Source organism: Schistocerca cancellata, chromosome 9 (assembly GCF_023864275.1).
Source record: "Schistocerca cancellata isolate TAMUIC-IGC-003103 chromosome 9, iqSchCanc2.1, whole genome shotgun sequence".
In the NCBI taxonomy this organism is placed as follows: domain Eukaryota; kingdom Metazoa; phylum Arthropoda; class Insecta; order Orthoptera; family Acrididae; genus Schistocerca; species Schistocerca cancellata.
Genome location: NC_064634.1, coordinates 502,090,363 through 503,243,795, shown reverse-complemented (window position 1 = coordinate 503,243,795; position 1,153,433 = coordinate 502,090,363). Strand labels below are relative to the sequence as shown.

At 43.8% G+C, this 1,153,433-nt stretch overlaps 4 protein-coding genes, 1 long non-coding RNA gene and 1 other non-coding gene across 8 annotated transcripts; 2 read left to right on the top strand and 4 right to left on the bottom strand.

The window, feature by feature from the left end:
• Positions 1 to 181,863: 181,863 nt before the first annotated feature.
• Positions 181,864 to 181,938, bottom strand: Trnat-ugu (transfer RNA threonine (anticodon UGU)). Its single transcript has one exon. It is a non-coding gene; the product is annotated as a tRNA-Thr (tRNA).
• A 146,020-nt stretch (positions 181,939 to 327,958) lies between these two features.
• On the bottom strand, positions 327,959 to 371,922 carry LOC126101526 (lysine-specific demethylase lid). The gene is made up of 2 exons (XM_049912168.1): positions 367,105 to 371,922; positions 327,959 to 331,679 (listed from the first exon to the last, which is right to left on the bottom strand). The coding sequence occupies exons 1-2, from the start codon at positions 371,920 to 371,922 to the stop codon at positions 331,656 to 331,658; spliced, it is 4,842 nt and encodes a 1,613-aa protein (XP_049768125.1). The 3' UTR covers positions 327,959 to 331,655.
• Positions 371,923 to 372,324: 402 nt separating this feature from the next.
• LOC126101116 (bleomycin hydrolase) lies at positions 372,325 to 473,498 on the top strand. Of its 2 annotated transcripts, none has more exons than XM_049911800.1 (9): positions 372,325 to 372,696; positions 373,021 to 373,178; positions 397,024 to 397,176; positions 419,014 to 419,106; positions 427,630 to 427,767; positions 434,715 to 434,963; positions 456,903 to 457,129; positions 469,177 to 469,297; positions 472,735 to 473,498. In XM_049911800.1, exons 1-9 carry the CDS (start codon positions 372,687 to 372,689, stop codon positions 472,948 to 472,950), a joined length of 1,365 nt encoding a protein of 454 aa, XP_049767757.1. In that variant the 5' UTR covers positions 372,325 to 372,686; the 3' UTR covers positions 472,951 to 473,498. The 2 variants fall into 2 exon arrangements, with proteins under 2 accessions (XP_049767757.1, XP_049767756.1); XM_049911799.1 differs by lacking the exon at positions 372,325 to 372,696 and adding an exon at positions 372,703 to 372,865.
• Positions 473,499 to 473,936: 438 nt separating this feature from the next.
• On the bottom strand, positions 473,937 to 531,049 carry LOC126101119 (uncharacterized). Its single transcript, XM_049911801.1, has 3 exons — positions 530,354 to 531,049; positions 530,148 to 530,262; positions 473,937 to 474,904 (listed from the first exon to the last, which is right to left on the bottom strand). The coding sequence occupies exons 1-3, from the start codon at positions 530,803 to 530,805 to the stop codon at positions 474,620 to 474,622; spliced, it is 852 nt and encodes a 283-aa protein (XP_049767758.1). The 5' UTR covers positions 530,806 to 531,049; the 3' UTR covers positions 473,937 to 474,619.
• Positions 531,050 to 531,370: 321 nt separating this feature from the next.
• Positions 531,371 to 821,490, top strand: LOC126101115 (proline dehydrogenase 1, mitochondrial-like). Of its 2 annotated transcripts, XM_049911797.1 has the most exons (13): positions 531,371 to 531,863; positions 698,678 to 698,886; positions 748,555 to 748,592; positions 751,712 to 751,822; positions 764,065 to 764,208; positions 787,778 to 787,842; positions 788,559 to 788,743; positions 789,761 to 789,935; positions 790,390 to 790,500; positions 791,522 to 791,653; positions 791,953 to 792,149; positions 793,037 to 793,125; positions 819,628 to 821,490. In XM_049911797.1, exons 1-13 carry the CDS (start codon positions 531,531 to 531,533, stop codon positions 819,831 to 819,833), a joined length of 1,995 nt encoding a protein of 664 aa, XP_049767754.1. In that variant the 5' UTR covers positions 531,371 to 531,530; the 3' UTR covers positions 819,834 to 821,490. The 2 variants fall into 2 exon arrangements, with proteins under 2 accessions (XP_049767754.1, XP_049767755.1); XM_049911798.1 differs by lacking the exon at positions 751,712 to 751,822 and having other exon boundaries at positions 531,372 to 531,863.
• On the bottom strand, positions 755,339 to 878,778 carry LOC126101120 (uncharacterized). The gene is made up of 4 exons (XR_007522267.1): positions 878,633 to 878,778; positions 771,436 to 771,839; positions 768,726 to 768,906; positions 755,339 to 755,417 (listed from the first exon to the last, which is right to left on the bottom strand). It is a non-coding gene; the product is annotated as an uncharacterized LOC126101120 (long non-coding RNA).
• Between the last annotated feature and the right edge of the window lie 274,655 nt (positions 878,779 to 1,153,433).

Here is a 1,153,433-nt window from a genome sequence, read left to right as displayed (position 1 = left end):
GTGATTCTGCAGAAGCAATACCGTACGTTGAATTTGCTCTGACGTTAACGGCAGCACGGACCCGTGTTACATGCCATTTCATGCCTTCGGGAGTTTTCGGTGATTTCTAATAGACCTCTTGTTTTAATTTTCGCTACAGATAAAAGTATAGAAGCGTTAAGTTTGGTGACCGTTCAAACCAGTTTGTATTTTCCTGAACGACCGTCCCAGTACTCTCAAAATGTTGCCTTAGGAGGGTCTGCCAGTACATGTGCGGCATGAGAGGCACAACCGCCGTGGCGGTGCCACAGTGAGTGCCTTATGTCCAGTGGGATGCCTTCGAATAACTGCCGCAGCAGCATGTCTTAGGAACTCGACATACTTGAGTGTATTTAAATTCCCATCAATAAACCAGCGACCAATGATGCGGGTCTGCCGGCCGGAGTGGCCGAGCGGTTCTAGACGCTACAGTCTGGAACCGCGCGACCGCTACGGTCGCAGGTTCGAATCCTGCCTCGGGCATGGATATGTGTGATGTCCTTAGGTTAGTTAGGTTTAAGTAGTTCTAAGTTCTAGGGGACTGATGACCTCAGAAGTTAAGTCCCATAGTGCTCAGAGCCATTTGAACCATTTTTCATGCGGGTCTTCAAAAGCTCGCATCAAACGTTGACAGACCAAGAACGTTGTTTTAACGACTTCTTTGAGTCAGCATGGATTTTCAACTGACGAATAGTGCTTGTTGTGAAGATTGGCTTGCCCACCGTTTGTAAACGATGCTTCTTCCTTAAACAAAGTTTTACATAGATAACCCACAGCACTTTGCGCCTTTCGCAGATAACATTCGAGGTGTGTAACCAAGTTTCGAAGTCGTTGGTTGCCGTGAAGCTGTAGATGCAGCGAAATGTGAAATGTATGAAATGCGATGGAATGCGATGGAATGTAGTGTTCGCAGAATACTAATTTGGTTTATCGCTCAAGTACTTCGGAGATGCTTCTCAGTGACAGTTGCTTTAGGTGTTCCTAAAGCTGCAATGTTACTTTCATGTCAATCATGACTTTCTCTTCTTTTTTCTTGGGGTGTTTTATCCTCTACACTTTTTAGAACCTTTTTTATAATGTATGCAAAGGCAGAGTGTATGTACTGCGCACGATCAGGATATGCTCCAAGTTACAACCACACCGCTGCTTTGATACTGGTTCAAATGGCTCTGAGACTTAACTTCTCAAGTCATCAGTCCCCTAGAACTTAGAACTACTTAAACCTAACTAACCTAAGGACATCACACACATCCATGCCCGAGGCAGGATTCGAACCTGCGACCGTAGCGGTCGCGAGGTTCCACACTGACGCGCCTAGAACCGCACGACCGATCCGGCTGGGACTGCTTTGATAGTTTGGCGACATCCGCCACATACGACATTCACTTTTTCGATTGTCGCATACATTGTGAATGTCTCAGTGGCTCTAGAGCAAGTTACCTGATTGCTGTAACAGCAGCACACACACCGGTGGGCTTCAAGCGCCCAGGTAAAGGCAAGAGCAATAGGTGAGTTATTTGTAATTGGGCAGACGTTTGTGGAATCTCTTCTCCTGACGGCGCGACTGTGGTTGCGGCACTGTTATCTTGATACCATTTGATCAAGTCCCACGACACATGCTATGTCGCTGAAGTTCCTTTACAAGCTTCTCTCGAATACCACAGAAAAAAGTACATTGTTCTATTAGAAAAAAACAGTCTGTGTCGTAATTCGGCGACTATAAACGTCAACTAATTTGCCATATTGTCCGTTATACTATGGCGACAACCGCATCTCGATATGTTTGTTCATTCTGAATATATTTCGAGTTGCATGTCTTTGGTGCCTAACCTTGTATATTCTATTCTGCCTTCAGCAGTCCAGCAGTTTCCTTTACGAAATGAGTGAAATGAAAATATTCTCATTTTTATAAAATCTTCACTGGCTTGTAGCCACGTCAGGTGACTGAAATCCTACGAGCTTTCGACCGAGCTTTTCTCGGTTATTGTCAGATGTCGAATAACAGCCGTGCCGCATTTTTAAATAGAGGTGGAGCCCCTCCACGCCCACACCGGCATGATGGCCAACACAAAAGGTCTACTGCCATCTCTGCATAAGGGTTAGTATTCACTAAAGTGAGGTGTCGCAGGATGTGGGTACTGCGATGTTTGCGTACGTCTGGTTAGGATTAACCATTAATACGCGCTCATCTGGAGATAGATTAGTCGAAATCTGACGAAGGGTAGCGGTTTGAAGGGCAGAGGAAAAAAAGTGCCAAGGCAAGAGCCAAGGGAAAAAAACCTCTGCGAAAGTTAGGTCGGGCGGCAAGGGCAGTAGCGGTTGTCTTGCTGCCTGCGATAGGTTGTGCAAGGATAGGCTTTGTTAGTAGTGGGTATCATGCATGTCGACACCTTGACGCAGCCGTGCCGCCGACCTCTCGCCGTTTATATAGCCGAGTCGCACTGCTGGCTGTGACGTCACTGGAGCGCCCTTCCTCGCCAAATGTGGTAATGTTTCCGTCTCGCTTCCGTCGCGCACGCTTCATCCTCGCAATGGCCAGGTCCCAGGCTGTGCTGTACTGCAAACCACCCTTCTTACTGATGGTCTTTCCAGATATAATTTTTCTATAGTATCTTTTATAACGCTATCCCAAAATCCGTTCTTCCTCATAATGACAAATCTTTCGTCGAACATAATCCGGTGTCGATTTTCTAAAGCGTATTCTGCCGCTGCTGATTGTGTCGTATAGCGTAGGCGCAACCACCTCCTGTGTTCGACCTGGCGCTGCTCTACAGTAAGTACAGTTTGGCCAACGCAGCAGCAGCCAAAGTGACACCACGTGCGCTCCAGGCTTTCTGACAGCTACAGGGTGTTTCAAAAATGACCCGTTTATTTGAAACGGCAATAAAAACTAAACGAGCAGCGATAGAATTACACCGTTTGTTGCAATATGCTTGGGACAACAGTACATTTTCAGGCGGACAAACTTTCGAAATTACAGTAGTTACAATTTTCAACAACAGATGGCGCTGCGGTCTGGGAAACTCTATAGTACGATATTTTCCACATATCCACCATGCGTAGCAATAATATGGCGTAGTCTCTGAATGAAATTACCCGAAACCTTTGACAACGTGTCTGGCGGAATGGCTTCACATGCAGATGAGATGTACTGCTTCAGCTGTTCAATTGTTTCTGGATTCTGGCGGTACACCTGGTCTTTCAAGTGTCCCCACAGAAAGAAGTCACAGGGGTTCATGTCTGGCGAATAGGGGGGCCAATCCACGCCGCCTCCTGTATGTTTCGGATAGCCCAAAGCAATCACACGATCATCGAAATATTCATTCAGGAAATTAAAGACGTCGGCCGTGCGATGTGGCCGGGCACCATCTTGCATAAACCACGAGGTGTTCGCAGTGTCGTCTAAGGCAGTTTGTACCGCCACAAATTCGCGAAGTATGTCCAGATAGCGTGATGCAGTAATCGTTTCGGATCTGAAAAATGGGCCAATGATTCCTTTGGAAGAAATGGCGGCCCAGACCAGTACTTTTTGAGGATGCAGGGACGATGGGACTGCAACATGGGGCTTTTCGGTTCCCCATATGCGCCAGTTCTGTTTATTGACGAAGCCGTCCAGGTAAAAATAAGCTTCGTCGGTAAACCAAATGCTGCCCACATGCATATAGCCGTCATCAATCCTGTGCACTATATCCTTAGTGAATGTCTCTCGCGCAGCAATGGTAGTGGCGCTGAGGGGTTGCCGCGTTTGAATTTTGTATGGATAGAGGTGTAAACTCTGGCGCATGAAACGATACGTGGACGTTGGCGTCATTTGAACCGCAGCTGCAACACGGCGAACGGAAACCCGAGGCCGCTGTTGGATCACCTGCTGCACTAAATGCGCGTTGCCCTCTGTGGTTGCCGTACGCGGTCGCCCTACCTTTCCAGCACGTTCATCCGTCACGTTCCCAGTCCGTTGAAATTTTTCAAACAGATCCTTTATTGTATCGCTTTTCGGTCCTTTGGTTACATTAAACCTCCGTTGAAAACTTCGTCTTGTTGCAATAACACTGTGTTCTAGGCGGTGGAATTCCAACACCAGAAAAATCCTCTGTTCCAAGGAATAAACCATGTTGTCTACAGCACACTTGCACGTTGTGAACAGCACACGCTTACAGCAGAAAGACGACGTACAGACTGGCGCACCCACAGACTGCGTTGTCTTCTATATCTTTCACATCACTTGCAGCGCCATCTGTTGTTGAAAATTGTAACTACTGTAATTTCGAAAGTTTCTCTGCCTGAAAATGTACTGTTGTCCCAAGCATATTGCAACAAACGGTGTATTTCTATCGCTGCTCGTTTAGTTTTTATTGCCGTTTCAAATATACCGGTCATTTTTGAAACACCTGTAGATCGTGCTTCGCAGTGCTCGTGAGCTGTCGACGTTTTCCGGCCAGAAATGTTGCGTCTCTTCAGAAGCCGGCTAATCTTTCCCGACAATGTGCGACAGAAAGACAAAAAGTCAAGTTTCTTGCTGTCTTCTTCAGTGGTCTTTTTCCTGCGCGTCTCACCAGAAATGGCCTGAGATGCCTGGCGGTGACTGTAGCCTTCTCTCAGAAGACTCTTCGGAGGAGACTTGGTTTTCGGCGCCTCAGACGACTTCAGCACTATGTACGAGGGTGTTGAGAACACCACGTTTTTGTGCCCGATGGGTGGAGGCTGAGACTGTACAGATACCGATCCGTGCGTGTAGGTTTCCTGTAAACACCGTGGCTGAGGTACCCAATGGTTTTACGGCGAACGAGGATGTTGAGTAAGGGCAATGCGCCATCTACCTCTACCTCCATCGTAAACCTGCCTTGGTCTTGAATACCTTTCGGGTGTTCTTAGAATGCTCCCAGTTTTCACTTTCATGGGACCAGATGATAAATGTGTAGACGAAGTAACGATTAAAGCAACTTAGTGTAACTGGAACTGTGTCCAAGGCGTTGTCTTAAAAACATGAAAATGTTGGCTATGGCTCGAGCTAACGGGCTCCCCACCGCCTCGACACGCTTGTCATCTGGCCAGAAGGATGTGGGCCCTCAAGGAAGCTCGTGAATTTCTGACTACGTGAAGTGGTTGGAAGATCGAGAGGATATTATCAGCTCATGACGTCGCGAGACCATGCTTTCATACATCGTTCTTATTTTGGTTCCAATATTTTAGTACAGTGTGCGGCTTTGTTTTAATTGCTGCGTGGAGCTGAGACAGGCATTTTCCCTTTGCTTTGTCGTTTAGTATTCTTCGGCGGTTATCGGCGCCGGGAGTGGTGGAACACTATCTGCAGCAGTCAGATGCATGTTCTAGCGTCCCACTTGTGATTTTTACACTGACAAATTCATTGTTGGAAGGAATTTTTATGATAGGTCCCTTATAGAAGTGACTCACCCGAGCTAAACTATAACAATCTGAATTTTCACTAAACCTTAGCGCTCGCTGTTCAGTAGCCCAATTCAAATTACGAAAAATGGTTCAAATGGGTCTGAGCACTATGGGACTCAACTGCTGTGGTCATAAGTCCCCTAGAACTTAGAACTACTTAAACCTAACTAACCTAAGGACACCGCACACATCCATGCCCGAGGCAGGATTGGAACCAGTGACCGTAGCGGTCGTTCGGTTCCAGACTGTAGCGCCTAGAACCGCTGGGCCACTCCAGCCGGCCCAGTGGCATTTTCAGTTAACAGTTGTGGAGGTGGATAGCGATGACACAACCTTCTCTCCAAAGTAGGCCCCAGAGACTGTTTTCCTGGGGGAACGCTGGGGGATGCGTACCCCTAAACTTTTTCGTCGACAAAGTAATTTTTTTCCAATGTTGAGAACTTGGAAGAGTGCCAAAGATTTCACGGACGTAAATTTTTTATTTCATTTTTTCGTGTTGGTAACTGCAATACGAACGATACCAGTGCAGTTTTTGGTGGAAAAGCGATGTCATTGACTGTTTCAAGCATTTCGAAGCTGCGGCAACCGTTCTCGACAACTGAATCGCTGGCAGCCAGTTCGACAAGCATGTAGTGCCCTCGCCCGCTAATCGTGGGCGATGGTAGTGCTAAACGGATATGCGTACGCTCAAACGCCGAGCTGCCGATAGATGTCTCTATGGTCCCGCTACCATGATCCTTCTCGATTCGTTGCCATCTTTGTTTTGTTGTTCTTTATTCGTTTGCGTTTGATGTTCCGTTATTGTTGTTTGTGCGAAGTTTTACAGTGTGTCCTGTCTTTTGTTGAAACTTGTAAGTTACGTTGGAGGTGAGAGATGAGCAGAAAACTAACAAACTATTTTACTTATTCTCTTGCATCTAAAAAACCAAAAACTGTCAACAATTCTTGTGCGAGTGAAAAGCCAGGAAGTTCAACGTCAGTGGATGAGGAAAGTGAAACTGTAAACCTGAGCACTGAATCTACGTGTGAAAATGCAGTGAACGAACGTGTGCGTGATAGAAAATTAAATGATCGTCCAGAATGTGCGACTTTGGGACAATAAATCACATTTCGTGAGAAAAATGACTGGTTAATAGTTTCAAGCAAAAAACTTGGCTGCAGAATTTGCAAAGAAGTAGGAAGTTTACGCGTAAAAAGAAATAAACAAGGCATGAAAATTGCACGGCCTTGGGATACAGTATCTGTGTCATCTTCAGGTGGTTCCAGAAAAGCAGAAATGGTTTCTTTGCGTAAAGTCAACTGAAGAGTCCGATACCTTTTTTATTTATTTATTTATTTTTTTTTCTAAAAGCAGACGGGTGGTATCCCACGCTTCAGTTATCAGTAATTTTCTCTGCATTATATCCAATGTCGGAGTACCCTCAAACCTTTTTTTAGAAAAAAAGCGCTGCTGAATACTATTGAGATATGGTGACTGTGGTGGGCAGGGGGTGTGCGACAGTTCGTCCTCGTGCTCACAAAATCTGTCCTGGACGATGCGAGCTCTGACGCTTTGTTTCTCACCTTCGCCATTGTGGAACAAACATTATACCATAAGGTGCACCTGATCAGCCAAAGTGGTCACATAGTCCTTGGCAGTAATGCGAACTTCAGGAGTATGCGTGGGGTCCTCGAAATACCACGATTGCCTCCCCACATCATTATCGGACGCCCGCCATGTTTCGCCTCTGCCGGAATTTGGCAGTTCCGTGCAACGAGACTCATCCGACAAAATGACTTTCTTCACTGCTGCGTAATCCAGGTTTTATGGCTTTGGAAACATGTCTCCTGTTACGGTCATTAGCGCCTCTGATCAGTGCTTTCTGAATTCCAGCTCTCCGTACGATTCCCTGCTTCTGGAGCTGCCTTCGAGTTGTTTTGGTGCTGACATGATTCGTGAGCGTGACATTCAGTTCTATACTGACTACTGCAGCTGTCGTCCTCTTAGTTTTCGTCAGAATCCTCTTCGATGCTCGTCTGTCCGCCCGCATCTCGTGGTCGTGCGGTAGCGTTCTCGCTTCCCACGCCCGGGTTCACGGGTTCGATTCCCGGCGGGGTCAGGGATTTTCTCTGCCTCGTGATGGCTGGGTGTTGTGTGCTGTCCTTAGGTTAGTTAGGTTTAACTAGTTCTAAGTTCTAGGGGACTGATGACCATAGGTGTTAAGTCCCATAGTGCTCAGAGCCATTTTGCTCGTCTGTCACAGTTACTCACTTTCGTCCGTGTTGTGACTTGGCAAATGATCTTTCCAGTTTCTCTCTTTGAGGAATAAAACGTCGATAAGGTGCCTCTTGAAATACAAAACACTTCGGCTCCTCGGTTACGGAAGCACCCACCATACGAACAACAACAAATGGTTCAAATGGCTCTGAGCACTATGAGACTTAACATCTGATGTCATCAGCCCCTCGAACTTAGAACTACTTAAACCGAACTAACGTAAGGACATCATACACATCCATGCCCGAGGCAAGATTCGAACCTGCGACCGTAGCGGTCGCACAGTTCCAGACTGAAGCGCCTAGAACCGCTCGGCCACACCACACGGCGAACAACACCAGTTTTCCCACTTTCGAATTCACTTGCCTCCTACGAAACGCACTCACAACTGTGTAGAAGCCACAACGACTGCTACTTGCTTCGTATTGAGGGCATTGCACAGGTACGGTTGGTCGTCAAATACAACAGCACAAGCTTCAGGGATGGCTAGCGTCTGTATTTATGTTCAAGAATGCATTTCTCATGTTGTTTCCATATTTTTGTCCAACCCCAGTATTCTTCCTCCTAGTCTATACGTACGCATCCGCCTTTGTCAGTTCCCTACCACATATAAAATTAATTGTTGGTAAGGCGGGTACCAGGTTGAAATTCGTTGGGAGAGTCCTTAGAAAATGTAGTCCATCAACAAAGGAGGTGGCTTACAAAACACTCGTTCTACCTATACTTGAGTATTGCTCATCAGTGTGGGATCCGTACCAGATCGGGTTGACGGAGGAGATAGAGAAGATCCAAAGAAGAGCGGCGCGTTTCGTCACAGGGTTATTTGGTAACCGTGATAGCATTACGGAGATGTTTAGCAAACTCAAGTGGCAGACTCTGCATCGCGGTGTAGCTTGCTCGCCAGGTTTCGAGAGGGTGCATTTATGGATGAGGTATCGAATATATTGCTTCCCCCTACTTATACCTCCCGAGGAGATCACGAATGTAAAATTAGAGGGATTCGAGCGTGCACGGAGGCTTTCAGACAGTCGTTCTTCCCGCGACCCATACGCGACTGGAACAGAAAAGGGAGGTAATGACAGTGGCACGTAAAGTGCCCTCCGCCACACACCGCTGGGTGGCTTGGGGAGTATAAATGTAGATGTAGATGTAGACCGTGGCATCGCCGCCGGCCTGTAGCGCGGTGCCTGCCGCGATGCAACCTATTGCATGTTGCCGTGTGGCGGGTTGCCTAGATGTCAGCAGAGCCGGCCGCGGCTGGCGCCGCCCATTAACACCGCTTACTCACGCACGCACGAGCGCTGTTTAACGGCGCAGCGCTAAAACGCGTTGCCCCGAGGTCGCTGCGCTGCAGGACGAACCGGACTCTCCGCCGTCGCGTGTGTGGCAGAGGGGGCTTCGTAGCGTCTAGTGGCACACCTTTCGCTGACAGCTGGCTCAAATCTCAGTTGTTTCCTGTCCGAACTCCTCGACAAGAGAGCCGAGTGCGCTCCCCGCCTCCGGCAGAGACCGCTCTGCTCGAGTACTCAGCAAAAGCTGCGTCCGCGGCTGTATGGATTATGCGGACCTAATCTTTTACCTCAAATAACTCTTTACTAGTTAAAGGTATTCTTTTCCACAAATCGAATAGTGAGGCCTCATAAAATAAACACCAGCGCAGTTTTGCAACCACATTGATCGCAGAGACACGAGCATGAGCTTGTGGCGGCTCCCTTTTCTAATTAATTTTGCAATAACGTTGGCAACCCTAGTTCCGTGAACAAATTTTTATAGTTTACCTCGTGTTCTTGTCGTTGTGGTCTTCCGTCAAGAGCCTGGTTTGATGCAGTTCTCCATGCTACTCTATCCTGTGCAAGCTTATTCATCTCCGAGTAACTACTGAAACCTCCATCATTCTGAACCTGCTTAGTGTATTCATCTTTTGGTCCCACTCTGCGATTTTTACACTCCACGCTTCCCTCAAATACTAAACTGACCATCCCTTGATGCCTCAGACCTTGTCCTACGAAAAGACCCCTTCTTTTGGTCAAGTTGTGCCACAAATTCCTCTTCTCCCCAATTCTATTCAGTACCTCCTCATTAGTTACGTGATCTACCCATCCAATCTCCAGTATTCTTCTATAGCATCACAATTCCAAAGCTTCTATTCGCTTCTTGTCTAAACTATTTATTGTGGTGTTCTGTGAACCGGGGTGATGCAAAACATTTTTTGATGTGTGTATTATCAATCTAAAATCTTACGATGTCTCCAGTCCCGTCTATCTGTATAACGTTCTTTCATGATTCTTAAGCCAAGTGTCAGCAATGATTAAGTTATGCACTGTGCAGTATTCTGCCAGGCGGCTTCCTCTCTCATTCCTTTTCTCAGTACATATTCACTCTAGTATTTTTCCTTCTCTTCCTCTTAATACTATCGAATTCCAGTCGCCCATCACAATTAAATTTCACTATGTCAATAATTTCTTTTATTTCATGAATTTCTTCAATTTCTTCATCATCTGCGGGACTAGCTGTCATATAAACTTGTAGTATTGTGTTGGGTGTGGGCTTAGTGTCTATCTCGTCTCTGATATTGCGTTCACTATGCTTTTTGTCATATTTAACCCACATTCATTATTCATTATTAAACTACGCCTTAATTACAAATATTAGATCCTATATTTCTAACGCTGTATTGACTTGATCAAAAGCCCTGTTCGTCGTGCCACCGAATTTCGCTAATTCCCACTACACTTAAACTGAACATATCCATTTTCCTTTTTAAATTTTCTAACCTACCTGTCCGATGAAGATAAATATGAGCAAAAATGATAGGTGTCGATAAGTCTAAAATTAAATAACAAGAATAATCTTTCGACAAGTGAAATTTGTACGCCACCACGCTTCTGGTTGTTCATTGCCGAAGTGGGGTTATATCCATTACTGTAATTTCGAGACTCGTATAATGTGCAGCCAAATAGTTACGTGCAGTATGTAAAAGATTAGGAATGCATTTCTCTGCGGAAGAGTGTTCTCAACAGTGCATTAGTGTTGTTGGTATTTTGCTGTTGTTATCAGGTGTATCAGTTTACATTAGGGGAGTGAACAGAGTCACATGTTGAGAGTCGCTGTGATGCAGAGTTATCAGCACACGACAGTGTCTGTAAGATTCCCCATTCTGGGTCCCCATTTGGTCGTGCAGTATGTACAGGGTGTTTCAAAAATGACCGGTATATTTGAAACGGCAATAAAAACTAAACGAGCAGCGATAGAAATACACCGTTTGTTGCAATATGCTTGGGACAACAGTACATTTTCAGGCAGACAAACTTTCGAAATTACAGTAGTTACAATTTTCAACAACAGATGGCGCTGCAAGTGATGTGAAAGATATAGAAGACAACGCAGTCTGTGGGTGCGCCATTCTGTACGTCGTCTTTCTGCTGTAAGCGTGGCGTGTGCTGTTCACAACGTGCAAGTGTGCTGTAGACAACATGGTTTATTCCTTGGAACAGAGGATTTTTCTGGTGTTGGAATTCCACCGCCTAGAACACAGTGTTGTTGCAACAAGACGAAGTTTTCAACGGAGGTTTAATGTAACCAAAGGACCGAAAAGCGATACAATAAAGGATCTGTTTGAAAAATTTCAACGGACTGGGAACGTGACGGATGAACGTGCTGGAAAGGTAGGGCGACCGCGTACGGCAACCACAGAGGGCAACGCGCAGCTAGTGCAGCAGGTGATCCGACAGCGGCCTCGGGTTTCCGTTCGCCGTGTTGCAGCTGCGGTCCAAATGACGACAACGTCCACGTATCGTCTAGTGCGCCAGAGTTTACACTTCCATCCGTACAAAATTCAAACGCGGCAACCCCTCAGCGCCGCTACCATTGCTGCACGAGAGACATTCGCTAATGATGTAGTGCACAGGATTGATGACGGCGATATGCATGTGGGCAGCATTTGGTTTACTGACGAAGCTTATTTTTACCTGGACGGCTTCGTCAATAAACAGAACTGGCGCATATGGGGAACCTAAAAGCCCCATGTTGCAGTCCCATCGTCCCTGCATCCTCAAAAAGTACTGGTCTGGGCCGCCATTTCTTCCAAAGGAATCATTGGCCCATTTTTCAGATCCGAAACGATTACTGCATCACGCTATCTGGACATTCTTCGTGAATTTGTGGCGGTACAAACTGCCTTAGACGACACTGCGAACACCTCGTGGTTTATGCAAGATGGTGCCCGGCCACATCGCACGGCCGACGTCTTTAATTTTCTGAATGAATATTTCGATGATCGTGTGATTGCTTTGGGCTATCCGAAACATACAGGAGGCGGCGTGGATTGGCCTCCCTATTCGCCAGACATGAGCCCCTGCGACTTCTTTCTGTGGGGACACTTGAAAGACCAGGTGTACCGCCAGAATCCAGAAACAATTGAACAGCTGAAGCAGTACATCTCATCTGCATGTGAAGCCATTCCGCCAGACACATTGTCAATGGTTTTGGGTAATTTCATTCAGAGACTACGCCATATTATTGCTACGCATGGTGGATATGTGGAAAATATCGTACTATAGAGTTTCCCAGACCGCAGCGCCATCTGTTGTTGAAAATTGTAACTACTGTAATTTCGAAAGTTTGTCTGCCTGAAAATGTACTGTTGTCCCAAGCATATTGCAACAAACGGTGTATTTCTATCGCTGCTCGTTTAGTTTTTATTGCCGTTTCAAATATACCGGTCATTTTAGAAACACCCTGTAGATTTGTGGGGCATACGGACGTGGCAGTGGCCCGATGTCGGACGGCGTGGGAACGAGAGGGCAGACACATTCGTCGCCAAGGTTCAACTGGACCACGTCTGATAGCCACAAGGGAGGGTCACAGTACTGTCCGACGTGCCCGTCCGAACCACTTCACATCTGTACTTGCCATCCGGGAACAGGAATTGAGTCAGCCTGCACCGTTAACTGGAGACAGGCGGCAGTCGAGCCACGGAGTACGAGGCCGTCGCTGCCACGACACACACGGCTGCAGCCGGAGTTGTGCCGTGACCACGGGGCTCGGGCTACTGGTCAATGGAGTCGCATCTTCTTTTCTGATGACACCACGTCTGACAATCACCGTCGGAGAGTAAGCCAGCGACGCGGGGACAGGTTACGTTCTTCAGATGTTTTGGAGGTGTACAGCGGCGACACCGTCGGTGTGACGGCGTGGCGAGCCATCACGTCGCGGGCGGTCACGACTGAGGGGCCTCTGAAGGCACGACCTTACGTCACGGACATCCTGCGTCTTCGTGTGTTACCTTTCGCTCTAGGATATAGCCCTGCCAGCAAGGGATAGATGAAGAGATAACACGAAAAGTCAGAAAAATGTATGAGGGAAGTGAGAGTTGTGTGAAAGTGGGGAGGGAACGTACTGCATGGTTCAAGCTGGAAAATGGGCTGCGACAGGGAAGTGCACTTTCGCCTTTACTGTTTATTATTGTTATGGATGAAATCCTACAGCAAGTATCAGATGCAATTGGAGATCATAAAATGAAAGCAGTGCTTTTTGCCGATGACCTGATGTTATGGGGAAATTGCGAGAAGGAGGTGCAAGAGCAGTTAGATGCGTGGGAGGCAACGGCAGCACAATATGGAATGCATTTCTCTGCAAAGAAAAGTGAAATAATCGTCACAACAAGGAAGAAGAATAGGCCAAATGTGGATATAACTTGTGGAGGGGAAAAACTACAAGTGGTAGAGAACTTCAAGTACCTGGGAAGCGTGATTGAAAGTAAGGGGGGAAACGCAATGGAAATAAATGAAAGGTGCAGAAAAGCAGCGCAGTTCTACAAATGCATTAGGGGGCTTATTTGGAGCAAGGAGGTGCCACAGAAATCCAAGGGAATTATATACCGAACCTACTTTGTCCCTATATTGGCATACGGAAGTGAGACATGGGTAATGCACGAAAGCGACAAAAGTAGAATACAGGCTAGTGAAATGAAGTTCCAGAGGAGCAGGTTGCGTGTAACAAGACGAGACAGATTGCGAAATGTGTATGTGAGGGAAAGACTAAAGGAGGAACCAGTACAGGACAGGATAGAAAAATCAAGACTGCAGTGGTATGGACACATGAAGAGAATGGATGAGGGAAGAATTCCAAAGAGAATGTTTGATCTGCAACTGGAGGAGAAGAGGCCCAGAGGAAGACCAATGGATAGATGGGTGAAGGGAGTGAAGGAATGTGTGATGAGAAGAGGAGAGAACTGGACGAAGGTGGAAGAGGGGGAATGGTGGAAAGACAGAACACGATGGAGAGGCTTGTGTTCCCGACAGACCCAGCCAGTGGCTGGAAACTGTCCAAGATGATGATGATGATATAGCCCTGCCATATCCAGAGAAACCATTTCCAGTGGAGCTTTGGTTAGTATGGGATGTAGTACTGTAAACTTTGACGTATTGCATGGTTTTGTTCTTTGGCAAATACCACACTTTTTTAATATTTGTGAAACTCGTCGTCGTAAATTAGGAAAGTAACAAAGTTTGGAAATCTTGTCTGCACATTTTGTTACTCCGTAATGTCCCCATACTTCGTGTGTGTGTTTAATAAATTCGTCGATATATTCCTCTGGAAGGCATACACACCAATGGTTAGAACTTTCGTGTTTCCGGTGGAACCAAAAGCCTTTGTATAACTGATACCATTTACTTACCTTGTGATTCGCATTCCGGTTAAGATGTTGTATTACCTTTTTCCGCCTGTTGTCTTGCTATTGTATTATTCCCATTTGTTTACAAAATTTTTTGTAGTCTGATCTTTGTGTACTACTTTGCATCAATAATGTACGGATTTTTGAATCGTGTTCAGACAGTTCACTGAACTCGTCTAGACCCTGCGGTAACCTGGATAATGCATCTGCAATAAAATTCTGACTGCCCTTTATGTACATTATTTCAAAACTGAATTCCTGTAGGTACAAACACCACCTCGATAGTCTTCGGTGTAACAATTTACACGTTAAGAGAAAAGATAATGATTGGTGATCACAATAGACTTTAGTGTTTTTACCCCAAAGAAAATCCTCAAATTTCTTAAACGCTCAAATTACTGCTAAACTTTCCAGTTCTGATACGAAATATAATCTTTCCGCCCCTGATAAAGTTCTGTTGGAAAATCTGATGACTTCGGGTACGGTTTTTCCCTTTTCTTCTTGTATCTGCAACAAACATGCCCCCAGCCCTTGAGACGAAGCGTCCGAGCCTAAACAAAAGTCTTTGGACACGTCAGGATGACTCAAAATGTTTGCTGATATTAATGCATTTTTAATTTTGGTAAAGTCCTCTTGGTATCTCTCATCCCATAAGCAAAGCTTATTCTTTCTCAACAGGTTAAGTAAGGCATCGCTATTCATAAGCTGCTGTGATATAAATTTTCGGAAAAAGGAAGTTAGTCCTAGATATGCTTTCAATTGTTTTCTGTTCCTTGAGGGTGGGCAATTACGTATGGCATCTAGTTTCTTTGGGTCTGGTAATATACCCTGTTCTGATACGATATGTCCTAAAAATTGCACTTGTTCTTTGCCAAAGTTATATTTCTTTAGATTTGCTGTTACTCCGTAAATCTCTGAAATATCTTTTATATTATACTGATGTGTTCTGCCAAAGCTGATGTGGCTATTAACATAGCGTCAACATAAATGGTAACTTTACTGAGCCATTCAGGTCCTAAGACATTGGCCAAGGCTGAAATAAATACGCCTGGGCTAATGCCAAAGCTGATGTGGCTATTAACATATCATCAACATAAATGGTAACTTTACTGAGCCATTCAGGTCCTAAGACATTGTCCAAGGCTTATTTAAATACGCCAGCGCTAATGTTTAAGCCAAAGGATAGAACTTGAAATTCATAACTCCGGCCATTGCAGACAAATGCTGTGTAATTTCTACTCTCCTCATGTAACTTTATTTGCAAGTAAGATTTTTTAAGGTCAAGGGTGCTGAAATACTTGGTGTTATGAAATTTTAGCAATTGTTCATCTAAATTATCTGGTGTTGTTCTTACTGATATTAGAATTTTGATTATGCCTCTAGCATCTAAAACTAGTCGTACTAATCCATCAAGTTTGCTAACTGGTAGTATTGGGCTGCAATATGGAGAAAATGATGGCTGTATGATTCTCCATTCGCACATTCTATTGACTTCCTGCTTAACTGCTTCACGCTTTGCCCATGGTATAGGGTAAGACATAACACAAAATGTTTCATGAGGATAGATATTAAGTATATGTTCATAATCTTTCATTATTCCTGGATTCTTGTGAAAAGCATTTACATATTTAAAAATTAAGTCAGAAAGCTCTTGTCGTTGTGTAGCATCTAGAATATTTGATTCGTTCAATTTTTATTCTTCTAAATCCTGGTTAACTTCAGTGTCTGTACCGTGTTCGTTATCACATTTGTTCAAAAAATACACGGTGGGATATGAATACTGTACAGGGCATGGGGTTCTGGGTTTACTTTGTCATACCTCTCCGGTGTGGTAATCAGGTTGATAGAAAATCTTTGGTCCTTCACAAAGAAATGGCACTTACCATTACCTACGCCAATTTGAGTTTTGTAGTTTCTAAGTGTGTCCATACCTATCAAGCAGTTGACTATACGTTAGTCTACTATTAAAAAGTTACACTGCAATGTTCACGGTGATAAGAGCTTAGTGTTTTACTAATTTGGTTTTGCCGCCTGTAGCGGTTTGTACTTCGTAGTTTTGCACTGGCAGAACAGGAAATTTATTCCGTCTTTTTAATTCAGTGAAAAATACTTCAGACATTAAATTGGTCGTGGACCCTGTATCAAGTATTAACTGTGTGTTTATACCAAAAATTTTCACTCTGATTACTGCTTGCACTTGTTCTTCCAGTATATTTATCGCCGATTTTAGTTCATGTTGGAATAGATCGTCCTTTATGTCTCCTTGTTCATCGAATCGTACGAAAAATGTTTGCAAATTTGATTTGCCCCCATCGCTTATAAGGTCTATAGTATGGGGCTCAGCTACGACCGATTCGGGTTTTCCTGCGGTGTAGTCTGATCTACTTAGGTACACGGGACAACTTCTGTCAGTTGTACTGTATGATTGGTTCTCCAGTGTGTATCATTTCCAGTTCGCAACATGCTTTCTCGTGTGTTCATATGGCTGTTGTGAAATGTTGCTGTACTGTGGTTTTGCTGCGCAAAGGTTGGCTGCGGTACGGCGTCTTGTATGTTGTTGTTGTTGCCCCCGCGCCGGCCACCGATGCGGCTGACTGTTTTCATTTACACGTGGTGCATAATTTTGAGAGGAGGGATTGAAATTAGCTTGTGGGTGGTAATCGTTCCTATTATACGGAAAGTTTTGTTTAAATCTCTTGTTCCTACCATTTCCATTCCCGTATCCTTTACCACGATTAATGTATCCTTGCGGTTGCGCGTACCAGCTTCGCTGTTTGTCCGTGTCTGGCTTTTTGTATTGACCATTCAAGTTACGTTTTTGTGGTGTTTGGCTGTCTGACTCCCTATTTGTTACTACTTTCTCTTCATATACAGGGCTATTACAAATGATTGAAGCGATTTCATAAATTCACTGTAGCTCCATTCATTGACACATGGTCACGACACACTACAGATACGTAGAAAAACTCAAAGTTTTGTTCGGCTGAAGCCGCACTTCAAGTTTCTGCCGCCAGAGCGCTCGAGAGCGCAGTGAGACAAAATGGCGACAGGAGCCGAGAAAGCGTATGTCGTGCTTGAAATGCACTCACATCAGTCAGTCATAACAGTGCAACGACACTTCAGGATGAATATCAACAAAGATCCACCAACTGCGAACTCCATTCGGCGATGGTATGCGCAGTTTAAAGCTTCTGGATGCCTCTGTAAGGGGAAATCAACGGGTCGGCCTGCAGTGAGCGAAGAAACGGTTGAACGCGTGCGGGCAAGTTTCACGCGTAGCCCGCGGAAGTCGACGAATAAAGCAAGCAGGGAGCTAAACGTACCACAGCCGACGGTTTGGAAAATCTTACGGAAAAGGCTAAAGCAGAAGCCTTACCGTTTACAATCGCTACAAGCCCTGACACCCGATGACAAAGTCAAACGCTTTGAATTTTCGGCGCGGTTGCAACAGCTCATGGAAGAGGATGCGTTCAGTGCGAAACTTGTTTTCAGTGATGAAGCAACATATTTTCTTAATGGTGAAGTGAACGGACACAATGTGCGAATCTGGGCGGTAGAGAATCCTCACGCATTCGTGCAGCAAATTCGCAATTCACCAAAAGTTAACGTGTTTTGTGCAATCTCACGGTTTAAAGTTTACGGCCTCTTTTTCTTCTGCGAAAAAAACGTTACAGGACACGTGTATCTGGACATGCTGGAAAATTGGCTCATACCACAACTGGAGACCGACAGCGCCGACTTCATCTTTCAACAGGACGGTGCTCCACCGCACCTCCATCACGATGTTCGGCATTTCTTAAACAGGAGATTGGAAAACCGATGGATCGGTCGTGGTGGAGATCACGATCAGCAATTCATGTCATGGCCTCCACGCTCTCCCGACTTAACCCCATGCGATTTCTTTCTGTGGGGTTATGTGAAAGATTCAGTGTTTACACCTCCTATACCAAGAAACGTGCCAGAACTGCGAGCTCGCATAAACGATGCTTTCGAACTCATTGATGGGGACGTGCTGCGCCGAGTGTGGGAGGAACTTGATTATCGGCTCGATGTCTGCCGAATCACTAAAGGGGCACATATCGAACATTTATGAATGCCTAAAAAACTTTTTGAGTTTTTGTAGATGTGTGCAAAGCATTGTGAAAATATCTCAAATAATAAAGTTATTGTAGAGCTGTGAAATCGCTTCAATCATTTGTAATAACCCTGTATTAGGTCGATTGAATCTAAAATGGATAGAAAATATTCTGTGTCGTGCTCAGGTGTAGTAATTAATTTTTAAAGAATGTGTGATGGCAAAAGACTTTTAAAAATTTTTAAAACATCCACATGAGAAATAGGATTCGTCCACTAACGTGTTTTGTTGAGATACTTCCAAAATATCTTCGCAAGCTACCATATTTGTTATTGAAAGGGGCGGGATTAAATACCTCTCGCCTCTCCTGTACGGCTTCTGACTAATTTGTCAAGAAATGCCCGTTCAAATTGTAAATATGTGGTACAACGCTCAGCTACCTCGGTCGCACGCAAAGGTATATCGCCAAACCTGATCTTTTGTGCTTCCGTCCAGTTCCTAGGAAACACATGTCGAAAAGCACTAATAAACACAACAGGATTCATCTTCTTACTTTCACTCGTAAATGTTGGAAATTGACGGTGTGCCGGCCGGGATAGCCGTGCGGTTCTAGGCGCTACAGTCTGGAACCGCGCGACCGCTACGGCCGCAGGTTCGAATCCTGCCTCGGGCATGGATGTGTGTGATGTCCTTAGGTTAGTTAGGTTTAAGTTGTTCTAAGGGGACCGATGACCTGAGAAGTTAAGTCCCATAGTGTTCAGAGCTATTTTTGAAATTGACGGTGTCTTAATAGACATTCGTCAGCAAATATAGTGGACAACCTGTTTGCATTTTGTGCTGTCTTTACATAGCTGTCATAATTATTTATGCTTCTCGTACGTACTGGTTCTGATGTTACGCCCTGTAAACTTTGCGTTCTGTCATTTCTATTGGCGTTGTTTGCAGGGTTTTGCAATGATCTGTGTGCATACATTACTCTGGTTTGCTATGGCTGGCACTTTGTTTATGTGTACAACTAGTGTCTCTGTATCAGTTTCACCTAAGTAGTTGCGTATACTGTGCTCTGTAGCTTGCAAATTGGTGTTCACTTTGTAGATAATGTCATTTTCCTTTTGTAGAATAACCCTTTCAACTACATCATTGATTAATTTACATTCCTTCACTAACTTTTCCGCTGCGGTACTGGTTTTGTCTAAAGTACCTGCTTCAGCTTGTGAAATTACGTCAGATAAATTTTTATTAATTTTGTCTCTTTCCTTTTTGGCACAGACTGATTCGATTTCAAGTGATGTTACTTTTAAAGTGATTTCATCTATTGTTGCTGGTGTATTTTCGTAATCCTTGTGCAGTTTGTTTACCACGGTAGAGATGTTCTTTACTGTGGAAGTGTTGGTGTACCTTCCAGGTTCGTGTGTGTGTCTTTCATCGCTTTTATTTGCTGCTCTACTGTATCATTCCGCTCGTTAGGAGTGTCTAATTTCCGTTTTATACCCGTAATGTCATTATTTACTTCGGAAAGTACATCTTGTTTTAGCTGTTTTTCCACGACTTTAAATTTTACATTCATCTCCTCGCGAAAATTCTTTGTCAAATCACTGATCTGCTGTGTGACTGTATCCTAAAAATCTCTTAAAACTTGTTTTTGCTCTTGTTTTATGTTGGTCTTGCGTGACTATGGTAAGGTTTTGCGACAAACTGTCAAATGGTTCAAATGTCTCTGATCACTATGGGACTTAACTTCTGTGGTCATCAGTCCCCCAGAACTTAGAACTACTCAAACGTAACTAACCTAAGGACATCACACACATCAATGCCCGAGGCAGGATTCGAACCTGCGACCGTACCGGTCGCCCGGTTCTTCACTGTAGCGCCTAGAACCGCTCGGCCACTCAGACCGGCACAACCTGTCAAATTTTGTATTTATGTCCGTTCGCAAATTGGTGTTTATATTTTTTATGTCTGCACGCAAATTGGTGTTTATATTTTTTATGTCTGCACGCAAATTGGTGTAACTGGTGTTCAGTTTTTGAAGTATCGCGGCAAGTGCCTCATTTTGGCTGCTATTTAATGTTCTTTGGTTGTTGACAACTGTGCTCTGCAAATCAACATTTGAATTTCGTGCGATGGGTGACGGTGAAGTGTCGTCAAAAATCATGTTATCTACGCTTTCTGTGTTTTCCTGTGCGAACCGAATGTTGCTCGCGGAGATACGTGATGTAGTTTCATCTGTTGTCATCAACGTATCAACAAAGTTAGAGCTCTGTGAAAGTTCACTAGCACTTGTTACTTCGGTTGTGTTCATGTCTGAACTACTTCATCCCTCAGAGTGTGGAAGACATGGCGCTTGTATTTCAGATGTTCTATTCTGCAATTGTACGCTATCTTGGCTCATTGCGCTTTCGCCATTGGTCAACAATAATGGAAACTGATTGTTGTGCCATTTTGTTTGAATATTACTATTACAGTATTTCGAAAACAGAAAATTGAAATATACTATTTTGTGAATTTAAACATGCGATTTACGTGGCATCAAATGGTTCAAATGGCTCTGAGCACTATGAGACTTAACATCTGAGGTCATCAGTCCCCTAGAACTTAGAACTACTTAAACCTAACTAACCTAAGGACATCACACACATCCATGCCCGAGGCAGGATTCGAACCTGCGACCGTAACGGTCGCGCGGTTCCAGACTGAAGCGCCTAGAACCGCTCGGCCACACTGCCCGGCTACGTGTCATCAAGCGTTATTTATCTACATTTATGACGCACGAAATGTTGTAACTTCAAACTTTTCTCTAGTTACTCATTACGAAAAATTTCTGAAAAATTCACTACAATGCATTTAGGAAAGGAAATTGAGGAAAGGTACTTCTAATTATTACACAGGAGACGCTACCAAGCATAGCTAAGCAAGCGGTTGCGTAGCTGTCCTACCTTTGCTGCGATGAAACAAACAGCCTATTTCCAAAATTTTCCGCAAATTACGGTTTCTTTTTGCTTCCTTTTTGAATTGGTTTTCTCCACAAGAATTTTTGGTTCTGGTTATTTTGCTTCCAGTCGTGATGTTGCACATGAAAATTTGAAAGTAATTAGTACATGCAAAAAGATCTCATACAATGTCATAAATAATTTTGAATAATTTACCCAACTGGTTTCATGGCTTTCTCAATGTCCTCTCACGGACGCCAGTTGTACAAATTTATATATATATATGTATACATATAAATAGCAATAATAAGATAATAAGAAAGGATACATAAATAAAGAGATTAACAGAAATCAGTTATTTTCAATTAATGCCCAAATTTTGGATTTTTTATACTTTGTCTCCCTTGAGTCCGTTTTAACGTGAACTTACTTTCATGTAGTCAAGATCTACACACTCCTGTTTGGTGCTTCTTCTTCCGACACCGCAAAACTAATGATTGACCGTGCAAGTAATGTAATTTTCATTTTTATCGGACTTCTTCCTCATTTGCAGGCAGCAGGAGGTGACATGACCTTTACGTGGTGCGCGGAAGAAAATAAAAAGGTCACATATTTTTGCACTGAGAAAAATTATTATTCAGATACCGTGAAAGCTACTACACGCATTTCATATCTAAACACGTCCTCTCTCCACGAGAACTCAAGACATAAGGTGACAAAAAATTGAATGAGGTCTTTATCATTTGTTCTCGCCTTCCGGCGTAGCAAAATACATCTCTTGCAGGCGCTTACAGCGGTTATCCTAGGCTTTTCCTACGTACCAATACACGCTGTGACGCATAGATATCATGCAACCCCTACTCTGGACATTAATGCTGCCAAGTTTGGTAGTCTACGGTAATTAGTTTCTGTATTACAACGTGTTAAATATGGAACGTTTAATTATAACCATCCGGTAGACGTAACTGTATCTCCCCACTATTACTTAAGCTGAGCACCCAGCGTCTTGAGAAAACTGCGTACGCTAGTAAAGAGCTCTCAGACAATGGAGTCAGCTCTGTAATACTGTGTTGGAAATGCAGAGCGCTGAAGCTTGAGCACGGCTGTCTCAGGAAAGATTATAAAGCCTTTCCAGAATTCACTGCTGAAAACGGTGCAAGTTCTCATAAGTGCACTCGAGAATCTGACCAAATTAAAAAACCTACGGAATTTTCTTCACAGTCTGTACTGCGAGTAAGACCAAGAAACACGTGGCCAGATAGCCGCCCAGACCAATACAGGTGCCATCTGCTAGTTCCTAGACGTTTTCAAGTGATACAAAGTAATCCATGAACAGCCATGTCAGTGCCTTGTGGTTCCAAGGCGTAGCCTTCCACTCCTCTCCGTGGTCGGCCCTGTACAGCCGCGAGCTGCGGCCAGTCGCAGGCTCAAACCGCACGCCACAACAATAATTACCCAAATTCTGTATCCTTGCAGCTAGGACAAAATAAATTCCGTGTGCTGATTGACGCTTTGCAGCTGATTAAAATGAGCTGTTACCCGAGGCTGTACGATAAACAGTTCGCTATTACTTAACGAAACACTAATCATGTGATTTCGTAGACTTTCCCGGTATAATAACTGCTGATATTCTTCACGAGGCGATGGGACGATGGCACTTTTGGACACAGTGTGTATCGGAAACCTACTCATACTGACCGCTATCATCGTGCGACCAGCTGTCATCCACCACACCAACGTAGTGGAGTTATGCGGACTCTGGTGAAAAGAGCTTATGCCATTTCTGACGAGGAACATTTGAAAGAAGAACTTTATAATTTGAAGATTGTTTTAAACAGAATGGATATGTTGTTTTTGTTGTGGTCTTCAGACCTGAGACTGGTTTGATGCAGCTCTCCATGCTACTCTATCCTGTGCAAGCTTCTTCATCTCCCAGTACCTACTGCAGCCTACATCCTTCTGAATCTGCTTCGTGTATTCATCTCTTGGTCTCCCTCTACGATTTTTACCCTCCACGCTGCCTTCCAGCACTAAATCGGTGATCGCTTGATGTCTCAGAACATGTCCTACCAACCGATCCCTTCATGTAGTCAAGTTGTGCCATAAGCTCCTCTTCTCCCCAATTCTATTCAATACCTCACCATTACTTATGTGATCTACCCATCTAATATTCAGCGTTCTTCTGTAGCACCACATTTCGAAAGCTTCTATTCTCTTCTTGTCTAAACTATTTATCGTCCATGTTTCACTTCCATACATGGCTACCCTCCATACAAATACTTTCAGAAACGACTTCCTGACACTTAAATCTATACTCGATGTTAACAAATTTCTCTTCTTCAGAAACGCTTTCCTTCCCATTGCCAGTCTACATTCTATATCCTCTCTACTTCGACCATCATCAGTTATTTTGCTCCCCAAATAGCACAACTTCTTTACTACTTTAAGTGTCTCATTTCCTAATCTAATTCCCTCAGCATCACCCGACTTAATTCGACTACATTCCATTATCCTCGTTTTGCTTTTGTTGATGTTCATATTATTCCCTCCTTTCAAGACACTGTCCATTTCGTTGAACTGCTCTTCCAAGTCCTTTGCTGTCTCTGACAGAATTACAATGTCATCGGCGAACGTCAACGTTTTTATTTCTTCTCCTTGGACTTTAATACCTACTCCGAATTTTTCTTTTGTTTCCTTTACTGCTTGCTCAATATACAGATTGAATAACATCGGGGACAGGCTACAACTCTGTCTCACTCCCTTCCCAACCGCTGCTTCCCTTTCATGTCCCTCGACCCTTATAACTGCCATCTGATTTATGTACAAATCGTAAATAGCCTTTCGCTCCCTGTATTTTACCCCTGCCACCTTCAGAATTTGAAAGTGAGTATTCCAGTCAACATTGTCAAAAGCTTTCTCTAAGTCTACAAATGCTAGAAACGTAGGTTTGCCTTTCTTTAATCTTTCTTCTAAGATAAGTCGTAGGGTCAGTATTGCCTCACGTGTTCCAACATTTCTACGGAATCCAAACTGATCTTCCCCGAGGTCAATTTCTACCAGTTTTTCCATTCGTCTGTAAAGAATTCGCGTTAGTATTTTGCAGCTGTGACTTATTAAACCGGTAATTTTCACATATATACGGAACAACAACTATGCCGTGCTCTTCAGTCTGGTCCGTCAAGCGAGCCAATAGAGGATACTTTTGAAGCTGTTGCTTATTTACCCTTTGCGGGAAGTATATCATCCAAAATTTCAAGAATTTTAAGAAAATATGATATTAAAGGTGTTTTTACGCCGGTGGCCAAGACTAGCGCCACTCTTGGCTCAGTTAAAGATAATTTTGGCTTGAAGAAGCCCGGGGTTTTTGAAATTCCGGGTCACTGTGGAAAGAAGTATATTGGTCAAACTATTCGAACTATTCAGGACCGGTGTGTGGAACATCATCGGCACACTCGGTTGCTCCAGCCTGAGAAGTCGGCAGTGGCGGAACACTGCCTTAACGAAGGACACAGGATGATGTATGACAAGGCACAACTGATCTCTCCTGCCTCTCGCTATTGGGAACTAGCTGACCCGGCGAACTTCGTACCGCCTAACAGTCAATGAATGTCGTGTTACCTTTTAGCTGAACTAATTTAGGCTTTGATGAACGTAATACAATGATACAAAATAATATTAATATAGATAGAAATATAAAAGTATTTTATTTTGATGAATGATGATGAATACATACAGAATGAGAATAAAAATTAAAAAAATAATAATAATTAAGTATTTCAAACACATGTCAGAAAAAAATCATTGAAAACTATGTTGTGCAGGTTGGGATACACTCTGATTAATTCATTAATCGGATTTTCATTCAAGCACCTTGTGGTAAACGACATTCTTTGTTTTTTGGTCAGGCGCAAGAACAAATAATGCGGATGGTTTGCCGACACGTGAGCATGCCACGTACAATTGACCATGGGAAAAACACGCATTTTCTAGATTGAGGCCACAAATAGTCAAGGATTGGCCCTGTGATTTGTTGATCGTCATGGCGAAGGCAAGACGAATCGGGAATTGAATTCGTTTAAACTCAAAGGGCATATCTGTTGGGATCATCGGAATCCTTGGAATAAGAACTTCCTCATCTTTAAATTTTCCTTTAAGTATCGACGCGTGAATCACATTGCTCATCAGTTTTCTTATCACCAAACGCGTTCCATTGCACAGTTTTGGTTGGTTTAAATTTCTAAGCATGATGACTGCCGAGCCAACCTTCAGTTGTAAATTGTGCGGTGGTAAACCAGGCACATCCAAAGAGTTCAAAAATTCAGTTGGATAATTAGTGGCTTCTTCTTCGTTTGTTACACAGTCGATAGATTTGAATGAATACAGAGCACCTACGATTTGATTTTGAATTTCGCGATATTCCGTTGCCTAATTGCATTACGGCTCCGCTGGGAAAGATTAGATCTTCTAGGACGCGGCATTTTTATTAATAGTAATACTGAATATGCACTCGCACAAAACCACATAAAACAATCGAGACATAGACAATAGCTTATCAAGAAAAATCATACACAACCTACGAAAAGACATTTACACTTTTGTTAACCTGTAGAATAAATCTTTAATTAATTTAATAAATAATTTACACAAATTAATGTCTAAAACAAATAAATATAACAGTACCTACCTGAACTTTCGAGACATTTTACACAAAATAAATTTCTGAACGCACACATAAATAGTTGTTACAGTATTTGACAGGATTGGACAACAAATGTTGACATGTAATAAACAAATGAGCATTTATTGAAATGATGAAGTATTCATTACACATTTCTGAACGCACGCGTAATATTTTTCAATCTTTTTTAAAAAAGTACACATAATAGTTTATTCATCCATTTTAAATAGTTTATGAACGCATGCATAAATGTCAATCATTACTTACAGATTTTGACAAAAAAATTTGACAGCTCCGAAACTAAAGAACTTTTAGGGAAAGTAACGCATTTTTCAAGTATTCGTCAATTTTTCATTATTTTTAAGATGTATTGTGCTATTCGGGGCGGAGACAAATCCAACAAATCAAAAACCATGAAAATTGGTCCAGCAGATCTCGAGTTATAAGTGTTGTAACAAACCCGACTTTGTTATATATATATAGATGTGTTCTTAAAGAATCCATTGAAATCAGATTATCAATTAATGTTATTAACAGGGATAAAGGCTTTCCTCTGAGTAAGATATGGGATCCGATTTTGTCCGACATTAAACAACAACGGTCTTCTTTTCGATCATTGGATTCTCCCAACTAGTGCGTTGCAATTTATCGTTTCTGCCGTCTTCTCCCACCGGCGCGCTGCGTTTCTACTTGCAGCCAGGAGGCGCCGCCCATCATCTCGCGCACGCGCGGTGCTCTGTCCGTGGTCTATAAAGGTTTCCGTCGTTATGGCTCGAATTCACGCATGGTGTAACCAGTGGTTCCTCCGTGTTAATCCCTCCAAGACCCAGGCGATCATCATAGGCCGCACCACCCGCTCCTTCCGCCTCCATGATTTCTACCTCACCGTTTATGGCCGTCCTATCCACCTCACTCCTACCCTCAAATACCTTGCCCTCACCCTCGACCGCCACCTCACCTGGACTCCCCATCTCCTTACCATCCAACACAAAGCTCACAACAGACTCCGCCTCCTGAAACTCCGGCCGGACGTGGGGTCTGCATCCTTCCACCATCCTTCACACCTACAAATCCTTGATCCGCCCCATCCTCTGTTATGCCAGCGTAGCTTGGACTTCCGTCCCTCCCCGGTTCTATAACGCCCTCCAACCTCCAAATCCTCGAACGCCATGCGCTCCGCCTCGCGTTCCACATCCGCCTTCCGTCCCCCACGCGCATCCTCTACGAGCTCATCCCCTTCCCCCACCTTCTCTTTTCCTCGAACACATCCGCACACTATATGTTGTCCACCGCACTGATCCCCCTCACCGCCTGGTGTCTCCCTTCCTCTCCACCCCCAGCCCATTGCCGTGCCTTTACCGTTGTGTCCCACCCTCTCTCCATCTCCACACCCTGCGCCTCCTTTCCCAACGCAACTTCCACCGTCTACCCCTCCCGGATGATGAGCTTCGCCCTGACATTTACCCTTCCCACCAACTCTAACCCCATCTTCCTGCCTCCTCCTCAGGGCTCCCTCTCCTCCCTCTCCCTCCTCCTGATCGGCTTCCCCCACCCCTCCATCTCTTGTACCTCCTTTCAGTGTCTCTGCCCTCCCTCCTGCCTTGTCTTCCCTCTTCGTCTCCTGCCCCACCAGTCTCCTGCCTCTTAGTGGACCCGCTGTCGCCCCTACTCTCTTCATCCCGCCGCTTCCCCTGCTGCCCCTTGCTCTCCCCTCCTTTTCGATCCTCTCTGACCTCTCCCTCGGCAGGTCCCACCTGGCAGTTTTATTCTTCGTCGTGTGTGCTCCAAGTGGGTTTTAAGTGTGTTGTTCCGGAGTGTTTTTACTACTGTGGCCGACTTTTAACGTGTGCCTGTCCATTCAGTGTCTTACCTGAGTTTTGAAGAATCGCCAACTGTGTTTTTTAACTTTCTGGTGACTTTTTTTTAACTGTCCTCCATGAACGTCTCCGTGTTAGTCTATATTTTTTACCTCCATTTTCTCCCATTATTCTGTTTTAAGTTCCCCTTTATCGCCTTATGTATGTACCATTTTATTCTTATTTTAAGTTCATGTCACTCGGTTGAAGAGCGGCGGATTGTGCTGCTGACTGCCCTCCCCTGCCCATATGGGGCAGCGGAATGAAGTAACAATAAAGGAAAAAAAATGGCTGGAATTCAGTTCCGGCGAGGCAGTGCACGAGCATTAACTCACCTGAAGATAGCGGCCAGCTGGTCCTCCGAAATATTGCGTGTGGGCGACGATATGATCCGGCTGCAAACCTGTGAAGAATATCAAAACACTAAACACTTTGATTTGACACCATTCCTTAATAATTAATATTTTCTGAAATTCAGCATTCACAATAAAAGTGGCAGGTGCCATCGCTTTCATGGAAGATTCGACAGAATTTGAATTGCCGCTGATTTCGTTAGTAAACATATTAATCGGTTGGAATCAAACAATAAATGACAAAAATATGGCTGCTGTATCAAAGTGTATTTCCACAATCGCAAATTTCACTTGATACCCCATACGATCGTACTGAAATGCCCTGCTAATCCCGCAGGACAGGACGGATAGTATAAATTGTGGAGAGGGGCCAAAATAAGGGGCTGCCAGCTACACTCGAAAATACAGCTTTATTATTTGATCAAACATTACAAGAGCTCAAAAAATTTTTTGAACACATAGCTTTAATCTTTGGGACTTAATTATCGTCTAAAAGCCACTTTAATTTAAAAACGGCTGAAGGCCGATAACTTAAAACCTAAGCATAATCAGAAATTTAAAAGGGAAGTGTTATCTTAAAACAGTTCTTTAGTTAGGCTGAAGTAAAGAAGTTAAATTCAAATCAGCTGAAGACCGAACACTTAAAACTCCAAAACATTAATTTTCTTAAAAAAATAACAAAGTTCTTACGTGAAACAGTTCTTTAATTTAGGCTTGGGCCTCAAAAACAAGCAACTGAAACTCAAACCGGCTGAATGCCGAAGACTTAACAATTCAATAGGCTGGGATAAACAAGATAAATTCAAATCGGCTGAAAACTTAAAATTCAAATTTTTTTTAAATGCCAAAGATCCTACGTGAAACAGTACTTTAAACTAGTTTGAAGGCCTTAAGAGTAAAACAACTCTAACTTAAAACACAAAACCGGCTAGAAGCCATGCAAGCACCAACAACAAGAAGTAATTAAAAAAAATAAGGCAGTACACACAAGGGCAGCCAATTGTTCGAGGGTCGGCCCGTAATTCAAACACTAACTCTCGCTTAGGTGAGACAGGCAGTAGGGCCAACCATTCACGATCCGACGACAACCCAACCAACCGACAGTCAGCGGACTCACCGACAAGATAGCTTCCACTTCAGACGACCAGGGCAAAACAGGGAGTTCAACGGAACAACGTAGAAGATATTGGCGCCCACAGCCAATCATACACGGAGCTGTCAAACTACACACCGTGCTGGTGAGCAACAACACGATGAGGAAACTACACTGCCTGAAATTTACGTCAACGCCCAGGGCGGGTAACCGGAACGTTAACGGCCGCAAGGCAGAAGCTTCCGCTGGTGCACTTCAATTCAAATACAGTGAAACACCACCGGAGGGTGGCTAGAATTTTCCAACTTGAAAACCACGTTGTTGCTCGCGGGAATATCTCAACAGCCAACAACGAACTCTAAACGACACAACAGTCTTGACTTGCTGGTAGTTTAAATAACAACTCAACTTTTGTTTCCAGGCTCGGTGAGCCACGGACCTCGTAGCAATGGGAACAGCGCCACACTCTCCGACGCCGCGTAGAGACCGCCAGCGGGCCCCGGCCAAACTACGCCCCGCCGAGAATTCCTCGCTGCTCCACGCCAACCGACCGATTCGTCGCACACTGCCCAGCCAGAAACTATAAGCGCCAAGTCAAAGATAGTCGAAGGTGCGACTATCGATACACACCGCTGCTGCCACCCGCGGAAGGAGAGGACAACAGCATAATCGCTATAGCCGCGAGAGAATAAAGACAGAATCGCAATGAAGGTTTAATCCAGCGCATAGCGTGAGCCAACCACGGCTCACGTACTTTTGATATTAAGCGTAGGTGTGTTACTGACAAGGAGACCCCCCACGCTGGGGTCGACTTTTTGAAACAATCTATACGGTGACATACATTAAGATTCAAGGAAACACACCTCGCAGCCGTACACCCTGATGTTCCCTCATTTGCGAATAGTGGACGAGAAAGCTTTTCGGAATTTCGCGTAATGCTCTGTAGCTTAAATGGCGGAGGTACTGAGGTCACATGCAAAAGATTCATTGAAGTTCTTTTTAGTTTTAAATCTTTATCGAAATGACTTTGATCACTATTTTTATTCAGTTAGTTGGTTTACACGCAATTTAGTTATTTGTATTCCTTCAGAACGCCATTTTAATCAACGTATTAACTTCTTCAATTGCTCTTATTTCTTCTTCCTATAATTCTTCCACTTGGAATCTTTGTGCATGTGAATTTAATTGTGTTTATTTACGTGTTATAATGTTTAAAACATTTGAAAACACCGATCTGTCGCTTAAAAAACAAAAGACAAAATAATATATTGTTCTGACAGTGCAATGGTTTTCGTTACAAGATGTACATCTTTTGGATGGCAATCGTCACAAAAACATTTAAAACATAAATTCTCTTTGCACTATAGAAAATGATTTAAATGAAATCAGGGATTATAAGTGAAACGAAATTCAAGCAAAACGAGAAACAGAAATAATGAATGCAATAACATGGACGAAAACGTAAGATGATAAAATGGAACATAATACATAACAATAACCAAAATCACGTGAACAAGGATTGCAAGTGGAAAAGACTGATAGAGAAAAAAATGAAAGCAAACGATTTATTTCATACGATGACCAATATGACGTGACGAAGGAATAGAAGAAAAATATATTTAAACCAATTAATTGTATAAAAATAATGATCAGTCATTTCGATAAAAAAAAATATTTCGAAGCACCTGAAAATATTCGAACCCACATCGTTTTGCATATGCGGGTCAATACCTAAAACGTTAACGCTATATAGCACTATGCGAAATTTCGAAGCGTTTTTTGTTGATTATTAGAAAACGAGGGAATATCAGGGTGAACGGCTGCAGGGTGTGTTTCCTTAACCTTAGCCCACATCACAGCGCAGAGTTTTTCAAGTAGTGGTTTCGAAGGCTGTGACCTCTCATCATGAGACAAATTCTTTTCGAAAACCGAGAAATATTGTATCTGCCTCACTGATCTCAACCATGGCTTTCACTATGCCACGTGAAAAAAGTACGAGTCGGGTTTCACATGATCGATATTTTAGTAACCCATGATTGTTGGCATGGAAGAGGATTTTGTTCAAGATATCTCATTACGATTCAGTTCAAAATATGTTCCACGTTTCTACAACAAATGTATGTCAAAGATATTGGACTGTAGTTTTGTAGATCACTTCTGCTACTCTCCTCGCAGCCGGGTGTGACCCGAGTTTTCTTCAAACTACCGTGCACCCTTTTCTGTTCGTGGGATCTAAGCTAAATTATGGTTGAAAGAGGGGCTGTTAATCAGTACAGAATCCTGTAGGGATTCCAGCAAAATATTGAGCTTTTTCAATATTAGCGATTTCAGCGATTGCTCAACGCCAGTCGCACTAATACCTCATATCTACACCAGTAGTTTTTACAATTGTGCTAGATTTAAACTACGATGTGGGTTAAGATTAAGGACTCACACCCTGCAGCCATTCACCCTGATATTCCCCCGTTTTCTAGTAATCAACAAAAAACGCTTCGAAATTTCGCATAATGCTATACAGGGTGGTTTATTGATAGTGACCGGGCCAAATATCTCACGAAATAAGCATCAAACGAAAAAACTACAAAGAACGAAACTCGTCTAGCTTGAAGGGGGAAACCAGATGGCGCTATGGTTGGCCCGCTAGATGGCGCTGCCATGGGTCAAACGGATATCAACTGCGTTTTTTTTACATAGGAACCCCCACTTTTTATTACATATTCCTGTAGTACGTAAAGAAATATGAATGTTTCAGTTGGACCAGTTTTCTCGCTTTGTGATAGATGGGGCTGTAATAGTCACAAACGTACAAGTACGTGGTATCAAGTAACATTCCGCCAGTGCGGACGGTATTTGCTTCGTGATACAATACCCGTGTTACAATGGACCGTTTACCAATTGCGGAAAAGGTCGATGTATGGCTATTGTGATCAAAATGCCCAATGGCCGTGTGCTATGTATGCTGCTCGGTATCTTGGACGACATCATCCAAGTGCCCGGGCCGTTCGCCGGATAGTTACGTTATTTAAGGAAACAGAAAGTGTTCATCCACATGTGAAACGTCAACCACGACCTGCAACAAATGATCATGCCCAAGCAGGTGCTTTAGCCGCTGTCGCGGCTAATCCGCACATCAGTAGCAGACAAATTGCGCGAGAATCGGGAATCTCAAAAACGTCGGTGTTGAGAATTCAACATCAACATCGATTACACCCGTTCCATATTTCTATGAACCAGGAATTGCATGACGACGACTTTGAACGTCGTGTACAGTTCTGCCACTGGGCAGAAGAGAAATTACGGGACGATGACAGATTTTTTGCACGCGTTCTATTCAGCGACGAAGCGTCATTCACTAACAACGGTAACGTAAACCGGCATAATATGCACTATTAGGCAACGGAAAATCCACGATGGCTGCGACAAGTGGAACATTAGCGACCTTGGCGGGTTAATATATCTGTGGGAGGAAGGATAATTGGCCCCCATTTTATCGATGGCAATCTAAATGGTGCAATGTATGCTGATTTCCTACGTAATGTTCTACCAATGTCACTACAAGATATTTCACTGCATGACAGAATGGCGAAGTACGTCCAACATGATGGATGTGCGGCACATAGCTCGCGTGCGGTTTAAGTGGTATTGAATAGCATATTTCATGACAGGTGGATTGCTCGTCGAAGCACCACACCATGGATCGCACGTTCACCGGATCAGACGTCCCAGGATTGCTTTCTGTGGGGAAAATTGAAGGATATTTGCTATCGTGATCCACCGACAACGCCTGAGAACTTGCGTCAGCGCATTGTCAATGCATGTGCGAACATTACGGAAGGCGAACTACTCGCTGTTGAGAGGAATGTCGTTACACGTATTGCCAAATGCATTGAGGTTGACGGACATCATTTTGAGCATTTATTGCATTAATGTGGTATTTACAGGCAATCACGCTGTAACAGCATGCGTTCTCATAAATGATAAGTTCTAAAAGTACATGTATCACGTTGGAACAACCGAAATAAAATGTTCAAACGTACCTACGTTATGTATTTTAATTTAACAAACCTACCTGTTACCAACTGTTCGTCTAAAATTGTGAGCCATATGCTTGTGAATATTACAGCGCCAGCTATCACAAAGCGAAAAATGTGGTCCAACTAAAACATTAATATTTCTTTACGTACAACACGAATATGTAATAAAAATGGGGGTTCCTATTTTTAAAAACGCAGTTGATATCCGTTTGACCTATGGCAGCGCCATCTAGCGAGCCAACCATAGCGCCATCCGGGTTCTTCCTTCTAGCTAGACAAGTTTCGTTCTTTGTACTTTTTTCGTTTGACGCTTATTTCTTGAGATATTTGGCCCGGTCACGATCAATGGACCACCGTGTATAATGTTTTAGATAATGACCCCCCATATGCAAAACGATGTGGGTTCGAATATTTTCAGGTGCTGCGAAATTTTTTAAAGAAACATTTGATAGCTGAGTTGAGTATGTCTGATTTTGCTTTTCTACCATCAATATCAGTTCGTGTGCCATGCATGAGTGCCTGGACACTTACTTTTGTATCATTAACAGCCTTCGCGTGTCTGCAGAATCTCGTTTTGTTTGGTGGGATATCTTTCGATGATATTCTGTTATGGTAGTCATCGAAGGCTTCACGCATTGTCCTCTTGAGAAGGAAATGCGTTTCATTCAGCATCTCCCTATCTGCAGCCCTACGTATTACACCTACCATGCAGTAGTCTCTGTTTCTTTGGAGTGACTGTATACGCTGGAGGGTACCTCCCGTCGTGAACTGTACTACTAAGTACATGTCTATTCAGTAGATGGTGAACTGTGCTTTTAAACTTAAGCCGTAGTTAAGAGCTGGTGGCAACAGCGGCAAACGTGCTCGGCCCGGGAAGTCCCTTGGCCCACCTGCAGTGACCAACCGACGCCAAGTTACACGACCCACTTCCTGGACGCCGACGATGTCGCCGTCACAGTTAAAGGGAGGGCCCTTGAAGATGTAGAACAGAACGTGCAATCTGCTCTAGGCACTGTGTCAGAATACTACCAGCAAGCCTTCCCTAAATCAAGCCCTCGAACCAACCGAATCGAAAAGCTGAATATTATCTAGAGTGCCATCAGCCTGGAACACTCAGACGAAGCGATGTACCTATGTTTCGCACTGGATCGGTCACTGACATACAAAAAACTATGTTGGAAATCCTGTCCTACAGCCTCAGTCGAAGAAAATAACAGCGAATGGGGGTCTAGGCCAAGATGCTGGGAACCGGGCCGCACGCGCTGGGCTTCTCGGAGGTAGAGCGCACATGTGCCTGGTGTGGGCTGTGTGTGTTAAGTGCGAAAAAGATCAATACAAGTAAACTTAAATGAAACATGCCGAATAATAGCCGCTTGCACGAAATCCCCGCCGCTCGATTGACTGTTCGAAGCGGCCAGGTTGCGGGCCCCATTCGCGAAGTGCCGCTCGGGAACACACTGAGAACATGAAGCACAGCTTCGATGAACGCCACACATCGTTTGCAGATTCCTGAGCAAAGAACTCGCCGAGTATCGATACGACTTTCCTGCATTACACGAGATACCCAGCGGCTAGAGCTTGAGACAGAATCTACGTACGGGCGTGAATCTGATCACAATGGGCGTAGCACCAGTGAAGGCAAAACTAATCGAGAAGCCCTTATACAGGGTGTATCAAAAAGAATTATCCGATTTTAAAAAGTCGTGGCTATTATATTATTTGAGATATGTGCGTGAGCAACGTACTGTTGGAAAGAGCAGACTGTCGTCTTTTACATGGTTCCCGCTAGGTAGCAGCAGTGTGCGCCCACTTCAGTTCTAATAAAAATGGTGTCGAAATAACAGAAAGCATTTTGTGTTCTACGTTTTGCGCAGTGCGGGTCAGTAATAACTGTTCAGCGTGGCTTTCGTACTATGTATGGTGTGGATACTTCTACAGCACAGAGCATTAGACGATGAACAATTTAGGGAAAGAAGTCGTTTGTGTAGAGGCAAATCGCAGGACCGTCCTCGAATGTCTGACACGGATGTCGAACGCATCCGCCATAGTCTGACAAGGAGTTCGCAGAAATCCATTCTCCGTGCAGCTCGACAGCTCAACGTGCCTCTGATGTCCGTCTGGCGTGTGTTGCATCGACGTTTACACACCAAACCGTACATAATTCAGATACTGCAAGCACTTCGTGAAGGTGACAAACAACAATGTGTGGAGTTCTGTAATTTCGTTATTGGTCTAGTGTTTAGTGACGAGGTAACACTCCATTTAAATGGAAAGGTGAAACGTCATACAGTGAGCATATGTGGCACAGAACAACCACATAAAGATGTACAACATGAGCGGGACTCTCCAAAATTTAATGTGTTTTGTGCAGTTTCACGAGAAATGGTGCATAGTCCATTTTTCTTTGCCGAGAATACTGTTACGGGAAGCACATATCCCGATATGCGTGAGTGCTGAGACATACCATAACAGCAGCTGTGCAAGCTGGAACTCAATATTTGAATGCCGCATTGACGTATGCCGTGCATCTCAAGCGGTGGCACATTGAAAACCTATGAAAAGGCATGAAAAGAAAACTTTTTGAGTTTCCCGTTCACCAAAAGACAAAATTCATTGTATACGTTTATTAGTTTAAGAAATGTAGGTGTGCCAAATCGAATGATTCTTTTTGTTTACTTGAATATTACAGCATGTGTGATTGTGGGCAATATCGGGATGTACAACATCTACTGACCTATACTAACTGTCCCAGTAAATGCACACACTATGAACTATGGCAGGAACGCAAGGAAGCATCGGACGTAGCTCATTTCTGGGGTGAAAAACTTTGATCTCCGGATACGAAAAAGTAAAAGTACCTGTAAGTGCAATACGAGCAGCGCCTACGGAGCGGACTTCTGCAGCCCGCGCACCACCAGTGGTGGGCGGGTTGCCGCTGCGGTCGGCGCTGGGTGTCCGCGTTGCTGCTAAACCTCCTCAGTGCATCAGCTGTCACGCCTACCAAAGCCTCGTGGAGAGTTCTGTGCACCTTGAAAATTCCGCTTCCATCGCCCACTTCAAAACGCCTGTAATGTCCATACCATCTAGGCAGATACGATAGCTCTCCCGAAGAAATTTCGAACTTCAATAATTCGAAAAAAAATATGCACACTGGACAACACAATTAAAAAACCACGTTTTCGAAACGCCGTAGTTGCCTCCCATTGCAATGCAGAAGTCTCAAATTTGGCTCAAAGGTGCCTACAAGCTTCCTCTGTAATGGCGCAAAAGCGTGGCGTCCTGCGAAGTCGACGTTTCAGACAGCAAAGTGTCGACACATGCGAAAAATATGTCAGAGCTCATAAGTTGATCTGATGTTTCGGTTAATGATGTGACATTGGCACTGAATTTTAGCACAATTCTGCCCAGTGGCATCCTGTGCGAGCCACACGATGGGAAGGACATCACACCCCCTCTTTCTCCACATTTCACCCCTTCTTTTAACGCATCTGTGGTGGACGTCAGAAGAGATACGCCCAGCGTTCACGCTGTTTCTTAGGAGTGGCCGCTCAGAGTTGACACGAAAAGGCCTCTTGGGGTGGCATAAAGGGTGGGGTGTTGCAGACTAAAACAACAGTTCGCAGTGTGTTAAGCAACAGAACGACGTTCTTGTCAACAATAATGGTGATCATGTTACGTACCACAGTTGACGCTGATATTGATGATCGTGGAAAACCACCTCAAATGTGTTATTACAGACTTGTTGTCGGCCGTAACACAATACATTCTACTACGAATGGGGGACAGGACAGTCAGCCTTTGATATCGCAACGTCTTCGGCAGTAGGAACCGCGCTCCTCGACTGCTGCAGTATTCCCATGCTACGGCTTGGAGCCAAAAAGGAAAACACTTCAGAAGTGGGTGGCGGGTCGTATTTATTTATTTATTTTGCTTCCCGTGCCCGCATTTTTAATATTCCACTCTGCCGATGGAGCCTCTTCCCATCATAAGGAGGAAGAACAGAGCCCTTCTCTAACATGGAGGAGGCAGTAAACCATTTCGGAAGGAAAACACTTTAAAAGTGGGTGGCAGGTGGTAATTTGTCGCCCCGGGTCCAAATTTTTAAGAATCCATCTGTCGATGGGGCTGTCTTCCCTGCGAGGAGAGGGAGGCCATTTTCTAACACTGCGGAGGCGGAACATAAACACTCGTTTTCTGTTTCGCTTGCTCCGAAGCCAGTTGTTTATTAAGGACAAAAACTTCCTCCGTCCACTCTTCGGGTCCTGGAGAGGCGGCAGACGGGAACACGGCATCGCTCTCGGTGGGTGGCGACGTCCTCCCATAAACTCATTGATTTGGAGATGTCAGACGAGCGCCCCATGTCCCTCACTCTCTCTGGAAGAATGTGACTCTCCTCCTTCACCGTCCGGCGCTGAAAAGTATTTACTACGTTTAGAAACTTTCCCAAGCGCACCCTGTTGGCAGGCTACAATTGTAATATGAATTAAAAAGGAAGTTACGAGTATATAAGAAAAAGCAAATACGTGCACACATTTTTTAGTTGGTACTGGGGCGTCGCAGATCTGCACGTCTCCTAATAGGCTATGAATAGGTAATAAAAAACAAGAAACATCGCGTTAAATCTGTGACGTTTCCCAACCTCGCATCAGGTCTCGTATCCACACAGACCAGGGGTGGGCAAATAACGGTCTGTGAGTCACGTTGCGGCCCACTAAAAGATTTTGTGTGGCCCGCCAAGATAGAAAAATCAGCCTCAAACCGAGAATTCCTTCCCACGTGCGACTGAGGATTTCCACTGGGACGGGCACACCAATGTGCATGCGTACTGTGCGCTGTTGGCACTAACCGCATAAAAAAGTTGACACTCTGCGCTGTGGCTGAGGAAGCGACCTTAAAAGCATTTTCCGTTTACTTACTGTCCTATTGCATGCTGTGACATTAGTTGACTTTTACAAATCATGACTGCTGAAAAATTTCTGTGTTTGAAATTTGCTGGAAAAATGTTCTCTACAGGGTGGTCCATTGATCGTGACCGGGCCAAATATATCACGAAATAAGCATCAAACGAAAAAAACTGTGACTGTAAGTCACCAACATATGGCTCACAATTTTAGACGAACAGTTGGTAACAGGTTGGTTTTTTAAATTAAAATACATAACGTAGGTACGCTTGAACATTTTATTTCGGTTGTTCCAAAGTGATACATGTACCTTTGTGAACTTATCATTTCTGAGAACGCATGCTGTTACAGCGTGATTACCTGCAAAAACCACATTAATGCAATAAATGCTCAAAATGATGTCCGTCAACCTCAATGAATTTCGCAATACGTGTAACGACATTCCTCTCAACAGCGAGTAGTTCGCCTTCCGTAATGTTCGCACGTGCATAGACAAAGCGCTGACGTATGTTGTCAGGCGTTGTCGGTGGATCACGATAGCAAATATCCTTCAACTTTCCGCACAGAAAGAAATCCGGGGGCGTCAGATCCGGTGAACGTGCGGGCCAATCCATCTGTCATGATATATGCTATTCAATACCGCTTCAACCGCACGCGACCTATGTGCCGGACATCCTTCATGTTGGAAATACACCGCCATTCTGTCATGCAGTGAAACATCTTGTAGTAACATCGGTAGAACATTACGTAGGAAATCAGCATACATTGCACCATTTAGACTGCCATCGATAAAATGGGGGCCAATTATCCTTCCTCCCGTAATGCCGCACCATACATTAACCCGCCAAGGTCACTCATGTTCCACTTGTCGCAGCCATCGTGGATTTTCCGTTGCCCAATAGTGCATATTATGCCGGTTTACGTTACCGCTGTTAGTGAATGACGTTTCGTCACTAAATAGAACACGTGAAAAAAATCTGTCATCGTCCCGTAATTTCTCTTGTGCCCAGTGGCAGAACTGTACACGACGTTCAAAGTCGTCGTCATGCAATTACTGGTTCATAGAAATATGGAACGGGTGTAATCGATGTTGATGTAGCATTCTCAACACCGACGATTTTGAGATTCCCTATTCTCGCGCAATTTGTCTGCTACTGATGTGCGGATTAGCCGCGACAGCAGCTAAAACACCTACTTGGGCATCATCATTTGTTGCAGGTCGTGGTTGACGTTTCACAATTGGATGAACGTTTTCTGTTTCCTTAAATAACGTAACTATCCAGCAAACGGCCCGGGCACTTGGATGATGTCGTCCAAGATACCGAGCAGCATACATAGCACACGGCCATTGGGCATTTTGATCACAATAGCCATACATCGACCTTTTCCGCAATTGGTAAACGGTCCATTGTAACACGGGTATTGTATCACGAAGCAAATACCGTCCGCACTGGCGGAATGTTACTTGATACCACGTACTTGTACGTTTGTGACTATTACAGCCCCATCTATCACAAAGCGAGAAAACTGGTCCAACTGAAACATTCATATTTCTTTACGTACTACAGGAATATGTAATAAAAATTGGGGGTTCCTATTTTTTAAAAAACGCAGTTGATATCCGTTTGACCTATGGCAGCGCCATCTAGCGAGCCAACCATAGCGCCATCTGGTTTCCTCTTTCAAACTTGACGAGTTTCGTTCTTTGTAGTTTTTTCGTTTGATGCTTATTTCGTGAGATATTTGGCCCGGTCACTATCAAGGGACCAGCCTGTGTATTTGGGCCTAGGCACATTTGTGAGCAAATCTTTTGTTGTCCGATGAAGAACAAGAGTAAATGTTGGCCCCTCGATGCTCTTTGACAGACACTTAACTTGCAGGCTGTGATTAGAACCTGAACAAGCAATCTCAGTGTCAGCTTCCAAAAAAATTGTGGAAAAGGATACATTTGTCTTAATAAGTTGATTCTGCAATTATATGTGCTTCAGCTATACATGATACGAAATACGTACAACAAATAAATTTATTAAAATTTACGACTGCTCTATTTCATTTATATTTATTGATTTTTATGGTGACATTTGTACCTTTTCTGAAAAGCAACGATAACTAACGGATGCACTCATTTTAAAAGGCGCGGCCCTACGCTAGCCTCTGCTTCCACAATGTGGCCCCAGAGCCAAAGTAATTACCTGTCCGCGACGCAGACAGATGACGACGGCTGTCGCCGCGCTGACCACTGCCGCGGCTCGGCCGGGCGCTGCAGCAGGAGGACACCGGGCACAGTAGCGGCCGCGTCCCTGTTTCGAGGCTCCGAGCAGAACGAACGTTGGCAGACAGGGAACGTCACCGTCACACGGGCCCGACCAGCACCTGCCCTCATGCTAAAGGATGTCACTGGATACGTAACACGATCACTGTGGCTCGTGCGAAAAAAACGCGTTAAATTTCTCTTTTTCAAGGCCGGTGGCTGTGGCCAATCTTCGAGGTTCCTGTCCTGTGACGTTATCTTTCAACGAGATAACGCAAGACCACGCGCTGCCACGTGCTGACACAGAAGGTGCTAAGTGTCGCCCCGGCCAGACACCTCACTCGCTGCATACATCTGGCCACGGGTTGCTGACAGGCCGATACCCCGCCACTAGCCAGCCACTGCGGCTGACGGACTTCTGGCTCGATGTCCTACGACGTTAGAGACACTACTGCTGCCAGATTTTGTAGCTCTGTGTCCTAAATTTTGCGCCCTCTATACTTCCCAGTCACCTACAAATACAATCGCAAATATTCCCTTCAATACTCGTAGTGGACGAACAGCAACTAAAATTCCGCCATTTGCCACTCTTCCTGATGTTACAGCTATAGTGGCGAGTAGTATATGGCGAGTAGTATACACTACGCCACGAACTTACTCTCGCTCTCAAAAGCAAGGATGAACGTCCGCTTTCGCGACGACCGGGTTTTGAGAGTTGCGCACTCTGCGCTGTGGCGCAGTCGGCTGTAGGCGACACGCCCCTGAACGGGCTCCAATTATAGCATTAGCTTCACCTTCATAGTGCAACTGATCTATAAAATAGAGATAGCTCAACATTCTTACACACAATTAGGGTCATTAGTCAAAGCACTTCCTAAAAAATCATTGAGATATTTGTTATATTTTGGTACTGACAACAATATTTATAATAGTATAAAAAATGGTTCAAATGGCTCTGAGCACTATGGGACTTAACTTCTAGGGTCATCAGCCCCTAGAACTTAGAACTAACTAATTTAAGGAACCAAATAATGCATCACATATTCGGACGCACTTCAAACTGACACATGGGTGTGGTCCCTGTGCACGCATTCGGGAGGACGACGGTTCATTCCCGCGTCCGGCCATCCTGATTTAGGTTTACCGTGATTTCCCTAAATCGCTCCAGGCAAATGCCGGGATGGTTTCTTTCAAAGGGCACGACCGACTTCCTTCCCCGTCCTTCCCTAATGCGATGAGACCGATGACGTCGCTGTCTGGTCTCCTTCTCCAAACAACCCTCCCCCCCCCCCCCACCCCCACCCGTGTGCAACATTACGTTCAACCTCAGTTTCAGATCGAACGGAAAATGATAATGCCTGTAAGCTATACATTTTTGAAATCAGCATGAAATCCTCTTTTCTATAGACAAAGAAAATTTTTTCAAATTTTTGGAAATTTTCACGAGCATGTCCGCTTAACAGAAGTACTAACTACTAGTTGAAAGCTTGCACACGCACATCTAAAACGTGACAGTGACGCAACACAAACATAGTATCGTTGCCTATGGAAGATAGTTCTTAACCGACACCGACCTCAAACTGGCAACATGTCTCGCATCAACCGCGAAAGAGTTTTAAATCGAAGGAACGGACAGTCCTGTCTATTCGCTGAATATCCCCTCGTTCAAAGACGCCCTCCGCCTGCGTGATGCGGTCGCGTATTGTCATCCACAAAAATGAAGTCGGGACCGAATGTAGCCCTGAAAAGACCTACGCGGTGAAGGAGTAGAGTGTCGCGTAACGTTGCACGGTGACTATACCGTGTTCAAAGATTTGGCGGGCAGTACGCCCGTGTAACAGTTTGCCTCCTCGCACCGTAACAGCTGCTCCACTAAAGCGATCGCCTTCACACTCTTCCTGGATACGCTACGTGTTGCCACATCAGGGTACGTCCAGAATCACTGTTCAGAACGAGTCTGCTCTATCCGAGAAGGAAACGCAACCCCACTCTATTTTGGTACAGTCGCTGTGCTCATGGCGTCACGGCGAATGCTGCTGCCGATGTACGGCTATCAGTCCAACACAACGTACTGGTCTTCGGGCAAAGAGACCTCCGCATACAGTCGCCGTATCACAGTGGGTATGACATTGCGTGTCCTGCGGTCCTGTTAACTTGTAATCTCCCCCCGCGTCCCTTCTTCCATCTATTGCCCACATTAAACAATGTCCATCCGAGTAATTACTAAGCAAAGACTTTTGTGAAGATTTGAGACAAGCGAAGATTACAATAAACTTTCAAATTTACTTAGCTTGTCATTTCGAGATGGCTCCAGTTCTTCTTGTTTAGGGGTCTGATTCTTCGAGCTGAAATCTAACATCAGGTCCTCACGGTTGGCTTGAACTAAATAAATTGGAAGATTGTTGTTGCGGAATTTTTTACGCAAATATATTTTCCATTGATTTTCTCACATTTTAGTATAACATACACTATTTTGATTTTTCGCATTAACTACACTGTTCGCACAAAAATGCGTCCGATCACATCAGACGCAAGCTTACGACTCTCTCACTCTGGGGAAATAACAATAATCCAAAGGGCTTACAATTTTTCTTAACAAATGGAATCCTACCAGTTTTCCTTACGTTATTAATTGCGATTATTATTTCATAAATGAATCCAGAAATAAACGTAGTACATAGTAGAGGATTGTGTAATTAATAAAAGAAATTTTAAGTGTGCAAATAATTCGCAGTTTCAAAAGTTTCTAAAAAAAGTAATTTTAACTGTACATTCAAAAAATGGTTCAAATAGGTCTGAGCACTATTGGACTTAAGGGGGGTAGGACGTCAAACGGGATGACTTAGAGCAGGAGAGACACCACAGGACATTTTAATTTCCACTGTCTATACTTTTAAAAATAAATTCATAAAACTTTGTCAGAATGACCAGAAAGGATTCAGGATTTATACTTATAGTAGTGGAAGTTCAAAAATATAACAAAGTAATTTATTTTTTTACATTTGTATTTCACCTTTTTTCACTTACCATTGGCTGCATTTGTTGCTATAGGTACACTTTTCTTCATAAGTAAGGGAGATTCTTCTATGAATTTTGCACAGCATACAAACCATACTAACAGGTGTATGAAACTCTAGAATTTTCCAAATCTATTAAAAACTGTGGTAAAAATAGAGATAATTAACTATAAAATTTGAGTTTTTTCTAAACATGAAGTTTAAAATATAACAGCACATTCAGTTTTCATAAATTAAATAATTTCTAGAGTTTCATACACCTGTAAGTATGGTTTGTATGCTGTGCAAAATTCATCGAAGACTCTCTTGCTTATGAAGAAACGTGTACCTATAGCAACAAACATAGCCAATAGAAGTGAAAACATGATGAACCTTCACATGTTTATTTTGCTATATTCTTGAATTTCCACTGCTATGATTGTGAAACCTGAATCCTTCCTGGTCATGCTGACAAATTTGTATAAATTTATTCGTAAAAGTATAGACAGTGGAAATTAAAATGTCCTGTGGTGTCTCTCCTGCTCCAAGACGGCCCCTTTGACGTCCTACCCCCCTTAACATCTGCGGTCATCAGTCCCCTAGAACTTAGCACTACTTAAAGCTAACTAACCTAAGGACATCACACATATCCATGCCCGAGGCAGGATTCGAACCTGCGACCGTAGCAGTCGCGCGGTTCCTGACTGAAGCGCCTAGAACCGCTCGGCAACCGCGCCCGGCAACTGTACATTCAGAAATAGTACTTATCGATTATACCATCCTTTTTATAAATTTTATCGTACTGTGTATAGAATTATATGAAAGTTTTCAGAAAAGCGACTGAGATAATATTGACGCGTCCAAAATTCGGAATATAATACTGGTATCGACAACTACTGTTGAGGAAAAGTAATGCTAGAGGGGGTGTCCCGTTACACACTGCACCCGCTTTTTGACGTGAGCGACTTCTCGCCCGCTGCTGACGTAGCCGTCATCTGCTGCTGCAGTTGGCTGTGCTCAGCAACCTCCTCTCCTCCGGACAGCTGTCACTGTCGTTCGGAACGCCCCCCACGCATCTGAAACAGTGTTGTGGTCAACACCGTACTCCTGGTCTGCACTCGACAAACTCCGCCTCGCATATACACTCCTGGAAATGGAAAAAAGAACACATTGACACCGGTGTGTCAGACCCACCATACTTGCTCCGGACACTGCGAGAGGGCTGTACAAGCAATGATCACACGCACGGCACAGCGGACACACCAGGAACCGCGGTGTTGGCCGTCGAATGGCGCTAGCTGCGCAGCATTTGTGCACCGCCGCCGTCGGTGTCAGCCAGTTTGCCGTGGCATACGGAGCTCCATCGCAGTCTTTAACAGTGGTAGCATGCCGCGACAGCGTGGACGTGAACCGTATGTGCAGTTGACGGACTTTGAGCGAGGGCGTATAGTGGGCATGCGGGAGGCCGGGTGGACGTACCGCCGAATTGCTCAACACGTGGGGCGTGAGGTCTCCACAGTACATCGATGTTGTCGCCAGTGGTCGGCGGAAGGTGCACGTGCCCGTCGACCTGGGACCGGACCGCAGAACTATAGACCTATATTTCTAACGTCGATCAGTTGTAGAATTTTGGAACACGTATTGTGTTCGAGTATAATGACTTTTCTGGAGACTAGAAATCTACTCTGTAGGAATCAGCATGGGTTTCGAAAAAGACGGTCATCTGAAACCCAGCTCGCGCTATTCGTCCACCAGACTCAGAGGGCCATAGACACGGGTTCACAGGTAGATGCCGTGTTTCTTGACTTCCGCAAGGCGTTCGATACAGTTCCCCACAGTCGTTTATTGAACAAAGTAAGAGCATATGGACTATCAGACCAATTGTGTGATTGGATTGAGGAGTTCCTAGACAACAGGACGCAGCATGTTATTCTCAATGGAGAGAAGTCTTCCGAAGTAAGAGTAATTTCAGGTGTGCCGCAGGGGAGTGTCATAGGACCGTTGCTATTCACAATATACATAAATGACCTGATGGATGACATCGGAAGTTCACTGAGGCTTTTTGCAGATGATGCTGTGGTGTATCGAGAGGTTGTAACAATGGAAAATTGTACTGAAATGCAGGAGGATCTGCAGCGAATTGACGCATGGTACAGGGAATGGCAACTGAATCTCAATGTAGACAAGTGTAATGTGCTGCGAATACACAGAAAGATAGATCCTTTATCATTTAGCTACAAAATAGCAGGTCAGCAACTGGAAGCAGTTAATACCATAAATTATCTGGGAGTACGCATTAGGAGTGATTTAAAATGGAATGATCATATAATGTTGATTGTCGGTAAAGCAGATGCCAGACTGAGATTCATTGGAAGAATCCTAAGGAAATGCAGTCCGAAAACAAAAGGAAGTAGGTTACAGTACGCTTGTTCGCCCACTGCTTGAATACTGCTCAGCAGTGTGGGATCCGTACCAGATAGGGTTGATACAAGACATAGAGAAGATCCAACGGAGAGCAGCGCGCTTCGTTACAGGATCATTTAGTAATCGCGTAAGCGTTACGGAGATGATAGATAAACTCCAGTGGAAGACTCTGCAGGAGAGACGCTCAGTAGCTCGGTACGGGCTTTTGTCAAAGTTTCGAGAACATACCTTCACCGAAGAGTCAAGCAGTATATTGCTCCCTCCTACGTATATCTCGCGAAGAGACCATGAGGATAAAATCAGAGAGATTAGAGCCCACACAGAGGCATACCGACAATCCTTCTTTCCACGAACAATGCGAGACTGGAATAGAAGGGAGAACCGATAGAGGTACTGAAGGTACCCTCCGCCACACACCGTCAGGTGGCTTGCGGAGTATGGATGTAGATGTAGATGTAGATGTAGATGTAGACGCACGGATGCACGCCAAGACCGTAGGATCCTACGCAGTGCCGTAGGGGACCGCACCGCCACTTCCCAGCAAATTAGGGACACTGTTGCTCCTGGGGTATCGGCGAGGACCATTCGCAACCGTCTCCACGAAGCTGGGCTACGGTCCCGCACACCGTTAGGCCGTCTTCCGCTCACGCCCCAACATCGTGCAGCCCGCCTCCAGTGGTGTCGCGACAGGTGTGAATGGAGGGACGAATGGAGACGTGTTGTCTTCAGCGATGAGAGTAGCTTCTGCCTCGGTGCCAATGATGGTCGTATGCGTGTTTGGCGCCGTGGAGGTGAGCGCCACAATCAGGACTGCATACGACCGAGGCACACAGGGCCAACACCTGGCATCAAGGTGTGGGGAGCGATCTCCTACACTGGCCGTACACCACTGGTGATCGTCGAGGGGACACTGAATAGTGCACGGTACATCCAAACCGTCATCGAACCCATCGTTCTACCATTCCTAGACCGGCAAGGGAACTTGCTGTTACAACAGGACAATGCACGTCCGCATGTATCCCGTGCCACCCAACGTGCTCTAGAAGGTGTAAGTCAACTACCCTGGCCAGCAAGATCTCCGGATCTGTCCCCCATTGAGCATGTTTGGGACTGGATGAAGCGTCGTCTGACGCGGTCTGCACGTCCAGCACGAACGCTGGTCCAACTGAGGCGCCAGGTGGAAATGGCATGGCAAGCCGTTCCACAGGACTACATCCAGCATCTCTACGATCGTCTCCATGGGAGAATAGCAGCCTGCATTGCTGCGAAAGGTGGATATACACTGTACTAGTGCCGACATTGTGCATGCTCTGTTGCCTGTGTCTATGTGCCTGTGGTTCTGTCAGTGTGATCATGTGATGTATCTGACCCCAGGAATGTGTCAATAAAGTTTCCCCTTCCTGGGACAATGAATTCACGGTGTTCTTATTTCAATTTCCAGGAGTGTAGTTTAAACTCAGAACAGTGTTCCTGGAGCCACTCTGTTGCAATTCATTAAATTTTTGTCGATTTTCCTCCAGTATTCCACAAATACCTTATTTTACAAGGAGATGCGCTTAAATACGGAGTTTTGAATATAGAACGACTACTGCCGTAGTGCGTACCCTGCAGGCACACCTACATGTGACACTGTTTACAGATTTGTAGCAATTCGTTAAAATTTTGTCGATTTTCTCACAGTATTCAGCAAATAGCCATTTTTTCAGGAAGGCACGCCACAACAACAAAAAAAAAGCAGCGGGCCTGCACTCCGCTTAAAACGAAATTATCCACCCGCACTTTTAGTGTGTGAAGAACAATCAGATTCCGTAACACTATATGATTATACTGGACTTGAAAAAAAAAAAGAAAAGTAACGGCTGGAACGTTCTACAGAGAAAGGTATATACTTCGCTGATATGCTCCACACCTGGGCTACTACCGCCGGCATGAGGATAGGAGAGCTATTCACTGTGCTTGGAAACAATGAATTTAGAATCGCACCGCGGAATACTCAATGTCTTTGCTCCACGCTGCAGAGCGGCTCGCCTCCACGGATTTTGGCGAGTCTTAGAGGCACCTGTTCTCAGCGCCTGGCTGTCAGTTTTTCATGGTTTCCTAGAAAATTGATGTTGAAGTTTTATGCGTAGCTCGTACACCTGTAACGTTAGCAATTTTTTCGACCGAATGAAAGTAGCGAAATGACTAAGGTTCACGGGTATCACGCTGGCGGTACAGTTTTAAATCCTACCTGTGTGTTTTTTGTTTGTTGTTTCTTCGTCAGTTTCATTAAACAGTATATCTCGTGCAAAATTATTAAAAAAATAGTCATTTCGCTGCAGTAATTTCATTAATTATTTACCCTTACAGCTAACTTCCCTCAAATGTGTATTCCGTTTGTGATTCGTAGTTAAAATGCCAAATTATTGGATAACGTTCACTTGACTCGTGGGCAAAGCAAGCTGATCAGACAAATTACGATCAGATCTCTGTAGATGAAAGGAAAGCAAGCACCTGTGCCGTAAAATTGTCTCTCCCAAATGTACTCCACTTTGCCAACTGAAATGTTGCTTTTTGAATAATTAATGAAATATGCCCAAACTTGTAATTAATGCTAAAAGACATTAAGAATAAATTTTCCCTGTGTAAATAAATCTGTAAAGTAAGGAGAACAGGTGAAAATTTAATACAGAAAAAAGGATTGTTTTCACTGTTTATATAAAGAATGTTCCAGAGAAATGTTTATACATCGAAACAATAGAAGATGCTCTGTAAAGCAAACTGAAGGCAGTCGTCGTAATTTGTGTTGACTGTACAAAACCACGAGCTGTGCTCTCTCTCTCTCTCTCTCTCTCTCTCTCTCTCTCTCTCTCTCCCTCCCTCCCATTCTCTTCCTCTCTCGTTTGTTTTTAATTGTTTTCTCATAAGTGTCGCTCTCGGCTAAATAATTACGTTAATGTAATGATAACAGCCGCGTTTAAATAAAGAAACCTACTTCCCTCTTCCATTAATGCCAAATGTCTATATATTGTGTATTATGTTGCATTTCAGAACTTTTTCATGCTGCAGCAAAGGAGAGTCGATGACGAATTGTTTGGTGGCCACAGCCGAACGCTAGCAGTGTTCGACTGGCATTTTCTTTATCAAACTTTTATTTCAGCGTCCCTGAGATCCCTTTTACCGATCATTTCTATCGGCATCCGGGCAATCTAATTAGGCAAATTGCGTAATTCTGAGATCGGCCACCGGCCTCTAAACAATGCCGTCGGTCAACGTTCTCGTCACTCTGATGGGAATCTGATGCTGGATAACGGGATGCCAATTCATTATTGTTGTTGTTGTGGTCTTCAGTCCTGAGACTGGTTTGATGCAGCTCTCCATGCTACTCTATCCAGTGCAAGCTTCTTCATCTCCCAGTATCTACTGCAACCTACATCCTTCTGAATCTGCTTAGTGTATTCATCTCTTGGTCTCCCTCTACGATTTTTACCCTCCACACTGCCCTCCAATGCTAAATTTGTGATCCCTTGATGCCTCAAAACATGTCCTACCAACCGATCCCTTCTTCTAGTCAAGTTGTGCCACAAACTTCTCTTCTCCCCAATCCTATTCAATACCTCCTCATTAGTTACGTGATCTACCCACCTTATCTTCAGCATTCTTCTGTAGCACCACATTTCGAAAGCTTCTATTCTCTTCTTGTCCAAACTAGTTATCGTCCATGTTTCACTTCCACACATGGCTACACTCCATACAAATACTTTCAGAAACGACTTCCTGACACTTAAATCTATACTCGATGTTAACAAATTCCTCTTCTTGAGAAACGCTTTCCTTGCCATTGCCAGTCTACATTTTATATCCTCTCTACTTCGACCATCATCGGTTATTTTACTCCCCAAATAGCAAAACTCCTTTACTACTTTAATTAAGCAAGTAAAAACTTTCAATGCACCATTTTACCACTTCAGCAGGTCTGCCACCCGAAGAAGTGATTAAAAGTTATACAGTAATTTTTTTAATGTCAGTAATATTGGACAACCCTGTGATTTTTATTTTTGCAGACAGTTTAGAATTTTAACGAGAATAAAAATCAAAATTATTCCGATCTGCTAAAGCGTAACAAAGAAATCGCTTAGAGGGAAGAATCTATGAAAAATACACTCTTTAATCTGAATCAGTTGAGTGCATCTGCTTCGACAGGAATGATCAAATAAGCGTGGTTCGCATCGGAGCTGATTCAAGGAAGAATTTAAACGAACTGCATTTTCCGTTACCGCTACCGAAAAATCCGCGTGCCTGCAAGACAGTAACATTCACTAAATGTTCACGGTGCCCTACGAATCAGTGTTTCGGGTACTTCTATGACAAATACCATCCGGAATTCTGTTCCAGCACAGCAAGCGATAGCGAGAAAGACGATTCTGTTATCTACTCTGACAGTAACCACGTTTGAAGAGAGTTTACTGTAATGATAGGTTGATTAATGAAATTACTACGACGAAAATGTCTGTTTCTAATAATTTTGCACGACATGTACTACGTAATTACAATGCGTGCAGTTAAATTTAAAAAAAATGGACGGGTTGGATTTGAACATGTACCGTCACGATGACAGCCATAACCTTGGCCGCTACACATCTTCCGGTCGGTCGTAACGTGTCTAACGTAGCAGAGTGGGATGTACTCAAAAACCTTGAAGACTGATTTTCTCTGCAACTAGAGGTTATCGCCTGAAAAGCGGCTAGCCGGGTTGTAAGGACGGGTGGTTCTACAGCGTACCTAAAACGCATCAAAATCCCGTGATCGACAGTTCCGATGGCGCCCTTCTGAGCGCGAGAAGCCGCCTCATCTGAGGGAGTAGCAGGCAGTGACGCCCTCCCCCCCCCCCCCCCCCTTCCACCACACGAGCGGGCAGTTTGCGACATATGTGCGCGCGCTCCAGCTCCGTAAAAGCATTCCACACATCGCGATTAAAAATTTACTCAAACGATTTCCGTTACCCTAGGACAACGTATTCCAGTAGACCGCATGCTCGACTTTGCGTCCCTCTTGGTTGTTCGTGGTGCATTTCGTATTACCTTAGAATGTCAGCCTCATACAACTCGAGCGAAAGAAATGCACAGCTTTCACTGTATTGCTCTGAAAATATCTACAGATAGCGCAAAATGTCGACGGTACATCTTCGATTCCGTTACGATACTTGCTGTTTGCGACAGTAACGTTCATTCTCAAGACGGCAGTAGACACACTGGTTGCAGCTTTCCCTCGCCGAGTAAATATTATTTTTTTTATTTTCACCAAGCATCGAAGAACAGTGCATTTACCTACAAATCGTATCACCCAAAAATGTCTAGTAATGCCGCCCCCCGCCGGCCAGTGTCGCCACGCGGTTAAAGGCGCTTCAGTCTGGAACCGCGCGACCGCTACGGTCGCAGGTTCGAATCCTGCCTCGGGCGTGGATGTGTGTGATGTCCTTAGGTTAGTTAGGTTTAAGTAGTTCTAAGTTCTAGGGGACTGATGACCTCAGATGTTAAGTCCCATAGTGCTCAGAGCCATTTGAACCATTTTTGAATGCCCCCCCCCCCCCCACTTTTACAGGGTGGTCCATTGATCGTACTGGGCCAAATATCTCACGAAATAAGCGTCAAACGAAAAATACAAAGAACGAAACTTGTCTAGATTCAAGGGGGAAACCAGATGGCGCTATGGTTGGCCCGCTAGATGGCGCTGCCATAGGTCAAATGGATATCAACTGCGTCTTTTTAAATAGGACCCCCCCCATTTATTATTACACATTAGTGTAGTACATAAAGAAATATGAATGTTTTATGTGGACCACTTTTTTCGCTTTCTGATAGATGGCACTGTAATAGTCACAAACATATGGCTCACAGTCTTAGACGAACAGTTGGTAACAGGTTGGTTTTTTAAATTAAAATACATAACGTAGGTACGCTTGAACATTTTATTTCGGTTGTTCCAAAGTGATACATGTACCTTTGTGAACTTATCATTTCTGAGAACGCATGCTGCTACAGCGTGATTACCTGCAAGAACCACATTAATGCAATAAATGCTCAAAATTATGTCCGTCAACCTCAATGCATTTGGCAATACGTGTAACGACATTCCTTTCAACAGCGAGTAGTTTGCCTTCCGTAATGTTCGCACATGCACTGACAATTCGCTGATGCATGTTGTCAGGCGTTGTCGGTGGATCACGATAGCAAATATCCTTCAATTTTCCCCACAGAAAGAAATCAGGGGACGTCATATCCGGTGAATGTGCGGGCAATGATATGGTGCTTAGACGACCAATCCACCTGTCATGAAATATGCTATTCAATACCGCTTCAACCACACGCGAGCTATGTGCCGGACATCCATCATGTTAGTACATCGCCATTCTGTCATGCAGTGAAATATCTTGTAGTGACATTGGTAGAACATTATGTAGGAAATCAGCATACATTGTACCATTTAGATTGCCATCAATAAAATGCGGGCAAATATCCTTCCTCCCATAATGCCGCAGCATACATTAACCCGCCAAGGTCGCTGATGTTTCACTTGTCGCAGCCATCGTGGGTTTTCCGTTTCCCAATAGTGCATATTATGCCGGTTTACGTTACGGCTGTTGGTGAATGACGCTTCGTCGCTAAATAGAAGGCGTGAGAAAAATCTGTCATCGTCCCGTAATTTCTCTTCTGCCCAGTGGTAGAACTGTACACGACGTTCAAAGTCGTCGCCATACAATTCCTGGTGCATAGAAATAAGGTACGGGTGCAATCTATGTTGATGTAGTATTCTCAACACCGACAATTTCGAGATACCCGATTCTCTTCCAATTTGTCTGCTACTGATGCGCGGATTAGCCGCGACAGCAGCTAAAACAGCTACTTGGACATCATCATTTGTTGCAGGTCGTGGTTGAGGTTTCACATGTGGCTGAACACTTCCCGTTTCCTTAAATAACGTAACTATCCGGCGAACGGTCCGGACACTTGGATGATGTCGTCCAGGATACCGAGCAGCATACATAGCACACGTCCGTTGGGCATTTTGATCACAATAGTCATAAATCAACACGATATCGATCTTTTCCGCAATTGGTAAACGGTCCATTTTAACACGGGTAATATATCACGAAGCAAATAGCGTCCGGACTGGCCGAATGTTACGTGATACGACGTAGGTATACGTTTGTGACTATTACAGCCCCATCTATCACAAAGCGAAAAAAGTGGTCCAACTAAAACATTCACATTTCTTTATGTACTACACGAATACGTAATAAAAAATTGGGGGTTCCTATTTAATAAAACGCACTTGATATCCGTTCGACCTGTGGCAGCGCCATCTAGAGGGCCAACCATAGATCCATCTGGTTTCTCCCTGCAAACTAGACAAGTTTCGTTCTTTGTAGTTTTTTCGTTTGACGCTTATTTCGTGAGATATTTGGCCCGGTCACTGTCAATGTTCCACCCTGTACATTGTTGTGGACGCGGCGTCCACTTTGATGAAATCTCGCTGCCGCTGTAAAAGAATGAAAAGGTGTCCTGGTAGGACGGGTGCGTGGGTACTAGGGCGGCACATACACAATGAAAGTAACACAGAGTAGTGAATAGTAAAATTGGCAATGCTGGTTACAGCAGTTGTACTATGCAGGTTTAGCCCATCTTTCGTGCGTTGACTGCAGTTGCACAAACACAAACTAAATAACGTTCTTGGACTAAAGTCGGAAGAAAACTAATCTTCTGTCTTGGTGTAGTATTCAGAGAACAGTTCCAAACCAACAATTCTCAGTTGAATCTCTAGCCAGGCGGTCTCTGTCCACACGCGATAATTCTATCCACTGTTCTGTTTCTAATGAAGACTAACCACTCTCTGCCTATCGGCCACTCGACGGCTGGAAGACTTGAAGACACGACGTTCTGTGGGAACTCGCTAACAAGGCGCGAGCTGACTTACAACGTGCAACTGACAACTTCTGTTCGAGCTCAGTTGCTGACGCGCGTCTGTCTTCCTGGCGGTGCTGCCGCTCCAGGGTGCGTGATTCTCGCGGGCAGCCTGGTCGGTTTTCGCCATGGAGGTAAAAATAAGAGGAGTTGTCATGACGTCACAAACTTGAAGCCGACCCAAGGGAAGATCCGCCATATTAGCTACCCCAAAACATTCGCTTCTGTTAGTTTGGTTCCGTGTAGTCGTGAAGTGTTTTGATAACAAATGCCGGCTTACATTGCTTACTGGTCTACTAATCGTTCTGATTGTAGTCTAAAGTTAAAAAAAAACACATTTCATTCGTAAGTGGACTTTAAGCGCTATTTTCTTATATATACTTGAAATTCTGATGCACTGTAAAGTTTTACAGTATGGTTTTATTCCTGTGATTTAACTTAAGATTTCCTATTCATCCAACGCGAAGAGCTCTCTGGAGGTGAGCAATACACTTGGTTTTCATTGTTTGGTTGTTCCCAAGTAACTGAAAAGTCCTGGCAAGAAATATCCTGGAAATGGGGACTAATGTTTTAAAATGCGATAATTTAATATAAAATTAATGTAACTACATGTAGTTAATTAAATCTTCAGTAGCCTGTTACAGTGGTTAAATTATAAGTACTTAAAGGATTACATATTTGTTAAAGCAAAGTTCCCTATCTATGTCCAGACTATTTAGATCATTACATTAATCGCTGTGTTGTCGTGTTACCCTGTAAATTGCTGTTATTTGCCACACTGAATGTCACTTGGTAGGTACAATTGAAAAACAAAGCATATGTGTAAACTACAAAGGGCCTGACAATCTTAAATTCCGTTATTTTCCTTCGTAATTTAACAGATCTTTCGCTTTGTTGACATGACAGCTGGCTTGTTCATATCATCCCGGTATACTTCTATGGGACACCAAAGGAAATAAGGCAAGTTTCTTGCAAACTTGAATATTTAAAATTTGCATTTGACTTGAAAATGCAACAAATACAAATAAGTGCCTCTAAACTATCAACCATTGTTTTTGGAGTTCTGGCTTTATCAATTATCGACACAAACACAATGAAAGTGAATAGAAATGGATTACGAAAGCACGCTTCTCTTCTCGGTTATTCGAATTGTATAAACAAAAAGGAATTACAGTACTGAGGCCACAAGCGTCATATTTTCGTGTCGTATTACCGTATCGAATACGCATTTGAGAACAGAACAACGTTTGAAGTTGCGTTCCTTATGTTGCGTTCTTCACTGAAACAGTGTAACATTTACTATATAAAATAAATATCGCGTGCACACGACAGGAATAACGAACAACAAGCAATTGTAAACACTCGTCTGCTTATGTTTTGGGGGATCCAAGATGGCGGCAAGCCCCGACCATTGGCTTCAAAACAACGTACAGCGTAAGTCTGTAGCGCCATCTCCCCTTATTCTACCTCCATGGTTTTCGCTCAGCGATGTTCCCGCTGAGGACGAACGTCCACGGTACTCCTGGTACCAAGTCTCGCAAGCTCTCCTTGTGTTGCATCTCATCACACCACACATATTATAACGTGATGTTTATTCACTTGTCCCCGTGCTTTTTTCGTGGGTACGATCCGCCCCTAAGCATGGCATCTGCTTTCTCTACTATTTGCTGCACAAGTTATGTTGTCGCTACACTTTAGATCGTTGTGAATGCTTACTTCCAGGTATTTTCATTACGATCGTCAGTGACGTAATGTCTGCGATTTGATGGAGAGGGAGGGTGGCTGCATATTCCACTCTAGCTCTTTCTTCAGACGAAGATTGTCTAAAGGAACAACTTATCCAGTTCCGCTGGCAATAATACTGTGAATTATCTCTAAAAAATGTTCAAATGTGTGTGAAATCTTATGGGACTTAACTGCTAAGGTCATCAGTCCCTAAGCTTGCACACTTCTTAACCTAAATTATCCTAAGGACAAACACACACACACCCATACCCAAGGGAGGACTCGAACCTCCACCGGGACCAGCCGCACAGTCCATGACTGCAGCGCCTAAGACCGCTCAGCTAATCCCGAGCGGCAATTATCTGTACTCATCGAGGAACTGAAAATTTACTTCATAGACATATGCGCAAGATAATAAAATGGTTAGAATCTTTATTTCAAACAAGAAGTACGGTGCAGCGATTCGCGGTACGGAGCTCAGCATCACATTTGTCATATTTTTCACATTCGTTTAAGTGCTACAGAATTTAAGGCCTTGCTAATGACACATGTCCTTAATTCTATCTATCGCTTGAGCCTTTTCCCGCAGTTAAGCAGGGTCAGGCATCGTTAATCGGATTTGGCATGTTAATGGTTAAGGGGTGGCCCGATGCCCTTCATGCCGCCAACCCGTACCCCCGGGACGGAATCAGTTTACCCCAACTGTCTGTGTCTAGTGTAACCCATGTAGTAGTGCCAACGTTCAAAATGGTTCAAATGGCTCTGAGCACTATGGGACTTAACATCTGAGGTCATCAGTCCCCTAGAACTTAGAACTACTTAAACCTAACTAACCTAAGGACATCATACACATCCATGCCCGAGGCAGGATTCGAACCTGCGACCGTAGCGGTCACGCGGTTCCAGACTGAAGCGCCTAGAACCGCTCGGTCACACCGGCCGGCAGTGCGAACGTGTCCAGATGTCTCCGAGCCGTGTAACTGAGCCGGAACATGGGGACCAGCCCGTTATTCACCTAGCGAGATGTGGAAAACCGCCTAAAAATCACATCCAGGCTGGCCAGCACACCGGCCCTCGTCGTTAATCCGCCGGGCGGATCCGACCCGGGGCCGGCGTGCCAACCCGAGTCAAAGAAGCAGCGCGTTAGCGGTCTCGGCTATCCTGGCGGGTGACAAATGTCCTCACTTCACACTGTTTACTTTCAGATGAAATTTTCTCTATGCACATACCTCTCCCCTTCTCACGTAACTTTCGTTTGTCGTCTAACAGCTACGGAAGAATAGTTACAAACTAAACATTAACAGTGTGACCTCACGCAATTTTTTGTCAGTTGGGGTACAAAAAACGCTAACTTTCGGAGCTGACAAGTAATCGCCTTCAAGACGAGAACACACGGCTTCTGCTGCATTGACACAGTTCACGTGGCCAGGCATACCACTTAGCCAGTACCTGTTAACTGTTACTTGTGACCAAACACAGCATAACAGCTGAGGCGATAAAAACAGAAGAAACAACTTTTGTTGGGGTGCGAAGGAATACAGCTCCTGTATTCGTAAAACTGGATTTCAAACTGAGACAAATCACAACTAAAATTACCACTTACCGCAAAGTAGTGAGCACGGAAATCATTATTAAGGTTCCTACACACGTTCGATATTTATTGACAATAAATATATTGAAGCGAACCTCACAGATCGATAATATTGTCTATATTGTCAGTGGCAAAGCTATTTTACAAGGTTGACATTCCGAACACCCAGAAGAAAGCGTGTGCCACGATTATTTTAGCTACACCTCGCAGGCAACAGAACGTAACGAAAAGGAGGAAATGCGTCCGACAATGGCTTGAAAAGAGAAGCGACTCGTCGGCTGTTAATTTTCTGACTAAAATAATGACCACGGAACGGAAAGATTTCACGTAAAGTGTCCCGTATCTCTCGACAAATTAGTAATGTCGATACGACATATAATAGAGGAGCAAAATACGTTCATGGAAAAGGCAGTCAGCCGGCCGGTGTGGCCAAGCGGTTCTAGGCGCTTCAGTCTGGAACCGCGCAACCACTACAGTCACAGGTTCGAATCCTGCCTCGGGCATGGATGTGTGTGATGTCCGTAGGTTAGTTAGGTTTAAGTAGTTCTACGTTCTAGGGGACTGATGACCTCAGGTGTTAAGTCCCATAGCGCAGAGCCATTTGAACCATTTTTTTATTTTATTAATTTTTTTTTTTGGGGGGGGGGGGGGGGGGAAGGCAGTCGCAGTTGACAGGACATTAAGTGAAGCTTCGACATTTCCGGCAGCAGGTAGGTCACTCAAAATCTTGAAGTTCAATGCTGTAATTGTTAGCAAAAACACTAGCAAAACTCTCATTGACGCCTGTGGAGTAATTACATCCGTCCTGCAATGACACATTCGGTTATTAATATAAAATATTTGTTTACGTTTTCTGGTAATGTGGTGACGCCGAAATGTACCTCGGAGCCGTTGCAGATTTCTTGTTAAAATGGCTCAAATGGCTCTGAGCACTGTGGGACTTAACTTCTGAGGTCATCAGTCGCCCAGAACTTAGAACTAATTAAACCTAACTAACCTAAGGACATCACACACATCCATGCCCGAGGCCGGATTCGAACCTGCGACCGTAGCGGTCGCGTGATTCCAGACTGATGGGCCTAGAGCCGCTCGGTCACAGCGGCCGGCAGATTTCTGGTGATGCCATCTATGTTTCCGTATTAATGAAGAAAGCTATACCCCGGCGATCAAGCTACACAAGCTCCTTGCGTATTGACGATACGGAAAATATTTTGGGATTACAGGGAAACGAACACCCTTAGCTGCTTTCAGGCGTTGACATACGTCAACGGGGACAGATGAAAATGTATGCCCCGACCGGGACTCGAACCCGGGATCTCCTGCTTACATGGCAGACGCTCTGTCCATCTTTTTTTTTTTTTTTTAATTCTTTGTTGATCTCATTTTGTTCTATTTTGTTCGTTGTATATGATCGGGGCGGACGTCTCTTGACACCCGTTCAGGTTGTTCGTTGAACCATTAACTCAGTTTTTTTTTTATTACAGAGGGTAGCTAAACCCTCTGACCGAACACTCCGAGCTACCTTGCCGGCAGAACCCATCTGAGCCACCGAGGACACAGAGGATAGCGCGACTGCAGGGATTTATCTCTGGCACGCCTCCCGCGAAACCCACATTCTCAACGTATTGTCCCGCACTACATTCGTTGTGCACCCGCCCATTATACTCATTACTCACGACGCGTTGCCGATTCCCGTAAGAGTTCGGACACTGTTTGTGCATCCGCACAGAAGAAGAACATGGTCAAGTGGTCGGTGAGCCTTAACTTTTTTTTTTTCCCCTCATCAGTATACTGACTGGTTTGATGCGGCCCGCCACGAATTCCTTTCCTGCGCTAACCTCTTCATCTCAGAGTAGCACTTGCAACCTACGTCCTCAATTATTTGCTTGACGTATTCCAATCTCTGTCTTCCTCTACAGTTTTTGCCCTCTACAGCTCCCTCTAGTACCATGGAAGTCATTCCCTCATGTCTTAGCAGATGTCCTATCATCCTTCTCCTTATCAGTGTTTTCCACACATTCCTTTCCTCTCCGATTCTGCGTAGAACCACCTCATTCCTTACCTTATCAGTCCACCTAATTTTCAACATTCGTCTATAGCACCACATCTCAAATGCTTCGATTCTCTTCTGTTCCGGTTTTCCCACAGTCCATGTTTCACTACCATACAATGCTGTACTCCAGACGTACATCCTCAGAAATTTCTTCCTCAAATTAAGGCCGGTATTTGATATTAGTAGACTTCTCTTGGCCAGAAATGCCTTTTTTGCCATAGCGAGTCTGCTTTTGATGTCCTCTTTGCTCCGTCCGTCATTGGTTATTTTACTGCCTAGGTTGCAGAATTCCTTAACTTCACTGACTTCGTGACCATCAATCCTGATGTTAAGTTTCTCGCTGTTCTCATTTCTACTACTTCTCATTACCTTCGTCTTTCTCCGATTTACTCTCAAACCATACTGTGTACTCATTAGACTGTTCATTCCGTTCAGCAGATCATTTAATTCTTCTTCACTTTCACTCAGCAAAGCAATGTCATCATTGATATCCTTTCACCTTGTATTTTAATTCCACTCCTGAACCTTTCTTTTATTTCCATCATTGCTTCCTCGATGTACAGATTGAAGAGTAGGGGCGAAAGGCTACAGCCTTGTCTTATACCCTTCTTAATACGAGCACTTCGTTTTTGATAGTCCACTCTTATTATTCCCTCTTGGTTGTTGTACATATTGTATATGACCCGTCTCTCTCTCTATAGCTTACCCCTACTTTTTTCAGAATCTCGAACAGCTTGCACCATTTTATATTGTCGAACGCTTTTTCCAGGTCGACAAATCCTATGAAAGTGTCTCGATTTTTCTTTAACCTTGCTTCCATTATTAGCCGTAAAGTCAGAATTGCCTCTCTCGTCCCTTTACTTTTCCTAAAGCCAAACTGATCGTCACCTAGCGCATTCTCAATTTTCTTTTCCATTCTTCTGTATATTATTCTTGTAAGCAGCTTCAATGCATGAGCTGTTAAGCTGATTGTGCGATAATTCTCGCACTTGTCAGCTCTTGCCGTCTTCGGAATTGTGTGGATGATGCTTTTCCGAAAGTCAGATGGTATATCGCCAGACTCATATATTCTACACGCCAACGTGAATAGTCGTTTTGTTGCCACTTCCCCAATGATTTTAGAAATTCTCATGGAATGTTATCTATCCCTTCTGCCTTATTTGACCGTAAGTCCTCCAAAGCTCTTTTAAATTCCGATTCTAATACTGGATCCCCTATCTCTTCTAAATCGACTCCTGTTTCTTCTTCTATCACATCAGACAAATCTTCACTCTCGTAGAGGCTTTCAATGTATTCTTTCCACCTATCTGCTCTCTCCTGTGCATTTAACAGTGGAATTCCCGTTGCACTCTTAATGTTACCACCGTTGCTTTTAATGTCACCAACGGTTGTTTTGACTTTCCTGTATGCTGAGTCTGTCCTTCCGACAATCATATCTTTATCGATGTCTTCACATTTTTCCTGCAGCCATTTCGTCTTAGCTTCCCTGCATTTCCTATTTATTTCATTCCTCAGCGACTTGTATTTCTGTATTCCTGATTTTCCCGGAACATGTTTGTACTTCCTCCTTTCATCAATCAACTGAAGTATTTCTTCTGTTACCCATGGTTTCTTCGCAGCTACCTTCTTTGTACCTATGTTTTCCTTCCCAACTTCTGTGATGGCCCTTTTTAGAGATGTCCATTCCTCTTCAACTGTACAGCCTACTGCGCTATTCCTTATTGTTGTATCTATAGCGTTAGAAACTTCAAACGTATCTCGTCATTCCTTCGTACATCCGTATCCCACTTCTTTGCGTATTGATTCTTCCTGACTAATGTCTTGAACTTCAGCCTACTCTTCATCACTACTACACTCCTGGAAATGGAAAAAAGAACACATTGACACCGGCGTGTCAGACCCACCATACTTGCTCCGGACACTGCGAGAGGGCTGTACAAGCAATGATCACACGCACGGCACAGCGGACACACCAGGAACCGCGGTGTTGGCCGTCGAATGGCGCTAGCTGCGCAGCATTTGTGCACCGCCGCCGTCAGTGTCAGCCAGTTTTCCGTGGCATACGGAGCTCCATCGCAGTCTTTAACACTGGTAGCATGCCGCGACAGCGTGGACGTGAACCGTATGTGCAGTTGACGGACTTTGAGCGAGGGCGTATAGTAGGCATGCGGGAGGCCGGGTGGACGTACCGCCGAATTGCTCAACACGTGGGGCGTGAGGTCTCCACAGTACATCGATGTTGTCGCCAGTGGTCGGCGGAAGGTGCACGTGCCCGTCGACCTGGGACCGGACCGCAGCGACGCACGGATGCACGCCAAGACCGTAGGATCCTACGCAGTGCCGTAGGGGACCGCACTGCCACTTCCCAGCAAATTAGGGACACTGTTGCTCCTGGGGTATCGGCGAGGACCATTCGCAACCGTCTCCATGAAGCTGGGCTACGGTCCCGCACACCGTTAGGCCGTCTTCCGCTCACGCCCCAACATCGTGCAGCCCGCCTCCAGTGGTGTCGCGACAGGCGTGAATGGAGGGACGAATGGAGACGTGTCGTCTTCAGCGATGAGAGTCGCTTCTGCCTTGGTGCCAATGATGGTCGTATGCGTGTTTGGCGCCGTGCAAGTGAGCGCCACAATCAGGACTGCATACGACCGAGGCACACAGGGCCAACACCTGGCATCATGGTGTGGGGAGCGATCTCCTACACTGGCCGTACACCGCTGGTGATCGTCGAGGGGACACTGAATAGTGCACGGTACATCCAAACCGTCATCGAACCCATCGTTCTACCATTCCTAGACCGGCAAGGGAACTTGCTGTTACAACAGGACAATGCACGTCCGCATGTATCCCGTGCCACCCAACGTGCTCTAGAAGGTGTAAGTCAACTACCCTGGCCAGCAAGATCTCCGGATCTGTCCCCCATTGAGCATGTTTGGGACTGGATGAAGCGTCGTCTCACGCGGTCTGCACGTCCAGCACGAACGCTGGTCCAACTGAGGCGCCAGGTGGAAATGGCATGGCAAGCCGTTCCACAGGACTACATCCAGCATCTCTACGATCGTCTCCATGGAAGAATAGCAGCCTGCATTGCTGCGAAAGGTGGATATACACTGTACTAGTGCCGACATTGTGCATGCTCTGTTGCCTGTGTCTATGTGCCTGTGGTTCTGTCAGTGTGATCATGTGATGTATCTGACCCCAGGAATGTGTCAATAAAGTTTCCCCTTCCTGGGACAATGAATTCACGGTGTTCTTATTTCAATTTCCAGGAGTGTATATTGTGATCTGAGTCTATATCTGCTCCTGGGTACGCCTTACAATCCAGTATCTGATTTCGGAATCTCTGTCTGACCATGATGTAATCTAATTGAAATCTTCCCGTATCTCCCTGCCTTTTCCAAGTATACCTCCTCCTCTTGTGATTCTTGAACAGCTGAAACTTGTTAGAGAACTCAATTAGTCTTTCTCCTCTTTCATTCCTTGTCCCAAGCCCATAATCTCCTGTAACCTTCTCTTCTACTCCTTCCCCTACAACTGCATTCCAGTCGCCCATGACTATTAGATTTTCGTCCCGCTTTACATACTGCATTATCCTTTCAATATCGTCATACACTTTCTCTATCTGTTCATCTTCAGCTTGCGACGTCGGCATGTATACCTGAACTATCGTTGTCGGTGTTGGTCTGCTGTCGATTCTGATTAGAACAACCTGGTTACTGAACTGTTAACAGTAACACTCCCTCTGCCCTACCTTTCTATTCACAACGAATCCTACACCTGTTATACCATTTTCTGCTGCTGTTGATATTACCCGATACTCAGCTGACCAGAAATCCTTGTCTTCCTTCCGCTTCACTTCACTGACCCCTACAATATCTAGATTGAGCCTTTGCATTTCCCTTTTCAGATTTTCTAGTTTCCCTACCAAGTTCAAGCTTCTGACATTCCACGCCCCGTCTCGTAGAACGTTATCCTTTCGTTGATTATTCAATCTTTTTCTCATGGTAACCTCCCCCTTGGCAGTTCCCTCCCGGGGATCCGAATGGGGGACTATTCCGCAATCTTTTGCCAATGGTGAGATCCACATGACACTTCTTCAATTACAGGCCACATGCCCTGTGGATACACGTTACGTGTCTTTAATGCAGTGGTTTCCATTGCCTTCTGCGTCCTCATGTCGTTGATCATTGCTGATTCTTCCGCCTTTAGGGCAAGAGACAAGAGAGTGCCCTGAACCTCTATCCGCTCCTCCGCCCTCTTTGACAAGGCCGTTGGCAGAATGAGGCTGACTTCTTATGCCAGAAGTCTTCGGCCGCCAATGCTGATTATTTATCAAAATTTAGGCAGTGGCGGGGATCGAACCCGGGACCGAAGACGTTTTGATTATGAATCAAAGACGCTACCCCTCTTTTTTTCCGAGGATCGAAGGATCAGGAAGAGGATGTAGTGGGTTTGTCGATGTTGTATTTATTATTAGAGTAACGCCAGCATGCGCTGCGTCAGTAGCCAGCACTCGCTGGTCGCGGCACACGTCAGACGGTGTGCGTCCGAGTCAGCGACTGAGCATGTCGGACACAAGGGGTCGTCCGTCAGGTGTATGGAATGTAGCCTCTGACGAGTAGCGAACTTCCCATTCACAACCACGTACCACAATGAACGCACCGTCGTAGGTGGAAAAGGCGTGTGTACCGCTCGCCACACCGTGTTCCAGGCAACTTCAGGATGTCTGTGTGTGACCGTATTTACAGGTTGCTGCTGTTGATAGAGGCGATAATAGTCTTTTGTGCTGGGCTTCTGTGTCGTCGGAAGTTCTGACCGTAAGTAGCTGAAGTCAATCAAGAACTCTCTGATGTGGTGAGTGCCGGTGAAATGTGTCCTACAGAAACTGGGGGATGCAGAGAGTGTGGTGCCACTTCCGCTATCAGGGTGCCCGTCAGAGTGGCGTGGGCAGAGGTCCACTTGCGACGCATAGTGTTGAGATAAAGCGATCGCGCACGGTTATATACATGAATTAAACCGATACCGCCCGCCCGCTGCGGCAGCGTCAGGGTGGCGTATCGGACTTTAAAAACCAGACCGGTGCTTGCGAAATGTCCGTATGCTGCTTGAAATCTGTCGGCCATCGTAGCCGTCAAGGGAAGGATATGCGCAAAATAGTTCAGTTTTGAGACAAGATAGGTGTTGACGTAACGTGTTCTGAGAAGCATATCCAAGCGACGCAGTTTGTTGTCCTGTAGCAGAGCACGTGTCTGGTGTAGGAGCCGGCGGTACGTAGCCGCCGCCGTGCGGCGGACATTGCTATAGAATTGCACTCCTAAACACTTGAGTACGGGCACCTTGTCAAAGGGCACCGCCGTTGTGTGGGAAAGCCCGCCTCCGACATCCATGTATTTTGTCTTCTTCACGTTGATAACGCTCCCAGCGACCGCCCCGTACTGGCGTAGCCACTGTATGCATTTCATCCTCTGATCTGGCCAGGAACACCACGTCATCGGCGAATGCACCACAACGAAAGGTCTCGTCCCGCAAGGAGATACCAGTTAATCGCTGTCGTAGACCATGTAAAGCTGGTTCAAGCGCTGCAGCAAATAATATACCCGACAGGGGGCACCCTTGTCGCACTGACCGTCCAACAACAATGTGACCAGACTGATAACCGTTGACCATCATGCGGGAGCGCGCTCCGTGGACCAGTCGAAGGACCACCTGTGCAGACTCCGGAGAGAGGCCCATGCGTTGCAAAACTGCGCGTAAGAAGCCGTGGTCGACGCGGTCGAATGCGTGGTCAAAATCTACGGCGACAAGGGCGCCGCGTATTTTGCACGCCGCCGTCAAAGCAATTACGTCGCGGTATGCTGCCGTATGAATATTGCTGACACCACCTAAACATGTTTGATCGGTGTGGATGGCTTTCCCGATAGCGGTGTGGAGACGCGCGCGGAGGATACGGGCGAAGATCTTGTAGTCGTTGTTGAGGAGTGTGAGTGGGCGAAAGTCCTGCCACCTACAACCACCATTCAGTTTCGGTACTGGGATCAAGATGCCTTCTGTGAATTCTATGGGGACAGTGAAATCAGGGCGGATCAGGTCTTGAAACATTTGGAGCCACTTGTCACCCATAAGGTGGTAAAAAGTGCGGTAGATTTCCAGGGGTAAACCGTCCGGTCCAGGCGACTTGTTCGGTGCTCCACGTGCCAAGGCCGATGTCAGCTCGTCGGGTGTAATGGGCAACAGTAGACTATCATCGGGTGCCACGTCCCGAGGGGCGGGAAAATCGTGCAACAGCTCGTCATAATCACGTACATTTCGCGGATCTTCCATGTACAAGGTCCCATAGTGTCTGGCGAACGTGTTCGCGATGTCCGTTTGTGTCACTGCGCGGCCGCCCTCCTCCGTGTTTACCGCCGTAATGAGCTGACGTTTGCGGTGGCGCCTCTCGCGCACAATGTGATACACTGACGCTGTTTCGTTGGGGATACAGTCTTGCACTCGCGCACGGATGCGGACACCTTCGAGCTGCTCGGTCCTGATGCGAAGTAGACGAACTTTGATGCGTTGTACGGACACCTGACGTTCGGGAGACGGCGGTTGCGTCGCCAGCTGTATAGTAAAATTCCGATGTTGCCCTTTGCCAGTTCGATCTGTCACGCCCGTAGGCCATCAAGGTCTTTCGGAGTGCAGGTTTGACACATCCCAGCCACCACAGTAACGTGGAAGCATAAATGGGCAGGCGCCTGATACATCGACGCCACGTGTCAGTGACTGCTCGCCGACACGCTTCCTCGCGAAGGAGGGAGACGTTCAGCGTCCACGGGCCCCTGCTGCGTCTTGTGAGTTGTCGGGGTAAGGCGACAGTGCAGATGTACGCGAGATGGTCCGTGAAGGCCGTCGGCCAGAGTTCTGCATCACGGGTTGCTTTGCGGAGGGCACGCGAGACGTATATCCGGTCCAGACGACTGGCTGAATGGCTGGTAAAGTGCGTATATCCACTCTGGGTCCCACGATGTAAGAGCCATGTGTCGTGGAGCGCGAGGTCACGTATCAATGCTTGTAGAGCCGGGCATGGGACGTAATGCGGTATCTGGTCCTCGGGCCGCAAAACACTGTTAAAATCGCCGCCCACTATGTAATGGTCCATATTTCCTTGCAAAAGTGGGGCTACCTCCTCCGAATAGAAGACATGCCTGTCACCACGGTGCGAACTACCGGAGGGAGCGTAGACGTTAATGAGGCGGACTGCGCCAAGTGTGAGTGCGATGCCTCGCCCGTTCGGCAAGTACGTCGCGTCCGTCGCGTCTATGCCATCTCGGAGAAGGATGGCCGTTCCTCCTGCGCCATCACCTAAGGGTAGGCTGTAGCTGGTGTAGCCATATAGGTCTAAACGCAGCTCAGGACGGACCTCCTGGAGAAGGGCAATGTCCAGGTCTGCCGCTCTGATCATGTCGTGTAACATGCGGGTCTTGCCAGTGGAGTGGACACCATTTACATTGACTGTTCCCACACGGTATGACTGAGACATATCAAGTGGCGGAGGCAGTGTGCCGGTGCAAGCCCACAGTGATATCACACACCACACAGCCATCCATCTGCATGCTGTGCATTACTGTGCCGTATGAGTCCCTGACTGGCAGAGCCCTCCGGGCTCAATGTCAGCCATGGGCCCTGGTGGAGATATCGATGTTTGCTGTGCATCATCTGCCTCCATATCGTCTGCCCAATCACCAAGAGACGATTGGGATGTCATTGGGGGCTGGTCGGTTTCACAGGAGCCCACATTTTGGGAGTCGACGCAATGCGCCTCGTTTTCTGGGCCACCAGATTTAGGAGAGTGTTCCTTGTCTTCAGGCACCTTCTGGTGAATGATGCCACTGGAGACCGTTGCAATTGTGGACGAGTCAACGAAGTCGATGTCTTCCGCCGGCTTCACATCCCTGTCCTGTTCTTCAGCTGACAATCGCCTCTTCTTGTGTCGCTTGGGTGATTTTTGCTTTCGGGTCCGAGATTCGACATCCACTGGAGGGCGGGGCTCGACACAGTCTCGGTCGCTAGGAACCCCTGTGTCCGATTCCGACAGTGGCGGTGGCTGGGTGCCCACGACGCTGCCGTGGGCAGAGGCTGTACGAACCTCTGCACCGTTGGGCTGCGGCGTCGTCGACGGCGCTGACTCTCCAGCGGAGCTGGCAGCGGCTTGAGGAGGTAGCAGGTTTTGATCATCCGTCACATCATGTCGTGCCGCCTCCACGTATGTTAGCGGGAGAGAGGTCATAGTGGATCGTTGGGGAAGTTCATTGCGGGGCACCTGAACGAGGCGGCGCTGTAGACACTCAGTTCTAACATGGCCTTCCTGGCCGCAGCCCGAGCAGGTCCTCGGTTGTCCATATATAACAATTGCGCGGCAGCCACCAACGAAAACATATGATGGAACGTGCTTCTTAAGTTCTATGCGCACTTGTCGTACCCCGTTAAGGACAGGGTACGTTTCGAATGTGTTGCACTTCTCCTCTGTGTGGCTCAGAACTGTGCCGTATGGCCGCAGCGCATCAACGACTAGGTTGGCAGGAACTTCGAACGGTAGTTCAAAGATGCGCACGGTACGCACCCCCAGACCAGCATGGTCAACTCCTACCACGCTCACGTTACCGTCTGCGTGACAGAAGCGAAAGCCGTTTGCAGATCGTCGGAGTAATCTGTCGCAGGCCGCTTCGTCAATCAGTTTGAGGTACACTGTGCTGGTTACAATAGACAGATGAATTCCTATCAGTTCTTGTGGTTCTATGTGCATGATGTCTCGTAGAAACCGTTCAATTTCATGGGCCTTCGGTCTCGTGTACGATGCGTTGAACGTTAGTTTGATTGTAGCTTTTCGATACGAGAACGCCATGTCGGGTCGGTACAGGCACTATACGGCAATACAACGACGCGACCGCGCGCTAGCGGGTAAACAACAACACCTGCGGAGCACTGCCCGGCGCGCCGAGCCCGTCCGCACGGTATCACGGCTGAAAGCCGACTGCCCCTAGACCACGGGTTTACTAAGGGTTGACTAAGATGGTATCTGTTCTTTGGCACTACGAATGTAGTGCGGGACAATACGTTGAGAATGTGGGTTTCGCGGGAAGCGTGCCAGAGATAAATCCCTGCAGTCGCGCTATCCTCTGTGTCCTCGGTGGCTCAGATTGGGTGGGTATTCCGGCTTTCGCTGTCGCCGCGGTCGGACGTGCCAGCTGGTTGCTCCGCGTCGTCGGTGTCGTTGCCAGTGTTTACTGTTTGCCGTTGTGTGTTTCTGTGTTCCGAGTGATTCACGTGCATTGTACTTTTTTTGTGGTCGTCCTTTTCGTCAGCAACTTGCCGATCTTGTACGGGATTCGGGCAGCGCCATGTCTACCACCATCCGGAAAAACACCCTGGTTTTTGGCTTTGACAAGGATACCCGCCGAGTTCAACCGACCACCCTCGAGATTCATGACTGGCTAACCGAGGTAATAGGCATCACTTCTGATTCTGTGCACACCACCCAGCTAGATTCTGATCGTTATTGCGTGTTTGTCAAGTTTCTGAGTCCAGTAGCAGTTGATCGACTTCTTGAAAAAATCGGCAAACAAGTCCCATTTGTTCATCGCGACGGCACCACTAGTATGGTTACTGTAACATGTGCCGATACCTCGATTCAGACAGTTCGAGTACTTAACTTGCCCATAGAGATTGACAATGCTAAAATTAAAGATGCACTTTCTAAGTTTGGTGAGGTTAAAGAAATTGTCAACGAAAAGTGGTCGTCTCCCTACAAATTACAATGTTTCAATGGGATTAGATCTGTGGACATGGAAGTAAAAATGAACATTCCTTCTCACATCACGGTTGATGGTTATAAGGCTCACATTATATATTCTGGTCAAGCCCCCACCTGCCATATCTGCAATGAGCTAGGCCATCTTCGCCAGGACTGCCCCCGCCGAGTGTTTGTCTTAAAAAATAATCTCCAGCCGCGGCGTAGATTAACACTTAACGAGGTAATGGCAGTAGATACTTCTGGTTCTTCTGCACACCCTGATGTTGATGCTCCCCAGGCAACTACCTCCCAGACCCCGCCCATAACCGCTGATGCGTTTCCACCACTCGTAGGACGGCAAACTGCTGCGCCAGTTTGTCTTGAAAGTGAATCTCAGCAAAAGAAAAGGCCGCTGGAACGTAGTGATGAGCATTCAGATGAGGAAGTATCTCACGCGACTCCTGCAGCCCGGAAACCAAAACCATCAATCGCGGAGGATTTAGTACCAGATGATGTTATGCGGGTCGATTTTGAAGCCAGTGCGGATGGACTTGAGGGGATGCCGAATTCTGAGACGCCGGGTCATGAACAGGAACCTCCAATTTTGAGTGCCGCGCCCGAAGGACAACAGCCGCTACAACGCGCACACAGTGAGGAAGTGTTGTGTCAACAACGCGCTACAGCTGACGCCCGACAACAAGTTTCGGGCGGAAGTAAACAAGTGCAAGTGTTTACCAACCTGCCAGCTGCCGGCGGCAGTGCTGCGACAACGACACGACCGCGTCTCAAAGAATCCACAAAACCTTCGGGACCTCAAAACGCCCCACGACGAAGGCTCAATCCACAGCCAAATCTCTCCGCTCCTCGCAACAAGGGAAATTCCACTTCCTCGCAAGCGGATGTAGTATCCTGAAATATTAGTTATGAAATTGTGAGGGAACGATCCGGTGATGACAACAGCAAAGAACTCGGCGAAGCCCATCCTCCACAGTAATAATTCCGTTGGTACAAGGCTCGTTCCGTGCTGTCGCCTACGGTTGCAAAGCTTCTTCGTGTTTTTTCTGTTCCTTTTATCCGGTTATGGTTCGCAGCATTCACTGTGTCGTTTTTGCTACAACCGGCCTATGATTCGTAGTGTATCACTTGTTATGGTTTTTATTTCGCTTCTTGATCCAATAATCCTCTCATGGCTGCTCACATTATACCTTTTTCAATTCTGCAGCCGGCACTCTTGAGCTCGATGCCATCGTTTTGTTATAATTTTACATCTCATTACCTATATGCTACAGGCCTATACTATCACCTCCCTTAATATCAATAGGATTACGTCAGAGTTAAAACTTGCTTTATTAAAACAATTTTTGTTTGACTCTGGTACAGATATTGCCCTTTTACAAGAGGTTGCAACATGGCAAATTAACATTCCCGGCTATGTTCCAATAATCAATTTCGCTCCTGAATTCAGTGCTGGCACAGCGATTTTAGTCAGGGAAGGAATACCTCTAACCGATGTCGAAAAGTTAGACTCTGGACGGGGCATAGGCGTGAATATCATGGGCGTCAGTGTAATCAATCTGTATGCACCATCTGGAAGTACACGGCGCGCTGACAGATCGAAGTTTTTTAAGGAGGATATCATTTACTTACTGCGGAGAGACTCTCCAAACTTGATCATTGCAGGCGATTTTAATTGTGTATTGCACCATAAAGATCAATCCCCCAATTTTAATTATTCCCCTGAATTAAACTTTCTTGTCTCCCAAATGAAACTGAGGGACGCGTGGGAAGTTAAGTATCCCACGCTTGTGAAATACACGCACATTTCACATAATTCCAGTAGCTGGATTGATAGAATCTATATGTCAAGTCACATAGTGAGGAATTTGCTACAAGTGGAAATCACTCCCGTCAGCTTCTCTGATCACTGTAGTGTGAGTGCCTGCATAAACTTAGACCGGCAACCAACTCACTGGTTTAGGAATCAGTGGAGCATGAATGTCGGCCTTTTAACAGGAGACGAGCTCGAGGTCGAATCAAAGACAGCTTGGGAATTTTGCTTGCGCTCTGTACACAACTTTCCGAGTGTTTTGGAGTGGTGGACCCGCAAGGCGAAGCCCAAATTACGGAAAGTAATTATATCTTATAGTATAGAGAGATCTCGGGCAGCCCGCATCTCGTGGTCGTGCGGTAGCGTTCTCGCTTCCCACGCCCGGGTTCCCGGGTTCGATTCTCGGCGGGGTCAGGGATTTTCTCTGTCTCGTGATGGCTGGGTGTTGTGTGCTGTCCTTAGGTTAGTTAGGTTTAAGTAGTTCTAAGTTCTAGGGGACTTATGACCACAGCAGTTGAGTCCCATAGTGCTCAGAACCATTGGAACCATTTTTGATCTCGGGCAGTTCACCGTAGAATGGAATTTTACTACATGGTCTTAAGGGATTTGTATGATCAGGCAGATGACTCAGACAGGCGCCTGTCCGACATCAAGAAAATTAAAGCGACATTATTAAGCTTAAAGAGAAAACAACTGGAGGGTCTTAAACTTAAGTCAAAAGCCAGATCTGTTAGCGAGGACGAAACGGCTGCGTTATATCATCTGATTAAACATCGCAAGAACCGAAGACGGATATTCATGGACGAACTTAAATTAGAAAACGGTACTGTCCTCACTGTGCAAAACGAGATAATCAGAGAAATCCACAGGTATTACAGTGCCCTGTATGAGGCAGAAGCAACCAAAAGGACGATTTGAATGAGTTATTTGCGTTTACAAACTCCACAATTACTGCCGACGATAACGCCAGCTTATTTTCAGCTTTTAGTCCAGATGAAGTCCTTGAAATAATTCACGGCTCCCCTAAAAGTAAATCGCCGGGCCCTGATGGCCTTCTGGTCGAATTCTATCAACGATATTGGAGTATCATAGGTGATAAGTTGACACAAGCCGTTAACGACGTACTGCGGGGAAAGTTTGTACCATCAGAACTTAAAGAATGTAAAATCGTGTTGATTCCTAAAAATAAGGGATGTAAAAAGATTAACAACTTCCAGCCGATTTCTCTTCTTAATTCAGATTATAAGATTATTGCGAGAGCTTTAAACAATCGAATGATGCCGTTGACCGCAAACATAAATGGGCAACAGCAAACTTGTGCTTATAGGCGATCAATATTTCAGACTACAGCACAATATAGAGATATCGTCGATCTGTCGTCTGCCAGCACCATTAATTGCGGCCTCCTTTTTGTCGACTTTTATAAAGCATTTGATAGTGTCAGCCATAAATACCTCTTCGAAACGATGCGGAGGATGGGCTTCCGGCATGACTCCATCGCTGTCGTGCGCAATATGATCACTGCTCTGACCGCCACGATCTCCGTCAACTGCCAGCTCACAAGACCAATAACCATTGCAAGGGGTGTCCCCCAAGGAAGCCCCCTTTCCATGTTGCTCTTTGTCATCTCACTAGAACCATTGCTGCGGCTAGTACAAGAGCACATGACGGGCATAACGATCGCCGGGAAGAAAACTGCAGTTGGGGCATATGCTGATGATGTCGGCATCGTCGTGAGGAACAGGGATGATGTGATTCAACTGGAGGCAGACCTCAGAAGCTATTGTTCCGCTTCTGGCGCAAAAATGAATGAAACTAAAAGCAAATTTCTACGTATAAGAGGACTTGACGATGTCGGCCTAGAATGGGCTACCCATGTTACGGAACACAAATCTCTTGGGACGATACTGACGGTCCCTCCACAAAGGATGATAACGGCAAATTGGCGGGATGTCTCGTTCAAAGTCAAGGGTGCTTTAATAGATAACGTTTATCGCAGTATGGACCAAATTCAGAGGGTTAAATTTATAAACACATGTATCCTGTCGCGAGCATATTATGTGGCACAGGTCTTTCCAATCCCCGCTGTCATAGCCAAACAGATAATGAGCCAGTTGACCAATTTTCTGTGGCGGGGGGAAATATTTCGAGTTGACGTGAAGACTGTGACCCTCGACCCTCTGCATGGCGGTCTGGGTCTGACCGATCTGAACGCCAAAGCAATGGCTTTGTACATTAAACGGATGACATCCTTAATCCAAAACTACTCTGACACCCTTACGGCAAAGTTGTTTGAGGCAGTCGCGCCGGAAAGCGTAGAACCGCCGATCAATGTGCAGACGATCGACTACCAGCTCTCCCACATCCGCACATATTATCTGGAAAAGAGCTACTTGAGCGAGGTCCTTCTCCAACATCGACCCTTAACTGCCAAGGACATTCTGGAGCACAGGAAACAATATGAGGGCAAGAACAAAATCGAACAAAAGCACACTGGAGTCAATTGGGATGTCCTGTGGGCGAACATCAGCAGCAGTGTACTTCCGTCCTTGGTCAGGTCGACATGGTACAAAACGGGTAACAACATTATCAGTACAAATGAGCGCCTGCATGCGATTGGGCTAAGCGACACAGCCCAGTCCAGATTGTCACCAAGTGGATACTGTTCCCCACGGATATACTTGCAGTCACCGCATGCGCAATTGGCAATGGGTTCGTCAAAAAGTCGCCCTTATAACTAGGACTTCTGAAAATAACATCGACACGACCTTACTGCACAGACCAGACGTCAAATATTTTCCGCCAACTAAAAATAATGCCGTCATGTGGCTGTTGGGCCAATATACAAGTCATGTCTTCAATCAGCTGACGGGCGAAGATTACAGCGAGTTTCAGTTACACATGGAAACGGAATATACTAAAATTAGAAACTACGCGGGTCACCGTCGCAAGTACGGTAATATGCTTCATATTGCATTCAATAGAACAGGTATTGGATAGCTGTTCGAGCTCTAAAACCTTCACCCGTTTATGTATCAGCCGAATGATCCGGCTCCAATCCCATATTGACGCTTTTCCAAATAAATAAATAAATAAATAAATAAATAAAATAAATAAATAAATACATAAATAAAAAATAAATAAATAAATAAAAATTTAAAAAAATCAATGTTCCTTTACAATCAATGTGAGTGATGACGGGTATGATGGCGGCACCGTGGCCAGGCCTCGGACTAATTGACCCCTGCCCTCCTTGCCGCCATCTGCCTGCCCCGCTCGCTTTAAAAAAAAATGGTGTAAAAAACAAAATAAAAATAAAGAAAAAGAGGGATAGAGCGTCTGCCATGTAAGCAAAATAAAAAAAAAAGCGGTTCTGGCGCTGCAGTCCGGAACCGCGAGACTGCTACGGTTGTAAAAAAAAAAAAAATGGACAGAGCGTCTGCCACGTAAGCAGGAGATCCCGGGTTCGAGTCCCGGTCGGGGCACACATGTCCGAAAGAACAGATACCATCTTAGTGAAAAATATTTCGGGAGTTCATCAGCACTGGTCGTCAGTGTTGTTGGTACCGACAATAGGTCAGTATGCGCCCTCAGAAGGTCAGCGCAGGGACGGCGCTAGTGATCGCGTGAGTGCCCCTCCGCCGCAGAGTCGCAGCTGCGACTGACAGGCAGGCAGGCAGGCACAGACCGCCGCTTCCTGTTTACGACAGCTGGCGGCGGGGCGGCCCGCGCTTCCGGCCGCGGACCAGCTGCTGCCCGCCCCCGCCCCGCCCCGCCCCGCCCCGCCGCCACTGCAGTGCTCCGTCCGCCCCCACTCGGCCCCGGCCAGCCACGCCAACAGTCGGATTCGGCGCGGAAGTGTAGTCCACCCGCCGAGGACGCGGCTTGCGAAACGCCCGCTGGACCGACGCTCCAGCACTGGCCGCCAGTCCGGCGCCCTTCCAACCTCTCAGTGATGCAGACACTCGGCAGAAGAGGCACGTGGCACGGATCCCACATTCAACTCCGAGCCCCTTCCTTCGGCTGGATAGCTGGGATCGCTTAGGTTGATGCGAGTCGCCGAAGAGACGTCCAATTGAAAGAGTTGTACCGTTCCACTGAGCCACGTGAGATTATTATACAGTATGAAACGTCCCCTTAGAAAAATTTATGAATGATTGTGCTCGTAAACCCCTTTCGTTATTTGATTTTCAAACAGCTGAGCAAAACTGAAGGTAGTCAGACATTTCTCTCTTTACTTATTCTGATCATCACTAAACTGGTACACAATATTTTTAGCGCAACGCAATCTCACTTTCAATAATCCCTACAAAAGAATGGCCCTGACTAACAATAACCTATACCTTTCATGAATCACTTACCTCACAAAAATCTTCGTTACTCGAACTACTGCAATACAGCGAGATCCAATACTGTCAGCTAAATAAAAGATTCTAACTACTGAAGGCACTTACTACTGACAGGCATACTTAGCAAATGAAAGATTTTGATAGAGAACAAACAATGTATTTACCGTAATAGCGTTCAAAAGTCATTATATATCAGTTCGTGACATCCAGTCTTACAAATTTACTGTCCCTGATGGATACCCGTCCAGATCATCCGCTCTCAAAACTCCACCATCTCTCTCTCCACATCCACCACCGCTGGCGGCTCAGCTCCAACTGCGCAACGCTACTCTCTGTTAACAGCCAACTGCCCAACACTACAATAGCAAATTCCAACAAAGCAAATCAGCCACAGACTGCACACAGCACAGCCAGTGATTTTCATATATAGCGCTAAATGGCGTTACCAACATAATAACCTAAACAACCTACTTACAACAGGTACATCCACATCTACATGGATACTCTGCAAATCACACAGAAATGCCTGGCAAAGGGGTCATAGAACCACATTCGCAATAATTATCTATTATTCCACAGTGGAAGAGCGGCGCGTTAAAAACCAACACCTACATCTTCCCGTGCGAGCTCTGATTTCCCTTATTTTCTTATAATGGTCGTTTCTCCCTATGTAGGTCGGCGTCAACAAACTATTTTCGTATACAGAGGAGAAAGTTAGTGATTGAAATTTCGTGAGAACATGCCGTACCAACGAAAAACGTCTTTGTTTTAATGGCGTCCACCCCAAATCCTGTATCATGTGCGTGACATCCTCTCCCCTACTTCTCGATAACACAAAATGTGCTGCTCTTCTTTTCACTTTCTCGATGTACTCCGTTGATCCTATCTGTAAGGACCCCAGACCGCACAGCAGTACTCCAAAAGAGGACAGACAAGCGTAGAGTAGGCAATCTTTTTAGAAGCTCTGTTGCATCTTCTAAGTGTTCTGCCAATAAATCGCAGTCTTTGCCGCCTTCCCTACAACATTTTCTGTATTTTATTTCTAAATTATGTTGACCGTAATTGTTAACTCATAAGTATTTATTTGAAAAAAAAATCGGAAATTTGTGGTAAGTTCCTACGGGACCATACTGCTCAGCTCATCGGTCCCTAGGCTTACACACTACTTAATGTAACTCAAATTAACTTACGCTAAGTACAATAGGCACACCCATGCCCGAGGGAGGACTCGAACCTCCGACGGGGGCAGCCACGCGAACCATGAGAGGCGCCTCGGACCGTGTGTCTACCCTGCGCAGCCTTTATTTGAGTTTACGGCCTTTAGATTGATCGTATAACCGAAGTTTAACGGATTCCTTTTTAGCACTCATGTGGATGACCTCACACTTTTAGGGTCAGTTGCCAGTTTTCACACCATACAGATATCTTTTCGAAATCGTTTTGCAATTTGTTTTTATCTTCTGATGACTTTACTAGACGATAAACGACAGCATCATCTGCAAACCACCTGAGACGGCTGCTCAGATTCTCTCCCGAATAGTTTATATAGATAAGGAACAGCGGACGGCCTATAACATTACCTTGAGGGGTGCCAGAAATCACTTCTTTCACTCGGTGATTTTCCGTCAGTTCCTACGAACTGTGACCTCTCTGACAGCAAATCACGAATCGAGTCGCACGACTGAGACGATATTCCATAAGCACACAGTTTAATTACAACCCGTGAGGTCCTGGAAATCTAGAAACACTGTATCAATTTGAAATCCCTTGTCAATAGCACTCAACTCGTCGTGTGAGTAAAGAGCCAGTTGTGTTTCACAAGAACGATGTTTTCTAGATCCCTGTTGACTGTATGCCAATCGACCGTTCTCTTCGGGGTAATTCATAATGTTCCAACACAATATACTGGGTGATCAAAAAGTCAGTATAAATTTAAAAACTGAATAAACCATGTAATAATGTAGATATAGAGGTAAAAATTGACACACATCAAAAAAATACAAACGTTCAAAAAATGTCCCACAGATAGCGCTTCATCTGATCAGAATAGCAATAATTACCATAACAAAGTAAGACAAAGAAAAGATGATGTTCTTTACAGCAAATGCTCAATATTCCTCAACAATAGCTGTAGTCGAGGAATAAAAATGTGAACAGCACTGTAAAGCATGTCCGGAATTATGGTGAGGCATTGGCGTCGGATGTTGTCTTTCAGCATCCCTAGAGATGCCGGTCGATCACGATACACTTGCGACTTCAGGTAACCCCAAAGCCAATAATCGCACGGACTGAGGTCTGGGGACCTAGGAGGCCAAGCATGACGAAAGTGGCGGCTGAGCACACGATCATCACCAAACGACGCGCGCAAGAGATCTTTCACGCGCCTAGCAATACTTTTTTTTTGTTCTAATAAAACCCCATGTAATTCCATGTATGTGTGTCAATTTTTACCTCTCTATCTACATTATTCCATGGTTTATTAAGTTTTCAAATTTATACTGACATTTTGATCACCCGGTATGTTACAAAATTCCGCGCCTGTAATTTAGTGGACTACTCCTACTACCTTTCTTGAATTTGGTGTGACCTGTGCAACTCTCCAGTGTCTGGGCACGGATTTTTCGTCGAGCGAACGGTTGTATATGACTGTTAAGTATGTGGCTAATGCAACAGCATACTCTGAAAGGAACGTAATTGGCGTGCAGTCTGGACCGGAAGATTTGCTTTTATTAACTCATTTAAGTTGCTTCACTACTCCGACGGCATCTACTTCTAAGTTTCTTATGTTTGCAGCTCTTCTTGATTCGAATTCTGGAATGTTTACTTCGTCTTATCCGAGATAAGAATCGTCGTAAGCGGATTCTAATCACTTTGCCCGTACACTGAGTATCGCCTGAGTTATGCTACTGGATTCGCGATTTCCTGTCAGATACTTTACAATTCGTAGTAAAAGACTGGAAGTCATGGAGAGAAACACAAGAGATATCTGAGGTCGCTCGAGGAAGCGTTACAGGAGGAAGCGTTATAGGCCCCTTGATGTTTCTAATCTGTATTAATGATTTAGGAGACAATCTGGGCAATCCCTTTGGGTTGTTTGCAGAGGATGCTGTCGATTACTGTGCAGTTAAGTCATCAGAAGATCGAACAAATTGGAATACCATGTGCACAGCTTATCTGCATGGTCTGAAAAGTAGCAGCTTGCCCTGGAAAGCTCCTCCCCATGAGTACGAAACAAAATTCCGTTAAATTTTGGTTGCACGACAATTAACACAGATTGGAAGGTTGTCAAATAGGTAACACCTACCTTCTAAACTTTTCACGCAAATTAAGGCCATAGTAGCATGTTCTTCACCACAGGTACTTCTAACTAAAAAGCGATTCTCGTAACTGGAGTCCAAGGTTTTTGTGAATCATCTCTTTTGTGTTTTTGTAATAATGTTTCCATACAGACTGTCATCCCATAACACACAGTTCTTTATATCTAACCGAGAAGTGAAATGTCAGTTTTCATAGATCTAGCTTTAAACTTTTTTTAATATACCGAAAAATGTTCTTAAAACTTTTGATCCCCTATTTCACTCCCTTAATGGTTGAATTTCCAAAAATACTGAAACATCTATTTTTTTTATTTGTAACCAAGAAGGCAGCCAGATACCAATGTTCATAGATGTAGCTTTGAAATTGTTTTAGTAGTCCTTCAATAACAAATTGTTTAAGAAAATTCACCCACTATTTCACCCCCACAGTTATTAAATTTCCAAAAATAGTGAAACATCTACTTTTTTAATTTCTGACCAAGAAATCAAATATCAATTTTCGTAGGTCTAGCTTCGAAATTGCCTTAAAAGCGACATATTTTCGAAAAACATCTCATCTGTTATTTCACCCCTTAGGTGCGGAATTTAGAAAAATCCCTTCTTAAACAGCGCCTGCAGTATACGCTGAGTGCCCTCCCCAAATGCCAAGTTTCTAGCCTTTGCGGGCGATGATGAGTCAGTGAGTGAGTGATTGAGTGAGTCAGTCAGTCAAGACGATGCATTTTACACATACAGATGGATGAACATTATTTCTTCACTACTCTATTAGGTAACACCATTATCCCCGTTCTCTAAAGGCATCGGACGCCCATGAACAAAATAGCTTCAAACGACTGATTACTTTACAACTGAGTCAATGTGTTAAATATTTGATGGTAAGGGTGTGAAACCTTTCTGACTAAAGGCGCAAAATCCTGTTTGTGTTGGTTTTAGTAGTTTCGGATTATCCACTGGACGAGTATAATCTGAGTAATTTGTTCTTCGTTTTCAGAGAAGCTAGTTTTTCATGCTTATCATTGTTTATGATGTGTCTTCTGAACTGTGTTTTGTACAGTCATGTACTTCTGCACCTACATTCAGTGGTATATGTCGATAGTATCTGCAAAATGTGTTTCGAATTGTCATTAGTAAAGAAGTAGTAAATTAAAAAGTCATGACTGATGTTGAAGTTTTACTAAATAGTGAAAATGAAGTTACAGCCTTCATTATTTTGTGGGTGGGGTTGAAAGTGAGAAAAAGTAATTTGTGTGGCATGAGTTACTCTGCCTCGAGATATGTACACAGTTCCTAACATTAGTACTTGGCTTATTGTGTTAAGCCTGCAACGTAAGGTTATACCTTTTAATCAGTATACTACGGTAGTATTTTAAAATTTTCAATTCGATCAATAATATAAGTACGAAATACTGATAATCAAACTTTTGTGGATCCTCGCAGCTGTTAAAAGGGCAACCGGCAAATAGATTGGGCGATCGTTCCAGCTGGTAAATAAGACAGACAAGTGACATGTAGTAACCCGACCGCAACAGACACCTTAATGGTTCAAATGGCTCTGAGCACTATGGGACTCAACATCTGTGGTCATCAGTCCCCTAGAACTTAGAACTACTTAAACCTAACTAACCTAAGGACATCACACATATCCATGCCCGAGGCAGGATTCGAACCTGCGACCGTAGCGGTCACGCGGTTCCAGACTGAAGCGCCTTTAACCGCACGGCCACACCGGCCGGCAACAGACACCTTAATCTGTTATTTATCAGACATTTTGTTTCAATATCTCGATCCGTTTTCTGTTTCCATAACATTATTCCAGTGGTCTCTGTGTAGTAGAAGAAACGAAACGGGTTCCATTACGGCTCAGCCACAGCTCTAAGATATATCGTTTTTAAAAAATGATCTGCAAACAGCATCAACAAAAGAGCGAATTAAAATTCGCAAAAAAGAACCCCGCGACATGCTGCTACGATTTTTCCGGTAAAAATATAAAAAAATTGTCACTCTGTGCACCCTGGTACCGACGGATATGAAAACATCAGGTCTGTACGAGGACCAAAAGCTTCTCACGGAAATTGAGTATTAGGCTGATAATTTCAGTGGTTCAAAATAACAAGGCTGCACACACTGACCCTGCAGAAATCATTTCACACTGGCAGCTCTTACAATAGCGTAAAACTTTAATATGCATTCTCTGTAAAAGTATAAACTATCCCCACAAACGCCTGAGGTTTTGTGGACCTGCTAGCTCGCTGTACGCCAGCGCCGGCACGAAGACCTGTCTCTGAACTAGCAGAGCGCTCCATTGACTCGGGCTGAAACACGCCTCCTTGCTCCAGGATGGGTGCAAGACCCGCCAGAGGCAGGCGGTGAATCGTACGGAAGCGAGGGTGTGGGCGTTTTACCAAACACGCCCACCTCCACTGACGAAACAGTTTCCGTCAGTGAGCAGAGTATAGGCTCCCTCCTCATGCAATATACTTCCAGTCAGCGTCGGGTGCTGGGAAACCTTTGGATCCTCGTATGTATGTTAACGACCCATGCTCAGAACTAAATTTCATAACAGTTCTAATTTTTTTCAATATTGTTTGTAAAAAAAATGTTAACATCGGTTTAAGAAGTAATGTAAGTATAACTGAAGGAAGATATTGACTCAGTTCTATACATTTTAAGAAAAGTGTTTCTACGCGTTTGTTAGACGAAAAGAAAAAGTGGAAAATTCACATAATTCAGTGCTGAGTGGAGATTACTTTTTGAACGCCATGCAGTGTGCTTAACACACCATTGTATTATTCTGAGCTGGAAAACATTCCTTAGAACATCGGTACAACTCTGGGCAAAAAGACAACGTGATTAAGGAAACAACTGTGTTAACGGAAAGTAGAGAAGTGACAAAATCTTTTGTGGTCGAAATCCCCAATTACTTGCGAGGGAGGGGGGGGGGGGGGGGAGAACGATTTGCTAACAGATATGGCGGAGAAGATTGATCCTATAAAACAAAAGTTCATCTGTTGGAAAAATCAACTTCAAGCGCATGACATGAAACAGTCTCCTAGCTCAAAGCAGTCATTTCTGACCAGACCTTCGTTTCAGTATTGAAAAATTTCGTCACGATGTCTCAAAGAGATTTCAAAACTTTTCACGTTGAACACTGATTTCGATTTGTTTGCGAGATCGTTCTCGCTCGCAGCTGCTGATGTGCCTCCTGATTACCTCCCAGTAATCTGAGCTGACAGACGTACAGTGCAGCATCCGGCTCAATCACCTGTCACTTCAATCCAGGAATTTTCAAGAATCTTATAAAATGTTACCCCACGTGGCATATCCTCGACTGCACGACAGGTCGGTGAAGTTAGTTAATTGTTTGGTTCAAAGTGTGTGTGTGTGTGCGTGTGTTTGTGTGTGTGTATGTGTGTATGTGTCTGTGTGTGTGTGTGCGTGAACTTTTTTTTTGTTATGAAATGGAGACAATTCCCCCCTCCCCCCACCCAAACGTTCGGGTTTAATATATTTTAATCTGCACAACACCATGTGTTTGTATCACTAACCATATTTGGAGATACTGAAGATCACATACTAGCTTAGCGCCCGCTTCTTCACTAGCGTGGACTGTATATTCTGCACAGATTTTTTTGTCTGTCTAATCAAATTTGTATGTAGTTCACAAATGGCAACACCTTCTAAACTTTTCACACTAATTAAGGCCATAGAAGCTTCTGACCAAAACGCGATTCTGGTAGCTGCAGATCCAGCTTTATGTTAATCATGCCTTTTGCGTTCTTGTAGTCATATTTCCGTAAGAAATTTCCTCCCCTGAGACAAATTTCTTTATATCTAACCGAGAAGCGAAATACCAATTTTTATAGTGAAACTGATTCGTAATTCTTTTTTAAACTCGTGTATATTTGTAATTATTGTTTGTTCTGATGAAAGACGTACGGAAGTATGTGACGTTGCATCCCTGACAAAGATAAATTTCTGATTGAGAACAAAAAGAAACAAAAATTAATTGCTCTTCCTACAAATCATAAAGAACTCAATTCTCAAATACGTGAAATGCGAGTTTTAAAATATTCTCTAACAACTCTTAACAACTGTTCTGCAATGCTCCTATATGCAACGAACAACTTAGCTCGTCTTGCCGCTGCAACTGCGTGATCAGTAACTTGCTAAAAATATTTCAAAATCAATCCTGCGATCTATGGTGAGTGCAATGCATGGTCTTAATAATTGCAACAACTACTGCCATTACTTTTTTTTTATAGAGAAACTGAATAATCAGGAGAGGTTTGGTCAATTAGCCTTAAACGGTATAGAAAATGGAAGGAAAAAACTTTAATTTACTATACTCGCAAAATAGATTATTTAAACACTGACAAACTTTACACAGACTTTAATTAGTCCATAATGTCTATACTGAGTAAACACGTCCCAGGCCACAGCAAAGACACGAATATTTCTCTCAATGTATGCATTCGCAAATCTGTCAAAATCCCTCCAGTGTGCAAGCAAGCAACAACAACGCGCAACAAAAAGGCAAATTACCAAAAATCCTCATTTAACACCAAAGCCTCCTTCCGCGCTACTAGCACTGTGACGGCAGGCTGTCACCTCTCACGTCACGCTGCTTCTCTCCACCACATTCTGCGTCCGACTACTTCCGACTCCTCTCAATAACTGTTCGCTCGCTACTACTAGCGACAGTAATATCTCAGACTCAGAGTTTGTGTATGCACACCACATCAGGATCATTGCTCAACTTTGTAAAGAAATATTAACGTCCAACTTTCAGTAGATTTAGCTTTTAAATTCTTTTAATATAACGAAAATTTTTGTAATAATGTTCACTACCTATTGCACCCAATAAGGGGTTGAATTTCCAACACACATTTTTTTTAGTTTCAACCGAGAAGTGAAATACCAACTTTCATAGATGTACCTTGAAAAATGCTTTAGTACTTCTTTAATAATGAATTATTTCCGACCGAGCGGGGTGGCGCAGTGGTTAGACACTGGACTCGCATTCGGGAGGACGACGGTTCAATCCCGCGTCCGGCCATCCTGATTTAGGTTTTCCGTGATTTTTCTAAATCACTCCAGGAAAATGCCGGGATGGTTCCTCTGAAAGGGCACGGCCGACTTCCTTCCCAATCCTTCCCTAATCCGATGAGGCCGATGACCACGCTGTCTGGTCTCCTTCCCCAAAAAACAACCAACAACAACAATTATTTCCGCCGCGCGCGGTAGCCGCGCGGTATTAGGCGTCTTGTCACGGTCCACACGGCTCCCCCCTTGGGCGTTCGAGTAGTCCTCCCTCGGGCATGGGAGTGTGTGTTGTCCATAGCGTAAGTTAGTTTAAGTTAGATTAAGTAGTGTATAAGCTTAGGGACCGATGACCTAAGTAGTTCGGTCCCATAAGATCTTACCACAAATTTACAAAAAAATTATTTCCAAAAGACAAAAACTATCAGCCCCTACTTTGTCCCCTTAATGGATGAATTTCCAAAAATGCAGAATCACTCAGTACTTGCGGCAGTGTTTAGTCGTTTGTGTCAGACACTGTCGTTTCAGGAAGCAGGATATCATGAAGAGCGTGACCGCAATGTTCGGACACCAGATTTGGAGGAAAATGTTAACACTATGCAAGGCGACCTCTGTGTCAGTACCAGGCAACTGGCCGGTCAGTACAGGGTAAGCCAGACGACCGTGCGGAACATTCTCCATGAGAATTGTTACTGTTGTTGTTGTTGTGGTCTTCAGTCCTGAGACTGGTTTGATGCAGCTCTCCATGCTACTCTATCCTGTGCAAGCTTCTTCATCTCCCAGTACCTACTGCAACCTACATCCTTCTGAATCCGCTTAGTGTATTCATCCCTTGGTCTCCCTCTACGATTTTTACCCTCCACGCTGCCCTCCAATACTAAATTGGTGATCCCTTGATGCCTCAGAACATGTCCTACACACCGATCCCTTCTTTTGGTCAAGTTGTGCCACAAACTTCTCTTCTCCCCAATCCTATTCAATACTTCCTCATTAGTTACGTGATCTACCCATCTAGTCTTCAGCATTCTTCTGTAGCACCACATTTCGAAAGCTTCTATTCTCTTCTTGTCCAAACTATTTATCGTCCATGTTTCACATCCATACATGGCTACACTCCATACAAATACTTTCAGAAATGACTTCTTGACACTTAAATCTATACTCGATGTTAAAAAAATTTCTCTTCTTCAGAAACGCTTTCCTCGCCATTGCCAGTCTACATTTTATATCCTCTCTACTTCCACCATCATCAGTTATTTTGCTCCCCAAATAGCAAAATTCCTTTACTAATTTAAGTGTCTCATTTCCTAATCTAATTCCCTCAGCATCACCCGACTTAATTCGACTACATTCCATTATCCTCGTTTTGCTTTTGTTGATGTTCATCTTATATCCTCCTTTCAAGACGCTATCAATTCCGTTCAACTGCTCTTCCAAGTCCTTTCCTGTCTCTGACAGAATTACAATGTCATCGGCGAACCTCAACGTTTTTATTTCTTCTCCATAGATTTTAATACCTACTCCGAATTTTTCTTTTGTTTCCTTTACTGCTTGCTCAATATACAGATTGAATAACATCCGGGAGAGGCTACAACCCTGTCTTACTCCCTTCCCAACCACTGCTTCCCTTTCATGCCCCTCGACTCTTGTAACTGCCATCTGGTTTCTGTACAAATTGTAAATAGCCTTTCGCTCCCTGTATTTTACCCCTGCCACCTTCAGAATTTGAAAGAGAGTATTCCAGTCAACATTGTCAAAAGCTTTCTCTAAGTCTACAAATGCTAGAAACGTACGTTTGCCTTTCCTTAATCTTTCTTCTAAGATAAGTCGTAAGGTCAGTATTGCCTCACGTGTTCCAGTATTTCTACGGAATCCAAACTGATTTTCCCCGAGGTCGGCTTCTGCTAGCTTTTCCATTCGTCTGTAAAGAATTCGTGTTAGTATTTTGCAGCAGTGACTTATTAAACTGATTGTTCGGTAATTTTCACATCTGTCGACACCTGCTTTCTTTGGGATTGGAATTATTATATTCTTCTTGAAATCTGAGGGTATTTCGCCTGTCTCATACATCGTGCTCACCAGATGGTAGAGTTTTGTCAGGACTGGCTCTCCCACGGCCATCAGTAGTTCCAATGGAATATTGTCTACTCCGGGGGCCTTGTTTCGACTCAGGTCTTTCAGTGCTCTGTCAAACTCTTCACGCACTATCGTATCTCCCATTTCATCTTCATCTAAATCCTCTTCCATTTCCATAATATTGTCCTCAAGTACATCGCCCTTGTATAGACCCTCTATATACTCCTTCCACCTTTCTGCTTTCCCTTTTTTGCTTAGAACTGGGTTTCCATCTGAGCTCTTGATGTTCATACAAGTGGTTCTCTTATCTCCAAAGGTCTCTTTAATTTTCCTGTAGGCAGTATCTATCTTACCCCTAGTGAGATAAGCCTCTACATCCTTACATTTGTCCTCTATCCATCCCTGCTTAGCCATTTTGCACTTCCTGTCGACCTCATTTTTGAGACGTTTGTATTCCTTTTTGCCTGCTTCGTTTACTGCATTTTTATATTTTCTCCTTTCTTCAATTAAATTCAATATTTCTTCTGTTACCCAAGGGTTTCTACTAGCCCTCGTCTTTTTACCTACTTGATCCTCTGCTGCCTTCACTACTTCATCCCTCAAAGCTACCCATTCTTCTTCTACTGTATTTCTTTCCCCCATTCCTATCAATTGTTCCCTTATGCTCTCCCTGAAACTCTGTACAACCTCTGGTTCTTTGAGTTTATCCAGGTCCCATCTCCTTAAGTTCCCACCTTTTTGCAGTTTCTTCAGTTTTAATCTACAGTTCATAACCAATAGATTGTGGTCAGAGTCCACATCTGCCCCTGGAAATGTCTTACAATTTAAAACCTGGTTCCTAAATCTCTGTCTTACCATTATATAATCTGTCTGATACCTTTTAGTATCTCCAGGGTTCTTCCATGTATACAACCGTCTTTCATGATTCTTAAACCAAGTGTTAGCTATGATTAAGTTGTGCTCTGTGCAAAATTCTATCAGACGGCTTCCTCTTTCATTTCTCTCCCCCAATCCATATTCACCTACTACGTTTCCTTCTCTCCCTTTTCCTACTCTCGAATTCCAGTCACCCATGACTATTAAATTTTCATCACCCTTCACTATCTGAATAATTTCTTTTATCTCATCATACATTTCTTCAATTTCTTCGTCATCTGCAGAGCTAGTTGGCGTATAAACTTGTACTACTGTAGTAGGTGTGGGCTTCGTATCTATCTTGGCCACAATAATGCGTTCACTGTGCTGTTTGTAGTAGCTTACCCGCATGCCTATTCTCCTATTCATTATTAAACCTACTCCTGCATTACCCCTTATATTTATAACCCTGTATTCGCCTGACCAGAAGTCTTGTTCCTCCTGCCACCGAACTTCACTAATTCCCACTATATCTAACTTTAACCTATCCATATCCCTTTTTAAATTTTCTAACCTACCTGCCCGATTAAGTGATCTGACATTCCACGCTCCGATCCGTAGAACGCCAGTTTTCTTTCTCCTGATAACAACGTCCACTTGAGTAGTCCCCGCCCGGAGATCCGAATGGGGGACTATTTTACCTCCGGAATATTTTACCCAAGAGGACGCCATCATCATTTAATCATACAGTAAAGCTGCATGCCCTCGGGAAAAATTACGGCCGTAGTTTCCCCTTGCTTTCAGCCGTTCGCAGTACCAGCACAGCAAGGCCGTTTCGGTTATTGTTACAAGGCCAGATCAGTCAATCATCCAGACTGTTGCCCTTGCAACTACTGAAAAGGCTGCTGCCCCTCTTCAGGAACCACACGTTTGTCTGGCCTCTCAACAGATACCCCTCCGTTATGGTTGCACCTACGATACGGCTATCTGTATAGCTGAGGCACGCAAGCCTCCCCAGCAACGCCAAGGTCCATGGTTCATGGGGGGGGGGGGGGAAATTGTTACTACCCTTATCAATTACAGCGCGTGCACGGCTTACTGGCGAGAGACTTTGCACATCGGGAGCAGTTTTGTCACAGGTTTTTTCACCAGGCAACCACGATTCTGGGATTTGTGTCATCCATCCTGTTTACAGATGAGGCCACCTTTGCACGGAGTGGTATCTCCAACTTTCGTAACAGTCATCTGTGGGACAGTGCGCAGAACCCCCACGGTATGGTGACAGTGAATCATCAGCATCGGTGCAACCGGAATGTGTGGCCCGGGATAATTGACGACCGTATTTTGGGACCAGTCTTCTTTCCAGGTCGCCTAACGGGCCTGAAATATAGCCGTCTCTTGCGAGTAACTTTGCCTCCCCTGCTGGAAGAAGTGCCATTAATGATTCGAAGGGCTATGCGCCTGCTACATGATGGTGCCCCAGCCCACTTCGCCGGACGCATCTGTCGTGTCTTCCTTGGTCGACGGATCGGAGGAGGGGGTCCAGTTGCATGGCCTCCTCGTACATAGGGCCTAACCCGCGCGATTTCTGGTTATGAGTCCATCACAAAAGTATGCTATATGCAGAGCCATTCCAGATTTTGAGACACTGCAGCAGAGTATTCGTGCAGCCTTTGTCACTGTTCGGATGCAGCCTGGTGGATGTCAACATGTGTGAGACAGAACATGCTACGGAACATGCACGCGCTTAGGCACATGGAAACCATGTTCAACACATACTGTAACTGTTGCTGCATGGTACAGCGCGCATTAGACCGGAGTTTCTGCAACTACGTATGATTGAATAAATGGTCTCTAGCACAGAAGCAAAGCATTTCCTGTCATAAGTTCATTACACATTTTTTGTTCCGCATACTCTCACCCGTCATTTAATAGACTTGTACACGGTGAAAAAAATCACCCTGTATTAGGAATGGATACATTGTTTCAGGTTACGTTTGCAAAGCCACGTGAATCCGTGCACTGATTACTGTTCGAGGGTAACGGTACGCCCGATAATCAAATACCTCTAAGGAATCGCTTTTGCAATCCACAGGGCACGAACTGCTGTGCACTAAGGCTGTAGCAGTCTCATGTTTTATGTGTAGACATGTTATCATTTGGCTCGCGATTGTTCAGAGTATAGATTGGTGACGATACGCCGAAAGAGTAATTCATAAGCATTTCTTGAGTATTGAGACAACCGGCCGGAGTGGCCGAGCGGTTCTAAGCACTTCAGCCTGGATCGAATCCTGTCTGGGGAATGGATGTGTGTGATGTCCTAAGGTTAGTTAGGTATAAGTAGTTCTAAGTTCTAGGGGACTGATGGCCTCAGATGTTAAGTGCCACAGTGCTCAGAGCCATTTGAACCATTTTAATATTGAGCACAATAACATATTATTTTGTTTCAGGTATTAATTACGCTGGGAATAAAGAACGCAAAATGGAAGAAACGCATGCCGCTACTACAACAGAATGTGTTGCTCGTCTGACAGAGCAAGTGCGTATGCTGAAGGTAATAAAAAATTCTACAAAAGCAAGAGCGTAAGGAGCTCCTTTCTAGGTCTGAGACTCCGGAAGCCGTTCAGGTTGTCTCAGTCAGGCTGTAACGGCACGTATCGGTCTCTTTACTGGGAAAAACAGCGTAAGATGTGTCGGTATTGATTAACGAGGTTACAGCTACAGTTGCAAAGAGCGGGTGGCCAGGCGAAGTAACCATTCGTGTGACTAATTTGCGTTTAACAGGAGAAGCCAAGATATACAACTTTTACAGTGAGACCCTAACGTAAGCACAGTCGTTTCAGCAGGCGGTTGCTGGATTACGCCAATGTTATGAAAAACAAAACAGCACACGCTTTTTTCGCGAGAAGTTTAGTACTTTGTCTTTGAAACGTAATGAGCCAGTGGGAGTATTGTCAAATAGGATTCACAAGATCAATGCGCAACTTATCTGCCTATCCAGAATGCAGAGGCCAATAAGGCGTTACTGGAGGAAACAGAATACAGAACGTTAGACGTTTTCCCCCGCGGGACATCCGCAGAAATGTCACGAAGACTTCGCACTGAGAATCCGAGTGATTTAACAGAAGCTCCGAGAATTGCAGCGCAGTTGGAGGAAACAGACTTTGCCACGAAGCGACGGTTAGATCAGCGTGTATTCGCTCCGGAGGTGGAATGTTATAGGGGTTGACGTGAGGGTCACCTGCAGAAACAGCGTAGGAACCAGACTGTTCCTCGTTTGGGGGAGTGGACCACAGAGCGTCAGATCGCCCGGAATGCTTCGACCGTCGAAGAGCAGTCCCGAGAGACTGCGACACTTCTCGAGTTAGTGGCCTAAGCGCGTGGTGTGCAGCTCACGTTGAAGCGTCATCACGGTGTTCTTAGTCCTGGGACGTGTAATTCATCTTGGGTGAATAATGATAGTTGGTCAAATAGAGAATAATGTGTTTCCACCGACTGAGGAATTCGTATCGTTTTTAAATACGTGTATGTATCTGACTCGTGTAGTTTCTCTATAACGCTGATTAGTATTTCGTTTCCACGAGAAAAACGAATGTCCATCAATTTTGTTATTTCGCTTGTCTCTTCTAGGTTGTCATTTTGGAACAAAATATCTATGTAGGTGTTCTCAAATAATAAGGAATATTTCGGCCGGTGGATGTATCTGTCTATCTCAGTACCATAATATGCTAACTGAATGTTGGTTGGGTGTCATTTTCTTAGTAGCTCATCTAGTGGATCAGCTGGCGAATTTTTATGAGAAAAAGTAGCGGGCTTGGTCCCGATTTACACAGCCTCCATTGTGCCCATCCGGTAAAGATAACTATCACTTATATTTGAAGGGCTTATTTCAATGGTGGTACAAGTCCATTTTTGTTCATATTGAGATACAGAGTCCTAAAGTTAAATGAGCGCTGAAAAATCTGCAGTTGAGATACCAGAAATATTCAAGCATATGGCTTCTTGCTAGATATGAACCTTTCTTTCTATTTGTTTGGCTCATTAATTTCAGATCCATTATGGACACAAAAGTGGAGGTAATGGACTTGCACCACGATTGAAATAAGCCCTTCATTTATTACTTAGAACCTGCATGTTCCATGTTAATGAAGTCCATGTGGATAGATGAAGTCCAGTGTGGACAGAAATTCATGCGCTTATAATTTTGAAGAGACACAGCCATAAAATTTTCAGTCAAGCTGGACGATTATAAAAGAAATATTTAGTGTTCACATTTTAATGAGGATATATATATATATATATATATATATATATATATATATATATATATATATATATATATATATATATATATATGTTTTCTCTCTCGCCGGTGCAACGGCCGTTTTCGTGTGATCTGAAACCACGATTCGCTGTAGTGACTTCGACATTGGACATTGTTCAAGCTAAAAAAAAATTCCGTTATTCTTTCTTTGCACAGATCGCACATAATCGGTGTTACAGCTCGTCCGATATCAGTCCGCATCTAGTGAGAAGGAGGAGACTTTTATCACCGTGATATAAGTTATTTGGGGGTTGGCAATGACAGTTTAGAGTCATTGTGTACGACAGTACTTCATTTTACTATTCCGAAAAATAAGCTTAAGGAGCGTATGGAAGTTTTGCCATATGTGGCTGAAGGATATTCAGTGATCCTCTGGCTGAATTTTCTCGACAAACGTCATGCTAGGATTGAGTTTCGGCAATGCACGGTTGAGCTCTGTGAGACCTGTGTTCAGTTGGGTAACACATCTGCAAACGAAGCAATGTTGCAAGGGCCACCTGTCATCGAGGTGAGGCCAGCTAAACTGCAGATGAGTTCGTTGAAGATCCATCAACAGGATAAAATACTGGCAGGTACGGGAAAAGTAGTGTGGGTTTCAGTAAGTAGCTGTTTGCCTTGTGGAACTTCGGCCGTGGTTGAGCCACTCTCAAGAAATGATGAGCTGAGGTGTTCACACTGCTTTGTGCGCTGAATTACAGCGCACACGAGTGACGTTAACAGGGAACATATGGTTCCAGTCAGCATAGATAACTTCCCCAGAGGTCAAGTTAGCCTGTCAAAAAATGTAGCCTCTGTGGAAGTATTAGAGGAAGAAGACTTCGGTGCATTGAGTCTGGATATAACCCGTAAGCAAACTGTCGATGCAGTGGTGTTACCTGACAAGGTGGGGCACTTGAACAGCAATGATTGCATAGCTGTGGAAGAAGCATTGTTGAAGTCACGTGACTTGTGGGTGATTAGTGACTTGTGGATGATTAGTGACTTGTGGGTGATTATTGACTTGTGGGTGATTAGTGACTTGTAGGTGATTAGTGACTTTTGGGGCATTAGTGACTTGTGGGTCATTGGTGACTTGTGGGTCATTGGTGACTTGTGGGTAATTGGTGACTTGTGGGTGATTAGTGACTTGTGGGTGATTAGTGACTTGTGGATGATTAATGACTTGTGGGTGATTATTGACTAGTGGGTGATTAGTGACTTGTGGGTGATTAGTGATTTTTGGGGCATTAGTGACTTGTGGGTCATTGGTGACTTGTGGGTCATTGGTGACTTGTGGGTAATTGGTGACTTGTGGGTGATTAGTGACTTGTGGGTGATTAGTGACTAGTGGGTCATTGGTGACTTGTGGGTGATTAGTGACTTGTGGATGATTAGTGACTTGTGGGTGATTATTGACTTGTGGGTGATTAGTGACTTGTGGGTGATTAGTGACTTTTGGGTCATTAGTGACTTGTGGGTCATTGGTGACTTGTGGGTCGTTGGTGACTTGTGGGTGATTAGTGACTTGTGGGTGATTAGTGACTAGTGGGTCATTGGTGACTTGTGGGTGATTGGTGTCTTGTTGGTGATTAGTCACTTGTGGGTCATTGGTGACTTGTGGGTGATTAGTGACTTGTGGGTCATTGGTGACTTGTGGGTCATTAGTGACTTGTGGATCATTAGTGACTTGTGGGTGATTAGTGATGTGAGTGGTTACCGGCAGCTCTGGTAATTCGGCGCCAATACCTACATAGTATAGTACCCCAAATTATAGGAAACTGGCAAATTTACAGCCATTAATGTAGGAGTTCATTGAACAGCTACTAGGAGATAGGATCATAAAACCTAGTGACAGACCCTGGAGCATAGCTATAGTTATTGCACCAAAGAAATCATTAGACAGAATGAATAAATAAGTTTTGCTCTGATTTTAAGTTTCTCAATGTTCAGACTGTAGGAGATGTTGACGTTTGTCTGCACAACATCAAATAAATACAACAAAACAGTGTGTTTGCGACTTTGCGTTTCAGGGTCACCAAGAAACGTCTCGAGTATGTAACAGAACGTTTCTTCCGTCCTCCCAGATATTCGTAAAACTTGTCTGGTTATTCCGCCAACTGAGGATAGAGTGTTCATTACGCCCCACGTTCTTTTAGAGACAGATGCGGAGTCTTTTAATAGCAAAATCCGCAATGCAGCACTCGTGTCCTTGACGCTGCCAAAAACCGGCGAAGGAGATAAGAGAGTCTGTCCAAAACGGCTTTACGACCGTCAGTTCGGCAGGAGTGGAGGCGCCACGTCCGTCTGGCGGCACAAACGCATTCTAATATTTCATTCAACTCTCACAAACTACTCACTCTACAAATACTAGAGCTATTCGGAAAGTAAGATCCGGTTGATCGCGAAGTGGAAACCACTTTGAAAATCAGAAGTATTTTTATCTGCAGTAGTTAGCTACAACTTCCAGCCACTACGACTCAGACATTTGTCGAACCGTTATACCAACTTTCCAATGCCTTCGTCATAGAAGGCAGGCGCCTGTGCTTCCCGCCAATTCTCTGCGTTCACCTGCAGCTCGTTATCCGTGCGAAAATGTTGTCTTCATAGCCAGTAATTAATGTGAGCAGAGATGAAACACAGAGGAAGCCAATTAAAGGCTTTAATGTGGGTGATCAAACACTTCCCATCGAAAACGCTGCAGAAGCATTTTCATTGCCCCTGCAGATTGCGGCCGAGAATAATTGTAACCAAGTAGGAACCGTATGACAGTTCTGTAATGTGGGCTGCGTAACATCAGGCGAAATCTCTCACCACGACCTCATACTTGGCATATTTTCTACGCATCTTTACGTGCTCACCGTGCGCTCAGAACTGAAAAGAGCGAAGTGATGTAACCGACAGGCATAACTGTCGAGCACATATGTGCAAAGCTTTATTAGATTTTCACAGTGGTTTATATTTCTTGACCGATCGGAACTTACTTTCCGAATATCCCTCGCATGTAATTTGCATCAATGCGTACTGCAAGGGCTGCACTATATTTTCATTTCGGTTTTATTTGCGACACCAAATTACTAATGCGATATATGAATAGCTAACGGAAATGAATATTCTGAGGATGTTACCAAATTTCTGACATTTGGGAAACTGTTTTGTTATTAAACTTTTAATGTCGTGTGACTAGGACCTCCCGTCGGGTAGACCGTTCGCCTGGTGCAAGTCTTTCGATTTGACGCCACTTGGGCGTCGATGGGGATGAGGTGACGATGATTAGGACAACACAACACCCAGTCCCTGAGCGGAGAAAATCTCCGACCCAGCCGGGAATCGAACCCGGGCCCTTAGGATTGACATTCTGTCGCGCTTACCACTCAGCTACCAGGGCCGGAAGTTATTAAACTTAAGAATGCATAAAATTTTCTTCTCCAAACCGGACCTCTCTCAGAATATTCTAACACGAGATTGTTCAGCGAAATACACTCCTGGAAATGGAAAAAAGAACACATTGACACCGGTGTGTCAGACCCACCATACTTGCTCCGGACACACGCACGGCACAGCGGACACACCAGGAACCGCGGTGTTGGCCGTCGAATGGCGCTAGCTGCGCAGCATTTGTGCACCGCCGCCGTCAGTGTCAGCCAGTTTGCCGTGGCATACGGAGCTCCATCGCAGTCTTTAACACTGGTAGCATGCCGCGACAGCGTGGACGTGAACCGTATGTGCAGTTGACGGACTTTGAGCGAGGGCGTATAGTGGGCATGCGGGAGGCCGGGTGGACGTACCGCCGAATTGCTCAACACGTGGGGCGTGAGGTCTCCACAGTACATCGATGTTGTCGCCAGTGGTCGGCGGAAGGTGCACGTGCCCGTCGACCTGGGACCGGACCGCAGCGACGCACGGATGCACGCCAAGACCGTAGGATCCTACGCAGTGCCGTAGGGGACCGCACCGCCACTTCCCAGCAAATTAGGGACACTGTTGCTCCTGGGGTATCGGCGAGGACCATTCGCAACCGTCTCCATGAAGCTGGGCTACGGTCCCGCACACCGTTAGGCCGTCTTCCGCTCACGCCCCAACATCGTGCAGCCCGCCTCCAGTGGTGTCGCGACAGGCGTGAATGGAGGGACGAATGGAGACGTGTCGTCTTCAGCGATGAGAGTCGCTTCTGCCTTGGTGCCAATGATGGTCGTATGCGTGTTTGGCGCCGTGCAGGTGAGCGCCACAATCAGGACTGCATACGACCGAGGCACACAGGGCCAACACCCGGCATCATGGTGTGGGGAGCGATCTCCTACACTGGCCGTACACCACTGGTGATCGTCGAGGGGACACTGAATAGTGCACGGTACATCCAAACCGTCATCGAACCCATCGTTCTACCATTCCTAGACCGGCAAGGGAACTTGCTGTTCCAACAGGACAATGCACGTCCGCATGTATCCCGTGCCACCCAACGTGCTCTAGAAGGTGTAAGTCAACTACCCTGGCCAGCAAGATCTCCGGATCTGTCCCTCATTGAGCATGTTTGGGACTGGATGAAGCGTCGTCTCACGCGGTCTGCACGTCCAGCACGAACGCTGGTCCAACTGAGGCGCCAGGTGGAAATGGCATGGCAAGCCGTTCCACAGGACTACATCCAGCATCTCTACGATCGTCTCCATGGGAGAATAGCAGCCTGCATTGCTGCGAAAGGTGGATATACACTGTACTAGTGCCGACATTGTGCATGCTCTGTTGCCTGTGTCTATGTGCCTGCGGTTCTGTCAGTGTGATCATGTGATGTATCTGACCCCAGGAATGTGTCAATAAAGTTTCCCCTTCCTGGGACAATGAATTCACGGTGTTCTTATTTCAATTTCCAGGAGTGTACACTGAGGTGAGAGAAGTCACGGGATAGCGATATCCACATGTACACATGGCGGTAGCGTCGCGTGCACAAACTATTAAATGGCAGTGCACTGGCGACGTTGTCATATGTACGCAGGTGGTTCTTGTGAGGAGGTTTCCGACTTGATTATGGCCGCACGACGGGAAATGGTAGTTGGAGATACACGCATGCAATATTCTATTTCTAAAGTCTTTAGGTAATTTAATGTTCCGAGATTCACAATGTCGAGAAGGGCATTACCTCTCACCACGGACAATGAAGTGGCCGACGGCCTTCACTTAACGACCGACAGCGCAGGCCGAGTTGTCTGTGCCAACGGATAGTCAACACTCGAGTGAAGTAACCGCAGAAATCAGTGTGGGACGTACGACAAGCGTATCCGTTACAACAGTGCGGCGAACTCTGACTTCGATGGGCTACAGTGCAGACGACAGGTGCTGGTGCCTTTGCTGGCAGCACGACATCGCCTGCAGCGCCTCTCCTGGTCTCCTGACCGTACCGGTTGGACCTCAGACGACTGGGAAACCGTGGTGCCTCTAGATAACTCCCTATTTCAGTTGGTAAGAGCTGATGCTAGGGTTCAAGTGTGGCGCAGAGCCCACGAAGTCGTGGACCCGAGTTGTCAATAAGGCACTGTGCACGCTGGTGGTGGTCCCATAAGCGTGAGGGTCGTTTTTACATAGAATGGACTGGTTCCTCTGGTCCAACTGAACCGACCATTAACTGGAAATGGTTATGTTGTCGTGTCCCACTGACGTGTCCTGAGAGGGAGTGGAAGGACTGCGTTGGTGCGCGTCAGAGAACTTACTTGGCATGAGGTCTCGGTGGTGTGGGCCGCCAACTCCTCACAGCTCCGTTGTAGAGAAGGCTGCAAGGTGAGCTAGAGTACGGAACTCGGATAGGATCTTAGGGAAGCTTTCATATATGAACACTCGATGTATAGAACGATTATACTGGAAGTACCCCTGGCACTTGTGATTTAAATAAGATTCTATATACAGTCTCCAATGATTGTCTATCTGGCTATGCAGTTGCCATCGCTAACTTCCCAAACCTAAGTCCTAATACAGCAGAGGCGAGCGCACCAGACTAAGTGTCAGCTGTGTCGATTCAGCCCAAGCCCCTACTTGTTGCTGTGCTCAATACTCTCCTGCAACTCTTGCAGCATCCCGACGCAGACTGGCGTGGACCGGCGTCCTAAGTACCTCACTCCATCACTGTCCTTCGATCTAGCGGCTATCCGCTTTTATAGGGGTTACTGCACCCGGCACCACTTGTTCTAGAAGGTTCTAGAAGGTTCTAACACCCCGAACTTTGAGCCCTGAGTAGGCTAGTCACGCGGCAGCATGTGATGCCTACGTGATGAACTAGCCCTTCTCCACTGTTTGCTGTGTCCACGGGTTGCCACTACTGTGTTTGAGCCTCGTGATACTGCATACTCCGCTCTTGTTAGTCGAGTACACATTACACATTACACATGAGATAGTCTGGTCACGTCCGCCTCGCTTGATCTGTAGCAATAATTTTCCAGCCTACAGCCTACATGATTTTAATTCTATCTTCTACTATTCGCGACAATGTTCGGCTGCTCGGAGATCATTTTCGGCCGTTTTGTGGTCTTTGTGTTCCCAAACAAAGGTGATGTTTTTGTGGATGATGTTGTGGGTTGGCAAGAGAGCCAAGCCGGTACTACTGCAACGTCCCCTTAGAAAAATTAATACATGACTGTGCTGAAACTGGCATACAATATTTTTAGCGCAACGCAATCTGACTTTCAAAAATCCCTACAAAAGAATGGCCCTCACTAACATTAACCTATACGTTTCACAAATCACTTACCTCACCAAAAATCTTCGTTACTGCAATACAGCGAGCGCCACTACTGCCAGCTAAATAAAAGATTCAAACTACGGAAGGCACTAACTACTGATAGGGATAGTTAGCAAATGAAAGATTTTAATAGAGAACAAACAATGTATTTACCTCAATAATCATAATATATATGCCATCCAGTCTTACAAATTTCAAATCTCCGCCATTTCTCTCCCCACATCCACCACTGCTGGCGGCTCATCTCCAACTGTGCAACGCTACGCGCTGTTCACATCCAGCTGCCCAACACTACAATGGCAGACAACAACGCAAACTAGCCACAGACTGCACACAGCACAGCCAGTGATTTTTCATACAGAGCGCTACGTGGCGTTACCAATAAGAAAACCTAAACAGCCTACTTACACTACTAGAGGAAGCCGAAAGGCGCGCGTTTTAGCTCACGCAGGCTGGAGTGAGGTCTGGAACATGACAAGGAAATTAGAAAAAACTGACGTAGCTGGTGGAATACTTAACTTTAATCCATAAATGGTGAACGTCGCTCTTGACGGTACATATTTTACAGCATCAATAGTAACTGGTAATGGCGCCTTGCCAGGTCGTAGCAAATGACGTAGCTGAAGGCTATGCTAACTATCGTCTCGGCAAATAGCGTAATTTGTCAGTGAACCATCGCTAGCAAAGTCGGCTGTCCAACTGGGGCGAGTGCTAAGAAGTCTCTGTAGACCTGCCGTGTGGCGGCGCTCGGTCTGCAATCACTGATAGTGGCGACACGCGGGTCCGACGTATACTAACGGACCGCGGCCGATTTAAAGGCTACCACCTAGCTAGTGAGGTGTCTGGCGGTGACACCACAGATGACAATGTGCCTTGTCACCGGGCGACAGTATCACGATTGGTTTGAAGAATATTGTGGACAATTCGAGCGAATGATTCGGCCACCGATATCATCCGACATGAAACCCACTGAACATTTATGGGACATAACCGAGAGGTCAGTTCGTATACAAAACTGGCAACACTTTTGCAATTACGGACGGCTATAGCGCCGGCACGACTCAGTACTTTTGCAGGGGACTCGCGCCAGCTTGTTGAGTCCACGACACGTCCAGTTGTTGCACTACGCCGGCCGAAAGGAGGCCCGACACCATGTTAGGAGGTGTCCCGTGACTTTTGTGACCGCAGTGTATGATGCACGATGGTCCGCTCGAGCGTCAACGGCTAAGCGGTCGGCCGTACGGTTTCGATGTGACGAAGAGATCGCTAGGTTTATAATTAACCTGTTCTTAATTTTTCTGTCGACTGCTTATTTCTAGCATAACAAATTTAACATTTATCGCGGTGAGAAAACCTACGTTAAATACGCCAATCACCGTTGGGAATAACAAAGTGAAACGAAAAACGTTACTTAACAATTGAAGCAACTGTACTGTAAATACTAATTTATATTATTATTTATTGGTCTTGGCCCTTAAAGAGCCCAGTTGGACCAAACTGCACGGCCAGTTCCTTTTGCTGCCTTCCTTGCTGCCCAAACTTCCCTCATTCGCTCGCTGTGTTTCTGTTTCCGGTCCTCTGTCCATGCTTCTTGTCGGTTTCGTGTCTTCGGCTTCATCTTGATTGCCTTTTTGGTTTCCCATATTTCTTTCATCTTCCGGCTGTGATCTTGCTTCCTTTCTTCGGTGCATTTTACACCTGTTCGTTTGTCACAGTGTATCACATGTAGTGTACTTTTCTTAATGATGTTTCTGAATTTTATTCTGTCGTTTATTGTGTCTGCTCTTATGTTGAGTTGGTTCAGGTCGTTTTTTACCTCTGCCACTCATTTGTTGTTTCTAGTGGTTACCCAGTCAAAGATCTGTTTGGTCAGTCTATGTGATGGCATTCTGTATAGGTGTCCATAGAATTGTAGTCTGCGTTTTCTAATCTTTTCTGTGATTGTCTCCGTATGTTTGTATAGTTCCTCTGTAGGCTTCTTGATCCATATTCCATTGTTGTTAGTTGCGTCAAATATTCTCCTAAGTATTTTCTGCACTACTTTTTCTAGTTGTCTGATAGGTGTATGCCCTAGGATTAGTGTGGTCTCTGCTGCATATAGTGCCTCGGGGAGCACCACCGTGTCGTAGTGGCGTAATTTGGCTTTTTGTGAGATAGACGTCTTGTTGTAATGATTCTACACTACTTTGTGCGCCTTCTACAGTTTAGTTTTTCTTTCTTCGTTTGAGTCTCTGTTATGTCCGCTCATTTGTAGTGTTTCACCAAGGTATTTGAAGTATGCCGTTTTGTAAATCGTGCCGTACTTTGTGTTCAGAGATGAGAGTTTCTTTGTGCTCATAAACTGTGTCTTTTCGTAAGAGATCTATAGTCCAGTTTTGGAAGCGATTTCGTGTAGTTTTTCAATAGCGTCTTTTGTTTCGTTTATACATTTCGTGACAATCGCCAAATCGTCTGCAAAAGCCAGGCATTTAATCTATAGGTTCCCTAAGGTTAACCCTTGTTGTGATGTTTCCCCTTCTTTTATTACCTTATCTAACACCAGATTGAAAAGGAGAGGTGAGAGGCCATCTTGTCGGACACCTGTGCGGATTTCAGAGGGCTCTGGCAGTTCCCCACAGAACTTTACTTTGGAGGTCGTGTTGGTCAACGTTTGCTCTATGATAGCCCGTGTTTTGTTGTCTACTTGGTATTCTGCTAATATATATCCTGGTACTATCAAGAAGTTATATGGTGTGGTAACCCTCCATCCCCCTTCCATGGAGAATGTTATAGTTTTAATCTGAAAGGAGTGCTTTTGAAGATACAAGGCCGGGGAAGTTTCGCCCTCTAGAAATTTCTAGAACATTCGAGAGTATTCGACAGCATTCCACAACGTTCCAGGAGGTTCCTGGATGTTCCACAATGATCTGAGATGTTCTGCAACGTGCCCGAGTTGTCTGAAACATTCGGAAAGATTGCAGAATGTTCGGGAACATCCCAGATCATTGTGGAACATTCCAGAACACACTCATATGTTGTGGAATGTCCTGGGACATTGTGGATCATTCGAAGCCTGTTTGATGTTGTGGAATTGGAAACTGTTGGGGCTACCCATTGGTGGGGGTGTATAAAGCAAGAACCGTCCCCCGTTCGAACGTCAGTGTCGAACAGTGACGAAAGGAGGGACCGAAAAAATATTGTAGTGAGACAATGAAGTGTGAGCAGCCAAAGTTATACAGTGACTGAATATAAATCGAAAATAAAGAGTGAAAAGTGTACTTAGTGTGTTTGCCCAAACGTAAAAGCGGAGGAGATGTTGCCAGTTCTGAAGCAAAATGGTGAAAACGAAGATAACAGCGATAAAACGAAACGGACGAAGAGCGTCAAGCACGTTTAAGTTCCCAACGAACGAGAGCGAGCACCGTCAGAAGCAGAGTAATCGAAGAACAACGCAATGAACGGATTCAAGAATCGAGAATTGCGGCTCAATCTTATAATAAAAGACTGCGAACTGAAGCCAGCCATGAAAACATCACCCTACGAGAAACGCGGACGAGAACAAGTAAACAGTACAACCTAACAAATGAAACATCCCACTACGACCCGACGACAGAATATAACAAATACAAACGCGTCGTAAGCGGAATAATGGATAACATCTGACAATTTTACAACGTGACAACTTCTGTACAGAAAAACCAAGATTCTGTTGCACGAATGGAAAAATTCGATTGCCACCACTGGAGGCACCTATGCAGCAGATTTTACAGTACATGACCGAGGATACTCCAGAATGGAAACAATCTCTTCAAAACACAAAAGCGTACAAAGCCTGCTTCCAAATGACTTCTTTCGGCGTCACTTCGATTAACACTAACAAAGATGAAATCAAAACTAGACATGGTTGTCTCACTGGGAATTCCGCGATCGTTCATTAAGTAAAATATGGCGTTTCAGTCTTCGATCGCTATTCTTTATTCATAGCAATCGAACAGCATTTGGAACACACGTAAAAGAGAGTAGACATGAAGTGAGTAATATAAATGAACAAATGGAGGTGCTACATAAAGCTCCAAAAAGTCTCTATCTCAACGTGCTCGAAGAGATTGAAATATACGCACATCAAAGAAAAACCCCAGGCCTACTACTTAATGAGCAAAGGAATTATTATGAGACTTTTAAAGACCTGTTTTAGGCTTACTCTTGAATGCAACAGCACGCCCCAGTAGGAAACAGCTACAGCGGAACGGCCCTCAGCGTACTGGCGGCGAGGTGAATTGGGCGCGGCGCAAGACGACTCGGCGTGGCGTTGTATGCGTTCTGACGTAGGGAAATCTACTCCACCACCAATCAAAAACAAAGAAGAGCAAACGCACATTTTCGGAAGAATATCTACATTTTAATTATGTTTTATGTTTGTTTATAAAGAAATTTTAAATTAATGTAAAAATTTTTAGTTTCATAGTCCACTCAAAAAGATTATTCATATGTTATTACCTTAAAAATTGTTTTATTAAAAAGAATATTCGCCAATAATATATACGGCGAAATAATAACAGATGCACAATTGTTATAGGTAGAGGGCACTTTTTACTGTTACCAATCAGGATACTCTTAAATACTGCGATATAATGTTTTAACAGATTGAAATTTACTTAACTTATGACAGTGAACTGTGTGTTCTGTACGGACAAGTTACTCTGTAACTACAACATATGGTATGTTGGCATTTAATACGTTCCAAAATTTCTTTTTGTAAACTAAGATATTGTTATCACTAACTGTATCTCTCTTATTAATTACATTTTTAACATTGTCTAACAGATCTGAAGATGGGCAGCTAGCCCGAAACCGGTAATTGAAAATAAAGAATAGCAATCGAAGACTGAAACGCCATATTTTATTTAAAGATGAAATCGATTATATTTTTTCCATTCAAGGACAAATCTGTCACAATATGGGATCATTACTACCACTACCCAACGGACACTATAAATTTCTGCAAGTGTATTTCATCGGAAAGCAAAAAACAGAAATTTATCAACGATGCACAAATATGGATGGATTGAGACGAGAAGTAGTCCGAGATGTATAGAGGATCTTACACTAATACCGTCAACTGATTCACGTATTAAAACAGCGCTAGAGCGAATGATTTGTGATGACGATGAAGTTATAATTCAAGTCGACAAAAGATCAAATGGAGAACACGAACGTCGATTTAATGCACTTCAGATAGACGAAGTCGCCATCGTAATTGTGGCCAATGGAAATTCAAGCCGTAACATAACTGCACAACGAGAAGAGAAGCTCTACAACGCACTGCAGAGACACACCGTTCGTATGATGCCCTCCAAAATCCATTAATACCTATGCACGGAGAGGACGGACATCATTTTAATGCGAACAAATCCGACGAGAAGCAGGCGTAGAAACAAACAAAAACGTCACTTCCAAGGAGTTCTATGCTTACCGCTTAATGATCTGAGACAATGAAACTTGCGTCTCTCATGGTAATAATAATGGCGTGTGACGAGGGCCTCCCGTCAGGTAGACCGCTCGCCTGGTGCAAGTCTTCTGATTTGACGCCACTTTTTAAATCTAATGAACCGCTGCAGGGCAGGGGTCGACACCCGAAGCCTGGCCATCCCGCCGCCACGCCCAAGCAACGTGTTCGAGTTCGAGGATCGAAGGATCAGGAAAAGGATGTAGTGGGTTTGTCGATGTTGTTTTATGTATTTATTTATTTATTCTTTTTTTTAATTTTTATAACATTTTTTTATAGATTTATTTTTGTTTCATTACAAAGAAAGATCCTACAACTGCCGTAGCCGAGCGTCCGAGTCGTCTTCTCGTCTGTTGGGAGGGGTCCCCCCTATTCCGTCCGTAGAGGATCAATATGCTCCAGGATTCTTCTTCATTTTCAGCGTCTCATACCCGGAACGCCCCAGTGAGCAGGAGGATCCGCAAATAATGAACCTAAATAATTTGCGAAACGAGTTCTGTACTTCGGGTGGCGGCTGAAAGCTGCATGTGTCGTCATCAATAGGGACCAAAAGTCGAGTGTGCCTTTGGGAACATCGCAAAATATGTAGTAAACGGCCATGCCTTTTAGCCAGTTAACGGCGTTCGTTCTGGTTGATGCAAAGTATACGCTGTCGGGGCGCAATACTTCATCAGGGGAGATAGACTCCGGCAATCGCCGCAAGAGTAACGCCAGCATGCGCTGCGTCAGTAGCCAGCACTCGCTGGTCGCGGCACACGTCAGACGGTGTGCGTCCGAGTCAGCGACTGAGCATGTCGGACACAAGGGGTCGTCCGTCAGATGTATGGAATGTAGCTTCTGACGAGTAGCGAACTTCCCATTCACAACCACGTACCACAATGAACGCACCGTCGTAGGTAGAAAAGGCGTGTGTACCGCTCGCCACACCGTGTTCCAGGCAACTTCAGGATGTCTCTGGGTGACCGTATTTACAGGTTGCTGCTGTTGATAGATGCGATAATAGTCTTTTGTGCTGGGCTCCCGTGTCGTCGGAAGTTCTGACCGTAAGTAGCTGAAGTCAATCAAGAACTCTCTGATGTGGATGAGTGCCGGCGAAATGTGTCCTACAGAAACCGGGGGATGCAGAGAGCGTGGTGCCACTTCCGCTATCAGGGTGCCCGTCAGAGTGGCGTGGGCAGAGGGCCACTTGCGACGCATAGTGTTGAGATAAAGCGATCCCGCACGGTTATATACATGAATTAAACCGATACCGCCTGCCCGCTGCGGCAGCGTCAGGGTGGCGTATCGGACTTTAAAAACCAGACCGGTGCTTACGAAATGTCCATATGCTGCTTGAAATCTGTCGGCCATCGTAGCCGTCAAGAGAAGGATATGCGCAAAATAGTTCAGTTTTGAGACAAGATAGGTGTTGACATAACGTGTTCTGAGAAGCATATCCAAGCGACGCAGTTTGTTGTCCTGCAGCAGAGCACGTGTCTGGTGTAGGAGCCGGCGGTACGTAGCCGCCGCCGTGCGGCGGACATTGCTATAGAATTGCACTCCTAAACACTTGAGTACGGGCACCTTGTCAAAGGGCACCGCCGTTGTGTGGGAAAGCCCCCCTCCGACATCCATGTATTTTGTCTTCTTCACGTTGATGACGCTCCCAGCGACCGCCCCGTACTGGCGTAGCCACTGTAGCGCCATATGCATTTCATCCTCTGATCTGGCCAGGAACACCACGTCATCGGCGAATGCACCACAACGAAAGGTCTCGTCCCGCAAGGAGATACCAGTTAATCGCCGTCGTAGACCATGTAAAGCTGGTTCAAGCGCTGCAGCAAATAATATACCCGACAGGGGGCAGCCTTGTCGCACTGACCGTAAAACAACAATGTGACCAGACTGATAACCGTTGACCATCATGCGGGAGCGCGCTCCGCGGACCAGTCGAAGGACCACCTGTGCAGACTCCGGAGAGAGGCCCATGCGTTGCAAAACTGCGCGTAAGAAGCCGTGGTCGACGCGGTCGAATGCGTGGTCAAAATCTACGGCGACAAGGGCGCCTCGTATTTTGCAGGCCGCCGTCAAAGCAATTACGTCGCGGTATGCTCCTAACGCCGTATGAATGTTGCTGACACCACCTAAACATGTTTGATCGGTGTGGATGGCTTTCCCGACAGCGGTGTGGAGACGCGCGCGGAGGATACGGGCGAAGATCTTGTAGTCGTTGTTGAGGAGTGTGAGTGGGTGAAAGTCCTGCCACCTACAACCACCATTCGGTTTCGGTACTGGGATCAAGATGCCTTCTGTGAATTCTGTGGGGACAGTGAAATCAGGACGGATCAGGTCTTGAAACATTTGGAGCCACTTGTCACCCATAAGGTGGTAACAAGTGCGGTAGAATTCCAGGGGTAAACCGTCCGGTCCAGGCGACTTGTTCGGTGCTCCACGTGCCAAGACCGATGTCAGCTCGTCGGGTGTAATGGGCAACAGCAGACTATCATCGGGTGCCACGTCCCGAGGGGCGGGAGAATCGTGCAACAGCTCGTCATAATCACGTAAATTTCGCGGATCTTCCATGTACAAGGTCCCATAGTGTCTGGCGAACGTGTGCGCGATGTCCGTTTGTGTCACTGCGCGGCCGCCCTCCTCCGTGTTTACCGCCGTAATGAGCTGACGTTTGCGGTGGCGCCTCTCGCGCACAATGTGATACACTGACGCTGTTTCGTTGGGGATACAGTCTTGCACTCGCGCACGGATGCGGACACCTTCGAGCTGCTCGGTCCTGATGCGAAGTAGACGAGCTTTGATGCGTTGTACTGACATCTGACGTTCGGGAGACGGCGGTTGCGTCGCCAGCTCACGTAACGCTGTATAGTAAAATTCCGAAGTTGCCCTTTGCCAGTTCGATCTGTCACGCCCGTAGGCCATCAAGGTCTTTCGGAGTGCAGGTTTGACACATCCCAGCCACCACAGCAACGTGGAAGCATACATGGGCAGGCGCCTGATACATCGACGCCACGTGTCAGTGACTGCTCGCCGACACGCTTCCTCGCGAAGGAGGGAGACGTTCAGCGTCCACGGGCCCCTGCTGCGTCTTGTGAGTTGTCGGGGTAAGGTGACAGTGCAGATGTACGCGAGATGGTCCGTGAAGGCCGTCGGCCAGAGTTCTGCATCACGGGTTGCTGTGCGGAGGGCACGCGAGACGTATATCCGGTCCAGACGACTGTCAGAATGGCTGGTAAAGTTCGTATATCCACTCTGGGTCCCGTGATGTAAGAGCCATGTGTCGTGGAGCGCGAGGTCACGTATCAATGCTTGTAGAGCCGGGCATGGGACGTAATGCGGTATCTGGTCCTCGGGCCGCAGAACACTTTTAAAATCGCCGCCCACTATGTAATGGTCCATATTTCCTTGCAAAAGTGGGGCTATCTCCTCCGAATAGAAGACATGCCTGTCACCACGGTGCGAATTACCGGAGGGAGCGTAGACGTTAATGAGGCGGACTGCGCCAAGTGTGAGTGCGATGCCTCGCCCGTTCGGCAAGTACGTCGCGTCCGTCGCGTCTATGCCATCTCGGAGAAGGATGGCCGTTCCTCCTGCAAAATCACCTAAGGGTAGGCTGTAGGTGGTGTAGCCATATAGGTCTAAACGCAGCTCGGGACGGACCTCCTGGAGAAGGGCAATGTCCAAGTCTGCCGCTCCGATCATGTCGTGTAACATGCGGGTCTTGACAGTGGAGTGGACACGATTTACATTGACTGTTCCCACACGGTATGACTGAGACATATCAAGTGGCGGAGGCAGTGTGCCGGTGCAAGCCCACATTGATCTCACGCACCACACAGCCATCCATCTGCTGTGCCGTATGAGTCCCTGACTGGCAGAGCCCTCCGGGCTCAATGTCAGCCATGGGCTCTGGCGGAGATATCAATGTTTGCTGTGCATCATCTGCCTCCATATCGTCTGCCCAATCACCAAGAGACGATTGTGATGTCATTGGGGGCTGGTCGGTTTCACAGGAGTCGACGCAATGCGCCTCGTTTTCTGGGCCACCAGATTTAGGAGAGTGTTCCTTGTCTTCAGGCACCTTCTGGTGAATGATGCCACTGGAGGCCGTTACAATTGTGGACGAGTCAACGAAGTCGATGTCTTCCGCCGGCTTCACATCCCTGTCCTGTTCTTCAGCTGACAATCGCCTCTTCTTGTTTCGCTTGAGTGATCTTTGCTTTCGGGTCCGAGATTCGACATCCACTGGAGGGCGGGGCTCGACACAGTCTCGGTCGCTAGGAACCCCTGTGTCAGATTCCGACAGTGACGGTGGCTGGGTGCCCACGACGCTGCGGTGGGCAGAGGCTGTAGGAACCTCTGCACCGTTGGGCTGCGGCGTCGTCGACGGCGCTGACTCTCCAACGGAGCTGGCAGCGACTTGAGGAGGTAGCAGGTTTTGATCATCCATCACATCATGTCGTGCCGCCTCCACGTATGTTAGCGGGAGAGAGGTCATAGTGGATCGTTGGGGAAGTTCAATGTGGGGCACCTGAACGAGGCGGCGCTGCAGACACTCAGTTCTAACATGGCCTTCCTGGCCGCAGCCCGAGCAGGTCCTCGGTTGTCCATCATATATAACAACTGCGCGGCAGCCACCAACGAAAACATACGATGGAACGTGCTTCTTAAGTTCTATGCGCACTTGTCGTACCCCGTTAAGGACAGGGTACGTTTCGAATGTGTTCCATTTCTACTCTGTGTGGCTCAGAACTGTGCCGTATGGCCGCAGCGCATCAACGACTAGGTTGGCAGGAACTTCGAACGGTAGTTGAAAGATGCGCACGGTACGCACCCCCAGTCCAGCATGGTCAACTCCTACCACGCTCACGTTACCGTCTGCGTGACAGAAGCGAAAGCCGTTTGCAGATCGTTGGAGTAATCTGTCGCACGCCGCTTCGTCAATCAGTTTGAGGTACACTGTGCTGGTTACAATAGACAGATGAATTCCTATCAGTTCTTGTGGTTCTATGTGCATGATGTCTCGTAGAAACCGTTCAATTTCATGGGCCTTCGGTCTCGTGTACGATGCGTTGAACGTTAGTTTGATTGTAGCTTTTCGATATGAGAACGCCATGTCGGGTCGGTACAGGTACTATACGGCAATACAACGACGCGACCGCGCGCTAGCGGGTAAACAACAACACCTGCGGAGCACTGCCCGGCGCGCCGAGCCCGTCCGCACGGTATCACGGCTGAAAGCCGACTGCCACTTCGGCGACTTGCGCGTCGATGGGCATGAAATGATCATGATTAGGACAACACAACATCCACTCTCTGAGCGGAGAAAATCTCCGACCCAGCCAGGAATCGAACCCGGACCCTTGGGATTGACAGTCTGCCGCGCTGACCACTCAGCTACCGGGGGCGGACGTCTCTCATGGTAACTATACATAGCTTACCCTCGAGTAGAAAATTCGAAAAATTTGTACGTACACTATGTGATCAAAAGTATCCGGACACTTGGCTGAAAATGACTTACAAGTTCGTGGCGCCCTCCATCGATAATGGTGGAATCCAATATGGTGTTGGGCCACCCTCAGCCTTGATGACAGCTTCCACTCTCGCAGGCACACGTTCAATCAGGTGCTGGAAGGTTTCTTGGGGAATAACAGCCCATTCTTCACGGAGTGCTGCACTGAGGAGAGGTATCGATGTCGGTCGGTGAGGCCTGGCGCGAAGTCGGCGTTCCAAAACACCCCGAAGGTGTTCTATAGGATTCAGGTCAGGACTCTGTATAGGCCAGTCCATTACAGGGATGTTATTGTCGTGTAACCACTCCGCCACAGGCCGTGCATTATGAACATGTGCTCGATCGTGTTGAAAGATGCAATCGCCATCCCCGAATTGCTCTTCAACAGTGGGAAGCAAGAGGGTGCTTAAATCATCTATGTAGGCCTCTGCTGTGATGGTACCACGCAAAACAACAAGGGGTGGAAGCCCCGTCCATGAAAAACACGACCACACCATAACACCACCACCTCCGAATTTTACTGTTGGCACTACACACGCTGACAGATGACGTTCACCTGGCATTCACCATACCCACACCCTGCCATCGGATCACCACATTGTGTACCGTGATTCGTCGCTCCACACAACGTTTTTCCACTGTTCAATCATCCAATGTTTACGCTCCGTACATCAAGCGAGGTGTCGTATGGCATTTACCGGCGTGATGTGTGGCTTATGAGCAGCCGCTCGACCATGTAATCCACATTTTCTCACCTCCTGCCTAACTGTCATAGTACTTGCAATGGATCCTGATGCAGTTTGGAATTCTGTTCAAAAATGGTTCAAATGGCTCTGAGCACTATGGGACTCAACTGCTGAGGTCATTAGCCCCCTAGAACTTAGAACTAGTTAAACCTAAGTAACCTAAGGACATCACAAACATCCATGCCCGAGGCAGGATTCGAACCTGCGACCGGAGCGGTCTTGCGGTTCCAGACTGCAGCGCCTTTAACCACACGGCCACTTCGGCCGGCTGGAATTCTGTGTGATTGTCTGGATAGATGTGTGCCTATTACACATTACGACCCTCTTCAACTGTCGGCGGTCTCTGTCAGTCAACAGACGAGATCGGCCTGTACGCTTTTTGCTGTATGTGTCTTTTCTCGTTTCCACTTCACTATCACGTCGGAACCAGTGGACCAAAGGTGTTTGGGAGTGTGGTTCAAATGGCTCTGAGCACTATGGGAGTTAACATCTGTGGTCATCAGTCCCCTAGAACTACTTAAACCTAACTAACCTAAGGACATCACACACATGCATGCCCGAGGCAGGATTCGAACCTGCTACCGTAGCAGTCGCGCGGTTCCGGACTGAAGCGCCTAGAGCCGCTTGGCCACCGCGGCCGGCTGGTAGTGTGGAAATCTGGCGTACAGACGTATGACACAAGTGACACCCGATCACCTGACCACGTTCGAAGTCCGTGAGTTACGCGGAGCGCCCCATTCTGCTCTCTCACGATGTGTAATGACTATTGAGGTCGCTAATATGAAGTACCTAGCAGTAGATGGGAGTACAATGCACCTAACATGAAAAACGTATGATTTTGGGGGTGTTCGGATACTTTTGACCACATGTAGCTCTTTGTGTGCCCGGCGTGTATGGCGTCCCTTGCGAGTGCGGCATTATACACTCCTGGAAATTGAAATAAGAACACCGTGAATTCATTGTCCCAGGAAGGGGAAACTTTATTGACACATTCCTGGGGTCAGATACATCACATGATCACACTGACAGAACCACAGGCACATAGACACAGGCAACAGAGCATGCACAATGTCGGCACTAGTACAGTGTATATCCACCTTTCGCAGCAATGCAGGCTGCTATTCTCCCATGGAGACGATCGTAGAGATGCTGGATGTAGTTCTGTGGAACGGCTTGCCATGCCTTTTCCACCTGGCGCCTCTTGGACCAGCGTTCGTGCTGGACGTGCAGACCGCGTGAGACGACGCTTCATCCAGTCCCAAACATGCTCAATGGGGGACAGATCCGGAGATCTTGCTGGCCAGGGTAGTTGACTTACACCTTCTAGAGCACGTTGGGTGGCACGGGATACATGCGGACGTGCATTATCCTGTTGGAACAGCTAGTTCCCTTGCCGGTCTAGGAATGGTAGAACGATGAGTTCGATGACGGTTTGGATGTACCGTGCACTATTCAGTGTCCCCTCGACGATCACCAGTGGTGTACGGCCAGTGTAGGAGATCGCTCCCCACACCATGATGCCGGGTGTTGGCCCTGTGTGCCTCGGTCGTATGCAGTCCTGATTGTGGCGCTCACCTGCACGGCGCCAAACACGCATACGACCATCATTGGCACCAAGGCAGAAGCGACTCTCATCGCTGAAGACGACACGTCTCCATTCGTCCCTCCATTCACGCCTGTCGCGACACCACTGGAGGCGGGCTGCACGATGTTGGGGCGTGAGCGGAAGACGGCCTAACGGTGTGCGGGACCGTAGCCCAGCTTCATGGAGACGGTTGCGAATGATCCTCGCCGATACCCCAGGAGCAACAGTTTCCCAAATTTGCTGGGAAGTGGCGGTGCGGTCCCCTACGGCACTGCGTAGGATCCTACGGTCTTGGCGTGCATCCGTGCGTCGCTGCGGTCCGGTCCCAGGTCGACGGGCACGTGCACCTTCCGCCGACCACTGGCGACAACATCGATGTACTGTGGAGACCTCACGCCCCACGTGTTGAGCAATTCGGCGGTACGTCCACCCGGCCTCCCGCATGCCCACTATACGCCCTCGCTCAAAGTCCGTCAACTGCACATACGGTTCACGTCCACGCTGTCGCGGCATGCTACCAGTGTTAAAGACTGCGATGGAGCTCCGTATGCCACGGCAAATTGGCTGACACTGACGGCGGCGGTGCACAAATGCTGCGCAGCTAGCGCCATTCGACGGCCAACACCGCGGTTCCTGGTGTGTCCGCTGTGCCGTGCGTGTGATCATTGCTTGTACAGCCCTCTCGCAGTGTCCGGAGCAAGTATGGTGGGTCTGACACACCGGTGTCAATGTGTTCTTTTTTCCATTTTCAGGAGTGTATGTATTGGCCACTCAATTCGCACAGTTGCAGACCGTTGTAACGAGCACAAACGACATATTCAGGAAAGGGAGCTCGACAAATGGGCCATAGCTGAGCGCTACCTTCAAAATGGACACAAAATACACTCTGAAAACAATAGAGTCGTGGCCCATGCGTCAACAGATTGGGATTCCGTTATGAATGAAGCGGCTGAGACTAGAATGAACAGCAACAGTGTTAACGGGGACCATGGTAAAACACTGAGTAGGGCGTGGAGGCGGGCTTTGGATATCGAAAGGAAGCAAGGACGGATGCCTGACGCTTGCAGGGAGGCGGGGGCGGCAGCTTCAAAGGTGGCGCCACCTGGCGTGCCTCGGTGCCGCGGCAGGGCGCGGCTGCTGGGGAGTCTACCAGAGGCTGCAGTCGAGCCGTACCGTGCCAGCCCCGTCCTATCACTTGTCACCTCAAGGGTACTGTTATCATCCACGCCTCCGACGCCAACGGATTTCAATCCGCCAATTACGGACAATTTCGTAATCGTTTAAGCATAAACTCCGTGGAGTCCAGTGCCTACTGTTGCGGCCTTAACAGAAATGCTAAATATCAGCAATGGCTCCTCAGCCGTGTATCGACTCGTGCTGCACCTTGTGTTTAGATTGCATTGGTTTTCCTTTTCATCCCCTGACATGTTTGTTCGATATATTGTCTGTCATTAAGTGGCTGCTTGGTTGTCTTTTCCCTCTGCTATCGATATCTGCGCTTTGCTTCCGGGAAACTGCTATGGAGGAAGTGAGATCTTTGATCGGTGGTAACTTCGTGTGCTGGCGCGGAAGTAGGGGCGTGCTCTCAGAGAGAGGGCAGTGTGGCTCTCCAGCGCGGACCAGGCGTGGTCGGTTGTACCGAGTCGCCACGTGATGTATGTCGGTTGTGTGTAACGTGGGGGTCGAGTTGACGGAAGAGCTCCCCGCGCGTTGGTTGTATACAGAATCGCCCCACGAGTAGTTGCTGTTCATTTCACCTTGGTGGGACGTTAACAAGCTTCTTGAAAGCCTCCGTTTCAACACTGGAGTTTAAAAGGAGACACCTAACATGAAAGAGTGGTCACTGCCCGTCAACGCTGCAGAGAAGACGTGAACTCCGGTGACAGAGCGTGTTGTCGCGTGAGCGTGGCGTGTTGGGTACACTGGTGACGCGTGCGCGGTCGGATGTGTGGATCCTTGCCATCGGAGGTCGTGCACTGCCTGTTCGAGCATAACTGCAAGTTAAGTTAGTGGAAGGTTTAATCATTAAGTAATAAGTTTTCGTAACCAGTGTCTCTTCTGCCTTGTGGCCTCCGGCGAACGGGTTTCCTGTCCCTGCCACCGGTGTAATTCAAGACAGTGATATTTCCTCCTCCTCTCGTTACTGTCCGATGGGAGGTGTACTTTCGGCAGTTTAATTGTTTCGCTTTTCTGTCGTGTGTTATGAGTAAATTCATGCTTCTTGTTGGCCGCTCATTCAGGACTGTGTGGTGTAATGTTTCCTTCCACGAGGTTAGCTCTAATTCTGTCAGCAAGTTAAGCCATCTTATTACAAGTTTCTGCTGGCTAAAAGTCGGTGCAGTGACCAGCCTGAGAGTGGCGTATTTAAATTGGTCAGTATTCTGTCTAGCCTCAGCATCCCTGAGTGGGTGATTTGTGGCCGCCTCACACGGGTCTGTCATATCTGTTATGTTCTAATGATATTCCAGGACACTTTTGTTTAAAATTTTTTTAATTCCTCCAAGTTTGTAAATTCCTTTTATTGCCATTAATCGTGTGTTTGCTGAGACGTGTTTAATGTTTTTAATGGCGGTGTTGGTAGCTTCACTACCTCACCCTACTTTGTTAACGAAGTTCTGTATTTACTTTAGTAGCCTGTTTACTAATGTTCTTTAAATTTTCTAAACTGTTGTATTGCTATAAATGACTTGAAGGCCGTTTTTAAATAATTTTTTAAACTGTGCATTGCTGTAAATGACTTGATTGCCGTTAGCGGCGTGTTTTGAAAGGTTGTTGATTGCCGTACTGTTAGTTTCTGTAAGATAAGAATAAAACATTTGTGTGTGAAAATCTCAACTCGACAGTAAACTATTAGAAATTTGGCCCCGTTTCCCAACTTGTGGTGTGGCTTGTAGTAACCGTAACCACCGTGTGTGTCAGCTCCCTTTAATTCAGAACCGCCATCAGCACCACCCACATCACTAATCAGCTCGAAAGCTGCTAGCCTGACCTGCGTACCATTTAAACAGACATCAATGTATAACAAGCAAAATTTGCAGCAACATCATCCACGCAATCAGCTGCCTGGCTAATCTGTGCAGAACTGAAAACCCACGAAAATTCAACCAACGACTACAACATCTCAAAGCAACTCAATGACTGCCAAGCTGACCTGAGCAACGTCTAAAACAACTGGTAAATATAAACAACAAAGTGCTACAAAGCTAACGAACACAATGACTGCCCAGCTGATCTGTGCAGCACTTAAAACCACATGAAAATTTAATCACAACTGCAACAACTCTTCGAGTCTCGGTCGGGCACACAGTTTTGTCGCCAGCTCGTGGTCGTGCGGCAGCGTTCTCGCTTCCCGCGCCCGGGTTCCCGGGTTCGATTCCCGGCGGGGTCAGGGATTCTCTCTGCCTCCTGATGAATGGGTGTTGTGTGATGTCCTTAGGTTAGTTAGGTTTAAGTAGTTCTAAGTTCTAGGGGACTGATGACCATAGATGTTAAGTCCCATAGTGCTCAGAGCCATTTGAACCATTTTGCAACAACTCATACGAATTCAATAACTGCCTACCACCTGATCCTTGATACACTTAAAACCGCGTTCACATTTGAACACGTCCAAAGTGACTCAGGACAACCGTCAAGGAATTCCTTTCAAGGACCAGAAAGCCAGGCACAACCCACTGAGGCACAGTCCTTAACCACATTCCGCCTCTGTGCCGCCGCCGAATTTCCACACTTCCGCTGCCCTATGCCCTGCTCACTTTTTTTGCGACAGATCAAACCAACGGGTCGTTCAAACTAAATCTCCAGCTGACCCGATCCGAAACACGGCTGATATACTCACAGCAATTGGCAATGGGCACAAACTCCGCCTCCCTACCTGTGTGTCCACTGGCACACAACGTAATGACTCTCGACATGACTAACAAAGGCACTCTAACCTGTTACATCCATCTTCAGCTGAGATATATGTGCGCTAATTACATCACAGTTCTTCACTCCTACCAGCTGAACCGTGACGGATGTCAAGAAACTGATCATGCGAAACCGTGGTAGCAGTTTCTTCATGATCTTTTCCACCACCTTCCTGATGAGTCTTAACGAACACCAAATCTCCCTTGAATATGGATTTACCTCCGCCCCGTATTTTGCTGTTAGCTTGCTGTCAACACATTGCACAGATGGTAGACTTAGCTGCACTCCACTGCTGCGTAATTTCATCAGCACTAATCTTATCTGCCATGCCCCACAGGTTGCCGAGTAGTAAACTGACAGTAAAGGTAAACAGAAAGTGGGCAGGAGTTGCCTTATGGGCTTTGTGCCTGGCTGCGTTAAAGGCAGACGTGATCCAGACGAATGACTGATTCCGCTTATTTTGACTGTCACTATTATAAGCGATCACCGCTGCCTGAATGTTCCGGTTAACTCTTTCGGCATACAAGGGGTTTACGCATCAGGTGGTGTTTGTAATCTACTCAACACTCAAACCAAAACAAAAATTTTTGAAAAGATGGGGGGAAAAGACAGTTGTCACTAATCTGTGCCCTACAAAACCCAAATATAGCATATATTTGTTGTAAATCCTGCACCTCTACTTTGGCGGCCCGCCGGTGTGGCCGTGCGGTTAAAGGCGCTTCAGTCTGGAACTGCGTGACCGCTACGGTCGCAGGTTCGAATCCTGCCTCGGGCATGGATGTGTGTGATGTCCTTAGGTTAGTTAGGTTTACTTAGTTCTAAGTTCTAGGCGACTGATGACCTCAGAAGTTAAGTCGCATAGTGCTCAGAGCCATTTGAACCATCTACTTTGGCACCCGTAGTGGTAAACAAACAAATGAATCTGGAAAACGCATCGACACACACGAAAACATACTTGTGTCCATTACGTGTCCCAGGCAATGGTCCCACAAAGTCCACATATCATTTTTCACAGGGGACTTCGTCTGGGGTGCACACCAGGAAACCTGCCTTAGTGTTTTGCGCTGGCTTACTCGGAGCGGAAACCTGAAAATTTCTTGCTCTGTCCTTGATGTCTCTTTCCATTCTTTTCCAAATAAACTTCCTGCGAATTTTTACCTGGGTTCTTAAATAACAAAGATGTCTACCTACCAGACATTAGCAAAATATTTAAATATCTGTTAAATTAGCTGCGTTGGTACCACCACCTTAGGCTTTCCATTAGCTCTTGCTGTACAGAGCATCACATGTTTCTTAAGTGAATAGCGTGGCACTAACTCTCCACGACGCATTCGTACCTTAGTAGTTTTAATGGCTACATCTTGGTTTTGAATACTCTCTAATCCCTTTACATAATTACGGAAACTGTAAGATCACCCCGGTTCCTTTAATATGCACAACCTCAAACCTAAACGCTGTTATCCAGGTAGCCCATCGAGCTATTCGCCTGGTCTTAGGAGCCATACCCAGAACCCAACTCAGTGCCTGGTTATAGGTCTCGATCTGATGCGCTCTACATTCAATATAATAACGAAACTTCTCCAGGGCGAAAAGAACCGCCAGCTCCTCAAGTTCATAAACCGAGTATTTCATTTCCACATCAGATAGTCCCCACAATGGGTATGCAACTAGTTGTTGACCTTACTCTCCTTCTTGCAATAACACAGCTCCTAGGCTATAGATACAAGTGTCCGTTTTGAACAATGAATTTCCTTTTCAATCGGGCAAGGCTAATGTTGAAGATGAGGCTAATGCTTCTTTCAGTGCCTAAAAGGCAGCTTCTTGTGACAGATCTCATTCAAACTTCTGTCTCTTTGGTCTAAACTGAATCAGCAGGGCTGCCTTTTGGACTAATTGAGGGAAATAAATTGCCATGTCAATAAAACTGGCAATGGCTTAGAGATTGATGGGTCTTGGACAACTCAAAACTTTTTGTATTCTCGCTGGGTCGACAACTACACCCTCTGCAGGCACTATATGACCCAGAAACTGAATCGCTCTCTGTAACAACTTTACCTTATCAGGATTAACAGTAAACCCAGTGTTATATAATCTACCAAAGACTTGGTTCAAATGACCCCAATGCTCCTCCATAGCCCTACAACCTGATCATGCAGATAGTGGAACACGACTCGAACTTAATGTGTGAGAAAACTGAGTTGTGATAATACTGCCACCCCAGTGGCTAAACCGATTGGCACATTTGTAAACGAAAACAAATTCCAGTCTGTAATAAATAAAGCGATTTTTCTAGAGACCTTATGTAAGGGTTTTGAGCCCGCATCTCGTGGTCGTGCGGTAGCGTTCTCGCTTCCCACGCCCGGGTTCCCGGGTTAGATTCCCGGCGGGGTCAGGGATTTTCTCTGCCTCGTGATGGCTGGGTGTTGTGTGATGTCCTTAGGTTAGTTAGGTTTAAGTAGTTCTAAGTTCTAGGGGACTGATGACCATAGATGTTAAGTCCCATAGTGCTCAGAGCCATTTGACCCATTTTAAGGGTTTTGATTACAGGCCTGGTTCAAATCAAATGCTGTAAACACCGCTGCGCACTTGAACCAGGCGAAACATAATTAAGACCAGGTAGCTGGTCTAAGAACCACCTGTTTATTACGCTCGCTGTCTCTCTATAATATACAACCGGTCTTGAACCTCAACCTGATTTAGGGACTAAAAATATCGTCCTCATATAAGGAGATTTGAACGGTGTAATGATACAGTGCCGTAGCATCTTTTCAATGTACAATTTGAGCCCCTTTAGTCCGGGCGAAGATAATTGGCGTGGTGCTTTCCTCACAGGCACGTGATCTGTCACCTGTATCTCACACTCTAGTACCTCAGTGATTCCCAGCTCCGCTGTCAGTATGTCACTACACCGCCCGCATAGCTCACATACTCGGAGCCTCTTCTCCTTACTTAAATGCTCCAAATCATTCGGTGCTACCTTACTTGCTGGTGTTGGCTCCCCTTTCGCCTCAGGAATATTTCCTTGTACCAGCTCGGTTTGCCCACCGCCATGCTCACACAATATTTGAGATTCTGAGAAAACCTGAAATGAAAACTATTGTCTGCCAGTCAACAACTACCCGATCTTCCATATCCCATTTGAGCCAATGGTAAACGGAGTCGACAAATTGGCAGTTATCTTAGGCTTAACCTTCCTCGTATAAACTTGCACTCTGAGTCCGATAAGCAACACCACTGACATCCATCTGGGTGTCGTCAGCTGCTGCTACTTGCATGGGTTCCTGTTCAGTTTTTCCCCATTTGCAACTGCTACGTCCACTGATGCACTCCAGGTCCAACGTCGCCACGATACCGCCTTAATCCGCCAAGACGCAGACTGGCTCGTTGTCAACATAACAACACATGTACGGCATCTGTTTAGACTCTCTCGACTTCAAGGTTGCGCTTCTCTCATAGTAGCCAAGCAGGATGAGTTGTCCAATTGTCATTGTTCTGTTCCCCTGTCTCGACCTACAGTACAGTGCAGGGCTAGGAGGCTGGGACCGCCACAAGCAAAACACCTTAAGTTGCCTTGGGCTTCAGACATGGTATTGTCACTTGGTTTGATTTCCGTAATTCCTTTTTTCTACCTTCACTCACAGGCATAAGGAACCACTTGCATGTGGCTAACCATATCACTGAAGGTAACAATCGTATGTCTTTTAACAGAACATCGCTCTCTGTCGATCCTCCGGCTGAAAACCCTCAAGAATATGACGCACAACTTCCAAATGACTAAATTCTAGGTACAAAACGCTTAACTCTACCTACATAACAGATAAACTGTTCCTGAACACCTTGCTCGCGTTCACAACGCTAATGAACGAACTCCTGCGTCACACTATGAAGCATGGGTCACCTCCATCTTCTCTCATGAAATTCATGCAAGGTTTCACCGTGGATAATGGCATTTTGCATTTTCTCCAACAAGCCCCCATCAACCTTCGTAACAATTCGTCCTCTCGAACGCTTATGGCTCCACCCAGTTTTTCCAAAAGATATAAAAACTGAAGTGCCTGCGGAACTGAACTAACTGAAAACTCAACTGCCTCCTGCAAAAAGGCTTGAAACGGATTCCACAACTTCTTGAAGTGACTAAACCCGGTACTCCCTGCCGTATTGTGAACCGAACCCGCCGTTTCTCTCGGTCCCGATCTAAAACTAGCACGCCACAATTACAATGCTGTCTTGCGGTTCCACCAACCGTCATCTGTTAGACGTGATTTTGGTTACCAACAACAATGCTTAATGCTGTTCCTATAATGTTCCAGCTTCGGGGCCAGCTTCCGAACCTGACCTGCGGATGGAACACTATTAACCAACAGATCACGACAAATATGAAGCTCTTCCAACGACTTCTCGGTGACCGGAGGTGCAGATACTATCTCTTGTTCCTCCTTGGGCAACGCTACCATTGTTTCGACCCGAGCTCCACCTGCTCCCATATGTCCAAGACACTACCCACTGTTCTAGCTCCTCTAGTTGTAATTGTATGCATCAGTTCCTCCTTACAGAAATACGTAGGGTGTCAAATGAACCTTGGATCCACCTTCTGAGTTTAAACAGCTACACAACGGTGCAGTAAAATCAGCTACACCAGCAACCGTACCGACTTTTACAGTCGTGTAAAGCATAACCCAGTAACCACGCCCGGTGGCGTACCGCTTGTAATTCGAGATCGATCCCAAAAGAGTAGTTCTTGAGTGGAGGGCTGAGGAATTACCCCAATACCTTAACAACCATTTATTTCAACAACCAGATCAGTGGCCAGAACGGGCAACCCACTTGGGCCACTAGGACACGCACTAAATGCAGATATGCAGGGCTGAAGGATATACTTGTTTCACAGTGATCTAAAACTATTAACATCGACGCCTTCCGATGCAGACCGGTTTCCATCCGCTAATAACGGACAGTTTCGTAACCGCTGAGACGCGGTCTCCGTGGAGTCCAGTGCTTGCTATTGCGTCCCTAACAATAATGGTAAACCCAGGCAATAGCTCCCTTTATTCAGAACTGCCATCAGGTCCACCAACGTCAACTTGCAACCTCGCAAATCAACGCACAGGCTGCTAGGCTAAGCTGTTCACCAGTTAAATCCATATTAATACACAGCTGGCTAGTAAAATTGCTACATCAAGAAGAAGTGCAGATGATAAAAAGGTATTCATTGGACAAATATATTATACTAGAAGTGACATGTGATTACATTTTCACGCAATTTTGGTGCATAGATCCTGAGAAATCAGTACCTCAAAACAACCACCTCTGGCCGTAATAACGGCCTTGATACGCCTGGCCATTGAGTCAAACAGAGCTTGGATGGTGTGTACAGGTACAGCTGCCCAAGTAGCTTCAACACGATACCACAGTTCATAAAGAGTAGTGACTGGCGTATTGTGACGAGCCAGTTGCTCGGCCACCATTGACCACACGTTTTCAATTGGTGAGAGATCTGGAGAATGTGCTGGCCAGGGCAGCAGTCGAATATTTTCTGTATCCAGAAAGGCCCGTACAGGAACTGCAACATGCGGTCGTGCATTATCCTACTGAAATGTAGCGTTTCGCAGGGATCGAATGAAGGGTAGAGCCACGGGTCGTAACACATCTGAAATGTAACGTCCGCTGTTCGAAGTGCCGTCAATGCGAACAAGAGGTGACCGAGACGTGTAACCAATGGCACACCATACTATCACGCCGGGTGATACGCCAGTATGGCGATGACGAATACATGCTTCCAATGTGCGTTCACCGCGATGTCGCCAAAAACGGGTGCGACCATCATGATGCTGTAAACAGAACCTGGATTCGTCCGAAAAATTGAGGTTTTGCCATTCGAGCACCCAGGTTCGTCGGTGAATACACCATCGCAGGCGTTCCTGTCTGTGATGCAGCGTCGAGGGTAACCGCAGCTATTATCTCAGAGCTGATAGTCCATGCTGCTACAAACGTCGCCGAACTGTTCGTGCAGATGGTTGTTGTCTTGCAAACGTCCCCATCTGTTGATTCAGGGATCGAGACGTGGCTGCACGATCCGTTACAGCCATGCGGATAAGATGCCTGTCATCTCGACTGCTGGTGATACGAGGTCGTTGGGATCCAGCACGGCGTTCCGTATTACCCTCTTGAACCCACCGATTCCATATTCTGCTAACGGTCATTGGATCTCGACCAACGCGAGCAGCAATGTCGCGATAAGATAAACCGCAATCGCAATAGGCTACAATCCGACCTTTATCAAAGTCGGAAACGTGAAGGTACGCATTTCTCCTCCTTACACGAGGCATCACAACAACGTTTCACCAGACAACGGCGGTCAACTGCTGTTTGCGTATGAGAAATCGGTTGGAAACTTTCCTCATGTCAGCGCGTTGTAGGTGTCACCACCGGCGCCAACCTTGTGTGAATTCTCTAATAATTTGCATATCACAGCATCTTCTTCCTGTCGGTTAAATTTCAAGTTTGTAGCACGTCATCTTCGTGGTGTAGCAGTTTTAATGGCCAGTAGTGTATGAAACGAGCAAAAACTGAAGCAACATCAACGGCGCCATCAACTGCCTGGCTATTATTATAACCCGCTAAAATTCAATCGCCGGCCGGTGTGACCGAGCGGTTCGAGGCGCTTCAGTGTGGAACCGCGCGATTGCTACGGTCGCAGGTTCGAATCCTGCCTCGGGCATGGATGTGTGTGATGTCCTCAGGTTAGTTAGGTTTAAGTAGTTCTAAGTTCTAGGGGACTGATGACCTCCGATGTTAAGTCCTGTGGTGCTCAGAGCCATTTGTACCGTTTTTGAACCGAAATTCAATCAATGACTACAACAACGCAAATGAACTCAACAGCTGCCCGGCTGTTCTGAGCAGCACCTAAAACCACTGGTAAATTTAAACAATTAACTGCTACGGAGCTAACGAAGACAACGGCTGCCCAGGTGATCTGTGCAGCGCTTAAAACAGCAAGCAAGTTTAATGACAACTGCAACGACTCAAACGAAATCCATAGCTGTCCAGCTGATCCTTGCAACACAGAAGTCCAAAGCCACTCGAGACACTTGTCAAAGAATTCCCTTCGAAGAACGGAAGAGCGAACACAACCAGCTGGAGGTGGCTCACAGAGCGATCCCACCAGCCAGCCGCCACGTCCCCGCAGCCGCCAGATCCACAAGCAACAGGCGTCGCCCCCTCTCCCTGCGCGCGACGCATCGAACCCGTGGCTCTGTCGAACTAACTCACTAGCCGACTCGAGCCGAAAGGCGGCAGATACGCTCGCAGCAAGTGCTGTACGGCGCAACAGCAAGCGCCGGACCACCATCGAGTTTTTACGTCTCATAGCAGGCACGTAAAATGGTTCAAATGGCTCTGAGCACTCTGGGACTTAACATCTATGGTCATCAGTCCCCTAGAACTTAGAACTACTTAAACCTAACTAACCTAAGGACAGCGCACAACACCCAGTCATCACGAGGCAGAGAAAATCCATGACCCCGCCGGGAATCGAACCCGGGAACCCGGGCGCGAGCAGGCACGTAAAGCTCGAACCATTGTTCTCGTCTGACCTCGTACGGCGACCCCTTGACGAGGAGAACGACGCGAAACTTCTGCACTCGTAACTTTAGACGAACTCGGAATTCTTTCTGACATTGTTCACTAATACAGAACATGTAACTGTAACAACAAATAGAATCAAATCTCCTGGAAGAGCAAAAAATTGCAGCAAACGAAATGATAGGTTGCAACGATCTCAGAGGATGGTAAGCTCAGTGGGACCCACAAGGGAAACTCCCCATCGCACCCGCCTCACATTTAGTGGTAAGGTAAACTGAACACAGGTCAGGCATGAAAACAGGAAGAAGGTGTACTGGAGTGTGGGAAAAAAAAGCAAAATAGGAGCAGTGAACGGTGCAAGAACAGAAGTGCAATAAAAAGCAAGCTGGATCAGAGACGGCGCGGGCATGGTAGTTCAGGGTGTTCGGTCAGAGGGTTAGGGGCCCTCTGTAATAAAGAAAACTGAGTGACCGGATCAACGATGAACTTTAACAGGTGTCACCGGACGTCCGCCCTCAACATCTCCAACGAACAATTACGAACAAAGAGATACCAGAGGAAATTGCTCAACGTGTTGGCCTTCGAAGCGGGCGAGCTGTGTTAAAATCTCCTTTCTGTCCGTTTTTTTTTTTTTTTTTTTTTACAACATTGTGAATTGTTCGTCCGGTAATTGAAATGTTTGTTCTCTTTCTGTAGTCTTGGCAGTTGTCATACTATACATTGGTTATAGAATATGAGTTATGTGGTAAGAATACGTTACCGACGCATGTACAAGGCGTGTTTTTTAAGTAAGTACCGTTTTGAAATTAAAAAAGGACGTGCTTAGATATCTCAATAATTTTATTTTTACATGAAAGCCTGTACCTTAGTTACGCACTGACGCCATTACAGTCTGATTCTTCCTTGTTTACGTTGTGTACTGAGTGTTTAAGATGCCTCCGATAATCGTGAGTCCCGCCGACTGTGAAGTACGGGCTGTTATAAGATTTCTTAGTGCGAAAGGCCTAAAAACGACATGTATTCATCGTGAGATCGATGCAGTTTACGAAGAAAACATTATGAGTGTTGGAATGGTAAGAAAGTGGGTGAGAGCATTTAAAGATGGCCGCACAAATGTGGTTCAAAATGGTTCAAATGGCTCTGAGCACTATGGGACTTAACTGCTGAGGTCATCAGTCCCCTAGAACTTAGAACTACTTAAACCTAACTAACCTAAGCACATCACACATATCCATGCCCGAGACGGGATTCGAACCTGCGACCGCACCGGTCGCGCGGTTCCAGACTGTACTGCCTAGAACCACTCGACCACTCCGGCCTGCACACAAATGTGCACGATGAACAACGGAGTGGGCGTCCTTCGGTCGTTAATGAAAGCTTGGTGCAGGAAGTGGACAATAAGGTGAGAGAAAACAGACGCTTTACGATTTCCTCCTTGCGGGATGACTTTCCTAATGTTTCTCGTAGTGTCTTGTGTGGCATTGTGACCGAGCACTTGAATTACCGAAAATTGTGCGCACGTTGGGTACCGAAAATGTTGACGGATGTGCGCAAAACCAAACGTTTAGACAGTGCATTGACATTCCTTGAGCGGTACCACAGCCACGGTGATGATTTCTTAAGCAAAATTTTTACGGGCGACGAAACATGGGTGGCCTACGTCACACCAGAATCAAAGCAACAGTCCATGGAAGTTGAGCAAGGACATCGTTTTGCTGCAAGACAATGCCCGTCCGCATGTGGCGAATCAGACCAAAGATCTCATCACATCTTTTCGATGGGAAACTCTAGATCATCCTCCGTACAGCCCCGATCTTGCGCCCAGTGACTACCATCTGTTCCTGCACTTGAAGAAACACCTGGGCGGTCAGCGTCTTCAAGACGATGACGAAGTCAAAACAATGGTGATGCAGTGTTTAACAAGTCAGGCGGTATACTTGTATGAGGACGGTATTTAAAAACTGGTACAACGTTATGACAAGTGCCTCAATATTGACGGAAATTATGTAGATAAGTAGATTAAGGTACAGATTTTTATGTAAAAATAAAATTATTGAGATATCTTAGCACGTCTTTCTTTAATTTCAAAACAGTACTTACTTAAAAAACACGCCTCGTAAATGTGATGAATAGTGAGAGTAGGCGAGATACCACATTGACGTCGCACAGAAAGGAAAACAACAAATAAATGGGTGTGAAGTATGTTACAACAAAGCCAACAAGGCTCAAGACTTGCAAAACGGAACGAAGCTTCAAAAACGTTAAAAACATATGTTTTGACAGAGCACAGAGAAACTGTGTCTTTTTGAAACTGTTGCGTTCATTTCTTGCAGCTTATGTGACAAACCTTTATCTTTCCATCATTTCCTTAGGAGTGATCACATTCACATTCGTATATCGGGCAAGGAGGCATATCTCACTCACCTACCAGGCGTACAAATGAGGTGCGTCGATAAGAGATTCCTATCATATGACACAAGTACTGTCAGAAATTCTTCCAATCCATATGTGGCATACAGCAAACCAGTGCTTAACAGTATTGATTAAAAACAATATTGCTTGCAATTTTAGTTTTTTTTTATTTTTCAACGACGCGTTTCGCCTTATTTAGGCATCTTCAGGTTATCTTTTCGAGATGGACACGAGAGGCACGTAGTGTCACTAATTCCGTGTATGGCACACCAGACGTGTTTGCCGGTGGAGGATTCGGTTGATTTCTGGCCTCGTCATCAAACGTTTCCGGTTCTGATTCGAAAGACACTTCCTTTCGCCTGCTAATAGAGTAGTTGTGCAGAATCAACTGTCATTATAAGTCCGTACCTTACAACTCGCTGTTGCAAACGGATGTTGCACGAAGACACAGACACAAATTTGAATAAAGCGAGCAGGGCAAAACATGGCGTGAGGGAGATTTTAAGACGCCTCACCCACCTGGCAGTCCACCACCGTAAGCACGTTTTTTTTTTTTTTTTTGCATTTTGTTCGTTGTACCAGGTGATCAAAAAGTCAGTATAAACTTGAAAACTTAATAAACCACGGAATAATGTAGATAGAGAGGTAAAAATTGACACATATGCTTAGAATGACATGGAGTTTTATCAGAGAAAAAAAAATCATATTGTTAGACGCGTGAAACATCTCTTGCGCACGTCGTTTGGTGATGATCGTGTGCTCAGCCGCCACTTTCGTCATGCTTTGTCTCCCAGGTCCCCAGACCTCAGTTCGTGCGATTATTGGCTTTGGGGTTACCTGAAGTCGCAAGGGTATCGTGATCGACCGATATCTCTAGGGATGCTGAAAGACAACATCCGACGCCAATGCTTCACCGTAGCTCCAGACATGCTTTACAGTGCTGTTCACAACATTATTCCTCGACTACAGCTATTTTTGAGGAATGGTGGTGGACATATTGAGCATTTCCTGTAAAGAACATCGTCTTTGCTTTGTCTTACTTTGTTATGCTAATTATTGCTATTCTGATCAGATGAGGCGCCATCTACCGAGCGAGGTGGCGCAGTGGTAAGCACACTGGACTCGCATTCGGGAGGACGACGGTTCAATCCCGTCTCCGGCCATCCTGATCTAGGTTTTCCGTGATTTCCCTAAATCGCTTCAGGGAAATGCCGGGATGGTTTCTTTGAAAGGGCACGGCCGATTTCCTTCCCAATCCTTCCCTAATCCGAGCTTGTGCTCCGTCTCTAATGACCTCGTTGTCGACGGGACGTTAAACACTAATCTTCTCCTCCTCCTCCTCCTCCTCCTGAGGCGTCATCTGTCGACCATTTTTTTAACTTTTGTATTTTTTTTTTTGTTCTAATTAAACCCCATGTCATTCCAAGCATGTGTGTCAATTTGTACCTCTCTATCTACATTATTCCGTGATTTATTCAGTTTTCAAATTGTTGTGTACATAGTTCCGCGTAGTCAGCGCGGACACAACTTTCCCAATAGAGCGCGCCCCTCTAGGCACAACAGCGCAGGCGCAGCGCTCGTCCGTCTTTGCACTACGAGATGGTGCTGTCTTAGAGACGGACCAAATTCTGCTTCCGCCGATCCGCGTATTAATATGTCACGCAGCCAATCAGATTGCTGCTAACGTAGAACCTTTTCTCCTCGCGGATCACACTCGCGCAGTGATACCTGAACGCTCGAGGTGTTATAACGAGTGTACAGACCTCCGATTAGTGAGTCAGCATTTGTCTGCACCAGTCTGTACCAGTCTATAGTCTGCGCCTAATAAGATTATCATATTCCTGTACATAGCCATGAAGATAAATGAATAAACACTTTGTCAGGTATCAGAGAATAAGATTAACGCACCAAGACCAAAGGAACTTCAGATTGTTAGTTGTAAATAGCATCCAGAATCAAGTTACGTAATGTCTATATTTTTTATTATTTTAATAAATGTGTGTGAAAATTAATCAAGTTCTGTTTAAAGTTGGTCACCGTCAATCTGCTACTGTAAGCGTGCAAGTGGCATTTCTATCGCCTGACCTAACGGCAGAAGATAAACACGCCACGATAAGACTACGAGACATATTGCTGACACTCGCCTGCTTCGTTAGAGCGAGAGGTCAAATAATCTGATGGTGTGTGTACCGAAGGTCTTACAGTACGCACACTACACAAATTTATACTGACTTTTTGATCACCCGGTATTTGGCTGTAGCGGATGTGACATGAGCTCCGTTGAAGTTCGTTGTTGATCCTTCCACTCAGCTTTTTTAATTACAGCCGGCTCTCTGGCCGAACACGCTGAGCTACCACCAGCGTACTGATCTGGCTACTTGCTCTATATTGGCCGTTCACTGCTTCTTTTTTTCAGTTCAGTACGCCTTCTACTGTGTTCAGTTTTTGACAGGCTGCCCACTGGCCCATCTTGCCACTAAATCTGAGGGGGCAGCGACGGGTGGTTGCGCTTGTCAGAGCCAGCGCGAGTGGGAAGCGCCGTGGCGGTGCAGAGCTAGCGCAGGTAGCGGCCGGCGCCTGTCGGTGTGGCAGCAGCCGCGGAGCCCGCCAGATGGCCACCACTGAAGGCCGCCGCCCCCCCCCCCCCCCCCTCCGCAGCCCGCCCTGCCTCACAATTCTGCAGACGTACCATCTGGCTGGTGGGTGGCCGCCAGCCGCTCCGCAGTGGCTCCCCGGCTTCCGCAGGCGTCGTACGCAGTGCACGCACCCGCTGCAGCCCCGAGCACGCGCCGCGCAGGTGAGGTGCAGAGCCGCCGCCGCCTCCTGTCGCACCGAATTGACGCCTAACAGTGAACGCAAGTTGTGTCTGATGTGAACAGTGAGCGGCCGCGCAATTTGCTCGTCTTCCTGTGGCTGTCTGTGCTTTAGCGAACCGTGAACGGAAATTTGCGTCCTCTTCGCTTCGGCGCTTGCTGTCTTGTCTACTGTTGTACACGACACGAATTGCGTGAGCGATGCAGTGATCCGACGAGAACGTAATGGTACCTACAGAAGAACGGAGATATTTTACGTGGTGCTTGGATCCAAAAAACCCCCAGTACAAATACCTAAGGTTGCGGTCACAGTGCATTCCGCCGACGACCGACATCGGCCGGAGACGGCCGATCTTTTCAAATCAGTACGCCCCTACGTACTCGGTCACACATAGCCGATCTTATCGCCCGAACCTGCAGACTTCGGACGACAATCGGTGACATTAAAATGAGTATGTTTTCTTCGGTCAGATCTAGTTCTCGCACTGCCGGCCGGTGTGGCCGTGCGGTTAAAGGCGCTTCAGTCTGGAACCGCGTGACCGCTACGGTCGCAGGTTCGAATCCTGCCTCGGGCATGGATGTGTGTGATGTCCTTAGGTTAGTTAGGATTAATTAGTTCTAAGTTCTAGGCGACTGATGACCTCAGAAGTTAAGTCGCATAGTGCTCAGAGCCAGCCAGTTCTCACACGGGAAATACGGAGCGTGTGAAACATAAGTTTAGTGGTGGTTGTTGCGATGTTTAAGGGGGACTAAACATAAGTTTAGTCCAACAAAGACTGTGGTTGTGCCATCCTGAGGGTGAAAATATGGTAACTGGACTTTATTTCTGAATCTATGCACTGAAATCGCAGGTTTATTCGAAATCTCAAATACGCAAAATATGTATTGGAAATTTTGGGCGTAGATTATAAGATCAAAAATTAACTTGTTCGAAAGGATAGCGTATCTTATATGCTTATAGCTACTGTATTGGATCTTCTTTGTGGCAGGTTGCCATTATTTGTCTACAAATTATTAGTACTGCCATTACGGTAGTGATTCTATTAGTACAAAGTTGTTTGCAAATGTGGTGTGTACGGTATGTATTTCCACTTTGAAGTGCTTCAGGTTTTCATAGTACTTTACGCTACAGTTTATGCTTGTCTTTCACTCGTGTGCTAAATGACAGTCGCTGAATGTTAATTGACGTACGTCAGCGCAACTTTAAATAAATAAAGCGAAACAGAGTATGCATGAAATGGCTCTGAGCACTATGGGACTTAACATCTGTGGTCATCAGTCCCCTAGAACTTAGAACTACTTAAACCTGACTAACCTAAGGACATCACACACATCCATGCCCGAGGCAGGATTCGAACCTGCGACCGTAGCGGTCGCTCGGTTCCAGACTGAAGCGCCTAGAACCGCTCGGCCACGTTGGCCGCCCGAAACAGAGTATTTAGAAGTGAACTTGCTTCTCAAAGCCACGAATTATCTTGGGTATGTAACAGAACGTTTCTCCCGTCATCTCATATTTTCGTAAAGCTCGTCTGCTTATTCCGATAACTGAGGATAGAGTGTATAGTACTCACCACGTTCTTTACGAGACAGGAAACCTCATTCACGTGCTTTCGGCGTGGAATCCACCCCTCCCTGAGAGTTTAAAAAACTAACCTACTTCATATGTAGAACAGATTGTGAGATAACCAGATCTAACCTCCTTGACCCTACCAAAAACCGACGGACATCGGACGCACTATGATTACGTTATAGACCGAAGTTATCGGGCGATCTCTGGCGACAGTGTCTGAAGACCATTGTCTATGCCACTGTGAACGCAGTTTAGGGGAAAGATATAGAATTGACAGAAATTTGCCGAAGCACTCGAAGGTCCACTACTGACGTGAGAACGACGATAAATTCGTTCGAGGGTTGCATCAGGCACGAACGAAGTAAATAAGTACAAGCTTTCTAACTATTTTTAGTAAAAAAGAAAAATACAATAAATTTCCTTGAAACCAAAGAAGTACGCTTATGCACCTATTATATCGATTAAAATTAAAAATATAGGGAAGACCTAATCATTATCGTTGTTTACGATCTTTGTGTCTCTAATTACATGGCTGGTGAATCACTTACAAGGTAACCTCCCCATCGCACCCCCACCTCAGATTTAATTATAATTTGGCACAGTGGATAGGCCTTGAAAAACTGAACACAGATCAATCGAGAAAACAGGAAGAAGTTGTGTGGAACTATGAAAAAATAAGCAAAATATACAAACTGAGTAGTCCATGAGCAACATAAGCAACATCACGGATGCTGTAAGTACCGGAGCGCCGTGGTCCCGTGGTTAGCGTGAGCAGCTGCGGAGCGAGAGGTCCTTGGTTCAAGTCTTCCCTCGAGCGATAAGTTTAATTACTTTATTTTTGCAAAGTTATGATCTGTCCGTTCGTTCATTGACGTCTCTGTTCACTGTAATAAGTTTAGTGTCTGTGTGTTGCGACCGCACCGCAAAACCGTGCAATTAGTAGACGAAAGGACGTGCCTCTCCAATGGGAACCGAAAACACTTGATCCAGGAAAACACGTCTGATATATTCTATACGACACTGGTGGCGGCATGTGCGTCACATGACAGGAATATGTTGTCGACCCACCTAACTTGCACACTTGGCGAATGGGTAAAAACATTCTTCTACCTTGCCCGATTTAGGTTTTCTTGTGGATGTGATAATCACTCCCAAAAAAGTGATGAAAACATAAGAGTGTGTCACATAAACTGCAACAAATGAATGCAACAGTTTCACAGTCGCACAGTTTTCTCTGTGCTCTGTCAAAACACATGTTTTTAACGTTTTCAAATTTTTCCGTGTGTAGACCGTCGAATCCTGCATATGTCCAAGCAAATCTGAACATGTCCTGGAATTTTGGAGACCGAAGTTGATTATGTGTGAGTGCCTGAACTCTGATAATCGTCTGAAAATAAAAAATTAAACTTTTCACTCGAGGGAAGACTTGAACCAAGGACCTCTCGTTCCGCAGCTGCTCACGCTAACCACGGGACCACGGCGCTCCTAAGCCCACTTTATCCTAAATGTTGCCTATCATGCGCATGGACTACTCAGTTTGTATATTTTGCTTATTTTTTCATAGTTCCACACAACTTCTTCCTGTTTTCTCGATTGATCTGTGTTCAGTTTTTCAAGGCCTATCCACTGTGCCCACTTATAACTAAATCTGAAGGGGGTGCAATGGGGAGGTTCCCTTGTTAGATGATAAATACTCGTAAACAGCGTTTACCCGGGATCACGCTATCTGCCGCCTAATAAACTACAAGCAAATTTTATCAAGCAACCTATGTGTATGTTTCACATTACGTTAATCATATTTTGTTGACATTATCTTCCTTGCACGTAGTTTAATAAAATCCTTAAAGTGCTTCGCATATATCACAGCGGACATCAGAAACTATGTGATGTATAGCAGCTATTGAAACAGTCACCAACGTAAATGTCTTCGGTTGCTAATAATAGTAACCATCACTCTTCACGTTATATTGGTCCTCGGTAGGCAACTACTTTTTAAATTTCCTCCTCAACTGTAACGAGATACCATCGTAAAGCGTCAACCGACATATGTGTAGAGTTTTGAAATAATGCTAAAAAAAAGCTGCAGCTTCAGCTTACTGTTTCATTTATGCGTACGAACAGAGATACCAAAACTCCTGGTTTCCTAGGCCATTTTGCTTAGCACGTCAAAGACCCTGCACGAACGTCAAAGTTTTGCATTGTGCCTCTACCTCTATAATGACGTACCCGTGGCTGTCAGAACGCACCTCTCGGCGCGTCAAACTCAGAAGGCCACCGGATGCGACACAATTGTAAATTTCCTGTGCACAACGCATTACAATTAGTACAGTAGCGATAACTGACTCGGGTGAAAGTGGACGAGGCAGAAGGGGTGGAGATGGGGCGCCCAAAGATACGTCGCTTATGTGGAAAAGTTTTCTCGAGCCTACTCTGGTCATATGTATGTGTGCCGACTATTGGCGCCAGAAACCGATAACGCAGCTTTCGTGGTCTGTGTTCGTTATGTCGTGTTCTCTCCCGTTCCCTCTGGTGTATACGCTTCTTGATAAGTACGGGCGTACGGCGGCGAACACCGGCCAGTAGTCTGCGACTGCTCGTTCATTTGTGCTCGCGCTCGCTTCCACCTGCTCCGGTGTGAAGCGAACTGCACGACACGGCGTCCATCGCGGGCCGAGCGCTGGTACCTATCCTCCGCGTCTGCGCCGCCAGTTCTTCTCCTGATTCACAGAAAAGCGAGCAGACAGACGCCTTTAGCTCACGGGAGCTCCCTGCAAGACACTTGGCACTCTGTGTGTCCACGCTCTGGTCTTACCCCGTCTTTGTAAAACTAAGCGAGCACACGATTCCCAGGCTGAGAATTATCCGCTTCACAAATTATCCACACATGGCTTGACAATTCTTTGAAAAAGTAAAAACCGAAGACTCACATATTCTCCTCCTCCGCCTTGTTCTTTTTGCGTCGACTCCGACCGACCGTGGACCACACAAAACAGTTACTTTAGAGGAACCATTCTTTTGACTAACTTCTCCTTCCTATCCTCACAGTACTTAGTTACTTTAGAGGAACCGTTCTTTTGACTAACTTCTCCTTCCTATCCTCACAGTACTTTTTCAATCTCTCGCTCTATTTTTGTTTGTGTTACCTCTATTGTTGTTTGTGTTACCGAGTGGAGATTCTTCCGCGTTTCTGTTACTTCTACGCACAGTAAGCCACCGTATGTTGTGTGGCGGAGAGTAGGTTGTGTACCACTCTCACTTCCTGTTCCGCTCGCGAATGACTCACGCGGATCACCTGTCGTTGGTAGGGATCCGTGTGGGCTGCAATCTCCCTAATTCTACCTCCACCGTCTCGTTTCGACAAATACATACGAGGAAGCAGTCAGTTGACTCTTCTAGCCACGTAAGTTCGCGAAATTTTAGCAGTAAATCGCATCGCGATGCAGAATGCCTCTCTTGCAACGTCTGCCAGTGGCGTTGCTTCCCCTTTTCAAAACACTCGAAATTTTTCATTTTCGTTTCGAATTTTTCTATGTTTGGAACGTCGTCTTCAGTTACGGCCGTCCCTCCTATGTCTTTTGCACTATATCGGATCCATTTACTTTTGTCCTTTTTGTTATCGAAATATTGCACGATTTCATATCAGATTGCAGTTCATTGGAGTAGTAACATTGTTCCTTTTTGAGCCATTGTCTCAGCAGGATTTCCGATGCGCCTGTTATAGAGATTACATTTCAATTCGGTGGGATTCGGGTGGTAGTTTTCAATATATCCTATAAATGCCCTGTGATAAACAATCTGCTGAGTGAGCGCATTTTTGTAACATAGTGGCATTTGCGTATGAACAATTGTGTGCTTGCTGGCTGAAATATTTTTTTGTGTGCAATTCTCTTTCACTAGAGTATATCAGACAATATTGTGGGTATCTGTATCATTTTCTTTCGGGTTCCTTCTTACAGTGTATGTTTATTCGAAATATTTTTGTGCGACTGCTGTGGTTTCAATGTTAGGTGAACAGACTTTATTTTTTGCCATGTTCCTTCTTGTAGAAGTGGTATGCTAAGTTACATTTTGTCAGCGCTGTAGACAATTGTCTTTTGAGAGCCAGTGATATTGCTATTATTCGCAGAAAGAAAACTTTCGTGGTAGTCTGAGGATTCTGAGGAGATACCGCACCCCCTCCCAACCTTATGCTAATGTGTATTTTCTCAAGCCAGTGTAATGTATAATAGTTTTCACATAGTGAATCGATGCTCAGCGCAACAGATTTCTTGGCATTTAATTAGTTGGGATGAAAAATGAATTTTGATAAATTTTGTTGAATTTGGAAAATTTTCTGCGGATGGAGATCATGGGTTATGTACATTGAATCTTTTGACAGCTTCTCCTTCTGTCATTGTGATTTATACAACGTTAATAATTAGTGGTGATAGGTTGTAGTATTTATCTTTTGTACGTGATTTTGTTTTTATTGCACTTTGGCTGCCGGGATTTGCTTTGCCGCTCTCGTGATTAGTGGATATATTATTTTGCTCTGTGTGATACACAGTACTTTAATTGCTTCTTATTACCACTGAACAAAAGAAAAATTCGGAGTAGGTATTAAAATTCATGGAGAAGAAGTAAAAACTTTGAGATTCGCCGATGACATTGTAATTCTGTCAGAGACAGCAAAGGACTTGGAAGAGCAGTTGAACGAAATGGACAGTGTCTTGAAAGGAGGATATAAGATGAACATCAACAAAAGCAAAACGAGGATAATGGAATGTAGTCGAATTAAGTCGGGTGATGCTGAGGGAATTAGATTAGGAAATGAGACACTTAAGGTAGTAAAGGAGTTTTGCTATTTAGGGAGTAAAATAACCGATGATGGTCGAAGTAGAGAGGATATAAAATGTAGACTGGAAATGGCAAGGAAAGCGTTTCTCAAGAAGAGAAATTTGTTAACATCGAATATAGATTTAGGTGTCAGGAAGTCGTTTCTGAAAGTATTTGTATGGAGTGTAGCCATGTATGGAAGTGAGACATGGACGATAACTAGTTTGGACAAGAAGAGAATAGAAGCTTTCGAAATGTGGTGCTACAGAAGAATGCTGAAGATAAGGTGGGTAGATCACGTAACTAATGAGGAGGTATTGAATAGGATTGGGGAGAAGAGAAGTTTGTGGCTCAACTTGACTAGAAGAAGGGATCGGTTGGTAGGACATGTTCTGAGGCATCGAGGGATCACAAATTTAGCATTGGAGGGCAGCGTGGAGGGTAAAAATCGTAGAGGGAGACCAAGAGATGAATACACTAAGCAGATTCAGAAGGATGTAGGTTGCAGTAGGTACTGGGAGATGAAGAAGCTTGCACAGGATAGAGTAGCATGGAGAGCTGCATCAAACCAGTCTCAGGACTGAAGACCACAACAACAACAACAACAACAACAACCACTGTCATTTAATATTGCGAACATGTGATGATGAAGAAGGTTGTTTTGTAGTACAGCTATTTTATAGTTGTCAATTTGCTTAGTAAAAGTGCATAAGAGTATCTCCCGTCAAATAAATACTAGGGTAGCAGTGCGAGCAAGAGTGTTGAAAGAACTGCTGTTCCTAAGACTGAACTATAGTCGAATCTTAGTCGTAATACGTTTCTGTATGGTATTGTTACATATTGGAAGACTCTTAGTTAATTTCTTGTCCTCCATTCTTTTCACATGTCCGCCTTCTCCCGACTGCATCAGAGAATTTGGGAATTTTTTATACAATTCTTTATTGCTCATTAATTTGTAGTTACTATTTTCGCCTAGAATGGATCTCAGAATTTTTCGCATGATTCTCGCCTCTTTTTCCTCCATTTGTACGCCTTCCACCTGAAGTGTGGCAATGCGTTCTCCATCAATCTGTCATCAATTCTGCTGTGGACCTTTCCTATGTATGCGTAACATGCTACATGTATTTACGTTCAGGGTCAGCTGTCAGAGCCTGTAACACTCATCGATGTTCTGCGTATTATTCTGCAAATCGATACTGTCCTCTGGCGTTGCTACTTTGTTAAAAACAGCCGCGTCATCTGCGAACGGTCTTAAAGAGATTCCGGCGCTTTCTGCTAGATCATTTATATACATTGTAAACAGTAACAGCACCCCTATCACACTTTCTTGGGGTACTCCGGAAATTTCTTTAACATCTGCCTATTTTGTTGCGTCAAGAGTGACGTGTTGTGTTCCATCTACAAGGAAGTCTCGGATTCGGTAGCAAATCTGCTCATATACCCGGAAGCTCTTTTTTTTCCAGCAGTGCAGGACGGTGTCAAATGCCTTCTTGACGTCACGGGACACGGTGCGAATCCGAGCGCCATTGTCTACAGCCAGCGCTATGGAGCTCGTGGATGAACAGAGCGAGCTGATTTTCCCAACAGCTCCGTTTGCGGAATCCATGATGATTTTTAAAGAGCAGATTTTTGTTCTCCAAAAATGTCGTAATTCTTGAGCATAAAACATGTTCCATCATTCTACAACAGTGAGATTGACGTGAACTGTATAGGCCTATAATTATGTGCACGTTTACCACGAGCTTCTAGAAAACGGAAATGACCTGCGCCATTTTCCAGTCGTTCGGTACTTTTCGTTGTTCCAGCGAACTACGACAAATTGATGCTAGAAGGGGAGCAAGTTATAATATTTGTAGAATCTTAGTGTCTCATCTGGTCCTGATGTCTTCCATTCTTTTAAGCGATTGTAGTTGCGTTTTCTATTCTGCGCACGTTATCCCAATATTTCCCATTTCGATATTCCTTCGATGATTGAAAGTAAGAACCATATTACTATCTTCCGCAGTGAAATTATTTTGGAAGAACGTATTCAGTATTTCGGCCTTCTCTCTGTTACGTTCCGTTTCGATTCCTGTCTGTACGCTGAGTGAGTGAGTACATGATTTCGAAGTGCTTACTGATTTTACGTAAAACCAAAACCTCCCAGAGGTTTTTACTCAGATCGACTGATAAAATTTTAGTTTCAGTGTCATTAAATGATTTTCTCATTGATTTGTTACGCTCATTTTCGCGTCGTTCAGCTTTTGTTTGTCCGCCACTGCAACTGAGTAGAGCCGGCACGGTACCTCAGCGTGTTCAAATGGTTCAAATGGCTCTGAGCACAATGGGACTTAACATCTGAGGTCATCAGTCCCCTAGACTTAGAACTACTTAACCCTAACTAACCTACGGACATCAAACACACCCATGCCTGAGGCAGGGTTCGAACCTGCGACCGTAGGAGCAGCGCGGTTCCGGACTGAAGCGTCTAGAACCGCTCGGCCACAGCGTGTTCGGTCAGAGGGTTAGCTACCCTCTGTAATTAAAGAAAACTGAGTGAATGGCTCAACCTGAACAAAATGAGATGAACAAAGGAAAAAAAAAAGTAGACAGCGCGCCGGGTTGTCATGCCGAGGGGCCTGTGTTCGATTCACGGCTAGGTCGGAGATTTTCTCCGCTCAGGCACTTGGTGTTTTCGTCGTCTTCATTATCTCATCCTCCTCAGAGGACTCCCACCAGGTGATCAAGTCTACCCGCCGGTAAGCCCTCACCATACGACATTTAATTATTTCATCTACTTCTACATTTATACTTCGCAAGCCACCCAACGGTGTGTGGCGGAGGGCACTTCACGTGCCACTGTTATTACCTCCCTTTCCTGTTCCAGTCGCGTATGGTTCGCGGGAAGAACGAATGCCGGAAAGCTTCCGTGCGTGCTCGAATCTCTCTTACATTCGTGATCTGCTCGGGAGGTACAAGTAGGGGGAAGCAGTATATTCGACACCTCATCTAGAAACGCACCCTCTCGAAACCTGGACAGCAAGCTACACCGCGATGCAGAGCGCCTCTCTTGCAGAGTTTGCCACTTGAGTTTGCTAAACATCTCCGTAACGCTATCACGCTTACCAAATAACCCTGTGACGAAACGCGCCGCTCTTCTTTGGATCTTTTCTATCTCCTCCGTCAACCCGATCTGGTACGAATCCCACACTGATGAGCAATACTCAAGTATAGGTCGAACGATTGTTTTGTAAGCCACCTCCTTTGTTGATGGACTACATTTTCTAAGGACTCTCCCAATGAATCTCAACCTGGTACCCTCCTTACAAACAATTAATTTTATATGATCATTCCACTTCAAATAGTTCCGCACGCATACTCCCAGATATTTTGCAGAAGTAACTGCTACCAGTATTTGTTACGCTATCATATAACCATGCAATAAAGGATCATTCTTTCTATGTATTCGCAATACATTACATTTTAGCTTTTGTCTGCTGGCCTCTATGTTTGGATTTGTCTTGAATCTGTGATGACTTTCAGTGTTTACGTAGCAATTTCCTAACACGACTATTCAACCACCGTGGGATTTTCACATCCCTGAGATCTTGTTGGAACACGTTCGTCTAAGGCATACTGGACGATGCTTTTGAATTATTTCCATTTCTGCTGAACATCTTCGTCCTCATCACTTAACATTTGATGCTGGTTACACAGATACTGTGCAATTTCTGCCCTGTGACTCTTGCTAAGCAAAAATATTTTCCTACCATTCTTAACATTCCATGTAATACCCGCGGTCATGGTTGCTATCACAGCCTTATGTTTGCTGATACCTTCCACTACGTTAACTAGTTCGTTAAGGTCAGATCTGTTTGTTGCTAGGAGGCCTAAGACGGATTTTCAACCGTGCCGCGTAGCTTGTTTTGTAAAGACAATCCTTTAAAAAACTGCGTGTTTTGGATTCCCCCTTCATTTTCGTTGTCCGAGTAGTCTATCAACATTGTTAATACTTACATCCGTTGTTCCTTAGATGCTACTTCAGTGCTGCTATTCGTAGGGCCCTCGTCTTTAGCAAAATGATTTTTTTCTATCTGAACAAACAGGTTTCAACCATATTCGATGGTCTACAAAAGAAGCAATAGATATTCACGCTACATACAAGTAAAATATGTACACTGATCACTTTACGTTTTTGTCCCCCTGTATTATGCACATAGTCTCTGTTGGAATCAGACTTCTCAAATAAAAGTTTTCACTTACTCATATGTTCCCATTATTTGTACGTAATGCGAATGTTAAGTCAACTTAAAAGTGCTGCTCTGAAATATTGCGTATCACAAAACAGAATATTCAAACTTCAGTGAAAAAGTATTTCTTACTTTTCCTTTGTGCACTTCTAAGATGCCTAAAAAACAATTAGACGAAATACATTCGGTGAAGAACGAAAATAAAAATTCGTTTCTAAAAGATGAGCACCCGATATTCCTATCTACAATATCGACAGAAATTAAAGTAATTCGGTTTTAATAGCGCCTCATTTGACAAAACACAACTGTTTGTCACTTTTATTTTGTTGTCCAGCCGTGTTTCGGAACGAGTGTGTCATCTTTTGTGGCTCTCGCCTTATTTGTGTAAAAATAGGATAAAATTTTAATGGCGTTGTTTAAACCTGCAAAATCCATTTTCTTCGTTGTCGGTCGCCTCAACATGCGCCATTCAAGTCTTATCCACTACAGACTGGCGCTCTTGGACGCACCGTATGACGTAGCAGTGTGGCACCTGCAAGTAAGGACGCCACAGTCGATTAGCAGCAATGTCTGCAGGAAATTTGTCGAGAGTAAACAGCAGTGGATGTGCATCAGAGGTGTTCGTGTTCTAGGCGGCTCTGGATTCTTATTCTACATCGGTTGTCGGACTTGGGTGGAAATTAATTCAAATCTTACGACTTGTCTCCTCGTCGCTTTTTTTGCTCTTTGCTGTTATTAGTACTTTAGGACTCATTTATTTTCAGGGCTGTAGGTGATTCGCTACAGTAATAAAATATCGTCTAGCACCAGAACACACCGATACGTTTGTAGGGCACAGAGACCAGAATGCCAGAGAGCTTGTGTGGCGGTACGTTAGTCTGCAAGAATCTTCATTTAATCGAGAAATTTTTAAGCATGTCTGAAAATTATTGATACCGCAGTTGAAGACTGCATCACTCTTATCTTTGCTTTATTATCGCTATATAACTGGCAGGGTTCTCCGCCTGAGTATGTTTCTCTGTGTTGTATTGCTGAAGTTTTCTCATTCTCGCACGTTTTAACCACTTCGTTGTTACCTTGTTTCCGCTGTACACAACGTATGAGACTGAGTGAAGAAGACATTCGGCGACATACTAACTGTTGTTGCTTTCCTGCTATCGGACTCCATGTTTCCCCTGAGCCCTGAGAGTGGGCGTGGTACAGATGTGACGAAATCGTGTGTGTGTGTCCGTGTGTTGTGTGTTTTGTGTGTGTTGTGTGTGTGTGTGTGTGTGTGTGTGTGTGTGTGTGAGTGTGTGTGTGTGTGTGTGTGTGTGAGAGAGAGAGAGAGAGAGAGAGAGAGAGAGTGTGTGTGTGTGAGCGTGTGTGTGTGTGTGTGTGTGTGTGTGTGTGTGTGTGTGTGTGAGAGGGTGAGTTGTGTGCATGTGTGTGTGTGTGTGAGAGAGGGTGTGTGTGTGTGTGTGTGTGTGTGTGTGTGTGTGTGTGTGTGTGAGAGAGAGGGTGTGAGTGTGAGAGAGTGTGAGAGACAAAGAAGGACTGTTGATTTCTTTGATTAACCACTGGGTTGCAGTATATGTTGGGTACTGTATGACATGTTCATGATCTCATCAATTTTAAAATTTTGTCATGTTTGTCACCTTGCGAAAAGGGTTGGCGTGAATCACAGAATAAGATGTTCGGTGACCGAATAGCAGGGATGGCGAATGGTCGACTTCGGTGAACTGGGAAGTGCAGCTCATCTGCAAAGGTGACCGCATGTAGAACAGTAGTGCGACCCATTCTTGAGTACTGCTCGATTGTTTGGAATCCGCACCAGGTCGGGTTAGAGGGATAGGTCGAAGCAATACGGGGGAGTGCTGCGAGATTTGTGTTACCGGTAGGTTCGATCAACACGCGAGTAATACAGAGATCCATCGTGAATGCATATGGGAATCCCTGGAGGGAAGACGACGATATTTGAACGAAACACAATTGAGAAAGTTCGGAGACGCGACATTTTCAGCTGACTGCAGAATGATCCTACTGCTGTGGACGTACATTTCGTGGAAGGACGGCGAAGACAAGAATTAGGGCTCGTACCCAGACATATAAATAATCGTTTTTCGCTCGCTCCATTTCTGAGTGGAACAGCAAAGGTAAATACCTAGTGGTGGTGCAAGGTACCCTCCGCCACGCATAATACGGTCGCTTGCGGGGAGTGTGTATGTAGACGCCAGCTTTTGTGAAATTGTTTCTGGATGCGGGATTGGTCGAGAGTTTTATCGATATTAAGTTGTCTGTGTAGTGCACTATTTCGAGATTTCCTCCAATGTGTTTCCCAATCTTTGAATATTTTTATTTCTGTATATTAATATATGTCACGTATTGTTTCGTACAGAAATAAAGAGAGATGCATGTTGTCAGACTTATAAAACCACGAATTTTTCCGTGTGGTTCGCATCTCGTACTGTGACACTTTTGGACAAGTAAATAAATCGCTAACCGTGTAAGCAACTCTGTACTCGGACTGCGCATCTTTCGGCCACTTTCTTAACGGGGGTAGGACGTTAAACGGGCCGACTTGGAGCAGGAAAGGCACCACAGGAGATTTTAAGTTCCACTGTCTATAATTTTACAAATAAATTCATAAAACTTAGTCAGAATGACCTGAAAGGATTCAGGATTCGCACTCATAGCAGTGGACGTTCAAAAACATAACAAAATAAATTTTAAATGTGAAATTTCATCATTTTTTCACTTACTAATGGCTGCAATTGTTGCTATAGTTACACTTTTCTTCATAAGTACGAGAGATTCTTCGATAAATTTTTCAAAAAATAAATGAGCTGTTACATTTTAAACTTCATGTTTACAAAAAAACTCAAATTTTATAGTTAATATTCCAAATTGTACCACAGTTTTTAATAGATTTGGCAAATTCTAGAGTTTTGCGTTAAGGAGATTATGTTCAATAAGCATACCAAGTTTGAGAGTAATAAGATATTTATTTTGGATATGGCCGTTAAAGTTTCTGCTTGTATTTGGCATTCGTTTAGAACTGTTCAGCACCGTAAGCAGGTTGTTCCTTGTCACATTCCTATGATGTACTTATCTTGATTTTATCATTTCAAAAAATGATTTATCTGCTTTCGCTACACACTGTCTGTCTACCGCGTACAAAACTTTGATGCAGTTCTCTCCAGATTTAATTCCCATTTTCTCTAAAACATATTTCCTGCTTTTCACACCATCATGAAAACGTGAAAATGCATCATAAACGCCAATAGCAAGAGCATTTTCCGGCAAAAATAGTTTCTGGCAATCTTTCTCATACACATTGGTTACAACTTCATTTGTGTTTTGGGTACCGCCACGAAGATATTTCTTCAATATATTTTAATTTGCAAGGTCCCTAAATACAGGTTTGATGGCTTCCATTGCAGCCATTGGTAGACAGTTCCTGTGATGATGCTCTTCACTTACGTATGACACAAGAATGCTGTGGAAAGGGGCGTGGCGCTGCATCTTGGTACACTTAAGACTAAATAACGTGCCTTATAATCTCTCAAATATATATGTTTTTTAAATCAAACTATTCAGGAAGATGTGCGATACAAAATAGCTATATTTTTAAAAATCGAAACTTTTTTTAAAATCTTTGACGTCCTAGCGCCCTTAAGGCGTAACACTGAGTACCTGCTGTTGCCTGTTTTATTTGATTCGTGATTACTACTTTAACACGCAGCCCTGAACATTAGCATGCTCTGTGTATCGTATTATGGTAGGTATGTGTCTTCATCAAACTCACTTCTAGCGAGCGTATTCCGGAACAACTTCGCTGACTAGATCACAAACACTACTTGAAGAATAAACTTGCACCTTAATCATGCGTAATCTAATGAACCAATCGGCTGTGCCGGATGCAACACTTCTGTGCACACCGCTTCTGGTAACTCGTGTTGTGACTTGGACTACTCGCGTCACGCCGTTTCACCCACGCGAGTAAACCAACGCTAGTCACATTGCATAGACGCCGTGTTGAGATAAAATTATTCTGTTCCGAGACTGTGTTAACTGAGGCAGCTGCAGTCCTGCACGGCTGCACTTGAGTACCAGCCGCAACGCGCGCTCTCCTTCTGTCAGAGCGAAACGCCAAGCCTGCCTCTACTGACTGTTTCTCTGTTAGAAGATCGCAGGACTTTGCCGAACGATCGCTTCGTTTCAATGACCGACGTTACTTTGACTTAAGGGGCTCCGGAACGCCCTATACTTGCAATGTTAAAATAACGCTTAATAATTACATCTTTCCTCACAAAGTATTTGAGGTAGGAAGTTGAACTTTTTACAGATTATTTATTGGAATATGGGCTACAACTTAACACAGGGATTTTACAAAATTTTAGTTCAGTTATTAAAGATGATTTTTTTTCAATTGTAATGAAAATTCACAACATTTTTTTTGCAATTTTTTATTTATATATTCAAAAATATACAGTTTTTTGGAAAAAAGGCTTTGTTAAATTATGCAGAAGGTACTGTATAACATTTACTGAAAGTTTGAAACAAATATGTTTGGAAGATCCTTAGAAAACATGTAATTAGTATGAGAAAATAAAAGTTTTGGGAATCGAGCGACAAAGATTGGATTAACTTTTTAGTGCATTCCAGGTCCATAGGATGGATTATCTTCATCCTCTGCAAACTCCTCCTCCAGCTTCCTCTTGTTCCTCCTCCTGTTTACTCTTGCTTGTATTTCTAGACTCTTTACAGCCCTGTCTGCAGCCCGAAGGCGTTCCTTGTCTAAAGCAAGCATCGCTCGTACCATGTTAGAACCTATCTTCATTCCCATATTTCTAAATACCTTGCACCTTACAATGTTGCCATCATTGAAAGTCGCAACAGCATCATACACAGCAAAGTGAAGTGTTTCTATTCCAAAAATTACAGTCTTGGGGATTCTCGACCATATAACACTATTTACCCTTTCATTGGGGTTTTGAGTTTTTCCGCAAAAAAGTAAAAATTGAACTTTTCATGATTTTGAGCCTTCCCGGAGCCCCTTAAGCTTTTTATATGCTCAACTTACAAGATCGATTACGCGCTTATAGCGCTTCAACACACACAGTTCGCCGGCCGGGATGGCCGAGCGGTTCAGGCGCTACAGTCTGGAACCACGCGACCAACTACGGTCGCAGGTTCGAATCCTGCCTCGGGTATGGACGTGTGTAATGTCCTTAGGTTAGTTAGGTGTAAGTAGTTCTAAGTTCTATGGGACTGATGACCTCAGAAGTTAAGTCCCATAGTGCTCAGCCATTTGAACCATTTGAGCATACACAGTTCGTCTAATGACTTCGTAAAATTATTCCTCATCCGAGTGAAAAATTATTCTGCTCGTAACTCGACTTGTTGCTTATGATCAAAATGCTATGCGAAATACGGCTCGCATCTTCCAAAAAATCAAATAAGAATTTGACTATAATACACTCTCTTAATGTAACATTCTGTCGTCAGTATGATAATTCTATATTATCTAAATAATAATATGTCGCCACATCAAGCCCATCTTCTGACTAGATATCTGAGCAACTAATAATTCTTTCGGCTCGTAATTCAGTATGAGAGAAACTTAAATTATGACCAGCCGCGTTCTTTTAAACCTCGAAGGATTACATCGCAGTCGATTCACTTAATAAGACTTACCGAGCCACGGGTTAGGTACTCACAAAATCCTGTACCGTTAAAGTAATGCTCCTCCAGTAAGCAAGACTGATATTGTTATTGCAATAATCATACCCACTTAAAGGTTAAATATTGTAGTCTGAAGAGTACAAATCTCTTCTCTAAACTCAGCGCTGAAGGTACTACATGTCAGCATACTGACTGACTATTCACAGTCTCTTTCGCTACTCCCATTTGACAAACTCTTCCTTTACTGCCATTACCGACTGTTTCGTAACATTAACTGTTCCAAATGTTATTTCCTTTCTATAATACTCAAATCATTCTTGATATTTCCTTCAAAATCATTTCTATTCCTTTTTAGACTCTTACTTGTAAATTATTTCTTTTCGTAAATAACAATCACTTATTGATATCTTCGTTTATTCCGCAAGCATTAAAACTTCTGTTTTCGCAAACCTCTCTGATTACTTTTCGTAATATTTTTTTCTTTAAATTATTACTTTCTTCAGTAATTTACTTTCGTTTCTATGAGTCAACCGACAGTAGGCAGGCTTCAGTATTTATTAATAAATCGGGATGTGCATTTTTCTGTGAAAAGAACAATATTTCATTTCTTTTTGAAATACAGTTGTACATTCGTGTGTTATGAGGCCTGGCATCTCCCTGATGAACAGACTGAATGTTAATAAAATAAATATAAATAAACCCCCAAGTCCCACCGCCACTTGAACTCTGACATTTAACATGTTAGGCCAAAGCATCCCTTGAGGCGTTAGACCAACACATCACACAAACTAAAGAGTTAATTTAAGCCACTCATAGATTTCTAATTAAAGTGGATGGGACAGCTATGTTTGCTCAACAAAATGGTTACGTGGTTACTTGTTCAATTCCAGTGACGACAAAATTAAACCTCGAATCTGAGTGGCAAAATTAAATCAATCACCAACGGCTGTTACCGTATAATATTCCGCTAACGTGTACGTAGGGCACCTAACCACTTAATGAACCTACGACCTCACAGACTACCCAAGTAACCACAACAGTTTCACAGTATGTCCAAAAGCTTTGGCTCAACTAACTCTGTCGACGTAGACAGACACACTTCGTTTATTACTTCGAAACGGTCGGATCTCCGATCTGAACCAAATATCCCCACACAAATCAATTTAACCGTGTCCAACACACAAAAGACCAAGATCAGCTGCAATAACCAGTATTATTGAATTCTTGTTGTTGTTGTTGTTGTGGTCCAGTCCTGAGACTGATTTGATGCAGCTCTCCATGCTACTCTATCCTGTGCAAGCTTCTTCATCTCCCAGTACCTACTGCAACCTACATCCTTCTGAATCAGCTTACTGTATTCATCTCTTGGTCTCCCTCTACGATTTTTACCCTCCACGCTACCCTCCAATACTAAATTGGTGATCCCTTGATGCCTCAGAACATGTCCTACCAACCGATCCCTTCTTCTAGTCAAATTGTGCCACAAACTTCTCTTCTTCCCAATCCTACTCGATACCTCCTCATTAGTTATACGATCTACCCATCTAATCTTCAGCATTCTTCTGTAGCACCACATTTCGAAAGCTTCTATTCTCTTCTTGACCAAACTAGTTATCGTCCATGTTTTACTTCCATACATGGCTACGCTCCATACAAATACTTTCAGAAACGACTTCTTGACACTTAAATCAATACTCGATGTTAACAAATTTCTCTTCTTCAGAAACGCTTTCCTTGCCATTGCCAGTCTACATTTGATATCCTCTCTACTTCGACCATTGCTCCCCAAATAGCAAAACTCCTTTACTACTTTAAGTGTCTCATTTCCTAATCTAATTCCCTCAGCATCACCCGACTTAATTCGACTACATTCCGTTATCCTCGTTTTGCTTTTGTTGATGTTCATCTTATACCCTCCTTTCATGACACTCCCTATTCCGTTCAACTGCTCTCCCAAGTCCTTTGCTGTCTCTGACAGAATTACAATGTCATCGGCGAACCTCAAAGTTTTTATTTCTTCTCCATCGATTTTAATACCTACTCCGAATTTTTCTTTTGTTTCTTTCACTGCTTGCTCAATATACAGATTGAATAACATCGGAGATAGGCTACAACCCTGTCTCACTCCCTTCCCAACCGCTGCTTCCCTTTCGTGCCCCTCGACTCTTATAACTGCCATCTGGTTTCTGTACAATTGTAAATAGCCTTTCGCTCCCTGTATTTCACCCCTGCCACCTTTAGAATTTGAAAGAAGTATTGCAGTCAACATTGTCAAAAGCTTTCTCTAAGTCTACAAATGCTAGAAACGTAGGTTTGCCTTTCCTTAATCTAGCTTCTAAGATAAGTCGTAGGGTCAGTACTGCCTCACGTGTTCCAACATTTCTACGGAATCCAAACTGATCTTCCCCGAGGTCAGCTTCTACCAGTTTTTCCATTCGTCTGTAGAGAATACGTGTGAGTATTTTGCATCCGTGACTTATTAAACTGATTGTTCGGTAATTTTCACATCTGTCAGCACCTGCTTTCTTTGGGATTGGAATTATTATATTCTTCTTGAAGTCTGAGGGTATTTCGCCTGTCTCATACATCTAGCTCACCAGATGGTACAGTTTTGTCAGGACTGGCTCTCCCAAGGCCGTCAGTAGTTCTAATGCAATGTTGTCTACTCCCGGGGTCTTGTTTCGACTCAGGTCTTTCAGTCCTCTGTCAAATTCTTCACGCAGTATCGTATCTCGCATTTCATCTTCATCTACATCCTCTTACATTTCCATAACATTGTCCTCAAGTACATCGCCCTTGTATAGACCCACTATATACTCCTTCCATCTTTCTGCTTTACCTTCTTTGCTTAGAACTGGGTTTCCATCTGAGCTCTTGATATTCATACAAGTGGCTCTCTTTTCTCCAAAGGTCTCTTTAATTTTCCTGTAGGCTGTATCTATCTGACCCCTAGTGATATAAGCCTCTACATCCTTACATTTGTCCTCTAGCCATGACTGCTTAGCCATTTTGCACCTCCTGTCGATCTCATTTTTGAGATTTTTGAGATTTACCCAAGGATTTCTCCTAGCCCTCGTCATTTACTGCATTTTTACATTTTCTCCTTTCATCAATTAAATTCAATATTTCTTCTGTTACCCAAGGATTTCTACTAGCCCTCGTCTTTTTACCTACTTGATCCTCTGCTGCCTTCACTACTTCATCGCTCAGAGCTACCCATTGTTCTTCTACTGTATTTCTTTCCCCCATTCCTGTCAATTGTTCCCTTATGCTCTCCCTGATACTCTGTACAACCTCTGGTTCTTTCGGTTTATCCAGGTCCCATCTCCTTAAATTCGCACCTCTTTGCAGTTTCTTCAGTTTTAATCTACAGTTCATAACCAATAGATTGTGGTCAGAGTCTACGTCTTCCTCTGGAAATGTCTTACAATTTAAAACCTGGTTCCTAAATCTCTGTCTTACCATTATGTAATCTATCTGAAACCTGTCAGTATCTCAAGGCTTCTTCCATGTATACCGCCTTCTTTTATGATTCTTGAACCAAGTGTTAGCTATGATTAAGTTGTGCTGTGTGCAAAATTCTACCAGGCGGCTTCCTCTTTCATTTCTTAGCCCCAATCCATATTCACCTACTACGTTTCCTTCTCTCCCTTTTCCTACTACCGAATTCCAGTCACCCATGACTACTAAATTTTCGTCTCCCTTCACTACCTGAATAATTTCTTTTATCTCATCATACATTTCATCAATGTCTTCATCATCTGCAGAGCTAGTTGGCATATAAACTTGTACTACTGTAGTAGGCGTGGGCTTTGTGTTTATCTTGGCCACAATAATGCGTTCACTATGCTGTTTGTAGTAGCTTACCCGCACTCCTATTTTCCTATTCATTATTAAACCTACTCTTGCATTACCCCTATTTGATGTTGTGTTTATAACCCTGTAGTCACCTGACCAGAAGTCTTGTTCCTCCTGCCACCGAAATTCAGAAATTCCCACTATATCTAACTTTAACCTATGCAATTCCCTTTTTAAATTTTCTAACCTACCTGCCGGATTAAGGGATCTGACATTCCACGCTCCGATCCGTAGAACGCCAGTTTTCTTTCTCCTGATAACGACGTCCTGTTGAGTAGTCCCCGGCCGGAGATCCGAACGGGGGACTATTTTACCTCCGGAATATTTTACCCAAGAGGACGCCATCATCATTTAATCGTACAGTAAAGCTTTAAATCGCTTTAAATTACACTCAAATTAACCTTTAATAGACTCAAATCGCTACACTCAGACTTGAGATACACGTCCACGTAGATAACCTCTCTCACGGAAAGCCCTTGATACTGGCGTATACTGACGGGCTCACACGTTGACTCCTTACTGGTCAATAAGTGAGCCGTCTCACGTGAGCAACGCCGACCTCAGCAGGTGGCTGGCGCGCCGCCACGGCTCCTGCGACCGACTTCCGACCGCCCACTGTTGCCAAACGATTGACCCTCGAGCCGAAACTGAGCTACTCATCTCCTAAGCTAAAACTATACTCGCCGTAAGCCCCACGTCGATTTTATTCGGAACCGTTTTCCGGGCAAGTGAACAGCGTTCTCAAGCGCGGCCCTGGGTTCTGGTTTGCCGCAGACCAACTTCTCGCCACTCTGCGACTGCATTACGTTGCGTCCACTGCTTCAGCATTATAAAAGAAACTCTCTCATCTGCATCTAACACACTTATTAGGCTTTATTTCACTTGCAGCTGGCCACGAATCTAGTTGAGGCGACCACATCAAATGTACAAACAACTCTTGAAAATTGCGGACCCTTAGAACCTGTCGTCCATTAGCCTATAATGAAATCCTGCTAGTTTCGAAATCCTGCCAATTAGCTGGCATTAGCCTGTATTACTGACCAAAGAAGCACAGCTTCGTGTACAGGAGTTCAGCTAACTAAAACGAGAAACGTAGCATAAGGTCCAACTCTTTTCCTATGTGACCAGTTCAAGACATCGAAATGAAAACGAAGGTTTCTGCGAGTGACTGTACGCAGAAGGGGGAGGTGGGGAGTTATTTTGTTGTATGCGTACTGCCACCATTGTATAGAACGAGGTAGTGAAGAAATTACACTACTGGCCATTAAAATTGCTACACCACGAAGATGCTTGGCGCCGGTGGCGACACCTACAACCTGCTGACATGAGGAAAGTTTCCAACCGATTTCTCATACACAAACAGCATTTTACCGACGTTGCCTGGTGAAACGTTGTTGTGATGCCTCGTGTAAGGAAGAGAAATGCGTACTGTCACGTTTCCGACTTTGATAAAGGTCGGATGTAGCCTATCCCGATTGCGGTTTACCGTATCGCGACATTGCTGGTCGCGTTGGTCGAGATCCAATGACTGTTAGCAGAATATGGAATCGGTGGGTTCAGGAGGGTAATACGGAACGCCGTGCTGGATCCCAACAGCCTCGTATCACTAGCAGTCGAGATGACAGGCGTCTTGTCCGCATGGCTGTAACGGATCGTGCAGCCACGTCTCGATCCCTGAGTCAACAGATGGAGACGTTTGCAAGACAACAACCATCTGCACGAACAGTTCGACGACGTTTGCAGCAGCATGGACTATCAGCTCAGAGACCATAGCTGCGGTTACCCTAGACGCTGCATCACAGACAGGAGCGCCTACGATGGTGTACTCAACGACGAACCTGGGTGCACGAATGGCAAAACGTCATTTTTACGGATCAATCCAGGTTCTGTTTACAGCATCATTATGGTCGCATCCGTGTTTGTTGACATCGCGGTGAACGCTCATTGGAAGCGTGTATTCGTCATCGCCATACTGGCGTATCACCCGGCGTGATAGTATGGGGTGCCATTGGTTACACGTCTCGTTCACCTCTTGTTCGCATTGACGGCACTTTGAACAGTGGACGCTACATTTCAGATCTGGCACGACCTGTGGCTCTACCCTTCATTCGATCCCTGCGAAACCCTACATTTCAGCAGGATAATGCGCGACCGAATGTTGCAGGTCCTGTACGGGCCTTTCTGGATACAGAAAATGTTCGACTGCTGCCCTGGCCAGCACATTCTCCAAATCTGTCACCAACTGGAAACGTCTGGTCAATGGTGGCCGAGCAACTGGCTCGTCACAATACGCCAGTCACTACTTTTGATGAACTGCGGTATCGTGTTGAAGGTGCATGGGCTGTACCTGTACACGCCATCCAAGCTCTGTTTGACTCAATGCCGAGGCGTATCTATTCTCTGAAAAGCTAATCATTTGCATGTCACAGCATCTTCTTCCTGTCGGTTAAATTTCGCGTCTGTAGCACGTCATCTTCGTGGTGTAGCAATTTTTATGGCCAGTAGTGTACTTTGCACTCGTTCAGTGTCCCTTTTTGTAATGTAATTTCGTCAGCCTCGGCTGTATTACAGCACCCTTGTTTTCCTTTTGTTGTTGTTTACCTGACAGCCTCCTTTCAAGACATTATCCATTCCGTTCATCTACTCTTCCAAATGCCGTGTCGTCTCTGGCAAGATTGCATTGTCATCGCCAAACGTGATACATTTTATTTTGTCTCCCTTAATTTTAATGCCTTCTCCATATTTCTCGTTGCTTTCCTTTACTGCATTCTTAATGTACAGATTGAACAACATTGGAAGCAGGCTAGAAACCTGTCTCCCTCCTGAATTAGGGTTTCCCATTCATGTCCGTCGACTCTTATTGCTGTCTACTTTCTGCACAGTTGTAAATAAACTTTCCCTCCCTTTGCTCTTTTTCCCTGCTACCTTCAGAATATTAAGAATCTATACCAGTGAATATTACATAAATCTCCCTCCAAAGCTACAACTGCTGGTTTCTGGCACTTTTGTCTCTCTCTCCGCACGGACACACGTACCTGCAGTAAATGGCGTATTTACGAGTAAACTCTGCGCAATGTGAGCACTATTTATTGCTCATAGAGTCGATGGGTGAGTTCTTCCCAAACCTTGATCAGTGAGTCTGGAGAAGTTGTTACAACAATGCCGTCTCTAAGGTCACGTGGACCAGCTGGTACGGGAGACACATGCATATGATCGTCCAGTAACACACAAAGAGAAAAATCGCTTGGCGTAAGGTCATGTGGGAAAATGGAGGTCATGCAAAACAAGCTGCGTCATCCGGGGACTTGCGACGAATCAGGTGGTCGGGTGCAGCTTCGTTTAACCAACAGCGTACTGAATTACGCCAGAGAGGCGGCGCACCGCCTTGCTGCCTAGTAAAGTTGTGTTGAAGCTTCTTCCAGCTGTGGAAAGAGCCGTGGTTGCAGGGTGTAAAAGCTTGCTTCACCGAAAAAGAAAGGCCCATAAACGTTCTGCTTGGATATGGCAAAAAAAAAAAAATCAATTTAGGGCAGTCTCTTTGCATCAATACCATCTCGTGGGGATTTGCTGATCCGCAGATGCACACATTACGTGTGTTCGCACATCCACTTAGGTGAAATGTCGATTCATCACTGAAAACGACACGATTCAGAAACTATTCATCGTCATGCAGCACCATATCGTTTACAAAATTGGCATGTAAATCGTAGTCTGTAGTGTTTAGAGCTCTGAACAGCTGCAAACGATAAGGACGTAATTGTAAGCGTTTCCTTAAAACTCTCCACACAGGCGACACGGGAACTGCTAATTCACGATTAGCCTTCCGAACTGATTTCTTGGCGCTAAGCGTGAAACTCTCACTCGGTCAACAAGTTCTTCAGTCACTCTTTGTCGTTCCGCACTCTTCCGTCTGCGCACAGGTATGCAGACAAAACCGTTTGAGTACCTGTTTCATTTGATGTATAATTTATAATTGTAAGCTGAATGTACTAAATGCTGCAAAGCCTTAAAACCTGTATATTCATTGTGAAATACCCTGAATACCTAGATTCATTGCAAGTATAAAACCTTATTTCATGATGCTTTACCCTAGTTTCAGCAGGCTGTTACGCTCCGAGCAATATTCTACCACGTGGCTGTCTCTTTCATTCCTTGCCCCTGTGTATGTTGTAGTATTTTTCCTTCTGTTCCTTATCGTATTATGGAATTGAAGTAAACCAGCACATTTAACTTTGAGGGTGAGGTAGCGGAGTGATTAGCACACTGGACTCGCATTGGGAGGATAACGGTTGAAACGCGCGTCCGGCCATCCAGATTAAGTTATGTTTCCTTAAAATCTTGCCGATTTGACCCGTTACTTTTTTGATGAAGGGTAGTGAAACCGTGTTCTTCCATCGCTGTGGAACCACACAGCGATGGAAGAACACGGTTTCTCTACTCTTCATCAAAAAAGTAACGGGTCAAATCGGCAAGATTTTAAGGAAACATAACGTTCGACTGATTTTCAGACCAACTAAGAAAATAGGCCAAGCATTTCGTTCCGTTAAGGATAAACGTTCCCCCTCTGTCTGCAAGTGCTGTACACAAGATTCCCTGTACGTGTGGTAAGGTCTACATTGGAACTACAAAGAGAAGTTTGAATACACAGTTGAAGGAACATAAAAGTCTTTGCCGACTAGGGAAAACAGACAAGTCAGCTGTGGCGGAACATGCTCTTCAGTCTGGTGATCATGAAATTTTCGGAAACTGAAGTTTTATGTACTATGACGAACTATTATCCACGGCCGTATAGAGAGCCATCGAAATATATAAACATGGGGATAGTTTTAGCAGAAAAGAAGAAGCCATGAAATTCAGCGATATATGGACAATGGCGCTACAGAATCGATCTTTGAATTACTGTGATCAATAGTTACATTTTATCTTTGACAAGGTTTATCTCTGCTATCACGTGAAATCCAGACCACGCCCACTTCCCACGGTATTTAGGCCGCTCTTCGGCGTCCGACTTGTCAGTCGGCGAGACTCAGCACAGCCAGGAGCACCTCCGAAAATGTCCAACGTAGCCGTGGACGAAAGATCAGGGATAGAAGAGTTCCATGGACCACGACCATACAACCCGGAAGAATTCTCAGCAGCTGAAACATCCGGTAGTGAAAGCCTTCATTGTATCATCCACATTAATATTCCGCGATGTCCTTAAATCGCTCCAGTCTTATGCCGGGATGGTTCCTTTGAAAAGGGACAGCCGATATTCTTCCCCATCCTCGACACATATCTAGCTTGTGCTCCTTCTCTAATGACCTCGATGTCGACGGTACGTTAAACCCAGTCTTCCTTCCTTCTTCTACCTTTTTTCTTTTTTTAAATTTATTGGCTCTCGGGACGTGCCCACAGAGCATCTCAACACAGGAAATATGACTCTACAGTTTGTTTAGACAGTGTAGTTTATACATTAGCTTAAGTTGTACCTGGTACGATGTTCCAGAGGCTTAACAAAGGACAGATTCCGACAAAAGACAAATTTTATATCCACAGTAAACTGATACGAGTACACAAGAGCAGCATGTAGCACAGGATACACATAGGTAGTAGGTTATAAAAATCCTACTGGTCAGACAGTAAAAATGATAAAAGTCGTTGGTAGGCCTACACATGGTGATATCCCCAATTCAGTCCATCTTAATAACCGTATATCTAAATTAACAATAAAATGTTCTTTTACATGTCCTGTAAGATTGCTTCAAAAGCTGTAGACAGGTAATTGAACATTTGTGCTGGTCCATTAGTACCACTAGATAGACATGAGAACAGTGTATAGTCCGCAGCTCGTGGTCGTGCGGTAGCGTTCTCGCTTCCCGCGCCCTGGTTCCCGGGTTCGATTCCCGGCGGGGTCAGGGATTTTCTCTGCCTCGTGATGACTGGGTGTTGTGTCATGTCCTTAGGTTAGTTAGGTTTAAGTAGTTCTAAGTTCTAGGGGACTGATGACCATAGATGTAAAGTCCCATAGTGCTCAGAGCCATTTGAACCATTTTCGAGAACAGTGTACAATAACTAGATTTGCGTGTTACAGCCATACGTATAGGTATACCAATATTCAGACACGTACGTATAGGAGGAACACAGTCACACATTTATAGGCTGAGCGTTCCAGATCTTGCTAAGTAGAACGTAGGAACATAGTTAATCGTGCTTTGGTGTTCTTCTGGCACTCTAATTACTAACAGCAATAGAGTAGCAGCGCAGGGAACTATACCTGGTTGCTGGCGTTGTCAGCGGACTCGTACAGAATTTTATACGTTTCATCCACATCTACATCCACATGGATACTCTGGCAGAGGCTTCATCGAACCACCTTCACAATTCTCTATTATTCCAATCTCGTATAGCGCGCTGGAAGAACGAATAACTCTATCTTTCCTTATGAGCTCTGATTTCCTTTATCCTGGTGATCGTTCCTCCCTATGTAAGTCGGTGTCAACAAAATATTTTCGCATTCGGAGGAGAAAGTTCGTGATTGGAATTTCGTGAGAAGATTCCGTCGCAAAGAAAAACGCCTTTCTTTTAATGATGTCCAGCCGAAATCCTGTATCAGTTCAGTGACACTATTTCCCATATTTCGAGATAATACAAAACGTGCCGCCCTTCTTTGAACTTTTTCGATGTACTCCGTCAGTCCTACCTGGTAAGGATTCCACACCGCGCAGCAGTATGCTAAAAGAGGACGGACAAACGTAGTCAGTAGATCTGTTACATTTTCTAAGTGTCCTGCCAATAAAACGCAGTCTTTTGTTAGCCTTCCCCATAGCATTTTCTGTGTGTACTTTCCAGTTTAAGTTGTTCGTAATTATAATTCCTAGGTATTTAGTTGAATTTACGGCCCTTGTATTTGAATGATTTATCGTGTAACCGAAGTTTAACGGATTACTTTTAGCACTTTTCGTTATTTAGGGTCAAATGCCAATTTTCGCGCCATCTTTTCTAAATCGTTTTGCAATTTCTTCTTCGTCTTCTGATGACTTTATTAGTCGATAAACGACATCGTCATCTGCAAACAACCTAAGACGGCTGCTCAGATTGTCTCCCAAATCGTTTATATAGATAAGGAACAGCAAAGGGCCTATAACACTACCTTGAGGAACGCCAGAAATCACTTCTGTTTTACTCGGTAATTTTCCGTCAATTACTACGAACTGTGATCTCTCTGACAGGGAATCACGAATCCAGGTACATAACTGAGAAGATATTCCAAAAGCATGCAATTTCACTACAAGCCGCTTGTGTTGTTCAGTGTCAAAAGCCTTCCGGAAATCCAGAAATACGGAATCGATCTGAAATCTCTTGTCAACAGCACTCAGCATTTGATGCGAATAAAGAGCTAGTTGTGTTTCACAAGAACGACGTTTTCTAAACCCTTGCTGACTGTGTGTCAATAGACCGTTTTTCATAATGTTCGAATACAATATATGTTCCCGAATCCGGCTGCATATCGACGTTAATGACATGGGCCTGTAATTAAGTGAATTACTGCTACTACCTTTCTTGAATACTGGTGTGACCTGTCCAACGTTCCAGTCTTTGGGTACGGATGTTTCGACGAGCGAACTGTTGTATATGATTGTTAAGTATGGAGCTAGTGCATGAGCATACTCTGAAGGGAACCTAATTGGTACAGAGTTTGGACCAGGAGATTTGCTTTTGGTAAGTGATGTGAGTTGCTTCACTACTCTGAGGATATTTACTTCTACGTTACTCATGTTGGAAGCTGTTCTGCATTCGAATTCTGGAATATTTACTTCGTCTTCTTTTGTGAAGGCTTTTCGGAAGGCTGTGTTTGTAGTCTGCTTTGGCAGCACTGTCTTCGACAGTATCTCCATTGCTATCGCGCAGAAAAGGCATTGGTTGTTTCTTGCCGCTAACATGCTTCACAAACGATCAGGATCTCTTCGGATTTTCTGCCAGGTTTCGAGACAAAGTTTCGTTGTGGAAACTGTTATAAGCATCTCGCACTGAAGTCCGCGCTAAATTTCGAACTTCTGTAAAAGATCCCTAATATTGGGGATTTCGCGTCTGTTTAAATTTGGCATGTTTGTTTCGTTGTTTCTGCTACAGTGTTCTGACCGGTTTTGTGTGCCAAGGCGGATCATCTCCGTCGTTTGTTAATTTTTTGGTATAAATCTCTCAATTGCTGCCGATACTATTTCTCTGAATTCAACCGATACTATTTCTCTGAATTCAAGCCACATCTGGTCTACACCTATATTATTAATTTGGAAGGAGTCGAGATTGTCTCTCAGGAAGGCGTCAAGTGAATTTTTATTTCCTGGCATAGAGTTGGATGCCAGCAAGGTTTGGAGACTGCTTGGCAACGGATGACCAGCAGCCCGAGTATTACCCGTAAGGATGCTGACGTGGTATGAGTTCCGAGGACATTGTGGGAATATATGGTTTGGACCTTCCTCCTCTCCGCAGACACATAGAGGGGTGGCGCTTACAATGAGCGGATGGAGGTGTTCGTTGAACTTGCAATGATTAAATTTCAGCCGTCCTACGTGTAGCGTAAAGCCCCTCAACGTTTGTCTTTTTACACCGTGGCGCTCTTGGAATCGTGGGATTAAGCAGGGCGCAGAGAGTGCCTCTGATTTTAGATGTCCGCTACCATACCTCTAGCCAGTCCGATGACAGCCGCTTTCTGGGCGTCGGTTTCGTATCTGTGAGAGGGAGGGAGTCAATCATATGTAATAGACTCACGTGCTTGCTTTGCCTGGACATCTACTTGCTCATTCTGAAGTATCGCAGAGTGGCGTTCCGGTTTGATCCATACCGTCACGGTGTTGCGATAGTTCCTGTGCATCTGAAACACTATGACGATAATTGCAACAAGAGACATCTACTTGACACGCAGTGTTCTTGGACTGATTGGAATTGATCGTTGTGCACTTTTTTCCCGAATAATGCGCTGCACTAACGCCGTATGCCTCCAAGAATTGAAAGATTTCCATTTGCTTTTCCTAGCCGGCCAGTGTGGCCACGCAGTTAAAGGCGCTTCAGTCTGGAACCGTGCGACCGCTACGGTCGCAGGTTCGAATCCTGCCTCGGGCATGGCTGTGTGTGATGTCCTTAGGTTAGTTAGGTTTAAGTAGTTCTAAGTTCTAGGGGACTGGTGACCTCAGATGTTAAGTCCCATAGTGCTCAGAGCCATTTGAACCATTTTTTTTGCTTTTCCTATCAACGATTTCGCGTGATCATTCCGCTTCATATCGTTTCGAGTTTTTATCTCGCGGTGTTTTCATGATCGAATCTTTCACTTTGCAGCAATGTGTAAGCTGTTTTGAAACTTCCTGGCAAATTAAACCTGTGTGCCAGATCGGGACTCGAACCCGGTACCCTGTCTTTAGCGGACAAGTCCTCTGCCGAGCACGACCAGCGACATCCCTCAGAATTCTACTTCCGCCAGTTCCTCGTTTCCCACCTTCCAAACGTGGCTGAAGTTCTGCCACATACGTTGGAAGGGATAGTACAGCCAGTAGAAAAGGTTTGACGAACGAATGACTCAGACACACCCACCACGTGGCTGGCTCAGACCGTCAAGCTGCAAAAGAACCATACCCATTGTCGATACTTTTTTCTGGCAGTAATTTAACCTGACCATTGCAATTATTATGAGTCATTTGTTGGCTGATGAAGTGACTTCTTTCTGCACGTAACATTTAAATTTAAAATACGTAAGAAATGTCGCAATTGTATAAAGCCTGTCTCATTCAAATAGTTTGTTACAAAATCAGACGCTAAACTGTGTGTCACGCATGCAAACACCTTGTAGAAAACAGTGGTTTAGATGGCGCAGTCAGGGAGGCATCGTCGGGGTGGAACCGCACAATTGTCTAGAGATCACACCAACTCCACTACTTGTGCCTGCCCAACACCCGGAATCCGCAACTCGCCCAACTATACCAGCACGCCTGTGCTTTCCTCTTGCCCGCTCTCCGGAACACGTCAGCAAGCCGTATTGTGCCACTGTTAAGTTAAATACGGTTATTACGCTTTTATTATAGAACTTACAAAAGCGTAACTTATTCTCTTAATATCATAAGAGAAAAGAAAGTATACGAGTATAATAACCAGCTTCACTTGCAAGTACTTTCATTCAGAAGATCTTTTTAAACTTTGTGCTAAACACACATTAATAACTGCAATTTGCCCTCTAAAAATTAGTCATGACACAATTTTGTTGCGACGAACACATGCCATTCTTTGATTTTTATTGTCCGTTTTTGAAATGTAACTAGAGCCAAAACTGTTTAGCTGAAACTAAGGGTGACTGTGCTCTTCCCAAGTTACCCACAGAGATATTGGTGTTAGAGATAGCCGGGTCATGCAGAGAGCTAAAACGAGAAAGAAAACAATGGCACTGATTTCTCGCTCTACAGAGAGCAGAGAACTCGACCACCGAAGTGCTGCATTCTGGAAGTCCACGGTTTAAATCCGTGTTCGGCCGTCCTGATTAAAGATTTCCGTGATTTTATAACACTGCAACATGCATTTACGTAGCTCATTCAATGAAATACCAAGTTTGGCTTAGTACGCACGATGCTCCAACGGAACAATTAGTCCTGTCACGGAAAAGCCACGTATAACACTCATGTCTCCTACTGCTATACCATAACCTCGAAACTGGAGACAGTTTGCAAACAGAATTATTTTGTTAGAGTAATAATGGTATAAAGCAACAGAACAGTGTTACCCTATGAGAGGAATTTTGCTAGGTTGACCGTGTTGTACCTAACGGAAATGGCTTATCGGAAATTGAAGTCAGAATTACGTAAATATTCGAACAGTAACAAACAATATTTTTGCCTAGCTATACTGTTTAAAGAATAAGGAAAACGGTCGCCAGCCTAATTAGGCAAGAGAAAGATTAACGCTCTCGTTTAAGAAAGTATTTATGAGTAACTTTAACAGACAGACACAACCTATACTTGGCCACACGCGAGTACAATGAACTCTGACACATACATATGTTTACGGTAAGATTGAAACTAACAGTTAGAGAAGCACAAACTATTTGCAAAATTATAACAGATTCCGAAACACACTATTACTTTCAGGGCTTACACAAACTGAATGGTCTTTATAACGTTATTATTACTATTCACTGCAGAATTATTAATTGGATGTAGGTTAAGTCTCTCTCAGTTAAATACTTTACTATTTAAAATGAAAGTTAATTGGATTGCTTCTCACTATCATTTGAATAAAGAAATCATGGTTTTCATAATTAGTGGTCTTCCCATTACTTGTTACCTAGCATTAACACAACAGACAAACTGTGGACCCTGTTATATTATTAATATGCACTTCCAATGCACAAGAGAGACAAACATTTAGCAAACATGGGTATATAACGTTTCACAACTGCAGTTTCCCCCATGAACCATGGACCTTGCCGTTGGTTGGAAGGCTTGCGTGCCTCAGCGACACAGATAGCCGTACCGTAGGTACAACCACAACGGAGGGGTATCTGTTGAGAGGCCAGACAAACGTGTGGTTCCTGAAGAGGGGCAGCAGCCTTTTCAGTAGTTGCAAGGGCAACAGTCTGGATGATTGACTGATCTGGCCTTGTGACACTAACCAAAACGGCCTTGCTGTGCTGGTACTGCGAACGGCTGAAAGCGAGGGGAAACTACGGCCGTAATTTTTCCCGAGGGCACGCAGCTTTACTGTATGGTTAAATAATGATGGCGTCCTCTTGGGTAAAATATTCTGGAGGTAAAATAGTCCCCCATTCGGATCTCCGGGCGGGGACTACTCAAGAGGATGTCGTTATCAGGAGAAAGAAAACTGGCGTTCTACGGATCGGAGCGTGGAATGTCAGATCCCTTAATCGGGCAGGTAGATTAGAAAATTTAAAAAGGGAAATGGATAGGTTAAAGTTAGATATAGTGGGAATTAGTGAAGTTCGGTGGCAGGAGGAACAAGACTTCTGGTCAGGTGACTACAGGGTTATAAACACAAAGTCAAATAGGGGTAATGCAGGAGTAGGTTTAATAATGAATAGGAAAATAGGAATGCGGGTAAGCTACTACAAACAGCATAGTGAACGCGTTATTGTGGCCAAGATAGATACAAAGCCCACACCTACTACAGTAGTACAAGTTTATATGCCAACTAGCTCTGCAGATGACGAAGAAATTGAAGAAATGTATGATGAAACAAAAGAAATTATTCAGATAGTGAAGGGGGACGAAAATTTAATAGTCATGGGTGACTGGAATTCGAGTGTAGGAAAAGGGAGGGAAGGAAACGTAGTAGGTGAATATGGATTGGGGCTAAGAAATGAAAGAGGAAGCCGCCTGGTAGAATTTTGCACAGAGCACAACTTAATCATAGCTAACACTTGGTTTAAGAATCATGATAGAAGGTTGTATAAATGGAAGAACCTTGGAGATACTAAAAGGTATCAGATAGATTATATAATGGTAAGACAGAGATTTAGGAACCAGGTTTTAAATTGTAAGACATTTCCAGGGGCAGATGTGGACTCTGACCACAATTTATTGGTTATGACCTGTAGATTAAAACTGAAGCAACTGCAAAAAGGTGGGAATTTAAGGAGATGGGACCTGGATAAACTGAAAGAACCAGAGGTTGTACAGAGTTTCAGGGAGAGCATAAGGGAACAATTGACAGGAATGGGGGAAAGAAATACAGTAGAAGAAGAATGGGTAGCTTTGAGGGATGAAGTAGTGAAGGCAGCAGAGGATCAAGTAGGTAAAAAGAAGAGGGCTAGTAGAAATCCTTGGGTAACAGAAGAAATATTGAATTTAATTGATGAAAGGAGAAAATATAAAAATGCAGTAAGTGAAGCAGGCAAAAAGGAATACAAACGTCTCAAAAATGAGATCGACAGGAAGTGCAAAATGGCTAAGCAGGCATGGCTAGAGGACAAATGTAAGGATGTGGAGGCTTATCTCACTAGGGGTAAGATAGATACTGCCTACAGGAAAATTAAAGAGACCTTTGGAGATAAGAGAACCACTTGTATGAACATCAAGAGCTCAGATGGAAACCCAGTTCTAAGCAAAGAAGGGAAAGCAGAAAGGTGGAAGGAGCATATAGAGGGTCTATACAGGGGCGATGCACTTGAGGACAATATTATGGAAATGGAAGAGGATGTAGATGAAGATGAAATGGGAGATACGATACTGCGTGAAGAGTTTGACAGAGCACTGAAAGACCTGAGCCGAAACAAGGCCCCCGGAGTAGACAACATTCCATTGGAACTACTGACGGCCTTGTGAGAGCCAGTCCTGACAAAACTCTACCATCTGGTGAGCAAGATGTATGAAACAGGCGAAATACCCTCAGACTTCAAGAAGAATATAATAATTCCAATCCCAAAGAAAGCAGGTGTGGACAGATGTGAAAATTACCGAACAATCAGTTTAATAAGCCACAGCTGCAAAATACTAACACGAATTCTTTACAGACGAATGGAAAAACTAGTAGAAGCCGACCTCGGGGAAGAACAGTTTGGATTCCGTAGAAATACTGGAACACGTGAGGCAATACTGACCTTACGACTTATCTTAGAAGAAAGATTAAGGAAAGGCAAACCTACGTTCCTAGCATTTGTAGACTTAGAGAAAGCTTTTGACAATGTTGACTGGAATACTCTCTTTCAAATTCTGAAGGTGGCAGGGGTAAAATACAGGGAGCGAAAGGCTATTTACAATTTGTATAGAAACCAGATGGCAGTTATAAGAGTCGAGGGGCATGAAAGAGACGCAGTGGTTGGGAAGGGAGTAAGACAGGGTTGTAGCCTCTCCCCGATGCTATTCAATCTGTATATTGAGCAAGCAGTAAAGGAAACAAAAGAAAAATTCGGAGTAGGTATTAAAATCCATGGAGAAGAAATAAAAACGTTGAGGTTCGCCGATGACATTGTAATTCTGTCAGAGACAGCAAAGGACTTGGAAGAGCAGTTGAACGGAATGGATAGTGTCTTGAAGGGAGGATATAAGATGAACATCAACAAAAGCAAAACGAGGATAATGGAATGTAGTCGAATTAAGTCGGGTGATGTTGAGGGTATTAGATTAGGAAATGAGACACTTAAAGTAGTAAATGAGTTTTGCTATTTGGGGAGCAAAATAACTGATGATGGTCGAAGTAGAGAGGATATAAAATGTAGACTGTCAATGGCAAGGAAAGCGTTTCTGAAGAAGAGAAATTTGTTAACATCGAGTATAGATTTAAGTGTCAGGAAGTCATTTCTGAAAGTATTTGTATGGAGTGTAGCCATGTATGGAAGTGAAACATGGACGGTAAATAGTTTGGACAAGAAGAGAATAGAAGCTTTCGAAATGTGGTGCTACAGAATAATGCTGAAGATTAGATGGGTAGATCACATAACTAATGAGGAAGCATTGAATAGGATTGGGGAGAAGAGAAGTTTGTGGCACAACTTGACCAGAAGAAGGGATCGGTTGGTAGGACATGTTCTGAGGCATCAAGGGATCACCAATTTAGTATTGGAGGGCAGCGTGGAGGGTGAAAATCGTAGGGGGAGACCAAGAGATGAATACACTAAGCAGATTCAGAAGGATGTAGGTTGCAGTAGGTACTGGGAGATGAAGAAGCTTGCACAGGATAGAGTAGCATGGAGAGCTGCATCAAACCAGTCTCAGGACTGAAGACCACAACAGCAACAACTGCAGTTTTCCACTTTTACTACATAGAGAGACAAAATTAACATATGTAAGATACTGACTCACCTTCTGCGATTTACAACAGGCAGTAATGTGATAATTTACTAAGCAAAACTTTATAAGCCTCAGTCTTAAGAACTTTTAATTTGAAGTTGGCAACAACACATTAATAAGCAGTTTTACTAGGAAAATTATTTTCAGCAATCATCATTAACTTTAACTCACTCTCTTGCCACATTAAATTTAACTTTCTTTCTACTATGTTCAAGAGGCATTAATTAGCAAAAACACTGGTCTTTAATGTTCTTTCAGTAGGGACACTCGGTAATCACTTTAGTTCAAACGGAGAGGAACCTGAGAGGTGTTATGATGAGGAAAAAATCAAGGTAGGTACATAAATTCAGTTATAAGTTACCTTATATTTGTGCACGCTAAAACATCCAATGAGCTGATCCTTCACTGTACATTATTATAGCATCCCGATACAGTGATTGCGCGATGTGGTGGCAACTGCATGTTGGTAGGTGGATTTGCAGGCAGAATTACTGGACTTTGTCCCTTCTTGGTGGCGATGATGAATACCAATTACAGAAACGTTCCAGCTATTTATCCTTCCATCCGAGGCATTGGAAAGCGGCAGGAAAAGCCTCTCTCGGAATCAGCACAATATGCAACATTTACATGGCAGTGCACAGTTTGGTAGCTCGTTCCCGACTCGTAGCTTGTCCCCGACTGACTCTTGTTCCACCTCTTCCACCTAGGCCAACCACAATTTGCGCACGCTACACAGTTCCGTTTCCGAGGGGAACCACAACAACTTTTACACACAGAATAACTAAGAATCCTAAGTGAAGATCAGCAGTTTACATAACAGCAATCAAATACATTAAATAAAACATAACATTTGTTCATATTGACATTTCTACAAAAAATTATTCACACAGAAATTACAATTATATATAGTAAGTGTTGTTGCCTCCAAATGGGACAAAGAATTTAAATGACAGATATACTACTTTGCATAGAAACAAACCACGACATCAAAGTTTTGACAAAGAAAAGAGTATACAATTTTGTGTTATCTATTCAATCAAACACATTTACAGAAGCTTAACGATGTAATATTAAATGAAACAAAAGCAAAATAAATCACTAGAGTACTAGAGTTATGGTGTTACAATTTCCCTGGATCGCTCCGGGAAAATTGCGAGATCGACCTTTTGAAAGGCGCGGCCGATTTATTTCTCCACCCACGAATCATTCGGAGCCCGTGCTCCATGACTAACGACCACGACGCCCACGAGACGTTAAACCCCGCCCTCCTTCTGCTAGCTGGAGGCAAGGAGGCCCTTCCTAGGCGTTTTCCGAACAGCGGAGTTCGACTCCGCCCTGTGTTTTGAGTCGTGCACGGGCCAACTCCCAGCGCAGTCCTCACACAACTCTGAAATTGAAAAGACGCCCCGGTAGAGCGTGCTGGACAGCGACTGGTGATGGGAAACTAAATTTCGTTAAGAAGGTGACGAGCGATGCCAGAGGAAGCACGAAGCACTGGGCAGATTCCATGGTCGTGGCGTCGATCACGAAAGAGGAAGATGTATGGCGACCCACAGTGCGTCATGACGTATTGTATAACGTCTATTCCACCTCTGCCACATCCGGGGCCTGTAAAACCATAACCTCTTGCCTGAATCCACTTACAAATTCAAAAAGGAACGTATTCGTGTTAACCGCACTCTCTAAAACCGTCGAACGTTTTTCTTTCTTTTTATTCGTAATTGTCGAGTATTTGTGTGTAAACCGCACCATAGTGGACAGTGAACTTTGGCCTATAAAAAAAGATGTCGTGTGGCTAGCGCCTCCCGTCGAGTAGACCGTTCGCTGGGTGCGAGTCTTTCGATTTGACGCCACTTCGGCGACTTGCGCGTCGATGGGGATGAAATGATGATGATTAGGACAACACAACACCGAGCCCCTGAGCGGAGAAAATCTCCGACCCAGCCGGGGATCGAACCCGGGCCCTTAGGATTGGCATTCTGTCGCGCTGACCACTTTTTTCCCCCATTTTGTTCGTCGTTGATCGTTGTGTTTGGTCGTTCCGACGTCACATGACATCCGTTTAAGTTCGTTGCTGATCCTTTCACTCAGTTTTTTTATTACAGAGGCGAACCAGCTCTCTGAGCGAACACGCTGAGCTTTCGACTCAGTTACCGGGGGCGGACAACTTTGGCCTATGTGTAATAATAATGACTGATGTTTTCGGAAGATTAAGGGTATGCAAGTTGAGAATGTATGTGCCGATACGATTGTGCTAGTGACTGCATTTCTGATTCCACTTCGTAGTGAAGCGGATCAACTTGTTAAGATATGATATACAGTGCTTATAGCATTATATTCGTCACTTTCTGTGTTGTTTTCCCACTCTTACAGTGAATTTTGAAAGCGAATATTCCGTTCTGTGCACTATCTTGGAGAGAAATTGTTAGTGTTCATGTCTTTCGCAACTCAGCAGTGTCCTTCCAACAAGCAGTATAGCTATCTTGGTTGCACCCAGTCTGATATATTAATAGGCCTAATAAAGCGGCGAGACTGTTCATAAAGGCGTGCCGTTGCTGCGGAAATTAATTACTAGAAACACAGATAGTGACTATGACTTACGTACTGCAACACACGTATCATTTTCGAGCCGCGTGCGTTTGCTCGCTTCTGTCGCTATTTTGTACGCCAGGGAAAGAGATTTTCTTCAGCCTGGAAGCAATGGAACAGTCTCTTCCTAGTCCTCCTAAATGGCTGGTGGTCGGAGCGAGCTAGGCTGATTTCAGTGGCGAGTTATTTCCCGATGACGGCCGATGTTTTCCGAAACTCGTTGCACAGTAATATCTAAAGATGCTGCCAGCAAGCAGCAGCTTACAGTAGCGCTGGAAGTGACAGCAGGAAATGGCCAATGAAAATACAGGGTAACAATTAAAAAAGTAAGTTACTTACAAACTACGGCGTGCACACACTTAGATCAATATGTAAACATCACTAAAGATATTCGCATTTAGGTTATAGCATGTTCGATGTACCTGCCAACATTGGTGGTGATGTGGCGCAGACGAATAGCTAAATTCTGCATGACCCGCTGAACTGTTGGAACATCTATGCTATCGATGACTTCCTGAGTGGCTGTTTTCGGCTCAGCAGTTCGTTTGAGCTTATTGCTGTACACCTTGTCTTTAATTCAGCCCCTTAAAATGTAATCGCATGCGTTCAGGTACGGAGAATATAGTGGCAAATCGAGGCCCATGCCAGTGGCCTGTGGGTACCCCAGAGACAGAATGCGGTCCCCGAAGTGCTCCTCCAGGACATGAAACACTCTCCTGCTTCGATGGGGGTCGAGCTCCGTCTTGCACGAACCACATCTTGGTGAAACCAGGGTCACATTGGATAATCGGGATGAAATCACCATCCAAAAACCTTCCGTAGCATTCGTCGATCGCCGTGCCATCAAGGAATATCACATCGATTATTCCCTGACTGGACATTGCACACCATCCGTTGAGGTTGAAGAGACTTCCCGATCGCCAAATGCGTGTTGTGTCTAGACAAGACAGTCTAGACACAAGGCGAGGAAACCGAAAGGGCACGCGTCAACTCACGCCGACTGGCGTGAAGTCTGGAACAGGATACTTAATGAATGCTATAAAGAAAAGTACGTAGCTTCAGGAATACTTAACTTTAACCCATCATTTGTATACAGCATTCTTGATGATGCAAGTGAGACTCTCAGATATGGTTAATGGCGCCTTGCTAGGTCGTAGCCATGGACTTAGCTGAAGGCTATTCTAACTGTCTCTCGGCAAATGAGAGAAAGGCTTCGTCAGTGTAGTCGGTAGCAAAGTCGTCGTACAACTGGGCCGAGTGCTAGTACGTCTCTCTAGACCTGCCGTGTGGTGGCGCTCGGTCTGCAATTACTGACAGTGGCGACACGCGGGTCCGACATGTACTAATGGACCGCGGCCGATTTAAAGCTACCACCTAGCAAGTGTGGTGTCTGGCGGTGACACCACAATGCGGATTCTCAGTCCCCCAGTTTGAACGTCCTAGTGCAAATCGTTCAGAAGTCATAAAGATTTTATTCCATGTAGTTCAGTAATTGTCCCCCTGTAACTACATTCTGTGCGTGATTCTGGTCGGCTGGAAGGCCTACATCTTAAATAATTCGGTGCAGAGTTTCGGGAGCTCGCAAAATGGGTGAATCGGTGGCAGACGTCGTGGGACGGGGGAGTCGTGTGCCCTCTGAGGCGGACGTGGCGGCCTCGTTGCGCGTCTCTTCTGTCGGAATTAAGGCAGTGATCCTTCGTGACGACACGAGTCACCTGAGAGAGCCCAGTAGGATTACAGACGACCGCGTCCCCTGGCCGGGGTGCGGACCACTGCTCCGGCACTTCCCTGTTTCAGTCAGCGAGTGTTGCGGATCAGTGGGCGGGCGCAGCATGGAGCCATTAGCTAGCCGGGGCGGTGTTGGGTAAAAGTGACGGATCTGGCTAGGATTAATTGATAGTAATTAACTTCACGTGTGTCCGTGCAAACGCGAGAGTGATGTTGTCATGTGACGTTCTCCCTGTTGACACTGAACCGCATCCCTTTTTTTGTCGTTGTGGTGATTATGGGCGAGAACTGCCAGTGGCGGTGTACAGGGGTGTTGGCGGTGCACGCGTTCCCGTCCAGCGGTCGGATTGAGGGTCTTTCCGAAACTGGGTGAATATCTACAAGGCCTTTAATCATTGACTTTGGGGTCTCGCAGATCAGAGCTTGTGTGGCGACCCTTATTTGAGAATGTGGCAGTGCAGAGAATTAATACGGGTCCGATTGAACCCGGTGAGCCGTTCCTCGCGCCATTTGTCTGAAGCGCCGTACACGACACCGGCAGGAGTGTTGTGGTCTCGACGCCACGGAAGGAGCCGAAAGGAGCTTCAGCCGGCCGGTGTGGCCCAGAGGTTCTATGCTCTTCAGTCTGGGAACGCGCGACCGCTACGGTCTCAGGTTCGAATCCTGCCTCGGACATGGATACGTGTGATGTCCTTAGGTTAGTTAGGTTCTAAGTTCTAGGGGACTCATGACCTCAGATGTTAAGTCCCATAGTGCTCAGAATCATTTGAACCATTATTGAGGAGCTTCAGTAGTCCTAACATTTTGCCTTACGGTTTAGACACTACAGGTCGAATGTAGACTGCTTGGCGTATACAACATTTTAGCAAACGCTCCGTCTGATTGTTCGAAGAACAATAACTAGTCATATACCGCCGGTACTACAAGGCTGGCTAAAGTATTCTGCGAATAACGCTGCAGTTCGGTAATATCGGGTTTGTTGAGATGTAGTGGAGCCAACGTGGCGGTTCGGAGCTAGTTTTCGACGTCTGGCAGACTGCAAACCGAAAGCAGGTGTTAAGGAAAGACCTCGAGATGACCCACACCCTGTGGCTACAGCTCCCTCTAAACGGTGCTGCAGTGGTCCGGCCCTGAAAGCAAGAAATCAGAGAGCTACAGCTGGTACGCTCCGAAGGGTAACGGACATGTTCGAGATGACGTTGTAGTGAGGCAAATATCGTGATACGTATCCATACAGCCAGACGTGTGACTCGGAGGCAACGCTATGCACTTACAGATACACGGGCTGGGCAACATAAAACTGCCGTGGAAAATATTTCGTGCACCTTTAACGTAGGCAACCCAGTTTACGTGATCTTCAACCACAGCAGACGATGTAAGTTGGATTTTTTTACCTTAAAGGTGCACGAAATACACTCTAAGACGAAAAACGACACACCACGAAGGAATTATCCGAATGGGACGGAAATGGGTACATGTGATGTACATGCACAGATGCTGCAGGTGACAAACGAAGTGGTCCAGCTATGAAAAGAAATGATACCCTTCACTCCCGGTTATCGGGCTGTATCGCGGGAGGCACTCAGAATGCTATCCTACTCCTGTCCACAACGTCTCCGGACACGTCCTCACTCGCCATCGGGGCTGAGTTCGAAGTGAGACTCATCACTGAAGCCAATTCTTCTCCAGTCAATGGCATTCCAGGCCAAAGGCATGTTTGCAGACGCCCCGGACAGCAGTAGGATATTCGCCTACCAAATGGCCCGACAGCATAGTGTGACCGTCTGGGCGCTATGACTTTTAATCGCGGGGCTCCTTCGGTTGTAAACCGCGGCACCGTTACGGCACAGCATCTACATCTACATCTACATCCATACTCCGCAAGCCACCTGACGGTGTGTGGTGGAGGGTACCTTGAGTACCTCTATCGGTTCTCCCTTCTATTCCAGTCTCGTATTGTTCGTGGAAAGAAAGATTGTCGGTATGCCTCTGTCTGGGCTCTAATCTCTCTGATTTTATCCTCATGGTCTCTTCGCGAGATATACGTAGGAGGGAGCAATATACTACTTGACTCCTCGGTGAAGGTATGTTCTCGAAACTTCAACAAAAGCCCGTACCGAGCAACTGAGCGTCTCTCCTGCAGAGTCTTCCACTGGAGTTTATCTATCATCTCCGTAACGCTTTCGCGATTGCTAAATCATCCTGTAACTAAGCGCGCTGCTCTCCGTTGTATCTTCTCTATCTCTTCCATCAACCCTATCTGGTACGGATCCCACACCGGTGAGCAGTATTCAAGCAGTGGGTGAACAAGCGTATTGTATCCTACTTCCTTTGATTTCGGACTGTATTTCCTCAGGATTCTTCCAATGAATCTCTGTCTGGCATCTGCTTTACCGACGATTAATTTTGTATGGTCATTCCATTTTAAATCACTCCTAATGCCTTCTCCCAGCTACTTTATGGAATTAACTGCTTCCAGTTACTGACCTGCTATATTGTAGCTAAATGATAAAAGATCTTTCTTTCTATGTATTCGCAGCACATTACACTTGTCTACATTGAGATTCAATTGCCATTCCCTGCACCATGTGTCAGTTCGTTGCAGATCCTCCTGCATTTCAGCACAATTTTCCATTGTTACAACCTCTCGATATACTACAGCATCACCCTCAAAAAGCCTCAGTCAACTTCCGATGTTATCCACAAGGTCATTTATATATATTGTGAACAGCAACGGTCCTAAGACACCCCCCTGCGGCACACCTGAAATCACTCTTACTTCGGAAGACTTCTCTCCATTGAGAATGACATGCAGCGTTCTGTTATCTAGGAACTCTTCAATATTATCACACAATTGGTCGGATAGTCCATATGCTCTTACATTGTTCATTAAAAGACTGTGGGGAACTGGATCTAACGCCTTGCGGAAGTCAAGAAACATGGCAACTACCTGGGAACCCGTGTCTATGGCCCTCTGAGTCTCGTGGACGAATAGCGCGAGCTGGGTTTCACACGATCGTCTTTTTCGAAACCCATGCTGGTTCCCACAGAGTAGATTTCTAGTCTCCAGAAAAGCCATTATACTCGAATACGTGTTTAAAAATCCTACAACTGATCGACGTTAGAGATATAGGTCTATAGTTCTGCATATCTGTTCGACGTCCCTTCTTGAAGACGGAGATGACCTGTGCCCATCTTTTGGGACGCTACGCTATTCTAGAGACCTACGGTACATCGCTGCAAGAAGGGGGGCAAGTTCCTTCTCGTACTCTGTGTAAAATCGAATTGGTATCCCATCAGGTCCAGCGGCCTTTCCTCTTCTGAGCGTTTTTAATTGTTTTTCTATCCCTCTGTCATCTACTTCCATATCTAGCATTTTGTCATCTGTGCGACAATCTAGAGAAGGAACTACAGTGCAGTCTTCCTCTGTGAAACAGCTTTGGAAAAAATTTAGTATTTCGGCCTTTAGTGTGTCATCCTCTGTTTCAGTACCATTTTGATCACAGAGTGTCTGGACATTTTGTTTTGATCCACCTAGAGCTTTAACATCAGACCAAAATTTCTTAGGATTTTCTGCCAAGTCAGTACATAGAACTTTACTTTCGAATTCATTGAACGCCTCTCGCATAGCCCTCCTCACACTACATTTCGCTTTGTGTAATTTTTGTTTGTCTGCAAGGCTTTGGATATGTTTATGATTGCTGTGAAGTTCCCTTTGCTTCCGTATCAGTTTTCTAACTCGGTTGTTATACCACGGTGGCTCTGTCCCATCTCTTACGATCTTGCTTGCCACATACTCATATGATGCATATTGTACGATGGTTTTGAAATTTGTCCACTTATCCCTACCACTATCTGTACTTGAGATAAAACTTGTGTTGAGCCGTCAAGTACTCCGAAATCTGCTTTTTGTCACCTTTTGCTAAACAGAAAAATCTTCCTACCTTTTTTAATATTCCTATTTACGGCTGAAATCAACGATGCTGTAAACGCTTTATGATCGCAGATTTCCTGTTTTCCGTTGACTGTTTCAAATGGTTCGGGTCTGTTTGTCACCAGAAGGTCTAATATGTTATCGCCACGAGTCGATTCTCTGTTTAACTGCTCAAGGTAGTTTTCAGATAATGCAATTAAAAAAATTTCACCGGAGTCTTTGTCCCTGCCACCCGTTATAAACTTTTGAGTCTCCCAGTCTCTATCCGGTAAATTAAAATCTCCACACAAAAGTTTAACATGGTCGGGAAATCTACTCGAAATATTTTCCAAATTTTCCTTCAGGTGTTCTGCCACAACAGCTACTGAGCCAGGAGGCCTATAGAGACATCCAATTACCACGTTTGAGCCTACTTTAACCGTGACCTTCACCCAAATTATTTCACATTGCGGATCTCCGTCAATTTCCTTCGATACTATTGTACCTTTTATCGCTATAAGCACGCCTCCCCCTTCACTGTCCAGCCTGTCTCTGCGGTATACATTCCAATCTGAGTTTCGAATTTCATTACTGTTTACATCTGGTTACAGGCAACTGTCCGTCCCTAGTACTATGTGGGCATTGTGACCGTTTATTGATGAGATCTGTTCTGGGACCTTTCTATAGACGCTCCAGCAGTTTACTATTACCACATTAATATTGTCAATCCATGTTGCGTTTTGCCTACTGCTACCTTGTCGCGTCTCAGGAGGCGTCTTGTCGGGCCTAGGAAGGTAATTCTCTTACCTAAAATCCCACATGTGCACTCCAAACGTACTCCGCTACCCTTGTAGCCGCTTCCTGCGTATAGTGCACGCCTGACCTGTTCAGGGGGACCCTACATTTCTCCTCCCGATATCGGAGGTCGAGAAATTTGCACAGCAGTACATCCACAATATTCAACGCCCCCCCCCCCCCCCTCCTTTTTGTTGCCCTTCGTGCCAGGCCATCCTGGACTTACACATCAGCAAGATAATGCCCGCCCACAGACGGTGTGAGCGTGTGGGTGCTATTCTGTCATTCTGCGCAACGGATTAATCTGATATGTACCCTTTACCCTGTGGCTCCTGCAAGATGCAATTTCCACCCCCACACTACTACAGAGTCAGACAGACGCTCCTAACGTTCTAAAGAGAAATGCCTGTAAAACTTTCAGCAATAAATATCTTCTGGAGTCGTCTGCTGTAAGGAAATGACACAAAAATTCACAAAATTTCTTACGTAACTAGTGGGATACTTGGGTACTGGAGTAGTGCTAGTTAGTGTAAGAAAAACATTAAACTAACGAAAATTATTATTTATTTTGCAAAAGTTCTGAGAAATCACAATGGCACTTTTTGTTATGAACTGAACAAGTTATTTCCGGGTTCCTTTCGGAATGTGAAGTTACCTCTTAAGGATAGGATTCGCTAATGAAGTTTCTATACAAAGTTTAAGATCGTTATTGACTTGGCAGAATGGCTGAGAGCCGCGCCTACACAACTTGAATAATTATCCGTTAGAATGTTGCTAGGTACGGTCGAGGCTGTCGCGTGTGAAATGCAGTGAAGTGTACTGTTGTGGAGGAAATATGGGGCTTGCAAGAGCTGTAGCGCACAATACCGTAAGCTGCGATGACTGCTGTCTGCGCCGCTCGCTGCTGAGAAATAAGATAACTCTAGTTCTATCTGGATTGACCTTTGCCAATCAAACTCTCCCTATGTCTTGATGAAGTCAAGGACTCCTATTCGCCCCTAGTGTAACTATTGGCGTGGTACACTGGTCGGATAACCAGTCCACCGTGATGCCACTCAAAAATTCGCTCGCAGGCGTTTAACTATAACTCTGTCCATTCACACGGCACAATAAGTGTGGCGGCCAACCCAGTGAACAACGCTTAATTGCAAGGACTCAATATAGAGTCACACTCCGATTCGCTCTCGACAGAGGTGCTCTCCCAGTGAAGTACTGAGGAGAGACTTGTTACTGGCTCCTTGAGTACAAGTACGAGCGCACACACTCTCGTTACGTGTTCTCGCTCCAAGAGCGACATCGGAACGGCCCCTCTCCATGCCAGACGTGAAGGGGTATATCTTTCGGTCTCTTCCATTACTCCTTCAGCTCAAGGCGTCAGGAATATCGTCTGCCAATCAGCACTGCTCTTCTAAAACGGGAGAATGACGTTTCGTTTAAGGCGACCAATCTGGAAATCTGTAGCATCGGCGTTTTGCGTTTGCTGTCTCCCTGTGAAAACCTCTGAAACTGCAGGCTCTGTTTGTAAAGAATGCGTAGGCTGGGCGCTCCCACACAATGTAGTGGAATTTGCTTATAAGCCGAACACGGGGTCGTTCTCCCCTTTCACTCGGGCAAACGCCGTCCGATCCACGGGTGGTCGAGGTTGACTCATCCTCTGAAGGGACCGGCCTCCCGGCGTGCGGTCTGCCTCTCTCGAACTAAAAGCTCCTGTGACAGTCGTGTCTGGAATGTATGTGCGTATGCCAGCCTCGAGTATTTCGACCCTGGAGTGCACTTGCTATTTGCGTATCGTTTACATGAATTCATACAACATTGACTTTATCTTATCGAGTTTGGGTTCGAATGAAGCGTCTTGATGTGCGGAATATGATTGTGAGAGCGGAACATGCAAGCAATGAAGGTCAGGGGACCAATGGCGAGAGTGTCTACTGCATGTGTTCGTGCTTGCCAAACTCTGGTCAGCGAGGTCGACGGATCTCTCCCCAACTGAGAGGTTTTAGGGCATTGTGGACAAGGCCCGCCAAACATCTCAGGATTTTGACGATCTAACGCTCCAATTGGACAGAATTTGACACAATATCCCCCAGGAACGCATGCAACATCTCTGTCAATCAGTGCCAAGCTGAATATCTGCTTGTATAAGGGCCAGAGGTGGACCAACGCGTTATTGACTTGCTCAGTTTGTGAAGCTTTTCTTGGGAAGAGAAATGAGATGCAGGCCGTTAAGTTCCAACTCGGTAGACAACATGTTGTCAGTGACAGGAAAACTGTTTCTGTGATTTTCCCCACACTTAGCGGATTTCTGTACGTTATTACCATCAAGGCTGGATAGTTGCGAGTCGTTAAGAACAGATACATAATAAATGAAAAGCTCTAGTTTGCTTTTGTTCTATAGTATTACTTTTATCGTGTTAGCCGCTTTTCAGCTTACAAGACCATTTTCAGACATTTGCTGACTATTGACGCCAAAGAAGTTACAATGTTTGTAAACGACATTGAGAAACACATATCTAGTTTGCAGCAGAAACGTAGTGTAAGTAACATGTTTGATAGTGTGGTGGTAAAGCAACGAAAAAAGTGAAGAGTAGAACAGTAAATAAATATAAAGGAAGTAAACAGAAGAAAACTTTAACACAAAACTGGAACAGCAAGCTACATAACAGTTTATATTAATAAACAAAACCAATAAAATAAAATAAGTACTTCACAAGGCTACTTTAGGAGGTATAAAATACAGAGAATGATACACAAACCAATTTAAAGAAATAATTATCATTGTACCTACAGAATATAAGAGGAACATAAGCAATATCCATAAGATAAACAGAAATGAATAAATGCAGGAAAATGGAGGAGTGTGCGGGAACATACATGAAATGCCATCTTTGATAGTGTGGTGGTACTGCATTTTAGAAAGTAGAAAGTTGAACAATATACAAATACAAAAGGAGCTAACAGGTAAAATATTAACACTGTACTCAAAACTGTCCCTGAATAACAGTTTGCATTAAATAAATGAACCACGTTATGTATACACTCTTTAAAAAAATCAGGATTCCTGTGTTTATAAACGCTGCTGAAAACCCAACCCAAATGACAGATTCCGTGTTGCTGCCTACACTCATTTTGCATGTGTGGAATCGCTTCACGGTCACAGCATTTCTGCCCAACCATGCAAGTAGGATCGAACTGATGCCCTTTGATCCAGAGAATATTGGTGTCAACCAATGCGCGTAGTTACTCTTCCACAGGAATCGTGGAGTGACAATAATCTGGCCACTGTATTTTATCTACTTATTTGGCCAGCCATTGCAAGAGCAATCAGTACTCAACGAAGTTAACACCTTGAGTGCTAAGCCCGTAATATTACGTTGTCTTCAACGCTGGAAAGAATGCCATGCCCGTATTGTTACAATCCGGCTGCAGCTCGTTGTCTAAGGTCGCGTCTGTTGCGTTATGATTCACACACATTTCTTGGCCTTTTTTGTCATTTATTAACATCAGATCAGTTGTTCGTGACATTACTTCTACGGATAAGTGTGAAAGATGACTAACATTTTCAGACGAGTGACACACTGTGTTTCAAGTAGCGTGGTAATCACACGCAGACATGCGGAGTGTCTTCACGGGTCAAAAGCGAAACAGAGGCTCGCACAACTGCCACGCAACACCCATAGTTTTCATCTGGCATTTTCCGCGAGAATTTTCTGAAAACACAAACTTTTTGATTTCAGTAATCTTATAACTGACACATACTCGTAAATTTTGACAAAAGTGTACATGTTCAGAATCCTGAGAACTCGAGTCACAAGAATGTGTTGTTGGTTACTCAAATCTTATTCAGTTTTACAAAACCCCGTATTCTAAAATGCGAAAATTTGTACCAGCAGTACGTTGTTAAGCATATTTTTTTTGTTAAAAAGTTATTCCTTCAAAAGTGGAGACAAGGACGTTTCAGTTGAAGTGTGTCAAGCTTAATACAAATAACTTTCACGTCAGTAGAAATAATGACTGATGTATGTAGTTTGTAGGTATCGTAACATAATGATAACTTTTTAACCGAAATGTCTAGAATAAAAGTAATTACGCTATTACTATCAGGGGATTGGTAACTGAACAGTGAATAATAAAATTAAATCTAAAAAATTTTAATACAATTTTGACAATTTCTGGAACATATCGATCACATGTTACGTATTTAATGGACATTGCAAAAGAATCTAATGTGTTATTTGGATGAATAGTTCCACCTTTTGCTTTTAAGTACTTGTTTTATTTTAAAATAAATGATGCCGTGACGAATTTTCATTACTGTATGTTAAACGTACGTATTGTACTTGCCTATAGCACAAGAGAAAGGCATTTATTACTTACGTCAACCCATGCTAAATGAAATAATTACTTACATTTGATCATATGTATCGTATAATGCAGATCTATGTTAGAATGGCGAGCTTTTACAAACACTAGTATCGACTACTACAGTCGGTGCCACTAGTAGACGTCAGCGCTCTGGCGAGCAACGGGCGGCTTCATTCGTTAAGTAAACCAACGCAAATGTGTGATTGAAGCCATTTTATTGTTCGCAGGTCCCTTCATCTGGGTCACGTTCTCAAGGACTGCATGACGGAAAACCTGCCGAAGCTATAGGTAGGCCTGTACTCTCCTTTCTCTAATGTAATACCAGTTCTCGATTTTTAGATGAGAGCTGTTTAATAACTTTAGACGTAGCGGCTACGGAAGTACAACGATCGATTCTCATACAGCTAAGCTTGTAACAGCCCAAGCCGCCTTTTCTTTGTATATGGAGACTGGCTTTGGTTAAATAATCATTTTAAGAGCAACTATTTAAAAGAATAAAGTGGATCATGAAACAATACATAAAATTACAATACAAAAAAGTGCATAGATGTACAACATCCGTATTGCTCTACCAATAGCTTGCACTAAGTGTAAAATATAGGCATGAAGAAATACTTGACACTGGGAATATACACTCCTGGAAATGGAAAAAAGAACACATTGACACCGGTGTGTCAGACCCACCATACTTGCTCCGGACACTGCGAGAGGGCTGTACAAGCAATGATCACACGCACGGCACAGCGGACACACCAGGAACCGCGGTGTTGGCCGTCGAATGGCGCTAGCTGCGCAGCATTTGTGCACCGCCGCCGTCAGTGTCAGCCAGTTTGCCGTGGCATACGGAGCTCCATCGCAGTCTTTAACACTGGTAGCATGCCGCGACAGCATGGACGTGAACCGTATGTGCAGTTGACGGACTTTGAGCGAGGGCGTATAGTGGGCATGCGGAAGGCCGGGTGGACGTACCGCCGAATTGCTCAACACGTGGGGCGTGAGGTCTCCACAGTACATCGATGTTGTCGCCAGTGGTCGGCGGAAGGTGCACGTGCCCGTCGACCTGGGACCGGACCGCAGCGACGCACGGATGCACGCCAAGACCGTAGGATCCTACGCAGTGCCGTAGGGGACCGCACCGCCACTTCCCAGCAAATTAGGGACACTGTTGCTCCTGGGGTATGGGCGAGGACCATTCGCAACTGTCTCCATGAAGCTGGGCTACGGTCCCGCACACCGTTAGGCCGTCTTCCGCTCACGCCCAAACATCGTGCAGCCCGCCTCCAGTGGTGTCGCGACAGGCGTGAATGGAGGGACGAATGGAGACGTGTCGTCTTCAGCGATGAGAGTCGCTTCTGCCTTGGTGCCAATGATGGTCGTATGCGTGTTTGGCGCCGTGCAGGTGAGCGCCACAATCAGGACTGCATACGACCGAGGCACACAGGGCCAACACCCGGCATCATGGTGTGGGGAGCGATCTCCTACACTGGCCGTACACCACTGGTGATCGTCGAGGGGACACTGAATAGTGCACGGTACATCCAAACCGTCATCGAACCCATCGTTCTACCATTCCTAGACCGGCAAGGGAACTTGCTGTTCCAACAGGACAATGCACGTCCGCATGTATCCCGTGCCACCCAACGTGCTCTAGAAGGTGTAAGTCAACTACCCTGGCCAGCAAGATCTCCGGATCTGTCCCCCATTGAGCATGTTTGGGACTGGATGAAGCGTCGTCTCACGCGGTCTGCACGTCCAGCACGAACGCTGGTCCAACTGAGGCGCCAGGTGGAAATGGCATGGCAAGCCGTTCCACAGGACTACATCCAGCATCTCTACGATCGTCTCCATGGGAGAATAGCAGCCTGCATTGCTGCGAAAGGTGGATATACACTGTACTAGTGCCGACATTGTGCATGCTCTGTTGCCTGTGTCTATGTGCCTGTGGTTCTGTCAGTGTGATCATGTGATGTATCTGACCCCAGGAATGTGCCAATAAAGTTTCCCCTTCCTGGGACAATGAATTCACGGTGTTCTTATTTCAATTTCCAGGAGTGTATTACAACCTCCTAAGTATCGCTACGTGGGGGCCGAAAACATACTATTAGACTAATTACAGCATCTAAAGACAATTTGAGTGTCGCTCCATGCGCGAATGGAATGGGAAAACTACAAAAGTAAGTGCTAGAAAGAGACGTATCCTCTACCGTGCGCTTGACAGTTGCTTATAGAGTATACCTGTAGAAGGGTGACGGCGCTATGGGCGCAACTCATCTTGTATGGAGTAGAAGTGCGTCAAAGAAGAGGCGCAAAGTGCACGTAGCAGTGATATGGTTGTATTGTCTTCTGCTTGGTCTGGACAAGGCTTCTTCAATATATTTCCACTCCTCACGAGGATACGACGTGTTCTGACACAGGATGGTCTTGGCACCCGGGAAAGGTTCTCTCTGTTACGTTGGTTTTCCGTTTCTGAATTAATCTCTTTGTGTTTGTTTCGTTCACATGGACAAACTGCAGTACCGCCGTCTCATAAAATTCTTTGTTTTCCACGGTTCATCCTCAACATAGGCACAATTCGTTCAAAGTTGGTGGAGCTTTATTAAGTATAAGTTGCCTCTTACACAGAAAACTACAACAACCAGCCACTTTTTACAATGCTATTTATTTATTTAAACAGTGCCGCTACGGGTTTCGAACCGACAGGTTCACCTTCAGACGGCTAGTTCACGTTTTACACTAGATTTCGCCTTTTGTTTTCCACCTGACGAAATTTCCTTGGGGTGTCGGTGCCCTATAACCAAAACAAGATGTGAGACAATGTCTTTTTAACCGTAATTGTGCCTCACCACGATTTTAAGTGATGTAAACAAATTATTATTATTAAAGGGAAGATGAAAGATGTTTCGATTACTTACGATGACGAATCCGCGCCATTACGTTCCAGTGCCGGTTGCTCATCATCTAGCGACAGCGAAAACACTGTATAATACACTTTCTTATATATATATATATATATATATATATATATATATATATATATACTCCTGGAAAGTGAAATAAGAACACCGTGAATTCATTGCCCCAGGAAGGGGAAACTTTATTGACACATTCCTGGGGTCAGATACATCACATGGTCACACTGACAGAACCACAGGCACATAGAGACAGGCAACAGAGCATGCACAATGTCGGCACTAGTACAGTGTATATCCACCTTTCGCAGCAATGCAGGCTGCTATTCTGCCATGGAGACGATCGTAGAGATGCTGGATGTAGTCCTGTGGAACGGCTTGCCATGCCATTTCCACCTGGCGCCTCAGTTGGACCAGCGTTCGTGCTGGACGTGCAGACCGCGTGAGACGACGCTTCATCCAGTCCCAAACATGCTCAATGGGGGACAGATCCGGAGATCTTGCTGGCCAGGGTAGTTGACTTACACCTTCTAGAGCACGTTGGGTGGCACGGGATACATGCGGACGTGCATTGACCTGTTGGAACAGCAAGTTCGCTTGCCGGTCTAGGAATGGTAGAATGATGGGTTCGATGACGGTTTGGATGTACCGTGCACTATTCAGTGTCCCCTCGACGATCACCAGTGGTGTACGGCCAGTGTAGGAGATCGCTCCCCACACCATGATGCCGAGTGTTGGCCCTGTGTGCCTCGGTCGTATGCAGTCCTGATTGTGGCGCTCACCTGCACGGCGCCAAACACGCATACGACCATCATTGGCACCAAGGCAGAAGCGACTCTCATCGCTGAAGACGACACGTCTCCATTCGTCCCTCCATTCACGCCTGTCGCGACACCACTGGAGGCGGGCTGCACGATGTTGGGGCGTGAGCGGAAGACGGCCTAACGGTGTGCGGGACCGTAGCCCAGCTTCATGGAGACGGTTGCGAATGGTCCTCGCCGATACCCCAGGAGCAACAGTGTCCCTAATTTGCTGGGAAGTGGCGGTGCGGTCCCCTACGGCACTGCGTAGGATCCTACGGTCTTGGCGTGCATCCGTGCGTCGCTGCGGTCCGGTCCCAGGTCGACGGGCACGTGCACCTTCCGCCGACCACTGGCGACAACATCGATGTACTGTGGAGACCTCACACCCCACGTGTTGAGCAATTCGGCGGTACGTCCACCCGGCCTCCCGCATGCCCACTATATGCCCTCGCTCAAAGTCCGTCAACTGCAGATACGGTTCACGTCCACGCTGTCGCGGCATGCTACCAGTGTTAAAAGACTGCGATGGAGCTCCGTATGCCACGGCAAACTGGCTGACACTGACGGCGGCGGTGCACAAATGCTGCGCAGCTAGCGCCATTCGACGGCCAACACCGCGGTTCCTGGTGTGTCCGCTGTGCCGTGCGTGTGATCATTGCTTGTACAGCCCTCTCGCAGTGTCCGGAGCAAGTATGGTGGGTCTGACACACCGGTGTCAATGTGTTCTTTTTTCCATTTCCATATATATATATATATATATATATATATATATGAACAATCGATTTTATTGGTTTTAATATGTTACCAATAGTTTCTCTCATATAATATGAATATTATTTGTGTGTTTCGGTGTTGGGATGTTGGTAGTCTAGAGGCATCAGTGAGTAATGGTGTGAATAGTTACGGATGGCCTTTGAGACAGCCGTCTTCGAAGTTGGTTTTGTGTTCAATTCACAGTAACATTTCTCCCATTGTAAAGCATAAAATCAATACGAAAGTCGTGTATAAGCACATCTTCACCATTTCTTCTTCCGTGTCGTACATACAAGCATCAGACTATCTACAAATCGACAATGTCAGTGAATATACGAGCTGTGTTCAAAAAGTACCGCGAATTTCCGTTTTTTTTTTTTAGATAATTTCATTTATTCGCCTACATTAATGCTATCTCCTTCAAAGTAGTCTGCATTAGATATTATATACTAGTGCTAGCACTTCCTCCAATCCCCGAAACACCTCTGGAACTCCATCTTTGGGAGAGCACTTGGGTCCTTCAGCGATGCACTTATAATCTCACATATGCTTGTAAAAAGACGGCCCTTTAAAGGCCATTTTGTTTTTGGGAACAGAAGAGTGTCACTCAGGGTCACATCTGGCGAATATGAACGCTAGGGGCATCATTAACGTATTGTTATTCTCCAAAAATTCACGAACAAGCGACGAAGTGTGAGCAGGTGCATGTGCTGTCACACGTTTCATACCCAAAACATCCGAAAATATTTCATCGTATAAGCCAGCTGAACCAGGTGATATGACAACATCATTAGCAACTTCTCTGACTGATCGTTCATAACCATTTCTTTCATTTCTCGACGTTTTCATCTGTTGTTAATGTTCTGTGGTGTTTCAGAACGCTCGTCATCTTCAATGTCTTCGCGACCATCTTGCACACGCTTACACTACTCGTAAACCCCTGTTTACTCATAGGAAACTCACCAAAAGCTATATTTAACATTTCTAAAACTTTGATACATTTTATTCCGTTATTATAGCAAAATTCTCTGACACATTTTTAAAACAGATCAATAATCGCCAGTCGTAATCAAACGCGTAGCCTTCTGGACAATTGACGAGAGACTGAAGTTCCAACATGGCTACCAGCGTACAGATACGTTTCAGACGTGTTTGCCAACACGACAACGAAACATCAGGTGAATCGGACCAACACAACCCGTGAAATTACAAAACTATCGATACTTTTGGGCATACCTCCTACGCTGTGAAATGCTGCTCCTAATGAAGAATGAACATTGCAAATGATACTGTTTCACAAATTACCTTTAAATGTTAACTGCTGAGAGAATATAAATTATTTCCGCTGATAGTGCACACGTTGGACGGTTACTGAAAAAAGCAACGTGACCAAAACTGTTTAAGCACATACGTGAATATATATGACGGTAGTATCTGTTCCCGAAAGAACAGTTACCGTGGATGACCATGCAGCTTTGCTAGAAATTAAATGATAATTAAATGGACACCCCAGCTGCAAACAGGCGTTGATGCACTTCATTGGGGACATGTTGAAAATGTGTGCCCCGACCGGGACTCGAACCCGGGATCTCCTGCTTACATGGCAGTCGCTCTATCCATCTGAGCCACCGCGGGCACAGAGGATAGTGCGTCTGCAGGGACTTATCCCTTGCACGCTCCCCGTGAGATCCACATTCCCAACATGTCCACACCACTACTTTCGTAGTGCGCCTAATAGATGTTTGCCCATCATACTCATTACTCGTGGCAGATTAATCTACCAAGTCCCGTACGAGTTCGGGCATAGCGTGTGCGTTCGCACAAGAAGGTCAGTGGCCGGGAAGCCATATTTTAACTATATATGACGGTAGTATCTGTTCCCGCGGTGGGTCAGATGGATAGAGCGTCTGCCATGTAAGCAGGAGATCCCGGTTTCGAGTCCCGGTCGGAGCACACATTTTCAACATGTCCCCAATGAAGTACATCAACGCCTGTTTGCAGCTAGGGTGTCCATTTAATTATCATTTCATTTCTAGCAAAGCTGCATTCTCATCCACGATAACTGTTCTTTCGGGAACAGATACTACCGTCATATATAGTTAAAATATGGCTTCCCGGCCATTGACCTTCTTGTGCGAACGCACACGCTATTCCCGAACTCGAACGGGACTTGGTAAATTAATCTGCCACGATTAATGAGTATGATGGGCAAACATCTATTAGGCGCACTACGAATGTAGTGGTGTGGACATGTTGGGAATGTGGATCTCACGGGGAGCGTGCAAGGGATAAGTCCCTGCAGACGCACTATCCTCTGTGCCCGCGGTGGCTCAGATGGATAGAGCGACTGCCATGTAAGCAGGAGATCCTGGGTTCGAGTCCCGGTCGGAGCACACATTTTCAACATGTCCCCAGTGTAGTACATCAACGCCTGTTTGCAGCTAGGGTGTCCATTTAATTATCATTACATACGTGAATGTCACAGGAATACTACTTACTCATTGTCGCTTGGTTTTTATACTTTTGGGGGTTATACTGATATTCCTGAATATTTCTTTTAGATCTATAATGACGTCGTCATAGAGGTGGTATAGTTCCATGGCAGATGAAGTTCTGGCCGGTCGTGTAATGGACCGCTGGGACGAGGCTACTGAGGAGATTCAGAAATTGGGGGAGACTCTGGTGCAGATGATGTGGCTGCTATGTGTACACTTTCAGACACTAATACAGTAACTGCTGGTAGTTATGGTAACACACTGACTAGTGAATATGTTGGTGAAATGTCTAATACAGTGTAGTAGATTGTAGTATAGTAGAGTACAGTAAGGTAGACTGTTTGCCTGTGCTTCAACACGCATTTAGTGAAAGCAGTGAAACTCGCTATGATACTGAAGTGGCTGCGAATGTACATCTATGTGCATCATACAAAGTTGTTTGTGAACCCCAGTCCTTTGGGATTGTCTAAATGGTTCAAATGGCTCCGAGCACTGTGGGACTTAACGTCTGAGGTCATCAGTCCCCTATAGCTTAGAACTACTTAAACCTAACTAAGGACATCACACACATCCATGCCCGAGGCAGGATTCGAACCTGCGACCGTAGCGGTCACGCGGTTCCAGACTGAAGCGCATAGAACCTTTCGGCCATAGTGGCCGGCCCTTTGGGATTGTCTGCCTCCTGAGAACATACACTCCTGGAAATGGAAAAAAAGAACACAACGGTGTGTCAGACCCACCATACTTGCTCCGGACACTGCGAGAGGGCTGTACAAGCAATGATCACACGCACGGCACAGCGGACACACCAGGAACCGCGGTGTTGGCCGTCGAATGGCGCTAGCTGCGCAGCATTTGTGCACCGCCGCCGTCAGTGTCAGCCAGTTTGCCGTGGCATACGGAGCTCCATCGCAGTCTTTAACACTGGTAGCATGCCGCGACAGCGTGGACGTGAACCGTATGTGCAGTTGACGGACTTTGAGCGAGGGCGTATAGTGGGCATGCGGGAGGCCGGGTGGACGTACCGCCGAATTGCTCAACACGTGGGGCGTGAGGTCTCCACAGTACATCGATGTTGTCGCCAGTGGTCGGCGGAAGGTGCACGTGCCCGTCGACCTGGGACCGGACCGCAGCGACGCACGGATGCACGCCGAGACCGTAGGATCCTACGCAGTGCCGTAGGGGACCGCACCGCCACTTCCCAGCAAATTAGGGACACTGTTGCTCCTGGGGTATCGGCGAGGACCATTCGCAACCGTCTCCATGAAGCTGGGCTACGGTCCCGCACACCGTTAGGCCGTCTTCCGCTCACGCCCCAACATCGTGCAGCCCGCCTCCAGTGGTGTCGCGACAGGCGTGAATGGAGGGACGAATGGAGACGTGTCGTCTTCAGCGATGAGAGTCGCTTCTGCCTTGGTGCCAATGATGGTCGTACGCGTGTTTGGCGCCGTGCAGGTGAGCGCCACAATCAGGACTGCATACGACCGAGGCACACAGGGCCAACACCCGGCATCATGGTGTGGGGAGCGATCTCCTACACTGGCCGTACACCACTGGTGATCGTCGAGGGGACACTGAATAGTGCACGGTACATCCAAACCGTCATCGAACCCTTCGTTCTACCATTCCTAGACCGGCAAGGGAACATGCTGTTCCAACAGGACAATGCACGTCCGCATGTATCCCGTGCCACCCAACGTGCTCTAGAAGGTGTAAGTCAACTACCCTGGCCAGCAAGATCTCCGGATCTGTCCCCCATTGAGCATGTTTGGGACTGGATGAAGCGTCGTCTCACGCGGTCTGCACGTCCAGCACGAACGCTGGTCCAACTGAGGCGCCAGGTGGAAATGGCATGCCAAGCCGTTCCACAGGACTACATCCAGCATCTCTACGATCGTCTCCATGGGAGAATAGCAGCCTGCATTGCTGCGAAAGGTACTGTACTAGTGCCGACATTGTGCATGCTCTGTTGCCTGTGTCTATGTGCCTGTGGTTCTGTCAGTGTGATCATGTGATGTATCTGACCCCAGGAATGTGTCAATAAAGTTTCCCCTTCCTGGGACAATGAATTCACGGTGTTCTTATTTCAATTTCCAGGAGTGTATATTTACTAACAGAAGTTGACGTTCATAATTTTCTCTAGATTTCTTTAAACTCACCGTCTGATTTTGTGCCCCGTATCATTTGCGGCGGACCGCATCAAATCAGTCATACGACAGCTGACACAAAAAATATCATTTGTGTGAAAGTCTACCACCTCACAACTCATGGTGATCTTGAAAATAAGTACTGAATTGAGCAATGTTACTGATTATTGCTCTCAAAGATGACATACTGTTATGTCATTTGGTCACTCAAAGGGTTAAACGAAAATCATTCCAGTCTTCGGCTGTGCCTAGTCTTTACTATTATGATGTAGTTCAACAAGGACCCTACAGTGAAATCTTCAGACGACTTGGGAAAGCCGTGTGTGCTATGTCAAATAAGTATGTAACATTCGATTGTTTCAACATGTTCAAACACTCAGAAGTTACATACTTATTTGACATGTTAGGGCGGATGCCAAGTGTTGACTTCGCTCTCCACTTTCTCGCAAGGACTGAAGTTGTCGAGGGCTGGACCTGGACCATCCTAGGGACAGACGAAGCCCATTTTCCTCTGACGGGTGAGATGAACACACAGAATTGCTGAGTGTGGGAAATCATCACCTCCAGTCACTGTGCTGAAGTTCCTCTGTATGGTGAACATGCCACCGTGTGGTGTGATTTCACCGCTATGTTCATCATTAGCCCTACAGGAGGCAGACGCACTGAACTCAACACTTTTCATGCAAGATGGGGCCGCATCGCACGTGGCTCGTGAAGTCCACCTGGTTCTCCGAAAAACATTTGGAAACGATCTAATTATCAGCCGATCGCTTCCAAATGCTTGGCCGGCACGACCACCTGATCTGACTTCCTGCGATTTCCGGTTATGGGGCTACCTGAAGGACAGGGTTTACCAGGGGAACATTCACACATGTGCTGACCTGAAGCGCAGCGTATCAAGAGAGGCAGCCAGTATACGTACGGAGATGCTTCGTTCTGCTGTGCAGAATGCAGTTCTGCGCTTTCAGACCCTTCTGCACACTGATGGCTGCCATACTGAGCCCCTTTTGTAGCAGTAATGGTACCGGTATGTAATGGTATGATGTACCGTAGCAGCACGTTAAAAGTGTTTCAATTGAATTTATTCTGCATTATTTCTGTTCCCCATCTCCTTGACATTAATGCTATCGAGTTTGGTACTCGTACGGTAATTAGTTTCCGCGTTGTAACGTGTTAAACTGGAAAAGTTTAATTATAACCAACCGGTTACGATTTAAGAGACAATTTGAACATTTCACTTAGACTTTTTGCAAATGATGCTGTCATTTACTAGCTAGCAAAGTTATCAGAAGATCGAAACGAATGGCGAAATGATTTAGCCGATAGATCGATATGATGCAAAAAAGTGGCAATTGACTACTAGAAGGAAAGACATTAAATTTCGGGTATTCGATCAGTCAGTCAAATGGAAAGGCTGTCAGTTCAACTCAGTATCTTGGGTTAAGTGTTCCGAACCACTTTAATTGGAAAGGATCACACACATGTAATCTTCATCTACATCTACATCATACTCCGCAAGCCACCTTGTGGTGTGTGGCGGTGGGTAGTTTGTATACCACTATCTGATCCCTCCAACCCTGTTCCACTCGCGACTTGTGCGTGGGAAGAATGATTGTCGGCGTTGGCGGCTCTAATTTCTCGAATTTTCTCCTCGTGGTCAATACGCGAGATGTATGTGGAGGGAAGTAATATGTTGCCCGAATCCTCCTACAAACTTCTAACCCGAAATTTCAATAGTAAATCTCTCCATGATGCACAACGCCTCTCTTGTAACATCTGCCAGTGGAGTTTGTTTAGCATCTCCGAAACGCTCACGCCAGCTAAACGATTTCGTGACGAAATGCGCCTCTCTTCATTGGATCTTCTCTATCTCCTGTAGCAGTCCTACCTGATAGGGACACCAGGCAGATAAATAATACTCGAGAATGGGACGAACAAGCGCCTTATAAACCACTTCTTTCGTGGATGAGTTAGATTTCCTTAAGATTCTTCCTATGAATCTGAGTCTGGTAACTGCTTTTCGTAATATCTGTTTAATGTAGTCGTACCATTCATGGTCGCTCTGGATATTTTACGGCAGACGCTGTCTCCAGCTGTTTGTCATCAATAGTGTAGCTGTAGAGTAGTGGATTTCTTTTCCTGTGTATGCGCAATATGTTACATTTATTTACGTTCTGGTCAACTGCAAGAGCCTGCACCATTCATCAATTCTCTGCAGGTCGTTCTGCAAATTCTTACTACCTTCTGGCGTTGTTACTTTGGTATAGACAACTGCATCATCTGCGAACAGCCTCAAAGAGCATCCGTGTGGGAGGAAAACTAAAGACTGCGTTTTATTGACAGAGCAGAAGATGCAACAGGCGCAGTACACTGCAGTACGCCTGTCCGTCCTCTGCTGCAGTATTGCTGTGCGGTGTGGCATCCTCACCAGACAGGACTGACGGACGACGTCGGAAAAGTCCAAAGAAGGGTAGCCACATTGTCGTGAAGTAGGAGAGTGAGTGTCACGAACATGATACGCGAGATGGGGATGGCAATCATTAAAAGAAGGACGTTCTTCTCTGCGGCGAGTTCTCTTAGAGAAATTTCAATCTCGAAACTTTCTCTCCCTAGTGTGAAAATGTTTCATTGAGTAGTGTTTGTCGTAATAAAATAAGAGAAATAGGAGCTCCTAGTGAAAGACTTGGGTGTTCGACTTTCCCGCTCGCTGTTTGAGAGTAGAACGGTACAGAAGTAGTGTGTGAGTGGTTCGATGAACCCTCTACCACGCACTTAATTGTGAATTGCGGAGTAGTCATGTAGATGTAGATATGGATCATAGAAGTAACATACCTTAGAAGAAGTAGAAGAAGTGTCATACGCGTATGTAAGAGGGAATACCGTAGAGCGTTACGTAGACAACCGGAGGTGCAAGCGGCCGCAGGATACACTACTGGCCCTTAAAATTGCTACACAAAGAACAAATGCAGATGATAAACGGGTATTCATTGGACAAATATATTATACTAGAACTGACATGTGATTACATTTTCACGCAGTTTGGGTGTATAGATCCTGAGAAATCAGTACCCACAACAACCACCTCTGGCCGTAATAGCGGCCTTGATACACCGGGGCATTGAGTCAAACAGAGCCTGGATGGCGTGTACAGGTACAGCTGCCCATGCAGCTTCAACACGATACCACAGTTCATCAAGAGTAGTGACTGGCGTATTGTGACGAGCCAGTTGCTCGGCCACCATTGACCAGACATTTTCAATTGGTGAGAGATCTGGAGAATGTGTTGGCCAGGGCAGGAGTCGAACATTTTCTGTATCCAGAAAGGTCCGTACAGGACCTGCAACATGCGGTCGTGCATTATCCTGCTCAAATGTAGGGTTTCGCAGGGATCGAATGAAGGGTAGTGCCACGGGTCATAACACATCTGAAATGTAACGTCCACTGTTCTAAGTGCCGTCAATGCGAACAAGAGATGACCGAGACGTGTTACCATAAGCACCCCATACCATCACGCCGTGTGATACGCCAGTATGGCGATGGCGAATACACGCTTCCAATGCGCGTTCACCGCGATGTCGCCAAACACGGATGCGACCATCACGATGCTGTAAGCAGAACCTGGATTCATCCGAAAAAATGACGTTTTGCCATTCGTGCATCTAGGTTCGTCGTTGAGTACACCATCGCAGGCGCTTCTGTCTGATGCAGCGTCGAGGGTAACCGAAGCCACGGTCTCCGAGCTGATAGTGCAAGCTGCTGCAAACGTCGTCGAACTGTTTGTGCAGATGGTTCTTGTCTTGCAAACGTTCCCATCTGTTGACTCAGGGATCGAGACGTGGCCGCACGATCCGTTACAGCCATGTGGATAAGATGCCTGTCATCTCGACTGCTAGTGATACGAGGCCGTTGAGAGCCAGCACGGCGTTCCATATTAGCCTCCTGAAACCACCGATTCCATATTCTGCTAACAGTCATTGGATCTCGACCAACTCGAGCAGCAATGTCGCAATACGATAAACCACAATCGCGATGGGCTACAATCCGACCTTTTTGATAACGTGATGGTACGCATTTCTCCTCATTATACGAGGCATCACAACGTTTGACCAGACAACGCCGGTCAACTGCTGTTTGCGTATGAGAAATCGGTTGGAAACTTTCCTCATGTCAGCGCGTTGTAGGTGTCGCCACCGGCGCCAACCTTGTGTGAATGAGAAGCTAATCATTTGCATATCGCAGCATCTTCTTGCCGTCGGTTAAATTTCGCGTCTGTAGCACGTCATCTTCGTGGTGCAGTAATTTTAATGGCGAGTAGTGTACTTTGTCCACGCCGGTTATTTGCTCGACGGCGTCTCCAGCACCGCGTGGCGCAGCTGCGGCCGGAGGGCGGGGTTTGTGCGCCAGCGAGTGCTCCGTGACGCACTGAGCAGCTGGTTTCCGGGTAAACTACACAGATCTGTGGCTGGGTGAAAATGCTACTGGGTGCGGCTGTCACATATCCGTCTCCAGTGTGTGCTGACGCCGGGTCCTGCGCTGTCGGTCGCCGCCACCGCGGCCCCGTCCACCTGGCCGGGTTGTACGGCCGGCTGCCATTGAGGTCGGCTGCGGCCGGAAGCTGCGCGCCGACATCCGCGTCATTGTGGCCGCCGCTTCCCCTTCCGCTTCCGACCTTGCCGAAAGCCGCCCACTTCCTCCCGCGCCCCAACGACCGATCCGCGCGCCCATTCAGCTCCGCAAGCGATCTGTCTGTCTGTCTGTCTCTCTCTCTCTCTCTGTCTGGCACGTATGTGGAACGCAGCACCGATACACAAACACGCCACACGTACCCAGTGGATAATCCACGAGCATTTGAGGGAACCCGAGCTCGGGATCTTTCGAGAGCGCGGAACGTCCCCTTTGAACAATTTATACAAGACTGTGCTTAAACTGACACACAATATTTTTTAGCGCAACGCAATCTGTCTTTCAGAAATCCCTACAAAGGAATGGCCCTGACTAACATTAACCTATACCTTTCACAAATCACTTACCTCACCAAAAATCTCCGTTACTCGAACTACTGCAATACAGCGAGCGCCACTACTGCCAGCTAAATAAAAGATTCAAACTACGGAAGGCACCAACTACTGATAGGGATAGTTAGCAAATGAAAGATTTTAATAGAGAACAAACAATGTATTTACCTTAATAGTCATAATATGTATAGCAGTTCATAATATCCAGTATAACAAATTTCAAAACTCCGCCATCTCTCTCCCCACATCCACCACTGCTGGCGGCTCACCTCCAACTGCGCAACGCTACGCGCTGTTCACATCCAGCTGCCGCTGCCCAACACTGCAATGGCAGACAACAATGCAAACTAGCCACAGACTGCACACAGCACAGCCAGTGATTTTCATACAGAGCGCTACGTAACGTTGCCAATAAGAAAACATAAGCAGCCTACTTACACCCTTTCAGAGGAACCAACCCGGCATTTGTCTGGAGTGAATTAGGAGATCTGTCTTCCTCCCGATTGGGATCGGGATTTGAACCGCAGAGAGTCGCCTGGACCAGCCTCGACCGATTTAGGACAGACCACGCAAAACACTGCGCCACGCCAAGTTGTGTAGCTGGGGATTATGCGACAGCCCGGACTGCGACTGGCGAGTCGCCGACGAAAGCGTGAAGCACTTCGGTCAAGGAATCCAGGGGTCCTGCCAGGAATATTATCAGTGCGACTCCTTCTGCACTGAACCGACTTCAGTCTCTCTTTGTGGAACACCGATGGAGACGCAAACGTGCCGGTATTTATCTTAGTTATATTCTGCTCCATTGTATTTTATTCTGCAATATTGTGATCGCTTCTCAGTTTTGGTTATTGATAACTTGATACCAGTGTCCGAGTTTAATTTGTACAGCACTGAAGATGATCACTATGTGATCGAAAATCGATTCTGCTATCAATAAAATATCAATATTACGGCCAACGCTGACCTTCCTTTTAATTTATTCAATGACAGTTATGTATTAAAACAAAATCATAAACAGCCGACCAGTTGCAATAGATAAAGAAATCTTTACCTAGGTTTCAACAAATTTAAATTTGTCTTCTTCAGAAGGTGGCAATTTTACATTAGTACGGACTGATGTATCATCGTCATTTTTACAAATATCTGCATAGATCCATTTGTCCAAATTAAAATATAGCCCTGAAAATAGGGTTTGTCATGTAAATGTAAATTAGTACATGGATGTTGCAGAGCTCACAAGCTTTTAATTTGGACAAATGGATCTGTGCAGATATTTGTAAAAATGACGATGATACATCAGTCCATACTAATGTAAAATTGCCACCTTCTGAAGAAGACAAATTGAAATTTGTTGAAATCTAGGTAAAGATTTCTTTATCCATTGCAACTGGTCGGCTGTTTATAATTTTATTACGTGGAACCGTTGCTGTTGTGCAGCTATGTTTAAAATACAGTTATGTATAACATTGGTGCTGTTCTACACTAAAGAGCCAAAGAAACTGGTAAACCTGTCTAATATCGTGTAGGTCCCCGCGAGCACGCAGAAGTGGCGCAACACAACATGGCATGGTCTTGACTAATGTCTAAAGCTGTGCTAGAAGGAACTGACAGTATCAGTCCTGCAGGGCTATCCGTAAGAGTACAAGGAGGGGTTGGAGACCTCTTCTGAACAGCATGTTGCAAGGCATCCCGCATATGCTAAATATTACTCATGTCTGGGGAGTCTGATGGCCAGCAGAAGTGTTTAAACTCAGAATAGTGTTGCTGGAGTCACTCTGTATCAATTCTGTACGTGTGGGGTGTCGCACTATCCTGCTGGAATTGCCCAAGTCACTCGGAATGCACAATGGTCATGAATCGATGCAGATGATCAGACAGGACGCTTACGTATGTGTGAACGTGCCAGAGTCGTGTCTAGACATATCGGGGTCCCATATCACTCCAACTGCACACGCCCCACGCCATTACAGAGCCTCCATCAGCTTGAACAGTCTTCTGTTGACATGCAGGGTCCGTGGATTCATGAGTTTGTCTCCATACCCGTACACGTCCATCCGCTCGATACAATTTGAAACGAGACTCGTCCGACCAGACAACGTGTTTCCAGTCATCAACAGTCCAATGTCGATCTCTCGGACCCACGCGAGGCCTAAAGTGCCGTGTCGTGCAGTCATCAAGGGTACACGAGTGGACCTTCGGCTCCGAAAGCCCATGTCGATGATGTTGAATGGTTCTCACGCTGACAGTTGTTGATAGCCCAGCGTTGATATCTGCAGCAACTTGCGGAACGATGGTGCTTCTGGCACGTTGAACGATTCTCTTCAGTCGTCGTTGGTCCCGTTCTTGCAGGATCTTTTTCCGTCGATGTCGGAGATTTGATGTTTTACCGGATTTCTGATATTCACGGTACACTCGTGAAATGGTCGTACGGGAAAATCCCCACTTCATCGCTACGTCCGAGACGATGCCTCCCATCGCTCGTGCGCCGACTACAACACCACGTTCGAACTCACTTAAATCTTGATAACCTGCCACTGTAGCAGCAGTAACCGATCTAGCAACTGCGCCAGACACTTGTCGTCTTAAGTAGGCGTTGCCGAACGCAGCGCCGTATTCTGCCTATTTACATATCTCTGTACTTGAATACGCGTTGCTATATCAGTTTCTTCGGAGCTTCAGTGTATATTGCCATACGATGAAGCAATAAATAAACTAGACATATACGAATGAACACGTGTTGCTCACAAACATATCAGACCCTTCAACAGGTATAACAATGTCAAAAGATAGTCGTCTACACCGTACTTCGTGCTATTTAACACACTCTAAGTGGAAACTCTAACAGTAAGTGCGATTCTGTTTATCGAATGCGACTGCCGTGTATACCTCGTGCGGATAGGCTAACGATGTGACATACATCTCAGTCTTTGTGATGTGGTATGTCTCGAACTATGTGTCGTGGGTAGATTCAGCGGCATATGTGGATACTATCTGCCAAGCGTGTTGCAAATATAGTCAGTAAGAAAGAAGTAATAAATTTAAACGTGATGCAATGCAGCAAGTTTCCACGCGTCTCGGTGTTTATGACGCCACATCTCCTGACCTATGGATGGTACCTTGTTGTAATATTGTAGGTACATTTAGCAGCATCTGTGGATACTTTCTGTGGAATTTTTGTGAGTATAGTTAGTAGCACAGAAGTAATAAATTAAAACCTTCCGCATGATGCAGCAGTTTTTCAAGCATCTCATTCTTTATGAAGTAATCCTGAACTGTGATAGGTTGTTCTTACCCCGACAGCGATTGTTGTCTGACATTTGCGAATACGTGTACCAAGTTTGGTTGAAATCGGTCCAGTGGTTTAGGAGGACACGTGGAACGTTTTGCTCAGACAATATACAATTTCACATTTGAAATACTCTGATTTTTACTTTGGCATTTTTCTAGTGATTTTCGTTTTTGTCTGTGTTCAGCCCTTTCACTTCCTTTCAGTCCCATTCACTCAGTACAATATAAACACGTTTTGCTTATGATGAGAGCCAGCAGTTCTTGCAATGACGTTTGGATGCACTGCAATATCTGTATAATTAGCGATCAACGTAGCGTAAAATTACATGGAACTTGATTTCAAGCACAAGAGATGTCGTAATTCTGAAGTAGGTCTTGTTTGACGTCTTAGCAGTGACGTCACAACCCTCAGCTGAAAGGGGGGAGGGGGATGGGCTGGGGTGACGGCAACTGCAGATGTGCGTATGTCTTCAAGACGGCACTGGAATGTTTTATCTGATGTGAAGTTGACAAAACTGAAGCAACGAGATACTTCAGTGCTTCAGTCTCGTATTATTGCTTATGTATAGAACAACAGCAAACAGATATTATATGGCGTATATGTTCGTTATTTGTAAAGTTGAAACACACTAGGTAACACGTGGAGCTGCGGTCTCCTACCCTGGACAACAAACGACTACAAGATAAGTATGTCCACGGGATTTGTGTATCTGTTAACTTACGTAATTAGTGGCGGCTCAGATTAATGTCATTTGAAAAAACGATGGTTCTGACAGTTGATCACTCTTACGAGTTTCTTCAGTTGTAAACTAGAGTTCTTTTACGTCTCGTTTGTCTGCGTTATATAGTGTCACCAACTGTCTCCTGTTGTGTTGTAGTGTCTGTACACAGGAGCACACACGCACTCAGCAAACAAGAGTACTAAACTACATACAGAAAGCACAACAGAAACAACAGACAAACGAAAAACACAGAGCGGCAGTTGGTGACACTGCATACGGTGGACAGACCAGACCAAAACAGAGTGCACAGTGGAAGTGAGGGGTGACGTACAATTTTTTTTTCGTAAAAAACCGAAATTTGGATACGAAAACCGTGTAAGTACAGCTCCAGGACGGCACAGAAGCATTAATAATATCGCAGATCGTAATCAAAAACATTACTTTAACATCGCGAAACTCGTGCTACAAAAAGTTGTCTTCCACCTGACAGTAAAAAATTGTAAGTGTAGCAAAAAATCTGAAATTATTATAGAACGCAAATATTGTATACAAAAACAAATTGCATTGCACGCCACTGAAGACGCTTGACGAACGGAAAGAAGCGAAACGCGTATAGCACAATAAAAAAACCGCCTTTCGTTTGTTGCATGAGACGAACCGTATCTCAAGAAAGGAAAAATAATGTCCTACGATTACAACAGCACTGAATTACAATCGTGATCGGTCAGCTCGTTCAAACACTCGACTGTGACCATTTCTGCTCGTTCGTACCTCCTCTGGCACGTGGCTTCTGCTCTCTCGGTCGTCGCCGTCTTCACAGAAGTGGGGACGGCTCAGCTGCCAGCACGAGCCCCTCCACACCAGGCCCTTTGCATGACGAATTTCTTATTTCTTTTTCCTTTTTTCCTTTTCTCAGCTACAGAGGCGGGTATATGAAATGGAACTAACACATAGGGTCACTCGTAGGTAAAGCAAGTGACAGACAGCTTTATTGGCAGGACACTGAGAAAATGAAGTCCGTCTACAAAGGGGACTACTTACAAATGGGCTGTGCGCCGTATTTGAGAGTACTGCTGAAGTATGTGGGACTCGTACCATGTAGGTCAAGCAAGGGATTCTGAACGTATAGAGAGAAGCATGTCACGAGATGTAAAGTTTTGTTTGTTCCCACTATTTGTCTGTCTCAAGACACAGCCTTTGAAGTAGTTGTTCTTCCCTCGCTCCATACGTGAATGCAGTGTGAAGAAACTCTAACACGTGGCACAATGGTAAGTACCCTCTGCCATGCACCTCACACTGTTTTGCAGGGTACGGCTGAAGACGTGGGGACGAATAGCTAGCCCTCTGAAACATGGCCGCTGTTTCCACAGTGGTACTGGTTTCGGAGGTCAATAATTCGCGGTAAAAAAAAAAAGTTTCTGCAAGAATGGAAATGTTATTACAGTTTGCAACTGCCTTTTCCGTGTATGGGTATGGAATTGTTATCTCTTCTCGGTAGGTGTGTTTGGGCATAATTACCGACTTGCGCGGAAAGGATTCCATATCAGATCGCGCGACCATGTAGAGGTGGTGCTCAGTGGAAGAGGCGGCATTGACTGGGGCTAATGAAAGCTGACAGGTTGCGTTTGTTCGCGTGCAAAACACGCGAGGTACGTACTTCCACTACCAAACGTAGGCATCAGTTTGAGGGAGCAACTTATAACGTTATACGTCTAGAGCACAACATTGCACGCAAGTGATGGTTCAAATGGCTCTGAGCACTATGGGACTAAACTTCTATGGTCATCAGTCCCCTAGAACTTAGAACTACTTAAACCTAACTAACCTAAGGACATCACACAACACCCAGTCATCACGAGGCAGAGAAAATCCCTGACCCCGCCGGGAATCGAACCCGGGAACCCGGGCGTGGGTAGCGAGAACGCTACCGCACGGCCACGAGCTGCGGACGCACGCAAGTGAATGATGGAGTGTGGAAAAAGGGGAAAAACAGTGTTTCTGATCTGGTTTCTCAGAAATGTACTGAAATTGTGGTGGACTAATAGGGTAAGAAATCAGCAGATTCTCCGCAGAATCGGAGAGGAAAGGCGAACATAGGCTAGAAGAAGGGACGGAACGCAGAACATTTTGTACACCCCACACTTCTATCCCGCGTTTTATTTGCTGTTCTTTGACGCCCGAAGATGTGTGCTGTCAATATATCAACTCCTTTTAGTCACTTCTGCGATCTATTCACACTTCAACATCTGTGTTGCTATAGGCGTAGGGTAATTAACATTTCGCTATTGCCAATCCTCTTTACTTCGGCCATCATCAATCAATTTACTGCTCAAATAGCAAAACTAGTCTACTAATATTCGAAAAAAAGGTACTCACAGATACGAATGTTTCCAATCATCAGTTTCATACGTCACATTTACAAAATAATCTTTTACGGAAGAATGGAAAAAAACGGGTAAATGCCTACCTCAGGGACCATCAGTTTCGGTCGCCGAGAAATGTAGGAACATTCAAGGTAATACTGGCGCTGTCACTTGTCTCGGCAACGGCCTTGCCGCAGTGGATACACCGGTTCCCGTCAGATCACAGCAGTTGAGCGCTGTCGGGCTTGGCCGACACTTGGATGGGTGACCATCCGGGCCGCCTTCCACTGTTGCCATTTTTTGGGGTGCACTCAGCCTCGTGATGCCAATTGACGAGCTGCTCGAGCGAACAGTAGCGGCTCCAGTCAAAGAAAGCCATCATACCGACTGGGAGAGCGATGTGCTGACCACATGCCCCTCCTAGCCGCATCCTCAGCTGAGGATGACACGGCGGTCGGATGGTCCCGATGGGCCACTTGTGGCCTGAAGACGGAGTGCAATTTGTCGTATCACTTGTCTTAGAAGATACGTTGAAGGAAATTGACCCTATGTTTATAGCAGTTGTACATTTAGAGAAAGGTGTTGACATAACTACACCCTTTGAAATACTGAAAATATTAGGGACAAAATATGAGGAGGAAAATGTTATTTGCAACTTGTACAGAAACAAAACTTTGGTTATAACAGTCGAAGGACATGAAAAGAAAGCAATGGTTGAGAAGGGAGTGAGACTGGTTTGTAACCTACCCACCCAATATTATCCAACTTGTTGAACGAGTAGGAAAAGAGTCTGAGGATGAGATTGGAGAGGAAATTAAAGATCAAAGAGAACAAATAAAAAAATGAGTTTTAGGAAGACACTGTGATTGTCAGAAACGGAGTTAGAAGAACAGTTGCGTTAAATGGACAGTGTTCAAAAATGGTTCAAATGGCTCTGAGCACTATGGAACTCAACTGCTCTGGTCATCAGTCCCTTAGAAATTAGAACTACTTAAACCTAACTAACCTAAGAACATCACACACACCCATGTCCGAGGCAGGAGTCGAACCTGCGACCGTAGCAAAATGGACAGTGTGTTAAAAATTAAAAAAAATTAAAAAAAAGTTGTAATATGAACATCAACAAATGTAAAATAAAAGTGATGTAGCAGAATTAAATGAGATAATGCTGACGGAATCGGATTGGGAAAGGAGACACTAAAAACTGTAGATGAGTTTTCCTCTTTCGGCAGAAAAATAACTGATAAGGGCCGAAGGAGATAGGATACAGGATGCAGACTGAGAAGAACAACAAAAGCGTTTATGAAAAACATAAATTTGTTAACAGGGAAAATATTTTCTGAACGCATTTTTCCGAAGTGTAGCCTTGTGTAGAAGGGAAATGTGGACGATAAGCAGACAAGAAGAGAAGCTTTTTCGGATTTGCTGCTACAGGAGAATACTGAACATCGGGTGGGAAATGTAATAACTAGTGAGCAGGTGCTGTATGATATTGGAGGAAGAATTATGGCACAACTTGACTAGTGGGAAGGATCGGTTGATGGGACAGTTCCTGAAGTAGTACGACATCGTCAGAATGGTAGTGGAGGTGAAATTCGTGTGGGGAAGCAGAGGTCTGAGTGCAGGAAGCAGGCCCAGGTGGATGTGGGCTGCAGCGAAACTAACAGGCCTGCACAGGACACAGCTGCGCCGGGGTGAAGACTACTACAACACTTTTAGTTTCTCGTTTCCTAACCTAACTGCCTTAGCGTAGCCCGATTTAATGTTACTTCGCTGTATTACTTTTGTTGATGTTCATCTTTTAACTTCATTTAAAAGACCTTCTGTTCCGTTCAGCTAATCTGTCTCAAGCGTGTTGCCGTCTCTGTCACCATCGTGCCTTAAAAGCTTTCATTTCGTCTCCTTGAAACCGAGCGGGCGGGTCAGACAGCACGGTAGGACGGCGGTTCAGAACCTCGTCCGGCTAAACAGATTTACGTTTTCCGTGATTTCCGTAAATCTCTCCAGGCAAATGCCGGGATGGCTCCTTTGGAAGGGCACGGCCGATTGCCTTCCCCATCCTTCGCTAAGGCGAGCTCGTCCCCCACCCCGAATGACCTCGCTGTCGACGGGACGACCCTCGTCTTCCTTTCCTGATTCTCCGCGAACTTTATTTCCATTCTGAAATTTCTGCTGGATCTCTTTTGCTTATCAAATGGTTCAAATAGCTCTAATCACTATGGGACTTAACAGCTGAGATCATGCAGTCCCCTAGACATAGAACTACGTAAACCTAATTAACCTGAGGACACCACACACATCCATGCCCGAGGCAGGATTCGAACCTGCGACTGTAGCAGCAGCGCGGTTCCGGACTGCATCGCCTACAACCGCTCGGCCACCTCGGCCGGCGATCTCTTTTGCTGCTCGGTCTCTGTGCCGTTCGAATAGCATCGGGGTAAGGCCTTAAGCCGTCGGCACACGGACCGTGCACCCGAACGTTGAGCGTTGAGCGTGCCGAGTTTCTGACGTCATAACATTGAACAGCGCGTTCGGGAGTCTTCCCGAAAGTGCAGAGCAGTATCTGGCATGTCAGATATTCTGAGCGTGCGTCTGAGCGTTGACCAATGAGATGGCACAATGCCACCTACGTCACACGCACGCCGTCAGTACAGAGTTGTGAGGCGCCATATTGGCATTCAAGCCTATATGTATATATGCCGTTTCTGAGCACCAGCACTTTGAGAATCACTGGAAAACTCGTTGTTAACTGTGTGATTCGTGCCAATAAAATAATGAGAAACATCATATTCGTGGCAAAAGAATTATTGTAACTTGCGTATTATGAGAGTAGGATATTTGAAGGCAGCGACACACTGAAGTTCCACCGAAAACGCATTGTTCTTGGTACAATTTGTTATAATTAAATTTCAATTAGTAACATATCTACGATTAAGGTTTTCAGCACGCCGTAAGAGAATATGATTAGATATAACAGGTGCGTTGTTGGATTAGCGTAATTTGGCCGGCCCGGTAACTCAGCGTGTTTGGTCACAGGGTTAGCTGCCCTCCGTAATAAAAAAAGTGAGTTAATCTATCAACGACGAACTTAAGTGGATGTCTTACGACGTCCGCCCCGAGCAGATGCAACGAACAAGAGCGGAAAAAAAGCGTAATAAGTAGCGCCACAGTCCGGTGATGAATTGATTAATAGGGCCCTGGTTCGCGTACTGACACTTTTTTTCCTAACATTCGCGTTTTTATTGGGTTCTGATACTTGATTATTAGTTTAATATAAGTATATACTATAATATTTGATGTTCTGTAAATATAAGTTCACCTTTTCTTGAGGGGTGACTTTGTTCGATTGGCTTAATCTACAGGACAGCTTGCGCTACTTGTATAAAGATATTTTGCTCCTTTTTCTTTTACGTTTCGTAATTCACATGTTGCAAAGATTCTGTTACTGGGTAGGAACAGTGATCAAGTAAGACTGACCTTGGGGTTTTACTGAAATGTGGGAATGATGAAATAATGTTCATCTTATGCGGAGAAGTATTCCAAATTTGTACCGCACTGTTTGTAATGGATCTTTTACAAGCCTGTGTCCTTATTGATTGGACATGGTACTTTCCTTTTCGTGGACGATGGAGGAAACGTGCGTTTTAATAGAGCTAACGTCGGAATTTTACGCGAGCCCGTCGAGTAAACAGTATGATTTACGAACTGGAAACATCCCTGAACTGCCGCTGGAGTGCGTTGCGATCGCGTATACCACGTTGGGGCCCACGTATCATATGCACAAGTCGCATCGTTCCCGAGCGTTCAGCAGCACGTTGAACTTGGCGTTCGACAACACGATCCTTGTGCCGACGGCGGCTTTACACGTAACCGCAGTCCGGTTTCTGTAGAAGTTGTAGAGAAGTTTTCGCTCCCGTTGTTTCATCCCCGCCATCTCCAGAATTTCGAAGATTGTCCTCCAGCAAATTTGACCAATAATTCTTCGCAGAGAGGCGCATTGGCATTGACTGATTCCGCGGCCCTCCGAGAACGGAACGGGGAAGGAGGCGCGATATGTCGAGGAGAAAGTCGGCCCCGCAGCGACAGCGAGCAGTTGCCGCCCGCCGTTACGCACGGAAACGCGGTTTCCTGCCGCGCCTAGTCCCGCTAAGGATACGCGCCGCTTTGTCTAGGCGGCTGTCGCTAGACACGTGTGCGACGCGCCACAAACAGCCGGAAGCGGGCGAGTCGCCAAATTCCCGTCCGCCTGGAGCAGTACAGTGAAGCAGACCCGCTGCGGGGGTGGGGGTGGGGGTGGGCCGGCGTGACTGGCGTTTCCTGGAGCCGCTTTGTGCACACCTCCCCCAACCCCTGATTTATGGTCAGGAAGGGGGAGGTGCGCCGTGTTTACGACGGGCCGTCGGCTGGGGATGCAAAAGCGGGGACGTCCTGGAGACACAGACAGACGCGCGGCCTCGCTCCGGTATCCAACCGCCCAGTCGCGGCCGCCAACAGAGGCGCTTCCTCGCCTGACAGCGAGGGAATGCCGGACATTTGCCACGCCGGACAGTTGCCACACTTGCCCCTTCGCCAGGTAGCTTGAGTAGCGATCCCTCAGGCAAGGGACGCCCTTCCTCGTACTTCTTCTGTCCGCTTTCAAACCGGCGTCTACACATCTTACTCGATACAACCAGTACGTAAGGGACCTTCTTCTTCGACATCTTGGCCAAATACAGAGCTTCTTTTCCGAAATCGAAATATTTATAACTTTTGGGAAACGAAAGCAATACCGATGGTTATGTCAGTATGTAATTAGTTCTTCCAAGTATAGATTACTCTGTCTGTACGGTAGCTTCCTTTCACGCTTACTGACTGCGATAGAAACAGTCCATCACCGTGAGAGCAAGAAGAAAGGAACGATGTAAAGAGAATGCGAATGTACGCTAAACATTTCTTTTTGATCACTGCATTTGTGTCTACTTTAATTACTACAACTGCATGCCCAAAAGACAATAAGGAAAGAAGAAATGGGTATGTGAATGTTTGAAAAGAAGAACGGCATACTCCACATTAATTTACTATCTAAAATGCGATATCCCTTGCGGCGAAACATTAGTTAATAAAGTGTAGCGGGACAAAGTTCAAAACATGACTGAAAGTACGTTCGTAAACAGAGATAAGAACATCTATGATTGACATGTCATCTAAAGTCGACGTACAATTTTAAAATGTTAGAAATAAGGAAATGAAGTAATACAGAATGCTATGCTTGTAAAGTACGTTGTTGGTTCTGCACTGTTTAGCTGTGGTATTTACAGGGTCACAGAGAAACCATCCTACATTTTAGAGGGGAAAGCCGTAATTGTAATGATCTGCACTAACAATTCAAAGAAAACTCGAGTCTCATCGCACCCTACTCATACAATTATAGTTGGCAGTGACTTCTATCTACCTTCCGTATGTTGACAAAAATACATTTTCAGACCCTATTGTAGATAGAAAACAAGTTCGGTAATTGTTCTAAATGCTTTTATTCAAATTATTTTGAACAATTAGTTCGCGAGGCCATTCAAATTGTAAATGGTTACGAAAACACACTTGACCTCTTAGCCACAAATAGTCCTGAGCATCACGAGGGATGCAGGGATTAGTGAACACACAGTCGTAGCGAGGCTCAATCCCGTAGCAAAGAAATTCACTAAAACTAAACGCGAAATTTATCTATTTATAAAAGCAACGAAAACTTCCGTTGACGTCTTTCTAAGAGATAGTCTTCAATCCTTCCAAACTATGTAAGTGAAGACCATATGTGGCTTAAGTTCAAAGAAATTGTATCAACAGCACTCGAGAGAAATACCAAATTAATAACAGACGGAACTGATCCCTCATGGTACACATCACACGACAGAAAGCTGCTGCAGGGGCACCGAAAAAGGCACGTATAATTTAGACGAATGCAAAATGACCAAGATTGGCGAAGTTTTACTGAGGCACGAAATTTGGTGCGGATTTTAATGCGAGATGCATTTAATAGTTTCCACAACGAAACTCTCTCTAGAAATGTGGCGGAAAATCTGTAGAGATTCTGGTCCTATATTAAGAAAACCAGCGGAAACGCTCAGTAAGTACCTTTACTGCGGGTCGGGCGACGGGAGAGGAGGACGAGGGGAGAGAGGAGGGGGAGACAAGGGACCCAGCCCTTCGGAGCTGGTAAAATCGTGGCAGATGTCCGAACACCAGAGCGAGGCACACGTTTGCCTGTAGTCCGTTTAAAATTACTTGACAGCTGACGCTCATCAGTCGCCGCTACGGAGTCGCCCCATCGGCCGACGGCTACCGCTCGGTAACAGGTAACACGCAGATACGGCCAGTCACTTCACAAATTTAATTTTATCCATATTTCTCAGCTTCAGACGTGACTGTATTCAATACACTGGAAGTATGAATTAAAAAATGCCTTCAGTCACAACTTTTCAAATGTTCAAATGTGTGTGATTTCCTAAGGGACCAAACTGCTTAGGTCATCGGTCCCTAGACATACACACTGCTTCAACTAACGTAACGACACACACACACACCCACGCTCGAGGGAGGACTCAACCTCCTGCGGGAGGGGCCGCGCAGTCCGTGACATGACGCCTCAAACCGCGCGGCCACTCCGCGCGGCTCGCAACTTTTAGTGTTTTATTAAGCACACGATGCATTTCGGAGCGTGTGGGTCCATCACCAGATGTAATTCGTCTTAATACATACTTGAATGAGGTGAAACACGTATTCGTGTCATGAAACGATTTGGTGTTAGGTTATGAATTTCGTAGCTTCAAACGTGACTGTATTCAATACACTGGAAGTAGGAATTAAAAAGCGCCTTTATTCACAGCTTTTCAAATGTTCAAATGTAAATAGTTTGGACAAGAAGAGAATAGAAGCTTTCGAAATGTGGTGCTACAGAAGAATGCTGAAGATTAGATGGGTAGATCACATAACTAATGAAGTGGTATTGACTAGAATTGGTGAGAAGAGGAGTTTGTGGCACAACTTGACGAGAAGAAGGGACTGGTTGGTAGGACATGCTCTGAGGCATCAAGGGATCACAAATTTAGTATTGGAGGGCAGCGTGGAGGGTAAAAATCGTAGAGGGAGACCAAGAGATGAATACACTAAGCAGATTCAGAAGGATGTAGGTTGCGGTAAGTACTGGGAGATGAAGAAGCTTGCACAGAATAGAGTAGCATGGACAGCTGCATCAAACCAGTCTCAGGACTGAAGACCACAACAACAACAAAGTCAAACGCGGAAAATATGTGTGAAATAGTGGAAAAGATGAACAGTGTAAACTTACCACATAATCCAAGAAAAACACTGACTTTCTTTTGTGAAAACAACATAGCAGAGGTCAAGCAACATCCGACTGTAAAATTCCAAAACAAAATCAGAAAAATAGTTAATAAATACAATTTCCTCTTCACAGGAAAACAAGCAGAAACGTGCTTTTTAATGAATCCCACAGCCCAAGGCTGAGAGCTCAACCTAAGACTCATAAACCCCATGTTCCATTGAGGCCTATTGTTCATTCTAAAAGTACACGTGGCTCCAAAGTCTCCCAATTACTGAGCGAAATTCTGAAGCAGTGCTATACGTTTGATAAATTATACTCAGTTAACCCGGCAGCGCACGAGCCTGGGAACGGGACACACAAACGTCAAACACGTAGCTGTTCTTTCAGACCCTTACACATTACATCGAGTTTTAATTACGATCAGACGACTCTTGTTGTTATCTTTTATACGGGCCGACAACATGGCTTCTTTTAACCAATTTTCAGACATTGTATTAATGTGAAGATTTCTCAGTGGTCTGACAGACCAGCTGAGTTTACTGCCGGGTTAAGAACACAAATGAATTACTAACTAAAATTAAAGATGCAAATATTCCTGCAGGTGCCAGGTTTTCCCCTTTTGATGCAACTAACGTATTTACAAATCTAGTAACTGAAGAAAAATAGACATAATCTTTGATAACTTAGTAAAGCATAAAAAATTGTCAATTGCAGACATATCAGAAGTCGAGGACATGTTGCAGCTAGTATTGTCTCACAATTACTTTATATTTAATGGGAAAGTTTACCAACAGAAAGACGGTCTTGCCCGGGTCAGTAGCATATCAAGTTTTCTGGCAGACATATTTCTTAGTCATCTGGAAAGTAAGTTCTTTAATGAAAACAATAGACTCCAAAGTAAAATAATATATTACTGGAGATATGTTGACGATACCTTGCTGCTATTTGTTAAAAAAGATGAGACTGAAGAAATACTAGCAGTATTCAATTATTTCCACAAAAACATAAAATTCACGGTAGAACATGAGGATAACATAAGCATAAATTTCCTAGATCTTAAAACCACCGGCCACCAACAAAAACATAAGCATACACAGAAAACGCACATCACGAACTCATCGTGCCATCCCACAACGCAGAAAAATGCTCCATTTAGGTCCTTGCATCACAAAGTACACTATCTTGATTTCGAAGACTGAGATAGTTACAATAAAGAGCATTGCCATAAGCAATGGCTATAGACCCAAAAAATTGACAATTTAGACACACAAATACACAAAAGTCAGACAACAGTGGCCACATTGTGAAAGAAGAAAAAATATTTGCCAGTATCCCATACCCGGGTTCCATATAACAAAAAATCGCTAACTTTTTCAGAAAAACAAATGTAACAGTTGATTCTCAACTAATAAGTTAGGAAACGTACTCTTCCATAAAATAAAATCAAATACGCAAACATACAACAGCGGAGTGTACAAAGCATCATGCCCCAGTTGTCCTGCCTACTATGTACGGAAAACAGGCAGAAACTTGAATAACCGTTTTCAAGAACACGTAAATGCTTTCAGGCTCAACCTCTTCGAAAAATTAGGTATTGCACAACATATGTTGAAAACGAAACACGTCATCAACAATCTAGAAAACAATTTGATAGTACTACATAGTGAAGCCAATGGTAAGATAGTAAAATTTTTAGAACAATTGGAGATAGACCACCACAAAATCAAAAAACCAGTACCTATGTTAAATGAACAAACAGATGTCGCAACACACAGTTACTTCAGTAATTTTAAAGACCTGTTCTAAAACTTTTTCCTGCAATTGTTTCGTAACTATATCTTTAGAATCATGAATAAATTCACCTTTGATCACACCATGTACAAAAACATCTGTGAAGTGTTTACAAACACGTGTATGCAAATGTGCCTCTCGAATGAAGTGATGTGTACAAAACTGACGGAGAAAAGAACGTATGCTGGTGCTGAAACGTTAAAAACGCTTTTCTTGAATTATGTGTTAAGTTTACACTGTTCATCTTTTCCACCATTTCGCACATATTTTCCGCGTTTGACTTACGAAATTCGTAACCTAACACCAAACCTTTTCGTGACAGGAATATGCATTTCACTTCATTCAAGAGAAAAAATAAAGCGTGTATTTAGACAAATTACACCTGATGATGCACCGATAGGTTCCGAAATGCATCTTGCACTTAATAAAACACGAAAAGTTGTGACTGAAGGCGTTTTTTTAATACATACTTCCAGTACACTTCACAAATGTTGTTAATGTGTAACGCGGAGCAATACGGGAAGCGGACGCCGCGAGGTGAGATGGAAATGCGAGATGCTCTGTCAACAGCTAATTTTGAGCGACCAATGACTGAACTGCACTTTACGACCCTGAATTTAAACTCGTGTCTCACGCTACGCACAACCACGTGATGTGTATTGCATACGAGAAAGTGGTGGTGAACAGCCTGCGGCAGAACTAAAATCACGATGGCTTTGTTCACGGCTATTGAAGCTAACCTCTAAGTGAAAACTAAAGACAGAAAACCTTTAATTTCACCGCTAAAAGGAAACTTCGTTTCTCGCTATCCATGGTTACCTGAAACTATATTCTCGCTGGCTACGCGAGCTGCCTCATTACCAGCCGATGAGCAGTCCTCGTTGGCACTTGGTCGCAGCTTATAGACGACACTGGCAGATTGCAGACGAAAAAAGAGCGATAGGTAGAAAAATAAGAGCAAATAAAAGAGTCAACGCGACGATGAAAATGACTTGGCAAAGAATTAGAAATAAAAAAATTACGCTTAAACAAGTTAAATGAATAAAAGTGATAGACTCTATTTACTAAACGAACTGTCCCGGGTTCTTCGGCCGACTTTCTCCAGCACGAGTGACTGGCATTGTCAAAGCTTGACCCCCCATTACTCGTGGTGGTTTGTCCACGAGTGGCTGGCATTGACAAAACTTCACCCTCCTTTGCTCATGGTGGACATTGTCAAAAGTTGACCCTTCTTTGTTGGTGCTGGACATTTCAGATGGAGGGTGACGCTTTGACAATGCCAACCACTCGCGCTGGCGAAACGTCACAAATATCATCAATCAAACTTCGCCCGTTTGTCAATAAGTTGCCACGAAAGCTTTAACATTCCTTTTATTAGATTTAGAAATAAACTTTCTCGGCTTTTGGCGAGATTTGAACCTGCGACCTTCAAGGCAGCAGATTAATACGATAACCATTTTTTTAAATCTCATTTTGTTCTATTTTGTTCGTTGAATTTGTTCGGGGCGGACGTCCGATGACAGCCGTTTAGGTTCTTCGTTAATCCGTCCACACAGTTTTTCATTACAGAGAGTAGCTAACCCTCTGACCGAAAAAGCTGAGCTACCGCGCCGGCGTCCCTTGGACTATAGTACAACTGTGATCACCTTGTTGTAACGATGACTTGCAGCCTTCAAAAACTCGTTTTCACACAATGTCGTGCGAAGCTTGTCCAATGTAAACCGATCTCTGTAATTATGATAACGGTATATGCGACGCTAAATCGCGTCTTGTCCGGAAGCACCCAGTAGTGGTTAGTTATTCCTGTGTACGAAACGCTTGTATTTCATTATCATCGATATGTTTGTGCGTTGTTTTTGGTGCGGTTATCGTGTATGAACAAATATGTAGTAAAAATGACAGATCCATGATTCGGGATCCAAATACATCAAGGAAGAATGTCAGTGAAGGAAATGGAAGTGAATTGACTAATTGTCGTGCCAGTCCGGTGTGACGTTGAGCACTCTGGTTGGAGGAAACCAGCTCCAGCACGTGAAGTGTCAACTAACAAGTAATTATAATCAGACTATAGGTAATAAATTGCAGAGTAACGTCTTACTTGGCCTTCTGCACATGGAGCTAAATTAAATAAACAACACAAGGGGGCGGAGGAGTGAGCATCAGAGTAAACCAAAGCAAAATGTGTTCTTTGATATGGTACATCTACAGAAACAAAAACAATCACATGCAATAACACAGTAATAAAAAAAGAATAATTCTTTAAGCAGCATTGCAATGAAAAAACTTACTGCAAGTTGTTGACAACAAATTACGTAAATAATTAAAATGTTTTTTCCCCAAATTTTGTGTCCATTGGCATTTGCACACGTTTCAGTTCGAATTGATGCAAGTTTTGCACACTTTTTTTCCATTTTCATAGATACATGTTCACTGCATACAAAAGAACATCACTTGCCACATTTTATTTTACACTTCCAGTCTTGTTTCCTAGGACACAGTTTGCAACGTCCAACACCGTCAGTCCCTTGCAGAGGTTTCGTTGAACTTGATTGCTGTGCCACTGGCTTGCATCTTCGCCGAACAGTAACTCCTTCACTGTTGCTCCTGTGTTTGCGGGCATTCCATTCACCTGCTGCATTCTTTGCTTCACGTGAGGCTTTATAAGTTCTTATCCTAAATTTATCAAAAAATTTCTCCTTTGGTCGTGTGCAAGAGCCTTCCAATCAGGAATTTCGTCTTGTACATTACGTAGGCACTTACGACTGCTGCATCAGTCGTCTTCAAGAACAGCACAAATGGCCATCGCTTGGATGTCCTGCTGCGTGATTACTCAGTTATCATTTCATATTCTCCATTGTACGAGGAGAACCTGTGATTCCATTGTAGTGTAGAATAATATCGGGCTTGAACTTCTCCATTTCTGTGTCGCAGTTGTCGTTGGGACCTTCAGAACTCAAAAGCATTACTGTCTCGTTCTTTTTAGACACATGTCGTACTAGGATTAGGTTTTCATTGAATGCAAACATAGATGAAAAATGTGACTTCAATGGCATTAGCTGAAGTTCAGATGGGATTTAGAGGTTGGTTTTCCAAGGGTAGCAGTCAAAGTCAGCTCTTGTTCCAAGAGCTCCTCTGAACAGAACACCAGTGAAAAGTTGTTTGTCATAATTTTTATGCCGCATCTGGCCGGTTTCGACCTCATTTAGGCTCAAAACGGGCATTTCCCACACAAAGCTACCAACTGCTCATCCACTGTGAAATGACTACATGGTTAATCGTGTAGACAGCATTACTGTGCAAAGGTTGCAAATATTTCTCTAAATGCACAAAATTTGTCCGTTTGTCCCCGTTCCTCTCTACTGGTCATATCGTCGAATCAGATGTAAGAAAGAAATTCAGGCATCTAATTTCTAGAAAATGAAGCTCGGGTATTTTCCTTTGGTACGTGAAACACGTGGATCATCACACAGAAAGGGGTTCTCGTTTAGCTTTTAGTAGTCCCACAGCTACAAGAAGTCTCACGAAATGGAACATTTCTGTCATACTTGTAGGAATCCACTTACGTTTGTTAGAAGAGTCGCATTCCATAAATTAGAAGCCATCTGTTTTTCGCTTGTTTACTTTAAAATTTGTCCACTATTTTAGCAGTAATAAACAATATAAAAGTCTCCATAATCGAAGACGCACTCCTGGAAGTAATTGAGAAACCGCTACATTTACACAAAATATCCTGTTTCTGAATCTTGCTTGGGTGTTTTTACATTTACATTTACATTTGCTGATGTATGTGGGTCTTTGACATATGAATTTCGTAAGTCACTTCTTCGTTGTCTCTTCCTTCTCTAACGTCTTCAACCACGTCCATATCTTCCACACTATCTTCTATTTCTAAACGCACAGAATTCACATCACTATCTCCTGGTTCTGATTCTGCTTCTACTTTTTGCATTACTTCTTCTAGATCTCGTTTGACAACACAATGTGCTGTATCGACAGAAGGGAAGGAAATGACTAACCGGGAAAAATATTTGATTGGACATTATTATTTCACACAACTATGCTTTAAAATTTGGAACATTCAAATGGTTGAAATGGCTCTGAGCACTATGGGACTTAACATCTGAGGTCATCAGTCCCCTAGAACTTAGAACTACTTAAACCTAACTAACCTAAGGACATCACACACATCCATGCCCGAGGCAGGATTCGAACCTGCGACCGTAGCGGTCGCGCGGTTCCAGACTGTAGCGCCTAGAACCGCTCGGCCACAACGGCCGGCTTGGAACATTCATTGCACATCTGCACTAACATAACTTTCCACAGCGTACATTTATGTTTGTGTCTTTTCTCGCTACTCGGTATCCCCTGTGGACTGCTAAAGGACCTCAATAAATATTTCAATTATTATATGCTATATAGACAAATTTACTTTCAAAAATTCAACCATAGTGCTGTTAGTGCGGACAGTAAAACAAAGTCACATAGTCTGAAAAATCTAAACTGTTTCACACAGCTACAAATAATAGTTATTTTGAAGTCTTGCAGTATCCCGATTGGTGATGATGATGAAGTCCCATATTCCGACGAGCGTAGGGAACGATGCGGGAGACCCGCACCGCCGACTAGGCAAGGTCTTAGCGGAGGTGGTTTGCCATTGCCTTCCTCCGACGCTAATGGGGATGAATGATGATGATGAAGACAACATAAGACCACCCAGTCATCTCGAGGCAGGGAAACATCCGGGAATCGTACCCGGGACCCCGTGCAGCGGGAAGCGAGAACGCTGCCGCATGACCACGAGCTGCGGACATCCTTTCCGGATTACGTAAAGAGGAAGGCGAAACTCTCAACCGTTTTCGAGAAAATCGAGTTCGAAATTTTACGACGTGCGTATATATATTATTGTGTGGTCGTAACAAGCAGTGAGTCCGTAAGCGAAACACCTCTGAGTCGAATCTCGCTGCTGGTGCTTTTATTATTATTCTTAGTAGTAGTAGTATTCCCATGTAATTCTAACCTCGGATGACTGTCCAGATTATCAGCATTTAATGATTCATTTATTATCTGCTTTATATTTATCCTGAAAAATAGGAAAATAAATTTCTTTCTAAGGGCGTTGAAAATAAAAGAAGATACACAATCATTTTCAGTCAAATCGGTATTATTGTACCCACTTTTGTGACTCGTATGGAGCACTGCACTAACCAGGGTGATAGCGATCGCAGAAGTACGTAAAACGATAATTATTGTGACCTACAGCAAACGTAATGAAAGCAGAGTTTTTGCACGAGCATGGTTTCTTCAATGTTTCTTCTGCAAAACAAACTTGGTTTACGTTCACGAACAGTTTTCGCTCGTCACACAGTTTCGCAGTGTACCACGCATATCTGATCGTATCACAGTATGTTGGTGCTGACAACTGAGGTGTACGGTTGACTGAATTTTTATACAATCTTCTCCGAAGCTACCTCTGTATTGTGGTCGATGACGTAAGAGAAATTTTGTAGTCACTTTACAAGGTTTTTCACCTGCCTGTAAAAATATACGCCGCAAGGTTGCACCAACGGAGTACATGTTGGAGGATTTACTTCAATAATGTACGTTAGCAGATCTTCTCTATCTTGACAAGTTTCGTCGCACAAAACCAGGTTCGCTGCCCTCCCCATGAATCGAGGAGATAAGAAACTGCTCTTCTCTCACGTATGGCTTCAAGACGAGAATTAGAAATTTCCTGTATAGTACTGTTGTGAGTTTGCCTGACTTCGAATATGTTATCATCACGTTTTTGTATTTGTGTGAGAACTTATCAGCAACTTCTTGCAGCCTTCGTCCAGATGAATCAGTAGTCTCTTGCATGCAAACGAAGACAGTTGGCATCGTTGTTGTTGTTGTTGTTGTCTTCAGTGCTGAGACTGGTTTGATGCAGCTCTCCACGGCACTCTATCCTGTGCAAGCTTCTTCATCTCCCAGTACTTGCTGCAGCCTACATCCTTCTGAATGTGCTTAGTGTATTCATCTCTTGGTCTCCCTCTACGATTTTTACCCTCCACGCTGCCCTCCACTGCTAAAATTGTGATCCCTTGATGCCTCAGAACATGTCATACCAACAGGTCCCTTCTTCTTGTCAAAATGTGCCACAAACCCCATTTCTATTCAATACCCCCTCGATAGTTACGCGATCTACCCATCTAATCTTCAGCATTCTTCTGTAGCACCACATTTCGAAAGCTTCTATTCCCTTCTTGTCCAAACTATTTATCGTCCACGTTTCACTTCCATACATGGCTACACTTCATACAAATACTTTGAGAAACGACTTCCTGACACTTAAATCTATACTCGATGTTAACAAATTTCTCTTCTTCAGAAACGCTTTCCTTGCCATTGCCAGTCTACATTTTATATCCTCTCTACTTCGATCATCATCAGTTATTTTACTCCCTAAATAGCAAAACTCCTTTACTACTTTAAGTGTCTCATTTCCTAATCTACTTCCATTAGCATCACCCGACTTAATTCGACTACATTCCATTATCCTCGTTTTGCTTTTGTTGATATTCATCTTATATCCTCCTTTCAAGACACTGTCCATTCCATTCAACTGCTCTTCCAAGTCCTTTGCTGTCTCTGACAGAATTACTATGTCATTGGCGAACGTCAACGTTTTTATTTCTTCTCCTTGGACTTTAATACCTACTCCGAATTTTTCTTTTGTATCCTGTACTGCTTGCTCAATATACAGATTGAATAACATCGGGGACAGGCTACAACCCTGTCTCACTCCGTTCCCAATCGCTGCTTCCCTTTCATGCCCCTCGACTCTTATAACTGCCATCTGGTTTCTGTACAAATTGTAAATAGCCTTTCGCTACCTGTATTTTACCCCTGCCACCTTTAGAATTTGAAAGAGAGTATTCCAGTCAACATTGTCAAAAGCTTTTTCTAAGTCTACAAATGTTAGAAACGTAGGTTGGCTTTCCTTAATCTGTTTTCTAAGATAAGTAGTAGGGTCAGTATTGCCTCACGGTGTTCCAACATTTCTGCGGAATCCAGACTGATCTTCGCCGAGGTCGGCTTCTACCAGTTTTTCCATTGGTCTGTAGAGAATTCGCGTTAGTATTTTGCAGCTGTGACTTATTAAACTGATAGTTCGGTAATTTTCACATCTGTCAACACCTGCTTTCTTTGGGATTGGAATTATTACATTCTTCTTGAAGTCTGAGGATATTTCGCCTGTCTCATACATCTTGCTTACCAGATGGTAGAGTTTTGTCAGGACTAACGCGCGCCGTCTGCTGTGCGCAGGATGGTGAGCCAGTGGAGCCTGCAGCCGCGGCCGTGGGCCGCCACGCCCCCGCACACAGCCACCCTCCGCCACACACCGCCGCCCCCGCACGCTCCGCTGCCTGCCGGTACGTATCGCACGCCGAACAGCGCGCGCCTCTGCTCTGCTGTCTGCTGTCTCTGCCAGCCGGCAGCACACACGTTGTTGTAAGGTTCAGTTTCACAGCATTGTTATTTATCAGAGTTTTAATTTCTTGCATAGCTTGTTTAGTATTCTGTACTAGTTCTTTATTCTTTTGCAGCAAACTATAGCATTTGAGTGATTTGCATATACCAGGGTTGGAACTTTAATAGAGGCAACTATTTATTTACAGCTCGTACAAAACAGATACGTGTTTCAAAGTTTTACTGACATTCAAAGTAGTCACCAGCATTGTGTATAACCCGTTGCCAACGACGTGAAAGTCGTACGATACTCTTAGCAGTGCCAGATGTGTTGACAGTTCGAGCGGCGCGTTCTATTGCCTGACGAATTTGTAGCAGTTCTGAAGCCAATGGCGTGAAATGTTTCCTTCAGCTAAGGAATGAACTCACGAGGGCTTCAGGCAGCTGCATTCATATCGCTTCGACGTTTCCCCCTTCGGCAGCGGAGATGATCTCACGAGTTTATATATATATTGTTTCGGCTAGTTGAGAACCATTCCCTCCCTTGTGGGTCGGGCATAAAACATCTTTGAATCACGTTGTGAATCTAATTGTGTGAACTACACTACTGGCCATTAAAATTGCTACACCAAGAAGAAAAGCAGATGATAAACGGGTATTCATTGGGTAAATATATTATACTAGAGCTGATATGTGATTACATTTTCACGCAATTTGGGTGCATAGATCCTGAGAAATCAGTACACCAGAACAACCACCACTGGCCGTAATAACGGCCTTATTATGCCTGGGCATTGAGTCAAACAGAGCTTGGATGGCGTGTACAGGTACAGCTGCCCATGCAGCTTCAACACGATAACACAGTTCATCAAGAGTAGTGACTGGCGTATTGTGACGAGCCATTTGCTCGGCCACCATTGACCATACGGTGTCAATTGGTGCGAGATCTGGAGAATGTACTGGCCAGGGCAGCAGTCGAACATTTTCTGTATCCAGAAAGGCCCGTACAGCACCTGCAACATGCGGTCGTGCATTATCCTGCTGAAATGTAGGGTTTCGCAGGGATAGAATGAAGGGTAGAGCCACAGGTCGTAACACATCTGAAATGTTACGTCCACTGTTCAAAGTACCGTCAATGTGAACAAGAATTGACCGAGACGTGTAACCAGTGACACCCCATACCATCACACCGGGTAATACGCCAGTATGGCGATGACGAATACACGCTTCCAATGTGCGTTCACCGCGATGTCGCCAGACACGGATGCGACCATCATGATGCTGTAAACAGAACCTGGATTCATCCGAAAAAATGACGTTTTGCCATTCGTGCACCCAGGTTCGTCGTTGAGTACACCATCGCAGGCGCTCCTGTCTGTGATGCAGCGTCAAGGGTAACCGTAGCCACGGTCTCCGAGCTGATAGTCCGTGCTGCTGCAAACGTCGTCGAACTGTTCGTCCCCATCTGTTGACTCACCGATCGAGACGTGGCTGCACGATCCGTTACAGCCATGCGTATCAGATGCCTGTCATCTCGACTGCTAGTAGGGGATCCAGCACGGTGTTCCGTATTATCCTCCTGAACCCACCGATTCCATATTCTGCTAACAGTCATTGGATCTCGACCAACGCGAGCAGCAATGTCGCGATACGATAAACCGCAATCGCGATAGGCTACAATCCGACCTTTATCAAAGTCGGAAACGTAATGGTACGCATTTCTCCTCCTTATACGAGGCATCACAACAACGTTTCATCAGGCAACGCTGGTCAACCGCTGTTAGTGTATGAGAAATCGGTTGGAAACTATCCTCATGTTAGCACGTTGTAGGTGTCGCCACCGGCGACAACCTTGTGTGAGTGCTCTGAAAAGCTAATCATTTGCACATCACAGCATCTTCTTCCTGTCGGTTAATTTTCGTGTCTGTAGCACGTCATCTTCGTGCTGTAGCAATTTTAATGGCCAGTAGTGCAGCAGTTGAAAATTTATCTCGTTTTCTATTTCCAGAGATATTTCATACACTTTCAACCACGGCGGATCCAGAGACATTGATTTTATTTATTACTCGGGAGTAACATAGCAATCGGGTTCCAGTCTATTTTTTTCTATTTTTTGTTCCCCAAAGTAATTTGATTTAGTTACCTTCCTAGTCAATATGCCCGCTTTAAATCCTATTATCTGTTTGTAACAGGTTGATCAGCTTATCTCGATAACCCATCAATGTTCACAGATGTAATTGTCTATGTACTAGATGATTTTTGGGACTTAGAAAACACGAAGAAAGTCTCGTATATATTCTGTTCTATTGGCACAATTCAATTCTTAAATTAATGAGAGATGGGACTATGTGCTGTTGATTCTGTTCTTAGATAATTCAGGTATAAAAACAAAATTCGTTGGCCAGTTTCAGTTCATATCATTTGTCATTAAAAATACAGTGAGGTATAGGATTCCGCTCAAATTGCAATTGAAGTATTTCGATTTATTTTCCCCAGACTTATTACTATCCTTATTTTTGTTAAGAAACGTTAGCAGTGACGAGTTTCGAGTAATACGTAAGTCCTCGTGTTACCACGTTAAAATGAGCCTCTTTTGCCAAAATGGGCAGAGTTTATAAATATTTATTTCACTAATATTCTAATGCAGTTGAAACTGCGACGGAAACATGAAACAGCGTATTATTAAACTGACAACACAGAGAAAGGCAAGTCAGTAGTTCAGGAAAATTTCTTTTCTCAGAATAAAAGGGAACTGCAATTTCTTCACATATATTGTTCCAGATACACAGCAATTCTTGTTTCACCGGCTATCGATGGCGCTTAAATACTACAGCGTTTCGTTGAGAAAATCTGTAGTCGCTTGAATATCATGCTAGATATGGAAATTTTGCATAGTAATCGCATGGCGAAAATGTTCTCTTTGCATACTATCATCTCCCAAAATCTTGTTTTGATATCGAAAACCGTTTTATAAGATACAAGACATTCCGTGAATATTTAATTCTGGCCTTTTCACTGGCATGCAAGTTGAGGACAAAGTGTTTTACACACATCTCACTTTTCTCGAGACTGGTGATAAGAATAACAACATTCTTCCAAATTTAAAGAGTAAATGGTTCAAATGGCTCTGAGCACTATGGGACTTAACATCTATGGACATCAGTCCCCTAGAACTTAGAACTACTTAAACCTAATTAACCTAAGGACAGCACACAACACCCAGCCATCACCAGGCAGAGAAAATCCCTGACCCCGCCGGGAATCGAACCCGGGAACCCGGGCGTGGGAAGCGAGAACGCTACCGCACGACCACGAGATGTGGGCTAAAGAGTAATTCAATATGTTAGTTACATTTCATACGTAGAAACATATGACCTAATACGCTCCAAAATTAAGTTCATAGCAGCCTATATTTTTCACTGCAAACTTTAAAATTTTCTTGCAGTAGTTTACCTAATACCGAAATAGCACAATAACTATGACTAAATGGTAGGCAGTTCAGCATGAAGCTGACGAAAGAAGCTATAAGACGTGTGAAACCCAATTTTTTTTAAGAAATAGTTTGTTTGCAATCGGTTTAGAAAGATCGCGGATAGAGCAGTGGGTCTATCATAGCTAGCAGTAGAAACTAGCGCAGGTGAAAGTATACGATAAAGGGAGGAACATTCGAGTAAATAATGTTGCCAGCCGTTTGCTACTTAATTGCGCCACTGACTTCAGTATCGAATAATGTCGTTGTGGGTGAAATTGTAAGTGAAATGTAAACTTGCTGATTAAGTCCTCGTGTAATTTAGCTCAATTTTCAGCCAAGACCTTCCTTAAGAAGAAATACAGCACTTCTTCAATATGTTAGAAATTATAATTTAGAGTAAACTGTACAATTTACTGTACACTCGTGAAGAAGGAGTCCTCATGTCGTCCTCACATTTTGAGGCGATATCACACTCATCTCCGAAGTGTATTAAGAATTCTTTCAGACGCTCCCGGATCGTTTCGTAGATGTAGACATCACCGTATAACTCAGCCCTCCAGTTCTTCAACCGGATCAGCGGGAGTCCTGAACGCTTGACTCTGAGATGATCCAGAATGGAAAATCCAGGGCATTGAGATCAGATGATCTTGGTCGGTCGGTCGGCTGATTTGAGGAGGTGACCAAACAGTGAGGTCACCGGAATAGGTTAGGATAGCGAAGGAAGTTGGCCGTGCCCTTTCATAGGAATCGTCCCAGCATTTCCCTGAAGCGATTGAGGGAAATCACGGAAAATCTAATCAGGATGGCCGGACGCGGTTTTGAACCGCCGTCCTCCCAAACGCGAGTCCAGTGTGTCAGATGATATTGGGAGCCACAGGAGCTGTGCTAGACGTCGGACCACACCAGTGCGCCAGTCGTCACCTCACACATCTCACATCAGCAGCAAAAGCTGCCTCACAACAGGCTTGTCTGTATGGCACGTTTAACAGATGTTACGACTTTTATTGAAGCTAGAACTACACAACAGATCTACGTCACTCAGATTTCACTAAAAGCTTTTCAAGGACTGAGGAGCTACATTAAATGAAAATGAATTATTCCTTCTCTTCATTTCTTCATTTCTGTCCCCATATTATCAATGGCGACCTTATAGTTATTAAAATGTTGTAATTTCATCTTTGCAACTATGAGAAAATGAGTGTTTTTGTCACCAAACGCGTTTCGTTTTGTCGAAATAAAACCTCATTGGTGATCTGTAATGAAAGATATTTACAAAATGGCTTGTTTTCTAGATCGAAAACAGCTACAAAAGATGTTGATTTCACTTACCGTAGTTAATGCCATAGGCCAAGCACAGTATAAAAAGATACAGGGTGTTTCAAAAATGACCGGTATATTTGAAACGGCAATAAAAACTAAACGAGCAGCGATAGAAATACACCGTTTGTTGCAATATGCTTGGGACAACAGTACATTTTCAGGCGGACAGACTTTCGAAATTACAGTAGTTACAATTTTCAACAACAGATGGCGCTGCAAGTGATGTGAAAGATATAGAAGACAATGCAGTCTGTGGGTGCGCCATTCCGTACGTCGTCTTTCTGCTGTAAGCGTGTGCAGTTCACAACGTGCAAGTGTGTTGTAGACAACATGGTTTATTTCTTAGAACAGAGGATTTTTCTGGTGTTGGAATTCCACCGCCTAGAACACAGTGTTGTTGCAACAAGACGAAGTTTTCAACGGAGGTTTAATGTAACCAAAGGACCGAAAAGCGATACAATAAAGGATCTGTTTGCAAAATTTCAACGGACTGGGAACGTGACGGATGAACGTGCCGGAAAGGTAGGGCGACCGCGTACGGCAACCACAGAGGGCAACGCGCAGCTAGTGCAGCAGGTGATCCGACAGCGGCCTCGGGTTTCCGTTCGCCGTGTTGCAGCTGCGGTCCAAATGACGCCAACGTCCACGTATCGTATCATGCGTCAGAGTTTACACCTCTATCCATACGAAATTCAAACGCGGCAACCCCTCAGCGCCACTACCATTGCTGCGCGAGAGACATTCACTAAGGATATAGTGCACAGGATTGATGACGGCTATATGCATGTGGGCAGCATTTGGTTTACTGACGAAGCTTATTTTTACCTGGACGGCTTCGTCAATAAACAGAACTGGCGCATATGGGGAACCGAAAAGCCCCATGTTGCAGTCCCATCGTCCCTGCATCCTCAAAAAGTACTGGTCTGGGCCGCCATTTCTTCCAAAGGAATCGTTGGTCCATTTTTCAGATCCGAAACGATTACTGCATCACGCTATCTGGACATTCTTCGTGAATTTGTGGCGGTACAAACTGCCTTAGACGACACTGCGAACACCTCGTGGTTTATGCAAGATGGTGCCCGGCCACATCGCACGGCCGACGTCTTTAATTTCCCGAATGAATATTTCGATGATCGTGTGATTGCTTTGGGCTATCCGAAACATACAGGAGGCGGCGTGGATTGGCCTCCCTATTCGCCAGACATGAACCCCTGTGACTTCTTTCTGTAGGGACACTTGAAAGACCAGGTGTACCGCCAGAATCCAGAAACAATTGAACAGATGAAGCAGTACATCTCATCTGCATGTGAAGCCATTCCGCCAGACACGTTGTCAAAGGTTTCGGGTAATTTCATTCAGAGACTACGCCATATTATTGCTACGCATGGTGGATATGTGGAAAATATCGTACTATAGAGTTTCCCAGACCGCAGCGCCATCTGTTGTTGAAAATTGTAACTACTGTAATTTCGAAAGTTTGTCTGCCTGAAAATGTACTGTTGTCCCAAGCATATTGCAACAAACGGTGTATTTCTATCGCTGCTCGTTTAGTTTTTATTGCCGTTTCAAATATACCGGTCATTTTTGAAACACCCTGTATGAACATCATAGATATCGGGTAAGACAAACACCTCCTCCCAGTTCAAGAAAAATTCCATACGCACAAAGCATTAAACAGTTACTCTGTCATTAGACAAACATTGAAAACGACACATTATACTGTGTGACCAGAATCAGTGAGAAAAGCATGTAAGGGTGCTACAGGCTAGGTTGTGCACCCTATAACTATTAAAAGATGAAGAAAATACCGAGTAAATTAACATTGAAGTTAGCCAAACTGTCTCTGGTACCGCGCGCGACGGAATTTGAATCCCTGCCAGACGTCATGGACGCCGAAGACCCCTAGAGGTCTCTGCACCACCGCGCCGTAAGCTGTGGCGGCGCGCGCCTCCTGGCCCGCATTTAGAGTGAGGGCGCCACAGGGGAACACGTGGTCCCAGCGGCCAATAGCGGCGCCCCCGATAGCGTACTTAAGCGCCTGCCTCACGCTCAGCCTACGTGATGATGTTATCCATGCCGCCTCATTTCTCCAGCAGCCGTGGAGGCCCATGTCCCTATCGTCGCCGTCCCACTTTATCCCGTCCTCCTCCGTGAAACCCGCCGTCTCTACCGTGCCTTCCTTCACACGCGTGACCCGGACACACTACGACGCCACCGGCAACAACTAGACACGTCAGAAACGTCGGGACTGGCGTCTTAATGCTACGCTTCCTATCAACTCATCAAAGTACTGGTCTGCCTTCCGCCGCCTTACTGGATCTAACCCCCCCCCCCTACTAACCTCTCCTTCATGATGACCAACCCTTCTCTGACAGCCTTAGTAAGGCCAATTACTTTGCCTCCTACCTTTCTGATATCTTTACCCTCCCCGACGATCCCCAGTTCGATTACTCACTCTTATGTCCGCGATCGGACTGACACCTCTGCCCCCCCCCCCTCGCCCCCGACTTTCAGTACTTGGACAACATCACACCCAGTGAACTCAATGCCCCCATCACCACTCAGGATATCATCACTACACTCCACACGAAACGCAACACCGCTCCCGGTCACGATCGTGTTACCTATCGCCACCTCCGTGAAGCTCGCACCTCCTTCCTCTCCACCCTGACGAGGCTATATAATGTGGTCTTGTCCACCGGCTACTACCCAGGCCTGTGGAAAACCTCCTGTATCCTGATGTTCCTAAAACCCGACAAACCACCATCCGCCGTCTCCTCCTACCGGCCCATCAGCCTTACCTCGGTCTTCAGCAAGGTCCTGGAACCCATCCTTACCCAATGCATCCACCAGCATCTCCGCCAGCACCGCCTCCTTCGCGTTACCCAGTGTGGCTTCCGACCGCCCTTCTCTACCGATGACCTTCACCACATTCATCTCCTCTCCGAACAGCTCAACTCCCATCGCTCCGCCACTTTCCTCTCCCTAGACCTTGAACTAGCCTATGACCGTGTGTGGCATTCCGGTCTCTTCTTCAAGCTCCAAACCTTAGCCCTTCCTATCAACTACGTCCGTCTGATTGGGTCCTTTCTTTCCCAACGTCCTTCCTATGTCACGATCCATAATACGGATTCCTACACCTTATACCCCTCTGCCAGTGTGCCCCAAGGTTCCGTCCTCTCCCCTGTCCTCTACCTTCTGTATACGGTGGACATGCCGTTGCCTTCACCCCACATCCACCTTCTCCAGTATCCCTATGACACCGCCTTCCTTGCCCTAACCCCCACCCTGCAACGCTCCCAACTCCTTCTCCAATCCCATCTTGACCGGTTCACCGCTTGGTGTAACCAGTGGTTGCTCAAGGTCAATCCTTCCAAGACCCAGGCGATCATTGTAGGCAAAACCACTCCTTCCTTCCGTCTCCTCGACTTCTATCTCACAATCTATGGCCGTCCTATCGCCCTGACCCCCACCCTTAAGTATCTTGGCGTCACCCTTGACCTCGCCTTTCCTGGAGCCCCCATCTCCGGACTAGCCAAGCCGAGGCAAGCTCCCAACTCTGTCTCCTCAAGCTCCTTTCTGGCCACACATGAGGTCTGGACCCCTCCACCATCCTCCACACCTATAAATCCCTTATCCGCCCTATGCTCTGCTACGCTCATCTCATCTGGATCTCTGCCCCTGCTACCTTCTACAAATCCCTTCAAATCCTAGAACGCCATGCGCTCCACCTCGCCTATCGCATCCGTCTCCCCTCCCGCACGCGAATCCTATATGACCTTATTCCGTTCCCCGCACCTCCTCCTTTTCCTCGAACGGATACTGATCCTCTACACCTCCCGTAAACTCCATCCCATCCTCTCCCACCCCCATATGCTGCCCCACCTGTATTCCCACATCCCACCTGCTCTCTATCTCTCCACTCTGCATAGCCTCGCCCAAGGTGGCTTCCACCAACCCCCTCCCTGATGATGCCCTCATCCCCTCCATCTACCCCTCCTACCAACTTTGATCCTCCTCTGCCGCACCCTATGTTTTTTCCTGAGGGAACCCTCTCTCCCTTCTCTCCCTCCTCCCTTCCTCTCTCCTCTCCCCAGGCTTCCCCTATCCCCCCTACCTTCTTTCTTCGCCCTCCCATCTCCTCTGACACTGGCATCTACACCCTTCCCTCTCCCTCCTCCCTCCCCCCTTTTTCTTCTTTTGGCAGGTCCCCGGACTTGTACACATCAAGTGAACTTTCGCACGCCGGAGATCGTCGCCAGCGTTTTTGTGTGTGCCATCGTGTTAGTGATTCAGTGTTTCCTCAATTGGAAAGGGGGATGAAACATTTTTTTCTTTTACGTGGAAAATTATGTGCGCCGAGCGACCGCTATGGTCGCAGTTTCGAATCCTGCCTCGGGCATGGATGTGTGTGATGTCCTCAGGTTAGTTACGTTTAAGTAGTTCTAAGTTCTAGGGGACTGATGACCTCAGAAGTTAAGTCCCATAGTGTTCAGAGCCATTTGAACCAATTAGGTGCGCTATAGATACTGACATTGTTCCAGAACCACGGTCGTAAAGAGGAGACGTATCCAGTACATTGTTCGGAGTCAGACTATGGCAGCAATCTTAATATTTAATTGTAGTTACACTGATAAATATGTCTGGTTCCCCATATTCTTGTGAGTCTGGAGATGGCCGTAGGAAGCGTAGCAGCAAGCAAGCAGGTCGGGGCGGGAAACAGTAATGACTTTGCACTGAGATGGGGTTTGCCCATCCTTCGTACGTCAGTTCAGAGAATCGAGAAATATTATGGCTTGCGACGGGTTGGCTCGCAGCTCCGCCCTGGGCGGGTGAGTAGTGAACTACCCAGTTTGCCCTGAGCTGCCTTTGCGACCGTGTGTGTTGCGTGTGTACTCTGCGGAAATTTGAGAAGATTCAATACGACGAGTGTTTGTGCTGGAAGTACTGATAGCTTTCTCCCAGGATGTGGGGCTCGTCCGCGGCTGGCTGGCCTCTCTCTCTGATTGACACACACTTCCGCAGTTGCAGCCACGGGTCGCATTTACAGTGGTAGTTTTCTCCGTCGGCGCTGCACACTGGCACAGTGAATACGTGGGACGTATTTGGCGATCTGTAGATCACTTTTGCAGGGTTTAACTGGCAGTGCCATATGGCGATCTGTACAAAATAATTTATTGCCACTGAAAGTCTCGTCTGCACAAAAAGAGGCGGACAATGCTTCCACACCGGCAGCATCAGTAATTTGGCGAATAAATTCAGTAAGAGCCAATCAGAATGCTCCATTCACTCACAAGACATCCTTAGTGGTGGGATATAGGAGGCTCTACACAGCGATGAGAATGTTTCTGTTTCAGAGATGTTTGTTGAAAGCAGAGCTCAACGATTTCCAGGATGCACGGGGTGCCTCGTTAGCACCATCAGGCAGAATGCAATCGGTGTTATTATGGGCTATTTTCGTGATCAGGTCCTGTTAGGTCCATATGGCTCACATGGCTCTGAGCACTATGGGACTTAACATCTGAGGTCATCAGTCCCCTAGAACTTAGAACTACTTAAACCTAACTAACCTAAGGACATCACACACATCCATGTCCGAGGCAGGATTCGAACCTGTGACCGTAGCGGTCGCGCGGTTCCAGACTGAAGCGCCTAGAACCGCTCGGCCACAGAGATCGGCTCGTGACTGGCAGCAGCAAAAGTTATTTTATTATCAGACTGACTGTTTTTACAGGCATAGGCTTTCGCGAAGGAGTTCTAATGGATAAAATAATAATTATTGTTATTGTTTGGTTTGTTTATTTGGTTTGTTACGTTGACTTTAGAAAGACCTTTGGTTCTATTGACAGAAAAACTACAGATAAGATAATGCGAGAATTTTGTATGAGTCTAAATTAGCAAATCTAATTTGCGGAACAGTATCTAAAGTGAAATCTGTCGGAGAAATATCTCAACCCTTGCAAACACACACAGCCGGAGACCGAGGTTATAACCTACCCCCCAATATTTTTTATTGTGTTCTAGAAAAAACAGCGAAAATTTGGGATGATGGACTAAAAGAATGTAAAGTTTCACTATTAAGAGCGAGAACAAGAAATAAAAAGATATTGGAATAAATTGTCTCTTATTTGCAGATGACATTGCCTCACTTTCTGAAAATATTGGTGTCTACTGCTAAACAAATTAAAGTAATGAAGAATCTCACACATCTTGCATAAATGTCACAACACACGATAAAATGTTCTTTCCTGCGGAGAAAACCAAAAGTTTGACAAACATAGCAAATGCACTGAAATTGCCGAAAACGGATTCAGGTCGGATACAGAAGGTTGGGAGATCTACATCTACATTTATACTCCGCAAGCCACCCAACGGTGTGTGGCGGAGATTGTTTGGAAAAAAACTGGAAAAAGGAAAGGATACATAAAACGGGAAGTATATAAGGTGTAATTAAATATCTTTGCAATAACAAATGTCTGTTTAAAGATGTAAAATTAAGGCATTACAGTGTAGTAGTGAAGTCCGAATGTCTATATGCAAGTGAGTGTCTAGGAGTAAACTAGAATTCAGATAAATTGGGAATACTAGAAAGGCAAATAAGCAAGAAAATATTAAGTCCGGGAGAAACTAAGAAAGGCTGGAAATTACGAAGTGCGACGAAATTAATCGAAACACTGAAAATATATCTGAAGTAATGGGGAAAAGACGACAGGTAGTTTCTGGACGTTTTTATCGGATGCAAGACAGTACATTAACCAGGATTTTCGTGTATTTGTGGGATAAGAAGTTCAAAAAATGGCTGTGAGCACTATGCGACTTAACTTCTGAGGTCATCAGTCCCCTAGAACTTAGAACTACATAAACCTAACTAACCTAAGGACATCACACACACCCATGCCCAAGGCAGGATTCGAACCTGCGACCGTAGCGGTCGCGCGGTTCCAGACTGTAGCGCCTAGAACCGCTCGGCCACCACGGCCGGCGGATAAGAAGTCAACGAAAAGTTGGACCTATTAAGTGAAAAATAATTTAGAAAAAGAAAATAATAATATTAAAGCTGGGGAAATAACTGACAGAGACCTGTTTACGGAAATTTTATTGAAATGGAAAGATTCCACGGTAGGAGACAGATAAAAACAAGAACTGGTGTGAAATGGTCACAAGAAACATAGTGAACAGATAGAAGAACACTAGAAGATAAGAAAATAAGGGCAAATAAGGATTCGAAACTACCACGCAATGGAATAATGGAATGTAGTCGAATTAAGTCGGGTGATGCTGAGGGAATTCGATTAGGAAATGAGACACTTAAAGTAGTAAAGAAGTTTTGGTCCATAGGTGCAGAAAATTCTCTTCAACTGCTCAGTTGAAGGGAATGGACAGTGTCTTGAAAGGAGGATATAAGATGAACATCAACAAAAGCAAAATGAGGATAATGGAATGTAGTCGAATTAAGTCGGGTGATGCTGAGGGAATTAGATTAGGAAATGAGACACTTAAAGTAGTAAAGAAGTTTTGCTATTTGGGGAGCAAAATAACTGATGATGGTCGAAGTAGAGAAGATATAAAATGTAGACTGGCAATGGCAAAGAAAGCGTTTCTGAAGAAGAGAAATTTAACATAGAGTATAGATTTAAATGTCAGGAAGTCGTTTCTGAAAGTATTTGTATGAAGCATAGCCAGGTATGGAAGTGAAACATGGACGATAAATAGTTTGGACAAGAAGAGAATAGAAGCTTTCGAAATGTGGTGCTACAGAAGAATGCTGAAGATTAGATGGGTAGATCACATAACTAATGAGGAGGTACTGAATAGAATTGGGAAGAAGAGGAGTTTGTGGCACAAGTTGACTAGAAGAAGGGACTGGTTGGTAGGACATGTTCTGAGGCATCAAGGGATCACAAATTTAGCATTGGAGGGCAGCGTGGAGCGTAAAAATCGTAGAGGGAGACCAAAAGATGAATACACTAAGCAGATTCAGAAGGATGTACGTACTGGGAGATGAAGCAGCTTGCACAAGATAGAGTAGAATGGAGAGTTGCATCAAACCAGTCTCAGGACTGAAGACGACAAAGATAACAAGCTGAATACACGCGGAGCTCGGTGTGAGTTGGTTTCAGTGGGTGAGGGACGGACAGACAGTGTGACGCTGCGCGCCAGTCGGCCAGCGCTGGTGAATGGCGCCAGTGAGCACGCGGGCGCCGGAGCGGAGTGCGGCGCGCCGGTCGATACGGCGGGACGGCGGGCGGCCGCGCAGCTGACGTCAGCCGGCGGCGCGTGACGTCACCGTGACGCACGCGGCTGCCGCCGGAAGCGACGGCGCGGCCGCCGCACGTGGTGGCCGGCGCCTCCGGACGAGCGGAGTTCGCTGACGCTGACGTGGAACTGCACTAGTTTTGTGACGTCACTTCCCGCTGAGGAGCCTGTACCTCACGCGAAACGTAAAACAATTTCCGCGATATTTAGGCAACGTGCCACGTACAGTAGATTCGTGAAGCAAGACTACTTCCTACGGTTCGATGAGTACTTGGGAGACAGCGTATTGTATTTCTCGTTTTCGGGCTGAAGTCCATATTTGCTGGGTTTTACATCACAAGAAGAATATAATAATTCCAATCCCAAAGAAAGCAGGTGTTGACAAATGTGAAAATTAACGAACTATCAGTTTAATAAGTCACGGCTGCAAAATACTTACGCGGATTCTTCACAGTCGAATGGAAAAACTGGTAGAAGCCGACCTCGGCGATGATCAGTTAGGATTCCGTAGAAATGTTGGAACACGTGACGCAATACTGACCCTACGACTTATCTCAGAAGCTAGATTAAGGAAAGGCAAACCTACGATTCTAGCATTTAGACTTAGAGAAAGCTTTTGACAATGTTGACTGGAATACGCTCTTTCAAATTCTGAAGGTGGCAGGGGTAAAATACAGGTAGCGAAAGGCTATTTACAATTTGTACAGAAACCAGATGGCAGTTATAAGAGTCGAGGGGCATGAAAGGGAAGCAGTGGTTGGGAAGGGAGTGAGACCGGATTGTAGCCTCTCCCCGATGTTATTCAATCTGTATATTGAGCAAGCAGTGAAGGAAACAAAATTCGTAGTAGGTATTGAAATCCATGGAGAAGAAATAAAAACTTTGAGGTTCGCCGATGACATTGTAATTCTGTCAGAAACAGCAAAGGACTTGGAAGAGCAGTTGAATGGAATGGATAGTCTCTTGAAAGGAGGGTATAAGATGAACATCAACAAAAGCATAACGAGGATAATGGAATGTAGTCGAATTAAATCGGGTAATGCTCAGGGAATTAGATTAGGAAATGAGACACTTTAAGTAGTAAAGGAATTTTGCTATTTGGGGAGCAAAATAACTGATGATGGTCGAAGTCGAGAGGATATAAAATTGTAGACTGGCATGGCAAGGAAAGCGTTTCTGAAGAAGAGAAATTTGTTAACATCGAGTATAGATTTAAGTGTCAGGAAGTCGTTTCTGAAAGTATTTGTATGGAGTGTAGCCATGTATGGAAGTGAAACATGGACGATAAATAGTTTGGACAAGAAGAGAATTGAAGCTTTCGAAATGTGGTGCTACAGAAGAATGCTGAAGATTAGATGGGTAGATCACATAACTAATGAGGAGGTACTGAATAGAATTGGGAAGAAGAGGAGTTTGTGGCACAAGTTGACTAGAAGAAGGGACTGGTTGGTACGACATGTTGTGAGGCATCAAGGGATCACAAATTTAGTATTGGAGGGCAGCGTGGAGGGTAAAAATCGTAGAGGGAGACCAAGAGATGAATACACTAAGCAGATTCAGAAGGATGTAGGTTGCAGTAGGTACTGGGAGATGAAGAAGCTTGCACAGGATAGAGTACCATGGAGAGCTGCATCAAACCAGTCTCAGGACTGAAGACCACAACAACAACAACAACAACAACAACATCAGAACACACATCCTACGAACACAGGGTGCGTCAAAAAAATGTATACACACTTTGAAGCGTCATAGAAGATATATTTCCCGTTCTACAATGTTAAATTTCTGGTATTGGAAAGCTTAAAAGTCCAATTGGAAAAATAAATGTACTTTGCAAATGTGATTAATTTTCAAACTGGTGGCCTTCAGCATCAATACATTTCTGAGTACGAGTCACTACTGATTCCGTACATCGTACCAAAGTGTTCAGTGAGATTTCTGTGCACACCGCCTGAATCTCATTCCAAAGTGTGTCCAGGTTACGTGATTTACGTTTGTACACCTCATCTTTAACTGTGCCCCATAAGAAGAAATCCAGTGGTGTGAGGTCTGGAGAGCGTGCAGGAAACTCGATGGGTCCCCTGCGTCCTATCCACTGGCCTGGCACATTGTGATGCAGGTATGCTCGTACGTCCCTATGATAGTGCGGCGGGGCGCCATTTTGTTGGAAATAAAACTCCTCATTACCGTATAATGCACGAATGGCAGGCAATATGGAGTCAGCAAGCATTGTTAGGTACGTTTCTCCAGTAACAGTACCTTCAAAGCGGGAAGGCCCAGTGAGTCCCCTTGCAGACAAACCACACCACACATTTACACTAGGCAAATTCACAGCTTTTTCAACTGTAATGTGAGGATTATCTTCAGCCCAGTACACCAATTGGGGCTTCATCCGACCAAACTATGCTACCCAAAAATCCCAGTTCACGTCTCACCATCTCCTGAACCTATTCACAAAATTCTAACCTTCGATCTGGATCGTCGTCACTTAGCTGTTACACCAGCCTTGGAACGCACACACGAAACTTGCCTTTTTTCAGAATGCGTAGCACACTACTAGCACTTACATTATTCTCACGTGCCGCTTGCTTTGAAGATTTTTGAGGCGAACGCTGAAACAGTTCCAAGACCGCAGTTGTGGAATCATCACCTGTAGCTGTACGAGGTCGCCCTGATCGACCTTTATGCACATCACACACTGTTCCATGAATTTCGAATTTGTCTCGTAGACGTGTAATTGTCAACCTTGAAGGTGGTTCTGTACCATACTCACTTCTCCATTGTCTTCGAACCGCAGCTACATTCTCAAACTTCCAGTACCACTTAATTATCTGCTCCCGCCCTTCAAAGCTCAAACGCACGTCCGCCATGTTGCAGTTACTTCCTTGCCACTGCTGCCACCTGTTGAAGAAACATAACATTACTTTCTCACAGATATTTAACCTTGAAGAATGGGAAATAAATTGTCTATGACAGTTCAAAGTGTGTATACATTTTTTGACGCACCCTGTATATGCTGTTTTTAAGCCAACAGAACATGGAGGATTCCTCGAAGACCCATTGTTATTGTTGTATTTAAATGACGGTAAATTGAAGTAGTTTTAAGGCAATGGCACATCGCAGATTCGTAGAAAACGCATCGTTCTTGATAAGACTTATTATAATTAAAGGTCAATAAATAACGAATTGGCGATTAAACTGCGTTGCTTGTTGCACTAGCTTAGTCTCGTGTAGCTCGTAGAAGCACCGAGTGACAAAATAACGTATGACAGATTTCACGTCTTGCTGTATCGACATTTTTTCCCACCTTCAAATTTTCTAAAAGGCTGCAGGACTTTCTTGTTAAATAAGTAGAAATATTTTCTGTAGTATTTGATGTTATGTAAATCTAAGTGCGGTCTCTCTCAGTAGCGAGTTTGATTGCTAGTTTTATAAACTAATGTTCTTATCGAACTACACTTCTCGTCTTACAACATGTTAATGGATACTGAAGCTTTTATTTATGTATACCACAGACAGAACAACGTCACCACCCTATGGACAAGATAGGAAATGAGTTTTTAAATACATCTAATGTACAAATTTCTCGCGCGTCCATTTTCGTAAAGAAACTGTGCGTTTTGGGAGCCAGAATAGACGAGATCTGCCTCTGCAGCGTGGTAAGTCGCAAATCTCGTTAACTAGCACGTACCGTGTGGAGCGCGCACCGTGCCACGTGAGGCTGGATTTTCCTTCCTCGTCCACGCCAGCGTTAGCTGACGCGTCCCGTCTGAGGACGGCTTTGCGCTGGCGTCGGCCAACCCGAGAACTAACAACAGCTCACCGTCTCCAGATTACAACGTGTCGCGAGAATTTTTTGCGGGAAAACGGCTATTCGATCTTCGGTGGAATTTCCTTGTGTGACAAAACACCGTCACATTTGATCGCTAATAAGTACGAGACGAATAATGCGTAAACAACGGTTGAGCCCTCAACGGATAGACCATGTCTGTATGTGTTTATCACGTAGCATTTGTTTTGCCTGCGACTTCATCGTACCACTTTAGGCGCATGCGCGTGATTCTTATGAATCGTCTTCCTGTAAAGTTATAAGCAGGGGGTAGCGCTTAGCTAGTACATTTATTCGGGAATCGTTGTGAAGAGCTCGCGGAGGATGGGGATTACTAGGACCCACAGCGGAACAATGAAAATATTCGCCAAGATGTCAGTGAACATCGGTTCTAAATCGAAAATTACAAAATAATGAAAAACATCGTCTCATGTGACACGTAAATATGTTCAGAAATGGACCAGAGGGAAGTTCGCGTCGAAAAATATCCGAAGAATGAAACACGCCTAAGAAGTGAAGTGCCGAGCAAATGTGATAGCGACGGCGGCGGCGAAAAGGAAGCGAGAAAACGTCCCGAAGCCGTCACATAGCGGCCCGCCAGTTCAGTCTATTCTCTAATAACTGCTGTGCGGTACTACTCTGTCTGACCTTTGCATTAAAGGGGTCCGTAATTTAATTACGTACTAATACAAAACACTTTTTACGACTTAATCTCGAAGCTCTCGCGAAAAATCTACTGCCTGGACCCCAACTGCGCACACAGATTTTTTAAAATAGTTCCGTCTACATCGCTCAATGGACAGGATAATTCAAAATGGACATAGCGATTACAAACGGCTATATTTAATGCATATCGATAACACCTTTACAGACGGATGGAAAAACTGGTAGAAGCCGACCTTGGGGGGAGATGAGTTTGGATTCCGTAAAAATGTTGAAACATTCGAGGCAATGCTGACCCTACGACTTATCTTAGAAGATAGATTAAGGGGCTCCGGAAAGGCTCAAAATCATGAAAAGTTCAATTTTTACTTTTTTGCGTTTTCTGAATCTGCAGACTATTACCATTTAATAGATATATAATTTATTCAATTCCGAAGACTACAACTATTTTTAATTTTTTTTTTGAAATGTGTTCTACATGGGCGTGTCCCACTGTGGCGCTGTTAAACTGCTGTCAAATGGTGTTATTATTAACGTCCGTGTTCATCAGGTACATTTTAGTGATGTGAGATAAAGTATGTGTTGTGGCTAACCTATTTTCAGAGACTTAGCAGCACCTGAACTGTTGAAAAAGTGTATTCGCGGAAAAACTCAAAACCCCAATGAAAGTGTAAATAGTGTTATATGGTCGAGAATCCCCAAGACTGTATTTGTTGGAATAGAAACACTTCACTTTGGTGTGTATGATGCTGTTGCGACTTTCAATGATGGCAACATTGTAAGGTGCAAGGTATTTAGAAATATGGGAATGAAGATAAGTTCTAACATGGTACGAGCGATGCTTGCTTTAGACAAGGAACGCCTTCGGACTGCAGACAGGGCTGTAAAGAGTCTAGAAATACAAGCAAGAGTAATCAGGAGGAGGAACAAGAGGAAGCTGGAGGAGGAGTTTGCAGAGGATGAAGATAATCCATCCTATTGACCTGGAATGCACTAAAAAATTAATCCAATCTCTGTCGCTCGATTCCCAAAACTTTTATTTTCTCATACTAATTACATGTTTTCTAAGGATCTTCCAAACATATTTGTTTCAAACTTTCAGTAAATGTTACACAGTACCTTCTGCATAATGTAACACAGCCTTTTTCCAAAAAACTGTATATTTTTGAATATATAAATAAAAAATTGCAAAAAATGTTGTGAATTTTCATTACAATTGAAAAAAAATCATCTTTAATAACTGAACTAAAATTTTGTAAAATCCCTGTGTTAAGTTGTAGCCCATATTCCAATAAATAATCTGTAAAAAGTTCAACTTCCTACCTCAAATACTTTGTGAGGAAAGATGTAATTTATAAGCGTTATTTTAACATTGCAAGTATAGGGCGTTCCGGAGCCCCTTAAGGAAGACAAGCCTACGTTTATAGTATTTGTAGACTTAGAGAAAGATTTTGGCAATTTTGACTCGAATACTCTCAAATTCTGAAGATGGCAGGCATCGAATAGGGGGACCGAAAGGCTGTTCACAATTTGTACATGTACCAGACGGCAGTCATATGAGAGCATGAAAGGGAAGCAGTGGTTGAGAAGGGAGTGAGAAAGGGTTGTAGCCTATCCCCACTGTTATTCAATCTGTATGTTGAGCAAGCAGTAAAGGAAACAAAAGAAAAATTGGAATTAAAATGCATGGAGAAGAAATAAAAACTTTGAAATTTACCGATGACATTGAAATTCTGGCAGAGACAGCAAAGGACCTGGAAGAGCAGTCGAATGGAACAGACATTCTTGTGAAAGGAGGATATAAAATGAACATCAACAAAAGCAAAACGAGGATAATGGAATGTAGTCGAATTAAACAGCCCGATATACATGGTGCCACATTCACAGGGTACACCATACACACCGGACGCTAGAAGAGCAGTGTCGTCTTTAACAATTCTCACGGTTGCGGAGTGTTGTACTGAGCACAAGCGCCGTATAAAACAAAGGGAGCTTGACAAGTCGGCTATAGCGGAGCATTGCCTAGAAAACGGACATAAAATACAGTTCGAAAATACAAAAGTGTTGGCTCGTGCGTCTACATATTGGGACTCCATTATAAAGGAAGCTGCCGAGATTCGTTGAAACAACAGCAATTTCAACAGAGACCAGGGGTGCACACTCAGCAGGGCACGGAGGCGTACGCTGGACATCGAAAGAAAGCAAAGCCAGATGCGCGACGCGGGAGCGGCAGTTTCAAACGTGGCGGCTGCCCCTGGCGCCGCCTGACGTCACCGGTGCCGCCACGAGCAAATAGCTCCGCTAGCTACCAGGGTCGACTTACGCGCGCGCGTCATTGGGTCTATCTGATTGGCTGCTGATGATGTCATCGTGCCTATATATGCGAGAAACCGGAGCAGCCCCGGCAGTCATCTCCGGCTTGCTTGTTGTTGTTGTGGTCTTCAGTCCTGAGACTGGTTTGATGCAGCTCTCCAAGCTACTCTATCCTGTGCAAGCTTCTTCATCTCCCAGTACCTACTGCAACCTACATCCTTCTGAATCTGCTTAGTGTATTCATCTCTTGGTCTCCCTCTACGATTTTTACCCTCCACGCTGCCCTCCAATACTAAATTTGTGATCCCTTGATGCCTCACAACATGTCGTATCAACCAGTCCCTTCTTCTAGTCAACTTGTGCCATAAACTCCTCTTCTTCCCAATTCTATTCAGTACCTCCTCATTAGTTATGTGATCTACCCATCTAATCTTCAGCATTCTTCTGTAGCACCACATTTCGAAAGCTTCTAGTCTCTTTTTGTCCAAACTATTTATCGTCCATGTTTCACTTCCATACATGGCTATGCTCCATACAAATACTTTCAGAAACGACTTCCTGACATTTAAATCTATACTCTATGTTAAATTTTTCTTCTTCAGAAACGCTTTCCTTGCCATTGCCAGTCCACATTTTATATCCTCTCTACTTCGACCATCATCAGTTATCTATCTCCCCAAATAGCAAAACTGCTTTACTACTTTAAGTGTCTCAATTCCTAATCTAATACCCTCAGCATCTCCCGACTTAATTCGACTACATTCCATTATCCTCGTTTTGCTTTTGTTGATGTTCATCTTATATCCTCCTTTCAAGACGCTATCAATTCCGTTCAACTGCTCTTCCAAGTCCTTTGCTGTTTCTGACAGAATTACAATGTCATCGTCGAACCTCAAAGTTTTTATTTCTTTTCCATGGATTTTAATACCTAGTCCGAATTTTTCTTTTGTTTCCTTTACTGCTTGCTCAATATACAGATTGAATAACATCGGGGAGAGGCTACAACCGTGTCTCACACCCTTCTCATCCACTGTTCCCCTTTCATGCCCCTCTAACCTTATAACTGCCATCTGGTTTCTGTACAAATTGTAAATAGCCTTTCGCTCCCTGTATTTTAACCCTGCCACCTTCACAATTTGAAAGAGAGTATTCCAGTTAACATTGTCAAAAGCTTTCTGTAAGTCTACAAATGCTAGAAACGTAGATTTGCCTTTCCTTAATCTTTCTTCTAAGATAAGTCGTAGGGTCAGTATTGCCTCACGTGTTCCAATATTTCTACGGAATCCAAACTGATCTTCCCCGAGGTCGGCTTCTACCAGTTTTTTCAATCGTCTGTAAAGAATTCGTGTCAGTATTTTGCAGCTGTGACTTATTAAACTGAGGGTATTTCGCCTGTCTCATACATCTTGCTCACCAGATGGTAGAGTTTTGTCAGGACTGGCTGTCCCTAGACCGTCAGTAGTTCTAATGGAATGTTGCCTACTCCGGGGGCCATGTTTTGACTCAGGTCTTTCAGTGCTCTGTCAAACTCTTCACGTAGTATCGTATCTCCCATTTCATCTTCATCTACATCCTCTTTTATTTCCATAATATTGTCCTCAAGTACATCGCCCTTGTGTAGATTCTGTATATACTCCTTCCACCTTTCTGCTTTCCCTTCTTTGCTTAGAACTGGGTCTCCATCTGAGCTCTTCATATTCATACAAGTGGTTCTCTTTTTTCCAAGGGTCTCTTTAATTTTCCTGTAGGCAGTATCTATCTTACCTCTAGTGAGATAAGCCTGTACATCCTTACATTTGTCCTCTAGCCATCCCTGCTTAGCCATTTTGCACTTCCTGTCGATCTCATTTTTGAGACGTTTGTATTCCTTGTTGCCTGCTTCATTTACTGCATTTTTATACTTTCTCCTTTCATCAATTAAATTCAATATTTCTTCTGTTACCCAAGGATTTCTACTAGCCCTCGTCTTTTTACCTACTTGATCCTCTGCTGCCTTTACTACTTCATCCCTCAAAGCTACCCATTCTTCTTCTACTGTATTTCTTTCCCCCATTTGTGACAATTGTTCCCTTATGCTCTCCCCGAAACTCTGTACAACCTCTGGTTCTGTCAGTTTATCCAGGTTCCATCTCCTTAAATTCTGAACAACTATAGGCCAATTAGTCTTCTGCCGTCTGTCTCCAAGTGCTTCGAACGGCTCTATCTCCGTCGTCTGCTGCGCCATGTTGAAGCAGAAGCCATTCTCCCCGGTTTTCGAAGAGGCCATTCTACGGAACAGTAATTACTTCGTCTCGTCGAAGAAGCCTTCGATGCTATGGATCGCCACGAATACTTCGGAGCAGTTCTGTTGGACGTCTCGAAGGCGTTCGACAGCCTGTGGCACGAGGGACTCCCGTACAAGCTCTTAGTGCAGGGGCTCCCTGTGTGACACGTTCGCCTCATCCTGAGCTACCTGGCAGATCGGACGTTCCACGTGCGGCCCAGGCTGGGACGTCCACAGACCGCCGCATCCGCGCAGGTGCGCCGCAGGGGTCGGTCCTGGGGCCGGTCCTCTACACCCTGTTCACCGCGGATACTCCGGAGGCTAACCGCGTACAGCTGGCGCCGTTCGCGGATGATACTGCTGTCTTCGTCCAAAGTATGGGGCGCAGAGGCTCCAGCTCGCATGCGACGATCTCGTCCGGTGGGCGGTCAGGTGGCGTCTCCGCTTTAATGCAGCGAAGACTCGAGCAGTCATTATTACCCGCCGCCGCGTCCCCTCGGACCTCCGACCACCGACGATCGCCGGCAGTGCTGTTCCACGGAGCGACACCGCACGATACCTGGGCGTCGCGCTCGACCGCCGTCTTACGTGGCGCAAACATATCGCGGATGTCAGACGAAAGGCTTCAGGAAGACTCAGTCTTCCTTATCCGCTCCTCAACCCGAGCTCATCGCTACCTCCTCACCTCGGGGTGACACTCTTCAAAGCGCTGCTCCGCCGTGTCCTCGAGTACGCCGCGGTGGTATGGGGGGAAGCTGCTGACGACCACGTCCAGAAGCTGCAGACCCTGCAAAATCGAGCCCTCCGGCTTGCTCTCCACGCGGAACGCAACTTCTCTCCGGCGGTTGCCCACCAGATGGCCGGAGTACAACGACTGCGCGAACGTTTCAGCGAGACAGCGCAACCCTTCTATCAGAAAACGCGAGTTTCGCACAATCCGAAAATACGGGCGCTTGGGAGGAAAATTCACTTTCGAGTATCCATCCGATGGCCAGACCTGCTGGTCGACCGGATCGGTTAGCCAGTGGCGACCTCCACTGACGGACGGCCCGGAAGACAAACATACCGCGAAGCCCTTATCTCTCACCAACTCAGACTCGGGAGGAGAAGCCGCAAGGCTGGACACACGGGTTGAAGTCCACAACCACTGAAGATCCGTGGCGAGAGCCCCGGCAGTCAGTGAACTCCTGACGACGATGGCGGAGATGGTCATCGGAAGCTCAGGGATTTTATTCGAATTGACGCGGCTTGGAAACAGTATTCATGTACATATACATGCATTACAACAGCTACTCAATGTGGCGACCACCAACATTGCTACAGACATTGTACCTACGAAGCATGTTCTGGTACACACTCTCCACCCCACCTGGTGTCTCTTCAGCTTCTAGTGCAGCGGCCAGAACTCGTGGCAGCGGATCTTCCTCTGTCTCTACGGGAGCCCCGTAAATTATACTTTGCATACGACCCCACAAGTAGTAGCGGTTGGACCACCTCGCCCTATCAACTTTTCACCATTCCTCTGTTGTGATGCCTCCCAAACGAACCTGACAAGTTGAAGACTGAGAAGATAATGCCGTAACCACATTTCCTGACGGACATTCAGTGGCATAGCTTCCAAGAACGGCTCCAATACGTTTGTAGCAAGATCAAGTGTGTATTCCTTGAGTGGAAGAAGGTGTGGCGCCATCACACGACCGTCCAGAATACCTGCCCACGCTTTAACACCAAGCCGGTGCTGAAGCCTCTGATCATGCGGGGCACGAGGCCTTTCGTCTGCCCAGACATGGCTGTTTTGCGCAACACAGTCCCTAGTGAACATACGTTCATCTGTGAACAGAACACGACGTGGAAACAAGAGTGTGTAAGAGTGTGTCGATGCAGCGGTGCAGTAGGCAGCGCGTTGTTGAAAATTGCCTGCACTCATAGCATGCGCCCTTTGTAAGTGGTACAGATGTAACTGCTGCTCACGCAGAACGCCTCAGGCAATTATGGTTCTAGGCGTTGCAGTCCGAAACCACGCGACTGCTACGGTCGTAGGTTCGAATCCTGCCTCGGGCATGGATGTGTGTGATCTCCTTAGGTTGGTTAGGTTTAAGTAGTTCTAAGTTATAGGGGACTGATGACCTCAGAAGTTAAGTCCCATAGTGCTCAGAGCCATTTGAACCATTTTTTGAACCAGGCGATTATGTGACTAACACCCACTGCACGCTCAATTGTTTAGTACTCCCTGACGGGTTCTCTTCAATGGGACGCAGTACATCTTCCTCAAATTTGGGCGTGCGGCGTTGTCGCGGAGCACCACAGTCCTGGTTGCTCATGGGAAAGGTATCCGTTTCTCGGAGCCGCTGCGTAATTTGGGCGAAAAGTCTGTGTGATGGCGCGCTAAGTTGCAGAAAACATCCTTGGCACAGCCGGCTAGCAGCTCTTCCGTTACCTCGAACTTCGCCATACACGAGGAGCATGTCTGTGTATTACAAAACCGTGTGCTGGACCATGTTTACAGTAGTGGGGCAATGGGAGAACGAGGTAACCTCGACGCTGACCTACACGTTATTTCAGGAAATCTCATGACATTGTGCATGTCGTATTTTACTGACCTTGGCACCATCAGTTCCTTAACTCCAAGCATTCCAGGAATCACGGCATCCTGCCACATGCCGAGGTCAAGGTCTTTGACCAATTGTTGCACACTGGAACTAAACGGTGCCCCAACAACCTTCAGATCGATGATGACTTACAACAGGCATTTCAAAGTGGTACTGAAACGGTATGGAGTAAATCACTGCCCAACGTTCTCCCATTTGAACGCTAGTATTGTCGAACGATTGACCAGGCTGATCAAAAGCTGGATGTCAAAGCAATTTAATCCCCTAAGCATATACAAATGGCTAAGCATCCTACCACAAATAGGAAGTTGTTTTGTAGCAAGCATGGACATAACAAGAAGAACTGCAACACCACAAGATGACTACCACAAATCTTGACGAGTAATACTGCACCATCATGACACAATTAACAAGAGATATATTGATATCCATGATAATGGACTACTACAACTATGCCGGCCGTTGTGGCCGAGAGTTTCTAGGCGCTTCAGTGCGGAACCGTGCTGCTGCTACGGTCGCAGGTTCGAATCCTGCTTCGGACATGGATGCGTTTGATGTCCTTAGGTTAGTTAGGTTTAAGTAGTTCTTAGTCTAGCGGACTGATGACCTGAGATGTTAAGTCCCATAGTGCTCAGAGCCATTTGAACTAAAACTATGTACAAATGTATTAAGTTGGAGGATCAACCCAAGCAGAAGTTCAACATAGGTGATTTAATAGATATTTCGAAATACAAAAGCGCATTTGAGAAGCCCTACCAACCGAACTGGTAAACATACATACATACATACAGTTTCCGACATGCAGCACACAAACGCAAGAACATACATCTTAAAAGACAATGATGGTGAGGAAATTGCAGGAAGTTTTTACACAGAGGAATGTGGTCCTTGTAGAGTGTTTCGTGAGACAGCGGGGGAACAGGTCACTGGTGAAATGGCTCGGCTTCTCATCAGAGCACAACAGTTGCGTGAACGCTCGCAATTTGCTGTATAATAGGAAACGCAATCCTCAAAACATGCTGTAGCGTGACACGAATGCTAGGAAACATGTCATCGGAGGTGGAGGCAGTAGTATTCTCGAGAAGCTTGATGCGGCCGCTGACACCTGCATCACCTTTCCCCAGCAATAGTGGGGCAGTGCCGTCGACGTCATCATCGTTACAGCTGCGGCCGTCAGCCACCACCCCAGCCTAGCGTCATCACCAACACCCCGTCCAGGGTCTAGAAGTGGCAGCCGCGCAGCCCGTCTTGTTCACCAGCGGTAGGTAAATCACGCAGCCACATTAGACTTCTCTGTGGTTGCTGGTGCCTTCAGGGGTAGGATCTTACAGTCCCACATTGATAATGTCAATGCTGGATTTCTTCGTGCCTACAAGCAGTGTTGGAGAGAGAGCTCCCTGAAATTATCAATGCCCATCGTTATCACGCCATCCGGTACAAAGCAGTTCTCTACCGTGAGTTGTTGCACTCCCCTGAAGAAGGCAGCAATGAAGCTGCAGAGACAAGTATCATCAAACTGTGGGATAAAGATGACATGATATCACAGGACATGTAAACTGCAGCCGGCCGGTGTGGCCAAGCGGTTCTAGGCGCTTCAGTCTGGAACCGTGCTGCTGCTACGGTCGCAGGTTCGAATCCTGCCTTGGGCATGGATGTGCGTGATGTCCTTAGGTTAGTTAGGTTTAAGTAGTTCTAAGTTCTAGGCGACTGATGACCTCAGATGTTAAGTCCCATAGTGCTCAGAGCCATTTGAACCATGTAAATTGCAAGGCGATATGGCACTTTTACAGAGAGCACCATTCTGAAGCGTTTTTCCAATACGAAGGTGCTCGGGTGTGTACTCCACACTGATGTGGACTCACATGTCTTCGGTCCAGTCAATGAGGGGTCCAGTTTCATCCCTCCTCTTAATGATATTGTCGCTAAACAGGGAAACATTAATGTCTATACGGACCGATGACCTCATCAGGTTGGTCCCTTAGGAACTTACCACAAATTTAAAAATTAATGTCCAGTATCTGGACGAGAAGGATAAATACTGCATTGCGTGGTCGCTTGCGGCTTATCATAAAAAAACTCAAAAAAATGTAATGGCTACGAGTACATTCAAGATATTTAACATGTGCAGGCATTATAACTTTGATGGCATGTCATTCCCCATCACAATTCCACAATGGCAAAATTCGAAAGCCAGAACCCTAATTACTTGGTTCACATTTACAGTCTGTGTGTAGATGAGAAGAAAAGCAAGCCAGGAGATTTGAAGTATGAGGTACTTGGACTCATATACTTTTCCAGAGTAATCAGTCAGTGTCCTAAACAAATAGATTTATTGCTATTCTCCAAAGGTGAGAAGCAACACTATCTCTGGACCAAAAACATGTCCCGCCTACTTTTCGGCAGAAACATCGAAAAAGCAAGGCATTTTTGCTGCAGATGTCGCAATTCTTTTTTCACCAAGTGTGAGTGTTTAGAAAGACATCTCACTGATTGCTTGAGCCAAGAACCAGTATATGTGGAAATGGCCACTGAGGGCAAAAAGTTTTTGAACTTTAAGAATGTCCATCACCAGGAATGATGTCATTTTGTTGTAAATGCTGACTAAGAGTGCTTACTAGTTCCTACGTCACATTGTGATGGTGATCCCAATGCCTCTCACAACACTTTCACAGTACTACACGAACCGTCTGTGGCACCATATTGGGTCGTAAGATCGTACGATTCCAGTCGCAACAAATTTGATTCATATGTCGGGGATAGTTCTGCAATATTGTTGCTCTCTGGGCTCGAAAAACTCGCATGGGATACTGATGGCCTTTATAGCAAAAACGTGCTAATGACCAACTCACAGGAGTATGATGCCTTCTACAAGCAGGCAGTTAAATGTCGTATTTATGACCTGCCTTTGGATAGAAAAGGAAATACTCCACATAGAGACCACTGTCAACTAACTAGAAAGTCCCGTGGTGCAGCTCACAACACATGCAGCCTGAAGTATAAACTGCCACCTTCTTCCATAATTTGAGCAGGTATGATGCTCACTTTCTTGCCGAGCACTTGGGTGCTCCAAGTGAACGACACCAAGAATATAACTCCACCTCCCGGATACATGTAGACATCTCTTCAGAAACTTGCTGAGACTATGCGTCGAGACGTTATGCATATCACTCGATCTGCACATCTTGATGATGCAAAGTTTCAGCTTGTAACGAAGAAAGAGCTCTTTCCTCACGAATACCTGGCTTCGGCGGAGAGGCTCGGAGAAACCACATTGCCTGATATAACAGCATTCTCCAGCAAACTCACAGGCACTGCCATAGCAGATGTGAAATAGAGGCACACAGTGAATATTTGGCAGGAGTTAAACATCTCTGACTTAGAGAGTACATGTGCATGTGCAATTGTTTGCAAACGTTTCGAAAAATTCTAGAGTATATACCAGGGCATGTAGGGTCCTGCCTTCTATTATGCCGTGCCCTTGGGGCGCATGCTTGGCTTTTTTTCGAATGCAGGATTCATGAGGTAGTTTTCCAGTGTCCACAGGTACACCAAGGCAAGTAACCAGCTGTTGAATAAGGGGAACTACAGGCCATCTGACGCTCTGAGTTATATAGTTTACTTGGATGTGAACAATTTCTACAGACAGTCCATGCAACAACCTTTGCCGTTTCGAAGGTTCTGATGCCTGTCCAAAGATGGAATCGTCAGATTCAAGGATAAGATACTCAGTGTGGCTGTTGATGCCAGTATGGGATAGGCAGACCTGGAAATCCCACCAAATTGCATGACACGCACAGTGACCTGCCATTGTCTCCTGAGGAACTAGTCCCGCAAAATGGTTCTGTCCCCAAACTGATGACAATGCTGAGGAATAAGAAGTGGTTACATTCAACACCATAGAAATGTCCAGCAATTTCTCAGGATGGGCGTGCGACTTCTTGAACATCAGTTGTGGCATTTTCTTCAACCGGCACCTCTGGTTGAATGAGTGTATTGGTTTTAACACCAGAGGGCTCTCATGACGTGATATTTTGAAAAAGATTTTAATAAATTCATGAATAATTCAGTTTTCGACAAAACTGTGGAGAGAGTTAGAAACCATCGTGTTATTTATCTAGTCAACCACTGGGATGTGTGTTGTGGTGCAACAGGCTAAATTTTGCGTGAGCCACAATTTTCAACGAAGGATTAATCGCTGTTGTTGTGGCAAAGACTTCAGTGTTCACAAAGCCTATCTGTATCGGTATGTATGTTCTTGACCTCTCCAGACTTCACATATAAAAATTCCATTACAAGTTTGCAAAACCTAAATTTCCTGATGTCAAGTTACTCTTCATATGCATGTGTGTTGGCTGAAAGGCTACAGTCATTGTGAAGTATTTAGGTGCAATCTCCAGAAAATCGACATGTCTGGATTTACAGCCGATAATACCCGCTACGGCGTAACACCTCAGAACAAGGAGGCTACCAGGCTGATGAAGGACGAGCAAATGGCTCTCAGATTATGGAGTTTGCAGGGCTCAGATTGAAGATGCATGCATACCGTGTAGGTGCAGGTACCATCCAGAATGTGTACCATGTGGTCTCACAGGTGCTCACTATCGAGGACTATAAGGAGCGTCTGTTTACTGATGAAGAATCTCGTTATATGGGGCAGCAAGTAGTCTTACAGTCTTGAGGCCATGTGGCACAAACTGCGCTGCAACTGAAAGTCAATCTGTCACGTCATGACGACAAATGCTTCTTCATCTGCACAGATGGGCTCAGAACCCTACCATTCTCACACTATTCACCCACATGATTTTATGTGTGTGTGGGGGGGGGGGAGGGGGGGTTCTTCACTTCCGGCTTCTAGTTTCTATACACTGTAAATATTGTAAATAATTTTTTAAAAAATCGTCGTAGTATAACATATCTCTGCTAGTTGATCAGCTGCTTTTATGTACAGAACATCATTCAGCATTTATGCAATCTCTTTTTTGAAAGAGAAAACTATCCTTACTGCTATAATGTACATCTGCTGTAGTAAAAAATACTGTATAGTTGACCAGTAGCTGTCACGAAAAAAATCGTTCTGCATTTATGCAAACTTCTTTTTTTTTTTAAGAAAAAGTATTATCTCTAATAACAAACTACGAGGCAATTTGGCCTGTGTGTGTTATTATTTTATCCTTTCACAATCGAAGTTATTGTAGGGTGGAAATAAATAAGAACAGCTTTATAGATTTTTTCCCGCACAATCATTCAGCATTACAGAAAGATCCAAATAATTTTTTTTATACGCTTTAAATTCAGCCTGAATCATATTCAAGCCTATAGGAACAATTACGTATGTGCACATTCCTTTAGCCGCCACTGATTTTGTGGTTGCAGACTCAGTACTTACACTTTGGTTCGGGAGGAATACAGGCATTGATGCAGTGCTCCACTTGATCAATATTTACACAGTTATTGCGGAAATACTCAACAAATTCATAGTGTGCTCCTCTCATATATTGACACCAACGACACAGTCCGTCTGTGGCAATTGATAATGTGCAATACAGGTCATCAGTTTAACAACAGTCTGATCTCTTAGGTATATTCTCGTGTCTAATGAGGTTAATTCTAGCATTCCCTCACCAAGCATGTCCGCTATAGACATTTTGCAATGTGAATGTCAAAAGGGATGTGAGACACTTTTCTATCATAGACCTACTTATATATTCTATCGTAGTGTGTAGATAGTCCCACTCATACCACGAATACTGCACTTTAGCACTGACATGTTGTGCATTTTCTACCTCAGTAACGACTTCAAACTCATTGTCAGGTGTCAGACCCTCATTTACACGTTTAGAACCATTGACAGCTACATTATATGTGTTAGGGTATAACAGCACTCTTGCCGTGCTTGGCTGCTGTTGTTATGCTTCGGTATAGTGGAACGACACCGAATCTGGAAGGTCCGGAGGACTTCCTGTGGGCTGCAACTGACTGTTTTCGTTCAGCGCACGATTGGGCAGCCGTTGCAGCTGCTTTGCTCGTGCTACAGTGTAGTCTGAAAGCAGCTGCTGTGTGTTTGTGTCTGTAACAATTATAGCAAAGAATGAAATATAATAATAATGAGATAAGAATTGACGTAATACATACTGATATTCTTCTTCTGTTGATCGCTACTGCTTCAGTTGGCAGCACTTCATTCTGGACAGCAAATGGTGACGTGCGTGCAATCACCTTATTGTAAAAAATACTCAAAGGGTGGGGTGCTGAGCCTGCACGCCATTGGCTGCAGAGTGGGGGGGCGCTCGTAGCAGGGGGGGGGGCTTCGTGTCAAAGTTGCAGAAGCGCCGCATCCTCCCCTCCCCTCCCTGACCTTGGCATGTGGCAGGATGTTGTGATTCTTGGAATGACCTTGAAGATAAGGAAGTGCTGATGCTGAAGTCAGCGAAATATGGCCTGCGCAACATTTCCCGGAATGACCTCTAGGTTGGAGCCGTGCTTACCTCGTCCTCTCCTTGCCCTGCTACTGTTTACTGTATTGGGGATGTGCACGCACTGAACAGGTGACATCAGGTGACCATCTGACGTGGTACACGCTATCCTGTCTGTCCTGTAGTGTACCATGACTAGCAACCCTGGGACTTCTCTCTTTACCTCAGCAGACGTGGACGTGTTACACATCTGAACTGAAATCGTTGTCGAAAATCACTCCCCTCTAAAAGTCCTAGAAGTTTCTAATGGGAATTTTCCTGTATACTTCCCTGTATAGTGGATCTAATAGCAACAAACAGAACTAACCTCTTTCATGATGTCTACATTGAATGTGGTACCAGAGCCCACGAGGCGGTTACAAGCAGAAAGGAATATACGGTGGAGACGTGATAACTGGAATAATTGTTGCCTTAAGTCATTCGGATAATGGTAAATCCGGATAACTGAACGTATGAAAAAAGGCGATTTTTATGTTATTAATTCCAGAGATATAAAATACATCGCCCGTATATGATTTTCTTTTAGCTACGTTTTCATGTGGTTATCTTACTAGGGTTAGTACATAATGTTTAGGTATTTATTCAAAACAACAAAAACAAATTAAACACTTAAAAATCAACAAAAATACTTGTTTACGAAGAGATTAGAGACAAATTTTCGTATGTGCTTACACACTTTCTTAAAATAGTAAAATACTGCAATCTTAATCATGAAATAGGACAGTCACTGGTGTTCAGTTTAGTTTAAAATATGTGGTAATTGTCATTCGACGTAATCAATTTGTTTCTCTTCATTGCTGCTACATCACGAATTCCTTTCAATCGTAGCAAACTCGTGGCATTAGACTCTGTTATTCGTATCATTTGAAAGCTGTTTCCAGGGCAGCATACTTTTAGCTGTTTTTAAAGCAAGGAACCTTTATAGTTTATATTTTATGACGAATAATCACTTATAATGATGTTATGATGTAATTTATTATAACACACTTTTTAATCTACTTCTTGTGTTTACCTAATCATAGACGTCTTTCTGATTGGCTAGCAATGATGTCACACTCAGGATGGTGGGCGTGACCAAGCCTATTTAATAACCGTTCCCTCCTTGTCCGATTAGCAGTTATTAAAGCGTAGAAGGTCGGCACAACTTGCTCCACGGAGACCACCCCCCGCTCTTGGTATATTTATTTATTAGTGCTACATTTTGCTATATATACCCACAATTATAACGATCCCTCTATCTGGTAATATGTTTTTCAGAGTCTGAAGATGGTTCTTAGATACACTCCTGGAAATTGAAATAAGAACACCGTGAATTCATTGTCCCAGGAAGGGGAAACTTTATTGACACATTCCTGGGATCAGATACATCACGTGATCACACTGACAGAACCACAGGCACATAGACACAGGCAACAGAGCATGCACAATGTCGGCACTAGTACAGTGTATATCCACCTTTCGCAGCAATGCAGGCTGCTATTCTCCCATGGAGACGATCGTAGAGATGCTGGATGTAGTCCTGTGGAACGGCTTGCCATGCCATTTCCACGTGGCGCCTCAGTTGGACCAGCGTTCGTGCTGGACGTGCAGACCGCGTGAGACGACGCTTCATCCAGTCCCAAACATGCTCAATGGGGGACAGATCCGGAGATCTTGCTGGCCAGGGTAGTTGACTTACACCTTCTAGAGCACGTTGGGTGGCACGGGATACATGCGGACGTGCATTGTCCTGTTGGAACAGCAAGTTCCCTTGCCGGTCTAGGAATGGTAGAACGATGGGTTCGATGACGGTTTGGATGTACCGTGCACTATTCAGTGTCCCCTCGACGATCACCAGTGGTGTACGGCCAGTGTAGGAGATCGCTCCCCACACCATGATGCCGGGTGTTGGCCCTGTGTGCCTCGGTCGTATGCAGTCCTGATTGTGGCGCTCACCTGCACGGCGCCAAACACGCATACGACCATCATTGGCACCAAGGCAGAAGCGACTCTCATCGCTGAAGACGACACGTCTCCATTCGTCCCTCCATTCACGCCTGTCGCGACACCACTGGAGGCGGGCTGCACGATGTTGGGGCGTGAGCGGAAGACGGCCTAACGGTGTGCGGGACCGTAGCCCAGCTTCATGGAGACGGTTGCGAATGGTCCTCGCCGATACCCCAGGAGCAACAGTGTCCCTAATTTGCTGGGAAGTGGCGGTGCGGTTCCCTACGGCACTGCGTAGGATCCCACGGTCTTGGCGTGCATCCGTGCGTCGCTGCGGTCCGGTCCCAGGTCGACGGGCACGTGCACCTTCCGCCGACCACTGGCGACAACATCGATGTACTGTGGAGACCTCACGCCCCACGTGTTGAGCAATTCGGCGGTACGTCCACCCGGCCTCCCGCATGCCCACTATACGCCCTCGCTCAAAGTCCGTCAACTGCACATACGGTTCATGTCCACGCTGTCGCGGCATGCTACCAGTGTTAAAGACTGCGATGGAGCTCCGTATGCCACGGCAAACTGGCTGACACTGACGGCGGCGGTGCACAAATGCTGCTCAGCTAGTGCCATTCGACGGCCAACACCGCGGTTCCTGGTGTGTCCGCTGTGCCGTGCGTGTGATCATTGCTTGTACAGCCCTCTCGCAGTGTCCGGAGCAAGTATGGTGGGTGTGACACACCGGTGTCAATGTGTTCTTTTTTCCATTTCCAGGAGTGTAGAATCGAAACTGGTCACTCCAATAAAAATAAAAAGTTGCGATCAAAATTGTTTTTAATCTTTACATTTTAATTTTAAAACATCGCCGATAATGTTTTCAAAAATTTTATCTGTATCGCTTATTGAATTTCCGTGCTCCTGTTTTGTGTTCTGCTCAAAGCTTCATTCAAAATATTTCTTTCGACCAAATCCCATGCATCTGCAACATTGTAACAACACTCCTTTAAATTCATTTGGTTGAAAACTGACAAAAAGACCTATACGCTATCCTAATCAACAATCTACGTAAACGTTGTTTTGTTTACAGTCGTTAGTAACGCTTTCATCCATTGGTTTAGCAGAGATGTCACATTGGGAAGCAAAAATTTTGCTGTTACCATTCTGTTTTCTACTTAACTGTTCGGTTGAAGGATGGGTTGGCGCATTATCCAGTAAAAGCAGGAGGCTTCCTTGTCTACCACTTTCGTTCTGAAATGTTCTTACTTCACGGATAAAAGTGTTGTTACGCCGCCAGTCAATGAATATTTCAGTGTTCATCCACGAGTTATATATATATTAAGGGAGCCTGCCTTGATATCTTTCAAGCGTCTGGGGTTTTTGGATTTTCCAGCGAGGAGGAAAGGAATTTTATGGGTTCAGGTAGCGTTTGCGCAGATATTGTTACTCGCTCTGTACTAGTTTTACGTCCTTGAACTAAACTCTCTCTCCGAGAAGCTAAGCGTTTTGACAGTAATGATTTCTAATTTCATTCGGTTTCATCAGTGTTGTAAACAAAGTTAAAGTCATGGTCAATTTCGTCCATTTTTCTAAAAGCGTATCTAAAATAATTTGCTATATCTAAATCAGCTAACATTTTTTTCACCCTGTATTTTCATTCGCGAATTCCATGACTAGATTTAAATCTGTACAACCGTCTGTTACTTGCCAAAAACAATTCATCGCAGGCTATTTTCCCAGTTAACTGTGATGCTTTCCCAAAGAGCAAAGAATCAGATATCGGTTGGCCAGTTGATCGTTTTCTAAAACCAACAATACAAAGCTTCTTCCAAAAGTTCATTTTTCGGTTTCTTCATCACTTTTCGGGCTTAACTCCCGTCTTCATTGTCAGGTCTGTGGGCATACTTCAAAACTCAATGGGTACTCTTTTTGATATAGCTCATCGTCGAAGTACCTCCACCATACTTATCGATTAACTTTGCGATCAGTTTCTCCTGTTTTTTAATGAATCAGTGACGTTTATGTTATCTTTAAGCGATAGCACCACTCTCTTGCGCTTTGACACTGTTAAGCACAGACCGTGAAACCGCGCAGCAGCATGGAGATTGTCGACTGTCGTAACTGAAACAATAGTGAAACGCGTGCAGAGCGCGCTGGCTTGGCCGGCGCGACGCGTGCACGCACGGACCAAACCACACAGATATTCGCTCGCGACTGGCAATCCGTACAGTCGCGAATCCGTATCACTGACGCCCAGATAATCGAGTCTCCATTGCACGCTCAGTTAACTAGATAGAATTGTGGCAGTGTCATATCTGAAAGAGGAATATTGAAACTTTCAGCACAGGGCAGGAGCTTATAGAGGAGTTCTAGCTCACGTTAAAAAAAAAATTAAAAAAAAGCAGGTTACCATACAGTGGATAGATATGTACCCAGTAGAACAGTTCATAATGGTAGGGACTCTCCGTGGTACACAGTCACCGTAAAGAAACTTCTAAAGAAACAGACTACTGCATGCATGATCTTTGTGAAACCAGCATACGGTTGTAGGAAGCGAGAAGTTGAGTTTGGCTGTCGAGAAAGTAATGTATGAAGCGTTCAATGACTATCGTAGCAGAATATTGTCAGGCGATCTTTCACAAAACCCACAAAAATTCCGGTCGTTTGTAAAGGCTGTTAGTGGCACCAAAGTCAGTGTCCAATCCCTAGCGAATAGGACGGGAACTGAAGTTGAAGGTCACAGATCAAAAGCTGAAATTCTTAACTCCATTTTCAGATGTTCCTTTACATAGGGAAAACTTGTACAACTGCTCCACTTTAATCCTGGTACCACTGAAACTATGAGTGAAATAGATATTAGTGTCAGTGGCGTTTAGAAACAGTTGAAGTCGTTAAAACTCAACAAGCCTCCACGGCCCGATGGGATCCCTATCAGATGCTACACTAAATTTGCGGACGAGTTAGCCTCTCTTCTGACTAAAATCTATCGCACATCTCTCGAACAAAAAACCGTGCCCAGTAGTTTGGAGAATGCCAAAGTCACACCCGTATACAAAAAGGGTAATAGAAGTGATCCGCAAAACTACCGTCCAGTATATTTGATATTGGTTTGTTGTAGAATCTTAGAACATATTCTGAGCTCAAACATAATGAGGTATCTGGAAGAGAATGATCTGCTCCATGCCAACCAGCATGAGTTCCGAAAACATCGATCATGCGAGACAGAACTCACACTTTTCTCACGTGAACTATGGAAAGTCATGGATCAAGGCAGTCTGCCAGATGCAGTACTCCTTGATTTCCGAAAAGCATTCGACCCACTTCTTGCCAGAAGTCCGATCGTATGAGGTGAAGTTTGTGACTAGCCTGAGGATGTTTTGGTAGGGAAGACGCAGCGGTTTATCTTGCACGGAGGGTCATCGTCAGACGCAGAATTAACTTCGGGCGTGCCGCAGGGAAGTGTATTGACTCCCTTCATGTTCATGTTGTATGTTAATGACTTTGCAGACAATGTAAATAGTAACTCAGACTGTTTTCAGATGAAAAAGTCATCTGTAACGAAAGAAGCTGAATAAATGTTCAGTCAGATATTGATTAAATATCAGAGCGGTGCAAAGTTGGCAGCTTTAATTATTCAATCATGTAAAATTCTGCACTTCACAAAACACAAAAAAGTAGTGTCCTGTGACTATAATATCAATGGGTTACAGTTGGAACCGACCAACTCATAGAATTATCTGGGTGTATCGTTTTATAGGGGTATGATATGGAATGATTATACAAGGTGGTCCATCGATACTGACCGGGCCAAATATCTCACGAAATAAGCTTCAAACGAAAAAACTACAAAGAACGAAACTGGTCTAGCTTGAAGGGTGAAACCAGATGGCGCTATGGTTGGCCCGCTAGATGGCGCTGCCATAAGTCAAACGGATATCAACTGCGTTTTTTTAAAATAGGAACCCCCATTTTTATTACATATTCGTGTAGTACGTAAAAGAATATGAATGTTTTAATTGGACCACTCTTGTCGCTTTGTGATAGATGGCGCTGTAATAGTCACAAAAGTATAAGTACGTAGTATCATATAACAATCTGCCAGTGCGGACGGTATTTGCTTCGTGATACATTACCCGTGTTAAAATGGACCGTTTACCAATTGCGGAAAAGGTCGATATCGTGTTGATGTATGGCTATTGTGATCAAAATGTTGAACGGGCTTGTGCTATGTATGCTGCTCGGTATCCTGGACGACATCATCCAAGTGTCCGGACCGTTCGCCGGATAGTTACGTTATTTAAGGAAACTGGAAGTGTTCAGTCACGTGTGAAACGTCAACCACGACCTGCAACAAATGATGATGCCAAAGTAGGTGTTTCAGCTGCTGTCGCGGCTAATCCGCACATCAGTAGCAGACAAATTGCGCGAGAATCGGGAATCTCAAAAACGTCAGTGTTGAGAATGCTACAACAACATCGATTGCACCCGTACCATATTTCTATGCGCCAGGAATTGCATGGCGACTATTTTGAAGGTCGTGTACAATTCTGCCACTGGGCACAAGGGAAATTACGGGACGATGACAGATTTTTTGCACGCGTTCTATTTAGCGACGAAGCGTCATTCACCAACAACGGTAACGTAAACCGGCATAATATGCACTACTGGGCAACGGATAATCCACGATGACTGCGACAAGTGGAACATCAGCGACCTTGGCGGGTTAATGTATGGTGCGGCATTATGGGAGGAAGGATAATTGGCCCCCATTTTATCGATGGCAACCTAAATCGTGCAATGTATGCTGATTTCCTACGTAATGTTCTACCGATGTTACTACAAGATGTCTCACTGCATGACAGAATGGCGAAGTACTTCCAACATGATGGATGTCCGGCACATAGCTCGCGTGCGGGTTAAGTGTTATTGAATAGCATATTTCATGACAGGTGGATTGGTCGTCGAAGCACGTTCACCGGATCAGACGTCCCCGAATTTATTACTGAGGGGAAAGTTGAAGGATATTTGTTATCGTGACCCACCGACAACGCCTGACAACATGCGTCAGCGCATTGTCAATGCATGTGCGAACATTACGGAAGGCGAACTACTCGCTGTTGAGACGAATGTCGTTACACGTATTGCCAAATGCATTGAGGTTGACGGACATCATTTTGAGCATTTATTGCATTAACTTGGTATTTACAGGTAATCACGCGGTAACAGCATGCGTTCTCAGAAATGATGTTCACAAAGGTACATGTATCACATTGGAACAACGGAAATAAAATGTTGAAACGTACCTACGTTCTGCATCTTAATTAAAATACCTACATGTTACCAAATGTTCGTCTAAAATTGTGAGCTATATGTTTGTGACTATTACAGCGCCATTTATCACAAGGCGAAAAAAGTGGTCCAACCAAAAACATTGATGTTTCTTTACGTACTACAAGCCCGCATCTCGTGGTCGTGCGGTAGCGTTGTCGCTTCCCACGCCCGGGTTCCCGGGTTCGATTCCCGGCGGGGTCAGGGATTTTCTCTGCCTCGTGATGGCTGGGTGTTGTGTGCTGTCTTTAGGTTAGTTAGGTTTAAGTAGTTCTAAGCTCTAGGGGACTGATGACCAAAGATGTTAATTCCCATAGTGCTCAGAGTCATTTGAACCATTTTTTGAACGTACTACAAGAATATGTAATAAAAATGGGGGTTCCTATTTAAACCCTGTAATCGCTCACTCATTGGTAAAGTGGACGGTAGACTTCGGTTTATTGATAGAATACTGAAAATGCCACAAAGGAGACTGTTTAAAAATCAGCAGTGCAACCCACTGTACAGGATTGCGCAAATATAAGTGGCCCGGAGAACCGAGTTCCAGGGTGCAACGAAACGCAGCAGAGGAAAAGAAATACAGTACTAATCTGAGAAAGGAGATCTTGAATGTGACCACCATTCATTTCTTGAAACTTTTGGGCCCTGGCGCCGGCCGCGGTGGTCTAGCGGTTCTAGGCGCTCAGTCCGGAGCCGCGCGACTGCTACGGTCGCAGGTTCGAATCCTGCCTCGGGCATGGATGTGTGTGATGTCCTTAGGTTAGTTAGGTTTAAGTAGTTCTAAGTTCTAGGGGACTGATGACCTCAGAAGTTAAATCCCATAGTGTTCAGAGCCATTTGAACCATTTTGGGCCCTGGTCAGCAAGTTGCTGTAGACGGATCGAAGCTGGACTTCTGGAACTGCTACAGCCTCACCAGAAATGTTCTGATGCAGTTCTTGAAAACTTTGAGGGTTGTTGTGATACACGTTAGACTTGAGGGCTCCCCATACAGAGTAACCGCACACTGACAGATCACGTGACCCGGCTGGCCAGCCGGGGACGCGACCAGACTGAACTCTGCTAACAATTGTATCAGGCGTGAAGACTGTGTAAATGTGCTCCAAGCAGACCGCGCTACGCTCTGAGGCTGTGTGGACCTCGCGGCGGTCGTACACGTGGTGTGCGCGTCACAGGTCTGGTTATATGCATACATCCACACACAATCGTATTCACTCGTCAGAGCCACTTTTAGTTCCCCACCGTGTAGAATATTGCTCAAGTGTGTGGGGTACGTACCACGTACAATTAACATCGGATATTGAACGTATACAGAGAAGGACAGCACGAATGGTCACAAGTCTGTTTTACCTGTGGGACTGCCACACAGATTGTGAAGAAACTTAACTAGCAGACTCTTGAAGACAGACATTAACTATCACGAGGAAGTTTACTTACGAAGTTTCAAGAACCGGTTTTATGTGATGACTCTAGGAATATACTACAAACTCGTATACATATCGCTCACACAGGGGTCATGAGGACAAGATTAGATTAATTACAGTACGCTGGGACGGTACGGGGAGAAAGATGTTGAGCGGTAACTTAGATAACATGTCTCCCGTTGTCTTCACTAAGAATGATAAATTTAGTTTCTCTTTTCTGTGTGCGTTAGTGTCTGAAGTAAAGAAATAAATTTGCTTCTGACGCTATAAACCAGTAAGAAAATTAATCACTAGGCATTAGCCAGGTGCAAATTACGTGAAACGATGGCCGGCAACTACAATGTTTAAATTTTCTCTAATAAAAGTTCATTGTCCTTGAAGTGTTCACATAAACTCAAAGACTGGTGAAATCAGCTATTTTAGTAAGTAGTTAAAAACGACTCGAGCACCTTGCAGCGGCAGGTACCATCGCTATCGTTGTTGTTGTGGTCTTCAGTCCTGAGACTGGTTTGATGCAGCTCTCCACGGTACTCTATCCTGTGCAAGCTTCTTCATCTCCCAGTACCTACTGCAACCTACATCCTTCTTTATCTGCTTAGTGTATTCATCTCTTGGTCTCCCTCTACGATTTTTACCCTCCACGCTGCCCTCCAATGCTAAATTGGTGAGCCCTTGATGCCTCAGAACATGTCCTACCAATCGATCCCTTCTTCTAGTCACGTTGTGCCACAAACTCCTCTTCTCCCCAATCCTATTCAATACCTCCTCATTAGTTACGTGATCTACCCATCTAATCTTCAGCATTCTTCTGTAGCACCACATTTCGAAAGCTTCTATTCTCTTCTTGTATAAACTATTTATCGTCCATGTTTCACTTCCATACATGGCTAAACTCCATACAAATACTTCCAGAAACGACTTCCTGACACTTAAATCTATACTCGATGTTAACAAATTTCTCTTCTTCAGAAACGCTTAACTTGCCATTGCCAGTCTACATTTTATATCCTCTCTACTTCGACCATCATCAGTTATTTTGCCGACCGCGGTGGTCTAGCGGTTCTAGGCGCTCAGTCCGAAACCGCGCGACTGCTACGGTCGCAGGTTCGAATCCTGCCTCGGGCATGGACGTGTGTGATGTCCGTAGGTTAGTTAGGTTTAAGTAATTCTAAGTTCTAGGGGACTGATGACCACAGATGTTAAGTCCCATAGTGCTCAGAGCCATTTGAAACATCAGTTATTTTGCTCCCCAAATAGCAAAACTCCTTTACTACTTTCAGTGTCTCAATTCCTAATCTAATACCCTCAGCATCTCCCGACTTAATTCGACTAAATTCCATTATCCTTGTTTTGCTTTTGTTGATGTCCATCTTATATCCTCCTTTCAAGACACTATCCATTCCGTTCAACTGCTCTTCCAAGTCCTTTGCTGTCTCTGACAGACTTCCAATGCCATCGGCGAACCTCAAGGTTTTTATTTCTTCTCCATGAATTTTAATACCAACTCCGAATGTTTCTTTCGTTTCCTTCACTGCTTGCTCAATATGCAGATTGAATAACATCGGGGAGAGGCTAAAACCCTGTCTCACTCCCTTCCCAACCACAGCTTCCCTTTCATGTGCCTCGACTCTTATAACTGCCATCTGCTTTCCGTACAAATTGTAAATAGCCTTTCGCTCCCTGTATTTTACCCCTGCCACCTTCAGAATCTGAAAGAGAGTATTCCAGTCAACATTGACAAAAGCTTTCTCTAAGTCTACAAATGCTAGAAACGTTGGTTTGCCTTTCCTTAATCTAGCTTCCAAGATAAGTCGTAGGGTTAGTATTGCCTCACGTGTTCCAATATTTCTACGGCATCCAAACTGATCTTCCCCGAGGTCGGCTTCTACCAATTTCGTAAAGAATTCGTGTTAGTATTTTGCAGCCGTGACTTATTAAACTGATAGTTCGGTAATTTTCACATCTGTCAACGCCTGCTTTCTTTGGGATTGGAATTATTATATTCTTCTTGAAGTCTGAGGGTATTTCGCCTGTCTCATAAATCTTGCTCACCAGATGGTAGAGTTTTGTCAGGACTGGCTCTTCCAATGCTGTCAGTAGTTCTAATGGGATGTTCTCTACTCCCGGGGCCTTGTTTCGACTCAGGTCTTTCAGTGCTCTGTCAAACTCTTCACGCAGTATCATATCTCCCATTTCATCTTCATCTGCATCCTCTTCCATTTCCATAATATTGTCCTCAAGTACATCGCCCTTGTATAGACCCTCTATATACTCCTTCCACCTTTCCGCTTTCCCTTCTTTGCTTAGAACTGGGTTTCCATCTCAGCTCTTGATATTCATACAAGTGGTTCTCTTTTCTCCAAAGGTATCTTTAATTTTCCTGTAGGCAGTATCTATCTTACCCCTAGTGAGTTAAGCCTCTACATCCTTACATTTGTCCTCTAGCCATGACTGCTTAGCCACTCGTATTCACTTTTATTTCCCCACCGTGTAGAATATTGCTCAAGTGTGTGGGGTACGTACCATGTACGATTAACATCGGATATTGAACGTATACAGAGGAGGACAGCACGAATGGTCACAAGTCTGTTTTACCTGTGGGACTGCCACACAGATTGTGAAGAAACTGAACTAGCAGACTCTTGAAGACAGACATTAACTATCACGAGGAAGTTTACTTACGAACTTTCAAGAACCGGTTTTATGTGATGACTCTAGGAATATACTACAAACTCGTATACATATCGCTCACACAGGGGTCATGAGGACAAGATTAGATTAATTACAGTACGTTGGGACGGTACGGGGAGGAAGATGTTGAGCGGTAACTTAAATAACATGTCTCCCGTTGTCTTCACTAAGAATGATATATTTAGTTTCTCTTTCCTGTGTGCGTTAGTGTCTGAAGTAAAGAAATAAATTTGCTTCTGACGCTATAAACCAGTAAGAAAATTAATCAGTAGTCATTATCCAGGTGCAAATTACGTGAAACGATGGCCGGCAACTACAGTGTTTCAATTTTCTCTAATAAAAGTTCATTGTCTTTAAAGTGTTCTCATAAACTCAAAGACTAGTGAACCAACTATTTTAGTAAGAGATTAAAAACGACTCCAGCCCCCTTGCAGCAGCAGGTAACATCGCTGTGAAAATTTTAACAAGCTAAAAAAACCTGTGGAAAAGACTGACTGTTCACTGCTGACCATTAAAGGTGGATGTTGTGGCTGTCCCATCTTGTAATGTTTTGTGGTTCGTGGCTGGATAAGGAGAGGATAGTATGATACGTGGGTGGCCGGTTTCCTCTCAGTACAACACAAAATGGACACGTGGGTAAAATACACTTTATTATAGGAACCAATTGAGTACTTAACTTGAGTGACGTCCAGTTCGTCCTGTGGTTAACAGCAATTAAATGACTCGTGCTAATTCTTGAATCTTGTCCGTGTCCCCCTTATAACTATACAGGGTGGTCCACTCATCGTGACCGGGCCAAATATCTCACGAAATAAGCGTCAAACGATAAAACTACAAAGAACGAAACTTGTCTAGCTTCAAGGGGGAAACCAGATGTCGCTATGGTCGCCCCGCTAGATGGCGCTGCCATAGGTCAAACGGATATCAACTGCGTTTTTTTTAATAGGAACCCCCATTTTTTTACATATTCGTGTAGTACGTAAAGAAATATGAATGTTTTAGTTGGACCACTTGTTTCGCTTTGTGATAGATGGGATGTTAAGTCCCACAGTGCTCAGAGCCATTTGAATCATTTTTGCGACGGCTATCAGTGTGGAAGACGAGAACAATGCGAGCTGAGTCCCGATGCGCCGTACTGAGGTACAGGCATTGAGAGATTGGGACAGATCGGTCGGCGGCGGAGGCCTGTATGCACGCTGCCCAGGGGGCGTGTCTTGGTCATAGGCGCGCCTGATTCAGCACCAGCCGTAGAAAGTCTCCTAGTGCCGATCAGTGTGCTGCGAAGGAGTACGCCAGCTCAGTGAATAAACCACAGACTAACTCGCACCTAATTAGAGTCAAACAGGCACACGACGCTAAAGTTGCAATTTGTAGTAAAAACTATTAGGAACTCTCACAGGTAAAACTGAGACAAAGATCAACTTTAGTGTTCAGAAACCGAAACCCATATCACTTGAGAATCGCGAGTCCAGACGGTTGCCTGGCATCCGCTAATCAGCCATCTGACTAGGTCCAGAGTTTTCTAGGTTTAGCTGCTGGGCTACCAGTACAACTTCAATCTCCCTACAGGTGCACGGCTGGAAGCGCTACTCAGGCTGGCCAACATGTGGCTTCAACCAGCTCGCACAGCATACTCTCTCTGAGCAGCACCGCTGCCGCCACCGATCAGGCCGTACTGAACGCTGTTCACGTCGCGCTGGCCGTCGCCCTTGTGTAGCCCCGGTTCACCCTTCCGTGAAATTCCCGATTGCGTCACTTAATGGGGTTCACAGTTTCAACAGCCTCACGTACACCTTTTCGTACAGAGTACTTACGAATGATTTGACTGCGCCATTAGCCGCGAGCTGAAATTCCGGTCTAAAATGATATATCAATAAATAAACCAAACCAACATTAATAATTGAAGTTGAATAATTGAAAACTTCGTTGCAATCCTCAAAAGAGTTCATTGTCTTTGGGCTGTTAAGAAAGTGATGTCAAATCAATAATTCTAATAATATTTAACGGATTTATACTGGTCTTCTAGTTGCACTAAACAGGATTTACGTATCCTTAATAGTTCATTAGTTATGGACGAAACTAGGCCAGATTATAAATAAACAAAAGAAATATACAATAAAAATTACAAATTTTAAGAACCAAAGATTATAGATTTTGTGTTACGACGTCCGCCAATGCATACTGCCTTGCTGTATGTGTACTTGTTTTGCAGTAGATTTTATAGCTGTTTTCAATTAATTCCTCTTAAAATGTGTCTCAGTGCTGAATTAATTATACTACACTACTGACCATTAAAATTGCCACACCACGAAGATGACGTGCTACAGAGGCGAAATTCAACCGACAGGAAATGATTAGCTTTTCAGAGCATTCACACAAGGTTGGCGCCGGTGGCGACACCTACAACGTGCTGACATGAGGAAAGTTTCCAACCAATTTCTCATACACAAACAGCAGTTGACCGGCGTTGCCTGGTGAAACGTTGTTGTGATGCCTCGTGTAAGGAGGAGAAATGCGTGCCATCACGTTTCCGACTTTGATACAGGTCGGATTGTAGCCTATCACGATTACGGTTTATCGTATCGCGACATTGCTGCTCGCGTTGGTCGAGATCCAATGACTGTTAGCAGAATATGGAATCGGTGGGTTCAGGAGGGTAATACGGATACCAACGGCCTCGTATCATTAGCAGTCGAGATGACAGGCGTCTTATCCGCATGGCTGTAACGGATCGTGCAGCCACGTCTCGATCCCTGAGTCAACAACCATCTGCACGAACAGTTCGACGACGTTTGCAGCAGCATAGACTATCAGCACGGAGACCACGGCTGCGGTTACCCTTGACGCTGCATCACAGACAGGAGCGCCTGCGACGGTGTACTCGACGGCGAACCTGGCTCCACGAATGGCAAAACGTCATTTTTTCGGATGAATCCAGGTTCTGTTTAGATCATCATGATGGTCGCATCCGTGTTTGGCGACATCGCGGTGAACGCACATTGGAAGCGTGTATTCGTCATCGCCATACTGGCGTATCACCCGGCGTGTCATTGGATACACGTCTCGGTCACCTCTTGTTGCCACTGACGGCACCTTGAACAGTGGACGTTACATTTCAGATGTGTTACGACCCGTGGCTCTACCCTTCATTCGATCCCTGCGAAACCATACATTTCAGCAGGATAATGCACGACCGCATGCTGCTGGTCCTGTACCAGCCTTTCTGGATACAGAAAATGTTCGACTGCTGCCCTGGCCAGCAGATTCTCCAGATCTCGCACCAATTGAAAACGTCTGGTCAATGGTGGCCGAGCAACTGGCTCGTCACAACACGCCAGTCACTACTCTCGATGAACTGTGGTATCGTGTAGAAGCTGCATAGGTAGCTGTACCTGTACACGCCATCCAAGCTCTGTTTGACTGAATGCCCAGGCGTATCAAGGCCGTTATTACGGCCAGAGGTGGTTGTTCTGGGTACTGATTTCTGGGGATGTATGCACCCAAATCGCGTTAAAACGTAATCACGTGTCAGTTCTAGTATAATATATTTGTCCAATGAATACCCGTTTATCACCTGTATTTCTTCAAGTTTTAGCTGTTTTAATGGCCGGTAGTGTATAAATCGTGTGTGTGTACCAGTCGCAGCGCCTCGCCGATTGCCAGATTTTCATTATACGTTAATTAGTAAAAATATTATTATACTTTTGCTGACTGCCACTTACGGGATAACTCGCTGCTGTGCCCTTTTATAAAGAATGGTTACAAATGGTTGAAATGGCTCTGAGCATATGGGACTTAACATCTGAGGTCATCAGTCCCCTAGAACTTAGAACTACTTAAACCTAACTTACCTAAGGACATCACACACATCCATGCCTGAGGCAGGATTCGAACCTGCGACCTTAGCGGTCGCGCGATTCCAGACTGAAGCGCCTAGAACCGCTGGGAAATTCCGGCCCTCAAACAATGGTTACAAATAATATCTGCAGACACGTGGCGCTCGCCTCTTTCATACGGAGTTTCGTCCTTCGTTGCGTGGTTAACCGTTTGCTTTGTATGGGTGCAGATGCGAACAATAGCTAGCGTATTCAATAGCTGTGCTGACGCCACGTTCGTATATTTCGACTCTGACAGAAACGCGTGGCCCAGCCAAGCGGAGAGCAGCGGTCAGTGCGGAAGTCTGGCCGACACACGCTAAAGTGCGGGTCATTTACGACAGCGGCCGAGTTTATGTTCGTTCTGCGCATCTGACTTCACAAAACACAGTCAGCCAATGAACAGAGAACGACGTTGCCAGAGAACGACGTTGCCAGAGCTCGATTCCAGTGCAGAGTACGGGAGAGTGTATTCAGATTTAGAAACGTTCAGTCATAAATAAAGTAATTGAACAAAAGCAATGTATTGATAGCAGACTTTCTATAAAAGAAAGTTTGGAAAAAGCATTCTTTATACCAATTGCTTCATATTCTATTAATTAATTGAACCAAACAAGCAATAAGCCTCCTAATTCAAGCGATAGCAAGGAAATTCATTCTCGCTAACCGCGTTTTCGCGATAAAGAACAGCGGTAATTGTTTATTTCCTATTGTACTTCGACGAAACGTAATTCATAGTGGTACCAACAGTGTTTGTCGGTATTTTGCGTGATTCTTTAAACTCCTTGAGGAATTATATTGAATGACGAGCTGTGTTAGTGTAATGGTTAAGATGTGTGGCTGCTAAGCAAAAAGTTTTGAGTTCAAACCTTGTTCAGTGCTTCATATTTTCTTTATTTAAAAACAATATCGAAGTGTCTTACTTCATAAATTTTATTCGTTTGAATGTAATTTATTAAAATTTCTAGTGGCAACTACAATCGACCATACAGAAAGTATACACTGCGGACTTTTACCTCTGCAAACTCTTCAAAATTTCGTGCAATGGTTTACTACAATTAATGCTGCACAATAACTGCGTTTAACATAGAAACAAAATTAAGTCATTTATGGGGGAAGGTATCAGTCAAGAGGATGTGTAAAACTCAAATTTTTGGGCCAAATAGTTTTTGCGAAATCGAATGGTAAGTGTGTCAAAGCAGTCGGAACACCATGTGTCTGCACAGGCGAGCAGTGCAGTGATGACAAAATCGGGAACAGCGCGGAATGCGGGGAGCACGTCTCTGTAGCAGCGAAAGGGTCAATGCGGCCGTGGTGACTTTACTTAAGCTGCGCGCTCCCCCCTAAACGTAAGTTTGCGAACTGTACTATACTATGGCGCTGCTTCTCTTGGCGTGTGCAACTGGCAACGCAGCAATATCCCGCGTCTGGGCGGGCATGCGCGAACCGCCAAGATAAAAGAATTGAACTATAGCGCACACACGTCCTTTGTTATGCCCATCCGGCTTGGATCTCCGCCCCCCCTACCTTTTACAAATCCCTCCAAATCCTTTAACGCCATGCTCTCCGCCTCGCCTATCGCATCCGTCTCCCCTCCCCCACGCGGATCCTCTACGATCTCATCCCCTTCCCCCACTTTCTCCTCTTCCTTGAAAGGATACGGATCCTGTACACCTCCCGCAAACTCGATCCTCCTCACCCGCTCGTCTCCCCGCTCCTCTCCCACCCCCGCCCGCTGCCGCGCCTGTATTCCCACGTCCCACCCGGTCTCCATCTCTCCACCCTCCTTACCCTCTCCCGAGGTGGCTTCCGCCAGCTCCCCCTCCCTGATGATGTCCTCCTCCCTTCCATTTACCCCTCCTATCAACTTTGATCCTCGCCCCCACTCCCTGTTTCCTTTCCTTTCGGCACCCTCCCTCCCTTCTCTTTCCTTTTTCCCCCGTCCCCCGTCCTCCACCCCTCGTCCCCCGGGCTTCCCCTCCCCCCTCCCCCCTCCCCCCTCCCCCACTCTCCCCTGCCCACGGCATCTCTGCTCTCCCCTCTCCCTCTCCCACTCCCCCTCCTCCTCCTCCTCTCTTGGCAGGTCCCCGGACTCGCACACGCTCTGTGAACATTCGCGCGCCGGAGATCATCGCCATCAGTGTCTCGTGTGTGTGCCTTCGTCTGTGTTTAGTGTTCTTTCGTCGTCCCGCCTCCTCTGTCCACGTGTTCCGTCGCAGCCGTCCGTGTTTTGTGCGCCGTGTCAACTAGTGTCAGTGATGTTTTTTCGTCAGGCGTGAACGGCTCTGTGTTTTTTTGTTTTTTGGTGTCTACATTGTTATGCCCACCATTTTTGATTATATTCTCTGTGTCCCCTCTATTTTATTGTAAATCTCAAGGCTGAAGAGCGGCGTACTCAGCTGCTGACAGCCCGCCTTGTGTAAGGGGATAAAAATTACAATAAAGAAACAAAAAAAAAGCGCACACACGCACTGCCCGGCCCAGCAGCCGACACACACACACACACACACACACACACACACACACACACACACACACGCCCAGGCCCGGCTGCGTCATGGTGCGCGCACCATTCAAACACCGCTTGCAGACCAAACGCATAAACACAGTTCGTCGTGTCACAATGCATAGAGCTATTCAAACAGTCATTCTTCCTGCACTCTACCTGTTATACACAATGGGAAGAAACCCAGTTCAGTGAAACAACGCGATGTACCATCTGGCATGCACTTCAGAATGTTTTGGATAGTACAGATTTAGATGTAAATCCGACGATAAACTAGAGTGCTTTAGCTGGTACAAGTGTTTCGCAACACACCTTTCAGGAGTTACTTTGATAGTGACGCTGCGTAGCAGAGGGCCCCTGCGACTTCTCATGTTTCCCAACCACACCGTCTGTTATGATTGCAACGGCCACGGCATCGTCGTGACTGGAGCCTGGATAAATGAAAACATTCTGCCTCGTCAGGTGAGTCACGTCCTCGGTGCACCGTGTCGACAGTGGTGCCCGGACACGCCATCATGGAGGAGAGCCCCCCCCCCCCCTCCCACTCGTGACGTCCAGCGCACCGTGGGCGCAGTCCACTAACATTGCAATTATGCTATACTGGCAGACGTGTGGGGCGACCCTCGGTAGTGATCGCTAGTAACAGGGAGGTGTTTGTTCAGAAACAAAGGGGGCATTGTTGTCTTTAAGGGGCTCCGGAACGCCCTATACTTGCAATGTTAAAATCACGCTTATAAACTACATCTTTCCTCACAAAGTATTTGAGGTAGGAAGTTGAACTTTTTACAGATTATTTATTGGAATATGGGCTACAACTTAAAACTGGGATTTTACAAAATTTTAATTCAGTTATTAAAGATGATTTTTTTTCAATTGTAATGAAAATTCACAACATTTTTTTGCAATTTTTTATTTATATATTCAGAAATATACAGTTTTTTGGAAAAAGGCTGTGTTAAATTATGCAGAAGGTACTGTGTAACATTTACTGAAAGTTTGAAACAAATATGTTTGGAAGATCCTTAGAAAACATGTAATTAGTATGAGAAAATAAAAGTTTTGGGAATCGAGCGACAAAGATTGGATTAATTTTTAGTGCATTCCAGGTCCATAGGATGGATTATCTTCATCCTCTGCAAACTCCTCCTCCAGCTTCCTGTTGTTCCTCCTCCTGTTTACTCTTGCTTGTATTTCTAGACTCTTTACAGCCCTGTCTGCAGCCCGAAGGCATTCCTTGTCTAAAGCAAGCATCGCTCGTACCATGTTAGAATGTTATTATTTACAGTAATAACACATACCTTTGGCTTTCCAACATTTCTCCTTTTCTTAAAAGCCTTCAGAGGATTTCTAATAACTTTACTTTCACTCATTATTATACTTCAACAAAACAGAGACTCAAGAAACAGAATTAATTACGAATATTTTCGAGATAACGACAGAGTAAATAAACATGAAACAATCGACAATCACACCAGCGATATATATTGAATCATCACAGGTTAGCCACAACACATACTTTATCTCACATCACTAAAATGTACCTGATGAACACGGACGTTAATAATAACACCATTTGACAGCAGTTTAACAGTGCCACAGTGGGTCACGCCCATGTAGAACACATTTCAAAAAAAATTTAAAAATAGTTGTAGTCTTCGGAATTGAATAAATTATATATATATTAAAAGGTAATAGTCTGCAGATTCAGAAAACGCAAAAAAGTAAAAATTGAACTTTTCATGATTTTGAGCCTTTCCGGAGCCCCTTAAGTAGACAAATCAGCCAGTTGTGCGTAGCCGGTCGATCGGAGGCGTCATGTCACGGACTAAGCGGCCCCTCCCTGGTCGGAGGTTCGAGTCCTCCCTCGAGCATGGGTGAGTGTGCCGTCCTTAGCGTAAGTTAGTTTAAGTTGGGTTAAGTAGTGTGTAAGGTTAGGGACCGATGACCTCAGCACTTTGGTCCCGTAAGACCTTACCACAAATTTCCAATTCCTGTTGTGCTAGGCTAATTTAGTGACCCGTATGTAAACAAACTGTACGCTGAAAAAATTATGTCGGGCTTCCAGCCGCATCCAGTGGTTTAAAGTCCACGAGCTTTCAGCCGAGTTCTCCTCGGCCATTCTCAAGTAATGACTGTCGAATGATTACTGCTGCCGTCCGATACACTCCTGGCACTCTGAGTCCAACAGCGTCTTTCGCAGGCCTCATTAGCTGTCGAATTTCAGCCGGTGCCCTAAAAACCGTATCGATTTTATGCTTCTTTAGAAGCCGGCCAGTCTTTCCTATTATTGGGCCACAGAACGGCAAGAACGCAAGCTCCTTCGTGCCCCCCTCGGAGGTCTTCTGCTTATATTTCTTCGGCGAGATGGCTTGCGAAATGTGGCGGCTGTTGTAGCTGTTTTCTTTGAAGACTTTCCGTAACTGACTCAGTTCCTTCGGAATGCTTTCGGCGTCTGAAACGGCTTCCGCTCTATGCACCGACGTCCTCAGAGCACAACTATTGTGCGAAGGGTGGTGATAGCTGGTGGCATGCAAATATCGGTCTGTGTGGGTGGGTTTCCGATAAACACTGTCGCTGGGACACCCATTTTCTTTCCGGCGTGCGAGTACGTCTAGAAAAGGCAGGGCATCATCTACACTTCCATCGTGAATCTGATGTTATAGTAGATACTGTTGATACGGTTGAAAAATTCTCTCGGCTTTTCACGCAAATGAGATCAGACAGCTAATGTGTCGTCGATGTAACGATAAAAGCAACTAGGCTTTGCAGGAGCCGCGTCCAGGGCGATGTTCTCAAAGCACTCCATGAAGAGGTTGGCTATTGGAGCTAGTGGGCTAGCCATCGCGACGCCGCCCGTCTGGTTAAAATAATCTTCATCGTACAAAAAATACGATGATGTCAGTGTGCTTAAATAAATCCACAACAGTGCCGTCAAATAACTGGGAGAGCAAATCTAAAGAGTCTTTCGTGGGAACCCGCGTGAGCAATGACACAACATCAAAGCTAACCGTCATGTCTCTTCCTCCGAGGAGCAAGCATTTTCTAGACGTACACACTACTGTGTGATTAAATGATGATGGCGTCCTCTTGGGTAAAATATTCCGGAGGTAAAATAGTCCCCCATTCGGATCTCCGGGCGGGGACTACTCACGAGGACGTCGTTATCAGGAGAAAGAAAACTGACGTTCTACGGATCGGAGCGTGGAATGTCAGATCCCTTAATCGGGCAGGTAGGTTAGAAAATTTAAAAAGGGAAATGGATAGGTTAAAGTTAGATATAGTGGGAATTAGTGAAGTTCGGTGGCAGGAGGAACAAGACTTTTGGTCAGGTGATTACAGGGTTATAAATACAAAATCAAAAAGGGGTAATGCAGGAGTAGGTTTAATAATGAATAAAAAAAATAGGAGTGCGGGTTAGCTACTACAAACAGCATAGTGAACGCATTATTGTGGCCAAGATAGACACGAAGCCCATGCCTACTACAGTAGTACAAGTTTATATGCCAACTACCTCTGCAGATGATGAAGAAATAGATGAAATGTATGACGAGATAAAAGAAATTATTCAGGTAGTGAAGGGAGACGAAAATTTAATAGTCATGGGTGACTGGAATTCGTCAGTAGGAAAAGGAAGAGAAGGAAACATAATAGGTGAATATGGACTGGGGGAAAGGAATGAAAGAGGAAGCCGCCTTGTAGAATTTTGCACAGAGCATAACTTAATCATAGCCAACACTTGGTTCAAGAATCATAAAAGAAGGTTGTATACCTGGAAGAAGCCTGGAGATACTAAAAGGTATCAGATAGATTATATAATGGTAAGACAGAGATTTAGGAACCAGGTTTTAAATTGTAAGACATTTCCTGGGGCAGATGTAGATTCTGACCACAATCTATTGGTTATGAACTGCAGATTGAAACTGAAGAAACTGCAAAAAGGTGGAAATTTAAGGAGATGGGACCTGGATAAACTGAAAGAACCAGAGGTTGTAGAGAGTTTCAGGGAGAGCATAAGGGAATGGGGGAAAGAAATACAGTAGAAGAAGAATGGGTAGCTCTGAGGGATGAAATAGTGAAGGCAGCAGAGGATCAAATAGGTAAAAAGACGAGGGCTAGTAGAAACCCTTGGGTAACAGAAGAAATATTGAATTTAATTGATGAAAGGAGAAAATATAAAAATGCAGTAAATGAAGCAGGCAAAAAGGAATACAAACGTCTCAAAAATGATATCGACAGGAAGTGCAAAATGGCTAAGCAGGGATGGCTAGAGGACAAATGTAAGGATGTAGAGGCTTGTCTCACTAGGGGTAAGATAGATACTGCCTACAGGAAAATTAAAGAGACCTTTGGAGAGAAGAGAACCACTTGTATGAATATCAAGAGCTCAGATGGCAACCCAGTTCTAAGCAAAGAAGGGAAGGCAGAAAGGTGGAAGGAGTATATAGAGGGTTTATACAAGGGCGATGTACTTGAGGACAATATTATGGAAATGGAAGAGGATGTAGATGAAGACGAAATGGGAGATAAGATACTGCGTGAAGAGTTTGACAGAGCACTGAAAGACCTGAGTCGAAACAAGGTCCCGGGAGTAGACAACATTCCATTTGAACTACTGATGGCCTCGGGAGAGCCAGTCATGACAAAACTCTACCATCTGGTGAGCACGATGTATGAGACAGGCGAAATACCCTCAGACTTCAAGAAGAATATAATAATTCCAATCCCAAAGAAAGCAGGTGTTGACAGATGTGAAAATTACCGAACAATCAGTTTAATAAGTCACGGGTGCAAAATACTAACGCGAATTCTTTACAGACGAATGGAAAAACTGGTAGAAGCCGACCTCGGGAAAGATCAGTTTGGATTCCGTAGAAATGTTGGAACACGTGAGGCAATACTGACCTTACGACTTATCTTAGAAGAAAGATTAAGAAAAGGCAAACCTACGTTTCTAGCATTTGTAGACTTAGAGAAAGTTTTTGACAATGTTAACTGGAATACTCTCTTTCAGATTCTGAAGGTGGCAGGGGTAAAATACAGGGAGCGAAAGGCTATTTACAGTTTGTACAGAAACCAGATGGCAGTTATAAGAGTCGAGGGGCATGAAAGGGAAGCAGTGGTTGGGAAAGGAGTAAGACAGGGTTGTAGCCTATCCCCGATGTTATTCAATCTGTATATTGAGCAAGCAGTAAAGGAAACAAAAGAAAAATTCGGAGTAGGTATTAAAATTCATGGAGAAGAAGTAAAAACTTTGAGGTTCGCCGATGACATTGTAATTCTGTCAGAGACAGCAAAGGACTTGGAAGAGCAGTTGAACGGAACGGACAGTGTCTTGAAAGGAGGATATGAGATGAACATCAACAAAAGCAAAATGAGGATAATGGAATGTAGTCGAATTAAGTCGGGTGATGCTGAGGGAATTAGATTAGGAAATGAGACACTTAAAATAGTAAAGGAGTTTTGCTATTTAGGGAGTAAAGTAACCGATGATGGTCGAAGTAGAGAGGATATAAAATGTAGACTGGCAATGGCAAGGAAAGCGTTTCTCAAGAAGAGGAATTTGTTAACATCGAGTATAGATTTAAGTGTCAGGAAGTCGTTTCTGAAAGTATTTGTATGGAGTGTAGCCATGTATGGAAGTGAAACATGGACGATAACTAGTTTGGACAAGAAGAGAATAGAAGCTTTCGAAATGTGGTGCTACAGAAGAATGCTGAAGATAAGGTGGGTAGATCACGTAACTAATGAGGAGGTATTGAATAGGATTGGGGAGGAGAGAAGTTTGTGGCACAACTTGACTAGAAGAAGGGATCGGTTGGTGGGACATGTTTTGCGGCATCAAGGGATCACAAATTTAGCATTGGAGGGCAGTGTGGAGGGTAGGAATCGTAGAGGGAGACCAAGAGATGAATACACTAAGCAGATTCAGAAGGATGTAGGTTGCAGTAAATACTGGGAGATGAAGAAGCTTGCACAGGATAGAGTAGCATGGAGAGCTGCATCAAACCAGTCTCAGGACTGAAGACCACAACAACAACAACAACAACAACAACAGGTGCAGGGAAAAGTTCTTCATAATCAGGCATGTGCGATTCCATTACATTTACTTTGGAAGAGGTGAATGAGGAAGCAAAATTATCATTGAAAACAGTGCTTTAGTGGCTTTCAGGAACTGCTAGCTACTCCAATTGCACAATAAAAACGAGGGGTGTTAAGTACGTACCAATGTTTCACTACTTCCGAAAGACTTGGAGCAGGGGGAGAAAAATTTTATTTTTAGTGCATATTGCCAAACAGCGACGTTGTCTCCTATGCTACAATTGTTACCCCTGTTTTGTTTTGAGAGATTTCCTTTCGGTACTATGGACTTTTGTTTTTGTGACTATTTCTTCTTCAGTGCTCTAGTGAGAAACTATTGATTCTGAATGTCTATACTTGTCACATTATTAGAAAAACTGACATACGCTGTTTATGCAATCGTTTTCACACTTGCTACGTGCAGCTTATAAGTGACACGAGATATCTGTCGATGCGTGAGCTTCATCTGTCGAACTGCACCTCCCGTTTTACGTGGTGACCTTTCAGGCCAGAACCCCCACCACTACAGGTGTCCCTCCCCCTATCACCCCGTCTGCGCAGATAGGCACCGGCTTATTTCGTGCGCACCCTGCCGGGGTAGGTAACAGCTGCAGACCACACACGTGACGCCGCAAAATACTCTCTGAACAGAATGTTCCATTCAGCACCTTCTTACATGCACCACTCTCTAGTTCTGGGGTAGCCCAGTAAGGTACCGTACTATCAAGAAGCATGGCACGCGACATGGCTGAGCACTTTCTTCCTCAGGGATGCGGTGGGTACACGACTGTGCAGCCAGCTGGTGAGTGAGTGCTCTCGATTTCTTCAAGCAGTAAACGATTTCATTACAGGAAACTCTGCCCGCATCAAAATGAATTACAGCACTGATAAGCTTCAGAAAGAGCTTAGTTTCTTCACCATAACAAAATTAGTTTGAACTGAACACAAAATGCTTAACTGGAGATAACGGGACTGACAAATTAAACAGAGTATTTGCAGTTTAAACGAATCTGTCTATCATCACTTCATTTCGTGTTCAGTGTTGTATAAAGAAACAATTATAAAAATGAAATAGCAGAATTCCTTATATTTTTCGAGTTAAGAAGTTACTAGCTGCTGGATTCATCCGCCTAGTTTTCTGTAACAATTTTGTAAACCATCAAACATCAAGACCGTAGCGTGCCTCACCACCTAAGTTGTACTGTTTCTGTGTACACAATCACCAGTTTTTGTCTTTTCCTGTGTTGGAAATCTGCCTTCCTTTAACTCTTGTATTTCAGGCATTAGCACTGCATTTATCATTGCAAAATTACTAACTGAAGCATTGCAAACGAAAAACTACTCCCTACATAAGTTTACACAGAAACATTGAAAATGCACAGAAAACACCACCGACTAGTCTGGATATGCAGAGAAATGTTTCATTTTTGTGGTGTCAGAGCAGGCACAAGACGCTGCTAAGTGCTATAGCACCTACTGCACTCCCCTGACTTAAGACCTCGTGAGTTCAACTCGATTTCTAAACTGAAGGAAACACTTCAGAACTGCTACAAATTCGTCGGCCAATAGACCGCGCCGCTCGAACCCTCAATGCAACTGGCACTGCTAAGAGTATCCTACGACTTCCACATCGCTGGTTATACACAATGCTGGTGAGTACTTTGAAACTCAGTAAAACTTTGAAACACATATCTATTTTGTACGAGCTGTAAATAAATAGTTACCACTACTAAAGTTCCAGCCCTCGTATTATACTTTGCTGGCGGATAACCGTTGTAGCTATGGATACAAGTTCAAATATGTTGCACGACGGAAAGAGGAAAGCTTACTTTGCACCGTACTACTGATCTTATTTGACCTTGATAAGAAAAATCATGTTCTTTGCATCTGAAGGCTCACTCGGTAGATATTTCTTCCCCCGTATGTACTTACGACTCAGTAGTTGAGGAAGATAAATTGCTTATGTTGGTGTGACTACCATAACTCAGGCACTAGCCAGCTCGGAACTACGGATGCCGCTGCTACGCTTCTTACGTTGTTGTGCTCATTTTGTGGTTTCCGTAACACGTCCTCACCGTTCCCTGTCAGTGACCTTAGTTTTCCATAATGCAGCAGCGCGACTTCTGCAGTTAACGTACGGATGTGGTGTGTTGGCAGACCCGCGGAGCTGGTCGCGGGAGCACGTGTCGCTGTGGCTGCAGCAGATGCAGGCGCAGCACGGCCTGCCGCACGTGGCTGCGGACCGCTTCCTGATGAACGGCAAGGCGCTCTGCCTCATGACCGTCGACATGTTCCTCGGCCGCGTGCCGCTGGGCGGCAAGCTGCTCTACAAGGATTTCCAGCTGCGCCTCGGCCGCGCCATGCACTCCTGCAGCTGAGTTGGCAGCACTGCGCAGTCAGAGATCACACGCGGCGCCCTCGCAGCGGACTCTTAGGTGGCACAGCTGTCTCTCTGGCGTCGTGCAGACCGGAGCACGGATATGTATTTATGGCTATAAGTTCCTCGTTATGCAAATAAGTTGACAGAATAGATTTAAGTTTACCTGTGACACATTTTATGCAGAAACGGCATTGTAACGATTTTTGTTACGTCACCTCAGACTATTTAAAATTACAGAGATAGGCTAGTAAATTTCGAAACTAATGACCGAACATATAGAACATCAACAAAACACGACTGCCAGTGTTATGAGTGGCGATGTTCACTTTCTCGTAAACAAAGCCGTCTGTTAACGCTGACTAGTTTACTTCCGTTAGGTCGAATTAGTGATGGGAACAAACGAATGAAAACAATCGACTCATTCTGTTCTAGCGTCACGCATCCGTTGAATTATTCAATCATTTTCTTGAGTGAAACCAGTCTGTTGGAGCAACCAAATGTAAACAGTCTAATCAATCGGTTACAGTTTTACATTTCGGTTACATTATTCATTCATTTCTTTCACGTGAAACCAGTCTGTGGGAGCAACCGAATGAAAACAGTCGATTCATTCTAGTAGTGTTTTGTGTACTGGCTGAGTCGGTCATTCTTTCTTTGCCAGCGAAACCAATCTTTTTTTAGTATTTCTGTCGGTCAGTTTCGTTCATTCAATTGAGACCACTTTTTAGTGGTTTAGTTGACTAAGCAAAAACAGACATAATGTCTTATGGGATAACAGCAATCAGTGATTTTATAATGTTGCTTAAAATCCGTCTTGATTGCAAAAAAATTTTTATTATTCATATGACCGGTTTCGGTTCATTCAGCACCATAGATATATAATTCGCCCTATGCTTTTAGATCGTATAAAAATGATAATTTTACTGTTTTTTAATCCTGACAAGTACAGATTTTAACTTTGACATCTACATATTTTAGCCAAATATTTTTAATATAAAAAAGATCTACTGAATACAGTATGTACAAATGGAATGTAACAAATGTACCAGACGCCACCTGTCGGTAATAGTGCTATAATTAATATAAATGACGTGCACTCTGCCAACCAATTTTATGTGACGTAGCATGTGAAAGTTGCTGGATTTGGACGGGTTACTCCTGTAACTGAAATATCAGGTACGTTCTGGTACATTTGATGTTGATTAGATAGGATGAAAAACATTTGCTTCCGTGAAATGGTAAATTAGTATAATTATTTTTACAGATCTGAAGATGGTTCTGAATGAACCGAAACCGGTCATATGAATAATAAAAATTTTTTTGCAATCAAGACGGATTTTAAGCAACGTTTAGTTGACTAAGTTATGCAGTTATTCTTCTCAGTGGAACCAGTCTGTATTAATTTCATTAGATGAAGTAAAATAGTGCTATTGAAAGTGTTGTAACTGACAGTTCGAAAGTTTTTACAACACAACTTTTATTTACGTGAGTCTATATGGAAATGACTGAATAACAACGAAAAGTCACAATCACAAAGCCAGTAAGAATTTCCTACTAGAAGCAAGAAAGATAACTTCTAAGTTTCCCGCAAGAGCCCGTGGTAACACACACACACACACACACACACACACACTTAATTCCAAGTCCTCTTCCGACGGCGAAGACGTAGTCTTCCGTGGAGACGTCCTTGAGGTCGGTATTCGGCGTGAACAGATGTCCGGTGCTGGTTCTAGCCTTTAAATATTATTGGTCAGCCCATCAGATGTTGGTGTAGTAATACTTCCTGCAGGCCATCTCGAACACGCTCTGCAGGAAGTAGTACGCGGAATGTCTTTTTCCAAAATAGCCGAAGTTTACCATTGCTTACGCCTTTGGCCATAGGCAACCTCGCTCCTGTGTCGTGTTAGATGTGTTGCCGGCCTGTAGGGGCTACCTTGGCGACGGCGTAACACAAAGTGTGGTCAAAACGTAACGGGAATTTCTGTTTTTCTTCAAGAATCTTTATTAATTTATCGATATCAACTTTGTCCTCTTCAATGTAATCTCCCTCAGATAGCACATTTGTGCCAGCGTTTTTTCCAATCTTAGAAGCTCTTCTGTATCTCTCTTTTCGTAATGGTGTTCAGCGCCTTCAGCGATTCTATTTTTATCTCACCAAAGGTGGCAAAACGACGTCCTTTCACGGTTCTCTTCAACCTCACAATTAGAAAGAAATTCCAGGGGGCCATGTCCGGCGAAAACGGTGGCTGAGGCAACATAATGGTTTTGTTTTTTGCAAAAAAAATCATGAACAGGTTTTGAGATGTGAGCGGGAGCATTATCGTGATGCAATTTCCACGAGTGCTTTTGTCACAATTCTGGTCGTTTTCTTCCGATTGCTTCACTCAGATGGCGCATAACTTCCAAGTAGTAATCATTACTCATAAACTTATACAGCATCGCCTGTGGAGCGCATCGATCTCGTGCTTACCTTGTTTTAATCATCAGTATTAATTATTGACTTTACGACTATAAGGCACACATGACGCACTATCCCACTGTAATCGAAGAAAGCTGTGAAAAGAAACTCCACACGTGATCGAACTTGTCGAACTTTTTCGACCTTGGCTCTTCAGGAAGTTTCCGTAGGAACCCTTGATCATACCCGTATACTCATGTTTCATCACCTGCTATAACCTTCTCCGGAAGTTCTGGATCGTTGTGACTTCATTCAGCGATTCCTGCGCCATGTCTACACGACATTGTTTTTGGTCGAAATTCAACAGTTTCGGAATAAACTTTGTGCTATAGATTTCATGCCCAGAAAATCTGAATAAAATTGCTTGGCATGAGTCAAGAAGACATGCTAATATCATCAGTAACCTCTCTGATGGTTACTATGGGATCTTCGAGAACCATTTACTTTACTTGTTCTACATTGTCATCAGTAATTGATGTGCTAGGGCGTCCAGGAAAGTCGTTATTTTCAACGTCTTCTCGACCCTCTTTGAAACGTTTATGCCACTCGTAAACTCTTGTCTTACTCATAACAGATTCGCCAAAAGCCACAGTCAGCATCTCGAATGCTTTGCTGCACTTCATTTTTCATCATGTAACTTCTCTGATCGGTCTTGTTAGAAAGTAAAAACATTAGCACCTTTTCGACTATCAACAATAAAGTAAATATTCAAAGCAGCTGCAACCATACGCCAGGAACTGGTGTACGAACATGCTAAAAAAATTGAAAATCGGATTTATAAAGCCTGCAAAATTAAAAAATTCCTGTTACTTTTTTTTCACACCTCGTACAATACGGGATATACACACACCCCCAGAGGATAACCTTAACCCCACGTGTACATGAAGACATCTCCGCGGTCACGCCAAAGTTAAAAAAAGCAATATAAATATTCATTTAATTACGTACCGAATAACTAATTCTTATTTTGTTCTGATAAATAGATTGCTGTGCAATAATTCTTTCAGATAAAATTAGCTTCCGTTGGGAGTAAGCTACAAAGTTGAGCAAGCATAGTAGTGGAGACGAAAGGAACAGTTTCAAAGTTTTGCAGTTGTTTGCATTCCGTTATTCTGAAAAGGTGTGATGATGGATTCCATTAATTAAATAAAAACGAAACTTTTTAAACTCCTCTAGCCGAGCGTCTCGCGCTCTCCACGTCAGCGTCCCGCTGCCGCCAGGACCAGGGCAACAGACACGGCGAGGAGGTGGCGCGGCGGCCAGCCAATCGCTGCTGACGCCGGTAGTACTGCGCTGGTGCTCGCCACCTCCTCGCGCTGTCTGCTGCCCTGGTCCTGGCGGCAGCGGGAGGAGGCTACGGCGGCGGTGCCACGCCCCCCCATAAAGGGTGAAAACTTTGCATGTAAGTGAAATCACTCAAGCACAGACACTTGAATGAATACATTCATATTGCTGACGCAACCGAGAAAAACTTGTCAGTCTATTCTCTCACATTGAGCGAAACTTGAAGCTGAAGACTAACATGGTTGCAGACTAATTTCATGGGCTGTTTGTTTCTATTTGACTGAAAAAAAAGACCAAAAGGAATAAACAACCGCCTTGTCATTCGGGTGGGTGGCCAATCGGTTGTTACAGACCTTTGTCCCATCACTAAGTCGTACTGATGTTGCCTCTATATTTTATTGACTAATGTTCTGAATTTGTCTATTGTGATAACCAACGAATAAGTGAATCTGAGGGCCTAACAACTGTGCTCCTAGAGAGAGTTCTGTATCTTGTAACTATTCAATCATGTGTACAACAAACAACATAAAATGTGTGGGAATTAAGAAGAATGAGGTTCACTGATGAATAAGGTTTCTTATAATATCATTATTTATTAAGAAGCTTTCTTGTTATGTTTAAGCCTCACTTTGGTTGCAGCCCACCACCTGTATGGATACTGAGTATAATAAGAGTGTGGGTTGGCTGAAAAGGAAGTAGAACGCTAACAGACCGTAGCACTGAGCAGCACTGCTGGCAATACCACTTTCCCCCTCACCCCAGCTCATTAAGAGGATAATGCCCTTTCACACAGAATACGAACAGAAGGGTGTGGCTTCCACTTCTGTGATGTTACTGCTAAACACTAATGAATAAATGATATTCAGTTTTGCTTCTTCTGTGTGACACACACAGTGTTTATGCACAATCATTCGTTTGTTGCACCTCAGAGCAAATGAAGCTGGTTCCTAGTTGTTACACGGAGCAATGAACTCACGATGCACGTAGCAAAGGAATTTCGTGAAACATCTATAATCCTTGTACAATAATTTTGTTTGTGTTTGTGTTTTCTCCCACTCACCAGTAAGCATAAAACAGTTTCTCCTGCATTCTTGTATAAAGAAATTAGGCTTTACAAAAGTCAACAAAGTCCATACAAATCTAATTAAATCTCTGTGGCACTGTGTCCCAGTCAGTGCCGGGCGAACATTTCCAGTAGACGCAACAGACCGGGCTCTACTTATGTGTCTCCCAGCTGATTACTTTTTCAATGTTATCTCATCCTAGAAAATGAGTCAGATACCTTTGGGAAGAAATGTGTTATGCTTTTAAATATTTCCATCATTTATAGTGCAGTCAAAATACTAGCGTTCTAAAATGTATTCATTTTCCAGCAGCACAGAAAAACTAAAACCGTCCAACTGTATTCATACAATACAGTCAGCATACGTTATTAAATGAAATGTAAGATGTGTAGGTTTCAGTGAACTTTGTCAGTGTCATAATTTAGTGCACTTCTTGTAAATGTGTAAATAAACGTTTTTATTTATGACGTATTTTTCTTTATTTATTACCTTGTCACGCAGCAAAGTCGCTCGTGAGCCTAATTCCAGTCAGATATGTAAATAATATGTTGTCCTAACTCAAGTGTGTAAGTACTTTTCTTTATTTAAAGTGTCCTGGAAAAGACCAGGTAGGCCGTAAGTCACTTTTGCCGTGAAGTCCAGAAAACAAGTTTTTAATTTCAAAATACAGTACATGCTTTTCACACAGAGTATTTCTTCCAAACAAAGTAAAATATGTTCTCGTGTACTGAACCAAATGTAATCATAATAAATGTGTCTAATATGAGTAATATGAAAAACAAAAAATTTCACACAAACTGCAACATTTTCAGAGTGAAAACAAGAATGTTTCCTGAAACAGTAAGAGAACCAAGGCACATAAGCTACTCTCAATTTTGTTTTTGTCAATGGAAGATAGTATTATCATAATTTTAAACATTGTTCATTATTATTATACCCACAAAAACTCACAATTATCTCACAGGTTATGTGTCATGTACCAATTCATTGAAAAGCTTCACTGCTGGCTTACCACAGAACATAATGAGACTCATAATATTCTGCCTGTTACTTTGCTTTAGAAATACAAGGGGCAATCAAAAAGTTTGCTTACATGTCGGTGGCTATATACCCGCATCAGAGTGTCACTGGGTTGCATATACGCTGCAGCAACGTCCTCAAACAGAAACTTTTTGATCGCCCCTTATATGTGAGAGATAGGTATATCATTGATCTTGTAGACTTGTCAAAAGGAAGGAAGATTAGATTTAACATCCTGTCGACATCGAGGTCATTAGAGATGGAGCACAAGCTGGGAATGTTGCAGAAATAGGGAAGGAAATCAGTGTGCTCTTTCAAAAGAACAATCTTCTACTTCCTGGAGTGAGGAAGGAAAATCATGGAAAATCTAAACCTGGTTGGAAAATGCGGATTTTTAATCTCGACAAACATACTCATATATTGTATTTCTTTCTTCTAGTATTTAATACAGAAATTTACAGTGTTTTCTTTTACATAGCTTTTTATCATACTCTGTACATAAAAACATAATTCTGTATTCTCACTGTAATTTTATGATTGAATGTTACATTTCTTAAAAACCTCAAGACGAAAAGCAACTGAATGGCTGCAATACTAAGTACAAGAATACCATGCCACTATAATGTTAGCAAATGTCTCTTTCAACTAATCTGCATCAGTAACGGTTTGAGCTCTGAAATACAAATGCATAATGGAAACATCATAACATTGAAACAACAACTATTCATAAAATAAGTGTTGCAGTAGCTTTGTCAAAGTCGTAGGAGGCATGGTTCAGAAATGGAAGCCAGTTTAATAATTACTAAATTTTTCGGGCTTTCGGCATGCTGAAAGTGGATTAGGCTCACAATGCTTTTCCTTCATTAAAAAATAAATAAATAAATAAAACAAAAAAGAGAGAGAGAGAGAGGTATGGATTCTGTCATAAATTACATTAATAAGTCTCCTTTATTTATTGATGGTGCCTAGTTTTGGACATTGGTTACAATCTCAAACTATCTGTCTTCATAAGTAATTGAAGGCTGGATGTTGCTTACATATGATAGGACCATATGGACCCTGCAAGCATAATACACATTTAAGACAATTAAAATAACTAAAACTTAAATGAAATGAATTCCGCTGAAACAAACTTAACTCATTTAGTGAAGCCAGGGAAGATATGTCCAAAACAATTTTAAAATATTAAATAATTTCAGTACCTCCACAAAATATGGTCTCCCAGATTATAATAACAAGAGACAACAGGTTTCTATTTGGAAGTTGCACCTGAACAGCTGCTTATAATAATTAACTGTTATTAATGACAAACTGTGTTGGCATTTATAGCTATTGTCAAGTACCTGTGAATATAACTTTGGTGAGACTGTATAAAATGTGTAGGCCTACATTGTTTATATTAAAGTGTCAGTATTTTAATTACATATAAAATGACGTAACGCCCATATTACATCATTAGTGAACTATTTTTTAACTGTCAATGCAGTCATTAGATAGTAAATGATATAAATACATTGAAAATAATATGATAATTAGTGTTTGACAGATATGGGTGGAACCATAATAACTGTATTATTTTGGAACAGGGTTCAACAATTATGGTTTTAACTATAATTAACTTATTACTTTCAATATGTTTACATCATTTACCATCTCATCAAAGCATTGGAAGTTAACACAGTTCACTTAAGATGTAATACGGATGTCACATAATTCTAGATGTGAGTACAAAATAGTCACTTTAATATAAACGACATTCACATTTTATACACTCTCACTGAATTGCATTTGCAGATACTCGACAATGGTAATAAATGATGAAACAATCTGTCATTAATAAAGACTAGTTACTATAAGCAACCATTCAATACCTGTATTGTTCCAACTTATGATGCAATGTTCCTTCAGACATGCATGCACTGTGGTGACTACAGCTGTTGCAAAATACAAGAAATGTATTTGCAGTTGTGAATATGGACACCCATAAGCTGTATTATGAAATGACGACAATGAAAATTTTTGCTGGACCGGGACTCAAACCCAGATTTCCCGCTTATTGTATGCAGTCGCCATGTCATTTGGCTGTCCAAGCATGACTCACAGCCAGATCCGAACTTCCAAACGGCATCAATCATTTGTATACAAACTGTACTCATACATCCACTATGTAAATACCCGTGCAGGGGAGACATTTTACTTGAATGTCTTTTGCCCAGTGTCATGCACTGTAATTCGGAATTACACTGGTACTGCAACATTGTATGCATCCGATGACACCAGGCAAGATACTTTTAACTAAAATGTCACTCTGTACGAGAATATACATAGTGGATGTATGAGTACAGGTGGTAGACAAATGGTTGATAACATAAGGAAGCTTGGGTGTGGCCAAGAGTTGTGTTTAGATAACCAAATGGTAAGGTGACCACTCACGATAAATGGGAAATCAGGGTGAGAGTCCCACCCGGTCCAGCACAAATTTTAATTGTCATCATTCCATATTTACAACTGTGAATATATTTCCTGTATAAGTAGTTCAAGTGGATTACAGGGTAAGTACCTACTGTGAATTATAGTGTGTAAACACAAAGCTAAACATGAAAGTTGCACATACATGGAAACAAAATGTATTTGTTTAAATATGTGTCACAACACAAATAGAAACATGTTAACTTTGTAATGATAAAGTTAAAAATGGTAAGCATGTGAAATGTAAACATTAAATATTTGTGACAACAACAACTGATGCATGATATCAGTGGAGGCATAGTCAACAAAAGAATACATATGTGGTCGCCAATATTATGACACTAAAAATAAGAATACGATATTACAGAGAAGTACAGTTGTTACATATGACATCTCACAGATTCAGCCAAAGATTTAATGATGGCATTTGAGTGAGTTGAGAAATGGAAATCTCAGAAACTCGTAATCGTAGTGCTGAAAGTGTCACATGATTTCACAGTAACCTTTCATTACACTTCACACGACACTATCACTGTGAATGGTGAACCGTGGTAGTAGTTGTAGTATAAGCATATTGTTTTAGGCTCAGTGGCATGGACCTTCTTGCAATATTGTCTCTTGGTGTGTGATGGCTGTGAGCAGTACTGGATGTTCTTCCCTCCTCTCAAAAGCAGCACGGGGCCAAATTGTAGACTCTTGTTGGCGTGCTCGAAGCACGGGGTGATGGACTGCCAGTTTGACTGTTTCTGCACTCCATTGTATTGGCTCTACTAAACAGTTTTCTGATCCAATTGTCTATTATGTACCTCATTCAGTTGGCCTCCTTCGTTGTGAGTAGCTCACGAGGCAGACAGTGTGTTAAGCATGGCTCTACAGTATGCAAGATAGGTTCAGAAAGAACGAAGGAGTTGAACAACAAGTGTGTTGTCACTGATATAAGTTGGTTCTTATCGCAGCTAATGTTATGGTCCAGAGCTGTATTAGATTACAGGCTGGCTGAAGGTATGAATCACTGCTACTCAGTCATCAAGAAGGAATTTGCACAGTTTGTCGGATCTGAATACAGAGATATATCACAGTAGTGAATCATGATAGACAGTCTGACAAAGAGGTGTTAACCTGATGGGAATCCTCCAGGCATGGTTGTGCCCAGGGGAGGAAGCACTTTGTAGCTGTACCACCACAGGTGCCATGCTGTCTGCCCGACTGCCAAGATTGCTCCCCAGCCACACTACACTGACACGGTGTTTCATGTGCACGTACCATCGTGCGCCAGGCGCAACTATGCACACAGCTCGTACATGCCCTCAGTTTTATCAATTAGTGACAATTTATTTAGGATAATAATTTACAAATTGATAATGTGCCTCTAATAAACTGAATTCCCTAATATCTAATAATAAAAATGAGTGGTGCACTTGCTTAACTAATATTCATAATGTTTACATCATGGGTCACAAGTATCAAAATGTTGGTAAAAGGAAAGTACATTTTGTAGTGTGTGTAACTGTCCATGGTGCACTGTGCACTTTGAAAACAACTACAACCCGCTGTTTACCTTCCAGCAGCATGCGTAATCCCAATAACGTGCATCTCCCACACTCAGTTAGTTCTCAAGAGTATGTTTAACTATCCACTCCACCAGTAAGTTACATTTCTCTTTCTCTAACATGCACTTGACGGCAGATTTGAAACTATAATTACAACATTATGGTGTATGTGTGTAGATACTCTACAGATATATTTCATAAACTACTTGGAACATTCATTGTGGTGGTGTACATGGTTGGACAACAGCAGTGCAACCTGTGGACATACATACAAAAGCCAATAATGATAGCTAAATTTTATAATCTAGTGTCAAGCTGACACAGAGCATGTCTTATATTATTGACTAAAGAGTTACCAGAACTTAAGTGTTTTCATATTTTTCAAGCCTTCCATGTAGTAGATCACCCCAGTGACAATGGGCTCGGTTTTGTTTAGAAGGTGTCCCGGCTCAATCATGCGGTGGTACGTAACAAACATGATTCATTTCACTAAGACTCATTGCTTTATTTTCTCTCCCTGAAACTCACGGTTGTGTATTAGTGACATGATATAGAATTTCTTGCTTGCAGTATTACAATATGATGTTCCCACACTTCTTTCAATGGTTGGTATACAAAATTACAGACTCCTGTCATCCATGTTGTCGTTTGTAAGATCTTTATTTTTGGTCAGTCCAGTTATTTTATGCTGCTTGATGCACTGCCTCTCCAGATGACTCACACTGTTTGTGCTGTCAATTAAGCCTCCTCGAAAAGAACCTGACTGCCTGGCACGCATACTCTGACAAGAGGCATTCACAAGAAACACTGTGGTACACTAGCACAGACCAAGCTAAAAGGCTGAGATTGCATCAGGCATCCATCCACTTTGTGGAAACGATACAAATGCCAGCGAAAACACAAGCAAATATGGAGCTCTAGCATAACCAATTACAGTAACACAAATGATCGTCAATGGTGCCAACAATGAGTGGATAGATGGCCAAGTTAAGCAAAAAAGAACATGAATATGTCAAAGAAGGAGTAGGATGATAAATGTCCCGCTTCTATCAGACAAAAAATGACAGAAGACAGGGGAGCATGCTTTTGCACAATCTTGTAACTAATGGTTTGTTAGAAAATTGCTCCATTTGAATCTGTAGCATGTTCTCTCACCTTATTTCTTCACATAGTGGCCATAAATCAAGCAAATGTCATATCTGCATATGACACTCCAATTCCTGCAAGCTGAGTGACACCACCACAATCATCACAATCCTGAGATGACACAAACAGTTAGTGAAAGGTAATCACATACTATACTAATTTATTATGTTACAACAATCTAAACTCAAGCAAAGTATTCCTACCCTAATCTATTCACCTGTTAATCACTGACTGGACATCCACTACAGTGTTTGGCTGCTGGATTCCAAGGCTGCAGCTACACAATTTTGACTTCTTGTTGTCTGCTGTCTGGTTCTCTGCAGTTTCATTTGAAATACCAGTTCATATTTCCACAATGAAAGATGTTCCAACCATTCCATCCATCTAGAGGGGCATGTTGTCGCCCATAACTGTGTTCTCCCAATACCTTGTTTCTTTTATTATTATTATTATTATTATTATTATTATTTCTATTTTTCTCAGACCTTAGGTCTGGTTAAAAATGGAAAGTGACATGGACCTTCATCAAGCATGACTTCCTTTTAACTGTACGGTATATGTTACATTGTATTTAAGAACTTTCGGGTTATTGAACACGTATTAATAATTACGGATTTCTGTAGTTGTATATATACGTTTGGATGTAGCTGTATTGCGTTGATGTACTGGTGGATATTGTGTGGTATGACTCCTGTAGTTGATAGTATAATCGGTATTATTATTATTATTATTATTATTATTAATCCTTCTCTCATTATTCTTACTCTGCGGTTCACAGAAATATCCATTATAGTTCTGTATCTTATCCTGTGTGTTGAGTGTTTTGTAGGTGAACTCGGGTTCACAGAGAATTATTTTAAATGCTTCAGTATTGTCTCCATACCTTCATGTAAGTACGTGCTGCTAACTGAACGGCAGTTTCATGTAAAAGAAATAAATAATTTCACTGTTACTATGCGGCTCATCCAGAATCTGGTTCTTCTTGACAAATGGTTTGAATAGTTTCATAGGTATCTTGAATCCCAATGATTGAAGGTGGCACATCTTGATTTCCTGTTTTATCCCGTACAGTATATCTTGCAACCAATAAATGGTGGGGAGCACATCCCTAAATTCATTGTATGTGCAATACCATACATTTTTCCGCAACTGAACTCTCCAAGTGATATGAATCTGGCTACCATTAAATTCAGCATCACAGTCACTGTCAACCCTCTCTCATAGTCTGATTGGCCATAGAGACTGTAATTGTTTGAGTGAATAAATGAAGTGAAAGAAATGACAGTCAAAAGGACCTGCCATCTTTCACAATCTTCCACACATAATACATTTTTGTGCACAAATTATTTCACATAAATTATGATAGTTGGGCATGTACAATCAAAAATTTGAACTGTATTATTTGATCACATATCAATTACACTGAACAAAAAGTTGCAGGGGAAAGGGGACAACTTTGCCAACCATACAAAGATGAAACAAGATGAACCAACAACCAATACACGAACATGAACAGGACTGTAGGCGATGCTGAATGTTGCTTAGATTTGATAGGACCATATGCTCTCTGCACGCATCACAGTCAAACAGTTAGGTGGTTAAAATAAGTAAAATAAATATTGTGGTGAGAAAGCCTAACTCCTTTACTAAGGCCGGAGAAAAAATGCCCAAAACAATTTAAAAATAAAGAATTTCTGTACCTCAACAAAAATCTGACCACCCTGATTGCAATTCGAAGAAAGAAGTCTTTTAATTGATTTGGCATCCAGCATTCAATAATCTCCTCTCATCAACACCCAGACATTCATAACAAATGCAATAACTGGTGTCGTGACAAGTGATGTGTACATAATACCAATATGTAGAAATGTGTAAGTGGCTACGGTAAATCAAGGTTTAATTAGACAATGAGTTTTACTAATAAATGTGACTGTAACTGGAAATGTGACATGTCGTATGTGACATGTAACAATAATTAGTTCAAGTGGATAACATGGTAAGTATCTATTGTTAATTGCAGTGACTACACATGAAGCTAGACATGAAAGTTGCAAATATGTACAAAAAGTACTTTTGTGTTAGATACATGTCACCCATATTAACCTTATAATGGTAAATGTAAGAAATGGAATGTATTTGAAATGCAAATACTGAATATGCATGAGAACAACAACAACAACAACAACAAATGCATGATGACAGTGGAGACATTATCAACAGAAGAATGCACAGATAATGTGTGTCAGATATGGTCACCAAGTGAAAGGCTAAGCACAGTATAAAGTGTTATAGCACTAAAAATAAGAATAAGATACTACAGAAAAATACAGTTGTTACTCACAAAGTTAGTTGAAGATTTAATGATACCATTTGAGTGAGGTGAGAAATGACAATCTCAGAGACTCGTAATCCTAGCACTGAAAGTGTTGTATGACTTCACAATAACTGTTCACTACACTTGGCATGACACTATCACTGTGATTGGTGAACACCTTGGTAGGAGTTGTTATGTAGGCATATTGTTTTAGGCTCACTGGGCAGCAGCAAGAACCTTCTCGAAGTGTTGTCACTGGGTGTGGGACAGCTGTTGGCAGTGCTGGACATTCTTCCCGCCTCTCAAAAGCAGCATGGGCAGAATGATAGACTCTTGTTGATGGGCTGGTAGCTCAGGGTGATTGATTGACAGTTATGACAGCCATATTGGAGCCACAAAAACGTCTTCTGATCTGATCCATCTATTATTTACCTCTTCCAGTGAGTGTTTTTGGTTGTGAGTGGCTTACAAGGTAGACAGTGTGTTAAACGTGATTCTATGGTGTGTAATATAAAGGAAATAGTTGCACAACAGTCGTGTTGTCACCATCCAAATTCCAAAAGATGTAAATTGGTCCTTATTGATTCCATTTTCATGGAGAATATGAACTGGCTATTCTCACTATGGAAAAAAGACAGAGATATGGATGTTGTAGTTAATGTCATGACACTGAGCTGTGTTGTAGCTACAGCCTGGATACTTCTAATGAGTCACTGGTACTTTGTCAAGAAGGAATCTGTGCAAGTTGTGAGATCTGATTGCAGAGACGTATTGCTGTTGTAAATCATCATAGATGGTCATCAAAGGGAGTGTTAATCCTTCTGGAAGTCCTCCAGATGTGGTTGTGCCAAGGGGAAGCACTTTGTTGCTACATGACTCCAGGCATCATACTGTCTGCTATTTCTGGAGTATGTCAACACCAGGTTCATCTTCCTCGGACATCTGCTGTCACTCTCGCTTTCCTTGTCACCCGAGCAGGTAGGTGCTTCAGATATCCCACTACATCAAGGGCCGCCGGCATCCATCTGGGATTCCAGTCAGCTATCTGCTGCGAGCTACATCTCGTCTAGCCCCTCTGTCCGACTGCCGAGATGTCTCCCCAGTCACACCACACTGACACTGTGCATCACATACATGCACTGTCACGTGCCAGGGGCAGCTCTGCACACAACTCATACTTGCTGTCGGTAATCAACTAGTGACAATTTATCGACATAACAATTTACAAATAAAAGTATTGGTAATTTGCATCTAAAAAACTGAATATCTAATAATAAAAGTGAGTGTTACACTTGATTATCTACTACTTGTAATATTTACATCATGGGTCACAAGTATCAAAACGTAGGTAAAAGGAGGGTACATTGTGTAATGTGTGTAACTGCCCATGGTGCAGTATGCACTTTGAAAACCACCACATCCCACTACTGATGTTCTGGCAGGGAGCATATGTCTTAGTAACATGTATCTCCCACAATCAGTTAATTCTTAAGATTATATTTAACTATTCACTCCTCCATTAACCTGCATTCATTGCATTCTAACATGCACTTGACAAGAGATTTGAAACTACAGTTACAATGTGCAGATACTTTACAGATATATTTCATAAACTAATTGGAACATTCATTGTGGCGGTGTACACGATTGGATAACAGCGGTACAACCTGTGAACGTACACACAAACATAAACAATGATAACTAAATTTTATAATCCATTGTAAAGCCAACATTAGCCTACAACATGTCACGTATTCATGCCAAAGTGTTGCTATTGACTAAAACGTTACTAGAAGAACTTAACTGTTTTCACACATTTTAACCACAGATATTTATGTATTCCATGGGGCTAGATCACCCTGGTGACAATGGGCTTGGTTTTGTTTAGAAGGTATCTGAAATCAATCATGTGGTAATACATAAGAAACATGATCCACTTCATTATGACTCATTGCTTTATTTCCTCTTCCTGAAACTCATGGTTGTGCATTAGCAATATAGTACAGATTCTCTTACATGCAACATTAGAATATGATGCGCTCAAATCTCCTCCAATGGTTGGTATACAGACTTATGTGATCCATGGTGTCATTTGTAAGAAACTTATTTTTTGATCTAGCCAGTAATTTGATGCTGCTTGATGCACTGCCACTCCAGATGACTCACAATGTCTGTGCTGTGCTGTCAAAAGAACCTCAAAAAGAACCTGATTGTCATGCATATGTACTGTGACCAGGGCATTCACAAGAAACACTCAACAATGCGGTGCCTGCACTGCACAAGCGTGGACAAAACTCAATGGCTGAGACTGCATCAGACACCCACTCACTTTGTGGACACAACACAAACTCCAGTGACAATGCCATGCCATGATTTAAGAAAATTATTAGTTATATTATGCTTTGTAAAATCACAAAATTATGTTGAAATTATATTTTCCTTGTTTGATGATAGTTACCTTTTAAAATACATTCAGTAATGAGTTAAAACAAATAATTATTATGGTAGTAAGCAGGTTAACTGAAAACAAGTAGTGTGAATCATGATAGTGCCACAGTGCTTGTCCTGGTGTGCGAACCATCGGGTAAAGTCTGGTGCCAGCAGGTCAGCACTGCAGCCATGGCGACATCAAAAGGACTGGAACCCTCCGTCTCGCGTCACCTTGATGCTTTGAGACATTACGACACCACGGCTATATGAAGCCCACCCTGCTGTCGCAGTAATTCAGTGTGGATAGTTTCATTCAGTGCATGCTGCGAACATGTTGTGTTCCAACTTTAGTGTCTAGTGGACTATTTTAGATGACTATATTTTATTCATTTACTTTAGTCTCCTCGTGTATTGTGAATTAAGTTTGCAATGGATCAATTTGTTACAAAAAAGGCGTGCTTGGAAGCTGATGATACTGCAACAACCTCCAACAGTTATTGTGTTGTCAAAACCTGGACAATCCGGTGAGGAAAGACCATTTCAGAAGTCTTGGTTGATAAAATATACATGGCTAGAATATGAAGCATCCTCCGAAAAAGTTTTTTGCAAAACCTGCAAAGAGGCAGATGCTAAAAACCTATTACAATTTTCTTCAAAAACGATGTATTTACTTATGTAGGGTTTTCTAACTGGAAAAAGGCTGTGGTCATGAAAATATGTTTATGCATAAAGAAAGTGTTCTGAAACTAAATTCTATCACTAACCAAAGTGTGGTCTCCCAATTGAATGAACAGTTAGATAGTGATATGAAAAAAGGCTCTTGAGATAATTTTTACTACCATGCAATACCTATGTCGAAAAGGACTAAAAATTAGAGGGCACAAAGATGTAAACTCAAACTTTTTTCAATTGTTGGAACTCCGAAAGAATGAGTTTAAAGATTAGTTAGGGCATTTGGGGTATAAGTGGACATCCCACGATATTCAAAATGAGATTATTGATCTACTAGGAAAGTCTGTGTTGAGAAAGGTATTGGCTTCAAACAAGAAGACCGAACATTTTTCTATTATGGTTGACAAAACAAGTGATTCTTCGATTCACAAACAAGTGTCATTTTGTATTCGTACTGTCGATGATTCCTTAATCATCAACGAAGACTTTATTGGCTTATATGAGAGCCCCAACACTGAATCACAAACTTTGTTTAATATTTTAAAAAACACTTTTGCTTGTCTTGTTTTGTCAGTGTATAACTTAAGAGGACAGTGCTATGATGGTGCCTTGAATATGAGAGGTAAGTTCAAAGGACTAAAAAAAAAGTTAGTTTTGGATATACCACCGAAAGCACATTATGTGCACTTCACTGCTCACAGTTTAGACTTGGCAGTTGTAGACATCTTACATCCATGAGAGATATTATGGCTTTAGCCAAGGACTTAATAAACACCGTAAGGGAATCCAATAAAAGGATGGGACTTTTCAGAAGCATACGCTGTGAGAGCGCCAATGACCAGGCTGGTCTACGACCCCTTTGCCCGACTCAATTAATTTTGTGAGCTTCTAGTATCTTTAAAATATTGAAAAACTTTGAAGAACTTCTAGAGTTTTTTGAAACATTTTCTGCAGAGGACAAAACAGAGGCAGGTTACAAATGTGCAGGCTATCTTGAGTCAATGTTACAATTCAACACTTATTTCTTTTTATGTCTTTATTACCATGCAATGAACCCAGTAGAGGATGTCAATGAAACAATTAAATGCCCTCATCTAAGTGTTGCTGTTCTGGAAGAAATATATGAGGGCTTGATTTGTATATTGAATGGAAGGCGTGATAGTTTTGAGCACTTTTGGGAACTGTGTTTCAAAGAAAAACCTTCACAAGTTGATGAACCTTTGCTTCCTAGGAATTGAAGTATACCAAAGAAGTGTGAAAACAATGAAGCCAGCTCACTGCACACTTCAAAACCACAAAGGAATACTACAATGCTATTTACATTGAAGTTCATGAAAAGGTGCAATCTTATATTACTAAGCGGTTTGCTTCAATTGGACTCACACATGTCATTGCAGTTGAACAAGAGTGCTTGCTTTTAGTAAACATAGGTGAAAAAAATTTGGAAAAATCAACTGAGTTTTTCAAAAATAGCCTAGACATTGAGAGACTGCACTTACACTTGAATATGTTAGCCAATATTGCTAATAAAAAAACAACAACTGGTCTTAAAAACATGTGTGATGTAAGACAGTACATTACACAAAAGCCTGCAGTTGGAGAAATGTTATGTGAAGTAGTGAAGTGCATTAAGCTTCTCCAAGTTTTTTCCAATCATGGAAGCAACAGCAGAATGGTCACTTAGACATCTGAAGTCATCTCTCCGATCAACAATGGGACACAAGCAATTGAACAACTTGGTTGTTCTTCATGCCCATCGAAATGTTTTCGATGAATTGGATATCCGACCAGTCATCAATGACTTCATATTCAGTAATCCAGTCACACAGCCGACACTTGTACCTTTATAAAGACACTCTAGCCCTAATAATGGCATTTAGAGCAATATTAAAAATCTTTATAAAATAGAGAATTAAGTACATACTTTATGTTAAATTTTCAGTTTCGAAATATTAGTACTAGTTTAGTACAGTATTACTATATTACTATAGTACTGGATTATTTATTTTCAAATACTTAAATATTTTTAGGGTGTAAGGCCCAATTAAAACTTGTTATTTACATACTTTTTGACTGAAAGTATTAGGCACACTGATTAACTTTATTAAAGCATTAACTTTGAGATATTTTTTTTATTTAATGAACCCTGAGCCTTATTCAAAGTAAGCTTAAATTACCTATTTCACCTATTAATCAAAGTGCTATTACTGTGCGACAGCAAAATTTTATGTTTTATTCTTTTAATGATAGTTTAGGATTTATTTAAATATAATTTCAGTCTTGTCAGAGCTACATATATTCACTGCTCTGTAATAGTCTATGAGTATGATTATTACTGTAAATTAAATTAGCTTTTTATGAAAATACCCCATAATTGGCTGCACAATTCTTCTAATGTGAAAGTTGAGCTTGTATCCTCGGCTGTTGTTTATGGGTGTGGTTCCTATCTCTGAGAAAGTTAAGAGTTTGATCACATTTTTGTAAAGCAGAAGAGCAGACAGACATTGCGGAATACCTACCTCACCAACAGTGCCCACCGTGATGTTAACCGGACTGAACCTAACGGCACGCAAATGAGCAACAAGTTCAGGGACACCACCCCCCCTCCCTCCCATCATCATCTTGTTTCCTTAGATGTAATTCATATTGAATTTGCTTGTGCCAAAGTAAGAAAACCCATCACAAGCCCTGCACTCCAGCACTCTGACTGAAATCTGGAACAATTTCAATGCAAAGTATTATGCACAATATAGAAGATAAACAGCAACAAATGACTTGTCAGAGGACAAAAACACTCTGAGGCTACCGCTGAAATGTCAGTGGATGCCCCAGGATAAAGGAACAACTAAACTGGCATGGAAAGGTGCAGGCCATTTATCCCAAGTCATCTGTTACTTCACAAGAGTTCAACATTATTTTGTTACAGAGATAAATTTTATAATTCAGCTGCCTGACAGAAACAGATTTCCACTGAATCCTTTTATTCCGTATTACCACCATAAATATAGAGCATTTCTCAAACATACATTAAAAATGGAAACTGTTCAGTTCAGATTTGCAGGAAAACAACACACAAATATGTTCAATATAAATAAATCAAAAGATATTTTCTTATAACACAGGCCAAAGTTAATCACATAATTCTGAAAACACATTTGCTCAATCACAGAAGCCTCTTTGACATATTCAAGATACTGGCATGGAAAAATAATAAAATACCATTTAAGAATTGAGCATTACATTAATATTAAAACTATTATGTTAAAAACCAAATTTCAGACAGGGAAGCCACGGAATGGGCACGTACAGCAGGCCAGGTCTGAATAAGATGATAGAATAATGGGCACTACTGGGTAAATTAACGCCCTATTGCTATGAGATAGAAACTCAACTTATAAAGGAAGCCGTAGCAAACCAGGAGGCCATAATGTCTCACAAGCTATGGGGAGACAGGAAGAGGCACACCGCCCATGCGCACCTACACACCTGGCGTGGATGAAGTGCAGCGCCGTATAATGATCCTGCCTTGGAGGCGGTTAAGTGGGAGATGTGTCTCAGAGCTGGATAGTGACAGATAGTGACGCGAGACTGGACGTGCACATAGTTTATGTATCAGCCAATAGAGGACAATATTGGATAGGGGGACTGTGATTTTAGTTTAGATTGTGCCCACTAGAGTGCACTAAAGTAATAGAATGTTTTTCATAAACTGTTCTAGTATTTTCATAAAGTGTTATTAGGTCTTTTTGTGTATGTAAAATGCTATAAATGTGTTTTAGCAGTATGAATGTTGCGCGAGTGTGGTTTAAGGTTAATATGAAGATAATTGTTTAACAAGTTATGTAGTAGTAGGATTTGGTGTGGGAACATTTCGAAGAAGTATGGATATGGACAAAGAGGATTTTTGTAGAATAGATTTGTAAAGTAAGTTTATGGTTAATTCAGGTATAAATAACAATAGTAAATAACTATATGCATAAGCAAAATGTCAGCATATTAGATAATTATGTTGGTAAAAAGTGCAGTCGTTAGGTTTACTATTTTGCGATTGGTTAATGATGAAAAGCGCGGATTGATGAGGGAGAATGTTGTTTTCCTATTGGCTGTTGAGTAAACTGACCAATGGTAAAGCAATATTCTTCGCGCGCCTTTCTCTGCTGATAGAGAAGACTTAGAGTATTCTGGGGAAGAGTCGAAGCCTAGCCACGAAACAGATAGGACGTGTGTAGTAGTAGTTCCGATGGAAATGATAAGTTGCCAGATTTAGGAGTGTTTCATACATCAAAAGTGTTGGAAAGTGATGGAATAATTATTCTGATGTGTGTGTAGAAATTGCGGAATTTTTAAGTGAATTTAGTGACGAGAAAAGACACATATTCCGCATGCCGTATTGAGCAGGTCGGTGACTAAAAACTGTGACTGCATTTGGTACTGATAGACTTAATATTTGGCGAGCATTATCAATAAAAAATAACAGTATTTTTGTAGCTATTATGTTTTTGGGAAATGCAACACCATAAACTTGCTAACGTGAGTGACTGTGTTAAGACTAGCACGGGCTTGGCAGTGATACTTGTTCACCTAAGTTTCAGAATATATTAATTGAGGACAAAATTTCCAAACTTTCATTTGTGTGAAAACTTTCTCCCAAAACGTAGGTTAGTGACTTAAATTGCAGCCTGGTTCACGTCGAAGTACAGTAGGTTTCGCTCGGCTTTCCTACTGATGATCTGCTGAGACAATGTTCACAGGTAGGTGCAGGTCCATCGTAAAGGGATGGAAAGAACCGCGCCGCCGCATGGACATGCTATGAAAATGCTCAGACCAAGACAAGAAGCTCAATGTGAGCATGGCCCCAACCAAACCCTATGTATAACAACAAGAATTTTACAATAAGAATTACTATGGATTAACTGGTTAAACTTACGGAAAAACATAACAATTTAATCAAATAATTACACACAACCCTCAGACACATTAACTTAAGTGGCTTAGAAGGTAACAGACAAATCTTGAGGGCTAACACTCAAACAACTAAAACTGTAACCATATTTGAAACAATAAATATTAATTTCCCTGGAAGGGCAAAATTGCACCAGAGTTATGGAACTCAAATACGCAAAGAACCAAGATTCACTGGGCCACTAGCATTTGCTTGCCACAGCTGTAGGCAATTTTATATCTGCTACATCAGACAGGGAAGCAACAACTTGCAATAGAGATCAGACTCAGTTTCAACCTCAGTGATCAGTAACACATGTGGCAGCCTAGAACATATGAATTAATTTCAGGCAGAGCTGACTAATAAGCAAGCATTGAATAAGTTTTAATTTAAAAAAATCTCAAAACACACAAATGGCACTCAAATAATATCAAACAGAGGCACCCAAGGGTAAATTCAAGTCCTGAAACAGAGTGATGGAGAACCACAGGCAATCCAGCATAATGGGAAAAACTACAATACAGGAGCAGATGCAGCAATCAAGTAATGAGTACATTACCCACAAGAGCAGAAAGTGCCACCTGGCAACTAGACAGAGATGGATCATGTCAATACGCAAGGACACAAGGATGTAAAAAAACAGAATGAGGCAACACAGCTCAAATATGACATGGAAAACTTTCAATAATATAAAGCCAATTGCTAGTTTTGCCTTTTGATTCACCTTTAGACTTGGAAGCCAGCTGTGACTTTGTGCAGCATTCAAGACCAGTTGCATGCCACTGTCTTTAGTGTCTGATACAAGATTAATCCCAAGCCCTTCATTGTTACAGGGATCCAGTGATGTTCTTCTAACTGTATACCATAACTTAAAATTTGTTATAATCGATAATTGCACCAGTTGTTTGGCAAAAACTGTCAAGAATACAAGAATACTTTTGATGGGCGCGGTATCAACACCCTGACCTATCTAGGGGCGTCCTACAATTCCCCACCCAATAGCGCAAGTCTAGAAATCTGCAGCCAAGACCGTCACAGAGTCGACGACGGCTCTGGTTGAGACCCTCCACTCGGCTCCAAACCAAAGACCCATTATAACAGTATTATGAGAAGGAAAGTTGCTACTCACCATATAGCAGAGATGCTGAGTTGCAGATAGGCACAACTAAGACTCTCACAATTAAAGCTTTCGGCTATTGGCCTTCATCAATAAAACACACACACACACACACACACACACACACACACACCACACACACACACGACTGGGATTTTCCATTGTCTGATGACCCATTATAAATGTTATATATTTTAGAGTCCTTGGTCTGAATGTGGCCCTGCAGATTGAAACCCATTACCAAATATAAAAATAAATAATTTACTGTGATCTGGACTACGTTTGATTAAAATAAAATGAAAGTGTTCCATTAATATGCATTCTTTCTTTCACACTGTTAAGGACACAGAAACTTGCTTGAGGGTTGCTGAGAATAATTTTGGTGGCTGAATTCACTTTTATTTCTGAACTTCTCACTATACTGATGAAATCTAATGGAATCTGCAGCATTGACACATACAATGCCAGACAAAAAAGTGAATCACCCTGAATACACAACTGGATTTCGATGTAACTTTGTACACGTATGCGCTGTTGCTCGATATAATAATTTTTCCTGTTGTTACCGTGCCTAGTGGGGTATGTAAGGGGTGCGAGCAGTGTCTGATGCTGAGTGATTACTAAGATCGTGGAGATGCAGCGAACTTATTTGAGACAGTGTTATCGGCACCTGAGAGAATTTGAAAGGGGCATCATTGTGGGTATCCATTTGGCCAGCTGGCTGAATTGCGCAATATCCAGACTTGTGGGGGATTCAGATGTGACAATGTTCTAAAGTTGGACTGCACGGGCACGAGGCAGGCACACTCAAGATCTGGTTGACTGTATTTGACTACCAAAAAGTTGGATCACCAAAATGTGCACCAAGAACATTTTTACCACTTCACATCTGTGCCTTCCATCCAAGAACAAGTCATTGACTCCGTCCAACATTGTGTTACTTCACACCATTAGTCAGGGACTAGCAGCATCTGTACTAGGGAATTACTGTCCCACACGTTGGCTGTTGTTAACACCACAGCACAAATGGCTGCATTTCAAGTGGTACTGTGACTGGGAAGTGTGAACTGCTCACAAATGGCATCATATTATTTTCAGCTACGAATCAAAGTTCTGCACTACCCAGGATGACTAATGTCAGTGACAAAGCAGAGACTCGACAGAGGTCCCATATTCTCCCAATGTTTTGCAGAGGCACAGCAGTGCTACTGCTGGCACCACGGTGCAGGGAGTCACTGTGTACAACTTGAGGTCACAGCTGGTATCTATCGAGGGCATAGCAGTAGGTCACAGATATCCTACATCTTCACATGTTACCTCTCGTGCAACAGTATATTGGCAGACGTCTCTACGAACTGACTGCGTGATGTCGAGGTACTCCTTTGGTCACCAAGATTCCAGATCTGTTCAAAATAGAACATACATAGGACCAGCTCTGACATCAACCTGTCCTAATGGCAGAACCTGGGATGCCAAGGACCAGTTGTATGAGCACCTGCCTCAGGCGAGGATACGACAGCTTCACAATGCTGTTCCCGATGGAATCATTACTTGCATCCAGGCAAAAGAAGGTGCAATGTCATACGGATAAGTGTGTCTATTCTGTATTTGCTGAAACAGCGTCACATATCCTACCAAACCGTTAAGTTTCATTTTGTTTTCTCCTTCCGTTCTGGATGCTTCACGATTTTTGTCAGGCACTGTACATCGGTCCGTGTAGGCTGCTGACGTAACCTGAATCAATGACCTGTTTCTCAAGGGTTTCTCAAATTGAGCCAAAGGCTTACTTAAAATCTGTGAATCCTAGACAGAACCTCTGTTTTGTTCTGTAATTTTGAGCAAAATTTGAAGTGGTCCTCTGTGCTTTATTCACTTATAAAATCACTCGTTCCTAAACTCGATTAAAATACAATGTCTTTTCAATGTGGTGGGTATTAATTTGAATAAATATCTTATACATTACAGAGAAGTGACCGAGAAGTAAACAGTTTTCTTCTGCCTTGCCTATCTCCCTTATTAAAAATTAATACTCTAGACTGCCTTCCCCCCCCTGAACCGTGGACCTCGCCGTTGGTGGGGAGGCTTGCACGACTCAACGATACAGATAGCCGTACCGTAGGTGCAACCACAATGGAGGGGTATCTGTTGAGAGGCCAGACAAACGTGTGGTTCCTGAAGAGGGGCAACAGCCTTTTCAGTAGTTGCAGGGGCAACAGTCTGGATGATTGACTGATCTGGCCTTGTAACACTAACCAAAATTGCCTTGCTGTTCTCGTACTGCAAACGGCTGAAAGCAAGGGAAAACTACAGCCGTAATTTTTGCCGAGGGCATGCAGCTTTACTGTATGATTAAATGATGATGGTGTCCTCTTCGGTAAAATATTCCAGAGGTAAAATAGTCCCCCATTCGGATCTCCGGGTGGGGACTACTCAAGAGGACGTCGTTATCAGGAGAAAGAAAACTGGCATTCTACGGATCGGAGCGTGGAATGTCAGATCCCTTAATCGGGCAGGTAGGCTAGAAAAAAAAAAAGGAAAATGGATAGGTTAAAGTTAGATATAGTGGGAATTAGTGAAGTTCGGTGGCAGGAGGAACAAGACTTTTAGTCAGGTGAATACAGGGTTATAAATACAAAATCAAATAGGGGTAATGAAGGAGTAGGTTTAATAATGAATAAAAAAGTAGGCGTACAGGTAAGCTACTACAAACAGCATAGTGAACGCATTATTGTGGCCAAGATAGACACGAAGCCCACGCCTACTACAGTAGTACAAGTTCATATGCCAACTGGCTCTGCAGATGATGAAGAAATTGATGGAATGTATGATGAGATAAACGAATTTATTCAGGTAGTGAAGGGAGACGAAAATTTAATAGTTGTGGGTGACTCGAATTCGACAGTAGGAAAAGGAAGAGAAGGAAACGTAGTAGGTGAATATGGATTGGGGCTAAGAAATGAAGGAGGAAGCCGCCTGGTAGAATTTTGCACAGAGCACAACTTAATCATAGCTAACACTTGGTTCAAGAATCATAAAAGAAGGTTGTATACATGGAAGAACCCTGGAGATACTAAAAGGTATCAGATAGATTATATAATGGTGAGACAGGGATTTAGGAACCAGGTTTTAAATTGTAAGAAATATCCAGGGGCAGATGTGGACTCTGAACACAATCTATTGGTTATGAACTGTAGATTAAAACTGAAGAAACTGCAAAAAGGTGGGAATTTAAGGAGATGGGACCTGGATAAACTGAAAGAACCAGAGGTTGTACAGAGTTTCAGGGAGAGCATAAGGGAACAATTGACAGGAATGGGGGAAAGAAATACAGTAGAAGAAGAATGGGTAGCTTTGAGGGATGAAATAGTGAAGGCAGCAGAGGATCAAATAGGTAAAAAGATGAGGGCTAATAGAAACCCTTGGATAACAGAAGCAATATTGAATTTAATTGATGAAAGGAGAAAGTACAAAAATGCAGTAAATGAAGCAGGCAAAAAGGAATACAAACGTCTCAAAAATGATATCGACAGGAAGTGCAAAATGGCTAAGCAGGAACGGCTAGAGGACAGATGTAAGGATGTAGAGGCTTATATCACTAGGGGTAAGATAGATACTGCCTACAGGAAAATTAAAGAGACCTTTGGAGAAAAGAGAACCACTTGTATGAATATCAAGAGCTCAGATGGAAACCCAGTGCTAAGCAAAGAAGGGAAAGCAGAAAGGTGGAAGGAGTATATAGAGGGTCTACTCAGGGGCGATGTACTTGAGAACAACATTATGGAAATGGAAGAGGATGTAGATGACGATGAAATGGGAGATATGATACTGCGTGAAGAGTTTGATAGAGCACTGAAAGACCTAAGCCGAAACAAGACCCCCGGAGTAGACAACATTCCATTAGAACTACCGACAGCCTTGAGAGAGCCTGTCCTAACACCTCGGGGAAGATGAGTTTGGATTCCGTAAAAATGTTGGAACACATGAGTCAATAGTGACCCTACGGCTTATCTTAGAAGGTAGATTAAGGACAGGTAAACCTACATTTCGAGCATTCGTAGACTTAGAGAAAGCTTTTGACAATGTTGATTGGACTACTCTCTTTCAAATCCTAAAGGCGGCAGGGGTAAAATACAGAGAGCGAAAGGCTATTTACAATTTGTACAGAAACCAGATGGCAGTTATAAGAGTCGAGGGGCATGAAAGGGAAGCAGTGGTTGGGAAGGGAGTGAGACAGGGTTGTAGCCTAACCCCAATGTTATTCAATCTGTATATTGAGCAAGCAATAAAGGAAACAAAAGAAAAGTTCGGAGTAGGTATTAAAATCCATGGAGAAGAAATAAAAGCTTTGGGGTTATTCGATGACATTGTAATTCTGTCAGAGACAGCAAAGGACTTGGAAGAGCAGTTGAACGGAATGGACAGTGTCTTGAAAGGATGATATAAGATGAACATCAACAAAAGCAAAACGATAATGGAATGTAGACGAGTTAACTCGGGTGATGCTGAGGGAATTAGATTAGGGAATGAGACACTTAAAGTAGTAAAGGAGTTTTGCTCTTTGGGTAGCAAAATAATTGATGATGGTTGAAGTGGAGAGGATATAGAACGGAGACTGGCAATGGCAAGGAAAGCGTTTCTGAAGAAGAAGAATTTGTTAACATCGAGTATAGATTTAAATGTCAGGAAGTCGTTTCTGAAAGTATTTGTATGGAGTGTAGCCATGTATGGAAGCGAAATGTGGACGATAAATAGTTTAGACAAGAAGAGAATAGAAGCTTTTGAAATGTGGTGCTACAGAAGAATGCTGAAGATTAGATGGGTAGTTCACATAACTAATGAGGAGGTATTGAATAGAATTGGGGGGGGGGGGGGGGGCGCCCCCAGGGGCTCAGCATTCATTTTCTGAGTACGGGCTTGGCGACCCTGGGGTCCTGAGCTGGGGACTGGTCAGCGCCGCCAGTCTCCTGTGACCGTAACCCCCGGACATGCTCCAGCGATTACCGTGTGGTGCGGCGGTGGAATGGTGTGTGCTGCGGGGAATGGTAATCTTGGCTTGACCGCCTGGATTGCGAGGAAGGCCAACCTCTATAAAAACCCCTCAATCTTACAGTGTGCTCCACGCCTATGAGATGCATGGCTGTTGGGGTGGAACAGTCGCAAGCGGGCAACCTCTGGGGCACCTGCCGCACCCCAGTTGTATACGGCTTACTCAGGCATGCGGGGCTCTGTCTGAGCGGACCTTTAGTTCCCTAGATGCTCGTGGGACCGCAATGGACCCTTCGACCTCTACATTTCCCCCTACCAGTGGATTGGGTGGGTCACTGGTAGGAAAACACACCCCATCGAAAAAGCAACTTCGTGCAGTGAGTCCTCCAGCGCCTGGTGTTGCTAGAGATTCATGAGACTGTCGTAACAGCACATGCTGATAATCAGAATGTGTTTTTGATTATTAAACGGAAGGAAGGTAGCTTTGAGAGGGTTTCTACCTTTTACATCTACAAGGGTCTTGAGGCAATTGCAGGAACACTGAAATCTGTGAAGCGACTGCGCAATGGGACTCTGTTAGTTGAGACTTCTAGTTCCTGTCAAGTCGTTTCTCTTCGGAAAGCAGCCTGTCTCGGAGAGTACGCTATCGAGACCGAGCTCCACTCCACTCTGAACTATAGTAAGGGTGTTGTGACATGTAGGGACATGGTGGATATCCCCACAGACGAGTTAAAATCTGAGTAGGCTGATGAAGGTATTGTTGACATGCAGCATATTATGAAACGAGTCGATGGGGACCTAGTCAAATCCGACTCGTTTATTCTCATGTTCAGTTGCCCGAGACTCCCAGAGCATGTTAAAGCAGGGTTCTTATGTTTGCCAGTAAGGCCATATTTCCCCAACCCAATGCGCTGTTTTAAATGTCAGCGCTTTGGGCATACTACATTGGGGTGCAATGGGATAGCCACTTGTGGTAAATGTGGTCAGCCTGCCCATGAAGGAGCCGATTGTTCATCGTCTGTAAAGTGCGTGAATTGCTCTGGGAGTCACACTGTCTGGATCGGGGTCTGCCCCATCTATCTCGAAGAACGGAAGATACAGGAGATTAAAACATCTAAGTGCATCCCCTATGGTGAGGCCAAGAAGCTCTTTAAGGCCTGTGTTTACAACATCTTTCGCTTCCACTCTGAAAAAACCAGTACAATTGGCCACTGTTGCTACGCAAACGGAGATTGCTAGTGTTAGCACTAATACCTGCGTTTGCCAGTGCACTTGTGCTGCTGCGGTTGTTTTGTAACCTGTGGCTCTCCCCGCAACGTCGGACAAGGCTGTGGTTGCTGACATTGGGGTACTTCCTGCCTCTCCCCATTTGGGGCCTTCTGCCCAGGTGAGTAAAGCTCCAACTATTGACAAGGCTCTGCATTCTAAACCCCCCAAGACAAAGACGCCGAAGGTGAAGGTTTTGCCACCTGAGGAGACTAGTCAGGGTCGGTCCAATGACAAGGCCATCGTACTGTCTGACATTTCCCGTGGGTTTTCATCGGAGCTGATGGACATTGATGTCGACCGGGGGCGATCTTCTCGCCCCAGGAATAAATCTCCGGCCAGTACGGGCTCTCCTCCAAAGCACAGAGGCAGGGTGAAAGTTCAGCCATCCTGATCACTGGCTCCCATATTACAGTGGAACCTGAATGGGTTCAGGATGCATGTGGCCGAATTACAACTCCTTGTACGAGAGTGTCCTTTGTGCTTATGTCTCCAAGAGACACATTTTCGGGCCACTGATGCTCCTTCTTTACGGGGCTATACCGTATATCGAAAAGACGATCTGACGGGGGAAAGGGCAAAGGGTGGTGTTGCGGTTTTTGTCCGTGACATGCACATAGACTCTGAGGCTCTCACAGACCTTCTTAGCCAACTCCCCTGCCCATTTCTTCTTCTGGGGGACTTCAATGCTCATAATGTCTTATGGGGATCTCCGACTACTTGCCCCAGGGGTCGCATTCTGGAAAGCCTCATGATGTCTGAAGAACTGTGCATCCTCAACTCTGGTGCTCCCACTCATTTCTGTACTGCTTCCGGGTCGTCATCGGCTATTGACCTTTCCTTTTGCTCTCCAGCACTCGCGGATTCTGCTCTGTGGGAGGTTGTTGCTGACCTCCATTCTAGTGACCACTTCCCCCTTTTGGATTCGCCTCCTGGATGAGGCTGTGGTATTACCAGTGCCGCCTCGGTGGCACCTCTGCAGAGCTGACTGGACACTTTTCAGCCAACTGGCTGTTTTGGAACACCGTGCCAGCGTCCACAAATGGGTAGACCATGTTACAGCCGTGATCTCCCATGCAGCTGAATTGTCAATCCCACGGTCATCCGGTCATCCCAAGAGGCGTCCTGTCCCTTGGTGGACCACTTAGTGCCGCTCAGCCATCCGAGCCCGCCATGCAGCTCTGTGCCACTTCAAGTGCCGTCCCTCAGCTGACAATCTTGCGGCCTTTCGGGTGGCAAGGGCCAATGCGCAGCGAGTGATTAAAGAGAGCAAACGACGGTCATGGCAATCATTCTTGAACTCCATCTCCCGCTCCACTAATTCTACGAAAGTATGGGAAGCCATCAGGAGGATTTCCGGGAAACTCAGCCAACTACCTGTCACGGCATTGCTGCATCAGGGATGTCCCCTCACGGCGCTGAGAGACATTGCCCAGACACTAGCCATGCATTTTGTGGAATCTACCGCCACTATTAACTGTGATCCAGATTTCTGCCGCTACTGCACTGCCATCGAGAGGGGTCACCTGGACTTCCGATCTCCAAATTCTGAACCCTACAACTGCCCCTTCACAATGTGGGAACTAGATTCGACGCTGTCTGTGGCTCATGATACTGCGCCTGGTCATGATCAAATCCGGTACAGCATGCTGCAGCATTTGTTGCTGCCATCCAAGGAAGTTCTCCTGAATTGTTTTAATATGATATGGTTATCCGGCACGTACCCTGACTCGTGGAGGGAGGCGATTTTGATCCCCCTCCTCAAACTGGGGAAGGACCGAACGCATCCCAGTAGTTATCGAAGTATTGCTTTGACGAGCTGTGTCGGGAAGACGTTGGAACGCATGGTCAACCGTCGCCTGGTTTGGCTGCTCGAGACCAGGCAGCTCCTTAGCCCCTGTCAGTGTGGCTTTCGGAGATGTCGTGCAACTATAGACAACTTGACCCTGCTTGAGGCAGCCATCCAGCAGGCCTTCCTACGTAACCAGCATTGTCTTGGTGTCTTCTTTGACATTCATAAGGCGTATGACACTACTTGGTGCCGCCTTATCCTCAATCAACTCCATGAGTGGGGCTTTCGTGGCCATCTCCCCATCTTCATTCGGTCCTTTCTTTCCCACCGCCTCTTTCGATATCGGGTTGGTAACGTGCTATCTGATTTGTACGTGCAGGAGAATGGTGTTCCTCAGGGAAGCGTTTTAAGTGTCACCCTCTTTGCCGTCGCCATTAACAGTATCACGTCCACTATCTGGAGTCCTGCCCAATGCTCCTTGTTTGTGGACGATTTTGCTGTTTTCTGTTCTTCCTCCAGTCTTGTCTCTGCTAGTCGGCAGTTGCAGCTTACGATAAAGCAATTAGAGGCATGGACTGCGAAGACAGGTTTTACCTTTTCTGCAGACAAATGTGTGTGTGTTCATTTTAATCGTTCTCGACGTCTTTTTACCTCCCCTGAATTGTGTCTGAGGGACACCGTTCTTCCTTTTAGAGACACTGTGAGGTTCCTGGGCCTCACTTTTGATTCGAAGTTGTCGTGGTTGCCTCACCTTAAAGACCTCAAGGTGCGGGCCCTGAATATTTTGAAATGTCTGAGCCATTGGTCCTGGGGAGCAGATCGAGCGCTTCTGCTGCAGTTTTATAGGGCTTTCATCCGATCGCGTCTTGACTATGGCTGCACAGTGTATGGGTCAGCCAGGCCTTCGTATCTGAAGATTCTTGGCACAGTACACCATGAGGGTATCAGGCTGGCCACTGGTGCCTTCCGTACCAGTCCCATCCCCAGCCTGTGCGCTGAGGCAGGGGAACCGCCGCTCGCCATCCGGCGGAAACTCCTCATGGTGTGACGGGTGTGTCAATTCCTTGCCTGTCCTACCTCCCCTGCATACCCTACTGTTGCCCGGCCGCCTATGGAACGTCTCTTTTCCAGTCGTCCCAGGGCAACGAGACCATTTGGGATTCGTGCCAAGCATTTGCTTGAGTCCCTTGGTGTGGATTGTGTGGCCCCCCAACGACAAGGTTTTACTCGCCTGCCTCCCTGGTTGCTCCAGAGGCCCAGCGTCCTTTTAGACTTGTCGGAGTACCGGAGGAGCTGCACTCCTGCATTTGTTTTTACCTCCTTATTTTATGATATTTTAAACCAGCATCCCGACCATGTACCAGTATTTACGGATGGCTCTAAACAGGGGGACTCTGTTGGTTGTGCTGTTGTTTTCCCTGATCGAGTTGTCAAGTTACGGCTTCCTGCAGCATTTACCGTCTTTGATGCCAAATTGTTTGCGATCTTGCAGGCACTGGAGCAGATGAGATGTGTTCCCAGTCTTAAGTTTCTCATCTGTTCTGACTCCCTGAGTGCCCTTCAGACCATGCAACACTTGTACCCAGCGGATACGGTCGTCCAGAACATCCATGATGCCCTACTCCACCTGCAACGGCAGGGGAAGGAGGTTTCTTTCTGCTGGGTGCCGGCGCACGTGGGTATTAGGGGAAACGAACTGGCGGATGTGGCTGCGAAAGATGCCTGTCCCCTCCCTCACGTTGTTGAATGTGCCGTCCCCCTCCATGCTGTTACCTCCCTCCTGCGTTTTTGTGTCATGCGTCAGTGGGAAGAGGAGTGGCTGGCAGTCGGTGAAAATAAGCTGCGTCTGGCCAAGGCCACCACGCGGCCATGGCGTACGTCCTACCAGTCATGCATGTGGGATGAGGTTCTCCTCACTCGCCTCCGCATCAGGCACAGTCCCTTAACGCATGGTTTTTTACTCCGGCGGGAGGACCCCCAATCTGCAGTGCTTGTGGCGTCCAGATTACTGTCTGCCACATTTTACTTGACTGTCTTTTATTCTCTGCCCAGAGGGCGGTGGTTTCTTTGCCACTGGATTTGCCCTCTTTTTGCAAGATGACGCAACGACTGTGGTTAAGGTCTTACAGTTTTGTGTCCTGTCCAATTTGTTGCCTCAGATTTTAGAGAGAGAGTTTTAATGTGCTGCTGGGTGACTGGCTCACCCAGGTTTTAGGTAAGAGGTCTGCCAGTCACGATTACTTCCTTGTTTCCCTTCGGTTTCTATTCTCTTTTCCTTGTGTTTCCTTTCCTTTTTAGTGTGTTCCTTCTCCTCTTGTTTTGCCTCCGTATGTGAGGATTTGGAACTGTGTCAGGTCTGTGTCTTTTAGCCGTTCTCCTTGTTCGCTGTTCGTCTTAGTCCCTTCACTGCATGTGTTCCTGTTTTTATGCGTTTGGGCGCTGATGACCACACTGTTTAGCGCCCGTAAACCTCAAAAACACACACACACACACACACACACACACACACACACACACACACACACACACAGAATTGGGGAGGAGTTTGTGGTACAAGTTGACTAGAAGAAGGGATCAGTTGGTAGGACATGTTCTGAGACATCGAGTGATCACCAATTAAGTATTGGAGGGCAGCATGGAGGGTAAAAATTTTAGACGGAGACCAAGAGATGAATACACTACGCAGATTCAGAAGGATGTAGGCTGCAGTAGGTACTGGGAGATGAAGAAGCTTGCACAGGATAGAGTAGCATGGAGAGCTGCATCAAACCAGTCTCAGGACTGAAGACCACAACAACAACAACATGCTTCACGTGCCAGGCATCTGCCTGATACCATCCACTGCAATAAGGGACTTTCCCCATGGATGTCACCCAGCCCATTCGGCACGACAGCCATTGCCAGGAGTTCCAATGTTCCAAGATGACAAGAAACCACTCCTGAGCAGACAAGGAGAGAAAACAGCTCAGGTGCCAGCAGTGTCATCCCTGTGTTGCCAGGGCCTCAGCCAGATGGGTACATAACAGCCCCACCATATGGACAGGCTACACGTGCCGGTAATGGGGTGGAGGGGCACTATGGCGGTGAAGGAAGGGGGGAGGAGGAATCCATGCTGTAGATGCTAGGGAGGGAGGCCTTCCCCAAATGGCTCGCACTAAAAAAAGAAAATTTACGAATGGAGGTCAGACACCAAGGGGGGACCAAAACGTCAAAAAAGGTGGATGAGAACAGGCAACAAGAATAAAACTGCAAGGAATACAAGAAACCAGGCAGACAGCCAGGTTGTCATAAATAAGAACACCAAGCGAAGGGAAGGAGGGGGAAGTAGGGAAGATGCAAGGATGCGTATGGATGGGCCCAGTGAAAGAAATGCAGCACAGAATGGAAGAGTGGGCTGCAACAGCTGGGGGCTCCATATGCACTGCTCACAAACTCACGAAGGAGCTATGAGCCCCGCAGGGGGAGGGGATGTGTGTGTTAGCATGAATACTGTTTTCTGTGCCTATGCACCATACAATCTATTGTAATATGAAGCAATATGACTATACTCCACTCACTGGTATGAGATATGGTATGTAAATTTATCGAGGCATGTGGCCACAGCACCACTGTCGAGGAGTGAACAATACAGAGATTGCTCGCTTATTGCAGCCGCATTCATTGTGAGTATAACTCATCAGTGTACAATCTCAGAATCTGATCGTAAAGTTCATCATCACATGTGAAAAACCAGCATTTGATTATTAGCAAGAGTATCAGTGTTTGTTATCACATTCATCATTCATTGTTTCTTTGCCCACCCATTCTTCTATTAGCATTGTTTTGTCATCCTCAAAGGATGTATCAAGAAAGGTCAACATTTCAGTTCTGAGTGCACCCAGGAAGTGATCAAAGAAGAAATCATTAAATTCAGCAAAGAAACACATGATTATTAACAAGTTTAAAATGAAGCTGTTGTACCCAGCGCAGTCAGTGACTGATACTGTTTTGAAAACAGCTCCATCTACAGGTCTTGGTTGGTCTTCAACGTATCATGTGATAAGTAGTACAAGGCCACATACTTTTTTGAAATCTCCCACAAAGGAAACATCATGACAATAGCTTTCAGAATGTGTTGATGACTTCAATACAAATGCAGTACAAAGTGAAGTACATGAATTTTTTTTAACAAATTGGCAACAATTGACATAGTTCTTGCTGTCATAAATGAACATATAGATATAGAACTACATTTTATAGATTACTAAAAGAAATTAATTTTAAATATGTTCGGTGTGGACACTAACAAACAGGCTATGTTTACCAAAAATTAGAACATACATCATGTCACAATTTAAAGAACTATTAGAACAACCAGGAACGAGAGTGACTGCAGAAGAGTGGAACAAATGTGTCCATGTGGTGGAAAAAGTTGAAACAAATATATGAAAATTGGACTGTATTACAGAAGAGAGAGAAATGCCTTTTTATAAACATGAATTAAAACAGTTCAAGTTAGATGGAATGTACGTAAGTATTAATGTTCCTTTAACATTATTGCAACTGGTATCATTATTAAAATTGCTTGTGTTTGAATCTCCCACGTTGACTGTCAGTATTTTTATGCTTTGTTTCATGACAATGGAGCCGGCTTCACAAAACAGGCTCTCTCAGAAGCAGCACATGCTCCTCCATTCCAACATCAGCCTGGCAGCCACCTGCACAGCATGCACGAAGAATTTTTGATGCCCATGCTTTCACTGAAATAAGTTGTGATGGTCACGTTAAACTGTTTCTGTTTTGTCCCAGCTCTCAGTGAGTAGACTGTATAAGGTTTGAAAATGAATTGAAATCTATGTTTTGACAGAACTCTGTCTATATTTTTTATGTGAGGAGGAAGACATTGTGGTTAGTTTTTCCAGTAAAGCCACATATTCTCACACCAAACAGAAACCATAAAATTTGTTGACACTTAAGGACTCTTGTATGAATATCAAGAGCTCAGATGGAAAACCAGTTCTAAGCATAGAAGGGAAAGCAGAAAGGTGGAAGGAGTATACAGAGGGTCTGTGCAAGGGCGATGTACTCTGTGATGAAGCAAGCTGGGGTATTTTTTTTCTTCCCCTCTTGTTTTGCCATCTGCCTACTCAAATTAGTTTTTTTTTTTCATTTTTGAACTAATTCCCATTACAATACAACAGGATAATCAGCATTTTCATAAAAGAGAAAGGTTGACCCTCAGTTTTAAAGAATATAACACCAGATCTAATTTTGTGCTTAGTTTTAGGTATGTAATTGATTTTCTAATTTATTTCGACTATTACTAGTTAGTAACTTTTGTTGTACGGTGATATCAGTAATTGTTTCACAACTTAAATTCTATTGTTGACATATAAACAAATATAAATTCTGTACTAAGTATAAACATTTGGGAGATGAAGCAATAGCATTCCTAAAGGATTTATTTGGCTCTATTCGAAAAAATGTTAGCAAAGCCAGCCCTTAATTAATTCCAAAGTAATTAACAGTTTTGTCCAAAGTATTGTTTATGTAACTATATTTGTTAATCTCATGATTTAAACAAAGAAAGCAGCCTAACTCTTGCAGTAGATGAAACTTAAAAAGAACCTTAATTTAATGAGTTAAGTTTTAATGGTAATTTCTGTAAATTTAACTTCGAACAATGTGTAGTTTCAGGGCCCATTATTGTTAGGATATACAAAGGCTCATATTTTGGTCACAAGACAGTTAGTCCACAGTTGAGTTTCAGACACGGAACCTGTGTTACTTAGAATGACAACAAGGTATCAACTTAACAGTGAAATAAGTGTTACACCCAAAGGCTGTGTCTTACAGCAATGACAGTGACTGTTCAATTTATTTGAAGGACTGTGAACTATGTGGTTATGTTTTTACTGCTCGTAGATGTTCAACAGAAAACTATTGTAGCAGTATGTGGAGGTTCACCTGCAAACTATTAATGAGACTTATGGAAAGTTTAAACAATAGTGCACTGGCCATCATATATAACTGTGTATGATTGGGGGGTTGTGCAAAGTGAAAGTAAACTACAGTGAAACGCAAATGTGTACCTGTGGCTACATTATTTACAGTTGTCAGCGTCCAAATTACAAACCCCATTTTTCAGCCAGTACGTCCCCCACCGAGGACAACAAATGAAGTGTTATAAAGGAGGCGGAACCGCTAAAACTCTGGGGCAATATTACGGAAACGGAAGATGACGTAGGTGAAGATGAAATGGGAGATATGATACTGGGTGAAGAATCTGACAGAGCACTGAAAAAAAGACCTAAGTCAAAACATAGCCCCGGGAGTAGACAACATTCCAGTACAACTAGTGATATCCTTGGGAGGGCCAGCCCTGACAAAACTCTACCATCTGGTGAGCAAGATGTATCAGCCAGGTGAAATACCCTCAGACTTCATGAATAATATAATAATTCCAATCCCAAGGAAAGCAGGTGTTGACATGTGTGAAAATTACCGAACTATAACTTTAATACGTCATGGCTGCAAAATACACGAATTCTTTACAGACGAATGGAAAAACTGGTAGAAGCTGACCTTGGGGAAGATCAGCTTGGATTTTGTAGAAACGTTGGAACATGTGAGCCAATACTGAACCTTCAGCTTATCTTAGAGGATAAATTAAAGAAAGGCAAAGCATTTGTAGACTTAGAGAAAACTTTTGACAATGTTGACTGGAATACTCTCTTTCAAATTCTGAAGGTGGTAGGGATCAAATACAGGGAGCAAAAGGCTATTTACAATTTGTATAGAAACCAGATGGCAGTTACAAGAGTTGAAGGGCATGAAATGGAAGCAGTGGTTGGGAAGGGAGTGAGACAGGATTGTAGCCTACCCCGATGTTATTCAATCTATATATTGAGCAAGCAGTAAAGGAAACAAAAGAAAAATTTGGATTAGGAAAAAAATCCATGGAGAAGAAATAACTTTCAGATTTGCCGATGACATTGTAATTCTGTCAGAAACAGCAGAGTACCTGGAAGAGCAACTGAATGGGACGGACAGTGTCTTGAAAGGATGATATAAGATGAACAGCAACAAAAGCAAAACAAGGATAATGGAACGTAGTCTAGTTAAATCAGGTGATGCTGAGGGAATTAGATTAGGAAATGAGATACTTAAAGTAGTAGATGAGTTTTGCTATTTGGGAGCAAAATAACTGATGATGGTCGAAGTGGAGAGGATATAAAATGTAAAGTGGATATGGCAAGGAAAGCATTTCTGAAGAAGAGAAATTTGTTAACATCGAATATAGATTTAAGTGTCAGAAAGTCTTTTTTGAAAGTATTTGTATGGAGCGTAGCGATGTATGGACGCGAAACATGGACGACAAATAGTTTAGACAGGAAGAGAATAGAAGCTTTCCAAATGTGATGCTATAGAAGAATGCTGAAGATTAGATGGGTAGATCATGTAACTAATGAGGTGGTACTGAATAGAATTGGGGAGAAGAGGAGTTTGTGACACAACTTGACTAGAAGAAGGGATCGGTTGGCAGGACATGTTCTGAGGCATCAAGGGATCACCAAGTTAGTATTGGAGGGCAGCGTGGAGGGTAAAAAACGTAGAGGGAGACCAAGAGATAAATACACTAAGCAGATTCAGAAGGATGAAGGATGCAGTAGTTACTTGGAGGTGAAGAAGCTTGTACAGGATAGAGTAGCATGGAGAGCTGCATCAAACCAGTCTCTGGACTGAAGACCGCAACAACAACAATTGACAACAGTAGACAAAATAAGAAAGCAATTTTTAAAAACTGAGATGGATGTCTGCGTTCCTCTAGTCTCTTCAATTTTGGAGGCAGCTGTAAAAAAAGTAAAATTTAATTATTAGAAACAAAAAAACTATCAGTAAAGAAGCTACTCACTTCCCTGAAGCAAAACTGGTATGGACAATAAAGAACATATCAGCAGTAGGGGAAACTACAGCCCTAACTTTTCCATAGAGCATGCAGCTCTACTGTATGGTTCAATGATAATAGCATCCTCTTGGGTAAAATATTTTAGAGGAAAAATAGTCCCCCATTCGGATCTTCTGGTGGGGACTATTCAGGAGAACATCATTATCAGGAGAAACGAAACTAGTTTTCTATTAATTGGAGCGTGGAATGTCAGATCCCTTAATTGGGCAGGTAGGTTAGAAAATTTAAAAAGGGAAATGGATAGGTTAAAGTTAGATATAATGGTAACTAGTGAAGTTCGGTGGCAGAAGGAACAGGACTTCTGGTCAGGTGCCAACTAGTTCTGTAGATTTGGAGAAGATTGAGGAAATGTGTGATGAGATAAAAGAAATTATTCAGATAGTTAAGAGAGATGAAAATTTAATGTACGAAGACAGTAACTGTTCTCGAAGGAACAGAATACTGTTGATGACCATGCAGCTTTTCCCTAGAATAAATGATGACTAACTGAAACCCTCAGCTGCCAACAGGTGTTGTTGATATACCTCGATGTGGACAGCTGAAAATATGTGCCCCGACCGGGACTCAAACCTGGGATCTCCTGCTTACATGGCAGACGCTCTATCCACCTGAGCCTCCAAGGACACAGACAAATAGCGCGACTGCAGGGACTTATCCCTTGCACACTTCCCGTGAGACTCACATTCCCAACTGTCCACAATTCTACATATGTAATGTACCTTATAGACATTTGCCCATTCATTTAATAGTCATGGGGAACTGGAATTCAACAGTAGGAAAAGGAAGAGAAGGAAAAGTAATAGATGAATATGGACTGGGGGAAGGAATGAAATAGGAAACCAAGTGGTAGAATTTTGCACAGACCTTAATTTGATCATAGCTAGCACTTGGTTTAAGAATCATGAAAGAAGTCTGTATACGTGTAAGAGACCTGGAGACACCATTAATGTAATGGTATCTAATGGTAAGGCAGACATTTTGGAGCCAGGTTTTAAATTGTAATACTTTTCCAGGGACAGATGTGGACTCTGACAAGAATTTACTGGTTATGACCTGCAGATGAAAACTGAAGAGGCAGGATTTTATGGAAATGGGACCTGGATAAACTGAGAGAACCAGAGGTTGTAGAGAGTTTCAGAGGGAGCATTAGGGAATACAGTAGAAGAAGAATGGGTAGCTTAGTGAAATGAAGTACTGACGGCAGCTGAGGATCAAGTATCTAAACAGACAAGGACTAGTGGAACTCCTTGGGTAACAGAAGAAATATTGAATTTAATTGATGAAAGGAGAAAATATAAAAATGCAGTAAATGAAGCAGGCAAAAAGGAATACAAACGTCTCAAAAATGATATCGACAGGAAGTGCAAAATGGCTAAGCAGGGATGGCTAGAGGACAGATGTAAGGATGTAGAGGCTTATATCACTAGGGGTAAGATAGATACTGCCTACAGGAAACTTAAAGAGACCTTTGAAGATAAGAGAACCAGTTGCATAAATATTAAGAGTTCAGATCGAAAACCTGTCCTGAGCAAAGAAGAGAAAGCACAAAGGTGAAAGGAGTACATAGAGGGTCTATACAAAGGAGATGTACTTTACGGCAGTATGATTTAAATTGAAAAGGATGTAGATGAAAATGAGAAGGGAGATACGACACTGCGTAAAGAATTTGACAAAACACCGAGATGTATGAGACAGGCGAAATACCCTCAGACTTCTAGAAGAATATAATAATTCCAATTCCAAAGAAAGAAATTGCTGACAGGTGTGAAAATTACCGAACTATCAGTTTAATAAGTCACAGTTGCAAAACACTACCACGAATCTTTTACAGAAGAATGGAAAAACTGGTAGAAGCTGCAGTTTGGATGCAGGAGAAATGTAGAAAATGCGAGGCAATACCGACACTACGCCTTCTCATAGAAGATAGGTTAAGGAAAGGCAAACCTACGTTTATAGCATTTGTAGACTTACAGAAAGCTTTTGACAATGTTGACTGGAATACTCTCTTCCAAACTCTAAATGTTGTAGGGGTAAAATACAGGAAATGAAAGGCTATTTAAGATTTGTACAGAAACCAGATAGCAGTTAAATGAGTCGAAGGGGACGATAAGGAAGTAGTGGTTGAGAAGGTAGTGAGACAGGGTTGTAGCCTATCCCTGATGTTATTCAATCTGTATATTGAGCAAGCAGTAAAGGAAACAAAATAAATATTTGGAGTAGGATCTGAAGTTCAGGGAGAAGAAATAAAAATTCTGAGGTTTGCTGATGACATTGTAAGTCTGTCAGAGACAGCAAAGAACTTGGAAGAGCAGTTCAACAAAATGGATTGAATTAAATCAAGTGATGCTGAGGGAATGAGATTAGGAACTGAGATATTTACAGTAGTAGATGAGTTTTGCTGTTCGGGAAGAAAAATAACTGATGATGGTCGAAGTAGGGAGGATATAAAATGTAGACTGGCAATGGCAAGAAAAATGTTTCGGAAGAAGAGAAATTTGTTAACATCAAATATAGATTTAAGTGTCAGGAAGTACTTTCTCAATGTATTTGTATGGAGTGTTGCTCATATATGGAAGTGAAACATGGATGATAAACAGTTTAGAAAAGAAAGAATAGAAGCTTTTGAAATGTGGTGCTACAGAAGAATGCTCAGGATTAGAGGGGTAGATCACGTAACTAATGAGGAGGAACTGAACACAGAAATGGGGAGAAATTTGTGGCACTTCTGACCACAATCTATTGGTTATGAACTGTAGATTAAAACTGAAGAAACTGCAAAAAGGTGGGAATTTAAGGAGATGGGACCTGGATAAACTGAAAGAACCAGAGGTTGTACAGAGTTTCAAGTAGAGCATAAGGGAACAATTGACAGGAATGTGGGAAAGAAATACATTATAAGAAGAATGGGTAGCTTAGAGAGATGAAACAGTGAAGGCAGCAGACGATCAAGTAGGTAAAAAGATGAGGGCTAGTAGAAATCCATGGGTAACAGAAGAGATACTGACTAATTGATGAAAGGAGAAAATACAAAAATGCAGTAAATGAAGCAGGCAAAAAGGAATACAAACGTCTCAAAAATGAGATCGACAGGAAGTGCAAAATGGCTAAGCAGGGATGGCTAGAGGACAAATGTAAGGATGTAGAGGCTTATCTCACTACGGGTAAGATAGATACTGCCTGCAGGAAAATTAAAGAGACCTTTGGAGAAAAGAGAACTACTTGTATGAATATCAAGAGCTCAGATGGAAACCCAGTTCTAAGCAAAGAAGGGAAAGCAGAAAAGTGGAAGGATTATATAGAGGGTCTATACAAGGGCAATGTACTTGAGGACAATATTATGGAAATGGAAGAGGATTTAGATGAAGATGAAATGGGAGATACAATACTGCGTGAAGAGTTTGAGAGAGCACTGAAAGACCTGAGTCGAAACAAGGCCCCGGGAATAGACAACATTCCAGTTGAACTACTGACGGCCTTCGGAGAGCCAGTCATGACAAAACTCTACCATCTGGTGAGCAAGATGTATGAGACAGGTGAAATACCCTCAGACTTCAAGAAGAATATAATAATTCCAATCCCAAAGAAAGCAGGTGTTGACAGATGTGAAAATAACCGAATTATCAGTTTAATAAGTCACAGTTGCAAAATACTAACTCGAATTCTTTTCAGACGAATGGAAAAACTGGTAGGAATCGACCTCGGGGAAGATCAGTTTGGATTCCGTAGAAATGTTGGAACACGTGAGGCAATACTGACCTTACGCCTTATCTTAGAAGAAATATTAAGGAAAGGCAAACCTACATTTCTAGCATTTGTAGACTTAGAGAAAGCTTTTGACAATGTTGACTGGAATACTCTCATTCAAATTCTGAAGGTGGCAGGGGTAAAATATTGGGAGCGAGAGGCTATTTACAATTTGTATAGAAACCAGATGGCAGTTATAAGAGTCGAGGGACATGAAAGGGAAGCAGTGGTTGGGAAGGGAGTGAGACAGGGTTGTAGCCTATCCGCGATGTTATTCAATCTGTATATTGAGCAAGCAGTAAAGGAAATGAAAGAAAAATTCGGAGTAGGTATTAAAATACATGGAGAAAAAATAAATACTTTGAGGTTCGCCGATGACATTGTAATTCTGTCAGAGACAGCAAAGGACTTGGAAGAGTAGTTGAACGGAATGGACAGTTTCTTGAAAGGAGGATATAAGATGAACATCAACAAAAGCAAAACGAGGATCACGGAATTTAGTCGGGTGATGCTGAGGGAATTAGATTAGGAAATGAGACACTTAAAGTAGTAAAGGAGTTTTGCTATTTGGGGAGCAAAATAACTGATGATGGTCGAAGTGGAGAGGATATAAAATGTAGACTGGCAATGGCAAGGAAAGCGTTTCTGAAGAAGAGAAATTTGTTAACATTGAGTATAGATTTAAGTGTCAGGAAGTCGTTTCTGAAAGTATTTGGGTGGAGTGTAGCCATGTATGGAAGTGAAACATGGACGATAAATAGTTTGGACAAGAAGACAATAGTAGCTTTCAAAATGTGGTGCTACAGAAGAATGCTGAAGATTAGATGGGTAGATCACATAACTAATGATGAAGTATTGAATAGAATTGGGGAGAAGAGGAGTATGTGGCACAACTTGACAAAAAGGAGGGACCGGTTGGTAGGACATGTTCTGAGGCATCAAGGGATCACAAATTTACATTGGAGGGCAGCGTGGAGGGTAAAAATCATAGAGGGAGACCAAGAGATGAATACACTAAGCAGATTCAGAAGGATGTAGGCTGCAGTAGGTACTGGGAGATGAAGAAGCTTGCACAGGATAGAGTAGCATGGAGAGCTGCATCAAACCAGTCTCAGGACTGAAGACCACAACAACAACAACAACAACAACAACCTGACTAGAAGAAGGGATCAGTTGGTAGGACACATTCTGAGGCTTCAAGGGATCACCAATTTAGTACTGTAGGGAAGTGTGGGTGGTAAAAACTGTGGAGGGAGGCTAAGAGATGAATACAGTAAGCAGATTCAGAAGGATTTACGTGCAGTGTTTGCTTGGAGATGAAGAGGCTTACACAGGAATGAGTAGTGTGGGGAGTTGCATCAAACCAGTCTTTGGATTGAAGACCACAACAAAAACATACACAGAGCATAAAAAACATTTTGACAGTGTCAGAATACTGTGGGTTAAATTATGGAATACTGATATTAGAGGTTCTGCTTATGAATTACTATCTAACACAAATAACAATCAACAGTTTGGCTTATGGGTGGATTAGGGTTTAGGGCACACTTTTGGATCATTTAGCCAACTAAAAGGTTTTTTGTGATTAATACAACAACTAGTGCATACAGATCTTAAATCACTGACACTAAATACAGCATACATTCCAGCTCCATACTTAGTCCCGTTTCTTACATTACTGCTCACGAGTCAGAAGACCTGTTATAATAATTTTGTATGCAAATTATGTCTATTGCTTGTAAACATATTAAAAGATTCACTGTGAATATATTACAAATGAAATACTACAATCAATGAAAGTCATCTCAGTGTAAAAAAAGAAACACATTACTCACCATTAATATCAAAAGATGTAATGATATTTGTGTGGAAATATACATTAGCAGTGAAACTCCAAATTACTAATCAAGTGTAAAATGTCTTGACATATCCACTGAAGAAAACATGAAACGAGGACTCCATTCAAAACCAATATTTTGGGGAGATACAATTGAGAAATTGTCACAATAGATTGCATACACCACCTTATTTTCCTCAAACATAATATGGCTTCGTGGGTAACGTCTGGTGTTCAGCCATCAGACTTATTTGTCATTTTTCACTTCTTTCACCTCTGGCAATAATTTGTTAATTTGAAAAATGCTGAGCTGCACTGTTGTTTGGCCCCCTACCACTGTCTAGGGAAGTCAGCTTAAAGTCCAAAAAAAGGCAATGGGACCACACCTAGTTAAGCACTGAGGGCTGGGGGTTGGGTTGTTTTGGGGAAGGAGACCAGACAGCGAGGTCATCAGTCTCATCAGATTAGGGAAGGACGGGAAAGGAAGTCGGCCGTGCCCTTTGAAAGGAACCATCCCGGCATTTGCCTGGAGCTATTTAGGGAAATCACGGAAAACCTAAATCAGGATGGCCGGACGCGGGATTGAACCGTCGTCCTCCCGAATGCGAGTCCAGTGTCTAACCACTGCGCTATCTCGCTCGGTGTTAAGCACCGAGTTTTAAGATTAATCTTCAGGTCGATGACTATATTTTTCTTTGTAACTGTGGATTATAAATAAAGAGTGCAACAACTCAAGGAAACTACCTGTAGTTTTCACTGAAAGATAAAGTTCCTTATAAAGGAACTACTTGAAGTAGTACTTTTTATATTCTCTACTGTAATGATGTGTAAGTAAGAATGCTGTTGTGTGATACATTCTGGGCAGAGTTAGACAGAGAATACTTTGTGACTTTGTCAGTACATGCCTGACTCTGTTCCAAACCACATGCTCCAGTCATTGCCTATGCTGGTAACCTGCAATGCTAGAATAAGCATGACACTAGTCATCCTCTTTGCTCCTCACTTTCCTTACAAATATTTATATGCTTAGAAAACTATTGCTGTCATTTCTTAACGTAATGCTTCCTGTGTTTGCTTTATGTTGCCCACAATGAACGTTACGGCAGCTAAGTACCTTCATCATACCTAAAGTAACATGAAAATCAATGTTAGTTATTCTACACTAAATATACGGCAGAAAGACTGTCAGCTGGCTGGTCACATGATAAACTGCCCTTTGCATCATCCTACCACGCGCCTTCATACATGCACACCTCTATAATGTTGCTGTTTCATGTAAACCAAAATGTTCATTTGAATAGTAAATATATTTTTATATTACTGTTTTATACAAAATAATAAAAATGTAAAAGCATAAATGAACTATTTTTTTATGGAAATTAAAGAGATACTTTGTCAAATATAACAAACTAACAGTATATTTAAAATATTATTTTTTACTATTTGTGTCAAATAGCAAATTTTGCTTGAGTTTTTGGGACATGTGTGAAAGCATTTAATGTTGAATAAAGTATTATCACCACCACCACCACCACCACCACCAACAACAACAACAACAACAACAACATTCCCTTCCTCCTTTCACCCTCTTGCACGACTCTAGTCTTTCCTTCATAATGTAATGCAGAGTTGTGATGACCAATTGTAACACATGAGTAAAACTAATCTCTGAACAGTAGAAATGGCTTGGTGCTGAATCCACTTTTGTTTTTAAACTACACAAATGAGCTTCCAAACACTGTGAGAAAATTGAAATGTCTGACAATGAATCAAGCAAACTAATCAGGGATGTGAAATCAACAATATCAGACTCAGTATAGATAACTGAACAGTTCTATAATTGGTTTATAGGGAACTTTCAACTATTTATAATAATCTAGATGCATTATTGAGCTACTTGACAGACAAGAAGAAACAGCTAGTAGTTTGTGAATATTTCAATGTCGATTTGTTGATATCTTTAAAGATATATAGGAGATATAGATATGAAATATGAGCTAGAATTATTATTCGGATGTTTGTATTTAATTTCAATATTCAAATTTCCAACTTGTGTCCAGAAAGATAACAGGACACTGTTTGGTAACATTTTTATAGACAGTGCTCAGGCTGAAATAATTAACATGTACCCAGTTGTTAATGGACTTCCTTATCACAATGCACAATTAATTGAAATAAACAATATAACACTTTGCAGCCCTGAGGCAGATTCATATAAAACAATGAGGCTTATTAATGAGAGCAGGATATAATGTTTTAAGAGAAGGGAAAAAGATGTGGTACAGGAGGATTTATATAATGTCCAGAATAAGCCAATATCTGACGAAATAATAGCTAACACTACTGACCTCTTAGGAACTGTGAACCTTTTCTTATAATAAATAAATGAACACTGTTTGGTACACAACATTTAATTTACCGACAACCAGTTTCAATTTGCACTGCAGACAACCTTCAGGTCTGGTGCTGCACACTCTGGTGCCCGATGTAAAGATGATCTGCGGCACAGCTTGAAATGGTTGTCAGTATGTAAAAAGTTGTGATCCAGACAGGATGGATGTTAATGTACAAGATGCCATAACAATTAAACTAAATGACAATTTTGTGACTGATAATTCACTTTCTAAATGTTGCAGCAAAAATAGGATTAAATGGTTCAGTCAAATAAATAAGACAATATATTAAAAATGTCATTCCACAAAAAAAAACACACACACACACACACTTTCACAGACATCCACCAAATGTACACTCTTGTAGTCACGGCGGCCATGACCACAGGAGTGTGCACTTGGGTGGCTGTATGGTTATGTGTGTGAAAGTGTGTACTTGTGCTAGAGAATGAGCTACTACTGAAAAGCTTGTGTGAATGCTCTTTATTGTTATGTATTTTGGAGCTCCATGCATCAATTCATTATAGGAATGTGGTTGACTTTCCCTCATTTTACTTACTGTTCCATTCAGGAATTTCTATTATTGTTATAGAGTTATAAAAATACTAAGAAACAAAAGCTCATATAGTGTTGATGGAATTTCAAATATAATTCTAAAAAGATCTTCTAACTTAATAAGTAATGTCCTCAGTAATACATGTAATGCGTCAATGGCACAGGGAATTTTACAAGGCAAATTAAAATATGCAGTTAACTCTCTTCATAAGTACGGTGACACAAAAGACTTAAATAATTACCGTCCAGTTTCTTATAGACAAAGTTTTCCAAAATATTTGAAAAAGTAATTTACTCAAGAGTAGTCTCACATTTACATAGAAGCAATGTAGTTAACATGCCACACTTCGGATTCCAGACAGGATGCGCAACTGAGAATGCTATTTACACATTCACTCACAAATATTACAAGCTTTAAAAAATAAAATATTACCAGTTGGTATTTTTGTGATCTTTCCATTGTGGTCTGACTGTGTAGGTTATGTTACACTCTTAGAAAAACTTATGTTTTAAGGACCTGAATGGCTTTACACACAATCATACATAATGAACAGAATGCAAAGTGGTGCTGAATAAAGAAACAATGTCTGAAGGGTAAAAAATTTTAGTGATTGGGATAAATCACAAGAGGAGTCACACAGGGTCCTACTTCTTATATATGTGAATAACCTTCCTTTTATCATTCAAGAAGCAGACTTGATAATTATTTCAGGTGATGCTGGAGTTATGATAAACCCCATTACAAAGAAAGCAACCACAAAAAACGATTAATGATGTTTTTCAAAGAATTATTGCGTAGGTCTCTAAAATTGGATCTCCCTAAATTTTGGAAAAAAATTATACCGTATTCCATTCTGTACAACAAATCATAATACCAGCAATTGATGTAGCACATGAACAGGAGTAAATTGCACTGACTGCTCCAAATTTTTGGGTGTACATGCTGATGGAAACTTGAATTGGAAGCATATTATTGATATTCTCAAACAAATTCAGCTGCTTTTGATCTTCGTATAACTGCTAGTCTTGGAAACAAATGAATATACATCCTAACATATTTTGCATATTTCCACAAAGTAATGTCTTATGGAACAATTTTCTAGGGTACCCCACCACTTATAATTAAAACACTGATTGCACAAAAGCAAATATGTGATGTTCATTCACAGATGTCATATAGGTACCTCTTCAAGTGGGCAGGCAATTTAACTGCAACATATATTTTTTTTTTTTTGCTAATGAAGGTAGCCATAAATAATCCTTCACAATTTGAGAAGAATAGTGATGTCCATACCAATACTAAAGGGGAAAAATTATCTTTATCACCCATTATTAAATCTGTATGTGGCTCAGAAAGGAGTTCGAAATGCAGGAACAAAAAATAGCAAGTTTTACGTCTCCCCAAAATCATTTCTCCTGGCAGCCTATAAAAAACCACCACCACCATCACCACCACCACCACCACCACCACCACCACCACCAACAACAACAACAACCACCTCTTATTTTTAAGTATGCATGAGTAGGACTACAAAATGTTGGGTTCGTTAATGTGAACACTAATCATATACACGTTGAGCTGGTGCGGCTCGCTATTTAAATATTTTTTGTTTTTTGAAACAACCAGCCTTCTCAGTACTCACCACAATGTCAATATCGAGATCAGATTGGAGTCTTTGGTCGCCGCATATCTTTGGCGAGTAGTCTTCCTGTGCGCCGCCAGGCGAACAGAGTGAGGAAGAAAGGGCTTGCAGTGAGTTAGCTTTGAACTGTGCGTGAGGAGTGACGTCGGTGTTGGAGGGCAAGGCTGCTTGGTCGGTGGGCCCGGCAGAAGCAGTTGGTTGGGGACGGAACGCCGTGGGCTCGAAGATCCTAGTGTGGAGGGCTAGTGTTGTCCCAATGGCGATCGTTGTGTAGTCATTCAAGGGCTGAAAAGTGATTTCTTGGTTCTGCCCTTGGATTCCAATGAAGAATTATGGCAACTTTGGTGTATGAGGCAAACATAAGAATTCTAAAAAGGTGCACATTCATGGCGCATTTATCAGACTTGTGAGGGGTGTACGCCATGCTTCGGTACTGCAGTCTCCAGTTAGAGCGATGATTAGGAGGAGAGCATTGATATTGGCATTATCATCTATTTAGCTGCTTTTAAGTAAATGACCCGTTTTAGATCGAAGGTGGAACCAAGTGAAGGACCGAGTCACTGCTTGTCTTATTAAGAAACCTAAGTCGGCCCCAGCATGTTAAACTCTGTTACCTACAGTTGTAACGAGTCAGTGGCACTCTAGTAGTGTCCATGAGTGAACTTTGGAGGTACTGTTAAGTGTTTGTAGTAAGGGAAAGATTGACTGTGGAACTTGTCAGTCAGACGCTTATGAATCGTGTTAATTGCAGTTCGCTTCCTATGGTATTTTATGGTTCTACTTTTCGTGTCGAAATCACAGATAGTATTTTCATAATTTAGTTTGGTACATCATTCTGTGATTTGGTGCGGCCCTCCCAAGAGTTTAAAGTCCCAAATATTTTCTTACTGCCTTGCTGAGGTTGCCTTGCAACAGTTGTTGATTCCTCTCTTGTCTACACCACCGTACTGCTGTTTGGTGCTGTGCAGTATACTCGAAGTGTTCAGTAGTACCACATCTACTCCCTTGCCCGTTTTAAGATTTGCGAGCCACATTCACATCAACGTATAATACCAGTATGTAATTATTGTAAGTTCATTGCGCTCTGTTAATGTTTTGTACATCATAGAAAATCTTCCCCGCACCACATGTGATCCTGAAGGAGAGCACGGTGCACAACAGCGCATGACCACGACAAAATTGAAAGACGTGTATTGTATTTTTTTTTAACAGATGTAATCACTGAGATTAAGAGTTGATTTCTGTGTTTATTTTTAAATTTATTTTGAAAGGAAAAGATTACATACCTGGTTAATTATAACATCTATACTTAATTGTCATAATTTGTTGGGTGTAGTATGCATCACATGTAGGGAGGTTTATGGTGTAAAGTGTTTAAAAGGAAGGAAAATATTTTGTGACACGGTGCACATCATAGAGGCTACGGGGTTTGAATGTATGTTGATAGTAATCAGGTTTTATTGCATTTAAGTTATTTTAATTAAAAATTTTGTGATCAATATTTTATTGCCTTTAGAGATCACAGGTGATATCTACGAAAATTTTGGTATTGCCATGTGGCGTTAAAATCTTTTATTTAACTTTTCATTATGCAATTTACACTTTTTTTTCCTTTGCTTAAAAGGGGATTTTGAGTTTTAAGTGTTGTAAATTGATTTTGAGAGCTGTTCGTTGATCTGTTAAAATAATACTTCAGAAACTTTCGTCAACAAACTATACTGAGGATCTTGTTGTTCATGATAATGAATGTTCACTTACTATTTTAAAATCAAGTTAGTAAAGTTGTAAAATTTTTGAGAAACGGTGCCTGCCCAAACCCCCGACAACTTCCACGTATTCAAAGCGTTGGCCTTCAGGCATTGTCTGATGTTTTCCCCGGTATCTATCCCAGTTAACGCCTGCAGGGCCATATTACACATGTCCTGCAAACTCGATCCACATCATTTCGATAAAAGAATCGTTCCAATGATCTATGGAACAAGTAACTAACATAGTTTAAATTTTTCTCATATGAATAATCAAACAAGTAAAAAGTCACAAAAATATATGTAGTTGTTTACCTTCTTTAGTTGTTGGTAAGATTCAAATATTTAGCAATGAGAATAATTAATTTTTGAAAATATAATGTAATTGGATAGATAAAAAAATCTACTCACCAAGTGGCAACAGAAAACACTCATATTAAAAGCATTACAAAGCTTTCGGAGCCAGTGGCTCCTTCTTCTGGCACAAGGGTTGAAGGGGAAGGAAGAGAGGTGAAGGAAAAAGACTGGGGAGGTTTTGGATAAGGGGTAGAGTTCAGAAAAGTTTCCCAGAACCCTGGGTCAGGGGAGACTTACCAGACGGGATGACAAAAAAAGGTCTGCTTGAGAACACTGTACTGGTTGGCCAAACTGGGTTTGTAAAAGAGGAGTTGGGGTTGAAGGTCTGGCCTATATGATACAAAAAAGATTAAAAAAAAAATCAAAGGGGAAAGTCGTGAAAATGGACAAAATTTTAAAAACTGTGCAAACAGAAAGAGTAAGTCATTGTGGAAAATGTAATCTACTGTATCTGGCAAATAAAGCAATGAAGAAGATGGTAGAAGTCGATCAGGGCAGTTTGGCGGGAAAAAAATTTGCACAAACATGTGAAAGAATTACATATATGACACGTAAGTGGGGGGTGGGAAAGAAAACAGCTGTCAAATCTGAAAATGAAGTGGTAAAGGATGATAAGGACGACGACATGCAGTGTAGTAAAACAAACAAATATCCATAAATAACAATGCAATTGTTATATCCAAATTCATAAATAACAAAGGACCTGTCTATGAGCATGGAAGTCAGTACTAGGAAAAATGTAGGGAAAAAATTGTAGTAGTAGTAGTAGTAGTAGTAGTAGTAGCAACAGCAGCAGCAGCAGCAGATGAACAGCATATACATAAGATAACTGAGGATATAGCAACATGTTTCACACTGGCAGCTTTCCTGTTACCTTTATTGTGGTCACTGTTTAATGATAGTCAATTGTGAAAACAGCACACATAATTAGTTTCTGTCAGCTACTGCTCTCTATAAACAGATGCCATGAAAAATTTCACATTTCTGAAGTCTCTCCCTTGATAACTGCATCAGATCCACTATCATCGACGATAGATGGCTGTGTAACTACTCCAGTTGTAGAAGTTTGTCAGTGTACCCCTTTAATCCATTTGTGATGATACATTCTTTGTGGGACATCCACAACTGCTGCTAAAATTTTTCATGACAAACAAATCCACTCCAGTTGTACTCAGTAAATCCTTTGTTTGGATAAAATGGTACACTTGACCCGAGTTTCAAGATGCGAATCCAAGCTTCGGGGGAGGGGGGGGGGGGGGGGGATTCTTCATAAAATTAATTACCTTCAAAAGGGCCCATACAAATGTGAACACCAGGTTATACTTTGATTGCTTATGAGCAATGATAATTAATTGAAAACCTCAGCTACTGACAGGTGTTGCTGATATACGTCGATGGGGACAGCTGAAAATGTGTGCCCCAATTGGGACTCAAACCCAGGATCTCCTACTTACATGGCAGACGCTTTATCCATCTGAGCCACCGAGGACACAGATGAATAGCGCGACTGCAGGGACTTATCCCTTGTACGCTTCCCGTGAAATCCACATTCCCAACTGTCCACAATCTACACACGTAATGTACCTAATAGATATTTGCCCATCCACCCATTACTCGCGCACACTAAGGTGACGATTCCCATAAGAATTTGGGCAACCTGTGTGTATTCGCGCAGACAAAGGTCAAGGGCTGGGTAGCCTTTAATTATATATATGAAGATAGTAACTATTCTCGAAAGAACAGATACCATTGATGAACATGCAGCTTCTCTAGAATAAATGATAATTAATTGAAACCCTCAGCCACTGACACACACACACACACACACACACACACACACACACTAGAGTGTGGCCACCACCAGAACTACTACAAGGAAGGGAGGAACCACTGAAGGAATCAGAGTTCACAACATGGCTGCACCCCAATGCGTCCTACCAAATACTTGCTGCTACCAACAGCACTAAAACCTGTTGAATTAATGCATGTCATTATCTAAGATAGGCCTAGTACATAGCAAACAATAAAAGCAAGACATGCAATCTATAATGAAATTGTCAAGAAATGAAAACAATGGAAAGGTATGATGAAATTGTCAAGAAATAAAATTAATAAAACCATAGTACAAAATATAAAATTAACAAAACAAGAGTATAAAATACAAAAGAATCCAAACCAACGTACCACAAAACTAAACACAATAGGGGAGATATATCAATACATAGAGTACATCATATCAAGAATGCAAGGGGAATGCAACATATAGGGTAACCTACATAATCATCGTGCATAAAAACTCCATGTCATGCCAACTGCGTGTATTGCGTAATGTCTTCAAAACTAAGTTCAAGTTTTTTATTATTGGGTTGTATGTAATATATTGTTTCCCAGCTTAATACCTTAGTTGTAACTCTGCAGCTATGTATATTTTTTTAGAGTTTACTGGTCACACTGGTTTCTCTGTTACTGGACACTTTATACACTATGATTAAGTATGTTACTCTATTCGTTGTTTTGCACTATCTGCATCCATAGCTTTACGTTCTTAATATGACATACTCTGTGTATTGACAACTAAATTCAAATGGCTCTGAGCACTATGGGACTCAACTGCTGTGGTCATAAGTCCCCTAGAACTTAGAACTACTTAAACCTAACTAACCTAAGGACAGCACACAACACCCAGCCATCACGAGGCAGAGAAAATCCCTGACCCCGCCGGGAATCGAACCCGGGCGTGGGAAGCGAGAACGCTACCGTACGACCACGAGATGCGGGCTATTGACAACTCTTCCACTATTATGTTTAATTTGTGGTATGTCAGTTTGGCCCGTTTTACGAGGGTCGTTCAGCAAGTAATGCCATTAATATACATAGCTAAGCATCCTTGTTGGTGCTTCACATTTGATGTTTGTTCAGTGCACCAGTGAAGTTTCAAACCATTCTGGCAGATGGCAAAGCTGTAATACAGCGTCAAAATGGCGTCTACATATGACTCATGTTATAAGCAGCGTGCTATTATTGAATTAAGAAAAAGAAACTGCGGTGAACATCCATAAACGTTTGTGTGCAATGTATGGTGATTCTGCAGTTGGTAAGAGTACAGTTGGGCAATGGGTAAAGAAAGTTAACAGCCTCAGGAAATGCAGAAACAAGAGCTCCATGATCAGCCATGGTTGGGATGTCCTTTCACAGCCACTGCTCCAGACGTCCTGAACTGTATGGATGCCATTATTCGTGTCGACTGGTGCATCATAACTCTACAGTCGTCGGTCAGCACTGGAAGTTCATCTGCAATGATCGATACTCCTGGATATTGAAAAAGGTGCTCACGATGGGTTCCACGAATGCTGACAATGGACCACAAGATTCAAAGAAAGGCAATTTCATCTGAATTGTTGGAGTATTTTGAGACTGACCGAGAGGCCTGCCTGTCACAGATTATTACAGGGGATGAAAGTTGAATGCACCGCTTTGCACAAGGGGGGGTGGGGGGTGGGGGGTGGGGGACAGATGGGCATTCCATGGAGGAGCATCATCCTAATTCACCACAAAAGAAGAAATTCAAGACAACCCTCTCTGCCAGAAAAATCATGGTGACAGTCTTCTGGGATTGTCATGGCATCATTCTCGTTGATGTGATGCCAAAAGGGCCAACCATCAATTCAGAGGCATACGTGAAGGCTCTGAATAAACTCGAGAACTGTTTCTGACATGTTCAACCAGACAGAATCCAGCAGAAATCTTGCTCCAACATGATAATGCATGCCCACACACAAGCCTGACAATCTTGGAGAACATTGCCAAAGTGGGCTGGACATCATTGCTTCATCCGCCCTACAGTCCAGACCTGGTACACTCAGACTCCCATCTCTTTGGGCCACTTAAAGATTCTCTATGGAGAACACACTTTGAAGATGACAAAAGTTTCAGTAATGCAGTGAAAACATGGCTACACCTACAGGACAAGAGCTTTTACCAGCAGGGAATATATGCTCTTCCACAACATTGGCATATGGGCACAGAACATGATTGAGACTACCGTATTTACTCGAATCTGAGCCGCACTTTTTTTCTGGCTTTTGTGATCCAAAAAACCGCCTGCAGCTTAGAATTGAGTGCAAAGTAAGAGGAAGTTCTGAAAAATGTTGGTAGGTGCCATCACAACTAACTTCTGCCGTTGAATGTACGTAACGCTACACAGGCATGCTTTGCAGGCGAAAAGATAAATACTGGCACCAAAACCTCTGCGTCAGTAAAAAAAGGAAGAAGAAGAAGAAGAAGAAGAAGAAGAAGAAGAAGAAGGTGGAAGACGAGCTTTTTTTCTCTGCCCCGATTTTCGACCACTGCATTTTCATACATTATCCAATGAAATAAATACAAATTCTGTATTGTTCATCTTCAAATGTAGCAGCATTTCAATGTACTACAAAAATCCGACTGGCAAGACTGTTTGGGATGTTCATCAATGGCCAACTCTACGTTCTGAATTCTTTCCTACCTGTGAGAAGAGGTAGTTGCTAATAGGAACTTTTATGAATTGTGAATCACATGCAGTATTCTCTTCACCATAAGAATAATATGAGTATAAACATTTTGGCATGTGTTCTTTTGTGTTTGCTGCTATCTCATTTAAATCCTGTCTGCCTAATAAACTACGAAACTAGAGTGAGACAAAAGCAAACACGGAAGAATATACATATCACATCATGTTTATATTCGTATTATTCTTATGCCTAATAGTGATACAGTCAGAAATGAAGCATGGCAATTGACTACATTTTAAAATCTAAGATGACTCTAATTTCTGTGCAGAATGTAATGTACTAAAGAGGCGTCTGCAAAGATTTTCAAACGGAGAAAAATTTTTGCTAAACTCTCATTCAGAACATCATCTATTTTATGCAGTCTATTATTTGGTTCTTGTTGATCATTATCAAAGAAAGCAGCAGTGTAAGTAACAACAAATAGCAATCTCTTGCCATTGTTTCGCTATTGAGATGATTACTCTCTTTTTTTTTTTAATTGTAAGCGGCGGTAGCGTGCACAAAAACAAGCCATGCCGCGAGTGGCGACAGACCGTAAACACTCGTTATCAGAATGTGATAACAATGCACGACACAGTACAGTACTGCATTTTCAGCCAAGAGTGACGTAAACACCTATAACAAGAGAACGGCACTTATCAGATCAAAGAAAAATAAGCAATCAATTCAAACCAGACGAAGCACGTGAAAAAGGAAGGGTACCCATATAAATAAGGACGGAGCGCCTGACGCATTGCAATGGCTACCTCGTAAAGCTTAACTGCTAAGCTTGCGACTCGAACCAAACTACTGTAGCTGTATCGTCATTCATTCGGCCTAATTGTGTCTCATATTACAATGGACCATCTTTGTTTTGATTTGGAGGTGCAGCCTAAAACTTTTCTCTGCCCTTGAATTTCGAGTCTCAAATTTCAGGTGCGGCTTAGATTCGGGAATATATCCTTCCCCCCCCCCCCCCCCCCCCCCTTCTTCTGGATTTCGAGGCTCGTTTTTCAGGTGCGGCATAGATTCAAGTAAATACGGTACGTATAAAAATACAAAATGGACACGACATGATGTATATTGTCAGCAAATTCTGACTCTTAACAATAAATATGTTTTGAGGAAAAACGTGGGGCATTATTTATTGAATGACCCTCGTATATTTTATACTATGGTTTTATTAACTTTATATTTTGTCCTACTGTTTTATCAATTTTATTTCCTGACAATTTCATTATACATTTTCATTATTTTTATTTCTTGATAATTTCATTATACATTGCATGTTTTGCTTTTATTGTTTGCTCTTTATCAGGCTTATCTTAGCTAATGCCGTGCATAATTTAGGTGGTTTTAGCGCTACTGGTAGCAGATGGCATTTGGGAGGAAACATGAGAGTGCAGCCATGTTGTTAGCTATGATGTCTTCAACTATCCTTCCCACCCTTGGTAATAGTTCCAGTGGCGGGGCGCCACTCTCCGATGTTTATGTGTATGTAGAAGTACCGTTACGGTTCGCACAGCAGTCTGCTGACCAGTTGTGCTGGATTTACATAATATGCTGCAGGCTGAGCATTTATATGTTAAGCTTCATTTGAGGTTCACAAATTGGTGTTATATGGCTTTTATGCCTTCATTTTAACTTCTTAAGCCCATGCAATGCCTATTTGTTTGCAGTTGCTTCATAGGTTATGTTTAGCTGGCAAAGTGTGCTTGTTTGCTGTTACACTCATATTTTTTCAGTTAGGTCCCATTTACCTGGTGTGGTACTGGTTGACTCTGAACCTTTTCATGCCTCACTTGTACAGGATCTTGCACGCTACTTGATAAATTTGCTGGACTTTTTATATGACTGGTATGACTCTCTCGTACACAATCAAGATATAACCTGATGTTCACGTTTGTATGGGCTCTTTTAATGTTAATTAACTGTATGAAGAATCTTTCTTTGTTTTCTTTAATTTTTGTAGTGCCTGAAGATGGAATTTACATCCTGGAAACCAGATCATGTGTATTATTTTATCAAAATAAAGGATTTGTTGACTAAAACTGGAGCAGATTTATTCATCACAAATAACCATTTGTGACGGTTTACAGTTTCGTTTTCTTGCTCTTATTAAAAGCAGTAAGACATAACTGACAAACAGCTGTGTCCACTAAATTCTTGGGAGTCCACAATGCATGTCATATGTGGACAAATCTCCTTTGCATCTTTTATGGCACCACTTATTTTTTTCAACCATTAAAACAAACATATTGAGAAAACAAAAATTGCCAATGTACAGTCATCCACATACTCCAGTGCATGCACAGAAAGGACAACACACTGCCTCCATTTTAAAGCAACACAAGTAGTTAATTAACTTTTTATGTTGAAATTTATTTGGTCCAAAAATAAAATTAAAATCATATTCTCAATATTTTATTTCATTTTGGTGGAAAAGTAAGATGACAAATATAATTACAAAGCAATAAAGTTTTCATACAAGGGAACTACACTAATTATTCACCAGCATCATCCTCATGTTACTGACATGTGTTTTGCATGCATAATACAAGTTGCAGTTGTGTCTGTGCTTAACTCAAGAGAAATACAACTTCCCAGAGATATGAGCGTCCATGAACACAAATTTTATTACGAGAACTGTCTTTCCTTTCTCCACGTCACTATTCTGGAATAGAAAACAAATACATCTTCGCAAATCTGCAGCTGAATGTCTACAAAAGAACATGTTTACCACAGGAAGACCATAGATTTAACAGTACAGCAGCTGGTTACAAGTGACTCTGTACACACGCACACATGGAGAATGTTCCCGTCAGCAGTGTTTGACACCTTTTCATGACACTTGTAATACTGCTGGGTACAATATGAAATTGCAATGGCTCCATTATGTGTTAGCAAATAAACATGCCCTTCACAAGACAAAAATTGACAAGTGTAACACACAATAGTTTCCCAAATTGTTACATAAATAAGAGAAAATATTATTTACATATACTGATATTCAGTAACTATATTTTCTGATAACTAGTCTGCTCTCTGTCCCAGAGTTTTGCCTACATTTTTATGAAGTATAAGTATTGAAATAAGTCAATAGCATTAGTGCACACACAATCTTATGAGTGACAAGCACATAAATTCTTAATGTATTTAATGACAATCCACAAGTTACAGAAACTATACACATTAAAAAATAATACAAATATTGCTCTAGAAGAAATAAAAACTCTGAATGAAAATGAATACAAGTATTTATATATTGATGAATCTTAAACATCTAAAATGAGATCACAGTTCTTAGGAAACACTGATTTTATGAATAATCTTACACATCAGGGTTTTAGAGGTGTTAACAAATGATTTCCTCTCACAGGCAAATATGAAGTGGATAACCATTTCTGACAGTTTTGCAGAATAGCAGATATTAAATTAAAACCATGAACATTGTTACAAGGTACAATTCTTAAAAGTAATGAAGATTGTAGCAAGTTTAAAATGCTGTGGGAGTTACAAAAGCTGGGAGTGACGGGGGCAAAATAGGTAGAACATATATTATCCACTTGCTTTCTAAACACTGTATGCGAACAAGTACACAATATAAGCAAGTATTAAATAATCAATAAAACAATTAACAATTCACAGATAAATCAATATACTGGAAAAATCACCATGTATAGACCAGAGTACTTGCAGACAAAAAAATAATGGTAAACTATTTTAAAATTACTGCCACTCCAAGAAAATAAATGTTTGCATACCATTCAAACATAAATTTAGCAATGCAACTGACATCTCACATACAAGTGTTGCTGCTCAACTGGAGGGAGAGCTGTGGCATTAAGTGTGACACCAAACCCCAATGAAATGCTTGCTACTTTAGTAGTGTTAGGAATGGCCTTCAGAAACCATTAATAATTGATCCATGGTTGTATGCATGCACAGGACGATTTCAGGCTTCAAATTTAGAATCAAGGCAGAAATCAAAAACTGCATTGGTACTGGAAATATCACATCCAGCAACTACAAAATTTAAAATATAAAATTAATAAACAAGGAATTACTTTCTGTCACTTGACAATGCTGTTTATTATGGAAGACGTTTCCAGAAGGGTGGAAACAAACAGAACACAGCACTGCAATTGCAGCCAATTAAGAGACTATTGTCAAAAGATGAAGTGCAGTGCATATTATGGTAGACCCAACTACAGCATAAGATGTTTGTACATAGAGGTGGAAGACATTAAAAATGATTTATGACAAATATATACTGATGTGAACAAAGAACCAAAAGGAAAGAAGAAAGTTACCTGAACTCCAGTAACTTAAGTTTCTTTTATAAAAACTTGTAAATAAAATACGAGAGTAAAATAGTGTGACAGGAGATGGCTATATAACGTGTATATGAAAAGCATCCTTGCATTACCATTAGTAGCATGACTGGATGTTAAATTCTTCAATGGTCGGATGATCCACCTTGCTATGTAGTGTAATATGAAGAAGTTACATACAACAGAGGAAAATTTTCTTTTCAGTTGCATTTCCAACTAATGCAATAATGTAACAACCTCATTAATAGGATAACAATGTTTCAAAACACAAGTGGTGATGGAAAACACAATACAAGAAATTTGTAGTTTCTGAAGAAATGAACAATAAGTTTCATACCATTGTTGGACTATCAAGAAAGATTACAAAAATTGCAGTCAATTACACTAAATAATTAACAACTAGTTGCAAAGAGCAATAAATGGTAACCAAAAGGCTCTGCACACACAAAAATTTCTGCTAAACATAACACAAATAAAACAAAACAGCAATACGTCGAACCTGCACTGTGATGCTGTAAAGTAGCTTTTTATGTAACTCCTCATTAATGGTCAAGTTAAAATGCACTACTACCAGAATTTTATACATGAATAGGCAATCATAATTTGTCAACTAACACGCAGAGAAAGTTACTAGGATCTCTTTGACACAGTAAAAATAGCTATGTGCCCTGAAAAGCACCACATGGTTGCTGGATGTCAAACTCCTGCTTCTGTTTTCTGTCTAAACTGTCATTCATTGTCAACTTTTGACAATGTGTCAATTGAGCATCAACTAAAAATTACATAAAATTATTTATGCTGCACATTGCTTATCAAAAGCATTTCACATTTTGAACAGAACACAAAATTGTGGAGGATCAAAATCTCAAGGGGGAAACACTGCACAGCACATATTAGTTCCTGTTTTCTTCCACATGCTATATTTTGAAAGAGCAGCATGACTAGGAGAAAAATAAAGGAAGGATGAGGGGAAAGTGAAACAAGGTAACATCTCAGTACAAATACACTGTCTTCCGTTGCATACCAAACTTGAGAAATTTCATCTCAAAATATGAAGCACATAGCCATTCTCACTTGCCATTTGATAAAGTCATGTGTTTGAAAAACTCGTCATCATAGATAATTACTATCATTTTCTGAGATGTAAAGCAGAGGCATCCACATGCATTTGTACGCAGAAGAAATTATTTGCTACCCTCCACACGTAAGTTAAAACTAGGATTTAAACATGCAAAAATGTCTGCACTTTATCTTTCACTTGCAAAGTTCTGCAAACTCAGGTACATCCTATTTAATATTCTCTCTCTCTCTCTCTCTCTCTCTCTCTCTCTCTCTCTCTCTCTCTCTCATTCTCTCTCTAACAGTAACACTGGTATCTTACAGGAAATGGATTATGCACATCAAGATTTTTCAGCACTAATAAATATTACAGAGGCCAATACAACTAACACAAAAATATGTACTAGTATAAATCAAATAACTAACTAATGGTGGAATACTGATACGATATGTAAAAAAGAAGAAAGATTGACAACAGTCCAAGAAACTAAAAAAAAATATGCCAAATTGTGAATTTTCACCCTAAGGCACTTTGAAAATGTCCTAGTTCTTTCCACCATAAAATGAAATATACACCAAAAAGAAAACAAATTACAATTTGTATGCCAAGATACTGTGGGGAAAGAAAGTATTCCCAAGTCTGCTCGGCTGCATAAAACCTAACCCTTTTTCAATTGATTCAAAACTTGAATCCAGTTGGTTAGCAATCACTTTCTCACAATATGCTGATATCACTGTCCTGGAAAAGAAAGAAAGATAACACTTAGAATATATTTATAACTGAAGACTCATTATTCTTAGACATTTTTGAAAGTTTTCTTCTTCCAATTTTTAGACCAAAGAGAGCAGAAGTGAGCTCTCAAAATAACAACTTTCCCCACAAAACATTTAACTTGTTTCTTTATGTTCATGTTAACAAGACAGCAAAGGTCTTGTTCTTTTGCTGGCAACATAAAATAACATGTAAGAACCACATATCAATTTTCACTGCCACAGCATTACAAGAACATAATGTAACAGGAGTCATATCCTATATTGCTTCTACAACTGCAGCCTTACAGTTTCAGGTGAAAAGTGACAGTTCACCATTACCAATACAAACCTTAATTAACAGAGTAGTCCTGTCCTTGCAATACACTATTTCCATGATCTTCAAGCACGACACCCTTCCAGACCCATACATGATACAGGAGGAGTCGAGAAACAGTCTGTAAAAGCACAACTGCTCCCCAGCTTGAGCTGCCAAGTGTTCAATGTGTAGGGGACCTTCCTGTGCCCCTACAGGTGAAGCAACCACCCAATATTTAACCTCACCAACACTTTACTATTTGAAGCAGTCTCCCTCAGGCAAAGTTCAAAAAATTAAATTGGGACAGTATATATGAGAGTCTGAATAGATACTAAAACCTCATTATTAGACAAGCTTCTACAGCCTGTTGATGATCAACTGTAAAGTTACAAAGTGTGGTACGAGAGCCAAGAGAGTGTCAACAGCTCACGAATTGTTCAATATCAGGAGCAGGAAAATAGGTTCTCTATGTCTCTTAGGTATATAAAACTGATAGTGAATTCCAAACACAATACTGGAAATCACCCGTAAAGAAATGACTTAACATTTTGTAAGCTGTGCTCTGAAATTACACCTAAGAAACTGCTAAACTATTTATGACTTCCAGATGTATTACAACTAAACCATATAAAAAGCACATGTACAGTTCAGCTGTGCCCAGTGCAATCAACTTATCAATGGAAGAATACTACTCCCTGAATGTGTATCAAGCATAGCTGATCCATCTATTAGTCTTAATAACCCAAGTAAGATGACAGTTCACTTTCAGTTTAAGGTCCTCTTTTACACTGTCTGGAAAAAAAAGGCATTACAGTGCCCTGGCTTCAAGACAGCCGTAACAATCAGCTTGCCCCACAAGTGTGAGAGAGAATCTCTGTGTCACAATAAGTTAGGACAGTACTAGGGACCACTTTAAGTGTTCAGATATATTGTAATTTACACACAGAAAAAAATAGTTATATTCTTCTAACTTGCTGAACCAAAAATGCAATTCCTTTCCCACTGCAATTATCCCTGGGATTGCTAGTGTCAAAGGCTGTTGGCCAGAAAGTGTCAACTGCTGTTGGCCAGAAAGTGTCAACTGAAGAAATTATAGCACTCCATCTTCCAGTACAACAATGGCAAGTGCAGACAAGCATTGAAATGTGTCAATTGATCCAAAAAACTGGATCAATTACTGCACAATGAAAACACAATTACACAATAGCTTTTGGCTGCAGCCTTAGTCAGAACCTGCCCCCCCCCTTCACTCCCCCCGCCACACACACACACACACACACACACACACACACACATACATGCAAGCAAGCACACCTCACACATAACTGTTGTGCATGTCTGCAAGTCAACATGTCATTTTTATGGTGATCAGCAATCTATCTTTTCCTTATTCCAACCTAAAAGCTCAGTCACTTTACTGCTCCAGAATGCCTTGATGTGGAATAGTTTCTCACAGGAGGAGAAAATGTTAGACGAAGGTCACTGTCAGCTATAGTTTTACTCATTGCAACACAATCGATATGAACACATTTTGCAACCAGGGAACAATGACCACAACCCTTCCAGCAGATAAAATCCACTTCGCTATTACGGTGAACGGCCCCTGCACCCATCCACTGTTTTGATTGCATTTTGTTTCTGATAAGAAATAGTGGGCCCTCAGCTCATCCAGGCAGGGTTTGGTACAAAGTTGGATCCTACTTAAAACAGACTTCTATTCATTCTTCAACAAATGCATCACCCATTACGTGCAAAAATCTAATTCCCTCAGCATCTCCCGACTTAATTCAACCACATTCCATTATCCTCATTTTGCTTTTGTTGATGTTTATCTTATATCCTCCTTTCAAGACACTGTCCATTCCGTTCAACTGCTCTTCCAAGTCCTTTGCTGTCTCTGATAGAATTACAATGTCATCGGCGAACCTCAAAGTTTTTATTTCTTCTCCATGGATTTTAATACCTACTCCAAATTTTTCTTTCATTTCCTTTACTGCTTGCTCAATATACAGATTGAATAACATCGCGGATAGGCTACAACCCTGTCTCACTCCCTTCACAACCACTGCTTCCCTTTCATGCCCCTCGACTCTTGTAACTGCCATCTGGTTTCTGTACAAATTGTAAATAGCCTTTCGCTCCCTGTATTTTACCCCTGCCACCTTTAGAATTTGAAAGAGAGTATTCCAGTCAACATTGTCAAAAGCTTTCTCTTAAGTCTACAAATGCTAGAAACGTAGGTTTGCCTTTCCTTAACATTTCTTCTAAGATAAGGCGTAAGGTCAGTATTGCCTCACGTGTTCCAATATTTCTACGGAATCCAAACTGATCTTCCCCGAGGTTGGCTTCTACCAGTTTTTCCATTCATCTGAAAAGAATTCGCGTTAGTATTTAGCAGCTGTGACTTATTAAAATGATAGTTCGGTTATTTTCACATCTGTCAACACCTGCTTTCTTTGGGATTGGAATTATTATATTCTTCTTGAAGTCTGAGGGTATTTTGCCTGTCTCATACATCTTGCTCACCAGATGGTAGAGTTTTGTCAGGATTGGCTCTCCCAGGGCCATCAGTAGTTCTAATGGAATGTTGTCTACTCCCTTTCATCTATGACTGCAATATTAGGACACCGTTTATGTGGAACATTCCCAATGCAAGTACAATCACGTTTAAATCTGGAGGCTTGTTTACTGAATGTTTAAAATGAGGCTGCTGGTCCTCGCGAGTTTCCATTGGTGATAAACCTTCTAAATAAAATGATTTGGCACGGTACTCCAGGTTATACTTTTGAATGAAGCATACACAACAACACTACTTCCACTGTCACATTAACAAAAAATTATGAGAACTTCAAACACAATTTTATTTCTGTTGAGGCAGAGCTGTATGAAGGACACTGAACAGTCACAACCAAAAATTGAAACAATTTATTTGGGCCTACTTATTTATTCATACAGGGATCACTTCACACAGTGAAAACATATCTCTAAATACATACGGTACATATGAAATTTATAAGTTCCCCCAACTGTACACTACTACTCCTTCCTCTTCCCTGACCCTTCCAGATTGTTGCTGCCACCCCACGTGACAGTCGCACTCTGGCCAGAGCTGCTGGAGTTAGCAGTCGCATGTGCTTGATTGTGTGCAAGAATGGTGTGTGTTTCTCTGTTGCTCTTTTGCTAATGAAGTCTGCACCCATATGGTTTGGGTAAGTGTCTTAATTGTGTCTGACTGCAACTTAACATGTCTTCTTTACAGTTTTTACGTACCAAACTCTCTCTTCCTACACTGTTAAATTTATAAGAATCTTTTTTCTGAGGATACGAGAAATGTTTGGCCATAGCCTTACAGAAAAACCATCCCAGAATTTGCTGAAATTTAGAAAAACCACAGAAACCTAAATTGGGTTGATCAGACAGAGCAAATTCCATTCTCATGAATATGAGATGAGTGTCTTAACACCTACTCTGCCTGATTTGGTTGGTAAAGAATGATAGCACACAACAAGCGGATGGCCACTGATTAGAGGTTCCTGTAATAGCTGACACTATAAGCATATTGACAAAAAAAGTATGGTATATTTTAAATCCAGAACTAACAATAAGAAACTCTGTAAAGGATGTATGATGAATTTGTTCAACAATTACAACAGCAAATGCAAAACATTTTTCTTACAAGTGACTGTCACAACTTAGAAACAATCCAAATTATTGCATGTGTGTGCAGATTTGTTTTTGTGGACAGGATGGAGGCAACTTCTTTTCACATGAAAAATGGCAATTACAGCAGTAGGTAGAAGCCAATGAGTTAACACCAAAATGGTGAAGCCAATTTCATCTGCTAGAAAGATTTTGTGAAACGCAAATGGACTTCTTTCTTCCTTAAAAACAATATACAAAAAATACTAAGTGAGTATTCTGGACCAACTAAATGCAAAGAAGTTATAATGAGCAGCCTGAACTTCAAAAGAAAGAAAGATGAAGAATCAGGATAATGCAGTAGCCAACAAATGTGGTTTGGCAGCAGGATAACATGGGGATTAGTACATCAAATAGTTAAAACACCCATCCTTCTACTCGCCTATTCTGACAGTCTGACATCCACTAACATCTACAGAGTTCTGGCTTGAAAATGAAGAGACTGGAGTTGGAGATTTTGCAGATCTTCCAGAAACATACTTAAAGGACCGAATCTATTCAATGGATATTGGATAATTAGCACTGTCCTAAAAGGGGAATGTGTTACAAAATAAGGGTATTTATGAACTAAGAGCTAGCCTTTCACTGCCTGATCAGATAATTCTCTCGTTGTCCTCACAATAGTTTCCGAAGAGACATGTCAATTTAGAAATCTGTTATAATCCTTTATCTATGTTCAATAGAGACCATAAGATTTATCCACAATGGATGGAAAATTAGAAATTAATATCACTGATGTGGACAACACCAGCGACTGAGCACCACACTTCATACAGCAAGAGAAGGGCCCAACAGCTGGAGTGCTGCTACCAGTTTTTAACCATGAAGCACAAAAGCCTGCCAGTGTCTACAGAGCTGTGTCAACACTGAGGCACTGCCAATGACATGTATACAAAATTGTGTTACATAATTGATTGTGGCAGAAGCATGAAACAGCAGCACCAAGCTCACTTTAAGTTCACGGATGTTCTTTCACCTTAACTATATATCCAAGTTGGGCAAGGAAAGAGAAAGAAACTGCTATGGCCTTATTCAAGAAATTATCTCAATATTTGCATGATGTACCTTAGCAATGCATAGAAAACATATTTTATAGCTTACTAATAGAGGCTTTTCATTGCTCAACAATAGTACTAAGAATTTATTATGTAGACTCCTCCATCCCCTAGTCACACAAGTTATGAGGGTATGTAAGATAATATCTTTGAAGTTTGGAAGGTAAGAGAGAGGTATTGACAGAAGTAAAGCTGCAAAGGCAGGTCACAAGTCGTGCCTGAATAGCTCTGTTAGTACAAGCATTGCGCTTAAAGACAAAGTTCTGACTTCGAGCACTGGTCTGGCACACAATTTCAATCTGCCAGGCATTTCAGGTTAGAGGATGAACATTAAAGAAATGTGAGGCTAAAGCAAAAAGTATGTAAAATGCAAACTGGGAGTAGAAGCAAAAGAATTTCCCAAAAAGAGCAATACATTACAAACAAATATAAATTTAAGAGTTTTTTCAAAAAGTATCAGTCTCTGTGTAGCACTATATAGAAGTGAATCTTTTGAAATATGGTGTTATAGAAAAATGGTTAGATTGGTAGAGCTGATAACTATCATTATTAAATAACAACCATTATTATTATTGCAAAGGTCTGGGGGTCTCATATCGCGAATGTTGAGGAATGAGGATGGGTAGGAGGAAAAAACTCTTTAAAAAACCTGGATCTATCTGGCTCTGGATGTGGACAACACCAGCGACTGAGCACCACACTTCATACAGCAAGAGAAGGGCCCAACAGCTGGAGCGCTGCTACCAGTTTTTAACCATGAAGCACAAAAGCCTGCCAGTGTCTACAGACTGTGGCAACACTGAGGCACTCACCCTGTGAGAGCCTCTGCCTAGGATTACAGATAAAATGGTCTCAAAGGTGGAAGAGGAGTGTCAGTTCCCAAAGGCAGAGAGAATGGAAGAACAACTCTGTCAACACTTTTGGCATCCGCTCAGACCAAGCAGCTAAGGGTTAACATCTGTTCACCTAGTTGGTGCAGTTGCAAACAAAGCTCTGAAGCAGATCACTCTATTTCTATTCATGTAGCAAGAGCTTGACTCACAAACCAAGAGTAGATATGAATCATGGTAGGAGTATTATTTATACTCCAGATGGTAACCAATCCACTAGTGTCCACCATAGCACTGCAGCTAGATTATCGGATCGAGGGCAGTTTGGTTCGTTGGTTGGCTGATTGCAAGGTCATGACCTAAGATGGCAGAAGTGTAGGGAGGAACTACATAGATAAAGAACAGGAGGGAGAGCAGGGGGGGGGGGGGGAGGAGAGGAATGTTGACAGCATGGGCATGGGGCACCAGCATTGTCGCCAAGCTTTCACGATCCCAATTCCATACCACGATCATGGCACAAAGAGACAACACCAGGAGAGGAAGACACAAGAAATGGGGAAACAGCACAAAGGACAAGACAAAATGGAGGAAAAGGGGTGAGTGGTGGCAGGGAATTCTGGCCAGTGTGGAGGCAAGACCAAGGCCTCCTTAACCGAAGCCAATGCTAACTAAGGAACTCCAATTTCAGAGGGAAATTCAGGTACTTAGATCACAGAGAACAAACCAATTTCACAAAGAAAATCCAAAAAGACATAACCAGGAGAGGGTTGTCCCCTAACCTCAGACGAGAAAGGTGGGAGGGAGCATTTAATGCGAAGGGCCGAAAGGTGCTGGCAGTCCAGCAAAATACATTATCCACAGGGCTTGTGTCAAAGGTACCGGTGGCTAAATGGATACCAATGATGGTGAACCAAGTCCAAGAGGAGCAGTGTGGAAGGGGCAGTTGAACCATTAACTTGACAAATATAGTTCACACGAGACAGAATTAACGCCCAATAAAGGCGGCGAAGTGTAGAACGATCTGTGCCCCAAGAGGTGTGGGCAAGGAAGTGAAGAAATTGAGTTTATGAAAACAGCCAACCATCAGAAGGCAGACAATGGAGCAACCATGTTAGCTTGTTGGCAGAAAGAAATTGAACTGGGTGACCACAGTCAGATGCTGGGCATTGAGGTAGAGCTCCGGATCAGGATGGACAGTAGCATGACGACAAAAATGCACCACCCTTGGCTTAAGGAGAGAGGATTAAAAACCGTGTGAAAGTGTCCATGCAGAAGTACACTGGATGGCATCATGGAGCTGTTGCTCCATAGAGATGACAAAGTGGGAGCTAGCCCAAATACAGAAACCATCTACAAACAAAGCAGGGCTGACCAAGGGTCTGGCAGATGGCACAATACCATTAATAGTGATGGGAAAAGGGGCACTTAATATTGAGCCCTGGGGTCTGCAGAGAGCTGAGAATGGTGTCAACCCAAACACTGAATGAGCTGTGTGACAGAAACTGACAAATAGAAATTGGGAGAGGGCCCTGAAGAAGTCACTTGTGCAGGGTAAGTAAGATGTGATAGCACCAAGCTGTGTCACAGGCCTTATGAAGATCGAAGAAAACTGCGACCACATAGCAGTGCTGAAAAAAGGCCTACCAAACTGTGTTCCCAATCGAAGCAGATGATCGACTGGAGACCATCCCTCCTAAAAGCTACACTGGTAAGGAGATATAAGAACCCAACTGAGCCGACAAGCCACTGTCCATTCAAATAACTTGCAGGGGACTTTAATCAGACTGACTGGCCAATAATTATCAGGAACAACGGATCCTTGTCAGGCTTAAGAGTAGCAACCATAATAATGTCTGTCCACTGAGAGGGGAAAAGAAGTTCCCATTTAGTACAAGTTTCATTGTTAAGATTTCACCTGACAAGGGGTAAAACAATAGGGGGAAGCTTCAACCCACAGTATCCAGAGGAGGAAAGCAGCTGAATGGTGCAATGATGGCGACGCCATCACAAAATGGGTCACGAGGTGTTCCACAAGAACTGATGGGTCTGTATACAAAAGCTACCTGGAAGGGAAAGGCCTGGAATGGAAGACTGCCACTGACAACCGTGAAGGGTGCGGAATGTAGCCTACACCCATGAAAAAGGAACAGAAGAACCTAGGGAGGAGACAATGCAATACATCCCCTTCCTCCGTTTGATTAAGTAACGGGCTTGTTTTGGCAGGGGATGTTTAAAGATAGTACAACCAGAGGATGAACAACTTCATTGATACAACCTGACGCAGGTGTAAACATGACCTGGGAGGTATTTCCAGAGGTCATCATGCGGTGACCAGTATCAGGAAAGAAGAAGAGGAGGGAAAGTAAGAAACAGATCAACGGCACAGAAGGTGCCATAGGCAGCAGTGAAATGAGAAGAGGAACCATTATTAAGAAGTCACAGGTCATGGTCCACAAGAAACTGGTCAATGAGGAGCCCCCGACTAGATGAAATGTACTGCCCCATATAGGGTGGGCAACGGCCTTGCCGCAGTGGGTACACCGGTTCCCGTGAGATCACCGAAGTTAAGCGCTGTCGGATGTGGCCGGCACTTGGATATGTGACCATCCAGGCCACCATGCGCTGCTGCCATTGATCTGGTGCACTCAGCTTCGTGATGCCAATTGAGCAGCTACTCGACCGAATAGTAGTGGCTCCGGTCAAATAAAACCATCATAACGGCCAGGAGAGCGGTGTGCTGACCACACGCCCCTCCTATCCGCATGCTCAACTGAGGATGACATGGCGGTCAGATGGGCCACTTGTGGCCTGAAGACTGAGTGCCATATAGGGTGATGGGCATTAGAAACCCTGTGGAGGAGAAAGGGAGGGGGGGGAGTTGCTGAAGGATGGCAGGTTGCAAGTGTAGGTGGCCTGTCAGGAGGGAGACAAGAGATGGCAAACCACGACCACAGAGTCCAAGTGGACCCAGATGTCAACTGCTTTCAGTGTGGTACAAAGGAGGATCCTTGTACTAACAATGTCCATATGGACAACATGCAAATGCTGATCCAGTTCCAACAGATGCATGGAACCCATGAGGGGTCTGTAAGTAAGTATCAGTAGGTGGGGTTCCTGGAGAATGACACAATCTACCAAACAAAAGAAAATAGGGGACTGCAACTCTGATAGGTGATAGTAGTACCCACCACAGTTGAATTGAATAAGCACAGGACAGAGCTGCTGAGTCCCCATTTGTCACCAATGAGGACAGGGTGACATTCATAAATAAGAGGTCAGGCTCATGTTGTGAGGGGGAGATTGCACCTCTGGGGGTCACCAGAGGGGGAGGAGGCTGGCCCAGGGACTTATGCTGCTGCTTCTCCTCCTCTGCTTTCGTGAGAGAGGTCGAGGATGGCAGGGCATAGAAAGAAAGCAGGCTTCTGCAAAATCCAGAACAGAGGGGGCAGACGGCCTTGGGGCGCAGAGACTTGTGGGTCCCACAAGAGGTATGGCAGCAAGTCTCTAGCCTGGGAGATGTCGGGGGAAGAGGTCCCGGGAGGGAGCCTTATCACCAACGGGTGCTATAAAAGGGGAAGTCTTCTCCAACTAGGGAATGAGAGCGGCACTCAGAGGGGAGGGTATGGCGGGAACTGCAGATGAGGGGGATAGGAGGGGAAGGCGGGATAAGGTAAGGAGGAGGGAGAAAGGGGAAAAGGACATTACAAATGCAAAATCATATGTCGTCAACACAGGGTGAAGATAATTATATTTATGACAAGCATCAGTGTAGGATACATGACCAAGAGATTTATACTCCTGTATTTTGTTTTCCTTCTTGTAAACTGGCAGTCTGGCGAACATGGAGAGTAACAGTCATGACAATTAATACACACAGGAAGCAGAACACTGGGGCTCCCCTCACAGAGTGGGTATCCACATTCACCACATAGTAGGTCCTCCATACAGTGGGAAGACATGTCTGAAATGCAAACATTGAAAACACCTCATATAGCTTCACATCACACTGATAACATATAGCCTTGACTTTTTCAAGGAGGGTATCTCCCTCAAATGCCAGAATAAAGATGCCAGTATTGCTGTGAATGTCCTTACAGCATTTCTGAACAAGCCGAATAAAATAAACAATTCGTCGTCCCAGATTGGGCTGGAGTTCCTTATCAGTTTGAAGAATAAGGTCCGTATGGAACATGACTTACTAAACCATTTTCGAAGACTTGTGAGGAGTAACGGATGCCAGGATGTCGCCTAGATGGTCACAAGCACTAAGGGCTGCAGATTAGGCAGCAGTAGTAGTTCTGATCAACAAATCCGATCGCATCCTGCTGAGAGACTATCACACTTGTCTTCGATATTTTCCACAAAAATTAACGACTTTGTGGCACAGAAAGTGTCCCAGCCAGTTCTAGTACAGACCAAATAGCAGGGAAAGTGTTTCACCCTAAGCCGGCGAGCCTAAACATCCTCCCAGGGTGAGGCAGGGAAGAGAAAGCTGCAGGGTCATAAGCAGCAGCATTCAATGAGCCACTGCCAACCGAAGAGACAGCTGTAGAAGAATGGCCAGTTTTTTTGCAGTTTATTTCATACGCAAAGCGTCAACCCTGATACCGTCCACACTAATCAGGGGCTTTCCCCATGGGCACCAAACAGCCACAGTAAGGGCCATCTGGCACTGTGACCACAGCTGGGAGTTCCATTGCATCAGAATCACATGCAACCACTCCTAGCCATGCACAGGGAGGCAACAGCTGAGGTATCAGAAATGTTGGTTGGGTTAAAAGAGGGGGAAAGGGACCAAACTACGAGGTCATTGGTCCCTTGTTCCTAATAAAACAATGCCACAAGTGTGAGAATAAAATAGACAAGACATATAACACAAAACGGAAAGAAAGGAAAGCCCACAAGAACGTAGGAAAGGCAACAAACACTAAAAGGAACAAAAGAGGACAAGTGCACAACACAGAGATGCAAGAAACAGTTCGAAAAGAGTAAAACAAGGAAGCAGATTACAGTGGCTAGCCAACCACAAAAATAAAAAGGAAAAGCCAGCCATCCTGCAACACATTAAAACCTTCACCCTAATAGCACTAGGGTGGAGGACACACAGGGACAAAGGACAGGTGCTAAAACTCAGATCAAACGATAAAACCCACCCTCACGGGTGAAACATAAACCAAATCAGCCGATGAGGCGTTATCTGCTAAAATCAATGATAACGAGTCCGGAAACCAAAGATGAAGTCGGAGGGCAGCCAAAGAAGGAAGGAAGTCGGCCGTGCCCTGTCAAATGAACCATCCCAGCATTTGCCTGGAGTGATCTAGGGAAATCACGGAAAACCTAAATCAGGATGGCCGGACGCGGGAACCAACACTGAGGTGGGTCTTCACGGCGCAGGAGGTAGCTGTGGGTCGTCCATGCATGGCCAATGCGGACCCTGCAGAGAACCACAGTGTCCCTGCGAGATGCCTTCATCGAGGACTTCCACACATTCGTGGCCCCCTTAATGTTGTGCGTACTGAGATTCTGACATTCCGTCTCCCAAAACTGAAAAACCTTGCGGCGTAATAATGAACGCAGGTCAATTGAGCGGGTGCCCATCTCCAGAAGTGGTTTCCGTGTAGCCTGTTTGGCCAGCCTGTCAGCAAGTTCATTTCCTGGGATTCTGACGTGACCAGCAGTCCAGACGAACACCACTGAACGACTGGACCGTTCCAGGGCATAGATGGACTCCTGGATGGACGCTACCAAAGGATGACAAGGGTAGCACTGGTCGATAGTTTTCAGACTGCTCAAGGAGTCAGTACATAAAAGAAAAGACTCCCCAGGGCATGAACTGATATACTGAAGTGCACAAGAAATGGCCATCAGCACTGCAGTTAATGAAGTCCTTAGGGCCATGTAAAAGGTCCAGACAAAGCTGGGGCTGAGGCATACACCATGGAGGCATACATGAATGGACTGCAAGTAGAGGTGGTAAAGGGAAGGACTCCAGTTCGGAGAGAAGGGACCGCACGTGAACCGCAATCATTAGGCCCGACATGGGCCGTTAACGCGGGAGATGGACTGCCGCAGATGGAAAAGGACACGGTAATACGGATGCTCAGGAGAACTACGAATGTGTGCTGCATAACTGGCGAGCAGTTGCGCACGTCTGATCTACAGTGGAGGGACACCAACCACCACCAGTATGCTGGTCACTGGACTCGTCATAGAAGCTTCTGTTGCTAGTCAAACTCCACAGTGGTGCACAAGGTCAAGTAAATGCAACGCTGAAGGCGAAGCCGAACCATAAACCACACTCCAATAGTCAATTCGGGATTGAACAAGGGCTCTGTAGAGCCACAGCAGTGTAGAGCAATCTGCACCCCAATTGGTGTTGCTCAGGCAACGGAGGGCATTTAGGTGCTGCCAGCACTTCTGCTTAAGCTGAAGAAGATGAGGGAACCAAATTAATCGAGCACCGAAAACCAGTCCTAGGAACCAATATGTCTCCACTACAGTGAGTGGATCGTCATTAAAGTAAAGTGCTAGTTGTGGATGAATGGTACGATGCCGACAGAAGTGCGGGACATACGATTTTGGGGTTGAAAACTGGAAGCTGTGGGCTAGAGCTCATGACTGCACCATGTGGATGGCTCCCTGTAGGCGCCGCTCAGCAACACCAGTACCAGAAGTTGTATGCATAATGAGAAGGTGACACAGAGGGCCCTACAGCTGCTGCTAGACCATTAATGGCCTCTAAAAAATAGACACACACTTAATACAGAGCCCTGCAGGACTCCATTCTCCTAGATATGGATGGAACTATGGGAGGCACCAACTAGGACGTGGAAAGTAAGGACTAACAGGACGTTCTGGATAAAAATCGGGAGCGGGCCCCAGAGACCCCAGTCATACAATGTGGCAAGGATATGATGTCGCCAGGTCGTGTCGTATGCTTCACGTAAGTCAAAAAAGACAGAAACTAGGTGTTTGCCATTTGGAAGAGACTGTTTGGATGGCAGACTCGATGGACACAAGATTACCAGTGGTAGAGCGACCCTGGTAGAATCCGCCCTGAAATGCAGCAAGCAGGCCACGTGACTCCAGGACCCGACCCAACCCAACCGCCGACATACCATACATTCCAGCAGCTTACAAATAATGCTGGTGAGGCTGAAGGGCCGATAGCTTTCCACATCAAGTGGGTTTTTACCAGGTTTGAGCACCGGAATGATGGCGATCTCCCACCCCTGCGATGGAAAGTTGCCATTGCACCAGATCCGGTTGAAGATGACGAGGAGATGTCGCTTGTAGTCACATGAGAAATGTTTAATCATCTGACTGTGGATCCGATCAGGCCCAGGAGCTATGTCGGGGCAATGTGCAAGAGCACTGAGGTGCTCCCACTCTGTAAATGAGGCGTTATAGGATTCACTGCGGCGTGTAGTGAATGAGACGACGTTCCCTTCTAGCTGCCGTTTGAGTGTGCGAAAGGCTGGGGGGGAGGGGAGGGGGGGGGGGGTAATTCTCCAATGCAGAGGCTTGAGCAAAGTGCTCATCAGCAATCATGTTTGCTTCAGTAGATAACAGGCTGTTTATGTTAACACCGGGGATGCCCGTTGGGACCTGGTACCCGAAAAGACTTTTGATTTTTGCCCAGACTTGGGAAGGTGACATATGGCACCCAGTGGTCGAGACGTATCTCTCCCAACACTCCTGCTTCCATCGTTTGATAAGTTTGGCAAACGCGGGCATGGAGTCGTTTAAAGGCTATGAGGTGCTCCAAGGAAGGGTGCCGCTTATGCCGCTGTAGATCTCCCCGATGCTCCTTAATTGCTTCGGCAACTTCTGGCGACCACCAAGGGACTGCCTTACGCCTTGGACACTCTAAAGAGTGATGGATCGCATTTTCCACAGCAGAAACGATCGTTGTAGTGACCTGCTTATCCTTGGCACCATGTGGGGGCGATTCAGCAGTGACAGCAGAGGTGAAGGCTTTCCAGTCTGCCTTGTTTAAAGCCTATCTGGGTAGGCGTCCATGGCATGATGCTGGGGAGTGAGAGGAAGATGGGGAAGTGTTCACTACCACACAGATCATGAGCTCTCCAGTGGATAGATGGGAGTAGACCAGGACTGCAAACTGATAGATCAATGGCCGAATATATGCCATGTTCCACACTGAAATGTGTGGGGGCACCTGTATTTAATAGGCAGGGGTCGAGCTGTGACAGTAAATTTTTGACCTCCCTACCTCAGCCTGTAAGCATGGCACCACCCCACAAGAGGTTATACACGTTAAAATGTCCCAAAAGCAGGAAAGGTTTAGGGAGTTGATCAATCAGTGCAGCCAATACATTCAGGGACACTGCACCATCTGGAGGAAGATATTCATTGCAGACAGTTATTTCCTGCGTCATCCTTATACAGACAGCCACAGCTTCAAGAGGGGTTTGAAGGGGCACACGTTCACTACATACTGAGTTCAGGACATAGACACAAACTCCACCTGACACTCTATTATAGTTGCTACAGTTCCGGTAATATCCCTTATAGCCACGGAGGGCAGGGGTCTGCATTGCAGAGAACTAGGTTTTATGCAGAGCGATGCAGATAGCAGGTTTAAAGCTTAACAGTTGCCATAGCTCAGCCAGGTGGTGGAAAAAAAGTCGCAATCCCACTGGAGGATGACATCGTGAGACTGGGAAGGCATGGAACATTCAATGAGGCAGTTTATGCTTCAGATTCACCTGCTGCCACTGACTTATTGCCTGAGCAGTCTATATACATTGTGTCTGAGGGTCTGGCAAGATCTAGGTCTACAGCGGATGCTATAATCTCCACCCCATCCTCAGACGCAGACCTTGTAGGTAGCAGTGGTGTGGCTGCCGCCACAATTTCCTTTGTCTTCGGGGTTTTCTTTTTGGATTTCTCTCACTGTTCCTTGGGTTTCCTGGCTGGGAGGAATTCACTGGCTCAATCTCCGGGACAGAGGATGAGCGTGAAGCCCTACGACCAGCTGCTATTGGGCTCTACAGCCAGTGGCAGGTGTCATCTTTCCCACTAGCAGAAACCTGGGAAGGGAGTGACCCAAGGGACCCCTCCTAGCGAGAGAAGAGAGAGAAGCTGAAGAAGACTTACGCTTCTCCGGTTTAGAATTGGGGACAGACATCCCCAATGGTTGGGGGGGGGGGTCGGGGGGGGGGGGGGCAGGGGCAGGGGGGGGGGCTGTTGCTCCTGAAGTATGTGGTGCAAGAGCAATAGGGAGGTAAGTGCCCCCCACCATCGAGGGAGCAGGTCTGGTCTTCTGGCTCTGAGAGGTTACTTGGGTTGGCAGAGCTGTTGTAGTGGCAGCGTAAGACTATGTCATATGCACAAGATGCAGGCGTTCAAATTTTCTCTTAGCCTCAGTGTAGGTCAGTCAGTCCAGGGTCTTGTACTCCGTGATTTTCCTTTCTTTCTGCAGAATCCTGCAGTCTGGCGAGCAAGGTAAATGGTGCTCTGCACATTTGACACAGATGGGAGGTGGGGCACAAGGAGTATTGGGATGTGAAGGATGTCCACAATACCAACAGGTGACACTGGAAGTACAGTGGGAACACACATGGTCGAACTTCCAGCACTTAAAGCACTGAATCGAGGGAGGGATATATGGCTTTACGTCACAGCGGTAGACCATCACCTTGATCTTCTCGGGTAATATGACACCCTCGAAAGCCAAGATGAAGGCACTGGTGGCAACCTGATTATCCCCCGGATCCCGGAAGACGCGCTGGGTGAAATGGACACCTCTCCGCTCTAAATTGGTGCACAGCACACTGTCAGATTGCAAAAGAATGTCCCTTTAAAATATGATAACTCAGACCATATTTAAGCTCTTAAGGGGTGTGATGGAAACAGAAACATCTCCAGCCTGTCACAGGCGAGTAGTGCTTGTACTGGGCAGACGATACTGTTTTCATCAAGACTGACCCTGACCTTATTTTGGACAAGCCCTCCACTGCCCCAAATTTGTCCTCTAAATGCTCCTCAAAAAACTGAGGTTTTATCTACAAGAAAGATTCCTCATCAACTCTCTTACATACGAGGTACCAGGATGAATACGCTTCGCTGCCATCCTTAGCCTGGCATTCCTCCCCTGGTGTGGTTGGGGGGGGGGGGGGGGGGGGGGACGATTTGGGGTGATATTTCTTAGCATTGAAGTTAGACTTTGACAAAGAAATTTATCATCAGCTTGGGATCCTGTGTCAAGAAACCCTTATCGGATTTGAGAACCTGTGGTAAAGAAACTCACCATTGGCTGCTGTTCTACAGCTATCAGGTGTGGCCCCTATGGTGATGGAGATACTGCTTTTCCACATTAAAAGGTACCAGTATTAGTTAAGCCACTATGGACCATACCAACATTTTTAAACAATTTTTCACATGTACACCTATGTTCTACACTAATACGAAGCATGTTATACCTTAAACCAGAACTGTTAAGTTTATAACAAATCTGATTCTGTAGTTACAGCAGAAAAACAGACTGAAATACATCATGATGAGTTGTGACAAAAGACACCCCTTTTCTGAAGTTTCTCAAGTTATTCAGACTTTATCTCTCTTCCTTGTCATCAAGACTTTTGATACTCCTTTCCCCACAGAGTACTAGACAATTGTACAACACAAAAGATACCAGATTTAATTTGAGTACTAGTGGAATATCGGCCCATTTCCAATGCACCTTTACTTTGTTGTCATTTTTTAAGCTAACATTGCAAAACCAAACATAATTTTTAGGTGGTCTAGAAAATGGCCTTTCTAATGAAAACTGTTTAAGGGGAGTTAGAAAGGAAAATTTTTCACATTTTCGGATATTTATCTCATCATAAAATTTGTAATTTTGAAAATGTTAAAATTTTTACGTGCATTATTTCAAGATCTAATAAAATTGGTAATTTTTTATATAAAAGGCCGTGGATTGCTGTGTTTTAAAGGTCATGTCCAGAAGAGGATGGGTACCAGGTTGAGGAAGTTGAAACAAAGTTTGAGAGACAAGAAACTTTCTGATGGTAAAATCATAAGAGGCAGGCTGACAGACAAAATGGTTGATGAAAAACGCAGTATTATGGGATGGCCATTAGAAATAATACTTAGGATTTGTTGAAAATGAAGCGGGCAGTATGGGCAACCTTTTTCCACAGACTGTCAATTGATGAAAAATCAGTACACCATCTTTGCCCTCCTGGACCTGATTCATGGTGCAATTACCGCAATGCCCAGAACTCAAACAGTTCATACAGTCATAAACATTCCATCCCAGCAGCAGTCACAGATATTATAAAACCAATTTACAGAGACCTAGCAAATCCTGAATTACTGAAGAAGTGTCTGCATGGCCAGACTCAAAATCCCAATAAGTCATTCAATAATCTTATTTGGACTCTCTTACCAAAAACTGTTTTTGTTGGGATGAAGACATTAAAGTGGGGGGTCAGTGATGCTGTTACTGCTTTTAATGATGGCGACATTAGTAGGGTGAAAGTGCCACAACATATGGGAATTAATCCTGGAGCAAACTACATCAGAGAACTTGAATGGATGAACAAGGTTTGCATTGAAAAAGCAGTGTATGCAGCACAGTTGGCCATTAAGGAGTCCAGAAAGAAGAAACGAAGAAAAAACTTGGAAAAAAAATCAAGGGGATGATATACGGTACAGTGCAGGGTGCCTCTGACGGCCTAAAAATAAAAATAAGCATATATTAAGTGAGTTATGGTCTTTTGAAACTTTAGAAGCTGTTCCTGAAAATTTACATTTTACGTTGCATTTTTCCCCAAATCTCGGAAACCACTTCGAGTGGAGTATTCATGAACATGAACTTTCTAATGAAAATGGTTGAAAATCTTGCAGAAGATTCTTGTTTATATAAGCAAACCAAAAATAGCCATTTTTGGCATTTTTAGAAAAATCGTCAACTTTGCCCTCAATCTGTTAACCATTAGATGGCAGTAGGAGAATGAAATCTTAGAATATACACTACTGGCCATTAAAATTGCTACACCACGAAGATGACGTGTTACAGACGCCAAATTTAACCGACAGGTAGAAGATACTGTGATATGCAAATGATTAGCTTTTCAAAGCATTCACACAACTTGCTGAAGTTTCCAACCGATTTCTCATACACAAACAGCAGCTGACCGGCGTTGCCTGGTGAAACGTTGTTGTGATGACTCGTGTAAGGAGGAGAAATGTGTACCATCACGTTTCCAACTTTGATAAAGGTCGGATTGTAGCCTATTGAGATTGTGGTTTCTCGTATCCACACATTGCTGCCTACGTTGGTCAAGATCCAACGAGTGTTAGCAGAATATGGAATCGGTGGGTCCAGGAGGGTAATATGGAACGCAGTGCTGGATCCCAACGGCCTCGTATCACTAGCAGTCGATATGACAGGCATCTTATCCGCATGGCTGTAACAGATAGTGCAGCCACGTCTCGATCCCTGAGTCAACAGATGGAGACGTTTGGAAGACAACAACCATCTGCACGAACAGTTCGACGACGTTTGCAACAGCATTGACTATCAGCTCGGAGATGATGGCTGCTGTTACCCTTGACGCTGCATCACAGAGATGAGCGCCTGCGATGGTGTACTCAATGACGAACCTGGGTGCATGAATGGCAAAACATCATTTTTTCAGATGAATCCAGGTTCTGTTTACAGCATCATGATGGTCGCATCTGTGTCTGGCGACATCGCGGTGAACGCACATTGGAAGCGTGTATTCGTCATTGCAATGCTGGCGTATCACCCGGCGTGATGGTATGGGGTGCCATTGGTTACTCGTCTCGGTCTCCTCTTGCTTGCGTTGACAGCACTTTGACCAGTGGACGTTACATTTCAGATGTGTTACGACCCATGGCTCTACCCTTCATTCGATCCCTCTGAAACCATACATTTCAGCAGGATAATGCACGACCGCATGTTGCAGGTCCTGTACGGGCCTTTCACGATACAGAAAATGTTCGACTGCTGCCCTGGCCAGCAATTTCTCCAGATCTCACACCAATTGAAAATGTCTGGTCAATGGTGGCCGAGCAACTAGCTCGTCACAATACGACAGTCACTACTCTTGATGAACTGTGGTATCGTGTTGAAGCTGCATGGGCAACTGTACCTGTACATGCCATCCAAGCTCTGTTTGACTCAATGCCCAGGCGTATCAAGGCCGTTATTACGGCCAGAGGTGGTTGTTCTGGGTACTGATTTCTCAGGATCTATGCACCCAAATTGCGTTGAAAATGTAATCACATGTCAGTTCATCAGTTCTAGTATAACATATTTGTCCAATGAATACTCGTTTATCATCTGCATTTCTTCTTGGTGTAGCAATTTTAATGGCCAGTAGTGTAAGACCTTGTATTGGTAAGGCTATTATCCACAAAGTTTCAGGGTTATCCCACAATTACTTCCAGAGATATTAAGAGTTAAACATCACATTTTTCTTATGCTTTTATTTTTCCTGTCGACTTTGCTTCAAATTATCCATATACAAATTGTTCACACAATCTTATTATTATTATTATTATTATTATTATTATTATTATTATTAGTATTACTATTATTTTGCTTAAAGTTGTACAATATGACCCAGTTTTGTTTCTTTCAAGAAAATATTACCAGTGATATTATGTCCAGAAGTTGCCTAATACCTGCAGATGGGATGTACCCTCTGCCATCCATTTTGCGGTGGTTTGCCGAGTATGGATGTAGATGCTCTGTTGATAGGTGCGCTATGGGCAATAGCTCTGTTTTGGCAGCTACCACCTATTACGTGCCAAGAAATCCCTTCCATACTGCCTAGCCACCCACGGCCACCACATCTGCAGTGATGAGCGGTCCCTCTTGAAATATACTGAGGATCTCATTGAGGCCTTCACAGATTGCAACTAGCCTCCCATCCTTGTACAAAAACAGATCTCCCATACCTTATCTTTCCAGTCATCCACCCCTCCAAAAGTCCCACCGTCCAGCCACAGAGAAGCATTCCCCTCATGACTCAGTACCATCCAGGACTGGAGCAACTGAATTATTACATTCTGCACCAGGGTTTCGACTACCTCTCGTCATGCCCTCAAATGATAAATGTCCTACTCACTATCCTTCCCACCCCTCCCACAGTGGTATTCCGCCATCCACCAAACCTACACAACCCAGCTCCCCACCATTGCCTCATGGCTCATATCCCTATAACAAATCTAGATGCAAGACCTGTCTGATACATCCTCTACCCCTCTCCCCCCCTCCCTACATCTAACCTTCCGACTGCACATAGTAGTCCTACCCTCTCTCTATCTCGTCTCTGCACATCCCCACTAGCAGCACTTTACCGTCCCTGACCCCTAACCTGCTATCCTTTCCTCCTCCCCGTCCCAGCCTTCTCCTTACTCTCACCTGGTTGCCTCTCTCATCATGTGCTGCTGCTCGTAGTCTGGCTTCAGCTGTCCGAGACTGTGTGTGTGTGTGTGTGTGTGTGTGTGTGTGTGTGTGTGTGTGTTTGCACAATTTCGACAAAGGCTTTGTTGGCCAAAAGCTCTTTTTTTTGTGCCAATCTGGTCTCAAGATCTCCGCTATGCTGTGAGTGGCAACTATGCTTTTCATAAAATTGTTACATTCCATCCTGGATTTTCCATTGTTTGATTATATGAACATTAAATCAGGAATGCAGTCACCACTGACACAAGAAGAAAAACAAGAATGGCATAAAAAGCTAGGTCATCCAAGCTTGGCTACACTTCAAAGACCAAAAGAATGTGCAATGGTGTTTTTAACAGTTTATGCTCAGCAGAAAAATTGTGTGATGCTTGTGTGAGAGCTAAGCTAACAAAAAGTTATTTTCTATTTAAAATGAAAGAGAGAGAGAGAGAGAGAGAGAGAGAGAGAGAGAGAGAGAGAGAGAGAGAGAAGAAGATCACTTGAAATAATATATACTGTTATCTGTGGAGGGATAGAACCCCCATCTTTTAATGAATGCAGATAGTACGTGACAGTATTATATTATTTCACTCATTTTTGTGCGACCTATTTCTTAAGAGGGTGCAAGATTCATATGAAAAAGCATTTTGGAAAGCAAAAATCAGTTCACTCTGAAATTGTCTAAAATAGGATTAATAAAGATTATGAATCCAGCAGCCATGAGTTTACGAACTGATGCGAAGGAAAAGAAATTGTGCTAGACTACGGTATTCCTTACATTCCTGGACTCAATGGGAAAGCAGGGAGACTACATCTACATCCACATCTACATCCACATCCACACCCACATCTACATCTACACTCTGCAAATCACTGAGTAGTGCATGGCAGATGGTACATCCCATTTTACTAGTTATCAGGATTTCTTCCCATTCCATTCACATATGGAGCGTGAGAAGAAATATTGTTTGAATACCACTGTGGGTGCTGTAATTATTCTAATCTTGTGAACGATACAGAGGGGGTTGTAGAATATTCGCAGAGTAATCATTTAAAGCTGGTTTTTGAAACTTTGTAGGTAGACTGACTCAGGATAGTTTACATCTATCTTCAAAAGTCTGCCAGTTCAGTTTTTCCAACACCACTATAACACTCTCCAGCAGGTCAAACAAACCTGTGACCATTTGTGTTGCCCTTCTCTGTATACATTCAATATCCCATGTTAGTCCTATCTGGTATTTCTGAACATTTAAAGCAAATTACCAATCTTTGCAGTACTTTGAAATCCGTCAAGACCTGACTGAGTGTTTATGCAGCTTCTTTCAGGCAGTACTTCATTACAGATAACTGCATCACCTGCAAAAAGTCTGAGGTTACTGTCAATATTGTCTGCAAGGTCATTAATATGGTGTCGCAAGGTGTGGAAGTTGAATGCACATCAGAGCGTATGGACCTGGATACCCACCAGGGGTCTCTGTGCTCCAGCACTTTCTGCGCAGCGAGCCTCGCCATGCGAGTGTGCCGCTCTCCATACCATGTGGAGTCCCCAGGCAATCACATTTCCCATGGTCATGTATTTAGGCGGCGCTACCCCACCTGTGTGGTACTCGCCGTAGTTCACATGTGCATCTCGGCCGAACTGTGTTCCCGTTCCGTGTGCTGAGATATATACTGTCGTTGCTTGGGGTGTTCCTGCATTATTGTTGTCTCACTGTGTTTATCACCTCAGTTCTTGATTGTTTGCCAAGTGTTGTGTCATGGTTGGTCGTAGTGTCTGTCATCCCCTACTTGTTTGTCTGTCCTGTCTGTCTGTTGTTCGCGATACCTCCATCGGCTCACCTGCCTGGCGGCTACTCGTCTCCATTCTCTGTCATGCACAGCTTGCCGGTCGCTCGCAGCTATAACAATTAGTATACAAAATGAACAGCAAGGCTTCTACAACACTACCCTGAGGCACACCCGAAGTTACTCCTACATCTGATGATGACTCTCCATTCAAAATAACATGCTGCGTCCCCCCCTCCCTCCAGAAAGTACTTCACCCAGTCACAAATTTCACTTGATACTCTGTATGATCAAACTTTTGACAGTAAGCGTAGTTGTGGTACTGAGTAATTTTCGGAAATCAAAAAATACTGCATCTACCTGACTGCCTTGATCCACAGCTTTCAGTATGTTATGTGAGGAAAATATGAGTTGGGTTCCACATGACCAATGTTTTCGGAAGCCATACTGGTTGGTATGAAGGAGGTCATTCTGTTCATGATATATAATTATGTTTCTGCTCAGAGTACATTCTAATATTTTACAATAGATTGATGTCAAAGATATTGGATGGTAATTTTATGGATCACTTCCACTACCCTTCTTGTAGACAGGTGTTACCTGTGCTTTCTTCCAACTATTGTGCATGGTTTTGCGTTCGAGAGGTCTACGATAGATTATAGTTAGAAGCTAAGGTCAAACTCGGCCACAAATTCAATATAGAATCTGATAGGGATTCCATCAGGCCTTGGAGCTTCTTTCAATTTTAATGGTATCAGACTCTTTCGCAACACCACTGACACTAATACTTATTTCACTCATCCTTTCAGTGGTACAAGGATTAAATTGGGGCTACTCTCCTGCATCTTCCTTTGTAAAGGAAGATTTGAAAACAGAGTTAAGCATTTCGGCTTTTGCTCTGCTACCCTCAATTTCAGTTCATGCCTCATTCGCTAGGGGCTGGTCACTAACTTTGATGCCACTAACAGCCTTTGCATATGGCCAGAATTTCTTTGCATTTTGTGAATCATCATCTGACAATACTCTGCTTTGGTAGTCACTGAAAGCTTCGTGCATTGCCCACTTGACTGCCAAACGTGTTTCGTTCAGCATCTCTTTATCTATAGTGCTATGCTTTGTTTTACACCTATTATGCTGTAGCTTCCATTTCTTTACAAGTTTCCTTAAAGTGACTGACTGTATACCATGGAGGGGTCCTTCCCACTATCCAGTGCATGTTCAACTATTGAGCTTGAGCCACTGTTCCTCTAGATGCTTCTGCTCTGTGCTGGAAGTTTCAAGTTTCTCACCGAAATATGACACTACTGATTTTTTATCTACTTTACTGAACAATCTTTCTGCTTGTTTTAGATGTCCTTTGCACTTTGGTAATCATTATTGCGACAACCATGTCGTGATCAACTAATACCATTTTTGAAGAGATCAGGTCTATTTGTTACCATTAGATCCAATACATTTCCATCATGAGTTGGATTCCAAACTACCTGTTCTAGGCAGTTTTCAGAGAAGGCATTTAGTAATGTTTCACTGGATGTATTATGTCCTCCACTGACAAAATCTTAATTTTTCCAAGAACTTGCACACAAGTGAAATGAAGTTTTCTCTGAAGTTTCCAGTTACATCAGGAGATGAGTCTGTTGAGCAATTAAGTATCCAGTTACCATTTTATGCCCACTGTTGATACTGAGTCTAGCCCAAACAATCTCACATGCTGTTTTAATTTATATGTCAGAGGATCAGAATTTTTTTGACTACTGCGACAAATATACCACCTCCATATACCATTAGCCTACATCATTTTGATATAAACTTAAATTTTCCCCAAAAATCTCACTGCTTTCAATTTCAGGTTTCAACCAGTTTTCTGTAACTAGTACAGTATGACCTTCACTGTTTTTCAGGAGTGCACAGAACTCTGGCACTTTGTTACAAATGTTTCGGCAGTTAACCACTAGGATTTTAATACTGTTGCCCATGAGAAGCATTTCTTTCAATCTTACACTGATATATCCGAGTTTCCTATAGCAATCGTTATCTGGATTGTATGGAGAGTCAGCTAATCTAAAAAGCACCTCACACAATCAGCTACCTAAATCTGATAATGCATCAAGGGATCACCAATTTAGTATTGGAAGGCAGTGTGGAGGGTAAAAATCGTAGGGGGAGACCAAGAGATGAATACACTAAGCATATTCAGAAGGATGTAGGTTGCAGTAGGTACTGGGAGATGAAGAAGCTTGCACAGGATAGAGTAGCATGGAGAGCTGCATCAAACCAGTCTCAGGACTGAAGACAACAACAACAACAACAACAACAACAAATCTGATAATAACGAACAAGGCAAGAGTTATGATATTTGAGATCAAACTGAAGAAAGAGCTATGAGGACAGGGAGTACTCACAGCTATGTAGTTGATCAACAGGACCCCAACTACAATCACAGTGCCACACCTACAGAAAAGAGGTTTGAGAAAAGTCCAGATCGGTGAAGACTTCAAATTTTTGGATCAAGAGTTCCTGCAAAAATCTATGCTACTGGAAGAAACTAGATGAAAGAAGTAATCCACACACTTTTGTTGGTTATGCTCCAATTGATTACAGACTCTTTAATGCAGAAACAAGAAATATTGTTGCATCAAGAGATGTTGAAATTGAACAGAGAATGAAAAAGAGACTCTACAGAAAAATCTTGTTAATGATGAACTACCAAATGACACTAACAATCAAGTAAATAAAATTCAAGACCATGAAAAAGAAGGAGAAGAAAAGCAAGAGGAAATAGCATGCAATGAGACACAAGAAACTACAATCTTAGGGACAGAAACAAATAGAAGAAACCTTTAAAATATGATGATTATGAACCGCATTACTTACGTGTGAAGAATGTATTAACGGCCCACTCACAGAAAATTAATTAAAAGCAATAGAAGAAAAACCAAAAGCTCTTCAACAAAATGAAACATGGAAGTTGGTAAATCCAAATGAGGCAAACGGGAAAGGATCTAAACAAGCAAATGTATCTTTAAAATCAGAGATGATTATTGATACGAGGCCAGACCGGTTGTCAGACAATGTCAACAAGAAAAGGGTATAGATTTTAAGCAATTACTGGGACAATGGAAACGTCCGATTCCACCCGTCTGCTTTGATCCATGACATAACTGTTTTGCGTTGGCGATGTCGCTGAGGCGTGGTGTGTTAAAAATAGATTGTGTTTGCAAAGAGTGTGTTGGAGTAAGTGGTGGCACACTATAGTGTGTGATATTTGTTTCTAAATTGTTTGTGAGTGATGTTAGTACGATATTGACCTTAGTGCTACATGTTACTCAATGTAGTGGAAGTTTGTTTTTTGCTGCCTTGGCAGTATGTTATTTCAGTGTCAATAGTTATTGGCTGCCGATTTATTTTTGGTTTTGAAATTGTGTGTTCATTCTGCTGTTAATGGTTTGAAAGTTATTTTTTTGGCATTTTGTTTGGTACTATCTATGGGTGTTACAACCAAGTTTACCAGTCTTTGGTTGCTTGATGCTTAAGGGCAATAATATGGCATATACAATTAAAGTTCTCCAGTTCTGTCGCCGCGTTGTGGAATGCACGAAGTGTCAGCATGTAGGGGAATTACGATACTGAGCCAAGTATCTGCTTCTCAAAGCAAGTACAAGGGTATGGTTTGTGTGTGTGTGTGTGTGTGTGTGTGTGTGTGTGTGTGTGTGTGTGTGTGGGAGAGGCAGGGGGGGAGGAGGTGCGCCTGGTATTGTTGTTTTACTTTGAGCTATATAGTTCAAATGAAATATTCAATTGCAGATTCTTTGTGTGTTTTGTTTGGTTTATTCTTGACGATTTCATGTTTACTATTTTTCAGTAGTGTTTGTTTTAGAGCGGTGACATTCTTACAGTATATTCAGCTTGGCCCCACCCAATACCTTTACTTTCTGCCCCATTAGTTTCATTTTATTGTTGAAGCGAAATATTTCATCTGGTTAAATATCTTTGGTCCTGGGCATATTTAGTGGTTTGTGGGATTGAGGGACCAGAATGCGATGGTCATCGGTCAGCGTATTTAGTGACTTTGTGATTGCCGTATTGTATACACTGGGAACAGGGGGGTCTGCCATCTTGATGATGTCGGGGGTCAAAGCAGAGAAGCAGAACTGGACACTTCCATATTGCCCAATTATTCAGTCAAGTAGTGGATGTGTGTTCATTAAGAGTGTTGTTTGCTCTGGCAACAAGGAAATAATTCCATATTAGATTAGATTACATTCAGTTTTTGTTCCATAGACCCAAAAATGAGATGATTCTCATGGGTGTGGAACAAGTCACAAAGCATAACATAATTGAATATGATACTCATTACCTTGATCATCTGTCAGAGGACTGACTAAATAGGTGGATATATTACAGTATACTGCAACTGCTAAAAGTTACAGAATTAGCACACTGCCAGAATGAAACATTGTTGTTACACACTATTAATAAATTTATCATACACAAAATACCTAATCTTGACTGCTGTGATCAAGCGCTATCAAAACTGAAAAATAACAGACTATTTTACTTATGCTGGTCTAACAGCCACTGATAAGATATTCATCTATACAGTAGGAGAAGTTGCCTATCAAAAAGTCTTTCAAACTATGTTTAAACTGTGCTTTATCTGAAACCAACTTCATAATGGTTGCTGGCAATTTATTGAAAATATGTTCCTGAACGCTGGACGCCTTTTTGGACCAAGTTAAGTGATTTTTAGGTCTTTATTTAAATTGTTTTTATTCCTAGTATTGATACTATGTATTGAGCTGTTTGTTGGAAATAGAGCTATATTACTTACAACAAATTTTATTAAGGAATAAATATACTAAGAAGCAGTGGTTAGAATACGAAGTTATCTGAACAGGTTTCTACACCATATTCTTGAATTTACACCACAAATGAGTCTTGTTAACATACTTTTCCACAATAAAAATTTTTGCTTGGCTTGACAAGTTACCCCAGAATATGATCCCATATGACATAATAGAATGATTGTAAGCAAAGTATGCAAGTTGGTTTATATTTATATCTCTTACATCTGACATCATTCTCACTGCAAATACAGACTTGTTTAGGCACTTCAGCAATTCTGAGGCATACACTTCTCAACTGAATTTATTGTCAAGTTGTAATCCCAGGAATTTTTACACTGTCAACATCTTCGATCTGCATGTCTTCATATGTTATACACATGCTGGAAGGAAATCTCTTACATGTTCTGAACTGCATACAGTGGGTCTTTTCAAAATTTAATGACAGTGAATTAGTTTTAAACCACTTATTAATGTCTGTGAACATCTGATTAGCAGCTATTTCTAAATCTGTACTTGGCTTGCTACTTATTATGATGTTTGCATCATCTGCAAACAAAACAAACTTTGCATCTGGCAATGTAACAGATGAGAAGTCATTAATGTACACAAGAAAAAGCAATGGACCCATGATGGAACCTTGAAGAACACCATGTGCAATTAATTCTCAATCAGATAAAGACAGACTACCTACTGCGCAGGTATTTCACAACAACACCCTTTGTTTCTTGTTACTTAGCTAAGCCTTGACCCATTTCATAAAACTGCCGACAACACAATAATAATCCACTTTATTTAAGAGAATGCAGTGATTCACACAGTCAAAGGCTTTTGACAGGTCACAGAAAATGCCAGTAGCCTCTAAATTGTTATCTAATTAATTATGCACTTTTTCACTGTATGTAAACTGCATATCAGAACTCATAAGGAACCCAAACTGTGAATTGGACATGTTATTTGCACTCAGGTGATTAAGGACATGCATAAACACAACCTTATCAATAATCCGACAAAAGTGAAACTGGTCAATGGTATTTCTTTTTGCCCTTCTTGTAAAGAGGCTTAATTTGAGCATATTTTAGATATTCTGTAAATGTTCCGCTGGTAAGAGATTGATTACACAAGCTAGAACAACTCGCATGAGCATTGATATGTTGTCATAACAACTAGAATACTTAGATTTTAAGGATATTATGATGGATACTACTTCTTTGGGAGATGTGTCATTTCTATTTTACTGAAGTTATTTCTAAACACTGGTCTCAGACATTCCATTGCACTGTTCACTGAACCTGATAAACCTCAGCTGTCAGTAACAGAATGTTTGGTTTAAAAACAGCATTTTACTATGGGAAACTGGATAAAGATAATTTTATGAAGATATCTGAAGCATACAAGAAACTAGAAAAACCTGTATTTTGAAGAAAGCTCTGTATAGACTTAAACAAGCTCTATCTAGATGTATTGAAACTGACCGATTTTCTAAAATCAGAAGGACTGATTCACTTAAAGTCAGATCAATGCATATTTAAAGATGTAACTAAAGAAATGTACATGGCTATACATGTTGTTGATGGAATAATAACGCAAAAAGACTTGGAGAAAATTGAAAATATACAGAAAAAACTTAAGAAGAATTTTGAAATAGTTGCGGCAGAAAATCCAGATATGGTACATAGGGATACAAATAATGTAGAGAGAGAGAGAATATGGATTATAAATTTCTGTATCATGAAGCCACAGGAAGTCTTCTGTATTTGTCATGTAAAACTAGACCATATCTTGCATTTGCAGTCAATTATGAGAGCCGCTTCACAGAAGATTCCAAGAAAGGGGCTTACCAAATGTAAAAAGAACTCTGAGATACCAAGGATTATGGCCTTTTCTACAAGAAGAAAGAAATTTAAAAAGATGACACTATTCAACTAAATATCTATTGTGGTGCTGATAATGCACAAGATTTAAGAAACAGGAAGAATACAAGTGCATATATTGTTCTTTGCAAAAGTGCTCTCATCAGCTGGCGTTCTAAGAAGCAAAGCTACTTCATCAACTGAAGCAGAATACATTGTGTGCGAGTTGCATTTGTGCGAGTGTGTGCATGCTGTCTACTTTTGACTAAGGACTTGTAGGCCACAAGGTAACTTTCAGACAGTCTTTTTTGTTATGCCTTTCTGAAACACAGTATCTCTGCTATATGGAAGTGACTACTATCCTTTACATTATAATGTTATCATTACTTAGCTGTTTTAGAAAATTGTTTACTGTATGATTAACTAAAACTATAAAACTTATTATTTTTATTTACTAAAAACACTGTATTTGAAGGGGGGATATTGAAAGGGCTGAAGAACTGGTAAAAACAATGTTTACTATGCGTGTTTTTAAGTATTGGCAATCATAAAAAGAATGATGTGACTTACTTAAGAGTTTAAATACTTGGGGGGGGGGGGGGGGGGGGGAAATCCACCTAACAATATTTTCACCTTGGTTAACCATGATGAACACTTCGAGAAACATTTGTCTCCATTATTTCAATAAAGTAAACATTCCATTCTTTAAAAGCACTCTGAAATAGTAAAAGCCTGCTCTCTCTCTTTCAAACATTTTTAAAACCGTTATATCTGCATTTAGAAACAGCCCTTCTACACAATTCTGTTCTTTAACAGCCTTAAACTACTCGCTGCTATTAGCACATATACAAATCTTGGAATTTCAGGCATGATGAAGAAGGAAACTTAATCCATTAACTGCCATGATCCTCATTTGGGGACTAGATAGTTTTTGTCCCATCAGTTGGCAGCAGTGTCCTTGTTTTAATGCCAAATAATTGATAATATTTGAGAACAGCCTAAATGAAGTAAGTGACACAGCAGAATCAAAATATTGTGTTTGGTTTCTTGCATAAAGTTGAATAAACCATAAATCGGATGGTAAGTCATGTATTACAAATATCATACATTTTCAATTGTGTTAGTTTTACATTATTTTTATTACTCTGTCAAATGATGCAATCATAGTGTAATTTTGTAGGTTATAGTAGATCATAAATGTTTCTTTGTTCATTTATTATTAGTAAATATTGTTTTATTACATGTTTTAAAGCGATAACCGTTTGGGGATCATGGGTAATACAAAGTACTTTCACACAATCACTATCATTGTTTCATTTATTTATTAATATTTTTTTTAGATATGGGAACCAGAAAAAGTTCCTCACACTAGCCGAAGCAGACGATCTGATAAATGATCCTAATTTTCTAACCGAAGATAATGATTATGGTGTGATAGATATTGTAGAACTTCACCCTGACAATGTTGATCGCATTTCCGACGCTGAAGAATTCGATGACAACATTTTGGAAAACACTTATCCAAATGATGTTCCTGGAAGGCTGGAAGCTCCTTCAAGTGCAATTGCAGTTGCCGATACAGATACAGAACCTCTGGCCAAAAAAGACCCTAGTACTTCACAGCCCAAACGGTCAAAGAAGTGCGACTTGAAAATAGTTTCCGGTTGGCAAAAAGTTAAGCCTGATTTCGAAAAGACATTTGGGCATAATGACAACATAAACAGAGCTATGGAACAAGTAACTTCTCTCAAAGGAAAATCTGTGATCAAAATTCTCAAATGCTATTTGACCAAGAGATAATGAATTTTACTGTCAAAGAAAGTGTCAGATATGCTGCTGCACAGAATAACAGGCATGGATTTATGTTTTCAGTAGACTGTCTTTGACATTTGTAGGTTTTTTTATGGCTTACAGGTTACCATTCTTTGCCTCAGGAGTAAATGTATTGGTGCGAAGATGAGGACTTCAACATTAGAAGTGTCAGAAAATGTTTCTCCAGAAGCTATTTAGAAATAAAGAAAAATTTGCACTTCAATGACAGTTCATAATTTGGCAACCACAGATTTCAAGATATGCCGCCCATTGTCAAAATGAATCAAAATTATATGAAGTTTGGCGTTTTTTCGAAAAATATAAGCATTGATGAGCAGATGGTCAGATATTTTGGGCATCATTACTTCAAACAATTTATTCGGGGTAAACCCATATGGTTTGGGTTCAAACAGTAGACAATGAGCTGTGCAGAAACAGTATATTGCTTTCATACAGAACTGTAAACTGGGAAAAGGAACGAAGCCATTGAGGTGCAAGGTTTGGGTGCATCAGTTATAATGAGCAAAATATATATGGTGAACAATCCCTCTAACCACATTTTGTTTTTTGATAATTTTTTCACTAGTTTTGATCTAATGAAAACCTTAACAGACCGAAATGTAGCAGCAACAGGAATAGTTCAATCAAACCGAATAAATAAATACCCTCTCAAGTCAAATAATGAATTCAGAGAGGAACCTCATGGAGCTATGGATTACAGAGTTGACGTCAAAACAAAATATTCTGTGCTGCATGGAAAGATAATTCATGTATACGAGTCTTGTCAAACCATCAAGGAATATATCCAGAGAAGAATTTAGGTAGATGGTCCAGATTGGAGAAAAAATATATGTAAATACCCCAGCCTCTCTGTAGACATCTCTACAATAAATTCATGGGTGGAGTGGACAAACTTGACTGTGTATAAATAAATACAGAATAAAAATACGTGGAAAGAAATGGTACTTTCCTATATCACAAACATAACTGATACAGCAGTAGTGAATGCTTATGTATTATACTGTCATGCTAACACCAACCAGAATTTAGCAGGCAAATAACTAGAGGCTACCTACAAACACAGTCTATTTATCATCCTAAAAGTCATGGCAGACGATAACTGCAGAAAAAGACCCAGAAACGTGTTTCAGAAACAGTGAGAAAAAAATCCATTGGGGCATTATCTAGAAAGAACCTGTGAAGGAAAACAAAGAAAATGTGTGATATGCAAGAGGAACATAAGAACACAACGTAGAAAATGTAATGTAGGCTTACATATGGAATGTATGGACCAGTGGCATCAATAAGTTTTTTTACTTACAAAAATGTAAAACATGAGTTCATACAAAATGCATTTTATGTCCAAATAATTAAAAATAATCAGAACTGTAAAATATTATTGCAAATAAAATTGGTTTCCAATTATTCCTCTTTTTCATGTCATCTGCCACGACGCCCATTTGGGGCTTTCTGAAAAAAAAAAAAACTGCTATACTTCTGAAAAAGGTATTCTGTAGATAAAAGCGGTATGTCATGTTCAAACCTCTCACACAAATAAACAGAATTTCTCAGGAATTTTTTTTTAAAAATTGGCAGTTAATGGGTTAATTTTTCAAATGCTAATTTCATAGATTAAAAACATTTATATATTTTCTTCCAGTATCACAACAAAACACACTCGCAGTTTTATTATGAAATAACATGGGAAATGAAAAAGAAACAAGAAACCATTAATGAATATGGAAGATCAGTGACGAACATAAATGTTGGCTTATCCAAAGTTATAATTATTCAAAAGCCATAAACTTTACTGATCCAAAAACAAGTGCTATTCAAAAGCAGCCTTAAAGAGCAAGAGGTATTCAAAAAGGGGAAATACAGAAGTGTCCGATCCCGCCCGTCTGCTTTGACCCATGACGTCACAAATATGGCAGAAACGACCATAAACGACAATTCCAATATGGCGCATATAAAGTCGTGACGTACACATTATAAAGACGAAAATACATTGAAAAACAAACACACACACGTTCCACAAAAAGCCTAATGACCCTAACGGGACAAGTGCGGGAAACTGGGGTTTTTTGGGTGGGGACAAACTAAATATATACAAATATATCTAAAAACAAAGATGATGTGACTTACCAAAAGAAAGCGCTGGCAGGTCGATAGACACACAAACAAACACAAACAAACACAAACAAACAAACACAAACATACACACAAAATTCTAGCTTTCGCAACCAACGGCTGCTTCGTCAGGAAACTCGCGCACACACACACATATATCCATCCACACATATACAGACACAAGCAGACTGCGAAAGCTAGAATTTTGTGTGTATGATTGTGTTTGTTTGTGCGTCTATCGACCTGCCAGCGCTTTCTTTTGGTAAGTCACATCATCTTTGTTTTTAGATATATTTTTCCCACGTGGAATGTTTCCCTCTATTATATAAATATATACAAATTTAAGACACCCACCCCCATACAAAACCACGCAAAACGATGAAAAAAAACCGACATCACAAAACTCCCCAAATACCACTAAACACATTGTCAATTGTTGTCAATTGGAATCGGACACTTCCCTTGACCTATATAGCTCAACAGCAGCTCCCGATCCCATCTCCCAATACAAATACCAACACACACACACACACACACACACACACACACACACACACACACACACACACACACAAATGAAAAAAATACTCAACCAAAAGAAAAACCCAAACCACCCACACATCAACTGCCCCCCCCCCCCAACCAACCCAACCACCCCCCTCACCCCAAAATAAAAAACCTACAAACAAAAACCAAATGCAACAAAAAAAATCTCAATCACGCACTAGAGATCAACAAAAACTTCAAAAAAATATATCCTCCACAACTAAAACAAACAAACAAACTCCCCCCCACCTTAACAAATACTCTAACACCAAATAACTACCACCCCACCCTGAGCTCCAGCCATCCACACACCTACCCAGACCACCCTAACTAACTACTTTCGGCCTATACATTTTACTCACAGCCCTTAAGAAAATCTGAACAATACAATAGCCCTCTGGGACACTCTTCCACCAACAGTACTCATCTAAATGAGACTGAAGGTTGGAAGAGCACCTCTTCCCCCTCCCAAGAACTGACTTAACCGCCCCCCCCCCCCCACATCCCCTCTATTGTACTGGTACAAGTCCCCGTCTCATAATTCTTAAACTCTAAGCTATGATTCACTACTAAATGATGAAATCCCCTCTCATCCAACCCCCAATACGAAGAATAAGCACCAGAAACTACTGTGGACCCTGGCTCTATATATTCCTCAATTAACACCACTAATTCGGCCTTGGACCTCCCTTCCACAACCCACCCCATGGAACAACAGCCCCCCCCCCCCACACCCAGAGATCAGCCACAGACTTCCCCCTCCCATACTTCCTTTTCCCAAACTGCGACTCGTCCACCTCCACAACAACCCCATGCCCCCCAGCTTACCACTGTACTTAATAAATTCTGAACAGACTTCACGACAAAAAGAATACCAATCAAGCACACTCCGCTCACTCACACCAGTCTCATGCACGCAAAAACTCTGTCGGGCTCTAGAACAAAAATAATAAGTAACAAGTACAATCTTAGGCATGCCCAACCTAGACTTCTCAAACCAGGTACCACGCCATATGGAATGCCATATGTCGTCTTTCCAACAGTGCCACATATAACCGTCCCTGGTCTGAGAGGCCGAAACTTTAGCCAACTTCATTTCTTCATGGCAAACACTGCACTTGACCACCTTGGCAATTAAGCCAAAAACCAGCAGAAACTTAATCAGCTCTAAAGGGGTGTCCCCCGTCATAGCCCTCAAATGGGAACTATTAAATCTTATCTGTCATATCCATTCCTGAACAAAAAACAACAACCGATTAAATTTAATAACAGTACCACATGACGTACAGCGATCATCACTAAATTAACCTTCACACAAAACCACAAAATCGTTAACTCACTGAAATGAATCCCACTTCAAAAACACACGAACAACAGCAAACTGAGCCCAATACACCAAACAAACAAAAACCCTTAACATACCACCAGAGGGCACAACAAACCACAACACAACGACATCTACAAACACGCCACACTCACAAACCAAACTCCGCGCTGTCATGACGTCACACACCACAACACCCTTACGTCACGGGTCAAAGCCGAAGTGTGAGATCGGACGCTTCTGTCGACCCCAAAAAGGGAAACTGAGACACATCAGAAAACTGGAAAATGATTAGTCACAAAATAACTTCTTAGGTAGGCCTACCACTCATATTCTAATATTGCAGTTTTGATCAGCGATATATAAATGGTAACCTACTTATTAGCTTTGAATTCTTGGCACAACCCAACGTTTACATTTGAGAGAGCGAAGCAGGAGGGGGGGGAGGGGGAGACTGAGGGAAGTAGTGAGGGGGGGGGGGGGGAAGGAGAGAGTGAGTGTGTGTGTGTGTGTGTGTGTGTGTGTGTGTGTTTTGGTGCAAGCAGGCAACTGGGGTGGGGGAGTTATAGTACTTAAACATGTATGTGTCATGCAGACTTTTACACTATAACTTCAAGCTGATTTTCTCCTTTGCATTATCAAGATTTGTTGCACATTCACCATTTAGTATGGTACATCAAGTGAATCCAGTCTCACAACACAACAATCTCCACATCTACTGATAATTGTATTACACCGAAATATGTGTTAAGTAAATTTCTTAAAGTTACTTACCATTTGTGCTGATCGGATTTCCTCAACATCCATTGCAAGTCTCCCTTCTCTGGTCAATGAATCTTCAATCACTTCCTCAACTTCTATTTCCTCTTCATCTACATCCAAAACAATGTCACTTGTAAAATGATGTGCACTATCAATGCCTCCACAGTTTCTCCTATTTGTGCAGTTAACACATATGTAATCCTCATGAGGATTAACATCTTGCTTATCCAGACCGACACAGTACAAATGAAACCACTTCTCGCATCCTCCATCACACTGCACCCAGTCCACAGACTGGCCCACAGGTTTCAAGCAGTTCACTGCTGCACAGTCCTCATCCTCGTCATTCTGAGTATCACTATCTTCTTCAGTTTTTGATGTACTGGACACACCTTGACTTCGTTTCTTCTGTTGCCCTTTGCATGTGCTCTTCCTCTTCGAAGGACCTTTGACTTTCTTTTTTGATTCTGCTTGCTCTGGTTCATTCTTTGTCTCAGATTTTTGCCTTCTGATAGATGTATATGCATTTATTAAGCTGTATGAATAAGACTTTTTGCCACTCATTTTGCATCTTTCTAGTGCAACTTCTTCTATCTGGTCTTTGCTTAGAATTGTTGCCTGATATATTTTCCCCAGTTTCAGAGCTTCGTCCAGAGTAACTTCCATCAGATCTCCTTCCATCATTAGGTCTTCCAACATTTTCTGGGCTTTTTTACTAAGTACAATAAAGGGTTTTGATGATTTTTTAAGTGACTTTAACCGTTTTGGAGCTGGCTCTAGTTGCTCATCACCTAACACTGTATCAGAAATGTCTTCAGTATACTGTTCAGATTTTTCCCGATCAGGAGATGAAAGTTTATGAACAAGTTTTACGTTCTGTGATGGTAACTCTTCAGACTGACAGATGGCAGCTGAGGATGGACGTACATTGCCCAGCTGTGAACATTTTTCCAGTTCATCGGAAATTATCTTTTCAGTTTTCTCTCTTGCAACTGCTTCACCTATTTTTTTTGACAGCTGTGATATCTGTGAGAGTGCCATTGCAAATTCGCCAGTATTGAGTGCCTTTCTAACTTTCACTTGCCACCCCATAATGCGTTCTGTGAAACACTGCAGTGCTTCTGCTTCCGGAATCCTAATGTTTATTTTCTGCAGTTGAACTAACAGCGTGAGCAGAGTCTCGAGACGTGGCCTTTTTGACCTACAGCAATCTGGGCACAAAAATTTCCCTTGCAGCACAAATGATGAATCCTGTGATGTATACATCGTTTTATATTTCAGAAATGGCTTTATGCATGGGACACATTCTTCATGAAAAAGGTCTCTACACAATCCACACTGATAAAGCACCTCACCATCATTTTCTGCATCACAAATGCAGTAGGTGTCAAATGTATTGTTTTCAATTTTAGAGGTGTTTCGAGTTCGAATTTCATGCATTTGCTCCAGCTCAATTTTTTCTGCTTTTTTAAATTCTGACACTACAAGTGATGGGTCTACATCACCTTCTAGTTTCAAATTGAGGATAACATAGGGCTCCCTGGAATCTATATCTACTTCTGCAGTATGCTGGATTCTCCTTTGTTTTTTGGGTGTGTCACCCAAGTTCAACCTAGGGGAAATAACTTCCATTACAGAATATGGAGAATTTTTCTTCAAAAATGCGTGTTCCAATTTCTCTCGCCAAAGTTTTCCTTCACTGAACTGTGTTTCAAGGTAAGGTAGAGCTTCAAGATGAACTGGAATAGATTTTCCACAAATTACAAATGCTTCCACTAAGTCAATATAAGGTCTGTATTTTGACTGCTGAGCTTCTCTCACTCTAGCAAGCCAAACTTTTGCTTTCTTAAATATCTCTGAAATTGCATCAAAATTGTTCAGTGAAGCCTTGATGCCCTCACCTTCTTCAATGAATCTCTTCAGGCCCATAACAGAAAACATCTTGTTTTCTTGCAGGCACTGCTTGGCCCTTTCTTCCCATCTTTCAACTTGGGTAAGCAAGGATCTCAGTTCAGCTAATTTTGTCTCAACATCTTCATGTGGAACCAACTGTGTTCCATCTGACAGTAATTTCTTTATTTTCTCCTTTGTTAACAAATGATGATTTGCACATTTTGCTGCTATATCTTCCATCCATTTAACCATATCTATGTATTGGCGAAGCTTAGGCATCTCAGGCAGATCAAAATCAAGTTCATTTCCTGCTTCTAAGCACTCAATCAAGTCCTTTGAAGGCACTAGGTTCTTGCTGAGTAGATCTGCAGCAGTCTTTTTAAACTCTTGGACTCTCTCTAGCAACTGTTTCACAGCAGGAGCTTCTTTGATTGCACATGGCAGATCTTCAATCTGATCATTGAAGAGCTTTAGTTCTTGCAGTGTCAGCTGAAGCTTTGGTTTATTGTCTTGTCGCGTCTTTGGCTTCTGTGTTTTACAACAAATTTGTTGGGCAATCTTAGCACATTTTTCACCTTCTTGTACAATTTCTGATAGCATGGTAAGTAATTCAGACTCTGGAAATCTTTTCTGTTTAGCCTCTTCCAACAATCTTTTAAACTGCTCAAGGTCTGTTTTATTTGAAGCCTTGGGATCCATAGCATTTTTTACTGATTCTGCCCAAATATCAAATGATTCAGCCCTCAGTTTCAGTCTGTATAGCATATTTGGCAGTTCATCTAATGTATATCTGTAACGTAATGTGTGCTTGTTTGGAGGACACTCACAAAGCTGCTTGAAATGTCTCAGGCAGACTAAGATATCTTTGTTGCAGCTACAAGTCACCGCTGACAAAAAGCATGTTGTTTTGCACACTTCACACTGTCGCTCATCGTCTGGTATTAGTTCGAAAGGCTCCTGCTGAGCCAGTGTACAGCCCCAGTCAAGAAGTTCTTTCCTGTGCTTCTTTTCTATTTCCACCATTTTCAGCATATCTTTATATGTGGCTGCAGCAACTCTAAGATCTAAAGCTTCAGGATTCAAAGACATTTTGCACACAAGTTCATCATGTGAAAAAACACAAAACCGGCGGAGAGTTGAGTAATGTAAAATACATTCTCTCCCCATCTGTATCCAGTCAGCAGGAGCAAAATTAACTGCTTCAGCAAAATTGTATCCTTGATTGAATCCAGCATGGTAGGCTCTCGGGAAAGTTACTACAAATTCACCAGCCTTTTGGTCTGTTCTGTATATAGGAACACCTGCATCCATCAGAATATTTGGATTCATTATGGTTACTAGCTGATGTAACAAATCCGGCTGGGACTGGAACAGTTCTGGTGCTGCTTGCTTCATTACATCTTCAAACATTTCAGCTTTAGAACCTGGTACACCGTACCATGTTTTTGATTCTCCCCAATGAAGGTAATTAATGGAATAACTCCAATGATCTTCATTGTGCCAACAAAATGTTGCAAAACACATACCCACATACATCCACGGCACTTTCATACCAGAAATGTCAGCATTGATATGACCAAGAACTGAACCCTCAAGAACAGCAATATTATTAAGGTTCCATCCAGAGTTAGTGTACTTTTCATCTTTATTATCCATATCTGTTGCTTTGGTGGGAAAGCCAGAACCATGATCCATTGTATGTAGATCGGCTCCATATTCAACTATAACATCTTCATCAATAGAGGATACAACTCTCCAAAATTCTCGTTCTACAAGTGATGATGGAACCATATGAACGGGCATATTGAAATAATCTGATTTAAACTGATCAGCCATTTCTCCAAATTGCTGTAGTGTGTATTCCCTCTGTGCTTGTTCAAAACCAAATGCTTCAACTGGTTTGTTAACTTCAACAGCAACGCAACGTGGGCATCGCCAGTCACCTCGTGGAATTTCTGCTAGTGGTGGCATAAGACAAAAAGTGTGATAGCTATCATCACAACCATCACATAGTAACATGGATTCTTCTACATCTCCCCTGTTGCAGTTCTGACAAACATATTTGGCCAATGGATCAACGTCAAATTTCTGTTTCTTTCCTCTCATTTTATGTTTACCCTTTCCTTTATTTTCGTATCCTGGCATTTTCGGGCCAGCACCAAATATCTGTAGTCGCCGAAGTTCTTTACTTTTTGTTGATGGCTCTCCGGTGTTTTCTTCTTTCACAACTACATCTCCCAAATCACCGTATCTTGCACGACGTCCATATTTCCTCTGTGGTGGCTTGATCGCCTGACGCGAAGGAATTCCATGCTGTTTATATTCACGATCACTGTCATCAATTTCTGGTCGCTTCTTAATTTCTGACATTACTTTACCCTGCTGAAATACGTCAAATGGGTATAGTATCCTCTCATAATGATGTTTCAGGACAGCTCCCAAACCACGATTTGCTGGCCATCCCATTCTAACAGCCAGTTTATCCCATTTTTTACCTGCAGTTACAGCATCGGCACCACCTTCTGCCTTAACCATGGTATGCAAGGAATATATGTCCAATACTTTTTTCTCTATTTGCGGGATCTTCAACGATGAGCCTTGTAGCTCCCAAAATTTTGCAATTTGATCTAAATAATTCAATTTTATTCTCGTTTTTGCTTCGAGCTCATTTAAACGTTGTATCCTAGGTGTGAATTTAAACTTGTCGACATTGACAGTGAACGGAGGCTGCCAATCGGGTGGTGGTTTTATTTTACAAATACCTGTCTTCTCTGCCACTGGTCGAATCTTGTTGATATACGCTAGTGGATCCCCAAATTCTTCGACTGATGGGTAGAAGACTGGTGCTTCCTGCGGTACCTTAAAATCAAATTCACCAACATTACCACTTCTCTGAGGCGTCGACGAACTGAGAGACTTCTGCACACGAGTTCCCATTGTTATCCAAAGGAGTAACAATCCAAAAACTCAACTGCTGTTCATAGCAACGATTGTTTCCTACGATATTACAAACGTCTTACAAACTTCGCTACCATTCATGATGAGTCTACCATCCATTGTACTAATCTAAGTTTACAAAGCAACACCTGATACTAATTACTAGCACAACACGGATGAGGGTCACCTTTCACGACTTTACATACACACGTGCACAGTGTCTGTGAAACTAGTCTCAAACAGATTTTCACTTTCTAGAACACACGCACAACACATTAAATACCCTCTCCCTTGTCCACTACAGTACGATAACCATTACTTTTTTGGAGTTTACATGTGTTGCCAAAGACAATATTACGGAAGATATTGCGGACTCAGGATCTGGGTTTTACCACAAACCATGAATTCTTTTATTACCATTCATATTTTGTATAACAGCAGATACAGTAGAAAGAACTGTTGCTATGTTAACAGTTGTTTGCGACTCAACTCATGTATTTAGACGTTTGAAACTAATAATAGCCGAAAATACTAAAGACGTTTGAACGGGCCGCTAAAACTTCGTTAAAAATCAATTCCACATGGAAATAGGTACGGCCCCATGGTGCATTTCCTTTTGATGGAAACAGCGTAGCGAAAGCATGAACAACGCTTAAATCGATCGGTTACTGGAATCCTAATGAATTCTCACGTGATATGCAATACACCCCTCGGTTTTTAAGGACTGTAGTACTTCATATGACCTACATAGTCGGCGCATCAACATGGTTACCCGTAAGTTTTATATAATTTGCTTTGTCAACTCAGTTTTGTGTCATAGAGAAAATGCTAAAATGTTCGAGATTTTGTTCATTTAATCTCACTAGGAAATTTCATGCATCGGTGATTGTGACGTGTAGTAGCACTGTCAAAATGAGTAGTACAGGTGACCTGGCTCGTAATGGTAAACAAACGTTAACGAACTAATTGTGTGCCCTCTAATATAAACATACATTCACAAATTTAGTTAAAACTTTCGGTTACAGTCTCTGCTACATGTGCAGTTGCTTCATCGTTTTTAAATTTATTTGTGTATTTTTTATATTCGTTTGTCGACAGCTGCACTCACATCAGAAATTTTACAAAGGTTTCGTACAAATTTCTATTCGGAACCAAAAAATTGCTTGGCACAGAATGCCTGCACCCGCACAGATCCGTTGGATGTCTGCATGTCCAGGAAGCAGTTAGAGGAAACACAGCATGTTTTCACACACAAGGTAAGACAACATTACATTTTCATGTGCTGTGAGATATTACAATGTCTCGCATGTTTATATTTAGCACATGTTTTGTTTTGGTGGCACAGCTGCTGCTGTATTTTCATGCTTCCCTCCTCTCACACACACACACACACACACACACACACACACACACACACACAGGGAGGGGGGGGGGGGGAGATAGAGACGAGAGAATTATCATATCACATACTGTTTATGAAGTATAATAATATGAGATGATTAAATGTTTGTCTTTAATACATTAATTAATGATGGTAAACGAAGCATAGTGGTTGCCATCACAGTGGTGTGTATGGTAGGCTTTACACTAGGTGCCACATTTATGTGAACTGATTAGTAATGAGAAATATCATAGTGCACAATAAAATATGATGCATTAGTAGGCCTCTACTGATTTTCAAAGTCTGTATTTGCACTAATATGGCATGGTGACTCATTTAGTTGTGTCATTCCAGGACAATACGTACAAATATCCCACATTCATTATCCTATATTTTTTTGAAAATGAAGAAGAAAGGCAAGACTTTACAAGAACATATCTTGTAAATGTCTTTTTTAATGTTCCACATCTTGAATGAGGTTCACATATCATAAGAATTATCTTCACTTCCATGGTTGGCAAACTGAGCTACCAAGGGGAGAGCATTACTTAAGAGTGCTGATCTGATCTACTAACAGACATGTAAGTTTTGTCCATTGTTCCTTTCATAAGAACATCGGAGAGGTGGATCCCTCTAATAATGTTGTCTGAGATACCTGTCACTCCTATTTAATCTTCCCCAACAACCCCCCCCCCCCCTCACCATCCTGAGGAAGGAAATCAGCACTAGAAGCTAGGGTAATGTGTCACTTTACTTTCTACACATTTGGCCTCCAGAACGTTAATACTGAGCATAATTTAATAATTTTCTTGGATGAATTTTCTTTTTATTGCAATCAATCTTTTTTTCCAATACATAATAATTAGTATGTATTGTATAGTATTCTGAACATTGTTGTTGTTGTTGTTGTTTTTAGTAGAGTGGAGATACTATAACATTGTAATCAGTCATGAATGTAAACAATGAGAACTTAAAGTGCCCGAGGGGTGAGGAGGAGAGCTGGGGAAGAACTCTCAAAGAGCTGTCTTCCTACATCCGAATCCTGTGCTCCTGTGAAAGCAAAACTGGTGTACTAGCCGTAGGGATCGCCAGTCTGTTGTGGTGTTGTGAGAGTCATGCTCAAATCCCATTGTGAACCAGGATTAGTCCCTTCACTCCGTTTAAAATAAGGAAACTACACAAAGCAAAACTGAATACACAAAGCATTCAATAGTGGCTACAGCACAGTTGTTTGCTGAGGTTAGAGGTAATGTAAACGTGCTAGTTCAGGATCAAATCTGGCAGTATCTTTCACAAATGTAGTTCGAACCACTGCTACATAAAACTGCCACGTTAAAGTGTCTGCATCTTGGTAGGCCTAGTAGCAGTACTACAACATACATACACTTGAATGAACTGACAAAGTCTTTTTTTGTCTTGTGGTGATTTCTGTTTCTACTGATTGTTGTTCATTAATGTATACTTTTACTCCTTCCACACCTCTGAACATTCTCATTCTTCATAGGATCAATGGAATCCGATGAATGAGTTACATCAGTTCATTTTCTGTGTTACTCGTGGATAGTCTGCTTACTCCTTGTCATAAATGTTCTGTAACTGTTCTTTTCCAATGTTTGAACCATGTCTGGTGCAGTATGGTAATGACTGTTGTAGTCAGATCAAAATTGATAGTTGACGTCTGTCACTCACTGCTACAGTGTTGCCGAATCTGTTACAGGCGACACACAAACATGGTGGGTCTCTTCACAAATGCTGTTAATGTGTTATGCGGAGCAGTGTTGGAAGCAGCTACCAGGAAGTATGACAAAAATGCGAGGTGATCTGTCAACAACTGATTTTAATTGACCAATGACCGAACTGCGGTAGAGGATGTATTTTATAGCCCTAAATTTAAACTCTTGTCCTATCATAATAACCCAGTACAGACAGCAAAAGATGGAGTAATTTTGATTTACAGGCACATTGTTATGTATTGCCCCTCTCTTGAAAAACCCAAGTTTTAGAGCTTTTCCACCTTGTGCATTACCCGTCATCATGAAAAAATCAATAAGAAATGGCACTTTCTTCAGTTTTTTCTCAGTAACTAGTTTTCATTGCTTTTTATGCAAAAATATGTCATTATTAATTTAAAAGACCAGTAAATTTCGAGCAGGTTTCATACTTAGTGTGTTGAAAAATTCTGAACAGCTACTGAGATATGAGACTGTGAGAATCTGCGAAAATGTCAAAAAAATTGCAAGAAGTTAGATATGTAAGTGGTTTCACCTCCTGTGTGGCACAGTACATAATAACCTCTGTTGTAGAGGATTTAATTTCCTTCAAGAGTCATACAAAATATTTGTAATTATTCTGTCAACATGCCAAGAAATAATGCATTAACAATTTTAGTGAAAGTGGACTCGAAACTGAAAATATCGCCCTCAGTCAAAATAGTATCCCTGAATGTAATATCATCCTTAAGCCATTATGTATGCAATATACACATTTAGTTCATGAGATTTGTGTAATTTCAGGGAAATAAGTAATTTTGGTAGGAAAAAACACAAACGCACACACAAATTTTCAGCACTTTCACCTATATTTCAACAAAACATAGTTTAAAAAATAGATCTTAAATTTCATTTGAATGATATATACAAAATTTTAAATTAAAAATTAATCAATTTCTGTTATTTGCACTCAGATGTGGTCGATGTGTACACTTCACCACTGCGGTCAATGGGCTGGTAATCATCTGACTTGTTTTCTTCCATATTGAATTAAAACACTGGTGCATTACCGCATGATTCGGATCCACAATGAACAGATAAAATGGAACATTGAAGTTTGCTTTTTTGCAGCTGTATTTATCACCACAAGTTATTCTGATTGGCTTGAAATCATGTTCAGCAATGCCTGTGGAGCTGGTTCTTTATTCATTGGCACTAGAACTAGACCATCCATCGTCCAGCTCCACTTGAAGGCATCTTTTTCATACCCCATCCACATTTGTCCATACAGAGCAGAGGTAGTACTACAGCTACTAATTGCATGATGAAATAGAATGTTTTCCACAATACCTTTATATCTGAAGGATATTTTGGAATAAAGCTCATCTCCTGTGTTACCACTTCCAGGATTGCAAAAGAACACCCTGTCTGGCACTAGAGCAGCCACCTAAACTAAAAGATCAATGTCTTCTCCAATAACAACAACAAAATCATGTTCAGAAGACAATAAAATGACAGTATTCACAGTTGCACCTTCGTTGCCTGCTTGGTGACCCTCCATGCTTGCTGAAATTGCTGAGATGACGCGGAATTTGTTTTTTTTTCATTCATATTTTGGCATCTGCAGAAATGTGGTACTATCAAAGAGAACTGTAACAAATTGAAACCTGTATTGACAACCTCTTTCAGTGCTTTTTGTGCTCCTTTTATTTTCTTCTTTGGGGTACCCGTCAAAGACTGCCACGGCATTTTGACGTTGATGCCACTATATGTAGGCCACAAATCTTTTCAAATAGCAGAAAAACATTATCTCAATTTCCAGTGAACTCTGTGTAGGAGGTAGCAACCATCCACAACATCAACTTTGTGCTTTCACGTTTGTCACTTGGTAAGGGCAAAAAAGAAGAGTAAAATGGGACTTTGTCCCTGTGTGAATGCCTTTCCCACAAAAAAGTGGCATTGGAAAGGGAGCAAGTTCATACCCGAAGTATTTTCTCAAGTCAGCGTTAGACTGTGTGGAGACCATCATCTTGTGGAAAAGCATGAGAGGATCCAGAGCTACTTTTCCTTTCTTCGTGTTTATATGATTAGCAACTATTGCCAATGACATTATTGCATCTTAATGTGGGAAATGTGTGTTCTCACAATTGCTGTTCAGTTCTATTCATTCCTCTAGAACCAACCTCCCAGGGCAAATGCCAGTTGACATCTTCACCTTCAGTCATTCCATTCCTTACTAAAATTAGGTATTTAACTGTTGGAAAAGAAGTGTGACTGGAAAAACATTCAGCTAGTGTCATGTCAGCATGTTTTCCCACTGTAGCCAATTCACAGCTGCAGCAGTTCTCAATTTCATCACCAACATTTAGTAATGCAGCTAGCCCCAGAGCCCATCAAGTGAGAACGCTGTCCGTTATACCTCTTCCACGAGTCAGCCCACCAGAATTGTCTATTGTTTTCATGAGGATTTGTGTAATTGTAATATCCAGCCATATCCCAGACCAAAATTTGTCAGAGCATCTGATTGTGATATAGCTACAGTTGTGAATTTTTAAAATTCTAGTAAATCCATTTTATCTTCAGGCGTCAACATATCTTGCATGTATTGGTGAGTACAATTTTTTTTAAAATTATAATGGATCAATTTTATCTTCAGGAGTCAACATATCTTGCACGTATTGGTGAGCACATTTGGCATAGTGAAAGTGCCCACTAGTGTGGAACTATGGATTCATTTTCTGAATACTGCTACCATGTTGCCAAACAGTATGCGCTTTAGACATTGCGAACAGGAAGTGAGTACTGATGGCATTGTTTCTGTCCTTCAGCTGGAAACCTGTATCCAGCAGCTGGTCCATGTGGTATCGTAAAGTTCACTACAATTTTGTTTAACTCATAACTGTTGTCTATAATCTCTGCAATCCACCAGTCACAGTCATACACACATGTCACAAACGTCCCCCTTCTCAAGTTGTGAATCTGAATATTGTCCTGCTGTTTCTGAGGTGTTGGTAACAGACAAAATTTCTTCTTTCTTGCTCTTCAAAGTGCATGCAATGTGAGTTCACCCATCACTTTGAGTCCAAAAATGTGTCTTCCAGATTCTTTTCACTGGAGTAGTTTGTTTGGACCATTCTTCTTTCTTCTGCTCACAGAATTCTTCAATTTACTCTTTGGACAAAAGAATGAGGGCTGTGGATGTGTAAGATTTCATGACTCTCGTAAAATCCTCAGCATTCTGAATTCAAGCTGTATTTGGTCTGGCAAGATTATGTTTTGTAGCCTGGTGCTTCAGCAGGCCTCCTACACCGTCACAAGGCCCCTTCCTGTGACCAGTAGCACTGCATACCCAGTCATTTGGCACAAGCAACTTACTCAATTCAAACAGCTGGTAACGATTTTTAAAATTCCTAGGAGCACCAGCAGAAATAATGATGATCTTCTCTGCCCCTGTACGCCGTTGAAGAATTTTGCACATTGCCAGCAAAGCATGTGCTGAGTCATGTCCTGTGTCATCACTTACAACTGCAACACTTGTGGTCTTGTTTTAAAAATATGTCACTCCTGTAAAAATAGAAACCTGGTCATTACTACAGTGGTATCCTTGTACTTCTTGTAGGAGAATTACTGACCAGTTCTCAGCAAACTCACAGTGAAGTACTAAACATAGTTCTTCAGCCTCTGCACACCCTTTAACTTCTGCAATGTGTTGTTGTTGCAATTTCTTCAGATGCTGGTGTGTTACTGCTTTCACTGACCATTTACCAAGTTAATCAATGAAACTGTCAAAGGCAACAGTATTCTTAATTAGTTTATTTTCCTCTCATGTCGCATATGTAATTTGTGCAGAATTATCTGCTACATCTTCCAGGCCAAGAGTCTGTAAAGACAGTCATCCCTTTCCAGGGCAATCACCACATTCTTGAAACAGACAAGTCTTACGCTTTACATCACAGACTACAAATGACTTCACATGCCCAACCGAGGTGTCATGTGCTCCAGTAAGTTCTACAAAGTTACCACACAAAGTTCAAAATTCACACAGTACACACATAAACAGACATCTCTGGGTGGGTGTGGAACTACCCACTTAGTTCGCAGAGCATAAAATTTTGATCTTCCAATATGTGAAGTTGTAGAGCTGCTCTTGTAAATTGCAAAAGTTTCTTTAATACTGAGAATCATGTACTTCTTCACTTTCACAACTTTTTGACCTCCAACTGCTACAGTTATAGTGTCTTTTTTGTTAGCACTCTGGCGAGAACAGTCCCATTTATCTTTCAAATAAAATGACTGCACTATTTGAACTTGAGCTGCTTCTACAGGATGACCATAATAGGAATCTGGTCTCCTCTTACAGACCTCACATTTCTTGATTTGTCTCCCATGTTCTTTGATACTGATGGACCGTGGTTCAAAATTGTTTTCTTTGAAAATGCCTCAGGAATAATAGTTAAAACTCAAACCATTTCACTATAGGATGCACAATATTCAACAGCTGAATTGATATTTGTGAAAAATTCCTGGCAAGAGTGCTTTGGTTCATTTTCTTCTGAAGATGGAATTTCTGCTTTGAAGAGTTTGGTCAGTTTTGCTGTAGTGTATTCATCCATAGCTGTAGTAATTTCTCTGTGCTTTCTTGGTGCACAGAGCTTATGACTCGACTTCACTGACTACGGTTTCTTAACAGGACTAACACCTACCTCTGTAGTTGACTGATTCAGAGTATTTAATTCTTCCTCTACTGATGCAAAGTCTGCATCATCTGCACCATGGGAGGCTTCATCTTGTTCAGGTGGTATCATTGTTGTTATTCTGTGAAAACATTTAGAACACAAAAAGTCGTCATTGGAAACATCTTCACTTTGAAACAGAGTCTTCAAATGAGAACACGTATTCCCAACCTGACAAAGTCTGTTTTTTATGTGTCTTATATATCATTCTTTCATGGATATGCAAATAGTCAGCACACTTCACTCTCCTGTGGCCCCAGACAGAAGAAATTTCAAACAGTCCTTTCCACAAAACACTCTGCAACTGTGTCAACTGACAAATTCCTCACGAAAACGTGGAATTCACTGGATGGTCTAAGATCTCTTAGAAACTTCTTCAGTAAACAAGTTAGCAGTGAACAACTTCAATACAGAAACCTGCAATGAACAACCGTGATGATGAAACTGATAAGAAACTACAGCAAAGTGTAAGAAATATCTGCAACAATGAAAATAAAAAGAAATGACTGCAACAAAGAAAATGATAAGAAATAACTGCAACAAAGACAATAGAAATAAATATTATAACAAAGAAATTAGTACGAAACAACTTCATTGAAGACAGTTGGAAGTTAAAAAAATGATTTTTTTAAAAATAAAACCTGTCCAACTTAAAAGTGGAAGCTCTCCTTCACAGAGATTATAGTACTACATGGTACTAATCAATAGAAAAAGTCTGACTTTTTTGGATTGGCATTTTTAGAAAAAAAAATTCTACTAATTATAAATAAAATTCAAAAGGCAACAGTAAAAGAACTTTGACAGGTATGTCCAATTTCCTGGATACCATTGCAATCATAAAGCAAATACCTTTCAAATAAATAAAACTTTTAACAAAATATTTAGAACTGTTACAGAGATACAGCATTTAAAAATTTTTTCCAATTCACATCACTAAAATGGTGTTCGCAATGTCATCTTTGGAAGCCTGTATCTCGGGGCAGGAATTTTTTTGCAGAAAACAAAAAGTATGTGTTTCCTACTTACTACTAAATTTTAACATATGCTAAATTCGATAATGTCAGAGACTATGAAGGTAACCCTTGTGCCTGAAGTGATATGGATTATGGGTATGGACCTTTCTCCAAGTCCCTGTTTTCAGCTGTCTTTCCTTCTGTCAATTGGTTTCACATGTAGTCTTTTTTAACTCCTTTTTTTCTCAGTGTTCTACAGTTCTGACATGGGCATATAAGACCCTGTTTGTTTTTGTGCCCTAAAAACAAATCAAAACAAAATCCACATACCTAACCATCCTTGACAACCTATTGTAGCAGTCTATTGCGCTCTCGCTGAAAGAATTTCCACTCTTATTGACTAACACCTCCAACAAATTGCCTGAAACCTAGCTTCCTACATCAAAATGCTAACCACTTCCTTCACCAACTGTCCACCAGCTCCACCCCTTTACCCCCTGATCCCTACTCATACCAGTTAGTTCCACCTCCCTATACACCAACATCCCTCAAGCCCTTGATCTTACTGCTATTGAACACTCCCTTCTCCTAAAGATCTTTAGACTCCAGGCCTAACACCCCATTTCTTGTACACCTTGCCAAATATATCCTGATGCAGAACTTCGTGGCACCCTCCTGTACCAACCAACCTGTTTATGGTCCATCTGAAGAAAAACTTCCGAGCCTCCCAAAACTCTCAACACCTAGTCTGGTTCAGATCCATTGATGATGTATTCATGATCTAGAATCAGGGCCGAGACACCCTGGCCTCATTCCTTCCCAACCTCTCCCTCTCCCATGCCCTTCACCTGGTCCTCCTCATGCAAACACTTCTCTGATGTCCCCAGCCACACCTCTATCCACATTAAACCCACTAACCACCCATAGTACCTCCATTTAGACAGTTGCCATCCTTTAGACACCAAAAAATCCCTCCCATAAATCTTGGCCGCCCATAAACATGGCATCTGCAGTTACAAAAACTCCCTTGCCTTGTATACTGAAGGTCTCATGAAAGCCTTTACAGATAGGCACTGCGCCCTAAATGTAGTTGACAACCAGATTTCCTGTGCCATATCCTCACACTCTTCCACTCATTCCACCATCCCAAGAATCAGCTTCAAAGAGAGAGCCCTGCTCTCTCCCCGCCTCCTCCCCCCCACCCTCTTTACACAGTATCACACTGGATTGGAACAGCTGAGTCATATCCTTTGTCAGAGATTTGATTATTTCTAATCATGTCTTGAAATGAGGGACTTCCTTCCCAAGATCCTTCCCCCTTGTCTTCCGTCACCCACCCAACCTCCACCCCCACTCCGAATCCCGTGCTGCACCTAGCGAGATGGCACAATGGTTAGCACGCTGGACTTGGCTTTCGAAAGGGTGATGGTTCAAACTTGCATCTGGCCATCCTGATTTAGGTCTTCCACGATTTCCCTAAATCGCTTAATGCAAATGCTAGGATGGTTCCTTTAAAGGGCATGACTTGACTTCCTTCCCCATCTTTCCTTAATCTGATGGGACCGAAGATCTTGCTGTTTGGTCCCCTTCCCCATATCAACCAACCAAGCAACCCCACACTGCAGTAATCATATCCCTGTGGCAGACACAGGTGCAAGTCTTGCCCAATACACCTACCCAGCACTTCCTGCTCAAGTCCTAACAGCCTTTGTCCAGCCAAGTGTGTGTGTGTGTGTGTGTGTGTGTGTGTGTGTGTGTGTGTGTGTGTGTGTGTGTCAGCTGCAGCAGGGGTGGTAGTGTAATTATGAACAACCACAGCTAAACCAATACCAGGCAGAATTCATGTACTGATAGACAGGATGTGGAGGATGTGTGTAATAAATTGCATGAAATCAATGGAGGGAATCACTTGTGACTTGCACTGTGCTGCTAGCAGCCCAACTAGCACAGTAACTGTGGATAGGAGTGAAAAAGAATGGGGTACAACAGTCGAGTAACTCCTCATAAGCCACACATTTCTATAATCATTGCTAATGGTGTGAAGAGTGATGCCACTAGAGAGTTGATGACTGGAAATGAGCGATTTGGAGTGGTGAATCGTGCTATAGCCTGTGACAATCGAATAGTAGGGATTTGGTGTGACAGATGCCTGGATAGTGTTACCTGGCATCATTGTAGTAGCAAGCTATCTGTTATAGATAGATTGCTACTCACCATATAGAGGAGACGTTGAGTCGCCAATGAGCACAACAAAAATACTGCAGAATGTGAGCTGTTGACCAAAAGTAGACAACACATACATTCTTTCTAGTATAACTCACACACACGTTACTACCCTCTGTGGCAACTGACGCCATAGTGCAAGCAACTGCACATGATGAATCAGTCTGAGTGTTGGGGGCAAGGAGGAGGCTGGGGTGGGGAGGAGGAGGGATAGCAGGGTAGGGGGTGGGGAGTATGGTAAAGTGCTACTTGTGGGAGCATGCAGGGAAGTGGTGGGGGCACGGTAGAGCATCTAGGTGCAGTTAGAAGGTTAGACGGAGGAGGGGGAGGAGAGGGGTGTGGAGAAGGAAAGAGGTAGAGGAGGGGAAGGAGGAGACACTGGATTTGTTGGTGGAATGGAAGGCTGTGTAGTGTTGGAGTGGGAGCAGGGAAAGGGGTAGGTGGATGAAGGACAGGGACTAATGAAGTTTGAGGCCAGGGGGTTATAGGAACATAGGATATGTTGCAGGGACACATTCAGCAATTTAGAAAAGCTGCTGTTATACTATGGCACAGGCTGTGAAGCAGTCATTGAATGCCGTGGTGGGCAACATGCTCAGCAACAGGGTGGTCCAACTGTCTTTTGCCCACAGTTTGTTGGTGGCCATTTGTGCAGGCACACTGTTTGTTGGTTGTGAAAACACTGTTGTGATCTCCAAGCTAAGCTGCAACCACTGTGCTACATTGTATGTTGTCGTAACAACCAGCAAGTTGTTTGTGTCCGTACAAATGGCACCGACAAACTGTGGCCAAAAGAGAACTGTGCCGCCTACAAGGGGGGAGCACGGTGCCAACACGATGTTCTTCATTTCAGTGACTGGTTCACAACCTGTGCCATCAGGATCCTTCGCCCCCCCCCCCCCCCCCCCCCACAATTGCTCATGTTCTGTGACTCAACATGTGCTCTGCATGGTGAGTAGAGATCTATCCTTTTCATAATATCCTCATTATTCCATCCTGGATTTTCCATTGTTCGACAGTGAAGTACAGAGGATGTGGTGTTGTGGTATGGAGGTATTTTGCATGATTAGGAAACTGATAGATGGAAAAGGATATGAACACAGTACATATTGTACACTGTGTCCAGTAGAACAGTTTGGAGGTGATGAGTGTTTATAATAGCACAACAGTGTACCCTGTCATAAAGCAGGATCTGTGAGGCAATAGTTTTTAACAATAGCCTTCCTGGAATGGGCTGGCCTATCCCCTGAGCCCAATGAAACACCTCTGGGTATGTAATGTCACTACGTCATCTAGTGGAACAAACCATCATTTCACAGAGTGTTTCATTTAGATCTACCGAGCGAGGTGGCGCAGTGGTTAGCACACTGGACTCGCATTCGGGAGGACGACGGTTCAATCCCGTCTCCGGCCATCCTGATTTAGGTTTTCCGTGATTTTCCTAAATCGCTTCAGGCAAATGCTGGGATGGTTCCTTTGAAAGGGCACGGCCGATTTCCTTCCCCATCTTTCCCTCACCCGAGCTTGCGCTCCGTCTCTAATGACCTCGTTGTCGACGGGACGTTAAACACTAATCTCCTCCTCCTCATTTAGAACTAATGTAAATTTACCCTCATCTGCAGTACCTCACTTTACCCTCTCACTTGCAACAGCTTCCAGCTCCTTAAAAGTAGTCAAGGTAGTCTTCATCTATGTAGTAATGTAGGAATGGCGCTCATTACATTCTGTACCAGGAATATTGCCCATACAGTAGTTCCTTTGTTGTTAATATTGCAAATTTTGTTTGCGTGTATACAAAACAAAGGATACGTTTTACACACAGAAAGAAAAAGCCAACAAGAACTCATAATAATGAATGTTTTTGACTCAAATTGTAGAACTTTGTGCGAATAATGAGAGATGCCTACAGGACATCAGCTGTAGCCATGATACAATCCTCACTTATATGGAATCTTAAGATTTCCAGTTTAATTGTGAAAAGTATAACACACTTGAGATTAACAATTGACTAGAGGACAATAAAATCTTAGAAATGTGCACTATGATAGGAGGAAATAGCTAAACAAGAGAAAATGCAACTTGTATAATGTGTACAGTAAACAACTACTAATCACAGTTGTTAATTTGGTATAAACAATTTCAGAAACTATTGGAAATTCAAAAAAATACTATGTGTACCACCAAAAATATATACAGTGGGTGAAAGAAGGGTATAAATCAAACAACACAGTTAGTTACAGTGTAGAACAGTAAATTCTGGAATTTTTATAAGTTAATGAATTTTACTTGCATGGTGTTGTGTAAACACAAAGTGAGAACCGACTGTGTGTTAAATTAATGAGAGTGATATAAATTTGTAATAGTGTTTCAAATTGTGTTGTCACCCCTCGTACCCTAGTGTACAAAAGATGAACATGAACTCAAAACTTTGTAAATAGGTTGAAATGAAATCCTTGGGCATTTTCTAGCAATTTCCACTAATTTTGTCTCTTCATTGCTTCATGTACATGGAAAAACGAAGTTTTACTGTGGTCTATATTCTGAATCAGAGTGTACGGCACTCTTTAACTATCACCTAAGTTAGATTCCTATGATTATGGATGTAACAAGTGAAACTTTTTAGGTGAAGTATTTCATTCAAACAGGCTATTTTAAATGAACTGTCACACACAAAAGAAACTTGTTTGAATATTAGAAGACTGGAAAACAAAGTTCATCAACTGTTTCTCTGCTTACACGAACTAAGAAGTCAAAAGGAAGTGCCTGACTGAACACCACATAAATACAGGGATGTATATTATGATTATAAATTATCAGCCTATATCCATAAGGCAAATGTGAAGAAAGGTGGCAGTGTCATTGTAAGTTAAAACTAACATGAAGTTCATATCTATTGAAACCATTAGTTTCTGTTTGTATTTACAATTAGAAGCATATGCTTGTACATTGCTAGTACTGGGAAAACTTATTTATGTCATTACAATATGTGGAAGCTCACTGGAAAATTCTCAAATAGTTCTAGAAAAAATTGAATCCTTATTATGTCAGCTGGCAGACAGTAAAGTAAATGATAATATATGGAGAAGTTTATATTGATTTTCTGAAAGTTTCAGATGAAAGAAAGGATTTGAAAGCAATATTCAGAATTTTAAATTTGAGTTCCGTGGCACAAATTAGCAGAATACTGATAGACAAGGTATGTGTAGATGATATGATGAAGTATCTCCCGGTCAGCGAGCATCAATTCTGAAAACATTGGTCATATGAAACCCAATTTGTAATATTTTTGCATGACCCTAAAAGCCAAGGATTCAAGGTAGTCAGGTAGATAGAGCATTTCCTGATATCCGGAAAACATTTGATCAGTACCACACCTACGCTTATTATCAAAAGTACGATCATATAGGGTTTGTGGCTGGATTGAAGACTACTTGATAAGAAGGGGACAACAAGTTATTTTGGAAGGAGAGTCATCAACAAATGTAAAAGTAACTTTAGGCTCTGCCTGAGTTGATGGTTGTTTGCCTAGCATCTCGTGGGTTCCCTGTGGAATAGTTTCATCAAACTACTACTCTTGACGGGGCGGGTGTAGTGTCAGCTAATACCTACACCCACTCATCAGAGCTCGGTTGGTCAGTCTTCCCAAAAAGAAGTCTCAGAATCATATTAACAGGGCATTAGTGTGCCACTTCAATTATAATCAAGCGAACAGGGGAAACCTTTGAGAAGGTCTCCCCTTTTTGTACTCACAAGGCATTGGAAGGTGTTGCTGGGTCCCTAAAAACTGTCAAACGACTTCGTAATGGAACACTTCTAGTTTACATTGCTAATTCAAACCAGATATCTAAACTTCTGGAATGTAAGGCCGTAGGTGACTAGCCAGTCGAGGGTGAGTTGCATAACACCCTTAACTTTAGTAAGGGTGTGGCTACCTGCTCCAATATAATGGAGGTGGACCCCGCAGAGTTACGTGAAGAATGGAAAAATATGGGTGTCACAGAAGTGCGGAACTTTGAGGAGAGTCAATAGTAAATTGGAAAAATCGGCAACATTTATTCTAACATTTAGTACTCCGGAATTACCTGAACATATTGTTACAGGCTAAATCCTTCTTAAGGTTCGCCCATTTCTTCCGAACCCAATGCGATGCTTCAAATGTTAAAGATTTGGCCATACCACTGTGGGTTGTAATGGGAGGGCTACATGTGGCAATTGTGGAGGCTCAGCTCACGAATCAGGCAGTTCCTGTACACATTCCTCCAAAATGTGTATACTGCTCCAGGGATCGTCCAGTGTGAGGCAGAAAGTGTGAGGTTTACAACGAGGGAAGGAAAATTCAGAAGCTGAAAGGCTTGGTGGAGCTAAAAAAGCTTTCAAAGCTATGCAACTTCCAGTTTTTGCTACTTCTTTTGCACATTTGCCCTTAAGACCCCAATTGCCAAATGTGATGTCTCCACACAAACTCAGACCACAGATTCAAGTACGAGCACATGAGCTTGTTGGTGTATCTGTGGGGGAAATGCTCCACTTGAAACAGAAGTCATTCAGAAGCCGTCAGCAATGGGCTTACCAAGTAAGCCACATACCACTGCCCACCATCAGAAGTCAACTAAGCTGTCTCTGCAACCTAAGCAATCACATCCTCCCATAAGTAAAAAAAAAAGTCCTTTGAAAAGTAGTTCCAAGTCCAAGAAAGTGGTAGCTAAACCATCAGTTTGGCGAACTCCCCCCCTGTCTGATGGGGTCTATGCTTTTGAGGATATGTACTTCCAATCAGAGGAACCAGATGGCTGGGAATCGCTAACGTTCCCCCTGACCTCCCAGGTAAGTCACCAACTCTGAGGGAGAAAAACACGAACAACCTTCGCTAAACAATGGTTTCCACAGGGACTTCCGTGTTGCAGTGGAATTTTAATGGATATTGCTCACATTTGGAAGAATTACAGCTCCTGGTCCAGGAGAAACTGTTCTGCATCTGCTTACAAGAAATGCAACTTAAAGTCGCCACACCTGCATTATGGGGTTACCTCCCATACAGGAAAGACGATATCACTGGAGACGGGGCTAAAGGTGGAGTGGATGTTTTCATTGATAGATTCAACTCCTCTCCTGTCTCTCTTACCATGACTGTACAAGCAATTGCCATAAATGTTCTAGCACTCTTTAATATCACATTGTGTTCTTTGTATCTTCTACCTAATGATCCTTTGGATGCAAACACACTGAAAGAACTCTTCTGGGCACTCCCACACCCATTCCTCCTTGTGGGGGGACTTCAGTGTACACAACGTGCTGTGGGGCTCGGCTACTACTTGCTCCAGAGTCCAGATGATAGAGCAACAAGTCCATTCTGAGAATGTCTGCCTTCTGGACGCAGGTCAGATGACACACATTTCCATAGCTACAGGATCTTTTTCAGCCATTGACCTTTGTTTTTGTTCCCCAGCTATTGCAGGCTCACGTCAGTGGGAACTGGCTGCAGCTTTACATTCTAGTGACCACATTCCAGTGTGGATCCATCTGCTGACTAGAACAGTGGTTGACAGGAGACCATGCAGTGGTTGATACAAAGGGCAAATTGTTTGCAGTACAGTTGATAGGCTATTTTTGAACAAAAGGATTGTGAACAGGAGACAGTGACCCATATCACTTGCGAGAACCAAGGGGATGCTACAGAGTCCATCCCATGGTCTACTAACCACTCAGATGACAACCTGTACCTTGGTGAAATGACAACTTGTGATTGGCAATCAGGGCCAGACAAACAGCTCTGCAGAACTTCAAACACCGTCCAACTACAGAAAACCTTCATGACTTCAGATCTGCGAGAGCACATGCAAGGTGAGTGATAAGAAACGGAAGAGGGCTTCCTGGAGGGAATTCACAAGTTCCATTAATTGGTCTTCTTCCACTGCACAAGTTTGGGACTCAGTAAGACGGATTTCAGGCAAGGGCAGTACACGTCCCATTACAGCCTTGTCAATACATGGCTCAGATTTTAGCTGAACACTTCTTTGCTTTCAATACATTATCCAGACAAGCACCTGCTTTTCTCGTGTTCTATAGAACTACAGAGATGAGGAAGCTTCATTTCTTCTCGCATAATGAGAAAGACTACAGCCTCTTTTCTCCATGTAGGAAGTGGAATTAGCTGTGTCTGCAACCAGAGACACTGCTCCAGGACCTGATGAGATCCATTATGCTTTGTCATCTGTGCCCTGAATCGAAAGACAGCTTCTCTCTTTCAGTGATATCTGGTTTGATGGACAGTACTCCACAACTTTGAAGGAGGCAATATTAATTCCATTCTGGAAACCAGACAAGGACCATAGTGCCCCTAACAGTTACTGGGTGTAGCCCTTACCAATTGTAGGGATAAGATTCTTGAACGCATGTCTGGCTTCTTGAATCCCAAGGTCACCTGAGCTGCTCCCATGCGGTTTCAGTCATTACCGTTCCACCCTTGACAACTTAATTGTACTGGAGACAGCGATACAGGAGTCTTTCTTAGGCCAAAACTATTTGGTTTGTGTGTTTTTTGACATGAAAAAGGCATTGGAGGTACATCATCATTTGCCAGCTTCATGAATGGGGACTACATGGACACCTGCCACTTCTTATCCAGTCCTTTCTCGAGGACCAGGATTTTCAGTATCGTGTTGGTGATGCCTTGTCTGACTGCTACGTTCAAGAGAATGGGGTCCCCCAAGACAGTGTCCTCAGTGTCACATTGTTTGCTGTCACTATCAATGGCATTTCCTCCGCAGTCAGGAACCCTGTCAAATGCTCTTTGTTTGTGGATGACTTTTCAATCTTCTCCTCCTCTTCTGATCTTATAGCGATGACGAGGTAGGTACAGCTGCCCATTAGGAGCTGCAAACCTGGGACAGAACAGCTGGTTTCCAGTTCTCACACGAGAAGACTACATGTGTCAATTTTAACCATGCTCGTCAAAGTTTGAACCAACCAGTGCTCACAGTGGGTAAAAATATTCTACAGTTTTCAAGAAACTATGCTTTTTTGGATTTATTATTTGACACGAAATTAACTTGGCTCCCACACCTGAAAAACCTATGAACAAAGGGCTTCCAGTCATTGTATATTTTGAAATGCCTTAGTAGAAAAACAAGGGGAGCTGACAGGTCTCACCTGCTGTAGTTTTATAGGCCATTTGTTTGATCACGTTCAGATTATGGTGGTGTGGTCTACAGATCAGCCCGTATTTCCTACCTCAAGATGTTAGATGCTGTGCACCAGTAGGGTATTCAGATATCAACTGGAGCGTTTCGGACCAGCCCAGTTCTAAGTGTGTGTACAGAGGCTGGTGAACCACCACTCTGGTTTCAGTGCTGTATCCTTTTGGCTGGACAGGCACTGAAAATCTCAGCATCACCTCAGCAATTGGCATTTAGTGCAGTGGTCAACCCACCTTTGAATGACTGTTCAGGAATCAGCTCCATGCAACCAAGTCATTTGAGATGCGTGCTACAGACTGTCGCATGGATCTATCAGGCATCAAAACACACAGCCAGAGATGGAACGCATTGCTGCCTTGGTGTCTTCAGAGGCACAAAGTGATTTTAAACTTGACACGGTACAAGAAAACTTCTGCTCCAGATTATGATTTTACAACATTGTTTTCGTCCATTTTAAGTGCATACCACAGTTTTAGTGTTGTTTATACAGGTGTATCCCAGCAAGAGAATGTCCTCGGTCATTCTGCTGTTTTCCCTGATAGGGTTTTTAAAGTGGATCTTCCGGAAGAATTTACAAATTATGATGTGGAGCTATATGGCATTCTGATGGCACTGGAGAGGATTCACAGACATCACCGTACAAGGTTTCGTGTCTGTTCAGACTCACTTAGTGCACTACAAGCATTTCACCAAATGTATCCAGTAGACCAGCTGATTCAGCTCATCCATGAGTCCTTACAGTGGCTCCATCACTGTGGCAAGGAGGTGATCTTCTGCTGGGTACCTGGCCACATCGTGATCCAGGGTAATGACATGGCGAATAAAACCACCAAGGAAGCCTGTCAGAATGGTGCTGTCGGTCTCAGTAGGTTACTGAATGGTTGCAAGTGACAGAAAACAAACTGTGGTCGCTCAAATCGACCGGAGAGGCAGGGCAGACTTCACGTCAGCCTCACTGCTGGAAGGAGGTTCTGCTTACCAGGTTACGCATCAGACGTAGCCCTTTAACACATGGCTTTTCCTCCGGGGGAAGGATCCACCACTCGATGAAGTTTGTGGCAGGTCCCTTTCAGTTCAGTATATTTGTGGCGACTTGTGTTCTATATACTGATATTAGGGTGGCCCTCAGTCTCACGGGAGATCTGCCGACCATTCTTGCAGATACTGATTCCAGTGTTACAAGAGTGGTGAAATTTTGTGAACTGTCAGGCCTTATCCTTAAATTGGTGAGGAAGGGAGGCAGACTTTAATACATTATAATCTGCTCTGCATGTGGGGACAGCCTTCGTCCCCACCGATTAGATTGGCATACCGACTTTTCGTCGGGTGCTGATGACCATGATGTTGAGGACCCCTCACCTCAAATCATCATCATCATCATCATCTGGCTTCAACCTTGCTTAGTCAGTTTCCTCCAACTGCCTGTCCCCATCCCTGCTTCCATTCCAGCCGCACACATGCCTGCTATCTCCTCAGCACAATTGCATATTCCATTCCCTTTCTCTCCTCTCGAACATTGCATCTCTGTCACATCCCTGCGCACACTTATCCCTTTTCTTCTATGTCCCCCATCTCTTCTGTACTTCCACTGTCCACCCCAGTACTGCTCACCACAGCCAGACCTTAGCATCCAGAGATGACATTAGCCTTGCAGTGTAAGTTTTGCGTGTGTTTCCATATCTGAAGAATCGTATTGTCCAATAGCTTATATGTAATAAGTCTTCTTTCAATGTGCCACTCAGCGGCTTCTCTAATGTGGTGAGTAGCAATCTGTCGTGTTTCATACTTAATATTACCCATCTTTCAATTCACTCTGGAGCAGAAACAAATTATGCATTAATATGATTTGCACCTGATGGTGGTCCCAGAGGGTCTGAAGTGCATTGTGTAATTTAATAAAACACGAAGAAATTGTGACTGAAGACATTTTCATTTCTACTACCACTGTGTTTAATAATGTTATTTCATCCTGGGTTTCCCATTGTTCAGCCAGGTATTGGTAAGATGCCATTTTTTAAACATTCAGGAATGTAGCAGTATACACTTCACAAAACAAAACAAAAAGTGGTGTCTTACTACCACAATACCAGTGAGGTGCAGTAGGAATTGGTCAACTAAAACAAGTAACTGGTAGAGATGTGGAATGGAATGATCACATAGGCTCAGTTCCAGGTAAAACAGTCGGCAGACCGTGATGCATTGGCATTATACTAGGAAAATGGTATCATTCTGTAAAGGAGATTAGTTACAAAACTCTGGTGTGACTCGTCTGAGAATATTGCAGAAGAGTGTGAGACTTGCACTGAATAGTACTAACAGGGGATACTGAACATATTCATTGTTCAAAAGAATTAAGGGAACATGCTTATCAACATTTGGTATGTTAGATTTATTTTGATATAGGGTGTACCTGTGGTCTTTTTACATGAGATCTTTGCTTTCATTGTAGGCAACCATTAAAATTATTCACAGTATTGGCTGTGTTACGCATTATAGTGTCAGATGACCCCTCAGAAGAAAGTGAGTACCAGTATCACAGTGTTTTCTAGTGTGGTACATACATAGCAGTTGTCATTTGTGGATGATGTATTCAATGAATCACATGCAATGCAACATCTTAATGCAGTACAAGTGGCTAGGGTGACCTGTTTGATACAAAAAGGATGGTCTTTCAGTTGTGTTACTGCAGATGCCAATGCCTCTCCATATGCCATCCAAAGAACATACTACAGGGAGAGAGGTTAGTATACAAGCTGAGTTGAACGAGGTCGCCGATGCATTACAACCCCTCATGAAGGCTGATATCTGGTTTTCTCTGCATTGCGGCATCACACAGATACCACCAGAGCACTGCACGAAGATCTCAGAAGGGTCGGTGGAGCTGCTGTGTCCTGTCGGACTATAATGAACAGGTTACGAGAAAGGACCTTACAGCCCAGATGTCCTGCTAGAGTACTCCGTTGACATGACAACATCTTGCAGCTCGCTTTCAGTTCTGCTGTTTCCATGTCAACTGGCAACTTCATAACTGGCAAAACTTATTATTCTCAGACGAGTCCAGTTGCCCTGTGATGCAAGGTGATGGCCGTGTTTGTGTGCGGAGACCCACGGTGATCAATACCTGCCAAATATTGTCCAGGACATCGACAGACTTCCAAGGTTCTGTGATTTTGTGGGGAGGCTTTGATGTTGACAGCCATACAGATCTTGTTGTTGCCACAGTTATCTTACCACCAGGCAGTACATTGAATAGATACTGACAGGCACTGTTGGATCGTGTGATGGCTGCTGCATACAGTAGTGAGCCTGGATTCTAATTCTGGAGCCTACACGGCAGGCATCAACAGGGGTGCCATGCAAAACAAGGACATCGACGTAATGGAATGTCCAGCAATGAGTCATGATCTGAACTCCATTGTGCATATGTGGGACATGCTTGACAGACGTATTCGTGTTCGTTCTGCTCCACCACAGATTTTCTAAGAACTCCGTGGACTGTAATTGAAGAATGGGAATGAATACCACAGGGTGACCTCTGTATAATTATACGCAGCATGCCACATACTTGTCAGGCACTGATAAAAGCTCATGGAAGGCATACACATTATTGAAGCTCTGAGTCCAGTGAAAAGCACCCAGGATGATGGGATGAATGATTGTTAGCACTTTGTTGTCGACACCTGTTGGACATTTCACTTCTCTTTATGTATACAAGCACAGATGTAATGATGTTTTGTTGTGTACTTAATTTGTGAAAGATAAAGGTATAATTTTTAACACCCGGTCCTCAGTTATTGCTCAATGAAGTACAGCAGAATCTTTTGAGCAGGGCATAAAAAAGGGCAGCCATTCTCCGGTTCGTTCAACCTGTGGGAAGGCGTTACAGAGATGCCGTTGAAGATAGATGTAAATTGTCCTAAGAAAGCCTACTTATCAAAGATTCGAGTACCAGCTTTAAATGAGGAATCTTGGACTGTACTACAGCCCCTTTACACATCGGGTCACAAAGATGAGCTCGAACTACAGCACTCGCAGAGGCATTTAAGCACTCATTCTTGTCACGCTTCGTGTATGAATGGAATGGAACTGGCACATGTTTACAAAGTTCTGAATGACCTTTCTGTCCATTATGCAAACTAGCCATGGTTCATGATAAGTGAACAGAAAACAGGAAATTTGTAGAAGACATAAAGCAATAGAATACATGCGAAAATTAACTGTACACACACACACACACACACACACACACACACACACACACACACACACACAGCAAAATCATGATTACTCTGTGCTTTGCAAAAGAAATAAGAATATCTCAAAGCAGAATCTCACTCAGGCCTGATAATACTATAGGTAAATTACTAAAATATTGTTTACACATATGCAATGTGTTCAGTCACATATACAATACAGCAGAAGCACTGGGTATATCTTCCAGGCTTATTGAGATATGCTGTTCTCAGACCAGTATCACTGCTTACCTCTTCCTTGAACGCATTGGAAAAGTTTATGTACCAAAGAAAAAATTATGTACCCTAGAAAAGTAACTCCCTTAATCCAAAATATATTTAGTCAGATTTCAAAAGGATCTTTCCTCAGAATATGCTATTTTGCAATTTGTGAATCAGATTGCACAAAATTTAAATGGCAAATAATTTGCTAACAGGTATTTCCTGTGACTTTTCAAAAATTATTTGATTGTGCACAGTATTCTCTTAGAGAAGTTAAGATGAGTAGCGTAGAATCAAACTGGTCTTTCTCTAAAATTATCAAAAATAAGGTTATTGCTTGTTTCAGTGTTGTTGTTGTTGTTGTTGTTTTTTTTTCCTTCCGAAGAACATGATATACTAATTGGTTAGTGTCTAGCTGCACCTTATCCCTTCAGAAACAGATGAGAAAATCATTGTTTGGAGACGTACAGCACTTTCTCTGTTGGATAAAGTGCTGAATGACTCCAAGGCAGCACCAACCGATGGCAGCCTCCCATTCGCGGCCACATTGCTTCATAGTTTGAGATCAGCTGTTTCCATAGAAAGTTGTATTTAGTACTGCTATTGATAAGTTCCAATTATTAAGCGATTTTATTATTATGTGTAGAATCTTTCTATGACAAAATGGGCCCTAGTATTACTTCCATGGGTAATAAATTCAGGAAAGTTATTCCACAACCTGAAACATGGAAGAAGAATATTCTGAAAGCTGAAAGAGAGGTTATTAAGCATTTTAATACTATTACTGAATCTCACTGAAGCAATTTAAAATGTGGTGTTGATAGATAATAATATGTTTGTCAAAGAAAATCATTCAAACGCAGAAAATTAATGTGCATCCAAATTACTTTAGGACTTGAAAGTTTCTTATTCATCCATTCATTGAATACAAAGCTTGTCGAGATTAGGTAGGTCCTTATAGTTGTGTTAAAAATACATTTGTATGGTTTTTTCTGTCTTATTGTAGGTACAAAGCAAAGAGGGTGCCTGTTTATCCACAATATATACATGAAGACCATAAACTGTACAAATGTAAAACACTAAAAATGCATGGTTTTAAACATTTCCATGAAGTGTTCTACCAAGTGCCTCAAAAAGATGATCAAAACCACTTCATTGTAAAATATACTTATAGTACTCAACTAAATTGAATAAGAGAAGTAAAAGGACCTTATTCAAAAAAGGATGCAACAGCCAATTACTTTATTAGAACCAAAACACAAAGTGACATTCGAATGTCCAATGGGGCATTCCTCTCCATTCTTGGTATCACTGCCATGTGAGTTAATAGCATGCTACAGGAATAGTACCACATCAGAAAAATCAGCAAAATGAGGCATGGTTTTCAAAGAAAGGATGGATCTGAAGATAAACAAAGTCTGATTAAGTTTATCAACACTGTTAAGTGTGTAGAATCACACTACTTCAGTGGGAAAGAGCAACTGAAAATATTTGCCTTCAGAATTAAACATCATAACACAATGGAAGATGTATCCAGGGATTGAAGGAAATCTGATAGTAAAGGAAAGCTATTTCTGAACATTTTTCAGTACCAGTTATAACTTTTTTTTTTCTCTCTCCATAAATCAGACATGTGCTACTTGTGCCTACAACTTTATGAGGAAGAATGTGCTTTAATTAGTCCTGTTTTGGTCACTGTGAAATAGGAATATTACAAATATTAATACAGTATATCAAAATCTTTGCTTATTATTTTCTTTTCTGTCATATCTGTAACAAAGTCTTTCTTGTTTTGGTACTCTAATGTGCAACAGATTAATAAAATTCATGCTATTAATAAAATTCTTACTGTCTTCATTTTGTAACCTATTTGTGACTAAGAATTTGTCTAATGTTAAGAACTTATGTAGTATCATCTGGAAGAAGTTTCTTTACGTTTAGACTTCAATTACTCAGAACACCAATCATGCAAACTATTTGGAACTATTTACAGAGAGAACATTTATTGTAGATATGAGTGTTACTGGATTAGCAAACATGGAAATAGCATATGACACAACAGTAAACAGGACCCAATAGAATACCATTGTGATAAATGAAAAAGTGGCTTAAATCCTGGATCTGTTTTTAGTCATATAAAATTCATAGCCACTTTGTTTATTCTTTCTGTTGCTGCTTCTGTCACCGTCATTTGTACTGTTTCCACACCAGTAGCCAGTGTTTGTCAACTCACTTTATGTTAAGGTGGTCTGTAATATCTGTTGAGATCAGCATACAATCTTTGCAACTAAACCCTTTTTTTTTTTACTAAAATGTTATATCTTCTAACTCACTGTAATTGAAATAAAGGAATTACGGCGCATAGATGCATGTTATGGCAGCAAAACATTGTTAACTTATTGTAACACATAAAGGCTGAATAAAATCTAATGCATTGTTTACATTGTTTCAGGTGGAAATTGAGGGCAAACCTGTCACAAACCAGAAGACATCTGGTCGATGTTGGCTATTTGCTGCTCTTAATGTAATGCGTGTACCTTTCATGAAACATTACAATTTAGATGAATTTGAATTTAGTCAAGCTTACCTTTTCTTTTGGGACAAGGTAAATATTTCAGCTTTCATATTTTGCTATGTTAATGTTTTATATGTGTCATCTTGACATTAGAATGTACAACATAATTACGTGATATTTTTTGCAGTATTTTTCATATCAGTCACTTTGTGTAATTTTTAAGCCATAAATAATAAAAATGTATACTTTCTCAGAAAGTTTTTATGATATTATGTTGTTGCAACAAAAATGTTAAAAGATAACTTGTAGGAATGTAGTCTCGCTGAAAAAATAGGCATATAGGTAGATTCTGTAACAAATTGGAAGGTTTGAGGCAAATTATTTTTTGTTCTCACCTTGCTTTTAAGTTCACGATAGATGACATTAGCTGAGAAAATATATCAGTTTCAACAAGCAACTTTTCATCTATTGCACTTAATAGTCAAGATCTGTCAGAAAAAGTCAAGGTTTTTGTGGCTGCATCCTCATGTGCTCCCTGTTGACATTCTTGGGCTTTTCATCCTCCACTTATTGTTTGGCTTTTCGATTGCATTTCGTAGCTACTACCTTGCTTTTTGGCTGCTTTGTGAGACAATAGGAAAATTCAGTGACTCAAGATAACCAAACATTAGCAGCATTGCAGGTAGGGGCCCATGGAGATATTGCCTTAAACTGAGCACACCCTGATCGTGTAATGACCCACAAGTGCTGGCTGTAGAAAACTGTCATATCTGATTATTCAGAAAAGCCACTGAAATACGCAGGTGTGACAAGATCATATCTATATGTTTCCAAATGTGCTGATCTCGCGCAGGGATAGTACTGATTTCACTGACTTCTCTTCCACTGTTCCCAACTTACTTATCAGTTTGCCAGGGTTTTTACTTACCCTTGCATGTATTGGGTGCATTTATGGCCAAACTTTTATCAGACTGAAATTTTTTCAGTAACAATTTTGTACTTGAAAAATTTAAAACTTCGACTACAAATAATGAGCAGAAAATATTTCTTCATTATTATCCCTGCTTCAAAAAAATATAATTATTTATTTTTCTGACCAACTTCCATGACATTGACATCAGTCTAAAAAAAAGTGTTTTCTGATAAAAAACATGTCTTATGAGGCCTCTTGTTCTCTTTTTTTTATGTGTCATTGACTGTTCATTGGCACTGATCAATGTGTAGCAGTCCGACTGACCTGGGTGTTGCAGTTTGAACACTCTGAGTGCTACTCACAAATTTCTTTGAGCCATTAGATTTTAAGTGTGTGATCATAGAAACTCAATTTCTTTCACCAATACTTTGGCCGTATACCGTGTGGCCTTGTGTCAAGTCAGCTGACTGGGGCTGCAGCTCACTCGTCCACCCATTTAAACTCCAGGGCCATTCCATGGCGCATTTGTCCACAGATACTTGTGTTGCAGAAGTATGTAATGGGTGGCAAAGAAATTTGAAATTCTTATTATTGGCGAAGGAATGGAAAACGAGGCCAGTCACTCAAAACACGCTGAGATATTGTGGTCGCAAAGGAAGTACATGCTATATTTCAAACTTGTCAAAACTGTGTCAGTCTTGGGGATTTTGTGTTCTTTTAAATTTGGCATGCTTTTTTCGTTGCTTCTGCAGGCCGTTGCAGTCTGCATTTTCATTCCTCATTTCACCTTTTCTCTTTTAATGGCTACATCCTTCTGTCATTCACTGTCACCAAGGCAGGCTTACTCCTGATAATTGGTCAGCTCCCTCACCCGTTTTCGCTGCTCATTGACTTTAATTCCTACCGTTTCCTTTGGACCTCGTCGAGAACCTGTTTGAGATATTCCCTCTCGGTTGACCTTCTCAATCAGCTCGACCTCATCTATCTTAACACTAGAGCACTCATGTTTCTTTCAGACACGACTCACACCAATTCCCATTTGGACCTCTCATTCTACACTGCCCAGCTTGACCGTCATCTCGAATAGCCCATTCTCTCTGACAAATACTAGAGCAACTGTTTCCCATGTTGACCCCATTTTCTGACTCCTACCCCACATGCATGTAAATCCAATTGGCAGCTTCCTAAAGCTGACTGCAGGCCTAACTCCTCCTTGGCAACCTTTGATGAGCAACATTTCCCCACTTGTGATGACCAGGCAGAGTACCTCACGAATATTTTCCTTTCCACTGCAGAATGTTCCATACCTCACACTTCATCTTTGCCATGCCACGTCCCAGTCGCCTGGCGGACTGTGGGGTGCTGCAACGCGATTCGTGCATGGAGGTGTCCTCCTTGCATTTTTAACCATCTTTCAGCAATGGTGAACTGTATTCATTATAAGCAGTTGCTTGTGCACTGTCTTCGCATTCTTTGCGATAGCAGAAAAGCTAGCCAGATTGCATTTACTGGCTCTTTTAACTGTTTCACTCCCTCTTCTGTCATGTGTAGCAAACTCCGTCAACTCTCTGTGACCGAGATCATTTGCTCGATTTCCAGCCTGACAGTAGATGATGATGTCACTGTGAACCCTATCGCTATCTCCAACTTCTTGTGCCACTATTTTGCGGAGATTTCAAGCCCCACCCACTATCACTCCACCTACCACCCTTGGAAAAAACTGGATGAGTCTTGAGTGACATCATTTTCCTCTCAATATCGTTAATGCTGTAATGCTGCTGTTACTGTGAGGGAGCTGGACCATGCTGTCACTTCATCCTGATCTTCCACCACAGTGCTGAACATTGTTCACATTCATATGTTGCAGCAGCTTTCTCCTGCAGGCAGGCACATTCTCCTTCAAATGTACAATCATATTTGGGCAGATGGCATATTTCCCAGACGCTGGTGTGAAACCACTGTCATACCCATACCTAAGCCCGGTAAGGACAAACCTTCCTTCTTGCTACCAACTTATTTCTTTCGCGAGTTCTGTTTGCGAGGTGATGGGTCATATGATTCGTGGCCGGCTGGTATAGTGACTTGAGTCTGGCAATCTACTAACCACAGCACAATGTGGATTTTAAGCGCGCCATTGTGCAGTTGACAGTCTTGTCACTTTGTCAACCCATGTCACGAACAGTTTTCTGCGGAAATACCAGACTGTGGACTGGTATCCTCTGTACTCTGTTGACATTGGGCTTGCGAGGCCACTTGCCCCATTTCCTTCAGGAATTTTAAAAAGACCGAGTTTTCAAGGTATATGTGGGATCGGCCTTGTCGGATACTAGGTGCCTCGAGGCTCCATTCTGCGATGTATTGTAGTTCTCCAAGGACTTGTCTCCTCGAACTGTGTCTTCAGCGATGTCTCGTCATCTCTACTTGTGGAGCAAAGTCAATAGCTTTTGCTTTTCCACTGACAAAACCGTTTGTATGAATCTCTGGTGGTGCAGTGTGTTTCTTCCACCATCTTTACATCTTGGGCCCGTTGCTCTTCCATTCACTTAAACTGTGAAATACCTGAGGCTCATGATTGATAATAACTTGGGTTCATGCTTGATAGGAAACTTTTATGGTCCTCTCACGTGTCTCACCTGGCCACACGATGTACTTGGTCCCTTGATGTCTTATGTGCCCTAAGCGGTACTTCCTGGGGAGTGGATCAAACCACCATGATCCCTTGTCTTTGCAAAGCTGGATTATGGGTGTTTCACTTATCCCTCTGCATGTGATCCATCTTACATTGTTTTAAGACAATTCACTTTTGTGGAATATGTTTGGCCTCTGGCGCCTTTTGCACTAGCGTGGTCCTTATGTAGAAGCTGCTGAACTGGTACTGTCATACCGCCGTGATGTCCTCGTCAGCAGGTATGCGTTCCATTTTTCTGCTATGTCCGGCCATGCCTCCTATGCCCTCTTATTCAATGACTTCTTTGACCGCCAGTATGGGCATGTCCTCCTGTTATCTCCTGGAGTTTGCTTTCAGCTACTGCTCCGACAGCTTAACTTCATGGTACTGCCACTTTTCCGATGAGGATAGACCCTTAAGGACACTACTCCAGATTTGATCTATCACCACAAGTTTCTCGACCTTTGCACGCAACTTAGTGATAACACCTCTGTGTAGACTAATGTCTCTAAGACTGACTGTGGTGTCGAGTATACCTTTGTCCCAGGTATAAATCATTTTTGGTATTGGCTTCCAGAACACTGCCCAATATTTACAGCAGACCTCTTTGCCCTCTATCAGGCCACCCATTTCTTCCAGTGACACAGGCTTTTTAATTGTGTCATATGCTCTGATTCTGTCAGTGCCCTTCAGAGTTTTGGTGTGCTGTACACGGTCCATCTCTTTGTACAATCAGTCCAGGAAAGTTTCCACTTCTCACTGTTGTGAGAGCCACTGCGATGTTAATGTGGGTTCCTGGTCACGTGGGGATGGGGAGTAAGGCTGCTAACCCTGTTCCTATCTCGGCCTGCTACCTCTTCTGTTCCTTCGGATGATTTCCATGTTGCTGTGTTGCGCCAGATGGCGTCACTTTGGCATCACCACTGGTCGTCTCTTCATGGAAACAAGCTCTGGGGAAGCAAACCTTTCTCAGCTGCTTGGCCAACCTCCTCTTGGCCCTCTCATCATGAGGAAATCATTTTAGCTAGGTTGCATATAAGGCATTGTCTTTTTAGCCATCGCCAATTGTTAAGTGGTTACCCCCCACTACTCTATGCTCACTGTCATCAACCTTTGATGGTTCGCTATTTCCTGACAGAATGCCTTTTTCTTTAATTGCTTACATTTCAGTGTATGTTTGCCATCTGAGTTACCAGCTGTATTTACGAACGACATGTGGGCTGTCAACTGCGTTTTACTTTTTATCCACCATAGCAATATGGCTAAGGCATTTAATGTTTAGTTTGGCACATCTGCTGTTTCTGCAGTGTATTCTGTGGACGTTTCTCCAAGGGGAAGCCTATGTTTTTAGCTTTCTTCTCTTCTGTCGGTTAGGCCCAATGTGTAATTTCTTTTAGTTAGTAACAGTGTAGGAAAATATAGATTGCTACTTACCATAGAGAAGATATGTCAAGTTGCAGACAGGCATAATTAAAAGACACTCACTTATAGCTTTCGGCCACAGCCTTTGTCAGTAAGTGAGTGAGAGAGAGAGAGAATGCGCAGCACCATTCATACACACATGACCGCCAACTCTAGCATCCCGTGCTGGAATGCAACATCACATGGGATGCAAGGAGCAATCTGGAGGGAGCAGGGAAGGGGAAGGAAGGGATAGTCGTGAATGGGTGAGGGAGAGAGACAAACGATGTCTGGTGGATTGTACAGGAACTAGACTGCCAACAAGTGCAGTGTCAGGAGGTTGTGGGGCAGGGAGATGGGGGAAAAGAGGAGTGGAGCCGAGAAAGACAGGCAGATGCATTGGCAGAGGGCTGCAAATAAACAGGGTATTAGATGAGAATGAGGAGGAGATGATAGGACAGAGAGGGTGGAAACTATTGGGTTGAGGGTGTGGGGACTGTATGTTACCATAGGTTGAGGCCCAGACAATTACAGGGGTGGAGAATGTGTTGTAAGGATAACTCCCATCAGTGCATTTCAGAAAAGCTGGTGGTGGAAGGAAGGATCCAGATGGCTCAGGTAGTGAAGCAGCGATTGAAATGAAGTGTATTACGTTCAGCTGCATGTTGTGCCTCAGGTTGGTCTACTTTGCTCTTGACCACAGTTTGGCGGTGGCTGTTCATCCTGGTGGACAGCTGGTTGATAATCATACCAATACAAAAATCAGTGCAGTGATTGCAGCAGAGCTGGTAAATGACATGGCTGCTTTCACAGGTGGCGCAGCCCCTAATGGGGTAGGATAAACCTGTGACAGGACTGGAATAGGAAGTGCTGGGTGGGTAGATTGGGCAGATATTGCACCAGTGTCTTCCGCAGGGATATGATCCTTGTGGCAAAGAGTTGGGATTGGGCATGGCATAGGGATGGACTAGGTGTTGTGGAGGTTGGGTGGGCGACAGAAAGCCACTTTAGGAGGGTTGGGTAGTATCTCAGGTAGAATGTCCCTCATTTCAGGGCACAACAATAGGTAATCAAAACCCTGGCAAAGGATGTGGTTCTGTTGTTTCAGCCTGGGGTGGTAGTGGGTGATAAAGGAGACATTACTTTGTGGCTGGTTCTGGGGGATGGTGGGAGGATTGGGGTGTGAGGGGGAAATGGCACGGATGTCTTTTTGTGGACTTGGTGTGGGGATAGTGCCTGTCTGTGAAGGCCTTGGTGAGATTCTCAGTATACTGAGCAACGGAGTTTTTGTCACTGCAGATATGCCGTCCCTGGGTGGCCACGCTATGATGGAGGGAATTTTTGGTGTGAAAGGGATGACAGCTGTGAAAATGCAGGTAGTGTTGGTGGTTTTAATGTGGACAGAGCTGCAGATGGAGGCATCAGAGAGGAGGTGGTCCACATCTAGGAAGGTGGCACGCTGGATTGAGGAGGGCCACGTGAAGCAGATAGGAGAGAAGGTGTTGAGGTTGTGAAGGAATGAAGATAGTGTGTCTTGGCCCTGAGTCCAGATATCATGAAGATATCGTCAATGAATCTAAACCAGAAATGTGAATTTGGTATTTTGGGAGGCTAGGAAATTCTCCTCTCGATGCCCGTAAAAAGTTTGGCACAGGAGAGTGCCATGCGGGTGCCCATAGCTGTATTTGTGTATCTTCCCCTCAAATTAGTAGTAGTTGTGGCTTAGGGTAAAGTTAGTAAGTTGTATGAGGAATGAGGTAGTGAGTTTGGAGTCTGAAGGACATTGGGAAAGGCAGAGTTCAGTAGCGGTAAAACGATGGGCATGAGGGATGTCGGTGGTAGGGAGGTGGCGTCAACAGTAACAAATAGGGATTCAGGAGGTAATGGGGTGGTGATGGTGGAAAGTTGATGAAGGAAGTGGTTGGTGTCTTTGACGTGGGAGGCTAGTTTACGGGCAATTGGTTGCAGGTGTTGGTCAATGAGGGCCGAAATACTTTCAGTAGTGGCACAATAACCGGCCACAGTGGGCTGTCCAGGATGTTTGGGTTTGTGGATTTTGTGGAGCACGTAAAAGGTGGCTGTGCGAGTTGTCATAGGGATGAGGAGGGAAATGGATTCAGGCTCTAAGCAGGGATTGGAGTTTATCTTGGACTTCTGGGGTAGGATCACTCTGGCAGAATTTATAGGTGGAGGAGTCAGATAAGTGGCGGAGGCCTTCTGCCAGGTAGTCACTTCGATTTACATATCAGTGTTCTAAGGTTATCACATGAGTGCTTATGACCTCAGTTGTTTCTGCACCCTAAAACAAAACCCAAAACACAAAAATTCCTGAGTGAGTTTCATACAAAGGAATGTCACTGTGGGAAACGTGCTGTTGCCCGATGCTTGTGGTGTTCAGAACTTATGTTTTTTGAGTGTTTCTACGATCGGTGTAATCCAGGAGAGAATACACCACACCTTCCTAAAGAATAAATATAAGAATGTAATATAACAGTGGAAAATCCGGGATGGAATGTAACAATATTATGAAAAGGAAAGTTCCCACTCACCATATAGCAGAGATGCTGAGTCGTAGATAGGCACAGCAAAAAGACTGTCACAAATAAAGCTTTCAGACAGTAAGGCCTTCGTCAACAATAGATGATCCACATGCACACGCGCATGAATGCGCGCGCACGCACACGCGCGCGCGCGCGCGCACACACACACACACACACACACACACACACACACACACACACACACACACACACACGAGTGCAGTCTCAGGCCTCAGGCTACTAAAACCACACTGAAGTGTGGCAGTGTGGTTTCAGTTGCCTGAGACTGCAGTTTTTGTGTGTGTGTGTGTGTGTGTGTGTGTGTGTTTTGTCGTCTTTTGTCTGTTGTTGTTGACAAAGGCCTCACAGGCTGTAAGCTTTATTTGTGACAGTCTTTTTCTTGTGCCTATCTGCGACTCAGCATCTTCGCTATTTGCTGAGTGCCAACTTTCCTTTTCATAATATTGCTAGAATGTAATATAAAAATTAATACAAGGAAATTAATATAAGGACCGATGCAAGAATGAAGTATAAGGATATGGGAATTTAAATACATTGTAACCCTTGAAAATACAGTAACATATATAATAAATTTATGATATTTACTGTGAAACTCAGCTGTAATTTTACAATTAATATAATGTCCTTGCATCCCCTAATGATAAGGCACATTCATGTAGCAATGCTCTATGGACATGGGTGTGTAAATGAAATAGGAAATAAAATAAATAAAAACAATAATTGGGTTTCGAACACAGGGCGTGGAAGGCGAGAGGCCACAATACTAGGTACTGCATCACCATTTTGGCTGAGAGCATTGCGCATAAAAAGGCATCTAAGTCACGTCGGAAACTTGACTGCTGTTTTTCAGAAACAGTCAAATATCTGTGGCTAAGTCGAAACATATGTTCGGTTATTTTGACTCCTCTTCTAATGGATGAAGCTTTTGAGAAATTGGATAATGGCACTTGGCACATTCTTCTCATTAGGACACAAGGTTACTACTAACCCTGAAAAAATCATATAAAACTCTATAACACATACCAGTGTACGAGTATGGTTGTGAAATAGACATACATCTCCTGTCTTTGGACATATCCTGTTACTTCAGATAGTTAATCAGTCTTATTTATTTATTAATTCATAGACAATTCAAGCATTTCCATAGCACACCCATATAATGTAATAGTTTATTTCTTTTTGTCACTGTTGTCAAATACCAACCTTTCGTTGCCTAGCATACTATAATACTTTGCTTTTTATTAGCTATCTCATGAACAGCACAAAAAGCTTGGACACTTTCGTCCTTATCATTTATTGATCAAATCAGTTTATGAATTGGGCTAGTAAAACTTAACTAGGTTCTTGTACTTAGCAGCTTTAGAGTAATTCATAAAACAAACAGTATTATACCTCTGAAAAAAATCATCAGATACCAAAAGGATACTCTCTAAATAACCATCCAAATTTTGACAGCAATAGTATTCCTGTATATACCTCCCTTCTCTTCCATTAAGGCATAGATGGTCATCCTTTTTCTTGTGGTCCAGTTACTCTATTCATTACACAGTTGATATATAAGGGTACAGCTTAATTTACTCCTATTGTTGCACGGTAGTGAGACATGGACTGTGGGGAAACCATAACAGAATAGAATCAAAGCCTTTGAGGTGGGATGCTACAGAAGAATGTTGAAAATCAGGTGTACTGATAAGGTAAGGAATGAACAGGTTCTCTGTAGAATTGATGATGATGAAAGGGACATATATGGAAAACACTGACAAGAAGAAGGGGCAGGATGATAGGACACCTGTTATTACATCAGGGAATAACTTCCTTTGTACTATAGGGAGCTGTAGAAGGCAGAAGCTGTAGGAGGAGACAGAGATTGGAATACTTCCAGCAAATAAATGATAAATGAGGACATACGTTGAGGAATTCATGGTGGGGTGCATCAAACCAGTCAGTAGACTGATTACTCACAAAAAAGGAAAAAAGAAACTCCTGTTGTAGTTAGGACCTATACTCACTTACTGAGCTTCCTGAGCTGTTGTCTCTTAAATGTACTCCTCTCCATTCGATTCAATGTAACAAAGAATCATAATTTTCCTTTATAGCAAACAAATTTTTTCTGTTGTGGCTGTGGATACTCCTATGTAGATCTCATCTGGATGTTTGAATGTCAATTAGTGTATACGGGTACCTTTCCCTTTCTTCTCCCATTTAAGGTGACATTACTAACAGCCAACATTATCTTAAATGAAAGTGTTAGTTACGCACTGTGTCTCTTCCATGATTGTGTAGTGACATCCAAAGTATACATGTTCATTACTAAAGCTTTATGATTAGATAATCTTATCATAAAAATATACAAAATCTTCGTGGGTTAGTGTTCATCTTATATTTTCATATTAGGTCAGTTGTGCTCAAAAGAGAAAACAATGCCAACAATACATTGTAACCTATCACCCCTTCATGTATTTAAAATAATCAATTGTTCAAATCATTCCCCATTTGGGTAACCTCTTTAATGCATCTGCGAATCACGTGCAAAATGGACTTGGCACAATTATCAGCGTGGTTGATAAATCTAAAAACGCCCTTTTCTGAACTGCGCAGATGGGAGTTATCCTTACAACACATTCTCTGCTCCCATAATTATCCCAACCCCAACCTACGGTAACATACTGTCCCTACACCCTCCACCCAACAGTTTCCACCCCTTCTGCCCTATCATCTCCTCCTCATTCCCATCTCTCACACTGTTGATTTGCAGCCCTCTGCCAACATATCCCCCTGTCTTTCCCCACTCATCTCATTTTTGTTCCATTTTCCCCCCACGTCACTGCCCCACAACCTCCTGAGGCTGCACCTGCTGGCAGTCTAGTCCCTGCACACACTACCAGACAGTGTTCGTCTCTCTCCCCACCCATACACTACTATCCCTTCCCTTTCCCCTTCCCCTCCTGATTGCTGCTTGCATCCCACGTGACTTTGCATTCCGGCCCGAGATGCTGGAGTTGGAGGTCGTGTGTGCTTGACATGTCTTCTCTATGCTAAGAAGCAATCTGTCTTTTCCTACGTGGAGTTTCCAGTGTTTGACATTGTATTATACCACACACAACAACAACTGCAGCATTGCCAGTCGATGACCGTACCTCTGTCGGCACGGTTAGGATCCCCCGCAGTAAACGGTTACTGCTGTCAGTCGTCCCACAACTACAATGACGTGTCCAGCATTACCGACTCCATTAAGAACAGGCACAACATGTGTGGCCTGCTTCCCACTTTATGGCTGTTTACATCAGGAACCAGCAACTTGGGTGGAAGGAGACAGGAACTCTTGTAGTGGATGCCAGAGTCAGGTGCAGGAACTTGCCAATGCGGGTGGTGGCATGTGGCACATAGGTGCCCACAGGTTGTACGCCCGAGCTTTTGCCCTTTGGGACAGGTGTCTGGCAGCTGCTGCATGTTTCTGGAGCCCCCCCCCCCCCCCAGTGTTGAGCACAAAGCCTAGGTAGGCAGAGTTAGTACTTGGAGATGAACTGGCAACGGCTGGTACCCATAGGGGATATGTGTTGACCCCACACGTGGTACGGCCCTGACTCGTAGTTTCGCTGATTCACCAGTGCTGTAGGTGTGTGCCTGGCCTCAATGTAGCAAGTGTCAGCCAGGAGGCTCTTGCAGTGATGTCATGACTTCTCTTGTGCCAGCAGACATCTTGCATCCACTGTGACAGTGCTACTATTTTCCATGGCAGCGCCCAAAATTTCTTGGCGGCACTACATTGCCTTTTTGCCTCTTTGGGAAGACCGGGCTCCTGGGTCTCAACCCTGGACTTGTTTGCAACGGAATTCAACAAACGTAGACAGAATACACAATATTTACAATGTTCTTTCCTAATTTTTGTGTAGCTTGTACCTCAAGGTCAGAGGCTGCTACCTTATTCTACTGTTTCATCCCTCTGGCTCCCAGTTTTTCTCTTACACTAGTAAGGTATATTTTTCTTTCGTACATCTCATGATCAGACAGTTCTTCCAAAATCTTTCAACAGACAATTACCTTCTTTATGTCATGTTACATGTGCCACCCTGGCATTTTGCCTTGCATCGTTTGTTTCCCAAGACTCCCAAAGTTCACTTGGCCTGCGTAGTAATTTTTACATCATCTTAAGTATACACAACATTTTCTTAATTCACACTTCCGTTTTTGGTGCTTTGTGCATAGTTAAAGATCCAGTCTACTGGAATCCATACTACTGGTGATTCACTTGGTCAGGTGGCTCTTCACCTCAGGTTGACAAACACTGCAGAGAACAGTCATATGCCTGATATATTGACACTCAAGGTCTTGATGTCATCACAGTAAAATGTAAATGTCCTGTGACTAGGGCCTCCCGTCGGGTAGACCGTTCGCTGGGTGCAAGTCTTTCTATTTTATGCCACTTCGGCGACTTGCGCGTCAGTGGGGATGAAATGATGATGATTAGGACAACACAACACCCAGTCCCTGAGTGGAGAAAATCTCCGACCCAGCCGGGAATCGAACCGGGGCTCTTAGGACTGACATTCTGTCGCGCTGACCACTCAGCTACTGGGGGCAGACGTCATCACTGTGACAACGGTTATCAAAGTTACTAAATTCACTAGGAGAGTACTTTTGGTAGCAAGAGCCAATAAACAATTGTTAGCATCCCACTTAGACAATGAGTGGAATTGGAAGAATTATGGGCTAAGTTTAAACAGATTGTTAATTGTGCTCTGGGAAGTACATGCCAAGTGTGCCAAGGAAGGAAAAGACCATTGTTTAATAACAAAATTCAGAAAAGGCTAAGGAGGCAGACTGTTGCACTCACAGTTCATAAAAAAATGCACAAATGACGACAGGCAAATGTTAGTAGAAATTCGTGCTTCTGTAAAAAGTTTGGTGCATGGAGCATGCAGCTGCTGCTATCCTACCTCAGCAAATGATCTTGTCAAGAACTTAAAAAATTCTGGTTCTACATGAAAATCAATAAGTGGGTGTAAGGCTTCTATCCAGTCAGTCACTGACCAGTACAGTGTGGCAGTAGAAGGCAGCAAAGGGAAAGCTAAAGTTTTAAAAGTTTTTTCAAAAAATCATTCACACAGGGGCACTGTACACACACACCATTGTTTGACTGTCAAAAAGAAGCCCATATGAAGGACAAAGTAATGGGCATCCCTGGCATAGAGAAGCAACTGAAAGGGTTGAAAACAAATAAATCACCTGGTCCAGGCGGCATCCCGGTTTGGTTTTACTGAGAGTACTCTACAGCAGTGGCCCTTTCCTTAGCTTGCATCTCTCGTGCTGTGCGAAGTCCCAAGTGACTGGAAAAAAACACAGATGACAACTGTAAATAAAAAAGATAAAAGAATGGACCTGCAAAATTGCGGACCAATATCCTTGACATCAATTTGCTGTAGAATTCATGTACATATTCTCAGTTTGAATACAATCAATTTCTACTTCATCTACATAGATACTCTGCAATCCACCGTACAGTGCATTGCGGAAGGTACTATGTACTACTACTACTAGTCATTTCCTTTTCTGTTCCACTCACAAATAGAATGAGGGGAAAAACGACTGTCTATATGCCTCTGTGTGAGCCCCAATTTCTCGTATCTTATCTTCGTGGTCCTTATGCGCAACAACGTATGTTGGCGACTGTAGAATCAGGTGGCCATCAGCTTCAAATGCTGATTCTCTAAATTTTCTCAACAGTGTTTCTTGAAAAGAATTCCCTTTTGGCAAACTTCCAGTATGCTGGTGTAAATGTGAGTCAGCAACTTCTGTTAATCAGTACAACAAAAAATCAGTCAAAAGTTGCAAATTTCACTTTATTTATGCACTTTATTTATGCACTGGTTTTTCGTTGTACTGATTTCCATTTGAGTTCTCGAATCATCTGCGCAACACTTACGCATTGTTCGAACCTACTGGTAACAAATCTAGCAGTCCACCTCTGAATTGTTTCGAGGTCTTCCTTCAATCTGACCTGGTACAGATCCTAAACATTCGAGCAGTACTCAAGAATAGGTCACACCAGTGTCCTATATTGGTCTCCTTTACAGGTGAACCACTCTTTCCTTAAATCTCCCATAAACCAAAGTCGGCCATCGACTGTGTCAAGCGGGACGCTAATGATACCGATACTAGTAACACTGAAACCTACTCATCCACTTTAACTTACATTTTTTTCCACAATTAGAGCTAGCTACCATTCAGTATACCAACTAGAAATTTTGTCTAAGTCTTTTTGTATCTTCCTACAGTTACTTTGACATCTTGCTGTACACCATAGCATCATTAGCAAACAACCACGAATTGGTGCCCACTCTGTCTGCCATATAATTTATCTATATATTTGTGTATATCTTGACAATACCCTTGTCTCTGGCGAACACTCGCCATCAAGGACAACATACTGGGTTCTATTATTTAAGAAGTCTTCAAGCCACCCACAAATCTGTGAACTTATTCCATATGCTCGTACCTTTGTTAGCGCCCTGGGGTGGGGCACCGTGTCAAAAATGCTTTCCGGAAATTTAGAAATATGGGATCTGCCTGTTGCCCCCCCCCCCCCCCCCCCCCCTCTCAGTCTCAAGAAAGTTTAATATATTAGAACTGATACTATGTTCAAGCATACCGAAGTTAGAGATATTGGTCTGTAATTGTGCTGGTCCGTTCTTTTACAATTCTTATATACTGGAATTAGCTGCACTTTTTTCCAGTCACATGGGACTTTGTGTTGGGTGAGAGATTCACAATAAACACATGCTAAATGAGGAGCAAAAGCTATACCGTACTCTCCGTAATACTGAATTGGTATTCCATCTGGACCTGGTTATTTATTTGCTTTCAGATCTTTTCAGTTCCTTCTCTACACCAGGGATGCTTATTACTATGTCGTCCATACAAGTGTTGTTGAATAGCAAATGACAGTATGTTTGCACAATTCTCCTGTGTGAACGAATTTTTGAACGTAAAACTTAAAACTTCATCTTTCACTTTGCTATCTTCAACTGTCACTCTAGGCTGGTCGACAAAGGACTGAATGAAAACCCTAGACCCACTTAGTGATTTTACACAGGAACGGAAAACCTTTTGTCTGCAAATCACTCACGTGAAACTCAACTTGTCCTTTTCCCGCAATTACATCCTGTGAAACATGGATGAATAGCAACAGGCAGGCAATATTCCTAGATTTCCAGAAAGCGTTTGACTCTGTGTGTATAGGTACATAAGGAAAATCCCCAACAAGCTATGACAAAAATTTAAAACCAATGATAATAATAATAATTAGAGCGGCTGCTGTAAGTGCCTGCAAAAGATGTATTTTGCTACACTGGAAGGCGAGAACATATGATAACGACCTCATTCAATTTTTTGTCACCTTATGTCTTGAGTTCTTGTGGAGTGAGGACATGTTTAGATATGAGATGCGTGTAGTAGCTTTCACGGTATCTGAATAATAACTTTTCTCAGTGCAAAAATATGTGGCCTTTTTATTTTCTTCCGTGCACCACGAAAAGGTCATACCACCTCCTGCTGCCTGCAAATTACTGACACAGTCACGAAGAATAAGTTTTGCAGTGTCGGTAGAAGAAGCACCTAACAGAAGTGTGTAGTTAAACTTAATATGGCCACAAAGGAGAGAAACTCTGAGCTAAAATTTGGGCATTAATTGAAAAAAATTGATTTCTATTAATCTCTCCATTTATGTACTCTTTCTTCTTCTTCTTCTTCTTCTTATGTATATAAGTGCAGGTGCCCCACTGCAAACTGTTAATGAATATCCAAACATACGGAATAGGTTACCAGCTATGTCAGCAGCTCGAAGACAGCTTAAATAACAGAACCTAATATGTTGTCCTCGACAACAAGTGTTTATCAGAGACAAGGTATCATAAGGAGTGCCCCAGGGAAGTTTGATAGGACCACTTAGACAAATTTTCTAGTTGCTGTAATGAATGACAGCTTGCTCTAAATGCAGAAAAATAATCCTGCAATATTCAAATACAGCATTAGTAGTGTATTCCTTCATACAGTCATGTTGATTAAATATCTGGTTGTGGCAGGGAAGATGAATGCTTGACTTCAGTTTTTTGTGAGAATCTTAGGGAAGTATGATTCATCTGTAAAGCAGACTGCAAATAGAACACTAGTATTGCTACCCATTCTTGAGTACTGCTCAAGTGTTTGACATCCCCTCCATGTTGTACTAAAGGAAGACATCAAAGCAATTCAAATCAGACTACTGGACTTGTTAACAGTAGATTCTACCAACAAATAACTACTACGAAGATGTTTGGTGACTCAAATGAGAAGCCATTGAGGGAAGACAACATTCGTTTCATGAAACACTATTATGGAACTGGCATTAAAAGTTGACTGTAGAATGATTCTATTGTCACCAATGTGCATCTCACATGATGACCGTAAAGGTAAGGTAAGAGAAAGTAGGGTCTGTAAGGAGGCATATGGACAGTAGTTTTCCCCTCAATCTGTTAACCAAGTGAGGTGGCGCAGTGGTTAGACACTGGACTCGCATTCGGGAGGACGACGGTTCAGTCCCGCGTCCGGCCATCCTGATTTAGGTTTTCCGTGATTTCCCTAAATCGCTCCAGGCAAATGCCGGGATGGTTCCTTTCAAAGGGCACGGCCGACTTCCTTCCCCGTCCTTCCCTAATCCGATGAGACCAATGACCTCGCTTTCTGGTCTTCTTCCCCGAAACAACCAACCCTCAATCTGTTTGCAAATGGAACAGGAAAGGGTATGCACCGTATGGTATCTTGCGGGGTATGTATCTGGATGTAGATGTAGGTGATAGTACTGCATAGTTTTTCTTTCTACTGCAGAACCTGCTGTAACATACATCCTGCCTAAAATTGCTCTTTCTGGTTAGCTGTGAGTTAGTTCAAGGGGAGGATTAGATCTGGTTTAAAGGTGTTGTTTAGATAGTTCAAATTCTGCTCAGGAAGTGCCCCTTGAGATTTCTATGGCCAGTGCAGCTGTGGCTGTGTCATGTTCAACTTCGGAACCCTTGAAATATTGGCTGATAGGTGAAATGTTGGTCTTGTTGTGTCACAAATTTTGGTAACCTCTGAAACATTGGCTGACTGGTTTTGTCACAAACTATCCCAATCATTAGCAGCCCACTTGCAGCACCAGTCTCTCGGCCCATGTGAGCCAGTCCTGCTCATGGCAGTTCACTAGCACCACTGTGGAATTACACACAGAGTAAATCCAGTGTAGCCCTGCTTGCTTACAATAGGATTGTGACTCCATAATGTCTTGTGAACAACCCTGCCCATCTATTTTATCTAGGTAAAACTGTCAAGCATATTGCAGTCGTTTTCCTCCAGTACTGCTGGAATTCCTGTGCTGGGTGGCAGACTTATTCAATACATGTTTCCACGAAATCGTGTTACTTTGACACATACATCTTCCTTATTTTAATGCTATCTAGCTCATAATCCTAACAAGATAATAACATATGGTATGCCTCATACAGATTGTGGAACATCTTCATGCTCAACCTCCTCCTCACCTCCCTTGCTCTTCTCCTTTGTTATAGGGGTTGACACAGTGGTACTGCGTCTGGTGTGTTTTGAAATGGCCGTAGGTGTCAACGTGAAGTGTCATTATTCTCGTTGGTCACTGGAATTTTACGTTGTGTGGTGATGTCTCTAATACATGGTGTCTTGTCACGAAATTCCACCATTTACCTTATGGTATAAGTGCTTGACAACATTACCTGTTGAGCTACCACATATTGCAGTACTGTTCCTGTGTGTTTCCATATTACCTCTTGTCATTTCTAAGCTTTGATGTTCGCTTCCTGTATCTGCCTCCACATGTCCCTCAGTTTCCTGGCAAAATTGTGGACTCATCTGTGTGTCTACCATTTTTCAGTTTTAATTATGTCAAATGGCAATATCATCTTCCTTCTGTAAACTACCTGATAACAGGATAACCCAGTACCAGTGTGGACTCTGAATTGCAAGCTGATGTAAGGATTGAAAAATACGTATCCCAGTCATAGTAGCGACAGTTTCCATAGAAACTAGACATCATGCCAATATCACGATGCACATGCTTTGTTTTACCAGTAGCTTGGGGGTGCAAGTCGACTACTTCTTTATTTCAAAAGCTGTAACAAACAACACAACTGTTTAATTAACTCCAACATGTAGTAGTGATCAGTATTTGTTAAAACAAAAGTTTCCCATTGGAGTCTGCTTAAATGGACCAAGAACATCCATCCTGATAAATGCGAATAGTTGCTTCTGGTAACCCCTCAAAAATATGGGAGTGTTGTTTACTCATCTGCACAACCATCTATTTGATGCTATGTCAACACATTCCACCATCAAGGCATACATTTGGCCACTGGAGTTTTCTACACTATCCCAGTTATGAGTCACTGTGCAGACACTGCAAAACTACTACTGTCATACAGACATGATGCTCTCCTCAGCAGATATGCAGGTTGTCTGTCTTTTATGCCCAACCATCCATCCTATGCACCTTTTTTGTTTAGACGGTTCCCTTGAAAGCCAATATGGGGTAAGTGCAACTTCTTTTATGTCTCCCAGAGTTTCCTTTCATATACTACTTCGGAAACTTAACCTTACATTACCTAACATGTTCCCAATGGATGAGAGCCCTCTGCCACCTTGGCTTGATGCGGAGTTCTGTGTTTACCTTGGACTAGTTCACTTCCCAGGGACACTACCCTAGATTCAACCTATAGCTGTAAGGTTCTTGAATTTTTCAGGCAACTTGGAGACAGCACCTTGATTGCTCTAAGATCAACCATGGTGTTTAGTGCACGTTTGTCATTGGCAACAAACATTATAGATACCAGCTTCTAGACTAGTGCAGAGCTTTTTACTGCAGAGCTTTCCACCCTCTATCAGGACACCCAGTACATCTGACACAGACTTCTCAATTGTGTATTGTGTTCTGATTCATTTAGTGCCCTCCAGCACCTCTGTGTACTATACATATACCACCCCTTAGTACAACGAATCCAGAAATGTCTCCACTTGTTCACTGATGGTTGATCCAATATGACGTTCATGTGGGTCCATGGTCATGTCAGAGTGTCGGGGAATGAAGCTGCTGATGCTGCTGCCAAGGCTGCAGCAAGACTATCTAGGTCTTTTAGCTGTTCTGTCCCTCCAGATGATATCTGCATTGCAGCATGTAAGAACATTGTGTACTGTTGGTGTGAATACTGGTCTTGTCTTTATGGGAATGGACTCTGGGAAATTAAACAGATCCCAATGGCGTGGGCAACATCCTCTTGCTCCTCTTGTCATGAGGAGATACTTTAAGCTTGACTGTGTATTGGGCATTGTTGTATCAGTCACCATCATTTTTAAGTGGAGATCACACACCACTCTGTGCTTACTGCAACCAACCACTGACAGTGTGCCATTTTCTGACCCAGTGTCGACTGTATAACTGTTTACATTTTAATGTATGTTTGCCATCTGAATTATCAGATATGTTAACAGATGCAGGACGAGCTGTAATCACATTTTACTTTTTATTCATTTGAGCCTTCTCTTCAAAGGGAAAGCAGTCATTTTTAACAATCCCTCTACTCCAATTGATTAGGCTCTTAAGTATTATTGATTTTAACTTCCTCCGGTAATTGACCATTTAAAAGTTGTGACATGGATGCTTATGACCTCAGCCGTTTTGCACCCTAAAGCAAGAACAACAATAATGCCACTGCCAAACTGTACTCTAAAACAGAGTTGACCACACAGTGCTGGTCACAATACACTCTATTTCAGTGGTTGCTTTGTAACCCATGCGATCTGGGTCCTTATCCCCAGCACCTGCTTTTTTGAACTACATAGTTGAGAGTTATCTTTACAACACATCCTGCATTCCTGTAATCCTTCTGGCCCCAAGCTCCACAAATGTCATACATAAACACCCTTTTCCCAAATGTTCTGTCTCTACTTCCCAATACCCTCTCCCTCATCATTGTATGCTGTGGAAACTCTTTGGCTCTAATGCCCATGTGTCCCATTCCTATCTCGTGCTCCTGCTGTATCCTTTCTGTAAGCTACTTTCACTTACAGTCCCTCCTGCTCCCCACCCAACATGACACAACCCCTCACTCCAGACTACCTGTCAAACTGCAGTCTTGGCATTGTGTGTGTGGGAGGGGGGGGGGGGGGGGGGGGGGGGGGAAGTCGGCGACTTGCCTGTGTATGTGGAGGTTTATTCTAGCTCGAAAAAGGATTTGCTCGAAAGGTAGTGAAGTTTTCATTCTTTCATGTGTATTTGGCACTTTACTGTTCGGTGAGTTGTTACTTTCCATCTTAAATCACCAGATCGTTCCATACCATATTAATATTACAATAAATTAAATAAAGGTACAGATCCTCAGGTCTGAAAAGTCAAATGTTCCTTTTCTGCACATTTTTTTGTGCCTGTTAGTCACAAATTCTGGTCTGTGTCTCCTAGTCAGCTACTATCCTGTACTATCTGTTGGTACACAGTTGTCTTTGTTGCGTTTGAGGCTTTTTCACTATAAGATGAGGCTTTTTCAAAAATTTGTCAAAATTGTAAAATATAGGGTCATCTTACATTCACAAATTAAACTGTTGTTCCTGAGGTCAGTGTTGTGTAAGCGCTTAATATAGGGGTTGTCTTAAAGATGAAGCTTTAGCAGCTGAGGTCACATGCAGATTTAATTTGGAGAATTTGGAAGGGTGGGAGGGGGGGAACAGTGGCACCAGCTCGGCTGAGCGCTAGGACAAATGTGAGGAGGGGAATAATGAGAGGACAGCAAATGAATCGTCATGCTGCTAACTGAAGGAATGTATAAAGCACACCTTGGCTTTGTGCAAAATTCTGCCCTGCATAAACTGCAGTTCACCTGCATCTAATTACAGTTGGAAATGAATGGACATTAAAATTGAGCAAATACTCAAAACTAAAATATGTTTCTACTCGAGATAAATTAATTCCACCAAAAATATCTTCACTGAGAGCACTTTTAAAGTGGCGCAACAAATGGGACAGAAACGCCAACTGTGATGCTAAAACTGTTGCTGCTGCAGCTCTACAGCAGTACTTGTTTTCAAGGTACTCAGCGGATTTAACCCGAAATGGTATGATTTCTGCCGAGTCAGCTGTTATGAGGCAGGAGAGTACAATGTATTGTTGTCATTCAGTTTGCTTATGTAATTCTTCCCTAGAAAACCATACCAAGAAAAAAGCTGCCTCAGGGCATATTGTTACATGCCAAGAAAAGGGATAGGTGACGAACGACCCAATTCTTGATTAGTTAAGGTTGTTTGGAACAGAATACCAGGGTTTTTTCTTAAAAGAAGAAAAATGTTGGTGATTGAGGCTTTCAGGGGCACCTTATCCAGGAAGTTAAAGCTCTGATAAAGAACAATATCACCTGGTAATAATTCCTGGCGACAATACCTCACAACTTCAAGTAATGGATGTTTTTGTGAATAGACCTTTTATGGCTCGCCTTCCATGGCTTTCTGATAAAGAAATCCTTGATATCTGTGCTGGGCTAGTAGATCCTTTCTATCTGGGGCATAATCTTAACTGAATCTGTAATGAAAAGATTCAGAAAGTGTTGCACATCCACTTCTATGAGTGGCTCAGAAGATGACATAAACGGGAGGAAATGGTGGCGGGAGGAAATGGTGGTAGGCTTATAAATGAAGATGATGATACAAGTAGTTGTGGTGGTGGTGGTGGTGGTGGTGGTGGTGATTAGAATTGGTATCATCAGGGACTAGTTGGTTAGATAGTAATTAATAAAGGAGATGAAGATAAATATTAATGTAAACCATTTAATATTGTTTTATTTTTCTTTGTATTGCTGAAATGTAGACAACCAGTAAATGACATAAGTTTAGATAGGTACAATGTTAGCTTTTTGAGTGAGACACTTTATACCAATTGAACAGTTTGTAATTTTGATTAGTCAGAATATGTTAAAAATAAAAATTTATTAAGGAGGCTCTTTAAAAAAAGGGGCAGATGGTCTTACATTCAGCTTCGTATTATAGTCAGGTAAATCAAGTTTATTGTTACCTTTTTACATGTGACTGTTTATTACAGGAAAGAAATGGTTAATTCCAAAAGGTGAAACTTATGTATCTTTAGCTCTTTGTGTTTGTGTAGATCAGTTTTCTCACACCATAAGTAGGTGCTCATGATTATTGCTTTATTACTGGAGTTTTTCGCTTTTGTTTGTGAATAAGTAGTTGGCAGTGGAAATGATTATATTTGTATGACAGTTAACCGTATCTCCATTTCCAGTCTAGATTGGATTTTATGATGCATATTGTTACAAATGTCATTCTCCTTTTGCTTTCTACAGATTGAGCGATGTAACTTTTTTCTGTACAATATGGTGGAAACAGCACGCCGTGGAGAAGAAGTGACTGGCCGACTAGTCCATTTCTTACTTTCTGTAAGTTTACCCTTAAGATAAATTTCAGTTATCTGTACTGTTTGCATTATTAACAATCATTTCATTAAGGGTTGTCTGTGACTGTAACTTGCTGGTTGGAAATTCTTTCATTAATAATGTGCAGTTGCCAGTCACATTATTTTATTGTACTGTTTTAGTCGGAACTGCAATTCTATTGTCAGGGACTACAGCGCCTTTTTGGTTTGTTATTTCTGCTTCAGTTAATGAATGATATAGTTGTTAGGTGTAATAAACAAGAAAGTAAAAAATGTCAGACAAGATAAACAAAATATACGGGGTGTTCGAAAAATCTCTCTGCAGTGCCGTATGATTGTCAACCACGCATGCCGTATGCCGCAGTGAATATACCAAAATGAAACTCGGTGAAATACAAGTTATTAATTTATTGAATATTCATTTTTACTTACAAATTTCCACATTAAATGTTGAAAGTGTCCTCCACTTGAAGGGAAGTGGCCCAGGCAGGTGAACAATCATACGGCACTGCAGAGAGACTTTTTGAACACCCCGTATAAAGTATGAGAGGATATATAAAAAAAAAAAAGGGTCAATCCAAATGAAGTGGTCCAATAAAAATTAAGTTGGTTGCTTGACCATTTTTAAATATTTTAATTTTTTTTATATGTGATTACTCTATAATTGAGAAGTTCACCTTTCAGCTTTACTGAATGGTGGCCATTTTCATTTGCAAGCGAGCGATGATGTTTCAGTGTAGAGACGTTAGCAAAAATATGAATATCTCTGCTCTGGGTTAAGTTACAACATTGCAATTGACATGATTGTTTATATAAAAGTTTCCTCTACAACATTGTCTATTACACAAATTACCCTAAATTCAAAAATAACCACTCAAAATGACCTCCAAAGTTTGGTATCCAAATTTTCAAAAATCCACTTTTTAGGCTCAAAAATAACGAACAAGGAGTGATTTATGAGAGTCTAATTTTCTATAGTTAGATATCATACACCACTAGCCTCATATAGAGCAAGAACACTTACAAATGTTTCTTTAATTTTTTATGAATTTTGAAATTTGAAAATTTTCATTTTTTGTAAAGTTTGTGGTTAGGTATCTCAGGTGGGACTAAATATAAAAATATGATTTTTGCACAATTTGTACACTTATATGATAGCAACGTACTGTAAAAATTTCAATGTTGGTATCTGACTGAACAAATATATGAATTTTTGAAAATGAGGAGATAATTCACATTACAACTGATCTTATGGCTGTTGCCTATTCATGTGTGATATTGGCGGGATATAATCAATTATTATTAAAGTAAGGTACTGAATTATATACAGAAAGTGGAAACATCACTGAAATTAACAATTATATTATTTTGACGTACTTAAAATAAATATTTTCAATTAACATCCTTCGAGATGCAACTTTTCCTAAACCTGGTGTTGAATGTTATGAACACTTATTTCTTTAGACTGCTTCTGTGATATAGAATAAGACCTCCCAATTGCTGTGGTAAGTTCAAGCACTGAAAGTCTCTTTAAACCATTTTTTATTGGTACCCAAACTTTGTCACTAGTAGATTTCTTGAATGATGTTCAAATCTGGTTTGAAGGGTTGCTTTCATATGCAGAACCACTTCTTCTTTCTTGATGAGAAAATAGGTAATGCCTTTAATATTATCCTTGCAAAAGACATGCATGTCCTGTACTCTGAGAATTTCATCTGTGGTTGGTCTTTGTAGGCTGGCTTTATTTACTTCAATTTTTGTTGTACCTCCTACTCCATCACATGCATTTTTGCCATGGCAAGATGCAAAACAGTGCCATTCAGCCTCCAACCCAAAGTCTACTTTGTGGTTGCACATATTTGAAAAATTCTTTTTGTTCTCATACTGACTACCACTTCCATCTGGAAAGTATATCAGCTTCTCAACCTCGGGAAAATTTTCTTTTATGTAATTTATTACATACTTTTGAAACACATGTACAACCAGTTTTGTGCTCCAAGTAGTCACTTAGAATGCAAATTGAAGAACTACAAACTTCATCTTTCTCATTTTTCAAGTAGAGAATAAATGGATGCACTGTTTCCTGGTCATTGACCCAGTGGTACTATTGTATTGCACCCTGAATCACAAATGTAAAATTTTCTGCAAAATAAGCTATCACTATGCATTCAGTTTCATGAAGTTGTGCTTTTTTGTCCTTCAAAAACTTATTGGATTTTAGAAACATAGTGGTGACTTTTGAGTTTTTGTAAGTTATCAGTTAAAGATTCCAAGTACTCTTCCTGAGATTTAACCACTGTTATCATTTCTGCCCTGTCAGTTGTGACCCATTGTTTGAAGGTAATGCTGTCTGGCATTTCCTCATCATATTCGTGAAACAATTCAATAACAGTCTCCTTACCAGGACATTTCTTACATAAACTCATCATGCAGTCAAACTGTTAGTGTCACAGACCATTAAATCTAGTAACTCTTTGTAGTTAAGGTCACCGAGTTTTGCACCCGCAATCATCAGTTTGACATTTTGATGATATAAACAAACACATTTAGGGTGGAGGCCACAAAATTTTGACCTTCCAATTTTGCATTCGGGGTGAGAATTTTTGAAAGCTACATTAAGTTCATTTATATTTGACAGCACTAGTTGTTCCTGCCTTGTTACTTTAACTCCATTTTTAACAACTCCTTTGCTATCTTTGCAACCTAGGCACATTCTACTGTTTTCGTCATCTTCAAAAAACTGCTGGATCTTTTTAATTGTTTCTTCACTTATACCTACTCCTTTCTTCTTTCCTAAAACTGGAAGAATGCCTTGCTCTTTCACTAATTTTCCAGCTAGTTTAACCAAACGACGAGAAATGTTGAATTCATGAACTATTTTTTCTCTTGACCATGAGTCAGGGAGCAAACTTAAAATTTTAACTTTTTCCTCTTTAGGTGTCACATTTAATTTTTAATTTCTCTATTAAGCTCAAATAGCCAGTGTCAGATGACGCTAGTGGTAGGTTTTCTTCTTCTTTAGAAATAATGTTGGTATCTGTATTATTAAAGCATGATTCCAAGTCTTTTCTAATTTTGTATGAGTGGTGTACCTTATTTTCAATAGCTGCTTTTCTTTCTTTGCTACTTAATTTTATTATTTTTGAAGCAGGAGATATGTATAACTTAGAACAAGCAAAATCCAATATGCTAATAGCTTCCTCATTAGGAATATAAATGTCATTAACAAGGTTACATGATTCTGGTTCTGGATTCACAACAAATATTTTTGGGTAACAATTTGGGCACAGGGAATTTCCAGGAATCACATCACATTACATTTCACTTGGGAATCTGTTTCACTCTCACATGGCAAGGACAAATGTTCAAGTTTTATTTCCCTCAAACCTTTAATAATAGGCTTTTTATGAACTTAAAGTGAATCACAGAACTTTCTTCCAAAAATGTGGTTGTACTTCAGAATATATTTCTTCTCATCATACTCGCACACTGATGTTACAGAAGAACTTACTTGAACTTTAAACAGTTTGTCTAACTTCATCAAAGTCATTGACATTTTTCTAGTTTTTTGAAACCGAACTGTAAACTGTTTTGTGACTCCCCTCACTTGCTATCTGTCCAACAGAGCACTGTTCATCCATGTTATTACATTCCAGTTAATCTCTCAAAACTAATTACAAATTACACACAGAACAAAGCACATAACACCCAGCAATAAAGTACTTCTACAGTGCCACAGCCAGCAATAATGTACTTCTTTATTGACAATAATCCTAAACGTAAATGGTCATTCTTATTACCATAGAACAAAAGTGAAAGCTCCTATTGTTTAATATCACATTATTAAAAATAAATAAACTAAATGAATATTGGGTGATAGTGTTTACCAATTGAATTAAATTTTATTACAATAAAATAATAAACAATTTAAATGGGCAACAGCCATAAGATCTGTTCTGGAGTAATGTGAATTATTTCCTCATTTTCAAAAATTCATATCTTTGTTCAGTCACATATCAGTGTTGAAATTTTTACAGTATGTTGCTATCATATAAGTGTACAAACTGTGCAAAAATCACATTTTTATATTCAGTCCCACCTGAGATAACTAACCCCAAATTAACAAAAACAAAAATTTTCAAATTTCAAAAATTCATAAAAAATTAAGGAAACATTTGTAAGTGTTCTTGCTCTATAAAAGGCTAGTAGTGTATGATATCTAATTATAGGAAAAAATAGACTATCACAAATCACTCCTTGTTTGTTATTTTTGGGCCTAAAAAGTGGGTTTTTGAAAATTTGGATACCAAACTTTGGTGATCATTTTGACTGGTTATTTTTGAATTTAGGGTATTTTGTGTAATAGACAATGTTGTAGAGGACACTTTTCTAAAAACAATCATGTCAATTGCAATGTTGTAACTTAACCCAGTGCAGAGATATTCAAATTTTCACTAATTTCACCAGACTGAAAAATCGTCGCATGCCTACAAATAAAAATGGCCGCCAGCCAGTAAAGGTACAAGATAAATTATTTTAAAAAACTGTTTTTAACTTCTCAAATATAGGGCAATCACATATAAAAAAATTAAAATATTTAAAAATGGTCAAGCAACCATCACTGGACCACTTCATATGGATTGACTCGGAATTATTTTTTAAAAGCTATATATTTTCAAATTGTTTACAAGACAACCTTACCCCCTTCAAAATTCTTTCCATTACAACTAGCACATTTGTCCCTCTGGTGCTTCCAATGTTCAAAACGTTTTTTGTAATCATGTCTAGCAATGGCCAAGAGCTCGTCCCTTATTTTTTTCTTGACTTCTTTAGTGTTGTCGGATAAGTGTCCTTTCATGTTCCTTTTCATGAGTGGAAATAAGAAAAAGTTGCACGGAGCCAGGTCAGGCGAGTAAGGTGCTTGAGGCAGCAGAGCCATGTCATTTTTAGCCAAAAACTGTCTTAACAGAGATGGCTGTGTGTGCAGGAGCATTGTCACAGATGAAAAGGAACAAGTCTCCTTTCTGCCACAAATTAACACTGTTGTGCAATCTTCTTAAAACTTCAAAATAAAAGATCTGTGAGCACAAGCTCTCAAATTTTTCAATGTTTTCATGAATTTTAGCAGTTGATGGATGCCCAGAACAAGGTTTGTCATCACTCAGCATGTCACCATTTTTAAATCAAGCAAACCTCTTGTACACTTGAGATTTTCCCTTAGTGTCATCTTGGTAAGCAGTTTTCAACTATAAAACAGCTTCAGTAGCATTTTTACCTGAGTAGAAAAATTTCACAGCTACATGTTGTTCACTTAAACTTGCTGTCATAAAAAATGAAACAAGAACAAAACAGTGTTAGCAAAAACAGTCACTCCAGGTGAACAGAACAAGCCAGGTCAGCAACACAGGTGGCACTGAACTGGCAGTGAGCTGCACTACAAACGCCTAGTGGCAGAAATGTGTACTACACAAGCTCCGCCCATAGCAATGTTATTCCGTTTTTGTGTTATGTTAATGATACTTGCATTTGAACATGAAATGTTCATTTTCTCCATTGGCAAAAAGTTTCCACATTTGCAGTTACACAACTTTTAATTTGTATTCTAGGATGCTTTAAAGAAGCATATATCGTATTATCATCCCTTAGTGGCAGGTGTGATTTGACACGATGGATGAGAATGGGATATAGATGCAGGGAAAGCTGTAAGTGGTGTTGTTCATTTACTGTTTGGTGGCAAACGGAAGCAGATGTAATGCCCATAAGGTGTCACTGTAGTTATTGAGAAAGTAGTTGCAGTTCCTCACAGATGTTGCATAATTAAAATTCCTATCAAATGTAAACAATTATAAAAATATTGAAAACTTACTCTTGTCTTTTTAATATTTTTACTACTGTCTGCATTTAATAGTAATTTTACATTGTTGGTCTTTTCCAGAGTTTTAGTTTTGATGGCAACTCATTAGAGTCAAAACTGGTTAACTGCTGTTGACAATTCACGAGAGTCGAAACAGTTTAAGTGTAATACATCTACTAAATGCGATCAAAACATTTGTGAATACAAGTGCATGAAGCAGTTGTTCTTGAAATCGGCAGCCAGACATGTTTATATACAGTTTCAAAATCTGTGTATTGTTTTTCTGTTTCCATGTTTCTTTGTGGTCAATGTCTATACGAAACAACCTTGTACAGAAACGGATCCCCCATGCCTTATCTCTCCAGTCACCCAGCACGTCCCAAAGTCCCTCTGACCGGCCACAGAGGAGCATTCCCTTCGTGATTCAGTACCCCCCAGGACTGTAGCAACTGAATCACAATCTCCACCAGGATTTTGACGACCTCTGGTCGTGCCCTGAAATGAGGAATGTCCTATGTACTATCCCACTCACCCTTCACACAGTGGTAATCTGCCACCCACCAAACCTCCACAGTATTCTCATCCATCCCTACTCAACCCATGCTCTTAACCCCCTTTGCCTCACGGCTCGTATTCGTGAGATAGAAGACCTGTCTCATACATCCTCCCACTGCAACCTACTCCAATCCGGTCAAAAGCATCACCTACCCAATCTATGGCAGGACTACCTGTGAAACTAGTTGTGTGATCTACAAGCTAAGCTGCAACCACTGTGCTACGTTCTATGTAGACGTGACAACTAACAAGCTGTCCGCACGAATGGCCATCGACAAACTGTGGCCGTGAGACAGCTGGACTACCCAGTTGCTGAGCACGCTGCCCAACACAATGTTCACTTCAGTGACTACTTCTCAGCCAGTGCCATCTGCACCCTTCCCATCAACAACAGCTTTTCTGAACTGCGCAGGTGGCATCTCTCCCTCGCAGTATATCCTACTTTCCCGTAATCCTCCTGGCCTCAAATCTTTAGTCACTGTCCTTCACCCACCTGTCCCTTCCCTGCTACCACTCTAGCACTGGAGCCTTCTATTCCACCAACACACCCACTCTTTACTTCTCTCCTTTTCTGCTCCTGTTTAATTTCAGATACTTTGTGTCTTATTTTGGAAAGGTAGTTGATTATTTTTATAAATTGCCACTGTTTGACATTCAGAAAAATTATGACAAATTGGTTAACCAGTTCCACACTATAGTCAGCATTCGCATTTATGGCCTCTGGGCCAGGGATGCGCTGTAAGCAGCTGGGCAGTTAGCCTGTCAGTGCTCAGTCAGTTTCTTTACTGTGCAAACATCTGCCACATTTGAGCATTCTATCATGTTTTATGTGCACAAAACTACAATTTATTGATCTCTGTGTGTTCTGCGATTTTTTTTTTTTTTTTTCCATAATAGCTGAAACACCCAGAAGTTGTGAAGTGTTTCACAAATAGGAAAGGGATCTTATTTTTAAACTGTACTCGTTCTTCAAATGTAAGGCAGCTTCAGCCAAGCCAGTGTGCGAGTTTACCTAAGTGCAGGAATGCATTGTAGCAGCCTGTGGCAATATTCGTTTACTTTCACCCGAGTTGACAATGAATCATTTCTTTTGAGCTGTGCGGCCAGAGGCCATTAATGCTGCCACTAGCTGACTATCTATGGGAGGCTATAAGGAAGATCTTAACGCTAAGGCATTTGTCACTACATAGCTATCAGGGTAATGAGTTGTAAAAATGCCCCCTTTCTCTGTGGAAATTGTCTTTGTATGAGAGACAATGTATTGCTCCCAGTGTTGATTGTATATACTGCATCATCTCTTTTTTTTCCCTTGAACTATGTTTTGGGTCGTCTGCCTGCTTAGCAGAGTGGTAACGTGTTTGCAGTGGGCATGGGTTCGATTCCTGGCTGGGTTGGAGATTTACCGACACGCGAGTCACCCGTTGTGGTGTCGCCTGAAATAAGACTTGCAACTCGGCAGCCGAACTTCCCCGGACGGGGCCTCCCAGCCATCAGTGCCACACGATCATTTTTTGAGTTTTCTGTTGTGTGGTATGTTACAAAATGGACTTCGTGTTTTTATGACACTACAAATAATTTGGCATTACTGGCAGGTCATTGAAACATTGCTATCTAACTTATTCTGTTAAATGCAAAAGAAATTCCCTGTGATTTTATTACAGGCAATTTAAAATTTTTGTGTTGACGTGATCAAATATATATATATTTTTTTACTTGGTATTCCATTTGCATTAACACGATTGTCACATAATCATTTATTGAGTTCTAGGCACACTTGAGAGATTTTACAAAGTTGACAAAATGGAGGTATAAATTCTGAATTTTCCTCCACGCCCCACCCCCACCCTCCAACTAGCACTTTAAAGGAAAAACATTGAATAAAAATATACACAATACACAGCAGTTGAAAAAGTTCTAACAACACATCATGCTAACTGGCTACAAAAATATATTTCACTAGCATTTCCACTTCTAATTCTGTTGACTTTTTTGCTGTACTCTTGTACTTACTCCAGCAAGTAAATTGCAGGGTTTCATATAGTTTGTAATATCATGAAATTTTTCAAAGTCTGGTATGTCTAAAATTCTGCATTTCAAATCAGACTATTATGTTTGTAGGACCCAGCAACTGATGGGGGTCAGTGGGACATGTTCTGCAGTCTCGTAAACAAACATGGACTGATGCCAAAGAAGTGCTTTCCCGAGTCTTATAGCTGTGAATCGAGTTCACGAATGAATAATATCCTGAAGAGTAAGGTAATGAACGCTGAATCTGTTAGTAGTTTCTGCTGTCATTGACAGATTATGTGATAAATGGACAAAGTGAATATTTTATAACATTTTATTTTATTCCATTTGTTTGACTACTAAATGTATTACCAAGACTACATTCTGAGTTCTAGCCTGACTATGCTGATTGACCTTTCACACAATGTATTTAAGTGTCTGGAGTTTTTTTGGATAGAGATTCGTTGGCAGAAGTAGAAGTAACGTGAGGGGTGCCCCGAGAAGTGTACTGGACCCTTGCTGTTCATATTGTACATGAATGATGTAGCAGACAATGTTAATAGTAACCTCAGACTTTTTGCAAATTATGCAGTTATCTATAATGAAGTAAGAAAAAGTGCATATATATTCAGTAGATCTTGATGAGATTAAAAATGGTTTAAATATTGGCAGCTTGTTTTAAGTATACAGAAATGTAAAATTGTAGACTTTGTAAACCCAGGAAATTAGTATCCTGTGACTGCAATATCACCGAGTCGCTATTGGAATCTGTCGACATATGTAATACCTGGTTGTAATCATTGTATGGATGTGAAATGAAATGATCGTGTAAGTAAAGCTGATGGCAGATCAGTATAGTGGGAAAATGCACTCAGAGAACAAAGGAGACTACTTACAAAATACCCATCGCACCCTTCCCAGAAGTGCGTGGGATCCGTACCGAATAGCTCTAAAAAGAAAATTTATGACTTGCTCGGTCCGTGGAGATTCTATAAATAAAACTGAATATGAGATGTTGTATTTCTTTAACTCACTGGGCTAGGAATGTGACATCATTAAAGAAGATAATCATCAGTGGCTGCCTCACCACAACCGTATGGCATCCCTTTGAGACCAACGGTAACATCAGTGCTTCCACATTGTGAAGAACTTACTTAGTCAGTACACTGAGGAATGTGAACAACACATATGCATCTCTGGCAAATTTGTGCTTCATCAGAGTTTATAGAGGACTTTCAACATGTCGTATAGATGACATATTTCATTTTTGATGGTAAATATTATGAATTAACTGATAGGGTGACAACTGAGAACCTTTTATCGCTAGTATACACCAATTAAAATTACTGTGTGATTGACAGACTTCTGCAGTGGCTTGGGGCAGTGTTGCCAGCGTGCAGGCAGCCACATGTGACGATGCTCTGCAGGCACCTTCACAACAGGCAACACAGCAAGCACATGGTGCTCGACAAAGAACTACTGTTGGCTGGTGCGTGGTCCCTACCGCTCAACTAGCTGAAATGTCAGTCACAAAGTAATTTTAATCGGAGTATAGTTGTCAATTTATACGTGGTGCATTTTGAGGCTAGAACATTTGTAGTTTGGCTACCTGGATTGGATAACTTTATGAATTTCTGCAGCATCTCAATCTAAGTGTAAAGTTTGTAGCAAGCAACAAAATTTGCACTTAACACTGATGAAGCCAGCTGTGGTAGTTATTGAATATTATTAAAGGAAAGTGACAACATTAACTCAGCGGCAAACTCCGAAACTTGAAAATGAGTGTTATACTTCTTTCACCACAATAAAATGAGTGAAATTCAATATTTTGCCAAGTGGGCAACTGATCTCCCGAACTCATCTTTTTTAAATGTTCTAAGAGGGAGTGAAAATGGCCTCTAAGGTGGCTGGCAAATACAGAGCTGACATAATCATTATTATTATTTCTTTTCTTTCTCAGACGTTATGTCTGGTTAAAAATGGAAAGTGACACGGATCTTGATCAAGCATGATTTCCTTTTAACTGTACGCTATATGTTACATAGCATTTAGGAACTTTCGGGTAATTGAACAAGTATCAATAATTACAGATTTCTGTAGTTGTATATATAAGTTAGGATGTAGCTGTATTGCGTTGATGTACTGGTGGATATTGTGTGGTATGACTCCTGTAGTTGATAGTATAATCGGTATAATGTCAACTTTATCCTGATGCCACATGTCCTTGACTTCCTCAGCCAGTTGGATGTATTTTTCAATTTTTTTCTCCTGTTTTCTTCTTTGTACTTGTTGTATTGGGTATGGATATTTCGATTAGTTGTGTTAATTTCTTCTTTTTATTGGTGAGTATGATGTCAGGTTTATTATGTGGTGTTGTTTTATCTGTTATAATGGTTCTGTTCCAGTATAATTTGTATTCATCATTCTCCAGTACATTTTGTGGTGCATACTTGTATGTCAGAACGTGTTGTTTTATTAGTTTATGTTGTATGGCAAGTTGTTGATGTATTATTTTTGCTACGTTGTCATGTCTTCTGGTGGATTCTGTATTTGCTAGTATTGTACATCCGCTTGCGATGTGATCTACTGTTTCTATTTGTTGTTTGCAAAGTCTGCATTTACCTGTTGTGGTATTGGGATCTTTCATAATATGCTTGCTGTAATATCTGGTGTTTATTGTTTGATCCTGTATTGCAATCATGAAGCCTTCCTTCTCACTGTATATATTGTCTTTTCTTAGCCATGTGTTGGATGCGTCTTGATCGATGTGTGGCCGTGTTAGATGATACGGGTGCTTGCCATGTAGTGTTTTCTTTTTCCAAATTACTTTCTTCGTATCTGTTGATGTTATGTGATCTAAAGGGTTGTAGAGGTGGTTATGAAATTGTAGTGGTGTAGCCGATGTATTTATATGAGTGATTGCTTTGTGTATTTTGCTAGTTTCTGCTCGTTCTATAAAGAACTTTCTTAAATTGTCTACCTGTCCATAATGTAGGTTTTTTATGTCGACAAATCCCCTTCCTCCTTCCTTTCTGCTTAATGTGAATCTTTCTGTTGCTGAATGTATGTGATGTATTGTATACGAGGGCTATCCACAAAGTACATTACATTTTGGAATTAAAAATAAATAAAGTATTGGAATTTTTTTTATTATATACAGATGAAAGCCACACTTAAATACTACTTTTCTACATAGTTGCCATTTAAATTGAGGCACTTATCGTAGCGATGGACGAGCTTGGAAATACCTTCGTCGTAAAATTCGGCCGCCTGCGCCTTCAAACACGTGGTTAATCAGTAACCCGGTAGAAATAAGATTTTTGTGGGTTTCCTGGAAAGAGGCACTACAATAAACTCTCAAAGGTATTGCCAAACTCTGCACATCCTCAGAAGAGCAATACAAAACAAGCGCAGGGGGAGTTGGGCTCAAAGATCTTGCTGATTCACGACAACGCCCGGGCCCACACAGCAAATGCCACTCGTGAAGTTCTCGAATCTTTTAAGTGGGAGTTGTTTCCTCATCCGCCGTACAGCCCCGACCTGGCACCGAGCGACTTCCACTTATTCCCAGCAATGAAGAAGTGGTTGGCTATGCAGCGTTTTGATGACGACGCACAGCTTCAAGAAGAGGTAACCACATGGTTGAAGGCGCAGGCGGCCGAATTTTACGACGAAGGAATTTCGAAGCTCGTCCATCGCTACGATAAGTGCCTTAATTTAAATGGCAACTATGTAGAAAAGCAGTATTGAAGTGTGGCTTTCATCTGTATATAATAAAAAAAATTTCCAATACTTTGTTTATTTTAAATTCCAAAACGTAATGTACTTTGTGGATAGCCCTCGTAATTGTGGCATTGTGATCATGTAAGTGTATTGAGTGCTTCTAGGTCTGTGTTACTCCATTTCACCACTCCAAATGAATAGGTCAATATTGGTATAGCATAAGTATTTATAGCTTTTGTCTTGTTTCTTGCTGTCAATTCTGTTTTCAGTATTTTTGTTAGTCTTTGTCTATATTTTTCTTTTAGTTCTTCTTTAATATTTGTATTATCTATTCCTATTTTTTGTCTGTATCCTAGATATTTATAGGCATCTGTTTTTTTCCATCGCTTATATGCAGTCGCTGTGGTTATCCAATATGTAATCTTCTTGTTTAGTGTGTTTTCCCTTGACTATGCTATTTTTTCTTACATTTGTCTGTTCCAAAAGCCATATTTATATCATTGCTGAATACTTCTGTTATCTTTAATAATGTCCGCCCCGGTAGCTGAGTGGTCTGCGCGACAGACTGTCAATCCAAAGGGCCCGGGTTCGATTCCCGGCTGGGTCGGAGATTTTCTCCACTCAGGGACTGGGTGTTGTGTTGTCCTAATCATCATCATTTCATCCCCATCGACGCGCAAGTCGCCGAAGTGGCGTCAAATCGAAAGACTTGCACAAGACGATCGGTCTACCCGACGGGAGACCCTCGTCACACGACATTTCATTTCATCTTTAGTAATAGGTTGAGTTGTTGATTTGTTGCTGCCAGTAGTTTTAGATCATCCATGTATAGCAAATGTGTTATTTTGTGTGGGTATGTTCCAGTAATATTATATCCATAATTTCTATTATTTAGCATGTTGGATAGTGGGTTCAGAGCAAGGCAGAACCATAAATTATTATTATTATTATCATTATTTTACAAATGACAAGGACTATATTTTTTAAGCTGTAAATGAGAAAAAATAAGATATTTTGTAGTAGATTTATTAGTAATAGACACAAAAAATGTGTAGACATAAAACTGATAACTTAAAAAATTTCTTCAATATTAGGAAAAGGATAGACTGCTACTCACCATAAAGACAAGCTGTTGAGTCGCAGACAGGCACAACGAAAAGACTGTTACAGATTATAGCTTTTGGCCAAAGCCTTCTTCAGCAAAGAAAACACACACACACACACACACGTGCGTGTGTGTGGTTTTGTGTGTGTGTGTGTGTGTGTGTGTGTGTGTGCGCGCGTGCACGCGCGCAAGCAAACACAGCTCGTGCATACATTATTGCTATCGCTGGCAGCTCAGACCAGAATTGATTGGAGCTGCCAGTTTTAGCGGTCATGTGTGTATGAGGTGTGCTCGCTTGTGTGAATGTGTGTTTGTTTTCTTTGCTTAAGGAGGATTTGGCCAAAAATCTGTTATGTGTAACAGACTTTTTATTGTCGCTGTTTGCAACTCCGCAGGTTGTCTTTATGGCGAGTAGATATTCCAACCTCAAGTTTCCATTGTTTAAAAAATTTCTTTCTATTACATGACAGTATATACAAGGGGTGCTCAAAAAGAAATGAGCCAGAGGCATAAATACAGAAACCAGTACCTGTATGTTAGAAGTATTGACCGTGGCTGTTGAGACACTTGTCCCACTGCGACACAAGGCGGTGAATGGCTGTTTCATAAAATTTCCGGGGCTGCGATGTTAACCAATCCACACGTACAACTAGATGTTGTCATCCGAGACGAATCGTTTGCCCCTCAGAGCCTTTTTAAGGGGACCAAAAATGGCATAATCACGGGGAGAGACGTCCGGACTGTTTGGAGGGTGGCCGAGAACCTGCTATTTGAATTTCTGCAGTAGTGCCGCGACTGTGTTGGCTGTATGAGGCTTCGCATTGTCGTGGATCAGAATGACCCCACGGGTTAGATTGTCTGGTCGTTTTGATTTGATCGCTTGGCGAAGGGTGGTCAAGGTTTGTGAGTAACAGTGGGCATTCACTGTAGTCCCATGCTGCAGGAAGTGAATCAGAAGGGGGCCATCTTGGTCAAAGAAGAACGTCAGTATACGGGCAAACAATACACTTCAGACGGCGATGTCCAGCAGTAGGTGCGGTACTGGTTAACATTGCATCCCCAGGAATTTTATGAGACAGTCGTTCACTGCCTTGTGTCACAGTGGGGCAAATGTCTCAACAGCCAGGGTCAATACTTCTAACATACAGGTACTGGTATCTGTATTTATGCATCAGGCTCATTTCTTTTTGAACACCCCTTATATACGACATGCACAATTCTAAATGTCTAATAACCTACAGAAGTTTGTCACAGGACTGCATAGAAATATTTTGCACAGCACTACGTAGAAACGGAATTCAGTATTCTTTCTTCAGAATCTTTGGCTGTCGGATTGTAGCATTTGCCAATCGTGAAAATATTGGTCATGATTTAAAATAAATTATATATTTCCTTTTTGTGAAAATAATTTAAATTCTGTGTATTATATTAAAAATTCATTTCTCTTGTTAATTTGTAGATTTTTCAGTTAACTTAACTTTCTGAAGGAGTATCTTGTTTTGCAAGCTAAACGAAGGTCTTTTTCTGTGCAAGTATAACTCAAGAGTACATATTCTACATAACCTTTATGTCTAGCCCCTACATAGCTTTTGTCTCTAGTGTAAATAATATATAGATAAGAAAATCTACTCACCAATTGGCGGCAAGAGAACACATACATTTAAAAGTTAAGGAAATCTGCAAGCTTTTGGAGCCATTGGCTCCTCCTCCTGGCAGAACGTTTGAAGGGGAAGGAAGAGGGAGGAAGAAAAAGGACTGGTGAGGTTTAGGAAATGGGAGGAGTGTGGAAATTTTTGCAGAACTCCTGGTCAGGGGAGACTAACCGGGTGGATGAGAAGGAAAAACTGATTCAGTTTCTCTTTCTCATCCCATCTGGTTAGTCTCCTCTGACCTGGTGTTTGGCTGACTTTTCCAATCTCTCCCCATTTCCGAAATCTCACCAGCCCTTTATCTTCATGGCTCGTCCTCACCCTTCAACCTTTCTGTCAGCAGAAGGCGCCACTGGCTCTGAAAGCTTGCGAATTTCATTGGCCTTTATATGTGTGTGTTCCCTGCTGCCACTTGATGAGTAGATTTTCTTATCTATCCAGTTACATTATATTTTCAAAAACTGAAAAGTTACTATTTCATTAATGTAGATTTATGTAATAATACTCATTAAAAGTGAAATTTCACTATAGATTAATGTTAAAATGTTTCCACGTGTTAGTAAGACTGGGAGTCATGTGTTTGATCCATTAAATTTATGTTCTAAACCTTAAATATCTGAAAAAGTGTATTTTCATCAAATAACCTTGCCATTTGAAGCTGTGTATGTATTTGCATTGGAGGTAATTCTCAGGAAAGACTTTCTTTTGTTTATTTTCAGTTGAGAGAGTACACAAAGGTGCTGCGTGATTTGATTAGGAAGGGTGCTAATGATACTGCAATCAATGAGTGCATAGAGAACCAGATGGAAGAGGTGTACCGTATTGTTGGTATTTGCCTGGGGATCCCATCTGAAACATTCACATGGGAATATTATGACAAGTCAAAGAATTACAGTTCTATTGGCCCAATAACACCCCTTGATTTCTACATCAAGCATGTTAAACCACACTTCAATGTAGATGATAAGGTATGTTGTAATCTTTAGATGTGTTATGTAAATATTTATTTAAGTTTTTGTATTGAGTTAGTGACAGATTCACAAGTAACAAGCATGCACTGAAGCATAATATAGTTACATGTGCATTTCATATTTTACATCTAGCATCTTTCAGTGGCAGCTAAAATGCTGCATAGCATTGGAAGCACATAAGAAGGGATACGAAATGGAATGATCACATAGGTTCAATCGTGGGTAAACCAGGAGGTAGATTTCGGTTTATTGGTAGAATACGGGGGAAGTGCTATCAGTCTACAAAAGAGATTGCATACAAATTACACTTGCGTCTGGTTCTGGAATATTGCTCAATTGTGTGGGACCCATACCAGATAGGACTAACAGGATATTGAATGTATACAGAGAAGGGCAGCACAAATGGTCACAGAGTTGTTTAATCAATGGGAGAGTGTCACAGAGATACTGAAGAAACTGAACTGGCGGACTTTTGAAGACAGATGTAAACTATCCCGAGAAAGACTGTTAGCAGAGTTTCAAGAACCAGCTTTAAATGATTAATCTAGGGATATATTACAGCCCCCTACATATTGCTCATGTAGGGATTGTGAGGATAAGATTAGAATAATCACTGCATGTGCAGACGCATTCAATCAATCATTCTCCCCACAATCCATACATGAATGGAACAGGAAGAAACTCTAATAATTGGTACAATGGGATGTACCCCCTGCTGTGCACCTTGTGGTGATTTGCAGAGTATAGATTTATATTTATTTATTTAATCATGTCTGAGCTACATCTGTAATTAATTAATAGGCTATATATACTGGGTTACAAATACAACTAAATAATAGTTAATTGTTGGGTTCAAATTAATGATATGAATATTTTATATACGTGAGGATGTATTAAAAGGAGTGGTTTGGTGGTGGCAGATTATGGAAATGAGGCTAACAATTGTCTGATGAAGAAATAATGACGTTAAAAGCTGTGGGAAGCGGCTAAAAATGATCGGTGATGTGAGAAAAACGGAAATGGAAATAAAGCAAAAGTTATTAGAACTAGCCCTAAAAATGATCGGTGATGTGAGAAAAACGGAAATGGAAATAAAGCAAAAGTTATTAGAACTAGCCGAAAAGGTTGTTTAATAGGTGAAAGGAACCGTTTGTGAACTAGAAACGGTGGATTTTATAGCAGCGGTAGTGTTGAAAAATAATAGTTATACATTCATGATATTCCCATATCATAAGTCGTCATTATTGTCTATAGCAAGGCTCATATCTCTCTCTCCAGTGTTTGGCACACTTCACTGCAGTGTTGTTGGCCAACCACAGGTCTTGGAAAGTGCATGGGGCCAGCAAGGATGGACAGGTCAACAGGTGTGTCATTATTTGTTTTCCTCCACATTGGCAGGACTGTTCTCTGATGTGTCCCCACTGGAACAGGTTCTCCTTTGATCTTCCCATTTGACACCTAAGTCTATGTAGGCTCTTCCAGACTCTCCATTCCAATTCTGATCCAGCAGAAAGTTTTTCTATAATGTTCCAACTTTTCAGGCTGCCTTTATCCAATTTCTGTTTCCACATTGATTCTCTGGATATGGATTGACTTTCATTTAGTGAACATTCAACTTTTAGGAAATCTTTCCTAGATTTAAGTCTTGCCACCACTAGTTGATGTGCGTACAGGGGATGTCTTCTATCTTCGCACTTCCTGCTTTCTTAGGGGGGGGGGGGGGGGGGCTATTCCAGAATACATATAAAGGAGATCACGGTTTGTAGGCTTAGAATATAGATGTAGATGTAGAAGAAGAAAGATAACATATATGTGAAAACAGTTTTCCACATGCTATCTCTATTTCACCACATTCTCACCTTGTTACATGCAAACATTTATAATTACTCACGACACCTCACATATGGCAACACTACCGTATTTACTCAAATCTAAGCCGCACTCGAATCTAAGCCACACCTGAGAAATGAAACTCGAAATCAAGGAAAAAAAATTTTCCCGAATCTAAGCCGCACCTGAAATTTGAGACTCGAAATTCAAGAGGAGAGAAAAGTTTTAGGCCGCACCTCCAAATCGAAACAAAGTTGGTCCATTGTAATATGAAACACAATTTAGGTCGAATGAATGACGATACAGCTACAGTTGTTGGGTTCGAGTAGTAAGCTTAGCAGTTAGTTTTACCAGGAAGCCATTGCTATGCGTCAGGTGCTCCGTCTGTATTTATACGGGTACCCTTCCTTTTTCGCGTGCTTCGTCTGGTTTGAATTGATTGCTTATTTTTCTTTGATCTGATAAGTGCCGTTCTCTTTGTTATAGGTGTTTACGTCACTCTTGGCTGAAAATGCATTACTGTACTGTATCATGCATTGTTTGTCGCATTCTGATAATGAGGGTTTACGACCTGTCGCCGCTCGCGGCATGGCTTGCTCTTGTGCACGCTACCGCCGCTTTTTTATATATAGGAATCGTCTTATTGGCGAAACAATGACAAGAGTGTGCTATTTGCTGTTACTTACAATACTGCTTTCTTTGATAATGATCAACAAGAACCAAATAATAGGCTGCATATGATAGAAGATGTTCTGAATGAGAGTTTAGCGGAAATTTTTCTCCATTTGAAAATCTTTGCAGACGCCTCTTTAGTACATTAAATTCTGCACAGAACTTAGTCATCTTAGATTTAAAAATCTAGTCAATTGCCGTGCTTCATTTCTGACTGTATCACTATTGGGCATAAGAATAAAACGAATATAAACATGACATGATATGTATATTCTTCCGCCTTTGCTGTTGTCTCATTCTAGTTTCGTAGTTTATTAGGCAGACAGGATTTAAATGAGATAGCAGCAAACATGAAAGAATACATGGCAAAATGTTTATATTCGTATTATTCTTATGGTAAAGAGAATACTGCATGTATTCATAATTCATAATAGTTCCTATTAGCAACCATCTCTTCTCACAGGTAGGAAAAAAATTCAGAAATCAGAATGTAGAGTTGGCCATGTTGACAAACATCCCAAACACTCTTGCCAGTGCTGCATTCGAAGATGAACAAAACGGAATTTGTATTTACTTTGTTGGATAATGTATGAAAATGCAGTGGTCGAAACTCGTGGCGGAGAAAAAAAGCTCGTCTTCCTATTTTATTTTATTTCCCCCCCCCCCCTTGACGCAGAGGTTTTGGCGCCAGTATTTATCTTTGTGCCTGCAAAGCATGCCTGTGTAGCGCTACATATATTCGACGGCAGAAGTTAGTTGTGGCGGCACCTATCAACATTTTTCAGAACTTCCGCTTACTTTGTGCACTCAGTTCTAAGCCGCAGGCGGTTTTTTGGATTACAAAAAGCGGAAAAAAAGTGCGGCTTAGATTCGAGTAAATACGGTACACCCTTTTGTCATTCCAGGCGCATACCAATACTTCACATAATGTCGTTTCATTCATCATTCGCAAATGTAATGAAGGTTACATTGGTGACAACTTCCAGACGCAACTCAGTGCCACAATGTGCTGGAATGAACAATTATTAATTGAAGGGGGGAAAGTTCGACATAGAGTTGCACGACGTTCTTCATATGCATCTGTGCATATAAATTATATCTAAAAACAAAGATGGTGTGACTTACCGAACGAAAGTGCTGGCAGGTCGATAGACGCACAAACATACACACAAAATTCAAGCTTTCGCAACCAACGGTTGCTTCGTCAGGAAAGAGGGAAGGAGAGGGAAAGACGAAAGGATGTGGGTTTTGTGCATATAAATTATTAGACAAGATTGAAGCAACTGAATTTGGATTGCTGATGTTGTACAACTTTCTCACAATTTTAAAATAGGCATTTATAGCCTGTTAGCCTAGAACATTAAGTAAAACTGTTTAAAAGTCTATTTTCAGTTGCACCAGATACTGTACCTTGAAAATGCAGTTACAATTAAATGATTTGCGAAACTACATTCCACTAGAGGGCAGTTATTTGCAGTAGTGTAAGCTTTTTTTTTTTTTTTAAGTGGAATCATGACATACATATGTCTAGAAGAGTTTCACTAGTTACATAGAAATGCAGCCAAGATTGTGCATGTGTTTGAGTCAACTTCATGTTCTGAACAACATTTTAATGTTATGAAAAGGATAAAAGCTTCAGAAAGGTCCCAGCTTGACAGTCCAGTATTGAAGAGTGCTGTATGTCTTACTGCAGCTTGGGGGTTTGATGTCCAATAATTTGTCTCTTGCAAGTAAAAAAAAGTAATTTATCACCTAAATAAATGCTTTAGTGTTTTTTATTTAGATTAAATTTATCTGTTGAACACATTTTCTTGTGTTTTGGGGCTGGTTACAGAGATATTTAATCAAACCCCTCCTCTTACAGTCAGATTTGCATAGTCCACTCACTAGTCGGTATTGTTGTGTGCAAATTGTTGACTGCCTTTGCATGAGCAGTTTGTCTGCACCTGCCCATGGGCACATTGTTGCCATGCATGTGGTCTCAGTGTGGGACAGCCCGATCTAGTCCCAGATGCAGTTCAAAAGACAATTGTTGTACACTTAATTTCCTCACTTCACTCAAGTTTGGGTTATGGATGGTTCTCTAAGATCCTTCTAGAAGCCAAATTTATGGGAATTTTGACCATAGTGCAGTGTTGCTTCCAAGTGCTTCAGAATGAATGGCTTACATATTCTAGTACAAACAGATGATATAGCAATGTTAAATGAACAAGTTAAAAGAACTGTGCATGATGTTACTAGAAATGTTGTCTTAGTGATCACACATGTGCCTGTTGAAATCTGTTACCCTTTTCTTGGAGTTTTGGGGCATTATCTGCATATTAAAATAATCTTATACTTTGATATGTGTATGTTGCTTCCAATTTCATATGAACAATGGACCTTGCTGAGGTAGGGAGACTTGCATGTCTCAACAATACAGATAGGCATACCCTTGGTGCAACCACAACAGAGGGGTATCTGTGGAAAGGCAAGACTAGCTTTCAGTTCCTGAAAAGGGGCAGCGTCCATCTCTGTAGTTGCAGGGGCAACAATTTGGATGATTGACAGATCTGGCCTTGCAGTATAGCCATTGTGGCCCCACTGTGCTGGTGCAGGGAACAGTTGAAAGCAAGGGGAAATGCAGCCATTATTTTTTACTCGAGGACATACAGCAGTACTATATAGTTAAATGATGGATGGCAGCCTCTTCATTAATGTATTCTGGAGGTAAAGTTGTCCCCTATTTGGATGTCCAGATGGGAACTACTTTAGGAGGATGTTATCATCATGAAAAACAAAATTGGCATTTGAAAAGCTTGCGATGGAAGATTGGCTCCCATAATCAGTAGTTTCTAAATACAAAATCATTTAGGAGTAATGTTGGAGTAGGTCGAATAATGGGTAAGAAAAGAGGACCATGGGCAAGATACTATAAAAACAAGAATTCATTGTTATAACCAAGACAGACATGAAGCCAATACTCACCACAATAATACAAGTTTATATGACTTCTGCAGATGTTGAATAGATGGAAAGAGTGTGTGATGACACAGAAGAAGTTATTCAGATAGTTAAGGGAGATGAAATATGAATTGTGATGGGGGACTGGAATTTGATAGCAGGAAAAGGAAGAGTAGAAAAATTAGAAGGAGAACATGGACTAAAGGAAATAAATAAAGAGGAAGCTGTCTGGCAGAATTTTGAACAGAGCGTAATTCATTCATCACTAACACTTAAAAGAAGCTTGTATTTCTGGAAAGAGACCTGAAGGCACCAAAAAGTTTCAGATTATATGATGGTAAGAAAGATTTCAAAACTAAATTTTAAACTTCAAAATGTTTCTGGGAGCAGATGAGGAACCTGGCCATAATTTATTGGTTACCGACTGCAGATTAAAACAGGACAGGTTGAAAAGGGGTTGGGAATTAAAGATACGGTATCCAACGACTTGGAGCTCCTTAATGAGCATTAGGCTACAAGTGACTGAAACAAGGGGAAAGAATACAATAGAAGACGAACGGATGGTGAAGTTAGTAGCAGAGAATTAAATAAGTAAAATGACAAGGCACTCTTTAGATAACAGAGGAGACATTGAATTTAATTGGCAAAAGGAGAAAATATAAAAATAAAGCAGATGGCAAAAGGGAATATACATCTGAAAAAATGAGATTGACAGAAAGTGCAAAAGGACTAAGCAGGAATGGCTAGAAGACAAATACAGGGCTGCAGAATAATGTATGTGAAGGGGAAAAGATAAATTCCACCTATAGGAAAGAGACCTTTAACAATAAGATAAGTGGCTGAATCAATATCAGGAGCTCAAATGGCAAGTCAGATATACAAAACAAAAAAGGAAAGCTCAATATATAGAAGGGCGATACAAAGGAAATGCACTTGAAAGTTATAGAAAGGAAAGATGAAGTAAATGAAGATAAAATGGGAGATGTGAATCATAACACCCTTTGTATCTCCCCAACTATAATAGATACAAAGATGCCATTTGGACAGTGAATTGCAGGGACAGGGGCTACTTGAATACATCACATTTCATGTTTGTGCTATTTTTTATTACAGAGATATGAGGCCATCTTTGGTTTTTGAAATGGAACCCTATCTTAAATTTTAGCATAACATGATGGGCTTAAAAAGACGGTTTTAAATATGTGTATATCATAATATTTAGGCGAATAGTTTTTGAGATACAGATATGTTCTCATATCGTGTTCGTCCTTCAAAGCCAAATGACCTTTCCTGTTGTGTAGAGTACATGGTAAACAATGTGAGTCCGTCCTTACACAAACATGCCCATTTAGCTGACAATAGTAATACATACTGCGATATTTTGCACAAAAATTACCTGATGATGTTGCGCAAATATTATTCAGTTATTTGACAACTGTGATACCAAAATAGTAGATAACATACAGTATTAAAATACTACAAGATGTTAATACATTTTAAGTAACAGAAATACAAATATAAATGAGGAGGCCCCGTTCACAATTATTTTGTACATATTTGTTTTTTATTTGAAAATATTTACTATTGATGACAATACGAAGCAAATACACACAAAGTTGTGAAATACGTACTGTACATTATACAAAACTTGACTAAAGCTTGTGCTCAAAATGCTTCCCCTCTGCTGCAATGCACATTTCTAGTCACTGTTCGAATGATTTGTGAACGGCTGCGAAGGTGTCACGTGAGATATCTGCGCACGCTTTGATGTAACATTGCTTCATATCGTCTGGCGTAGTTGGTATTTGAGCATACACTTTGTTTGATTTCACCCCACAGAAAAAAATTGGGAGGGGTCATGTCAGAAGACTGGGCTGGCCACTTCACTTCAGCTAGTCATCCTATCCAACAATCTGGGAACTTTTCATTTAACAGCTCTGTAGCCACACGAGAAGAGTGAGGAGGACAGCTGTCATGTTGGAACCACACGCACTGACACATAGTTAGTGGTACCTCTTCCAGCAAAATGGGCAGAACGTTTCGCAGGAACTGTGCATAGTTATTGCCATTTAGTATATCCGGAATGACGTACGGCCCATCAGTGACATTTCCAACAATGCCGCACCACACGTTACCACTCCACGGTTGCTGATTTTGTACCTGTCAAAGCCAATGAGGGTTCTCTATTGACTAGTAATGCATATTATGAAAATTCACATTACCGTGGTTGGTGAAAGTCGCTTCATCAGTAAAAAGCAGCCGTTGAAAAAGCATTGGATCATCTTGTAGGCACTGCAGAGCATACCGACGAAATTCCTGCTACCGTTCGAAATCCACACTGGAGAGTGCTTCATGTAATGAGTGGTGAAATGGGTGAAATCTATGCCGGTGCAATATGCGTAGAATACTTCTCTGACTTATACCACATTCCGAGGCCGATACGATGCGACAAAACAGTAGGGTCGTTATGCGCCAACGCTAGAATGCCCTCTTCACGTACCTCACCAGTTGCAGTTTTCTGCCTTGTCCTCTGTATGGCATTCCATGTTCCTGATTCAGGTAGTTTCATGCAAATACATTTCAAGAAGCTGGCGCGTAGGACGCTCACGATCAGGATACAGCTCTCCATATCACTTTATTGCTCTAACAGCATTTCTTCTGCTTTCACCATACACTAGAAGCATGTCTAACTTTTCTTTGTTGGTGTACATGTCTGCCCCAAGAAACTGTGACAGAAATTTGATGTCTCATTACCCCAGCAGCACATTTGTATGCTGCTCTCCAGCTACCTCGTTCGTCACCTTGTGGTGTTATCAAGAAGCAGGAAAACAAGGCCTTCCCTGTTAGGTTCCTCAGTGGTCAACAGGAAAGGTTGCATTGGACAATGCCGCTCCAAAGCATGAATACAATATGGGAACATATCTGTGTCTCAAAAACTATTCACCTAAATATTATGATATACACATATTTGAAACCATCTTTTTAAGCCCATCATGTTATGCTAAAATTCAACATAGGGTTCCATTTAAAAGAACCAATGATGGCCTCATATCTCTGTAATAAAAAATAGCACAAACATGAAATGTGATGTATTCAAGTAGCCCCTGTCCCTGCAATTCACTGTCCAAACAGCATCTTTGTATCTGTTACAGTTGCGGAGATACAAGGGGTGTTATGACTTAGCTGCCTCACCCTGCGTATGACATAGACGAAACACTCTCAGATTTAGTTTAATACGTCATGATTGCAAAATATTAACATCCTTTATTTACAGAAGAATGGAAAAACTGGTAGAAGCTGATCTCGAGCAAGATCAGTTTGTGTTTTGGAAAAATATTGGAATGTCAGAGGCAACATTGATCCTACACCGTGTCGTAGAAGATAAGCAAACTTGTGTTTACAGCATTTGTAAACTTAGAGAAAGCTTCCGATGGTGAAGACTAGAATACACTCTTTGAAATTCTGAAGGCAGTTTTTATAAGACAGAAGAAGCAAAAGATTCTATACAGCTTGTACAAAAACCAGGTCATGATGTTGTTGTTGTTGTGGTCTTCAGTCCTGAGACTGGTTTGATGCAGCTCTCCATGCTACTCTATCCTGTGCAAGCTTCTTCATCTCCCAGTAGCTACTGCAGCCTACATCCTTCTGAATCTGCTTAGTGTATTCATCTCTTGGTCTCCCTCTATGATTTTTACCCTCCATGCTGCCCTCCAATATTAAATTGGTGATCCCTCGATGTCTTAGGACATGTCCTACCAACCGATCCCTTCTTCTAGTCAAGTTGTGCCACAAGCTCCTCTTCTCCCCAATTCTGTTCAATACCTCCTCATTAGTTATGTAATCTACCCATCTAATCTTCAGCATTCTTCTGTAGCACCACATTTCGAAAGCTTCTATTCTCTTCTTGTCTAAAATATTTATCGTCCACGTTTCACTTCCATACATAGCTACACTCCATACAAATACTTTCAGAAACGACTTCCTGACACTTAAATCTATACTCAATGTTAACAAATTTCTCTTCTTCAGAAACGCTTTCCTTCCCATTGCCAGTCTACATTTTATATCCTCTCTACTTCGACCATCATCAGTTATTTTGCTCCCCAAATAGCGAAACTCCTTTACTACTTTAAGTGTCTCATTTCCTAATCTAATTCCCTCAGCATCACTTGACTTAATTCGATTACATTCCATTATCCTTGTTTTGCTTTTGTTGATGTCCATCTTATATCCTCCTTTCAAGACTCTGTCCATTCCGTTCAACTGCTCTTCCAAGTCCTTTGCTGTCTCTGACAGAATTACAATATCATCGGCGGACCTCAAAGTTTTTATTTCTTCTCCATGGGTTTTAATACCTACTCTGAACTTTTCTTTTGTTTCCTTCACTGCTTGCTCAATATACAGATTGAATAACATCGGAGATAGGATACAACCCTGTCTCACTCCCTTCCCAATGACTGCTTGCCTTTCATACCCCTTGACTCTTATAACTTCCATCTGGTTTCTGTACAAATTGTAAATAGCCTTTTGCTCCCTGTATTTTACCCCTGCCACCTTCAGAATTTGAAAGAGAGTATTCCAATCAACTTTGTCAAAAGCTTTCTCTAAGTCTACAAGTGCTAGAAACATAGGTTTGTCTTTCTTTAATCTTTCTTCTACGATAAGTCGTAAGGTCAGTATTCCCTCACATGTTCCAACATTTCTACGGAATCCAAACTGATCTTCCCCGAGGTCGATTTCTGTGAGTTTTTCCATTCGTCTGTAAAGAATTCGCGTTAGTATTTTGCAGCTGTGACTTATTAAACTGATAGTTCGGTAATTTTCACATCTGTCAACATCTGCTTTCTTTGGGATTGGAATTATTATATTCTTCTTGAAGTCTGAGGGTATTTTGCCTGTGTCGTACATCTTGCTCACCAGATGGTAGAGTTTTGTCAGGACTGGCTCTCCCAAGGCTATCAGTAGTTCTAATGGAATGTTGTTTACTCTGGGGGCCTTGTTTCGGCTCAGGTCTTTCAGTGCTCTGTCAAACTCTTCACGTAGTATCATATCTCCCATTTCATCTTCATCTACATCCTCTTCCATTTCCATAATATTGTCCTCAAGTACATCGCCCTTGTATAGACCCTCTATATACTCCTTCCACCTTTCTGCTTTCCCTTCTTTGCTTGGAACTGGGTTTCCATCAAAGCTCTTGATATTCATACAAGTGGTTCTCCTTTCTCCAAAGGTCTCTTTAATTTTCCTGTAGGCAGTATCTATCTTACCCTTAGTGAGATAAGCCTCTACATCCTTGCATTTGTCCTCTAGCCATGCCTGTTTAGCCATTTTGCACTTCCTGTCGATATCATTTTTGAGACGTTTGTATTCTTTTTTGCCTGCTTCAATTACTGCATTTTTATATTTTCTCCTTTCATCAATTAAATTCAATATTTCTTCTGTTACTCAAGGGTTTCTACCAGCCCTCGTCTTTTTACCTATTTGATCTTCCGCTGCCTTCACTATTTCATCCCTCAAAGCTACCCATTCCTCTTCTACTGTATTTCTTTCCCCCATTCCTGTCAATTCTTCCCTTATGTCTCCCTGAAACTCTGTACAACCTCTGGTTCTTTCAGTTTATCCAGGTTCCATCTCCTTAAATTCCTACCTTTTTGCAGTTTCTTCAGTTTTAATCTACAGTTCATAACCAATAGATTGTGGTCAGAGTCCACATCTGCCCCTGGAAATGTCTTACAATTTAAAACCTGGTTCCTGTGTTACCATTATATAATCAATCTGATATCTTTTAGTATCTCCAGGGTTCTTCCATGTATACAACCTTCTTTCACGATTCTTGAACCAAGTGTTAGCTATTATTAAGTTATGCTCTGCACAAAATTCTACCAGGCGGCTTCCTCTTTCATTTCTGTCCCCCAATCCATATTCACCTACTATGTTTCCTTCTCTCCCTTTTCCTACTCTCGAATTCCAGTCACCCATGACTATTAAATTTTTGTCTCCCTTCACTACCTGAATAATTTCTTTTATCTCATCATACATTTCATCAATTTCTTCATCATCTGCAGAGCTAGTTGGCATATAAACTTGTACTACTGTAGCAGGCATGGGCTTCGTGTCTATCTTGGCCACAATAATGCGTTCACTATGCTGTTTGTAGTAGCTTACCCGTACTCCTATTTTTTTGTTCATTATTAAACCTCTTCCTGCATTACCCCTATTTGATTTTGTATTTATAACCCTGTATTCACCTGACCAAAAGTCTTGTTCCTCCTGCCACCGAACTTCACTAATTCCCACTATATCTAACTTTAACCTATCCATTTCCATTTTTAAATTTTCTAACCTACCTGCCCGATTAAGGGATCTGACATTCCACGCTCCGATCTGTAGAACACCAGTTTTCTTTCTCCTGATAACAATGTCCTCTTGAGTAGTCCCCGCCCGGAGATCTGAATGGGGGACTATTTTACCTCCGGAATGATAGGGAAGCAGTAATTGAGAATGGAGTGAGATAGGGCTGTAGCCTATCCTTGATGTTGTTCAACTTGTACATACAGCAAACATTAAAGGAAACCAAGGAGAAGTTTGGGAATGGAATTAAAGTACAGGAAGAAGAAATAAAGACTGAAATTTGCCAACAACATTGTAATTCTGTCACACAAACAAAGGACTTGGAACAGCAGTTGGACGGAATGGGTAATGTTGTAAAAAGAGCTTATAAGAGTTTGACAAAAGCAAAATGGAGGTAATTGAATAAAGTGTAATCAAATCAAGTTATATTGAGGGAATGAGATTAAGAACTGGCACACTAAAGTAGCAGATGACATTCATTATTAGAGCAGTGAAGTAACTGACCGTGGACAAAGCAGAGAGAATAAAACATGTAGCATGGATGTAGTAAGAAAAGCATTTCTGAAAAAATAGGGATTTTTTAACATCTCGTATAAATGTATGCACCAGGAATCCTTTTCTGAAGGTATATGTCTGGAGTGTGCCTTGTATGGAAGTAAATATGGACAGTAAGCAGTTCTGAGAGGAAGAGAATAGAAGCTTTTTAGATGCAATGCTGCAGAAGAGTACTACACCTTAGATGGATAGACGGAGTAACTAATGAAGAGGTACTGAATCGGATTGAGGAAAAAAGAAATCTGTGGCACAACTTGACTGAATGCAGGGATCAGCCAATGGAATAGTGCCTCAGGCATCAAGGTATTGTTAGTTTGGTAGTGGCGGGAAGTGTATTTTTGGCCAAAGGAGGAATTGTAGACAAGGCATGAATACAGTAAGCAGGTTCAGAAGGATGTAGTTTGCAGAAGTTATTCAGAGGGGAAGCAGCTCGCATAGGACAGACTAGTGTGAAAGAGTTGCATCAAACCCATCTTTGGGCATAACACCAGAAATACAACAGTACCACAACCAACACCAGCAACAGCAGCAATGACGTATACGTTGCTTCCAGCTTCTTTTCATGAATTTAATAAGTATATTTAAAAAAGCACATGTGATATAATGTTGAACTTCTTTTTACATCAAAATTTCCTTAGGAAGTGTAGTCTACTCACAGATGAGGAACCTTACAAAACCTTATCTTATGCTGCTGTACTTCTACAGGTATCTGTATCTGTTGAAGCCATAGTAATTATTTAGTAACAATATTATGAAAATGATAGTTGCTACTCACCATATAGTGGAGATGCTGAGTCAGATAGGCACAACCCCCCCTGCGGGTCCGGGGATTAGAATAGGCCCGAGGTATTCCTGCCTGTCGTAAGAGGCGACTAAAAGGAGTCCATCCCCCTCACGGGGGTAGTTAGCGCCTGCGTCCGGAGACGGACGGTTCCACGACCTATAATCGTGGTCTTTTTGGTTTTTCACTTCTCGTTTCTTCCTTCCTTTTGTTGGTTCCTTTCTTTGCTCTTCTCCACCTCACTGTCTTCCTTACTCTTTCCCTTGACTTCTCCTTGACTTCTCATTGCCTTTTTCTCCTTGCCTTCTCATTGCCTTTTTCTCCTTGCCTTCTCATTGCCTTTTTCTCCTTGCCTTCTCATTGCCTTTTTCTCCTTGCCTTCTCATTGCCTTTTTCTCCTTGCCTTCTCATTGCCTTTTTCTCCTTGCCTTCTCATTGCCTTCTTCTCCTTGCCTTCTCTGGTCTCCGCCTTGGCGTTTGAGACAGTCTGTCCTCTTTCTCCCTCTCTCTCTTCTTTTTCCTCTTCTTCCTTCCTCCCTGTGCGTGCCTGAAGGCCGACCCACGCGTTTTCACGCGTAGCCGGTGACGGGGTAACGCGTAAGTCCCCGCCCTGGGTAGACATGTAAGGCACACGCGTACCCCCTGGTAAAGGCCAGGCCCGGGGAGGGGTGATTGCCTGAGCTGATACCTTCTGACCATGCCGATTGGTCCCTCCGTCTGTTTCTCGGGAGGTGTGACCTGAGGTGTAAACATTCACCTAAGGCGGGAGTGCCCTCTGAGAGGGTCCCCACAAGGAAGGAGCGCGCCATCGGAGACGCTGGCAATCATGGGGGATTCCTCCGCAATGGATTCTACTCCATCTCTCTCGACTTCGACCCAAAAACGGAAACGTGACCAGCCAACAGTGACAAAAGTCCTACCGCCTGCCCCACAGTTCCTCGTAGTTTCTCGATCTGAGGACGGAAAGGATTTTTCCTCTGTCAACCCTTTCGTTATTCAGAAGGGCGTAGATGCCATAGCCGGATCTGTCAAATCTTGTACCAGGTTGCGTAACGGCACCTTATTACTAGAAACTGAGAGTGCCTTTCAGGCACAAAAACTGCTTCGGGCCACCCTCCTGTACACGTTCCCTGTCCGGGTGGAGGCCCACCGAACTTTGAATTCGTCTCGTGGTGTAGTCTATACTAGCTCCTTCGACGGATTGACTGACGAGGAGCTTCAATCTTTCCTCGCTGAGCAGGGCGTGACGGCTGTCCATCGGGTCATGAAAAAGGTCAACAATGACCTTGTACCGACCCGGACACTTTTCTTGACCTTCGATAGTGTTAAGCTGCCATCGCGCATCAAGGCGGGCTACGAGGTTATTTCTGTTCGCCCCTATGTCCCGACACCTATGCGCTGCTACCAGTGTCAGCGTTTCAATCACACTCGACAGTCTTGTTCCAATGCGGCTAAATGTGTCACTTGTGGCAGGGATGCCCATGAGGGTGACTGTCTACCTCCGTCTCCTCGTTGTGTGAACTGTCAGGGTGACCATGCCACATCCTCCCGCGACTGTCCTGTCTATAAGGAAGAACGCTGTATCCAAGAAATTCGGGTCAAAGAGAAAGTGTCCACCTCGGCTGCTCGCAAGCTATTGGCTAGTAGGAAGCCCACGCTGCTCCCAGCGGGGAAATACAGTACTGTCCTCGCCTCTCCTCGGACTACCCGGGAGGTAGCAACCCAGACATGCGATCTGACCTTCAGCACCACGGTCGTCCGTTCGGCCAGTGCTAAGATCGCGCGGTCGACGTCTCCTCTTCCTCCCATCACCCCACAGACACCAGCCCCTTCCTCAGCTTCTGCTAAGTCGAAGACCCCGAAGTCAGATGCACGGGCCTTCAAGAAGGAACCATCCCGTGCAGACTTCCTCCGTCCCTCGACCTCCCAGCCTTCGACCGGTACTTCCACCAAACGTCCTTCCAAAAAGGCGCATAGGAAGCACAGTTCTCCTTCTCCGCCACGGCGCATTTCTTCTCCTGCGCCACCCAGCGGTTGCCGCCCCACGCCGTCATCCGTTTCGCCTGGCCACACCGCTGGTAGCCGTACATCTGGCTGTTCACCGGCGGAGGAAGCTCCCCCTCCCGGCCATCCTCCCGAGATGGCCGATGACCCTATAGACCCCATGGACGATGACTGTCCGCCTACTGATAGCGGCGGCAGTGCTCGCTCGAAGCCAGGCCCTAAGCAGCCTTCGAGGTGACCCCTTCTCTCATCTTCCTTTTCTTACGATGGCACTTATTCACTGGAATATTCGCAGCATTCGCTCCAACCGAGAGGACTTGAAGTTGCTGCTCCGCTTGCATCGTCCGCTCGTCGTAGCCCTCCAGGAAACGAAGCTACGCCCATGCGATCAAATTGCCTTGGCACACTACACCTCTGTGCGTTTTGACCTACCCCCTGTGGTAGGTATCCCAGCTCATGGAGGGGTTATGTTGCTGGTCCGGGATGATATTTACTACGATCCCATCACGTTGCACACCGGCCTGCAGGCAGTTGCCATCCGCATTACTCTCCCCACTTTCACGTTTTCCTTTTGTACCGTTTACACTCCATCGTCATCTGCCGTTACCAGGGCAGACATGATGCAACTTATTGCTCAGCTACCTGCACCTTTTTTGTTAACTGGAGACTTCAATGCCCACCATCCCCTTTGGGGCTCTCCAGCATCCTGCCCGAGGGGCTCCTTGTTAGCAGACCTTTTCAACCAGCTCAATCTTGTCTGCCTCAATACTGGCGCCCCTACTTTTCTTTCGCACACATCTCACACCTATTCCCATTTAGACCTCTCTATATGTACTCCCCAACTTGCACGCCGGTTTGAGTGGTATGCACTTGCTGATACATATTCGAGCGACCACTTCCCGTGTGTTATCCATCTCCTGCAGCATACTCCCTCTCCGTGCTCCTCTAGTTGGACCATCTCCAAGGCAGACTGGGGGCTCTTCTCTTCCAGGGCGACCTTTCAGGTTCAAACCTTCACAAGCTGCGATCGTCAGGTCGCACACCTCACGGAAGTCATTCTCGCTGCTGCTGAATATTCCATCCCTCACCCTACTTCTTCTCCACGTCGCGTACCGGTCCCCTGGTGGACCGCAGCATGTAGAGACGCTTTACGTGCTCGTCGACGTGCTTTACGCACCTTTAAACGCCACCCTACAGTGGCGAATTGTATTAATTATAAACGATTACGTGCTCAGTGTCGTCGTATTATTAAAGAAAGCAAGAAAGCCAGCTGGGCTGCTTTCACAAGCACCTTCAACAGTTTTACTCCTTCTTCTGTTGTCTGGGGTAGCCTGCGCCGGCTATCTGGCACTAAGGTCCACTCCCCAGTTTCTGGCTTGAAGGTCGCGAATGAAGTCCTTGTGGCCCCTGAGGCTGTCTCCAATGCCTTCGGCCGCTTTTTCGCAGAGGTTTCGAGCTCCGCTCATTACCACCCTGCCTTCCTCCCCCGCAAACAGGCAGAGGAGGCTAGGCCACCTGACTTCCGCTCCTCGAATTGTGAAAGTTATAATGCCCCATTCACCATGCGGGAACTCGAAACCGCACTTGGCCGATCACGGTCCTCTGCTCCAGGGCCTGATTCTATTCATATTCAGATGCTGAAGAACCTTTCTCCTGCGGGTAAAGGTTTTCTTCTTCGTACATACAATCGCATCTGGATTGAGGGACATGTTCCCACATGCTGGCGCGAGTCTATTGTTGTCCCGATTCCTAAGCCGGGTAAGGACAAGCACTTGCCTTCCAGTTATCAACCTACCTCGCTTACCAGCTGTGTCTGTAAAGTGATGGAGCGAATGGTTAACTCTCGATTGGTTTGGCTGCTCGAGTCTCGATGCCTACTTACCAATGTACAATGTGGATTTCGTAGGCGCCGCTCTGCTGTTGACCATCTGGTTACCTTGTCGACCTTCATTATGAATAACTTCTTGCGGAAGCGCCCGACCGCGGCTGTGTTCTTTGATTTGGAGAAGGCTTACGACACCTGTTGGAGGGCGGGCATTCTCCGCACCATGCATAAATGGGGCCTTCGCGGTCGCCTCCCTCTTTTTATTCGTTCCTTTTTAATGGATCGACAGTTCAGGGTACGTGTGGGTTCTGTCCTGTCTGACACCTTTCGCCAGGAGAATGGGGTGCCACAGGGCTCAGTTTTGAGCGTCGCTCTCTTCGCCATCGCGATCAATCCAATAATGGATTGCCTCCCAGCTGATGTATCAGGCTCCCTTTTTGTGGACGATTTTACCATCTATTGCAGCGCGCAGTATACACGTGTCCTGGAGCGCTGTCTTCAGCGTTCTCTTGACCGTCTTTACTCCTGGAGTGTCGCCAATGGCTTCCGTTTTTCTGCCGAGAAGACGGTCTGTATTAACTTCTGGCGCTACAAAGAGTTTCTCCCACCGTCCTTACGACTCGGTCCCGTTGCTCTCCCAATCGTGGAGACAACCAAATTTTTAGGCCTTACCTTTGACAGGAAACTTAGCTGGTCTCCACATGTGTCATATTTGGCCGCCCGTTGTACCCGTTCTTTAAATGTCCTCCGTGTTCTCAGTGGTATGTCGTGGGGAGCGGATCGAACCGTCCTACTTCGTCTATATCGGTCGATCGTCCGCTCCAAGCTGGATTATGGGAGCTTCGTATACTCCTCTGCACGGCCATCCATCTTACGCCGCCTCAACTCCATACAACATCGGGGTTTACGACTTGCGATCGGAGCATTTTATACCAGTCCCGTAGAGAGTCTTCATGCTGACGCTGGCGAATTGCCACTCACTTACCGGCGCGATATACTGCTTTGTCGGTATGCCTGTCGGCTACTGTCAATGCCCGACCATCCGTCTTATCGTTCCTTTTTTGACGACTCTCTTGACCGTCAATATAGGTTGTGTGTCTCTGCCCTGCTACCCCCTGGAGTTCGCTTTTGTCGCCTCCTTCAACACCTTAATTTTTCACTCCCTGCAACCTTTCGAGTGGGCGAGAGCCGCACGCCACCTTGGCTCCAGGCTCAGGTCTGCGTTCACCTTGACCTCAGCTCGCTCCCAAAAGAGGTCACCCCCGGTTTGGTCTACCACTCCCGTTTTTTGGAACTTCGTTCGAAGTTCATCAACATGACTTTCATTTATACAGATGGCTCTAAGACCAATGACGGGGTCGGGTGGTCCTTTATTGTCGGGGCACAAAAATTCAAATACCGGCTCCATGGCCATTGTTCGGTCTTCACAGCTGAGCTCTTTGCCCTCTACCAGGCTGTTCTTTACATCTGCCGCCACCGACATTCTGCTTATGTCATCTGCTCAGATTCCCTGAGCGCCATCCAGAGCCTCAGTGATCCGTACCCGGTTCACCCTTTCGTACACCGGATCCAACGCTCTCTTCAGCAGCTGGTGGACGTCGGTTCTCCGGTTAGCTTTATGTGGGTTCCTGGCCATGTCGGTATCCCTGGGAACGAAGCTGCAGATGCCGCGGCCAAGGCTGCGGTCCTCCAGCCTCGGACAGCTTCTTGTTGTGTCCCTTCGTCCAATTTTAGCAGGGTCATTTGTCGGCGCATTTTATCGCTGTGGCATGCCGATTGGGCTGCACTTACCGACAACAAGCTTCGGGCCTTAAAACCTCTTCCCGTGGCTTGGACGTCCTCCTCACGCCCTTCTCGGCGGGAGGAGGTCGTTTTAGCCCGGTTAAGAATTGGACACTGCCGGTTCAGCCATCGCCATCTGCTGACGGCTGCGCCGGCGCCGTTCTGCCCATGTGGGCACTTGCTGACGGTTAGACACATTTTAATGTCCTGTCCAGATCTTAACACACTGCGCCTCGATCTTAACCTGCCTAATACTTTCGATGCCATTTTAGCGGATGACCCACGAGCAGCTGCTCGTGTTCTTTGTTTTATCAATTTGACAAACCTCGCTAAGGACATTTGATGATGTTGTTTTTTAATCCTATGCCTGTCAGTCTGTCTTTTATCGTGTTTTCCCTTTTAGTTGTTGTTGTCAACTTGTGCCTCGCGGTGCATTCTTAGAGTAGTCAGGGCGCTCATAACCATTGAATTTGTGCGCCCTAAAACCACAAAAAAAAAAAAAAAAAAAAAAAAAAAGGCACAACAAAATGACTGTCTCTCTCTCACACACACACACACGTGGCCAGTCAGGTAGCTGAAGCCAGAACAGCAGTGCATGATGGGAGCGACAACCAGATCAGGGTAAGGAAGAGGCTGGGGCAGGGAGGAGAAGACAAGGTGGAGAGAGGGTAAGGCAGCTAGATGCAGTGATGAGGTTAGAGGGCGGGGGGGGGGGGGGGGGGGAGGTAGCGAAATAGGAGAGGATAAAAAGACTGGTTGCATCAGTGGAATGGGAGGCTGTGTAGTGCTGGAATGGGAACAGGGAAGAAGGTAGATAGCTGAGGACAAGGACTAACGAAGATTGAGGCCTAGAGGGTTATGGGAATTATTAATTAGCCCACATTTTCTATACACCACCACTAAAAGTTATGTACCTGTCAAGTTCTTTAGTTCCTTTGTTTCTCCAATGACTTTCTTTCCATACTTTTTTAATGTTCCATTTCTTTAAATTGGAGTCTCTCAGCATTCTGTTCAGCAGTATTTAATCTCTTTCCAATTTCAGTTCTCTTGTCCTTTCCATGCATGGGTCATTGTCATATTTTTCCATCCGATTGTACTTAGTGTATTATCTGAGTAACAGAGTGGCCAACCCATAGCTAAGGCTTTAGATGTTGTAACACCTAATTCTGAGCCTCATGATATGCTTGTGTTTTGCGTTTACTGAGACAGATGCCTTTACTGCAGTACAAGACTTCTGCCCTTCTGAAGGTAATAAGTTTAGGATTGTTTGGCTGCTTGTTTAAAGCCTGTTTGGCTCGGGTATCCCTGCTGGCAGTTTCAGTATCACTAGCAGTTACAGTACACACAAACTCCTTCGTTGAGTTAGGTAAGGTAATGTTTTTAGGAGAGCAGTGTAATTTTACCGTCATCTTGTCCCCACCCCTGTCATCTTTTTAATACTGTTGCAAAATTTGAACAGACTTAATTTAGTGAGAGTAGGCATCACCTGCAGGGGGTACAGCAACTGTAAGAGATAAAATTGTGGAGCAGCCACAAGTCGCGGGTAATTTCCTTTATTACCGGTTTTGTTCGTCAGATGGGAGCCTCTTCAGAACTGTGGGACATTAGAGTGTGTTACAGCAACATAAAATGAAATAAAACCACAGATTCAATTTATAGCGCAATAAATCACATTTAGTAGCTAACAGCCACCAATTAAATGCATCTGCCTGTGTACAGTGCCAACTTCAGACATAAAATGGAGTAACTTATCTGTTTTACAGTTTTTATAAACTCTGAGGTCTAGTACATTCATTCAAAGGTAAACCAGCAAGACTATCGCATCTTGTCGTGTGAGCAGGAATCATATTGATACAGACTTTGATAAGAAACAACCTCTTTGAGATTGATTTAATACAAAAAAAGTTTGCATCTGACAAACAAAAATAGTAATAAAGAAAACTTTGTGTGTGTGTGTGTGTGTGTGTGTGTGTGTGTGTGTGTGTGTGTGTGTGTCTGGGATTCGAACCCAGGATCTCCTGCTTAGTAGGCAGGTGCATTAACCACTGCACCATCTGGGACAAGCATTATCACAACTGCACAGACTGTCCCGGCACGCCTCACAGAGTATCCACATTCCCATAGAGTGCCACATATCTGCAATCCCCGACCATTTCCTCCATATTTGCTCTCTGTGATTCTCACAGGAGGTCAGACGTATTTGTGCATTCGCACTGGTGCTGCAGATGCACAAATATGTGCACATTTTCACTCATCACTGCTGATTCCATGTAATGTTCTGATGCAGCTGACAGCAGTGATCCCCTCCCTTTCTTTTCCTTTTCTTTCATTTCCTTTCTTCTCCTCTACACCTTCAGTTTACGTATAGTGTATAACAGCTGCGGGTTCTGTGTGGTGTCCGTTCTTTTGGACACGTCTGAAAGAACAGACACTACACATTCACATAATTTGAGTGGCCTAGCTGGGCAATGGATCCACCTCCTTCAGTGTGAATCCACAAATACGTCGGACGTCCTGCGGGAATCTCAGAGTAGCACATAGCACGTCTTGTGCAGGCATGTGTGCCCATCTGGATGAATATTCAAGCAACCATTTGGCAAACTACTCAGTGTAGAATTTACACAGGACATGTTTTGTCGAGATATACATAATGCTGTTAATTATTTGAATCATACATCGACTCTTCACCTGACATCCATAAAGTGATGTGTTTTTTTGTAGGCACAACTTTCAAAGAAAGAAAATTAATAACAAATGAAGTTGTGCTGTATTGTGGCCTTGCAGTCTATCAGTTATGTGATTTTTGTGATATTGTGAAAAGAATAGTTGGTGCTCACCATACAGTGGAAATACTGAGTCGCAGATAGTCACAACAAATGGACTGTTCAAACAAGTAAGCTTGCAGCCAAAAAGGCCTTCATCGACGTCTGGCTTTGGCAGCCAGAGAATGTGATCATGTGTGTGAATTGCATTTGAGTTAGTGTGTGTGGATGTTGTCTATTTCTGATGAGGGCCCTTTTGGCCGAAAGCGTACTTGTTTGACAGTCTTTTTGTTGTGCCAATCTGTGGCTCAGAATCTCCACTGTATCATGGTAAGTAGCAACTATCCATTTCATAATATTTCCATTGTATTCCTGTATTTTCCATTGTTTATTGTTGTAAGTAACTGTTTCTACTCTTGCGTTTTTCGTAGGTGTGCTTAGTAACAGATCCTCGATCTACAAGTCCTTACGGTAAAGCATATACTGTTGATTTCTTGGGTAATATGGTTGGAGGCCGCCGCATAATCTACAATAACCAACCAGTGGAACTCCTCATGAAATTGTGTGCAGACTCAATTCGTGCTGGTGATCCTGTCTGGTTTGGTTGTGAAATTGCAAAACGCTTTGCATCGAAATTGGGAATTGGAGACCTAGACATGTGAGTTCTTTGATATTTATTCTTAATTATCTTATGTTACTCTGGATGAAATTCATTCACTTTTCAATTCACTTCAGATCATGTTGTTGCAATGGGATTTGAGAGATGAGAATACCAAGACATCTGTGAAAACAATGAACATATATGTGTGATGCTTTTATAGCCCTCATTCCTCCATTGCACCCATTCTTTTTACTTCTCTCCTTTTCTGCTATCCTCCCTCTCCACCTCGTCTCTGCATGCTCCCCAACAGCACGTCACTGGCCGCCACCCGTACCCTACTATTCCTCCTCCTCCCTGCCCCAGCCTCCTCCGACCCCCACCCAGTCACCACTCCCATCATGCACTGATGCTGCTGCTCGCAGTGTGGCCTCAGGTGCCTGAGACTGCAGTCTCGTGTGTGAGTTGTGTTTGCGTCAGTGTGTATGTGTGTGTTTCTCATCTAATTTTGATGAAGGCCTGCCTGGCCAAAAGCTATATTTGTGACAGTTTTTTTGCTGTGCCTATCTGCGACTCAGCATCTCCGCTATATGGTGAGTAGAAACTTTCCTTTTCATAGTATTGTTACATTCTGTCCCGGATTTCCATTGTTTGATGTTTGAACTTAAGTAGACCCACTGCTGGAGCTCTGGAGAGGGGATGCATGCATATCATTGGCAGTGGTGTAACCATTCGTGGCAGTGCCCTCACACCATGGTGGCAGCCATAGGAAACGTGGCAGTGTGATCGGCGGCATACATGTGGGACCTACCGTACGGTGACCAATACCGTAAGCATCACAAATTGACGTTCCAGATGGAAACAATTCCGTTTATGTGATATATTTAAGTGACAAAAGTCATATGTTAGGATTGTTTCTTAGTAACGCAATCTCAAAATGTAACATAGCATAACAGAGGAAGTTGTTGTAATGAAAGTTCAGAAGCATTTGATTTGTCCAAAAGCTAGTAAAGTTTTTAGTCTCATTTATGTGCCTCTTGATGGCTAAATGCCTTTAGCATTCAGTGAGTGATTTTTACTAAATATAACAGAGGAAGAGACATTTATAAATTATCAGACAAACCTGTTGGCCAGTCCTTACCATCAGGAGATGAAATTTGTAGGACTGGACATATCTGACATGCTTCCTAGTTAACTAATATTCTTTACTCAGGGAAGAGAGATGAATAGGTTAGAGAAGTTTAAAAGGAAGGGAGGTCACTCAAACTCCAGGATGAAGGACCCACTTTAGAGAGGACAAAGGTAGACAAAGATGAAGGGAGAGGCATCAGAAAGAGTAAGGTAGAGGAGAAAGGCTGGTGAGCCCTGTGCCAGCTTCGGGCTGCGGAAGATAAGGATAGAGTGAGAAGTAATGAGAGATTAGCAAGAACAGAAACAAATAGGGTAATTAAGAATTAGGACATAAAAAGAAGAATATGTAATAAAAAGTACAATGAAGAAAGGGGGTGGGGATATATTAATGGCGATTAAGTCTGGGAGGGTGTGAACACGCGAGGATGTTTTGGAGGGTGAGTTCCCACCTCCATACTTCAGGGTAGGAATATCCAAATTGCTGATTGGGGGAGGGGGTCCCTCAAGTCACATTGTAGATTGCGTTCAGCAACTGAGTGCTGGGTTGCCCTAAGGCAGACACAGTTCTGTGGATGAATGAGACTAATATATTTTAGCCCTGTGTCTGAGTTATCGTGAAGTCAGTAGAAGTAATTCAGAAGTTTGCAAATAAAATACTTCTTGTACTGACAAAATCACATCGAGAGTAAATTGCCAGGTCTTTGAAAACTGATAAATGTAGTAGCTCTTAGCGAAGGGAAAAATGAAGACCTGATGCACTTTATGTGCTTAATAGATTTCTGTGAAACTTCTGTGTGACATTATATGGAATGAGTGAGTTGCAGTTCAGTTTTTGCTAAGGCAAATGGACAGAAGATGCAATAAACCACAACTGAATTGACTCGTATGCCAACATATAAGTATGTTGTTGGAATTGAGAGAGATATAACTGGTGCTTCTGACAATCTGTGGTTGCCTTCATTCTTTTCTCAGATACGAAAAGATATTGCAGATTAAATAAAAAAAGTAGAACAATCTTGGGAAAATTGCCACAGTGGCACAAAAACACAAACTTTCAATTGCTCCCTGAAAATCAATTTATTTAATGTTGAAAAAACTTATACATTAAAGCCCAGGCATTGGGGATACAAAGGATAACATATTGCAGACAATCTGGGAGTTCGGGTATGTGAAAAATTAGCATCACATATGAGAACATATGCCATGCGACATACTGTAGTAGTTTAGTGCAGTGCTTGTTACGGACGCACCCCCCACACCCGTACCCCTTCCTCTCTCAACTGTTCAGGATGATTAAAAATAGTGCCAGTACTGTTTATAACACAGTTTATGCTGGTGTTGGTCTTGGCTTAATTTTTAGTAGGTTTAATAGCGAATCTCGACTCTCTGTGCCCTGAGGTAATTCTTTGTTGCTCTTTGTTGACAATATAATATATACTCCTACATGTAGAAGAGAACTTTGAAAAGAAGACGACACTTTATATTTCCAGATTTATCCTGTACTTCAGTTTAAGTTAATTCTTTTTCTTTAATTGGTATTTTATCTTTGTTTTTAAAAGGCCCTAAAAGTAATAACTAAATTGTGAACTAGTAAGTATTTGGTACTGTTTGACTACCAGCCCATTACAAAGTGCACGCGCGTGCCCACACACACACACACACACACACACACACACACACACACACACACACACACCACAAGAAGAAACTTGTGGAACTGTGAAACGTCTTGGAGAGAAACAAATTAAATACTAAAACTGTTTGCTTAAGTCTGGCACAGATTGCAAGTTGGAAGCAAGAAATTTTAACTGCGAAACTTGTTAGGGAGTACTGAGTAATTAGTTTGAGTTTAGTAAACTGTTACTGTAACATAATCTTGAATTACTTTCTTGTAGTCTGTTCATGTCATAACTTGATCTTGACAGTTTTTTTTCCCATTAAATTTATTTTTTATCTCTTGAAAGCACACATAGAGCTCGCACAAAATAACTTGGCCCCTGTGCAGAAATGCATTTTCATTCTGAGTGCAGGAAGAGTCCACCCCTCAGCTCATCTCAGTCACCTGCCGACCTGCACACTTCAAGCATTCTCGTCACTGCCTCTTTCCTAAATAGCATGGCACTGCAGTTCCCACACATGGCAGGTGAAGGGAAAGTTGTGTATATGGGATGCCATTAAATGTATGTGGGAAGAGGCTAACATTGTAGCAAAAATCTCATAAAAAACTTTTGAACATATAGTGTAACTGGATGGATAAAAAATGTACTCACCAAGTAGCGGCAGGAGAACATACCTATAAAGGTATGTGTTTCTTCCTGACACCACTTGGTAAGTGGACCTTTTATCTACCCAATTACACTACACTCCCAAAAATTATTTTCATTCATTAAAAACTTTTCTAGAGAGGGTTGCAGGAGCTAATACCTATTCTAAATAATAAATATAGCTCCGAATACTTCTCAAGGCCTCACTACTTCAGAAAGATGCAGAAGAAGGGAAAGAAAATTTTACTTGCAGTTAATATTGCCAAATAGGTTGTCAGGGGACTGACACACAATTTCCAAGTGACACATGTTCTATTTATTTATTTTATTTATTTATTTACACGTCAAGTTCTGTAGGACCAAATTGAGGAGCAAATCTCCAAGGTCATGGAACGTGTCAGTACATGAAATTACAACATAAAAGTAATAACAGATAAAAATAAATGTTCATGGACCTGAATAAGGTCAGTCCATAAGTTTAAGTAAACGCTATCAGCAATACAATAAAAATCAGCTTAATTTTTCAAGGAACTCCTCGACAGAATAGAAGGAGTGACCCATGAGGAAACTCTTCAGTTTTGATTTGAAAGCACGTGGATTACTGCTAAGATTTTTGAATTCGAGTGGCGGCTTATTGAAAATGGATGCAGCAGTATACTGCACACCTTTTTGCACAAGAGTTAAGCAAGGCCGATCCAAATGCAGGTTTGATTTCTGCCGAATATTAACAGAGTGAAAGCTACTTATTCTTGGGAATAAACTAATATTGGTAACAAGAAACGACAATAAGGAATATACATATTGAGAGGCCAATATCAAAATACCCAGACTCATGAACAGATGTCGACAAGAGGTTCGTGAACTCGCACCACTTATTGCCCGAACCGCCCGTTTCTGAGCCAAAAATATCTTTGTAGAATGGGAAGAGTTACCCCAAGATATAATACCATACGACATAAGCAAATGAAAATAAGCATAGTAGACTAATTTTCGTGTCAAAGTATCACTCACTTTGATACCATTCGAATAGTAAAAATGGCAGTATTAAGTCTTTGAACAAGATCCTGAACGTGGGCTTTCCACGACAGCTTACTATCTATCTGAACACCTAGAAATTTGAACTGTTCAGTTTCACTAATCATACGCCCGTTCTGTGAAATTAAAACGTCAGGTTTTGTTGATTGTGTGTTAGAAACTGTAAAAATTGAGTCTTACTGTGATTTAACGTTAGTTTATTTTCTACAAGCCATGAACTGAGGTCTTGTACTGCACTATTTGAAACTGAGCCAGTGTTGCACACAACATCCTTTACTACCAAGCTAGTGTCATCAGCGAACAGAAATATCATTTATATAAATAAGGAACAGGAGCGGCCCCAACACTGATCCCTGGGGCACCCCCCCCCCCCCCCCCTCCCACACTTGACAGTACTCCACTCAGATCCCACATCACAGCCGTTATCAACATTGTGAATAATGAGCTTTTGCTGCCTGTTGCTAAAGTAAGAGGTGAACCAATTGTGAGCTACTCCCCATATTCCGTCCTGGTCCAACTTCTGGAGCAATATTTTGTGATCAACACAATCAAATGCCTTAGTTAAATAAAAAAATATGCCAAGCGTTCGAAACTTTTTGTTTAGCCCATCTAGTATCTCTCAGATGAAAGAGAATATAGCATTTTCAGTTGTTAAACGATTTCTAAAGCCGAACTGTACATTTGATAGCAAATAGTATGATTTAAAATGATCAATTATCCTGACATACACAGCCTTTTCAATAATTTTTGCAAACACTGATGGCATAGAAATAGGTCTAAAATTATCTACATTATCCCTTTCTCCCTTTTTATAAAGCGGCTTTACTACTGAGTACTTTAATTGCTCAGGAAACTGACCATTCCTAAAGGAAAAATTACAAATATGGCTAAATACAGGGCTAACATGTGCAACACAGTACTTTCATATTCTGCTAGACACTCCATCATAACCATGAGAGTAGAGTCCTTAGTCTTCAGTAATTTAATTATTGACTCAATCTCCCTCTTGTCTGTATCACAGAGGAGTATTTCAGACATCAATCTCGGAAAGGCATTTTCCAAGAAAGTTTTATGATTTGCTGTAGAAACTACATTTTTATTTAATTCTCCAGCAATGCTCAGAAAATGATCATTAAATACTGTACATATATCTGATTTTATGTCGTCAACCTTGTGCTGCTGACCAGACACTTCCTTCACAACTGACCATATAGTTTTAATTTTATCCTGTGAATTAGCTATTCTATTTGCATACCACATACTCTTTGCCTTCCTAATAACATTTTTAAGCACCTTACAATTCTGTTTGTAATGGGCTATCCTTATCCCACTAGTCAGCCACCCAGGGTGCCCATTACTGCTAGTACCCCATTTAGAATGTTCTAATGGAAAGCAGCTCTCAAAGAGCATGAGAAATGTGTTATGGAAAGCATTGTATTTATCATCATGTTATCGGCACTAAAAACATCCTACCACTCTTGTTCCTTGACTAGTTTTAAAAAACTCTCTGTTGGATTAACTTTCGTACATAGTTTGTAATTATATGTGACATTGGTTTGAGTACAAAATCCTTATAGTGTTAAAATTTGTGCATCATGGTTTGAAAGGCCATTCACGCTTTTACTAACAGAATGCCCATCTAGTAATGAAGAATGAATAAAAATATTGTCTATGACTGTGCTACTGTTCCCCTGCACCCTAGTTGGAAAAAACACAGTTTGCATCAGATCATATGAATTTAGGAGATCTACCAACATCCTTTTTCTTGCACAATCATATACTAAATTAATATTGAAGTCACCACATATAACTACTTTCTGGTACTTCCTACATAGTGACTCAAGAACCCTCTCTAGCTTGATCAGAAAAGCTCTGAAGTCAGAGTTAGGGAACCTATAATATACCAATAATTTCAGAGTCAACATCTATTAGCAGTTCACTAACGTTATCTCTAATACCTCTTATATTTTGATGAAATATGCAAATTCCTTCTCTACTTGGAAACATTACATCCTCTGAAGGCGAGTCCTTAGTTAGAGGGACTTCCTTTAAGCAGGTATATCTATCAGCTGACTTCAATCTAAAAAAGATGCAGCTCTAACACCAACTACTACAGGAACTTTTCCATGAGTGACACCACCATCACCACCACCACCCACTAAACTGTCACCTATAAATTTAGCCAGCCTCCCTTTCCCCTACCTATTGAGGTGCAGGCCATGGCTAGTGAAACCCGATCTACTGATAGACCCAACTGGCACCACAGAAATGTGATCCATGCCCTCTGCCAACAGTGCCCTTCCCAGCCCCATGTTAACGTGACTAACAGCCGCATTAAGGTGAGGCTATTCATGACGCTGAAACAGTTGCACGAAATGCACATTAGTGCCACTAGTTTGAATAGCTATCTGAACCAAGTCACCACCGACATCATATTCCCCGTCCCTATCGAGACTGTTCCCTGCTCCACCCACTATCACTACCTGATCCTCCTCCGTAAAATTCTTACATAACTCCCTTATGCTTTCAGTCACCTGAGCCAACCCTGCACTAGGCTTCACAATGTTGGTGACCTGGTACTCACTCCCCAACACTTCCTGCAACTGCTGGCCCACACCTCTACCGTGCGGACTACCAAGAAGCAGAACCTTCTTTCTGCTACACTGTGCAACTAACCTAGGCCTCTTAATTGCTGAGGACTGCTGCAAGTTCCCTACATCTGCGGCTACACAAGGCTCCTCTCCACTCAACTCTGACAGCTGGTCATATCTATTGCATGTATGCAAAATAAAACTATCTGAATACCTCCTCTTCCTAGCTGCCTTCTTGCCAACTGCCAGTTCCCATTCCCCACCACCCTTCACCCACCTCAACCTATCTAGTTCCTCTTTTGTGCGTTGTAACTGCAACTGAAGGGCACAGATCTTACGCTCCTGCTCCTCTACCAACTTGTTTCTACTACAGAGTCTGCATTCCCAGGAGTGGATCTCACTAAAATGACCACTGGCTTCCCCACTGCATTCCCCCCAGTGAAAATCCCACACCGTAATCCACTACTCACAAACCTACGACAGAGCCCACACTTCTCACTCATGATAAAATTTTACAGTTGCTGGGGGAAAAAAAACTATATATCTACATTACCAAAGTTCCGTTACACCAGTAGGACTATTTAAGAACTAACAATGGTCTCGAAATTCTCTGCCTACTAAGAAAGCAACTATGTATATTAATACTACTACAACACAGCCAAAACCAATACCAACAAAACTTCACAAAATTATTAGCCAAAACCAAAAAGTTCAAACAGCCACCGTAACACTAAGCGAAGTTAAAACACTGAATGAATGAAAATTTTACTGAAATATTTCACTAGAAACAATAATAAACATAAATTGAAAACTAAAGCACGAAATTTACTAAATGACTTCAATGCACTGCAAACTCTTAAAAAACACAGCAAGCGAACGATTACAAAAGTTTATTAAGTCGTTATTTCGCCACAAATGGCACGCAACACCGCTGAAATCTATTAAATTTAATAACTGTATTACAGAGCACAAATAAGTTTGTCAGTACTTAGCTTTATAACTGCTACAGCTGCAGTGCACACCGCAAAATGTAAACACACTATTTTATGTCAACAGTGTCGTAACAAGCAACGTTATCTCCTGTGGCATTATATCCTGCTTTGCTTTGAATTGATCATTTATTTATGTGACTACTACTTGTTTAGAACTTTAGTGAAAAATTATTTGCATTGAACATTAATATTTCTCGAATTGTTGATAGTACTGACATAACCTGTTGATACAATAAAAGGAGATTCACTAGCTGTAGTTTATACATTATGTGAGATATAAGTTGTGTGCATACTTAAGCTTTTGGACCACAGTACCTATCCAGACCAGAGCGACCACCACTCCTGTTGACCCTTCCCTTCCTCTACCATACTATCTGTGCAGACATGGGCCAACTTATTTTGTGCTCTCCACTTCTCTCCTACGTAAGCTCAGCATTGTAGTATCAGTATTATATTCCCAAGATACAAACAAATCCACAGGATTTTCTGCCTTTGCATTTTCATTAGCTGGTGTCACCTTTTTAATTATAAGTCAGTATATGTAGCATAGTTTATCGTTACAGTCATTTTAGACACATTTCTATTAAGTTTTTGGTTCAATGTTATAGTCAAATACTCCATTGAAATATGCTGGTTAGGCATTGGCAACCTTCTCAGATTAACGAAACTATTTGAAATAGTCATTTCTTGACTAAGTATATATTTTAACTGGACAGTATTCAAGAATTTTCCAAGTATTGTAGTACGTGGTATGCAAGCTGGTATCTACCCCTGATATACAACTCACTCTTAAACATGTCCAAGCTCACCCTGTAATTTTTTATGCAGGAAGAATACAACGAAAGAAATGCACTGTCAAAGTTTTAGTTACTAAGATGCACTGTAAGTATTTTTTTTAAAGTTGTTAAAGTTACTAGTCCCCCCCCCCCCCCCTCCGCATGAAGAACAGCTCATGACAGAGGTTTGTACAGCCCTTCTGCCTAGTGCGAGTTTGGCCACAACAATAGAGCAAAGCACTGCCATGTTGTTCTAATATTCCAAGTGGCACAAGCAAATTTGAAACACGAAAACTTTTGAGTAAGAGGCAGTTCATATTGACAGCTTAACTCTAGCATATGTAATTCTTACAAAAATGAGTAGCAGAGGAAAGTAAATCAAGGCAGTATTTAATGTTACATAACTTTATAACAATTCCTGTAGCACAGTTCTTATGATAATTTTTGAGTGATGTGTATTTTAGTGGCGATGGAACTGTTCCTCGTTTATTACCCAGTTCTCACAATAAAGTGATGTGACACTTGACGAATGTCACGTGTACAGGTCAACATCCTCAATGTATTGTCCAAATGATGGAACAATTTTAACCACCATAGGCTGTCAGTTTTATTCGTTTAATGAAGCATGTATATAAATTACATACTATCAGTTTTGGCCTTAGGTCATTATCAGATACATGTTATTAGTGATGTTTGTACCACATTTAGAAATGTTTGTTTCGTGTCAGCCCTCACATAAAGCGAAACAAACATTTTTAATGTGACACACACACACACACACACACACACACACACACTCTACCAATATCATACATTTGATAATGGCCCGAGGCCAAGACTGGCCAGTAATTTAATTTTTATGCATGGTGACATTGGTAAAAATGGTTTCATCATATTTCAAGAGTCTTTCTGTTGATTTTGATAGGTTGATTATATGATTTTTGTCACTAAAAGTACTGTTTTATTTTTGGTCCCTGAAGACATGTAAAGCTGTAGAAATAGCAATACACCCATACTTATCACTGTGACAATATTTTGATTGATATTGCTACTCACCATATAGCAAAGATGTTGAAAACACACACACACACACACACACACACACACACACACACACAGACAGAGAGAGAGAGAGAGAGAGAGAGAGAGAGAGAGAGAGAGAGCGTTGCCTAATTCCAATGAGGGCCGTTTTGGCCAAAAGCTTATGACTTTGTTGTTTTGCAACTTCCTATACTGTAAGATTTCTTTAATCTGCTTAACCAGCTCAAAGAAGACTTGAGATCACCAATATTCATCTCACTTGCAATTCGGAGAGCCCAGTCTTGTAGATCTCAGTTGGTAATGGTGCATTCCTATCAAGAGCAGCTGTACATGGTTTGTATGGAGAAAACTCCTCTAAAGAACTGTTGTTCATGTTATTTATTCAAGTTTAGGTGTTATGTTGGTTATTAATGGGATGTTAATGGGACTTTGTGGTCACCTTGTACAATACATCTTTCAGATAATTTTCATTCAGTTTCACATGTTTCATTTTGGTGCTTATTTATTATTTCATGCAAGTCTTTCTTGCATTTATACAGATAATAGATTTTATTTAGCAAAACTGGGTTTGCACACTGCTTAGCATTATTTTCATTCTTAACACTTACACTACCACAAAATCAACTGGTAATTATCATCAATATTAAATGAATTGCAAATTTGCGTGAAGAGTAACTGTGGACAATTGCTCCAAAGAAACTATCAACAAAAACTAAGCTTCACTTAACAAATTATGATCACTCCATGTCATTTTATCTGTTTACTGATGCACCATCAACTGAGAATACATGCCTGTCATGTTGCTCAAGCACAGTCCACTACAGCTCTAGTAGTGGTTTACAATTCCAGCCACATGGCAGTAAAATATTTCAGGGCATGTTTTGACATGACAGATTGGGCCATTCCCATGTCAGATGGATGGCCATTTCTTATCTAAACTTCTATTTATTATGGTTGCAATAATTTATGGAAACCTTTATGCTATAAAATATTTTTCATTTAGGAGCTCATACATTTATGTATTCTTCATTGTTGATACGGAATCTTCTGTTTCTACATTTAACTGTTATTTGTCTTGGAAATTGAAAATCGTGCAGGACCAACATGGATATGTATATCTGATGATTGTAATGTATCTAAAAACAAAGATGATGTGACTTACCAAATGAAAGTGCTGGCAGGTCGACAGACACACAAACGAACACAAACATACACACAAAATTCAAGCTTTCGCAACAAACTGTTGCCTCATCAGGAAAGAGGGAAGGAGAGGGAAAGACGAGAGGATGTGGGATTTAAGGGAGAGGGAGAGGGTAAGGAGTCATTCCAGTCCCGGGAGCGGAAAGACTTACCTTAGGGGGAAAAAAGGACGGGTATACACTCGCACACACACACATATCCATCCACACATATACAGACACACAGACGGTGTCTGTATATGTGTGGATGGATATGTGTGTGTGTGCGAGTGTATACCCGTCCTTTTTTCCCCCTAAGGTAAGTCTTTCCGCTCCCGGGACTGGAATGACTCCTTACCCTCTCCCTTAAATCCCACATCCTCTCGTCTTTCCCTCTCCTTCCCTCTTTCCTGATGAGGCAACAGTTTGTTGCGAAAGCTTGAATTTTGTGTGTATGTTTGTGTTCGTTTGTGTGTCTGTCGACCTGCCAGCACTTTCATTTGGTTAGTCACATCATCTTTGTTTTTAGATATATTTTTCCTTCGTGGAATGTTTCCTTCTATTATAACCATATCATTAATATGATGATTGTAATGTGTAGAAAAGTCTTTGGACACCTATATCCTGCAGCGAGTGCTAAACAGCTGGTTACTAATATTATCTGTCTATTGTACTGATCTTATTTTGTTAGTTGATTTATGTCCACTGGTATGTATTCATTCAAGTTTTGGCACTAATTACAACATTGTTGTGCAAACCATTTCATTGCTCAGAACTACTACTGTTTGCTGATCAAGGCACATGCACATTTATGTTGTATGTTGATAATGTTACATATAGGTGGACAACTTGCTAATTTTTGACTGAAAAGAGGGAGAAAGATTCAGTGTATTTTGTCTTTGAGTTGCATGCATTTTCAGCTAAACCATTCATTAACGACTTTCTCTTTATACAGTTTCACAGAACAAAATTAAGACAAACTTTCTCTGTATACATTATATTTATTTATGCATATCTTTGTGCTGTTCAAGATGCTTGTGACTATCGTGCCTATAATACTAAAATACAGAAGAAACTAACTGTCTTATTTTTGTTGCAGACATGATTACAAATTAGTTTTTGGTGTCGATGTTACTGTGGGGCTCTCAAAGGCTGATAGACTTGTGTATGGAGAGGGTGTAATGAATCATGCAATGGCCTTCACAGCTGTCTCAGTTGGTGTGAGTATCTGTCATACAGGGCACTGGTAAGCTCTAATCAAATGTTAAGAGTGGTATGAACAGCAATGAAGGATTATTTGGTATAAAATTGTGAAAAGGATCACATGTTTGGTTATATTTTAGATTTGGTGACAGTTTCACTAAAATACCAATAGTATTCCCGAAATCTTATGTTCTGTGAATGCAGCGAGTTCAGTAAGTACTGATGCACTCTTGCTTGGTGTACAGACTTTTGAGTTGTAAAAACAGCAACATAGCCTATAAGGGAGGGATTTTTTATGTGGAAGGCACAGTAGCTGTGGAAATGCAGGTACTGTTAATGTTGGTGGTTTCAACAGCTGCCATTCCTTCCACACACTGCTACATGGGTCACACCTCTGTGAAACGTGAAAAACGCAGGTGTGAGACCTGTCCTACACATCAACCCAGGATATCATATTTCCCAACCACCTCAAGCATATCCCATCTTATTATAGGCAGGGTCACCTGTGGAATCAGTCATACTGTAATCTTTGCCCGATCTTTGAAAGATGGACGTGATTATCAGCTGTCCAACTCTGAAGAATGACCATCACTAAACTGTGGCCAAGAGCAATGTTGACTACCCAGTAGCAGAATGTATCATGCTTGAATTCAACAATTGCTTCACAACTTGTGCAATCTTGATCCTACACCTCTTGCAGTACCAAGGTCTCTGAATTGCAGCAATGGGAGATGTCCTTATAACATATTCTTCAATCCTGCAATCCTCCTGGTCGTAATCTCCACTAACACTATCCTCTCCTTCTACACCCACCTCCACCCCTTTTCTCATACCTTCCATACAATCACTCCACCTGTCAAGCACCCCCCCCCTCAAGTCCAAACCCCAGTTCACTGCTCCACCTCACCATGTGGCACACTAACTCTTTTGCTGCCTGTACCGGGGCAAGTTCACTGGAGCAACATTCCAATCCTATTATTTTGCTCTCTCTCTCTCTCTCTCTCTGTGTGTGTGTGTGTCTGGGGGCCACTTGGGACCATTAGCTCTGGTGTTCTATTGAGTAAAATCTTCAAAAAAGTAAGCATTATGTGGAGGGATGGTACAGACATTTTCTGACCCAGGCAAATATTTCAGTTATATCGGTTAGGTGTACTGTCAGAGGGGAAACACAGTAACCATCTTTTCAGCACATTAAAGACACCTACTCCTATTGTATGACTACACCCCCTCACTACTATTGTATACTCAGGGTATTTCGAGCTGCCCACCAGGATGAATGGCCACCACCAAACTGTGGCCGAGAGCTAAGCAGACCACCGTGTGTCACAACATGCAGCTGAACTAACATTCTGGATTTCAGTTCTGCTTTGCAACCTGGCCATCTGGATCCTCCCTCAATCATCAGCTTCCCTGAACTGCACACACATGGGAGTTAGTCTGGCAGCACATTCTTCACTCCTGCAATAGTCTCTTGTTTGAAACATCTGTTGACATATCAATATTTCAAATATATTACTCACTGTATTCTACCCAGGAATTAACAGTGTCGTAAAAAGCCTGAGCAAAGATGCATATCATCAACTTATGGATTGTATTCCATATCAGTGCCAGTTTAATGAGCAATGTGGTATTTCGTGTTCGAAGTAGCAGTGTTTTGCAACTTACTTGACTTATTTTGGGATCACTACATAATTTTTTCGAGTAGTAATGTGAGAAGAACTTTGGTACTGTTAGATAACAAACCTATGAGAATAGCATACATAGTTAATTGTTGCTCCCCTTCAAAAATAATTTAGTACAGTATGAGAAATGTGGCAACAACATGTCCAATAGATTGTCACAGATTAAGGAATGCCTGTCCCAGCACAATCATTGGTGTGAACATGTGGTGGGGTGGATAACATTTAATGTCCTTGCAGTGATGTCAGCTTTTGCATTTATATTACACACACAACTTTCTTTGCTAGTACTTCTAACAGAACTATATTTGTCTCAAAAGAATGACCGTTCATTTACACAACAGCTCTTGTGTGTTTTATTCACGTGTGTAAACTTCAACATTGGTATAATTGAAGATGGATTCAAAAGATTTTCATGTGAGCTTTCTGTAAGATTATTGGATGTTAGAGAGAGAGAGAGAGAGAGAGAGAGAGAGAGAGAGTGTGTGTGTGTGTGTGTGTGTAATTTTTGTTGTTGTTGTGGTGGTGGTCTTCAGTCCTGAGACTGGTTTGATGCAGCTCTCCATGCTACTCTACCCTGTGCAAGCTTCATCTCCCAGTACCTCCTGCAACCTACATCCTTCTGAATCTGCTTAGTGTATTCATCTCTCGGTCTCCCTCTACGATTTTTACCCTCCACGCTGCCCTCCAATACTAAATTGGTGATCCCTTGATGCCTCAGAACATGTCCTACCAACCGATCCCTTCTTCTAGTCAAGTTGTGCCACAAACCCGTCCCCAATTCTGTTCAGTACCTCCTCATTAGTTATGTGATCTATCCATCTAATCTTCAGCATTCTTCTGTAGCACCACATTTTGAAAGCTTCTATTCTCTTCTTGTCCAAACTATTTATCGACCATGTTTCACTTCCATACATGGCTACACTCCATACAAATACTTTCAGAAACGACTTCCTGACATTTAAATCTATACTCGATGTTAACAAATTTCTCTTCTTCAGAAAGGCTTTCCTTGCCATTGCCAGTCTACATTTTATATCCTCTCTTCTTTGACCATCATCAGTTATTTTGCTGTCCAAATAGCAAAACTACTTTAAGTGTCTCATTTCCTAATCTAATTCCCTCAGCATCACCCGACTTAATTCGACTACATTCCATTATCCTCGTTTTGCTTTTGTTGATGTTCATCTTATATCCTCCTTTCAAGACACTGTCCATTCTGTTCAACTGCTCTTACAAGTCCCGCTGTCTCTGACAGAATTACAATTTCATCGGCGAACCTCAAAGTTTTTATTTCTTCTCCATGGATTTTAATACCTACTCCAAATTTTTGTTTTCTTTACTGCTTGCTCAATATACAGGTTGAATAACATGGGTGAGAGGCTACAGTCCTGTCTCACTCCCTTCCCAACCACTGCTTCCCTTTCATATCCCTCGACTCTTACAACTGCCATCTGGTTTCTATACGAATTGTAAATAGCCTTTAGCTCCCTGTATTTTACCCCTCCTGCCACCTTCAGAATTTGAAAGTGTGTGTGTGTGTGTGTGTGTAAAGAGAATGTGCAGTTTGTGGACAAGTTTAGAGAGGGGCCAACTAGATTTCTTTTTTCTGATGACTACAGTGTTATTGTCTTTATTTATACTTTGAAGTAAACAGTTATAACTTCCTTGGTTATTTCTGTGTGCAATTGGCATACTAACAGGAGTGGCTTTGGCAGTTGCTTATTTATTAAGTCTCCTTCACCTATCATATATTAATGGTAGTACTTTTGCAGGAAGATGGCAAGCCTACAAAGTTTCGTGTGGAAAACTCTTGGGGTGATGACAGAGGTGAGAAAGGGTACCTCTTGATGACTGCAGAGTGGTTTAAGGAATTTGTGCTTGAAATAGTCGTTGACCGCAAACTGGTGTCACGAGAAGTGCTTGAAGTGTTTGAGCAAGAACCTGTGGTTTTACCTGCTTGGGATCCCATGGGAACATTAGCTCATTGAAAAATATGCTATGCGTTAACTGTCATCCACTGCTTATGTCAGTGATACTTTGTGGAAGTGGTTTTGGGCATCAAATTGTGCTAGACATTTCGTCTCAAAAATTATCTGATGCTGCAGTGCAATTATACTGCAAGATATATGCAGCTCCTCTGTGTAAGGTGAAACATGAAATTACTTGGTAATTGGTGAGAAATGTTTTGAAATTTTGTTGCCAGTACTATAATTTTTCATTTATTTTCGAATATTTATCATACAATTTTATTTCTGAATTTATATTGTGTAACTCAAAAGGTGACTATGTTCTGTACTAGCAATTATATAGCTATAACCTGAGGTAAAATACCATTTTATATTATCCTTTATATGTACAGTAAGTTTTGATTCATATTTATAGTTGTGTTCTGAAATTATCACAGATATTGCTCACAGCTTGGGTGTGTTGAAGCAATTTTCTTCATTGATATACTTAATTGTTCAAACAATAAAAATGTACAGAAAAAGAAAATAATGTGAAGGTTAAATAAACAAACTTGTTCAGACATGTAAAAGACATACAATTGTGTATCCCAGAAAAAATACTACCAGTGAAATCATTGAAGCAAAGACCCTAAGGCGGTGTCATATAAACGTGTATATGGGTAGATGAAAGAAAGTGCTAACCCCCAATGTCATTAGGATTAGTCTGGTCACACTATGCAAGGTTTTTGAATGTGCCACATGCTCGTAACAAGTTTTTCCATATTTAGTCTTACTGTATTTACATTCTTTTCTTTGAATTAAACCAAACATGTAAAATGCAGCAACTGAAAATATGCTGTTGTGGGTTAGCACTTACTTCCACTGATCCCTTCAGATCTTCTATTGTTGCATTCTAGAGTGTCTAACAGTGCAAGATTTCTTATGCCCTGTTTCCTACTATATAATTACCATACAGTAGGTTTTATTATTATTTACTTTTTGTGAGGAACAGTACCATGCACATTGTGTGTCATTATATTGTTCTAAATAAATCTTACCTTTACATGTCAATGGAAAATTCTATACTTCTTATTACACTTTACTGTGTATTGTTTGGAACACACAATTTAAAAAGTCTCATCAGGTTCCCTTTTCCAGTTTTTTGCTGATTTACATAGTGTAATAAATTTAGTCGCTGTGGTATATCCAAGGCAAATGGACATTCAATGCCAAAATAAATAACACTTGGTGGAATTTTTCTTTGAAGTATCCTTTCATTTACAGCATGAAATCAGCACACATGGTACTAAATTCTGATGAGCAATATTACATTCTACTTACATGGTTTAATGGCTATGTTTGCCATTTAGGATCAGTTTGGTTTTCAGGAAACTATGTAAGAATATAAAATACCAACAAGTTATATGTAAAACCATTATGTTTGCTGTGCAATTTTTTTTTATCCTGCAGTTACAAAACACAACCATAGTACTGTGAAGGCCAGCAAAATTGTTTTTACTCTTATCAATATTAATTATTTTGTTGTTTGTTTCACAGTTCCATCATAAAAAAATTAGTGACATGTGGAATGAAATTAATAAAAACACTTGCATATAGTAAAATCTTCCTTTGTATGACACAAGTAACAATTTGCATCCTAACACTGTTTCATAATTCTGATGTGTGAATAAATTCATTAACTGCTATTCATTTAAGCTTGTCGGGATTTGGATTTTCTTCTGTTGTGCCTCTGCTGGTACGCATACCGGAGCTTTGCCCACACCCCTTGGCACATTCTGCTCAGTCGCGGATCCACTTCTTTCACAGACTTGGCAACAACGTATTGCTGCAGCACAAGCTGACGAGCAGCTCTCAGTCTGTCCTGTTGCATCAAACTGAGTGCCAAAAACAACTTACAGCGGGCCACAGTCAAAGCATCACCCAGGCGAAGTGCAAGCCACAACTGGCCAACAGATATTCGGCCAGCCATCACAGCCTGAAAATTAATATATAAATTATCCTCCATATGCTGGTTGTTTAAATGTATTAAAATAGTACAGCATCTTATTCATGAACAAACTGAATACTGTGTGTTTTTGAGAATATGAAGTCAATTGCAAGCAAAAGTCAAGAGGTTTGAATCTGATCCTCCATATAAATACACACTATATGATACTGACATTTAAACAATTGAACAGAAAGGTAATGCACGAGCTCTTATACCATATAGATGTGTTTTGAGGCTAGATAAGAGTTGGCAATATGGTTCACAGGTCTTACAACTCTGGAAAGAAACTGTCCAAATCCTGTTTTAAAATCTATTCCTCTTCAGTACAGTGTGTCACTCTGAGTCATCAGTCGCATTTTCTCTGCCAAAACAGCAGATATTTGCAATATGTAGCTAGAATCAGCCCAAAACTATACTGCCCATTATAACTTTCATGCAGTGTCCAATGTGAACAGAAAGAATCACTTTGTTTCAAATTGCAAACAACATGATTATTAAAGCAGACTTTACATGCCCATTTGATACAGCAGTCTAAAATTAGTCTAGTGCAATATTTGATTTATCTATATGTATTGACATGGACATAAAACATTTACAATCACCAGTACTACAGCAGTGCTTGATCAGCAGTCAGCATGGTGTTATCGCTGCTGGAATACTGGTTATTCTAAGTGCTTTCCTGTTTGTATTAATACACATTGATAAAAGGAATACCGCAGTAGACTACTTTGCAACTGCTCTAGTGAGAGGGCATGTAAAATTCCACTTTAAAAATCTTTTCATCTGTCACAAGAAATTAACTGACACTTTCCATCAACAATGGGTGTCATATGAAAGACTTGATGAGCAGTATTTGTTTAGGGTTGCTACAGCTAAACACTGCAATTACAAACAGCACATCAGTGATATCTACAAAAACATTTCTGTTCTTCCTAAATTAATGTGAAATGATGGAAAAACAAAAAAATTATTGCTTTAAACAACATTAACGCTACCAGACTGATTTTTGCTTGGATGACACTTTCAATTTTGTAGTGTTTCTCTTTTTTTCTTACTTGAAATTTCTAGATGAATCTGCAAATGAATTTGCTTCTTTTTTTCTATTGCTACCACTACAAGGACAAGTTATGACAATAATTACTAAAGAAGGACCTGATGGAGATAATTAAAAATGCAACACTAATTTTAATCCAAACTTGCACAAGCTCCATGCATGAGAAACCAACAACTGTAGACAAAACAGAAACCGAAACCAAAACATGGATTTACAAGAACACCAAGAGGTTGGAGCAACTGAAAGGCTAACAACATGTCATATTAAATTTTTGGTAAAGTGCGTAGCCAGTTCAGAACTACTGAACAGTAGATCAGTAGATGTCAGCAAATGATACTATACACCCCCCCCCCCCCTTCCACATTTCTCTTAAGTTCACGAAAGCAACCATTGTTTTGAACACAAACAGAAAGAATCAAACAGTCACATTAATGTGACCACCGCCTATGTTCAGACATGCAATTACCACCCACAGACGACAGCACTATGAGTCCAGGGTACATAAATCGTGTTGAGGGAATGTGGAAAACAGTGCAGTCATTGTCATAATGCAGGACCAGCATGATATATCTGATGTCGGAAAGATCACAATCATTGGTTTGCAGATGAAAGGTGGAAGCATTTCCGAAATGGCTAATTCCGTAAACTGTTTACGTGCTGCCGTGGTTAAAGTATACAGGGTAGGGCAAAATGGCACGATCCAAAACGCTAAGGTAACAGTTACACACCACAGGTCATAAGTGATGGTTGAACGATAGCTGCAGAGATCTATATGGGCAAGTGCAACTGTTGAGCAATTAACACCCAGATGAGCTAGGGGCCTACCAACAGTATCTCCCCAACAACCATCCAGCAAATGTTGCTGCATACGAGTCTTTGCACCAGGCACCTGGTTCACGGACCCATGCTGACTGCTGTTCATCGGTGGCAAAGGCTAGAATTTCAATGCCGCAACTGGACATTCACCAAGTGGTGACAGGAATCCTTTCCAGATGAAAGTTTTACGCTCCATCGGACAGATGGCCATTAGCGTGTACGGGCCCTTCAACAATCATAGGAAGAGTCCAGCCTGGAGGAGGGAGTGTTATGGTCTGTGGAATGTTTTCGTGGCATTCCCTGGATAATCCGGTCATTCTGGAAGGCACAGTTGGCTAACACAAATATGCATTTATCCTTGGGGATCACGTGTAGTTTGGTTTTTCCTTGGCTCGATGGCATGTACCAGGAGGACAATGCCATCTTTCCCTCAGCTCGCAACGTAAGTGCGTAATGCAGAGAGCACCAAGATAAGTTTACCATACTCTCCTGCTCACCAAACTTCCTAGATTTAAACCTACTCGAGAATCTGTGGGACTATCTCTATCAGGCTGTTCACACTCTGAATACTCAGCAAAGAAATCTAATGCAGCTGGCTGTGGCACTGGTGTCAGCACGGCTCCACATCCCTGCTGGAACTTCCCAGAATCTGACTGACTCTTCCTGCACATCCACTCTCCAAAAGGTGGTTTATTCAGGCATTTGACAGGTGGTCATATTAATGTGACTAGACTGTGTAATTTGCACACAAATCCCAAACTTTCAGGACTGTATATTATTTTTTCTTTTTTTATTTCTCTTTTTCGGAAACACTTCCCTTGCTATTGCCAGACTACATTTACACTTGGGATTGATGTAATGCTGTTTCCCTTCATCTGCAGAAAACGAATTACTACACAATACTCAACTTTATCAATGGGCCATGCCACGTTGTTTTGGATCGTCTAGTGGCGCAGGTATTTCAATGTATAAGAGGACAGCAGACATGTTTCCTCCACACAAACTAACAAGTAATTACATAAGTTTGACAATATTATGAAAGGGGTAGTGGATATTGTCATTATTCAATCCTTGATTTTTCAGTCATTTAATTACATAAGTTTATTTTTTTGGGGAGGGTTTTAATTAAAACTTCATGACTGCCCCTTGTATTAAACTGACAGTTCTGTTAATATTCATAGCTGTTGGCACATGCCCCCTTTGGAATTGGAAGTTATTACATTCTTCTCTGAGTATTTTGCTTTTCTCATAATATCTTACAAATGTAGTGGAATAGTTCTGTCGTGTTATGTTGTCTCAAGGGTTTCATTCATCCTGTGGTAATGGTTGCCTATTCCAGGTGCCTTGCTTCACCTTAAATCTTTGAGTTCTCTGTGTAATTCTATTCATAGTTTCGTGTTTACTATTTGTGTCAAATTCATGTCATCAGTAAGTATTACGTACAAAAAAAGTAGTCCACAGAGTGAACTGTACCTTCAAGATGCATAATCCATCAATGACACCACTGCACATGGGGGAGAATTAAGGGTGGAACACATGTGTACGTGCTTTGATTCAAACTTGTATAAGTCTGCACAAAAAATAATCTTAATAACCTTTAAGGATTTTATTTGAGATACATACCTGTACCAAAGCTGTCTTGGTACAATTACCTAATTAAGATTGTTTAAAAACCACGAGAGAGTGTAATACATATTATGCACACAAAGAAATCTTAGCCCTAAACTGTACGTTAGGGGAAATTTTCTGGAATAAAAACTCACACCGTAAAGGAAATATACAACAGAGCAAAACAAACTATCTAGGAGAACAGCTCTGCAAATTTTGCTTCAAAGGATATTTATTAGTCTTATCATGTCCTGTAGATCCTACACAGAGGAGCAACTTGAGGCATGTACAAATCACAATACACATTGAAAACAAAAACAGCTTTCAGAATCTACTTAACAATAAAGTATAACTTTATAATGTTATATAGTAGTTGTACCATAATATTAGGAGAAAAGTTGCTACTTTGAGAAGGAAAAAGAATCTGCTTGTTATTGCTCAACATCTACATAAAGGAAGAATAAAGGCCTGATTATAATAACAAAGCAACTTGTCATGCAGAAAACAAGACCCTTTAATTCTCAAATCTTGATAACCAGATAATTTGTAAAAGTACCAAATGAGGTAAGTTTGTGATTTTCTTTTAAATTTACAACAGGGCCGGCTCTACACGGGAGCAAATCTTGCTGCCGTCCAGGGCGACAGATTTTTGGGGGTTGCAAAATCTTAAATTTTAATGTGGTTCCGAAAAGAGAAGTTAAACAAGACAATAAAGGTTTTGCATAACTGAAGAAGTGTGAGAATAATTTGGAAATATAAATCATTTGTAAGATCTAGTGTCTTACTCGAAATTATCTATGATACTGTGAAACAGATTACATGTGATGCACTGGTTTGGGTCTCCAAGGATGTGTCTTTCAAGCTTGATAGGAAACAAGACCCTTCAAGTCTCAAATCTTGATAACCAGACAATTTTTAAAAGTACCAAGTGATGTTTTTGTGCCATTCCCTGGCCAATCTTGTCATTCTGGAAGACACAATTGATTAACACAAATATACATCTACTCATATGTGCAGTTTGGTTTTTCCTTGGCATGATTGGATCTACCAGGACAATGCAATGTTTTGCTCAGCTCACTTGAAAGCTCCAACGAAAGTGAAAAACTTTATTATAAAGAAATAAGTGTCAATATATGATGGTCTATCAGTTCCTATGCAGCAGCCCTAAACGTCTATAGAATTACTGCTGAGAAAATACTTTGTAATAAATACAGAATAAGTAAAATTTGCAGTCTGTGTCACATGCCATAGTCTTTTGCATCCACACCTTGTGGTTAAACATCATTTACCCCCATTTAGACATGCCATTAATACTGTTTGCATTGGTCTTGCTCCTGCTACACCCTCTAAACTAATCTTTCTGCTTTGTCTGCGACTACTGTTGTGTTGTGTTCGAGTATAATGACTTTTCTGGAGACTAGAAATCTACTCTGTAGGAATCAGCATGGGTTTCGAAAAAGACGGTCATGTGAAACCCAGCTCGCGCTATTCATCCACGAGACTCAGAGGGCCATAGACACGGGTTCACAGGTAGATGCCGTGTTTCTTGACTTCCGCAAGGCGTTCGATACAGTTCCCCACAGTAGTTTAATGAACAAAATAAGAGCATATGGACTATCAGACCAATTGTGTGATTGGATTGAGGAGTTCCTAGATAACAGGACGCAGCATGTCATTCTCAATGGAGGAGGAGGAGGAGATTAGTGTTTAACGTCCCGTCGACAACGAGGTCATTAGAGACGGAGCGCAAGCTCGGGTGAGGGAAGGATGGGGAAGGAAATCGGCCATGCCCTTTCAAAGGAACCATCCCGGCATTTTGCCTGAAGCGATTTAGGGAAATCACGGAAAACCTAAATCAGGATGGCCGGAGACGGGATTAAACTGTCGTCCTCCCGAATGCGAGTCCAGTGTGCTAACCACTGCGCCACCTCGCTCGGTCATTCTCAATGGAGAGAAGTCTTCCGAAGTGAGAGTGATTTCAGGTGTGCCGCAGGGGAGTGTCATAGGACCGTTGCTATTCACAATATACATAAATGACCTGGTGGATGACATTGGAAGTTCACTGAGGCTTTTTGCAGATGATGCTGTGGTGTATCGAGAGGTTGTAACAATGGAAAATTGTACTGAAATGCAGGAGGATCTGCAGCGAATTGGCATGGTGCAGGGAATGGCAATTGAATCTCAATGTAGACAAGTGTAATGTGCTGCGAATACACAGAAAGATAGATCCTTTATCATTTAGCTACAAAATAGCAGGTCAGCAACTGGAAGCAGTTAATACCATAAATTATCTGGGAGTACACATTAGGTGTGATTTAAAATGGAATGATCATATAAAGTTGATCGTCGGTAAAGCAGATGCCAGACTGAGATTCATTGGAAGAATCCTAAGGAAATGCATTCCGAAAACAAAGGAAGTAGGTTACAGTACACTTGTTCGCCCACTGCTTGAATACTGCTCAGCAGTGTGGGATCCGTACCAGATAGGGTTGATAGAAGATATAGAGAAGATCCAATGGAGAGCAGCGCGCTTCGTTACAGGATCATTTAGTAATCGCGAAAGCATTACGGAGATGATAGATAAACTCCAGTGGAAGACTCTGCAGGAGAGACGCTCAGTAGCTCAGTACGGGCTTTTGTTGAAGTTTCGAGAACATACCTTCACCGAGGAGACAAGCAGTATATTGCTCCCTCCTACGTATATCTCGCGAAGAGACCATGAGGATAAAATCAGAGAGATTAGAGCCTACACAGAGGCATACCGACAATCCTTTCCACGAACAATACGAGACTTGAGTAGAAGGGAGAATCGATAGAGGTACTCAAGGTACCCTCCGCCACGCACCATCAGGTGGCTTGCGGAGTATGGATGTAGATGTAGATGTAGATGTTCTGTTAAGTTTTCCCTCATTCCCTTTTCTTTCTCAATGTTGAAGCCTTAATCAGTATAATGAAGGGGCAAAGGCAGTATTTGGCATTTCCTTCTTTTATTTGGTGAGTAAAACTTATCATTTCTTTTCTACATCTATGCAACTCTGAGCACTGGTTGAAATAAGCAAAGTTGAAAACACGGACAGTTCAGTTGCACATGAAGCTGGCAGTTTGGCAAACCTTATCCTAATTTTACATTATTTTGCTCAGTGGTGATATGGTAAGAGATATTACTCACATTACTGTTGTCAGCAAAAACACACGTTGTATTACAACTTTCTTCCCAATTGCCTTTCCCAGATTGATGTCTGATATACTCCTCTGTGATTCAGACATGCGGGAAATAGAGTCAATAATTAAATCACTAAACACTAAGGACTCTCGTGGACATGATGGATGGAGTGTCTAGCAGAATATTAAAGTACTGTGCTGCACATGTTAGCCCTGTATTTAGCCATATTTGTAATTTTTCCTTTAGGAATGGTCAGTGTCCTGAACAATTAAAGTACTCAGTAATAAAGCCACTTTATAAAAAGAGAGAAAGGGATAATGTAGACAATTTTAGACCTATTTCTATGCCATCAGTGTTTGTTAAAGTTATGGAAAAGGATGTAAGGATCATTGATGACACTAGCTTGGTAGTAAACGATGTTGTGTGCAACATTGGCTCGGTTTCAAATAGTGCAGTTCATGACCTAAGTTCACAGCTTGTAGAAAATAAACTAATGCTAAATCACAAAATGGTTCAAATGGCTCTGAACACTATGGGACTTAACATCTGAGGTCATCAGTCCCCTAGAACTTAGAACTACTTAAAAATAACTAACCTAAGGACATCACACACATCCATGCCCCAAGCAGGATTCGAACCTGCGACCGTTGCGGTCGCGCGGTTCCACACGGAGGCGGCTAGAACCGCTGAATCACAGTAAGACTCAGTTTTTACAGTTTCTAACACACAATTCAAGAAAAACTGACATTCTAATTTCACAGAATTGGCATACGATTAGTGAAACTGAAAAGTTCAAATTTCTAGGTGTTCAGATAGATAGTAAACTATCGTGGAAAGCCCACATTCAGTATCTTGTTCATAGACTTAATGTTGCCATTTTTACTATTCAAACAGTATCTGAAGTGAGTGATTGTTCGAGACAAAAATTAGTCTACTTTGTTTATTTTCATTCACTTATGTTATATGGTATTATATTTTGGGGTAACTCTTCCCATTCTAAAAGGATATTTTTGGCTCAGAAACGGGCGGTTCGGGCAGTAAGTTAATGAGCCTCTTGTCGACCCCCGTTCACGAGTCTAGTTATTTTGACATTGGCCTCTCAAAATATATTCCTTACTATCATTTCTTGTTAACAATATTAGCTTATTCCCAAGAATAAGCAGCTGTCACTCGGTTAATACTCAGCAGAATTCAAACCTGCATTTGGATCGGACTTCGTAACACTTGTGTAGAAAGGCGTGCAGTATACTGCTGCATACATTTTCAATAAGCTACCACTCGAATTCAAAAATCTTGGCAATAATCCACACGCTTTCAAATCAAAACTGATGAATTTTCTCATGGGTCACTCCTATTCTGTCGAGGAGTTTCTTGAAAAATTAAGCTGATTCTTGCTGTATTATTGATTGTATTGCTGTATTATTGACTGTAAATGTGCCTATCACCAGATTCCCGTAGCACCAGAAGACATTACAAAGACAGCTATTATCATGCCGCTCGGTTTGTTTCAGTACAGCTTCATGCCGTTCGGCCTGAAAAAGGCGGCTGCACAAGCATGGCAATGTTTCATCGACTCAGTCTTACAACAGTTCCAGTTTGCTTTGCATATCTGGATGACATACTCATTTTCAGCAACTCGGCTGAGGAACATGAAAATTATTTATCCAGTGTCCTCCAGACCTTGAACTCCAATGCGTCAAGGTCAACAAGGACAAATTCCAATTGCGCCAGTCTTCTGTCACATTTTTGAGTTACACCATCTACACAGACGGAATACAGCCTCCCAAATCCCACGTGCACACCATCATATCACTGCCGCCTCCAGCTACTTACAAAGAACTCCGACGTTTCTTGAGTAAATTACTACCGTTGGCATTTGCCTTCTGCCGCCGCCGTGCAGGCCCCGCTGACAGACTCGCTGTCGGGCAAACACACTTCAGGCCTTAAACCAATTTGCTAGAATTAACCTATGCTGGAGGCCTTCAAGGTTCTAAAAACTTCCTTAGTTCAGGCCGTGACACTCACCCATCCCGACCTGTCGGCCGAGTTGATCACCACTTCGGACGCCAGCGACATTGCAGTGGGGGCAGCACTACAGTAACGCAAAGGCAACATAGTTTCTCCCCTTCATTTCTTTTCTAACCAACTGTCTACAGCTTAGAAGAAATATTCTGCTTTTGATAGGGAACTTCTGGCAGTCTATGAAGCCGTCAAACACTTTCGTCCCAACGTCAAGGGCCGTTCTTTCTTCATCCTCACTTATCACAAACCACTAGCAGACGCATTCTGCAACCCTCCCAAGGACCCACCCCCTCGGAGTTTCTGCCAATTTGATTTAGTTTCTCAATTCACAACAGACATTCGCTATATCAAAGGCACAGAAAACATCCCCATTAATTTTTTCTCGTGGATCAACAATGTTTCACGCATCATCGACTTACCCAACCTGGCCGCTCTCCAGGCCTCTGCCAAGGAATCTCAAGCTCTCCTCACAGATCCTCAAACATCTCTTGTGTTTACCAAAGCCAAGTTCCCCGGCGTTTTGGACAAGGTGTGGTGCGATTCTCCTATCGGCACCCTGCGGCCGTTGCTCCCGCCCAAATTGCGCTGGCAAGGCTTCGGCGCCTTGCCTCGCATAACCTCGCTCCGTGCCACCACACGGCTCGTATCCGTGTGTTTCATTTCGAAAAATATTAAACAGGACTGTCAGACCTGGGCACACAGCTGCGTCTCCTGTCAACACAACAAAATTGGCCACCGCACCTCCCATCCACTAGGCAAGTTCGACATTCCGCAAGGAAGATTTCATCATGTACATATCGACCTTATCGCTCCACTACCACCGTCGGAGGGCCACAGATATATTCTATCCACAATCAACTGCATGTCTCACTGGGTGGAAGCTGTTTCTTTAGCCAACATCACCAATCAAACTGTGGCCAAGGGTTTCGTCTCCTTATGGATTGCCAGGTTCAGTTGCCCGACCACCATCACCACCGACCAAGTTGGGCAGTTTGAGTCTGTCCTGTTCACCATTTTATGTAACATCTGTGGCATTTAAAAAATTCATACAACAGCCTACCACCCGCAAAGCAATGGGTTAGTTGAACAATGGCACCGCACCCTCAAAACTGTCCTCAGGTGCCACGACTGCCTCCGGTCCGAGGCACTTCCATGGGTGTTACTCGTCTCCGTTTGACCTTTAAACCAGACTTACAGGGAACCATCTCTGAATTCATTTTCGGGGAGAATCCAGTCCTACCAAGGGAACTTATCCTGCCTCAAGCACCCAAGGATTCCCCCCCCCCCCCCCCCCCCCCCCCCCCCCCCAGATTTCATTAATCGCATGCACACTCACTTCAAACACGCACGGCTACACCCGCCTATCAGCCATTCCCCGACGGACACTTACATGCCAACCACACTCAACACTTGCTCCCACGTTATGCACAGGGATGATTCCATTAGACAACCCCTGCAATCACCCTACCTCGGTCCCTTTCAAGTACTCTGGTGGGGCAAGGCAATGTTCGACATTATGGTTAAAGATCGTCCTCAAACTGTTTCATTGCACAGGCCCAAACCTGCTTTCGTGGACTCCGATGCCCCTCAGTTGGATCCTCCTGACAACTCCTCCGCCGCGGAGCCTGAAAATACTTTGTCTCACCCCATGGTGCTGTTTTCTCCAACCCATGATTTGTTGTTGCCATTTGCACGTTTTCCAGGCACATCGCCATCCACCCCATGTATGGGTTTCGCCGCCACTTCACCGACTGCGGATACTAGCTCTCCCACATTCAAGCTGTGCTGCAACGTGCCACCACACCACATGGATGATGTGTCAATCGTAACCTTCGAAGACCGCATGCTCGTGCTAACAGACACCATGGCCTCACCCCCCAACAGGCAGTTAAATGTCAGTGTAGTGCACAGCCTGTCCCTCCCCTGTGAGTGCGACCCATCAGAAATTCACGCATTCATCTCCTCGGACAGGTCTATCTGTATTTGGGCCCGGCATGCCTGCACCACGCCGCAGGCCGTTCCACATGCCTGCTCTCGGGCCGGCCGACGCATCATCCGTCCCCGCTGGTTGACTGACTATGAGGAGGACCTGCTGCCAATCACTCCACCTCCACACTCCGCCTCGACCGATATGGAAATCCTGGTCGTGTGCCTGCCGCTTCGCATGATTACTACCGATGCCGATGCCCACATCATGACCTCCATTCAAGCCTCACAGATGGTACTCCGTACTGCAAGGAGGGAAAGGGGGGGGGGGGGGGGGCTGTGTGGCGTCGATAGGTCATATTCACCATGATTAACCCCATCTTTGGACTCTTATTGCTCTGCTGAGCCTCCATGTTAGTTTTTAGTTCTGTTCTGTATCTCAAGCTGTGTACACATTTACGACTAACTACAAAATATATCTCTATGTGGAATTTAATGGGGATAGTTATTGCGTTCCCCCAATAATCATACCCCGTTCCCATAGTCTCCTTCGAAATACTCTCCTCCACAGCTGACACACCACTCCCAATGCTGCTTCCACTTTCAGAAGCAGTCTTGGTACATCTCTTGGTGGATCATACAAAGTGCAGTCTGTAAATTTTCTTTTATCTTGTTTATAGTTGCAAATCTTCGTCCTTTCAATGGGGGTTTCAACTCTGGAAATAAAAAAAAAGTCTGCAGGGGCCAGATCTGAAGAGTATGAAGGATGAGTCAGCATGGTGATTTCATTTTCTGCGCAATAGTCATACACCAAAAGGGATGCATATGTGGATGCATTACCGTGAAGCAAGACCTATGAATTGTCTCATCACATTTCAGGCCGTCTTCTCCTAACATTTTCTTGTAGGCGTCGCAACACATCCCAATAGTATCACTGATTTACAGTTTGTCCCTGTAGCACAAATTCATGATGAATTAATCCTTCAAAGTCAAAGAAAACTATCAGCATGGCTTTGGCATTTGACCTGACCTGATGAGTTTTTTTGGTCTTGGAAAGTCTTTCATGACCCATTTTGAAGATTGAACCTTGGTCGCAATATCATCACACAGACCCACGTCTCATCACCAGTTGTTGTTGTTGTGGTCTTCAGTCCAGGGACTGGTTTGATGCAGCTCTCCATGCTCCTTTATCCTGTGCAAGCTTCTTCATCTCCAAGTATCTCGTGCAATCTACCTCCTTCTGAACCTGCTTAGTGTATTCATCTCTTGGTCTCCCTCTACGATTTTTACCCTCCACGCTGCCCTCCAATGCTAAATTTGTGATCCCTTGATGCCTCAGAACATGTCCTACCAACCGGCCCCTTCTTCTTGTCAAGTTGTGCCACAAACTCTTCTCCCCAATTCTATTTAACACCTCCTCATTAGTTATGTGATCAACCCATCTAATCTTCAGCATTCTTCTGTAGCACCGCATTTCGAAAGCTTCTATTCTCTTCTTGTCCAAACTATTTATCGTCCATGTTTCACTTCCATACATGGCTACACTCCATACAAATACTTTCAGAAACGACTTCCTGACACTTAAATCTATACTCGATGTTAACAAATTTCTCTTCTTCAGAAACGCTTTCCTTGCTATTGCCAGTCTACATTTTATATCCTCTCTACTTCAACCATCATCAGTTATTTTGCTCCCAAAATAGCAAAACTCATCTACTACTTTAAGTGACTCATTTCCTAATCTAATTCCTTAGCATCACCTAATTTAATTAGACTACATTCCACTATCCTCATTTTGCTTTTGTTGATGTTCATCTTACATCCTTCTTTTAAGAAAATGTCCATTCCGTTCAACTGCTCTTCCAGGTCCTTTGCTGTCTCCGACAGAATTACAATATCATCAGCAAACCTCAAAGTTTTTATTTCTTCTCTACGAATTTTAATTCCTACTCTGAATTTTTCTTTTGTTTCCTTTACTGCTTGTTCAATATACAGATTGGATAGCATCAGGGAGAGGCTACAACCCTGTCTCACTCCCTTCCCAACCACTGCTTCCCTTTGATGTCCCTCGACTCTTATAACTGCCATCTGGTTTCTGTACAAATTGTAAATAGCTTTTCGCTCCCTGTATTTTAACCCTGCCACCTTCAGAATTTGAAAGAGAGTATTCCAGTCAACATTGTCAAAAGCTTTCTGTAAGTCTACAAATGCTAGGAATGTAGGTTTGTCTTTCCTTAATCTAGCTTCTAAGATAAGTCATAGGGTCAGTATTGCCTCACATGTTCCAACATTTCTACGGGATCCAAACTGATCTTCCCCAAGGTCGGCTTCTACCAGTTTTTCCATTCATCTGTAAAGAATTCGTGTTAGTATTTTGCAGCTGTGACTTACTAAACTGACAGTTCAGTAATTTTCACACCTGTCAACTTTTCTTTGGGACCAGGATTATTATATTCTTCTTGAAGTCTGAAGGTATTTTGCCTGTCTCGTACATCTTGCTCGCCAGATGGAAGAGTTTTGTCATGGCTGGCTCTCCCAATGCTAACAGAATGTTGTCTACTCCGGGGCCTTGTGTTGAATTAGGTCTTTCAGTGCTCTGTCAAACTCTTCACGCAGTACCATATCTCCAGTTTCATCTTCATCTACATCCTCTTCCATTTCCATTAACGATTTCCATTATACTGTCCTGAAGTACATCACCCTTGTATAGACCCCTCTATATACTCCTTCCACCCTTCTGCTTTCTCTTCTTTGCTTAGAACTGCTTTTCCATCTGAGCTCTTGCTGCAAAGGTCTCTCTAATTTTCCTGTAGGCAGTATCTATCTTACCCCTAGTGATACACTAGACTCTCGCTAATCCGGCCCTCAGTAGTCCGGCCGCAGTAACCTGGCGCACAACCAAAAACACGTGCACAATGAATTATCATGTGCAACAATGCTTAGTTAAACAATGGTTTTTATACTGTATTTGAAATTGTAGCTTTCTTTACAGTTCAGAATCACGTCTTCTAAAATGAAACACATTACACAACACCTCAAGCAGAAACTCAAAATTTTAGATAAGTTATTCAAGGTCAAACAGAAGGTTATGCGAAAGAGTGAGAATGAAGATTGGTTGGTTGGTTTAAAAAGAGAGAAGGGACCAAACTACGAGGTCATCGGTCCTGTGTTCCTAATAAAACAATGCCACAAGGGTGAGCATAAGATGGACGAAACATATAACACAAAGCGAAAAGAAAGGAAAGCCCACAAGAATGAAGGAAAGGCAGTGAATACTAAAAGGAACAAAAGAGGAGAAGAAAACAACAGAGAGACGCTAGAAACAGAAGGGAGTAATGCAACACATTAAAACCTTCACCCTAAAAGCACTATGGTAGAGGACACAGAGGGACAAAGGATATGCGCTAAAATCTACATAGAAGTATAAAAACCACTCTCAAGGATAAAACGTAAAACTAAAGCTGCTGTGGAGTCATTTTCGCCCAACACCATAGGCAGGGTGTTGCGAAAGTTAAAAGTCTGACGCGGAGCGGCTAAAAGTGGGCAGTCCAGCAAGAGGTGGAGGACTGTCATTTGGGAGCGACAGCAACACTGAGGTGGGTCCTCGTGATGGAGTAGGTAACCATGCATTAGCCACGTATGGCAAATGTGGAGCCGGCAGAGGACAACTGATTCCCTGCGAGAGGCCAGCATGGAAGATTTCCACACATCTGTCGTATCCTTAATGATATGCAGTTTGTTGTGCCTGCTGTTATGCCATCCCGTCTCCCAAAGCCTGAAAACCCTGCGGTGTAAGACACAACGCAAATCAGCCTATCTCCAGAAGCGGTTTCCACGTCGCTTGTGAGTCAGTACACAGGAGAAATGACTTGCCAGGGCATGAGCGGATTTACTCAAGAGCAAGAGATATGGCCGCCAGCTCTGCAGTGAAAACACAGCAGCCAACTGGCAAGGAGCTCTACTCGACATGTCCTCCATGAACACACACAAAGCCTATGTGACCATCAGCCATTGAGCCTTTGGTGTAAACCACTTCAGAGCCCCGGAACACGTCAAGAATCAAGAGGAAGTGACAGCAGGGAGAGGCGGGGTTAACAGAGTCCTTAGGGCCATGCAAAAGGTCCAGACAAAGCTGTGGCCGAGCCGTACACCATGGAGGTGTAAATGAACGGACCACAAGTAGAGATGGTAAAGGGAAGGACTCCAGTTCGGAGAGAAGGGACCACATGTGAACTACAATTGTTAGCCCTTTTTTTTTTTTTTTTTTTTTTTTTTTTTTTTTTTTTGTGGTTTTAGGGCGCACAACTTCAATGGTCATTAGCGCCCTGACTACTCTAAAAATGCACCGCGAGCCACAAGTTGACAACAACAACTAAAAGGAAAAACACAATAAAAGACAGACTGACAGGCATAGGATTAAAAAACTTCATCAAATGTCCTTAGCGAGGTGTGTCAAATTGATAAAACAAAGAACACGAGCAGCTGCTCGTGGGTCATCCGCTAAAATGTCATCGAAAGTATTAGGCAGGTTAAGATCGAGGCGCAGTTGGTTAAGATCGGGACAGGACATTAAAATGTGGCTAACCGTCAGCAAGTGCCCACATGGGCAGAACGGCGCCGGTGCAGCCGTCAGCAGATGGCGATGGCTGAACCGGCAGTGTCCAATCCTTAACCTTGCTAAAACGACCTCCTCCCGCCGAGAAGGGCGTGAGGAGGACGTCCAAGCCACGGGAAGAGGTTTTAAGGCCCGAAGCTTGTTGTCGGTAAGTGCAGCCCAATCGGCATGCCACAGCGACACAACGCGCCGACAAATGACCCTGCTAAAATCAGACGAAGGGACACAACAAGAAGCTGTCCGAGGCTGGAGGACCGCAGCCTAGGCCACGGCATCTGCAGCTTCATTCCCAGGGATACCGACATGGCCAGGAACCCACATAAAGCTAACCGGCGGACCGACGTCCACCAGCCGCTGAAGAGAGCGTTGGATCCGGTGTACGAAAGGGTGAATCGGGTACGGATCACTGAGGCTCTGGATGGCGCTCAGGGAGTCGGAGCAGATGACATAAGCAGAATGTCGGTGGCGGCAGATGTAAAGAACAGCCTGGTAGAGGGCAAAGAGCTCAGCTGTGAAGACCGAACAATGGTCATGGAGCCGGTATTGGAAACTTTGTGCCCCGACTATAAAGGAACACCCGACCCCGTCATTGGTCTTAGAGCCATCTGTATAAATGAAAGTCATGGTGATGAACTTCGAACGAAGTTCCAAAAAACGGGAGTGGTAGACCGAACTGGGGGTGACCTCTTTTGGGAGCGAGCTGAGGTCAAGGTGAACGCGGACCTGAGCCTGGAGCCAAGGTGGCGTGTGGCTCTCGCCCACTCGAAAGGTTGCAGGGAGTGAAAAATTAAGGTGTTGAAGGAGGCGACGAAAGCGAACTCCAGGGGGTAGCAGGGCAGAGACATACAACCTATATTGACGGTCAAGAGAGTCGTCAAAAAAGGAACGATAAGACGGATGGTCGGGCATTGACAGTAGCCGACAGGCATACCGACAAAGCAGTATATCGCGCCGGTAAGTGAGTGGCAATTCGCCAGCGTCAGCATGAAGACTCTCTACGGGACTGGTATAAAATGCTCCGATCGCAAGTCGTAAACCCCGATGTTGTATGGAGTTGAGGCGGCGTAAGATGGATGGCCGTGCAGAGGAGTATACGAAGCTCCCATAATCCAGCTTGGAGCGGACGATCGACCGATATAGACGAAGTAGGACGGTTCGATCCGCTCCCCACGACATACCACTGAGAACACGGAGGACATTTAAAGAACGGGTACAAGGGGCGGCCAAATATGACACATGTGGAGACCAGCTAAGTTTCCTGTCAAAGGTAAGGCCTAAAAATTTGGTTGTCTCCACGATTGGGAGAGCAACGGGACCAAGTCGTAAGGACGGTGGGAGAAACTCTTTGTTGCGCCAGAAGTTAATACAGACCATCTTCTCGGCAGAAAAACGGAAGCCATTGGCGACACTCCAGGAGTAAAGACGGTCAAGAGAACGCTGAAGACAGCGCTCCAGGACACGTGTACGCTGCGCGCTGCAATAGATGGTAAAATCGTCCACAAAAAGAGAGCCTGATACATCAACTGGGAGGCAATCCATTATTGGATTGATAGCGATGGCGAACAGAGCGACGCTCAAAACTGAGCCCTGTGGCACCCCATTCTCCTGGCGAAAGGTGTCGGACAGGACAGAACCCACACGTACCCTGAACTGTCGATCCATTAAAAAGGAACGAATAAAAAGAGGGAGGCGACCGCGAAGGCCCCATGTATGCATGGTGCGGAGAATGCCCGCCCTCCAACAGGTGTCGTAAGCCTTCTCTAAATCAAAGAACACAGCCGCGGTCGGGCGCTTCCGCAAGAAGTTATTCATAATGAAGGTCGACAAGGTAACCAGATGGTCAACAGCAGAGCGGCGCCTACGAAATCCACATTGGACATTGGTAAGTAGGCGTCGAGACTCAAGCAGCCAAACCAATCGAGAGTTAACCATTCGCTCCATCACTTTACAGACACAGCTGGTAAGTGAGATAGGTCGGTAACTGGAAGGCAAGTGCTTGTCCTTCCCCGGCTTAGGAATCGGGACAACAATAGACTCGCGCCAGCATGCAGGAACATGTCCCTCAATCCAGATGCGATTGTTGTACGAAGAAGAAAACCTTTACCCGCAGGAAAAAGGTTCTTCAGCATCTGAATATGAATAGAATCAGGCCCTGGAGCGGAGGACCGTGATCGGCCAAGTGCGGTTTCGAGTTCCCGCATGGTGAATGGGGCATTATAACTTTCACAATTCGAGGAGCAAAAGTCAGGTGGCCTAGCCTCCTCTGCCTGTTTGCGGGGGAGGAAGGCAGGGTGGTAATGAGCGGAGCTCGAAACCTCAGCGAAAAAGCGGCCGAAGGCATTGGAGACAGCCTCAGGGGCCACAAGGACTTCATTCGCGACCTTCAAGCCAGAAACTGGGGAGTGGACCTTAGTGCCAGATAGCCGGCGCAGGCTACCCCAGACAACAGAAGAAGGAGTAAAACTGTTGAAGGTGCTTGTGAAAGCAGCCCAGCTGGCTTTCTTGCTTTCGTTAATAATACGACGACACTGAGCACGTAATCGTTTATAATTAATACAATTCGCCACTGTAGGGTGGCGTTTAAAGGTGCGTAAAGCACGTCGACGAGCACGTAAAGCGTCTCTACATGCTGCGGTCCACCAGGGGACCGGTACGCGACGTGGAGAAGAAGTAGGGTGAGGGATGGAATATTCAGCAGCAGCGAGAATGACTTCCGTGAGGTGTGCGACCTGACGATCGCAGCTTGTGAAGGTTTGATCCTGAAAGGTCGCCCTGGAAGAAAAGAGCCCCCAGTCTGCCTTGGAGATGGTCCAACTAGAGGAGCACGGAGAGGGAGTATGCTGCAGGAGATGGATAACACACGGGAAGTGGTCGCTCGAATAAGTATCAGCAAGTGCATACCACTCAAACCGGCGTGCAAGTTGGGGAGTACATATAGAGAGGTCTAAATGGGAATAGGTATGAGATGTGTCCGAAAGAAAAGTAGGGGCGCCAGTATTAAGGCAGACAAGATTGAGCTGGTTGAAAAGGTCTGCTAACAAGGAGCCCCTCGGGCAGGAGGCTGGAGAACCCCAAAGGGGATGGTGGGCATTGAAGTCTCCAGTTAACAAAAACGGTGCAGGTAGCTGAGCAATAAGTTGCATCATGTCTGCCCTGGTAACGGCAGATGACGAGGGAGTGTAAACGGTACAAAAGGAAAACGTAAAAGTGGGGAGAGTAATGCGGATGGCGACTGCCTGCAGGCCGGTGTGCAACGTGATGGGATCGTAGTAAATATCATCCCGGACCAGCAACATAACCCCTCCATGAGCTGGGATTCCTACCATAGGGGGTAGGTCAAAACGCACAGAGGTGTAGTGTGCCAAGGCAATGTGATCGCATGGGCGTAGCTTCGTTTCCTGGAGGGCTACGACGAGCGGACGATGCAAGCGGAGCAGCAACTTCAAGTCCTCTCGGTTGGAGCGAATGCTGCGAATATTCCAGTGAATAAGTGCCATCGTAAGAAAAGGAAGATGAGAGAAGGGGTCACCTCGAAGGCTGCTTAGGGCCTGGCTTCGAGCGAGCACTGCCGCCGCTATCAGCAGGCGGACAGTCATCGTCCATGGGGTCTATAGGGTCATCGGCCATCTCGGGAGGATGGCCGGGAGGGGGAGCTTCCTCCGCCGGTGAACGGCCAGATGTACGGCTACCGGCGGTGCGGCCAGGCGAAACGGATGACGGCCTGGGGCGGCAACCGCTGGGTGGCGCAGGAGAAGAAATGCGCCGTGGTGGAGAAGGAGAATAGTGCTTCCTATGCGCCTTTTTGGAAGGACGTTTGGCGGAAGTACCGGTCGAAGGCTGGGAGGTCGAGGGATGGAGGAAGTCTGCACGGGATGGTTCCTTCTTGAAGGACCGTGCATCTGACTTCGGGGTCTTCAACTTAGCAGAAGCTGAGGAAGTGGCTGGTGTCTGTGGTGTGATGGGAGGAAGAGGAGACGTCGACCGCGCGATCTTAGCACTGGCCGAATGGACGACCGTGGTGCTGAAGGTCAGATCGCATGTCTGGGTTGCGACCTCCCGGGTAGTCCGAGGAGAGGCGAGGACAGTACTATATTTCCCCGCTGGGAGCAACGTGGGCTTCCTACTAGCCAATAGCTTGCGAGCAGCCGAGGTGGACACTTTCTCTTTGACACGAATTTCTTGGATGCAACGTTCGTCCTTATAGACAGGACAGTCGCGGGAGGATGCGGCATGGTCACCCTGACAGTTCACACAATGAGGAGACGGAGGTGGACAGTCACCCTCATGGGCATCCCTGCCACAAGTGACACATTTAGCCGCATTGGAACAAGACTGTCGAGTGTGATTGAAACGCTGACACTGGTAGCAGCGCGTAGGTGTCGGGACATAGGGGCGAACAGAAATAACCTCGTAGCCCGCCTTGATGCGCGATGGCAGCTTAACACTATCGAAGGTCAAGAAGAGTGTCCGGGTCGGTACAAGGTCGTTGTTGACCTTTTTCATGACCCGATGGACAGCCGTCACGCCCTGCTCAGCGAGGAAAGATTGAAGCTCCTCGTCAGTCAATCCGTCGAGGGAGCTAGTATACACTACACCACGAGACGAATTCAAAGTTCGGTGGGCTTCCACCCGGACAGGGAACGTGTACAGGAGGGTGGCCCGAAGCAGTTTTTGTGCCTGAAAGGCACTCTCAGTTTCGAGTAATAAGGTGCCGTTACGCAACCTGGTACAAGATTTGACAGATCCGGCTATGGCATCAACGCCCTTCTGAATAACAAAAGGGTTGACAGAGGAAAAATCCTTTCCGTCCTCAGTGCGAGAAACTACGAGGAACTGTGGGGCAGGCGGTAGTACTTTTGTCACTGTTGGCTGGTCACGTTTCCGTTTTTGGGTCGAAGTCGAAAGCGATGGAGTAGAATCCATTGCGGAGGAATCCCCCATGATTGCCAGCTTCTCCGATGGCGCGCTCCTTCCTTGTGGGGACCCTCTCAGAGGGCACTCCCGCCTTAGGTGAATGTTTACACCTCAGGTCACACCTCCCGAGAAACAGACGGAGGGACCAATCGGCATGGTCAGAAGGTATCAGCTCAGGCAATCACCCCTCCCCGGGCCTGGCCTTTACCAGGGGGTACGCGCGTGCCTTACATGTCTACCCAGGGCGGGGACTTACGCGTTACCCCGTCACCGGCTACGCGTGCGAACGCGTGGGTCGGCCTTCAGACACGCACAGGGAGGAAGGAAGAAGAGGAAAAAGAAGAGAGAGAGGGAGAAAGAGGACAGACTGTCTCAAACGCCGAGGCGGAGACCAGAGAAGGCAAGGAGAAGAAGGCAATGAGAAGGCAAGGAGAAAAAGGCAATGAGAAGGCAAGGAGAAAAAGGCAATGAGAAGGCAAGGAGAAAAAGGCAATGAGAAGGCAAGGAGAAAAAGGCAATGAGAAGGCAAGGAGAAAAAGGCAATGAGAAGGCAAGGAGAAAAAGGCAATGAGAAGGCAAGGAGAAAAAGGCAAGGAGAAGTCAAGGGAAAGAGTAAGGAAGACAGTGAGGTGGAGAAGAGCAAGGAAAGGGACAAACAAAAGGAAGGAAGAAACGAGAAGTGAAAAACCAAAGAGACCACGATTATAGGTCGTGAAACCATCCGTCTCCGGACGCAGGCGCTAACTACCCCCGTGAGGGGGATGGACTCCTTTTAGTCGCCTCTTACGACAGGCAGGAATACCTCGGGCCTATTCTAATCCCCGGACCCGCAGGGGGGTTGTTAGCCCTGATCTGGGCGACACGGGAGAAGGACTGCCGCGGGCAGGAAAAGGAGAGGGTAATTCGGATGCTCAGGTGAACTATGAATGTGTGCTGCGTAACTGGCAAGCAGTTGCGCACATCTGATCTGCAGTGGAGGGACACCAGCCTCCACCAGTATGCTGGTCACCGGACTTGTTCTAAAAGCTCCTGTTGCTAATCGAACCCCACAGTGGTGCACAGGGTCAAGTAAATGCAATGCTGAAGGCACTGCCAAACGATAAACCACACTCCCATACTCAATTCGGGATTGGACAAGGGCTCTGTAGGGCTGCAGCAGCGTACAGTGATCTGCACCTCAATTGGTGTTGCTCAAGCAATGGAGGGCATTGAGATGCTGTCAGCACTTCCGCTTAAGCAGACAAAGGTGAGGGAGCCAGCCAAGTCAATCGAGCATCGAAAACCAGTCCTAGGAATTGATACGTCTCCACTACAGTGAGTAGATCATCATTAAGATAAAGTGTGGGTTCCAGGTGAATGGTACAACGCCAACAGAAGTGCATGAACATGACTTTGCGGCTGAAAACTGGAAGCCGTGGGCTAGAACCCATGACTGCACCTTGTGGATGGCTTCCTGGAGGTGCCGCTCAGCAACAACAGTACTGGAGCAGTGGTACAAAATGCAAAAGTTGTCTGCATACAGAGAAGGTGAGACGGAGGGCCCGACAGCCACTGGTAGACCGTTAATGGCCACTAAAAATAGAGAGACACTAAATACAGAGCCCTGCGGGGACTCCATTCTCCTTGATATGGCTGAAACTATGGGAGTCACCAACTCGGACATGGAAAGTATGGAGCAACAGGAAGTTTTGGATAAAAATCAGGAGTGGTCCCCGAAGACCCCAATCATACAATGTGGCAAGGATATGACATCGCCAAGTCATGTCGTATGCTTTACGTAAGTCAAAAAAGTCAGCAATTAGGTGGTGCCGTCTGGAAAAGGCTGTTCGGATGGCAGACTCAATGGGCACAAGATTACAGCGGTAGAGCGACCCTGGCAGAAGCTGCCCTGACATGGAGTCAGCAAGCCACGTGACTCCACGACCCGACCCAACCCAACTGCTGACATACCATATGTTCCAGCAGCTTACAAAGAACTAGGGGAGGCTGATGGGCCAATAGCTATCCACATCAAGTGGGTTTTTACCAGAGTCGGTAGATAACTTGCCATTTATGGTAACACCGGGGACAGCTGTTGTGGCGTGGTACCCGAAAAGACATTTGATCTTTGCCCAGACTTGAGAAGGTGACATGTGGCACCCAATGGTGGAGACGTATCTCTCCCAACACTCCTCCTTCTTTGATCAGGTAGCAAACACAGACACGGAGCTGTTTAAAGGCTGTGAGGTGCTCCAGGAAAGGGTGCCTCTTATGCCGCTGTAGAGCTTGCCGACGCTCCTTAATTGCTTCAATGACTTCTGGTGACCACCAAGGGATTGCCTTACACCTCTGGCACCCTAAAGATTGAGGGATTGCATTTTCTGCCACAGAAACAATTGTGCTTGTCACATGCTCAACCATCACACCATGTGGGGGAGATTCAGCAGTGACAGCAGAGGTGAAAATTCCCCAGTCCGCTTTGTTCAAAGCCCATCTGGGCAGGCGTCCGGTGCTTGACACTGGGGCAGTGACAGGAAGATGGGAAAGTGGTCACTACCACACAGGTCGTCATGTGCTCTCCAGTGGATAGATGGGAGAAGTCCTGGGCTGCAAATTGATAAATAAATGGCCGCATAACTACCATGAGCCACATTGAAATGTGTGGCGGCTCCAGTATTTAAGAGGCAGAGGTCGAATTGTGTCAGTAAAGTTTCGACATCTCTGCCTCGGCCAGTAAGCATGGTACGACCCCACAAGGTGTTATGGTGGTGGTGGTTGTTGGGATGTTTAAGGGGGACTAAACAGCTAAGGTCATCAGTCCCCCATTCCAAAAACAAGCGAGACAAAGTCACAGAGCAGATAAAACCCCAAGGGGAAGGAGACTGCCCCCCCCCCCCCCAGGTGCTAAAGAACACAAATTAGGCAACGAACACTACAGAAAAGAAGAGTACAGACGAACACCAGGCAGAAAGAAATAGAAGAAAAGAAGGTGTGATGGGCATTAAAATCTCCCAGAAGTAGGAAAGGTTTAGGGAGTTGATCAATCAGTGCAGCTAATACATTCAGGGATACTACACCATCTGGAGAAAGATACACATTGCGGACAGTTATTTCCTGTGTCGTCCTTATTCTGACAGACACAGCTTCAAGAGGGGTTTGAAGGGGCACATGTTCACCACAGACCGAGTTTAGGACATAAATACAAACTTCACCTGGCACTCGATTATAGTCGCTATGGTTCCTGTAATATACCTTATAGCCGCAGAGAGCAGGGGTCCTCATTGCTGGGAACCAGGTTTTCTAGAGGGCAATGCAGAAATCAGCTGTAAAGCTTAACGGTTGCTGTGGCTCAGCCAGGCAGTGGAAAAAACCTTCGCAATTCCACTGGAGGATGACATCGTGAGACTGGGAAGGCATGGAACATTCAATGAGGCAGTTTACACCTCGGAGTCACCTGTTGCCTCCGATTTATTGCCTGAGCAGTCTATATCCATTGTGTCTGAGGGTCTGGCGAGATCTAGGTCCTCAGCGGATGCCAAACTCTGCACCCCATCCTCAGCCATAGAGCTTGTAGGTAGCGGTGGTGTGGGTGGCACCACAATTTCCTTGGTCTTAGGCATCTTCTTTTTGAATTTCTCTCGCTGCTCCTTGGGTTTCGCTGGCTGGGAGGACTTCACTGGCTCAGTCTCCGGGACTGAGGATGAGCGTGAAGCAATACGACCAGCTGCTTTTGGGCTCTTCAGCCACTGGCAGGTGTCGTCTTTCCCACTATCAGAAACCTTGGAAGGGAGTGACCCAAGGGACCCCTTGCTGGCAAGAGAAGCCGAAGAAGACATGCTTCTCCGGCTTAGAAGTGGGGACGGATGGTTGAGGGTGTTGCTCCTGAAGTAGGTGGTGCAGGAGCAACAGGGGAAAAAATGCCCCCCCACCAACAAGGGAGCAGGTTAGTTTTCTGGCTCTGAGAGGTGACCTGGGTTGGTGGAGCTGATGGTGCCACAACTGTTGTAGCAGCGGTGTAAGACGATGTCATACACACAGGATGCAGGCGTTCAAACTTTCCCTTAGCCTCCTAGCCACCTAGCAGGATGGCCATTGCCGGGAGTCCCGATGCCCCAGGGGGATGGGCATCTACCCCTTGACATACGTGGGGAGTTAACGGTGCAGGCATCAGCAGAGTGATCCCTGTCTGGTCAGGGGGGCTACAACCGACAGGGTACATGGCGGCCCCACCACAACGGACTGGCTACCGTGCTGGATATCAGGTACAAAGTAGTCCATGGTCATCATTTACGCAGATATCGGCACTGCATAGTGCATGGTGGAAAATGCACCCACAAAGGTGTACTCACCCAAGAGATGGAGAATGGGCAGGAATGCAATGTGACAACGAGAAAATGGGCTACAGATCTCAATGCATGATGGACACGATGCATCTTGTAAGGCGCTCTTCCCCATTTGGCTCACTCTTCAGGAAAGTTTGAAGAATGGAGGTCAAACCCTACAGGGGACTGTCACATAAAGGCTGAAACATGTGAAACTCCTTTTAGTCACCTCATACGATGGGCAGGAATACCTTGGGCCTACTCTAACCCCTGGACCCGCAGGGGGTGAAAATGAAGTACTGGACGTAGTTGTTGATAGATGGGTCATACAGCAACGCAGTAAAGTAATTCCAGTCAGTGGCCCAATTATAAAGAAAAAAGCAGCTGTATTTAACAAACAACTTGGTGGTAGTAACTTGTTTGAAGTGAGCAAAGGTTGGCTATCAAACTGCAAAAAATGACATGGCATTCGGCAGCTGACAGTCACCAGGGAAAGTCACTCAACTAACGATAAGGATGCTGATGAGTTTGTAAGCAAGATACAGAAGATAATACAGCAAGAAGATTTAACTGCTGATGCCTTGTATAATGCTGATGAAACAGGACTCTTTTACAAGATGCTTCCTTGAAAAGAACAAGAACAAGAAGGAAGCTCATGGTTACATGCAACAGAAACAGCGCGTAACATTAATGGCATGTTTTAATGCAAATGGCAGTCATAAACTACCTCTTATGCTGATTAGAAACACCCAACATCCACGTTGTTTTCAACACACTGACATAAACACTCTACCAGAGCAGTATTGCACTCAGAAGGAAGTGTGGATGGACAGACAAATATTCTCTTGGTGCATCCATGAAACGTTTGTACCAGCAGTGAGAAAAGAGCTAAAGAAGAGAAAGTTTCCACTGAGAGCTCCCAGTCATCCTTCAGATGTTTCTTGTTTCTCTTAAGTCTGATGGTATACATGTCTAAGTACTCTTTCTCCCACCCAGTGTGACAGCCCCTAATTCAGCCCATGGACCAGGAAATTTTGGGATCAATTAAACGTCATTACTGACATTCACTTCTCGTCTCTTTGCTGAATGAAAGTGAAAACGACTCTATCGAGACTGTTCTGAAGGCGTGGAAAGCAATTAATATATGTGATGTTTTCCAAGCAGCCGAAGCACAGGATAAAGTGGAGAGCGCTACCATAATGAACAGCTGGAGAAAATTGCAGCCATCCATTGATGCTGAGTTGGATCCAGTAGTGAATGACTGCTGGTGCTGAAGGTACCGAGGTCTTCCTAGAGCACATTATGCAACAACCAGATGCATGCAGTACCGATGTAATGCTTGTAAAGCAGTTGTGTGATAAAGCATGCCACTGTCACGTACTATCATTGTGACAGTTAAAAATTAGGAACATGTTTGATAGTGAATATGTGACTGTACAATTATGTACAGTATACACTCAAGGACTAAGTTTTCTTTGAAAATTAATGCATTTTTGGATTTAATAAAGTATATCCTCTATGTTTTAAAACTGTATCCTTCGGTTTAATAAAGTACAGTACACCATATCCCCTATGTTTTCAAAATAAATAAAAAACACAATAAATGAATAGAATAAATTTAAGACACTCAATAATCTGGACCTCCACTAACCTGGCACCCATATGCGCCAGGAATAGTTAGATTAGCGAGAGTCTGTGCCTCTACATCCTTACATTTGTCCTCTAGTCATCCCTGCTTAGCCATTTTGCACTTCCTGTCAATCTCATTTCTGAGATGTTTGTAATTCTTTTTGCTGCTTTATTTACTGCAGTTTTATATTTTCTCCTTTCATCAATTAAATTCGATATTTCTTCTGTTACCCAAGGATTTCTATTAGCCCCTGTCTTTTTACCTACTTGATCCTCTGTTGCCTTTACTATTTCATCTCTCAAGCTACCCATTCTTCTTCTACTGTATTTCTTTCCACTGTTATTGACAGTCATTCCCTAATGCTCTCTCTGAAACTCTCTGCAACTTCTGGTTCTTTCAGTTTATCCACGTCCCATCTCCTTAAATCCCTACCTTTTTGCAGTTTCTTCAGTTTTAATCTACAGTTCATAACTAATAGATTGTGGTCATAGTCCACAACTACCCCTGGAAATGTCTTACAATTTAAAACCTGGTCCCTAACTCTCTGTCTTACCATTATATAATCTATCTGAAACCTTCCAGTATCTTCCATGTGCAACCTTCTTTCATGATTCTTGAACCAAGTGTTATCTATGATTAAGTTACGCTCTGCGCAAAATTCTACCAGGCGGCTTCCTCTTTCATTCCTTACTCCCATTCCATATTCACCTACTACTTTTGCCTCTCTTCCTTTTCCTATTGTCGAGTTGCAGTCCCCCATGACTATTAAATTTTCATCTCCCTTCACTATCTGAATAATTTCTTTTGTCTCATCATACATTTCTTCGATCTCTTCATCATCTGCGGAGCTTGTTGGCATATAAACTTGTACTACTGTAGTAGGCGTGGGCTTCGTGTCTATCTCGGCTACAATGATGCATTCACTGTGCTGTTCATAGTAGCTTACTCATGCTCATATTTTTTTATTCATTATTAAACCTACTCCTGCATTACCCCTACTTGATTTTGAATTTACAACCCTGTGTTCACCTGACAAGAAGTCTTGCTCCTCTTTCCACCGAACTTCAGTAATTCCCACTATATCTAACTTTAACCTATCCATTTCCCTTTTTAAATTTTCTAACCTACCTGCCCAATTAAGGGATCTGACATTCCACGCTCCGATCCGTAGAACACCAGTTTTCTTTCTCCTGATAACGAGGTCCTCCTGAGTAGTCCCCGCCCGGGGAGACTATTTTACCTCCAGAATACCACCAGTTATGATTCTGTTAAGGAACATTTCATCCTTATCAGTGTGATCCAAAAGCTCTTCATAGATTGTGAGGCGAAAATCTTTCTGCTCTTGACTCATGAGCCGCAGAATGAACCTGGTGGCAATACAATGCAGCCCAAGATGCTATGTCAGGATTTCATGACAGAATCCAACTGAAACGTTACATTCTTCTGAAATCTCTCAGTCTGTCAGTGATTGTGATTGGCACACACAATTTTGTTGATGTTCCTGACATGAGTGTTGTTTGTAGACATTGAAGGATGTCCTGACTGAGGGTCATCTTTAACTTCCTTCCAGCCATTTTTAAATCATGTGAACCATTCATAACACCAAGCACGGCTCAAGCACTCATCACCATAGGTTTCTTGAATCATTTGTCATTTCTCTGTAAAGGTTTTCTTGAGTTTCACGCAAAATTTAATGCAACTCACAAACTGTGCAACAAAATGTTCTACTCAACACAGCACTGAACAGTAACTAACAGACATACAACAATGAAACTTCTGGCAGATACATATTAAACACAGGCTTGCGCAGGGATGTCAACTGCATTTCGCTCCAACACAACACTGATGCAAAATTATGAATGTTCCAAAATTTTTTAAGCAGTCCTACAATGGAAAATGCGAGTACAGAGTGTGAATGAAATGATAGAAGAAAGCACGAGTGGAAGGGGAGTGAGGTAACATTGGTCTCTCCCCAGTACTGTTTAACATATATTTGGAGCATATTACACAGAAATGTTTGAAATGAAAAACAGGACTGCAAGTTTATGGTAAGAGGATAGAAAGTATCTGATTTGAGGACGGTATGTTGTCATTGGCAGAGAGCGAAATAACTATGACTGGAATATTAAAATAATTAAATAAGACTTATAAGGAATTTGAAATGAGAATTAAAAAGAAAAGAAAAATGTATGGTAGTAAGTGCAACAAAAGTAAGAACTACAATGTTAGGACAAGAAGATATAGAACAAATTAGCACTTTCAAATATCTGGGAAGTATAAGTACGGAAGATATGAGATGCAATAAGGATGTGGCAATGCATATAGCCAAGGAGGCACTTAATAAGAAGAGGTGGATTCTATGTGGGTGCATGGACGGGGACCTGAAGAAGACACTGGCAAACTGCTTTATATGGAGCATGGCATTATACAGAGCTGAGACATAGTCACAGAGGAAAGAGGAAGAAAGAAGAATAGAATTGTTCGAGTTGTGGAGCTGGACGAGGATGGAAGGGATAAAATGGGTAGACAAAGTGAGAAATCAGCATGTGTTGAGAAGGATGGGGGAAATTGTAAAGGTAATCAGGAAGAGAAAACACAACTGGCTTGGACACTGGATGAGATGAGAATGTTTACTGAATTATGCTATGGAAGGAATGGTGAATGGAAGACAAAAAGGAGGGTTCAGAAGATAGCAGGTGATGGATAGCATAAAGATAGAAAACAACTATGAGAAAATGAAGAGGGTATCAAATGACAGGGCTGCATGGAGAGCTACATGTGAAGACCATTCCTGGGACAGAACAAGTGGTGGTGGTGGTGGTGGTGGTGGTGGTGGTGGTGGTGGTGGTGATGACCACAATGATAATATATGAAAAATTATGGCTCATACAGAGGCAAATAGATAATTGCTTTTCCCTCACTCTATTTGCTAGTAGAACAGGAAAGGACATGACTCGTACTGGTACAGGGTAGCTTCCACCATCCACTGTATGGTTCCTTGCGGAATATGTATGTATCTACATCTACACTCTGCAAACCACCATGAAGTGCATAGCAAAGGGTACATCCTATAGTATGAGTCACCCTGTTCCAATCACATATGGAACGTGCAAAGAATGAATGTTTGAATGCCTCTGTGCATGCAGTAATTATTCTAATTTTATTCTCACAATCCCTATGTGAGTGATACATAATGGGTTGCTCTATATTCTTAGAATCATCATTTAAAGCCAGTTCTTCAAACTTTGTTAGTAGACATTCTCGCAATAGTTTATGTCTATCTTCAAGTTTCTTTGAGTTCAGTTCCTTCAGAATCTCTATGACACTTCCCCACAGATCAAACAACCCTGTGACAATTCACACTGCCCTTCTCTGTATATATTCAACATCCTCTCATAGTCCTATTTAGTACAGACCTGCCCACACTTTAACAATGTTCTAGAGGGATATGTAAGCAATTTCTTTTGTAGATTGACTGCACTTCCCCAGCAGTCAAACCGAACCCTAACATCTGCTTTACCTATGACTGACCCAATGTGATCATTCCATTTCACATCCCTACAAAGAGTTACACCCTGGTATTAGTATGATCTGGTCAATTCCATCTGTGTTTCATTGATATTACGGTCACAGAATACTAATTGTTTTCATCTCGTGTACTGCACAGTTTTACATTTTTGAACATTTAAAGCAATTTGTCTGTCTTCTCACCACTTTAAAATCTTATCAATATCTGACTGAATATTTATACAGTTTCTTTCAGACACTACTTCATTATAGATAACTGCACCTTCTTCAAAACATCTCAGGTTACTATTAATATTGTCTGCAGGGTTATTAATATACAACACGAACGGCAATGGTCCCAACACACTTCCCTGGGGCACACCTGAAGCTACTTCTACATCTGACAATGACTCTCCATTTAAGATAACATGCTGAAGTCCTCAATCCAGTCAAAAATTTCACTTGATACTCCATATGATCATACGTCTGACAATACGTGAAAATGTGATACTGAGTCATATGCTTTTCAGAAATCAAGACATACTGCATCTACCCAACCATTTTGACTCAAAACCTTCAGTATATCATGTGAGCAAAGTGAGAGTTGGGTTTCACATGATCAATGTTTTTGGAATCCAAGCTGGTTGGCATTGAGAAGTCACACTGTTCAAGATAGCTCATTATAGTTGTGCTCAGAATATGTTCTAACATTCTACAGCAAATTGATGATAAGGATATTGAGTAGTAGTTTTTTGGATCATTTGTACTAAGCTTTTGTAGACTTGTGCGATCTGTGCTGTTTTCCAAGAACTGGGGAAAGTCTCTTGTTCATAGGATCTAACTCAGCTGCAAGTTCAGTACAGAATCTGACACAGATTCCATCGGCCACTGGAGCTTCATTCAATTTTAATGATTTCAGCTGTTTCTCAACATGACTGACATTAATACTTATTTCATTCACGTTTTCAGTGGTACAAGAATTAAATTGGTGCAGTCCTCCTCAGCTTCCCTTTGTACAGGAATAGTTGAAAACAGAGTTAAGAATTTCAGCTTTTGTTTGCTACCCTCAACTTCATTTCCTGTCTCATTCACTAGGGACTGGATACTAACTTAGATGCCACTAACAGCCTTTACGCATGACAAGAATTTCTTTTGTTTTTGTGAAATATCATTTGACAATATTCTGCTAAGTTAGTCACTGAAGGCACTACACATTGCTCTCTCGACAGCCAAACATGTTTCAATCAGCATCTCTCTATCTATCTATAGCACTGTGTGTTGTTTTACAACTATTATGCATTAATCTCTGTTTCTTCAAAGTTTCTTTACAGTGACTGCATACCATGGAGGTTCCCTCATGAACTGTTCTACTGGGTACATATTTATCCAGTGCATGGTCAACTATTCTTTTAAACTCGATCCAGAGTTCATCTACACGCTACTGTCCTGTGCTGAAAGTGTCAAGCTCCTCATTGAGATATGACACTGCTAATTTTCTACCAAGTTTACTGAAAATATATATCTTCCTGCTTGTTTTTGTTTTCCTTTATACTTTGGTAATCATTGATGCCACAACCACTTCATGGCCACTGATACCAGTTTCGATGTGGACATCCTCAAAGAGGTCCAGTCTCTTTCTTGACATTAGATATGATACATTTTCATCATGAGTAGGGTTCCTAACTATTCGTGCCGGGTAGTTTTCATAGCAGGCATTTAAAATGTTTTACAAGATGTCGTATCATGCCCAGCACTAACAAAATTGTAATTTTCCCAGTTAATTATTGGATGATTTAAAGTAAAGACCGAGAGGATTTCTCTGAAGTTTTTGATTACGTCAAGAGATGAGTCTGGTAGGCAACAGAAAGATCCAATTATCATTTTATGCCAACTCCTGAGACTGAGTGCTGCCCAAACAATCTCATATCCAGTTTCAGTTTATATCTTGGTGGATTTGAGTTTCTTATCTACTGTGACAGATACACCACTTCCATTTCCCATTTGCCTATCATTTCGATATACCCACAAATTTTCCCCAAAAATCTCTTGCTATCAATTTCAGATTTCAACATTTTCATACCCAGTGTTATGTGAGCTCCACTGCTTTTCAGAAGCACTTTGAACACTGGCACATTGTTGCAGATGCTCTGGCAGTTAACCACTAGGATTTTAATACTCTCGGCTGTAGGAGGCATATCTTTCAATCTTACACTGATACTTCTGGGTTGCCTACAGCTATCATCATCTGTATTGCTTAGAGTGTCGCCTAATCTAAAAGAAACCCTTGTGGGCACTCCACACACAGTCAGCTACATGAGTAACTGCCTGACCCATTTAGGGGGACCCTACAATTGTCAACTCTATGACGCAAAAGTCGCAGCCTAGATTGTCACAGAACCTTCAAAGTCTCTGGTTCAGTCCTCCCACACAACTAAGAACCAAAGGGCCCAGCTGGTCCCGGCGGAGGTTCGAGTCCTCCCACAGGCATGGGTGTGTGTGTTTCTCCTTAGGATAATTTAGGTTAAGTAGTGTGTAAGCTTAGGGACTGATGACCTTAGCAGTTAAGTCCCATAACATTTCACACACATTTGAACCAAAGAGCCACAATCAGTTCTGGGGACAATGCTGCAAATTGTGAGCTTTGTTGAAACTCCACAAGCAAGGCTGGTCTACTCAACCTTCTCTGCCAGTTGCAGGAATGAACCAAGAATGACCTCGGTGCCCAGACAACAGGCATCATTTGTTCCAATGTGCACCACAATCTGCAGTTGGTTGCACCCTGTTCCCTCAATGGGTGCTGGAATAGCCTCTTCAACATGTTGAATGAGGCCACCAGGCGTAAACACCGAGTGCACCTGCTTTTCTTTCGTGTCTCTTACTGCCATTTCCCTAAGGAATACCATCATTTGCCCTATGTTTGAACTGCTGACAATTAGATGTAGATACAGATGTAGAAAGGAGAACAACAGTTCCAGTATTGGGGATGACTGCATTTTCTGTTTGTGACCTACAGGCTGTCAGAACTGAAATCTTCGGTGTTTCCAAGTCTGTTACTTAAGTGTAGCACGCAAATAGTTGTTCACTGAGGTCTATGGGCTGGTACTTTATTCTCATTTTTGTGTACATAGCCACTCCTCCACTCTCCATTTTATGCTTATAGCAATATGATGTAAACTTGCCCCCCTTCTAACAGCCGTGTACCACAAGTCTCTAGAGGAACGGAAGGTTCCAAATGATTGGAAAAGAGCACAGGTAGTCCCAGTCTTCAAGAAGGGTCGTCGAGCAGATGCGCAAAACTATAGACCTATATCTCTGATGTCGATCTGTTGCACAATTTTAGAACATGTTTTTTGCTCACGTATCATGTTGTTTCATGTGGCTTTTTGCGGATGATGGTGTAGTATACAGAGAAGTTGCAGCATTAGAAAATTGTAGCGAAATGCAGCAAGATCTGCAGCGGATAGGCTCTTGGTGCAGGGAGTGGCAACTGACCCTTAACATAGACAAATGTAATGTATTGCGAATACATAGAAAGAAGGATCCTTTATTGTATGATTATATGATAGCGGAATAAACACTGGTAGCAGTTACTTCTGTAAAATATCTGGGAGTATGCATGCGGAACCATTTGAAGTGGAATGATCATATAAAATTAATTGTTGGTAAGTCGGGTACCAGGTTGAGATTCATTGGGAGAGTTCATAGAAAATGTAGTCCACCAACAAAGGAGGTGGCTTACAAAACACTCGTTCAACCTATACTTGAGTATTGCTCATCAGTGTGGAATCCGTACCAGATCGGGTTGATGGAGGAGATAGAGAAGATCCAAAGAAGAACAGTGCGTTTCGTCACAGGGTTATTTGGTAAGCGTGATAGCATTACGGAGATGTTTAGCAAACTCAAGTGGCAGACTCTGCAAGAGAGGCGCTCTGCATCGCGGTGTAGCTTGCTGTCCAGGTTTCGAGAGGGTGCGTTTCTGGATGAGGTATCGAATATATTGCTTCCCCCTACTTATACCTCCCGAGGAGATCACGAATGTAAAATTAGAGAGATTCGAGCGCGCACGGAGGCTTTCCGGCAGTCGTTCTTCCCGCGAACCATACGCGACTGGAACAGAAAAGGGAGGTAATGACAGTGGTGGAAAGTGCCCTCCGCCACACACCACTGGGTGGCTAGCGGAGTATAAATGTAGATGTAGATACGAACTCACATCCACCCAGGGGCACCTGCTCAACTTCTGTGACAGATTATGTTCTGTTACACATAGCACATGTAGAAATACTATTAGTCTCTTAATGTCCTATATTGATATGACAAGATGATTTTTCTTACTTAACAAGCTTCTTATGTTTTGATGGAAAAGTAGAAATGTATTATGCTTGTTAACCTTTGCTCTACCCAAAATAGTGTTTTATTTCTCCACTGAGTGTTGTAACCGTATTTGCAGTTACTGAGCAGCTTCATCTTTGGAAACTTACACCCTAAAAAATTCCCAAAGAAAATATTGTAAATCACAAGGATTGGGCAGACAGCGTTTCAGTTATGCACAATGCTTCTGAAAATCAATCATACAAGTAACCTCTTACCAGAAATCTTCAGATGTAGACCATACCATGTGTGATGCGACTAAGTGAGAGGTGATTCATCAGTCGCACCCAAATGTGAACACCTCATCATGTCGAGTGACTCGTGGAGCTCTCCATGGAATGTTTCACACAGAGTTTGTTGTATCGCTCAATGAGTGATACTAACTCCTAACAGTGAGAGGCATTCCAATCAAAGTGCCCTATGTCATCCTCAATTGTATAGATGAGGATATGGTTGAAACTGTTCCAGACACACCCGATAACCTTCTGACTACTACTGACCCTAGCTTGCACTATGTGATGTAGAGAACATATTAAGTTGGTAAATAATATGTATGGTTTCACATGTTGATCTGCCTTCTGTGTTGTAGTATTACTGCAATACAGACCAACTTACATTTCTCATAGGTGCGTAGCCTGACAGTATATGTACATAATAAGCACCAAAAACTAATAAAAAGAAAAATCCAGGATGCAATAATGACAATACATGAAAATAATAGATTGCTACTCACCACACAGTAGATACACGAGTCACAGACAGTCACAACAAAAAGACTGTTAAACAAGTAAGCTTTCAGCCAAAAAGCCTTCTACACACACACACACACACACACACACACACACACAAATTCACTGTATGATGAGAACAATCTATCCTTTACATATATTGTCAAAAACGGCTGTAATACTTATCATACAGATATCTATATTATGTGATACAAATTTTCTGAATTTACTTTGCAATTCTAATTATTTATAAAAAAGACTGCATTGTTAATGGAGTGGAAGTTGACAACAAAGAATTCTGTCCAAAACTGGAAATAGCTGAACCAATCACAAAGCAAAGTTTGTGACAACATTTGCCTTCTTTTATTTCTTCCTTGTTGTCCTTGGTGTCGACGTACTGGCTGAAAAAATAGGGGTTGGAAGTACAGTACTGTCTACTGTAAATCATGTAGCTGACAGATGCACATTTGCGTTTCAGAGTTATTTACTTCCACATTTCACAATGCCCCATATACACATTTAATATGGCCAGTACACTATTGTCTAACTTTCGATGAGCCTCATTGATAGTTTTCAGGTGAACATCCATATACTGCTACAATAGTTTACTGTTGAATATTTATGAGCAGTAAAAACATAACCACATAATTCACAGTTCCTTCGGAATAATCAGGTACATATGGAACAGACACTGTCATTGTTTTAACACAAGGTCTAGTTTCCAGAATGAGCTTCTGCAAAGTTTGGAAGGTAGGAGACAAGGTACTGATAGAAGTGAAGCTGTGAGGACGGGACGTGAGTCATGCTTGGGTAGCTCAGATGGTAGAGCATCTGCCCACGAAAGGCAAAGGTCCCGAGTTCGAGTCTCGGTCCAGCACACAGTTTTAATCTGTCAGGAAGTTTCAAGGCCTAGTTGTGTTACACTTATTTCACAGTTATGTTGATGCATTGTTGTTCTAACCAACACAGGTTTCTTGTCTGAAACTCAGCTGTGGACTGACTGTCTTGGGACCAAAAATCAGGCCCTTATATATCATCACAATAATAGGTGCTGAAACTACACATTGTTCAAAGTTTAATTTACAGAAATTACAATTAAAACTTTAATTTACAGAAATTACAATTAAAACTTTAATTTACAGAAATTACAATTAAAACTTTAATTTACAGAAATTACAATTAAAACTTTAATTTACAGAAATTACAATTAAAACTTTAATTTACAGAAATTACAATTAAAACTTTAATTTACAGAAATTACAATTAAAACTTAACTCACTCAATTAACTGAATACATCGAAAAATTGGTTCTTTTCACCAGTTGCCTCTACTGTGAGGGTTAAGCTGAATTATTTGTTTAAATCATGAAATTAAAATATATCATTACACAAACAGTACTTCTGACAAAACTGTTAATTACTTTGGAATTAATTAAGGGCTGGCTTCGCTAACATGTTTTCGAATAGAGCCAAATAGATACTTTAAAAATACTGTTAGTTGTTCCTCCAAATGTTTATACTTAGTACAGAATTTATATTTGATTATATGTCAACAAAAGTTATGAAACAATAACTGATGCACCCTATAACAAAAGTATTAACTAGGAATAGTCAAAAAAATTAGAAAATCGATTGCATACATAAAACTGAGCACAAAATTATATCTGGTGTTATATTCTTTAAAACTGAGGGCCAACTTTTCGATTTTATGGAAAGGCAGATTATACTCACATATGTTAATGGTAATTCTTTAAAATTGAAAAAACAAAATTAAGTAGGCAGACAGCAAAACGAGGGGAAGAAAAATTATTCCAGCTTGCTTCATCACAAGTTCACATGTCACCATGTTACATATTAACTACAGAGTAAATTTGCCAGGACACGCTTAGATAGTGGACAATGTTACAGATCAGTCTGATATCAAAACCATCACTTCATATTCAGACTCATTGGCATTGTCAACTCACGACTTTCACCACCCAATCTAGATCACATTATAAGTCAGGTTAATACCACAACCGGATTTTTTTATGGGGGAGGGGGGGCAATATCACATTCAAGCCAGAAAATATTCACCCTTTAATCCTATAGCTACAAATTCCTCACAAAGAACAATAAAACTAATTGGAATAACAAAATTAATATGATACTGGAATGCACTGAATGGAAAACAAATAAATCTCAAACATGATTTCAGTCTCGTTTATATGACTGTTAATCACTCAATACCTTAGCCACACAGTGAGCTTGCACTCTTTCCATTATTTACATTTAGGGGTCAACCGATGTTTGTGGTACCGCCCATCAGCTTTGACCCATGACACGACAGCATTGTTCTCTTGTGTGATGTCGTGGTGCAGCATATTGAAATGGTTTGTGTTGCAATGGATGTGCTTGAGTATGTAGTGGCACACTCTAGGATGAGATTTCTAAACTGTTTGTAAGTACTGTTAGTGATTCATATCAGAATACTTCATGGCAGTTTATGAGTGGATTATTTTGATGTCAGCTGTGGGCAGTTTCCAGGTTTGGTTGGTTGGTTTTGGGGAAGGAGACCAGACAGCGTGGTCATCGGTCTCATCGGATTAGGAAGGAAGTCGGCCGTGCCCTTTCAGAGGAACCATCCCGGCATTTGCCTGGAGCGATTTAGGGAAATCACGGAAAACCTAAATCAGGATGGCCGGATGCGGGATTGAACCGTCGTCCTCCCGAATGCGAGTCCAGTGTCGAACCACTGCGCCACCCCGCTCGGTCCAGGTTTGGAATAATTAATGTAGTGTGCTGTTAATGGTTGGCGATTTAATTTTAAGTTTCATTTTTTGTCTGTTACGGGTTTATCAATGAAGTTTACAAGTAGGTCCCTGTATGCCACAATGAGGGGTGAAATGTCAACTTATGTTAATCCAATTTTTCATGTAGCTTTGCGGTATGTGTTCCTGTTGGTAATTACATTGGCTTGTGATTGGTACGTATCGTAGAGTCTGTTTTTCCTACTTCAGTGAGATTAGGTTTTCAGTATTAGTTGTAAGAGAAAGTTTTAGTTTTGTGTTACTATGGACTTCACTGTAGCTATAAATTGCAAGTGAAGTGTTAGACACCGGATTTGTCAAGTTGTGTGCAGTTTTATGGTACTGTGGATTACATCTGAGCCATATAGATCAAGTAAAATTTTCAGTACTAGTTTTTGGAGTTACATGGTAGTTCAAAGTTTCATGGATTTTATTTGAGCTTTGTATATCAAGTGGAGTTTCTGGTAATAGATTTTGCTGCTACATGTGTTTGTTATAGGTCTAGGAAATCTCTGATAGCAGTTTTTCTTCAGGTTGTTTCATTATTTTTATTACTTTTTCTTTTTTTATTGGGGCTTTGCTGGTTGCTGAGGATGTCATTTGCTTGAATTTTGCATTAGTATTTGTTTTGATATGTATTCATCCTAAAACTGTTATATATTTAGTTTGTCCCCATCCATAATCCCTTAATTCCACAGTTGTCCAGTTAGTTTTGTTGTATTTCTGCAATTAAGTATTTCTCTTATTGTTTGTGTCTGTTCACATGTGTAATTAATGACACCTCGGTCACTATACTGTATACATCTGAAATAGGGTGTCTGGTATCTTGGTATCATGGGTCAAAGCTGATGGGTGGTACTGCAATCTTCAGTTTTGCCACATTTAGATAACTGTGTGATCCAGTTAGATTAGCAGAAATACATTTGAATGTAAAAATGACTAGAAATCCGGACACTGAGCAACTGTGAAGTAAACTACAAAGAATGATTTTGCTTATTGATTTCCTTAAACGAATTTGGTTTCTTTTTTTTCTTTCTTTTTTTTCTACAGTAGACAAAAATTTTGTTGTTAATCTATCTGGGTTCATTCTGAGGATGTGTCCACAAAAATCAAATCTTTTTTTTCATTTTGTCTGAAAGTTTTTTGATAGTTTTGTAAAAGGTTTCTTTTCTGATGTGGATTAGTTTGTTGTTGTAGAACCTGGGGCCAAGGCTTTTTCTTGATATGCTCCTCTCTTTGGTCTCCAACCTTTTGACTGGGGCTAGGGTTGGTAATAGACAGTGTTTCAGCTGCATACAGAGATCCCAGTTTGATTACTGCGTTGTAATGTCTTATTTTTGCATTAGATGAGAGGAATTTTTTGTTATATGTGTTTTTGGTGTGTTGGAAGGCCAGTTCAGCTTTACTTCTTCCAGAGTCCATTGTTTTTTTTCTCAAAGGTATTTCAGCTGATCCACTCAGCAAGATATTTGAATTCTTTGATAATCTCTATTTTTTGTCCTTCCACTTAAAAACGTTTTAGTGCATTTTTTATGTTTTGTTATTTTGAAGAAGATTTTGAGGCCTTTTTTTTCTGCTTGTTTTTGGTATTCAATGGTCTGTTCTTTGGCTTCTTCCCAGGTGTTGGCTAGTAGGGCCATATAATCTGCAAAGGTTAGGCAGTTGCCCCTGATGGCCTTTTTCCCTAGTCAGATTCCACTAAGGATCTTGGTGTTCCATTTTATGACTAATGTCTCTAGGGCACAGTTAGCAGCAAGGAAAGTCTGACACCTTGCCATACACAAGTTTTTATTTCAAATGGGTTGAAGAGTTGTCCCTGGAATTTGAATCAGTGAGAATGTATTGGCAAGTGTTTCTTTGATAAGATTGGTGTTTTGCTGCCTATGTTCAATTCTTTTAGCATAGAAATGAGAGACTGTCAGTGTATTGAGTCACGCACTTTTTGAAAGTGAATAGAACTAATAACATATGACTTTGCTCTTGGTTTCTGAGGTTTATAATTTGTCCTGTGCAACATCTTTCTTTCCTGAAACCCATTTGGTATTCTCAAAGATGACGGTCTAATTGGGGTTCTCCTCTGTTTAGTTGGACTTCAGAGTATATTTTGTATGTTACATCTGTGAGTGAGTTTCCTCTATAGTTGTTGGCTCTGTTTTTAACCCTTACCTATAGAGTGGGGGGATGAGGGCTTTCTTCCATTCATTCAGGATTCTTGCAATTATCCAGATTTTTTCAAAGATGTTTTGCAAGGGTTTACGCCATTTCTTCAACATTTTTCCAATGTTCAACTATGATTTGAGTTTCCCCCAAGGCCTTATAGTTTTTTAGATTCGAAATCACAATCAGTAGTTCCTCGGTGGCGGGTGGTTCAGAGTTCAAACTGATTATTATTAAGGTGTTAAAAGCCAATTTTTCTACGAGTCCTTCACAGCTGAGAAAGATTCTGAAATGTTCTGCCAATATTTTGCAGTTAATCCCTGTTGTTGTGGGCAATATGAAGTCTTCGTTGATCTGAAAGAGGAGTTGGTCTTTTTTTTTTAATTTTCTTAAGTTTAAGAAATTTTGTTGTTCTGCTCATTTTTCTGTGACTGCTACTGTTACCATGCTTCAGTTTTTAGTTCACAGAATCTATCACATTCTTCTGTCCACTAGTTATGTTTCTCGAATTTGGTTGTGGGATCTAATTTTTCAGCTTTAGTTATTAAGCTTTATTTTATTGAATGCCAATTTTAGTTCTGCATGTCTTCAATTGCAAGGAGAGTCCCCTTGGAGCTTGTTATCTTTTCTGGATCATATTTCCTTATTTTGGGGTGGTGTTCTCTTTTTTTGGGGGGGGATGACTTTGAGTTTTATTTTAGAAAGGCCGTTTTCAGATTAGCTCCTCCATGGACCATAAGGACCTTAATTTTTGTATTTATTTATGAAACTTCAGTCTGACTGCCACATGATCACACTGGAATTTATTGAGGTGTGGGTTTGCTGAGACCCATGTTTTCTGTTTTATATTTAGTTTTTTAAGGGCTGTGGATTTTAGGATCATGTTCTATGCTTGGAATAGTTCTATTCATCTGATGCCATTTTGGTTAGTTTCTGTTATGTGCCAGATAGTTTCCAACTTTTTTTATTATTTCTTCAACTGAGCACTTAAGTCCAAAATATTTTTGTCTAGCATGAAACCAGTTCCTTCTTTCTTTTGTATATTCCAAAGCCTCAAGAATCAAAATTGTTTTCATCCATGAATCTGGTTTCTTGTAGGGCTATTATGAGAGTTTTGTTGTTCTTGAGAGTGTCTGAAAGATGTTTTAATTTTACAGTTTTTAGAAGAGAATTTAAATTGAAAGTAGCTACATTATTTGGTTTTTTTATATTTCATCTTGCTTGAGTTTCCAAGACACTCCAACTCATCTTGGTGTAATGCTGCAGACTTCCCAGAATCTGACTGTCCGTGTGAGCACTTTGGTGTGGTGAATTGTCCACCTGGAACAATTTGTTACACATCCCACTCTTCCATGATTGATAATATTGTGTATGGGGTTGCTCTTGTTACAGCCACTGATTTACAACAACAGTTGTCAGCCCTGGAGATTTTTCTAACCCACCACTAACCTGAGGAACAGATGCTGACCAAAGGTCACCCAGTCTGTGGAAAGCTGCCTTTGGATTTTGATTTCTGTGTTGGTCATTCATCAATAAACGGTAGCTTTTATTTCTTACTACTCTTCCCTCAATACCACTTAGCATACAGAATTGGTATGATGACGAAAGATCACACGGTAAAAGTAGTGATATTGATAACAAGCATTACAAGCGTGGAATCAAACTGGTCATTGTTTTTTTTTTTTTTTTTTTTTTGTGGTTTTAGGGCGCACAACTTCAATGGTCATTAGCGCCCTGACTACTCTAAGAATGCACCGCGAGGCACAAGTTGACAACAACAACTAAAAGGGAAAACACGATAAAAGACAGACTGACAGGCATAGGATTAAAAAACAGCATCATCAAATGTCCTTAGAGAGGTTTGTCAAATTGATAAAACGAAGAACACGAGCAACTGCTCATGGGTCATCCGCTAAAATGGCTTCGAAAGTACTTGGCAGGTTAAGATCCAGGCGCAGTGTGTTAAAATCTGGACAGGACATTAAAATGTGTCGAACCGTCAGCAAGTGCCCACATGGGCAGAACGGCGCCGGTGCAGCCATCAGCAGATGGCGATGGCTGAACCGGCAGTGTCCAATTCTTAACCGGGCCAAAACTACCTCCTCCCGCCGAGAAGGGCGTGAGGAGGACGTCCAAGCCACGGGAAGAGGTTTTAAGGCCCGAAGCTTGTTGTCTGTAAGTGCAGCCCAATCGGCATGCCACAGCGATAAAATGCGCCGACAAATGACACTGCTAAAATCGGACGAAGGGACACAACAAGAAGCTGTCCGAGACTGGAGGACCGCAGCCTTGGCCGCGGCATCTGCAGCTTCATTCCCAGGGATACCGACATGGCCAGGAACCCACATAAAGCTAAACGGAGAACAGACGTCCACCAGCTGCTGAAGAGAGCGTTGGATCCGGTGTACGAAAGGGTGAATCGGGTACGGATCACTGAGGCTCTGGATGGCGCTCAGGGAGTCGGAGCAGATGACATAAGCAGAATGTCGGTGGCGTCAGATGTAAAGAACAGCCTGGTAGAGGGCAAAGAGCTCAGCTGTGAAGACCGAACAATGGCCATGGAGCCGGTATTTGAAACTTTGTGCCCCGGCAATAAAGGAACACCCGACCCCGTCATTGGTCTTAGAGCCATCTGTATAAATGAAAGTCATGTTGATGAACTTCGAACGAAGTTCCAAAAAACGGGAGTGGTAGACCGAACCGGGGGTAACCTCTTTTGGGAGCGAGCTGAGGTCAAGGTGAACGCAGACCTGAGCCTGGAGCCAAGGTGGCGTGTGGCTTTCGCCCACTCGAAAGGTTGCAGGGAGTGAAAAATTAAGGTGTTGAAGGAGGCAACAAAAGCGAACTCCAGGGGGTAGCAGGGCAGAGACATACAACCCGTATTGACGGTCGAGAGAGTCGTCAAAAAAGGAATGATAAGACGGATGGTCGGGCATTGACAGTAGCCGACAGGCATACCGACAAAGCAGTACATCGCGCCAGTAGGTGAGTGGCAATTCGCCAGCGTCAGCATGAAGACTATCTACGGGACTAGTATAAAATGCTCCGATCGCAAGTCGTAAACCCCGATGTTGTATGGAGTTGAGGCGGCGTAAGATGGATGGCCATGCAGAGGAGTATACGAAGCTCCCATAATCCAGCTTGGAGCGGACGATCGACCGATATAGATGAAGTAGGACAGTTCGATCCGCTCCCCACGACATACCACTGAGAACACGGAGGACATTTAAAGAACGGGTACAACGGGCGGCCAAATATGACACATGTGGAGACCAGCTAAGTTTCCTGTCAAATGTAAGGCCTAAAAATTTGGTTGTCTCCACGATTGGGAGAGCAATGGGACCGAGTCGTAAGGACGGTGGGAGAAACTCTTTGTATCGCCAGAAGTTAATACAGACCGTCTTCTCGGCAGAAAAACGGAAGCCATTGGCGACACTCCAGGAGGAAAGACGGTCAAGAGAACGCTGAAGACAGCGCTCCAGTTCACGTGTACACTGCGCGCTGCAATAGATGGTAAAATCATCCACGAAAAGGGAGCCTGACACATCAGCTGGGAGGCAATCCATTATTGGATTGATCGCGATGGCGAAGAGAGCGACGCTCAAAACTGAGCCCTGTGGCACCCCATTCTCCTGGCGAAAGGTGTCGGACAGGACAGAACCCACACGTACCCTGAACTGTCGATCCATTAAAAAGGAACGAATAAAAAGAGGGAGGCGACCGCGAAGGCCCCATGTATGCATGGTGCAGAGAATGCCCGCCCTCCAACAGGTGTCATAAGCCTTCTCCAAATCAAAGAACACAGCCGCGGTCGGGCGCTTCCGCAAGAAGTTATTCATAATGAAGGTCGACAAGGTAACCAGATGGTCAACAGCAGAGTGGCGCCTACGAAATCCACATTGTACATTGGTAAGTAGGCGTCGAGACTCGAGCAGCCAAACCAATCGAGAGTTAACCATTCGCTCCATCACTTTACAGACACAGCTGGTAAGCGAGGTAGGTCGATAACTGGAAGGCAAGTGCTTGTCCTTCCCCGGCTTAGGAATCGGGACAACAATAGACTCGCGCCAGCATGCGGGAACATGTCCCTCAATCCAGATGCGATTGTATGTACGAAGAAGAAAACCTTTACCCGCAGGAGAAAGGTTCTTCAGCATCTGAATATGAATAGAATCAGGCCCTGGAGCGGAGGACCGTGATCGGCCAAGTGCGTTTTCGAGTTCCCACATGGGGAATGGGGCATTATAACTTTCACAATTCGAGGAGCGGAAGTTAGGTGGCCTAGCCTCCTCTGCCTGTTTGCGGGGGAGGAAGGCAGGGTGGTAATGAGCGGAGCTCGAAACCTCTGCGAAAAAGCGGCCAAAGGCATTGGAGACAGCCTCAGGGGCCACAAGGACGTCATTCGCGACCTTCAAGCCAGAAACTGGTGAGTGGACCTTAGTGCCAGATAGCCGGCGCAGGCTACCCCAGACAACAGAAGAAGGAGTAAAACTGTTGAAGGTGCTTGTGAAAGCAGCCCAGCTGGCTTTCTTGCTTTCTTTAATAATACGATGACACTGAGCACGTAATCATTTATAATTGATACAATTCGCCACTGTAGGGTGGCGTTTAAATGTGCGTAAAGCACGTCGACGAGCACGTAAAGCGTCTCTACATGCTGCGGTCCACCAGGGGACCGGTACGCGACGTGGAGAAGAAGTAGGGTGAGGGATGGAATATTCAGCAGCAGCGAGAATGACTTCCGTGAGGTGGGCGACCTGACGATCGCAGCTTGGGAAGGTTTGATCCTGAAAGGTCGCCCTGGAAGAGAAGAGCCCCCAGTCTGCCTTGGAGATGGTCCAACTAGAGGAGCATGGAGAGGGGGTATGCTGCAGGAGATGGATAACACACGGGAAGTGGTCGCTCGAATATGTATCAGAAAGTGCATACCACTCAAACCAGCGTGCAAGTTGGGGAGTACATATAGAGAGGTCTAAATGGGAATAGGTGTGAGATGTGTCCGAAAGAAAAGTAGGGGCGCCAGTATTGAGGCAGACAAGATTGAGCTGGTTGAAAAGGTCTGCTAACAAGGAGCCCCTCGGGCAGGATGCTGGAGAGCCCCAAAGGGGATGGTGGGCATTGAAGTCTCCAGTTAACAAAAATGGTGCAGGTAGCTGAGCAATAAGTTGCATCATGTCTGCCCTAGTAACGGCAGATGACGATGGAGTGTAAAAGGTACAAAAGGAAAACGTAAAAGTGGGGAGAGTAATGCGGATGGCAACTGCCTGCAGGCCGGTGTGCAACGTGATGGGATCATAGTAAATATCATCCCGGACACGCAACATAACCCCTCCATGAGCTGGGATACCTACCACAGGGGGTAGGTCAAAACGCACAAAGGTGTAGTGTGCCAAGGCAATTTCATCGCATGAGCGTAGCTTCGTTTCCTGGAGGGCTACGATGAGCGGACGGTGCAAGCGGAGCAGCAACTTCAAGTCCTCTCGGTTGGAGCAAATGCTGCGAATATTCCAGTGAATAAGTGCCATCGTAAGAAAAGGAAGATGAAAGAAGGGGTCACCTCGAAGGCCGCTGAGGGCCTGGCTTCGAGCGAGCACTGCCGCCGCTATCAGTAGGCGGACAGTCATCGTCCATTGGGTCGATAGGTTCATCGGCCATCTCGGGAGGATGGCCGGGAGGGGGAGCTTCCTCCGCCGGTGAACGGCCAGATGTACGGCTACCAGCGGTGCGGCCAGACAAAATGGATGACGGCCTGGGGCGGCAACCGATGGGTGGCGCAGGAGAAGAAATGCGCCATGGCGGAGAAGGAGAACTGTGCTTCCTATGAGCCTTTTTGGAAGGACGTTTGGTGGAAGTACCGGTCGAAGGCTGGGAGGTCGAGGTACGTAGGAAGTCTGCACGGGATGGTTCCTTCTTGAAGGCCCGTGCATCTGACTTCGGGGTCTTCGTCTTAGCAGAAGCTGATGAAGGGGCTGGTGTCTGTGGGGTGATGGGAGGAAGACGAGACGTCGACCGCGCAATCTTAGCACTGGCCGAACGGACGACCGTGGTGCTGAAGGTCAGATCGCATGTCTGGGTTGCTACCTCCCTGGTAGTCCGAGGAGAGGCGAGGACAGTGCTGTATTTCCCCGCTGGGAGCAGCGTGGGCTTCCTACTAGCCAATAGCTTGCGAGCAGCCGAGGTGGACACTTTCTCTTTGACCCGTATTTCCTGGATACAGCGTTCTTCCTTATAGACAGGACAGTCGCGGGAGGAGGCGGCATGGTCACCCTGACAGTTCACACAACGAGGAGACGGAGGTGGACAGTCACCCTCATGGGCATCCCTGCCACAAGTGACACATTTAGCCGCATTGGAACAAGACTGTCGAGTGTGATTGAAACGCTGACACTGGTAGCAGCGCGTAGGTGTCGGGACATAGGGGCGAACAGAAATAACCTCATAGCCCGCCTTGATGCGCGATGGCAGCTTAACACTATCGAAGGTCAAGAAAAGTGTCCGGGTCGGTACAAGGTCGTTGTTGACCTTTTTCATGACCCTATGGACAGCCGTCACGCCCTGCTCAGCGAGGAAAGATTGAATCTCCTCGTCAGTCAATCCGTCGAGCGAGCTAGTATAGACTACACCACGAGACGAATTCAAAGTTCGGTGGGCCTCCACCCGGACAGGGAACGCGTACAGGAGTGTGGCCCGAAGCAGTTTTTGTGCCTGAAAGGCACTCTCAGTTTCTAGTAATAAGGTACCGTTACGAAACCTGGTACAAGATTTGACAGATCCGGCTATGGCATCTACGCCCTTCTGGATAACGAAAGGGTTGACAGAGGAAAAATCCTTTCCGTCCTCAGATCGAGAAACGACGAGGAACTGTGGGGCAGGCGGTAGTACTTTTGTCACTGGTGGCTGGTCACGTTTCCGTTTTTGGGCAGAAGTCGAGAGAGATGGAGTAGAATCCATTGCGGAGGAATCCCCCATGATTGCCAGCGTCTCCGATGGCGCGCTCCTTCCTTGTGGGGACCCTCTCAGAGGGCACTCCCGCCTTAGGTGAATGTTTACACCTCAGGTCACACCTCCCGAGAAACAGACGGAGGGACCAATCGGCATGGTCAGAAGGTATCAGCTCAGGCAATCACCCCTCCCCGGGCCTGGCCTTTACCAGGGGGTACGCGCGTGCCTTACATGTCTACCCAGGGCGGGGACTTACGCGTTACCCCGTCACCGGCTACGCGTGCGAACGCGTGGGTCGGCCTTCAGACACGCACAGGGAGGAAGGAAGAAGAGGAAAAAGAAGAGAGAGAGGGAGAAAGAGGACAGACTGTCTCAAACGCCGAGGCGGAGACCAGAGAAGGCAAGGAGAAGAAGGCAATGAGAAGGCAAGGAGAAAAAGGCAATGAGAAGGCAAGGAGAAAAAGGCAATGAGAAGGCAAGGAGAAAAAGGCAATGAGAAGGCAAGGAGAAGTCAAGGGAAAGAGTAAGGAAGACAGTGAGGTGGAGAAGAGCAAAGAAAGGGACCAACAAAAGGAAGGAAGAAACGAGAAGTGAAAAACCAAAAAGACCACGATTATAGGTCGTGAAACCGTCCGTCTCCGGACGCAGGCGCTAACTACCCCCGTGAGGGGGATGGACTCCTTTTAGTCGCCTCTTACGACAGGCAGGAATACCTCGGGCCTATTCTAATCCCCGGACCCGCAGGTGGGAAACTGGTCACTGTGAAAGGTATAACATTAACAGAATCTTCCTCTTTGAAAGAACATCTACTTTCAGAATGACTATGTGTAAGTACAAAAGTATGAGTAGAAAGTATACAGAATTTAAATATTGTGTGAAGATTCTCTAGACATCTGAAAGCCAGTTCACAATGAAATATTTATCATCTCATTTTTGAGGATTTTACATGCTATTTATGTTAATAGTTTGTACAAACTGAATAATACATAATGATATATGTAATAACAACACAATAATAATAATATTAATATTATTAATAATAATAATAATAATAATAATAATAATGAAAACAGTTAAACTGTATAGAATTGCATATAAACATACAATGAGTATAAGTTAAAATTTTAGGTCATCTTTTGCATGTCCATAACATTCCTCTATGGCATAGAAAGCCTTCTTTTTAAGCCAGTTTTGTGGAACACAAAACTGGAACATTTCTGAAGGTTGGTAATGAGGTAGTGTGCATTTCTGGTAGCAGTGCATTGAACAGTTTTACTCCAAGGTACATATAGCTATTGTGAGTGTTTCTTAGTATTGTAAAGGGTTGGTCAATCTTTGCTTTGTGAAGTGTATTGTCAAAATGAAATATCTTAATTGGTAGTTCTCTTGGTTTTATTTTGTGTAGACTACGCAACTAAGTACAAATAGCAATGGGACTGTCATAACACCAAGTTTCTTGAAAAGTGGCCTATGATATACATTGTTTTTGAAAGCTCTTTTCTGTCACATAAAAACTCCTTTTGCCCCAGTGGAGCTTCCCCAAAGCAGTATGTACTCTGTAATGTCACTATAAAAAAAATACATAGTAGTAGGTAAGCATAAAGGAAAATAGCTAAAACGCTTAGTAGTAGGTAAGCATAGTAAAGTTTTGCCACAAAGTTCTCTTCTCTCCAATTCTATTCAATGCCTCCTCATTAGTTATGTGATCTACCCATCTAATCTTCAGCATTCTTCTGTAGCACCACATTTCAAAAGCTTATATTCTCTTCTTGTCTAAACTATTTATCATCCAAGTTTCACTTCCATACATGGCTACACTCCAAATACTTTCAGAAATGACTTCCTGACACTTAAATCTATACTCTATGTTAACAAATTTCTCTTCTTCAGAAATGCTTTCATTGCCATTGCCAGTCTACATTTTATATCCTCTCTACTTCAACCAACATCAGTTGTTTTGTTCCTCAAATAGCAAAACTCCTCTACTACTTTAAGTGTCTCATTTCCTAATCTAATTCCCTCAGCTTCACCCGACTTAATTTGACTACATTCCATCATCCTCATTTTGCTTTTGTTGATGTTCATCTTATATCCTCCTTTCAAGACTATGTCCATTCAATTTAAGTTTGTGTGTGACTCTCAATAATGTAGACAATATTATGAAAAGGACAGATTGCTACTCACCATATTGTGAAAATGTTGAGTCGCAGATAGGCAGAACAAAAAGACAGCTAAATAAGTAAACTTTCAGCCAAAAATTTTTCTTCCAAATTAAACACACACACACACACACACACAAATATATATATATATATATATATATATATATATATATATATATATATATATATATATATATATATATATGCCACTATCTCCAGCTGCTGACACCAGATTGATAATATAGTGCATATAAAATCTGTGTGTAAGTTCCAAGTTCATTTGGGGTGCTAGTGTAAACCCAGAAGTTTAACAGACAGACATTCGTTGTTGTTACTGCATAAACTAAACATTACATTTTCAGTTTTATTCTGGTTTACAGTAAATTCATTGTCTTTAAACCAGATACTAGAAACTCTTAGTTTGGCTTTGCTTTCCTTTCCTTTAGGTACTCTATGTCATTTGAAGTTGTGATAAAAGATTTATAGGGCATGTTTATAAGCAATAATGCTCCCAGCACAGAAACTTGAGGCATGCCTCTTGAAAGATCTAGCAATTCAGGGCTCATGTCATTAAACTGTATCTTCTGCTTTCTACTGTCAACAAACTATTGTATAAGAGTGAGTTTTGTATCCCAAATGCCATAGCACCTCAGTTTATCTAACAGAATCCAATGACTCATGGACTCAAATGTCTTGCTCAGATCAATCAATAGGGCATCAAGAGATAATTTTGCTTCAAAGGCACTGAGTATCATCAAAACGACATTTTCAACAGCTCTCAGTGTAGACAAATTTTTCCCTGAAGTCATACTGTCTGCCTGTCCATGTTCCACTGCAGGTGAAATGTTTGCAAACTGGTCAATACATGCAATGTTCTGCTATTTTCGAAAGTATGGGTACAAGATAAATAGGACAGCAGTTGTCAGCACATGACTTGTCTCCTTTTTTATGCAGAGGGAAACTGTAACATTGCACAAACACAATAACAGAATTCCCACCAACCAACTTTTAATTTGCTTACACATAAAGGAAAATACTTAGACAATGAATGACGTAGTCAATACAACACGTGTAATTTGTGAGTACATTAAGGCACAGTCTAACATGAAAGTATTCAATAGTCATTTAAACATAAGAGTGGCCAAGGGCTGTTCTGCACATGGCACATTTCTTACTGTGCCATTTACGCTGATGTGAGGCGGCCTCTAAAGGCCAGTCATGGAGGTGCATTTAATTACATATGCTCACTTTATAGGGCCACAAACAGGGACAACACTACTGCTATCTTTAAGCAGACTGGAAAACAACAACTAGTAAAAATCCAATTTATTCCAGAATGAGATTTTCACTCTGCAGTGGAGTGTGCACTGATATGAAACTTCCTGGCAGATTAAAGCTGTGCCGGATCGAGACTTGAACTTGGAGAGGAGATGAGATACTGGCAGAAGTAAAGCTGTGAGGACGGGGCGTGAGTTGTGCCTGCGTAGCTCAGTTGGTAGAACACCTGTCCGCGAAAGGCAAATGTCCCTGAGTTCAAGTCTCGGTCCGGAATACAGTTTTAATCTGCCAGGTAGTTTCATATCTGCGCACAATACACTGCAGAGTGAAAATCTTATTCTGGAAACATACCCCAGGCTGTGGCTAAGCCATGTCTCCACAATATCTTTTCTTTCAGGTGTGCTAGTTCTGCAAGTTTCGCAGGAGAGCTTCCATAAAGTTTGGAAGGTAGGAGACAAGGTACTGGCAGAAGTAAAGCTGTGAGTATGGGGCATGAGTCGTGCTTGGGTAGCTCAGTTGGTAGAGCACTTGCCCGCGAAAGGCAAAGATCCCGAGTTCAAGTCTTGGTCCAGCGCACAGTTTTAATCTGCCAGGAAGTTTCATCCAATTTATAATTTTAATAACGAAATGTGATATTAAGTTGCTAAACTTTCTATAGCCACACCATCAGTGACAACAGTTTGTGCCCACTTGAATACAGATGTTTAAGGTTTGTTGTGCAACATGAACAACTTCCCTTTTTTTCCTAGATGTTTATTAATATCTGATTTATAATTTCATTTTGTTTGTCCTATGGTCCTTTGTTACCAGAATTAATAAAGAAATTATTTATTTCATCAGATATGATACTGCTCATATTGCAAGTGGTCCTGTTATTTTCCAGTTCTTATATGCAGAACATTAATACCCTGTATTTCAGTTTTTAATATGTGGATATTCTTCCAACTACTAACAGCATATTCCATAAATGTAAAGGAGATAACTGTACACCCAGCAGAAACCTTTCTAATGATCTTGGAATACTTAGCACTCAATTTCCAACACATTTACTCCTTAACATTTTTGTGTTTGTAAGAAAAATCAGTTTCAGCTGAACTCTTATTTGCCAATCACAATATGAAATATGAAAATAATTTTCATGTAGACTTTGCGCTGTTATCTAAAGTTCAAAATTGTGTTCTGTACGCTGATGGGAAGATATTTAGCAAATCCCCATATAACATCAAGTGAGAACAAAGTAAATATTAAACAGTGAACAGCACATACACAGGAACTACACAGGGTGGTCATAGATAGCCTCTTAAGCTTGTACGGGTGTTTCAGGGGAGGCTGTGCTGAGAAGGAAATGTTAAGAAAAAAATCTGATATGTTGCGCAGTTTCTGACGTAACTAGCATTGAAGTTAACCAATCTGGTCATTGCGCATACAAATACAAGTGGCCTGTCAGAGATTGTGTCACCAAACATGTTCTCTATTTAGTTTCTAAAACCTGAACAAGAGAGTGATACAAAAATTGGATGAGGGGCGGTAGTAGGGATTGAACCCAATACGAAGGGTCAGCAGCCTTGTGCACTATCATCTGCACTATGAGAACAACTGACACTAAATGTACCTGGCAGGCCACTTGAACTGCATGCACAATGGTCTGACTGGATAAATTCCATGTTAATTACCTTGGAACAATGCAACTATCAAATTTTTTTCTTATCAATGATTTTTCAGCACAATCTACCTTACAGCACCCTTACAAGCTTTTCAGACTGTTTATGACCACCCTGTCACCTGCAGTAACTGAAGCTGCTGCAGTTTTTTTTTTTTTTTTTTTTCCAAAGCAGCAACATTCTTTCCAATTTATTTGATTAACTTAAGATGATGTAATCATGAATAGCATTAAACAGTATAGCGATAGTTTATTATGAGTACTGTAATTCTGTCAGAGACAGCAAATGACTTGGAAGAGCAGTTGAACGGAATGGACAGTGTCTTGAAAAGAGGTTATAAGATGAACATCAACAAAAGCAAAACGAGGATAATGGAATGTAGTCAAATTAAGTCGGGTGATGCTGAGGGAATTAGATTAGGAAATGAGACACTTAAAGTAGTAAAGGAGTTTTGCTATTTAGGGAGTAAAATAACCGATGATGGTCGAAGTAGAGAGGATATAAAATGTAGACTGGCAATGGCAAGGAAAGCGTTTCTCAAGAAGAGAAATTTGTTAACATCGAATATAGATTTAGGTGTCAGGAAGTCGTTTCTGAAAGTATTTGTATGGAGTGTAGCCATGTATGGAAGTGAGACATGGACGATAACTAGTTTGGACAAGAAGAGAATAGAAGCTTTCGAAATGTGGTGCTACAGAAGAATGCTGAAGATAAGGTGGGTAGATCACGTAACTAATGAGGAGGTATTGAATAGGATTGGGGAGAAGAGAAGTTTGTGGCACAACTTGACTAGAAGAAGGGATCGGTTGGTAGGACATGTTCTGAGGCATCGAGGGATCACAAATTTAGCATTGGAGGGCAGCGTGGAGGGTAAAAATCGTAGAGGGAGACCAAGAGATCAATACACTAAGCAGATTCAGAAGGATGTAGGTTGCAGTAGGTACTGGGAGATGAAGAAGCTTGCACAGGATAGAGTAGCATGGAGAGCTGCATCAAACCAGTCTCAGGACTGAAGACCACAACAACAACAACAACAACTGTATATCAATTAAGTTTTTTTATTTTTTTCTTCTGTTAATGTACAGCTATACTCGGCCCACATTGCTTAATGTGTTCCCTTCTGATGGGATCTATGGAATATGATGGATGGATGAATGGGTAGATGGATGAATTATACTGTGTAAGGGGCAAAACAGCTTCTAGAGGTGAATCTTTGCAACACAATACTATTCACTATGAATGAACAGTTTGACATATATTTTGAAATGTGCTACTACTTTCAAATTATTCCAGCAAACTACGAGAACTGCAATGTAATATTTATTAAATGTGCATATTTTCTAGTATATTCAGATTAACTCATGATGTTTAACATAACATTACAGTTGTAATAATAAAAATGTACACTTCAACAAATATCTACTACTGAAATATAAAGGTATTGTCTTCTGTTGGTGATACCTTACAGAGTTGATGTTTTAAATAGTGTACCAAGCCTCAAGAATCACCAAATTGTCGTCTCTAGTTAGCTACCAAAAGGAAACACACATGACAGTGTAAGGAATACTGTGGCTGAGGGTTGAAGCTATGTTTAGCTCTATGTGTCAATACAATTATGTAAGTATATTTAAAAAGAAAGATGATGAGACTTACCAAACAAAAGCGCTGGCAGGTCGATAGACACACAAACAAACACAAACATACACACAAAAATCTAGCTTTCGCAACCAACGGTTGCCTCGTCAGGAAAGAGGGAAGGAGAAGGGAAGACAAAAGGATATGGGTTTTAAGGGAGAGGGTAAGGAGTCATTCCAATCCCGGGAGCGGAAAGACTTACCTTAGGGGGAAAAAAGGACAGGTATACACTCGCACACACACACATATCCATCCGCTCCCGGGATTGGAATGACTCCTTACCCTCTCCCTTAAAACCCATATCCTTTTGTCTTCCCTTCTCCTTCCCTCTTTCCTGACGAGGCAACCGTTGGTTGCGAAAGCTAGATTTTTGTGTGTATGTTTGTGTTTGTTTGTGTGTCTATCGACCTGCCAGCGCTTTTGTTTGGTAAGTCTCATCATCTTTCTTTTTAAATATATTTTTCCCACGTGGAATGTTTCCCTCTATTATATTCAATTATGTAAGTAAATAGTTGTCGAAAAATGGTGCCAATGCACATATGACACAGTAAGAGTAGGGCCAATTCTGAATAGTAGTTGCACTTCAAAAGTAAATTAATAAATAAAAAAAATCAAAGTAGCATTAAATAAGCTCAATTGCCCTTTGCAATGATTTTTGTCACCACTAACTAGCCTCGAGAAGCCTTGGTGCAAACTGGGCACTCCTGTAGCAGATACTGCATAGAGGTTAAAACCATCGAATTTAGATTAAGCAGTCACTATCGCTTTCCAATCTCACAAGTAAGCTATCATCAGTCCACTCAATGCAAGCGTTGGGCTGCACTACAGACCTGTATGTTACCACATGTAAGATTTTATATTCGCAATCACTGGCTTCGCCAACTCTCAGCCAAACTCTCGCCTCCCAACTTACCTTGGACCTCAAGCTTTTTTACAGTCACTACAATCTGCATTCCAATAACCAATAATGATGCAAAATAAATAGTGTTCCCTTTCTGTTTGTACAAATATGACATCACACACATCATCATCATGTTATGGGACAAAGTTTACATTGGTATCAGCAATTTCAGTTGACCCTCAACTTCCCTATCATTAAGAAAAGCCATTCGCATGAGTTTCATGGTGAAGGTGAACCTTTAGTGATGTAGAATGGGTCTTATACATTACCAAACACATGGAGCCATTTCAGTCTAATTCTTTAGCAACAGATTATGACTACATATACCATTAACTATGGAAATTACTTCTAAATTAGGCCTACTTTATATATTTTGACATCATCCTATGCTAGAAGCAAACAACTATTCTGCAGGGGTAGGGGGTGGGGTGGGAGGTAGCCACTGCTCACCCCCTTACACTAATCAGCCATGTTTTGTAACATAGGTGCTAAATAGAATTTACATCCACGAGTCCAAATATTCTGTCAAACTGCAGGTGTAACTAATGAGATGGATCTATGGTATTCTTTTGATGCAAGTAACGAATGAATACACAAGGCTTCACGAGTAAGATTACTAAATAAGCATGGTGTCAAAAGCCTACTTTGAACGTTAGGAGAAATTTTCATTGGCTGACTGGCACCCATCTATACAATGAATATGTGAAGCTTTATGTCCCATTTGACACTATTCAATATATGAAGTTTGTATGCTAACACTGCATTACCTTTCTTTCGATTATGGTAACTTAAGTCACAACAACAGCCTACAAGCTCATCCATGCTATGCTGTTAGGCTACACATCAAACACATTTACATAAATCTTACACTAAAGTTCATGAAGTCCCATATTACTATCACACTTTGTAAGTGAAAATACATAGCCGCAAAGATTATAACAGTCGAACAATAGAAAGTTAGTATGGGAAGTTTCTTCAGAGTTGCTATGTTCCAGACACCGTCAACCTGTCAAACTACCAGACTGCATCGTTTACAAACCTGTATCAGTACTTACACAGTGCTGAAATTCATCACCCAAGGCTGAGAAGGCACCGCCTAATGTTGATAACCAATACATTGCATTCTCAAGTTCCCTCCTCTCCGTCGCAAGTGTGATCATTCTGTCATTCCTATATACGGGACATAAAATACATTAACCTGTTAAAATTTAATTATTTACATATTTTTTCGCTTGGCTTTACGCAACGCGCGTGTTCTTACCACCGGTAATCAAGTAACTCTCGCTTCGCTGGTATGAGGTTCACTATAACGCATAGTGGACTCTTCACATGGGATTGCTTCAGTCTATCCTCTAAGAATAGACTGCACTTCTCTGCGAATTTCTTTCTATAAATTTTTGAGTGGATTAATGAAGCTGTCAGTGCCGATAAAACATACCCATCCAGTTTCAACTTAATGGTGTTGAGTCTTTGGATCTTTTCATTGCTAACATTACAAGCCTGAATATCTTCACCAAAACTATTTACGTGTAATGACTTTATTTTAGATGCACATGTCGATGTTCCATCCCATAATGTATCAGTGATACCGTCGTGGTGTTTATTTACAACTTCATCGAGTTTCCCTGACAAACCACATAAACAGTCTTCGTAAATACAACACTTAAACCAAATTTTCTTCTTGAAATAAATAATCATACATATCGGCTCCATGTGTGGACTTTTGCGCTAATGATTTGGGTGAAAAACAGCTAGTGTCTTCTTAGGTTTACTTCGTCGAACATAAATGTTTAACAGCATGACTTGCAGTACTAACTGATAAAGCGTATCTTTTTCATTGACATTTACATTTTACGTACTACAACCTTCGAACAACAGACATCTCCAATCCATTATTTTTTTCTCTTCGTGACTACGATACTACGGATGTTTAACTTCATTATCACCGTTACGTCACTTCAAGGCTGCTTTTAGCCAATAGCAATGGCTACAGGGACACACCTCCTAGATCCACCAATCACAATGGAGACGAACGATATGAGAATTTTCGATACCAAAACTAAATTGTTTTACGGCTTTATTATGAATACTGAAAAAAATAAACAGTATAAAGAATATTTCAAACACAACATTAAGTAGTTTTTATCTGGAAGAAAGCGAATAATTTATTTATCAGACGTTACAAAAACCTGAAGGTGAATGGATATGTGGGCGTCTACACATAAAATTCTCATACGATGTGACGACACAGAGGTATGGTATCTTTCAGTCTTAACCTTTGCGCCAGTGGATGAAGTCAATAGAAGTGTGTGGATCGCGCCGAGGAGTGAGATAAAGTGTGATTCAGGCGCGCGCCCGGAAGGTTTAAACGTAAACAAATATCGCCCGCTAGCTAAGGCTGTTAAAGGCATAGCTCTCATATAGTATTATCTCGAGGGATGGCTTTTCTGAGATCTGTAATACTATGTAGCTTGTCGCGAAAGTTACGGAAAACGCTACACAACGGCAATGGTAATTCCTCGTTAGTTCGGTTGTCTATACCAGCACATTCACTTGAAACACCAAAATTCAAATCGACGCACGCTGCGAGTGCAATTGGTTTTGACACCGATGTCCAGAAATCAGAAAGCCAATATCCGAAAGATCCATTGGACCTCGCTTTTGAAGATCCAGAGGCATCGTTCAAGAGTAAAACCACATGGGAAGTGCTACGAGCATATATTGTCTACACGTTATGTACTTCGGAATACCTCGTCGAAAATAATATGAAGGTATGTATGACTTTTTATTGACTGAAATACGCTTTAAAAATTTTTAAATCCACTTTACTGTATCTATATAACTAAACCTTTCATATTAAGATCGGAAACAATAGCGTAATAAATTGGGCCCTAAGTGACGATTTTGACATTTATTTTGTGTCGTGCTCATTGTGCAGCTCACAATATTGGTTAAGCCGGTAAAAATACTCTGTCTCCCCCACCCTGTTTTATTTTTCTTAGTTTATCAGCTTTAATTATATCCATAATAATCATCGCACTATTTGTCGGAGACTTGTATGTTTTCGAATTACACTTTTCCATTTTTATTCCACAGTTTATCTTTTATTTTGAAAAGGTAAGAAAACAAGACGCTAACTCTGATATGAGGGTAAGCTACGGATCAGTCAGTTACAACGACCTTAATTTCACGTTTAAGTTCGTTGGCTTCGCCAACTTTCAACCAGATTGTTATCTTGCAACCTGACCTAGGCGTAGGGCTACTTTATACAGTAGTCAGTGACCATAACCATGATTTCACGCGGAGCGGAGGCTGAACCAGATTATCTTTTTAAACTTCGAAGTATCATACTTAAAATTCGGGACTTGCGTAATTAATGGAATGATCTCGAAATTCACGAACTTGCCATTTGTCTCTGTTCTTTTTTGTTTTAATGCTATACGGACCAGATGGTGAGCATCACAGCGCCACGTTAACTATTTTCGTTTCCATTCTTTTTGTCTGTTTTGTTGAATCGAAAGCTTAAATTTAACGAAGATTGTATTCTGACGAGAGATAATTTCCTTCTTCGCAAAGTTTTTCTTAGATGTAAATGTAGGGATAATCTGCCTCCAAACTTCCAATACCATAAAATTACGTGCATCGTTGCTAGGTAACGCTCACTATTGAAACGGCTACTACAGCATTATTTGAAAACCTAGGCCTAGTTCTTTGGCAGCTGTTAATGCAGATACGACCATTGAAACACACAAGTTATTTTCGGTATCAAGTAATCTGCTGCCATGTGTTAATAAGAAATTATGATAATACTTTTAGTCGCAAAATTCGGACTGTTCAGTAGCACAAAACATATCAGTAACCTCGTATTTTCTATACTAAAATACATTCATGCCGGTAATATTTTTAAAAATGCATGGTTTTTACTGGTTTTTCAACAAAATGTCGTTAACTGGTATTCCAGTAAGCAAACGAATTACCAAAGTTATTTAGGTCTAATTGAAACTCATTCACGTTTCTCTTCGAAAACTTTCTTGAGGACGACGAACTGAAAAGAAGTGACCGCGTTTTAAAAACACAAAAGCAAAAATATATAAACAGACGTACAACCTTCTAAACAGTGCGTATTATTAGCTGTCTTCTAAACCATGTGTGTTGGTTGATGCCAATGCGGACAGAGGTATTGCGTATCGATCGAGCTACGCATCAGAAAACGGAGTGCGATTTTATTGTCTTTAACCAATGCTTTACGACCAACTTAATAGGTTTATGGAAATATTCTGATAACAAAATGCTGCGATTGGTGCATAGATGATATAACTGAAAATAAGCTTCCACCAAATGTAACTGGGTGTGTAATTTACACCCTAAGCTATAAAACAGCGCTGATTCTGATCCGAAATATTACACACAATAGTTCTTTACTTTTAAATCGATTGTAGAGCTTACTTGGCAGTAATTAAGCCAATATAAATACTTGCCTCTTTTTGAGACGTTTGTGCCATAAATCTGTAGCTGCTGTGTAGACAGATTTTGTAAGCCCTCGTTTTTGCGCCATTAGGAACTACACGAAATAACTAATGGGCTTTTCTTGGCGAAAGTTAGACATTCGACCCCAGCCTCGTTCCGTCCCCGCATTTTTCGTAGTTTGTGCTTTGATGTATGTATATCATATGAAAAAAAACCGTCGGAGACGACCATTATTTAATACTTTCTGATTATATCTTGCAGTCAGTTTGTATTATGAAAAGTGCGTTAAATATGACTCGAACGTAAAAGTAAGGACATCCAACAGGTTAATTTGTTCCCACAACCTTGCCATCGGACTACCCTACATATGCCACACAATCAAGATTTTGAGGGGTGGGCTTGTCCAATGTCACATTCCAGCACATTTTGCAACCCAAAAGCGTTGCATTCTTTCTCGCGTCGCCTACCTTCTTTCTTTCTTCCGTCCAGCCGCTTTCCTGCCCCTGCTCTTGCTCATTGCGTAAGCCCTCGAAGTTGTGTATGTGTGCTGTAATCGGTGAAGATGTCTTCCTGATGCTGCCTAATGTTCTCGCCGCTCTTCCTTACCATCTTAATCCATTTATCGGAATCTGTAGGCCTGTTGCCTACTGCAACCAAATGTATGTAAAACTTTGGCCGTCGTTTCTTATTAACTACACCATTTCTTAATTATCCTATCGTCCTCTTAGTCTGTTATGTTAGAACCCATTATTTCTTAAGGATCTCGCCTTGCTGCAGTTCAACCTTTCCTGCCATTCTGAGACATTCACTTGCATACAGACATTCCATTTTGATCACGGTGTCAAAAAGCTTTAAGCTTAACTCAACGAGACACTCTTTTTCTTGTATAGGACATGCGTTCTACGAAAACCAGTAGCCATCTTATCTTTCCCGCTATCGGCTCCTTTTTGCTTTTTTCATCTTTACTAACGTTTTTCACCTTCTCTGTTTCACCACGCTGTATCATTAGGTGGTAAGATGCAGTTCGGATGCTGGTTATTTTCTGTTTTCGAAAGAAATTTGGAGACGAAACTGTTTCTGTTTAAGACTGTCAGATCACAGGCGAATGCAAGGCAGTTGACTTGTTGCAACGTTCTTTACACTACCGATGTGGACATTTTTCAGAAACCTTTTCCCGGCTAATTCATTTTTCCCCATTCTCGGATGACCCCTCTAACAAGCAACTAAAGAGAACTGGGGACAGTCCATCAAGCTGTCGCGTCTCAGTTTTAATTAAATTGTTTTTGAAGAGGTGCTTTTGAATGTGTCTGAGCACTTTGCTGAGCACTTTCTATGCTGGAGCCTCTGCATCGGAGAACTACCCCGCCAGCTTTTAGCACTCTCAAATGTCGGCTGGAAGGGAACGCCCTCTCATTCACCACACGCCACAGTGAACCCTATAACGCCACATTTACAGAGTGGGAGCTCCTCAGTGCCCTTGCTCATTGACCCGACACAGCTCCTGGGCCTGAATGGATCCACAGCCATATGATTAAACATTTCTCATCTGCCTACAAGCGACATCTCCCCGTCGTCTTCAACCGGCTCTAGTGCGATGTCATCTTTCCATCGCAATGGCAGGAGAGCACCAATATTCCGGTAAACTCACCAACGTTCTTTATAAGCTGCTGGAATGTATGGTATGTCGGCGGTTGGGCTGGGTCCTGGAGTCACGTGGCCTACTGGCTCCATGTCAGGACGGCTTCTGCCAGGGTCGCTGTACCACTGATAATCTTATGTCCCTCGAGTCCGCCATCCGAACAGCCTTTTCCAGACGGCGACACTTGGTTGCCGTCTTTTTTTGACTTATGTAAAGCATACGACACGACCTGGTGACATCATTGTATGAGTGGGGTCTCCGCGACCTACTCCCGATTTTTATCCAAAACTTCCGGTTGCTCCGTACTTTCCATGTCCAAGTTGGTGCCTCCCATAGTTCTATCCATATCCAGGAGAATGGAGTCCCGCAGGGCTCTGTACTGTCTCTCTATTTTTAGTCGCCATTAACGGTCTAGGAGCAGCTGTCGGGCCTTCGTCTCACCTTCTCTGTATGCAGACGACTTGTGCATTTCGTACTGATGCTCCAGTACTGGTGTAGCTGAGCTTCGCCTACAGGGATCCATCCACAAGGCGCAGTCATGGGCTCTAGCCCACGGCTTCCAGTTTTCATCTGCAAAGTCGTGTGTCATCCACTTCTGTCGGCGTCGTACCGTTCCATCTGGCCCCAGAACTTTACCTTCATGACGATCCACTCACTGTAGTGGAGACATTCTTAGGACTGGTTTTCGACGCTCGATTGACTTGACTTCCTTATCGTCGTCAGCTTAAGCGGAAGTGCTGGCAGCACCTCAATGCCCTCCGTTGCCTGAGCAACACCAGTTTGGGGTGCAGATCACTCTACACTGCTGCGGCTCTACAGAGCCCTTGCCCAGTCACAAATTGGCTACGGGAGTGTGGTATATGTTTCGGCAGCTCCCTCGGCGTTGCATTTCCTCGATCCTGTGCACCACTGCGGGATTCGACTAGCGACAGGAGCTTTTAGGACGAGTCCGGTGACCAGCGTACTAGTGGAGGCTGGGGTCCTTCCACTGTAGATCAGACGTGCACATGTGCTCGCCTGTTACGTTGCAAACATTCGTAGTTCTCCTGAGCATCCGAATTACCGTCTCCTTTTCCCGCCCGCGGCAGTGCATCTCCCGCATCGGCGGCCCAGGTCGGGGTTAACGATTGCAGTTCGCGTGCGGTCCCTTCTCTCCGAACTGGAATCCTACCCTTTACCACGTCTACTTGCGGTACGATCACGTACGCCTCCATGGTGTACGCTTCGGCCGCAGCAGCTTCGTCTGGACGTTTCACGTGGCCCTAAGGACTCCGTTAACCCTGTGGCTCTCCGCTGTCACTTCCTCTCGATTCTTGACGTGTTCCGTGGCTCTGAAGTGGTTTACACCGACGGGTCGGTGGCTGATGGTCACATAGGCTTCGCATATGTTCATGGAGGACATATTGAGCAAAACTCTTTGCCAGTTGGCTGCAGTGTTTTCACTGCAGAGCTGGCGGCCATATTTCGTGCTCTTGAGCACATCCGCTCATGCCGTGGCTCATCCTTTCTGCTGTGTACTGATTCATTGAGCAGCCTACAAGCTATCGATCAGTGCTACCCTCGCCATTCTTCTGGTGGCGTCCATCCAGGAGTCTATCTATGCCCTGGAATGATCCCGTCGTTCAGTGGTGTTTGTGTGGACCCCTGGACACGTCGGAATACCAGGCTACGAACTTGCCGACAGGCTAGGCAAACAGGCTACGCGGAAACTGCTTCTGGAGATGGGTATCTCCGAAACTGACCTGCGTTCTGTCTTACGCCGCAGGGTTTTCAGGCTTTGGGAGACGGAATGGCATAATAGTACGCACAACAAGCTGCGTATCATTAAGGATACGATGAATGTGTGGAAGTCTTCCATTTAGTCCTCTCGCAGTGAATCAGGTGTCCTCTGCCGGCTCGCATTGGCCTTACGTGGCTAACGCACGGTTAGCTGCTCCATCGCGAGGACCCACCTCAGTGTTGCTGTGGCTCCCAAATGACAAATGGACTGCCCACTTTTAGCCGCTCTGCGGCGGACTTTTAACTTTGCCAGCACCCTTCCTTCTGTGTTGGGCAACAATGCCTCCACAGCAGCTTCAGTTTTAGGTTTTATCCGTGAGGTAGGTTTTAGCGCATGTCCTTTGTCCGTCTGTGTCCACCCTAGTGTTTTTGTGGTGGAAGTTTTAATGTGTTGCAGAGTGGCTGGCTTCTCCTTTTTATTCTCGTCGGGCAGCCACTGTAATCTGGTTTCTTGTTTTTCTCTCTTTTGTTTCTAGCGTCTGTTGTTTTCTTGTCCTCTTTTGTTCCTTTATGGTTCGTTGCCTTTCCTTCGTTCTTGTGGTTTTTCCTTTCCTTCCGGTTTGTGTTGTATGTGTCGTCCGTTTTATTCTCACACTTACGGCATTGTTTTATTAGTAACAATGGACGAATGACCTCGTAGTTTGGTCCCTTCCCACCTCCTCTTTTAAAACATCAACTACTACTACTACTTTAAATACACTTTGTATCGGTTGTGAGCGTTCTTAACCTTAGAGACTGAACGTGATAAGTTGGCGTCAGGCAAGAATGCATTTAAGGCGACAAAGTCGCCATTATCAACACCTCACTGAAATTGAAGGAGGTCGTGTAATAGGGCCAGGAAAACTAGATGTTCCATCACGATATTGCAGTAAGACAGTAATGTGCAGCGGTGGTATCGAGAATGTACGGTCGCAAGATGATAAGGAGACAGTACCGAGAGGGAAGACAGTACATGTTCGGCGTATGGCCCTGGCGCATCGTACTGCATCCACAGCAGCAGCTTGAGATACCGCAGTGACACAACGAACTCTTACAAATGGCTTACTTCAAGGACAGCTCCGAGCCAGACGCCCTGACCCCAAAACAGCGCAGTTCGCAACGTCTGTAGTGTCGAGCATCAGCTCACTGGAGTGCGGGCTTGGAGGTCTATTGTGTTCCCTGAAGAAAGCTGGTTCTGTCTCTGTACCAGTGATGGCCCTGTGTTGGTTCGGAGGTGGCCCCCCAGGGCCTGTTCGCGTGCTATACACGCAGAAATTATACCTGGACTTACACACTGGGGTCTCATTTCCCATGACAGCAGGAACGCTCTCGTCGCTGTCACACGCAATCTGACTGCAAATTTGTACGTCAACCTAGTGATTCGACCTTTTTTTTATGGTTTTAGGGCGCAAAACTGCTACGGTCATTAGCGCCCGGTCTGTGACTTAGGAAACAGTAAAAAAACGAAAACGGAAACCAGCAGCAATGGGAACGAGTCATAAAATTGGAGAAACTAAAAGCAGAAGGACGGCTTAAAAATCCACTACAGAAGGGGGTTGGTTGTCCCAAAAAAAAAAAAAAAAAAAAATTCAAATGACTGACGTCATTTCACTGGCACGAATGAACTCAAGAACGCGATCGGCCGATCGCGTGTCATCTGCTAAAATTGACGATAGATCAGGCGACAGCTGTAGACGGGCGCGTAACGGATTAAAATAGGGGCACTCAATTAAAAGGCGTCTTACCGTCCACAGCTGAGAGCAGTGGGGACAGAGTGGGGGAGGATCGCCGCTTAAAAGATGTCGATGGCTAAAAAGACAGTGCCCTATCCGGAGTCTAGTTAAAATTACCTCCTCCCGACGACGCGTTCGGGAGGAAGAGGTCCAAGCACAAGGAAGAGTTTTCACGTCCCGCAATTTATGTTGGGGAAGTGTCGACCAATGCGCGTGCCATAAAAGAGTAACACGACGACATAAAACGCTCCGCAGATCGGCGACGGGAATTGATTGAATAGCTGGCCGGAGAAGAGAGACTGCAGCCTTGGCTGCAATATCGGCCGCCTCATTTCCGCTGATACCAACGTGTCCCGGGAGCCAGAGGAACGCCACCGAGACGCCCCCCAGGTGGAGCAAGCGCAGACAGTCCTGGATCCGGTGGACCAGAGGGTGCACAGGGTAAAGAGCTTGGAGACTGAGGAGAGAGCTGAGAGAATCGGAGCAGATAACGTACTGTATCCGCTGATGGCGGCGGATGTAGTGGACAGCCTGGAGAACAGCGTAAAGCTCCGCAGTATAGACCGAACTCTGGTCGGGAAGCCGAAAGTGATTTGGGGTGTCGCCAACAACCTGTTGTGCTGCAGTTGATGAAGAGCATTCCAGGGTTTTTTTTCCAACCGGATAACGCTCGCCCACATACCGCTGTCGTAACTCGACATGCACTAGTGTCGACATGTTTCCTAGGCCTGCTCGATCGACAGCTCTGTCTCGACCGAGCACGTATGGGACATCATCGGACGACGACGTCAGCGTTGTTCAGTCAAAATTAACTGTCACGGTATTGACCGACCGAGTGCGAAAGGCATGGAACTCCATCCCACAAACTGACATCCGTCTCCTGTACAACACAACGCATGCGCGTTTGCATGCTTGCACTCAACATTCTGGCACTTACACTGGTCGTTAACATACCAGCATTTCGTATTTGCAGTGAGCTATTAACCTCTGATCCTGCAATGGTAATCACTTAAATGTGGTACGTCGAGAAATCAATCCTGAAAATTTCATTAGTGGATTTGGGTCGCCATTCGTATGCATTACTCTTGGCAAAATTTTCTCAGTCAAGCACCGATCCTTCGTAAGTAAATTCATTAATCGTGGATAGACGTAGACATTGATTCCCAGTTGTCATCGCCATGACTTCCATGGGCAAATCCGTTGTCAGTCTTAACATTCAGAAAGACAGTCAGATTTACATTAGCGTTGACGGAAGTTTGGATATAGACTATTTTCGCTTGTTTAGGCGCGAAGTGTTCGCGGCCAATTGCTTTGGTTTGTTGAATCGTGCTCCCAACAGCTTTGTACAAATATAAAAACATAAACAAAGAAAAATTACAATATCTGAACAATCATATAAAATTATTTTACACTGCTCAGAGAAGTACACGTACAGTACAAAAACTTCACATATTAACTATATCCACAAGCTGCGACATGATCGCGAAACGAATAGTGATACAGAAAGTGTAGAATAAATTTCTGTATTTCTGTCTGATCACAAACTTTTGGGTCCTCAGACTACCTGTTCGTCAGCAAAGACCATTTTTAGATCTGCAGCAGAACATGGGAAAAACACAACTAGTAAATTCTCTACAGCTTAAAACAATAAAATAAGCCATAATGAAAAGTATTACTGATGTAACTGTGAAAATTGCGTGCTTTAAATATGACGAGGCAAAACGTGCCCTTTTATAATGGAGTCATAGTGGCGTTGTCAGAAAATAAACACAAAATCAGCTCTGCATTGTCTCACATAAGTGAAACATCGCATGTAAAAGTCATTTTGCTAACAGCGCTACTGCTCAAAACAGCGCCGTTTGCGTCGCAAGCTCGCCAGATGTCGGTACTGTATGCGTACACACATTCTTCAAACATATTGTTGCGCGATATGGAATAAAAAGTATATAACCGGTAAACGCTGTAGTAGGCTTACCAGGTGTGTGTCTCAACAGTAATAAAGTGCAATAAATTAAAACACGGCCAAAGTTAGATTGTTATAAAGGAAAGAGTAAGTTACAATAATTCTGGTACGCTCTTGTGGCGAATTTTAGATGAAAATATAGTGGCATACATAAGAACAAGCTTATGGAGTTCTCCGAATAATATAAAATGATAAAAGAAATGGCGGTAACGCAACCTGAACGCGCTGGTTCCTTGCTAGTACATATTAAGTAATCAGCGCGTTCAGTTGGCATGACCGCTAGAATGTCGCAGAGATGAGAAATGGCCAGAGGAAACCACCAGGGGGCCTCCGTTCAAAACGACTCATCGTTCCTGGAAAAAATGATAAAACACCCTACTAGTCAACTTAAAAGTTTATCTAGTTAATGGGATATATTATATAAACAGAGAAAGGGCAAAAAAGCCGCGAGAATAATACGCTTAACATAAGTAAACGAATTAAATAAGTGAAGCACTCTATACTAGGTAAAGACAAAGCCCAGATAGATATATACGAGGCGTTCAGTGAATACAGTAAAACATTGTCAAACGATGGAAAAAAGGTACTGGGTACTTTGCGCATTGAGTAGTTTTGCTGGCTTTTGCTTTTACGCTTTATAAATGTCTAGCTTTTTCTAACAAGTTGAGAGCACGGATTTTTTTCACCCTGCGGAAAATCCACATATCGTTCTGAATGCTCGCTATAGAGGACGCCTTTTTGAAAATTGCAATTTTAAAGCAGTTTTGTTACTCGACTGTAAAAGCTCCTTAAACCGATTGCAACGCATACATTTTGCGGCTATTGTACAGCAGTTTATTTGAACAGTGCCGCCGTTAACAAAAAACTGCATATATCTTTTATGTGTGGCAATGCTCAGCTGATTGTATGTTAACCTTTTTGACGATGCGACTATGGTTCTTGTAATAAGACGGGCTTTTAAAACAATTATTCCTCGTCGTATTTAAAACGCATAATTTTCACACTATGCCAGTGATACTTTTCATTGTGGCCTATTTTGTAGTTTTAAGCAGTAGACAATCCGCTAATTGTTTGTTTTCCACATGTTTTGCTGCAGATCTGAGGATGATCACTGCTACCGAAACGAGCAGTATGAGGACCAAACATTTTGTGATCATGTTGTTGTTGCGGGCATCAGTTCAGAGACTGGTTTGATGCAGCTCTCTATGCTACTCTATCCTGTGCAAGCTTCTTCAACTCCCAGTACCCCCCCCTGCGGGTCCGGGGATTAGAATAGGCCCGAGGTATTGCTGCCTGTCGTAAGAGGCGACTACAAGGAGTCCATCCCCCTCACGGGGGTAGTTAGCGCCTGCGTCCGGAGACGGACGGTTCCACGACCTATAATTGTGGTCCTTTTGGTTTTTCACTTCTCGTTCCTTCCTTCCTTTTGTTGGTTCCTTTCTTTGCTCTTCTCCACCTCACTGTCTTCCTTGCTCTTTCCCTTGACTTCTCCTTGCCTTCTCATTGCCTTCTTCTCCTTGCCTTCTCATTGCCTTCTTCTCCTTGCCTTCTCATTGCCTTCTTCTCCTTGCCTTCTCTGGTCTCCGCCTCGGCGTTTGAGACAGTCTGTCCTCTTTCTCCCTCTCTCTCTTCTTTTTCCTCTTCTTCCTTCCTCCCTGTGCGTGCCTGAAGGCCGACCCACGCGTTCGCACGCGTAGCCGGTGACGGGGTAACGCTAATTCCCCGCCCTGGGTAGACATGTAAGGCACGCGCGTACCCCCTGGTAAAGGCCAGGCCCGGGGAGGGGTGATTGCCTGAGCTGATACCTTCTGACCATGCCGATTGGTCCCTCCGTCTGTTTCTCGGGAGGTGTGACCTGAGGTGTAAACATTCACCTAAGGCGGGAGTGCCCTCTGAGAGGGTCCCCACAAGGAAGGAGCGCGCCATCGGAGACGCTGGCAATCATGGGGGATTCCTCCGCAATGGATTCTACTCCATCGCTTTCGACTTCTGCCCAAAAACGGAAACGTGACCAGCCACCAGTGACAAAAGTACTACTGCCTGCCCCACAGTTCCTCGTCGTTTCTCGATCTGAGGACGGAAAGGATTTTTCCTCTGTCAACCCTTTCGTTATCCAGAAGGGCGTAGATGCCATAGCCGGATCTGTCAAATCTTGTACCAGGTTTCGTAACGGTACCTTATTACTAGAAACTGAGAGTGCCTTTCAGGCACAAAAACTGCTTCGGGCCACACTCCTGTACACGTTCCCTGTCCGGGTGGAGGCCCACCGAACTTTGAATTCGTCTCGTGGTGTAGTCTATACTAGCTCCCTCGACGGATTGACTGACGAGGAGATTCAATCTTTCCTCGCTGAGCAGGGCGTGACGGCTGTCCATAGGGTCATGAAAAAGGTCAACAATGACCTTGTACCGACCCGGACACTTTTCTTGACCTTCGATAGTGTTAAGCTGCCATCGCGCATCAAGGCAGGCTACGAGGTTATTTCTGTTCGCCCCTATGTCCCGACACCTACGCGTTGCTACCAGTGTCAGCCTTTCAATCACACTCGACAGTCTTGTTCCAATGCGGCTAAATGTGTCACTTGTGCCAGGGATGCCCATGAGGGTGACTGTCCACCTCCGTCTCCTCGTTGTGTGAACTGTCAGGGTGACCATGCCGCATCCTCCCGCGACTGTCCTGTCTATAAGGAAGAACGCTGTATCCAAGAAATTCGGGTCAAAGAGAAAGTGTCCACCTCGGCTGCTCGCAAGCTATTGGCTAGTAGGAAGCCCGCGCTGCTCCCAGCGGGGAAATACAGTACTGTCCTCGCCTCTCCTCGGACTACCAGGGAGGTAGCAACCCAGACATGCGATCTGACCTTCAGCACCACGGTCGTCCGTTCGGCCAGTGCTAAGATCGCGCGGTCGACTTCTCCTCTTCCTCCCATCACCCCACAGACACCAGCCCCTTCATCAGCTTCTGCTAAGACGAAGACCCCGAAGTCAGATGCACGGGCCTTCAAGAAGGGACCATCCCGTGCAGACTTCCTACGTACCTCGACCTCCCAGCCTTCGACCGGTACTTCCACCAAACGTCCTTCCAAAAAGGCTCATAGGAAGCACAGTTCTCCTTCTCCACCACCCAGCGGTTGCCGCCCCAGGCCGTCATCCGTTTCGCCTGGCCGCACCGCTGGTAGCCGTACATCTGGCCGTTCACCGGCGGAGGAAGCTCCCCCTCCCGGCCATCCTCCTGAGATGGCCGATGAACCTATCGACCCATGGACGATGACTGTCCGCCTACTAATAGCGGCGGCAGTACTCGCTCGAAGCCAGGCCCTCAGCGGCCTTCGAGGTGACCCCTTCTTTCATCTTCCTTTTCTTACGATGGCACTTATTCACTGGAATATTCGCAGCATTCGCTCCTACCGAGAGGACTTGAAGTTGCTGCTCCGCTTGCACCGTCCGCTCGTCGTAGCCCTCCAGGAAACGAAGCTACGCCCATGCGATCAAATTGCCTTGGCACACTACACCTCTGTGCGTTTTGACCTACCCCCTATGGTAGGTATCCCAGCTCATGGAGGGGTTATGTTGCTGGTCCGGGATGATATTTACTACGATCCCATCACGTTGCACACCGGCCTGCAGGCAGTTGCCATCCGCATTACTCTCCCCACTTTACGTTTTCCTTCTGTACCGTTTACACTCCATCGTCATCTGCCGTTACCAGGGCAGACATGATGCAACTTATTTCTCAGCTACCTGCAACATTTTTGTTAACTGGAGACTTCAATGCCCACCATCCCCTTTGGGGCTCTCCAGCATCCTGCCTGAGGGGCTCCTTGTTAGCAGACCTTTTCAACCAGCTCAATCTTGTCTGCCTCAATACTGGCGCCCCTACTTTTCTTTCGGACACATCTCACACCTATTCCCATTTAGACCTCTCTATATGTACTCCCCAACTAGCACGCCGGTTTGAGTGGTATGCACTTTCTGATACATATTCGAGCGACCACTTCCCGTGTGTTATCCATCTCCTGCAACGTACCCCCTCTCCGTGCTCCTCTAGTTGGACCAACTCCAAGGCAGACTGGGGGCTCTTCTCTTCCAGGGCGACCTTTCAGGATCAAACCTTCACAAGCTGCGATCGTCAGGTCGCACACCTCACGGAAGTCATTCTCGCTGCTGCTGAATATTCCATCCCTCACCCTACTTCTTCTCCACGTCGCGTACCGGTCCCCTGGTGGACCGCAGCATGTAGAGACGCTTTACGCGCTCGTCGACGTGCTTTACGCACATTTAAACGCCACCCTACAGTGGCGAATTGTATCAATTATAAACGATTACGTGCTCAGTGTCGTCGTATTATTAAAGAAAGCAAGAAAGCCAGCTGGGCTGCTTTCACAAGCACCTTCAACAGTTTTACTCCTTCTTCTGTTGTCTGGGGTAGCCTGCGCCGGCTATCTGGCACTAAGGCCCACTCACCAGTTTCTGGCTTGAAGGTCGCGAATGACGTCCTTGTGGCCCCTGAGGCTGTCTCCAATGCCTTCGGCCGCTTTTTCGCAGAGGTTTTGAGCTCCGCTCATTACCACCCTGCCTTCCTCCCCGGCAAACAGGCAGAGGAGGCTAGGCCACCTAACTTCCGCTCCTCGAATTGTGAAAGTTATAATGCCCCATTCACCATGTGGGAACTCGAAAACGCACTTGGCCGATCACGGTCCTCCGCTCCAGGGCCTGATTCTATTCATATTCAGATGCTGAAGAACCTTTCTCCTGCGGGTAAAGGTTTTCTTCTTCGTACATACAATCGCATCTGGATTGAGGGACATGTTCCCGCATGCTGGCGCGAGTCTATTGTTGTCCCGATTCCTAAGCCGGGGAAGGACAAGCACTTGCCTTCCAGTTATCGACCTACCTCGCTTACCAGCTGTGTCTGTAAAGTGATGGAGCGAATGGTTAACTCTCGATTGGTTTGGCTGCTCGAGTCTCGACGCCTACTTACCAATGTACAATGTGGATTTCGTAGGCGCCGCTCTGCTGTTGACCATCTGGTTACCTTGTCGACCTTCATTATGAATAACTTCTTGCGGAAGCGCCCGACCGCGGCTGTGTTCTTTGATTTGGAGAAGGCTTATGACACCTGTTGGAGGGCGGGCATTCTCCGCACCATGCATACATGGGGCCTTCGCGGTCGCCTCCCTCTTTTTATTCGTTCCTTTTTAATGGATCGACAGTTCAGGGTACGGGTGGGTTCTGTCCTGTCCGACACCTTTCGCCAGGAGAATGGGGTGCCACAGGGCTCAGTTTTGAGCGTCGCTCTCTTCGCCATCGCTATCAATCCAATAATGGATTGCCTCCCAGCTGATGTGTCAGGCTCCCTTTTCGTGGACGATTTTACCATCTATTGCAGCGCGCAGTGTACACGTGTCCTGGAGCGCTGTCTTCAGCGTTCTCTTGACCGTCTTTCCTCCTGGAGTGTCGCCAATGGCTTCCGTTTTTCTGCCGAGAAGACGGTCTGTATTAAGTTCTGGCGCTACAAAGAGTTTCTCCCACCGTCCTTACGACTCGGTCCCGTTGCTCTCCCAATCGTGGAGACAACCAAATTTTTAGGCCTTACATTTGGCAGGAAACTTAGCTGGTCTCCACATGTGTCATATTTGGCCGCCCGTTGTACCCGTTCTTTAAATGTCCTCCGTGTTCTCAGTGGTATGTCGTGGGGAGCGGATCGAACCGTCCTACTTCGTCTATATCGGTCGATCGTCCGCTCCAAGCTGGATTATGGGAGCTTCATATACTCCTCTGCACGGCCATCCATCTTACGCCGCCTCAACTCCATACAACATCGGGGTTTACGACTTGCGATCGGAGCATTTTATACTAGTCGCGTAGAGAGTCTTCATGCTGACGCTGGCGAATTGCCACTCACCTACTGGCGCGATATACTGCTTTGTCGGTATGCCTGTCGGCTACTGTCAATGCCCGACCATCCGTCTTATCGTTCCTTTTTTGACGACTCTCTCGACCGTCAATACGGGTTGTATGTCTCTGCCCTGCTACCCCCTGGAGTTCGCTTTCGTCGCCTCCTTCAACACCTTAATTTTTCACTCCCTGCAACCTTTCGAGTGGGCGAGAGCCACACGCCACCACGGCTCCAGGCTCAGGTCCGCGTTCACCTTGACCTCAGCTCGCTCCCAAAAGAGGTTACCCCCGGTTCGGTCTATCACTCCCGTTTTTTGGAACTTCGTTCGAAGTTCATCAACATGACTTTCATTTATACAGATGGCTCTAAGACCAATGACGGGGTCGGGTGTTCCTTTATTGTCGGGGCACAAAGTTTCAAATACCGGCTCCATGGCCATTGTTCGGTCTTCACAGCTGAGCTCTTTGCCCTCTACCAGGCTGTTCTTTACATCTGCCGCCACCGACATTCTGCTTATGTCATCTGCTCCGACTCCCTGAGCGCCATCCAGAGCCTCAGTGATCCGTACCCGGTTCACCCTTTCGTACACCGGATCCAACGCTCTCTTCAGCAGCTGGTGGACGTTCTCCAGTTAGCTTTATGTGGGTTCCTAGCCATGTCGGTATCCCTGGGAAAGAAGCTGCAGATGCCGCGGCCAAGGCTGCGGTCCTCCAGCCTCGGACAGCTTCTTGTTGTGTCCCTTCGTCCGATTTTAGCAGGGTCATTTGTCAGCGCATTTTATCGCTGTGGCATGCCGATTGGGCTGCACTTACAACAAGCTTCGGGCCATAAAACCTCTTCCCGTGGCTTGGACGTCCTCCTCACGCCCTTCTCGGCGGGAGGAGGTAGTTTTGGCCCGGTTAAGAACTGGACACGGCCGGTTCAGCCATCGCCATCTGCTGACGGCTGCACCGGCGCCGTTCTGCCCATGTGGGCACTTGCTGACGGTTCGACACATTTTAATGTCCTGTCCAGATTTTAACACACTGCGTCTAGATCTTAACCTGCCAAGTACTTTAGATGCCATTTTAGCGGATGACCCACGAGCAGTTGCTCGTGTTCTTCGTTTTATCAATTTGACCAACCTCTCTAAGGACATTTGATGATGCTGTTTTTTAATCCTATGCCTGTCATTCTGTCTTTTATCGTGTTTTCCCTTTTAGTTGTTGCTTTAAACTTGTGCCTCGCGGTGCATTGTTAACGTTGTCAGGGCGCTAATGACCATTGAAGTTGTGCGCCCTAAAACCACAAAAAAAAAAAAAATCCTCCCAGTACCTAGTGAACCTACATCCACCGAGCGAGGTGGCGCAGTGGTTAGCACACTGGACTCGCATTCGGGAGGACGACGGTTCAATCCCGTCTCCGGCCATCCTGATTTAGGTTTTCCGTGATTTCGCTAAATCGTTTCAGGTAAATGCCGGGATGGTTCCTTTGAAAGGGCACGGCCGATTTCCTTCCACATCCTTCCGTAACACGAGCTTTCGCTCCGTCTCTAATGACCTCGTTGTCGACGGGACGTCAAACACTAATCACCCCCGAACCTACATCCTTCTGAATCTGCTTAGTGTACTCATCTCTTGGTCTGTCTCTACGATTTTTACCCTCCACGCTGCCCTCCAATGCTAAATTTGTGATCCCTTGATGCCTCAGAACATGTCCTACCAACCGGTCCCTTCTTCTTGTCAAGTTGTGCCACAAACTCCTCTTCTGCCCAATTCTATTCAATACCTCCTCATTAGTTATGTGATCTACCCATCTAATCTTCAGCATTCTTCTGTAGCACCACATTTCGAAAGCTTCTATTCTTGTCCAAACTATTTATCGTCCATACATGCCTACACTCCATACAAATACTTTCAGAAACGACTTCCTGACGCTTAAATCTATACTCGATGTTAACAAATTTCTCTTCTTCAGAAAAGCTTTCATTGCCAGTCTACATTTTATATCCTCTCTACTTCGACCATCATCAGTTATTTTGCACCCCAAATAGCAAAACTCATTTACTACCTTAAGTGTCTCATTTCCTAATCTAATTCCCTAAGCATCACCCAATTTAATTCGACTATGTTCCATTATCCATGTTTTGCTTTTGTTGATGTTCATCTTACATCCTTCTTTCAAAACACTGTCCATTCCGTTCACCTGTGCCCTCCTGGTCCTTTGCTGTCTCTTACAGAACTACGTCATCGGCAAACCTCAAAGTTTTTATTTCTTCTCCATGGGGTTTAATCCCTCCTCCAAATTTTTCTTTTGTGTCTTTTACTGCTTGCTCAATGTATAGATTGAATAACATTGGGGATAGGCTATAAGCGTGTCTCACTGCCTTATCAACCACTGCTTCTCTTCCATGCCCCGCGACTCTTGTAACTGCCATCTGGTTTCTGTACAAATTGTAAATAGCCTTTCGCTCCCTGTATTTTATCCCTGCCACCTTCAGAATTTGAAAGACAGTATTCTAGTCAACATGGTCAAAAGCTTTCTCTAAGTCTACAAATGCTAGAAATGTAGGTTTACCTGTCCTTAATCTATTTTCTGAGAGAAGTCGTAGGGTTAGTATTGCCTCACGTGTTCCAACGTTTCTACGGGATCCAAACTGATCTTCCCCAAGGTCGGCTTCTACCAGTTTTTGCATACATCTGTAAAGAATTCGTGTTAGTATTTTGCAGCCGTGACTTATTAAACTGATAGTTCGGTAATTTTCACGTCTGTCAGCACCTGCTTTCTTTGGGACTGGGATTGTTATATTCTTCTTGAAGTCTGAAGGTATTTTGCGTGTCTCGTACATCTCGCTCCAACTGAACTGATTATTTCTCTCGCCTTGTTTTATTGTTTGCGGTCCGACTGATGTCCGTTACGTGTTAAGCCTTCTCACTTTTACTATTACTTAATCTTCCGGCTAGAATGTATTCTGTACTCTGTACCCGTCTTCGCACTTAATCGTGTTGGCGTGTATCGGGTGGGGGTGAAGTTACCCTCGTCACATATAAACAATGGCAGACACCTCGTCTGCCGTTAGCTACGTATCAGCCGACCCGTATGTCTCCACTTCGCCTTACATTATTTATCAGGTCTGGCATCAATGTTGCCCTTCTTCGGCTCTATTTTCGGCACTCCTGTATTCTTTCACGATCCGGGCAAAGTTGCAGGAGACGACGCTAACTCTTGGCAGAGCAACTGACGTCCTTGCTGTTAAGTCCCTTAACACCAACAGACAGTTATCGCGGCAGCAGTTAGTTGATTCGGTTCCGAAGTCCTACACCTGCATTTTTAGGCTGCCAACTAGCTTTTTGATGCTGACTGAGGGTAGGCAGACGCTGGGTTTAGTTTCACATTAACAACGTGTAGTGTAACTGACTTACCTACGGTGGTGGTCATTTTTTATCGGCCAACTTGGCCAGGTGAGTAGGACACACAGTTAATATTTGCGGTGGGATTCCAATGCCTGTCCAGTTAATAGTGTCAAGATTAGTAGTTCTCCGTGTATCTCGGAGATAGCGTCTATGTACAGGGTGTTTCAAAAATGACCGGTATATTTGAAACGGCAATACAAACTAAACGAGCAGCGATAGAAATACACCGTTTGTTGCAATATGCTTGGGACAACAGTACATTTTCAGGCAGACAAACTTTCGAAATTACAGTTGTTATAATTTTCAACAACAGATGGCACTGCGGTCTGGAAAACTCTATAGTACGATATTTTCCACTTATCCACCATGCGTAGCAATAATATGGCGTAGTCTCTGAATGAAATTACCCGAAACCTTTGACAACGTGTCTGGCGGAATGGCTTCACATGCAGATGAGATGTACTGCTTCAGCTGTTCAATTGTTTCTGGATTCTGGCGGTACACCTGGTCTTTCAAGTGTCCCCACAGAAAGAAGTCACAGGGGTTCATGTCCGGCGAATAGGGAGGCCAATCCACGCCGCCTCCTGTATGTTTCGGATAGCCCAAAGCAATCACACGATCATCGAAATATTCATTCAGGAAATTAAACCGCCACAAATTCACGAAGAATGTCCAGATAGCGTGATGCAGTAATCGTTTCGTATCTGAAAAATGGGCCAATGATTCCTTTGCAAGAAATGGCGGCCCAGACCAGTACTTTTTGAGGATGCAGGGACGATGGGACTGCAACATGGGGCTTTTCGGTTCCCCATATGCGCCAGTTCTGTTTATTGACGAAGCCGTCCAGGTAAAAATAAGCTTCGTCAGTAAACCAAATGCTGCCCACATGCATATCGCCGTCATCAATCCTGTCCACTATATCGTTAGCGAATGTCTCTCGTGCAGCAATGGTAGCGGCGCTGAGGGGTTGCCGCGTTTGAATTTTGTATGGATAGAGGTGTAAACTCTGGCGCATGATACGATACGTGGACGTTGGCGTCATTTGGACCGCAGCTGCAACACGGCGAACGGAAACCCGAGGCCGCTGTCGGATCACCTGCTGCACTAGCTGCGCGTTGCCCTCTGTGGTTGCCGTACGCGGTCGCCCTACCTTTCCAGCACGTTCGTCCGTCACGTTCCCAGTCCGTTGAAATTTTTCAAACAGATCCTTTATTGTATCGCTTTTCGGTCCTTTGGTTACATTAAACCTCCGTTGAAAACTTCGTCTTGTTGCAACAACACTGTGTTCTAGGCGGTGGAATTCCAACACCAGAAAAATCCTCTGTTCTAAGGTATAAACCATGTTGTCCACAGCACACTTGCACGTTGTGAACAGCACACGCTTACAGCAGAAAGACGACGTACAGAATGGCGCACCCACAGACTGCGTTGTCTTCTATATCTTTCACATCACTTGCAGCGCCATCTGTTGTTGAAAATTGTAACTACTGTAATTTCGAAAGTTTGTCCGCCTGAAAATGTACTGTTGTCCCAAGCATATTGCAACAAACGGTGTATTTCTATCGCTGCTCGTTTAGTTTTTATAGCCGTTTCAAATATACCGGTCATTTTTGAAACACCCTGTATAATCTTTATCTGTACAATACTTTTTAAAGTAGTTGCGTGTGTTTCAATGAAGTGTATAAAGCAGAATGCTGTGTAACCACTTGACTTTCTTGCTTTGGATGGCATTTCGCCACGGAAATTAATTCTAAGTTGGCGAAGGTTAATAAGGACCCCTCTCGTTTATTTCCAGGAGTACACATGGTGACTCCACAAAACTGCAACCGCTAGTGGAGACATCGAGGAGGAGGGCAGTGTGGTGTCAGGAGATCGGCAATGAAGGGTGTGGGGAGTGGATAGCACCATGAGATACCAGAAGAAAGCTTAGAGTGCATACTTCAGTAATACTTATCCAGGGAAAAGCTTCGTCTGGGAGTTAACATATGGCAACCAGACCAGAATTTCCAGAATGTGTATTGGAGTGTTAAGATGACCAGACAGTAGCGATACCGGCAGCTCGGTTTACGGAGAACGAACTGTAGGAGGCCGTGTAAAGTTAATTTAGTAAAGTGCATGTTGGAGGAACAGAGAAGCCGTCCACGGGTTGCACTTGACAGAGACGATACTGGTCGGGGGACTGTACACAGTGGTCCTCTACGATTTTCTTCAAACGTGGAGGACTCGATATGACTTTCACGAACAAGTTCGCCGCCACTCTGAAAAAAAAAAAAAATCGAAGAAACAGCGTTTGAAGATAGGAGATTTCCGATCGCTGTTAAGTAAAAACATTGGTACTTAAGTAATGAATTCGTCGGTAGTTCAACTCGTAGCGTAATCGGATTGTATTCATTAACTCGCTAGTAGTACACTGTTTTACTTTTTTGAGTTCCATATTTGTTAATAAAGGGAAGCTTTAAGAAGCCAATATAGAACACTATTATTTATAAGGAAATCTTTTATTTTTAACTGCTAATCACATGAAAATAAGAATTCCATAATGAATTACTTGGTAGAAAAATGCGAAACATCCAAAAGAAAATCAAATACTTCATGTCCAGAGATTTTTCCCAATGAGCAAAAATGTATTTCAAATGTCTGTATCAGATATTAGTAATAGAAAAATTACGATTCCATATAAGTTAATGAACGTTTCCATTTCTTAATAAGTATGGAATTGACAAAGAATGCTGCTAGTATGATTGGAACTAGGGACTTTGTTATAATACAGTGGGTTGTCCTCAGGTGAGGACACTAAGCGGTAATACATTAAATGTATTCGTAATTGCGAATGATGACAGCCATCAGACTGGAATAACGACAGTGAAAATTTTTTGCCGGACCGGGACTCGAACCCGGGTTTCCCGTTTATCGCGAGCGCTCGCCCTACCATTTGGCTGTCTGTGCACGACTCACGGGCAGACACAAACTCCCATACGTCGTTCGCCACGCCTCTACGACCAGGACTCTTACCCATTACGTATCTTCCCGCACAGGCCAGACCTTTCAACGCGAAAGTGGCGTGCCCGGTATCGGCAGGTAAATACGATATTGCACTGACAGTGCTATTCCGGTTACGATGTAAATTTCCTTTGGGCATGCAGGCATGTAATGGTTAGTTGGCGAGGGCATTGGGTCCCTGAGCAACAGAAGTACGGCAACACCGAGTAAGTAATTTTCACCAATTTATTACCAAACAGTGGTTACAATAAGACGCACACTACGCCAACCCGTCGTCACTGTCTGTCATCCCAGCCCGAATAATTGGAGACTGAGTCGAGAAAGACAGACGCTCGTTCCGGTCCTCGGCTACTTCTCTTATTTGGGAACTGCGTCTGACTGCTCGAGGAAACTGGTGTTCCCGAAGTGAGCTTCAAACCTTACAAATAATGACGGACATGTAAATGGGTGACCTGGAAGCGGCCATCCACGCGCTCTGCCCGCTGTGGCCCCACGAGTGCGTGGGGGCCAGCGCAGCTCCGCGGCCGGTCGATAAGGATGGCGGCGGCGTCCGGGCCGGCCCTGTCCGGGCGCGCCCCGCCGGGTAAATCGGGCCAGCGCCGCGCCGCGCCGCGCCGCCGCTCCAGACGGGCGCCGGGAATTTCGGGGCCGGCCTCCCGGACTGGCTGCCCGAGGTCGCGAGCCGTGCGCCTGCTGTTCTAGTCGCGCGCAACCTCATCATCTCCACCTAACTACTGCAGCTTACATTTGCGCCAACCTGCTTATTGTATTCGTGCCTAGCTCTGCCACTACCATTCTTACTCGCCCACGCTTTCCTCAATTCTTCGATACCTCAGGATGTGCGCATCAACCTTTTTATTGTCACAGTATTCCATAAATCTCCTCTCTCCCCCCTCCCGCCCGGTTCGTTACAGTACCTCCGAGTGATAATTCGACCTACTGTCTAATCTTGAGCATTCTTCCATAGCACCACAATTCAGATTCTCTGAACTGTCTATTGCTCACCTTTCACTTATGTAAAGGTTACGCTGCAGGGCTTCAGAAAAGACTTCGTAACATTACATTTTTTTCCCTCTGAAGACATTAATATTCTACACTACTGGCCATTAAAATTGATACACCAAGAAGAAATGCAAATGATAAACGGGTATTCATTGGACAAATATATTATACTAGAACTGTTATGTGATTACATTTTCACGCAATTTGCGTGCATAGATCCTGAGAAATCAGTACCCAGAACAACTATCTCTGTCATTGAGTCAGACAGAGCTTGGATGGGGGTGTACAGGTACAGCTGCCCATGCAGCTTCAACGCGATACCACAATTCATCGAGACTAGTGACTGGCTTATTCTGACGAGCCAGTTGCTCGGCCATCGTTGACCACACCTTTTCAATTGGTGAGAAATCTGGAGAAAGTGTTGAATAGAGCAGCAGTCCCACATTTTCTGTATCCAGAAAGGCCCGAACAACACCTGCAACATGCGGTCGTGCATTATCCTGCAGAAATGTAGGGTTTCGCAGGGATCAGGGATCGAATGAAGGCTACTGTCACGGGTCGTAACACATCTGAAATGTAACGTCCACTGTTCAAAGTGCCGTCAATGCGAACAAGAGGTGACCGAGACGTGTAACCGATGGCACCCCATACCATCACGCCGGGTGATACGCCAGTATGGCGATGACAAATACACGCTTCCAATGTGCGTTCACCGCGATTTCGCCAAACACGGATGCGACCATCATGATGCTGTAAACAGAACCTTGATTCATCCGAAAAAATGACGTTTAGCCATTCGTGCACCCAGGTTCGTCGTTGAGTACACCATCGCAAGCGCTCCAGTCTGTGATGCTGCGTCAAGGGTAACCGCAGCCATGGTCTCCGAGCTGATAGTCCATGCTGCTGCAAACGTCGTCGAACTGTTCGTGCAGATGGTTATTGTCTTGCAAACGTCCCCACCTGTTGACTCGGGGATCGAGACGTGGTTGCACGATCGGTTATAGCCATGCGGATAAGATGCCTGTCATCTCGACTGGTAGTGATACGAGGCCGTTGGGATCCAGTACGTCGTTCCGTATTACTCTCCTGAACCCACCGATTCCATATTCTGCTAACAGTCATTGGATCTCGACCAACGCGAGCAGCAATGTCGCGATAGGCTACAATCCGACCTTTATCAAAGTCGGAAACGTGATGGTACGCATTTCACCACCTTACACGAGGCATCACAACAACGTTTCACCAGGCAACGCTGGGCAACTGCTGTTTGTGTATGATAAATCGGTTGGAAACTTTCCTCATGTCAGCAAGTTGTAGGTGTCGCCATCGGCACCAACCTTGTGTGAATGCTCTGAAAAGCTAATCATTTGCACATCACAGCATCTTCTTCCTGTCGGTTAAATTTCGCGTCTGTTGCACGTCATCTTCGTGATGTAGCAATTTTAATGGCCAGTAGTGTATATTAAGAAATGTGTGTTACAAATGTTTTGCTTTAAGCATTTAAATAGTGTAGTCTTGTGCAGAAGTGACACACAGAAAACACGAGAGAACACTTTTGAAATATTGCGCTGCAGCACAATGCTGAGGACCAAATGGTTGGATTAAGTAGTGAGGTGTTACTGAACAGAACTGGGGAGAAAGGAAATTTATGGTACATCTTGACAAGATACATCTTGAGGTATCGAGGAATAGTTTCGTAATGGGGATATAAAAATTGTGTGGGCCAAAGGTGGAGCACACTAGGAGCTTCGTAAGCATGTAGGCTGGAGCACTTACGCAGATGTGAATAGACTTCTGCACAATAGACTGTCCTCAAGACGTTTATCAGTCAAGTCTTCCAAGTGATGACCGCAACAATAATAACACAGGCCAACGAAAAATATTTTTTGAAAAACTTTTTTTGCTTTGACAGCTGATCTTTATAGATTTTTATGAGCTGAATCCAAATGTAGCCTTAGTTTTTTTGTATCACCCATAGTTTTCGAGCAATATGCTTTTTATTATATAGTATAAAAGTCCTGTGCTATACGGTAAATGGGGAAATTAATGAAACGCTTTGTTACAACATAAGAAGGGGTTGTATTTACAGTAAGCTACTTAAAACAATGATATGTGGTAATAAAGGTTTCACTTGTCGGCTGGAATTGGTTTGTATTTTCATTCTCTTTTTTCATTGAAGCTTCTTGTGTAGCTTTTTCTACGATGAGTCGCTTGCTGAACTTCTCGGTGAAGTGACCAACAGTAATACCCCATAATGTTGGTGGTGTTCCAGCGCCTTGGTAGCGTTTTTCCATCACTTTAATGTCCTGGTGAAAACGTTCTTCTCGCTCCTCACTAACATCTCCCATATTGTCCGGGAAGTAATCAAGGTTACTGTCCAAAAAGTGAACTTTCAGTCTCATTAAACATTCTAAAGTTTTAAACTTCTATAACATTGTAGCTACAATAGAAACACATTGTGGGTCTTCTCATGTCCTAAGAACTATGTAAGAACTTGCTTCAATGATACCCATGCTTCTTTCTCGTTTAAGGTCATTGTGGATTCATAGTTAACATCAAACATCAATTTTCTGACGTCATGTCCCACAAAGACGATTTCTTTTAGTTTAGCTTCTGAAAGGTATGGAAACGTTTGGTAGAGAAACTTAAAACGTGGTCCTCCTTTAGCCAAAACCTTTACAAACTCTCTCATTAGGCCTAACTTTACGCTTAGAGGTGGTAGGAATACGTTTTTTGGATCTACAAGGATTGTGCGTAGAATGTTCTTCTCAGCAGGTTTTAAAGACTGCACCAGTGTTGATCCCTAGCCCTACCGTCCCATTCACACAAGAAACATAGAAATTTGGCTATCGCCACATACCATCTAACGATGAGCAGAACGGCCTGTTTTATTTAGCACTATTTCTAGGTTTTCATAGCTTTCTTTCATATTTACAGAATGTCCAAGAAGTATATATGCATGTATGCATTGTGTAATAAAACAGGTTTTAAACTAGTCTTGGATGAATCAATTAACAGCTTCCAGTCTTCGTTTTTGTATTCAGTACCAAACTCATTCATCAGATCAGGAATGTATGAGCAGTACACCAAATCACGTTCTTGTTGAAAAAACTTGGAAAATTCCTACTCTCTCTTTCTATACATGGATATGCTGGTTCCAACTGCCAATTTGGAGCCAAGCAATTCAGCTTTTTCTTTCGTTAAGCCCAGATCCCTAACCAAATCGTTAAGCTCTGTCTGAGTAAACAATTTGGGCTCTAGACTTTCTGTATTACAATGGAATTCATTATCATCTGGTTCATGTAAATCAGATTTTACATCAGATGGCAAATCTACACCATGCCATACTGGTCGGATGGCGGACGAAAGTTTCGGGTAGCTTATTACCTTCTTGTTTGTCGAATTATGACCAGTAATATCAACATTGCAACAATTAATCAGACTGATTTCTTGGCTCCCTTCATATAATAGGAACAGCAAATCTAAAGGCTTTTTTCTCCTTTTTGGGCCATTTTCTCAGATCTTCAACACACACATTACATACCTTATGCGGCGCCCAAGATTTATCTTGATCACCAAATGTAGATCCGAAGTATGATGAACCTTTTTCACAAAGTCTGTGATGTTTCTTTGGTGTTTTTTAATCACAAGTTCGCCACAAATATAACGAAAACTGTCAGCAGAGTTTTTACAACCACTATTAGACATTGTACTGAGCACATCTACAGGAAACGGGAAAGTGATGTTAGGTTGATAGTAAACAAAACACCATCTGTTAGCACAAAAATAGAATCTACCTTTTTTGCCAGCAAATGTTTGTCAGCAGTGCTACTGACGTCATCTACGTTCATTACACCTCCTTTTTAAATTATTTTAACTGTATAAAAGCAGTTAAATTCTTTGAAAATCGCTTAATTTAATAAATTTAACTGTAAAATGTGAAGAAATGGTGGGTGATACAGTTTTTGTGTGTCATATTTGGGTTTCCCACCCTGAAAAACATAAGAATAAAGTATTTTCAGCAAAAAGTTATTCCATCGTTGGCTTGTGTAATCATTCCACGTGTAAATTACACTGAAGCGCAAAAGAAAGTGAGGTATGCGTGTTCAAATACAGATACATGTAAACAGGCAGAATACGGCGCTGCGGTCGGCAACGCCCATATGAAACAAGAGCCTGGCGCAATTGTTACAGCGATTATGTCGCTTCCACGGCAAGTGAAAAAGATTTAAGTGGCTTTGAACGTGGTATTACAGTTGGCCCATGAGCGGTTAAGTGGCTTTGAACGTGGTATTACAGTTGGCCCATGAGCGATGGGACACAGCACCTCCGAGGTAGCGATGAAGTGGAGATTTTCCGTTTTATGTGTGTACCGCGAATACCTGGAATACAGAAAAACATCAAATCCCCGACATCGCTGCGGTCGGAAAAAGATCGTGCAAGAACGGGACCAACGACGACTGCAGAGACTCGTTCAACGTGGCAGAAGTGCAACCCTTACGTAAATTGCTGCAGATTTCAATGCTGGGCAGTCAATTTCAGCGTGCGAACCATTGAACGAAACACCATCGGTATGGGGTTTCGCAGCCAACGCCCACTCGTGTATCCTTGATGACTACATGACACAAATCTTTACTTCTCGCCTTGGCCCGTCAACACCGACATTGGGCTGTTGATGACTGGAAACATGTTGGCTGGTCGGACGAGTCTCGTTTCAGATTGTATCGAGCGGATGGACGTGGAGGGTGGCTGTGTAATGGTGAGGGGCGTCTGTAAAAGGAGTGGTACGGGACCACCCCGCCCCAGATACGTCTAGATACGGCTCTGACATGTGACACGTTGCATCCTGTGTGATCACCTACATCCATTCATGGCCATTGTGCATGACAACGGACTTGGGCAATTCCAGGAGAACAATGCAACACCCCACACGTCCAGAATTATTAGAGTGGCTCCAGGAACACTCTTCTGAGTCTCAACATTGTTGCTCCACCCAAACACCCCAACATTATTGAGCATGTCTGGGATGCCTTGCAACGTGCTGTTCAAAAGATATCTCCACCCCCTCGTACTCTTACGGATTTATGGACAGCCCTGCAGTATTCATCGCGTCAGTTCCCTCCAGCACTACTTCAGACATTAGTCCAGTCTATGCCACGTCGTGTTGCGGCACATCTGCATGCTCGCGATTGACCACCAGGATATTAGGCAGGTGTACCAGTTTTTTGACTCTTCAGAGTACGTCGTACTGTATTGGGAATTGTACTTTACTGTCTCGTCTGCGCTACGCCCACGTCCGAAAGACTACAGCGTAGCTACCCGGTTTAAAGCATGTAACCTTTCATGCCGTGCATGTTGTTAAAGACGTTCCAGTGCAAGGGGCTTTAGCTGTCCTAACCGTGCCTGCATTAGCTCTTGCTGACTTCAGAGTCATATGGACTCGGGTTGCAGTGTGTGACCAACACCACCGTACACTACACTTCGCCCGACCACTCTTACATAATCAAGAATTGCACTGTTGACTGTCCGTTCGTACCTCCTGGCAGCAGTATGCGTTGGCGCGGCGGTGTGGACTTTTGTTCCCCTAGCCGAACGGGACACGTCCCATTCATGTCTGGACCATCATGCCGATGGCAACGTCATTCAAATGGAATGAGAAGGAAAACTGACAGCACTTGGCTGAAGAACATGAAAGATCAGCCAGTATTCGCCGAAATGGATGTGGATTTTTTTTTTTAAAAAAAAAAAGGTAAATCGCGTAAGCAGATGGGGCTTTTGCTCCTGATGGTCTAGTCTAGGGCTTCAGCACCGATTTCTGAGAAGCATCTTTCCATGAACGTCGCGTTATGTTGGCAAACGCTATTAGGTACCAGAACAAAACTAGGCGTCTTGAGTGTTAATACATACAGTAGGGTGCCGCCACTAAACAGGCGCTGTCACCCCCCTCTATCCCTCCCCTCCCTCCCTCCCTCCCTCCCTCCCCATACCTTTGTCTCCGTTCATAACCTCATTACTTACGTAGCACATACGCGGCATTCAATTTTTTTCTAGCTCATGTAATATACTAAATTCGCTTGCATCACTCGGTTAAGTTTCTGCATGTTTCACTACAGTGTAGCGCCTACACTATTGTTAAGGGATTACTTTCGTACATCGATATTTGTTTTTCGGTCTAGCACTGGAGCTACATTAGTCACCGGTCTATACCGTCACATTCCCGTAGCGTTGTTCTCATATATTTTAGGTGTTTAATATTGAGTATTCTGAGCATTGCCCATATTTATTTTCTAACATAAATAGTATTCACTTCGAATATGTTCCGAAATTTTTATGCCTGACTCCAACTTCATAAATACAGTACTTCATTCTTTTTTGTCCCAGAACAATGATCAGACCAGCGATATTGTCACAGAAGAAGCTGAGCAGCACAGTCAGTGTATTGTTGTGGTTATGATACTAAACTGTTGCATGGAGGGTCGTGTGTTCAAAACTCACCTGAACAGCAAAATTTTAATTTCTGTATTCGGTTGGAGTACATTCTAGAAGCACTGTAGAATCATTGTACTGGAATGTTCTTTAACTGTATACAGGGTGGTCCATTGATAGTGACCGGGCCAAATATCTCACGAAATAAGCATCAAACGAAAAAACTACAAAGAACGAAACTCGTCTAGGGAAACAAGATGACGCTATGGTTGGCCCTCTAGATGGCGCTGCCATAGGTCAAACGGATATCAACTGCGTTTTTTAAAATAGGAACCCCCATTTTTATTACATATTCGTGTAGCACGTAAAGAAATATGAATGTTTTAGTTGGACCACTTTTTCGTTTTTTGATAGATGGCGCTGTAATAGTCACAAAAGTATAAGTACGTGGTATCACGTAACATTCCGCCAGTGCGGACGGTATTTGCTTCGTGATACATTACCCGTGTTAAAATGGACCGTTTACCGATTGCGGAAAAGGTCGATATCGTGTTGATGTATGGCTATTGTGATCAAAATGCCCAACGGGTGTGTGCTGTGTATGCTGCTCGGTATCCTGGACGACATCATCCAAGTGTCCGGACCGTTCGCCGGATAGTTACGCTATTTATGGAAACAGGAAGTGTTCAGCCAACGTCAACCACAACCTGCAACAAATGATGATGCCCAAGTAGGTGTTTTAGCTGCTGTCGCGGCTAATCTGCACATCAGTAGCAGACAAATCGCGTGAGAATTGGGAATCTCAAAAACGTCGGTGTTGAGAATGCTACATCAACATAGATTGCACCCGTACCATATTTCGGTGCACCAGGAATTGCATGGCGACGACTTTGAAAGTCGTATACAGTTCTTCCACTGGGCACAAGATAAATTACGGGACGGCGGCAAATTTTTTGCACGCGTTCTATTTAGCGACGAAGCGTCATTCACCAACGGCGGTAACATAAACCGGCGTAATATGCACTATTGGGCAACGGAAAGTCCACGATGGCTGCGACAAGTGGGACATCAGCGACCTTGGCGGGTTAATATATGGTGTGGCATTTTGAAAGGAAGGATAATTGGCCCCCATTTTATCGATGGCAGTCTAAATGGTGCAATGTATGCTGATTTCCTACGTAATGTTCTACCGATGTTACTACAGGATGTTTCACTGCATGACAGAATGGCGATGTACTTCCAACATGATGGATGTCCGGCACATAGCTCGCGTGCTGTTGAAGCGGTATTGAATAGCATATTTCATGACAGGTGGATTGGTCGCACGTTCACCGGATCTGACGTCCCCGGATTTCTTTCTGTGGGGAAAGTTGAAGGATATTTGCTATCGTGATCCACCGACAACGCCTGACAACATGCGTCAACGCATTGTCAATGCATGTGCGAACATCACGGAAGGCAAACTATTCGCTGTTGACAGGAATGTCGTTACACGTATTGCCAAATGCATTGAGGTTGACGGACATCATTTTGAGCATTTATTGCATTAATGTGGTATTTACATGTAATCACGCTGTAACAGTATGCGTTCTCAGAAATGATAAGTTCACAAAGATACATGTATCACATTTGAACAACCGAAAAAAAAGTTCAAACGTACCTACGTTCTGTATTTTAATTTAAAAAATCTACCTGTTACCAACTGTTCGTCTAAAATTGGGAGCCATATGTTTGTTACTATTACAGCGTCATCTATCACAAAGCCAAAAAAGTTGTCCAACTAAAACATTCATATTTCTTTACGTACTACATGAATATGTAGTAAAAAATGGGGGTTACTATTTTTTTAAAAACGCAGTTGATATCCGTTTGGCCTATGGTAGCGCCATCTAGCGGGCCAATCATAGCGCCATCTGGTTTCCCCCTTCAAGCTAGACGAGTTTCGTTCTTTGTAGTTTTTTCGTTTGACGCATATTTAGTGAGATACTTGGCCCGGTCACGATCAATGGACCACCCTGTATATACCGTATATGTTCTGGCCGGAGGCAGTTCGCTCCGCGCTCTTATATGTGCAAGTGCTGAATAAACCTTCGTTAAGTGAAGTTCGTCATTCATCTAATTACACCTTCTTCTACGTGATAATATAAGCCTTTCATTCATAGAATTCGAATTCCGATCTGGGGAGGCTGATATGAAATTGTAGCTTGCCAAAAACATACATTTACCGAAGTTTTCATCCTGTTTTGTCATCTGACGATAGTCAAGTCACAAGCATTCAAATTCGAGGCGTGCTCTCCACAACTCGGGTGCTCCGTGTGTGCCAGCAGACTGCCAACAACGAGAAGTCATGGGCGACCCCAAATATACGTTATTTGTAACAGGGTCTAAAATCTTGGTGTCGTGGTCACCACTTGACTCCGAGGATCTGCCTGAAAGTGTCGCTGAGAGATCATTTTCTGCGTCGGTTTTCTGCCTGCATATGACCATTACCTTGTCACTTTGTGTCATAGTTCTAAATACACTGATATTGCTGGCGTTCGTATCAGTAGCGATGGGCATTCCAAGACTCTACGATGCCACGAGCTGATATTACAGCACTGATTTGCTGTCGCTTATCGCTTGGAGAAGATGTTGCGCTATCGGCACTCGAGTGGCTCCACTTCTTAGTCCACGGCTGTCGAGCGAATCTGTTAACCTTTCGAAACACCGGCGTTTTGTTATGTGACATAACTAATAATATGGGTGACACGGTATTTTTTTTGTATGGAAATGTTGTGAAATACACTCCTGGAAATGGAAAAAAGAACACATTGACACCGGTGTGTCAGACCCACCATACTTGCTCCGGACACTGCGAGAGGGCTGTACAAGCAATGATCACACGCACGGCACAGCGGACACACCAGGAACCGCGGTGTTGGCCGTCGAATGGCGCTAGCTGCGCAGCATTTGTGCACCGCCGCCGTCAGTGTCAACCAGTTTGCCGTGGCATACGGAGCTCCATCGCAGTCTTTAACACTGGTAGCATGCCGCGACAGCGTGGACGTGAACCGTATGTGCAGTTGACGGACTTTGAGCGAGGGCGTATAGTGGGCATGCGGGAGGCCGGGTGGACGTACCGCCGAATTGCTCAACACGTGGGGCGTGAGGTCTCCACAGTACATCGATGTTGTCGCCAGTGGTCGGCGGAAGGTGCACGTGCCCGTCGACCTGGGACCGGACCGCAGCGACGCACGGATGCACGCCGAGACCGTAGGATCCTACGCAGTGCCGTAGGGGACCGCACCGCCACTTCCCAGCAAATTAGGGACACTGTTGCTCCTGGGGTATCGGCGAGGACCATTCGCAACCGTCTCCATGAAGCTGGGCTACGGTCCCGCACACCGTTAGGCCGTCTTCCGCTCACGCCCCAACATCGTGCAGCCCGCCTCCAGTGGTGTCGCGACAGGCGTGAATGGAGGGACGAATGGAGACGTGTCGTCTTCAGCGATGAGAGTCGCTTCTGCCTTGGTGCCAATGATGGTCGTATGCGTGTTTGGCGCCGTGCAGGTGAGCGCCACAATCAGGACTGCATACGACCGAGGCACACAGGGCCAACACCCGGCATCATGGTGTGGGGAGCGATCTCCTACACTGGCCGTACACCACTGGTGATCGTCGAGGGGACACTGAATAGTGCACGGTACATCCAAACCGTCATCGAACCCATCGTTCTACCATTCCTAGACCGGCAAGGGAACTTGCTGTTCCAACAGTACATGCACGTCCACATGTATCCCGTGCCACCCAACGTGCTCTAGAAGGTGTAAGTCAACTACCCTGGCCAGCAAGATCTCCGGATCTGTCCCCCATTGAGCATGTTTGGGACTGGATGAAGCGTCGTCTCACGCGGTCTGCATGTCCAGCACGAACGCTGGTCCAACTGAGGCGCCAGGTGGAAATGGCATGGCAAGCCGTTCCACAGGACTACATCCAGCATCTCTACGATCGTCTCCATGGGAGAATAGCAGCCTGCATTGCTGCGAAAGGTGGATATACACTGTACTAGTGCCGACATTGTGCATGCTCTGTTGCCTGTGTCTATGTGCCTGTGGTTCTGTCAGTGTGATCATGTGATGTATCTGACCCCAGGAATGTGTCAATAAAGTTTCCCCTTCCTGGGACAATGAATTCACGGTGTTCTTATTTCAATTTCCAGGAGTGTACTTTACTCGATCTGTTAAAACCGGTTCTGGTGTACCAGTTGGATCGCTGAAGTGCGTATTTGAAAAGTTTCAGGTGGGATTTGTAAATCATTCCAGAGTTTCTACAGATAAATAGCAGTTAGGAACCCTTCTGTTTGCTCCTGCAAATAAAGGTAACATTGTGTTCTGTGCAACGATAAAGATCTAAAACTCAAAGCAATTCGATTCATCACAAAGTGCAAGCGTCGCCTTTGACTCTCACTTAATGTCACTGGATTTGCCCTAGGGTATGTCCGCAGTGGATCATACGTGAAATCTCTAGGGAATAATCATGCATGCAGACAAAGGAATTTTTGTTGCTTACATACATTATATTGACTTCAAAACCCATGTGCTTATATTGCGTCTAAGGTTTGTAAGCGCATTGCAGATTTTGAATGTTTTTAAATCGGTATACAGACGGATCATATTCAGAACTACCGTTGATTTTGTACATGTTTTCCATAGACAAAGTAATAATTTGCGTTCCATATCTGGAATAAACTTAAATCTGTGAAGAGATGAATGCAAGTACATTTAGCTTTTTTGTTGAAAATGTCAACTCGTGATTCACCAGTTTTTACACAAAAAGGTTTAGATAAAATTATTTTTAAATTTTTGCAAGACTCTGTTTTAAGAAATTACTGCCAGTGGTATCCAAACATGGCTTCCTGGCACGCCACTTAGTATATCCCGATAAACAGGGTAGAAATCCTCTAGCATAATCTTCGTTCATTCTCAGGGAAACTGAAATGTTAATCACCGACAGGATTTTGACTGTTATAAAATAAGCACAGTGGTTTGGAAAACTGAGTAATTCGAAAGAAATATCACTCTCATAAGTCGCATCTTTAGGTGAACGTGCTCGAAATGTGTACACATATAACGGATTCAAAGGTAGCACATTCCCATACTATCGAATTTAGGCAGCACTTGCCTTGTAAATATATGGTCATTCTGTCACATAATTCAGTACTAAGATTTTTATGCGTTCATAACAATGCCTCGATATTAACCAACACATAAAGAGCCGTTATTGACATGACCTTTGTGGTACTTATCAAAAGTATCTTTTTTATTTTGACATTTCTATTAGTATCCGCAGCAGTTTCAATTGTTCATTAAATCAGGACAAAGACGAGTAAACGTCGGTCGTAGAGCAAAATGTAAAAGAGAAAAAAAAATCATATCTCCGTCACGCCATTATTTCGATTTGAATTTGGCCACGTAGGCTGTATCCAATGCTCGATTCCTTCTCTATGAATTTGCTAGTGTGTTCAGATTGCACGTTCAGCTTTTTCTGGTAACTTCATTTTTCAACTCGGTGTCAGTCACCGATCTAAGAAGTCCTAAAATTTCCATTAATACATCGAAAAATGTTATCTCAAGAAGAGAAACCGTATTGTACACAGAAGAAAATGTTGCCGGCCGTTGTGGCCGTGCGGTTCTAGGCGCTTCAGTCCGGAACCGCGTGACCGCTGCTGCCGCAGGTTCGAATCCTGCCTCGGGCATGGATGTGTGTGATGTCCTTAGGTTAGTTAGGTTTAAGTAGTTCTAAGTTCTAGGGGACTGATGACCACAGATGTTGAGTCCCATAGTGCTCAGAGCCATTTGAACCATTTTTGAAGAAAATGTTGCACTTCTGATTACTAATAGTGAAAATCCTAAGTGAGTGTTAGTTCCAGAATATGTGTTTAAAACCAGCGTATTTCGTGCGTGTGCATAAAAATCACAAGCACTATTGCTTTCGTAATTTAATGATATTATTTACGTACTCCGCAATAGTACCGTAACAGTGATGGCAATCGAAAAAGGTAAGGTTTTATAGTAACGTAGCAGATAAGCGTTTTTATAATTTGCACAGGGTTTTGTTCGCTTGCAATCGTAAGTTTAACTATCGCAAGATTTTCCGGTAATTTCCAAGAACGCACTAAGTAATATATATCGATCGCGCGGTTTTTGCGGAGTAAGATATCGATTTCGTTTAGAGCGATCGGCACAACTAAGACAAAAGACGAACGATATTGATTAACGGTTATAGCGTTGGCAACGATAAAAACAATACGTGAAAATCATTAAGTGACGAAATTAAACCTAGTCTCACTTACCTTACTCGTCATCGACATCTTCGTTCTGGACAGTTCCGCGTGATACGTATCCTGCCGGTAGAAGCCCTTTTTTCTCCATAGCCGGGGTACACTCTAACAATATCTCTTCACAAAATTAGCAAAGCCTCACAGTGAAGTTTAGTACCACGTAGGCGCAAACTGTGGGAGAAGAGGTATAGAAAAATTTACAGTTCATCTCGGTCTCCCGGTCGTCCTTATGTTGTCATGGGCGATTTCAGGGATTTCCATAACCGCTCGATGTTATGTGTGACGGATCATTCGAATACACGAATACGGCAAATGGTTTATAAACTCCTGGTGAAAATGTGGTACGATCCTTGAAAATTTTGTAAGATTTCCACCTGTAAAGACTTTGGCGCCGGCAACATGTTCTTAATACGTGTTTGTTTACTCCTGGAATACGCTTTCACATAACATTTTCTTCTTTCTCTGTCTCAGAATAAACCTATCCAGTTTCGATCTTGAGAAGTCGTCCTTTATCTTATATTTTCGAGTTATGTGCTACTCAACAATTTCCACAGTCTTGTTGACACCACCTACTGAACCACCGTAATTACTTACAAATACGTAATACACTTCTCGACAGAAATCGTAATAGCCACTCCTGTGTTTTCCGGTGTGTAATCTTTAATCCATCAGGAAAACAAGATGATGCTCAAACCACGAGTTTTTCCTTATACTTGTTCTTTTTCGACATTTGCTACAATACAATTATAATGGAAACTCTTACTCCCCACTTCTTGAACCAAGCTTGACGCAATTCTCTCCATAACAATCCACGCAATGTATACTGTCTTGATTCGGCAGCAGATAGTATTTCAACAAAAGTCTAAACAGTTTCCAACGGTACTCAACCTAGGAGTCAAATCACGCCACATGAGACTAACACTAGTCGAAAATGTAGCAGCGGCTTCGGTGGTCATCTGTATGGGACTACCGAAAATAAATATTCTTTACCACTTATGTGTCAATGCTGTCACTCGAAGTGAGATTCTTTGCCGCAGATAATGTCATCGCTGTAAACCAAATCGATAGCTTGCCCCGCAACAGTCGCGCGTTCGATATATATCGCTTGCAAGCGTTCTTCGAAATTAGCGATTATCCCTATTTTTACGTCCCATACTGCTTGTAGGATTTTTCTTTTACAGATAAATATTTATCTATGTGCACACTGCAAATACAAATAAATGTTTATTAATTATGGAAGGAACTCGGTATGGCGGAAGTGACATTATAGTTGAGGAATCCACCCGAGATATATGAGCGCGGAAGCACAGTTGTGCTCCGAAATAAAAGGTAAGTTGTATATGTCTCGATGTATGACCTTTGATTTCCTCACTAAAATTGTTTTGTAGATGAGATTTGATACATTTGACTGAATTTATTAGCTTCAATGATGTAGTCGTACATCGACATAACATGTAATAAACCGTAGTAGTTCTCTCCAGAGCTCTAGAGTTGCCGCATCACCGAAGGGTGGGATTTCGTTACAGTCACTGGCATGGCAGCTGCAACTCACTGCCTCCCATAGCATCCAACTCGGAAAAAAAACTTGACGAACTGAACTCGCATCCTGCGACACCTAATAAAATAGACAGACGTGTTATAGAGAGACATGTTGATTAATGGTTGTCGCTTATGTAGCGTCAGTGGCCTGACTCGGAAAGTTGCATCGCTCGAGCGCTCGATAGGAAACAAAAATGAACTGTAAAGAGCGTAACGCACTGAATCAAATTAATTTTGTACATATGATGGCACTGCAGTTTGCAGATGAGTCCCATGAAAGATCCCGAGTTTCTGTCCTCGGGATGTGTTCTGACAACGGTCCCTTATTTCAGCCAAGTTGTGCGGTAAATTTCTTTCCTTCTCACTTGGATTTCATACCTCCACAGTCTAACTTCGTTACGTAATTCCCTACGTGTTAGCCGATTTAATTCGACCACATTCCGTTGCTCGTCTTTCACTGTCGTTCAGTTCACAACCTCTTTCCAAGACAAAATTGTTAAGGCTTTCGTGGTCACTTGTTGCCAACCTGCCCATGGTTTCTGTGTCGGGTTCTTCAGCCGATGTTCGTCTAATGACTTCACTGACATTTTGACATTTCGCCAGCTCGAGTGCCTTGCATTGTCAAAGCGCTGGTGGTGAACGGAAGCCGAGCTCGCGGCCGCAGACTATACACTACGGTCAGGTACTCTGTCAGCGACCTCAGTAGTCATTAGACATCGGGAGAGAACAGAATGGGGCGCTCCGCGAAACTCACGGACTGGGATCATGGTCAGGTGACTGGGTGTCACTTTGTCATGCGTCTGTACGCGAGATTTCCACACTCCTAAACATCCTTAGGTCCGCTGTTTCCAATATGCTAGTGAAATGGAAACGTGAGGGGACACGTACAGCACAAAACCGTACATGCCGACCTCGTCTGTTGCGTGACAGAGACCGCCGACAGTTGAAGAGGGTGTTAATACGTATTAGGCAGACATCTATCCAGACCGTCACACAGGAAGACCAAACTGCATCAGGATCCACTTCAAGTACTATAAGAGTTGGGCGGAAGGTGAGAAAACTTGGATTTTATGGTCGAGCGGCTGCTCATAAGCCACACGTCACGCCGGTAAATGCCAAACGACGCCTCGCTTGGTGTGAGGAGCATAAACATTGGACTATTTATCAGTGGAAAAACGCTGTCTAGACTGACGAATCACGGTACACAATGTGGCGATGCGATGGCAGGGTGTGGGTACGGCGAATGCCCGGTAAACGTCACCTGCTAGCGTGTGTAGTGGCAATAGTAAAATTCGGAGGCGGTGGTATTATGGTATGGTCGTGTTTTTCATGGAGCCGGCTTGCACCCCTTGTCGTTTTGCGCGACACTACCACAGCACAGGCCTCCATTGATGTTTTAAGCACCTTCTTGCTTCCCACTGTTGAAGAGCAACTCGGGGATGGCGACTGCACCTGTTCATAATGCACGGCCTGTAGCGGAGTGGTTACACGACAATATGATCGCTGTAATGAAGTGTCCTACACAGAGTCCTGACCTGAATCCTATGGAACACCTTTGGGATGTTTTGGAATGCCGACTACGTGCCACGCCTCACCAACCGACATCAATACCTCTCCTCAGTGCACCACTGCGTGAGGAATTGGCTGATATTCCCCAAGAAACCTTCCGGCACCTGCTGGAACGTATGCCTGCGAAAGTGGAAGCTGTCATCAAGGCTAAGGCTGGGCCAACACCATACTGAATTCCATCATTACCGATGAAGGGCGCCACGAACTTGTAAGTCATTTTGAGCCAGGTGTCCGGATAATTTTGATCACATAATCTATGTACCTGGCGCGCCCACGTCCGAGGGCTTTTCCGCGGTCATTTCCGGTGCGATTCTCCTCTTGCTACCTGCGACTCTCGTTCGCTGCAGCACGGATAGCCAAGATCCGTTTACCTTCAGGCTTTCTCTTTTCTTGTTGAAGCTTTTCCCGTGTTTTTGTATTTCTATAGCCTCTCTGAACAAGCGGGTGTGATAGTGATTCTCTACAGCCGTAACTTCCTTGTCTGTGAATTTTACTACGTGGTCGGTCTCACACAGCGCGTGCTCTGCCACTGACGATATCTCCACCTGCCCCAACCTGCAATGTCGCTTATGTTTGAACCTGGTGTTGATCGATCGTCCAGTCATTCCAATATAAAATTTTCCGCATGTGCATGGTATGTGGTATATTCCCGACATTGCAAGTGGGTCCCTTCTCTCCTTTGCTGATTTAAGGCACGCTTTGATCTTCTTTGTCGGTTTGAAAACTGTCTTTACGCCGTGTTTGCGTGATACACGGCCGATTCTGTCCGTCACTCGGGGAGTGTATGGCAGATTTTGTCGCTTCGCCGATTGTTTGGCTCTGTTACATTTCTGACATAACTTGTGGAGTACCCGTTGCTCCTCAGAACACTTTCAGATGTTCCATTTCGCGACTGATGTGCTGCAACTCAAATACTTGTCCTGCTCGCGTTACGAGCGCATTAACCATGCCTCTTTTCTGGCTCGGGTGGTGGTTTGATCAAGAAACTACCATATCTACATGGGATGGCGAAAACCTTGACACAGCGTATATCGAAAACAGACGCACGGACCGATACCTGCACAATTTATCAAACCACCACCCGAGCCAGAGAAGAGGCATGATTAATACGCTCGTAACGCGTGCAGGACGAATATGAGAGCCGCAGCACCTCAGACGCGAAATGCAACACCTGGAAAGTGTTCTGAGGAGCAATGGGTACTCAACAAGTTGTTTTAGAAGTGTAATAGAGCCAAATAATCGGCGAAGTAAGAAATTGGGAACAGAAATGTCGGGTACGGCCTTTCTGCCATCCATTCCCCGAGCGGCGGACAGAATCGGCCGTATATCACGCAAACACGGCGTAAAGACGATTTTCAAAACAACAAAGATCAAAGTGTGTCTTAAATCAGCAAAGGAGGGAAGGGACCCACTTATAATGACGGGAATATACCGCATACCATGCACATGCGGAAAAGTTTATGTTGGAATGATTGGACGATCGATCAACACCAGGTTCATAGAACGTAAGCGACGTTGCAGGTTGGGGCAGGTGGAGAAGTCGGCCGTGGCAGAGCACGCGCTGTGTGAGACCGACCTGTAATAAAATTCACCGGCACGGAAGTTTTGGCTGTAGAGAAGCACTATCACACCCACTTGTTGAGAGAAGCTGTAGAAATACAAAAACACGCGAACAGCTTCAACAAGAAAGAGGAAAGCCTTAAGGTACACAGATCCTGGCTTTCTGTGCTGCAGCGAAGGACCGTCGCAGGTAGGTAGCAAGAGGAGAAACGCACCGGAAATGACCGCAGAGAAGCCCTAGGACGTTGGCGCGCCAGGTACATACAGTCTGCGGCCGCGAGCTCGGTACCAGTTCACCACCAGCGGAGGAGGGTGAAGCTTTGACAATGCCAGCCACTCGTGCTGGCGAAACGTCAGTAAAATCATTAGACGAACGTCGACCAAAGAAACAGAGACAGGAGCCAATAGACAGTTTCTGTTTTCGAGACACTACCTATTCCTTCCAACAGCACTTTGACAGATTTACAACGCCATCGGCAAACCGCATTTCTTGTTTCTTCTCCCTACACTTTAATTCCTTTCCCACTTTTTCCGTCATTACGTTTTCTGCTTGCTCAGTATACACATTACGTAACATTGGGTATAGATCTCACTCCCTTTCAACTGTGGCTTCCCTTTCATATCTTATAGACTCCTTCAACTGGATTCTTGTTTATGTGCGTGTTGTAAATAACCTTTCACCCGCTGTATTTTATCAGTACTACTTCCAAAATTTCAAAGCGTTTATTCCAGGTAATATTATCAAAAGCTTTCTGTGACTTCTTACATACTATATAAACGTAGGAGTGCCTTTCTTTATCTTTTAAGATTGATTGTAGGACTAGTATATTCGTACGTATGTGCGAAATGATAACCGAACCTCCCCGCGGTCGGCTTTTACCAGTCATTTCAATCCTACGTAAATAATTAGCTTCTTTACGATCATGAGGTGCGGTAATGTTCACTTCTGTCAAGTCTTTGAAATAAACATAAAATTTATTACAACAGCCGTGTTGGTTCGCAAATCTTTCCTTACGCAATCTGTTCGAATTGACAGAAAATCGTAGGGCCCTAAACACTGTCTAAAAACAAGAATTTAAGCAATAGTGTTGTCTGCGCTACGCAGCCGGCGCCATTACACAACAGGGCAGGTAACATTGCAGAGCGAAACCCGACAGATGGGAAACCTGCAGTAGTCGCGGATTATGTTGGCGGCGTCTGTGCCGGACTAGACTGGAATTTACTTCACTCCACATCTCCCGACAGGAAGGGTATCCGGCCACGCTTAAAATAATAATGACAAATCCAGTAGTAATTATGACGACCATGCGTAGATACGGGACAAAGGCTGAAGAAAGAGAAACCAGATTTGGAACTAAAATTCCGAGCTGTAAATAAGAATGAAAATAATAATTAATCTTTTCGGTGCCTTAAATGCTGGGGCGGAAACCGGCTTAAGACTGCTGGCAGGTACCCCTCGGCAGTGTATCTGGATAGGCCGGGAGGAGCAGTCTATTTTCTTACAGGCTTGCGTCTGCTAATTTTTATAAAGTAGGGAAATACAAATCGCTACTTACCGTGAAGAAGACGAGTCAAGTTAGAGACAGGCGCACACACACACACACACACACACACACACACAATAGCGCGCGCATGAGCTGAGACGTCTCGTCGTTTCGATTGTTGCGGCTAATGTCGACACAAACTAGGTCTGAAGTGATGGGCACAAGCTGACACAAAACTGATAATTGATACAGCAGCTGAAACTGTGTGCCGGACCGAGACTTGAACTCGAGAGTTTCGCAGGAGAGATTCTGTGAAGTTAGGAAGGTAGGAGACGAGGTACTGGCGGAAGTAAAGCTGTGAGGAAGGTCGTGAGTCGTGCTTGGTTTGCTTAGATGGTAGAGTACTTTCCCGCGAAAGGCAAAGGTCCCGAGTTCGAGTCTCGGCCCAGCGTATAGTTTTAATCTGCCAAGAAGTTTCATATCAGCGCACCCTCCGCTGCAGAGTGAAAATCTCATTCCGAGTACGGTTACTACAAAAAGGAAACAGGAGACACTGTCGACGTCTTTGCCGTGCTCGCCGGGAATAAACACTACGATCATCGAAAGATTGAACGAATGTGAATAGAGCAATAAAGGGTTTCTTTGTATCCACCAACTGGCTTTTGCGCTGTAGTCACACTCATGTCCGGCAGGCAGTCATCGCCCACAGAAAGCTATCCTAGTAAATTGTTCAAATGGCTCTGAGCACTATGGGACTTAACATCTATGGTCATCAGCCCCCTAGAACTTAGAACTAGTTAAACCTAACTAACCTAAGTACATCACACACATCCATGCCCGAGGCAGGATTCGAACCTGCGACCGGAGCGGTCACGCGGTTCCAGACTGAAGCGCCTTTAACCGCACGGCCACACAGGCCGGCTATCCTAGCAAAGAATCCACCCCTTCGTGCTACGTTGTCTGTCCGTTCTACATGAAGTGCAAAAATCAACTCGAGTACCTATTATGACGAAGTAAAGAGCAACACTGTAAAGACTAAAGCAAGCACTTGATATGGTGTCACGACTCTTAAATACTTGTTGTGGTCGTTCGGGGTCTTTATTTTGAAGTCTGGTTTGTTTCAGGTCTCTGTGCTAGTCTTACCATGTACACGCCGCCTCATCTCCAGATAATTACTACAGCCTTCATCCACTTGAAGCTGACTACTTTAGGCTAGCATGGTCTGCCTATACTCTAAATTCCCATGAACTAATAATTATATACCTAATAGTAGCTAAGAGTAAAGTGCACGAATGTCACTCGTTTTTTGCTACACTCTGAAGTGAAATCTATTTTCTGACAAGGTATTTAACAGTACGTCACGTGCGCAGAAACAAATGATGTTAAAAGATCCCGAACTTTGTTGCGACTTGAAAGGATCAGTGCGAAAGTAATGGGACAGTTAATGATAATTTATAGCAGCTCTAGGGGCAACCCCTATAGTGAGGTGCATCCCTGCCTGCGTCCCAATCCCCGAATTGTATTCCAAACAAACCATCCCAGGCAAGTTCTGTGTGACAGTGACACACTTGAACACTGGCACCACAGAAACCGTGTAGAGAGACACGGAACAACGTACTACAGATGCCGCGAATCTGGAGATGTGGAAGAATTCAATTATGAAGTGTTGGATGTGAACGATGGAGCAAGCGATTGAAGCCCACTTCTGCTCCTGAGGATCATGGGGCCTAGTTGACTATGCACCACGAAGAAGCTACTGGCAACAGCTGACATAAAATTTTTCAAATAATTGACGAACTTCCACGTGGTGGTGTTAGCGGAACTCTGACAGTGCCTCGCCTTCCCAAAGTGGAGAATCAAAAGCTTCATATTCCTTATGTCATTAAATTATTGTTTACTAGCTGCTAACCGCGCTCGCGTATCAATAGCTTTGTTACGATGGGCGATGGCGAGTAAGCTGCTGTACGTGCAATAACGTCAGCTGTCTGTGTTGGTGTAGCTATAGATTTTACAACGTGTACATAATGCAACAAATAGTGTGGAAGTGTAGAGTAAACACATCGAAGATGGTGTAACGATTGTATTCGTTACTTTGAATCGTATCACGAAGCACGCATCAACCATTAAAAGTGTTTTCGCAAATATGTCAAAGATAAAAAATCAAAGGGGAAATATTTTTCACTAGTCCACATAATATTCTTCAATCAGTAAGTGTATTGTGCTACACACTTTCTAAAGTAGCATATGTTCTACGTCCATGCCAAATTTCATCGAAATCAGTTCATCGGGGTTGTTGTGAAGACGTAACAGTTATTTTCGCATTTATAAATGTTAGTATGGATAAAACTTTCAGTTACGGTATCATTTTTGTCCGTGATCCGATTCTGATTAAATAAAGCCTATGCGGTGCCCCAAGCTATGCTCAAGTTACGAGCGAAAAACCAATGAAAATTTGGTCTAGTAGTTTTAGAGAAACGAATTCAGACAGATACTACTGTTTTACATATTTAATATTAGTATAGATAATATTTTACGAGTTTGTAGTTTGTAGTTTGTGTGTGTGTGTGTGTGTGTGTGTGTGTGTGTGTGTGTACGAGGCGTCACGAATCCAACCAGTCTTGGTTAAATACGTTAGGCCAACTCGCCGTACGGCTTTGCGAATGGGATTTATACTATACCACATAAAAATGTGATACGCGTGTGGGAAAATACTAGATATGGGTATCTGATTATAAAAATCAAAACCAATCGGTCGTTAGATGGCGATGACTCACGTCTTTAAAGGGTAAAAGAGATCATATTCTTTGGCTGATGAAACACGCGGTGCGTGTTACGTTGTACACGGTCGCGCCGTGTGTGGATAGAATAGCGGGTTTTCCAGAACACCAGGAGCATTGCACTCGAAATCAGAATCTGCTGTGACACTATGATGGCGAACACGGAAATACGCGGCGGCGTGACGTTTCCGCGGTAGGAACGCGCCCAGTCTGGAGTGGTGGGGATTTCCGTGGCGCAGGGAATACCGGCGATAACGAGCAGCGGAGGACGGCCTTGGCGAGCCCCCGTGTGCTAATGAGGCCCGCGGCGAAGGTGGGCGAGTGCGATCACTCCGCAAAGCAAACTCCTTACAAATCACCCGTGCGACCCATCCTATAATATAATATCTCACTCACCTCTCTCTCTCTCTCTCTCTCTCTCTCTCTCTCGGACAATGACAACGTTGCCCCATAAATAAATTGGTTGTACTATGAAAGCCCCCTTCCCGGTTTCGACCATGTTACTCGGAACGTTTCCCTTGGTTGTTAAGTAAATGCCGAAACTGGTAAACTCCTTCCATTTATTGCCAATTCGCCTCTACCCCACTACCAGCACGGCCGGTGCGTGGCTGAACATTGGATTGGTTGTATTGGATGTTAACCGGGGACCTAGAAACGACGGAGAGGCTCCGTCCTCGCCTCAGCCGCAGTGGTCCACAACCCCACGACGACTACCGCAGTCCACTTCGTCTCTCCGCCGCCCCACACCGAACCCAGTGTTACTGTGCGGTTCGGCCCCCGGTGGACCCCCCCCCCCCCCCCTCCCAGGGAACGTCCCACACCAGACGAGTGTAACCTCAATGTGTGCGTGGTAGAGTAATGGAGGTGTACGTGTACGCGTACGTGGAAACGGTGTTTGCGCAGCAATCGCCGACATAGTGTAACTGAGGCGGAATAAGGGGAACGAGCCCGCATTTGCCGAGGCACATGGAAAACCGCCTAAAAACCATCCACAGACTGGCCGGCTCACTGGACACAAATCCGCCGAGCGGATTTGTGCCGGGGACCAGCGCTCCTTCCGGCCCGGAAAGCTGTGAGTTAGACCGCACGGGCAACCGGGCGGGCTGGCTGAACATACCCGAGGCTCCATAGCGAGCCCGACCTTGAACACCCGTCTATGCCTCTTCTATTGTTGACAGCAAAATGGGCGCAGTACAAAAGTCGTGCTCTTGACTCACTCTATCTGGATCAGAATCGCTGACTTGATGACACATGCAGGGCGTGCTAAATAAAAGTGGCCCGGAAAATATTTATAAGACTAACACGGAATTGACCTTTACCAATGAACAGAACAACTGCCCGTCACAGAAAATGCTGGAAACCTTGATTTCAGTCCGGGAATCAGTTCGTATCACGTTTGCGAATGCGCGTCTCCCGCATGCTCTGTCGCAAGTACTTCACTGTGTCGCTACGTTTGATGGGAGCTGAAGTGGTTAGCGGCCACCTGAATGAAGCAGAACATCGTTTTCACAATACACTAGCGCGCGTAAATGCGAAGCACAATTCGTGGAGAAATTGTGGGAAGTTTGGGGAAGGAGACCAAACAGCGAGGTCATCGGTCTCTTCGGATTAAGGAAGGACGGGGAAGGAAGTCGGCCGTGCCCTTTCAAAGGAACCATCCCGGCATTTACGTGGATCGATTTAGGGAAATCACGGAAAACCTAAATCAGGATGGCCGGACGCGGGATTGAACCGTCGTCCTCCCGAATGCGAGTCCAGTGTCTAACCACTGCGCCACCTCGCTCGGTGTGCAGAAGTATTCGTGCAAATGTTTAAGACTGAAAGTGTTGTGGCGAAACCTCCTCTAGCAAAATCTGCAGCGCAGAACTTTGTGGTAAAATGGTGCGAAACGGGCTCTGTAACGGATAAAAACCGTAACTGTCGGAAGAGAGCCGTTGCACGGTTTACAGATTGATGTTTCGTGAGCAGTGTCTAGTGTCTGCGTCGTAACACTAGTCTTACTGTTGGCATTAACAGTTTGGTGAAAGAAACAGGTCGCAGAGGACAATCAGCAGAGGAAGTGCAATCTGCTGGCCATCTCAAAAATGGTTCAAATGGTTCTGAGCACTATGGGACTTAACAGCTGTGGTCATCAGTCCCCTAGAACTCAGAACTACTTAAACCTAACTAACCTAAGGACATCACACACATCCATGCCCGAGGCAGGATTCGAACCTGCGACCGTAGCAGTCGCGCCTGGCCATCTCGATCGTCCGATCTGGCTCCCTGTGATTTTTACGTGTGGGGCAAATTGAAGGGTCAGGTGTACTCGAACAAACCTTACACTGGGGAGGAGCAGAACGATGTCGCTGCCGTCCCTCAGGGAGACCTTACTCGTGCCTCTCAGCGCTGCATCGACGTCAACGGTCCCAACAACTTGTGTGAATTTCATTAACGACAATCCCGCGTCAGTCCTGTTGTAAATATTTTTCGGCCGAGGTTTATTTTGACCTTCCTGTACTACGCGCACAAACAAAGTTGACACTCGGCGCGGTGGCTGAGGAGAGCGACGGTGAAGGCATTTCCCCACTTACAGTCGCTCCCATCAGCCACCGCGCCGAGTGTCAACTTTCCGCGAATATTAATTACTTAAGGGGGCGGCTGCCACACTAACAACCAATGGTCACGCCGTCTTTGTATTTATTGTTTCCGTATCGCTCTGCACTGGTGGCGGTGGCGGCCAGTTGCCGACGATATAACTTTCAGTTGTTCTGATACGCATTCGTCGTTTCTATATTAATACACACGACAGAATACAAATTATAAGGCTATTATTGTATCGCAAAGGGAACTCGATAATGAACGTTAACAGGGGGCCGTGTGAATGAATTCTGTACGAAACTGTATACGGCTCTGGTTATCATATCCCTATGGCGCACAGAGGTAATGTGAAATGGCTACATCGCTCGCTTCCGTGATCAACTGTGCTCTACTATCAATCACTCTGTAGTTTTCATCGAAATACTTTAATTCTTTCTGGGACGTATTGTTCCAGGATGTAATTAACAATAGTTCCCGCTCCCGAGATACTGGCCGCCCAGATTATCTTCTGGTTTCCATTGGTGGTAATACTGATACCGGAATTGGAAATCCGTTCCATATAGTCCTCATTCTGACTCTCTTTACCACCACCAGCTCGTCTGAGGCTACAACGAGTGTGAACTCGAATAGCCCGCTGCTTCTTAATGGGCAGTTCATGAAAAGAAAGACAACCTCCAAAAGCGCGAAGTAAGTCTGCAGAAGGTCATAAGGAGCGGCTCAAATTTTACTTAAGTGTAGAAGCTGTCAAACCGCCTCGTCTCTGTTTTGCGTTCGATGTTTTGAACCACTACGACAGAAACAGTTATTCGGTATGTAATATTCTATCCCAATCAGTGCGCATTTGAGTTAACCCTCCATAGGTCGCAACCTTTTCGTAACTTCGTTCAGTCGCCCAAAAAAGCACACATTTCAAATTTCCATAATTCCCATCTCGTTTTGGATTTGGTGGATATCCCTTTGTATTAACCTTCTTTAGGATCTGTATTAAGAGATTAAAAAAATAATTGAAGGAATGAACATTTTTATTGCCTAAAAATACGATTTTGAAAATAATTTTTTTGCCCTCCACTGTACTTGAGTCAAAATTTTGACCGCAAGGTGACATAAACATGAAAAGAAAACACACGAAACCACATAGTCACTTCATTCTGTTGCTAGTGAACACAGTCCTCCACAGATTCGCAGGATTTAGGCTCCTCAGAAGAAGTTGGAAAAATGGCAACTTTGCACTCATCGCAAACTTCGTTTGCGTGTTTACTGCATATCGGTATGGTGCCACACAGACACCTAGACACGGTAAGCCTCCTCAAACCAGTTTCAGTCGTGCAAGGCACACACCTACGCCTCTTGAAGGGTGGTTCGTCTTTATGATCATTATTATCAAAATTCATTTTGGGGCTGAACCGCAGATTTGGAGACTGGAGGGTATTCCATGCCTCTTTTGGCTCTTTCTCTGCAGTTCTCGGAGAGTAAGCTCGTGGGCCAAATTTTGGAGTAACTCTCTCCTGCACAATGGTTCAAGATCATTGCCAAGATAGACGAGGAGAGAGTTGATCCCAGCCATATTCATCTCTGTCTTCTTGACCTGTCCAGATGTAGAATCAATAGCATCGTCGTTATGAAGGGAAGAAACGAGTAGAACATTTTTTATCTTTTGGAATGTACGAGACAAGAGTTTTCCCATCGTTGAACCCGAACATACTGTTTCCTTCCTTTCACATTCACAAAGGCTGGAGGCAACTCTCTCTCTTGTTTTTTGCTAACCGTACCAACATAGGTGAGCTCATCAACAAGCGCAAAGTCGGTAAACCAGTTGTCTGACGTGATATTTCGTCCACTTCCTAGTAAGGGCTGAACCATTTGTTTGACGTCGTCAGGTGGTTTGTTGCTCACCCTGAAAGGACCATCTGGCTGCGTACTAGTGAACACGTCTAAGTTGTATGTGTAGGTCATCTTTGCATCCACGAGGGCGAACAGTTTGATCCCATACTTGTTGGGTTTCGAAGAAATGTACTGAAGAAAAGGGCATCTTCCTCCGAAACCTGGCAAAATTTCGTCGATGGTGACGTTGTCTCCAACAGAATAGGACAGAGCCTGTCAATCTTTTTCCTTTGTTCTCGAGAGTTGCGATCATCAAAGCGAAGGCACCTGATCAAGGTTTTAAAGCGTCTTAGGCTCATAACCAGGCAAAATGTTTTAATTCCATCGTTTTCACGACCTCAAAGCTCTTCTAAACTTTGACGATTGACCTTATAGGCTCCTGCAAGGTACAGTAAACCAATAAACGCCTGAACTTCAGTCGTATCTGTTGACGTAATGTCTCTCGCTCGAGCAAAATTACCCTTGATGCTCTCGATATACTGATCGGTGTATTTCACCTTCATTTCAAACATGGCATCAGTGAAAAAATGATTCCCACACAGCGGTGTTTTCGCCAGTCTAGCTGCTCCTACGACTCCTGGAAGGTGAGTGATAGTATTTTCTGGTCCTCTGCGCCTTTCCCTATTCGGTGGCTTCTTGGTCCATTTGGTCTTCTTATCCTTTCCTAATAGTGCCTCTTCTTCTTCAGTATCACAAGCCTCTTCATCGTCAGGATTGTTAGTAAACTCTTGCTCAGAAGCCGTATCATCTTCTCTTTCTTCAACCCCATCTTCTGACACAATATCGCTTCATTCACCTAAATCTTCTATTAGCATTGGATCTTCTTCATTATCAGCTGTCAAAAGTCTTATTACCTCCTCAACATCTTTCTCGTTACCCAGATCGAACGTTCTCTTCGCCATATTGCCCAAAAATCTCGAACAGAGGACAAACGAAATATTTTAGTTTTGCCATAACGAGTTCAGTCGCAATGTGCAAATTTCGCACACCTCATGGAACACCATTGTTATCTAGAAATACGACAAAATAACCATATAAACTCATGAAATATAACGAATAAAGATGACTGCAAGAAAAAAATTCAAAATACGAACCTTAGAAAGTATGACGTCTTCGGTCGCAATGTGCTTTTCTTTTGCCACTTTCTCTGGTTCCGGCTCCCGTAGCGACGTAGCGACAACAATGATGGGAGGTCGGTAAGACCTTCTCGAGCCAGGAGGGTACAGGGGAAGGGGCGCCACTGTTCGCTTTTTAGCAGGAGAGCCAACCAAAAATCTGTAACTGTGCTTTTTTTCGCACAGGTGCGACCGACGGAGGGTTAACCATCGAGCAAAGCAACTGCGTTGTAGATATAAAAATTCACTGTTCTCCGACTACTTGATTATCATTTAGAGGTAATCATTACAACAAAATCTGTTAAATTTCTTTCATTCTTCCTCCTCATCTGACATCGGGTTTGTTACATTGAGCATATTCCTAATTCATTAGCATCAGATAAGTGGTTCGCAATCCAACTTCTACAAAGAAGTGAGACAAATGACAAATTATACCATTCGTCTGAACATGGATATTAATAACAGGCTGGCTGGCATAGTTTCTTTACGGGTCATAAGCTAAACACAGTCTCCTTGTATTGGTACGCAACAGCCAGATATACAGGGTGGCCCATTGATCGTGACCGGGCCAAATATCTCACGAAATAAGCATCAAACGAAAAAACTACAAATAACGAAACTCGTCTAGCTTGAAAGGGGAAACCAGATGGCGCTATGGTTGGCCCGCTAGATGGCGCTGCCATAGGCCAAACGTATATCAACTGCGTTTTTTAAAAACTAGTAACCCCCATTTTTATTACATATTCGTGTAGTACGTAAAGAAATATGAATGTTTTAGTTGGACCACTTCTTTAGTTTTGGCGTCGTGGCGCTGTAATAGTCACACAAGTATAAGTACGTGGTATCACGTAACATTCCACCAGTGCGGACGGTATTTGCTTCGTGATATATTACCCGTGTTAAAATGGACCGTTTACCGATTGCGGAAAAGGTCGATATCGTGTTGACGTATGGCTATTGTAATCAAAATGCCCAACGGGCGTGTGCTATGTATGCTACTCGGTATCCTGGACATCATCAAAGTGTCCGGACCGTTCGGCGGATAGTTACGTTATTTAAGGAAACAGGAAGTGTTCAGCCACATGTGAAACGTCAACCACGACCTGCAACAAATGATGATGCCAAAGTATGTGTTTTAGCTGCTGTCGCGGCTAATCCGCACATCAGTAGCAGACATATTGCGCGAGAATCGGGAATCTCAAAAACGTCGGTGTTGAGACTGCTACATAAACATCGTACCATATTTCTATGCGCCAGGAATTGCATGGCGACGACTTTGAACGTCGTATACAGTTCTGCCACTGGGCACAAGAGAAATTACGGGACGATGACAGAGTTTTTGCACGCGTTCTATTTAGCGACGAAGCGTCATTCACCAACAGCGGTAACGTAAACCGGCATAATATGCACTATTGGGCAATGAAAAATGCACGGTGTGTGCGACCTTGGCGGGTTCAAGTATGGTGCGGCATTATGGGAGGAAGGATAATTGACCCCCATTTTGTCGATGGCAGTCTAAATTGTGCAATGTATGCTGATTTCCTACGCAATGTTCTACCGATGTTACTAAAAGATGTTCTGCTGCATAGCGAATACTTCCAACATGATGGATGTTCGGCACATAGCTGGCGTGCGGTTGAAGCGGTATTGAATAGCATATTTCATGGTCGTCGAAGCACCATACCATACCATGGCCCGCACGTTCACCGGATCTGACGTCTGTGGATTTCTTCCCGCGGAGAAAGTTGAAGGATATTTGCTATCAGCGCCATCTACCACAAAGCGAAAAAAGTGGTCCAACTAAAACATTCATATTTCTTTACTGTATTACACGAATATGTAATGGAAAAATAGGGCTTCCTATTTAAAAAAACGCAGTTGATATCTGTTTGACCTATGGCAGCGCCACGAGTCTTATTTAGTTTTACAAAAGAATTTTCTAGAATACGACAACTTTTCAAACATATTTTTGAGAAAAGGAAATTCTATCAAAACTGGAGAAAAAGGTTTCAATTGAAGTGATGATAAAGATTAATAAAAATAATTTTCGCCTGTGCAGGAATTTAGGCAATACACACGTTGTAATTGTAATTTTGTCATATTTCTTCAGATAAAACTAACTACACTATTGTAATCAGGAGAATAAGTAAATACTGTATAACGAAACATCTGTAAAAATATTGACAATTTCTCGAACATAACGATTAGACGTTACATATTTCATAATATAAAATAAAGTGATATTTCGATCATTAGGTCACCTTTGCAAGTGACCTGGTGAACCTTCATTGGTGTGTGTTAAACCTTTCTACAGCTCAAAAGAAATGCTTTTATTGATTACAGTACGTGCTCAATGAAATAATTACTTATATGTGATCACATGTATTTCATTATTCAGGTCTGTTTGTATAGGTAGCTTTTATAAAAGATTGGTACCAACTACTACAATAATTTAAATTAGCTGTGCCTGAGATACATCTCGTAGTACGAAATTATGCTCGCTGATCGAGGCGTAAGTCATCTTTTGATGGTAATTTAGAGCAATAATTTCCACATATGGAGTGAGCAACAGTTGCCATGGGTCTCACTGGTAAGACTGCCTCTCCAAGGGCAGACGTATGACGTCTCTCTCTCTCTCTCTCTCTCTCTCTCTCTCTCTCTCTCTCTGCCTCTCCCCCCGTCTTCCCTCTCTTCCCCCCTCCCCCCCCACCAGTTAGTGACCTCTCTATCCATTACTCGCTAACCAGTACTCATTTTTTGTGGTTTTCACATAGCCATAAGGCCAAACGGGTTGTACACACGGACTGTAAACTTCGACGTTGAGACATGTCGGAAACCTCGTTCTGGAAACTGTTTTTTAGCAGAAGCTATTTTAATTCTTTTGTTTCTTTTGCTGTCCACGCAGTCGTTGTCCTCAACTGCCCTAAATTCAATAACTCATGTTAATTCGTGATATTTTAGTTTCTTTCCGAAATCGCAGTTCCAGTATTTTAGTCGTAATTGATTTCAAGCATAATTTCCGCAGTAATAGCCATATTTAGACACTCTGCACATCCTGACGAAACGACTCGGTAAACGCAGGTTATTTTTAAATAAATGGAAGAAATGATTCTAGATATCGGGGCGAGGTTATGTTGGACATACTTAAATAGGGAAATATTCAACGTGTCCGATTTGAGGTGGTGGTGCGTGGTGCGCACGAGTTGGCAGCCGGCAGCTGATGCACGGGTAGACAACACGGCAGGAGAAGCGCGGGGAACCGGTCCGTGGGGTCGGAGCGGCAACACGGGCGCAGACCAAAAACTCCCACAGCTCCACACGTGGTGTGCACGGCTGCACTCCACGGAAACTTGTCCCATTTCGTCGCTGTGTTGGTAGCTAAAAACCTGTGGCGACATAGCTGCACAGGTGGCAACCGCCACGCTCCTTTATTCACAGCTATGCCATTCCCTGGAACGACGACTTAACTGAAATCCTAGTCAGTCAGTAATGCTTACATACAACATATCACATCGTATATGCTTAAACAATATTTCGTTCATATCTGACTTGAAATCCATGTATGAGAGTTGGAAGTGAATAAAAAACTATTTGAAACCTTAGATGCTCTACATCTCGATCACAAATATACACTACTGGCCATTAAAATTGCTACACCAAGAAGATGTGCTACACAAGCGAAATTTAACCGTCAGGAAGAAGATGCTGTGATATGCAAATGATTAGCTTTTCAGAGCATTCACAAAAGGTTGGCGCCGGTGACGACACCTACAACGTGCTGACATGGGGAAAGTTTCCAACCCATTTCTCATACACAAACAGCAGTTGACCGGCGTTGCCTGGTGAAACGTTGTTGTGATGCCTCGTGTAAGGAGGAGAAATACGTACCATCATGTTTCCGACTTTGATAAAGGTCGGATTGTAGCCTATCGCGATTGCGGTTTATCGTATCGCGACATTGCTGCTCGCGTTGGTCGAGATACAATGACTGTTAGCAGAATGTGGAATCGGTGGGTTCAGGAGGGTAATACGGAACGCCGTGCTGGATCCCAAAGGCCTCGTATCACTAGCAGTGGAGTTCACAGCCATCTTATCCGCATGGCTGTAACGGATCGTGCAGCCATGTCTCGAACCCTGACTCAACAGATGGGGACGTTTGCAAGACGACAATCATCTGCACGAACAGTTCGACGACGTTTTCAGCAGCATGGACTATCAGCTAGGAGACCGTGGCTGCGGTTCCCCTTGACGCTGCATCACAGACAGGAGCGCCTGCGATGGTGTACTCAACGACCAACCTGGATGCACGAATGACAAAACGTCATTGTTTCGTATGAATCCAGGTTCTGTTTACAGCATCATGATGGTAGCATCCGTGTTTGGCGACATCGCGGTGAATGCACATTAGAAGCGTCTATTCGTCATCGCCATAGTGGCGTATCACCCGGCGTGATGGTATGGGGTGCCATTGGTTACACGTCTTCGTCACCTCATCTTCGCATTGACGGCACTTTGAACAGTGGACGTTACATTTCAGATGTGTTACGACCCGTGGCTCTACCCTTCATTCGATCCCTGCGAAACTCTACATTTCAGCAGGATAATGCACGACCGCATGTTGCAGGTCCTGTATGGGCCTTTCTGGATACAGAAACTGTTAGACTGCTGCCCTGGCCAGCACATTCTCCAGATCTCTCAACAATTGAAAACGTCTGGTCAACGGTGGCCGAGCAACTGGCTCATCACAATACGCCAATCGCCATTCTTGATGAACTGTGGTATCGTGTTGAAGCTGCATGGGCAGCTGTACCTGTACACGCCATCCAAGCTCTGTTTGAGTCAATGCCCAGGCGTATCAAGGCCGTTGTTACGGCCAGAGGTGGTTGCTCTGGGTACCGATTTCTCAGGATCTATGCACCCAAATTGCGCGAAAATATAGTCACATTTAAGTTCTAGTATAATATATTTGCGCAATGAATACCCGTTTATCAACTGCATTTCTTCTCGGTGTAGCAATTCTAATGGCCAGTAGTGTATGTAAGTCGTTGTTTCAGAGAAGACCTCAGTTAATGTACTGCAGGTATAAATCGTGTACCTAGATGTGAGCACGCATCACTTAGTCGGTTGCTTCCGCAAGCGGCGATACATGGTTTTTATACTCAAGTGCGGATACAGCCGTATCACAAATATTGATCGGGTTTCCTTTATGAATGGGAATGACAGTTAACTTCCCGCACCCTCTCCGCCAGGCGTACAATACGCTGTTAATCCCACTTTTAATGTTTCACAATTCTCTAGGATTTAATACTAATAGGAATAAAATAAGATTCAGCACCTTTATCTATCATGGTGGGGTAATACGTAAGAAAGCCTGAGATTTGGAGGTTCACAAACTGAGAAAAAAGATCGAAATTGCCTTAGTAGCAGTTATGTAGAGAGATCTGTCTCCTCTCAAGCAGAGCTACAGCACTATGTTACAGTAGTAAAACGGAAAGGTGTAGTCGCCGCCGAATGCCGGTATTTGACTTAGGCAGGAGAAATAGGAAACATGGAAAAGAGAGGAAAATTGGAAGGAAAATGTTGGTGCCAGTAAAACACAACGATGAATATAGGGACAGGAGTAATGACGATCTGTACAAGAAAACTGAACAGCTGACTGTAACGAGAAAATGCAGAATGATGGTTTGCGGTCACATGGTTCAAAGAATGAAAACGGGATATGCGAGAGAATTTTTTGAGCATGTCAACCGAAAAACTTTCAGTGTTTCAAATGGCCCCAAGAAGTCAGAAGTACTCCGAAAGAGACGATGAATAAAGAAAATGAAATTATGTAGAGGTACGTTTCGACAGCAGGTTTTAGATTCACATCTCCTGACAAAACTAAAAAGGAAAGCCGGAGCAAAGAGATAAGAAGTTTGGAAACAGCAGCACGCTGATCCAATGAAAAATTATTGAACAACCGGAAGTTAAATCAGAAGCAGCTATTTACGTGGTCACAGGAACCCCCAAATCAAAAAGAAAGAATAAAATGTAAGGGGGGGGGGGGCGTATGAAAACGAGATAGTTGGAAAAAGTAAGTAAATTATTTATTTCACACGTAACAACCATAACTTAATACCTGTACATACATCCCACTGTTAGACAAGACATGGAAAAACGTTTGTGGTTCCCTTCGGAACCATGATTGTACTGGGAAATTCACCTCTTCTTCGAAAGCAAATTGACGGCCACGAAGTTGTCGCTTCAGACCTCCAGAAATGGGTAAATCACATGGAGAGAGATCGAGACTGCACTAGGGACGATAAACGACGTCCAAGCGAAACGTAGTGTGTTCCAAGAGGCACAGGGAAAGTCACGATGACCTTTTTCTTTGACTGTAAGGAGCCGGTCCTCATTGGCTTTCTTTAAGAACGGGCCACAGTTAACGCACAGTGGTATGTGGCAAGTCTGGAGAAATAGAAGCACGCCATCGAGTCCAAACGCCTAGGAATGTTGGCGAACGCAAACACTCTGTTGGAGGGTAATACCCACCCATGTGTTGCCAACGCTGTTTCGACTACGCTGCAGACGTTTCAGTGGGAATCTCTTTCACATCCTCCGTACAGTCCCGATCTTTGCCAGTGCAATTTACATATTTTTGGAGACCCGATAAAAGACATCCGTGCACGCCTGGGTACAATCATGGTTCCGTAGGGGACTGCGGACATTTTTTTTTCAGGCTTGATATAATAAAGAGTACACTCTTTTCCCGTCTGTATCGTTTTTGACTGCCTCTTATGTGTAAAATGTTATAAAGTAACTATTATAATTTGATAGTAATAATTTACGCCATGTTAAATCGTACTTCGCTCTCAGCTGTTTCCTTGAGTCGTTTCCGCCTACGGTCACGAAAGTCAGTGTTTCTTTTCCATTTTTTCCGTAGTGCAGTCTCTTCATCTGTCTGTCTTCATTCAATCAGATGCCTGGAGTTTGCCAGTTCTTCCTGTGACGTCACGAACCGTGTCAGACTTGTTGTTGTAGATAGTATTTCCAGGCTGTCAGCGTTCTGCTCCACCTGGCTGGAATGCTCTCTGGACAGTCTGTAACCGCGCGACTGCTAAGGTCGCAGGTTCGAATCCTGCCTCGGGCATGGATGTGTGTGATGTCCTTAGGTTAGTTAGGTTTAAGTAGTTGTAAGTATAGGGGACTGATTACCTCAGATGTTAAGTCCCATAGTGCTCAGAGCCATTTGAATCAATTATCTATTGAAGTTAGAAATATAAAAAAAGAAACGCTTTTGGGAAACTGTTCTCTTCTTTTTTAGATGGGGCGGGGTACCTACCTAATGATTATAACTGTCTCCAGAGACAGATTGCCGATCGTATAGGCAAACTTTTTCGGGTACTTTCGACTATGTAACTTTACATTACATTTGTTTATTTTGTAAGAAGAAACGCAGTTCGTGCCATCAGCTGTGCAAATTGAATTTACTGATATTTCTGTTATTACATCCATCAACAGAAGAAAACCGTAAGATACAATAGCCGTAACAGGTTCAGAATAAACGTATAATCGTACAGCTAATGGCACAAATATGCTTTTACAAAATAGTGAACAGCCGTAGATAGTCACCTTCGAAAAGTTTAACATTTGTTCATGTTGACGCTCAACCTGCTGGTCTTTGCGCCAGACTGTATTAATAGAAGAGATAGAAAAGATCGAAGTTCTGCGCTTTTCGTCACGGCACCGTTTATCGGTGCGTTATGGAGATGGGCAACGTACTCCTGTGTCAGACGCTACAAAAGAATCATTGTGCATCACGGAGAGGTTACTTTCGAAATTTCAAAAGCGTACGTTCCAAGCACAGTCGCACAACATATCACTTCTTCTCACTTGCATCTCGGGATATGACCATGACGTGAAAATTGGCGAAGTAAGAGCTCGGACGAGAGTCTTCGCTCTTCCCACGAACCATTTGCGAGTCGATACGGCACAATGAAAGTGATTATTGTACCTTCAGCCACAGACCATAAGGTGAATTGAGGAGTATAGATGTAGGTATAGCTGTAGACGTACCATACCGTAGGAAAACTTGATAGTCGAGTGTACGGAGTTACGTACGCGAAAATAATTACTATCCTGACGCCAGTCTGCCACCGGAGTTCCGGCGTACCGGACCGGTTAAGGCGATTTACAGAGTTGTGTCCTGTATATCGGGAGGAAGCAGTGGATGAGGCCAACATTCTGTTTACCCTCTACCAGTAGCCCTAAGCAACGTATACACAGCGGCTGTATAACTTGTCTTCCTGCATAACAATGCTGAACTCTGGTTGTGAGGATATAATAAAACACACTCCTACGTGTCGCGTACTTAGCACTTTGTCACGGAGCCTAAGGTGTTTCTCCGTAATTATGCATCTGTGAAAGATTTCGATAAAATCCAGTGTTTTAACTACATTTGGGTTGTTTCAGTGGCCCTCCGAGCTGTCCCTCGATCACGGCCATTACATGCGGCCTTTCCTGTAGTTTTCCATCCACTCGCGCTCATGTGCGGAACAGTACTGGCAACTGTACGTACGTGGCGCACCTAAGCAAACAGTCGTACCACTCATCACCATTTTCTGCACGTCTGACACGTGCCTTGCGTACCGAGCCGTGAACAGCAGTTTTTAAGGCGACTTTTCAGCAACCAGTCGGACATGACAGTTTTTGTAACCAACTTAACACTGTGCTGATGTAAACCATTCAGAAAACTGAGGGGAAGAGAGGCATTAAAAAGTGACGTAAAAACAACGACGAAACGCTGTTCTGAGTTAATGTTTGGTCTTTGATGGAACGAGGGGTGTTTGCTCCTCGATGAAACGAGAAGTACATCACAGATAGGCACCAGCGTACTGATTTGCCCACCGAAGGAAAAAGTTAGCTAAGCTAGTCCACATTTATTTACGTTTCGGGCACAAAATCTCGTGCAATGTGAAACATTCTTCTTGCGACAACGTCTTGTTTAACCGAACTTCCGTATGATTTGCAATTTCTTCGTCACTAATTTTTTCATTATTATTTTACACGTCCATTGCGAGAACTCTCCTCACTGTTCACTTTACATCACTGAAAACTTTGTCTCTCACCACGCACGTATTTAACAGATCATAGTTTGCTGGAAACCGGGATAACAAGATACGTTCCGAACCGTAAGGAAAGCGGTCGGCACCTGGAAGTCGGGAATGCAGCTGAGGATGTGGTTTCCGATCAACCTTCGTCAACTAAAAGCCAAAAGTTGATGTGCTGCGTGCGAAGTACAAAAGCTTCGCCAACGGCGGGCACAGGATCACGTTAAATGGCCAATCCCTGTTTATGTTGATACGGAACTGTGGGATATGATTGAAACAGCGTCTTTCACAGGAGAATGCTTGGAGCTTCTCACACACGAGTGACGGACTGCGACAGTCGGTCGCCAAGTCGCGCAATCTGTCCGTAGATTCCACGTAGCAGTTACACGGATACCAGCGATGGACGTCTGATCGCTGAGAATCCCGAAACATTGCGACAAATCCCCGGCGACAAGTCTGGCAAAGTGACTAGCTAGGTGTCGGCAAATATTAATGTGCGGACACATTAACGTAGCAGTTTTAGGTGGAGTGGTTGAACTGTCATTGCCAAGGACATGGGCAAAGGTAGGGCTGAACTGGCTCGTTTACGACACTACCAATCTCAGCAAGCAATTTCCCGGTAGACATTACCAAGTGCTTGGTGCACTTTGGACTTTGCGGTACTGCTCGTTTTCCTTCGTTTCTTTGAAATGGGTTAGACACCAATCCTGGGCCGACCACACCAGGAAGCTGTCTCCGCTCCCTGTTGCCAGCCTCTAACAAGGGAACATCCCCATCGCACCCCCCTCAGATTTAGTTATAAGTTGGCACAGTGGATAGGCCTTGAAAAACTGAACACAGATCGATCGAGAAAACAGGAAGAAGTTGTGTGGAACTATGAAAAAATAAGGTCCCGTGGTTAGCGTGAACAGCTGCGGAACGAGAGGTCCTTGGTTCAAATCTTCCCTCGACCGAAAATTTTAACTTTTTATTTTCAGTTTATGTGAAAAACTCTTATGTTTTCATCACTTTTTTTGGAGTGATTATTACATCCACAAGAAAACCTAAATCGGGCAAGGTAGAAGAAACTTTTCACCCATTCGCCAAGTGTACTAGTTAGGTGGGTCGACAACATATTCCTGTCATGTGATGCACATGCCTTCACCAGTGTCGTATAAAATATATCAGACGTGTTTTCCTGTGGAGGAATCGGTTGACCTATGACCTATGACCTTGCGATCAAATGTTTTCGGTTCCCATTGGAGAGGCACGTCCTTTCGTCAACTAATCACACGGTTTTGCGGTGCGGTGGCAAAACACAGACACTAAACTTATTACAGTGAACAGAGACGTCAATGAACGAACGGACAGATCATAACTTTGCGAAAATAAAGAAAGCAAAATTTTCAGTGGAGGGCAGATTTGAACCAAGGACCTCTCGTTCAGCAGCTGTTCACGCTAACCACGGGACCACGGCGCTCCTCGCCTCACATCGCCCTTAATATTGCCTATCTTACACATGGACGACCCAGTTTGTATATTTTGCTTATTTTTTCATAGTTCCACACAACTTATTCCTGTTTTCTCGATTGATCTGTGTTCAGTTTTTCAAGGCCTATCCATTGTGCCAACTTATAACTAAATCTGAGGGGGGTGCGATGGGGATGTTCCCTTGTAAGTAGACATTTGTGGAAAGTTAATGATAATCTAAAACCACCTCCAGGCGGTGGTTCTGATGGAACAACTTTTTGACTTGGAAACAGACTCCGGTGATATTTAAGAGAGATTTTAATTTCAGTTTAAAACTTTTCAGTGCGTACCTATTCTGCGGTCTTGCCGTTCCACATATTCTCTACATAAGAGTTGTATGAACCATGTGCGCGCTGCTACTGGAAACTTTTTCTACACTTGCAGAGGCTGCGAAGCAGTTAAGAAACACCTTAAAGTTAAAACTACTAGATTAATAAACGAAATAGTAATAAAGGACTTTCAAATGCAAACACTGACTGAAAAGATGTACACAACATATTTAGTGTTAATGGAAAAAACATTGTGTAACATAACTTACAGTCCCCGAGAACAGCGTAGTAAAAAAAGGTTAAATAAACTTCAATTCCCATTTGTTAGTTGTTCTTTTACAAGCATTCGTCGACACGTACTTACACACAACAGTTCATTTTGCATAGGATCGAAGCGACGACGGATTGCAGGCTGTATCGCTGCGGGGATATGGAGAGCTCCGTCTGGCTACCTGGAAAGTACTGTGGTGTGGTTTCTAGGGCACAGATGGAGGTAACTGGCTTGTTACTCTTTCTTATCTTCGACAATGCCATTAATTGGTTTTCAAAAACTGTGGTCTATTTTTGATAAAATATTAAGACCAACTGCTAGAAAAGAGAATAAAATAGGGTGGGCCGGCCGCGGTGGTCTAGCGGTTCTAGGCGCTCAGTCCGGAACCGCGCGACTGCTACGGTCGCAGGTTCGAATCCTGCCTCGGGCATGGATGTGTGTGATGTCGTTAGGTTAGTTAGGTTTAAGTAGTTCTAAGTTCTAGGGGACTGATGGCCACAGAAGTCCCATAGTGCTCAGAGCCATTTGAACCAAAATGGGGTGGTAAACTGGCCTGCAATCTCATTATATATATTTTTGAAAACAGCAGTTACAAAATCCCCGGAGGCCTGCGGCACTCGAAATCGGTTTAGCAATTAACCATCAGCAGTATGTAGCTCGCGTAGTGGTCGTAGGATGAGAGACATAATGAATAAGAGGGGGGAGAGGAGGTTGCGTGTAGAGAGAGGAATGCAGACGGTCATTCTACGCTCGCTCGGTATGCGAATGGAATAGGAATAACACTATTACTTCGTACCCCCCGCCTTGCAGGCATTGGGGAGCATTTATGTATGTGTAGAAAATCTTTGGTTAATGAACGGTTGCTATTTTTGCAACATTATCTCTTCCAAAAAGAGTAGTGAAATTGAAGGGAACCGTCACGACTAAAGTGGAATATTGTGGGAACAGCAGTGTCTGGGAAACGCGCGCAGACGTGGCAACAGCTCGGATGTGCCGGCCCAAGGTTGCCGTGCGGTGCGGCTCGGCTCGGCGCGGCGCGGCGGCCGCCACGGGGTTTGCAGAAGTGGTGCCACCGCGCCGCGGCCAATGGCGTCGCACGAGCAGGGGGTGGGAGCGGGAGCGGGAGCGGGAGGGGGCAGCGGCAGCGCCAGCGCCAGCCGCGGCCTGCAGGCCGAGCACCTGCGCTCGCTGCCGCCGCCGCCGCCGGAAGCGGCCACGGCTGCGCTAGCAAATCAGCACACCGACTCTCATCCCGTGTTAAATTTCGACAGAACAAACGTAGCCTATATGTAGGTCGTAACTTCTCTCTCTCTCTCTCTCTCTCTCTCTCTCTCTCTCTCACACACACACACACACACACACACACACACACACCCCTACCCCTACCCCTCAGCCTTTTAACTGGTTTGATGCGGCCCGCCACGAATTCTTCATCTCAGAGTAGCACTTGCAACCTACGTCCTCAATTTGTTGTTGGGTGTATTCAAGTCTCTGCCTCCTCCTACAGTTTTTGCCTTCTACAGTTTTTGCCCTCTAGTACCATGGAAGTCATTCATGTCTTAACAGATGTCATATCATGCTGTCCCTTCTCCTTATCAGTGTTTTCCACATATTCCTTTCCTCTCCTATTCTGTGCATAACCACCTCTTTCCTTACCTTATCAGTCGACCTAATTTTCAATATTCGTCTGCAGCACCGCATTTCAAATGCTTCGATTCTCTTCCGTTCCGGTTTTCCCACAGTCCATGTTTCTGTACCACACAATGCTGTGCTCCAGACGTACGTTCTCAGAAAGTTCTTCCTCAAATTAAGGCCGATATTTGATATTAGTAGACTTCTCTTGGTCAGGAATGCCCGTTTTGCCATTGCTAGTCTGCTTTTCATATCCTCCTTGCTCTGTCCGTCATTCCTTACTTTACTGCCTAGGTAGCAGCATTCCTTAACGTCATTTACTTCGTGACCATGAATCCTGATGTTAAGTCCTCGCTGTTCTCATTTCTACTATTTCTCCTTACGTCTTTCTTCGATTTACTCTCAATCCATACTCCGTACTCATTAGACTGTTCATTCTGTTCAGCAGATCCTGTAATTCTTCACTTTCACTCAGGATAGCAATGTCATCAGCGAAACGTACCGTTGACATCCTCTCACCTTGAATTTTAATTCCACTCCTGAACGTTTCTTTTATTTCCGTCATTGCATCCTCAATCTATATATTGAACAGTAGGGGCGAAAGGCTACATCCTTGTCTCTCACCCTTTTCAATACGAGCACTTCGCTCTTGGTCATCCACTCTTATTATTCCCACTAGCCTATTGCACATATTGTATATGCCCATCTCTGCTTATAGCTTACCCATACTTTTTTCAGAATTTCGAACATCTTGCACTATTTTACACTGTCGAACGATTTTTCCAAGTCAAAAAGTCCTATGAACGTGCGTTGATTTTTCTTTAGTCTTGCTTCCATTATTAACCGCAACGTCAGAATTGCCTCTCTCGTGCCTTTACTTTCCCTAAAGCCAAACTGATCGTCATCTAGCGCATCCTCAAATCTCTTTTCCATTCTTCTGTATTATATTATTCGTGCAAGCAACTTGGATGCATGAGCTGTTACGCTGATTGTGCCATAATTCTCGCACTTGTCAGCTCTTGCCGTCTTCGGAATGTCGGGAAGTCAGATGGTATGTCGCCAGACTCATACATTCTACACACCAACGTGAATAGTCGTTTTGTTGGCACTTTCCCCAATGATTTTAGAAATTCTGATGGAATGTTACCTATCCCTTCTGCCTTATTTGACTGTAAGTCCTCCAAAGCTCTTTTAAATTCCGATTCTAATACTGGATCCCCTTTCTCTTCTAAATCGACTCCTGTTTCTTCTTCTATCACATCAGACAAATCTTCACCCTCATAGAGGCTTTCTACGTATTCTTTCCACCTATCCGCTCTCTCCTCTGCGTTTAGCAGTGGAATTCCAGTTGCACTCTTAATGTTATCACCCTTGCTTTTAATGTCACCGAAGATTGCTTTGACTTTCCTGTATGCTAAGTCTGTCCTTCCGACAATCATTTCTTTCTCGATGTGTTCACATTTTTCCTGCAGCCATTTCATCTAAGTAGCTTCCCTGCACTTCCTATTTACATCATTCTTCAGCGACTTTTATTTCTCTGTTCCTGAGTTTCCCCAAACATTTTTGCAGTTCCTCCTTTCCTCGATCAATTGAAGTATTTGTTCTGGACCCATGGTTTCTTCGCAGCTACCTTCTTTGTACCTATGTTTTTCTTCCCAACTTGTGTGATGGCCCTTTTTAGAGTGTCCATTCCTTTTCAACTGTACTGCCTACTGAGCTATTCTCATTACTGTATCTATAGCCTTAGAAAACTTAAAGCGTATCTCGTCATTCCTTAGTACTTACGAGTCCCACTTCTTTGCGTATTGATTCTTCCTGTCTTTCTTAAACTTCAGCCTACTCTTCATCACTGCTGTATTGTGATCTTAGTCTTTATCTGCTCCTGGGCACGCCTTACAATCCAGTATCTGATTTCGGAATCTGTCTGACCATGATGTAGTCTAACTGAAATCTTCCCGTATCACCCAGCCTTTTCCAAGTATACCTCTTCCCCTTTGTGATTCTTGAACAGGCTATTCGCTATTACTAGCTGAAACTTGTTACAGAACTCAGTTACTCTTCTCCTCTCTCGTCCCTTGTCCCAAGCCCATATTCTCCTGTAACCTTTTCTTCTACTTCCCCTACAACTGCATTGCAGTCCCCCATGAGTATTAGATTTTAATATCCCTTTACATACTGTGTTACCCTTTCAATATTCTCATACACTTTCTCTCTCTCTCTCTTCATCTTCGGCTTGCAAGGTCGGCATGTATACCTTAACTATCGGTGTTGGTCTGCTGTCGATTCTGATAAGAACAACCCTATCACTGAACTGTTCACAGTAACACACTCTCTGCCCTATCTTCCTATTCATAACGAATCTTATTCCCGTTATACCATTTTCTGCTGCTGTTGATATTACCCTACACCCAGCTGACCAGAAATCATTCTCTTCTTTCCACCTAAAAATCGTAAATCCTTTCGTACTTAAGTATTTGGTATAGAGGGTTCATACAACTCTGCCGTTCCGATCTCAAATAGCACGTGGGAAAAATATTCACCTACATCTTCCCGAGCGACTGATTTCTTTATTGTGATCGTCGTTTCTTTCTACGTACGTAGGTGAAAAGTATTTTGGCTTTCGGGGGGGGGGGGGGGGGGAGTTGGTAGTCGAACTTCCGTGAAAAGATGTCTCCGCAACGAAAAACGCCGTTGTTTTAATGATTACCATTCCCAACTCGCGTATCATAACCGTGACTCTCTTCTCCCTATTCCCTGATAAAACAAAATGAACTGTGCTGCTGTGAAGTATCTCGATGTCCTCCGTCACTCCTATCCGGTAGGAATGCCTTAGCGCTCAGCGTTATTCCAAAACAGGGTGGACTAGCGTAGTGCAGACAGTCTGCTAGTTCTGCTGCGTGTTGTACCCGTTCTACCAATAAAAAGTACAAGATGGCTCGCCTTCCCCACGAACGTGATGGTTCCAATTTACCCTATTACCTCCCAACTTACCTTTCTGGGAAATGACAATGTTTTTCTACGTTTATATAATGTATTGCCAAGTAAGATGGATGAATCCTTTATTTTTTACAGTTCTCATATGAACGGAACTGTCGGATCTATAAATAGATCCCTGGGATGATACAGTATCTGAAGTTATGTATAACGTTCAGATTTCGGAATTTCTGTTGAATATTCATTTTCACAAGTAAATTAGTAAAACTTTATTAGGCTATTTGAAAATGTAAATTACATACACTAAACAACATTACACATACTCATGTTATTCATTATTATATTTTTGTGTTAAAAGTTTCAGAAGAAAAACGTGTTACTTTTACAATGTTCTTTACATACATCTATCACTGTAACAACCAATGATTTTCAGTTGTGTCCAACTATTCATTTTTTTACATCGTTCTATCTCATTTTCTGTGGCAATATTCAGAACAGTTACGACAAAGACTGCTACATTTCTTACAAAATGTCAGTGATCTCTTTGCAACCAGCAAACTGACAACGTCGCTAGGGGTTACGTGTTGACACAAAGTGCTCCTTTTCATCGTATTTCACCGAGCGGGGCGACGTAGTGGTTAGCACACTGAGCTCGCATTCGGGAGGACGGCGGTTCAAACCCGCGTCCGGCCATCCAGACTTGGGTTTTCCGGGATTTTCGTAATTCGCTCCAGGGCCAAGATGGTTGCTTTGCAAGGGCACGGCCGATTTCCTACCCAATCTGTGACACAATCAGAGTTCGTGCTGCGTCTCTAATGACCTCGATGTCGACGCGACGTTAAACCCAGTCACCCTCCTTTCCATTATATTTCACGTTATGAAATGCTCTCCTTACTGTTCATTAGCGACCTCCCACTCTGCAACTGCCAGCCATTTTCATTTACCGCACAGCAAGACGCCGTTGGAACTCCAATAAGCCTAGAGATCTTGCTCCATGTACAGTGCGATATATGATTAGACTTTTCACAACAGCCATATCAATTGTTCCTGTAAAGAGAATTCGATACCATTTCAAATGGTTCAAATGGCTCTGAGCACTATGCGACTCAACTTCTGAGGTCATCAGTCGCCTAGAACTTAGAACTAATTAAACCTAACTAACCTAAGGACATCACACACATCCATGCCCGAGGCAGGATTCGAACCTGCGACCGTAGCGGTCACGCGGTTCCAAACTGAAGCGCCTTTAACCGCACGGCCACACCGGCCGGCTTCGATACCATTTCTTGACACTTTCCAATCCGAAGTCATCGCCTTCAGACCAACAATATGTTTCTGATGGAAGTCTGTGGTACGCTGCCAAAAGCAGTAAGCCTAGGGAATACCTTGTTCTTCCGCGTCGAAAGTGAAACTGTGCACGTTCATAAAAAAAAAAAACTTGTATATCGTATTGAATCTCGCGATATAATCAAACCGGCCGAAATGGCCGAGCGGTTCTAGGCGCTTCAGTCTGGAACCGCGCGACTGCTACCGTCGCAGGTTCGAATCCTGCCTCGGGCATGGATGTGTGTAATGTCCTTAGGTTTAAGTAGTTCTAAATCCTAGGGGACTGTTGACCTCAGATGTTAAGTCCCATAGTGCTCAGAACCATTTGAACTATTTGATATAATTGAATGCTTAGTTGAACCTGAAGATATTTTCTCCAACTTCAGATGGCGTAAGATCCTTTATTTTGTTTTTCCTGTTTTTCTAGAGCTGCATCAGTTGAAACGTCGTTTTTATGAGTTGCACTGTATAGCGATTTCATTTTAGAGTAAGTCGACAGTTTGCTACAAAGTTTCTTGTGTTTTCTTGAGTTTAATCTCGCTTCAGGGCCCATTAGTGCATTACCCACAGTCCCCAAACACGTATTTTCAGTACTTCGAAAATGAACTTCCGCCGATACAGGAACATCCAGAACATTCGCAGTATCCGTTGCACCATCATCCGCCTTCATCTGTCAAAGCATCAATTTGCGGAGGAACAACCACCACATCAACATTTTCACTGTCTTCGTCCATTAGTCCATATCATTATTTATAATGTCTAAAAGTTCATCGAATGTCATACATTTGAGCATCATAGTTTGATTGCATTTCGCTGTTTTATTCTACATTGAATAACGTAAATTTCTCTCACCAACTCTACTACTGGAACTGAAAGCTATTATCGCGTTGCTTTTATTACAGCTGCGTCAGCAGGCGATAGTGTTTCTTTCAAGTTATCTAAAAATAGATCGATTGTCCTTACACTTGCTAAGCAACAATGTTGACCCATAACGGCAAATCATTTGCTTGCAGTATTATTGAATGAAATTTTTCGCGTACAACCAGTGTAAACAGACACTGAGAAGTAATTGATAAACATTTGAGGGGCTATAAAACGTAACGTGCTGCATTTGCGGTAGTTGTGGTCTCGCTTTGAAATTTAAGAAAAATCCCATTGTTTATATGTTTATCAATAAGAAATTACAATTGCTGTCAGTAATGTAGTTTTATAATAATTGGAAATCAGTATGAGTTATCACATAACATACGTGGAATTTCCCTACCGCCAGAAGCAATACAGAATAGACATTTTGTCCACACGATTTATGTGCTAGTCTTGAGAATCGAGACTGTCGTTCGAAGTAGAGCGCACCGTAACGTTAGCTGTGACTCCCGACAATGCGCAATAAGACCGCTAAAGATATTTATGTACTCCGTCATATACCAGTACGTTTCTCGGGGGGTTCAGTGACTATGTTTTTCACAGAAATTAAAGCGTACCTGAGTGACTGTAGGGAATTGTAGAATGATTTACAATATGTCCACTCTTGTACTGATTGCCAAATCTTAAAATACGAATACGTGTTACTTAAGAAAAAGGAGAGATAACGCAGTAACATGTGATCAGTTTTGCAGCATTTCATAACATGTAAGTAACGAGAGATTATATTGGTCCGTATGTAATAGGACGAAAAGTGGTGGAAGAAGTAGGTAAGTTGGGAGCGGTCTAAGTACAACGCGTATGCCAAGAAAACCATTTACACGGCATACAGAGTTCTAGGGCCAGACAAGAGACGTCGGAGGAATCCAAACAGTTTGCTGCGATCGGTTGTTCACCATGTACATAAATAACAGAAAATGAAGCGACGTTGTTCTCGTTTTGTTTTTTTCACACTTCCTTTCAAATGATATGTTTCGGTTGCGAATCGGTACGTGATTTCTATAACGCGCCTGAAGATCGAACCATATAACTTGGAAAGCGGTAGCTTGCAAAATGAAAAATAAGTACAGCTGACTGGATAGAGGGGGTGTATATCAGACCCGCTCGTCATAGGCGAAGGCACCCCAGTACATGTTCTCTCTGAAGCTCTGTTTCGATTACTCTTCCCCATTGTCGGTAGGTGCATTTGCTCGATCTAATAATGGTTTACGAGTTGAGTAGTTTCAGGTATCAAAGCGTATTGTTTGTTGCAGTTGTTCTGCAGGGTGACCACAGCTCCGCCGACAGACCTTCGGATGTTGTTCAGGAATACCGTGACAGCGTTTTGGTACGAGGGATCCGGGGTCCACGGCGGCTCCATACAGAGATTTTGCATTTCGCTGTGTTTCTTGCCCTAACTAGCCTAGCACCTGTACTGCATTCAGCACGGTGGATAACAGTTCAGAAGTCTGGAGTATGCGCCAAGTGTCTTGTATGGAAACAAACTTGTTCGTATTACTCGCAGTAATTGCTGTTCAAAGTGGTAATATTTATTGTACCCTTCGCCGTCAGGCTTGAATACTATACTGCTCCTTTCTGCCTTCCAGCTGTTTCTGTTGTTCTGATGCATATGCACCTATCAACGCGTGTACGTCTCATAAGCGTAACCAACAAATTGTTTCCAACGCAGATGTAAGTTCAGCGCTCAGTGCGCAAATGTTGACTGTAATTCGTTATACCAGGCGTCTTCAAAGTGAAACACGCAGACATGGCACATAAAGTATCGGGATCCGGGCTTCCCGATCATCACAGACGTCTCCGCTGCGCCGCTCACTTTGTAGGCAGCATTTCACGCGGCGTTGCATTTGGCCTGCCCATGCATAGTCACAATTTCACGCGAATCTGTGTGCAGTTTAGATGGTTTTTCTCACAGGAATCGTCCTGCATATTTAAATTCCGTACTATGTTGCGAGTTGCCGCGTCATTTCCCTGGCACACAGTGATGGGTACCCGAAAAATGTACTCCCTCTGGCAGTGCATCACTCTGTCGGGCGAAATGTTCAACTTAATATGCCTGGCAAAGATTATCTTTCACTTGTGGATACAATTCAACCAGGTGTTGCTGCGTGACGTGTCTATACTTCACGGCTCGATATGCTGCCACGCCAAAAAATAAGCAGTGCGGAGAACAGTGAAAAATTGCTACGTGTGGAGATTTTGGATATTTGCAAGGGGTGTAAAAAGTACTTTTCTCTGCTGAGTTCTTACAGCTACTGTCTTCCATGTGGAAGCGAAGAGATTGTCAGGTAAATGTTGAGAAGTAGAATCCATGGTAGATCCTGCAGAGATTAAACGAGAAAGATTATTTTGTTTGCGGGGTCTTACGTCGTTTCCCTTGCTCCATACGCGAGTGAAATAACACAGTGATCGGCTGAGGTAGATACTGCATGGGGGCTTAATTAAATTTTTAAGATTATGCAAATAATTTTAACTGTCTGTCCGGTTACGCTGTCTCGTAAACGGTAGGCCCTGAGTAGTTTTAGTACGCAATCTGACTGCTTGAATAACAACAAGAATGGAACAAAACTTCCGTTAACACAATAAATTAAGTCCCCAGCAACTATAAAAACCTACGAAACAACAAACACAAGTGTAGCTGTTCTGTGTGTGGAAGTGTGACTCAACGTACACATCTGGCACGGTTCTTCTTCAATAAGATAAGAAATTTTAAGTACAATTTATATTGAAGTAATTAAAAAAAGACTGAAATACTATAATTGCGTAAGGAAACCAGAATTACACTCTAATACAACAACACGAGCCAGATGCTTTGTTGACTGAACCTGTGATGACGCATTATTTAAGACATTGAAATAATGAAAAGAAAAGGGATTTTTTTTTTACCTCATATATATTGACGAAAATCACTCTGATCGTTACAATACCTCCATTTCGAACAACATCTGCTGTCTAGCCCATCAAAACTGCATAAAACATGGAACAAGCACTCTCCACCAGGACTTCACAACAACTCTCCACTCCGACTTCACGACAAGCACTGTCTACCACCGCATCTGAACAAGAACTGCCTGTGGAGGCGGCTAAATAATAGTCTCTGGCGCAATCTTTGCCGCTGTGGCTCATTGTAGCCACCTTTCAATACTAAGTAATTTGTCATGTAATATACAGTAGCTTGCGAAGTATATATGCCGGTCTAGAGGTGTGCATCGTGTGGCTCCGTGACCAGACTATGAATCGAAAGGTATTCTGTTCGATTCGCGGTTACTCCTAGGATTAATCTGCCGGTTATCGCTCCTTTCACTTCTGGCAATGTTAGTAAATGCGGAACACTCAGAGTTACAGCGTGGTTCGGAATCCACATTACAACCAGATGGGTAAGTCGGTTCACAGGTGGAAGGAAGGCAACGGCATACCACCCCCCCCCCCACCCCCCCCCAACACCCTCAGAGCAGGACCGTGTTAAGAAAGCAGAGAGCTGCTCAAATCAACCTGGAGACTGGGCATAGCTTTACCTTCTTTAAATCTAATAAAGGGTAGTGGGTAATTAAATCCGACCGGTACTGCGGAACGTGTGTCCCAGTGCTGCAGTAAGCCGCCTCCCAGTGGCACAAGTCGCGGAGTTTCAGCTCGTGTGGTTGGGTCTGTGTAGGCGGGGCTGTGCGTCCGCCGTTCGCATCGACCGCTTCTTTCCGTCCGCGGAGAGACGGGCGTGTTTACCGACCTGCTACGCTCACTTCCTCCTTATCCAGACCTACCAGTGACGTCTAAATAATTCAGGAACTGCAGCATCACTCTTTACACTCTCGGCCACCTAGGCTGGTCATCTGACATCGCAGCAAACTAAGTTGCTTCGTTTACAGACAAATTATCTGCACCCATCCACATTAGGTCCAACCACGCAGTTTCGGTTCCCCATTGTCTGAGGTCTGTCCGGACAAGGCAATACTGGTCGGCAGCCACAGGTCCCTTAAGTTTTTGCAAAGCTCTTCCACCAGTTCGGCATGCCGCAGCTCAGACGGCATGTCTGCGCCTAGCCGGAGCTTCTCTGGAGACGTCGCACCTCCTATAAACTAAAAAGTCGAGGATGGTTGTAGGCTTGAACTGGTGTAAGAGGGCTATCCACAAAGTACATTACGTTTTGGAATCAAAAATAAAGTATTGAAATTTTTTTTATTATATACAGATGAAAGCCACACTTAAATACTACTTTTCTACATAGTTGCCATTTAAATTAAGGCACTTATCGTAGCGATGGATGAGCTTGGAAATTTCTTCGTCGTAAAAGTCGGCCGCCTGCACCTTCAACCACGTGGCGACTGTCTTTTGGGACAGAAAAGGTGTGATTTTTGTGGATTTCCTGGAAAGAGGCACTACAATAAAGGTATTGCCAAACTCTGCACAATCTCAGAAGAGCAATATAAAACAAGCGCAGGGGAAACTTGGGCTCAAAGATCTTGCTGATTCACGACACCGCCCGGGCCCACACGGCAAATGCCACTCGTGAAGTCCTCGAATCTTTTAGCTGGGAGTTGTTTCCTCATCCGCCGTACAGTCCCGACCTGGCACCGAGCGACTTCCACTTACGCCCAGCAATGAAGAAGTGGTTGGCTATGCAGCGTTTTGATGACGACGCACAGCTTCAAGAAGAGGTAACCACGTGGTTGAAGGCGCAGCCGGCCGAATTTTACGACGAAGGAATTTCCAAGCTCGGTCATCGCTACGATAAGTGCCTTAATTTAAATGGCAACTACGTAGAAAAGTAGTATTTAAGTGTGGCTTTCATCTGTATATAATAAAAAAATTTTCCAATATTTTATTTATCTTTAATTCCAAAACGTAATGTACTTTGTGGATAGCCCTCGTATAAATAAAAATATTCCTTCTGAATAACGCGTAGAATACCCTAGATTTAATCGCTACGAAGATATTATTTCAGATCTGCGTCTACATCTGTACTCTGCTAACCACCGCAGAGTGCATGGCACAGGGTATGTTCCGTTGTACCAGCTATTAGGGTTTCTTCCCATTCCATTCACAAGTGCAGCGCGGGAAGAATGATTCTAGGACGCGGGAAGAATGATTCTAGGATTAATTATTCTGATCTTACCCTCACGATCCCTCTGTGAGCTATGCGTAGGGGGGTTGTAATACACTCCTGGAAATGGAAAAAAGCATTGACACCGGTGTGTCAGACCCACTTGCTCCAGACACTGCGAGAGGGCTGTACAAGCAATGATCACACGCACGGCACAGCGGACACATCAGGAACCGCGGTGTTGGCCGTCGAATGGCGCTAGCTGCGCAGCATTTGTGCACTGCCGCCGTCAGTGTCAGCCAGTTTGCCGTGGCATACGGAGCTCCATCGCAGTCTTTAACACTGGTAGCATGCCGCGACAGCGTGGACGTGAACCGTATGTGCAGTTGACGGACTTTGAGCGAGGGCGTATAGTGGGCATGCGGGAGGCCGGGTGGACGTACCGCCGAATTGCTCAACACGTGGGGCGTGAGGTCTCCACAGTACATCGATGTTGTCGCCAGTGGTCGGCGGAAGGTGCACGTGCCCGTCGAGCTGGGACCGGACCGCAGCGACGCACGGATGCACGCCAAGACCGTAGGATCCTACGCAGTGCCGTAGGGGACCGCACCGCCACTTCCCAGCAAATTAGGGACACTGTTGCTCCTGGGGTATCGGCGAGGACCATTCGCAACCGTCTCCATGAAGCTGGGCTACGGTCCCGCACACCGTTAGGCCGTCTTCCTCTCACGCCCCAACATCGTGCAGCCCGCCTCCAGTGGTGTCGCGACAGGCGTGAATGGAGGGACGAATGGAGACGTGTCGTCTTCAGCGATGAGAGTTGCTTCTGCCTTGGTGCCAATGATGGTCGTATGCGTGTTTGGCGCTGTGCAGGTGAGCGCCACAATCAGGACTGCATACGACCGAGGCACACAGGGCCAACACCCGGCATCATGGTGTGGGGAGCGATCTCCTACACTGGCCGTACACCACTGGTGATCGTCGAGGGGACACTGAATAGTGCACGGTACATCCAAACCGTCATCGAACCCATCGTTCTACCATTCCTAGACCGGCAAGGGAACTTGCTGTTCCAACAGGACAATGCACGTCCGCATGTATCCCGTGCCACCCAACGTGCTCTAGAAGGTGTAAGTCAACTACCCTGGCCAGCAAGATCTCCGGATCTGTCCCCCATTGAGCATGTTTGGGACTGGATGAAGCGTCGTCTCACGCGGTCTGCACGTCCAGCACGAACGCTGGTCCAACTGAGGCGCCAGGTGGAAATGGCATGGCAAGCCGTTCCACAGGACTACATCCAGCATCTCTACGATCGTCTCCATGGGAGAATAGCAGCCTGCATTGCTGCGAAAGGTGGATATACACTGTACTAGTGCCGACATTGTGCATGCTCTGTTGCCTGTGTCTATGTGCCTGTGGTTCTGTCAGTGTGATCATGTGATGTATCTGACCCCAGGAATGTGTCAATAAAGTTTCCCCTTCCTGGGACAATGAATTCACGGTGTTCTTATTTCAATTTCCAGGAGTGTATATTCCTAAGAGTCATAATTTAAAGACGGTTCTTGAAACGTTGTTAGTAGAGTTTATCGAAATAGTTTATTTCTATCTTCAAGTCTTCCAATTTAGGTTCTTCAGTATCTCTGTGACTCACTCCCATGGATCAAACAGCCTTGGTGACCATTCGTGCTGCCCTTCTCTGTATATATTCGGTATCCAGCGTTGGTCCTACCTGGTACGGGTTCCACACTCTGGAGCAATATTCTGGAATGGGTCGTGCGAGTGATTCCTGAACAATCTGTTTGGTGGACTGATTGCACTTCCCCAGTATTGTATCAATAAACCGAAGTCTACCACTTGCTTTACCCTCGACTGAACCTATGTGATCATTCCGTTTCATATCCCTACGAAGTGCTACAGCCAGGTATTTGTATGAGTTGGCCGATTCCATTAGTGACTCATTGATATTATTGTCCTAGGATACTATTGTTTTACGTTTTGTAAAGTGCAAAATTATACATTTCTGAACATTTAGAGGAAGTTGCCAATCTCCTGCTGCACCATGTTGAAATCTTATCAAGATCTGACTGAATATTTATGCACTTTCTCTCAGATTGTACTTCACTATCGATAACTGGATTATCTGCAGAAACACAGATTTCACGATTCATGTTGTCTGCAAGGTCATTAATATACAAATGAACAGCGAAGGTGCCAGTACACTTTACTGGTGCACAATCGAAGTTACTTCACATATGACGACGACTCTCCACCCAAGATAGCAAGTTACAGCCTCCCTACCAAAAAGTCCGCAATCCAGTCGCGAATTTCTTGATTCCCCATATGATCGTGCTTATGACAATAATCGAAAGCGTGGTACTGAGTCAAATGCTTTTCAGAAATCGAGAAATACCGCATCTACCTGACTACGTTGACTCAAAGCTTTCAGTATGTCATGCGAGCAAAGTGCGAGTTTTTCACATGATCGAGGTTTTCAGAATCTATGCTGGTTGGGAATGAGAAGGTCATTCTGTTAAAGATACCTCATCACAGTTGAGCTCAGAATATGTTCTAAGATTCTACAACAAATCGATTTCAATTATACTGGGCGGTAGGTTTGCGGATTATTTCTACTACCCTTCTTGTAGACAGATCTGACCTGTGCTTTCGATCAAGAACTGGGCACGGTTTTTTTGTTCGAGGGATCTATGCTGGATACAGTTAGAAGAGGAGCTAACTCAGAAGCAAATTCAGTTTAGAGTCTAACAGGGATTCCATCGGGGCCTGGAGCTTTGTTCAGTTTTAATGTTTTCAGCTGTTTCTCAACCCCACTGACACTAATACTTATTTCATTCACGTTTTCAGTGGTGCGAGGATTAATTTGGCGCAATTCTCCTGGGTTTCCTTTGTAAAGGAACATTTGAAAACTGATTGAAGCATGTCAGCTTTTAGTTTGCTATCCTCAATTTTAGTTGCTGTCTCATTTTTTAGGGACCTGACACTAACAGCCTTTACATACGATCAGAATTTCTGTGGATTTTGTGAAATAATATGACAGTATTTTACTGCGGTAGTCATTGAAGGCATCACGCATTGTTCTCTTGACAGCGAAACACATTTCATTCAGCATATCTCGATCTGTAGCCCTACGTTTTGTTTTACACCTATTACGCAGTAATGTGTTTCTGTAGAAGTTTCTTTGCAGTGACTGTGTACCGTAGAGGTTCGCTCCCATTTTTAACTGTTCTACTGGGTACACATCTATCCACAGCGTGGTCAACTATTCTTTTAAACTTGAGCCATAGTTCCCCTGCATGCTCCTCAATATGCTGAAAGTTTCGGGTTCCTTATTGAGATATGACACAATTGATTTTTTTAATCTAGTTTAATGAACATACGTATCTTTCTGCTTGTTGCCACAATCGCGTCATGATCACTATTTTTCAGTGTGGATATCCTCAAATACGTCAGGTCTGTTTGTTGCCATCGGATCCAAATATATTTCCACCATGAGTGGTATTCCTATCTATCTGTTCTAGGTGGTTTTCAGAGAAGGTATTTAGTAATGTTTCACAGGAAATCTTATCACGCCCACAATTAACAACGCTGTAATATTGCCAATTGATGGATGATTTAAGTCTCCACCGATGATTGCAGTATGATTAGGAACTTACGTACAAGTGAACTGAGGTGTTCTATAAAATCTGTGGTTGCATTAGGAGGCGCGTCTGGTGGGCGGTAGAAGCATCCAGTTTCATTCTGCGCGCACCCCTGAGACCGAGTCTTGCCCAAACAAACTCACATGCAGCTTCAGTTTCTGTCTCGGTGGACTTGCGTTTCTTGTCTACTGCCACAAATACACCACCTCCATTTCCCATTTGCCCATCTTTCGATATTTAATTAAATTTTCACCAAAAATCTCACTGCTATCAATTTCAGGTTTCAACCAGCTTCCTGTACAGAGTATTATGTGAGCTGCACTGCTTTTCTTGAGTGCTTCAAACTCTGACATATTGTTGCGAATGCTTTGGCACTTAACCCGTAGGATTTTAAGACTTTCAGGCATATCCTTCAATCTTACACTGATACGTATGGGTTTCCAACAGCTATCGTCGTCTATATTGGACAGAGTGTCGGGTAATTTGAAAGAAACCAGTATGCGCACCTCACACCCATTTAGGGGGACCTTGAAACTCCAAGCACTGTGCTGGTCTTCTCATCCTGTCAGTCGCTGAAATGACAAAAGTACAACCTTGGAGCTCAGACGACAGGCATCATTTCTTCAAAAGTACACCACAATCCGTGGTTGTTTGCAGCCTCTTCCCTCCTACATGTCGAATGAGGCCCCCAGGCATACACACTGAGTGCATCTCGTGTTCTTTCCTCTGCCTTACTGTCATTTTTCTAATGTATACAATCATTCACCGTTTGTTTGAACTGCCGTCGATTAATAAATCCGTATCATTCAGCGTTTCCCGCCTTCTGGCACCGGACGAAACAGATTTCCCCATAACAGATTGAGTCTCACTGGGCCAATGTCAGTGAAAGACAGCATCTCTAATTTGTTGGATAGGGGGATCGGTGCAACACCCAGAGTCCTGCCTGGTCCACGCCGAACCAATACTGGACGTAGTCAAGTGGATAGATCTACATCTACATTTATACTCCGCAAGCCACCCAACGGTGTGTGCCGGAGGGCACTTTACGTGCCACTGTCATTCTCTCCCTTTTCTGTTCCAGTCGCGTATGGTTCGCGGGAAGAACGACTGCTGGAAAGCCTCCGTGCGCGCTCGAATCTCTCTAATTTTACATTCGTGATCTCCTCGGGAGGTATAAGTAGGGGGAAGCAATATATTCGATACCTCATCCAGAAACGCACCCTCTCGAAACATGGACAGCAAGCTACACCGCGATGCAGAGCGCCTCTCTTGCAGAGTCTGCCACTTGAATTTGCTAAACATCTCCGTAACGCCATCACGCTTACCAAATAACCCTGTGACGAAACGCGCCGCTCTTCTTTGGATCTTCTCTATCTCCTCTGTCAACCCGACCTGGTACGGATCCCACACTGATGAGCAATACTCAAGTATAGGTCGAACGAATGTTTTGTAAGCCACCTCCTTTGTTGATGGACTACATTTTCTAAGGACTCTCCCAATGAATCTCAACCTGGTACCCGCCTTACCAACAATTAATTTTATATGAGCATTCCACTTCAATTGGTTCCGCACGCATACTCCCAGATATTTTACAGAAGTAACTGCTACCAGTGTTTGTTCCGCTATCATATAATCATACAATAAAGGATCCTTCTTTCCATGTACTCGCAATACATTACATTTGTCTATGTTAAGGGTCAGTAGCCACTCCCTGCACCAAGTGCCTATCCGCTGCAGATCTTGCTGCATTTCGCTACAATTTTCTAATGCTGCAACTTCTCTGTATACTACAGCATCATCCACGAAAAGCCGCATGGAACTTCCGACACTATCTGCTAGGTCATTTATATATATTGTGAAAAACAATGGTCCCATAACACTCCCCTGTGGCACACCAGAGGTTACTTTATCGTCTGTAGACGTCTCTCCGTTGATAACAACATGCTGTGTTCTGTTTGCCAAAAGCTCTTCAATCCAGCCACACAGCTGGTCCGATACTCCATAGGCTCTTTATCAGGCGACAGTGCGGAACTGTATCGAACGCCTTCAGGAAGTCAAGGAAAATAGCATCTACCTGGGATCCTGTATCTAATATTTTCTGGGTCTCATGAACAAATAAAGCGAGTTGGGTCTCACACGATTGCTGTTTCCGGAATCCATGTTGATTCCTACAGAGTAGATTCTGGGTTTCGAGAAACGACATGATACACGAGCAAAAAGCATGCTCTAAAATTCTACAACAGATCGATGTCAGAGATATAGGCCTATAGTTTTGCAAATCTGCTCGACGACCCTTCTTGAAAACTGGGACTACCTGTGCTCTTTTCCAATCATTTGGAACCTTCCGTTCCTCTAGAGACTTGCGGTACACGGCTGTTGGAAGGGGGGCAAGTTCTTTCGCGTACTCTTTGTAGAATCGAATTGGTATGCCGTCAGGTCCAGTAGACTTTGCTCTAAGACCTGCACCAGGCGAACGGTCTACCCGACGGGAGGCCCTAGCCACACGACATTTCCATTTTTTTCCATCTGTGAAACAGCTTTGGTAAAAGGTGTTTCAGCTTTACGCCTGTCATCCTCTGTTTCAATGCCATCATCATCCCGGAATGTCTGGATATGCTGTTTCGAGCCACCTACTGATTTAACGTAAGAGCAGAACTTCCTAGGATTTTCTGTCAAGTCGGTACATAGAATTTTTCGAATTCACTGAACGCTTCAAGCATAGCCCTCCTTACGCTAACTTTGACATCGTTTAGCTTCTGTTCGTCTGAGAGGTTTTGGCTGCATTTAAACTTGCAGTGAAGCGCTCTTTGGTTTCGCAGTAGTTTCCTAACTTTGTTGTTGAACCACGGTTGGTTTTTTCCCGTCCCTCACAGTTTTACTCGGCACGTACCTGTCTAAAACGCATTTTACGACTGCCTTGAACTTTTTCCATAAACACTCAACATTGTCAGTGTCGGAACAGAAATTTTCGTTTTGATCTTTCAGGTAGTCTGAAATCCACCTCCTACTACTCTTGCTAAACAGATAAACCTTCCTCCCTTTTTTTATATTCCTATTTTCTTCCATGTTCAGGGATACTGCAACGGCCTTATGATCACTGATTCCCTGTTCTGCGCTTACAGAGTCGAAAAGTTCGGGTCTGTCTGTTATCAGTAGGTCCAAGATGTTACCTCCACGAGTCGGTTCTCTGTTTAATTGCTCGAGCTAATATTCGGATAGTGCACTCAGTATAGTGTCACTCGATGCTCTGTCCCTACCACCCATCCTAAACATCTGAGTGTCCCAGTGCACGAGGTGCATTCACGTTCTAAGGCCTCCGATTTTTTTTTCTAATTAACTACTCACCCGAAATCGATGAAACTGGCGTTACTTCTCGACGTAATCACCCTGCAGACGTACACATTTTTCACAACGCTGACGCCATGATTCCATGGCAGCGGCGAAGGCTTCTTTAGGAGTCTGTTTTGACCACTGGAAAATCGCTGAGGCAATAGCAGCACGGCTGGTGAATGTGCGGCCACGGAGAGTGTCTTTCATTGTTGGAAAAAGTCAAAAGTCACTAGGAGCAAGGTCAGGTGAGTAGGGAGCATGAGGAATCACTTCAAAGTTGTTATCACGAAGAAACTGTTGCGTAACGTTTGCTCGATGTGCGGGTGCGTTGTCTTGGTGAAACAGCACACGCGCAGCCCTTCCCGGACATTTTTGTTGCAGTGCAGGAAGGAATTTGTTCTTCAAAACATTTTCGTAGGATGCACCTGTTACCGTAGTGCCCTTTGGAACGCAATGGGTAAGGATTACGCCCTCGCTGTCCCAGAACATGGACACCATCATTTTTTCAGCACTGGCGGTTACCCGAAATTTTTTTGGTGGCAGTGAATCTGTGTGCTTCCATTGAGCTGACTGGCGCTTTGTTTCTGGACTGAAAAATGGCATCCACGTCTCATCCATTGTCACAACCGACGAAAAGAAAGTCCCATTCGTGCTGTCGTTGCGCGTCAACATTGCTCGGCAACATGCCACACGGGCAACCGTGTGGTCGTCCGTCAGCATTCGTGGCACCCACCTGGACGACACTTTTCGCATTTTCAGGTCGTCATGGAGGATTGTGTGTACAGAACCCACAAAAATGCCAACTCTGGAGGCGATCTGTTCAACAGTAATTCGGCGATCCTCCAAAACAATTCTCTCCACTTTCTAGATCGTGTCATCAGACCGGCTTGTGCGAGCCCGATGTTCTGCCTTCATTAAACTGTCGCACCCACGAACGCACTTTCGACACATCCATAACTCCATCACCACATGTCTCCTTCAACTGTCGATGAATTTCAATTGGTTTCACACCACGCAAATTTAGAAAACGAATGATTGCACGCTGTTCGAGTAAGGAAAACGTCGCAATTTTAAGTATTTAAAACAGTTCTCATTCTCGCCGCTGGCGGTAAAATTCCATCTGCCGTACGGTGCTGCCATCTCTGGGAGGTATTGACAATGAACGCGGCCTCATTTTAAAACAGTGCGCATGTTTCTATCTCTTTCCAGTCCGGAGAAAAAAAGTCTGAGGCCTTAGAACTTGAATGCACCTCATACATCTGACAGACCCTGTACTCTCTGCAGAGGAGACGGGATCCACAGGAGATGAAGGTGGTTGAGGTCCCTCTGGTACACGAGTCTGGGGAGCTCTTCCAACACACTGATTAGCAGCAGCTGCCAATCGTTTGACAGTAGGCAGGGTGATTTCCAGCTGCTTACCAACGTCAGCGATCTGTTTGAGAACAACATTCACATTGGGGCTGCATTTTGGCTAGTGCAATGTATTACAAGACCGTGCTGACTATCTTTTAATCTGTTAAGCAAAGAGTTACTAACTCCGTATAAAAATTTAAGCAGATAAAGAAAACGAGAGTTATATTAAGGCGACACAAAAACCTGTGGTACAAATTAGTGTTTTCTGTAAACGTTGTGATATTGATTGTTATCAACAAACTCGAAAACAGGTAATTTATAATAACTGCGGATAATATATAGGGTTTCTCCTTTTTAAGGGAAAACTACACGTAACACAATCTGTTAGTTAGAATATCTGCTACAGTAACTAAATAACAAACGCTGATTTGTTAAAAATTGCTCGTAGATTATGCAAAGAACAATGGCAGCTTCCGAAAATTCTCAAAACTGCACGTTTATTTGCGTTGATACACAATGACATTCAGTAATGATGTATACTTTGGCTAAACTGTGAACCACAAACGCTGATTTGCAGTGAATTAAATTATGTACCCAAAACCCTCGTACGGCTAACACACGAAAATACAGTTTCGTAAACGTGTGAAAATTTTGAAACTCTCCTGTTTCCCGAGTAATTGTACTATGAAATTAGAGAAAAATTGTTTTGAATGAGGATAGGTCTTCTGTCCTCAAATTTTAAAAGAGAACAATTTGATGTAAGCCTAAAACTGTCGATAACAGTGCTACTTATCGCGACACTCGCAAATGTTCGAAATTTCACACATCAATACTAACGGGTATTGATACGATCAGTGAAAGATTACGCAGAAGAATCGACGCGAACAGTGAAGTATGCGAATCTGGAACTTTCAGTCGATAGACTATCTTGTACGAGCGGTCTCACATAAGGGGAAATCCCTAAGTCGGCTTTAATATGTAAATAAACGTGCGTATTGCATTGACTTCCCACTTAGCTGGTTCGGTCAGCATTTCTACACTGGCGCGCCGAGCACTACAGCGTAAGTTTATGTCGATCAAAATAGCAAAAATGTGCTGCACCAACAAAGCACGTCTTTTGCCTGTTGCAGCTAACAATTTGGAACTTCATATCGTTGCTATCTGGTACCGCCTTCCAGCAGTGCTGTCCAGTCGCTGCTGGCGTATCAGTTATTTCTAGTACTTCACTCTCGCTGTTGATACTTACAGATAAAGCGAATATCTAACATTTTCAGACATTAATTTCTTTCTGGACGAAGGAATTTTTTTCTTTATGTTGTCATGCTCTTACGTGGTTTTCTAATGATTTTAGATACAAGATTTATACAAAAATATGCACCCGTTTTCAAAACATACATTTTACACTTGGCTTTATTTTATGGACTAAAATATGTAATTGTGAAATATTCTCTATTGTAATAAATAGTAACAATCATTTAATAATTACCGTGCGACATAACAATATTCAATTATACAGTGGACTACACCGAACCAACAACATCCGTGTGTGTGGTTGTCGCGAGCTGCTGCGCACAGCTACATTGACTTGCTGATAGTACCAGTCATGCCCAACAGTTGGCAGCACATGCGCATGATGAAAAGTTTAACATTCACAAATGTTTACCTCAGGTTTCCATTGGGAAAAAAATACTTTTGTTGCAGCTGAGAATCAGTAAAAGTTAATCTACGCAATTAGAACCAGATTTCGTATGGGCCAACTCCATCTACACATATATGCCCAAAACATTAAAAAAAATAAAAATTCCTGGCCAGGGAAATTTGGCAACCCCCTCACCCCCCTCTCACTATCATCCCCTTACAGCTGCAATTGGAAGCAAAGGTTGTCGATAGCAGCAGTAGAGCCGCATGCGGAAATTGATGAGGTTTATCAGAACAGATCTGACAAGCAGTTATCGGCAAGTACATCTGATCGCAGGTGGTAAACTGCTGCGTGTTGCTAGTTGATACTGGAAATACCTGACAGGTGACCGTGGTCGCGATTGGTGTGTGATATGGCACTGTGAGTTGCGAGTGACTCACTTCACATCACATCTTCCCACCCCCTACGCCTAGCTGCTTGCGCAAAAAAGAGAGAGAAAAAAAACCTTGGATTTCACGACACCGCTTCGTCCCATCGCCTTTTGCGAATTTAACCGTTACCAAAACTGTCTCTCAGAGTGGATGTAGTTTATACTGCGATTTCATGAAGCAGCGGAGGCTTTCGTTGCTGCTTAGTTGTTGACGGCCTTCTCTATTTTTTCCGTCGTGTTTTTTCTAACTATTCGCCAGCATTAAAAAAGTGGTTCAAATGGCTCTGAGCACTATGGGACATAACATTCTAGGTCATCAGTCCCCTATAGAACTTAGAACTACTTAAACCTAACTAACCTAAGGACATCACACACATCCATGCCCGAGATAGGATTCGAACCTGCGACCGTACCGGTCGCGCGCTTCCAGACTGCAGCGCCTAGAACCGCTCGGCCACACCGGCCGGCCTCGCCAGCACAAGTTGACTAAAAGCTGGCAATGTCGAGGTGCATTACAGAAATGGAATCAGCGGTCCGCAGGTTTCCTGTTAAGCCCCCACAGCGGCATTGTGTAGTGCTCTATCCCTGGCATTTGGTCGCACTCACCTTCGGGCTGTATTCCTCCCCAACTTGCCAGACCACAGAATCAGAGCAGCGGGGGTTCTCAGGCAGAATGAAAAGTGGGGTAGAGAAAACGCGAAAGCCTCCCTCGGCAGTGACTAACAGAGTGTGGTAGGAGGAACCTTCCCGAGACGAAGTGTGTCGGGCCACACGTTTGACTGCTAGCGGCCGGTCCTCTCCCTCGCGCAGTTCGGCCCTGGGAGCTGTCGGCTGCCGCTGCTTTTCTACTTCCGCTGCTTTTCTACTTCCGCTGCTTTTCTACTTCCGCTGCTTTTCTACTTCCGCTGCTTTTCTACTTCCGCTGCTTTTCTACTTCCGCTGCTCGGTTGTACTTCGTGTTCCATTGTTACGACCCGCCAGTTCTCATTCGTGTAACGTTTAGGTTCGCGTACCTGAAGCCGTCCTCTCACGGGAGGCGAAAACGTACGTGGGCGAGCAGCTGGTGACGTCGCAGTCTGGAATTCCACGTTCCGCTGCATTGCGAAACATGAAGTGAATAATCTGGCACCTCCGGGTCTTGCCTCGTGGAGAGGAACGTGGCCAGTGAGGTCCGGGATCGGTGTTAGGTCACAATCAGAACTTAGGGGCCTCCGTACAGTATGGAGATGTATTCCGCATTTCGCCTTCTGTTTACTATCGAGTACGTGGTATGAATGTAAGCTGCTTCATAGCAGTAGCACGTTTGCATAGTTTCAGGTACCATTTGTTATAATAAAATGACAGGATACTACTTATCCGCAGTTACAGACTTCCTGTATTTGATGCTTTTAGTGTTACAATGTGAGAAACAAACTACACAAAGAAATTTATAACCTGATCAGTGATCTGGAAAACTGAAACACTACGTGATGACTGGAAAAATGCAATGATTTGGCCCTTGCACAAGAAAGGAAACAAAATGGAATGTGGCAATTCCAGAGGATTCAGTTCTGACAATGGTAATTCTCCACAACATAAGACTTACACAGAAAAAATATTAAAGAGTACCACGCTGGATTCCGACCAAACCGTTCCACAAATGAAAATCTGTTTACTCTACGGGAGAGCTTTCAGAATTACTGGGAATGAAAAGAAAAAAAATCCACTGTCTGTTCATTGATTTCCTGCGAGCCTGTGAAAGCATCCACAGAAATAGCGTTACAACATACTAAGAAAATTGGGTTACCCGGTAAAATCATTAGAATGATACAACTGTGTGTAGATGGCTCACATCAGTAGTGAAGTTCAGAGGATGCATATCCCCTAACTTCACAATGAAAACAGGCTTACGACAGGGAAATGCTCTTTCATGTGTTCTCTTCAACCTTGAGTTAGAGAAGTGGTTCGAGAGAGTAATTTACGGCTATACAAAGGTATCCGATTCGAACACAGTGAAGTAAAACTCGTGCCATTAGTAGATGATACATTGTTTTGTCAGTGAAACAGAAGAAGAGCTGAAGGACATGTACAGGTCTCTCAGGCGCAGTGCCAGCGAACGGGACTTTTGATAAACTAAGGAAAAACAAAATATACAGAAATAGGTCGTCACAAATCCAAGTCAACACTTTGAAATTGACCACCATTCTAGATTCAGAAAAGTTCGTCAGTTTAAATAGTTTCATCGTTAAAAATATCATAACTGTGGACATAAACGAGAGAATAGCCTCAGGATCAAGATGTCTGTACGCTCTAAGCAGCCCATTCAAAAGTAAAGCTTTGTCAGTCGCTAGTAAGATGAAGATACAAAACACCAACGTCTGCCCATTATAGTACTGTATGGTTCGGAAAGCGGGACGCTTACCAAGAAAGCAAGAGAAAAACTGAGTGTTTCCGAAAGAAAACTGATGAGAAAAATCTGGGGACCTGTGTTGGAGAATGACATAAGGAGACTTGGAAAGGACACAGAAATTTATCAGTTTATCGTCCAGAAATTAAGAAGTAGGAGACTGCAATGAACCGGGCAATGTGGCCAGAATGGAAATCGACAGAATTCATAAGAAGGCATTTGAGGGAACTCTCCAAGCAACAAGACCATTGGGCCGACCTCACACACGGCGGAAAGATGACAAAGACTTCGCAGCATTAGAAATCCCCGCAGGCAGGGTGGGGGGGGGGGGGGGGGGAGGAGGGGGAGAGAGAGAAGAATATGGAGGCAGAGCATCTAATCTATTTAAAATATTGTGTGTATTACTTCCAAAAAACGAGTCATTTCTTCTTTGAAAAATTTTCTTTGACAAAGCTTCAATGGCACTACAGGACTCCATTATAGTTGAATCTGAAATCTCTAGACATTTAGAGGTTTCCAAAATAATATTTCCAATGTAAGAAAAGAAATGAAGATATGCTTTGAGAATTAACATTTTGCTTGGATCCTTATCACTGATATAATTTCAAAGCTTAAGGAGTTTCATTTGTGCTTTGAAAATAACATTATGAACCACGTTATGAATCGCAAATAATCTCCAATCTTCGTACTGCCATAAAAACAAAACAATGAACTGCATATTTGCGTAATTACTATCAAATTGTTCTCAATTACAAGTCAACATAACCGGAAACTATTATTAAAGGCCGTAGCTGCTGCTACGGTCGCAGGTTCGAATCCTGCCTCGGGCATGGATGTGTGTGATGTCCTTAGGTTAGTTAGGTTTAAGTAGTTCTAAGTTCTAGGGGACTGATGACCTCAGATGTTTAGTCCCATAGTGCTCAGAGCCATTTGAACTTTTTTTTTTTTTTTTTTTTTTTTTTTTTTTTTTTTTTTTTTTATTATTAAAGTCTTAACTGATACCGACTGCGGTAGACGTGTGCCTCCTCCGAGACTGCCCAACCAGATCTGATCTTGACGGAAAACTCAGTCTGCTGAATTTCCATGTTAAGCACCAAGTCGTTTGTAGTTGCAGATATGACTGAATCCGTTAAATTACTTAAGTTCCAAATACCGTACAGGATTCTGACTATTTGAATGAAGCCTAGTTTACACGTGCGACTTTCAGGTCAAACTTCGCTACTCCTGCTGGGTGCGTGTCACGTGCCTGCGTGTAAATACGTGCCTCTAAACTTCTGAACACAGCGCGTACGCAGACGGGGGGCGGTTGTTGTATGCTAGCATCCCAAGTTCTCAGCAATTCCCGGCGCGCTTGCTCTTCTTATAGCTGCTACTATTACTAGTTTAGAAACCAAAACTTTCCCAGTTTCACTTAAAGACGAATTTTTAGTAAGGTACCGGTCCTTGTTTGTCGATCATTTCCAACATCATCTGCCGAAAAATGTGCGTTTTTGGGGTGCAAGAGGGAGTGGCATGATAGGTTAAAAAAAAGTTTGTGAATATCGTGCGTTCTTTTGGACTGGCTGCATGAGAAATACTGAGACTCTAGCTCTACTTGGCCAATAAACAAAAAATATATTTCACCAGCCACTGGGTATGTCCGTAAAAGGGCATTGCCACTCGCGTGAGAGCAATATTTAGAATAAGAATTGTTGAAATTACAGGTTATTCACAAGACAGTATCAACCTCCAGTTATTCCCATACTTACAGAAATATGAGACGAGACAGCGTTTTCAGAGTAATTAAGAGGTTTTGTCAGCAATAGACATTTAGTACACCTTCCAAAAGGGCGCAGTATAAGGACTTTGAGAACTATTAGATGCAGTTCGGTTTTTTTTTACTCAATTTTCCAGCGCCGGATTCTAAACATTTTTTCATGCCCGGGCACTGTTAAATGTAGATGTTTTATCTGACGCCGCAGTTTGACCTTATTTCTGCGACCCTAGTGTAAAGTTCGTTTGCACGGGGGCCTGCTCGTGCGGTATGACCAGTTCAGAACTCAGCGACCGAGCGTACGAATGCAGCTGTTCCAGCATGTCAGCTCTTCTGCAGCGCTGAAGTGTTTCACGTCTCGTGGGAAGGTGTGCAACCTTGGGCTGAAATACCGTGATTTATTGAAACCATCTTGAGATTAAAGGATCTTTTCAAGTGGAAGGCGGTTTGTGATCGAAACGAAGGTCAACATTCTTACGATTAGTGCGTGCTTATCTGATTGAGAAAACAGATTTAGTTTCAGACCTCATCAGCGGGTTTTCCCAGTATCTGAGAGCCACGGAATGTCATCTAACCCTAGTTTCATGCTCTGCAACACGTCGAGTGTTGTGGGTAGAAAGTTTTATCGAGTATCTCCACAATCCCGGCCTCGTATCACCTTCCCTCGCCCTCTTCTCCCCCAACCCCTTTCTCGTTCCACTCCTGAATGACACGCGGGAAGAACACCTCTCAGTAATCCTTTGTGTAATGTCGACTTGGTCATCGTTCTCTCCCGGTGGTGGTTTAGTGCGATTCATCTCAGATGAGCGCTACGTTTATGAAATAGTGTTGGGTCGCGGTTCTTTAAGTTTAAGAGTAATGCTGTCAGAAATGGCTAGTGCGTTTCTATAAAGAGCGGTTAAATGAAAGCGAGGCAGAGGGGAAAAAAATAAGTATACTGTTATTATTTCAGAAGTAATAACCATAACTGTTACTACGTATATCCCACAGGGAGACAAGATGGTCAGTGCCTTCATGGAAAAATGTTTGTGGTTGCTTACTGAACCAGGATCACACCCAGGCGTGCACCGCAGCAAATCGATGGCCACGAATGTGGCGCCAAAAATATGGAAATCGCATGGGGAGGGATCCAGACACTATGGAGGATGTGTACGCAGCGAAACTCGTGCAGCGTAGTCGAAAGAATTTTAGCAACATGTGGGTCTGAAAAGATATTAATGATTATCGATTTGCTAGCGGCAAAGACGTGCACGCCCGGATAGAATTTGTATTCCGTGGCAGCCGAAAACGTTTTTCCATGAAGACGTTGGGCGTCTTACCTCCCCGTGGGATAAATTTATTAACAGTTGTCATAGTCAACTAATCGCAAAAAAAGAAAAAAAAAATTAAGCCTGTAAGCCTTCGATGCTGTTGTTGAAGCCTGCTACCGAAATCGAAGAAACTGGCAACTGCCTGGAAAAGAGTTAATGAACGGGAATTTTTTGAACGACCTCGCAAGCTGTGAAATGGTTTATATTTCAATACGCACCCACGATATTGGAAACGTTTGAAACTACTAACACCGATCGAAGTGCCTGGCTGGCGCAATTCAAACTAGATATTCCATTCAGTATACTGCAGATTTCACCTTTTCCCGGCTTTTTACTGGGAAACATTCTGGCAGCGTAGTGAGCGGTTTGTCCCATCGGTTTATAACAGAAGGAAAGAAGAGATTCGTGCAGGCCCTAGCCTGTGTATTTTTTCGAAGATTGGGATTCATGTAGGGAAGCAAGCTTAAACCAAAACATCTTCACGGCTTTAGAGATCACTACTCGCATGAAATAAAACAGGCTTGTTTTAACGGTATAGCGTACATAGGAAATGGAGCAAACACATTACGTTCCATCTTCCTAGGGATATGGAAGGAACTTAGCAGTGTAGCATACTGTGGCCAGATAATGAAAGATCAGATCAGACTACCTTCTGTGGTGTGTGATTAGTTTTAGGAATGTTTGTTTGCTACAGCCCAGTTCATCATAGTGAGAGTAAAGATGTACAGAGGAAACGAAAGTATCCTCGGATGCGCTCTAAGGACACACGATAGGGCCGTTACTGGTGTCAGTATCCATAAATGTTTTACCACTCAACGTAAAAAGCTCTCGGATTCTTCGTTGACGCTTGTGTTGCCTGTAAGGAAATACCTTACGCAGATGCTTTCTAGGAAGTGCAGAAAGTGTTGGGTAGTGTACTAGACGAGAGCTCTCTTCACACGTGGACAAATACAAAATAATGAACACAAGCAAGAAAAAGTAATCGGCGGTATCTAAATACACGATTAGTAGCTAACTTAAGAGAACTGTCTCATCCATAACGTACCAACATAGCTGTGATAATATGAATGTATGATAGGTTGAATGAATTCGTGAAATCGGTAGTAGGTGTCTCGAATGGAATATCTAAACTTTTAAGGCTAGTTATGGGAAAATGAAGTGCGTCTGCTGGAGAAAGCGCACACAAGGCGGGAGTGTGGCCTATCCTACAGTACTGCTCGGCTGTTGCAGACCGTATTAAGGCGGCTACACAGCGGGCATCGTATGAACTGAAAGATCAGGCCACGACAGGCTTTAAATAGGTCACTCTACAGCATGCGAAAATATGACGGAACATGTCTGGATCAGACACGTTGTTCGAGCGAAACACTTATGTACAGTAACTGTACATTGGAGATACTGTTTAGCGCGATTGTTCCTACCGCAGTAGACATCGTACACGGCTCGTAAGAATAAGAAAGATTGGGACGATTTCAAAGGAATACATAATACATAGATTTTTATTCCGTGCCGTGTATGATAGGACACCGGAGCGGGCATATTAGCAAGGTGTAACGATAAACGTTATACCGGCAGGCTCGTAGCTTGTTTACTGGGTTAGCAGTCAGCATAAATTTGTATCGTCTTCTTGAACAACTGCAGCGGGAATATCCAGAAGAGATAACGGCAAGATGCCATTAGGCACTCCGAAAAACCGCCGCCTCTTACACCAGATCCGTGAGTCAGGCGCACTGTCGTTTCCTACAGGAATGCTGGACGTAACAGACGTCTGGGAAAAACTAGTTCTCACGTTCCACTACAAGGCTAACACCGCCACTCGACATGTTTTCGCTCTACGGTCGATGAATGTCTTGGGACTGTGGGTTACATCTCGTTGCACACTTTTCTGTCATCTGCGCCAAATATCATCTTTTTATCGGCCCGCCAGTAACGAATTTCCCAATTCCGATGCGACCCTCACCTTCTTAATATACTTGTGATACAACCGGGTAAAACAGTGGGCGATCACAGCTGCAGGTTGCCTATCTGACGGTTTTCAGAGCCAATAATTTTATTTTCAGTATTTCATATAAATAGTGAGCGACAGGTTACATGTTCTCAGTTTGTTTTTATTAGGGAATTTCTATGAAGTTCAGCTATGTCTGTGATACTACTGTATTTGAGAGTACATCGAGAACGTGTAGAAGTTAGAGATGTAACAAACAGTTGGTTAAATAAAGTACACAGTGACCTTGTCAAAAACCGGGAAGCGATTTGTTCTTTTCTAGCCACTGTTGGTTGTTGCATATTTGAACCCCTCTAAAGAACACACACACACACACACACACACACACACACACACACACACACACACACACACACACACACATATATATATATATATATATATATATATATATATATATATATATATATATATATAATCTGGTCGGCCACTAATTTGCGAGGTATACTAAATACACTGAACCGCGAAAGAAACTGGTAAAGACATGCGTATTCAAATACAGAGACATAGAAACAGGCAGAATAAGGTGCTGCAGTCGGCAACGCCTATATAAGACAAGTGTCTGGCACAGTTATTAGATCGGTCACTGCCGCTACAATGACAGGTTATCAAGAATTGAGTTTGATCGTGGTGTCTTCGTCGGTGCACGAGCGATGGGACAAAGTACCTCCGAGGTAGCGATGAAGTGAGGATTTTCCAGTACGACCATTTCACGAGTATGAATATGAGGAATCAGGTAAAACATGAAATCTCAGACATCACTGCGACCGGAAAAAGATCGTACAAGAACGGGACCAACGACGACTGAAGAGTATCTTTCAACTTGACAGAAGTGCAACCCTTCCGGAAATTGCTGCAGATTTTAATGCTGGGCCACCAAGTGTCAGCGTGGAACCATTCAACGAAACATCATCGATATGGGCTTTTGGAGCCGAAAGCCCATTCGTGTATCCTTAATGACTGCGTGACACAAAGCTTTACGCCTTGCCTGGGGCCTTCAATACAGACATTGGACTGTTGATGACTGGGAGCATGCTGCCTAGTCGGACGAGTCTCGTTTCAGATTGTATCGAGAGGATGGGCGTATGGGGATATGGAGACAACCCCATGAATCCGTGGACCCTGCATGTCAGCGGGGGGGGGGGGGGGTGTTCAAGCTGATGGAGGCTCTGTAATGGTGTGGGGCGTGTGCAGTTGGAGTGATATGGGTCCCCTGATACGTCTAGATGCGATTCAGACAGGTGACACGTACGTAAGCTTCACGTCTGATCACCTGCATCCATTGTGCATTCCGACGGTCTTGGGCAATTCCAGCAGGACAGTGTCACGCTACACGTCTAAAATTGCTACGGAGTGGCTCCAGGTACATTCTTCTGAGTTCACACACTTCCGCTGCCCGCCAAACTCACCAGACATTAACTTTATGGGAGCATATCTGGGATGCCTTGGAAGGTGCTGTTCAGAAGAGATCTCCACCCCCTCGTGCTCTTACGGATTTATGGTCAGCCCTGCAGGATTCACGGTGTCAATTCCCTCCAGTACTATTTCAGGCATTAGTCAGTTGAGTCCATGCCACGTCGTGTTGCGGCACTTCTTCGTGCTCGCGGGGACAGAGATTAGGGAGCTGTACCAGTTTCTTTGGCTCTTTAGTGTATTTGCGAAAGCAAGCGTATTACGCTATATCTAATACCCGCTTAGTCTTGTGGAATAGTCGTTACGCACCAACGAACACATATAATTTATCCATTGCGACGTGATAAGCAAGAAGAGCACAGTGTGGCCAGATGATGGCGAGAACACGGTAGCTCTGCCGTTCGCTCGTAGGAGTTTGACATACCGTCAGGCGAAGGGAAGATTTTGTTGGCCGCGAGTGACCCGACTCGGTTGACAGCACTGCAGCACATGCAGAGTGTAACACCCGACCGCTGAAAGCGCGGCCAGATAGCGGCGCGGACTGCACGCGATAAGCCGACTACCGACCAAGCTGGAGATCGATAGCTCTGCGGTGGTCGATCACCAGGACACAGCCACGCGAGGGTCGCTGCCGGCTGATCGCAGTCACTGGAGGAAGTGGAGCACCGACGAAAGGTTGCATGTTGGGGCAAAAGGAGGAGGGAGAGGAATGCAGGCAATAAGACACGACTTGAGGATGCGATAGTGACAGTCACGAAACTGGAAGAGAGATGGGGAGACGAAGTGGATGGGTCTGCAGAAGGAAGTGCCAGCCACCAAGAGGACATATTGAGTTGTTGCATGTCGTGTATTACAAGAACGTGATTACGATAAGGCAAAAAAATACGTGGGGCTTCAAAAAGTAACTTTCACATCGAATAAAATCTTTTGAAGCCGCGTCAATTAGAATAAAATTCTCGAGCTTTCAGTGGCTAGCTCTGCCATCGTCGTCAGCAGTAAAACTACTGACTAATGATGGCGGAGCTAGCCACTGAAAGCTCGAGAATTTTATTCTAATTGACGCGGCTTGAATACACATTTCATTCAGACATGCCAGAGCGAAAAACTCAAAGGACTCAAAAGTTCCACGTCATCGTGGCAGACGAAGTAACTTCCGTGGAATGTTGCAAAGTGACGAGGGTACCTCGCACTATTTTTCAAATTAGCCAGCAAGTCTCTGTGAGCAGCAGGCGGAACATTCTAGCAACCATCTAAGTCCTCGAAGACAGATATCCGCGTTTCGGCCACGGAGCCGTCAGAGAACCGCCGTGCGGAAGCGCCCATGTTTGGGAAACGTGCGTCTGCTGCCCCCACACTGGTCTTCTGTCACGATCAGCGTCGCCCACGTCCGTGCAGCCTTGCTCAGATTGTCAGCACAGTTTCACCACAGCTGCAAGCGACACTGCATATCCTCCGTACACCGCCAGAATTTCACGGTGAAACTCTGTGCAATTTAGTCGTCGTGCCCACTAGCATCTTACTGTCCTTACTACCTCAACTTCGGAGCACGTTTCCAGTTGCCGCACCTTTTGGATCGCTCACGCTGATGCCGCCGTTATTTGTATTATAGCTGAACTTCCTCTGCAGGGAAACTGCAACGTACAGGTACTCCCTCCTGAAATGACACACTCCTGTTGCGCAGTACTCTGAGCGTGAGAAGACACGCTCAAGTTACTTCCGGAAGACCCTTCGTAGTGGACAGCAATTTATAGCTGTAAATATGGAACTACTTGCTGTCAGCATGTGGTGCATTCGAAAACACAGCAGATACTGTGGTCACAATAGTCTACACAGGGTGAAGCGAAATTCGCGCACTCGGGCTTCGCAGCGAGACTCCTCACATGCCAGTGATTAAAAAATGTCTTTCACAAAATTTCGTCTGGCGTGTACATCCGGCAGAGAAACGACGTTAAAGAGTTACAATCTGGCAACACTAACAACACGTATGGTCTGTACCTCTGACGGCACATAGTACTTATGCCGCAAAGTTGGTGAAGTAGATAGAGTTTTAGGTTAGCATGCAGGAGGTAGAGGGTTCAATCCTGGGTTGGGGTAAATTCTTTTTTAATTTGCTGGTTTCATTATGACGTTTCAATTGTAATATACACCATTTCTTATGTCACATGTTCAAAGCTGACCAATCTTCCGTTTCTACGATTGTCGTATGTAAGTGCAAATGTTTTGCAGAGGCCTCGCTACAATCGCTGTTGGCGATTAGGATGCCAGATACCGTACCACCTGGACTACATTTACCAAATAAAAAACGTATGCTTGAACCCAGGATCGAACCTTCGACCTCCTGCATGCTAACCCAAAATTCTATCCACTGCACCAACTGTACAGCACAACTATTATATGAGGACAGATGTAGTTACTATACATGTGGTTACAATGTTGCCAGATTGTCACTGTTTAACGTCCTTTTTCTGCCGGATATACTCGCCAGACGAAATTTTGGGAGAGAGATTTTTTTATCGCTGGAATGTGAGGAGTAGCGCTGCGGAGCCCGAGTGCGCGAATTTCGCTTCACCCTGTATAGTAAATTGGGGGTTACTGCTTTGTTTCGCAGTTGACATTAAATGATGACACATGGACCGATCAGGAACTCCAGAATGAGATTTTCACTCTGCAGCGGAGTGTGCGCTGATATGAAACTTCCTGGCAGATTAAAACTGTGTGCCCGACCGAGACTCGAACTCGGGACCCGAGTTCGAGTCTCGGTCGGGCACACAGTTTTAATCTGCCAGGAACGATCAGGAACTGTTTGAGATTCTTCGTGAAAGGAGAGTCAGACAGCACGACCTGGTCAGAGATGGGTTAACGACGTAAAGCAACAAGCAACAAAAACTTGGATGCGAAAAGCTTAAGGCAGAGAATGAATAGAAAAGTGAGAGAGAGTTCTGCATCCAGCAATGAGTGGTAAATAATGCCTGGCACGAATTGTGACGAATGTGTGAACGGTGATGGTACGAATTTGCAATTACGGCAATACAGGGCTATTACAAATGATTGAAGCGATTTCATAAATTCACTGTAGCTCCATTCATTGACATATGGTCACGACACACTACAGATACGTAGAAAAACTCATAAAGTTTTGTTCGGCCGAAGCCGCACTTCAGGTTTCTGCCGCCAGAGCGCTCGAGAGCGCAGTGAGACAAAATGGCGACAGGAGCCGAGAAAGCGTATGTCGTGCTTGAAATGCATTCACATCAGTCAGTCATAACAGTGCAACGACACTTCAGGACGAAGTTCAACAAAGACCCACCAACTGCTAACTCCATTCGGCGATGGTATGCGCAGTTTAAAGCTTCTGGGTGCCTCTGTAAGGGGAAATCAACGGGTCGGCCTGCAGTGAGCGAAGAAACGGTTGAACGCGGGCGGGCAAGTTTCACGCGTAGCCCGCGGAAAATTGGCTCATGCCACAACTGGAGACCGACAGCGCCGACTTCATCTTTCAACAGGATGGTGCCCCACCGCACTTCCATCATGATGTTCGGCATTTCTTAAACAGGAGATTGGAAAACCGATGGATCGGTCGTGGTGAAGATCATGATCGGCAATTCATGTCATGGTCTCCACGCTCTCCCGACTTAACCCCATGGGATTTCTTTCTGTGGGGTTATGTGAAAGATTCAGTGTTTAAACCTCCTCTACCAAGAAACGTGCCAGAACTGCGAGCTCGCATCAACGATGCTTTCGAACTCATTGATGGGGACATGCTGCGCCGAGTGTAGGAGGAACTTGATTATCGGCTTGATGTCTGCAGAATCACTAAAGGGGCACATATCGAACATTTGTGAATGCCTAATAAAAAAGTTTTTGAGTTTTTGTATGTGTGTGCAAAGCATTGTGAAAATATCTAAAATAATAAAGTTATTGTAGAGCTGTGAAATCGCTTCAATCATTTGTAATAACCCTGTATATCGGGCAGTAAGCAGTGCCACATGATTAAGAGATCTCTCAAAGTTACGGACAGTGTAGTACTGATGTCCGTCTGTTACCACGATCTTCGAGCGTGGCGTACGTGGCGAAAACAGAACTCCTTTGAGAGTATCAAAGTAGACTCAGGAAGACCAGCTGCCATTTTTGAAACGTCTTGACAATGTCTGTATTCCGTGTGACGAGGGACCTCTAGTGCTTCAGTCACTACCGCCGCACCCAGTCCCACTGAGTGTTGCACTCGCAGGTGGTAGTCGGGGAGGATCAAGATTGGACATGTCAGAGTTCGTGAACGCCCCCTCTAACTGAACTAACGTATGATGAAGCGTGCATATTGTTTCCTCTCAATTCCGTCTATACAGCTTAGGGAATCAGTACTAAAGAATTTATGGAACATGACTTCCGTAAGCGTCTTCTTTCGCTAGGGAGTCTTCAGTGCAATCCCGTATCTTGTCGCGTATTCCTTACGTTCGTTTCTTGCTGGGGAACTCTATCGAAGGCTTTCTGGAAGACAAGGAATATGGAGCCACGCTATCTGCTACCTTCAGAATTAAAAAAAAAGGACAAATAGATCAAGAAGTCCCATTTCGTCTGGTTTCTAATGTATTCTAGGGTATTCAGTTCGGCCTCAACAGTTTTTTGTAAACGCGTTTCATCCGAAAACAAAGTCGCACGCCAAATTTGCAAAAATGATTTGGTACATTAAGGACACCAGCTCCAAGGAAGAAGGAATGCAAAATGCGAAAAGCACAACGAAAAGGCTATAAATATTTGTCCACTTCGATAAATAGACATATTAGTAAGGCCATTGCATCTAGACTATACAGCTAACTTGCAAAGCGCTGGCAGTGCTTAAGACTTGCTAAATATGTATGGGAATTGGATATACGTCCTAATGCTAAATATGTATAGGAATTGGATATACGTCCTAATCTCCTTCTGCTCATCTCCTTACATCTTTCTCCCTCCCCCCCTACTCACTCTGGCCATTTTCTTTGTTCTCCTCTCTGTCCCTCCCCTCTTCCGCCCTCTCTCTGACCTTGGTCCTGGTTTGTTACTGCAAACAAAATGGGAGGGGAAACCAGTCGGGGTCAGAGTGAGCGCTCCATCTACTCGATCTGTAAGGACAGTGCTGCACCTTCAGTGACAGTATTACGCATCGTTTCGATGTGCGAATTGATAGTATTACAAAGTTTCGGACGATTCAGATTGCTTAGTAGTATTCTAATCATAAGCTGGTAAGTCATAAATACAACTTTCCTGTTTTCAGTTAAAGCTGCCTGCAGAGAAGAAAACAAAGTAGCACATTGTTGTGTATACCATTTGTGCTTGCAATCATCTTTGAGTAAGAATATAATGGGAGAAACAGTTATCAAATGGTTGAAAAGTCCTATCAGAGTTAAAACTGATTTCGACAAAGAAATGAAACGGCGCATTTTCGCTACAAGGCATTTTTTACCCTCGCCCTCAGTTTCAATGGAAAACCTGTACATAGTCGTTAAACAAGATAAATCGGTAAAGAACTTTTAGAGATTTTTTAAATAAACGTAAAACAGTATCTTGTATATATAATTCAGTCACAGTAATATGACAATCGCACATGTTCGACGTCAAAGTGTAATTAGCACCCGCAAACAAGTTACACAAAGCGTTTTCGTTGTACCCAGGAAACAAAGCAGTCGTTATCGTAATGTGGAAACTGAGTGATTTATCACGTCCAAAAAGAGCATGATAATGGGCGTTCGAACCAAGACTGGAAGCATTTCCGAAACGGCTGAGTTTGTAAACTGTTCGCGTGCCGTCATGGCAAAATGGCACATAGAAAACCAGCGCCGAGGCAATTGTGGTTGACCACAGGCCATAGACGAGGGTGAAAGACTGTTGCAGAAATGTGTACTTTCAAGTAGACGTGCAGCTGTTCAGCAATTGACCGTCCAGATAAACAGAGGGCCAACCATGTTTGTCTCCTCGACGACAGTTCGGCGAACGTCGCTGCGTGTGGGCGCCTCGGTCATGCACAAACGCTGACTGCTGTTAATCGGCGAGGAAGGCTGGAATTTGCACGCCGACACCGCAACTGGACGTTCAGTGACTGGCCTCTTCACCTGAACCACGTTTTATGCTCTGATCGGGCAGTTGGCCGTCGGCGTGTACGGCGTGAAACGTCTGGAAGCATAGGGTCCAGGCCGGTGCAGAGACATGATGGTGTGTCGCACGGCTTCGTGCCATTGCCTGAATGGTCTCGTCGTTCAGGAAGGCACAATGCATCAACACAAGTATGCATCTACCTTTGGGGACCACGTTCATCGCAACAAGCAGTATTTTTTCCCTCGGCGTGAAGGCATCTACCAGCAGGCTAATGCGACGTGCCACGCAGCTCGCAGTGTACGTACGTGGTTGGAAGAGCATCAGGACGAGTTTACCGTCCTCCCCTAGCCACCAAGCTCCCCATATTTAAACCCTATGGAGAACATGTGGGACAACCTACCGAGCAAAGTGTCGCAGTGGTTAGCATGTTGTTGTTGTCTTCAGCCCTGAGACTGGTTTGATGCAGCTCTCCATGCCACTCTATCCTGTGCAAGCTTCTTCATCTCCCAGTACGTACTGCAGCCTACATCCTTCTGAATCTGCTTAGTGTATTCATCTCTTTGTCCCCCTCTACGATTTTTACCCTCCACGCTGCCCTCCAATACTAAACTGGTGATCCCTTGATGCCTCAGAACATGTCCTACCAACCGATCCCTTCTTCTAGTCAAGTTGTGCCACAAACTCCTCTTCTCCCCAATCCTATTCAGTACCACCTCATTAGTTCTACCCACCTAATCTTCAGCATTCTTCTTTAGCACCACATTTCGAAAGCTTCTATTCTCTTCTTGCCCAAACTATTTATCGTCCATGTTTCACTTCCATACATGGCTACACTCCATACAAATACTTTCAGAAACGGTTATTAGCATACAGGACTCGTATTCGGGAGGACGACAGTTCAATTCGGCGTTCGGCCATCCTGATTTAGATTTTCCGTGATTTCCCTAAATCGTTTCAGGCAAATGCCGGGATGGTTCCTTTGAAAGGGCACGGCCGACTTCCTTCCCCAGTTCCGTAACCCCATGAGACCGATGATCTCGCAGTTTCGTCTCCTTCCCCCCAAATCATCATGTGGGACCATGTCGCTCGGATTGTGCAGCTGCACAGCAAAAGTTGTTTATTCAGGCTTTAGCCATGTTGTCAATTTTATTTGACTGTACGGCTTAGTTGTATATACTGTATATTTATTGAGAAGGTATTACTCACATGCTACGGTCGCAGTTTCGAATCCTGCCTCGGGCATGGATGTGTGTGATGTCCTTAGGTTAGTTAGGTTTAAGTAGTTCTAAGTTCTGATCACCTCAGAAGTTAAGTCCCATAGTGGTCAGAGCCATTTATTACTCACATGGAGAAAAGCTTTATTTTCATGCCGTCCTTCTGCCACACTATATTTCCGAATCGTCCCGCCTTATCCATCGGGCGTGAGGTAGAGAGTCAGTATTTAAATTAAGGAATTAACGTACCTTGCGGATACCTAAACACCGCAGGTGCAGACCTACCTCTCTCTCTTCCGTCCCCCTCCCCTCCACACACACAGACACAGACACACACACACACACACACACACACACACACACACACACACGTGCGCGGTTGCTGATTTGACTTTTTTCTTCAGAAGAACTTCCAGGTACAGTGCTTTGTGGTCGTCCGAGCTGCTGGGAAGATAAGACACAGGGCGGAATGTGGTGTCCATTACTGTAACGTTACGAGCAAGGGGAGCCACTGCTGTGTTGTCACACTGTGGGAGACGAGTCGAGCTCACTACAGTTTCCCACGTAGCTGCAATTCTCACTTCCTCGCTGTCACATACTCTGCAACTCTGGTTTTGTAAAGCAGTCTCAGTAATGGGCGAGAAGTGATTCGCGCTGTTGCATTTCTGGAAACTTTGCTTTTCGAGATTATTTCTAATCTGATTAAGTTACGATTTCGAATAGTGGCGTAGCGATAGAATTGTACGCTAATGAAGTGTATATACATCCAGTTGTTTTTGTGATAAACTTACTGACTTACTGCAAATTTCACACAGTTTTCGAACGAGCATGTACTGCGTGAAGGTCTGCAGGGAAGTGAATCAAGCTTTTTTTTTTTTTTTTTTTTAACTCACAATTTAGCACGAGGTGTGCTCGTACAGAGAATTTTCTGCTGCTATTGTGAATACTTACTCGGAAGATGTTGCAACACTGTCCCGGCGGCGGTATGCCAGAGTGGTTCCAGCCTTTTCCGTTTCTGTCAGTCTCGTCTGCTGCTTGTTCATGGGTTTTGGTACCCATTCTTGTTATGTCATTCGGTATGCTTGTTCCTTAGCCTGTTTCCTGATCGCCGTCTTCGCCGCATTCCATATGTCCAGTGCCATATCAGGTAGTTTACCCCAAGACATTCTCACTAGATGAGCAGTCCAGCTTAGTATGCTTTGTGGACGTTACTGTGTTTGTAATGTAATTAGTTTTTTCTAAACTCCGTATTTACGGGACTCCATAAATTATGGCTCATTTTTTCTAATATTATGGTTACATTTTCCTAATATCTTCTGCCAAACGCAAAAACTTCCACGATATAAAATACTGGGAGTCTAGTCGATTGATAGACAGTAATTTTTAAGTTTTGTGCTAAGTGGTCTACGTCTCAACTTTTTGGCGTAGCTACGAGGTGTTCTATTAGCGGCCGTTACATGTACATCTATTTCTATATCTGTTCCGTTGTCCTCACTGAAGACACCCCCTGAATCCTTAAAGCGGTCAACCATCTTGAGGGTTTCCAGAATGAGATTTTCACTCTGCAGCGGAGTGTGCGCTGATATGAAACTTCCAGGCAGATTAAAACTGTGTGCCGGGTCGAGACTCGAACTCGGGATCTTTGCCTTTCGCGGGCTAGGACTGGGCGTGAGTCGTGCTTGGGTAGCTCAGTTGGTAGAGCACTTGCCCGCGAAAGGCAAAGATCCGGAGTTCGAGTCTCGGCCCGGCACACAGTTTTAATCTAGCAGGAAGTTTCATCTTGAGGGTTAGTCCAGCTACAGCCAATAACTGTATCAATTGCTATTTTATCACGCGTCAGCAAGTGTTATGTCTTCTCAGAAACTGTAATCGCGCTTCCTCGGGAATTTCAAAATAGTTCTGCATCAGTCTGTTTACTTGTCCTGGAATTGCTTGTTAAAAGTGCGTCTAGTCTTATTCAAACCCCGGTGTTTTATTCCTTTGAAGTATGTTGTTGCAAATTACTATCTGTCGGCTAAGAGAAGTTTAGCGGTGGGACTGGATTCCGATAACTGTCTCCAGGTACAAAGCACTGATTTCGTTACGGTGTGAACTCTCCGAAAGTGTATTGCAATGCTCCAAGATTTCCTGGACAACTGTATGGGCGTATGTGTGGATCTCTTTTTTTTATTATTTTTTTATTTTTTTTTTATTTATTGCGTTTAGCTGCGTCCGTGACTTCGGGACAGAAACCAGATGCTAGTCTGACGACCATCCAGTGACGTGCACACGAACAGTTATGAGGTGCGCTGCGCCTCTGTTGAAGCCTGCTTGGTGCCCCAAATGGCAGACGCGAGCACCGCAGACAGGTGTTCTGTGACGGGGGAGCAACACGGCGAAAGTGCCTACCAGGCTTGCGTCAGCCACCTCAAGCATAAATGGAAGAACGCGCTGCGGGTGTAGGGTGACTGCCACTACGGAGCTACGGGTGGTCGCTCGCGGTTCTTTCCGGTCTGGCTTTACCCTGATGGCCCGCTAACCAGTTTGCTTGCTTGCTTCTCGTGTTCTAGATGTGACAGCTCGGCACATGCGGATGTGATGTATGTGTGTATTTTTGTGTGTTCGCGGTCATAGCTAAAATAATTTGAGCTTACTGTGAGTGTAGTGTGGTAAAGCTATGAAAGCATTCACAATTGCATTCTGTAGATCACCGCTAGGGGGGGGTGAGGGGGCGGGAGTACGTACCACTTCCATTTAGTCTGTTAATCTAGAATAGCGCACATGTGCGGAAAAGACAGTTAAGCTTCCGCAGTGAAAACTGTTTGGCCCTTCACTAAACGTTCTTTTAAATTTTGACTACACGATAAATCACATACATTTAAACTTTTGTCAATTTAACTAAATACCTTAGGGTTATAGCGACGAACAACTTTATCAGGAAACATAACACAGAAAATGGTGTGAGTAAAACTAAGCAGACACTGAATTTGATTGCCAAAGCAAAACACGAAATGAATAAATTGAAGAGACTACATATTGTACTGTAGACGATTCTCTGCTCTCTTCCGGAGTACTGCTGCGTGGTATGGAATTGTTACGAGAGAGGATTGTCGCTGGATATAAAGTTTAAAGAAGGGCAATTCGTTTCGTGTTACCACGGTCTAGGGGAGTGTGTGTGTCATTGGTAACACATACGTGCCAGTTCCTCCTCAATGTGGAGCGACCTTTCACAGAATATCAGTCACCAACTCTCGCCTCTTAATGCCAAAATATTTTATTGCGTGCCGCCTACGTAGGTAAAAATGACCATCACAATATAACAAGAGGAAGCAGAGCTTGCACAGAAAGATTTAGATGTTCAGCTTTGACACAGCTAAGAAGTTGTCTGCAAATGATTGCAGGAACCATTTGCGAAAACTTGAGTGTGAACTGCAGCGCAATCGTTTAAATACAGTGTGGATGCTACAGGCCGTGCTCATTGGAGACGTCTGTGCACGGGCCAGGGACGGCCACAGGTACCAGAGTAGGGCTCCGGTGCCGGTCACGGCCCACACGCAGACGCCTGGGCGACGTGGACCCAGCCGCGGCCGTCTGCAGCCAACAGCCGCGCGGGATTAGCCGAGCGGTCTAGGGCGCTGTAGTCATGGACTGTGCGGCTGGTCCCGGCGGAGGTTAGAGCCCTCCCTCGGGTACGGGTGTGTGTGTGTGTGTGTGTGTGTGTGTGTGTGTGTGTGTGTGTGTGTGTGTGTGTGTGTGTGTGTTTGCCCTTAGGATAATTTAGGTTACGTAGTGTGTAAGCTTAGGGACTGATGACCTTAGCAGTTAAGTCCCATAAGATTTCACACACATTTGAACATTTTGCAGCCAACAGCAGCGGCGTGACGTCGCCGCAGCAGGACGGCAGCTGCCTGTAGAATATTCTGGTTAGTTTCCTCCGATTCCCAGCTGAATGATTCCTCCTCCCGCCGTCTCTGTGTGCTGAGAAGGCTGTCTGGTTCTATTTAGTTAGCGCGCAGCGCGTGTAGGGCACTCCCAGAGCAAATAAGGAACTCGGCAGCGGCAGTACTAATCACCTGCTCCAGTGCCCTCGTCACCATGACGTTCCGCGTCACGGAACCTGGCATTTTATGGGAGGGTTTTGGAACACACAGGTAGTGGAGGATACTTCGTACCGGTATAAACTGTTTAGAGACCTGCGAGGCAGCTCCAGAATTAACGGTGCTAACCCATTTATAAGTCGAAAAAACGATGTAGGTGTATATGTACATCAGGCACTATTTTTCGACGTACTCGCCTTCGTTCTCAAAGCATTTTATAATTCGGCGGATGAGCGTTCTGATACCATCGTAAAAAAAAAAAAATTTCGGCCGCCTCTTTGGCCCATTGAATACACTCGGGATATCATCGTCTGTACAAAACATTTTTCCACCCCTAACCAACGACAGACAGGTGAAAAAATGAAAATCTGAAGGTGCCACATTAGGGCTGTTACCGCGTCCCAAAAGAACGAAAGAAAGAGCTGGTTTTGTGATCGATCGATGGACTAACTCATTGCCTTCAAGCGGTTCCATGCCTGGGTCCGCCACCTAATCAAAATAGGGAAGCGAGAATGCTAGGAATGGTAAGTTTCAACCATGTGACCACGTACCTCTCTTTATCAGCTTTGGGCCAAGATGAGGCGTCTCCATGGATACCAGACACCTGCCGGTGTACCGACGTTACCTTGAATCGCACTGTATTCTCTGATTGTGTCGCCGTCGCCGAACATTTTGCTCTGCATTATGCCTAAGCGTCAGCGTCTGAGCATTATCGACTTACCTTTCATGTTCTAAAACAGCAGCTGGAGCGAAAGCATCTTTTACTGCATGCCACCTGGAACCGTATAATGCTCCATTCAGTGAATATTAATTCGTCAGTGTCTTCGCCCACTGCCCTGATACTGTCCCCCAGTCGGACTGCATCTGGAGTGACGGCGAGTTCCCAGTGGCGAGAAAGCATCATTGTTCCTATACTGAAACCGGGTAACCACACTCAAAACAGGGACAATTATCGGCCACTTAGAATGAGATTTTCACTCTGCAGCGGAGTGTGCACTGATATGAAACTTCCTGGCAGATTAAAAATGTGTGCCGGACCGAGACTCGAACTCGTGAACTTTGCCTTTCGCGGGCAAGTGCTCTACCAACTGAGCTACACAAGCACGATTCACGCCCCGTCCTCACAGCTTTACTTCTGCTAGTACCTCGTCCCCTACTTTCCAAACTTTACAGAAGCTCTCCTGCGAACCTCCTGCAAAGGTCCCGAGTTCGAGTCTCGGTCCGGCAGACAGTTTTAATCTGCCGGGAAGTTTCATCGGCCACTTAGTCTCACCGATGTTATCTGTAAGATGTTTGCGTGCATGGTCAGCTGGCTGCTGTGTCGGCTCCTTGAGTGTCGGGGCCTTCAGGCTCTGTCCCAGGGTGGTTTTCCCCAATGCTGTTCCACTACTGATAATCTGGTTTACTTGCAATCTGCCATCCAAACACCTTTTGACCGACGCCAACATCTTACATTTGTCTCCTTCGACCTCCAACATCGGAACACCACGTCCCTATTACCTTACACGAGTGGGGTCTCTGGGGTTCGCTTCCAATTTTCGTCCAGAACTTCCTGTCGCACTGTACATTTCGGTTTCAAGTTGGTACTTCCCACAGTAATCCCAACAGAATGGCTCCCCCCTGAGCTCTGCGCTGTGTGTGCCTCTCTTTCTAGTAGCCATGACCTTATCGGCCTTTATTGTGTTAGTTACACTTAGGCTTTCCAGGATATGTCTTTCGCCTCCTTTCCTTGACTACTACTACTACTGGTTTACCACTTAACGGATGAACGGACTGATGACCTTGCAGTTCACTCCTTTTCAGTTGACACCAACAGCAGCTCGCGTGGCATGGAATCAACAAGTTGCTGGAAGTCCCCTGCAGAAATGTTGAGCCATGCTGCCTCTACAGCCGTCCACAACTGCGAAAGTGTTGCCGGTGCAGGAATTCGTGCACGAACTGAGCTCTCGATTACGTCCCGTACACGTTTGATAGGATTCATGTTGGGTGATTCGTATGGCCAAATCATTCTCTCAAATTGTGCAGTATGTTCTTCCAACCAATCGCGAACAATTGTGACATGGGGCATTGTCATCTATAAAAATTCCATTATTGCTTGGGATATGAAGTGCATGAATGGCTGCAAATGTCTCCAAGTAGACCAACATAAACATTTCCAGTCGATGATCGGTTCGGTTGGACCAGAGGGCCCAGTTCACTCCATATAAGCAAAGCCCACACCATTATATAGCCACGACCAGTTTGCACAGTGCCTTGTTAGCTACTTCGGTCCATGGCTGACTTGTCTCATAAGTCGTTGATGGACGTTGAGAACATTCCATGCCCTGTTAAGCTTCCGTCGGTGCGTCCCATGGTACAGACGTTTCTGTTAAATATTAGTCATCCAGTATAACGTATTCGGGTGATCTAGTCGAAAATTCGGCTGGATTGAAGATACTTTGTATGTTAGTATCTTGGTTGTTATATGATTATGTACTACAGTGTCGAACGCTTTTCGGAAATGTAGACTCCAAATCTTGCAGAAAACTTACGTCACAATCACTGAAGCTTCTTGCTGTCCACTGGAAGTAGTTCATCAGTAGTAAAATATAGAATACATTCAGTACAACGTCTCGACTGACAGTTATTCGCCATAGTTTGCAAATTAACTAGTAAATTTTAAACGCTTTCGACCCTCTAGCGCAGTGAAACAACTTGCGGAATACTGTCGTACGATTATTCCGAATAACTCCTAGTATATTTTTGGGGCTCTCGTGCGCGATTTTGTTTGTTCATGTCCCGATTATTTCCATAAGATTTCCACTTTTTCTAGAATTTTTTTGTGTCTTTTGTGATGGTAACTTTTTTGTGTAGGTTACAAAAGGAAAGGTACGTAATAATAGTAGTGGTATTGTGGCCTGTCTTTCCTTTGAAGAACGACCGTAAGCAGCCAACTAACGTCATGATTTGTGTATTCTCGTGGTTTACAAAATTACCACGCCCGGCCCGTTAGTTACTGTTCGTCTGCTGTACAGAATGGGTCGTAAAAATAAAAACCCCTCGTGTGACGTAAACACGAGAATAGGCAGTAGCTTCAGCGTTGAAGGGACTACTTGCATACAGTGCTACTGGACGTAACAGAAATTCTCAAAGAAATTTTCTTCCATATAGATAAAGTTAAGAAACGACCGTGATATAGTGAAGAAAAGGCGAGTGTTGTCAGGGGCACAATACCGCGCCGCAAGTCAGCATGCGAAAAATTACTATTTTAATGTTTCTCTGAAGCGTGTAGAGTATTCTGCCTCGCGTAAAATGAATGCCTTCCCTGTATCTACGACAGTGGCCACAATTTCCGTCAAAGAAAATATCTGGTGGTATTTTACCACCTCCCGCGGTGAATTCGTGAGAGCCTGCTTGCAATCTGATGCGCTGGAAATGTGCTCTGTTTACTTCTTGATATGTACTGTATGCTGTTAGTTCTTGTCACCCTGTTCGTAAGACAGGCATCGTAAAAATTCCGCGTATGGACACCACGTAACTTTCCTCGTAATATTTCAAAAAAATGATTCAAATGGATCTGAGCACTATGGGACTTAACATCTCCGGTCATCAGTCCCCTAGAACTTAGTACTTACACCTGATTAATCTAAGGACATCACACACATCCATGCCCGAGGCAGGATTCGAACCTGCGACCGTAGCGGTCGCGCGGTTCCAGACTGAAGCGCCTAGAATCGCTCGGCCACGTGCGGCCGGCCTCGTAATATTTAAGAGTGACTGTAATTAATGAGTAGTCTGAATTTGCTGCATTGCTTTCAAAAGATGAAAATTGTTTTTTTAGGTGTTGTTCCTGGGAGATTTACGTGTCTGATTGTTGCCGGCGAAGGATCGCGGTTACTGATTACCTTGTAACAAATACCGTGTGTTTCAAAAGGGACTTCACAACTTTAAAAATTCGTACAAATTTATTGAGAGAAGATACAGAGGTGGATTTAGTGTTATTTTGTAGGGAAACAAACGAAGTTTTTTTACCTTAAACTAAAGATGCTGCATGTGGCTTCCGTTGGTTATCGGGCGTAAATTTCTTCCCAAACTCGCCGTAGCACTGCTGGCGTAACTTGCACAGTGGCGGCGTAAATTCTTGCTCTGAATACAGGTAGAGAAGCCGGCACAGGAGGTACAAACACGATATCCTTGATGAATCCCCATAAGTGATGTCAGGTCTGGCGACCGTGGGGTCCATTCAGTTGGGGCATCATGGCCAATCCATTCACCTGCAAAGCGGTCACTGAGAAAATCCCAGACGTCAGCCAAGTAGCGGGATGGTGCACCATCTTGCTTGAAATAAACATTGTGTTCTTGGTCACCCTCATCGATCTGTGGTGTCAAAAATTGTTGTAACATAACCAGGTACATTATCCCATTGATGGGTCTCTCACACAGTAGTTCAGCTTAGGGCTATCACGAACATGTTACAATGTTTGATATGCAATTTCACTGCCTAAGATCCTACAGTTTTGTTAACCTTAGACTTAAGTGAAAGGTCGACTCATGAGAAAAGACGATTTTGTACCAGTAATGTTAGTCATGTAACCGATTTAACATATCCGCACAGAAGTTATTGCGAGAAATTTTATCAGTGTCTTTCATCGCTTATACGATCGGCAATCAAATGCAAACGGTTTCTCAACACACGCCAAACAGCCGTATGTGGGATCTGCAGTTGGTAAGATGCACGCTGGGTCGATTTCGTAGGGCTGTTGGCTAAACGTTGTCTCGCTCACTCAACTACGTCGTCAGATGTGCTTTGACGACCTGATGATTTGCCATGTCTTATCGAGCACTTTGTTTCTCCAAAACATATATGCCACTCATAAACTGTAGGCCTATTAGGAGGATCTTTAGCGTACTTGATACGGAAGTTACGCTGTACTGTTGTCGCCGGCTTCTATTCTTCAAACCAAAACACACAGCTATCACGCTCGGGTCCAGTGAAGGCAGCCATCTTTAACGCAACTGTCACTAGCCCTCCTTACGGTGCGATTCGGCACTAGCGAACTAGGCGAGGCAAAACTTGATGTATTTGCCTCCACATTGCCACTACAATCACTTCTCTAAGTACTATGAATTAATTTATATGAATTTTCAAAGTTTTAAAGTCCTTTTTGAAACTCCCTGTATTTCAGAGTCGCACTGCTGAAATATTATTAGTTATGTATTTATCCTTTTCGAATAAAGTCGTGGGTCAAAGCTGTTGAAATTATTTCCAGATCCTGTCTTGGAAGTGTAGCATGATATGCTCATTCGTAATTCGTATGTCGCGGTCTTCTGGGGGGACATCATCCAGGGTGGAAAGCGGGGTCACCGTGTACATGGGAGGCAGGACACCGCTGAAGATATGGTCTGCAGACGGGGACGAAGAATTGGGTTATCTAAGGCAGCCCAGAAGAGCACGGCATAGTTGCCCAGGGAAATGTAGTAATTTTAAGTTTTGTCTGCGTACAATATGAAGGTCGTATGTAACGAATGACGGACACCTCCAAAACATACGTTTTTCATGTTAGGTGCGTAGTGTTGCCAGGTACTCCATATCAGCGACCTCAGTAGTCAGTAGACATCGTCAGAGAGCAGAATGGGGCGCTCATCGGGACTCACGGACTTCGAACGTGGTCAGGTGACTGGGTGTCACTTGGTCATACGTCTGTACGCGAGACTACCACGCTTCTAAACATCCCTAGGTCTTGTATAAGAATTAGACGAGATGTACATCGAGCGATGTGGCGCGGCGGAGAAGACAAGCCGATGTTCACGTCAGGCTATCCAGTTTCCCGTAGCCTCCAACATGGAGTAAGGTGAAAGCCGCCGTTCTTCGTCTGAAGAGGCCGTCGCCGAGATCTTGCTCCATCCTTGTCAATCCGGACCTTCGTCCCGTCGACGTAAGTTGGAACTCCAAATCTCCCGCCTCCCGCGGGTCGCAGCTATCGTGTAAACTGCCGCAGCCAGCAGGTGCTGGCCAGCTGTCCCGTGCCACTACAGTGTTTGCGCTCGGCACACAGTGTAGGGAGGCTGTTAGTTTGCCGCGATAATGCGGTTTACGCTTGAGAGCGGCGCCAGATAGCGGCGCACCCCACTGAAACCTGCCGCGCCTGGGCCAGTGTTTACAGGTCGGCGCTATCTGATTCTCAGCACCTGAACCACGACGGACACGGCCCGTTTCCGGTTACAGCTAACTGAACCGCTCCATTTTCGAGAACATTTCGACTATTCCTCTAAGAACCGATCGCTTTTTCCATAAAACGCAAGTGTCCCTTCCTTGTCAACAACGAGAAATGAGTGGGTAGCGGGCGTTGTGAGAGCAGTAACACCTGCACCTACATACGTACCCCTCCGGCACACCGACGGAGGGTACGTTTGCTTTGTACCGCTTGTAATGGTACTTGAACTACGTAACCATTACGGCACACCTCACCTCAGCCTCTCGATACCAGCAATATTTTACTGTGTTTCTGTAAAGTAGTTAACATATTTCTAAGGCAACATTCAGATTTGATTTCATTAATGTACAGGTACTTTGATACATCGATATGTTTATATTGCAATGATATAATTCTTATGTGAATTCTTTCTTTTGTAACTACGATTTTTGACGTACTTGTAACTCTGATATTTGGGCGCGTAAGCGGTTATTAGAGAGTCAAGTCTTGGTCGTCATGTTGAAAAGACGCAAATTCTAGTCAGTTTATGAAATGTGAACTTTAATAGTGAGGAAGATATTTTCAAGTACGTTTTATATTGTGAAATGGTTTTGTCAGTTACGTGATATTGCAACAAAAGTAATAAAAAAGAAGTGTAACTTAAATTCGGAGTGCTGATTACTATTCTACATCACCATTGTCCTAACTTGAAAAAGATTAATCTTCAAGAATGGTTTGTGAAATGCATCCATAAAACTTTTGAATATCGCAGAATAATACCTAGGCCTCTTTGCATCCGAGCTTGGAATCATCACTACCTAGATTTTCGACGATTGAGCCAAGAGTTCACAACGAGACCAGCATGAGAAACACGAAAAGATGAGTGCCTAGTGTATCCATTATTTCATGAAATGACTTCATTAACTGTGCTCTAATGACACCTGCCACATGATATAACTTTGTTGTTGCCCGAAAATGCAATATTTAGCAGCGTGAGCAACTCCACAATCATAATTAATTTTTGACCTTTGTTGTGGTAGGGTTGTTAGACGCTGCCAGTCATCTCCTTTCCTGTTCCATTCGTAAACGGAGCGACGTAAAAAGGACGTGTGTGTGTGTGTATCCATCCGTGCGACCGCTTTTTGTCTTCGTGGCCCTTAAACAAGATATATGTTCGCTGCGGTTAAGATCGTTCTGCAGTCTGTGGCAGATGTATACTTTCTCATTAGCGCTTCGCGGCAAGAACTTCAGGGGTTCCCATTTGAGTTCATTATGAAATTATAAGTTTCAGCTAAAGGAATAGGGAAACAATTTACAACAGATGACGAATAACAAAGGCTTGGAATAACAGCTGATACCGAACACGAAACGCACGATGAGCTTGGGGTCACGTGATCAACGGACGACGTCAGCCGTCAAAACTTTCTTCCCGGGAAACCTCGGAGGTGCAGTGTCGTGACTTGTCGTGGCGGCCATTGTGAATGCCGCCATTCTAAATGCACTGTGCAATGTTTTAACGGGACGTGACAATCAGTGTGAATGGGTCTTGACGCTGACAGGTGGCAGCTTCAGCGTGGTTCCGTTTGTGGAATCTCGGTTCGGGCAGCGTGGACTGGCGTCGTGTTGGAGCATCGTGCGCACCCTGGGAAGCCCTTCTTCCCCTGCGGCGGCGGCGGCGGCGGCGGCGGCGGCGTCAGGCGCCGGGCCCATCGACCCGCGTCTCTCGTGCCGCCTCCCCTCCCCTCCCCTCCCCGACACCCTGGCCACTCGTGTCGCCTTGCGGCGTAGCAGGCGCCCTGAAATAGGCCCGCCCGTGGCAGCACGCTGCTCCAGGTTTAGCTGTACTCAGCACCTTCCAGCAGGCTCGCGGTTCACGTGTGTCGAAAACCACTGCGTTTAGCCCTATGCCGTCTTAGTAGTCCTCGCACTTGTAGGTCCTTGGTAGAATCGTGCTACCAAGGGCTCTGTGATTGCAGCTACCATGTTAAGGTTATTTTTGCTAATATTGTGTGTCGTCAAATGTAGCTACCCACCAATAGTACTTTGTTAATCTCATCTGAAGTGTTTTTGTCGTCAAACTAGCAACTGAGTCTTTTATTAACTGCACGGCGACATAACGAAGCGGAAGTACCGCCCGAAATGTCAGTGTGGTTCTTAAAGAGAGTCGTAGCTTGCAAACGCATTTTCCTTCGACAGAAAAATTAAAATTTTCTACAGGTACATACAAACTCTAAAATACCACAGCTATGGAGCGCTGACAGGCTGACTGTTTAAATGTCTCTCCCCGTGCCGTAAATAAGACGAGTCTTGCCTTCAAATGGTTCAAATGGCTCTGAGCACTATGGGACTTAACTGCTACGGTCATCAGTCCCCTAGAACTTAGAACTACTTAAACCTAACTAACCTAAGGACAGCACACAACACCCAGCCATCACGAGGCAGAGAAAATCCCTGACCCCGCCGGGAATCGAACCCGGGAACCCGGGCGTGGGAAGCGAGAACGCTACCGCACGACCACGAGATGCGGAGTCTTGCCTTCAAGGCCCGTACGACAGCGATACGTAGCGAATGAAGAAAATGTGTAGATTCTTCACTTCATACTACTTCTCCAGTAGGTTTTTGCTCGGTAAGTGGCGCATGTCTTAGACTATCCCAGTTCAGGCTTTCCAACTTTTCCGTGGCGCTCTCTCGTAAGTGAAACGACCCTGTGACCGTCGCTATCGTTCTTCCCTGTATACATTCAGTGTGCCCTGTTAATCTCACTTGGTAGTGCTTCCACAAACTTGGCCAGTATTGTAAAATGGGGTGCACGAGTGTTTTGAAAGCCATCTCCTTCGTACACCACTTGCATTTCCGTAGTACTCTACCAATGAATTACAGTCTGCCAGCTGCCTTACCAACTGACCTATGTTCATTCTATTTGATAAGCCTTCAAATTGTTTCATCCAAGTATTTAAAGTAGTCGACGGATTCCAGTTGTGAGCCATTGGTATTGTAATCACAGGATATTTCTTCGTCTTTTCTCAAGTATGCAATTTTATATTTATGTACATTTAAACTTTCCATCTCTTACCAAGGTATTATTGGATATTTGTGCGGCTTTTGTCAGATACTACGCCTGCTTTTCATGAAACATAAGTGTATCATCTGCGTAAAGTCTGAGGTTGCTATTGATATTTTATGACAAAATGTTAAGTGCTTATGCGGCAGGACTCGATTAAATGTGAAGTAATACACGTATTCTAATTACTTGCGTTTACTTGTATATGAAAAGTTAGACAACAATTAAGGCAAAATGATAATCAGATACTGTTATTGATGATTAATTCTTCATACGCAATAATTGGAACCTGTGGTAACTTCTTAACATTATTTGCGGATGACAACCTGTGTGAACACAAATGTGATAGGTCTAACGTGAGAGTCGGGGGTAAATCTGAGGGGAAAAAAATCAGGCAAGCACTCACTGGTCGACGTGAAGTTGGTTAGCATAGAAAAGAATTACAAAAGAAATACGTATAACTATTGAAGGTAATATGTCACGTCATGCCTGTTCTCCATTTTGGAAGCAATCTGTTCGTGACTTCGTAACACAGACCTGCAGAGTGAGGCTGTGAGATCGCAAAACAATAAATTCACTTCAACTGTAGTTGAGGTACTGTGACGTCATTCAGTGGCAGTGCAGGCGACCGTCTGCTGTGGCAAGTGTTGGCTGGTGTGCAAGTCTTGAAAGTCCCCCAGAGTGCGCCAGATGAGCAAGTGTCTGTAGCCAACCAAGATGGCCCAGCGGTACCAGTGCTCAAAGAACAGGCGACAAGCTTTGAAGTGACAGTGATTGCTGTGCGAGGGCGTCGGTCGCGGAAACCTCACTATTCAACGTTTTTCGATATCTTCCCAACTCTATCGACTCCGTTCTGAACCTTCAGAGTTCGGACTGATCAAAATGCGACTCGGTTAGTCCAGAGAAGGGGGTCCTGCACTATGTATTACACTATGGCCATTAAAATTGTTACAGCAAGAAGAAATGCAGATGATAAACGGGTATCCATTGGACAAATATACTATACTAGAACTCACGTGTTATTACATTTTCACGCAATTTGCGTGCATAGATCCTGAGAAATCGGTACCCAGAACAACCACCTCTGGCCGTAATAACGGCCTTGATACGCCTGGGCATTGACTCAAACAGAGCTTGGATGGCGTGTACAGGTACAGCGGCCCATGCAGCTTCAACACGATACCACAGTTCATCAAGAGTAGTGACTGGCGTATTGTGACGAGCCAGTTGCTCGGCCACCATTGACCAGACGTTTTCAATTGCTGTGAGATCTGGAGAATGTGCTGGCCATGGCAGCAGTCGAACATTTTCTATATGCAGAAAGACCCGTACAGGACCTGCTACATGCGGTCGTGCATTATCCTGCTGAAATGTAGGGTTTCGCAGGGATCGAATGAAGGGTAGAGCCACGGTTCGAACACATCTGAAATGTAACGTCCGCTGTTCAAAGTGCCGTCAGTGCGAATAAGAGGTGACCGAGACTAGTAACCGATGGCACCCCATACCATCACGCCGGGTGATACTCCTGTATGGCGATGACGAATAGACGCTTCCAATGTGCATTCACCGGCATGTCGCCAAACACGGATGCGACCATCATGATACTATAACGGAACCTGGATTCATCCGAAAAAATGACGTTTTGCCATTCGTGCACCCAGGTTGGTCGTTGAGTACACCATTACAGGCGCTCCTGTCTGTGATGCAGCATCAAAGGTAACCGCAGCCATGGTCTCCGAGCTGATAGTCCGTGCTGCTGCAAACGACGTCGAACTGTTCGTGCAGATGGTTGTTGTGTTGCAAACGTCCCCATCTGTTGACTCAGGGATCGAGACGTGGTTGCACGATCCGTTACAGCCATGCGGATAAGATGCCTGTCGTCTCGACTGCTAGTGATCAGAGGCCGTTGGGATCCAGCACGGCGTTCCGTATTACCCTCCTGAACCAACCGATTGCATATTCTGGTAACAGTCATTGGCCCTCGACCAACACGAGCAACAATGTCGCGATACGATAACCCGCAATGGCAATAGGCTACAATCCGACCTTTATCAAAGTCTGAAACGTGATGGTACGCATTTCTCCTCCTTACACGAGGCATCACAACAACGTTTCACCAGGCAACGCCGGTCAACTGCTGTTTGTGTATGAGAAATCGGTTGGAAACTTTCCTCATGTCAGCACGTTGTAGGTGTCGTCACCGGCGCCAACCTTGTGTGAATGCTCTGAAAAGCTAATCATTTGCGTATCACAGCATCTTCTTCCTGTCGGTTAAATTTCGCGTCTGTAGGAAGTCATCTTCGTGGTGTAGCAGTTTTAATGGCCAGTTGTGAACTTGCATTCCTTTCCAGCATTCTTCTTCTATCTCTCTTCTCAGTCAATGAGACGGCTTCCCTCCAGCGCTCGTGCTTCTGTCACTCCGAAGGAAATTCAGATAAACAAATTCCTGTGGATCATTCACCCTTAAAGTTTTTTGTAAGAACTACATGTTGGATGGTGTCTCAGAGTCCCGAGGCCTAGCTTCGGTCTCTCCTGTTCACCTGCTAGATAGTGATCTCCAGTGTCCGTCGAAGAAGTTGGTGGTCTGCGATTGGCTGAGAGTAGTGCCTTTTGCTAAAAAATAGCCCCTCTCCCCTTCATAAAACATTTGCGCGGCGGGAACACCCGTTGCAGGATGTGGTGACTGTACTTCATCTGCACGGCAGTGCCGTGCGGCGTCACAGAGGTGTGTGCAGGTGGGCTGAGCCGTGGCAGTGGCATCCTTCCGTCGCCGGCGTTTCAACGAGGAGTGGGCGGCATCCCAGACCCTTCTGTCGCCGCACTCTGGTCGCCCAGTGCGCTTGCGATACATTCCCTTACTTCCATCCAGAATGTAACTCTGTTTTACATTACTACCGAAACTGAAAGTCACTCTTATGTTTAATATCAATTCATGTCTCAGACTGTAATAAATTTTCAGATCGAGCGTTACGGTTACGAATTAATATGAATTTACGTACGTTGCGTAATTTATTTAAAAAACTGCCCCTTAAAGCAGGTAATTAACATATAGTACGAACATCGAGAATGCCAACACACATCACTAGGGCACGCCTGAAGTACGAGGTGCATTCAAGTTCTAAGGCCTCCGATTTTTTTTCTCTGGACTGGAAAGAGATAGAAACATGCGCATTGTTTTAAAATGAGCTCGCGGTCATTGTCAATACGTCCCAGAGATGGCAGCACCATACGGCATATGGAATTTTACCGCCAGCGGCGAGAATGAGAACTGTTTTAAATACTTAAAATGGCGAAGTTTTCCTTACTTGAACAGTGTGCAATCATTCGTTTTCAGAATTTGCGTGGTGTGAAACCAATTGAAATTCATCGACAGATGAAGGAGACATGTGGTGATGGAGTTATGGATGTGTAGAAAGTGCGTTCGTGGGTGCGACAGTTTAATGAAGGCAGAACATCGTGTGACAACAAACCGAAACAACCTCGGGCTCGCACAAGCCGGTCTAACGACATGATCGAGAAAGTGGAGAGAATTGTTTTGGGGGATCGCCGAATGACTGTTGAACATATCGCCTTCAGAGTTGGCATTTCTGTGGGTTCTGTGCACATAATCCTGCATGACGACCTGAAAATGCGAAAAGTGTCATCCAGGTGGGTGCCACGAATGCTGACGGACGACCACATGGCTGCCCGTGTGGCATGTTGCCAAGCAATGTTGACGCGCAACGACAGCATGAATGGGACTTTCTTTTCGTCGGTTGTGACAGTGGATGACACGTGGATGCCATTTTTCAATCCAGAAACAAAGCGCCAGTCAGCTCAATCAAAGCACGCAGATTCACTGCTACCAAAAAAATTTCGGGTAACCGCCAGTGCTGAAAAAATGATGGTGTCCATGTTCTGGGACAGCGAGGGCGTAATCCTTACCCATTACGTTCCGAAGGGCACTACGGTAACAGGTGCATCCTACGAAAATGTTTTGAAGAACAAATTCCTTCCTGCACTGCAACAAAAACGTCCGGGAAGGGCTGTGCGTGTGCTGTTTTACCAAGACAACGCACCCGCACATCGAACTAGCGTTACGCAACAGTTTCTTCGTGATAACAACTTTGGAGTGATTCCTCATGCTCCCTACTCACCTGACCTGGCTCCTAGTGACTTTTGGCATTTTCCAACAATGAAAGACACTCTCCGTGGCCACACATTCACCGGCCGTGCTGCTATTGCCTCAGAGATTTTCCAGTGGTCAAAACAGACTCCTAAAGCAGCCTTCGCCGCTGCCATGGAATCATGGAGTCAGCGTTGTGAAAAATGTGTACGTCTGCAGGGCGATTACGTCGAGAAGTAACGCCAGTTTGATCGATTTCGGGTGAGTAGTTAACTAGATAAAAAATCGGAGGCCTTGGAACTTGAATGCACCTCGTACTCGTACATCAGTCAGTTGACTTTGCATCCGAGGCAGTATGCTGCATCTTCCCAGCCCAGAAATTCCTAGTTCAGGCACTAATTTTGTTTGATGCCCCATGACATTATACTTTCGGTAATAACCGTAGGTGTGGTTCTGAGTCAGTTTCTTTTCAGAAATCAAAAATTACGGCATCCTCGTTATTGGCTCGGTCCTTGGGTTTCAGGATGTCACGCAAGAAAAGTGCGTCGCGGGTTTCGCACGGCCGATGTTTCCGGAGTACGTGCTGGTTGGGAGGAAGCGTGTCATTATGTTAGAGCTCAGGATATGTTCTAGGATTCTACAACAAAGGAACATAAGTTTGATAGGACTGTCACTACTACTAAAGGTATGTCTGTTCCGATTTGCTGTTACCGTGAAAGTGTGTGTGTGTGTGTGTGTGTGTGTGTGTGTGTGTGTGTGTGTGTGTGTGTCGGTAACGAACTTGACTGGTCGGATGACTACCGTAGCAGAGAGTGTGCGGAGGGCTTTTTCAGTGTAACGACAATGGGTTGGTTATAAAGTGATGTCAACCTTTATATCGGAGATGAGAGGGAGGGAATCTCCTTGGTTTGAAGCAAATAAGTTTCCTGAAAATAGGTTACAGAATTGCAATAGGCAGAAAAGATTGGTTAGTTTCTATCAAGTTAATTCGCACATATGTGAGGTGTTGGACCATAAACCCCCTTAGTAAGATCCAGTCTATTTATTCGGACTTGCTACTTCAAAGCTAATTGCCGGTACATATAAGAAACAAGTACAAAGCAATCACTTGTTCTCGGTTAGCACTGAAATCTCCCTAAGTAATTGAGACAAAGACTGACAGCCTCTGTTCAACACTATTCCAATGAAACTCTAAAAATCCTACTTGACCTGCAGTTCTTGAGTGTCCACCAGAGTCTATCACCGTCTTCTCGTAGTCTTTATCAGCTGTATCGGCTGCTATGGGCCTACTCGGCCCCGCTGGCGTCTCGCTGCGGAATCTCCAAACTACCGGCACTGGCTCTGAATCTGCATCTGAATCTCTGCCTCTAGCTATTCCGCTGTCTGGCCTTTTATTTCGTTTCTCATGTACTTGTGTGCACACGAGTTAATTTCACACGACCCTTTCATTTCTAAGTGATCGGATTGCGCAAGAATGCCTTCGGTTCCACACGACACTTTCGTTTCTAGCTGCACACAACTTAATTTGGTTCCACACGAGTCTTTTCCGCACGTGACTGACACTCTCTCTTTCCATTGCGCAAGTTTGATTCGTGCTGCTTCCTCTGGCAGAAGTCAAACACTAAGTTATTTGATCAACAAGCCATACTCGGCAGCCTCCGCCGCTTATCTTGTCCCTACGTCCTGGTGGACTATTTCTTAATGTCGGCTGGCTGCCTATGGAGCCTGGACTCTTATTATGGTCACAAAAGCAAGAATAAAAATTAGAATTTTCTACGGTCACAACAGTGCGGACGGCTTTTTCAGTGGGCCTCCCGAGTCCTACAGTGTGCGCAGCGTCTACGGCAGCCGTGTAGATTTACTGATACTATTGCAGGCGATTTAACTGATAAAACAAACCTGCTGCTTCCAGAATGAGATTTTCACTCTGCAGCGGAGTGTGCGCTGATATGAAACTTCCTGGCAGATTAAAACTGTGTGCCCGACCGAGACTCGAACTCGGGACCTGCTGCTGCTGTTTATTATGTCTCCCTACTTGTCGTTAAATCTGGGATGTCTAGGAAACCTGCTTACTCGGGTCGCTAGAGTTTTTTACAAAATGAAAGGAGACAATACTTAACTTTGAGATTACACAGACGTGTCGCAAGCAACGGGGCACATACGAAATAATAAAGTTTCTGCAGTACAGACAATCCCAAGTCGCTGCTATACAGTTACTAGTCTTGAAGATACTAATGAACTGGCTAATCTTGAAGCTGCTATCGCACTGAGCCGCGACCAGTGGTGCGCGGCGCTTATGTCCTCTTCACATAGAGGACACTGCTGTCGCATTGTCGTCCTGGAGAGGGGTCGGTCGGCGTGCTACTGGCTCACGTCTTCTCACAAGGGAACATCCCCATCGCACCCCCCTCAGATTTAGTTATAAGTTGGCACAATGGATAGGCCTTGAAAAACTGAACACAGATCAATCGAGAAAACAGGAAGAAGTTGTGTGCAACTATGAAAAAATAAGCAAAATATACAAACTGGGTCGTCCATGCGTAACATAGGCAATATTAAGGGCAATGTGAGGCGAGGAGCGCCGTGGTCCCGTGGTTAGCGTGAACAGCTCCGGAACGAGAGGTCCTTGGTTCAAATCTGCCATCCACTGAAAATTTTGCTTTCTTTATTTTCGCAAAGTTATGATCTGTCCGTTCGTTCATTGACGTCTCTGTTCACTGTAATAAGTTTAGTGTCTGTGTTTTGCGACCGCATCGCAAAACCGTGTGATTAGTTGACGAAAGGACGTGCCCCTCCAATGGGAACCGAAAACATTTGATCGCAAGGTCATAGGTCAACCGATTCCTCCACAGGAAAACACGTCTGATATTTTGTATACGACACTGGTGACAGCATGTGCGTCACATGACAGGAATATGTTGTCGACCCACCTAACTAGTACACTTGGCGAATGGGTGAAAAGTTTCTTCTACCTTGCCCGATTTAGGTTTTCTTGTGGATGTAATAATCACTCCAAAAAAAGTGATGAAAACATAAGAGTTTTTCACATAAACTGAAAATAAAAAGTTAAAATTTTCGGTCGAGGGAAGATTTGAACCAAGGACCTCTCGTTCCGCAGTTGTTCACGCTAACCACGGGACCACGGAGCTCCTCGCCTTACAGTTCTCTTAATATTGCCTATCTTACGCATGGACGACCCTGTTTGTATATTTTGCTTATTTTTTCATAGTTCCACACAACTTCTTCCTGTTTTCTCGATCGATCTGTGTTCAGTTTTTCAAGGCCTATCCACTGTGCCAACTTATAACTAAATCTGAGGGGGGTGCGATGGGGATGTTCCCTTGTCAGAGCCATCTCTTCTTCTCTATCGTTCCCGACTGGCGTGCCGGCGCTTGACTTTTCGCCGTAACACTGTTAACGGTGATTCGCAGTGACCGTGCGAAATTTTGGTTCTAGTTCTTGTCGCGGCTGCCCACTTTCCGTGTGTTTGAAACCACATTTCGCTGTTGGCTGATACGGGCCGACTTGCCGAGTCTCCGGAGCGTGGCTTTGAAACGACGGGCTCCAGATGCTGGCTCTAGTCAGCGGCGAGAGCAGACGTGCAGGTGTCAGTCCGCAGAAGCGCTCTCCCGGGAAGTAGGGGCGGCCGCGGCTCTTCTGGGAAGCGGGCCGCCAGCTCTGACTCGTCTTTCCGTCGGCGGCGAGTCTCCACGATCTAACGGCAGTTCTGTCATCGCCATTGTGTTATACAGAGTTGAGAATCTGTTAGACGACGATCAGTTTAGCTTCCGGAAATGCAGTCGCACCAGGAAGCAGTTATGAGGTTGTTGTTGTTATGGTCTTCAGTCCTGAGACTGGTTTGATGCAGCTCTCCATGCTACTGTATCCTGTGCAAGCTTCTTCATCTCCCAGTACCTACTGCAACCTACATCCTTCTGAATCTGCTTAGTGTATTCATCTCTTGGTCTCCCCCTACGATTTTTACCCTCCACGCTGCCCTCCAATACTAAATTGGTGATCCCTTGATGCCTCAGAACATGTCCTACCAACCGATCCCTTCTTCTGGTCAAGTTGTGCCACAAACTTCTCTTCTCCCCAATCCTATTCAATACTTCCTCATTAGTTATGTGATCTACCCATCTAATCTTCAGCATTCTTCTGTAGCACCACATTTCGAAAGCTTCTATTCTCTTCTTGTCCAAACTATTTACCGTCCATGTTTCACTTCCATACATGGCTACACTCCATACAAATACTTTCAGAAATGACTTCCTGACACTTAAATCTATACTCGATGTTAACAAATTTCTCTTCTTCACAAACGCTTTCCTTGCCATTGCCAGTGTACATTTTATGTCCTCTCTACTTCGACCATCATCAGTTATTTTGCTCCCCAAATAGCAAAACTCCTTTACTACTTTAAGTGTCTCATTTCCTAATCTAATATCCTCAACATCACCCGACTTAATTCGACTACATTCCATTATCCTCGTTTTGCTTTTGTTGATGTTCATCTTATATCCTCCTTTCAAGACACCATCCATTCCGTTCAACTGCTCTTCCAAGTCCTTTGCTGTCTCCGACAGAATTACTATGTCATCGGCGAACCTCAACGTTTTTATTTCTTCTCCATAGATTTTAATACCTACTCCGAATTTTTCTTTTGTTTCCTTTACTGCTTGCTCAATATACAGATTGAATAACATCGGGGAGAGGCTACAACCCTGTCTTACTCCCTTCTTAACCACTGCTTATGAGGTTACGCTAGATAATAGGAGCAAGACTTAACAGAAATCCTGACCCGTTCATAGGATTCACCAATCTAGAAAAAAACATTGCACAGTGTAAAATGGTGCTAGACGTTCGAAATTGAGACAAATGGTACAAATGGCTCTGAGCACTATGGGACTTAACATCAGAGGTCATCAGTCCCCCAGAACTTAGAACTACTTAAACCTAACTAACCTAAGGACATCACTCACATCCATGACCGAGGCAGGATTCGAAACTGCGACCTTAGTGGTCGCGCGGTTCCAGACTGAAACACCTAGAACCGCTCGGCCACCACGGCCGGCGAAATTGAGACAAAAAAAGAGTATGTTATACGGAAAGACGAGTAATATGTAATAAGTACACGAACCAAAAGGCAACTGCAAGGCGGTAAGACCAAGAATAGACTGCTCGAATTAAAAAGCGGTAAAACATGGATGCGGTCTTTCGCCCCCTACTGTTGAATCTACGCATGAGAAAAACAGTAACGGAAATAAAGTTCAGAGAGTGGGACTAAAATTCAGGATAAAAGGATGTCAATTACGTGACTAGCCGATGGCATTGCTGTTCTGAGCGAAAAGAAAGAACTGAATAGAATGAACAGTCTAATGAGTACAGAACACTGATTGAGATTAAATGTGAGGAAGATGGAAGTAATGAGAAACAGCGAAATCAGACTATCGAGTAAACATCAAAATTGGTGATCACAATGTAGAATTTAGTAAATTCTGGTACCTCGGAAGCAAAGTAACGCGGAACGGACCAAACAAGGAGGGCTTAAAGGAAAACCAGACACGCTCAGGCAAAGAGGGAATTCCTGGCCAAAAGAAGTCCACTACACTCGGACACAGGTCTTAATTTGAGAAAGTGATTTCTGCAGCACAGAAATGTTTGAAAGTCGGTCATGGAGTATGGGATAAACTGAGAACAGAATCCGAATTGTTTCAGATGTGTTATAAACGAGTTCTTTTGCAAACTGGTCAATTTCTTCTACAGTTCCATTAGATATGTTAAGTGTGTCGTCCACATTAGCCTTTGTAATGTATTATTTTTTCTTTATTATCAAATTGGCATTGGTCGACTACAAACTGCCCATTGCAAGGCCATTTTCACGTTGATAAAATTATGTGATAGCAATAAGGTTATAAATTCAACAAGCTCATAAATTTCAGGTAGGTTGAGCTTTTTATAATTAAGCAAGCTACTTTTTTATTACTGCGACAGCTTCTGTTATTGGTAAATCTGTATTCAAGTGAACTATATCGAAAGATGCAAATCTGGCTGTGTTTGGTACGGGAATGTCACTGATGTTTTCTGAAAGCTCATAGCTATTGTTTACACAAAAATTGCCTTCAAATTTAAACGGTTTGGTGAGGATGTTATTACATGCTTCACTGATTTTGTAGAAAACACTCTTTTGAGAGATCACAATCGGGTGTAGAGCACAATATTCTTTGTAATCTTTGATGCCATGGAAATTGTGGGGCTGAGCGGTTCATTATTGTGCTTTCAGATTTTGCAACTGGCGTTAGAAGGAAGTTGCACTCTGGGGACTTTATAAGATTATCCTGCAGTTTTAGGATTGGATCGCAATTAATTTCTTTTCTGTTGTTATTTCTGAAAATATCTAATGTCTTATTTATGTAATCGTGTCCATATACTATTACTGCAGAGCTTTCTTGCTCAACAGAATCGAAAAAATCCCTTTGGATACTGAAGATAGACCACAATAACTAAAACCAAACTAATAACCCTCAGTACTTGTTACAGCTCTGTCATCATCACTAAACTTCACAGCAGATTTAAAACAAGTACAGTAACAAAGATAGATCTAAACTCAAAACAAACAGCACTTCAGCATAAATAGCTTCTCAAAACTCAGTGCAATACGTCTGCATGCCACAACTTACATTTAAAAACTGAAGTACACCAGAGGTCTGGCGTTTATAGACTAAATTGTTCTGCGTGCCCAAAATTTTACATTGGCAAAATTGGTAGTAGTTTCAAGGTAAGATTCCGGGAATACATTGATACTCTCAGGCTCAATAACTTAAATAAGTCATCTTTCGCTAGTCACCTAGCCCAACACGGAAACAGATATATGCATCAAAGAAAACTTAGAAATATTACATTTTGGCGAAAAAGGAATACAAATGTATTTGTTAGAAGAATTAGAAATGTACAGCCACATTAAGGATAAACCTGACTGCATACTGAATGATCAACCGGAATTTAAAAAAAAACTACTTACTTTAGAAGCTAGATTAAGGAAAGGCAAACCTACATTTCCAGCATTTGTAGACTTAGAGAGAGCTTTTGACAATGTTGACTGGAATACTCTCTTACAAATTCTGAAGGTGGCAGGGGCAAAATACAGGGAGCGAAAGGCTATTTACAATTTGTGCAGAAACCAGATGGCAGTTATAAGAGTCGAGGGGCATGAAAGGGGAGCAGTGGTTGGGGAGGGTTGTAGCCTCTCCCCGATGTTACTCAATCTGTATATTGAGCAAGCAGTAAAGGAAACAAAAGAAAAATTCGGAGTAGGTATTAAAATCCATGGAGAAGAAATAAAAATTTGAGGTTCGCCGATGACATTGTAATTCTGTCAGAGACAGCAAAGGACTTGGAAGAGTAGTTGAACGGAATGGACAGTGTCTTGAAAGGAGGATATAAGATGAACATCAACAAAAGCAAAACGAGGATAATGGAATGTAGTCGAATTAAATCAGGTGATGCTGAGGGTATAAGACTAGGAAATGAGACACTAAAAGTAGACGGGTTTTGCTATTTGGGGAGCAAAATAACTGATGATGGTCGAAGTAGAGAAGATATAAAATGTAGACTGACAATGTCAAGGGAAGCGTTTCTGAAGAAGAGAAATTTGTTAACATCGACTATAGATTTAAGTGTCAGGAAGTCGTTTCTGAAAGTATTTGTATGGATTGTAGCCATGTAAGGAAGCGAAATGTGGACGATAAATAGTTTAGACAAGAAGAGAATAGAAGCTTTCGAAATGTGGTGCTATAGAAGAATGCTGAAGATTAGATGGGTTGTTCACATAACTAATGATGTATTGAATAGGATTGGGAAGAAGAGGAGTTTGTGGTACAACTTGACTAGAAGAAGGGATCGGTTGCTAGGACACGTTCTGAGGCAAGGGATCACCAATTTAGTATTGGAGGGCAGCGTGGAGGGTAAAAATCGTAGAGGGAGACCAAGAGATGAATACACTAAGCAGATTTAGAAGGATGTAGGTTGCAGTAGGTACTGGGAGATGAAGCAGCTTGCACAGGATAGAGTAGCATGGAGAGCTGCATCAAACCACTCTCAGGACTGAAGACCACAACAACAACAACAACATGTACATCGAAAATTTCATACAGGTCTTATAATTTGGAACGATAGAAACAGACGGAGAGAAATTATTAAATGTCTAACCGTATAATGTTATATGTACTCTATAGGAGTATATTTGAAGTAATTCCAAAAGTTTAACATATTACGTTGTTTAGCACATCATATCAGCTGCCGATGTAGGCAAATATATCCACCATCTTGTTTTTAGTTCATTTGATGGATCAGACCTCCGTCCTGTAATATGTAAAGAAGTGCTTTTGAAGAAGGAAGTACAATGTGTAGAACATATATAGGTGTAACACTGTGTACTAACAAAAACTTCGTTAAATTTTGGGACGTAGATATAAAATAGAAAAACCTTTCGTAAACTATGCACCATGAAAACTTTGTTATATTTTAGGACAAACCTGCAAGAAGTCAGTGCTATCATCTAACGATGGGCGCGGGCCCGAAGCTAGTAACAGTAGAATAAAATCATTTCAACAAAACGTGCGGCTCGTTGCATTATTTCCTACTGTGTAATTGATGTTTCAGAACGTTGTTTAGGATGAAACTTCCTGGCAGATTAAAACAGTGTGCCGGACCGAGACTCGAACTCGGGATGGGGCATGAGACGTGCTTGGGTAACTCAGTCGGTAGAGCACTTGCCCGCGAAAGGCAAAGGTCCCGAGTTCGAGTCTCGGTCCGGCACACACTTTAAATCTGCCAGGAAGTTTCATATCGGCGCACACTTCGCTGCAGAGTAAAAATCTCATTCTGGTTGGTGAAGATTTTTGTTTTTCAAAGTTTTTCCGGAAACTCTGTTTTAGAGGCCAATGTTAATGTAAAAGCCTTAATTGTTGGTAAGATCATATTTTATTTTTTAATAGATTAGGAAATATTGATTTTGTAACAAGTTTACAGAAACAAGAGAAGTAATTAAGTTGCAGATGGTTTTTGCTTTTGAGGTGTAAAAGTACCCCACGAAGTTAGTAATGGCAGTCTAAACAGTCTGTATAGTTAATGACAGTCTGTATACTTTGTAACGGGTATATGTCTCGAATACGGAGGGTACGCACGGTACGAAATTTTGTCGTTACTTTGACAGCCTGACATGGAAACAACTCCGAATGAGGAAAAAGCCTGGAGGCACTGAGAGTCTGCTGGTCCGAGAAGGGAAGGGGCGGGTGGTGAGGTGGTGTGATGTGATGTGATGTGATGTGATGTGAGGCGAGGCGACGCGCACTCACACGAGCACGGCCGGATCCGCGTACACCAGGTGCTCACTTGGTTAGCGGCCGGCGCGATAACTAATCAGCGCTAACGTGCTTCACACACGCAGAGGTCGCGCCGCGCCGCAGTTACAAAACGGCGGAACAGTCTGCCGCCGGCCGATTCCACGATTGCGACACATGGTAGCCGTACCCAGTACGCGCCGTGAGTTTCCGGAAAGCGAGCACCGAGATGGTGAGGAACGGAACGTGTAATGTCCGATGTACCGTGTCTGCGGGAGCTGCGTAGTTTCGACGTTGCAGGCCGTTTCATTTATGCCCCACAGCCCTCTGTGCGTACGTTACAATAAATGACTCTAACCTCGAACGTAGCCGCCCATCTGTGGTCTAGGCAGAATCCCCCTGTCATCTACATCTACATCTACATTTACATCCATACTCCGCAAGCCACCTGACGGTGTGTGGCGGAGGGTACCTTGAGTACCTCTATCGGTTCTCCCTTCTATTCCAGTCTCGTATTGTTCGTGGAAAGAAGGATTGTCGGTATGCCTCTGTGTGGGCTCTAATCTCTCTGATTTTATCCTCGTGGTCTCTTCGCGAGATATACGTAGGAGGGAGCAATATACTGCTTGACTCTTCGGTGAAGGTATGTTCTCGAAACTTTGACAAAAGCCCGTACCGAGCTGCTGAGCGTCTCTCCTGCAGTCTTCCACTGGAGTTTATCTATCATCTCCGTAACGCTTTCGCGATTACTGAATGATCCTGTAACGAAGCGCGCTGCTCTCCGTTGGATCTTCTCTATATCTTGTATCAACCCTATCTGGTACGGATCCCACACTGCTGAGCAGTATTCAAGCAGTAGGCGAACAAGCGTACTGTAACCTACTTCCTTTGTTTTCGGATTGCATTTCCTTAGGATTCTTCCAATGAATCTCAGTCTGGCATCTGCTTTACCGACGCTCAACATTATATGATCATTCCATTTTAAATCACTCCTAATGCCTACTCCCAGATAATTTATGGTATTAACTGCTTCCAGTTGCTGACCTGCTATTTTGTAGCTAAATGCTAAAGGATCTATCTTTCTGTGTATTCGCAGCACATTACACTTGTCTACATTGAGATTCAATTGCCATTCCCTGCACCATGCGTCAATTCGTTGCAGATCCTCCTGCATTTCAGTACAATTTTCCATTGTTACAACCTCTCGATACACCACAGCATCATCTGCAAAAAGCCTCAGTGAACTTCCGATGTCATCCACCAGGTCATTTATGTATATTGTGAATAGCAACGGTCCTATGACACTCCCCTGCGGCACACCTGAAATCACTCTTACTTCGGCGGACTTCTCTCCATTGAGAATGACATGCTGCGTCCTGTTATCTAGGAACTCCTCAATCCAATCACACAATTGGTCTGATAGTCCATATGGTCTTACTTTGTTCATTAAACGACTGTGGGGAACTGTATCGAACGCCTTGCGGAAGTCAAGAAACACGGCATCTACCTGTGAACCCGTGTCTATGGCCCTCTGAGCCTCGTGGACGAATAGTGCGAGCTGGGTTTCACATGACCGTCTTTTTCGAAACCCATGCTGATTCCTACAGAGTAGATTTCTAGTCTCCAGAAAAGTCATTATACTCGAACACAATACGTGTTCCAAAATTCTACAACTGATCGACGTTAGAGATATAGGTCTATAGTTCTGTACATCTGTTCGACGTCCCTTCTTGAAAACGGGGATGACCTGTGCCCTTTCTCAATCCTTTGGAACGCTACGCTCTTCTAGAGACCTACGGTACACCGCTGCAAGAAGGGGGGCAAGTTCCTTCGCGTACTCTGTGTAAAATTGAACTGGTATCCCATCAGGTCCAGAGGCCTTTCCTCTTTTGAGCGATTTTAATTGTTTCTCTATCCCTCTGTCGTCACTGACACTGACACGGTGGCCACGAGCAGAGTTAGCATCGGTTCAGTAGGCAGGTACGTCTGCCTAGTTCGTGGAGGTATCGCATTTCACTCTCGATTCGACTATGAAGTTGCCACTTGCTTGTTTCATACGGTTAATGTGAACGAAGTGGCGTAGTGTGAAGAAAAGTACTAATCGGTACTGGATTGATGCTACAATCGATCTTCAGTTTCTCAAGAGATCCAAGCTTGTCGTGCCAGAATTTGGCAACTATTACTTCCTTCCTTCCCCGCCATAATTCGTCGATGGAACATTACTGGGACAGTTGGAACAGGTCGAACATGGCAGCTGACGTTCCATATCTTTATATTGGCCATAGGTGCGTGTGTTGTCACGAACGAGTACATCCATATGGTTCCTCTCGATTACATTTACGTTCACTTTATATTAAAAATGAAGAAATTCCTCCAGCTGTATTTAAGATGCCGATTTTATTTTGGCAACTAGTTTGAACGTTGTAACTGTTGTGTTGGCAGAAGAGGCAACACAGTGTTACTAGAGGAGGCCGAAATGCACGCGTTTTAGCTCACGCAGGCTGTCGTGAGGAGGCAAGGACTATACTAACGTGAGGTCTGGAACACGACAAGAAATTAGAATTCAGAAAGCGGACGTAATTACTTTGATACTTAACTATAATACGTTAATGATGAACGTCGCTCTTGACGGTACGTGATTCACAATAGTATCTGTTAAGAATACATTCTGGAATATAGTAATTGAATATGGCGCCTTGACGTAGCTACAGGCTATGCTAAACAGTCGTGTTGGCAAATGAGAGCGTATTTTGTCAGTGAACCATCGCCAGCAAAGTCGGTTGTACAACTGGGGCGAGTGTTAGGGACTCTCTCTAGACTAGACCTGCCGTGTGGCGGCGCTCGGTCTGCAATCACTGATAGTAGCGACACGCGGGTCCGACGTATACTAACGGACCGCGGCCGATGTAAAGGCTACCACCTAGCAAGTGTGGTGTCTGGCGGTGACACCACAGTAACAACGTCACCTTCAGGCCCATACAGTTGTTGACGTCAACTGCGTGGAAGTCAGTGGTGAGATACGAACGTGTTCCGTGTGGAAGGTGGTTAGTAACTAGTATGAAGTTCGTACTAGTTACTTAGCGCCTTCCACACGGAGCACGTTCGTATCTCACCACTGACTTCTAGAATCAGCCGCACGCAGTTGACGTCAACAAGTGTATGGGCCTGAAGGTGACGTTGTTACAACGTCATCGAGGTACGCAGGAAGCGCTAAGTAAGGTGTAGTTCCTCGTAATTATACTTAGCACTTCAGTATGTGCGTGACCGGCTCTTTAGGAGTTGCGGTCCCTAAGTCGTGCCGCTATACACAGTTTCTCGAGCGGCGTGAGTTTAATGGAAGCGGTTGTTAGATGGGATATTTCATTTGAGCTCACGTAGACGCTTTTGGTATGTACAGACCTGGGCCGCGCCGGCAGTCATATTAAGCCGTGAAGAAGCACAGTGCCTGTGCTGTCCTTGGCAGCGCCTTCGGTCCGGCCTCCGCTCTCGCTGCTGCTAGCCGGTTTCCTCAGCGAGTTATTTCTTGCTGCGGCGTTACGACGTGTCTTGCCACAGTGATGTTTCTACGTCAGCGACCGCTCCTGTGCGACAGTGAGCTGTGTCGGTTTATCTCTGTGTTCCAGGATGATTGCGTCCCAGGTTACATTCAACTTTGACTTTCCTTGTTTCTATTGAACACGGAAGATGCTGACTTGTCTCTTTGAGGTACGTGGTCCAAGGGAAATTGGCTGGTGGTGTACCGACACGGTGCTTAGAACACCTAAGTTCTAGAATGATAATTTCACTCTGCAGCGGAGTGTGCGCTGATACGAAACTTCCTCGCAGATCAAAACTGTGTGCCGGACCGAGACTCGAACTCGGGACCTTTTGCCTTTCACGGGCAAGTGCTCTATCATCTGAGCTACCCAAGCACGACTCACGCCCCGTCCTCACAGTTTTACTTCTGCCAGTACCTCGCCTCCTACCTTCCCTAAGTTCTGTTCGACCTCCTCCTCTCACAATCCTTTCCTTGAGCCGTGATGGCCAGATCGGTCCAGCAGAGGAGGAGGAGGAGGAGGAAATGGGAGCAGAACATTACCCTGGGCGAACCCATTTTTCCGCTGTTGTCGTCAACTCAAAGCTGTGTTAAAAAACATCTCTTAATACTGTCAGAGATGCTGTAGGGCGACGGGGAAATACTGTCGCGCTGCTCTGCGTGAAATAGGTCTGTTTGTTTGCTCCTTTATAAAATTTTGCTCTACATTGTTCACATTCGTGTCAGACCGAGCGAGGTGGCGCAGTGGTTAGCACACTGGACTCGCATTCGGGAGGACGACGGTTCAATCCCGTCTCGAGCCATCCTGATTTAGGTTTTCCGTGATTTCCCTAAATCGTTTCAGGCAAATGCCGGGATGGTTCCTCTGAAAGGGCACGGCCGATTTCCTTCCCCATCCTTCCCTTACCCGAGCTTGTGCTCCGTCTCTAATGACCTCGTTGTCGACGGGACGTTAAAAAAACACTAACCTAACTAATTCGTGTCAGAAGTTGTGGTTTGGAGGGAGAGGTTCGTCCAGATAATTGCACACCACGTCATTCAGTCTCAATGTAATTGATCTGGCTTTTCAGATCGTCTATTCTTCTGAGAGTTCATGTGCATCGATAATTTAGCCACGCTTCAACAGCAAAAACACAGTATTCCAGGATCAATCTTCTCGTCGCGTGTTGAATCCTGTGAGCAGTTGCCGTACTGACGTTGAGCAGCAGTATGCGGAGTGGTCAGCACTGCACCACTATTGTGTCCGGTCCGCGCGCGGCTCTGCTAGCAGACGCTGCTGACACCAGAGCCAAGTGCTGAGCGAAGGAATGATTTCGTCGGAATCCGCTGTCGCGGCTGTAGCCCGTGCGCCACCCGCCGCGCGGTCCCAGCAACGGGCGGGTGCGCCGTGCCTTCACACGCGCCCGTGTCTACGCGCGTATCCAAGTGGTGCTCACCCAGCGTGTGTCCTACGTGGCTGGCTGCACTGTAAACACGTATACTCACTCTCTTCTGTATAGTGGCAAAAGCTCTCGAACACAGTCGATGACTGATGACAAAGCATTAACTAGTAGCGTAGGCAGGAAGACTAAAAATTCGAGACTTTCCTAGCCCATTCCAAGACTCCAAATTCTTACAGTGCAATAATGTTCCACCAGTGATCATTTCGCACTTTTTTTCCACAACACACGTGATTTCATACTTGTCAATTGACGTTCATAGAAGTTTGCAGCATTTGATCTGCAACAGTCGCCCCTTCATTCTGCTCCATACTGGTGTGTTGACGTCGACAAGGAACAAACCCTCACTTCATAAAGAAAAGGAGGGAACCTTCCTCCACCATGCCGAATAAACTGATTTTCAGGTACCATTCGTCAGAAACAACTAAAAAAAACCAAATTTGATGAGGCTACCATAATCAATTCAGACGGAATACAAGATGATCACACGAAACTTCGTCCGCAGCTCGTGGTCTAGTGGCTAGCGTTGGTTAGTGACTCTGGATAATGGGGTCCCGGCTTCGATTCCCGGCCGGGTTGGGGATTTTCCCTGCCAGGGACTTGGTGCTTGTGTTTTCATCATCATCATTATTTGTGGCAGTGGCTAGAGTGGATTGAAAAAATTGGTCTTTGGAACAATTGGGACATTGTTGGGGCGCTGATGACCGCGCAGTTGAGCGCCCCACAAACCAGACATCACCATCACACGAAACTCTCCCCATTTCTAAATGCATTTAACAACAAGAACTTGGTGGCATAGACACTTGCGGCATCATGTAAAGTAACTCAGTTTTGTACAAAAAAACTTTATACATTTCTACACTAGCTCCTTTCGTAAACAGCGAAATGTTTAGGCGATATTCTGTCTACAGGCTTGTGCGCGCTAGCATGTTTGGGGGTAATGAAGAGTATTGTGTGAACAGTTATTCGACGGAGGTAACCAAGGTTATGTACAGGCGTGCACAATGTCTTTGATTAACCCCGCAGAAGGAAATCGGGGCGATATGTTCGGAGATTGCGGTGGCCACCGGATTGGTCCATGACGTTGTATCCATCGCAGTCTAAATCTTCGGCCCAACTGGTCACTAACATGCCATCTCCCATGTGTTGATCCACCATTCTGCTTGAAGATTGGCTCAAGGGGCAGATGTTGAGGGTACAAATTGCTCAAGCATATTCAGATAAACAGTTCCTGTTGCTGTTCGCTCGATGAAGAATACTGGTCTTTCACTAGCGGTCACCATATAATCACCTATTTGCTGTCCCTGACATGTTCCCGAAAACTGTTCGGGTTTTCCGAATCCCAGATGCGCATGTTGAGCCGATTACCCTTCACACACGTGTGGCAAGTTGCTTCATCAGAGAAAACTTTTTTTTGTAATGCAGTATCGTCCGATAACTTTTAACATCTCAACAGCAGATTCGTTGCGAAGGTGAAAGTCGTTTTGGATCAATGCTCACACAGTTTGAACATTGTGTGAGTGCGGGCGAACGTGTTTGTGTAGTATCTTGTGGACTGTTGAGCGAGGGACGTTTAGTTCTCGTGATGCTCGGCGAACTGACTTTGGCGAGCTTCTTGGCTCAACTTCTGAGGTCGTCAGTCGCCTAGATCTTACAACTAATTAAACCTAACTAACCTAAGGACATCACACACATCCATACCAGAGGCAGGATTCGAACCTGCGACCGGAGCGGTCGCTGGGCTCCAGACTGTAGCGCCTAGAACCGAGCTTCTTGGGAAGGTCTGTCTGATGTGCTTTCTGCCCAGAACCTAACTCCCAGCGGATGGGAACTTGTGATACAGAGCCTTAAGCTTCTTAATATCTGGTGACACTCTTTGTAATTCACGTCGGAAATTTCTTTGAGAAACAGTGATTTCGTTTCCACACATCACGGCACGCATTGGACACTCTTGGGATGTATTCATTTCTGATAATTATTTAGCACCTGAAATAAAAGAAAAGCAATCGTTTGGATAAAAATCTATACAAAAATTTTTGAGCTTTGCCATAAACGGCAAGTATCTATGTATCGTAGTAGTTTTCCAAAAGTGCTTTTGGAATTCAGAAGGCTCTTTTTCGAATCCTCTGTGTGTTTTGGAAGGCGTTAGTTGTTGGTCAGTAAAGTTGTTCTCTCTGCGCGCGGAAAGTTGAGAAAGTGTTCGGAAGTGCCATCCCGTCCGCTGCCAAAGAGATCAGGTTGGTCAGTTGCCCGTTTCCAAGGCGGGTGTTAAGCGGGCGTGTTGCCTAGCTTTGCCGAGCAACTAGCTAGGTGGACAAATCGACTTGGCGAGGGCTATTACGAGATAATAAGTTCCTTTTCGGTCCAGTGGAAAGTTGAAATGTGGAGGTCATATTGAGGTCGAAGCTCATTCTTGTCTCTGCGTTTGTTTACAAATTTGTGTTCTTTTTTTTTATATAGGTTTCGTCTTGGGCAAAAACATTTTTTCTTCCTTTTTTGCACAGACCGTCAGTGGTTTTATATTTGCATTCTAAGAAATTACAGATAAAAATCTTTTTACTGTTTGTAGACGTAGAATTTAAATTTTTAAGTACAAATCGAAACATCTTTTGTACCTTGTTACCATACTACCACCAATACATTTTCTGGTTCACTTAAGTATTTAGTTTACCTACATCGTGTTAACATCAAATTTTCTCGTGTATCTGAATAAACGTTTGTTGTACTGTGTTTGTGATTGCTCGAGATTTGAAACTTTACCCTGCATTTTTGTTCAGTTACATCTTACAGAAAAGCAACAGCATTCACGATTCGTCGTATAATGCTCTCCGCTATATCTATGTTCACAGAAGCAGAAGGAAAAAAAGACCATTACTCTTCTTTACAATTCATCTTCGCTCAGAAACTGGTAAATAATGCTTCTGCCAAAGTCATGGATTATTTATTGTTTAAAATAAACATTTGACACGGAATTAAGTAATATTTTGGAAGTAGTTTTTGTCAGATCTCTATTTTTTCTAGCAGTCCACAAGGGGACAGTATTTTAAAATTACAAAGAAACGTAGTTGGTCTAGATCATGGGCAGGCCATTTCCAGGGACGGCAATGTTCGGTCGAGAATAATTCGCGCATGTATGTTTCTGCGGGCCAGCAGAACGAACTTTTTATGTTGAATTTATAATTCCTCGACGTTCACACAGATTTAATATTGTGCTCGAATTGGTAGACTGTGAAGGAAATTCATAGTCGACGCACATTGGTTTACAAGAAGAGCTGTTAACGGGATGCCTGTTACGTCACTGTCGTACGGAAACAAGCGCCTAGAGGAAATGACACAGGGAAACAGGCGGCCAGGGTCCCACACACGTACAGGCGGCCACGGAAGCGCCGTTTCCGTGTGGCGGGCGTGCGCGAGCGACGCGCACATCACGTGCAGGAGCGGCTCCGTGCTTACGCAGACGTCACGGTCCCACCGAGACGGGACTGCGGTAATTGCAGTGAATTTCGCCTTTAGTTGCAAGACAACTTCATGTAAATTGTGCACTGTGTAATTTTCGGATCATACGATGTACCCTCCTTCCAATGTTGTGACACTTTATACCAAATGGCTCAGAGCACTATGGGACTTAACTTCTGAGGTCATCAGTCCCCTAGAACTTAGAACTACTTAAACCTAACTAACCTGAGGACATCACACACATCCATGCCCGAGGCAGGATTCGAACCTGCGACCGTAGCGGTGGCGCGATTCCAGACTGTAGCGCCTAGAACCGCTCGGCCACCCCGGCCAGCCATTTTATACCATTTCTTGATTTCGTGATAATGAAGACCATATATTAGATGGAGTACACGGAAGAAACATGACGAGAAAAAAGGTTAGCGGTACAGGTAGAAGCAAAGTAGTATATTATAAGGTAGTAAAATCAAAATATTTACATAAATTTAAGCAATCGAAAAGTACGCTGACCTAATTCTCCAGGTACGACTTGGATATAATCTTGCTCCACACACCTGTCCGTTTTGGATAAAGAGCAAGATTTCTAAATCGATATGTTCGCGCATCTACTCCAGACATGGCTAAGAGGAATGGATGTATCCTAATAAAGAACATTTCAGTATCCCCTGTGCGTTTTTATACCTTCGTTTTCTACATAACAGTCCACAGACGTTAAACATCAATTAATACTTTCATCTGCTATAACTATCGAGCATTTGCATGTAAGTGGTCACAAGTCTACTGTTTGTAGACCATACTTGAAGTTAAAAAAAAAAATAGTAATAAAGTACTGGAGAAAATGCCGTGGCGTGCTCCAGCCGGCGTAGTGAATCCACGTCATACTGGCAGCAGTGGGTTCCCGCGTGGAAAGTGACGGTGAGCCGCCTTTGGTCGGACCAGTTGCGCCAAGGTGCACGAGTGTTCAGTAGCGGCTGTCGGTACGCCGCGAAATGTGATTCTTACTATAATGACAGGATCCGGGGATAGGGTGTTTGTGTATTCCTCATTTGATAATCATCATCATTCGTGACTGTGGTTGGACTGGACTGTGTGCAAAAAATGGACTGTGTAAAAAATGGGACTTGGTACGGGCGTTGATGACACCGCAGTTGAGCGCCCCACAAACCAGTAATCATCATGATGACAGGATCCAGTGCTCTAGTCTAACGTATAGACGGTTGAGACTCACCGTTAACACTGGTCGTGGCTGCGTTACAAACAGGTTCGACAACAAGGGGACAAGTTGGAACGTGGCCCATTACTCGACCCCAGCATTTTACTTTTTGACTTCCTAATATATGGTGTGAAAATAAGACATACGACCACTTACGTGCAAGTGCTTCATAATGATCACGAAAGTGAAATTGGGTGATGGGAAATAATTACACTACATAAAATTACAGCCTCAGCGGGAACATGTCTCCATTCAGACCTTCAAATAAAAGAGCGGTTTTTGTGCAGTGTTTTGTATATGAATCGTGATCGTTGGTTTTTGTGTGTGTGTTTATACCGCGTAGCGCCATTAAGTGTTGTTTCTCTGTGCTTCTGCATCCGCTTGACGTTGTTACGCTGAAGATGAATGCTTCTACCCGTAACAGTATTCTTATTGTTATATTCTTTGTGTGAGCTCCATATAAACTAGTTTTTCATCAGATTAGACGAAATAAACTACATAAAAAGGCAGATCTGAAGTTGCCCGAAATAGGGTTGTGGATGTTGTAAATAAAGTTACTCGTGACTGAAGATGGAATATATACATTCATTCATTGGAGAGGTAGTGTAGTTACTCTTCAGTGCGAGTTTTGTATTCGTATTCGTGACCCACTTGAACGGCAGTGAAGTGTCTTTGGTAGTACCTCCGAAATAAATACAGTCGTGTAGAATGCTAATGACAATCGCGAAACAGTGGTGAGACATGAAGTAAGTCTCGCTCATGAGATGTCTTACACATTGAGGCAGATTCTCTAGAACAATAGCCCCTAGATAAGAAATCTCGTATAGCTACAATACAGTCTCACAATCGTGTATGCAGACCATCATAAAGACATATTAGGACATTGTTGCCTATCTCGGTAGCTGAGTCTGATGCAGTTCTTCCAAAGACCTAGAAAGACCACCAAGCCAACGGATGTACTAGCATCTTGCACATGCAACTAACTTCGGCAACTCACTCAGTCCCAAAACTCCACACACACAGCCTGGTCTTGAAACGTACTAATGCTCCCAAGTTAAAGAAGCATGCCGGTCAATGCTCTGTTTGGGTCATAGTTTTACTTAACAGCCAGCGAAGGGACCCTGCGACTATCGTTTATAGAATGGGCCTTTAGTTGTCCTCTAATATTAGTTTCTGTTGGAATCATCGAAACTTTTTCCCCCTCTATTTTCAGACACTTCTCATCTCCTTATGAACTGGTGTAGTAAAGAGAAATTATCTTGAGTTTACCGGTGGTCCAAATTTTGTAGAAACAAAAATAATTAGAATGTACCTTACAGTTCCACTCCTGGCACACCGAGTCAGTTAATTTGTGTTGGCTGCAAATGCTACACCCAAGTGCTTTATGTACGACTAATAAATGTAACGAACGTAAATTACCTCCCCAAAGTTTATTGAGCCATGTTGGGAGAATCATCCACCCTCTTGCAGGCCTGCAATACATCACTGAAATTCAGTTAACTGCGCAGCTATGGCCAGAAGAGCAGGGCACCTTTTCATTAACCGCAGTACAGTGGTAGTGAACTCGGTACTTTCGTGCTCAGTCTTCGGTGGAGGCTGATTTGGTAGCACTGATGTTTACCTTTTCCATTCGCAAAAGTGAAGAAAGACTGCCGATAAGTCATTTGAATCATTGGCGTTATTGCCACCCACCCGTGTCCCTTGCACGTGTGGAATTTATACGCCACATATTTTCATTGTCTGCCAGCATTGTACACTAATGGCTATTAAAATTGCTACATCAAGAAGAAATGCAGATGATAAACGGGTATTCATTGGACACATATATTATACTAGAACTGACATGTGATTTCATTTTCACCCTATTTGGGTGCATAGATCCTGAGAAATCAGTACCCTGAACAACCACCTCTGGCCGTAATAACGGCCTTGATACGCCTGGGCATTGAGTCAAATACAGCTTGGATGGCGTGTACAGGTACAGCTGCCCATGCAGCTTCAACACGATACCACAGTTCATCAAGAGTAGTGTCTGGAGTATTGTGACGAGCCAGTTCGTCAGCCACCATTGACCAGACGTTTTCAATTGGTGAGAGATCTGGAGAATGTGCTGGCCAGGGCACCAGTCGAACATTTTTTGTATCCAGAAGGGCCCGTACAGAACCTGCAACATGCAGTCGTGCATTATCCTGCTGAAATGTAGGGTTTCGCAGGGATCGAATGAAGGGTAGAGCCACGGGTCGTAACACATCTGAAATGTAACGTCCACTGCTCAAAGTGCCGTCAATGCGAACAAGAGGTGACCGAGACGTGTAACCGATGGCAGCGCTAGCATCACCCCGGGTGATACGCCAGTATGCCGATGACGAATACACGCTTCCAATATGTGTTCACCGCGATGTCACCAAACACGGATGCGACCATCATGATGCTGTAAACAGAACCTGGATTCATCCGAAAAAAAGATGTTTTGCCATTCGTGCACCCAGGTTCGTCGTCGAGTACACCATCGCAGGCGCTCCTGTCTGTGATGCAGCGTCAAGGATAACCGCAGCCATGGTCTCCGAGCTGATAGTCCATGCTGCTGCAAACGTCGTCGAACTGTTCGTGCAGATAGTTATTGTCTTGCAAACGTCCCCATCTGTTGAGTCTGGGATCGAGACGTGGCTGCACGATCCGTTATAGCCATGCGGATAAGATGACTGTCATCTCGACTGCTAGTGATACGAGGCCGTTGGGATCCAGCACGGCGTTCCGTATTACCCTCTTGAACCCACCGATTCCATATTCTGCTAACAGTCTTTGGATCTCGACCAACGCGAGCAGCAATATCGCGATACGACAAACCGCAATCGCGATAGGCTACAATCCGACCTTTATCAAAGTCGGAAACGTGACGGTACGCATTTCTGTTCCTTACACGAGGCATCACAACAACGTTTCACCAGGCAACGCTGGTCAACTGCTGTTTGTGTGTGAGAAATCTGTTGGAAACGTTCCTCATGTCAGCACGTTGTAGGTGTCGCCACCGGCGCCAACCTTTTGTGAATGTTCTGAAAAGCTAATCATTTGCATATCACAGCATCTTCTTGGTGTCGGTTAAATTTCGCGTCTGTAGCACGTCATCTTCGTTGTGTAGCAATTTTAATGGCCAGTAGTGTATTTGATGTGGTAGTTGTGCGACGAAATTCGTGTATCATTTGGTGTGCAGTAAGTGCCGGCTAATGGAGTGTTGGTGCGGCGGTTGTGGAGTAATCGGCCGCGGCAGCGTGTCGTGTCGTGTCGGAGCGGAGGTTGCGCCTTCGGCCGCTATTGATCGGCGGCGTCTCGTTTCGCCTGGTCTCAGGGCCACGGCGGGCAGAGCGAGGCCTTGCGTCACCGCCGTGTGCGCGCCGCGGGCGGAAAATATGTGCCGTGTCGTCATCCGGCCACAGGTAGGCGGGCGCCGGATGGCGCTACATTTGTCCGCCGCGTACCGACAAGTGAAGCTCTCGCGTTCTGCGTGGCAATCTCGTAATCTCTATTTTTCTACAGCCCACTGGTATGCCGACGTGTGCACGTAAATTGCACTGCGCGTTTCGCAGAATTTTAAATTGGGGATAAAAACAGCGATGCCGTTCTTCTATTTTCCGTTTTGTACCCTCCCAGTAGGTGCACGGATATGGTCGGCGATAAGTTACTGCCCGTTACTTCTTGCAAGGGGGCCCCTCTTACTCGCGGCCTTATTGTGGCGGAATCCAGAGGTTCCACACCACTGCACCTAAGCCATGTTGTGTAGTCTTCATAAGGTAAATGTATCGCTGTTGTGTGGAGAGAGTATATATTACAGTTCAGTGAGTCAGGTGCGACTAGTACCTTCTTGCGTTCAAACGGCTTGACTGACTACCGAGGTTTGACAGTGGCAAGCTGCTAATTAGACTGCGTGCCTATGCAGTATCGCGTTATTTTCGTGATTCTCTTTCAGAAAGGTAACAATTGGCAGGAAATAACGGGAAATAATCTCGTGTAGCCGAAGTTACATATGGACTTCAGAAAGTAAGTTAAGCATGTCGTCCCACGCTACAAGACCATCGGGTAACTAGAGTGTCGCATTCTGAGAAGTTGCGGGTACACAGTTCTGCTACAGTACGGATAACGTGTGCATCACACTGAGTGAAATGGCACGGTCATGGGTAACACAGTCCAGAGGGACGCCACCATTCCTGTGGGCAAAAGTCTGAAGTGCACCGTGGAATTCTGGTGGTGTATCAACTAAATGCGTTTCCCGAAGGAAGAGCACTTAACCACAGCGGTTCTCAAATAACTCACAGTTAATAACATTAACATTTCCAAAATATATATAAAAATAAATTTTACAAATTTCTGCCAGTTAACTTACGGCAAACAAACACGCTCGCAAGGTAGGACTTGCGAACCTTTACAGCATTCTCCTTTCAAGGCAACAATTTCTACCCGGAATGAAATGGTAAACTTTTGCATGGCAAGAAAACACACTTATAAACAACTACCTGTATAAAACACATAATCACGTTGAGTAAAAGCCTTAAAAGGTACTGAATTGGAAAAACACACACCAGTTTTTGCTGACTAGAAAAAATATTTAAAAAATCCATTACGGCGTACATTAGCAACCTTGCTTGATTATAGCCAAATATACATGAAGACAAATTTACGTTAAGTTACAGCTTTCAGATGAGCAGGAATTCGTTATGCAATTGACTAGTTCTTACCACGAGGCCAAAGGAATTTTTCTTCTTTCTTAGAGGACCTTTTACATGTGAGTCTAGTAATACTAGTTACGGCAGGCGAGAGAATGGATCAGGTCTTAGTGCCTCGCAGTTTAAACAGTACAGCCATTGGTGCCTTACACTTTCACAGACATGGCAGAGGTTAACAGTAGAATAAAGCCGTAGGTAAGGTGGGGGGGGGGGGGGGGGAGACGCAATCCCACAGATTTACTCTGACTCCCCCCCCCCCCTTTCGTCCTCAAAAGGGGACTAACGGACCACCCTTTCTAATAATACCACCTTCACGCTGGAGGGCAGACGAGAATGAGTGGCGGGAAACTCCCAAAATATACGGCTGGTATAATTAATAACAGTAAGTAAATTGAATTCAATTAAACTTAATAAAATCTGTTAACAATCAATGCTCAACTTCTGGTGCGTTACGACTCCCAGGACTGAACCGACACAGCACCTCCAAATGCTCCTCCGAGCCGCCCGCTGCCAGCCGTTTCAACGGACACAGTAAGGCGCGCCGATTTTCAGAACCTCCTCGCCGGTCGACAGCATACGGCCGAACTGCAGATTAGACCCCTCGCGGACCCGCGCTCAGGAAGATTCCTTTCGCGACCAGCAGTTAACGCCCCATACCGCGGAGCCGCTGCTCGCGTCGCTTACGCTGATGCCGCGGTCTGCGCGCTGTCCCTCTAGCACCTGCAGAGAAGTCGCTTCTCGATGCCCCGACTGCCAACTCTCCACGAGAGCCCATACAGCCACACCTTAAACCCACGCAGACCGCCCACTTTTTCCCTTTCCCGCTAGAGGGAGACACCGAAGCCTTCAATTGCGACAACGGCGCCACCTCCAGAAAACGAAGGGCGACTGCTTCGCGCTGCGGCGCGCTTTTGAAAGCTAACTTTACTACGGCTCAATCATCGTAATGAAACAAATCGGAGCTGGCGTGGTAAGGTCTGAGTGTTCGTTTGGCCCACATGCCATTTGGGATGGGAAGGTTAGGCACACAGTGTGAATGTGAGTGTACGGATCACGTGAGTACAGTAAGCGATTGGGCGGCTGTTGCCTCTGAGGTGGCGAGGGAGGAAGGCCGTACTTGAGCGCAGCTGGCTGGTGGCCGCCGGAGAGTGTGCGAGCGCCTGCCGCGGCGGGGCGGGGCCGTCTATTCTGGGCCCGACTGTCTGAGGCAGAGCGCGGCCCGCTCGTCCCGGCGTACGCGGCCAGCGCCGAGGCGTAAACTGGGAGTTCATCCTGTCTCTACTGTTTACACCAGCAGAGCCACGCGCACTACCAACGGTTATACTAACAATCGGACTCACTTGTACGCAGCGGCTTCAGACGCCTCGTTATCCAACACCGGATGAATATGCACCACTAGTTATTAAACCTGCTACACCAAGAAGAAATGCAGATGATAAACGGGTATTCATTGGACAAATATATTATACTAGAACTCACATGTGATTACATTTTCACGCAATTTGGGTGCATAGATTTTCAGAAATCTGTACCCTGAACAACCACCCCTGGCCGTAATAACGGCCTTGATACGCCTGCGCGTTGAGTCAAACAGAGCTTGGATGGCGTGTACAGGTACAGCGGCCCATGCAGCTTCAACACGATATACCACAGTTCATCAAGAGTAGTGACTGGCGTATTGTGACGAGCCAGTTGCTCGGCCACCATTGACCAGACGTTTTCAATTGGTGAGAGATCAGGAGAATGTGCTGGCCAGGGCAGCAGTCGAACATTTTCTGTATCCAGAAAGGCCCGTACAGGACCTGCAACATGCGGTCTCGCATTATCCTGCTGAAATGTAGGGTTTCGCAGGGATCGAATGAAGGGTAGAGCCACGGGTCGTAACACATCTGAAATGTAACGTCCACTGTTCAAAGTGCCGTCAATGCGAACAAGAGGTGACCGAGACGTGTAACCAAATGGCACCCCATACCATCACGCCGGGTGATACGCCAGTATGGCGATGACAAATACACGCTTCCAATGTGCGTTCACCGCCATGTCGCCAAACACGGATGCGACCATTCTGATGCTGTAAACAGAACCTGGATTCATCCGAAAAAATGACATTTTGCCATTCGTGCAGTCAGGTTCGTCGTTGAGTACACCATCGCAGGCGCTCCTGTCTGTGATGCAGCGTCAAAGGTAACGGCAGACATGGTCTCCGAGCTCATAGTTCATGCTGCTGCAAACGTCGTCGAACTGTTCGTGCAGATGGTTATTGTCTTGGAAACGCCCCCATCTGTTGACTGAGGGATCGAGACGTGGCTGCACGATCCGTTAAGCCATGCGAATAAGATGCCTGTCTTCTCGACTGCTGGTGATACGATGCCGTTGGGATCCAGCACGGCGTTCCGTATTACCCTTCTGAACCCACCGTTTCCATATTCTGCTAACAGTCATTGGATCTCGACCAACGCGAGCAGCAATGTGGCGATAGGCTACAATCCGACCTTTATCAAAGTCGGAAACGTGTTGGTACGCATTTCTCCTCCTTACACGAGGCATCACAAGGACGTTTCACCAGGCAACGCTGGTAAACTGCTGTTTGTGTATCAGAAATCGGTTGGAAACTTTCCTCATGTCAACACGTTGTAGTTGTCGCTAACCTTGTGTGAATGCTCTGAAAAGCTAATCATTTGCATATCACAGCATCTCCTTCCCGTTGGGTAAATTTCGCGTCTTTAGCACGTCATCTTCGTGCTGTAGCAATTTTAATGGCCAGTAGTGTAGTCTGGGTGGGTTGCGCTGTGGGATGTATGCTGAGTCAAGACACGTACACGTTTAGTAACTTCGGTACTCGACTTACTGTGTTCAACCTATAACGCACGATTATACCTCCTAATGACTAGATAATGGCAGGATTTTAAATTTTTAAATTCGGTCAATAGTTATATGAAACACTGAAAATTAAATGTTTGTTACCCCTGGAAGCCGCTACGTTAGGCTACCCGCATCTGGGACCAGGGGCCGTTTTAGAGATGACGGGCGCGGATCGATTTAGCGACCGTCAATTACTTCAGACAATTACGTCCACACATCAGCTGTTTCGACTTTCCTCGGTCAAGCGAGATCATCAGGGCCTGCATACTCTGCGAACCACCGTAATGTTTGCACAGTGAGGTTTTCACTCTGCAGCGGCGTGTGCACTGATAGGGAACTTGATGGCAGATTAAAACTGTGTGCTGGACCGAGACTCGAACGCGGGACTTTTGCCTTTCGCGCGCAAGTACTCTGCCGTCTAAGCTACCCAAGCACGAACCACGCCCCGTCCTCACAGCTTTACCTCTACCACTTCTTCGTCTCCTACCTTCGAAACTTCACAGAATCTCTCCTGCGAACCTGCATTCTGGAAACATCCCCCAGGCTGTGGCTAAGCCATGTCTCCGCAGTATTACACACACAATTTCATATTTATCTGAAGATTTAATATTACTATAATTTGGAACATAATTGAGGTCGTTATCACTATCAAACAATTCTTCTTCTAGCTTTAACTTCGAACATCCTTCATCCGTCACCTCGATGTTCAGTAGGCACATAAGGCGCTATCGTCCACACTCATCTAGTAGTTGACAAAAATGACGCAAAGTGTCAGCACCAATCAAACTACGAAAAAGTTCTAGGCAAGCTTGGCAAGAGTTAAGACGATTATTTCCTGTCTATCACAAAACAGCAATTTTTAAGTTATTGGGTAGGCAGCTGTGGCACTGAGGCACTGAATTCTGAAGACCTAAAGTTTCCAATCTTTGCATCACTTTGAAATCTTTTCAAGGTATGACAATAATTCCAAATCTTTCTTCAGACGGTGATAACTGAATCATCTGCTAAATGTCTAATATTTTTAATGTCGTATATAAGGCATTAATATTGCACAATAACAGCAAGGAACCTAACACTTTCATGGGGCACGCCTGCAGTTACTCCTATTTCTGTTGATGACTCTCCATCCACTGTGCTGCGTCCTCCGCATCAAAAAACTACTTGCGTGAGTTCACTCACTGACGATCTAAGTGCGTCCCTCAATAGATTTCCCAGTGAGGAGATCGGGATTAATCGTCGTCAAACGAGGTTGCAGTTGAATTTTTAAATTGGGGACATAGTTGAGACCGCTGGCGCTGCAGCTACGAGAGGCGGCCAGTGACCGGGAATCGATAGCAGACGCCGGAGACCCCCGGCCACGGCTGCAATCACGGCCAAGCAGCCGTATCTCCGACGCCTCTCAGCTTCTGGCGTTGTGGAATCCAGGGGAACGCTCACCGGCTGCCCTCTTAGCAAGTAGGACCTCGCTCCGCGGTATCAACAGACTTGGTGCCGACTGTAATCTGATCGATCTACGCCGAATAGGGCTCGCCACAGGGAGCTTATACGAAAAAGGGAAAGGACATTAGCCTTAACGTCCCGTAGGCGACTGGGCCATTAGCGACGGGATGCGAGCGGGAACATCCGGGTGTTTGCCCTGAGCTAAGGGCACGGCTGTACTCCCAGTGGCCTACGAAAGGGCCACCTCGCTCGGTACTGTGATAAGAACAGGCCGCTACACGTGACAGATCGAAACTATTCATAGTGACTTTCTTGTATTTAATATTGCTTTTAAGTTTTCATTACTTTAACAAATAGGTGAGTCTTAAGTCCTTTACCTGATCCATATTTCAATAACTCCCTTCTTACCAGTTTTCCGCTAATTCTTTGCTCGTTGTACGGAGCATCTGTGACTGATCTTTTTATTAAATTCACTTCTTATCAAAAATGTTGCAGTCGACTGTTGACTCCTGAGATGAGTCACACTGAGAGTAACAGAATGGAAAAATTCTTTACGTTCATTAAATTCCGACAGGGTACTAGTTTTGGAAGGATTTTAAAATACAGTTTCCATGACAAGAAATCTGTTTCTATTTAAGTACGCAAGTTCAGGTGGTTTTTCGTAGTGTCTAAAGAATTAGTGTTGCTAGTAAAAAGGAACGGTGGCAAGAAGTAGAACGCTGAACATTCCATCAAACGATTCTAACCTCCGAAGACACGAGGAAGAGATGGTAAAGAGATCTTTTATTTTTTTACGAACGCGTGGCAGCTAATAGATCTTCATACAAAAAGCAGTGAACAAAACCACGTCACAAGATTGTTGAAACGAGACATAGGTCCATGTTGCAAGTGTCATTGTGGACCGCGACTAATTTAATACTAAACTAGCAAACAGGCTAGTGGGCAACACTAGTTCGTAACTTTCTGATACCAAATTTTCGCCAAATTGGAACGAAGCACAGCACTCGAGCAAAAACGAAAGTTTTCATCAGAGGATCGTCAGCAATGTACAGAATTGTAACTCGTTACTTCTAGAATTGTAAGTAGATCACACTCTCTTTTTCGAATGTATGAGTTTCACTGCCTTGTGTCGAGTTTGATCGCTCACTGGTCCAGAAAACCATTAGTCTGCCGTATCGTATGTTAACATATCTTGCAGCAGGTTCGTCCGCAGCAGTAGTTCACAGTAATGAAAAGGACGAGCAGAGCTATCTGCGGAATTCTGTCGTCCCAACACGTTTGGTGCATTGTGAGGTGTATGGTTAACAGTGTGCTCGAATTCAAAAGTAAGTCCGCCGTTCACTCCGTAAACACTAGGTGTACAAGCGATTCGAACGTATGTAACGCTTCCTTAATTATTATGCAGAATCTTGTAGTCCGTTTTACAGTTTGCATTTCTGCCAGGACTGCGGCTTAACGGGAAAATTATAGTCGCGATTGCCAGATTTGTAAATCTAATTAATTGTGGTGCGCTCAATTTGTCGTGTACAGGATGTACAGCAGTCTACGACCTTTCTTTTTTTTTCCCGCGCCACGCGTCTGTTCTGAAACGGGTCACTAAACACAAGAGTAGCGCTGCTTAAAAGATGAGAGAGAGAGAGAGAGAGAGAGAGAGAGAGAGAGAGAGAGAGAGAGAGAGAGAGGGGGGGGGGGCATCGAGACGGCAATACGTTAATCATAAACGACTCCTGTAGCAGAATCTTATAGAAAGAGCTCTATCAAACCCTAATCTTGGTCAAATGGGTAGGCCGTTACTCGCATCAAAGTTACTGTGTTGACTGTCCCGAAAGACAAAGGAACAGAATTTGAGGGTAACAAAGCTAAAACAGAAATACTGAACTCCGTGTTCAAACGCCGCTTTGCAAAGGAAAGACAGAAATGAGTGAAATAAGTGTTAGGTTCAGTGGTGTTGAGAAACGACTGAAATCCTTAAGATTCAATAAATCTCCGAAGCGTGATGTAGTGCCTACCAGATTCTACACAGAATTTGCTGCTGAGTTAGCCTCTCTTTTGACAGTAATATACTGTAGATTCAACGAACAAAAGAACTGTGCCTAGTCTGTGGAAGAAAGCATAGATCACACCCACCTGCAAGGTGGTAGTCAGGTGCCATCCACCGAGGTAGCATGCAGTGTCATTGACATCCATATGGTGCAGCATCTTACAGCATATTATGAGCACAAATGTAACCAGGTATCTCGAACGGAATGATCTACATGCCAACCAGCATGGATTCCGAAAAATCTCACTTTCCTCGCACGACATCCCGTATTTTTACAGGTGCGGAGGTGTCACTCGTTTCATTTGTAGCAAATGACGTTGCCTGTTAGAGAGTGCATGGCGGGCTGTTGTGGCAGTGTTTGTTTCAGCCAAAACCGTGGCGAGCAGCGAGTTGGGCAGAGGACTTCCCGATTAGAAATGTCCGGGTAGCTCTTTCCAATTCAAGCGTTTGCCTGGTAACTATACAGGACCTCACAAAGTTTGTGAAAGTGGGCGTGGACGTCGCGGAGCATTGGCAAGCATGAAAAGTGCAATCGGGCACGCGCGATTTTTGCTTCTTGTGAGAGGAACGTGGCCATTGAGATGAAAGAGGCTGAACCTAGAAGACGCATCTTGAATTAGGCCACTCGCAGCCGAAGCTCATATTTAGTTGCTTTTATCTTACGTGCTGTGAACATGTGCTGTGTGAAAGAAGCGGGACGCTGAAGTTTTTTGGAAACTGTGTCGTTTTTGTTACGATTTGTCACAATAAAATGACGGGAAACAACCCGTTCCTTATTGGGAGCTTTTCGTATTATAACTGGCGTGCTATTGAAGTATGTCGTTTAAAAGCACCGTTGCGCTTAACAAAAACGCGTCATTTTGGTGTGGTTTGTAATACGTCACTCAGAGAAATAACCGCGGTTGAAGCCTTTAGGAGACCGTAAGGTGAAAGATACAAAGGTGAGACTTACGAACCGTTGTCTTGGACAAAGGGACGGATTGCGAAGCAAAAAGTTGCTGGTCCCGGTCCCGGTCCTGGTCCTGCTGACAGCGGTTATTTTTTATTCAACTTCAGTTTTCAGAAAGATTCTGATACATTCTTACTGATTTACCACAAGTATGTACTTGAATGTTCGATATTACATAAGTACAAGAGCGCTTTTCGCTCACGTGTGAGCTAGTTGGATTTTGTGAACGTGTCAGGGACTATGAGGCACCGAACTGCTAGATTTCTGTCTACGGCACCGCCCTCGCAATTCAGTACAGTGCCTGTTACAATCGGAATGACATTGGTAGCACGTGAGCGAGCGAGTAAACAAGCGTTTTAGTAGAGACTTTGTTTGTATAACGTTAAAAGTAATAATTATGAAATAGGCATTGCCGAGCAGAGGCGCTTTCCCACATATTCGAAAGGGAACATGCGTGGGGCCGGAGTTTGACTCAAAAATGAGCGAAAGTTTTTTTTAAAATGTGTATAACAATTATTTGTCCAGTCATCAACCATTCCACAGAATCGTCGATTTTCTCAGAGACGATCGCTAAGAGAGCAACGTAGATATTTGCCTAAACAGTGTGGTTTGTGCGCCAGATACACTGGCGAGCCTAAAAACGTTGTGGTCACCTGCTTGATTTGCTGTTGTCCACCTCTGGAATGCATAAACGTAAAGCAGCAATTCTGCGTGGACGAGTCCAGGAGCCCTTACAGGTTTCCGGAGGTGTGTGGTGACAGATAACTAAGGACAAGGCTCACAGTTCCTGCAAAGTACCGGCCGGTGGCGCGAGAGCGCGGACCTGGCGTCCCAGACGTGTTCCGTAGGGTTCAGGTCAGGCCAGGACATCACTGTAGTGGTCCTTACACGAGTTGTTGCGCGATGCTGACCACATTAATTCGGACAGTTATTCTGCTGGAAGGTTGCATGGCCGTCGGGAGGACATGAAGCATCGAGGAACGAAGGTGGTATGCAGTGATGTTCACGCAGTCGACAACTGTTACGAGGCCTTCGAATACTATCACATATCCCGCGTAACTCCAAATTAATGTCCTCCATAGCGCGATGCCGCCCCTATCGATCTGCTCCCGTGGCGCGCTGCATATTTCGACAACCCGTTCGCATGGATGACAGCGTATCTTTGCACGTGTAACAACAATCGTGATTTGTTCGACCAGTAGAGTGTTTCCATTGAGCGACAGTCCATTCTCAATGAACCTGTGTCCATTGCAAGCGTAATGTATTTCGCTGGCCTGTCTGCTGCGAAGCCCCAGGTACTATGGTGTGTGTAGAAGTAGACTGGTATCCAAAATTAAAGCTACAAACCGCTATTTCCCCGTTCCATGTCCAATTCGCGATATAATCATACAAAATACACTCCTGGAAATGGAAAAAAGAACACATTGACACCGGTGTGTCAGACCCACCATACTTGCTCCGGACACTGCGAGAGGGCTGTACAAGCAATGATCACACGCACGGCACAGCGGACACACCAGGAACCGCGGTGTTGGCCGTCGAATGGCGCTAGCTGCGCAGCATTTGTGCACCGCCGCCGTCAGTGTCAGCCAGTTTGCCGTGGCATACGGAGCTCCATCGCAGTCTTTAACACTGGTAGCATGCCGCGACAGCGTGGACGTGAACCGTATGTGCAGTTGACGGACTTTGAGCGAGGGCGTATAGTGGGCATGCGGGAGGCCGGGTGGAGGTACCGCCGAATTGCTCAACACGTGGGGCGTGAGGTCTCCACAGTACATCGATGTTGTCGCCAGTGGTCGGCGGAAGGTGCACGTGCCCGTCGACCTGGGACCGGACCGCAGCGACGCACGGATGCACGCCGAGACCGTAGGATCCTACGCAGTGCCGTAGGGGACCGCACCGCCACTTCCCAGCAAATTAGGGACACTGTTGCTCCTGGGGTATCGGCGAGGACCATTCGCAACCGTCTCCATGAAGCTGGGCTACGGTCCCGCACACTGTTAGGCCGTCTTCCGCTCACGCCCCAACATCGTGCAGCCCGCCTCCAGTGGTGTCGCGACAGGCGCGAATGGAGGGACGAATGGAGACGTGTCGTCTTCAGCGATGAGAGTCGCTTCTGCCTTGGTGCCAATGATGGTCGTATGCGTGTTTGGCGCCGTGCAGGTGAGCGCCACAATCAGGACTGCATACGACCGAGGCACATAGGGCCAACACCCGGCATCATGGTGTGGGGAGCGATCTCCTACACTGGCCGTACACCACTGGTGATCGTCGAGGGGACACTGAATAGTGCACGGTACATCCAAACCGTCATCGAACCCATCGTTCTACCATTCCTAGACCGGCAAGGGAACTTGCTGTTCCAACAGGACAATGCACGTCCGCATGTATCCCGTGCCACCCAACGTGCTCTAGAAGGTGTAAGTCAACTACCCTGGCCAGCAAGATCTCCGGATCTGTCCCCCATTGAGCATGTTTGGGACTGGATGAAGCGTCGTCTCACGCGGTCTGCACGTCCAGCACGAACGCTGGTCCAACTGAGGCGCCAGGTGGAAATGGCATGGCAAGCCGTTCCACAGGACTACATCCAGCATCTCTACGATCGTCTCCATGGGAGAATAGCAGCCTGCATTGCTGCGAAAGGTGGATATACACTGTACTAGTGCCGACATTGTGCATGCTCTGTTGCCTGTGTCTATGTGCCTGTGGTTCTGTCAGTGTGATCATGTGATGTATCTGACCCCAGGAATGTGTCAATAAAGTTTCCCCTTCCTGGGACAATGAATTCACGGTGTTCTTATTTCAATTTCCAGGAGTGTATAAACAGGGGACCTTAGAGTCGTTTTCTGCATGGAAGACGGCATTCCGGTCAACGGACAACCATGCCAACGATGACGTTAGGGCACCTTTAAAACGAGGTAGTGTTTGCCGGATAGCCCCACATCCATAGTCGCTGTGTACAGTCACAGACGGTGCATCGTGGCTCTCTGCGGTGGAGGACCATAGGAAGAATGGAAGCAGGACAGTGGCAAACTGATAAGGTCCTATGGCTTAATGTGAATTGTTCAGATGTTTCTCGGATGTGGCGACATTTTATAGAGCCAGAAACTGTATCCCGGAGACCAGGGTAGGCTCGACCACGTGTGACTTCAGAAGAGAGGATCGTTATTTGGCTGTAAAGACAGGACAGTACCGCCTTAGTACAGCTAGGCAACTGCCGTGTGAGGTCGCCGTATCCAGTGGACGTGTTGTATTGAGGCAAACGGTGTGTAGAAGGCTTCATCAGAGTTGTCTTTATTGTCGGAGACCTGCTGTATGTCTACCTCAGACGCGTCTTCACAGAAGGGAACGTCTAAAACGGAGTCATTAACCCGGACGGTCGAATATTGGGTCAATGGTCTTTCCACAGATGAGTGTCTGTTTGGTCTGGAGAGTGACTCTCGATGGATTCGCATCTGGAGGGAACTTGGAACATAATTTCGGGACTCAAACGTTGCGGTAAGAGACCGATATGGAGAAGGATCCCTAATGATGTGGGCAGGGATTGTGTTAACCACCCAAACACCTCGTCATGAAATTGTACGGTTAAATCGGCAAGGTTTAACTGCTATCAGGTATCGTGACGAGATGTTGGGACCTCATGTGCGGTTGTTGCGAGGTGCTGTGGGCCCAGACTTCATATTGCTCCGGGGTAATGCACATTCTCTTAGAGCACAGGTGGTTGATGATTTCTTGGAAACCGAAGATACTGCACGCATGGCGTGGCCTGTTTGCTCTCTCGATTTGAATCCCGTAGAGTATGTCTGGGATGCACTAGGGACACGGGTTGCATCGCGTCAGCATCCACCAACCAGTCTCCAAACCTTGCGACCAGCTCAACAGGAGGAATTGGCGTTATTGCCTCAACAGGAGATTGATGGCATCATTCACAGAATGCCCCCTCGTTGTCAAGCGTGTATTGCTGCCGGAGTTGGTCACGCTACGTACTGAATACCTTAACCAGTTGTCTGTGTGTGTGTGTGTGTGTGTGTGTGTGTGTGTGTGTGTGTGTAAATTCGTTAAATTAAAAAAAAAAAAAAAGATTTTTTTGTCTACCCTTGTGCATGTTTCCGTTCGGGTTCTGTGTTCTTCACATTTTCTACTTTACCATTACCTGTTTGTGCTGTTTTGTGTTAAAATAAACGCAACCATCAGACTTTGTTGCTTTAATTTTGGACACCAGTGTATTTTCTCTGGAAAACTTGTGCCTTAAACAGCATCTTAGTCTGTGGCCACGCACTGGAGCGGGCGAGGATCCGACCACCACGTTGTGCGACAGGACTGTGACGTCAGACAGCTAGTCGGCTGCTCGTGGTGTCGCCGTCTTTCGACCACTTAGTACAACTAGGAGCTCACGACAGCAGCTCGAGATGCTGGTTCGCACTCGCCGCAGCAGGCCACAGCGATGTGTTCTTTGTAAAGCAGCTTACGGCACTAGGTTTCTCCCCGTCTGCGGCTCCTGTCGTCGCAGTAGTCGTTCCGCGTCTCCTCTCTCTCTACCCCACTTACACAGGGTGAGGGAAAATTGGCACACTCGGACTTCGCGGCGCGGTTCCTCACATGCTGGCAATACAAAACTGTCTCTCACAAAATTTCATCCTGCGCATACTTCGGGCAGTAAATGGACGTAAAAGATTGGCAACCTGGCAAGACTACAATCTCGTGTACGGTAGCTATGTCAGCAAACCAGTAGTGCTGTGCATTTGGTGCACTGGATAGCGTTTTGGGTTAGCATGCTGGAGGTTGAGGGCTCGAGTCTGGGTTGTGGATCATTTGTTATCTTCTGAAAGTAGTCGGCGTGGTACGGTATCTGGCTTGTTGATCGTAATGCAGCGACTACAGTGGGTCTCCTACAAAACATTTGCAGTTACGTGCCGGCCGGAGTGGTCGAGCGGTTCTAGGCGCTACGGTCGCAGGTTCGAATCCTGCCAGGGCATGTATGTGTGTGATGCCCTTAGGTTAGTTAGGTTTAAGTAGTTCTAAGTTCTAGGGGACTGATGACCTCAGACGTTAAGTCGCACAGTGCTCAGAGGCATTTGAACCAGTTCTTTTGCAGTTAGGTACTACGAACATAGAAATGGAAGTACAATCGTTTTCATTGGTCAGCTTTTAAAGAAGCCTTTTGCATATCGTGGAGGCGAATTTTTTCGCACCACTTCATCTACTAGATTCCAAACCTGTTTGGTGTGTACTCTCCCCCAGTGGTCCCATCGATTGATATCAAGTATTATTCTTGTCACGTTTATGGCCATTACAATCCAATATGGCCGTACGCCACCAGTAGGTCTAGCAACGTGCTTTGCAAATAATTTCCATGGGGCCATTGGGGAAGGGTGCACCGAAAACATGTTTAGAATCTAGTAGATGGAGTGGTGCGAAGCAATTCGCGTTCACGACATGCAAAAGTTTCTTTAAAATGTGATCAGTGAAAACGATTGTACTGTCATTTCTCTGTCCGTAATACGTAAGTACAAATGTTTTGCAGAAGACCCACTGTAATCGCTCTATGACGATTAAGACGCCAGACAACGTACGACGAATAATACTTCAAGCAAATAAAAAAAATCCACTACACAGAATCGGAACCCTCGACCTTCTATATGCTAAGCTGAAACGCTATCCACTGCACGAATTGCACTGCACTATTCGATTTGCTGACAGAGGTAGTTTACAGTCTTAGCATGTTACCAATCTTTAACGTCCATTTACTGCCCGAAATAAGCGCAGGACAAAATTTTATGAGAGAATTTTTGTATTGCCTGTATATGGGGCCCACCTTCCTCACGATTATCTGGAACACCGCCAGACGCCAGTTAGTCTCGCGGTGGGCAGTGATCTCAGGGTTTTCGGCTCAGCAGCAGTGTGTGGCCCGCACTCGCCGCCGAAGGGGGCTGCTATCCGAAATCTCGATGAGGAGCACCTCCCTTGGTGTGTAGCAACTTATTAGCGCTGAAAACGATGTTCGGCGTGCTTCTTCGTGTCGAACACGTCCCGTCTGAGGGCCGGCATAAAGGAACATCTTGCAAGAACCCTACTTAAGATAATCGTTGGTGCAACGGCATGGCCGAATATTTGGGTGAGACAGGCAGCCTGAAAAGAGGGCCAGACTGGGACGTGGCGCCGGCGCGTCGAGTACTGCAGTGCCGCCGCGCTGCTGCCGGCCGGTTCATTGATCTGGCGTGAAGGCTGCAGAGCGGAGCCTAGCCTAGCCTACTCCAGCCTAGCCTAGCGCTGCGTAGCCAGTGTGTCAGGCGGGGGCGTGGCTGGCCGGCGCGGCGTGTTCTGCTGCCCACCACTGCTGCTCTCCGCTCTCCCAGCCGAGAAAGCAAAGCAAAGCAACCCAAAGCCCGCTTTACACGACAAGAGTGTCTACCGCAACGCCCCTGGCGTTCTATTCCTGTACTCAGTCTCGACTGTCTAGAGTGGTCTTTCTAGTTTACACGCAAGCGCTAAAATTACGTGTGTTGTGAGAGGTGTCTGCTGTGCAGTCTGTTCAAAGTTATGAGGGATTATATACTCTGTACGAAAAAATCGAAAACACATTAACAAAATGTAGGAACAAGCAATGATGATAAAGTTACTAACGACCAAAGCAGAATTCATAGCGTAGCTCCTTGTCACAGGTCGTATGGTAAATTCTCTGCACTCCTGAGAACTGAAGGAATAGGTGAAGTGTCATCTAGACATTTCAGCACATATACATTGATTCGCTGGAGAAAATAAATGCTTGCAAACAATCAAGCACGACTCACCCCCCGTCCTCACAGTTTTACTTCTGCCAGTACCTCGTCTCCTAACTTCGTGAGGACGGGGCGTGAGTCGTGCTTGGGTAGCTCAGTTGGTGGAGCACTTGCCCGCGAAAGGCAAAGGTCCCGAGTTTGAGTCTCGGTCCGGCACACAGTTTTAATCTGCTAGGAAGTTTCATATCAGCGCACACTCCAATGCAGAGTGAAAATCTCATTCTGGAAACATCAAACAATATGTAGAACGTAGTAAATACCGCCATTTTATTGTACACTTTGTATCTCGTGCCAAATAACGTCGAAAATTGTCCTCGTCAAATAATTCTGACTTTTTACTGTTCAAATAATCGCCATTAAAACACGTTTTCTTGTTTACGGCCTCATTTATTCATACAGTAGGCTTTTTCTCTGTGAAACGTAAAGACGCTTTTGCTTGGAGATATTTCGTGTCGTTGGCAGGAGAACACCAGTAGGATAAAATATCAGGATCTTGTGCAACGAAAACAAAACAAACACGATAAAGGAGACACGGAAGCTAGAAAATTAATTTCTGGAATAGGAGTGATCTCGGCCGGAATGCGTTACGTTCGGGTGCTATCAGACGCCGCCAGTCCCCCGTTTCTGCGCAACATACGAGGGTATTTAAAATTCTGCACTCCCCACAATCTATAGCTCATTCACATCATACACACACTGTCGTCCTGTTGATTGCTGATTTACACGCAGATACCAAAGGCGCCCACATTTACAGTAGTTGGTTTCGACTTAGCTTTTTATTTATCCTTATCTATTTATTTACGGTAGACCTGCGATGCACAGCTGCGGTTCGCCATTTGTTTGATGTAGGCAAGTCCGCCCCTCACACTTCCTTCTTGTAAACTTCTTTCTACTCGAGTTTCATTCATTCCCAGAAAGCTAAGGGCGGGTTCTTGTAGAACTTCGTTCTTTTGAGAAGACCGAAGTAATTATTTAGTTATTTCCTCTCTTTTTCTTCCTTCTTGCGGCTCTTTGTCACTGTGACGGATTGACGACATTATTTTGAAACCAAATCTCTATTACGAATTGAATGATAACGGTTATTAGATATCCATTAATAGAAATTGGTGCTGAAACTTGACATGTTAATTGAAAGATCTCTCTCTTTCTGTTCAACATCGAAACTTATATTATTTAATGTCAGTCTCTCAGATTACGTACGTAAGAGTGTTTGGAACATAGCTTTGAGAAGGGAGAACTTTGGGTCCAACGACTACACAAAGCTATGCAGCAAACATGTTTCGTCACTCTGTTTCGACACTGAGGTCTACAGTAGCGGCAGGAAAGCTGAAGCCAGATGATGTACCAGGAAATCTTTTATTTTCCTTCGCTCTGAGCACCTAAAGAGAGAGAACAGCCGAAAATGCTTCCTGGCAATCTCATATGTTATCTTCTAATTATACGAAAGCTACCTAAACGATTGGTACTGCAACAGAAACAGGTATTCTCTGAAGAGCTGTTAGTATGCCACTTGTAAAAAGAAAGAACAGCGTTTCACACTGTTCTTTACTCTATCAGCTGGCCAAACGTCAGAACGATAACCGTGGCATTAATATTCGAAATTTCGAAAAATATTTTAGCTATGATCCTGCTTGCGTAATAGTGATGCAAAGGGTCATTAAGTTAAGATCAATGCTTCATTTCAATCATCTTTAGAGAAACTCCGCATGGCGCAGTACGCTATGACAGAAACTCGGCTTTTTGCTCTCCGTCACATTAGATGTTGGTTTCAAACCTTAACGCAACAGATACAGGGGCGTGCGCGTCCATATATATCTGTGGACGCAGCACTGCCCGAGGCAGCGACAGATGGGTCTGCGGTCAGGGTACCGTGCTCTTTACACGCAGGCGGCCATTCTAGCAGACCGGGTAAAAAAGGAATTAGTTTCGTCTTCACGTGACGGTTTCGGAAGTTTTTGCTGAGTTTTCTTTATTCTTAACTGAGAACCTTTCGGCTTGATTTTAAAGACTTAGATGAGTTTTACTAAACGTAATGAGTTTCCCGTCTGGCAGACAACTGAGTGCTTATATTTAACTGGCAGTGTTTGTCAGGTTTGATGGTTACTGAATACAGGACTACTAACCTAATGGTTTATGTTTCAGTCGTGCATCCGTGTTGTTGCTGTCTTTTTCACTTATTGCTTATTTCGTTTATGGCAAAGATTTGTGAACGTGAACAACGCCGAGTTGAAGCGTGATACTGAGTTCGTGTTAAACTGGATAAGCCAGTGCTAAGGTTAGGTTAGTATCCCGTGGGAATGCTGTTTGGTATGGGTCTAAGCAACACCGACTCAAAGGCAGGCCTCGGCGCTTGTTGGTGACGTCACGTCAGCTAGGCACGGCGAACGCCAGGTCTGTTGCAGGCAGAAACGCCTGGGCGTGCTTATCACTATAAATCTCTTATTTTTGGACAAAATGTTTGGTACTGTTTTGGATTCTGCAGTTTTATTTAGATGAAAAATTTTCTTACTATCGTAAAGCTATAAATGAAGGTCATAGTTCTGTATTGCTGAACCCTGTCGAAACAAACGTAGATCAATATGAGAAGATGCTCTGCCCCATTGCAAGCTTCTGAAATTTTACATTCAAGTAACTATATTTACTTGATCCATTTTGTTATCGAAACATACCCCAACTCCCTTACAATGAATTCGTTTCTTTTATTTATTTATTTTCGTTTGACATAATCACTGGAAATTTGAACTCATTTACATGTACAAGTGTCCAACTGTTGCCAGTCATTAGATTACAGTCGTTTTCAACGAAAGGAATTCTAAACAGGAAACGAAATAGCTTCATACATCGAAAATACTGCTGAGCTTAAACTTTTTTAAACATGCACATTAGAAAAGATAAATATTCCCCTCTTGCAACTGAAAGGAGAAACTTTAAAAGATAAAAAAATTTTATTTGATAAAACAAGTATCTCTCTTTTCCCTCTTCTTCTGTCCCCCACCCACTCCCCCAACGTGTACAATCGCAAGATATTTCATTAACATTCAGTGCTCCTCACCCCATAGCTAACCAAGATACCTAAAGATACAATCGTAACTTCCTCAGATTTACGAATAAGGTAAACAAGCACGAATTCTGTTGCTGCTGGACCATGAAATTGTTTTTGTATGTCAATCCCTAAAACAGGTGGAAACTTAACTTCAAGAGTACACTATTTGTTAAGAAGTGTAATGAATTGCACAATTAATTGATTGCAGAAATCTGTCAGAACAATGTGTGTTGGTCAACTACGGCCAATAGTTTCGCATTTTCCTGTGTCAGGGAGGGAGACACCACCATTATGAGTATGCCTGCAACAGACGTGGCGTTCGCCGTGCCTAGCTGACGTGACGTCACCAACAAGCGCCGAGGCCTTCCTTTGAGTCGGTGTTGGCCTAACACACTCGAAAATGTTGAAAGTTGGGACGCACGAGTGTTTTGCAGGCAAATTGCTTTGTGGACATCCCTGGTAGAGGCGGCGCGAGGTGAGTGCGGGCAGAGAGACGTGTGTGGCGGTGGCGGTGAGTCAGCAGCAGGAGGCGGCTGGGCCGGCGTTACGCCGGAGCGGCCACGGCGCGACGCCGTGTGTGGCGGCGGTTGGCGGCGGGCGCTGGGCGGACGCCCGGCTTGCGTCACGCTCTGGCGCTGGCTCGAGGCCTCAAGGTCGGCGAGCCCCCGGCCCCCCACATCCCGCCACTGTGCGCTCCCGTGGCGAGCCCCTGCGGCGCCACGTTGCTGCCGTAGCGCAGGACGCGCGCGTCACGGGTCCCCTTCCGCCTCGCACACGAGTTATCATTGCAGTTCCTTCTCTGTGTCGATACAGACGGGACGTCACTGTCTCCAGTTCTGCTGGGCTGCTGCACTGTGCAGTGTGTCCTGGAAGATTGCGGAGTACTGAGAGATACGACTGGAACGGTCATCCGAATGAAAGATCTCCAGTAAACATGCTGTTGTTCTGGTCTTCAGTCCTGAGACTGGTTTGATACAGCTCTCCATGCTACTCTATCCTGTGCAAGCTTCTTCATCTCCCAGTAACTACTGAACCTACATCCTTCTGAATCTGTATTCATCTGTTGGTCTCCCTCTACGATTTTTACCCTCCACGCTGCCCTCCAATACTAAATTGGTGATCCCTCGATGTCGCAGAAAATGTCCTACCAACCGATCCCTTCTTCTAGTCAAGTTGTGCCACAAGCTCCTCTTCTTCCCAATTATTTTCAATACCTTCGCATTAGCTATGTCATCTACCCATCCAGTCTTCACCATTCTTCTGTAGCACCACATTTCGAAAGCTTCTATTCCCTTTTTGTCTAAACTATTTGTAGTCCATGCTTCACTTCCATACATGGCTACACTCCATACAAATACTTTCAGAAATGACTTCCTGTCACTTAAATCTATACTCGATGTTAACAAATTTCTCTTCTTCAGAAACTCTTTCCTTGCCATTGTCAGTGTACATTTTATATCCTCTCTACTTCGACCCTCATCAGATATTTTGCTCCCCAAATAGCAAAACTCCTTTACTACTTTAAGTGTCTCATTTCCTAATCTAATTCCCTCAACATCACCGGATTTGATTCGACTACATTCCATTATCCTCGTCTTATATCCGCCTTTCAAGACACTGTCCATTCCGTTCAACTCCTCTTCCAAGTCCATTGCTGTCTCTGACAGAATTACAATGTCGTCGGCAAACCTCAAAGTTTTTATTTCTTCTCCATGGATTTTAATATCTACTCCGAATTTTTCTTTTGTTTCCTTTACTACTGCTTGCTCAATATACAGATTGAATAACATCGGGGACAGGCTACAACCCTGTCTCACTCCCTTCCCAACCACTGCTTCCCTTTTATGCCTCTCGACTCCTGCTTTCTCTACAAATTGTAAATAGCCTTTCGCGCCCTGTATTTTACCGCTGCCACCTTCATAATTTGAAAGAGAGTATTCCAGTCAACATCGTCAAAAGCTTTCTCCAAGTCTACAAATGCTAGAAACGTAGGTTTGCCTTTCCTTAATCTTTCTTCTAAGATAAGTCGTAGGGTCACTATTGCCTCAAATGTTCCAACATTTCTACGGAATGCAAACTGATCTTCCGCAAGATCGGCTTCTACTAGTTTTTCCATTCGTCTGTAAAGAATTCGCGTTACTATTTTGCAGCCATGACTTATTAAACTGATAGTTCGGTAATTTTCACATCTGTCAACACCTGCTTTCTTTGGCATTGGAATTATTATATTCTTCTTGAAGTCTGAGGGTATTTCGCCTGTCTCATACATCTTGCTCAGGACAGGCTCTCCCAAGGCTGTCAGTAGTTCTAATGGAATGTTGTCTGCTCCCGGGGCCTTGTTTCGACTTAGATCTTTCATTCCTCCGTCAAACTCTTCACGCAGTATCATATCTCCCATTTCATCTTCACCTACATCCTCTTCCATTTCCATCATATTGTCAAGTTCATCGCCCCTGTATAGACCCTCTATATACTCCTTCCACCCTTCTGCTTTCCCTTCTTTGCTTAGAACTGGGTTTCCACCTGAGCTCTTGATATTCATGCAAGTGGACATAAGCCCTAAAAATCATGCTTCAAGCGCTGTTAGCACCATTTTATCTTCAGTACTATGAAACAAATCTTTTCTACTGCAAGCTTTTTTTTCTTTCCATACTTTGGAAGGAGGTAGTATTCACCGAACAAGAAAAAATTGTCCACTAAACATGGGCTCTAAAGAGCATACGTTTAAGAGGTATGAGCACCTTTTCCATGGAACAGATGTGTTGCGCAATAGCGAAGATGAGCGAGAGCCCATAGGTCGTAAGTTACGCATTTTGGAACCCACATTTACTGCACATTTTGCTTCGAGTGATCTTTCCTATCATATGGCTCGATATTGGCCATTCCTCCTGAGACACCGTGTTCAACTCTACGGTGCTGTTCTCTGAGACGGCACGTTTAGTGCTGTCTCTTGTGCATAAATTATCTTCGGAAAAACGATGCTATGCAGATTCATGAAGAAAATTTCGAAGATCTATAAAGGTTGCATATTCATACTTCAAATATATTTAAAGAATACGGCGCTCAATATCTCCTTTTTTTGCTAACATCCAAGTAGCGGAACATTCATGAAGTTCCGAGAATGAGATTTTCACTCTGGAGCGGAGTGTGCGTTGATTTGAAACTTCCTGGCAGATTGTGTGACGGACCGAGACTCGAACTCTGGACATTTGCCTTTCGCGGGCAAGTGCTCTACCATCTGAGCTACCTAAGCACGACTCACACCCCGTTCATATCAGCGCACACTTCGCTGCAGAGCGAAAATCTCATTCTGGAAACATCCCCCAGGCTGTGGCTAAGCCATGTCTCCGCAATATCTTTTCTTTCAGGAGTGCTGGTTCTGTGAGGTACGCAGGAGAACTTCTGTAAAGTTGGGAAGCTAGGAGACAAGGTACTGGCAGAAGTAAAGCTGTGAGGACGGGGCAAGAGTCGTGCTTGGTGCTCAGATGGTAGAGCACTTGCCCGCGAAAGGCAAAGGTCCCGAGTTCTAGTCTCGCTCCGTCACACACTTTTAATCTGCCAGGAAGTTTCATTCTTGAAATCGTTAATTGCTTTGATATGACATCCAGCAATACACAGTGACTGAACCTGGAAGCGCAGCGATTTGAAATGCTTTCTGAATTTCAAATTGGTTATTTCACTAAAGGAAGAACAGCGTTTTAGCCTTTAAATGTCTTTCTTTCCAGGTCAGTTAGTGATGATTAACTTCTTGTTTCCTTTAATACATTGTTCATACGTACTCTCAGCACACACTAGGGGAGACAGGGCCACCGTGAACAGTTGGGTACACTAAGCAGTTGATTATATAAAATATGTGACTGTCAGGATGACAGCAGAGTTCTGCACATGTCGCCTACAGTCTCTGTGAAACCTAGATGGCTAAATGACGCTGGAGTATTGAAGCTGTGACTGTTGTGTTACTATCTCCAGCTGCCAGTTTTGCGACTTCTGTAGAAATGATTGGTACTAAAGTGCTGTAGAAACCAAATATTGACAAAATAAAGCCGTTTACATGGGCATTCTCTCTCCATAGCACAGGCTGGAAAATACAACTTCTGTTGTGACTGAATAAATGTGTTCAGATGTGCTCATGTGGTATGGGGCAGAGCAGATTTTTCTTTTTTTTTATGGGCCACAGTGACCATATACGCAGGAAACAAAAATGTTTCGATAGAGAGAGAGAACTACTACTTTTGATCTAACAACTGCAGAAAAAGTGAAGAAAGCTGTGGACAATAAGCTTCATGAAAGTTCTGGCAGCAGCAAAACAATACAACGTCCCTACACAAACTCTTGAAAGGTTAGTTGTCTTGCAAATATAATGGTAAAAAGTTGCAGTAGTCCGAAATGTACTGATAATGGTACCAACAGGGCAGATATGACAGACATCAACAGCGCAAGCACTGCTCCATTTGCAAGTCTGCCTGCATTTGGCAGCTGCTTAAATAGTTAGACACGCTTCGTATCACCGAAGGAAATTAAAGACTTTCAAAAGCAACCGCCTGTAAGACAACAGCTCAGCACAGAAGATAAAGAGGAAGAACAAGAATTCTTATTTGTACCGCAGAGAAACAGCAGCCTCTAGAAAGTGAAAATAGGGAGGAAAAATGGCGAAAATGCGACATCAACCAACCAATAAGCCCAATCCTAAAAGTGTGAGAGGGCGACTCCAGCCAGAGAGCGGCTCGTGGAGGCTCTGCTGCTCTTCAGACGCGTGGCGGCGAAGACAGTCCTGACAACGAAGAAGAATTTCACATGGAAACTGAGCTCCAAGAGAAGAGGAAATCAGACTCCGCTATTTCGTAGTGATGTCAGTTCCAATAATAAAAAGGAAAGCACTACAATTGTTGTGACTTATCTGTAGAGGTCATGTAAGTTGGACAGACTTTTACGCTTGCTGCAGATGAAGAACCACATGACATTAACTTCACACATGTCATTTGTAGACTACCAAAGCCTTCCACAATTGGCCGCACTAAAATAACTGTAGAAATGTTTGTACATCCTACTGACAGGGATACTTACGTTGTCCAATGATTTTATTATTTACAAATTGAATGTATCACATAATTTGTATTAAGAAAAATAAATGTTTCCAGGCTATGTGCGGCTTCTCTCTCTCTCCCTTTTTTTTCCACTGTGCCTCACGCCAATGACTGGGGTAGAGTACGGATTTTCGCGTCATTTTGCTGTCAGTTATTCAGTTTGTAAAGCTTTTATCAAAACAAAACATTAATATAGATAATAGATGGTATGGGCTTCCTGTATGCCGTGAAGCAATCCACAGATATTATCAAATTTCGACACAAAATATTCTAAAACAGAAAATATGCCCACTGTGCTGCAGTCACCCCTACTTCATGAAATCCTGTCGTCGTAAATCTGACACAGCACAACATCATTTACTTGCCGAATCTCAATTTTCTTTATGGTTGAGATAAATCAGTGGCTTCACAATTACCTCTGAAATAGATAAATTTCAATAATTACAAGTAAAAAGGGCTTCAGTAATAACTCATCGTGCAACAACAAATTAATAATGAACACTTTACAATGATTGCAATATACGTAAATATTGTTGCCACGTAATTAAGTTACATTAATTTACAAAGTTCTGCAAGAAAACATGCGTGTTGTTGAACTGACAAAAGATTATCTACGACATGGAACATATGTCTCTCTTTTCTTTCTCCGAACAATTGTCAGCTGCGTGTTGACAGGTCAAAGCATATTCTTTTGAGAGATTGGTTGTCTGGTGGGAATAACACAGTCTGGCATCTCAACGTTTGTAAACTGCACCATAAGATCCGCCAAAGCTTCACGTCGAACGTGAAACAAACAGTAAAACCACAAAACATTTTGTAAAGCACATTTAATATAAAAAAATTATTTATCATTTATCGAAACAAAAGGTTCAACTTATCATATTTCGTGACGGCGGCAAAACAGGCGTTGGAACAGCTTCAGATATTGCAACACCACAAGTAGCAGGGGCCTGTTATGTGTGTTCTCGCGTCAGAGCAGAACACACAATTTCTAAAACGTCCACCAGTTTTGCACAGTCCCCTTTGCAGGGGTGGAAAGTAGATCTCGAGGCTGCTTTAGTGGAAGTGCAATGGAACAGACTAAGGTTGTTTCTCACTGAAATAGTGTAGTCGGTATTTCATTCGTATGTCAGCTATTTTTATTGCGCGCGTTCCTTCAGGTAAAATAGCAAACTCAGCTGTATTTTTCATAATGGTGCGTACGTGTGCAGGAATGACTGGCTCAGTTACTAATCACTATTATCTGTCAAAATATAGGGCTTGTCCTGAGGCAGCAAGAAGTGTGTAAAGGGCACAGACGAAGGCGTGACTACGGTAAACAGGCTGCAGGGTAGACTAGCTTGGAAAGCTGCATAACCCAGTCTTTGCACAGTCGACAGATGACGGCACAACGTGTGAAATGCGTGCCCTATATCATCTGGTGGGTTCCTCATTGACAAACCGTATTTGAGTTCATGACTAAAAACAACTTCTTCCGTTTCCAGTGCCGGCAGCGTCTCGCGTATTTTGTGTCGTTTTAACTGATGAAATATCAATAACAGTAATTCCGTCTGCATCGCAGAAAACATCGCTCGTGATCGCTTTAGAAGGAAAAATCTTTCTGTTGCTATCTTGCATCCACTTCTTACATTGCCATTTTATTTCAAGCGTGCCGTCGTAGGCACAGGTCTCACCTACATTTAGAAATAGCAAACGAAAAACAAAAACCCCCAGTTCTTCAGAGTGTCACTGTCTCCTCTTTTCATTTTGGTCAGCACTAAGCAAGCCTTAGCCTATCTTGCTCTAAGATTCCTCATTGTTACGTCTCCGCGTAAAATGTTCGGTAGCCTTTAAAGATAGTCCAGCGCCATACTGTGCACTTTATCTGTGGTTTGGAACAGAGACGCCCTGCGCGTAAATCTATCAACAACAGATGTAGGGTCACACTTCACTGCAGCCGCTGATTTGATAACAGTTGAACGTGAAGGAGCCGGTTCTTAGCAAAACTCCACGCAGTTCCTGTGAATCTACATTGGTAAAAAAAAAAAAATTGTAACAATTAATTCTGCACTGTATTCCTTTGTATCCATTTGAAACTAATATGCAAGAAATAATCGGTTTGAAATGGCATATAAACAAAACTAGGCTGCAGGTAAAGTTAACGCGTGTCTTACCGCAAATAATATCTACATGACGACCAAAAGAATTCGTTGATGTTGACGCCATATATCTATCTGCACGCTGGTGACTTGACAGATTGCGACTGTTGCTTCGCTAAATGGATTTCGCCTCTTCTCTACCTGCGTCGCCATTATTACTACATTAGATTAGACAAAAAACTCGTCTGACGCCACTTGCAAAGCTTGAAGTTCTTCGCTGCGATTATTGTAACTCTTTAAAGCGTAAATTTGTGTCCAAACGCAACAGTTTGTCGCGTAACCCGGTCCGGTGTTGCGCAGAAATAAACCGCAGTGAGGTTCGCTGAGCGGTCTGTGGAAACCCAGAGCGAGAGCGCGCACTACAGTTACAGTAGATCTCTCTCTCTCTCTCTCTCTCTCTCTCTCTCTCTCTCGTGCACGCCCCTCATCGCGTGCCGCCACTGCTGTGCTAGTGGAGAGCTATTCCTGTCCGCGTCACGGCCTACTTGTTGATGCCACACAGCAGTGGAACGGCTGTGTCAGCAGACGTTAACTTGCAGGAATGTTGTGCCCTTGCTCTTCAGCGCTCCCGACACTCGCAGATTCCTCAAGGGAGCAAACTTGGTACTGAAATAACGCCGGAGAAGTGATCAAGAATGAAAGACAACGTGGACACCGAAATGGAGAGTATTAAACCCATATCTTGACTTTCATTGAGGACTCTACGGCTACGCGCCGACGTTTATTAAATAAAATCTGTGGTTTTAGAATATCGGAAGTGACACGTCACTCGCTCGAATCCTTTGTAGCAATCAAAACCTATTAGAAATTAAATGGCGTCTCACTTTTGTAAGAAGTTTTGACGTTGTGGATATAATAACTGTATGCAGGCAGACATTTCGGCCGTAATCGCGTTAGTCTCTTCTCCTACAACATTTAGGTAAAGTCTTCGAACTTTACTTATTGTGTAGATGCATGTGATGGGCGAGACTCGATTTTTCGAGTAGTCTTTTTGCAGAAAATAGTTTTTTAGAACGATTAAGCAGTTGTCAATGTTTTAAAAAACACTTAGGGGTGGTCAATGAACACTTCAGTACGACACTGCTGCCTTTATTCATTTGGAAACATAATGGGCGTGTTAGCTTGATGAATTACGCAGCAGTGTAGAAAAATGCTTGTACTTGGAAAAGTAGATTCTGTACATGCAGTGACTAATAAGATGCGTGCGAAATATTAATGATGCTGACTAGTTTACCACAAAACGAAAAAAAGAGTTATCTGACTGTGCCATCGTAGGACATATATACACCGAAGAGCCACAGAAACTGGTTCACGTGCATAATATCGTGTAGGACCTCCGCGAGCACGATGCGGCGTGAACTCGACAAATGCCATAATTAGTGCTGGAGGGAACTGACACCTTGAACCCTGCAGGGCTGTCCATAAATCCGTAAGAGTACCAGGGGGTGGAGGTCTCTTCCGAACAGCACGTAGCAAGGCATCCCAGATATGCTCAATAATGCTCATGTCTGGAGAGTTTGGTGGACAGCAGAAGTGTTTAAACTCAGAAGAGTGTTCCTGGAGTCCCGCTGTAGCACTTGTGGACGTGTGGGGAGTAGCATTCGCCTGCTAGAATTGGGTCAAATGGTTCAAATGGCTCTGAGCACTATGGGACTCAACATCTTAGGTCATAAGTCCCCTAGAACTTAGAACTACTTAAACCTAACTAACCTAAGGACATCACACACACCCATGCCGGAGGCAGGATTCGAACCTGCGACCGTAGCAGTCCCACGGTTCCGGACTGCAGCGCCAGAACCGCTAGACCCCCGCGGCCGGCCCTGCTGGAATTGCCAAAGTCGCTCACGTACGTGACACCTGTCAGAGTCGCATATCACTCCAACTGCATACGCCCCAAACCACTACAGTGCCTCCACTAGTTCGAACAGTACCCTGCTGCCATGCAGGGTTCACGTATTCGTGAGGTTGTCTCCACGTCCATCCGCGCGATGCAATTTGAAACGAGACTCGTTCACCCAGGCAACTTGTTTCCAGCCATCAACAGTCCAATGTCGGGTTGACGGGCGCAGGCGAGGCGTAAACTTTGTCTCTTGCTGTCATCAAGCGTACACGAGTGGGCCCTCGGCTCCGAAAGGACAAATCGATGATGTTTCGTTGAATGGTTCGCGCGCCGACACTTGCTGATGGCCGTGCGCCGTATTCTGCCTGTATTTGAATAGGCATGCCTGTACCAGTTTCTTTGGAGCTTCAGTGTACACTGGAAGCTCCACGTAAACGATTTTGATCAGTAAATAGACGTACCCATTGGCTCTTGCATTCGTTTTAATCTCATCTTCCAAATCGTGCAGCGTAAGTCTCGCTGCAAGATTTGTTGCTCCTTTTCACAGATTCCTCGCCCCCCCCCCCTCCCTCCCTCCCTCCCTCCCTCCCTCTGTGTACAGAGTTGTCGCTTTAGTGAGGCGCCACATGGCCGTGTGTGTGTGTTGCAGCTAATGAAGATCGCGAAGAGCGTTCTGGGCGAGCGCCTGTTCCGCGCGCTCATGAAGGGCACCTTCTACGGCCACTTCGTCGCCGGCGAGGACCAGATCCGCATCCGGCCCACGCTGGAGCGGCTGCGCTCCTTCGGCGTCAAGCCCATCCTGGACTACTCGGTGGAGGAGGACATCAGCCAGGAGGAGGCCGAGCGCCGCGAAGTCGAGTGAGTAGTCCGTAGCAGCGGCCGCTGTTGCCGATCCGTACACACAGTAGCAGTAGCAGGGGGAAGCGCTGCAGCAGTAGCCGCTGCCCGCCCATCTACACTATTCCACGGGTTACGTACTTCTACAAAAAGGTGGGACTTTAAGGAGGTGGGACCCGGATAAACTGACTAAACCAGAGGTTGTACAAACTTTCAGGGAGAGCATAAGGGAACAATTGACAGGAGTGAGGGAAAGAAATACAGTAGAAGACGAATGGGTAGCTCTGAGGGATGAAGTAGTGAAGGCAGCAGAGGATCAAGTAGGTAAAAAGACGAGGGCTAGTAGAAATCCTTGGGTAACAGAAGAAATATATTGAATTTACTTGATGAAGGGAAAAAATATAAAAATTCAGTAAATGAAGCAGGCAAAAAGGAATACAAACGTCTCAAAAATGAGATCGACAGGAAGTGCAAAATGGCTAAGCAGGCATGGCTAGAGGACAAATGTAAGGATGTAGAGCCTTATCTCACTAGGAGTAAGATAGATACTGCCTACAGGAAAATTAGAGACCTTTGGAGATAAGAGAACCACTTGTATGAATATCAAGAGCTCAGATGCAAACCCAGTTCTAAGCAAAGAAGGGAAAGCAGAAAGGTGGAAGGAGTATATAGAGGGTCTATACAAGGGTCATGTACTTTCCGACAGTAGTATGGAAATGGAAGAGGATGAAGATGAAATGGGAGATATGATACTGCGTGAAGAGTTTGACAGAGCACTGAAAGACCTGAGTCGAAACATGGCCCCGGGAGTAGACAACATTCCATTAGAACTACTGACGGCCTAGGGACAACCAGTCCTGACAAAACTCTAGCATCTGGTGAGCAAGATGTATGAGACAGACGAAATACCCTCAGACTTCAAGAAGAATATAATAATTCCCATCCAAAGAATTAGGTATAGACAGATGTGAAAATTACTGAACTATCAGTTTAATAAGTCACGGTTGCAAAATACTAACAAGAATTCTTTACAGACGTATGGAAAAACTAGTAGAAGCTGACCTCGGGGAAGATCAGTTTGGATTCCGTAGAAATGTTGAAATACGTGAGGCAATACTGAACCTACGACTTATCTTAGTAAATAGATTAAGGAAAGGCAAACCTACGTTTCTAGCATTTATAGACTTACAGAAAGCTTTTTACAATGTTGACTGGAATACTCTTTCAAATTCTGAGGGTGGCAGGGGTAAAATGCAGGCCGCGAAAGGCTATTTACAATTTGTACAGAAACCAGATGGCAGTTATAAGAGACGAGGGACATGAAAGGGAATCAGTGGTAGGGAAGGGAGTGAGACAGGGTTGTAGCCTCTCCCCGATGTTATTCAATCTGTATATTGAGCAAGCAGTAAAGGAAACAAAAGAAAAGTTCGGAGTAGGCATTAAAATCCATGGAGAAGAAATAAAAACTTTGAGGTTTGCGGATGACATTGTAATGCTGTCAGAGACAGCAAAGGACTTGGAAGAGCAGTTGAACGGAATGGACAGTATCTTGAAATATACGATGAACATCAACAAAAGCAAAACGAGGATAATGGAATGTAGTCGAATTGTCGGGTGATGCTGAGGGAATAAGATTAGGAAATGAGACACTTAAAGTAGTAAATGAGTTTTGCTATTTGGGGAGCAAAATAACTGATGATGCTCGAAGTAGAGAAGATATAAAATGTAGACTGGCAATGAAAGCGTTTCTGAAGAAGAGAAATTTGTTAACATCGAGTATAGATTTAAGCGTCAGGAAGTCGTTTCTGAAAGTATTTGTATGGAGTGTAGGCATGTATGGACGATAAATAGTTTGGACAAGAATAGAAGCTTTCGAAATGTGGTGCTACAGAAGAATGCTGAAGATTAGATGGGTAGATCACATAACTAATGAGGAGGTATTGAATAGAATTGGGGAGAAGAGGAGTTTGTGGCACAACTTGACAAGAAGAAGGGACCGATTGGTAGGACATGTTCTGAGGCATCAAGGGATCACAAATTTAGCATTGGAGGGCAGCGTGGAGGGTAAAAATCGTAGAGGGAGACCAATAGATGAATACACTAAGCAGATTCAGAGGGATGAGAGATGAAGCTTGCACAGGATAGAGCAGCATGGAGAGCTGCATGAAAGCAGTCTCAGGACTGAAGAGCACAACAACAACATCAACAACAACAACGTACTTCCCTGAGCAAGACGCCGCAAGGCAGACAAATTCACAGTATGTTTAACAGCGTTCAGACATGTAATCGAGGACACACTTTCTTTTTTTTGGAAACTGAAACAAGTTGTACAATTTCATTTTATCCGTTAGAAATCCTTGCTGAAGCTTCCGATTGCAGAAACAATGGTCCCGTTTGTTTGCAAAATAATATTTGCTGCTATCGCCAGCGAGACGTTTCGGTAAATGATTCCCTTGTCAAGTTCGCTTTTCGTGTATTTTGACACTTAAACGTGATGTTTACGACGTGCAAACTGTCGCATTATTCTGGTGCCTTTGCCGCTATACGTAAACACACACAACTTTCAGTTAGTGATATTCCTTTTTCTTAGACAGTAGTGAATGTAGAAATAACTTTTACTCGCGGATTTCTTGTTCTGCTCTTATGCAGAAACTCGCGCACATAACTTATTAGAATATGTATTACAACAGACTCAGCTGCCACACACTTCAAAACGAGTTGTGAAAAGTCAAAATAATCGAAACAGAACGTAAGTCAAAGCTATAAAATAACTGTACAGAAGTGCGCTTATGATGACATAGTATGGCATCTAACACTTTACTAAAACCATTAAGCATCATGCAACATATCGTGAACTATTGACCATAGTAAACGTTCAGAACAGAAACGTACAGTAGCAGATAGCTACCAAGATATTTTACATATTGTAAACGGAGACAGAGTACTACAAACTGTCCAAACTATGTATACTATTCTTTAGACCTACGGCTATTTTTCGCGTATAATCTAAAAAATTATTACACAGCGTGTCCCAGGAGGAACAGTTTAGTATTCATAGACATTACAGGAATCGTCAGTCTATGTAAAAAAAGTCTGCTAAACATGGTCTCCAAAATGCATTCCTTGAGAGCTGTGAACACGATATATTCGACACCGTGAAACAAAAGTTCCAGTGTAGGCTCCTACATTTACAATCTTCCGCATATCGCGGAGTAAGCTCTGCTTCACACATGGGAGGAAAAATCATCATATGACAGTACAAAATATGTTACATAATACAATAAATCAACTACTGCTAGTTGCACGCGTAGGTCCTTGGACCTTTCTGAGAAACCAGAAAGAAGTGAGGTTTTTATATCACGTGCGACACTCCTTTCGAGCAGCTTGCGATGCACAGTGTTGCTGTTCCTTTCTGTGCTGTGTAGTTAACTCCAAAAAAAATGGCAGTAATGCAAGTCTTCCAGTTGAGTCCATCCACACCAGTGTCAAGATTTGGCCTAGGGGAACGGGGGGGGGGGGGGCGGTAGAGTATAGAGTAGATGGACGGGGAAGAAGAGGTTCTCGTACTTTGGAAACCGTCGCCAAAACCTTCATCCGACATTTTCTGGCATATGTAATTCTTCTCAGCTGTTGTCCCTTTAACCCCTGCGAGTATTGTACGCTTAAAGCGAGCTCTTTGTGGTATTTTGTCGTAAACTTCATTAACAGATTTAAGACTCGCGTTTGTGGCGGAACCTTGGCGGTCCTTCAAAGCGAGTGAGGGTCTGTTCGCTTTCCCGATTACTCCTCTTTTTGTAGTAAATCGAATTTAAGCAACCAGGCTTGGATTTTGCTTGGTTTCCTTAAATCCATTAAGGGGAACGCAGGGTTCCTTCTTCTGAAAATGACCCCTGTTAGTTTTGACCTCTGTCGAACGGGTGTTAAAGCCCTAACGGTCCCTGTGTTCTGCAGCAGCGGCTCTCTACGCGACGCGTCGAAATAATTCTTTAGTACACTGCCTCTTAAGGAACCAACCAGTGCATTTACAACGGCTCCGAAAACCTGTCTTTCCACGCTACCACTTCGAACTGCTTGGCTTTGGAAACGCTGCGGTATCCATTCCGGAAATGTGGATGTATCTGCCGGTTTTGAGCAACCACTACAGATTTTAGCTGCTTGTAAACGTTCTGTTGCATTTCAGCTGTCAGGTTGATTCCTGCTTGTTAAAAAAAATGGGTTAATGCAGACGAAATGATTGCGCCTGGACTGAAGGAAAAGAAGTAATATTGGGCTCACGATAAGCAGTTATGCATGTGTCATTTAATCGAAGAGCAGAGCATTTCATCATTATTATACATAATAAACAGGTACACCCAGCCTGTCTTCTCGTAGCACAGCTCTCGTACACAATCAGTGGCTGGTGATAAAACATTTGGTAACAGTGCACGGGAATAGGTGTCTGTCTTTATTTACTTAGTCGTATCTTTTGTAGCCATGCCAGATCTCCAGTCGGCCGGGGTGGCCGAGAGGTTCTAGGCGCTACAGTCTGGTACCGCGCGACCGCTACGGTCACAGGTTAGAATCTTGCCACGGGCATGGATGTGTGTGATGTCCTTAGGTTAGTTAGGTTTAAGTAGTTCTAAGTTCTAGGGGACTGATGACCCCAGATGTTAAGTCCCATAGTGCTCAGATCCATTTGAACCAGATCTCCAGGATGTTGGTGTGCGTAAATGTTCGAATGAAGCAACTGGTTTACTGTTAGGGGCCACTTTTTATTTCCAAGCTGCCTTCCAGACACGTAAACATCCGTTATCAGGTAGCGTTATATGGATTGATATCACGTGTGTTGGGTTAAGATTTTGCAGTAAATGGTATTCTGTGGCACAGTCTTAGTAGAAGGAGAGGAAAAACAAAACACTATTTCAGTACATGGCTCATAGTTCTGTGGAGGTCTTTCAGAGTATGAACGAAAATATAGGAAAGAAAAAGCACTTAGAGTGGTCACAGATTCTTCGTAAACTTGACATAAAATACTCTGTGGCCACTAGAACTATTTTTCATTGATATTTCTACTGCTTTTTTTCTAAAAAAAAGTTTGAGGGTACTCCGACATGGGATATAATGCAGCGAAAATTATTAATAACTGAAGCATGGGATACCATCCGTCTGCTTTTAGCCATGACGTCATCAACATGTCGAACTACAAAAAATATGGTATCGAACTCTTCAATTGACTTTACAGCTCAAATGAAGCAGGCGATACCTAGAAACACACATACAAGAAAGAGTGGTATCGAACACTTCAGTATACATCACCCCAAATGAAGCATGAGATTTGAGCGTACGCATATCTGTTTAGCACTACCATCGCCACTATTAGCGGGCGAAGGCACTACATGCTTGTCGAACTGGCTGCGAGCGAATCAGTTGTCGAGAACTGTTGCCGCAGCTTTTAAATGCTTGAAACAATCAATGACATCGCTTTTCCCACCAAAAACTGCACTGGTGTCGTTCGTATTTCAATTTCCAACACGAAAAAATTGAATAAAAATTTTACGTCCGTGAAATAAATCTCTGGCACTCTTCCGAGTTCTCTATATCGTAAAAAAATTACTTTGTCGACGAGAAAGTTTAGGGGTACGCATCCCCCAGCGTTCCCCCAGAAAAACAGTACTGCATATTTCTGTTCATCCATGCGACCTAAGTTCTTCACATTGCTCTGAGATTTTTTTTTTTCAAAATTGTATTTACGAAGTGTGGTATGGTGTATGTAACGTAACATAGCAAAGGACCCTTTGACCAGTGCAGGTGCTGTTAATAGTACATCTATATTTTCGTTCATCCAGTCAATCAGAGACCTCCACAAAAAATGAGCCATGTGCCGCAGGCTACCCCAAAGTCTCAACACAACGCGTACGTGTAGTATTAATCGACACAAATCCGCGTGATGGGAGGTTTAAGCGTCTGAAACGCGTCATGGAACTACGTAAGTTGTGAATGGAAACAGTAAACATATTTTCCACTATATCTCAATAATAGTGTGACGCTATAGTTTTGCGCGCACTAATTTCTATGGATAAGATTTTTAAGCATCTGTTCTCGAACGACGTTCCCCTCCTCTTCAATACACGTTCACAGACATCCATAAGGAAATCGGTCTTCTCTTCCTTGCTAATTATGATAACGTACTAATGGCCTGACCCTACCCACGAGGGCTCCGATCCCAGCTCCCAGTCGTCGACGCACCGCCATCCCCGTCGCCGTCCATATTCTGGTGTGTGCAGCGCTCGGGCAGATACGAAAGTGGCAGAAGCGCGAGCTGCAGGTGGTCAAGCGTTCAGAAAAAAAAACCAGCACTTTCAGCTCTGGTTGGGAGAGGCGTGACCCATTTATGTTAGCATAGTTCCCAAGCAGCGTTTGGCACAGCGGGAAGACTGCAGAACGGTAATCAGAGGGTCGTGAGAGCGAATTCTTGTGCAGAAACTTTATTTCAAAAACTGGTTCAAATGGCTCTCAGCACTATGGGACTTAACTTCTGAGGTCATCAGTCCCCTAGAACTTAGAACTTCTTAAACCTAACTAACCTAAGGACATCACACACATCCATGCCCGAGGCAGGATTCGAACCGGCGACCGTAGCGGCCGCGCAGCTCCTGACTAAAGCGCCTAGAACCGCTCGAGAAACTTTATTTCCAACTTTTGCGTTGCGTAATAAACTGTAATAATGCTCAATATATTGTATTAAATTTTTTTTCTTAAAACGCACGAAAATGAAAGGCACAGGAGATTTTGATTCGTAAATAAATTTCCAAGATCGGTTTCTCCTCAGTTGCACTTCACTAGTGCAACCCTGCGATGTATGTTTTTAACGTCAGGTAAAGAATTTGATCTGGAAGCTCAGGAGCAGCCCTCCTCTCATAGAAAGAGAAAAATAACCACATCCCGAGAAGACTGCGTGAAAGTACATTCCACTGTACATCACGAACTATTTTCACTAATATTTAGTGAAATTATGCATTGCGTGTGGTTTGTTGCCAGACTGCGATGAGAGAGAACCTGTTATGAATAGAAATCATAATTTTTTTTCTCAAAAAAGCTTTAAAACAACGATGTAATTGTAAAAACACAGCGTTTACAACCTGTGGAAGAAAAATTATTGCATCTCTTGTTTTTACGGTGAATATCGCTCCAGCACAAGTAAAATAATCAACTGTAAAATAAAGAAAGCATCTAACTTCATACATGAAGTTCTCGTATACGCGTCAACATCGCTCCCTGTAAATGTATTTGCAATCCGAAATTATTCTCCATTAAAAAGTAAAATATATTCAGCATTATTAAATTTATTTGCATTGTACGTAACGTGAAAGACGACAATAGTTTCTGCGTGTGAACTTTACCGCACGATCCTCATATTATCGTAAATGGGTCAAAGTTTGCCCGACCCGCGCTAAGAGTGCTATTAGTTTTCCTATACTCTCGGACACCTTAAGCCCCCAACTGTCTCTTTCGTTCTGGCCAAATCCTACGTACACCATAAATCGGGACGCAATTGGTGGTAACACTTGATATCCAGACAGCTTTCCTGTAAAACGGGGTCACTCGCGGAAACAGATATTTCGTAGGGCTAGTAAAATCGATTACTGGATACGAGGTTCGCCTGTTAATGCGTAACAGGCCCCTTACATATACAGTAATCTCGGCCACTGCAAGAGCAGCAAAACTGTGACCGACAGGCCCGCCATGTCGGCACGTCGTCGAAAATCGGTTTCCGAGACTGTTTTCGCCTCCAGCAAGCTGTTTAATGTGAACGCCGTGACTCTTACAGGAATGCGAGATGCAGCAGTGTTGCGCGCTGTTCACTGCATCTCTCTCTCTCTCTCTCTCTCTCTCTCTCTCTACCCTACCCTACCCACAATCGGACCGCAGTGAGTGGCGCAGTGGGACTCTACGTTACTGCAAGGCAGCCTGTAAATGAATGCGCTATAGCAGCTACCTGTCGGAGTAAAAATAAGGTAAACGGGTATTTGTGAAGCGGGACGAACCTTGAGGTGTAATTGCTTGGCAGCGCGGCTGCTCAGCCCACCCCGTGCGTCATGGCTGACGGATTTAGGTGCTGTCAGGAGTGCCAACGTCGCAAAAAAGTTGCGCATTCCGTGTGTCGTGCGACGACACGACACGTGACTCCGCGGCCAGTGAAGGGCGAGCCAGGGGCTGAACAGGACACGGCCGGATCTACCCCTCCCTCCCCCCCACTCTATACCCCCCACCCGACAACTGCTTGTCCAGTCCCAGTTTAGCGCCTCAGTCACAAGGAGTGAAGCAATTGTTCTCAGATTTAGCACAAACATAGAGCCGTAAATAAAACATATTCAGGTGCAACCGGTTTTTCAGAGGCTTCAAAAATAAAAATGACACCCAGCAATTGCACTGGAAACAAAATTAGAATAGACAGCAGAGACAAAAATTGTTCCACAGAATTATCTGCAGTTGGAAGAACTGGTAATATAGGATATTGATCTTTCAGGAATAACACCCCACCCCCACACACCCACCCACCCACTCCTGGGTGTTATCCAGCACTGCTTGACTATAGTTTCGATAATTTTCCGCTCCGTTCTTCACGCATCTCGTTCTTCATGACGCCATATCTCTTGAACTGCGTCTCCTACAGTGATATAATTTTGCAGGCACTTTCGGTGGTGTACGTGGATACTGTCGGCAAAATGAGTTGCCAGTAGTTTTTCTAGTGCAGAAGAAATAAATTAAAACGTCGCGTCTGATGCTGAAGTTTTGTTGCACGAAGTTTGTTTCACAATTTTGCAGGGGAGGTATCAGCGATAAAAAGTTTCGTAAAGGTTCGAAATTATGTATGCAGTTTGTTGGGAGTCGCTCAAATACTGGATGATAAAGCCAAAATAAGGCAACGGCATACCACCTCCAACAGGACAGAGGCTAGTAAAAGCACCGTGGTGTTCAGAACAGTCTTCGGGTCGACGACTGCTACACGGACGTCACAGTAAAAGTCTGAGTAAACTGCGCGACCTGAGTTACCCTTGTATTGTATTGTATTGTATTGTATTGTATTGTAGGGTAGGGCCGGCCGGTGTGGCGGAGCGGTTCTAGGCGCTGCAGTCTGGAACCGCTACGGTCGCAGGTTCGAATCCTGCCTCGGGCGTGGATGTGTGTGATGTCCTTAGGTTAGTCAGGTTTAAGTAGTTCTAAGTTCTAGGGAACTGATGACCTCAGATGTCAAGTCCCAAAGTGCGCAGAGCCATTTGAACCATTTTTTGTAGGGTAGGGAAGTGGGCACCTACAAACGACGCAGAGGCTCCGTCCCCGCCGTAGCCCTCAGTGGTTCACAACCCCACGACAGGCTACATCAGTCCACCCACCTCACCGCCTCCTCACACCGAACCCAGGATTATTGTGCGGTTCGGCCCTCATTGGACCGTCCCCCCCCCCCCCCCCCCTCTCTTCGCCCTAGGAACCTCTCACACCCCACGAGTGTAACCCCAATGTGTACGTAGTAGAGTAATTATCGTGTATGCGTACTTGGAGAACATGTTTGCGCAGCAAGCGCCGACATAGTGTAATTGAGGCGGAATAAGGGGAACCAGACCGCATTCGCCGAGGAAGATGGAAAACCGCCTTAGAAACCATCTACAGACTGGCCGGCACATTGGACCTCGACACCGGGGTCCGGCACGCCTTCCCGCCCGGAAAGCAGTCAGTCACACCGGGCGGGCTTTACCCTTACTCGAGGCGTGTCCCCAGTTCCTAACTTCATTACCTGTCTTACTGTGCTAAGCACAAGATCACAAATCTTAATGATAAGAAAAGACAGCATTTCAAATTTTTATATTCTGACACTAATTGTATGGAAAGTCAAATTTTCGTTGCCCCTGGAAGCCGTGTAGTTGTGTAGACGACAGCCTTTACACAATTCGGCGGTTTACCTGGCCATGATTGGTAAATGTGGCTTCAGCACTAAACAAGATACGTCATACATCTGGAGTATCCTCTCTTAATGCTCATGTGCATAACTTAACATTATTCTCATAATAGTTTCCATTCAGCTCTTGAGGGAGAGATGTGAAAGGGTGGAACCCATGTCGATGGAGAATGCGTTGGACACTTGCATGACTCGTGCCGCTTCCACGTGCGATTACGCGAGAGAGCTAACGGGCGAACCAACGGCAACAACAGCGAGAACGTTAATTTCACCCTCTTCTGTGGTCACTTGTTTCCTCCTGTTACGTTTTCTAAGTGTTATACTGGCGACTTTAACATTACTGATGGAACAGGTTAAGTAATTGCCGAGGTGGTTGACGCCTGTCGGGATATCTTGCCGTATACACCGTGCAATAATGAACTGCATGCTTTCTACGCTCTCCATAGACCATTATCACGTCGGCTTGTTCTGCAGTGATTAATGCGTCGTCCAGTCACCACCTACTGCTTGGACTGTCACACATTGACTGGCAAATCGCAATGCACTCAAGGAACGCACAAGCAGACTGTAAGCAGATGTAACATCATACCTAGCAACTACACACGTTTAATTGCACAAAAAAGTGTCGAGGTGGAAACTTTTCCAAATAAAGATATCCCGTAAACTACTCGCACTAGAATCCTGTAACAAACCCCACTGACATTAGAATGAGATTTTCACTCTGCAGCGGAGTGTGCGCTGATATGAAACTTCCTGGCAGATTAAAACTGTGCGCTGGAGTGAGACTCGAACTCGGGACCTTTCCCTTTCGCGGGCAAGTGCTCTACCAGCTGAGCTACGCAAGCACGACTCACGCTCCGTCCTCACAGCTTTACTTACGCCAGTACCTCGTCTAGTACTTTCCAAATTTCACAGAAGCTCTTCTGCGAACCCTGCAGAACTAGCACTCCTTGAAGAAGGGATATTACGAAGACATGGCTTAGCCAGGTTTGCAGAACAGCTTCTGTGAAGTTTGGAAAGTACGAGACGAGGTACTGGCGGAAGTAAAGCTGTGAGGACGGAGCGTGAGTCGTGCTTGGGTAACTTAGATGGTAGAGCACTTGCCCGCGAAAGGCAAAGGTCCCGAGTTCGAGTCTCACTCCAGCGCACAGTTTTAATCTGCCAGGAAGTTTCACCACTGACATTCTAATTTGCTCTACTTTTAGTCTGTTAATATCAGTAGGCATTGCCTCACGTAGAAGATCTCATGTTTGCACAAAAATACACTTTCTAAATATTATTACAATCTGCTCATTGACTAACAATACGAGGCCCTGACTACTAATCTATTCTGCGAAAACCGCACATCAGTAGCACTTTCCATTTCCCCAGCATTAACGGTTCTAGCTTCAGGTGATTCACCCAGTATGGTGTCACTGTTTACGACAGCCAGGGAAAGCACACAGAACTGGATAATGAGCAAACAGCGGGTATGGTGTCACGGCTATCGATCGCCAGTGAAGGAATCGGAACTGAATACTGGACTGTTGACTGAAAATAGGGGCCTGCGAACTCGCCCACGTTTATCATATTCTTAAGAGTAGTTCTCGTCTACTGTACGGGCGTGGAAGCTCCCCAGTCGTAAGATCAATGCTTTACTGCTGCCGCCGTACCTTCCACGTGTTGCTCCTGCAAGCTATAGTTCACAAGGTTTCTTGTGTCGAGTGCCCGGGCTCACAGGAGCAAATTGCCAGCGAGAGCCGCAATTAACAGATAATCAGCAGGGCGTGCGTGCTGTTGGGTCGCGGTCACCGTGTGCTGTCCTCTTTCCCGAGACAGCCGGGGCTACGCCGCCAGACCGTTGCCGACTGGACGTTATGGCGTGTTTGTTTGGAAATCTTAGTTAACAGTGCCACTGAACAACAGACCGAGGCCTAGAAATTACCTTATCTGGCACTACAGTTTTGAAATGACAGCGTTGAGAGCTGTTTATTCTTGTTGTTGGCCATTAAAACTGCGGCGTATACAGCACAGAATAACAATCCACGATTAAATTTGCAAGCTGTTCGGTGGTATGCAAGTTGCGCATGCGCCGTGTACTGAACGGTGACCTATATAGGACGTCGATTTGCAACCTAGTGTTAGTTCTCAGCGGGACTCATCAGCAGAAGCAGCCTTTCCTGAAGATGGGGAACAGTTGGATCGCCGAAACATCGAGTCAAGTTGATTTTAGGATCCGGCAGCAAACCCGAAGAGACTTTCAAGACTTATTACGCCGGGAAAGCCTACGTAATCACATCAAACTGAGCTTGTGTGGTACATGCGGATACATTCCATTCAGCTTCCACTTTGTGGCGGATTTCATGAATTTAGTGGTGGCGTGTTAAGTCTCTCGGTAACCTGTAACCAGATGTTTCCAGTGGGCGACAGTCGAACACCCCGAGCACTGAGGCGTCTCAGGACACTGGGGTCAGTGTGTCGTCTTGCGGTATCTCTGTGAGAGGTAACTTCACGGAGACCTCGACGATACGGCACAGTCGCTGTTCTTATCACATCACACGCTTCTGTCTAAATTACGGCTGGCCATGCGGAGCAGACGCGATAGCGTGTTTCTCCAGTGGCACCCCCCCCCCCCCCCCCCCAATACGAATATGCCAAGTGCTAGGCTTACTGCTGATAACAAGTACAGTCTGCAAACTTTCGGTACCATAGCAACCTCCAGACGCTAGATACGTCCGTCGTGATGCTGTACTCGGAGGCGGCACTAGTCTGAAAAGACGACGTGGACTCTTCTGTGTCAAGCGTTCCCATTGGGCGGATCACTTTGACACGCCACTCTGTGCTGCCACGTCGAGAGAAGCTGAACCAGTGGTCGCCATGCAGATGTGCAGATGGTACGTGATGCACCAGATATCGTCGCACTGTCCGTGCGGATACTGGCCACACTGTGTGAACAAGCCCAGTTCCTGTAGTTTGGTGCGTCGGTTGGTTCCGTCGGTTCAGCGTGGTTATCGGTCCCTTTCAGAGCAACGACCCTGGCATTTACCTGGAGCGATTTAGGGAAATCGCGGAAAATCTAAATCGGGATGGCCGGTCGCGGGTTTCAAACGCCGTCCTCCCGAATGTGAGTCCAGTGTCCTAACCATCTCTCTCGGTCCGAGTTCCTGACTAAGGACTTTACAATCCTACACTTCCGAGCGAAACATACATCTTGCCTCTCGGACGCTGGTCGTTCGGTACCACTGAGACACTACATGGCGTTGAGTACGTCCCTCGTGGCCCCATAGATTCCATTTCCAAATGACAGGGATTCCGCCCCAACGAACAGACGATAAACCGTTGTACCGATGGGTCACGATTTTGTTGCTGTCGAATTCAGACATCTGTCTGTAGATATTTCTCCGTCATAAACCAGGAATAACGCTACCATCTCATAAACAACCCACATTCAAATTAGATTTCTTGATCAGAAACCAGCAGCGTACTCTTTCGTTGTATACAGAAAGTAGGGGGGGGGGGGGGGGGGTTATCCTGCCCAGTTTCTTGTGGATGCGCCGACATTGTCAGCTGCGTACCTCAGCGTGTATTGGATGTCTGCCGTGATTGTGGTGTTGCAGTTGCGATAGCAAGCAGTGTTTGATAACGTCGTCTCGTCCTTGCGTGTGAGTTGTACAAGATTGTGGATTGATAAGTAGGGCAGATATCGTTACATAGTGTCCGTTATAGTAAGACTGATTCTTCTCTTTATTACGGCAGTGACAGTTTTTGTGTATTTTTCATAACTGTTTATTTCATACAACCTACGTTTCACGTTTCTTTTGGATCAACGTGGAGGTGTGGTAAAAAACGCATTACAATATCCGCGAAATTGATACAAGCGAGGTAAGTTTTTGGCGACGCTGCGCAGCACTACAGATCGTGTACCACCAGGGGAACATTTGACTGTGGTGGTAAACTTCACACTGTTTTGATGTGTCCTTGTTGACGTTTCGGGAGTTTAATTTTGCTCGGAACACACAGTACAGAGGAGAGATCGCTCCACTTTACTTTAGGGTAGTAAAGAATGTAATTTCGGAAGTCGACGTTGTCGAAAGTGATCACCAAGTGTATAAACGGCGACGATGTCATCTGGAGATGCATAAAGACGTTGTCAACTGTTGCGAAATGTCAGTAACAAACTTCTTTTTTCCCCACGAGTTACTTTTCAACTCGGAAAACTAATTTGTCAGCACCCCCCCCCCTTCCCCCCGTTACGTATTTGGCTCTTACCAACGTTGAAGTGTTGACTAATCTCACATTTGGTATTTTGATAATAAGAATGATTTTGCTCCTGTGGTACCTGATGTATGTTCTTTGTATCGTATAGTAAAACTCCGGCCTGTTTGGCCAATGCTGGCACCAGTTGACGTCACAGCAGCTGAGAAGAGTGCTCCACCTACCATCTTCGAAGGATGCCATGGGCATAACAAGTCTTACTGTATTTTATCCTTATAAGCATTTTGTCATATGTAATGTCAATCTAGTAAGGTTTCTATTACTTTCTACATTAAATTGCAGGTCTGAAACCGCGTGACCGCTACGGTCGACTGTTCGAATCCTGCCTCGGGCATGGATGTGTGTGCTGTCCTTAGGTTAGTTAGGTTTAAGTAGTTCTAAGTTCTAGGGGACTGATGACTTTAGCAGTTGAGTCCCATAGTGCTCAGAGCCATTTGAACCATTTTTTTTTTTTTACAGGTCTGATGATGGTCATGTGATATGACCGAAACCGGTCATCTATGTTCTTGTAGCATACGTGGTGCGATCAAGACTGAATTTTAAAACGAAAATTTTTTTGAATGTAACTGAAGTTTTGCGTCTTCGTTCATAGAGGTTTTACATGCATAACGTCGAATGTTTTATCACATCAATTAATTTGTGAAGTATTCAGACGTTTGCCGTTGTAGATGTTGGAGCTGAATTTTTAAGGAAGCTGAGCTGGTGTGACGGTGGTGGTGGGACGTGACTACCGTGGGCCTCAAGGTGCCTGCGTGTTGGGAGTGCGGAAGCAGCTGTAGCGGTCAGTCTGTCCGTGCCGTTACCGACCACCGTGCGTAACACCAGAGGCAGCAGCACTCGCCCTGACCAGAAAACGAGAAATTAAGGGAACCGCTTCTGCTGGCAAACTCGTGACGATGTTTCGGGGTAGTGATGGTGTCATCGTCGAGGATGTATTCGGAAAAGGTTCAAGTCAGAAGGCTCCAAACAAACGGAAGAACCGTTTCAGACATGTTCAGTCTGACAAGAATCCAACGGAAATTGTGCTCCAACACGACAGTGGACGCCCACAACCGAGTCCTAGCAGGCAAGAACACAGTGCCAGATGGGACTAGACACCAGTGCCCCATCCTGATGTAGCCTCGAGCCGGCGCCGTCAGAGTTCCCTGTGTTCGGGCCACTTCCAGATTGGTGTACACAACTCGGAGACGATGCGAGCATAATTGGTGCGATGAAAACGCGGCTGCGATTAGAGGATTGATGCTCTTAGCGGGGGGGGGGGCAGCCGGCTGTTCCTGCTGCGGTTTCGGGTGAGGGAGGGGAGGGGAAACATGGGCCCGCCAGTGGGAGATTGTCGGCGCAGCGTCCTGTCGCTGCCGCCGCTGCCGTCTGGCTGCGCCCGCAGTCTCTTGTTTCTTTTGCAGCGAGCCGCCACGGGAGCGCCGGCGCCACCGTCGCACGCGTGCTCCTTCCCAGTGGATGTGGCTCACGCCTACAACCAGTTCTCGGAAAACAGTCGGCACATTCGGTTGTAACTTTACCTATCAGTTTGAGTCATTAATTCATTCAGTCTTATAAGCGAAGGTAGTTTACGAGAACCGCCGAGTGAAAATCTGTTGGGTCGGTTATAGTTTTATGTATCGTTCGGGTTATCATTCATACATTTCTTTCGCCTCATAGCAGTCTGTGGGGAAAACCTTTACAATCCGTTGTAGGTTTGCGCATCGAGTTAATTCCTACAATTTTTTTCAGGTGAAATCAGTCTATAGGCTTAGATCTGCCGACCAGTCTGGCTCGTTTTTAGGCTGTTTCTAAACATTCGTCTAGGCGAATACTGAACTTGTTAACTACTCATAGGAAATTAGCGAATGGTGAGAAATATTTTACGTGGAAAAATACTGCCAAGATGCCTCGGTACACGGTTAAAAAGGAAGGGATTAAGGCCCACAACAATGTCCCGAAAGGGAACTACCGGAGATGTGTGCAAACTGGAGATACACAGACCTTCAGTAAATTAAGAAATGGATCATTTATTTAATAATAAATTTACAATGCAGCTAGTTTATTAAGCTTTTAAAACGAACCAAATAAATATTCACTGCTAGAACTACGATACTTGTATCTACCCTTGAACTAAGATACGTTATTTGTATGTAAAAAAAAAAAAAAAAATTGTAGTCGCACTAATGTCTCATGTATGAACAACTATGCAAATAACAGTCGTACACTGATGTATAACCGGAAAAACTGAAGAAGCAGCACGTAAGTAAAAGTCCCCTACACGGAGACTGAGTAGAAAATCTCGTGGAACTGATGTAGCCCTCATACTTGGTCACTCGGTCGTTTCACTCGACTCCAGAAACAGAGTGAACGGAAAGCAACGTAGAGGCCAGCCTGTTGTTGAAACCAGCCGCGTGTCCCATCACCGCAGTGGGATACGGCAGCAGGCGCCCCCTGCCGAGGCAAAAAGTGCAGGAGGCGAGCGGAACAGGAAGCAGGAAGCGAGAAGGGCAACAAGAGGATAAAGGAAAGCAGTGCAGGACACTGAAGGTGGAGCCGAGACGTATTTAAGTAAATCACGAGGAAGTGTTGTGAGCAACAGTTCCGTGGCTGGGACATGCTTGTTCCTTGTTTTCCGCTACAAGATGTAGCTACTCTCGCTATGCCGAGTAAACCACACTCTAAAAGGTGTAATTATAATGCCATAGATGTTCCTCTTGTTATGAATTTTGATTTGCAGTTAAAATTTTCTGGGTTATGAGGCCGCGTCATGTTTCTTCTAAAATGATCGACGTTTCCACCCCTCTTCTGGGAAATCCTCAGGATCTTATGGTGTCCACTGCTGCTAGCATTAGAAGAAACATGACGCGGCCTAATAACTCAGAAAATTTCGACTTCAGTGACAACGGCCACAAAAGCCTGCACACTTACATAGAATTTTGATTTATTAGCAATGAGACAATGAAGATGGAATTCCGTTATAGCTGAAACAGTGCGACAGTGGCTGGTGTACCATTTTTGAATTTTACAATGCGAAAAAGAGTGATGAAATATGTAACGTTATCATTGTAATGTCGTGTTGACACCAATGAACAAGGCGCCGGAATTTTTGTTAGTGGACCTTATGGGTCGGCCTTCTTTGATTTTGGTCCGACAGAAGTATGCTAAAATAGTAAGAAGCAGTTCTCAAAAGAGACCCGAAAGAATAATTTTTGAAGACCAAATCATTTCCCTGCGTCATAAACAACTCTGGTACCTGACTGTATAATGTAAAAATCTGGGAGTTGCACAGTTGCTGGTTCCAGTTTGTGTATAAATTCCGTATTTTTAACAAATATAAATGTTAATTAACACACACGAGAATCATTCTTCAATAAATAAGTTTTATTTGTAATTACTGAAAGGCACACTCTAACCACGCGCCTGTGACAGAATTACGACGCGTTGTTGGTTCTAGGAGTTGAAATGGTCTTCACTAGTATCGGCCTGACAACCAGCATCGCCATAAAATCTGCGACAAGGGTAGACAAAGTGCGCGGTCACCCGTCACCGCGCAACCCTATTTCCCACGCCGTCCACCCCCCAACGGCACCAGCCCTGTCATTATCGTGTTACCCGAGTCACCATTTGGCCACCCCTACACCCACATGCTACTTAACTCGTGCCGTTCCTGCGTGTGTGTATGCGTAACGTGTGTGGCTGAAATCGTTGCACATATGCTACACGTATGCTATAGATGAATTGTCATCCGGTAGGTTACCATTCACCCTCCTTGATGTCAACAAGTTTTGTCGTCTCCTCAACTCCACTCCAACCGGCCGTATGTAATCTCCCATCTTCCCCCTCCCCACACAAACCCATTTATTTCGTCGGGATCGTAAGCTATATGTCTAGAATGTTTGGATGATACTGCTCCAGGCGAGTTAAACGTTCATGTTACCACTTTTGTACCCTCGTAAATATGGAGTCCATGAATTGTACTTCACGTATGGAAGTCGCTCTGCAGTAGGTATGCCTCTTGACTGTCTGCGAATTAAAACAATTTTAAATACTGGTAGCATTTTTCTACAGAAACATATAGTCACAAATCTTCACGGTAATTCAAATATCAGCTTCCCACGACGTCCTACCAACCACTTCACGTCCGAAAACAGGTGGAAAATACTTTACGCCAAATCGGGACAGCGGGAAAGTTTTCCATCGCCTTTTTCTGGAATCGTCGAACAAATTGCGCAGTTGTGATTCGCCGGCCATTTTCATACAGGAGAACGACATACTGTTGGGAACTCGCCATATACGTATTTATTGAGGAAGAATACAAAACGTTGCTTCAAAATAGTTATTTATTTCTGTCTCGCAAAACGCACACTACAAAGATAGCATATACGAGAACCAACCTGAGTTAACTACACTACCGGCCATTAAAATTGCTACACCAAGGAGAAATGCAGATGATAAACGGGTATTCATTGGACAAATATATTATACCAGAACTGACATGTGATTAATTTTCACGCAATTTGGGTGCATAGATCCTGAAAAATCAGTACCCATAACAACCACGTCTGCCCGTAATAACGGCCTTGATAAGCCTGTGCATTGACTCAAACACAGCTTGGATGGCGTGTACAGGTACAGCTGTCCTTGCAGCTTCAACACGATACCACGGTTCATCAAGAGTGGTGACCGGCGTATTGTGACGAGCCAGTTGCTCGGCCACCATTGACCAGACGTTTTCAATTGGTGAGAGATCTGGAGAATCTGCTGGCCAGGGCAGCAGTCGAACTTTCTGTATCCAGAAAGACCCGTACAGGAACTCCAACATGCGGTCGTGCATTATTCTGCTGAAATGTAGGGTTTTGCAGGGATCGAATGAAGGCTAGAGCCACGGGTCGTAACACATCTGAAATGTAACGTCCACTGTTCAAAGTGCCGTCAATGCGAACAAGAGGTGACATCCTATATCATCACCCCGGGTGATACGCCGTATGGCGATGACAAATACACGCTTCCAATGTGCGTTCACCGCGATGTCGCCAAACACGAATGCGACCATCATGATGCTGTAAACAGAACCTGGATTCATCCGAAAAAATGACATTTTGTCATTCGTGCACCCAGGTTGGTCGTTGAGTACACCATCGCAGGCGCTCCTGTCTGTGACGCAGAGTGAAGGGTAACCGCAGCCATGGTCTCCGAGCTGATAGTCCATGCTGCTGCAAACGTCGCCGAACTGTTCGTGCAGATGGTTGATGTCTTGGAAACGTCCCCATCTGTTGACTCAGGGATCGAGACGTGGCTGCACGATCCGTTACAGCCATGCAGATAAGATGCCTATCATCTCGACTGCTAGTGATACGAGGCCGTTGTGATCCAGCACGGCGTTCCGTATTACCCTCCTGAACCCACCGATTCCATATTGTGCTAACAGTCATTGAATGTCGACCAACGCGAGTAGCATTGTCGCGATACGATAAACCACAATTGCAATAGGCTACAATCCGACTTTTATCAAAGTCGGAAACGTGATGGTACGCATTTCTCCTCCTTACACGAGGCATCACAACGTCGTTTCACCAGGCAGCGCCGGTCAACTGCTGTTTGTGTACGAGAAATCGGTTGGAAACTTTCCTCGTGTCAGCACGTTATAGGTGTCGCCACCGGCGCCAACGTTGTGTCAATGCTCTGAAAAGCTGGTCATTTGCATATCACAGCATCTTCTTCGTGTCCGTTAAATTTCGCGTCTGTAGCACGTCATCCTCGTGGTGTAGCAATTTTAATAGCCAATAGTGTATAAACGTGAAACAGTGTCTGCATATCGTTAAGTAGTTCAATAATTACATTGTACTTACAACCTGACCACGCTGTATGACAAAAAGCCGGTATGGAAGTGCGCAGGTTTTTCCACTGCTTTTCTAATTTTTGAGAGCATGTGCAAAAGCGTGCCGGCGCGGTTGTTCTGAGTATAGATGTAAGTCAAAGATGTCCCAGTCTCTTAATTACTTAATGAAGTAGATTTGGTGATCATCTTACGTCTGTGTTTGCTTGACAGTAAAGTAGTTTGGTTACACACTTAGAGCAATGAAATTATGTCTCCCAACACTGATTTTTCGTACACTTTTAGTACTGTTGCACCGTAATCAGTGAGTTTCATTTATTGAAAAAAGAGTTGTGTTGTTCTGAAGGACCAAGGTACGACTAAACTCGTGAATTTCACTGTAAAATATTCAAAACGCGTAGACCTTCCTTAGCTCTGCCCATAGCCGTTTATGTGGGTTTCTTATTTGGGTGATACAGCCGTGCGTTGACTACAGTTCGTAATACCACAGTCTGTGGTAATACAGAGGGGTCCAGAAAATGTAGGCATTCTTTGATAGTTACTTTGGAACAAAAAGACAAAGCGTTGCAATTTTCGCTGTTTCGTACTTCATTATTTTCTCCACAGATATTGGTGCGCGTTTTCCAGCAAATGACAGTGCAGCAATGAATGAAGTAAGATTGTCTTTTGAGCAACACAAGGCCATTAGAAATACGAAAATATCGTGGAGGTACAACTACAGTGGCGTAATGTGTACGAACTCGGCCACCAACACGTACAACAATTTATCGCATTCGGGATAAATTTGAAGCCGACGGTACTGTTCGGGATGTGCATATGGAAAGGTCCGACCGACCAAAAACATGTGGTTCAGCTTCCAGCGGTGCTGTGTTGCAACATTTTACTAGGTCACCGCAAAAATCTGTGAAGCGGGGTGCACGTGAAAGCGGGGTAAGCCAATAAAGAGTACGACGAATTCTGAAGGCTGCAAAGTGGAAAGTGTACATTCCAAGATCGCTGCTAGCTGTGAACAAGGACACTGCGAGTGGTTTGAAGATATGCTTCACTAGGATGAACGGTTTGCATTGATGGTTATATGGTCTGACAAGGCGCAATTCAGACTGAACGATACTATAAACCGCCACAACTACGTGTACTGGGCTTCTCTTTGAAGGTACCGTCACTGGTGATGAGTACCTTCATACTCGTTTGCTACGAACATCGATTTTACCTGCTATCCGAGAGGTTTAAGGAAATGAAAGATTTAACCTTCAACAAGACGGCGCTCCGCCTCACTACCACAGAGAAGTCAGAAGTTGGATGAAAATCTGCGTGGACGATGGGTAGGTCAAAAAGGAGCTGTTGAGTATCCACCGCGGACTCCACACCTTACACCTCTAGACTTCTACCTATACTTGAAAAGTGAAGTTTATCAACAGAAGGCAGCTACACGGAACTAGCCAAGAGAAACCATCGAGGGGTCCTGTGCGGCTATCACAGCGGCAACACGTGATAGCCGTAGTTCGGTCAACAGTTCAGCAGCATCCGCGTTGTTTGGCTGCTAATGGGGGTCTCTTCGAACACACAAAATAACCTTCCCTCCCCTCCCCCCCCCCCACCCCTTGCAAGGTTTGTAACTGTCATTTTGTTCCATTAATACCGACTATCAGAGTGTCTACATTTTTCTGGACTCCTTTTTATGTAACCTACATTGCTGTTACGTTAACTTATAAGGCATAAAATTGAAATTACTTGTAAATCCCACAGATTTTCGTAACACATTTCGTGTCTTCTAAGCAGGATCATTCGGGTACTACTACGACGTTGGGTGCAAGTTTGAGCACCAGTTGGTAATATTTTGGATGGAGTTCGATGAATACGTACCAAACCGTGATATACTTCGTCAAGAGGAGCAAGTTCCGTGAAAGACTGCACGTGTTTCACAAAAGGCAGACACAAAGCCAACCAGATGTGCAAGTACGGAAATGTGGAAACATATGAACTGATGACAGTGAAGCGGAACTTAAACAAGTCGTGGTAAAAGCGGAAGTAAACAAAATTTTGTTTCACTCGAGGCGGATATCCTTATAACGCTATCAGGACGGGGAGCGGTCATTGAAATGCGGACTAGGACTGTGTGCCGCCGGTCTGTCTACGGCAGGTGTAAACAACGCCAGATCCGGCAGCTGCCACGTGGGGAAGAAGTCAAGGACAAAGGGAGACAATGCGGCCTAGCGATTTCGAGTCCCGTCCACTCGAACGTAACTCGTGTGTCGAAGGGTGTTCCGTCGCTGCGCTTCTGTTTTCGAAAAAATCGGGTCAAAGGTCATGGCGCAGGTGGAGTTGTCACAGCACTCGAAAATAAGCGATTGTTAATGTGTGAAGTCCATTACTCTATAATTAAAAAAAAATATAGCCTTTCACAAGCGCTTCTTCAGGTTAGTGAAGACATTTAAATTTGAAATATGCAGTTTTTTATGGGTGTATAAATTTTTAAACTTCAGTGTTTGATAAGATAGCTATTTAAGCGCGCTTCTTGCTGGTTACGTGCTACTAGTGTGTTCATTTCGGGGTTGTTCTGACTCATTAAGGTCTCAGTGTTCCTTTATGTAAAGAAACCCACATTCTAGCAACGCTTTCCCACACTTCATTTTGGTGTGGGGCCCATTTAACACATCCCAATATGACGTGGTTACTCTCCGTCGCCTTCTGCACACGGAAGAGTCCGTCACTGCGATGCTACAGAGTGACGGGTAAAGTGGCATGCTCTAGCCTTATTCCAATAATTTTCGTTGTATGTCTTCTTCCTCGTGTAACGCAGTTTTGTTGCTATGATACGGTGAAGTGTATGTATACCCTCTGCCTAGCTGTGGTACTGGTTTCTGAAAAACCGAAGGAATCATTTCCAACCGCTGCAGGTTTGGCTAATGGAGTGGTAGAAGGCCAGATCACGAACTTTCGTGCCCACGGGTTCGAATCTTAATATCTTACAACTTTTTGTGCTTTGGATCCCAAATCCTGTTTTCTTTTGTATTTAAATAGAAATCATGAAACAGAATCAGAAATAAACCAGATGGCTGCAACACACAACTTCGGTAACCGCACACACGAGTGTTAAACGGCGCATTGCTCGATACGGCAAGCGAACTGGCCGTTTGACGTCGTGGGAAGTAATACCGGATACACCGTCTTACTGCTGCCTCGCGCCAGACAGACAACAGGTAGGCAGAAAAAACATTTGACATCACCTGGCCTACAAACACGGCCGAACTTTCCGTGACTGTCCCCAGTGATAGAGCGATTAGCGACCACGACTCTGTTACAGGAACGATGGTCAGCAAGTAAATCAAATTCATCAAGAAGGCGAGAAGAATGTGTGTGTTCGGTCACTATCAACTTATTAATAGGACAAAGTCCGCCCCGGTAGCTGAGTGGTCAGCGTGACAGACTGTCAATCCTAAGGGCCCGGGTTCGATTCCCGGCTGGGTCGGAAATTTTCTCCGCTCAGGGACTGGGTGTTGTGTTGTCCTAATCATCATCATTTCATCCCCATCGACGCGCAGGTCGCCGAAGTGGCGTCAAATCGAAAGACCTGCACCAGGCGAACGGTCTACCCGACGGGAGGCCCTAGCCACACGACATTTCCATTTTCAATAGGACAAACAGAGAAGACGTATTCCCAGAACGAGGTACTGGCAGAAGTAAAACTGCGGGGGCGGGTCGTGGGTCGACACGATATTGCAGCGCCTATGTTCAGAAGTACTGCGCAATGTTCCTGTAGGTAACGGATGTAAGAGTCCAGGCTACAGACATGTGATCGGCGACATACGGAAATTTGGGCCTGGCCGTGACACGTCTTCGGATAGCCTAACGGTGAGGCGACTACTCGCGATAAGCGAGAAATTCGGGTTCAGCCAGCTCATTCGGTATAGCACTTGGCTGCAAAAGGTAGCGGTCCTGCACTAGAGATCCGGTCCGACACACAGTTACGTGTAGACCAGATGTGGCTTGAATTCAGAGAAATAGTATCGGCATCAATTGAGAGGTTTATGCCAAATAAATTGGCAAACGACGGAGCTGATCCTCCTTGGTACACAAAACGGGTCAGAACACTGTTGCAGAAACAACGAAACAAACATGCCAAATTTAAACAGATGAGAAATCCCCCAAATTGGCAATCTTTTACAGAAGCTCGAAATTTAGCGCGGACTTCAATGTGAGGTTTCCACCACGAAACTTTGTCTCGAGAGCTGGCAGAAAATCCCCAGAGATTCTGGTCGTATGTGAAGTATGCTAGGGGCGAGACACAATCAATGCCTTCTCTGCGCGATAACAATGTAAATACTATTAACGACAGTGCTACCAAAGCAGACTCACTAAAGACAGCCTTCCGAAATGCCTTCATAAAAGAAGACGAAGTAAATATTCCAGAATTCGAATTAACAACAGCTGCCAACATCAGTAACGTAGAAGTAAATATCCTCGGAGTAGTTAAGCAACTCAAATCACTTAATAAAAGCAATTCTTATGGTCCAGACTGTATACCAGTTAGGTTCTTTTCAGAGAAATGCTGATGCATTAACTCCGTACGTATCCACTACAACCGTTCGCTCGACGAAAGATCCGTACCCAGTGACTGGAGAGTTGCACAGATCACACCAATATTCAAGAAAGGTTCTAGGAGTAATCTACTAAATTACAGGCCCATTTCGTTAACGTAGATATGCAGCAGAACTTTGGAACATATATATTGTGTTCGAACATTATGAATTACCTCGAAGAAAACGGTCTGTTGACACACAGTCAACACGGATTTAGAAAAATCGTTCTTGTGAAACACGACTAGCTCTTACTCGCATGAAGTGAAGTGTTGCGTGCTATTTACTAGGGATTTCAGATTGATCCCGTATTGCTGGGTTTTCGGAAGACTTTGACACTGCACCACACAAGCGGCTCGCAGTGAAATTGCGTGCTTATGGAATATCGCCTCTTTATGTAAGTGGATACGTGATATACTGTCAGAGAGGTCGCAGTTCGTAGTAATTGACGGAAAGTCATCGAGTAAAAGAAAAGTGACTTCTGGCGTTCCCCAAGGTAGTGTTATGGGCCCTTTGCTGTTCCTTATCTATATAAACGATTCGGGAGACAATCTGAGCAGCCGTCTTCGGTTGTTTGCAGATGATGCTGTCGTTTATCGACTAATAAAGTCATCAGAAGATCAAAACAAGTGGCAAAACGATTTAGAAAAGATATCTGTATGGTGCGAAATTTGGCAATTGACCCTAAATAACGAAAAGTGTGAAGTCATCCACATGACTGCTAAAGTGAATCCGTTAAACTTCGGTTACACGATAAATCAGTCAAACCTAAAGGCCATAAATTCGACTAAATACCTAGGAATTACAATTACGAACAACTTAAATTGGAAGGAACCCACAGAAAATGTTGTGGGGAAGGCCAACCAAGGACTGCGTTTTATTGGCAGGGCGCCAATAGGATCGACGGAGTACATCGAAAACGTTCAAAGAATGGCAGCACTTTTTGTATTATCGCGAAATAGGGGGGAGTGTGTCACTAAAATGAAATGGTACAGGATTTGGAGTCGACATCATTAAAACAAAAGCGTTTTCATAGTGGTGGAATCTTCTCACGAAATTCCAATCTCCAACCTCTGAATTCGAAAATATTGTATTGACACCGACCTACATAGGGAGAAACGATCACCATGATAAAATAAGGCAAATCAGAGCTCGTACGGAAAGATACAGGTGTTCGTTCTCTCTGCGCACTATACGAGACTGGAACAACAGACATTTGTGAAGGTGGTTCGATGAACCCTCTGCCAGGCACTTAAATGTGATTTGCAGAGTATCCATGTAGATGTAGACGTACCTGCAAGCAAACAAAAATGACGTAAATAGTTTTTCGAAGTGATAATTAATACTTTACCATCGTATGTAGATGTTTTGGTACAGTGGCAGCATTGTCAGATGGCGCGTGGCGTTGAATTTTCACTCGTATTTGCGGCAATGGGACGAGTGAAAGGGATTCGTTTCATCAGACACGCGGGCGACGATTAAATTTAATCGCGTGTGTAAACCAAACTGCACACTGCGTCGTGTACATATACAAGCACCTAACGATAACTCTGAAATAAGTCACCAACCTTGAACACAGTTCATTATTTTATATGGAGTAATGTTACGGGCGCCGGCCGAAGTGGCCGTGCGGTTAAAGGCGCTGCAGTCTGGAACCGCAAGACCGCTACGCTCGCAGGTTCGAATCCTGGCTCGGGCATGGATGTTTGTGATGTGCTTAGGTTAGTTAGGTTTAACTAGTTCTAAGTTCTAGGGGACTAATGACCTCAGCAGTTGAGTCCCATAGTGCTCAGAGCCATTTGAACCAATGTTACGGGCCCTCGTCGGTCGCTCTGTTCAACATCAGTCCATCACTCACGCTGCAGCAGCGAAGCTGCAGATAGCGTGTGGAAGTTCGCGGCTCATTGTCTTGGACTGTGGTCTAGCTGGGGTTACCCCGACCGGAACCTTACAGAATATCAGCGATATTACATCCACCGGAAATGAGCTGCTGATATCAATGTTTAGTGCGGGTGCTGATAATGGAACACTTAAAAGTTCCCTCACATGAAGTATAACAAGTTACATCAGTCGGACAGTAGTATTCCGAAGCTCATCGAAACGGGTGGGTCGCAGCGTAAGGCATCTCTTTGCAAGATTAGCAGCAGTCACGTTCAAAGTCAGTTGACGCACTGATGCCACTCTGTTCCCGTCAGAACGCTGGGAACGAGAAAAGCAACCCTCAAACAATGCAGATGCCGCCTCTTACCCGGTGGATACTCTGGAAATAGTGTAGCTTTTCTCGTTGTTAATACTTTCAATGACAAAATAATAAAATTCATGTCACTATCTAACCCCTCTTCCTCGTCATATTTTATTTACCCATGTACTGCTGAGTCTCCCCCTTGGTGCCTTACCAGATGACTTCTCCATGTATATTCCTGAATCAGCCACAGGAACAGAACCACCTTCATCATTATTAGCGGAATCATTTGAATAAACTGCCACCCAACGCTTCTTTACAGGTCTAGTGATGTCATTGTCACTGGAGTCGCCTCAGAGTCATCACAACATTCATTCGTACAGTTATTGAATCTTCATTCTCATTAAGAACTGAATAATTATCGTCAAAAACTCTCTAAAGTATTTCAGATTCGTTCAATTCCTCCCGTTATCTGAATAGGGCGATCTGTAAAAGCAGGAGGAACTTAGACGGAAACTGTAACTACTTGAAATGTCAAAACACAGTCATTGTTTAAACAGACAAAAAGTACATAAAGGTAATAAAGTCTGATACACTGACTGCTAGTGTAAACATCTAAATAGACGGAGGATTTAATATATATCACAGCAGACGGCATCTACTGACAGCGTGTAGGAAACGCGAATTATCTCGACATCCGTCCGTAACGGGTGGCACGCACGCACGAAACACGAGCGTGCCGTGTGATGCTCTAGGACAGCGCTTGTCAAACGTTCTCCCTCGCGCCCCTTGTCTAAAACGTTACTTTGCTCGCCTCCCGTTTTCTTTCCTTCCTCAACACTTCTCATACTTGGCACAAAAACGGCTCATAGCTATTTACTCCCCTCTTATTTTTTTCAACTGCTATTAACAACAACAACAATAATATAATAATAATAATAAATGGTTCAAATGGCTCTGAGCACTATGGGACTTCACATCCGAGGCAGGATTCGAACCTGCGACCGTAGCAGCAGCGCGGTTCCAGACTGAAGCGCCTGCAACCACTCTGCTACAACGGCCGGCATAATAATAATAGTAATGTGCCCTTCAACCACACCAGAGTTAATTTAAAAAAATCATGCAGTTGTATTATTCAACAAAGGCGGTGAAATTTAACGATTACAACCAGTGCATATATAACAACGGCTCTGTGTGTGTGTGTGTGTGTGTGTGTGTGTGTGTGTGTGTGTGTGGGTGTGTGTGTGTGTGTGTGTGTTCGTGCGTGCGTGTGTGTAGTTATTGGAGCCAATATTGTATTTTACAAAAAGGTACGGCCAAACTTTCAGGAAACATTCCTCACACACATATAAAGATGTTATGTGGACATGTGTCCGGAAACGCTTAATTTCCATTTTAGACCTGATTTTAGTTTCGTCAGTATGTACTGTACTTCCTCGATTCACCGCCAGTTGGCCCTATTGAAGGAAGGTAATGTTGACTTCGAGAGAGATATATATACATATCTCCTTCTTTTCTTCAAAATAGTTCACAAATTAGTTAAACATTAACTTTGTTTCCATTTATATTGCTCTAAACCATTTTGGATGTTTTAATCTTTCAAAGATCATGACTAACAAATGATGGAGAACAACAGTCAGCATTTAAATGCCAGTTTAAAACTCTTATTTAAAGTGATCATCCAAAAAGGAAATAAACGGTAACAAAAATGCACACTATTCAAATTTGGAAATTTTCTGACATTCGCACTTCAGTGTGTGTTTTCTTGAGCTTGTATCTCTGAAACAGCAGCTCTCAGATCGCATTTGCAGATGCAGTCGAGATCGACATTTCGTCTCGATAAATGCCATTGCGGAAAATGTTGACTCGCACAGCGGTAGTTGTTGCGAAAGGTAATTACACGTCCTCTGACCTTCTGCCCAAATCGGGATAAACATTCCGAGTCTGCACTCAGATATCTTAGAGACTTGTCACTTCAGAGTTCTACTAGCGCCTCATGTTGACACGAGTCTGAATAGTGATCTACTATGATAGTATCGAACGGGCTGTGGGTTCAGGTGTAATCAGATGAAGCTTCTGGGAAGTTATCTTCGAGTCGTTGACGAAGGTTTTGGAGATACAGTAATCCAGCTCTACGACTTTAGCGTACATGAAATCCCTTTTCCTTCATGAAATCACTGAGACAAAATAACAGGTCGCATCACTCTTCCCCACCTTTGTTTTTCAAAGTCCAAGTCTTCTCTTAAACGCAAGCACTTCCTCGCGTAGAAAAAAATTTCTATTTCGGACGTGAAAAACGTCGACCAAGCAGCACAATTTTTCATCAATTTTTCTTTCAGAAACAGAACCGCGAGTGTAGCACTCCTGTTCAATAGGAAAACGAGTTCATCCTTTAGTTCCACAACGCGACGAAGAACTTCATCACGAGACAACCAACGTACCTCCGAGTGCAATAGAAGCGAATCGCGAGTAGGACCAAACTCCCCGTAAAGAATGGAAAACGGCCCGTTGTTTAGAGCTCGTGCTTTTCCAAAATTTGAAACACTGGCTGCATCGTTCTATGTTTCATTGGATTCCGCTTGCACTACTTATAAGCCAGTGCCTCCCTGTGTATCATGCAATGTGTGAATTTTACAGGAGGAGAAACAGCACGCTCACTTTAACCCTTTTTTTAGTTCCAGTGAATGTTGCCACTGCATCAGGACATGTGCGAACTCAATTTCTCCGTGAGACACTGCTGTCAACACAAAAGGAATTCACAAGAATGAATCTTCGGTGTATTGCTCTCTTCCAGAGCGTTAAAAAATGGAAAGCCCTTATAACAGTAGCCTACAAAAACAAGCTAGGAAAGAATTCCTATACCATTACTGTCAAGTGCAGGGCGTATTTTGGGCTATTGTGTAGTCGTGGTAGCAGCTGATTTTTCGTGTCGTGCCACCATTTTGAGGACGGTTACTCTAGAAAGCCGAAATGCAAAGTAAATATTATTGTGGAACTTTCATTCTTTGTATTTCGGTTCTTAATGTGTGTTTCTGAAAATACCGAGGGAATGTTGCGTAAATGCAATACACGCATTTGAACCAGTACCTGGTCGTAGCAGAGCAGTGATTGCTGACACAGAGACGATTACCGCTGAGTGAGTGCAGCCAGACATTAGCTGGTACCCTAGCCCTCGGCGCATTCCTGTCACTCGCCTGCCGACTCCCCTCCACAGCACCGTCATCAACGTTATACCGCCTAATTAAACTTAAAATGAATTTTCTTTGAACACTTATATTTTTAAAATGACGGAAGAAAAATGGTATTTAACTTTTGTGGATGTCTTATTAAATCATGACCTAATGAGTCAGTGAAACAGTTAGTACTGCTTATTTCTAATAACGTTTGTACAGTGATGAAGTAATTCTCAGTGCATCGCGAGTGCTAGGTACAACTCAGAGAAGCAAGGTAGTGTGGACGCGAATTACAGAACATGCTACCTCTGCACCAGTTCTCTCCCTAGCGATACTTGCTAAACACGCTCATCCTGCACCCCACGTTTAAAATCTACGAAATTAAAATCTGTGTGCTATACTTATGTTTGTAAATCACTTCATTGCTGGACTCCTCACTTCTGAAGTAAAAAGCTTGGAAGACTTAAGGCTGCGAATGCTGTGTGTTTGACCACTGTCAATAATAATAATAATAATAATAATAATAAACCCCGTGGAGGCCCGGGAAAAGAATAGGCCTCTGGTATGTTCTGCCAGTCGTAAAAGGCGACGAAAAGAACAAACAGCTAATAGGGCTAACCTCCCCTTTTAGTGTGATTACTTGGTTCAGGACAGACTTAAGAAGCCTCGGACAAGCGCCGTCATGGTCGGGGACGACGCTTGAACCCAATGCCCGCCCACAATGGTAACGACACTGCTAGCCAACTGGAAAATGATTTAAATCCAAATAGAGGTGTTCTGCAGTATATGCTTCCTGCAACCACCCTAGAAGGAAAACAAAGACAGAGGATGAGATGGTCAGATTAAGTTAATCGACACCTCATGTTCTGTTATTACCAAGCAACAAACCTAGGAACCAACACAGCTGGATACAGATCACAAGTATACACAACATTTATTACCAGATACCCAGAATTAAAATTTTTAACAGAACAACGACTAGCTGATCAGATCCGTGTCATAATCAAAAATAACAGGATACCCCAGTCAGAATTAGAAAACATCAAACAACAAATACTGGAACAAAATAATGTGCAATCAGAAGAAGAAGAAAATACAGTAATGGACTCAAACATCCCAGAGCAAACAAACAAAGAACAACACGCATCAATTAAACAATCGGAGGAAAACGAAATCTTAAGACAGCCACTAGAACAAGCACAAATAGAACACGAAGTGACACACATGTTAGATATAGAAGAGAAATTTCAGCTGACATATATAGAATACAAAGACACAAATACAGACATTAGACCATTCTTGCATAGACCGCCAAATAACCCACAAGTCGAAACAAAAATAAAAACTATCAACACAATCATACACAACAAAATAAATGAAATCACAACTATGGAAGAGTTACAACTACTGGTTTATATAGGAGCACTCACTACACTAAATATACACACTAGGCAGAGATCAGAACAAACCAACACACAGAAGAAACCCACAAAACCAGCATGGCAACACAGGCTACAGATCAGAATAGAAAAACTGAGAAAAGACATCGGACAGCTAACACAATTTATAAGAAATGAAATGTCAGAAAAAAAAACGAAAAAGGTTAGGTAAAATCTCACAGCAAGAAGCGATAGAGCAATTAGATGAAAAGAAGCAGAAATTACAAGCATTGGCCAAACAACTTAGAAGATACAAAAAAAGTGAAAATAGAAGGAAACAAAACCAAACATTCACCACAAACCAAAAGAAATTTTATCAGACAATAGATAACACACACATTAAAATAGACAATCCGCCAAACATAACATACATGGAACACTTCTGGAGCAACATATGGTCAAACCCGGTACAACATAAGACATGCACGGTGGATGCAAGCAGAAACAGACTCATACAAGATGATACCACAAATGCCTGAAGTGATAATTTTGCAACATGAAGTCACCCTAGCAATTAATTCTACTCACAATTGGAAAGCCCCTGGAAATGATAAAATAGCAAATTTCTGGCTAAAGAAGTTCACCTCAACGCATTCACATCTAACTAAATTATTTAACAATTACATTGCAGACCCATACACATTCCCTGATACACTTGCACATGGAATAACCTATCTGAAACCTAAAGATCAAGCAGACACAGCAAACCCAGCTAAATATCGCCCCATAACATGCCTACCAACAATCTACAAAATATTAACTTCAGTCATTACACAGAAATTAATGACACATACAACACAGAACAAAATTATAAATGAAGAACAAAAAGGCTGTTGCAAAGGAGCACGAGGATGTAAAGAGCAACTGATAATAGATGCAGAGGTGACATATCAAGCTACAACTAAACAAAGGTCGCTACACTATGCATACATTGATTACCAAAAAGCTTTTGATAGTGTACCCCACTCATGGTTACAACAAATATTGGAAATATACAAAGTAGATCCTAAATTGATACAGTTCCTAAACATAGTAATGAAAAATTGGAAAACCACACTTAATATACAAACAAATTCAAATAATATCACATCACAGCCAATACAGATTAATCGTGGAATATACCAAGGAGACTCATTAAGTCCTTTCTGGTTCTGCCTTGCTCTGAACCCACTATCCAACATGCTATATAATACAAATTATGGATACAATATTACTGGAACATACCCACACAAAATCACACATATGCTATACATGGATGATCTAAAACTACTGGCAGCAACAAATCAACAACTCAACCAATTACTAAAGATAACAGAAGTATTCAGCAATGATATGAATATGGCTTTCGGAACAGGCAAATGTAAGAAAAATCGCATAGTCAAGGGAAAACACACTAGAGGAATACTTACCGGATAACCACAGCGACTGCATAGAAGCGACGGAAAAAACAGGTGCCTATAAATATCTAGGATACAGGCAAAAAATAGGAATAGATAATACAAATATTAAAGAAGAACTAAAAGAAAAATATAGACAAAGACTAACAAAAATACTGAAAACATAATTGGCAGCAAGAAACAAGACAAAAGCTATAAATACTTATGCTATACCAATATTGACCTACTCATTTGGAGTAGTGAAATGGAGTAACACAGACCTAGAAGCACTCAATACACTTACACGATCACAATGCCACAAATATAGAATACATCACATACATTCAGCAACTGAAAGATTCACATTAAGCAGAAAGGAAGGAGGAGGGGGATTTATCGACATAAAAAACCTACATTATGGACAGGTAGACAATTTAAGAAAATTCTTTATAGAACGAGCAGGAACTAGCAAAATACACAAAGCAATCATTCATATAAATACATCGGCTACACCACTGCAATTTCATAACCACTTCTACAACCCTTTAGATCACATAACATCAACAGATACGAAGAAAGTAAATTGGAAAAAGAAAACACTACATGGCAAGCACCCGTATAATCTAACACAGCCACACATCTATCAAGACGCATCCAACACATGGCTAAGAAAAGGCAATATATACAGTGAGACGGAAGGATTCATGATTGCAATACAGAATCAAACAATAAACACCAGATATTACAGCAAGCATATTATTAAAGATCCCAATACCACAACAGATAAATGCAGACTTTGCAAACAACAAATAGAAACAGTAGATCACATCACAAGCGGATGTACAATACTAGCAAATACAGAATACCCCAGAAGACATGACAGTGTAGCAAAAATAATACATCAACAGCTTGCCTTACAACATAAACTTATAAAACACGTTCCCACACACAAGTATGCACCACAAAATGTACTGGAGAATGATTAATACAAATTATACTGGAACAGATCCATTATAACAGATAAAACAACACCACATAACAAACCTGACATCATACTCACCAATAAAAAGAAGAAATTAACACAACTAATCGAAATATCCATACCCAATACAACAAGTACACAGAAGAAAACAGGAGAAAAAATTGAAAAATACATCCAACTGGCTGAGGAAGTCAAGGACATGTGGCATCAGGATAAAGTTGACATTATACCGATTATACTATCAACTACAGGAGTCATACCACACAATATCCACCAGTACATCAGTGCAATACAGCTACATCCAAACTTATATATACAACTACAGAAATCCGTAATTATTGATACATGTTCCATCACCCGAAAGTTCCAAAATGCAATATAACATCTACCGTACAGTTAAAAGGAAGTCACGCGTGATCAAGGTTCGCGTCACTTTCCATTTTTGACCAGATATAACGTCTGAGAAAAGAAAGAAATAATAATATTGATGCGTAGTCATGAAAAGATAAATATACACATGTCTACAGCATTCTTATAGACCATAAACATATAAAGCAAATCGTGCCTATCACGTAATGTAAATGGGAGACATTACAACACTGTCATCAAACCAGAAACCTAATATGCGTCATATACTTTGCTGACTGATAGGAAAGGTGGACTAGAAAATATCAAGAAAGTAGAGAGGAGAATCATCAGAAAAATCCTAGGACCCAATTAGACAGAAGACGGCCACAGATTGCGGAGTAGACAAGAGACCGAAGAGATATGTAACGTAGTACATGACATGAACCTAGGCCGACTGAAAATTTACGGACACATCAAGAGAACACCGGACACCCGACAACGTAAACTGATCTTGGATTACGCAGGAAGCGTTAAGAACAGGAAGTGGATCGCCTTGAAGGATGCTGGCGTATAGAAGACACAAAAGTTCAAGCGAGAAGTACCCGAGTGGAGTCCGAGCCAAGAGATCAAAAATTTGGACAGGACCAACTTACTCTGAAGAAAGGACGAAAATGAATAGTGAGAAGATGAAAGGAGTTTGGGACCCGAGAAAATGTGACAACAAGTGGACGCTTCGCGTTGACCTCTAGCTGTCTGTGCTTTTATAATAATAACAATAATAATAATAATAATAATAATAATGTAATGTATGTCATACCGGCTGTATCGCTGCAGTGCCTGTTCCTTTGAACATGCATGCATGTCCAAAGGAATTTCCCATCGTAATCAGAATAACAGACGGCACTGCAATATCTCGACGTCGAAAAAAGTCGGTAGTTATTGGAATAACATGGTAGATGATAAAGTTGTACATTGTAACGACATAATGTTGCAGCCTTACATTACTCTACAAATTATTTCACTTGTCTGTTGGGAACTGAATAATGAAGCAATTTGTGGTCGATTGCCGGGACTACCAATAACTCGGAGAAGGCATTTAGTGTCAAAGATGCATATTACAAACTATGTGTATATTGGCTGGACTATGTGAGGAAAACGTTCATAAATTCCTCTCACAAGCTTTGAGCTCTCTCACATTGTGACAAGCGGTAATGCTAGTATGTGAAAAGAAAATGTGTAATTTTCAGTAGTTCACGTAATCAGTGAATCACAAATAGTGACAATAGTAATGATCTTTTAAAAATATCGTAGTTTTATGACCGACCTACGATCGAACCTTTTTGTTTTTACTCCTCAGAGGATAATTACCTGTAGGTGAGAAGCACTGAAGCAGAGAAACTTTTCAAAAAGCTAGGAAAGTAGTTGGACGTGTATATCTTGTAGTAAGCTTGTAGGATGCCCCTCGCTGGGACTGCAACTCCCGCGCTATCGATCGCGACGGAACCCCGTCATTGGCTGGCCGCCGCCGCCGCTCGCTCTCTCTCTCTCTCTCTCTCTCTCTCTCTCTCTCTCTCTCTCACACACACACACACACACACACACACACACAGTGTGTCACCGTGCGGGTAGTGCACCACACAGACGTGGCCGTCATCTGTGGAGGCGTGTCTTACCGATCCAAGTTCCCTCTGCTGATTCTTCACCGCTAAAACGGCGAATGCAAGCTGCTGAGGTCGTTAGACGGAGTCAACAAGGATGCACAGCTACTTAAACGTGCCGTAACGGCTGATGAGACGCGCATGACATTCCAACTACGCTTCAGTCAGCACTCTTAATCGCCAAAAAGTGCGATAAAACGCGTGTTCTTCTGTTTTAATGGCATGGTGCACCACGAATTCTTGCCACATGGTGGAATTACCTACAAGTTGACCAAAGTCTGCGTGGAAGAAAAAAAAAAAAGTTTCTGCCGAAACAGTTCGTCGTTTTTGAATCACAATAATGCATCTGATCCCGTTTCGTTGTTTATTCGTGAATTTTTGGCAAAAAGAGACGACGTTCTAATGGTGCCCAAAGCTCCATATTCGCTAGACATTCCCCAGTTTAATTTTCTTCTGTTTACAAAAATAAAGAAAACTTTAAAAACCGGTCTATTTACAAGCACAGGTGTGATTAAAAACGAATCACTGAGTGAGCTGAAAACTGTGCCAAACATGAAGTTTCAGAAATGTTTTGACGTGTGTCTATAACGATCTAAGAGAATGTCATGGAAAGAAAAATGTTAAAGACATCACAAAAGTCTGCCCACAGGGCTCTGCTATTGCCCAGAGTTCTGGGACGTTGGCATAGGGCCATTGCTGAACCAGCTTCAGAGAATAACAAACATTGGAATCTGCATCGCTTCCCAGGCAATCTGATAATTATAATATCTGCTAAGTTAGAGGAAAATAGTAAGGTAGTTCTTGAAAAACTAAGGAACTCATGCTTAGAAAGCAAAGTAACGATAGCTTTGTGCAAAACAGTTTATATGTGATTAAAAGGAAGTGAACTAGAAATCTCACAACTAGAATAAAAATACCAACCTGTAAAAAGAAAAGCAGTATACAGTTACCTCGAAATTAACATCGTCAAAAAGCAAAACTTCCATGCACACAAAGAAATCTCCTGCCAGAGAGACATTAAAATCCTAAATAAAAGAGCAAAAGCCAAAGACGTTTTCAGCTGCCACTAAGTGCAATGAGAATGTACCACAACACAATCTTACTAGGTATCCTGGGGTATGGGTCAAGTGTTTGGGCTCATAGAGCCACTAAAGTAAGGATAGCACAGGCTCTATAGCAAGCACAAAGGAGTGTACTCTTGAGCCTGACAGGTGTGTGTCGAACAACACTGCTGCTGGTGGAGGTACTAGGCTTGCTAGCTCTAGATGTAGCATTATGAAGGAGAGGCTCAAAAAGTGCGAATGTGGTAAGGTGCAGGAGAGACTGGGCACAAGAGCCACATCAAATAAAGAAATAAACAGAGGCATTGATAAAGAAATCTGGGACAAGGCAGAAATAGGGAGGAGAACCTACGAGTTCGTTCCTGACCATAAAACAAAGAAAAATAGTGACGTACTTCCTTCCCACCAAGCTAGCTATACACTGCCTGTCAGGACATGGTCCTTATCCCTGCTACTTACCAAAAATGTGACAGTGCGTTATAGACAGCTGTGAATGTGGAGCAATTGGTACCCCTGGATAACATCGTGTGGGATGTGGCGTTAGACAAAATGTTACAGACAAGGACAGGAACACATTTGCAAATGCAACAGGAATTAGGAATTGTGGTGTGAGCCAAACTCAGTGACAGATAAAATATCAGCCTGTAAATTGCAATCCTACATGGCTGAAAGGTAACCGATAAGGGACCATACATCATGATAACGAGATGTGCGTGGCAGAACACAACCACCTTCTGGAAGCAGTGAGGAAATGAGCCTCGGAGAGGAAGTACTTCCTGAGAGTCTGACAGCCGTCTCGCTCCCAGTCGCCGCACCTGGGGTGTGACAGCAGCTCGGCCCCTGTGAATCCTGTGTTGCGCCTCATGCTAGGAACTAACCATCTAGACCAATGGAAAATCCAGTTTGGTTCTGATACAAAGTACTGTAGTGTTGTGTAGTGTAGTGTGTAGCACAGTATAGCATGTAGTGTAGTTCTGGATGAACAGGTATCTGTGCACCATCTGGCTGAATATTAGTATGTAGATCTTTTCTATGTAGATATTCAATTTCCTTCTTAAACATCATAATAGTTAGTTATTACTAACACGTGTGAAATTATGTTAAAGTCTTCTGTGCTATAATTGTGCCATTTCATGTGTAATTTTAAGTCTTCTTTCGTGTAGATAACAGAATGGGAGAATATAACAAATAAAATAATATCTGGTGGTTGTGAATGATTCAAATTAATAATATCTGATAACGGGATCACGTTACATCTGATGTTATCTTATATTTGCAAGCGAAGAATTAGAATTATACGCGTTGAGTGTCATTGTCAGTGGTACCTTCAATACAAAGCTCATCTGTGAACCTTTCTGCATTTCGTAAAAAATTTTCTTGTATCATGACTACCTTGTGTACAAATGCACTGTATGTGAGTAAGTTTAGACAGCATGCCAGCTCAAACACTGATGAGCCAAGAACTTACGGCCGCCTGCTTAACCCAATGTTACTCCAACTGCAATACGGCAGCGACTGTTCGTGAACTGGATCGAACTGGTCCTCGGTAAGTTTCCAGAGGTACATGTCACCAGATGTCTATGCACAGGCTACACAGTTCCTCTAAACTGCAGGCTGATGGTTTGCGGTCGTGGGGCTGGCGCCAGTGCTGTTTACTGGTGAGCCAACTTTCAAAGAAGTGTTCTTGTAAACCCCCACAATAGCCACCAAATGGACCGTTGGTGTTTTCCATCGGGTTCAAATTGGTTGAATTTGCATAAACGTGAGTCTCAAACTACTGTTGTACTATTCTGGATTTCTGACATGGGTACTTATCCTGATGGATGATGCCATCACTGTCAGGGCAGACGACGAGCACAAAAGGATGTCGTTGGGTTGGCAGAAGAGCCAACACCATGTTACTAGAGGAGGCCGAAATGCACGCGTTTTAGCTCATGCAGGCTGGTGTGAGGAGGGAAGAATTATACTGACGTGAGGTCTGGAACATGACAAGGAATTACACTTCAGAAAGCGGACGTAACTAGTTTGATACTTAACTTTAATCCCTTAATGATGAACGTCGCTCTTGACGGTTCATGATTCACAATATTATCTGTTCAGAATAGTAACTGAATATGGTGCCTTGCTAGGTCATAACAAATGACGTAGCTGAAGGCTATGCTAAACTGTCGTCTCGGCAAATGAGAGCGTATGTAGACAGTGAACCATCACTAGCAAAGTCGGCTGTACAACTGGGGCGAGAGCTAGGGAGTCTCTCTAGACTAGACCTGCCGTGTGGCGGCGCTCGGTTTGCAATCGCTGATAGTGGCGACACACGGGTCCGACGTGTACCAACGGTCCGCAGCCGATTTAAAGGCTACCACCTAGCAAGTGTGGTGTCTGGCAGTGACACCACTGATGCAGATGGCCGACAGTAATGTTCACATAGCCCACAGCCCCCCCTGCGGGTCCGGGGATTAGAATAGGCCCAAGGTATTCCTGCCTGTCGTAAGAGGCGACTAAAAGGAGTCCATCCCCCTCACGGGGGTAGTTAGCGCCTGCGTCCGGAGACGGACGGTTCCACGACCTATAATCGTGGTCTTCCTTTTGTTGGTTCCTTTCTTTGCTCTTCTCCACCTCACTGTCTTCCTTACTCTTTCCCTTGACTTCTCCTTGCCTTCTCATTGCCTTTTTCTCCTTGCCTTCTCATTGCCTTTTTCTCCTTGCCTTCTCATTGCCTTTTTCTCCTTGCCTTCTCATTGCCTTTTTCTCCTTGCCTTTTCATTGCCTTTTTCTCCTTGCCTTTTCATTGCCTTTTTCTCCTTGCCTTCTCATTGCCTTCTTCTCCTTGCCTTCTCTGGTCTCCGCCTTGGCGTTTGAGACAGTCTGTCCTCTTTCTCCCTCTCTCTCTTCTTTTTCCTCTTCTTCCTTCCTCCCTGTGCGTGCCTGAAGGCCGACCCACGCGTTCGCACGCGTAGCCGGTGACGGGGTAACGCGTAAGTCCCCGCCCTGGGTAGACATGTAAGGCACGCGCGTACCCCCTGGTAAAGGCCAGGCCCGGGGAGGGGTGATTGCCTGAGCTGATACCTTCTGACCATGCCGATTGGTCCCTCCGTCTGTTTCTCGGGAGGTGTGACCTGAGGTGTAAACATTCACCTAAGGCGGGAGTGCCCTCTGAGAGGGTCCCCACAAGGAAGGAGCGCGCAATCGGAGACGCTGGCAATCATGGGGGATTCCTCCGCAATGGATTCTACTCCATCTCTCTCGACTTCGACCCAAAAACGGAAACGTGACCAGCCAACAGTGACAAAAGTACTACCGCCTGCCCCACAGTTCCTCGTAGTTTCTCGATCTGAGGACGGAAAGGATTTTTCCTCTGTCAACCCTTTCGTTATTCAGAAGGGCGTAGATGCCATATCCGGATCTGTCAAATCTTGTACCAGGTTGCGTAACGGCACCTTATTACTAGAAACTGAGAGTGCCTTTCAGGCACAAAAACTGCTTCGGGCCACCCTCCTGTACACGTTCCCTGTCCGGGTGGAGGCCCACCGAACTTTGAATTCGTCTCGTGGTGCAGTCTATACTAGCTCCCTCGACGGGTTGACTGACGAGGAGCTTCAATCTTTCCTCGCTGAGCAGGGTGTGACGGCTGTCCATCGGGTCATGAAAAAGGTCAACAATGACCTTGTACCGACCCGGACACTTTTCTTCACCTTCGATAGTGTTAAGCTGCCATCACGCATCAAGGCGGGCTACGAGGTTATTTCTGTTCGCCCCTATGTCCCGACACCTACGCGCTGCTACCAGTGTCAGCGTTTCAATCACACTCGACAGTCTTGTTCCAATGCGGCTAAATGTGTCACTTGTGGCAGGGATGCCCATGAGGGTGACTGTCCACCTCCGTCTCCTCGTTGTGTGAACTGTCAGGGTAACCATGCCGCATCCTCCCGCGACTGTCCTGTCTATAAGGAAGAACGCTATATCCAAGAAATTCGGGTCAAAGAGAAAGTGTCCACCTCGGCTGCTCGCAAGCTATTGGCTAGTAGGAAGCCCACGCTGCTCCCAGCGGGGAAATACAGTACTGTCCTCACCTCTCCTCGGACTACCCGGGAGGTAGCAACCCAGACATGCGATCTGACCTTCAGCACCACGGTCGTCCGTTCGGCCAGTGCTAAGATCGCGCGGTCGACGTCTCCTCTTCCTCCCATCACCCCACAGACACCAGCCCCTTCCTCAGCTTCTGCTAAGTCGAAGACCCCGAAGTCAGATGCACGGGCCTTCAAGAAGGAACCATCCCGTGCAGACTTCCTCCGTCCCTCGACCTCCCAGCCTTCGACCGGTACTTCCACCAAACGTCCTTCCAAAAAGGCGCATAGGAAGCACAGTTCTCCTTCTCCGCCACGGCGCATTTCTTCTCCTGCGCCACCCAGCGGTTGCCGCCCCAGGCCGTCATCCGTTTCGCCTGGCCGCACCGCTGGTAGCCGTACATCTGGCCGTTCACCGGCGGAGGAAGCTCCCCCTCCGGGCCATCCTCCCGAGATGGCCGATGACCCTATAGACCCCATGGACGATGACTGTCCGCCTACTGATAGCGGCGGCAGTGCTCGCTCGAAGCCAGGCCCTAAGCGGCCTTCGAGGTGACCCCTTCTCTCATCTTCCTTTTCTTACGATGACACTTATTCACTGGAATATTCGCAGCATTCGCTCCAAGAGGACTTGAAGTTGCTGCTCCACTTGCACCGTCCGCTCGTCGTAGCCCTCCAGGAAACGAAGCTACGCCCATGCGATCAAATTGCCTTGGCACACTACACCTCTGTGCGTTTTGACCTACCCCCTGTGGTAGGTATCCCAGCTCATGTTATGTTATGAGGGGTTATGTTGCTGGTCCGGGATGATATTTACTACGATCCCATCACGTTGCACACCGGCCTGCAGGCAGTTGCCATCCGCATTACTCTCCCCACTTTTACGTTTTCCTTTTGTACCGTTTACACTCCATCGTCATCTGCCATTACCAGGGCAGACATGATGCAACTTATTGCTCAGCTACCTGCACCATTTTTGTTAACTGGAGACTTCAATGCCCACCATCCCCTTTGGGGCTCTCCAGCATCCTGCCCGAGGGGCTCCTTGTTAGCAGACCTTTTCAACCAGCTCAATCTTGTCTGCCTCAATACTGGCGCCCCTACTTTTCTTTCGGACACATCTCACACCTATTCCCATTTAGACCTCTCTATATGTACTCCCCAACTTGCATGCCGGTTTGAGTGGTATGCACTTGCTGATACATATTCGAGCGACCACTTCCCGTGTGTTATCCATCTCCTGCAGCATACTCCCTCTCCGTGCTCCTCTAGTTGGACCATCTCCAAGGCAGACTGGGGGCTCTTCTCTTCCAGGGCGACCTTTCAGGATCAAACCTTCACAAGCTGCGATCGTCAGGTCGCACACCTCACGGAAGTCATTCTCGCTGCTGCTGAATATTCCATCCCTCACCCTACTTCTTCTCCATGTCGCGTACCGGTCCCCTGGTGGACCGCAGCATGTAGAGACGCTTTACGTGCTAGTCGACGTGCTTTACGCACCTTTAAACGCCACCCTACAGTGGCGAATTGTATTAATTATAAACGATTACGTGCTCAGTGTGTCCGACACCTTTCGCCAGGAGAATGGGGTGCCACAGGGCTCAGTTTTGAGCGTCGCTCTCTTCGCCATCGCGATCAATCCAATAATGGATTGCCTCCCAGCTGATATATCAGGCTCCCTTTTTGTGGACGATTTTACCATCTATTGCAGCGCGCAGTGTACACGTGTCCTGGAGCGCTGTCTTCAGCGTTCTCTTGACCGTCTTTACTCCTGGAGTGTCGCCAATGGCTTCCGTTTTTCTGCCGAGAAGACGGTCTGTATTAACTTCTGGCGCTACAAAGAGTTTCTCCCACCATCCTTACGACTCGGTCCCGTTGCTCTCCCAATCGTGGAGACAACCAAATTTTTAGGCCTTACCTTTGACAGGAAACTTAGCTGGTCTCCACATGTGTCATATTTGGCCGCCCGTTGTACCCGTCCTTTAAATGTCCTCCGTGTTCTCAGTGGTATGTCGTGGGGAGCGGATCGAACTGTCCTACTTCGTCTATATCGGTCGATCGTCCGCTCCAAGCTGGATTATGGGAGCTTCGTATACTCCTCTGCACGGCCATCCATCTTACGCCGCCTCAACTCCATACAACGTCGGGGTTTACGACTTGCGATCGGAGCATTTTATACTAGTCCCGTAGAGAGTCTTCATGCTGACGCTGGCGAATTGCCACTCACCTACCGGCGCGATATACTGCTTTGTCGGTATGCCTGTCGGCTACTGTCAATGCCCGACCATCCGTCTTATCGTTCCTTTTTTGACGACTCTCTTGACCGTCAATACGGGTTGTATGTCTCTGCCCTGCTACCCCCTGGAGTTCGCTTTCGTCGCCCCCTTCAACACCTTAATTTTTCACTCCCTGCAACCTTTCGAGTGGGCAAGAGCCGCACGCCACCTTGGCTCCAGGCTCAGGTCCGCGTTCACCTTGACCTCAGCTTGCTCCCAAAAGAGGTCACCCCCGGTTCGGTCTACCGCTCCTGTTTTTTGGAACTTCGTTCGAAGTTCATCAACATGACTTTCATTTATACAGATGGCTCTAAGACCAATGACGGGGTCGGGTGTTCCTTTATCGTCGGGGCACAAAAATTCAAATACCGGCTCCATGGCCATTGTTCGGTCTTCACAGCTGAGCTCTTTGCCCTCTACCAGGCTGTTCTTTACATCTGCCGCCACCGACATTCTGCTTATGTCATCTGCTCAGATTCCCTGAGCGCCATCCAGAGCCTCAGTGATCCGTACCCGGTTCACCCTTTCGTACACCGGATCCAACGCTCTCTTCAGCAGCTGGTGGACGTCGGTTCTCCGGTTAGCTTTATGTGGGTTCCTGGCCATGTCGGTATCCCTGGGAACGAAGCTGCAGATGCCGCGGCCAAGGCTGCGGTCCTCCAGCTTCGGACAGCTTCTTGTTGTGTCCCTTCGTCCGATTTTAGCAGGGTCATTTGTCGGCGCATTGTGTCGCTGTGGCATGCCGATTGGGCTGCACTTACCGACAACAAGCTTCGGGCCTTAAAACCTCTTCCCGTGGCTTGGACGTCCTCCTCACGCCCTTCTCGGCGGGAGGAGGTCGTTTTAGCCCGGTTAAGAATTGGACACTGCCGGTTCAGCCATCGCCATCTGCTGACGGCTGCGCCGGCGCCGTTCTGCCCATGTGGGCACTTGCTGACGGTTAGACACATTTTAATGTCCTGTCCAGATCTTAACACACTGCGCCTCGATCTTAACCTGCCTAATACTTTCGATGCCATTTTAGCGGATGACCCACGAGCAGCTGCTCGTGTTCTTTGTTTTATCAATTTGACAAACCTCGCTAAGGACATTTGATGATGTTGTTTTTTAATCCTATGCCTGTCAGTCTGTCTTTTATCGTGTTTTCCCTTTTAGTTGTTGTTGTCCACTTGTGCCTCGCGGTGCATTCTTAGAGTAGTCAGGGCGCTAATGACCATTGAAGTTGTGCGCCCTAAAAAAAAAAAAAAAAAGCCCACAGCTGTTACGGTGCCTTAGATTACCACCACACGTACCATAGAAGCCCAGTTGATCACTACCCAGTAGCACGGTACTGCCCCAAGCGGCTTGCGTCTGTGGCACAGTGCAGGTTTTGAGTAGCTGTTTACCTACATGTCAGCATATCTGGACACAACCATCAACCACGTGTAAATAATGAGATTCGGAACCACTTGTGCCTCCTCGAGCTTTGTACTCTGTCATCAGACGTGCAACTGATCAGCCTGTCCCTCTTCACAGTGCATACAAGCCTCCGATCTCAATGTTCTGTGATGAGGTGTGGACGTTCAACACCTTGTGACCTAGTCTTGGCTTCATCCTTGTTGAACCACTTGACCTAGATGTTGATGACAGCAGCAAATGGACAGCTTCTCTCTTTCCAAAATGCTCCTTCCCAGCTGCTCAGTCATAACAGTCTATCTTTTGTCTGAGTCACTTGTGTGACTGGATTTCCCATTTGCGGTACATATTTTTGCTAGAATGAGTCCCCATTCATCTCTGCTCCACGTGTATGTAAGGGAAAGTCACATGAAAACAAGACATATGGGAAAAAAGTAACTAATCTGTTTATTATTTCAACAGTGATCACCATAATTGGTGATACATTTATGCCATTGTGAGTCTAGAGGGCTAATGCCTTCATGGAAAAATGTTTACAGTTGCTTGTGGAATCATGATTGTACCCAGGCATGCACATCTTTGAAGCAAATAAGCGGTTGGAAATATCTTTCTGCAGGGCTCCAGAAATGTGGAAATCACATGGGAAGAGATCACATTTGTATGGAAGATGTGTAAGGGCTTCCCAGTGTAGTCCAGATATTCTACCAACTGAATATCTGTTTACATCTTGCCAAGGTTGTTTAGACTATGCTGCAGACATTTTCCTGGGTAGCATTTACGCATACTCCATACCAGCCCCGATCTCTCCTCATATGATATTCATGTCCTAAGAAACATTTGTGGGCATCAGTTTGCTTCGGATGAAGAAGTGTGTGCCTGTGTTCAGTCATGGTTCCGTAGGGTACCACCAACATCTCTCTGGCATTAACCACTACTAACAGTTATTGTGGTTCTCTAAAAGTCCTGTGATGCTACTACGAGGTTCAGCATACTCTACTTCCTCTTACGATGTTTTATGACTGTTAAGAATGTAAAAGTAGTTATACGAGGTACTTCTAGAAGCTGTCACTCTGTATTTTTCTCCTATGTTGTCCCAATTTTTCTCAAGTGTATTATTCACGATGCAGTGATATCAGAGGAAGAGAAAGTTATCATAGCTGCTCAGTCGTGGATACAAGTGGTTAGGGGAGTTGTGAAGCTCCGCAGGGTCAAGTGTGAAGTGTTCCACCACAGCTGGCTGCCTGAGTTGGGTTGCTGGGTATCAGTACGGTACAGAGCTCCGTGCTATGCACTCCTCTCTGGAAGCAACAATGAGGCCAGTGAATACCACAAAACTGGTTCTTGTCATGTCGCCTCACACTACTTGCACCAAATGGGCAGATGTCTTTGTAGCTCAGAATTACAAAAGCAGGTCTTTAGATATTCTGATAGGATCCTGACATTCCTTGCATCACATAAGCTCTTTGCTTCTTGAAAATAGGGAAAGGCTGAAATATCTATATATCAAATTATCAATATTTTCTTGAAATAAAGTCAAAATATATTGTCACATTTATAATATAGATGTATCAATTAATCAATATTTAATAGTGAATATTGAAAATGATATTTTTGTCTGTCTTTCCTTGACTTGTAGGCACTATAGTTCTCATTGGCAGAGTTCTTGCCCATTCCAACTACTACCAATCTTTGCAATTTGACATTTACTGTCTTACAATGGGCTTAATTTTGAGCATCCAGATTGGAATGTGTATGTATCTGCACTGCATATTCATGAAAGCTTCTTATGCCCATGTGTCATTTCTGGCATTGCAAATGACAGGTAAAAGTGAAAAAGGCTCAAATTTCTTGACAATATTGTATGAGAATGGTGGAAACTAATACTTCCTGTTCCCAACTTTCAGGCGGCATCTTCACTTCGTACTTCCTCATTACTTGGCTCAAGAAAAGATAGAAGCACGTCGAAAGAAATGTACACTCGGTACAAAAATCGCACATGTTACTGCAGTTGTATATAATGGAAAATAAGACTAAGGTGCCTGAAATGTTGTCATTTCACACCTGTTTTGCCAGAAATGGCTAAAAAAAATACTTCACGTAACAAGTATCTTCTGTTTTGTCTGAAAGAGTTACTTCCAAATTAAACCAGGTTGTGCCAGATAATAGCAACAGACTGAGAGTTCTGTTAATGTCTGATCACGGGTTTCATTAATTAGTCTTTTTGTAAATAAGTGATTTCATAGCATATTGTGTGTCTTTTATTGGTTAATGTTGGATATAATAAAGTACTTGTCAGTTTTTAATTGTTTGTTAAGCATTTATGTGACTTTGCTCATTTAAAAAAAAATTCCTTGTTATATAGAGTAACTCATTGAAGTATTGACATTATTGTCCCTGTATTATTGATGCCTTTTATTGATATTGATATATTGGTAATTTTTAGAAGTTCGCCCATCCCTACCTGGGAAGCATGTTAGACAACGCCAGTCATTGCCTCTAGGTTTGAACTCCCACGTGTGTTGGTGTCGAGAGAATCGGCACTCTCAGTACATCAATCATAATTGCGGTTTGCTGCAAACTTGTTCAGATTTGTCACACTCTAATTACTCACCTTTGTCACAATGTGATGAGCTGTTCCAGTTGCTTGACTTGTAGCTCACCTGTTGTGCATTAATCAACCTAAACAATAAAGAAAAGGCAACTGGACTTGATGAGTTACTTCTATGATTACAGAGGTATACAGATGATGTGAAGGAACTTACTTTCTTTCTAGCAGCAATTCATGTATCTGTTTATTATTTTATTTATCTCCACCAAGTGTGAGCTTTCAAGCCCTCGCTTACATCAGACTGGGAACTACAAATATCAAAAATTATTACTGAAAATTCTCTGTATGAACACTTCTGAGATATTTCCACAGTCTGTACTTGATAATCTTCTTACTGTTGTGTCCACCATCTACAGACTGTGATGTTTCAGCTGTGCTTTTCCTTTTCCTTGCAATTCAGCTTTTGACTTTAACCCAGTATTCTCACATTAGCTTCATATATTGTTCCTTCCCTGTTTCAGTTCACATTTTGTCAATTGCGAGTATTGGTTGTTCTTGGAAACCAGGGTGATATCGCAGTTTCTTCTTGATCATAATGTTTTTCCACATGTCCTCTTGCATTATATCCAATTTTCTGTCTCGGTGGACCACATGTCCCTGGGTCTCTTTTGAGAAAGTTGTGGAAGATCAGATCAGTCAACCTTGTAGGGCTCATAAGAGCAATGTGGCCATAGAAAAGAATTGTCCTTCAAATATAGATACTGTTATCTTTACTACATGTGTGTAGAGCTACAGGCTGTGTTGTGTTTATAATTCAACAATTTTTTTGACTGAGTGTAATTTTTTCCTCCAAATCTGTCTTTCTCACATTTAAAACAAGTGACTCTGGCAATACTTCACAATTGGTAAAAATGTATCAAAACTGAATATACCTCCTAATCTCCTCCTCTTCCTCCTCCTCCTCCTCCTCTCACCTCTCTTTGTCCCTCTCATCCTTCCACCTCTCGAAGTCCATTTCCAACCCATTCTCTGTCCATTGAGCCTTTCTTCTTCTTCTTCTTCTTATTATTATTATTATTATTATTGCATATTTGTATTCTACAGCAGTAGGCTGATCGTAAGCCGGTGGTCCATATAAACAGCTTTCCTGTTTTCTACGAAAACGGAGTGTGAAGAAGAAAACAGTATTGCACGTTGTTGTGTATACAGTTACATTTCAAATAAAAATGTGATGGAAAAGAATGTATATAGGAGAAACAATTTGTCTGGTTGCATCCAAATGTCTATTACAGTATTGTGTAAAAGTTTAAAGTAACTCAGTCAGGAACTCTTAGAGGATTTTGTCAACAATGTTTCCCCTATATATATTACAAATAAATTCATGCATTAAAATATGTGTTGCCTATATCCATCTGAATGTTCATCTCCTGGGTCTGTCAAGACTTTACTTAGAGTATTGTGTAAAACTTTCAAGTAAATTGCTCCAGACATTTTTGAGAGTCCCAGGAAAATGCGTGTCCTATGTCCAACCATAGGTTTATCAGAGTATCATGTAAAAATTTGAAGTAAATTGGTCAAGAATTTGAGATTTTTTGCTTAAACATTCTCCCTGTTATACATCAATAGTGCTGAACTGCAACCATATGTGTCAATTTGTTCATACAGAGACATCGTTATGTCAATTTTTATTTAATGGTTGGTTTAAATTTATTTTCCAATCTTTCTTCATCTAATACATATTTTATTAATGAAGTTTATTATAATGATAAGGATTGAAGCTGAAGCAATGAATTAATATTTGCACCATGGCGTAGACTTGAACTGAGGTCTTCTGCATACTAGGCAGACGTACGCAGGAGACCGAGGCCTGAGACTGGGCTGTGGCACAAATTTTAATTAATTACTTCATCTTCTGTCCTCAGCTAAAATAAATTTGCAACTCATATGTGTACAGGAAAATGTATTTTAATTTTACATATGCTGCTGATGCTGATGATGAGGTTGCTGTTTGATACCATCAAAATAATATTCATTTAAAAATGTGTAGCCTTTGTTGGCCCAATCATTTATTAGAGTATTGTGTAAAAATCAAGTAAATCAGTAAAGAAATTTTTGATTTTTTTGTTGTTGACATAATTATGACTTGTCTTTAGGTAGTTGTATAGATTTTTCAATAAGACCTCTTACATTCGTAGTAAGGTGGTTTGTGCCATATAGGTCATTGAATTTACTGACTAAAGTGTCATATTTTAACAGTGACCATGTCACAGTTTCTGGTAAATCTTATGCTGAGACATTTCCACAGCTTTGTCTGTATCCTTATAAACAGAAACAGCGACCACTGAAAACTACTGAAATTACAATCCTTAGAGATCACAGACACACACACTCACACTCCACTCACGTAGATGAGTCAGGTGGCCTTCTTTCTTTTGCTTTTGTGTTGCTGAACACACAGCTTCACTGTACCCGATGTTCTACAATAAGTGGCACCTTTCAGCTTAACTTGACTGATGCTGTAATGGTTTCCACCAGAGAATGTATTTTGATAATGATTGTATTATAGAGTACAGTGTTTTCATGCACGCTTACTGTCTGTTTCAGGGGGAGCGTATCTGAAGCAGGAGATGACAAATCACAAGGTAAGGAAGCTTCAGTTTCCAAACGTAGTTTCCTACACCATGCACCCACCATGTTGAGGTCACAGATACACCTGTAGCTTACATGCCTCCTATGCCTACAAGTACATAGATTTTAAAGGTGAGCATGTCTGGGGTGGTTATAGCGTCATTTCACACTTGTTCAGTACAAATGCTACTATTAATGTTAGTGAAGTTAGTTGTGGTGGAGATGCATGCAGTGAACTGTAGACTATTGCCAATAATTAATTCTGTAATGTACTGACTTTTCCATTGATGTAGTGCTGCAGTCTTTGTACACACTATTAACACATCAGTTGCAATATTGGAAAGAGTTAAGTTATAATTGGCTTAGCAAATAACTGTGGTTGTTGTGGTAGATAAATGTGACAAAAATAGTACGTGGCTGTCAAAGAATTTGCATGCCTAGCCTGTCGCTCACTCTCACTCGTGAAAGAAACGAAAAGCTTACCGTGCTGCAGAACATGTTGCTGCATTAAACTGCTCATGCCTTGCCATATAATCAAGGTAAGATGTTTTTTTTCCCCTTTACTGAAACCCTTAGTGCGAGCAATAAAACAGTGTGAAATGTATTGAATTTATTATAGAGATGGAAATAGCTTTTAAGAAATGACTTTTTGTCATGTACTGAATTTCATAAAAAATGGCAGCAATTGAAGTATCACAATGAGAATGAGGGAACTTTTTTTGGGGGGGTGGGGGGGAGGAGGAGGGGGGGGGGGAGAGTATCTTGGACATAAGGCAAATGGAAGTTAATGGCTAGTGGACACTGTTTTAATAAATAAAAAAAGTTAAGAGCTGGAGATCATCAGAAAGAACCATGCAAGACTGTTGATCCAAACATTAAGACTTGGCTCCACACAATTGATTTTTAACTCCAGGCAACTGTAATGAATGACAGGAAAAACCCTGCAAATAATGTAGACAAGGGAATATATGGAAAAGAACATGAGTGCATGGCATTAGGTTTTCGATACTGAAGATTGCAGGACTTTGATGCCTGATCATCTTAGAAGATAGTGTCTCAGGTGTGCTGTTCACAGGTACTGTAGGGATGTGTATCATTCACAATTTGGAACACTATTGTATGCAAATGTCGGATGCCTCTCATTGCTACCCACAGTAATTGGAGGACTGTGAAATGTCAGGACAAATACCTCTGACATACTGTACAGCCTTAATGTCAACATTTCAGTGACCTGTTCGTCTTCTATGATGATCTCTCTCTCTCTCTCTCTCTCTCTCTCTCTCTCTCTCTCACACACACACACACACACACACACACACACACACAACCACCCATATCATGAGTGCCTTCCTCATTGAGGCAAGAATTGACCGAATGCCATGTCCTGTAGTATCTGCATCCTTGGGAGCAGTTTAAATGATGTGCAGCATACCATCACAGTGGACCTCCCCATACACTGGATGATCTCAGCAGGGCTTTCGTCAGAGACAAGATGAGCTGGAGCAGCATCATTTTGGCCACTTAGTGGATGATGTGCCAAGGAGGATCCAAAAATATTGCAAGGAGTGCAGTGGAGCAATGACAATAATGAGTGTTACACTGCACCACAGTCTCTTTTCACAGTTGTTCAAAGATTTAGTTTGAAATAGTTGTTTTTTCATTCCACACTCCGCTAGAATCTACACCCACAAACATTGACAGATGTACAGGTGATGCAAAACTATTTGAGTAATTTGTCATTTTCTACAAGACTCTGAGATCCTAATAACATAAGCCACCAGAGTTTGAAATATAGAGGCTACTGGTAATACGTGCACTGATTGTCATAAAAAGGCCTGCACCCTAAAGGAGGAGGCAGATTGTGATTATTGTTGACGGACAGGGGTAGATAATACCACAGGAACAAAATTGTTAGATTTTTGGCTTTGAAGGTCCAATGTTTACTGCACTATAGGGCCACAAGATGTACGTGTTAGTATGCCATAAGGGCCCTCACAGTTCTGAATACAAGCACCCAGATGTTGTGGCATGGCACTGTACAGGTTTCGGATGTGGTCCTATGATACTTCAGTCTGTGATGCTTGCACCTGAGCATGTAGTTTCTGCGGACTGATGGGTGGAGGTGGAATTCTGGTGACATGCTCCACGGCACCCCACACATTCTCGATCGGGAAGAGGTGGGGCAATGCCACTGGCCGTGGCAGAGGATCCACAGCTTCGAGGCTTGCTCAGGAGGTGGCAGCAGTATGACGGCGAGTGTTATCCTTTCAGAATAAGGCATGAATGTGGGCACTTGCAAATGGCAGCAGGACCACCCGACATCTCAGAGTCCCACGGTGTGGCCTCTCTCGAACTTGTATAAGTAGGCAACCCACTGTCTAAGTGGCTGGCAAAGCCATTTGGGGCCCTTTTGTACCAGATCGTAGATACGACATAAAGGCCTCTCCCACATTTGATGCAAATGTAATCATTGCTGTAGTTGATGGTGTGCAAAATAAACACCCAGCCTGCAGTGCATCAGTAAGGTTCTTGTGGGTGCAGCTATTTTTATATCATCAGTGTATGTGGATTGCAAAATTTTCTTTGTAACTAATCAATCATTGGAAGGATGACCTCACCAGGCTCATTTTATGAAAGTGGTGATACAGGAGGAATGAACATGAACATTTCTGTGTTGTGTTGTGCCATCAATTTCCACAAGGAAGTATACCTAGATGGACATTTAAGGCACACAAATTTGACAGCTTTCTTTTAAGTAGCGAGTGATTGTGGTATAGAAGAGGGAGTATTGTTTGCAGAGCAATAGGTAAAATGTAAAGAAGAAGAGCACAAATCCTTCTGAATGTGCACATGTAAAAACAATGCAGAGCATTGTAAAAGAGAGATTTTTCTCGTGCATTCTTGCATTCTGTGAGCTGAAGCTTTCCGAGAGAGTGAGCGTCAATGTGCCAGTAAGATAAGCATAAATTATGTTTTTAATCTAGAGTAGAATAATATGGACTTCTTTCCTGTGTGCAGTGAGATGATTGTTATTAGTAATAGTATTTTGCATTTTTGAGTCGGTGGCATTATAGAAATACATGTTCAGTGAAGACCCTTGTAAATAAAACAGTGTTTGTGAAAACATTTCCAGGGAACCTGGCAGCTATCTTCAGGCGAGCAGGCAATAGTGTTCAGCAGGCCCCCATCTGTGCGAGGCTATTACATTCAGACCCTGCTGCTTACGAATGCGATTCAGCAAAAAGTAGGGGCAAATATTGTCAGATCTTAATTTAAACCATTGCAGTACAGTATGGGTTTGTAGTTAGTGCCGGTGTTGTCTGGTCAGTGGTATCCTGCAGTAGGCTAGCGATCGTGACGAACGGTGCCGTCTCGAGGTACTGCTCGTTGCTAGTGGAGGTCATTCCTAAGTGAACTACACTGAGCAGTTGTCTTATCTGCAAACTGTAGTTTGACTCAATGCCTTAAGACTGTTGCCTCAATCTGGTCTATTCCGGGAAACTCTCCAGACAAATGCCGTATTAATTAGCATGGAGTAAGAAAGGCTCGTGTTGATGGGAATTTGGAAGAAGCATCTAATAATCTCTTGTTGCATGCTGTCAGAGTTTCAAATAAGTATTTTCTTTTGTGTATTTCTAATTTTCTGTTGTTCTCTCTCTCTCTCTCTCTCTCTCTCTCTCTCTCTCTCTCTCTCTCTCTCTCTCTGTGTCTGTCTGACTGTGTGTGTGTGTATGTCCATCTATCTATAACATGTCAGGAGACAGAGGCTATATGACTGTGGTGTGGTGTATTTCTTATTACTTAAGACAGAATATATTACAAAACTGTTATTGTTCTGCTTAGGGTTTCTCATACATTGTCTAATGTAACAGCCAATACAATTGCAAGAATACAAAATAATTGTCAGTTCACATGTGGAAACACACACACTGCTTGGTTAAAAATACAAAAAAGAAATATAGTCAATTCCTGTGTGCTGCCTGTAGTACAGTGAACTTGATTGCATTAATCAAATCTTCATGCAAATTCTGGCTGTATCTACCATCTGTCATTATAAAGTGACACTCTTACAAAAAGGAAGATAATTAAGTAGATTTTCCACAGTTTCCTAAATTTATAACTTTTCAGTAACACAATAAGAGCATAATTGTTGCAGAACTGTAGGTTTAAACTTAGCATATAAACGTACACTGGTACATTGTTTGGTTGTATAAGTAGGGGAAGGCTTTAAATTATCTCATTGTGCAGCTACGCAGTGTTCTTTGTCAAACACTACACTTGTGAATAATTACAGCTGGTTAGGGCAGTCATTGGAAGCTATATATTTTCGTATGAACATTGGAACCAAAACTGGAAACTTGAGGGCCTCTTGTATGTGGGCTTAAGACACTGGTCTCCACCACCCATGAGGGCCAATGTTTAAATATCTGTTATGCTATTCCCATTTACAATTTCCATGATTTCTCCTATCCCACTTAGACTTTTTCTTTATTTGTGTATGCATGTTTTCTGTTTTGCCATCTGTAGTGATATTTTTGTTGGATCAGTTCCTGTTGGCTGTAACCTGGACATTTTATTTATTGAGGTTGGTGTATTAAAGTACAGTTAAATGAGAGGAAGAGCCACAGGCAGTTTGACATCTTCATCTGAAAGGATAAGAGTCGACCGTTTCCAAATTCCGTTATCTTCATGTAACAAAAATTTTCAGTAATGAGAAAAAACTGTCACTTAGTTGTTATTTAGTTTTTATTAGTAGTTATGTATTACTTTTTTGTATTCTGGATTTGTATTTGTATGTTCCATAAATCACACTACAGTATTTTTATTTAAAATGAATAGTTTACTTTGAATGTAAAGACTTTTGCAACTGTAATGTGGGCATGAGGGTTTCTGGAAATGTTTTGGTTTTAAAGTGATGGGTGCAAATGAAAAATAACATAGACATTTCATAATACTTATTCCTGTTACAACATTGATAGTTACCACAGGAATAATAACTTAGTACATACCTGCTAATTAATTTTTTTAACAATTGGCAGCAACTTTATATTAAAATATTGCATCATTAGAAGAGCACTACTTTTTACATCAAATACTGATCTGCTCTTCAGCCTCATCAGGTAGCTCCTTCTGACATCAGATTCTTCATCCAGTTCAACTCCAGACCACTGTTTGGAGACGTTCTTGTAGAATAAAAGTTCGTTAATGTCCATTCAACCTTGTACATGACTGTTACCTCTTTCATTTTTTTTCTGGTGTTATCATAACACTATTACATATCCCTGCTGTTTTACTCCCATCCAAGATCATCCTTACTGTAATACTTTTACCGCATCCTATATCAGTATTTAACTTTATTCCATTTGAATAGTAATAGAGCTCTGACCTTTCTTTTTAATTAATATTCTTGTTGAAGGTTTGAACTGAAAGTGCCATGCAGAGGGAGATTTCATGGAATCTTTAAGAGATTCCTTCCAGTCAGCAACTTGTACATCTAATACAAGTTCATAAATAATCTCAAAGCTCCTGAAAATGTCATAATAATCACAGGGGTTCAAAATAGTACTTTTTGAACATACTTTTTTTTTAGTCTGGCTAAATATGTGATTGGAGGGAACATTTGAATGGCCAACACCTGGAAAAACAAGGTTGACATGTTTTACATCTTGTGAACAATTTTGAGTGAACAAAGTACACTGCAAGGCAATCAGAACTTGACTTTTATTTTGTCCACCACAGCTGTTGGCTAGTAACTTCACCGTATCTATATTTTCTAGCCTTAAGAGGGGTGTTCAATAAGTAATGCCCCACATGTTTTTTCTCAGAACATATTTATTATTAAGAGTCAGAATTTGGTGACAATATACATCAACATGTCTTGTCCACATCCTATTTTTATACGTAGTCTCAATCACGTTCTATGGCCTTATGCCAACATTGTGGAAGAGCATATATTCCCTGTTGGTAAAAGCTCTTATCCTATAGGTGTAGCAATATTTTCACTGCTCGACTGACACTCTCATAATCTTCAAAGTGTGTTGCCCACAGAGTAGCTTTAAGCGGCCCAAAGAGGTGGAAGTCTGTGGATGCCAGGTCTGGACTCTAGGGTGGATTAGGCAATGATGATGACCGGTGACTGTGACACGACGTTGCTGATTGTGGAACTCTGTTTCTGTGTTTCCTGAGGCTGTAACTTTCTTTATCCATCATCCAACTGTACTCCCTATCAACTGCAGAATTGCCGTACACTGCTCACAAACATTACTGGCTGTTCACCACGGTTTCTTTTTCTGCACACAAGAATTCAATAACAGCACACTGCTTTAACACGAGTAGTATGTAGACACCATTTTGACGCATTACTACAGCTCTACCATCTGCCAGAATGGTTCAAAACTTCGCCGGCACACGGAACAAACATCAATTGTGGATCACGCACGAGGACATTTATCTATTGTGTATTAATGGCTTTTAAAAAGATTTGGGCATTACTTATTGAATGACTCTTGTATATTGCACAGCCTGTGAAAAATTGATGATGCATTTTGACATGAACCTTTGGAGAATACATTGTCTAACCATATGTAGCAAAATACATTGTCCTTGTTCTGGGAGCCATGAGAGCATACCTCACAATCAGTGAAATTGTAAAAATAAAGTTGTCTTAAGTAATATGGAAGCTTATGGAGAATCAAATTCTTTTGGCTATCAAAGCTCATTGTCGTCTCCCCTTCCGCATCACAGTGTAAAATGCATCTGCTTTCAGTTTACGAATGGTAAGTCTGGCCTTCAGCTCATCTTTCTCCTCGATCTCAAGTCTGTTTTAGTTGCTCTTTTGACTGTAAGCAAAAAAGGCAAACATCTATAGCAGGAGATCCAAATCCATCATTGCATTATCAAATACATTTCAAAAATATTCACAGTTCATGTGCAGATGTGTGCCAGATTTTTCATTGTACGTTTTGTGTAATTTGGAAATTGAAAAGTCAGTACTTAAGTATCGCCTGTGAATGTTTTTCTCCTGACAGTAGTGTTCTCAATTGGTTTTAGTGATTCAATAAAATCTTTCAAAGACCTCCCCCTATCACCATAATTGCTAGATCTTGTGTACCACCTCCCTTGCACTTGGGAGATACCAGTACTTCAGTCTCCGGAAAGTGCTTACACAGATTCTGAACAGGAGCTCGGCCTACCCCAAATGTTTCAATGAATACCTTTTTACAACTCCGGAGTCTCTGAAGTCACCTCTTTGGAATGAAGTATTCAGTAATTACCTTCATATTCATTAGTCAATCTGATGATCTTCTCTGCCTTACTGTCTCCACGATTGTGTACGCATGAATGAAATCATTCTGGTTTGCATGACAGGTGTAGCATAGAATTTCTGATTCATCCTTGTTATATTTTGTATGGAAAGTTGTCCACATTCATATGGCCCTCTCTTTCGCTTGCATGATGGCATCATTGGAGAACCCTTGCTGGAATACCTGGTAAGGTAAATCCAATGAACATTAGACACCATACACATTTCTTTGACTATAAGAACGTAATTTGAAAAAGCAAGCAGAAGTGTATTATAAATGAAACATCTGCCACTTCTTCCACCATTTCCTTACAGGAGATGGTGTAATAATATTGGTGGATACTGCTGTACCTTCCTTATCCATGATTTTTGTATAGCTTCTAAAATTATGCTTACAATCTGTTATGTGTAAATAACCAGCTGTTAATCAGTAAAGTGTATTTGCATCAAAATCCAGCTTGACAGGTGTACCAGTATGAAAAATAATATAAAATACGGAAAGGGAATCAAAATAGACGCATTTATCTCAAAAGAGAAATTTATGTAATTTTTAAAACGTTTTCTAAATCTGATTTGACAAGTGTACTGAAATAATAGGTTTTGGAACTGTATCTTTTTCGGAATGCACTGAATATAATGGTTTTATGTTATGTATTGTTATTGTTATCGGTATCGGTATTTAACGTATACTTGAATTGTGGTCAATATATATATATATATATATATATTTAAAAAGAAAGATGATGAGACTTACCAAACAAAAGCGCTGGCAGGTCGATAGACACACAGACAAACACAAACATACACACAAAATCTAGCTTTCGCAACCAATGGTTGCCTCTTTCCTGACGAGGCAACCATTGGTTGCGAAAGCTAGATTTTGTGTGTATGTTTGTGTTTGTCTGTGTGTCTATCGACCTGCCAGCGCTTTTGTTTGGTAAGTCTCATCATCTTTCTTTTTAAATATATTTTTCCCACGTGGAACGTTTCCCTCTATTATATTCATATCATATCATATATATATATATATATATATATATATATATATATATATATATATATATATATATATATATATATATATATTTAAAAAGAAAGATGATGAGACTTACCCAACAAAAGCGCTGGCAGGTCGATAGACACACAAATAAACACAAACATACACACAAAACACTAGCTTTCGCAACCAACGGTTGCCTCGTCAGGAAAGAGGGAAGGAGAAGGAAAGACAAAAGGATATGGGTTTTAAGGGAGAGGGTAAGGAGTCATTCCAATCCCGGGAGCGGAAAGACTTACCTTAGGGGGAAAAAAGGACAGGTATACACTCGCGCACACACACACATATCCATCCATACATACAAGACACAAGCAGACATTTGTAAAGGCAAAGAGTTTGAGCAGAGATGTCAGTCGGGACGGAAGTATTCCCACGTGGAATGTTTCCCTCTATTATATATATATATATATATATATATATATATATATATATATATATATATATATATATATATATATAACTTCAGTCAAACTTTCGAGTTACCTTTATAACAGAAACAGCTGCTACTGTGTTATAAACTGTGCAGCTCAAAAGATGCTCTTTTGTCATATAAAAATGTTAATATCGAAAAAATATTTATTTAACAGGTTTAGGAATTGGGCAACTGGCTAATGGAGAGGATCAAAATGTGTAGGAAACAGTGCAGTTTCCCGTAAGTGGAGGTAGTGTGCAGAGGTAGTTTGGTAGTAAAGGATGTTGTTTGCAACATTGGCTCTGTTTCAAATAGTGCAGTTCATGGCTTGTGGAAAATAAACTAAATCATAGTGAGACTCGGTTTTCAACAGACAATTCAACAAAACCCAACATTTTAATTTCACAGAATGGGCATACGATTAGTGAAACTGACTAGTTCAAATTTCTAAGTGTTCAGATAGATAGTAAGCTGTAATGGAAAGCCCACATTCAGGATCTTGTTTAGAAACTTAATGCTGCCATTTTTACTATTCCAATCGTAACTGAAGTAAATGATCATTCACCACAAAAATTAGTCTACTTTGCTTATTTTCATTTGCTTATGTTGTATGGTATTATATTTTGGGGTAACTCTTCCCTTTTTGAAAGGATATTTTTGGCTCAGAAACAGGCAGCTACTGCAAGAATTCAAAAATTTTTGCAGTAAAAGTTCACCAAGCATTTGAAAACATGTATAACCTTTTTGACTGTCATCAGAAAACTAAAGATTCGAAGCAGTTGAAAATGCAGAAATACATCAGAAACACGTGTACCTACAAGAATATGATAAATTGACTGTCGGACGTACAAGGCCTTCAAAATAAAAAAAATTCCCTTTTACTTTTTTATAACACATGTTTTGTTCAGCACCCTTATATACATATAGCATATGCTTTGTTTTGTATTTATGCAGTAGTCTCTGTTTATTTAGAAGTCTATTTACAGTGACTGTATACTATCATGAACAGTTCTGCTAAGTACATATCTATCCAGTGCGTGGTTGACTGTTCTTTTGGACTTGATCCACAATTCTCCTACATGCTCTTCTACAGAGCTGACTGTTTGTGTAACAGAGAAGGCAGCAGGTTTTTTTAAAATAGCATCTTTCTTTCTAATTTACTCCATTAAATTTAGCTGTCTTTTCAATGGATTTAATTAAGCAGTATAGTAACAGTTTGCTGGTAATACAGTATGCAGTTTAAGTTCATAAGCTTCCCTTGTCCTTTTAAATGTGTATTTTCACTTGTGCCTAAAAATTTCCTCTTGTTGATGGGATCTATAGAAAACAAAATGAAACTGGGGACATCTAGAGCAATCTCACAGGAACACGAAAGTAAAAAAGATTTCAGATCATGTAGTTCATTCTGATGGTATGTGTGAAACTTAATGAAGATCATAAAGTTGGTGGGTTACATTATTAGATTCGTTGGTAGCCCCAACAAAACTTCGTACTTAGCAGGCAGCAAAATGTATGCCTTATTCAGGGAAGTAAGTTCTGTATATACAAATAAATGAAATGTGTTTTTTTTTGCCATATGCATTTCATTTCTTTTATTTACGAAGCATCTTCAATGGCCAATAATACATGTGTCTTTTTATACATATTACAAATGTATTATGTAGTAGTTACAATATGTTACTAAGTTAAATTTCACAGTGTTTCTTCAGATTAGAAACCACTTCTGTAGCACAAATTTCTTGACGTTAAATTATTGTTTGCTGTCAAGATTTCCAGTGTGGTTAGTCCATATGTGTAGTCCTGGAGACATGTTCATATGGTCCCCATGCTCCAACTGGCTGACTTCTGGTGCTTTTTCACTCACATTTATTATAACACACCACGCGTGTGTGTGTGTGTGTGTGTGTGTGTTGGGGGGGGGGGGAGAGAGAGAGAGAGAGAGAGAGAGAGAGAGAGAGAGAGAGAGAGAGAGAGAGATTGCTCAGTTTATGTTTCAGTTTCAGATTTCTGTTTGTTGTTGTTTTTTGTGGCTAACATGATCAGGGAGCTATTGCTTATATTGACTTTGTCAATAATTGATTATATTGACTTTGTCATTAATTACTTTCTTTTCATTGCAAGGGCTCTTTGTACGTGAAACTTTTCTTGTAATGGCTCAAGCTTTTTTTTGCGATTGTCCACTGTAGTAATTTTCATGTCTTGTTCCATGTTGGATGGTTCAAGTCACAACAAAAAAACTCCTACCACGACAAGAACACTTTGACATACGAGGTGCATTCAAGTTCTAAGGCCTCCGATTTTTGTCTAATTAACTACTCACCCGAAATCGATGAAACTGGCGTTACTTCTCGACGTAATCGCCCTGCAGACATACACATTTTTCACAACGCTGACGCCATGATTCCATGGCAGTGGCGAAGGCTTCTTTAGGAGTTTGTTTTGACCACTGGAAAATCGCTGAGGCAATAGCGGCACGGCTGGTGAATGTGCGGCCACGGAGAGTGTCTTTCATTGTTGGAAAAAGCCAAAGGTCACTAGGAGCCAGATCAGGTGAGTAGGGAGCACGAGCTTTAGGAGTTTGTTTTGACCACTGGAAAATCGCTGAGGCAATAGCAGCACGGCTGGTGAATGTGCGGCCACGGAGAGTGTCTTTCATTGTTGGAAAAAGCCAAAGGTCACTAGGAGCCAGATCAGGTGAGTAGGGAGCATGAGGAATCACTTCAAAGTTGTTATCACAAAGAAACTGTTGCGTAACGTTAGCTCGATGTGCGGGTGCGTTGTCTTGGTGAAACAGCACACGCGCAGCCCTTCCCGGACATTTTTGTTGCAGTGCAGGAAGGAATTTGTTCTTAAAAACATTTTCGTAGGATGCACCTGTTACCGTAGTGCCCTTTGGAACGTAATGGGTAAGGATTACGCCCTCGCTGTCCCAGAACATGGACACCATCATTTTTTCAGCACTGGCGGTTACTCGAAATTTTTTTGGTGGCGGTGAATCTGTGCACTTCCATTGAGCTGACTGGCGCTTTGTTTCTGGATTGAAAAATGGCATCCAAGTCTCATCCATTGTCACAACCGACGAAAAGAAAGTCCCATTCATGCTGTCGTTGCGCGTCAACATTGCTTGGCAACATGCCACATGGGCAGCCATGTGGTCATCCGTCAGCATTCGTGGCACCCACCTGGATGACACTTTTCGCATTTTCAGGTCGTCATGCAGGATTGTGTGCACAGAACCCACAGAAATGCCAACTCTGGAGGCGATCTGTTCAACAATCATTCGGCGATCCCCCAAAACAATTCTCTCCACTTTCTCGATCATGTCGTCAGACCGGCTTGTGCGAGCATGAGGTTGTTTCGGTTTTTTGTCACACGATGTTCTGCCTTCATTAAACAGTCACTCCCACGAACGCATGTTCGACACATCCATAACTCCATCACCACATGTCTCCTTCAGCTGTCGATGAATTTAAATTGGTTTCACACCACGCAAATTCAGAAAACGAATGATTGCACGCTGTTCAAGTAAGGAAAACGTCGCAATTTTAAGTATTTAAAACAGTTCTCATTCTCGCCGCTGGCGGCAAAATTCCATCTGCCGTACGGTGTTGCCATCTCTGGGACATATTAACAATGAACGCGGCCTCATTTTAAAACAATGCGCATGTTTCTATCTCTTTCCAGTCCGGAGAAAAAAAATCGGAGGCCTTAGAACTTGAATGCACCTCGTACAGAGTGTCCTTGCAATGAAAAAGAAAGTAATTCATGACACACACACACACACACACACACACACACACACACACACAAATTTATTTAAATATGTATTTGGAAACACATACATGTTGATTAGAAAGTGAAAACTGCATGTGATGTGTGATAATAAATGTGGGTGGAAAACCACTAGAAATTGGCCAGCTGGAGCATGGGGACAGAATGAACACATCTCCAGGACCACACATGGACTCAAAACCCTAGAAATCTTGATACCAAATGATGATTTAACATAATCAAATTTGTGCTACAAAAGTTGTTTCTAATTGGAAAATATGACAAAATGTAACATAGTAACACAATGTAATTATTACATAATACATTTATTATATGTATAAAAATAAACATGTATTACAGGCCACTGAAGATGCTTCATAAATAAAAGAAGAAAACAAGTATAGCAAAAAACTGTGCTACCTTCCAACACACCTCTGTGAATTTTGAAGCAACTGAGGAACGATGGAAAATGTATGCCTAAGTTTTCGTGGTTCTTATGAGTGTCTGAAAACAGCACATATACAGATGGCGGTAGTATGATGTACACAAGGTATAAAAGGGAGGTGCATTGGCGGAGCTGTTGCTTGTACTCGTTTGATTTATGTGAAAAGGTTTCTGACAGGCTTATGACCACATGACAGGAATGAATGGATTTTGTATGCAGAATGGTAGTTTGAGCTAGATGAATGCGGTTTTCCGTTGTGAAAATTGCTGGGGAATTCAATATTCCACGATCCACAGTGTCAAGAGGTTGCCAAGAATATCACATTTCAGGCATTACCTCTCACCACGGACAAGGCAGTGGCTGACAGCCTTCATTAAACTATTGAGAGCAGCAGAGTTTGCATAGAGTTGTCAATGCTAAGAGACACGAAAAACTATGCGAAACAACTGCAGAAATCAATGTGGGACTTACGATGAGTATATCATTTCGGACCGTGTGGCAAAATTTGGCATTCGTGGGTTATGGCAGCAGACAACCAGTGTATCTTTGCTAACAGCTTGAAATTTCCTGCAGTGCCACTTCTGGGCTCATGTTCATATAGGTAGGACCCAAGACAACTGGAAAACCTTGGCCTGGTCAGATGAGTCCAGATTTCAGATGCTAAGAGCTGACGGTAGGGTTTGAGTATGGTGTAGACTCCACAAAGACGTGGACTGAGGTTGTCAACGAGGCACTGCACAAGCTGGTGGTGGCTTCATAACGGTGTGGGCTGCACTTACATGGAATGGACTTGTGTCCTCTGGATGTCTGGCTACTTGGAGACTATTTGAACAATTCATAGACATCATGTTCCTAAACAGTGATGGAATTTTTATGAATGAGAAGGTGCCATGTCACCAGGCCATAATTATTCACAATTGTTTGAAGGACATTCTGGACAGTTTGCGCGAATGATTTGGCCACCCAGATCACCCAACATGAATCCCATCAAACATTTGTAGGAGATAATTGAGAGGTCAGTTTGTGCTCAAAATACTGCACTCGCAACACTTTCGCAATTATGGACAGCTGTAGAGTCGGTGTGGCTCAGTCTTTCTGCAGGGGTCTTCTAACGATTTGGTGAATCCGTGCCATATACAGTTGCTGCATCACACCCGCCGGGAGGAGGTCCGACAAGATATTAGGAGATGATCCACAATGTTTGTCACTTCAGTGGAAAGCAGAAAATGTAGTCTGGGTGTAATAGTTTGTGGGGGGGGATATGAAATGGATTGGTCACTCTGTTATAATTAAAGCAGTGGGCAGGCTTCATTTCATTGGTAGGATACTGGGAATTTGCAGTCAGCCTGCAAAGGACATTGCTGACAAATCACTTGTGCTACCCATCTCAGAATATTACTCAAGTGTGTCAAGCCCTTGCAAAATAGAACTAACTGGGGGATTAAATCAGTACAAAGAAGGGCAGCACAAACAGTCACAGGTTTGTTTGACTAGCAGAAGAGCATTACAGAAATGCTGAAAAACTTGAACTGGTAAACACATCAAGATAGGTGCCAACAATGCTGTGAAAACCTGCTACAGAGTTTTAAGAACCAGTATTAACTGAGGAATCTAGTAATATTCTTCAGCCTCCTATGTATCATTCCTGTAGGGACTGTGGAGAGAAGAGTAAACTAATTGCAGTGTGCACAGGAAGCATGTAAGCAGTCTTCCTGTGCCTGCTGTGCTCCATATGGAAACGTGTTGGAAAGAAACCCTAATATATGGTGCAATGGGAAGTGTGCGCTGTCATAAACTTTGCGGTGGTTTGCAGAATAAATATATAGATGAAAAGTACAACTTGTTGTTGAGGTTGACATAAAATACTGGCATGTAGTTGAACCATACTAAAAAGTACTCAGTTAACAAGCTGCATCAGACAGGAATATCATACCAGGCCTTTGGTAGCTACTGCCATCATAATCATAGTTATTACCATTGGAATGGTCTTCTAGAAGTAACTTAACACTATCTGAATTACAATCAATACAGATATTCTTTAGATCTTCTCATGGTTATGTGATACACCACTTATCTTGAAAATGTGAATTCATATAATGTTAACTTCTTATTAGCAGATATAAGCAATAAATTTATCTAAGAAAAATTCTTGTGATGTGGAAGATACTGTTGGTGACGGGGATTAACTCAGTGCTGAAACTAATGGAACTTATTTATCTTAAAAGTGATATGTTTGGCTGCCTAATAGTAGTGTTGCTTGTTGTATGAACTAGGTCTAACATTTGCATGATGTGTCTGAATAAGGAATTGTACAATGAGTTACTTTACATTATTTGTAAGTTTAGTAGTGAACATTGAAATACTAAATTAATTTTGGAAAGAAAATAATGTGACTGTAGCTTGTTTCACAGCTGCTAACAATTGACATAATGAAATTTCTTACTAATGTGGCAACCCACATTTAAAAAACTCAAACTTTATATTGACAATTGCTGCAGGAACGATGCCTCAGTATCACGTATCGAAGAACTTCGCCGACCGGCGCTACAAAGTTCAGAGTGCTCGCACGTACTTCTACCTCAATGAAGCCCAGTGTGAACGCAACATGGAAACATTCCAGGATTGTTTGGAGGCTGTCTCAGGTAAGAAATAACTACAAAAAGAAATTGTCTTTTTAATAATATCTAAAACACCCTTCAGTGTGGGAGGCCTGTGTACTTGAGACATTCTGTCAGTTGTCAGAGCATGTGTCATGATTTGTGTGTGTACACATTCAGTTGCTTGGACATTGTCTGATTCTTGGTTTAAGGCCTGCTTTTATAGTTACCTTATTGCCATAAAGAAAAAGTGGCCACATATGATGATTACATTTTGGTCACTGGACAGTAATTTTAGTGGCTGATAAATTCACATTACATGCGCTAATCACATTTTTAATAATAATTTGGTTTGGAAAGCTGATAATAACTTGCAGTATTTCATTGTCTAATCAGTAATATTTCTCAAAACTTTCAACTATTGTCTCCATAACATTTTTGCTCTCCCAAGAGTAGAAGGAAAGCTATCAGTGAAGCTCTGTCTGCAGATCTAAGTTATTGTTTGCTGGCATTAAAACATAATGCCATGACTTAAGATACAGAATATCATTGTTTGTGGCAATAGCAAAGAAATCTTAAGTTGCTTAACACTGCTAGTCAATTCATGTGAGGCACTTATGTGTGAAGCACACAGAAATAGATTGATTAAATGTTATGTTACCAATACTCCACACTTAGTCATTATTTATTGAGTGAGACTGATGAGAAACTGCATAATTAAAAGTGCCTGTTCTACTGGTTCCGGCAGACAGTGTACAGATGCATTTGTGTTTTAATGTACCTATTCAATAAATTCTGATTTAGATGTGAACAGACTGAGAGGTAAAGTGTCCACACTAGGGTATCTTTTGTGCAAGGTGCCAAGAGGTAACACCTCTGTGGGAGAGGCTGTGGCAACCCATATGGTTTCATGATGAGTGGCAAAATAGTTTCAAGATGCAACAGTAAATGGTTGCAGAGGAATCTGCTACCATTCAGTATCCACCTTTTTTCAAACTGACGCTGAATTGCTATGTTTGTCTGTGTGTTCTTCAGACAAGAAGTGACTTCTTTTTCTTTATGTAATAAGTAGATTACTGTAGCCATTTGAAATTAGGTTGACTGACACTCGAAACATTATGAGGCAATGTAATGTTGTTGTTGTAACATAACATTCCTTTTCATTCACAGTATAGCTATATGTGTGATGTAAAATATATTGCTTCGTTATGGAGACGTTCCACAGAATCTTTCTTAAAAAGTGTGTTATCTGCGGATATTGTAATTTTATGTGAATTGACCTTCTTTTGTGGCAGTACTGTGAATTTTTCAGCCAATAAATTTTACTGTGAATTTATTAAAAAGAAAAAAAAAAATCCTCATGTGAGTGGGCAGCACCAAACCACCTTCGTAGTAACTAAAAAGATGAAAACTTTTACTAATCAGTTTATAGTTGGATATTTTGTTTGTTTACTCAACACTTCTTGGTTTCTTGACTGTGCTAGTTACTTATTAACTGAATCTCAGGAATGACATTTTAGTTTTTGTGAGAATGACAGGAGGGCAGAAAGGTGTAAGAGAGATGAAGTTATGACTGTGAAAAGTTTCAGAGTGCTATATAAGATAACAAAAAGGTAAAGAAGCAGGGTTATCCAAGGATGAAGATGAACATAGTGGAATAGAACAGAGGTACATCTATCTACATCTAAAAGATTACTGTGCTATTCACAGTAAAGTGCCTGGCAGAGGGTTCAATGACCAACCTTCGAGCTGTTTCTCTACTGTTCCACTCTTGAATGGCGTGTGGGAAAAATGAGCACTTAAATTTTTCTGTGTCCTACTTTCTCTTATTTTATCATGATGATCATTTCTCCGTATGTAGGAGGGTGCCAACAGAATGTTTTTGCAATCTGAGGAGAAAACTGGGGATTCTCATTACATGTGAAGGTTCCATTGCAAAGAAAGACACCTTTGTTTTTATGATTGCCACTCCAATTCACGTTTCATGTCTGTGGCACTATCTCCCCTATTTCATGATAATACAAAACGAGCTGCCCTTCTTTGAACTTTTTCGATGTCATCTGTCAGTCCCACCTGATGCGGATCCCACACCACACAGCAATACTCTGGAATAGGGCGAACAAGTGTGGTGTAAGCAGTCTCTTTAGTAGACCTGTTGCACCTTCTAAGTGTTCTGCAAATGAATCACAGTCTTTGGTTTGCTCTACCCACAACATTATCTATGTGATCATTCCAATTTAGTTTATTTGTAATTGTAATACCTAAGTATTTACTTGAATTTACAGCCTTCACACTTTTCTTTATTCTGGGTCAATTGTCACTTTTTGCATCATATGGATATCTTACCTAAATCATTTTGCAATTCATTTTGGTCATCTGATGACTTTACAAGATGGTAAATGACAGCATCATCTGCAAACAATCTAATATTGCTACTCAGATTGTCTACTACATCATTAATATATATAAGGAACAATAGAGGGCCTATAACGCTTCCTGGGGAATGCCGGATATTACTTCTGTTTTTGCTCAATTACTTTCCGTCGATTACTACATTCTGTGATCTTTCTGAAAGTAAATCACGAATCCAGTCACACAACTGAGGCAATATTCCATAGGCACACAGTTTGGTTAGAAGATGCTTGTGAGGAACAGTGTTGAAAGCCTTCTGGAAATCTAAAAATATGGAGTCAATTTGACATCCCCTGTCGATAGCACTCATTACGTCATGAGTATAAAGAGCTAGTTGCATTTCACAAGAACCAATATTTTCCTAATCTGTGCTACCTATGTGTCAATAATTTATTTATTTATTTTTATTTTATTTTATTTTATTTTTGAGGTATTTCACAATGTTCGGACACAATATATGTTCCAAAACCCTGCTGCAAATCAACTTTAGTGATATGGGTATGTAATTCAGCAGATTACTCCTACTTCCCTTTTTGGGTAGTGGTGTGTCTTGATCAATTTTCCAGTCTTTAGGTACGGATCTTTCTGTGAGTGAGTGGTTGTATATAATTTCTAAATATGGAGCCATTGTATCAGCATACTCTGAAAGAGACCTGACTAGTATATAATCTGGACCAGAGGCCTTGCCTTAAGTGATTTAAGCTGCTTTGCTATGTCGAGGATATCTACTTTCATGTTTCTCATCTTGGCAGTTGTTCTTGATTGGAATTCAGGAATATTTGCTTCACCTTCTTTGTTGGAGTAGTTTTGGAAAACTGTGTTTAATAACTGTTTTAGTGGCACTGTCATCAGTGACTTGACAGTTGTTATCAAGCAGTGAAGGTATTGATTGCATCTTGCCACTGGTGTGCTGTATGTACGACCAGAATCTCTTTGGGTTTTCTGACAGATTTCAAGACAGAGTTTCATTGTGGAAATTATTAAAAACATCTCACAGTGAAGTATACACTATATTTAGAGCATCTGCAAAATTTTGCCAGTCTAGAGGATTTTGTGTTCTCTTAAATTTGGCATGCTTTTTTCATTGCTTCTGCATCAGCGATCTGATCCATTTTGTGTACCATGGGTGATTAGTAATATCTCTTATTAATTTATGTGGTATATATCTCTCAATTGCCATTGACACTATCTCTTTGAAATCATTCCAGATCTTTTCTATGCTTACATGATCAGATCGGAAGGAGTGAAGACTGTCTCTTAGAAAGGCGTTAAGAGCATTTTTATAAGCTTTTTTAAATAGCTATACTTTGCATTTCTTTTTGTTGGTTGTGGGTGTTACGGTATTCAGCCTATGAGCACTGCCTTAAGGTTACTAATCCTTGTATTCGTCATGATACTCTCTATTTGTCCAGGATTATTTGTTGCTAAGGGGTCAAGTATGCTTTTGCAACCATCACTATGAGTCGGCTCATAAGAAATTGTTCAAAATAATTTCCGGAGAAAGCCTTCACTACAATTTTGGATGATGTTTTGTTGTGGAGGGAATGGGAAACAAATCTCTATCAATCAAAATGTTAAAAAAATCCTCCTGATTAAAGATAGAAAGATAGATAGCAGCAAAAAGAAAGAGAAAGTAATAAGAGGTAAGGTACAGGAAATTATTCAGTAATAACAATAACCTGTTGTGACTCAAACTGGATCAACACTGCCAAAAATGCTTCTCAGATCTCCAGGCTAAACCTGTTTGCAATACAGCACAAACATTGCCTAACCAGAGTTGTTCCCTGAATAGCTGACTTAAATTAATTGATATGTATAATTTTTTCAGTTTACATTAATTGCACAAAACAAGATTATGTACAACATAAAAATGTACCACTAATATTTTAGACCTACTCAAAGAGGACTTAACACATCTTCAGCAAATAGGATATGCCTCCTTTACTTCCAGGAACATTATAGGCTTAATTTAATTTGGAGGAATAATATAATTCTGTGTCTTGAACACTTTTTAATTTTAGTAATTATGTAACTTGAAAAATCAACAGAATCTGTCAAATAAGAAAGGAACAAATGAGTAGTAGTTCTATACATAGCACTAAGTTTTGGAGACATACAATATACATAAAATAAAACACAACAAAACATACCACGGTAAAAGGGTATTAATAGAAAGTATCTCATCTGTCATTCCAATGTATAGCCGTTCCATGAACTGATGCTAACCATTTAGTGTGGCAGTCTGCCTTAAATGAAATGACTGTGGCCATTAGGTGACATTGCTGCAATGTGATTTTCTTGTCAAAATTCAAACATAAGATCTGAAATTTCCTGTAAATAAATCAATAAAAATTACTGTGGAACAGCATGATGGAACCATTTTAATATACATTAGGTAAGAGTGCACATAATACTTCTTTGTGTTTTGGAAATAGTTACTATAAACTATAATAATCATTTTTTATTACAATAAACAAAGGGTGTTAAAATATACCAAGGCAGTTAAAAATTTTACCTAACGTGCCAAAAAACTAAGTTTTAAATGTACTGTAAGAAGCAAATATCTTTGTTCCCAGTAAGAGAATCCCACAGTGCTTTCTTAATGATCAAAATTATTTCAGATGAAACTGATGTTTTGATGACTTTAAAGACATACTGGTAGAAAGTGAGATTGGCAGGCCATATCGGAGTAGATGTTTACCTGTCCTCTAGTGTGGCTAATTTGGCCACTAGCTGGATTGTATATGGTGACAGCTTCAATGTCAACATGCCAAGTAAACACAACAATACCAGTGTCTACTCTCAATGTTAATTTAAATATTTTGATGCCCTTACTACATAGGGTGAACCAAAATATGCCCCATTAGTTACGTCGATAGATTGCATTAGAATACTGGTTAGATTAAGAGTCTAGAAGCTAAGTGAGTTTAAGGTCCGGGCAACACGAGCCATTACTTGGGGTGCCAAATTGAGAGGAGCACCCAAGTGCAAGATTTGCATGTAGGGTGTGTCACAGTTAGTAGCAAAAAACTGACACAGGTGAAACTGCACAAGCAAAGAGGGGTGGTGGTGCCAGATGCTAAGTGAAACTTGTTCTCAATCCAGCCCTGTATAGGAATAATGTTTTTTTTAAAAATTTTATATCTTTAGACTGTGTGACATGGTATCTGGCTTCTTAGTTGTTACACAGCACTTACAGCAGAACTTATACAAAAAAGTGTACAATTACTTAATACTAACACCAAAATGAGACTAAATTTAAAAATTTATTTTGCATATAAATGTTTACTCTGTTTTCATCTGTGCGTACAACCCCATGCTTTCAGATTTGTTGTCAGCATGGCTTCACTTTAAAACTTGTAACTGCACCTGTTTTGTATAAGACCTACTGAAATTCCTATATAATAACTAAGCAGCCACTTTGTAAAATTAGAAAATAAAAAATTACATCTGTAGCTGGAATCAAACCCTCAAATTTGGGTATTCAAACAAAGCTCTACCTATTATACTTGCTGGGCAACACAGATGCACTGTATTTATTGAAGGTACTTGCTATGCATGGTTATAGTGCTGTCAAACTACCATTCTTTGGTATCCATTTTCTACAAAAAAAAAAAAAAAAAAGAAGTATGGAGCAAATGAAAAGAACCACACTGTGATGACAGAGCATGTGAGTTTTGGTTCTTCTGTACATTGTAATAATATCTGCCATTCTCTTCTATAATAACAACTGTATAAAAACAAAAAAGTTGGAACACAGCTGTCACATACTTTACAATGGAAAGGAAAAAAGATACAAAACAGTTAAATATCATGAAACTTGAAAAATCTTAATGCGTTAACCCCATCTAAAGACCAATTATTTACACACACACACACACACACACACACACACACACACACACACACACACACAATATCATTTGTTCCTATTCTTATTTGACAGATTTTGAGGACAATGGTTTGAGCAAAAATATGTGAAGTTGTACAATTAATTATACAAAAGACCTGTAAAATTATATTAATTAGTGCAGCAACCATCACAGACTCGTATAATGGTTTGTAGTTTGTTGACTAGGATAGTTTCTGTAATTTGTAGTTGAGGGGTTCAGTTCTAGGAATAAGATTCAGATTGTTTTTATGGAATTGTTTGGACTGAGAACGGAGTATTATTATGCTCAGGGAGGAAAGCAATTTGGTGCTATTAGGTTTGATGGTAGGAAGTGATTTGGCTGACAGGCATTCTTCCTGTGCTCTATGTGAGTATTGCTCAGGAAGAAACCATAGTATGTACTGCAGTGAGAAGTACACTTTGCTACAGGCTTCACAACAGTGTGCAGAGCATGGATGTGGATGTAGATATCGGTGTAAAGGTATACTAAGTTGAAATGGGAATTCTAGTGCCCAGTAGGCTTGCAAGAGCAGCATTTCATCAGGAACACCAACACAGGCTAACAGTTGGGAAATATGTGACCGTTTTTGACACGTCATAGGTAAACATTTTCTGAAACTGTGGGCGGAGTTCTGCTCCAATTTCCAGTGGCCAGGCCATAAACCATATGTGTGTTTATGTTCCATGGCAGACATCCACACTGCTAATTAGCCATTCCCAACAATAAAATCTATCTTGACAAGTAAATGTAATATTTTCCAGTAGAAATTTTCCTCTGGTCCAGTATGAATATACACTAGACTCTTACTAATCTGGCCATTCCTTGCACATACAGGTGCTAGAATATTGAGGGTGTCTTAAATTTAGTGTAAACACTTACGGATTATAATTTATTGTATCCCAAGATACATTCATTTTAATAGAAAACTTAGTTCTCATTTGTATAAATACACAGAAATATCACTCACTTCGAAACGTGTCCCATATTTTTAGCTGTTGCAATGATGATACACGACGGCAGTATGCTTTATCACACGATGGTTTTACAAGCATTACTTTGGTACTGCATGTTTCTGATTGTTGCATAATGTGCTTCAGGAAGGTGTCTACAGCTTCAGCCTCAGCAGTGTCAGATGTCTTCATGTTCTCTCCTCCTGATGTCCTGTTCTTCATAACTTTTATCATAACTTTCCTGTACACTTTTGGTAATCTCGTCATCATTTAAAGTTTGCTCATAAATAGTTGCTCGTCTGACACTGTGCTTGGCAGTAAAAGTGTTCTGTGAAGATCCTCAGTTCAGCTCGCCTCTAATTTAGAAGTCTTGCTCGAGGTATAGCATAATGTGTTTCCTTTTAGAGGCCATGACACTGAACTGTAAAGAAAGCCACAATTTCAAACATGTATACAATTGTTTTACATTGTAATTGGCTGACAACATTATTGCACATTAGAATTCATTATATCAGTGTAATTTTTGCGTGAGCAGCTAGAGACCGCGTGTGGGCTGGATTACTGAGGGGCCAGATTAGCAAGAGTTTAGTGTATATTATGTTATACAACAGACAATATCCGTAATTTTTATTGGCCGTCATCATAAATCTCTGCAAAATTTGAGAAGACTGCAATGAAGCCACTTTTTAAAAATACATCTTTATTTCCCAAGTGCTTTTTTTTCTGTTTGGAATTATGCTTATAGGAAACTAATTTTGTGTTGGCAAATGACTGTTCTCATCAATTTAACAAGAAAAGTAAGTGGTAAAATAGAATACTAATGAAACAAGTTAATAAAACCTTAACAGTTTAGGAAAGATAGATTTCAAATTACTGTAAAGATGACACTTCCGGTTGCAGAGAGGCAGAATTAAGACATTTACTCAAAGCTTTTAGCCACAGCCTTCATCAGAAAAAGAGAAACACACACCTTTCACACACACAAGCAAGCACTCATCACGCACGTGACCACCAACTCTGCAGCCTTTTTCTGATGGAGGCTTTGGCCGAAAGGTTTGTGTAAGTGTCTCTTAACTGTGCCTGTCTGCAACTTAATGTTTCACCTTTATGGTAAACAGCAATCTGTCTTTTCTTACATTGTCAATATTCCTACCTGGTGTTTCCATTGTTTAATAAAACCTTAAAAGTGAACTTGGTGGTGGTAAAAGCGTATCATATTATGGTACATTGTCAGTGATGTTAAGTGTGATGTGACTGATACGAAAATGAGGTAGAGCAGGGAACTGAATGACTGCTAATAAACCACAACAAGACTGCCAAAATTAGTATGTTTTTCAGTGCGAATGCTTGATGTACTTGACATTGGTTGACTGCAAACCTAATCAGTCTCAGTTATTAATCAAAATTAGAGTGCAGTCAACATTAGTCACTGGTCAAATTCTTTTGGATTTTTGAATGAATCATTTTGATCTGGAACTACTAGCATTTGGTCTTCTTCTAAATCATTAGCTCTCCCACGGTCGCCCCTCCCCCACCCTACCCCACCCCTGCTCCTCCAGTTTGGTCACATTCAAATGTGTAGAGGTTTTGCATTACCTATGAAACAAAAATTGACTAACCTGCATTTATTTCACAATTTATCACATAATTTAAATGAAATCTTTGTACCCCAATTATTCAGCTGAGCTGTATATTTAGTTCAGGATTTTACAGTGGTGTGACCCCCATGAAGAATGACCACAGAATTATTGATGAAAGTGCTGATATCCAGTACCTCATTGCTGAACCTGCTGCAGGACATCAGACAGAAGATGTGCACCTGTTTCCCTACTCAGTGTACTTAGATTTTGTTTCCAATTAAGGTACTTACTCTGGGGGTGTGAACTAAAACATTGCCTCTCCACTCATCTTCAGTAATGCTAATTTCTTTCCTGTACGGAGCTGCACTTTCCTCCCCAGAGTTCGCTCGGTAAGTCTGATAATGAAACTGCAATAATCTCTTCTTGTATTTGAGTACCGTTGCTTGGTTCTCTGTACACATGGCAGATGGCAGAAAAATGGAAAGAGGGAAGGTGACTTCCTTGAAACTATGTTAATATGTTCACAAAAGTGACTAGCCAAGCAGAAAGAAATGTCATTTTCAAAGAGTGGAAAATCCAGGATGGAACGTAAAAATATTGTGAAAAGGGTAGTTGCTACTCACCATATAGTAGAGATGCTGAGTTGGAGAGAGGCTCAACAAAGACTCTCAGAAAGTGAGATTTTGGCCAACTAGGCCTTTGTTGGACATAGACCAGACACACATGCTCTCTCTCTCTCTCTCTCTCTCTCTCTCTCTCTCTCTCTCTCTCTCTCTCTCTCTGTTTCTCTCTCTCTCTCTCACACACACTCTGATATCTCTCACACACATGACAACACACTATGGCTACTGAAACCAGACTATCTTCAGTTGTCAGTTTGCCAGTCTTTTTGCTGTGCCTATCTGCAACTCAACTTCTCTGCTGTATGGTGAGTAGCAACTGTCCTTCTCACAGAAGTGTTATTTTGTTAAACTTTTCTTTTCAAATATGCCACTGTCGTTTGTGTCTTGTTATTTATACATGGAGTTGCCCTATCAGGGTGCAATGCAGATTTTTTTTTTTTAATTCCTGCAGTTAGGCTGCATTTAGCTGTGTAACATAACAGTGATTGCATGTTGGTGTCAGGTGATGTGAATAATTTTCATATGTCTATACTATGCTATAGTTAGAAGAAAAGATGTTCTTTCTGAAATGCCCACAGAAAAACAAAATGTTTGGCATATAAACTGCTTGTTGTATCAGTTAATTAGAAGCAGGATATCACTTCTATGCTTATTTCTGGTGTGTATGTGATTCAAAAAGCTATTCACTCTCATCGTTTAGGTAATTGTACATGACTTTAGAGCAGGACTGGTACAGATAAATGTTCAGTTCATGCTGGAGTAGAATCCTTTTTTATCCAAAATTAGTATTCCAAATCCATATTGCTTTGTCTCCTTGACTGTTTAACTGTGTCTGTCTGTTGGAGCTGTAGGACACCTAAATCCTCTTTAATCGCAAATAAACGTTGTCACCAGGTAAGTAATACTGGTATCACTGTAATAGTTGATTTGTGTGTGTGTGTGTGTGTGTGTGTGTGTGTGTGTGTGTGGTGCTGCCCACTCCTTAAGTATGTTTAGCTGTATTGTTTGTGTGTCTCAATGAGAAAAAAGAGCTAGCACTATTGTGTGTCAGAACTGACTTGCCGCAAAATATATTTATTTTCAAATATTTTATGGGAATGCAGCTGGGTGACATTGTTGAAAACTGCTGATGTTTGGACAGGAGCGCACCATGCTATTTTCAATGGTATGCTCCCTTTAAAATATTGGCAGTTGTTGACGTCATTACATGGCTGCATTCCCGTAAATTATTTGAGCATTGTATACGCCAGGAGAAACTAAGGCCATATATTTATTTTCTTTTGTGATATTGAGACAACAATGTGGACTGATGATAGTCACAGATGTGTTTTAGTAGAACTGGGCACCGCCCACATGGCCAAATGCGTGTTTTGTGATACTACTCAGATTATATGTGGGCCACACATGACACTTGTAAGTTCTGTTCCATGGCAGTGCTGGCTTGTAGTGCTTATTCATGTTACATGTAGTTACGATTTACTTTGGTCAGTTCATAGACCTAAAAATGGAATGTGCCCAGATTGCAGCAAGAAGAGAGAAATTTAAAAGCCATCTTTACAGTATCTCTCTGATAAGGAAGCATTATTTTCCTTGATTTGTGGGATACAATAATTAATTATGTCAATCTCCTATGTATCTGCACTCTGGGCACATTCTGTGGAATGTCTCTGTATAGAGTACCTCCCACTGAATTTCTGCCTAGGAGGGTTGTACTAGACTGCATATTTTGTGTGTGTGTGACACTAAAACTCTTTTACAGAAGAGACCCGATAAACCGTCGTGAGTTCATGAAGAGGATCCATCACATTATCGCTTTCACAAACGAGAAATCTCTGTCTCATGCAAACAAACTTTGCAACCCCCTCTCAGTTCCCCAACAGCACTGATGCAGTACACTTGCCATCCTGTCTTCAGACCGGGAATCTCAAAAGACGGTCTCCTTGCTCAGTAGTGTAATCCCCTTATAAAAGTGTCCCCATGATGTCTTGAGAAAGGTTTGGTATGTGGAAAGAACTTAACTGTGATATGTATGTATAAAATTTTTAATGAGCTTGTAATCTTCTAATACGGATAAATATGATAATCTCATAGGTGAGCACCTACCTTCGTAATTGTATTTTCTTTCTTCATTGTGCTAAGAGTATCATTTTTTCCCCTTTTTTAATTTTAGATATTATGCCATAGTATGTCAGTTACAGTACTTGAGAACAGAATAGTTCATTGTTTACTTAACTGCACTGTGTATATTCATGTGTTTCTCATCTATGGTAGCAGTCAAAAAAATAAATTTTATTTCACCTTTTTATCAGTACTCCAATTTCTTTAACAAACATTTCAGTGTACACATGCAGAATTATGTGATTCAGGAATTGTTTGTAGTAAATTTGCTGTTTCACACATTAAGTGGTACAGCAGCTTTGGAAGTAGTTGCAAGCATACCTTCTGGACGGGGACTCCTTCTTCTCTTGTGATTTAGTGAGACGAAAATAATAGAGATTATCGTATTTATCTGTGTGTTTCTTAACAACTGAGAAAGTTGTACTTTGTTGAAAGTCCCATCCTTTCCCCATCCTGTCCACAGAGTCCGATCGGATCACTAAATTGCAGAAATCCCTCCGATCCAGCAGCCCTTTCCCACTGTGTGATGCTGATGAAGACAGTGTTGGTAAGGCATTGGATAAAGAGTTGCTGAACAGTTCACCATATACAGGCGCCACAGCATAGCTTCTGCACTGTAGTATTGTGGATCAGCATCTTAATTTCTTTTGTTGCTAATGAAAGATTACATTCCCAGCACATTCACTTTTAACATATGGCATAAGAATGGATTAAACTGAATCATTTGAATTATAAATCTCCTGATTCTAGGTCTGTGTCCATAAAATTTGTCTTATTGTTTCAAAACGTAAAAAATTAAACCAACACTTACTGTTTTTGTTATGCCTACAATACAATTCTATATGGAGAGACTCCAGACTGATCATTCTGACTATGGGTCATGAAAGTATGGTCCACTTACACATCAAATTAAATGGGTTTCTCCTTTTTTGGTGTGAAAGTATCTCCATTTGATTTGTATGAAATACTGGAGATATATACAAAAAAAGTAAAGTTAATCTGCAGACTCAAGAAAATTTCTGTCTCCTCATTTCTCTTTCAACCAGTCTGAGATCAGGTCCAGCAATTAAACCAAAGAGTTTAATTGTAGTATCTTGGATTAAATCGCTTTGTGTCGGAATGTAAGGTCTAAAGTTGTCAATACACACACAGATCTTGCCACAAATGAAATGCGACTGTTTGTGAATATTGTACGATGAACATTTCTGCAAATTTTCATTTGTAAGGTAAAAATAAAATGCAATTGTGATGTGTTAAATTTTTTGGAGCTGATCTGACTTGTTGTATGAAAACGTTCTTTACTTATTCTACAGTTCAATTGTATCAGGGAAACAGAGTTCAGAAAACTAATAAATTATGAGACAATGTTGCTGGCTAATACTTAATTTGAGGGTGAAATGTGTAATACTGCCAATACACACAAACATACAGGCTGTCCCAAGGAACCACTGACAATGCTTAGTATGTTACGTGGGAATGAAAACTGGTCAGTTTTCAATGAGGAACTCGTATCTGGAAATGGACAGCTCGGGCAATGGAGAGCATCAGTCTGAGAACAGACAGTTATGATGGTTTGTTCTGATTCAGTTTGGTATCTGAATACAGAAGATATTCAACCTTCTAGCCATCTGAGTACAGGGGATGGAAGACCTGAGCGTAACAACATTCCTGTACATGTGCTACACATTCCTCCACACAGCCTTTGTGCCCATGCTACTTCAGACCTTGCAACATTGTTGACGGCAGTGCGACATGTACCACTACACAGCTGGGGAAATGACTGACATAGTGCTTGCACATGGCAAAGCAGATTGCAGTGGGAGAGCTGCTGCAAGATTGTCCACGGAATATTTTGCAAACAGATGAACCCACATCATTGCACATTCTCGCCATCGAGAGACTTCGGAGAAGCCAGAAAGTTGCATGTAGGTATTTTTTGCCCGTGTTGTGTCCATTATACAGTAAAGTAGTAGCACTTTGTGCTTGTTACTTGCTAATACTATCCCCAGCATACTGTTTGTCCTCTGGTAGATGCCAAAATCTGGTGCAGTTCATCCACACACGGCTGGAACACCACAGCTGGAGGAGGATGTGCTGACTCTCGACAGGTGGCACAGGTGCTGCATGTGGGGAAAAGTGCTTTGCGGCATGTCTACGAACAGTGCTCCATCTGTAGAAAGTCATCGCATTATGAGAGGAGGATTACTCGTGATAGGTACAGTTTGCGCAGTAGTATTCACAACAGTGCATACTCCATCCATAATTCCCGAGATCAGTGCTATTTGCAGATGAATGCACATTTACTGGAGATGGCATATTAAACTTGCACAATATTCACATTTGGGCAGGCAAAAATTCGCATGTGCAAGTGATTTAAAACCATCAACACAGGTTCGGTATTACCATCTGGGCAGGGATAATTGGTGACCGTATCATTAGGCCATATCTGCTGCCAAACAGACTAACGGGACCCATCTACCTCTCATGTATTAGAGATATTTTGTTTACCATATTGGATGTAATGTTACTAAATGTTTGGGTGGACAGCTTGATGGAGCCCCAGTACACTTTGAAGTTGATGTGCAGAATCATCTCAATTTAGCATGTTCGCACTAATGGATTGGTGGAAGTGGATCAGCTCCACGACCAGCACAGTCACCAGGTCTGACACCTCTCAACTATTTTATGTGTGTTAGAATGTGGAGTATGGTGTACGGCACACCTGCGATGTCATCAGAGGACCATACGGCTAGAGTCCACGGAGCGATGGAATGCTTCAGACAGCTGCACGTGTTGGCTCTCGAGTGAGACTCAGTACTGCTGATGTACGCTCTGTGTTGACATAAAAAGTATGTAGTTTGAAGCCCATTTGTTCAGTAGACAGCATAATATGCTACTTAGGTCGGGCTTACAGATTTAAAGTGAAACGCACGCTCACGTCAGAGTTTTTGACGCCCCCAATGTCTAAAACCAATCAATGTGCCGTCCTGCACAACATACTGAGCATTATCAGTGATTTTTTGGGACACCGTGTAGAAGTGAAAGTGATGCACTTCCTAGCTTTGTTTCTTCATGGAAGGAAGAGAATAGACCAGGCAAGGTTAAAAAGGAAGGACAGCTGAATCATGGTGCGAGGAGAAGAGCGGGTTCCTTCCATCATAGCATCTCGAATTGGCTGCCCTTCCTTTTTAACCTCACATAACCTGCCCCTCTCTTGTCCCTGAAGGAAGACGTCTAGGAATTGTAGCACTTTTATATGTGTGTTTTGGCAGTACAGTGTGCCCACAGTCATGCTATTATTTTGAAAAATCATAAAAACTACTAGAGATAGAGCATTGTGGTTTGTTATAAAACATATAGCGGTTCTCAGAGGTTTTGTTCTGTTACGATAGAATTTCAGTGTGTGATCCACTTGTCAGTTGCAGAACACGGAGGCATCATAAGAGTCCTGCCAATGTGGTGAGCATTGCTGCATTGACAGTTCTGATTGCTTCATTGATTTGTGCTCATTAGGTAGCAATTTTCATTGACTGGTATTGTGTACAAGCATTCATTGACACAACTACCGGAGATCTTTGCAAAAGCAGTCGACAACCCTTCTAACACCTAGGCCATGTGTGCAGCCCACTTGGTCCCTGCACACCTGTGTCACGATCTCACTCTGTCGCAATAGTGGGCGGACACTGGGTGGCATACGGGCACTAGCAGGGGCCGCCACTTCCTAGGGACCTATTCGCACCCACCACGCACGTGACCAGAAAATAGTGCAAATATTCCACTGCAGGCCGCTATAATGGTCGACACCAGAGCTGCACGAGTCAGTTCGTCTGGCTCTGAGAGCCTCTTGTAACCTCCGGGTGGGTGCTGCTCGCCCCGTCATCTTAGGACTCTCTCAAAGTCCACTGTAGGACTGGTGCTGTCGTATTCGACATTCGTCATCATTTCCCTTGCTGCAGTTGGACTGTATCAGGGATGGACTTTTCTGTTCCTACACTGGTGTTATTGAGGACAGCTTCATCGGACTGAGACTATTTCCCTTATAGGTTTGTCTGTGAAGATTCTAATTGTGTTACTTTGTCAGACTCGGGAATCGTCATAGTCGAGTCTTTATAACTGTGACTCATTGTAATTGTGATAACAGCGGATGTGTGTTTTCTTGGTTGGTTAGTTATTGATTATTTGATCACTGTTTTCCCTGTGTCAGTGTGAGCAACACGCCAGTAACCCCACAAGAGGACGTCTAATGACGTGAAATCAGGAGAGCGTGAGAGCCGTGTGATGGGACTGTCAAAACGCAACCACCTCCTGGGAAATGTCATTTGGCTCACCCCCAAGTGTTCAATCTCAGATTTGGGGGTGCAGCATCGTGCTGGAAGATAATAGATGGCTGCAGCACTCCAATTTATGGCAACAGTAACTGTTTGAGTATTGCCCAATAAACATTTCTCATTACAGTGTTCTCTGTGAAGAAAAATGGACCTATTGTGCATTACGCCACACCTAACACTAAGCTTTGGGCTATCACAAATCTGTTCATTTCCACATGTAGGTGTTTGGAGCCCTAAATCGTGATGTTGTGATGATTCATTTGTCCAGAAAGATTCTTTCGTCTGAAAATAGGTAGTCACTGACAACTTCTGTGGAGGCTAACACAGAACACATGAATGCATACCAGAGAGGACAATTGTGTGGCTGCAATGCTTGGACCATTTGCACTTTGTATACAAAAAGTGATAACCACCTACGTAACATCTTATGGAGAGTTCATCTCAATTCTTGCAGTTTGTGAGATGCGCGATGAATAGACTTCTGGGTACTGCTTAGAAATGGAGCTTGCTATCTGATAACAAGCACTCGAGGAATTTGGGCAGTTGGGGGGGGGGGGAGGGAGGGGGGGGAGGGCGGGGGGGGGGGGGAATGTCCACTTTGAGGAAAGTCTTTGACACTGCCTACCTATCTAAAGTTTTTGAACTGCCACATTAGGCTTGTTTTGGTCAGTGGTGCCCTCATTCTAGCATCAGTACTTCCACAGTACTATTGTCACAGCTCTGCATTCTGCGTGGCAGATTAAAACATTTCAGTTACTTAGCTTGCAGTTATTTCAGAGATGTTGAGGTGTGTGACTCGCTCTTGATATAGTTCCTCAACCTTAAGATATCATCTGGGTTCAATCTATCCTTTGTTCACCAATAAATAATGTAGTTGAAACATAGGAAACACTTTAAAGATTTTTATTTCATCACTTCACAGATAAAACTGATATGGACCTTACACTTACATCTGCTGATCCTCTCATAGACTTCAGTTGCATAATCACTTTACATATTGTTTCAATTGATCATAATTGAACTCGAAATCAAAATTTTTATGCTCTCATAAAACTGGTTATGGATTTTAACTTTGGAAATCATGACTACATCGTCCATATAATTAGTATACTGAAATATTTCGGTTTTCATAATGAAATTTCACAAATTATACATCAGTAACAATATTTTAATTATTTCTGTAAATTTCTTTACAGTTGCTGTATAACTTGGTTCTAACATGAATCTGGTATCTTGACAATGGACTTTATCGTTATTACTTTTACTCTTTCGTATGTTAATAGTTATGTAAAGGATAGAATGCTACTCATAGCTAACATATTCAATTGCAGACAAGCATAACAAAAAAACTTTAACATACTGAGCACACTGAGCTTTTGGCTGAAGCCTCCTTCAGAAAAGGAAGGAAAATGTTCACTCGTGTGCTCCCACACTCACAATCACAGTCACCAATGACAATATCTCTCTCTCTCTCTCTCTCTCTCTCTCTCTCTCTCTCTCTCTCTCTCTCCCCCCCCCCCCCCCCCCTCTGTACTTTCCATTGTTCATTTATTCTTTTGTATGTTAATTCTACATTAATCCTACAAAGGATCATATCAGCATGTGTTTACATTTGGTTTAACATATTGTTTAGCTTGTAGTACAGTCTTCCTGTAAATTGATCACAGTTGAATACTACTGGTTTAATTTTATAGTAAGTCAACTAGTTTTCATAGATACAGTAAGCTAGCAGTGTTACACTTTAAACTTCTGCATGTATATAGCTTCACATAAACATCGCACAATTATATTGCAATCTCCGATGTATGTGGAATCATACCCTGCATTTTTTTACTGTCCTATTCCACTAAATTATAAGATGACACATTGTGCTTTCTGCTGGCCTGTCACCATTTTGATGCACTCACAGTCAAATCTGCAATGGCGGACAAAGTAACAAACTTTGAGAGCTAGTAAACATTCTAGAACAAACCATAACTCTGTCTCTAAGAATTCGTATGAGTTTTTGAAATGATAGGATTTTATGGACACCTCCTGAAGGTAAGCTGTGTCAGCTATTCTGTGTCTCAATTTCTTTTTGATAGCCAACTGAAGATTTTTCTTTCGTCTGTTCATTTAATCAAGGATGCTGATCTATGCTTTTGGTGCGAGGAGAGAGTACATTGTTTTGCCTCTAGATGCTGTGCTACAGGCATATTGCTTTTTATGTAACTTTGTACTTGTGTCATTGTTGGGAATGAATGCATTATTGCTTAATGCTAAAAAATAACTCATTGCACTCAAGAAATTTTTAAAGTGGGTATTCTTAATGTAGTGAGCAGTTTACACAGATATATCTCTACCACCTAGACAGTTGTCAATGTAGCATGGCTGTGCAAGGGTATGGTCTTAGTTTAATTTTTTTCTTTAAAAACTTGATTCTTAAATCCCCTAATTGTTATGCATTTAGCTGCACTTTTGTTGATGTCTACTATCAGTATGGCATAAGAAGTGTAAAGACAATGGCCACATTACTGTACAGTAGTTGGAGTATTGTTGAGCACATTCGGTAGTGCAGAAAAAATGCATAGCAAAGTGTATATAAAGTAAAAGTAATCAATTTCAGCCCTAAATAGGGCAGTATGATACTTTATGGCTGGACTGTTTTAATTCTTTATCCATTACTGCTCCACTGTTTCTCATCCGTTTCCTTGATCTGCTGGAGAGAAACAATACCAATAAGGATATAGTTTCTCTGGAGCCAACCTCCTTCCATGTTAATGCCTAAATTTGAACTGTTGTATACCTGGAAGCTGGGCTGCATCAAAGCAACAAAGTAAATAAATTGTGTGAGCTAAAAAGAAATGGGGGAAAATTGTTTTGCAATCTTTAAAAAAAATGCACTTCTGTTTGTGAAACTACTGAACAAAATTATTTCAGTGAAAAAAATAAAGGGAAGCAATGATTGCAAACTAATTATTGAAGAAATAGTAGACCAGCTTCCAGATGTTTTCTGGAGAAACATATTATCATTTTAGTGGCACTGATGATTTACATTTATCTCAGCAATGCTACACCATTATTAATTATCTGTTTAGTTCAAGATCACTACAAGTGGAATTTATTTTCACCTTCAGTTTTCTTGAGCTGACTTTCAAACATTTTGATTGCAAGAAATTAAATAATTATTCAGTCAGAATTGGTGACAAATTTACTAAGGATTTGCTTTTGAAGATTTGCGAGTGTATGAAATAGGTAAAAATATTACAAAACAGTTGTCAGTTTCTTAAAGTACTCAATCTTTCAATAATCCATTGTTTTCCAGTTTTGTCTTTTTTTTTCTGCCTACTTTTTCATGAGCATGACTAATATTTGTATAGATAATGCACAAAATTTTGCTGTTTACATATCTACAGTAATCTTCCTTAATTTTGTATGTATTTTGTTAAAAATCCTGAGGCACTCTGCCATATTTTCAAAGTCATGAAATACTGATTATACGTGCTGAAGTTTCCAAAGTTCAATCCTTTTTCCTTTTAGTTGTTTCTGACAGGGTGTATCTGTAGCTGAAGTTTCCAGAGATCAATACTTTTTCCTGTTAGTTGTTTCTGATGAGGTGTATTTGTAAAACAAGGATGAATACATTTAGCAATGGCAGATATGACAAATTTAAATGGAATCTTTGCCTAAATAACAGAGATGCAGGATATATTATCCAAAACATTAACATTTTTTCTAGCAAAAGATGATGATAATCAAAATTCTTCTGTGAGTCCTGAGCAAAACTTCATGAGCTAAAGCAATTCAGAAAAGCCACAATGAGGTCACTATAGTTACAGGCAGACTGAATGATGATAAAATGTCACTATTAAATGTTCCAATCTTGAATAGGAGATCCACTAGTCAAATTATTTGTGATATTGTGGATCTATAATCAGTCCTCCAAAATGTTTTTTGGACAAATGTGTGTGTTAAACTTCGGATTTTACACTCCACATGTTCAATTTAACCCCAAAATGAGTATACAGGTATTAATTGAGTTTTCATGTGTGTTTCAGGTACTGTTTGTTTGTCCTTGATGTGGTTCAGAGTATTGATAACTGTTGTTTAGCCTTTCACTGAAAGTAGAACAAGTCTATTTTAAGTGGATACAAACAAGCAGAACTGTTACATTATACTTGTTCACTTTTCTGGGTTCACACCTACTATTATAAACTTATAATAGCTTAGTAAGGGCATGTTTTAAAAGAATCATCAGTGGTCATTTTATCACATACTTGAACACCATTTAGTGGGGTCTCACAAAGCACAAATTTCAAACATTTGGTCCTCATGCACTTGAATGCAGTGCTATATATTTAGTTACAATGAGGTAATGTGCTTTGCATGGCTCAAAACTAATGCCAGTATCTGGGTAGAATATGTCATAGTGTCATTAAATTAGTCAATTTTGTTCATCTTACTTTGTATTCATAGTAAATGATGTGATTTGGAACATTTCTTTTGTATAGGTGTAAACACATTCCACAAAGAGTTGTTTATGGAAACATTTAGGCCATTTACAAATATGCTTGATTTATTACTTTATTACTTTAAGACTGTCAAGGCAGTTCTGGCAAAATTTAAAGCATAAAGGAGACAACTCGCTAAACAGTGAAGGCATTGAGTCTATAAAATGAATTCTATAGAAAAAACAATTTGACCTCTGGTGACACTGCAATAAAGTTAAATGGGTTTTTAACTTCACTTAATAGCACTCATCTCCATGACATACACACTTTTTTTATTTTTAGTAGAGTATCATACTTCCAAACAAACATTCTGTTTCAAACCAGAGCAGACTTACCTTCCCTGCTGTTCTAAACTAGTACTGACAAAATAAAATTCCTCTTAATCTGGTTGAAGCATCTATCACAGGGTGGTGTTAGCCACAGTTTAATATTTAAAAACTTTCTGACACAAGACTGTCATGTTCTAAGTAACTGAGACTTTTGTGCTGATGCTTATCGTGGATTGACGTGTCTCACTGAATTATGAATAATCATTTACAGTTACACGCCATGCAAGTTGGTTCATTATGTCATAGCAGCACCCCATTGCCGCAGATAAATTCTTAAATATGTGCATGAAATTTCTTTATTTGAGTTTTTATCTCGGTGTAAAATATTTTGTCATATTGCATGTCTCCTGGCTGTAAACAGTTGCATTAGGCGGTTTATCATGTATTATTTATTACATAGTGGAAATCAAAAGTAATGATTTTAATTGAAAGATTGACATACTTTGTAGGTTACTGATAACGAGAGTAATGTTAGTTGCTAGTCTGTTGACTTAAAAATTTTAAATATTATCTCTTCTCAAGAGAAACATTCTTGTACATTATCCTGAATTCAGATATAGTTTTTTAATGAAATTAACTGCAGTTTCTAGCAAGACAGCAAACTGTTTTGAAATAAAGAATGTAAATTGTGATATTTAAAAAAAAAGCATCCCCTTGAAATGCTGATATGAGAATGTTTTCTGCAAGAATGTGAATACTGCTCAAGAATTAATTGCTGGTCACACATTTGTTACTTTATATGATAATTGTCACTAGTTGAGGTACCTTTTTTCAGATTTTTGATAATGGAAATTTTAGCTATTTTCCCATGCTTGCAGAAAATAACAAATTAAGGAGTGTCTGTCCTCTTGCAAGAACACATTTTTTTCATTTGGTATAGCCCACAAAAATATTTCACCGTGGTTGTGGCATCTTCAGTGGGTTTTTCTTTTCATTCTTTCTTTTTTTACATTATGTGTGCCTTGTGGCTTTCGACAACTTAAGATAAAATACACTGGAGATGTCACAACTGGGGTGAAGTGTGTTTGGGGTTAAACAAAACGAAAGTGTTCTCACAAAAAGGTGAACCTTCTTTCTTACTTCACTGCAGATTTATGGTTATATGAACTGAAATGTTTAACTGTATAGGTAGCTACTCAATATTACATTTTCAGAAAACAGCATTTTTCTTGGGTAACTGTAAAAGTGGAAATTTGTGACCATCATAATTACTTTTTAGTATCTTAATTGTTACACTAAAAGTGCAAGGTGATACAGTTATTAGGTTCATAAAAGAAAGAGACTATTCACTATTTACAGAATGTTCATGACACTTAATTCACAGAAATTTACTGAATCTCGTTCTAGTCATTACTGCCATACAGCCATACTGAGATCTTTCTCAGTCATCGTTTGAGAGTGAAAGTAACTTGCCTGTTTAATCACCTTGTTGTATAGACACTGTCTACTTACTCAAAAGAAGGAGACCTGTTGTAACTTAGTTATGTTTTAGAATTCAACTGGAGCCTATGAATACTCTAGAAGCATTTTTGTGTTGATATAAAACACTCTTATTGATCCCTGAATTAGTTTTTTGTGTTCATTATGGTTGAGTGGCTTCTTCAAACATTTTCTGATATTATTCACATCAAAATAAACATTTTTAATGAAATTTCTTGCAGAAGCAAGAAAGAGAATTGTACAAAATATTCACGTTCATGATATTTAGTCACTACAAGGCAGTTCTTTTGGTACCTCTAAGCTTCATCTATGTGCTTAAACCATTTTGAATATATCAGAATTTGCCAAAATTAATGACTGTTTGAATGCTATATAGTGGAGGTTCTATGTTTGTCTAGAGTGCAATAAGCCATTTGTTCCTGCTATTTTGGAAATACAACTAGAAGAGACATTTATACTCTTCAAGAAACTAAGCACAAACATTGCTCTTAACTGTAAATTGTTGTACACACATGTTTAAAAGTGACCCATTGTAACTGTTAAGAAAGCATATACTAAGCAGTAGCTGAATGTTCAGTATAAGCTTTAAAATTATAAGAGTGTCAGAATGTTTGTGCTTAATAAGGAATAGTAATTCAAAACTTTCGTTTTAAGGATTATGCCTATTGGTGGAGTCATGCTGAGTGAATGTTAGATTCGAGATGTGTTACATTTGTACTCAGAGTGCTAAAATTTTGGGTTACTGATCATGTACAAATTTGGTAGTTTTGTGCCTCCTGCTGATAGTTTGCCATATCTCATTCCAACACAGGAATTATGCTGCTAGGAAAAGGTATTTGGTTAAACAACTCTGATAACACAGTTGGAAGTATTTTGCTGCATATATCATATTCATAATTTTTTTGCTTTCAAATAATATCACACTCATTCTGTTCCTCAGCTGTGAGTAATTTGTTTAAACTGACTTACTTTTCACTTTATGCATTAGGAAGTAGTCTCTCTCTCTCTCTGGAACATTAGTGCTTCTGAGGTTCACGTTTTGTACTCTGAAATGTAAGAGCTTTCTAATTCCTCTAGGGAAAACTTTAGCTTCTTTAAAAAAATAAATCATTCTTGTAGTGGTTGCTCATAATTTTCCAAAGCCTTGGTCTGTGAATTATGGAGTCTGCCTAAATTTTTATATATCTTATGTTACAAGATGTTTTCAAAATGCCCTTGAAATATATTCATCGGTAAGAAGACCTACTAAAATAATAACTGTGAAAATAACAACAAAAGAAACCTTTCTCTTATTTAGTAATGATAACTACTATCAGAGTAAAACTACACTGTAACACTGAAATTCGTTTAAAAGAATTGTGGTGCATATTCCTATTTCAAAATCTGTGCCAAGGAAACAAAACTCCATGCTCTCCATTCTGTCTTTTTTGAACATACATATTGTTTTGCAGGTGCAACATATGGGACAGGGTTTTGTGCTATCAAACTTACAGCACTTGGAAGACCACAGCTCTTGGTAAGTAATTCTTCAGGAAACAGCCTCTTGTCAGACTATAATGTTTTAATCCATGATAAAATTAGAAATTTTCCTACAAAAGTCTCTTGCATTAGCTTAGAAAACTTTTTCAAAATCTGTTAAAAATATTTGTAAAATCAATTGTGAATATGAACGCTGTTTGCTATTTGCTGAAATGAGAACAATAGCTGTTGCAGGTAACAGATCTAGGATGAGGTTTGAACTTCAAATAAATGAGCTGTCTTAAATGGTAAAAATATAGGAATAATAAGTTTGTGTCAAGATGAAGTTCCACTTACCCCTAAGTTTCTCATCTTCTTAGAACGTATCTTACTGTTCTTTCCTGCTACACACTCGTATTTCTGTGATATTTTATAATTTCTCCTCAATCTCTCAGGTGCTAACAGCCAGCTTGAAATATCTCCAATATGCTTCTTAAGTTGCTTTTACAATTAAATCTCATTCATTCTTGACAACAGAAAATCTGAACTTTTGTTGTCATGTGCAACTTGAACTGCAATGTTTTCACTGTTCTAGGTTTGCTTATCACACAGCAGTCTTAGATGCAACAAACATGCTATTAGCAAAGATTAAATTATTGTTTTTCACAGGGCCTATTTATTATCTATGCCTTCCTGTAGTAATACAATGAGAATCCATAATAGTTGAATGATCTTCTCATCTTCTAATGACGTTGCTCTTAAATTTTTGAACAGTTGCAGTTGTCGGAAGTGATAATGAGAACACGACAATATTTGACGGACGTTGTCGGTGGTACGGGCAGTGTTATCTCCCACCATGTTGGACCCGAAGTTCTCGAGAAGAAGTTCGAACAGGCTTGTCTGCTGAGTGAAGCGCCAGTCAAAAAGTTCCTCGACAAGATCACGTATGACCAGGAGGGGTGAGTTGCAGCTAATTCCAAATGTGACTGGCTTACAATTATGCTGCTTTATTGAATTTAATTTTTGTCAAATTGTGTGGACCAGGAATATAAATGTAAGTTTACATGAATGTGAATTACTTTATTTAAAACACGAATTATTGTTTTTCTGGATGATAACAACTGTTACTAGCTTCGTTTGAATTTTTTAAAGCAAATATTTCATTTTATTATTTTAGGTATTTTAACTGATCTAGAAAAGAAGCAGTTGAGTTGCATGTTTTGTACAGGTGCACCACATCTTTAGTAATATTCTTAACAGCTTATTTCATTATGTGTTTATTGCTTTCTCGATGTGTACGTCCATTGTTTGGCCAATGGACGTACTTTATTTTTATTTTTCCATAAGACACTTTTTATTTACAGATCTGTCACCTACTATGACTTCTACAAATGATAAACATGTGTAACATTAAAAAAAAAAAAAAAAAAAAAAAAACACAACATGCAAACATCAGTAGTTGATTTAGAAATACATAAGAAGTGGTTCACAGACACCACACAAAGCTCAGATAGCAGCATCCATCATCAAGAAGCAGCAGTATGCCATTCTTGTTTCTTGATGCTGATCTCAACAGGCCATTCATCTAATTCTTTTTTTGAAATGATAAATTCAGTAAAGGAATTTCGTTCTGTATTTTCTGAGAGTCCACATGGCTATATTGCCAGTCAGTCTCCTGTTCAGCTACATAACACTCACTATGATATATCAATTCCTGTGTTTTCTCTCATCCATTCATTTATTTCTATTGGTGTTCCTCCTTAATATTGGCAATATACTTCTTTACATGTCAGTAAAGTTACTAAAACAGTTAGAAGATATTGTTAGTTAAACAAAGAACATGATAGTAGTGTGTTGCAAAAAACTAACTCTAATTATTTTTATCATTAACAGAAAAAAATTCACAGCTTAGGATAGTGACCACAAATATTTATAGCAATGAATGATGACCATTGGATGGTATCTTTGTTTCTCAGGATGATCCATCTGTTTCCTTGGAGTGGCATCATAGATGAAAATCAGCAGCTGAGTGAGACCTTCAGAGTGCCAGATCTCAAAACAGGGCGAATGGTTCGGCTCATCACACAGCTTACCTCAAAAGAAGAAGAAATGTTTAGAAATATGATTCGTCGTGTAAACACTCTTGCAAAGGTTTGTATGTTTGAAATGTTATATATCAAATTAGCAGGTTATTGGCTGGAAAAATTGGCAAAAGGACCCTCCATTAGTTGTCTTAAGAACTATGCTTTCAGAGTGACAAGTAAAAATTCAAACTGCGTAACTTCAGAGAAGTTTCTGTGCTTACCACGATTGCCTTTTAAATGAAAACAGAGATTCTTTGTGTGTGTGTGTGTGTGTGTGTGTGTGTGTGTGTGTGTGTGTGTGTGTGTGTGTGTGTGAGAGAGAGAGAGAGAGAGAGAGAGAGAGAGAGAGAGAGAATATGAAAAGTAAAATATGAATTTTGCACAGTGAATACTGAACTGTGGGACATAAACCTTCAAAGTACTGAAAAAAATGGTGGTGGTGGTGGTGGTGGTGGTGGTGGTGGCGGTGTTAATGGTAATGAGGCATAATACCCAATCTTAATTAGTGTTTTTAATTTCAGATGGCACAAGATCTGGATGTACGTATAATGATTGATGCTGAGCAGACTTACTTTCAACCTGCAATTTCTCGTATCACTGTAGAATTCATGCGAAAATATAACAAGAAAAAGGTAAGCTTCTATAATTTTATTTGAAGATAACTATTAAAAATACATTGTGACTTCATCACTTAAAGCTGTTCTTGGGGTTTTTAGTTTCTAATTGTAAATGAATGAATGAGGTCCCATACTCCCAGGAGCGTAGGGGACAATGCGGGAGACCCGCACCGCCGACTAGTCAAGGTCCTAGTGGAAGTGGTTTGCCATTGCCTTCCTCTGACCATAATGGGAATGAGATGATGATGATGATGATGTGATGATGATGATGATTAAGATGAGACAACATCCAGTCATCTTGAGGCAGGGAGAATCCCTGACCCCACCAAGAATCAAACCCAGGTCCCCATGTGCTGGAAGTGAGAACGCCACCGCAGGACCATTCATTCATTCATTCATTCAATCAATTGTAAATGCTCTTGGGAAGAGTAATACTGTAATAGTAATCACTGAAGGAGTAGTTACGAAGTGTGAATAGTGTCTGAAGTCTTCACTCGGAAAGAAGATAAATGTGGGAGGACAGTTGCTATAAAATTGTTTCCAATTTTAGTAGGCTACTGTAAATTAGGTAGATTTCTACCAAGTGCCGCTCTGTGGCTTGCAGAGTATGTCCGTAGGTGAAGATGTATGTCTATAAATGTTTTATTTCCTCTCCCCTCCCCATAAAATGCCACAGGATGCCACAACAAACATTGTGTTATCATTTTTTCATCCATTCAAGTGAAGATTGTATTGTGAAGGAGAACTTCTGAGGATATGGAACAAGTCAAACTCTACAGTAGCAAAAAGAAAGCTTTCAAAAATAAGCTCTGTGCACTTAATTAACAAGAGACTGTCTCTAACTCAACTTGTCCTTTGCCCAAAATTTTTCAGTGTCCTTTATTTACCTTTTTATCAACTAGCACCTTTGTGCTCATAGTCACTGTGACTGATGCATGTAATTATTGAAAGCTATTTTAGTAAAAAGAAAACGTAATGCTATGAATTGATAATACTAATATCTTAAATTATTGAATGCTGTGCATTCTCATTGCAGGCTGTTGTATTTAACACATATCAGTGCTACCTGAAGGACACATATAACGAGTGTACCACAGATCTGGAACAAGCAAAGAGGCAGAATTTCTACTTTGGAGCAAAGCTTGTACGTGGAGCTTACCTGGAACAGGTAAAAATGTGTTACACGTTTAATTTTGCAGAATCAGGTTTTTGCATTATTATCTGGAATTGTAGAGAGTATTTGTAAAAATATTTTCTGAAGTGTGTTATAGTTTTCCATCTTCAACTGGTGGCTGGAAAAAGGACACAAAACACATAGCCTCAATGTGCTTGCAAATTATTAAATTGTGTTCTTTTGAACTCGACTGTGTTAGATGCTATTTTTTGTAATAGTAACATCTGAGCTATCGTACAAAGTGCTAAAGATGTACTGTTTAATATGAAATGACCATTGTCTCCATTCTATAGGAACGCGCTAGAGCTGCAGCCCTCGGGTATCCCGATCCAACAAATCCTTCATTTGAGGCGACGACTGAGATGTACCACCGTACGCTGACTGAGTGCCTTCGTAGGATAAAGGACCTGAAGGATGCAGGAGAGGAGAAGAAGATTGGTATAATGGTTGCCAGTCACAATGAAGATACTGTTCGTTTTGCTATTGAAAAGTGAGTACAATATGCAAGACCATCTGTTACAAAAAGAAAACTAAGACTGGAAAGTTGAGGATGGAATAACATAACAATAATATGGAGAGGTCAGATTCCTACTCATCACATGGAGGTGGCATTGAATCACAGACAAGCACAATGAAAACAACTGCTAAATATTACAGCTTTCAGACAAAGTCCTTCACACACGGAGAGATATTCTGTCTATTGGTTTCATTTGTGTTTGTTCCTATCATTTATACTGGTCTAGTACTGCATTCTTGTGATGCTTTTACTCAGACACTTTACCACAAATGCTTTCTGCTATTCTATTGCTTTTTTCATGTCTTTCTCTCTTTTGTTTTCATTAAAATTATTTTCAACAACCATATATGATGTCTTAACGTTTTGAGTGTTTAGTTAAGCTGATATTAAGCTTCAGTTTGTAGTGGTGAAAATGATTTATTTCGGTCATGTGGAACACGTTCTGAGTAAGGAAATGTCACGTGTGGCCAAAACACAGCAACCTCATGTCTGTTTTACTGTATTCACGTGATCAACAGTATTTTTGTGTTCTTGTCTGAATATGCTGAAACGAATGTTTGTAATGTGTCCTTTCAGCCCACTGCATCATGAAATTCAAAGTTTGAATGAATAACTGTATTATATATACTTCTGACTGCAGTACTTTCACATGTATTTTAGAACTACAGCATCTGTTGCATATAACTTTCTCATCCCATAATACTTTGACAAAATGCGCATCTAGGAAAAAGTAAGTTTGTAGCTTCTTTCCTCTAGTTGAACTTATAAAGTCACATATGTGTAAGATATGAAGTAACATGTCATACATTTTAACAATCTTAAACTGTCACATTGTGCTAATACTGTTCTCCTCCTTTTAGAATGAAGGAGATTGGCATCTCACCAGAAGACAAAGTAATTTGCTTTGGACAACTACTGGGAATGTGTGACTACATTACATTCCCTCTAGGTGAGTGACATAGTTTACAACAATTTGCCATTGTTACATATGACTGGGGTTGCGGAAAATCTTGAGAGAGATCAGTACTACTACTTTGTGATAAAACTGATAGTCACTTAGGCATTTGATAAGATGTGGCAAACTGCATGGATAATTAACACTTCTGTATGCATACTGTGAAGAAATGGGGTGCAGGATAAGATTTAACAGGGTAAAATGTTGAAGATGGCTGACGTGATACATACAAAATTGAAGACAGTGCAAAGATGAAAATTTGCTATGAGAGCTTTGCACATTGGGCGGACCATTTGCCTAACATTTTTGTGATCCGAGAAGTGTAAATGAGGAAGATATTATAGAACAGTCCAGAACGTAAAACAGGAAACATTTTAATAAGATCTGACTGTAATCTGTAATGAACAACGTCTCTGTTATTTCTTGGTAGCTGTTAATAGTGGAAGCACTGATTACATATGTACGCACTTATATGTTTTTGTAGCAAATTTCTGTTACCAGTATTACATGTTGGTAGATCCTCAAATTGTATTACATTCCGAGTCATACAACGAAGTTCTGCTGCTTGTGAGTCAGTGGGTCATAAAGACAGATGAATGATCCTTGGAAGTTCATGCCTGTGAGGTCACACAATACTTCGTCACATCGCTATGATAATAGTGACATACTTTTGTTATGCATTATTAAGTGACATGAAAACAAGAGTCTTAACCCCTTTACTTCTCTGGATGTGTTAACGCATACCACTGCTACTGTCCCTGAGTGCTCTGAATGCCCTTAGACATTCCTTCGATTTTTGTCAGGTGCTCCAGATCTGTAAATGCATGCACACTTGCTGCCTCCTTTGTGCTCCCAACTTTTTAACAGGGCAGGCACAGAGAATGGCCAAGTAGCTGCGTTTCCAGCCTGAGTGTTGAGCAGATTTCTGTCAGTTGGCCTGTGTGTATTTGCTGTTGTGGTCTTATTTGCATTGCTGTTTTCATCTTCATTTTTGACTGATAATATGGCTCACCATTGTGGTTGTGCATAGGAAGAAATCGTGAAGATGGTGTCAGGTAATTACACCTTGTACTTGGCGTAACAGGAAAAAAGAAACTGAAGCATAAAAAGTATCAGATGCTTCCATTTCAAGACACTTGCAGTTGAGTTGCTGGAGAGAGAAGTGGATAAGCTGATAGCATTACATGTAACTATAAAGTATTCTAGAGGTTGTAAATAAACAAAAGGTATCAATGGGAACTGAAAGAATTAAAACACTTGGTGATTATATCTTTTGATGTAAATCAAACAGGTTTCAATTAAAGCTTAATATCCCAAGTAGATTATCATAGATATTAATGTGTGCAATACCACAAAATCCTTTTTTTGTGAGATATTAAATGCTGTTAACTGTAATACATCTTTTCACAGGAGAAAACAATATTAATGACTGTATCTCAGTAGATCAGAAAGTTCAGAGTATTAATCATATGGCAATATATGCCCCTCTTTGCATGCTATCATTTACAAAACACCTCATTTCAATACCTTGAACAGTTTATGAAATATGACGAAGTGATTCATGTTGCACATTGACAGAACTCTGGGTGCAATACATGCATTCCTCCTGTATATGTACAATCAGTATGTTAAGAATCGTGATATATATCACTCTGTTCTCAGCATTAAATACAATTTTACTATGCTAGCTATGTTTCATACATAGCGATCAATAATGTAAAACAAACACTACACAAAGTTTGCACAAAACTCTTAAAATAGTATGCAGTGCTTTACTTCACTGGATACAGCTTAGTAACTAAGATGAAAAGCAAAGGGAAATTCAGTAAGTCATTGAGTCAAATTTTTTCATCAAGACTACCGATAAGAGTGATACCACTGATAGATTGATCTTTTCCTTGATTTATTACAGTTATGAATATATGCAGGACAGCAGGTCTATGGACTAGTAAATATGAAATAACAGTAAGTTACTGAGCTGAATCCAAAGTGACATGTTGCGATCATCATAGGCTTCTAATATCCTTTGGAAAACTCCAGGAAAGATGTAATTCATAGGCTGTGCTGTGATTCATTTCTAGAAAAGTTTTAGAGTGAAAAACCTGTGTTGGGGTGACTATTTATTTTGTATTGTGGGCAGCAAAACCCAGAGCGCCAGACAAAATCTTCAGCCCCAGCGTTACAGGGATATTCAGCACAGTGGAGTCGCGCTGTGTATTCTATCCACACAGTGGATAGAATACAATGTCCCAGCGCAGGCAGCAGTACAGGCTGATGACAGAGCTGCACTCTCCACAGAATGCAGCGAGCATGTCTGTAGCAGTCAAAGGATTCATTATGAGCTACAACGAAAAGTTGGTGTGAAGAGTAGGCTCTAAGTTCCATCCTGACACAGCATCAGCATCACGAGCTCAAGGAGGCAGGGATGACCCCTCACTGTCTCACAGAATGATGATGGATTTAAATAACAGATGGTACACTGTCACCCATTTCAGTATTTCCTCTCACTGCCATGTGGTACACCATTGTGTGATGTTTGTCTCTGTAATGCAAGGAAAACAATTATGTTAGGTGGATTGATGTAACTTCTTTCTTGTCAAAGTCACTTTTTCACTTGATTATTGATTTAACAGGGTAATGTGACAGTGGAAAAAATAAAACACTACATTGGGTTGTTTAATGCTTAATATTTAGTTCAAAGATGGCAATAGTTTTGTAACTCTAATCAGAAATTCTTTCCCATACATCCAGCATAGATCAGTCATAATTCATTAAGGCACAGAACCTCCACCAGTTACAACTATTCCGCAACTTCGATGGAATTTTCGACTTGCAAATATTTCACTTGAGTTCTGCAAGGAGTGCATTCCCAGGTGGTATCAAGAATGTGATGAGTTACACACCAAATATCAGTAATCTAGCAAAGGTACAATAGCTGATGAGCTCTTGATAAGAACAGAAGAGAAAAATGCCATAAAAAATGGCAGGAGTCAACTTCGCACATTCTAGTCAGAGAGCCTGTAACCCTATAAGAAAACTTGGTACAGTCCCAAGGGTTGTAAAGCACAGTCATAAACATGAAAACCAGTTCTGCTGAAGCCATTCTAATGAAGATTTCGAAAACTGAAATAGACAAGGTGCACACACACAAACAGTGGAAAACCAATTGTACATAAAGAGGTCCCAACTAAAACCACATCCAGACTACTTGAATACATTTAAGTTAAAGAAAGCTGTTGACTTTGATGGCTTGTATCCAGTTTTTCTTTAAGCTGTTGGACGTAAAACAAAAGTTTGCCTGATTGAATTTTCCTATGAGATTCTGAGAAAATTATCAGAACTTTTCAAACAGGCTGTGATAATTGCCATCCTGAAGCCAGACAAAGGTGGAACCAATGTTTGTCACTGTTGACCAGTATCGCTACTCAGCATGACCTGTAAGCTAATAGAAAGGCTTATTCTAAATTGCATTCAAAAGACCACCAATCAATTTGTCCCTGCCGAACAAGATGGCTTTAGGAAATGTAGCTGGTGTGACCGGGTCTTAAGGCTGACAACTCTAGTAGAAGCTGCATCTCTTTGTGGCCTCAAATTAGCTAGAGTTTTTATGGATCTTATGGCAGCTTAATGCACTGTGTAGAGGGAGGGATTGATATCAAAGTTTGCTGAAATTGCCCCATGTCAGAAGTTGGCGTTATAATAAAGGCATACTCTCTGAGTGGATATGGTAGCAGCTGAAGGGTTCATTTAAATGACCTACCTCGCGGATCAGTTCTGGTCGCCATTCTGTTTAACCTATGACAAGCCAGACACTAGACTCTATGAGAATCTAGTATGCAGATGACCAAACATTATTCTTCTATACCTTACACACTGTGAGAATGTGCTGACAAGTGAGCTCTTGGAATTAAGTGATCTCTTGGAATTAAGTGATCTCTTGGAATTAAGTGATCTCTTGGAATTAAGTGAGCTCTTGGAATTAAGTGATCTCTTGGAATTAAGTGATCTCTTGGAATTAAGTGATCTCTTGGAATTAAGTGATCTCTTGGAATTAAGTGATTACTTGTATAAATGGGGACATCAGCATAACCCAATTAAAACTGGAGTTACTATGTTCCATCTAAAAAACAGATGAGGTCAAAAGAAACTGCATGTGATATTCAGTGAAATTGAAGTACCACATAACTACAATCCCGTGTACCTAGGAATTGCAGTGGCTTGGTCCTTGATGTCCAAACGACAGTACATCAAGATATATAAGAAACTTGGCTCTAATGAACCCACTTCAAAAGATTGCTAGAAGCAGTTGAGGTGCAGACGCAAATACTTCACACTCTGCTCACTTGGTCTTGTGTATTCTACTGGAGAATATTGTGTTCCTGTGTAGAAAAATTGCGCACACACACATCGAAAGTACCTTAATGAAGACACCACTGGGACTGTTAGATTTACCCCCATTTGGTAGTTAACTGTTCCATCTAATGTTGCTCCACAAGTCCTGAGGAGCAAAGCGGCTAAGATAAACTTGCTCAAGAAGAATACATCTCATAAGAACTCTCCCTTGCCTGACAGCCCAAACGATCCACCAACTACTCACTTGTAATCATGTAAACCACACTCAGTCACTTCAGAAAGTATCAGTTCTTTTGACATTGCCTCCAAGTGGCGGCAGCCCTGGGACAAACTTTCACACAACAACATTCATCTGATTCTAGATCTGACAAAAAAGGTTGAGGGGGTTCAAACTACAGTGCTAAATCTGGTCAAGGCTGAACTGCTTTAGAGCAGGTCAAGGGAGGCGTGTTTACACTCTGAAGAAGTGATGTTTCCATTCATCTACTGACTGTGACTACTGAGTGGTGGTCCAAACAGTAGAACTCATTGTTACAGAGTGCCCATTCTGAGCATTTGACAGTGATCTGGGGACTCTATACCGAGTGACTTGGAGTGCTCTGGACTGGTTGTCACTTTCGGGCATTACTGTCTGACTGTAGATACTTTTTTGTATTTGTAAAAATGTATGATAATTAAAATAGTTCATTAATTGAAATAAACTAATTGTAAGATGTTTGTCTTATGAAGATTTTATCTCTCAGGCTGTGTTCTACTAACACAGTGGAAACTCCCAATACCAATATCAACAATGTAGGGAAAGATGGATTATTACTTGCCATAAAGAAGACACACAAAGTTGCAGACAGGCTTGATTAAGATGCTCAAGCACACTTCACACACACACACAAAACTGCCAACTCCAGTATCTCGGGCCACAATGCAACATCATGTGGAATGCAAGCAGCAATCTGCAGGGGGTGGAGAAGGGAAAGGGGAAGGGGAAGGAACAGTAGCGTACTGGTGGGGAGAGAGACAAACACTGTCTGGTGGAGTGTGCAGGGACTGGACTCCAACAGGTGCCATGTCAGGAAGTTGTGGGGTAGGGAGATCGGGAAAAATGAACAAAAAATGAGGAGAGTGGGACAGACAGGTGGATGCGTAGGCAGAAGGCTCTAAATTAGAGGGTGGGAGATGCGAATGGGAAGGATCTGATAGGACACAGGGGGTGGAATCTGTAGGGTGGAGGGTGTGCTAACAGTATGTTATTGCAGGTGGAGGCCAGGATAATTACGGCAGCAGAGAATGTGTTATAAGGATAACTGCCATCTGCACAGGTCAGAAAGCTGCTGGTGAAAGGAAGGATCCAAATGGCTTGGGTAGTGAGGCAGCCATTGAAATAGTTATGTTCAGTTGCATGTTGTGCCACAGGGTGGTCAACTTTGCTCTTGACCACAGTTTGGCAGTGGCTGTTCATCCTGGTGGTCAGTTGGTTGGTAGTCATACCAATGTAAAAAGCTTTGTAATGATTGCAGCAGAGATGGAAAATGGCATGTCTGATTTCACAGGTGGCCCAGCCCCTGATGAGATATGATAAACTTGTGACAGGACCTGAACAGGAAGTGCTGGGTGGCTGAATGGGGGCAGGTTTTGTACATGGGTCTTCCACAGGGATATGATCCTTGTGGTGAGGGGTTGGAATTGGGAGTGGCATAGGGACTAGGATGTTGTGGAGGTTGGGTGAACGACAGAACACCACTTGAGGAGAAGTAGGAGGTATGTTGAGTAGGATGTCCCTCATTTCAGAGCATGATGACCGGTAATCAAAGCCCTGGTATAGGTTGTGGTTCAGTTGTTCTAGTCGGGTGTGGTAGAGGGTGACAAGGGGGACACTCCTTTGTGGATGATTTTTGGGGGTGGTGGGAGGATAGGAGTTGTGAGGAGAAACGACATGGGAGATTTATTTGCGGACTAGGTCTGGGGGATAGTGCCTGTGTGTAAAGGCCTTGGTGAGACCGTTAGCACACTGACTAAGGGAGTTTTTGTCACTGCAGATACATCATTCCTGGGTGGACAGGCTATATGAGAGAGATTTTTTGGTGTGAAAGGGTTGACAGCTGTCAAAATGCAGATACTCTTGGTGATTGGTAGGTTCAATGTGGACAGAGGTGCAGATGGAGCCATCAGAGACAAGAGGTCAACAACTAGGAAGGTGGCATGCTGGGTTGAGGGGAATTACGTGAAGCGGATGGGAGAGAAGGTTGTGAAGGAACGAAGAAAGTGTGTCTTGGTTCTGGATCCAGATAATAAAGATATCTTCAATGAACCTGAACCAGAACCAGACTAGAAGTTTGCTATTTTGAGAGGCTAGGACTATCTCCTCTAGACAGCCCATAAAAAAGTTGGCATACAAGGGTGCCCTTTCCTGTGACACGGACTTATTTACATACCTTCCCGTCAAATGAGAAGTAGTTATGGGTTAGGATAGAGTTAGTAAGGTGTATGAGGAAAGAGGTTCTGGATTTGGAGCATAAAGGATATTGGGAAATGTAGTGTTAAAGAGCAGTAAGACCATGGGAATGAGGGATGTTGCTGTATAGGAAGGTGGCATCAACCGTGACAATAGGGAACCAGAACGTAAAGGGGTGGGGACGGTGGAGTGTCAGTGAAGGAAGTGGTTGGTGACTTTGACGTGGGAGGCTAAATTATGGGCAATTGGTTGGAGGTGTTGGTCAATGGGTGCTGAAATTCTTTCAGTGGGGGCACAATAACTAACCAGGATTGTTGGGTTTGTGGATTTTGGGGAGCATGTAGAAAGTGGGTGTCACTGGGGTGAAGAGGGAAATGGATTCAGGGGAGATTTTCTCGGAAGGGCCTAAGGCCTTTAGTAGGGATTGGAGTTTTTTTGGACTTCTGGGATGGGATCACTCTGGCAACGTTTATAGGCGATGGTTCCTCATGAACTTTTGATCCTTGACCTTACCTATCCCCACTCCTTCTCTCTCTTCACTTATTGTGACTCTCTCTCTCTCTCTCTCTCTCTCTCTCTCTCTCTCTCTCTCTCTCTCTCTCTCTCTCTCTTTCTCTCAATTCCATACCTCATTGTTCCTTGTCACCCACATTTCTGTACATTTTTAATGCATTTGTGTGCAGTTTTCTGTGGTTGCACATTGTTTTTCATATGCTGCTCTCTCAGCCATCAACCATTTTGCCCATTTCTGCATCATTCTCATCGGATCTAGTCCCACCGATCTGCCCGCAGGTTGAGTCTGTGTGTGGCATAATGCAGCAGATTTTCATGGTTTATCCATGAACCCAGGACTGCGGTGCTCTTCAGCAGGCCAGAGGCCACGTGTGATGGATTTCAGGAATTGTGACTGTCTCACCACAAGTGCGTTGTACAGGGTGACATTTTAGACATTTTATTTGTTTTCGTACATTTTTGAACTTAGTTACATATGTTTGAAAGTATGGATGATAAGAAGAAGGAAACTGTGTCAGTCACTGGCAGTGTGTACGCTTTGTACTCATATATTTCTCGAAAGAAATACCTGTAAAATAAGTGTAACACAGTCGGTAATAACTGACAATAACAAACATTGTAGGACCAACATTTTATTGGTGGTCACCTTAAGTGTTAGTTTACACAATTCTTCCCCACCTTATACACTTCTTACTTTTTTCTAAGGTTGTTTCTGAAATCAGTGAAGGTATTTTGAACTTGTCTTTGAACTCCAAGAAAATGCGTATTTTTGTCACCAAATGTGTTTAATTTTATTGAAATAAAATAACATCAGTGGTCTTAATGAAACACACAAACCATTTGGCTTGCTTTCTCCATCTATATCATTACAAAATATGGTGGTGATAGTACTTACGATTGTTGCTCACATCAGGAAACGCCATTTGTTGCAAGTTTCTTTAGAAATTTCCTTGTTTGCACTATTGTTTCTTGTACCATAGCTGCAAAGACATGTTGTCAACTTAAATCTTGCCTTACCCTTGAGATCTAAAAATTTGTCGGGGAAAAATGTTAAAACTTGTCTGGAAATCAGATAAATATCAGGCAATTTCATTTGGGAAACTTGGGGCAACCCTGATATCCTTTTTCCTGACTATAACCCAGTCCCATATCCTGTTTCTCAAATGCTGCCTAAACCATGATATCCCCCCCTCCTTTCACAATGACCAACACTTTTTCAGATTCTGCCAATCCATGGCCCTCTCAAACCTGGTACTGCAAAAACACATCTCCATGGCACAGGCATCCCAGAACCATCTCTGTTCCCTCTGCAAGATAGTACTAGTACTACTACTACTACTACTACTACTACTACTACTACTACTACTACTCTGCAATGCCTACTCCGTACATCACATCTCCAAAATTGAATCCCTTGCTCTCCAGCACCTAGCAGAGCATTCCAGACACTATCTCCATAAATTATCCAACCTGCTGACATCCTGCTGCCACCTCAGGGTGCCAAACCACTATTGTACCCACAGTGCTCCGTTGCCCACCACTCATAGCTGCTAAATCCTGCCTCGCTGACCTTTTCATCTTGCCACACCCCCAAAACTCCCTACAAAATCTCCACCAAACCCAGAGCCCAGACATTCCCGTAACACTGTTGTTAACCTTTCCACCAAAACCCTCAGCTCCACAGAAGTTTCAATCCTCTCCAAATATAACCATGCTGGACTTGCGAAGTTCTACTCTCCTCCTCCCAATCCTTGCAGTGGAAGCATGTCCTTGCTGCCAATCCCTCCAACCAAAACCACTCTAATTCCTAGATTCCGTCCTACCTCTTCCAGTTCATACAACCATCAAACTGTGATCTTCTCCCCCTTCCACCTAACCACCCACTGGTAACTTTCCAGGAATTCCTTACCTCCAACTGAGCCTCACTGTCCTTCCCCAGGTCCCTTCCTCAGAACACCAACCCTCCTGTAGAAGAAAGAAAAGCCATACAAGCTTTAAGACAAATCCTGATCTAATTCTACCTGCAGACAAAGGTTTCACGGCTGTTGTGATGAATCATAGGACTGCCTGGCAGAAGGCCTCTGCCAGTTGTCTGACTCCTCCGCCTATAAATTTTGCCAGAGTGATCCCATCCCAGAAGTTAAAAAAACTCCAATCCCTGCTTAAGGCCGTAGGCCCTTCCCAGGACGTTTCCCCTGAATCCATTTCCCTCCTCACCCCTATGACACCTTGCACACCCACTTTCTACACGCTCCTGAAAATCCACAAACCCACCAATCCCGGATGCCCCATTGTGGTTGGTTATTGTGCCCCCGTAGAAAGAATTTCAGCACTCGTTGACCAATATCTCCGATCAATTGCCCATAATGTAGCCTCTCACGTCAAAGATACCAACCACTTCCTTCACCGACTATCCACCATCCCCACCCTTTTACCTCCAGGATCCCTACTTATCACTGTCGATGCCAACTCCTTATACACCAATGTCCCTCATTCCAATGGTGTTACCACTATTGAACACTACCTTTCCCAATGTCCTTCAGACTCCAAGCTCACTACCTCATTCCTCATGTGCCTTACTGACTTGATCCTAACCCACAACTACATCTCATTTGAAGGGAAGGTATGTAAACAAATCCACAGCACAGCCAAGGGGATTTGCAAAGCACCCTCTTATCACATCTAGAGGAGTCCTTCCTGGCCACCAAAAACACCAAACCTCTAGCCTGGTTCAGGTTAATTGATGATACCTTGATGATCTGAATCCAGGGCCAAGACACTCTTTCTTCATTCCCTCACAACCTCAACAGCTTCCCTCCTATCCGCTTCACATGGGCCTCCTCAGCCCACCATGCTACCTTCTTAGATCTTGACCTCCTCCTCTCTGATGGCTCCATCTGCACCTCTGTCCACATTAAACCTACCAACCACCAAAGGTATCTGCACTTTGACAGCTGTCATCCCTTTCACACCAAAAAATCTCTCCCATATAGCCTGGCCGCCCAGGAATGGTGTATCTGCAGTGACAAAAACTCCCTTCCTCAGTGTGCTGAGAGAGGCAGTGTCCCTGGAACCTAGTCTACAAACAGATCTCCTGTGCCATATCCCCTCACAACCCCAATCCTCACACCACCCCCAAAACCTAGCCACAAAGGTGTCCCCCACGTTACCCTGTACCACCCAGGACTGGAACAACTGAGCCACATCCTTTGCCAGGGCTCTGGTCACCTATCATCATGTCCTGATATGAGGGACAGCCTACTCAAGACACTTCCAACCCTTGCTAAAGTGGTGTTCTGTCACCGACCCAACCTCCACAACATCCTAGTTCATCTCAATGCCACTCTCAATCCCAATTCCAACCCATTACCACAAGGATCATATCCCTGTGGAAGAAGACCCAGATGCAAAACCTGCTAAATCCAGCCACCCAGCACTTCCTGTTCCAGTCTTGTCACAGGTTTATCCTACCCTTTCAGGGCCCAGGCCACATGTCATTTTCCAGCTTTGCTGCAATCATTAAAGAGCTTTTTATGTTGGTTTGGCTACCAACCAGCTGTTGACCAGGATGAACGGTCACTGCCAAACTAGTCATGAGCAAAGTAGACTACCCTGTGGCACAACATGAGGCTAAACATAACACAATTGATTTCATTGATTTCAATGGCTGCCTCACTTCCTGAGCCATCTGGATCCTTCCCTCCACCAGCAAAGATGGGAGTTGTCCTTACAACACATTCTCTAATACCATAATTATCCTGGCCTCCACCTACAGTAACCCCCATATCCTCCACCCAACAGATTCCACCCCCTATGTCCTATCATCTCTGTCCCTGTCTCTTCTCTGACCCTTTTTATTTGCAGCCTCTGCCAACACATCACACCCCCCCCCCTCCCACACACACACACACACACACACACACACACACACACACACACACACACACCTTCATGCCACACAACCTCCTGGTACTGCACCTGTTGGGACCTAGTTCCTGCACACTCCACCAAACAGCATTTGTCTCTCTCCCCCTGTGTACACTACTGTCCCTTCCCTTTCCCCTTGCCCCTGCCCTTGTCCACCCCCTGCTGACTGCTGATTGCATCCCACATGATGTTACATTCTGACTCGAGGTGCTAGAGTTAGCAGTCGTGTGTGAGTGTGTGTGTGTGTGTGTGTGTGTGTGTGTGTGTGTGTGTGTGAGAGAGAGAGACAGAGAGAGAGAGAGAGAGAGAGAGAGAGAGAGAGAACAGCTCCTCAGCAGTTATAGTGTTGTTCATATGCTAGTTAAGAGTTTCAAGAAAAATGTTGTAATCTAACATATCTGTTGTTCCATTACTGTCCCCAAATACTAGAAGGACATGAATTTTGTGAGCCATGAGACTTTAATCTAAAATGAGCAAACTTTTTTAAGTTAATGCTGTTGAGAAATGTGTGTCCCAGATGGTCTAGTAGTGACTGAATTCGCTTTGCATTATGGCAATTTAATATTTCTACAGAATGAAAATATACATCTCAGTTGTTTTTATCTCTTCCAGACAATTTATGTGAGCTGAATCCTCGTAATTTTCTGATACATCAGTTAAATTGCTTTGATAACTTTGATGACTAAAACATTGTGTTGTTTCCATGGAGTTAGGTTTATTTTTCTTCTTCAGTTTCACCCAACTTTCAGGTTTCATTAAGTCAATTGCTTTTTATGTTCAGTGCCTTTCTCTAGGCATAGTCATTCCTTTTCTGATCTTTTTTTGAGGGACAGGAGGCCACTTCAACTTTACTTCTTCTACATTCCATTGCCATTTTTTCAAGGGCATTGCAGCTGATCCATTGTCAAAGCTATTTGAATTCTTTGATGATCTCTGAAAATGTTTTGGTGGGTATTTTGTGTTTTTGTCAGTATCTTTGTCTTTTCAAAGATTTTGAGACCTATTTTTTCTACAGGTTTTCTTACCAGATCCCACACCCAATCCTCCAGAAGTCTCGTATCAGTGCCAAACATCTATGTCAATCGAGTATCAACTAAAGCACCAATTTAGTTCATGCTATGTGCTGTTGTCCAGTAGAACATGTTAAAATGGTAATTAAAAGTAACACCACAACTACAGAGCACAGGAAATCCATATCTGTGAATAACAATTCTGTAGATATTGCATGGACAGTTTTGTAGAGCAAGAGGATGCTGTATCAAAGATCCCACATTCAAACCCCACTGATGACAATTTCTTCCAACTGTTTACGTGTGAAACTGTTAGATGGGAGAACATTTTCCTGGTGCGTAAAAGAGCTTTTTACTGTTCATAGCAGTGTTCTTATAGCAATCTGCTTTCACTTCATTAGTTGAAAGTGGCAAACACATGTGCGACAGAACACCACAACTATCTATATGAATGTACTCTATAGGTTTACTATATACTTTCAACTAACAAAACAAAAGCAGACTCCCAAAAGAACATTGCTACATACTCTGAAAAGTCCTTTTATATGCCAGGAAAATGTTTTCCCATATAACAGTTTCAGGCATAAACAGGTAAAAAAATTTATTGGTGGGTTTTAAATGTGGGATCTCAGGTACCACGAACTTGCACTGTACCAACTCAACCACACGAGATCTACAAAACAATTGTTCATGGCTATGCTTTTCCCATGCTCTGTAGTTCTGGTGTTACTTTTAATTACCATTTATGAACGTGCTACTGGACGACAGCACATAGCACAAACAAAATCTATGTCTCATGCTATGACTACTTCTTCAAGGGTGCTGTTAAACAGCAGTATCTGAGAGTCGGTCTCCATGTTATACATGAGCTTTTATCTCGAAAGGGTTGGAGAGTTCTCCCATAAGTTTGACTCTGGAGTATGTGATGGTAAGGATTTCTCGGACTAGCTTTAATTATTTTAGGATAGAGCTGAGGGATTCCTAATCCACTGAGTTTTATTCATTTTTAAAATTGATGAAAGTGATAAAATATGATTTTGCTCTTGATTTGTGGCAGTTTCAAGGGTTTTTTGAGGTTTATGATTTGTTCTGGGCAAGATCGCCATTTCCTGAAACCCACTTGGTACTCTCCAAAGTTCATGGTCTAATTCAGGTTCTGCTCTGTTTAGTAGCACTTTAGAGAATATCTTGTTTGTTACACCTAAGAGTGAGATCCCTTTGTAATTGTGTGGGTCTGTTTTGGACTGTTTCTTATGGAGCTCATGAATGAGGCTCATCTTACGTTCATCTGAGATTCTCCCCCTGCGGGTCCGGGGATTAGAATAGGCCCGAGGTATTCCTGCCTGTCGTAAGAGGCGACTAAAAGGAGTCCATCCCCCTCACGGGGGTAGTTAGCGCCTGCGTCCGGAGACGGACGGTTCCACGACCTATAATCGTGGTCTTTGAAGTTTTCACTTCTCGTCTCTTCCTTCCTTTTGTTGGTTCCTTTCTTTGCTCTTCTCCACCTCACTGTCTTCCTTACTCTTTCCCTTGACTTCTCCTTGCCTTCTCATTGCCTTTTTCTCCTTGCCTTCTCATTGCCTTTTTCTCCTTGCCTTCTCATTGCCTTTTTCTCCTTGCCTTCTCATTGCCTTTTTCTCCTTGCCTTCTCATTGCCTTCTTCTCCTTGCCTTCTCATTGCCTTCTTCTCCTTGCCTTCTCATTGCCTTCTTCTCCTTGCCTTCTCATTGCCTTCTTCTCCTTGCCTTCTCTGGTCTCCGCCTTGGCGTTTGAGACAGTCTGTCCTCTTTCTCTCTCTCTCTCTCTTCTTTTTCCTCCTCTTCCTTCCTCCCTGTGCGTGTCTGAAGGCCGACCCACTCGTTCGCACGCGTAGCCGGTGACGGGGTAACGCGTAAGTCCCCGCCCTGGGTAGACATGTAAGGCACGCGCGTACCCCCTGGTAAAGGCCAGGCCCGGGGAGGGGTGATTGCCTGAGCTGATACCTTCTGACCATGCCGATTGGTCCCTCCGTCTGTTTCTCGGGAGGTGTGACCTGAGGTGTAAACATTCACCTAAGGCGGGAGTGCCCTCTGAGAGGGTCCCCACAAGGAAGGAGCGCGCCATCGGAGACGCTGGCAATCATGGGGGATTCCTCCGCAATGGATTCTACTCCATCTGTCTCGACTTCGACCCAAAAACGGAAACGTGACCAGCCAACAGTGACAAAAGTACTACCGCCTGCCCCACAGTTCCTCGTAGTTTCTCGCACTGAGGACGGAAAGGATTTTTCCTCTGTCAACCCTTTTGTTATTCAGAAGGGCGTTGATGCCATAGCCGGATCTGTCAAATCTTGTACCAGGTTGCGTAACGGCACCTTATTACTAGAAACTGAGAGTGCCTTTCAGGCACAAAAACTGCTTCGGGCCACCCTCCTGTACACGTTCCCTGTCCGGGTGGAGGCCCACCGAACTTTGAATTCGTCTCGTGGTGTAGTCTACACTAGCTCCCTCGACGGATTGACTGACGAGGAGCTTCAATCTTTCCTCGCTGAGCAGGGCGTGACGGCTGTCCATCGGGTCATGAAAAAGGTCAACAACGACCTTGTACCGACCCGGACACTTTTCTTGACCTTCGATAGTGTTAAGCTGCCATCGCGCATCAAGGCAGGCTACGAGGTTATTTCTGTTCGCCCCTATGTCCCGACACCTACGCGCTGCTACCAGTGTCAGCGCTTCAATCACACTCGACAGTCTTGTCCCAATGCGGCTAAATGTGTCACTTGTGGCAGGGATGCCCATGAGGGTGACTGTCCACCTCCGTCTCCTCGTTGTGTGAACTGTCAGGGTGACCATGCCGCATCCTCCCGCGACTGTCCTGTCTATAAGGACGAACGTTGCATCCAAGAAATTCGGGTCAAAGAGAAAGTGTCCACCTCGGCTGCTCGCAAGCTATTGGCTAGTAGGAAGCCCACGCTGCTCCCAGCGGGGAAATGTAGTACTGTCCTCGCCTCTCCTCGGACTACCCGGGAGGTAGCAACCCAGACATGCGATCTGACCTTCAGCACCACGGTCGTCCGTTCGGCCAGTGCTAAGATCGCGCGGTCGACGTCTCCTCTTCCTCCCATCACACCACAGACACCAGCCACTTCCTCAGCTTCTGCTAAGTCGAAGACCCCGAAGTCAGATGCACGGTCCTTCAAGAAGGAACCATCCCGTGCAGACTTCCTCCGTCCCTCGACCTCCCAGCCTTCGACCGGTACTTCCACCAAACATCCTTCCAAAAAGGCGCATAGGAAGCACAGTTCTCCTTCTCCGCCACGGCGCATTTCTTCTCCTGCGCCACCCAGCGGTTGCCGCCCCAGGCCGTCATCCGTTTCGCCTGGCCGCACCGCCGGTAGCCGTATATCTGGCCGTTCACCGGCGGAGGAAGCTCCCCCTCCCGGCCATCCTCCCGAGATGGCCGATGACCCTGTAGACCCCATGGACGATGACTGTCCGCCTACTGATAGCGGCGGCAGTGCTCGCTCGAAGCCAGGCCCTAAGCGGCCTTCGAGGTGACCCCTTCTCTCCTCTTCCTTTTCTTACGATGGCACTTATTCACTGGAATATTCGCAGCATTCGCTCCAACCGAGAGGACTTGAAGTTGCTGCTCCGCTTGCATCGTCCGCTCGTCGTAGCCCTCCAGGAAACGAAGCTACGCCCATGCGATCACATTGCCTTGGCACACTACACCTCTGTGCGTTTTGACCTACCCCCTGTGGTAGGTATCCCAGCTCATGGAGGGGTTATGTTGCTGGTCCGGGATGATATTTACTACGATCCCATCACGTTGCACACCGGCCTGCAGGCAGTTGCCATCCGCATTACTCTCCCCACTTTTACGTTTTCCTTTTGTACCGTTTACACTCCATCGTCCTCTGCCGTTACCAGGGCAGACATGATGCAACTTATTGCTCAGCTACCTGCACCGTTTTTGTTAACTGGAGACTTCAATGCCCACCATCCCCTTTGGGGTTCTCCAGCCTCCTGCCCGAGGGGCTCCTTGTTCGCAGACCTTTTCAACCAGCTCAATCTTGTCTGCCTCAATACTGGCGCCCCTACTTTTCTTTCGGACACATCTCATACCTATTCCCATTTAGACCTCTCCATATGTACTCCCCAACTTGCACGCCGGTTTGAGTGGTATGCACTTGCTGATACATATTCGAGCGACCACTTCCCGTGTGTTATCCATCTCCTGCAGCATACCCCCTCTCCGTGCTCCTCTAGTTGGACCATCTCCAAGGCAGACTGGGGGCTCTTCTCTTCCAGGGCGACCTTTCAGGGTCAAACCTTCACAAGCTGCGATCGTCAGGTCGCACACCTCACGGAAGTCATTCTCGCTGCTGCTGAATATTCCATCCCTCACCCTACTTCTTCTCCACGTCGCGTACCGGTCCCCTGGTGGACCGCAGCATGTAGAGACGCTTTACGTGCTCGTCGACGTGCTTTACGCACCTTTAAACGCCACCCTACAGTGGCAAATTGTATTAATTATAAACGTTTACGTGCTCAGTGTCGTCATATTATTAAAGAAAGCAAGAAAGCCAGCTGGGCTGCTTTCACAAGCACCTTCAACAGTTTTACTCCTTCTTCTGTTGTTTGGGGTAGCCTGCGCCGGCTATCTGGCACTAAGGTCCACTCCCCAGTTTCTGGCTTGAAGGTCGCGAATGAAGTCCTTGTGGCCCCTGAGGCTGTCTCCAATGCCTTCGGCCGCTTTTTCGCCGAGGTTTCGAGCTCCGCTCATTACCACCCTGCCTTCCTCCCCCGCAAACAGGCAGAGGAGGCTAGGCCACCTGACTTTTGCTCCTCGAATTGTGAAAGTTATAATGCCCCATTCACCATGTGGGAACTCGAAAACGCACTTGGCCGATCACGGTCCTCCGCTCCAGGGCCTGATTCTATTCATATTCAGATGCTGAAAACCTTTCTCCTGCGGGTAAAGGTTTTCTTCTTCATACATACAATCGCATCTGGATTGAGGGACATGTTCCCGCATGCTGGCGCGAGTCTATTGTTGTCCCGATTCCTAAGCCGGGGAAGGACAAGCACTTGCCTTCCAGTTATCGACCTATCTCACTTACCAGCTGTGTCTGTAAAGTGATGGAGCGAATGGTTAACTCTCGATTGGTTTGGCTGCTCGAATCTCGAAGCCTACTTACCAATGTACAATGTGGATTTCGTAGGCGCCGCTCTGCTGTTGACCATCTGGTTACCTTGTCGACCTTCATTATGAATAACTTCTTGCGGAAGCGCCCGACCGCGGCTGTGTTCTTTGATTTGGAGAAGGCTTAAGACACCTGTTGGAGGGCGGGCATTCTCCGCACCATGCATACATGGGGCCTTCGCGGTCGCCTCCCTCTTTTTATTCGTTCCTTTTTAATGGATCGACAGTTCAGGGTACGTGTGGGTTCTGTCCTGTCCGACACCTTTCGCCAGGAGAATGGGGTGCCACAGGGCTCAGTTTTGAGCGTCGCTCTGTTCGCCATCGCAATCAATCCAATAATGGATTGCCTCCCAGCTGATGTATCAGGCTCACTTTTTGTGGACGATTTTACCATCTATTGCAGCGCGCAGCGTACACGTGTCCTGGAGCGCTGTCTTCAGCGTTCTCTTGACCGTCTTTACTCCTGGAGTGTCGCCAATGGCTTCCGTTTTTCTGCCGAGAAGACGGTCTGTATTAACTTCTGGCGCTACAAAGAGTTTCTCCCACCGTCCTTACGACTTGGTCCCGTTGCTCTCCCAATCGTGGAGACCACCAAATTTTTAGGCCTTACCTTTGACAGGAAACTTAGCTGGTCTCCACATGTGTCATATTTGGCCGCCCGTTGTACCCGTTCTTTAAATGTCCTCCGTGTTCTCAGTGGTATGTCGTGGGGAGCGGATCGAACCGTCCTACTTCGTCTATATCGGTCGATCGTCCGCTCCAAGCTGGATTATGGGAGCTTCGTATACTCCTCTGCACGGCCATCCATCTTACGCCGCCTCAACTCCATCCAACATCGGGGTTTACGACTTGCGATCGGAGCATTTTATACCAGTCCCGTAGAGAGTCTTCATGCTGACGCTGGCGAATTGCCACTCACTTACCGGCGCGATATACTGCTTTGTCGGTATGCCTGTCGGCTACTGTCAATGCCCGACCATCCGTCTTATCGTTCCTTTTTTGACGACTCTCTTGACCTTCAATACGGGTTGTATGTCTCTGCCCTGCTACCCCCTGGAGTTCGCTTTCGTCGCCTCCTTCAACACCTTAATTTTTCACTCCCTGCAACCTTTCGAGTGGGCGAGAGCCGCACGCCACCTTGGCTCCAGGCTCAGGTCCGCGTTCACCTTGACCTCAGCTCGCTGCCAAAAGAGGTCACCCCCGGTTCGGTCTACCACTCCCGTTTTTTGGAACTTCGTTCGAAGTTCATCAACATGACTTTCATTTATACAGATGGCTCTAAGACCAATGACGGGGTCGGGTGTTCCTTTATTGTCAGGGCACAAAGTTTCAAATACCGGCTCCATGACCATTGTTCGGTCTTCACAGCTGAGCTCTTTGCCCTCTACCAGGCTGTTCTTTACATCTGCCGCCACCGACATTCTGCTTATGTCATCTGCTCAGATTCTCTGAGCGCCATCCAGAGCCTCAGTGATCCGTACCCGGTTCACCCTTTCGTACACCGGATCCAACGCTCTCTTCAGCGGCTGGTGGACGTCGGTCCGCCGGTTAGCTTTATGTGGGTTCCTGGCCATGTCGGTATCCCTGGGAACGAAGCTGCAGATGCCGCGGCCAAGGCTGCGGTCCTCCAGCCTCGGACAGCTTCTTGTTGTGTCCCTTCGTCCGATCTTAGCAGGGTCATTTGTCGGCGCGTTGTGTCGCTGTGGCATGCCGATTGGGCTGCACTTACCGACAACAAGCTTCGGGCCTTAAAACCTCTTCCCGTGGCTTGGACGTCCTCCTCACGCCCTTCTCGGCGGGAGGAGGTCGTTTTAGCAAGGTTACGAATTGGACACTGCCGGTTCAGCCATCGCCATCTGCTGACGGCTGCGCCTGCGCCGTTCTGCCCATGTGGGCACTTGCTGACGGTTAGACACATTTTAATGTCCTGTCCAGATCTTAACCAACTGCGCCTCGATCTTAAACTGCCTAATACTTTCGATGCAATTTTAGCGGATGACCCACGAGCAGCTGCTCGTGTTCTTTGTTTTATCAGTTTGACGAACCTCGCTAAGGACATTTGATGATGTTGTTTTTTAATCCTATGCCTGTCAGTCTCTTTTATCGTGTTTTCCCTTTTAGTTGTTGTTGTCAACTTGTGCCTCGCGGTGCATTCTTAGAGTAGTCAGGGTGCTAATGACCATTGAAGTTGTGCGCCCTAAAACCACAAAAAAAAAATCTGAGATTCTTTCATTTATCCAGATTTCTTCCAAAATGTTTCACTGAATGTCTGTGGCATTTATCAACATTTTTTTCCAAATGTTCAGCTGTGATTGGGTTTTCTCCCACTGCCTTATAGTTTTTGAGATTTAAAATGAATGACTGTAGTTGCTTTGTGGTGGGTGGTTCAGAGTTAGGGTTAATTGTTGTTGAGGTCTTAAAGTCTATTCTTTTTATGGATTCTACACAGTTTATGAGGTTTCTGAAATATTCTGCCAGTATTTTGCAATTATCTTAATTGTGGGCAATATTTCAATTTGTGTCATGGAGTTGTAGGGTCAGTAGGTTGTACTTGGTTGGGTGGTTTCTTTTTAAGTCTTTTAACAGTTCCTTTCATTCTTTTAGATTAAGTCTTCATTGATATGAAAGATGAGTTGGTCTTCTTGGGCTTTATTAGTCTTTTGAGATTTTTGCTTGCTAATTTTCTTACGCTTAATAAGCTTTGACTGTTTTCTTCTTAGTTCAAGGAATCACTCTCTTCTGTCCACCAGATGTGTGTATTGGCTTTGGTTGTGGAAGCTAATTGTTCATCTTTAGTTATTAGACTTTCATTTATCTGAGGTCAGTTTGGGGGTTTTGCCACGTGTTTGGTTGTGAGGGGAAATTCCTTGAAGATTACCACCATTTCTGGATCACTTCTTCTGTTTTTGGGATTGTTAATCCGGTTTTTTTTTCTTTTTGGGATGGTTTTGAGTGTTATTTTTATTGGTTTGTTTAGGCAACACACACACACACACACACACACACACACACACACACACACACACACACACACACACACACACACACAACTCGCGTACACATGACGACAGTGTCTGGCTGCCATGGCCAGGGCAAGTAAACAAATGAGAACACACCATTGTGTTACTATGAAACAGCAAAGCTCCTAATGTAATTTGCTTACTGTTTCATATGACCTGTACTTGTGAGCCATTTCTAAAAGAGTTGATCAATATGGCATAAATTGCTGGTAAGATATGGTTCTTTGTGACGTGTTGGGGATAAAGCATCTCTGAAAATTTCGAGATTGGTCATGGATGCACTGGCAGGCACTGATGATTCATTTCGGTAGTGTTTGTATGTCATTAAGGGCCTTTGATACAACATAGATTTCAGATGTCTCCACAACCAACAATCCAAGAGATTAAGATAGGAGGGAACTGTTATAACGTCAAGTTTAACACATATATTTCAGAACGACACAACACGTATAAGTTACAGAGTAAGTTGACAAGCAAGACATGTGTACACGTTAGCATTCGAATGAGCACTGAGTCCCAATCTAGCGGCCCCTGCTCGGCTGGCCGGTTAGGTGGCGCAGCTGCTGCATGGCTGGCAGACAGCGCCGCACGTAGAGGATGCGCGTAATTGCACGGCGGCGCTTTGAATGATCGGCAAGTCGCAACACTTTTTCCCCCTTTGAAATTGTTGCACTGGTCCTGATGGAGGTGTCCTGGAGATGGCTAACGTCCATAGGCGTTGTTTGACTCGCCGTAAAGTCTCGAGGAGGAGGCTTCCCATACGGACGGAAGTGTCCTCGATGATAACGGGTCGAGATGACAGGAGACGTTGGGGTCAAATCTGCTGGGGCCCCATGCACCAATCTGCCCGTTGCGGAAGTCCAGTTGATATAACAGGAGACATGGGCGATGTGTCGGCATGCGTTGAAGGAGGAGGCGAGTAGATTGGCTCGGACAGAGGATGGTCATCCGGTTCCTGCATGGGCATGTCTCCTGGTGGGGTCCGTTCTTGTGCTGGCATCGCGATGACGGTGAGAGGGCTGCATTGTGAGTACTGGGAGATGCCAAGATCCCGAGCGTCAGGTAGAACCGAAGGTGGTGTAGCGGCATTCGGAACAGGCGTTGCTGGCACATGAGGCCGAAGCTGGTCCGAATGATGCACTGCAACACCCGTGTCTGTTTGGATTTCATACAGGCGTCGGCCACGGTTTCGTAAGGTGTCGTGAGATGGAAGGCCGCAGAAGATGAAGTAGCATGTGGGGCTGTCAGCCATGTAAGAGCTCAGCCTGGCTGTGGTCGCCCGTGGGGGTGAAATGGTAAGACGCCAGAAACTGGAGAAGCGCATCATCATCAGCAGCAGAAGAAGTCAGAAGTTTCCGCATCTGAGCCTTAAATGTGCGGACCAGTCATTCAGCCTCACCGTTTGATTGTGGATGGAATGGCGGGACCGTAACATGCATAACGCCATGACGGGCACAAAAATCCGCAAATTCGGAAGAGGCAAATTGCGGGCCATTATCAGTAATAAGAATAGAGGGGAGGCCTTCCAAAGAAAAAATGCGGGCCAGAGCACTGGTGGTTGCCGTGGTGGTAGGCGACATGCAACGGACAATGAAGGGAAAGTTAGAGTAGGCATCAATTACGAGGAGCCAATAAGTACCTAAAAAGGGTCCGGCAAAGTCAGCATGAATGCGCTCCCAGGGCGTCTCAGGCGAAGGCCACGGTGACAAAGATGACTTGGGGCAGCGGCCTGTGACGCACAAGCGCCGCAGGCAGCGACCATGTGTGCTATTTCAAAGTCGATGCCAGGCCAGTACACATGACGGCATGCCAGAGATTTTGTGCGAGACACACCCCAGTGCCCTTGGTGAAGGAGGAGCAAGACCGAAGCCCGCAAAGACGCAGGTACCACAACACGCGGCGAAGCATTGTCAGTGGAAAGGAGGATAACACCATCCCTAGCCGTGAAGCGGTAGCACAAAGCGTAGTAGTTCCGCAATGGATCAGAAGTCTTAGCGGACGGGCGATCTGGCCAACCCTTCTGAATACAGGGTAAAACCCGGGAGAGGGTAGGGTCAGAACCCGTAACAGCTACCAGCCTGTCCCCAGTGATGGGGAACCCGTCCACAACCCGCTGCTCGGCAACACCCAGGTGGAAACACAAAAGTTTGTCCCTGTCGAATGCCAGATCAGGACCCATGGGAAGGCCAGACAGTGCATCAGCATTTGCATGTTGAGCCGTTGGCCGGAAATGAATCTCATAATTGAAACGAGACAAGTAAAGAGCCCAATGCTGGAGGCGGTGTGCAGCCTTGTCGGGAAGTGACGTTGATGGATGAAACAAGGAAACAAGTGGTTTGTGATCCGTAACAAGATGAAATTTTGAGCCATATAGAAAAACACCAAACATATGAAGAGCATAAATAATGGCCAAAGCTTCTTTTTCAATTTGAGAATACTTTTGTTGGGCATAAGCAATGGGTTGGAGGCATAAGCAATGGGTTGTTCCGAACCGTCAGAAAAATGGTGCGCAAGGACTGCACCGACCCCATATTGAGAGGCGTCTATGGCAAGAACACGATGTTGGCCAGGTCGATAAGTAGCCAGGCACGGGGCCTGTTTCAGCATAGTCTTCAATCTCTGGAAAGCCGCATCGCATGACGCGGACCAGTGAAAAGGCATGTTTTTATGCAACAGGCGATGCAACGGCTGAGCCACCGAAGCCGCAGACGGTAAAAACTTATGATAGTATGCTATTTTCCCCAAGAAGGCCTGCAGTTCCTTAACAGATGTAGGGCGAGGAAGGGCATCGATTGCAGCGACAGTTTGCTGAAGCAGACGAATACCATACCGAGAGAGTTGAAACCCCAAGTATGTGATAGATGCCTGAAAAAATTGTGATTTCTGAAGATTACACTTAAGACCGGCAGTCTGTAGGACATGAAAAAATGTGCGGAGATGTTCTTCAGGGGTGGAGCCAGTGACAACAATGTCGTCCATGTAATTGATACACCCAGGGACAGGGAGCAATAATTGTTCCAAGAATCGCTGAAAGAGAGCAGGGGCGCTAGCAACCCCGAATGGCAAGCGTTGGCATTGATAGAGGCCGAAAGGCGTGTCAAGGACCAGGAACTGCCGGGAAGCAGCGTCGAGAGGAAGTTCATGATAAGCTTCTGACAGGTCAATTTTAGAAAAATTCTGGCCTCCAGCAAGTTTAGTGAACAGTTCTTCAGGACAGGGCATAGGGTAAGTGTCGATGAGGCATTGAGCATTTACAGTGGCTTTGAAATCGCCACAGAGACGAATATCACCATTTGGCTTAGCAACAACAATGACAGGAGAGGACTACTCACTGGAAGTGACAGGAAGCAAGACCCCTGAAGTAGTGAGACGATCCAGCTCCTATTTTACCTGATCATGAAGGGCCACAGGAATGGGCCGAGCCCGAAAAAACTTAGGCCGAGCTGTGGGTTTGAGCGTGATATGAGCTTCAAAGTCATTTGCACGGCCTAACCCAGGAGAAAAAAGGGACGAAAAGGTCGTCGACAAGGAATCCAGTTGAGCATAAGGAATAGCATCAGAGACAATATTGACAGAGTCATCTATGGAGAACCCAAAAACGCGAAAGGCATCGAAACCAAAAAGATTTTCTGTGTTACTCTGGTCGACCACAAATATGGGGACAGTGCGAACGACGGATTTGTAAGATACCTCAGCATTAAACTGTCCCAAGAGAGAAATCTTCTGTTTATTGTACGTCCGTAATTGCCGAGTGACAGGAGACAGGAGTGGAGAACCCAACTGAAGATACGTCTGAGAATTAATTATAGTGGCAGCAGAACCGGTATCTATCTGCATGCGAACATCTCGACCAAGGATTTGGACAGTGAGGAATAACTTCCCTGAAAGGGAAGAAGTGCAATTGACAGCCAACACAGAATCAGAATCAGCTTCATGTTCATGAACATCATGTATGCGGTCGGATTTGCAAACGGAAGACACATGACCTTTCTTTTTGCAATGTGACACACAGCCCAACGTTGGGGACAATCCTCGCGTGAATGTTTCGTAAAACACCGCAGACATGAAGGAAGTTGCCGGGGGTTTTGCTGCAGTTTCTTAGCGGGTTGTTTATGGTTAGGCCGAGGCTGCACGTGGGAGCGCACTCCGGCCACGTCGGCTGGTGGGGACGCGCCGCACGCGTCGTCAACAGCCCACAGAGGTTGTATTTCCCAGACATCCCCCCACGCCTCTATTTGCGCCCCAGCAGCGCGAGAAATTTCAAAAGACTGCGCAATGGAGAGAACTTCATCTAGAGTCGGATTTGCCAACTGAAGGGCACGTTGCCGAACTTCTTTGTCGGGCGCCGACTGGATAATAGCATCCCGTACCATGGAATCGGCATAGGATTCTTTGTGAATGTCAGTAACAAATTGACACTTTCGACTGAGGCCGTGAAGTTCAGCAGCCCAAGCGCGATAGGATTGATGTGGCTGTTTTTGATAACGATAAAAGGCAACACAAGGGGCTACCACATGCGTTTGCTTTTGAAAATAGACAGACAGAAGCGAGCACATTTCAGAAAGGACAGAGATGCAGGATCCTTCAAAGGAGCCAATTGCGACAACAACCGATACATTTGAGGTGAAATCCAGGAAAGGAACAGAGACTTACATGGTTGTTCGTCCGTGACATGAAATGCCAAGAAGTGCTGTCGAAGACGTTTTTCATAATCAGACCAGTCTTCCGCCGTCTCGTCATGAGGAGGAAAAGGAGGTATAGCCAATGACGAGAAACGCCCCGCATTTGACGCCGCGACGAAATCGCGAATCACCGCTGTTAGAAGCATTTGATGTTCAAGGAGATTTTGCAATAGTTGCTCGACAGTAGCCATGGAAACCTGTGGGGCAACGGTGAAAAGGAAAAATCCCATCCTCGTCGCCAATTGTTATAACGTCAAGTTTAACACACATATTTCAGAACAACACAACACGTATAAGTCAGAGAGTAAGTTGACAAGCAAGTCATGTGTACATGTTAGCATTCGAATGAGCACTGAGTCCCAGTCTAGCGGCTGCTGCTCGGCTGGCCGCTTAGGTGGCGCAGCTGCTGCATCGTTGGCAGACAGCAGCGCACGTAGAGGACACACGTAATTGCACGGCGGCGCTTTGAATGAATGAACGGCAAGTCACAACAGGAACTAGCTAGCCAATGTGCTGGACCTCTCCGACCAATGCATTGCCCATTAAATGTATGTGTGAGAGTTTGTCAGACATTTAAGAGAAAATTGACTGATGCTCCTTCACACTTGAACCACATCTCCAGTAACAACACTAACAGATGTTGACTGCTTGCTGTATCCAGCAGGTGTTGCACTTGACAGAGGAATATGTCCTCATTTTTTTAGTGCCTTCTATGCGTGGTTCAAAATAATAACGAGCTTGCAGTAGAAGAGATGTGTTTTATAGTACCGAAGATGAACAACTGCTCATAGCTATTAAGGTATGCATTTTAGTGCCCATGTTTACTGGAAATTTTTGTCTTGTGTTGGTTTATACCAGCAACTCTCAAAATATGGAATACTTTTTTAAACAATAGAACACAACATGTGAACAGAATGCTTCTATGAGCCTAATAACAAATGCATAAGCTAAATCTAAAACATTGAATGGTTCACTTTTCACAAGATGATGTTGGCATACATTATGTATCTGGGTTATAACTTTGGTGATAACATAACTGTTGCACTTGAATGGTGCCATTGTGTTGTAGTCATATCAAAGAACACCAGCAGTAAGTTGAATAAATGTTCTATAAAACACATCATGCGAATGTTTGTGAAACAGTCATGCAACTGGGAGTTCTCAAACATGCCTAGACACAGTTTAATAGCGGTACTGACAATTGTAATAGTGAAGAAAATTGTGACATACAGTCACATTGTGGAAGTTAGCTTTTTAGTAGACAGACTCTCGATAACTACTGTAAATTTTGATATGTATCCTCTGCTCTTTGTATTGTGTATGACAATGGTGTGTGAATTTGTGTCTTATGATTACAGGCCAGTCAGGGTATTCAGCGTACAAGTACATCCCGTACGGTCCAATTGAGGAGGTGCTGCCGTACTTGTCGAGAAGAGCTCAAGAAAATAAGGGTGTTCTAAAAAAAATCAAGAAGGAAAAGAAGCTGCTATTGCAGGAGCTCGGTCGTCGTATTGTGAGAGGAAAGATCTTCTACAAGCCTCAGGGACATTATCTTCCTGTCTGAACTGCCTTAATTTTGCATCGAGACTTCCGTCGCTGTAGAGTTTTGGCTGAAGCATCTTCATCTTAGAGAGAGATTCTTCCGAGCTGCTCCTTTCTTATTTTCTCTGGTTTCTGCCCTGCAGAATTCCTCAGCAGATGATGTGTACCAGATGTAAACTTTATTTCAGCTGGAACTTAATGGTGCAGTTAAGACTTTGAAATACTGTGGGTAGTAGACAACAATATTCTCTTCCTCTCAGCAGTGCTGAGATTGGTTTCAGAAAGTTGGTGTGACAGCCCACTGCACTGGCTAATTTACTGGATTTTTTTAGACAAAATGTGAAGACTGTTTTGAAAGTGTGACTTCTTCATGCAGACACTGGAGAAAGAAAATGTTTTTAAAGTGCTTTTTCAGACTGGATGTGCTCATTTGTTTTTGGTAGCAAGTGTGTGTGTGTGTGTGTGTGTGTGTGTGTGTGTGTGTGTGTGTGTGTGTGTGTGTAATTAGCCTGTTGCTTGAACATTGTTGTTATGATGTAAATATATACATATTTAGTTGTCCACACTGTAGTAAATGTAAATATAAATTAATGTGAACATTTTATCTGTAGTTTATATATGTTTGTGTGTGTGTTTATTTTTCTTTTATCATGTAACTGTAGGCATTAAAAAACTACACAGAATGCTTGTCTATATTTCACACATTATTTAAAGATTCCTCCTTACCGAACTCGAAATTTGTGTTCTTGAGGGTGAGTGTAGTGATTTGTTTGTGGTTAATTTATTGTTCAGCTTTAAATTTTGTCATGTTATGAAATTTCTGTGTGTTTGGAGTATGATATTTGCTGGTGATAAGACCTTAGTATCCAACAGCTCTGTGTGTGCCTGGAAATCCTTTGTTTCTGACCTGGTTTAAATGTGAGAGGTTAGTAGAATTGCAACTTCCATATTAGTAATCTGAGTATCAGTACTGTTGTGAAGAGTCTTTTTTATGAAATTCAGCTTTGAAGCAGTATCTCATTAATGAATAAAAACTGTAAATGAGACCTGTGGGCTAAAGGAGCTTACATAAGATGTACAACAATGCTACCGAAAATGCCTGCTGGCATTAGACAATAAGCACATAAATTTTATAGCTGTAAACATTGTTCTGCTTCTGGACAAAGATGTACTAAAGGAAAAATGATTTTATCACTTCAGAGGAGCACATAATAAATTTTGCAAGTTGCTGTTACTTGGAAATGGAATGCAGATGAACAAGTGCTTTCTTATCCGTGACATTGTGTGAAAGTTCTTTGTTCGTGATTGTCAGGAAATAGTTTTAGATTTCCCTTTAGAAATTATTTTAGTCTTTAACTACTATTTGTATGTTGTTAAAGTATTAAATATATTTCTTGGGAAGTAAAAAGTTCCTCGGCTAGCAGATTTGGCAGAGATGGCAGTCTGCATATCAGTTACTTAATTTCCACGTATCGAGTGTGCTTCTGCGTACGAGTGAAACTGAATAAAGTATGTCTTGTGGGAAGATTGTATTACTTGGGAATCAGTATTTGCTAAGTGTTAAGTAACAGGGACTTAAGAAATATTTTTGTTTATTACTACAGTTCAACTGCAAAATTGTTTTCTGATTTATGTAGAATCTAATTTTTGTAAATAAAGCTCAGTTAAAACTTTTGTAATCAATTTATTATTTAACAGAGATCTGTAAAATAAAATAGACATGCCCATTAAAAGATGTAATAAATAAGTTTTCACAGTAGCCATAGTGACTATTCTTGCCAAAACTGAGACACGGAAATGAAGGATAATTGAAGCCTGATAATGCTGTGACTTCTAAATGTACACTGGCAATTTAAACACACCATAGAAAAGACAATGCATGGATTATTCAGCTTCTAGGTAAATAAGTTTGCTTTTTTTCTTTTCCAAGAGAGAGTTAGTTAGATAGATAGATAGAGAGAGAGAGAGAGAGAGAGAGAGAGAGAGAGAAAGCAAGCTCAGAAAACATCTACTATTGAAACAAAAGTTTGCTTCAGTTCAGTTGTTTGGCTATTCTATTGATCACATTTGTGATCTTTCATCAGGATGTGATACACATTGCAGTGAACATACTATGCAGAACAATTTTTCACTCTCCAGCAGCCTGTGCACTAGTTTCACATTTCCTGGCAGATTAAAACTGTGTGCCAGACAGGTACGTAAAATCGGTACCTTTGCCTTCTGCTGGAAAATACTCTACTGACTTAGCTGTCAGAGCATGACCCCCAATATATCCTCACAGCCTTAATTCCACCAGTGCCTCTCCCTCTCCCTCTCTCCCTCCCTCCCTCCCTCCCTCCAACCTTTCAGGCTTCACTGTGAGTTTTTTTATGTCCATCCTTGCGACTGACAATTTGTAGGAGTTTGACTATTCAGACTGTTGCAGAGACAACATCGCTTTTGCAATATTCTATGGAAGCCAGTTCGTATATGTTGGCCGCTGACAGGAATGTGTATACGATTGGAGCTCAACCTTTGAGCGTTAGTTCGGGCCTGAAGATAGTGTATTGAGTAACCAAAAGTTATTGCAATATAATAAAATAACATCAAAATGATGACTGCACATGTTTCATTTTATTATGTTCATTGTGAGCTGTCTCTTTGTAGAGCTTAGCACGTGCTCATGGAAGACAAAGGATTCAGGTTCGAGTCCAAGCCCAGCCTACAGTTTTAATCTGTCAAAAAGTTTCAAAATAATTTCTGCACAACACAAAAGCTTTGATAGAACCTAAGTGTATTGTGAGGATTTTGTTAGTATGCCTGGTTTATAAAACCATTTTCAGAGGAGAACTTGTCAATGGCTTCTGTGTTCGATTTTCCATATAAAGCCTTTTACAGAAGCTAAATGTGATATCTTAAGAGCAGTTCAGGAAAGGTTAAATGATGACACATATTCTGTTGATACATTCCATGACACTGCCAAGGTCTTTAGATCATGTGGAGCATAAAATTATACTGCTTATTGGCTTCTGTCTCGGGTTCTTCAGCCGACGTTCATCTAATGATTTTTCTGATGTTTCGCCAGTACGAGTGGCTGGCATTGTCAAAGCTTCACCCACCATTGCCGATGGTGAACTGGAGCCGAGCTCGCGGCTGCAGAATATATGTACCTGGTGCGCCAACGTCTGAGGGCTTCTCCGCGGTCATTTCCGGTGCGGTTCTCCTCTTGCTACCTGTGACAGTCGTTCACTGCAGTATGGGAAGCCAGGATCCGTTTACCTTAAGGCTTTCCTCTTTCTTGTTGAAACTGTTTGCTTGTTTTTGTATTTCTACAGCTTCTCTGAACAAGCGCGTGTGATAGTGCTTCTCTACAGCCAGAACGTCCGTGTTGGCGAATTTTATTATGTGGTTGGTCTCATTCAGTGCGTGCTCTGCCACGGCTGATTTCTTCACCTGCCCCAACCTGCAGTGTCGCTTATGCTCTTTGATCCTGGTGTTAATTGATCGTCCAGTCATTCCGACATAAACGTTTCCACATGTGCATGGTATAAGGTATATTCCCGACATTGCAAGTGGGTCTCTTTACTCCTTCGCCGATCTAAGGCACTCTTTGATCTTCCTTGTCAGTTTGAAAATCGTCTTTACGCCATGTTTGCGCAATATACGGCCGATTCTGTCCGTCACTCTGAGAATGTATGGCAGAAAGGCCGTACCCGACATTTCTTTTCTGGTTCCTTACTTCGCTGAGTGTTTGGCTCTGTTACACTTCTAACGTAATTTGTGGAGTACCCATTGCTCCTCAGAACAGTTTCCAGGTGTTGCATTTCTCATTTGAGGTGTTGCGGCTCTCATATTGGTCCTGCTCTTGTTACGAACGTACTAATAATGCCTCTTTTCTGGCTCGGGTGGTGGTTTGACAGTTTGTGCAGGACAAGAAACTGCCATTTCTAGATTTACTGGTCACAAGGGACAGCGAAAACCTGGGACACAGCATGTATCGAAAACTGACACACATAGACCGATACCCGCACAAACTGTCAAACCACCACCCGAGCCAGAAAAGAGGCACGATTAGTACGCTCGTAACGAGAGCAGGACGAATATGTGAGCCGCAACACCTAAAACGAGAAATGCAACACCTGGAAACTGTTCTGAGGAGCAATGGGTATTCCACAAATTATATTAGAAGTGTAACAGAGCCAAACACTCAGCGAAGTAAGGAACCAGAAAAAGAAATGTCGTGTACGGCCTTTCTGCCATACATTCCCGGAGTGACGGACAGAATCGGCCGTATATTGCGCAAACATGGCATAAAGACGATTTTCAAACCGACGAGGAAGATCAAAGAGTGCCTTAGATTGGCGAAGGAGTAAAGAGACCCACTTGCAATGTCGGGAATATACCGTATACCATGCACATGCTGAAAAGTTTGTCAGAATGACTGGATGACCAATTACCACCAGGATCAAAGTGCATAAGCGACACTGCAGGTTGGGGCAGGTGGAGAAATCGGCTGTGGCAGAGCACGCACTGAATGAGACCGACCACATAATAAAATTCGCTAACACGGAAGTTCTGGCTGTAGAGAAGCACTATCATACGCGCTTGCTCAGAGAAGCTGTAGAAATACTAAAACACACGAACAGTTTCAACAAGAAAGAGGAAAGCCTTAAGGTAAACAGATCCTGGCTTCCCGTACTGCAGCAAATGACCGTCGCAGGTAGCAAGAGGAGAACCGCACCAGAAATGACCGCGGAGAAGACCTTGGACGTTGGCGCGCCAGGTACATATAGTCTGCGGCCGCGAGCTCGGCTCCAGTTCACCACCAGCAATGGAGGGTGAAGCTTTGACAATGCCAGCCACTCTTGCTGGCGAAACGTCAGAAAAATCATTAGATGAATTTCGGCCGAGAACCCGAGACAGAAGCCAATAGGTAGTTTGTCAACAAGTGGCCACGAAAGCCTTAACAGTTTTGCATAAAATTATACTTAACCTTTCAAAAATTCATACTATTTGCAAAAAAAATAAGACTGATCTGCTGGTACCAAAAGTTAACTTTAATGACTACACACTAAATTAAACGTTGTATATGAAATTCCATGAAGTCCAGTTGGATAACAAGATAAAACAGTAGATACACAGATAATGTAATCTGGAAACTCAAGATCAGTATGTTTTGCAGAGAGATGGATCTATTATCTGTTGTTTTGAAGACATGCTGATTAGATTAGTTTGCACTCTTTCACTCTGTTGTCATATGGAATTTACTACTAGAGCAAGACAACTAAAAGTAAAGAAAGTATTCATTCAGCAAAGGTAAGCTTCATCTGAATAAAATAAGCTTACTGGATAAAAAATTGATTAACCCAGTTTGCATGCATGGCTGAATCGTTACGTCTTTACAGGTGATGCAGTGATCAACTCATGTATTCGACTCCATGCACACTGCATCTGTTTGAACATACAGCAGTAGTGATCAGTGAGACATTTATGTTACTAGTGCACATTGTAAGTAAGCATGGGTAAATGTACAGACGTGTCAGAGTGGCAAGAAGGGCAATCGTATTGGGCCTTGCCGGTAGCCATAAGGCTGCGAAGTTGCTGGATTTGTTGGTATGTTGTGGCACACTGTTAGATGTGTCTACAGTCATGTGAAACTTGTGGCTACAAAACATTATGTCAGAGTTGTTGTTGGAAAGAGACCATGACTGAGGAGGACTGGAGGTACATATCAAGGCTTGTGAATCAAAATCACATCCCAGCGTGACAGAAATTACTGTAGGCACTGAATAGCAGTCCATCCCAACCTGTTAGCGAGAGGACAATGTGACGCAGACTGTATGTGATGAACATTTGAAATCACAAGAGGCCATTGCTCACGTGTACCTGCAAAGACTACAACAGCAAAGTTCAATGGGGTGGAAGAATATGTTAGTTTTCTGAACATCCCCCATCCTATTACATCTTGATTTACCTGCAAAATCACCTGACGTGAACCCATAGAAAATCTGTGGAGCTTGTTGGAACAGCGAGTAAATCATCCACATCAGCATCTAAACAATTAAGTAGAATTGTGCAAGTAAATCCCGAATGTGTGGCTTCACCTATATGCGACACATCTGGACAACCTTGTGAGTTGTTATCAAGTACAGGTGCAGAATTACACAGTGTTAAATGATGTTCGTAATGATTTCTCTAGGGATGACTAATTTTTTGTCTCGTGAGCTGTGATAACTGAAGTTATCTTCAAAGATTTTGGAATTCTTACACTTACTTCACAGTACATTTACTCTTTAGTGGTATTTATTGCTGATCACAAAAATCATTTTGTCAAATTTTGATTTATCTACTTCTATACAAGAGAGGAAATAATTTCCATGGAGACATTGCCTAGTTATGTATATTTCAGTGTAAAATTCTATAGTCTTCTGAAAAAAAAATCTCCAACTAGCTCATGGATTATGAAATAAGCAGCCTTATAAATTTAAAAGTGTATTAAAAACATACCACAAAATGAGCTGTCCTTTGATGGCAAGATGACTTTTGCCAGTATGTTATGAAAAAATATTTGCATCACACATGAAGCAATTCAGGATCAAAAATTGTGAGTGAACTTTTAGTGGCAAAGTGCACTTGTAAATTTAATTCTACTGAAATTTTAAGAAATTAGGTTTATTCCTTGATGTCATGTTGTTGTTGTTATGGTCTTCAGTCCTGAGACTGGTTTGATGCAGCTCTCCATGCTACTCTATCCTGTGCAAGCTTCTTCATCTCCCAGTAACTACTGCAAGCTACATCCTTCTGAATCTGCATAGAGTATTCATCTCTTGGTCTCCCCCTACGATTTTTACCCTCCACGCTGCCCTCCAATACTAAATTGGTGATCCCTTTATGCCTCAGAACATGTCCTACCAACCGATCCCTTCTTCTGGTCAAGTTGTGCCACAAACTTCTCTTCTCCCCAATCCTATTCAATACTTCCTCATTAGTTATGTGATCTACCCATCTAATCTTCAGCATTCTTCTGTAGCACCACATTTCAAAAGCTTCTATTCTCTTCTTGTCCAAACTATTTACCGTCCATGTTTCACTTCCATACATGGCTACACTCCATACAAATACAGGGTGATTCAAAAAGAATACCACAACTTTAGGAATTTAAAACTCTGCAACGACAAAAGGCAGAGCTAAGCACTATCTGTCGGCGAATTAAGGGAGCTATAAAGTTTCATTTAGTTGTACATTTGTTCGCTTGAGGTGCTGTTGACTAGGCGTCAGCGTCAGTTGATGCTAAGATGGCGACCGCTCAACAGAAAGCTTTTTGTGTTATTGAGTACGGCAGAAGTGAATCGACGACAGTTGTTCAGCATTCATTTCGAACGAAGTATGGTGTTAAACCTCCTGATAGGTGGTGTATTAAACGTTGGTATAAACAGTTTACAGAGAATGGGTGTTTGTGCAAAGGGAAAAGTTCTGGACGGCCGAGAACGAGTGATGAAAATGTAGCACGCATCCAGCAAGCATTTGTTCGCAGCCCAGGAAAATCGACTCGCAGAGCTAGCAGAGAGCTGCAAATTCCACAATCAACTGTATGGAGAGTCCTACGAAAAAGGTTAGTTATGAAACCTGAACGTCAACTACCCGAGGCGATGGATCGGCCGCCAGGCAGCCCGTGACAGAGCACTTCATCACTGGTCTCCAAGAAGCCCTGATCTTACCCCCTGCGATTTTTTCTTATGGGGGTATGTTAAGGATATGGTGTTTCGGCCACCTCTCCCAGCCACCATTGATGATTTGAAACGAGAAATAACAGCAGCTATCCAAACTGTTACGCCTGATATGCTACAGAGAGTGTGGAACGAGTTGGAGTATTGGGTTGATATTGCTCGAGTGTCTGGAGGGTGCCATATTGAACACTTCTGAACTTGTTTTTGAGTGAAAAAAAACCTTTTTAAATACTCTTTGTAATGATGTATAACAGAAGGTTATATTATGTTTCTTTCATTAAATACACATTTTTAAAGTTGTGGTATTCTTTTTGAATCACCCTGTACTTTCAGAAATGACTTCCTGACACTTAAATCTATACTCGATGTTAACAAATTTCTCTTCTTCAGAAACGCTTTCCTTGCCATTGCCAGTCTACATTTTATATCCTCTCTACTTCGACCATCATCAGTTATTTTGCTCCCCAAATAACAAAACTCCTTTACTACTTTAAGTGTCTCATTTCCTAATCTAATACCCTCAACATCACCCGACTTAATTCGACTACATTCCATTATCCTCGTTTTGCTTTTGTTGATGCTCATCTTATATCCTCCCTTCAAGACACCATCCATTCCATTCATCTGCTCTTCCAAGTCCTTTGCTGTCTCTGACAGAATTACAATGTCATCGGCGAACCTCAACGTTTTTATTTCTTCTCCATGGATTTTAATACCTACTCCGAATTTTTCTTTTGTTTCCTTTACTGCTTGCTCAATATACAGATTGAATAACATCGGGGATAGGCTACAACCCTGTCTTACTCCCTTCTTAATCACTGCTTCCCTTTCATGTCCCTCGACTCTTATAACTGCCATCTGGTTTCTGTACAAATTGTAAATAGCCTTTCGCTCCCTGTATTTTACCCCTGCCACCTTTAGAATTTGAAAGAGAGTATTCCAGTCAACATTGTCAAAAGCTTTCTCTAAGTCTACAAATGCTAGAAACGTAGGTTTGCATTTCCTTAATCTTTCTTCTAAGATAAGTCGTAAGGTCAGTATTGCCTCACGTGTTCCAACATTTCTACGGAATCCAAACTGATCTTCCCCGAGGTCGGCTTCTACCAGTTTTTCCATTCGTCTGTAAAGAATTCGTGTTAGTATTTTGCAGCTGTGGCTTATTAAACTGATTGTTCGGTAATTTTCACATCTGTCAACACCTGCTTTCTTTGGGATTAGAATTATTATATTCTTCTTGAAGTCTGAGGGTATTTCGCCTGTTTCATACATCTTGCTCACCAGATGGTAGAGTTTTGTCAGGACTGGCTCTCCCAAGGCCGTCAGTAGTTCCAATGGAATGTTGTCTACTCCGGGGGCCTTGTTTCGACTCAGGTCTTTCAGTGCTCTGTCAAACTCTTCACGCAGTATCTTATCTCCCATTTCGTCTTCATCTACATCCTCTTCCATTTCCATAATATTGTCCTCAAGTTCATCGCCCTTGTATAGACCCTCTATATACTCCTTCCACCTTTCTGCTTTCCCTTCTTTGCTTAGAACTGGGTTTCCATCTGAGCTCTTGGTGTTCATACAAGTCGTTCTCTTATCTCCAAAGGTCTCTTTAATTTTCCTGTAGGCAGTATCTATCTTACCCCTAGTGAGATAAGCCTCTACATCCTTACATTTGTCCTCTAGCCGTCCCTGCTTAGCCATTTTGCACTTCCTGTCGATCTCATTTTTGAGACGTTTGTATTCCTTTTTGCCTGCTTCATTTACTGCATTTTTATATTTTCTCCTTTCATCAATTAAATTCAATATTTCTTCTGTTACCCAAGGATTTCTACTAGCCCTCGTCTTTTTACCTACTTGATCCTCTGCTGCCTTCACTACTTCATCCCTCAAAGCTACCCATTCTTCTTCTACTGTATTTCTTTCCCCCATTCCTGTCAATTGTTCCCTTATCCTCTCCATGAAACTCTGTACAACCTCTGGTTCTTTCAGTTTATCCAGGTCCCATCTCCTTAAATTCCCACCTTTTTGCAGTTTCTTCAGTTTTAATCTACAGTTTATAAAAAATAGATTGTGGTCAGAGTCCACATCTGCTCCTGGAAATGTCTTACAATTTAAAACCTGGTTCCTAAATCTCTGTCTTACCATTATATAATCTATCTGATACCTTTTAGTATCTCCAGGGTTCTTCCATGTATACAACCTTCTATCATGATTCTTAAACCAAGTGTTAGCTATGATTAAGTTGTGCTCTCTGCAAAATTCTACCAGGCGGCTCCCTCTTTCATTTCTTAGCCACAATCCATATTCACCTACTACGTTTCCTTCTCTCCCTTTTCCTACACTCGAATTCCAGTCACCCATGAATATTAAATTTTCGTCTACCTTCACTATCTGAATAATTTCTTTTATTTCATCATACATTTCTTCAATTTCTTCGTCATCTGCAGAGCTAGTTGGCATATAAACTTGTACTACTGTAGTAGGTGTGGGCTTCGTATCTATCTTGGCCACAATAATGCGTTCACTATGCTGTTTGTAGTAGCTTACCCGCACTCCTATTTTCCTATTCATTATTAAACCTACTCCTGCATTACCCCTATTTGACTTTGTGTTTATAACCCTGTAGTCACCTGACCAGAAGTCTTGTTCCTCCTGCCACCGAACTTCACTAATTCCCACTATATCTAACTTTAACCTATCCATTTCCCTTTTTAAATTTTCTAACCTACCTGCCCGATTAAGGGATCTGACATTCCACGCTCCGATCTGTAGAACGCCAGTTTTCTTTCTCCTGATAACGACATCCTCTTGAGTAGTCCCCGCCCGGAGATCCGAATGGGGGACTATTTTACCTCCGGAATATTTTACCCAAGAGGACGCCATCATCATTTAATCATACAGTAAAGCTGCATGCCCTCGGGAAAAATTACGGCCGTAGTTTCCCCTTGCTTTCAGCCGTTCGCAGTACCAGCACAGCAAGGCCGTTTTGGTTATTGTTACAAGGCCAGATCAGTCAATAATCCAGACTGTTGCCCTTGCAACTACTGAAAAGGCTGCTGCCCCTCTTCAGGAACCACACGTTTGTCTGGCCTTTCAACAGATACCCCTCCGCTGTGGTTGTACCTACGGTACGGATATCTGTATCGCTGAGGCACGCAAGCCTCCCCACCAACGGCAAGGTCCATGGTTCATGGATGTCATAGCTAAATAAAATATGGAGCTTTGTCTTTTGTGAGATTACTTTGGACACACATTCTGCAGGTATCCATGCTCTCTTCCAAATCAGCTGATTAGTGATGGTAAATTATTACACACAATGTGCAATGAAGATAATATGAATGGGGAAAATGGTGTTCAAAACTGGAATCAAATGAATTTTTTTTTCTCTTGTGCATCTGACATATCAAGTGTTGCAAAAGGTGGCAATTGTAGAGTTTTGCCCGAGTCTAAAGTAGACAGAAAGGGAAGATTGTCTTTTGGTGTTGTATTTGGTGGTTATAACCTCTCTTCTATAATTCTTTGCTACAGAAATTTATAATTGTTTTTTTGTTTAAAAATAGTATTTGATATCTTTATCAGCAATAATAATAGTCGTAGTAGTAGTAGTAGTAGTAGTAGTAGTAGTAACAACAAAATTAGTTCCGAAAGGACTGGTTTAATTTTTTTTCTCTCTCTTTAATCATCTAACTCACATTTTCAATACCAAAAAATTGAATCATAAAGGCATCAGCTATTTGTTTGTTATCAGAGGAAATAAGTAATAGTACTCAAACATTTATTTTTAAGAACTTCTTTCATACACAACAACGTATGCTCTTGCTTATGAGAATGGTGTCATTGAACAAACAGTTAGGATGTGCAGATATGGGAAAATGTTCAGTCACCCTGACCAATTTGTGACTTTGAACAATCACATATAAACAAAAACAAGAAACATAGAAGATACAAACAATATTTAATATGCTTTATATGAAGTATGACAACCTTACTAACTTACACTTTTTATATCAGCAAATATTTATGTAGTTTTGGTGTAATTTTGAGAATACTTTTAAATGTCAGGAGTCCCCCTATTTTATGGTACTTTGAGCCACTCCTCCTGCAAATGATCTGGTTATTCAGTGAAGACAGAAGATTTATGCTAGTTGCATGAAAATTATCTATACTCATTGCAAACAGATCTCTGCTGGTACAGTCCACAGATAACTATTGTTCTGTGATAAATGCCCATGAGTCCATGTGCATAGTAAACCAGCAATTGTAAACAGCTGCTGTTTAATATAACAGCAACCTGTAACTTCCCTGGTAATTTCAGTAAGTTAAATTTAGCTTGAGTGAACACACAGTTTGTAGTAGTTTCACAATAGTTAGTTGTTAAAGTAATTTCTAACATGGTTTACATCTCAATTTGTTCCACATCCCTCATGGTTATGCTCCATGATGAAGCCTGTGAAATATTTTGAAACAATCAATGAGGATTGACAGTATACAACAAGTAATATTCTTATCGCCCATTTATGTAAAAGGAACATTTTGTGTTCAGGTGTGATATTTCCCCGGAATAATTTTCCATTTTACATTAATGGATGGAAGTTTGCAAAATCAGCAGTCACAGAACAAATGAGTAACAAGTAAGTAATTATTGGTAATGCTGTAGAGCTTGATTCTTCTTTGACCAAGAGTGATGAGAACAGCAGTGTTCTCTGAAACTTTCTGCAGTTATGTTTCTGAGGCTTTGCTCACAACAATATCTTCTCATATGTTTTACCACTAAAATGTTACAGCTATATGTCGTTTCTAAGGCCAATGGTATTTCGACGTGAAACTCTCTACAGTGAAAGTACAACTGAATAAAATTCGTAGGAAAAAGAAACTTTCCCATACTAAACACTAGTAGACAATCAGGTGGATGAGTGATGGCATGGATGCTAGCTTTCGGAATGAGAGATGGGTCCATGGTGCAACAGGAAAGTTCTCAAGTTTGGTACCTCATGCTGTGGAGGTTTTGTAGCTGATTTCTCTCAATTACTCTCTGAGCCAAGGTGAGCATGAGAAGATGGCAGTAAACTTGTGTCCTAGTGCAGGTATTTTAAAAATTGTATGTATGGAGAGATCGAGAAAGAGCTTACAAAAATCAACTGGAGTATTGTTGGTTTTAGCGAAGTACGCCGAAAAGGGGAAGACTGTCTCCGTTTGCGCTCTGGCAACTTGTTTTACTTTTGTGGCGACCCAGAAGGAAAACTCAATGGAGTTGGGTTCTTAATCAACAAGAATATTGCTGATAGAGTATCTGTCTTAGAAGGAACTTCCAGCAGGACAGCTCGAATGGTCCTGCAGGTGTCGAATAGGTATAAAATACAGATTGTTCAGGTGTACGCTCCCACCTCAAGTCACCCTGACAAAGAAATTGAATCCTTGTATGAAAGTCTGGATAACACCTGTAAAAAAGGTAGCGATTGTCACTTCCAGATGGTCATTGCCGATTTCAATGCAAAAGTTGGCACCAAGAAACAAGGCGACACAGTGGTGGGCAACTACGGGATTGACGACCGAAACGATAGAGGTGAGAGATTAGTCCAGTTTGCTGAGTACACCAGTATGTCCATCATGAATACGTTCTTTAAGAAGCACCCTGACCGAAAATGGACTTGGAGGAGCCCAAATTTCAGTGTCAAAAATGAGATAGACTTTATTCTGTCAAATATTCCACAGATTGTAAAAGACGTATCAGTGCTAAATCGGTTCAACACTGGCAGTGATCACCGTCTTGTGAGAGCAAGGGTCGAACTCAATGTAAGAAATGAAAGGAGTAAACTTATGAAAGGGAAGAGAAGTGTAATCAACCTCAAAAACGTGGAAGAACATTCCTCGAAATTCCAAGAAGTCCTCCAAGCAAGTTCCACGTAACTAAAGATTGTGATTTGGCGGAAATGATTGTTTCAAGTGCACAAGAAGTTGGTGGCCTATGCCAAAAAAATAAACAACCAAAGAAATTCAGTGCTAAAACTGAAACCCTTTTACAACAGAGGAGAGAAATGAAAATCCAAACTGATCGTGACATGGTTGCGTATTCCGAACTATGTAAGGCAGTGCGAAGAGAAATGAAAACTTACATACAGAAATTCACTGAAGACACCTTATGAGCAAGCTTGGAGAACAAGACAAGTTCAAAGTCAGCCAAACGCAAACTCACAATCAGTAAAAAGCAGATTATCGCACTCGATGGAAATGACAGTCGAATCACTGAAACGGACACGGTTTTGAAGTTCATCAGAGTCTTTTATAGCAATTTGTATAGCAATCCAGGGGAAAATTTGAGTGTATCTAATTTAAATAATATACCTAGTGTTCCAGATATACTCCCATCGGAAGTCAAGTGTGCTCTAGATAGCATGAAGAAGGGAACAGTGCCGGGTGATGATGAGCTCAGCGTTGACATCCTCAAACTGGCAGGAGAGATTACAATAAATCACTTGGCAAAAGTATTTACTTCCTGCCTGCACTATGGTTCAATCCCACTATTGTGGAACAAGGCTAAGATTATTTTGATACACAAGAAAGGAAGTATTCACAATATTAAAAACTACCGTCCTATCAGCTTGCTCTCAATTTTGTACAAAATTTTCACAAAGATCTTGTTAAACCGAATTAGTTCCACCCTAGACTCAGCCCAATCTATAGAACAAGCTGGATTCTGAAGCAATTTTAGCACTATTGACCACATTCTGACCGTTAGTGAAGTGATAAGCAGAGCGAATGAATACCAACTGCCTCTCTGCATTGCCTTTGTTGACTTTGAAAAGGCATTTGACTCTGTTAGCCATGTAGCTGTCCTCCAAGCTTTGAGTGAGCAAGGAGTGGGAGCAGCATACATTGAAGTGCTCAGGAAAATCTATGAGAATTCTTCAGCTTACGTTAACATCGGAGAATCAACTCGAGAATTCCGCATCGTGAGGGGTGTCGAGCAGGGCGATCCCATCTCCCCAAAACTGTTCTCTGCTGTATTGGAAATGGCTATGTCAAAGCTGAGCTGGGAAGGTAAGGGAATTAGAATTAATGGAAGAAGGCTTACCAACTTGAGATTTGCTGATGATATTGCCTTACTGGCCAAAGACTTCGCAGAGCTCCAAAACTTAGTTACAGATCTTGCATCGGAATGTCAGCTGGTTGGCTTGAACGTGAACCTTTCCAAAACAAAAGTAATATCCAACAAATGGGTCCCAGCTGGAGATGTGAAAGTCAAGGACAGTCTACTAGAAGAGGTCAGTGAATATGTCTACCTCGGCCAGATTATAAATACGAAGGGAGACATAAGGCCAGAAATCTAACGACGCATCGAGCTCAGCCGGCAAGCATTTGAGAAGAATTCAAAAGTATTCAGATCAAAAATGCCAGTAAATCTGAAGAAAGCAGTATTTGATCAATGCATTCTTCCTGTGATGACATATGGCTGCGAGACATGGACACTGAACTCATTCACAAAAGGGAAACTTAGGACAGCACAGAGACCTGTGGGGAGATCAATGCTGGGCTATATGAGAAAGGACAGGAAAAGGGCAGATGAAATCCGGTCTGTGACGAATGTTAATGACATCTTAGAGAGAGTAGGTTCCTCGAAATGGCAGTGGGCTGGCCACGTCGCAAGAAGAAAAGACGTCAGATGGACGAAGCTACTACTGGAGTGGAGTCCGAGAGAGCACCGGAGGCCTAGAGGAAGACCACCAGACAGATGGGACAAAGACATCAAGAAGGTCGCTGGTAACACCTGGCAGAGAACTGCCCACGACCGTCCCACTTGGCGAAGACTGCTGAAAGCCTACCCGAATCCACGACTCGAAGAGGCCACATCATCTAATGATTGAATTGGCTGATGATGATGATGATGATGATGATGATGATGATGATGATATATGGAGATCAACTTACCAAAGCTACTTTATAGTGACTGAGTGACTGTCTTTGTAGAACAATGAATTTTGAAATGAATTAGCAACACATTGTTAGTAATACTGTACATCCCCCCCCTCCTCCACATACAATGAAAGATTAATAAAATTGTAACTGGCCAGTGTCTGTAAATAGATGTTTAAGAAAACTTAATAGGGGGCTCTGTATAACAGCAATAGAAGCCAAAACAATTATTATCAGAAATTTTGTTTGTGTGTCTGTCTTTCTATTTCTCTGTCTTTCTGTCTGTATGTCTGTCTTTCGGTCCTTCTGTCTGTCTGTCTGTCTGTCTGTCTTTCAGTCTGCCTCTGTCTGTCTGTCTTTTGGTCTGTCTGTACACACATCATGCAAAAACAACTGTGCAAAATTGGAAGTAGTTCCCACATTTCTGTAGCTGGAGGTCTAATTTAAAATGTGGTACAAGTTTCATCTCAATGAGCTGCCACGAAGCCAAGCGTTTTCTTTAAGTGAGTCAGTACCGGGAAATTGGAATCCGTTGGAGATGCAGAGAAACTTTTTGCCAAGCATGAGATCTCCATGAAACTGAGTAAAAGTGGCAACTTCCCACCCTCTTGCCCTCTGTGTGGATCAACTCAGTCTTGTGTAAAGATCAGTTCATTATGTTGGGAGAAAAAGTCAGGACAACAGGAGTTTTAAAAAACTAAACTAAATAAACCAGGCTGGAAATAATAGAATCCATAAAAAGTAGTATTTTGGAACATTTGATCATAATAATAGTAGTTAAAATTTTAATAGTGTAATCCCATTATCCATAGACATTCTTGAATTGGTGTAACTATTATTATTGACACATTTGTCAAGTAGTAATAATGCTATCTCAAAAGTTGTTTACCATTTCTTATTTTTCTGCTTAAGCCAAACAAGCACAATTGAGAAGATTAAAAGAAAGTGAACTAGAGCATGAAGAGCATTTAGCATCACAGCACTCAAGAATGGCATCATCTCGATTTTCTTGTGAATTCAAATCATGTTTGAATGCTAATAGACGCCATAACACAGTGTTGTGATCTGTAGAGTAACGTAGAATGTGAAAGTTATTGAATGCAGGCTGATCCTGCCACGGTGCAGGCCAAGGTGTGGAAACTCAGGAAGAACATGCAATTCAATTATTGTCTGATCATAGCTGACATGAGATTTCCCAGTCTGTAGAGACAAATTCCAAAAGGAAACTATTTTGTCTGATGACCGCACCCATCACAAAATCTCATGTTCTCTTGAAATGCACCAGGAAAGAGAAGCACGTTTATTTGTTGACTGTAGCTGTCATGGAATTTTGCAGTTATTGGAAACGTATTAGCAGCACAAGCTTCATTTATCTGTTGACCATAACAATCAAGACATTTCACAACTTTTGGAGACAGAAGAGCAGCACGAACTTCGTTTCTATGCTGAGAGAAGTCACCCTGAAAATTCATGGCTTTTGGAGACAGCTGAGCAGCACGAGCTTTGTTTGTCCACAGCTTGGAGCCATTATCATGATAGACAGGATATCACTTGGAACAAGAAAGGAGTTGTTTACAGGAAGTTTCACAAACACCAATCCAGTGAGACCTGAACAATGCAGTTACAGGAAGATTGGCTGCACCATACCATTCTTAGGATATCAGTCAGTGATGATAAGTCAATAGTATACGATCCTGAGGAGCTGCCATGACTAGAAAAAGAAAAAAGGGGATTTGACTATGATTTAGTAATAAAATATGTGGATTATTTGCAACTTGACTGAATGAATGAAATAAGCACACACAGTCGTGCTCTGAAGAGGCACAGAGAACCCAAGGGAATGTGTTGTTCATCTGGCAGAGTTTGCTCAGAAAGAATTAAAACCCACCACAACCACTGAAAGAGTTATTAAACGGAGAACATTCACTACAAAACACTTTTTGGAGACCTTAAGGGCTACAACAACAGCTTTCCAAGTTTGAAGCAAATCGGATCACTGAAGGAGAGTTTAAGGTACGGGACCAAGTGACCATTTGATAGGCTATTTGTTGTCAATGGATGATCCCAGGTCCTTGCAAATTTACTTTGTAGCTAATTACAAAGACTGGAAAATGTCAGGCAACAACTTATTTCTAATTTAAACTCAGGTAGAACTTTAAAGTGGCATTTCAAACAATTCCAAATGAAAATTGCCAGGTAAAATAAATGCATAAATAAATAAAAAATAAATAAAATAATAAAAAGCACAATAATTACAAGTTTGTAATTACAGCTGAAAAAAGACTGAGAGGATCTCATCTGGGTCACTATAATGCACCAGCTACAAGTGAAGTTGCTGTCCTGTTAGCCAGCCAGGAATGTGATAAGAGATACATTGTACTCATGCTGATGGTCTTCAGAGAATCAGTGGAACCCATTGTGCTTATGTTTCAGTACAATATCATTAAATGATTTGTTGAGGTGAGGAGGCTACAGTTTTACAGTATACAGTGTAAATCCTGGCATGGGTGCTCCAAATTTTAACAAAAGTCTTCTCCTATACGGTTCTACAGTTTTTTAATCCAGCTATGTGTGAATGAACATATCTGGTTATTCTGATTTTGAGGCCTTTCTGGCCACTTTTTAATATACATATATGCAGAAATTGAAGCTGAACGGCCAGTAATCATCAGCACTCATCAGAGACAATTACATATGGAAAATTAGATCAATGTAATAGATATTTTACAGCAAGATTCCGATGCTGAAAACTTGAGTAAGTTGGCGATTCTCCCTTCTTAATTTATTGGTGGTCCCAGGTATATTGCCAAGAGTGATCAGGACACATTTTACCATGTTAGAAGACATGTTGATGCAGATCTGTTCAATCCGAAGTGGCTTGAAACAGAGAACAACTTGAAACTTCCTGGCAGATTAAAACTGTGTGCCGGACCGATACGAGTCTCGGTCTAGCACACAGTTTTAATCTGCCAGGAAGTTTCATACCAGCGCACACTCCGCTGTAGAGTGAAAATTTCATTCTAGAGAACAACTTGCTTGCCAGCCAGGGATCCTATGACATGTACAACTTGACTCTTCAAGTATTTCATTTAATACAAATATGCTTGATAGACCTTCTTAAAAAAGAAGAAGACATTGATCGAAGCATTAGCGTTGAAATACCAAATCCTGACACAGACTCCACTCTGCACAGGATTATCAAAACCAACATGATACATGGTCCATACAGCTCATTACATACCAGTACATCTTGCATGCAAGAAGACAGTTGCACTTAGAGGTTTCTGAAAAATTTCATTAACGAAACTTTTACTGGTAAAAATATTAGTGATGAAAATGGATATCCATCATATAACTGCTTGGTGCCTCAAGATAGTGGTTTCACAGCATGAAGTTAATATGTGCAGTGTGTGTTTTGCAGCAGGAAATCACGGGGTAGTACCATACAGACCAGTACTTTCACAAGCATTTGAAGCTCACCTCAGTGTTGACCAGATACATTTGCAAATATATGAATATGGGATGTGACCATGTGACATTTAGTTTTCAGAGTACTGATCATGACAAGCTGACCAAATACCAGTCTGGTCACTATGTTAGTACCTTGGAAGCAGTGTGCCGGATACTGGATTATTATTCTTATAGTTCTATAGTTCTACTCCGATAGCTGAGATCACGAATAATTTTATTTGGAACCTTCCCCATGAGCAAAAGTAAGCCTATGACTAAGGTATTATACAGTGTTAATCAACAGCAAGGTGAAAACTTTTACCTTGATGCCCCTGCTGGTACAGTCAAACCTTTCTGATTTGATTGCTACTGGCTGAAATCAGAAGGCAAGAGAATATAGCATTAGCTGTTGCATCTTATGGGATTGATGCTATCTTACTCAATAGAGGATAAACAGCACACCTTTGAACCTAAACATAAATGGAACCCCAGCACGTGCAGTATCATGAAATAGTGACAAGATGAAGATCCTTGTAGATTGTAGCCTAATTGTTTGGTACAAATGCACCATAGCACGCAAAAAATGCCATATAAACATCAGTCACATTCTGCAAGACATCTGGTGAAATGATTGCATTGTGGGAGGTGTCACTGTTTTATTTTGTGGTGATTTCTGGGGATTCTACCCATTGTAACTCGAGAAGCTAGAGCAGATGGGGCATGTCTCAGATGCTCTGTCCTCTGGCCTCAGGTACAGAAATTAAGTGTGACAAGGAGCATGAGGGCTCTATTGGGTGGAAATTCCCATGTGCAAGAATTCTTGGATGTTGTATTTAAAATTAGTATGTCTATATTGCCTGAATCAAATGGGTTAGTGACTCCATCAGAGCGCCTTTGTCTAACTGTTCCTTTGGTGGAGGAACTTATTTTTTTTTCCTTAAACCTTCTGAGGCCATGTAATGGAACTCATCTTAAAGTGGCGTTGCTTCATAATAATATTATGGTAGCCAAAATTGTCATGGGCTGTGGAGCTGGTGAAATAATTTTCCTATCCCTCATACCCCCCTCATTCCCAACAATTTCCCTTTCCAATTCAAATGTGTGCAGTTCCCCATGAGCATATGCTCCAGTGTGACCGTCAGTTAGTTGTTAGGATAGACGCTTTGAGCCACCAGCATCAACCTTGGGATGAAATGTTTCTCACGTGGACAACTCTATGTAGCATGCTCGCAGCTTACTAGCTCAAATAATTTGTTTCTTGCAATTTTGTCAAATGATGACATGATGGAGACCATGGCTGTTGTTTGAAGACAAATGTTGATGGTGATAGGACAGCAACCAGCCACAAATTTACTTTCAGTTCCTTTATTCAAAGGAAGCTGTTACCGGTTTCGAATCATTGTGATTCATCCTCAGATGGTTTACACGCTTTCTTTATGACATTTGGTGTCATTTTACATATTAATTGTCCTAAAATATAATAAAACATAATTATAAACATGCCACACACAGATGGTTACATTACAGGTTTTCGTTGCATGTGACTTACGTGAAACGTCGGTTTCGAGTGTTTGTTTTCATAACATTCATCCAACAGATGTAAATGCATTCCCACTCCATCCTCATTGTTGCACACATAAATAGTTCTCACTGTACACTTTAGATTTGTCGCTGAGATCATTTCAACCTTGCACCACATGTTTTGATACATACAAAGAGCTTACAAACATATGAGTACCACAGATGCTATGATATATCGTAACATTTGATGATGATGTCCTATGTTTGGAAAGGATCATATATTCATATACACAACTGTAATACCTTTTACATTAGTACAGAGACATTGAGTTTTTGAGTTGATATTGCTAAATTAATTATAAAGTTTTTTTTATATATATTTAGAACTGTATAGGTAAAATAATATATTATTTAATTACATTTGGCATAATGAGAATTATAGTAACATATAAATTTGCTACTTGATCTGCAGATAGATGTGTTAATATTATTTGCTTTAGAGGCTGGAAAGTAAGTTTTGGAAATTTTTCAGGAAAGGGGTGTTAGCTAACTCTGTTTGTTCGTTAAGGATATAGTCTGGGGTGCTGTTTTTGTGTGTGTGTATTTCTAATTATTCTAATATATTCATAGTGGCTCCTTTTTCTGCTAGATGCAAAATTTTTAAGTTGTCCTCAATGTTTCCCACTGAATGTTTTCTTCAGCAATAGGGGCTGCAAATGCTGATTTGTTCAAGTTACCAAGTCTTAGAGCATCAATATGTTCTTTGTATCTAATTTCAAAACTTCTGCCTGTTTGTCCAATGTAGAATTTTGGGCATGTATCACATCTGAGTTTGTATATTCCTGATTTATGGTAGGGACTCTTGGAGGTATTTACATCATGGATTACTTTTTGTTGTAATTTATTATTTGTGGGAAAGCTGATTGTGATATTTTTCTTCTTTTTAAATAAGTTTGCTATTTGGTATGAAAGTGGGCCTATGTATGGGAGAGTAGCATATTTAAGTTTGGCTTCAGTAGCACACTGATTTGGCTTGAAGTGCCTGCTGTGAAGTGGATCTGTGGTTTTTGTCTGCATTTTGTTATGGAGTTTTTCTGTTATTGTGGGTTTATATCCATTATTATGAGCAACTGTTTTAATTATGTTGATTTCATTTTTCTGATATTTAAGCAGATTGTTTCTTATAATGTTAATAGTCTCTTTGACAGGGATGTCCGTGTACAGGTTGACTATGTCTAGCGATGCTAATTTAGCTGTTAGTGGGATGTGGATGTCTTTAATTAAGCTTATGAGTTCATGTGTGTTATGTATGGTGTAGTTATTTTCAAATGTATAGTATTTGGTAATGAGGTCTTTTAATTTACGGCTTATGAAGTATGCAGGGCTGTTTCTTGAGTTAACAATTGGGCGAATGGGACAATTTACTTTATGTACCTTTGGCTGTGCACACAGTTTTGGTGCCGAGAGATTCATTGTTATGCAGTTACGTATTTCACATTTGTTCAGTAAAAAGTTACAGTTTTGTAGTAGCTTTCGGAGTTTAGTTTGGAATTTTACTGTAGGATCTGTCTTTATTTCAGTAATATTGTTGCTATGGAAAAATTGCAAGGTTTTCTCTACATATTCTCTTTCATGCATTACGATTAAAGAATTTTCTTTGTCAACTTTTACTATGAGTTCTTTACTTTCAGACAGTTTGTTGTTAATATTTTTCATATCTTTAATTTCAGTGTTTTTGCGGGTATTATTTGTTTGAATTTGTTACATTATCAGTTTATTTGTCTTGTATGCAACTGCAGTTTTCTCACATGTGTCTAGTTTTGCTGTGTCACAAGCAAGTTTTGTACAGGCTATGAGGTTTTTAACACTGTGATTATTGAGATTTGTTTCAATATTATGTTTGAGACCTTTATTTAATAAAGTGAGTTCACTGCTGCTAAATTGGATGTCAGTTGTATTAATGACTCTATCAAAAAATTTGTGTTGGCTTAGCTGTTTGTTTTTATCAAACTCTGAATTGTTCATAGATTGTAAAGCTTCAATTTTCTTTTTGTGTTTGGATAAGATAACCTTTTGTTCTTTATCTACTTTATCGTCTATGTACTGTAGGATGTGTGAGAATTGTAAAGGTGAGAGGATGTTTCCTAGCTGCAGATGCAAGTTGTACATGACATTGTTTAAGTGTTCTTTTTTCTTGTATTGCATTTTAGTCTCTGTTTTTAGCCATATATTTTCACATTTTTGCTTAGCAAATCTGGCAGCTTGAGTTTTGCAGTTAATTTTGACTTTGACATATTTCGGAACTATTGTTAAGTGACATACACTCTTTGTTGAATTTAATGTTAAGAGACGCTTTCATTAGGTTAATTTTATGTTTCTAATGGCTCCTGTGGGCAAAACATCAAATGTTGCATATAAAGAAATTCTTTAATTTTCTCAGATTTCTTTAAATATAACAGTAGGCTGTTCCCCTATCCAGGTGTTTTGGTATTTCATATTTCAAATATCTATATCCATGCTTCCAAATATGTCAATTCTTTATCATTGCACCCTTTTGACAGCTTCCACCTTCAGCTTTTTATATCCATTTTTCTCACTGATGATAAGCTACAGAATTTTCCAGAATTGATGCATGTTCGAGATCCACATGGTCAAAGTTGCAGATGAATCTAGATGGCAATAGATGCTTTCAATTTACTTCAGTTGCTGCAGTGTTGCAAAGCTTTATGTAATTATACAAAAATATTAAAATAGATCCATAAGCTGCATCCTCATGATCATGAACATATCAGTATTGTTTCCTTTTACTTGATTCCTTCAACTGCTTGTCTCTTGTAACTGATCATAGAAAACTGGTGTGTGTGTGTGTGTGTGTGTGTGTGTGTGTGTGTGTGTGTGTGTGTGTCCACAGTTCACACACAGGGTTATCAAAACCTCAACTTTCATTGAAACACTCGATGCCAGAAAGAATATGTTGTTGTTAAAGTTCTGATCGGAGTAGCTGAATTCATAGTTTAGTTGTTGCTGTTTACAATTTCATATTTGCAGAAGTTTAATTTTAATGTGTTTGCATCTACAGCAGTTATCAGTGTTCCTGTACTTAAAAGATGTGTGTCAGACAGGACATACATCATGACAATCTAGTCCAACTAGGCTATAATTTTGTTCTTAATTTATAAAAATATTATATTTATGCAATAATTAGTTTGATGTCACATTAGAGTTTGCAAATTATTAGTTGTATATATTGTGTTTTGACTTGATTACATAGTGGCTGTGCACTAAATTAACATTTGTTTCTGTAGCAGTAAATGTCTTCCATTTACAGAATAAACTTTGTTAACAAATTGTTTTGGTCAAATACGTTACACTTACAAATTGAGTGAGCGTTATCTTTCATAAATAATTTCCAATTACTCTCACAAGAAACTTTAATTATTTGGATAATTTAAATTAGCTAATGGAAATGTGATTGAGTAACTCTCATTTATGAACTATTTGATTAAAAATGTAGATTAAGAAATCCATTAGGGTTATCTTTCAGTGAACAAAGAACTTTAATGATACACTGAACAAAGAATTTTACTGTCATAATAGGCAAGTGTGCAAGTTGCCATGGAATCACTGGGAATGGAAGTCAACTTGAGGAATCTCAGCAGTATTTTTGTTTGGGATATTATGATAAAATTACAAGCAGGCACTTCTGAAGGTGCAGTGATTATCACTATCACTACCTAACTCTAAAACAGGGCAGCTAATTTTGGGACTTAGTTAGCATGAGAAGATTTAGTGTAACTGCAAGTTGCAGTTTTTAGCACTAATGTGATGACTAGATCAGAACACTGGACTGCAAGTGAGCCTTCCAAATCAGTGAATAGATTTAGGATGCACTGGACACCTAGTAGCTTCATTCTAGCCATCTGCAGTAGCTTCCTTACCTTGGGGACTGTGGAAAAATGCATGCAGACAAAACAATTCAGAAATGGACACTACAGGACATAAAGCTGCAAGTTAAGGCTCTAAAGGAAAGTGTTAAGGAATACCAAGAGTGTCTTATTGCTGGGTGGTAGCCATAAGAGGGGAATACTAGATCTGAAAGGGAACTCATGAAGAGAGAATTACAAGTAACTGTAGTCTGATTAAAATCACTTGTTAGTTGACAGTTACCATCTTGGAACTTAGTGCCTCCAATCGGAGCTCTCAGTATCTCATGTGAATTCTTTCTTGTCGCTGAACCACTACAAAGTGTCAGTTCAGTTGCAGTTCTGATGCAGTGCATTGTACATGCGCCATCATGGGGCACTACCAGTGTCACTGGCAATAACACTTCATGTCCATGTTGATAGCCCATGCTCCATTTTTCCAGATAGTAGCATCTGGGTGATGCTGGCTTTCACATGTGGATGCGAGTGGCACGTTGCTTCTTGTTCATTGGTAATGTACCTTACACGGTTTGCATATGAATACTTCTGGTAAGCAACTGCTAATTCCCAGAGGCAGCCAGTCTGATGAAAGTCATAGCCATCTTATTCCAGTTATACTGAATACTGAATTGCTCAGAAGAACCAACTGATCTGTATATATATATATATATATATATATATATATATATATATATATATATATATATATAAAGAAAGATGATGAGACTTACCAAACAAAAGCGTTGGCAGGTCGATAGACACACAAACAAACACAAACATACACACAAAACTCTAGCTTTCGCAACCAACAGTTGCCTCGTCAGGAAAGAGGGAAGGAGAGGGAAAGACGAAAGGATTTGAGTTTTAAGGGAGAGGGTAAGGAGTCATTCCAATCCCGGGAGCGGAAAGACTTACCTTAAGGGGAAAAAAGGACAGGTATACACTCGCACACACACACATATCCATCCACACATATACAGGCACAAGCAGACATTTGTAAAGGCAAAGAGTTTGGGCAGGGATGTCAGTATATTTTCTATGGCTTCTTATATTTTCAAGTATTTTACCCTTCAGAAGGCCTAGGGCATGCAATGAGTATTAGATTAGATTAGATTTACTTTCATTCCAATTGATCTGTAGTGAGGAGGTCCTCTAGGAACATGTCAAAAAAACAATAATACATGACAAATATTTACAACTAAAACAAATATGCTAATGTACCTTCCATAGGTCCCAAGTGGAATGATCGTCATTTTTTTTAATGAACAGTATATGAAAGAATCATTTTATAAACATTCATTTACTAAGATCGCATTAATGCACTGAATTTAAAAAAGTTTTTATTTATTTATAAGGTAATAAACATATAATAGAAATACTACAATACTTATTTACAATGAACACATTACTGCACTGAACTGCAGAAGTTAGATTGTACTTATATATATATATATAATAGAGGGAAACATTCCACGTGGGAAAAATATATCTAAAAAGAAAGATGATGAGACTTACCAAACAAAAGCGCTGGCAGGTCGATAGACACACAAACAAACACAAACATACACACAAAATTCTAGCTTTCGCAACTAACGGTTGCCTCGTCAGGAAAGAGGGAAGGAGAGGGAAAGACAAAAGGATTTGGGTTTTAAGGGAGAGGGTAAGGAGTCATTCCAATCCCGGGAGCGGAAAGACTTACCTTAGGGGGAAAAAAGGACAGGTATACACTTGCACACACACACACATATCCATCCACACATACACAGACACAAGCAGACATTTGTAAAGGCAAAGAGTTTGGGCAGAGATGTCAGTCGGGACGAAAGTACAGAGCCAAAGATGATGTTGAAAGACAGGTGAGGTATGAGCGGCGGCAGATTGAAATTAGAAATTAGCGGAGATTGAGGCCTGGCGGATAGCGAGAAGAGAGGATATGCTGAAGGGCAAGTTCCCATCTCCGGAGTTCTGACAGGTTGGTGTTAGTGGGAAGTATCCAGATAACCCGGACGGTGTAACACTGTGCCAAGATGTGCTGGCCGTGCACCAAGGCATGTTTAGCCACAGGGTGATCCTCATTACCAACAAACACTGTCTGCCTGTGTCCATTCATGCGAATGGACAGTTTGTTGCTGGTCATTCCCACATAGAATGCTTCACAGTGTAGGCAGGTCAGTTGGTAAATCACATGGGTGCTTTCACACGTGGCTCTGCCTTTGATCGTGTACACCTTCCGGGTTACAGGACTGGAATAGGTGGTGGTGGGAGGGTGCATGGGACAGGTTTTACACCGGGGGTGGTTACAGGGGTAGGAGCCAGAGGGTAGGGAATGTGGTTTGGGGATTTCATAGGGATGAACTAAGAGGTTACGAAGGTTAGGTGGACGGCGGAAAGACACTCTTGGTGGAGTGGGGAGGATTTCATGAAGGATGGATCTCATTTCAGGGCAGGATTTGAGGAAGTCGTATCCCTGCTGGAGAGCCACATTCAGAATCTGATCCAGTCCCGGAAAGTATCCTGTCACAAGTGGGGCACTTATGGGGTTCTTCTGTGGAAGGTTCCGGGTTTGAGGAGATGAGGAAGTGGCTCTGGTTATTTGCTTCTGTACCAGGTCGGGAGGGTAGTTACGGGATGCAAAAGCTGTTTTCAGGTTGTTGGTGTAATGGTTCAAGGATTCCGGACTGGAGCAGATTCGTTTCTCTTAGTTCATCCCTATGAAATCCCCAAACCACATTCCCTACCCTCTGGCTCCTACCCCTGTAACCGCCCCCGGTGTAAAACCTGTCCCATGCACCCTCCCACCACCACCTATTCCAGTCCTGTAACCCGGAAGGTGTACACGATCAAAGGCAGAGCCACGTGTGAAAGCACCCATGTGATTTACCAACTGACCTGCCTACACTGTGAAGCATTCTATGTGGGAATGACCAGCAACAAACTGTCCATTCGCATGAATGGACACAGGCAGACAGTGTTTGTTGGTAATGAGGATCACCCTGTGGCTAAACATGCCTTGGTGCACGGCCAGCACATCTTGGCACAGTGTTACACCGTCCGGGTTATCTGGATACTTCCCACTAACACCAACCTGTCAGAACTCCGGAGATGGGAACTTGCCCTTCAGCATATCCTCTCTTCTCGCTATCCGCCAGGCCTCAATCTCCGCTAATTTCTAATTTCAATCTGCCGCCGCTCATACCTCACCTGTCTTTCAACATCATCTTTGGCTCTGTACTTTCGTCCCGACTGACATCTCTGCCCAAACTCTTTGCCTTTACAAATGTCTGCTTGTGTCTGTGTATGTGTGGATGGATATGTGTGTGTGTGTGCAAGTGTATACCTGTCCTTTTTTCCCCCTAAAGTAAGTCTTTCCGCTCCCGGGATTGGAATGACTCCTTACCCTCTCCCTTAAAACCCAAATCCTTTTGTCTTTCCCTCTCCTTCCCTCTTTCCTGACGAGGCAACCGTTGGTTGCGAAAGCTAGAATTTTGTGTGTATGTTTGTGTTTGTTTGTGTGTCTATCGACCTGCCAGCGCTTTTGTTTGGTAAGTCTCATCATCTTTCTTTTTAGATATATTTTTCCCACGTGGAATGTTTCCCTCTATTATATATATATATATATATAAGTACAATCTAACTTCTGCAGTTCAGTGCAGTAATGTGTTCATTGTAAATAAGTATTGTAGTATTTCTATTATATGTTTATTACCTTATAAATAAATAAAAACTTTTTTAAATTCAGTGCATTAATGCGATCTTAGTAAATGAGTGTTTATAAAATGATTCTTTCATATACTGTTCATTAAAAAAAATGACGATCATTCCACTTGGGACCTATGGAAGGTACATTAGCATATTTGTTTTAGTTGTAAATATTTGTCATGTATTATTGTTTTTTTGACATGTTCCTAGAGGACCTCCTCACTACAGATCAATTGGAATGAAAGTAAATCTAATCTAATCTAATACTCATTGCATGCCCTAGGCCTTCTGAAGGGTAAAATACTTGAAAATATAAGAAGCCATAGAAAATATACTGACATCCCTGCCCAAACTCTTTGCCTTTACAAATGTCTGCTTGTGCCTGTATATGTGTGGATGGATATGTGTGTGTGTGCGAGTGTATACCTGTCCTTTTTTCCCCTTAAGGTAAGTCTTTCCGCTCCCGGGATTGGAATGACTCCTTACCCTCTCCCTTAAAACTCAAATCCTTTCGTCTTTCCCTCTCCTTCCCTCTTTCCTGACGAGGCAACTGTTGGTTGCGAAAGCTAGAGTTTTGTGTGTATGTTTGTGTTTGTTTGTGTGTCTATCGACCTGCCAACGCTTTTGTTTGGTAAGTCTCATCATCTTTCTTTTTAGATATATTTTTCCCACGTATATAAAGAACCAGAGGTGTACAGAGTTTCAGGGAGAGCATAAGGGAATAATTGACAGGAATAGGGGAAAGAAATACAGCAGAAGAAGAATGGGTGGCTTTGAGAGATGAAGTAGTGAAGGCAGCAGAGGATCCAGTAGGTAAAAAGATGATGAGTAGTAGAAATCCTTGAGTAACAGAAGAAATATTGAATTTAATTGATGAAAGGAGAAAATATAAAAATGCAGTAAATGAAGCAGGCAAAAAGGAATACAAACGTCTCAAAAATGAGATAGACTGGAAGTGTAAAATGGCTAAGCAGGGATGGCTAGAGGACAAATGTAAGGATGTAGAGGCTTTTCTCACTAGGGGTAAGATAGATACTGCCTACAGGAAAATTAAACAGACCTTTGAATAAAAGAGGACCACTTGTATGAATATCAAGAGCTCAGATGGAAACCCAGTTCTAAGCAAAGAAGGGAAAGCAGAAAGGTGGAAGGATTATATAGAGGGTCTATACCAGGGTGATGTACTTGAGAACAATATGCTGGAAATGGAAGATGATGTTGATGAAGATGAAATGGGAGATATCATATTGCGTGAAGAGTTTGACAGAGCACTGAAAGACCTGAGTTGAAACAAGGCCCCAGGAGTAGACAACATTCCATTAGAACTACTGACGGCCTTGGGAGAGTCAGTCCTGACAAAACTCTACCATCTGGTGAGCAAGATGTATGAGACAGGCGAAATGCCCTCTGACTTCAAGAAGAATATAATAATTCTAATCCCAAAGAAAGCAGGTGTTGACAGATGTGAAAATTACCGAACAATCAGTTTAATAAGCCACAGCTGCAAAATACTAACACGAATTCTTTACAGACAAATGGAAAAACTGGTAGAAGCCGACCTCGGGGAAGATCAGTTTGGATTCCGTAGAAATGTTGGAACACGTGAGGCAATACTGACCCTATGACTTATCTTAGAAGCTAGATTAAGGAAAGGAAAACCTACATTTATAGCATTTGTAGACTTAGAGAAAGCTTTTGACAATGTTGACTGGAATACTCTCTTTCAAATTCTGAAGGTGGCAGGGGTAAAATACAGGAAGCGAAGGGCTATTTACAACTTGTACAGAAACCAGATGGCAGTTATAAGACTCGAGGGACATTAAAGGGAAGCAGTGGTTGGGAAGGGAGTGAGGCAGTGTTGTAGCCTCTCCCCAATGTTATTCAATCTGTATATTGAACAAGCAGTGAAGGAAACAAAAGAAAAATTCGGAGTAGGTATTAAAATCCACGGGGAAGAAATAAAAGCTTTGAGGTTCGCCGATGACATTGTAACTCTGTCAGAGACAGCAAAGGACTTGGAGGAGCAGTTGAACGGAATGGATAGTGTCTTGAAAGGAGGATATAAGATGAACATCAACAAAAGAAAAACGAGGATAATGGAATGTAGTCGAATTAAGTCGGGTGATGTTGAGGGTATTAGATTAGGAAATGAGACACTTAAAGTAGTAAAGGAGTTTTGTTATTTGGGGAGCAAAATAACTGATGACGATCGAAGTAGAGAGGATATAAAATGTAGACTGGCAATGGCAAGGAAAGCGTTTCTGAAGAAGAGAAATTTGTTAACATCGAGTATAGATTTAAATGTCAGGAAGTCGTTTCTGAAAGTATTTGTATGGAGTGTAGTCATGTATAGAAGTGAAACATGGACGATAACTAGTGTGAACAAGAAGAGAATAGAAGCTTTTGAAATGTGGTGCTACAGAAGAATGCTGAAGATTAGATGGGTATATCATATAACTAATGAGGATGTATTGAATAGTATTTGGGAGAAGAGAAGTTTGTGGCACAACTTGACTAGAAGAAGGGATCGGTTGGTAGGACATGTTCTGAGGCATCAAGGGATCACCAATTTGGTATTGGAGGGCAGCGTGGAGGGTAAAATTGATAGAGGGAGACCAAGAGATGAATACACTAAACAGATACAGAAGGATGTAGGTTGCAGTTGGTACTGGGAGATGAAGAAGCTTGCACAGGATAGAGTAGCATGGAGAGCTGCATCTAACCAGTTGCAGGACTGAAGACCACAACAACAACAACTGGTACACTACTGCTTCTGCTACATAAATTACAGTTTTTCAAACTAACTTACGCTACACTTTATGCATTTTTCTTCTTTGAGTGGAACTCGTAGGACCATTATCCATATCTCTTTTTAATGTGGAGACATTCATCATTCTCGCTGCAGGAGCTCTTCATTCATATAAACATGTAATCCATTCAGCTATGTGGATGTGAGGCAAAGAGTCCTAGCTACAGAAAGGGTATTTGAGAGCACCATAGTCTGCAGCAGATGTACATACATACATTAATCCTTGTTCCATAGATCATGAATACGACATTTTGTAATGATGTGGAACATGTCACTTTAACATAAGTTTTCTTTACATATATATATTTTTTTCTTTTTTATTCATCTATTGAGTAGAAGGAGTTGTCATTCAGAAATTCTATTAATTTATTTTTAAATGTTGGTTGGCTATCTGTCAGACTTGTAGTACTAATTGGCAAATGACCAAAGATTTTTGTGGCAGCATGATGAAAGAACTGGAAGCGAGGTGTAGCAAAGCTAATGCAGTGAGCGCTCAGCTACGATCTACTCTCTTCTGCAAGAAGGAAGTCAGTACCAAGACTAAGTTATCTGTGCACCGTTCAATCTTTCGACCAACTTTGTTGTATGGGAGCGAAAGCTGGGTGGATTCAGGTTACCTTATCAACAAGGTTGAGGTTATGGATATGAAAGTAGCTAGGATGATTGCAGGTACTAGTAGATGGGAACAATGGCAGGAGGGTGTCCACAATGAGGAAATCAAAGAAAAACTGGGAATGAACTCTATAGATGTAGCAGTCAGGGCGAACAGGCTTAGATGGTGGGGTCATGTTACACGCATGGGAGAAGCAAGGTTACCCAAGAGACTCATGGATTCAGCAGTAGAGGGTAGGAGGAGTCGGGGCAGACCGAGGAGAAGGTACCTGGATTCGGTTAAGAATGATTTTGAAGTAATAGGTTTAACATCAGAAAAGGCACCAATGTTAGCACTGAATAGGGGATCATGGAGGAACTGTATAAGGGGGGCTATGCTCCAGACTGAACGCTGAAAGGCATAATCAGTCTTAAATGATGATGATGATGATGATGATGATGATGATGATCATGATCATGATTCACCCCTTTCTGTGCCAAAGTGAAATTTTATCCAGAACAGTGAAGATCATCATTTCTTCTAGTGTTGTAGCTATGAACTTTGCTGTTATTTTTTAATTGGGATGGGTTATTAATGACAAATTTCATAAGTGAATATATGTATTGCGAAGGTACTGTGAATATCCCGAGTTCCTTAAATAAACATCTGCAAGGTGATCTTCGGTGGGCTCCAGCTATTATTCTGATTACACGCTCTTGTGTAATGAATACTTTCTCTCTTAATGATGAATTGACCCTAAATATGATGCCATATGAAAGCAGTGAATGAAAATAGTCATCGTAGGCTAATTTAATGATATGTTTATCACCAAAATTGTCAATAACCTTAATAGCATAAGTAGTAGCTGAACCTAACTGTTTCAGCAGGTCGTTGATGCATTTCTTCCAATTCAATTTCTCATCAATGCACACACCCAGAAATTTTTAGTATTCTGCCTTAGCAACAGACTTCTGTTCATAGTCTATATTTATCAATGGTGTTATGCCATTTACTGTACAGAAATGTATAAACTGTGTTTTCTCAAAATTTAGTGAGAGTCCATTTGTGGAGAACTGCTTAATAATTTTCTGAAAGACATTATTTACAATTTTCTCAGCTGATTCTTGGTTGTCGGGTGTGATTACTATACTTGTATCATCAGCAAAAAGAACTAGCTTTGCATCTTCATGAACACAGAGTGGCAAGTTGTTAATATATATTAAGAACAATAAGGAACCCAAGACAATAGTGTGGGACACCATTCTTGATACCTCCCCAGTTAGAGGACTCTGCTGATTTTTGCAGACTATCTGTACTGTTAATTTCAACCTTCTATGTTCTTCCAGTTAGGTATGCATTAAAACATTTGTGCACTGTCCCACTTATACCACAATACTTAAGCTTATATAGAAGAATTTCATGATTCACACAATCAAAAGCCTTTGAGAGATCACAAAATATCCCAATGGGTGAAGTCCCCCTAAGGTAAGTCTTTCCGCTCCTGGGATTGGAATGACTCCTTACCCTCTCCCGTAAAACCCACATCCTTTCATCTTTCCCTCTCCTTCCCTCTTTCCTGATGAAGCAACCGTGGGTTGCGAAAGCTTGAATTTTGTGTGTGTGTGTGTTTGTGTTTATTTGTGTGTCTATCAACATACCAACACTTTCGTTTGGTAAGTTACATCATCTTTGTTTTTATATATATTTTTCCCACGTGGAATGTTTCCCTCTATTATTTTCATTGTGTCTGATAGAAATACACTCTTCCTGTGCTCTCAGTTTCCCTGTTTCCCTTTCAACAATATTACAAATTGTTTTAATTTTATTATCAGATGTGCTAATCTCAGACATAATGCACATACTTTTTAATAACTTTTTATAATACAGTGCAGTAGTTTTTATAATGTTTCACTGTTTTGGGATCATTACTCCTCCTAGCTATAAGATACATTTCCCTTTCCCGTTTACAAGATATTTTTATCCCTTTAGTAAGCCATGGTTTTTACATGGCTTCTTACAATTATATTTCACTGTTTTCTTAGGGAAACTGTTTTCTAGTATACTCACAAAGGTATCATGAAATAGATTAAATTTTAAATTAGCATCATGTTCCCTGTACACCTTGTCCCTGTCTAACTGTTGCAAGCTTTCCCTAAAATTTTGAATTGTTAAATTGTTAATTGAACACACTATTTTGGAGGATTGTTTTGCATTACTGTATGGAGCTATATCACATGTTGTAGCTAGATGTGCATCATGATAAGAAAGACCATTCTTAACAGGAAAAGTTTTTATTTGATTATATTTATCTTAGTCCATGAAAACATTATCTATAAGTGTGCTGCTTTCCTGCACTACCCGAATAGGAAAATCAATAACTGATGTCAAATTGAAAGAACCAAATAATACTTCAAGGTCAAACTTTCTGTCTGACTCTTTCAGAAAATCTACATTGAAATCCCCACAAACAATAATTTGCTTTCATCTGTCTGATAGATAGCACAACAAATAATCCAAGTTTTTCAAAAATAATTGAAAATTTCCCAATGCGGACCTATACATGGCTGCTATTATAAAAGTGCCATTATTTAGTTTAAGCTCACATGAGCATGCTTCTATATGTTGCTCTACATAAAATTTTTTGTTTCCAAATTTTTCACACTATGACAGATTTTAACATATAGGGCAATTCCTCCTCTCCTTATAGAGTCTCTACTTACATGTGCTGAAAGCTTGTATCCACCTACATTTACCATTTTCATATCTGTGACTATATAGTCACTAAATAGTATAATTGTGTTTTGTGAAAGAAAAGTACCTCAAGAAAGGCACGAACCGTCAGCAGTTTTGTAAGGCTGTCCCTCGTGAGGCTTGATCGTAAGTGGAATGTGGAAATTTACTGACCTCATTTCTCTCTCTGAGACAGAAACAGTTGCCAATCTCTCCTTAGATGACTGGGTTGCTGCAATTGAAACAGATTTTACTTTCTTTCACGTTATTACTACTCACATCTTTCTTCCAAAGGAAATGGAAAATATTGTCTGCTACACTGCTTCCTCACTTCTTGGTTTCATTAAGTTATTAATTTTTATTTTTGTAGGTGTAGAATCTGACATGAGGTTGAAATTACAATCATACTGATTAAAATTAAACACAGTCAAAGGCAAAAATGTTGTCCTTCAGATAACTCTCCAAAGTGTGCCTGGTAATATGTTAAAGTAGGCAGACAGAGAGCATTGCATTTGTGTTCCCAGGCAAACAAAGGGGGTCTGCCTTACTACAGACACAGTGATATCAAATTAAAGGTGTATGAATTGTTATGACAGAAAGAAGTAATGTACCATGTAATTTCAAAATCTGTAATTGTCATACATGATCATAAGATTTCTTGGACAGCTGACACCCTACAACATATTTGGACCACAGGTTTCTTTCTGCTGGCGACTGATGGAAATACTAGAAAAAGTATCATAAATGAACAGTCAGTGGTGGTTTCTCTGTGAGTGAGGTAATTTAGTTACCTCTTTTACAATGCAGTGTAATATGCGAGTGCATTTGAAATACTTTAAGTCTCTAAGGAATGTAGCTCTGACTCTTTTTATTTCATTTGAATGCTACTGAATTAAGATTCAAAAGTGACACTGATACCTTTCACATCCACACCTACATCCATAACTTGCAAACCACTGTGAAGTGCCTGACAGAGGGTACTTCCCCCAGTAGCTGTTATTACGGATTCTTCCTGTTACATTCATGTGTGGAGTGTGACAAGAATGACCATTTAAATACCTCTGTGCTCACTGTAATTAATCTAACTGTGACCTCACAATCCCTATAGTAGCAGTATGTAGGGGATTGTAACATATATTCCTAGATGCCCAACTTACAGCTACTTCTTGAAACTGTATAAGGAGGCTTTATGGGATAGCTTGCCTCTATCTTCAAGTACATATTTCCCAGTTTAACTTCTTCAGAGTTACCATGAGACTCTTCCATGAGCCAACAATCCCATGAAGTTTTGCTATTCGAATCCAGTAAGAGGGCTACACACTTGAGTAATGTTCTATGATGGGTTGCACAAGTGATTTGTAAGCAATCTCCTTTGTAGACCACTTGCATTTCCCTATTATTCTATCAATAAACCAAAGTCCACTACCTACTTTACCTCTGACTGTGCCTATGTGATCACTCCATTTCATATCCCTACAACTTGTTACACACAGGAATTTGTATGAATTGACCAATTTCAACTGTGACCCAATGATATTGCAGTCATAGGATACTACATTTTTTTTACCATTTTGTGAATATTTAAAGTGAGTTGCTAGTCTTTGCATTACATTAAAATCTTATCAAGGTCTGACATTATTTGTGCAGCCTTTCACACAGATTTCATTTTAGTTAACTGCCTCAGTTGCATAAGGTGTGAGATAACTATTAAAATTGTTTGCAAGGTCATTAATACACTCCTGGAAATTGAAATAAGAACACCGTGAATTCATTGTCCCAGGAAGGGGAAACTTTATTGACACATTCCTGGGGTCAGATACATCACATGATCACACTGACAGAACCACAGGCACATAGACACAGGCAACAGAGCATGCACAATGTCGGCACTAGTACAGTGTATATCCACCTTTCGCAGCAATGCAGGCTGCTATTCTCCCATGGAGACGATCGTAGAGATGCTGGATGTAGTCCTGTGGAACGGCTTGCCATGCCATTTCCACCTGGCGCCTCAGTTGGACCAGCGTTCGTGCTGGACGTGCAGACCGCATGAGACGACGCTTCATCCAGTCCCAAACATGCTCAATGGGGGACAGATCCGGAGATCTTGCTGGCCAGGGTAGTTGACTTACACCTTCTAGAGCATGTTGGGTGGCACGGGATACATGCGGACGTGCATTGTCCTGTTGGAACAGCAACTTCCCTTGCCGGTCTAGGAATGGTAGAACGATGGGTTCGATGACGGTTTGGATGTACCGTGCACTATTCAGTGTCCCCTCGACGATCACCAGTGGTGTACGGCCAGTGTAGGAGATCGCTCCCCACACCATGATGCCGGGTGTTGGCCCTGTGTGCCTCGGTCGTATGCAGTCCTGATTGTGGCGCTCACCTGCACGGTGCCAAACACGCATACGACCATCATTGGCACCAAGGCAGAAGCGACTCTCATCGCTGAAGACGACACGTCTCCATTCGTCCCTCCATTCACGCCTGTCGCGACACCACTGGAGGCGGGCCGCACGATGTTGGGGCGTGAGCGGAAGACGGCCTAACGGTGTGCGGGACCATAGCCCAGCTTCATGGAGACGGTTGCGAATGGTCCTCGCCGATACCCCAGGAGCAACAGTGTCCCTAATTTGCTGGGAAGTGGTGGTGCGGTCCCCTACGACACTGCGTAGGATCCTACGGTCTTGGCGTGCATCCGTGCGTCGCTGCGGTCCGGTCCCAGGTCGACGGGCACGTGCACCTTCCGCCGACCACTGGCGACAACATCAATGTACTGTGGAGACCTCACGCCCCACGTGTTGAGCAATTCGGCGGTACGTCCACCCGGCCTCCCGCATGCCCACTATACGCCCTCGCTCAAAGTCCGTCAACTGCACATACGGTTCACGTCCACGCTGTCGCGGCATGCTACCAGTGTTAAAGACTGCAATGGAGCTCCGTATGCCATGGCAAACTGGCTGACACTGACGGCGGCGGTGCACAAATGCTGCGCAGCTAGCGCCATTCGACGGCCAACACCGCGGTTCCTGGTGTGTCCGCTGTGCCGTGCGTGTGATCATTGCTTGTACAGCCCTCTCGCAGTGTCCGGAGCAAGTATGGTGGGTCTGACACACCGGTGTCAATGTGTTCTTTTTTCCATTTCCAGGAGTGTATATAAAATGAACAGCAGAGGTCCCAAGACACTTCCCTTGGGTGCACTTCAAGTGACTTTTTCATATGTTGATGATTCCCCATTCAAGAGAACATTCTGTGTCCTCCCTACCAAGAACTCCTTAATCCAGTCATAAATTTTGATCGATACTGCATATGATTATACTTTTGATGATATATGCAGGTATGGTGCTGAGTCAAATGCTTTTTGGAAATAAAGAAATATTGCATTTGCCTGACTGCCTCAATAAATGGCTCTCAGGATATCAAGTGAGAAAAGTTCAAGTTGGATATCACATGATCAATGTTTTTGGAATCCACTGTGGTTGGCATAAAGGATGTCAGTCTATCTGAGATATCTCATTATGTTTGAACTCATAGTATGTTCTAATATCATACAACAAGGATACTGGACAGTAGTTTTGTAGCCCACTTATGCAGCCATTCTAGTAAATGCTTGTAAACTATGCTTTCTTCCAACTAAGGGGCATGGTTTGTTGTTTGAGGAATCTACAGTAGATTGTGGTTGAAAGAGGGGCTAACTCAGCTGCAAATCCAGTATAGAATCTGAAAGGGATTCCATAAGGCATTTGAAGTCTTTCTTTATTTTAGTGATTTCAGTTGTTTCCTAATACCACTTTCACTAAGACAGCCATATCACCCGTCTTTGTGGTGACACAAGAATTCAATTGGGGTAATACTCCTGGTGTTTCCTTAGTAAAGAGACATAAAAAACATATAAAAGAAGTGTAGAGTGCTCCACACTGCCTCAACAGCACAAGACATGATGTAGTTTGTCTAAACTTTGATCACTGGACAGTGACTCGTTTTAGATACAGAGGGGAAACAGAGGATTAGTTCAACATCTAGAACTGATAGTACCGAGTTGGTAAAGCTGAAACAAGAAGAGAGTTGGCAAAAATAACTGCTATAGAAAATTTAAACAAAGGCTTTTCTCAACTTGAAACAACTGTCACAAAAATCCTGTAAAAATAACTCTTTAGAGGGAGGAGGAGGAGGAGGAGAGGGAGGGGAAAGGGCAGGGGGAAAGGGGGAGGGGGGACATCAATGCTTAGTATGTGGTTATAAATTGTCAAACGTATCCATTGCATGTGGCCCAAACCCTCACATTCAGTACAAACAGACAGTAGAAGATTGTAAACTGAATATTTTGAGATGTGGAACCAATGATCAGAAATGAATATTTCAGGTGGTATGAGGTCCTGACAGAACACTGAAAGATCTAATTCAAAATTACACCCGGAGTAGAAGAAATTACCTCAGAATTATTAACATCCGCAGGGGAACCAACCGTATCAAAATTGCTGCACAGGACGTACGAGACAGACAAAATACACTCAGACTGCAATAAGAACGTAATAATCCCCAGTCGATAGAGATTTTGTCCGCCAAAGGGTTCAAGTCCTGGTCTGACTCACAGTTTTAATTTGCTGCAAAGTTTGAAATCGGTCAATACTTTGTGGCCAAGTGAAATTAAATTCTGGGAACAATCCTCTAGGCTATGGCTTAGTCATCCCTCTGCAATAACCTTTTTGCAGGAGTGCTAGTCCACCAATGTATGCAACAGAGTTTCTGTGAATTGTGGAATATAGGTTAGAGGTACTGCAGAAGTAAAGCTGTGTGTCTGTGGTGTTAGACATGCCTGTGAGCGAAAAGAATGAGCTCAGGTAAACTAGAGCTAATGTGATCATCTCGGGCACAGTAGTGCAGAAGGGCAACGGTGCAGTAAGCAGTGCACATGAGCAAATGTTTTTGTGGGCATGTTTTCCATGAATCCCATTATGAAGGCAACCTTCAGAGATGTGGAACAAGTCAAATTACACATTAATAGACAGGAGTAACCACTGATAGCTACTTCTACGAGTATGTAGTATACTAATAACAAATTATGAATAGCACTAGTGGCAATTACTTATGGATTAGTTTATGTATGTGTATTACATACACACACACACACACACACACACACACAAAAAAAAAGAAAAGCTTCTTAACTTTACACATACCGCTGTTAACTGTCCATATACTGGGAAAAATGTGTGTGTGTGTGTGTGTGTGTGTGTGTGTGTGTGTGTGTGTGTGTGTGTGTGTGTGGGAGGGGGGGGGGGGGCAATTCTAAGTACTCCTGATTTACTCGGTGATACCAACTGAGGAGCTACTCAATTGGGTAGTAGTGGCTCTGAGTTCCAAAAAGTTGGCAAAACTTCTCGGAGAACAGTGTGCTGTCCACATCGCTCTCCATACTGCATCAGCATGACACTGCACAGTAGAGGATGGCACTGCAGCCGATCGACATCTCTTGGGCCTTTGGGGACTGGATGTGAAGCTTATTTTATGCCAATCTATTCTGCCTGGTTCAGATGCTGTAGATATGGCAAGATACTTTAATGTTTTTTAGACATGTAAATTAAATAATAAAAATTACCAAAGTGCACAAAATTAAAAATGTCAAGAACACACTCAGCTGTAATTTCACCTCCAATTTATTGGTTGCCAGTTTCAGCATTAGAATATGCCGTTGATATATAGACGGTGTTCTTGACATTTTTAACATATGTGTCAGCTGCTGTCCCACGATTAAGTAAAGCGTGAACAGGTAAACCTAAGTTATAGTGTGTTACTGTCTTCAAATCTCTTTTCCGATTGATTTCATAATGAGCTTGTCATAAAAGTTGTATTCCCAGTCACTAAAGGAGTGATGTGTAGGCCAGAAGTAAATTTGAGATTATTCACTTTATACTGTTTTTGAGGCTTTGCAAGTAGGATTTCATCAGCTGATTAGCATCTGTTTTCTAGCATCTGCCAACACGGGTTTTTCAGCCTCCCATAGGTTAAACAAACCTGTGGTCAGTTGAGATGCCTTTATGTGAATATTTTCATTATTCCCTGTTAATCATATTTTGTATGGATCCCATGCACTTAAGCAATATTCTAAATTAGGAAACACAAGTATACTGTAAGTAGTCTCCTTCATAGACGGACTGTATTTTCCCAATAATCTACCAACAAAATGAAGTTTGCTATCTGCTTTACTTGCAGTTGAGCTTATGTTATTTCTCAAGCAATGGAAAATCCAAGATAGAATAATGACAGTATTATGAAAAGGACGGGTTGCTACATACCATATAGAGGAGTTGCTGACACATGACCACCTTCTCTGGCCACTGAGACCACTCTGCGAGCAACTATGCATGATAGGAGAATCAGTCTGGGTGGTGGGGGTAAGGAGGAGGAGGAGGAGGAGATTAGTGTTTAACGTTCCGTCGACAACGCGGTCATTATAGACGGAGCTCGAGCTCGGGTGAGGGAAGGATGGGGAAGGAAATCGGCCGTGCCCTTTCAAAGGAACCATCCCGGCATTTGCCTGAAGCGATTTAGGGAAATCACGGAAAACCTAAATCAGGATGGCCGGAGACGGGATTGAACCGCGTCCTCCCGAATGCGAGTCCAGTGTGCTAACCACTGCGCCACCTCGCTCGGTCGGGGGTAAGGAGGAGACTGGGGGTACAAAGTGGGGGGATAACAGGGTTGGTGTGACAGACAGTAAAGTGCTGCTTGTGGGAGCATGCAGGCACATTGTGGGGGCAGAGTAGGCCAGCTGGGCGAAGTCAGGAGGTTAGGTGGGGAGGGAGTAGGGGTGGAAGGGGAGCCGAAAAGGAAAGAAGTTGAGGAGGAGAAAAAGTAGTAGTGGATGCAATGGGGAATAGAAGGCTGTGTAGTGCTAGAGTGGAATCAGGGAAGGTGGTGGATAGTAGAACGACAAGGACTAACGAAGATTGATGCCAGGGAGACTACAAGAATATAAGGTCATATTCCAGGGAGAGTACAAGAATATAAGGTAACATTCCAGGGAGAGTTCTCATCTATGTAGTTCAGAATAACTGGTGTTGGTACGGAGGATCCAGATGGTGCAGGCTGTGAAGCAGTCATTGAAGTGAAGAGTGTTGTGTTGGGCAGCAACTTGGTGGTCCAGCTGCCTCATGGCCTAAGTTTGCCAGTGACCATTCATCCAGACAGACAGCTCAGTGGCTGCAACCCTCGCATAGAATGCAGCACAGTAGTTTCTTTTACAGGTAGTACTAACTTTGATGGAATAAGTGATGCTTGTCACAGGACTGAAGTTGGTTGTGGTGGTGGTGGTGGTGGTGGTGGTGGTGGTGGTGGTTGTTGGAGGGGAGGGGGGGTATGGGACAGGTCTTGCATCTATGTCTATGAGAGGGATATGAGCCATGAGGCAAGGGATTGGAAGCAGGGGTGAAGTATGGATGGATGAGGACATTCTGTAGATTCGATGGATGGTGGAATACTACTTTAGGAGGAGTGGGAAGGATGGTGGATAGGATATACCTCATTTCATGGTATGACAAGAGCTAATTGAAACACTGGTTAGGAATGTGATTAGTTGCTTCACTGCTAGGTGGTACTGTGTCACAAGTGGAATGCTCCTTTGTGGCCAGATAGTAGGACTTTGAGAAGTGTTGTATGTCTGGAGAGATAAGGCATGAGAGATCTATTTCTGTACAAGGTGGGGAGGGGAATTCCTGTCTGCGAAAGCGTCATTCAGACCTTTGGTATATTTGGAGAGGGACTGCCTGTCACTGCAGATGTGATGACCACAGGTGGCTAGGCTGTATGGAAGGGACTTCTTGGCATGAATGGATGGCAGCTCTCGAAGTGGAGGCATTTCTGGTGTATGGTAGGTTTCAAGTGAACAGAGGTACTAAGGTAGCCATGTTTGAGATGGGGGTTAAAATCAAGGAAGGTGGCTTGTTGGGTTGAGGGGGGCCAGGTGAAGTGAATGAGGGAGGGGATGTTGAGGTTCTGGAGGTATTTAGACACCTTACCTTCACTCCACATCATGAAGGTGTCATCATTGAATCTGAACCAGGTAAGGAGTTTGGAATTCTGGGTGGTCAGGAAGGGTTCCTCTAGATGGCCCATGAATAGGTTGGCGTAGGATGGTGTAGCGCATGCTCTCATTACTGTACCATGAATGTGTTTGTAAATGATGTCTTCAAAGGTGAAGTAGTTGTGAGTGAAGATAATATTGGTCATGGTGAGCATGAAGGAGATTATAGGTTTGGAATCAGTTGGGCATTAGGAAAAGTAGTGTTCAATAGCGGCAAAGCCATGGCATTGGGGATGTTAGTGTATGGTGAGGTGACTTTAATAGTGATGAGGGGGTACCATGTGGTAAAGGAACAGGAATTGTAGAGAGTCTGTGGAGGAAATGGTCGGTGTCTTTTATATAGGAGGAGAGGTTATAGGTAATAAGCTGAGGTGTTGGTCTAAGAGAGCAGAGATTTTCTCAGTGCGGGCACAGTAACCAGCCACAATTGGGGGGAGGGGGGGGGTCCTGTGGGGTTGGATTTATGGACTTTAAGAAGCATGTTGAAGGCAGGAGTCCTGGGAGTGATAGAGGTGAGTGAGAGAGAGAGAGAGAGATAGAGAGAGAGAGAGAGAGAGAGAGAGAGAGAGAGAGAGAGAGAGAGAGAGTGAGTTTCTGGGATGGACATAAGGATTTAAGGAGAGACTGGAAATCCTGTTGGATTTCTGGAATGAGGTCACTGTGGGAAGGTTTGTAGATGATGAATCTGAAAGCTGGAAGATTATTTCCACCAGATAATCCCCGTGGTTCAAAACCACAGTGGTGGAGCCTTTGTTGGCTGGTAGGATTATAAAGTAAGGATCAGTTTTTAGGTAGTGTGACCTTCCAAAACAGTCAAAATTTTTACATAACAACTTATACCTTTTCTGAAATGTAGAGTTAACTAACACATGCAGTCATTTTAAAAAGTGCAGCCCTCCATTAACCATCGCTTTCACAAAGTGACCCTAAACTATTGCCTACCCCTGATCTAGAGGAACCCTTTCCAACCATCCAGAACCCCAAACCCCTCATGTGGTTCAGCTCCACTCATGACACCTTTGGGATCTGGATAGAGAGTGAAGTACCCTCTCTACATTAACCCAGGATCTTTAAACCTCCCTCATTCACTTCACCTGGTCCTCTTCGACCCAGCATGTCACCGTCCATGATGTTGACTTTCACTTCAGACATGACTGCAGCAGTATCTCTGTCTACATCACACCTACCAACCACCAGCAATACCTCCACTCTGACAGCTGCCACCTATTCCATACTAAGATGCCCTTCCATGCAGCCTAGCCACCTTTGCCCATTGCATCAATAGTGACAAGCAGACCTCTCCATGTACACAAAAGGTCTCACTGAGGCCCCCACAGCCAGAAATTATCCTCCCAAACCTGTAGAGAAACAGATCTCCTGTGCCTTATCTCTCCAGTCATTCACCATCTCAGTCTCTCACCATCCAGATGCAAAACAGCATTCCACTCATGACTCATAATCACCCAAGACTGGAGGAACTGAATCACATTCCACACCAGGGTTTGACCTGAAATGAGGAATACCCTACCCACGATCCTTCCCCCCCCCTCACAAAACAATTCCACTACCCACACAGCCTACGCAATATCCTTGTCCTCCCCTTCAACCCTGTTCCTAAGCCCTTACCTCATGGTCATACCCCTGTAATAGATCTAGACGCAAGGCCTGTCCCGTACATTCTGACTCCATCATCCACTCCACACTCCAGTCCTATCACAAGCACCACCTATCCCTCATCAAAGCCAGAACTGGATGGCAAAGAGGTTGCAAGAAGATCGATAATAGGTGCTGAATCACGCGTGCCCATCAGGAGAGAGGCCAAAGAAGACTTCCAAGCAACACACTGCCAACACCCTCTCAACTGCCAGTATTTAGATCACCACTGTGGACCGGAGGGCCCAGTCAGTCACAGTCACAGTCAGCTCAGTTACTAGCTGAGTCATTATTCTTGTTGCATCTGTCAGTTCATGTCACCGGCAACGAGAGTGTAGTGTTGATAGTGGGACTTGTACTTCATCAGCAGTGAGGCTAACATGGACTTACGAAATGGCTTGTACCACAACAACTTGCTTAAAGATAAGTAGCTTCTTGTTCTTATGAATACTCTTGTTCTTATGAATACTCTGCAGGAATCAGCATGGGTTTCGAAAAAGATGATCGTGTGAAACCCAGCTCGTGCTATTCGTCCACGAGACTCAGAGGGCCGTAGACACGGGTTCCCAGATAGATGCCATGTTTCTTGACTTCCGCAAGGCATTCGATACAGTTCCCCAGAGTCATTTAATGAACAAAGTAAGAGCATATGGACTATCAGACCATTGTGTGATTGGATTGAAGAGTTCCTAGATAACAGAACACAGCATGTCATTCTCAATGGAGAGAAGTCTTCCGATCCGAAGTAAGAGTGATTTCAGGTGCGCCGCAGGGGAGTGTCAAAGGACCGTTGCTATTCACAATATATGTAAATGGCCTTGTGGATGACATCGGAAGTTCACTGAGGCTTTTTGCGGATGATGCTGTGGTATATCGAGAGGTTGTAACAATGGAAAATTGAACTGAAATGCAGGAGGGTCTGCAGCGAATTGACGCATGGTGCACGGGATGGCAATTGAATCTCAATGTAGACAAGTGTAATGTGCTGCGAATACATAGAAAGATCCCTTATCATTTAGCTAAAATATAGCAGGTCAGTAACTGGAAGCAGTTAATTCCATAAATTATCTGGGAGTACGCATTAGGAGTGATTTAAAATGGAATGATCATATAAAGTTGATCGTCGGTAAAGCAGATGCCAGACTGAGATTCATTGGAAGAATGCTAAGGAAATGCAATCCGAAAACAAAGGAAGTAGGTTACAGTACGCTTGTTCACCCACTGCTTGAATACTGCTCAGCAGTGTGGGATCCGTACCAGATAGGGTTGATACAAGACATAGAGAAGATCCAACGGAGAGCAGCGTGCTTCATTACAGGATCATTTAGTAATCGTGAAAGCGTTACAGAGATGATAGATAAACTCCAGTGGAAGACTCTGCAGGAGAGACACTCAGTAGCTCGGTACGTGCTTTTGTTGAAGTTTCGAGAACATACCTTCACCGAGGAGTCAAGCAGTATATTGCTCCCTCCTACGTATATCTCACGAAGAGACCATGAGGATAAAATCAGAGAGATTAGAGCCCACACAGAGGCATACCGACAATCCTTCTTTCCACAAACAATACGAGACTGGAATAGAAGGGAGAACTGATAGAGGTACTCAAGGTACCCTCTGCCACACACCGTCAGGTGGCTTGCGGAGTATGGATGTAGATGTAGATGTTAATACATGTGTGCAGTTGTGTTATAGAAAGAGGATAGTGGCCACCACACAACATCCTCTCCTTGCTTTTCCCGGTACAAGACTTTACAGTGTCAATGATGACACAGAACTACCTATGAAAGCATTCATATGATCTACAAACTGAGCTGCAACCACTGTGCTGCATTTTATATGGGTGTGACAACCAACAAACTGTCTAGCTGCATGAATGGCCACCAACAAACTGTGGTCAAGAGACAGCTGGACCTTCCAGTTGCAGAGCAAGCTGCTCAGCAGAACATCCTTCACTTCAATGACTGCTTCACAGCCTGTGCCACCTGTATCCTCCATACCAACACCAGCTTTTCTGAATTATGCTGGTGGGAACTCTCCTGTAACATATCCTTATCTTCGTGTAATGCTGTAACTTCATTGGTCCTCATCGTTCTCCCACCTATCCCCTTCCCTGATCCCACTCTAGCACTATACAGACATATATTCCACCACTGAACACATTAGCCTTTCTTCCCGCCTCTATTTCTTTCTCTTTCCACCTTCCACCACCCTTCTGCCCCCCCTCCCCACACCTAGTTGGCCTACCCTGTTGCCACCATGTCTTTGCATGCTCCGACAAGCAGCACTTTATCGTCTGCCACCCCTATCCTGCTATCCCTATCCATCCCCACCCCAGTATCTTCCTTACCCACCACTGCCCATATTGTTTCTCCAATCATGCACAATTGCTCACAGTCTGGCCTCAGTAGCCAGAGACAGTGTTCATGTGTGTGTCAGTTGTGCTTGCATGAATGTATGTGTTGTGTACTTTAGACAAAGGGCTTTTGGCTGAAAGCTCAAATTTTAGCAGCTCTCTCTCTCTCTCTCTCTCTCTCTCTCTCTCTCTCTCTATCTATCTATCTCTCTCTCTCCTTCCTGTCTGCAACTCAGAACCTCCTCTATAAGGTGGTGAGAAGCAATCTGTCCTTTTCATATTTATGATATCTTCTTGTTTTGCATCCATTCACCCAGGTATGTGTGTGTATTGAATGATTCCAGTTGTGATTCAGAAACATCATAATCATTGCACACTACTTTTCTGTACTTTATGAAGTGCACAGCTTTACATTCATGTAAATTTGAAGCAATTTGTCAATATTTGCACCACTTTGAAATTTTGTCATGATCTGACTGTATTTACGCAGCTGTTTTAAGATAGCACTTAGTTACAGATAACAAATCATCTTTAAGAAGTCTGAGGTTACTAATAGTTTTGTGTGGCAGGTCATTAATGTACTCCTACAAAATGAACATGCACAGTTACCAGGTACACGCCTATTTCTGTCAGTGGCTCTTCTTCCAAGTTAACACAATGCTTCCTCCTATCAAGAAATCCTTATTCCATTCACTAAGTTTTGTTTGATATCCATTATACATGTGCTGTTGTTAATAAATATTTGTGTATTACTGAGACAAAATCTTTTCGGAAGTCAGGGAATACTGTACACATCCGTGGCATTCAGAGTAATGCATGAAAAAAAGTATGAGTTGGGTTTCACATGACCGATTTTTTCTGAATGAGAACTAGACTGGAATGGTATATCTGTATCTTACTTTGTAAAGAAACATTTGGAAAGGGAGTTCAGCATTTTTGCTTTGCTACCTTCAACCCAGTTTCTGTGTCATCCATAAGTGTCTCGACACTAACTTTGTTGCCACTGACAGACTTTATTGGAATTTCTTTGAGTTTCATGAGGGCACTTTCAAATAATATTTTATGGTAGTCACTGAAGAGATTTCATCTAATCTGTCTTTATGAACAGCTCAAGGCTTTATTTTAGACCATTTTGCAGTAATTGCTGTTTTTGTAGAAATTTCTTCACACAGACTGCATACAATGGAGAATCCCTCCCATCATGAACAGTTTGATGTGTTCATAATATCTAACTAGTGCTTGGTCAGATATGAGCTCCAGTGCTTTTTAGGACTAATTCAAACTTTGGAACTTTGTTACAAATGCTTTGGAAGTTGATAATTCAGATTTTAATCATTTCATCTGAGGGGGACATCAGACTAGTGTGTTATTCGTCATGGAGTCCTGTAGGGTTCCACCCTGTGTCCTTTATTATTCCTGATTGTAATAATGATCTGCCATTAGCTGGGAACAATAATGGAGTGCAAATTTACTATGTTTGCAGCCATTCCCAGTACTGTGAAAAAAAATTTTCAACCACAGTCACCAAAAATTTTTATAAAAAGTTCATAACTCGATTACTCTTCCTTCTGCCAACCTAAACAAGACAAATTCCACAGGAAAATATGGTGATACACAGTAACTAGCAGTTACAGAAAGTTTGGTTACTCTATTTTCCTGGGCCTCGACTTGGAGTGCGACTGAACTGGGAACATAATATAATTCAAATTTTGAAGAGATTGAGCTCAATTTGTTTGCTTTAAGAGTGCTCTCTCATACTGAAGACCAAATGGTCATGAAGGCAGCTTACTTAGCTTAAAAGTATGTGTATTCCACACTGTCATATGGAATTATCATCTGTAGGAACTCTCCTCTTGCTCAAAAAGTCTTCATTCTTCAGAAAAGAGTGATTAGAATCATTCACTGGAAACTACAGGTAGGAATATCAACAATGGGGAAAAGACAGATTGCTACTTACCATAAAGAAGACACATCAAGTTGCAGACAGGCATAATTAAAAGATACTTACATAAAGCTTTTGGCCACAGCATTCATCAATAAGACACTCACACACACGCACACGCACACGCACACACACACACACACACACACACACACACACACACACACACACACACATAGATGCATCCCGCACACACAGCTGCCAACTCCAGCATATCAGGCCAGAATACAATTATTTCACTGGATGCAAACAGCAATCTGGAGGGGGTGAGGAAGGAGAAGGGATAGTAGTGTGTGGGTGGGGAGAGAGACAAATGCTGTCTGGTGTTGTGTGCGGGACTAGACTGCCTACAGGTGCCGCAGGAGGTTGTGGTGCTGGGAGGTGGGGAAAAAAGGATCAAAAAAGGAGAGGAGCAGGGAAAGAAGAACAGATGCATTGACAGAGGGCTGCAAATAAACAGGGTATGAGATGACAATAGGAAGGAGGTGACAGGACAGAGAGGGTGGAAATTGTTGGGAGGAGGGTGTGTGGGCAGTACATTACCGTAAGTTGAGGCTGGGATAATTACGGGAGCAGAGAATGGGTTGTAAGGGTAGCTCCCATCTGTGCAGTCATCCTACGGTAACATACTGCCCCCACACCACCCAACAGCTTCTACCCCCTTTGTCCTATCATCTCCTTCCCATTCTCATCTCCCACCCTGTTTATTTGCAGCCCTCTGCTGATGCCTCTGTCCGTCTTTCACCACTCCTCTCCTCTTTTTGCTCCTTTTTGCCCCACCTTCCTGTCCCAGAACCTCCTGTGTCTGTTGGCAGTGGTACTGCACACTACATCAGACAACGCTCATCTCTCTCCCCACCCATACACAACTATCCCTTCCCCTTCCTCGCCCCCTCCAAATTGCTGCTTGCATCGCACAGGCCTGAGGTGCTGGAGTTGGCAGTCATGTGTCCTTGAGATGTGCTTGCTTGTGTGTGTGTGTGTGTGTGTGTGTGTGTGTGTGTGTGTGTGTGAGAGAGAGAGAGAGAGAGAGAGAGAGAGAGAGAGAGAGAGATTAAGGCTGTGCCAAAAGCTTTATGTGAGTAGCTTCTAATTGTGCCTGTCTGCAACTTGACGTGTCTTCTTTACAAGTAATAGCAACTTCATTGATTAGAATCATTTGTAGAGTATGTCCAAGACCCTCCTGTTCTGAATTATTTACTCAGCTTGTAAAACTTACCACTGCTTTCCATTACATTTTTTTCTCTCTTTGGCGATTTGTTACAAAGAAATTCTTTCTTTTTGAAAGCAACTCAGAAGTTCAGAAGTGTGACACTATATGTAAGAATGACATGTTTTACCGACCAAACAATCTGTTTCTGGTGAAGCAAGTGTCCGACCCCTTTTCAAATTATATTGTGCTAATTTTTCTTGAATTGTTGATTCTACACTGATCAGGAATTAGGAAACGAGAACTTGCCAGATAAAAGATATAGGTAAATAGTTTCTTTACTGTCAAATATTAATATGAGCATAATACAAGCATTTTATATAGATCAAGTTGTTTTCATTCAGTCACTGTACAGTGCGCATGCGCTTTTTATTTTTTATATGTTGCTGAACTGACTGCCTAGAAGTAGGATAACTTATGTGCCTATAAAACTCTTCTAAACATTTCATCATTGAAATGAGAATTTCATTACTTTTATTTGTAAGACTGTAGCATCTGTTTGTAAATCTGTTGAGCAGCAAACTGAAATTAAATATTTGTGTAAATGTCTGTAGTCACAAGCTCAATACGAGCCATTGCTAGGGCAAGCTCATCATGTATGGATCTATAGAACATGCATAAATAAGATAAAATAAAATAAAATAAACACATGTAAATTTGCTTAGTTTCAAAACCACAGGCTGCTCCTGATACGGGAGAGGAAAGGATTGGAGAGAAAAAAGACTGGTAGGACTTACACACATGGAAAGTCATTCTGGTCTCTCATTCAAGGGAATCTTCATTTGTAGGATGCCTGGGAAGAGTGAATCTCCAGTGCCAGATGAGATTTAAAATTTTGATGACTGAGAAGTTGCAAACAGAGCAGTAGATATATCACCAAAAATTATATTTTCAAAAACATAGTAGTAGGTAAGTTTAAGAAGAGAATGGAAGTAAGTGCAGGAAAAATCTCATCTGATACCAACAATACATTTTTTCTTTACATCGCATCCATAAGTCTTTGGTTGTCTGAGATGACTTTTCTTGTGCTTTTAAGCCTTACTAGCCCCTCTTCTTCCAAACCTTTCCTCTCCTGTACCAGAGTGAGCAGCCAAAGCTTCCAAAATATTGAAATTTTACATGTTTCTATGTGTTTTCCCCTTCTGGTGCTGCAGATGCCAGCTGTAAATAAATTTATTTCTATGTATATTATAAATATTTTTAAAATAGCAGACAGGATGTCTCTACACAGGTCATTGGCTGTAATCATTCACAGACACACACTTTCTTTTCCAGTCTTGGCCAAAACTAACAAAAAAGTTTGTGTTTATAAATATTTTTGTTTCATTGATCACTTTCACAGGTATAAAAACTTGATGTTCGACAGGGGACAGAGACAATTTCATTTTTATTAAAGTTGTGACACATTTGTCTGTCTGTCTAAAATATATGTGTGAGATGAATGCTTGTACAGTGTGGTATGTTGCCATTCACCATTACCACAAATTCAAATTATCAAGCTATAAAAATAGATTGAACAATGGAAAAACCAGGGTGGAATAACGATAATTATGAAAAGGATAGATGGTGCTCACTGTATAGAGGAGCTGTTGCCACAGTCTGGCATAACAAAAATACTACTAAATGTGTGAGCTTTTGGGCAAAACACCTTCATCTAAAGTATACAACACACACACACACACACACATGCAAACACAACTTTCACACATATGACCAGTGTCTCTGGCCACCGAGGCCAGACTGTGAGCAGTTGTGCATGGTGGGGGCAAGGAGGAGGCTGGAGTGGGGAGGGGGAGGGATAGCAGGGTAGGGGCAGGGAACAGTAAAGTGTTGCTTGTAGGAGAATACAGGTGCATGGTGGGGATGTGGTAGGGCAACTAGATGCAGTCAGGAGGTTAGATAGGTAGGGGGCAGGAAAGGAGAGAAGTAGAGCAGGGGAAAAAGAATGTAGGTGCATTGGTGAAGTAGAAGGCTGTGTAGTGCTGGAGTGAGAGCAGATGGGAACTTCCCTGCAATATGTCTTATGTTCCCGTAACCCTCCTGGCCTCAACCTTTGTTAGCCTCTGTCTTTCACCCAACTGTCACCCTTCCTGTTCCCGCTCCAGTACTACATGGCCTTCTGCTCCACCAATGCATCCACAGTCTTTTTTTCCCCTCCTCCTCTTCTCTCCTTTATCCCTCCTCTCCCCCCTCCCTCCCCATCATCCAGCCACCTGACTGCACCTAGCTGCCCTACTCTGCCCCCACCACATCATTTTTTCTCCCTCAAGTAGCACTTTACTGTACCAATCTGTCCTGTATCCCACCCTGCTATTGCTCCCCCTCCCTGTCTGAGCCTCCTTGTTGCCCCCACCATCCAGATTACTTCTCCATCATGCACAGTTGCTTGCAGTCTGGTCTCAGTGGCCAAAGACAGAGGTCATGTGTGCACGTGCTTGCATGAATGTTTGTGTGTTGTCTACTTTAGAAAAAGGTCTTTTGGTTGAAAGCTTACATGTTTAGTAGTCTTTTTGTTGTGCCTGTCTGTTACTCAACATCTCCTCTAGAGTGGCAATCTATCCCTGCCATTAGAAATATAGACTCATGGATTGAGGATTCCTGTTAACAGCATGAGAAGTTTCGATATTTATTTTTAGCTGGCCTCTACTCCTATAACATATCATGAAAAATATCAAAGTAGCCTTAAAAAATAACAAAGCAGAAGGAGGTAATTGGCAGCAGAATTGCAGAAGCAGTGGCTGTTTAAAAAGTAACAGCTCAACATCCAATTTGACATTTTAAATTTATTATGAGTAAGAGCAAATAGTTTATAACAGATTCATGATAACTAATTTCATAATTAGTGGCTGCTTCTCTGTGTTAATGTACACCGACATTTGTTCAACATCCCTTAAAATTCACCACGGGAAAGGATGAACAAATGAGTCACACACTTGTATGCCTATACAGACAGCTGTTATATTCTATTTTGTATGAATAACAGTTGCCTCTTACCAAACAACAGTCCAGCACCAGTGGAATAAGTATAAGGAGGCAAGCCTTACTTCAAAGAGGCATAGTGAAGGCCTTTAAAACTGCTGATACTGGATGAGTTTTATTTTGATGAAACTGAACTCTCCTGGATATTAGCTGTGCCGCCAACTCTTCAGAAGTTGTCTGTTAATGTCTAGCATCTGTTATTCAAGTGAAAGCTCTGCTCTCCACAGTGAATGCAGAAACGTGTGGAGAGATGTTAAATGAAATGATGATGTTACTAACATTAGAATGCAATTCCAGTGTAGATCTAAGATGTTACGTTTCTTCATCACTCTTATAAGCTCTCACTAGCACTAGACAAGCACTTACACTTTTCCCAATATATTTATGCTTCATTCTGTGTTCAAAGTGTTACCAACATGAGAATAATGCAGAAGGGTATGGGTTTATATCTAAGTATAAGTTTCAGTTAATTTATCATATTTGCAATAGTTCCATATGATGAGAAACATGCCAGTTGGTTTAGAAGTATCATAGAGTTCCTCAATGACAACACAGATGCACACTAACACACAGTCAGAGGAGACTTGCCAGATATGATGAAAAGAAAAAATATTTTGTTGGTATCACACACGATTTTTCCTGCACTTAGTTTCCCCTCTCTTTTTTAATACGTTCAGTACTGGTAACTGAATCTATTCAGAAATTCACACGTGGAGAAGAAATAAGTGTCCAGTGAAGGGGACTTCAATTATTTCATTAAAATTGTTTACATTGTGTGTCAGTACCTTAAATTCATAAAAAGAGATGGCCAAATATTTTCATTCTTCACTCACTTCCTGCAGGAGTATGGTAAAATAGTGGAGGCAATTTTAATTCCTGATGCTAAAAAAAAATAAATGTATCAGAAGGTAGTTGTCAGCATGACTTTGTTTTAAAATTTTTGTCTGCGTGTGGTTTGAGGAAGAGCATAAGGTCATATTTTCACAGCATATGTCTGCACAATTAATTATTCTGTGTAATTTATGATTTGACTTTCATGTGCTCTAGAAGGTGATATCTCTTAATCTCTTAGACTATTTTAAAGACAAGGTTCAGTATCAACTCCACAAAAATTTCAGTTGCATTACAGCAGACCACACATAACAATTACAACAAAATTTGAACAATTTATAACAAATGTCAGCAACCCCCCCCCCCCCCACTCCCCCCCCCCCCCCCCCCTGGATGAAGCATTTATTGATGATGTTTCAACAGCTATGTATCCATTACACTCGCAGATACTTTCATCTTTATAATGATCAAAATTGTTATGGTCTAGGATACAGTAATTGATACTTTTCTTTACCACATCTCACATAAAAATTCGTGTCTTCACTATTGCCTTGTGACTATGTATTACCACACACTCTTTAATTTTCATATAAATAATTAATCAGCAACATGCTACACACCGTGTTTAAGGTTCAGTAATTCAACTAGTAATATTACACGACAATTTAAACTTTGTTTAGCAGTGGTTGACATTGTTTGGTAAGCTGTTGTATAAGCAGCCATCAGCCAGTTGTAAATAAAGAGGCACAGAGTTTTCTGCTATAAAATGACCTAGAACAGTCCAGGCATATTGAATACATCAATTTGAAGCTGAGTACAGACTATTATTTATTTATTTTTAAGGAGTCTAAAAGTATGCATAATGAGCATTCATGCTTACTATGCATATTTCAGTGTGCACCTGAAATACGGCCGGTAATAAAGGGGTGATTCCCCAGCAGCTAAGGGGACCGTTAGAATACAAATGAGAGCCATCAGATCACTGCAGGGAGCAGAGTTAGACGGTTGTTTAAAACGCTGAAAGGGCAACAATTACAATGCACGTATGTTATGTACGCACTGACATACAATTATGTTATTGGCAATGATAGCTGCACGAAATAAAATTGTGATATACACAATCAAAACACAAGATTAAAAGGGAATTTACATGTAATTCCAGCTAATACTAGTTTGTGTCCGAGGGGATGTGCTGTATGGTAATAAAAGTGTATAACGAGTTGCCACATGATTTAAAATGTAGGCCTAAATTAAATATAAATGCATCTGGAAGGTCTATTAGGGACCAATATCACTGCTTCTTTTCAATAAGTGAATTCACTTACTTTGTTAGTATATGTACATGTATAGATGTGAGATTTATTTTACATATGTTTGTGATTTGCTCCTGAATGTTCACTGCAGTAAGGGCACAAATTTAGCCATATGACCTTTTACCGGCTTATTCGCTTTTGGATTACTCTGTAGATGTGTATCTATGAATTAAGGATCGGTTGTTGAAGTGGTTGACACGTTATGTTAAGATTTGCGGCCGCGAATAGATATGTCATTGGCAATTTCCGAACGTACCAAAGCGAACTGTCCGCGCGAGGCAGAACTGTGCGCCTTTCAGTCGCAGCGGCCGAGCAGTCAGAATTCGGTTTCCTATTGGCTGCCGGTCGACCCGTAAGAAATACTGGAGCTTTGGGCGCGCGCATAACGTGAACAGTGTGCCTGAGCTTTGCGGTGCGGGAGAAGCAAAGGATCTAAGTGGCTGGCAGTGAGAGCGAAGACCGGCGCCATGAGGCTAGTTGCCGCGCTGCTCGTCTGGGCAATTGGCAGCAGCACCGTCGCAACGGTGAGTCTGCTGTTTTTCAGCTTCAGTTGTCTGCCGGCAGCAGCGGTGAACGTATGAGACTAAGTCGAAAACAGAGCGAGAACACAGATATTGTCGCCGAGAAAGACAGCGATATCCTCTAAAGAGACGAACGACTCTCGTCTCTTACTATTTTAATAGCAGTGCGTCGCAGGAGCAACAGCTTTGTGCACTGAATTAGTTATACATATACATTTTTAAAGGAATTGTCAGAGTTGATTGTGCTTTTTGTGGATAGCCTCTAGGGATATTGTGAGAATGTCCGTCAGTTTGTTCTTTCAGTTATGCGATGGTAAATAACATATTGTATCAAGCATTTCCAGGTTAACTCTAGGACTTAAAAACATTGGACATGTTGGTTTCGTTAAGTGTTTTGCTAATAATAATTGGTACCGTATCGAAGTTACACGTTGCGCAAGACGATTTATTTTCCATCAGCTATTTATGTTGCACTGCAGTGTGTGCGATCTCCTGTGAGTTGTTAATTTATCTTACTGCTTGAAATTCTGTTAATAGATGAAAGCTTTTAACACTTTGTCCAGTCAGGCTTAAAACTTTTCCTACGAAAGAGCTATAGCCTGATATCTGTAATTCATATGTAGGCACGTGGCCGAAGTCTGTGAACACGTTCAGTGTGCAATCATCATCATCAGTTGTTTAGTATCTACATCCACACGATGTTGATATACGATTTGGAAAATACATGTGTACGGTAACAAAAAAATAGGTGAAGTTTTGTTATTAATTTTTCTTTGCAAGAAAAAGAATCGAAAGAGCGGCAGTTTACGAACTTGATTTTATGCTAAATGTGGTTAATACAGACGTGCAATCTCAGCACATTACCGTCCCCGCGAGCAATTTTTTCTCGAGCGAACATCATGAATTGGTAAACGCTACTGTGTAGGAACAAACTAGTGTTATTTTATTATTAAAAACATTAAGACATACTGCAATTGATAACGAATAGCCGTATATATCGTGTGAGGACATTAGCAAAGAAAGTTTATAAAAATATGTAACATCCGAGACAGTATTACAATGACAAATTCGTTATCCGGATAGTTACTGACCTTGGTCGTTGTACGCTCGGTTCGTTATTTTCGGTGAGTCAACTTATAAATTGTTTCGTGTCATTGTTCAACAGTTTCCTTCGCAATGGTGATGGGATTACGTTTGGATGCTGCATTTCTTGATAACGTCTTCATCGTTTCAAAAGATGATGATTACAAACAATGAACAGAGAAGCATAAGTTACCCATATGCACCGCCTAATTTGTACTAGTGAATGTGATAAAACAGAAAAAAAATTCTGAACATAACACAGCAGCATTTTGAACGTTATTTTGGTTATTCTGCGAGTTCGTAACAGAAGGGGAACGCTTCGCTTTCGTGCAACTAATGTTCTATGCTGGACGTACGCAATCTTGAGGCAGAAGGGTATTGATTTTCATATGGAATGGTGTCACAAACAAGGCCTATAAGCTTTCAACAACGCCCCGTTGACTGTAAATATTTAGATACAATTTTGAAGTCAGTCTTCCATCTGTATAATGCATGTAATTCCGTGAGACAGTCTCAAATGTTCGGTTTCATCGAAACGACATCCATAATAGCGTTACTAAATACGTTTTTATGTGTCTTGGTTCATCCTAATATACCTATTGACAACTGATTGGGTACTAGTATCGGCAGTTGCAGAACTAAAAAGTGTCATGTCTATTTATGCCAGAAAAATTTAGATTTTTATTTCCAAAAGCATCAATGTTTGTCTGATTTACATTATACGCACATACATCTCTCTGTAGTTATTCAACTTTACGCTTGTATGTAAAATAACGACAGACGGCTACTTATTACGGAATTTCAAGTCACAAATGATTATTTTGAAAATTAAAGAAAGTGCTTCGAACTGCGAAATTGATAATATCAATAATGCAACGCATTAACAACTTTCACTCATCTGCAGTGCTTGTAATTCAGTATCGTCCGCTTATGCGTTGTTTTTGGAATGGTTTGTACCAAACTTTTTGAAACTGTTGCCAGAAATCAGCGCGCTGTGCCAAGGCTCCGACGTAAACATTGTAATTTTTTTGCCTGGTGTTCCTAAGCTCTAACATTTAATTTGTTAAATCAAACTAACATATAAGTACCGGAATAGACTAGTGTTACGTGATATTGAAGACTTCGTTTCGCGCTATTGGAACCGCCAAGAAAACTCTTGAGTTCGTGTTCTAGAGACTTTTCGTTCGATCCAATTGAGTATTTTGACTTCGGCTGACGAAATTGTATACATGACCTTGACTTAGGTGCATCCACACTGTGCCTTTTTTGTGTTCAGACACATGCGCATAAATTTCCAACGGCGCAACAGAGCATGAACATTTGTGCATGCGTAATTTCCTGGAAATGGAGGCCATGCGTAAAATGCATTGCTTCCCACATTCGGTGGGAATCTTCGCGCTTTCTAGCAGACGACAGGCAGGCAGGTAGGTGTTTACGTGGGTTTGACTTCGTAATGAGCTGAAGTTACGCTGTGAAGCGATTTACGCGCAATAATGTCTGTCGACTGCAAAGGAAGCACGCGTAAATTTTCAGAAATTTATAGTAAAGTCGTATTTAATGCCGTTTCAACAGATTAATTGAATAAAAAAAAATTGAGATATGATGCCCTGAGCGTCAAGTATAGAAAGTTTTCGATCACATTACTGTAAAGAATAAGAGACTGTAAGTTTAAGAGAGAAGAATTAGCCAGAAATTTGTGAAGGTGTATATGAAAACTGTGGACGAATAGTCACGCGATGACGACTTACTAAACAACTGAGGAGCCTGCCTGACACGTGAACAAAACAAATGGTGGGGTACCGCTATATGTAGCTCCTCGGCAAAGTATTAGAAATAGGAATGAAGTTCGGTGGTGATGCAAAAACACGAACTTGGAAAAAACAACCTCTGTTCTAGTGGATTATAGCGTCCATGAATTTCCCAAATTTGTCGAGTCTGAGGATGTTAATGTACACAATATATAATCGTTTATGATTAAAATTGTGTAAATATATTTTTTATAAAATAAAATACACACGATGCATTGAAAGTTAACTAACCTTCGCGTAAAGATTAAGAACCTCGCATAAGCATTTCTCAGTTTACAGGAATAATCACTAAAATGGTTTGTTTTGAAATGGGAAACAGATAATTCAGATTGGTAGGCCTATGTAAGTTGCCGGTTGTTAGCTAACGAAATGGTATTGGCAGCCTTATCGCTGCAGTTCCGCAAGCAAAAAATCTCGCTGTGACCTGAAATTTGAAAATGAAACTTTGTCGTCACTTTGTATTTCTCGTCCTTCTGTTACTTAGATACTTTTCTACCCACGGTCGCTTTTGCGTTTTGTTTTTCTGTTTCCTTTTCATCACAAAAAAAGACCAGCACAAGCTCTGAAGCAAAGAAGAGGATACATAGCGTACTGCTCGCGCAATGAGGCAACGCGAGAACACCCATGCGCTATTTCCACAAATTTCTATGCATACCTTTTATTCCTGTGCGTTTGCGACTGCGCACGAGGAATGAGGCATCGTGTGGACGTACCTTTAATTATGGACACTTGCTATATCTTCCGAACTAGTTGTTTGCACCAGACAATCACTGTAACGGCTTTAAAGAGACTTGGTTGGTTTAACATACTTTGGCACCTGAGCAAACAGACAGAGCCTCGGTCGGGGTGTGGGAGCGGCTTGCCGGCTCTTGACTGGTCCCGTGTTTGTTTCTAAATCTGGGCGCTGGGCAGGCTCCCAGATCGGTACACGCCCCGCCGCAACCCGCGCTGCCGCGCATAGTCGCGGTCAGCCGCCTACGTGTCAAATTCTGTGGCGTGAGAATTGGGGTGCTACAGCTGTGCGACACGATGCACGTGTTGCAGTTGCTTAAGTCATCAGCTGAGACAGTGTTTAATGTTCCTTTTATTCTGCCTCCGCTTATCACTTAAGCAACATGTTAAGTCCTCCTCCTACAGCACATTTAATTTGATGACAGTCGAGCAGACAACTTACGAGCAGGTCACGCTGCGCAAATGATGAGACCGAGTGCCTTATGTCAGCGTCGTGCCTGCAATTAACTGCCGTACGAAATTAATAACTGGAGATCACAACATCCTCTGCAATAAGGCGATGTCCATTGACTTTACTCTCCAAACGACAGAACACGCCTACGTCCTTATCATTCACCCAGATATATATTGGTGTGCCAAAACGTTATGATCACCTGTCCGTCCTTGGAACGAAACACATGACTGATTCTGAGTATCAAGGATCAGACAGTTTGTTGGTAGATTGTGTGTCTACGCACAAATCATGTAATTCGCGTAAATAACGGGCCGCTGATGTGAATAAGCAGTAATGGCACCAGATGGGTTCCATAACATTTAGATCACGCCAGTTTCGTCGGCGAGACGTCGACGTGAGTTAACTATAACCAGTGCTGTTTTTCTGGGGGATGCGTACCCCTAAACTTTTTCTTCGCCAAAGTAATTTTTTTACGATGTTGAGAACTTAGAAAGTGCCAAAGATTTATTTTGCGGACGTAAATTTTTTATTTCATTTTTTCGTGTTGGTAATTGCAATACGAACGATACCAGTGCAGTTTTTGGTGGGAAAATCGATGTCATTGACTGTTTCAAGCATTTCGAAGCTGCGGCAACCGTTCTCGACAACTGAATCGCTGGCAGCCACTTCGACAAGCATGTAGTGCCTTAGCCCGCTAATAGTGGGCGTTGGTAGTGCTAAACGGATATGCGTACGCTCAAATCGCATGCTTCATTTAAGGTGATGTAAACTTAAGTGTTCCATACCACTTTCTCTTGTACGTTTGTGTTTTTCTCGGTATCGCCTACTTCATTTGAGCTGTAAAGTCAACTGAAGAGTCCGATACGTTTTTTTTTTTTTTTTTTTTTTTTTTAAGTTCGACTTGATGACGTCATGGTTAAAAGCAGACGGGTGGTATCCCATGCTTCAGTTATAACTAATTTTCGCGGCATGTCATAGTACCCCCAAACTTTTTTTTTAGAAAGAAAGCACTGATTATAACTCTCCTCAAACCACTGTAGCACGGTTCTGCTCAAAGATATCATTGTTGGGGAAGACGTCAAGCATCAAGGGATGCAGGTGGTTCGATTATACCATAGGTCCCATGCAAGCGAAGGAGAATGTCTCTCATAGCATATTACTGCTCCCACCAACCTATTTCCGTGGCGAGCTGCACTCTTCGAGCCGCCGTTCATCTTGATGGCAGTGTTTGTAGAGGCGACCGTCGACGTAGTGTAGCAAAAATGTGATTCACCCTAAGAGCCGACACGTTTCCACTGATCGACTGTCGAATATGGTCCGGTACCCACTGCAGACGTTACTGACAATGTTTATTTTTATTTATTTATTGTTCCGTGGGACCAAATTAAGGAGAAATCTCCATGGTCATGGAACGAGTCAATACATGAAATTATAACACGATAGTAGAAACAGATAAAATGAAATATAAAAACATATTCAGGCGACAAGTCGTAAGTTTAAATAAAGAAAATCAACAATGTAACACTGGAGTTTGCTTAATTTTTTAGCTCTTCCAGGAGCTCCTCGACAGAATAGAAGGAGTGAGCCATGAGGAAACTCTTCCCTTAGGATTAAAAGAGTTTGGGCTACTGCTACGATTTTTGAGTTCTTGTGGTAGCTTACTGAAAATGGATGCAGCAGAATACTGCACTCCTTTCTGCACAAGAGTCAAGGAAGTGCATTCCACATACAGATTTGATTTCTGCCTAGTATTAACTGAGTGAAAGCTGCTAACTGTTGGGAATAGGCTAATATTGCTAACAACAAACGATATTAAAGAAAATACACTCCTGGAAATTGAAATAAGAACACCGTGAATTCATTGTCCCAGGAAGGGGAAACTTTATTGACACATTCCTGGGGTCAGAACATCACATGATCACACTGACAGAACCACTGGCACATAGACACAGGCAACAGTGCATGCACAATGTCGGCACTAGTACAGTGTATATCCACCTTTCGCAGCAATGCAGGCCGCTATTCTCCCATGGAGACGATCGTAGAGATGCTGGATGTAGTCCTGTGGAACGGCTTGCCATGCCATTTCCACCTGGCGCCTCAGTTGGACCAGCGTTCGTGCTGGACGTGCAGACCGCGTGAGACGACGCTTCATCCAGTCCCAAACATGCTCAATGGGGGACAGATCCGGAGATCTTGCTGCCCAGGGTAGTTGACTTACACCTTCTAGAGCACGTTGGGTGGCACGGGATACATGCGGACGTGCATTGTCCTGTTGGAACAGCAAGTTCCCTTGCCGGTCTAGGAATGGTAGAACGATGGGTTCGATGACGGTTTGGATGTACCGTGCACTATTCAGTGTCCCCTCGACGATCACCAGTGGTGTACGGCCAGTGTAGGAGATCGCTCCCCACACCATGATGCCGGGTGTTGGCCCTGTGTGCCTCGGTCGTATGCAGTCCTGATTGTGGCGCTCACCTGCACGGCACCAAACACTCATACGATCATCATTGGCACCAAGGCAGAAGCGACTCTCATCGCTGAAGACGACACGTCTCCATTCGTCCCTCCATTCACGCCTGTCGCGACACCACTGGAGGCGGGCTGCACGATGTTGGGGCGTGAGCGGAAGACGGCCTAACGGTGTGCGGGACCGTAGCCCAGCTTCATGGAGACGGTTGCGAGTGGTCCTCGCCGATACCCCAGGAGCAACAGTGTCCCTAATTTGCTGGGAAGTGGCGGTGCGGTCCCCTACGGCACTGCGTAGGATCCTACGGTCTTGGCGTGCATCCGTGCGTCGCTGCGGTCCGGTCCCAGGTCGACGGGCACGTGCACCTTCCGCCGACCACTGGCGACAACATCGATGTACTGTGGAGACCTCACGCCCCACGTGTTGAGCAATTCGGCGGTACGTCCACCCGGCCTCCAGCATGCCCACTATACGCCCTCGCTCAAAGTCCGTCAACTGCACATACGGTTCACGTCCACGCTGTCGCGGCATGCTACCAGTGTTAAAGACTGCGATGGAGCTCCGTATGCCACGGCAAACTGGCTGACAGTGACGGCGGCGGTGCACAAATGCTGCGCAGCTAGCGCCATTCGACGGCCAACACCGCGGTTCCTGGTGTGTCCGCTGTGCCGTGCGTGTGATCATTGCTTGTACAGCCCTCTCGCAGTGTCCGGAGCAAGTATGGTGGGTCTGACACACCGGTGTCAATGTGTTCTTTTTTCCATTTCCAGGAGTGTATATACTGTGGGGGCAATGTCAGAATTCCCAGACTATTGAATAGGGGTCGACAAGAGGTTCTAGAACTTACACCACATATAGCTCGAACAGCCCGGTTTTGAGCCAAAAATACCCTTTTTGAATCAGAAGAATTAACCCAAAAAATAATAGCATACGACATAAGCGTATGAAAATATGCGAAGTAGGCTACTTTTCGTGTTGAACTCTCACTTATTTCAGATACTGTTCTAATGGTAAATAAAGCAGCATTTAGTTTCTGAACAACGTGTGAACATGTAGGGGTGGTCTGCTGCGGAGCTCTACGTACAACAATATACTATAAACGGTATGCTCCGAATCACTCGTGCGTGCACCAGCATTGTGCTCTTTTGGCAGAGCTGTCACAGATCACCATCTATTCTACTTTACAGAACAGACAAGCCTCCGAACCCCACGTTCTGTGAAGAGTCGTGGACGTCCAACCATTTAGCGCCTAGAGGTAGTCTCACTGTCCTGCTACTTCTTTCCGTAGATGCTCACGACAGTAGCAAGTGAACATTCGACGAGCTTCGCGGTTTTCGAGATATTCGTTCACAGGCCCAGCATAATAATAATGTGCCCTTTATCAAATTCGCTTACCTCAATGGATTTCCCCATTTGCGGCCCACATCTTCGCTAAGGTGATTCCCCCCCGTCCGTGTCTGCTTCGCTTACCGTGTCACGTGCTCGCAACGTCACAAGGCGGCATCCAACGTCACAGTGGTCAGTGGTCATAATCTTTTGGCTTATCAGTTTAATTCATAAATCAAAGTGCCTCGTATTCCAGAGAAGCCACAGCTGGTTCACGCATTGGCGTAGGTAGGAAGTTAGGCACACGGTGCGGTGTTTCAACTCGCCACCCCTCCGCCCGCTTCCATAAAACCCACAAAAACATCTTTGCTTACCTGCTGCATTCTATCTTCTATCTTTGAATCTACATGATTTCCACGAGTAAGAGATGTCCCCCATCAAGTCACAGGCCCCAGCTAATTTTCTTGAAATCCTGTCATGTACCAACAGCACTATTCCATTAGTTAAGACTGTCTATGTGTTCCTCCACCAGTCACTGACTAGATAGAGATCTATCGCAACAAGAAAAATTGCACGCTAACGTACAGGAGGAAATTCACAATCCTGCAGAGTATACATGGACTGCACAAAGAAATTCAGAAGCACGACACCTATAATTCATTGGTATAGAATGACTATCTATAAGTGTGATCTCTGGATGGTGTGATCTCCTTTATCATATTCCTAGAATTACTACATACAACAGTAGTTCTCTCTCTCTCTCTCTCTCTCTCTCTCTCTCTCTCTCTCTCATACACACACACACACACACACACACACAAAATGGTTCAAATGGCTCTGAGCACTATGCGACTTAATATCTGAGGTCATCAGTCCCCTAGAACTTAGAACTACTTAAACCTAACTAATCTAAGGACATCACACACATCCATGCCCGAGGCAGGATTCGAACCTGCGACCGTAGTGGTCGCGCGGATCCAGACTGAAGCGCCTAGAACCGCACACACACACACACACACACACACACACACACACACACACACGAAACCACGACTGCACCTTGTTATATTTATAACATTCAAGGGAATCAAACTATGAATTATAAAAACTTTGCTAATGTCACCTGGTAGAGACTTGTGTGGTGATCCTATTAAATATACAGCCATTGGAGTAGGTGACCGGTGATCAAAGTCATTTGCATAGACCTATGTAAAGTTTTGTGACCTGTGCTGTAGGAGGACCATATCCCACAGACTGTCAATCGCAAGAGAGGGTTTCTGTGTTGTTCTTCCATAAGCAGTTTGATATATTGTTTTTCTGCTGTAACACATCCAAGCAGTGTTTTGTTTTTCCGCCATGATTTTGAGGTGGGTGTTAGGTGCTAAACCGACATTAACATGTTTCGATCCATTGGCTCTCACAGAAGTTGGACATTCCATGGTTTAAACTATGCAGCTCCTGTAACACTCAGGGTAGTTGAAATAAAACAGAGCTGGTGTTCCTTACTGACAAAAATGTGAAGACATCGGAACATACGGAAACTGGAAGTGTTTGTTGCATTGTATAGCGTTTCCGAACAGTTGTCTACATTTAATCTCAACTTCCACGAGTATGGGGCAGTAGATACCCTGGTGTCCCATTTTTTGAAGAGACATTGAGCGTTGATTCCTCATAGTGGTGGTGCATGTTGCCCCTAGGTATAAATGCTGTTTTGCTATCCTCGGTGGTAGCCATCCTGACCTTCAGATCTTTGGACACTGCAGTTTTCATTTTTATGACTTAAGTGCATAACCACGTGTGGAACAAGGGGGTATTCTGCAGGACTTAAAACTATAAGGCACAGATGGTATGCACCATCAGTTGTCGGTGCACGAATGGAATGATTTTCACACACCCAGACGATCATGGAAGTACCCTCATCACTTCCCACTTTTGCCATGCTTTTATGACTTTTACGTATTTTCCACCAATTTTTGTAACACTCTCAACGAGTTGTCACGTCAACAAAGCATCTCATTGCATCGAGCTCGTGACGCTATGAGCCAGTGACATTGCAGCATGGTTCTCAATTTCTGTATCATTGCTAAACCACCCCCCTCCATGATTTTGTGAGGGTCATGTACATGTGGACATATCGGGAACCCTGTTATACTGCCTACATCACATGACGCAAATACTGTTTGTTAGCGTACAATATAGCCATCAGCAGAGAAGAGGTGCAGAGACTACGTTCATTGGCCAAGACAGATTATAAATTAGGGAAGATTTTATTACGATTTGCCATTCCCCCCTGTCTGATGAAGTCACAAAGTATTCTCGCATTCGTGGGATAAAGTTGAAGATTCAAAGCTCTAGCACTCAGTCCTCTATATTGACGGGAGCTTCCCTTGATTGAACTTATAGGACAGGGTAAGAACCATGCGTAAAACTCTACATGGCCTCTCTCTATACATCTCGTAACCCTTCCTCTGTCTTCAACCAACTCTCCCTGCAACATTGTCTCCAATTTAATTTGAAACTGACCAGAAGTATAGAGACAATGAAAATCTCGCACGCGGTGTATGAAAAACAGATGTAACATTGCAGGCAGGGTAACATTGCAGTAGGGGAAGCTGAATCACTTTGTATAATTAAACAGCAGTATTAACAGTGGAGTCCATAATAATGCTTATTACCCTTAGAATAGCAACAATGTAAGAAAATAGGTAAAAATCACTCACCATTTACATGCATAACGAAATTTTCCAATTGAAGATTGAAAAGTGTGTTTATTGTTCTAAGGAGCCAGCAAACAAAACACAGTCGTCTCTTTATCATTGAATTTGTAATTTCAAAGGGAAAAACGCTCGGTATTTTTCACCAGCCTTTGTGTGTCCAATAACCCACATAATCTTTTTGGTAGAAAACTTATTTGTACTTTTCGTCTTCATTAGCTCGATTACCGAAAATACTCTTCCTGCAGCAGCACTAGAGCGGGGAAGACCTAGCGAGGACTAAGAAAATATGGCAAGTACAAGCTTTGAGTTCGTGCATATTTTGTCTTCACAGATTTCCAAAATTCATATATCCCAACAGCAGTGTTGTATGCAACTTCGATGTTCCTGAGCAGACGCCATTTTGTATCTATTTGCTGAAGTTGGTTACTAGCCACAATACTTGGAAAATATGCCGCAACTGGGACCACTGAAACTTCCAGTGATTTAACTGCAGGATCTGCAAAACAGAAACAAGGTAAAATTTGCTGGTCTGCTTCAATATAAAAATCTAAGCAACTTAGCTTGACCGCATTGGTCTTCTGATTCGAAACTTTCATTTTTCCAGAGGTATCTATACCTTTCCATCGAAGTACATATCTTTTAGAGGAATGAAGATCTCTGTACTGGATTTTCTCCAAATTTGAGGACTGCAGGTGGTCAGACGTGACTTAGCAGTCAAGTATGGTGAACAGTGAGGAAGAAGTCTCTCTCTTAATGTACGTATCTGAGGCTCTTCGCTTTGCATTTGCTTATTCAGTTGACTGAAAATCGGGAGAACGAATTCTAGGAATTAGCTTATTATAGAGGCATTTCAGTTTTCGAAGATTGGTGTCAGACGTAAGTAACCGATCAGCTGAAGTAGCATACGTAAAAAAAACAAAAAGAGCATCATGTTTGTATGACGAGAAATTGCCGCCTGAAGGGACAACCACTTCGTTTCGTTTTTATGAAGCAATTACACTCCTGGAAATTGAAATAAGAACACCGTGAATTCATTGTCCCAGGAAGGGGAAACTTTATTGACACATTCCTGGGGTCAGATACATCACATGATCACACTGACAGAACCACAAGCACATAGACACAGGCAACAGAGCATGCACAATGTCGGCACTAGTACAGTGTATATCCACCTTTCGCAGCAATGCAGGCTGCTATTCTCCCATGGAGACGATCGTAGAGATGCTGGATGTAGTCCTGTGGAACGGCTTGCCATGCCATTTCCACCTGGCGCCTCAGTTGGACCAGCGTTCGTGCTGGACGTGCAGACCGCGTGAGACGACGCTTCATCCAGTCCCAAACATGCTCAATGGGGGACAGATCCGGAGATCTTGCTGGTCAGGGTAGTTGACTTACACCTTCTAGAGCACGTTGGGTGGCACGGGATACATGCGGACGTGCATTGTCCTGTTGGAACAGCAAGTTCCCTTGCGGTCTAGGAATGGTAGAACGATGGGTTCGATGACGGTTTGGATGTACCGTGCACTATTCAGTGTCCCCTCGACGATCACCAGTGGTGTACGGCCAGTGTAGGAGATCGCTCCCCACACCATGATGCCGGGTGTTGGCCCTGTGTGCCTCGGTCGTATGCAGTCCTGATTGTGGCGCTCACCTGCACGGCGCCAAACACGCATACGACCATCATTGGCACCAAGGCAGAAGCGACTCTCATCGCTGAAGACGACACGTCTCCATTCGTCCCTCCATTCACGCCTGTCGCGACACCACTGGAGGCGGGCTGCACGATGTTGGGGCGTGAGCGGAAGACGGCCTAACGGTGTGCGGGACCGTAGCCCAGCTTCATGGAGACGGTTGCGAATGGTCCTCGCCGATACCCCAGGAGCAACAGTGTCCCTAATTTGCTGGGAAGTGGCGGTGCGGTCCCCTACGGCACTGCGTAGGATCCTACGGTCTTGGCGTGCATCCGTGCGTCGCTGCGGTCCGGTCCCAGGTCGACGGGCACGTGCACCTTCCGCCGACCACTGGCGACAACATCGATGTACTGTGGAGAACTCACGCCCCACGTGTTGAGCAATTCGGCGGTACGTCCACCTGGCCTCCCGCATGCCCACTATACGCCCTCGCTCAAAGTCCGTCAACTGCACATACGGTTCACGTCCACGCTGTCGCGGCATGCTACCAGTGTTAAAGACTGCGATGGAGCTCCGTATGCCACGGCAAACTGGCTGACACTGACGGCGGCGGTGCACAAATGCTTCGCAGCCAGCGCCATTCGACGGCCAACACCGCGGTTCCTGGTGTGTCCGCTGTGCCGTGCGTGTGATCATTGCTTGTACAGCCCTCTCGCAGTGTCCGGAGCAAGTATGGTGGGTCTGACACACCGGTGTCAATGTGTTCTTTTTTCCATTTCCAGGAGTGTAGCTCCGCTTGACTCTCTCAAAGTCATGAAACTCCTGTAATATAACTATGCGCCTAATGCCAGTATGAAAGTAAATTGAATATACAGGGTGTTTCAAAAAGAGTATACGTATTACAAAATATTAATTTGTCAAAACTATCGATCGCTACGGCTCGTCTCGGCTATTGGAGAAACTAACGCATGGTTTAGTTTATATTAATAGCCGCTAGATGTCAGTTGTCTTCTGTTTTGCTTGGTAACAGTCATATGTTTAAAATGGCTACTCCGCAGCAGAAATCATTTTGTGTTATCGAGTTTGCGAAATGTAATTCCGTGATTACAGTGTAAAGATGTTTTAGGTTGAGGTACCGAATTGAGTACTGGCCGCCCTCGTGTTCCTGGAGAAAATGTTGCACGAATCCAAACTGCTTTCTCGGGAGTTACAACTGCTAACTGCAATTTGGCGTGTTTTGAGACGACGGTTGGTTATGAAGCCGTACAAGTTACAGCTGTTACAAGCTCTGCGTCCTGATGACAAACGCAAACGTGTGGCATTTTGTAACGAGATTCTTGATGCTATTGGCAATGATAACACTTTCGGCCAACGCATCGTGTTCACTGATGAAGCGACTTTGCATGTTAGTGGTCAGGTAAACAAACACAGTGTCCGAATTTGGAGCCTACAGAACCCACATGCAGCCATTAAACATGTACGAGATTCGCCCAAAGTCAATGTGTTTTGTGCGATACCTCGGTCATCTGTTTACGGCCCTGGCCCTGTCTTCTTTGGAAACACAGTTAACGGTCAGCAGTATCTCGCTATCTTACAAAACTGGTTGCTTCCGAGGCTGCACGAAGACAACTTCATTTTTCAACAAGACGGGGCATCCCCTCACTGGAGTCGTCAAGTACGTGAATATCTGAATGAAACTCTACCGAATCTTTGGACTGGTCGTCAAGGAGCTGGCGACTTAGCATGTCTCAGCTGGGCTCCACGGCCACCGGATTTGACACCCTCTGACTTCTTCCTGTGGGTTTTCGTTAAAGACATAGTATATGTACCACCACTCCCACAGAACCTGGAAGAGTTGACGAACCGGATCCGTATGTACTGCCATAAAATCAGTAACGAAGGACATGCTTGCCCGAGTATGGGAAGAATTTGAGTATTGATGTGATATTGTTCGTGTCACCGATGGAGGACATATTGAACATCTGTAATCTGAAATTGGGAGGTTCATAAATATGTGTGAAGTTTTATATTCGTATGTCTTAAAGTTTAATAAATATATGCATTCTAAATACGTATATTATTTTTGAAACACCATGTATATCTCTAACCAGAGGTTCAGGAACCATTGGCAGTTTTGCACAAGCATAGGAGGAGCACAGATTGAAAGAATGGCATATGCATTTCATTATAAACAAATGAGGGATATCTGTTTTCAAAAGAAGGGATATCTCTTTTCAAAATGGTAGACAGGGAGTTGTGCTTGCCCATCATGACACTAGCTACGCCGGCAGCGAAACTTACTATTTTTCCTTACAGTGGCAGCTCGTACAAAATTTCACCAATGCCCTACAATGTGGTGGCCCCATAGACTTTTGACTTCCAAGGGCAGTAATCGTAACTAAATTGAATATATTAATTTTACGAATATAAATTTGACTGTTTATGTATATTTAAGTTTTATAATTCATTGTTTGACATTGTGAGGAATAAAATAAGAAGGAAAAAATATTGAGGGAATCGAAGCCGATCCGACAGATCAGGAGTCAACGCTCTGAGCCACTGACCTATTACCCCGTTACGTAAGTTCTTGCTCATAAATCTCTCATGCTCTGCGCGTAAATCTTAAGAGAACGTTTCAACTTTTCTAACTGCTCACTCAGGCTAAATATTCTGGGAACCTGAAAAGACCGTCAACCTGCTTCTACTTACACAGTTTTATTTTATAAATAATTTCTGTCAACGGAGTCAGTGGCCTTTTGGAAACCAAGAAACAGCTTTTGGATTTAGTAATCTGTGGCAAATGATTGACATCAGATTAAATATTTGCTTAAATGATCTGCCCTTCCTAAAACCACCTTGATATTTAGTTAAATTAGTGTAGTATTGCGGCCGGCCGGTGCGGCCGTGCGGTTCTAGGCGCTTCAGTCTGGAACCGCGTGAACGCTACGGTCGCAGGTTCGAATCCTGCCTCGGGCATGGATGTGTGTGATGTCCTTAGGTCAGTTAGGTTTAAGTAGTTCTAAGTTCTAGGGGACTGATGACTACAGATGTTGTCCCATAGTGCTCAGAGCCATTTGAACCATTTTTTCTATTCTTACTAGAGACAATTTAAAAAATTCTGCTGTAATGGTCTTCTCCACTAGATTTATAAAGTTTTAATAACTTCTTCAGTTACTGTGATAGCTAGGACAAATCGTCTAGATTTTCATGAGTGTTTGAGTATTCGGGTTTATGGATTTGTTCTGGACAATTAAGAAGCTGATCAAAATGTTTTAAAAGTATTTGTAAATTTTCAGTTTTGCGTAACCCAAGCTGGTGAGCGTCGTCCAATGCCCCTTTGTTGTTAGATTTACATTTGAAATAGGCCTACCTAACTCTTTCAATTTCACTTTCTCCACCAAAGATCTGTCGTAAAAGGGGCCACTTTAGCATACCATCTGCAGAAAACAGTTTCCTCATATACTCACTTTTTCACCACTATAAAATGGCCTATAGCCTTTTGACGTACAACTGTAGTAATCGTAGCTAAACTGAATTATTGATTTTATCTATTTTAACTGAAATTGAATAGTCATGGGTGACTGGAATTCGATAGTAGGAAAAGGAAGAGAAGTAAACATAGTAGGTGAATATGGATTAGGGGTAAGAAATGAAAGAGGAAGCCGCCTGGTAGAATTTTGCACAGAGCATAACCTAATCATAGCTAACACTTGGTTCAAGAATAATGAAAGAAGGTTGTATACATGTAAGAGGCCTGGAGACACTGGAAGGTTTCAGATAGATTATATAATGGTAAGACAGAGATTTAGGAACTAGGTTTTAAACTGTAAGACATTTCCAGGGGCAGATGTGGGTTCTGACCACAAACTTATTATTTATGAACTGTAGATTAAAACTGAAAATAACTGCAAAAGGGTGGGAATTTAAGGAGGTGGGACCTGGATAAACTGACTAAACCAGAGGTTGTAGAGAGTTTCAGGGAGAGCATAAGGGAACGATTGACAGGAATGGGGGAAAGAAATACAGTAGAAGAAGAATGGGTAGTTTTGAGGGATGAAATAGTGAAGGCAGTAGAGGATCGAGTAGGTAAAAAAACGAGGGCTCATAGAAATCCTTGGGTAACAGAAGAAATATTGAATTTAATTGATAAAAGGAGAAAATATAAAAATGCAGTAAATGAAGCAGGCAAAAAGGAATGCAAACGTCTCAGAAATGAGATCGACAGGAAGTGCAACATGGCTAAACAGGCATGGCTAGAGTACAAATGTAAGGATGTAGAGGCTTATCTGACAAGGGGTAAGATACTACTGCCTACAGGAAAATTAAAGAGACCTTTGGAGGAAAGGGAACCACTTGTATGAATATCAAGAGCTCAAATGGAAACCCAGTTCTAGAGGGTCTATACAAGGGCGATGTACTTGAGGACAATATTATGGAAATGGAAGAGGATGTAGGTGAAGATGAAATGGGAGATATGATACTGCGTGAAGAGTTTGACAGAGCACTGAAAGACCTAAGATGGAACAAGGCCCCGGGAGTAGACAACATTCCATTAGAGCTAATAGCAGCCTTGGGAGAGCCACTCCTGACAAAACTCTGCCATCTGGTGAGCAAGATGTATGAGACAGGCGAAATACCCTCAGACTTCAAGAAGAATATAATAATTCCAATCCCAAAGAAAGCAGGTGTTGACAGATGTGAAAATCACCGAACTGTCAGTTTAATAAGTCAGGGCTGAAAAATACTAACACGCATTCTTTACAGACGAATGGAAAAACTGGTAGAAGCCGACCTCGGGGAAGATCAGTTTGGATTCCGTAGAAATATTGGAACATGTGAGGCAATAGTGACCCTACGACTTATCTTAGAAGATAGATTAAGGAAAGGCAAACCTATGTTTGTAGCATTTGTAGACTTGGAGAAAGCTTTTGACAATGTTGACTGGAATACTCTCTTTCAAATTCTGAAGGTGGCAGGGGTAAAATACAGGGAGCGAAAGGCTATTCACAACTTGTACAGAAACCAGATGGCAGTTGTAAAGAGTCGAGGGACATGAAAGGGAAGTAATGGTTAGGAAGGAAGTGAGACAAGGTTGTAGCCTCTCCCCGATGTTATTCAATCTGTATATTGAGCAAGCAGATAAGGAAACAAAAGAAAAATTTGGAGTAGGTATTAAGATCCATGGAGAAGAAATAAAAACTTTGAGCTTCGCCGATGACTTTGTAATTCTGTCAGAGACAGCAAAGGACTTGGAGGAGCAGTTGAACGGAATGGATAGTGTCTTGAAAGGAGGATATAAAATGAACATCAACAAAAGAAAAACGAGGATAATGGAATGTAGTCGAATTAAGTCGGGTGATGCTGAGGGAATTAGATTAGGGAATGAGACACTTAAAGTAGTAAAGGAGTTTTGCTATTTGGGGAGCAAAATAACTGATGATGGTCGAAGTAGAGAGGACATAAAATGTACACTGGCAATGGCAAGGAAAGCGTTTCTGAAGAAGAGAAATTTGTTAACATCGAGTATTGATTTAAGTGTCAGGAAGTCGTTTCTGAAAGTATTTGTATGGAGTGTAGCCATGTATGGTAGTGAAAAATGGACGATAAATAGTTTGGACAAGAAGAGAATAGAAGCTTTCGAAATGTGGTGCTACAGAAGAATGCTGAAGATTAGATGGATAGATCACATAACTAATGAGGAAATATTGAATAGAATTGGGGAGAAGAGGAGTTTATGGCACAACTTGACAAGAAGGAGGGACCGGTTGGTAGGACATGTTCTGAGGCATCAAGGGATCATAAATTTAGCATTGGAGGGCAGCGTGGAGGGTAAAAATCGTAGAGGGAGACGAAGAGATGAATACACTGAGCAGATTCAGAAGGATGTAGGTTGCAGTAGGTACTGGGAGATGAAGAAGCTTGCACAGGATAGAGTAGCATGGAGAACTGCATCAAACCAGTCTCAGAACTGAAGACCACAACAACAACACAATTGAACAGATTAAATATACTAATAGTTAAAATTGTGAGAAATAGAACGAAGTGAAAAAAAGTTAGTAAGAGCAGGAATCAACCCGAGTAGACAAATTACTGGTCCATGCACTACGACTATACATCTCGGCCACAGCGCCGCTGCAATAGTGGCTACTCAAAAATTCCTTGTACGCTACACTCGTACAACATGCTACACGCAGTTTCAAAGGAAAAAGTTATGCTCACCTGTTGCTGTGAGCAACGCCACACCAGAACACAGGCATTCGAAAACACAGCAGCTGCGTCCCTTCTCTGAGACGATCGTAGCACAGTTGGGTTCCACCTATCGTGGAGAGAGCGCCACAAAACATTCATGGGCATTCCAGCACGCTTTCGAAAAGAAATAGCGTAATTTTAATTCGACTTCTGGCTTGCATTCGAAGGGAAATGACATAATTTTAGTGCGATATTTACAGTGTGCTGTAGTACATTATGTTTGTTTACATGGTATACTGCTGAAGCTAAAGCATTCAGTCAGACTGCTGTAGAGATCAACAGCAGTGATCTCAGTTAGAGTGAGATCAAAAAGTCCTCGGCTGTCGTAGGTCCACTATAGAGGCAACGCTCAAATTTTGATACGTCTGAGATCAATTGATTAATCAACAGTCACCGAAAAATTACATAACATCTCTTTACTTCCACCGACTGTAATATTTTTCGCAATAGCAATGGCGTTCGCTCTGCTACATGTAACTTTTTTGACGATTTCTGGATCAGAACACATTGGCTTCAGTGATGCAGGAAAATGTACCATAATGTTGAAAGATACGCGGTGTTGAGCTATTAATCCGCAGACCCTTATTTCCGCTTGAGAGGTGGCATGAGCCCCCTCTCATATTTCTATCTTACGATTTTCCTCTCTAATTGCATGCAGTGAGAAGTCGCTATTCCTTCACATGCGGACTTCCCACGCAGCGTCTCTCGTCACCCGGGTGGTCCGGTGACAGGCGGGCTCTGCTGATCTGGAAAGGGTTAAGCCGACGGGTGTGAGGAAGTCGAGTGAATGCTTTGCAGACGCCGACATTGTCAAAAGACATGCTCGGAGGGGTCTGAAGTAGCGGCTGGGCTAGAGGTTCCGTTACTTCGCAGAAACTTAGCGAAAACACTTTCTGGCGGGCTATCAGCGAGGTGTGGGAATGACTTGTGTACCCAGGCAGTTGTGGTGGGAAAATTCCCGCGCTTTCTGCAAAATAGTAACTGTGATTGGCCTGCTCAGGGCATAGCTCCGTGACGTAGCAAAATCAGCGCAGAAATTGGCGCCAAGAATCTCCATTGGTGGAATGGTAGTGCTCCGGCAATAGAGTGGAATTTTCCGCCGGTTTTCGAGTTGCTGATTGGAACGTTTAACCACGGCCACTGTCGTGGGGGCGGGAATGTTGTGTGTTCGGCCTGTACGGGTGCTCTAGGTAGTCGGCTCTCGCCTTTCGGTCGAGGACGTCGAAGCAACCAGCCATCGCCTCCGGACGCCAAATCGTGTTCTTGCAGTTAAGAAGACAGATTGGTAAGGTATGTCCGCAGCACCGGCAGACGGGGATTTTCCTAGGTGATAATCAGAGCTCAGCAGAGCGCGCCTGTTCGTCTTTTTCTAACTTTGTTCTGTCTTGAGTAGCAGCAATTAATGTTGGGTTGGCTATGTGTTTTCTCTTAAGATTTGAGTTGCAAGGAATTGGCTCCACATACCACTTCGTCATAATCCTCACAATCTAGTTTAGGGACAACTTCACATTCACAGCGTTTGTTTGAGTATCCAATTTGAGCCAATTTGATGTATTGTAAATGTTTCATGTGTTTTTGTTAATTATTTTGTGTTTAGTCTTAATAAATCATATTGTTATTTTGGACAGAACTTTCATTCTGTTAATCGGTAGAACAACCCTATCATTCCTCACTATGTTAATGAAACCTTCGTTTATTTGAATTATTTATCAAATTAAATTGTTGCAGGTGCCAAACTCTATTCTACTCCACTGGCAGGGTTGATTAGAATCAGTCCGCGTATTTTTTTGTGCAACAGCAAAAATTGGAGTTAGAATAGGGGGGGAGGGGGCTTAGAGCATCATTTACATATGTAGATTCTAGAAGAATTTAGTGTTAAATACACTGCTAGCCCTGGCACCTCGCACACTTTCTTAACTTCGTTGCTCGCATTTAAGTCTTGGAATGTAAATGAAGTTAAAGTTTTCTGCCCTACATGTCTTGCAACCCATTGTACATGCTTCTGCGTTTCTACATGTCTATCGAGAGTAATTTTCCCTCGCGAATACATATTTATTTTACTTTCACACATCTCACAATATGTAAAATTATCACTCTTGTTACCAACAAGGGAACCTCCCCATCGCACTCGCCTCAGATTTAGTTATAAGTTGGCACAATGGATAGGCCTTGAAAAACTGAACACAGATCGATCAATCGAGAAAACAGGAAGAAGTTGTGTGGAACTATGAAGAAAATAAGCAAAATATACAAACTGAGTAGTCCATGCGCAGCATAGGCAACATTAAGGATAGTGTGAGCTACGGAGTGGTGTGGTCCCGTGGTTAGCGCGAGCAGCTGCTGAACCATATGTCCTTGGTTCAAGTCTTCCCTCGAGTGAAAAGTTTAATTTTTTATTTTCAGACAGTTATTATCTGTCGGTCCGTCCGTCCGATGCGAGGTAACTGTGCCGTAGTATGGGGACGTTACACCTAAACAAACATCGAAATATCCACAAAAAAACCTAAATCGGGCAAGGTAGTAGTTTTTACCCATTCGCCAAGTTAGGTGGGTCGACAACATATTCCTGTCATGTGACGCAGATGCCGTCACCAGTGTCGTATAGAATATATCAGACGTGCTTTCCTCCGGAGGAATCGGTTGACCTATGACCTTGCGATCAGATGTTTTCGGGTCCCATTGTTGAGGCACGTCCTTTCGTCTACTGATCGCACGGTTTTGCGGTGCGGTCGCAAAACACAGACACTAAACATATTACAGTGAACAGAGACGTCAATGAACGAACGGACAGATCATAACTCTGTGAAAACAGTAAACTTTTCACTCGAGGGAAGATTTGAACCAAGGACCTCTCGTTCCGCAGTTGCTCGCGCTAACCACGGGACCACGGCGCTCCTGAGCTGTCATGTCCTTGATGTTGCGTATCTTGAGCATGGACTACTCAGTTTGTATATCTTGCTTATTTTTTTCATAGTTCCACACAACTTCTTCCTGTTTTCTCGATTGATCTGTGCTCAGTTTTTCAAGGCCTATCCATTGTGCCAACTTATAACTAAATCTGAGGGCGGTGCGATGGGGAGGTTCCCTTGTACGCTGTAGCCAACACTGAATGTAATTTCACTTTACCACTCTATTCTGCAGTTTTGAAAGTACATCACTTTCTTCCGAGCTCCGGATGCACTCATTACCTCGTCTAACTTTCGCCAAAACAAACTATTTCAAGTCTTTGCGCACTAAATGTACGGCTTGAAATACACCATGCACAACTAACATCGAACTGAAGCCTCTTAACTTCGACACTGAAACTCAGTAAGCCAGCAGCTGTTACCAGTGTGCACCGCGATAAGCGATTACGTTATTTGCGGTTTCAAACTCTTCGCTCGTACCACTCTAGTAACTCATGACAGTTGACACCAAGTGACACGTCTTAGCATCGCCATTACTCTATATAATGGTCTGCCACTCTAGCTTTGCAAGCATATCATTCGTTGTTACCTTCGCTTTTCGCATAATTTTAGCCACGAAAATACAGGTACCACGTGAACAGCTTTTTCTTTCTTGGAACAAATGACGGAAGAGGTACTCCAGACTTATTTTGACAAAATTATACGGATATAACAGACAATTTATTTTGAGCTTACAATTATACTGTTATGAATCGTTACACTGTATCATAACGATTTGTTAACTTCTCGCAGTCAAACATACGGTGGATTGTCTGCACTGCCACATATTATAAGCAGATAAACATAAATTTTGAATAATATCCAAGCGAGGAATAAACTTGCAGTAGAATGACTCCCCAGTCGGAGCTGGTAAGAGAAACGTCTCCCGGGTGCGGCATTCACAAAAATGATGTCCAAAACTTTATTAGTATCTCAAGAAATAAAGTCAAGAAATAAAGAGTTAATTCGTATATCAACATTCGACAAAATAAAAATTACTTCGAAGGAGCTGACACGAATGTGAAAAGAAACAGGAGGTTTACCCGTTTATTTGTTTTTTAGCTGTAGAGTAGATTTTTTAAAAAAGTAGTAAATATCCTGCGAAAACAGTAGACCTGACAGCGGTGCTCGCTCGAGTCCGCCCATGGGCCATAATAGAATGCCAACAGTCGCAGCGGGCCAGACTCCCAGTAATGGAACGTCAACGAGTATCAGTAACACTGACAACGACTCCAGTTACACTGCTGCAGACTCGTGCTGCAGAACCTACAGGGTGTTTCAAAAATGACCGGTATATTTGAAACGGCAATAAAAAGTAAACGAGCAGCGATAGAAATACACCGTTTGTTGCAATATGCTTGGGACAACAGTACATTTTCAGGCAGACAAACTTTCCAAATTACATAGTTACAATTTTCAACAACAGATGGCGCTGCGGTCTGGGAAACTGTATAGTACGATATTTTCCACATATCCACCATGCGTAGCAATAATATGGCGTAGTCTCTGAATGAAATTACCCGAAACCTTTGACAACGTGTCTGGCGGAATGGCTTCACATGCAGATGAGATGTACTGCTTCAGCTGTTCAATTGTTTCTGGATTCTGGCGGTACACCTGGTCTTTCAAGTGTCCCCACAGAAAGAAGTCACAGGGGTTCATGTCTGGCGAATAGGGAGGCCAATCCACGCCGCCTCCTGTAAGTTTCGGATAGCCCAAAGCAATCACACGATCATCGAAATATTCATTCAGGAAATTAAAGACGTCGGCCGTGCGATGTGGCCGGGCACCATCTTGCATAAACCACGAGGTGTTCGCTGTGTCGTCTAAGGCAGTTTGTACCGCCACAAATTCACGAAGAATGTCCAGATAGCGTGATGCAGTAATCGTTTCGGATCTGAAAAATGGGCCAATGATTCCTTTGGAAGAAATGGCGGCCCAGACCAGTACTTTTTGAGGATGCAGGGACGATGGGACTGCAACATGGGGCTTTTCGGTTCCCCATATGCGCCAGTTCTGTTTATTGACGAAGCCGTCCAGGTAAAAATAAGCTTCGTCAGTAAACCAAATGCTGCCCAAATGCATATCGCCGTCATCAATCCTGTGCACTATATCGTTAGCGAATGTCTCTCGTGCAGCAATCGTAGCGGCGCTGAGGGGTTGCCACATTTGAATTTTGTACAGGTAGAGGTGTAAACTCTGGCGCGTGAGACGATATGTGGACGTTGGCGTCATTTGGACGGCAGCTGCAACACGGCGAACGGAAACCCGAGGCCGCTGTCGGATCACCTGCTGCACTAGCTGCGCGTTGCCCTCTGTGGTTGCCGTACGCAGTCGCCCTACCTTTCCGGCACGTTCATCCGTCACGTTCCTAGTCCGTTGAAATTTTTCAAACAGATCCTTTATTGTATCGCTTTTCGGTCCTTTGGTTACATTAAACCTCCGTTGAAAACTTCGTCTTGTTGCAACAACACTGTGTTCTAGGCGGTGGAATTCCAACACCAGAAAAATCCTCTGTTCTAAGGAATAAACCATGTTGTCCACAGCACACTTGCACGTTGTGAACAGCACACGCTTACAGCAGAAAGACGACGTACAGAATGGCGCACCCACAGACTGCGTTGTCTTCTGTATCTTTCACATCACTTGCAGCGCCATCTGTTGTTGAAAATTGTAACTACTGTAATTTCGAAAGTTTGTCCGCCTGAAAATGTACTGTTGTCCCAAGCATATTGCAACAAACGGTGTATTTCTATCGCTGCTCGTTTAGTTTTTATTGCCGTTTCAAATATACCGGTCATTTTTGAAACACCCTGTAGCAGGTTTTGTCACCTCCATGGAGCTGTACCCCGTGCGGACCGCAATTCCTGCATGCCTTTGCTACGCCACAGCGTTCGCGGTAATTCAGTACGAATCCGATAGTATCGTACGGCCAGCTGTAAGTTACTCCGCGTGCTGCTAGTCACACCAACAATTGGAATTCACACGAACCGCATAAGCTGACATATGGTCCCGTAAAGCTACATCTGTTCAGCGTGAAAGGTTATTATTAATTTCAAGTGTCCATTACCTGCGACTCAATGATCACTTGTCGACCTCAATTTCTAAGTCGGCTCGACACGACACTGTCTCTGCGTTGCTGACAGCGAATATGATACTAGTACTGAAAATTCAGCATGGCGAGCAAAGTCTGCAGGAAATACGAGTATTTTGACGAAAATTGGTGTACTGGGATTTTTTTAATGCTAATATCGAGTTCTATGTACAAATTGTAGACCATGCCGGATAAAATCACGCATCTTTTGTCTTAGTCCAATTTCTCGATGTATGATTCTTTCCTTTTTGAGAATCGAGTGTCAAAAAGTAAGAGCCACACCCCTTCCTGCCATTGTTGCCGAGGAGAGCCGGGAGACGCCAAAGAAGGAAAAAGCTTCTCCGTCCGGTTGCGGGAAGTGGTTGGGGTTGGGGTTGGGGGAGGAAGGTGATCCTCATGATGTTAGCGTAATTGATATGCGTTCATATTTCTTTTGTGCTTCAGTGTACAACAGAAGGTCAATACATTTGTATTCCTAGGTCTTCCTTTCTTTCTGGAAAACTGGGCAAAGTGGCGAACTTGGACGGTGATATTCTGCGCAGTTGACACACAAAGGTGGTAGTTCACAAGGTGTAGCTTCGTGGAGTGATCGTCCACAGTTGCCGCATTTTGAGTCCGTCTTCGCCGGCCGGAGTGGCCGTGCGGTTCTAGGCGCTACAGTCTGGAACCGAGCGACCGCTACGGTCGCAGGCTCGACTCCTGTCTCGGGCATGGATGTGTGTGATGTCCTTAGGTTAGTTACGTTTAATTAGTTCTAAGTTCTAGGCGACTGATGACCTCAGAAGTTAAGTCGCATAGTGCTCAGAGCCATTTGAACCATTTTTGAGTCCGTCTTCTAGTGAGGTGACATATACTCAAAGGGTATACGTCTCAAGCACCTCAGAGGCGGTGGGGTACACGGTTTCACGTCACACCTGTACGCCGTGACCTTAACCTTTTCCCGGAGTATATTCGCTTCAAAAGATAAAATAAAGGCACCCGTATCCATACAGCAACAATAATAGTTTCGATGCAGTAAAATTATTCCCATTAGTCCGAGTACAGGCCAAATATTGACTGAAGTATTTCACTCCCAACGTCTGGTTTGTCCCTCTTTCTGCGGCATAGCCAGGAAAGGACACATCGTCTCTTTCCATATTATAAAACTCTTTCCCATCTTAAGAGACTGCTGGGGCCTTGCGGCCGCCAGCGAAAGAAAATTTAGTTCGCTCGATGTGCAAATCTTCCACCACCGTACGAGCCACTCCGGACGGGCGCTCCCCCCACGCGCGCCACCCACCCACAACAGTGGCTGTCTGGCTGGTAAACCGCTCGCTGCCCGGAGTCCACGTTCCCCAGACATCACGGCCACATACTCCTTGGAGTGCTTGGAGAGTTTGTAGCTCAGGTACCAACAATACAATCTCTGCCTCGTCAGTGGGATTTCACCGTGCAGGTACTTGCGGCCCCCCCCCCCCCCCCAACAGAATGGCTATGCTAATGCTGGATTGTGGGTGTAGTACCTTTGCAACAAAGGAATGGATGCAAAGAAAGAAGGCACCAGAGGTGGAATACTAGTATATGCCGCGTTTGGCGACTTTCCCTGCACGATCCGCATTTGTATAGAATTTGGCAAAGGAGTAGCAAGTCAAACCTAACAAGAGGACCGTATATTTAAGAATGAAAAGCTGTAGAATGCCGGAAGGGAAGAAAACGAGAGCCCAAAATCTCAAACGCTATCGAAGCATAGTCGATACCAATGGAAAGGCAGGGAGGGAAAAAAAAGAGTAGTAGTACGATAGACTCACAGCAAGGAAAGGGAAATTGCGCTGCAAGAGTTGCAGCTCCGTGGTGGGCAGGCACTTGTTCACAGGAGAGATGTGTGCCCCCTGGGGGTACTAGTTATTAGCAGCGAATTTCTTCATATTATAACTATCCAACAGATTGGTATTACTGACAATAATCGACTAAAATTGTAGCTTGAAATTTTAGTGAATCATTTTTGAGCTTAAAAATAGACTATTAAGTAGAGGAGCACGACGATACGCGTATGTAGGCGAGTTATTCGGCCGCCTAGAATCGTACGACGTGAGATGGATTCGCCGGCTAAGCTGAACGCTAGTGGGTGGGCCGAACGGAGCGAACGTTGCCGGTCGGCCCGAGCAGAAAGGCAAAAGCGCACAGCGAGTACCTGGAAATAGGTAAATCCCAAAGCTGGGAATTTTTACGGCAGTTGTTCGTGCGTCCTTTGTAGAGGAAGTGCACCAGAAAAGGTGTGGTCTCCGACGAGCTGAAAGATTGCACCTTTCAGCTCTCAGAAAATATATAATACATCACAGTTACATAATAAAGAAAATCTGAATACAAAATTGTTAAGGCTTTCGTGGCCACTTGTTGACAAACTGCCTATTGGCTTCTGTCTCGGGTTCTTCGGCCGACGTTCATCTAATGATTTTTCTGACGTTTCGCCAGCACGAGTGGCTGGCATTGTCATTGCCGGAGGCGAGCTCGCGGCCGCAGAATATATGTACCTGGCGCGCCAACGTCCGAGGGCTTCTCCGCGGTCATTTCCGGTGCGGTTCTCCTCTTGCTACCTGCGACGGTCGTTCGCTGCAGTACGGGAAGCCAGGATCCGTTTACCTTAAGGCTTTCCTCTTTCTTGTTGAAACTGTTCGCGTGTTTTTGGATTTCTGCAGCTTCTCTGAAAAAGCGCGTGTGATAGTGCTTCTCTACAGCCAGAACTTCCGTGTCGGCGAATTTTATTACGTGGTCGGTCTCATTCAGTGCGTGCTCTGCCACGGCCAATTTCTCCACCTTCCCCAACCTGCAATGTCGCTTATGCTCTTTGATCCTGGTGTTAATGGATCGTCCAGCCATTCCGACATAAACTTTTCCGCATGTGCAAGGTATACGGTATATTCCCGACATTGCAAGTGGGTCTCTTTTCTCCTTCGCCGATCTAAGACACTCTTTGATCTTCCTTGTCGGTTTGAAAATCGTCTTTACGCCGTGTTTGCGCAATATACGGCCGATTCTGTCCGTCACTCTGGGAATGTATGGCAGAAAGGCCGTACCCGACATTTTTTTTTCTGGTTCCTTACTTCGCCGAGTGTTTGGCTCTGTTACACTTCTAATGTAATTTGTGGAGTACCCATTGCTCCTCAGAACAGTTTCCAGGTGTTGCATTTCTCGTTTGAGGTGTTGAGGCTCACATATTCGTCCTGCTATCGTTACGAGCGTACTAATCATGCCTCTTTTCTGGCTCGGGTGGTGGTTTGACAGTTTGTGCAGGTATCGGTTCGTGTGTGTCGGTTTTCGATACACGCGGTGTCCCAGGTTTCCGCCGTCCCTTGTGACCAGCACATCTAGAAATGCCAGTTTCTTGTCCTTTTCTACTTCCATGGTAAATGTTATGTTGGCATGGAGGCTGTTCAAGTGTCTCAGGAATTCACCGAGCTGTTCTTCACCATGGCTCCACACCACGAAAGTATCATCGACGTACCTGTACCACACCTTAGGTTTGCAAGTCGCCGAGTCCAGTGCCTGTGCTTCGAATTGTTCCATGAAGAAGTTGGCCACCACTGGACTGAGAGGACTACCCATGGCGACGCCTTCCAGCTGTTCGTAGAAATCGCCATTCCACGTGAAATAGCTCGCGGTGAGACATGCATGGAAGAGCTTTTTGATGTCTTGCGGGAACATGGAACCGATGTGTTCCAAAGCGTCGCTGAGTGGCACTTTCGTAAATAACGAAACAACGTCAAAACTGACCAGGATGTCGTTTGGCGCAAGTTTCAGTTTCTTCAGCTTCTCAATGAAATGTCCTGAGTCCTTAATGTATGTGTCGGTCTTTCCCACGTGTGGCTGGAGCAGAGAGGCCAAGTGTTTCGCCAGATTATACGTTGGTGAGCCAGGAGCGCTAACGATCGGTCTCAGTGGAACGTTGTTCTTATGGATCTTGGGTAATCCATACAGCCGAGGTGGTAGGGCTTCTGTGTTGCGTAGGTTTCTCTGTATGTCCGGCAGAGAAGACGCCTTGATTAATCGATTTGTATTCCGAGTGATACGCTGCGTCGGATCTGCGCTTAGTTTTCGGTACGTCGTCGGATCTAATAGGTCTCGGATCTTTTGCTTATAATCTTCGGTCTTCATTACGACGGTCGCATTCCCCTTATCGGCAGGCAGTACCAATATACTCTTGTCGGAGTTGAGATTCGTAAACGGATCCTGGCTTCCCGTACTGCAGCGAACGACCGTCGCAGGTAGCAAGAGGAGAACCGCACCGGAAATGACCGCGGAGAAGCCCTCGGACGTTGGCGCGCCAGGTACATATAGTCTGCGGCCGCGAGCTCGCCTCCAGTTCACCACCGGCAATGGAGGGTGAAGCTTTGACAATGCCAGCCACTCGTGCTGGCGAAACGTCAGAAAAATCATTAGATGAACGTCGGCAGAAGAACCCGAGACAGAAGCCAACAGGCAGTTCGTCAAAATCTGAATACATCGGCGATGTCAGAAAAATGTGGTGCATCCAGTGAAACAATATTTTCAGTATATTTAAAACTGCAGAAGTTAGTAATTTACAGTGACTAAACATTGTCTCAATGAACCTTTGATTTAACAACTTTCAAAAGCTTTGTGCGTTTTCAACAAACATTGTCTCAGGTGTCAGAATTGCATTGTAGCCATCGTCCTCGAAAGCTACACGTCTGCTAGAACATCTTAGCCTCCACAGTAACACAGCAACTGAATGCGACACGAATACCTCGTTCCTTGTCATACTTGTGTAATTATTTAAGGAATAGGTTATCATTTTTGCAAATAACTTTGTTTAATTACATCCTATACGAAAAAAGCAACATAATATCAAAGTGGTCATTAGCACGTGTTAACTGACATCACTATCGAAAAGAATGCCAAAAGATGTTTCTGTCAAGAAGGCATAAATAATTGTTTAAACAATATTTAACCACAATTTGCTGTCATTTAACATGAGTGCACATATGCAAGAATGCCGAGTTATTTATTTATTTTAAATGTTCTGAATGTGACAGAACGTTTATAACATTTCTTCATTTAAATATTGTTATAATATATTAGTTTAGTGCAGAAGGTGGTCAACTGAATCAAAACCGTGTCCGTAGAACATAAGAACGACGTATTTTTGGTGGGGATGGCCTTCAGCCAATGGAGAAGCAGCCAGTGGCGGAACACTGCTGCAGTCAAGACACTTTTTGAGTGGGGCAGTCAAGGCAGTGCCGCACACTGACAATAATCCTCCGTCACACCGACAATCAGCCAGAAAGGAACACACCCCTCGTCACACAATGTCATCCTCGACTGAAGCAACTAAACTATATCCTTCGCCACAGCTTTAATTTTGCCTCATATTGCCCTAAAATGAGAGGTGCCCAGCCTGCTCTCAACCCCTTGCAACAGGGATCATATACCTGTGGAGCCCGCATCTCGTGGTCGTGCGGTAGCGTTCTCGCTTCCCACGCCCGGGTTCCCGGGTTCGATTCCCGGCGGGGTCAGGGATTTTCTCTGCCTCGTGATGGCTGGGTGTTGTGTGCTGTCCTTAGGTTAGTTAGGTTTAAGTAGTTCTAAGTTCTAGGGGACTGATGACCATAGCTGCTAAGTCCCATAGTGCTCAGAGCCATTTGAACATTTAGCCATATACCTGTGGAAAACCCAGGTGCAACGTCTGCCCAGTCCATCCACCTGGCACCACCTACTGTAGTCGTGTCATAGGCTTGCCCTACCCCATCAGCAGCTGAGCCACCTGTGAAAGCAGTGTGCAGTGTCTCCAGCTTTTTATGTTGGTATGACTACTGACCACGATTAATGGCCACCGCCAATTACCTCCCAATGGCACAACATGTGGGTGAGCACAACATGCTTAATTTCAACAGGAACTCAGTAGTTGCCATCTGAATCCTCCCCTCCACCAGCAGCTTCTCCAAACTATGCAGATAGGAGTTATCCTTACAACACATCCTCGGTTCTCACATCCTCTGTTCCCATACTTGTCCCAGTTTCAATCTCAGGTAACCCACTGTCCCCCAGTGGACAGTTTCTCCCATCAACCGTCAACCCCTCCAATTTCACACCCTCACGCTCCTTTCAGCGTGTGCTCCCCACTGACCCCTGCAATCGTGCAGTACATGCGGAGGCCATATACTTACACCTTTCCCTCCACCATTCTTTGTCAGCAAACCAGCTGCCCCTCTTTTCCACTAGCCACTCACCCGCACTCTCTCTACCTGCCTCCCACCTCTCTCCCTCTCTGCCCACGCCACATGGCATTACCCTCCACAACCAGTCCACTTGCTGGAATACACTAGTCGAGTTGCCACCATGTAAGTGCATAGGTAGATGTAGGTGTGTGTGTGTGTGTGTGTGTGTGTGTGTTTAGCTCTTCAAAGGACAATTCCAAAAGCCTTGTTTTCTTTCTTTCTGTATCTTTTCAATGCCACGTGGTATGTGGCAACCAAAGTATAATCCGGGCACTTTATCATGAGATCATGTAGAAGACACATAAATTCCTGAATAACGCAGACCTGCCTATGGTACGAGTATAATGTGATACTTGGTCGTGTAGGTTATAGATTCTGGGTGTTGGACAGCTACTACAAGACTCTAGCTTTCGATAGAACTTTAATTATTGTGAGGTTTGAATGTGATCCAAAGCAGAACTTTAACTTCTTACGTTTGCGTCATGGAACTGAGTATGGACAAAATATGAGCTCCTAATCATTACCTCACGTGTTTTGATTTGTAACTCGCCATACGGAACACTGTATTGTTTTGAGCTGGCGACTATTTCGTGTATTGAGATCACGAAAAGGACTTCGTTTTTCGCGTGTGTGTGATGACTGTTTAGTTTGAGGATTTTGCTATCATTCTCGTAACGCTCTCTACACAACTTTACTCAGTCTAATAAGTCTGCCTGTATTATACTGGTTGTCGTAGGGTCACTTTCTGTTTATTTGAAATTTAGTGTATTGAATAAAAATTATTCAACAGTATATTCTGATGCCCTCTACCTCAATTACTCACGTTAGAATAGAACTCTTATTAATTATTAACGTATCTTGTATTTAATATTTTATTAATTCGAAATTCTGGCCAGTGCACAGACTATTTGACTGCAGGATCACAGGTACGCGTTATGAAAGTAGATGTGTTCGGCTCGACTGTACGACATTATCAAGCTATTATTTTTAAACATAGCCGTACATAGCCCAATTACCTGAAGTATGACTAATCGTAGGAAGTCTCGATTTGTTCGTATGGGATTCTAGTTGGAAGAACTACTACTTGTCACCAGACTGTCCATGAGGCAGCGTCACAGTGAAAGTTATATAGAGAATCAACCCCTACTCATATTTTGGATGTGTGCAGTAGTCCACAGGCCGAAATGACGAATCCTTGCTTTTTTAATATGACAGTCTGTACTTTTTAATTAATCATGCCTGAGTCACATTTTTTCATTTTTATCTTGGCGATTTATTGTGTTGACTTGCACGCAGTTACAATAATATGTAAATTGAAGGGGATCACTGGTGTCAACTCCAGCGGGACATTATGAAGAATCAGCAGCGACGAGTGAAAATGTGTACTGACCTTGATTCGAACCCGGGACCTTCTACTTCCTAGGCAGGTGCGTTAACCACTGCGCCATCCGCGACAGCGTTTAGCGCTACTGCGCGGACTACTTCGGCACACCTGACGGCCGATCCGCACTCCACGAGCGCCAACTGTCCGCTGCCCGGAGACTGCCACAAGGAGATCGGACGTATTTGTGCATCCACACTGAAGAAGGTGGACGTGTCCCGAAGAACAGGTGCCACGGATTTATATAACAGTAATTTTTTTCAAAAACAGAATAGTCACAAAAATAATTCTCATCTTCAAAAACTTTTGACTATTATAACTCTGTCTGATGGTTGAAGCACAGACAACCAACCTCATCTAAGACAGATAACAAAATTAGTTACAAGTATGCCACTTCGGCGCGATCACAATTTCAAAGATAACGTTACATCAAAGATACATAGATGGCTGGATGTTGTGTGCTGTCCTTAGGTTAGTTAGGTTTAAGTAGTTCTAAGCTCTAGGGGACTGATGACCATAGATGTTAAGTCCCATAGTGCTCAGAACCATTTGACCCATTTTTCAAAGATACATATTTGAATATTTAGATGTAAATACATGTTATCTTTGTATTAGAAGGTGTCTATCAATATACTTTACAAAATGTATGATTTCATTTATTTTTATTTATATTGGTACTTAAAAAGGTATCAAGATGCCTAACTTTCGATGCACATATTCTTCTATAAAACTGGAGCCAATTCTTCTCATAATTATCAAAAAGGATAAACAAATAGTAACAAAGGTTAAACGCAGTGGAAAACTAAGCTCCTCTGCGAAAACCGCGAACTGCACAAAAACTGTATTCATAAATGCAGATAACGGCATCGATCTCTTCAATCTGGAAAAAGAATATTGTAAGTAGGCTGTTTAGGTTTTTATGTTGGTAACGCCACGTAGCGCTCTATATGAAAATCACTGACTGTGCTGTGTGCAGTCTGTGGCTGGTTTGCATTGTTGGAATATTTGCTATTGTAGGATTGGGCAGTTGGATGTGAACAGCACGTAGCGTTACGCAGTTGGAGGTGAGCCGCCAGCAGTGGTGGATGTGGGGAGAGAGATGGCAGAGTTTTGAGAGCGGACGATCTGGACGTGTGTCCGTCAGAAATTTGTAAGACTGGATGTCATGAACTGATATATATTGTCTTTTGAACACTATTAAGGTATATAAATTGTTTATTCTCTCTCGAAATCTTTCGTTTGCTAACTATGCCTATCAATAGTTAGTGCCTTCAGTAGTTAGAATCTTTTATTTAGCTGGCAGTATTTTGGCGCTCGCTGTATTGCAGTAGTTCAAGTAAAGAAGATTTTTGTGAGGTAAGTGATTCATGAAAGGTATACGTTATTGTTAGTCAGGGCCATTCTTCTGTAGGGATTATTGAAAGTCAGATTGCGCTGCGTTAAAACTATTGCGTGTCAGTTGATCAGAATAAGTAAAGGGAGGAATGTCTGAGTCCGTTCAGTTTTGCTCAGCTATTTGAAAATCAAGTAACATAAGAGTTTTACCAGCACAGTAATTAATAATTTTTTCTATGGGGATGTTTCAATATCAATCTAGGTTTTTTACAAGGTACACGAAAAACTCACTTGAAAATGGGAATCATTTCCTGAAACACATCGTGAAAGAGATAAGTAAAAGAATATCCTGCCTGGCAGCGAAGGAAGTTATTTTATAAACAAATCCATTTTATATCTTATTCTATTCGCAAATTGGCTGAGGGGAAAGTGACTTTCTATTTTTCTTCCCCTTTGCGTGTGTGGTGTTGTACAGGCCCGGTACAGCTTTTGTGCTCATAATCCTTAAGCGGGATGTACCATGGTGCCAGCAGAATTGCCGCACGTTCTTCTTCGAATGTCGCTTCTCCAAATTTAGAAAACAGGTTTTCGCTACAGCAGCGTCGTCTTTGTTCCATAGTTCACCGAGCGTTTCTGTTACACTTGGAAGGACTGTCACAACTCTGCCTGGGTGTCCATCTCTGCTGTCGCAACTATTAGATAACGACTTGATACTCCCTAACATTGCTCTGTTCAAATGGCTCTGAGCACTATGGGACTTAACATCTATGGTCATCAGTCCCCTAGAACTTAGAACTACTTAAACCTAACTAACCTAAGGACAGCACACAACACCCAGCCATCACGAGGCAGAGAAAATCCCTGACCCCGCCGGGAATCGAACCCGGGAACCCGGGCGTGGGAAGCGAGACATTGCTCTGTAATCGGTCGCACTACCGTCTCATATGGGATTCCCTTTGCAGACGCACAGCACTTTACCTGGGCTCTTTCAGATCAAAGCCTTCCATGCGCCGTCGCTGTTACCGATTTTGTGTGTTGCAACCATTTGACAGCGCTGTTTGAAGTTGCGCTTAAGTATTTAAACGATGTTCGCCACTAATCTTGCACTCGGATACTATCAGGTTCTTGCTTTTTGTACGCGGGTCGTTCAATAATTAAAGAGACAAATTGGCCTGGGGAAAAAACTGTTTGTAGGGCAAGTTTGGTACTTTTATGGCTTTGAGTTGGCATCACTGGGATGAGCCCTGATCAGCTGATGTATCAACATTGTTTTATTCATAACCTCAAAAATACATTTCAAAATTGCGAGTCTGCTTGAAACGTCCACATTAGTTGAAGAATGTTCTGTTATTTGTTTATTAGTTGTTGAAGGCGAGAAAGCAGTGAATGTTTTTTTTTTTTTTTTTAATCTTTATTTCCAGAAGCTTATTAATTATGCAATATAGCCCACTGCCTTATGTGATTAGTGGGCCGAAAATCCTGATACATTTATACAAGTTGCAGCTATTCTAAGTAATATTTAGTAACTAGTTAGTATTCAAGCTATGGAAAATGCAATGGGCAAATTAGTGTGTTAATTAATTACTAAGTAGGTAACCTAACTACTATAGACTAGTCACTAAAGCCTGCAGCGTTACAAATGTGTCAGCTGAAAAATATAAACCTACCATAGAGCCTTGCTCATTGAGCTAACCCCAATGAGCGTGCCCCTGACACTGGGCAGGCCAAAGATGTTAGTCGCTGCAGGTTCCTAATAATAGTATCTAAAAACTAAGTCCTACAACTAAACTTATCCTAAGGTCAATTCAGGTGCGTTGTCCAGATCAGTGAGATTGCGCCCCACTCCCCCTAATCCCGAGACCCGGCGGATTCAAGACTGAAGAAGTCGGCCTTTCCGCGCCCAGGCGGTTTGAGAATAGGGTACCAGACTCTATCGGTATTTGTGTAGGTCTTTAATAGGTGCTAATTTAGTTCTCTCAGATAGTCCTTTAAGACTTTCTGTGATACCGCGTTAGCCAGTTTATTAATAATCTGAAAGGTGTCGTGTTGTCTAAGCAGTCTATATGTGTCATTATGCGGTAGTTGGTCACGTAACACTGAGGCCACATCATTGAAAAGGGGGCACTCGTAGACTACATGGTCAGGAGTACCCTCCGGAACACCGCAGTCACACGCGGGTGTCGCCTTTTTCCCGAATCGACATAAGTATGTCGAATAGGGTCCATGTCCAGTGAGAAAGTGAATTAGTCCCCGGGTTGGTTCGAAATATGACATTCCCATCCTTTCCCTAACATGTGGCAAGAAATCAAGGGCTCTGCGCCCAGTTTCTTCGCCTTCCGTCGAATGTTGCCATAGCTGATCCCCTGATATATACTGTAGAATGTCTAAAGTTTATGCTGAAGGTTGTATGAATCGTGCAAATTTTTGTAAGTAGGTAGAGCAGTTCAAAATTGGTCGCGACTCAGTGATTGACGAACACCGTTCTGGCCAATCAGTTACAGTTTCAACTCCCCAACTTGAAAGTCGAATTGATGACATTATTCGTGCCTACCGCCCAGTGACCGTGGAAATGGTAGTATTTAAGGTTCAAGCTAGTACTGGTACAGTTCATAACATTATCTGTAACAAGCTGAAGTACCGCAGAACATATGCAAGATGGATCCCAAAGGAGTTGACGCGGCTACACAAGGAAACAAGATTGAGAATGTGCACAGAGCTAAAGGAATGTTATGAAACAGAGGGTGAGTACTTCCTCAACAAATTTTAACTTATGGTAAAACTTGGGCTCACTATCATGAGCCAGAATTAAAAAGACAAAGCATAGAGTGGAAGCACTCCAACTCATCTGTCAAGAAAAAATTCAAAACCCAAGCTTCAGCAGGAAAAGTCATGTTGACGGAGTTTTAGGACGCTGAAGGTCCAGTTTTTCGTGATTATCTCGAAGAGCAGCGTACAATGAACAGCCAGTACTACTCGGATTTGCTTTTAAACAACTACACGAGAGACGTCGTGGAGCTCAGAGGAGAGGTGTGCTTTTCCAACAAGACAACGCATGTCCTCGTATTGCTCAACTAACCCATGAAAACATCGACGAAATTGACTGGGAGGGACTGCCTCGTCACCCTTGCAGTCCTGATTTAGCACCTAGTGATTTCCATATGTTTGGTGCACTGAAGGAGGCATTACGTGCGAAGAGGTTCCAGGACAACGAGGACGTGAAAACGTTTGTGGGAAATTGGTTCAAACATCAAGATAAGGAGTTCTTTGCAGCCGGAATAAAAAAACTTGTAGGCTGTTGGAACAAGTGCATAAATGTTCAAGGGGATTATGTTGGAAAGTATTGTTTTGTAAAAATAAACGCTTTTTTCTCCAGACCAATTTGTCTCTTTAATTATTGAATGGCCCTCGTATGTGAGCTCTCTTGCATTTATCCACATATTAAGAGGGCTGCCATCGATTACAGCATATAGTAATTTTCTTCAAGTTTTACGGTCCTCTAGTGAATGTATCATCCAGTGTGCAACATAATCTACATCTACATCCATACTCCGCAAGCCACCTGACGGTGTATGACGGAGGGTACCTTGAGTACTTCTATCGGTTCTCCCTTCTATTCCAGTCTCGTCTTGCCGGCCGGGGTGGCCGAACGGTTCTAGGCGCTACAGTCTGGAACCGCGCGACAGCTACGGTCGCAGATTCGAATCCTGCCTCGGGCATGGATGTGTGTGATGTCCATAGGTTAGTTATGTTTATGTAGTTCTAAGTTCTAGGGGACTTATGACCTCAGAAGTTAAGTCCCATAGTGCTCAGAGCCATTTGAACTAACCAGTCTCGTATTGTTCGTGGAAAGGAGGATTGTCGGTATGCCTCTGTGTGGGCTGTAATCTCTTTTATTTTATCCTCATGGTCTCTTCGCGAGATATACGTAGGAGGGAGCAATATACTGCTTGACTCCTCGGTGAAGATATGTTCTCGAAACTTCAACAAAAGCGCGTACCGAGCTACTGAGCGTTTCTCCTGCAGAGTCTTCCACTGGAGTTTATCGGTGATCTCCGTAACGCTTTCGCGATTACTAAATGATCCGGTAACGAAGTGCGCTGCTCTCCGTTTGATCTTCTCTATGTCTTGTATCAACCCTATCTGGTACGGATGCCTCACTAGTGAGCAGCATTCAAGCAGTGGACGAACAAGTGTACTGTAACCTACTTCCTTTGTTCCTAGTCAGCGAACAATTTGATAGTATTTATGACCATTTTCTTCTGGATGGGCACGACAGCCTCAGTAAATCCGAAGAAGGACATTGTTCCAGCACGCTGTATTTCAGATCACTTTACTCTGCACTGCCGGTTTTGGGCACGATCCGTTCTCAAGTGCATCTAGTCCGCAGCTCGCGGTAGCGTTCTGGCTTCCCGAGCACGGGGTCCAGGGTTCGATTCCCGGCGGGGTCAGGGATTTTCACCTGCCTCGAGATGACTGGGGGTTGTTCTCATCATTTCATCATCATTATTCATGAAAGTGGCGAGATTGGACTGAGCAAAGGTTGGGAATTTGTACGGGCGCTGATAACCTCGCAGTTGACTGCCCCCCAAACCAAACATCATCATCAAGTGCATCTAAGAATGTAACAACATACCATAATCATACAAGAGACCTACATCGTCAAAAAATATACTACTGTGTTGGATGTAACATTATACACACACACACTAATTTCCTGTACTACATCCAATATAGTTGTGTAGTTTTTGTTGTTGTACCCTTTTGTTTGAGTGTAGTGTGTTATGTTCTTTCAAGCTCTAGATAACGGGACGTGCCCGAAACCGATAGTGCACAATAAAGTGGTTTGAAAGACAGCCTGGTGGAACAATGTCCGTCTTCTTTGTGCCTATGTTTGATAATGAGTTCGTGTATAGTGAGAACATTACGCTATCTTGGGGCATACTCGACGTTAAATTTGTGTCTACTGAACATTCCCGGTGTTCTGCCTGTCAGCAGTTCATTGTGCCAATGGCTTGTCTGTAAGTATAAGCCCTACGAGCGTGTCTTGGTTACCAGTTTGAAGTATGGCTGCTTCTTATTCCTGATGGACGATAGCTCTGTGATGTCGATGTGATTTTAGATATTAGTTTCAGAGAGCATGTTTGTCGCTTAAATCTGTCACAACGACCCATAATGCTACGAAATTATACAAGGGATTACCACTACACACAATTTTTCAGATAACCCGTCGTCGGATAAATCAAATATAAAAATCACTACTGAGCAGTACAAAAAATCAATATAATGTTCAAAAGTATTAACTCACTCCTTTTCCTCTCGTGGAAAAAATGTGAGGCGGTTCAAATGTCATCAATGTCAACGTACAAATTATCGGTAAATGTGTTTTATTCCTCCTAAGCTGGCAAACTAAAATAAATGGTTCAAATGGCTCTGAGCACTATGGGACTCAACTGCTGTGGTCATAAGTCCCCTAGAACTTAGAACTACTTAAACCTAACTAACCTAAGGACAGCACACAACACCCAGCCATCACAAGGCAGAGAAAATCCCTGACCCCGCCGGGAATCGAACCCGGGAACCCGGGCGTGGGAAACTAAAATAATTTTTGGAGGTATTTGTAACGTGGACGATGAAAAATTCAGAGAAGAAGAGATTGGAACATTTCGAAATGTGATGCTAGAGGAGAATGCTGAAGTTTAGGTGCGTAGATCGAGTAGCTGCCGAGGAATTACTGGATCTGTGCTGGCGTACGCCTTCGCCAGTACACCGGTCGGTACAAGGAAAGATTGTGTAGCAGGCGCTGGACTAAGCGCGCCTATGTCAAGAGAAGGCTACACGCCGGTAACGCCCTCTGCGCAGCGTGCGTATACACCTCCGCCGCCGCCGCCGCCGCCGCCGATCGAGCTCTCTCAGTCTCACAAGGGAACCTCCCCATCGCACTCCCCCCCCCCCCCCCCCAGACTTAGTTATAAGTTGACACAATGGATAGGCCTTGAAAAACTGAACACAGATCAATCGAGAAAACAGGAAGAAGTTGTGTGGAACTATGAAAAAATAAGCAAAATATACAAACTGAGTAGTTCATAGGCAACATAAGCAACATCAAGGATGATTTGGGCACAGCATCGCCGTGGTCTCGTGGTTAGCGTGACCAGCTGCGGAGCGAGAGGTTCTTGGTTCAAGTCTTCCCTCGAGTGAAAAGTTTACTTTCTTTATTTTCGCAAAGTTATGATCTGTCCGTTCGTTCATTGACGTCTCTGTTCACTGAAATAAGTTTAGTGTCTGTGTTTTGCGACCGCACCGCAAAACCGTGCGATTAGTAGACGGAAGGACGTGCCTCTCCAATGGGAACCGAAAACATTTGATCCCAAGGTCATAGGTCAACCGATTCCTCCAGAGGAAAACACGTCTGATATATTCTGTACGACACTGGTGACGGCATGTGCGTCACATCACAGGAATATGTTGTCGACCCACCTAACTTGTACACTTGGCGAATGGGTAAAAGGATTCCTCTACCTTGCCCGATTTAGGTTTTCTTGTGGATGTGATAATCACTCCCAAAAAAGTGATGAAAACGTAAGAGTTTGTCACATAAACTGCAACAAATGAATGCAACAGTTTCACAGTCGGCGCAGTTACGTCGCATCGGACGGATGGACGAACAGATAATAATCGTCTGAAAATAAAAAATTAAACTTTTAACTCGAGGAAAGACTTGAACCAAGTACTTCGCGTTCCGCAGCTTCTCACGCTAACCACGGAACCACGGCGCTCCTGAGCTGACACTATCCTTGATGTTGCGTATCTTGCGCATAGACTACTCAGTTTGTATATTTTTCTTATTTTTTTCATAGTTCCACACAACTTCTTCCTGTTTTCTCGATTGATCTGTGTTCAGTTTTTCAAGGCCTATCCACTGTGCCAACTTATAAATAAATCTGAGGGCGGTGCGATGGGGAGGTTCCCTTGTCCGTAGGTCGCTTGGGGACTCAGTTGGCATTGCACCTCAATACAGGGTGATTCAAAAAGAATACCACAACTTTAGGAATTTAAAATTCTGCAACGACAAAAGGCAGAGCTAAGCACTACCTGTCGGCGAATTAAGGGAGCTATAAAGTTTCATTTAGTTGTACATTTGTTCGCTTGAGGCGCTGTTGACTAGGCGTCAGCGTCAGTTGATGCTAAGATGGCGACCGCTCAACAGAAAGCTTTTTGTGTTATTGAGTACGGCAGAAGTGAATCGACGACAGTTGTTCAGCGTGCATTTCGAACGACATATGGTGTTAAACCTCCTGATAGGTGGTGTATTAAACGTTGGTAAAACAGTCAACTACCCGAGGCGATGGATCGGCCGCCAGGCAGCCCGTGACAGAGCACTTCATCACTGGCCTTCAAGAAGCCCTGATCTTACCCCCTGCGATTTTTTCTTATGGGTGTATGTTAAGGATATGGTGTTTCGGCCACCTCTCCCAGCCACCATTGATGATTTGAAACGAGAAATAACAGCAGCTACCAAACTGTTACGCCTGATATGTTACAGAGAGTGTGGAACGAGTTGGAGTATCGGGTTGATATTGCTCGAGTGTCTGGAGGGGGCCATATTGAACATCTCTGAACTTGTTTTTGAGTGAAAAAAACCTTTTTAAATACTCTTTGTAATGATGTATAACAGAAGGTTATATTATGTTTCTTTCATTAAATACACATTTTTAAAGTTGTGGTATTCTTTTTGAATCACCCTGTACGTCGCACCGTACTCTAGTCTTCCACAGTGATAGTCATCGCCTCGCACCTTAGCTAGCCGTGAGAGTATACTAGGGTAAATCAATTATTATCTGCAAAGTAGTTATAAAATTTTATTGTAATCAAATAGGAAATTTACAAGAACATCATTTTTCGACATTGTCTCCTTGCTTTGAACGCACTTGGTCCATCGTTGTGCAAGCTTCCTGATGCCCTAATAAAAGAAGGTTGTCGGTTGAGCTGCGGGCCAGGAACGCACCGCTTCTTCCACTGCTTCGTCCGAGGCAAATCCACGGCCCCTTAATGCCTCTTTGAGTGGACCAAACTAGTCAAAAGAGGCAAGATCGGGACTATATGGAGGATGATCCAGTACTTCAAATTTGAGTTTGTGGAGCGTTTCAGCAGTCTGGGCAGCAGTATGCGGACGGGCGTTGTCATGCAACACAACACGTTTTGACAGCAATACTCGGCGTTTGCTTCGAACTGCAGGGTTTAGCCTGGCAGTAAGCATCTCACTGTACCGTACACTGTTTATTGCTGTGCCCCTTTACCCATAATGTTCCATAACTCGACCTTGTGCGTCCCAAAAAACCGTAAGCATCAGTTGTCGTGCGGACGGTTGAGTCTTGAACTTTTTCTTGCACAGCGAATTTCCATTCCATACTCTGCCGTTTACTCTCCGGCTCGTAATGATGGATCCATGTTTCGTCACCAGTAATAAACCTGTCTAAGAAGAGTCACCTTCGTTACCATAGCGATCCAAAAGTTTTTTGCAGATGTCCAAGCGCATTTGTTTACACAAGTGTGTGAGTTGTTTTGGGATCCATCTTGCACAAACTTGAAACCGAAGTCTGTTGTGGATGATTTCGTAGGCAGAACCGTGACTAATTTTCAGAATATGTGCCACTTGGTCAATAGTTAATCATAATCAGCCCGGAAGTTTTAAGTGAAGACAATACCGGCCGTGAAAGCTTACATTGTATGATCAAACGCCTTTACGGGGAGTTTTAAGTGAAGACAATAGTTAATCGTCTGTCTAAGAGAATCATTTCACGTGAACGCTCAATGGTTTCTTCATTTATGGCGGTAAACGGTCGTCCGGCTCCTTCACCGAGCGTAACACTTGTGCGACCATTTAGGAATTTTTCAATCCATTCGTAGACACTGCGTTGTGGCAAAACACTGTTCCCATACTGTACCGAAAGTCTTCGGTGAATTTCGGCCCCTGATACGCCTTCCGACCGCAAAAAACGGATCACTGAACGTTGCACTTCTTTGGTGCAAATAGACAGCGGAGCAGCCATGATTAACACCACTGCAGCGATAACGAAACTAACCTAGCAGCTTGGAAACTGCAAAGATATAACAACAAATAAACAAAGCATGCGTCATCAACGTAAAACGACAGTACTACCAAAATAAACAAAAATATAACTAAATTGCGGATAATAAATGACTTACCCTCGTAGTAGTGATATGGACACGGACAAGATTCAAGAATTAGTACATATTACTGGATTACTGTTGACCACAGAACGTCAGATTGGACATCATTGAATTTAAGTGCTCAGCTGATTCCTGTAATAAAGTGTATTTTAAGCACCTCTGCATTTTGTGTTGTAGTGAGATGAAACCGGCCACCCACTTTGGCACCGTCGCCTCATCCATTCAGGAGCCACAGAACATTACAAGAGGGTACAACCACAACAGAATCAAACTGAGGAGAAAACCAATTTATAGCACAACTTTACTAAAAAATGCACTGGTCGATAAGAAAAGTCTATAGTGGCGTTCTGCTTGATACAGTCACGTCGATGAAATATCTAGGCGTAACGTTATAAAGCGAGCAACGTAAACTTCTGCGAGAAAAGCCCAGCTTACAAGAAATATAAATACTAGTTTCGGCAAGTTACATTGCCATCTCCAGGTCTGAAAAGGTATTAGAAAAAAATGTTAGTCTAATAATCGTTATTCGTTATAAACAAGAAATTCTAAGAACGTATTACATACCCTCTACCAATAACGACCGTTTGCCCCTCCATGTATTGTATTTCTTATTTATAAGGATTAACCAGACTGTAACAATCCTTTTCTAATACTTTTTCAGACCTGAAGATGGAAATTTAACTTGCCGAAACTAGTTGTCTGTATTGGTATTTACTGAGATCTGCGCAAATAAACTTGTAACAAGAACATGACAATACCCCAATTGAGAGATCGCTTTTCTGCTGACATTGTTAGGTAACCATGTTATAAAGCGATATGAAATGGAACGTGCACGTAAGTTCGGCGGTAGGAATCGCGAATGGTCGACTTCGTTTTAGTGGGAGAATTCTAGGAAAATGTAGCTCATTTATAAACCAGCTCACGTACAGTGAGACCCACTCTTGAGCCCTGCTTGAGTGTCTAGCATCCCCACCAGGTCAAGTTACAGGGAGAGATCGAAGCAGATCAGAACGTCCTACCAGACTCGTTACCAGTAGGCTCGAGTAGCGCGCCAGTATCACTGAAATGGGAATTCCTGGAGGGACGACGACGCTCTTTTCGCGAAACGGTATTGAGAACATTTAGAGAACCTGCGTTTACTGTTGAGTGCGGATTCTATTGCCGTCAGCGTGCATTTCATGTGTGTGGTGTCACCGCCAGACACCACACTTGCTAGGTGGTAGCTTTAAATCGGCCGCGGTCCATTAGTACATGTCGGACCCGCGTGTCGCCACTGTCAGTAATTGCAGACCGAGCGCCACCACACGGCAGGTCTAGAGAGACGTACTAGGACTCGTCCCAGTTGTACGACGACTTTGCTAGCGACTACACTGACGAAGCCTTTCTCTCATTTGCCGAGAGACAGTTAGAATAGCCTTCAGCTAAGTCCATGGCTACGACCTAGCAAGGCGCCATTATCCATTTCTAGAGAGAGCCTCACTTGTATCATCAAGAATGCTGTATACAAATGATGGATTAAAGTTAAGTATTCCAGCAGCTACGTACTTTTATTTATAGCATTCATTACGTATCCTGTTTCAGACCTAGCGCCATCTGCGTGAGTTGACGCGTGCATTTCGACCTCTTCTTGCAACCTAACACTACAATGTGAAAACCGCAAAGACAAGATAAGAGAAATCAGGGCTCGTATGAAGCATATGGACAGTCGTTTTTCTTTTCCCTCGCTCCATTTGCGAGTAAAGCAGGAAGGAGAATGACTTGCTACAGTACAAAGTACCCTCTCCCATGCACCGTGTGGTGGCTTGCGGAGCATGTATGTAGGTGTAATATGGATGTAAATCGAGTTAGGGATCTTGGAATCGTAGTTTGGTATCGGTAATTGCAGGACGTCTGTGTGTGCGTGCGCCTGTGTGTGTGTGTGTGTGTGTGTGTGTGTGTGTGTCTGTGTGTGTGTGTGAGAGAGAGAGAGAGAGAGAGAGAGAGAGAGAGAGAGAGAGTGACGGGGTGGGTGTGGTGAAGGGACTGTAGAGGAGGACCAAGAGACGAGTGCACTAAGCAGGATTAGATACACGTAGGATGCGGTAAGTACGCAGAGGTGAACAGGGTTGCGTGGGATTGTCTAGCGTGGAAAGCTGCGCCAGACCACATCAACAACAAGTTAAGGAAGTGTCTGAACGCTAGGGCAGTGGCTAAACACCGCAATGTTTTGGAATCCCCTTACTGTATTTTACGGACTATAAGACGCACTTTTTTCTTCGAAAAATTTCCTCCAAATTTCAGACGAGTCTTATACTCGAAATTAATATAAAAATGTGCAGTGTTTGATTTAAAATTCCTGTGAGTCTTAAAAGAAAGCTATCTCTATCTGGCAACATTGGATTCTACTGGCAGCAGCAGTGTACCGATGCGACAAAAATGAGTTGTGAGGATTCACGAGCTTGCTAACACAGTCTAACACAGTCTCCCTCCAGCCCGCCATCGCAAAGCTTTTTTGTTTTCTTTTTTTTTACTATGGGACTTAACTTCAGAGGTCATCAGTCCCCTAGAACTTAGAACTACCTAACTAACCTAAGGACATCACACACATCCAATGCCCGAGGCAGGATTCGAACCCGCGACCGTAGCGTTCGCGCGGTTCCAGACTGTAGCGCCTAGAACCACTCGGCCACTCTGGCCGGCCCATCACAAATCTACAAAACTGTCTGGCCTGTGATGCGTCATTGCAGTCTACGGTGCCCGTGAACTTGAATTGAAAGTGATTTGTGTTATCGGTAACAGTGCAATATTTTTGTTAGTAGCTAGTTTCGTAATGGAAAAAAGTATAAGGTATTTATATGATGCGGGCTATAGATTGAAAGTAACAGCATATGCAGAAGAACGTGGAATCAGGGCAACTAACAGAAGAAAAAAAATTCTCGATTGAATGGCTAGTAAAGAAGAACTGAAAAAATGAGGAAGAGTAAATGTACGTGTTGTGACGTAGCAAAACAGCCACGCCACTCGGAAGTAGCCGAAATGCACGCGTTAACTCACGCCGGCTTGCGTGAGGTCTGAAACGGAATACGTAATGAATGCTATAAAGAGAAGTACGTAGCTGCTGTAATACTTAACTTTAATCCATCATTTGTATACAGCATTCTTGATGATACAAGTGAGACTTCTCCAGAAATGGTTAATGGCGCCTTGCTAGGTCGTAGCCATGGACTTAGCTGAAGGCTATTCTAACTATCTCTCGGCAAATGAGAGAAAAGCTTCGTCAGTGTAGTCGCTAGCAAAGTCGTCGTACAACTGGGACGAGTGCTAGTACGTCTCTCTAGACCTGCCGTGTGGTGGCGCTCGGTCTGCAATTACTGACAGTGGCGACACGCGGGTCCGACATGTACTAATGGGCCGCGGCCGATTTAAAGCTACCACCTAGCAAGTGTGGTGTCTGGCGGTGACACCACAGTACGAATAGAGGAATCAATGCAAAATGGCCAAAACTAGTAGATGTATTGAAATGGATTCAAGGATACCGTCGAAATGGCATTAGAATTAATATAAAAATGATTCAAGTACACTCTCGTAAGCTAGCGCTACAGTGGGACTTAACAGACTTTGGGGTGCAGATGGGCATAGTATGCGAACCAAAATCAAAATATCAAAATATCCTCTTTCCATCGCTTTATTATTCGATATCGAAAGAAAACCAGTGTTGAAGCCGCGCGGTAGAAAACCAGTGTTGAAATCGCGTGGTCTAAGGTGCCTTGCCACAGTTCGCGCCGCTCCCCCCGTCGGAGGGTCGACTCCTACCTCCGGCATGTGTGTGTGTGTGTGTGTGTGTGTGTGTGTGTGTGTGTGTGTGTGTGTCTGTTGTCCTTAGCGTGAATTAGTTTAAGTTAGATTAAGCAGTGTGTAAGCCCATGAACCGCTGACCTCAGCAGTTTGGTCCCATAGGACCTTACCAGTGTTGAACTAAGCCAGATAGCGAATATCAACGAAACCTCTCTGAAATTTGATGTGCCGAATAACAGAGCTGTTGTCATGGAAGGTTCTAAACTTGTAACCACAAAAAGAAGTGGACGTGAAAAACTGCACTACACTGTTGTTCTTTTATGTCGCGCTGGCGGTACTAAACTTAATCCAGTGGTCATTTTCAAGCGCGAAACAATGCGAAAACCTTCTGAAATACCGCCAGGTGTTGTTCACGTACATGGCAAGGTTGGTATGGACGAGGCTGGTATGAAATTATGGATTAACAGATTGTGGGAGAGAAGGAAAGGCGCTTTGTTGAAGAAGAGTTCTCTTCTTGTGCTAGCTCAATTTAGTAGTCATTTGAAAAATTCTGTGAAAGAGAAACTGGGCAGAGAAATGGACAGCATGCTGTTATTCTGAGAGAACTTACTTCACAATTGCGACCTCTTGTTTTGTCGATAAATAATCCATTTAAAGTGTATGTGAGAGAGGAATGGAACAAATGGACGATGAATGAAACCCAATACGAATACATGACGAAGGAGGCTTTGAAACGACCTACAATAAAACAAGTGTGTCGATGAATAAAACAGTCGTGGTCTAGAGTGAGAGAAGACATTATTTTAAAATCTTTCAAGAAGTGCGGTGTAAATGACGCTGTCGATGGCAGTATATATTATATATGAAGAGGACAACTATGACGACGAAGAGGAAGAAGAAGAAGAAGAAAGTTCGGACGACGATTGGCAGGCATTTTTAAGGTCGGTTCGGTTTTATAGACTAAGAGTTTTTTGTAGTCTGACTTGCCAACCTAATAATAAAAATGTTTAAAGTGTTATTTTAAAAAAATTGCTTAAAAATTAATGTGCATCTTATAGCTCCGTAGTATCTTGTAGTTCGTTAAATATGGTGCTTGCCGATACGCCCCAAGGGGCAGCAGCGGTCTCATCGAGCGGGAACTGTCAGAGGCGACACTAACGGAAGGCAGGTCGACAGGGTCCCCAGACGATGCCCACGCCTTCCACGTCTATGTCAAGAACAGCGTTATACGCAGGCCTTACGCATTCTCTTTTACACTTCGCTTCTTTTAACATTCCTGTGTGCGTTCAAATGTCTGCATGCAAAATAAATGTGTTACCTTTTAAATACTACCCACCCACGCAGAGTTATACATTTCCCGCTTTTATGCCGTCGCCGTCCGTTGTTTGATCTCACCTTTTGCCGAGGGAGGAGTCGCTTTGCGTAACGCCTGCTGTGTTTACGAGGTTCCGCGCCGGCCTTGTAACTCGACACAGCGCGCCCCGTACTCCCTCGCGTTCCTTTTTGGCAACCGAAAGCAATTTGGAGACAATTTGCATTACTCCAGTATGCAAACACATCAAGCAGATTGCCTTGGGACAAAGCCAGTACGGCGCTTGTGGCAGCCTTGGTCTTGTCGCCAAATATACAGACAGTTTCGGCAGTACCCCTAGGGATTTTCGTTGAGCCGTTACCGTTTACAGCTCGTTTTAATGATTCGGTGGATAACTTTTAATCAATAAACTGTTCGCGGACGAAGCTATCGTTTGCAAGGAGGACGCAACGGTAGAGAACTGTAGCGAAATGTGGGGAGACGTAGTAGAGCAGTGGTTCCCAAAATTTCTTAGACCATAACCCCTGAGTGCAGTTAGACGTCAGCTTAGTACTCCCTGCCGTCTGCTGGCCCTCTCCCTCAGCCACATTGCCATCACCTTTAGTAACTATCTAAACTGTATAATGAAAGACCTCTAGTGGAACTTTTGTTTTTAGAATGATGAAAGATGAATAATGTTTAGTTTGTGTCTGTGTGTTAGAATGAATGACGAAGGAATTCGTGGTCCATCTCAAGTGCTATCTACAATGCCTTCTCAGAAAAGAAAGCTAATTATCGACCGTGAGCTACTTGTTACAGAACTTCCTATGCATTACTGCTCTCCGTTGCTGCACTTACTTGACCTGCTTATTGCAACACCATTTAAAATCAAACAAGTTCAGATGTGTGCACTATACATGCTGTTCGTAAATCACTTCATTGCTGCGCTCCTCACTTCTGAACTGGCAGATACTGGACGACATTAGGCTGTTAATGCTTTGTGTCTAATCAGTGTAATAATAATAATAATAATAATAATAATAATAATAATAATAATAATAATAACACTGTGTACAGCACTATAGCAGCCCTTACGTAGATACTGCTGTGTCGTGATGACAATTACTTCATTTATCTGTTTCGAAGCGAGTAATGAAGCAGTTCTGGACTACTACAGGTACTGTCTGCAACTTGGAGAAGACATTTTCTTGAGACATTCAGCATTTGTTACGCATACATCTCACTTTTATGTACGGGACAAAGAACAAGATATGTGTGTAAATGAGGAATTTGTTACGTCCACCGAATTAGTGCTACTAATTGAGAAAAAGTAATTATTGATGACTCATATAATGAATATTAGAGTCTAAAAATTGTGGTAATAGTAATGACCTTTTGAAACAGAATCGAATCATTTAGTTTTTACACCTCAGGAAATTATTATTTACTGCTTAGGGGGTAATTACCCCCATGTTTGGGAAGCTCTGTAGTAGAGGCTCGTCGGCTCGAGCAGGGAGTGTCAGTTGAGTCTGATCGTATATAAACGTGACGTACTGCTCACAAACAGTCGGAGAGAACCACTACTGTTGGGTTACGCTATAGGCGACAAATTACTGTAAACAACTACCGCAAAATACCCACCTGGAGGGACCTAAATTGGAATGACCACAGAAAACATACTGTAGAAACAGCAGGTACCAAACATGTTTCGTAGGAATAATTTTAAGCAAATGTAATTTAACCGCCAAAGAAGAGGCTTTCAAAACAGTTGTTCGACCGATTCTTGAGTACTGTTTATCCGTCTGGGACCCTTAGCAAGTAGGCTTAATAGAAGTGACACAGAAGTTCCAACGAAGAGCAAGGCGTTTCGTCACGGCATCGTTTACCCGGCGGGAGAGTGGTAAAAAAAAAACTCCAGTGGCAAACAGTACAAGAGAGGCATTGTGTATCGCGGAGACCTTTACGGTTGAAATTTCGAGAGCTTACGTTCCGGGAAGAGTCGCACATAATCTTACTTCCTCCCACATTCGTCTTACGAAATTACATCGATGAGATAACTTGTGAAGTTAGCGCTCAAAAAAGGAAAAGATACTTAACAGGAGTCGTGTACGCAATCTGTATCTCATTGCAGATTTTGATTTCTGCTATTGAATATCTATCTGCAGTGTGTTTAAACCGAGTCATACTGGCTGGTGATGCCTGTTCCAGCGCATGTTACGATACTGCACTACTGCCCATTAAAATTGCTACACCAAGAAGAAATGCAGATGATAAACGGCTATTCATTGGACAAATAATACTAGAACTGACATCTGACTACATTTTCACCCAATTTGGGTGCATAGATCCTGAGAAATCGGAACCCAGAACAACCACCTCTGGCCGTAATAACGGCCTTGATACGCCTGGGCATCGAGTCAAACAGTGCTTGGATGGCGTGTACAGGTACAGCTGCCCAAGCAACTTCAACACGATACCACAGTTCGTCAACCGCAGTGACTAACGTATTGTGACGAGCCAGTTGCTCGGCCACCATTGACAAGACGTTTTCAATTGGTGAGAGATCTGGGGAATGTGCTGGCCAGGGCAGCAGTCGAACATTTTCTATATCCAGAAAGGCCCGAACAGGACCTGCAACATGCGGTCGTGCATTATCCTGCCGAAATGTAGGGTTTCGCAGGGATCGAATGAAGGGTGGAACCATGGGTCGTGACACATCTGAAATGTAACGTCCACTGTTCAAAGCGCCGTCAATGCGAGCAAGAGGTGACCGAGACGTGTAACCAGTGGCACCCCATACCATCAAGCCGGGTATGGCATGGCTATGACGAATACACGTTTCCAATGTGCGTTCACTGCGATGTCGCCAAACACGGATGCGACCATCATGATGCTGTAAACAGAACCTGGATTCATGCAAAAAAAAAAAAAATGACGTTTTGCCATCCGTGCACCCAGTTTCGTAGTTGAGTACACCGTCACAGGCGCTCCTGTCTGTGATGCAGCGTCAAGGGTAACCGCAGCCATGGTCTCCGAGCTGATAGTCCATGCTGCTGCAAACGTCGTCGAACTGTTCGTGTAGATGGTTGTTGTCTTGCAAACGTCCCCATCTGTTGACTCAGGGATCGAGACGTAGCTGCACGATACGTTACAGCCATGCGGATGAGATGCCTGTCATCTCGACTGCTAGTGATACGAGGTCGTTGCGATCCAGCACGGCGTTCCGTATTAACCTCCTGAACCCACCGACTCCATATTCTGCCAACAGTCATTGGATCTCGACCAACGCGAGCAGCAACGTCGCGATACGATAAACCGCAATCACGATAGGCTACAATCCGACGTTTATCAAAGTCCGAAACGTGATGTTACGCATTTCTCCTCCTTACACGAGGCATCACAACAACGTTTCACCAGGCATCGCCGGTCAACTGCTGTTTGTGTATGAGAAATCGGTTGGAAACTTTCCTCATATCAGCACGTTGTAGGTGTCGCCACCAGCACCAACGTTGTGTGAATGCTCTGAAAAGCTAATCATTTGCATATCACAGCACCGTCTTCCTGTCGGTTAAATTTCGCGTCTGCAGCAGGTCATCTTCGTGGCCAATAGTGTACTGTAGCACGTACATATTCAGATTATGATTCTGATGTGTTAGGTCGTGTAGTAACGTGGGTAGCCACAACCATGGCGGGTCTGTATGCCTCTGTTTAAACGCGCTGAAGATATCTGTCCAACAGCTGAAATCTAGATCTGCAATGCAATAGACGTTGGACTTGCTAGTGATTGCCGAATTCCTTTTCCTTTTTGGAAATGTACTACAGTCGCTGCGTACGACTGTTCTGATGGAATCAGACTTGCTTCGAGTTAGGGCTGTTAACGGAGCTTTGCCGACAGTCACTCTTCCCACGCACCGTTCCTCAATGGAAGCGGGAAGAGGGAGGGGTGAGGGTGGAGGGGGGGAGGGGGAAGACAGCGGTTGCAGAAATACCGTCCGCCACACACCGGAAGGTGGGCTGCGGTGTGTAGATCAAGATACAGATTACATCTCACCGGTTGCGACCTCAATTAATCTGGTTACTTTCGGGATACACAGTAAACGTCTGATTTTTTCGTGTTGCTGTATTCTGCTCATCGGAGTAGTTAGATCGCTGCCGGCGCCTCAGTTCTGTCAGCAAAGGAGCATGGCAGCTGACATGCACTTCGGGAGAAGCCAGGCGCTATTGTCAGCTCTGAGGAGAAACTGTTCAATACTTGTAACGAAATTACGACGTAGTCAGTAAATGTGAATTACTGTGTAATTTTGGACTACTCTGCATTATTTATCACATCTATTTTAAGCCCACTAGGTGTTTCAATGAGAAAATGGTCAGCTGCCGCTACAACGACGTACTACGTATTACACTCCTGGAAATGGAAAAAAGAACACATTGACACCGGTGTGTCAGACCCACCATACTTGCTCCGGACACTGCGAGAGGGCTGTACAAGCAATGATCACACGCACGGCACAGCGGACACACCAGGAACCGCGGTGTTGGCCGTCGAATGGCGCTAGCTGCGCAGCATTTGTGCACCGCCGCCGTCAGTGTCAGCCAGTTTGCCGTGGCATACGGAGCTCCATCGCAGTCTTTAACACTGGTAGCATGCCGCGACAGCGTGGACGTGAACCGTATGTGCAGTTGACGGACTTTGAGCTAGGGCGTATAGTGGGCATGCGGGAGGCCGGGTGGACGTACCGCCGAATTGCTCAACACGTGGGGCGTGAGGTCTCCACAGTACATCGATGTTGTCGCCAGTGGTCGGCGGAAGGTGCACGTGCCCGTCGACCTGGGACCGGACCGCAGCGACGCACGGATGCACGCCAAGACCGTAGGATCCTACGCAGTGCCGTAGGGGACCGCACCGCCACTTCCCAGCAAATTAGGGACACTGTTGCTCCTGGGGTATCGGCGAGGACCATTCGCAACCGTCTCCATGAAGCTGGGCTACGGTCCCGCACACCGTTAGGCCGTCTTCCGCTCACGCCCCAACATCGTGCAGCCCGCCTCCAGTGGTGTCGCGACAGGCGTGAATGGAGGGACGAATGGAGACGTGTCGTCTTCAGCGATGAGAGTCGCTTCTGCCTTGGTGCCAATGATGGTCGTATGCGTGTTTGGCGCCGTGCAGGTGAGCGCCACAATCAGGACTGCATACGACCGAGGCACACAGGGCCAACACCCGGCATCATGGTGTGGGGAGCGATCTCCTACACTGGCCGTACACCACTGGTGATCGTCGAGGGGACACTGAATAGTGCACGGTACATCCAAACCGTCATCGAACCCATCGTTCTACCATTCCTAGACCGGCAAGGGAACTTGCTGTTCCAACAGGACAATGCACGTCCGCATGTATCCCGTGCCACCCAACGTGCTCTAGAAGGTGTAAGTCAACTACCCTGGCCAGCAAGATCTCCGGATCTGTCCCCCATTGAGCATGTTTGGGACTGGATGAAGCGTCGTCTCACGCGGTCTGCACGTCCAGCACGAACGCTGGTCCAACTGAGGCGCCAGGTGGAAATGGCATGGCAAGCCGTTCCACAGGACTACATCCAGCATCTCTACGATCGTCTCCATGGGAGAATAGCAGCCTGCATTGCTGCGAAAGGTGGATATACACTGTACTAGTGCCGACATTGTGCATGCTCTGTTGCCTGTGTCTATGTGCCTGTGGTTCTGTCAGTGTGATCATGTGATGTATCTGACCCCAGGAATGTGTCAATAAAGTTTCCCCTTCCTGGGACAATGAATTCACGGTGTTCTTATTTCAATTTCCAGGAGTGTATAATATGAGTCTGACTTTACAAAAAAATGGTTCAAATGGCTCTGAGCACTATGGGACTTAACATCTGTGGTCATCAGGCCCCTAGAACTTAGAACTACTTAAACCTATATAACCTAAGGACATCACACACATCCATGCCCCAGGCAGGATTCGAACCGGCGACCGTAGCAGTCGCGCGGTTCCGGACTGAGCGCCGAGAACCGCTAGACCACCGCGGCCGGCCTGACTTTACAGGCATCACTTTCAACACTAATTTACGTGATACTCTATTTAAAGTGTAAAAAACATATAAAAATCACTTCAGCAGATTTCAATAAACGCATCTGCACTATCATAGAAATGTAATGCCATTTCCCCGACAAAACGCTGAGTACAGCCATAAGCGCAACACGAAACAACCATGTTTTGCCAACATTCACGTGACTTTAGCCCAGAGATGTTTGGGCCACGAAAATGACGTCAGGGCCAGTCTATAATATTTATGGTCTAAGGTCTTATTGCACTCCGGTCAAGTCAACCGTGACGTCATTATGATGTGTATACGGAGTATCGATGTGCAGAGCCCATGCATCGACTTTGTGATCGTTCGAGACGCTAACTACGGTAATCATTTATGCAGACGAATTAAAGGAGCAGCTCATCATATCTTCACTTTGCACATTCACTGCAATTCTGGAAGCTGTTGATGTCTTTATTTTCTTTGAAAATTGAACCAACTTTTGGGAAAAGAAAGAGCTCACAATACGCTTTGTAAATAATAAATTTGGGAACCACTGATTCAATATCACATGGCTCAGTCAGTACAAAGCAGTTATGTAGTGAGAAAAGCCGTGTTGGAAACTTCTGAGGGTCTAACATTTTTTTTTTTTTTATTTATGCGAAAATGCCGCCAGGTAGCAGCGTGGTGCGCCATCCACGTTAAACTCGACGTATGTAGGGAATTACTTTGTTAATAAGGATTTTTGAATCTGACCTTCAAACACACTTTCGAGATTTTCAATCTCACCAGTGAGAGAGACCGGTGCAAGTTTGACTTCCAAGCCGTGAGACATCAGGAAAGTTATTAGTCACATCTAATGCTATATTTAACATCTCATTTCTGTTTTTGGCTGTCATCCTTTATTGTGAAAGATCTCATTTCTGTCTTTTTAGATGATAAGTGCAACATTTTTGCTGAAAATAAGTGACCAAAGAGGTATTTTCTCAAGTACCTGTTCAAGTGACTGCACTGAGCTGACAATAATTGCAAATGATTCTTTATACCAGTAAAATGCAAGCTTTCTTAACGTTACTGATTTGACACTTAATTTCTACACATTGTAAAATTTGCAGGAGTACTTTCATTGCACTTTCCAAACGATGATGAATACTTCAATGAAGAATTATATTTCCGAGTAAAATGGGATGAAGATATTAAACTACCTGGAAAAATAATCTATGGGATACTATGTCCTTCTACATCTGTGTTTCATGTGTCAGGGCAGACTACTGTTCTTGCATACAGTATCATTAGTCATTCCCTAAACTTGTAGGAATGTGATGAGTAATGGCCGGCCAGAGTGTCCGAGCGGTTCTAGGCGCTACAGTCTGGAACCGAGCGTCCGCTACTGTCGCAGGTTCGAATCCTGCCTCGGGCATGGATGTGTGTGATGTCGTTAGGTTAGATAGCTTTAAGTAGTTCTAAGTTGTAGGGGACTGATGACCTCAGAAGTTAAGTCCCATAGTGCTCAGACCCATTTTTTTATGAGTAATGTCAACAAAACTTTGCAATTTACCGACGTGGTACGTGTAACTGATCGACAGTATGGAGATTATGCTTCGGTTACAGACATTTAAGTCTTTAATTTTAATAACTGAATCATTTGTGAAGGTGTTTTTCTACTTGCATCGAGTGTGACGTGGATTCCGTATCACGCTGCCCCCTGGCGACAATTTTCGCATTTAAAAAAATTAGTCCTTTTGGCAGTTTCGAACACAGGATCTCTATCATCACGTAACTCCGGTTAACTACCTGAGTCACTGTATCGTTGTTTCTGTGGCATCCAGTTTCACCGCTTTTTCCAAATGTTGGCAGGTCCACATTAAAAAAAAAATTAGAGATATCAGTACCTTCCAAAATAGCAGTGAATATACCAATAGAGGATATATTGAGTTACTCCTTCGTCTACAAAAGTGCCTACCGCAGTTTAGTAGCTTGGACGACCATAAAAGTCGATACGCAACCCCTATCGTTTTCGATACAGCGTGTTCACGTCATAACGACGTCATGCGTCACTTTACCAGCGTCAAATAAAACGTCATTAAGTTACTACGGATTTTAATAATAAGGTGTAGGTCAAATCAGCAACTAATGAATAAATGATCCCGATGGCGATTCAAATTCTCGAGCTTTCGCGCGTCCCGCGATGTAGTTGGCGTCTGTCTATACTATCTCCACGACAAGTCTTGCCCCTACAACATATTCTCACGATAGCAGTTGCAGTTAGTTCAATATAATGTCTTTCTTTTATTGGGACTATAAGCAAGAAAAGAAATCACATATTTAATTCTCGGTTAATTGTCTTCATTATTTCATCTGGTTTTCCAGCTGATTAAAAGCTGGTAACTTTAGTATCCGATATTTGATATGTGAGCAGGAATCCAAATGCTCGTTTGCAATGATGAATCTTTATACGCCCTCCAAATACTCGAACGCCATGCGCTCCGCCTCGCCTTCCACATCCGCCTTCTGTCCCCCATGCACATCCTCTACGACCTCATCCCCTTCCCCCACCTTCTCCTTTTCCTTGAACAAATCCGCACACTATATATTGTCCGCCGCCTTGATCCCCCTCACCCCCTGGTGTCTCCCTTCCTCTCCACTCCCAACCAGTTGCCGCGCCTTTATCGTTGTCTCCCACCCTCTCTCCATCTCCACACCCTGCGCCTCCTTTCCCAACGCAACTTCGACCGTCTACCCCTCCCAGATGATGAGCTTCGCCCTGACATCTACCCTTCCTACCAACTCTAACCCCATCTTCCTGCCTCCTCCTCAGGGCTCCCTCCCCTCCCCCTCCCTCCTTCTGAGCGGCTTTCCCCTCCTACACCCCCTCCCTCTCTTGTGCTCCCCATAACTGTCTCTGCACTCCCTCCTGCCTTGTCTTCCCTCTTCATCTCCTGCCCCACCAGTCTCCTGCCTCTTCGTGTACCCGCTGATGCCCCTCCTCTTTTCATCCTGCCACCTCCCCTGCTGCCCCTTGCTCTCCCCTCCCTTTCCATTCCCCCCCCTCCTCTCCCTCGGCAGGTCCCGCCTGGCAGTTTTCTTCTTAATCGTGTGTGCTCCAAGTGGGTTTTAAGTGAGTTGTTCTAGAGTGTTTTTAATACTGTGGCCGACTTTTAACCTGTGCATGTGCAACCAGTGTCTTCTTTGTGTTTTCAGAGTCGCCAATTGTGTTTTTTTTAACTTTATGATGACTTTCTTAATTTTCCCCCCATGAACTTCTCCATGTCAGTGTATTTTTACCTCCATGATCTCCCATTACTCTGTTTTATGTTCCCCTTTTTTATCGCCTTATATATGTAACATTTTATTCTTGTCTTAGTCGTTATGTCACTCGGTTGAAGAGCAGCGGACTGTGCCACTGACACCCCTCCCCTGCCCGTATGGGGCAGGGGAATGAAATCACAATAAAGGAAAAAAAATCAGTCTTTATAGTGCCTAAATAATTAAATATTGATCTCGGATCAGTGTCAAAAAAATTTTTTTTAAGGACACTATTTTAATCTGTGACTGTTAGCTTCACCAAAATACCATCATAAATGTTAATACACCCATACATACTGTAAGATAACTCTTATCGAAAATTTGCTCAAATTGAAAGAGCATTTGACACAGTTTGTTTCACGAAATTGTCCAATTTTAAGCAGAGATGTAGTATGTTGTGCCTATTTCCAGTTTCTCAGGTATCACTTGCACCCTCATCGCATGACTCGAATGTCACGTGATTATCTGAACAGAACTTGAGGCCTCATCGAAAAGCATATCGAACGCCACCACATCGCGAAGTTCTGCTATGGAAAAGGAACTGAAACCATATGCTTCCAGAGACTTTTTCAGGTCTCAAACATGTATGATGTACATGTACAGACTGCAGCGACGGAATAAAATTTGTGCCAAGGCCAGGCAGTATACAACAATCGTTCGTGGTGACATTAGCGGTCAGGTGTGCATAGGAACTACTAAAAGAAGCATCAGCACTGGCCATAAGGAACGTGGACTGAGAACCTCAGCAGTTTGGTCCCTTAGGAATTCACACATAAGGAATGCAAGAGCGACTGTGATGTAAGCAACACACACACAAACCGGCAGTAGCACATCGTGCACTATGACCAGGTAACCAAATTCGTTTCTCCGATGCTATGGTTTCATTAAGGTCCAATCATTACTGTACTAAGATGTATCAGCACATACATGTTTAGCAACGCAAAAATAACTTTAACAGAAAAGGAGCAGGACTGTATTTACACGAGCCGTGGGCCTTAGTGCTACATAAAGCAAACAGTGCCAACTCTTAGGCTATGCACTATGTGAGCGATAGAAGCGAACTACAGCGAGCGACTTCTGGATACGCGACGCTCCAGCGACAAGCAGCAGCATCGGGCGAAAAGCTCGGGTGTCCTGCGTGCGAGCGACCGTGTCGCGCTACAAGATGGCAGCTTAGAGCTGACCAGCTGTTTCTATAAAATGGCGCCCCTAAACTGTAGCTGGAGAGTAAGGCTACAAAATTAGGTTTACTTAAGAAAATAGAGCAAAAAGAAATGCTGTGCATGAAATTTACAAAGGGAGGAATCTCCACGGAGTATCTTATAAATATCATCAGCTACGAAGATCACCAGACCAATTCTTCAAATACTTATAATTGAGCAGAGGAGCATTTTACTTTCTCAACAATAAATTAAATACGAATGTTTTTTGCATGATCAAGAACTTTAACAGCCAATAAATGCAAAAGAATGACTGACTACATGAGTAACTACTCTAAATACACACATAAATAAGTAAATCATTGGCGTAAAGAGCAGCCAGCTGTGGTGTAGCGGTAGCGTTATAGTTCATGCTTTCGAAAAGGTACTGGGTTCGGTTCCGGGTTGTTCTCATATTTTAACTGATTCAGTTGCAATTCTGTATGCTAAGTTTTATGTTTACTATTTATACTACATCACTAAGTATATTATTAAGGTCTTGCCAAAGAACTCGAGCTTTAAGATTTTACAGATATTTGATGTTGGGAACATAATTCGTCAGCGGTCAGTGTTGAGGCCAAGCGTTTCTATCAATCTAAACAGTCTGTAAAAGTAAAGCATACAAAATTTTTGAAAAGAAAGTCAAACGTTTTGTGTAATGATTTGTCTAAAAGTATGAAATAAAAAATATTAGGGAAACTTTTGGTGCACCACATTTTCTGTTCATGACTTCGAGCTTCATTCAAAGCCACATAGAAAGTTTCTCTGATCTACTTATTTCTTTTACACAATTTCATAAAATATTTGACTGATTTCATTTTTTATTTTAAAGTTTTATTCGAAAAGCATGATCTTTGACTCCTCATTTGCCTTCCTAATGTACTTGATTCGAAGGAAGCCATTTTGACATTTAAATACCGCCCCAGTGCGTCTTATTATGTGGAAAATATCTAGGCCTTGAACAGATGAAATTTTTGACACTTCATTTACATAGCTTGGCTGCAGCTTTTCGTGAAATATTTCAAATTGTGCCCAAGTCATTAATTAAGTTTTCGTTAATTACCCTGATTACTCTCAAGCAGTTAAAAATATTTTCATGCAAAACTAGACTTCACGCTGGTCACTTTGATAACCCGCTTACCTGTTTCTCTCCATTTGTTTGGCTATGAAAATTCGGACAAAGCCTTATGGTGTAATTTATAGGGAGTCTTGTTTTCGCTCTGCTCTCACGTTTACAAAAACATATCGAGTGTTAATCATACGATAAAATAATCCTTTCTGCGTGTTGTCATCTCCAAAAATCGACGTTTCGATATCTTTAACCATTTATGAGATGCGACGATTTTTACGACCACTTGATTCCCGAAGCGCAGGAAAGGTTAGCATGCGCCGGGAGCGACCCGTCCGCTTATATAACAACCAATATCTCAAGAATGAAAAGAGATATCATTCCGGTCTCAACTTTAAATACAATTTAGATATATTGGTTACATTTCATACGCAATAATGTATGGCCCTGAATGAACTAAATAGAAAGTTTACCTCTGCAAACTCTTAAAAATTTCTTGCAGTCATGTAGTCAATTTCGTGAAGCACAGTAACTATGACGAATAACGAAAATAAATTCAGACCTTTGTCTTTTGAAGCTATCAGGCTGTAAGATGCGGAAGAATCAAATTTTTTCACCGAATAGTTTTCTTAAAATCTGATGTCAAGTAATTGATAGCTGCCGTCGCGTCCGCTCTACTTCTTTGCCGAGAAGACACGTGGCTGTCGCTCTCTGTCGCGCGTGCACAGCGACGAGATTCAAACACGTCTGAATTCAAACGTCGCCAGTTGCAGCGGGAGACAGGTAGCGACACAGATGTCGCTCAGGTATGACACTTCCGTAACTACACCTGCGGTTGTGTTTTGTCGCCTGAAGCTGTCGCTCGCTTCTGTCGCTCGCTTCTGTCGCTCACATGGGACACGGCCTTAGGCTTCACAGCAGACGTCGCACGACTCTTGTCTTTTGACAGCAGGAGGGCGCAAGACGCACTCTGCCGCTACACAGACTTACCCTAGCACTCTTCCCTCCAAAATCCAAATTCCCATTCACACCTCAGCCCACTTGATATTACTCCTAAACTCAGCTACTCTAGGGTAATCCTTGCAGTTGTGCAAAGCCACTGTGTCAGGGTGGCGTAGTGGTCAGTGCATATGCCTAGTGAGCAGGAAACCCGGGTTGGAATCCTGATCGTGGTATCAATTTTCATTCAGTTTGCATATATACAGCAGGGAAAATGAGTTGCTGTGTCTACCAATAGTAGCAGTTTGTCTCCACGTGTCGACTAGTGCTTGCAAAAAGAACATAAATGAAAAGGAGTAATAACTTCATTAACTTATTTTATAATGATTTTCTTTGGAACTGTAGGCCGTGTTAGAGAATACATTACATTTTTATCATTAACAACGAGTGCATTGCATATACAGGGCTATTACAAATGATTGAAGCGATTTCATAAATTCACTGTAGCTCCATTCATTGACATATGGTCACGACACACTACAGATACGTAGAAAAACTCATAAAGTTTTGTTCGGCTGAAGCCGCACTTCAGGTTTCTGCCGTCAGCGCACTCGAGAGCGCAGTGAGACAAAATGGCGACAGGAGGCGAGAAAGCGTATGTCGTGCTTGAAATGCACTCACATCAGTCAGTCATAACAGTGCAACGACACTTCAGGACGAAGTTCAACAAAGATCCACCAAATGCTAACCCCATTCGGCGATGGTATGCGCAGTTTAAAGCTTCTGGATGCCTCTGTAAGGGGAAATAAACGGGTCGGCCTACAGTGAGCGAAGAAACGGTTGAACGCGTGCGGGCAAGTTTCACGCGTAGCCCGCGGAAAATTGGCTCATGCCACAACTGGAGACCGACAGCGCCGACTTCATCTTTCAACAGGGTGGTGCTCCACCGCACTTCCATCATGATGTTCGGCATTTCTTAAACAGGAGATTGGAAAACCGATGGATCGGTCGTGGTGGAGATCACGATCAGCAATTCATGTCATGGCCTCCACGCTCTCCCGACTTAAGCCCATGCGATTTCTTTCTGTGGGGTTATGTGAAAGATTCAGTGTTTAAACCTCCTCTACCAAGAAACGTGCCAGAACTTCGAGCTCGCATCAACGATGCTTTCGAACTCATTGATGGGGACATGCTGCGCCGAGTGTGAGAGGAACTTGATTATCGGCTTGATGTCTGCCGAATAACTAAAGGGGCACATATCGAACATTTGTGAATGCCTAAAAAAACTTTTTGAGTTTTTGTATGTGTGTACAAAGCATTTTGAAAATATCTCAAATAATAAAGTTATTGTAGAGCTGTGAAATCGCTTCAATCATTTGTAATAGCCGTGTACATTTCTAGTCTATACTTTGCGAATATATTTTAACTCTTCAGTTCTTTTTCCCATTTATTAATCTTGCAGCTGCCATTGTCAGAGGGTGAGCCTCCATTGCTGGTGGCGACAGTAATAGTGCCCGGTGCTGGAGGCGAATTTCACCACGTGGTCGGTCTCATACAGCGCATGCTCAGCCACGGCCGATTTTCGCAACTGCCCCAACTGGGAATATCGTTCTATGTTCGATGATCCTCGTATTCGCGCATAGACCAGACATTCCAACACAGACTTTACCACAAATAAACAGTATGTGGTATATTCCCGACACTGGGAGTAGGTCCCTTTCGTCGTTTGTCGACTCCAGACAGACCGTGTCTACAGTTCGCGGGACAGTGTTCAGCGATGCTAACTCTAGATCGTGAGATGCTGCTCCGAGTCCCGGCCGGGCAGCAGATTTTGTCCTAATCCTCTCACCTCACCACGTCCCATTCATCTTCATCGACGCGCAAGTCGCTGAGGTGTGGTGTCTGGAAACGCTTGCACCAGGCAGCCGAGCAACCCCATAGGGGATCTCCCAGTCAATAATGCCACACCATCGTTTAGTTTTTCATCTTCTTTCTCGGTTTGTAAGCAGTCTTTTCGCCGTGCTTGCGAAGTAGACGGCCGATTCTGTCCGTCACACTGGTGACCTGCGGCAGAAAGGCAGTACCCGACATTTGTTCTTCAGCAGTTTCACTTCATCGGGTGTTATGTTAGCGACACTTCTTAGGCAACTGGCAGAGTACACATTGTCTCGCAAAGAACGCGTTCCAAGTGTTGCACTCGCGTCCGAGGTGCTGCCAGTCGCATATTTGTCTTGCGCGCGTGTTAATCACTCCTCTTTTCTCGCTTAGATGACGATTTTGAAGCTTGTGCAAGAATCAGTCGGTGCGTTAAGGTTTTGAATACACGCTGTGGCCTAGGCCTTACTATTCCTCGCCGCCAGCATGTCTAGGAGGTGTAGCTTTTGATCCTTTTCTACCTCCATTGTAAATTTTATGATGACATGGAGACAAATGGTTCAAATGGCCCTGAGCACTATGGGACTCAACTGCTGAGGTCATTAGTCCCCTAGAACTTAGAACTAGTTAAACCTAACTAACCTAAGGACATCACAAACATCCATGCCCGAGGCAGGATTCGAACCTGCGGCCGTAGCGGTCTTGCGGTACCAGACTGCAGCGCCATTAACCGCACGGCAACGTCGGCCGGCTGACATGGAGACAGTTCAGATGCCTTACGAACTCACCGAGCTGATCCTGCACACGACGAAGGTATCGTCGACGTAACTGTACCATACCTTAGGTTTACAGGGTACCAGTCTTTCGAAATCATCTTTGAACAAATTTCGGAACCACTGGACTAAGAGAACTATCCGTGCCGACGCCTTTTAGATATTCGTAGAAATCTTTATGTGACGTAAAGTACTTCGTTGTGAGACACGCATGGCAGAGCTCAGCCTTATCTTGCAGGGAACTCTAACCGAGTGTCACTAAGTGCCACTTCGGTAAACAAACAAATAACATGAAAAGTGACCAGGATGTCGTTTGGTCCAAGTTTTAGTTTCTTCAACATCTCAATGAAATGTGGCGTGTCTCTTATGTGTGGGTCGGTGTTTTCCCACGTGCAGCTGAAGCAGAGGGGCCAAGTGTTCCACAGAGCCAGCCATAGTGCTACAGCATCTGTGTGGCTTTTTGATCACACACAGAGCCTGCGTTGCGCAGGTTCTTAGTACGTCCGCCGAAAGAGATGGCGCCTCGATTGACCTATCCGTTAACCTATCCCACAACGTCGGATGCGCGCCATGCTTTCCGTATCTGATTGTATCTTGTGGGTAACTGGTCTTTTGCTCATAATCTTCGGGCTTCGTTACATGGGTCACACTTCTGTTGTCGGCAAGCAGTATCAATGTGTTTATGTCGGCGTTAACGATCTCAGTAGATTGTAATTCTTCTCTTTTGAGATTGCAAGCAGGTTTTTTTGCACGACACTGTATCCTGGAGATTTTGGTGCGTACTTCCTTGGCATTTTCGCAAGGAAGGGTCTGAACGGCCGTTTCGGTGTTGCCAATGATATCCTCAGAAAGTAAATTTTTGGAGATGATACCGAAATTATATCCTTTTCGTAGGACGGATTTTTTATCTGAGGTTAGTTCAAATTCAAATGGCTCTGAGCACTATGGGACTTAACTGCTGTGGTCATCAGTCCCCTAGAACTTAGAACTACTTAAACCTAACTAACCTAAGGACATCACACTCATCCATGCCCGAGGCAGGATTCGAACCTGCGACCGTAGCGGTCATGCGGTTCCAGACTGTAGCGCCTTTAACCGCCTGGCCACCCCGGCCGGCCTGAGGTTAGTAGTCGCCCGCTTACGTTAACTACGGCGCGTCTCGTGTCAGGAATCGATTCGTCGATGTGCTTTCCGTATCTTTCACACTCTTTCGCCTGCACTGTGCAGCGCTAGAGTGCGCCTTGCTTCCTCCTGCTGTCAAAAGACCGCGAGTCGCACCAAATCTGCTGTGGAGCCTAAGAGTGGGCGCCGTTTGCTTTATGTATCACTGCGGCCCGCGGCTCATGGAATTTCACCCCTCCTCCTTTTTTGTTAAACTTATTTTTGTGCTGTCGAACATGTATTGCTCTGTTACATCTTAGTATAGTAATGACTTGTATCGGAGGAACGAATTTGCTTCCCAGGCCGCAGTGCACGATGCGCTGCTGCCGGTTTGTGTGTGTTGCCTGGACCTCAGTTGCTCTTGCGTTCCTTATGGCCAGTGTTGCTGCTTCTTTTTGTAGTTTCTGTGCGCACTTGACCGGTTATGTAACCGCGAACGACTGTTATATACTGCTACGTGCTAAGCGGCGGGTGTGGCTGTCTCGCAGCGTTAAAATATTCACGCTCCTTTCTTGTTGGTTTACACAGTGTGTCAATACCGTGCGTGTCTCCTTGCTGTTCTGCTGACGAGATTCCTGGCTGTTTTTACGAATGGGAGGAATACGTTCCCTTTAGTCCGGTCATTTTCACAAGAAGCCCATGATGTTTTAGAATGTAGTGCCCTCTTTATCTCTTTGTCAGTGTGGCCGTTACTTCTGAAAGTAATTCGCGACTTACTGAGTCCGTATTCTAACAACTGTAGCTCCAAATCCTTCAAGCCAGATCCACCAGCGTTTTAATTGCTCCTCTCTTCTAATTAGCATTGTTACTGGAATTTTGTCAAGATTTCTGTCGGTGTGAACGGGCTTCTTATAGCCCCTGTGCCTTAAAACCTCACTGAGATTTCCAATTTCGTGATAAGACAAATACCTGCAAAACATGATAGACCCACCTCCGGCTTGAATCTGACCTTGTGCACAAAGTCAGGATGAAATGCGAAATGCTTCATACAGCCTCTAGTGCACTCGACGACGTGTGTCATTTGCGTACAGGCACGAACATGATTCATCAGATCACATTACGTACCGCTCCATCCCCCCCCCCCCCCCCCCATGCGGCTCGCGTTTCTTTCGTGAGTTTGTACATACTGCACACAGCGCCCTGAGCTCCCTGACAACACAGGAATCATACTACTGATACCTGAGCTGGTTCCTTCCCATGCACGCCAAGGATTGGTTGCTTGCCATCCTGGAGCAACAGAACTCCCGACAATGACCCCTGTGCCAGATGGTCGTTGCTGTAGCTGGGTGGCGCCCATGGGGAGAGCCCCTGCCTGCAGTATTGTGGGTGTGTGGTATCAGGGCGGATGCTTGGTGCATGAAGCGTATCAAGCTGGAAAAATCTGGCTATTCTCAAATGGCCGTCTGTTCGAGTGGTAGCGGATCATTGAATGCTGCTTCGGATGACCCTGCCATCTTCCTGGCTACCTCCTGGTTGGAGGGTCAGTCTGGCCGTCTTGGGGTGAAACACTTTCCCCACTATCTGGTCTGCACTAGAACGAATGCGGACATATTTCCTGCCACAAAGCCATTGTTTTTGTCTTCGTATATCCATAATTGAAACGGACAGCTAGGGAGGTCAGCTGTCAAAAAAGGCAGGTAGTAACTGATATATCAGTTACTTCCTGCCTTCTGCATGGAACACGCTTATCTTACCACTGACTACTAGTGTTAGACACATACGGTTGCTGTCAACATGTATGGGCCTGAAGATGATGATGTAACAACATCGAAACTAGTTGCCAATAAAACAAACACCTCAATACAGCTGGAGGAATTTTGTCATTTTTTAACATATTGTAGAGGACAGTTTTGGCAAAGTGGAGTCTGTCAGTAAGATGCAGTGACGGTCCCTGTTGATCAAAGCTGCTTCTGCCTTCCAGTCTGCAGCCCTTCGTGTTTGTGATCGCCTCAGCGACGTTCTGGTGTCTATTACCCCTCACTAGTCTCTGAATATGGTCCAGGGAGTGATTTTTCGTAGGGACCTCATCCTGCAAACTGATGAGAAACTCCAGGCTAATCTAGAGAGATACAGCGTTCATTTTGTTCGACGTGTGCAGAATGGTCATAAAGACAATCGCACCTCTACTGGCGGCTTTATTCTTTCTTTTGAGGGTGATATCCTCCCAGCGAAGGTCAAGGTTCTGTATCACTGATGTGACGTGAAGCCGTACATCACATCTCCCACAAGGTGCTTTTGGTGCTTGCATTTTGGGTATGTCTTCCCACTGCAGTTTGGTGCTCTTCCTTGCTCTCCTCTCGGAAGGAGTCCACTGTCTTGTGCCGTCTACGCATCGGTCATACTAGGCTCACCCATTGTTCTCACTTGCGGAACGAGCCACCCCACAATGTGGCTGTGGAGGCAGACTGACTGTATCCCATATCGTGGTGGGCTCTCCCCTTCTGTTTGCGCTCCCTACTAGGTATAGCCTTCCAGGTTCCTTGTCTTTAATATTAGCGGATTATTCACGAATGGTTGAACTGAAAGTGGTTTTCATTTTCAGTTGTAGGGTTTTGCTTTACTCCTGGAGCAGGGACAGAGCGGTTGTGGTTGGGGCCTCTCTTCGTGTTTTCTGTGCCTGGTACCCACGAACACTCCCCTGTGCAAAGAATGCTCTTTTATCCCTCTGTTTTTTTTCCTACTCTTTTACGATTTTTACTGTGCGTGTTTTTAGCTACCTCGCTGTATAGTTTGACCCCTCTGACTTGATCCCCCCACTTTCAGCGGACCCTCCACCGTTCACAAGTAGCTTTTGAATCGCGGGACCTGTGACCTCGCCATTTAGTCCCTTTACCCCCTCAATAAATCAACATTATTTTCCGCCAGTCAGCTACTGTCGACGTTCGATGATTTCCAGTCTACTGAAGACGCAGCTTTATGTGCCTGTGCGAGCAACGATCTCCTGCAAGGTGACCGACTCCAAATGTTCACTGCATGCAGTTCCTTTCGCTAACATGTGGGTGTGGACCTTCATTATTGCCTGCAGAAATACCCGTCGGGTTCGGAAGCGCGTTTGATTCACAAGCCGTGAAGCACATCTCCGATTCCTCTGTCAGGATCTTTTTGCGACAACTTTTCTGACGTCCTGTTTCGTGGTCACTTGTGTTACACCACTGCTTGCAGATACAGTGAACAGTCCGCCGTGAAACACCAACAAATCCAGCAACTTCGCACACCGTATAGACATGGGCAGGGCTAAACCCGAATGATTCTTTGGCACTCTGCCACTTCCTTAGATTTACCCGTGTTTGCTTCCAATGTCTCACTGATCGCTACTGCCATATGCTCACGTAGAGGCAGTGCGGGCCGCGCGGGATTAGCCGAGCGGTCTGGCCGGCACGGTAACTCAGCGTGTTCGGTCAGAGGGTTAGCTGCCCTCTGTAATAAAAAAACTGAGTTAACCGATCAATAACGAACTTAAACGGATGTCTTACGACGTCCGCCCCGAGCAGATGCAACGAACAAAAGCGAACAAAATGAGATTTTAAAAAAAAACGGTCTAAGGCGCTGCAGTCACGGACTGCGCGGCTGGTCCCGGCGGAGGTTCGAGTCCTCCCTCGGGCATGGGTGTGTGTGTTGGTCCTTAGCATAATTTAGGTTAAGTAGTGTGTAAGCTTAGGGACTGATGACCTCAGCAGTTAAGTCCCATAAGATTTCACACACGTTTGAACTTTTTTTTTTTTAGGCAGTGCGCGCGACTGATCACGTGATTCGGTCGCTGTGCCATACGTAAAGGACTGACGATTCGTATGTGCTCGCGCACTGGGGTGACAAATTTTTTTTCCGGTGAACTTATTTTTCCATACAGTTACGCTGAAGGGATTTCCCATATCCACATAATCAGTTTTCTCATAGAATTTGTTGCTTTAGTAAAAGTAAATCGATATGAGGCAGTATTTAAAGCAATTTGCCATATCCCTTGCTGAAATACATCGCAACTGTGATATAATTTCATTCGGAGAAATCATAGTAAACGGTGATAAAGCATCAAAACTACCCATAGTATCAGCTGCCGAACGCGACTAAAGACGGCTCAACTTAACGCACAGCGGGAGCGGCATAGAACGATGCACGACAAATGCAGCAGAGCCTTTGTACCCATAACTCTTATACGAATTTGGTTTTAAGGTACACATTATTTCCATGGCTAACTTGGACTACTTCTTTTGGTTGAGTCTCTTCATCCAAGTTGTCGCTTCACGCTTTCTACAGTGTGCCTAGGCGTGAATTCAAGAATTCGAGGTTGGATTCTGGGGCGCTGATCGTTTCTTACTCCCCCCCCCCCCCCCACACACACACACAATGTAATGTGCTTACTTTTAATGTACCAGAGATGCCCAGGATTTTCAAAATAATAACAATGAAGTTAATATAGTAATGTAAGTACATTGCTTTGGCTTTCAAGTTGCAAGATACTGCAATCCAGAAAAAAAATATAATTTTAAAAGCCATTCTCCGAAAATCTTGAAAAGTTCATCATCATCATCATCATCATCATTTAAGACTGATTATGCCTTTCAGCGTTCAGTCTGGAGCATAGCCCCCCTTATACAGTTCCTCTATGATCCCCTATTCAGTGCTAACATTGGTGCCTCTTCTGATGTTAAACCTATTACTTCAAAATCATTCTTAACCGAATCCAGGTACCTTCTCCTCGGTCTGCCCCGACTCCTCCTACCCTCTACTGCTGAATCCATGAGTCTCTTGGGTAACCTTGCTTCTCCCATGCGTGTAACATGACCCCACCATCTAAGCCTGTTCGCCCTGACTGCTACATCTATAGAGTTCATTCCCAGTTTTTCTTTGATTTCCTCATTGTGGACACCCTCCTGCCATTGTCCCCATCTACGAGTACCTGCAATCATCCTAGCTACTTTCATATACGTGACCTCAACCTTGTTGATAAGGTAACCTGAATCCACCCACCTTTCGCTCCCATACAACAAAGTTGGTCGAAAGATTGAACGGTGCACAGATAACTTAGTCTTGGTACTGACTTCCTTCTTGCAGAAGAGAGTAGATCGTAGCTGAGCGCTCACTGCATTAGCTTTGCTACACCTCGCTTCCAGTTCTTTCACTATGTTGCCATCCTGTGAGAATATGCATCCTAAGTACTTGAAACCGTCCACCTGTTCTAACTTTGTCCCTCCTATTTGGCACTCAATCCGTTTATATTTCTTTCCCACTGACATTACTTTCGTTTTGGAGATGCTAATCTTCATACCATAGTCCTTACATTTCTGATCTAGCTCTGAAATATTACTTTGCAAACTTTCAATCGAATCTGCCATCACAACTAAGTCATCCGCATATGCAAGACTGCTTATTTTGTGTTCACATATCTTAATCTCACCCAGCCAGTCTATTGTTTTCAACATATGATCCATAAATAATATGAACAACAGTGGAGACAGGTTGCAGCCTTGTCTTACCCGTGAAACTACTCTGAACCATGAACTCAAATTACTGTCAACTCTAACTGCTGCCTGACTATCCATGTAAAGACCTTTAACTGCTTGCAAAAGTTTGCCTCCTATTCCATAATCTTGTAGAACAGACAATAACTTCCTCCTAGGAACCCGGTCATATGCTTTTTCTAGATCTATAAAGCATAGATACAATTCCCTGTTCCACTCATGACACTTCTCCATTATTTGCCGTAAGCTAAAGATCTAGTCCTGACAACCTCTAAGAAGCCTAAACCCACACTGATTTTCATCCAATTGGTCCTCAACTAATACTCGCACTTTCCTTTCAACAATACCTGAGAAGATTTTACCCACAACACTGATTAAAGAGATACCTCTGTAGTTGTTACAATCTTTTCTGTTTCCATGTTTAAAGATTGGTGTGATTACTGCTTTTGTCCAGTCTGATGGAACCTGTCCCGACTCCCAGGCCATTTCAATTAAAATGTGTTATGGAAATGCTTTAAGAACTACGGCAGCAGACAATGGGAGTAAACTCTGGAATGTTGTTTCTGTAAGGCGTTTCCACTTCGAGAAAGTCAGTCTTTCTGCTTCTGTTGTGTGTGTGTACTGAAAGATCCTTCCCTTTTGCACTTCCTTCATTCAACTTCCATTTGTTTTGTTGCCCGTTCCACATGTGGAGCCCGCAGCTCGTGGGCTAGCATTGGTTGCTGCCTCTGGATCACGGGGTCCCGGGTTCCATTCCCGGCCGGATTGGATATTTTCTCTGCTCTGGGACTGGGTGTTTGTGTTGTCCTCATCATTTCATCATAATCATTCGTGACAGTGGGTAGATTGGGCTTTGTAAAAAATTGGACCATGTAAAAATTGGGACTTCGTCAGGCACTGATGACCGAGCAGTTGAGCACCCCACAAACTAAACATCATCATCGTCCACATATGGACTCCCGAACCATGCCCGATTTGCTGCTGTCGGCCGCAGCCAAAAAAATGGTTCAAATGGCTCTGAGCACTATGGGACTCAACATCTGAGGTCATAAGTCCCCTAGAACTACTTAAACCTAACTAACCTAAGGACATCACACACACCCATGCCCGAGGCAGGATTCGAACCTGCGACCGTAGCAGACCCGCGGTTCCGGACTGCAGCGCCAGAACCGCTAGACCACCGCCGGCCGCAGCCCATGAATGCACATCTCCACTCCGCCCCCCTCCATCCCCCCCCTCCTCCCCAGTTACTTGACAGGTTCCTTACATGAAACAAGAAAAAGATGTATAGTAAACAAGAGCTATAAAAGAGGCTCAAACGGCTCTAAGCACTATGGGACTTAACATCTGAGGTCATGTCCCCTAGACTTAGAACTACACTCCTGGAAATTGAAATATGAACACCGTGAATTCATTGTCCCAGGAAGGGGAAACTTTATTGACACATTCCTGGGGTCAGATACATCACATGATCACACTGACAGAACCACAGGCACATAGACACAGGCAACAGAGCACGCACAATGTCGGCACTAGTATAGTGTATATCCACCTTTCACAGCAATGCAGGCTGCTATTCTCCCATGGAGACGATCGTAGAGATGCTGGATGTAGCCCTGTGGAACGGCTTGCCATGCCATTTCCACCTGGCGCCTCAGTTGGACCAGCGTTCGTGCTGGACGTGCAGACCGCGTGAGACGACGCTTCATCCAGTCCCAAACATGCTCAATGGGGGACAGATCCGGAGATCTTGCTGGCCAGGGTAGTTGACTTACACCTTGTAGAGCACGTTGGGTGGCACGGGATACATGCGGACGTGCATTGTCCTGTTGGAACAGCAAGTTCCCTTGCCGGTCTAGGAATGGTAGAATGATGGGTTCGATGACGGTTTGGATGTACCGTGCACTATTCAGTGTCCCCTCGACGATCACCAGTGGTGTACGGCCAGTGTAGGAGATCGCTCCCCACACCATGATGCCGGGTGTTGGCCCTGTGTGCCTCGGTCGTATGCAGTCCTGATTGTGGCGCTCACCTGCACGGCGCCAAACACGCATACGACCATCATTGGCACCAAGGCAGAAGCGACTCTCATCGCTGAAGACGACACGTCTCCATTCGTCCCTCCATTCACGCCTGTCGCGACACCACTGGAGGCGGGCTGCACGTTGTTGGGGCGTGAGCGGAAGACGGCCTAACGGTGTGCGGGACCGTAGCCCAGCTTCATGGAGACGGTTGCGAATGGTCCTCGCCGATACGGCAGGAGCAACAGTGTCCCTAATTTGCTGGGAAGTGGCGGTGCGGTCCCCTACGGCACTGCGTAGGATCCTACGGTCTTGGCGTGCATCCGTGCGTCGCTGCGGTCCGGTCCCAGGTCGACGGGCACGTGCACCTTCCGCCGACCACTGGCGACAACATCGATGTACTGTGGAGACCTCACGCCCCACGTGTTGAGCAGTTCGGCGGTACGTCCACCCGGCCTCCCGCATGCCCACTATACGCCCTCGCTCAAAGTCCGTCAACTGCACATACGGTTCACGTCCACGCTGTCGCGGCATGCTACCAGTGTTAAAGACTGCGATGGAGCTCCGTATGCCACGGCAAACTGGCTGACACTGACGGCGGCGGTGCACAAATGCTGCGCAGCTAGCGCCATTCGACGGCCAACACCGCGGTTCCTGGTGTGTCCACTGTGCCGTGCGTGTGATCATTGCTTGTACAGCCCTCTCGCAGTGTCCGGAGCAAGTATGGTGGGTCTGACACACCGGTGTCAATGTGTTCTTTTTTCCATTTCCAGGAGTGTATATGGTCCAGGGAGAATGAAATTTTTACTCTGCAGCGGAATGTACGCTGATATGAAACTTCCTGGCAGATTAAAAGTGTGTGCCGGACCGAGACTCGAACTCGGGACCTTTCCCTTTTGCGGGCAAGTGCTCTACTATCTGAGCTACCCAAGCACGACTCATGCCCCGTCCTCACAGCTTTAATTCCGCCATGTCTCCTCAATATCCTTTCTTTCAGGAGTGCTAGTTCTGCAAGGTTCGCAGGAGAGCTTCTGTAAAGTTTGGAAGGTAGGAGACGAGGTACTGGCAGAAGTGGAGCTGTGAGGACTGGGCGCGAGTCGTGCTTGGGTAGCTCAGATGGTAGAGCACTTGCCCGCGAAAGGCAAAGGTCCCGAGTTCGAGTATCGGTCCGGCACACAGTTTTAATCTGCAGGAGGGTAATTAAACCTAACTAACCTAAGGACATCAAATACATCCATGCCCGAGGCAGGATTCGAGCCTGCGACTGTAGCGGTCGCGCGGTTCCAGACTGAAGCGCCTAGAACCACTCGGCCACACCGGCCGGCAGCGGAAAAGAGATGTGTAAGAAAAATCCTGACCTATCTTGGAGAGGATAATTAGTCTTGAGACAGGAACACTACTTAATTTGATAAATGTGTAACAGTGAGAAAATGTAGAATTCCGTCTTACGGCCATATGTTTCCGATTAATGAAAACAGGATGTGCAAGAGAGGCTTTAAAAAAATATCTTCGAATAAGTGATTTCAAGGAATCAGAAAGAATATGAAATAGACGAAGGTCGAAGAACATGGAATTGTGAATCGAGATACCATCCGTAAGAAGATTTTAGTTTCCCATGTCCAGAGAAAGGCAAAAAAAGAAAATTGGAGCAAAGTTGTGTGAATTCGGAAACAATAGTACTCTGATCGAATGAAAAATTATTGGAAAAACTGGAAGTTAAATTGGAATTACCAATTTACGTGGCCGATGCTTCGAGGAGGGAAACCGTACGAGCAGCACGAAACCAGTCAGAAAACTGATTAAAAAGAGGCAGAAATCGAGTAAAAAGATATGACTGAAACAGGAACGAAATAGCAGAAAGTACGTAGGAATAAACGGGAAGATCGTAGCGACAGAGTGTACGAGCTAAAGGACAAAGGACAAAGAGAGGCTGGAAGACACGGAAAAGACGGGAGCAGAATAGGCATTTTAAGTAAACCGCTAACTGACGAAGGAAGAAATTGCCATTAGCTCTTAGTCCTTTTCGGTCCTTCGAAAATGAATCGTTATGTGCAACTATATATATATATATATATATATATATATATATATATATATATATATATATATATGTGTGTGTGTGTGTGGATAATGGAATGTAGTCGAATTAAGTCGGGTGATGTTGAGGGTATTAGATTAGGAAATGAGACACTTAAAGTAGTAAAGGACTTTTGCTATTTGGGGAGCAAAATAACTGATGATGGTCGAAGTAGAGAGGATATAAAATGTAGACTGGCAACGGCAAGGAAAGCGTTTGTGAAGAAGAGAAATTTGTTAACATCGAGTATAGATTTAAGTGTCAGGAAGTCATTTCTGAAAGTATTTGTATGGAGTGTAGCCATGTATGGAAGTGAAACATGGACGGTAAATAGTTTGGACAAGAAGAGAATAGAAGCTTTTGAAATGTGGTGCTACAGAAGAATGCTGAAGATTAGATGGGTAGATCACATAACTAATGAGGAAGTATTGAATAGGATTGGGGAGAAGAGAAGTTTGTGGCACAACTTGACCAGAAGAAGGGATCGGTTGGTAGGACATGTTCTGAGGCATCAAGGGATCACCAATTTAGTATTGGAAGGCAGCGTGGAGGGTAAAAATCGCAGGGGGAGACCAAGAGATGAATACACTAAGCAGATTCAGAAGGATGTAGGTTGCAGTAGGTACTGGGAGATGAAGAAGCTTGCACAGGATAGAGTAGCATGAAGAGCTGCATCAAACCAGTCTCAGGACTGAAGACAACAACAACAACAACAACATATATACATATATGTGTGTGTATGTGTGTGTGTGTGTGTGTGTGTGTGTGTGTGTGTGTGTTACACAGAATACTTGTCCAGAGTCCTTTCTGACCACTGACGCAAAGGTACTGAAGACAGTTGTTGACTGGCTCAGAGGCAGTAGCCCCCGCTTGCACCGTTCGGCGGCTGTGAGAGAAAGTTCCTGTCGGTTGCCGGGGCGTCGACACCAGATACTACCTCAGCCCAGACACCTGCCAGACGTCGCGGGCGTGAGTGTGTGTGTTTGTGTGTGGCGACCACTGAATTGACTCGGCGAAAGCGCGCACCTGTGCGACCCAGCCGCGCCGCACGTGCTGCGCTCTAGGCAGAGACAGCACAAACACAGGCGAGCAGCGGAGGGCCGCGAGTCTACGTCTACGTCCACGTCTACGTCCATACTCCGCAAGCCACCTGACGGTGTGTGGCGGAGGGTACCTTCAGTACCTCTATCGGTTCTCCCTTCTATTCCAGTCTCGTATTGTTCGTGGAAAGAAGGATTGTCGGTATGCCTCTGTGTGGGCTCTAATCTCTCTGATTTTATCCTCATGGTCTCTTCGCGAGATATACGTAGGAGGGAGCAATATACTGCTTGACTCTTCGGTGAAGGTATGTTCTCGAAACTTCAATAAAAGCCCGTACCGAGCTACTGAGCGTCTCTCCTGCAGAGTCTTCCACTGGAGTTTATCTATCATCTCCGTAACGCTTTCGCGATTACTAAATGATCCTGTAACGAAGCGCGCTGCTCTCCGTTGGATCTTCTCTATCTCTTCTATCAACCCTATCTGGTACGGATCCCACACTGCTGAGCAGTATTCAAGCAGTGGGCGAACAAGCGTACTGTAACCTACTTCCTTTGTTTTCGGATTGCATTTCCTTAGGATTCTTCCAATGAATCTCAGTCTGGCATCTGCTTTACCGACGATCAACATTATGTGATCATTCCATTTTAAATCACTCCTAATGCGTACTCCCAGATAATTTATGGTATTAACTGCTTCCAGTTGCTGACCTGCTATTTTGTAGCTAAATGATAAAGGATCTATCTTTCTGTATATTCGCAGCACATTACACTTGTCTACATTGAGATTCAATTGCCATTCCCTGCACCATGCGTCAATTCGCTGCAGATCCTCCTGCATTTCAATACAATTTTCCATTGTTACAACCTCTCGGTACACCACAGCATCATCTGCAAAAAGCCTCAGTGAACTTCCGATGTCATCCACAAGGTCACACACTGTCAATACCGCGGTTCGCTCGCGTCCGCATTGGTACTTTGTGCCAGGAAGGACTCTCAACAAGGGTAGTCTCCAGGCGTCTCGGAGTGAACCAAAGCGACGTTGTTCGGACGTGGAGGAGATACGGTGAGACAGGAACTGTCGATGACATGCCTCGCTCAGGACGCCCAGGGGCTACTACTCCAGTGGATGACCGCTACCTGAGGATTATGGCTCAGAGGAACCCTGACAGCAACGCCACCATGTTGAATAATGCTTTTCGTGCAGCCACAGGACGTCGTGTTACGGCTGAAAATGTGCGCAATAGGCTGCTTGATACGCAACTTCACTTCCGACGTCAATGGCGAGGTCCATCTTTGCAACCACGACACCATGCAGCGCGGTACAGATGGGCCGAACAACATACGGAAAGGACCGCTCAGGTTTGGCATCACTTTCTCTTCATCGATGAGTGTCGCATATGCCTTCAACCAGACAGTCGTCGGAGACGTGTTTGGAGGCAACCCGGTCAGACTGAACGCCTTAGACACACTGTCCAGCGAGTGCAGCAAGGTGGAGGCTCCCTGCTGTTTTGGGGTGGCATTATGTGGGGCCGACGTACGCCACTGGTGGTCATAGAAGGCGCCGTAACGGCTGTACGATACGTGAATACCATCCTGCGACCGATAGTGTAAGCATATTGGCAGCATATAGGCGAGGCATTCGTCTTCATGGACGACAATTCGCGCTCCGACCGTGCACATCTTGTGAATGACTTCTTTCAGGATAACGACATCACTCGACTACAGTGCCCAGCATGTTCTCCAGACATGAACCCTATCGAACATGCCCGGGATAGATTGAAAAGGGCTGTTTATGGACGATGTGACCCACCAACCACTCTGAGGGATCTACGCCGAATCGCCGTTGAGGAGTGGGACAATCTGGATCAATAGTGCTTGATGAACCTGTGGATAGTGTGCCACGACGAATATAGGCATGCATCAATGCAAGAGGACGTGCTACTGTTATTAGAGGTACCGGTGTGTACAGCAATCTCGATCACCACCTCTGAACGTGTCGCTGTATGGTGGTACAACATGCAATGTGTTTATGTTGATCTCTATTACAATTTTCTGTGCAGTTTCCGGAATTCTCGGAATCGATGTGATGCAAAACTTGTTTTGACGTATGTATGTCTATCTCTAGCCCTGAGGAGCGTCTCGTATCTCACGAAAAACGTGCTCAGAAATTTGCAAGGATGTTTTGCAGGTCGGAATCTCCATTTATTCTTCAGTCGACCTACGTTTCCATTATGTTGTAACTGTGTAACATAGGGGTAGGGTCGGACTACTAAAAGCATGCACGGAGGCATCCGGGAAGAGGTCAAGGAACGCTAATACATAGCAGAATACGGAGTACCATCTAGCATGTAAGATTGAGTCTGGATGTAGAAGAGGCTGTCTCTTGTAAGAGTACCATTGGCGATACCGTTACTTAGTAATCGATTACAGGCACCTGCTTCCGGTGAATATCATAGCATTGGCCTCCCCGAAAGCTCAGGACGTAACGATTCGCGCCAACAGGCGGGGAGTCCCCTATTAGATCACGCGCACTTTGTCAGAAGCGGGGGGAGTTCGGTGTGGGATGAGCGGCCAATATGGACGGTTCGGTGCGCCACCAGTGTCGGAACGGTTTAACCTAATTTGAAGGAATATCCGCAGGGCTGAGATCCTGAGGTGCTCAGTGAACGGAGAAAGTAATTCTGTAATGGTGGAAGAGGTTTTATTAACATTTTTACAAGGAATCGGAAGTTACAAGTAGAAGAAACATTACAGAATCTTAGTGTGTTGCCATTATTAATGCCACGTGCGTTTTCACCAATAATAGAGTGATCTTTGATATTATCTTACAATGAAAGATGGTATACTGAGAGCCAGCGAATCAATTTAACCGTTCAGAGCGTAATTTTCAAGTGAAATTTTACGTTGTGGCTAGACGATGTGAGTGCTGTGAACTTACGTGTGAGATGGACTGGGGACCACTTACTTGTCTCAAGAATTAATTAACTGTTTTTCCGTAGAGTGACTTCTATCATTTCAAAATATCGTTAAATATAGATCACCATGAGCTTAGGAAGCAGTGAGTAGGTCGGTTTCAGGAACACGTTAGAATGCAAAAACCGGCTGTCTGTATGGTTGTAATCGCCTGCTCTTCTCTCATTTGTCCGATAGCCCAGAGAGCTATTAAACAACAAAACGGGGCGGTTATACTGTGGACGACGACACGGCGATTCTGAGCATGAGTACCGGAAGCGCATCTGGGATGTGGTGCGTCACACCACTTCAAGGAAGGTTATACTGGCGCCTATGAGGCTCAAGGACGCTGAACGTTCTCACGTTAAACTGCTCGTCGTAGGATGTAAACTTTGCAGCCAGTAGACACGGTTTCAGTGACACAATCTCATAATTTTTAGCCACCTGTAGCTATGCTATAATCTTTTATGTCTCACGCTGAACTTTTTTTGGACCACAGTCGTAAAGGTGAGAGACGGGGACGGAAACCCGAAAAGAAGAGAACTGAAGCATCTAAGATTTGGTGCTGTAGGAGCATGTTGAAAATTAGGCGGACTGATAAGAGGTTCTCCGCAGAGTCAGGAGAGGTACATGTGGAAAACATTGAGAAGGAGAAGGCCAAGATGACAGGACATGTGTTAAGATGTCAGCGAATAACTTCCGTGGCATTTAAGGGAGTTTTAAGGAGCAAAAAATAAAAAAAAATGGAGCAAATTAAGGTGCAAATGCTCCACTGAAATGAAGAGGATGCAGAGGATAGGAATGCTTTGTGTCAAACTAGCCAGAAGACTGAAGAGAGAGAGAGAGAGAGAGAAAGAGAGAGAGAAAGAGAGAGCGAGAGAGAGAGAGAAACGAGAACCTACATTAGCCTGCTGACTTCAACTTCATAGTCTCGTACCAAGGGGACAGTTGTTTACTCTGTATACACAATTGTTACATTTGTATTCGTGAGTTGTTCGTACGAAGTGGTGTATGAATTTTGTTTTGTTTAAGCTTTGCGGCAATATTGTCTTGCCTGCAATTCATTTTCCCATCTGTGTGCTATGTTGAAGACTACGGAACTTGTTCTTACTGTGTGGCTAGAAAAAGCACGTATTTTCTATGTGAGGTTATCAGATTTTTATTTTATCGCGTTTGTTGAAAATAGATTTTGGTCTGATGCATATTCAGTGTGAAAATTAAACACTTATGAATCAGCCACAGCTGTCAAATATCTTTTGATACGTTGAAGGTATCATGATGTATTCAGTTTTCCTCCACACAGTGTGTGAGTAAACCAAAGACAAGTATGTTTTCGAGATAGTCGAGCCAGCTTTCATTTTCATTTTTCTCTTTTCAGAAGGGAGTCATATTGTCTTTGCGCTGTGGAAAACTGGTTCCCGAAGGGGAAAATCCAGTCATGTAACTGTTTCGCAAGCCTGACAAAAAGTAAAGGCATAGAAAGAGTGAATTACGTGTCGTGTGAATGTTTGAGCTTGTCTCAGCGGTAGAATGGCGGTACGAGATGGAATATGTTTGGTTAAAAAATGGTTCAAATGGCTCTGAGCACTATGGGACTTAATATCTGAACTCATCAGTCGCCTAGAACTTAGAACTACTTAAACCTAACTAACCTAAGGACATCACACACATCCATGCCCGAGGCAGGATTCGAACCTGCGACCGTAGCGGTCGTACGGTTTCAGACTAAAGCGCCTAGAACCTCTCGGACACTGCGGCCGGCTGAATATGCATGGTCACTCGTGTATTGCCGTGCGCAAAAGTTCACTGGGATTTTTACGTAGACCAGAATTACTGGGACGTTGCACGAACCATTTATAGCCTGCTGTCTGTGAAACGCACGCGTTGGCGAAACATTATTAATGCATAAATTTATTTTAGATGTAAAATGAAGGAGTACTTAAAGTGGATAATGTCGCCAAAAATGCATTGCTGCCCACCTGGTCACATCTTCGTCAACAGTGATGGAAGACAAAGTTTTGAACCGAGGAAACATGGGTCTGTTCCAAGTGGGAATATTGCCCACAAGGCAGCAGAAGCGGCTGTTCTTGGAACTGCAGTATGAATCGGTATGCCAGCTCTCGTCAAATAGAAATTCACGTATTTTATGAAAAACGGACCAAAAATGAATTGCGAATGCCTTCTAATTGGTGTGCCACGAAAAAGCGCAGGCGAGGAATTGGGGAATTCTTGCAAATTTCGCGCGGCCATGGCTGGAAGGCAGTAGTTATGGAGCGATTGTCACATCGGATAGCAGACACGGGCGATGTTGATATTTTACAATCGATTATGAGAGGTAGATTTAAGATACCGCTCGCAGGCTAGAACGCACGGGGCGGCGGGCACTGTATATACAGGGTGTTTCAAAAATGACCGGTATATTTGAAACGGCAATAAAAACTAAACGAGCAGCGATCGAAATACACCGTTTGTTGCAATATGCTTGGGACAACAGTACATTTTCAGGCAGACAAACTTTCGAAATTACAGTAGTTACAATTTTCAACAACAGATGGCGCAGCGGTCTGGGAAACTCTATAGTACGATATTTTCCACATATCCACCATGCGTAGCAATAATATGGCGTAGTCTCTGAATGAAATTACCCGAAACCTTTGACAACGTGTCTGGCGGAATGGCTTCACATGCAGATGAGATGTACTGCTTCAGCTGTTCAATTGTTTCTGGATTCTGGCGGTACACCTGGTCTTTCACGTGTCCCCACAGAAAGAAGTCACAGGGGTTCATGTCTGGCGAATAGGGAGGCCAATCCACGCCGCCTCCTGTATGTTTCGGATAGCCCAAAGCAATCACACGATCATCGAAATATTCATTCAGGAAATTAAAGACGTCGGCCGTGCGATGTGGCCGGGCACCATCTTGCATAAACCACGAGGTGTTCGCAGTGTCGTCTAAGGCAGTTTGTACCGCCACAAATTCACGAAGAATGTCCAGATAGCGTGATGCAGTAATCGTTTCGGATCTGAAAAATGGGCCAATGATTCCTTTGGAAGAAATGGCGGCCCAGACCAGTACTTTTTGAGGATGCAGGGACGATGGAACTGCAACATGGGGCTTTTCGGTTCCCCATATGCGCCAGTTCTGTTTATTGACGAAGCCGTCCAGGTAAAAATAAGCTTCGTCAGTAAACCAAATGCTGCCCACATGCATATCGCCGTCATCAATCCTGTGCACTATATCGTTAGCGAATGTCTCTCGTGCAGCAATGGTAGCGGCGCTGAGGGGTTGCCGCGTTTGAATTTTGTATGGATAGAGGTGTAAACTCTGGCGCATGAGACGATATGTGGACGTTGGCGTCATTTGGACCGCAGCTGCAACACGGCGAACGGAAACCGGAGGCCGCTGTCGGATCACCTGCTGCACTAGTTGCGCGTTGCCCTCTGCGGTTGCCGTACGCGGTCGCCCTACCTTTCCAGCACGTTCATCCGTCACGTTCCCAGTCCGTTGAAATTTTCCAAACAGATCCTTTATTGTATCGCTTTTCGGTCCTTTGGTTACATTAAACCTCCGTTGAAAACTTCGTCTTGTTGCAACAACACTGTGTTCTAGGCGGTGGAATTCCAACACCAGAAAAATCCTCTGTTCTAAGGAATAAACCAAGTTGTCTACAGCACACGTGCACGTTGTGAACAGCACACGCTTACAGCAGAAAGACGACGTACAGAATGGCGCACCCACAGACTGCGTTGTCTTCTATATCTTTCACATCACTTGCAGCGCCATCTGTTGTTGAAAATTGTAACTACTGTAATTTCGAAAGTTTGTCCGCCTGAAAATGTACTGTTGTCCCAAGCATATTGCAACAAACGGTGTATTTCTATCGCTGCTCGTTTAGTTTTTATTGCCGTTTCAAATATACCGGTCATTTTTGAAACACCCTGTAAATGTGAAGTATCCAGGGCGGCACAGGGCACCGACGTGCAGCGAAGGGACGGAAACTGGCCGAGGAAAGTTGACGACATAATTATCGAACTGCACTTCACTTATCACCCCCACAGGAACTACCTCAGACACATAGGAAAAAGGCGTTTAAATATACGAGCCACGTAGCCATGGCGCCAGTAAGATCGCTACGTCAGCAAGGCCATCCTCCGCACGCCTTCAAATAACTGTAGTCTCTGTTGCGCGCAAATTGGTCTGCATGACGTAGTAGGTTCCTATCATGCACATCGTGTAAACTGCATCGAGCGTCCTTGAAACGCGCAAACATCAGTTTTCGTAGCAAGTGCGCCTTGTACGCCCTTGAAGATCCGTAGTTTTTCTTATGCACTACGAGGTCGTATTGCTGCGGACTTATCGAAATCTGTTCATAATTGTTTTTACTATTCTGCGGATTATCTTCCATGTAAGTAATTATGTTTAGTACCCGTTCCTTGGAGAAAGACTTCCTTTACTACGTTTCAGTGGAGACGGGATTTATGGCTGCCAGTCCGACAAGGATAATGAACTACATAGCTCGACCCTGTTTCAGTACTAGTTTCTCATGTTAAGCACGTAACGTGAGCATTGTACTACTCGTGTACATTGTTCGCACAGTCCGTATACCCCACTACACATACAACTGAACCGAGGCTGGCCAAAGGGGCGCTCGACGCCCCAGCTTTGGAGATCGGCCTCACGGCTCCCGATCAGCAGCTGGTGTTGCGCCGTAAGGTGCTTGGGATGTGGTCTGATGAGTGGCGAGGCTTGACAATGCCTAATAAACTGCGGGCTGTCAAGGAGACGACCGATGTGTGGCGCTCCTCCCTGCGGTCTTCTCGCAGGGACTCTGTTATCCTGTGTCGGCTCCGCATCAGCCATACATACCTGACGCACGGCCATCTTTTGCGTCAGGAGGATCCCCCCCTGTGTCGGTGTGGGTCCCGGCTGACGGTCGCCCACATTTTATTGGAGTGTCCCCGACTGCGCACCCTTCGGCAGTCTTTTAATTTCCCGGGCACCTTGCCTTTGATTTTATGCGACGATGCCTCCATGGCTGACAATGTTTTACATTTTATCCGTGCTAGTCCTTTTTATGGATCCATTTAGGGGGGTCCTGCACTTTTCCGTTTCTGTGTCTTTTGTCCTCGCGTCTCTCCATATTTGTTGCTGTTTTGGTGTCTCATCAGATGGTTCACTCTTTCCCTTTTTTGTTGTCGTGGTCAGTCAACCAGTCTCCGGCCATCTTCTTTTCTTCTATTTTTTTGTGCCTGGTGTTCGTCTGTACTCTTCTTTTCTGTAGTGTTCGTTGCCTAATTTGTGTTCTTTAGCACCTGGCGGGGGGGGGGGGGGGGCAGTCTCCCTTGGGGTTTTATCTGCTCTGCGACTTTGTCTCGCTTGTTTTTGGAATGGGGGACTGATGACCTTAGCAGTTTAGTCCCCCTTAAACATCCCAACAACCACCACCACCACCACCATCGAGCGAGGTGGCGCAGTGGTTAGCAGACTGGACTCGCATTCGGGGTGACGACGGTTCGATCCCACGTCCGGCCATCCTGATTTAGGTTTTCCGTGATTTCCTTAAATTGCTCCTGCCAAATGCCGGGATGGTTCCTTTGAAAGGGCACGGCCGACTTCCTTCCCTAATCCGATGAGACCGATGACCTCGCTGTTTGGTCTCTTCCGCCAAACAACCCAACCCCCTCAACTGACTGATGTTGCAGAAACGCTAATATTATTTTCATGTGCCACTTCTTTCTCATTCAGCTAAATTCCGGGGAGTGCATACAGACGAAACGTCGGCTTTGGCGATTATTGTAGATACAATGCAATGGTTCAAAAATGGTTCAAATGGCTCTGAGCACTATGCGACTTAACTTCTGAGGTCATCAGTCGCCTAGAACTTAGAACTACTTAAACCTAACTAACCTAAGGACATCACAACATCCATGCCCGAGGCAGGATTCGAACCTGCGACCGTAGCGCTCGCGCGGTTCCAGACTGTAGCGCCTAGAACCGCTCGGCCACATCGGCCGGCTACAATGCAATGTTTATCATGTTTATCGTTGCCATTGCTCTGCTTTCTATCACCGTCACTAGCACTGTAGTACTGTAGTGAGTTACACTCATCCGGTAAGCGGTTTAAGTATGCTCCGTAACCTCATATAGTGCTCACCTCCAGTTCCGCTCTCTTTTGCCATTAGGAGCCAATAAATATTGTGGTTGCTCGGTAGACAATATGCGGGGCGTCGAACGCCGTAAACATCATTTACTTATGACAGTGAACTGTGTGTTCTGTACGGACAAGTTACTCTGTAACTACAACACATGGTATGTTGGTATTTAATACGTTCCAAAATTTCTTTTTGTAAACTAAGATATTTTTATCACTAACTGTATCTCTCTTATTAATTACATTTTTAACATTGTCTAACAGATCTGAAGATGGGCAGCTAGCCCGAAACCGGTAATTGAAAATAAAAGAATAGCGATCGATGACTGAAACGCCATATTTTATTTCATGAACGATCGCGGAATTCCCAGTGAGACAACCATGTCCAGTTTTGATAAACATCATTCGCCTTTCGCGTACTCAGAGGACTGCTCGTAAGTGGCGCTGTGCTTAATTCAAACCTCCCGACAAGGAATCGGAAACGGTTTGTGCTAGAGAAATGGATAAACGTCCAGGCAGTGCGTCACAAAATGGACCGGTGGTTATCTTACTGGCGTTTTGTTTTACTTGAAAATAAATCAGCAGTAGGTGGAGGTATCAGAAGAGTGACGCTGTAGCGCCCGCTGCCCCGACGCGCAGGGCACGGCGTTATCGGATGGTGGGACAGGAACAGCAGCGGCTCCGGGGGCTGGCAGTCCAACCGCACCCCCTGCGGCGCCGCAGCGCGCTGCTTCCTCCCCGTCGCCGGTCGGCGCGGCGGCTGGCTGCCCCAGCGACCTCGTCGCAGTTTCCCTTGCTCCTAATACGCGGCCTTTCTTCTCGCCCACAGCTGCGCCGGTCCCGTACTCCACAAACGAACGGCATCCGCGAGGCGACTCCTGCCCCACGCTAAGTCCGGTATTACACTATCAAATTTGTTCGTCCAACATCTTTGTCAAATAAATTTGATAGTGTAATAGGGAACTTTGTCAAATGTCGTCAAATATTTGATCAAATCCAGGGCACACGATAGCTGCGCTTGCGCTGTAGTGTAGGGCTGACAACTTCTGCAACGTCCCTGTAACGGATACCAATGGTAACTCTAAACTTATACCCCGACCGCCTGATATGGAACTATGGGACGGCAGTGGTGGGTCCACCTGTGGAACCTGTGGACTTTGTGACTACCTGTGAATTTACCTGTGGACTTCAGTATTAAAACAATCAACATATTGTGTTCCACCGTGTCGTCATCATAGGCGCGACAGAATATTGTTGCCATTTTACCTTTACCTGATGCACTGAGGTCAACTATGATGTTTATATATTTATGATTACCGCTATGTCTTTTTTTAAATTAATCCATTAATATCCCCTAGCCAACGGCCTTCTCGCAGTGTTAACACCGAAGATAAGCACTGTCGGACTGGTCTAGCGCTTGGATGGGTGACCATTCGGTCTGCCGAGCGCTGTTGGCAAGCGGGGTGAACTCAGCCCTTGGGAGGCAAACTGAGGAGCTACTTGATTGAGGAGTAGCGGCTCCGGTCTCGTAGACTGACATACGGCGGCGAGAGCGGTGTGCTGACCATGCTCCTCCATATCCGCATCAGTGACGCCTGTGGGCTGAGGAGGACACGGCGGCCGGTCGGTACCGCTGGGCCTTCGTGGCCTATTCGGGTGGAGTTTTTTTATTAATGGTTGGTTGGTTTGGGGGATTAAAGGGACCAGACTGCTATGGTCATCGGTCCCTTTTTCCAAAGACAAAGAACACCCACAGAGAATAAAAACGAGGAACAAAAGAGAGCACAGACGATACAGGACAAGAGAAACTGAAACAAAGACAAGACAAAACGAACTAAAAGCACACAGAGTGTGACGGTGGTTGGCCGACCAGAGAAATAAAAAAGGAAAAGCCAACCACTGGAAACACATTAAAAAATCAGTTTAAAACCGGAGGCCAAAGGCCAGAATCAACACAAAACAATAAGATAAAAACAGAAACACTCAGAGTAAAGAATAAAAACCCCCTGCCCGAATAAAACGTAAAACTAAGTCAGCCATAGCCGGGTCATCTGTTAAAAGGGCAGGGAGCGAGGCAGGCAGTGCGAACGACTGCCTGAGCGCAGCTAAAAACGGACACTCCAATAAAACATGAACCACGGATAAAACGGAGCCGCAGCGACATAGAGGCGCATCCTCACGGCGCAATAAGTGGCCGTGGGTAAGCCGAGTGTGCCCAATGCGCAGCCGGCAGAGGACAACAGACTCCTTGCGAGAAACCCGCAAGGAGGAGCGCCACACACCGGTAGCCCCCTTGATGGCCCGAAGTTTGTTGCGTGAAGGCAGGGCGCGCCATTCAGTGTCCCAAAGGTCCAGAATTTTGCGGCGTAGGAACGCCCGCAAATCGGTCTCCGGGAGGCCAACGTCCAGAGGTGGTGCACTAGTCGCCTCTTTCGCCAGCCGGTCAACATTCTCGTTGCCGGGGATCCCAACATGGCCTGGGGTCCACACGAAGACCGCAGAGCGGCCGCAACGCGCAAGAGTATGCAGGGACTCATGGATAGCCATCACCAGACGGGAACGAGGAAAACACTGGTCGAGTGCTCGTAAACTGCTCAGGGAATCGCTACAGATAACGAACGACTCACCTGAGCAGGAGCGGATATACTCTAGGGCTCGAAAGATGGCGACCAGCTCAGCAGTGTAAACGCTGCAGCCAGCCGGCAAAGAACGTTGTTCGGAATGGTTCCCTAGAGTGAGCGCATACCCGACTCGACCAGCAACCATCGAGCCGTCGGTGTAAACAATGCCAGAGCCCTGATACGTGGCCAGGATGGAATAAAAGCGGCGGCGGAAGGCCTCTGGAGGGACTAAGTCCTTCGAGCCCTGTGCCAAGTCTAGCCGAAGGCAAGGGCGAGGAACGCACCACGGGGGTGTACGCAGAAGTGCCCGGAAAGGAGGTGGAACAGGGACAAGCCCAAGCCCGGAGAGAAGCTCCTTGACGCGTATGGCGATCGGACAACCCGACCGGGGCCGACGTTCCGGCAGACGGACGACTGACTGCGGGAACAGGAGACGATAGGTAGGATGCCCGGGCGAGCTTAGAACATGGGCAGCATAAGCGGCCAGCAAACGTTGGCGCCGGAACCGCAGTGGAGGGACACCTGCCTCCACGAGTAAGCTGTCCACAGGGCTGGTGCGGAAAGCACCAGTGGCAAGGCGTATCCCGCTGTGGAGGATTGGGTCCAGCACCCGCAACGCAGACGGGGATGCTGAGCCATATGCCAGGCACCCATAATCCAGACGGGACTGGATTAACGCCTGGTAGAGCCGTAACAGGGTAGAGCGGTCGGCTCCCCAGCGGGTGTGGCTCAAGCATCTCAGAGCGTTTAGATGCCGCCAACACGTCTGTTTAAGCTGCTGGATATGAGGCAGCCAAGTCAACCAGGCATCAAAAACCACCCCCAAAAACCTGTGGGTCTCCACCACAGCAAGGAGTTCGTCGGCAAGATAAAGCCGCGGCTCAGGATGGACTGTTCGGCGCCGGCAGAAATGTATAACGCGGGTCTTGGCTGCCGAAAACTGAAACCCATGCGCTACAGCCCAAGACTGCGCCTTACGGATAGCGCCCTGTAGCTGACGTTCAACAGCTGCAATGCCAGTAGAGCTGTAATAAAGGCAGAAGTCGTCAGCATACAGGGAAGCGGAGACAGAATTTCCCACGGCCGCAGCAAGCCCGTTAATGGCTATTAAAAACAGACAGACACTTAAAACAGAGCCCTGTGGCACACCGTTCTCCTGGACGTGGGAGGAACTATACGAGGCCGCGACTTGCACGCGGAAGGTACGACACGACAGAAAATTGCGGATAAAAATCGGCAGAGGACCCCGAAGACCCCATCCACGGAGCGTAGAAAGAATGTGATGACGCCACGTCGTATCGTACGCCTTCCGCATGTCGAAAAAGACAGCGACCAGGTGCTGACGGCGGGAAAAGGCAGTACGGATGGCCGACTCCAGGCTCACCAGATTGTCGGCGGCGGAGCGGCCTTTACGGAACCCACCCTGAGATGGAGCCAGAAGGCCTCGAGACTCCAGTACCCAATGCAAGCGCCGGCTCACCATCCGTTCAAGCAACTTGCAAAGAACGTTGGTGAGGCTAATGGGACGGTAGCTGTCCACCTCCAGAGGGTGCTTTCCAGGTTTCAAAACGGGGATGACAATGCCTTCCCGCCATTGCGACGGAAACTCCCCCTCGACCCAAAGACGGTTGTAAAGATCGAGAAGGCGCCGCTGGCAGTCCACTGAAAGGTGTTTCAGCATCTGACAGTGGATGCCATCTGGCCCAGGAGCGGTATCAGGGCAAGCAGCGAGGGCACTGCGAAATTCCCACTCACTAAATGGAGCATTGTAAGATTCTGGGTGGTTGGTGCGAAACGAAAGGCTCCGACGTTCCATCCGCTCTTTAATGGAGCGGAAGGCCTGGGGGTAATTCGCAGAAGCGGAACTCATAGCAAAATGCTCTGCTAAGCGATTGGCAATGACGTCGGAGTCAGTACAAACTGCTCCATTCAGTGAGAGCGCAGGGACGCTGGCAGGTGGCCGATAGCCGTAGACGCGTCGAATCTTGGCCCAGACCTGCGAAGGAGTGACATGGAGGCCAATGGTGGACACATACCGCTCCCAGCACTCCTTCTTGCCTTGGCGGAGAAGGAGGCGGGCCCGCGCACGCAGCCGTTTGAAGGCGATAAGGTGGTCGAGGGAGGGGTGTCGCTTGTGACGCTGGAGCGCCCGCCGGCGATCTTTAATCGCTTCAGCGATCTCAGGCGACCACCAAGGCACAGCCTTCCGCCGAGGGGACCCACAGGAATGGGGAATGGCAGATTCGGCGGCAGTAACGATGCCGGTGGTGACCGATTGAACCACCGCATCAATGTCATCGGTAGAGAGAGGCTCAAAAGCGGCAGTGGAGGAGAACAAGTCCCAGTCAGCCTTATTCATAGCCCATCTGCTAGGGTGCCCAGAAGAGGGGCGCTGTGGTAGTGACAAAAGATCGGAAAATGGTCACTACCACACAGGTCGTCATGCACACTCCATTGGACAGACGGTAAGAGGCTATGGCTACAGATTGAAAGGTCAATGGCGGAGTAGGTGCCATGCGCCACACTGAAGTGTGTGAAGGCACCATCATTTAACAGCGAGAGATCGAGCTGCGACAATAAATGCTCAATGATGGCGCCTCGACGTGTTGCCACTGACCCCCCCCACAGAGGGTTATGAGCGTTGAAGTCGCCCAATAGCAAGAAAGGTGGCGGCAATTGGGCGACCAGTGCAGCCAGGACATGCTGCGAGACATCACCATCCGGTGGAATGTAAAGACTGCAGACGGTAACAGCCTGTGGCGTCCACACGCGTACAGCGACAGCCTCTAAAGGCGTCTGGAGAGGGACAGACTCGCTGTGCAGAGTGTGAAGGACATAAATGCAGACGCCACCAGACACCCTTTCATAAGCTGCTCGGTTCTTGTAATAACCCCGATAGCCACGGAGGGCGGGGGTTCGCATCGCCGGAAACCAAGTTTCCTGCAGAGCAATGCAGAAGAAAGGGCGAAGGCTGAGAAGTTGGCGGAGCTCAGCTAGATGGTGGAAGAAACCGCTGCAGTTCCACTGGAGGATGGTATTAGCCATGGATGGGAAAGGCGTGAAGGGACTGGGGAGGCAGATTACGCCTCCGGGGCCCCTGCTGCTACTGAGTCACCACCTGGACAACAGCTATCTACTGCATCCGAGGGACTGGCGAGATCCATGTCCTCAGCGGACGCCAGGATCTCCACCTCATCCTCGGACGCAGAGGGAGAAGGTTGCGGTGGGACAGGTGCCACCGCAATTTCAGGATGCTTGGGAGCCTTTTTCTTTGACTGCTTTGCGCGCTGAGCCTTAGGTGGTTCTGGCTGGGAGGGCCTCACTGGGTCAGTCTCTGGGACTGAAGACGACCGTGACGCCCTACGACCAGCGACCGGTGATTGTTTGACAACCTTGCGGGTGTCCACTTTGGCACTGGGCAAAGCCTGGGATGGGAGGGCCCCAAGGGACCCCTTCCGAGCGAGAGGAGCCGAAGAAGGCTCACGCTTCTCCGGCTGTGAAGGGGGAACAGATGTCCCCGGTGGTTGGGGTGGTGTTGCTCCTGAAGTAGATGGAGCAGGAGCAACAGGGAGTGAAGTGCCCCCCACAACCAAGGGGGCCGGTGAATGCTGACCGAGCTGAGATCGAACTGGTGTTGCAGCAGCGGCATAACTAGTTGGCATTGGCACAGGATGTAGCCGCTCAAATTTCCGCCTTGCCTCGGTGTAGGACAGGCGGTCCAGGGTCTTATATTCCATTATCTTCCTTTCCTTCTGAAAGATCCTACAGTCCGGCGAGCAGGGGGAATGGTGTTCTCCGCAGTTAACACAGATAGGAGGCGGGGCACATGGAGTATCAGGATGCGAAGGACGTCCACAATCCCGACACGTGATGCTGGAAGTACAGCGAGATGACATGTGCCCGAACTTCCAGCATTTAAAACACCGCATCGGAGGAGGGATATATGGCTTCACATCACAACGGTAAACCATCACCTTAACCTTTTCGGGTAAGACATCACCCTCAAAGGCCAAGATGAAGGCACCGGTGGCTACCTGATTATCCCTCGGACCCCGATGGACGCGCCGGACGAAGTGAACACCTCGTCGTTCGAGGTTGGCGCGTAATTCATCGTCGGACTGCAGAAGAAGATCCCTGTGGAATATTATACCCTGGACCATGTTCAGACTCTTATGCGGCGTGATGTTAACTGAAACATCCCCCAACTTGTCACAATTGAGCAACCTCCGTGACTGGGCAGAGGATGCCGTTTTGATGAGCACAGAACCAGAGCGCATCTTGGACAAGCCCTCCACCTCCCCGAACTTGTCCTCTAAATGCTCCACAAAAAACTGGGGCTTGGTTGACATAAACGATTCCCCATCAACTCGCGTACACACAAGGAACCGGGGTGAATAGTCTCCACTGCCTTCTTTTGCCATACGTTCCTCCCATGGAGTGGCCAGGGAGGGAAATGATCGTGGATCGTATTTCCTGCCGTTGAGGTTAGACCTCGATCGCTTAGAGACTGCTGGTGGTGGCCCACCAGCGAGAGATGATGTACCACGCTTCATTGCGGGTCATCCGCCCTGATGCCACCTACTCCGACCAAGGGCCCTCCCCACGGGCGCCACCCAGCCACAGCAAAGGCCACCTGGCAGGATGGCCATTGCCGGGAGTCCCGATGCCCCGGGGCGATGGGCATCTACTCCTTGGCATACGTGGGGAGTTAACGGCGCAGGCATCAGTAGAGCGATCCCTGTGTTGTCAGGGGGCTACAACCAAGAGGGTACATGGCGGCCCCACCACAACGGACTGGCTACCGTGCTGGATCTTAGGTGCAAAAAAAGGCCAAGGTCGTCGTCGCAGTTAAAAGAAACGCTGCAGAGTGCAGTGTGGTAATCGCCCAAAAGATCGAAAACGAGCGGGACACCATTGCAACGACGAGAAAGACGGCTAAAGGTCTAATTGCACGACGGATACAGTGCACCATGTAAGGCGCCCTTCCCCAATTGGCTCGCTCTTCGGAATAATTTAGAAAGATGGAGGTCAAACCCGAGAGGGGACCATCACATAAGGCCGAAACATGTGAGACTCCTTTTAGTCGCCTCTTACGACAGGCAGGAATACCGCGGGCCTATTCTAACCCCCGAACCCGCAGGGGGGTTTTATTAATGTGTCCAACATATTTCACTTCCTATGAACCCCAAGCATCACTCAGAATAACAAACATGGAAAAAAAAAATCCACTGCGAACATCACGCTTGCAGATCCAACTATTTTCACACATATTCGCATTACAATTCCTAGTATACCCACCCTTTTTTTAATTACCGTTTGCAGCCTCCACAGCTGAGTGGTAACCGGCACGGTAGCTCAGCGTGTTCGGTCAGAGGGCCAGCTGCCCTCTGTAATAAAAAAAAAAGACTGAGTTAATGGGTCAATGATGAACCTGAACAAGCGTCATGGGACGTCCGCCTCGAACAAACAGAACGAACAATAACAAACGGACGAAGAATAACGAACAAAATGAGATAAAAGTGATCACCATACATGGCTGCCATGCAGGGGACCTGGGTTCGATTCGCGGTACTGGCAAGTGTTTGCCTCGATGGGAGGACTGGTACAGGGTGCACTCAACCTCGTGATGGCGAGTGGCGAGCTGCTCGGCCGAGTATTGGCGGCTACGCCGTCTGGGAAGCCTGCGAAACGGCCGGGGGATGTGGTGTCCCCACCACGTGGTCCCCGTACCGCATCCGCACGACGGCGCAAGTCACGGCGTCTCGTAGACATCGCTTGGATCTTCACGGACTGGCGATGAGCTATTTCACTTACAAGGGTAGTGATTGTAACTAAAATGGATATATCAGTTTCAAATATATTTAAATTTTATGATCAACATTGCGAGGAATAAAATATGGAAAAAATGGTAGCAGAACCGAATCAAAGAATTCACAGTCGGTGCGCTTGAAAAGAGTGCCGTGATACCAATTCATCAACTATTGCTCAAAAATCCTTTATACTCTACTTGTAAATTCTTAGTGTTTTACCTTTTCCTTTGGCTCACTGAGACAAAACATTCTAGGAACTTGAAAGGGACATCCTTCTGTGTGTGTGTGTGTGTGTGTGTGTGTGTCTGTGTCTGTGTCTGTGTCTGTGTCTGTGTGGTTTGAGGTTTTCGGGCGCTAAACAGCGTGGTCATCAGCGCCCAAACGCATAGAAACAGGAACACATGCAGTGAAGGGACGAAGACGGACACCGAACAAGGAGAACGGCTAAAAGACACAGACCTGACGCAGTTCCAAATCCTCACATACAGAGGCAAAACAAGAGGAGAAGAAACGCACTAAAAGAGGAAAGGAAACACAAGCAAAAGAGAACAGAAATCGAAGTGAAACAAGTAGGTAATCGTGACTTACCTAAAGCCTGGGTGAGCCAGTCACCCAGCAGCACATTAAAATCCTCTCCCTAAAATTCGAGGCAACAAATTGGACAGGACACAAAACCGTGAGCCCTGTCGCATGCCCAGCCCTTGTTAGATTTGAATTTGGAGGATGTCTAGCTCTTTAACTCTCGCTTTCTTCTCTAAAGATCGAATGGAAAAGGGCCTCTTCAGCATGTCTTCTACTGAATTCGCCATATTGCTTCCACAGTACTTTACACGCACTTCAAAGAAAAATACTGACCTGGTGCCGTGAGCAACGTAGCACCTTTAGTGCCGGCAGGGATGTCGTCACGTCATAGCACACACATTCGAAGACAGACAACTGCACTCCTTCACTCAGATCGTCATAAGGTGGTTGCCCATCATTTCATCATTCGTCATTGGTTGCCAGTTATCGTGGAGAGAGCGCTACACAGCGTGTTTTCATCCATTTTGTTTGCGTACCAGCACGAATTCGAAGAGAGATGGCGTAATATGAGTGCGATTTCTGTCTCACATTCGAAGAGAGATGACAGAATTGTAGTACGATATTTACGGTGTGCAGTATCAAATGTAAGTAGGCTGTTTAGGTTTTTATGTTGGTAACGCCACGTAGCGATCTGTATCAAAATGACTTACTGTGGTGAGTGCAGTCTGACGCTGGTCGGCATTGTTGCAGTATTTACTATTGTAGTGTTGGGCAGTTGGCTGTTAACAGCGCGTAGCGTTACGCAGTTGGAGGTGAGCCGCCCAGTGGTGGATGTGGGGAGTGAAATGGCGGAGTTTTGAGAGCGGATGATCTGGACGTGTGTCCATCAGAGACAGTAAATTTGTAAGACTGGATGTCATGAACTGCTATATATATTATGACTTTTGAACACTATAAGGTAAATACATTGTTTGTTCTCTATCAAAATCTTTCATTAGCTAACTATGCCTATCAGTAGTCAGTGCCTTCAGTAGTTTGAATCTTTTATTTAGCTGGCAGTAGTGGCGCTCGCTGTATTGCAGTAGCTCGAGCAACGAAAATTTTTGTGAAGTAAGTGATTTGTGAAAGGTATAGGTTAATGTTAGTCAGGGCCATTATTTGTAGGGATTATTGAAAGTCAGATTGCGTTGCGCTAAAAATATTGTGTGTCAGTTTAGTGTTGATCAGAATAGGTAAAGAGCGAAATGTCTGAGTACGTTCAGTTCAGCTCAGCTGTTTCAAAATCAAATAATGTAAGAGGTCTATCTGCATGTTGTTGTTGTGGTCTTCAGTCGTGAGACTGGTTTGATGCAGCTCTCCATGCTACTATATCCTGTGCAAGCTTCATCATCTCCCAGTACCTACTGCAACCTACATCCTTCTGAATATGCTTAGGGTATTCATCTCTTCGTCTCCCTCTACGATTTTTACCCTCCACACTGCCCTCCAATGCTAAATTTGTGATCCCTTGATGCCTCAGAACATGTCCTACCAACCGGTCCCTTCTTCTTGTCAAGTTGTGCCATAAACTCCTCTTCTCCCCAATTCTATTCAATACCTCCTCGTTAGTTATGTGATCTACCCATCTAATCTTCAGCATTCTTCTGTAGCACCACATTTCGAAAGCTTCTATTCTCTTCTTGTCCAAATTCTTTATCGTCCATTTTTCACTTCCATACATGGCTACACTCCATACAAATACTTTCAGAAACGACTTCCTGACACTTAAATCAATATTCGATGTTAACAAATTTCTCTTCTTCAGAAACGCTTTCCTTGCCATTGCCAGTGTACATTTTATGTCCTCTCTACTTCGACCATCAGTTATTTTGCTCCCCAAATAGCAAAACTCCTTTACTACTTTAAGTGTCTCATTTCCTAATCTAATTCCCTCAGCATCACCCGACTTAATTCGACTACATTCCATTATCCTCGTTTTGCTTTTGTTGATGTTCATCTTATATCCTCCTTTCAAGACACTGTCCATTCCCTTCAAATGCTCTTCCAAGTCTGTCTCTGACAGAATTACAATGTCATCGGCGAACCTCAAAGTTTTTATTTCTTCTCCGTGAATTTTAATACCTACTCCGAATTTTTCTTTTGTTTCCTTTACTGCTTGCTCAATACACAGATTGAATAACATCGGGGAGAGGCTACAACCCTGTCTCACTCCGTTCCCAACCACTGCTTCCCTTTCATGTCCCTCGACTCTTATAACTGCCATCTGGTTTCTGTAGAAATTGTAGATACCCTTTCGCTCCCTGTATTTTACCCCTGCTACCTTTAGAATTTGAAAGAGGGTATTCCAGTCAACATTGTCAAAAGCTTTCTCTAAGTCTACAAATGCTAGAAACGTAGGTTTGCCTTTCCTTAATCTTTCTTCTAAGATAAGTCGTAAGGTCAGTATTGCCTCACGTGTTCCAATATTTCTACGGAATCCAAACTGATCGTCCCCAAGATCGGCTTCTACTAGTTTTTCCATTCGTCTGTAAAGAATTCGCGTTAGTATTTTGCAGCTGTGGCTTATTAACCTGATTGATCGGTAATTTTCACATATGTCAACACCTGCTTTGGGATTGGAATTATTATATTCTTCTTGACGTCTGAGGGTATTTCGCCTGTCTCATACATCTTGCTCACCAGATGGTAGAGTTTTGTCAGGACTGACTCTCCCAAGGCCGTCAGTAGTTCTAATGGAATGTTGTCTACTCCCGGGGCCTTGTTTCGACTCAGGACTTTCAGTGCTCTGTCAAACTCTTCACGCAGTATTGTATCTCCCATTTCATCTTCATCTACATTCTCTTCCATTTCCGGAAGTACGTCGCCCTTGTATAGACCGTGTATGTACTCCTGCCACCTTTCTGCTTTCCCTTCTTTGCTTAGAACTGAGTTTCTATCTGAGCTCCTGATATTCATACAAGTAGTTTAGTTTTCTCCAAAGGTCTCTTTAATTTTCCTGTAGGCAGTATCTATCTTGCCCCTAGTGAGATAAGCCTCTACATTCTTACATTTGTCCTCTAGCCATGCCTGCTTAGCCATTTTTCACTTCCTCTCGATCTCATTTTTGGGACCTTTCTATTCCCTTTTGCCTGCTTCATTTACTGCGTTTTTACATTTTGTCTTTTCATCAATTAAATTCAATATTTCTTCTGTTACCCATGGATTTCTACTAGCCCTCGTCTATTTACCTACTTGATCTTCTGCTGCCTTCATTACTTCATCCCTCAGAGCTACCCATTCTTCTTCTATTCTATTTCTTTCCCCCATTTGTGACAATTGTTCCCTTATGCTCTCTCTGAAACTCTGTACAACCTCTGGTTTAATCAGTTTGTCCAGGTCCCATCTCCTTAAATTCCAACCTTTCTGCAGTTTCTTCAGTTTTAATCTACAGTTCATAACCAATAGATTGTGGTCAGAGTCCACATCTGCCCCTGGAAATGTCTTACAATTTAATGCCTGGTTCCTAAATCTCTGTCTTACCATTATATAATCTATCTGATACCTTCTAGTATTCCCAGGATTCTTCCATATGTACAACCTTATGATTCTTGAAGCAAGTGTTAGCTATGATTAAGTTACGCTCTGTGCAGAATTCTACCAGACGGCTTACTCTTTCATTTCTTTCCCCCAATCCATATTCACCTACTATGTTTTTTTCTCTCCCTTTTCCTACTCTCGAATTCCAGTCACCCATGACTATTATATTTTCGTCTCCCTTCACTACCTGAATAATTTCTTTTATTTCATCATACATTTCATCAATTTCTTCATCATCTGCAGAGCTAGTTGGCATATAAACTTGTACTACTGTAGTAGGTGTGGGCTTCGTATCTATCTTGGCCACAATAATGCGTTCACTATGCTGTATGTAGTAGCTTACCCGCACTCCTATTTTTTTTATTCACTATTAAACCTACTCCTACATTACCCCTATTTGATTTTGTATTTATAACCCTGTATTCACCTGACCAAAAGTCATGTTCCTCCTGCCGCCGAACTTCACTAATTCCCACTATATCTGACGTTAACATATCCATTTCCCGTTTTAAGTTTTCTAACCTACCTGCCCGATTAAGGGATCTGACATTCCACGCTCCGATCCGCAGAACGCCATTTTTCTTTCTACTGATAACGACGTCCTCCTGAGTAGTCCCCGCCCAGAGATCCGAATGGGGGACTATTTTACCTCCGGAATATTTTACCCAAGAGGACGCCATCATCATTTAATCGTACAGTAGAACTGCATGCCCTCAGGAAAAATTACGGCTGTAGTTTCCCCTTGCTTTCAGCTGTTCGCAGTACCAGCGCAGCAAGGCCGTTTTGGTTAGGCCAGATCAGTCAACCATCCACACTGTTGCCCCTGCAACTACTGAAAAGGCTGCCGCCCCTCTTCAGGAATCACACGTTTGTCTGGCCTCTCAACAGATACCCCTCCGTTGTCGTTGCACCTACGGTACGGCCATCTGTATCGCTGAGGCACGCAAGCCTCCCCACCAACGGCAAGGTCCATGGTTCATGGGGGGGGGGGGTTTATCTGCATAGTAATTCATTAAGTTCTCTAAGGGGACGTTTCACATATTAGTACGTGATCACCGGTCGGCACTGAGGGAAGGACATGTACGAGGAAGCAACTATAAAACGTGTAATAATTAGTTTAGTGTAATGCATTTTATTAATTTTCCCATCTTTCTAAATAAACACAAAGCCACTGTGCTCCTCGAAGCACTCCATGATACTCCTGACTTCGTGACGTGGCGCATTATCTTGTTGAAAAATGCCAATGCCGTCGCGAAACATGATCGTCACGAAGAGGTGTACGTGGTTTGCAACCAGTGTACGATGCTCGCTGGCTGGCGAGCTCCACTGGACCCATGGATGCCCACGTGAATGTTTCCCAAAGCATAGTGTAGCCGCCGCCAGCTTGTGACCGTCCTGCTGTATAAGTGACGAGCAGCTGTTCCCCTAGAAGACGAAGGATTCCCGCCCTCCCATCGACATGATGTAGAATGTATCGGGAGCCATCAGACCATGCAACCCTGTACCGCTGCCCCAACGTCCAGTACCGATGTTCTCGTGCTCATTTCAGTCGTAGGTGCCGATGTCGTGGTGTTAACACTGGCACATGCAAGGGTCCTCGGCTGCGGAGGTCCATCGTTAGGAGTGTTCGGTGCGCTGTGTCTTCAGATATACTTCTACTCTGTCCAACATTAAAATTTGATGTTAGTTCCTCCACAGTTCGCCTCCTGCCCTGTCTTACCAATCTGTCCAGCCGTCATCTGTAGTGAGGGGTGGCCACCCAACCCCACGAGGTCTGGGTGTGGTTTCACTCTGGTTTAGCCACGTGTCGAAGGCACCCACCACAGCGCTCCTCGAGCACCCTACAAGTAGTGCAGTTTCCCAAAATCCTCTTGCCGAGCCTCGGAGCCATCGGAATCTGCCCTCGGTCGAACTCGGACAGATCGCATGCCTTCCCCGTTCTACACACGGGCAGCACGCCCGCTGATACTACACGCACCGTGCGTGTGTCTGGTTAGCAGTCATTCCTCGCGAGGTGACGCTGCTATCGCCCGGACGATTTTATATCCACAGTAGGTCTGGGGTCAGAATGTTCTGGCTCACCAGTGTGTGCTACAAGCTACGTGGCGCCAGGCTGACGGTAGAGGACGCATCTGTTTGCCGCAAAACACGTTCTTCTGACTACATCTACGTCTGCAAGCTACATCTACCACTCCGCAGGCCACGTTACGGCGCGTGGCAGAGGCTACTTTTTCTGCTACTGTCATCCGAATCCCCCCCCCCCCCCCCCTTCTGTTCCAGTAGCGAATGGTTTGAGTTAAGGGGCTCCGGAACGCCCTATACTTGCAATATTAAAATAACGCTTATAAATTACATCTTTCCTCACAAAGTATTTAAGGTAGGAAGTTGAACTTTTTACAGATTATTTATTGGAATATGGGCTACAACTTAACACAGGGATTTTACAAAATTTTAGTTCAGTTATTAAAGAAGATTTTTTTTTCAATTGTAATGAAAATTCACAACATTTTTTGCAATTTTTTATTTATATATTAAAAAAATATACAGTTTTTTGGAAAAAGGCTGTGTTAAATTATGCAGAAGGTACTGTGTAACATTTACTGAAAGTTTGAAACAAATATATTTGGAAGATCCTTAGAAAACATGTAATTAGTATGAGAAAATAAAAGTTTTGGGAATCGAGCGACAAAGATTGGATTAACTTTTTAGTGCATTCCAGGTCCATAGGATGGATTATCTTCATCCTCTGCAAACTCCTCCTCTAGCTTCCTCTTGTTCCTCCTCCTGTTTACTCTTACTTGTATTTCTAGACTCTTTACAGCCCTGTCTGCAGCCCGAAGGCGTTCCTTGTCTAAAGCAAGCATCGCTCGTACCATGTTAGAACCTATCTTCATTCCCATATTTCTAAATACCTTGCACCTTACAATGTTGCCATCATTGAAAGCCGCAACAGCAACTTTACTTTTACTCATTATTATACTTCAACAAAACAGAGACTCAAGAAACAGAATTAATTACGAATATTTTCGAGTTAACGACAGAGTAAATAAACATGAAACAATCGACAATCACACCAGTGATATATATTGAACCATCACAGGTTAGCCACAACACATACTTTATCTCACATCACTGAAATGTACCTAATGAACACGGACGTTAATAATACCACCATTTGACAGCAGTTTAACAGCGCCACAGTGGGTCACGCCCATGTAGAACACATTTCAAAAAAAATTTAAAAATAGATGTCTTCGGAATTGAATGAATTATATATCTATTAAAAGGTAATAGTCTGCAGATTCAGAAAACGCAAAAAAGTAAAAATTGAACTTTTCATGATTTTGAGCCTTTCCTGAGCTCCTTAAGACGGTTATTGGGAAAGCTTCCGTATTAGCTCGAATGTCTGTCATTTTTTCTTGGTCGTCATTTCACGAGATGTAGGTAGGAGAAAGCACTATATTGCCCGACGACTGCAGGAAAGTACGCTTTCGGAGCTTTAATAGTGAACCACACCGTGATACAGAACGTTCCTCTTGCAGCGTCTGCCATTGACGTGGCCTACGCATTTCCGTAACGTTTTCACGCTTACGAAATGCTCCCTTTATGAAACGCGATGCTCTTCTTTGGATGTTCTCTATTTCCTCTTTCAGCCCTGTCTGGTACGAATCGCACACTGACGAACAGTGTTCGAGGATTGGTCGAACAAGGATTCTGTAAGCTTCGTCGGTGGTCTACACTTCCCGCAGATTCTTGCAATGAATCTCTGCCTGGCGTAAGAGTTTTATGTATCGTTTCTCTGTAAATTGCTCGACCACAGAAATATAATCGCAAGTAAGGCAGATACTAGACTAAGATTCATTGGAAAAATCCTCGAGAAATGTAGTTCCCGCTGAATGGGGAAGAGAGTAAAGTCGTCTGCAAGAGTAATAAAAGGAATTCGTTAAATTTCGGGTACTTTATAAATCACAGAAAACTAAAGCACGTCAAACGAACTTGGCGTAAAAGCTACAAACAACTTTAATTCCAACGATCACATAGAGAATGTTGTGAGGAAAGCGAACGAAAGACTGCGTTTTGGCAGAACACTTAGAAGGTGAAAGAAGTGGGCTGCTTCTGTGTTGGCGGTGATGTGTAGCGCTTTGCACTGGATCTCTGACTGCGCTTTCTTTGTAAGAGACTCTGCGGCTGGTCGGATTCGTTGTTGGAAGTTAATCGCCAGCACTGTTGGGCAGTTGGAAGTTAATCGCCAGCAATGATGGGAAGTACTGTTGGGCAGTTGGAGGTGAACAGCCAGCTGTGATGGATGTTAGATGTGAGAAGTTAGCATTCATGGGGGTTAGAGGTCTGAAGTGCTACAGTAGGCTGACGATCCGTACGTGTTCCACTTGCAGACTGAATATTATTCATGATTATATACCTTTGTACTAGATGTCAATGTCGATTTATATTCGTGTCTGAACTGGATGTCACATTATTAAGGAAAAAAACATTATTTGATTTGCAAAAGATCTTTCCTTTCCTAACCACATGTCTATTAGTAGTTAGTGGCTTTAGTAGTTAGAATCGCTCGCTGTATTGCAGCAGTTCGCGTAATGAAGATTTTTGTGAGGTAAGTGCTTAACGAAATGTATAGGTTATTGTTAGGATTTCTTTTTCGTCAGGGCAATTCTTTTGAGTTAATTTGGTAGCAGTCAGATCGCGTTACCGTTGTATATTGAGGGTAATTAATGAATACGAAGTCCGCCCCAGTAGCTGAGTGGTCAGCGTGACGGATTGCCGTCCTCCGGGCCCGGGTTCGATTCCCGGCTGGGTCGGAGATTTTCTCCCCTCAGGGACTGGGTGTTGTGTTGTGTTCATCATCATTTCATCCCCATCCGGCGTGCAGGTCGCCCAATGTGGCGCCGAATGTAATAAGACCTGCGCCAAGGCGGCCGGACCTGCCCCGCGAGGGGCCTCCCGGCCAATGACGCCAAACGCTCATTTCATTTCCAATGAATACGAAAATTTTGAGTTCTGTTTACCAGAGCAAATTCAGTTGGTCGGTATTGTAAGGATAAAGATTAACAAAGTGACACTTGCATTCAGTTTCACTCAGCAGTTTAAGCAAATATTTCTTAAGAAGTTTCAAAATGCACTAAAGCGACTGCCTACACTAAGCTTGTCCGTCGTGTACTAGAGAATAGCTATACCGTATGGGATCTTTAGCACATGGGATTGTCGCAGAATTTCAAGGAAGGGCATCTCGTTTTGTATTACCCAAAATGGAGGAATGAGTGTCACGTGTATGATTAAGCCATTTGGGGTGACTGTCATTCAAAGTTTTCAAATGGTTCAAATGGCTCTGAACACTATGGGATTTAACTTCTGAGGTCATCAGTCCCCTAGAACTTAGAACTACTTAAATCTAACTAACCTAAGGACATCACACACATCCATGCCCGAGGAAGGATTCGAACCTGCGACCGTAGCAGTCGCGCGGTTCCGGACTGAAGCGCCTAGAACCGCTCGGCCACCGTGGCCGGCAAAATAGAAGAAATCAGAGCTCTCCATGGAAGTATGTCGGGATTGGTTTTTACCGCTCGCTGTTTCCGAATGGAACGGTAGAGGTAGTGTGGAAGTGAAGTGGGTCCATGGACCCTCTGCCAGTCCCTTAGCTGTGAACTGCAATGTAGATTTGCTGGTGTAAGAACGAGGTAACTTACAAAACTGTCGTTCGACCATTACTCGAGTATTGCTTGCTCAAGGGTAAATTGGAGGGTTAGTGGAAGCTTTTTGTGGTGTGCGTACTGTAAGACCTTCGGTACACACACCATCAGATTACTTGACTTGTCACTCTAATGAAATAGGCGAGTGTCAGCAATATGTCTCGTGGTCTTATCGTGGCGTGTTTATCTTCTGCCGTTAGGTCAGACGATAGAAATGCCACTTGCACGCTTAGAGTAGCAGATTGACGGTGACCAAAATTGACAATCTGAAGTTCCTTCGGTCGTGGTACGTTAATCTTGTTCTCACATATCTCTGATACTTGACAAAGTCTCTCTTCATTTATCTTCATGGCTATGTACAGGAATATGGTCATCTTATTAGGCGCAGACTGAAACTTGACTATAGACTGGTACAGACTAATGTAGACTGGTACAGACAGGTGCAGATAAATGCAGACTCGTACGGACTAATGCAGAATGACTAATCGGAGGTCTATACACTCATTATAATACCTCGCGCGTTCAGGTGTCACTGCAAGAGTGTGATCCGCGAGGAGAAAAGGTTCTACGTTAGCAGCAATCTGATTGGCTGCGTGACATATTAATATGCGGATCGGCGGAAGCAGAATTTGGTCCGTCTCTAAGGCAGCGCCATCCCGTAGTGCGGAGACGGACGAGTGCTGCGCCTGCGCTGTTGAGCTTAGCGGGGCGCGCTCTAGTGGGAAAGTTCTGTACGCGCTGACTACGCGGAACTATGTACACAACACTTTCTTAACCTTTTCTGGACTGCGAAATTCGTGTCTGGCTGTCTATGCCACCTGGTCCCAAATGGATCCTGCCGTACGCAAGTAACGGGCAATAGACTTCTGATAATAATATTTTGCTTCGAGAAGAGTTTCGCGTCGTTGTAGTTGCTCTTGACTCAATCTATCTTCTTACTCGTCTCTTCATCATTTAATTTCTTCCAGGGTGAACTGCTTATTACGCGATTCGCCCTCGCTTTGTGGGTCAGCTGAAGCAGCATCCGACACGGGAGCTTGCAGCGAAAGCCCACTTGCAGTGGAGGTGAGAGATCCCTGGCGCGGTGTGCAGGCGTCGGGCTACTCGCTACCGCCGGCAGTGGAGTTCCGTGACCCCGAGCGTGCGCAGCTGCGGTTAACCACGCGGTGCGGTAGCAGCCGGGAGCCGGCAGCTGGCAGCTGGCAGCTGGCAGCTGCACCTCGGCTTGCGTAACTGCGCGGGGGCAGAGCGCGAGCACAGGTGTTGGGCCGGCCCGCCGGGCTGGCGCGGGGCAGGGTGGGGTGTGGAGGCGGCGGTCTGCTTTCTCCCGGGGCGCTGCGCAGCCGCCCCGCTGTCTGCCGCCACACACACACACACACACACACACACACACACACACACACGTACGTGGCTGCTACTCACACCTCGCGTGACGTCTCATGCTTTGCACTAAGGCGCGCAGTAAGGCTTGGAAGAAGAGCGTGTGCACTTGCCTTCAAGCAGTCGACAACAACAACAACAATTAAAAGTGTGCAAACCGCTCTACTTCACCGACGACCAACATTCCGGCACCCACAGCTTCCTACAGTCTGATTTACATTGACTGACATCCGATGCGTGAAGGGACACACTCGATACTTGCTGCACGATAGTGAGCCTTTCCCTGTTCCGTATTACCCTCCTGAACCCACCGATTCCATATTGTGCTAACAGTCATTGGATCTCGACCAACGCGAGCAGCAATGTCGCGATACGATAAACCGCAATCGCGATAGGCTACAATCCGACCTTTATCAAAGTCGGAAAGGTGATGGTACGCATTTCTCCTCCTTACACGAGGCATCACAACAACGTTTCACCAGGCAACGCCGGTCAACTTCTGTTTGTGTATGAGAAATCGGTTGGAAACTTTCGTCATGTCAGCACGTTGTAGGTGTCGCCACCGGCGCCAACCTTGTGTGAATGCTCTGAAAAGCTAATCATTTGCATATCACAGCATCTTCTTCCTGTCGGTTAAATTTCGCGTCTGTAGCACGTCATCTTCGTGGTGTATCAATTTTAATGGCCAGTAGTGTAGTAAGGAAAACTGACGCGGGAGAAGGAGAACCGGGTAAAAGGGAGGGGGGCGGGAGGGAGGACGGTGATGAATTATTAATCGCTTGTGTGGTACAATGTTCTCACAACGGCCGCGGCACCTTTTCATTATGGATAGCTGTACCGCTCATAGAAACTCCGAGGTTACTATGAATGTTGTCAGTCAGGTCATTAACATACAGCGTAATCAGCAAGCGAGCCACCTCACTTGCCTGGGGTACAGCTCAAGTTCTGTCTACCTCTGACGAAACTCTCCACCCAAGACAATACGCCGTGTCCTCCCTGTTGCCTGCGAACAATATATGGAGAGCTCAGACACGAACCATTCTTTGCTGGACAGTTGCAGCACGCTATCCACGGCGACCTAGGTGATCACGATTAGTTCAGTACAGCAGATTTTAAACGGATACCGTGACACGAACGAAGATCAAGTAATTCAGGTTTAATTCAAGACTTGTGAGAGGCTACGTCAATTACACTTCCTATTAACGTATTTTCCGCACTATACGAGTAAGATGCACTTTTTCATTCGACATATTTTTGTTAGTAGCTGGTTTCGTAATAGACATAAATAAAAGACGTGCACATGATACGGGATATAAACTCAAAGTAACAGCGTATGCAGAAGGAAATGCAAACAGTGCAGCTTAGAAAACAGAAAAAATCCCTTCGCGATTGGTGGACTAGTAATGAAGAACTGAAAGAATTGAGGAAGAGTAAATGTGCAAAATTTTTCAATACAATAAAGTTTATCGACAGCCGTACACTTTAAGATATTTTATTTTATTTCGAACGCAGCCAGTTTCGGCAATTCATTTTGCCATCTTCAGGCCCCATACGTATTTTCGAATCAACGACCTTATCGTACAGTGCCATAAAACTGGATATCGTGAATCCCAATCGTGGTGCAGCTGATTGATGCGGAAACAATCAACGAGCTGTGGGCAGCTGGGCGGCGTTCTCGCTTGTTGACTTAGGTGGTACTTGGGACACGGTTCACGGTTCACAGCCGCGTTCCCCGTAGCAGCGTCGCTTTGCTGCTTATTCAGCTGTCTCCGCAGACTCGGCCATCGGCGACTTCCTGTATTCACTCCTCTGTCGCACTCGCAACTTTCCGGCTCCGCGCCTTTGCTTTATTCTCCTCGGCTGTAGACGAGAACTTAGAACTACTTAAACCTAACTAACGTAAGGACATCTATGCCCGAGGCAGGATTCGAACCTGCGACCGTAGCAGTCGCGCGGTTCCAGACTGAAGCCTATTACACATTACGACCCTCTTCAGCTGTCGGCGGTCGCTGTCAGTCAACAGAAGACGTCGGCCTGTACGATTTTATGCTGTACGTGTCCCTTCACGTTTGCACTTCACTATAACATCGGAAACAGTGGACGTAGGAATGTTTAGGAAATCTCGCGTACAGACATATGAGACAAGTGGCACCCAATCACCTGACCAGGTTCGAAGTCCGTGAGTTCCGCGGAGCGGCCCATTGTGCTCTCTCACGATGTCTAACGACTACTGAGGTCGTTGACATGGAGTAATTGCCAGCAGGTGGGAGCACAATGTACGTAATATGAAAAACTATGTTTCTGGGGGTGTCCGGATACTTTTGATCACATAGTGTATGTCCCACTGTAATTTGGAGATCTGAATTTGGCGAAAGTTGGAAACTTTATGTTCCGGCGTAACGAGAAGCGCCGGTACGACGATCAAGAACGGAAGAGCAGAGCTGTCTGTGAGAAGACGTCAGCCAATCGTAAGCTGACGAACCCGTCTAGGACGACACCACGACAGCGGCGGCCCCTACACGATGACAATATAAACGCCGCGCCGCTAGTCACGGGCGGCGTGGTAAGACGAGCCGTCATACAGGGTGTTTCAAAAATGACCGGTATATTTGAAACGGCAATAAAAACTAAACGAGCAGCGATAGAAATACACCGTTTGTTGCAATATGCCTGGGACAACAGTACATTTTCAGGCGGACAAACTTTCGAAATTACAGTAGTTACAATTTTCAACAACAGATGCCGCTGCAAGTGATGTGAAAGATATCGAAGACAACGCAGTCTGTGGGTGCGCCATTCTGTACGTCGTCTTTCTGCTGTAAGCGTGTGCTGTTCACAACGTGCAAGTGTGCTGTAGACAACATGGTTTATTCCTTAGCACAGAGGATTTTTCTGATGTTGGAATTCCACCGCCTAGAACACAGTGTTGTTGCAACAAGACGAAGTTTTCAACGGAGGTTTAATGTAACCAAAGGACCGAAAAGCGATACAATAAAGGATCTGTTTGAAAAATTTCAACGGACTGGGAACATGACGGATGAACGTGCTGGAAAGGTAGGGCGACCGCGTACGGCAACCGCAGAGGGCAACGCGCAGCTAGTGCAGCAGGTGATCCGACAGCGGCCTCGGGTTTCCGTTCGCCGTGTTGCAGCTGCGGTCCAAATGACGCCAACGTCCACGTATCGTCTCGTGCGCCAGAGTTTACACCTCTATCCGTACAAAATTCAAACGCTGCAACCCCTCAGCGCCGCTACCATTGCTGCACGAGAGACATTCGCTAACGATATAGTGCACAGGATTGATGACGGCGATATGCATGTGGGCAGCATTTGGTTTACTGACGAAGCTTATTTTTACCTGGACGGCTTCGTCAATAAACAGAACTGGCGCATATGGGGAACCGAAAAGCCCTTGCATCCTCAAAAAGTACTGGTCTGGGCCGCCATTTCTTCCAAAGGAATCATTGGCCCATTTTTCACATCCGAAACGATTACTGCATCACGCTATCTGGACATTCTTCGTGAATTTGTGGCGGTACAAACTGCCTTAGACGACACTGCGAACACCTCGTGGTTTATGCAAGATGGTGCCCGGCCACATCGCACGGCCGACGTCTTTAATTTCCTGAATGAATATTTCGATGATCGTGTGATTGCTTTGGGCTATCCGAAACATACAGGAGGCGGCGTGGATTGGCCTCCCTATTCGCCAGACATGAACCCCTGTGACTTCTTTCTGTGGGGACACGTGAAAGACCAGGTGTACCGCCAGAATCCAGAAACAATTGAACAGCTGAAGCAGTACATCTCATCTGCATGTGAAGCCATTCCGCCACACACGTTGTCAAAGGTTTCGGGTAATTTCATTCAGAGACTACGCCATATTATTGCTACGCATGGTGGATATGTGGAAAATATCGTACTATAGAGTTTCCCAGACGGCAGCGCCATCTGTTGTTGAAAATTGTAACTACTGTAATTTCGAAAGTTTGTCTGCCTGAAAATGTACTGTTGTCCCAAGCATATTGCAACAAACGGTGTATTTCTATCGCTGCTCGTTTAGTTTTTATTGCCGTTTCAAATATACCGGTCATTTTTGAAACACCCAGTACAAACTCTACAGCACTGACTTATTAGCTGTATTGTTTTGCTTTCGACACACCTTCGTCAATACGCAAAGTTAAGTATTGTCAATTTAATTTACTGTAATTAACTCCATTAATATGATTTGCATGAACTGTTGTGTAGCGATCCGAGAAAACAGCTTCCTAGGCACCGTACATTAGACGAGGAGTAGGCAGGCACAGTACTTCAAGTACCTGGCTCTCCTGTTTTAACAGCCACAACTTGAAACTGGGGACAAAAGAGCGAATAATTAATGCATCCAGAATGCACTTCATCGCGAAACAGATAGTGAAATTATGCTCTCTGCCCGGCGAAAGCAAACTCAAGGCATATAAGGCAGCAAGAGTTCCAGTGGAGTTATCTGGAAGAGGGATCCGTGAAGCGATGGATGGACCAAAGCATAAAATATCTACGACAGATTGGACGTTGAACCAGAGAGATGGAAACAGCTCCAGAAGCTGGAGGCGCACTGCGAGGTCTCTCCAAGATCAAGAATCGCCGGATAAGTAAGGAAGCGACCTCGAAGCACTCGAAGTAAACTGCTGCATTAAGCTCTTCAATGTGCTTGCGTGCTGTCTTTACTCAGTTGTCGGATTTGGTTGCGCTAATGGTTTGAAATAAAATTGCTACACCAAGAAGAAATGCAGATGAGAAACGGGTATTCAGTGGACAAATATATTATAGTAGAACTGACATGTGATTACATTATCACGCAATTTGGGTGCATAGATCCTGAGAAATCAGTACCCAGAACAACCACCTCTGGCCGTAATAACGGCCTTGATACGCCTGGGCATTGAGTCAATGAGAGCTTGGATGGCGTGTACAGGTACAGCTGCCCATGCAGCTTCAACACGATACCACAGTTCATCACGAGGAGTGACTGGCGTATTGTGACGAGCCAGTTGCTCGGCCACCATCGACCAGACGTTTTCATTTGGTGAGAGATTTGGAGAATGTGCAGGCCAGGGCAGCACTCGAACATTTTCTGTATGCAGAAAGGCCCGTACAGGACCTGCAACATGCGGTAGTGCATTATCCTGCTGAAATGTAGGGGTTCGCAGGGATCGAATGAAGGGTAGAGCCACGGGTCGTAACACATCTGAAATGTAACGTCCACTGTTCAGAGTGCCGTCAATGCGAACAAGAGGTGACCGAGACGTGTCACCAATGGCACTCCATACCATCAAGGCGGGTGATACCCCAGTATGGCGATGACGAATACACGCTTCCAATGTGCGTTCACCGCGATGTCGCCAAACACGGATGCGACCATCATGATGCTGTAAAAAGAACCTGGATTCATCGGAAAAAATGACGGTATGCCATTCGTACACCCAGGTTCGTCGCTGAGTACACCATCGCAGGCGCTCCTGTCTGTGATGCAGCGTCAAGGGTAACCACAGCCACGGTCTCCGAGTTGATAGGCCGTGCTGCTGCAAACGTCGTCGAACTGTTCGTGCAGATGGTTGTTGTCTTGCAAACGTCTCCATCTGTTGACTCCGGGATCGAGACGTAGCTGCACGATCCGTTACAGCCATGCGGATAAGATGCCTGTCATCTCGACTGCTAGTGATACGAGGCCGTTGGGATCCAGCACGGCGTTCCGTATTACCCTCTTGAACCCACCGATTCCATATTCTGCTAACAGTCATTGGATCTCGACCAACGCGAGCAGCAATGTCGCGATACGATAAACCGCAATCGCGATAGGCTACAATCCGACCTTTATCAAAGTCGGAAAGGTGATGGTACGCATTTCTCCTCCTTACACGAGGCATCACAGCAACGTTTCACCAGGCAACGCCGGTCAACTGCTGTTTGTGTATGAGAAATCGGTTGGAAACTTTCGTCATGTCAGCACGTTGTAGGTGTCGCCACCGGCGCCAGCCTTGTGTGAATGCTCTGAAAAGCTAATCATTTGCATGTCATAGCATCTTCTTCCTGTCGGTTAAATTTCGCGTCTGTAGCACGTCATCTTCGTGGGGTAGCAATTTTAATGGCCAGTAGTGCAAGAAAGGGCGCGGTACTTTCCTGCTGGAATCTCCGTACTTCCGTGACAACCTCGAGTTTAGGACTGACGAGGTGTGGCGGCAGTGGCCACGCAAGAGGCGTTCGCCATCTCTCGTGAACTGCGCCTGCGCGCCGCGGCACAGCGAGAGCTCTCGTGTCGGGGAGCGTTGCCTTCCAGACCTCCAGCTGACGCGGCCCATCTCTCTCTAAGAGATTCTGGGCCGTCTGCAAGTACGTGCTATGTCGGATTATGTGATAGCACTGATTAACATCATTCAGCACAAGATTTCACGGCACGCGTTCTTGTCACATTACTCCGAGGGTACGTGGGAACTAGGAGAAGCATCGACACGTGCCGCAAAGAACGCAAGAGTAAACGTCGTGTGGGCAAGTCGGATAGAGCGGCAGCAGCACGTGCTCTGCGATCACGCGACTGCCTAATTCGATTCTCCGATACTGAAGTTTTGTCGGTCTCCAGTCATTGTGCTAGGATGGACAGAGGCGCCACAGAAATTAATTAAGAACTTTAATAGAAAAGGAGGAGAGCTCAAAATAGAAAAATTGTAGGTCTTATTACTTAAAAATTGAAACAGTACCAATTCTGCTGGATTACGAGGTGAATAGCATAGTCGGCCGAGCGGTTGTTGGCGCTTCAGTCCGGAACCGCGCGACCGCTACGGTCGCAGGTTCGAATCCTGCCTCGGGCATGGGTGTGTGTGATGTCCTTAGGTTAGTTAGGGTTAAGTAGTTCTAAGTTCTAGGAGACCATAGTGCTCCCATAGTGCTCAGAGCCATTTGATCCATGTTGAATAGCACACACTGGCGTGACTCCGTCGCCTTTTGGAGTGCCAACATGACGTCTCGAGGTGAAAGTTTCGGCAGTTCCTGTGAGCTCAGCAAGACAGCCTCCGAATTTTTCTCGGGCTGTAGGCGACCTAACATTGGGGGCAAAGATAAGCCTTAGAGCACGCTCTAATCTGCAGAGAACGATATCAGAAAAGTGATGATCATGAACAGGAGGACCCCTGTTATAAACGTGTCTGTCCGAGACTTTTGCGGAACTTAACACAAACTGGGAGTGACTCCGATTAAATGCTCATTTGAACGTGTGCCTCCATTTGCAGGAAGCACGTGGTTATACAGGGTTTTGTATGCCGCCTGGAAGGCGGCGCGTGGGTAGGAGTAGGAGCAGCAGGAAAATTACTTCGGTACTGCAGTGAGTTTGTAAATGGTTTACCGGTGCAAGAAAGAACACGTAACTTTCTACAGATGCGAAGTCTTCGACCCGTCGTATGGAGAGCAAACTGAAGTGAAGTTTCCTGCCTGGCTGCACCTGATGAAATGGGCAGAATCTGTGGTGGAGCTCGTAGAGCTGCACAGCACCAGCTAGAGGGCGCTGCCGTCGGTGTCTCATGGTAGCGCCAACCTTTGAAACTACACTCCTGGAAATTGAAATAAGAACACCGTGAATTCATTGTCCCAGGAAGGGGAAACTTTATTGACACATTCCTGGGGTCAGATACATCACATGATCACACTGACAGAACCACAGGCACATAGACACAGGCAACAGAGCATGCACAATGTCGGCACTAGTACAGTGTATATCCACCTTTCGCAGCAATGCAGGCTGCTATTCTCCCATGGAGACGATCGTAGAGATGCTTGCCATGCCATGCCATTTCCACCTGGCGCCTCAGTTGGACCAGCGTTCGTGCTGGACGTGCAGACCGCGTGAGACGACGCTTCATCCAGTCCCAAACATGCTCAATGGGGGACAGATCCGGAGATCTTGCTGGCCAGGGTAGTTGACTTACACCTTCTAGAGCACGTTGGGTGGCACGGGATACATGCGGACGTGCATTGTCCTGTTGGAACAGCAAGTTCCCTTGCCGGTCTAGGAATGGTAGAACGATGGGTTCGATGACGGTTTGGATGTACCGTGCACTATTCAGTGTCCCCTCGACGATCACCAGTGGTGTACGGCCAGTGTAGGAGATCGCACCCCACACCATGATGCCGGGTGTTGGCCATGTGTGCCTCGGTCGTACGCAGTCCTGATTGTGGCGCTCACCTGCACGGCGCCAAACACGCATACGACCATCATTGGCACCAAGGCAGAAGCGACTCTCATCGCTGAAGACGACACGTCTCCATTCGTCCCTCCATTCACGCCTGTCGCGACACCACTGGAGGCGGGCTGCACGATGTTGGGGCGTGAGCGGAAGACGGCCTAACGGTGTGCGGGACCGTAGCCCAGCTTCATGGAGACGGTTGCGAATGGTCCTCGCCGATACCCCAGGAGCAACAGTGTCCCTAATTTGTTGGGAAGTGGCGGTGCGGTCCCCTACGGCACTGCGTAGGATCCTACGGTCTCGGCGTGCATCCGTGCGTCGCTGCGGTCCGGTCCCAGGTCGACGGGCACGTGCACCTTCCGCCGACCACTGGCGACAACATCGATGTACTGTGGAGACCTCACGCCCCACGTGTTGAGCAATTCGGCGGTACGTCCACCCGGCCTCCCGCATGCCCACTATACGCCCTCGCTCAAAGTCCGTCAACTGCACATACGGTTCACGTCCACGCTGTCGCGGCATGCTACCAGTGTTAAAGACTGCGATGGAGCTCCGTATGCCACGGCAAACTGGCTGACACTGACGGCGGCGGTGCACAAATGCTGCGCAGCTAGCGCCATTCGACGGCCAACACCGCGGTTCCTGGTGTGTCCGCTGTGCCGTGCGTGTGATCATTGCTTGTACAGCCCTCTCGCAGTGTCCGGAGCAAGTATGGTGGGTCTGACACACCGGTGTCAATGTGTTCTTTTTTCCATTTCCAGGAGTGTATCTGAGTAATAAAAAGATAACAGCGGCCGATAACTACAGGTAACGGTCGGTAGTATAAACTAAAAGTTATAATCAAAGTCAGTTATAAATTGGAATATTGGTTAAAGTATATTTTACGAGCGGCGTTCAATGAGGACCAACATATTTTTTCTCATTCAATATTGTCTCACACCGTTCCAGCAAATCCCGTAGACGGAAGCGGTAGTACCAGTCTTCAAAATGGCGTTTTCAACTGAGGTGCGTTCGAAAGAAAGAGCAGTTACTTAAGTTTTTTTAATTTTTTTAATTTTTTTATTTATTCATTTTTTTGCGGAAAACTAGTCCATAAAAGCACGCTGGGCCAGGTCTGTCGCCAAGTGGAGGAGTAGATCTCGGGACGTGGCACGCGCACGCGCAGGTCGGCCGCCTGCAGCCGTGACGCCTCCGGTGTGGAGGCGATCGACGAGTCAGCTCACTGCTCACGTCTCTGTTAGTAGAGCTGACACACTTGTCCACCAGCTAGCGTACTGAGAGTTCTGTGCTCGCTGCGTTCCTCGAAGCCTAAGTGAAGAGCATTAGAATAAAACACCTGTGTCGAATTGCCTGCTCGATACGACGCTCATGGTATCATTGCATTCCATCTAGAAGGTGTAAGTCAACTACCCTGGCCAGCAAGATCTCCGGATCTGTCCCCCATTGAGCATGTTTGGGACTGGATGAAGCGTCGTCTCACGCGGTCTGCACGTCCAGCACGAACGCTGGTCCAACTGAGGCGCCAGGTGGAAATGGCATGGCAAGCCGTTCCACAGGACTACATCCAGCATCTCTACGATCGTCTCCATGGGAGAATAGCAACCTGCATTGCTGCGAAAGGTGGATATACACTGTACTAGTGCCGACATTGTGCATGCTCTGTTGCCTGTGTCTATGTGCCTGTGGTTCTGTCAGTGTGATCATGTGATGTATCTGACCCCAGGAATGTGTCAATAAAGTTTCCCCTTCCTGGGACAATGAATTCACCGTGTTCTTATTTCAATCTCCAGGAGTGTATATTTTTTGTCGTTGGGATGGTCGTATAGCCGTATGGTTCATAAAAGATTGTAATGTTGAAACACATTTAACTTAAAAATAATCAATGGGAAGCCACGTAGGGATATCAGCAAGCAAGACAAGATATATTGCTACTTCCCGTAAAGTAGACACGTCAATTTGCAGGCAGCGCACTTAAAACGTGCCTTCTTTACGGTAAGTAGCAGTCTACCTTTCCCTACATTGTTAACTTAAAAACAGTGATTATTTATAGTCCCAAGATAGCTTACGCTAAATTTACTAGATACAGCATTCAACTGTGTGCCAAGTCTATTGTCCGAGCTTGTACACTGAAACTTTATCTTTAGCTGCAGTAAAAGAAAACATTTCATTCTATTCTACCCACGCCGTTAAGCTTTTACACATTTCTCTCTCCGATATGAGCCTCTGAAAACCATTGACTAGCACTATCCAGGAATACTACGCTGAACATCCTAAGTCCACTCCCTACGAACGCCCGCCGAAGAAGAGATTCGCAGGCAGACCCAAAACTGTTCGTGGCTCAGACGCTGCAGCAACATGTCTACCGTCGCCCTCTTCCGCTAGCTTGCACGTCGATATTGACTAGCCATGACGCGAAAGAATAACTAAACGGATATATAGAAAGTAAATGTATAAAAACATGTCTCATGTTAGGTTACACTCGTCTCACAACTTCCAATCCTGAAGAACTCGGGACGGTATACCTAACCTGCCCACCAGTTCCTCCAACAGCTCGAGATTTCTTTCTGCGTTGCTTCGGAAGCATCGTACTCGTTCCTGCATGCGGCTGTGAGTTAACAGGCCTGCTGGAACACTGATTAGTCGAGGTTAATCCTGAGGGTTATATGTGAACAGGATGGGGTGTACCACTCTCATCAGCAAGAACCCAAGTTTGACCCACTGTTCGGACAGCGGTCTAGTGTCTGAAGACTGGTTTGATGCAGTTCTCAGCGCTAGCTTCTTCGTCTTTACATAACTCTTACGATCAACATTTATTTGTAGCTCACTACTGTAGCCAACCCTAAGTCTACCTGCACAATTTTTCTCCCCCCCCCTTCCTCCTCCCCACTCCCCAAACGTTTACCTTCATTTCCAAATCAACCTTTGATGCCTCAGGACGTGTCCCATGAACCGATGCCTTCTTTCAGTCAGACACGTTTTACTACGCGTATAAATTTCTTTTGTTTCAGTATCTCTTCATTAGTTACTCCAGTCTACACATCTAATCTTGAGAACTATTTTGCGACACCACCTCTTTCTTACCACGCCTGATCTGTTTGTTGACCATGCTTCATTTCCATAGAAGGCTACGTTGATGGTGTTGAGGCAGCAACCAGCCACAAATTTATTTTAAGTTTCTTTATTCAAAAGATACCGTTACCGGTTACGAATCATTACAATTCATCGTCAGTCGGCTTAATTAGACTATCCGAATTTCTTTTTTTTTTACTGTCAACTTCCAAACTCTAGAGGTGAGTGGTTGGATGTCGGGCGTGAGTTTGAAATGAGGTGGAATTTCCCACACTGTTTGGTTTTGCAATGATGAAAACGTACATCTCTCTCCGATGTAATTGTGAAAGTTTCTCCGCCGTGCCTTATCTGGCTCCCATCGAGAGTGAAGGAAAGCGGCTCGCACGGGAACCGGAACGGTTTTGGCACGTCAAGGGCTCCAGAACCACTCTTCTTCTTCGACATGTAGTCGTTATGTACGCGACAGAAGTTGTAAGTAGGCTGTTTATATTTTCTTATTGGCAACGTTACGTAGCGCTCTGTTACTATTATGATGAATGATCAGGACTATCTTTATGGACTGTGAGAAAATTTTAGCTTTTGACCAACATTGTATCAATAAGTGTGTGCATTTGATTTCTTTGTTATTGTAATTACAATTATGAAAAATTTTATCAAATCATTATTGGCCACTGCCCAAAACAATTTGTACAATTTTTTTGTGGGGAGCATGGGGGCTATGTAAGTAGGCTGTTTATGTTTTCTTATTGGCAACGTTACGTAGCGCTCTGTATGAAAATCACTGGCTGTGCTGTGTGCAGCCTGTGGCTAGTTTGCATTGTTGTCTGCCATTGTAGTGTTGGGCAGCGGCAGCTGGATGTGAACAGCGCGTAGCGTTGCGCAGTTGGAGGTGAGCCGCCAGCAGTGGTGGATGTGGGGAGAGAGATGGCGGAGTTTTGAAGTTTGTAATACTGGATATCATATATTATGACTATTAAGGTAAATACATTGTTTGTTCTCTATTAAAATCTTTCATTTGCTAACTATCCCTATCAGTAGTTAGGGCCTTCCGTAGTTTGAATCTTTTATTTAGCTGGCAGTAGTGGCGCTCGCTGTATTGCAGTAGTTCGAGTAATGAAGATTTTTGTGAGGTAAGTGATTTGTGAAAGGTATAGATTTATGTTAGTCAGGGCCATTCTTTTGTAGGGAATTTTGAAAGTCAGATTGCGTTGCGCTAAAAATATTGTGTGTCAATTTAAGCAGAGTCTTGTATAATTGTTTTAAGGGGACGTTTCAAAGTAGGACCGGAGGTTTTTTTATCTTGTTCACGGCTACCTTCGTTGTTTGCATGTTGTGCTTATTTGTCAGAAACTGAAGAAATTTCTCTTAATTCTGTCTTTATGATCGGCAGAATTGACGAACCGTAAACAAGGAAAGGAACGATAATCCAGAAATACAATCAGCCACGGTGCTAACGCGAGCGCGTGCCAAAAACAAAATCTTTCAACTGTCAGTGACAGTCAAACAAACGAATAAATGGGGTGATTCGCGGGCATGGCGCACCAGTGTCACACGTGTTGCCCTGGCTCAGGTGGGGAGTGTCCTGCTACCTGCGCACGGTGGCACGTGAGTGGACACGGCAGGCATGCGCAACTTCGCACCGCTGCTTGTGCTTGCGCTGCCTTGCCTCTACGATCAACGGCCGCATGCACCTAGTGCGCACGGCAAGTTGCACAGCTATAAATGCGCCTGAAGTTACCAAGTAACAGGTAATCTGGTAACGAGGGCAGGCGCGGGGGCAGGGATGGTGGAGAGAGGCCGAGCCTTGTCTACATTAAGCACATTCACCCGAACGTGGGCTGCAGTCTTTATGCGGAGATGAAGAGGAGAGAGCTGCGTCAAACGTGTCCTCTCTCTGATGACAACAACAGTAACAACAACAATAAGAACAACAAATGAAGGGCTGCAAGTAATTGGTCTTTCGACTGTTCTTTATCATCTTCGTCTTTGCTTTTCTCATCCTTCAGTCGCAATAAACTCTGAATGTGTTGTCCGGGCCTTTCACCAGATACTGGGAGTCTTTCTCACACGCTTCCAGAAGGTCTGTTCCGTTTACCAACTTTATTATTGGTACCTGTTGCACTTGCACCCCGCTTCGCTTCATATGAGTTCTACATCTACATACATACTCCGCAATCCACCATACGGTGCGTGGCGGAGGGTACCTCGTACCACAACTAGCATCTTCTCTCCCTGTTCCACTCCCAAACAGAACGAGGGAAAAATGACTGCCTATATGCCTCTGTACGAGCCCTAATCTCTCTTATCTTATGTTTGTGGTCTTCCCGCGAAATATAAGTTGGCGGCAGTAAAATTGTACTACAGTCAGCCTCAAATGCTGGTTCTCTAAATTTCCTCAGTAGCGATTCACGAAAAGAACGCCTCCTTTCCTCCAGAGACTCCCACCCGAGTTCCTGAAGCATTTCCATAACGCTCGCGTGAGGATCAAACCTACCTGTAACAAATCTAGCAGCCCACCTCTGAATTGCTTCTATGTCCTCCCTCAATCCGACCTGATAGGGATCCCAAACGCTCGAGCAGTACTCAAGAATAGGTCGTATTAGTGTTTCATAAGCGGTCTCCTTTACAGACGAACCACATCTTCCCAAAATTCTACCAATGAACCGAAGACGACTATCCGCCTTTCCCACAACTGCCATTACATGTTTGTCCCACTTCATATCGCTCTGCAATGTTACGCCCAAATATTTAATGGACGTGACTGTGTCAAGCGCTACACTACTAATGGAGTATTCAAACATTACTGGATTCTCTTTCCTATTCATCTGCATTAATTTACATTTATCTATATTTAGAGTTACCTGCCATTCTTTACACCAGTCACAAATCCTGTCCAAGTCATCTTGTATCCTCCTGCACTCACTCAACGACGACACCTTCCCGTACACCACAGCATCATCAGTAAAAAGCCGCACCTATCCAAAAGATCGTTTATGTAGATAGTTCTCTTTGTCAGTCAAGCAATAAAATATTTTGCAGTTGGGTAGCGTAATCTGTTTAAAATTCTGTCTGTAAAGATAAAAATCGAACCTGCTCCCGCTAACAACGTGCGTAGGTTTCTAGCGAGTAATGAGAGTGGATGTAAGCGTCGACTGGTGCCTGGCGCTATTAAAAAAAACATCGAGGTGCCCCGCAGAAGTGCCTGTACCGGCGGTCCCTGAGCGCGGCAGGGGTCATTAGGCAGTCACACAGCGCCGCTGCGGCCTTAATGACCGCTTGTTTGGGATAACTGGTTCCGCGCCCAACGATCGCCATCACCTCACAACTTATCAGTAGTTTATCTTCACCGTTCGACACAAGACCGCGTTTCTCTCCAACGAGATACCGCTTTAATTTCCGAGAAGGAGCTTCGGAAAAAAAAGCTGGGAACAAACTTCTTGAAAATCCGAGAGAAAACTTGCGACGTGCAGACCGTTCGTCCAAAAAGTTTCGAGACTGATTTTATTCCTGGCGTATAAGCGGCGCCGGCGCAGTGGCTACGGTGGCAGCCTCAACTAACGACTAGTTAGCTAGTTACCTGTTCCACAAATCGTCTGAACGAGTGTTTTACCGGAATGATGTGGAACGATTCAGTTTATAGGTGTACACGATTAGTGCAAACATTAATGAATACGTAATTTTTTAGACCTACTTATGCCACTACATTTAAAAACTAGTTTTTTTACAGGCTGCCAATTTTTGAATAGAAATTCGTCCTCGGGGTAGGAGTTGGAGCCGTGCCGACTCGCACGAGTTACTGGCGCCACTGCCGTGTGATGTCTGGCCGCTATCGATCCTCGCGGACCGCCGAGAGACCGTCGACGATGGGTTTGGCGCGGATTTTTGTGATTAAAATACCCCACACGAAAGCGCGGTGGCCACTTGGACAGTGGAGCAGTTCTGGTGCAGTGGATCCGGAGAGCGGAACAGCGCGACATGTGGGAGAGGACAAAATGGGCCATCGATACCAAGCCCCTGCCACGCCGTAGCGGAGAAGCGAGCCGACTGTCCCCCAATTGAAGCAGCTGATCGCCTCCATTTGGAGGGATGGATCCCAGTACTGGGGTTGTGATTTGAAGTATATGAGACGCAACAAGAGCAAATTGAAGCACAAATTAAACACATGCTTGTTTAAAAAAAATACTGAGTATTCGAGTCTATTTCAAAAGTATACTTAAATGAATCGAGTTTCCTAATTTCCGAAATACGTCTGCATAGAGACGCGAAATTTAAGAATGTAAGGCTCTATCCTGACAAGGTGGAGCGAGTTTACATCGGGTTATTTGCATTAGATAATTACATGAAACTTTTAAAGTAGCAGACAGTACGATTATATTTGCCCCTAACTCCTTTGCCATTGCAATATTAGTGGAAAGTCCATCACAGGTAACAGCTAACACACTGACATTTACATCATACAACATTGTAATGGTCATCTCCAATAACATGCTGTGAGTAGCGTTAATAAGCGAGATTACATTATTGTTTAATAAGTTTTTAGCTTTTAGTTCTTCTAAAATACTTGTTAATTTGCAAAGCTTCTGCGCCTGTCTTTTTCACTTTTTGTTCACTGTATTTAACTTAGTCTTATATTGCCCAATTTTTGCTTCCTTCCTTTCTTCAATTTTTTGAACTTTTCCGTCAGCTTACTTGGACTTGATGGAAATGAATAATTGTGGTCTCCAGTGTAACCAGAAACGTGCACATCCACACACACGTTTTCTACTGTCTCAACATTTCTTGGCTTTGGCTTTGGAGGTTTTCTTGCCTTGGTAATGTGGAAAAGGAACGTTCAGAATTATACACACTGACAGTATTTCCACACTATTTAACCTAGGCCCATATTGCACGATTTCCAGGACACTATACCTTTTTCAAATGAGCTGCAAATCCAAATTCTGTCGGTATAGCATCGTCCTTCAGTTGACGTCTATTTACATAATTTTCCATGTAACAATTCTCTTCAAAATGAAGAGAGCACAACAAATGATTTGCTGTCGGTTGGAAGTTCTCTCTCCGAGTAGCAGCTATCCATTTCCGATTTATAAAATCTTTTGTAAGGGGAAACCTAAACAAAAACAAACGCTCATGATGTATTATTTCTCCATGAAAATACTATATACAAGTAATAGAAAGTAACAAACAACCAGAAATGACTGACCTGTGAAATGTAATATTGTTTCCGTCTTCGTCTTTGCTTCCGTTCTTACTGTTACAATTAAAAGCAGCACACGAACGAACCATGTTTACGCACTGTTTCCCTGCAAATGGCGGCTTGTATCACGTTCGATGTGGGGACGCGACACTAGCGCCAATGCGCGGTCTAGTTTATATTTAGTAAGTCTGTGATCGATACGTGTTGCACGGGGCCAGATTGTGCAACTACTACTGCTGGTGGATGGAAAGCTTGGGGAAATAAGTACACCTTCGCTGCTCTAAATTGCCGGATGGAGAAAAAGAAAGCTGTGAGGAAAGTCGTTTGGTGAGCAAAACTGAAATTGTAACTTTTGGTATTGTGTACTACTCATCTGTTATTCAGTCAGTGTAAGCTGCCAGGCGGCTTTAATTTAGCAAAAGTGAGTCCGACGTTACGTTACTGGAAGTCAGTCGAATCTAACCTATTTTCAACAGCTGTCTTGTTTAATCGAGTCTTCTGATTCTATTTTGTGAATGACGAATGTGTAAACAGTGATCTGCGCAAGCTGTGGCTGTGGTTAAAAAAAGAAAAGATTCGGTGATGAGTGACTTCGTTTAAGCGTTCCTGTCCGGGCAGTACCCGCTTCAACGGCCGTTCTGTTCAGTGGAATCTACCTGAACCTGGCATCGATTAAGACGTTAACTGAAATTATAAGCCTTCCGAAGGCGTTTCCTGTATCCACATTCATCGCAAGAAACCTTAACTATCCTTGATGACTCACTTAAGAATTTGGCAGGCTGGGTGTATTGGCATTAATACCTGGCCGTTACTGCGATTGGTTAAGCGATAATGTTGTTAAAAACTTGCGCCTTGTTCAGAGTTGTGCTGCAATAATTATTAGACTAATATAATTGCGTAGGCTTCCGCGGGCGGAGTCAGTCCACATAAAAGTTTTCTGGGTATGGTACCCCGTCATAATGTATGAAAAGTACTGCTGCTGGAGAAAAAAACCGTTTCGGCCACGGTTGCAACGGCCGTACAAGGAGGGCAGTAGTATGACGTGGCACCATACCCAGAAAACTTCTATGTCGAATTATTAGACTGTTTGTTGAAGTATCCAGTGGTGTAAATGAAGCACTGTCTGTTATTTAAAGGGACACCCATATTGAGATTAAAATTTGGAGGACGTAAATACTGCTGTTTTAAAAAATGGTTCAAATAGCTCTAAGCACTACGGGACTTTACATCTGAGGTCATCAGTCCCCTACCCTTAGAATTACTTAAACCTACCTAACCTAAGGACATCACACACATCCATGCCCGAGGCAGGATTCGAATCTGCGACTGTAGCAGCCGCATGGTTCCGGACTGAAGCGCCTAGAACCGCTCGGCCACAGCGGCTGTTTTAAAATTGGATGGCAAATTCTCAAGTGATTTCGTGTGAAGATAATATTGTTGTGAGCTGTATGTTGGGGCTCTGTGGAGTGAGATATAATACTATTCCTAGTTGGAATGCGCTTGAAATTTGTTTTGGTTCGCTAGCAGCTGTCTCCTAACGGCCAACTGTTTGAGCTCAGTTGTTTCGTATAGGTACTTTTCTTGCACTTGCTAACTGTATAACCTGGTCGTCTGGAGCTGCACTTGGCCTGTATTCTAACCACGTGCGTACAATGGAATTTACCATTTCTAAGAAACCGCTTTAAGTAGCCTGGCCTCGAGTACGGGCTCCCGCCTTTCTCTCAAAGCTCACTCAATCTGTTGTTCACTTCTCACTCTTCGATATATGATACTTTGCTGTTCGTGTAATTGTAGTATTCTGATTGTAAAATTTTATTGTATTTCTCTTTGTCCTTGTGTTATGCCTTTTATGTTTTCTCGTTGTCACTTTAGGTTTGTACTGTGGGAAGCAAGGAGAGGATGTTATTTGGTGGCCGGTATCCTGTTTTTATAACACAAACTGCACGCAGGTTGGGTTCTTTATTCACAAGAATAAGAAAGATACTTAACTAAAGATAGTCCAGATGTTGTGGTACAAGCTCTCTGTAATAGTCCACATTAGCCTCACTGCTGGTGAAGTACAAAGTCCCGCAATGTACACTATTCTGGTGGCTAGCTGCTGCCTGATTCTGAGTTAGAGGCTGAGCTATCTGCAACGGCGACTCCCAATGGTATGCCACCGATGACTCGGCTCGTTGACCCACTGGACATCTGAGTAGAACTTACCGGGCGCTCTGGTCGGCGGTGGCGGCCGAGAAGGCGTTGGTGGTACGTTTCTTGCGAGTCTGTCTTTGGCCCTATCGATCTTCTCGCAACCTCTTTGCCGTATGGTGTGCTGGTGACAGCTTACGTCAGCACAATGACACTGCCAAACGAGTTCTCATCTGACATCCTACTTCATTCTAGAACAGGCTTCTGGGTATCGTTATGTTCAGTGGTCTGCAATTGGGCTGTTGCCTGTGAGAAGTCAGAGCCTGATTCGAATCAGCTATAAACTGAGATATAATGAAACTATCTACTCCATTGAAACGACAACGAATTGTGATTTCATTGTAGTGCATATTTATTCTGCAATGGATTTGTATACATGACTTATTAAACCAGAATTGCGTATTATTTGTATTAACTGAATTTTTGAACAAAGCTTTAACCAATTAATTGATCTCTGTAGTCTCCCCTTTTATTTATCATCACTGAATTACCTGATTAATACGAGCTGTTGAACTCATATAAGTTCTTGCTATCCTGCATTTGTTTTCTAATTAATTGTTTTTGTTGTTTATTAAATTTATGGATTTAATTTGTATAGCTGTTAAGTTGTTTACTTTGTTCAGCTGTGTGAGACATTAGACCAGATGTGTGCGACTATGAGGGTTCATAAATTTCAAATTTTTCTTTAACTGACTCTGATTCAGCCTTACTAAATTTGATTGTAAACCAAAGAACTTTGTATAGCTATCCAGATTGGCAGTTTTCCTTTACCTTAGGAGTGTTTGTTCTGAGTAATTGATTAATTTTAAATTTTCTTTGACTGGTTTTCATTACTGCCTTGGTATTTATTTAAATTAACTTCTGAGAAAAAATTGAGTTATTGTAAGTTAATGATCGCCCTTTAATCGTTGCCATGACAGGCTTATCTATGTGTTGCCTTTAATCATTCACTGTTTATTTTATACTGATATAATGAAATAATGTGAAAAAAGTTTGAGAAAATATCTCTTTACACTTTTTGGGATACAATCATCCCACTCAACAGCTGATTGTGCTGACACCAAGGGGCGCAAGGTTTCAGAGTTGGCCAGAAGAAATGATTTTTAGGTTAGATTTAAAACTAACTTTGCTGCATGACAGACGTATTATGGTATTAGGCACATAAAATAAGTTATTTTTCCCTCTAGCATCGTAGATATGGATATTACTAGTAGGATATCAGTGAAAAAATGGGAATATATCTTAAATAAGATAAGAGGGTACCAAGTTACACACCCAGTTTCAGGTTACCCACTTGGTCTCCTTGAGGCTGCCCACTCCCTGTCATCTGGAGAATCGCTGGGAATTGAGGTCACCCAGGGGAACCCCCAGGCAGCTGTCAGAGTTATACTGAAGTTCATGAGGAAACTTTATAGTGATCACGTGACAAAATTATTGAGAAACGCCTCACAGCCAATGGGACCCAATGAGGATCAAGTGCCTGCTTTTCTTTCGCCCCCCCCCCTTCGGGTTCGGGGGTTAGAATAGGCCCGCGGTATTCCTGCCTGTCGTAAGAGGCGACTAAAAGGATTCTCAAATGTTTCGGCCTTATGTGATGGTCCCCTCTCGGGTCTGACCTCCATCTTTCTAAATTATTCCGAAGAGCGAGCCACTTGGGGAAGGGCGCCTTACATGGTGCATTGTATCCGTCGTGCAATTAGACCTTTAGCCGTCTTTCTCGTCGTTGCAATGGTGTCCCGCTCGTTTTCGATCTCTTGGGCGATTACCACGCTGCACTCTGCAGTGTTTCTTTTAACTGCGACTACGACCTTGGCCATTTTTGCACCTAAGATCCAGCACGGTAGCCAGTCCGTTGTGGTGGGGCCGCCATGTACCATCTTGGTTGTAGCCCCCTGACAACACAGGGATCGCTCTACTGATGCCTGCGCCGTTAACTCCCCACGTATGCCAAGGAGTAGATGCCCTTCGCCCTGGGGCATCGGGACTCCCGGCAATGGCCATCCTGCCAGGTGGCCTTTGCTGTGGCTGGGTGGCGCCCGTGGGGAGGGCCCTTGGTCGGAGTAGGTGGCATCAGGGCGGATGACCCGCAATGAAGCGTGGTACATCATCTCTCGCTGGCGGCCAGCCGTCAGCAGTCTCTAAGCGTTCCAAAGCTCACTTTAAGGCTAATGTGTATGACCCCAAATCGTTCCCCTCCCTGGCCACACCATGGGAGGAACGAAAGGCTGTGAATGAGAGCGAAAGATACTCGCCCCGGTATTTCGTCTGTACCAGAGCTGACGGGGACTCGTTTGTGTCTGTGAAGCCTCAGTTCTTTGTCGAACATTTAGAGGACAAGTTCGGGGAGGTGGAGGGCTTGTCCAAGATGCGGTCTGGATCGGTGTTGATAAAAACGGCATCCTCTGCTCAGTCACGAGCCTTGCTGGCTTGTATGAAGTTGGGGGATGTGTCTGTTACTATCACCCCACATAACAGCTTAAATATGGTCCAGGGAATTATTTTTCACCGCGATCTCCTTTTACAGTCCGATGACGAGCTGCGCGCCAACTTGGAGCACCGAGGTGTCCATTTCGTCCGGCGCGTCCACCGGGGTCCGAGGGATCGTCAAGTTGCCACCGGTGCCTTCATCTTGGCCTTCGAGGGTGACACGTTACCTGAGAAGGTCAAGGTGATGGTGTACCGTTGTGATGTCAAGCCGTATATCCCTCCCCCGATGCGGTGCTTCAAGTGTTGGAAGTTCGGCCACATGTCTTCACGCTGTGCTTCCGACCTCGTCTGTCGCGATTGCGGTCGACCTTCCCATCCTGATCATCCCTGTGCGCCGCCTCCAATCTGTGTGAACTGTGGTGCGCACCATCCGCCTTGCTCGCCAGACTGTCCGATTCTGCAGAAGGAGCGGAAGATCATGGAAATCAAGACTCTCGACCGCCTGACGTACACTGAGGCGAAGCGGAAATATGATCGGCTTCATCCAGTGCGCATGACAGCTTCTTATGCTGCAACTGTCACTCCTTCTACAATTCCATCCACTCCAGTCAGCTCTCAGAGTCGAAGTCCCACACCTGCCCCCTTGATGGTGGGGGGCACTAAACCTCCTGTTGCTCCTGCTCCATCTACTTCAGGAGCAACCCCCCCCCAACCATCGGGAACATCAGTCCCCCCTTCCCAGCCGGAGAAGCGTAAGACTTCTTCGGCTACTCTCGTAAGGAAGGGGTCCCTTGGGGACCTCCCTTCGCACGTTCTGACCGGTTCCAAAGCCGACAGCCACAAGTGGCTCAAACAACCGCCAGTCCCTGGTCGTCGGGACACACGGTCATCGTCTGTCCCTGAGACTGACCCAGTGACGCCCTCCCAGCCTGAACCACCCAAGGCGCAGTGCGAGAAGCAGAAGAAGAAGAAACTCCCCAAGGCTACCGACATTGCGGTGGCACCCATTCCACCGCTTCCTACAAGCTCTGCGTCTGAGGATGAGGTGGAGATTCTGGCGTCCACTGAGGACATGGATCTCGCCAGTCCCTCGGATGCAATAGATAGCTGTTGTCCAGGTGGTGACTCAGTAGCAGCAGGGGCCCCGGAGGCGTAATCTGCCTCCCCAATCCCTTCACGCCTTTCCCATCCATGGCTAATACCATCCTCCAGTGGAACTGCAGCGGTTTCTTCCACCATCTAGCTGAGTTCCGCCAACTTATCAGCCGTCATCCTTTCCTTTGCATTGCTCTGCAGGAAACTTGGTTTCCAGCAATGTGAACCCCTGCCCTCCGTGGCTATCGGGGTTATTTTAAGAACCGGGCAGCTTATGAAAGGGTGTCTGGTGGCGTCTGCATATATGTCCTTAACTCTCTTCACAGCGAGTTTGTACCTCTACATACAGCTTTAGAGGCTGTCGCTGTTCGGGTGTGGACGCCACAGGCTATTACCGTCTGCAGTATTTACCTTCCACCGGATGGTGCTGTCGCGCAGCATGTCGTGGCTGCTCTGATAGCCCAACTGCCGCCACCTTTTTTGCTGCTGGGCGATTTCAATGCCCACAACCCTCTATGGGGTGGGACTGTCTCCGATGACCGCGGTCGGGCCGTGGAGCATGTGTTGGCTCAGCTCGACCTTAGCCTCTTGAACACCGGTGCTCCCACGCATTTCAGTGTGGCCCATGGCTCGTTCTCGGCCATCGATCTCTCTATTTGCAGCCCTGGACTTGTCCCATCCCTCCACTGGAGAGTGCATCCTGACCTGTGTGGTAGTGACCATTTTCCCATCTATTTGTCACTGCCCCAGTGTCATTCTTCTGGGCGCTTGCCCCGCTGGGCTCTCCACAGGGCTGACTGGCCAGCTTTTACTTCCGCTGCAACCATTGAGTCTCCCCCACAGGGTGACATTGACGAGGTGGTGCGTGTTTTAACCACGTCCATCATTTCAGCGGCCGAGGCTGCCATCCCCCGTTCTTCTGGCCACCCTCGGAGGAGGCCTGTACCCTGGTGGTCGCCAGAGGTTGCTGAGAGTATTCGCGACCGTCGGCGGGCTCTCCAGCGTCATAGGCGGCACCCGTCTCTTGAGACCCTCATCACCTTTAAGAGGCTCCGTGCCTTCGCCCGTCGTCTTATTGCACGGTGTAAGCAGGAGTGCTGGGAGAGGTACGTCTCATCCTTGGGCTCCCATGTCTCCCCCTCGCTCGTGTGGTCCCGGATCCGGCGGATTTACAGATACCAGACCCCTATGGGTGTCCCTGGGCTCTCCTTGGACGGCGCTGTCTGCACGGACGCTGCCGCCATTGCTGAACGGCTTGCCGCGCACTTTGCTCAGAGCTCTGCGACTGCATCCTATCCCCCCGCCTTTCGCTCTCTAAAGGAGCGAGCCGAGCGGACGCCGTTCTCATTGCACACGCGTCGTTCTGAAACATACAATGCTCCTTTCAGCGAGAGGGAATTCCTCGCTGCCCTCGCCGATTGCCCTGATACAGCACCAGGCCCAGACTGCATCCACGCGCAGATGCTGAAACATCTCTCCAGGGACTGCCAGAGACACATTCTCGCGATATTTAATCGCATTTGGAGCGAAGGCGTGTTCCCGTCGCAATGGCGAGAGGGTGTTATTGTCCCCATCTTGAAGCCCGGTGCGGACCCACTGGCGGTGGACAGCTATCGTCCCATTACCCTCACCAACGTTTTGTGCAAATTGCTCGAACGTATGGTGGGGCGGCGTTTGTGTTGGGTCCTTGAGTCGCGCGGTCTCCTCGCTCCATCCCAGGGTGGCTTCCGTCAGGGCCGGTCTGCCACGGACAATTTGGTGCGGCTGGAATCTGCAGTCCGTATGGCCTTTGCCCGACATCAGCATCACCACATGGCGGCATCACATCCTCGCCACGTTGCATGAGTGGGGTCTTCGTGGTCGGCTCCCGGCTTTTCTTCAAACCTTTTTATTGCGCCGCTCTTTCCGGGTGCAAGTCGGTGCCACCTCTAGTTCATCTTATATACAGGAAAATGGGGTCCTGCAGGGCTCAGTGTTGAGCGTCTCCTTATTTCTAGTGGCCATTAATGGTCTGGCTGCAGCAGTGGGGTCGTCGGTGTCTCCTTCTTTGTATGCCGACGACTTCTGCATCTCATTTAGCTCCACGACTACGGGAGTCGCCGACCGCAGGCTGCAAGTCGCCGTTCGCAAGGCAGCATCATGGGCTCTGACTCATGGTTTTCAGTTCTCTGCAGCCAAGACTCGAGTTATGCACTTCTGCAGGCGTCGGACGGTCCACCCTCATCCTGAACTTTACCTCGGCGGCCACTTGCTTGAAGTGGTGGACACTTGCCGCTTCTTGGGACTCGTGTTTGATGCCCGGCTCACATGGGTTCCTCATGTTACTCAGCTGAAGCAAAAATGCTGGCGGCACCTCAACGCCCTCCACTGCCTTAGCCACACGTCTTGGGGTGCAGATCGCTACACGCTGCTGCGATTGTACAGAGCCCTTGTGCAGTCCTGGCTTGATTATGGGAGCCCGGCCTATGGGTCTGCATCGCCCTCAGTGTTGAAGTTGTTAGACCCCATACACCACTGTGGGGTTCGGCTTGCAACTGGCGCTTTTCGCACCAGCCCTGTGGATAGTCTACTGGTGGAGGCCGGGGTTCCCCCGCTGCGGATTCGCCGCCATCGACTGCTCGCCGACTATGCTGTCCACGTGCATTGCTCGCCAGACCATCCCAATCGTCGCCTGCTTTTCCCTGCCATGGTCCTCCATCTGCCCAAACGGCGACCTAGGTCTGGGCTTTCCGTAGCTGTCCGTGTCCAGTCCCTGCTGTCAGAACTGGAGTCGTTCCCTCTTCTGCCTCCCTTCCGGGTCCGTACACCTACGCCTCCCTGGTGTTTGTCCCGGCCGTCCGTCCGTCTGGATTTGGCACAGGGACCTAAGGACTCGGTTCCGCCTGTGGCCCTCCATCGCCGTTTTCTTGCGCTCCTCGAATCATTTCCGGGCTGTGAGCCTGTCTACACTGATGGTTCCCCGGTTGATGGTCGCACTGCCTACGCTTTTGCTCACGCTGCCCATGTTGAGCAACGCTCCTTGCCGGCTGTCTGCAGTATTTTTACTGCAGAGCTGGTGGCCATCTTGCGCGCTCTTGAGCATATGCGTTTCTGCTCAGGTAGGTCCGTCGTCATCTGCAGTGACTCCCTGAGCAGCCTTCAGGCCATCGACCGCTGCTATCCCTCTTCTCCTCTGGTGTCCTCTATTCAGGAGTCTGTTTCCGCCATTGCCCGCTCTGGTCGTTCGGTGGTCTTGGTTTGGACGCCAGGTCACGTTGGCATCCCAGGGAACGAACGTGTTGACAGGCTGGCCAAAGGGGCGATCGACGCCCCAGTTTTGGAGATCGGCCTCACAGCTCGCGACCTGCAGCTGGTGTTGCGCCGTAAGGTATTTGGGGTGTGGTCTGTTGAGTGGCATGGCATGACAGCCCAGAATAAACTGCGGGCTGTCAAGAAGACGACCGATGTGTGGCGCTCCTCCCTGCGGTCTTCTCGCAGGGACTCTGTCATCCTGTGTTGGCTCCGCATCGGCCATACATACCTGACGCACGGCCATCTTTTACGTCAGGAGGATCCCCCCCTGTGTCAGTGTGGGTCCCGGCTGACAGTCGCCCACATTTTATTGGAGTGTCCCCGACTGCGCACCCTTCGGCAGTCTTTTAATCTCCCGGGCACCTTGCCTTTGATTTTATGCGACGATGCCTCCATGGCCGACAGTGTTTTACATTTTATCCGTGCTAGTCCTTTTTATGGTTCCATTTAGAGTGGTCCTGCACCTTTCCCTTTGTGTGTCTCTTGTCCTCGAGTCTCTCATATTTTGTTGCAGCTTTTAGTGTGTAGTCGGTTGGTTGACTCTTTCCCTTTTTTGTTGTCGTGGTCAGTCAACCAGTCTCCGGCCATCTTCTTTTCTTCTATTTCTTTCTGCCTGGTGTTCGTCTGTACTCTTCTTTTCTGTAGTGTTCGTTGCCTAATTTGTGTTCTTTAGCACCTGGGGGGGGGGGGGCAGTCTCCTTCCCCTTAGGGTTTTATCTGCTCTGCGACTTTGTCTCGCTTGTTTTTGGAATGGGGGACTGATGACCTTAGCTGTTTAGTCCCCCTTAAACATCCCAACAACCACCACCATCTTTCGCCTTATTACTGTTCGTAAGCACCTCAGATGTGTGCAGGCCTCCTCAGGTTTTCTTATAAACAATAGCAAATTATCGACAAGAATTTTCTCTCTCTGTAGTTAAATTGCATGAATTTAGTAAATTCTACTGTGTAGTGAAACAATTTGTAAATCATATAACTCATTAACTATTAGTCTATTATAAACAATTTTTTTGCAATATATAATTTTTTATAATCATTTGTTGGTGTTTATTAACATTCTTATCCATTTCTGTTTACAAGGATATTTGTTTTTGTGATATACATGCAGTATATTTTTCATTTACAATCATTTTGCTATTCTAGTTACAAACGATATTTACAGTGTGCTCTGCTGTATTCCGTGCCATGCACTTCTGTGTGTTGTCTTTCTGTGCGTGTATTCGCAAAACGTTACATTGGTTTATGTTGAGATTCAAGAGCTACACCCTGCACCAAAAGTCGTTCCTTTGCAGGTCTTCCTGCATTTCGCTACAATTTTCTAGCTTCGCGACTTCTCTCTTATACAGTAGAATCATTCGCAAAATGCCCCATGGAACTTCTGACGTTATCTGCTATGTCATTTATAGAAACTCTAAGACAAAAGAAGGCTCTTTACGAGTGAATTATCCAAGTGGTACGAACACTGTTAAATGAGATATAGACGTACAGACAAACAAATGATTAGAATTTCAGCAAAACTGAATGATTTATTCAAGGGATAGAGTTTCAAAGTTTCACATCCGGCCGCTGTGGACGAGCGGTTCTATGCGCTTCAGTTAGGAACCGCGCGACCGCTACGGTCGCAGGTTAGAGTCCTGCCTCGGGCATGGATATGTGTGATGTCCTTGGGTTAGTTAGGTTTAAGTAGTTCTAAGTCTAGGCGACTGATGACCTCAGATGTTAAGTCCCATAGTGCTTAGAGCCATTTGAACCAGCGTTTCACAAAGTGTGCAGGTCAATAACGCGTTAGTCCAGCTCTGGCTCTTATGCAAGCAGTTATTTGGCCCGACAGAGCTTTAGGATGTCCTCCTGAGGGATACTGTGTCCAATTGCGTCCAGTTGGCGCGCTGGATCGTCAAAATCCCTAGCTGATTGCAGGGCCCAGCCCGTAAAACTCGAAACGTTGTCAACTGGGGAGACATCCGGAGTCCTCGCTGGCCAAGGTAGGGGTTGCCGTGCACAGAGAGAAGCAGTAGAAACTTTCCTTATGTGTGGGCGGGCTTAATTTTGCCGAAATGTAAGCCCAGGATGGCTTGCCACGAGGAGCAACAAAATGGAGCGTAGAATATCGTCGACGTACCGCAGTGGTGTAAGTGTGCCGTGGGTGACAACTAAAGGGTTGCAGCTGCGGGAAGAAATGCCACCCAGTTCATTATTCCTGGTTGTCGGGCAGTACGGCGAGGGACAGTCGGGTTGGTATCCCACCGAAACACGTCTTCCCCATGGTCGGGGCTCAATTCCAAGCGCGACTCACCAATGAAAACAATTCTACTCTAGTAAATGAAATTCCCGACCAAAGAAATTCAGTTGCCTCTTTTTCTTTGTGTCTGTTCTCTGTGGCAAGTAGGTCTGCCTCAGTATCTGCACTTTCCCTGCCGATCGCCGCACCCAGTTGTGCCAGTTATGGAAGATTTGAGATTAAAGTTATTTCTTCCCTCTCTCCTGGACAACGTCCAGCACGGCTGTCTAGAGTTGTGTGGCCACAGGCTGTGCACACGGACCTTGTCGCTTTCCCTCTGGCTTCTCCTCTTCTCAGAAGAGTGGCGCCCGTGCTTCCTGCCGCAGTATTTCCTGCGCCAGGATTATCGTGCGTCTTTCTCCGTAATGGAATCGCGGCGAGCAAGATAAGCGATTGAAGTGAGGCAACAACTGAGACGCCAAAGCGCAGCTGGCCGATCGCTCTCCCGCAGCATAGCGTGAGAGACACTCGCGACTCCGACCAGACTTGCGTCACCTGCCTCGCATTCGACGCGTCCTCCGGAAGCGTCCAGCGTCACGTGCCGGTCAGCACCCACACGGCCACAAGTTCCACTATCACATTAGATGCGACATTTGCTATCCTCGACAGTAACTAAAATCTTATACGAGGGTCACTCCAAAAGAAATGCACACTATTTTTGTAAAAATACAGTTTTCATTCTGCATGTGGGAAAGTTTTACAGTGTGTAGATACATCCTTCCCGCTTGTTTTCAAACTTAGTTCAACCTGTTCCCGTGAGTGGCGCCGTCGCAGCACGTCTTCAAGATGGCTGCTACACTTGACGTTCGTCAGAAGCAACGTGCTGTCATAGAATTCCTGTGCTGTGAAAACGACACAGTGGGAAACATACACAAGAGGTTGAAAAAGGTGCTGCTGTCGATCGCAGTACAGTTAGTCGGTGGGGAAGCAGGTTACGTGATGAAAGCGGGCACGGCAATATTGATGATTGTCCTCGCAGCGGCAGGCCTCGTACTGCACACACTCCAGACAGTGTCCAGAGAGTTAACGAATTGGTGACTACTGACAGACGCATCACAGTGAACGAATTGTCACGCTACGTTGCGATAGAGGAAGGAAATGTTTGCAGAATACTGAAAGTGTTGACGTTAAAAAGGTTTGTGCCAGGTGGGTTCCCAGGATGTTGACAGTGGCTCACAAAGAAACAAGAAAAACGGTATGCAGCGAACTTTTGGAACAGTACGAGATTGGTGGAGATGAATTTCTTGGAAGAATTGTGACAGGTGATGAAACGTGGCTCCATCTTTTTTCACCAGAGACGAGGAGGCGATCAGTAGAGTGGCATCATGCAAATTAACTCAAGAAAAAAAATTCAAAACCACACCTTCTGCTGGGAAAGTTATGGCTACGGTGTTTTTCCATTCCGAAGGACTCTTGCTTGTGGACATCATGCCAAGTGGAACCACCATAAATTCTAATGCATATGTGACGACACAAACTTCAATCTCGACTGAGTCGTGTTCGACCACATCGGCAAAAGCAGGATGTTTTGCTGTTGCACGACAATGCACGGCGACATGTCAGTCAGAAAACCATGGAAGCGATCACAAAACTCGGATGGACAACACTGAAACACCCGCCTTACTGTCCTGACCTGGCTGCATGTGACTATCATCTCTTTGGGAATCTGAAAGACTCTTTTCGTGGAACAAGGTTTGAAGATGATGTCAAACAGTGGCTCCAACAGGTTGATCCAGAATTTTGCCGCGCTGGTATACAGGCGCTGGTTCCAAGATGGCGTAAGGCAGTTGAGAGGGATGGAAATTATGTGGAGAAATGAAAATACTGTTCCTAAAGGATGTATCTACACACTGTAAAACTTCAAACATGTAGAATACAAGATGGATTTTTATAAAAATAGTGTGCATTTCTTTTGGAGTGGCCCTCGTAGATACCATAATAATCAATATCAAGAGGCCAGATGAAAAGCCAGTATGAAGTAAAGAAGTGAAAGCTGAAAGGTGGAAGGAATATGTACAACGGCCGTGGAAGGAAAATGAGCTTGAATCAGTATTAGAGAAAAGAAAGAGACAGTAAAAGAAGATGGCGAAGGAGGACCTACACTGCGAGAAGAATTTGACAGAACACTGAACGACCTACGTCGAAACAAGGTCCCTGTAGTAGACGCCAGCTGAAACAAAATATTCGACCTGGTGTACAAAATAAATGAGGCAGGCGAAATACCATCGGCTTCGAGAAGAATTAAATAATTCCAATTGCAAAGAAAACACGGGCAGATTTACTGAAGACTTTCTATAATTTTTTGAAACTACACTATTTGAAATTATGAATGTAGCAGGGATGAAATATAGGGAGCGAAAGATTGTCTAAACCCTGGACTGGAACTACACAGCAGTTGAGTGTGTGGAAGGACATGGATTGGCAACACCAGAAGGGAGCGAGACAGATTTGTAGCATATCCCCTATGTTACTCATTCTGTATATTGACCTAAAACCCAGGAGAAATTTGAGAAGCAAATTAAAGTTCAAGGGAAAGAAATAAAAAATTTTGAAGTTTGCTGGTGATAGTGTAATTCTGGTAGATACGGCAAAGGACGTAGAAGAGCAGTAGAACAGAATGCGCAACGTTTAAAAAGAAGTTATGGGATGAAGATTAATAACAATAATAAAGCAAGGAGGATGGAATGTCGTTGAATTAAATCAAGCGATGCTCAGGGAGATGAGGCAATGAATACCATCCACACATAATGTAGTACATGAGTTTTGCTATCTCGGCAGTAAAATAATAGATGATGGCCGGAGTAGAGAGTATATAAAATGCAGAATAACAATAGCAAGGAAAGCATTTGTAGAAGAGAGAAATTTCTTAACACTGAATATAGATGCAAGAGTTACAAAGCCATTTTTGCATGTATTTGCCCAGAGTTTCGTCTTGTACGTGTGTGGAACGTGGACGATAAGGAATTCAGACGTAAGAGAATAGAGGCTGTTAAAATTAAGTGCTACAGAAGAATGCTGAAGAATAGACTGGCAGATCGAATAACTAATGATGAAATACTGAATGGAACTGGGGTGGAACTAAATTTGTGGCACAACTTGACCAATTGAAGGTTTCGGTTGATACGACACGTATGAGACGTGAAGGGCTCATCAGTTCGGCAGCAGAGGGCTACGTGTGCGGTAGTACTGCAGAGGGAGGCTGTACCATACGGAGGGTCAAATGGGTGTCACTTGCAGTGGCTATGCACAGGCGAAGGGGCTTGCACAGCCTGGCGAGCTGCATCAAACCACAACAGCAGCAGCCTCGGTAATATCTGGAAAAGGTATCGATACCACGCACACCTCAAGGTAATGATTGCTTTGGTATGTATATACAGGGTGGTCCATTGACAGTGACCGGGCCAAATATCTCACGAAATAAGCGTCAAACGGAAAAACTACACTAGCTTGTAGGAGGAAACCAGATGGCGCTATGGTTGGCCCACTAGATGGCACTGCCATAGGTCAAACGGATATCAAATGCGTTTTTTAAAAATAGGAACCCCCATTTTTTATTACATATTCGTTTAGTACGTAAAGAAATATGAATGTTTTAGTTGGACCACTTTTTTCACTTTGTGATAGATGGCGCTGTAATAGTCACAAACGTATAACTACGTGGTATCACGTAACATTCCACCAGTACAGACGGTATTTGCTTCGTGATACATTACCCGTGTTAAAATGGCCGTTTTCCAATTGCTGAAAAGGTCGATATCGTATTGATGTGTGGCTATTGTGATCAAAATGGCCAACGGGCGTGTGCTATGTATGCTGCTCAGTATCCTGGACGACATCATCCAAATTTCCGGACCGTTCGCCGGATAGTTACGTTATTTAAGGAAACAGGAAGTGTTCTGCTACAAGTGAAACGTCAACCGTGACCTGCAACAAATGATGATGCCCAAATAGGTGCTTTAGCTGCTGTCGCGGCTAATCCGCACATCAGCAGCAGACAAATTGCGCGACAATTGGGAATCTCAAAATCGTCTACATCTACATCTACATCCATACTCCGCAAGCCACCTGACGGTGTTGACAATGCTACATCAACATCGATTGCACCCGTACCATATTTCTATGCACCCGGAATTGCATGGCGACGACTTTGAACGTCGTGTACAGTTCTGCCACTGGGCACAAGGGAAATTACGGGACGATGACATTTTTTGCACGCGTTCTATTTGGCGGCGAAGCGTCATTCACCAACAGCGGTAACGTAAACCGGCATAATATGCACTATTGGGCAACGGAAAATCCACGATGGCTGCGACAAGTGGAACATCAGCGACCTTGGCGGGTTAATGTATGGTGCGGCATTATGGGAGGAAGGATAAATGGCCCCCATTTTATCGATGGCAATGTAAATGGTGAAATGTCTGCTGATTTCCTACGTAATAGTTCTACCGATGTTACTACAAGATGTTTCACTGCATGACAGAATAGCGATGTACTTCCAAGATGATGGATGTCCGGCACATAACTCGCGTGCGGTTGAAGCGGTATTGAATAGCACATTTCATGACAGGTGGATTGGTCGTCGGAGCACGTTCACCGGATCTGACGTCCCCGGATTTCTTTCTGTGGGGAAAGTTGAAGGATATTTGCTATCGTCATCCACCGACAACGCCTGACAACATGCGTCAGCGCATTGTCAATGCATGTGCGAATATTACGGAAGGCGAACTACTCGCTGTTGAGAGGAATGTCGTTACACGTATTGCCAAATGCACTGAGGTTGACGAACATTATTTTGAGAATTTATTGCATTAATGTGGTATTTACAGGTAATCACGCTGTAACAGCATGCGTTCTTAGAAATGATAAGTTCACGAAGGTACATGTATCACATTGGAACAACCGAAATAAAATGTTCAAACGTACCTACGTTCTGTATTTTAATTTAAAAATCCTACCTGTTACCAACTGTTCGCCTAAAATTGTGAGCCATACGTTTGTGACTATTACAGCGCCATCTATCACAAGGCGAAAATAGTGGTCCAACTAAAACATTCATATTTCTTTACGTACTACACGAAAATGTAATAAAAATGGGGGTTCCTATTTAAAAAAATGCTTTTGGTATCCGTTTTACCTATGGCAGCGCCATGTAGCGGGCCAACCATAGCGCCATCTGGTTTCCCCCTACAAGCTAGACAAGTTTCGTTCTTTGTAGTTTTTTCGTTTGTCGCTTATTTCGTGAGATATTTGGCCCGGTCACGTTCAATGGACCACCCTGTATATGTTCTCAGCCATCCTTTCTTACGATGATGATGATGATTGGCTTGTGGGGGGCTCAACTGCGCGGTCATCATCACCCGTACAAAGTCCCAGTTCTTACACAGTTCAATTTTTGACACAGTCCAATCTATCCACTGTCACGAATGATGATGAATCCTTTCTTACGAACCATATCTTTCTTCTAGAGTCGTCTATTTTCTCGTTACATTTTTTCCCGTAACATTATCCGTTCTATTTGCCGTGAGTTCATGGTCTACTTCTCTTTTAGTTGAAACAGCTGTGTTGTAAACAAATCCATTGCATGTTACCGTACCAATCTCGTAACTCCTCGCTGACTTAGTAGGTGCGTCCTCTGTATATACCGGTAGATTAAAAGTAATTGTGGCTGGTGCGCACTCTTGCCGGACTCCTTTTTCGGATTTGTGCCTCTTGGTAATGTTTAGTGCCCACCATTAATATCTGTCTTTACTTTGTAAATGTTCCAAATCAGTTCTCGGTGTGTGCGGTCTATTCCTACGTTCTTCAGTTCGTTAAACACTTTTTCCCATTTTACATTATCAAACATTTTCTGTATATCTATAAAAGTTATGTATGTCGTTACATTCATGCTCACCCGTTTTTGTACAGCTATTTTAAAGCTAATACTCGTTTTATGGTTTCTCGCTTTTTCGGAATCCACATTGGTCTTGTGAGAGTACGGCTTCAACTTTTTGTTGCATTCGGTTGAGGAAGGTGATGTTTATTATTTTCGTTGCGTCCACAGCTTGGCTAAGCATTCGGTAGTTTTCACATTTGAAGGCAATCATCTTCCTAGCGATGGGAACTATATGGTACTGTCAAAATCCGTCGACAGTTTTTCCTGTTCATATATCTTATAAGTTAGTGCGTAAAAAGGTCTTTCATTTCTGTTCCTTTCGCTTTGAGAATTTTGACTGGAATATTGTGGGCACACCGGCCTTTGTTATTTTTCAGATTTTTGACGATCTATTTTAGTCCATAACTACTTCTAGGAGAGCGGTTTTTGTCACGACACTTCCACTACCCCAAGAACTTGCCCAACCTTCCGCCGTACAGTTGTCCAGTTCACTTCAAACCCTGGACATAATAAAAAAGTATATCTAAAATGCTACAAATCTGTATTCTCTTTGGATTGTTTGGGTCACTGATTAGAATCCGATGTCGGAATTACAAAATTCAAAATAGCGCATCCAATTCGGGGGTTCAGAAATTCAGCAGATTCGATTAAAACTTCGGGTATTAAGTATTATGAAGTCACTGATAACGAGTTAGAACTAGAAATTGGCGTATTGAAATGTTTTATTCGATTTTTACATTTTTCGACCGAAAACGTGGTCAGTTCATGACTTGCGTCGTTATTGTTTCCAGAAAGGTCACTGTTGGAATGTTCACCGGGCAATGGTTTGCAAAGCAGATCTTCTACCTCAGGTAGCACCACTTTACGTTCTTCAGTTGTCATTTTCTGGACTCTCGAGATGAATTGGTCCTAACGTGCCAGAAACGGATAGAATATGACATGCACCGTTTTCTCACGGGATTGTTTCGCGTATAAAATCTTCTAGGTAACGCCGAATAGCCTTATTCCGAGTTACCTGTGTGTCTTCAGACAGCCGATCAATCGGCAACGCAGCAGCTTCGATTATGGCATATCCATGCAGCAAAACCATGTACACTGATGTCAGCATCGGACATTATTGCAGAATATTGTGAGTGCGATGAAGTAGCCAACCAACTTTCGAGAAATATAACTTTTTAGGGTTCAGCACCTCACTCTGTGAAAACCGAACCGATATAGGATCGTTTTGTTGTCTGTCTGTTAAGAAACCTTTTCTCAGGAATGGGCAGGTGTATCAAGTCAAATATATGTCGCTTATTTCACTTCTGTCAAAAGATGCGGCCATGTTATAACATATTTTGATACTCGAAAACTCACTCATCAGAACCTTTCAGAAGCTTTCTGTTGATATAGAAACATGAAATTTGGCAGGAAGCAAGGTTTAACAGTACAAGTAAAGGAAAAAAAATCCAAAATTGCTAATTTGTAATTACATCACAGGAAAAAATGTATTTTTGTCATTTTTTATCTGTCCATCCGTCCGTCTGTTTGTCTCTCTGCTTGTTAAAACCCTTTGTCTCTGGAAGAGTTTCACGTATCAGTTTGAAATTTATGTCACATACTAAGGTGTGTCGTCCCTTGGCGGCATAAAAAATGCAAGCTCCAAAATCAGTGCAATCAGGATATTCGGTCATTCATGTCACGTATTTTGACGCTCGTAAACTTACTCACCAAAACCTATATTGTACTTCCTATTGACATAGAAACATAAAATCTGGCGAGAAGCAACATTTCACAGTACAAGTAAAGTAAAAAATCTGAAACCTGTTGCATTGTGATTATATCACATAAAAATATCTTTTACCATTTGAACATACATTGGGTTCATCATCCGTCAAAAGCATAACAGACGAAGATTATTCCATGCAAAATAAAATGTAAGTTGTAGTCATTTTTTTGTACGTAAATAAAAAATGTTTATTAAATCTTCTCTCTCTGCAGACACAGATGAGCCAAAACACTATGCTCACCTGCTTAATAGCATGTTTGTTTGTCTTTGGAAGTACAGAACTGATTCTGTGTATCAGAGATCCGGCAGTTTGTAGATAAGTTTGTCGAGGTATGTGGCATTACATGTCTACGCACAGGTCATGTAATAACGGGCAACTGATTCGCATAAGCAATGATGGCGCCCAATAACGACCCAGATGGTTTCCATAGGATCTACAGGAGACGAATTTGGTCGTCGAGACATCAACGTGAGTTCACTAGAAAGCTCTTTAAATCACTGTAGGACGGTTGCGGCTCCGAGAGACAGAAAATTTTTACTGCTCAAAGGTGACATCGCCGTCGGGGAAGACATCAAGCATGAAGGGATGTAGGTGGTTCGCAGCTGTAAGCATGTCTTCGATTTCTACCACAGGTCCCACGCAAGTGCAGGAGAATATCTCCCACAGGATATTACTGCTCCCACCAGCTTGCGACCGTAGCGCCCTGCACGTTCCGAGCCGCCGTTCACCCTGATGGCGTTTGTGGAGACGATCGTCGACGTAATATAGCAAAAATGCAATTCACCATAAGAGCCGACACGTTTCCATTGATTGACGGTCGAATCCCGCTGGTCCGGTGCCCACTGAAAACGTAATTGACGATGTCGTTGAGTCATCGTGTGAACACACGTAGGGGTGATCTGCTGCGGAGCTCTATGTTCCACAGCGTATTATGAACGGTGTGATTCGAAACACTAGAGCGTGCACCAGCATTGTGCTCTTGCGGCAGAGATGCCACAGGTCACCATATATCCTACTTGACAGAGCAAACAAGCCTCCGAACCCCACGATCTGTGAAGAGTCGTGGACGTCCAGCCATTTAGCGCCTAGAGGTAGTTTCACGTCTTTCCGTAGACGCTCACGACAGCAGCACGTGAAGTTTCGACCATCTTCGCCGTTTTCGAGATCTCGTTGATAGGCTCTGCGTAATACTGATTTGCCGAGTCTCTTATGTCAATGGATTATCCCATTTGCAGCCCATATTTTCGCTAGGGTGCTCCCCTGTCCGTGTCTGCTCCGCTTACATACTTTTACTACCGAGTCAAGTGCCCGCCGGCTGCTGTGGCCGAGCGGTTCTGACGCTTCAGTCTGGAACCGTGCGACTGCTACAGTCGCAGGTTCGAATCCTGCCTCGGGCATGGATGTGTTTGATGTCCTTAGGTTAGTTAGGTTTAAGTAGTTTTAAGTTCTAGGGGCCAGATGACCTCAGATGTTAAGTCCCATAGTGCTCAGAGCCATTTGAACCATTTCAAGTGCCCGCAACGGCTTCAGGCAGCATCCAACGTCTCCGTGGGCAGTGGTCATATCGTTTTGCCTTATCACTGTATATAAACGGAAGTCTCCTGCTCGCCTCTTTTTGTGCGTCCGGGCTAGTGTGAAGATTTTGATACGATCTTGGGATTCGCAGGACAAATACCGTGCCATTATCGATATCGATAAAAGGCAAAAATTGTTTAGATTCTGGATTTCTAGGAGGGATTAACTGTAAATATACGTCTAATTAAGTTTGTATGGAACCCTGAGTGCGGGAGTTTTTCACGCTCTCAGCTTGATAAATATGTCTTAATTCTAGAGTTACCTGTACAAAATGTGTTTACCTTTGCACCATTGCCGGCCGGAGTGGCCGAGTGGTTCTAGGTGCTACAGCCTCGAGCCGCGCGACCGCTTCGCTCGCAGGTTCGAATCCTGCTTCGGGCATGGATGTGTGTGATGTCCTTAGGTTAGTGAGGTTTAAGTAGTTCTAAGTTCTAGGGGACTGATGACCTCAGAAGTTAAGTCCCATAGTGCCCAGAGCCATTTGAACCAATTGCAATAGTGAGAGAGCCATTTTTATCGCGTGGCGCTGCCGTACGGTAGAAAAATGACCGTCGACTAAAATCGTCCAATTATGTGCAGGAAAATACATATGAATTCGTTATGGTGAGACAATGGAAAGGTGGAGCCACGAAAAGGAACTTTTGTAGCCAGCAATTTCGGATAATGTCGGTAGTAGTTTAGTTTTGAGTCGATATGCGTCATTCCGCAGGTTAAGAAATATTATGAACGTACCTTCTGGGGTGCCAGCCATCTTATTTTACCCTGACAACTGGGCAGGATCGCTGTCATATGTCAATATAAGCCATACGAGGCACGCGTCATATCGACTCGAGATTGGGATGACACCGCAGCACTGGGCTAGAATGCACCAGCGCAAACTACACAAGGACTCGCGGGACTAACGATAGGTCGGAAGGCGGAGTTCCGTAGGCTGCATGCGTGTGCGGAACGGTAATCCGAAGGTTGTGGGGTCGAGCCACTCTCCGGGAACTCTTTTTTAATTTTTAATTTTTACGCTACATACGCTGCAAATAAATCGAAAAAACGTTCATGCATTGTTGTATTAATATATTGGAAAGGAAAGGGAAGTAGGACTTTGGAAATAAATTCATGGGAAGCAATTATAAGGCGAACACTAGAACTTCGTATATGAAGTAACAAAGTTTTGGTATTTGCAGCTTATGATTTACACTTGCTTAGGAGAAAATCATCGTAAAAACTGGGGAAGCAGTAATTTTCTCGGTACTCTGCACAGGTTACAAACGCCGTATCTTCACAATTACATTGTTGTTTTAATTTATACATACAACTGACATTCAAAAAAGGTTCTCTCTCGTCGGACAGTTTGGCAGCAATCGACGCACAACGAATCACTTCGCCAAATATTGGCGTACATAACTCGTGATGTACAATGGAATGTGTTTTGATGTACGCTTCTCGGGATGTGACTTCTTTTTATCTCTCGACGAGGTAACAGCAGTTTTGAAGCTGTTTGATCAAATTCTTTAACTGGCGGTAAAAACAGACATCGCGGGGTTGCACTAGCGGTGTCCATTTGGGTGAATCACTTTAATACTGCACGATGACAACCCTCCTTCATCTTGAAAATTCTCTTCGCGTAAGTGCGGATGTGATTGTCTTTCCCACGAGTCAGTTAAGAGGTGAAATTTGTTCTCCTGCACGGGCTTAACCACGTCAAAATTTTTTTGTATAAGTCTGTTGTAAGTAGAAGTAATGACGACATTGCTACGTTTTGCCGCGTAGTCATCCACCGTTTTTTGAATCCTCGGTTCAAAAGTGCCAGTGCTCTCTTGTTGACATACGTAGACTGTACACAACAATCTACCGGAAAGGGTTATGGCACACTGCGCTGTATACGAGTGGGTAATTTCGTTCATATTTTGTTTCATTAACAGTGTAAGTAACGTGAAAATTGAAAAAAATAGTAGAAAAAGATTTCAGCATAGGGACTGCAGCCCACAACCTTTCAGCTATGGTTCTGTAGTGTCTCTGGTGCGCCAGCCGCTTCCTGGAAACGGTGCTATCATGAATGCCTCGTGCCTCTCCCGACTTACGCCAAAAATGCAATTTTTTCTAAGCTCTTGGCCCTTTTGGGTTCCCAAATCTTTCACTTTCAATTCTGGCCAAGTTCTGCATACAGTAATGGAAATCAGTATAAAGGCAGGGTTCCACGAAAGTAATACTGAAGCATACATGTTTCCAATTTTCTATGAAAGTAACAGGTACGTGTAAGGCATAAACATTCATGAGGGAACTACATAATTTCTTTCGTAACACGTGTAACAAAATAAGGCGTTTACATTTCCTGGATGGAAATTGTTACAAAGGCACTCACTGTTTTGTTGCCTTACTGAGTTGTTCGTACTTCGTCCAACTTCCGTTCTTCCTAATTTCCTCACAAATTCCCTTCGGCGTTGATTTCGTTAGGGTTGTAGTTTTTGCAGTGAAACTGTCGCCCACTAGTCTGGTGTTGCTTTTTTCAGCTCATATACGGCCTCAAATTGCTTTCCATTTTCCAAATATGCCCCAATCGTTTTCGACGGGGTTCATATGCGGGTCATGTTCACACCGAGGCAAGACATCGATATTTTGAGCTTCAAATCTTTTTTGCACAAACATATACAGATGCATTATCTTGGCGAAACATTACACTTTCGTCCACTAGGTCCTCATAAATTGTAATGAGTTTTCTGTCTATCACTTCAGTGTACATGTTACAATTCGTTCTCGTGTTCAGACAAGCAGTGCGTGACTTACCTGCTGCCCATATCATAACACTTCCACCATCAAAGTTTCTGCTCATTCCAGCCCAGCCTGTTTATGTTTGGCTGTTGCAGCGGATTTTTGCAATCGCTGGAAACTGAGCGCAGCACGTAGGAATAACGGGCTGCACTGCCACTGAAATTCATATGAAGATGCTCGAATTTTGACCCAAACTAATGCTCGTTTTTGCGAATACATATCTCCACATAATACCATGTCAAGGTTTCATCAAGAAAAAGGTCTTTCATCTGGGGGCCGGCCGCGGTGGCCGAGCGGTTATAGGCGCTTCAGTCCGGAACCGCGCGACTGCTACGGTCGCAGGTTCGAATCCTGCCTCGGGCATGGATGTGTGTGATGTCCTGAGGTTAGTTAGGTTTAAGTAGTTCTCAGTTCTAGGGGACTGATGACCTGAGCTGTTAAGTCCCATAGTGCTCAGAGTTATCTTTCATCGGGATAATTCAGCATCCAGCAAAGCTATTTTACTCGCGGGTAAACTGAGCTGAGAGACGTGAGGTATGAACTGTTGGAAGATTCAGCCTGTTTATCTCACGTGGCAGCATCTGTTATTTTTCCCCTATTCCGGCCTCCGTGGTCAACGAGACGGTTGAGGCAGCTTGTAATCGATATGCTAAAGGCGTTCTGGGTTGGATTTGTATGGAATATACCGACTGAACAAAAGCATTAAGTGCATTCGCTTAAGACGAGAATACGTCTTAAAAATTAAGGGTACTTTTGACATAAGAACTCATAGTTCTCCACTGCCAAGCTGATAAATTTCTCTTACCTCGAGTGCAAGGAGGGTAGCAGAAGTGATTCACAAAATCATCGTCCACTGTCACCGACTACCATCAGACGTAGGATTTCAAAATCTATTCTGACAGATATTTCTGATAGGTATTTCCAACAGATCTCGTCCATGCTGACCAGCATGAATTCCGGAAAACATCAGGAAAAACCCAGAATTTGAAAAACTTGAATCAACGCAGTACTTCTGGACTATTGAAAAGCATTTGACGCGTACCACAACGATGCTTATTAACGAAACAACGATCGTGTTAAGTATCAGGCGACATTTGTGATTCGACTGCGGATTGTATGGTAGCGAGGACGCAGAATGTTATCTTAGTTGGAGAGTCACCGACATATCTCGAAGTACAGGGTGTTTCAAAAATGACCGGTATATTTGAAACGGCAATAAAAACTAAACGAGCAGCGATAGAAATACACCGTTTGTTGCAATATGCTTGGGACAACAGTACATTTTCAGGCAGACAAACTTTCGAATTTACAGTAGTTACAATTTTCAACAAGAGATGGCGCTGCGGTCTGGGAAACTCTATAGTACGATATTTTCCACATATCCACCATGCGTAGCAATAATATGGCGTAGTCTCTGAATGAAATTACCCGAAACCTTTGACAACGTGTGTGGCGGAATGGCTTCACATGCAGACGAGATGTACTGCTTCAGCTGTTCAATTGTTTCTGGATTCTGGCGGTACACCTGGTCTTTCAAGTGTCCCCACAGAAAGAAGTCACAGGGGTTCATGTCTGGCGAATAGGGAGGCCAATCCACGCCGCCTCCTGTATGTTTCGAATAGCCCAAAGCAATCACACGATCATCGAAATATTCATTCAGGAAATTAAAGACGTCGGCCGTGCGATGTGGCCGGGCACCATCTTGCATAAACCACGAGGTGTTCGCAGTGTCATGTAAGGCAGTTTGTACCGCCACAAATTCACGAAGAATGTCCAGATAGCGTGCTGCAGTAATCGTTTCGGATCTGAAAAACGGGCCAATGATTCCTTTGGAAGAAATGGCGGCCCAGACCAGTACTTTTTGAGGATGCAGGGACGATGGGTCTGCAACATGGGGCTTTTCGGTTCCCCATATGCGCCAGTTCTGTTTATTGACGAAGCCGTCCAGCTAAAAATAAGCTTCGTCAGTAAACCAAATGCTGCCCACATGCATATCGCCGTCATCAATCCTGTGCACTATATCGTTAGCGAATGTCTCTCGTGCAGCAATGGTAGCGGCGCTGAGGGGTTGCCGCGTTTGAATTTTGTATGGATAGAGGTGTAAACTCTGGCGCATGAGACGATACGTGGACGTTGGCGTCATTTGGACCGCAGCTGCAACACGGCGAACGGAAACCCGAGGCCGCTGTCGGATCACCTGCTGCACTAGTTGCGCGTTGCCCTCTGTGGTTGCCGTACGCGGTCGCCCTACCTTTCCAGCACGTTCGTCCGTCACGTTCCCAGTCCGTTGAAATTTTTCAAACAGATCCTTTATTGTATCGCTTTTCGGTCCCTTAGTTACATTAAACCTCCGTTGAATACTTCGTCTTGTTGCAACAACGCTGTGTTCTAGGCGGTGGAATTCCAACACCAGAAAAATCCTCTGTTCTAAGGAATAAACCATGTTGTCTACAGCACACTTGCACGTTGTGAACAGCACACGCTTACAGCAGAAAGACGACGTACAGAATGGCGCACCCACAGACTGCGTTGTCTTCTATATCTTTCACATCACTTGCAGCGCCATCTGTTGTTGAAAATTGTAACTACTGTAATTTCGGAAGTTTGTCCGCCTGAAAATGTACTGTTGTCCCAAGCATATTGCAACAAACGGTGTATTTCTATCGCTGCTCGTTTAGTTTTTATTGCCGTCTCAAATATACCGGTTATTTTTGAAACACCCTGTATCTTCTGGTGTGTCCCAGGGAAGTGTGCTAGGATCGTCCCTTTTCATGTTCTGTGTTACTGAAGTAGCAGACAATATTAGTAGTGACCTCAGACTTTTCACAGATTACGCAGTATCTATAACGAAGTACTGTGTAAAAAGAGCGGCGCAGATATCGAGTCAGGTCTTGCCAAGAGGTCAAAGTGGTGCAGTTGCTTTAAACGTTCATAAATGCTAAATTGTGCACTTCATAAATCGCCAGAACTTAGTGTTCTATAATGAATCAGAATTTGAATCCGCACGCACTGGAATCGTACAAATAGGAAGGTGTTACAATTTTTGGCGTTATACAGTTTAATGATCACAGAGGCTGGTGTATGGAAAGCAGGTGGAAGACTGTCGGTTGGCGGATACTGGAGAAATGCAGTCAGGTTACGAAGGTGATTGATCGCAGAAAAACTCGCGCGATACGTGCCACAACATTGCTCAAGTGCGCGGGAACCATAGCAGCTGGGGAGGCTGCAGCTGCGCCGTTGTTGTGATCTCCAGTCCTGACGCAGCTCTCCATTCCACGCTACCCTTTCCTGTGCGAGCCTCTTTACCTCTACGTGGCTACTGCGACCCACATCCACTTGAACCTGATTACCGTTGCAAGCTTGAGTCTCCCCGCACTTCCTTCCTCATCCAAACTGAGGATTCTTTCGTGCCTCGGGATGTGTCCTATCAATCTTCTTCCAGTGAAATTGTGCCAAAATTTAGTTCCTACCCAATTCGATTCAGCAGCTCTTCACAGGCTAACAGATCTACTCATGTAATCTTAAGTACTCTGATGTAGCGCCGTATTTCAAAAGCTTCTGTTTTCCTGTCTGAAGTGTTTATCGAGCACGTTTCACTGTAATACAAGACTGCACTCCATACAGGGAAAAACTTCCAAAGACTCGGTTTTATATTCCACAGTAACAAATTTCTCGACGTAGGAACAAGTCTTCTTGCTATTGACAATCGGCGTTTTATCTCCTACTTCGGTCGTCGTCAGTTATTTTGCTACCCCTAGAGAAAATGTCATCGACAGCTTTTAGCGTTTTAGTTTCTAATCTAATTCTGTTTGCATCGTCTAATTTAATTGGACTGCTTTCCATTACCCTCGATTACTTTTCTTGATGTTCACCATGTCACCCGTTTTCAAGACATTATCCTTACCACTGAACTGATGTTCCGCGACGTTTCATGTCTATAAGACAATTACAATTTCCCAGGAATTTCTTTCTTTCTTTCTTTCGCTAACGCCTTTATCCCGCATCGTGCGCAGGGTCGGCAGGGTTACACCCCCCCCCCCCCCGGGACGGAATTAGTGTGTACCCCAGCTGTCTGGGTCAAGTGTAAATCGTGAAATAGTGTGACTGTGTTTTAATAGTCTGCGCGTCGTGCAACTGAGGCGGGACGTGGGGACCAGCCCGGTATTCACCTAGTAGGATGTGGAAAACCGCCTAAAAACCATATTCATGCTGGCCAGCACACCGGCCGTCGGGCGGATTCGATCCGGGGCCGGCGCGCCCACCCGAGTCCAGGAAGCAGCGCGTTAGCGCTCTCGGCTACCCTGGCGGGTCTACAATTTCCCAGGAATCTCAAAGTTTTTATTTTTTCTCCCTGAAATTTAATTTTCTTTCAAATTTTTGCTTCGTCTCCTTTATTGCTTGCTTAATGTATAAATCAAATGACGTCAAGGATATTGACTTACAAGAAGACGGGGAGCTTGAACGGAAACAGGTTTTTGTTTGACGAATTTGAAGGCGTCACGGAGATGCTGAAAAGCGTAGCTTGGAGGAAACTTTACGATTGACGCCAACTATTCCGCGAAAACCTACTTACAACGTTTAAACGTCGGGTGTTAATCGAAGAATGTCGAAATGCGGGCTAATGTAAGTTGCGTTGCGTGTCTTAATGTGCATGAAACATTTTCTGGTCCAGTTTCATTTCGCCGTTGCTATATAACGTCTTACTGGAAGGAATGATGCAGCTCCCTCAAGGAGAAAGCCATTTTATTGGCAAGTGATATCATAGATACGTCATCATTGCAGGAGCGTACATTCACACCAAAGAAACTCATACTGCACAGTAAAGGGTGGCCAACCAGACGCATCAATACCTCTGGTAGCAACGCGGGCGTGTAGTCTCTTTTGAGACTGCCATAATGGTACCGAATGGCATTATGCGATAGATTGTCGCAGGAATCTTGCGCCCGTCTGCAATGGTTGTTTCTGGCCCTGGAGAAAGAGTAAGTTCCCGCTTCACCATGTCCCATAGGTGTTCAGTTGGCGAGAGATGTGGCGCTCCTGCTGCCCAGGACAGCTGTTGCTTACCACGAAGAGGACTTCGCGTCCATCCGTATGCGCATTCTCCTGCTGTAAAAGCACGTCACCTTCCTGCCTAATTAATGGCACTAGCACGCGGATAACAGCCTGCGGGATGTAGCCGGCACTGGTTACTTCACGCTGCAGAAGGCGAGGCGTAGGTCATCTGGATAATTTCTTATGTGATCCCAATTGGAATAAAAAAATTCCAAAGCAGACATGAGCTGTAACAATAATCTTTATTTAGAAAGTGACAGTTCCCTTTCTTCTACAAAACGTCATATACAGTCTATTTCTTACAATGAAAGTAACATATTTAACTTCACTTTGTACTACATCGTTTTTAGCTGGTTCGTCACCTGCAATTTCTACACCAATATAAAATGGATTTACTCCTTGGAACAGTTTGTTTTTACATTTACATTGATTTTCTAAATCTACCCATGACTTTACTTTACCAATTTCAGCACTGGTTTCAGGTTTACAATATGTTACGAACTTAAATGCATTACGCCTACTATATTTCCTCCATGGTACACCAGAAGATTTGTCTGGTTTCAGGCTAAATGAACCCAATTTATTAGTGCATGCTAATCTTACTTTTTCTAATGCGCCCTGATGCTCAAATATTTTTTTATTGGCTCTATCATTTAGTGTTAATCGCTCAACCCTTACATTAATTCTATATACATATGTTACAATTTTATTAATTATTACACGGTCGTATTTGTTAGCAAAGAATTTAAACTCGTCGGTAATGTCATAGTGCCTAAGAGTGGTGAAATTATGGGCGTTTTCATCATACTTCTCGGTAGCACCCATCTTTCCATATTCAAATCTGACGCCGTCAGACTGAGTATATTCGGTCCGCCACTTGCACATTCGACCAAAGTATGGCCTAGTCAGAAGTACACGGCGGCGTATCCAACGCCTCGGACGTGCACGGCGATACCGGCTCATCGTCTTCATCCGACGATATGCAAATAGTCTCCGCTTCGGCATCCACGTCCGACGTGTCCGACGCCATCTCCTCCTTCACATTTAAGCAATGAATTATATGACAGTCAGCGTGCACAACGTTAAGGCGTGTAATAAGAGCTTCGTCACCAATAATAAAATCATTGGACACAAATACGACAATTCCTCTGTGCTTGATAACCATACCAGGCTTATTTTTGACGTTTACCGTTACAGGTCGTCCTTCGACAATTCGTTTTAATGTTGATGCAAATGGACGCCAACGAAGCCAGTCAAATTCTTCAAACAATATTACATTATGTACACGAGGATCATATCCTCCGAACCCAAATTCAGAACAGAATGGCATATATACGTGTTGCTTGCGTGATATACGTGGCCGCGAGTTGTAACTAATGGCCCCCACTCCTCGAAGCCCAGTGCGGGACCTGTGTGTCGTAGGCGAATGTACTCTCTAATAGGCAGTTCAGCAGGTTCAAATGGCTCTGAGCACTAATCATCGGAGGTCATCAGTCCCCTAGAACTTAGAAGTACTTAAACCTAACTAACCTAAGGACATCACACACATCCGTGACCGAGGCAGGATTCGAACCTGCGACCGTAGCAGCAGCGCGATTCCAGACCGTAGCGCGTAGAACCGCTCGGCCACTGCGGCCGGCGCAGTTCAGCAGGTCTACGCTATACACGTGCGCGACCATTACTCACAGACAGACACAACGTGTTGTCAGCACTGGAGACGAGACAGCGCCGTGTTAGTCTCTCACGGCACCGGAGTAGCCGTGCTTGGCGGTGTCGTGGAGTCAGCAGTGGCCCCGACGCAGGCACGCGTGCTCCTAGTCATCCTGCAAGTAAACGGTCGCCAGTGGTCTTTTGTGAAACGTTGGATACAAAACCTGCCCAGATTTCTTCTGTTGTGTCCAGACAAGACAGTCTAGACACAGGGTGAGGTTACCGAAAGGCACGCGTACACACACGCCGACTGGCGTGCAGTCTGGAACAGGATAAGTTATGAATGCTAATAAGAAAAGTATGCAGCTAAGTTAATAGTCATCTTTAATCCATCATTGTGGTACATCGCTCTTGACGATACAAATGAGACTTTAATTACAATCACTGTAAGGCTAATGGCGCCTTGCTAGGTCGTAGCCATGGACTTAGCTGAAGGCTATTCTAACTGTCTCTCGGCAAATGAGAGAAAGGCTTCGTCAGTGTAGTAGCTAGCAAAGTCGTCGTACAACTGGGGCGAGTGCTAGTCCGTCTTTCTAGACCTGCCATGTGGTGGCGCTAGGTCTGCAAGTACTGACAGTGGCGACACGCGGGTCCGACGTGTACTAATGGACCGCGGCCGATTTAAAGCTACCACCTAGCAAGTGTGGTGTCTGGCGGTGACACCACATCTTCCACGTATGATCATCGACCGGCCACTGCTGCTCGACGATGCGTCGCTCTTGATGTGCCTTCTGTCCTACGTAAAAGCCCAGAATCTGGTGTACAGGTGTGCCAGTGTTTCACGGTGCAATGCTGAAAGCAGCAGCACACCAGAAACACATCGCGCCCACCGTGTGCAGCGTCCATTCAGTCTCTCACAAGCCCACAGTGCGACACCGTTGAAATGACTGAAACCGTTCGACAGGAGTACGTACTCGTCGGTGGGGCGTGGTTGTAGTTTAGAATGAACGTTGCAAACGCTGTTGAGCTCTATAAACTTTGTACGGTTAAAGCCTGCAGTCAAAACAGAGGGTTCACAGATAGATCTCCTGAGCTCGGTGACCGTGACAAGTGTATCAGTAACTCTACTATTCGTCTGTATGACGCGGGACACAGTCCTTCAGGGCGTCAGATTCTTTTTTTTCCGGCAGTGTATGTGTGGCACGCGTAGGCGCCGCCAAGGCAGAATTAAACTACAGCGCGCACAGAAACATTTAAATACCCGTTCTTCCAGCGTTCCGTGGTGGTAAGTTTGCAGCACTTTGCAGAGTACGCCTGTAGATGTCGAGGTATGGGCAGCAGTGTGGCACTCGGAACTGTGGCCGAGCGATTCCAGGCGCTTCAGTCTGGAACCGCGCGACGGCTGCGGTCGCAGGTTCGAATATTGCCTCTGGGCATGGATGTGTGTGATGTCCTTAGGTTAGTTAGGTTTAAGTAGTTCTAAGTTCTAGGCGACTGATGACCTCAGATGTTAAGTCCCATTGTGCTCAGAGCCATTTTTTTCGTAACTGGGTTGGGTTAGGTTGGCAGAATGAGATTTTTCACTCTGCAGTGCAGTGTGCGCTGATATGAAACTTCCTGGCAAGTTAAAACTGTGTGCCCGACCGAGACTCGAACTCGGTACCTTTGCCTTTCGCGGGCAAGTGCTCTACCATCTGAGCTACCGAAGCACGACTCACGCCCGGTACTCACAGCTTTACTTCTGCCAGTATCTCGTCTCCTACCTTCCAAACTTTACAGAAGCTCTCCTGCGAACCTTGCAGAACTAGCACTCCTGAAAGAAAGCTGTGGCTAAGCCATGTCTCCGCAGTATCCTTTCTTTCAGGAGTGCTAGTTCTGCAAGTTTCGCAGGAGAGCTTCTGTAAAGTTTGGAAGGTAGGAGCCAAGATACTGGCAGAAGTAAAGCTGTGAGTACCGGGCGTGAGTCGTGCTTCGGTAGCTCAGATGGTAGAGCACTTGCCCGCGAAAGGCAAAGGTCCCGAGTTCGAGTCTCGGTCGGGCACACAGTTTTAATTTGGGTTAGGTTGATTTGGGGCAGCAGACCAAACTGCGACGTCATCACTTTCATCGGATAAGGGAAGGATGGGGAAGGAAGACAGCCGTGCCCTTTGGAAGGAACCATCCCGGCATTTGCCTGAAGGAATTTAGGGAGATCACAGAAAGCCTAAATGAAGATTGGCCGGACGGGGGATTGAACCGTCGTCCTCCCGAATGCGAGTCCAGTGCGCTAACCACTGCGCCACCTCGCTCGGTGACTCGGAACTGGACAGGGATGTGAATCTCGGACACAGCCGGCATACGCAAGAGCCGGCATAGCGTGCAGTCTCTGCAGAGCGTCTGCAGACGGGGCCTGCTGGCTGGCAGCCAGGGACTGCCAGTAAATATAATGCAGTGTGCTGTGCAGAGGCAGGCCGAGGGGACCGCTACGCTGCCATTACACTATAGGCGGCCAATCACTGGAAACGGTAACTACCGTAAAATACCCAGAGTAAACTTCAGGAGCGACCTGAAACGGAACGATCACCGAAAACAAGTAGTAAGGCGGCATTGGGATTGAGCGGGAGAATGATAAGGAAATGGAATTCATCCACGAAGGAAGTCACACAAAGCACTGGTTCGACCGATTCTTGAGTGTTGTTCATCGTTCTGAGACTATTACCAAGCACGTTTAATACGAGGGCAGTTCAATAAGTAATGCAACACATTTTTTTTCTCGGCCAATTTTGGTTGAAAAAACCGGAAATTTCTTGTGGAATATTTTCAAACATTCCCGCTTCGTCTCGTATAGTTTCATTGACTTCCGACAGGTGGCAGCGCTGTACGGAGCTGTTAAAATGGCGTCTGTAACGGATGTGCGTTGCAAACAACGGGCAGTGATCGAGTTTCTTTTGGCGGAAAACCAGGGCAACTCAGATATTCATAGGTGCTTGCAGAATGTCTATGGTGATGTGGCAGTGGACAAAAGCACGCTGAGTCGTTGGGCAAAGCGTGTGTCATCATCGCTGCAAGGTCAAGCAAGACTGTCTGATCTCCCGCGTGCGGGCCGGCCGTGCACAGCTGTGACTCGTGCAATGGCGGAGCGTGCGAACACACTCGTTCGAGATGATCGACGGATCACCATCAAACAACTCAGTGCTCAACTTGACATCTCTGTTGGTAGTGCTGTCACAATTGTTCACCAGTTGGGATATTCAAAGGTTTGTTCCCGCTGGGTCCCTCGTTGTCTAACCGAACACCATAAAGAGCAAAGGAGAACCATCTGTGCGGAATTACTTACTCGTCATGTGGCTGAGGGTGACAATTTCTTGTCAAATATTGTTACAGGCGATGAAACATGGGTTCATCACTTCGAACCTGAAACAAAACGGCAATCAATGGAGTGGCGCCACACCCACTCCCCTACCAAGAAAAAGTTTAAAGCCATACCCTCAGCCGGTAAAGTCACGGTTACAGTCTTCTGGGACGCTGAAGGGGTTATTCTGTTCGATGTCCTTCCCCATGGTCAAACGATCAACTCGGAAGTGTATTGTGCTACTCTTCAGAAATTGAAGAACCGACTTCAGCGTGTTCGTAGGCACAAAAATCTGAACGAACTTCTCCTTCTTCGTGACAACGCAAGACCTCACACAAGTCTTCGCACCCGAGAGGAGATCACAAAACTTCAGTGGACTGTTCTTCCTCATGCAACCTACAGCCCCGATCTCGCACCGTCGGATTTCCATATGTTTGGCCCAATGAAGGACGCAATCCGTGGGAGGCACTACGCGGATGATGAAGAAGTTATTGATGCAGTACGACGTTGGCTCCGACATCGACCAGTGGAATGGTACCGTGCAGGCACACAGGCCCTCATTTCAAGGTGGCGTAAGGCCGTAGCATTGAATGGAGATTACGTTGAAAATTAGTGTTGTGTAGCCAAAAGATTGGGGAATAACCTGGTGTATTTCAATGCTGAATAAAACAACCCCTGTTTCAGAAAAAAAAGTGTTGCATTACTTATTGAACTGCCCTCGTAGAACAGGCAGGGCAGCGGTGCGTTTCGTCACGGGATCGTTTACTCTGCGGGAGAGAGTTACGGAGGCTAAAAAATGGCTCTGGGCACTATGGGACTTAACTTCTGAGGTCATCAGTCCCCTAGAACTTAGAACTACTTAAACCTAACTAATCTAAGGACATCACACACACCCGTGCCCTAGGCAGGATTCGAACCTGCGACCGTAGTGGTCGGGCGGTTCCAGACTGAAGCGCCTAGAAGCGCTCTGCCACTCCGGCCGGCGTTACGGAGGCGCGCAACAAACTCTAGTGGCAGGCCCAACAATAGGAGAGGCGTTGTGCAGCGCGAACAGCCTTTACTCTTGAACTTCCGAGAGCGGGAGTTCCATCTGGTGCAGGGCCACGTGACGCCGCGGTCCTCTCTGTGTGCTGTTCTCTGCCGCCCGCTCGCCTGTCTGGGATCAGAGCGTGGCGCCAGCGGCCCCTGTGTCGGCTGCTGTGGGAAATGGGTGCAGCTCCGCCAAATACGAGGGTTGTTTTTTAAGTAAGGGCCGTTTTTATTTAAAAAAAAAGATACAAATACTTTTGTAAAAAACTTTTATTTTCTGATTCTACACACTTTTACCTATTTTTCTACATAGTTGCCTTGTTTATTTAAGCACTTGTCATACCGTACAACTAAGTTTTTAATTCCCTCTTCAAAGAATTCGGCCGCCTGCTCCGACAGCCAAGAGTTCACGGCCGTTTTCACTTCATCGTCGTCATTGAAGCGCTGCCCGCCAAGATGGTGTTTCAGGTACCGGAAAAGGTGAAAATCGCTAGGAGCGAGGTCGGGGCTGTATGGTGCACGGTCCAAAACTTCTCAGCCAAAAGAATCAATCAAATCCCGAGTTTTTTGAGAGATGTGAGGTCTAGCGTTATCGTGCAGGAGCAAAACTCCTTTTGTCAGCATGCCGCGCCTTTTGTTTTGAATTGCTCTGTGGAGCTTCTTTAGAGTGGCACAGTAGGCGTCTGAGTTGATTGTCGTTCCTCGTGCCATAAAGTCCACTAGCAAAACACCGCGCCGGTCCCAAAACACAGTTGCCATAATCTTGCGCTTTGACATCGTCTGTTTGGCTTTGACCTTGACGGGTGAGGTTGTGTGTCGCCATTCTATCGATTGTCGCTTGCTTTCGGGAGTGATATGAGATACCCATGTTTCATCTCCAGTGACAACTTGACTCAGCATGTCATCCCCTTCTTCCTCGTAACGAATCAAAAAGTCCAATGAAGTGGCAAATCTCTTCCCTTTGTGAGTAACGAATCAAAAAGTCCAATGAAGTGGCAAATCTCTTCCCTTTGTGAGTCTGGGTACCCACCGAGAACACAGTTTCTTAAAGTTTAGGTTTTCAGATACAATTTTGTACAAAACCGATCTTGAAACTTGTGGAAATTGCAAAGAAAGAGTGGAACTTGTGAATCTTCTGTCCTCACGAATCTTTGTTTCGACTGCAGCCACCAAATCATCAGTGATCACAGAGGGCCGGCCTGAGCGTTCTTCATCATGGAAGTTTTGACGGCCATTTTTAAACTCTCTAACCCATTGACGCACTTTACCTTCACTCAATGCATTCAAGCCATAAACTTCTGTTAACTGACGATGAATTTCTGCAGCTGATAGGCTTCTCGCGGTCAAAAAACGTATCACTGACCGTATCTCACACGCGGCGGGCGATTCAATAATCGTAAACATTATAAAGTAGCATAGCGATGCGTACAGGTCAGCTACAGAGCTGCAACTTGCATCAGTGTGAACGGGAAGGATGCCGGCAAGTGGCGCGGTGGCTTGTTGCGGCGTCCGCGCGAACTACGGGACTATACGCGCGAAAGGCCGTTACTTAAAAATCAACCCTCGTAGTCTAGAGTGTCTAGACGCTTCGTGTCGGCCTGTGTTTGCACGCCTCGACATGGGCTGGCCACGGATGTGAGCACAGTTTTGTAAATAAACTGCAGTGCTACAGTTTTAATTTTATCCGTCTGTGGATCCGAGATGTTGGTCTTCACTCACCAGTCTCACGATTAGCCAGTACCAACTGCAGGTTGCCTATTCAGTGGCCTCCAAGGGTACTGGCCGAATTTCAGATGCTTCGTAAATTATTCATTCAAGCTACGTGTTGGCTGCAACTCTATTCCGAATATGTGCCGCTTCTTCCTGCATAAAATCAGCATTTCAGCTTGACTTACGGATGAGTTTCCTGTGGCTGGAGAGACCAGTGGTGACGGGGGGAGCAGATCGGGCGCGTCTGCTGCAGTTTTATAGGGCTTTCGTCCGGTCGCGTCTTGACTATGGATGCACTGTGTATGGGTCAGCGAGGCCTTCGTATCTGAAGATTCTTGGCGCAGTACACCATGAGGGTATCAGGCTGGCTACTGGTGCTTTCCGTACCAGTCCCGTCCCCAGCCTGTGTGCTGAGGCAGGGGAACCGCCGCTCGCCATCCGGCGGAAACTCCTCATGGTGCGACGGGTGTGTCAATTCCTTGCCTGTCCTACCTCCCCTGCATACCCTACTGTTGCCCGACCGCCTATGGAACGTCGCTTTTCCAGTCGTCCAAGGGCAACGAGGCCATTTGGGATTCGTGCCAAGCATTTGCTTGAGTCCATTGGTGTGGAGCGTGTGGCACCCCAACTCCAGGGTTTTACCCGCCTGCCTCCCTGGTTGCTCCAGAGGCCCAGCGTCCTTTTAGACTTGTCAGAGTACCGGAGGAGCTGCACTCCTGCGTTTGTTTTTATCTCCTTATTTTATGATATTTTAAACCAGCATCCCGACCATGTACCAGTATTTACGGATGGCTCTAAACAGGGGGACTCTGTTGATTGTGCTGTTGTTTTCCCTGATCGAGTCGTCAAGTTACGGCTTCCTGCAGCGTTTACCATCTTTCATGCCGAATTGTTTGCGATCTTGCGGGCATTGGAGCAGATGAGATGTGTTCCCAGTCTTAAGTTTCTCATCTGTTCTGACTCCCTGAGTGCCCTTCAGACCATGCAACACTTGTACCCAGCGGATACGGTCGTCCAGAACATCCATGATGCCCTACTCCACCTGCAACGGCAGGGGAAGGAGGTTTCTTTCTGCTGGGTGCCGGGGCACGTGGGTATTAGGGGAAACGAACTGGCGGATGTGGCTGCCAAAGATGCATGTTCCCTCCCTCACGTTGTTGAATGTGCCGTCCCCCTCCATGCTGTTACCTCCCTTTTGCGTTTTCGTGTTATGCGTCAATGAGAAGAGGAGTGGCTGGCAGTCGGTGAAAATAAGCTGCGTCTGGTCAAGGCCACCACGCGGCCATGGCGTACGTCCTACCAGTCATGCAGGTGGGATGAGGTTCTCCTCACTCGCCTCCGCATCGGGCACAGTCCCTTAACGCACGGTTTTTTACTCCGGCGAGAGGACCCCCCAATCTGCAGTGCTTGTGGCGTCCAGATTACGGTCCGCCACATTTTACTTCACTGTCCTTCATTCTCTGACCAGAGGGCGGTGGTTTCCTTGCCACCGGATTTGCCCTCTATTTTGCAAGACGACGCAACGACTGCGGTTAAGGTCTTACGGTTTTGTGTCCTGTCCAATTTGTTGCCTCGGATTTTAGGGAGAGGATTTTAGGGAGAGGATTTTAATGTGCTGCTGGGTGACTGGCTCACCCAGGCTTTAGGTAAGAGGTCCACCAGTCACGATTACCTACTTGTTTCACGTCGATTTTTGTTCTCTTTTCCTTGTGTTTCCTTTCCTCTTTTAGTGCGTTTCTTCTCCTCTTTTTTTGTCTCTGTATGTGAGGATTTGGAACTGCGTCAGGTCTGTGTCTTTTAGCCGTTCTCCTTCTTCGGTGTCCGTCTTCGTCCCTTCACTGCATATGTTCCTGTTTCTATGCGTTTGGGCGCTGATGACCACGCTGTTTAGCGCCCGAAAACCTCAAGCCACGCACACACACAAAACACGTGTCCACACAAATCGCACAGAGCGGTCGGAAGAGGGCGGGGTTGTAACTCTCACAGCCCTTCTTGCTTGTCGCTTGGCCTTTTAGTGGGTGCGGCGTTGTCCTTGAAACGAGTTGACAGCGGTGGGTCTAGTGTTCCTCCACAGTGAGCGGTCCACAGCGCGTTGTTCACACGTTTTTATGTTTATACAAGTAGCAATTCTTGATATATTTTAGCTGGTCTTTAAAACGGGGCTGCAGGAGGTCTACTTCCAGAGCAGAATTCACCATGAACGATTTGGCGGGTAAACCTCCTATCACTCGTGCGATGAACATCGTGTAACCATCTCACGGTCGCAGGTTCGAATCCTGCCTCGGGCATGGGTGTGTGTGATGTCCTTAGGTTAGTTAGGTTTAAGTAGTTCTAAGTTCTAGGGGACTTATGACCTAAGATGTTGAGTCCCATAGTGCTCAGAGCCATTTGAACCATTTTTGTAACCATCTCAGTTGATCAGCGACGATGGTTGCCTCAGTGCTCTTTAGATGTCATTTGTCGAGGACCGCATTGTTGGTTGCATCGTCCGCGCACTTGTGTCTCAGTTTGTGTCGGTGGAAACGCTCAAATTCGATATCACGGTAATAGACTATCTAAGTTTCATAGCCACACAGGAGCTTAGAAATGACAGCAGCCCTTTGCACCTTGAATTTGCTATCTTTAACCCCTTATTCAAAAGAATGTGTGTAGTAGCCTTCCAAATGCTGCATGGACAGTCCCAATTCTTTTCCATCATCTTCTTCCGAGGTACACCGTTTAGAGAAGATGGTTCCGAGGTATGAAAAGTGCTCAACTTGCTACAGTGCCGTGTCTAGGATCGTGATATTGAACTCAGGGAGAGTTAATCCCGGGGCGTGTTGTGCGTGTACCTTCGACTTTCCGCATTGATGGCAAGGCCAAAACGATCACACAAAGTTTTAAAACAGTTGAATGAAGTAAATTGAGTGGTATAATGTTAAAGCCTTAACGCACTAAGTCAAGCGTTAAAGTCAGAAACTGCGTGTACGTCTTGTGGCTGTGTACACTCATAGCGCGCAAGTTACCCAGACTACATTCACCCAGTATCAGAGCACTTGGCGACTGTCAACCAACACATAATTGCAAACTTTTTATCTCTGGCACCTTGCACAAAAATGTTACGGGAAATAAGTTTATAGCTTACTACATTTTCGCTGTTCATGCAGTAAAACTTCACAACCAGCCTTGCTTTATTATTTCTTCACTACCAACTTTGTTCGCGACGCATTTACCACGGAATGCATGTATCATTACATGACGTGTAGTTCAGGAGATATGACGTCAGAAACATCGAGATGCGAGAAAAACTATATTCGTTAAAATGGGAGGTGGGTTGTTATCGGTTTTTACCTATCCAGGAAACAACACACATTAAACCACTGTCAAGCAAGAGATATGGGTTTCCAGAGTGACTGTGCGATAATTTGGCTGTCCGTGTTTAAATCACGAATCATAAGTAGTCGAATATGCAAAGTAGCATTCACGAGAGAAAGTCAGTTGTAGGAAACGTCGCCGGCCTGCGATAAAATTTAACTCGTGTGCGTCTGTCGTAGGACGAACGGAGGGAGACGCATTGGCAACTGTGGAATAAGCTTAGGACTTAGGTGCAGGTGGTTTTCATTTTGTGGGTGTTTGCTCAGGTGCGTCTGACTGGTGATTCAAATCAGGATAGTGAAATGCTGAGAGTGCAACTGTCGAAAAGCGCAGCTGCGTGTCAGCATTGCCTTACGGCGTGCCTGTAAGCTGCATACACGCAACGAGGTGTCTCGCATTCCGTAGACAGGTGAACAGCTGACTTGCGTGTATTCTCTTTGGAGACGGACCCTGCGCCTGACGCAGTGCATGACCTCACACTAGTGCTCGAGTGCTCCGGTCCGCAGCTCGTGGTCTCGCGGTCACGGTCTCGCTTCCCGAGCACGGGGTCCCGGGTTCGATTCTTGGCGGGGTCAGGGATTTTCACCTGCCTCGAGATCACTGCGTGTTTGTTTTGTCCTCATCTTTTCATCATCATTCATGAAAGTAGCGAGACTGGACTGAGCAAAGGTTGGGAATTTGTACGCGCGCTGATAACCGCCCCACAAACCAAACATCATCGAGTACTCCGAAATCGACAGCGTGAGACCCAGAAAGAAGCACAGGTTTGTGGGCAACTGAACTGTATGAAGAGAAGTAGAATACAGTGAATGTTGAACTGATACTGTAATTAACCTGGTCGTAATACTCCGTACTGGACAGCGACGTTCAGCCATAGCCATAGCGTTGTAACCTCACGCAGAAGGAAAATCGCAACTCCTCTTCTCGTATTGTAACTGACCACACTGTTGGCTGCTTCTGAAACATTCTAAATAATTATTCAACAGCATACAGTTTTACGTCTACATTTGGCAACATTTCGTTTTATTATAAAGGCAGGAGTACAAAGCTACTTTCTAATGTTACTGATGGTGATTCGAATAATAAAACACTGAAACGGCTACGTTATTTCATGCTCAGCGCGACACATTTAAGGTATTTATTCACATTTTCATGTCCTATTATTTACATTAGTAGGCCTATTCTATGTGATGTCAGCATTCGTGTAAACACTGACACTACAAAATGTGAATAAATTTCTGATACGTATCACGCCGTGCGTGGCAAAAAATGCGGTAATGGTGCAGTTTTATATAATTTAAATCATTTGCGACACGGCTGCAGGCTTTCGAAAAAATCGAGTGTAATGAATTAAATTAGTTACTGTAAATACAAAAAAGGTTTTGCGTAACCTCTTGTTGTACTTAATTCGTCGTAGTCTGTTTGTCTGTTTAAAGCTAGAAGCGTCTCTGCGGCTGCCTGTTTTCGAGCGCGCGACAGTCTGATGTCGCCGGCCGCGAACTCCCGCTCAGAAGTAATATTCGGTACAGAGACAGGTAGCGTACTGAACTTCTAGGATGGCATGTCGGAAAAATATTGAACAGTAATTGGTAAGCAATGAATGTCGACCGAGACTGACGCGTCCATCGAGATTGAAATTTTATTCCAATTCCGTAACATCATATCGTTACAACAGTTCGATGATACATTTCGACAAAGGATGTAATAAATTAGTAGTAGCATTTCAATCCATTGCGCTTAACGAACTTCAGCCAAACTATTATCAAATAATGCTAATAATGAAACAATCCATTATGAACAAGGAGAGGGGTAATTATCAACGAAGTGAGCAATGAGTAGGTACCTCATCATAAATCGCAGCTCTGGTCTTCTAACAAATTGTCCTCTATAAGAAGCGCGCGCGCGCGTGTGTGTGTGTGTGTGTGTGTGTGTGTGTGTGTGTGTGTGTGTGTGTCTGTCTGTCTGTCTGTCTGTCTGTGTGTGTGTGTGTGTGTGTGTGTGTGTGTGTGTGTGAGTGAGAGAGAGAGAGAGAGAGAGAGAGAGAGAGAGAGAGAGAGAGAGTAATTGGCAGTAATATGTATGCGCAGTTATGCAAGTTGGTGAAGTTATTGAACGGAAACTGGAAATGCAAATTGCTAGCGCTGCAGATGGAGTTTGTTATTTTTGCGGCTGAAATTACTCGTCCCGGCCTGCGAGTCACAGTTCGGCTCGTTTTCGTGAAAGTCGTTGGTTTCGCAGTCGCTGTGACTGTCGCGCAAATCGGCCACGCTCAGCGTCTTCTGTGTGCCTCACCTGCTCAGTCGTAGCCAAGCGATTATTTTCTGCTGCGACGTGACTGACACTTGGTAAAATATGGCGTTTCAGTCTTCGATCGCTATTCTTTATTTTCAATTACCGGTTTCGGGCTAGCTGCCCATCTTCAGATCATGTGTTGTAGTTACAGAGTAACTTGTCCGTACAGAACACACTGTTCACTGTCATAGATGGGCAGCTAGCCCGAAACCGGTAATTGAAAATAAAGAATAGCGATCGAAGACTGAAACGCCATATTTTATTTAATGAACGATCGCGGAATTCCCACTGACACAACTATGTCTACTTTTGACTGACACTTGGGATACACCTAACAGAGCGGCTTTCTTGCCTCTATCGGCTACTCCTGACTTTACTCACGAAATATCGCTACTCTACCAGAAAAGTCTGCTGCCTGCGTAAACAGGCTGTTTCAGCTAAGCTGTTCACATTACTATTTCCTAGACAATTTTTTCTTTTGACTCACCAGTCTTCTGACTGGTTTGATGCGGCCCGTCACCAATTCCTCCCCTGTGCCAACCTCTTCATCTCACTTGCAACCTACGTCCTCAATTATGTGCTGGATGTGTTCCAATCTCTGTCTTCATTTATTTATTTATTTATTGTTCCGTGGGACCAAATTAAGGAGAAGTCTCCATGGTCATGGAACGAGTCAATACATGAAATTATAACACGATAGTAGAAACAGGTAGCCGGTCGCGGTGGCCGTGCGGTTCTAGGCGCTGCAGTCTGGAACCACGTGACAGCTACGGTCGCAGGTTCGAATCCCGCCTCGGGCATGGATGTGTGTGATGTCCTTAGGTTAGTTAGGTTTAAGTAGTTCTAAGTTCTAGGGGACTTATGACCTCAGAAGTTAAGTCCCATAGTGCTCAGAGCCATTTGAACCATTTTGAAAATGTTGGTGATTTTGTGTCTGAGTTTATATGTCCTTGTGTACCATCTTGTGTCTTCTCTTATATTTTCCTGATTATTCTGTGTAATTGTCATGGTACCTAGAGTTTGGGATTGTGTTTGATTCTGTTGTGTTGTTGTGTGTGGTTTTGTGTTTTCTGCTTTTATTTTAACTTTAATTTTGTTGTTTAGCTTTTTGACTATTGTAACCATTGTTCTTGACATCTGTGTTATTATATCAAGTTCTTTTTGGTAGTTTCCTTTGTTGAGTGGCACTGTGTTGACTCTGAGGAGCACGGGTCGAAGTGCTGCTTGCTTATGTGAGTGTGGGTGGTTCGAAGATTGGGGAATGGTAATGTCAGTTGCTGTGGGTTCCTGTAAATTTCAGACATATGCTTATTGTTTTGTTTTATGATAGTTATATCCACAAACTTAATTTGGTTATTCCGGTCTCTTTCAACTGTGAATTTTATATTTTTATGTACCTTGTTGATGTCATGATGTAGTTTTTCAATTTTTGTTGCTGTTCGCCTATTAAGCAGAGGATGTCATCCATATACCTGAACCAGTATAATATGTTGTATTCTTTTGCTATCATTTATGTGAAAACTATCTGTTCAGTGTGGTTTATGAAAATGTGTGCTAAGGCTCCTGAAACTGGGGACCCTATTGGTAATCCATCTTCTTGAAAATAAAATTCATCATTGAATTGGAAGTAATTTTGTTATGTTACGAGCTTTATTAATGTATTTCATTAACCTGTTCATCAGGGAGTTGACTATGTGTTTTCAAGTTTTTACCTATGGTTTCTATTGTTTCTGGTACTGATGTGCTGGAATACATGTTTTCTGTATCAAAATTATTTTCAAAACAAGTATTTGTGCGCTTGATGCGGGGGATGTCCATGCTAACAAACTTGTGAACAAACGCTTCACAGTCGAAGCACTGCGGTCACACACAACGTCCGCGAAGGGTAAGCCTTCTACGGAGAAGCAGAGAGAGGTCTGAAGTCTGCCGGCGACAAATCTACAAAATAAGAAAAGTGCTGGTGAGCTGTCACCCTGCGTTGAGCGAGGAAGTTTAGCACGTGGACATTACGGATACCCAACAATGCGCCAGCGCTGCGTTTCGAGCGATTTCCCAAGAAGCGATCGCTAACAGTTAACAACCTGTACCTTGAGTGTGCTGTATGTAGCAAATGGTGATTACTTTGAAGGCCAGTAAAGATATTTTGTTTGTGAGTCTTGTTTGGTTTACTTTCTGAGACCATTCGCCGAGCTTTCCAGGCGCAACTTTTATTATAAATTAAAATCCCTTGCCGCATTTTTTTCTGTTCGTGTGTGAAGGCTAATCTTAAGAACTAATATAGGGATTTTTATACATTTTTGCTGACAGACTGTTCACGAGGAAGGCGAGGTGTGCCGCTAGCACACACACACAAACACACATCGAACAATATTCATGATGTAGTATATAGCCCATTTTTAATTTATCCTCTGTGTACTGTTTTCTATCTAACAAGGGGAGGCCGCCAATTGTGAAATTCAGATTCGATTCATACTGCGCATAATAAAAGCTCATGGCCAGAGGTGTAATGTGGCAAAGCACCAAGATGCACTTCTCAGCCGTTGTCGAGAAAATCGACAGTTAAAAGAAACCGTTGCGGTGAAATACTCTCTACGATTAATAATTTTCTACAGCGTCGTAGCGCAGTACTCCCGGCAATCAGTTGCAACAATTATGCATATAATAAGTTGTTGAAAGTCGTTTGTCGTGGAAAAACTGGCGACTTCGAACATCATTATGTTTTCCGCAAACAAAGTTGTATTTCACTAATGTTATTAATTGTCTTCATAATGTTTACCACGTATAGTTAACGGAAGACGTAGAAACGGTATTCCGAAACGAATACGTATAATGTAAGTCAAACGTTCGAATTAGAATAGAGACCCCACGAACACAAATTTGCTGTGGCAGCTATGAAATATAAACTCCGTTACTCGCTCGTTACACTTGAAGGACAGATGTTGAATGGGCCGAAACGAGCCGCCGCATAACAGCGTAGTTGCCTGCTAACTTCGAAAGAAGGTAGATGCGGTCCCTAGCTTTGGTACACCCTGTTAAACAAACGGAAAAATGGAGGCGGTACAATTGGAGAGCGATCCGGGCCCTTCGCATGAAAGTGATGTGATCGAAGAAGATTCTATACACAGTGAAGTGGCGAAACAACAATTGAAAGATGCGTTGGTGTATTTTGAAAGCCTCCTTCGTAACAGTAATCGCATCGCAGCAGAACCGTCATCATCAATCAACGAAGAAACCATGGTAATTGGGGAAGAAATGTTCCAGAATATGCTGCAAATGCTCGCCAAAAAAACCCTCGTTCATGATGAGGAACTGATAGACATTAATGAAATCGACGATAATAATGCCTACGAAGACGTTGAAACGAGTCCCATTGCCAACGAATCATCAGACGAATACGAGCCGGGCGAGAAGAAAAAAAAAGGGTACGACTTTATTTCTCTGAATTACAAAATTAGAGCTGTCAATCTGGCCAAAGAACATCCAGGCTGGAGTCTCAAAACTCTGCAAAAAAAAGGGGTGCTCTCGTTTGACAAATATGGGCTATTTATCCAGGTGGGAAGAGCAAATCAAACGTGGCGGTAACAAATTTGATAAATATTGTACCATCGATTCATGGGTGCATGATCGCTTCGTATAAGCTCGACAAACCTTCCAGCAAGTTACTACCAGAAACCTGCAGCAGTGGGCCTTGGGCATAATGATGTTCGAAGTCGCCAGTTTTTCCACGACAAACGACTTTCCACAACTTATTATATGCATAATTGTTGCAACTGATTGCCGGGAATTTATATATATATATATATATATATATATATATATATATATATTATTCATTTGAATTACAAAAAACAAATCCTAGAAAAAAGGTTGCATGGAGTGAGATTCGATCCGGCGACCTTCGGATTACGAACCCGAGCGCTTACCGCTGCGCCACGACGCTGTAGAAAACTTTTAATCGTAGAGAGTATTTCACCGCAACGGTTTCTTTTAACTGTCGATTTTCTCGACAACGGCTGAGAAGTGCATCTTGGTGCTTTGCCACATTACACCTCTGGCCATGAGCTTTATTATGCGCAGTATGAATCGAATCTGAATTTCACAATTCACGGCCTCCCCTTGTAAGTGCCAAACAAGAGTCAAAATTATATTTCTTATTGAGTAGAACTCAGTTTTTCAGTGTTGAAGCCATTAGACGGAAAAACTTTTTTTATGCACAGTCCACTTTTCACTCTGTCCAAATGCTATAAATCGTTTTTCGCTTTCAGATATTTGTTATCTCTTCTGGGATAATACTCGCTGGAAATTCCCAGTACTCGTGCAACTACCGTAACGTGGCACGAAAGCAAAGAAAACATTAAATAAAGATTAAGAGCACAAAAACAATCACGAAATCCATCACAGCAACATGAGTGAGAGAAGCGGTTAACACCAGATGTTGGCAAACGACGGGTTCGTCACCCAAAAGCAGCACTATTCTGCTGTTTCAGTGCATGCGCAAGCAACTAATCAACGACGCCACTGATCCACTCACGACGTGATTTACACGCTAGCTCGAGGAGCGCACCCAGTAGTCGATTCCGACCACAGGTCGTTCCTGCTCGGCAGACTTTAGTCACAGATTAGGGGCTGCCAAGTCAGGCTCATACGAGCCAGTTCTCTCCGGAAGACAGGCTCTGCACGTCTTCTGTTTTGGATGTTCTCTTCGCTGTGAAATCTTTCTCAAGTGATGTCAAGGAAACACTCTGGGAAGACAATCTGAATCTTTGGCATCTTACACTCTCTTCATATCGCAGCTTCATGTTCGATTTGGTATATTTCCATCATTGATTGTAGTTATTATGTCAATTCGAAACCAAGCATCCTGTAGCGCATGATTCTAAGGTTTTGTTCAAGTTTAAATTAAAGACATACTATAGCAGATCTTGCAACACATTTAAATACATGTCAGCCTCCTCAAATGCATGTATTTGTTATTTGCGCTGACAGCAACTTAAGTGAAGGAACGGCGTGTGTTATTTTTGTCCTAAAAGTGAGAGCGCTTCTGTACGTTTTAGGCGTGTAACCGAGTCTCGTAAACTTTCCTCCCTCTGTGGACTGTCGTATCCGTCACTGGTCTGTACACTTCCGCTGCCACGCGCCATTTCTGGTCGCATTAGACACTGAACTTGTGCGAACCCAGCGTAAATTCAAACGTTCAAATGTGTGAGAATGCCTAAGGGACCAAACTGCTGAGGTCATCGGTCCCTAGACTTACACACTACTTAAACTAACTTTTGCTAAGAACAACACACACAGCCATGCCCGAGGGAGGACTCGAACCTCCGGCGGGAGTGGCCGCGCAATCCGTGACATAGGGCCTCAAACCACGCGGCCACTCCGCGCGGCCCCCAGCGTAAAGCTGTAGTCACTGGTTCCTATCGCTTCTGGGAATCAGGCTGCAAAGGCTGGAGGGTACAAGTGTCATAAAACATCCATCATATCTGACAGATATCAAAGTATGTGTTTCTTCCGGGTAAAAGCTTGGAACCAATGTTGTTGTTATCAATACTGGGAAGAAATACTTTTCGTTATTCACAGAAGTAGTGTAATCACAGTTACAACACCCTAATTGCCACAGAGGGAACATGGTCGGTTAAAGACTGAGCCCAAAACTGTAACCGAAAATTGAAATATTTCTGGCGGCTTACCACTGGCCTTTTCACGATGATAAAAAAGACTCGTTTTTGAAATAAACATTGAGTAAGATGCTACATTACGACTGGCGTGGCCCACCTTCTGTAACGGTATGGCATTGTCGCACAAAGTTCTGTTGCTTTTCTTCAAACAACCACGGTGTTCCCAGACTGAATATTTTACTCTGCAACGGACTGTGCACTGATTTAAAAGTTGCTGGCATATTAAAACAGCGTGCCGGACGGGGACTCGAGCCCGAGACCTTTCCCTTTTGCGGGTCTATGATCTTACCGACTGATTTGTCGACACATTCAACCAGGAAACAATCCGCTAGGCTTGTGACTGAACCATTTCTCCGCAATATCCTTTCTTCCAGGAGTGCTATTTTTGGAAGGTATGCAGGAGAACTTCCGTGAAGTTTGGAAGGTAGGAGGAGAGGCACTGGCTGGCGGGTCGTGGGTCGTGCTTGGGTGGCTCAGTCGCTACTGCGCATGCCCGCGGAAGGCAAAGCTCCCGGGTTCGAGTCCCAGTGCGCCACAGGAAGTTTCAGCGCCGGCATATCTGCGAAAATACACTCCTGGAAATGGAAAAAAGAACACATTGACACCGGTGTGTCAGACCCACCATACTTGCCCCGGACACTGCGAGAAGGCTGTACAAGCAATGATCACACGCGCGGCACAGCGGACACACCAGGAACCGCGGTGTTGGCCGTCGAATGGCGCTAGCTGCGCAGCATTTGTGCACCGCCGCCGTCAGTGTCAGCCAGTTTGCCGTGGCATACGGAGCTCCATCGCAGTCTTTAACACGGGTAGCATGCCGCGACAGCGTGGACGTGAACCGTATGTGCAGTTGACGGACTTTGAGCGAGGGCGTATAGTGGGCATGCGGGAGGCCGGATGGACGTACCGCCGAATTGCTCAACACGTGGGGCGTGAGGTCTCCACAGTACATCGATGTTGTCGCCAGTGGTCGGCGGAAGGTGCACGTGCCCGTCGACCTGGGACCGGACCGCAGCGACGCACGGATGCACGCCAAGACCGTAGGATCCTACGCAGTGCCGTAGGGGACCGCACCGCCACTTCCCAGCAAATTAGGGACACTGTTGCTCCTGGGGTATCGGCGAGGACCATTCGCAACCGTCTCCATGAAGCTGGGCTACGGTCCCGCACACCGTTAGGCCGTCTTCCGCTCACGCCCCAACATCGTGCAGCCCGCCTCCAGTTGTGTCGCGACAGGCGTGAATGGAGGGACGAATGGAGACGTGTCGTCTTCAGCGATGAGAGTCGCTTCTGCCTTGGTGCCAATGATGGTCGTATGCGTGTTTGGCGCCGTGCAGGTGAGCGCTACAATCAGGACTGCATACGACCGAGGCACACAGGGCCAACACCCGGCATCATGGTGTGGGGAGCGATCTCCTACACTGGCCGTACACCACTGGTGATCGTCGAGGGGACACTGAATAGTGCACGGTACATCCAAACCGTCATCGAACCCATCGTTCTACCATTCCTAGACCGGCAAGGGAACTTGCTGTTCCAACAGGACAATGCACGTCCGCATGTATCCCGTGCCACCCAACGTGCTCTAGAAGGTGTAAGTCAACTACCCTGGCCAGCAAGATCTCCGGATCTGTCCCCCACTGAGCATGTTTGGGACTGGATGAAGCGTCGTCTCACGCGGTCTGCACGTCCAGCACGAACGCTGGTCCAACTGAGGCGCCAGGTGGAAATGGCATGGCAAGCCGTTCCACAGGACTACATCCAGCATCTCTACGATCGTCTCCATGGGAGAATAGCAGCCTGCATTGCTGCGAAAGATGGATATACACTGTACTAGTGCCGACATTGTGCATGCTCTGTTGCCTGTATCTATGTGCCTGTGGTTCTGTCAGTGTGATCATGTGATGTATTTGACCCCAGGAATGTGTCAATAAAGTTTCCCCTTCCTGGGACAATGAATTCACGGTGTTCTTATTTCAATTTCCAGGAGTGTAACATGTCATAGGTAACGAAAATAATAGCTAGGAAATCTTCATAAGTGTGGACAGGAGTCTGGTACACAGCATTCTTCCAACTGAAAGAAATCAAGTGAGGGTGAGAACAGGTGAACGAGCTCGAATATTGCTACCACAGAGCATTACGATTCTGTCGAAACAGACTGCATCCGAGGGAAGTAGGAATATCGGAGGAAACATGAAATAGCGTTGCAGCACCCCAGGTGAGACCTACATTTACATCTGCACGTGTACTTTGCACGCCGGTAGTGCACGGAGAAGGGTACGTGGTACAAACGTTAGACACCTAGTATCTCACGTCATCTTCCTAACTTTACTCTCAGGATCCCTCGCGAAATATACGAGGGCGACAGCAGAATAGGCGCACGGTAGTCTTCATAGAATACGGGATTTCACAATATACTTGTTGTGTCTAGACAAGACAGCCTAGACACAATGAGATGAAGCTGAAAGGCACGCGCTTAAACTCACGCAGGCTGGCGTGAGGTCTGAAACAGGATACGTAATGAATGCTATAAAGAAAAGTACGTAGCTTCTGGAGTACTTAACTTTAATCCACATTTGTAGAACATCGCTCTTGATGATACATTAATAGCATCTCAATATTAATTGAATACGGCGCCTTGCTAGGTCGTAGCAAATGTAGCTGAAGGCTATGCTAAATATCGTCTCGGCAAATGAGAGCGTAGTTGTCAGTGAACCATGGCTAGCAACGTCGGCTGTACAACTGGGCCGAGTGCTAGTACGTTCACTAGACCTGCCGTGTGGCGGCGCTCGGTCTGCAATTACTGACAGTGGCGACACGCTTGTCCGTCGTATACTAGCGGACCGCGGCCGATTTAAAGGCTACCACCTAGCAACTGTGGTGCCTGGCGGTGACACCACAATACTCCCTCGGGTTTCGGGAGAACTACATCTGTGTTCTTCCAAGCATACCCATCTATGAACTCTGAGCATTTCTCTTATACGAGGGAAGTTCAAAAAGTGAGTTACACATAATTATGGGAGACCAAGTAACTTCTACTGAATACTGCACTACGTTTCAAAGTGACACTGATACCAGACATTGTTTTTCCAACATAGTAAACATCGATTGGAAAGTTCTACCAATCGTTCAACTCCACGACGACAGAAATCCTCCGATTCGTCGCGGAGCTATTCGAGAACCGCTGTGCGTACGTCCTCGTAGTCCCCAGATGCACATTTAGCAAGAGATGCAAATCCAATGATGCGAGATGTGGACTTCCCGTTCAGCCTACGGCTTCGGTCAGGTTGTTGGCACCAGATCACATGTGGACCATATACCTTTGAAACATCCCCTTAGGAAAATTTTATAAATGACAGTGCCGGAAAACCTCCACGTCATTTGATTTTCAAACAGCCGAGCAAAACTGAACGTACACAGACATTTCTCCCTTTACTTATTCTGATCATCACTAAACTGACACACAATATTTTTAGCGCAACACAATCTGACTTTCAATAATCTCTACAAAAAAAAAATGGCCCTCACTTACAATAACCTATACCGTTCATGAATCACTTACCTCACAAAAATCTTCGTTACTCTAACTACTGCAATACAGCGTGCGCCAATACTGCCAGCTGAATAAAAGATTCAAACTGCTGAAGGCACTAACTACTGATAGGCATAGTTAGCAAATGAAAGATTTTAATAGAGAACAAACAATGTATTTACCTTAATAATGTTCAAAAGTCATCATATATATATATATCAGTTCATGATATCCAATATTACAAATTTACTCTTTCTGATGTACACACGTCCAGATCGTCTGCCCTCAAAATTCTTCCATCTCTCGCCCCACATCCACTACTGCTGGCGGCTCACCTGCAACTGCGCAACGGTACGCGTTGTTCACATCCAGCTGCCCAACACTACAATAGCAAATATTCCAACAATGCAAACCAGCCACAGACTTCCCACAACACAGTCAGTGATTTTCATATAGAGCGCTACGTGGCGTTACCAACATAAAAGCCTAAACAGCCTAATTACACCTTCATAATTTAGCGATGAACCTGTGTGCAGTTTAGACGTTTTCCTCACAGCAGTCTTATTGTCATGCGTACTTGGGCTTGGGAGTCTGTACATGCCGCAGTATTTCACTGGCTCACTGCGCGTGCAGAGCCGGAAGCCGTACTCTCGCCTCACCATGTACCACTCTTGCTGTGTAACGATCGTAGAGGGTGGATGGCGTATTTGCACAAGAAGTCCGTACGTACTTCCAGATGGGCTGTATCGTCCTCTTACGATTCCAGCAGCGCCTCTCTCGAATAGTTGGATGTCTAGGCTTATTGCCACGCCCACTTGACGAAGACTGCAAGCACTGGAGCAATACTCCAGTATTTGTGTCACTGTCATTTTGTATGCACTTCACTTTACAAATGCACTGTAATTTCTAGGAAGTCTTACGTCAAATGTAATCCATCCGGTCAGCTTTCTAAAACCAATTTTCCTCTCTTTCTTTATTTGATGTGCGTACAATGCAGACAAGGCCGGTTTAAGGTGCAAGTGACACAGGTCGCCCCATAGGGCACCAAGCTAAGAGGGGTGTCAAAGGCACCACAACTGTAAGAGTTCCATACGGGACATAAAAAAAAAAAAATAAAAAGAAAGAAATTAGTAGTGGCTGCAAGACTTGTATACATTTGTATCGAGATTAGTGACGAAAACTGACTCGGCTGAAAGTGTGCGCGGGAGAAAAGAGGGGGGGGGGGTGTCAAATGATAAACTGCTTGTATGGAGACTGGTCTTGAAGGCAGTAATTGAACATTTTATCGTATAACTCCTCTATGTTCTCGTAAGGTTTTCTTTCTTTACTTTCTTCGCGGAGTATCTACAGCGGTTGCTACAAAAAATTATGAGAGTCCGGTAGATGGATACTCTACGGTATATTCTTACGTAACTTTCATTTGCGGTGATATTGCGCTTCAAACTGTTGCGTACTATATGGTGCAATGTGGTAATGCGTAATGATAAATCTTCTTCAAACAGTGATACGGGGAGAGTAACTAGTCCTATGTAACGATATTCCAAGACAACGATTTTGGAGTGAAGTTTGTTTTCGAAAAGACAGAGTAATATTTCGCGTGATCTTTACGCATAACATTGGTCTGAACAATACTATGCTTAACAAAATAAACAATGATTTGGAAAGAGTAGAATCTTAACAGAGAATTTATACAAAAACCAAACAGCTTAATCAGTTGATATCTTAATGCGCGACTAGGGAAGTGCGGTCGTCTTTCTTTCAGCTCTGAGAAACTTCTCTAGTTGACAATAATCATTCCGACAAACTAGCTGTGCTGTGCTGTAGTCTTATCTGTAAATTATTTTCTTCAAAAAATTATAACATTATTCAAAGTTTATATTCTTCTTGCCTTCCAGTATATTCATCATATTCATCCTTGCTGTCCTTTACAATAAATCCTCCTTTATCTATCAGATACAACCCCAAGTCAACACAGCAGTACTGAATACTTTCAGCATCTACCATACTTCAACTAAGAATGTACCAGGCCTTGCAGAGGCAAAGACAGCATCTACCACACTTCAACTAAGATTGTACAGGCTTCGCAGAGGCAAAGACAGCATCTACCGCACTTGAACTAAGAATGTATCAGGCTGCGCAGAGACAAAGACAGCATCTACCACACTTCAACTAAGAATGTATCAGGCTGCGCAGAGGCAAAGACAGTGGCACAACAAGACCAAATATTGTTCAACAGCAACATAACTTGCTCTCCTCTCTCTGACGTGCACATCGATAACTTGCAAAAATCAAATTGACATGCCTCCCTTACATAGTTAATTTGAGAGGTGGCATGAGCCCCCTCTCATATTTCTATCCTACGATTTTCCTCTCTAATTGCATGCAGTGAAAAGTCGCTATTCCTTCACACGTGGACTTCCCACGCAGCGTCTCTCGTCACCCGGGTGGTCCGGTGACAGTCGGGCTCTGCTGATCTGGAAAGCGTTAAGCCGACGGGTGTGAGGAAGTCGAGTGAATGCTTTGCAGACGCCGACATTGTCAAAAGACACGCCCGGAGGGGTCTGAAGTAGCGGCTGGGCTAGAGGTTCCGTTACTTCACAGAAACTTAGCGAAAACACTTTCTGGCGGGCTACCAGTGAGGCGTGGGAATGACTTGTGTACCCATGCAGTTGTGGTGGGAAAATTCCCGCGCTTTCTGCAAAATAGTAACTGTGATTGGCTTGCTCAGGGCATAGCTCCGTGACGTAGCAAAATCAGCGCAGAAATTGGCGCCAAGAATCTCCATTGGTGGAATGGTAGTGCTCCAGCAATAGAGTGGAATTTTCCGCCGGTTTTCGAGTTGCTGATTGGAACGTTTAACCACGGCCACTGTCGTGGGAGCGGGAATGTTGTGTGTTCGGCCTGTACGGGTGCTCGGTGTAGTCGGCTCTCGCCTTTCGGTCGAGGACGTCGAAGCAACCAGCCATCGCCTCCGGTACGCCAGATCGTGTTCTGGCAGTTAACAAGACAGTTTGGTAATGTATGTCCGCAGCACCGGCAGATAGGGATTTTCCTAGGTGATAATCAGAGCTCAGCAGAGCGCGCCTGTTCGTCTTTTTCTAACTTTGTTCTGTCTTGAGTAGCAGCAATTAATGTTGGGTTAGCTGTGTGTCTCTCTTAAGATTTGAGTGGCAAGGAATTGGCTCCACATACCACTTCGTCTTAAACCTCACAATCTAGTTTAGGGACAACTTCACCTTCATAGCGTTTGTTTGAGTATCCAATTTGAGCCAATTTGATGTATTATAAATGTTTCATGTGTTTTTGTTTATTATTTTGTGTTTAGGCTTAATAAATCATATTGTTATTTTGGACAAAACTTTCATTCTGTTAATCGGTAGAGCAACCCCATCATTCCTCACTATGTTAATGAAACCTTCGTTTATTTAACTTATTTATCAAATTAAATTATTGCAGGTGCCAAACTCTCTTCTACTCCACTGGCAGGCTTGATTAGAGTCAGTTTGCGTATTTTTTTTAATCCTTGTGCAACAGCAAAAGTTGGAGTTAGAATAGGGGGGGGCTTAGAGCATCATTTACATATGTAGATTCTAGAAGAATTGAGTGTTAAATACACTGCTAGCCCCGGCACCTCGCAAATTCATATCAAGAACTGCACCTTTTGTGTAGTGGTTTTCGTCTGCCCTTTAATTGTGTTTGTTCAATATAGTTATTGCACAGTTTATTGTTCAACGTCACTATGTACTCGTAAGATTTGCTTTCGTGGCAAGATACTTAAGGTGTTTTAATTGTGCTGTGTCAGATGACAGCGAGCAATTTAAACTTATAGATTAGTGATCCGTCATAATGCTGCAATATTGTTGAAAGCTGCTGTGGATCATTACGGTGGTTTAACTACCATATTTTCCATGGCAGCGAGCATGTTTTTGTTATTGTACCTGATAATCAATATGATGTACCATTACTATATTTTCAAGTTAGTTTGGTGTAAGACGACGACTAGATTATTTATTACGCGATATGGACAACATAAAAAAAATATTGACACCTGTCCTTGAGCCACCTTCCAGAGTCATATGTCACAGCACAGTGTCGCTGTGTTTTATCTATTGTACCCTACTTTTACATACTGTTCCTTTAGTTTTTATGTATTGGTGGTTCTATCATAAGTGGAATATTATTGCACAAAACCCTGGATTTTTAATGCTACTCTGACAGTGTACTATATTTCACAACCTTTGAATTGTAGGTTACACATTGTGCATGATTACAAGATTCGACAGATGTTAATTTTTACTTGAACTGTATATTAGATAGACACTCATGTGGTGTGTTCCTGTTGTTCGATATGTTAGATTTTGTACTTTATTGTACGCACTGTTGCTTACCTCTGCAAAATTGTTACATACTACATATGCTTCCTGTCATTCAGCGTGTATCCTTGTAAATTTGTTTTCTATTATGGTTGGAATACCAATATAATGAGGTTAACATTTTTATATAGACATTAATGGATGCTGTATTACGCATGTATTGCAATATACTGTGTTACTGAAGACAAATGTGCACTTATTTTAATTACATTTTCATACATTGACGCCATCTTGCGGTGATAATTTTCGCTACACTCCTTACACCTGATGGTTATTTGTTAGATAGTAAACTGGGTGATGTAATAGATGTAACAGAATGTTATTTGTCATTTAAAACTACATACTATGAATCTGTTGTATCAGTACTTCTGTATTTCAAGACATAAAATTTTCATTAATGTCTTATAGTATCTACTGCCATCTGGCGGCTTGTTCACCTAAAACTCCTACCGTATTGTGTGTGAGTCGGTTGGCAGTCAGATACCATCAGCTGATGTAGACCAGATAGTTTGCATCCATGTGTGATTAGTTCAGTTTCGTGTTACATAAAGGTGTGTTATAGATATTTTGGTGAGTTCTACCTGTTTTTTTTTTTCAGGATGTACATTTCATGTATTGCATCATTGTTTTGCAGTGAGTGCTTGCTTCTTCCGTTTGTACGAAGCACGTTTTACGTAATTGTAATTTTTTCTGGTAGCCTTTCCTGTATCTCTCTTCTAGACCCTTCGTGAATCGCGCAATACGGAAAAGTGGAAGGAAGTATAAAATTAATAAGTACACTGGTCAAGAGTAATTTCAGTTTTTGAGTGTTTATATTTGATCTATGGGCAAAAGATCATGTTACAAGGCAGAGAATTATGCTGAGGACCCCAGCCTTAAAATGAAATATCAGCAGTATCGCAAATACCGGACATGAAATCTACGCTATAGCAGACTTAATTGCCTTCATTTATTTTTCGCTTATTTAGCATTTTGATTGTGTTTTGATTTTTGAGACAGGCACTGCTTTCGTCTAGAAGTTGCTACTGCTTTTAGAGAACACCCTATTCAGGGAACGAATGGAAATGAATGAATGTGAAATGCTTTCGGAGGTTTCTGACGATGATTGTTCAGATGTTCCTAGTATGAGTGAATGAATGTATTGTGCTTCTGAGAGCTATTCCAGTGAGAGTGACACCATTAGGGCTACAAAGAAGCATTAGGTGGCAATGTTTTCAAGTGATTCCGAAATTAACGATGAAAGTGATTCTGCTCTTGTGAGTGATTCGTTTTGTCGTAACTTTAACGCGTCAGAAATGTAACGGTTGTTATCTAGATTACCGGCTATGCGAACCAGAGGTGATGGCGTGGTGTACCCAATGGCGCCCCACAATACAAATGTGCCAAATGCTGGTCTCACACGCGAACCTCCACACACGGGCAGCGCCAGTCTCTCCCGCTACCTTGCTGTCAGTGGCTGCTGCTGGTGCTCCGGGCTTCCACGCACTGCCGTGTGCATACTCGTCTTGCGGCAGAGAAGCCCATTTCCTGACACGCGGTAGCAATCTTGCACAGGTTTCCTCATTTTAGACTCAGAAATGTATCAGGGCCGGTTTGAGGACAATTTCCCACATAAGCGAGTTGTCATTTGTAGTCCCCGACCGCCTGCCGCCACCCGTCCATTTTCACGGGTGTCCTTTTGCGCTACTAATTGTGATACGCACTGAATACAAGTCCTACACTTGAGCGCCCGTGGCACACCCCTCAGATTTGTGCCGCAAACAGCATTTTGTGTCTCTTGGGCTTTAAAACGAACTTGAAATTTGTGTTGCTGTTTCCTATTTCTAGTAGTGTCTGGGTAATATCTGATTCGGAATTCATTTAACCGTTTATAGTTTGCCAAGACTCACTTTAACACAGGACATAAACTATGGCTTATCGGTTTCACCGAATACTCTCGTCAGATATCTATAGTCATGTTGAAATGGGTCTGTCACGGTTTTGACAGACTCGCTTCATTAGGTGATAGATTAATTCTCTAATTGTTTCAGAAAAAAAGTGTGTAAGAAAAAGGAAATGACTCATACCTGTGGACAGGTGGCTTGCCTATCCCGCCCCTTTCTGTCCTCTAATTATGGGACTGGGTTGGCAGCCGGCAAACACCCGCCACCCCAGCACCCGGCACATAACGGGACCTCTTTAGTTCCGTGGGGAAACAGAGACGTCTTGGCCAGACAAGTCAAGCGTTTTTAATTGAAGAGCAGAGGTTGGCGGGGGTCAAGTGGTTCCCACTGACCCTCCAGAGTTTGGTGCGCTGCCGGAACGGAGACGACGGACGTAACGACAAAATCAAGGCCGTCTGTCTCTGTCTACTTCTCGTCAGAGGTGGACAGTCCCTGGTCAGTTCCAAAGTTCCACCAGCGCCATGAATCTCCACTACGTTAAACTTCTTTGAATGCAAGACTAGGTAGAAGTAGTTGAGGAATTCGTACATTTTTTCTCGCATTGAAATTGTTCAAACATCATTCTTACGTTACTTTTTTGTCACTTTGGCGATTTTTAATACGTTGAATTAGAAGAGATTTTGTGATTGCTACCACATGTAGTTAGGTGGCTATTTGTGATATTTTTTTAGTATCATTCCGGCTTGTACAGGGCTTCTATTTCGGGTTTATCCATTTAAACAATGATCATGCGACATTTCCAGTAGTTCACGATCTTGATTTTTTGCATTAAGCCAATTTCTTTATTAACTGGTTGCACATCGTGGTTGTTTTTCGGTTTACTCATAGTACTAAACCAACCCACCGTACCCGTCATTCATTAGTCATTCCGATAAGGTTCTCTAACTCCCCGTTGACTTGCGAACGTTCATAACTAACTGATCTTCATTTATGACAGACTACACGTGGAATTAGACAGTGTCCCACGTCGCTCACGATGTTGAATACATCCTCCACAGTGTTTTATTCTTAATTAAATTGATAACCTCGATCTAAAGTGCTTCCTGTTCTTTTCTTTCGGCTATTTCTAAATCTTCATCGAATTTCCCTTGTTAAGCGACCCACGTGGAACAAGGCAGACCGCTGAATGCCGCATGGCTTGTGGATAGTATCTTATGGCGTTCACTTCTTAATTTTTTTCACAATTGTGCTACAAGATCGTAGCCGACCAGCTGCAGTTGAAATCGATGCGTGTCTCTTGGCGTCCCGTTAGTGTACCCAACCACATGGTGATTCTTTGCAAGCTTCTAGTCCATCGGTTCCTTCTGCCGTTATCGCTTTTCATCCACGTCTCCCCTTATCCATTCGGTACCATCAGAACAGTCATTTCCTTCGAAATTCGTGAAATAATTGAGTCACGTGGAAACTAGCCACAGGTTGGACTCAGTGAGCACCCGTGCACAGTGCAAATGATGGGAGGGGGATGCTCTGATGTAAGTTCCACCCAGGAAAAAGCACTCCGTCTTCAGGCCACGAGTGGCCCATCGGGACCGTCCGACCGCCGTGTCATCCTCTGCTGAGGACGCGGATAGGAGGGGCGTGTGGTCAGCACACTGCTCTCCTGGTCGTTATGATGGTTTTCTTTGACAAGAGCCGCTACTATTCGCTCGAGTAGCTTCTCAATTAGTTCCACCCAAGAGATCGCACATTAATTAGCGCAACGCAGTCTGCTTTCTTAATTTGACCCTGTTGCGAAACTTGCGTTGGGGTCTGCCTTCACATGGTTATCTAATAGATCGAGTAATAAAAAAATGTTCCCTCCAGAATAGTGATTGGTAGGAATTAAGGTACGACTGTTAGATGAACTGATAAATGCAATCCTACCATCACACTATCACAGTTATTTCCTTTACACTAAAATAGTTCAGAGGTATATTTTATCAGAATTTTCGTTCACGGCACGAGTCTCTCACCGAAAAGCGACTTTCTGCCGACGAGGCGACTGCGAGAGTTCACTGACTCCCGAGACCGAGGAGGGTGCCGCCGCCGGCAGCTGAACACAAGGGCTGAAGGCCCGCGTTCTCCACGGTCAGCGTTTAGTATTGTGTGCTGTTGCCTGCAGCAATCTTCTGCAAACACATGGGAGCTTGAAACTTATTCCATTCCCGCCCATACAATTACTTCTCTCGGTGCATTGGATCCAATTACAGATTGCACTATATAGTCCACGATCAGCTGACAAACCAAATATCACAATCTACTAGATGAGTACCGATTAGTCTTGTAATACGTGACCTGAAGTTTGGCATGGATGCACAAGAGGCGACTATCATATGCTTCTTAGACTTCAGCTAGTGCTTGACACTGTCCTCTTCCATATTTTACTTGCCGGAATTAGCGGCCCAAATTTCTCGCTATGTGCAGTGCAATGGTTTCTCTCATACGTGACGTCTCGCCAGCAGTGCGTCTTGTCCGGCACCGTAAAGTCACAAAGGCGGTGGTTAGCATGAGGCATCCCCCAGGGTTCAGTATTAGGTCCTATACTGCTTCCATTGTACACTCCTGGAAATTGAAATAAGAACACCGTGAATTCATTGTCCCAGGAAGGGAAACTTTATTGACACATTCCTGGGGTCAGATACATCACATGATCACACTGACAGAACCACAGGCACATAGACACAGGCAACAGAGCATGCACAATGTCGGCACTAGTACAGTGTATATCCACCTTTCGCAGCAATGCAGGCTGCTATTCTCCCACGGAGACGATCGTAGAGATGCTGGATGTAGTCCTGTGGAACGGCTTGCCATGCCATTTCCACCTGGCGCCTCAGTTGGACCAGCGTTCGTGCTGGACGTGCAGACCGCGTGAGACGACGCTTCATCCAGTCCCAAACATGCTCAATGGGGGACAGATCCGGAGATCTTGCTGGCCAGGGTAGTTGACTTACACCTTCTAGAGCACGTTGGGTGGCACGGGATACATGCGGACGTGCATTGTCCTGTTGGAACAGCAAGTTCCCTTGCCGGTCTAGGAATGGTAGAACGATGGGTTCGATGACGGTTTGGATGTACCGTGCACTATTCAGTGTCCCCTCGACGATCACCAGTGGTGTACGGCCAGTGTAGGAGATCGCTCCCCACACCATGATGCCGGGTGTTGGCCCTGTGTGCCTCGGTCGTATGCAGTCCTGATTGTGGCGCTCACCTGCACGGCGCCAAACACGCATACGACCATCATTGGCACCAAGGCAGAAGCGACTCTCATCGCTGAAGACGACACGTCTCCATTCGTCCCTCCATTCACGCCTGTCGCGACACCACTGGAGGCGGGCTGCACGATGTTGGGGCGTGAGCGGAAGACGGTCTAACGGTGTGCGGGACCGTAGCCCAGCTTCATGGAGACGGTTGCGAATGGTCCTCGCCGATACCCCAGGAGCAACAGTGTCCCTAATTTGCTGGGAAGTGGCGGTGCGGTCCCCTACGGCACTGCGTAGGATCCTACGGTCTTGGCGTGCATCCGTGCGTCGCTGCGGTCCGGTCCCAGGCGACGGGCACGTGCACCTTCCGCCGACCACTGGCGACAACATCGATGTACTGTGGAGACCTCACGCCCCACGTGTTGAGCAATTCGGCGGTACGTCCACCCGGCCTCCCGCATGCCCACTATACGCCCTCGCTCAAAGTCCGTCAACTGCACATACGGTTCACGTCCACGCTGTCGCGGCATGCTACCAGTGTTAAAGACTGCGATGGAGCTCCGTATGCCACGGCAAACTGGCTGACACTGACGGCGGCGGTGCACAAATGCTGCGCAGCTAGCGCCATTCGACGGCCAACACCGCGGTTCCTGGTGTGTCCGCTGTGCCGTGCGTGTGATCATTGCTTGTACAGCCCTCTCGCAGTGTCCGGAGCAAGTATGGTGGGTCTGACACACCGGTGTCAATGTGTTCTTTTTTCCATTTCCAGGAGTGTATAAAAAACTCTTCTCACTTGGCGTGAGAGAGAAACTTTTGCAAACACTTATACTTGCAATTATTGAATAGAGCGATGTCACTCTGAAAGGCCTTTCTCGTGGACGCTCACGGCGCCTGGAACTGGATATGAATTCCTGTGTTCACTGTGTCTCTGATGTTTGACTCTTTGATCACGTTTCGACATCATATGCACAGCTGTACTCTCTGCGTGGAGATAAGCGCAGAGATATCCATACGCCCCCTGTCTTCTCCACTGTCTTATCAATGTGCACTCTCTCATCTCTCTCCTCCACCTGAACGCTCTTGCCTAAACAATATGGCAGAAATACCCGTCCGCATCAGAGCAAAATTCTTTCTGTCCCACTCCTTCGTTCACTTATTTTCACGAAGTCCTTTTCAGTAGCAAGAAACCGTCTCTGGAATAACCTCCCGCGTTATATTAGAGAAATGAATAACGTCTCCAGCTTCAGAACACAGTTAATCACACATGCACTAGAGTAATAGCACGCACTCGTTATTCTTGTGCATACATCTTTCCAAACTGGTCTTCCTCATTTCCCAGTATTCGTAGCTGGTGCAGTCTGTGTAAATTTCCTTCCCCCAGAACTCGATACATCAGAAAACATCTATTTTGTACATCTACAATTTATTGTCATTATATAATTATAATTATTATAATTATTATTATCACTATTAGTGGCAGCAGCAGTAGCAGCAACAACAGTAGTTGTACTACAGATACCGCCAGTATTAACTTTATTAATTCGTAGTCAGTATTAGGTTCCTTACTAATTTGGTCACTATACACAATCAAATGAAGTAAATATTATTTGTCGTATTAAAATTGTTATTTCTTAGGTAACTACGATATAAGAAATGTGCTGTGTGAACCCCAGGTCCACTGTAAGAGAGGGCCTGATGGCCGCAGTCAGATCGGGTCGGATAAATGAAGGAAATATAATAAAAATAAAATTCATTTGTCTTGCAATAACTTACTTGAATAACGGAAAACGAACATGTTGAGTGCGAGTGGCATACTGCATTGAATAGAGACCCTGCCTTGTAGTGTTGTAGGGTAAACTAAGTTAACCAGTGACAAGACTGAGATCAGTAGCTGATGTCATGAGGCACGGAAGAAGGGCGCACAATACAGCTAGTGCTGGGGCGGTAACGACCACGGCATAAGTCACATCCTTCAGCACTCTGAGTTAGCTGACTGTAAATATCATGATGGCTGATTGCGCGACGAAGCGGAGAATAGGTCTCTCGTAAACCTTGAAAGTGCGTTAGTCACCTCAGCTTGAGAATCACTTCTTATTCTGCGTCGCTTCCTGCCTTACGCAACGTCGGCGTTTCTAGCAAGATTCTTCCACTTTTGCCGCTCCTGTATGCCGCCCTTCGCGAGATGTTTTCCTGTCTGATCCTCTGGAACGCTGTCTGCCCACGTCTTTTCATGCCTTTCTCTTTCCCTGGAGCTTCCCACTGGCATGCCAGGACTTTCGTCTCTTCTCGTGTTGTGTCCACAGCACTGGAGCCTTCTCTCCTGCACTGTTTTGGAGATTTGAGCAGCTTTTGCACCTTGGCTATTGCACTCGTTCTTACTTGCTGTCATGTCTCTTCTTCATACAATAATGCTGTGCTTACGACTGCTTTATATTCCTTCCCCTTGAATTTGACATTTGTGTTTTTGGTGGGAGACAGTTCCAGAGATACTTTTCCAATTCCTCCATCCAACTTGCACTCTGCAGTCTACGTCAGAATCCAGAGTTTCTTGTCTCACGTTATCCGACGTATCTGAAGCGATCTATCCTCTTACGGCTCTTCCCCTTCATTGTGACTGCATCGCTTTCCTTGCTTAACAAATTCTGTCCTCTCTTTCTGCAGATTTTAAGCCCTTTGTCGTCCAGTGCTTGCCTCCAGTCTTCCAGTTTGCAAATGGTTCAAATGGCTCTGAGCACTTTGGCACTTAATATCTGAGGTCATCACTCCCCTAGAACTTAGAACTACTTAAACCTAAGGACATCACACATATCCATGCCCGAGGCAGGATTCGAACCTGCGTCCGTAGCGGTCGCGCGGTTCCAGACTGAAGCGCCTAGAACCGCTCGGCTACAACGGTCGGCTCCAGTTTGCACTCAGCGCTGTCTCTGCAGGTGTTGCACAAAACAGTATCGTCTGGAAACATTGTGCACCGTGCGGCTTCATCTCGAATTCCTTCTGGCAGAACGTCCGTGACGAGATGAAAGGTGAAGGGTGTGGGGGCAGACCCTGATGCCAGCCGAACTATCCATTTTGCCATGCCTATACTGCCGCTTATCCTTGTTGTTGCATTTCTCGTCCACGTACGAGGCGCACATATTCTCTGGAGAGTCACTAATGGACTAAATGCAGCCAGCATATCGTACGAGATCACGTGCAATCGCCTGAGATGAGGGCAGTGGTGTATCATAACGCGTCGGTGAAAGAGCTGGAACGGCACGTGTGGGGACAGCCAGAAAGATGCAGCTGGCCACGTCACATTTGCAGCGAGCGGCTGTTGAGAGTGGCAGGCTCGGCGTTTCGCTGAACTCCACTTCGGAACTTCCTGACGCGGCTAGCCTGCGGAGCCTCTTGTGGCTTCAAAGGCCCCGCGGAAGATGGCGGCGCGCTTTGCGAGGCCGCTGTCTGCGTTCTGTCGCCAGAAAGACAAGGCAGCCGGACTGACTGCTGACTGCCAGCACTGGGCCCTGGACAGACAGACCCACGCAGATCTCGGGTTTCCGTCTAGGGGGAGCGGCGTAGAGCGGTGCGGTCTTACGAACGGGGACGTATGTATGCAGGGTCTAGGGACACCAGGCTGGACCTCTGGTGCGGGCTGTACCGGGGAATCTTTTGAGAACAGCGTTACAACATTTTTCGAAATAAATTCGATAATGCAGTATTTAAGTTTTATTACTCAACTGTATAAAATTTTACAAACTGTTGAACAGAATGAGGTTTTCACTCTGCAGCGGAGTGTGCGCTGATATGAAACTTCCTGCCAGATTAAAACTGTGTGCCGGACCGAGACTCGAACTAGGGACCTTTGCCTTTCGCGGGAAAGTGCCCTACCAACTGAGCTACCCAAGCACGACTCACGCCCCGTCCTCACAGCTTCACTTCTGCCAGTACCTCGTCTCCTACCTTCCACACTTTACAGAAGCTCTCCTGCGAACCTTGCAGAACTAGCACTCCTGAAAGAAAAGATATTACGAAGACATGGCTTAGCCACAGAAGTAAAGCTGTGAGGACGGGGCGTGAGTCGTTCTTGGGTAGCTCAGTTGGTAGAGCACTTTCCCGCGAAAGGCAAAGGTCCCGAGTTAGAGTCTCGGTCAGGCACACAGTTTTAATCTGCCAGGAAGTTTCAACTATTGAACAGGTTGACACTTTCAGATTATTGGGCTGCGACGTTTCATATCTCGGCGATGTTGATATTGAAAGAAAAAACATTGGCACCATCAAAAGAACGCTCAGAAGGAAAGTGCGAAGGGACACAGTGATAAAATTTTATAAAGCTGTGGCAATTCCTGTGGAGCATATGGAGGTGTAAAGTGAACTGTGAACTCTAGAAGACGTAGTCGACTCGAAGCAACTAGATCTTTGAGAACAATCCAGGGACTAACGAGAGAAGAGGGGTAACAAAAGAGGAGACCATCTGGAAGAACGCATGATTTTGCAACTTACAAGAAAAGATTACAGAGAAAAATGGAAAGATCGTATAGAAAGAATGGAAAGGACATATGGAAAGAATGGGGCATGAGGACTGCCAAACAACTGCTATAGTACATCCGTGAAGGACGAAGGAATACTGGTAAGTCCCCAGAGAAGGTGGATGGATAAAGAAGCTGCAACGGACCAACTGGTCTATTGTTTGAGACACAAAAAGAAGAAAAACAAGAAGACGAAAATTTGCTCTACAGCTGTGCGATTTAATGAGCTGTTGTTACTCTTGACCTCGCTGTCGTGTTCAATAAAACGGCGAATCTGATGCAGATCTTCAGGCTAATCTATAAGTGCAAGTCTCTACATCGCCTAATAACTACTGCAACGCTCGTCCGTTTGAACCTGCTTACTGTGTTCATCCCTACATCTTCATCTACAATTTTTGTCACCAAATTCACGATTTATTCATGCCTCAGTATGTGCCCTATGAACCGATCCTACCTTTAAGTCAAGTTGGGTTATAAATTTCTTTTCTCTCCAGTTCGATTCACTATCACCTTGTTACTTACTCTTTGTCGCCTTAAAGGCGATCCTGAGTGACATCAACTCAACATGTCCAATCTCAGAGATAACTAACGCAATCGACCGTTACAGCATGTTGTTGTCGTTGTTGTTGTGGTCTTCAGTCTGGTTTGATGCAGCTCTCCATGCTACTCTATCCTGTGACAGCTTCTTCATCTCCCAGTACCTACTGCAGCCTACATCCTTCTGAATCTGGTTAGTGTATTCATCTCTTGGTCTCCCTGTACGATTTTTACCCTCCACGCTGCCCTCCAATACTAAATTTGTGATCCCTTGATGCCTCAGAACATGTCCTACCAACCGATCCCTTCTTCTAGTCAAGTTGTGCCACAAACTCCTCTTTTCCCCAATCCTATTCAGTACCTCCTCATTAATTACGTGATCTACCCATCTAATCTTCAGCATTCTTCTGTAGCACCACATTTCGAAAGCTTCTATTCTCTTCTTGTACAAACTCTTGATCGTCCATGTTTCACTTCCGTACATGGCTACACTCCATACAAATACTTTCAGAAATGACTTCCTAACACTTAAATCAGTACTCGATGTTAACAAATTTCTCTTCTTCAGAAACGCTTTCCTTGCCATTGCCAGTCTACATTTTATATCCTTTCTACTTAGACCATCATCAGTTAATTTGCTCCTCAAATAGCAAAACTCTTTTACTACTTTCAGTGTCTCATTTCCTAATCTAATTCCCTCAGCATCACCCGACTTAATTCGACTACATTCCATTATCCTCGTTTTGCTTTTGTTGATGTTCATCTTATATCCTCCTTTCAAGACTCTGTCCATTCCGTTCAACTGCTCTTCCAAGTCCTTTGCTGTCTCTGACAGAATTACAATGTCATGGGCGAACTCCAAAGTTTCTTTTGTTTCCTTTACTACTTGCTCAATATACAGATTGAACAACATCGGGGAGAGGCTACAACGCTGTCTCGCTCCCTTCCCAACCACTGCTTCCCTTTCATGTCCCTCGACTCTTATAACTGCCACCTGGTTTCTGTACAAATTGTAAATAGCCTTTCGCTCCCTGTATTTTACTCCTGCCACCTTCAGAATTTGAGAGTATTCCAGTCAACATTGTCAAAAGCTTTCTCTAAGTCTACAAATGCTAGAAACGTACGTTTGTCTTTTCTTAATCTAGCTTCTAAAATAAGTCGTAGGGCTAGTATTGCCTCACGTGTTCCAGTGTTTCTACGGAATCCAAACTTATCTTCCCCAAGGTAGGCTTCTACTAGTTTTTCCATTCGTCTGTACAGAATTCGCGTTAATATTTTGCAGCCGTGACTTATTAAACTGACAGTTCCGTAATTTTCACATCTGTCAACGCCTGCCTTCTTTGGTATTGGAATTATTATATTCTTCTTGAAGTCTGAGGGTATTTCGCCTGTCTCATACATTTTGCTCACCAGATGGTACAATTTTGTCAGGACTGGCTCTCCCAAGGCTGTCAGTAGTTCTAATGGAATGTTGTCTACTCCCAGGGCCTTGTTTCGACTCAGGTCTTTCAGTGCTCTGTCAAACTCTTCACGCAGTATCATATCTCCCATTTCATCTTCATCTACATCCTCTTCCATTTCCATATTATTGTCCTCAAGTACATCGTCCTTGTATAGACCCTCTATATACTGCTTCCACCTTTCTGCTTCGCCTTCTTTGCTTAGAAGTGGGTTTCCATCTGAGCTCTTGATATTCATACAAGTGGTTCTCTTGTCTCCAAAGGTGTCTTTAATTTTCCTGTAGGCAGTATCTATCTTACCCCTCGTCAGATAAGCCTCTACATCCTTACATTTATCATCTAGCCATCCCTGCTTATCCATTTTGCACTTCCTATCGATCTAATTTTTGAGACGTTTGTATTCCTTTTTGCCTGCTTCATTTACTGCATTTTTATATTTTCTCCTTTCGCCAATTAAATTCAATATTTCTTCTGTCACGCTAGGATTTCTATTAGCCCTCGTCTTTTTACCTACTTGATCCTCTGCCGCCTTCACTACTTCATCCCTCAAAGCTACCCATTCTTCTTCTACTGTATTTCTTTCCCCCATTCCTGTCAATCGTTCCCTTATGCTCTCCCTGAAACTCTCTACAACCTCTGGTTTAGTCAGTTTATCCAGGTCCCATCTCCTTAAATTCCCACCTTTTTGCAGTTTCTTCAGTTTTAATCTACAGGTCATAACCAATAGATTGTGGTCAGAATCCACATCTGCCCCTGGAAATGTCTTACAATTTAAAACCTGGTATCTAAATCTCTGTCTTATCATTATATAATCTATCTGAAACCTGTCAGTATCTCCAGGCTTCTTCTGTGGTGTCACCGCCAGACACCACACTTGCTAGGTGGTAGCCTTTAAATCGGCCGCGGTCCGTTAGTATACGTCGGACCCGCGTGTAGCCACTATCAGTGATTGCAGACCGAGCGCCGCCACACGGCAGGTCTAGAGAGACTTACTAGCACTCGCCCCAGTTCTACAGCTGACTTTGCTAGCGATGGTTCACTGACAAATTACGCTCTCATTTGCCGAGACGATAGTTAGCATAGCCTTCAGCTACGTCATTTGCTACGACCTAGCAAGGCGCCATTACCAGTTACTATTGATGCTGTAATACATGTACCGTCAAGAGCGATGTTCACCATTTATGGATTAAAGTTAGGTATTCCACAGCTACGTCCTTTTTTTGCTAGTCTCATTTCCTTGACCTGCTCCAGACTTCACGCCAGCCTGCGTGAGCTAAAACGCGTGCCTTTCGGCTTCCTCTCATAGTGGGTTGGCTCTCTTGCCAATCCACATCATCTTCCATGTATACAACCTTCTTTTATGATTCTTGAACCAAGTTTTAGCTATGATTAAGTTGTGCTCTGTCCAAAATTCCACCAGGCGGCTTCCTCTTTCATTTCTTAGCCCCAATCCATATTCACTTACTACGTTTCCTTCTCTCCCTTTTCTTACTACCGAATTTCAGTCACCCATGCCTATTATGTTTTCGTCTCCCTTCACTATCTGAATAATCTCTTTTATTTCATCATACATTTCTTCAATTTCTTTGTCATCTGCAGAGCTAGTTGGCATATAGACTTGCACTACTGTCGTAGGCGTGGGCTTCATGTCTATCTTGGCCACAACAATTCGTTCGCTGTGCTGTTTGTAGTAGCTTACGCGCATTCATATTGTTTTATTCATTATTAAACCTACTGCTGCATGACCCCTTTTTGATTTAGTATTTATAACCCAATATTCACCTGACCAAAAGTCTTGTTCCTCCTGCCACCGAACTACACTAATTCCCACTATATCTAACTTTAACCTGTCCATTTCCCTTTTTAAATTTTCTAACCTACCTGCCCGATTAAGGGATCTGACATTCCACGCTCCGATCACTAGAACGCCAGTTTTCTTGCTCCTGATAACGACGTCATCCTGAGTAGTCGCCGCCCGGAGATCCTAATGGGGGACTATTTTACCTCCGGAATATTTTACCCAAGAGGACGCATCATCATTTATCCATACTGTAAAGCTGCATTCCCTCGGGAAAAATTACGGCCGTAGTTTCCCCTTGCTTTCGGCCGTTCGCAGTACCAGCACAGCAAGGCCGTTTTGGTTAGTGTTACAAGGTCAGATGAGTCAATTATCCAGACTGTTGCCCTTGCAACTACTGAAAAGGCTGTTGCCCCTCTTCAGGAACCATACATTTGTCTGGCCTCTCAACAGATACCCCTCCGTTGTGGTTGCACCTACGGCACGGCTATCTGTATCGTTGAGGGACGCAATCCTCCCCACCAACGGCAAGGTCTATGATTCATGGGAGGTTACAGCATGTATTGAGAGCAAACATGATTTGCGTCCTCATAGTGACGCTTCTAACACCACTGTTATGCGACTGGCGCAAAATTTGAATAGACATCATCTTTCAGATGTAAAAACCCGCCTACCAGACTTCGTTTATGTCGCACAAGGCCTCCTTGGTGTTGCGATTTTTTTCTTCCAGTGTTTCTGTGTATTTGAGATGATATTCACAGCGACGGCACTGGACAATGGATGACTAGAAACGAGAGGTTTGGAGAGGTGAGTGACACTGTACTCTGTGGCAAACCGATGGAAGGGTTTGGCTTTGACGAATGCTGGGAGGATCCTTACCTGCCATTGTGTCTAGTGGTTGGTGGTAAGTTCCCGTGGGGCCTAACTGCTGAGGTCATCGATCCCTAAGCTAACGCACTATTTAATCTAACTTAAACTAACTTGCGATACACACACCCATGCCCGAGGGAGGACTCGAACCTCCGATGGAGGGAAGCCGCGCGAACCGTGGCAAGGCGCCTCGGACGGCGCGGCTACCACGCGCGGCTGTGTGTAGTGCCAACAGTGAAATACGAAGGAGGAGGTGTTACGGTATGGAAATATTTTTCGTGGTTAGCTGGTGGGTTCTTTATCACACTGAAGGAAACGCTAAACGCAAGACAATACGAACACATTATTAAGCGTTGTGTACCGCTTACAGCAGAGGAAGTGCTCTGAGGCGACGATTGTTTTAGCACGGTAATGCACCACGTCATGAAGGGGCATCTATGAGATGATGAGATGAGATTGTGGACAATAACGTTGCTAAAAGGGACTGGCCTTTCCTGAGTCCCTACCGCCTTTGAGATGTGTCAGAAAGTCGACTCCGATCGAGACCCCAGTGTCGATCATCGCTATCTTATCTGGCTGCTGCTTTTAATGAAGAATGAATGGGCTGTCATTTGCCCAGAGACAGCCAGATACGTCACTGAAATTGTCAGCAGAGTTCAAGCCGTCATAAGGGCGAAGGGTGGACCTCCCCCCTCCCCCCTCCTTCCGGGTATTATTGTTCACTAATGTGTGTCATCCTAATCAATGTTACGTATTTCCTCAGGATCACAGGTTGCTGTCATAACCGATCAACAATGCGTGCACCGCAAGGATATGCAGATAAAATACTATAACCTAGAAAGCATTTCAAATAATGAAATGTATTTGGAAATTTTGAATACAGTTATGCACCAGCTATGCGATGTACTAGCAGCATATGAAAATTTGTGCCGGACTGGGTCTCGAACCCGGATTTCATTCTGTGGGCGAGAGTCGCTTTAACCGCTTCGGCTATTCGTTCACAACTCGCGGTCAGACCCAAACTTCCGTGTGTCCCAGTGTCTACGTGGCATACAAATTGTAAGGGAGAGACATTGTTTGTGACAATCGGATTATCTTGTTTTGGCATGATATACAATAGGGCAGTGTCTGTTTTTTAAAGTGTCTGCATAGTTCGATGCTGTGTTCCTTCGGACATGGATGATGTTAAAGTTTCTGTCAACAGTTGAACCGCCAGTACGCCGCGTTCATGTTGCCGGGTCCGTTCTGCAAACGGGAGACCGTGAGAGCCACGAGTCAGATAGCTGCCTCTGCACCCTGACCGGCCCTGGCCGTGAGGAAAACAAATAAACAAACAAACGCTGCCGGAGAGAGTCGTAGGTCACGCCGCGCTTGACAGCTGCGATAGAGATAGCGACAACACACACACACACACACACACACACACACACACACACACACACAATGCACTGCTTTCACAAGCGCGCCATCGTCATTACGACAAAGTCGCCAACAGTTCAAAACTTACTATCGTTGCCAATAAAACTTGAGATGTAAGATAAAATGGGCTAACTTTATTATTTTTCGACGGTTCTCTTTTATGTCAACACAGGCTCGCGACATTCCACGTTTTTGTTTGTTTGTTTGTTTCTTTTTTTCTGCATATACTGCCAGTAAAATAAGATTTGCGAACGCTGCTTCTCAACTTAAGTCTCTACACTTGATGTGAATCTCAATTTGTCTTCGTCCTCGTAGCCTGTTCCGGTTTCGCTACCGGGTCGGTCAGTGACAACTGGTGGTCGCAACCCCTTGCTACCGCGACGACTCTCCCGGTACGGAATCGGTGGAGCACGTCTGTCTGCGTCTATAGTAAATCTCTCGTTGAAGTGTGGGAACGTGTTCCGAATGTTTGCCTGGCGTGTAGTTATGGAGAAAAAAAAATGGCTCTGAGCACTATGGGACTCAACTTCTGAGGTCATCAGTCCCCTAGAACTTAGAACTACTTAAACCTAACCAAGGACATCACACACATCCATGCCCGAGACTGGATTCGAACCTGCGACCGTAGCGGTCGCGCGGTTCCAGACTGTAGCGCCTAGAACCGCTCGGCCTCCCCGGCAGGCAGTTATGGAGAGATGCAGAGGCCAATAAGCGGTAATAATAATTCGCAGGCAGCTAATGAGCACATACCACAACGCAACAAAGATCCACTACAGTGCCTTTAAGCATGACATACGGCTCCCTTCTCACTCGAGCAGATTACTTTTTTGAAAGGCTAGTACGGGGAGTTGCAGGAGACCACACTTGCAACTGAAGACCAGAACGAGAACAACCGGACGCAAAACGAAATTCACCACGTCGCCGTAATGTCAGCAACGCTCGAGAACCTGCTCGCTGTGGAGAGCGGGCTCTGCTGGCCGGATTGCCTCAGTTGCGGTCGCAGACGGGCGGATATGCAGATGCGGCGTGGAGCGCGGGGTCAGCAGTGGCGGTGCTATCGCCCTGCGACTTGCCGGCTGTTATAAATAGCGGCCGCTGCGCGCATCACGCGAGGCTGAGGCGGCGGCCCGCGGCGCGGTACTGCACAGAGGCCTCGCTTCCAGCAGGTGGCGGCCCCAGGTCGCGCGCCCTCTCGAGGGCTGGCCCAGTCGTTATTTCTGCGTGCTGTGAGCTGCGGTCAGCACTAGAGATGGGCAAAACTGTTCTTTTCAGAGATTGGATCAGAACTGTTCACTCTCTGAAATGAATTAGCTCTTTTTCATGACTCACCACTCGTTTACAATAGAAAATAAATGGAACACACATTGCCCTTTAAACTTGGTTTATTCCATACTATACCTGTATTTTGATCTTATTTGATCCTATTTTGAAGTAACACAGATAATGAGTAAGAATTTTGTATTGTTTATTGAAATTTCCACGATATGACAAAGTTTCTGATTATTGATTTATTTTGCACTATCGTGGTTTTTTGGGTGATCGGAAAATGTTGTAACTTGAGATTTACATTAACAATAGATTTGGCTATAATGTATTAAAATTTCATTAACCTCATACAAATACATCACAAGCCATATATTTTTAAAGTGAACGTTTCCTTCCGAAGACGCCTAAAATCGCAAAATCCGTACCAGAATAAGAAAAAAAAATATAAATTTGACTGTAAAACGAAAGTGCTGCATATAGCCTTACGCAGAATAAAACAAGGAAAATATTGGTGTATCACATTTTGCGATACGTTTATCGGTTCGCTCGTAATTAAAGTGTAAATTCGAGTATCCATAATAAAAATCCTATAGTAAGAGGAGTCGTCAGGAACCTAATCTGATCAGTTTAAACAAATAAAAATAAAATAAAAACAATTGATGTATACATAACATAATAATGTAATATACATAGCGGTATTACTACGAAGAACAATATCCAGTAGAGACGAACTCCGATGCAGAGGCGCGGAGTCGAGCAGGTCGAGCCGCGAGCTGTATTACTGCGTGAGCTGAGACCCCAGAGACCAGAGTGACACCTGAGTCGCTTTGCTCAACGCTCTGGCTAGAGTCGGGACGGTGGGGTGAGCGTTGAGCGGGCGAGTTCCGAGGGTGGGGGGAGCGGTGAACTCACCCGCTCCGAGACAAATCGTCCGTTCCCTTCCGAGCAGGTTGTTGCAAGTAGTTCCTATGTTATCCGCTAGGTGGCTCTCTGTCCTGTTGCTCGCATCAACTGCCCAGAGAGCAGGACGTACGACTGAAACGATCGCCGACAGAGTGCGATGCGAAGTTAAGCTGCGCCAGACACTGCACGCGGCAGACGACGCACAGAGATGGCACGGCATATGTGAAACACAAAATCCAATGGCGCACTGCACAATGCAGGCAGCCAAGGTAGAAGCAGGGCAGAGGCCGGCGCTGGCTGTGTTGTGTGGCGTGCACTGTGCTCTGACCAGCAGAGGCGCTCCTGATATGCTCCATATCTCTCTCTCTCTCTCTCTCTCTCTCTCTCTCTCTCTCTCTCTCTCTCTCTCTGCCGTGGGGAACGTTTGGAGCTACCGTTCTTTTTTCTGAATCACTGATTGTTCACTCCTTTGAAAGATTCAACTCTATGAATTAGTTCAAGAGCGGATCCCCCATCTCTAGTCAGCACACACGTCAACTGCGCTACTCGTGGCGTAGCGAGCAAGGTTGCGGTCACGGTAGCATCCTCCAAAGACGGCCAAACTCTACCAATCAGTATGCCAGTACCTGCGAGGTCACAGTGTATCCGATCTCATTGCCCGAAAGTACAGACTTCGGACGACAGCCAGTGAAATAGAGATGAGTTTGTTTCCTCCGGTCGAATCGGCCGACGTTATACACGCTACATTACAAACTCACAAGCTTAGCTCAAGATAGTAGTCTGTGGCAAAAACACCATAATCCGGATATAGCTCGGAATCTCCGGACCGAAATCTCTGCTTTATTGGAAACAACAAGCAGACAAAATGTTTATCGCAAGCTTTAGGCTAAAATATAACCTCAAAAAATATGTTCGAGCGAGAAAGGTGCCGTATGTTACGCTTAAAGTTACTGTAGTGGATCTTAGTTGCGTTGTGGTAGGTCCTCATTAGCTGTCTACCAATTTGGATTACCATTTATTGATGCTTTTGTGCCAGTAGGGTGCCGTTTCTACATACATCAAAAAAAGTTTTTCATCACCTTGGTTCCGAGAGTTCCGGAACTTGTATAGAAAATTGGAATAGAGATCAACAAAAACATCATTACATGTTGTACTACCATACAGCGAGACCATCACATGTGGTGGTCGAGATTGCTGTACACACCGGTCCCTCTACTATCCCGTACCACGTCCTCTCATTGATGCATGCCTGTATTCGTCGTGGCATACTATTCACAAGTTCATCAAGGCGCTGTTGGTCCACTCCTCAACGGCGATTCGGTGTAAATCCCTCAGAGTGGTTGGTGGGTCACGTCGTCCATAAAGAGCCCTTTTCAATCCATCCCAAGCATGTTCGATAGGGTTCATGTCTGGAGAACATGCTGGCCACTCTAGGCGAGCAATGTCGTTATCCTGAAGGAAGTCATTCACAAGATGTGCACAATGGGGGCGTGAATTGTTGTCCATGAAGACGAATGCCTCGCTAATATGCTGCTAATATGGTTGCACTATCGGTCGGAGGATGGCATTCACGTATGGTACAGCCGTTACGGCGCCTTCCATTACCACCAGCGGCGTACGTCGGCCCGACATAATGCCACCCGAAAACATCAGGGAACCTCCACCTTGCTGCACAGTGTGTCTAAGGCGTTCAGCCTGACCGGGTTGCCTCCAAACACGTCTCCGTCGATTGTCTGGTTGAAGGCATATGCGACACTCATCGCTGAAGGGAACGTGATGCCAATCCTGAGCGGTCCATTCGGCACGTTGTTGGGCCCATCTGTACCGCTCTGCATGGTGTCGTGGTTGCAAAGATGGATCTCGCCAAGGACGTCTGGAGTGAAGTTGCGCATCATGCAGCCTATTGCTCACATTTTGAGCCGTAACACGACGTCCTGTGGCTGCACCAAAAGCATTATGGTGGCGTCGCTGTCAGGGTTCCTCCGAGTCATAATCCGTAGCTAGCGGTCATCCACTGCAGTAGTAGCCCTTGGGTGGCCTGAACGAGGCATGTCATCGACACTTTCTGTCTCTCTGTATCTCCTCCATGTCCGGACAACAGCACTTTGGTTCACTCTCCTTGCTGAGAGCCCTTCCTGGCAGAAAGTAACAATGCGAACCCGATCGAACCTCGGTATTGACCGTCTAGGCATGGTGCAACTACAGACAACACGAGCCGCGTAGGCCTACCTCTACCTCCTTCCTGGTGGAATGACTGGAACTGATCGGCTGTCGGACCCCCTCCGTGTAGAAGGCGCTGCTCATGCATGTTTACATCTTTGGGCGGGTTTAGTGACATCTCTGAACAGTCAGAGGGACTGTGTCTGTGATACAATATCTACAGTCAACGTCTATCTTCAGGAGTTCTGGGAACCGAGGAGATACAAAACTTTTTTTGATGTTGTACTATATGAGTTGATTTGGAACTCTGGAATGTGTGCTTCCCTTCCTCAGTGGTTGTTGTGTCCAGCGAATGTCACTCTGAAATGTATGTGACAGTGATTCAAGGTTAAAAGACATATCGGTATGTGTGTTTTGTTGAATTTATTTCAAGTTTTGCAGAATGTTTGTAATGTTGCTTCTCAATGTCACCATGAATCATCTCGAGTATGTAACAGAGGATTTCACTCTTCATCTCATGTTTTCATAAAATTTTATCGGTTGTTACAATGTCTGTCTTTATGCAGTGTTTGTACGAGGGCAGTTCAATAAATAATGCAACACATTTTTTTTCTGAAACAGGGGTTGTTTTATTCAGCATTGAAGTACACCAGGTTATTCCCCAATCTTTTAGCTACACAACACTATTTTTCAACGTAATCTTCATTCAATGCTACGGCCTTACGCCACCTTGAAATGAGGGCCTGTAAGCCTGCACGGTACCATTCCACTGGTCGATGTCGGAGCCAACGTCGTACTGCATCAATAACTTCTTCATCATCTGCGTAGTGCCTCCCACGGATTGCGTCCTTCATTGGGCCAAACATACGGAAATCCGACGCTGCGAGATCGGGGCTGTAGGGTGCATGAGGAAGAACAGTCCACTGAAGTTTTGTGAGCTCCTCTCGGGTGCGAAGACTTGTGTGAGGTCTTGCGTTGTCATGAAGAAGGAGAAGTTCGTTCAGATTTTTGTGCCTACGAACACGCTGAAGTCGTTTCTTCAATTTCTGAAGAGTAGCACAATACACTTCAGAGTTGATCGTTTGACCGTGGGGAAGGACATCGAACAGAATAACCCCTTCAACGTCCCAGAAGACTGTAACCATGACTTTACCGGCTGAGGGTATGGCTTTAAACTTTTTCTTGGTAGGGGAATGGGTGTGGCGCCACTCCATTGATTGCCGTTTTGTTTCAGGTTCGAAGTGATGAACCCATGTTTCATCGCCTGTAACAATCTTTGACAAGAAATTGTCACCCTCAGCCACATGACGAGCAAGCAATTCCGCACAGTTGGTTCTCCTTTGCTCTTTATGGTGTTCGGTTAGACAACGAGGGACCCAGCGGGAACAAACCTTTGAATATCCCAACTGGTGAACAATTGTGACAGCACTACCAACAGAGATGTCAAGTTGAGCACTGAGTTGTTTGATGGTGATCCGTCGATCATCTCGAACGAGTGTGTTCGCACGCTCCGCCATTGCAGGAGTCACAGCTGTGCACGGCCGGCCCGCACGCGGGAGATCAGACAGTCTTGCTTGACCTTGCGGCGATGATGACACACGCTTTGCCCAACGACTCACCGTGCTTTTGTCCACTGCCAGATCACCGTAGACATTCTGCAAGCGCCTACGAATATCTGAGATGCCCTGGTTTTCCGCCAAAAGAAACTCGATCACTGCCCGTTGTTTGCAACGCACATCCGTTACAGACGCCATTTTAACAGCTCCGTACAGCGCTGCCACCTGTCGGAAGTCAATGAAACTATACGAGACGAAGCGGGAATGTTTAAAAATATTCCACAAGAAATTTCCGTTTTTTTCAACCAAAATTGGCCGAGAAAAAAAATGTGTTGCATTACTTATTGAACTGCCCTCGTATCTTCACAATAAAATGCGCTTCAGACACGAAGGAACGGACACTGTCACTGACGGCTACATTACGAAACAGTTTTACATTCTGCGGCTATGCGCTGACAAGTGTCGCAAACAGAAGCGAAACTATTCTTTCTTTTCGAGACAGATATAGCTCATTGACGTGCTTTCGGCGTCTTTTCAATAGCGAAAGCCGCAATCAGGATTATTCCGCACTGCACAGGGACGCCGTGGCAGCCAGTCCGCTGAATGAGGTTAAAATAGACTCTAACGTAACGCCAAAAACTGACGGAGGAGGCTGGGTGTACTGCGACCAAGCTGTCGGTCGGTGTTATCGGGCGGCGGCTGGCGACCTCTGCCAGCGCCGCTGCGAACGCGGCGTAGCCGTGGCTGGAGCACGGGCGCTCGCGAGCCAAGCGGCGCCGCACACTCGGCCCTGTTTGTGCTGGGCTTGACTTGCTTGCAATGAAAACATCGCCCATGACGAATACACGTTTACTGAATTCATTATTTCATCGCTACAATATTTTTATCTTCCCTTTTTGTCGCCTACTTGCTTATAATCACCGTACTATCAGGCGACGTTCGTTAATGTGTGTGTCTAGAAGACAAATTTTTGTCTGATATTGTCACAGGCTTTGACAATTTTTGAAGTTATTTCACGATTTCAGTGAGCGTCAAGACTACTTAAGATGTCACACGCCAGTAACGCTCCGTGGCACTGCACTTAACGCACAGAACTAGAAATATCCTTGAGCCACTATCGGAAATACGTAAAATATAGCGTTAATAAACATTAATTCTGTCTAATTAAGATCGTACCTCTTCATCTTACCGCTTTAAAAAAAAAGGAATTTTCTTCGAAATTAGAGGACAAGAAAAAGAAGTAGAGTGAAAATCTTATGACTGCTCAAAAAAAAAAAAAAAAAAGGAATTTTCTTCGAAATTAGAGGACAAGAAAAAGAAGTAGAGTGAAAATCTTATGACTGTGATTCCTGTAGAAGTCCCAAGCTTCGATAAAAAAGAAACTCACGTTTTTCGATGAAGTCAAAGCCGGTCTCAAAATTTATTTTACATTCAAGCTACCGCTTCCAATTTCTTTAACGCGACGTCTGGTGCTAATCCCATGTTTTCGTCCACAATTTCATTCTTTCTGCTTTAGTTGCAGCGGAGATACACAAATAAGACGAAGAGCGAAAGGAATGCATTAGTTTGTATAAGTTAAACAGATTCCTGTTCTTCAACTATAAAGGGAATAAACTTGGGCATTCATTTCTAATCGGTGTAAAAGTGAGCCGGCCGCGGTGGCCGAGCGGTTCTAGGCGCTTCAGTCCGGAACCGCGCGACTGCTACAGTCGCAGGTTCGTATCCTGCCTCGGCTATGGATGTGTGTGATGTCCTTAGGTTAGTTATGTTTAAGTAGTTCTACGCTCTAGGGGACTGATGACCTCAGATATTAAGTCGCATAGTGCTCAGAGCCATTTCAACCATTTTTTGTAAAAGTGAACAAAGAAAAAATTTAGGACATTCCGATAACACTGACTAATGCACCTGGTTCATTCGACGATAAACGACGCTAATTCGTAATAAAATTAAACAACTAATAGCTTGGAAGCATTCCAGTGTCCAGTGGAACGCTAACATTCGTGGAAGGTTCTTCTCCGTCATCATAGACCACTGGGACACCACATGTTATGTATGTAAACCGGGGACCTAGAAACGACGAGGAGGCTTCGTCTCGCCGTAGCCCTCAGTGGTTGACAACCCCACAACACGCCAGGGCAGTGCAGCCACCCCACCGCTGCCCCAAACCCAGTGGACCCCCCGCCCCCTCCCCGGGAACGGGCGCAACCCCAAATGTTAATTACTCTATTATGGTGTACGCGTACGTGGAAACGGTGTTTGCGCAGCAATCGCCGAGGCAGTGTAACTGAGGCGGAATAAGGGGAACCAGCCAGCATTCGCCGAGGCAGATGGAAAACCGCGGTAAAAAACATCCACAGACTGGCCGGCACACCGCACCTCGACACTAATCCGCCGGACGGATTCGTGCCACGCCTTTCCGCTCGGGAAGCAGCGCCGCGCGGTCTCACATGTTAAGTTCCCTCTTTCCGAAGTCGGTGTCACTGTTGCAAGACAAGTGCGTCACCGTGACCGTGTGTGCGGCTGCCGGTGTGAAGGCGAGACTGCGCGGAACGGCGGTGAGGCGCCGCGCATTGCCGCCGTGTTGTTGACGGCTCCAATTGGCAGGGGTCAGGTCGCGGCCGGCTGTCGCGCGCTCTGCGGCTTAGCTCACGGCGAGCAGAAGAACGCACAAGAACGCACAGGCTCTGTCAGACGCAACAGGGGGGCATAATTCCATTAGTTTATGAAGGTGGACTCCAACAAAATGTTTTGACATTCAGATTCACATTCTGCACATTGTTTATTCAAACATAGTGAACTCGCCGCAACGAAAAACACCTTCGTTTCGATGACTGCCACTCAAACTCTCGTATCGTATAAGTGACATTCTAGTTCCTATTTCGCGATACTACAAAATGTTTAGTATCGATAGCTACGATGCCACAACGTAGGTCCGCTCTGCTAGGTTGGCACTTCGAGGGACACCGACGACAGCGCCCTCTAGCCGGAGCTGTCGAGGTCTGCGAGCTCCGCGACTGCTTCAGCCCATTTCATCAGCTGCAGACAGCCAGGACACTTCGCTTCAGTTCGCACCACTTTGAAAGTCATGTAATATGTCTGCATATGTTTATCTGCTAGTAAAGGTGCTTTAACTGTATTGGCAGTACCGACGTAATTTTTCTTTTCCCGTTCATATCCACGAGCCGCCTCCCAGGCGGGATACAAATTTTTCCAAGTTCTTCGGCCAATCATATCGGGTAAGGATCCCATGCGCCGGCCGGTGTGGCCGAGCGGTTCTAGGCAGTTCAGTCTGGAATCTCGCGTCCGCTACGGTAGCAGGTTCGAATCCTGCCTCGGGCATGGATGTGTGTGATGTCCTCAGGTTAGTTAGGTTCAAGTAGTTCTAAGTTGTAGGGACCCGTGATCTAGGGGAGCCGGCACGGTAACTCAGCGTGTTCGGTCAGATGGTTAGCTGCCCTCTGTAATAAAAAAACTGAGTTAATGGATCAACTACGAACTGAAACGGGTGTCTTGCGACGTCCGCCCCGAGCAGATACAACGAGCAAAAACGAGCAACATGAGATTAAAAAATATAAAAAAAAGGGTAGCGTCTTTGACTCATAATCAAAAAGTCTTCGGTCCCGGGTTCGATCCCCGCCACTGCCTATATTTTGATAAATAATCAGCATTGGCGGCCGAAGACTTCCGGCATAATAAGTCAGCCTCATTCTGCCAACGGCCTTGTCAAAGAGGGCGGAGGAGCGGATAGCGGTTCAGGGCACTCTCTTGTCCTAGGGGTGGGAAATTGCCCCTAAAGGTGGAAGAATCAGCAATGATCAACGACATGAGGATGCAGAAGGCAATGGAAATCACTGCATTAAAGACACGTAACGTGTATCCACAGGACATGTGGCCTGTAATTGAAGAAGTGTCATGATGATTGGCAAAAGATTCCGGAATAGTCCCCCATTCGGATCTCCGGGAGGGGACTGCCAAGGGGGAGGTTACCATGAGAAAAAGATTGAATAATCTACGAAAGGATAACGTTCTACGAGTCGGGGCGTGGAATGTCAGAAGGGAAACTAGAAAATTTGAAAAGGGAAATGCAAAGGCTCAATCTAGATATAGTAGGGGTCAGTGAAGTGAAGTGGAAGGAAGACAAGGATTTCTGGTCAGATGAGTATCGGGTAATATCAACAGCAGCAGAAAATGGAATAACAGGTGTAGGATTCGTTATGAATAGGAAGGTAGGGCAGAAGGTGTGTTACTGTGAACAGTTCAGTGACCGGGTTGTTCTAATCAGAATCGACAGCAGACCAACACCGACAACGATAGTTCAGGTATACATGCCGACGTCGCAAGCTGAAGAAGAACAGATAGAGAAAGTGTATGAGGATATTGAAAGGGTAACGCAGTATGTAAAGGGGGACGAAAATCTAATAGTCATGGGCGATTGGAATGCAGTTGTAGGGGAAGGAGTAGAAGAAAAGGTTACAGGAGAATATGGGCTTGGGACAAGGAATGAAAGAGGAGAAAGACTAGTTGAGTTCTGTAACAAGTTTCAGCTAGTAATAGCGAATACCCTGTTCAAGAATCACAAGAGGAGGAGGTATACTTGGAAAAGGCCGGGAGATACGGGAAGGTTTCAATTAGATTACATCATGGTCAGACAGAGATTCAGAAATCAGATACTGGATTGTAAGGCGTACCCAGGAGCAGATATAGACTCAGATCACAATATAGTAGTGATGAAGAGTAGGCTGAAGTTCAAGACATTAGTCAGGAAGAATCAATACGGGAAGAAGTGGGGTACGGAAGGAATGACGAGATACGTTTGAAGTTCTCTAACGCTATAGATACAGCAATAAGGAATAGCGCAGTAGGCAATACAGTTGAAGAGGAATGGACATCTCTAAAAAGGGCCATCACAGAAGTTGGGAAGGAAAACATAGGTACAAGGAAGGTATCTGCGAAGAAACCATGGATAACAGAAGAAATACTTCAGTTGATTGATGAAAGGAGGAAGTACAAACATGTTCCGGGAAAACCAGGAATACAGAAATACAAGTCGCTGAGGAATGAAATAAATAGGAAGTGCAGGGAAGCTAAGACGAAATGGGTGCAGGAAAAATGTGAAGACATCGAAAAAGATATGATTGTCGGAAGGACAGACTTAGCATACAGGAAAGTCAAAACAACCTTTGGTGACATTAAAAGCAACGGTGGTAACATTAAGAGTGCAACGGGAATTCCACTGTTAAATGCAGAGGAGAGAGCAGATAGGTGGAAAGAATACATGAGGGTGAAGATTTGTCTGATGTGATAGAAGAAGAAACAGGAGTCGATTTAGAAGAGATACGGGATCCAGTATTAGAATCGGAATTTAAAAGAGCTTTGGACGACTTACGGTCAAATAAGGCAGAAGGGATAGATAACATTCCATCAGAATTTCTAAAATCATTGGGGGAAGTGGCAACAAAACGACTATTCACGTTGGTGTGTAGAATATATGAGTCTGGCGGTATACCATCTGACTTTCGGAAAAGCATCATCCACGCAATTCCGAAGACGGCAAGAGCTGACAACTGCGAGAATTATCGCACAATCAGCTTAACATCTCATGCATCGAAGCTGCTTACATGAATAATATACAGAAGAATGGAAAATGAAATTGAGAATGCGCTATGTGACGATCAGTTTGGATTTAGGAAAAGTAAAGCGACGAGAGAGGCAATTCTGACGTTACGGCTAATAATGGAAGCAAGGCTAAAGAAAAATCAAGACAGTTTCATAGGATCTGTCGACCTGGAAAAAGCGTTCGACAATATAAAATAGTGCAAGCTGTTCGAGATTCTGAAAAATGTAGGGGTAAGCTATAGGGAGAGACGGGTCATATACAATATGTACAACAACCAAGAGGGAATAATAAGAGTGGACGATCAAGAACGAAGTGCTCGTATTAAGAAGGGTATAAGACAAGGCTGTAGCCTTTCGCCCCTACTCTTCAATCTGTACATCGAGGAAGCAATGATGGAAATAAAAGAAAGGTTCAGGAGTGGAATTAAAATACAAGGTGAAAGGATATCAATGATACGATTCGCTGATGACATTGCTATCCTGAGTGAAAGTGAAGAAGAATTAAATGATCTGCTGAACGGAATGAACAGTCTAATGAGTACACAGTATGGTTTGAGAGTAAATCGGAGAAAGACGAAGGTAATGAGAAGTAGTAGAAATGAGAACAGCGAGAAACTTAACATCAGGATTGATGGTCACGACGTCAGTGAAGTTAAGGAATTCTGTTACCTAGGCAGTAAAATAACCAATGACGGACGGAGCAAGGACATCAAAAGCAGATTCGCTATGGCCAAAATAAGTCTACTAATATTAAATACCGGCCTTAATTTGAGGAAGAAATTTCTGAGGATCTACGTCTGGAATACAGCATTGTATGGTAGTGAAACATGGATTGTGGGAAAACCGGAACAGAAGAGAATCGCAGCATTTGAGATGTGGTGCTATAGACGAATGTTGAAAATTAGGTGGACTGATAAGGTAAGGAATGAGGAGGTTCTACGCAGAATCGGATAGGAAAGGAATATGTAGAAAACACTGATAAGAAGGGACAGGATGATAGGACATCTGCTAAGACATGAGGGAATGACTTCCATGGTTCTAGAGGGAGCTGTAGAGGACAAAAACAGTAGAGGAAGACAGAGATTGGAATACGTCAAGGAAATAATTGAGGACGTAGGTTGCAAGTGCTACTCTGAGATGAAGAGGTTAGCACAGGACAGGAATTCGTGGCGGGCCGCATCAAACCAGTCAGCAGACTAATGACAAAAAAAAAAAAAAAAAAACAAACAAAAAAAAAAAAACAAAAAAAAAACACAAAGTTGTAGGGGACTGATTACCTCAGGAGTTAAGTCCCATAGTGCTCAGAACCATTTGATACCATGCGCGCGGCAGTAGTCTGCCAGAGGACGGACAAGCGTAGTGCAGGCGGTCTCTTAACCAGGTCTGTTGCGTCTTCTAAGGTGTCTGCCAATAAGACGTACTATTTGGTTCGCTTTCCACATGACATTTTCTGTGGGTTCTTTCTAGTTTAACTTGTTCGTGATTGTAATCCATTAGTGTTAGTAGAATTGACAGGCTTTTAGATTTGTCTGATTTATCGTGCAGCTGAAGTTTAACGGATTCCTTTTAATACTCGTGTGGAGGACTTCACACTTTTCATTATTTAGGACCAGTTGCCGCTTTTCGCACCATACAGATAACTTGCTGAATAATTTCGCAATTTAGTTTCATCTCCTAATGACTCTACCACACCGTAGACGACAACATAATCTCCAGACGATCTAAGATGGCTGTTTAGAACTCTCTGAACTCGTCTATATAGCTTAGGAACAATGCCATCTTTGTTACACTTCGGTGGGGAACACCAGATATCACTTCTGTTTTACTCGATAGCTTTCCGTCAGTTACTACGAACTGCGAACTTTGTGACCGGAAACCACGAATCCGGTCTCACAACTGGGACGATACTCCACAGGCACGCAGTTTCATTAGAAGCAGCTCGTGAAGAGACGTATCAAAAACCTTGTGGAAATCTAGAAATAGGGAATCAATTTGAGATCCCCTGTCGACAGCACACATTACTTGCTGTGAAAAAAGGGCTAGTTGTGTTTCAAAAGAACTATAGTTGCCGAATCCATGCTCACTACGTGCTGATATACTTTTATTGAAGATAATTCATAATGTTCGAACACAGTGTATGTTCCAAAATCCTACTGAAAATGGACGTCAGTGATACGGATTTGTATTTCAAAGGATTCTCCTTCTTCCTTTCTGTGTATTGGTGTAACGTGTCAACTACCAACTTTTACATATGGATGCTCTGTCGATAATTTTTTCTTAAATCCAAGAAATTAAATAGTCCTTGAAATGATGTAAAAGGAGTTTTGACTTTTTAAAAAATTAAATGGATGAACCTAATGAAAGTTTTTAATGTCGATATAAGGTGAATTCAGTTGCTTTGCTCCAAAGGGACTTCACTCCAAAACCCAATCGTGATCATCTATCACATCCCAAGAAATAGTATTTTTCTTTCCATTGTGTCCGTATTTAGAATATAGAAGCAAATACACGTTCCAAAAAAGGGAGCTTCAGGAACAAGAATTGATAACGTTAGTTAAAAGTCTTATTTCTGAAAATTTTTCATTACTTACAGATGCACCACTTTGGAAATACGTTGTTCAATTCTAAAACGCAGCCGGGATGGTTCCTTTGAAAGGGCACGGCCGCCTTCCTTCCCCGTCCTTCCCTAATCCGATGAGACCGATGACCTCGCTGTCTGGTCTCCTTCCCCGAAACAACCAACCAACCAAAAACGCATTTTGATCCAATAATGAGTCTGGAAACATTTGACGTCACAGGTAGCAACCACCAATAATACTGAAATTGTGTAAATGAGGCTGAAAAAAAAATCAAAGTATTTTATGCTTACTTCTTTAATGGAAATCACTACAGTATGGACCAGTTACTGCTACTGACCTGTCATATCCTTCATATTGGAACATAATATGAAAAATAATAACTAGTGAAGAAGAACAATAATATGTGAAGTTTGTTCTGTACATCAGCACACCTCCGCTTGACAGGATTCATATTCACACAATCAGGTATATAAGAATTTTGAAGATCATTGTTACTTAGATTTCGGAAATCACGAAACAACTGCTTCCGTGTAGCTACAGGTACGATATCGAAGCGTTTTCTCGCATAGGGTGAATTTGAACCTTGTGGTTTTGCCTTTTTCACTACACCCATTGATTAATGTACTCTTTACCAATATTTTCTTGTTCTTCTAAACTTCTTTGCGCCAATTCTGTGGATTACGCTTCCTCTTTCGATAATTTCCATTGATTTTTCACACTTTCGTCAACGTTTCCCATTTTTGCATCCACAATCTTCACTACCGTTATTCGTATTCTGTACTGAATGTGCCACCCGAAAACATAAAACACTCTAAACTAGGTTCATAAAAGTGATTAATATTAGATATTACACAAGGATTAATTGGTTTTATATTTTTATTAATTCCAATATAATATACTTCAGCTCCCAAATCTTTATTTATTTATTGATTTACACGTCAAGTTCCGTAGGACCAAATTGAGGAGCAAATTTCCAAGGCCATGGAACATGTCAATACATGAAATTACAACATGTAAGTAATCACAGATAAAAATAAAATGTTTATCGGCCAGGGTGGCCGAGCGGTTGTAAGCGGTTCAGTCTGGAACCGCGCGACCGACACGGTTGCAGGTTCGAATCCTGCCTCGGGCATGGATGTGTGTGATGTCCTCAGGTTAGTTAGGTTTAAGTAGTTCTACACTCTAGGGGACTGATGACCTCAGAAGGTAAGTCCCATAGTGCTCAGAGCCATTTGAACCATTTGAACCAACCCAAAAAAGGCAAGCCATAAGTTTAAGTAAACGCAATCGATAATATAACATAAGAATCAGCTTAATTTCTCAAAGAACTCCTCAACAGAGTAAGAGGAATGACCCATGAGGGAACTCTTCAGTTTCGATTTGAAAGCGCCTGGATTACTGCTAAGATTTTTTAATTCTTCTGGTAGGTGACTGAAAATGGATGTAGCAGTATACTGCACACCTTTCTGTATAAGAGTTAAGGAAGTCCGATCCAAAGGCATGATGGATTTCTGTTGAGTATTAACTGAGTGAAAGCAGCTCTTCTTGGCAATAAGCTGATATTGTTAACAAGAAACGACAGTAGAGAAGATATATGTTGAGAGGCCAGTGTCAAAATACACAGACTAGTGAACATGGGTCGACAAGAGGTTCTGTACTTAAACCACTTATTGCCCGAACCGCCCGTTTCTGAGTCAAAAATATCCTTTTAGAATGGGAAGAGTTACCGCAAAATATAATACCATACGACATAAGCGAATGAAAATAAGCAAAGTAGACTAATTTTCGTGTCGAATGATCACTGACTTCAGATACTGTTCGAATAGTAAAAATGGCAGCATCAAGTCTTTGAGCAAGATCCTGAATGTGGGCTTTCCACGGCAGTTTCCTACCTATCTGAACACCTAGAAATTGGAACTGTTCAGTTTCACTAATCATATGCCAATTCTGTGAAATTAAAAAGTCGGGTTTTGTTGAATTGTTTGTTAGAAACTGTAAAAACTGAGTCTTACTGTGATTTAGCGTTATTTTTTACAAGCCTTGAACTTATGAACTGCACTATTTGAAACCGAGCCAATGTTGCACACAACATCCTTTACAACGCAGCCAGTGTCATCAGCAAACAGAAACATTTTAGAATTATCCGTAATACTAGAGGGTATATAATCTATATAAATACGGAGCAGGAGTGACCCCAACTCTGATTCCTGGGGCACCACCCATTTGACACAGACCCCACATCATAACCATTCTCAACGCTGTGTATAATGACCTTTTGCTTTCTGTTGTTAAACTAAGAGGTGAACCAATCGTGAGCTACTCTCTGTATTCCGTAATGGTCCAACTTCTGCAGCAACATTTTGTGATCAACACAATCAAACACCTTAGTTAAATCAAAAGATATGCCTAGCGTTCGAAACCTTTTGTTTAACCCATCCAGTTCCTCACAAAGAAAAGAGAATGTAGGATTTTCAGTTGTTAAGCGACTTCTAAAGCTGAACTGTACATTTGATAGCAAATTGCGTGATATAAAATGATCAATTATCCTCATATACACAGCCTTTTCATTAACTTTAGCAAACACTGATGGCATAGAAATAGGTCTAAAATTGACTACATTATCCCTTTCTCCCCTTTTTATAAAGCAGCTTTACTACTGTGTACTATAATCGCTCAGGAAATTGACTATTCCTACAGGAAAACTTACAAATATGGCTAAGTAAAGGGCTAAAATGTGCAGCACAGTACCTTAATATACTGCTAGGCACTCCATCATAATCATGAGAGTCCTTAGTCTTCAATGATTTAATTATTGACTCGATCCCCGTCTTGTCTGTATCACAGAGGAGTATTTCAGACATCAATCTCGAAAAGGCATTTGCCAAGAGAGATATATGATTCCCTGTAGAAACAAAATTTTTATTTAATTCACCAGCAATGCTCAGAAAATGACTGTTCATATATCTGATTTATCAGTAACAGAAATATTTTTACTACAAACTGACTATTTCGTCGACCTTATACTGGCGACCAGGCACTTCCTTCACAACTGACCATATGGTTTTAATTTTATCCTGTGAATTAGTTATTCTATTTGCGCATCACATATTCTTTTCCATCCTAATAACGTTTTTAAGTATCTTACAATACTGTTTGTAATGGGCTGCTGCTAACATTTTGATGTAATACCCGTTTTGTTGCCGGCCTGTGTGGCCGAGCAGTTCTAGGTGCTTCTGTCTGGAACAGCGCGACCGCTACAGTCGCAGGTTCGAATCCTGCCTCGGGCATGGATGTGTGTGATGTCCTCAGGTTAATTAGGTTTAAGTAGCTCTAAGTTATAGGGGACTGATGATCTCAGATGTTAAGTCCCATAGTGCTCAGAACCATTTGAACCCATTTTGTTCTACATGATATCCTTATCCCACTAGTCAGCCACCCAGGCTGCCTTTTACTGCTAGTACCCCATTTAGAACGTTCTAATGGAAAGCAGCTTTCAAAGACCATGAGAGATGTGTTGAGGAAAGCTTTATATTTGTCATCTGTGATATCGGCGCTGTAAACATTCTGCCAGTCTTGTTCCTTGACGAGGCTTGGATTAACTGTCCTGCATAGTTTGTAATTATATATGACATTTGTTTGAGTACAAAAGCCTTTTAGTGTTAAAATTTGAGCATCATGGTTTGGAAGGCGATTCACCCTTTTACTAACAGAATGCCCATCTAGTAATGAAGAATGAATAAAAATATCGTGTATGTCTGTGCTACAGCCTAGCCTAGCTGGAAAAAAAGTCTGCATCAGATCATGTGGATTTAGGACATCTACCAAAATCCTTTTTCTTGGACAATTGTATACGAAATTAATATTGAAGTCATCACATATAACTAATTCCTGGTACTTCCTATAAAGCATTCAGATATCTGTTCAGTGCCGTACCGTGATAGTCTACGGGCTCAAGTGGAATACGATCTTTTATGCAAGGAACTCCTTGAAAAACAATCTTTTCAACTTACACTTAATTACCTGTTGTGTTTTTGTCATATGGCACAGTGGTCAATTTTGATATTTCCTGTACCCATCAACAGATGGCAGCACTCATCTAAGTTTTTACATTCGTGGGTTAGCCCGATTTTCCGCGCATGTCCTCAACTGTTTTTCTTATGCTAGGTTTCGTAGCTATCGAACGGCGCTTAAAAGTAGTTGTAGTTCCTCAGACTGTATATTATTTGAATACGATACTATTCTTCACCACGATTGGCCACTTTCGTCGTAGCAGTGATTGTCACGTAAACATAGACACATGACAGATACGCACGTGGCACATATCCTATTAGCATAGGACTTTAAAGTGGAACGGAGATCCCAAGGAACCTGGAAGTCGCCAGCCTGCCCACTCTGAAGTGCGACACGCGGGCTGTAACAGACTTGAGGACAGAGTGCGCTGCCAGTGCTGGCGCAGGTGTTTCGGAATACGCTGTCCAGCGCCGAACTCCGCGTGTTACTACACTCCTGGAAATGGAAAAAAGAACACATTGACACCGGTGTGTCAGACCCACCATACTTGCTCCGGACACTGCGAGAGGGCTGTACAAGCAATGATCACACGCACGGCACAGCGGACACACCAGGAACCGCGGTGTTGGCCGTCGAATGGCGCTAGCTGCGCAGCATTTGTGCACCGCCGCCGTCAGTGTCAGCCAGTTTGCCGTGGCATACGGAGCTCCATCGCAGTCTTTAACACTGGTAGCATGCCGCGACAGCGTGGACGTTAACCGTATGTGCAGTTGACGGACTTTGAGCGAGGGCGTATAGTGGGCATGCGGGAGGCCGGGTGGACGTACCGCCGAATTGCTCAACACGTGGGGCGTGAGGTCTCCACAGTACATCGATGTTGTCGCCAGTGGTCGGCGGAAGGTGCACGTGCCCGTCGACCTGGGACCGGACCGCAGCGACGCACGGATGCACGCCAAGACCGTAGGATCCTACGCAGTGCCGTAGGGGACCGCACCGCCACTTCCCAGCAAATTAGGAACACTGTTGCTCCTGGGGTATCGGCGAGGACCATTCGCAACCGTCTCCATGAAGCTGGGCTACGGTCCTGGACACCGTTAGGCCGTCTTCCGCTCACGCCCCAACATCGTGCAGCCCGCCTCCAGTGGTGTCGCGACAGGCGTGAATGGAGGGACGAATGGAGACGTGTCGTCTTCAGCGATGAGAGTCGCTTCTGCCTTGGTGCCAATGATGGTCGTATGCGTGTTTGGCGCCGTGCAGGTGAGCGCCACAATCAGGACTGCAGGAGGCACACAGGGCCAACACCCGGCATCATGGTGTGGGGAGCGATCTCCTACACTGGCCGTACACCACTGGTGATCGTCGAGGGGACACTGAATAGTGCACGGTACATCCAAACCGTCATCGAACCCATCGTTCTACCATTCCTAGACCGGCAAGGGAACTTGGTGTTCCAACAGGACAATGCACGTCCGCATGTATCCCGTGCCACCCAACGTGCTCTAGAAGGTGTAAGTCAACTAGCCTGGCCAGCAAGATCTCCGGATCTGTCCCCCCATTGAGCATGTTTGGGACTGGATGAAGCGTCGTCTCACGCGGTCTGCACGTCCAGCACGAACGCTGGTCCAACTGAGGCGCCAGGTGGAAATGGCATGGCAAGCCGTTCCACAGGACTACATCCAGCATCTCTACGATCGTCTCCGTGGGAGAATAGCAGCCTGCATTGCTGCGAAAGGTGGATATACACTGTACTAGTGCCGACATTGTGCATGCTCTGTTGCCTGTGTCTATGTGCCTGTGGTTCTGTCAGTGTGATCATGTGATGTATCCGACCCCAGGAATGTGTCAATAAAGTTTCCCCTTCCTGGGACAATGAATTCACGGTGTTCTTATTTCAATTTCCTGGAGTGTATATTGACCCAAGGACATCGTCAGCTACAACTGCACCGGGCACGGGGTCAACGAGATTGGGCCGTAGATTAATGGAAACGTGTCATCTGACGGGATGAATGGGGCTTCTTGTTACAGTAGGTCGACGATCGTCGGCCATCCTCGAAAGACGCAGCGCGCCCGCGGACGGAGGGAGTAGCAGGCCGCGGGGGACATTCACCTGGCCCTCCGTGGGACACCGCGACTCTGCCAACAGCACTGCGCATCAGCTGCGTCCTCCCGTGCTCCACGTCTTTCCCCACGACGTTGGCGTCTTCCAACGGGATAACTGTCCGCGTCACAAGGCCAGAATCGAGCTACTGCGGTTTGAACTCACATTCATGTATTCGCCACAAAATTCGCCCGATATGAACCCGATGGAACGTGTGTGGTACAAATGGTTCAAATGGCTCTGAGCACTATGGGACTTAACGTCTATGGTCATCAGTCCCCTAAGAACTACTTAAACCTAACTAACCTAAGGACGTCACACAACACCCAGTCATCACGAGGCAGAGTAAATCCCTGACCCCCGCCGGGAATCGAACCCGGGCGTGGGAAGCGAGAACGCTACCGCACGGCCACGAGCTGCGGACCGTGTATGGTACATTATAGGGTGCTGGCTGCAAAACGCACCGGCCCGAAATTAATCACCCTCTATTGCGTTCCGAACACGCTTTTAAGTAGGCGATCACACTGTGTGTGTGTGTGTGTGTGTGTGTGTGTGTGTGTGTGTGGGTGTGTGGGTGTGTGTGTGCTGGTGTTAGTCACTGAAGCCAAGTGAGCCGGCCGGTGTGGCCGTGCAATGCGTCCTGCGTTGCTGCGCAAGTCGAGTGCGGTGCTATTTGATAATACGTGTCATCTTAAATTTGTGACGTGCACCCAGTTCATTGGTGCGGATGGTGAAGGTTTCATTACAACTGTGACATATGCACTCGCAAGTGCAATGGTTGTGCGCGGTCTCGATTAGTATGGCATAACGTGCTATCGATGATTTTCGAGTTATGTATTGTCTACAAGTGTCCAATAAGTCGTTGTTAGCGTTAGTATATTTTATAATACAGTTTGTCACCGCGTTTAATTCTGAACACGGATCGAAGTTCAAAGACAAACAGACGTATAAGCACGTACATGCTGTAAGCTCTCTCTCTCTCTCTCTCTGTCTCTCTCTCTGTCCCTCTCCCCCCTACCTTCTCGTCCTTTGTTCCCGACAGTCGTACGTTTAGCAATACAGGGTTATTACAAATGATTGAAGCGATTTCACAGCTCCAAAAACTCAAAAAGTTTTTTTAGGCATTCACAAATGTTCGATATGTGCCCCTTTAGTGATTCGGCAGACATCAAGCCGATAATCAAGTTTTTCCCACACTCGGCGCAGCATGTCCCCATCAATGAGTTCGAAAGCATCGTTGATGCGAGCTCGCAGTTCTGGCACGTTTCTTGGTAGAGGAGGTTTGAACACTGAATCTTTCACATAACCCCACAGAAAGAAATCGCATGGGGTTAAGTCGGGAGAGTGTGGAGCCCATGACATGAATTGCTGATCATGATCTCCACCACTACCGATCCATCGGTTTTCCAATCTCCTGTTTAAGAAATGCCGAACATCATGATGGAAGTGCGGTGGGGCACCATCCTGTTGAAAGATGAAGTCGGCGCTGTCGGTGAGCCAATTTTCCAGCATGTCCAGATACACGTCTCCTGTAACGTTTTTTTCGCAGAAGAAAAAGGGGCCGTAAACTTTAAACCGTGAGGTTGCACAAAACACGTTAACTTTTGGTGAATTGCGAATTTGCTGCACGAATGCGTGAGTATTCTCTACCGCCCAGAATCGCACATTGTGTCTGTTCACTTCACCATTAAGAAAAAATGTTGCTTCATCACTGAAAACAAGTTTCGCACTGAACGCATCCTCTTCCATGAGCTGTTGCAACCGCGCCGAAAATTCAAAGCGTTTGACTTTGTCATCGGGTGTCAGGGCTTGTAGCAATTGTAAACGGAAAGGCTTCTGCTTTAGCCTTTTCCGTTTAGCTCCCTGCTTGCTTTATTCGTTGACTTCCGCGGGCTACGCGTGAAACTTGCCCGCACGCGTTCAACCGTTTCTTCGCTCACTGCAGGCCGACCCGTTGATTTCCCCTTACAGAGGCATCCAGAAGCTTTAAACTGCGCATACTATCGCCGAATGGAGTTAGCAGTTGGTGGATCTTTGTTCGTCCTGAAGTGTCGTTGCACTGTTATGACTGACTGAAGTGAGTGCATTTCAAGCACGACATACGCTTTCTCGGCTCCTGTCGCCATTTTGTCTCACTGCGCTCTCGAGCGCTCTGGCAGCAGAAACATGAAGTGCGGCTTCAGTCGAACAAAACTTTATGAGTTTTACAACGTATCTGTAGTTTATCGTGACCATATGTCAATGAATGGAGCTACAGTGAATTTATGAAATCGCTTCAATCATTTGTAATAGCCCTGTATTGGTCCCACTAGAACCAGTCTTATACGACGCGTGAAATCTGAATAGACATCATCTTCTGGATGTAGAAACACGCCTGCCAACTTTCGTGTACGTTGCACAACTCCTTATTGGTGTTGCGATTTTTTTTTGTCTCTGTAAATACCCTACTGGCCGTTAAAATTGCTACACCAAGAAGAAATGCAGATGATAAACGGGTATTCATTGGACAGATATACTATACTAGAACTGACGTGTGATTACATTATCACGCAGTTTAGGTGCATAGATCCTCAGAAATCAGTACCCAGAACAACCGCCTCTGGCCTTAATAACGGCCTTGATACGCCTAGGCATTGAGTCAAACAGGGCTTGGATGGCGTGTACAGGTACAGCTGCCCATGCAGCTTCAACACGATACCACAGTTCATCAAGAGTAGTGACTGGCGTATTGTGACGAGCCAGTTGCTCGGCCACCATTGGCCAGACGTCTTCAGGTGGTGAGAGATATGGAGAATGTGCTGGCCAGGGCAGCAGTCGAACATTTTCTCTATCCAGAAAGGACCTGCAACATGCGGTCGTGCATTATCCTGCTGAAATTTAGAGTTTTAAAGGGATCGAATGAAGGGTAGGGCGACGGGTCGTAACACATCTGAAATGTAACGTCCACTGTTCAAAGCGCCGTCAGTGTGAACAAGAGGTGACCGAGACGTGTAACCGTTGGAACCCCATACCATCACGCCGGGTGGTACGCCAGTATGGCAATGGCGAATACACGCTTCCAATGTGCGTTCACTGCGATGTCGCCAAACACGGATTCAACCGTCATGATGCTGTAAACAGAACCTGGGTTCATCCGAAAAATGACTTTTTGATATTCGTGCACTCAGGTTCGTCGTTGAGTACACCATCGCAGCCGCTCATGTCTGTGATGCAGCGTCAAGGGTAACCACAGCCATGGTCTCGGAGCTGATAGTCCATGCTCCTGCAAACGTCGTCGAACCGTTCGTGCAGGCGGTTGTTGTCTTGCAAACGTCCCCATCTGTTGACTCAGGGATCGAGACGTGGCTGCATTATCAGTTACAGCCATGCGGATAAGATGACTGTCATCTCGACTGCTAGTGATACGAGGCCGTTGGGATCCAGCACGGCGTTCCGTATTACACACCGATTCCATATTCTGCTAACAGTCATTGGATCTCGACCAACGCGAGCAGCAATGTCGCGATACGATAAACCGCAATCGCGATAGGCTACAATGCGACATTTATCAAAGTCGGAAACGTGATGGTACGGATTTCTACTCCTTACACGAGGCATCACAACAACGTTTTACCAGGCAACGCTGATCAACTGCTCTTTTAATACGAGAAATCGGTTGGAAACTTTCGTCATGTCAGTACATTGTAGGTGTCGCCACCGGCGCCAACCTTGTGTGAATGCTCTGAAAAGCTAATCATTTGCATATCACAGAATCTTCTTCATGTCGGTTAAATTTCGCGTCTGTAGCACGTCATCTTCGTGGTGTAGCAATTTTAATGGCCAGCAGTGTATATGTAAAGTACTGTGCATAAACCGATGGAGAGCTCTACTTCTATCAGATTACAGGACTGGCGAGAGAAATCACTGTAAACAGTAAGTAGCCCAACACAACTAGGAGTAACCATCTGGAGCGACCTAAGAGGATGAGAACGTAAAACAGGTAGTAGAGAAAGCAGATGGCAGGCATAGATTCATTGGGAGTATCTTAAGGAAACGTAATTCAACCAGGAAAGAAAAGGCTTATTTAACACGTGTTGGACCGATGCCTGAGTGTTGCTTGTCAGTGTGGGACGCTTACCAACTAGGACTCAAAAAAATGGTTCAAATGGCTCCGAGCACTATGGGACTTAACATCTATGGTCATCAGTCCCCTAGAACTTAGAAGTACTTAAACCTAACTAACCTAAGGACATCACACACATCCATGCCCGAGGCAGGATTCGAATCTGCGACCGTAGCAGTCGCGCGGCTCCGGACTGAGCGCCTAGAACCGCTAGACCACCGCGGCCGGCAACTACTAGGACTGATAGAAGAGATAGATACAAGGAACAGTGGCGCGTTTACGGAGATGCGGAGATGCTCAACTCCAGTGGCACACGGTACAAGAGAAGCCTTGTGCGTCTCGGAGACGTTTACCATCGAATTTCCACGAAGAGTCGGGCAACATATTACTTCCCAACAGGGAGGTCTCACGAAATTGTCACAACAAGAAAATCACTGAAATTCAAGCACAATCATTCTTCCTACGCCCCATTCGTGGGGAATGCGGATAAAGTCAGTGGTACAGAGGTAGTTGTTTATTTGTTTCTTCTTTGGAGCAGGTATTCAACTCAGCATGGCGGCCCTCCTTCCATTAGTTGCACACCGTCGAGCTACTGTACTTAAACATTTTTCTGGCACATTCGTCATCTTTACTGTCAGCACTAGTGGTAGACAGCAAGCAATCGTGGTATTTTCCTCTATCACTTCCCACACCCGCATTGCGAGGTAACGACGCTTCTGTAGCTGGCCACGCGACCGAGGTAGCTCCCGGGACCCCGGGTCCACGCTTCGCTATGCCGAGTGACAGATGTAGGAGGATACAAGATGACTTGGACAGGATTTGTGACTGGTGTAAAGAATGGCAGCCAACTCTAAATATAGATGAATGTAAATTAATGCAGATGAATAGGAAAAAGAATCCCGTAATGTTTGAATAGTCCATTAGTAGTGTAGCGCTTGACACGGTCACGTTCATTAAATGCTTGGGTGTAACATTGCAGAGCTATATGAAGTGGGACAAGCATGTAATGGCAGTTGTGGGGAAGGGGGATAGTCGTCTTCGGTTCATCGGTAGAATTTTGGGAAGATGTGGTTCATCTGTAAAGGAGACCGCTTATAAAACACTAATACGACCTATTCTTGAGTACTGCTCGATCGTTTGGGATCCCTATCAGGTCGGATTGAGGGAGGACATAGAAGCAATTCAGAGGCGGGCTGCTAGATTTGTTACTGGTAGGTTTGATCATCACGCGAGTGTTACGGAAATGCTCCAGGAACTTGGGAGTCTCTGGAGGAAAGGAGGCGTTCTTTTCGTGAATCGCTACTGAGGACATTTAGAGAACCAGCATTTGAGGCTGACTGTAGTACAATTTTACTGCCGCCAACTTATATTTCGCGGAAAGGCCACAAAGATAAGAGACATTAGGGCTCGTACAGAGGCATATAGGCAGTGATTTTTCTCTCGTTCTGTTTGGGAGTGGAACAGGGAGAGAAGATGCTAGTTGTGGTACGAGGTACCCTCCGTCACGCACCGTATGGTGGTTTGCGGAGTATGTATGCAGATGTAGGGTGCGCAGCCCTCAACAACAGCCCGCAGACAGTTGACGACTAGTCACAAGCACTTATGTGTCGAGTAGCTGGCAACAGCTCTCGCTTTCTGATCACTGTAACTTCTAGTACTGCAAATAAAGTAAAGTAAAGTAAAGTAAAGTGACAAGCAGTGTGTTTCCTGAAGCAGCAGCGGCGCGGCGCGTCCCCGTGTTTGGCGAGGTCGTCCTCGGGCTGTGGGCGCGCGCCTGCACCCGCTGACCCCCCGCTGCCGCTGCCGCTGCCGCTGCCGCTGCCGTTGCGGCCTTGACTCCGGCAAGGCTGCGGCCGCCACGGCTCGGCGTTTGCAGCACCGCGCTAGGCTCTCGCTCAGCTGTTGTTGCTCGGTGCACGGTCCTCGGCACTTGGAACTCGGTACCCGGTGCATCAGCCTCGACACTTGTGCTCGGTGCTATGTATGTGGTGCTCGGCGCTGCGTGCTCAGTACTTCGTGCACGGCACTTGGTACATAGAACCGGGCTTGGTACTGGATGCTCGGTGCTCGTTTCTTGTGTGACGGTGCCCTGTTCTCGATACTCGGTGTTTGAATCTCTTCTAGCTCATCTATTAATCTTACCTGCTTGGAGTCCGAAACTGACAAGCAGGTACTCACAAGAGAATTTTAAAACATGCCCATGTTCCTGTCCTTCCATCGAGGTCATTTAGCTGGAAAACTCTTCATTTCGGTACAACTGGCTTATCAACGTTAACGAACATAAACACTGTACAAGCACGAGTCGCTAAACACACAATACTGTGTAACTATAGATTTAGGAACAAGGTTTGAAACTGTAAGACATTTCCAGCGGCAGATATGGACTCTGACCACAATTTATTGGGTATGAACAGTTGACTAAAACTGAAGAAACTGCAAAATGGTAGGAATTTAAGGAGATGGGAGCTGGATAAACTGAAAGAACCAGGGGCTGTAGAGAGTTTCAGAGAGGGAACGATTGAAAAATATAGGGGAAAGAAATACAGTAGAAGAACAATAGGTAACTTTGAGAGATGAAATAATGAAGGCAGCAGAACAGAAAGTAGGTAAAAAGACGAGGGCTAGTACAAATCCTCGGCTAACAGAAGAGATATTACATTTAATTGATGAAATGGGAAAATATAAAAATGCAGCAGGCGAAAAGGGATACAAACGTCTCAAAAATGAAATCGACAGCTAGTGCAAAATGGCTAAGGAGGGATGGCTAGAGGACAAATATAAGGACATAGAGGCATATATCAGTAGGAGTAAGATAGATACTGCCTACAAGAAAATTAAAGAGACCTTTGGAGAAACAGAACCACTTCTATGAATATCAAGAACTCAGATGGAAACCCAGTTCTAAGTAAAGAAGGGAAAGCTGAAAGGTGGAAGGAGTATATAGAGGGTCTATACAAGGGTGGCGTTCTTGAAGACAATATTATGCAAATGGAAGAGGATGTAGATGAAGATGAAATGGGAGATACGATACTGCGTGAAGAGTTTGACAGAGCACTGAAAGACTTGAATCAAAACAAGGCCCCGGGAGTAGACAACATTCCATTAGAACTACTGACAGCCTTGGGAAAGCCAGTCCTGACAAAACTCTACCATCTGGTCAACAAGATGTATGAGACAGGCGAAATACCGTCAGACTTCAAGAAGAATATAATGATTCCAGTCCCAAAGAAATCAAGTGTTGACAGGTGTGGAAGTTAGCGAACAATCAGTATAATAAGTCATGTCTCCAAAATACTAACACGAATTCTTTACAGACGAATGGAAAAACAGGTGGGAGTCGACCTCGGAGAAGATCAGTTTGGATTCCGTAGAAATGTTGGAGCACGTGAGGCAGTACTGACCCTACGATTTTGTACAGAAACCAGATGGCACGAAAGAGAAGCAGTGATTGCAAATGGAGTGAGTCAGGGTTGTAGCCTATCCCCGATATTATTCAATCTGTATATTGAGCAAGCAGTAAAGGAAACAAAAGAAAAATTTGGACTAGGAATTAAAATCCACGGAGAAGAAGTAAAAACTTTGATGATGTTTGCCGATGACATTGTAATCCTGTCAGAGACAGCAAAATAGCTGGAAGAGCAGTTGAACGAGATGGATAGCGTATTGAAAGCAGGATATAAGATGAACATCATCAAAAGCAAAACGATGATAATGGAATGTAGTCGAATTAAATCAGGTGATGCTGAGGGAATTAGATTAGGAAATGAGACACTTAAAGTAGTAAAGGAGTTTTGCTATCTGGGGAGCAATATAACTGATGATGGTCGAAGTAGAGAGGATATAAAATGTTAACTGGCTCTGGCAAGGAAAGCGTTTCTGAAGAAGAGAAATTTGCTAACAAGAAGTATAGATTTAAGTGTCAGGAAGTCTTTTCCGAAAGTGTTTGTATGGAGTGTGGCCATGTATGAAAACGAAACATGGACCGTAAATAGTTTAGACAAGAAGAGAATAGAAGCTTTCGAAATGTGGTGTTACAGAATAATGCTGAAGATTAGATGGGTAGATCACATAACTAATGAGGAGATGCTGAATAGAATTGGGGAGAAGAGGAATTTGTGGCACAATTTGACTAAAAGAAGGGATCGGTTGGTAGGACACGTTCTGAGGCAGCATGGGACCACCAGTTTAGTACTGGAAGGTAGCGTGGAGGGTAAAAATCGTACAGAGAGACCAAGAGATGAATACACTAACCAGATTCAGAAGGATGTAGGTTGCAGTAGGTACTGGGAGATGAAGAACCTTGCAGAGTAGCATGGAGAGCTGCATCAAACCAGTCTCAGGACTGAGGACCACAACAACTACTACTACATTTCAGGGAAAAATATTGACGTGGACTGAAAAGAAAACATTGTGCACATTAGCATGATGTCCATCATTTAGTCTTGTTTTATGTAAAAGTTTAATTCACATCATCCACCCTGCCAAAGTCCCTAAGAATGCTGCAAAAGGCATAGTCTTACAATATTCCCATACTGTGTTTGCATCAAGTATGCGTCATTGAAGATTGTCTCAGATGATTATCGTTCCCTCTCTTTGTTCCATTTCACTGTGCAAGGTTAAAACTGTGATGTTAAAATATAATACAATCTGAGAAAAAAACGACTCGCCAGGAAGGAATTATCCGAATGGGACGGAAATCGGCAGATCTGATTCGCATGTGCCGACAAACATGATTAGAAATACAAAAAAATTGGACAATTCGTTCAGGAGAAAGACAATAACACGTTGGTTCACCCCCCGGCCCTTATGCGACCAGTTATTCGACTTGGCATTGATTAACGGAGTTGCTGGATGTCTTCCTGATGGATATTATGCCAGATTCTGTTCAATTGTCGCGTTAGATTATTAAAATCCCGACCTGGTTGGAGGTCCTTATCCATAATTCTCCAGACATTCTCAACTGGGAAGATATCTGGTGGCCTTGCTGTCCAAGGTAGTGTTTGTCAGTCACGAGGAGAAGCAGCTTAACGTCTAGAAAGCGCATTAGAAACTCTCGCCATTTGCGGGCGGGCATTATCTTGCTGAAATGTAATCCAGGTTGGCTTGCCATGGAGAGCAACAAAACGGGGTGTAGAATATCGTCGACGAATCTCTTTGCTGTAAGGGTGGCGCAGATGAGAAACAAAGGGATCCCGCTGTCAAATGAAATGGTACTCCTGAACACCTTTGCTGGTTGTGGGCCGAAAGAACAGACACCATTTTGACCCTGCAGCTACTATGAATCAAGACACAAAAGAATTAAAGACTTAGCTGCCAGTGGTGGGCATTGGTTCATATCAGTGTGACAAGTTGAAAATTTGTGCCGGAAGAGAATTCGCACCCGGGTCTCCTGCGTATAGGCAGATGCGCTGACCTTTTTTTTTTCCCTTCATTTTGTTCGTTACATTTGTTCGGGGCAACATGACACCTGTCGTTGATCGGTTCACCGAATTTTTTATTTATTCATTTTTTTTAAATTACGGATGGCAGCTAACCCTCTGACCGAACACGCTGAGCTACCGTGGGGGCACCGCTAAGCCATCCAGACACAACGGCCATGGCAGCTGCACGGATTACCCTACCACGCCTCCCGTCAAACACAAATTCTCAACTTATCCACACACTGCTGACGTAGCGGTCCTTACCCACTGTCCTCATTACTCGCGGCACGTCGCCGATTCCCGTAAGAGTTCGAGCGTGGTATGCCGATGATCACTTCAGTGCGGAAATGTGGCAGTTCAGAAGTTAACACAAACAAGAAAGGCGTACGCCACTTTGAAAATAATACCAGTTTTGTCGTACCGTTTCAAACAAGAGAAAGAAAAAAGCAAGTAGATCATAGAGAACCATCTGTCGCAAGTTTTGGTATTACAAACCGGATATTGATCTGATACGAAGATACGACAGTTCGAAAATAAGCCCTTCGTTAGTGCTTACAATGGAGTGAGCTAATGCTGCTGCCTGTTTGTAGACGGCCGTTGCGTTTGCTGCTTTACGGTCTCTGGGAACTGTGGGTCATGTGTAAAGTCAGCTTGCTCTCTTCGCGTCTGCGGGTTTCGCCATCTTCGGGACGGAAGGGCAGAAGCCAGACCGGAAACACGCGGCTCCTTCCCACGGCCGCAGTCACGTCGCGTCCACGCGAGCGTGTGTGCGTGCGCGGAGCACATTCCGCGGCTGGATCTTCCCTGTTCCCGCATTCCGTGATGCCCTAACAGAGGCTCCTGAAATTTCCCTGTCTGACAGTAGTTCAGTTTCATGTCGGTACTACGACTTTCCAGCTTCATAGTCTTACATGTTTTGTTGAGTGAGCATTCAGATTCGCTGAGCAGAAGTTTTGTCGCCGGCATATACTACCCTAAAGTCACGTGACAAAGTCACGACGTGATGTACGCCCGCTCAAAAGTGTGGTCGAGCGGTTCTAGCCGCTTCAGTCCGGAACCGCGCTGCTGCTACGGTCGCAGGTTCGAATCCTGCCTCGGGCATGTATATGTGTGCTGTCCTTAGGTTAGTTAGGTTTAAGCAGTTCTAAGTTCTAGGGGACTGCTGACCTCAGATGTTAAGTCCCATAGTGCTCAGAGTCGTTTGAACCATTTGAGCCGCTCGGAAGTATGCCCGATTCACAAACTTCTTAATATATTCGCGGCACCAACACCAGATGGTGACTGCAATCTTGCAGCACCTATATCGTTCCCCGCCAAGATTCGGTGGGAAACAGACTGGGTTTACGTTTACGAATATTTCTATTTCTGGAATTAATTTGGTGCATACCACACATGCGGTAAATTTCCCAGAAAAATTGGCACTCGAAGTTGATCGAGGACGATGCTATGGATTGTTATTGCGCCTGCACAGCTGTGTCCAGAATTTAATTGCTGCTATGAAGCCTTGTTCGATGAAATGTGAGAATGTGTAACAGAGGGAGTAATAGAGCGACTGTAAAACGGCCAACATTAAAATTTCAGTTCTTCACTAAATCGAGATTATGACTAGAATGACCGTGTGACAAATGATAACTCCACAAAACGATGTAAATTTTCGGTTTAGTCTCTTTCGAAATTCTAGTTTGAATGTTCTAGTATGATAAAAAAAATATTATTTTTCTTACGTTAAATATATTTCAATTCTATCAATTTAAATCGGTATTTCATACTAGAATGTCGTGTTTCCAGTCTGGCACAGCTTTGCCACAGGAGACACGAAAGTGATCGAAGACGTCATTCTTCTGGTCGGCACCTGATCGTTGTCAGAAGGAGGCTAGGTTTTGATTACGCAAAGACTTCTATTATTTGGAAAAGAACAACCCGGATTTCTTTACGTAATTAGTACGAATTTTTTAATTACCTAAGGGACCTTTAATAGTGAACAACAAAATTCCATTTGCAGATGAAATCATTAATAAATGGGTCAGCTATGAGTTGTATAGAAGACAAGGAGCGGCCTTCTGTCTACGACCAGGATGCCGCAGTATTCTCTGCTGTAGTAAAGGCTGTTTGACATTTATAAAAATAATATGGCATGGAGGATAAAAAAGTATAAAGGAAAAGAACAGAATAAGAAGTCTGGTAAACACTAAATATATTCAAACAATTCTCACTAGCAAAATTAGGGCTTATTTATAAACAATACAACTTACGTAATTACTTTTCTAACAGTATGGTGCGATCAGATTTCAGCCTGTCCTGTGCTGTCTCCTTGGTTCACGTTTTTTTTGTCACAAATTATAGTCACTACTTTTCTCCTTTCGTTGAAGACAATTCTTGCACTGTTCAACACCTCCGATAACAATAACTTGCTGATTTACAGTTTCGAACATGAATTACCTTAATTTTATTAATTAATAATGTTGTCTGCACGCTAGCAACACCGCTCACTTTTTTAACTTAAAGTCGACCTCCTTTACGTTTTCACATAACCAGCAGAAGTATATTAAAATCTGAAGATCTACAAAAGTTTGTTACCGTCATCTTTTATTTAGATCGAAGCGGAACGACAGTTCAGCTTCTGTTAAAATGATTCTTTGACTGCGCAATCGATGTATTAGCGTCCGCGCTAGATGCGCATCTTTACAGTTATGCAAATTATACAAAAGAAATGTCTTTCAAAGGGTACTCAAAGCTTTCATAGGACGGAAATACCAATAATATTACATCGTGTAGATTTTTTTATTATTATTGTGTTGCACGTTGTTCAACTACCATAAGATGACAACAGAAAGAATTCACGTAATTTAATTTTTCCTAATTCGTGTTAGTTAGAAACAAAATTAACGAGTAATTCAACAAAATCATAGTATTTCACTGTACATATATTACACTCCTTTAAATTGATAACTGATATAGTACAATAGTAGCTTAGTGCTTGCTGCTTCGCTGGCCTGCACAGATTTTTGTTCTTTTTTAATCGAATTTTTATGTTGCCTCCTAAACTTTTAACGCTGATTAAGGCCGTAAAAGCCTGTTCTTTTCCCAATGTAGTTATAACCAAAATCCGATTCTCGTAGCCCGAGTCCAAGATTTTTGTTGATGATCCCTTTAACGATCTTACAGAAATATGCCCGTAGAAACTTTCATCCCCTAACACACATTTCTTTATATCTAACCGAGAACTGAAATACCACTTTTCATAGATTTAGCTTTAAAATTTCTCTTAATGCAACGACATATTATTTGAAAAGTTTCATCCCTTATTTCGCCCCCCTAGGGGCTGAATTTAAAAAAAAAACCAGCGAAACACGTATTTTTTAATTTCTAACCGAGAAGCCAAACACCAATTTTCAAAGATTTAGCTTTAAAAATGCTTTCGCAGTGAAATATTTTCATAAAACTTTTCATCCCTATCTCAACCCCCTTAAGAGTTCAATTTCCAAAAACAGTGACATAGGTATTTTTTGTTAGTAACAAAGAAGCCAAATATAAATTTTCATAGCTTTAGCTTAAAAAATGATTGCACAATGAAATATTTCTATAAAAATTTTTTATCACTTATTTCACCGACATAGGAGATGAATTTCCAAAACCAGAGAGACTGAGAAGCCAACTCAAATTTTCATAGATGTAGCTTTAAAAATGCTGTCATAATAAAATATTTTCCTGAAATATCCCCTAATTCATCCTCTTAGGTGTTGAATTTCCAAAAATTTTTCGTAACCGTGAAGTCAAATACCAATGTTCATAGGTGTATCCTTAAAAATACTTTAGTTGTTCTTTAATAATGATTTATTTTCACAGAACCTTTCACTCACTAAAACAGGCATTTCTTTATTTCTGGCCGGGAAACCAAACACGAATTTTCTTAGGTATGGCTTCAAAATTGTCTTTATACTGACATATTTAAAAAAACCCTTAATGCCCTATTTCACTCCATTTGGGATGGAATATCAAAAAATTCCTTTTTAAACGACGCCTACAGTATAAGATCAACACCCTCGGCAAGCTTCAGTTTCGTATCCTTAGTAGTTTCCGCTAGGTGATGATGAGTGAGTGAATGAGTCAGTCAAGACAATTCATTTTATACATATAGATACATAGATAGATACATAAAAAGTGTTTCTTTAGTATTATGGTGGAAACACCAATACCCTCGATTATGTGAAGGCATCGGGTTTGGTTTGCTTTACGAATGAGTTAAAGTGTTGAACATTCAACGGTAAGGATGTGAAACATTTACGGCTGAAGGCGCAAAACCCTGTTTGTGTTGATTTTATTAGTTTCCGAGCATTCGCTGGGTAATTTGTGCTCCGTTTTAAGAAAAGCTAATTTTTCACGCATATAAGTGTTAATGATGTATCTCCTGAACTATGTGTTATACAGTAATGTATGTATGCACGTACATTCAGTGGTATATGTGGATACTGTCCGCAAAATGTGTTACGAATCGAATTAGTAGTAAAGAAATAATGAATTAAAACTCCATGGCTGATGTTGAAGTTTTAGTAAATGAACAGCGAAAATGCTGTAGGCGCCTTCTTTATTTTGTGGGGGGAGGGGGTGGCAACGAGAAAAAATTTTGAAGTTATTTGAAATTATGTATAAAGATGTCCCGTTGTCAAATACGGGTTTAGGTAATTTTCACGCAGTAAGTTCTCATTCTAGAGACATATCACAGTTTCTAATTTTAATATTTGGCTTATTGTGTTAAGCCTGTAACGTAAGATTATACCTCTTAACCAGTTTTAGAAGGTTATGTAGAAGGAAAAAGGAAGCGAGGAAGGAAAAGATTCCAGATACTGGATGACATGATGGACGGTACAACATACAGCAGCCTTAAGAAGGAAGCAATGGATCGCAGAAAATGGAGAAGCAAAGGACATGCTAATATAGCAGATAACTGATGATGATGAACCAGTAGATAATGGTAGTATTTTAAAACTTTAAATTTGAACATTTATGTGAGTATGAGATGCTGATAATCAAATTTTTGTGGGCCCTGGCAGCCGTTAGAAGGGCCCCCAGCAAAAGGAATTGGGTGACCATTTTAGCTGATTAGTAATATAGGGAAGTGACATGTAGTAACCAGAGTACAAGACTGGGATACATTGTCTCAGTATCTCGATCCGTTTTCTGTTTCCGTAATTTTAGTCCAGTGGTGTCTGAGAAGTAAAATTAAAACGGGTTCAATTACGGCTGAGGCACTGCACTAAAATATTTAATTTAAAAAAAAAATCTGAAAGAAATTGAAGAAATGTATGATAAAATAAAAGAAATTATTCAGATAGTGAAGGGAGACGAAACTTTAATAGTCATGGGTGACTGGAATTCGAGTGTAGGAAAAGGGAGAGCAAGAAACGTAGTAGGTGAATATGGATTGGGGCTAAGGAATGAAAGAGGAAGCCGCCTGGTAGAATTTTGCACAGAGCACAACTTAATCATAGCTAACACTTGGTTTAAGAATCATAATAGAAGGTTGTATACATGGAAGAACCCTCGAGATACTAAAAGGTATCAGATAGATTATATAATGGTAAGACAGAGATTTAGGAACCAGGTTTTAAATTGTAAGACATTTCCAGGGGCAGATGTGGACTCTGACCACAATCTATTGGTTATGACCTGTAGATTAAAACTGAAGAAACTGCAAAAAGGTGGGAATTTAAGGAGATGGGACCTGGATAAACTGACTAAACCAGAGGTTGTACAGAGTTTCAGGGAGAGCATAAGGGAACAATTGACAGGAATGGGGGAAAGAAATACAGTAGAAGAAGAATGGGTAGCTTTGAGGGATGAAGTAGTGAAGGCAGCAGAGGATCAAGTAGGTAAAAAGACGAGGGCTAGTAGAAATCCTTGGGTAACAGAAGAAATATTGAATTTAATTGATGAAAGGAGAAAATATAAAAATGCAGTAAATGAAGCAGGCGAAAAGGAATACAAACTTCTCAAAAATGAGATCGAGAGGAAGTGCAAAAGGGCTAAGCAGGGATGGCTAGAGGACAAATGTAAGGATGTAGAGGCTTATCTCATTAGGGGTAAGATAGATACTGCCTATAGGAAAATTAAAGAGACCTTTGGAGATAAGAGAACCACTTGTATGAACATCAAGAGCTCAGATGGAAACCCAGTTCTAAGCAAAGAAGGGAAAGTAGAAAGGTGGAAGGAGTATATAGAGGGTCTATACAATGGCGATGTACTTGAGGACAATATTATGGAAATGGAAGAGGATGTAGATGAAGATGAAATGGGAGATACGATACTGCGTGAAGAGTTTGACAGAACACTGAAAGACCTGAGTCGAAACAAGGCCCCCGGAGTAGACAACATTCCATTGGAACTACTGACGGCCTTGGGAGAGCCAGTCCTGACAAAACTCTACCATCTGGTGAGCAAGATGTATGAAACAGGCGAAATACCCTCAGACTTCAAGAACAATATAATAATTCCAATCCCAAAGAAGGCAGGTGTTGACAGATGTGAAAATTACCGAACAATCAGTTTAATAAGCCACAGCTGCAAAATACTAACACGAATTCTTTACAGACGAATGGAAAAACTAGTAGAAGCCGACTTCGGGGAAGATCAGTTTGGATTCCGTAGAAATACTGGAACACGTGAGGCGATACTGACCTTACGACTTATCTTAGAAGAAAGATTAAGAAAAGGCAAACCTACGTTTCTAGCATTTGTAGACTTAGAGAAAGCTTTTGACAATGTTGACTGGAATACTCTCTTTCAAATTCTGAAGGTGGCAGGGGTAAAATACAGAGAGCGAAAGGCTATTTACAATTTGTACAGAAACCAGATGGCAATTATAAGAGTCGAGGGGCATGAAAGGGAAGCAGTGGTTGGGAAGGGAGTAAGACAGGGTTGTAGCCTCTGCCCGATGTTATTCAATCTGTATATTGAGCAAGCAGTAAAGAAAACAAAAGAAAAATTCGGAGTAGGTATTAAAATCCATGGAGAAGAAATAAAAACTTTAAGGTTCGCCGATGAGATTGCAATTCTGTCAGAGACAGCAAAGGACTTGGAAGATTATTTGAACGGAATGGACACTGTCTTGAAAGGAGGATATAAGATGAACATCAACAAAAGCAAAACGAGGATAATGGAATGTAGTCGAATTAAGTCGGGTGATGTTGAGGGTATTAGATTAGGAAATGAGACACTTAAAGTAGTAAAGGAGTTTTGCTATTTGGGGAGCAAAATAACTGATGATGGTCGAAGTAGAGAGGATATAAAATGTAGACTGGCAATGGCAAGGAAAGCGTTTCTGAAGAAGAGAAATTTGTTAACATCGAGTATAGATTTAAATGTCAGGAAGTCGTTTCTGAAAGTATTTGTATGGAGTGTAGCCACGAATGGAAGTGAAACATGGACGATAAATAGTTTGGACAAGAAGAGAATAGAAGCTTTCGAAATGTGGTGCTACAGAAGAATGCTGAAGATTAGATGGGGAGATCACATAACTAATGAGGAGGTATTGAACAGAATTGGGGAGAAGAGAAGTTTGTGGCACAACTTGACTAGAAGAAGGGATCGGTTGGTAGGACATGTTCTGAGGCATCAAGGGATCACCAATTTAGTATTGGAGGGGCAGCGTGGAGGATAAAAATCGTAGAGGGGGACCAAGAGATGAATACACTAAGCAGATTCAGAAGGATGTAGGTTGCAGTAGGTACTCGGAGATGAAGTTTGCGCAGGATAGAGTAGTATGGAGAGCTGCATCAAACCAGTCTCAGGACTGAAGGGAACAACAACAACAACAACAAGAACAATCTGAAAGGAGCGTGAATAAACAAATTACATTACAATTCACAAAAAAGGACCCCACAACATGCTACGTGAAAGCACCCATATTCTGAAAAGCCATAATCGTATTATATATTTATCTTTCGAAAGTATTAGTTTTCGAGTAAAAACTTAAAGGTTATCGACTTAGTGCAGTCCATTACTACATGAGCTACATGAAAACATCAGATGTGTACAAGGACCAATAGATGATCACGTAAATTCAGTATTAGGCAGATAGTTTTACTGGTTCACGCAGCTGCAAACAGTCATTCTTTAAAAAATTATGTCAGATTTGCAATTCTTGCAATAGCGCAAAACTGTAAACTTCATTCTCTGGAAAAGTGCAATGCCTGAGGTTTTCTGGACCTCCTGCCACGTCGTACGTCAGTGCCGGCACGGAGACCTGCAGCTGACCTAACAGTGTGTGCTCCATTGATCCGGCTGCGACACGTTTCCTTGCTCTAGGACAGGTGCGAATGGTCTGGGATGGGTGGTGAAGAGGCAGAGTGTCAGTCAGTCGGAAGATAGCATTTTATATATGTAGATTAATAGTTATACCTCCTCGAAGACACTTCAATATACACTCCTGGAAATGGAAAAAAGAACACATTGACACCGGTGTGAGACCCACCATACTTGCTCCGGACACTGCGAGAGGGCTGTACAAGCAATGATCACACGCACGGCACAGCGGACACACCAGGAACCGCGGTGTTGGCCGTCGAATGGCGCTAGCTGCGCAGCATTTGTGCACCGCCGCCGTCAGTGTCAGCCAGTTTGCCGTGGCATACGGAGCTCCATCGCAGTCTTTAACACTGGTAGCATGCCGCGACAGCGTGGACGTGAACCGTATGTGCAGTTGACGGACTTTGAGCGAGGGCGTATAGTGGGCATGCGGGAGGCCGGGTGGACGTACCGCCGAATTGCTCAACACGTGGGGCGTGAGGTCTCCACAGTACATCGATGTTGTCGCCAGTGGTCGGCGGAAGGTGCACGTGCCCGTCGACCTGGGACCGGACCGCAGCGACGCACGGATGCACGCCAAGACCGTAGGATCCTACGCAGTGCCGTAGGGGACCGCACCGCCACTTCCCAGCAAATTAGGGACACTGTTGCTCCTGGGGTATCGGCGAGGACCATTCGCAAGCGTCTCCATGAAGCTGGGCTACGGTCCCGCACACCGTTAGGCCGTCTTCCGCTCACGCCCCAACATCGTGCAGCCCGCCTCCAGTGGTGTCGCGACAGGCGTGAATGGAGGGACGAATGGAGACGTGTCGTCTTCAGCGATGAGAGTCGCTTCTGCCTTGGTGCCAATGATGGTCGTATGCGTGTTTGGCGCCGTGCAGGTGAGCGCCACAATCAGGACTGCATACGACCGAGGCACACAGGGCCAACACCCGGCATCATGGTGTGGGGAGCGATATCCTACACTGGCCGTACACCACTGGTGATCGTCGAGGGGGCACTGAATAGTGCACGGTACATCCAAACCGTCATCGAACCCATCGTTCTACCATTCCTAGACCGGCAAGGGAACTTGCTGTTCCAACAGGACAATGCACGTACGCACGTATCCCGTGCCACCCAACGTGCTCTAGAAGGTGTAAGTCAACTACCCTGGCCAGCAATATCTCCGGATCTGTCCCCCATTGAGCATGTTTGGGACTGGATGAAGCGTCGTCTCACGCGGTCTGCACGTCCAGCACGAACGCTGGTCCAACTGAGGCGCCAGGTGGAAATGGCATGGCAAGCCGTTCCACAGGACTACATCCAGCGTCTCTACGATCGTCTCCATGGGAGAATAGCAGCCTGCATTGCTGCGAAAGGTGGATATACACTGTACTAGTGCCGACGTTGTGCATGCTCTGTTGCCTGTGTCTATGTGCCTGTGGTTCTGTCAGTGTGATCATGTGATGTATCTGACCCCAGGAATGTGTCAATAAAGTTTCCCCTTCCTGGGACAATGAATTCACGGTGTTCTTATTTCAATTTCCAGGAGTGTAGATTTTCTATGTTTTCATAACGATAATGTACAACGACGCTCCTGACAGTGAAGTCAGTATCTTCTTTCGGCCTCCAAGAAAGACGGAGTATGTATTAACCATTAACTCCGCACATCCGCGTCTGCAGAAGAGCACCAGGCCGCGTAGTCGCGCACTCATAACCTCAACACGAAACAGGAAAACACCCAAATTCTTTTGCTACATGGACGCGTATTTGAAATGTTTGTCCGACGTCGCTCAGGCGGGAATAACGTCGGTGCTACAGGGCATATTCTGGAGCACCACAGTAGGTATCGAACCCAGGTCTTTGTCGCTCGGCCGGCGCCGCATTCCTTCAGCAGTGTCCAGCGGCCTACTCAAAGCTTTCGTTTCTCCATTTATCGGAAAACGTGCGTCTGTGGACGCCAGATAGGATGATGAAAACTGCTTAATTACCAATTACCTGCCGATACAGTCACTTTGAGTCCATCGCGCGTCATCAGTTTTATCGATGGCTTCGTGTGGGATAGTAAGACAAAAAATTTTAGAGTATTATTGTACGCAACTTGGAACACTTGCACCGAATCGACTGGCCGCCTCCGACGCTTTGCCTCACTCCTGTCTTCGAGTTGGGGCAACAGTTTTCCAGCCGCACCGAATGCAGTCGACCTACACTTTCGTCTGGGCTTTCAACGTACGTGGCACACTCACGACCTGCGCAAATCTTATTAACTTCAGCTGTCTGCTTCTGTAGCTGAAGTACGGCAACTACAGGCATCCCTTGTGCCGCCGTGCTGGTGACACGAGCGACAGATCTGCAGGCTTCCAGAGCCTTAGACTGGTGTTCGTGGCTCCTTGCAGTCTTCGTGACCGCGTGTAACGCCCACAGTCCTCCCTGTGCTGGTTAGCACACTGGACTCGCATTCGGGAGGACGACGGCTCAATCCCGCGTCCGGCCATCCTGATTTACGTTTTCCGTGTTTTCCCTAAATGGCTCCAGGCAAATGCCGGCATGATTTCTTTGATAGGGCACGTCCGACTTCCTTCCCTAATCCGATGAGACCGATGACCTCGCTGTTTGGCCTCTTCCCAGAAACAACCCTACCAACTTCCCTGTGCGTCGCCCGATTACACCGATCTCCCCTGATCGTCGGGCTGGATCGTTTCTGTGAGTTTATGTGAGGCGGAATTTCTTCTCCAGATATTTTTGCGCATCCTTACTTTTGTGGCTCTTACAGTTGCAATTCTTGTTGTATTTTCTTCTATCTGATTCACAAAGTCGGCTGAAAGCGACACATAAAATGGAACACTGCTTCGCCTGTCTGTCTTCCCGGTCCTCGCCGTTACACATTGGAACGCGCTATTGTGGACACTATTTAACTGGGATGAGCTGTGTTATCCCACTTCCGTGTACAGAGGCGCAGGTTCGGGTACACTGAGGTGTCATTAATAACTGTTTCCAATCGCGGGTACCACAAAAAAGTCTCACCCCCTTAAAAGCGCAGACTGGTCTCTCGACAGCACTATAGAACAGTCGTCTTAAGATTACGTGTCTCGCTGCATCACTGATATATATATATATATATATATATATATACAGGGTGAGTCACCTAACATTACCGCTGGATATATTTCGCAAACCACATCAAATACTGACGAATCGATTCCACAGACCGAACGTGAGGAGAGGGGCTAGTCTAATTGGTTAATACAGACCATAAAAAATGCACGGAAGTATTTTTTTAACACAAACCTACGTTTTTTTTAATGGAACCCCGTTAGTTTTGTTAGCACATCTGAACATATAAACAAATACTTAATCAGTGCCGTTTGTTGCATTGTAAAATGTTAATTACATCCGGAGATATTGTAACCTAAAGTTGACGCTTGAGTACCACTCCTCCGCTGTTCGATCGTGTGTATCGCAGAGCAGCGAATTCCGTAGGGATCCAAAGCGAACGGTGATGGACCTTAGGTACAGAAGAGACTGGAACAGCACATTACGTCCACATGCTAACACCTTTTTATTGGTCTTTTTCACTGACGCACATGTACATTACCATGAGGGGTGAGGTACACGTACACACGTGGTTTCTGTTTTCAATTACGGAGTGGAATAGAGTGTGTCCCGACATGTCAGGCCAATAGATGTTCAATGTGGTGGCCATCATTTGCTGCACACAATTGCAATCTCTGGCGGAATGAATGTCGTACACGCCGCAGTACATCTGGTGTAATGTTGCCGCAGGCTGCCACAATACGTTGTTTCATATCCTCTGGGGTTGTAGGCACATCACGGTACACATTCTCCTTTAACGTACCCCACAGAAAGAAGTCCAGAGGTGTAAGATCAGGAGAACGGGATGGCCAATTTATGCGTCCTCCACGTCCTATGAAACGCCCGTCGGACATCCTGTCAAGGGTCAGCCTAGTTTTAATTGCGGAATGTGCAGGTGCACCTACATGCTGATACCACATACGTCGACGCGTTTCCAGTGGGACATTTTCGAGCAACGTTGGCAGATCATTCTGTAGAAACGCGATGTATGTTGCAGTGCTCTCCGATACACACGATCGAACAGCGGAGGAGTGGTACTCAAGCGTCAACTTTAGGTTACAATATCTCCGGACGTAATTAACATTTTACAATGCAACAAACGGCACTGATTACGTATTTGTTTATATGTTCAGATGTGCTAACAAAACTAACGTGGTTCCATTTAAAAAACGTAGGTTTGTGTTAAAAAACATACTTCCGTACATTTTTGTATGGTTTGTAATAACCAATTACACTAGCCCCACTCCTCACGTTCGGTCTGTGGAATCGATTCGTCAGTATTTGATGTGGTTTACGAAATATATCCAGCGGTAATGTTAGGTGACTCATCCTGTATATATGTAATGTGTGTGTGTGTGTGTGTGTGTGTGTGTGTGACATTCCATCGTATGGCTGTACAGTGAGATGGGTCAACATGGAGAGGTTACAGAATGGCAGAAACTAGTTGTCATAGTGAGACCAATGACCACATATCTCACTGAAGCTGTCCAGTTTGTTGGTGTATCATCACAGACCATCCAGTGTGTCCACAGGTGAAGGTGTACCGCCAGTAGTCAAGTAACACGGCATCAGAAGAGTGTTCGTAAAAAAGATCTTGCTGGACAGCGACTGGAGACCAGTGTCACGCCCTGGTAATGGTAACAGGTTTCAGACTCGACAGGCACTGCTGATGGCAGGGAATGGAGGCCCATCTCAACCAGTTTCCGAGCGAACACAGTAAAGCGAGATGCACGCAGTGGATGTCTGCAGTCGGGTACCGCACAAGAGGGATTGCCCACAGCAGTACAGAAGCTGCACGTCTTTGTTGGTCAGTGACACAGAAACTTGATACCTACTGACTGGAGATACACAGGGTGTAAACAGTATAAGGCGCCAAAATTATGCAGATGGTACATCTGGGTGTGCTTGACAAAAAAGTCTAATGACATTTTCTTGTGTCATGTACTTTATTTTTGTATTATTAAAACCTAATGTTCGTAGGATAGATACACTCCTGGAAATGGAAAAAAGAACACATTGACACCGGTGTGTCAGACCCACCATACTTGCTCCGGACACTGCGAGAGGGCTGTACAAGCAATGATCACACGCACGGCACAGCGGACACACCAGGAACCGCGGTGTTGGCCGTCGAATGGCGCTAGCTGCGCAGCATTTGTGCACCGCCGCCGTCAGTGTCAGCCAGTTTGCCGTGACATACGGAGCTCCATCGCAGTCTTTAACACTGGTAGCATGCCGCGACAGCGTGGACGTGAACCGTATGTGCAGTTGACGGACTTTGAGCGAGGGCGTATAGTGGGCATGCGGGAGGCCGGGTGGACGTACCGCCGAATTGCTCAACACGTGGGGCGTGAGGTCTCCACAGTACATCGATGTTGTCGCCAGTGGTCGGCGGAAGGTGCACGTGCCCGTCGACCTGGGACCGGACCGCAGCGACGCACGGATGCACGCCAAGACCGTAGGATCCTACGCAGTGCCGTAGGGGACCGCACCGCCACTTCCCAGCAAATTAGGGACACTGTTGCTCCTGGGGTATCGGCGAGGACCATTCGCAACCGTCTCCATGAAGCTGGGCTACGGTCCCGCATACCGTTAGGCCGTCTTCCGCTCACGCCCCAACATCGTGCAGCCCGCCTCCAGTGGTGTCGCGACAGGCGTGAATGGAGGGACGAATGGAGACGTGTCGTCTTCAGCGATGAGTGTCGCTTCTGCCTCGGTGCCAATTATGGTCGTATGCGTGTTTGGCGCCGTGCAGGTGAGCGCCACAATCAGGACTGCATACGACCGAGGCACACAGGGCCAACACCCGGCATCATGGTGTGGGGAGCGATCTCCTACACTGGCCGTACACCACTGGTGATCGTCGAGGGGACACTGAATAGTGCACGGTACATCCAAACCGTCATCGAACCCATCGTTCTACCATTCCTAGACCGGCAAGGGAACTTGCTGTTCCAACAGGACAATGCACGCCCGCATGTATCCCGTGCCACCCAACGTGCTCTAGAAGGTGTAAGTCAACTACCCTGGCCAGCAAGATCTCCGGATCTGTCCCCCATTGAGCATGTTTGGGACTGGATGAAGCGTCGTCTCACGCGGTCTGCACGTCCAGCACGAACGCTGGTCCAACTGAGGCACCAGGTGGAAATGGCATGGCAAGCCGTTCCACAGGACTACATCCAGCATCTCTACGATCGTCTCCATGGGAGAATAGCAGCCTGCATTGCTGCGAAAGGTGGATATACACTGTACTAGTGCCGACATTGTGCATGCTCTGTTGCCTGTGTCTATGTGCCTGTGGTTCTGTCAGTGTGATCATGTGATGTATCTGACCCCAGGAATGTGTCAATAAAGTTTCCCCTTCCTGGGACAATGAATTCACGGTGTTCTTATTTCAATTTCCAGGAGTGTAGTGTACGCATTTCTGTTTACGCAGTCAACCGACAGTACACGGCGTACCGAGCTTATTGCCTACAATGGCGGGGCGGCCAGAGAAAGGCAACGAGCCGACCAGAGGATTGAAATCGTTAGACGTGTACAACGACGTGGTGTGACAATCAGGTGGTACCGAAAAAAGGAATGTAAACGGTTTTTGAGTTGTCAAGAATGTTTAACGCTTTACGTGAATTGAATACAACCAGTCTCTTTCTCAACAAGTCGATAACGGAGGTCGTAGTAGTAATGACACGCTAATATCAAACAATGTATTTCCATTAGTACAAATTCAATCAATCACCAAGTAGATAGTTGTGCATTAATTACAATCAACCGTTTCACTTTATTACGGCAATGCCGTAACGAATACTGAATTCACATTATTTCCCTTCTGTACAAGAACATCGTAAGGAAAAGAAAACCCATTACTTCGTTTCCTCTTACACCAATACTACAATAAATGTTCGAAATGACCACCATTCGCTTCTACACATGCTTCATTACGGCGAACCCAGTTTCGTCGCACTCGTTCACACGCATGCACATTGGCCTTTATGGTATTGGCAGCATCTAAAATCTTCTGCGTCAATTCGTCCACATTATTTACTGGCTCAGCATAAACAAGTTCCTTCATGTGGCCCCAAAAGTAAAAATCCAGTGGATTTAAAACAGGGCTGCGTGCTGGCCATCGACGTGGACCCGAACGCCCGATCCATCGTCCTGGAAATCGACTATCCAAACACCTGCGTACTCTGTGACCAGCGTGGGGTGGAGCACCATCGTGGAGGACCCACATGTTATGACGTATGCCTAACGGAATGTCTTCTAACAACGTTGGTAACAATGTTTTCTCTAAAAACGTTCGGTAATAGTTACCAGTCAAACGTGCAGGTAAAACATAGGGCCCAATAATGTAATTATCGAGCATACCCGCCCACACTTTTACGGAAAATCGTGTGCATGTTGTGGAAATTAGTTATTCCGTCGCGAGTGAAACACGCTTCATGTGTGACGAGTATTTTGTTGACAAAATCATGCTGCGCACTGTGTAACAAAAACCACTCTGAGAATTCACGTCGTGGAGGGACATCTTGTTCTTCCATTGCTTGTACGCGTTGAATGTGGTAAGGCCGCAGGCGCTCCTCTTGCAAAGTGCGATGAACGACACAGTGTGCGATATACCCACGTGGCGGGCGATGCTTCTAGTACTCTGAGAAGGATCCTCCTGGATGCGGTCCAGAATTCTTTCCTCAGCTTCCAATGTACGATCGGCGCGTTGTGGGCCTCTGCCTTCTGCATTGGGCAGTAAAGAGCCAGTACCTCTCAATCTAAGGAAATTGAATACGTACTCGTCAGTTGTATTCTGTCATGATGTAACAAAAACGGAAAGCATATCAGAACACAAGATACGTTTCGCATACGGACGAAAATTTACAAAGGTGCAGGTAACTACTGTACTTTATTAAGATGTCAATGCATAATAATCGCATACAAGCAGAGAATTACAATGACACAAACCTTTGGTGCACAGCAGCAAATGTCTTTCGTGCAGGAAGTCGTCGTTGTGGGAAGCGTTCTCGATAAATTTGTTCAGGTGCCATCGGAACACCTTTTGCCTCGCCATAAATTAAATGCATATCGCATAGTTCAGCTATAGTAAATCTCCTTTCCATCCTAACAGTTTACAGAGTTGCAATAACATCTGCACAGGTTACTCGCCTACTGTCGTCGCTCGGTGTATTACAATGACGCAGCCACTCAGGCCGCAGTTGCCTGTGTGTTCACGATTTACGCTCGCGATGTCAATGAACCATGCACCTTGCCGTTGGTGGGGAGGCTTGCGTGCCTCAGCGATACAGATGGCCGTACCGTAGGTGCAACCACAACGGAGGGGTATCTGTTGAGAGGCCAGACAAACATGTGGTTCCTGAAGAGGGGCAGCAGCCTTTTCAGTAGTTGCAGGGGCAACAGTCTGGATGATTGACTGATCTGGTCTTGTAACATTAACCAAAACGGCCTTGCTGTGCTGGTACTGCGAACGGCTGAAAGCAAGGGGAAACTACAGCCGTAATTTTTCCCGAGGACATGCAGCTCTACTGTATGATTAAATGATGATGGCGTCCTCTTGGGTAAAATATTCCGGAGGTAAAATAGTCCCCCATTCGGATCTCCGGGCGGGGACTACTCAGGAGGACGTCGTTATCAGGAGAAAGAAAACTGGCGTTCTACGGATCGGAGCGTGGAATGTCAGATCCCTTAATCGGGCAGGTAGGTTAGAAAATTTAAAAAGGGAAATGGATAGGTTAAAGTTAGATATAGTGGGAATTAGTGAAGTTCGGTGGCAGGAGGAACAAGACTTATGGTCAGGTGATTACAGGGTTATAAATACAAAATCAAATAGGGGTAATGCAGGAGTAGGTTTAATAATGAATAAAAAATAGGAGTGCGGGTTAGCTACTACAAACAGCATAGTGAACGCATTATTGTGGCCAAGATAGACACAAAGCCCATGCCTACTACAGTAGTACAAGTTTATATGCCAACTACCTCTGCAGATGATGAAGAAATAGATGAAATGTATGACGAGATAAAAGAAATTATTCAGGTAGTGAAAGGAGACGAAAATTTAATAGTCATGGGTGACTGGAATTCGTCAGTAGGAAAAGGGAGAGAAGGAAACATAGTAGGTGAATATGGATTGGGGGGAAGGAATGAAAGAGGAAGCCGCCTTGTAGAATTTTGCACAGAGCATAACTTAATCATAGCCAACACTTGGTTCAAGAATCATAAAAGAAGGTTGTATACCTGGAAGAATCCTGGAGATACTAAAAGGTATCAGATAGATTATATAATGGTAAGACAGAGATTTAGGAACCAGGTTTTAAATTGTAAGACATTTCCTGGGGCAGATGTGGACTCTGACCACAATCTATTGGTTATGAACTGCAGATTGAAACTGAAGAAACTGCAAAAAGGTGGGAATTTAAGGAGATGGGACCTGGATAAACTGAAAGAACCAGAGGTTGTAGAGAGTTTCAGAGAGAGCATAAGGGAACAATTGACAGGAATGGGGGAAAGAAATACAGTAGAAGAAGGATGGGTAGCTCTGAGGGATGAAGTAGTGAAGGCAGCAGAGGATCAAGTAGGTAAAAAGACGAGGCCTAATAGAAATCCTTGGGTAACAGAAGAAATATTGAATTTAATTGATGAAAGGAGAAAATATAAAAATGCAGTAAATGAAGCAGGCAAAAAGGAATACAAGCGTCTCAAAAATGATATCGACAGGAAGTGCAAAATGGCTAAGCAGGGATGGCTAGAGGACAAATGTAAGGATTTAGAGGCTTGTCTCACTAGGGGTAAGATAGATACTGCCTACAGGAAAATTAAAGAGACCTTTGGAGAGAAGAGAACCACTTGTATGAATATCAAGAGCTCAAATGGCAACCCAGTTCTGAGCAAAGAAGGGAAGGCAGAAAGGTGGATGGAGTATATAGAGAAGGGAAGGCAGAAAGGTGGATGTAGTATATAGAGGGTTTATATAAGGGCGATGTACTTGAGGACAATATTATGGAAATGGAAGAGGATGTAGATGAAGACGAAATGGGAGATAAGATACTGCGTGAAGAGTTTGACAGAGCACTGAAAGACCTGAGTCGAAACAAGGCCCCGGGAGTAGACAACATTCCATTTGAACTACTGATGGCCTCGGGAGAGCCAGTCATGACAAAACTCTACCATCTGGTGAGCACGATGTATGAGACAGGCGAAATACCCTCAGACTTCAAGAAGAATATAATAATTCCAATCCCAAAGAAAGCAGGTGTTGACAGATGTGAAAATTACCGAACTATCAGTTTAATAAGTCACAGCTGCAAAATGCTAACGCGAACTCTTTACAGACGAATGGAAAAACTGGTAGAAGCCGACCTCGGGGAAGATCAGTTTGGATTCCGTAGAAATGTTGGAACACGTGAGGCAATACTGACCTTACGACTTATCTTAGAAGAAAGATTAAGAAAAGGCAAACCTACGTTTCTAGCATTTGTAGACTTAGAGAAAGCTTTTGACAATGTTAACTGGAATACTCTCTTTCAAATTCTGAAGGTGGCAGGGGTAAAATACAGGGAGCGAAAGGCTATTTACAGTTTGTACAGAAACCAGATGGCAGTTATAAGAGTCGAGGGGCATGAAAGGGAAGCAGTGGTTGGGAAAGGAGTAAGACAGGGTTGTAGCCTCTCCCCGATGTTATTCAATCTGTGTATTGAGCAGGCAGTGAAGGAAACAAAAGAAAAATTCGGAGTAGGTCTTAAAATTCATGGAGAAGAAGTAAAAACTTTGAGGTTCGCCGATGACATTGTAATTCTGTCAGAGACAGCAAAGGACTTGGAAGAGCAGTTGAACGGAATGGACAGTTTGTTGAAAGGAGGATATAAGATGAACATCAACAAAAGCAAAACGAGGATAATGGAATGTAGTCGAATTAAGTCCGGTGATGCTGAGGGAATTAGATTAGGAAATGGCTCTGAGCACTATGGGACTTAACATCTATGGTCATCAGTCCCCTAGAACTTAGAACTACTTAAACCTAACTAACCTAAGGACAGCACACAACACCCAGCCATCACGAGGCAGAGAAAATCCCTGACCCCGCCGGGAATCGAACCCGGGAACCCGGGCGTGGGAAGCGAGAACGCTACCGCACGACCACGAGATGCGGGCTAGATTAGGAAATGAGACACTTAAAGTAGTAAAGGAGTTTTGCTATTTAGGGAGTAAAATAACCGATGATGGTCGAAGTAGAGAGGATATAAAATGTAGACTGGCAATGGCAAGGAAAGCGTTTCTCAAGAAGAGAAATTTGTTAACTTCGAGTATAGATTTAAGTGTCAGGAAGTCGTTTCAGAAAGTATTTGTATGGAGTGTAGCCGTGTATGGAAGTGAAACATGGACGATAACTAGTTTGGACAAGAAGAGAATAGAAGCTTTCGAAATGTGGTGCTAGAGAAGAATGCTGAAGATTAGATGGGTAGATCACGTAACTAATGAGGAGGTATTGAATAGGATTGGGGAGAAGAGAAGTTTGTGGCACAACTTGACTAGAAGAAGGGATCGGTTGGTAGGACATGTTCTGAGGCATCAAGGGATCACAAATTTAGCATTGGAGGGCAGTGTGGAGGGTAAAAATCGTAGAGGGAGACTAAGAGATGAATACACTAAGCAGATTCAGAAGGATGTAGGTTGCAGTAGATACTGGGAGATGAAGAAGCTTGCACAGGATAGAGTAGCATGGAGAGCTGCATCAAACCAGTCTCAGGACTGAAGACCACAACAACAACAATGTCAATACGCGCAGCGGGCAATAACAGGAACCGATTACTTACGTGCGTGCACGGCCAAGTATCTACTTTTCCAGAACCATTATCCTGAGACGAACTGTTTTTTTTCTTGGAGAACCGTAGGAAATACGCAAACATGTTACTAGACTTTTTTGTCAAGCATTGCGAGATGTAATTTTGGCGTCTTGTACCGTTTACACTCTGTATAATGCAGTCTAATGAGTCACTGTCTAGAATATTTTCAAATGATGCAGTGGGTCTACTGTACCGGTTGTCGAACGAGGCGTTTAACTTGCCGCCTGTGGGGCTTGTGCTCTGGTGGGAAGTAGATCTGTGATGTTTTGCGGCGATGCCGTGACTTGGGCCCGCCGATGGTTTACAGTGAACATAAACAAGGGTGTTGATTTCAACATGATCAGTGACCAAGTGTTGCCCTTTCTTCTCCGTGATGAGTGGTAAAACAGCCGTGTTGATGGGGCTGCATGGTTACGTTCTAGGTTTACTGAGCAGGTCTGCAACACCACGACGGGCCCGTTGGATCGGCCGATCACAGAACGAGGCAGTCCGTCTCTACTGCGACGTTTCGTTTCAGCAGCTCTTGCTGGATGCTACGGGGGTTTTGATGTATCTGTAAACAAACAACAAATTAAGTACTTTTTTTGCTAGGAGATAACTAAAACCTTAGGACTGCCACTGGCGTGAAGTGCATTCGACGGCCATAACACTAAACTGCTCAACATTGTGAGACTTGCTTCAGCATTCAGGCATCCCAGAGATGACTGACAGTTTCACTTACTGCATCATACAAGAAGTGCTGTATTTATGATATTATTCGCCTATCCCATCCCTGATCCTTTAAAGAATCGAATTTTCCTGGACAAAGCAACTTGTAGTTACAAATGGAGCTGATGTGTCATACTGTCAGTACTCTTGCACAACAGTAAGGAGAGGTGCGCCACACAGTGATGCGGCATCTGTGTACGTAGAAAAGCTGGACGGGAGCAGAAATGATTAGTGAACAAGTAACGCAGCAAGCAGAAGATTTACTTAACCAATATTTCTCCAAACGTATGAAGGCTCATTGCGGCAATAATTAGCGTCCGGCTATCAGAATGTCCACGAGGAAGAGGCTCCCTGCATTACAGCACGAGCTGTGGCGTCTACTAGTTGGCGTCTGCGCGGCGTCACGTGGAAACTTGCAATTTCGTTGCTACGACGCCCATCGATACACGATACCATGAGTATGGTCACATGTCACTTTGTGAGACTAACTAAATTTGGTAGCTTTGTTTTCTGAACCTTGATGGAGCGAAATACATATCTAATATCTTCTGGGGTAAAATTCTTAAATTTTGCTCTTCCCTGAGATGGGTCGCAGTGGATGCTTTGCAAGAAGCCTGAGTGGTTACGATGCTTCGAATACGGGGTGGTTTACTGCTCTCTGTAGGGCTGCAGGTCTCCCCCCCCCCTCCAGTATTGCTGCAAGGAAGAATCTGTGCATGATGTAAGCTGACGTATAAACGCAATTTTGCGTTTACACTGTGAAAAAAAATCTGAATTTTATATTCCGGACGTTGTCAGCCAATCATATCGGTCAGCAGCGTCGGCGCTGTGGCCTAAATGTCTGAACCAGTGAGTGGCGACACAACAAATAGTGTACCGACCTCTGGTTAGTGTACCGGGAGATCAAAAAGTCAGTATAAATTTGAAAACTTAATAAACCACGGAATAATTTAGATAGGTAAAAGTTGACACACATTCTTGGAATGACATCGGGTTTTATTAGAACCAAAAAAGAAGCAAATTTCACAAAATGTCCGACAGATGGCGCGTCGTTTGGTGATGATCGTGTGCTCAGCCGCCACTTTCGTCATGCTTGGCCTCCCAGGTCCACAGACCTGAGTCCGTGCGATTATTGGCTTTGGGGTTACCGGAAGTCGCAAGTGTATCGAGATCGACCGACATCTCTAGCGATGCTGAAAGGCAACATCCGACGCCAATGCCTCACCATAACTCCGGACATGCTTTACAGTGCTGTTCACAACATTATTCCTCGACTACAGCTATTGTCGAGGAATGATGGTGGACATATTGAGCGTTTCCTGTAAAGAACATCATCTTTGCTTTGTCTTACGTTGTTATGCTAATTATTGCTATTCTGATCAGATGAAGCGCCATCTGTCGGACATTTTTTGAACTTTTTTATTTTTGGGTTCTAATAAAACCCCATGTCATTCCATGCAAGTGTGTCAATTTGTACCTCTCTATCTACATTATTCCGTGATTTATTCAGTTTTCAAATTTATACTGACTTTTTGATCACCCAGTACATACAGTAAGCTACGGTGGAGAAGTTTTGGCAGGCTTTCCCTGCGTATTGGTGTACTGACGGAAATAATGGCTCGCCATTGACGAAAAGCCATCAATCCTCACCTCCAATAACTCATTCTTGGGAGTGGAGAGAAATGTTGACAGATGAGAAGACATTACTTTGCTGGGTTTTGAATAAGTTTCGCTTTTAGCGGTTGCCCTGCTTTCGCTCTGAGTTCACAATTTGCGATATCTGTTCTGCAACTTGCGTTGCTTCTGTAGTGGTTTCACTTACTTCGATCTTCAATCCGTTTCTACATTGCACTTGCGTGCTGCACAGATCTGGAAAGCCAACCGCGGTTCTGTAGCAATCTTCCACAGAATATGAGATACCTACCAGTAATTCACACCACATTCGCTACAAAATAAGCTTCACTCAAGCCGTCATTTGTTGTATTTTATGTACCTCAACGTGTATTCCGGTGTGGAATTGACTTAGTTAATCAGTCAACTCGGATTCACATAAAGTGTGGATTATTGTAACCTCATCTTGAGGGCCATTGTATTGTTGGCTTTCAAGTAAGCAACCATTTTTGACATAATAACCTGGGTATTCACTTTTACTCGGAGACTTGACTGTTAATTCAAAATGTTAGAAAGCAGCGGCTAGTAACTAGCCGTTATCAACGCAAAAAAATACGAGAAGTGCGTAGTAGGAGCATAGTATACAAAAATTACAACTCATGACATAATCTGTATCGCTTGTACATTAAATTACATACCAGTATTTCAGAGTTGTTGTACATGCCCTAGTACGTCTACTACTGTTGTTCAGGCTCCTGTCACAGTTCATTAAAAACTACTGTATAATGAAGGTAGGGGCTGTGTGGCGCCTTCTGTATGAACTACGTAATATGTACCCTTCATAATAAAGCAATTATGGTCTCGAAGAAAACTTAAATTTCCACAGGAATAAAATATAATGTAATACAGTACAAGTAAAATTTATGAAGTCGCTATGCTGACTTACTGTCACATTTAACTGTTAACGTTAGAAGATATAAAAAGTGTCTCATGCACTCCTTGTGAGCCAGTTACACTGTTACATCAGTTTCATAATAAAATTTCATAAAATTTTACAACCCGCTAGGACTTACATGATGTGTGTCGTGATTGTTGGAACTGATTTGATTTGAATATTTTATTCTTTTGTACTTTTTTAATCGTTGTGGGAGGTATGTGGTTCGTCTTACTTATTGAGTAGTTCACAGATGGAGCCGAATGTCACCAAGGTGGGTCGCTGATGTGATCTTCGAAGCCCTAAGGGATGTAGGAAGTGTTGATCTCCGTCCCGTTACAAACAAATTTTTAGTTATAAGTACAATAAAAAGGACATACTGAATTGCTATTATTGACGATGTACATGCATCTAATGCAATATAACATGGAAAAAGTTTTGTAGGTTCAGTATTATAAACATAGCATTCGTACATTATTACGTCAGTGGCTGCTACACACCGGCAAGAAGTCAGAAAACAGGTTCTTTTCTGAAAATCCATTATGGGCAGACAAAATTGTGTACTACAGTTGGTAAATAGATGACACCTTGCTGTTAATGAAGCGTAACGATGATATCATCAATACTGCAGTATCCATTTTTAGTATCTTGCATCAAACAGTTAAATTTACATGTGATATTGAAACAAATAGCTCTGTTAATTTTTTAGATTTATCAATTCGTTATGAAAATGGAAAGCACACTCTAGGTACCTTTCGCAAGGAAACTTGTATCAATGGTATTGTGGATTTTACGTCAAACCGCCCAACTCATATAAGACGGTAGTTTTCAATTTTGCTATCAATCGGATGTTCAAAATTACATTGTCAGAAGTCGTACATTAAGACACATTGCAAAAGTGAATAACTACCCACATAGCTTTGCAGGTAACATATACGACAACTTAGCTAAGATATACAAAAATAAGATGGCTCGATGCAATAGTATGGTTTCGAAAGAAACCAATACGTTCTTTACTAGCGATAATGTGAGAGTATCTTTTGGAACCGCAAATGACCTAAGATGTATTTTGGTACAAATTGGGTTGGTCATCATCGCCTCATCCACCCTACAGTTCAGAACTGGCACCCTCGGACTTCCATCCCTTTTGGCCGCTTAAAGATTCTCTACAGGGAACACACTTTGAAGCTTAAGAGAGTGTCAGCCTTGAAGCTGAAGAGAGTGTCAGCCATGCAGTGAAAACGTGGCTACGCCTACAGGACAAGAGCTTTTACCAGCAGCGAATACGTGCTCTTCCAAAACGTTGGAGTACGGCCATAGAACGTGAAGGTGACTACGTAGAACAATAGGACATGGACAACACATGTTGATGTATATTGTCACCAAATTCTGACTGTTAGCAATAATGTTCTGAGAAAAAAATGTGGGGAATTACTTATTGAGCGACTCTCGCAATGACAATCCTTTCCCTTCCACCCCCTCTCCACACAGAGGAACTGAAATCTGTAAACATATATTTCGGTTGTCGTCGTTTTTAGAGAAATTAGTAAATTGCTCGGTATGGTGGCGGCCGTTAAGAGGATTAAAGTACAAACGGAGCATCTTCTTGGTCTGGAGACGTGCACGAACACACAAAGGCCTGTCGTTCCAACGGCCGAGGTTGCGCCAAGTTGTGGTAACCTCTGGTGCGAAGAGAAAGCGGCAGGTTCTGTGGCCCAGCAGGCAGCAGTTTGCCGCTTGACCACCCAGCAAGGTGACAGCCTCCTCAGTAGATCAGTCTAAACGTTCTTCCAGTAAACGATAGTGTCTGGCTCGCTTTCCCCACCACGTTTTCCGTGTGACCATTCCAATTTAACTTGTTCGTAGTTGTAATCCCTAGGTATTTCCAGCCGTACTCACACTAGTGTGAGGTGCCGATGAGCTGACGAAATCTACATCTACATCTACATTTATACTCCGCAAGCCACCCAACGGTGTGTGGCGGAGGGCACTTTACGTGCCACTGTCATTACCTCCCTTTCCTGTTCCAGTCGCGTATGGTTCGCGGGAAGAACGACTGTCTGAAAGCCTCTGTGCGCGCTCTAATCTCTCCAATTTTACATTCGTGATCTCCTCGGGAGGTATAAGTAGGGGGAAGCAATATATTCGATACCTCACCCAGAAACGCACCCTCTCGAAACCTGGCGAGCAAGCTACACCGCGATGCAGAGCGCCTCTCTTGCAGAGTCTGCCACTTGAGTTTGTAAAACATCTCCGTAACGCTATCACGGTTACCAAATAACCCTGTGACGGAACGCTCCGCTCTTCTTTGGATCTTCTCTATCTCCTCCGTCAACCCGATCTGGTACGGATCCCACACTGACGAGCAATACCCAAGTATAGGTCGAACGAGTGTTTTGTAAGCCATCTCCTTTGTTGATGAACTACATTTTCTAAGGACTCTCCCAATGAATCTCAACCTGGTACCCGCCTTACCAACAATTAATTTTATATGATCATTCCACTTCAAATCGTTCCGTACGCATACTCCCAGATATTTTACAGAAGTAACTGCTACCAGTGTTTGTTCCGCTATCATATAATCATACAATAAAGGATCCTTCTTTCTATGTATTCGCAATACATTACATTTGTCTATGTTACGGATCAGTTGCCACTCCCTGCACCAAGTGCCTATCCGCTGCAGATCTTCCTGCATTTCGCTACAATTTTCTAATGCTGCAACTTCTCTGTATACTACAGCATCATCCGCGAAAAGTCGCATGGAACTTCCGACACTATCTACTAGAAGATTTATATATATTGTGAAAAGCAATGGTCCCATAACACTCCCCTGTGGCACGCCAGAGGTTACTTTAACGTCTGTAGACGTCTCTCCGTTGATAACAACATGCTGTGTTCTGTTTGCTAAAAACTCTTCAATCCAGCCACACAGCTGGTCTGATATTCCGTAGGCTCTTACTTTGCTTATCAGGCGACAGTGCGGAACTGTATCGAACGCCTTCCGGAAGTCAAGAAAAATAGCATCTACCTGGGAGCCTGTATCTAATATTTTCTGGGTCTCATGAACAAATAGAGCAAGTTGGGTCTCACACGATCGCTGTTTCCGGAATCCATGTTGATTCCTACATAGTAGATTCTGAGTTTCCAAAAACGACATGATACTCGAGCAAAAAAGTTGTTCTAACATTCTACAACAGGTCGACGTCAGAGATATGGGCCTATAGTTTTGCACATCTGCTCGACGACCCTTCTTGAAGACTGGGACTACCTGTGCTCTTTTCCAATCATTTGGAACCTTCCGTTCCTCTAGAGACTTGCGGTACACGGCTGTTAGAAGGGGGGCAAGTTCTTTCGCGTACTCTGTGTAGAATCGAATTGGTATCCCGTCAGGTCCAGTGGACTTTCCTCTGTTGAGTGATTCCAGTTGCTTTTCTATTCCTTGGACACTTATTTCGATGTCAGCCATTTTTTCGTTTGTGCGAGGATTTAGAGAAGGAACTGCAGTGCGGTCTTCCTCTGTGAAACAGCTTTGGAAAAAGGTGTTTAGTATTTCAGCTTTACGCGTGTCATCCTCTGTTTCAATGCCATCATCATCCCGGAGTGTCTGGATATGCTGTTTCGAGCCACTTACTGATTTAACTTAAGACCAGAACTTCCTAGGATTTTCTGTCAAGTCGGTACATAGAATTTTACTTTCGAATTCACTGAACGCTGGGGAAGAAAACCAAAGTGCACTCCGTGTGCATACCGGGGGGAGTCATTCCAGATGTGGAAAGGGTCCTTCCGGATGCCATGAAGGGTACAGGGTGCACCCATCTGCGGGTGGTCGCTCATGTCGGCACCAATGATGTGTGTCGCTATGGATCGGAGGAAATCCTCTCTGGCTTCCGGCGGCTATCTGATTTGGTGAAGACTGCCAGTCTCGCTAGCGGGATGAAAGCAGAGCTCACCATCTGCAGCATCGTCGACAGGACTGACTGCGGACCTTTGGTACAGAGCCGAGTGGAGGGTCTGAATCAGAGGCTGAGACGGTTCTGCGACCATGTGGGCTGCAGATTCCTCGACTTGCGCTATAGGGTGGTGGGGTTTCGGGTTCCGCTGGATAGGTCAGGAGTCCACTACACGCAACAAGCGGCTACACGGGTAGCAGGGGTTGTGTGGCGTGGGCTGGGCGGTTTTTTAGGTTAGATGGCCTCGGGCAAGTGCAGAAAGGGCAACAGCCTCAACGGGTGCGGGGCAAAGTCAGGATATGCGGGGACCAAGCAGCAATCGGTATTGTAATTGTAAACTGTCGAAGCTGCGTTGGTAAAGTACCGGAACTTCAAGCGCTGATAGAAAGCACCGAAGCTGAAATCGTTATAGGTACAGAAAGCTGGCTGAAGCCAGAGATAAATTCTGCCGAAATTTTTACAAAGGCACAGACGGTGTTTAGAAAGGATAGATTGCATGCAACAGGTGGTGGAGTGTTCGTCGCTGTTAGCAGTAGTTTATCCTGTAGTGAAGTAGAAGTGGATAGTTCCTGTGAATTATTGTGGGTGGAGGTTACACTCAACAACCGAGCTAGGTTAATAATTGGCTCCTTTTACCGACCCCCCGACTCAGCAGCATTAGTGGCAGAACAACTGAGAGAAAATTTGGAATACATTTCACATAAATTTAGGTGGAGATTTCAATTTACCAGATATAGACTGGGACACTCAGATGTTTAGGACGGGTGGTAGGGACAGAGCATCGAGTGACATTATACTGAGTGCACTATCCGAAAATTACCTCGAGCAATTAAACAGAGAACCGACTCGTGGAGGTGACATCTTGGACCTACTGATAACAAACAGACCCGAACTTTTCGACTCTGTAAGTGCAGAACAGGGAATCAGTGATCATAAGGCCGTTGCAGCATCCCTGAATATGGAAGTTAATAGGAATATAAAAAAAGGGAGGAAGGTTTATCTGTTTAGCAAGAGTAATAGAAGGCAGATTTCAGACTACCTAACAGATCAAAACGAAAATTTCTGTTCCGAAACTGACAATGTTGAGTGTTTATGGAAAAAGTTCAAGGCAATCGTAAAATGCGTTTTAGACAGGTACGTGCCGAGTAAAACTGTGAAGGACGGGAAAAACCCACCGTGGTACAACAACAAAGTTAGGAAACTACTGCGAAAGCAAAGAGAGCTTCACTCCAAGTCCTGGACCGTCTTCTTGGAACGTCCAGCAGCTGCCGTCTCGCCCGCGACCCCCTCTTGTCCACAGCAGCGCTCCGCCGTGCGACGGGAAAGCTTAACGGTTCGTTACTTCGGGCACGGTCTAATAATAATCCCGGGATTCTATCGCCGTTTCGGTGGTTTGGCGATCGCCAGTATTTCGCGGTTTTACGGGAGCAGCAGCGCCAGCCATGAGGTGAGGTACACCGAATTCCGCCACCCGCCCCCTCCCGCGACCCCCTTTTGCTGCCGTAACGTAGTTCTCGTGGTTCAGCATCCTCTCTCCGAAGTGTTCTTAGTTAAACCTGAGTATCTGTAGGTGAATGCAGCTTCTGTGCGTCATTCCGTGAATGTGCCTACGGAAGTGGAGGCTGCCCTCTGCTAAGAGGGTGTTGTTCTGTGCTAGTTTCAGAATATATGTATTTATGCAAATTTCTAAATGTTTATTTGTGATGTTATTTCTACCACCTTCCCCCAGCAGCCAGCATCTAGGGCCGCAGTCCACGCCTTCCACGGTCTGAGAATGCGTGGATCGACAACATGAGATCCCGATGGCCTATCAGTATTTATTTCGCCCAGTAACAGGGGCAAGATCTTTTCTTTCAAGCCGCCTGCAATACGAAAACTGTCGGAGTCATAGGTGTGGTAGCGCACAGCCTCCTCAGTAGATTTCATGAAAGTGGCGAGATTGGGCTGAGCAAAGATTGGGAATTAGTACGGGCGCTGATAACCGCGCAGTTGAGCGCCCCGCAAACCAGTCATCATCATCATCATCATCATCATCATCATCATCATCATCATCATCATCCTCAGTAGATCTGCCTAAGGGTTTTTCCAATAAAAGGCAGAGTTTGGCTCGCTTTCCGCATCACGTTTCCTATGTGACCAACCCAATTTAACTTGTTCGTAATTGTAATTCCTAGGTATTTAGTAAAATTGAGAGGTTTTAGATTTGTGTGATTCATCGTGTAAGCGGATTTTAACGAATTCCTTTAAATACTCAAGCGGATGGCTTCATACTTTTCATTATTCAGGGTCAAATTCCACTTTTCGCACCATAGAGATACCTTGGCTTACTCATTTAGCAATTAGCTTTGATCTCCTGATGCCCCTACTAGACGGCAGACGACAGCATCTTCTGCAAACAGTCTCCGATCACCGCTCAGAATGTCTCCTCAGTCGTTTATCTAGATTAGAAAACAGCACAGGGTCTCTTGTGAAAAACGGTGTCAAAAGCCTCCTGGAAATCTAGAGATACCGAATCAGTCTGAGTTCCCCTGCCGACAGCAAGCGTTACTTCTTGCAATAAAGAGCTACTTGAGCTTCACGAGAACGAAATTTTCTCAATCCATGCTGACTGTGTGTTCACTGACCGTTTTCTTCGAGAAAATTCACACTGTTCGAACACAGTATGGGTTCTAAAATTCTGCTGCAAATCGTCAGTGACTCGGCTGTAATTTCACTGGATTAGTCCTGTTTCCTTTCTTCAGTATTGGTGTAAGCTGTGCAACTTTCTGATCTTTAGATACGCATTTTTCGTTGACCAAGCGCTTGTGTGCGATTGCTGATTGTGGAGCTACTGTGCCGTCATACTCTGAAAGAAATCTAACTGGAATACAATCTGCAACAGAGAACTTGTCTTTATTACGTGATTTAAGTTGTTACACCTAGGATAACTACTCCTAAGTTACCCATCTTGGCATCTTTTCTTAATTCTAATTCTGAAATGCGTCCTACTTCTTTGGTCAAGGAATTTCGGAAAGCATTTAAGTAACTCCCCTATAGTGGCACTGTCATCGCTAGTACTATCATTGGTGTCGCCCTGTGAAGTTATTCATTGTGTCTTGCCGCTGGTGCACGTTACATATGACCACAACCTCTTTGAGTTTACTGCTAGATTTTGAGATATTTTTATTGTGGAAGCTGTTAAAAGCATCTCGCAATGAAATCGTTCCTAAGTTTAGAGCTTTAGAAATTCATCGTCCATCTGAGGTTTTGCATTCTTCTGAATCTAGCATGCTTTTTTCATAGCGTCTGCCACAATGCTCCTGTTGTGTGTTCGAAAAAAAAAATGGCTCTGAGCACTATGGGACTTAACATCTGAAGTCATCAGTCTCCTAGAACTTAGAACTACTTAAACCTAACTAACCTAAGAACATCACACACATCCATGCCCGAGGCAGGATTCGAACCTACGACCGGTGCAGTCGTGCGGTTCCGGACTGAAGCGCCTAGAACCGCTCAGCCACCGCGACCGGCGTGTGTTCCAATGGAGATCATTTATTTGGAATATAATCTCAGTTGCCGCCGTTACTATTTCTTTGAATTTCAGCCATATCTGATCTACACTTAAATGGCTTGGAAGAAGTTGAGATTGTCTTAGGAAGGTGTAAATTGATTTTTTTCTGCTTTCTTAAATAGATATATTGTGCGTTTATTTTTAGTGGATTTCGAGGTTACACTGTTCAGTCTCGCTCCTACGAACACCTTGTGGCCACTAATCCCAAACTGGACTCGCATTCGGGAGGACGACGGTTCAATCCCGCGTACGGCCATCCTGATTTAGGTTTTCCGTTATTTCCCTAAATCGCTCCAGGCAAATGCCGGGACGGTTCCTTTCAAAGGGCACGGCCGACTTCCTTCCCCGTCCTTCCCTAATCCGATGAGACCGATGACCTCGCTGTCTGGTCTCCTTCCTCAAAAACAACCCAACCCACTAATTCCAAGCTGCTAACTACCTGCTCAGGTTATTTGTTGTTAAGTGGCCAAGTATGTTTTCGCTACCATTCACACTTCGAGTGGGCTCCTAAACAATTTGCTCCAAATGAGTTTCGGAGAAATCATTTAGTGCAATTTCTGACGATGTTTTATGGCTTCCATCGACGTTGACCAATTTCTTTGCCAACATATCGAGGGTAGGTTGAAGTCGCCACCAATTATAATTGTATGAGTGGATTATCTATCTGAAATGAGACTCAAGTTCAGCAACTCAATCATCTGAGTCGGGGGACGGTTAAATGAACAAATTATTATTTATTCCAGTTGTCAAGTATAACCTCTACCCATACTAACCCACAGAAACACTATTTCAGATTCGCTGCAAGATAAACTACTTGTAATAGCAACAAAAACTTTACCAACGGTGTGATGATGATGTTTGATTTGTGGGGCGCTCAACTGCGTGGTTATCAGCGCCCGTACAATTATCCAATCTTTGCTCAGTCCAATTTCGCCACTTTCCTGGATGATGATGAAATGATGAGGACAACACAAACACCCAGTCATCTCGAGGCAGGTGAAAATCCCTGACCCCGCCGGGAATCGAACCCGGGACCCCGTGCTGGGGAAGCGAGAACGCTACCGCGAGACCACGAGCGGCGGACGTTTACCAACGGTATTTAACCTACCCAATCTGCACACCGTTACATCCTTTATAAAGATTTACGCTGAGCTTTTGGTATCTGTAAAGATTTAAGTTTCAGTGCTTTCTACTAGCGCTTCGAGCTCTGATTCTTTCCCAACACAGCTACGACAATTTGCAACTACGATACTGATTGTTGCTATGTATGTTCTCACTCTGGTTCTCCCTGCATCCTTTGAGACTGAAGCCGTTTCTGTATTTTCGCGAGACACTTTCTGTATTTTCGCGAGACGCTCTAAACTAAAATAACCGCCTGTTCCACTTCACACAGCCCCTAGTAACAGTGTAGCCGCCTCCTCTGTGTAGTGAAGACCAGACCTATTAAGCGAAGCGTCAAACCTCATCACCCGATGGCGCAAATCGAGGAATTTGCAACCTACACAGAACCGTCAGATCCTCTGAGACATTCCATTCGGTTCTGTACCAACGATCTGTAATCGATCCTGAAGATGATGCCACAGATGGTGAGCTCTGCCTTCATCTCGCAGGCAAGACTGCAGTCTCTACCAGTTCAAATAGCCACCCGAGAATCTCCTCCAGTCCAAAGTGAGACACGTTAGTTCCCACATGAACTATCGCTTGCAGCTGAGTTCACCCTGCGCTCTGTATTGGGATCCGAAAGCGTCCACTCCACATCTGTCATTACTCCTCTTGGTATGCATCTAGAGCGCACACTGGCTTCCTTCCCCTCCTTGGCAGCTGTATCCCTGTGGGGTCTCGGTACGCGCCTAACGCTGGAGCTTCCACCAAAGAGTAATCCAAACCTCTGTGAATGCTCAGATCTTGCGGACTGGGAGCCTGCTTCTGAAACAGGCCAAGGGGCTGTGTCTCGCTCAGAATCTTCAACAGCCACAGATAGCCACTTATTTCAGTCGAGCTGAGATGTAATACGATCGCATTCCCCCTCCTCCCAAAGGGGGCTGCCTGGCACACCTCCATGTGACTTCTCACTCGACCACAGGCGAGGGTTCTCCCCAAATTGGGGCAGTAACTGATGCAGTCACAGTAGTGGCCCTATCGGCGAATAATACGTGGAACATTATGGACATGCCTCCGATCACCACGTGCAGCCTCCCACAGTGATGCCCACTGGCAACAGCTTAAAGCCGCGTGGCTGAAGCCATCACCGCCTGGAGGGCCACCGGCCCAGCTCACGTCTGAACGAATCAATCAGTCTCCGCCCATACTAAACGCCTACAGTAATTCAAACGTGGAACAGTAGCTATTGTACATCCAAAAACGCAATAAATTTAAGAATTTTAACTAAACTGCAGACAGTAAGTGAAAATATGTCGCTCCTTCTGACGAAGCTCAACAGAGGTCACAAACGAAACGCTGTACTGTGATGTGAAGTTGCTCCCCCCCCCCCCCCCTTGCGCCATTACTCTGTGTGTGTGTGTGTGTGTGTGTGTGTGTGTGTGTGTGTGTGTGTGTGTGTGTGTGATGCGTGCATTTGTGTGCGCTCAGTAAACTTTGGACTGTATTCGTGACAGCTCGCTGTAGTGTAGAACTTGTCACTTGGTTTACAAAATAAGACAAGACGTGCTTGTCAAAATGTGGTTGCATGCTGGCTAGTTACGTTATTGTACGTTAATAAACGTACAGTTTAATAAATGTAACCCAGTCACATACACATTATCTACTCTGAAATTTATTTACGGAGGAGGAGTCGTCAGGCAGAAATGATTTCATTTTGAAACTTCCTGGCAGATTAAAACTGTGTGCCCGACCGAGACTCGAACTCGGGACCTTTGCCTTTCGCGGGCAAGTGCTCTACCATCTGAGCTACCGAAGCACGACTCACGACCGGTACTCACAGCTTCACTTCTGCCAGTATCTCGTGTGTGAGTACCGGTCGTGAGTCGTGCTTCGGTAGCTCAGATGGTAGAGCACTTGCCCGCGAAAGGCAAAGGTCCCGAGTTCGAGTCTCGGTCGGGCACACGGTTTTAATCTGCCAGGAAGTTTCATATCAGCGCACACTCCGCTGCAGAGTGAAAAATCTCATTCCGGATTTCATTTTGCTTTCAGAGCTCCTTTCATTGTTGTTAGTATCTTCACTACACAAGGCAGGTGGTGAAATCTTTTTAAGTCTCTTTGTGTTTGGCGAGTCAGGTGCTATTTCTATTGTACTGATGCTCGCTTTGGCCAGTGACGTAGGATTAGTGGATGCTGTGACGTTAATACATGGTGCTTATTTTGAATCGCATTTGTTTACAGCGTGATTTGCTGATGTTCGCGCTGGTTTGGAGCTAATTGTTTCGTTTTTATATCTCTACGGTTTGTGGAAACAAAATATTGTCTCTTCTGAGGGGGGGGGGACAATGTTAATATTTCTTCATTTAGTAGTCCTCCTAATTGCAAAATTTCGAGGAATCACTGCTACAGTACTACGACAGATTTGGAAGATACGTTTCACGAGAACAGCAGCGTTAAATTTGAATTCCTCAAAGCGCATTTCGCTGTGTTAAAATTGGCCGTGCAGTTTAGGGGGATTTTTCTTGTTTAACCCTTTCAAAACAGAATTTTTACTGGAGAACGAAATATTTTTCCTTATGTGGTAATGCTCTTAGGTGATTAGTGATTTTAGATTAACAAAAATATGTACCCATATTCAAAACATGCTTTGTTCACTTGCCTACATTTTATGGACTAAAATAACTAATTACGAAATATTCGCTATTGTAAGATAAGCAAAATGATCATTCAGTAATCACCATGCGAAATAACAATAACAACATTCAGTTATACAGTGCAATATTATAGCGAACCAACAACATCCGCGTATTCTGGTGGTTACGAGCTGCTGCACGCTACTACAGTCACTGATATTTTCATAGTGATGCCCAACAGTTGGCAGCACTTGCGCATGATGAGCAGGTTGAACATTCAGAAATGTTTAACTCAGGTTTCCGTAGGGAAAAAATATTTCTGTTGCAGCTAAGAGGCAATAAAATTTAATGTATACGATAGTAGTCAGAGAGTCAGAGAGTCTGAAAGTTGATAGGTAGCCATGATTTGTAATGCAATGTGGAAACACTCAGCTGATATTGGTAGACACTGCTGGGTATCCTGTAACGGTAATTATTATTTGCGTAATAGTAGTAGTAGTTGTGTGTGTGGAGGGGGGGGGGAGGATTTTGAACTGGGGGGATACATTTGAGTTTCTTTCTATTAAATACTGAACCGACTATGATAGATCATCTTACTCGTGCCCAACACGCTTTCTGAGAATATGACAACTGTTTGCTTGATTTGTGAGAAATATGTTGAAGATACATGTTGCATGTGAACTTAAGGGTCACAGCCTGCACTTGACTAACTAAAGTGCATTTTCTGACTCTAGTTCTGATTTCTTTATAACACAGTTTTTTAATTCGTGCTGTGCCATTCGCTTTATTTCTGACAAATAGTTCTCGTGATAATCGTTTCGAATTACTCATAACACATAGTTAGTTATCACGCGTTGTTAGTTCTGTTGGTTGCTTGTCCCACGCACTTGAACAAGACAGTAGGACTGGACACGGCAGTGTTTTGCAGTCAGCCTCCTTTGCAAGACAGAGTACATTCTGCGGCTATCCTGCCAATGGACTGAAGTCCGCCAGCAACTTTACCAACGACTGAGCCCGTGTGATAGTTCCATCTCATTTCCACACAAATTGTGCCTCTTTGAAATTACACTCATACGATACTTTGTTTTTGCTGTTTGAGAAATGGGAAATCTGATTTCTCTGTATTTAAAGGCCGTTTCCAATCTCTGCGCCTGTCTGAACCCTTATGAAGACATCACTGACTATTGGTGCAGCTTTTTTAAGATAGTGCGCCGTTATAAATAAGTGCATCATGTGAAGATAGCTGAGGTTAATATTACTATTGAGTGCCAAGTCATTAATATACAAAATAAGCAATGAGGGTGACGCCTGAATTCGCTTCTACTTTTATCGACGACCCTCCATTCAGGATACCATCCTGCTTGTTCCTTTCCAAGAAATGCTCAGTGCAGCCACAAATTTTGCTCAACGCCCCTTATGCTCGTACTTTAGTTAAAAAATTATGGTATGGTGATGACTTAACATTTCACTCCGCACTTTTTATAGAACAGGAAATAATTTTTTTGTATTTGAAATTGTTCAAGGATCTCAGGAAAAAATTAAAACAGTAATAGACTTAATTCTGGGAGCAACATTTTTTACACTTTGCATCTATGCAAAACTTTGTGTAACTTATTACATTCACTTGTACGTGACACTTTGCACTTATGCAAAACCGCGTGAAATTTACACAACTAATAAATAATTATTGAGTATAAAAACATAGTTATGAACACCAAATGAACAACAGTATCATAGAATTAATGGTGCTATCGAAAACGATGGGTGGCGCGTGCTTTTAGATGCTGTGGAATGCAAGAAAGCAGTTTTTATCTTTATTGTCCATAAGTTTATAAGTTTACGTATGACAAGGGTACCTTCGCATGTCGGGCGACTGCACATTAATCACTGGCCGGTGTGGAATGAGAAGGTGATCCCTTAAATTTACTCATGTTGATCTCTACTAGATCTGTGCTAACTGGCTTTCCTCGGTTTTCTGCCCTATCACCAATCTGGGAAAGATTTGAGCCACTTCAATTCTAAACTACTTCTCGTTCTTCGGAATTTCAGCTATTCGTTTTCGAGTGAGCACGAATCTGTAGCGAATCCACGCATTTATTACAATCGTATCATTAAGGTGGAAAACAAACATAAATACCATCGTTTGGGTGTAAGCTTTATATGACATTTGCCGATGTTGCTATCTAACAAATCTACATTTCCCATATGTAAGTTGTACACGGAAACAACAGCAGGACCTGGTACTGTTCTGCGTTCACTTTTCTTTCTGTCAAACCTTTTCACTTCAGATTTTGCAAACTAGCCGACAAAGGTAGACAGAAAACAGACAATACTACTGTCTTTATACTAAACGGAGATTAAGTCCACATTGTCAAAAGCGGTAATGCATTCCTCAGAATACTCACGGGGTCCTTTCCTCGGCTACGTTTCATTTTGAAATTCACAGCTTGGTAGTGTATTCCTGTGGATCGTTCCTACACACTGAATCCGTAACTTGAATAAGTATACAGCTAGACTTATAGAGGTACAATGTCTGTCAAAATAGTTCTTGTAGTTCTGGTTCCTCGGAATTTCGCTTATAAGACGAATCACATCATTTCCAGATGCTCCATTACAGGGTTCATAATGAAACCAAACACTTTGATTTTTCCAAATGATTCGATATCTCTTTATCTTCGAGCGTTTTTCAGACGCTTGTAGTACGGGTGTATCAGTAACAACTTCATTATCATCATCCTCGAAAAAATTATTTGGAGTATGTGTAGTCCCTCTAGCAATACCAGGCTCGCTATCACTATCTGCAGATCCCGGATCATTTACAGTTATAGTGGAATCCTCATGCGAGTCCTCGAAATCCAGGCCATCTTTGTGCTCGGAGACTTGGTGATCCGTGAAGTATATCATCCCGTACGGCCATCGCTTCCCACGTGCTGGTGTGCAGTTTTCAACGTTTTAACAGTTTTCGGAGGAGAGTTTTGACACTAAAGGTTCAGTAGCCAGAGGCGTCAAACTATGATCAGATTCAGAAACCTAACTGGACACTTGGTGTTGTAGTCAACGAGAGGAACTTGGCGAAGATAGTCCATTACATTCGTTCCCGTGGAAATCTGAGGGTAGTATTATCCCTGTTGACTTTGAACTCTGATCCTGTTTTGCTGTTGTGGAGAAAACCGGCAGGAGTTGTTACCAGCAAGCTGGCGGCAGCGTACTCATCTATTAGCGGCGTACCAGTTCAGATCCAGTGGTGGCGTTTTGGGCGCGCACACACACACACACACACACACACACACACACACACACACACACACACACGAGGGTGTGAGTGTGTGTGTGTGTGTGTGTGTGTGTGTGTGTGAGAGAGAGAGAGAGAGAGAGAGAGAGAGGAAATGGTGTTTTCACAACGACAAAAACAAAAGCAATTGTGATCCGGCAAAATGAACAAGTAGACGAGGTGTACGAGGTGCATTCAAGTTCTAAGGCCTCCGATTTTTTTTTCTCCGGACTGGAAAGAGATAGAAACATGGGCATTGTTTTACAATGAGGCCACGTTCATTGTCAATACATCCCAGAGATGGCAGCACCGTACGGCAGATGGAAATTTACCGCCAGTGGCGAGAATGAGAACTGTTTTAAATACTTAAAATGGCGACGTTTTCCTTACTTGAACAGCGTGCAATCATTCGTTTTCTGAATTTGCGTGGTGTGAAACCAATTGAAATTCATCGACAGTTGAAGGAGACATGTGGTGACGGAGTTATGGATGTGTCGAAAGTACGTTCGTGGGTGCGACTAATGAAGGCAGAACATCGTGTGACAACAAACCGAAACAACCTTGGGCTCGCACAAGCCGGTCTGACGACATGATCGAGAAAGTGGAGAGAATTGTTTTGGGGGATCGCCGAATGCCTGTTGAACAGATCGCCTCCAGAGTTGGCATTTCTGTGGGTTCTGTGCACACAGTCCTGCATGACGACCTGAAAATGCGAAAAGTGTCATCCAGGTGGGTGCCACGAATGCTGACGGACGACCACACGGCTGCCCGTGTGGCATGTTGCCAAGCAATGTTGACGCGCAACGACAGCACGAATGGGACTTTCTTTTCGTCGGTTGTGACAATGGACGAGACGTGGATGCCATTTTTCAATGCAGAAACAAAGCACCAGTCAGCTCAATGGAAGCACACAGATTCACCGCCACCAAAAAAATTTCGGGTAACAGCCAGTGCTGAAAAAATGATGGTGTCCATGTTCTGGGACAGCGAGGGCGTAATCCTTACCCATTGGGTGCCAAAGGGCACTACGGTAACAGGTGCATCCTACGAAAATGTTATGAAGAACTAATTCCTTCCTGCACTGCAACAAAAACGTCCGGGAAGGGCTGCGCGTGTGCTGTTTCACCACGACAACGCACCCGCACATCGAGCTAACGTTACGCAACAGTTTCTTCGTGATAACAACTTTGAAGTGATTCCTCATGCTCCCTACTCACTTGACCTGGCTCCTAGTGACTTTTGGCTTTTTCCAACAATGAAAGACACTCTCCGTGGCCGCACATTCACCAGCCGTGCTGCTATTGCCTCAGCGATTTTCCAGTGGTCAAAACAGACTCCTAAAGAATCCTTCGCCGCTGCCATGGAATCGTGGCGTCAGCGTTGTGAAAAATGTGTACGTCTGCAGGGCGATTACGTCGAGAAGTAACGCCAGTTTCATCGATTTCGGGTGAGTAGTTAATTAGAAAAAAAATCGGAGGCCTTAGAACGTGAATGCACCTCGTAAGTGGTTCTACACGAGTATATGTTCCATATTCCGTGTCGAAATGCAGTGTGTTAAAATAGGGCACCTCTGTGCAGAATTATTTTAGGAATGAAGTAGACACAAAAAATACTTTGTTAGAGCGTGGCAGTGACCACTGAAGGTTATTTGAAAGAAAGCGAAATGAGTATGGTGTACATAAGACTCTTCTTACAGTTGAAAAACTTACAGCACTTGGATCTCGGAATTCTTCTGGCAGTCGTTGGATTGCTCATGGCACTGGAGTAGTTCGCGGGTCACAGCACCAGCGTTAGACCGAATCTACACGCGTGTGTCAGTGCGCGTTATTAATCCGGCTCCGCCAGCAGCCGCTTACAGTGGAATCCGCGGGGCCAGCGCGTCGCTTCTGGCCGCGGCGCCACGGACCGCAGGGACAATTCAGGGAGCCGCTGCCCAAGTGGAGACCGTGCGCACTGTTCGCTTACAGGAAAGTGGCAATTAATCGCTGCCAACGCCTTGCTGGAATATGGTACTGATGTTGGGTTCCCGTCTGATCACCGAAGTTAAGCGCTGTCGGGCTTGGCCGGCACTCGGATGGGTGACCATCCGGGCCGCCATGCGCTGTTGCCATTTTTCGGGGTGCACCCAGCCTCGTGATGCCAATTGTTGAGCTTCTCGACCGAATAGTTGCGGCTCCGGTGAAGGAAAACCATCATAACTACCGGGAGAGCGGTGTGCTGACCACCCGTCCCTCCTATCTGCATCCTCAGCTGAGGATGACACGGCGGTCGGATGGTCCAGATGGGCCACTTGTGGCCTGAAGACGGAGTGCAGTGCTGTTGGTATTTGACAAGAATGATTCGAGCCCAGCGTACATCTGGTTACCCCGTCGACATTTCCGTGGCAACGATTACAAGTGTTCAGTTGCAGAGCGTTGTTAAACCGCAAAGCACGAGTCGCGCTGTCGTATTCCCTGCAGAATTGACGACGGGAAAAAAGATTAGGTACTAACGTTATCAACGACGAAGGATTAGAAACGTCGCATTTGACAGGGATGTAAAAGAAAATGAGCCGTGCTTTCTAGGGAATCATTTCGGCATTTGCCGTACGTAAGTGTGGGAAATCTCGGCAAAGCTAAATTTAGGTCGGAGAGAAATTTCGCCTTATTCGAGACCCTGTTTCATTATGTGTACTGTGGTGTCACCGCCAGACACCACACTTGCTAGGTGGTAGCTTTAAATCGGCCGCGGTCCATTAGTACATGTCGGACCCGCGTGTCGCCACTGTCAGTAATTGCAGACCGAGCGCCACCACACGGCAGGTCTAGAGAGACGGACTAGCACTCGCCCCAGTTGTACGGACGACTTTGCTAGCGACTACACTGAAGAAGCCTTTCTCTCATTTGCCGAGAGATAGTTAGAACAGCCTTCAGCTAAGTCCATGGCTACGACCTAGCAAGGCGCCATTAACCATTTCTGGAGAGAGTCTCACTTGTATCATCAAGAATGCTGTATACAAATGATGGATTAAAGTTAAGTATTCCAGCAGCTACGTAGTTTTCTTTATAGCATTCATTACGTATCCTGTTTCAGACTTAACGCAAGCCTGCGTGAATTAAGCGCGTGCCCTTTCGGCTTCCTCGCCTTGTGTCTAGACTGTCTTGTCTAGACACAACATGTACATACAAACTGAAGCGTCGATTGAAAATTTGTACTGAGGCCGGGATTCGAACACGGCATTGCTGCTCTGTAGGCAGATGCGCTAACCACTACGCCGCCCTGCCGCAGTGGCTCTGTTCGATTCGACGGTCTATCCTATCACACACCCCTCCCCAGTCCAAATTCCCATTGACGCCTGCCATTGTGCAATGATACTGCCACAGGGTGCTGTAGTGGTCAGCACATCTGTCTAATAAGATCAGGGTTCGAAACCCGGTCTTCGTGAAAATTTTGATTCGTCGCTTCTGTCTGCATTTATACAGTATAAATGTTTGAGACTTGAAAATACCATACAGTTTTAGTGGACCGTTTCATTAGTTTTGTATTTTCCAAACATGTTTGTGCACTTTCCTTGCTACTTTCAGTCATTTTCTATTTATTTTTTTCTGAAAATTATTATTACATGGTAACATCTTATGGAGATTGTATGAGTTTTTGGCTTAAAATTCTTTATATGTGCAAAGGGGCGACAGTTGCTCGCGAAATTATACGCTAGCTTGCGTACACAGTTAAACACTAGTCACGGTGTTGAGGCGTGATATATTGTTCAGTTACGCTATGCTGAAAAACTTAGGTCTAGGATACCAATTAGGAAATAAGATATATTATTGTCATACATTAAGACGCTATCAGTTCTCTTTGCTGGTAGTTTTCTATCCACAGTCCGTACTACAGGTTGTCATCTGCAAGCAAGGAAACGTCTTCCGGTTCTCTGTTTTTCGTTAATTTCGGATAAAAAAACGCTATGTTATATCGCTATTTTATATAGTGTACCTAACTTTTGTTTCCTTTTGTTACAGGTAAGTCACCTCTGGATATTAAAGTGACAACCGATTACGACAGTGTGCAGTGGTCGAATTTCTCTTCAAGTCCGGAAATACGTCAGCAACGGGAGCCGCGTCTCACGGTATGTAAGCGCCTGCAAAACTATGGTTCGCGACGAGACGCTTTCAGGTGCACCAGCAGCAACCGCCGCACACCGATAAGAAGTCGTGACTCGGCGCTGGACTCCCCGAAAGTGCCAGAAGAGCCACCACACCTCAGATTACACGTTTGCCACAAGACTATGTGAGCGTTTGGATGCAGTAACAGAATTTCAGAATGCTATTGCTAGAATCGCTGAACATCAGGTTCTAGCCCACTGGAAGTAATTCTCATTTAGAACATGTTTTGAGGATCTCTGCTCAGACTCTCTTAGCGCGCTTCAAAGTCTATGTACTCTCTACGCCACCGGCCACCGGCGCCCACCTTGTGTGAATGCACTGAAAAGCTAATCATTTGCATATCACAGTATCTTCTTCCTGTCGGTTAAATTTCGCGTCTGTAGCACGTCATCTTCGTGGTGCAGCAATTTTAATGGCCAGTAGTGTACTTTTTATCCGTCAAAGCAATATGGCGAAGGTCATTTAATTTTTAGTTTTGGACCTCCGTTTCTGTATGGTGTTCTTTGTAACCCTTTCTCCACGTCCCTATTTTCAATTGCCTTCTATGTCAATTGGGATTGACGCATAGTCATTTTTTAACTCTTCTCTGTCTCCGTGTTCAATAGTTTTCACTTGGGCGCGTTCGACCCCAGTTGTTTCGCGTCCTAAAACAAAACAAGCAAACAAACAAAGAATCTTAGGTAAAATAGGAGCTCTGTAAATCACCGTTTGCATCATGTAGCGCTTCCTATTTTCCATGCTTGCTAAGAAAAACTAGATATAAGATGCGCTTTATGCAAGACGGCTTTTAATTAGTTTTGTCATCACTCAAACAAGCTCCAGCGCTTTATGTGGTGTCTTCATTGGGATTTTTTTGTTTGTTTTCTTTCTGAAAATGATTATTACCTGTTAATATATTGCATATGTTACATGAGTTTTTGCTATAGGGTATTTAAATAAACAAACGAGCGATAATTTGGCGACCTATTTAATGTTACAATGTGTGTGAGATCTTATTGGACTTAACTGCTATGGTCATCAGACCCTAAGCTTACACACTACATAACCTAAATTATCCTAATGAGAGACACACACACACACACACACACACACACACACACACACACACACACACACACACACACACACACACGCTCGAGGGAGGACTCGAACCTTCGCCGAGACCAGCCGTACAGACCATACTGCAGCGCCGCAGACCGCTCGGCTAATCCCGCGCGGCGGCGACATATTTCTTCACGTTAGTATACACATGCATGTAATGACACGTGTCACAGGGTTGAAGCATTTTGTGTCACACAGTAGCGCTATGCCGGAAGATTTAGGTGTAGTACGCTAATATGGAAATAAGATTGTTATATAGGGTGTAACAAAAAGGAATGGTCCAACTTGCAGGAAACATTGCTCAGTTATAGAGGAAAACATTATATTGACATTTGTCCGAAAACGCTTTATCTCCACGTCAGAGCTTATTTTCTAGCAGCTTTACGCAAAAACGTTTTCTTATATGAAAGGTTCAAAATACCGTATTAGGGAGCATCGGACATTTAAGCCCACTGATAGTGACCCGCCGGGGACCTAGAAGAACGAAGACACGTCAGCTGGAGGAGGAACTTGACGACAACTCTGCTGTCAGCGCAACACAATTAGCTGCAGCAAGGAACATCGACCACGTGACTGTCTGGTGAGGCTACGTGAGAACCTGCTGTATCCGTATACAGTTTGTGCAGGCTGAATTTTCTGCAAGGGCGCATTCTACGATTGGTTCATTCAACAATGCGCCAACCTTCACTTTAGTGCACTACTGCCGTCCACGGATGCAGCTTCGCTTCAGCGTGATCAGATTGTAAATTTTCGGAATAGACCCGTATGGACTGTCGATAATACTCACGAAATTGTGCAGTCATATTAAAATGAAAGATTTTCTATTAACATTTCGGCGGCATTGTTGGTAACTGTTAGGCCTCACGGTTTTCCTTCCAGTATCAACGGATAAACTTACCAGCCTCTCTTAGAGAATGCCCTAAGCTTTCAGTTAGAACATGTGTCTGTACGAGTGTGACAAAACATGTATTTCGTGCGCGATGGACCTGCTCCTAGGCTTCTAAATAACAGACTGTGACGGATGGACAGGTGGAGCTGGACCGTTTCCTGGGCCCCCACATTCTCCGGACCACCTCTGCGCATCTGGGATTGAATGCGACGGCAGGTTGATGCCTATGTCCTTGCTAACTGTGTACACTTTAAAATCGTACTTTGCTGATACGTTCCTTTCCTGTGAGTCCCCCCCACCCCTTTTTGACTGTTGCCTCCCGTCGGGTAGACCGTTCGCTGGGTGCAAGTCTTTCGATTTGACGCCACTTCGGCGACTTGCGCGTCGATGGGGATGAAATGATGATGACTAGGACAACAACAAGCAGTCCCTGAACGGAGAAAATCTCAGACCCAGCCGGGAATCGAACCCAGGCCATTAGGAACGACATTCTGTCGCGCTGACCACTCAGTTACCGGGGGCGGACAGTTTCCCATGATTACTGTGTTTAACAGCTGCCGGCACTGAAGTCAAACGTGGAAGTAAAATGTTTCCGGACCAATGTGTATATAACACTTACTGCAGTGAACGTTCTACCCGACGGGAGGCGCTACTCACACGACATTTACATTTACCAGTTGTTAAACAGTTATTTACAAAAAATGCTCAGGTAAGTATTTATTCCAGTCTTCTATTAGTCCATCCCCTCCCTTCCCCCCCCCCCCTGTCGATCCCCTCCTGCCCCTCTTCCCATCTGTTTCCTCCTCCCCTCTCTGTGTCCGTCTTCCCCTCCCCCTGTTCATCGCCTCCTCCCGGAGCCCCTCTCTAATCTGTGGTTGAAATCGTTAAAGTTGTTTAGGATGACCTTTTTACCCGTCGCTTTTCCCGTCTGCATACGCCCTGTCAAATATATTTCACATATTTCAAACGTATTTGTACATATACGTCACCTCTACCTCTAGCGAACTTCGCCCTGCAGTTTTATTTTCACACAGCTCAATATGAATGACGCCATACCTCCTGAACTCTGGGTCGTACAACGATATAATTTTTCAGGTACATTCAGAGGTATATGTTAATACTTCCGCAAAACGTTTCGCGAATACACTTAGTAGTAAAGAAGTTATAAATAAAAGCTTCGTGCTTCATGCGGCAGTTTTACGGCATGTACAGCGAAAATGCAGTAAGCGATAGACTTCTTTCCTTTCATCATTTTGTGGGAGTTGTCAGCGAGAAGAAGTTTCGCAAAGGTTTGATATTACGTGTAAAGTTTGCTGCAAGTCACGAAGTGCTCTCATTCTCAGACACTGGATGACTACACTGCGGCTATTCGCGAGTCGTAGGCTACACTCTTTTATTACCCTCCACGCTCACCACTTTATACTTCTCATTTATAATGTACACTGATGTCAAAACATTGTGATCACTGCCCACCGCGAAGCTGAATGCCTTCAGTGGTGTTGCGGGCACGTGGCATAGTAGGGAAAGAATGTAAACGGAAAAGAGACGAATGGGCAGTCATATCGAAGATACGGGCCGCAGATGCGGAAATCCACTGATATAAGCGGTTCTGACAAATGGCTGAACCGTAAATTTAGTTTCATTATCTTTTCTTAAAGAATTTACTTTATTTACTAGCGATTCATCAAGAACATTAACACATTTTAATCACACTATGTGAGCGTGGAAGTAGTTGCCAGTGGGTAACTGATGAAATCAATTTTCTTTCAACAAATGGAAATTTGATTCCTAAAAACCCTTTCTTTTTTAAAAAAAGATTTAAAAATTATAATCAGAAAGCACCCTCTACATATCAAGTTACAATTTATTCAGAGGCAGAAATAACTTTTTTTTTTGACAGTATGAGCTTTTGGGCTGAGAACCTTGTCGCTCCCTTTTAACACGGCCGTAATCACGACCGCTCATAACAACCTCTGAAAGACTATACTGGTGCAAATCTGCAACACACCAGATTTCTTTAAACAAAATTTTAGCAACACACACAAACACATAAACTACACTCCTGGAAATGGAAAAAAGAACACATTGACACCGGTGTGTCAGACCCACCATACTTGCTCCGGACACTGCGAGAGGGCTGTACAAGCAATGATCACACGCACGGCACAGCGGACACACCAGGAACCGCGGTGTTGGCCGTCGAATGGCACTAGCTGCGCAGCATTTGTGCACCGCCGCCGTCAGTGTCAGCCAGTTTGCCGTGGCATACGGAGCTCCATCGCAGTCTTTAACACTGGTAGCATGCCGCGACATCGTGGACGTGAACCGTATGTGCAGTTGACGGACTTTGAGCGAGGGCGTATAGTGGGCATGCGGGAGGCCGGGTGGACGTACCGCCGAATTGCTCAACACGTGGGGCGTGAGGTCTCCACAGTACATCGATGTTGTCGCCAGTGGTCGGCGGAAGGTGCACGTGCCCGTCGACCTGGGACCGGACCGCAGCGACGCACGGATGCACGCCAAGACCATAGGATCCTACGCAGTGCCGTAGGGGAGCGCACCGCCACTTCCCAGCAAATTAGGGACACTGTTGCTCCTGGGGTATCGGCGAGGACCATTCGCAACCGTCTCCATGAAGCTGGGCTACGGTCCCGCACACCGTTAGGCCGTCTTCCGCTCACGCCCCAACATCGTGCAGCCCGCCTCCAGTGGTGCCGCGACAGGCGTGAATGGAGGGACGAATGGAGACGTGTCGTCTTCAGCGATGAGAGTCGCTTCTGCCTTGGTGCCAATGATGGTCGTATGCGTGTTTGGCGCCGTGCAGGTGAGCGCCACAATCAGGACTGCATACGACCGAGGCACACAGGGCCAACACCTGGCATCATGGTGTGGGGAGCGATCTCCTACACTGGCCGTACACCACTGGTGATCGTCGAGGGGACACTGAATAGTGCACGGTACATCCAAACCGTCATCGAACCCATCGTTCTACCATTCCTAGACCGGCAAGGGAACTTGCTGTTCCAACAGGACTATGCACGTCCGCATGTATCCCGTGCCACCCAATGTGCTCTAGAAGCTGTAAGTCAACTACCCTGGCCAACAAGATCTCCGGATCTGTCCCCCATTGAGCATGTTTGGGACTGGATGAAGCGTCGTCTCACGCGGTCTGCACGTCCAGCACGAACGCTGGTCCAACTGAGGCGCCAGGTGGAAATGGCATGGCAAGCCGTTTCACAGGACTACATCCAGCATCTCTACGATCGTCTCCATGGGAGAATAGCAGCCTGCATTGCTGCGAAAGGTGGATATACACTGTACTAGTGCCGACATTGTGCATGCTCTGTTGCCTGTGTCTATGTGCCTGTGGTTCTGTCAGTGTGATCATGTGATGTATCTGACCCCAGGAATGTGTCAATAAAGTTTCCCCTTCCTGGGACAATGAATTCACGGTGTTCTTATTTCAATTTCCAGGAGTGTATGTACCCCGTAGGAGGAATGGAAATGGTACAACAGACTCACATTAAAAAAAAATTACTTGCCACCAAAGGTGCAACTTGTTTTTAAAAGAAAACTCTTACGGTGGAAGGGTGGCAACTTTATATACTAAAATGACCATTGAAATAAAAGCCCATGAAATGCAGTCTTACATAAAATGTACATACATGCTCTACATTACAAATATACCACCTCTCAAGATGATAGGCAAGATAAAACATCTTTCAGGAATTCGGCCGTTACTCTTCAAGGAATAAATTCGTTAACACCGAATCCGACAAACATGACAGAGGCAGGTATTGACGTACGGCAGACCGACAGACAGTCAGACACTAACTGCCTAACAAACGCGGAAGGGAGACAGACGAGCAAGCTGGGGACGATAGACTGACCGAGAAAACAAGTAGAACAAGTAAATGAAACAACATATCACCAATTACTTAACTTCTAATAAACTGCGATGTCTGGCGAAGACCTGGTGCAGCACTCCCAACGCTCTCCCGAACCGTCCGCTGCCAGCCGCTCCAACGGACGCAGGAAGGCGCGCCGATCTCCCGTCTCACGGCGTCGCAGCTCGCCCCGGCTAGACCGATGTCGTGGGTCGTCTCCTGTTGCTCTCGTGTCGGCCGCGAAGCCACTACCCCTCGCTATACTCGCGGCCCACTGGACTCACGTGGCGACCTCACATGCGCCGACGCTCAAGACGGACCAGTCATCTTGTGTCTCAGTGCGCGTCCGACCAACCGATCGATCCAACCGCCAATAACCACTGCTTGAACTAACTCCAGCAGACTGACGGTCTAACACATACTAGCACTCCGGAGACAGGCAGACACTGACTGCCCCAAACTGACCCGGCTGGCCAACTGACCAGACACGCCACCTAGCGAGCTTAAATGCACGTGAGCAGGCTGCCTTTCCCCCTTTCCCACCAGAGGGAGACACCAAAGCTGCGATTGCCACAGCGGCGCCACCGCCAGAAACGGAGGGCGACTGCTTCACGCTACGCGCTGCGGCGCGCTCTTCAAAACAGCAAATTTTACCACGGCTCAATGGCACATTGTTGTGGCGCTGCGGCTGGAAGCTAGAATCTCTGAAACGGCGAAGCTGTTGTCTGGTGTCGTACTACTGTCGTGAGCACCTATGGAAAGTGGTTCAAGGATGGTGGAATAACAAGTGGGGCGTATCGTATTGGACGACCACGTCTCATCACAAAACAAAGAGGTCGGAGTATCCCCCACTGTGTAATCCAAAATGGGCGACGATCTGTGGCGGGTCTGAGCACACCGTTCAAAGGCCATTGTTGTTCATGGAGCGTCACATCATATGACCCCTACTTGTCCCTGTGTTGATCCGTCGTCAGTTATGACAGCAGTGGGCACAGCATCACCGAGTTTTCACCGTGGATCAACAGCAACGTGTCACCTGTCGAATGAATCTCATTTCTTGTTACACCAGGTCGGTGGTTGGGTCCTTGCACTCGCCATCCAAGCGAATGGCCGCACGAAACATGCATCGTGCTGCAGTTGCGTGTCGTTGAGTACAGAATTATGCTATGGGGAACACTGAGTTGGTCTTCATAGGATCTGTGGTGGTAATCGAAGGCATCGTGACAGCAGTTAACTATGTGAACATTATTGCGGACCACCTGCGTCGCTTCATGCCTGGCGTCACCCCCTACGGCGACGACATATTCCAGCAGGATAACTGTCCGCGTTGCAAGATCAGAATCGTGCTACGGTGCTTTGAGGAGCGTTACAGTGAACTCACACTGATGTCTTGCCCAGCAAATGTGCCTAATCTGTACCTACTCGAAGACATATCGGGCGCCAGCTGCGTGCCCGTAAACCACCATCCCGTAATTTGGGGAATTGGTTTACCTGTGTGTAGACATACTGTACCACATACTTCTGCAATCCTCTCAGAGATTTTAGAATCCACCCCACGCAGAATCTCTATAGTTCTGTGGAACAACTATTAAACATGTGGTCATAACGTTTCCACTCATCAGTTTATATGAGAATTTCTTCCTCTTCGTGTTATGAATGTTTCCTAGAAGTTTGGTCATAGCTTTTTGTTATACAATGTATATTTGTTGTCATACCTCGTATGATTCGCTATTACTGGTGTACGGCGGTTGTTTTCTATTTACAACACATTCTACAACTTGTCATATGCAAAATTTGTAAATTTTTCCCGTTCTTCATTCGTTTCGTACTCAAAAACACTATATACCGATTCCCCTGTTTATAAAGTGTTAAAACAGTTACTTTATTTCTATTACTATTGTCGTCTATAGCTGTTACACACGCATTTGGCGTATTTTGTCAGCAAAATACACAGTTTCTCCCGCCATTTCATTTGTTATTTCAGCTATGTAACCGCGATTTTGTGTTGTTGACATTTGAACTGTTTTTGTTGTGATTCTGTGTGTGAAAATTGCTTTTTTTTTGAGAGGGGATTATTTATACAGTCCATATAGTGTGCCAAATAGTGTTTTATTGGACAGTGATGTGTATTTGTTCAACACATTCTTTCGTTGGGCTGTTGATTTTTGTATGGTAATGGCTATCTGTTATTATCAATGGTGAAATACCACAGCCAACCCGTTGCAATCAATTGTTTGATACATTGACCTATGTTTGGACATCTCTAAGGACGTCTTCATTAGAACGAAAATTTAAAAGCCGTAAAGCTACACTTGCGAGAAGGCAACAGCCAATGTTGGGAGCAGACATACTCAACTCAAAAATTAAAGAGGCTGGAACCGTCTTAATTTTTGACGTCAGCATGTCTGACCTAAACCTTGGCTGTTGTCTTCTCGCAGTATAGCTTTACGCCTTTTAAATTGTCGTTCTCATAAAGACGTCCTTAGATATGTTCAAACCTAGATAAATGTATTAAATAATTATTTGCAACCGGTTGGCGTGGGATTTCCTCCGTTTAAATTTGTATACTGTTGCTCAACGACAGCCATATTCAAAACTGTCTCTGTTGTTAATTTTTTGCGAAGGATGTTGCGAGATATAAGAAGTTTTAAATCGGTGGCTATGTTCGTTGGTGGTGAGTCTGTTTACGATAGGAAAAGAGGCGAACGTTGGCATTTAAAAGGCACGCAGGCATTTAGTAGAAAGTCTAATGGATCTTGTGGAAAACTATAAATAAATTTTTAACCTTTAACAGCTGCAGTATCGCAAGCATCAACGAGAACGAACAGCAACGATACTGAAGTAACCACGTGAGTTTTTTTTATATCTTAGATACTAACAAAACTTTTGGCTCCGAAGTTAGAGAATAATGACCTTTTTAGTTTTTTCGTTTGCGGAATGAACGTTCACGTCATTGCAATATACGAACGCCCCCAACTCTGCAAAAATTATTTTCAACGCCTTTGGATTACGACGTGTCTAGCAGTATTGCCATTCCTTCATGCTGGTATATTTGAGGAATTATAAAAGGCTGTGCCATGTAAAAATTAAACTTGCAAAGTAAAGCAGACTCTGGGAGATAAACCGGAAAAAAGACCTGACGATTATCTAACAAATTTTTGGTACAAACGATTAAAACATTCCCATTCAGAGACCGATATGAAAGCAAAAGAAATGTATTTGGCATGTTAACTGCAACAGAAATGATGAATTGCTGAAGAATCATAAGAATACGTTGCAATGGAACTTACAGATGGAAGAACATCTACAAGAGAAGAAAAGAAAAGAAGCAGTTTCTGTAACAACTCTTGTATCAAAAGCAGTTCCTCACAGTACCTTTGTGTACACTGATGGCTGTCGGGCTGACTGTGGTGTGGGGTGTGCCTTCGTCATTGGCGTCGACGTTTTTCGGTATCGGCTTCCCGCACACTGCTCAGTATTTACAGCCGAGCTCTTCGCCCTGTATCAGGCCACGGAGTACATCCGGAGAACAGAGGCCTTTCAGTACCGTTCTCTGCTCAGACACTTTCACTGCCCTTCAAAGCCTCTGTGCGCTGTACAACGCCCATCCGTTAGTGCAACGGCTCCAGGAAAACTGTCACTTGCTCACTCTTGTGATGCTTCTGTGGGTGCCTGGTCATGTCGGTCTGCCAGGAAATGAGGCTGCTGACGCTGTTGCCAAGGCTGCAGTCCTCGTATCTCAGCCCACTGGTTCCTATATTCCCTCCGATGATCTCCGTGTTGCCGATTGTCAGGAGGTGGTGTCCCTTTGGCATCGCCATTGGTCCTCTCTTCACGGGAATAAGCCCCGGCTTATTAAGCCTCTCCCAGCGGCTTGGACGACCTCCTCTCCCCCCCCCCCCCCCCTGGCGTTGGAAGAGGCCATTTTAACTCGGCTGCGTATCAGACACTGCCTTATTAGCTATCGTCATTTGTTAAGAGGCGCTCTCCCAACACTTTGTACGCTTTGCGCCCAAGTTGTAACTGTCCGCCACTTCCTGACGGAATGCCCATTTTTTAACCGTTTACGTTCCCGCTTGGCTTTGACGTCTGAGTTATCGTCCACTTTAGTAGACGACACGCGGGCTGTCGACCTCGTTTTACTTTTAATCCGTAGTATCAATATGGCGAAGGCCATTTAATTTTTAGTTCTGGACCTCCGTTTCTCTATGGTGTATTTTCTAGACTTTCTTCATGTCCCTGTTTTTAGCTGTCTTCTCTTACATCGATTGGTTCAAATGGCTTTAAGCCATCTGAAGTCATCAGTCCCCTGGACTTAGAACTACTTAAACCTAACTAATCTAAGGACATCACACACATCCATACCCGAGGGCAGGATTCGAACCTGCGACCGTAGCATCAGCGCGGTTCCGGACTGAAGCGCCTCGAACCACTCTGTCACAGCGGCCGGCTACGTCGATTGGGACTGACGTGTAGTCGTTTTTTAACTCCTCTCTGTCTTCGTCTTGTATAGTTTTAACGTGGACGCGTATGACTCTAGTTGTTTTTGCGCCCTAACAACAAAACAAACGAACCAATGTGATTCTGCAAAATTTATTCACTGACCAACAATTCCTTGCCATCAGCTGTGTTAAGTGTAGATCTACTACCAAACGGTTCCACGTGAAATTTGGTGCCGGACCGGGTCTCGAACCTTGAACTCCCGCCTGTCGCTAGCGGTGGCCTCAACCACTGCGGCTGTCCCTGCGCTACCGGGACCGACTTCGACTTCCCTGTGCTGCACTGTCCACACCTTTTATGGTAGCTCGCAACATTACTTGGACTTCCTTGTGCTGCACTGTCCACACCTTTTATGGTAGCTCGCAACATTACTTCGACTTCCTCAACAGGGAGAATGAGGCAACGAGGGATGGCGACCGATGCTGTTATCTCATGTGCCCGCCAAGGATTGTAATATTTACGCGCATGTCTGGAACAACAATCACTGTCGACAATCCACAGCTGGACAAATACTTCGAAACTCCTTGACATCAGCTGTATGAGGCATAGGTCTGTGACCGAGCTCATGTCAAGGAACTGCAGTCAGCGAATAAATTTCGAAGTATTTCGTACAACTGGGAATCGTCAATAATGTCTGTTCTATACAGACAGGCATGTAAGCATTACCCATTTCAGTTAAAAATAAATGCAATATTTACTTTATGTTGAATGCATACTCAAAGTTTTAATATTCTCTTCCATGTTAAAATAATATATAATTATAGGGTTAAAACAAATATGTTTATCCTACAATATTTTGGTCCAACAGCCGTTCTGAGGGATATATTTTGCCTTTTTAGAACGCACTATAGTAAGTAAATTTATCGTCAGTTTTCGATAATATTGAGGTGAAAACAAAATTACCAAAGTCTGGAATAAAATATTAATTTTTTTTATTCAATTTTCTTCGTCAAGAAGGAAGCTAGCAACAACATTTTCATCATTGTCGCTCTGCTATTCACCGTTACACAGTGTTTGCCGCTTTTTGCTTGAAGATACTTACGAAAAGCGTTTTACTCACTTCCACACGCACCATTAATATAGAAAATACGGTGCTCTGTGGGATCAAGCAAAATTTGGTATTCGACTGAGAATTTTTTGGTAGGGACCAAGCAGCGTGTTGTCTTGGAAGGAGACTCACTGACAGATGTAGAAGGAGCTTCCGGAGTGTCCCAGTTAATGTTGTGGGAACTTTGCTGTTCATGTACTATGTTAATGATCTCGCAGATAATTTTGATAGCGACCTCATTGTTTTCTTAGATGGGACAGTGATTTGTGATAAAGGAACTCTCAAGAAATCAGCACGAATATTCAGTTAGTTCGTCAAAAGGTTTAAAAAAAACATTTTTTAAAAAACTGTGACTACAGTGTCAGTGAGTCACAATTAGGATCAGTGGACTCACACAAATACTCTGATAAACAATGCGACACACTATCTCTTATGTGGAATGTACACACAGCCCACTCGGAGAGGTTTCCGCTTTTGTTCATAAATGCCTAACCGGGTTTTCTACAGTACAGTCTGTGTGGTCTCTTTAACAGAAGTACTCCAACAACGCAAGTCTCATTATTAATACAGTTCTTATTTTCGGTTTCTATTCATAGTTTCAAGATTGGGAAGGTGACACAAGGTAACACGCATGACAAATTCGTCAGTAGCAACCAAAACGAGCTATTGGACGATCTCTCTCGAACTTACCGAATTGCAAATATTTGCGGCCCACCAAAGTGCTGAAAACATATTCAGTTCAATCAGGGATTGTGTTCTCGTATAAGGTGCGATCAAGGCCGTACAGTCCAGAATCGACAGGCCAGTCAGGCAAAATCGTCGTGAACATCGAGGCAATCATCCGACCGATGCACCAGGTGGAAGATACGCTCTTGCTAAAATACCGTGTGCTGCTGCATTAAGAAGTCCGTAACTGCCTGCTGTACGTACGCCCAAGTCCGGCAGGAACCGACGACCGTTGCAGGTCTTTTTTAAGGGACCGATGGCGTGATAATCGCATTGAGAGAGATGAGGACTGAAGGGGAGTCCGGATGGGTGCTTGGGAGTCCCCCACTTGTCCGTTATGGACGATGCCGGCCTTCCAGATCGACCGGCGTTTTGTGTCGAACTGCGACCAGCACGGGACTTGGCGCATGAGTCCACAGCGCTGGTCTTCGATAGACATGCTGACCCATGAACATTCTTCACTCTTCGATGGATGTCCTCCGGCAGTCAAAAATAGAGCAACGCCGTGTTGGTCGTGTTTGGACGTGTTTGATGATAACGTCGTCATTGATCACGTTTCTGCATTGAACGCGCGCACGTCGAAAAGACAAGAATTCCGCAACGATCCCTTGCCTACATGTAGGTGCATACATGCCCGCATTGGAGTCATGGTACGTTGCATAAACGCTGCGGCAACGCCCGCAAACTGAAAGTTTATGATTGCTCCTTATATATGGCATGAAAAATATTTACGAAGTGTAAGTTTCCCGCAATGTTTGGAGGAAGGTGCAACTAGAGGTAAACTTTTTCTGGTACCTTAGGAGGAAATTGACACAATTTCTCAGGTGGTGAACACTGGTATCACCGACAATGCCTGCTGGTTTTTCTTATCCAGTTCATTGGCGACAATTAGTCTTTGGATAACACACGTCCAAAATTATTTAGCACAAAAAACTAATCTGAATAAATTATGCGCGGTCTATTGAAAATCTCTCTGTGTAAAAAGCTGACACATTCTTTATCTAAAAGACGCACTTGCAGTGGAATATTTTAATGTCGAGTATTTAAGGGATTCGGCGCTAAATCTATTAAAATAGCTGTTGAAACTTAATATGAATTATGAAAACAAACTAATATAAAAGTATGTTCCCTATTAGATTGATTGAACCTGTTGCCTTAACACATGACCTACCATCCTGTTCCCATGTGTCCCTACCCTCGTCGATTCTGTGGAGAACCTCCTCATTCCTTACTTTATCTGTTCACCTAATTTTCAACATTGTTTTGTAGCACCACATCTCAAATCCTTCGATTCTCTTTTGTTCCGGTTTTCCCATAGTCCATGTTTCACTACGATGCAATGCTATGCTCCAAACACACATTCTCTGGAATTTCCTCCTCACATTAAGGCGTATGTTTGATACCAGCCAACTTCTCCCGGTTAGGAACGTCCTCTCTGCCGGTTTGTCTGCTTATTATGTCCTCTTTGCTTCGTCCGCGATGTGTTACTTTGCTTCCAACGTAGCAGAATTCCTTAACTTCGTTGTCCCAAATTTTGATGGTAAGACTCTCACCGATCTCATTTCTGCTTGTGCTTACTACTTTTGTCTTTCTACAGTTTACTCTCAACCAAAATTCTGTGCTTACTAGACTGTTCATTCCGTCCAGCATGTCCTGTAATCCTTCCACGCTTTCACCGAGCGTAGCAGTGTCATCGGCGAATCGTATCACTGATATCCTTTCACCTTGAATTTTAATCTCACTGTAGTACCTTTGTTTCGTTTCCGTCACTGCTTCTTAGATGTTTACATTGCACAGTAGGTGCGAAAGGCTGCATTTCTGTCTTACATCCTTTTTAATCCAAGCACTTTGTAACGTACTCTCTCTTGTTTTTGTTTTTTTGTTATTGTTTTTTGTTATTTTTTTTAGTTCTGTCTCTAAAGTATGGTTGATATGTTTGTCTTTTTCCTCTAAAAATTCGTCAAACTGCTGTTTTTGTTGTTTCGTCATGTCATCAACTTGGTCTACAGCCTCCTGCATTTTGACACTAAGCTCGGTCTGCTGTAAACTCGTAGCTCATGTAATTTAAATCTTCGCTTTCTACCTCTATCACTTGATCCGCTACCTCTCTTCTTAACTGGGTCAGTTGAGTCGTCAGGTTGTTTTGCATGTCGGTCAGGTTCTTCACGTCATTTTCTATTTTGTCCATTTGTGTCGTAATATTTTCTACACGCGTATTTACAGTACCTATTTGTGCTGCAACATTATCTGTGTGAGCGTGTATTTGTGCTGTAACATTTTCTATGTGAGCGTGCATTTGTGCTGTAACGTTTTCTGTGTGAGCGTGCATTTGTGCTGCAACATTTTCTACACGTGTGTTAACAGTACCTATCTGGAATGAGATTTTCACTCTGCAGCGGAGTGTGCGCTGATATGAAATTTCCTGGCAGATTAAAACTGTGTGCCCGACCGAGACTCGAACTCGGGACCTTTGCCTTTCGCGGGCAAGTGCTCTACCATCTGAGCTACCGAAGCACGACTCACGCCCGGTACTCACAGCTTTACTTCTGCCAGTATCTCGTCTCCTACCTTCCAAACTTTACAGAAGTTCTCCTGCGAACCTTGCAGAACTAGCACTCCTGAAAGAAAGGATATTGCGGAGACATGGCTTAGCCACAGCCTGGGGCATGTTTCCAGAATGAGATTTTCACTCTGCAGCGGAGTGTGCGCTGATATGAAACTTCCTGGCAGATTAAAACTGTGTGCCCGACCGAGACTCGAACTCGGACCTTTGCCTTTCGCGGGCAAGTGCTCTACCATCTGAGCTACCGAAGCACGACTCACGCCCGGTACTCACAGCTTTACTTCTGCCAGTATCTCGTCTCCTACCTTCCAAACTTTACAGAAGTTCTCCTGCGAACCTTGCAGAACTAGCACTCCTGAAAGAAAGGATATTGCGGAGACATGGCTTAGCCACAGCCTGGGGCATGTTTCCAGAATGAGATTTTCACTCTGCAGCGGAGTGTGCGCTGATATGAAACTTCCTGGCAGATTAAAACTGTGTGCCCGACCGAGACTCGAACTCGGGACCTTTGCCTTTCGCGGGCAAGTTCTCTACCATCTGAGATACCGAAGCACGACTCACGCCCGGTACTCACAGCTTTACTTCTGCCAGTATCTCGTCTCCTACCTTCCAAACTTTACAGAAGTTCTCCTGCGAACCTTGCAGAACTAGCACTCCTGAAAGAAAGGATATTGCGGAGACATGGCTTAGCCACAGCCTGGGGCATGTTTCCAGAATGAGATTTTCACTCTGCAGCGGAGTGTGCGCTGATATGAAACTTCCTGGCAGATTAAAACTGTGTGCCCGACCGAGACTCGAACTCGGGACCTTTGCCTTTCGCGGGCAAGTTCTCTACCATCTGAGATACCGAAGCACGACTCACGCCCTGTACTCACAGCTTTACTTCTGCCAGTATCTCGTCTCCTACCTTCCAAACTTTACAGAAGTTCTCCTGCGAACCTTGCAGAACTAGCACTCCTGAAAGAAAGGATATTGCGGAGACATGGCTTAGCCACAGCCTGGGGCATGTTTCCAGAATGAGATTTTCACTCTGC

Bases quoted from the DNA above. Each gene is read 5' to 3' on its own strand.
- LOC126101116 (XM_049911799.1), top strand. From the start codon at position 372,748: ATGCTAAAATGTTCGAGATTTTGTTCATTTAATCTCACTAGGAAATTT. The intron at 372,866-373,020 runs GTAAACAAACGT...GTTTGTCGACAG, and splicing joins AGGTGACCTGGCTCGTAATG to CTGCACTCACATCAGAAATT. The intron at 427,768-434,714 runs GTAATGAACGCT...GTTTATTTTCAG, and splicing joins ATAATATCCTGAAGAGTAAG to TTGAGAGAGTACACAAAGGT.
- LOC126101526 (XM_049912168.1), bottom strand. From the start codon at position 371,922: ATGGGAACTCGTGTGCAGAAGTCTCTCAGTTCGTCGACGCCTCAGAGA. The intron at 331,680-367,104 runs GTAAGTAACTTT...TTTCTTTTCCAG, and splicing joins AAATCCGATCAGCACAAATG to GACAGTGATATCAGCATATT.
- LOC126101119 (XM_049911801.1), bottom strand. From the start codon at position 530,805: ATGGAGCCGATATGTATGATTATTTATTTCAAGAAGAAAATTTGGTTT. The intron at 530,263-530,353 runs GTAAGAACACGC...TCCCGTATATAG, and splicing joins GAGTTACTTGATTACCGGTG to GAATGACAGAATGATCACAC. The intron at 474,905-530,147 runs GTAAGTACTGAT...ATTAATTTTCAG, and splicing joins GTGATGAATTTCAGCACTGT to GCTGTGATGGCTGGCCGAAT.
- LOC126101115 (XM_049911797.1), top strand. From the start codon at position 531,531: ATGGCTTTTCTGAGATCTGTAATACTATGTAGCTTGTCGCGAAAGTTA. The intron at 698,887-748,554 runs GTGAGTAGTCCG...TGTCTGTTTCAG, and splicing joins GCCGAGCGCCGCGAAGTCGA to GGGGAGCGTATCTGAAGCAG. The intron at 788,744-789,760 runs GTGAGTTGCAGC...TTTGTTTCTCAG, and splicing joins ATCACGTATGACCAGGAGGG to GATGATCCATCTGTTTCCTT.